Source organism: Bufo bufo, chromosome 3 (assembly GCF_905171765.1).
Source record: "Bufo bufo chromosome 3, aBufBuf1.1, whole genome shotgun sequence".
NCBI lineage: Eukaryota > Metazoa > Chordata > Amphibia > Anura > Bufonidae > Bufo > Bufo bufo.
Genome location: NC_053391.1, coordinates 528,803,294 through 529,838,664, shown reverse-complemented (window position 1 = coordinate 529,838,664; position 1,035,371 = coordinate 528,803,294). Strand labels below are relative to the sequence as shown.

Here is a 1,035,371-nt window from a genome sequence, read left to right as displayed (position 1 = left end):
TCATAAAGATGAACCAGGCATGGATCCCACAGGACCTGTCCCTCCCTTGTGCAGAGTAGTCCTTATTAACTGCCTAAAACATGTCTTGTTGTGCTACGGGCCACTTCTTTATTTTATACAAATTTTATGAAACCCACAGTTGAATGAAACTCTTCTCTGTCTAGGTGCCGGGGCCGAACCAGATGAAAGTGGCCGGTTAAACTAACGGGTGACATGAAGCCATAACCTCTGCCATGCTACCTCTGTCTTCTGTCTGGGTGCTGAGGCCTAAGTCAAATAAAGCGGTCTTCTGCTGTGCTGGGGGATATGAAGCTATCTCTGACCTCTCTCCTCTGTCTGGGTCCAAAGGCCTAAATCACTGAAAGAGGCCTTCTCCTGTGGTGTGTGATATGATGCCAGAATATGTGCTGTGGGGCCTCTCTCCTCTTCCTGGGTGCAGGGGTCAAATAAACTAAATTGTGGCCTACTCCTGTGGTGGTTGATATGATGCCTGATTCTCTGATGTGGAACCTCTCTCCTCTGTTTGGGTGAAGGGGTCAAAGTAACTAAATGGTGGCTTCTCCTGTGGTGGCTGATATGATGCCAGAATATGTGCTGTGGTGCCTCTCTCCTCTTCCTGGGTGCAGGGGTCAAAGTAACTAAATGGTGGCTTCTCCTGTGGTGGCTGATATGATGCCAGAATATGTGCTGTGGTGCCTCTCTCCTCTTCCTGGGTGCAGGGGTCAAAGTAACTCAATGGTGGCTTCTCCTGTGGTGGCTGATATGATGCCAGAATATGTGCTGTGGTGCCTCTCTCCTCTGTCTGGGTCCAAAGGCCTAAATCACTGAAAGAGGCCTTCTCCTGTGGTGTGTGATATGATGCCTAAATATGTGCTGTGGTGCCTCTCTCCTCTTCCTGGGTGCGGGGGTCAAAGTAACTCAATGGTGGCTTCTCCTGTGGTGGCTGAAATGATGCCAGAATATGTGCTGTGGGGCCTGTCTCTTCTTCCTGGGTGCAGGGGTCAAAGTAACTCAATGGTGGCTTCTCCTGTGGTGGCTGATATGATGCCAGAATATGTGCTGTGGTGCCTCTCTCCTCTGTCTGGGTCCAAAGGCCTAAATCACTGAAAGAGGCCTTCTCCTGTGGTGTGTGATATGATGCCTGAATATGTGCTGTGGTGCCTCTCTCCTCTTCCTGGGTGCGGGGGTCAAAGTAACTCAATGGTGGCTTCTCCTGTGGTGGCTGATATGATGCCAGAATATGTGCTGTGGTGCCTCTCTCCTCTTCCTGGGTGCGGGGGTCAAAGTAACTCAATGGTGGCTTCTCCTGTGGTGGCTGATATGATGCCAGAATATGTGCTGTGGGGCCTCTCTCCTCTTCCTGGGTGCAGGGGTCAAAGTAACTCAATGGTGGCTTCTCCTGTGGTGGTTAGTATGATGCCAGAATATGTGCTGTGGGGCCTCTCTCCTCTTCCTGGGTGCAGGGGTCAAAGTAACTCAATGGTGGCTTCTCCTGTGGTGGCTGATATGATGCCAGAATATGTGCTGTGGTGCCTCTCTCCTCTTCCTGGGTGCGGGGGTCAAAGTAACTCAATGGTGGCTTCTCCTGTGGTGGCTGATATGATGCCAGAATATGTGCTGTGGGGCCTCTCTCCTCTTCCTGGGTGCAGGGGTCAAAGTAACTCAATGGTGGCTTCTCCTGTGCTGATTGATATAAAGCTGATGGTTGTGCCATCTGACATGGTTGCCAGGGTCTGAATCAATGGGGGCCTACTCCTGTGGTGGGTGATCTAAATGCCTGATTCTCTGCTGTGAAACCTCTCTCCTCCGTCTGGGTGTAGGGGTCAAAGTCTTTCAAAGTCGCCTTCTCCTGTGCTGATTGATATGAAGCTGATGGTTGTGCCATCTGACATGGTTGCCGGGGTCCCATTAAATTGTGGCCTACTCCTGTGGTGGTTGATATGATGCCTGATTCTCTGATGTGGAACCTCTCTCCTCTGTTTGGGTGAAGGGGTCAAAGTAACTAAATGGTGGCTTCTCCTGTGGTGGCTGATATGATGCCAGAATATGTGCTGTGGGGCCTCTCTCCTCTTCCTGGGTGCAGGGGTCAAAGTAACTCAATGGTGGCTTCTCCTGTGGTGGCTGATATGATGCCAGAATATGTGCTGTGGTGCCTCTCTCCTCTTCCTGGGTGCGGGGGTCAAAGTAACTCAATGGTGGCTTCTCCTGTGGTGGCTGATATGATGCCAGAATATGTGCTGTGGTGCCTCTCTCCTCTTCCTGGGTGCGGGGGTCAAAGTAACTCAATGGTGGCTTCTCCTGTGGTGGCTGATATGATGCCAGAATATGTGCTGTGGTGCCTCTCTCCTCTTCCTGGGTGCAGGGGTCAAAGTAACTAAATAGTGGCTTCTCCTGTGGTGGTTGATATGATGCCTGATTCTCTGCTGTGAAACCTCTCTCCTCCATCTGGGTGTAGGGGTCAAAGTCTTTCAAAGTCGCCTTCTCCTGTGCTGATTGATATAAAGCTGATGGTTGTGCCATCTGACATGGTTGCCAGGGTCTGATTCAATGGGGGCCTACTCCTGTGGTGGGTGATCTAAATGCCTGATTCTCTGCTGTGAAACCTCTCTCCTCCGTCTGGGTGTAGGGGTCAAAGTCTTTCAAAGTCGCCTTCTCCTGTGCTGATTGATATGAAGCTGATGGTTGTGCCATCTGACATGGTTGCCGGGGTCCCATTAAATTGGGGCCTACTCCTGTGGTGGGTGATCTAAATGCCTGATTCTCTGCTTTGAAACCTCTCTCCTCCGTCCGGGTGTAGGGGTCAAAGTCTGTCAAAGTCGCCTTCTCCTGTGCTGATTGATATAAAGCTTATGCTTGTGCCATCTGACATGGTTGCCGGGGTCTGATTCAATGGTGGCCTACTCCTGTGGTGGGTGATCTAAATGCCTGATTCTTTGCTGTGTAACCTCTCTCCTCCGTCTGGGTGTAGGGGTCAAAGTAACTAAATGGTGGCCTACTCCTGTGGTGGGTGATATGATGCCTGGTTCTCTGCTGTGGGACCTCTCTCCTTTGTCTGGGTGCTGTGGTCAAAATAATAGTAAGTGACCTTCTCCATTGGTGGGTGACTTGAAGCCTGATTCTGTGCTATGGGACCTCACTCCAATTAATATTGTTTAATTTTTATTTATTTTATGTTAACTCATCATTTCCCTATCTACATTTGTTTGCAGGGGATTTAACTACATTTTGCTGCCTTTTGCAGCCCTCTAGCCCTTTCCGGGTGTGTTTTACAGCCTTTTTAGTGCCCAAAAGTTCGGGTCCCCATTGACTTCTATGGGGTTCGGGTTCGGGATGAAGTTCGGGTCGAGTTCGGATCCCGAACCCGAACATTTTTCGAAAGTTCGGCCGAACTCGTCGAACCCGAACATCCAGGTGTTCGCTCAACTCTAGTCTCAAGGTTTTGGTTGGTACGCTCAGTCTGTCCATTCGACTGAGGATGGAAAGCTGAGGAAAAGGACAAGTGTACCCCCAAACGGGAACAAAAAGCTTTCCAAAATTTAGAAATAAACTGGGTTCCCCGATCCAAAACAACATCGGAAGGGACCCCGTGAAGCTTCACGATTTCACTGATGAATACCTGAGCAAGAGTCTTAGCATTAGGTAGTGCGGGTAACGCAATGAAGTGTACCATTTTGCTAAAACTGTCCACTACTACCAAGATAACTGTTTTACCCGCAGACAAAGGTAAGTCAGTGATAAAATCCATTGACAGATGTGTCCATGGCCTATTGGGAATGACAAGTGGCAATAAAGACCCTGCAGGACGTGTATGAGAGACTTTCGCTCGCGCACAAGTAGAACAGGAAGACACAAAATCCATTACATCCTGACGCAACCTTGGCCACCAAAAACGACGAGACAATAGCTCCAAGGTTGCTTTACTACCAGGGTGCCCAGCAAGTGCCGAATTATGATGTTCCTTTAATAATTCGAGACGCAGGTTTAACGGTACAAACAATTTCTCTGAGGGGCAAGAGACCGGGGCGTCCCCCTGGGCCTCTAACACCTTCCCCTCCAGAACAGAGTGTACCGTAGAGACAGCCACTCCTCTTTGTAGAATGGGTACCGGATCACTCACATTATCCCCTCCAGGGAAACAACGAGATAGTGCATCTGCCTTGGTATTTTTTGCCCCAGGACGATAGGTAATAACAAAGTTAAACCTGGTAAAAAATAGCGACCACCTAGCTTGTCTAGGGGTCAGACGCTTAGCTGATTCGAGGTACAGAAGGTTTTTGTGGTCCGTAATCACAGTGACGGGGTGGATTGCTCCCTCTAAAAAGTGACGCCATTCTTCAAACGCTAGTTTAATAGCTAATAGTTCCCTATTGCCAATATCATAGTTCTTCTCTGCTGCAGATAGTTTTTTAGAAAAGAACGCACAAGGACGCCATTTGCCAGGAGACGGACCCTGAGACAGCACCGCCCCCACTCCCACCTCTGACGCATCAACTTCAACAATAAAAGGCTGGGAGACATCAGGTTGGATTAGTACAGGTGCCGAGGTAAACCTCTCTTTTAGAGAGGAAAAAGCAATTTTAGCGGCGTCAGACCATTTAAAAAAATAAGTCCCCTTCCTAGTCATGTCAGTAAGGGGTTTTACAATCACCGAATAATTTTTAATGAACTTTCTATAGAAATTTGGAAGCCCAAGAACCGTTGCAGTGCTTTGAGGTTCTCAGGAAGATCCCAATCTAAAATTGCCTGGACCTTCCTAGGATCCATACGGAAACCTGCAGCAGATAATAAATAACCTAGGAACTGTATTTCCTGAACGGCGAAGACACACTTTTAAATTTTAGCATATAATTTATTCGTCCGTAGGACCTGCAGTACCTGTCTGACATGCACCTCATGTGTTTTCAGATCAGACGAATAAATTAAAATATCATCTAGGTATATCACCACAAACCTGCCGATAATATGACTAAAAATGTCATTAACGAAATGTTGGAAGACAGCAGGAGCATTGGTCAGACTGAAAGGCATGACTAGATTTTCATAATGCCCTTCAGGGGTGTTAAAAGCTGTCTTCCACTCATCCCCCTCCTTGATACGAATCAGATTGTAGGCCCCCGTAAGATCAAGTTTGGAGAACCACCTAGCACCCGCAATCTGATTAAACAGGTCAGGAATGAGAGGAAGAGGGTATGGGTTTCGGATGGTTATCCGGTTTAATTCGCAAAAATCTAGGCAAGGACGCAGGCCCTCATCTTTCTTTTTAACGAAGAAAAACCCTGCAGCCACGGGTGAAGAAGAGGGTCTGATGTGTCCCTTAGCCAAGCTCTCGGAGATATAATCTTTCATGGCTTGTCTCTCCGGACCCGAAAGATTATATAACCTGGTCTTGGGTAATTTCGCACCGGGAACGGGAATCAGGTTAACCGGGCAATCATAAGGACGGTGAGGTGGTAACTTCTGGCAACCCTTTTCAGAAAAAACGTCCTCAAAGTCCGAAACAAATGTAGGTAGGGTAGCTATGGAGGCGACTAAGCAATTGCTATTTAAGCAATTTTCTCTGCAATGCTCACTCCACTCCAATATCTCCCTGGCCTGCCAATCCACCACTGGATTGTGCGCTACCAACCAGGGAAGACCCAACACCACAGGAGTGGGAAGCCCCTCCAGAACATAACATGAAAGCCACTCGTTATGGTGGTCCCCTACCCGAAGGTGTAAGTTATGGACAATGTGAGTGAGGTTTCTCTGAGACAGAGGAGCAGAATCAATAGCGAATATGGGAAAAGGGCTCTGTAGCGTACAGAGAGACAAACCCATAGTGTGGGCAAAATGGGCATCTATCAAATTTACTCCTGCTCCACTGTCTAGAAAAAAAGAAATAGTCTCCGTCTTAACACCAAAAAGAACAACCGCTGGCAACACAAATTGCGATGTTCGTATGGAGGAAACGTATACCCCCCGGCTGACATCCTCCACACAGCCTGGGGTTAGTAGTTTTCCGACGGTCTTTTGTTTTTGAGAAAGGAAGGACACACATTAATAAAATGACCCCTCTCCCCACAGAAGAAAACAAACCCCACTCTTACGGCGAGCCTCAGGAGGACGGACCTGACGAGTAGTTCCTCCTAGCTGCATAGGCTCGTCTAAGTTCGTACAGACTAACTGCTGCTTGGGAGGGGTACCAGTTGCTCCGGATTTTTCAATCTGTCCCTAAGACGTCTATCTATTCTGATAGAAAGGGACATAACCACATCAAGGGAAAAGGCTCATACAGCGCAAGCGCATCCTTAATCCTTTCGGATAACCCAGAGCAGAACTGACTCCTGAGAGCCGGGTCGTTCCACTGGGTATCCATAGCCCAACTACGGAACTCTGAGCAATACTCCTCTACTGGCCGCTCTCCCTGTAGGAGTCTCCGTAACTTTGATTCAGCCAGTGCGATTCGGTCAGGGTCATCATATATGAGACCCAAGGCCCCAAAAATTTCATCCACTGACCGGAGAGCCTGGGAATCAGTGGGTAAAGAGAACGCCCAGGATTGCGGGTCCCCCTGAAGCAGGGAAATAACAACCCCCACCCGCTGTTCTTCATTACCAGAGGAGTAAGGGCGCAGTTTAAAATATAATTTACAGGCCTCACGGAACGTCACAAATTTGTCCCTTCCCCCAGAAAATCTGTCAGGAAGAGCAACCTTGGGTTCCGCAACAACCTGGTTACCTGTAGCAACCGCTGGGCTTGCGGTCTGTAGCAATTGCTGCTGTTGCTGGAGGACCGACGCCTTCAATCCTGCCACCTCCAAAAAGACAGGCCTTGAAGTTGCTTTGACAAAGCAGCAATTGGATCCATACTGGATTCTAAGTAGGTAGAAAGAAAAATTTTTTTTTTTTTTTACCTACACAAAATAAGGGCCAGATATAATGTAATGACCGGCGTCACACAAAGGGAGGGAAATGGGAAGGCCCTGTCCAAGGGAGAGGGAAAGATGGTGACCCCTGACTCACCTTGCGGCTGGCACCTGACTGCCCTGACGTCCCTAGACGGGTTCCTCACCTGTATGCCGATCACGTGCCTAAACCCTGGCTTTCCCTAAGATGAGCCCTATGTAGTGAACGGGGCGGTGGGATCACTAGTCCGCACCACTGACACTAAGAGGAAAACACCAAGGAGAGGACAGACAATACAGACAAACATATAATCCCAGGTGGGCGACAACAGCAGACCACCAAGGCCCAACAGGGATCCGGAGGGTAACGTTCTGGAACAACAACCAGGGAACACAGCTACACAGCTCCAGTGGGTCAGTATAGAAGTCCAGGCAGGAAGCTCTATATCTGGCAACCAGAGAAGTGAGAGATGGGAATATAAGGAGGTTGGGATTGCTGGACAAGAAACAGCTGAGGTGGAGAAGCTACGGATCCCTGAGTGAGCCAAAAAGGATTGCAAGGCAAACCCAGAAAGCTACCATTAATAAACAGCACTGTCTTTAGACATAGAGCGCGCAGCCACTCGCTGCGACTTCCTGACCCCGGGTATAACGGAGTCAGGCGTGGCTCTTGACACCCTCGTGACAGCATGTCCTTCCACCACCGAGGATTGCAGGGCGCTTCAGTTTGCCTCATGTTGCTTCCTCCTCCTACTCTGCTTCCTCATCCTCTACCAGCTCCTCATCCAGTCAGCGTAACACCTTCACCACCAACTTCAGCACAGCCAGGGGTAAACAACAGCAGGCAGTTTTAAAACTTATCTGTTTGGGGGACAAACCCCACACTGCGCAGGAGCTGTGGACGGGCCTTGAACAACAGACCAATGAGTGGTTTGTGCCAGTCAGACTCAAGCCCGGCCTGGTGGTTTGCAATAATGGGCGAAATCTCGTAGCAGCTCTGGGACTAGCTGGTTTGACACACATCCCTTGCCTGGCGCATGTGCTGAATTTGGTGGTGCAGAGATTCCTTAAAAATTACCCCGACATGTCAGAGCTGCTGCATAAAGTGCGGGCCGTCTGTGAGCGCTTTCAGCGTTCTCACCCTGCTGCTGCTCGCCTGTCAGCACTGCAGCGTAACTTCGGCCTTCCCGCTCACCGCCTCATATGCGACGTGCCCACAAGGTGGAACTCCACCTTGCACATGGTGGCCAGACTGTGCGAGCAGCAGCAGGCGATAGTGGAGTTTCAGCTGCAGCATGCACGGGTGAGTCGCTCGGCGGAACAGCACCACTTCACCACCAATGACTGGGCCTCCATGCGAGACCTGTGTTCCTTGTTGCGCTGTTTCGAGTACTCCACCAACATGGCCAGTGCCGATAATGCCGTTCTCAGCGTTACTATCCCACTTCTATGCCTCCTTGAAAAAACGCTCCTGGCGATGATGGAAGAGGATATGGCACAGGAGGAGGAGGAGGAAGAGGGATCATTGCATAGGGTTTCCGGCCAGTCATTCCCACAAACCGAAGGTACACAATTGTCCAGCCAGGCCACAGTTCTGGAGGATGAGGAGGTGGAGGATGAGGAGATGGAGGAGAAGGAACCATGTTCACAGCAGGGTGGCACCCAGACCAGCTCATGGCCATCACTGGATTGTGGATGGGGGGATACAGAGGACACAGACGATACACCTCCCACAGAGGACAGCTTTTCGTTGCCTCTGGGCAGCCTGGCACACATGAGCGATTACATGCTGCAGTGTCTCCGCAACGACCGCCGAGTTGCCCATATTCTAACTTGTGCCGATTACTGGGTGGCCACGCTGCTGGATCCCCGTTACAAGGACAACGTACCGTCCTTAATTCCATCACTGGAGCGTTATCGTAAGATGCGCGAGTACCAGCGCACGCTGGTAGACGCGCTGCTGGTGGCATTCCCACCTGACAGCGGGGGCACAGTGGAAGCACAAGGCGAAGGCAGAGGACAAGGAAGAGGTCGCCAATGCAGGGTTAGCCAGCACCTCAGAAGGCAGGGTTAGCATGGCCGAAATGTGGAAAAGCTTTGTCAGCATGCCACAACAACCAGCACCACCAGCTGATATGGAACGTCTTAGCAGGAGGCAGCATTTCACCAACATGGTGGAGCAGTATGTGTGCACACGCCTACACATACTGAATGACGGGTCTGCCCCCTTCAACTTTTAAGTCTCCAATTTGGGCACATGGCCTGAGCTTGCCCTTTACGCCTTGGAGGTGCTGGCCTGCGCTGCAGCCAGTTTATTATCTGAACGTGTGTTTAGCACGGCAGGGGGCGTCATCACAGACAAGCGCAGCCGCCTGTCCACAGCCAATGTGGACAAGCTCACGTTCATTAAAATGAACCAGGCATGGATCCCTCAGGACTTGTCCATACCTTGTCCAGAATAGACATGTATACCGGCACTAACCAGCCATTGTTATACTGCAGCGCAATTGCTCATGTTTGTATTTTGGATATTTCACACTCTTTTGGAGTGTACCTTAATTTAAAAAAATTAAATTAAAACCAAAAACCTGTGTTGGCTATCTAGTCCTCCTCCACTGCCGCTTCCACCTACTCGTCTACGTCCACCGCCTCCTCAAACTCCTACTCAATATGGAACTCCACCTCATAAATCCATTAATTTTTTTTTGTACGTGTTTTATTTAATATCATTTCACAACTTTGTCATTTACATTTTCTGATTAAATTCACCAATTTTTGGGTGTATAATACCACTGCTATACCTAGTAGTTTGCTTAAAAAAATATATAATTCTCATTAACATTTTCTGGTGAAATTAACCAATTTTGGGTGTATAGTACCACTGCTATACCTAGTAGGCCGTTTAAAAAATAAAAATAAAATTGTCATTAACATTTTCTGGTGAAATTAACCAATTTTTGGGTGTATAGTACCACTACTATACCTATTAGGCCGTTTAAAAAAATAAAAATAAATTGTCATTAACATTTTCTGGTGAAATTAACAAATTTTGGGGTGTATAGTACCACTGCTATACCTAGTAGGCAGGTTAAAAACTAAAAATAAATTGTCATTAACATTTTCTGGTGAAATTAACCAATTTTCGGGTGTATAGTACCACTGCTATACCTAGTAGGCCGGTGAAAAAAAAAAGAAAAATTGTCATTCACAATTTCTGGTGAAATTAACCAATTTTTGGGTGTATAGTACCACTGCTATACCTAGTAGGCAGGTTAAAAACTAAAAATAAATTGTCATTAACATTTTCTGGTGAAATTAACCAATTTTTGGGTGTATAGTACCACTGCTATACCTAGTAGGCCAGTTAAAAATAAAAAATAAAATTGTCATTAACATTTTTGGGTGAAATTCACCAATTTTTGGGCATATAGTACCACTGCTATACCTAGTATGCCGGTTAAAAAATAAAAATAAATTGTCATTAACATTTTCTGGGGAAATTAACCAATTTTTGGGTGTATAGTACCACTGCTATACCTAGTAGGCCGGTTAACCAAAAAAATATATTTGTCAGTTACATTTTATGGTGAAATTCACAAATTTTTGGGTGTGATGTACCACTGCTATACCAAGTAGGCCGATTAACAAAAAAAAATTATTGTCAGTTACATTTTCTGGTGAAATTCAGCAATTTTTTGGTGTGAAGTACCACTGCTATACCTAGTAGACCGGTAAAAAAAAAAAAAAAACATTTGTCAGTTACATTTTAGGGTCAAATTCACAAATTTTTAGGTGTAATATACCCCTCCTCTACCTTGTTGACAGCTTAATAAATTTCAATAATTTTTCGTTTACATTTTCGGGTGACAATAAACAATTTTATGTCATAGACCCCTGCTCTACCAAGTAGACAGGTTAATTAATTTCTGTAATTTTTCTGTTACATTCTTGGGTTGACATTATACAATTTTAGACGTGAATAAACCCCTGCTCTGCAAAAGTGACAGGGAATAACATTTAATTGATGCGCGCCATCTCCTTTGATTCAATGCTTAAACTTAAACAAGTTGTACCACATTTAAGCTTCAAAACTTTGCCCACATTTCCGATATACTCTTTTGGCCAACATTTGCTCCTCAATAGCTTTTCCCACAATTCTGCTTGATTCTTTTGGCCCACATTTGGGCTTCTGTAATTTGTCCCACATTTGCGCCTCAATAACTTTTCCCCCATTTCTTCTCGATCCCCAATTTTTTAAATAAATTTATCTCCCCTAAAATTGGTCTCTTTCTCACGCTCCCTCTCCGGCCTGGAACCCTGATTCCCCGCCACCCGTAATCACCATGGTAGGCGCATAAAAGAACATCGAAAGTTGATAGAGCAGATATCAAATTGGATCATGAACATCACGAGGACGTGCGACATGGTGGGGCAGTAAGTGTGCACACGCCTACATGAACTGGCCACCAACGAGCAAACACTACTTTTTCAGCGCAAGGCCGTGATCAAGGTCCCGGGTGGACCGAAACGTTGGCCCTGAATTCACGTGACGATTGACTATTAAAGTTGGTGTTGGCAAACAATAAAATACATATATATCGGGCAAACTTTACGAGTGTGCCGTGGAATCTTTTTTCCTATATAGTGGCTTGATAGCCCCTTCACGAAGCACCTCCATTTGGATCAAATTTACTCTTGGCGGTCGTGCCATTCAATATAGATTTATTATACATGAACTGACTGACAGGGGTCAGCCCCTGCAACTTCTGGCTCTCCAAATTCGGCACATGGCCTGAGCTTGCCCTTTACCCCTTGGAGGTGCTGGCTTGCCCTGCAGCCGGTGTATTGTCTGAATGGAGGGGGTTATCACAGGTTATATTTCCCAATGTTTTGGGGTGTACCCTAATTTTAAAAATCAAATTTAAAACCAAAAACCAGTGTAGGCTACCTCCTCCACCGCCGATTCCACCGACACCGCCACATTCACCGCCTCCTCAACCTCCTACTCCATATGGACCTGGTCCTCCTAGATCAAGATTATTATTTTTTATTTTTATGTATTTTATGTTATTTAAAGTCATTTCCCTATCCACATTTGTTTGCAGAGCACTTGCCACGCTCTTAACCACATTTTGACGCCATTTGCAGGCCTCTAGCCCTTTCTATGACATTTTTACAGCCATTTTAGTGCTCAAAAGTTCGGGTACCCATTGACTTCAATGGGGTTCGGGGTCAAGTTCGGGTCCCGAACTCGAACTTTTTTCCGAAGTTCGGCCGAACCCGTCAAACCCGAACATCCAGGTGTCCGCTCAATTCTAGTTATAACGGAAAATAATAGTATTAGCTTTTTCAGATCTGAGTTTTCACGATCGTGAAAACTCAGATCCGACCGTATATTCTAACACAGAGGCGTTCCCATGGTGATGGGGACGCTTCAAGTTAGAATACACTAAGAACTGCTTACATAACTGCCCCCTGCTGCCTGGCAGCACCCGATCTCTTACAGGGGGCTGTGATCCGCACAATTAACCCCTCAGGTGCCGCACCTGAGGGGTTAATTGTGCGGATCTCAGCCCCCTGTAAGAGATTGGGGAGGGGAGGCCACACTGGACACCAATGATTTTAATAGGGGGTGGGGGGGCCGCACTAGCCACCAATGATTTTAATAGGGGGTGGGGGGGCCGCACTAGCCACCAATGATTTTTATAGGGAGGTGGGGGCCGCACTGGCCACCAATGATTTTAATACTGGGGAGGGAGGGAGCCGCACTGGCCACCAATGATTCTAATACTGAGGAGGGAGGGGGGTATGGCCTGATCTCTTACAGGGGGCTGTGATCCGCACAATTAACACCTCACACCTGAGGGATTAATTGTGTGGATCACAGCCCCCTGTAAGAGATCAGGTGCTGCCAGGCAGCAGGGGGCAGTTATGTTCACAGTTCTCAGTATATTCTAACTTGAAGCATCCCCATCACTATGGGAACGCCTCTGTGTTAGAATATACTGTCGGATCTGAGTTTTCACGATCTAACTCAAATCCGATGGTATATTCTAACATAGAGGCGTTCCCATGGTGATGGGGACGCTTATAGTTAAAATATACCATCGGATTGGAGAAAACTCAGATCCGATGGTATATTAATATTACCCGAACACCGAACCCGAACTTTTACTGAAATGTTCGGGTTCAGGTGCCGAACACCGTAAAGTTCGGTACGAACCCGAACTTTACAGTTCGGGTTCGCTCAACCCTACTGCTGTACAAAAGAAACTGAGTGAAGGAAACCTATAGCAAGCTCTTTGGATGCAGAGGAAGGATGGCAGCTGTAGAACCTTTGCTTAAATGGATGAGAGGGTAGTTTCTGAATTTTCCGTTGTTTAAAGTGTGTCTCCTGCAGAAAGACTATGGGGGAGATTTATCAAACTGGTGAAAAGTAGAACTGGCTTAGTTTCCCATAGCAACCAATCAGATTCAACCTTTAATTTTTCACAGCTCCTTTGGAAAATGAAAGGTGGAATCTGATTGTTTGCTATCGGCAACTAAGCCCGTTCTGCTTTACACCAGTTTGATAAATCTTCCCCTATGTCTATTTTAGGTTTGCGAAGTATTAAGTGCAGGATGGTTTAATTTATTGGGAGAGTTCAATCCTTAAAATTAAACATGTTGAACATCAATTCATGAGTGCTGTAAAAGAAGTAAGTCTGTCTGTAGTCAATAGCTAAACAGGCTATATAAGATTGGTGGAAAAATAGTCTAAAAGGAGGAGTGCTCTGATGGGGAGAGCAGATAAGGGAGAGAAAAGAGTATGAAAAAAAACTATGCAAACAAAAAGGTCATGTTGAAGGATAGGTCCAGGCCAGTGCCCACGCCCAACAGCCACGTACAAAGGCTTAAAGCCAAGCACCCCTAGAAAATGTACACAGTTGAACAATAAAGAAAAGACAAATATGCAATAAGGGTCAATGGGAACGTCATCTTGGTCTGGAGTTTGGCTAGCTTACATGACTTTGTCTTGAACACCTTGCGCCAGGGTTCAATACGAGGCAGAGATTGTTTTAAGTTGGTCAAAACCACTGGCATCCATGATGGAATCTTGATTGGTGACAGCCCCAGATGGGCCAAGCTTTCTCAAAATTCTAGTAGGGTATGGATGGTAATATGGTTCCCTCCATGTAGAATAGAAATGCCAAAATGTACAGCCATGTATTTGGAATCTTTTCAGCACCTTGGGCCTGAAGGAGCCGTTTCATTGTACCTCTCTTTGCCAGTGCAGATGGTGTTATGTCCTGGTAAATCACCAACTCTGCTCCCTCATATGTAATCCACGATCTCTCTCATGCAGTAGATAGAATGACAGCTGCTTCCTGTGATCACTTAGTCGGCCTCGGCACTGGTCTGAGTGCTCTGTGAATGTGGTCAATGGTGATTGAAAAGGCTGCCTTCTTGTCTACTAAGTCAGTAAACATGCCCATAGCCACCTTATTAAGGGCTTCTGCTGCCCAGGTTTCCGGCAGGCCTTTATTCTCCTGATCTTCCAGTAAAATCAGAGCCCTGTTTATCTTGGCTGTATGTTGCACTGTCTGGTTGGCCATGGCCTTGAGTGCACCACAATCTCAGAGGCTGTGGTCTCCAGGTTTTCAACATGGTGGCCCATCTGTATAAGCTCAGTCTTGATGTCCAGGAGCTCCATTAGTACTGGTTTAAGCATCTGTTCTAAAGCTTTAGTGAGGAACGATTTATTTAGATATAGGAGCATGATCGTGATCTTCCTGCTCAACCTTGGGTGAGCTGTCAGCTTCAGAGTCCTCCGAAGCTGCAACAGAGACTGCCATGCCTGACACCATCTTGAGATCACCCCAAGCGAACCCATTTTGAGATCACCCCAAGCGAACCCTTTTTTTTAAGAAACCTTTGCAGGTCTTGTTGTTCCTTGTGAGTGATGGGGGTGTCTAGTGTCTCAGACCCCTTCTATTTTCCAATATTTGACCATGGTGGGCCAAGTCACTTGCTTCTAAACTGATGTTTTATGCGCAGAAATGGTGGAGCTACAGTGAGGAACAGAAGTATTTGAACATCCTGCGATTTTGCAAGTTCTCCCACTTAGAAATCATGGAGGGGTCTTAAATTCACTTTGAAGGTGCATTCCCACTCTGAGAGACAGAATAAAAATAAATAAATCAGGAAATCACATTGTACGATTTTTAAAGAATTTATTTGAACACCTGAGAAACAGCAATAATTCTGGCTCTCCAACACCTGTTACTGTGCCTTTAAAAAGTCCACCTCTACTCCACTCATTAATCTAACTTAGTAGCACCTGTCTGAACTCTTTAAAGACACCTGTCCACCCCACAGTCAGTCAGTCAGACGCCAACTACTACCATGGGCAAGACCAAAGAGCTGTCAAAAAACACCAGAGACAAAATTGTGGACCTCCACAAGGCTGGAAAGGGCTACAGGGCAATTGCCAAGCAGCTTGGTGAAAATAGATCAACTGTTGGAGCAATTTTTAGAAAATGGAAGAGGCTTTAGATGACTGTCAGTCTCCCTCAGACTGGGGCTCCATGAAAGATCTTACCTCGTGGGGTATCACTGATGATAAGAAAGGTGAGGAATCAGCCTAGAACTACAAGGGAGGAGCTGGTCAATGACATGAAGAAAGCTGGGACCACAGTTTCAAAGGTCACAGTCGGTAGAACACTACGCCGTCATGGTTTCAAATCATGCATTGCACGGAAGGTGCATCTGCTCAAATCATCACATATCCAGGCCCGTCTGAAGTTTGCCAATGACCATCTGGATGATCCAGAGGAGGCTTGGGAAAAAGTCATGTGGTCAGATGAGACCAAAGTAGAACTTTTTGGTCTAAACTTCACTCGTCGTGTTTGGAGCAAAAAGAAGGATGAGTTGCATCCCAAGAACACCATCCCTACTGTGAAGCATTGGGGTGGTAACATCATGCTTTGGCAGTGCTTTTCTGTGAAGGGGACAAGACGACTGCACTGTATTAAGGAGAGGATGAATGGGGCGTTTTATTGTGAGATTTTGAGCAACAACCTCCTTCCCTTAGTCAGAGCATTGAAGATGGGTCGTGGCTAGGTCTTCCAATATGACAATGACCAGAAGCACACAGCCAGGATAACCATGGAGTGGCTCCGTAAGAAGCATATCAAGGTTCTGGAGTGGCCTAGCCAGTCTCCAGACCTAAATCCAATAGAACACCTTTGGAGGGAGCTGAAACTCTGTGTTGCTCAGCGACAGCCCCGAAACCTGACAGATCTAGAGGAGATCTGTGTGAAGGAGTGGGCCAAAATCCCTGTTGCAGTGTCTGCAAACCTGGTCAAGAGCTACAGGAAACGTTTGACCTCTGAAATTGTAAACAAAGGCTTATGTACCAAATATTAACACTTTTTTTTTTAGGTTTTCAAATACTTATGTTCAGCAGTGCAAGACAAATAAATTCTTTAAAAATCATACAGATTTTTTATTTTTTTATTCTGTCTCTCAGAGTGGGAATGCACCTACAATGTGAATTTCAGACCCCTCCATGATTTTTAAGTGGGAGAACTTGCTAAATCGCAGGGTGTTCAAATACTTCTGTTCCTTACTGTACTTTAGGCTAATATCCACATCACCAGCCAGGCTTTTACACCACACTCAACTGGTTTCTGAAAAGTTAGAGTAGTGAGGGCAGTGCCACTGCCCCCGGTATATTTATCATTAATTACTCTCAAAAATGGAAAAACAAGCGTAAATAATGACTGAAATCTATGGCAGCTCTGAGCTGCCGTAGATATCAGTCTGACACACAAACTTTTGGAGGAGGCATTTAATTTAGCACACATCGGTCTTCATAAATCAGGGCAATAGCGCCCTTTCTCATCCGCAATGGCACGCGCCAGGGATGTCCCCTGTCTCCTCTTCTGTACGTGCTAGTAATGGAGCACCTCCTCTCCGCGATCCTTGCCAACCCGGACATCTCAGGGGTCACGATTGGCGATGTGGAACATAAATGCGCGGCCTTTGCAGATGACCTTTTGCTATATATCACTAACCCCCATGTCGCCCTCCCGTCCCTTTTGCGAGAGATCGCACTCTTCTGTAAATGGACAAATTTTAAAATCAACATGACCAAATCAGAGGCACTGAATGTATCCTTACCTCAAACACTAGTCTCATCGCTTAAATCTACGTTTCCATTCAAGTGGCCATCGGTGGGGATTAAATATCTTGGGGTTAAAATCTCGACGGAGTTGCCCGCCCTTTTTAATTTGAACTTTGCCCCACTTCTGCAAAGTTTCCAGAAAGACCTAGATGCATGGCACCGCCGAGACTTCTCTTGGTTCGGCAGGGTCAGCATTTTGAAAATGAACCTACTGCCCAAGCTGCTTTACCTCTTGCAAACCATACCCATCCGATTACCGCTCAATTTTTGGTCACAACTCAGACGCTGTTTCACGCGTTTTGTGTGGGCCCCTGGTAAGCCGCGAATAAAATGGGAGGTTCTGACCCGGTCTAAAGAACTTGGGGGTGTTGGTTTGCCAGATTGTAAACTATATCACTTCTCCGCGGTATACGCCAGACTTTTGGACATGTTGCGTTCAGATTCCAGTAAAATGTGGGTCCATATTGCACGCGCCTCTTCCTCATGCGCGCTCACGGTCCTTCCATGGTTAGCCGGCAAGCCGGGTTTTAAAATCCCCCCACTGTCCTTCACAGCCAATCACACTTTTGCGTCAATTGCGTCCATTAATCGGCGTACACTCCTCATTGATACGTCTGGCCCTCTAACGCCGATTACTGATAACCCAGCATTTCGCCCAGGACAATCTTCGAAACCCTTCCTCACTGGTACTAAATTTAGCAGTTCAAAGGGCAGAGACAACAAACACAGTTGTGATTCTGTAGTGGAATCCAGTTCTTTATCCTGTGTTTCAGTCTTTCAAACAATCTGAGATATCTAGAGACCAAGCTGACATCTCATTGCTTTGTGCTATAAGCATTAATTCATGACATTTGTAGGCAGATGATGAGACATTGGGACATTAGGAATGTCTGGAAACACCTGGAAAATGAATGGATTGGCAGGTTAATCTTTTTTAGTAGAGAAAAACAAACAAATTTTTGGCAAGGATGGTACCACCGTGATTAGGGTGCATTCACACAACCATAATTCTGGGTCCGCATCCATTCCGCAATTATGTGCTGTCCGCATCTGTATTTTTTTTTTATTTTTTTTTAGCACAATGCCACAAAATATCCCCAATCAATCTGCACTCAGTACCCCATAATGAGAAAGTGAAAACAGAATTTTAGACATTTTTGCAAATTTATTAAAAAGGAAAAGCAAAAATTTTGCATGACACTTGAAATTTTGCTCTGGGGGCCCCCATTCTCTTGACCATTTCTACACCTTGATTGGTGTCCACCTGTGGTAAATAAAGTTGATTGGACAAGATTTGGAAAGAGACACCCCTGTCTATATGAGGTCTTACAGCTGACGATGCATTTTATCGCAAAAAAACAAGCCATGAGGAGGAAAGAACTGCCTGTAGATATCATAGATAGGATTGTGTGGAGGCACAGATCTGGAGAAGGGTACAAATAAAATCTATGCTGCACTGATAGTTATAAATGAATAGTAAGATAACTGGATAACTGAAACAGACCACCTGAATCGTATAGCAAGAGTAGGAAGATGATCAATTTAAGACTGCCGGTATTCAGGGAAACATGGGAAGGGGAAAACACCTTTAATTACCTCTGGCCCCTTTACGCAACCTTGACCCATAACAAACAACACAGACAACTGTATCATTTTATTGCTGGATGGTGATCGGCCACAGCTTCTTTATTAAAGCGGCAAACCTTAATAAACCATAATATCAGAGCAGTATGCCAAACGCTGGACTCCCAGCGGGCCAGTTAAACCGTAATCATCAGAGCGGTATGCCCACCGCTGGACTCCCAGCAGGCAAGTTAAACCGTAATCATCAGAGCAGTATGCCCACTGCTGGACTCCCAGCGGGCAAGCACGCCATCTGCTCCCACCATATCTCCGCTGTACTCAAATGCCGCCACGGAGGAGAACCGTTCTCCAAACGGGGCTCCGACCACCACCCAGCGGAACAGAGTCTATTTAAAAACCTTCTTACAAGCCGGAAAAGGAATTACTGACTAGCATACAAAACGCAAACATGTACCATCAAAAACCAATGCCAATAAGAAAACCGGTTGATGAAAACGGGGAATAGAAACCCGTGAGGAGAACATAGCCCAACCCCCATTTAAAATACTAGTCAAACCACCATGAAGGACAGTGTACAGTTCTGGTGCCCCGTAAACAAGCAGGCATACCGGAGCTGGAGAGGGTTCAGAAGAAGTCAACACAACTCCCATAAATCTACCCCAGGACTGAGCCACGAAAAGAGGAAATCTCCTGCGTCCGGATAAAGAAGGTTAGAGAGGTCGTTGATCCAGCTGTAAGCACTACACTATATAGCTGCAACATCCGATAACGGTGACAAACCACCACCCCTTGATCTATACCTTTGTATTGTATCCCTAACACATTTGTATTGTCTAACGCATTCCCAAATATAGCCCAGAAACAACCCACCTGGGAGATTATCACCAACCTCCTAAAAAATGACCGGAATAAACATACGTAAGAACCATGAGGTACAAAGCTACGGAATAGGCCAGGGAATTATCTCAGCTGGGTCTCCAGCATCGTCGTGCCCCTGGCACAACTCTATACCAACCACCTGGAATCCCGGATCCCGTTCCAAAAACTTCCACCTCTCGACAACCAAAAACGCCCACCGGGCCGTGGTCCTCTCTCCGAACCCATGGAAGATATCCAAAGGCCAACCAGCAAACCGCCGAAAGCCACGACCTGAAAGAAAAAACAATTAGCCCGAGCAGACCACATAACAGAATACCTCTATTCCATACAAATGACATTTTACTAATTTTATTCTCATCTTTTAATTATGTATTAAATTAGTTACATATTTCAATTTTATTTATTTATTTATTTATTTATTCTTTTGGTGAAATGCAAAACCACAGAGGAAAAACCACGCTGAGGAAAAGGAATTGAAGGCCCACCATAGTAAAGTCATAACCGAATACCCAACTAACCGCCGAATCGAAACCGGGCGGAAGAGGAGGTACACACCACTTAGATTCACTGGATTGTAATGTATAGACGGGCCCTAAGCCCAATAGAACCATTACCCCATACAAAACCTGGGATAAAACCCCAAATGCAGTGCGGCCTGGAATGAAGAGACAAACACCTTTAATGAAATATAAATAAGCCAAAACAGAAGGCTGAAGGAGACAAAACATAACTTACCAAAGAAAATACTCACTTATTACAGCCGCATCGCCTACCGTACAATGAAATGATGCATGAAAATTATATTCTGGAGGGTCAGAATGACGGCCTGAAGGCATAAGAGGACCAATCAGAGTTACTGATCCGCTCCAAAAATGATAAGAACGGGGATCGAAAGGCTGCAGGTTAAAGTGAAATTACATGAATTGTGCTTGCATCTTTTTAAAGCTCTACCCTGAGCGACAAATGAACGGACCCGGATGTCCGCTTCCGTCTTAACTTACGGAATACCTGAGACATGGATCCTGAAATATACACCCAACTAGAGGCAGCGGAGCACGTACAAACCTCTTTTATTTTTTTTTATTTTTTTATTTTATTCCTGCAACCACTGCGGCCAATACCACCGAGCCGAACAACCCAGCTGCGCTAGAATAAGGCCTCTTGTGCCGCACACATCGCGGGTATACCCCTTGGATTCATCCCTACTGAAACCCACCGAACTGCGACTCTTGTAACACTGGACATGAGGCAATTGAAATATAAACAAGAAAAATTTGTGAGGGGGTCCGAACTCACAGCTTCTGTATCATAGCCCAGGGGTTTAGAAAAAAGTAAATATACAAAGTTCTCTATTACTGAATGTTTCTGCCAGGATTCAAACTACACCTTGTATACTAGAAGCAAGTATGGCAACCACTACACAAGAGGGATATCTTTACATGTTCCTTTCCTTGTCTTTTTTTTTTTTTTTGGCCCACTATAATGGATAAAATACCGCAATATATGACAGTATTGAAAGCACAAATAGAACATATTAAATGATTATTATTACTGTTTATTTTTTATTAAATACACACAGCATAGTGCCATAGGAAAGAACCCGAATATACCACTACCCATACTCTACTAATTTTATTATATTATTACGGAATATGAGAAAATAACCACGGCATATTATGTCATTACTTGTATATCTATAACATACTCTATATATATATATATATATATATATATAATATATATATTTTTTTTTATATATACATATACATATATATACACATACACACACATATATATACATATATACATACACACACATACATCTTTTTTATTTTTGTATTTATTTTATCCTAATACAGGGAATGAACCAGTGGGAGATATACTCAAAGAGGGTCACTATACCAATGGCTAAAGCTGTAACTCGCCATGCTACAAAATAAAACCCTTTGATTTTTTTTTATTTTTTTTTATTATTTTATATTATTTTTTGTTTTATTGAGATAAAAGTTTCTCCTGGGACTTAAACTCACAACCTTTCACATCAGAAGCAAGGCATTTACCCACACAGCTATGAAAGCTGTGCAGTTGGTGAACTTACGTGAAAACAAGTAAACCTTTTTTTTTTATTTTTTATTTTTTATATATATATATATTTTTTTTTAAAGGCTGAAAGGGGTTTGAACTACAGAAAGACTGGACGTTTGAGCTACCAGCTTGCCTTAAGCATTTACCCAACAGCCATAAAAGCTGCCTGGAGTACAGCATAACGGCGATAGCACTAAAGTTCCAACAGGAATATACAACCCCGTCCCTTAGGCAATGAACAAAATTTATACTATATGAAATTTTAAATTATTATCATTATTTATTTTTGTTTTTATTTTTTACTGTATTGAAAGTTTCTCCAGAGATCCGAACACACATGAGAGGCAAGCATTTACCTTCCATAAAGCAGCAAGCTAAAAGAAATTTTAGAGTTATTTTTTATTTATTTATTATTATTTTTTTTTTAAGGGGTGCACGCATCCAAGAGTGCCATAATTACTATATCACTATACAAGAAATTTCCCCAGCCCCAGTGCATCGGTACTCACCAGGCGTAGCGTAATCAGGGACGGCGCCACCGAAGTAGCAGGTACAGGAACTGCAACCCAAAGGGCCACTACAGTGACCAGGCTGAATGGATGGTAGGCACCTGCCTCTTACGGTTTTGATTGCAACATCAGACCAGACTCCTCAGACGCACCCGACATACCATCAAAAGACGATGGTGAGCGCCGCCTGGAGGAACTGGGGCGCCTACTTCCACCAGAAGCGGCGACGGGCCCGGCGCTTGCGGGACCCACTTTGGCCTTGCCGTCTGGCACCTGCGAGAAGGAGGAAAAAACACAAAGCCGCCCCTGCTCCAAAATTGGGAGGGGAGGGAGAGAGATGAAAACAGGAAAAAACTGAGACCCATAGTGCCCCATGGTTAGGAGGGGAAGGATTAATAAACAAGGCACCAGTAATCCGCTGTATAGGCAATATTATATGTGTGGCACAGTAGGTGGCAGCAGAGGCTTATATGCATTTCGCATGGAAAGTGAGGAGAGAGAAGCTGCACAGTAAAAACCCATATGGATACAATAAGTGTGGTGGTGCTAGGGCCACAGTAGTGCTGGAGCCGGTCCCTGTTGCCTGGGAAAGGGGGGGGGGGGGGGGGTCACATAAAAAGAAGCATGAACACAGAACCCCATGAGTACTGCTAGTAGGAGGGAAAAAAGGGGGAAAAAGGGAAAAAAAAGGGGGGGGGCGGTAGGGGAAGCTCTGTTGTTGGGGATGAAAAAATTTCCACATGCCCACACCACCGAACATAATTGCTAACCACACAGGTGCCATGTAGGGGCTATAAGGAGAAAGAGCAGGGCCACGGTACGGCGCTGCAAGTCCCTGCGGATCATTCAATAGAGGGACGCAGGTAAGATAAGGGGTTGTAATGGAGAGGGGGGAGGGGGCTGCCGTGCGGATCGCAGGTCCCTCTCTTAGATGGTGAGGCTGCTCGCATGGTGCGGCAGCTCCTGACATGTAAATGGAGCGGAGAGCGGGGAGCAGGGAGGGAGGGGGGGGGCGGGAGTTACAGCCGGACCTGTTGCTTAAGTGCCGGGGCTGCTTGCATGGTGCGGCAGCTCCTGACATGTAAATGGAGCGGAGAGCGGGGAGCAGGGAGGGAGGGGGGGGGCGGGAGTTACCGCCGGCCCTGCTGCTTAAGTGCCGGGGCTGCTCGCATGATGCGGCAGCTCCCGGCCAGTTCTGTGAATAGGAGCGGGGGGGGGAAGGGTGCCAGGGAAAGCCGGAACGCTCATAAATGAGCCAGCAAACCCTCACCCTCCACATACAATGCAAATCCCGCGGAAGCTTGGAGTGGACAGAGCAGAGAGGGAGACATACCTCTCCAATTTCTGCTTCCACTTGCAAGAGGAAGTGCTGGAACAGGGGGAGGGGTATATGTACCTTCAGGATTCCTGCACCGCCCCCATCCTGTCCAAGGAGGTTCCACCAGAGAATTAACCCCTTAACGGCCGTCCTGATCTACCACTACTTAAACCTTACATGACGGGGCCAGCTCCCAGAATGACCTAAAGGGGGAAAGAGGGGGGGAGGACCATCAGTCCCTAAGCACCCTCCCTATACAGTCTGGCGCTTGCCAAACTTAACCTTTATTAGTAATTCAATAAGAAAAATAGGTCCCAATATTAAAGATACTACAGTTGTGGGCTCATAATACACCTATAGAGCGTAAATAGAAATACCCTTGATTGATAATGACACTGGGTTGCCAGAAACACTCAGGATGTATAAATAGAGTGCTCGGCGGCACCAAAAAATGAAACCATTGGTCCTACCGCTCCAGTAGATACGTTCCTTGTACAGCAATAGCCTCGCCGTTGGTAGATGATAAAAGTCCTCCGAAGCTAAAAAGTATAACAAGGAAGGGTAAGGAAAGCTAGCTACCTTGCCCTAGAAATGCCCTGCAAGGAACCTACACTAGCCCTAATCACCCAGTCACAGGGCCGCGCGGCCAGGTACAACAGGAACCTAACCCTGGAATTGGTGCGCCCTACAAAGCCCTCTCCTGCCTTATCCCTACATGCACCTTTCACTTTATGATGAGTGAAAAGCTCATTAGGGGAAACGCAAGGGAGCTGTGAGCTATTTGGTAACTGGGGCACATGGAAATAGATACCAGCCATGCCACCTGGATACCAAGAAAATATGTCCAAAGCCCAGATAAGGCTTCAATTGGACATAATGGCAATAGTAAAGAAGGAGGACAACTGAGAAGGACCCCCCCCCCACTCCTAAAAGAGCAATGGCGCATAGACCTGATGTTGTCTACGGCAGCGGGGAGTCCCGCCACCATTTTAAAACGCCAACCTCAAGTTGATGCTTGGCTAGTGCCCCGCCTCTTCCGCATCACACTGCGGTCGGATATTCCGCATGACTAAAGGGCGAAGCACTGGGGGCGGACGCCGGTGAGTATAATGACGTCACCACATCCGATCTCGTCAGTTCCCGCGAGATCCGAATGACTTGGTTGCCGGGGTGCCAGGGACGCTCTCCCCGGCTTCGGTCAAAAGTGAGGCCACTTGGTATGCAGTCGCACCCACTATATAATGGCATTTATGGCAAAAAAGACAATGGGGGTGAATTGAATATGTTGGCCCAATAGAGTCACATGGAGGAAGATACGGGGCAGGAATAGAAACCACCAAAAGTGCCATACCAATGAAAGGCATCCATATTGCATCAATATATGTATACCAAGCAGGGGGTGGAACAGGGTGGCACCGTGGGGGGAGGAAGGGAGAAAGAGGTTCAAATAACTGTGAAATCCATCTAAATAAAGCAGCTGAAATTGAGCTGTTCGTTAAAGGCCCATGTGCGTAATGTAAATATCCAGCGAGCTTCATGCTGGAGTAAAGTACGATCCCAGTACCTGCCGCGAAATGGGCGTCCAACTTTTTCAATTCCCATGGCCTTTAAACACCTTGGATTGCCCAGGTGACAATCGAGGACATGTCTGGACACCACCGTGTCCCTTCTGTTCTCGATGTCACCAAGGTGCTCACCCAGTTATCTACGGAGTTCCCAGTCTGGTCTACCCTATGTATTCAATACCGCACTTGCAGGTGATTTTATAAATTACTCCTTGAGTCCTGCAGCTGATAAAGTCCCTAATAGGGAACGTTCGTTGTAAGTTAGAACTGCAGAATGTTTTACCTGTTTGTACCATAATGCAGGCTATGCAGCCACTTCATTTAAAGCAGCCGATGGGTCTACGATCCAGCCATGTTCCCTGCTGAGGAACAGGGGTAAAATGGCTGTGGACAAGAAGGTCTCTCAAGCTATTGCCCCTCCTAAATGTAATCTGTTGATACTCATGTATCTCCTCCCTGATGTCTGGATCCATTAGGAGAATGGGCCAATGCTTTATAAGGATCCCTCTCGTACGGTCAGCACAGCCATCAAATGTGGCAATCATCCGGATTTTTTTGTCATCTACAGTTTTCTCTTTCGGTACCAATAGGTCTGAGCAAGCTGTCGTAGCGGCCCTATGGTAGGCATTCCTAAGTACATCGTCCCTTGGTTAAATATTTTGGTACCTCCGAGCACTCTATTTATGCATCCCCAGTGTTTCTGGCAACCCAGTTTCATTATCAATCAAGGGTCTTTTTATTTACGCTCTATAGGTGTATTATGATCCCACAATTGTAGTATCTTTAATATTGGGACCCATTTTTCTTATTGTATTACTAATAAAGGTTAAGTTTTAAATTGATCATCTTCCTACTCTTGCTGCACTGATAGTTCCCAAGTGCAAAGTGGCCTCCATAATTCTTAAATGGAAGAAGTTTGGAAAAATCAGGACTCTTTCTAGAGGTGGTCACCGCACCAAACTAAGTAATCAGGAAAAGGGACCCTTGATAAAAGAGTAACTAAGAACCCAATGGCCACTCTTGCTGAGCTCCAAAGATTCTGTGTGCAGAAGGGAGACAATTCCAAGTCAATCATAACTGCAGCACTTCACCAATCTGAGCTTTATGGCAGAGTTGTCAAAAAGAAGCCTCTCATCAAAAAAAAAAGTCCAAAAAGGACTACCAGGCTGTGCTAAACAAGTTTCTCTGGTCTGATTACACCAAAATTTTACTTTTTGGCCGCAATTATAAGCATTATGTCTGGAGGAAACCAGGCAATTCCTAATAATATCCCTACAATGAAGCTGTCACAATGTAAGGGAAGGGGAGGAACACCAGAATGACAATAGAAGGAAAATAACCAGGAACTAAGCCTCAAGGGTAGGGAAAGGGAAACAGTAACCACCTATGAAAACTCTAAACCTAGCCCTGATTCCTGTCAGTATGAATAGACCCTGAAGTGGGAATATTCATACACCGGAAACCTAGGCCCTAGTAACCTTGAATATCCCTAGGAGTAGTGACAGGGTCTGAGACTACTGGTTCCTTCCCAGATGAACGAACCAGCATCTCTCTGAGGCCTAGTAAACGACGAGCAAATGGGAACAACAAAATATAAAGAGAAGTACACTTATCTTCAATGGAAAATGGATGAGCAGGAACTCAGATAAGGACCACACACCAGCTCTTCCAACATCAGGCAGAGAATATCAACTGGATGGTATGAAGTGTGAGTCCAGATTAAATAGAGGAGCAGTAATGACCACAAGCTGCACCTGAGACAAAAGGTGTGGTCATTAACAACAACAACACTGCAACAAGTGAAAACAGAAAGACTGTCAGATAACCTCACGCGCAGCCAGTCTCTCAGATCTTCTAACCTCTGTCATGGGAGGGACCATGACAGAAGCATGGTGGTGGCAACATCATGCTGTGGAGGTGTTTTTCAGCTGCCGGGACAGTGACAATGGTCAGAGTTGAAGGAAAGATTAATGGAGCAAAGTACAGATATATTCTTATTGAAAACTTGATACAGAGTGCTCTGGACCTCAGACTGGGCCAAAGGTTTACCTTCCAAAAAGACAATGTTTAGGGATAAGTCTGTGAATTTCCTTGTGTGGCCCGTCTAAAGGGTGCAGACTGGATGGTATTGGTTGGCACGCTAGCACCGGAATAATAAAGGCTTCCATATTATTGGTATTGAATTACATTTACGGCTGATGTAGGAATAGGTAAATGTAGGAATAGATAAATAAATCTGATGTAGCATAAATCTCCCTGTACTCTCCCTCTCTAATATTCTTCTATTATTCATTTTCATCAACACTGTTCATAGCGCATGAGCACTTGCCACTAGTAATGGCCGAACATCGGCCGGGACGGTTCGCGAACCGCAAGTTTGCGTCGGGCCCCATTCACTTTAATGGCAGGCGAACCTGAAAAACCTTCAGCTCATATTTGCAGCCACCAAATACTTAGGAGAAGTGTACAAATAGTCCCACAACATGGACAGTGACATGGACAGTGACTAGAGGGGGATGACAAAAATTAAAAAAAAAAATATGTATCTTAATCAGGGGACATTTTTTGCGTCTTAAAGGGAAATTCTCTGAAATGCGCCCTGTTGGAGCCTAGAAAAATTTTATTTTATGCCACAGGAGTAGGGGCCTTAAAAATTAGGCATTTACCTAACATAAAAGTATTCTGATTATGTGGCTCGAGGTACATTATGCGGTCAATGAATACAAATTTTACTGTAGGCCACTGTACTACTGACCCCAAACATTAGGCGTGTGGCCAGAGGTATATTACACGGTCAATGGATATCAATTTTACTGCAGGCCAGTACAAATACAGGTCAAATAGATATGTTTAAAAGATCTAAAAATATAAAATTGGATTAAAAACACGGCTAACGAAATCCCCCCTCTTGAAAAAATCCTAATGATAATAGTTTAAATTCGATAACACGTGGTCGTCATTGGTGTTGAATTCCTTTGAGGCCGCAACAATTATTCATTCAGCGTACATAAAAGAACAAGTAAGTATGTGGCTGGAGGTAGATTACACAGTCATTGGATATCAATTTTCCAGCAGGCTAGTGTACTACAGGTCCCAAAAATTATGCATTCAGCGTACATAAAAGAACAAGTAAGTATGTGGCTGGAGGTAGATTAGACGGTCATTGGATATCAATTTTCCAGCAGGCCAGTGTACTACAGGCCCCAAAAATTATGCATTCAGCGTACATAAAAGAACAAGTAGCTGAGTAACGTAGAAAAACCGCAAACAAATGCTGCACTATCCAACTGCACTATATAGAAAGTATATAATTGATATATAACACCCCTGCTTCAATCAGTTTTTTCAGGGGGCAACTGGTATTTCACACCAGTAGAAATTATTTGTTCCAATAGCGTTTGTCACTCTGTAAGCTGAGGTAACGCAGCAAAACCGCAAGCAAATGCTTCTCTACCCAAATGCACTATATAGAAAGTATATAATTGGTATATAACACCCCTGCTTCAATCAGTTTTTTTGTGGGGCAACTGGTATATCACACAAGTAGAAATTATTTGTTCCAATAGCGTTTGTCCCTCTGTATAGCTGCAGTATATCGCAGCAAAACCGCACACAACTGCTGCACAATACAAATGCACTATAATATACTTTCTATGTTAAAAAGTATATTATAAGTATATTACACCCCTCAGTAAGTCACACCTATCGATAGCACACCTATACCAGTACTTAAAAGGACTTTTGTGGCCCTATTAGCTAGCGTTTGGTGTCCCTAACAGTCTGCCCCTGCTCCACACAGCAACCTCTTCCTACAATGGCAAAAGACTGAATGTAAAATGGCGGCCAGATCAGGTTTATTTATAAGGTAGGGGGTGTGTCTTTGTGCTGAAACATCTCAATTGGCTGTCCTGTACCACCTTATGGATTGGTCATGGGTCAAAGTTCTTCACAATGTAAAAGAATGTGGCCCCTGGCGGACATCGTCATATGTTTGCCTGTTCGGCGAACCGTGAACAAGCTAAGTTCGCCGCAAAATGACCGCCAGGTGAACCACAAGGCCATCTCTACTTGCCACATCTCTCCCTATGCTCAGCTCACAGGACAATGGCGGAGACCGCGTGAGATGAAGGTTTTATAGGGCTGTGACATGACAGGGGATGGCAATCTGCGGATTGGCTAGCTGCACTGCATTATGGGTTATCGTGCGTGCCCAGGCTTCTTATTTTCACTTTGTACTACGTGCAGCTGTCATTTTAGGAAAAACGTATTAGTTACCACGAAGCACAAGGAAATTCAGATTGGTTGTGAATTGACGTTTTCTTAAACTTCTGACCAAATTCCACTTTGAATGCTTATCTTTGTTCAACACTAGTCCTAATAATGCCTCACTGTATTGAGCTTGCCCTAAGCTGCTGCAGCACCATCCACGGCCAACAGCAAAAGGGAGATCAGATGTTATGCAAGCGGGTGTGGACCCACTGCGCCACTGACTGGATATACTGTGGAGGGGTGTAACTAAGCCACTACCTGGTCCTCACTAGAGCCTCTGATGGTGAGGATAGGCTTGGGCCGTAAGGGTAGTTGCCAGGGGCTACTCCAGAGCAATCACTGAGTCAGTGTCAGCTGAACAGGGGGTCAGAGTACTCGGTGCAAGCACCGAGGGGACTTGCGTGGCCAGGAGGTTCCGGGTCTGGACAGGCGGTAAACAAAAAAAGTCCATAAATGAGATCCAAGGTCAGGGGCAGGCGGCAAACAGGCAAAGTCCAGGAATTCAATAAGCAAGATATGGTACACAGAGAAGCAGTCAAGAGAGACACCTTAGCACTTGGAGATAGACAAGCTAAAACCATGAGTTGCTCAGGCATCTTCCTGTGGTAGGAAGCGTCTTTAAATGCCTGCTGCAATCCATCCATAGGCTGGTGAGACAGGGGGAGTGTATGTGCTGCTTCATAGGTGGAGAGAGACACACCTGTGCAAGTTCAAACACCAGTACAAGTCTCCAGCAGGAAGGAAACTCTGGCATGGAACACAGATACCATAGTTAAGCTATCTGCTGCCTGCGCTTGTCAGCACAGCGCTGTCACGGCCAATTTATGTTGACCGTGACGCTGTTGCATGCAGACTGGTTGCCGGGGGCAACGTGTAGTTTTCTGTTTGCACGTACACTTTCCTTTATTTGGTGCACTCCCCGTTTCGGTGGTCACGGGTTAATTTAGGTGTGTCTGCTAGGTGTGGTGGGTGTGACCTCAGGCCTCTTTATATGATGGTGTGTTGGAGCCTGTGGTCAGTCTTATTTTGTTGTCTGCCTGAGTAGGAGCTCTGCTCCCTGGCGGTATGTCTTTGTGTCTGTGTGAGTCACCCTTATTTATTATATTGATTCCTTGCCCTGGCTGTGTGTCCCCTCCGGTGTGTCTCTGTTTTCCTCCCACACCTGGTGTATGTTGTATTGGTGTGGTTGGTGTATGGAGGTTTTCTGGTGGTGTCTGGGCTCCGCTAGGGGCGTGCTTTCCCGGAGGGGTTTAAGCGAAGACAAGACTGTGGGTTTCCCAGCCTGGAGCCTCATTCCATCTTGGCTACGGCAGGTAAGTGTGGATTGCATAGTTATGTTGCTGTGTAACTTACCTGCCGTACTGTTTATCCCATGGTCTTGCTTCCTGTCTGCCACTGGGTCTCTGGAGACACCTTTTCATCCGTGGTGTAGGATGAATGGGTGGTCTCTGCCCTGTCATTAGGCCTAGGGCATTACAGGGATAGTAGGGTCCTAGGTTCGTGAGCATGAGCCCCCTTACCATCTGAGGCGGCTCATGCGCTAGGAGTCCAGGGAGAGCTTAGGGTTACTTTAGGTGGTGACCAGCTCCCTGTGCGCTGCTATTTGGCGTTGCAGCCACTGCCATTGCACGGTGGGGGGTTTTCCCCGCTCCCCGCCGTGACAGGCGCATAGCGGCAGGGAAAGAGGGAGCCCGGCGCCCATGCCCGCGGTTAGGGGCAGCAGCGCCAGTACGGACCACTGGGCTAACAGCAGAGAATGCATACTCTAACCACAGCTGCCTACAGATTACAGTCTTTAGGGGCTCTATATAGAGCATCCAGCAGCTCTCTAATCTACCTATCAGGATATGGGTGGAAGAATGGAGCTTTTAACTTGTCTGTATGTATTAATCATTGAAATACCTTGAGAAATGAAAAATAATTATTTATTTATTTTATTTAAAGGGGTTGGCCACTTCCTGTCTACTGCTGACCAATGTGCATGTAAGATGTTTACATGGTACTTACTAATATAAGTCAGAGCGGGAGAAGAAAAGGAGAGGGTTAATCACCAGACCTTCGGATCGAGGGTCCGAGAAAAACTTTGCAGGGCGCCAAAGGAGGGCAAAATGGAGGATTGCTAATAATAAATAATGAAAAGCAAAAATCAAGTGGATAGGCTGGCTGCCACTGGTCACAACCTAACCCTGATGACCACAGGGTAGGTGTCACGGCTGAGGATGGGGGAAATCCTCAGCCGTGCGATGCCAGATGCTGTTGGCCTACTCGGCCAGGAGAACAGGATAGGGAGCAGGTCACCTCCTAACAGCGTCCCTACCCTGATCCTAACTCCTACCTGCATGGGCCGACCTTAAAGGTAGGAGGACCCATGCGCAGGAACCTCGGATCCCTAACTCACCCTCCGTCCGGTCCCTGCGCTAGGAGTCAGGGTAAGGCTACCTACTCCTCCTAGGCACGGAGGAGCAGGAGTCTCACTGGCCAAGCTGTTGGGAAAAAGGGGAACCAAAACAGACTAACGGAAATGGCAGGTGAACTAAGTAGTTCAACCAACCTGCCACAGCCTTGCTGACTGGATCCCTGAGAACACACAGAATCCAGAACCATTAGCTGCACAAACCAAACGAAGGAAGGACCCAACAGAACATCAGATGGACATCTCACACAACATGACATAAAACATAAAGTGACATTTTCTTTATGACCACAGGGGTGGCTCTCACAGGCAGGTAGAAACACAGGAGGCTGCTCCAGCCAGCATGACTGAAGCAACCTACTGAGCCATGCAAAAGTGAGAGGCTTTATAGGCCAAGAAGCCACACCCCACAGTCGGACACACCCAGTGACACACAGACACACTGGGAAGGGAGTTAACCCTTCCAGCACCACAGAGGGGAAAAACACCACTTAAAAGGGAAGTGCACATAATACATACAACGTGCATAACATACACACCTAACATAAAGGTTGCTAGGTGTGCCAAAGCAGCAAGCTGGCTAGCACCGCTCAGGCTGCTTAGCTGACAATGCTGAACACAACTAGTTGCCCACGGCAACCACAAGTGAGACCACACACAGCGACCCTCACCTATGGTTGAACACACAAACTAAAACCGCAGGCAACCCCATGCGGTAAGGAGTCACGGACATAGCCATGGCCGTGACACTCCCACCCCTCAAAGCCCCCCCACCAAAAAAAAAGGAAACTGGTGAGAGACTCGCACAAGGGGATAGAAGAAGGGAACGTCCACTCTCAGGACATGGTTCCCAGGAAGTCGCTGGCAGCTGCATCCTCTCCCAGCACTCACTCAGCCAGTCCAGCGAGGCCTGCAGCCCGACACAGCGACACGGAAATGGAACCACTGAGAGTGGACGAGGGGACTCTCCACTCACGTCCCCACTCCAGTCGCTGCCAGCAGACACTCCCAACCAGCACGCAGCCGGACCACTACGGAGTGCTGCCAGCAAACGACCAGAGATGGGAACATGGAGAGGGATGAGGGATCACCAACACGGACACGGAAGGTAAGGTGGCGGGGAATAAGCCACCAACAGTGCCGTTAACGGTGATCCCCCCGGGACGCTCTCCCTCCGGAGAACGCGCATGCAGGCCACAAAGGGATGGCACTGCATGCTGCACCCTCTTGCGAAGGTATGCAAAACGCACACCAAACAAACACCACGTGCCATAAAAATATCAGGGGACGCCAAGACAGAGCACGGTGAAGGAATGGCGGGGAATGCCACTCACCGCGCCGTCAGGCGAAACCCCCAGAACGCTCTCCCTCCGAAGAGCGCGCATGTACGCCTACGTAGACGGCGGTACATGCTTCACCCTCTTTCGAGGGATTGCATACTCCCACCCCTCAAAGCCCCTCCCAACAACAAAAGGGGAAAGTTGGTGAGGCATAAGAAACAATGGGAGGGGGGAGGGGAAAGACAAACAAAAGGGGACACCAACACGGACAACGGTGAGCAAGGAATGGCGGGGAATGCCACTCACCGCGCCGTAAACGATGCAACCCCCATAACGCTCTCCCTCCGGAGAACGTGCATGCACCCCATCCGCAGATAGCGGTGCATGCTTTACCCTCTTTTGAGGGAGCGCCACGCGAGAAGCCTCTGTGGTCATACTGTCACGGCTGAGGATGGGGGAAATCCTCAGCAGTGCGATGCCAGATGCTGTTGGCCTACTCGGCCAGGAGAACAGGATAGGGAGCAGGTCACCTCCTAACAGCGTCCCTACCCTGACCCTAACTCCTACCTGCATGGGCCGACCTTAAAGGTAGGAGGACCCATGCGCAGGAACCTCGGATCCCTAACTCACCCTCCGTCCGGTCCCTGCGCTAGGAGTCAGGGTAAGGCTACCTACTCCTCCTAGGCACGGAGGAGCAGGAGTCTCACTGGCCAAGCTGTTGGGAAAAAGGGGAACCAAAACAGACTAACGGAAATGGCAGGTGAACTAAGTAGTTCAACCAACCTGCCACAGCCTTGCTGACTGGATCCCTGAGAACACACAGAATCCAGAACCATTAGCTGCACAAACCAAACGAAGGAAGGACCCAACAGAACATCAGATGGACATCTCACACAACATGACATAAAACATAAAGTGACATTTTCTTTATGACCACAGGGGTGGCTCTCACAGGCAGGTAGAAACACAGGAGGCTGCTCCAGCCAGCATGACTGAAGCAACCTACTGAGCCATGCAAAAGTGAGAGGCTTTATAGGCCAAGAAGCCACACCCCACAGTCGGACACACCCAGTGACACACAGACACACTGGGAAGGGAGTTAACCCTTCCAGCACCACAGAAGGGAAAAACACCACTTAAAAGGGAAGTGCACATAATACATACAACGTGCATAACATACACACCTAACATAAAGGTTGCTAGGTGTGACCGCATGCCAAAGCAGCAAGCTGGCTAGCACCGCTCAGGCTGCTTAGCTGACAATGCTGAACACAACTAGTTGCCCGCGGCAACCACAAGTGAGACCACACACAGCGACCCTCACCTGTGGTTGAACACACAAACTAAAACCGCAGGCAACCCCATGCGGTAAGGAGTCACGGACATAGCCATGGCCGTGACAGTAGGTGATTGGGAAGGAAAATGGTAGTGCGTCGGAACGCTAAAAAAAGACCAGGCGGAGGGCGCCAAAACCCTTGAATACGAATACGGTGGGTCCCTTTTAAGACTGAACCCACCAAGTATGTAAACTTGCCCACCAAGTATGTAAAATCAGATGTTAAAAGTGAATAGTATCATATAAAATCACCTGTAGTCATATATAAAGTCGAAAATAACATAATATAAATAAAAAAAATAATAAAAAATAAATAAATATATATATATATATATATATAAAAAAAGATGTATTATTGATGACTCACTTCACCCAGGAGGGTAATGTGGGATAAAGCTCAAGACACCCACACCACACCTCCTGCGCCTGGGTCACCCGTAGAGATGTCAGAATCGGACAGAGACACACTCAGAAGTCTTTTTCCTTTTACTTTCCTTTTATTCCAAAGCCAGGGTGATGGAGTGGACAGCTCAACGCGTTTCAGGGACTCTAAAAGGGTCCTCTTCATCAGGAGCAGATACAATCAGAGTGGTAGGCAATCATGTTTAAATAACAAGCAAAAACCGCCAAAAAACTTACAATGATGTCACTTCAGAAAGACATATAGACATATAGGGATGTAGCGTACCGTCTGCTGGAGCCTTCTGTTATCTCCAAAAACCCATATTCGTTTGCGCTCCCTGTGGAACGCACCCGGACTTCCGGTGCGTTCCAGTGTGGAACGCAACTGGACCGGAAGTAGACTCAGAGCGATCATAAAACTCAGAGGGATAGTGGTTCCTTCTGTCTATATAAATGACCGATAACGGTCACCAAGGTTGACTGGTCTAATATCTCCAAAAGAAGAACAGTCACACTGGTATCTCCAGTGTTCATATTCATTTGTCTACCCTATACTTCCGGTGCGTTCCACAGTGGAACGCACCCGGACCGGAAGTGCACTCCAAGAGATAATAAAAACTTTCTTATTACCTAGTTAACCAATAGCGGTCAGCAAGAGTGGATAGTCAAATGTATTACGGAGAGGGTTCTAGTTAGAGAGGCTCGTCAGTGGAAAATACTGGGCATAAAGTCACGTGATCGGGACCTGGTCATGTGATCGGGAGCCAGCATCCCCACTCACAGCCCTGTTAGTAATGGACTATGATGTTATAGGTTTCCTTAATAAAAATTAGAAATTGATTAATGTTCAACTGATGATCATTGGGACTCTAGGGGGCTGGCCTTAGGTAGACAAACATTAGATAATATATATATATATATATATATACATACAAAACACACACACACATATATAAATATATATATATATATATATATATATATATATATATATATATACACATGTACACATATATATAAAATACATAAAACATATAATAAGACAATTCATGGTAGTCAGTGAACAAGTGCCTAATAATAAAACGATTATAGAAATGGGTAGATGATTTCTCATAAATTCAATAGTTCATAAATTCAATAGTTCAGAGGTCTTGAATGGAGAGACCTATAGCTGAATTGGTATACAGTGGGATATAATATAAAATATGGACTTAAGTATACAAAAAAAATTAGATATATATATATATAAAAAATATATATATAAAAAATATACATAAATATATATAAAGAATACATACATATAAAACGCATATAGAAATATAAAAAGAGCTCGTAGGACATAGCTAAACTGCGGTGATTATCCGTAGGGAATGTATGCAAGAGTGGGGGTGAAAGACACTTAAGGAATGGTCATTCATCCATTCGGAATAAGGATAAAATTAATAAAATTAGAATCATAATACGCTTTAAGGGACGTATAACTACTACTTGTGTCTCCAAAGTGTTTCTTTAGTAGTTGGAGTATTCTAAACATTCATTTAAGCCGAAAGGAGATAGGGTGTTCAGTGTATATATCCGTCCATCACTTTTAGAAGGGCACAAACAATTAAAAATATTATTGCCCCCTCCTGTCCTAAACTGAGAGCACCTAATAAAACTATTCTGTCTCTCCCAACAAGAAAAGGGAGTTTTAGATGTGGAGTAAAAAGATGTAAATGTTGTGCAATGATCACCCATGGCACTAGTGAAATTGAAGTTGGAGGTTTATCAGGAATGTGGGCCATCAAACAAGAACTTACCTGTGGAATGAGAAACATAATATATCTACTCAGGTGTCCCTGTGGCCTAAAATACGTTGGTAGGACTACCCAAACCCTACGGGAGAGAATGTGTGAACATCGTTCCAATATTAAACGGAAAGTAACAACACATAGTGTTTCGCACCATTTTTCTGAAAGACATGATGGCCTTGTAACAGGCCTCACAGTAACTCCCCTAGAGACCATCATGTCATCCTACCAACAGTTATGCCGGAAGGAGATGTATTGGATATATACACTGAACACCCTATCTCCTTTCGGCTTAAACGAATGTTTAGAATACTCCAACTACTAAAGAAACACTTTGGAGACACAAGTAGTTATACGTCCCTTAAAGCGTATTATGATTCTAATTTTATTAATTTTATCCTTATTCCGAATGGATGAATGACCATTCCTTAAGTGTCTTTCACCCCCACTCTTGCATACATTCCCTACAGGTAATCACCGCAGTTTAGCTATGTCCTACGAGCTCTTTTTATATTTCTATATGCGTTTTATATGTATGTATTCTTTATATATATTTATGTATATTTTTTATATATATTTTTTTTATATATATTTTTTTATATATATATATATATATAATTTTTTTGTATACTTAAGTCCATATTTTATATTATATCCCACTGTATACCAATTCAGCTATAGGTCTCTCCATTCAAGACCTCTGAACTATTGAATTTATGAACTATTGAATTTATGAGAAATCATCTACCCATTTCTATAATCGTTTGATTATTAGGCACTTGTTCACCGACTACCATGAATTGTCTTATTATATGTTTTATGTATTTTATATATATGTGTACATGTGTATATATATGTATATACACTCACCTAAAGAATCATTAGAAACACCTGTTCTATTTCTCATTAATGCAATTATCTAGTCAACCAATCACATGGCAGTTGCTTCAATGCATTTAGGGGTGTGGTCCTGGTCAATACAATCTCCTGAACTCCAAACTGAATGTCAGAATGGGAAAGAAAGGGGATTTAAGCAATTTTGAGCGTGGCATGGTTGTTGGTGCCAGACGGGCCGGTCTGAGTATTTCACAATCTGCTCAGTTACTGGGATTTTCACGCACAACCATTTCTAGGGTTTACAAAGAATGGTGTGAAAAGGGAAAAACATCCAGTATGCGGCAGTCCTGTGGGTGAAAATGCCTTGTGGATGCTAGAGGTCAGAGGAGAATGAGCCGACTGATTCAACCTGATAGAAGAGCAACGTTGACTGAAATAACCACTCGTTACAACCGAGGTATGCAGCAAAGCATTTGTGAAGCCACAACACGCACAACCTTGAGGCGGATGGGCTACAACAGCAGAAGACCCCACCGGGTACCACTGATCTCCACTACAAATAGGAAAAAGAGGCTACAATTTGCACGAGCTCACAAAAATTGGACTGTTGAAGACTGGAAAAATGTTGCCTGGTCTGATGAGTCTCGATTTCTGTTGAGACATTCAAATGGTAGAGGCCGAATTTGGCGTAAACAGAATGAGAACATGTATCCATCCTCTGATGGCTACTTCCAGCAGGATAATGCACCATGTTACAAAGCTCGAATCATTTCAAATTGGTTTCTTGAACATGACAATGATTTCACTGTACTAAAATGGACCCCACAGTCACCAGATCTCAACCCAATAGAGCATCTTTGGGATGTGGTGGAACGGGAGCTTTGTGCCCTGGATGTGCATCCCTCAAATCTCCATCAAGATGCTATCCTATCAATATGGGCCAACATTTCTAAAGAATGCTATCAGCACCTTGTTGAATCAATGTCACGTAGAATTAAGGCAGTTCTGAAGGCAAAAGGAGGTCCAACACCGTATTAGTATGGTGTTCCTAATAATTCTTTAGGTGAGTGTATATATATATATGTGTGTGTGTGTGTGTGTGTGTTTTGTATGCATATATCTATATATATTATCTAATGTTTGTCTACCTAAGGCCAGCCCCCTAGAGTCCCAATGATCATCAGTTGAACATTAATTAATTTCAAATTTTTATTAAGGAAACCTATAACATCATAGTCCATTACTAACAGGGCCGTGAGTGGGGATGCTGGCTCCCGATCACATGACCAGGTCCCGATCACGTGACTTTATGCCTAGTATTTTCCACTGACGAGCCTCTCTAACTAGAACCCTCTCTGTAATACATTTGACTTTCCATTCCTTAAGTGTCTTTCACCCCCACTCTTGCATACATTCCCTACGGATAATCACCGCAGTTTAGCTATGTCCTACGAGCTCTTTTTATATTTCTATATGCGTTTTATATGTATGTATTCTTTATATATATTTATGTATATTTTTTATATATATATTTTTTATATATATATATATCTATCTAATTTTTTTTGTATACTTAAGTCCATATTTTATATTATATACCACTGTATACCAATTCAGCTATAGGTCTCTCCATTCAAGACCTCTGAACTATTGAATTTATGAACTATTGAATTTATGAGAAATCATCTACCCATTTCTATAATCGTTTTATTATTAGGCACTTGTTCACTGACTACCATGAATTGTCTTATTATATGTTTTATGTATTTTATATATATATGTGTACATGTGTATATATATATATATATATATATATATATATATATTTATATATGTGTGTGTGTGTGTGTTTTGTATGCATATATATATATATATATTATCTAATGTTTTTCTACCTAAGGCCAGCCCCCTAGAGTCCCAATGATCATCAGTTGAACATTAATCAATTTCTAATTTTTATTAAGGAAACCTATAACATCATAGTCCATTACTAACAGGGCTGTGAGTGGGGATGCTGGCTCCCGATCACATGACCAGGTCCCGATCACGTGACTTTATGCCCAGTATTTTCCACTTTCGAGCCTCTCTAACTAGAACCCTCTCCGTAATACATTTGACTATCCACTCTTGCTGACCGCTATTGGTTAACTAGGTAATAAGAAAGTTTTTATTATCTCTTGGAGTGCACTTCCGGTCCGGGTGCGTTCCACTGTGGAACGCACCGGAAGTATAGGGTAGACAAATGAATATGAACACTGGAGATACCAGTGTGACTGTTCTTCTTTTGGAGATATTAGACCATTCAACCTTGGTGACCGTTATCGGTCATTTATATAGACAGAAGGAACCACTATCCCTCTGAGTTTTACGATCGCTCTGAGTCTACTTCCGGTCCAGTTGCGTTCCACACTGGAACGCACCGGAAGTCCGGGTGCGTTCCATAGGCAGCGCAAACGAATATGGGTTTTTGGAGATAACAGAAGGCTCCAGCAGACGGTACGCTACATCCCTATATGTCTTTCTTTTTCACATGTGTTTGTTGTTCTGATTAGTGAGAATTTATTAACCCCAACCTGGTATGTTTTGACTGAATTATCTGTGAGTGTCACGTCCGGTGCGTTCCACAGTGGAACGCACATAGACACCGGAAGTGACATCATTGTAAGTTTTTTGGCGGTTTTTGCTTGTTATTTAAACATGATTGCCTGCCACTCTGATTGTATCTGCTCCTGATGAAGGGGACCCTTTTAGAGGCCCCCGAAACGTGTTGAGCTGTCCACTCCCCCCACCCTGGCTTTGGAATAAAAGGAAAGTAAAAGGAAAAAGACTCCTCAGTGTGTCTCTTTCCGATTCTGACATCTCTACGGGCGACCCAGGCGCAGGAGGTGTGGTGTGGGTGTCTTGAGCTTTACCCACATTACCCTCCTGGGTGAAGTGAGTCATCAATAATACATCTTTTTTATATATATTTTTTTTTTTATTTATATTATGTTATTTTCGACTTTATATATGACTACAGGTGATTTTATATGATACTATTCACTTTTAACATCTCATTTTACATACTTGGTGGGCAAGTTTACATACTTGGTGGGTTTAGTCTTAAAAGGGACCCACTTTTATTCCGTATTCGTATTCAAGGGTTTTGGCGCCCTCTGCCTGGTCTTTTTTTAGCGTTCCAACGCACTACCATTTTACTTACTAATATAGCCTGTATTGATGTTCTGTGCTATATTTCATAAGTCAAGTCTCTTTGTTGGGCAAGTCTGTTGTGCAGTCTGCACAGAGGTCCTGTCCATAAGATGGCTGCTGATGGAGGGTAATGTACCAGGCAACTCACTTCATTGCAATCCCTCAAACACTCTGCACCTGCACTAAACTCCCAACAGTGTAAATGCAGTTTATTTGAATGGTGAAGGATGAGTCATGTGTCTGGTCACATGACCCTCCATCAGCAGCCATCTTATGGACAGGACCTCTGTGTAGTAAGCGTCACATAGTCATTTTACATACATAATAGTGATGTCACGGACGGACCAAGAGATACGGACATCCCGGCGACAGCGAGTGGCAGGAGATCTGTGGCAACACGTGGTTTGATCTGACAGGTTTTCCTTGTGAATCAATAGGTGTCTGTGTTGTTTCTGGTAATGTCCACACCCCTTGCCTCCAGGTGTTGCTTATGTGGTCATTTAACCTTCCTTATTTATAGTTGCTTCTCCTACTATGCTGTGCGGTTTATAGCTTCTGTGCCTTTGGATTGTTTGTGGTTGGATCTCGGCTGAGTTCCTGGTGCTTCCATAGCCTCTTTGAAGTTAAGTCTTTCCTTTCCCATTTTGTATTTTGTTTGGGTTCTGTGTGTTGCATTTCCCTATTGTTTGTATTAGGCATGAAGTAGGCTCCTGTTCGTCCTTCCTTTTGGAAGAACAGGTAGTCTCATCCCTGCCATTAGTACCAGGGTCCTATAGGGCTAGATATGACTCTAGGTATTCCTGCATATGAACTCACCTACCTTTGGGGTCTGTTCATAGTGGTAGTCAGTCAGGATTTTGGTTAGAGTTTTCACTAGGAGGTGTCCATCTTCCTTCCCTAGTTCTCAGGCCTGATTTCCTGTTCCCCCCTTCCCTCCTATACTCGGTGAGGTGTTAACAGGTATCTAGTAGCCAGAAAGTGGACAACCCCTTTAATATTGTTGGTGTTTTTCTGTTTATTTTTAGGTGACTATCTACATAACAAATCTTTAAATATTCCAGTTTTTACAGTGACCACCAAAGTACACACAATAAGCAGATACTTCCTGTTTTCTGCAGTTCACTTATCAACTTTGCTGTGTAGACTGGGAAAGAGTCAGCAGAGGGGAGAATATTTAATGATAGCTCTCTTGTATACCTGGAGGCTTGGATAAGGCAGGATAGTAACACTATACAAAATCTACACAGATAGTATATGAATCTCACTGCCTCTTATTAAAATTTGGAGGGGAGTATAAAATATCATTTTCTAGAGGCTGTAAAAATCTGGAATTTCTCTTACAGATAACCCCACTCATTGCAGCTGTAAATAAAGCACACATAGCCTTTGTAGAGTATCTTCAATATGACCATCCCTAGGAATTTTTATAAAAAAAAAAAATTCTACTGAATTTAAAAATATAAACAATTATGTTTCTTCTACGCATTACACTTACATTTAATAGGCAAAACTAAACTTCCCTTTAAGGCCATTTGTATGGGTTTAGTTTATGATGAAAAAACTGTACAATGGGGTATTATAATAGGTCCCAAATTTACAGACTCTGGCATAAAGTCAGAATATATCTATATCTGGAAAAAGTAAGAATATGAATATGGAAGAGCAAGTACTGTAATTTTATCATATTTTCAGAGACAAATTAACAGATTGCTCATTCATTTCCAAATATAAACGGGATGAGTTATGAGCGGTGATTATCTCAGGGAAACAGCTGGATTTTTGCAGACTTTAAAAGCTGTTCTTTTTGAAAAACATAAATTATATTGCAAATGCTTCTTGAATAAAGTATCAACTGTGTAGATACTAATCTCTCACACTTTATGAAATGTAGCCATATTTTTTCTCCTGTTAAAATAATGTGCTAAAAATTGACAAAATAGGGATTAATTGGGTTTTGAGTATTGAGTAAATAAAATGACAAGTCATAAAAGAGTTCCCCTAGAAACTGGTAGCTGTTTTTATTTTTCAAATGGTTCAGTTTTTGTAACACATCCCAGATTGTTCTATGCCCTGAGATTCTTCAATCATTTTAAAGTGGACCTCCTGTCATAGGTATGTTACAAGGTATGGCTAAATAGACACAAAGTGACACGAGCGCTACCGATGTATCAATTCCTCATTCCCCAGATCTAGGAGTTAGGGACCGCTGCTGGGTAAGTAAACTAGAGTCCATTGTCCTGACTCTGTTAGAACATATATGTAGGTAAGAAATACAATAGTAATACCCACGCTGGTTTGAGATATAGAATGAGAATGTTGGTAAGAGTACTGACTATATGACATGATTTCTACGTGTTCAGAAGATGAGGGGTAAGGTAGTGTTCTTGCTACAGTCTTCTCCAGTGAAGCGATGCAATTCTTACCGGAGGATTTCTGGCTCAACTTCCTATGCGCGCGCAGCTCCGGCCGGTAGCTGACGCGCGCGTGGAGGAGTCGGCAGGTAGAAGGTTTGGAAACGTGTTCGTGTGACGTCACAACACTGCTACGGATACTTCCAGGGGACAAAGTTCATCCAACGCATTTTAGAACCACCGGGTTCCTTCGTCAGGGATGGTGTAAGTTACTTGTCCCATGGGTTAAATAGGCATCCAGTTTCCATAGCAACACCTGCATATTCCACCGGAGTTTTCGTACATGTTACTCCCTCTTTTGTTGGCAGTCATGCTCCCGTCACCAAATTTCAATCAATATATAAAATGCCCACTAATGTATGGTATGATATATAATATGGTCTGTCACTAAAAGGCAAACAGTTCAATCTCCTGGTTCAGACCTCTTGGCGCTAGGCTATTCAGTCTGAATATCCACTTACTGTCGTTGCGAGACATTTGTTTAATGAAATCTCCCCCCCCCCCTTTATATTTGCTTTAACTCTATTAATGCCTCCAAATGAACAGTCAGTAAAATTACCTGCATGATATTCTGCATAGTGTCGTGACAGTGGATGTCCGTCAAATTTTTTATGTATATTTTTAATATGTTCCCCAATTCTGGTTTTCATTATCCTTTTGGTTCTACTTATATAAATTTTCTGACAGGGGCATTTAATATAGTAAATCACTCCTTTTGTGTTGCAGGTAATGTGGTGGTCGATTTTATACACATATGGATCATCCCTTATTTCAAGGATAGTTTTTTTTTTTGTCTGTTTATTGACAAGTCTACAATTCCTACATATTTTACAGGGAAAAAAACCTTTTCTGCAACTATTCATGTTAGTGGATTTTTTAAGGGCTCGTTGTCCATCACTATATCTTGTTATTATGGGGACCTTTATGAAGTTTACTTTGTTACTACCCTCATCATTTGTTTCCTTTATGGGTTTCTCCTGTAAAAGTACATTCCGGTCAAGGTGTCTCACTTGCTTTATAATTGATTCTAGTTTGTCTATTTTATACCCCTTTTCTGTAAACTTTCTATTTAATTTATTAGTTTCTTCTTCAAAGTGCACAATACTGCTGCAATTCCTGCAAATCCTAATATACTGGCTGCGGGCAATATTGGTCAGCCAGGCACATAAATGGCAGCTGTCAAGGGGTAGAAAACTGTTACTAGTGGGTTTATGGTAAGTCTTGGTCTGTACTTGACCATTTTCAATAAAAATGGTAAGGTCCAAGAAGTGGATCTGTTGTCTACTCCACTGAGGTGTAAAGTGCAAGTAAAACTTATCCAAATATGGCGATGTCTTACTACAGAAGTATGTACAGAAACTGCCAGCATATTTAAAAGATACAAAGCATAAGTTACATTTATTAAAAGAGAAAGAATGGCAAGATGGCTATATTTTGGGTACCCTAGACATCACCTCTTTGTACACTATTATTGAAAATACAAAGGGAAGAGAAGCAACGGAATACTTTTTAAGAAAGGATGGGTGCATGCCTGAAGAACAGATAGAATTTGTAGGGGAATGCATCACTTTTATTCTTACCCATAATTATTTTAAATACGAGCATGAAACCTATTTGCAGGCGTGGGGGACCGCGATGGGGACCAGATTCGCACCGAGTTTTACTAACCTGTATATGGGTAGATGGGAGGACCTCACCATCTACCCACGTGTCCTGCTTGGTGTGAATCTGGAAATGGTTCATTGATGACATTGTTTTTATCTGGAGTGGAGGAGAACTTTTATTGAATCAATATTTAAAAGATCTCAATAATAATTTTTTTTACTTGCACTTTACACCTCAGTGGAGTAGACAACAGATCAACTTCTTGGCCCTTACGATTTTTATTGAAAATGGTCAAGTACAGACCAAGACTTACCATAAACCCACTGATAGTAACAGTTTTATACCCCTTAATAGCTGCCATTTACGTGCCTAGCTGGCCAATATTGCCGGCAGCCAGTATATTAGGATTCGCAGGAATTGCAGCAGTATTGTGCACTTTGAAGAAGAAACAAAGGAATTAAATAGAAAGTTTACAGAAAAGGGGTATAAAATAGACAAACTAGAACCAATTATAAAGCAAGTGAGAGACCTTGACCGAAATGTACTTTTACAGGAGAAACCCATAAAGGAAACAAATGACAAAAGGAGTGATTTACTCCTGTCAGAAAATTTATATAGGTAGAGCCAAAAGGATGATGAAAACCAGAATTAGGGAACATATTAAAAATATACATAAAAAATTTGACGGACATCCACTGTCACGACACTATGCAGAATATCATGCAGTTAATTTTAATGACTCTTCTTCGCAGACTGAATAGCCTAGTGCCAAGAGGTCTGAACCAGGAGATTGAACTGTTTGCCTTTTAGTGACAGACCATACACTGCGTGCAGAATTATTAGGCAAATGAGTATTTTGACCACATCATCCTCTTTATGCATGTTGTCTTACTCCAAGCTGTATAGGCTCAAAAGCCTACTACCAATTAAGCATATTAGGTGATGTGCATCTCTGTAATGAGAAGGGGTGTGGTCTAATGACATCAACACCCTATATTAGGTGTGCATAATTATTAGGCAACTTCCTTTCCTTTGGCAAAATGGGTCAAAAGAAGGACTTGACAGGCTCAGAAAAGTAAAAAATAGTGAGATATCTTGCAGAGGGATGCATCACTCTTAAAATTGCAAAGCTTCTGAAGCGTGATCATCGAACAATCAAGCGTTTCATTCAAAATAGTCAACAGGGTCGCAAGAAGCGTGTGGAAAAACCAAGGCGCAAAATAACTGCCCATGAACTGAGAAAAGTCAAGCGTGCAGCTGCCAAGATGCCACTTGCCACCAGTTTGGCCATATTTCAGAGCTGCAACATCACTGGAGTGCCCAAAAGCACAAGGTGTGCAATACTCAGAGACATGGCCAAGGTAAGAAAGGCTGAAAGACGACCACCACTGAACAAGACACACAAGCTGAAACGTCAAGACTGGGCCAAGAAATATCTCAAGACTGATTTTTCTAAGGTTTTATGGACTGATGAAATGAGAGTGAGTCTTGATGGGCCAGATGGATGGGCCCGTGGCTGGATTGGTAAAGGGCAGAGAGCTCCAGTCCGACTCAGACGCCAGCAAGGTGGAGGTGGAGTACTGGTTTGGGCTGGTATCATCAAAGATGAGCTTGTGGGGCCTTTTCGGGTTGAGGATGGAGTGAAGCTCAACTCCCAGTCCTACTGCCAGTTTCTGGAAGACACCTTCTTCAAGCAGTGGTACAGGAAGAAGTCTGCATCCTTCAAGAAAAACATGATTTTCATGCAGGACAATGCTCCATCACACGCGTCCAAGTACTCCATAGCGTGGCTGGCAAGAAAGGGTATAAAAGAAGAAAATCTAATGACATGGCCTCCTTGTTCACCTGATCTGAACCCCATTGAGAACCTGTGGTCCATCATCAAATGTGAGATTTACAAGGAGGGAAAACAGTACACCTCTCTGAACAGTGTCTGGGAGGCTGTGGTTGCTGCTGCACGCAATGTTGATGGTGAACAGATCAAAACACTGACAGAATCCATGGATGGCAGGCTTTTGAGTGTCCTTGCAAAGAAAGGTGGCTATATTGGTCACTGATTTGTTTTTGTTTTGTTTTTGAATGTCAGAAATGTATATTTGTGAATGTTGAGATGTTATATTGGTTTCACTGGTAAAAATAAATAATTGAAATGGGTATATATTTGTTTTTTGTTAAGTTACCTAATAATTATGCACAGTAATAGTCACCTGCACACACAGATATTTCCCTAAAATAGCTAAAACTAAAAACAAACTAAAAACTACTTCCAAAAATATTCAGCTTTGATATTAATGAGTTTTTTGGGTTCATTGAGAACATGGTTGTTGTTCAATAATAAAATTAATCCTCAAAAATACAACTTGCCTAATAATTCTGCACTCCCTGTATTATATACCATACCATACATTAGTGGGCAATTTATAAACTGATTGAAATTTGGTGACGGGAGCATGACTGCCAACAAAAGAGGGAGTAATATGTACGAAAACTCCAGTGGAATGTGCAGGTGTTGCTATGGAAACTGGACACCTATTTAAACCGTAGGACAAGTAACTTACACCATCCCTGACGAAGGAACCCAGTGGTTCTGAAACGCGTTGGATGAACTTTGTCCCCTAGAAGTATCCGTAGCGGTGTTGTGACGTCACACGAACACGTTTCCAAACCTTCTACCGTCAGCTACCGGCCGGATGGGCGCGCGCATAGGAAGTTGAGCGAGAAGCCCTCCGGTAAGAATTGCATCGCTTCACTGGAGAAGAATGTAGCAAGAACACTACCTTACCCCTCATATTCTGGACAGGTAGAAATCATGTTCTTATAACATTACATTTAACAACAGCATTTTTTAACCTATATAGTCAGTACTCTTACCAACATTCTCATTCTATCTCTCAAACCAGCGCGGGTATTACTATTGTATTTCTTACCTACATATATGTTACTAGGTATATTGAAGCAGGATTAAGTCACTTTGTAACATGTATCAATTAAGATCTCTGCTTGCTATCAGTGAATGACTACCCATTTCTGAATACAACAAATACACTATATGGCCAAAAGTACTGTATGTGGACACCTCACCATCACACCTATATGAGCTTGTTGGATATCCCATTCCAAAGCCATTGGAATGGATATGTAGTTGGGTCCCCTTTTGCCACTATTACAGCCTCGACTCTTCTGGAAAGACTTTATGCAATATTTTGTTGTGTGTCTTTGTGAATTTGTGCCCAATCATCCAAAAGAGCATTTTTGAGGTCGGGCAGTAATGTTGGACAAGGTTTGCTTGGAATTGGTGTTCCAATTCAGCCAAAAAAGGGTTTCATATAGTTAAGGGCCGTATGCACACTGCCCAAGTTCCTTAACACCATGTTCAGCAAACCATCTGGACAGGGCCAGACTGGGAACTTAAAGTGGCCTTGGAAAAAATACTAAAAGTGGCCCAGTTTTGTAGTCAGGTCCAAATTGATCGAAGGCAGGGCCAGCAATACCATATTGTGGCACATTATACCACCCCAACAGAACCAAATATCACTAAAATAAAATATAACTAAAAATAACCACTAAAAATTCCTTCAAAATATATTCAAGATAAAACTTGATTTAAACATTAGGTACTATTCTAACACATTTCCTGTAAGGCACAAATGGGGTTATTTTGAAACAATCCTTCAAACCTGGAAACAAGAGGGGCATCGACTATGACTATAAAAATTTTAATCAAGGCATTTTTTTTTCTCTCTGCTACAGGATATTGTAATGATTGATTTAACAGGACACAATAATACATAGATTTAACTTGATGGGCTTTAATATACCTTTTCTTTACCCTGTGTTACAGAGGTTTTTGAGTTCAGTAAAGATTAGTCTTTCACAGCCTTTAACAGCTTAACACTCCAAGACAGACATACTATCGGCATCCCTGATAGTATCCCTGTCTAGAAGATACTATGCTTTCCCTTCCCAAAAAGATGAGCTCATCATAACGATGTTCCAGTCTATCAATTTGGTTTTCCATTCTTCACCTAACTAAAGTGTGGTCCTACCTTCTCTTTTCCCTTCCTGTGGACTGCTCCAGAGTCCTTGTTTTGTTTTCTGTAATGTTCTAGTTAATTCCATGTGTCCTCTATTTAGCACTAGACCTCTCTCTTTAACCAATTTTATTGAGTTTTTGCTGTTAGCTATGTTGCTTTGCAGCATATGTTGTACATACTGTAATTTGCACTTGGTGCCATCATTCGCCATGTGACTCTGCACACATATTGTACTATTTTGAAAACTGCAATAAAACAGTTTTGGTTGCTTGGTGCCATGCACGTTCATACACCATTATAATACAAAAAAAATTGTCAGCTCCGTTTATATGCCAGTAGATGAATGGTTTAACATTAAATAGTCCTCTGTTCAAGTTTCTATTATTCTGCCTGATGAACTTTATACAATATGAAGCCAAACTGGCAAGCAAGCCAGATACATCCAGGGATATAAGCAATTATTTTTACTTGAATACTATGGATAATCATGTGGAAATCCAATTTTGGTATACATTGGTTAGATTGAAATAAAGTGTTTTTCCATTTTATGACATAGTCTGACTATCTTTAACTTTAGGCTAACACATATCCACTTCTTTTTTTATTCTCAAATGAATCCCTTGATAAAAGAAAGCGCTATTATGGAGACATAGCCATAAAAAGGCAAAACAATGTAATATGTGCAACACCACAATTAGCTTGCAGGCACTATAATCACACCATTATATTTTAGAACTGACTTTCTTCAATTTCAGACTTTTACACAAAGAAAGATAATGCAGAATATAATAACCATACAACAACTGCTCTATTAAAAAGGGTACCATCTAAAGTTTTTACATGTCTATTACCGGTATGGAATTTACTGTGGCACTGTGTGTGTTGAACTAGCATTTTCTTATATTTCAATTTACAGTAAATAGCACAATGTAGAAAAACTATGCATTTTCTGCAAGCAATTTGCAAGAAAGCTAATGATCCATATGCTGTTTCCCAGGTGCAGTCCATTATAAAGAGATTTTATAGTCAAAATACACATTGCATGTATGTATCCATAGTGAAATGCGGCATTGACTCACATTACTACATCCATCCAACATATGTCACAACAAGATCATGGAAATGGGGGGTCTTAAATATAAAAGGTTAAATGTTAAATGTGAATAGTAAGCAACAACCATGTAAAATACTCTAAACAGAGAAGATACATTTATATGTAAGGAAGATATATGAAGATACTATATTGTGGTTATTATATCTTCAGATTTAATTGTTCAACCTCATTGAACTCTACTATTCATGTCCTGATGTAGATGCCAGAAGAGTACCTAAGCTGGGTCAAAGCTTCAGTTCTCACCTGGCCTAAAACTTTACGAGCATGAAGTAAATAAAAGGCAAATTTTCTACGTAACCTTGCCTTAGCCCCATATCTAACTTCTGATCAACTCATAGGGACAGGAGTCATCATTATAACATGTACATGGGAGGGAAATTTGCTTCCAATATCAATATATTAAAGGTTTCTTTAAGCACACAAATTTTGGAAAGCCTGAACATAAGAAGACAATCCATAAAACAGTAACAGAATTGGGAAAAAGGCTAGACATTTATCTAATCACTACCCAAGAGTTATAATTAGGGGCAGTGTTCATTTAAACGGAATGTGTCATTAGTAAATAACCTATTGTTTAAATCTAGTTTTTATGTTAAACACAATTTTCTGAATTTTTTAAAAAAATTCATATGACTATCTATATTTAAATAAAAATCCTAAAATCATGCAGTTTTCCCACTGGCCAGTATGTCTAATAATATATTAAGACTTCCTGTTATTGGAAACTAACCACATGGGCCATAGACACAGTGGACTGAAGGGGACCTCATTGACTTCTATTGGAAAGCTTTCTAGGCATGCTCTATGAACTTCAAGAAGTTCAATTTGCTATGAATCACTTCATCACAAAGCATTTTCCATTGTATGGAATGGGCGAAATGATGGAGAATGGCAATCGCGCCACCTCTGTTATTTAAACCCTCAGATATCGCGTTCAACGCTGATTGTGGCATCTGTGACTCGCATTAAGCCTAAAAAAATTATACTCACCTCATCCACTTGCTCTCGGAGAGGCCGTCTGCTCTCGTCTTGATTGAAGAAAACCTGTCAAAGAACCTGAGGAGAGCATGATGATGTCACAACATGATCACACTGGGTGTGCACGGTAATGTCATCTCGGAGGAAATCACTGTGTGCGCCCAGCATGATCATGTGGTGAGGTCATCACGCTCACCGCAGAGACTTTGGCGGGTTTTCTTCAAGCAAGACGGGAGCGGACTGCCTCTGTGCGAGCAAGTAGATGAGGTGAGTTTAATTTTTTCATTTCCTGTCAGCATTTTAGGGAAAAATCGATTCCTTGCCACGAAGCACTTGGAAATTCTGCTTTGTGATTAATAAAATTTTTCCAGAAGTTTGGATCGAAGTCCACTTCGGATACTTCAATTCGCTGAACACTAATGATAATGCAAATATCAAGCCTTGTGGCCAGCGAGAAATAATAGTGGTGTCTCTTCAGAATGTGTTGCCTTTAGTTTGGGTCATAAGGCTCCTTCAAGATGCTTGTTGCTGGTTGGCGTCTTCCAAAAACCTTTTTTTTTTTTTACTGAATTTTCAGTTACGTAGACTTGCTCTTGCATCCAAAATAAGATGGCTTCAGTATGGTACTGAATTCATACATGCATCTTCAAGTTATACATACTAGTGGATACAAAAGAGAGGAGAGGTATCAGACTTCCCTTTATATTTTTCCTCTTGGACCCACTTAGGCTAAAAAACACAGGGTGTTTTAAGTAAAATCGTGGGAGTGAGCTAAACACATAAATGTATACAAAATAGAGAAGATATATCAATTTATCCTTTATAATCTTCTTGATACGGTTAATACAAGTTCTTTAGAAGCAAAAAGTGATAGGTGACAAGTTTACATCTGAGCATTTCTCACATCATTAGTGAAGCTTGTGCTTTCCTCCTCTGAAACGTTTCCTTCCATTCCCCCACCTGGCTGTACTCATAGATGTGTGATTTGGTTTTGAATAAGTTCATATTTCATTAACAATACTTTCTCAGTTTTAATCTTATTAATTACTATGTGCCATGCATATTTTACTTTCCTGGCGTGGGAGATGATAACCTGGAGTGAAAACTTTCAGCTGAAGCTATGTGACAGAAGGTCTTTTTAGTACTGCTTTCCCAAATATAATGGCTTGTTAAAGGATGATGGTACTTTGCCAGATTGAGATACAGCAATGCTTCCTTGTTTACAAGACTGGAAGCTTTTCAGAGTACAGAAAAATTGCAATTTGCAAAACCAACTGTGAATACCCGAGGATAGGTTCAGGTGCTCTATAGACCTGTACAATGAATATATTAAAATATTTAATTAAAGATAAAAAGTCATTTAAGCAGAGGAACAGAATGAAATGCTGGAAAGTAAGGTCTAGTAACTCTTGGTATAAAGTATTAGTTTCCGCAATACCGCTAATTTTACAGTTTACTGATACACTAGGAGGATTATAGTCATTGATATGAGATTTATCTTGTACTAAATTTCAATAATAACTAGACAAGCTACAATTTCTAGGGAAATTGTGTGATGTTGTTGCCTCCACCAGTAAGCTGCAACTGGAATGGGTGGAGTAACTGGGTGGAGTGGCTTGAGTAACTGTTGTGTAGTTGGAGTGGCTGGAGTAACTGTGGAAAGGTTGGACTGGGCAGAGTAACTTTATGGAGTGGGCAGGGTAACTGTGTGGAGTGTTTGGAGTGAGTAAAGATAGTAAACATTACACTAACCAATTGATTGATCAAATTTAAAAAGTGCACATGGCAAGCTTGATAGAGTGAGAAATGCATTTCAACTTTTATTTATTTATATAGCACATTTAATTGCAATGTTGTTGCCCAAAGTGCTTCACAGTTACATTAAAACATACATTCATGAAAACATTAGCAGCCGATTTGTGTAGGTGGGCTTAAAAATGAGGCAGTGATGGCAGTTTAGAAATCATGTCCTGATTTTTCAGCTCACAGTCTAGCTTTTGTCACTCCTGCTCACACACCTGGGTTCCTATGGCAACTCACTCTACAGCAAGGGCAGAGAAGAGCGGTTAAAAACAAACTGCTCCAACTTGCTCACTTCACAGGTGGTTGCCATCTTCAAACGGTTGTAGTTTAAAAATTATAAATCCTACAGTGATGAGCTTTATATAGTGAGAATCACAAGACCCAGACCAACATTGCATAGTGTGTCTCTGAAATATAAAACATGAAGGCACAGTCGCAGTTTAGAAATTGCCCTTCAAATCTGAGGTGGCTAGAGTGAAGTTTCAATCAATGTCAATAGGCAGCGTGAGTTGCAAACAAATGGTCATATTGTGAAAACTATCAGGACTATGGCTTAGCTGGCATTTTTAGTGGCAGCAGGGATAGCTGGACGTTTTGATATAAGATTTGTGTAGGTGGGCTTGAAATTGAAGGAGTGGTGGCAGTTTAGAAATCATGTCCTGATTTTTTAGCTCACACTCTAGCTTTTGTCAGCTCCCACTCTAGTTTTGAACATTCCGCCATTCATTCCTATAGGACCAATTTCGCCATTCAGCGAAAAGTTCCAAAAAGTAATAGCACACCAATCGGGAACAATCCGCACATTTTGGTATATTACTGTCTATGTAGTGCAAAAACTGTGTAATAAGCATATATATGTGAGATAACAGTAAGTGGTCTTGCCATGCAAGAACACTTAATAATAATCTTTATTTATATAGGGCCAACAAATTCTGCAGCGCTTTACAATAAGGGGTCCATGTACAAACAGTCATAAATAACATAGCAACAGACAAGTCAATAATTACAACAAGAGGAATAAGGGCTCTGCTCACAAGAGCTTACAATCTATGAAGAGATAGGGATGACACAAAAAGTAACAAGTGCATGATTTGTACAATGGTCCAGACATCTTGGGAGAATAGAGGAGCAGATATAAATCTGCATGAACCATAACCAGCTGATATATGAAGTGCTTGTGGGGACATGGGTGCGGTGGAGAGTTTGGTGGAGGATCCGTTTCACAACTGTTTGTATTATGGTTATGTTATAGAAATTATTGTGCCCTCTGAAAAAACTGATTAACATTAGGGCCAATTTACATGGGTAGATTATCAGAAGAATCATCAGGAAAGAATGCTTGTTCCCGATAATTGCCCATGGTAAAGGTATCACTGATCGCACGACAAATTACCAAAATGCAGGTTTGTCCAGCAATTCATATGACACAAAAAAATCCGTTTGTTGGTGTTACAGGAAAATATGGTCCCCTGTCCAATGATTACATAAAATCTACTTAGTAATGGGATGTAGTATATAACAATAATATTCAGTGATATTCATTCATTGAGCTATCAGTATGTCCAGGCACCATCTGGTCTTTATGTCTCTTTTTAGCATTTCAAAGACAGAAAGGGCACGTTGTAAAGCTAGTGGAAAGCAGATGGGCATCATTCTATTAGCCAGTAGATTAGAAGGTATTTGGGTGGTCACAGGGTGGAGTGCATGGAGGGGGGTGAGACACAGCATCATATAGGATATGTAAAGCTCTCTTTCCCTGCCACCCCTGGACAAACAGCACCTTAGGATCAGGTTATATTACATGTGTGCTTTCTGTGTATGAATATAAGTATAATATCCCAGTAGACTTTATATATGTACATGAATGTGAGTTGGTTAGAAGAGTAGATTCAGTAGACGGTATATTGATGGGATCTGGATATATATATATATATATATATATATATATATTGTGGAGGTTAGCTGTACAAATGGTAGGCAGTCGGCAGGATTGGATGCAACATAAGGGTTTTATTGGGGGGAAAAAACAACAAAAATTGTTCCAACAGGATGGCTTGGCTTCAGCCTATCAAAGTTCAGTCACATAAAGCACTTATCTTCAGCCTTCATGTGTCATAACAGTTAAATTTTTAAACAGGTAGAAATACAGGAGTCACCTTTGTGCAGAGTCTTGTCTTTTTCCTTCTCTGGAACACTGTGGAGAGGAATGCTCCCAAGTCCTCTCCAGACCACCACACACACACACTGGCGGTGTGTCTTTTAAATTAGCTTCCAGCTGGTTGAGGTGGTAACACACGAGATGGAGTATGGGAGTGACCTTCCCACCCAAACTCTTCAGTCACTCCTAAATCCCGGACCCAAATTCCAGCTACCACAAACTCAGCAATCTAACATCACTGGTTGCCATTTACATCCAGGATTTAAATCACTGAGAGCAGCAACCTCAGTGACACATACTTGCCATCAATAACCTCACCCCTTGGATGCTTACTATATTTATATATATATATTTATATATATATATATATATATATATATATATATATATATATATACATACAGTGGATATAAAAAGTCTACACACCCCTGTTAAAATAAACTTTTTCCACCTTTAATGTGACCTGTAAACTATACAACTCAATTGAAAAACAAACTGAAATCTTTTAGGTAGAGGGAAGAAAAATATATAAAAATAAAATAATATGGTTGCATAAGTGTGCACACCCTTAAACTAATACTTCGTTGAAGCACCTTTTGATTTTATTATAGCACTCAGTCTTTTTGGGTATGAGTCTATCAGCATGGCACATTTTGACTTGGCAAGATTTGCCCACTCTTCTTTGCAAAAACACTCCAAATCTGTCAGATTGCGAGGGCATCTCCTGTGCACAGCCCTCTTCAGATCACCCAACAGATTTTCAATCGGATTCAGGTCTGGGCTTTGGCTGGGCCATTCCAAAACTTTAATCTTCTTCTGATGAAGCCATTCCTTTGTTGATTTGGATGTATGCTTTAGGTCGTTGTCATGCTGAAAGATGAAGTTCCTCTTTATGATTAGCTTTCTAGCAGAAGCCTAAAGGTTTTGTGACAATATTGACTGGTATTTGGAACTGTTTATAATTCCCTCTAGCTTAACTAAGGCCCCAGTTCCAGCTGAAGAAAAACAGCCCCAAAGCATGATGTTGCCACCACCATGCTTCACTGTGGGTATGGTGTTCTTTTGATGATGTGCAGTGTTGTTTTTATGCCAAACATATCTTTTGGAATTATGGCCAAAAAGTTCAATCTTGGTTTCATCAGACCATAACACCCTTTCCCACATGCTTTTGGGAGACTTCAGATGTGTTTTTGAAAAATGTAGCCTGGCTTGGATCTTTTTCTTTATAAGGAAAGGCTTTCGTCTTGCCACTCTACCCCCTACCTCAGACATATGAAGAATACGGGAGATTGTTGTCACATGTACCACACAGCCAGTACTTGCCAGATATTCCTGCAGCTCCTTTAATGTTGCTGTAGGCCTCTTGGTAGCCTCCCAGACCAGTTTTCTTCTCGTCTTTTCATCAATTTTGGAGGGACGTCCAGTTCTTGGTAATATCACTGTTGTGCCATATTTTCTCCACTTGATGATGACTGTCTTCACTGTATTCCATGGTATATCTAATGCCTTGGAATTTTCTGTGGACCATGGCTTTTGCTGTGGGATGTGACTAAGAAAATTTCAGGAAAGATCAACTAGAGCAGCGGAACTTTATTTGGGGTTAATCAGAGGCACTTTAAATGATGGCAGGTGTATGCTGACTCCTATTTAACATGATTTTGAATGTGATTGCTTAATTCTGAACACAGCTACATCCCCAGTTATAAGAGGGTGTGCACACTTATGCAACCACATTATTTGAGGGTTTTTTTTTTCTTCCCTCCACCTAAAATATTTCAGTCTGTTTTTCAATTGAGTGGTACATTTTTTTTACAGCACAGAAACCTGACTTTTTAACAGGAGTGTGTGGACTTTTTATATCCACTGTATATATATATATATATACACTGAACAAAAATATAAACCATTTTGCATGAGCTGAACTCAAAGATCTGAAACATTTTCTACATACACAAAAGACCCATTATTCTCAAATATTGTCTAAATCTGTCTAAATCTGTGTTAGTGAGCACTTCTCCTTTGCCGAGATAATCCACCCCACCTCATAGGTGTGGCATATCAAGGTGCTGATTAGACAGCATAAATATTGCACAGGTGTGCCTTAGACTGCCCACAATAAAACGCCACTCTTAAATGTGGACAGTTTTGCCTTACTGGGGGGGGGGGGGTTAGGGGGTGACAGAAAACCAGTCAGTATCTGTTGTGGCCACCATTTGCCTCACGCAGTGCAACACATCTCCATCGCATAGAGTCAATCAAGTTGTTGATTGCAGAATATTAGCAGGAACTGGAACACGCTGTCATATACGCCGATTCAGTGCATCCCAAACATGCTCAATGGGTGACATGTCAGGTGAGTATTCTGGCCATGCAAGAACTGGGATGTTTTCAGCCTCCAGGAATTGTGTAGAGATCCTTGCAATATGAGGCCGTGCATTATCATGCTGCAACATAAAGTGATGGTCGTGGATGAATGGAACAACAATGGGCCTCAAGATCTCGTCACGGTATCTCTGTGCATTCAAAATGCCATCAATAAAATGCACCTGTGTTTGTTGTCCATAACATACGCCTGCCCAGACCATAACCCCACCGCCACCATGTGCCACTCGATCCACAACGTTGACGTCAGCAAACCGGTCACGACGCCACACACGCTGTCTGCCATCTGCTCTAAACAGTGAAAACGGTGACTCATCCGTGAACAGAATGCCTCTCCAATGTGCCAGACGCCATCTAATGTGAGCATTTGCCCACTCAAGTCGGTTATGACGACGAACTGCAGTCAGGTCCAGACCCCGATGAGGACGACGAACATGCAGATAAGCTTCCCTGAGACGGTTTCTGACAGTTTGTACAGAAATTATTTGGTTGTGCAAACCTATTGTTGCTGCAGCTGTCCGAGTGGATGGTCTCAGATGATCATGGAGGTGAACATGCTGGATGTGGAGGTCCTGGGCTGGTGAGGTTACACGTGGTCTTCGGTTGTGAGGCCAGTTGTATGTACTGCCAAATTCTCTGAAATGCCTTTGGAGACGGCTTATGGTAGAGGAATTAACATTCATTGCACGGGCAACAGCTCTGGTAGACTTTCCTGCAGTCAGCATGCCAATTGCACGCTCTTTCAAACCTTGCAACATCTGTGGCATTGTGCTGTAATCAAACTGCACATTTCAGAGTGGCCTTTTACTGTGGGAAGTCTAAGGCACACCTGTGCAATATTCATGCTGTCTAATCAGCACCTTGATATGCCACACCTGTGAGGAGGGATGGATTATCTCAGCAAAGGAGAAGTGCTCACTAATACAGATTTAGACAGATTTGTGAACAATATTTAAGAGTAATGGGTCTTTTGTGTATGTAGAAAATGTTTCAGATCTTTGAGTTCTGCTCATACAAAAAGGGGAGCAAAACCAAAAGTGTTGTGTTTAAATTTTTGTTCAGGGAATATTGTATATACATACATATTATTGGTCACACTTGTCTGGTATCCAGGGAGGGCATGGGAGGAAAGGAGGCCATGTTGTGTGGTGGTGTCCTCTATGCAATGTCTTTTTCAGTTGGCAGCACATCACCGGTGTAAACAGGGATTCGCTGCCGACAAACAATGAATCTATATTCCTTGACGACAATTGCCTGCTCGTCAGTGAAGGAGACCACTGAAATTACATGCAGCCATCTATGCCACAGTATAGGGAGGAGCGATCTCTAATGCCATCGCTCATTCCCATACCGAGTCATTATTTGCCAGCAGCAGAGCGTCATTAGACAGTAAGATCTACCGCCGGCAAACAATGATTTTTGTACCTGCATAAAAGATGTGATTACTCAATAAACAAGGTAATCAGTGGCACTTTTACACAGGCAGATCATTGCTAATGAATGTTCCTACAAATGCTTGGGAGAAATGATCTGGTCGTGACTAAAGAAGAGTGTGAGAACAGCCACGGTATCCCCAGCAAAGACTGCAACAGTGACTACAGGTATACAGATATAGTAAAAGACAAATAAATACAAAAATTTATTTATTGTGTTCCATATTTTCCCAGGAAAAATATTCTACATTTTTCAAACCAAAACTTGGATCTGAATATTTTTGTAATAGTATATAATTAAAAATGTAGTATAGCCAGTAAGCTATTCAACTGCTATATGTTATTTTTCATATATCTTTGTCCACCTGGCTAAAGTGGACCCACATGCTCTGTTCCATCCTTCACCCTTCCCCCCCCCCCCCCGCCCCCCCGCCAACCTTTCAGGGGGATCCCTGGATACATGTGACGTACAGGTGAAATAGAAATATTTGTAGTAGAAATTAGCTTGCATCAGAATTTGTGTAAGGAAAGGTAAAAATACATTCAAGACTCATAGATGCCGGTGATAAGAACATAGTTCTACCACTTTACAAATCGCTAGTCAGACCACACATTGAGTACTGTGTACAGTTCTGGGCTCCAGTGAACAAGGCAGACATAGCAGAGCTGGAGAGGGTCCAGAGGAGGGCAACTAAAGTAATAACTGGAATGGGGCAACTACAGTACCCTGAAAGATTATCAAAATTAGGGTTATTCACTTTAGAAAAAAGACGACTGAGGGGAGATCTAATTACTATGTATAAATATATCAGGGGTCAGTACAGAGATCTATCCCATCGTCTATTTATCCCCAGGACTGTGACTGTGACGAGGGGACATTCTCTGCGTCTGGAGGAAAGAAGGTTTGTACACAAACATAGAAAAGGATTCTTTACGGTAAGAGCAGTGAGACTATGGAATGCTCTGCCTGAGGAGGTGGTGATGGTGAGTACAATAAAGGAATTCAAGAGGGGCCTGGATGTATTTCTGGAGTGTAATAATATTACAGGCTATAGCTACTAGAGAGGGGTCGTTGATCCAGGGAGTTATTCTGATTGCCTGATTGGAGTCGGGAAGGAATTCTTTATTCCCCTAAAGTGGGGAAAATTGCCTTCTACCTCACAGGTTTTTTTTTTTTGCCTTCCTCTGGATCAACTTGCCTAATAGCAGGCCGAACTGGATGGACAAATGTCTTTTTTCGGCCTTATGTACTATGTTACTATGTTACTCAGACAAAGGTGTTTTCATTTTAATGTTGAGTTTCTGCTGAGCACTGCCCCCTTCCTGCCCAGTCTGTTTCACTTTTATTTCTTAGTCACAAAAGGGTGTAACAATAGAAAGGGGGCAGGCCCGTCACCCGACCACTTCCTTCATGTAACAAACATACAGGAAGTGATGATATACAGGAAGTGATGATACAGGAAGGTGAGAAACCACCATCATTTAAAATAACATAACCAGCTAACAAAATACATGTATACAATAATCTCCCATTACCACTGTAGTGAACTTTATCCAGCCTTGCTCAGTGATCAATGCCCAATAAAATTACTATGATCCTCATGCATGTTTATTTACAGGACAACGTCATTATCTCCAGTGGTTGATCAGGTGCACTAGAGACAACAAACGCACGTTCCTTTCATATATTGTTCTCTTAACAAATGCATCCATGCCAAGCCAATAAATCTGCGTCTTGTGTGGGGGCCCTAGACGGCGTCCATACATTCTTTAAGAAAACACCGCTCCGCAGATCACATCGGTCTCCCCTGGCCCACAGCTCAGTGCATAGCACATGGACCATTCAACGATGGAGACCTCTGCGCCCGGCAGCTGTGTCTCCACATACACAGGAAGATATCCACTCCAATGGTTTACCCTGACACTGAGAGACATGATGACAATTCACAATATATTAAAAAGACATCCTAATAAAATTTCCACAACACAGGGCTGGTTGTAGCTTACTAAGATCTCATTCAGACGAACATAAGGGCTCCCTGCCCGTATTGCGGACCTATTGACTTGACAATCCGCAAGATACGGGGAAAGATAGGATATGCCCACAGAAACACTCTGAAGCTCTTCCGTGGGCTTTTGGGTCTGTGCTTCCGAAAAAAACTCCACTGGAAATGAAATAATTGCAGAGGGTCAATTGAAACAATTCACCAAAATAAGCTAATCCCTCCTTAAAACTTAACTTTTTCTAAATATAATTGTAAAAAAGCACAAAAACAACCCTCAAAATCAAAAAACAAAACTAAAAGAAAAAATTCAAAAGATCAAGATCTCCATATCAGGACATAACATAGTAGTTGGGGCTACCACATTATAAGATGTAGGCCACTCTTACTTGCGACCTTCCAGTGATACTAGAGAAGAATGTCAGTCTTGGGTGCAGATGATGCGGCAGTCATTGGATATGATGTTGCCTCAGGAGATGGACACCAGCTCACCCTCTAATGTCCCTAATACTCTACCTGCCTACAGGCAGAGCACACGCCCCGAAAGGGGCAACCCAACCTCTCGGTGGCTAGACCCTCACTATTCCCTAACGTGTCCCTCTTGGGTGTCCTGACACGTTTCCCCCGACAAAATGGTTGGTTCCTCAGTGGACCAATACATGTGGTTAAGGATAAACATATTCTGTGCTCAATGGCAGCTACAGATGATGTCAATAAGTAGAAGCGCCACTTGTTCAAAACTACAGCCTCCTTTTAAACATTATTTGGAGGGAATACGGTGGCTCTCCTGTGTGGGCAATATGCAAGGTGCATGTGTCTAAGCTGACTCACCCAGTCAGAAAAGGCAGGCGTATAGGAACATAGGAAGACAGGCACTCTATATGAGGTCACCAGCAGATATCAACAAAGGACAAGGGATAGTGTGTATATGATAAAAACTATATTTATTTGGGCAGTAATAAAAACGTTATCAATATAGGTCACTCCTAATGTACCGGGAGAGGAGTGGGTGGTGTAAAATAGATAAATGGATAAATGAATAAAGAAAAATAATGTGAAAATGTGATGATAAACACCCTGTATTGGGCTATAACTATAAGTCCAGAATCATGGTATGTAGAACTTAAAATTTTAGACAAATATAGTCAATAGTCTGAGCTGGATTCAGTTGATTAAAATAAGTAAAAAGTTAGTACAAAGATCTAAATTGTGACAGTTTTAAAAGGATATATCAGTAGCATTCCAGATCCGATGTATGTGTATACACAGCTATGCAAAAGTTATTTTCAGCTAACCAGTGCCTGGTGGCGTCCCACCTAAAATTGGCTGTCTGGTCGCTGTTACCTTTCTCGAGGATCGCCGGTTCTTCTATGTGGGTGTCTCCGCGCAGGATCCTCTGTGTGCTGTGGATGCTTAGTGCGGTTATGGATAGACGGGGCCGACAGCGCGGTTGCAGATGGATGCGATGACCGCGAAGGCCTGCTGTTTGTGGATCGTCTGTCGATGTGAATGTTGCTGTCTTTTCCTCCGGTCAGAGGGCTGCTGACTGTGTCTGGCGTTCTTGCCACTTGCGGCAGTTTAGCACGTGCTTTTTTCGGGCGCTTTAATTCCCGGTGTTGCCAATGGATGGAGGCAGCCTGATGGTGCAGGGGAGTTTGGAAGCGCTTCCCAGGGCTTGGATAACCATACGAGTTTCGAAGGATTGCAGCCTTCTTCATCAGTGGTAGCCCGTGCAACAGCCTGCCAGGGTTTAAATGTCCTCATCAGGTTGCATCCAAAAACCGGGATGGATTGAAAAGGGCGGGGGAAAAAGGGCAAAAAAAAAAAAAAAAAGGGAAAAAAAATAATATATATGTTATTGTCTACAAGTTGTCTAAAAACAAAACAAACAAAAATGTATTGTGTATGTGTAATCACATTAGCTGCATAATGGGTATCTCTATCTCTGCAGCGGGTGGGTATTCTTGCGATATATTGTATACAGTTGACATGTCATAGCTTTGTAGAGTTGATAGAAATAAATAAATGACTACAGATGTCAATGAAAAAACTATATAAATAGAATAGATATAATTGATGGTTCATGCTTGTGTGTCTTTGAATCATGTTGTATTTTGTATGTGTAAGTGATGGTGATAATTTGTGTCAGTGATTTGGCATGTGTGCCCCAGTGATTGATGAGGAGCGGAGCAGGAATATATGTATTTCTGTTCATGGGGGTGTGCATAGTTACCTCTGGGTATTGGATGTAAAGAGGTGGGGGGTGAGATTTGACTGTATGTGTGTGTTTTCAACAGTTTATTCCACTGTTTTTAATATTCTCTTCTTCTGTTTTTAGTGGTCTCTTCTCCTGTTTTTTAATGGTTTTTAGTAGTTTTTAGTAGATCTTATTGGCTATATATCTAAATTGTCATTGTTTCTTAAAGGTGCTGTTGGGGTTATGGATTGTAGACCCCATTAGTGGCATTTATGTCTCGTGAGGGGAGTTTGGGTCTGAGGGTGAAGGGTCGGAGTCAATTATGTGATCTCAACATATGTAGTTGTTTGTTGGTTGAGGGTACGGTGTTGTGTAGATGGGGGCCCGAGGCTGAGGGGGGATCGAGGTGCTGGTAAGCAGCCGGACACTCGATCCGCCATCAGTCAGAGGCCTCCCACCTAGTCTCTATAGGAAGCCGAATAGTTCCAATTCAGCGTTTAAACCTCCTGGTGCAAGTGTGTTGAATTCAAAGATGTATTTCGATTTTACTCTGGACATTTGTTTTATATAGTTTCCTCCTCTCCAGTTTTTAGGTACTTTTTCTACAGCCGTAAATATTATCCCCTTGGGGTCCTGGTTATGGTATATTTTGAAGTGTTTTGACACTGAGTGATTCATGTAGCCTGTTTTGATGTTATTTATATGTTCAGCAATTCTTCTCTTTAGGGTCCTTTTCGTCCGTCCCACATATTGTTTCCCACATGGGCATTGTATCAAATAGATCACCCCGGTGCTGTTGCATGTTAAGAAGTCTTTAATTTTATGTAGGATGGAATTGGTTGTGGAGAGAATGGTATCTGTTTTCTTTTTAAATGTGGTTATTTTGCAATTGCTGCATTGGTTACAACTGTAGAATCCTTTGAAGTGGAGCCAGTTGTCTGTGGTTTTGGTATATTTTTGTGGTGGTTTGATTGATGGGGCAATTTTGATTCCTAGATTAGGAGCTTTGGTATAGATGATTTTTGGATGTGTTGGGATGATGGAGTTTAGTAGTTTGTCCTAAAGTATGAAGTGCCAGTGTTTCCGTATGATGTGTTCAATCCTTTTGTGTTCTGCATTGAATGGTAAAATGATTCGTGTTTCATCTTTTGTATCCTCTCTTCTTTTAGTACTGGTTGTTTCAAAGAAAGTTTTCCTGTCGAGATTCCTGATTTTGGTGAGTGAGTTCTCTATTTCTGATATCGGATAGTTCTTTTCAGTAAACTGTTTTTTCAGGTCTTCCGCTTCAAGTTCAAAGGATTCCATACCAGTGCAGTTCCTCTTTAATCGTCTGAATTGACCTGACGGGATGTTTAAGAGCCATTTGGGGAGGTGACAGCTCGAGAAAAAAATATAACTGTTTTTGGCCGTGGGTTTTTTGTAGGTGCAACAAGTAAGTTTGTTCTGTTCACTTTTGATCTGTATATCTAGGAATTCGATTTGAGACTTACTGATGTTTGATGTAAAACGTATATTAATGGGATTGAGATTAATGTCATTCAGGAATAGTGTTAGGTTTACTTCACTTCCCTTCCAGATGAAGATGATGTCGTTGAGGTAGCGGTGTCATAGCACCAGATCCGCCCCCAGTCTCGGGGTGATGTTGTGATCCTCCCAGTCCGCCATAAAGAGATTGGCGTAACTGGGGGCGAATCTGGTGCCCATGGCTGTGCCCATAGTCTGGAGGAAATATTCAGATTCAAAGCAGAAGTAATTGTGTGTCAGAATAAATTCTACAGCTTTGGTCAGGTATTCTATTTTATTCTTTTGGGTATGGACTATTTTGTTCTAGTTGTCGGCTCATGGATAGGATTCCTGTTTCATGTTCGATGACTGTGTATAATGATTGCACATCTAATGTGCCTAATGTCCACTCTGGTTCGAAATTCAAATTTTCAATAATATTTAAGATTTGTGTTGTATCTTTAATGTAAGATATCGTATGTTTGACGATGGGTTGTAAGAGTCTGTCAATATATTGTGACAGGTTGGATGTGATTGAGTCAATTCCAGATATATAATGCAACCTGATGAGGACATTTAAACCCTGGCAGGCTGTTGCACGGGCTACCACTGATGAAGAAGGCTGCAATCCTTCGAAACGCGTATGGTTATCCAAGCCCTGGGAAGCGCTTCCAAACTCCCCTGCACCATCAGGCTGCCTCCATCCATTGACAACACCGGGAATTAAAGCGCCCGAAAAAAGCGTGCGCTAAACTGCCGCACGTGGCAAGAACGCCAGACACAGTCAGCAGCCCTCTGACCGGAGGAAAAGACAGCAACATTTGCATCGACAGACCGATCCACAAACAGCAGGCCTTCGCGGTCATCGCATCCATCTGCAACCGCGCTGTCGGCCCCGTCTATCCATAACCGCACTAAGCATCCACAGCACACAGAGGATCCTGCGCGGAGACACCCACATAGAAGAACCGGCGATCCTCCAGAAAGGTAACAGCGACCAGACAGCCAATTTTAGGTGGGACGCCACCAGGCACTGGTTAGCTGAAAATAACTTTTGCATAGCTGTGTATACACATGCATCGGATCTGGAATGCTGCTGATATATCCTTTTAAACCTGTCACAATTTAGATCTTTGTACTAACTTTTTACTTATTTTAATCAACTGAATCCAGCTCAGACTATTGACTATATTTGTCTAATATTTAAAGTTCTACATACCATGATTCGGGACTTATAGCCCAATACAGGGTGTTTATCATCACAATTTCACATTATTTTTCTTTATTCATTTATCCATTTTTCTATTTTACACCACCCACTCCTCTCCCTGTACATTGGGAGTGACCTATATTGATAACGTTTTTATTACTACTCAAATAAATATAGTTTTTATCACATACACACTATCCCTTGTCCTTTGTTGATATCTGCTGGTGACCTCATATAGAGTGCCTGTCTTCCTATGTTCCTTTTATACATTATACCTCACTTCCGGTCTCCCATTTCCTGCTCAGTTGCGTTCCAGGGTGGAATGCACTATAATCAGGCTAAGATATCTCATTATGGGTCAGAGGGGGAGCCAAATCAATAATTCTTGATTCAAAAAAGCAATTCCCAGATCAAAAAGGGAAATACCTATCAACTGCCATGCCGGCAGACAGGAGAATTTACTCCTCATGATTGCGTACATTCCAAGCTGGAACGCACAAGCGATCGCACTTCCTGTTCCGCCACTCAGACATATGCATTCCATCATGGAGCACTCCTGTCCCTCCAGTAAAGGCAGTTCCCACTTCTTTGAGCTTGTGCGCTCCAGCCTGGAATGCAAACATGATCTAGCCCCTTCTCCTCCACTGCATGCTCTCCAATCAGAGAATGCTAGTCCCTCCATAAGTTGCCAAAACCTCAATGATAGAGAATTACACGCGCCCTACTCTGGAACGCATGTACAACCATTAATCTACAGATAATAAATATACTGAGATAGTAAGAGAAAGGGGGTTGGGAGGAGAGGGAAGGGGAAACCACAAAAGGACATTCAAGCCAATCGAACCACATCCGCAGCACAGAGTGCACATGTTTAATGCCTGTATATTGCGGACCGCTATTTGTGGCCCGCAGCACGGGCACAGAGCCCTTAAGTTCATCTGAATGAGCCCTTAGAAAGAGATTGTCAAGTGCTAAGTAATACCTATTGGTGCTCTGCACTGCTTACTTGGCTCTTTTTGATAACTCCAATAGACTAAAATAGAGAGTTCATGTGCGAGCACGGCAAACTCCTCACTGATTTCTATTGAGACAGCAACCATGCAGAATAAGCAAATGGTGGACCACATTCTTCCAGTTATGGCATGTCCTATAGATATGCCACAAATGTATACAATGTGTAGGCAACCAGCAGGAAAGGTACTAGAGGGCAGATATGTGCCATGTAGGTTGCTAATCTCAGTTATCTAAGTCCAGGAATTGCAGTGTGGCTGTTCTGGCAGTTCACCCCAGACTTTCCACATTACTGAAAAGGAGTCCAGGTGCAGTTCCCAGAGGTAGTTAAAAAGGGAATGGCTACCTGGGAGCAGGGGGAAGAAAGAATCTAAGGCTCCATTCACACGTCCGCAAATGGGTCCGCATCCGTTCTGCAATTTTGCGGAACGGGTGTGGACCCATTCATTTTCTATGGGGATGGAATGGATGCGGACAGCACACAGTGTGCTGTCCGCATTCGCATTTGCGGAGCGCGCCCGTGATCTTCGGGTCCGCAGCTCCGCAAAAGATAGAACATGTCCTATTCTTGTCCGCAACATACCACGGACGTGTGAATGGAGCCTAAGGCTAAATTCACACGTCCGTCTTTTGTCTTTCCAGATTTACAGTCCGTTTTTTGCGGATCCGTGTTTCCGCAAAAACCTTCAGTTTTTACAAAAGTACATCCTTTCCGTGTTTCCGCAAAAAAATAAAAAAAGGAGGAGGAATAGATGTTGCTAGGGTACCAATAGAAGAAAAGAAAAAAAGGGGTATAAAACAGAGGACATGTGCTAGTACAGGCACCATTTTATTGTGCTTTTGGTGTCGTTCAGATTTGTGTAAGAAACCTCTGCTTGGCTGGCATAGTTTTCTACCGATTTCTCAGCGATCATCATGGCAGAAGACATGGATAATGTTCTATTTCACTGGATTCTCTCTCTGCGATTCAGACGGCATTCATCTATGCTGGATGAAGAACCGGGAGGAAGAGGAGACGGCAGTGGGTCCATCCCATTGTTGCTCAGCATCTTCAAAAAGGACAATTTCACAAGTTATACAACGATCTGCGACGTGACCCTATAAAGTTCAAAAGCTATTGCCGGATGTCCATGGAAGCATTCGATCATCTACTGGTCTCTCTACATCCAGACCTTAATTTCCTGGACACCAGCATGAGGCGTAGCATATCTGCTGAACAACGGTTGATTGTCACCTTGAGGTAAGGGAATGTGCCATTTTTATATACTATATATTAAATATTATTATATGAAAATGAAAGTTAGAACCAATTTTTTTTTTTTTGTTTGTATTTTAGATTCCTTGCTACCGGGAACTCATTCGCTTCTTTACATTTTGAGTTTCTCCTTGGAATCTCTACAATCTCTGGGATTGTCTGCCATACCTGCAAAGTTATATGGCAGCGTCTCAGAGAAGCGGTGATGCCCACCCCCAAGGCGGAAGATTGGCTACGTATCGCCAAGGGATTTCACCAATCTGCATAGTTTCCTAACTGCATTGGGGCACTGGACGGTAAGCATATCCGTGTGAAGAAGCCGCCTCACTCAGGGTCCCGGTACTTCAATTATAAGCAGTATTTTTCTGTGGTGCTGATGGCCTTGGCTGACAGTAACTACAAGTTTGTAATTGTTGATATCAGGGCCTATGGGAGCACTTCAGACAGCCGCATCTTTAGTGCTTCCAGAATGGGTGAACGGCTTCGTGAAAACCAGCTTGCCCTGCCAGAGCCCAGTAGACTTCCCGGATCTGCAGGTCCACCGGCTCCATTTGTGATCGTGGCACACAAAGGATTCGCATTGTCACCCCACATGATGAGGCCCTTCCGTAGACGCAATCTGGATGACCGGAAGCACATCTTCAACTATCGATTGACTCGCGCCCGTCGGTATGTGAAGTGCGCTTTCGGAATACTGACCACTAAGTGGAGAGTATTCATGGTATCCATACAGATGAATCCGGACAATGCCACCCTGGTGATACAGGCTTGTGTAGTGCTACACAACTTCACCAGGATCCACGATGCCTCCAAAGATGCAGATTTGGGCCTAAATATGACATCTTCAGTCAGTTTAGACCTGAGCCGGCCTGGACGCCCTGGTACAGCTGGACTAGCTGTTCAGGAACTCTATGCCGACTACTTCTGCAGTCCTGAGGGGGTATTGTTGTGGCAGTTGGATGCCATCCGTGGAAGACGCTGATTTCAGCTGGAATCTAGTTTAAATTTTAATAATTTTTTTTATTTCTTAGTTTAGTTAGATCCCCAGTTGTTAGTTTAGATTAGGGACTCGCAAGAGAATGAGGACCCTTGATGTGGGCTTGCGGGCTGAGGTATTTTGTAAAATCAAAATTTTTTTATAATTTGGTGTAAATACCTTATTTTGACTTACGTCTATTATAATGTAATTAAAAATTTGTTACTATTTAAACGTATATGTACTCACAGCTAAACACGAACATGTCCAATTTTTATTAATAAAAATCGGATATGTCTACCTTCAGCTTTGTACAAGGACTACACCAGACGTAATCAGGCACGCAATCCATCAAGATTACACTTCTATGCAGAAAAGATAAGTATATGAGATCATCACTTTTCATCCAAATGCACATGACAGACACGGACCATGAGATACCAGCCTGAATTCTTGCTGAGTGCTGGAGCTCCCACGTTCCTGTGCACGAGGCCTACACTCGTATAGATCAGTGCAACCAATGAGGCTGTGCGCTCTTTCACTCAGCAGGGATCCAGGCCGGTATCTCACGGTCCGTGTTACATGGACGTGTGCATTTGGCGGACAGGCCCCCTTGACAGTGATGGCCTATCACGGTCGGCGTGGCTATCACATACGTGACACAGAGGGAGGGAACGAGGAAGGCCCTGCCCAAGTGAGAGGGAAGATGGTGACCCCTGACTCACCTGGCGGCTGGCACCTGGCTGCCCTGACGTCCCTAGACGGGTTCCTCACCCGTACGCCGATCACGTGCCTAAAGCCCTGGCTTTCCCTGAGCTGAGCCCTAGGTAGTGAACAGGGCGATGGGAACACTAGTCCGCACCACTAACTCTAAGGGAAAACACCAAGGGGAGGACAGACAACACAGACTCAACATATATTCCCAGGTGGGCGACAACAGGAGACAACAATAAGCCAAACAGGGATCCGGAGGGTAGCACACAGGAACGACAACCAGGATTAACCACTCCAGTGGGTCAGTATAGATGTCCAGGCAGGAAGCTCTATAACTGGCAACTAGAGAAGTGTGAGGGGAGAATATAAGGAGGTAGGGAGTGGCAGACAAGAAACAGCTGAGGAGGAGAAGCTACGGATCCCTGAGAGAGACAAAAAGGATAGCAAGGCAAACACAGAAAACAATCACTAAGAAACACCGTGATCTTTAGATATAGAGCGCGCAGCCACCCGCTGCGACTTCCTGACCCCGGGTATAACGGAGTCAGATGTGGCTCTTGATACCCTCGTGACAGTACCCCCCCTTTCACGAGGGGCCTCCGGACACTCAGGACCAGGTCTCTCCGGATGAGAGGCATGGAAAGTCTGAATTAACCTGTTGGCGTTTACCTCTGACGCTGGAACCCACATTCTTTCCTCGGGACCGTAACCCCTCCAATGCACCAGATACTGAAGAGAGCGGCGGACCCGACGAGAATCAACAATTCTGGCTATTTGAAACTCCAGATTACCATCCACAATAACATGAGGAGGTGGCAGCGGCGATGGTTCTAGAGGTGGAACATACTTCTTGAGTAACGATTTATGGAAGACGTTATGGATCTTAAAAGTCTGAGGTAGCTCCAGGCGAAAAGCCACAGGGTTAATGACGGCTACTATTTTATAGGGACCAATGAACCTAGGACCCAGTTTCCAAGAAGGAACCTTCAACTTAATATTCCTAGTAGACAACCACACATAGTCATTCACTCCTAGGTCCGGACCTGGCGACCGTTTCTTATCGGCCATGCATTTATATTTACCACTCATCTTTTTCAAGTTAACTTGCACCTTCTGCCATACCGATGAAAGAGATGAAGAAAACCTTTCCTCTTCGGGAACCCCAGAAGACCCCCCCTCTTTGAAAGTACAAAATTGGGGATGAAAACCGTATGCACCAAGGAATGGTGACTTGCCAGTGGACTCCTGATAATGATTATGTATGGCAAACTCAGCTAACGGTAAATATGATGACCACAACTCTTGGTTTTCAGACACAAAACACCTTAAATATGTTTCTAGGTTTTGGTTGGTACGCTCAGTCTGTCCATTCGACTGAGGATGGAAAGCTGAGGAAAAGGACAAGTGAACCCCCAAACGGGAACAAAAAGCTTTCCAAAACTTAGAAATAAACTGGGTTCCCCGATCCGAAACCACATCGGAAGGGACCCCGTGAAGCTTCACGATTTCACTGATAAACACCTGAGCGAGAGTTTTAGCATTAGGAAGTGCGGGTAGCGCAATAAAGTGTACCATTTTGCTAAACCTGCCTACTACTACCAAGATAACTGTTTTACCCGCCGACAACGGTAAGTCAGTGATGAAATCCATTGACAGATGTGTCCATGGCCTATTGGGGATGAAAAGTGGCAATAAAGACCCTGCTGGACGTGTATGAGAGACTTTCGCGCGTGCACAAGTAGAACAAGTAGACACGAAATCCATTACATCCTGACGCAACCTTGGCCACCAAAAACGACGAGATAAAAGCTCCAAGGTTGCTTTACTACCCGGGTGTCCAGCAAGTGCCGAATTATGATGTTCTTTTAATAATTCAAGACGCAGGTTTAACGGGACAAACAATTTCTCTGAGGGGCAAGAGGCCGGGGCGTCCCCCTGAGCCTCTAACACCTTTCCCTCTAGAACAGAGTGTACAGCAGAGACAACCACTCCTCTTTGTAAAATAGGTACCGGATCACAAACATTACCCCCTCCAGGGAAACTACGAGATAATGCGTCTGCCTTGGTATTTTTTGCCCCAGGACGATAGGTGATTACAAAGTTAAATCTGGTAAAGAATAGCGACCACCTAGCTTGTCTAGGGGTGAGACGCTTAGCCGATTCTAGGTACAGAAGGTTCTTGTGATCCGTAATCACCGTGACGGGGTGGATTGCTCCCTCTAAGAAGTGACGCCACTCTTCAAGCGCCAGTTTAATTGCCAACAGTTCCCTATTTCCAATATCATAATTCTTCTCCGCAGAAGATAATTTTTTGGAAAAGAAAGCGCAAGGACGCCATTTGCCAGGAGACGGACCCTGAGACAATACAGCTCCCACTCCCACCTCTGACGCATCTACCTCGACAATAAAAGGCTGGGAGACATCAGGTTGAATTAGAACAGGTGCTGAGGTAAACCTCTCCTTTAGAGAGGAAAATGCCTCTTTAGCGGCGTCAGACCATTTGGAAAAATCCGTCCCCTTCCTAGTCATGTCGGTAAGGGGTTTAACGATCACTGAATAATTTTTAATGAACTTTCTATAGAAATTAGCGAAAACCCAAAAACCGTTGTAGGGCTTTAAGGTTCTCAGGAAGATCCCAATCTAAAATTGCCTGGACTTTCCCAGGATCCATGCGGAAACCTGAAGCAGATAATAGATATCCCAGGAACTGTAATTCCTGAACAGCGAAGACACATTTTTCAATTTTCGCATATAATTTATTCGTCCGTAGGACCTGCAGTACTTGCCTGACATGCACCTCATGTGTTTTCAGATCAGCCGAATAAATTAAGATATCATCTAGGTATATGACTACAAACCTGCCGATGAAATGACTAAAAATATCATTAATGAAATGTTGGAAGACAGCAGGGGCATTGGTCAGACCGAAAGGCATAACTAGATTTTCATAATGCCCCTCAGGGGTGTTAAAAGCTGTCTTCCACTCATCCCCTTCCCTGATACGAATCAGATTGTAGGCCCCCCTAAGATCAAGTTTGGAGAACCACTTAGCACCCGCAATCTGATTAAAAAGGTCAGGAATGAGAGGAAGAGGGTATGGGTCACGGATGGTTATCTGGTTTAACTCACGGAAATCTAAGCAAGGACGCAGGCCCCCATCTTTCTTTTTAACAAAGAAAAACCCTGCAGCCACGGGTGAAGAAGAGGGTCTGATGTGTCCCTTAGCCAGACTCTCGGAGATATAATCTTTCATGGCTTGTCTCTCGGGACCCGAAAGATTATACAACCTGGACTTGGGTAATTTTGCCCCGGGAATCAGGTTAACCGGGCAATCATAAGGACGATGAGGTGGTAGTTTCTGACAACCCTTTTCAGAAAAAACGTCCTCAAAGTCCGAAATAAATGTAGGTAGGGAAGCTATGGAGGCGATTAAGCAATTGTTATTTAAGCAATTCTCTCTGCAATGCTCACTCCACTCCAATATCTCCCTGGCCTGCCAATCCACCACTGGATTGTGCGCTACCAACCAGGGAAGACCCAATACCACCGGAGAGGGAAGGCCCTCCAGAACGTAACATGAAAGACACTCATTATGGTGGTCCCCTACCCGAAGGTGTAAATTACGAACAATGTGGGTGAGGTTTCTCTGAGACAAAGGAGCAGAATCTATAGCGAATACGGGAATAGGTCTCTGCAGCGTACAGAGAGACAAACCCATAGTGCGGGCAAAATGGGCATCAATCAAGTTTACCCCTGCTCCACTGTCTAGAAAAACAGAAATAGACTCCGTCTTAACACCAAAAACAATGACCGCTGGTAACACAAATTGAGATGTTCGTATGGAGGAAACGTATACCCCCCGGCTGACATCCTCCGCACAGCCCGGGGTTAGTAGTTTTCCGACGATCTTTTGTTTTTGAGAAAGGAGGGACAGACATTAATGAAATGACCCCTCCCCCCACAGAAAAAACAAGCCCCCCCCTACGGCGAACCTCGGGAGGACGGACCTGACGAGAAGTTCCGCCTAGCTGCATAGGCTCATCTAAGTCAGTACAGGCTGACTGTTGCTTGGGAGAGGTAACCAATTGCTCCGGAATTTTCGATCTCTCCCTAAGACGTCTATCTATTCTGATAGAGAGGGAAATAACAGCATCAAGGGAAAGGGGGGTCTCATACAGCGCCAGTGCATCCTTAACCCTTTCAGATAACCCAGAGCAGAACTGACTCCTGAGAGCCGGGTCGTTCCACTGAGTATGCGTAGCCCACCTACGGAACTCTGAGCAATATTCCTCTGCTGACCGATCTCCCTGTAGGAGTCTCCGTAACTTCGACTCAGCCAGGGCGACTCGGTCAGGGTCATCATATATGAGACCCAAAGCCCCAAAAAATCCCTCCACTGACCGAAGAGCCTGAGAACCAGGGGGTAACGAGAACGCCCAGGATTGCGGATCCCCCTGAAGCAGGGAAATGACAATCCCTACCCGCTGTTCTTCATGACCTGAGGAGTAAGGGCGCAACTTAAAATATAATTTGCAGGCCTCACGGAACGTCGCAAATTTGTCCCTTCCCCCAGAAAATCTGTTGGGAAGAGCAACCTTGGGTTCAGTGACAACCTGGTTACCCATAGCAACCGCTGGGGGTGCGGTCTGCTGCATTTGCTGCTGTTGTTGGAGAACAGACGCCTTCAATCCTGCCACCTCCAAAGACAGGCTTTGAAGCTGTTCTGCCAAGGCATCAATAGGATCCATATTGGATTCTAAGTAGAGAGAGAAAAAAAAAAACAACAAACAAAAAATTATATAATTTTTTTTTTTTTCTCAAAAAGTAAGGGCCAGTTATAATATCACGGTCGGCGTGGCTATCACATACGTGACACAGAGGGAGGGAACGAGGAAGGCCCTGCCCAAGTGAGAGGGAAGATGGTGACCCCTGACTCACCTGGCGGCTGGCACCTGGCTGCCCTGACGTCCCTAGACGGGTTCCTCACCCGTACGCCGATCACGTGCCTAAAGCCCTGGCTTTCCCTGAGCTGAGCCCTAGGTAGTGAACAGGGCGATGGGAACACTAGTCCGCACCACTAACTCTAAGGGAAAACACCAAGGGGAGGACAGACAACACAGACTCAACATATATTCCCAGGTGGGCGACAACAGGAGACAACAATAAGCCAAACAGGGATCCGGAGGGTAGCACACAGGAACGACAACCAGGATTAACCACTTCAGTGGGTCAGTATAGATGTCCAGGCAGGAAGCTCTATAACTGGCAACTAGAGAAGTGGGAGGGGAGAATATAAGGAGGTAGGGAGTGGCAGACAAGAAACAGCTGAGGAGGAGAAGCTACGGATCCCTGAGAGAGACAAAAAGGATAGCAAGGCAAACACAGAAAACAATCACTAAGAAACACCGTGATCTTTAGATATAGAGCGCGCAGCCACCCGCTGCGACTTCCTGACCCCGGGTATAACGGAGTCAGAGGTGGCTCTTGATACCCTCGTGACATGGCCATTTCGCAGTGTTTGCCAATGAACACATGTGGGTTGCCATCTTGACTCACCCATCCAGCGATGCACAGGTAAGCCCTTACCTGTGCCGGGAGCCGGTCTGAAATCAAATGCGGTCTCCGGGAGCAGGCAGTTCTGAGAACAGCCGCCGGGGGCCATCATTGGGCTGTTATCAGAACTGCCTGTTCCCGGTGACCGCATTTGAATTCAGACCGGCTCCCGGCACAGGCACAGGTAAGGGCTTACCTGTGCATCGCCTGCCAGGTGAGTCAAGATGGCAGGCCGCATGTGTTCGTTGGCGAACACTGCGAACTGACCATCACTGCCCCCTGATGCTCTCCTTGACATGTGCTTGATCACACATTGAAAAAGACAATTTTTTAAAAATAATCACAATACCGGGCAGATGCTTCTGGCAAGCAGTGTGTTTGATGGGCTGGCTTCAGCACTGCCATAACCTTTTTAGGTAGGTCTGCGCAAAAGCACGCACATTACTGCTGGTAACGTTACCAAACACACTACTTGCCAGAAGCATCTGCCCGGCAGTGTGTTGCCCTTTATGTGCGCAATGAAGCTGCCAGGGTGATAAAATGGGGGGACTGTGGGGTTCAGCTCTGATCCAAAAATAAAAATGGGAGGGTACATGATAACTTAGATTAATATTTTAAAAATAATGACCTAAATAGACAATAGGTCATCATTATTAAAATGTTAAATTATGACATGTTTGAAGAGAAAAAACACATACGCAATTTAAACAAGATAACAAAGATTTATTTCAAGCAAAAAATATTATAAGTCAAATAATTCCCTAGTATATGGGCCAGGGGTGTGCATAATTGGGGTGTCCGGTCTGTTAAGACGGGAATGAGGAGTTATGACTTTTAATCTTTGGTCTCTTCTTTTTTCTAAAAAGTGCAGAACATCATGTGGCTCTGCAGGGTCCATAAATTCATCTATTACCATGAACAACGCAGAAAGGCACCGTGTTTGCCGTTCATCTGGCACACGGCGCAAGGAAGGAGCAAGCCCTTTTAAATCTACTTCTTCCTTGCCGTCAGACCGATTCCGGTTTAGATGCTCCATAACAATCATATCTACCTGACCACGGAGATCTAAACCGGAATCGGTTATGACCCTTTGGCCTCGTCTGCGAGATGAACGGCTAACAGGTGCTGCTCTTTGTTGCTGGCTGGGTTCTGGATTGGCCTGGACTGGTTCTTGAATAGCATCTACCACTTCTGTGACCTCTTCTTGATTTTCCGATCTTTCCTGCAGAGGCTGGTGAAGGAGAGATAATAAAGCCACGGAAGATTCCCCCATGGCCTCAGGATGTACACTTTCCGTTTAGGTATCATCTGTGGACATTCCTGGTCTGTCATCCAAATTGCCGGACGATGCTTGTGGATTTGAAGTGCCCGAGAGGTTGTCCACAGTTCTGTAAAATAAATGTAATATTAAAATTATTTGATTTATTAAAAGAGCACCTTCCACCAGTTTGTACTCAATAATGTCGTACCTAACACTATAGTGTCAACTTGTCAGAACTATTGGGTATAAATAAAGTCCATAAGTATAAGGCCTAGATACGACAATGTATTAGACATGTGCTGAGTCTTGATGATTTTCAGTGTATAGAAAGACTCTAATCTTTCTTTGGGGTTTTTATATTAAGCAATGTATGAGTAGTCTGATTTTTATATCATCAATTTAAATACGTGTGCTATATATATATATATATATATAAGAGTGTGGTCCTTATAGATATATTCAGTCTTAAGGTTAGAAATGAGGTACAGATTGCTCTGTCATTTTTTTTAGAATTTCTCTCAGTGTAAAACACAAGTTAATTATTTCTTTCTTTAAGGTTTTCTTGAATGGAGAAATGTGGACACAGGTGATCATAAACAAACCCTGTCTTTTCCCCAGAACAATGACTTGAGTATGGTCATGTGTATCTTGATTTAATAAGGTCTGGTCAAAAGATTAAGGGATATGTGAGGTGTTTGACCAGATACAAAAGTCATTGTCTATTCAAGATTTCCTCAAGGTTTTGTCTGAAACCTTAGTTAAAATTTATCGCTAGTAAATGAATAAGAGAATATATAGAAAATATAAATAAGTGCCTCGATTTTTGTATTGAGTACTAGTGCCATCTTGTGTTAGGGTAACATAAAGATCTAGGGTGTATTTTCCCTAGAGGGAGGTTCTATTAATTATAAAGTGAGGTCACTAGTTAATGATAAAACTTGGCCAAGCCCTTTCTAAGATAGGATAAAAAGATGGTCTGGGCTGACAGAGGGGATCTATCTCTGGAGCTCTCTCTCTAACTATCATCAAGGGACGATCATCAGGAAACCATCAAAAGGGAAAAGACCAGATCCAGCCCTGACCACCTTTTCAGTCATTGGAGGCAGCCATCTTAGAACCATTGAAACTGATTTCTGCTAGCTGACATTTTGGTATAGTATAACCTTACCTATATTTTATAGGATAATTAATTAATATAATACATATCTATATATATTCAATTAACCATACCTTGTGTAAAGTATCTGTTTTGGAATAAGATTGGGGTGTACCTGCAGCATCATCCTGAAAATTAATCCAATACAGGGAGATTGAAAATATACTGGTGAAAACACGGTATTATCTCCAAGGAATTGAATTCAGTTCTAGACCGGTATGGTTGATTATATATGTATAAATATCTGTATAGATAAAAGATAAACCAGATTTGGGTTTAATTGGACATTTGTCGGCTGAGAGAAATCAAGTATTAAATTGATTTAAAAATATAATTGAGGGGTATCATTATAAGAAGGCATAATTGTGTATATATATATTCTCAATTATTTTTGACTTTCTCACTATTTTGCATATCGTTGATTGTATTTTATTATCCCCAATTTTATTATATATATTATTTTGCACTATAAATTGTATTAATAAATTACATATATATTTTGTCTGTAACTGGGTTGTGTCTTCAATTCAACGCAGATCACGAGCTTGTTTTAGCTTGATATTTATGATAATAAATTATAATCTCCTTCATTATAGATTTTAATTTATTCACATAAATAATATAGACTGTCAATCGGAGACAGCATAAATATTCCGACAAACTAGATGTCATATTGGTAGAATTAGTTTAATACTCCTCTGTTGCGCCACTGTGCCTCTAATTCTGTTTATGCGCCCTGTATGCAAATTAATATCAGGGGAACAACGGGGAGGAGACACCAGCTTTTTTACATGGCCGTTTCTTCTATCTGGCTGTGGTGCTACCCAATCACAGCGACACCGACAGGTAGAAGGTGAGCTGTTTTTCTCAAGGTCTGAGGCGCTCTGCTGTTATTACATACAAGGCGCATAAACATAACGAGGGGCACAGCGGCGCAACGGAGGATCATTAAAAAAAATATATTAATATTACATCTACGTGACATGGGCTACAGTCTGAGGCACTGATTTTATTAAAGGTGTTCTGCAGTTTGTTTTATATCCTTAGGATAGATAATCAGCATCTGATCAGCTGTTTGAGAAGGCAGCAGTGCTGGTAGTAGCGCCGCGGCCTTCTCGCTATTTACCGCCGGTTCAATGACGTCATGACTAGTATCAATGGCCTGGGCAGGGCTAATCTGTGTTCACTTGAAGAGAGCTTAGCCGCGCCCAGGCCAGTGATACTAGTCGTGACGTCACTGGGCCAGCGGTAAACACAGAAGCCCGCGTTGCTTCTGCCAGCACCGCTGCCTTCTCAAACTGCTGATCAGATGCTGATGATCTCTCCTAAGCATAGCAAACAAACTGCAGAACACCTATAATTATAAACTGCAAAAAACTCCACTGTCCTACAAATATATAAAATATACTTACCTTCTTAAATCCATTATTGGAATAAGAAATTGAAGGTGCCGGGTATACATATCGTTTTTTTTTTAATGGCTCCATCACCACTCCGCTTTTAGTATTCAATTACCTCCGGAATTGGTCCCGGCAGGTATTCCATCTCTTTTTGATTTGCTGGACTAAAATAAAAAATAAAAAAAAAATATTAAGATTAAAAATTTTAAATCAGGCCTGCCATACTGCTGAGTGCAGGAGTGCACGGCGTCATAGCAACCAATGACGCCGTGTGCTCCTGCTGGCCCATGTAGTATAATGTCACCTAGGCACCTGCTGCACCATGTCACAATCTATGAAAACCTGGCCTGTCATGCTGCTGAGTGCAGGAGTGCACGGCATCATTGCAACCAATGACGCCGTGTGCTCCTGCTGGCCCATGTAGTATAATGTCACCTAGGCACCTGCTGCACCATGTCACAATCTATGAAAACCTGGCCTGTCATGCTGCTGAGTGCAGGAGTGCACGGCATCATTGCAACCAATGACGCCGTGTGCTCCTGCTGGCCCATGTAGTATAATGTCACCTAGGCACCTGCTGCACCATGTCACAATCTATGAAAACCTGGCCTGTCATGCTGCTGAGTGCAGGAGTGCACGGCATCATTGCAACCAATGACGCTGTGCACTTCTGCACTTCAGAGCACGTCAGGATTGGTTTTCATAGACCGTGCTCCATGGATATGTGTATGAACCCATAAAAATTACACAGATTTTAAAATAATATTATTTACTCACTTATTTTTTCTTTCTTGGACACTGAGGCAGTGTCCCATGCTGTTGCTACCAGCTATTTGGCAATTTCTTCCCATGCTCGGTCCTTCATGATCCGTTCATGGTAGACTTCGGCCCTTGTGTCCCACAAGGCAGGCCTCTCCTGTATCAGAATTATCATTTATTCTACCTCAAAAGACGTCATTTTGCAGAAGTTTCACTATCTGTGACTTCACACCACTTCTTCTCTTCAGCTCTCCCTGGTGCTGAAAGTCACATGGGGCAATTTTTTTTTTTACTTCCTGCGGATCCGCAATTGCAGATGACATTTGGTACCTTTCCGCATGTCATGCGCATTTTTGCAGACCCATTGAATACAATGGGGCCACGGACCGCAATTTGCGGCCAAAAGTAGGACATGCTCTACTTTTTTTCCAGGATCCGCATAACGGAACGGAATTGCGGATGTGGACAGCATACTGAATGCTGTCCGCATCTTTTGCGGCCCCATTGAAATGAATGGGTCCGCATCTATACCGCATCCGTTCCGCAATTTTGCGGAGCGGATGTGGATTAAAATTGCGAATGAATGGAGCCTAATGGAGAGGATTTGGGAGCATTATTCTCCACAGTGCACCAGAGAGACAGAGAACGAGACCCTGCACAAGGTGACTTTGCAAACAGCATTTCTGCCTGTTTGTAAACGGACTGTTATAAGACACATGGCGGTATGAGAACTTACTATTGCTTTGGGCTGAAGATAAGTGCTTTATGTGATTGAACTTTAAACGGCTGACGTTAAGCCATCATGTTGGGACAATTTAATTATTTTTATTTTTTTATAAAACCCTTATGCTGCATCAAATCCTGCTAGTTGCGTACCACTTGTAAGGCTAACTCCGACAAATTGTACAACATTTAAACTTCAAAACTTTTACAGCATATCATTAATGAAGAAAATGATTCTACTATAGTGTGAAAGCAGGGCCAAGTTCAGTTATAGCATATGCACTTGAATCATAGACTAATCAGTTATATATGAAATAAAGCAAATCAATTGTGTAATCTTCTATTAAGCGGTCTATTGTTAGACCTTATGTTCTATCTGGGCTCAGTTCTTATGTCAATCCACTTCTGAGCCTGTTTGACTCAAATAACTGTAGTACTATAAAGGAAATTTGCCATAATTTAGATTTTTTTTTTTTACTGTGGAGAAGTTAATTTCTGCAATTCAGACCTAGCTTGGAGATGAACAAATCGAGTAAGATGAATTGATTCATCTCAACAGCAGGTGCAGGCGCTTTCGCAGATGCTGCTGTGAAACAGAGACTTTGCCCGTGCTCTGCTAATCAGAGTAGCAGCACAGGCAGGAGATTGTCAGCGCTAAATGTCCGGCCCTGTCAATTTTGTTGCAGTTGGAGCTTCTCCACCTGTGAGGGTAGCCTCCCAAAGGTGAAGAAGCCCTGCTGATGACACAAGTAAATTCCTTAGTGCTCTCTCATCTCTAATCAATACTAATAAAAGCCCTGTGTGAGTGCTCAGGGCTGGTGTCCGTGCGTGTGTGCCGATTAGTGAAGTGCGCATGCGCGGCTCACAGACCAGTCGGCACACACTCCACACACGGCAGGGACTTCCCAAACTATCGCGCCGCCGGCCAATAAAAACATGGCGCAACACATGCAGCCCGGACAGCCCACAGCAGCACGGCCGTCCAATCACAGTCGCCGCCCGGACCGCCCACAATTGCGCCAGCCAATAGAGACACAGCGCACCACACGCCGTATGGACCGCCCACAGCATGGAGCAGTCCAATCACACCATCCCCACAACTGCGCCGCTGGCCAATAACCGCCTATTATGGTGTGTTGTGTCAGTTGGAGCAGCGTCATTTTGTGCATAGCAAGCGTCACCATTACATGCACAGAGTGACAGAAATTAAAATCAGATACACACTGAAGCTATTAGCTAGCACCACCAGTCAGTGCCAGCAGTCATTGCCAGCCATCAGTCATTGTCACCAGTCACAGTGACAGCAGTCTCAGCACCACCAGTCAGTGCCAAGCGTATTAGCCACCAGTTACAGTACCAGTGGTTTCAGCACCACCAGTTAGTGCCAGCTCTATCAGCCACCAGTCACAGTTTCAGTGGTCTCAGCACCACTAGTCAGTGCCAGCTGTATCAGCCACCAGTCACAGTTTCAGTGGTCTCAGCACCACTAGTCAGTGCCAGACGTATCAGCCAGCAGTCATTGCCAGCCAGCAGTCATTGCCATCAGTCACAGTGACAGCAGTGAGTGCCATCCGTATCAGCCACCAGTCACAGTGCCAGTCGTCTCAGCCACCAGTCAGTGACAGCTGTTTAAGCCATCAGCCGCAGTCTCAGCACCACCAGTCTGTGCCAGCAGACTGTGCCAGCCATCTCAGGCACCAGTCAATGTGCCCACAGTCTCAGCACTACAAAAAACAATCTCTAAGAGAAAGACAAAGACGAGCAAATAGATCTATTGAAGAAAAGGAAAATGAGGGTCAGAAAAATGTGAAAGCACACAGAGCTAGGAGAGCAACACTATGTCAGCAACAAGCAATAAAAAGAGGCAGGATAACAGATCTACAAACAGACACAACACATTTATCAACAGCCACACAGGAGAGGATAAATTATATAGTTAATATTAACCCCATAGGGACACAGCCTTATTTCACCTTAAGGACCAGGCCATTTTTTTGAAAATCTGACCAGTGTCACTTTAAGTGGTGATAACTTTAAAACGCTTTGACTTATCCAGGCCGTTCTAAGATAGTTTTTTCGTCACATATTGTAATTCATGACACTTGAAAAATGAAGTCCAAAAAATTTTTTTTTTTTGCATAAAAAAATACCTAATTTACCAAAAATGTGGAAAAATTAGCAAATTTCAAAGTTTCAGTTTCTCTAATTCTGTAATACATAGTAATACCCCCAAAAATTGTGATGATTTTACATTCCCCATATGTCTACTTCATGTTTAAATTATTTTGGGAATGATATTTCATTTTTTGGGGATGTTACAAGGCTTAGAGGTTTAGAAGCAAATCTTGAAATTTTTCAGAAATCCAATTTTTAGGGACCACTACAGGTCTGAAGTCACTTTGCAAGGCTTACATAATAGAAACCACCCAAAAATGACCCCATTCTATAAACTACACCCCTCAAGGTATTCAAAACTGATTTTACAAACTTTGTTAACCCTTTAGGTGTTGCACAAGAGTTATTGGCAAATGGGGATGAAATTTGAGAATTTCATTTTTTTTGCCTAATTTTCCATTTTAACCCATTTTTTCCACTAGCAAAGCAAGGGTTAACAGCCAAACAAGACTGTATCTTTATTTCCCTGACTCTGCCATTTACAGAAACACCCCATATGTGGCCGTAAACTACTGTACGGCCACACAGTAGGGCATAGAGGGAAAGGTGCGCCGTTTGGTTTTTGGAAGACAGATTTTGCTGGACTGGTTTATTTACACCATGTCCCATTTGAAGCCCCCCTGATGCACCCCTAGAGTAGAAACTCCATAAAAGTGACCCCATCTAAGAAACTACACCCCTCAAGGTATTCAAAACTGATTTTACAAACTTTGTTAACCCTTTAGGTGTTGCACAAGATTTAATGGAAAATAGAGATACAATTTCAAAATTTCACTTTTTTGGCAGATTTTCCATTTTTATATATTTTTTCCAGTTACAAAGCAAGGGTTAACAGCCAAACAAAACTCATTATTTATGGCCCTGATTCTGTAGTTTACAGAAACACCCCATATGTTGTCGTAAACTGCTGTACGGGCACACGGCAGGGCGCAGAAGGAAAGGAATGCTATACGGTTTTTGGAAGGCAGATTTTGCTGGACTGTTTTTTTTTGACACAATGTCCTATTTGAAGCCCCCCTGATGCACCCCTAGAGTAGAAACTCCAAAAAAGTGACCCCATTTTAGAAACTACGGGATAGGGTGGCAGTTTTGTTGGTACTAGTTTAGGGTACATATGATTTTTGGTTGCTCTATATTACACTTTTTGTGAGGCAAGGTAACAAAAAATAGCTTTTTTGGCACCGTTTTTTTTTTGTTATTTACTACATTCATCTGACAGGTTAGATCATGTGGTAATTTTATAGAGCAGGTTGTCACGGACACAGCGATACCGAATATGTATGCTTTTTTTTATTTATGTAAGTTTTACACAATGATTTCATTTTGAAAACCCCCCAAAACATTTTGTGTCACCATAGTCTAAGAGCCATAGTTTTTTCAGTTTTTGGGCGATTATCTTAAGTAGGGTGTAATGTTTTGCGGCATGAGATGACGGTTTGATTGGCACTATTTTGGGGTGCATATGACTTTTTGATCGCTTGCTATTACACTTTTTGTGACGTAAGATGACAAAAAATTGCTTTTTTTACACCGTTTTTATTTTAATTTTTTTACGATGGTTACCTGAGGGGTTAGGTCATGTGATATTTTTATAGAGCCTGGCGATACCCAATATGTATACTTTTTTTTAATTTATGTAAGTTTTACACAATGATTTCATTTTTGAAACAAAAAAAATCATGTTTTAGTGTTTCCATAGTCTAATAGCCATAGTTTTTTCAGTTTTGGGGCAATTATCTTGGGTAGGGTATGATTTTTGCGGGATGAGATGACGGTTTGATTGTTACAATTTTGGCATACATGCGACTTTTTTGATCACTTTTATTACCTTTTTTTGGGAAGTAAGGTGGGCAAAATTTCAATTTCATCATAGTTTTTTATTTTTTATTTTTATGGCATTCACCGTTCGGGTAAAGTAACATGACCGTTTTATAGATCAGGTCGTTACGGACGCGGCGATACCAAACATGTGTAGGGAATTTTATTTTTTTCATTTTTAATCAGTGATAAATGTGCCTGCCGCACCGCCCGCCTGCCGCACCGCCCGCAACCCTCCCCCTGCACCTCCCGCCGCCATAAAATCATTCAGGGGTGCAGGGGGGGGGTGAAACATATATATTTTTGGCAATATAAAGTTTCTGATCCCCGCGGTCAGGGACCGCGGGGATCAGAAACTGCAAAAAGCGCATCAAACCGCAGGTCTGAATTGACCCGCGGTTTGTTGCGATCGCCGACATGGGGGGGGGGTCACAGGACCCCCCCACGCATTTAGCCTAGGTGCCTGCTCAATGATTTGAGCAGGCACCTTGTTCCGATCACCGCCGGCCGGGCGGCAGTGATCGGAACAACACATGACGTACCAGTACGTCATGTGTCCTTAAGTACCAGGACATCATGACGTACCGGTACGTCATGTGTCCTTAAGAGGTTAATGAGAGTAACATTATACCCCACACATGTGGAGATTTAAATCAGATATGCAATTTTTGTCAAGCAAAACATTTTGAAGGAGAAAGACCACCTGATCAAAAATTTACACAGTGGAAAAGGAAAAGTAAATCTTCAACCAATTCGAACAAATCCGTTTATACAGTAGCTCATGATGGGTCAGCATCATTACAGCAAAAATTTTATGCTAAATATAAGGTCAATAAATAGTGCTCTAGCATTTGCATCTATGGGAGCTAACATTAGTCCGCCTTCTGGCTATGGGCCATACTGTTTTCGAATCCATGGTTCGATTTGTCACAGAGAAGGAACACTGCATCCTTAACAGGGTGAAAACAGACAGTTTGCACAATTATACATTTTAGATCCTTCTAAAGCTGCAGAGCAAATATTGCAAATTTCTGCCAACTCAGGAATAAATTCAGAGCTTATGCAAATATTAAGTGCATTTATGGCAAAATTCTATTTTTTTGCCGAGGCCTGCAAAATGTTGCACCAAGTTGAAAAAGAATATGAAGAGTTTGCCGCCAAAAATGACAGTTAAGGAAGTGTCCATGATAATAGTACAAGATCTCGGGGCGTGGCCTGAGCATGCAGCCGTGAACACGCACATTTCAGAGCTCCCGGACCCTAGGCCCTTTTATCTGCTTCTAAAAGCAACGATTTGGATGTAACTGACCTGAACAGAATGGTCAGACGTTCGGGCCGCCGTGGGTCCACATTTATGGCCTCAGAACCTCACATCGCGAGGTATTTCTCAGCCACGCCGGCTCTCGTGCCAGAACCTACCAAGATGGCGCTGACGGAGGAAGTTGCAGCATTGCCGGCCGCTCCCATGAACCAGGTGGTTGTCGGCTCAGCCCAAACACAAGCGGTCTCCCCATCACCGCTCTCACTGTCTTCAGACTGGCCTGCAGTGACTTCAGCAACCATAGGTCACACATGCTTACCAGGCAAGAAGTCTTATGCTCAAGCGGCCTTATGGTCCAAGACGGCGACAGAGGGAACGCAAGAGATGGCTGCTCCCTTCGCTCCGACCTTTCAGGATGGTCCGCAGGACTCTGCCAAGCTGACTTCACAGCAGTCGGCCCATATGCCTCTCGCCCCAGCTTACGGAGACCTACACCTGCAGCCCTCTGCGTCCGCTCCTGGGTCCATGGACTGTGATGAGACCCCCACGCTTACCCCGGTGAGTGAGATGCACTGTGACGCCGCACCTAGGCCAAATACCGGCAATTTGCCAGCCTCGACTCATCTTCCCTACCGCTCTGAGTCTCTAGCCCCACAGTCTGGTGGTCTCAATGCTCCGCTTGTGTCCCAGCTACACACACCTATGCTGCAGGCACAAAGCTGCGCACAGGCTGCAATTGGGGATGAACGGCCTTCTCAGATTCTGCCAATGGATCTCCCCTCCACTCCTGCTATTTTCCGTCCCTCAGCTGCTTCTGATTCATCAGGGGCTTCATCATCTGCCTCCTCCCAGGATAGACGAGCTAAACGTCCTAAGCTGAAGGACATATGGTCACTGCTTAGTCTGCTCTCAACTAAGTCAGATCTGGAGGTGATTATACAGAGGGTCGAGGCCAAACACGATAAGGTTATAGCTGAAGTCAAAGCTGAATTAACAGTTATTTTCACCAAAGTGACTTCGCAAATCCAAATCTCAGCTGAGCTAGATACCCGCCTTACTAGTGTGGAAACGATCATCACCTCGCAGCAGGTCTTAAACAGACACCTATTATTACAGTTGGACAACCAGGAGAACAGGGGCCGACGCAATAATATCAAAATTCATGGGATCCCTGAAAAGGTTCCAGCCACAGATTTAAGTAAAGCGGTGACCGCCATCTTCAACTCCCTCCTTGATAGATCTGAGGAATCTGAAATAGAGCTGGACAGAGTACACAGGGTCCTGGGCCCTAGACGTTCAGAAAATTCTGCTCCACGTGATGTCCTATGTAGAGTTCACTTCTTCAGGGAAAAGGAGGAACTTTTACAAAGAGCCTGGAGACAGGGACCTATATCATTCTGCGGATCACAGATCCAAATCCTTCCTGACGTGTCCAGGAGAACCTTGCTCATGAGGCGCTCTCTCAAACCCCTTCTGCAAATTATCACCAATGCTGGGGCCACTTATCGTTGGGGCCACCCATTCCACCTGATAATCCGTAAAAATTGATCTACATTTGCTCTACACTCTCCGGACCAGGCGGGTGAGCTTAGTCAGTTTCTGGACAGTCCACTCATCTCCCTACCGGACTGGATTGACGTTCCAGTTTTCACTTCTCCAGCAGCTGGACCTTCACCATGACTGAACAGTGGCCCCCAACGAGTCCGGCCTCAAGTTCCACATTCTCCAGGATAGGGGACTGTCCTCTCTAAGTAGTTCCAGATTCTATGGGTTGAGAAAAACCCTTATTATATGACCCACAATACTCAATATTGTGCCAGGAAGGGAGTAGATACGGAGGACAGAGTATAGTTTTAACATTTCCAGCCGGTTGGTTGGTTTTTATTTTTATCTTTTTATTTTTCCCCTCTCTCACTGGTAGTAGTTTAATTTCAGTTGTTTTTTTTTCACCTTTCCTCTGTGCCTCCTCTCTTAATTATCTTATTGTTGCTTAATTTCTGGGCCGGGGGAAAGGGTAGCTTTATAGATTTCTCTTCTTAACCCCTACTAGGACCGTGAGTCTTGGCTCGCTCGACTTGGGCTTGCCAAGAGTCACATAGTGGATTGCACTTTCCACAGTTTTGTTCAAATTGGTTTTAACTGAACTGGATTAGCCGGTTTTGATATCTCGCCCTTTAGCCGTATTTGTACTTGTTGATTTAAATCTTCTGTGCTGTCCACCCACCCTTGTGTCTCTTATCCTCCCCTCCCTCCCCCCTATTGTCTTTTCTTTTATTTCTTGTTTTCTACAGGCCCTGAATATGTCCGGAATTACAATCCTAGAGTTAGAGTCACTCAAATGCAATGCTACGGTTACCGTCTTTCCATTAGAGAGAATTTTAATCCCTTCTTAAATTCAGGCCGCCTTAACCAGCAATATATAGTTGATGCATATATAAAAACAGAAGCCAACAGACTCAATTATATACGTCAAAATCAGCCTAAATTGCGTGTTGAAAATGGACAACCACATTTAGTTGCAAGAGTATTTCACCTAAAACTTAAAGCTCTAATTGATGACATCAGTAAAAAACATATTTGTGGAGTCCCAAAAGCAATAGTCTAGGTCAGCGGTCCCCAACCGCCGGGCCGCGGCCCAGGACCGGGCTGTGAAGATTGTTAGCCGGGCCGCGGCGATCAGGGCCGTCTTTATTGCGGTACTAATGAAGCGCTTCCATTATGGAAGCGCTTCATTAGTACAGGAGGACCAGGAAGCGGTGAAGGATCTGTACTCACCGCTTCCTGGTCCTCGGCTTGGCTATCGGCTGTGCAGGGCTGCGCACAGCGTGAGGTCACTCTGTGACCTCACACTGTGTGCCGCGATACACAGCAGACAGCAGGAAGAAGAGGACCAGGAGCAGGAGAGGTAAGTGTTATTTATTTATTTTTTTGCGCTGACATAAGGGCTGATGGCTGACCTGGGGGCTGACATATGGCTGATGGCTGACATGGGGTGTTAATGGCTGACATCATAAGGGCTGGGGGCTGACATGGGGGGCATAAGGGCTGGGGGCTGACATAAGGGGCTGATGGCTGACATGGGGGCTTATGGCTGAGTTAAGGGCTGGGGGCTGACATGGGGTCTTATGGCTGACATGGGGGGCTTATGGCTGACCTAAGGGGCTGGGGGCTGACATGGGGGGCTTATGGCTGACATGGGGGGCTTTTAGCTGACATAAGGGGCTGGGGGCTGACATGGGGGGCTTATGGCTGACATGGGGGGCTGGGGGCTAACATATGGCTGACATGGGGGCTTATGGCTGACATGGGGGCTTATGGCTGACATGGGGGGCTTATGGCTGACATGGGGGGCTTATGGCTGACATGGGGGGCTTATGGCTGACATGGGGGCTTATAGCTGACATAAGGGCTGGTGGCTAACATATGGCTGATGGCTGACATAAGGGGCTGATGGCTGACACAAGGGCTCGGGCTGACATGTGGGGGCTTATGGCTGACATGTGGGGCTTACGGTTGACATAAGGGCTGGGGGCTGACATAAGGGGCTGATGGCTGACATGGGGAGCTGATGGCTGACAGATGGCTAAAGGTTGGGGGGTTGATCTGAGGCATTGGGGGTCTGATCTGAAGTCTGATAGCTGGTCTGACCTGAGGTCAGACTAGTGCAGCAGAGACCAGGTGCAGCAGAGACCCTAGTCAGTTTATATAGTCGTTATATAGTGTTATATATTTTAATATGCACCTTGTGTTTTGTTATGCGCGTGAGTCAGTCAGCGCCGACTAGCACCCCAACCCCGACATTACCACAGCAGTACAGAGAGCTTTAAACCGTGATCTTCAATTGACAGCTTGGTTTAAATTGAATCAACAAAAAAAGGAAGCAAAGAATATATGACTCTAAAAATTGTTGTTGGAAATTGCGTCAACGTGGTGCAGAAAAAATTATTAGTTGAATGTATTCTGTCAACTTAATATCAGATGCAGAGCGTTACTGTCTGCGTCTACTATTGCTGCATGTGGCTGGTGCAGTATCCTTTGAAGATATGAGGACAGTACATGGAAATGTCTATCCCACTTGTCAAGACGCTGCAAAAGCAAAAGGACTTATTAATGATGATGACTTGTGGGAGAACACTCTGGAAGATGCTGTCCAGTTCACATTCTGGTACTACATGGCAAAAACTGTGAAGATTTTGGATTGCCTTCCACAATGCCAAATACTGATCAACTTTGGAATATGTATGACAAGGAATTACAAAAATACAGAGCTGAAGAAATGGAGAAAATATTAAACAGAGAACAAAAAAACTGCTTCAGAAAAAATATTGTCTGCAAGCAAAAATGACAACCTTTGCAACCGTTGTTTTTTCTTGTATGGTCCAGGAGGTAGTGGTAAAACCAATCTTTACAAAACCCTACTGAGCACAGTTCGTGGAGAAGGTAACATTGCACTCCCTGTAGCCTCAACAGGTATAGCAGCCAATCTTCTTGAGGGTGGAAGAACATACCACTCTCAGTTCAAATTACCTGTTCCAATAGTTGAGAACTCAATATCAAATATGAGTCTCAATTCTGCTGATGCTGAAAGTTTGAGATCATCTACAGTACTCATTTGGGATGAGTGTACAATGGCCCCATCTATTGCTCTTACAGTGGTTGACAAACTGGTAAAAGAAATAATGGATAACCAGAAACCCTTTGGAGGAAAAGCTTAATTACTTGGTGGAGATTTTCGGCAAACACTTCTTCATGGTGACTGGACAAAATTTTTTGAAGCATGTATAAAGTATAATAAACTGTGGCAAAACTTCCAAATACTTAACTTTACAAACAATATCCGTTCAATTGATACTGAATTCAGCAATTGGTTGATGCAAGTTGGCAATGGTGAAACACCACACATTGATGGTTTGCCTGAAGACATAATTGAAATCCCTTCAAAAAATGTATGTACAGGAAATATTGTAAACAACTTTTTTGGAGAAAGAATTTTAGTTGCTGATGTCTCAAAGATAACAAAAAAATGTATTCTTTGCCCAAAGAACTCTGATGTTGATAGCATAAATGAAGAGGTGCTAAACATTTTAGAAGGAGATACTGTGACATTCCTTAGCTCAAACTCATTTGATAGCAGATTAAGAAACTCAATAGGATAGTTCTGCATATCTTCCTCAGTTGAGTCAACTCCAACAGGAATGTCGAGGCATAAACACTAAAAGAGGAATGTGCAATGGAACCCGCCTCTTTTTTAAAGCGGTTCTGCAGTTTGTTTTAACTGATGATCTATCTTCTGGATAGACCATCAGCATCTGACCGGCGGGGGTCCGACACCCGGGACCCCCGCCGATCAGCTGTTTGAGAACCAGCAGCGCTCCTCACTGTTTACCTCTGGCCCAGTGATGTCACAACCAGTATCAACTGGCCTGGGCGGGGCTAAGATCCATTGAAGTGAACGGAACTTAGCCCTGCCCAGGCCAGTTGATACTAGTCGTGACGTCACTGGACCAGTGGTAAACAGTGAGAAGGCCGCGGCGCTGCTGGAGCGCCGCTGCCTTCTCAAACAGCTGATCAGCGGGGGTCCCGGGTGTCGTACCCCCGTTGGTCAGATGCTGATGATCTATCCAGAGGATAGATCATCAGTTAAAACAAACTGTAGAACCCCTTTAAAGACTTGAAAAGAAACCTCAGTATTGCTCAAGTAATAACAGGTTCAGCTGAAAGGGACATGGTCTTTATTCCACGTTTTGATTTAGCTCCATCCTTTACTAATTTGCCATTTACTTTAAGAAGGCGACAATTTCCAGTTGCATTAGCCTTTGCCATAACAATTAATAAAGCTCAGGGGCAAACCTTAGAAAAAGTTGGCATTTACTTGCCAGAACTAGTATTCAGCCATGTTGCATTATCTAGAGTTAGAACTTTTTCAGATCTGGTTGTAAAGGTTGTAGATGGTCCTGAACAAGGCAAACGGTTGCCAAATTCAGATATTTACAAGAAATATTGTGTGTAAAGAAATTTAATTAAAAAAATTCAAGAGGTAAAACAATACATTTTCCCTGAATATCTGCTTCAGGTGTTGTATATTTCAGATTGTTACAAACTATACTTACTGTATTGTGATATATAAGTTTCCATTTTATTTTTGTTATTAATTTACTTTTTACTTTACAATAACGGGCTTAATGTCTAGTCTAGTTATAATTAGGAAGTCTAACACAGATGCCATGTGTTTGGCATACACTTTAACCCCTTCCCAACCTCCACCGTACATGTATGATAGATTTCAGATCTTTAAAGATGAAGCTCGCTCCAAAGCGGAGTGACCACCATAGCTACCAGGTGCCTACTGTTACACACAGGGGCAGGGGCGGACACAGACAGCAGAGGGCCCCTGTGCAAGAAATGTACTTGGGCCCCCCCACCCCAAACCATACATACAAATATAAATATATGCGTGCAAATAAAAAACATCTTGTTAATATGGGTCAATATGTTTACAGTATGTATACATATTTTTTTCATACTAGGCCACACCTCTAACTCTGCCCAAAGCATAACTATACACAACCAGTCCCCTTAATTGTTGACCCCATAAATTATAATGCCTGTCCTTTCCCTACAGTCTTCTATACAATACAGTCCAATGTAAATAACATCACTCCTCTCCCTCCAGTCTTCCATACCATGCGGTCCCATGTAAATAACACCAGTCCTCTCCCACCAGTCTTCTTTTTTTTTTTTATTCAATTTCTTTATTGATATACAAAACGAATACAAACAATATATTAAAACTTAATATAATTAATGCCATTTTACCCCCAACCCCCCCGTGATGCATCCACCCCCTCCCCCCACCCCCCTAAAGGGCAGAGAAGGAAGGGGAGAAGGAAGAAAGAAAGGAAAGAGAAAAAAATAAAGAAATAAAAATATAAATAGATACAGATACAAATACAGTTAAGTCAACACTTCCAGTCATCCCATATTAGTCCATTTCTCTAGTGCATCTCTCTGCTCTTAGAGAATCCGTTCGTAGTTTTTAACCTTATTAACCAAGTTTATCTAGTTATTTACCTCTGGAGTATGGCGTGCAAACCAGCTCCGACTAATCAGAACTCTGGCCAATAATAGTGTTCTACCTAACCAAATCTTTTGATATTTATACCTATTAACGATTCATTCAGTAAGAACAATTGTGGCTCCAGAGGAATCCATATTTTCAATTTATGAGTAAGAAGATTATTAATACTGTTCCAGTAAGCTCCAAGTTCTGGACAGGCCCAGATCATGTGCAGATAATCCGCACCTACAGTATCACATCGCGGACATTTGGAGGTGTCTCTTAATCTACACTTGTTTAACCAGGTGGGGGTAACATATAATCTATGATAAATATTAAACTGTATTAAAACATGATTAAAGTTGTGAGATAGTAAATCAAAATTAGTAAAAATGCTTCCCCACCCTACCGATTGTATATTTGGGTAATCCATCTCCCAGGCCCTTTGTCCCGGCGATTGTGTCTCTCCAAAACGTGATTTAAGTAATAGTTTATATACAGGGTGGGCCATTTATATGGATACACCTTAATAAAATGGGAATGGTTGGTGATATTAACTTCCTGTTTGTGGCACATTAGTATATGTGAGGGGGGAAACTTTTCAAGATGGGTGGTGACCATGGCGGCCATTTTGAAGTCGGCCATTTTGAATCCAACTTTTGTTTTTTCAATAGGAAGAGGGTCATGTGACACATCAAACTTATTGGGAATTTCACATGAAAAACAATGGTGTGCTTGGTTTTAACGTAACTTTATTCTTTCATGAGTTATTTACAAGTTTCTCTTTGTTTACAGCCATTGACATGTCGCCGAGGTTAACACGAGAGGAGCGGATAGAAATTGTGTTGTCTGGTGAACGCAGTAACCGGGTCATTGCAGCAGATTTCAATGCAAGACACCCTACGAGACCACCCATCTCCCATGCTACAGTTAGCAAACTGCTTGCTAAGTTTCGTGAAACTGGTTCAGTGTTGGATTTGCCAAAATGTGGACGCATGAACTCTGTCTCTAATGAAGAAACATCAGTGGCTGTCCTAGCTTTATTCAGCAAGAGCCCACAGCGTAGCACTCGCCGCATGTCACTGGAGAGTGGCATTAGTCGAACATCCCTTTGGCGGATATTAGCTACTCACAAATGGCACCCTTACAAACTCCAGCTACTGCAGCATCTCAACGAGGATGACCCAGATCGGCGCACTGAATTTGCAGAATGGGCATAACAAAAATTGGAACAGGACCCTCAGTTTACGCAGAAGATTTTGTTCAGTGATGAGGCAAACTTTTATGTGAATGGTGACGTTAACAAACAAAACCACAGCTATTGGTCTGACACTAACCCGCATTGGATAGATCCCTCCAAGACTGTTAGAACAAAAAAATTGATGGTATGGTGTGGTATATGGGGTACAAAGATAGTGGGGCCATTCTTCATCAATGGAAACCTCAAGGCCACTGGATATTGCGAAATTGCTACATGATGATGTGTTTCCCTCTTTATGCACTGAAGCTGGCAAGTTCCCTGAGTTTTTTCCCAGCAAGATGGTGCACCACCACATTATGGGTGTCAGGTCCGAGCATTCCTAGATGAACAGTTTCCTGGAAAGTGGATTGGTCGTCGTGGGCCAGTTGAATGGCCCCCAAGGTCTCCCGATCTGGCCCCCTTAGACTTTTATCTTTAAGGTCATCTGAAGGCAATTGTCTATGCTGTGAAGATACAAGATGTGCAGCACCTGAAACTACGGATACTGGAAGCCTGTGCTAGCATTTCTCCTGCGGTGTTGCTATCAGTGTGTGAAGAGTGGGAGAAAAGGGTTGCATTGACAATCCAACACAATGGGCAGCACATTGAACAAATTTTATAAGTGGTCAGAAACTTGTAAATAACTCATGAAAGAATAAAGTTACGTTAAAACCAAGCACACCATTGTTTTTCTTGTAAAATTCCCAATAAGTTTGATGTGTCACATGACCCTCTTCCTATTGAAAAAAAAAAAAGTTGGATTCAAAATGGCCGACTTCAAAATGGCCGCCATGGTCACCACCCATCTTGAAAAGTTTCCCCCCTCACATATACTAATGTGCCACAAACAGGAAGTTAATATCACCAACCATTCCCATTTTATTAAGGTGTATCCATATAAATGGCCCACCCTGTATATTAGAAACCTTCATTCTTTGTGATATCTTCCCTAGCCACCCATTTAGCGGAGAAGTATTATCTATTTCTAACAGTGATTTGTCATGCAAACTAAAAAGTGCTGACCAAAGCTGAAAATACCTGAACCAAGAGAGGTTCACTATATTATGTCATAGTTCCACAAACGACTTAATCTCTCTATTCTTAACAACCTGTGTGATATAAAGAATCCCATTCTTTTGCCAAAATTGAGCAATACCCTCTAAACTCTGTAAGTGAATATTGTGCCAAAGAGGCGTGAATGTAAGTGATCCCTTCACCCCAACCATCCTCTAGTAGTAGCCCAGATTTTCAGTAGTGATTTTGTAGTCTCTTTATGGCCCCGGTCTCTATTAATCAGTAGGCCGGATTCCAGAAGCGTAAATATATTATTATGCGAGGAGCTTCTCACTAACCTACTCAAAAATGTACTATTTTGCCATTCATAACACATCCATAGCTGAGCAGCAATAAAATAACCTTTGAAACAATGAAGGTTTAAACCCCCCTGTTCCAAAGGTTTATACAAGTATTCCAATTTGAGTCTCACACGTTTTCTTCCCAAAACTAAATCATTCATTATCCTTTCCATAAGTTTAAAATATTTATCCTCTATCCAGGTAGGTATATTCCTAAGAACATAGAGGATTTGAGGTAGAATCACCATCTTGACCATTGAAAGTCGATCTGCCCTGGATAAAGAAAGTCTCAGCCAAGTCCCTACTTTTGCCCTAATTTTCGTTATCAATGGGATCAAATTGAGTTGTACACAATTTTCAACCTTGGGAGATATCATCATACCCAAGTATTGAAAAGTGTCAGCAACATCTAGCTGGGTTATCAAGGACTCCCCACCAGTCTTCTTTTTGATACAGTCCCAAGTAAATAACATCTCTTCCTTACAGTCTTCTATAACATACAGTCCCATGAAAATAACTTAAACCCCCTCCTTCAGCCCCTCCAACACATAGTTGCATGTAAGTAACATTACTCCTTACCCTCCAGTCCTCTAAAATATCCAGTCCCATGTAAATAACACCAGTTATCTCCCTGCAATCTTCTATAACATACAGTCCCATGTAAATAACACCCCTCCCTTCAGCCAATATAACATACAGTCCCAGTTAAAAAGGGGTGGATGTGTAATAGGGGAGAACCACATCTACCAGCATTTTTATGGCACTCACATTTATTCCATGGCATCACAGGTCTCCACTGCTGTGCTCTGCCTTTTTCTGCACTAGTCACATGATGGTGACCTCATCACAGGTCCTACCACCACTTCCAGTGTTGAAAAGATCACATGATTATGATGTCATCGCAGGTCCTTCAGCTATGGAGTATAGGAAGAACGGGCATAAGATTTACAGTAAGTGCTAATCAGCCCCCCCAATGCCCCCACTCCCGTCCACCCCAAAGTGACCTGGTTACCTTGGCAGAGGAAGGGAGGGAAAAAATAATAAAATAAATACCTCAGCTGGCACTGGGAGGGGCCCCTATCTCTCTCTGGGCCCCTGTACAGCTGAACCAGCTGCACAGGCGATATGGCCGCCCCTGCATATGGAACACCCCAGGCTAATGTCTTGGTGGCAATTCTGATCTCGGACATTTAACCTCTCAGATGCTGTGGTCAAATGTGATCACGGCATCTGAAAAGCAGAAAACCCGTAACCGTACATTTGCCATGCATGAACACCTCCCCTGGGCTGAGATCGGGGAAGACGTTCCATTGCAATACTAAGCCAGAGTGTGTACAAGGCTTCTAGGCTTATTACTGGTATTTTCAAATTCAGGCCCGCCGGTGGCAACACTGTGTTGGAATACCGAGCTTTGTATATTGCAAAGGATAAGATTCTATCATTGTATACAAATTGTAATCTAATGATTGCCTGTTAGGGTCCACTTGGAGGCCACTAAAAACTACAGATTGTCCCACAAAAAAATTTGCCTCCACACAGCTCTGCAGATGTCATTCTAAAAAATTATGGGGGTCAGAATACGGTGATTAAAAGAAAAAAAATTCCCCAAAGTTTTGTTTTTTTCAGTATTAAAACACAAGAAACAAAATGCAAATATGATATTGCCGTAATTATACTGACCAAGAGAATGAACCAAACAGATCAGCTTCAGTGAACTCCTTAAAAACCAAACCCATAATACTGTGGCAGAATTGTATTTTTTTCCATTTATACCAACCACATTTAGAAATTATTTTCAAGCTTTCCACTACATCATATGCAATATTAGAATATTAGATGGTGCCATTAGAAAGTACAACTTGCAAAAAAACAGGCCCTCATATAAGCCGGAAAAAAAAATGTGAGCCGAAAAAAAAAAAAATGTGGTGCCGGGATAGAAGGGAGTAAAAAATGGAAACGGAAAAACAGAAAATCGCCATGTCAGGAAGGGGGTAAATATGTTAGTCAAAGGCTCAGTGTGGTCAGTTCCGGGGACTTAGCCTCCTCCTCCTCTGATCACTAAAATAAATTAACTGCATTACGTTGATCCCATGCAGCTCATATTAGTCTCACCTAGCTTCCTTTGAGCCATTTTTAGTGGTTTGACAGCATTTCTCCCAAGTAAAGTCAAGGGGCAGAATCCTAAGAGGGGTCATTCTCTGATGAAGCAAGCACTTCTAGTAACTGAGGACCCAAACCATGAATAACCACAGAAACCATATATGAACTACAAATGAGAAGTCAAGGTCATTATTTTCCCAGGTTAAAATGATCCAGCACATTAGTCTTCATAAATCCACATTAATGTATTTCATGGGCTAGACATCGAAACAAAGCAGATTGGTTGAGATGTTTGCACCAAGATTGCTGGGCTGTAGGTTAAAGTGTATGGTGCTTAAACTATCAAGAGTGAATGGTATTTTAACATAAGCCTCTAAATCCACTGTTGTCCAACTTTTTAGCATAGAGTTCTGCATCCACTGCCAATGTAACGACACATCACAATTAACTGACTGTCCAGAGTAAAGGAAATACAACTTTTTATCAAGTTCCTTTAATGCAAAGCAAACAAATAATTCATTTCATTCACAAAGACAATTACATCAATCCAATCGTGAAATAAAAGCGGCTATGAAAGTGCCAGGTGTTGTTTGGTATAGTACAATGGTGCTGAATTTGACCATCTGTACTAAATATATGCATTATTTAAGAAGATGCCAAGGCTGCCGCACACTAACTCGATTTGTATTCCATTTATTTTAATCATGAAAAAACATTGTTTTGCTCTCATGTGAAACTATAATAGATAAAATGTTATGCTTATCCCTGCGTTAACATATGTCTGCTCTACTCAGTGTATGCATTTACATTTCACTGGATCATTTCTTAAATAACTCATCTAAGAAAAAATAAAAAAAACTGTGTACTGCGGTTTTTAGAAGAATTATATATATAACTTTTAAAGGCTATGTACACCTTCAGAGACAATTTTTGTTTATGATTGCGTTTTACAAATTTTGGGCTATAAATATATTTTTTCAATTGGCCTTTATTAAAAATATTGAGCCGTTCTGTCACAAAGAGTTAACTGGTTTTCTAGCTGTGTGAGTGGTACTTTCATTTGTGCCGGTCATCTAATAAATCTCATCTCTAAATTACTAAGAGGTCATAAACACTTAATTAAGCCAAATTCTTATCAGTAAGATAAGAACTGAGCTCTAATGAGTGCTTATAATATCAGAGAGCAGATATAAGGAGCCTGTCAGCTCCCCAACTGACAGAAGAGAGAAAATCCAAAGGCTGTCACTACAGCATCTTGGCTATGTACAGAAAAATGGAATCCATATTTTTTTTAAAATAAAGACCAATTGAAAAAATGATTTTTAGCTTAAAATAAGTACAATGCAATAATTTTAAAAAGTTGCCCCTAAATGTGTACATAACCTTTAGATATTGTGTGCATAACAGTAACATTTATTTAGCCATAGTTTTTTGTTACTGTCATGTAATGTTTAAACGGAACTTGTATTTTAGATTGTATTTTATTTTCTCATCTGTGGTATGGATTCCTGCAGGCTGTTCTGGCAGAGATCCGCAAAAATCGGCCAGACACAAACCACTGCATGCAGAGGTTTGTATCTGGGCAATTCCTGAAAGTCTCTGCTGGATCAAGCAGCTGGATCTCAGTGCCACAGGTGTGAAAGTAGCCTAACTTCTCCAGAACATGCTAAAAGAGCACCAGTCAGCTTGATCAACCCTATTAAGCCAGGCTTACTGCCTGTTAGGGTTGATCCAGTGAGTGCAAATACTGTCATAAAAACATCCGATGTGTAGTTTTTTTTTAGAAAGTTATACTTTTATTTTTATGGTAATGAGATGCTTGGAGCACCCGAGGCAGGCCTAGCAACTCGGAGCACTGCTTTACCTCTGTCTTTCACCCTTTGCTATGCCCTCTACCTCTTCTAATTGACAGGGCCAGGTACCCTCAGTATTCTGATGCCTGGCCCTGAAATCTTGCAAATGTACTGGTGCACTAGTGACAGTACAATCAGTGCATATAGAGTTCAGATCTCAAAGCTGGGACAGCCAATTAAGATCTGCCACACATCCGTCAATTGTACTATTGCTGATGCATGCGTGCGATTTCAGGGATAGGTATCGGAAAAGTAATGATGCCTGGCCCTGCCATTTAATCAGTAAGAGGGAATGGTAAAGGACGAAAAGCTGAGGTGAAGTGGTGCTCCAAGGGGTTAGGCCTTTGCCTAGGTGCTTTGAGCCCCTCATTAGCATGAAAATAAATGTATCTATTTCTCAAAAACTAAACATCAGATTGCTACAAGAGAGGGGTCATTGCACATAATATGGTTTACTACAGTCGTGGCCAAAAGTTTTGAGAATGACATTAATATTGGAAATTGGAAAAGTTGCTGCTTAAGTTTTTATAATAGCAATTTGCATATACTGCAGAATGTTATGAAGAGTGATCAGATGAATTGCATAGTCCTTCTTTGCCATGAAAATTAACTTAATCCCAAAAAAAACTTTCCACTGCATTTCATTGCTGTCATTAAAGGACCTGCTGAGATCATTCCAGTAATCGTCTTGTTAACTCAGGTGAGAATGTTGACGAGCACAAGGCTGGAGATCATTATGTCAGGCTGATTGGGTTAAAATGGCAGACTTGACATGTTAAAAGGAGGGTGATGCTTGAAATCATTGTTCTTCTATTGTTAACCATGGTGACCTGCAAAGAAACGTCTGCAGCCATCATTGTGTTGCATAAAAATGGCTTCACAGGCAAGGATATTGTGGCTACTAAGAGTGCACCTCAATCAACAATTTATAGGATCATTAAAGGGATTCTGTCACCTCGTATAACACAAATTCAGATTTTAAACCAGTCATGCTCCACAGCTTACCTTGAATCGGCTGTGCTGTTTTTTATTGTAATCCGTCCAGCAGTTTTGCAGAAAAACGACTTTTATAAAACCCTGAAGTTGCCCAGAGGGGCGTTATGTTCCCCTTTGTGTGCCCAGTAACGCCCCTCTTACAGTGCCCAAAACGCCTTCCTCCAGAATCCCTAACCGCCCACAGCATCTCATCCCTCTCCTCCCCCTCCCTGACGGCCGAGCGAAGTCTCGCGCGAGCATCGGATGTCACTGGGCTCGGCGCATGCCCAGTGACGACGATGAAGCTCCTGCCCTCAGTCTCCAGCAAATCGCACTGGCGCAGCCCTCAGTGGGTACTGCTTCTGCGCGAGACTTCGCTCGGCCGTCAGGGAGGGGGAGGAGAGGGATGAGAAGCTGTGGGCGGTTAGGGATTCTGGAGGAAGGCGTTTTGGGCACTGTAAGAGGGGCGTTACTGGGCACACAAAGGGGAACATAACACCCCTCTGGGCACCTTCAGGGTTTTATAAAAGTCGTTTTTCTGCAAAACTGCTGGACGGATTACAATAAAAAACAGCACAGCCGATTCAAGGTAAGCTGTGGAGCATGACTGGTTTAAAATCTAAATTTGTGTTTTACGAGGTGACAGAATCCCTTTAAGAACTTCAAGGAAAGAGGTTCAATTCTTGTTAAGAAGGCTTCAGGGCGTCCAAGAAAGTCCAGCAAGCGCCAGGATCATCTCCTAAAGAGGATTCAGCTGCGGGATCGGAGTGCCACCAGTGCAGAGCTTGCTCAGCAATGGCAGCAGGCAGGTGTGAGCGCATCTGCACGCACAGTGATGCAAAGACTTTTGGAAGATGGCCTGGTGTCAAGAAGGCCAGCAAAGAAGCCACTTCTCTCCAAAAAAAAACATCAGGGACAGATTGATCTTCTGCAGAAAGTATGGTGAATGGACTGCTGAGGACTGGGGCAAAGTCATATTCTCCGATGAAGCCTCTTTCCGATTGTTTGGGGGATCTGGAAAAAGGCTTGTCCGGAGAAGAAAAGGTGAGTGCTACCATCAGTCCTGTGTCATGCCAACAGTAAAGCATCCTGAGACCATTCATGTGTGGGGTTGCTTCTCATCCAAGGGAGTGGGCTCACTCACAATTTTACCCCAAAACACAGCCATGAATAAAGAATGGTACCAAAACACCCTCCAACAGCAACTTCTTCCAACAATCCAACAACAGTTTGGTGAAGAACAATGCATTTTCCAGCACGATGGAGCACCGTGCCATAAGGCAAAAGTGATAACTAAGTGGCTCGGGGACCAAAACGTTGACATTTTGGGTCCATGGCCTGGAAACTTCCCAGATCTTAATCCCATTGAGAACTTGTGGTCAATCCTCAACAGGCGGGTGGACAAACAAAAACCCACTAATTCTGACAAACTCCAAGAAGTGATTATGAAAGAATGGGATGCTATCAGTCAGGAATTGGCCCAGAAGTTGATTGAGAGCATGCCCAGTTGAATTGCAGAGGTTCTGAAAAAGAAGGGCCAACACTGCAAATACTGACACTTTGCATAAATGTCATGTAATTGTCGATAAAAGCCTTTGAAACGTATAAAGTGCGTGTAATTATATTTCACTACATCACAGAAACAACTGAAACAAAGATCTAAAAGCAGTTTAGCAGCAAACTTTGTGAAAACTAATATTTGTGTCATTCTCAAAACTTTTGGCCACGACTGTAGGGTCAATCATGCTGACAAATGCTCTTTAAATATACTTTGTACTAAATTGCGACATTCTAACCATGCTACTAATATGGTCAACTGGCTGCGACTGTAACCTCTATAGGCCCTAACTACAATACAGGTGCTACAGAGAATATAATCACAGACATCAGCCGTCTGTACAAGTAATTGAAAAAAGTTTTGACAGAATATTTGATAGAGAGTAAGCCTAGAGCCTGGCATAGTATTGCTTTCCCAAAATCCACAAAAATCTGCAGAAACACCAGAAGGACCATTTTTCTCTGGGAAGAATTCTGTTTTCAGCACACTGGCAATAAATGTGGATAATATTTTGAAGGAAAAGCTACAAATTGCCATTCATACATAAGAAATGCTGCAGATTTGAAAAAAAAATATAATATTACAATCTGCCCATATTCCACTAAGGGCTGTGTTGGTGATTTTAAGTCTTTACATCTTGACAAACCATGATAGGGCAACCTTTTTGCTTTTTACTCCCTGGAAAATTACGTTTTTCTTTTTATCACCATATTCTGACCCCATAACTTTTATATAATTATGTTTACTGAGCTGTGTGAGGGATCATTTTTTATGCGATGATCTGTAGTTTGTATTACTTTTTGATCGCTTTTTTTAATAGATTTTTTAAAAATGTTTTCAATTATATTTAGGTGACAATAATATGCAATTATTAGATTTGCATGTTTTATTCTTCAATGCATATTTATATATTACAGAGTACTGAATTCGGCATATTCGAATGCAGTGCTGCCAGGCTTGCATTGGAATATACTAGTAATTGGCCTGTAAGACTTGTGCTTCCTTGGCTTCCCCGATATCAGCCAGAGGAAAATAGCTATTACTTAACATTTCCCATATGTCTACTTTATGGTGGCATATTTTTAGGACGTTAGAAGGCTATGAAATTTAGAAGCAATTTTGACATTTTTGATTTTAAATTTCCAAACCTACTTTTTTAAGGAATAATTTAGTTATGAAGTCATTTTGTGGGGCTTACATAGTAGAAATCAACAATAAATTACCTCATTTTAGAGCCTACTCCCCTCAAACTACTCCAAACTTATTTTACAAACTTTGTTAATCCTTTGTGCCATAAGAAGAAAATGGAGGTGAAAGTTCAAAATTTCTTTTTTTTTTTTTTTTTGCAGATTTTCAATTTTTATCCATTTTTTTTCGTGTGACACAGCAAAGGTTAACAGCCAAACAAAACTCAATTTTTATTACCCTGATTCTGAAGTCTACTATAGTCTTTGTAAACTGCTGGGCGCAGAAGGGAAAGAGTGCTATATGGATTTTGGAGGGCAGATTTCACTGGGATAATTTTAAGTTGCCATTTCGCATTTGAAAACCCCTTGATGTACTCCTACAGTATAAACTCCCGAAAAGTGACTCAATTACGGAATACTGCCGACTCCCGGATCCTAGAGAGCTGCCTAGTGAGAACAGATCACCGCTAGAAGACCGAAGACAGCAACGTCGGGTGAAGGGTAAGTGACCTCTGCACCTAGGCGCAGAGCACCCTTTCTTCCCACAGTACCCGCATGAGAATTACAACATCATCTTATGATATAATGTACTAATGCACATGTCTGCGGCTCTATGAAACTTAACTGACCTACAACATTTAGTGGCATCACGTACCCTCCATTGAACAGCACGGATCACAAATAGGAGTCCTAAGGCGCAATACCCATTCTCTTATTCATTTACCTCATAGCTAGAGAATATCAGTATAAAAGAATAAGACTGCCTTACATAAGGAGTAATACACATTATTCTAAGACTACTATTTCATGAATGGACGTTTTTACCCATAAGGAAATCTATAATATTATTATTATTTTTTATTTATTTTTATCCTCTTTGTTTTTCTAGCGCATCACTTTTTCAGCGCACAACCTATATCCAAATATCCATATTGTTCCAGCGCATCATTTTTCTAGCGCACATTTTATATCTATATATAATCATATAGATTTTATTCTATAACCTCTCTAATACCAGCTGGTGACCATTGAAAAAGGACAGCTAGCTCAATCCCCCAATACGATATTTTATTGAACATATTTTAATACACCTCACAGTTACTTTATATACAAATAAATTAATATATTGACCCAAATTAGAGTGTGCCTGCTTACTCCTTTTCTTTCACAATTACGGAATACGACAGTTTTATTGGTACTATTTTGTGGTACAACCCATATTATGCTTTTTGTGAGGCAAGGTAACCAAAATTTTTTTTTTCTGGTACCATTTTTATTTATTTATTTTTACAGAGTTCTCCTGACAGGATAGATCAACTGTTATTTTTATAGAGCAGTGTCACAATCCATACAAACTGAAAAGAATGGCGTGGCATTAACCAAGCAGGAAATGCTCAAACCCACATGCAGTTGTGCATATATATACAGGGGAGCAAATCCTGCACTTGTGGCCCGTTGCTAATGACGATCCCCAGAAAAAATGCATACAGTGGAGGATGCCCGCAGCAGACCACAAGTACCACAATAGACATCCTACACAAGATAGCAACTATGTGGATGTGATAATCAATATAGCAATATAACAAAATAATAGCAAAGACAGGTGCACTCTGTCTTTGCTATTATTTTGTTACAGTGTCACGATCCCCCTACTCTCGGGTCACGTCACTGGGGTGAATTATACTAGTGAGCTCATCAAGTTGCCACTGAAATTCCCACCCACCTATTTTAGATGACAGAATTATGCTAACTTACCCCCCTAGATTCTAACACCTCAATATTTTCTATCACAATAGCTGCCACCACCTATACTATAAGGCAATAGGGGCCTATACTCAGATATTCTCTCAACCAAAATTTAACACCGTAACACAAGTTATCTATATGGGACCTTAAATCCTCTGAAACACTACTGGTAACATTATTCCCTCCGAAAGAGCAAGTTCTATAAGACCACAAGGAAGGGACTTATTAATGTTTAAGTTTAATACACGATAGTGCAGTGCAATACAAAAGAAAGTGTCAGATAAAAGATAAAAACTAAATATACATACAATAACAATGCAGTGAATAGATAAAATAAAAGGGATAAAATACAGAATATTGGCTTACTGAGATGCAGCAGTTATATTCCGGCTGAGGATACGGGCACTCACTCCAAACGATGTGGATCCCCAAAATGGCTGACAATTACCTGTTCCCAAACACCCATTTTTATCCCCCCTCAGCCGAGGGGTGGGCTGTGAGGGAACCTTCCTCCTTTCGGTCCGGCCTTCTGGGACGTCTGATATTATTCAGGTTTTTGCCCCCACCTTCCCACAAGGCTGGCCGATGTGGCAATTTGAAGCACGGTGATTTCTTGCAGTATGACGGGGACTGCGAGTACAGGTATGATCCCATAATCTGAGTCGTTTCGTCCCGGTCATACAGACACCAAATCTGATTGAGTTATGATTTCCAGAAGGCCAGATCCTAAATACCGAGAAACTCCTTATGTTCAGTATGGCGTGTATAGACTCTCCCCGAATCCCATGTCAGGCTGAACATAATTATTAGGGTTCTGAGGATGTGGGTGTTATGAGGTCGGAGTTATGGCTTCTGATATTATTTCATTCATCTATTGATGGGTTAGACCACCCGCTGGACTAGCAGACAACATGTCTGGGATTGCTCCGCATTTTTAATATCTCCATTCCAGGTCTTGATTAGTGTGCCCAAATGGCTTGTAATTAGCAGGCCAGTGTTAAATAGAGCTTCCTATGAGAAGGTGGAGTGTCTCACCTAGTTTTCAGATGGGCTGGCCCCTGGAGGTACAATTTGCATTTACTTAATAGATCCACAGCCAATGCTATACAATCAGCTATTGATAATACGTTTAGAAAAATTTGAAATCAATATATCTATATATCTGTCTATTTACCTCGGATTTCGTTACAAGCAGGTTGATATGAGCACAACAATACAAACTATGTAATTTTTTTTATTTTATTAGTTTTACATAAAGCATTTTTGAAAAATAAATCATGTTTTTGTGTCTTCATTTTCTGAAAGCTACATTTCTTTAATTTTTCTGCTGATTGTCTTGTGTAGGGACTTGTTTATTGCAGGAAAAGCTGATGTTTTTATTGATTCCATTTTTAGGTACATATGATTTTTTGATTATTCAACATTACACTTTTTTGGAGCAAGGTTTCCAAAAGAAATGGCTATTTTGGCAGTTTTTATATATTTTTTTTAACTGCATTCACCTGACGGGGTAGATCATGTAGAGTACATACATATGGGTCCGCGCTAAACTTGAATTGGGAGTGTTTCACAAACAGGCAGTCTTCACAGAGATTTCGCAGTTTCACAGATGCATCCCCGGTGTATGGTCTCAATACCAACCAGCAAAGCGACTTCCTTCAAGAGGAACAGATCATAGTGCAAGTGACACGCTATATGCAAGTGGTTTTATTGTAAGTACAATAAATTATACCTTTTAAAAAAGATTTGGGTATTGCACTATGATCTGTTCCTCTTGAAGGAAGTCGCTTTGCTGGTTGGTATCGAGACCATACACCGGGGATGCATCTGTGAAGCTGCAAAATCTCTGTGAAGACTGCCTGTTTGTGAAACACTCCCCATTCAAGTTTAGCGCGGACCCATAGGTATGTACTCTTTTGTATTTTATTGGAGAAGGGACTTACTCCGACGTTTTGGGAATGCTGCTCATTTTATATTCCTGGTATCATACAGAAATTTTATTTGTGTCTTGGGGTAGATCATGTGATATTATTATAGAGCAGGTAACAATGGATGCATCAATACCCAATATGTCTAATTTTATTTTATTTCAGTTTTATACAATAAAAGGGACTCATTTTTTGTAGGAAGAGCTGAAATTTTAATGGTACCATTTTTGGGTACATATGATTTTTTGATTATTCAATATTACACTTTTTTTGTCGCAAGGCCATTTAGGCACAGTTTTTTTTTTTTGTTCTCTTTTACAGAGTAAAAGCATTTTTGAAAAGAAAAAAATCTTGTTTTTATGTTTCCATTTTCTGAAAGCCATATTTTTTTCATTTTAATGGCATTTGGCTTATGTAGGGGCTCCTTTTTTGCGGTATGTGATGATTTCATTGGTACCATATTTGGGTGCATACGACTGATCGCTTACTAGTATGCTTTTTGTGAGGCAAGGTGACAAAAACTGGCTATTTCAGCAGTTTTTATTTATTTTTAACGGTGTTCAGCTGACGGGGTAGATCATGTGACATTTTATAGAGCTGGTTTTTATGGACGCAGCAATGCCTAGTATGTCTGTTTTTAATTTTTTATTGTACATTTGGTGAAAGGGCTTTTTTTACTTTAAACTTTTATTTATTAATAAAGAACTTTTTTCATTTTTATCTCACTGTGGGACTTTTCAGCGTTTAAATGCTGTTTCAATGCAGTACAAAACATGCGGTATTGTACTGCATTGAACCATCAGTGTAGGACAGTGACAGTTGCCTAGGAGACCCAGCTTGGGGGCTTGATCTCCTAGGCTTCTGTATCTGGCAGGGTACGCTGCCTGTGTAAGGAAGGCATCAGGGCTGACATAGCAACCATTGGCCCTCTTATACCACACTGCGTGTAGATGGGGTGTCAGAGCTAACTGCTGCAGGTGAAGTGTTAATACGCCAGCATCAGCATTGTCTACGATGCTGGCTTATACAGCAGGGCTCCTGCACCCACTTGTTTAGATCACAGAGACTGCATTTCCCCCACGTACATGAGAATGCGTAAAGTGGTTAATCACTTCATGACTGCCACATACGGTTTCCAGGAAAATTAAAAGAAAAAATAAGCAGGCTCATACTGGATATTCATAGGGAAAAACTGGATTTCAATATAATATAATTTTAGTTACAACGTGATGTAGGGATGGGGTTGGTTTTAGGCCACAGAGAGTAGAACAATGCTATGTTTTATTATATTAGTATTGTGTCTGTCACGTACCAGCAGGTGTGAACCCACTGTGCCACGTGTCCTACCTCCTCTAAGGGCGTTGTCTAAGTGAACCCCTGGATCTTCACAGTACCCCTGATGGCGGGGATAGACTTTCCCGAGGGGAACACCAGGTCGCTACCTCTTGAGGAGGATAGGCACACGAGGCAGCTGGTCCAGACGGACCAGGAGGTACCTGAGAAAGGTACTAGAGGTGCAGGACCGAAAGATGAGACAGAGGTGTAGTTGGAGAGGCAAAAGGTCAGGACAGGCGGCACAGGTACAAGTCAGACAATCCGGATCAGCAACAGGAGAGTCAAGGCAAGCAGATAGGGATCTAACAGGTAGCAGAGTCCAGAAATACAGATACGAGTCAGGACACTAAAGGAAACCAGGAACCTTAGCAGGACACAAGGACCTTGACACTGAGGCATCTGGGAAGGGGGCTGAGCCACTTATATATGCGCAGGAGGACTAGGATAGGTCAGCGAGGTCACATGGCCTAACCCATAAAGCCCAGGAAGTGCGCGCCGGCCCTTAAGGAAGTGCTGCAGGAAACAAACAGTAAGCATGCTATGGCCATGGCTGAGAGAAAACTGTGGAGTGGATCCCAGAACAACAGCACCCACACAGACAGAGCCCAGGACTGAACACAGCGCCCAGGTCAGCGGCGGACAGTGTCTAAAACGTAAAATGAAAGCTAGTGAATTATATTCCAAATCCTTTTAAATAAATAAAAATGCCCAATTGGCCTCAATGATGGAAAACAGAAGTAAAGAAGCTGAAAAATAAGCCTAGCCACAAGGTTCAGCCAACACCATGATTTTGTCATTATTCGTTTTTACATGTGTTTTGTACTGAAAAGTTGGAATAGGATACATTAAAAGATTCTGTCGTTAGGTCTAGTTTCCCACTCAGGATTTCAGAGGTTATTCTCGCAGTTTCTATGTTGTGTGTAGAACCACTATTAATTTGACCTATCTAAAGACACCCACATAAGACAGGATTGATATATCAGAGAATATTAACAGTAACATCAAATAAATTATTTATACCCTAAGTGTTGGTGTGGATTAATGTACACTGACACGCAAAGAAGAATATTTAAATAACTAATGCAGCACATAAAATGTGGAATTCAAACATAACCTCACATTCAGACAATTGCATGCTATTATATCTAGCAAAACATAAATCTGCTGTTCTTTTCACTTATTTATTATTTGGAAATGTCACATTTTAATGGAGCCGAGAGTACAAATAAAGAAAATATACAGCAAATTGGATATCCCAAATACGTTTATTGCACATAGAAGAATGTCAGAGATGTAGGCAGAAATATTTCTTCTTTTATTCTATGATTGAAGATAAACTGAAGGCTGTAAATTAAGGATAACAGAAGAAAAAAGTTATATACTGTTGGCTTGTACACTCTCTTTGGATTGTACAGGTGAAATCCCATTACGCGGTTCTTCAGTTCACTCTCAGTGGCTCCTAATTAGCTTCTAAGGACACAGGCCAGCGGTAGAATAGAGCACACAGTGTCAGGGTAAAACAAAGTGAAGTAGGAACCACTTAGAGTGAACTGAGAAACCATATACAGCATTTTGGTTGTACAATTCAATTTAAAATGGTTTACTTTTATATATACAATGCATTTGGAACCATTTCACATTTTTTTAACATTTTACGTTGCGGCCTAATTAAAAAATATATAATTTCCGCATCATTCTTCACTCAATACCGCATAATAACAAAAGTAAAAACAGGGGAACATTTATTTAGACTGGCGTTTTAGGCCAGTATTAATAAGGCCCTGCGCTGGTGGTGGATCCGTATAAGTTATGTAGAGGTGACGGCCTCAACATAATTTAGGCGGATCCACCACTTCTTCAAAATGTAATACAGCTTCCTAGCTGTCTTACATTTAGACCATTTTCTACGTCTACTTTTTAGACCTGGCGTGAGCGGTGAAAAATCACAGATTGCGTTGCAAAGGACATTAGCACTGCAATCTGTGGCAGAAAAACGCCTAATATAGGTATACAGGTCCTTCTAAAAAAATTAGCATATTGTGATAAAGTTCATTATTTTCTGTAATGTACTGATAAACATTAGACTTTCATATATTTTAGATTCATTACACACAACTGAAGTAGTTCAAGCCTTTTCTTGTTTTAATATTGATGATTTTGGCATACAGCTCATGAAAACCCAAAATTCCTATCTCAAAAAATTTGCATATTTCATCCGACCAATAAAAGAAAAGTGTTTTTAATACAAAAAAAGTCAACCTTCAAATAATTAAGTTCAGTTATGCACTCAATACTTGGTCAGGAATCCTTTTGCAGAAATGACTGCTTCAATGCGGCGTGGCATGGAGGCAATCAGCCTGTGGCACTGCTGAGGTGTTATGGAGGCCCAGGATGCTTCGATAGCGGCCTTAAGCTCATCCAGAGTGTTGGGTCTTGCGTCTCTCAACTTTCTCTTCCCAATATCCCACAGATTCTCTATGGGGTTCAGGTCAGGAGAGTTGGCAGGCCAATTGAGCACAGTAATACCATGGTCAGTAAACCATTTACCAGTGGTTTTGGCACTGTGAGCAGGTGCCAGGTCGTGCTGAAAAATGAAATCTTCATCTCCATAAAGCTTTTCAGCAGATGGAAGCATGAAGTGCTCCAAAATCTCCTGATAGCTAGCTGCATTGACCCTGCCCTTGATAAAACACAGTGGACCAACACCAGCAGCTGACATGGCATCCCAGACCATCACTGACTGTGGGTACTTGACACTGGACTTCAGGCATTTTGGCATTTCCCTCTCCACAGTCTTCCTCCAGACTCTGGCACCTTGATTTCCGAATGACATGCAAAATTTGCTTTCATCCGAAAAAAGCTTCTCTGTAGCCGAGGTCAGGCGCTTCTGCCGCTGTTTCTGGTTCAAAAGTGGCTTGACCTGGGGAATGCGGCACCTGTAGCCCATTTCCTGCACACGCCTGTACATGGTGGCTCTGGATGTTTCTACTCCAGACTCAGTCCACTGCTTCCGCAGGTCCCCCAAGGTCTGGAATCGGTCCTTCTCCACAATCTTCCTCAGGGTCCGGTCACCTCTTCTCGTTGTGCAGCGTTTTCTGCCACACTTTTTCCTTCCCACAGACTTCCCACTGAGGTGCCTTAATACAGCACTCTGGGAACAGCCTATTCGTTCAGAAATTTCTTTCTGTGTCTTACCCTCTTGCTTGAGGGTGTCAATGATGGCCTTCTGGACAGCAGTCAGGTCGGCAGTCTTACCCATGATTGTGGTTTTGAGTAATGAACCAGGCTGGGAGTTTTTAAAAGCCTCAGGAATCTTTTGCAGGTGTTTAGAGTTAATTAGTTGATTCAGATGATTAGGTTAATAGCTCGTTTAGAGAACCTTTTCATGATATGCTAATTTTTTGAGATAGGAATTTTGGGTTTTCATGAGCTGTATGCCAAAATCATCAATATTAAAACAAGAAAACTACTTGAACTACTTCAGTTGTGTGTAATGAATCTAAAATATATGAAAGTCTAATGTTTATCAGTACATTACAGAAAATAATGAACTTTATCACAATATGCAAACTTTTTGAGAAGGACCTGTATTTCTATTTAATAAATTACCCCCATAATGTTCAAAATCTTTTCTAATTTATTGAAAAGGGAAAACTAACATAAGTATTCATTACGCAGTAGTTAGTTGAAGCAATTACAGCCTTCAGTCTTCTTGGTTATGATGCCACAAGGTTTGCACCCATGGATTTGAGGATTTTCTGCCATTCTTTTCTGCAGATCCTCTCAAGCTCTGTCAGGTTAGATGGAGACTGTCAGTAGACAGCCTTTTTGAGGTCTCTTCAGAGATGTTCCTTTGGTTTCAAGTCAGAGGTCTAGCTGGGCAACTTAAGGACATTCACATGGTTGACCCTAAGCTACTCCTGTGTTGTCTCGTCTTTGTGCTTAGGGTCATTGTCTTGTTGGAAGAGGAACCTTCAGCCCAGAGCACCCTGGATCAGGTTTTCATTCAATATCTCTGCACTTTGCTCTATTCGGCTTTCACTCAATCTTGACCAGTCTCCCTGTCACAGCTGCTGAAAACATCCCCAGAGCGGAATACTGACACTAACATGCTTCACTGTAGGCATGGTATTGTGTATGTGACGAGCATGGTCTGTTTTTCTCCAGACGTGATGCTTAGAATTGAGGTCAAAAAGTTCAATCTCGGTTTCATCAGACCAGAGAATCTTGTTTATCACTGTCTGAGAGCCCTTTAGGCTTTCATGTATGTGTTTTTTTTTTTAACAGAGAGGCTTCTTTCTAGCCACTCTGCCATAAAGCCCAAATTGGTGGAATGCTGCAGTGATAGTTGAACTTCTGGAAGGCTCTTCCATCTGCATACAGTATATTTGGAGCTCAACCAGATGGACCATTGGGTTCTTGGCCACTTCTCTTACTAAGGACGTTACCTTGGATCCTTAAGAAGGCCTAAAAATGCCACAGACCACAGCATCTGATGGTTTAAAAGTCTGTCATCGGCATTACCAATTTTGGAGTTTGCCTCTGGGTGTCTGCTGTGTAAAGCAGCAGAAACTCGGTGGCTATGGAGTTCACTCAGCTCCTGAGTGGAAGCTATCTTTAGGCTTGGGCTACATGACGACATATAGGGCACAACTACACTGCAACATGTGTCGCGCGACAATTTTTATATTGATAGTCTATTGTATCTTGGATGGATTTTTTGCTACTGTTGTGTCGCAGCGCGACACCATAGACTATCATTATAAAAATTGTTACGCGATATTGTGCGACACATGCCGTCGTGTAGCCCTAGCCTTAAAGGGGCTGTCCATGAAAAAGTATATATGACTCAGGATCGGTCATTAGTATCTGATCTGTGAGGGTGCGACCCCCACTGATCAGCTGTTAGAAGAGGCCTTGAGCAATGCAGCCACTTCCTAGGCCAGTGACATCACTGTACATTGGTCACATGGCTTACTTGCAGCTCAACTCCATTCAAGTCAATGGATCTGAGCTGCAATACCAAGCACTGCCACTATACGATGTACAGTGCTGTCCTTGGAAAGTTGTCGGTAGATTCCCTTTAAAGAGGTTGCGCCAAGTTTAGAGGTTATCCCCTGTCCACAGAATAAGCGATAAGTAGCTGATCACTGGGGGAAGGGTACGACCGCTGGGACCCCATTGATTCTGGGAATGGGGATGCCATATCCCCAATGTGATGAAGCAGCAGAGTGCATGCTCACCCTGCCACTTTATCAGAAAATGATCTCAGGATCAGTCAGGGTCCCAGCAGTCAGACTCCCAGTGATCAGAAAATTATACTATTCTGTGGATGTGGCACAAGCCATTTAAGCTTGATGAAATATTGTAGAAACTAAAGTATTTACCTTTTATTAAATACATTAAAAACATTTTTTTTTAGAAAACCCCCATCGATAGTCAAATTATATATAATAATAATAATGTTAAATACACCATATAGACAGTCAAAATCTCGGGCAGGTTGTCAAGAGGAGGGACAGTTTGTGTCCTTCTTACTCACGGTTTGATGACAGGGGACTTACCCCAGTTGTCCTTCTTAGTCCAGGTTTATGGGAACAACATACATATCCCTACTCTGTCCCTGGATCTCACCCTGCCTACAGGCAGAGCACCTGCCCCGAAAGGGGTGACCCCACCTCTTAGTGGCTAAACCCTTTCAAGCCCCTGCCCTAGCCCTAAAAATGGTTGTTGTTCCAAAAAACAAAGTCCCAATGCTGCGTTCCCCACAATTACGTTCCACAACGGCGTTTCTTATCTGTCAGTTGGACTACATGTGCAATATTTTATGATGATGTCCTTACCAACTTGGCAAGTAACCTTTATGATAGGCATCGTTAGGAGGAGGGGTTTAATGATCATCACATACAGATGTCTGGATATGGGGATGGGGAGAGGGGCAGGAAGTGGAGGGGAGGAGTTTGGAGGGACTTAACCCGTTTAAAGGCACCATGTTTGAACAAGATATAGACGCCATAAATCTAGTAGCCGACGCCTTATGGAGTACACTGTGACACAATTTCTAATCAGGGCCACTATCACTCCCATCCTCTGCACCAGCTCCTCAGTGTACAATGTTGCTAAAAGGTTAATAGCTTGCAAACAAGATTGGACATGAAAAAAAACTCTGGAGTGTTGCTTTAAAGAAGTTTTCTGGGAATATTAACTGTTAAGGGAAGACCCCCAGCCTGCATTGAATCCTTAAAGAGTCAGACTTATCTGCTAACTGCCGTTCTGATTCCTTCTTCCAGTCCCCAGTTTGTTTTCTTCTGCTTGGAGCACGAGTACACATCACCGCTGAAGCCAGTCATTGGCTGCAGTGGCTATGTCCATACTTCAAATTAAATAAAATAGGGATTGGGAGGGATAAAATAGGGATTGGGAGACTGAGAAATGGGCCCAGTGCATAGAATTGGAGCAGTGGGGAGCAGGCAAGTATGACTTATTCAGGAGACAATGCAGGCTAGGCCGCTGCTTAACAGTTATTATTCCTGGAATAACCTTTTAAGCTATATAAATTTGAGGGGAGAAGCATAATCATAACTCATAAACAATATCATTGAGTAATTTCATTAACACAACTTTAATTGGAAGGCTGTGCAGCTCTAACCAAATTTCACACTGAAAACAGGCTCATGTTAAGTTACCCATTTATATAACAAAACTCCATTTATTTAAAGAAAACCTCGAACACAAGGGTTTATAGCAAACGCCTCTTTTATTTGACATTGGTATTGACAGTGATTAGCTATGGAATCTACCATGGCTTCAATACATGTGAAATGCAACAGTTCCTGCTGACAGTAGGAACATTTACTTCACTATAAGACTTTTCCCATATTGTTTTCAGAGCAGGGTTTTGATAACATTTTCAGGCACAATATTACTAAAGCAAATTACCAACTGCATAGGAAATCACAAGGCCTCATTAACGCTGACCCACGTGCCCATTAAGAGTGCTCTTTCAATACTGTTGATCAGAAAGAGCATGACAAGCCATGCTGTATGAGAAGGGGGAAACGGAGGAGTGAAGTGAATGAGGTATTTGCAAGTTTAATAGCAATTTCAATAATAAACATGTAGTGTTTATAGCACATAATGCACTATGGTAATAAAAAATGAAAGACTGGAGAATGTTGGTAATATGAAAAGATCCAGATTGGAATATAAAAAAATTTATAGCTGAAATGCTCCTTAAAAGAAGGCAATGTTCTCTACAATCAAGATTATACAATATATTATCTTATTTCTCACAAATATATAATAAACTAACCTAATGTGCTTTCAGCTGCAAGCTGTAGTTTGTACTGACATCTTATCAGACAGCAATTGCTAAGTGCTTTGAAGGTTTAAAACAAGTCATTTAATACCATGTGGAATTTCTGCGCAGCATTGGACTTGTTGACCTTGTTATGTGTGCTCTTCACCCTTGACTGAGAACGCTGGCATTGACAGAGGGAGAGGGAAACATTGCCTTTGCATTTGGTTTTTTCATTTCTATCTGCTTCATTAAGAGCAACATGCTTCTATGATAGCTAATTAAAGCCTATGGTTTGTGCCAATATACCTGTAATATCTGGTTCTGCTTCTTTAAAGGGGTTGTCCTGCCATATATATTGATGACCTATAGTCAGAATAGGTCATCAGTATCTGATTGGCGGAAGTCTGACATCCAGCCCCCTCGCCATTCAGCTGTTTGAAGAGGAGGTGGTGCTCTACGTGATCGCCGCTTCCTAGGGATTACACCACGCGTCGTCTCCTGTGGAGCAGCGGAGTAGTGTAATTACAAGTACTCGCTCCATTAATTGATGACCAACGATAGGTCATCAATATATGTGGCAGGACAACCTCTTTAAGGCATACCTAACTTTTCATCAAACTTTGTATTAATCAATAGTACAGTGTGTGTACCTGAGGAATAACACTATTCCTGGGCACTATATCACTTTGATTTGGCATTTTTTGTAGCAGTTTTACCCTGTGCATTGAAAGTCTAGTTTATACTCCTTGATCAGGTGGTGGAGCCTAGATGCCATCCCTTGCACACAGATAGTAGAGAATCTACTTCCTAACCTTCCTTTCTTCCATATGGCCGTGAATAAAGCACATGGGCTGACATATATATTTCCTATGTAGATGCAGAAGTCTCTTTGAATGTGCTTCACTCAGCCCCTGCTCACTCCTCCCACTTTCCCTCTCCACAGGCTTGTATTGACATGTGTAATATAATAATTCAGCAGAGCGGATCCATCCTGGATGGGTTTAAGACATTCTTCAAAGTGAAAAGCATTTAGCAAGGGTGTATAGGGGGAGGGGGTCAAGGTAAACAGCTAAACTAGAAATTTCTCTCTGATAAGTCATATTACAAAGTTTCTTGTATTATTGATTAATGCAAAGTTAAGTAAAAAGTTAGTTTCTGCTTCTTTTTATAAAGCAATTTCCATATAGATAAAGTATACTTTGGTATAATAAGTTGATCATAAAATAAATATGTACTGCATGTGCATTATGAAAAAGGGTGAATATTTAGCAAACAAAAGAATTACAAGAAATTTCAAACTGTACATTAAATGATTGTCTAATAAGTGCAGTTTCACCTTTAACATGTTACAGTTATCAAAGTAGTCTACATAAAAAGTTTAGTAACTTTACAAATACATTGCTATTCTGTACCAGTCCTTAGTTACAGCCTTCATTACAGCCCATAGCAATATTCTTCATACATCTAAGTTCCCCTTTTTAAAGGGGTTTTCTGAGATTTTGATCCTGATAACCTCTCCTCAGGTCATCAGGGACCCCCACCAATCAGCTGTTTGAGAAGACACCAGTGCTTCTGTGAGAGCAGTGACCTTCGTGCAGCTTACCAAGCACAGCGCAGTACATTCTATAGTGACTGTGGTATCGTGCTCAGGCCCATTGAAGTGAATGGGGCTGAGCGCTATACCAAGCACAGCCGCTATACAATGTATGAAGCCATCCTTGGTAAGCTGTGAGAAGGCCGCCTCGGGTCACAGGAGAACCGATGTCTTCAGTCAGATACTGATGACCTATCCTGAGGATAGGTCATCAGTATCAAAATCTCAGAAGCCCCTTTAAACCCCTATTGCTTGTTCATCATCTATTCAAACAATGCCACACTTAGCAGCATTATAAGTGTTCTGCTAAGCTGCAACTATCAAAAAATGATCTGCTTAGACCAATAATCAACCACCAGAATTGTGAATGCAGCTCTGGAGTATAGTGCAGGTTGTAACTAGGGATCATAAGTGAAATGAAAATAAATAATAATAATTGCATAGTTACTTAGAATATAGATGTAGAATATGAATTTAAACAGTTAACTGATGGACAGAAGTGAAACTGCACCTTCAAGAAATATTTATTACAACATGTGATAAAGCAGTCATTCCAAGAACAGAAATGCTAGAATTCAATTTCCTTAATGTGGTTGCCACAGAATTACAAGTTATCACCTCTCCAGATGATAAGCGGTAAGTATCTGATTACTGCAGGTCTGACAAAAGGGGCCTTTACTGTTCATGAGAAGGGAGACCCTGTGTCCACTGTTTGAATGAAACAGAAGTTAAGAATGTGCAATGCCATTGGTCGGACCGAATCGATCAGATATTTATCACCTATCCAGAGGATAAGTGGCCATGTTATTTTTCTGGGACAACCCCTTTAAGGAGTTGCTAAACTGCTAATGTTTTTGAAGGAGCTATTTTCCCTACATAAGCAAATAAGAAATAGAAGAAATGACACTTACTAAGCCGCAGAACCTGGGACTTTGGGGCATCATTATAAATAGGACTGAATATATTGGAGATCAAGTGTGAAAAAGAAAAAACTAATTCAAAATGGTTTTTCATTTTAAGTACCAAAAATGAAAGACAAAATAACCATTGGTTATTGTTGAAAAACTAGAAGTAGACCTCTATCCAGAGCCGGTTGGAAGCAATGGTAAGAGAGCTATGTACTGCGGTGCTGAACTAGAGTAATTAACTCTTATGTTCTGTATAGACTATTATTGCATTTCTAAGCTTGGGTCCATGGAGGGAATGGTAGAAAACTCACTTGAATTGGAAGTTATGGAATGCTTGAGACTGCACACAGTCTGCATGGTTGGTATATACTATATTACTGCATTTTAAAGCTTGAGTCCATAGAGAGAATAGTAAAAATCCCACTTTTATAGACAGTTATTGAATGCTTGAGACTGCACACAAAGCTTTCCATGGTTACTTGCAGATCGGCACATGGTTTTATTTATGTGTGTTTGAGAAAAGCCGGAAGAACCAAACCACTTTGTTAGAGAGCCCGCAGCCTTGCAAGTAAAGCTTCAACCTCTGGAATTGACTCTGCCTTGACAGCAGTGCTGTGACCTGCCCCTTTGTCTCTGTGCCCTTCTGAGTTGCACACCTCTTTTCTGGCGGTAACCTTGCTTCTTGTTGCAGACGCATGAGATTCCGACTCATAACTGAGTTCCTTAGCAACTGGAGCCCTTGCAGCTGTAGAGTGGATATTTGGTCGTGAACGTGATCTCTCAAATTGAGGTTTTTGGTTTTCTGTGGAAATTAGAAGAGGAGAAAATGCTAGGTTATTAAATTGAATTACATTTTAAGCATACATTGCATTATATACCCAATTTATAGAACATGGAAAAGGTAATTTAGGGCTGAAACTGAAAGTAGGAGGAAAAGCAAAAATATGCTTTAAGTGCGCTGGCATAAAATAAAGAGCAAAGGAAAATATATACTGGTATTAAAAGGACAGTCTCTAGAAAGAAGCGATTTTGCAAAGTAGTTGTTTATAGCTGATCTGGCCCGAGAGGGGAGGATATTGATGACGGTAATACATCTTTATCAGGGTAATTTGCATTTGCACATAAAATAAGTCTGATAAAGAGAACGCATCAGAAGTAAATATATTTTATTCTCAGTTGCATTTATTACAATGAATATGCAGGCTTTCTTCCTGGTTATAAAGTCTCAGTGTCGGGAGGAAACTTTACATTTGCAATGAAATCAGCACTGCAGTTTAATGTTCCCAAGAAATCTATTTTCCTACATTGTGATCTTTTTCTAGAAAGCGACTATTAAGAGACAATGATCTTGACTTATCACAAGTGCGGAAAAAGACGGCCACACTGGCTGATGATAAAGTGACTGTCTGCGGCTGACTCCTCAAATCGTTAGTGCTCATTTTCAAGAATGATCCCTCCCATAGATATGCAGCCTCCTTAACGCTGGCATATTCAATATCCAGGCAACCTTGAGCAGGGGGATTGAAAATGGCTTCAGAAACTTGATATGACATTTAAAGTTTGTCGGTTATCGGCTGAAAGATGTCCTATCATCTCAATAGTAATGACTTTGGAGCACAGGCAGTCACTCATGACAGTGTGGTTTATGCGAGAGCAGAAAATTCCTACTGAAAACAGCTTGTACATTAAAAGGTGGTTGCTGAAGATATTTACTGCATTGTCATTTTCTGACCAGGGGCTCACAATGATGGATGAGTATTTTACACACAATCTTGACAATTACCAACAGTGCGTCCACTGTTTGGTTACAGGAAAAGAAAACCTTCAAATTATGATATAAAATGTGTGCAGTTTAAATAGAATTAGTCAAAACTGGACATGATTTCCCAGCAGAATATTACTCTTATAGAGAGGTGTCAAAATCAGATGTCTCTACCCTCAGCATATGTGAAATACATATTACTGTCTGGCACACACTACAATGAAGGATATCCATTTAGATTAGTGGATGTAGAGCGGGTCAGTTTATTTGACTGATGTTTTACTGAGGTTTTAAGGATAACGTCTGAGCAGGTAGAAGCCATCTAGTAAATACATCTTATGTAGCTGTAAAATGAAGCTCCAGCTTTATGGCAAATATTAAAGCTTTATGGATTTTCCAATCTTGAAAAAAATTTAATGTAGAGTAAAATCTTAATATCCTGGCACATTTGGGACTGGACAACAGATCCATAAGTTCTCTTTACAACCTAGTCTTGTTCACTTCCAATCAACGGAAACGAAAAAAGGGTTTCCACCATTTGTCTTTTCACTGCTATATAAAATGTAGATCATGAAAACGTATGACTACTTGGTAATACCAGATGAAAATGGAGTTTTGGCCACACGTCAGACCAGCAGAATTTACAATTTGATGACTGCTAGACTACTGGAACTTTTATGGCCATCAAAGTGACCAATCTTTACTATGGTTTACCATGTCTTCCCTGACATATCCTGTGCATACTGGCATCTGTAAAAGACCACCACTCTAGCAGATCACATTAATTATGGGTGGTCATCACAAAGAGGTTTAACTTTACATAAGAATAGGTAAACAGATTGGCAAAGTTTAGCTTTAAGCTTGGTGGCTCCACGACACAGTGAATGAGTATATCACTGTCGGTTGGGCCATGGAAACGTCATCATTGGCACATATGCAAGGGCTCCAATTAACATAAGTATATAATGTAAATATGTATAACTCTCTATTGCATACAATATAATACAATGCGGGAGGTTTATAAATATATTTAAGGCTTCATGCACACGACCACATCCAACAGCTCCACAAGATATGGAAAACTTCAATGCACATTACGCATTATTCTCAGTCCCATCCACTGAAAGGACTAGAATAGGCCACATTCTATAATTTGCAGATCAAGCAATCATGAGTATTATGGATACACAAAAAATATGGATGTGTGCATGATCCCATAGAAATGAATGGGTAGGGATGCTATCCACAAAAAATGTGGATAGTAATGGTAGCATACTTTCACACAAGTCAATAAGATGACATTTAGATTTCTGTAAGACAAGGGCCAGGGGCAGACACAGATAGCTGAGGGTCACTAAGTGATTTTGAGCTATGCTCAGCCCTGTACATTAACACTAATATATAGTAGTAAGCTGCTGATTGCTTTTAGGGAGGCAGTGGGCCCCCTTCACCTACTGGGTCCCTGTGCGAGTATGTCCGTCTCTGGTTCCCTGGTTAGAGCAACAAGACACAGTTTATCAGTCAGCCTACATTCGCACATTCAGTTTAGAGAGGAAAATGCTGGAAACTCTCCCCAATTAATATTCAATTAACCCCAGGCTAAAATATTCAAAGGGCAGAAACCAGATGCAATACCGTGCTGAAATGAAAGTTAATGTGAGCTATCACCCCACAATGAATATATCAGGTTCAGGACCTTTGGTCTTGATCATTAATACAGTGAGTCCTTTGGAGAGAGTCTCAGTTGTATTTTTCTAATAATGGCTTTTTCTACAGTATAAAGTTTATAATATGAGCACACAGCGTCATAAAGACGGAAGAAATGGGCAAGAAAATGGAAGAGTGAACTTGCCAAACGCAATCACGAAATTCATTTCAGCCACTCGTCAGAGAGGTTTGCAGCATATTGGTTTGGTAATGAGCAGTGGGCAAAGAAAGGGGTTACATTTTTCATTAAAACAGTGTAAATTTGGAAAAAGTCAAGTCTTTGAAAAATAATGCTATTACTGGAAATGCTGCATTATTGAAAGCAGTGCTCTGCATGAACAAGTAATTAATAGAAAGGTTAAATCTATTTACATTGCTAGGTGAGGAAAGGTATATAGACATTTTGCATAATTGGCTAGTGACTTTTTAAAAACGCAGTAATAAATAGTGCTTACAATGCTTCATTAACCTATAATTGAATTACAAATTTAAGATCTGTTCTTGCCTGTGTAAGGAAAAACAGCTTTCTGATAAGAATAAAGATAGTGATGTTAATTCTGTTACTCCTCGACATACGACCATGTGCACTTGAGTTCTTTATAAAAAAAAAGCTGAAATTAAAGAACATCAAAAAATGCGGTAAATTTTTTTAATGCAGCATTAATGGGACTTTGTGAGCTCCAGATGATCACATATGCTAGATTACTGGATGGTTTAGAAGGGTGGAGAGCTCCGAGGACGACAGTGGAGGGGAGTCTTCTCATTGCTTCTACCTTATCACTTATCTCTTTCTGGTTTAGTGAACATTAAGGCTGGTTTCACACGAGCGAGATTAAGGTATTGGACTGTCAGGGAGAGCACCTGTCCTGACCTCCCAGCACTGATGGGGTTGCATAGAGTTTTATTTATTTATGATGCTATGTAACCCTTACAGTTGTGGAATGCATTGGATAACACTGACATAATGCTGTCAGTCTTATACAATACATCCCAGAACTATAAGGGTTAAATAGCAGCATAAATCAAAATAATGCTATGCAACCCTGTCAGTGCTGGAAGGTCAGGACGGGAGCTGCCGCATACTCACGCTGCAATGAGTGGAACTCGCTCATCTGAAAGGAGCCTAAGAATATCATGCAGTTCTGGGCTGGATAATCCGATGTCAGACTAGATAATTTATTTTCCACTAACGTAGCAAAACTGGTTTTAGTAGAGGGGTCTGCCCTCAAAAGTGATGGTATATCTCTGGGATGTGCCATCACTGTCTGAATAAATCTTCATTACATGGTGCAGCTTGTTCACAGTATTTCATAGTCAAAAGTCAATAAACTCACTTTAATGAGATGAGCAGTTTTAATTACACCGCGCTGCCGCTACAAAGGAGACAACATGCAAGGTAAACTCTGAAGAGGACAACTTAAAAAAGGTGGGCATTGGACCTCCACCAATTTCATATCAATGACCTATCATGAAGATAGGTTATCAATATAGCAGGATTTCAGACAGCACACCAATGTAATTTTTAAAATGCTTATCTATTATTTCATTTTATTCAGCTGTTAAGGGTAGGTATCAGAATAGTGCAATGTTTCGGGCCCTTCTAGGATGAAGCCCTTTATCAAGCTGGCGAGTATAAATACAAATATATGATTGATCAGTCATAGCTTTACAGAATTCAGATACATGATCATCTACATACAATACATTACAGGTACATGAAACTCTGATCGTGTTTATCATTCAAATACAGTCAGGTCCATAAATATTGGGACATTGACACAATTCTACAATTTTTGGCTCTATACACCACCACAATGGATTTAAAATGAAACGAACAAGATGTGCTTTAACTGCAGACTGTCAGCTTTAATTTGAGGGTATTTACATCCAAATCAGGTGAACGGTGTAGGAATTACAACAGTTTGCATATGTGCCTCCCACTTGTTACAGGACCAAAAGTAATGGGACAATTGGCCTTTCAGCTGTTCCATGCCCAGGTGTGTATTATTCCCTCATTATCCCAATTACAATGAGCAGATAAAAGTCCAGAGTTCATTTCAAGTGTGCTATTTGCATTTGGAATCTGTTGATGTCAACTCTCATCGTGAGATCCAAAGAGCTGTCACTATCATTAGGCTGAAAAAACTAAACAAACCCATCAGCGAAACAGCAAAAACATTAGGCGTAGCCAAAATAACTTAAAAAGAAGGAACGCACCTGTGAGCTCAGCAACACCAAAAGACCTGGAAGACCATGGAAAACAACTGTGGTGGTTAAACGAAGAATTCTTTCCCTGGTGAAGAAAACACCCTTCATAACAGTTGGCCAGATCAAGAACACTCTCCAGGAGGTAGGTGTATGTGTGTCAAAGTCAACAATCAAGAGAAGAGTTCACCAGAGTGAATACAGAGGGTTCACCGCAAGATGTAAACCATTGGTGAGCCTCAAAAACAGGAAGGCAAGATTAGAGTTTGCCAAACGACATCTAAAAAAGCATTCACAGTTCTGGAACAACATCCTATGGACAGATGAGACCAAGATCAACTTGTACCAGAGTGATGGGAAGAGAAGAGTATGGAGAAGGAAAGGAACTGCTCATGGTCCTAAGCATACCACCTCATCAGTGAAGCATGGTGGTGGTAGTGTCATGGCGTGGGCATGTATGGCTGCCAATGGAACTGGTTCTCTTGTTTTTTTTGATGATGTGACTGATGACAAAACCAGCAGTATAAATTCTGAAGTGTTTAGGGCAATATTATCTGCTCATATTCAGCCAAATGCTTCAGAACCCATTGGACGGCGCTTCACAGTGCAGATGGACAATGACCCAAAACATACTGCAAAATAGCTTTTTAAGGGAAAGTAGTGGAATGTTATGCAATGGCCAAGTCAATTACCTGACCTGAATCCGATTGAGCATGCATTTCACTTGCTGAAGACAAAACTGAAGGGAAAATGCCCCAAGAACAAGCAGGAACTAAAGACAGTTGCAGTAGAAGCCTGGCAGAGCATCACCAGGGATAAAACCCAGCGTCTGGTGATGTCTATGCGTTCCAGACTTCAAGCTGTAATTGACTGCAAAGGATTTGCACCAAGTATTAAAAAGGGAAAGTTTGATTCATGATTATTATTCTGTCCCATTACTTTTGGCCCCATAACAAGTAGGAGGCACATATGCAAAGTCTGCAGTTAAAGCACATCTTGTTCGTTTCATTTCAAATCCATTGTGGTGGTGTATAGAGCCAAAAATGTTACAATTGTTTCAATGTCCCAATATTTATGGACCTGACTGTACATGGAATTATCACAGTACTATATATTCTTAGTGTCCTCAATTCATAGTGTTCAGACATGATTATAGTAAAATTCATGAGAGATCATTGTAAATCACATTTCCATACATCATGATTACCCATATGGTACATGTACAGTATTTATAGACAGGAGAGGCTGGAAGGAAGACAGACAACATGACCAGGTACAGTGGTTAGCAGGCCTCCCTTGGACTGGGTGGGCCTAAAAACAAATGTTTGTGATATCAAATATACTCCCCTCCCCCCATGAAAAGATAATGTGACCAAAATTAAGTAACTATAGTAGAGATGTGGTATTGTAGTTAAAAAGGTGGTATATCGGGACAGTTCCAGAGTCAGATGCATGATAATGCCAATTGGATGACATATTAGTAATGTATCACCCGTGGGTGATATAAGACATCAGCGCTGGCAGACAGAACTAAACAACTAATCCCATTCAAATTTGCTCAATCGGTTGATGTCAGCCTAAAACGAGAGATTAATCTCAAAGGTCGGCTGTGCTAGGATAAATATGTATGGTCTTGATTAAAAATCAAGCGGTGAAAGCAAGCAAAAGGTCCTCTGGAAGCGATTCGTCGATGATATTGTTTTTATATGGAAAGGAGATGTACTATCCCTTAACAGCTTTTTAACTAATCTAAATAAAAATGAATTTTATTTACACTTCACGCCATCTTTTGATAAAGAACAGATCAATTTCCTTGACCTAACTATATTAATTAAAAATGGGAAAATACATACCAAAACATACCACAAACCCACAGATACTAATGGTTTCATCCCCTTGGATAGTTGCCATTTACCCATATGGCTTAATAACATTCCCTACAGCCAGTACATACGAGCACACAGAAATTGTACCACCAACACCAACTACCAAGAAGAGGCAGAAATGCTAAATACAAAATGCATAGAAAAAGGCTACAAACCAGAATCACTCATCCTAATCACCAAAGTAGTGAAGGATCTAGATTGAAACATCTTACTGAAAGAAAAAATACCAGCTAAAAAAGAGGAAAAAAATGACCCCGAGGATCCCAGTAAAATTAAAGTCCCCATTATCACCACATATAGTGTAGGGGTTAGTACCTTTAAAAGAATTATAAACAGACACTGGGATATCTTAAAATATGATAAAACAATTGGGGATAAGATTCCCACTAATCCCACATTTATCTTTAAGAAAGCCCCAAACTTGGCTAACTTGGTGGCCCCCTATATCAAAAGAGACACATTGGGCAATAAAACATGTGCCAGAAAGGGTTTCTACCCTTGTAGATTATGCAAAAATTGCAGAACCCTAAGGCACCAAGTTAAACCCACATTCCAAATAGATACCCCACTAGGTAAATATACAATAAAAGACTATATTACCTGTAACACCAAAGGAGTCATCTATTTTATTAGGTGCCCATGCGGTAAAATGTATGTGGGACGGACCAAAAGAGAATTTAAAACCAGAATTAGGGAACACATTAATAACATACACAAAAAAAAAAATCGGAAAACCATCCGCTATCACGCCATTATACAGAATTTCATCAGGGTAAATTCCTGGGATCCAACTTTGGGGGCATCGAAAGAGTTAAGCAAGATAGGAGGGGAGGTGACTTTATCAAACTCATATCTAGAACCGAGAGTAAGTGGATCTTTAGATGCAACAGTCTGGCCCCAAATGGGTAAAATCAAGAAAAGAAACTTTTTGCATTTCAGTAAAAATTGTACTTATAGTGCTCTCTAGATATTCACACAATAAGGCTCCATTCACACGTCCGCAATGTGTTTTGCGGATACACTGAGTCACGGATCCGCAAAACACGGAAAGCGGCAATGTGCTTTCCGCATTTTGCGGACCGCACATTGCCGACATAATAGAATATGCCTGTTCTTGTCCGCAATTGCGGACAAGAATAGGACATGTTCTATTTTTTTGCGGAAGCACGGATTCGGAAGTGCGGATCCGCAAATGTGGATGCGGACAGCACATTCCGTCCCCATAGAGAATGAATGGGTCCGCACCCTTTCCGCAAAATTGCGGAAAGGATGCGGACGTGTGAATGGAGCCTTATAGACACTGAACTTTCTGCACTTCAGTATAAATCACTCCCAGGCGCTCCATGGATAACTAAATAATCGAACAATCAAATCTTTTGCTAAAAATTGCACCCACAGCGCTCACTATACTAAAATACTGGGACCTCCGTTACCTTAAGGATTGTGTATATACGTTGCCATGGGAACCGGATAAGCTATTTAACCTCGAAGGTACGATCAGTAAACTAACCCTGACGAAGGAGCCCGATAGGCTCTGAAACGCGTAGGTAGTTTTTTGTCCTACCGAGGCTCCTGTACTCTCAACGATGACGTCACCGAAAGTGGTTTCCCGGACAACTGAATCACAAGCTCCCTCGCACCGCGCGTGCTTCCGGCCGGGGCCGCGCTGCTGCTGGTAGGTGAGCAAGGAGGACGCCTTTATTTAAAAGACACAACCGCAAAAAGAATAATACAGAAAAGAATTGAGCAGTGCATTACATACCAACTAGGGGATTACATTGGATGGAGTACAAGGTACGGACCGCACTATTATTATTATTGTTTTTAACTCTTGCTTTCACCACTGGATTTCCGATCAATATAATAGACATTCATCCTTTTGCTTGCTTTCACCGCTTGATATTTAATCAAGACCATACATATTTATCCTAGCACAGCCGACCTTTGAGACTAATCTCTCGTTTTAGGCCGACATCAACCGATTGAGCAAATTTGAATGGGATTAGTTGTTTAGTTCTGTCTGCCAGCGCTGATGTCTCATATCACCCACGGGTGATACATTACTAATATATATTTACTGTAGGAGGACAACAGCTCCTTGTTAGACACCGAGCGGCGGAATCTCCCCTCACAGGTAGATTGACACATCTAAAACAATAGGAGCGCAGGGGGATCCCTCCCCCTTTTGGATGACATATTAGTGCACAGGTACTACATAGCAAGGTAAGCGGTGCTGTCAAGTAGGTGGAACTGTGAGTTTTGCATGCTGCTAGAAGCTCAGTTTTAAGGCTTCTGGGAGGTGCTGGCGCATAGACACATTTTAGGTCTAGAAAACCCCATCTGAAAATAGGTCATCAATATTATGCCAATGTGCAAACCTTTTAAACCATTTCCACCAAGCTAAAGCCTCATGGCGAGCGAGGTATGGTGGATTCTTCTATTTGCTGTATTTGCTTCATATGTACCAAATTTTGGCACCTTTTAAAACAAATTAGTAAAAATGTGCCAATTAACTGGCTACAAGAAACATTTGGAACCAGTCATTGCTGCCAAAGATAAAACCCCAGAGACAAATTATACAATGAAGCCAGCAAAGGAGAGTGCCTTGTATTAACTTTGTCTAAAGGATAAATGCAATTTGCTGAAGTGAGACAACCCTTTTAAGTTATATTAACAATGCATTCATAAAATCTTCAGACCCTTTCACTTTACTCACAATATGTTATGTTGCTGCTTTGTGGAAAAATAAAAAAATAACGTTTTCTCCCATTAATTTGCACTCAATACCTCATAATGTAAAAGTTAAAGAGAATTTTAGACATTTTTGCTAATAAAAACAAAAAACTAAAATTTTGCATGGACATAAGTATATAAGTAATCAGATCCTTTGCTATGACCTCTTGAAATTTAGCTCTGTGGGTCTCCCAGTTCTAAAGATCATCTTTGAGTCCACCTGTAGTAAATTTTGTTGATTGGACATGATTTGGAAATACACACCCCTGTCTAAATAAGGTCCACAGCTCCCAATGCATGTCAGAGCAAAAACCAAGCCATGAGGAGGAAAGAACTGTCTATAGAGCTCAGGGACAGGATTGTGTGGAGGCACAGGTCTGGAGTAGAGTACCAATAATTTTTCTGCTTTACTGAAAGTTACCAAATGCACAATGGTCTCCATAATTCTTAAATGCAAAAAGTTTAGAACAACCAGTACTTTTTGCACAGCTGGCCGACCCAACAAATTAAGTAATCAGGGGATAAAGACCATGGTAAAAAGAGGTAACCAAGAACCCAATGGTCACTCTGGATGAGCTCCAAAGATCGTATGTGCAGATGGGAGGAATATCCAGATGAACAACCATCACTGCAGCACTCCACCAATCTGAGTTTTATGGCAGTGTGGCCAGCAAAAAGCCTCTCCTCAGTAAAAGACATATGAAAGCCTGCCTGGAGTTTGCAAAAAAAAGTTCATTGTGATATGTAGCAGGACTTACAGGTTAAGTTCTTACATCTGTATGGTGGTGGTGCCAGCGGTGATAGGCATCCGTGGTCCCACAGACATCCAAGAAGCAAAAATAAACCGCAGGACTCCCAGGTCTTTAGGAAATAGATAGTTTATTCACCAAAATGTACGACGTCACAATTTTGGTGAATAAACTACCTGTTCCCTGAAGACCTGGGAGTGCTGCTGTTTATTTTTGCTTCCTGGAGTTTGCAAAAGGCACCTGAAAGACTCTCAGACTGTGAGAAACAAAATTATGTGGTCTGATGAAACCAAGATTTAACTTTTTGGCCTCAATTCTAAGCATTATATCTGGAGGAAACCAGACACTACTCATCTCCTGCCCAATAAGATCCCTACAATGAGGCATGGTGGTAGCAGCATCATGCTGTGGGGGTGTTTTGCAATGGCTGGGACAGGGAGACTGGATTGAGGGAAAGTTCAAGTGAGCAAAGTACAGAGATATTCTTAAAGAAAAACTAATTCAAAGTGATCTGTACCTCAGAGTGGGCCAAGACAACACAGGAGTGGCTTAGGGACAACTCTGTGAACGTCCTTGAAATGCCCAGCCAGAGACCTGACTTGAACCCAATCAAACATTTCTGGAGACCTGGAAATTGCTGCCTGCCAAAGGTCCCCATTTAACCTGACAGACCGTGAGTGGATCTGTAGATAAGAATGACAGAAAATCCACAAATCCAGGTGTGCAAACCTTGTAGCATCATATCCAAGACTGGAGGCTGTAACTGCTGTGAAAGATGCTTCAACTAACTACTGAGTAAAGGGTATAAATACTTTTAAAAGTTTTTCCTTTTCAAAAGATTTCAAACATTGCGTTTTTAATTTGTTCATATGGAATCTTGAGTGCAGAATGATTGGGGAAAAATTAGTTTTTTTTATTTTATTTTAGCACAAGGCTAAAAAAAACGGGTCTGAAGATTACCTGAATGCCTTGTAAATGAGAACTCTAGTCCATGTCACTCCTTTTATGTGGAACAAAAAAAAAAAAAGCATATTCATGTTGTAAAGTTTGCTACCGCTGTAATCACTAAAAGATAGGTTGGTCTCTTTAAATTTCATTCCATAATCAACAATCTGATATTACTCTGTCAAATATTTATATGATTAAAGGGGTATTCTGGTTTTTATTTTTTGCTTTGTTTCCATAATAGGAAATCATACATATATAAAGGTATTTAAAATTCTGCATACATACCTCACTTTTAACAGGCAGTTGACCCTACATGCAGAGGAATGGTATAGTCTATGTATCAGTCCTATGTAATGCAGCCATGGCCTAACTGAAACATGGCATCAGTCATGTGACGCTCTTTAAACCCTGACATTCAGTAAGACACGGTATTACATGACATACATGTGCTGGGTCAGCAGAGCAGACAGGACAGATTCATGTGATAAGTAACTAGAAATAGTGGTGGAATCAGGATTTTTATTGTGGTTATTATCTAACTACATCATTGTGCACTTGTCTGTAACAATTAGTAAAATGGCTGCCTGTTGCTAGGAGATGCTGTCTTGCTAATAAAGGTTAGTATAAAAAAACAAAACAAAAAAAAAAAGAAATCTGCTTCTACACAGACAATGGCAGAAATGATGAGATGCTGCTGCAGGTAGTAATACTGTATATACTGCACATGTTCTGCTCCTCAATACACTGATATTACACTGATATTCATATGTTAGATACCTGGTCAGTTAATTGAAAGCCAGGTCACATGATAACTGTGAGGGTCACATGACTGATGTCATATTTAGTCTTATCCAGCTCTCCCATGGATGAATTTTACAGGACTAAAATGGACTGTACCGTTTTTGTTTCTTTAGGGAGAGGCAAATGCACAGATATAATAAAGGTCTGCAAGCAAAACAGATATAAATTAGAAAATTGTTCTACATCTTATTCTCTATATAAATAATTAAAACCAGAATACCTCTTTAAATAAAAAGGGTAAGGATAAATAAACCCAAACTCTTGCTCTTAGGATTAGTATTAATCGTCATAATAGCCTTGTACTAGATGGAATGATTACTACTGACCTGAACATACTACATCAAACTCTGCATCAGCACCATCAAAAAGGTACTTCAGCCACAGCGCAGTTATTCAGAGCGTGCCTCTCACTGAGAGATTTAACAACAGTTATAAACTAAAGAACAACTTTTAGGGCAGTATTCCCCTTTAAACTAAATATTACAAATGTGACCACATTAGCATTTCAATGTTGATGAATAATTCATACTTCTGGGCTACATTAGTAACAAATTGACCAAAGCATAATGGTAATCAGAAAATAAAATACATTTCCCATTAAAAAATAAAACAAGTGCAAAAACAGACTACAATAAGTAATTGTGCTAATTCTGCATGCATCCTCTTCCTCATAAACGCACTCACAAATGACACAATTTATATGTCAAAAATATGACAATAAAGTGAAACCATTCGTATGCGGAACAGTGGATGGACGGGGTTTTCATCAATCGAAATGACTGATTTTTTCGGTGAATTATCATATCATAATCAGGCTTGAGTGACCTGTGAAGGATGCTGGAATTTCAATAATCAAATCCGAGTGCGCATTTCAAAGTCTGGACATGTACTAGCTTTTATTGTCAATTTTCCAGGTATTTGCTTGTCAGATATTTGAATGCAATCCCCTGTGTGGACATCTCTGGCATACTAATGCCAACTCCTCAGATCAATAGCTTTCCATTTTTTTTATCATGCAGGAAAAAAAGGGATGGAAGCGCTGAGACTTACACCCAAAGATTGTCAAACTTTTATGCCTCTTCTCTGAATGTCATTCCACCCAGATTTATTATTTGCAATGTGTGTTTGAAGTTGGCTCTTGCAGTAGCTGCATTTAATTTTGCTTTGTGAAGGTTTTGCTTTTGAAATTTCAGGTAGTCTTGATCTTTCTAAATTAATTTTCTAGAAAGAGCATTTTCACTATCAAAACATCACGGGGCACAGTTATAAAACGCATCATTTTGTAAACGGTGGTGCAATTTCTGAAGTGTGTATTTGGCACCGACCCTTAGAATACTCTTCAAATGGTGTAGTCTGGCTGACAGCTGGAAAAGTCACATTGCTGCCGTCTATGTAAGAAAGTACTGCACAGATTCAATAGGGGGTGCACCCCCTGCAGGCAGAGTAAAAGAATATATGTCAATGTTTCAGTGGAGCAGCACCTCAGCCCATAGCCTTCTCTCTCCTCCCTTGTTGGCACATCACTGGCTAAAGTACTACACAGACCAAGCAAGTTTATAATTTCCCCTTTAAAGAGTTTGTCCCACAAAAAATATTTTAGTTTTCAAACCAGCACCATAGTTTGGTAATTGCATGTAATTAAGAATTTAGCATAGCCACTTAGTTATTCAATAAAAAGTATCTGTGCCACCCACTGTTTATTTTCTTCCTTATTTCTTTGTCCAGCTCAATAAAATGGCCGCCTCCTGAGCTGTGATCGGGAGAGAGCTTCAGCAGAATGGACACGCCCCCTGAGCTATGATAGGGAGAGAGCTCCAGCAGAATGGACACGCCTCCTGAGCTGTGATAGGGAGAGAGCTCCAGCAGAATGGACACGCCTCCTGAGCTGTGATAGGGAGAGAGCTCCAGCAGAATGGACATGCCCCCTGAGCTGCAGGAGAAAAGACACTCCCCTTGAGCTCCCAGCTTGATATAAGTCTAGCAGAGCAATGAATGGGGAGATCTCTGGATCCATGTGAGGTACAGGGCTGGTTCTAGCTTAGTTAGAAATACATTGTCATGTACTATATGATGTCTGATTTTCTTTTTTTTACATTAATCATGGGATAAACCATTTAAATATGTTGTTTGCAATAATAAACAAACATAGATGATCAAATATAAAGTACTCAAAGACAGCCACCTACTGTATCTATAAAATACCAATACATACTGTGCTTGCTCACAAATGATTTATTCACTCTGGCTCTCTAAAATTAGACATTTTTAATATACAGCAGCAACCTATTATCTATAAATGTACACCAAGATACCAATGGTAAACAGTGATAGCTGTGCCAGCATCTAAGGAATGTGGATTTAGTACAGTTCTATGAATGCATTCCAGTTCTTTAGACAACCTAGATGCAAACAAAGTATCACTTGCTTCTGTAGAGTCTGCACAAATCCTCCACATAGCCAGCTGTGTGGCTGCTTGTGACAAATCTGGCAGCACAAAGCTAATTCCATCTACTCTACCATCCATTCACTAAGGGTTTGTGTGTGCCCGTGCTGCGGAACGCAAAAAGCGCTCTGCAATGCACGCGCACCATCCGTGTGCACGCCACTTGCGGATGCGGACCCATTGACTTAAATGGCTCTGTGATCCTCAAGAGACAATCTGCACTGTGAAAAAAGTGCTCCTATCCATGACTCCGCTTTGCATCTTGAGGATTGTTGACCCATTTAAGTCAATGGGTGTGCACACAGGCGGTGTCCATATATTGGAGACCCGCTGTTTGTGGCCCACAATATGGCCACAGAGCACACACGCTTGTGTGCATGAGCCCTAAGTGTGAGGTATCATCAAGGAAGGAAGGATGATACCAAAGGAAAGATTACATGCGCAACATCAATGAGGAGAAAGTGCCCATGGCAGAGACTGCAGGGGAAGAGATCACCCACAAGTTGCATCAATGTAGAGAAAGAGAACAGAACTGCTAGGGGAGAGATTACATGGGCAACATCAGGGTAGAGAGAGAAATACAGCAGAACCTACAACAGTGTAGTTAGTGGAGAACCCCCAGCAGAATTCGTAGGGTGAGAGACCTCACCCACAGGAGGAGATAACATAAAGGCTGTATTAGAATTAAAAAGCAGTACATAGGCTATTAAAGACCGCAGCATCAAGGATGCAGAAATCCACATGCATTTTTGGGAAGGACATTTCCACTTGAGAAAATTGTGACAGTAAGTTCTAGTTGCCAACTGAGGAGGAGGCTCTGAAAATGAATGAAGGTGTGGAGATTGAAAATGAAATGAACTGTTTTTTTTTTTTTTTTTTTAACACCGTGTAACCACAAATGTAAGTTAAAATCGTTTTTCCATGGCAAAGATGTCCATAGCTGTTTGATGATGGTCTCTGAGATGCATTAGAAAGATTTCATCCTATGTTCATTTCAATTATTTTCTTCTGCTAGTTATACTGTGCTGGATAACGCATTTAATTAGTGAAATCCATTAGCTGAAAATGTAGAGCTGCAGAATGGACTATTCAAAAACCAGACACCAGAAAAGTGCTAAACAGAGGGGTAAACCACACAAGAAGCTGGAACTGAAATATAACCGAGGGGAAGGGCTGAGCGAAACGGAACATTTAGCTTATATGAAGGGAATAAAACACCGAGTTGACTTCTTTGTGTGTAACACTTTAAAAAACCATATACTATACCCGGATATGTCGTCAAAAGTCACCAGTTCTTCACGGACACTTTACTGCACTGACGTTCTTTCATACTGATCCATTTTTTGTTAACAATGTAGTCACAACATACCCTTTTATTTGTACCGCATTTTGTTGTAATATCTTGCAAGGAAATAGAAAAAGCCGAAGGCGGTTGTCCTGTCTCGTGTTTCTCAGTCGATTACAATTGCGAGAGTCATGTCCGTGGAAGGGTTAAGCAAAATATTAAATGTACACCAAGAGACTGGAGACATCAGACTTTATGAAATGGTCGTATGAACGCCATCTGAAATCAGTACTTTAATAAAGCCCTGGCTCCTAAATATATTGTACCTTTTCTTTCTGAAACCTCTTATTTGTCTTTACAGGTAGTGGAGACTGTATAATCCACAGGGGAGCACTAAACTAACTGACCCCAGAAGAGCACAGCTGGTGAAAGTGCAAGCGCCTGCAAATACACCAGCAGGAGACCGGAGAAGGGCTAGTCATGAAGTGGTTAGAGGGAAATCGCTCAACGTTTGAAGAAAACAGTTTGACAGTCAGTCTCAAAAAACAGAATAAGCCAATTGAATGCCCTCGGAAAGCTCAACAAGAGATTGGATTAATTTGTTCTTCGGAAACTGGAGCCCTGTAGAAGAAATGTTTGATGCTTGAAAACCGCAGTTTCAGAATGTGGCCTTGTCAAAGAAACTTGCAGCCGGGATGTTCTAAATATTTCATCCAATTGATTTAACTAATATCTTCAACAGAATGTGAAGCTCGGAAAAAAAACAATTCACAGTCGTTGCGCCAAAGCAGAATCCCCAAATTCCACAGTTTTAACCGCACTATCCACCCAGCAAAATCTACTACGATACTAGTACACAGCTATCTGACATAGGCCTCATGCACACGGCTGTTGTTTTGGTCCACATCCGAGCTGCAGTTTTTGCGGCTTGGATGCAGACCCATTCACTTCAAAGGGGCCGCAAAAGATGCGGACAGCACTCTGTGTGCTGTCCGCATCCGTTGCTCCGTAAAAGAATATAACCTGTCCTATTCTTGTCCTCGTTTTGCGGACAAGACTAGGCAGTTGAATTAATGGCTGTCCGTGCCGTTCCGCAAATTGGCAGACCGCAAAACACACAACGGTCGTGTGCATGAGGCCATACATGCAGATTTTACTGTGCATTTCACCTAAAATCCACACCACAGATGGCGTCAAGCCATGGATGAAGGCTGTGCTTGAAGATGGGTACAATACTTTTACATTTCTACCAGTAGCAGGTGTATGCACTGCTTTAGGCAGTTGTATGGGACATAGTTTATATGAGAACAGTGGGTAGCCCCATGGATGGCTAGCTGCAATATCTGCATACCTACCTATCATTTTATTTTCTAGTGCAGACATATGTTACACTTTTCGAGCACAGGCACTTTTGTAGTTCCTTAGCACTCTGTGTAGAAAGCTCTTTGATTTGTCCAGTGTCACATCTTTTGTATTTTTAAGAACAGTGGGGGGAGATTTATCAAACTGGTGTAAAGTAGAACTGGCTTAGTTGCCCATAGCAACCAATCAGATTCCACCTTTCATTTTTCACAGCTCCTTTGGAAAATGAAAGGTCGAATATGATTGGTTGCTATGGGCAACTAAGCCAGTTCTAATTACACCTGTTTGATAAATCTCCCCCATTGATCTTGCTTCACCCATGTGTATATGTAATATGTCTTTGAGCATTGGAGAGGACCAATGCAAACAAAGAGAGAACATATAAAGTTCAGACAGATGTCACCCTTGGTCAGAATTCAAATCCAGGAGACAGGAACGGCAAGACAACAGTGTTAACCGCTAGGCCGTCCTTTAATCTGCCCGCGCCACAGGAGCGCAGGTCTGGAATACCCACCTGGTATACACTATAGAAATATAGGTGCAGCAGACCACAAACAAATGCGAGAGTATGGAGGTGCACAGCCTACAAAATGCTATGAACAATGCCGTGTATAATTCCATGCAGATGACATTGAGCCCGTGATATTACTTGGAATCACCATAAAATGACATTTCATTGGCATATTTTACTTACTAATTACTATCTTACTGTCATTCTGCCAAACTGATATATACATGTATAGTATTTTTCAGCTAAAGTACAGTATGCATCCAATAGTGATGAGGAGGGGGTGTGAATTCTGCTGTACGGTGACATCCAGATGATTGCAGGAACCTGCAGTACATAACCACAAGTGAAAAATCATCGAGCATGAATGTTTTGATTCTCTGTTACATATGTACGTAGGTTAACTGCGATAAACTGGCAGTGCACGTGGTGGAAATTTAGTGGCCAAACGTTTTCAATTCTGTAGTGTCAGAAGCATTGGTTAATGAAAAAGGGCATTTCTGTGCAGTAGGGCATAGCTATAAAAGCGGTTTCCTAAAAGTGAAAACTCCTAAACATGGCCATGGGAAGTATTAGGAATGTAGTTTGCAATGGAAGTCTACATTAGCGTTACCAGTAGGTGTGTGTTCCTGCACAACCTGATACTATCCAATCAATTCTGATAATGGCAGATTGTACAGGGACATGACACCCCCCCCCAACTGGTAACGCCCATTCTAGACCTTCATTGCAAACTGCTTGTAATTCATTCATAACTTCTAGCAGGAATAAAAAAGAGTACTGGCACAATATATAGTCATAAGAATATACGCTCCAGAACTGTTATTGAATGGGGAGTGCAAGTTGTTACTAAAGCACACGTCAGGAGAGGGTACAGGTCCTCTGTTGCACATAGTCCCGTCCCATAAAAAAAAAAAAAAAAACAATGCCTGGATGATACATGCTGGTCAAAGGAATATTATAAAACGCTCTGCAATCACAGCATTTTTGTAGGGGCATTTTAAGACCGGTTTGTTGTGTTTTTTTGTCTCTTGGTATTTTTTTTGCAAATTGCAACATGCTCTGGGTGTGGTGTTTTCCTGTAAACTTCTCTATAGGAAAAGAAGTCTGAAAAAATCAGGGCTGTGGAGTCGGAGTCGAGGAGTTTGAGTCGGAGTCGGCAAAAAATGAACCGACTCAGACTAGATTTAAAATTGGAATAAAAATGAAAAAAAGCAAGTTTAAATGTCCCAATTCACTAAAAGTTATAATTAATTATCGTATTTTTCGCCCTATAAGACGCACCTGCCCATAAGACGCACCTAGGTTTTTGAGGAGGAAAATAAGAAAAAAATAATTTTTGAACCAAAAGGTGTGCTATTGGTGGGTTTTGAACTAATGGTGGTCTGTGGATGGCACTGTTATGGGGGCATCTGTGGATGGCACTGTTATGGGGGCATCTGTGGATGGCACTGTTATGGGGGCATATGTGGATGGCACTGTTATGGGGGATCATTGTGAGGGCATCTGTGGATGACACATATATAGCATCTTATCTTATGTGTCATCCACAGATCCCCCCCCATAACAATGTCCCTGTGTAGTGAATGGGGGCCAGCATCTGTTTCTGTAATGGCAGCGGGGCCCGGTGCCTGCTTCATTCATAAAGTGGGCGGAGCAGGCGCGTGACGTAGTGAGCTACGCTACGAGCGCCCACCCGGCCTCCTGACTGCCAAGAAGTTAGTAGTAAGTAGTACAGCGCTAGATTTAAGATGATTGGAATACTTTAACAATACCCACAAGTTAGATATGATTACCATATACTACAGTGAGCGGAGCCCGGTGTAGTAGAATACAGTGACTGCACCGGGCCCCGCTGCCATTACAGAAACAGAGGCCGTTCCCCAGCCCCTCCTCCCTCTCAGCCTATTCACCGGATGGTCGCAGCATTCGCCCCATAATACGCACTGTTATTTTCCCCCCACTTTTGCGAAAAATACGGTACTTCTCTACTGTAAGAATAAAGGCCAATGCATGCAGTGCGTCACGTTACCGCAAAACGAACACGTTAAGTGACCATGAAGAAGCATGCTTTTCATATGCTTCACTATATGGCACGCAACGCACAGTTAAGGAGCGGCAATACTTATACTTTGTGTTGTGTTCCGCTGTTACAGGGAACGCAACGCCCATGGTTAACCTAGCCTCTCACTGATAACTGATTAAGTAAATATGTTTTTTGCAGGACTAGACACTTGTATAAGTGAAGGGAATGGATAGTCAATAGTTCAAGACTGAAGCTGTAAACCATTTGAAAAACTGCATTCAGCTAAGGCTATAAAAACTTGTAAACTCAGATTGTTAGCTTAAACTTTAAACATGACTATGGGATTATACTAGGGAAATCATGTTTTACAATAAATGCCCCTTCCCCTGCCCCTTCCTGGATCCCCCCACTGCCCTATCTTCAGCAGAAGATCAGCACACAAAGGAGAAGGCAGCGGCTTCCTAGCCAGTAGTTCTGTGGTAATGACATGTATGTTGCCTTTCTTTCCTTCACGGAATGTATAAAATACATTTGCATATTAAATACAGAGGAGTCGGAAGTACCAAAAACTGAGGAGTCGGAGTTGGAGTCGGACCATTTATCTACCTACTCCACTCCTTAAAAAAATGCAAGTAAAATGCCAACCCACAAAAAAAAAATTATGAAAAAAGAAAACCTTGAAAAAAAATTCTCACAAGCAAATAAATAATAAAAAAAAATGTGCAAAAGGAAACCAAACACGGAAGGGGCCAAAAGGCTAGATAAATTAGTCTTTGGTGCCTAAATTCATGAAACCACGGAATTCCTAGCCTGTAGTACTACTTTACAGGCTCACGTAACTCCCCTAAAGTAACTTCCACCACATGGATGACCTTGTTAGTTTTTTAATAAATACTTTCAATCAAGTGAAAAAAAGGTTTCTGGAAATTCTCTCCATGGAGCTCACACACAGCTGTATTTAGAGATGTGATAGGCCACTAAGAGTAAACGAGACATAAATTAGTCATAGCGCATTTCCATAATAGCCGAGCCCTCGCCAATATGCCCTGACTAAAACTCCCCATAAAAATTAAAAAGAGGAATATTAATGGTAATTTGATTGCTGCATGGTTCATATTATCAACAAGAGCACGGCAAGATGAAAATCCCACATCCGACAATATATTCCACTTGAGTACCTAATGATAACTATAATCGACAAATGTATTTAAAATGGCAGTGTCATGGTAAACTAATATTGGGCAATTCATTCAATCGGAAACAACCTAGGACCGCTCGCCTGCTCAGTTATTCATCATTGATTATTTGAGCCTTGCCTCTTCTTTCTTGGCAGCCCTACCTAAGAGCCCATTATTTTTCATCAAGAATGACTACATTAAAATTGGAGGGAAAAAAGTAAAATAAATGGCTTCCTAGTCACACTTTTGCCAAGTGATTCATTGCACTGAATGTTGTTCATTTACTCCGCTGAATTTATTACATAAGGAGCCCAGGGACATATAGTGTAGACAATGTCACTAAAAGCAGAAGGTTGGACCCTAGGTAGAGCAGCAAATAGACACTTCCTTGTAAATGGTTCATTTACTATTGTTCCAGGTTACAATGACAAGGAGGAACAATTATACTTAGTGATTATTCCTTAATGTAGAAAAGAAGAATGGCCATTCAAACAATTCACATAGGAAACAGGAGCTCAATAATAAGCCATGGATAAAACATTCAGGGCAGTAAATGCATTTTATCCTTCTACCTTGAGGGGCTGCTGGCTGTGATTGCAGCACTCATTATGAAGGACCTATTATTGTATTAGAAATTCATTCTGTAATTCCATCAATGCAATGAGAAACATAATGGCAATAGAGAAATACCTATATAGATGATTTTCTTATCACATACAAGGCTATCATAGTGCAAGACTAGAGAAATCACAAGGTCTTCCTAGGGTGTCCATACATCTTAGATTCACGCCAATCTGACTTGCCTATTTTAATGGACTGGCTGACCATCTAGTGCAGGGATGCTTAACCTGCGGCCCTCCAGCTGTTGTAAAACTACATCTCCCACCATGCCTTGCTGTAGGCTGATAGATGCAGGCTCTCCAGGCGTGCTGGGAGTTTTGCAACAGCTGGAGGTTCCGCATCTCTAATCTAGTGTGTATGGTGGTGTGGCATTGAAATAAGAGTTCAATGTGCCTGATCCTTTTGTTTGTACAGGAGATAAGCCACCGCCAAAGGTTTCTGGCAGCTGCTTACTCCTTCTCTCTACAGAGAATACATACATGGTTGGCCAAGCGTGCATGGTACAGCAATGGGGGTACAGCAAATGAGCCAACAGTTATCCATTCATGATACTCTCTTATAACCCGATTGATGCTACAAAATGGATACAACATCACAGCATCAAGTAAAAAAGTATATGCTTAACGTATGCTCTAACTTAACATAGTAGTCTATGGGCCAAAGATGGGATCCACTGGTATAAAAACATATACATTGAATGCACACAACTCAGGATATGTCGAGTGAAGGTAGGAGAAATCTGTATTTTTCATTGCACTCACAGAACATATTTCCAGTAAAGTAAGTTCAAACAGGTTATTTGTGAATCAACTTATAAGAAAAAACTGATCGACTCCAAAGTCACCGCCAAGTGAGTTTATATTTTACTGTGTCAAATCCTGTTCCCACTTGAGAATATTATGCTACTCCGAGCCTGGATGTTGTACATTAACATTGTTACCCAGTCCACATTTCACTGGAGGATGTTTCAATGCTAGACACACTGGAGGACCTTCTGGTGGCCAGGATTCTGCAACAGGTGGGTGTCCAATGGTAACTGCACACGTTCAGGATTTCTGTGCGGAGAATGTGCACTGAAATCCACAGGTGTTCGCAGGGAGATCTGTGCGGACAATCCATATCATTTGGTGCAGATTTACATGTGGATTTGAGGCACAATTTTCCGCATGCGGATTTTACTCCCCCCTTTGAAGTGAATAAAGAAAATCCGGTCAGGAAAAATTAAATAAATTGACATGTTGTGGATTTCAAAATCCACACGGAAAAAAAAAATCAGCATTCTGTACATCAGAATTTTAAGTTGTCATAGAATACAATGTGCATGACCTACGGTGCAGATTTTCCGCACGCAATCCTGATCGTGTGCATTTAGCCGAACTCTCCCCTGACAGATGATGTTGAGAAAAAAGGATTGGGCACATTTAATTTCTCATGCCCAATTCTCAGAGGTGTCTTACAGCTTACTCCCGTTACCCCATTAAAATACACACACACACATATACTTGGCTCAACTGAGCATGCATTCCTCTTTATTACGCCACCCATCAAAGTGCAGTGTAATTACAAGTACTCGCTCTATTCACTTGATTACACTATTCCGCCTCCTCCTCACAGCTGACTGGCGGGGTGTCGAGTGTCAAACACCTGCTGATCAGATGGCCTATCCTGAAAATAGGCCACCAATATAAAACCCCTGCATAACCCATTTAAGTACACGATACATACATAAAGAACATGTTTTTTTTTTCGGGAATTGAATCTAAATTACTTAAAGGGGTTGTCCGAGTTATGAAAAAAAAATATATCGCACTGAAAATCTGATGGGCAGCAATATATAACTAAGCTTTTTATGCAAAAAAAAAAATCTATTTCCTCATTTTCCTGGCCCTTTATTTACATGCAATAAAAACTATCTCTGCCCCTCCCCCGCACTGCTAAGGGAGTGAATACAAGTACTGCCCTCAGTGACATGTCTGCCTGCTGGGAGACTCAGCAGCATGTTGTATGTGTAGGACTACAAGTCCCAGCTATACAATGACACTGCTAAGGGAGTGAATACAAGAGCTGCCCTCAGTGACATGTCTGCCTGCTGGGAGACTCTGCAGCATGTTGTATGTGTAGGACTACAAGTCCCAGCTCTATAATGACACTGCTAAGGGAGTGAATACAAGTACTGCCCTGAGTGTCATGTCTGCCTGCTGGGAGACTCTGCAGCATGTTGCATGTGTAGGACTACAAGTCCCAGCTCTATAATGACACTGCTAAGGGAGTGAATACAAGTGCTGCCATGAATGACATGTCTGCCTGCTGGGAGACTCTGCAGCATGTTGTATGTGTAGAACTACAAGTCCCAGCTGTATAATGACACTGCTAATACACACAGGATCTTCCCCCTACCTTCTTGTGCAATGCTCTCTCTAGTCCTTCAGCTTCTGTGCCCAGAATGGTCTCCTCACTGCCTGCTGCAGCTAGCCAGTCTGTGCAGCTGAAGGGGTTAAGAATCCTAGGGGAGAGAGCAGACGGCAGTGAAGGGGGGCGTGGCCAGTACAGTGACATCTCGTTTACAGGCTTGTAAACGACCTTTATCAGAGCAGGGAGAGAAGCTGACATCACAGGTCATGTGACCCTCAGTGAAATCTGAGAAACCAGCCACTGGAGATAAAGTGAGTTAATTGGAAAGCTGTTATATTTGCCCAGTCAGGAACATAGAAAAAAATAAAAATAATAACTCGGACAACCCCTTTAACTGTTATAGAAATTCTCCTAGAATACACAAAATACAGATTTGGTAGAAACATTTTGTAAAATGCAGAACTCCTGATGTCCTGATAAATGAAATCAATGAAAAGTCAGCTTCTTTTGTTCACATTTGTATATAAAAAAAAAAACACTCAAGATTCGCCTAAGCCTCAACATCTAGAATTCACTTTGTCTCCAAATCTTTGATGCATATTTAATACTATCATTTTACTACATCGAGGCATAGAAGAACATTGGGAATCCTTACTTTCAGATCAGTTTTCTTCATAAGTAGAGAATTGATCACAAGGTCAGACCTATCTATACACTGGAGTTCAGCGGCTTTTATTATGTTCCAGTGATTATTCCTTACTTGCCTCTTGACAACCAGGTTCGGAAACACTGCAGTTTTACATTGGTTGTATATCTAGCGTCAAGGATAATCCTTGATTCATAAAACTTTTTTTTTTTTTTTTTTTGTGTGCGTGTCAAGCATCTTTTCCTTTAAGTGTACATGCTTTATATCATGAAAAGACAATTTTGCACTGACATGATAGCCACATTATTATACAGCTGACAAGAAAGTAGTAAGCACTAGAAAACCATCTATCTGCGAAAAGGAACAATATATTTAAAATGATGCATCTTACAAAAATGCTGAAGTATATGTTTTGAAGCAACAATTTAATTTTATGATCCATTTACCTTGTGGTCTGTCGATGTGTTTGATTGCCGTTTGTATTATTTTCCCGAATTTTAGTTTAAAAGGAAGCAACAAAGAATGAAAGTTGGGAAATAAAAGTCAACTCTTAAAATTTAGTGATGTTGTGTGAAAATGTTCTACAGTGGTACATTAATTGATGTACTTTATTATTGCATATTGTAAATGATTGGGAAGTAAAAGTATGAAAGTTGTGTGCGCCAGTTGCTATGGAAACAGAGAAAAACAATGAACCTATAAATCAAGGTACTGGGAGAACAATTATTCCAGAAGCTGTCACTTTAAAGGACTTGAAGAGCAAATACCCGGACATAATCACACATTAGGAAACTACTAAAGCAATAATTAAGAAAACAATATACAATGCATGACTTGATTTTTTTTATCTTCACTGGTCAACGGTGCAGATGACTGGAACAGCATCTACTCGCTTATATAGTTAGTGTCATATGGAAAAATCCTAAGGAAATAGCTTGATGAAATCAGTAGGAGAACCCAGCGGTCACACATACACAGTTTTATGATGTGCATGCACATATACAATGTGACTGTTAACAATGCACCAATGAGGTTTCCACACTACATACCCAAGGTCATTTTTTATATCTATTATTGATATTAAAAATGATACTTGCTTATATTCTCCTGAATGCACTTCACTCCTGACATCTTACCCTCTCAAAGAATTACATAGCAATGAAAGGCTGATATAATGACACAACTTACCTTTCTACCCTGGCAAAACTGTGAAGTAGAAAATATAACAATGTGATTACAATGTGCACCAAAGGTCTAGTCTGTGGGAGTGTAGGGATATGCCTCTGCAAAATAAAAGAAGCTGTACCTGTAGAAATCACTAACCTAGTTTACCCTTTCAAGCTTCCACACATAAAAAATAAAATAAAAACAAATTAAAGGGCTACTACCAACTGGCCAACGACCCTGATGAGATATCTTGGGTCGAAACAAGGTCCTCCTCCTATTATGTTTCACTACTTTTCATGCAGGGTTTGTCCTTATCTTACTTTTCAATGATAAATGCTACTGCTCTATTGTTATGGCATTGCCACCCTTTGGATCTTTTGTTACAAGGAAAAAGAAAATGATAAAAAAAATAATAATGAATAATAGAAATCTATAAACTGGTCATTACCGTCCAAAGTCTGATAATAAGGGGCTAAACAGTTCCTTTAAATAGATATGTTATGCATTCCAATAAGTGTCCACGCACAAAAAAGTCTATACCAGTGGTCCCTCAAGTTAGAATATTAATTGGTTCCAGGAGGACCATTGTATGTGGAAACCATTGTAAGTTGAGTATTCGGTTCCAAAGCCTCAAAAATGTCATCCAAGATTAGAGAAAATGAAGATTTAAGAAAAATAACCAGATAACTAACACTGATAAATCAAGTCCTTCCATATAACAGTCAGGAATAGCTGCTTACTAGCAAATAATCCAGCTATTTTACCAGAAAAGCGTCCTTGATTGGTTGGGTCTGAGATATTGTATCCTGAGGCCATTGTATCTTGAGGGATCACTGTAATCAAGTAGTAAGACTCTATTCACCCGAGCATTAGATTTTCTTCCATCATATTCAGTTACTTTTTCAAGGTAAGAATAGCATAGTCTGTGGCACCACTATTGGCATCAAAAAATATTCCAGAAACCTGATGGACCCATAAACTCAACAGGATTCATCAATATTTGTTAGGCTCAATCAATCAAGGAGAAAAAAAAAAAGTCAAAGCTGTTATAAAAAGATGTCATGATTCCAATGTGAACAGAACTATTAAAGGGGTTATCCAACCCCTATAATGCCCCCCAAATACCTGGGCCCCTCACACATCACGTGCGATGCAAGGGAGGCTCATCCCCGTTGTGGCCTGCTATTGGTTGCCAGCTCCCTCACGTATGCTTTCATCCGTGTGTTGCAGTGGCGGCCGTGCGGGCATCAGAAGCGACACAGGTGACGGGAGCGAGGCAAGTATAACCTGTGTGAGGGGCCTGGGAATTTGGTGGGGGGCATTATAAGGGTTGGATAACACCTTTAACGTATGCATTTTTTTATGTTAATTTATGTTAATACCTTCTGTGAGAACAAAATTCAGCCAAGATCATAATAAAAAATTTATGTAAACGTATGATATATAAAAGGCACTATGGTCCCATAAAAAAAAAAAACAATTAAGCATCTCACTAAACAAACACTTATGTCATCCATACAAGAAACCCAATTACATAAGTAGGAGTTGGAGTCTCTTGATTATTTCTCAGATAATGAAATGCGGTATAGGAAATTCCTACATTTAGGAAATGCATACAAGAAACAAACCTAAAAAAAATTAAATGTAAATAGGAAACAAAGTTGTCCAATGCTTAAGACAGAGCAGATGTACTGCAGCTGCAAGCTTTCGATTAAAAGAGCAGGAGACCTGCTATAGACTCATTTGGGCATAGGTAGTCACACATCAGCTGTAATTAGTTGCATCAACTGCTACTAACTGGGAGGGTCTGCAGATAAATGGAAAATGAGTGGAATGTGCAAATCATGCAAATCTATAAACTGTGTAACTTGTAATCACTTTAACTACAATCATTATGATTAAAGGGGTTATTTCAGAAGAAACAACCCATCCAGGTCGCTGCAGTCTTGGCGATCAGTTTATCCCTGTGGGTCTGGCTCCTGGTACCTCTGGCAGAATCAGCTTTATCTGGCCAGAATTTTGCCAGTAGCCACAGCCATGGAAATCCGGTATTACTGTACATGTAATCCTTGCATGGCTCAATGCCGTCAGACAGGAAGCTGTTGTCTATTCCAGCTCTTAAAAAAAGCTACATGTTCAAGGATCGGTTCCCACTACTACTCTTATTATAAGTAGCATTACAGGGTTATCATTTTATGTAAATGCCTATTGTTATATGCTCACTTATATTGCAGTTCATTACAAAGAGAAGATGGAAATTTTAAAAACCCACCCCGAAAGTCTAAAGGAAAAAAAGAATAAAATAAAACAATACAGTAAGGTACACAAGATTGTTGGTATATAAATAGTATGAATTATTTAGGAATTAAGCACCGCAAGATCTCCAATATGCATATTTATAAAGAACTGGTGCCTTAAAAATATCTCCTTTTGCCAACATGCGGGCTGAATCTTGAGGTGTCACGAGTTCTGACACCTATTAATTTTAATTGCCTGAACTTCCCTCTGTTACATCCATGACATGGTGCCACATTTTGCTCTTGCTTGCTAATGTTATTTTTGGGGAAAGGAAAGTAGAACTAGTGCCAAAAAAGCCTTCTGCAGTTTCCTGTGAAGATATCTCATCTCAGAGCTTCTATTTACTTCCATTTCTAACTTTTGATGTTTCCTTACCTGAGAGTGAAAAGGCAAAAATTAACTGATAATAGATGTCATTATGGCATACGTCCTGCTTCATCCCACCCCAATAGTTCACAAATTCTCATGTCATATGGCTCCATGAGCAATCCTTTTATTATCTAATGTTTACATTCTTAAAGCAATTATCAAAGGCAGCCATTTCATATAATGATCCAACTTCATCTGACTACTCATTATAGCCACTCGAACATAAAAGTAGCCATGGATGCTGTGATACCTTTCATCACAAGGATGAAATGTGGAAATATTTGGCATAGAGTGTAGGTAGACTCGTGTTCATAGTTTCTAATAAAAGCCCATTAATGACGTGTGGTAAGCATAGCAGGAAGACATGCCTCTTATATATAACTGATGTATAGCCACTCTGAGTCACTTCCGAATACTCACAGCATTTCTAGGTCAAATTTATGTTTCAATAAATTTCATTTAAAGAAAAATAAAAATAATGCTGGTGCCATCATGCTTCATGTATGCCCTAAATACCAGATAATACAATTGCTAATTTCATTTAGCTCCAATTGCAGAGCCGAGTCTATCAAAGCTGATTGGGGGGCCTGACCACCGTACTAGGGTTTCACCAGCAAGAATATGGTGATGTTATAATGCCCGGTAGCAGTGGTATTTTGAAGTCTGGACATTTTCCCCTGTTTCCCCTATGCAAAGTTAAAACTTCTTACCAGCAAATATTTGATTGGGCTCCCCACCTCAGCAAATTCTTCACAACCCTCTCCTCCCATGCAACCTCCACTCCTGTGGCTAACCAAGATCATGCTTTCTCTCAGACGAGGCCCGGTAGATGCTCCATCCGTTTCATACAGTTTCACTGTATAATACTGTTGAGGGGGCCCTGACAATACAATCTTTTAGTCCTCCTCCTGGGTGGGCCCCTTCTAAGTTTGGGCCCCAAAGCAGCTGCTTCACTTATAGCTACGCCCCTGCTTCTTACTATATTTCTCTTGAAAGGGTTAACTTATACTGTATAGTACTGTGTTACTGCATTTTATATGCATGTTGTGATTATATATATATATATATATATATATCCTGTTCATTTGCACTGTATTTGCAAGGCTCTGTGGAAAGGGTTAATGAATACTGAGAGACTTTTGGGACTTTGAATGATAAGCTGCTCATTTTCCACAGCTGCCATAGGGTTTAAATAAGAGCATATTTTGGAGGGAAAAAGCCAGACTTGTTTACCACCAAAACCAGACAGACTGACCTTTTGAATGTTTGGTTTAACTCTGTTGTTATGTCTGGAAACTTGTTTGTGTCTGGAAAAACGGCTGTGTCATTGCCATTGGGTATCACTGAAGCTCTAATCTAAGTCTATGAGAGATGGAAAGTGTTACAATGCATCTGTTTGTGCTGAGATTCTCCACTCCACCCCTCCCACTAGAAGGTTCCAATCTAGCTAGAGATGGTATTTAAGCAGTGCAGTCAGAGTCCCAATGCTTCACAATCAGGTCACAATCCAGTGCAGGCCCAAAGAAGACCAGGGAGCATGACTGCAGGAGAGAACACTAGACCTGCAGAGTAGGGGTGTAGCAGGAGGTTTAAGGTATGATCTGTGGGTCTAATATGGAGGTCTGATACGGGTGTCTGACATGGAGGTCTAATGATCTGATCTGAGGTCCTGATATTGGGGTATGATCTGGGGTCCTAATCTGAAAAGGGGGTCTGATCTGAGAATCTGATCTTGGGGTCTACTTTGAGGATCTGATATGAGGTCTGATGAATTTTTTTTTTTTTTTCTTCCTCTAAAACCAAGCTACGTCTTCTAAATAAAAAAAAAAAAAGGTAATTTTGTCATAATTGTACAGATCCACAGAATAAAGTTATCGTTTCACTTATGCCACACATTGAATGCCATACAAACAAAAACAAAAAACTATGCCAGAATTGCTGTTATTTCATGCTGTTATATAATACATTTAATGTATGGCTTTTGAAGTAAAAAGATAAAAAAGAAAAAAAACAAAACACTGTGCCACGAAATAAAACAATAGATCACGTCATTATTGTTAAAGATCAAATATAAAAACTAAATGAAAAAGTAAGATAAAGCATAGAAGTCTCCTATGCGTGTAGCACTAGGGAGGAATTACTTAATTTTTACTATTGTAGACCACCATTTACCGTTGTAGCTTCCCAACAGCTGTATTTTAAAAATCAGATCAATCGATCAGATCCCAGAGGCTAGATAACTATTTATCAGATTGTACCTTGCCCACTCTTCCTCCAGAGGCCTTTTCACACCTGAACCAGCAGATCACATTAGAGGAGGTGAAAGAGGTGATACGGGATCTCCCGGGGAACAAAGCGCCAGGACCCGATGGCCTCACATATCATTACTACAAAACCTACAGCGAGATTTTATGACCACATATGGTCCCGTTATTTAACGCCTTCTTAGCAGGAGAACCTATACCAGGAGTCCATACCCCAATCATTTATAACAGTAATAACTAAACCAGGAAAGGATCCTTCAGAATGTACTAGCTACCATCCAATCAGTCTACTGAATTCCGATCTTAAGATCTTCACTAAATTGCTTGCCAATTGGTTAAATTGCTGGCTCCCTCAGCTGATCCATAGGGATTAGGCTGGGTTTGTCCGATTTCGACTGGCGGAGGATAATACAAGAAGAGTAATTGACCTGATTGATCTGATTAATAAGGAGTCGATTGAAGCTCTGCTTCTTAGTCTTGATGTAGAAAAAACTTTTGACCGCCTTAAATGGTCCTTTATGTTTCATACGCTACAGAGATTTGGGTTTAAAGGACCATTTTTACAAGCACTTAGAGGTCTTTACTCGACTCCAACAGCACGGGTCAATTTTCCCCCTGCATGCTTTTCTGTGTTCCGCATTAAAAATGGAACCCGGCAGGGTTGCCCCTTATCTACGCTTTTATATGTATTAAGTATTGAGCCCCTGGCCGCTCGGATTCGGGCAGACCCAAACATCAAGGGCGTCCAAATAAAAGACAGATCCTTTACCATATCTTTATTTGCGGATGATGTCCTTTTAACACTAACGAACCCAATCACCTCGCTACCTACTGTTTATAAACCCAAATTGCACCCTGAATTTTCTCACTACTGTTTGTACGCGCTTCCTTCTCTAATGAAACACGATATCGCTCTGCGCTCACGCGATTCTACTGTTATCACTAGCGCTGCTACATCTATAATTTACATGCCACTATTGCTAACTACAATAGACTATCAGGTTATAAAATAAGTAATACAAAAATGGAAGCTTTACTCCTAAATATCCCACAAGGCTTTGCAGCATTCTTACAACTACTCCTGGCAGAACCATTCTATAAAATACTCCACTTCCACTTATCCTACTTTATACGGAGCGAACATCACCACGACTTCTCCGTAAATGGAGATCCCTACATATATCCTTATTAGGCCGAATAGCAGCAATCAAGATGTCGATCATGCCTAGACTCCTATTTCTATTTGAGACGCTCCTAATTAAAGTGCCTGCAGAGATCCTACACCAGATCCAGTCTGCCTTTCCCACATTCATGTGGGATAATAAGCAACATCGGATTGTTAAGTCAGTCTTGACCTCTAAGAAAACCTAAGGGGGCCTCTCGCTACCAGATATAGCCCTCTACTACTACGCCTCACATCTCAGACACTTAGCTTCTTGGACTACATTACATTCCTTCAATAAATGGACGGAAGCAGAACGACTATGGTTAGTCCCGATACATATGAGTGCTATGATCTGGGGTCGCCCAGCTGATATCTAGCCCCAGAATTTGCTAGGTCCCATGACCGTCACTAGAAACCTATGACTAACCTGCAAGATTAAATTCAACCTCTCCACTCTGCATTCTTCTCTATGACCGTTTCTTTTCAGCTAATGGCGCTTCAATCTATCAAATTTTTTGGGAGTGTCCTCTGGTGTAGCCCTTCTGGAGTATGGTAGCTTCTGTAATACAGGAGGTCCTGGGCTATTCAGTGACGTTAGACCCACTTATGTACCTACTAAATGTTCCCCCAAGGGGTTTGAGAAGTCATGTCTCCTGGCTGCTCCTTCATTTACTTACCGCGGCGAAATGTCTTTATAGCACTTTTCTGGAAGAGAACTGCTCATCCATCCAAGGCGGATTATTACTTCCGTATTCAGGAAATACGCTCACTGGAATATTATACAGCTCTATCGCAAGGGAATGTAGACTGGGATCTTCACCATACTGACTTGCACTTTTAGACTGAAGGAGAACTATTTGTTACTTATTCCTCTTTATACCCCCTCTTTTTTTTTTTTTTCCGCACATGATACTCGCCTGTTTTGTTTATTGTGATATAAGCAGGTGCAATGCCATTATATGCCTATGTTTTTGTACCATTTAAAGATGCCTTTGAAATATGTCACTGTAGACTGTTCTACATGTATACCAAAAATTGTTTAATAAACAAAGTTGAACAAAAAAAAAAAAAAAAAAACAGCTCAATCTGTTATCATGAAAGGGTAGAATTTAACTATCGAGTCCCTAAAATTTACTTCAGGCTTGAGGATTTACAATTAGACAAAAATCTAGAAAGGTCTCCCAGGGCAGCTGGATTTGTGATGGAATTGCGCTTATTTAACAAGTCAAGCATGTTGATCATCACAGCCAAATCTTTTCACTCCAGGGACATTGAATCAAATGGGCTGAGATTGTCAACAGCTTCTAAAGCACATAGTGTGAATCTAGACCTGTTGTTAGGTACAAATCTCATTTACGCATCGTAGGTTAATGTAATAAACCAGAGCATGCATGCATGAACTGTAATTAAATACTATCCACTGCAATCGTCTAACCCCTTCCTTTTCTCGGTCTTTCAACTGCTTCCAAAGTGTTCCTCAGTAACACGTAAAATGCCAGATGTTCTGCTGCAATCAGTGTGAAATATGATGGAAGCACATAGTGCATTGCTATCAAGTGTTTCAGATCCGTGCTGATGCATGAGCTGTAAGAAAAATAATACAACTGCAAATGGCAAGAAGGCTTAACCCCTTCACGACGCAGCAATTTACCGTATTTGTGTTTTCCCTCTCTTCCCAGATCCATAACTTTCTTTATTTTTCTGTTCACATTGCCGTTTGAGGGTTTCTTTTTGCAGGAAAAGCTGTACTTTCTAATCGCACCATTTAATACTGCATAGCGGGACAAAAATTCAAAATGGGTGGATTTGGGAAAAAAATAAAAAAACACAATTCCACCATACTTTCTTTTTTACTGCATTTTTTATGTGGTAAAACTGAGCGATGCCCTTCATTCACCGGGTCAGTACAATTGCAGCCATACCACCTTTAAGCACTTTTTATACTTTGGAAAAAACAAATTTTTTCTTTGCATCGCCATATTCTGACCACAATAACTATTTTTGTGTTCCTATATGTCTTCGGAGCTGTATGAGGACTCATTTTTTTGCGGGGCGATCTGGAGTTTTCAGTGATACCATTTCAGAGTGTGTATGACTTTCTAATAACTTTTTATTCAATTTTTGGGGGGAGGTGAAGTGATGAAAAAAACTGAATCGTCCATTTCTATTTATTTTTCTTGTTACGGAATTCATCGTATGGGATAACTACATTTACATTTAAATAGTTCGGCCATTTTGGGACGTGGCAGTTTAAATGATTATTTTCTTAAATGTTTACTTATTTTTATCATGGTGAAAGGGTGATTTAAATTTTTATATTTTTTTAAAAAGCTGCTGGGACCCCCATAGACCATGAAAACAAGAATCTCATACCACAGTATAAATGGAGTGGCAGGCTGAGCATGTGCACACTATAAAATGCCCCCCCCATATGCCAGGCCCCTCACAGTGAATATACTTACCCCGGGCCGCTCCTGGTCCCGGCACCTTATTACTGTGCGTGGATGAAAACATCCGGTGTCCCACGGTGGGGGGTTACTTACACTGGCTGCTCCCCCCGACACCTGATGTTTTCATCTGCGCATGGGGAGAAGCTGCAGTGTCGGTGTGGGGACCAGGAGCGGCGCAGGGAGCGGGGTAAGTATATTCACTGTGAGGGGCCTGGCATATAGGGGACATTTTTATAGTATTGGATAACCTCTTTAATTTCTATTTCTATCCAGAGATAACAGACTAGAGCAATGAGATATTGCAGGCAGTTCCATAGACTTTGAAAGGAGAGGTAGTACTCGACCACTGCTCCATTCACATGGGGTCCTCGTTCTCATAATCAGTGTGGATCACAGTGGTTGGACACAAACTGATCTCCAGTTATCTCCTCTTTAGTGCATAGGGGATAGCTTGTTCTTACAGGGATGCTTTATTAGCCCTTTAAAGGGGTATTCCTAACTTAGACTATGGGAGCATATCGCAAGGATATGCCCCCATTGTCTGATAGGTGTGGGTCCCACCGCTGGGACCCGCACCTATATCGAGAACGGAGTGGGGAGCGCTGTCGCAAGGATATGCCCCCATTGTCTGATAGGTGTGGGTCCCACCGCTGGGACCCGCACCTATATCGAGAACAGAGCGGGGAGCGCTGTGGCTGGAGGACCCCTGATTTCTCGGGGTCCATCCACCACCAAGCGCTAATCCCCGCCTCTCCCACAGAAGTGAATGGGAGCGTGCCGCGCATGTGCTGCCCAGGCTCCCATTAATTTCTATGGGTCAGACGGCAATAGACGGCCCTATAGAAATGAATGGAGAGTGGCTGCGCATGCGCAGTGCGCTCTCCTTCACTTTCGGGGCTCCGTTCTCTATATAGTTGCGGGTCCCAGTGGGACCTGCACCTATAAGACAATGGGGGCATATCCTAGCTAGCGATATGCCCCCATTGTCTGAGATAAGAAAACCCCTTTAAGGACATGGCGAATTTTTGTTTTTGCATTCTGTTCTTTACTCTTAAGTTTCCAAGAGCTCTAACTTTAAAAAAAATTCGCTCACTTAGCCATATGAGGGTTTTTTTTGTGGACAAGTTGTATTTTTTAATGGCGTCATTAAATTTACATAGTTTGTATTGGAAAATGAAAAGATAAAAAAATAATCTTTGTGGGATAAAATTGAAAAAAAAAAAAAAAAAATTAAAGGGAACCTGCCAAAAAAACGCTTACTAAGCTGTCAATAGTACCTTATAGTGCTGCATAGTAGTTTGCTAATGCACTTTTTCATCGTTTAGCTGCATCTAGCCTCCTTGAGAAATCGATGTTTTATTTAGCCGCTGCCCCCTGCTTCAAGTCAGGTTTGAAGTCAAGGGGGCAGCGGCCTAGGCGTCTCCAATGCTGCTATCCCCGCCTCCCGCCGTCTTTATTGGCAAGCCGGATCTCAGTGCCGGGACCGCGCTCCCAGCCCGCATGCGCAGTAAAGGGCTGCTGTAGCGCGATACCGGCTCCAGCTCGTACACTCAGCCGGCTTCAGTTTCGCTACTGCGCCCGGCATCTTCTGTAACTGCGCTAGTATGTAAGGCTGGCGGGCGCATGCGCAGTAGCGAAACTGAAGCCGGCTGAGTGCAATGGAAGAAAAGTGCTCCATAGAAGTGAATGGGACAGTATCTAATCTGCAAAAAAACGGATCCTTATTTTTGCGGACAGCATACGGCCGTCTGAATGAGCCCTAAGCCTGTACAGTATTTTGCAGGTGGCTGTTTAAAATTCAATGTATATGTAATTTGTTTTCCTACTTGACTCTTAATTATCCTAGAACTAAAAGTATGTACGCAATTAACTACAGACTTAAAGAGGACGAGCAGCATGCTATAGAGCAGGAGGAGCTGAGCAGATTGATATATAGATTTGTGGGAAAGGATTCAATAAAACCTGTAATTTTTCCATTTATATCTGCAGCCCTGTGTGTACAGGAGGGAGGAATTACCAGAGACTGACAGCTAGCTCTGTATTCACACTTAGGGCTCGTGCACACAAACTTATTTTTTGTCCGTGTCCTTTTTTTCAATAGGACAGCAAAAAAACTAAATGGCTATGTGCAATCTGTACATGTCCTATTCTTGTCCTTTTGTGGACAAGAACAGACATTGTTACAATGGATCCTCAAAAAAAGGTTGTAACACGGACGACGTACTTTGTTTTGCGGGTCCATGTTTTGCAGACCACAAAATACATACAGTTGTGTGCATGAGTCCTTACACACACAATGTTATCAATCAATAACAACACCTCCCTCCTCTACCGATAGCTACAAAGATAGAAATGTATAAATTACAGATTTTACTGCATCAGTTCCCTCTATCAAGCGGCTCAGCTCCTCCTGTTTGATAACATGGTGCTTTCAGATTGAACTTTTTGTGGTGAAAGGTCCTTTTTCAGAGTCTGACTACTGTATAAATCACAAGACCAGAACTGTTATTTTGCCATCTACACAATCTTGATCACAAGGAACATCAATTTCCATTTACAGTAAAAATGACCTAAACCTTCATTATTCAACACTATTTTTCATAACATTTTCTCAAAGCTTCAAACCAATGCTGGTCTGCTCCATTCAACTCCATACCTTGCTGCTTTCCACTCCTCACAGATACACATCTCCGACAGCACAAACTATGAATCCATTCCTCATATACAGCATAGCTCTCAGCGTCATCATCTTCCACCTCTCCTTTATGTTGCCATCTCATCTTAAGAGAACTGCTACTATCTCAACTGTCAGCATGGGAAATAAACAATGCTCCATGTATCTTATGTCTTGAATATATTACTTGGTTCTTGTTAAACATCTACTCGACATTCCTATCTATGAAAAAAAAAAATTGCTGCAAAAATCACAGGAGGTTGTGGGGAAAATTACTTTGTTGCATCTATATGTTATCATTAAAGAAAGCCAACCAAGACTTACTCCATCTTGATTATACAGTCGTGGTCTAGGTAAGTTATTATATTACATTTCAAATAAATGCACAGAAAAAGTGCAAAAACACACGCTACAGGCTAATTGAAACGTGCTGCTCACAGGCACATTTTTCAGATACTTCCTTTCATCTGAAAAATCTATTGAGGCTCCTCATTCATAACAATATTATTCCAGTCAGATTCCCAGCAGAACATTGGCTAGAACTTTACACTGCCTGCATCAACTTGCCTTTGTCCCTGTATTACATCCCGATGCCATTTCATTCCCAGGTAAGCAATGCACACTTACTCATTCGTCCACATGAAGCAAAAGAGAATGTGATCAAATGAGGTCACCTTCTTCCGTTGCTCCACGGTCCAGCTCTGATCCTCATATGCCCACTGTAGGCGCTTTTGGCGGTGGACAGGGTTCAGCATGGACATTCTGACTAGTCTGCACACATAAATACTGAGCACTGTGTGTTCTTAAAACTTACTATCATAGTCTACATTAACTTTTTTAGCAATTTGTGCTATGTAACAGTATAGTGTGATACTGGACCAGCCTTGATAGCCTTCACTCTTGATGAGCATCAGTAATTAAGGCATAGAACTTCATGACCATATTGCTGCTTCACCAGTTGCATATCAGAAACACAACAAAAGGTATTTAGTTATGTCTAGCCATCACAATTTAGGTCTTGGCAAAGTCGCTTAGGTCCATACAATTGTCCACTGTTCTTACTTCAAAAATGTCAATGTCAAGAGATGACTGTTCACTTATAGACAGGTGCATTTATCATGAGATAATCAATATTATTCACTTCACCTGTCAGTGGTTTAATGCTATGGTTCATTAGTGTATATTCCTCAGTGACCCTAAGGCTGGGTTCACACTTGAGCGTTTTACAGCGCGTTCAAACGCGCTGTAAAACGCTCAACACATGAAAACCAATGCTTCCCTATGGCCCTGGTTCTCACTTGAGCGTTTTACAGCGCTGAAAAACGCGCTGTAAAACGCCCTACGCTCAAACAAGTACTTGAGCTTCTTTGGGGCGTTTTGACGCGCGTTTGTGGCCATAGGACATTGCAGTCAATCACACAAATGCGCGTAAAACGCGCGTTTACTATTGCAAAAAACGCTCGTCAAAAACGCGCGTTAAACGCGCATATCAAAGACGCTCAGGTCTGAACCCAGCCTAAGGGATGTTTCTGGAGACCATAGATTATGCTGGGGTATGCCACTGTGAAGGATCCACATAGAGAAAGTAATTGTAGTTAAAGAGGACCTTTTACTAGAATAAAATATCTAAACTAACTATACAGACATGGAGAGCGGCACCCAGGGATCTCCCTGCACTTACTATTATACCTGGGCGCCGCTCCGTTCTCCGGTTATAGCTTCCGGTATCATCATATGTTAGGCTCCACCCAGGGGAACCTCCAGGCGTCTCATTCTCCCATGCTGTAGCGCTGACCAATCGCAGCGCTCAGCTCATAGCCTGAGAAAAAAAAAAAAAACTTTCAGGCTATGAGCTGAGCGCTGTGATTGGCCAGCGCTACAGCATGGGAGAATGAGACGCCTGGAGGTTCCCCTGGGTGGAGCCTAACATATGAAGAGCCTATACCGGGCGAACGGAGCGGCGCCCAGGTATAATAGTAAGTGCAGGGAGATCCCTGGGCGCCGCTCTCCATGTCTGTATAGTTAGCTTAGATATTTTATTCTAGTGAAATGTCCTCTTTAAGTGGTCTTTTTCAAATACATAGTAAAGTAATTGGAGGGCACTCAATTATCTGACAACATCCACGGCAGGATAACAGTGATCCTAATTTATTTATCTAAAATACATGGTTAAAAACTGCTTAAGGCTACTTTCACACTAGCGTTCGGGTGTCCACTCGTGAAACATCAGACGGATCCGCTCCGAACGCTAGTGTGAAAGTAGCCTTAGAACTGACACATACAATATACACATGTGTTAACATACAAATGTCCGCAGGACCAAATGTTGGACTCAATATGGCTGTAATACTTAGTCAAGCTTGTGACCATATATAATCACCAGGTGTAGCGTGTAGATCACGTTTGAATGTCCGCACTCAATCGCCCGTTCAGGCTTCCGCATGCAATAAAAGTCACGTATAAATAATCATACGATAATCCCCACAGGGCAGAGTACTTTACCCCTCTTCTGTTCCCATGGGATGATCCTGCAGCAGCCGCTTAGACTCACCCGGCGTCCCGAGTGGTCTGTAGGTCTCAAACGCGGCGTCCCACGTGACCTGGCTGCGTCTCACGTGATGCACACCGCTCTGTGGAAGGCTGGTGAGTACGCTCGGTCCTAAAATCCGGACCGTATGCTTGTCTCTGTATTAGACTTCATTCACTGGAGATCCGAGGGGTAGAATGCCCGTTGGTATTGGCATCTCAGAATTCCGTTACAAAGTCCTTTGCTGTCATGAACCGTACGCGTTTCGGGGATCAAGCCCCTTCCTCAACCCCTTCCTACTATTTTGCATTTTTCTAATCGGATTTGGGTGAATTCGTGGAGTGAGCACCGGGTAGGGTGAGCCGCTATACCCTTGTATATTTGGAACTTTTTCAACTACATGATATTTACAGGAATGCTGTAATCATGATCGGACTGGGGTTGCTTGGATCTACCAGAGGAAATTATTCTCGGGGCCCAACCCCTATATCATCAAGAAAATTTTACAGGTTTAGAATCAAAGTAATAAACCCTAGTGGCAAGTGATTAGCTCCAAAGGAAGCTCCATAGGGCATTTTTCTCCTAGACCTTTGTGTGCCACTATAACTTAGAGACTGAGCCTACCGGAGGAACCTTTGGTGGTCCAGTCCGACCCTGGCTGTAATTGTATCAACTGCATCTGCTGCGAGTAAACAAGATTTGACACTTTTGGCGGAGACATAATGGAGTAGGTCCTAGCAAAGTTCAAACTGGGCACCAAATTGTCAGTCATTGTATCCCCACCAATCAGTTAGACCTCTCCTGTGAATAGGGAATAACTTGTAAACTTTGCACGGCTGAAGCAGCTCCTTTGCCTGTTCTCCCTGTTTAGGCAGCATGAAGTTCTCCATAGGGTCCCTATAAAATGATGTTCTTTCTTACAACTGACTTGTGAGGAGATAACTTTGGTAAGGATTTACAAAAACTAGCCTCCTACTCCATTTTCTTGGAAATGTATTATATTTCTGAAACCTTTTAATAAAGTATCAATTTCTGGGCCTGAACTTAAACTCAACTGATCAGAGTAGAATTTACTGCAGCATGGCCCCTTCTGGGAATTTCTAAGGACCCATCTCATGGATTCACATTGATGACCTATCAAAAGTATATCTAAAGGTACTCTCCAGGGGATATCAAATGCTGCAATTATCTCCACTGCACCTTTAATGTTGTAAATGACAAACACCAGAGCAAACATAATAAAACCAGAAAATACAGCACCTACTAATAATGGCCAGACTTCAGACAAGAAATCTAAGAATTATTGCAATATTACATGGCAGGCGGTATTCTAGTTTATTCCTTCAGAATTCCCATGTACAAAAGCAATAATAAACTTACTATATGGAGAGAATTAAAATCTCTGCAAGTTTATATGTATAGTATTTTATATCAATACGCTGCATGTTTGAGTGATGCATGCACATAATAACATTTAATGCCCTAGGAACAGAAGGGGACTCGACAAATAGTTGATTTTGGTACAAGTTTTGAGACAAATGACTATGTCTGCCTCTCTATGACTCCACTGGGAACAATGTAGCGCAATTCTAAAATCAATAGAGTGCTAATGGATTGCAGAGGCTGACCTATATCACCTACTTTATCAAATGGAATGCTGTTTTCATAGTTAAAAAATGAGAAATCGCCAGGACAAAAATGTGTTTGTGAAATTCAAAGATAAAAAAACTATTATAACCCAACCTGCATTACATACGTCTACGCCTGATACTTATTTTACATCGCTTTAAAGAAAGGTATGTATGAACATAGAGCTGTGATCCCGTTCACGAATTCTCAATAAACAAACATAAAAAACTAAGTAAATGCACAGCTCGTTTTATGAAGAGTACTTTTCATTTTCTCACATTTATTTGAAAATGTGTTCCTGTCACTTCTACAAATATTTGTCATAACATGCCATTATAAATAACCAGGCTGCATAGACTGGTTCTCTATCAAAAAGTTTAATATCATTGACAGATTTAGCATTTAAAGGGGCCTTTATTAATATTTTCAAAAGAACATGTACAATATAATTTCCCATTAATAGGCTTTATTAAAGGGGTTCTCCAGGATTTTCATATAGATGGTCTATCCTCAGGCTAGGTTGTTAATATGATATTGTTCGCAGTCTGACTCCCGGCACCATCACCAATCAGCTATTTGAGGAAGCTGTAGAGATCACTGGAGCTCCACTAAGAGCTGTGGCCTCGTCATGGCTTACCAAGCACAGGGCTGTCCATTGCTTAGAAACACTAGAAAGGGTAGTGGCAATATTTAACTAAAATATAACTTTTATTCTGTTCATATCTAAAAAAAAAAATGGACAAATAAAATTAATAAAAGAACGGCCTTACTGGTATGTAGATAGACACTCGCACTCAAGGGTGATGCCCGCCCAAGAAAAAATTAGGACCATTATACCCTAATAGCCTCCTAATTATTCATCGCCCTGAGAAGGACGGCCACGTCTGGAACCTGACAAGCCCTAGACGTCCCTATTGCAGGGAAAGGGGTGGGAAAAAGATAAGTTCACCCAAAACCCTAAAATTAACACTAATGGTAATAAATAGTTTAGTTGTACCGAATAGCACTAATGATAGTATATATAGTTCAGTTGTCCTGACACATTTCCTCTTATTTAGTTGCCTCACACTCATCAGGGGACAAGGGGCCAAAGGGATAGTGAGACCCACAAGTAATCAATACAGGTCTCACTTGTACTCAAATGAGGGAGGACCTGATATCTGCCCTTCTCCTAAAGGTACAACGTGTATAGCTAAAGGTAAACCTACAGCCACTTTATTGAGGTGTGAGAGTAATTATCCAACCTCACTTAAACCGGGTGTCCCTAATGTGTGGCTATTGTTGAAGTCCTTACGGGATGCCCATACAGCATTCTGACCACTGAGAGGAGAACACGAGCGTTCAGTGGCTATTGCTTAGTAGCGCAGGCGCTGTGTTGCTCTTTCAACCCCCCCCCCCCCCTTGTGAAGTGCTCTGGCTGCCTCACGCTCCTGGTCACAAGCTGGTGACGTCACCGGGGAACCCGGAAGTGTCAGGTGAAAGTGGCATTCTTATCTATTTAAACAGGGGGTGCAGCGTCCCACACAGGGTTTTCTAGGGCAAGTATCACATGTCCTGACCCCCCCAATACAGGCATCACCCTTGCAGCCCGCTACTCAAGTGTATCACCAAATCTACATACCGGTAAGACCGTTCTTTTATTAATTTTGTTATTTGTCAGATTTTTTTGATATGAACAGAATAAAAGTTACATTTTAGTTTAATATTGCCACTACCCTAATGTTTCTTCTTGAGATTTGTAGGTAGTGCATGACTAGTACATTATCAGATACTCGTTCACCCTATCACACCTTGTTATGTAATCTTTCCATTGCATAGTGGCTGTGCTTGGTATTGCAGCTCAGCTCCATTTACTTGAATGGGACTGAGCTCCGCCTAGGCCATGTGACCGATGAACACGATGTCACATGACTTAGGAAGCGTTCTAAATGCTAAAAGATCTCTGCGGTCTCTTTTAATACAGCTGAACAACGGAGCGGAGGTGTTGGAAATCGGACCCCCACGATCTCATATTGATGACCTATCCTCAGGGCAGGCTTTAAATATTAAAATCCCGGAGAACCCTTTTAAAATACAGTGCCTTAGAAAAAAAGGAGGGATTACCTGATGTCATACTTAACATCATATACCTATACATGAATTTGTCTAAGATTTCCTAACTCATGGCAATATATAGCATCCCATACAAGAAATCCTTTGAGATTCATAACATTTTTTTCTTAATCTGCAAAATATCCAGATGAGAATACCCTTATTCAATTATCAGAGACACTGTCTGAAACAGACGTTTTGGGCCAGTGTGGTCATTTTTCTACTGTGCATCTGTGGCAGCACCTGGAACAATGTAGCTAATAACTGTGTATACTCAATGGGATATTTTGCACATTACTCAATAAAACTTTTTGAATCCCAAATGATTTATTGTGGAGTTCCAAAGAGTTTTCTTCTAATTCTATTAAATGTCAGGTCTTCTATAGACACCCACTATGGGCTAATGTGTGCAGGTGTCATCATCTTCCCTATGCCAATGCATAGTCATACAGAGACATTTTTGTATATAAGCTTCCATGTTTTTGAAAACCACAAGGAATATTTTTAGTTTTTACTGGATGCCACTCTATAGAATAGCATAGTTAACTACACTAGCCTAAAACAACAAAAGTATAATGTCTTGACACTGTTTTTGGGTCGGTCAGACTTGATCTGTGCGCTGAAAGCTTACTCCAAACATATATGCACAATGCAGGGTGACTACACGTTTACTATTGTAGTCCTTTTTTAATCTCTACCATATTCTTTAGAATTCAATGTTCATAATGACATTAAAACACTGCACAGTATCTAGATGCACAGTATGTGAATCTAGAATTTTATGGTGAAAGAAGATTTTCCAAGCTTAATGCGCCTGAATTAGGGCTCTATTTGCGCCAAAGAATACCCTGGTGATCATTCCTTAAAAAACTGGGTATGGCTTAGAAAAAAAATGTTTGGAGCAACGTATTAGGTGACGTAGTAAAGTGTCTAACATGTCCAGCAAGATGCTCCGAATCTATCACTCAATGTGAGCCACTGGCACATTTTGTCCCTGCCTTGTCAAGTTTGAAGCTCTCTAAAGGGGTTATCCGGTAATTTATATTGATGACCTATCCTCCGGGTAGGTCATCACTATCAGATGGGTGGGGATCCTGGGATCAGCTGTTAGAAGAGGCTGGCACACTGTGAGCACAGATGCCTCTTCCCAGGCCATCTAACGTCATCGTACATTGGTCACGTGGCCTAGTTGCAGCTCAGCTCCATTTTAGTGAATGGAGCTGAGCTGCGATACCAATCACAGCTGCTATACAATGTACAGACTGGTGCTTGGAAAGCTGCCAAAAGCTGGCTCCGCTCACCAGACCTCCGGCGAGTGAGGTGGATCCCTGAATCACCCCCGCCAATGTTATAACGATGACCTATAATGATGCTCATCATTATCTTTACATGGAAAACCCCTTTAAGAAATGTAAATCCCTGCCAATGTTTGTGTCTAATCAGAGTAAACACTTAGAGGGGTTTGTATGATTTTCAGGTTACTCTTTGAATAATGGAAAGGTAAAAGTTTTTAAATATATTTTCTGTATGAAGTGTTACATGACTATGGCTGATTTGTATCCCCTCGACGCATGTGATGAAGTGGAGAGATCTTGAATATCAAAAAATTGAAACAGAATAACTGTTACTTGCTGAAACCTTAAAAGGAGTGTCAGAGTCCAATAAAACGTGGGCAGGTGTGGTAAATGTTAAAAAAAACAAAAAAAAACAAAAAAAAACAAAAAAAAACCAACAAGTCATAATTAGCAATTTTCCCCACTGCATCTTCCAGTGTCCAGTCCCTCCCGCTGTTTGCTTTCCTGGGTGAATTAGTGAAATTTCGTGCACACTGTAGCCAATTACTGGCCTCAGTGGTAACATCCTACATACTGCTGAGGACACTGATTGGCTGCACAGTGACCTATGTGCATGAAACATCATCGCTGCAACCAGGATAATAATGCCAGCTGTGCAGGACCAGAGCGTGACGATGGAAGCGGCGGGGGAGACCATGCTAAGTATTGCTTCCTTTATTACAGTTACATTTTCTGCCTGAGTTTTTTTTTTTAAAGCCTGTCTTTCCAGAGATAGCTATAGTTTACAAGGCAGCATTAGTATAAATAAGATATATACAGTGCACTGTGACTTCTCTATATACAGTAATAAATAAGTGAAAGCTGCACAAGAAGTTTTACTCTGCAGATGAACCATAATCCATAAAATGTGATGTGTTTTGCTGTGGCTATTTTTGTTTCTCATATTTCTGCAGGTATATACCAGGGGATTTCAGGCAGATTCATGTAGGACTAAACTGGCATAGTAGGGGCTACGTAAGTATGAGTTACGGTTCCCAGACTGTACTAGAGTGTGTCACATCATCTTGACAAGCCGTGCGGCATCTCAGTGAAGAAAATAGAACTGCTTTAAAAAGATATATACCATATTCTTTATGTTTGATAGAAGGATAGGGATATTTATGAATATAAGCATTTCCTTTTAAAGTTGTGCAACTGTAAAACTTATCTAGTAATGCAACTTCATTAAATAAACTTCTTAAAAATGAACAAAGTGATTAAAATAACTGATGCCCTACTGTATCTGTTACATCAGCGGCACATGCCCTCCTAGAGTAGCGGTGCAGCGGCGGGCATGGTCTTCTGATGTAAACGCTCCATTCACTGTGTCTGTTGCAGTTCAAGTGCTCCAGCAGCAGACCCGGGTGTCTATTGGATATATTCTTTATTGGACCTCACTTTATTCTGCAGTATTGCAAGGATTAACTCTACTTTGGTCCTGTATGTAGCTGCTACTTATGCGTTAATTATCTCTGCTATATAGGGTGTACTGCTTGTCTTATTCACTGCCTGAGCAATAGTTTTACTAGCTTGCTAGATCCTGCAGAAATCCTTTACCCTTCTTATCTGCTGGTGTACCGACTTCTGCTTGTTTCCTGGATTCTGACCCATACCTAATTACTGTACTGACCCAGAGTTGCCTGCCCTGATCTTTGGACTTGTTTCACAAATTTGCACCACCTCTGCTTTCCCTGGCCTCGGCATGTTAAGAATACGAGTTGTGCCTGATCCCTCGGTGCCCCACACCAGTGTCTCTAACTGCTGAGGGTCAGCTGTCAACCATACTGGTTCTACTCCAGGATGTAGCGGTTCCCCTGCAATGATGTCTACATCTTGTATAGGGGAATAAAGTGTGAACACCAGAAAACTGATAGGATAATGACCTTAGGTTTACCCCAAAGTTAAACCAGTTGGTTGACACAGTGGTTCCGCACCCACTAACTGTTAAAATATCAGTATGTGATCCGGACTGTTTAGATCACAGATGACTCCCTGGACGGCATACAAATGTAACAAGCTGTAATCTGTCAGAAATATTGACATCTCTCAATAGTCACATCTTTGAAAATATTGTAATATGTCAAAAATCTCATCCAGTTTTCAACCTCTATAATAAACAAACCAGAATTGAAAAATTGAGACATCTTAAAAAGGAGGGAGTTTGAAAAAACTTATGTATAAAGTGTGGCAGAAATTAGGATAAATTAGTATGTCAAGAACGAGCAGTTTTCCAATAAAATGGCTGATTACACAGCAAGTCACTTAAATAGAAATTGTAAAAAAAAAGCCCCAAAATATAATAAAAAAAACAACAACAAAAGATCCAATATGTTTCAGGGGATGTTGCTCCAAATCAATTTTCTGTTTGGACATTATAGTCCCATTAAGTAAGAGCAACCCCACTGTGCTGTCCCTCCAACACAAGATAATCTTGCCCGACTCCCAAACAAGTGCTTGGTTGTGGAACCCATGGTACCACCATAGGACAACGCCAGGCCTCATTTTGCTCATGCTACTGTGAGCAGCCTACATAGTCTAAACATGCTACCACGGGCCTGCAATGTCTCCGGACTTGTCTCCCATTGAGCACATCTGTGACATCATTGGTCGTCAATTGCTAGAGGAGTGGCCATCAGTTGATCTTGATGATTTATGTGCCCAAGTGCATTCAATGTGGCAGAACATTCATCAATCATTAATAACCTCATTCATAGCAAGCCAAGGCATGCAAGTGTGTGTATTTTTGCTTGAGGTGGTCATACTGGATACTGAATAAATTGAGATGCTTTGAATATTTTACCATTTTTTATAATTTGCAAATCCCTAGCATGTCTATCGATCCTGTGATTTCCATAATTCCAAAAGTTTTCCTTCTTGCTGTTGCAATATCAATGTTGAAGAGTGCACAGAAGTCACACTTCTACCTCACCATTCGCTGATCGTGAGGAACACTGATGATATCTTCAGTTTCACTTTCACATACAGTGCAGTCTAAGTTGCTCTTGTTCTGTAATTTCCTTAAAAGGGCATATATATATATGTCAGAGTGAAATATTACAAGTTTTGATCATTGAGGATTTGGTGCAAGGATCTACAAACATTGCTAAAATGAAGGTGCAGAAGAACTAAGAACACCAACCCTTTGTCTCCTTTAAGGCAGAATGTCACAGAATTCCAATTTGTGTTCTAGTAGGTCATGATTTAGAATATTTTAAGGAGGACCTTTCACTACAATAAAAAATCTAAACTAAGCATACAGACATGGAGAGCGGCGCCCAGGGATCTCCCTGCACTTACTATTATCCCTGGGCGCCGCTCCATTCTCCCGGTATAGGCTCCGGTAGCTTCAGATTTTCGGCTCAACTGGGAGGAGCCTGCCGGCATCTCCTTCTCCCAGGCTGGAGTGCTGGCCAATCGCAGCGCTCAGCTCATAGCCTGAGAGAGAAAAAAAAACTCTCAGGCTATGAGCTGAGCGCTGCGATTAGCCAGCGCTACAGCCTGGGAGAAGGAGACGCCGGCAGGCTCCTTCCAGTTGAGCCGAAAATCTGAAGCTACCGGAGCCTATACCGGGAGAATGGAGCGGCGCTCAGGGATAATAGTAAGTGCAGGGAGATCCCTGGGCACTGCTCTCCATGTCTGTATGCTTAGTTTAGATTTTTTATTGTAGTGAAAGGTCCTCTTTAAAGAGGCACACCAGGAAAAATTTTAACTTTTCAACTCATCTTTGTACTGGAATTATCTTCTTCCTTTGATTCCTTCAGCTGTAGCTTGTAAACATACTCTCTTTGTGCATGTCTGGGAGATTCTCCATGTGTGTTAAAAAAAAAATCTGTCAAAAGTTTTCTACTGCCCTCTTTTAAATCCTAAGGCCCCTGTGTTATCCAATACATTCCAGAACTGTAAGGGTTACATAGCATCATAAATCAATATAATGCTATGTGACCCCGTCAGTGCTGGGAGGTCACGACGGGAGCTGCGCTGCGGACTCGCAGTATGAGAGAGGCCCCTTGCAGACGAGCGTAACAGTTCCAGCGCATGCTAATGAGTTCTCATTATTATGAGCTCACGGCTCCCCCCGTGGGTGGGGAAAGCCAGGAGCTCATAAATTTTCGGGACTCATCATTATGCACTGGAGCTGTTCAATACAAGAGTCCATTAAAAAAAAGTGACCCAGCCTTTTACTAAGGGGATCTGTCACTAGATTATGGCACCCTTAGTTGGGACACCATAAATCTAGTTACAGATTCCTTTTAAGTAATGACAGTTAAGAAAATTAATTGCAAAACTAATTTTTCAAATGTCCAGTACAACTGGAAGAAAACATCTCCAAAATTTCCTAGATTGCTTCTTAAAAGGGGTTATCCAAGATCTATAATGCCCCAGCATATGCCCGGGCCTCTCACAGAGGTTGTATTTACCTTGCTCCCCGGCACCTGTGTCGCTTCTCATACCACTCCCTGGCATCACAGGTGATGCTAGGGAGGCTCGTCTCAGTCGCGGCCTGCTATTGGCTGCAGGATGTTTTCGTCTGCGCGACGGGGACACGCAGCGGCGGCCGTGGCGGTATGAGAAGCAGTGCGGGTGCTGGGAAGCGAGGCAAGTACAATCTCTGTGGGGCCCAGGCATATTTGGGGGGGGGGGGGTTAACCTGCGAGTACAACTTTGAGAGTGAAAAGGAATCTGCTATGCTCTGTGCAGTGTTGTTTTTGCTTGGTTTCACACAGATATCTGTCTAATGGCTGTTGTAAAGAGATCGTAGGACTCAGTAAAGTGGTGCATATACAGTGGGGGAAATAATTATTTGACCCCTCACTGATTTTGTAAGTTTGTCCAATGACAAAGAAATGAAAAGTCTCAGAACAGTATCATTTCAATGGTAGGTTTATTGTAACAGTGGCAGATAGCACATCAAAAGGAAAATCGAAAAAATAACTTTAAATAAAAGATAGCAACTGATTTGCATTTCATTGAGTGAAATAAGTATTTGAACCCTCTAACAAAAAAAGACTTAATACTTGGTGGAAAAACCCTTGTTTGCAAGCACAGAGGTCAAACGTTTCTTGTAATTGATGACCAAGTTTGCGCACATTTTAGGAGGAATGTTGGTCCACTCCTCTTTGCAGATCATCTCTAAATCCCTAAGGTTTCGAGGCTGTCTCTGTGCAACTCTGAGCTTGAGCTCCCTCCATAGGTTTTCGATTGGATTAAGGTCCGGAGACTGACTAGGCCACTCCATGACCTTAATGTGCTTCTTCTTGAGCCACTCCTTTGTTGCCTTTGCTGTATGTTTTGGGTCATTGTCGTGCTGGAACACCCATCCACGACCCATTTTCAGTTTCCTGGCAGAGGGAAGGAGGTTGTCGCTCAGGATTTCACGATACATGGCTCCGTCCATTTTCCCGTTTATGCGAATAAGTTGTCCTGTGCCCTTAGCAGAAAAACACCCCCAAAGCAAAATGTTTCCACCCCCATGCTTGACGGTGGGGACGGTGTTTTGGGGGTCATAGGCAGCATTTTTCTTCCTCCAAACACAGCGAGTTGAGTTAATGCCAAAGAGCTCTATTTTGGTCTCATCAGACCACAGCACCTTCTCCCAGTCACTCTCTGAATCATTCAGGTGTTCATTGGCAAACTTCAGACGGGCCTGCACATGTGCCTTCCTGAGCAGGGGGACCTTGCGAGCCCTGCAGGATTTTAATCCATTGCGGTGTAATGTGTTTCCAATGGTTTTCTTGGTGACTGTGGTCCCTGCTAATTTGAGGTCATTAACTAACTCCTCCCGTGTAGTTCTAGGATGCTTTTTCACCTTTCTCAGAACCATTGACACCCCACGAGGTGAGATCTTGCGTGGAGCCCCAGAGCGAGGTCGATTGATGGTCATTTTGTGCTCCTTCCATTTTCGAACAATCGCACCAACAGTTGTCACCTTCTCTCCCAGCTTCTTGCTAATGGTTTTGTAGCCCATTCCAGCCTTGTGCAGGTCTACAATTTTGTCTCTGACATCCTTGGACAGCTCTTTGGTCTTTCCCATGTTGGAGAGTTTGGAGTCTGCTTGATTGATTGATTCTGTGGACAGGTGTCTTTTATACAGGTGACTAGTTAAGACAGGTGTCCCTAATGAGGGTGACTAATTGAGTAGAAGTGTCTAACCACTCTGTGGGAGCCAGAACTCTTAATGGTTGGTAGGGGTTCAAATACTTATTTCACTCAATGAAATGCAAATCAGTTGCTATCTTTTATTTAAAGTTATTTTTTCGATTTTCCTTTTGATGTGCTATCTGCCACTGTTACAATAAACCTACCATTGAAATGATACTGTTCTGAGACTTTTCATTTCTTTGTCATTGGACAAACTTACAAAATCAGTGAGGGGTCAAATAATTATTTCCCCCACTGTACATACATTGCAACAAGATGTTGGTTTGACTCTGCAGCAGCAACTGCATTGTCCAGGCGAAGGGGGAATAAGTAATTTAAGAACTCATGAAAAGAAGCAACTCGGACTGCACGGCATGTAAGAGCAAAAAATGGAAGATACCATCAGTGAACTATCATCCTACTGGTGGTCATCAGGAGGCCGGTGTCCCATGATAGTCTCTGCTTCTTGTTTCCTTTCCACCAGTTTTAATACATCTGCCCCAGTTTTCACAACAAACGTCTTTCATTGGCAGTGGCTTTCTGGAAAAGAAAAGCTGTAGAAAATCCTTGTAATAGATTGTGTTCATCCCATGGAGCAGTTTGCTATTCTTTTGCTGCTAATACTCTGAACTACCCTGGACGTGTTGATGACAAAACCAAGTTTATTTTGCAGCGCAAATGCACGTGAAATTACAAAGAGGTTCACAATGTGAGATCTTTTTCGCAACAAACTACACTGCCCTGCTGATAGTTCCACTTCAAGAGCGGTACAAGTATTCCGCATTCACACGCGCATCCTAAACATATTTTGATAATGTAACAAAGTGCAATACGTCTAAATATTTCCATTGTTCTGTTGCCTCCGAAATTGACGAGCTGGCTTGTATGTCTTCAAAATTAGCATGCCTAGTACAGAGTACATGAATACAACCCGCTCCTGCAATCATTTCTGCTGCCAATTCATACAAACAGCAGTAACATAACTATGTGCAAAAATAGAAGACAAAGTAAAAAGCTAGGAAAGAAAATCGGTTAGAGGGAGCTGATAATGCGGGTTTCGCTGTTTACAATTGCTTCTAATCTATTAAACGACTGTGAAAATTGATGCACTGTATGAAGTGCTTTTATTTACTTTAAAAGGAAAAACTGTTTTCTGTTGTGGAGCTTTCTTTTCAGTTTGAATGCGATTGCTAGGAAATTTGATATCTAGCCCCCCTTTCCCTTCACCCACAAAACCAAACAAGTTCTTCTGATTTAGTCTTTCGGGAGAAAATCTTTCTAATATATTTACATTGAGCAGTTTCCTATTAATACATAATGAAGCTTTATGGGTAACATTGGAGAATACACATGCATACGTAGGGCTTGTTAGGCGCACGCTTGCCATAAATATGCATGTATCAACTCTGATATTTGTTTTCACAGAAGAACATTAGTTCAAGGATTGTATAAGTGCACTGACTGCAGGTTGAAAAAACCCTCACGTATAAGTTATTAAAGTATACCGCCCTTTTTTGAGAACTAAGGTCAGTTTCAGATGAGTATGTTTGCTGCGTGAAACACTTGAATTTCTGTAGCAGACTGCACAGCATTATAATGATTTATAGTGCTGTGTGACTCACATCATGCAGTCAGTACAAATCACTACAGTGGGGGTCAGGCAGAAACACACAGCACTATAAATCATTATTTATTTATTTTATGCACTTATATAGCACTACTATATTCCGCAGCGCTTTACAGACATTAGCATCCAACTGTCTCCAATGGGGCTCACAATCTAAGGTCCCTATCAGTATGTCTTTGGAGTGTGGGAGGAAACCGGAGTACCCAGAGTCTTATTCTTGCCCGGGAAGGGAAAATGTGGGATGCACACGGCCATATCCGTGTTTTGCAGATCCGCGCTTTGCGGACTGCAAAAATGGATATATTCGTTGCATGAAGCCTTAAATATGCCCGTCTGAAACTGGCCTAAATGTATAGGGAACTGCTTAAATAGCAATTTCGTAAAATGCCACTGCAAGAAAATCTGCATCAAATTGTCACAGTGTAAATGCTGCAGGATTGCCACACATTTTTTCTTCTGCATTGCAAATGGCGAAATCTGCAGTGATCATCAGCAACTTTTAAATCTGCTCTGCAAGTCACGATATGTGTTGATTCGATTGTGAAATTTTCCATAGCATCTGGATGAGATTAAAAAAAAAAAATGTTTCCACTAGACTGATACTTTATTACTCTGCGGTTTTCTGCATACAGGTCTGCTTGAGAAAAATCAACAGCATGTCCACCCCATTTGGCTGTCCCCTTACTCTAATTAAAGAAAAAGCCTGGTTTAATACTGTCTGTTGAAGAGGTATTAGCTACAAACTAAAGGCTATAAAGTTAGCCTTTATTTTGAATTTTTTACATTTTGACATCCAAGACAAGTCCTGACAACCAACTGGCCATTCATAACCATGATTATCGAGAAGAATTCTCTTGTATTGAAGCGTAACTTCAGACAAATTCTTGGCCTGATTCTGGTCTATATTTCGATACCTCAGGTCAAATAATTGTTTGAAGTTGTAGCGCTCTTTTTCCCAAACTTGTCCTCCTCAAGGAACCCCAACATGTCACGTCTTCAGGATTTCCAATAGAGAAAACGTGCTAAATATGAATTCAGTGAAGCTAAATAAATCTGCTTGTGGAATTATCAAGTATCTATTGGTGTTCCTTAAAGACAAAGAGGGAAGGGATGCAAATGAGCTCTTAACAAGCTCTGCCTCTAATGCCACCAGATGTAAGGCAGCTATCCTATATGTCAATGTTCAGCTCTTAAAATAAGCCTTGAGACATGACTTAGATATTAAATAAGCCAGCTGGGCCACGGAACAGATGTGTGGATGCGGAGAGCACGCAGTGTGCGGTTTTGTGGCCCCAATGAAATGAATAGGTCTGCATCTGGTCCGCCGAAAATGTGGATCGGATGCTGACATAAACTACGGCAGTGTACATGTGCCCTTATACAGGAGACAACTGGTTTACCAACTAGTTGATTAAGACATTAGATACTGTGGCCAACATTTACTAATGTATCTGTACAAAAAACTGTGGCGCAAAATGATGCAATTTGGGAGGTGTGACGAATACCACACCTCGTGCCCGCTTGACGTCGCCTACGCCGAGCTCGCGAGACACGGTATAGTCACGGGTTACCAAAAACGAGACGTTACGCCCTCCAGAGGAGCAGCTATGGTCAGCTTGATACAGTTTACACAGACACCTCCTGTCCACGCGGGCACAGAGAGGCAACAAGCTGAGAGAGCCTTTTCACTGCCGCAGTGAAAACAGCACTGTCTCAGCCCGGGAAATCTGCCACCAGCTTCTCGTTTGATATAAGCCCGGTCCGCTAACGGGATTATATAGGGTGAGAAACCAACCCGCAGTAGCTTATAACTAGGACAAAACACGGACGTGGGGATTCGTGATCGAGATTCAAGACAGAACAAGCTTAAATTATATATTTAATCACCGTAAGGGCACACTAGATATAGCACAATGTACACAGAGAATATATACAGTAGTCTGAGGTTACAGATTACAGGTTATATGGGTACAACAGGGTTAAGCAGAGTAAAAGTCAGTTAGCGGGTAAATAGAAGTTCCTTTGGGTCATAAGGGTGGAATAGCCCTTGGCTGCAGTCATGTGGGGGCAGTGAAGTCAGCTGGTCCCTGGTCTCTCCAAACACATTGGCACGATGTGACCCCCTTCAGAAAAGACCCCGCCCTCTGGCTTGCATGGGCTTATGACCTGTAGCCGGCCGCTCCCCTCCCCGCCTATGGGTAGGGTCCACCCCTCCTTCTCTGGTGCTGGGAGCAAATGATCCATAGGGCTCATAGCCCCAGACCAGAATGTCGCAGGAAGATGGTTCCGGGCCCAATTGATCCACCTGGGTTCCGGCTACAACTAGAGTCCAAACATGGTACCGGTATTTGGTTTCTGTGTGGAGAAATAGATATCTCCTTTCCCTGGCATGTCCCCATCAAACAAACGTACATCGCGGCCACCGGGACACAAATATGTATCCGGTTTGCGCCTGCGATGGCTGGGCGATTCATAATTCCTTATGAAATGTCGGTGCCAACATGTCTGGAAGGTATCCTTGATCCTGGCAAGGGCCGATACCGAGAATTTAGCTTCCCTCCAAAATGGTTGATTGAGGTGTGACTTTCTCCACCTGGGGCCTCCTTGAAGCCTGGACCCCTGGGGCTTTCTTCCTTGCCAGCTGACAATCAGATGGCTGGGGGGTGGGAACTTATTTTGCATGTACACTGATGAACATGCCAAAAGGGGAATCAAATGAAAATCAGGGCTGGGGCTTTGAAGCAGGGCCTCCTGTGGAGTTCACGACCTCTGCTATCTGTCAGCAAATGGGGGTGTGAGGACATGGCTGACAGTAAATATTAATCCATATTCCTCACAGGAGGGATTTACTAAAACTGGTTTAGTTGCCCATAGCATCCAATCTAATTACACCATTCATTTTCCAAAGAAGCTCTTAAAAAGGAAAGGTTGAATAGGATTGGTTGCTATGGGCAACCAAGGCAGTTTTCCTTTGCACTAGTTTTGATAACTCTCCCCTACCTTTTTAAAACATGCTTTAAAAGGGGTGGGGCTTAGCAAAAGGTGGGTGTGGTTTAAAATAAAAATGGGCAGGTCTTACACATTTTGGCACTAATAAAAATTTGTCTCAAGGTAAGCCACCCAATAGTTGGTATACAGTCAGAGAAAGGTGTCTATTCCTGCACCAGATTCATCATCCAGCCTGAACACTGTGATAAATGTGGTGCAGGTCTAGACAGTCGATCTAAGCTTTTGCTTATTGTCAGGCTTAGTAAATCTGGGCCAGAATTACTATAATGAAGCAGAGACTGTGTTGTAGAACTGTTAAAAGGAGACATGCACCTCAGTGTCCCTGTACATACCTAAAGCGAGACTTGTGCCATTGACCTGTGCCACATCAATAGTTTTACTGTTGATTAATGTGTTACTGAAGTGTTAGAGAGTTGTACAGCGATAAGTATGGCATTTCTGCTGTAGCAGGTGGAAGTTGAAGGATGGATCTGAGCATTTCTGTCAACATCAGTGAGCAGGACAGAGAATTTAGAAAAAGAGCAAACAGCAGGTGGCTCTATATAGATATATTTCAGTGAATAATTCAGTGGCTATACTAAATTTTCAATTACAAGCAGTTACAAAATTATTCAAATGCAGGTGCTGGTTTGAAAAAAAGAATATTTTTTGTGAGACAACCAATTTAAGACCACCCCCGTGTACATCTATCAGTGACTGACAGCCATCTCTGTACACACACTAAGAGTTGATTCACACGACCTGGTTTAGTCTAGGAAACATTGGCCCTCTGTGTCGGCCACATCTTCTCGATCATAAATCACTATGATGCAGTCTGTTCAGGTCACGGGAACCGCAGTCGGTCCAGTAGGTGTGGCCAACACACAGTCCCTGTTTCTGGACTGAGGGAGGTCATGTAAATCAGCCCTTACAAAGAGAATGCAATCAATCGCTCATAACACCTCCCCTGTGTACAACTGAACTCAGAAAAGAGATTTAAATGTGTAAATCACAAGTTTTTCCTAGAAAAAAATATATCAATCTGCTCAGTTCCTTCTGCTCTAAAACATGTTGGACACTCAGTGAGGCCAAGTTAAACGGCTTGACCTTTTACTCCCAAAAATCATATAGCAAAATGTACTAATCCCCTAGGGGACAGAGGGGTAAAACTTAACATTTAATGCAAATGCTTCTAAAATAGTAGGCGCTAGAGGAAGGGCCTCTAATACAAACAAACATGAGACAGCCTCTATAACATGTTGCCTGCAGATTGGATTGTATTTTGTGGTGACAGGTCCAATTTATGGAACTTAAATTGTTCTCTTATAAATTTAAACCAAGGCAAACAATTATAGGGTACAGTATATTCTAATCATACACACTGCAATATTCATTCATTTTAATAAACTCTGAAGTGAATATTAGAATGTTGAGTTCACTGAACCATGAGAATTTGAACATGACATTGAAGACCACTTAATTCCAAAAAGGTAGTTCATAATTCAGGCAAGTAATTTACCTTCAACCTAATATCTCAAGGGGAAAAAATGTTAGACGCCCAAAGGAAATTATAGCAGAAGAAACAACAAAAGGATCACACAGCATTTGTATGTCTGTGCAAGCATTATGAGAACAACAGGTAGATGTCCAAATTGTACTCTATTATTTGCATAGTTCAGCTAACAATTAGTCCATTTCACGCTGCTCAACCAAGCAAATAATTTAACTGTCAAATTTTTTATCCACACATTCAAACTGCAGAAAACAAAGGGCGATTCATGTTGCAGATCTATTTCCGAGCAATTAATGTTTAGGAAAGCTTAAAAATAAATATGTACGTGGAGGAATTTACTTAAACACAGTAGCAATTACTTGGAATGGTATATGTGGCTTTAGAAGAGCTGACGCAGTGTCAGATTTATTTAAAACATACAGTCAAGTAAGTGGATTGTGGATGATCTTACGAAGATATATTCCTTCTACGTTACGAATCTTATTTGCCTCCATTATGTAAGCAGAGGATGTGCTGTGTACAGCACATGGGCACTCATTCACCCACTTACAGTCATACCTCTCAACATACGAACTCCAAAACGTCCGGTCCCCGATTCACCCAAAACAAGCATCTTTAATACAAATTTCTATAACCCTTCCCGAAGCTCAAGGCTAAACTGTTGACTGATATGGACACAAGTGTTGCAATGTAAAAAAAAAATTCATGCAAAAAAATTAAAAATTTAATTCAATTACCACTCACTGTGACACGTGAAAATGACTTTACTTTTATTCTAAGGGTCTGTACGATTACAGCGATGTCAAATATAGGGAGGGTTTTTAATTATTTTTGCACAACAATAGTACATGTCGGCCACACTCCAAGAGCCATAACTTTTTCATTTTCCCATCAATGCAGCCGTATGTAGGCATGATTTTTGTGGGATGAAATGTAGTTTTCAATTATACTTTTTCTATTCTAGAGTACATGGGATTTATTGAGAAACAACAGTAATTCCTCATTATTTTTTGTTCTCCACACAGTTTCATGATACTCATTTTGTTATCCTGCGATATATATATATTCCATTGTTGTGAATGTGCTTTCTTAGCAAATGCACGGCTTTCCTGACCTAGCAGCAACTTGTAGTAAAGGCAGAGCCATGTAGTAAATGACTGCAGCAGAAAAAGATCCGACTCTGCCCCGGTACGCACTCTGCAGAAAGAGGGATTTCAGAGATGTAGTCCGGAGTATAGTTGTGGTCAAGCAGAAAGAGCCTCAAAAGAAAATCAAAATGTAAAGTAAGTAACTAAAAAAGTATAGTTTTAAGTAGGAATACCAGTAGATAATTATTTTTACATTAAGGTCTGTGGGAAAACGCATCCTGTATCTTGTAGATATTTCTAAGAGACCAGATAAAAAAAAAAAAACTTTAGAATTTTCTATGTAATTGCTTTTAAGAAACTTTGCCTTTAGAAAAATATTACAGGGCTAATACTAACCCCAAAGGGTTCAATTATACTGAAAAGAGATGTCTCACTACTTGGAATTAGGGAAGGCAATATTTCGGAGTTCTTAAATAATACAAGCACTGAAGCTCATTTACCAAGGATGTTGAGTACACTTTGTAATTTGCACTTACAAGAAATGACCTGCATAAATGCCGCCATTCAAACAGGAGTGAATACAAAACAGAACATTTAAAGTAATGATTGGAAGCAAATAGAAACTGGAATCTTCCCAGATCTGTCACAAATCACGGTTGTTACTATTCACCTCCATCCATAAGCTTCAGCTGCAGTATACTGAGGGAAGGCCACAGGGCAATAGAACAGGAAAAATGAGTTATTAGAACAAATGAGAGAGGTGATTCCTAAAAGAAGGAATGCAAGAGCTTAAATCTACATTCACAACGCCGCTGTCACAAGCATTTTCCAGATTTTAAAGCTCTTCCTTCCTAAACTAAGGATTATAAATGCTTAAATCTCAGCAGATCTGCAGAATAGAATACAAGATGGCACCAGACGAGGTTGTTCAAACAAGAATCACTCGCTAGGATGCCTGTGAAGCTTCATAATGCCTATTAAAAGACTAAGTCAGATTTACTTACAATGGAGAAAAAAATGCTTAGCTGAAATGAAGAAAGTCTTTTTTTTTCCCATCTCTATGCCAAGCAGGATCACTGACCACTCCAGGGGTTACAGATGCTTAAGTTCTTCCAATTTAGCATGGCGAATTAAATGTTTGCACTATGCTAATTACTCTTTGAAAGCCCAAAGGTAACGTTAATATTTGAAGGCAGCGGTAATTAATGTCACATTGTCCGGCTTCACTGGTTTCTTGATTATGGATTCATGACTAAAATCCTTTCCTTGTCAATAAACCAACATGGTGGGGTTCAATGAAAACAGATATCTGATAATTACCCTCCTTAACCCTTCTCTAAGTATCGATGCAAAGCATTTTGTGACACGGTAGCGCTGAATTATAAGTGTCTCATTTATAGCCTACACCTCCCCAAATGATAATAAATTGACAGTTCACATGCCCTGGATTAATTAGGATGCTGGTGAAGCTCCGCGGCAACATGCAATCTAATACTAAATGAAGCAAGAATAAAGCTCATTCATGAGAAAATCTACATGTCTCCTAGGAGGAAAGACAAAGTTCAATATACCCTTTGAAAACTCGATGGTGTATGCTTCCGGCTAGTGATAATGAAGAAAAATGCATTAGACTGAGAATGATAAGTACAGTTAACAAAAGGGAAGCCACCATGGAGAAAAGTTATCCGCAAACACAAGAAAGGTGTCATTCTTAACCATTTCACGCCCAATGACGTACATGTATGTAATTGGGCCGGTCTTTAAACATGGCGCCCGATTGCGCGCGCCATAGCCGCCGGGTTTCTGCTATTTTAAATAGCAGACATGTATATGACAATAGCAGAGCACATGTATACATTTTCCGTTTCAGATGCCATGGTCAAAGGTGACCACGGCATTTTCACAGTCCGGAAGCGCATGTTGCGCACTTAAGCTCCTGTAACAGCGTTCCCCCGACTGAGATCGTGGAACCTGTCACTTCGCTGAAATACACCGAAGCCTCAAGCAGGCTTCAGTGCCTATTTCAGGAATATACCAATAAAGGCCACTAGGTAGCAGCATTGTATTGTAATATTACAAATTAAATGTTCAATGATGGCTTTTTAGCCATCAGTGGACACAATGGGCAATCTAATGATTGCCAGTTATTGTCAGCCAAGGTGACTTAAAAAAAAAGTTCAAATCACCCCCCTTTTCCTTAAAATAATAATACTTAACCAATAAAAAAATAAAGATCATGGGTATCAACGCATGCGGGAAAAAAATGTAAAATAGCCAATTAGCGATTTTCTGTCACTTCAACTACACAATAATTTTTTTATAAAAAGTGATCAAAAAGTCAAACACACTTGAAATTGGTATCATTGAAAAGAACAGATCATCCCGCAAAAAATGAGCCCTCACAGAGCCCCGTACACACAACTACAAAAAAGTTATAGGAGTCAGAATATGGTTACAAAATGTATTTTTTTCCCTCAAAGGCCTAAGAAAATTTTCATTATTAAAACGCAAGGAAAATTATACAAGTGTAGTATCGTTGGAACCGTATGGACTTGGAGAATGAAGATAACATGAAATGAAAAATGGCCTGGGCCTAAGGGAACCTGTACCCAAGAAACTGGATGACCTAGTGCATGAGCAGCTGAAGGCATCTGTGTTGGTCCCATGTTCATATGTGTCCGCATTGCTCATAATAATGATGTTTTAAATACATGCAAATGAGGAGAAATGCAAACGGGGCGTTGCCATTACACCTAGAGGCTCTGCTCTCTCTGCAACTGCTGTGTCCTCTCCACTTTTATTGACCGGGGCAGGCCATGAAAAAGTCGTCACACCTGGCCCTGACCTCTCCTAAAGTCAAAGTGGAGAGGGTGTAGCAGTTGCAGAGAAAGCTGGGCCTTGAGGTGTAAAGGCAACACCCCCATTGCTCCTAGAGTATCATTTGCATAAACGAAAACTTTATTTTTCTCAGCAATATGAACATAGGACTAACATACATGCCTTCAGCTGCCAAGCGCAAACAGGTCAGCCAGTTTAATAGGTAATAACCTGCTGACAGAAGCCCTTGAAGGGTGGGTTTTTGTGTAAGTTTTTTCAACAAAAGCCAGAAGTGGATCCAACAGATGGGAGAAGGAGTCCTCCTTCCTTAATATTTACTTCCAACACACTTCTTGCTTTGGCTCAAAAAACTCCTAAAAAAAAAATATGTTTGATACCATCCTTAAAGCATAGTAACAGCCTAAACTAAACGTAATATTAAAATAAAAGAGAATGTCAGCAGTCCCACGAGGATAAAATAATTAATCTGCATTATAAAAAAAAACAAAAAAAAAAAAACAACACTAGCTGATGAATGGAAGAGATTTGTCTGACAGATACTACTGGGAAAGGGGGGTTCAGAGAGCTGTTTTAATAACAGTAAGGACACATAGCTATTGAAATGACTGCTGCAATGACGATACCAAAAATACTAGTAGAATATAAATAAAGAACTGAGGATTGCACAAAGACCTGACAGTAGTTTCCACACTTAGTGTATGCATGCAAAGTCTGCATCAACCTAATATGGAGGTTGGTTGTATGTTTACTAGTGTTGATTAAGCACCAAAGTGCTCGGGTGTTCGAGTAGAATACCTCGGGAGTACAATGGAAGTCAATGGGAGAACCCGAGCATTAAACCAGGCACCCCCTGCTCTGAAGAGGGGAGGGTGTCTGGTTCATAGAAAAAGGTCAATAATTGATGGAAACACCATTGAAATGGTTCTGGAACAGGATGGGGAGCACGTCTGGATGCATCTTTAACTCCAAAGTCGCTGCTGAAAACGATGTCGTCCGAGTAGTACGCCATTTTTACAGACTGACAATAATATGCACCAAACCGAAGATTAAATCGATTTTAGAGGAAAGATTGTTAGGAAACATTCTTTCCTGTATATTTACTTGTATATAAAGTGAAAATGCTGCCAGAAAGTACAAGGAAGAGGCACTCACATGGCCTTATTCACATTGTGGTACAATTTTTCAGGTAGTGGGACTCCTACACTCATAAAGCCTATGAACAAAGTGAAAGGGATGCCAAAAATTACAAGGAAACTGGCACTCCAATACACCCTTTATTACACATAAAGGAGGGGACACACCCTTGAAAAATTATGAATAATGGCCTGCTGGTGACCCTCAAAAACATTAGAAGCAAGGGCCTGCTGGTGACCATCTAAAACATTAGGGGCGAGGGCCTGCTGCTGATCTGACCATCTAAAAAATTATGGTTGAGGGCCTTCTGCTGAGCTGACCATCGAAAAAATTATGGTTGAGGGCCTGCTGCTGAGCTGAGCATCGAAAAAATTATGGCTGAGGGCCTGCCGCTGAGCTAACCATCGAAAAAATTATGGTTGAGGGCCTGCTGCTGAGCTGACCATCAAAAAAATTATGGTTGAGGGCCTGCTACTGAGCTGACCCTCTAAAACATTAGGGGCGAGGGCAACCTAATAAGCATGTTGATATGATGGAGGAGGAGGTTGAGAAAAGAAAGATTGAACCATATACCCTTTTTTGTGGTGGAAGGGGTGGATGGGAATACAGTGTATTCAATACACCATTAAAGCCACATGTTCAGCCGCTTTGCTCTCGTGGAGTAGAGAAGTCAGGGGCAATCCAGGCCTTGTTCATTTTGATAAGAGTCAACCTGTAGGCATTTTCAGTTGACAGGCGGATGCGCTTATAAGTTATTATGCACCCAGCAGCACTAAATACCCGCTCAGACAAAACACTGGCGGCAGGGCAGACCAGCAACTCAAAGGCGTAGAGTTCGGGCCACGTGTCCAGCTTGGACACCCAATAGTTGTAAGGCACAGAGGGATCATTGAGGACTCCTTAACCATCTTCCAAAACATTTCTCTCCTTATGACACTAGGCCGCGCATCAGGGTGAGGTTGCTGGCGGGGTGTCATGAAACTGTCCCAGGCCTTGGAGAGTGTTGCCTTGCCTCTGTTGGCACTGCTGTGAGTTCCCCTCATCTCTCCTCCACGGTTGCCCAAGGAACTACGTACTCTGCTACCAGCTTTGTCAGCTGGAAATTTGTGGAGTCATTTTTCCACAAGGACCTTCTGGTATTGCACCATTTCGCTAGTCCTCTCCACCACACGAATGAGAGATAAGAAGTTCTCTTTGTGGGGGGGGGGGGGGGGGCGAGAAGAGTGAACAACCAGTAATCGGTGTTGGCCAAAATGCATATAACGGAAGGGTCACGGGAAAGGCAGCAAAACAAAGTCAGCCATGTGTGCCAGAGTCCCAACAGACAAGACTTTGCTGTCCTCATCAGGAGGATGACTCTCAATCTCCTCATCCTCTTCAGCCCATCCACGCTGAACAGAAGGAATAAACCTGCTGTGGGTACTACCCTCTGTAGCGGAGGCAACCGTCTCCTGCTCCTCCTCATCATTCAATTCACGCTGAGAAGATGAACGGAGGGTGGTCTGGCTATCACCCTGTGTACTGTCTTGCCCCATTTCCACCTCTTCGCCCCATTTCCACCTCTTCCACATGCAAACTGTCCTCCTTCATTGTGAGCAGCAAGCGTTTCAGTAGACACAGAAGTGGGATGGTTACGCTGATAATAGTGGCATTGCTGCTCACCATCTGTGTTGATTTCTCAAAGTTGTGTATGACCTCAAAGAGGTCAGGCATCCATGCCCATTCATTGCTTGTGAAGAGCGGAAGCTGACTGGAAAGGCGACGACCATGTTGCAGCTGGTATTCCACTACTGCCCTCTGCTGCTCACAAAGCATTGCCAACCTGTGTAACGTGGAGTTCAAGGATGTGCTCACATTGCACAACAGTCGGTGAACTGGCAATTGCAAGCGCTGCTGCAGCGTTGCCAGAAAGGCGGCAGCTGTAGATGACTTTCGGAAATGGGCACACACGCGGCGCACCTTCACTAGTAGGTCAGGCAAATTGGGGTAGGTTTTGAGAAACCGCTGAACCACGTGGGCTAGGCATGGGATGTGTGTGAGCTTGCCGAGTTCCAAAGCCGCCACTAAGTAACGGCCATTATCAGACACAACCATTCCTGGTTGTAGGTTGAGTGGTGAGAGACACAGCTCAGTCTGGTCCCTTATACCCTGCCACAGCTCTGCGGCGGTGTGCGGTTTGTCACCTAAACATATTAGTTTAAGCACGGCCTATTGCCGCTTCCCCACTGCAGTGCTACACTGCTTCCAGCTATTGACTGGTGCTGCAAGATGAGAATTCTGAGGTGGAAGTGGAGGAAGAGGTGGAGGAGGAGAAGGGGGTTGCAGCCACTAATGTAGGTGGTGGCGAAAATCCTGATGGAAGTAGGGTCCGCAATCCTTGGCATCGGTATCACCTGTGCCATCCCAGGGTACGACTCGCTCCCGGCCTCCACAACGCTCACCCAGTGAAAATGTAGCATCTCTGGCCACAAGCACTTGTCCATGTGTCAGTCGTTAAGTGGACCTTCCCAATAACTGCGTTGGTCAGGGCACAGGTGATGTTTCGGGACACATGCTGGTGTAAGGCGGGGACGACACACCTGGAAAAATAGTGGTGGCTGGGGACTGAGTATCGAGGGACCGCCGCTGCGGAAAGCCTCAGTGTCCACAAGCCCAAATGTCAATATTTACAGGGCCAGCAATTTGAAAAGGTGCACATTTAGTGCTATGGCCTGTGGGTGGGTGGCTGGGTATTTGCGCTTTCGTTCAAAGGCCTGGGGTATGGAAATCTGTACGCTGCGCTGGGACACAGAAGTGGATGTGCTAGCTGATGGTGCTTGCAAAGGTCCCGATGCAGCGCGGGAGGCATCCGGGCCTGTGTCTTGGACATGGGATTGGCCGGCACATAACACAGGGGAAGAGAAGGCAATGGTGTGACCCGCAGACATTGATTGTGGACCCAGGCGTTCGGTCCATCTATTAGGGTGCTTTGATGCCATGTGGCAGAACATGCTTGTGGAAGACAGGGTGGTGCTTAACCGACTGGAAGCATTAACTACTGCAATCCAACCGACCACCTGGTCGCACTGGAGTGACATCGAGAGTGGTGTCCTGTGCCGCCCTGCAAACTGGGACATGAAGCTAGGTATCGTGGATGAGTGTTTCTTTTGCTCTGGCAGCAGGCACAGTTTCACCGCGTCCAGGGCCACGGCCTCTGCGTGCACCATCCCTTACTGCTCGCCTTCTGCAAATTAAATGGTATATATACTTGCAAGTATGTCACACGTACAGTAGCGCAGGTTTTGTAAGTGTATGCATAAATAAACTGAATGTCATGGATATTTAGGATGTGCAAATGTTATATGGGAGATGTAGCGCAGGTAATGTCGCTATCACCAGTGGCTAATAAAAAATTACAGGGAATATCACGGATATTTATGATGCGCAAACGTTATACAGGAGATGTAGCGCAGATAATGTCGCTGTCACCAGCGGCTAATAAAAAATTACAGGGAATATCACTAATATTTAGGATGTGCAAAGTTATACAGTAAATGTAGCACAGGTAATGTAACTGTCCACAGTGTCTACGGAAAAAGTACACTGGATGCCACAGATATTTTTAGGATGCGCACACGTTACACAGGAGATGTAGCGCAGGTAATGTAACTGTCCGCAGCGGACACCGTCTACGGAAAAAGTACACTGGATGTCACAGATATTTTTAGGCTGCGCACACGTTACACAGGAGATGTAGCGCAGATAATCTCGCTGTTTGCATTGGCCAAACAACTGCATGCAATTTAGCGCAGGTTGCGCTAATAATATATATTGCTGACAGACACAATAATAGTCTTTAAAAGGACTTTTGGGTCTCTAACACCAATCCTGCCTAACCAAAAAATAAAATTCAATACCCTACACTATCTGTCCCTTCTAGATCACAGCTCTCCCTGACTAAGACTGGCCGAACCCTGTGTCATCGGGTGCTTTATAGCACCCGATGACGCGTTTCGGCCAGCCAATCACTGTAATGCCAGTAACAAACATGGCTACGGCATTACAGTGAGTGGCAGCACTTACCTGCGTGTTTTTTTGGCTGTGTAGCAGCCAACAAACGTGCGGGGAGGAGACTTGAGAATGGCCCTCGAGCACACGCGGTATTCGGCCGAACACCGCGATGTGTCGAGCATCGCGATGCTTACCCTTCCCAACATGTGATGCAATAGTAAATCACATAGGGTCTTTAAAGATGGCACCCGCTAGAGAGAGGTTCTGGTCCCATAGCCGACGTGTGCCTCTTGTTTCACACAGCAGACCCCTGGGGCTAATGTCTGCGACTGGCGAAAGTGACCATGGAATCTGAGATTGCAAAACCCAGAAATGCAGAGCTTTCGGCCCTGGGACGGCTCCCCCACACGGGAATCAGGGGAGCCATTCATTGTCTGTGAAAGGCCAGGGCCTGCTGAGGTTTCAATGCCTTTCACAGATATATTCCAATGTAGGCCTGCAGTTGGCAGCACTACATTGGAATATACCAATCTTTGTATATTTTAATGGATAAAATTCAGTTCCAATGATTGCATGTTATAGTCACTTAAGGTGACTTGAAAAAAGTTAAATAAAAAAGCAAAATGTTTTTCCCAAAATGAAAATAAAAAATAAAAAAATAAAAATAATGGGCATTGCCATGTCCAAAAACACCCATAATATTAAAATATTAAAAAATTTATCCCATAAAGGTGAATGATGTAATAACAAAAAGATCAAAATGGACGACTAACAGTTTTTTCATTGCTTCTCCCCAAAAATTTAATAAAAGGTGTTCAAAAAGGCATACATACCACAAAATGGTATCACTGAAAAGTACAGATCGCCCACATATAAATGAGCCCTCATACAGCTCTGTAGACGTAACTGTTATGAAGGTCAGAACATGGCAATTAAAAAAAAAAGTTTTTTTTCCCCCCAGTATTAAAACACAAGAAAAACTATTTATAGGTGGTATCATTGACTTGGAGAATGAAGAGCACAATTCCACCCCTTTTGGAATTAGACCCTATGCAATATTAAATGGTGCCATTAGAAAGTACTACATGTCTCGTAAAAAACAAACCGTCATATGACTGTGTGAACAAAAAATAAAAATATAGCTCCAAGAAGGAAGGGAGTAAAAATCGTAAAAATGGAAAATCATTTCCGGGTAGAAGGGTTAATGCCTATAACACTTTTAAAAGGAACCTTCCAGCAATTTTGACTTCCTTAAACTGTTGTCAATTCGATTAATTCTATATAAGGACTAGAAAACATATCCATGTGTGCCAAAAGTAATAAGGCATTCCTTAGAAAAACAAGTTTTAATAACTTCTGCATTATATGCAAATTATTTTGGAAGAATGTTGGCCTTTTCTTTGTTTACAAGTACCGTGACCATGACAGCAACCTCTCCTAACTCAGTTTGATGCCTTTGAGGAGGACAGTGGATGACGTAGGAGATTTGAGAGACAAAAATCAAGCCTATAAAGAAAGGGTTGATGCCAAGGTCACAGCTGAAGACAACCAATGATCACTTAAAGTCATTTGCACAAATTTTGGGAGTTTCATTTGCTTCAGTACTTCATCTACCATAGATATGTACAGAAATGAGTAGTAAACTCACAGTTAGGGTACATTCACCTGTCAGCAGAATGGGTCTACATTCGTTCTGCAAATTGCGGAACGGGTGTGGACCCATTCATTCTCTATGGGGCAGGAATGGATGCATTTCCGGAGTGCACCTCCGATCAGCCGGTCTGCGGCTCTGGTAAAAAATAGAACATGTCCTATTTGTGTCCGCAATTGTGGACAAGAATAGGCATTTCTATGGGGGTGCTGACCGGGTGTATTGCGGATTCGCAATACACTACCAACGTGTGAATAGACCCTTAATCTAGTTTTTTACAAGTCTCCATGACAGCACATCCTAAGACTTACTTCCTCTGACAGGAAAAAACACAGAGAGGTTTAAATGTTTGTGTGCAACAGGCCTAAAGGGATTTAAATAATTTAAAAAAATAGAACAAAAATAGGGTGGGAATCATGTGTTCTCATGGAGACATCCAGAAAACCAATGAGTACTCATTTTCCCAGTCGTCTCCATTACAGCACATCCTGAGAATCAGTTAGGGAGGGATAAAAGCACTTTATGTCTTAAGGTCATATCCTCATTTGAGAAAAGATCCGTTTGTAATGTCTAGTAAAAGTATGGGCCCTCTTCCACAATGCAACCCTACAAATTTGCTCTAAAGATGCTGAAGATCTTTCCGCACAAGAAGCCAAATGGCTCTCACTAAATGAGCCCTAAGGGGCTTCTTTGCCTTCCACTTTATAGGCCACAGCAATGGGAGATCCAAGCCAGCGGGAAAGAACTTTTTGTTGCCTTCTTTCCTTTGTTTGGACCACAATACTGTATAAATCAATTTTCCAATTCTTACTTGTTTTCATGCATTTTAAGACATCCCACCTTACATCCAGTGTGTGGAATTTAGCTTACTAGTCATTTTTGGAACTAGCACAGAAAGATGATATTACATTGTCCTGGGACCTATGGAAAGAGGTAACAACATTTGGTAGAATACTGGGGTCTAATTTAAATATTAACTAGTCGAAGGCCTGAAGCTCACCAAGAATATAGTCTTAATGGTAAGCCAATTAATAGATATGGACTCCAGTGGTTCAAAGGGAACGGAGGTCAAACCTGTTAACACTGTATTAATATTCCAGGGGGCTACCATGTTCTTCATCTTAGTTCTGAGACTGCCTGCTGCTCTAAGAAATCTGGATACCCAGGATTCTTCATAAAGACTGATATTATAAAGAGCACTAAGGGCTGAAATCTGAACTTAAATTATTCGTAGAAAGACCTAAATCCAACCCATCTCATAGGAACTCAAGGATCACGGGAATGTTGGGCGAAGATTGACAAAATCTATCCGCACACTAAGAAGCAAATCTCTTCCACACCTTCAGATAGGCCATGGTAGTGTTATATTTTAAACCAACCAGCAAGGTGTTAACCACTTTCTCTGACAAACCTATCTATAATAGGATGCATTCCCCAGTATCCACGCTGATAACTTAAGTAATCTGGGGTTGGGATGGTTAGATAGCAGGTTTAACTTCTAAGGAAGAAGGATCGGTTCTTCCCTGCTGAGGGTCTTCAGAAATCCAAACCAGCTTCTTCTAGGCTAATAGGGAACCACTAGAATTAGTGTGCACATCTCCAACTGGAATTTCTGAAGCACTCCAGGAATCAGTGGAATAGGAGGAAACGCATAGACTAGGCCAGATTCAATTGTTGCTGAAGGCGTCTGAACTTGCTGAACTGCTGAGGGATAGTGCCTGGAATTGAGGGAAAAGAAATGATTGACCTTGTGGTTTTCTTTCAATGTCAACAGGTAAGGCTACTTTCACACTGGCGTTTGAGCCCGCTTGTGAGATCCGTTTCAGGGCTCTCACAAGTGGCCCAAAACGGCTCAGTTCAGCCCCAATGCATTCTAAATGGATAAGGATCCGTTCAGAATGCATCAATTTGGCTGCATTTGGTCTCCGTTGCGTTTTTCAGATGGTCACTAAAATGCAGCTTGCAGCGTTTCAGTGACCGTCTGACTATGCGGAGCCAAACGGATCCGTCTTGACTTACAATGTAAGTCATTGGGGATGGATCCGTTTTTCACTGACACAATATGGTGCAATTGAAAACGGATCCGTCGTGACTTACATTAAGTCAATAGGGGACAGATCCGTTTTCAATTGCACCATATTGTGTCAGTGAAAAACGGATCCATCCCCATTGACTTACATTGCATTTGTTTTGACGTAGACTTTTTTTTTAACGAATAATGCAAACGGATCCGTTATGAACGGATACAAGCGTTTGCATTATCGGTGCGGATCCGTCTGTGCAGATACAAGACGAATCCGCAACAAAACATGGAGTGTGAAAGTAGCCTAATTCAGGTCTGCCCCATTATCTTGCTATCATCATAAATACCTCTGGGCACAAGGACCAATCCCTTGGATCCAGAGCATGTCGACTTAGAAATCTCCCTTCACATTTAGTGAACCCTTCAGGTTTACCAAGGCCAAGGATTTTACATTTGCCTCTGTCCAACAGAATATTTGCTCTGAAGTACTCTGAAGAGGGCCAAGTCTTGTTCTGCATTGGTGCTGTATGAAGTCTACTGCTGTTGAGTTGTCTGAGTGAACTAGGACATGATGTCATAACTGAGTCTGAGTTACTTTCAAGGATTCCAAGATGGCCAGTAAGCCAAACCCCCACAACGAAGGGGGATGTAAAGCATCTGACTTTATATCTGTATCAAAAACAATAACATGCTCTGCAACGAATCAGATTTTCTTAATAAGTGAATTCATTAACTTTAAGAGCAGTGGTGTTGTTTACATCTGTCAGTGTCCATGCCCAAAAGATTACATCGGGAAGACAATTAGGCAATTGAGAAGAAGGATATGTGAACACATTAATGACATTTATAAAAAGAACATCAGACCCGTAGCTAACCATGTAATTGAGAAACATGCAGGCGACTCCCGGGGCCTTCGATTTTCAGTTCTGGAAATAATTCTCACATCTCCAAGAAAAGGAGTTTGGGATAAAAAAAATCCTTCAGAAGGAATTCAAATGGATTCATAGGTTTAGATCACAATCCTCGATGGGGTTGAATGAGAGATTGACCTTCAGCTGTTTTATCCAGATGGAGGATTTAGTTTTGATTTTTTAATTATATCTTCTTTTTTCTTTTTCCTTTTCTTTGTAACCGCTTCAGTTTTCGGTAATTGTGAGTCCTGAACTAACCGGTGATGTGAGAAGCATCCAAAATATTACAGTGGCATCCATTGTGCCAAGTAGACTCATTGTTCTTTCAGGATCCATATGTATCAAGGGTGGATCCTCAGTAGGTTAGTCGGTCATTAAAGGGTGTGTAAAGGAGGAATATCTTGTCCTCCATTAAAGTAACATTAGAGATGTTGAAGGATTAGATATAGCTATCCATCTTTAGACAATAATACCTTCGCCTGTGTATATGTGATATTATTCTCTCTCTAACTTCATGCATCAGGCATGTATACATTATACGGTAAGGGCACTGGTAGGATGATACAGGAGGCATCCAGTATGTGTCTATTAAAATATCATGGAGACGATGTGAAGAAAATGGACAACATTGGTGATACCTACTTGATTTGAACTATTTAATGAACCGGATGTGTTAATGATAAGGCGTATCGATACCCAGGTCCTTCTGGGTCTTGATCAGATATCTGCACATCTATTTGTGAGATACCAGCAGTAGACTATGCGCCTGTTCCTCCTTTTCACATTTCCAAGAGCAGCGCTTCGTCCCGGAGATCCGGAGGCAGCGCATGCGCTTCATGACCCACAACGCTGCGTTCCACTTGTCCGGAAGCAGCGCTTGCGTTCCACGGAAGTGGAAGATGCCGGGTAGCGATGCATTCCACCGGCCGGAAACGTCCATCCTGGAGTGTGGAAGGTGTGTGAAGCCCGACTATTTAAACCCAGTTTGGATACCTCATGTCTCTGCAGCATCATGCGCCCTCTGAGACCTGGCCAAACAAATGAGGACCTCCACATGTGAGTATGATCTGTGGCACCACAATTTGTTGCCACAGTATATCTGTATCTGACGTAGTTAAATTTTTCTGTCCTAGGTGGTGTTGCCTTATCCTGAATGCCTGGAATCACATGTGATATATCTTGGGCTCCCCTATTGTATATCAATATACTGTAGCTAGTCTCTTTATGTAGTCTATCAAGATTTATCTTTTATGGATTAAACTTCTGGCCCCTCCATCCTTCCCATACGGACCACCTGAGGAACCCGAGTTGGGGGAAACGCGTCGGCTTAAATAATCCCATTAAGGAGCTCCCCCCACCCCTTTTCTCTACGCTATCCATAGCCACTGTTTTTCTATATTTTCATTTATTAATTTTTTTTCTTTATTATGTACTTACCTACTGACTAGGGCCATGATAGTCATTATTGTGACCTGCTAGGTCAAGTCCCCCTCCTTTTTTTTTTTTTTTTTATGATTCTAATAAAATTGCGATTTTAAGGGTCTTTTTCGACAGTTTTTTGAATTTATTTCTAGATATATGGGACCAATTGATATACTTTTGTATATCTGCATATGTTGATAAATCATATTGACTATTGAAAGGAAGGGATATAAGTTTCTTTTTGGATGTCAAATCCCCCCAACCAGGTAAGTGTTTGGAGCACAAGCTATATTTTCTTGATTTAGTGTTAACAGTAGAGGAGGATTCCTTTTCTTCCCGATCAGCTATAACATGGTGAATACACAAAGAAGGGGCCTGATGTCAGGCTACTCACTCCACCCTGGATTGCTGCAGGCTCAGATCCGGAGTGGTAGGGGCACTCATCCTTCCACTGCACCCGTCCACATGGGTTCACAGCGCTGGCTTGCTGGAATAAATCGCCATACGTCATGTTCTGCACGTCTTTTATACTAAAATGTATGCAAGGACCTGCGGCGTCGGAATTGATGTCATGACGCCTCCCAGCATCCAACGTCATCACCCGGCGGCCTGAGTGATCACTCCGGCTGCCATCTGGTGTCTCTGCATGTGACCCCTCTGGACTGCCGCTAGAGAGATCTTAGCCGGGACACAGCTCCTGCAGTGCCCAGACACAGACCATAACGGGAAGAGGGAGAGCAGCACTTCCGGATCTGATCTCGGCCTTCAAGAGAAAGGTTCACGTTGCCAGGAACCCCATAGACATCCCAGCACCTCTCTGTACTTCCCTTCCTTTTTCAGGTCAGGAAAAAACACTGGTAATGGAGGGAAGGGATTTAAACCTCTCTGTGATTTTTCCTGTGCTATCAAAGGAAGTCTGTATCAGGATGTCATGGAGACCACTGGGGAAATGTCCCTCTAAATCGTGGTGACTGTGGTTCAGAGGGTTTAAACAGCTGACAAGTTGCCTTTAAATTATTCTCATTTGAACGTCTGAGGCCCTTACACGATTTTACACTTTATATTAACCTATTTTATTTACCATACATTTTCATGCATCCATTGCCAATCAAAAAGCTACGCATTATCTGAGCATATTAAACTGAGCAAAACTAGACAACTGCAATTTTATAATTAGGGTGCAAAAGACCCTGCAATTTAGATTATAATATATGGTCAGTAATCCAAATGAAGCTATCTGTAAATAAAGAAACCATCAGCTTTGATCATATAGTGTACAGTACAAAACAAAGTGGATTTTATCTGCACATATGATCGCACTAAAAATAGCACCTTGTTTATACAATTTCTGATTAAATGGGCAACAAAATCTACTGTGCAATTGAGTTACAAGTTGGTACTGCAAACACGGGACATAGCCTGTTCGCAAATTAAGAAACTGTCGTCTTTATTTTTATGGTGTGATTTTAGAATAAATTTAACAGAGTCGAGGTGGGCAGCACAGCCGCATGATGTAGTGACGTGGACGTGCCGCGCGCCCGCTCCCTCCTTCTCCCCGCCCTCCGCCGCTGAATCTGCACACCAGGGTGGCCCTGCGCACTGGGGCTGTCCGGTAATGGTCACAGGGTTCCGGAGAGATGCCTTGACGCCGCGGTGATAGGGGGCCAAGTCGTTGGGACCTGAGCACTGGCAGCGCAGGTAGTGCTGGTGCTGCTAAGGTTCGGCAGTGCACTGCTGTGAGCTAAGCTATCACGTATGATCGGAACTTCACTGGCTGGGCGCCGATGGAGCTCATCATCTGTAACACAGAAGATATCGCCCCTGCTTCGCTACGTTCCTGGGGAATCCCACTATATACCGGAGTCATATACCTTGCTAATCCCTTACTAAAACTGCATAAAGAGCTGGTGACGATGTTGGGATATGGTATAACCCGTAATGATAGAATGCCATATATTTATGGAATGCAGTGTTCAGATATTTGATTGGGTCACTAACCCCCTAACCCATTGACTCTTCAATTCCAATTTACCCACCGTTTAAAACACTCTTGGTGTTGGGGTGTTTGTTTACCTCCTCCGCCCTGGCTGTGGAGATAATCAAATTCTACTGGCAAGCCGTTGATAATGTTCAGCACTAGCGGGTATTGAGAACTTGTGATTGTGGCTCGCTTATTCTCCTCTGAATACTCAAGTATGCTCAAGTACACTTGCTACCTTTTGGCTAGAACTTGTGCAGAGGAATCATCCGATTTTGTGTTGTCGTTCTAAATATTGTATATATATATATATATATATATATATATAATAAGTGTCGCTTGTAAAATTATTCCACCTAAATATAACAGAAACATCGGTGGGGACTGTCTCCCCAAAAGGTGGGGGCGGAAGAAGCCCCCAAGCTAGAATGGAAAAATATCTTAAATCTCCGATATCCAAGACTAGAGGTGGGCAGAAAACCTCAGTCTCAGTAGAAGGTGGGGAGGACCCAGTCCATCGGTTGGAGAACACAACAGCAAGGGTTAACGATATGAATAGAGATTGCCTAGATATGATAGATAAGAAGTTAGAAGATATATTGGGAGTGGTTAAGACCACTAATCAATAGGTGGTAGACATAGCCACTACGGTGACTTCATTACAGGTCGACATTACATTAAGGACGACATGAATAAAATTAGGTCAAAGTTTAAAGAGATTGAAATAGAGCTAGGAGGAGTTAAAATGAACTATGTGAATATGTGTAAAAAGGTAAAAGAACTGGATCAAGATCGCATGAGGCTAAGTGTGAAGTTGACTGATCTGGAGGATAGATCTCGCAGATATAATCTACGATTATTAGGTTTTTCCGAAGGGGCGGAGGGGGAGAATCTGGACGAATTCTTACAAAAATGGCTTATACAACTGTTGGGGCCCAAACATGGTTCGCCTTTGTTTTGTGTAGAGCAAGCCCATAGAATTCCATAAAAAAAGCCCCCGATCGACGCCCCCCCCCCCGCGCCCTTTTGGCCAAAATGTTAAACTCTAATGATAGGGATTGGGTTCTTAGGCGCAAGAGAGAATTGCAGAAGATCGAGTATAATGGCAGTCAGATCTAGATCTATCCAGATTTTTCAAAAGACACGCAAAATAAACGCAGAGAATATTATGAGATTAAAAAAAGGCTACAGGCTGCAAGTATCAAATACTAAGAATTGTTTATCGGGACTCTGTACGCTTTTTCGTTAAACCTGCAGATGCCCTTAAATGTTTGGATTCAGTGGGTATATAGGGAACAATTCTGTGTCCCTTTTTTTTTTTTTCAATGCGGTTCGGCGCTGGGGGGAGTTTGTGGGGGATGGATGGGTGGGGAGTAATGGAAGAGGTTGACGAGGTTGTATTCTCTTGTAAACCAGGTAGAGAGGTTGGGGGCGGAGGGTACAGGGAGGGCTCGGAGGGTATGGGGGAGGGCTTGGTTGTCATCACTGGGTAGAGGGTGACCCTCCCATAAAACGTAAATCTGAATGAGTCAAAGTTCTAACAAAAAATATACGATGGCTGGGGGATAAAACTAAGAGGATTATTGTTTTTGATTTAATATCTAGACACCTCCCTGCGATTGTGGGTTTGCTTGAAACACATGCTTCATTGGAGATTCCGCTATATCTCAAGAAAAAATTGGCAAAATATCAATTTCACTCCTGTTTATTCTCATACTCACGTGGGGTTAGTGTATATGTGCACAAAGGGGTAGACTATGAACCGCTGGACCATCAGATTGAGCGGGGAGATTTGTTTTTTTACATTGTCGGTGGAATGGTCAGATTTGTATATTGGCCTTTGTATACATTCCTCCACCATTTGCCATGACCGTTCTTAATCAACTGGCCGCGTTTATACATAACAGAGAGCGGTGCCCGTATTAGTCTCGGGGGGACTAAAATTGTGTAATGGACCCCGAAATGGATAGATTCTCTAATGTCATTAAACAAAGAAATTCAGGGGAAACATTCACTACTCTATAGGTTTTGTTAGGGAATGGCATTAATTGACACTTGGCGAGATATGTATGGGGATGGGAAGGTTTATTCATGTTATAGTAATACATACAAAGCTATGTCAAGGATTGACTTAGCACTGGCCAATAGCGATATGATAGATCTCATTACTAAAATTAAATATGAGGCACATGGAATATCAGACCATTCCCTGATTTTGATATTTATTAAGGAGAGGGATCAAAAGATCTGCACCAGACCATTTAGACTTAAGTCACATTGGATATTTATTATAAAAGATTACGATTCGATCCGGAAAGAAATATCTCAATTCTGGTCTCAAAATATAGGATCAACTCACATCCATTTTGTGTGGGACGCGATGAAAGTGTTCATTCGTGGCCTATATAACAGTAAAATCCGAGTGAAGAGATCAGAATTTTTAAAAAAAGAGAAAGGTTTGGAGGAGAAGCTTAAACATCTGGAGGCAGTCCTTATAAAAAATAATGACAACCAAATTTGGACTCAGGTTAAAATAGCTAAAGATAAATACACAAACTTCATGATGAATAAGGCACAACATAAGTTGTTTTTTCAAAGCCAGAAATATTATTGTGAGGCTGGTAAACCGGGGAAATTACTGCAATAAAATTAGACAGATTAAAAAAAGTTCAGGGCAGATAACCCATAATGCAGAGGAAATTAAGTGTGAATTTGTTAAATACTTTAATACCTTATACAGATCAGAGATAAACGGTAAAGAGAAGTCTATAGAACTTTATTTGCAGCAGACTAAGATCCCCTCCCTTTCAGAGCAGGAGTCCGTGATACTGAATTCCCCCATCCAACTGAGAGAGATGCAGGAAGTGATATCAGGGATTAAGGGGACCTCATCGCCAGGGGCAGATGGTCTCCCGTTTGATATCTACAAATGCCATGAGGATGTGTTACCGCCATGTCTATTGCAGGTATTAAATGAATCCTGATCAGCGCGGAAACTGCCTCCATCGTTAATGGAGGCAGTAGTCACTTTAATCTTGAAAAAAGGTAAAGATGGGAGCGATATTGGGTCATATCGACCCATATCGTTACTCAATACGGTTTATAATTATTTTTTTTTTAAATAGTGGCTAAGCTACTGGCAAACCGATTAAAAAGAGTAATAAAAAGCTTTGTGCATGCAGATCAGACAGGGTTCATTCCTGGATGGCAAATTCAGACTAATATACGAAGACCATTTCTAAACATACAGATTTGGGAGGGGGGGGGGGCAAAAAACAAGGTCAGTTTATATGTGGACGATGTTTTGCTGTACTTGAATGACGGGTGGAGGGCCGTGCCCCGCGTCATTCAGATAATTGATGAGTACAGTCAATTGGCAGGGTACGAGATAAACTGATCCAAATCTGTACTTCTCCCTTTGAACCGTAGTGCCTCACAAAGAGATATCAAAGTGCTGGTGCTGTCGCCGTCGGATCATTTGGATTACTTAGGTATTAAAATTGGTATGAAATTACATAACACCGGGTTAAATGTTACCCCTATGATAAATAAAATAAAAGAGAAGGTCTTTTATTTTATTTATTTAGTTAGTGACGGTCACGAAGTTTAAAAGTGTATTAAAATGGGAGGTGGATTTAGGGATGAGTAACTCACTTCAGTGGGGAGAAATATATAAAAATATTAAAAAAGCCTTGTTTTCTAGTCAACATAGGCTGATGCAGAATAAAATAGTGCATCGGTTATATTACACTCCGGCACTTCTCTCTAAAATGTATAAGAATAAGGAGAGAGAATTCTGTTGCCTGAAATGTCAGAGTCCGGATGCCGGATATATCCATCTCCTTTGGAGCTGTCCGGCTATTAATAGCTATTGTCACCTAGAAAGTCTGTGACAACCACCTAGAAAGTCCATGTGTTCTTGTGGGGGTTAAGAACAGGGAGATTCTTTACACTCTAAGACCCATTCTAGCTATTGTCAAGAGAATCCAAATCTCTATTAAGAACCATTAAAGATACTTCATCAATACCATGAGGTCTACAATCCGTCCCCTAATGTCACTTTGCACCACCTTCAGATTACAATTTCCACTCTCTTTTCAGAGCTTAATAATTGAGAAAATGCACTAGCAAAGTACACTGCTCAAAAAAATAAAGGGAACACAAAAATAACACATCCTAGATCTGAGTTAATTAAATATTCTTCTGAAATACTTTGTTCTTTACATAGTTGAATGTGCTGACAACAAAACCACACAAAAATAAAAAAATGGAAATCAAATTTTTCAACCCATGGAGGTCTGGATTTGGAGTCACACTCAAAATTAAAGTGGAAAAACACACTACAGGCTGATCCAACTTTGATGTAATGTCCTTAAAACAAGTCAAAATGAGGCTCAGTAGTGTGTGTGGCCTCCACGTGCCTGTATGACCTCCCTACAACGCCTGTGCATGCTCCTGATGAGGTAGCAGACGGTCTCCTGAGGGATCTCCTCCCAGACCTGGACTAAAACATCTGCCAACTCCTGGACAGTCTGTGGTGCAACATGACGTTGGTGGATAGAGCGAGACATGATGTCCCAGATGTGCTCAATTGGATTCAGGTCTGGGGAACGGGCGGGCCAGTCCATAGCATCAATGCCTTCGTCTTGCAGGAACTGCTGACACACTCCAGCCACATGAGGTCTAGCATTGTCTTGCATTAGGAGGAACCCAGGGCCAACCGCACCAGCATATGGTCTCACAAGGGGTCTGAGGATCTCATCTCCGTACCTAATGGCAGACAGGCTACCTCTGGCGAGCACATGGAGGGCTGTGGGGCCCTCCAAAGAAATGCCACCCCACACCATTACTGACCCAATGCCAAACCGGTCATACTGGAGGATATTGCAGGCAGCAGAACGTTCTCCACGGCGTCTCCAGACTCTGTCACGTCTGTCACATGTGCTCAGTGTGAACCTGCTTTCATCTGTGAAGAGCACAGGGCGCCAGTGGCGAATTTGCCAATCTTGGTGTTCTCTGGCAAATGCCAAACGTCCTGCACGGTGTTGGGCTGTAAGCACAACCCCACCTGTGGACGTCGGGCCCTCATATCACCCTCATGGAGTCTGTTTCTGACCGTTTGAGCAGACACATGCACATTTGTGGCCTGCTGGAGGTCATTTTGCAGGGCTCTGGCAGTGCTCCTCCTGTTCCTCCTTGCACAAAGGAGGAGGTAGCGGTCCTGCTGCTGGGTTGTTGCCCTCCTACGGCCTCCTCTACGTCTCCTGATGTACTGGCTTGTCTCCTGGTAGCGCCTCCATGCTCTGGACACTACGCTGACCGACACAGCAAACCTTCTTGACACAGCTCGCATTAATGTGCCATCCTGGATAAGCTGCACTACCTGAGCCACTTGTGTGGGTTGTAGACTCCGTCTCATGCTACCACTAGAGTGAAAGCACCACCAGCATTCAAAAGTGACCAAAACATCAGCCAGGAAGCATAGGAACTGAGAAGTAATCTGTGGTCACCACTTGCAGAACCACTCCTTTATTGGGGGTGTCTTGCTAATTGCCTATAATTTCCACCTGTTGTCTATCCTATTTGCACAACAACATGTGAAATTGATTGTCACTCAGTGTTGCTTCCTAAGTGGACAGTTTGATTTCACAGAAGTGTGATTGACTTGGAGTTACATTGTGTTGTTTAAGTGTTCCCTTTATTTTTTTTGAGCAGTGTATATAATGGCACATCAGAGATAGAATCCTCCAAATAATGAAGAGAACATCACAAGGTGGATCCATCAGTAAACTCACTGAATTCTAATGGCTTTCAGTTGACTGCAAAAGTATGGAAACATTCTACAATATACAGGCAAAATAAAAGGGATTAGAGAGGGAAGAGAGATAATAAACATACATGTTTGGTGAATTTGTATTCTACGATGGAAAGCTGAATTGTTATTAAATGCAGAGCTTCCCTCTAAAAGCTAGACATGAGCAAACATATATGGAAGCAACCACAGGAGTGCCATTATTGCAATAAAACTTGCAAAGTGGGGTTTTTGATGAGCAGGATCAAAAATAATGAAACACAAACAGAACCCTGGATCTCCAGTGTATACAGACTTGCGGCTCTGCCCATGCCGTAATTAGACTCAGGAGACGAACATTTAAAGATTAGCTGAACACAAACTCACTAAATACCATTTACAAGGATCATCAAAAAAACGTAAATAGCTATAATATGCCATAATCCCAAATATTTTCTACAAGCCAAGTATTATTTTTGAGCATAAAACAACATTAAGTTTTATATTCCGATCAAAGTAAAGTTTTACTTGATACCTTTCACAGAGCTAAATGTACTTGCAAGTTTTGCTCGACTAAAGACGTACTACTTCTTTTGAAATGAGAGTTTAAGTCATGCCAAGAGGAATGCAAATAATTTAAAGAACTGAGATACAATAAGAAATATTAATCACTAGGAAGACAAGAATCAGCGCAGAGTAACAACAGGGAATTTCAACTCTTCCCAGTAAACTGTTGAAAGCAGAGATGGACAAAGTACAGAATGATTTACTTATCATTTAAACCACTCTAGGAATCAACTACCGGTAATTTTTAGGGATCCTGCAACCTAGATGATGATGGAGCTTTAAGGAACACTAAAGGTCTCTTTACATGGGCAGAGACAATTATCAGGAACAAGCTGTTCTTTGCCTGACTGTTGAACAGAAAGGATAGCAGCATTTATGTGCGGCAATCATCTCCTCTGTATGGGGACAAATGATTGCTTCTATGAATGTTTAATCTCATACATGTTCAATGGTTGTCAGGCGTAGATCCATATTTACACAGGACTTTCTGCTGCCACATAAGATGTGTGATCACCGACAAAAAAGCATTCTGCTTCTTTATGGGTGATCCGTGGCATATTTAGACAGGGTGAGTATCAGGAAACCGTAGTTCTACAGGTTTTTTGGTGATCTCTTCCATTTTAGGCTTTCAAATTGATGAAAGGAGGCTCCTGCTGCAGCCAGTTGTCTAAAGCTGCCAATTCACTATAAACTTTGGACAGCTGAAATATCCGATTTAGTGCACTGTCTGCCAGTTATTGCTGCCCTATTGTGACAGGAAAGAAGGTGGCAGATTTCTGCCAAAGGCAGATGTGTTGTACAGTTGCTTTGCTACGCTGGATTTTTGGATGATGTAGTTAAAAAGTTCCTAAAGCCAAATGGCATATATGCATCCCATCAACTGAAGCCCAGGCCACAGATCATGGAAGAGATCGATTAGTAATTAGTTTCTTTAACTTATGACACTGTCATCCAAAATGATAACCTTCACGGACCAAACGTGATCGATAAGTTATTCACATAACGGCTGGCTGAAAGCAATAATCTATGGCCAGACAGACACAAGATGATGATGGAGACGAGGGGCAAAAGCTGATCTGAGCTTTATTTATATATTGTATCTATCAGTTTTAACCCTTAGGATACCGTGTCTGAAATCCCAGCGCCGTACAGCTACGGCGTTCTGATCGGGCGGGCGCAGGATCAGCAGCAGGGGTCCGGCAGTCACTGATAGCCGGACCCCTGGTGTATGCTCCGGCATCAGTGAAAACACAGATGCCGACACATTAACCCTTGATGTGCCGCGGTCAGCGCTGACCGTGGCGCATTAACCCCCTGGATCTCACAGGCAAGCAAGCCGTAAGTGTAACACTCTGGTAATACACTTACAGCCTATGCATCACAATACAGAAGTATTGTGATGCATTGTAAAGGGATCAGACCCCAAAAGGCGTCCTTCGTTCGTAAAATAAAGTAAAAAAATAAAATTTAAAAAAATTGGATCGTTTTAAAACTACAAAACCCCATCAATCCCAGTCTGCCTAGAGCTATCAGCTTACAGCAGGGAATGATTGGATTTGTAGTTTTAAAACTGCTGGAGAGCCGAGTTTGCCCATCCCTGACCTAACCCCTCAGGTGAACACCATAAAAAAAAAATAAAAAAAAAAAGTGTTAAAAAAATTTTTTTTGGTCACCTTACATCACTAAAAGTGCAACACGAAGCGATCAAAAAGGCGTATGCCCCCCAAAATAGTACCAAACTAATAGTCGCCTCATCCCGCAAAAAATTTGCCTCTTCCTAAGACAATCGCCCATAAAATAAAAAAAAATATGGCTCTCAGACTATGGAGACACTAAAACATGATTTATTTATTTTTTGTTTGAAAATTATTATTGTGTTAAACGTAAAATAAGTAGACATATTAGGTATTGCCGCATCCGTAACAACCTGCTCTATAAAAATACTATATAACCTAACCCCTCAGGTGAACACCATAAAAATAAAAATAAAGTGTCAAAAAACAGTGTCATTTTTTGTCACCTTACATCACAAAAAGTGTAATAGCAAGTGATCAAAAAGTCATATGCACCCCAAAATAGTATCAATCAAACTGTCATCTTATCCTGCAAAAATGATACCCTACCTAAGAAAATCGCCTAAAAAATGTAAAAACTATGGCTCTCAGACTATGGAGACACTAAAACATGATTTTCAAATGATATTATTGTGTAAAACTTAAATAAATAAAAAAAAGTAGACATATTAGGTATTACCTACTCTATAAAAATATCACATGACCTAACCCCTCAGGTGAACACCGCAAAAAAATAAAAATAGAAACGGTGTCAAAGAAGCCATTTTTTGTCACCTTACATTACCAAAAGTGTAATACCAAGAGATCAAAGAGCCATATGCACCCTAAAATAGTACCAATCAAACCGTCATCTCATACGAAAAAAAATAAATTCGCCCCTACATAAGACAGTCGCCCAAAAATGAAAAAACAAAAACAAAAACTATGGCTTTCAGAATATGGAGACACAAAAATTCTTATTATTTTTTTAAATGCTTTATTATGTAAAACTAAGACAAACAACCCAAAAAATATTTGGTATTGTCTCTTTCGTAACAACCTGCTCTATAAAAATTGCACATGATCTCACCTGTCAGATGAAAAAATAAAAACGGTGCCAAAACTGATCATTAAAAAGTGGGTTTTGGAAATTTTCGGGAAAAATTTCAAGATTTGCTTCTAAACTTCTAACGTCCCCAAAAAATAAAATGGCATTCCCAAAATGATCCAAACATAAAGTAGACATATGGGGAATCAAAAGTAATAACTATTTTTGGCGCTATTACTATCCATTATAAAAGTAGAGAAATTGAAATTTGGAAATTGTTTGGTAAATTTGGTATCTTTTATAAATAAAAATGAAATATTTTGACTCAATTTTGGCACTGTCATGAAGTACAATATGTGACGAAAAAAAATCGGAGAATGGCCTGGATAAGTAAAAGTGTTTTAAAGTTATTACCACATAAAGTGACATGTCAGATTAGCAAAAATCGGCTCGGTAGTGAAGGGGTCAAGAAAAATGTTTCTATGTTTAGCATTCATTTAATAAACCAACTGAAAAAGAGATACCATGAACAAACATCTAGGTACATTGGCTACCTTTTCTCATGGGATTTGTTCAGGTCCTGTCAAAACACTAAAGATTACTTTGGTCTGTCTCTTCATTGACTACAAAATAGTTGGCATAAAGATTGTATCTATACCAGCAAAGAATGAAAATAATGAACTAATTACCTTATGCAGGAGCAGTGAATGTATACATGTAGTAATGTGCCATATATGCAATGTGCTTCTAAATGTGGAGTACGAGATAGTGCTTACAGATCGCATGCACTTAGAAATAGCAGATCTAGAAGCCGGCTCTTCAGATGCTATAACAATCTTCAGTTTGTAGGCATTACAGGTAAAAACATCAACATCTTGAGCTTTTCCTGCACAATTCAGGTCAGATAGTTCCCTTAGTCATAGCACTAGAAACGTAGAGGCCTCAGAGGAGAGAAAACATTAAGAAAGATATAAAAACGATAACCACAGATACAAATCATAATCAACTCTTAAAGGGGATCAGCAGTCTTCAGATACTGTATGTCATAGATACAGTGATATTTTATCTCAGATATACACTGACTTCATATCTTCATCCAAGTGAAAAGATTTGTGCTATTGGAAAGGAGACACATTTACTACTGAATTCTAGACTAATTGGTGCTAAAATGTGGTGCATTTTGCCAAAATCTGGTTCATTTTATTTTAAATATATCTATGAAACCAGTCAACCCAAACAAATACACTGTTCTACCTATTAAATCGGCCCTGATATTCTTAGCAAAGGTCTATTAAATTCAATGACCCTTTTATGGTTGTGTCACATGTTCAATAGCATACTGTACATCAATGAGCAGTAGCAAAAGGATGGAGGTCCAAGATCATATGGTACACGTGATTCTTTCAGATGTATCCAAGATGTTTTGTCTAGACTTCCCCTTTAAGAACACCCCTATTACAGACACAATCAAGACCTTACCCTAAAGACTGTTATGTCAGTACAGTAAATGCTTTTTCAACTTGGGTAGTGATTTCAGAAGTGTTATCTACATCGGCCAATGAATGTTCATAAGAATTTTAGTTGACCCAACAATTGTCATGTGTAAAGGAGCAACCACTCGTTTATGTGCCTGACACAAAAGAAAATGGTATGGGGACAAATTATATTACTGACGATCATTCGTCACTATATTGTCAATTGTCCCTCATTTACGTAGAAAAATGATACCCATGTTATGGACCATTCATAGAGTGTTCTGGCCGCTGAATTTGGAGCAGATTCTGCAACAAAAACACCTCCCGTGTCTTTTCTTGGCACAGTCATGACAATAAACCATGGCCTCAGGAATGGCAGCACAACCTCCCACTGAAAACAATGTTTTTTGGTGCAGAACCAGAGCCAAATTTGGGTGAAAAAGGAAGATGGGAGATCCTCGATTGCCACTATTTTCAAATAAATATTATTGCCGCTTGGCTGTTTTTGTCAATAGAGTTGCAGTGTGCTTGACCGCTTCTAAACTTTTTGCTATGGTTTTGGAGCTAAGGGGTACAAAAAAAGATTGGTGGAGTCCTAGCAGTTGGACCTTGCTTATTGAACATGGCTCAGCTATCCAGTGGATAAGGATAGACTACCCCTTTAATTCCCGCTGATCCTGACATTTTAGCAGGCTACAGTATTTTACTGAAGGCCAGTGATATCCAGTTTCTAGACAGCATTTTAAAACTGTCCATAAAACAAAAAATGTTTAAAATTCATTATAATGTACACAGGGAGATAATTATTAAGACTGGCGTTTTGTACACCTGTCAATCTGTGGTCCGCTGGTGTCACATGCACCACAATTATTAAGACAGGGCTCGACAAATCCCGGGCGCCAGGTCGCCATGACGACCAGGAATTTGGTCCTGGCGCCTTGGGTATTTGCCATGGCATGAAAATATAATGCAAAATATGGATATGTCAGATAGGGCCAGGGAATGAATCAGTTCCATCAGTGCTTCTGAAAATCAGTTCCATTTGTTCGAAAGGGGCAGTGAGCACATGGATTTCTATTTGCCCCATTTCAGATGAATGGAACTGATTAATAACGTACTAAAATGAAAACATCTTTCTTTGTGACTTCAGAAAAAAATGAAGCGCACAGCAAAAGCTGCGTCAGAAGATGCTAAGCAACTGCGGATGACAAATTTCTTCGCAAAGACCTCTTGTTTGGAAAGTGAGGTGGAACTTGTTACTGCAGAACCAACCTGCACAAGAGAAGAACAACCGGCAGAGGAGTCCCCTTCAACAAGTCACTCTCAAAATGCTGGAAAAAGGAAGTTTAAGCAATATTGGTGCAAGGAATATTTGACCATAACACGGGTATAGCCATATGCGAGATCTGTGCTTCTTTCCCTGGGATTGCTCTCCAAGCATCTAAGTGTGTGAACGGGTTTTCAGGACCATTTAAACTGAAGACCTTCAAAAAACATGCAAAGTCTCTCCAGCATGAAAAATGTGTAAAGGCTCTTTTATCTCCAGAGGCTACGCCATTGGCTGCATGTGTTAAGAAAATGGACAAAGAGATGTTCAGCCACATGACCGTTCTATTTAATGTGGCTTATTATATTGCAAAACATAACAGGCCATATACAGATTTTGAAGGTTTGCTAGAGCTGACTGGGAAACTAGGGATTGCTGTGAGAGAGGAATATGGAAATGACAAGAGATGCAAGGAATCCATCCCACATATTGCAAATGTTAGAAGGAAAGAGCTCATCTGCGAGCTAAAGGAGTCAAAATATGTAAGTTTGATGCTAGACGGATAAACTGATAAAGGAAGCGTCGAAGAGCGAATATTGTATGTCAGGTACATCAAGAAGAAAAGGATTAATGAAGTATTTCTATCAGTCCTACCTCTTGAAATGGCTACTGCAGATGGGTACTTACAAACCATTACTAAAGACCTGGAGACACATGGCCTCTTAGATTGGCTTTCTTCAAGCAAACTGATTGGATTTGGTACAGATGGCGCTGCCAGCATGATTGGAGCTGAAAATGGACTGGTACAGAAAGTACGGCAAAATCTTCCACATGTAATTGGCATTCACTGTGTTGCACACAGATTAAATTTAAGTGTATTAGGCTCTGTGAAAGACGCAAAACAAATTGATGACCTCGACTCCGCTTTAAAGAAGCTGTACCAATTTTATCAGTATTCACCCAAGAGATTGCAACAGCTGAAGCAGGTAGCTGATAGTTTTCAGGCAAAAATCCTGAAATTTCAGTACTTGCATAACGTAAGATGGGTGTCGAGCAAAGTCAGTGCTCTCTCTGCACTCGTCAAAGACTGGAAATGTGTGACCGTCCACCTTGAAAGTGTTGCTGCAGAAAAAGACAGTGCTTCTGCAGTTGCACATGGTTCGTTAACGAAACTGACCGATTATAAATTTGTTCACATGCTCCATTTTCTGCTTGATTACTTAGAAATTATTAAGAACCTTTCTCTTTTATTTCAAAGAGAAGAGCTTTTCTTAAGCACAGTTGAGTTGCATGTGAAAAACACAATTTCATTCTTAAACGCACTCAAAGATGTGCCAAAACAGCATGAGGACAGATTTATCAGTGGAACATCACTTAAAGGACTGTATCAAAACATTCAGTTGCATGGACTCAGCCATACTGCAAATTCTTCCATCCAACATGAGAAAGACAAATTGATTCAGCATGGTGTTGCATACCTGGAAGAGCGATTTCTAACTCAGAGGAATATTGAACGTTCCACAGCAGTGTTTGATACATTTGCCTGGCCCATACAGGACTATGGGGTTGATGACATTACAGCATTGGCTCGTCATTTCCAGAAACAACTCTCACTGCCTGAAATGCATGACGAAAGTATGCATGCTATTCACAATGAGTGGTATGAATTTAAAGTCCTTGGCAAAGGGAAGAAACTGAGTGATCTTCTGGATTTGGCACTCTCCAACACAGATTTCCAGTTTTGGGAAACTTGCTGTCTATAGTGTCTGTGTTGCCTGTCTCAACCGCATGTTGTGAACGAGGGTTCAGTTTAATGAACTTTGTAAAAAATAAGTTCAGATCATCAATGCAGCAAGAAAGTTTGGGTGATTTGTTAATGATCAACATGAATGGACCATCTGTGAAGGAGTTTGATCCTGCAAAGGCTGTTGACCATTGGTACTTTACTTCAAAGAATACAAGGCATGTTCATGGCCACAAAAAGCCAAGTGAAAAAAAATTATCTACTTTATGAAAATAATCTGGTATGACAGGTACTGGTAAGTCACTTCATTATTATTATGACATAATATTTTCATTATCTTGCTCATGCCTGTGAACATACAGCTTTAGGCTCCATTCACACGTCCGCAAAATGTGTCCGCATCCGTTCCGCAATTTTGCGGAACGGGTGCGGACCCATTCATTCTCTATGGGGACGGAATGGATGTGGACAGCACACAGTGTGCTGTCCGCATCCGCATTTGCGGTGCGCGGCCCCGATCTTTAGGTCCGCAACTCCGCAAAAAGATAGAGCATGTCCTATTCTTGTCCGCAGCTTGCGGACAAGAATAGGCATTTCTATGAGGGTGACGGGCTGGTGTGTTGCGGACCCGCAATTCGCGGGTCAGCAACACACCACGGACGTGTGAATGCAGCCTTATGAGGGTAAAAAAAAAAACTGTCTCCTAACCTTTTTAGCTGGCTCCTAGATTCAAAGGAAATTTGTCGAGCCCTGTATTAAGAGGTGTACGTCTGTGTGCCAGAACCGATAACTGTGTAGATTTCAGGTATAATTTACGCCAATTTTGTGCTATAAATTATAATGAGAGTGCTGAATATGCTGCAAAGTGCCAAAAAGGCACATGTTTGGCACAAGTGGGGCATGTACCAAGATTTATGAGTTTTTAACACCAGAAAACTTGCGTAGAAAGAATATTAACTGTGCCCATGGTGTGAATAGTACCTAAACGATGGTCATTATACTGTGGCAAATCAAAGCTTAACAAAGAACCGATATTCTCCTCATTTCCTAAACACGCACAACCATATATTCCCACAGCTGTCTGTACATTAAGAATGCAACTGCAACTTTAGCCCCAAGTGCTAAAAGAAGCTACACTGTAGAAATTATAAACTAATTTAAAATAGCAATTTGTAAGCCATACTCTTCTAATGAATTGCCCTTTGTCAAGATACGCTGTGCATTTGTCAAGATATGCCGCACTATCGTTCATTACTCATTAGAAATGTGGCTTGGTGTGCCACTATTTACATCCTTATAGTAAAATAATTGGTACTTTGCGCTATGATCTTCTTGTATTCCCAAACTCACAGACAGAAATAACGGCTTGACATCACCCAAACGACAAAGCGAGTGCTTCAACCGTTATACCAATGGAAATTCTGCTATTCATTCAAAACTTGCAAATGGCTTGGGAAATAAAATAAAAACTTTCCATAATTAAAGCAGGAGCTGGACCTCCCTGGTGGAAGAGCTGTTACTTATGGGGTACATAGATATTTAAAGCTTAGATTACCTTAAACCTTTCACAATATCTTCCAGGATATGAAATAAACTGCAGCAAACAGAAAGATGTTGTCACTTGTCCTTGGTCTGCACATGACTACAAAAAAGATGATCTCTGCTAAATAAGTCCCTTTGATTAACTATTCAGAGAACAGAGATCCCAAACCACCAAGGCTGCTGAATGGCGGGGTGCTACATACACTTTCACACCCGCTCTACTTTGCCTGTACACAATGATGTGTCAATAAATGGATGTATATACTAGAATATATAAATCATGCATAAAATGGAGATCTGCCTCATTAGATAATACCTAGTTAGATCAGCGAGTCTAAACATATATAAATGGGCATTTCCAGTCGGAGGATGATATTTCACCTGAAATAAATGACTGGATAACACTTCATACAAATTATTATTTACTTCTATTACATTTCCAGTATATTGACACTGATGACCTGTCCACGGGATGATTTTTGATCCAGACCTCTATCTTATCCCCATTTCTTCTTACACCTCAAATTAGACCTTCACGTCGTCTCCTGCCTAAGTATCAGACCCCCATTCCTTCTCAGACCAAGCTCCTTCAAGCAATAAAAAAACAAAAATAAAAAAATAACTTACCTCTCCTGCTCTGGACTGCACTCACCGCTTCCTGGTCTTCTGCCTGCCTATCGCTGCACAGTGACCTGAAGTCTCACAGCGTCAGGTCATAGTGCACACCAACATGCACTAAGAAGCCTAGAAGAAGACCAGGGAGCGGTGAGTACAGCCAGCGCATACTTCCTGTATACTAATGATTGCATAATGGAAACAGTCACGGGCATAAGATGCACTGCCATTCCCCCGACCCCACATTTTCTTGGGGGAAAAAGGCACGTCCTATAGTCTGAAAAATACAGTAGATCACTGGAAGTCCAAAAACCACAGATGACTGCTCCGTACTGTTGTACGGATTACAATGGGGGCAACAGGGAATAGGGGGCTGCACAGAACGGAGTACACATCGCTGCTCCTGCCTGTGCCCCTTTCAAGCTTGGATAAATTCTGGAAAAGCACATTGGTACCCTGTACAGATGTGCTATGCCAGGATTTTAGCCGAGTGGAGCAGGCTCATGCCTGAGCCCACTCTGTTCATCTGAAAGCTCTCCACAGCAGATAGCTGCTTCTGTACTGATGTGTTATGGAGAGCTTTCAGCTGAGTGAAGAAGGCTCAAGAGCTAATCCTGCCATAGCACATCTTTACAGGGCACAGGGTACCAATGTGCTGCAATTTAGCCAAGTTTGAGGGTGGACAGACATGTGCTCCAGCCTGTGCGGCATTCACTGCAGCCCCAGTGAAATCCGCCCACCAGTACAGTAGCTGACATGTCAGCTCTGTACTAGAATAATGATTTTTACCCCACGATGGCACCCAGGACTTTGGGTCCCTTTTTGAGAAATAAAACAACATAACTGATTAATAAAGTATATTACAAAAATCATTTTGGGCTATTTAAAACATGTTTAAAGAAAGCTTTACAGAAGTTTAGTTACTCTTTAAGACGTTTTTGTAAATAGTTTTGATTGAAGATCAAACAATCTTCTGCACATGCAGATCTATGTGCCTCCACGGTTACAGACCACGGTCTGATCCTGTTTTAGGCCACACTTCAGTGATTTCCATCAGTGATTGTGACCCAAAACCAGAAGTGGAGGCTACACAGAGATAAGGGAAAGATCTGCACCTGTTCTGTGTTTTTGACTCGCAGCTGGTTTTGGCTCAAAATCAATGACCAAATCACTGAAGTGTAAACTAGGCCTTAAGAAGGGGAAAAGAAATAGGAGGCAGAGAGGATCAGTCTACAGTTGCTTTGGGTTTTGTCCACAACCAGAGAAACACATAGGTGGGAACAGGAGGTGTAGACACAAAAAGGAAGGATATTTTTAGTCATAAATAGTTGGTTAAGTTTATTTTTTTAAATTTGCATTGGAGATTCAAAAGTGGGCATATCCTTTAAAACTTTCACAAATATTTTATTTTTTTCATGTTTATCTGTTTTGTCTATCCTTCTCTGTTATATGATTGTCCATGATAAGATCTTAACTCATCTTTGATTTAGTAAATACTATTAGCCATATGGATCTAATGCCAAGAAAATATGAGATTTGTTAACAATGCCAACAGACATTCAGATTCTTTTTACCCCCTGTATAATAATTTGTTTCTATATATTCATTCAGTTGGCCTACAGCTTATTAATTCATCAGATTTTTTTAAAAGATTTCTGGCTGAGAAATAGAAGATTTTAGTTTATCCCACCCTTTACACCAGTAAGCTACATGCTTTAATAATTTTAATTAACTCCTTCTCCTTATAGTCTAGATATGCCATAGTGTGACCTTGTAGAACAACTTGAAATTTTATTCTGAATGGTTTTCTGTATATTGTAAGTTTGAGTAAGATCAGAGCAAAGCTGATTATATATCACTCTACATCTTTGTCTCAGCTGTCACTCTACATCTTTGTCTCAGCTGTCACTCCATCACACCTGATAAGAATATATAAAGGCTGTCATTTTTTTTATGTACTTCTGGTTTGGGCTTGCAAAACTGCTTCAGGAAATCTTAACATATGACTGTACCCTAATAGGATGTAATCACTACAAGTCAGTTCTTGAAATTTCTTACCTTCTATATATTCCAAGATCAACTGTGAGTGGCATTATTGCAAAGTGGAAGTGTTTAGGAACCACAAAAGTGGCAGACCAAGTAAAGTAACAGTGGTGTCTGCTGAGACGCATAGTGCATAAAAGTTGCCAATGCTCTGCTGACTCAATAGCTGCAGAGATCCTCTGGCTTTACCAACTGAAGCTTCAAGGCATGGGTTTCCATGGATGAGCAGCTACATGCAAGCCTTACATCTCCAATCACAATGCCAAGCATCGGGATATGCTTTTCAGGGGTTGTTCTAGGTCACCAACTTTGTGGCAACAGTTTGGGGTAAGGCCATTTTCTCTTCTAGTATCACTGTGCCTCTGTGAATAAAGCATTGTCCATATAGGTATGGTTGGGTGAGTTTGGTGTAGAAGAACTTGATTGGCCCACACAGAGCCCTGACCCCATCTAATCCCTTTTGGATACACTAGAGCAGAGACTGTGGGTCAGGCCTTCTCATCCAACATCGATGTCTGACCTTACAAATGCTCTTCTCGATGAATGGGAAAATATTCAAAACTTCCAACAGACATGTTCCAAAATCATGTAGAAAGCCTTCCCAGAAGAGTAGACGCTGTTTCAGCTGCAAAAGGTGTGTGAGTTGGCTATGGGGGCAAGGGGTACAACTCCTTTCTAACGTACTAATGCCCATGGGTTTAGAATGGGAAGTCATAAAGAACAAGAGCTCCTGCTGTAGGTGTATATTAAAAAAATATAAATATATATATATATATATATATATATATATATATATATATATATATATACACTGCGTGCAGAATTATTAGGCAAATGAGTATTTTGACCACATCATCCTCTTTATGCATGTTGTCTTACTCCAAGCTGTATAGGCTCGAAAGCCTACTACCAATTAAGCATATTAGGTGATGTGCATCTCTGTAATGAGAAGGGGTGTGGTCTAATGACATCGACACCCTATATTAGGTGTGCATAATTATTAGGCAACTTCCTTTCCTTTGGCAAAATGGGTCAAAAGAAGGACTTGACAGGCTCAGAAAAGTCAAAAATAGTGAGATATCTTGCAGAGGGATGCAGCACTCTTAAAATTGCAAAGCTTCTGAAGCGTGATCATCGAACAATCAAGCGTTTCATTCAAAATAGTCAACAGGGTCGCAAGAAGCGTGTGGAAAAACCAAGGCGCAAAATAACTGCCCATGAACTGAGAAAAGTCAAGCGTGCAGCTGCCAAGATGCCACTTGCCACCAGTTTGGCCATATTTCCGAGCTGCAACATCACTGGAGTGCCCAAAAGCACAAGGTGTGCAATACTCAGAGACATGGCCAAGGTAAGAAAGGCTGTAAGACGACCACCACTGAACAAGACACACAAGCTGAAACGTCAAGACTGGGCCAAGAAATATCACAAGACTGATTTTTCTAAGGTTTTATGGACTGATGAAATGAGAGTGAGTCTTGATGGGCCAGATGGATAGGCCCGTGGCTGGATTGGTAAAGGGCAGAGAGCTCCAGTCCGACTCAGACGCCAGCAAGGTGGAGGTGGAGTACTGGTTTGGGCTGGTATCATCAAAGATGAGCTTGTGGGGCCTTTTCGGGTTGAGGATGGAGTCAAGCTCAACTCCCAGTCCTACTGCCAGTTTCTGGAAGACACCTTCTTCAAGCAGTGGTACAGGAAGAAGTCTGCATCCTTCAAGAAAAACATGATTTTCATGCAGGACAATGCTCCATCACACGCGTCCAAGTACTCCACAGCGTGGCTGGCAAGAAAGGGTATAAAAGAAGAAAATCTAATGACATGGCCTCCTTGTTCACCTGATCTGAACCCCATTGAGAACCTGTGGTCCATCATCAAATGTGAGATTTACAAGGAGGGAAAACAGTACACCTCTCTGAACAGTGTCTGGGAGGCTGTGGTTGCTGCTGCACGCAATGTTGATGGTGAACAGATCAAAACACTGACAGAATCCATAGATGGCAGGCTTTTGAGTGTCCTTGCAAAGAAAGGTGGCTATATTGGTCACTGATTTGTTTTTGAATGTCAGAAATGTATATTTGTGAATGTTGAGATGTTATATTGGTTTCAATGGTAAAAATAAATAATTGAAATGGGTATATATTTGTTTTTTGTTAAGTTGCCTAATAATTATGCACAGCAATAGTCACCTGCACACACAGATATCCCCCTAAAATAGCTAAAACTAAAAACAAACTAAAAACTACTTCCAAAAATATTCAGCTTTGATATTAATGAGTTTTTTGGGTTCATTGAGAACATGGTTGTTGTTCAATAATAAAATTAATCCTCAAAAATACAACTTGCCTAATAATTCTGCACTCCCTGTATATATATATATACACACACATACACATTATTAACATGTGTAGTCTGTTCTAGATGTGACTCCTGAGGATAATTTAAAAGTGCCAAATAATGTCACTTGTTAATTATCTTCAGAGGACTGTGTTGTGAAGCCCGGAGGCAGAGCACCAGAGAAGAGGTGCACCGGAGATGACAGCTAGCAATTTCTGCAGAGACGACTCAGATTACAGCTGTATGCGAATATGCTACAAAAAGTATGTGTTCCAAAGAAATTAGTAAAAAATGAATGTATATATACATAGCTAATTAAAACCTCATATTGTAACTTTTTTTTAAATTTAAATCCGTATACATGATTATGGAGGCACCCATCTTACCGGAGCTGCTTTTAACGGTATTTAGAAATGCTTACAGAAGCCACATGGACCACTGGCACAAAGGACAGGAGATGACTGTGACATCAGTGTTTTATTTTTTATTTTTAGGCATACACTACTATCGACCAGTGAAAAGGTAATTGTACACGGAGGGAGTAGTTGTGTTCAAAACCTGTTGTGAATGGTGCATACTGTGTTAATCCCGTGTGTGATGATGAGATAACTGAAGAAAACTGATCTGATCTCTACAACAAGAAGTGTTAGCCTATTATCAGGCATAGTGGTCAGTGTAAAAAAAAAAGCAAACTTTTAGGATTTAAAAAAAAAAAATTATTTAATCAATATGTTATGTTCTGATGAAACTTTCTCTTAAAGAAAACTTAAAGGGGTTATCCAACTCTTTAAAAACTGATGACCTACCCTTCGGATCAGTGGTGGTCTGACACCCAGGACCCCCCCCCCCCCCCGATCGGCTATTTGAGAAAACTCTGGCACTCTTGTGAGTGCCATGGCTTCTAGAAGCTTACCCTGCTTTACCACTGCCTGGCGCTGGCAATCAAAGCATCCAGGGAAGGGCTGGCCACAAAAAGGAGTGGAGATAGGGTGTAACATGGTGACTCCCCCATTGCACTAAAGTCTTAATTTGAAAATTAAGAACAAGTATCATAAGTTGGGAACTAAGCCTCCGATCAATAAAAGAAAAACAGCGTTTCCACCAGGTGAACCACAGCCATGTGTCTATGCAAATTGACAGGGAGGTCACTGATGACGGCTCTCTTTATATGTCAAGCTAAATGGCATCTGTATGGCATATACTACCCTGCAGGTTATATCATTCCTGAATATCTAATGAAGGTTCACTATGGGTTTGCTTTAGGCCTCATGCACATGGCCGTTACTCGGCCGTGCCCGTATTGCGGTCCGCAAATCTGGAACCTGTGGTGCGGAGCGGAACAGAGCATGGAACCCCAACAAGCACTACAGAGTGCTTCTGTGGGATTTCCCTCCATGCCTCTGCACTGCAAAAAAATAGAACATGGTCTATTTTTGGGGAGAGCGGACAGACCCATTCAAGTTGAATGGGTCTGGATTCGTCAGCGGAATCCGCACGGATGTTGCTCGTGCATTAGGGACCGCAAATTGCAGAACGGCAGGGCAACGGCTGTGTGTATGAGGCCTTAAGAGGAGTAAAAATAAGCTGCTGCAATAGTCAAAAACACTTATCCTCCATAACCACTTGTGATAAATGCAAATACACCAGATGCTAATGCAGCCCTTTAAACAAAGCAACGGCACAATTGTCATGTAATCGGCTTTGCCTTTATTTGTTTCCAAAATAACGCAATCAGTCATCTCTATTTACTAATCAATGCACTCTGGACATGCAAAAATGAATCGCTCTAATTATCTCTTAATAATAAAGCGGTAATTGGTTTTCTGACAAGGCTGAAATGTGGTGCACGCCGATGCTGATGGGTTAGGCTGCAATGTTTACTACCAATAACTGCACAATGTTCAATGTAAAGGTTTTAATTAAAAATAGTCACCGCAGCTCCGCAGAAAAACAAAGAGCAGACTGCGGAGGGGTTGCCGGGCACAATGCGGACTTCAGTAGGAAACAAAGATGTATAAAGCCAAGTACATCTAGATATGAAGCTCAACAAATACAAACAACTTGTGCTTGTGCCGTCCATAAATAAAACTGCACCACTGGTCATGATGCATTATTCCAGGAAATGAGCTTGTGCACCAGCCATACATCAGACCGACGTTCCCAGGAGCTCCAAAAGAGCAAAAGCTAAGACCTGTTTAGCCATGTAAATCTTTCTGTCAACGCGTAAATGAGCACAATCTAACACAATCAACACATTTTATAAAATGAAGTCTTCAAATCTGAGCCTTGCAAACAAAGTGGCTCTGAAGTGTGCGGCTAAATGTGCCTCGTGCCTCACAGCCCTCGTGTCACGCCAGCTCCATGTCTCTTCTCTTCAGGACTGCGCTGCCACAAACGCCACTAGGACAAGTCCTCAAATCGCTCACAGCAGCCTGCCACCGGCCGACATGAAGCACAAATGATTGATAACAAAACCTGCCTGCTTTCACTTCTCATTTGACAGCGACAAAACAGTCCCTGCCCGCTTGGGCTGGCATTCGTCATAAATCAATAGCATTTTCATCACTCAGAAGGAGCTGCCTGCTCTCCTCAGTCCATCTGGTTCTGCTTTTCTATTCCCTGCTACGGCCATTTCTCGAAGGTGAATGATTGAATATTGAGATTTCCTGATTCATCAACCTGCAAGACATGAAACTTTGAACACCATGCCAAGTTAAGTGCCATTTAATAGAGAAGAATGTGGCACTGCAGTATAAATTGTATTTGTGAAAGCAGAAAGTTCCACATCATGTGCTAATAGGACAGAGAGGTCAAGTACGGGAAGCGCATAATAAACGCACAAATTCCTACCTAACATTAGACAATTTCCATGAATGTGCGTTCTAACACTATACTATACCAAACTACCTCCTATCGGATTTCTTCCACAGTGGATGCCCCTCTTCCTTTCTCCCAAGTTGACTCTTTACTCCTGCTTCCATAGTGCACTTCCTCTTAGGGCTCATGCACACGACCGTATGTATTTTGCAGTCTGTGAAAAGCGGATCCGTAAAAAATACGGATAATGTCCGTGTCCATTCTGTATTTTGCAGAACAGAGCAGCTGGCCCCTAATATAACAGTACTATACTTGTCCGTCATGCGTTCTATATTTTTGCAGATGGACATATGGAAACAGAATGCACGCGGAGTAACTTCCGTTTTTTAGGGACCCATTACAATGAATGATTCCGCATACAGTCTGCAAAAAAAGCGGGTAGGACACGGAAAGAAAATATGTTCGAGTCCTTAAAGGCAGTTTGATAGCAATTAAAGGGGTTTTCCAAGATTTTTCCCCCCAGAGGATAGGTTATCAGTTTATCCTTTTAATATACAGCGGTTGACATGAAGCGCTAATCTGAAGAAGTTGTGGCTATGTACTATACCATATAATACACACATCAGGAGTTTCACAACATATTGTTGAGGGTCTTTCCTTCACCATACTCTTTTTAAAGAGGTTTTCCAGTATTTGTAGTGAGTTCTCTAGTAAGGAAAGATTCAGATGACCGTGCTCAGGAAACAAAGCCCATGTGTCGGACACATATAATGGACCGACCATGGTTTTCCAGACCCGAACTGACTGCACCACAGTCATTTATCATATGGTCAGTTCTTATCAGATTTTGGGGCTATTGTACTGCGCTCCCATTATCTGAGTGAGAGAAAGTTAGGGAGTCCACACTCCTGATATCTCCATTATCTATCTGTAGACATGACAGCAGCTGGTCTCCACCCATAAGCTGAGGGAGAACTGAACATTACAGAAACAGCCTGCAGAGGGAAAAGTGCTACAATTACAGATACAAGTGAAATAATGGCCTGATATAGTGTTATTCCTCATGTACATATACATGACAACTTATTCTGAAAAAAAAATAATAATAATTAACTGTAACAAAGGTACTGTAGGCTCTAAGTGACAAGAGGTTTGCTATATCTGTAAGAGTGTATATATATATATATATATATATATATAACTGACCCCTTCAGGACCTCTGCTGTACATGTACAGCTGAAGTCCAGGGTTTAAACATGGTTTTGGAGACTTAACTCCTCAGATGATGTGGTCCACCACACTGAGATCGAGGGAGCCATTTTGTTGATGTGGCTACCTTGGGCGTTCTGCAGGCTTCAAGGCTTCCTACAGCAATGTTGCTATGGGGTCATAACAGTGCATGGGAGAAACTATCAGACAATTACAATAAAAATAAAAAAGTGGGAAAAAAGTTATTAAATATATAAAAATTATAATCACTCCCCTTTCTCTATATTAAAAATAAGCAATAAAAGGTCATAAGTAGTGCCACATCCTAAAATACTCGTACTATAATTATTCCGTATGGTGAAAAAAAAAAAAAAAAAAAAAAAGGCAAATTTACGATAGTTGGGAAGGTGTTAATGAAGATAATATAAGTTTCTCTTTGCATTGTATAGCAGTAAAGGGTACTCGTCACCAGGACTGCAACATATGTGCTTTGTATACGGTGTTGATTTCAGGTCCACTAAATCATGAGGAATAGCCACTTCCTGCCTACATTAAAGGCCACTTTCAGGTTACTGTTTACCAATGTGTATGTAAGATGACTATATGGTTCTTACTAATATAGTCTCTGTTTAAATTCTGCACTGTTTCCTATATTTCATAAGGTATGCCCTCGTTTGTCAAGTCTTTTGTGCTGTCTTGAATATAAAATGTGACCAGGCAAATCACCTCCATTTACATACACTGCTCCTGCACTAAACTCCCAACAGAACAATTACAGATGTCAGGTGCACAGTATGTGAGTGGAGGAGACATCACATGGAGGTTACACGACCCTCCATTAGCAGCCATTTTTGGACAAGACCTCTGTAAGGACAGCACAAATAAATTGGCAAACAAGGGGACATACCTTATGAAATATAGAAAATGCCACAGAATTTCAACAAAGGCTATATTAGTAAATGCCATATAGACACTTTACAAACACAGTGGTCAACAGTAACCAGAAAGTGGCCAACTCCTTTAATTCGGGAAATGATAATGATGATCTATCCCCAGGATAGGTCATAATTATCACATTAGTAGGGGTCTGTGTCCCAGCACCCCACCAGACAGCTGCTTCAGTGAGTTGTCACTGGAGCTCTGGTGAGCGCAGCGGGCTCCTGGCAGCTTACCAAGCACAGCACCGTACACAGTATGGCTGAGCCTGGTATTGCATCTTAGCCCCATTGACTTGAATGTGACTGAGATACAACTAGGCCATGTGACGTCACATGGCCTAGAAAGAGGCTGTGGGGCTCACTGAGCACCAGGCCTCTTCTAAGAGCTGATCGGTTTGGGTCCCGGAATTCGGACCCCATTCGATCTGAAATTGATGGTCTATCCTGAAGATAGGTCATCAATATATTTTCTCTTATAACCCCTTTAAGCTGATCTTTCTAAAGGGAATGGGAGTTTCTACCTTGGAAACTTACGTTTCTCCTTTTTATACAATGCAATATATAGAAAAGAAACATCAAGGACCTAATGAATGTACACTCAAAAATAACGTTCTACACAAGGAATATGCTTTGGAAAAAAAGAGTGAAAAACTGCCAATTCTAACAACAACAAAAAACAAGCTGGCTGCAAACACATAGCTGCCATGATGTATCAATGTGTGCAATCTTCATACCCAGACTGCAATAACCATCAGCACATGGTTTATGACATGGCCGTGGCATCATTCATACTCTTATAAACCAAACTGTCTTTGACTGCACGCATGGTACATCACAATGACCAGAATCTCCAATTTGTGGTGTTTAAGTGGAACAGAGATCTATCTTTGATGAAGCTACAAGTCCCAATACTAGCACTGTAGTGATAGCTCAATTTATCACCCCCGCCTCTAGAGGTTCACAAATACCATCTATTTGGAGACATTGCCGTGTGGAGCACGATGTAAGTAAGACTGTTGCCTTGGAAACTGACGTATGAGCCCAAGAACAAGCGGGAGGAATGGTGAATACCTGCCAAAGCCTAACTGGGGTCCCAACCAAAATGTAACATCAAACCAATGCTAATGGAGATTACTACCCATGAATCATGTCGAGGTGCATTGTAGAGCCTCCTTCACACGTCAGTGGTTTATCAGTGAAGGATCAGTGTTTGAGCTATTTTTTGCCCTCCATGTGTCATCTGTATTTGACTGCTAAAACAAAATTTAGTTTCCAAAGAATTTCCTGGCAGTGATCCGTGAATCACAGATGAAATATGGATACCATCCGTCTTGTGTCCATGTCTTTTCAGCAACCCATAGATTTTAATAAGCGTGAGAGATCCGTAAACTCGGACAAAAACAGCGCATGCATCCGGAAAGTAACCCCAGACAGCCGGATTGTGGAAAATCACGGATGTGTGAATACACACATTAAAATCAATTGACACGTGTTCTGTCTGTTGAGAACCCAGACGTTTGAATAAGGCCTAAGGCCTAATGAACATGAGTGTATTTTTTTATCCGCGAGTTTTCTGTATTTTTTGGCAGATATTACACTGACCCATCCATTTTGTGGGGCTGTGCACACATCTGTATTTTGTGTGTGTGTGTGTGTGTGTGGATATTTTACAAATTATAGAACGTGCCCTATTCTGGTCTGCATTGTGGACATGAACAGTCATTACTATTGATGGGAGTGAGAAAAATGCGGAGCGCACGCGGAAGGTATCGTTATTTGGCAGATTCATTGTTTTTACCCGAAAGACATGTTCGTGTGCATAAGGCTTTGTTAAAGGGGTTTTCTGGGAATGCAATACTCATGGCCTATGCCAACTTTGAAATGCCAGTGGTAGGGGTTCAGTAGGAGTGAGTAGTTCTTTTTATGCTTTGTGGCCCATGTAAAATAAAGAATAACTCCCAGAAACCCCCTTTAATCTAGTGCACACATACACAACTGGCAATGTTAATGCAAATGTTAGAATAATGTGTCCTTTGGGTTCTCTGCAGAAGCCGTATATTTACAGCAAAGGATTGGATGATGTCCAGTTATCTGGTCTTGTCACTGGCTCTAAAGCCATACATGTGAGATAATGATCAAACACATTGTGGACAGTCGTCCATGGGATCCTTCATACGATCGTACCAACTAAATGGGCTGGCCAGCGAAGCCGTTTTTTATAGAAACTGACTCCCTGGTATTTGAGCACAATGGCAAATGTTCATGCCATTAACATGCAGTTTAAGCCGATAAAGGGCTGAAGTTTTCCAGCAGGGGGGATTACATTTTCGGCAGACAAGAGTTTGCTGTTGGCAGTTGTGATCCTTCGCACTAGTTTCTTAAACGACAGTAGGAAGGAATGGTCAAAACTGGCCATTCTGGCCAACTTTAATCTCGTATGTATAGCCAACGTTAATCTCATGTATGGTAAACTTCAATCTCATGTATGGTAAACTTCAATCTCATGTGTGGTGCAAACTTTAATCTCGTGTGTGGTCAGCGTTACCTCCTGTGTGGCCAACGTTAATCCCACGTGTGTGGCCAACGTTAATCTCACGTGTGTGGTCAGTGTTACCTCCTGTGTGGCCAACGTTAATCCCACGTGTGTGGTCAGCGTTACCTCCTGTGTGGCCAACGTTAATCTCACGTGTGTGGTCAGCGTTACCTCCTGTGTGGCCAACGTTAATCCCACGTGTGTGGTCAGCGTTACCTCCTGTGTGGCCAACGTTAATCTCACGTGTGTGGCCAACGTTAGTCTCATGTGTGTGGCCAACGTTAGTCTCACGTATGTGGTTACCTTAAATATACAGTCCCTAGAAGTGTATAAACCAATACAGGACGCCACTGACATCTGGGGAGGGGGACATTGGAAAACGTAGAAGAGGGGACCTGAGCGGAGGGTATTCAGCTATAAGTTTCTGGATATTATACAGATAAATTGTTACAGAAAAAGTTACTTTATAAGTAAAATGGGACTTTAAATGCCCTTTTATAATATAGATACGTAACGTTCATTTTGCCAATGAGATTTGCTGACTATTTATGTCCCCTGCTAACACTATATTTGCTCAGGAATCAGACTTCATAAAAGCCAGTTAATTTGCTTTCATGGCGTCCTATATTTCACATTTTAGTTTACTTATAATTATTTACATAGCATAAGCTGGAAACAGTGTACACCAGCTGAATGACAGATGCTTCGCTCCAAATTTCCCTCATTTGCTAGTATATTTAATTGCCGTAAGAACATCAAGTTTTTGTCATTTATTACCGAAATGTATGGGGATGACAGCTACTTAAATACCGCTGCGGAGAGAAAACAGTCAGTACAAACCTAATAAGTGCGATTGCCCAGGGCCATGTGAGTGCAGCACCAAATTAAAATAAAGGCAAAGCTCCGGAGGACAGCACCGATACCCCCGGCACATCAATGCTGTATTTAAACTAAGATAAATACTTGTTAAAATTTACACGGGATGAGTCTCGGGGGGGACGATGTCAAATTAATATCCATGTCAACAGTGTACTTTCTGCAGATTCCACGCAGCCAACGGCTTCCTCAAGTCACCGATCACCAGTTGTCAGAGCCGGCGTCAAGCTGTGTGCGCACGCCCCCACCTAGTGGCACTGTCAGACCTGTTGGTTGCTCTTTTCCCATTTCAGAGCGGCAGACGTTTGCCTTCAGCAGCAATGCTTTGGGGGGAGTAAAGAGGGGGGCAATGCATACTGTTTGCCCAGAAGCACTGGCTTTTCGACAACAGTGCTAGCTGAGGCGAGGACAGAAGGAAGAACAAATGGCTACAATTAGCATTCGCCCTGCTCCTTGAAGCAGAATTTAGTTTCTATGGCAACCTGAGCTGTCCAGACGACACAGGGCTATGACAGACTGGTGAACCGCATTGTAAGGGTTTGTATGGAACAGCTGGCACGCACGTAAACACCTCATTCAGTGGTCGCCACGTTACATTGGGAGAAAATGGAGCGTCTTCAGTTTCTGGCCCATATGAATGCACCCAGATTGTCTGGATGCAATTAAGAAACCACTTTCACCTATTCTTCACCAAGCAACAAATAAACATTGGGATTCTGCCAAATGCGAGATTTTCTCCCAACAATGTTAATTCTCCAGCAGGTAGTGTAGCCATACTTTCCAGAGGAGGGAAAAAATAAAACAGTCAACCTAAGAAATGACAGCAAAGTGTGCGGTACGTCCTGCAGAAGAGGCCGTCTGCATGCTGCTGCAAGATAAGGCCGAGGCCATTTCATTACACTGCCAGACATGACGCATTCTTTAGTAAGGTTACATTTAAATGAAGCAAACAATTTCCAAAATGATTTTCTTTGAAAATGTTGGAAGCCAAATGATACAAAGCAGCTCTATTAGCAGGCCTTTGTTTGAGGCTGGGGTAGAAGAATAGAGGAGAGGTGTAGGGACGTCTGCGGTGATGCCTCAGTCCTCGTCAGTTCTGGAAAACACAGGCGCAGGACAGCCGGGCAAACGCTGCGTCCGAACTGTGTGGGGTCTATTCATGGGTGGTTTATATGTGGATTGTATAAGAGAAAGCTCTGTCCTTAGTAGGATTAGGGTGTATTCCTGGCCTTATACATTTAGGGGCACATTTTTCTAAAACGCTGGTCTTATTAAGGCCCTGTGCTGGCGGTGGATTCGCCAAAGTTACAAAAAAGTGCCGGCCTCTCCATAACTTCGGTGGATCCACCGTCCAGTCTAAATGGAAGCCAGCTTCCTTGCTGTCTAACATTTAAACCATTTTCTACACCTAAACCAGGCATAGAAAATTGTAAATGAGACGAGCCTGCCGGCCGATCCCCTTCCCCACTAACTTTTGTAGACCTGGCATGAGCAGGGTGAAAGTGCAGATCGCGGCACAAAGGACCTTTGCGCAGAAATCTGCGCCAGGCATACGCTTAATATATATAGTCGTAATTCTGGTTCATAGGTACTAAGGGGCCATTTATCTATTGAATACAGGTGTGTCCTTTCTTCGATTTTCTCTTGACTCAAGATATTCAGATACCCCCCACAATGCCAGACAGAATAAGGCATAAGGATTTTTTTTTTAAGCTGGTCATCTCATGTGAACTCATCTCAACAAATTCAAGAGTCAAGAGGGGTCCTGTACCTCACAATGATCCATAGAGCTCACCATTCATTGCTCCAAATACTCAGCCACATTTATTTCAGGCTGGCAGCTCAAGGGGTGAGTTATTTCTGCTCCCAATGACAGCCTGGGGGGTGTCTTTTCTGCTGTAGTTCCAGCCCTATCATAGTTTAGGGAACGTGTGCTTTCTGCAACTGCAACTCTCTTCCTGTAACTGTCACAGCTTCGAACAGTAGATTTAGCTGGTGGAAGAATGGAACCGAGCATGTGTGACCACCTCAGTAGGTGGACGTGCACAGTACTATACAGATTAAAGGTGCTGTGCCATAAACTATGTTTCACTCAAGTTTATTTTCATCAATTACTGTACATCCCATTCCTCCTTGGATTGTTTTTTTTTTTTCCATGCTTAAATCCTACTTTCTGGTTTCTCATGTGTAGTGTGCACTACCCCCTGACTGCCTCTGCTAGGACAGGGAGATGTGTCCTGACATCAGCAGGACATGTGACATTAACTTGTCCTGTGGCTGGCACTTTTGCAATGACATTTGGGTTACCAGACACTGATTTATATAGTTTTTTAAATCAGATAATTTTTATTAACAATTACCAGACACTGCTTTTAGCGGTGCATACTATTATTCAGTACATGGTAGACCATAATGTCCAATTTCCGGCATAAATGCTGGGTTTTGGCCAAAAACCGTTGCATGCAATAGTTTTCTGTCCGTCCGACAGCCGACATTTGTGCCGGATCTGATAAATAAAGATATGAATGCAGCCTTAGCGATCCATGGCTTCATTCTAGAGAAAAAGAAGTTTAGGAAGGACTGGCACAGGAAGCAGGAGGAGCAGGGGTGCACAGAGTGGTTTGGGCCTGTCTTTAAGGGCACCATAATTGCTGATTTGCATATGGATTAAAAGTCCTATTTCTCTAGAATGAAGCAATGGATAGTTAAGTGAAAGGTATCATTATATTCAGCTAAAGTAGCTGTAGTGACAGTCTCACTTTAAAGTAATTCTGGCACCAGTTTTATGATACCGCATCAAATGGAGGCAAGTGTGCTGAGCAAAACACTGGGTCAGTATTTAAACTGACCCAGTCCTTTTTGCTAAAATGTGTATTGAATAGTCCTGGCACAGGCTGAGCACTGGAGTCCGCTCATTACAGGGCACCAGCTCAGGAGTCCTCATATTTATGAGCTCCCGGGCTAGCCACACCCTCCACTGCTGATTGGCAGCTTCCTGTAGCAATCAGTGTCAGGGGGCAGGGAGAGCTGGAAGATCATGAATGTGAGGACTCTCTGGCATGCACTATGTGCTGTACAGCTACTTTGCTCAGCTTGTGCTGCAGTTGTGCAACACAGATTTTAGCCAAACGACTGTCAATTCCAATAAGTGATCTTTTCTCAGGGTGTCAGTCACTGGTAACAGATTCCCTTTAGGCCTCAAGCACACGACTGCAGTTTTGGTCTGCATCCGATCCATCTGGTGATTGGATGCGGACCCATTCATTTCAATGGGGGAGCAAAAGATTCGGACAGCACACTGTGTGCCGTCCACATCCGTATATCCGTTCCATGGCCCGACAAAAGATAGATCATGCCCTATTCTTGTCCGTTCACAGTCTATGGCTCTGACGGAAACAGCAGCTCTGTGGAGTTTCACCTCAACAAACAGCACAATGTAAAAGAACACAGGGACATCTGATCTATCACACGATGACATTTACTACTGTAATCCCTGCTAAATGCAAAGGAGCCATTTTCATTGAATACAGTAACTAGCAGAATTTACACAAATTATACAAACAGAAAAATGAAGCCAATGTGAATGTCATGAGGCAGCTGTTCTGTATATTATATGAATAAAGTGCAGGGCTTCACATTACGTGGACAGTTTGATATACTTTCCTGGCAGGAGGAATGCATCAGCTAAAAATCCACAATGTTCTTGCCAAAATTAGCTGGTATATTTTACATCAGTCTCTGGAAATCCTTGACCTGGGCGAAGGACTGAAATGGCTTCGGAGATGATGACAACTGGATTTTAGTTCAAACAGACTCCTACCTTTTCCACTCCATGCAAGCTAGATATGGGAATCACTTTTATATACAGTTGCAAGAAAAAGTATGTAAACCCTTTGGAATGATAGGGATTTCTGCACAAATTGGTCATAAAATGTGATCTGATCTTCATCTAAGTCACAACAATAGACAATCACAGTCTGCTTAAACTAATAAAACACAAAGAATTAAATGTTACCATGTTTTTATTGAACACACCATGTAAACATTCACAGTGCAGGTGGAAAAAGTATGTGAACCCTTGGATTTAATAACTGGTTGAACCTCCTTTGGCAGCAATAACTTCAACCAAACGTTTCCTGTAGTTGCAGATCAGACGTGCACAACGGTCAGGAGTAATTCTTGACCATTCCTCTTTACAGAACTGATCAGTTCAGCAATATTCTTGGGATGTCTGGTGTGAATCGCTTTCTTGAGGTCATGCCACAGCATCTCAATCAGGTGGAGGTCAGGACTCTGACTGGGCCACTCCAGAAGGCGTATTTTCTTCTGTTTAAGCCATTCTGTTGTTTATTTACTTCTATGCTTTGGGTCGTTGTCCTGTTGCAACACCCATCTTCTGTTGAGCTTCAGCTGGTGGACAGATGGCCTTAAGTTCTCCTGCAATAATGTCTTGATAAACTTGGGAATTCATTTTTCCTTCGATGATAGCAATCCGTCTAGGCCCTGACGCAGCAAAGCAGCCCCAAACCATGATGCCCCCACCATCATACTTCACAGTTGGGATGAGGTTTTGATGTTGGTGTGCTGTGCCTCTTTTTCTCCACACATGGTGTTGTGTGTTTCTTCCAAACAACTCAACTTTGTTTTCATCTGTCCACAGAATATTTTGCCAGTACTGCTATGGAACATCCAGGTGCTCTTGTGCAAACTGTAAACGTGCAGCAATGGGTTTTTTTGGACAGTAGTGGCTTCCTCTGTGGTATCCTCCCATGAAATCCATTCTTGTTTAGTGTTTTACGTATCGAAGATTTGCTAACAGGGATGTTAGCATATGCCAGAGACTTTTGTAATTCTTTAGCTGACACTCTAGGATTCTTCTTCACCTCATTGAGCAGTCTGCGCTGTGCTCTTGCCGTCATCTTTACAGGACGGCCACTCCTAGGGAGAGTAGCAGCAGTGCTGAACTATCTCTATTTATAGACAATTTGTCTTACCGTGGACTGATGAACAGAAAGGCTTTTGTAAATACTTTTATAACCCTTTCCAGCTTTATGCAAGTCAACAATTCTTAATCGCAGGTCTTCTGAGAGCTCTTTTGTGTGACGCATCAATTACATCAGGCAATGCTTCTTGTAAAAAGCAAACAAAGAACCGGTGTGTGTTTTTTATAGGGCAGGGCAGCTGTAACCAACACCTCCAATCTCATCTCATTGATTGGACTCCAGTTGGCTGACACCTCATTCCAATTAGCTCTTGGGGATGTCATTAGTCTAGGGGTTCACATACTTTTTCCACCTGCACTGTGAATGTTTACATGGTGTGTTCAATAAAAACAGTAGCATTTAATTCTTTGTGAGTTATTAGTTTAAGCAGACTGTGATTGTCTATTGTTCGGACTTAGATGAAGATCAGATCACATTTTATGACCAATTTGTGCAGAAATCCATATCATTCCAAAGGGTTCACATACTTTTTCTTGCAACTGTATGTGTCAGGAAAAAGCCTTTAAAAGTGTAATTTTAAGCCTAAATGCACGTGAAAAAATCTCAAACTATTTGCGTATGGCTGATTAACTATTTTCTATTTCATTCTGCCCACAGAATGCTTTAGAGATTTCCACACAAAAAGTTAAATCAGCCATACAGTATCCTAGTAAACAGCGGGAGTCACATCAGTAGCCATCGCCGTCTAAGCAGCTCATTTAAAGGTGACACTAATATAGTTGCACCTACAGCTGGAAAATCGTAACCATGCTTCATGTAGAGCATTTAACCCCTTTGGGACACAGCCTTATTTCACCTTAAGGACCAGGCCATTTTTTGCAAATCTGACCAGTGTCACTTTAAGTGGTGATAACTTTAAAACACTTTGACTTATGCAGGCCATTCTGAGATTGTTTTTTCGTCACATATTGTACTTCATGACACTGGTAAAATGAAGTAAAATTTTTTTTGAAGTTTTTATTTATAAAAAAAAAAACAAATTTACCAAAATTTTTTAAAAAATTGCAAATTTCCAAGTTTCAATTTCTCTACTTCTATAATACATAGTAATACCTACAAAAATAGTTATTACTTTACATTCCCCATATGTCTACTTCATGTCTGGATCAATTTGACCATGATATTTTATTTTTGGGGGATGTTACAAGGCTTAGAAGTTTAGAACCAAATCTTGAAATTTTTCAGAAATTTTCAAAAACCCACTTTTTAGGGACCAGTTCAAGTCTGAAGTCACTTTGTGAGGCTTACATAATAGAAATCACCCAAAAACTACACACCTCAAAGTATTCAAAACTGATTTTACAAACGTCATTAACCCTTTAGGTGTTCCACGAGAGTTAATGGCAAATGGTGCTAAAATTTGAGAATTAAAATTTTTGGCAAATTTTCCATTTTAATCCATTTTTTCCAGTAACAAAGCAAGGGTTAACAGCGAAACAAAATGCTATATTTATTGCCCCGATTCTGTAGTTTGCAGAAACACCCCATATGTGGCCATAAACTACTGTACGGGCACACAGTAGGGCGTAGAGGGAAAGGTGTGTCGTATGGTTTTTGGAAGATTTTGCTGGACTGTTTTTTTTGACACCATGTCCCATTTGAAGCCCCCCTGATGCACCCCTAGAGTAGAAACTCCATAAAAGTGACCCCATCTAAGAAACTACACCCCTCAAGGTATTCAAAACTGATTTTACAAACTTTGTTAACCCTTTAGGTGTTCCACAAGATTTAATGGAAAATAGAGATACAATTTCAAAATTTCACTTTTTTGGCAGATTTTCCATTTTAATAATTTTTTTCCAGTTACAAAGCAAGGGTTAACAGCCAAACAAAACTCAATATTTATGGCTCTGATTCTGTAGTTTACAGAAACACCCCATATGTGGTCGTAAACCACTGTACGGGCACACAGCAGGGTGCAGAAGGAAAGGAATGCCATACGGTTTTAGAAGGCACATTTTGCTGGACCGTTTTTTTTTAAACCATGTCCCATTTGAAGCCCCCCTGATGCACCCCTAGAAACTCCAAAAAGTGACCCCATTTTAGAAACTACGGGATAGGGTGGCAGTATTGTTGGTACTAGTTTAGGGCACATATGATTTTTGGTTGCTCTATATTACACTTTTTGTGAGGCAAGGTAACAAGAAATAGATGTTTTGGCACCGTTTTTATTTTTTGTTATTTACAACATTTATCTGACAGGTTAGATCATGTGATATTTTTATAGACCAGAGTGTCACGGATGCGGCGATACCTAATATGTATACTATTTTTTTTTTATTTATGTAAGTTTTACACAATGATTTCATTTTTGAAACAGAAAAAATCATGTTTTAGTGTCTCCATAGTCTGAGAGCCATAGTTTTTTCAGTTTTTGGGCAAATATCTTGGGTAGGGTATGATTTTTGCGGGATGAGATGACGGTTTGATTGGCACTATTTTGGGGTGCGTATGACTTTTTGATCGCTTGCTATTACACTTTTTGTGATGTAAGGTGACAAAAAATGGCTTTTTTTACACCTTTATTTTTGTTTTGTTGTTACGGTATTCACCTGAGGGGTTAGGTCATGTGATATTTTTATAGAGCAGGTTATTACGGCGCGGCGATAACTAATATGTATACTTTTTTAAAATTTATGTAAGTTTTACACAATTATTTCTATTTTTGAAACAAAAAATCATGTTTTAGTGTCTCTATATTCTGAGAGCCATAGTTTTTTCAGTTTTTGGGCGATTATCTCAGGGAGGGTCTCATTTTTGCAGGATGAGGTGACGGTTTAAATGGTACTATTTTGGCATACATACGACTTTTTTGATCACTTTTATTACCTTTTTTGGGAAGTAAGGTGGGCAAAATTTCTATTTCATCATAGCTTTTTATTTTTATGGCGTTCACCGTTCGGGTAAAGTAACATGACCGTTTTATAGATAAGGTCGTTACGGACGCGGTGATATCAAACATGTGCAGGGAATTTTATTTTTTCCATTTTTTATTAGTGATAAATGTGTTTTTTGATTTTTACTTTTTTTTTTACCCAGACCCACTTGGTTCTTGAATGATTTGAGCAGGCACCGGGTTCCGATCACCGCCCGCTGGGCAGCGGTGATCGGAACCATACATGACGTACCGGTACGTCATGTGTCCTTAAGTACCAGAACAACATGACGTACCGGTACGTCATGTGTCCTGAAGAGGTTAAAGGGGTTATCCCGTGAAAAATATTCCAGTTTTTAAACCAGCACATGAGTCTGAATCCTTTTGTAATTGTATGTGATTAAAAAATTAGCATAGCCACTGAGCTATTTAATACAATTTATCTATATAGTGCCACCTGCTGTTTGTTTTTTCTTATTTCTTTGACCTGCTCACTGAGAAGGCCGCACATACTCAGTTTCATCCTTCAACTGCCTCCTGAGCTGTGATAGGTAGAGCTGAGACACGCCCCCTTAGGTGCCACAGAAAAGACACTCCCCTTGAGCTGTCAGCTTGATATACCGTAAATCTAGCAGAGCAATGAATGGGGAGATCTCTGGATCCCTGTGAGGTACAGGTTCTAGCTTGGTTAGAAAGAGATTACCATGTACTTTAAGATCTTTTATATACATTTTTTACATTAGTCATGGGATAACCCCTTTAACTTTTAACAATGGGCCAATTTTATATTCTAAGTTATCATTTTGATAATAATAATAATAGACTCTATTCACATTTCTGTTCTGAAACTGTCAGATTTGATTGGTGCTGAATGTAGCACTATCCATCCTGTCAAGGTGGGGCAAGGCTAGTAATATAAATGGAAGCCACAAAACTGGTATGAGCAGAGACTACTGCACGCTGAACTGTGTCTTAAAGGGGCTGTCCAGTTTTAAGAGAAAACCGGACAAGTAGGCAGATTTCCTCGGCTGCAGTGGTGACATGTCGACAACATGTGATCGCTGCAGCCAATCACTCGCCTCGTCAGTGCTCCTCTGAGGTCACTGATTGGCTGCAGCACTAGGGTGGCCAGACAGTCTGGTTTTCTGGCGCAGGGCCTGAAAGGACGCAGGGAGGTACTCCTTTTCAGCAGCCCACCCTCAGACAGCAGCATTGCACTGAACGTGAGTTGCTGGCACAAACTGACTCACTAACAGGCTTCTCTCACCCCCAGTCAATCACTAGAGCCCGCAGACATGGCTCCGTGTGGCTGACTGAGGGAAAGAGAAGCACCCTGGGCTGCCCCCATCTCACCTTCTGGTCTGAAAGTTCTCGCCCCACAGTTTGGGGGCGTGGTCGGTGAAGTCCGGCTTTCTGGGGTGAAGCCAGTGGCCACCCTATGCAGCACTCATGTTGTCGAGATGATGTGACAGCTGCAGCCTGGAAAACAGAGCCCTGTCGGGCAGCGCAGGATCTGTCAGATAAGTAATTGTTACTTTTTCTTTACAGGTTGATTCCTCTTGAAACTGGACAACCCCTTTAAGGGTTCTTCTGACATATTGGGGCAGAATTGCTCTAAAATGCAGGCAGTCCAAAGTTGTGTCAGTGAACAAATGGTTCGCACCTTATAACTATCTGCACAGTCCCTCTCGTAAGCGGAACTTTACTGTCAGGGCTCATGCACAAGAATGTATTTTCTTTCCGTGTCCATTCAGGGTTTTTTTGCGGACCGTATGCGGAACCATTCATTTCAATGGGTCCGCAAAAAAAAACAGAAGGTTCTCCATGTGCATTCAGTTTCCGTATGTCCGTATTTACATTCTGCAAAAAAATAGAACATGTCCTATTATTGTCTGCATTGCAGGGCCAGCTGTTCCGTTCCACAAAATACGGAATGCACGCGGACCGCAAAATACATACGGTCGTGTGCATGAGGCCTCAATCTAACATCCCAGAATACACTGCCTTTGGGTAACAAGAATAGAGATGAGCGAATTTCATATTTTGAAATTTGTTCACACTTCGTTTGGTGGTAGAAGGTAAAGTGTTTTGTGGATTCCGTTACCACGTTCCATAACGCAATTCTATGACGGATTCGTCCCGTTATGCAGGGGAGTCCTCTCCTGCATAACGGAAATGGGACAGATCCGTTTGGCAGCCCATAGACTTCTATTATATGATGGAATGAATAACGGAATGCCTCTAAATGCCTCTAATTAGTTATGGTCCGTGGTAACGGAATTCATAACGCAATTCTGCTTTTGCCACCAAACGAAGTGTGAACGAATTTCATAAGTAGAAATTCGCTCATCTCTAAACAAGAACATTGCATTCAGAATTCAGAATTTATCTTCAGACATGAACAGAGAAGACAATATCATATAACGTGGGATCATTACCCAGTAAATAATGCTTATTCTATAGGCATACACAGTATTTTATATATTGTTATATATGGACCTGAAAGGGTCGCTACTAACAGCAATGTGTTCTACTGCTAAGTTTATACAACCTAACTGGAATGAATAGGAATGAGATTCTGACACTGCCTTTGGTTCCTCAGCCCTGAAGACACTGAATATGCAGTCTACAGGGACTGTATGAAGAAACAGAGTTCAACCCTGTAAAGCAAGGGTGAGAATGCAGTGCCCTGAAAGGGCCCGGAGGTGAAGTCATCTAAAACAGACTTATTCCAACGGAAATATTCTTGTTTTCCCTGTTTTATATTTTACTCTTCAACATTCGCATTTTGCAGATTTTTTTTTATACATATAAAATAGTCCTTGTACATAAGGACTAAAATACAATGCATATGCCAACCTTAGGCCACCAGTTTACAAACCACATAACTTGAATGCACATAGACAGTACTAATCCTAGTACAACCTGAGGCCTCAGAGTTGAAATCTCCCAGAATCCTTTCTGGTTTGTGTCTGCACAGGCCATGCTCTGATGATTTGCTCCCGGGAAGTGCACCCAAATAGATTTTCCGAAAAACTTTTTGGACATATACAAATCAGGGCGGTACTGGCTGTCACTGGAGAAACTCAGCGGGTGTATGAAAATCTATTTATATTGCTGCCCCATGGGGAATAAAATATGGACAACTACACAACTGTAGATAGCACTGTATCGGAGTTTCTACTCCTTAACAAGACTGAATAGGGCAATTGCTGAATGAGATGCCTTCGATATAAGTGCAGTGGTGTACCTTCAATGGAGGCCAACCACACGACTGTTAAGGGCTCTTTCACACTTGCGCTTTTGTTTTCCGGCATAGAGTTCCGTCGTCGGGGCTCTATGCCGGAAGAATCCTGATCAGTTTTATCCCCATGCATTCTGAATGGAGAGAAATCCGTTCAGGATGCATCAGGATGTCTTCAGTTCAGAACCGGAACGTTTTTTAGCCGGAGAAAATACCGCAGCATGCTGCGCTTTTTGCTCCGGTCAAAAATCCTGAACACTTGCCGCATCGACGGATCCGGAATAATAGCCCATTGAAATGTATTATTCCGGATCCGTCCTAACATCTTCAGTTGTTACGACGCAACGACGGATCCGGAAGTTGCGTCTGCGGCAGGAAGTAGGAAAGACTTGGCTGGCGCGAAAAGAGACTGATCCGGAAATACTGAAGCCAACATCAACGTTTTTTTTCCGGATCCGTCGTACGACGGATCCGGAAAAAAAACGTTGATGTTGGCTTCAGGATTTCCGGATCAGTCTCTTGCCAAAAGACGCATCCAAACTGAAAAAATTATGCGTTCTTACGCGTTTTTCCAGATCCGGCGTGTAATTCTGGCAAATTGAGTACACGACGGATCCGGACAACGCAAGTGTGAAAGAGCCCTAAGCCGGCTAGCGGAAGGGGGGCCAGTGCTGAACTCCTTCTCTTCCCAATGTGTAAAGACTGCATTTTCATACAGCCATCACTAGGGGGAGCTCAGTGCAAAAAGATTGTTACAGCTTACATTTCAGTCAATTGTATCAGCATAAATTTCAATGCAATCAGCTCCCCCTAGAGGTGACAGTTGGCTTTGCAATAGAGGGGAAGCAGGAGATTTATCAATGTATTTTACCACTTAGCTGATGTGAATACACTGATAAATATGGTGTTCAGAATGAGCAGCAAATTTATTAAGCACCTGGTTCCACTTAACTGACATAGAAGTTGGATAAAGTGGGTGAAGCCAATGGTGAGTTTTTTTTGCTAATTGTTTTTTTTTATTTATTAAAATTTCTTCCACTTAAAAAAAATGCCAATTCATAAGAAGACTGGGGGTTAGCACTTTCCATACTACATTCATGCATGCATAATGGGAAACTGGGTAGGGCAGGAAGGCCCATACTAAGTTGCTACTGGACCCTATGAGATCTGTGTACGTATTATGTAGTTTTCCCATGGAGGGAACACAGAACTGTATAATACACACACTGTAGACCCTAGAGAGGGCACTAAAGGCCAGTTAATTGGTTAGCACAGGTAACAGGCACTACTTAGCACACTATGTAGTACAACTTATTGCAGTATAACTACTCTGACATCTGAACGTGATGTCGATACAAGTATTATTTACATTCACATCTTGTGTATTATCTGTTTGACATGTTTGAGCTCTCCAATAAACTTAGCAATTACAAAAAAAAAATCTTACTGCTGCCTCATATTTCCATCAGAATAATAAAAACGGCAGCCCGTTTTCTGTATATTAAGCAAGAGACAGACTGCCTCAAGCTCCCTTTGTTTGCAAACGGACTAAGGCTAAGTCCACATCTGCACTTTAGCATTCCGACACTCTGTTTTGGCAGAGGAGAAGAGTACTGGCCTAGTCGGACACCTCCAGTGCCCACCGGATCCGTATTCGCTATAAAGGAATTCGCTCGAAAAATTAAAAATAAAAGCGGTGATATTTTTCTGGCAGAAATCCGGCATTCATGCAAGAAACCCGGCAGATCAAATTATAGTGAATGGGGGCCCACCAGGCCCCAGCAGTGTCCGGCTATGCTGGATATGGTAATTTCGGCAGTCTTACCCTCTGGACTACTGGAATACAGAGACACAACTGTGATCATAGCCTGAACTATCCACACACATTCACTCAGTACTCTGGGAATAGTCACCATTAAAATTTACCACTGATCCTAATAAATTTCTATGGTGCAGAATTTTAAGTGTACCTAAATTTTATTTTATTTTTAACTCAATAGTTTAAGTGATAATATGGAAATTTGTAATATATTTTATAAAAGGAAAGTGTCTGCTTCTGTACTTATTTCCCTCCCCCTGCCTACAAAATGACTGATCATATCCCTACATGGTAGTCGGTACACAACCCATTGAGGTCTAGGGAGAGGGAAGGAGGATGATCTGCAGAGGCAGAGAGAGGTCAGACATTGAGGTAGCTACTAGTGAGAGATTTATCTCACCCCAGAGCAGGTTTATCAGATGGAAAGTTATCTTGGGTAAGATAATAAATCACTCACTGACCGCTCTGGTGTCAGATCTAAGCTGGAAGCTGATGTGCCATGCATGGACTTCTGTGTGCTAATCTAATCATACAATTCAGTGAGCAGGGCAAGAAGGATTGGGGAAAAATAAGTGCAGACACAGGCACTTCTCTTTAGTAACATATATTACAAAGTTTAATTACACTTTAAAAAGTTTGATCATTTCAAAATACAAGCCTGTAACTGCTCACTGTTGAATGACATGTAGTGTGAATTTTAAAAGGTTTTCCTGGATCAGGATATTGATGACCTGCCTTCAGGCAAGGCCATGAAAATCTAAATAAGGGGTAAGCAGACACATACATATACAAAATGATCAACCTTGAATATGAATTTATGAATGTCTGATACATCTCCCTGTAGTTCTTGCCTTTAGCTTACAATGTTTAGATTTTGGGTTAACCACAGGATGGATCTACACTCACCTAAAGAATTATTAGGAACACCCGTTCTATTTCTCATTAATGCAATTATCTAGTCAACCAATCACATGGCAGTTGCTTCAATGCATTTAGGGGTGTGGTCCTGGTCAAGACAATCTCCTGAACTCTAAACTGAATGTCAGAATGGGAAAGAAAGGTGATTTAAGCAATTTTGAGCGTGGCATGGTTGTTGGTGCCAGACGGGCCGGTCTGAGTATTTCACAATCTGCTCAGTTACTGGGATTTTCACGCACAACCATTTCTAGGGTTTACAAAGAATGGTGTGAAAAGGGAAAAACATCCAGTATGCGGCAGTCCTGTGGGCAAAAATGCCTTGTGGATGCTAGAGGTCAGAGGAGAATGGGTCGACTGATTCAAGCTGATAGAAGAGCAATGTTGACTGAAATAACCACTCGTTACAACCGAGGTATGCAGCAAAGCATTTGTGAAGCCACAAAACGCACAACCTTGAGGCGGATGGGCTACAACAGCAGAAGACCCCACCGGGTACCACTCATCTCCACTACAAATAGGAAAAAGAGGCTACAATTTGCACGAGCTCACCAAAATTGGACTGTTGAAGACTGGAAAAATGTTGCCTGGTCTGATGAGTCTCGATTTCTGTTGAGTCATTGAAAAGTTAGAGTCCGAAATTGGCGTAAACAGAATGAGAAAATGTATCCATCCTCTGATGGCTACTTCCAGCAGGATAATGCACCATATCACAAAGCTCGAATCATTTCAAATTGGTTTCTTGAACATGACAATGAGTTCACTGTACTAAAATGGCCCCCACAGTCACCAGATCTCAACCCAATAGAGCATCTTTGGGATGTGGTGGAACGGGAGCTTCGTGCCCTGGATGTGCATCCCTCAAATCTCCATCAACTGCAAGATGCTATCCTATCAATATGGGCCAACATTTCTAAAGAATGCTATCAGCACCTTGTTGAATCAATGCCACATAGAATTAAGGCAGTTCTGAAGGCAAAAGGGGGTCCAACACCGTATTAGTATGGTGTTCCTAATAATTCTTTAGGTGAGTGTAGTCTTTAGCGCCATCAGCGATATTAGCACAGGTACATTCCAGTCTATCTGCAGTCACAATTTCATGGAAATGCATATACAATTCAACTTTTAAGAGGAGACATCCATGACTGCACACAGTGTAAGCAGAAACACAAGCAAGCGCAGGGGCTGCTAGCTGCTTGGGCCATCAGATACTGACTGCAGCCAATTCCCCAGACTTGCTTGATGAATGCAGAGTAGATGATCGACCCAGACAGTGTTAGGTAATTAACGTTGTATATCTTGTGTAGCCACTGCCACCGAGCATAGTTTGTATATGTACGCCTTCCATCGCTAGAATTAAGCAGTGACAGCAGAAGTAAAATATCTATTGATCTGTAAGCTGAGCATTCCTGTGTGACAGGAGGAGCCGCGCTCTCCTAAGAGATGCATGATCTAATCTTTGATTAGACTGAAAAAAATGGAACTTTTCTTTTTCATTGGGAGCCAAAACAATGACACTCTCTGCGGCAAGGTTTCAAGGCTGTGATTTCATGACAACTGCTGTTAGGTGGATAAACAGAAAGTGGGTTAACTCAGTGGAGAGTAATTGGCTGTGTCCTGTTTTCAGTCACTAAACAGAGAAGGAACAGACTTGAAGCAGTGATGGAAGCCCAGAGACTGATTAGTTAGGAAGCTATTGCTAAAGGCAGCAAAAGCAAGAGGTATCCCGAGAGTCCAGCTTCAAGCAGTTTCCACTACCCTGCGAGGCTGGAAATCCCTTAATGCACTATACCCTTCATTTATTTTTGCTACTGGACATTTGAGAGCATTTAAGAAGGATACCATTTTTTGGAGTAGTTGTACTGTGATGGATTGCTGCAAGCTGGAGATTTTGGTATTATTTGCAGACAGTAGGGGAAGACTACCATCTACAGTACAGTCAGGAACTCGGCAACTCATCTCCTGCTAATGATCTGTGCCTGCTCCTGGCTGGGCTCGCACTGCGAATTGCTAACAGACACATCACATAGGAAACACACATTTACAGGGGTTATTTATTTCCAGTGTCACTGCATTACTTAACATGTGAGCAGATTTCCAGGGTTATAATCACAAGCATTATTATTCAAGTATTACAACATTATTCACTTAACATAATTACATTCTATGGCGAAGGTAAAGGATTGTTCTCTGCCTCATTGTAAGCTTCCCAACATATCCCGTCAACACTCCTTACATTTGTCTGGTTAGGATGCTTAGACTCAAATTATCACCTTTTTTTTTGGGGGGGGGGGGGGCCTGTAAAAACGCCTAATTGAGTGTTTTTTTTTTAGCCAACTGCACTTCTTGCAAACAGTAAGTTTGCCAATAGTGTTTTCATCATGGTGTTTTTTCCCCCAAAGAGAAGGTGATGTAAAAATGCAGCATTTTTAAAAGGAAGCCAGAAAGAGCAAATGCCACCTAATTAACATAAATACTAGTAGCGCAAAAAAACTAAAACTTGTGTGGGCCGCTTTTCTATTTCTCATAGATCTTCAGCTAACATCTGCAAAAAAAACATAAAAAAGCTGCTAAAAAAAACATGAAAAAATGGCAGGAAAAGCTTAAAAGAGGAACTTTCACATTTTTCTTTTCTTCAAGATAAATACCTTTGCCTGCGTGGCGCCCACCACTGATGCTACCACCCTGCCTGTTTTTTTTTAAATCTTGCTCCTGTGCCCCCCTGTATTTTCCCCGCTCAGTATGTAAATACTGAGCATCGGTACAGGGAGGAGGAGACGCCAGGGTTTCTCAATGGGCGTCTCCTTCTCCCTGGCTGTATCGCGATCCAATCACAGCGGAGAAGGTTTCTCCCTGGCTGTGACGCACCCCGCAGGCAAAGGTATTTATCTTGAATTAAAAAAAAACATGAAAGGCCCTCTTTAAGACCCTTAGGCCTCATCCACACAACCCCATTTTTCATCTGTGTGCTATTCCCATTTTTTGCACTGACCCATTCATTTCTATGCGGCCAAGTTTTTTGTGGATTTGTTTTTCCGTTCCGCAAATTATAGAACATACTTCTATTGTGGTTCGTTTTGAGGATGAGAACAGTCCTTTCTATGGACAGGCGTGAGAAAAAAAAAAAAATGCAGTCGGAAAGTATCCTACGCTTTGTTTGAAGACCAAAATACAGAGATGATTGTGTGCATGAAGCCTTACGGTGTTTTATATTCCAGTTGTTACAATGTGTTACCCCAAATGCAGCAGAAGCTGAGCGCGCTACGGAAATGGCACGACGTTAATAGAAAGTCATACTAATAACATGAAAGACACAAAACCGCATTAAATATCTGCTACAGACATTTGTATTCAAATAGGCTGAGTAATAATGCATATAGTTATCGGCAGCAGGTAAAATAGATGTTCAGTGGGTGTAATTATGGCATCTATCATAGGACAGACCACTATAAATTACAGAAGGCTCCAATAAAGGTTATTGAGTGGAACTGCAACCATTAAAAGGGCCCATAGGGACTGAAATAAAGTGTGCTCTCCATATTCCGATGACATGCCCAGCTTCTTAATAAGCTTTCTATTCCACTACAGAATGCAGATGTCGAGTGTCAACATTTCTCCACCTCTTACAACTACTGGATGTTGGCAGTAAGGCTAATATATCCAAGGTCAATCGGCTGCATTTTACCCCCGTCAAGCTTATTTTAAGAGGTTATTTAGTGAATTTACCCAAACTGCGTATAAGACACATGCACTAAGATAACAGGGTCAGCCCTGGTGTGCGTTACAGTATATCTTTACTTAAACAGCCATACAGCTGTGAAAAAGGCTCCTCATATTGTCCAAATCAGTTTACCTTGAAAGTGGAGTGTGCATTTCAATTCCCAATAATGATATTATCCACGTGGCGGATAGAGGGATCGTCTATTATTTATAAAGCTGAAGGATAGAGCCCAAAACATCTTGAGCCAGAAATCAATTAACTCTGATCCCAAGGCAGAGCTTGTAAGGCTAAGGTTAGGCCTGTCTGCAGTCTACTGAAACTGTACCTGGCTAAAAGAAATGTCACGTCCAAGAAAAAAATAAATGTAGAAAAACGATAAATGATCCAGTAACAAAATAAAAGGGCTTCTGACGATGCAGGAAAGTCTGAACAGAGGCAGTGACTAAAAGCAGGAAGCTCTTATTTCTATTTAAAACTTCAAACCTGCCGTGCTCTCAGATGGCGGTTCGCCGTCATGGCTCAACTTATTTCTAATAAGGAATGTTTAACGAGGTTCTTTTTGGGAAACCATAGAACAGCAAATTGGCTGGTAAAGCCTGAGAGGTGTCAACTGAAAACAGGCAAAATTGTGCTCCCGATTACAGTAGCATATACTGCATATAGCGGAGGTCTCTCCAAGGAGCGCAATCTGTATGTTAACATACAGGGATCCTTGTACAGTTTCTCTTTTGATTCCACCTACTTACTGCATCATCATTATCAGAGCTATTGAAATGTAAAACACCTTTCTTTATTCACTAGTATTCAGAAATGAAAACTCCCATAACAATTTCCAAAAGCAATTAGAAAAAAAAAAAATACTCAACAAACGATGTGTTGTGATTGCAGATTACATATTTAAGAACAAGAAACCAGCCGGAAAAAATATAAAATGATTGCTGGATCTTAACCATGTGCCTTCTATATTCAGATATTTTTTTTAAATTACATACACAATGGACATTGCTCAAGTATTACCGGTACATTTAGTAGCTGTTTATAGCCTTTCATGTGATTGTGGGCTAATAGTTCTATTCTAACGTGTCGGGCGTTCCTTCTCTCCACTTTACACCAGGCAAATCTGTTTCCACTATAACTATATATAACTACTGTATATTAATGTTTGGGACCTGGATACCATCGTTCCAAATTTTCTCCACAGGCTGTTTATCGCATCAGAAATTACAGTATGTCTGGCATTCTCTATATCTTCTGTCACAGTATGGTTGGGTTAACACACATGGGATGGCAGTGGAGGCTCCATTCAGAGACTATCAGTAGTTTCATCAGATTACACGACAAAAGTAGTTATATGGTTGATGATATTGAAAAATGACAGATTCATCTTCACATACCTATAATCTTACCATGTTGATCCAGCACAAGGCAAACTACAAAGCGCATGAGACACATGCCAATTGCCCCATGGTAAGAGAAAAAAAAAATTCTTTCTAAGCTCCAAATATAGCAAATATAGTAAAGCTATGGATCAGGATCCCTTTTCCAGAAATCTAGAACCCATAACTTGTGATATATATATATTTTAAAACACATCCAGACATTTCTTAAACGTGTACAAATCAACCATCACAACATCTTGTGGCAGACAGTTCTATAGTCTCACTGCTTGTACAGTAGAGAATATCCATCTACGATGATAAAGCCTTTTTTACTCTAGACATCGAGGATGCCTTACTGTCAGGTTACACGTCTGGGTATAAAAAGATTATACAAGATTAATAAAAAGATCTCAGTATGTGCATTCATATATTTGTACACCCATTCTCTTAAAAGGGTTGTCGGGTTTCAGGAGGAAACATAGATATCAACTAAGCATTGAGGGCCATTTTGAAGTCAACAATCCCCAAACCATGTGGGGATACATTAAAGTTAAAACAGACTACAAGATTGGAACCTCTCCAGTAAGCCATGACTATACCTGACACGTTGAATCAGTTTTTGCATGCTTTGGCAACCACACTAGCAGAGACATCACCAAAGAAGCAGGACCAGACTAAGTGAAGGGTCGTACATCGAAATCATGTGCTGACCAACTAGCAGAGGTGTTCACTAACATCTTCAACCTGTCACTGCAAGAGGCTGTAGTTTCCACATTCCTCAAATCCACCACTATTGTTCCTTTGCCCAAAAAGTAAGCAGTCAAGTGTCTTAAAGACTATCGCCCAGTTGGCCTGACACCAGTTATTATGAAGTGCTTTGAGAAGCTTGTCCTCTCTCACATGAATGCTAATAACCTCACTTCTCGGGACAGCCGTAACTTTGCCGACTGGGCAAACCAGTCGACAGAGGATGCATCCTTAACTGCACTTCACATAACCCTGCCACATTTAGAGCAACCCAATATAAATGTCAGGATGTTATTCCTTGATTTTAGCTCAGTTTTTAATACTATAAGCCCCCCGAGAAACGTTTAGACAAGCTCAGTAACCTTGGATTAACCACTATGCTTTGCTTATGAATCTTAGACTTCCTCACTAAAAGACCACAGATTGTTAGAGTGGGCAACTGCACAATGTCCACAGTGAACACTGGATTTCTACGAGGCTGTGTCTTCAGTCCAGCCCTTTTCACTCATGACTGCACATCAATCCACTCATCCAACACTACAATGTTCGCTTGTGACACCACTTTTTCAGCCATAGCAACATGCACCTGCTGACCCCCCCCCCCCTTTTTGTTTTACAATGTTCGCTTGAGACACCACTATCATAGGACTGATGTCAGGAAGTAAGAGACACTGTAAGGAGGAGGTTCAACATCCGGTTGGGTTAAGTTCAGACAGTATCCTAGTTTTGAATACTACTAAACCGAAGGATATCATGCTAGACTTTAGGAGAACCAAGAAAAGGTCACCTTCCCCCCTCCAAATAAATGGTGAGGAGGTAGAGAGGGTCAGCCACATCAGATTTTTGTTATGGCTCCACATCGCAAAGGATCTGACATGGCCGATTAATACTTCCTTAGCTGATTATGAAAGTTCAGCAGTGGCTTTTCTTCTTGAGTAAGCTAAAAAAAATAGGAAAATGGGGCTAAACTCTCCTCATCTCTTAGTTAAAGGGGTTCTCCAGGTTCAGTGCTGAACCATCATATAAGCTGTTCATTATTCCTTGACTACATATGAGTGGAGCAAGGAATAACAAGCCCTCATACAGCTATGTGAACGGAAAAATTAAAAGTTATGGTTTCGGGAAGGCTGGGAGCAAAAAACAAAAAATCGCTGTGTCAGGCAGAGGTTAAATGGAATCTAGAACACAACTGGACTTCTTATTTATAAAAGTATCCTTTAGCTCACCATTCAACATATTTTGACCAAAACTAAATATTTTCCAATGAGACATCCATATCATGTTACTGAACTCAATTTCCCCGTGGTAATTGTATGTAAATTATCCGGTACGTTGCACAAAATAGCAAAGTTGTATATGGTAGATAAACTGTGGACTATTAAGGATCATGAGGAGCTAATGCAGTCGCTGAACTTGCCTTAACCTGAATCTGCATTTTTTTGGCAGAAAAACCATTTTCATTTAGTAAAATCTCATCACCAACTCAATGTCAGGAGAACGACTAAAGTATGCATTAATACATAAAAAGGTTATAAGTCAAATTATTTTTTCCATTACATTTAAAATATGCAGAACATTTTTGCTCATGACATGGTAGAATAATTAAATTAGAAGTTAGAACTGGTCAGAAATGTATATCACTGAACAGTACGTTTAGCAAATATATAATTACTTTAAAATATTGCAAAGTGAAAATCTCACATTTAATATTAACTTTCCAAAATTGTCTCTTCCATGGTGTTTATTCACAGTGAGATCATTTAATGAAGCCATTTACAGGATGATGGTGATGTCACACTTATCAACCTTACATAGCAAAGGACATTTTTATCATAAAAAAAAAAAATGCACTTCTTGAGGCACAAATGGTCTGCGCTCCTCTTTTTTTTTTAATGAATTCCTACTTAATGCATGGATTATGTTCGGAATATACTTTTTAGAGTCAATCACTGCACGGACCCTGATGAATGCTGCAACTGTTCCGAACAGTAATCTTCCAGGTAACCAAGGTTTTAAATGATGTAGGTATGCGAGGAACCACAGCAATGGACCATCCACTATTCTGACAGGAAGGAGCAAAATTGTATCTGGTCATAGTACAATCTGGGAGGGAAGTCAGTAGTTATGGGAAACAAAAACAAGACAACTAAATAAAAATATATGAGGGTACGAGACTTGATACGATCGTCGGAGGACCAGGATTTAAAGCGTTATTCCACCTAAATGCTAAATTAGTAACATGGATGCTCTAAAGCCTCACAGTTGATTTTCTCAGATCAGCTGCCAGTTACTGACAGAGCTTTACATGTCAGGAAGAGGATGAGGGATACATTTGGATTGTGAGGCTCCACCACAAAGCATTATAGTCAAGAAAGCTGGATGCATTTATGTAATAGATTCGGAAGAGAGTTTTGGTCAAACTCGGCGGTGCACGTGGCGGGAGTGATCCCAATGAAGTATAGAAGGAATCCCGGCATTTGCTCAGTTCAATCAGCCAATCTCTTTTCTTGTTCATAAATACTGTAACAACAGGGATGCATTTTGGACCGTACATTACATTTTCCTCTTTGGTAGCGCCCCCTGCTGTTTATCCTTCTACTCCACCTCCTATTGCATTCAGAGGTAGACTAACATGCTCAGTAGCTTCCCTGCTCCCACACTTCTTCTGTGCTGGCATATTGGTTTCATAGTGAAGCAGCCCAGACACCTTTAATTCATCCATACGTCACAATTTATAGGAATATATAGCTATATTGCTCTCCAGATGGCGGAGAAGGAAATAGTAGGGGCTATTGCATACCATATGTATCAATGAGGCTATATCTGAGGGGCCATTTTCTATGCAGTGGAGAAAAAGTTGACAAGAACTAATGCTTCTTGGTAGATGTAGGTACTTGATGAGCTGCTGCCAATCGAAAGAAAGTCCTCCCTACGCGTAAGAAAAAATATATATTCGTGTGATAACCCCTTTAATTGATTTCCTGCTATGACCAAAAGAAGGGTGTGTGGCAATATAGTTCACTAACTAAGGCAACTGGTCTATGTGATGTCATGTTATGCTGTGATGTCACGGAATACTGTGACATCATGTGCTCATTTGCATATTTAGCTGCCAGTCTGCTGTCTTTTAAAACGTGGACAATTTTAACTGCCCATCTATTTATGCATGTATCCATCTCATATCTGTCTATCTCAATATGGATTGTAATGTGTGTTTGGCAAGTAGCTATCTACATAGTAAAGCCATTCCTGTCCCTCCTACAATACATAAGCTTAAAACACAACTCGTCTCAGAGTTTGATGACCTGTTAGGTCAAGGAAATCTCAGCAGAATTAGTTATGGTTTTCAGCAATGGCATGCTCAGAATAGTATTTTGGGTAAAAAACTCATTTAATAAAATGGCTGCAGAAATCCTGCACTTGTCAGCCAATATGCCAATTTTTTTAAGTTAACTTATTTTACAGCATGCGTTAAACAGAAATATTTATGAAATGAGATTTATTTGCCTGCCGAGAAGTGACAACATCCAATGACATCACCTTGAGATGGGAACAAAAGCATGCCTGCGGACTGAAAACGTGACAGACACTCCTACTGGAGTATGTCACCCTACGTACTCCTGCCATCTCGACACTTAATGCTCCAGCATATTAATGAAAACATGGCTAAACCACAGTCTGCGCTCAGGTATGTAAATATTCATACGCTACCTTTTATTTCAGATGTAATAGCTACTGACATTTTTAAACTTAGATTGCATCTTGACACGTCTGACTTCCAATGTCTTCTTCAGAGAGCCCCATATACATATGTATGGAAACCTCACAGCCTTTCTAACAAAGTATGCCCTCTGCCACTATGTTTCACACCGCTCCACCGAATACCAACTCATCTAAAGATACATTTCCTTAATATAAATTGTGGAATTTTGAACGGTATCGCCATAGACAGCTTGATTCATTTATTCACTACTGGCCTCACCTAGTCTAATGTGTTAAATGAATTATTCATTTCTGCACCTACCATTCTGATCTCAGGAAAATTCCTTCCTACTTCAACAGCCAAGAGATGTTCCTATCGAGTATTCTCTTAATAGAAATGGAAACTGCGGAACAATCCTGACTACGGATTTACAGTCTACTATTTTTACTTATGCCGCTACATTTCTTGACAGCACAGAAGTGAAGGTTGGTGGGTGATACATACAAACTACTTCTGCTTGGTCGACTATATTGTAGCTTGAGCTTTGCTAATGTGTCGATAGTGGCCATGTAAATGGAGTTAACATGGCCGTCTAGTGGGTTCTCCCTTTGTATGAGAGTTTTCCCGGGACTTGAAAGACTTGATTCAGCAGCATAGATGTTCTTAGTAAATCTCTTTGTTGCTGGAATAGTAAACAGCTTTGTGCTGCAAGAACATGTGGGAATAGCAGTAAAGGTTGCAATGTGAGCAACGCTGCAGGCTGTTGTTTTGGTGGTGTTTTTTTTAAAAAATTTTATAAAACATAAAAAATATGTTTAAGTCTCTGATTCTAAAACTTGATAAACGTGCGCTGAATAAAACACTGATAAACAAAACTGCTTAAACCACCCAAATAATAAAAAAGGAATATATTGGAATTATATACAGCCATTGCTGTTGGAATTAAATCAGTTGCTCAGAATGCAATTGTTGGAGCAGAACTCTGGGATCAGTCACAGCACTATTTTTAGTGGGCAATGCAGGTAACCAAAGAAGATGAGCACAAAGAAATAAATTCAACAAACTTAAATAACTTTTCCGAGATTTCTTTTTACTGATGGCCTATCCTCAGTATCTGATGTGGGGGGTCTCGCAGCTTACCAAGCACAGCATCGTACATTGTACAGCAGCTGTGCTTGTTATTGCACTCAGTCACATTTACTTGATTGGGGCTGATCTGCTCCTAGGCCATGTGACCGATGAACGTGTCCTCACTCGACCTAGGAAAAGCTGAGAGAAGGCTGCGGTTATACTGTGAGTGCTGCTGCACTCGCGAACATCTGATTGTGTCCAGACCCCAACCAATTCAGAATCTGAAGACCTATCCAGAGGATAGGTCATCAGTAAAAAGAAAAATCTATGTAAATCTCTTTAATACAAATGCAGAAGAGCATTTGTGGGATCAGACATTGATGATGGACTAAAAGGGCCTGGCTTAAGATCTCTGTTGTAGTTCATCCCAAAAGTGTTTGATGGGGTTGAGGAAGGGGCTCTTTGTGGTCCATGCAAGTTCTTCCACACCAAACTCACCCAACTATGCCTTTATAGACCTTGTTTTGTGCAAGGTGGCACAGTCATGCTTTACCCTACTCAATGTGACGCTTTGCCGTTCTGGCCTGCATGCAGCTGTTTGGCCATGGAAACCCTTTCCAAGAAGCTGATGTTAATGCAGCTCTTTACAGCTATTAAGCCAGCACAGCATTGTCGACTTCAGCACTCGGCAACCCCGCTCTGAAACTTTACATGGCCTGCCACTTTGAGGAAGAGCTGTTCTACTTCCACTTTGCAATAATACCACTCAAAGTTCATTGTGTATTGTCTAGGAGGGAAGACATTTCACAAAATGACTTGTATCGGTGGTATCCTATTACAGCAACACATTCAAAGTCAGTGAATTCTTTAGAACGACCCATTTTCCCACAAATGTTTGAAAAAGAAGCAGACTGCATGGCTAGGTGCTTGATTTTACACACCTATAGCAATAAAACATCTGAATTTAAATGTTAAGAGGTGTGTCCCAATACTCTTGTCCCTATGTCAGAAGTTTCAGGAAAGCCAGCTATATAAAGGAATTACACATACTCTTCAGCAGCAAAATTGGAAATTGTAATTGAAGACTATTAAGAAACTGTGCAAAGATATCAATATACTGTTTGAGAGTAATGTTCTGTATATGGGGACAGCAAGGAATATAAAAATCATGTGACCTTCATAGTAAAAAAAATAAAAAAATTGCTAAATAAATAAAACATATGAAACATAATAAAAAGATCCTCTCTGAAGCCACACACCATGATAGATATCCTGCGTGACACAAACACATTATGGACAGGAATCAGGTGCTTTAATACTCTCCTATCACACAGAATGTACACTGCTCAAAAAAATAAAGGGAACACTTAAACAACACAATGTAACTCCAAGTCAATCACACTTCTGTGAAATCAAACTGTCCACTTAAGAAGAAACACTGAGTGACAATCAATTTCACATGCTGTTGTGCAAATGGGATAGACAACAGGTGGAAATTATAGGCAATTAGCAAGACACCCCCAATAAAGGAGTGGTTCTTCAGGTGGTGACCACTTCTCAGTTCCTATGCTTCCTGGCTGATGTTTTGGTCACTTTTGAATGCTGGCGATGCTTTCACTCTAGTGGTAGCATGAGACGGAGTCTACAACCCACACAAGTGGCTCAGGTAGTGCAGCTTATCCAGGTTGGCACATCAATGCGAGCTGTGGCAAAAAGGTTTGCTGTGTCTGTCAGCGTAGTGTCCAGAGCATGGAGGCGCTACCAGGAGACAGGCCAGTACATCAGGAGACGCGGAGGAGGCCGTAGGAGGGCAACAACCCAGCAGCAGGACTGCCTGCCAGCTACCTCCGCCTTTGTGCAAAGAGGAACAGGAGGAGCACTGCCAGAGCCCTGCAAAATGACCTCCAGCAGGCCACGAATGTGCATGTGTCTGCTCAAAACGGTCAGAAACAGACTCCATGAGGGTGATATGAGGACCCGACGTCCACAGGTGGGGGTTGTGCTTACAGCCCAACACCGTGCAGGACGTTTGGCATTTGCCAGAGAACACCAAGATTGGCAATTCGCCACTGGCGCCCTGTGCTCTTCACAGATGAAAGCAGGTTCACACTGAGCACATGTGACAGACGTGACAGAGTCTTGAGACGCCGTGGAGAATGTTCTGCTGCCTGCAACATCCTCCAGCATAACCGGTTTGGCATTGGGTCAGTAATGGTGTGGGGTGGCATTTCTTTGGAGGGCCGCACAGCCCTCCATGTGCTCGCCAGAGGTGTCCTGACTGCCATTAGGTACCGAGATGAGATCCTCAGACCCCTTGTGCGAACATATGCTGGTGCGGTTGGCCTGGGTTCCTCTAATGCAAGACAATGCTAGGCGTTGTAGGGAGGTCATACAGGCATGTGGAGGCCACACACACTACTGAGCCTCATTTTGACTTGTTTTTAAGGACATTACATCAAAGTTGGATCAGCCTGTAGTGTGTTTTTCCACTTTAATTTTGAGTGTGACTCCAAATCCAGACCTCCATGGGTTGAAAAATTTGATTTCCTTTTTATTATTTTTGTGTGATTTTGTTGTCAGCACATTCAACTATGTAAAGAACAAAGTATTTCAGAAGAATATTTAATTCATTCAGATCTAGGATGTGTTATTTTTGTGTTCCCTTTACTTTTTTGAGCAGTGTACATATTACCCTAAATAAAAATTAACCACAGCCACCAATGTACAGTACACAGTTGTGTTCAAAATTATTCAACCCCCACTGAAATTGAGTGTTTTGGCCAGTTTGACATTGATTTTGATATTTCAGTCATCTTGTTACAATTAAATCAAGAGGCACTTGTAAGTCAGACAAATATAACATAACATTTATAATGAAATAACACAAATGTTTTTTCTGTGCTCACATCATTATCAGTTTTATTCAACCCCCAAGTGACATTCAATCTTAGTACTTAGTACAACATCCTTTTCCAGTTATAACAGCTTTTAAATGTGAAGCATAGCTTGACACAAGTGTCTTGCACCGATCTACGGGTATCTTCGCCCATTCTTCATGGGCAAAAGCCTCCAGTTCAGTCACATTCTTAGGCTTGCGCGCTGCAACTGCTTTCTTTAAGTCCCACCAGAGGTTCTCAATCGGATTTAAGTCTGGTGACTGCGATGACTTGAAAATGTTCCAGCCTTTAATCTGCAACCATGCTCTAGTGACTTGGAGGTATGCTTGGATCATTGTCCTGTTGAAAGGTCCAACGTCTCCCAAGCCTCAGGTTTGTGACGGACTGCATCACATTTTCATCCAATATCTCCTGGTACTGAAGAGAATTCATGGTACCTTGCACACGCTGAAGCTTCCCTGTACCTGTAGAAGCAAAACAGCCCCAAAGCATGATTGACCCCCCGCCATGCTTCACAGTAGGCAAGGTGTTCTTTTCTTCAAAGGCCTTGTTCTTCCTTCTCCAAACATAGCATTGATCCATGGGCCCAAACTGTTCTAATTTTGTTTCATCAGTCCTACAGAACACTTTTGTGGTTTGTCCACATGACTTTTGGCATACTGCAGTCGACTCTTCTTATTCTTTGGAGACAGCAAGGGGGTGCGCCTGGGAGTTCTGGCATGGAGGCCTTCATTACGCAGTGTGCGCCTTATTATCTGAGCTGAAACTTCAGTACCCACATCTGACAAATCTTTTTCAGTTCCTCAGCAGTCACACGGGGACTTTTCTCCACTTTGCGCTTCAGGTAGCGCACAGCAGTCGAAGTCAGCATCTTCTTTCTGCCACGACCAGGTAGCGTTTCAACAGTGCCCTTTGCCTTGAATTTGCGAATGATGCTTCCTATGGTGTCTCTTGGTATGTTTAACATCTTTGCAATCTTCTTATAGCCATAGCCATTGCCCTTCCTGTGAATAGAAATCACCTCTTCTCTTGTCTTCCTGGACCATTCTCTTGACTTCACCATGTTTGTAAACACACCAGTAAATATCTAGAAGGAGCTGAGTATCACAGTCCTTTTAAATCTGCCTAATTGGTGCTTATTATGCTTGAATTGCTGCTCCTTGACATCCACAGGTGTTTTCAATACCTGATCGAAAACACTTGAATGAACCTCTGTTCTTAAGAGTGGTAGTCTTTAAGGGGTTGAATAATTGTGTCAATGAAGAAATCACAAAAAAAACATTTAATACTGTATTACAAAACAATTGATGTCATTTTAGTTGCATTTGGTTCTTTAAAAAGTCCTTGTAAGATTTCATTCTGAACACAATTACAAATGTACACTAAATTCCCGAAAACCCTTTACAGCATTGGGGGTTGAATAATTTTGAACACAACTGTTCTACCCTGATTCTGCCTGCCTTTGTACCTTAAACTACAGTACAATTACCTATAACTTCTGTTGACATGTCAGTTTTAGTAACTAGTTTAATTCCCCATTCCAATAAAAATTCTGGTGCATCTATTCTTGTGACTCTGTGAGGTGCCATTCCTTCTAGAAGTTATGAATGCATTGCTAGCAGTTTAAAGAGGACCTTTCATGGTTTTGCATTAATTGCGATAAATACATTTACTTGCGAAGTACCCCGCTGATGCTGCCACCTTTCCTGATTTTTTTAAATATTGGTCCTGCCCCCCCCTGTGCCCCCCCCCCCCCCCACGCACGGGAGCGATATTTTAAAAAATCAGGCAGGGTGGTAGCATCAGCCCTTCCCCCCCAAGTAAAGGTATTTATCGCAATTATCACAAAACCATGAAAGGTCCTCTTTAAAATGAAGGTCCAGATGGGGTGTTACCAGCTTGGGGGGGGGGTGTTCCTGCAGTCTGACACTGGAAGCACCGACTGTATAATGTCAGACCTATGCAGGAATAGACCACCAACTGGTAATACCCTTTGGGACTTTCAATGCAATTCATTCATAACTTCTTGCAATAAATGAATATGAATGTTTTTCACTCCCCACCTTCCCATAGTCCTAACTTTTTTATTTTTCCATTCACATAGCCTTATGAGGGCTTATTTTTTTTGTGGGACAAGTTGTACTTTCTAATGGCACCATTTACAATTGCCTATCATGTAGTAGGAAGCTAAGTTTTTTTTTTTTTTTACACTGTACAATGTGTTACTTGCGTTTTATTACTGAAAAAAAGGTTAAAACTTTTTTATAACCATATTCTGACCCCTATAACTTTTTTGTAGTTATGTGTACAGGGGCTGTGTGAGGGCTCATTTTTTGTGGGACGATCTGTTCTTTTTAGTGATACCAATTTGAAGATGTGTGCGACTTTTTGATCACTTTTTATTAAAAAATGTTGGGTAGGTTGAAGTGCCCATGATGTTTATATTTTTTATTGTTTAAGTATTATTATTTTAAGGAAAGCGTTTGTACTTTTTGGTACAGCTGGAGGGCCACAGGTTGAGCATGCCTGCACTAGAGCAATACAATGCTGCCACCTAGGGGCCTGCATTCGTATAGTCCTGAATAAGCTCCGAAGCCTAGATTAACAGGTTCCCCGATCTCAGGTGGGGAACTCTGTTACCGGAGCAGAAATGTGCGACTTCCGCTTCCAGACTGCGAAAATGCTGTGGTCACCCTTATGCTGATTGCATACATGTGCCGCGGGTCTCCATGTTTTGGGGCCGGACTTCCGCCATACATATACGGTGGAGGTCCTTAAGGGGTTAAAGGAATGGTGCAATATAGTTATAAGAGTAGATACTGAAAAATGTTATTACAAAGGATGATGCAATTAGATATTAGAAGGTTATTGGTACTTTTAAAAAGTATGTATTTTGCTCGCTCTTCATAGGAAAATTTGAGGATTCATTTTTGGGGTAAATTGAACAAAAACTTAGAAACATTGGAAAAAAAGTTAGATTCTTTTTTCTGGACATTTTCTTTAAATAAAGCTAAAAAATGTATTGATATAATGTTGGCAAGATTATAAGCTGATTAAAGGAGACATTTACAAGCACCAGTGTCTGTAACCTGTGTCTTCCGCTTTTGAAAAATACACTCTGAGATGGAGTCTTAGGGTTGTGTCACACGAGCGGATGCGTGTGTGTCATCCGCCTGCGGTGAAAGACAGCAAAGGCCCGCACTGGACAGCAGAGACACGGAGCATTAACATGATTTTTACTACAAAATCACGGGTGACAACTTTATCTCCTGTGATTTTGTAGTAAACAGATCACAGATCAATTCGTCTTTATAAAAAATAACTCTTTTCTCTGTACAGCATTGAGATTCTCTATTAGCAGGCTCTGTGTTTACACTGTGTTCCGTCAGACATACTCAGGGCTTATGTAGGATTGGGCGATAAAACCGGTATTAATGATATACCGCAGTATTAAGAAACGGCGATATCGCCATTTCTTAATTACCGCAGTATTTTAGTGACATCATAGGGGGCAGTCGCACGTCACAGTGCTGAATGCCTCTAAAACGTCTGGTGCGCTTTACAGTCGGCAAAGTGGAGAAGGAGAGAGTCCCCTCCCCACTGTGACCCGGCTGCCGCTGCACCACAATAAGAAGGTAATAGTGAGGATGGGGGGAAGAGGCTGTGGCCGCTGCGCCACCAATGAGAATTACCCTCAATTTAAATATAGACCTGCGGGTGCCGGCCATATAAGATACTCTGCCTCAATGACAGAAAGTGGCGATCCCGGGAAACAGAGGCAATTTACCCCTCAAATGCGGCACTGAGGGGCTATTGGCAGGGTTTGGCAGGATCCCTGTCATTGAGGCCGAGTGCCGGCTGTGTAATATGGCCTGACACCCACAGTCTATATTTGTATTATGAGGTTAATTACATTCATTGGTGCCCCCCATACCAGAGAATTCTAAATTATAATCATTGGTGGCGCAGTGCACCCAAGCCCCTCCAGTATTATAATCATTGGTGCAGTGGCACAGGGTCCCCTCCCCTCTTCATGGTGGTGCAGTGGCGCTTCAGATTGGAGCCCCAGCAGTGAAATCTCAGGGCTCCGATCGGTTACCTGGCAGCCAGGACGCTACTGAAGCCCTGGCTGCCATGGTAATCTCCTGCTGCCGTGTGCACAAAGCACAGGGCAGCAGGGACAGTGCGAGATCCTATGCACCCTAAAGATCTCTATTAGAGTGGATAGGACAAGGGATGGAAAGATCCCAGGTTCTAGCCCCATAAGGGGGCTAATAGTTATTAATGTTAAAAACAAAAACAAAAACACACCAAAATATAAAAATTTTAAATCACCCCCTTTCCAATTTACATAAAAAACTATATAAACAATAATAAAAACAAAATTAGGTATCTCCACGTCTGAAAAAGTCCAAACTATAAAGTATTGAAAAATATCTCCTTTCAGAGTGAACGCCGTAACAGAAAAAAAAAAGAAAAAAACATGGACTCAATTTTTTTAGTCTCCTTCTCCACTAAAAAAAAAATAGGATAGGATGTTCTATTATGGGCCGCAGTTCCATAAATTGCAGAATGCACACTTTTTTTTGGCATTTAATTTTTCTTTTGCGTGGTATCGCGTATTGCTTACTTTTTTATGGGACAGAAATTGAATAAAAATTTGGTATTGTGATAAACCTTGTCACGGAGGTATAAGTCCTATAGGTCACAAAGAAATGGCATCAAGTGGTTGTAAACCCCCAGAGCCAGGAGACGGCACTGGATAACAGTTGCTGCACACACAGGCTAAGGCTGAGAACAGTTGCTGCACTCTGGGGGCTGCTGCCACAGACAGGCCGGGGCTGAGAACAGTCGCTGCTGCACAGAGAGACCGGCGCTGGATAACAGTCACTGTGCTCTGGGGGCTGCGGTAAAATGGCTGAGTGTGTAGGGACCCATATGGGAAGCGCCAGTCTTCAGTAAATGACCCCCAAGTTTTATATGACTGAAAGGCATCTTTATGATGCCAAGGTGCCCTTCTGACAATATGCACCTATAATGAACAAACCCACTTCTCAGGGTTTTCGCTAGGATGTCCCATTTTCTATGGAAGCGGTGAAGATGGCTGATCGCTGCTATCTCCAGCACTCCCATGGAGTATGAATGCAGCATTAGGGGCACCGACGCTCAACAGATTTGGGGGGAACGGTGACCCGGTTCTTGGTGGGCAACTAAGAGATGTTACTGCATGGGGGCATCAAGGAGACATTATAATGTATGGGGGCAACAAGGAAACATGAGTACATGTTTTGAGTGTTTTTTTTTTTTTTCTAAATGGGCATTTATCGCGATATAATATCGCTATCACGATAACTTTATATATATATGTTATCGTGGGAATATTTTGATATCCGCCAAAACATAGGGCTCATGTGAAGCTTATCTCTGATCTCCTGACAGCTAATCGCATTGAAAAGAATATGGCTTAAATAAGTGTTTAAGAGCGGTTAGTGGTTCATAGATAAGGGCTGTACGTAGCCATCACATGAAAGCTAAAGTAAGATGTTGACAGCTAGGCTAAAGCTGGATTAGATGGCCCAATATTCGGGCCAATTATTGGGAAAGAAGGTCCCCACAAATGCTTGTTTATGACAATTTGATGAATAAGCAAAACGCCTGATCCTCTGTGAAATGATCGGAGGTGGGGACACCTCAAACATCGTTCCCGGGCAGCAGATTGTGCTGTCTAAACAGCACTCTGCTGCCCAGGAGCAATGATTTTCTATGGAGACAATACTCCTCATACTGTGGAGGTACTGTGGTGCTTCACCGCCTCTTAACGAGCAGCCAACTGTTGGGAAGGAACGCTTCCTTCCCGATAATCTGCATCTCACCTGATAAATCTAAATGTGCCTTTCAACCTAATCCTTTAGGACAAAAACTGCTCAAAATTTTTAATAAAGACCAATTGAAAAAAAGATTTTTAGTCCAAGATGACTAAACTGAAATCATAAAAGAATTCCCCTGAAGGTGTTCACAGCCTTTAAAAGCATGCAAATTGCACTTTAGAGAGTTTCTTTCTTCTGCAGACAAGTTTTTGCATATGTGAATAAAAAAAGGATAAAACTATCAAAAACAGCAAACACCAGTAAAAAGTAAAGTCTGTAAATTATTTCTAACAACAGACAGAACATCTTATGGTCAATAGACAAACTGTTCCCTACTATAGAAAGCATAACCATGCAACATATAAGAACAAAATTATTACTTATGATCATCTTATGACTAAGTCTTCAATCTTATCTGGTTTGGTCAATCTAAAGAGGCCTATGTCATAGGCCGATGCACAGGGAAAGTACCACTCGTTCCAGAACATGCAGCCATCATCCCTTCTGTATAGGGATGAACAGAAACTGCTCCAAAGGTGAAGCAGAGCCTGTGCCCTTGTTCAACTAATCGGAGCAGTGGCGCAGGCAGGAAACGGTCAACGTCCGGACCTGTTAATCTTGTGGCCGGTGGGTGCTTCTTCACAGCCAACCTCAGATGAAGAAGGACTGCTGATGAGGCAAATAGATTTGTCTCTCTCTAGGATACATGATTGCTACTACATTGACAGAGGGAGATGAGCTGACCCACAATGATAATTTTAAATGCAATCAGCCAAGAACAAGTGTTTGCTTGCTCGTCAAGTGATAAGCGGCACCTTTACACAGGAAAATGATCAGGAATGAGCATTTATTCAAATATTGGTCCTGATAATTGTCCTGATCCTCGGCCATGTAAACAGGCCCTAGCAGTGCTACCGTGAGCTGCTATTCAGAAGGAAAGGAGTGTCACTTTGTTTATTAAGACTAATTATTTCTTGATACCCTGCGATGGGAGACGAGATAGTTCTAACTTTGTATTACAAAATAAAATAACAGCTTTTGCATGTATATGAGATTTTGTTTTAAACTCAAAGATTACATGTGCCCAAGGGAAATAAAACGGTGTGTAAAAGATGAGATATTCAAGTGGAATTAGATGCTATCAGCATGAACACTCACAAAAAAATGGATTAATTCCTTTGAAATGTCTCATTCTTTACTGAACATGGCACAACAAACGGTTTAAGAACCCATAGATGAGATTAGGACAACACAATCAAAAAGGAAAGAAAATATACCTCCTTAAAAGACACCGACAAGTATTAAAATGGAAAAGCTGCTGCAGGACCGTGATGAAAGTCACTATAAAGTTACCTGTAGGTAAAAATCAATCTGAAGTTTCTAAGCGACTAGTGAATAGAAATCTAATTTACATTAGTCTGAGACTACACTGGAACTTGTTCCCCTTCCCGTGTCAATAACTGGGACAATATGACTGTCCTGTCAAGTAAGTACATAGCGAGATTCTAATTGTGAGCAGAGGGTCGCTTTCAAAGTAAATGTATGCTTTGTAGAACAACAGGCAGAAGCCAAAATAGGAGAAAGAAATAAGAAGGTCAGAAGTGCTGCTGTATGGATCTAAGAACTCCCCATCACCAGGGTATAAAGGCAAAAAATGGAATAAAAAGGAAACAACTATTTAGATTTGCATTTAAAACGCAAAATTTGAAAGAGAAATTGATAACTTTTTTTTTTTTTCCGCTGTGACAGTGAAGGTCATTAATCTTTACAAGTTTTATTTTCTGTCATTTCAAAGTGTGAAGTAACTAATTAAACCTCAGCACATAAAAATGGTGAGAAAACCATTATTACTGAGAAGGAGTGAGACAAGAATTACAGGATGGCTCAGGGGTTAGCACAGGGGATGTGTATGTTCTACCGCTTCTCCGATTTCCTCCCACACTACAACTGGCCCCCTATGAAACAGTCCGCAGTCTGTTTAGGGACATTGTAATCTGTGTGCAGTTCCATGGAATATGTCAGCACTATGTAAGCAACTGGAAATAAAAATACGTTTCTGGTTCTTAAAGAGAACCTGTCAAGAAGGATCAACCCTATTAATACAAGCACACTGCATCATACCGTTGACCCTGCTGATTAAAATGCTACCTGTATTGTCACAATCTGTTGCACCGTTGTAGAGGGGGAAAAAAAAGTGTTATTGTAGATGCAAATTAGGGCTTCAGTGCAATCATACGGCCAGACGTCATCATTGTCCTCAGGCCCTGTAATATCATACATGTACTGCAGATTCTACAACTGGCGCATGCACAGTAATTATCTCGAAGGCAGAGAAACCCAAAGATGATGTACTTCAAAATGCACCTATTATATAACCTATTGTGCATGCTTGTAATGACAGGGCCAGGCAAAAGAACAAATGATGATGCCTGCCCCTGTCTGTAATAGGGAGAGGCTGTGGCAAAGGTGCTGTGGTGCATCGAGAGGCTAGGGCCCAAACCTTTGTGCACTGAAGACCTAATTTGCGTATATCATAAAACTATATTTTCTGAATTGGTGCAATAGATTTTGACCATATACTGTACATGGTATTTTAAATCAGCAGGATCCACCCTACCAGGAGTAAGCCTGGTTTAATAGATTAGATCCGACTGATAGTTCTACTTTAACTGGTAATTACAGCATTTATTATATAAAATGGATTTACAGTTGCATCATACTGAATTTGGAGCACACTTACATGACATTTGTAAAATTCGGAAGGAACTGCCAAGTGAGGACCTTACCTATAGATGTCCAACCACATGAAATGGGTATTCTGGTTATTAAACATTGTGGGAGATTTATCAAACTAGTGTAGAGTAGAACTGACTTAGTTGCCCATAGCAACTCACAGCTCCTTTGGAAAATAAAAGGTGGAATCTGATTGGTTGCTATGGGCAACTAAGCCAGTTCTACTCTACACCAGTTGGATAAATCTCCCCCATTATCCCCTATCCACTTGATAGGGGACAACCAATATACTAGTGGGGGTCCCAGCAAACAAAAGAATGAGGGTCCTGTGCCTCCTATGACTGGAGTGGCAGGTCGAGCACTACCATTCCATTAATCTCTATGGGACTGGAAACAGTAAAGAGGGCATCAATGAACGACAAAGCAGTGTGTAGTGCGGGCACTAGCACACTGGATTAAACGATCGTAAAAAATATTACACGTGAAGACTTTGCCATCTACACTAGTTGTTTTTGCCCCATATGGGTTTTCATTAGGCATATCACAAGTATTAAAGTTTGAGTGGACGTCCTGTTACTCAGTGTAATCCATCAGCTTACTTTCAATTAACTGTACCAGGATTTAATAGGAGTCTTGATTTGACTATTTTCTTTTAGGATGTGAATGTTTTGACTCAATAACTCAACTATCAACTGGGTCCCAGAACCTAATGGATCACTGGCCCCCCTCTAACGCAATAAAAGCAAGTTTTCCCTGCTGTCTAAGCCTGTATACTCATGTAGGTTTCAAATAAAATGTATAAATATCAGAAATTATCACACATTGTACTATGGTTCATATATTTACAAAGGTTTTCTGAGACTTTAATAATGATGACCTATCCTCAGGATAGAAGCCGCAGCCTTCACTAGGTTGAGTAACGACATTCATCGGTCACATGGCCTAGGCACAGCTCTGCCCCATAGACGTGAATGGGGTTGAGCTGCAATACCAAAAATAGCCACTATACAATGTACAGTGCTGTGCATGGTAAGCAAGGAGAAGGTAGCGGCACTTAGAGGAGAGCCAATGCCTTCTCAAGCAGGTAATCGCAGGGCTCCTGGGTGTCGGACCACCACCCGATCAGATACTGATGACCTATCCATGAAAATAGGTCATCAGTATTAAGTGACTGGAAAACACATTTAATATATTCATAGCTTTTACCAAATGCAAATTGGAAATATTGCTATTAAACATCTAGCAAACTATTAACTTTTATTAGTAAAGAAAACATGTCAGCCCCCGTATACTGTCCTCACTGAGGCAGCACAAGGTAGTGACAGACCACTCTGTCACTCCTCTGACACAATAAGCACTTTATGTCTCATTACAGTATTTGATTTTCTGGTCCGCAAAACACGGATAACGGCTGGTGACCCCCACATTTTCCCTCTGTAGGCCTTTCACTATGTTACAAGTACCTTTTTGGCCGCAAAACGGACAAGAATAAGACCTTTTATTTATTTGCAGCCTGCAGAATGGACATACGGATTAATGGGGTTTGTGCCATAAACTACTTTTCACTCTAAGTACTCTGGCTCCCATACACCTTACAGTTTTCCTCTTCACCCCATGCTTGAATCCTACTTCCTGGTTTGTCATGTGATTTTGACCCATCATGCCACAGGGCAGTGAGACAAGTCCTGACATCAGCAAATCACGTCACACTAACCAGTTACATTTTTATCTCCACGTTTCTAAAATGCTGTGTGTAACTAGATTTATAACAGACACCTAGTGTTAAAGTCCATCATTAGTTAGAGCAAAACTCGTCCTTATGTTTATCTATCCTATTGTCTGCCTATCCATCCATCCATCACTGCTCGTAGAGGAGTGGTTATTGAAGGGGAAAGAAAGAAGCGATGTGAGCAAGTGCGTCCTGTATTACAAAACTCCACTACAGGACGTAACCTACAGCGACTGAAATCAAAACTGATTTGCTACAGGGCATAACAACAGCTAATAACATTAGATAAATGGTGATATTTGGGAAAAGTGATATAACAGCGACATCTGTTGGGCGGAGTAGATTTATATTAGTGGCACAAACCCTCTAAGGCAGGGGTATGCTTCATCAGACTTGTCCCTTCTTAGTGAACGCACATGTTGTACAATTTAGCAAGTCAGTTCTCTAAAAGTGCTCATGTTGCCAAAGACCGTGGGTCTGACACTATCCGGTGGTTAGCTGTATATTGTAAGAAAAAGGGGTTTTCAAAGTTTATATTTTATTTTTATAAAGGTGCTGGGAGGCTGGTAAAATAATAAAAACACAAACTTACTTTCCTTCTCTCTCCAATACAGAGCTGATGCTTCGTCCTTGTCCATTGGGGTGCAGCCAGTGGTGCATTGTTGTGGCTGCAGCACTACACAGGACTTCACTGCACAGGAAGAGGACGGAGTGTCGGCACTGAATCGGTGGGAGTGCAGATAGGGACGTTTAATCTACATTACCAGGCCACTGGCAAAATAAAGAAAACAAATCTAAAACCCCTTTAAGCACATCTTCAATGTGATGAGGAGCTAACTCCAGCACCACCACCAGAGATCTTTAACTTCTTCCTAATGTTGCTATAATATTAGAAAAGAAGCATATTGTTTAATTCTGGGGCGACGCTGACCTGGGTTAGAACATTACAGACATCACATAATAGAGCCCCCCTTTAACTAATAAATCCCTGATTGCATAAATTCATGAAAGGGTCAATCATTTCATTATAACTTGCCGATGATCAGCCTATAACTTGCAGAGAATCCACCTGCAAGAGGCGATAAAACAGCAGGGCACCTGTGCAAAATAGTATGTGGCTCCACGCTCTTCATCAGCTAATTGACCAGCCTGGTGGTTCTAGGCCAGGTGCCATTTTTGTTGGTGGACTGTAGTAAGTAATGTATATAATTAGAGTAGCCCCTTACATGCCATCTAGTATAAGCTATCTTATTAAGGATGGTGCCCCGTGCCTAAAGATGCCAGACTACACACTAACAGCAGCTGTTGTGCGCCGGTCCCGGGCTCCGTGTTCAGCGATGATCTGCTGCCAGTGTTTCCTTTAAGCCTGGCCACAGCATGCTTGCTAGCTCGTTTCCTGCAGCATTTCCTTAAGGGCCGGCGCGGGTCACTTTCTGTGTTTTATGGGTTGGATCATGTGACCTCGCAAACCAATCCTAGCCCTCTGCACATATATAAGTGGCTCAGCCCCCTTCCCAGATGCCTCAGTGTCAAGGTCCTTGTGTCCTGCTAAGGTTCCTGATATCCGCTGGTGTTCCTGGACTCTGCTACCTGTTTGATCCCTGCCTGCTTGCCTTGACTCTCCTGTTGCCGATCCAGATTGCCTCACCTGTACCTGTGCCACCTGCCCTTGATCTATTGCCTGTCTGACTTCGCCTCTGGCTCATCCTTCGGTCCTGCACTGTTGCTCCTTGTAACGACAGCCTGCTGACAACGCCTGTACCTATGGTACCTTTTTCAGGTACGTCCTGGACCAGCTGCCTCATGTGCCTATCCTACTCAAGAGGTAGCCACCTGGTGTTCCCCTCAGGAAAGTCTATCCCCACCATCAGGGAGTACTGTGAAGATCGAGGGGTTCACTTAGACAACGCCCTTAGAGGTGGTACGACACGTGGCACAATGGGTTCACACCCGATGGTTCGTGACACACAAGTAATATGTGACCCCTTCACCATGACAGCATGGCTAACCATGGCACTAAAATGTGCATCATTCAATAGTGTACATATACCAAAGCTCCTGTATGTATTTAAAATGGAGCATGGACCATTATGCATAATTTCAAACCATATTCTATTACACTATTGCACTATTAAAGATATTTAATAGACTTTGATCAGTGGTGATATACAGCAAAGAGGAACATGAAGACACAACTGTGAGCTCATAAATTAGAGGAATCACCTATATATATTTTTGCACTAAGGTCTGATACTCGTAATGTAGTAGAATGCAGAAGAATATAGAATACAGTAATAAAAGCTCTTACCTGCTTTGAAATATTACAGCAGTTTCAGCGATATATTCCGAAAAACTATATGGTATCCACTTCAGGAAGAGTTACAGATGCAGGCAGGTGCAGTTTGAGATGCATGAATATTTTATACAGAATAAACTAATGTGTTAAATCCTCTGCACAAAGGCAAATCAAACTTGGAATTTCAATCTAGATGTGCTACCAATCCAGAGCTGGCCTGAATTCTGCTCATTAGTCATTGTACAGACGCGGTTAGAGTTCCCAGCAAGTGCTGGTAACCCCAAACTGGTCTATTAATGCGACTAATCTCCTTCCGTAGAGCAGCATTTTATACAAGTGCATTATATGTGCAAATAACAAAGTGAATAAAAACTGAAAATGTCAAGATGAGATGCTGGAAATAAATTCAGCCCACTGACTCTTCTGAATTGTCATGAGTTGTTAACGGCATAAACAAGGCTCAATCAAGCAGAAGTCAGTAATAAAAGAAAATGCTAAAAACAGTTTACAGGCAATTCCAAACAGGCTTCAGTTTTAGCTGACATTTAATTTTTCTACGATGTTCATTTTAGTATCTTGCCTAAAAATCTGTAAAATGTCACACCAAGAAATAGCTTATCTAAGCAATCAGCTGAGGGGCATGCGCACAGGTTAGACAAAATATCGGGTGAAACCTCCACTTTTACATAATATGCCCGCTGATGTGCAGCATCAAGCTGGATCTAAAAGTTATCTTTGGCTATCTTTATACTGCTCTCACGTGAACATGGCGTGTGTGCCGGAAACAAATAAAAAACTATACTGGTGAGTAAACTTATATATTTTTTTGCATTGTGGTCAACAGGAGACATGTGTCACAGTATGTCTATACCGCAGAGATATGTAGATACGAAGTATAGACCAAAAGTAATGTGAACAGAGACAAAGATGTCCTTAAAGGGGTTCTGCAGTTTGTTTAAACTGATGATCTATCCTCTGGATAGATCATCAGCATCTGATCAGCGGGGGTCCGACACCCGGGACCCCCGCCGATCAGCTGTTTGAGAAGGCAGCCGTGCTCCAGCAGCGTCGCGGCCTTCTCACTGTTTACCGCTGGCCCAGTCACGCACGACTAGTATCAACTGGCCTGGGCGCGGCTAAGCTCTGTTCATTTGAATGGAGCGCCGCTGCCTTCTCAAACAGCTGATCGGCGGGGGTCCCGGGTGTCAGGACCCCCGCCGATCAGATGCTGATGATCTATCCAGAAGATAGATCATCAGTTTAAACAAACTGCAGAACCCCTTAAAGGTGCACCTGTCATGAGACACGTCTCCTTCAGGCAGCGATATCTCAGGCATGTCCGAAAAGGGCACACCCTAGAGACGCACAAAACACTACTTGATCGATTTTCCCTGCCACTTCCTACTTGCTGACCTCCTATTTTAGTGCACGTGTGTGCATGCAGAGGGGGGTAGTTGCTAGTGACAGGTGGAAGAAAGATTGTAGCCTGCAACTCATTTCATTTGTGTATGTCTACAGTATGAAAGCTGTCCCAACAGTGGAAGGGTGCATGGGCTCGTCTTGTATGAAGAACTCTTTTACAATTTTGCCCTCTGTCAAGCTGATCACAATGTGTCGCTGATTTCAACTGATTATCTGAGCTTAGGAACTAGTTCTTGTATACAATAGACATCCCCTTGAACTTCTTATGGGCATATATTACCCAAATTGTAGCAGTGGCCTTTCCGATCCTCCACTAACTATTCCTAAAAATCACATTGTGGGAAAGGTACTTTTGTCTACTCCAGAAAAGATGTGGTAGGCGATGCCAGGGTATTTCTGCCCATCTTCCTGCGTGTAGAAATGATAACACCCGATTACGCTCTATTGTAACCTCTTACTGAAGAGTTGAGTATGAAACTCCGACCACCACAAGCATTGCAGCAGAACAGACATTTGTACCATAAGGCCTAACTGGTAAAATCCTTGCCCACTGACTACTATTTATCACACAGTAAGTGTCATAATGGAGCATTTTTCTGATTAAGATAACATATTCTAAAAAGCACTTGTATGACACAAGCTGTGAACATAGGCTTCGACCTTTAGCTCCACAAATGGTTGTGACCTACAGCAATATAGTATGGTTACCAATTGCAAATAATTTAGTTAAAACGTTCAAGACCTGGCTCCTGTCACACCTGAAAACCTATAATAAAACAAAGTTCAGCAAACCTCAGATAGCAATTTCTTTGAAAAACATAAAAAACATCATTAAAACGTGCAAAATGGGAAATAATAACCATGCAAGAAAGCCAAAGCAGCATGCAAAGCACAGAGACAGGGGGACTGATCAGCGCAAGACTTGCAGGTACAGGTAGTGCCATTGTCTTCTGCAGTAAATCTCAAGCCAAAAATCATATATCAGGAGCATAAAGCTAGACGCAAGCATGAAACGCATCAGCAAGTTCCATTACCATGGTTACAAGGCTTTAGAATAGGCCTCTCTGATGACAGACTGAGATTGTCCTGTATATCTGGAAAAAACCATAAAGATACTTTATATACCACTGATGCATAATACTTTTCGTGCTTAAGAATTGCATACGGATCTTGTACATGTAATCGTATTTATACACTAAAGTTACCGGGGCTGGTGCACTAGCTGAAAACTTAACATAATAGACATGATCGTGATGGTACAACCTATTTAATCATATTAGCATATACCCTAGAGAGATGATGTACATATGGTTTCCAAGATGAGCCTTGTCATAATCAGCAGCTTATGTTAAGTTCAGTGCATTGGTAGGCAAAGTGGTAGTGACATCAGCCAACAGGAAATTAGCGTCTTTCCTGACATTTCTCAGGATTACGTTGGCTGCTGGCACTTTAAGCACTTCTTCCCGGTAGCACAGTATTTATGATGAATGTTTTAGGAGTACAAGCTGAAAAATATGCCTTGGAATAAAGGAAAGGTATTCTAGTCACCTTTAGGCCTCGGCGTCCGTTTCCTCCGGTCTCGAAAGCTGCTCCGGATTGCAGGGCCTCGAGCAGGCTATCCATCACGCCAGTCTCTTCGCCCTCTGCAAAAAGAGATTGAGGGAATTCCATCAGCCCACTAGGTTACTATAGTAATGTCAAAGACATACAGACAGATAAAAAAGATCACTCTGTTATGACTAAAACCAGCAATTTTAAAACTAGACAAGCCTTTAACTGACTCATATATCATCCTTTTCTTAATAAAATCAGTCTCATTTCGTCTCGCTCTTGCTATCTAGTAAAGTGGACGAAAGTTCAATTGATTTACTTCGGGCCGGAGGCGCTACAGCCAGTGACAGTAATCTCAAAAGGAATATGGCTTCTGTCTTATCTTCTTCTTAGGTGAACCCTGTGAGCTAAGGTCACTCATAAATCATACGTCCCTGGTGAAAAACTAGAACGTTATCGCTCCCTAAAAAGGAATCAGCTGTAGTTAGATCTGACTTAACAGAACCCAAAGGCGTTACACTGTAACGGCGTGTCCCTTTGTGCCCCTTTATCTTCATTAGGCGGCCCCTGATGTATTTATAAAAACGCACTTAATTATTAAAAGCGCCTACTGCAGAATCACAAGGCTGAAATAAATAGTTTATACCAAGGACGTCAAACGAGCGCCCCTGGTCCAGAGTTACCTTTTCCAATGGATGCAGTTTTATGAATAGTTTATGCATCGAACAAGGCCAGATTAATAGACCTGCACAACGTTTAATGCCTAATGTCTAGACGTGCCAATTATTTATTCATCTCTCATTAGCAGCCATTCATGGAGAGCTTCCTGCTCAAGCGCGCTATTTGTATTAGGCTAGGACTCTGTTTCGACGACTCTTCATCAACAGACGATTTGCTTGATTACAACTAAACTATGCATCCAAAATCCTAGACAAAATAATGAACGTGTCATTTGCATTTCAGTGACTGTGAAAGCTGATGACCCAACTGATATCATGGTCACTAGAGCATGGCGGCACAACATCTAGGGAGTTGTCTGCTCGGGCAGAAATATGAGAGCAGAAAAAATGTGGAATAAATAAACTGGCATATACTGGATAAAAGAAAAGTATCACAGAAAATAAAATATCACCGTGAGCGAAACAGGCATAAACTAATTATACAGATGAGACCGGTTCCTTTAATATAACATTATGAGTATAAAATACAGGACAGCGAGAATGCCTCTGGTAAGTATACAGTATGTGCTTGTGTGAATGTGTATATGTAACCCACCTCTTTGAGAGGACCACTCTCTTATTCAGATTTTCACTTCCACCATATATTATGCGCACTTGTCCACCCCTTAGGGTATGTTCACATGTGGGGCAGGTAAATCTGGTAGCCTGTTCCGGCAGAGCAGCAGACTACCACAGTTACCATATCTGGGACAGCCTGGCAACATCAGATCCCCATTCACTATAATGGGATCCAACGGGAATCCAGCATTCTGCAGGAAAAATACTGCTGCATGCACGTTTGCCCAGCATCTATGTAAAAAACCCACCGGATCCCATTATAGCGAATGAGGATCTGGCGGTGTCCAGTGGTCTGCTCTTCTGCCGAAACAGTCTACCAGATTTACCTGCTGCAGATGTGAACCTACCCTTGGCAAACCTCTTTTTAACACCCAACCCCCAGACCAGGACACAGCCAATTGTTTGAAATTATATTTTCCTTTTTGTCTCCTCACCTTGCAAGGCCAATATTTTTTGGACAGTGAAGGCACTTTTTCATTTGGCACCAAATACAAATACTGCATGGTCACCAGGTGTCTAACAGAGGTGAATACTACTTGTTAGGTGACCATGCTTGGTTACATATCATGTACCCATCATTTCTATGCCTCAGAGGGTAAAAAGTTGTGTAAATTGGCAAAACTCAAACTTAAAGACCCCTATGGCCAATACTGCACGGCTTGAGTTACACCATTGTCTTGGCCTAACAGAACAACAAAGAAATATCACAGATCTCTCAGCATTGCATTAATCCAGCTACGTGACATTCATTTAAAAGCCGGGACGTTGGCTCTGCCTTACAGAGAAATTCAATTAATAGCGTTAAGACTGAACATGCTTCCACCATGTTTTTGTAATTACAGATAACAATGTTTAATTTGTTTAACGGTGGACAGGTACAGCCTTCACAGCCGGCAGTGTGCCGCGTTCGGTGTCTAGCAAGGAAATAGTACACATTGGTTAAGGGATGGCATCCAGTGATGTACAATGCCGAGCAGAGGTGAAGGACACAGTAAGCATACAATTGCACGGAGCAGCGGTAGCGCCACTTACAGTGGGAGTAAATGGAAATCTAACGCTTTTTCTTTAAACAACATGAAACAGCTCAGGGATCCCTAGATTCATTGTAATTTGCATTTATATGAAGCCGATCATTAAATAAAAGTCCCATGGCTCAATTCAACTTTGAATTAGCGCATATATTCAGTCAGCAGAATTATACTTTAGAGGAATGCAAACATCCTTTTGCAGGGCGTAATTCTGCCAGGTTGGTTTGACAAGTCTGAAAGATGATAACAGAAGAGAAGCTGATCTGTTCTTGCTCTTAGAAATTACACAGAGAAAAAAAAATTGCCTGACAGACGACACGCACAAGCAAATGCAACGCTTCTTAGGGAACTGCATTGCGTTGATCAATTATAAGACAACGATCTACAGCGAAAAGACACGATAGAAAAGATGGCACAATCACAGGAGATTTCACTAGAAAAATAGTTTTCCTATACCGTCTAATGCTAACTTGTCATAAAGATAATGGATAGTACAATCTGAAGGGGACACTTCCACCATTTATCACAGAACAGCCTATATGGGACTATCCTATGTATTTTTTATAAAAAACTGAGTGGATAGTTTTCTGGACTTAATCACTCCACATATACTAGTCCTGTCCACAGATCTTTCCTCTATTTAGCCTTTTTGCACAGCAGATTCTCACTTAGGGTAGGTACACATTCGCATTAAACGGATCCGGCAAACTGTTCTGGTAGAGAACTTCCTGCAAGAGGTCACCGGATCTGGCCTAGCTGGATACTGCCACTGACTTATGGGAGAACGGTTGCATGCAACTGGCACTTATGGCAAGTACTCATCCGTTCAATGCAAATGTGAACCTTAACAATCTTTGTAAGGCCTTTAGTCAGACCAGAGAGGAGTGACGGGTGGTTACTCAATTAGATAACCACACCTACCCTATGCTTTCCTCTCATTATACTAATGCATGCAGAGTGGTCATTCTGCCATTTTAGTCCTCTAACTATTCTTATTAGGATTACCTTGCAGGTAACGCTAACCTGTTCATCAGTGTTGCATACTCAGATTTTTCTGTTGATTCAGGACTTTTATCTCTCCGATATTACTTCTACAGAAGGAAAATATATATTTTTTTTTATTTAGGCCCCTTGCAGAAGAGCGTGTGCGGATTAAGTCCAGATGCGTTCAGTGAAAAATGCGCGATTTCGATCAAATCATTCAGTTTTGTTTGAGTTCAGTTCAGATTTAATGCGCTTTGCACGCGCGTGATAAAATACTGAAGGTATACAAACATCATATCTTAGCAGCTCCATTCACTTCTATGGGGCCAGCGTTGGTGAAAATCGCTGAATAAAGAACATGCTGCGATTTTCATGCAACGCACAAGTGATGCGTGAAAACCAACGCACATGTACACAGCCCCATTGAAATGAATGGGTCCAGATTCCGTGCAGGCGCAATGCGTTCGCATCACGCATTGCATCCGCGTGGAATACTCGCTTGTGTGAAAGGGGCCCTAAAGGGGTTGTTTCATCTGACTGTTACTATGGTGAGATGAGACATGGTCCCGACCACCAGCTGGCAGGGAAACAGCAAAGCACGCCAACGCTCACCGTTTCAGTAGCTCCCATAGTGGCGCATAACTTTTTCTTGTGGAGGTATCCTTATAACCTACTGGTACTTCAATATACACATTGAAACCAAACATGGGTTGTATTTACCCACAGTAACAAGGCTGTGAGACCAAAGTTAAATATGGTGCATATATAAACAAACAGTCGCATGACACATGAATAATAATAAAAATGCACCTTTAATAACATACAGTACTATAATAATGCAAGGCACAACATTATCAAGTCTCTGGCACCTGGAATGCAGCTATGTACCTCTTTAACAGAATTTGAGAAGGTTGTGCGCAGCGGATTCGGCCCCAGACCATGCCATTTCTCTCATTTATAACATGTTGGGCACCGGGATATCTGGGGACGGGGACTTCTAGACACCATTACTAGAATATAAATTTATGCATGCATGGGAAGAAGAGATAGTGACCACTCTCTCAGCAGAACAGTGGAAAAAATCCCTCCCATTTACACATAAATCATCATCATGTAGATTACAAGAACTTAACTATAAGATTAACGAGGTGGTAAAGTACTCCGGTAAAACTTCACCAATTTTATCCTCTGGTCTCTGACACCTGTTGGCGGTGCTCGACAGGAGTTGGCACAATGCTTGATACAGCCAGGTCCATAAATATTGGGACATGGACACAATTCTAACATTTTTGGCTCTATACACCACCACAATGGATTTGAAATGAAACAAACAAGATGTGCTTTAACTGCAGACTGTCAGCTTTAATTTGAGGTATTTACATCCAAATAAGGTGAACGGTGTAGGAATTACAACAGTTTGAATTAGGGTGCACCGAAATTCCGGCAGCCGAAAATATCGGCCGAAAATGCACCTAATCCACTTCGGCCGATATTGTTACATATCGGCCGAAAATATGGGGTGTGGGATTTGTCACCCACCATCTGCGGGCGGGCGGTTTACTTTGTCACTGCATCTTTATTTTACCTTACAATCGTGAGGCTCAGTAACTAACAACTCTGCAGGCAGAGCGGAGGCCGGCGTAACGTCACTTACTCACGTGACGCGCCTGCTCCGCCTCCTTCATTCATAAAGTGGGCGGAGCAGGTGCGTCACGTGAGTAAGTGACGTTACGCCGCCCTCCGCTCTGCCTGCAGAGTTGTTACTGGAGGGTCACGATTGTAAGGTAAAATAAAGATGCAGTGAGTGATGCTGTGAGCAGCAGGGCCGGGGCTGTTATGAGTGGGGGATCGGTCTATGGCACTGTTATGGGAAGGAGGATCTGTGGGTGGCACTGTTATGGGGAAAGGGATCTGTGCACTGTTATGGGGAAAGGGATCTGTGCACTGTTATGCCCATAACAGTGCACATATCCCCTTTCCATAACAGTGCACAGATCCCCCTCTCCATAACAGCGCACCCACAGATCCCCCTCTCCATAAACAGCGCCACCCACAGATCCCCCTCTCCATAACAGCGCACCCACAGATCCCCTCTCCATAACAGCGCCACCCACAGATCCCCCTCTCCATAACAGCGCCACCACAGATCCCCCTCTCCATAACAGCGCCACCCACAGATCCCCCTCTCCATAAACAGCCCCCCCCCAGATCCCCCTCTCCATAGCGCCACCCACAGATCCCCTCTCCATAACAGCGCCACCACAGATCCCCTCTCCATAACAGCGCCACCCACAGATCCCCCTCTCCATAGCAGCGCCACCCACAGATGAATTTCATTCATGAAAATTAATTATTAATAAAATCATTAAAAAAAAGTATTTTAAAAGTATTTGGGCAAAAAGGCAGTTTCGGTTTCGGTTTTCGGTCAAGGGCATCCTGAATTTTCGGTTTCGGCTTCGGACCAGAATTTTCATTTCGGTGCACCCCTAGTTTGAATATGTGTCTCCCACTTGTTAAAGGACAAAAGTAATGGGACAATTGGCTTCTCTGCTGTTCCATGGCCAAGTGTGTGTTATTCCCTCATTATCCCAATTACAATGAGCAGATAAAAGGTCCAGAGTTCATTTCAAGTGTGCTATTTGCATTTGGATTCTGTTGCTGTCAACTCTCAAGATGAGATCCAAAGAGCTGTCACCATCAGTGAAGCAAGCCATCATTAGGCTGAAAAAACACAACAAACCCATCAGAGAGATAGCAAAAACATTAGGCGTGGCCAAGACAACTGTTTGGAACATTCTTAAAAAGAAGGAACGCATCGGTGAGCTCAGCAACACCAAAAGACCCGGGAGACCACGGAAAACAACTGTGGTGGATGACCGAAAGAGTTCTTTCCCTGGTGAAGAAAACACCCTTCACAACAGTTGGCCAGATCAAGAACACTCTCAGGAAGTAGGTGTATGTGTGTCAAAGTCAACAATCAAGATAAGACTTCACCAGATGTAAACCATTGGTGAGCCTCAAAAAGAGGAAGGCCAGATTAGAGTTTGCCAAACGACATCTAAGGCTACTTTCACACTTGCGTTCAGAGCGGATCCGTCTGGTGTCTGCACAGATGGATCCGCTCCTATAATGCAGACGTTTGGATCCGTTCAGAACGGATCCGTCTGCATTATAGTTTAGAAAAAATTCTAAGTGTGAAAGTTGTTCAGACGGATCCATTCAGACTTTACATTGAAAGTCAATGGGGGACGGATCCGTTTGAAAATTTTGCCATATTGTGTCAACTTCAAACGGATCCGTCACCATTGACTTACATTGTAAGTCTGGACGGATCCTGTTTGCATCCGCACGGCCAGGCGGACACCCAAACGCTGCAAGCAGCGTTCGGGTTGTCCGCCTGCTGAGCGGAGCGGAGGCTGAACGCTGCCAGACTGATGCATTCTGAGGGGATCCGCATCCACTCAGAATGCATTGGGGCAGTACGGATGCATTGGGGGGCGCTTGTGAGAGCCTTCAACACTAGTGTGAAAGTAGCCTAAAAAAGCCTTCACAGTTCTGGAACAACATCCTATGGACAGATGAGACCAAGATCAACTTCTACCAGAATGATGGGAAGAGAAGAGTATGGAGAAGGAAAAGAACTGCTCATGATCCTAAGCATACCACCTCATCAGTGAAGCATGGTGGTGGTAGTGGCATGGTGTGGGCATGTATGGCTGCAATGAACTGGTTTCTCTTGTATTTATTGATGATGTGACTGCTGACAAAAAAGCAGCAGAATGAATTCTGAAGTGTTTCGGGCAATATTATCTGCTCATATCAGCCAAATGCTTCAGAACCTCATTGGACGGCGCTTCACAGTGCAGATGGACAATGACCCAAAGCATACTGCAAAAGCAACCAGAGAGTTTTTTAAGGGAAAGAAGTGGAATATTATGCAATGGCCAAGTCAGTCACCTGACCTGAATCTGATTGAGCATGCATTTCACTTGCTGAAGACAAAACTGAAGGGAAAATGCCCCAAGAACAAGCAGGAAACTGAAGACAGTTTGCAGTAGAGGCCTGGCAGAGCATCACCAGGGATGAACCCAGCGTCTGGTGATGTCTATGCGTTGCAGAATTCAGGCTGTAATTGACTGCAAAGTATTAAAAGTGAAAGTTTGATTTATGATTATTATTCTGTCCCAGTACTTTTGGTCCCTTAAACAAGTGGGAGGCACATATGCAAACTCTTGTAATTCCTACACCGTTCACTGATTTGGATGTTAAAGTCTTGCAGTTAAAGCACATCTGTTTGTTTCATTTCAAGTCCATTGTGGTGTGTATAGAGCCAAAAATTGTAGAATTGTGTCCTGTCCAATATTTATAGACCTGACTGTATATGGTGGGACTGCCCAGGAGTGCTCCTTTGTGGCGGGAAGTTATCACCTCTGTACAACTCTCTTTACCGGTCTACCATACATCTCTCACCTACAATTGCCCTGCTTTCTGTCTTCCCGGTAGAACACAACAGGTTAAAAAAAGACACTCTTAGATTCTTTATCATGCAATGAGGCAATTAATACCCCGCAGGTGGAGGTCGACTGAGAGCCTTCAGAAATTGACCTAGGTAACTGCTCTTGATGTCTTAACCCGCATGGAGAATTGGGTGCTGAGGATAGTGGCACGGTGCCTGCCTTCATGAAAATGTGGGAACCATGGTTCCAGTTGCGCAATTCTTCTAAATTCAGAGTTTGGCTGATCAGTGGCACTACAGCATAACCCAGACCATCGCTCGAGACTTGCAGCTAGCTCTTCATCCTTCTCCTTCCTCCCTACCTACTGTTTCCGTCACGTCTCTTCCCCCCTTATTTTGTCTCTGTTCGAATCTACACTTATGATGTTCAAAATATTCTATTAGATTGAAGTACATTGTTATTGGGGAATTATCTCGCTTACATATGCCTGAATTGTTTTTGCACTATTCTTTGTACAGACTTTTCAGATTGCGTTAATGTGTATCCATACAATACCTTATAAGTTCCTTGCTCTAGGACAAATGAAGACAAACAATCGTTTGTAATGTTATAACACAGAAATAAAAAGGGTGGAAATACACTAACTTCCAAAGAAAGGCAACTGCAGTATCAGAATGGTTAAAGGGGGTTGGCCGGTTGATATTACCAGCTGCACGTGTCGGGAACAGAAAATGAATGCAGCTAGTATAAGGCATTATTTAACTATCGGCACTGATTAGTGGCCACGTTTCCAGGGCAGGACCTGCCTGAAAACATGAATTATTCATATTAAACTACTGGACACTGATGCTGACAGTTCAATAAAGCTTATTACTTACTAGACGCATGCATGCGCTGTTCCCAAAACATGTGAAGCTAGTAATATAAACTGGCAACCCCCTTGAATATATAATGGTTACTAATGTATTACAACCCTAAGTCATTTTATTAACCATTCTGACACTTTATATCTCTGTATTACGTCTGCTTTACAGTTTAATGGTATATTAATAAAGATGCATTTTATTACTATTCATGTGCTGTGAGACTGTCCATATAAGGCCGAATGTACACGGCCATGTTCCGCGGCCGAGAGCGGTCCGTGGTATGCCGGGCTGGATTCCTGTTCAGAGCAGGAGCGCATGGCGTCATTGGTTGCTTTGACGCCGTGCGCTTCATGCCGCCGCTGCACTACAGTAATACACTATACGAGTGTATTACTGTACAGCAGCGTCGGCATGAAGCGCACGGCGTCATAGCAACCAATGACGCCATGCGCTCCTGCTCTGAACAGGAATCCAGCCCGGCACACCACGGACCGCTCTCGGCCACGGAACACGGCCGTGCGCATTCGGCCTAAAGGGTAGTTCCTCGGTAAAGCCTTGCACGGACAAGTCACAATGTCACCTTTGTTTGCTGTGACATCTTTGGAAACTTGTTTTCTGTACAAATTTAATACATATGGTATATTGGTTAGTAACAACAGAGGATGTGGTATGTTTTATTATGTTCCTGTGCTACATATTTTTAGACTTAAGGAAACCAAGCATATACATTATATCAATTTCGGCCAAACTCCCTTGATTTTAGTGGGACTGGCTGGAGATCTAATGTGTATTGGTTTGGGTGACATTCATTCAGCAAATGTCTGTGAACAAAGTAAAAAGGATTGGGTACGTGTAATTTTAGAGTGCCCAATCCTTTTATCATCAGAGAAGTAAGCCCTGGTGGCTGGCAATGTCTTACTCCTCTCTCCCTATTCAAAATTTAGTCGATCGTGCATATGTAGGGGGATTCGGTAGGAATGGCTGTTACATAACCACCCCCAACTGTCCTATAGACTACAGAGGTACTACCTAGACATAACCATTATATCAGACACTAAAGGCTAAGTACCCCTAAGTACCATTTAATTATTGCATTGTACTCATTTTGAGCCCAAAAAATATTTTTTTCAATTGGTCTTTATTAAAAATGTTGAACCCCTGTCCCTGTGCGGCCTCGAGTTTCTTTAGTAGCAGGCTCTGAATTTTCACTCTGTTCCATCATGCAGCTCAGCTGACAGCTCCTTATCTCTGAGCTCCTCAACACTAATCATGGCTCAATTTTTATCTTACTGATAAGAATTTGTCTTAAATAAGAGTTTATGACCTTTCAGTAATTTAAAGATAAAGTTTATTAACTGACCAGCACAAAGTGAAAGTACCATTCACACAACTAGACAGAACGGCTCAATATACCAATTAAAAAAATGATTTTTAGACCAAAACCACTCAAATGCAATCATGAAAAAGATTGGCCCCAAAGGTAAACATAGCCTTTAAAAAGTCTATAATTATTAGCAAAAAACCTTGTTTCGACTTTGGGTGTTTTGATCAAATTTACAAAATGTATTTAATCAAACCTTACTTGACTGATATCTACATACCACCAAATGTAACAGCTTGTCAAACTGCTATCAAACTAAAGGTTTCATCCAAAGGTCTTGAGCAAAAAGGGTAAACTATACTATACACCAAATCCAGTGTCCTCTGCACATTTTTACAGCTGGTAAAAAAAATGGAGATTTACAGAGGGCAACGGATGTGCTATGCCCTTTATTCAGGGTCTGATTGGTTGAAATGTAATCATGCGGCAGATCAAAGATCTTAAGAAAACATCTAAGCTTTGCAAAAAATAATCAATTAAAAAAAATGAGTGAGCCAGAAAACGGTCTTTGATAGACTGCTAGACTTAATCTTCAGATTTCAAACCTATTGATCTCCTAAACACCAAGCTTGACTGTAAAGACAGGTAAAATGCCCTGCAAGATACATCAGTCGTAGAGACTTATTTGATGAAAGTAAACACTTCGACCAGTAGAAATGCGTGCGGTTGTCTGAATTGTTTTATTATAGATCCTACCCTGCCACGGGAGAAGGCTTGGACTGGCCCACCGGGGAGGCGGGGGATTCCTCGGTGGGCCCCCAGTCTCCTGCGCCTGTGATAAGATGTAGGATTAATTATTTCTCTTTTTCGGGAGAGATAATTATTGTAACCACCAGGTGGCAGTATCGCACAGTGATGCAGCCTCCTACTGGTGTACATTGTACAGGAGGCCCCGCAGTATCTTCTTAGACTTCTGGGGCTGCTAGCTGGAAGGAGGGGAGAAGGTGTTTGGCTCTATACACCACCACAAGGATTTGAAATGAAACAAACAAGATGTGCTTTAAACTGCAAACTGTCATCTTTAATTTAAGGGTATTTACATCCAAATCAGGTGAACGGTGTAGGAATTACAACAGTTTGCATATGTGCCTCCCACTTGTTAAGGGACCAAAAGTAATGGGACACTTGGCTTCTCAGCTGTTCCATGGCCAGGGTGTGTGCTATTCCCTCATTATCCCAATTACAATGAGCAGATAAAAGGTCCAGAGTTCATTTCAAGTGTGCTATTTGCATTGGATTCTGTTGCTGTCAACTCTCAAGATGCGATCCAAAGAGCTGTCACTATCAGTGAAGCAAGCCATCATTAGGCTGAAAAAACACAACCAATCCATCAGAGAGATAAGCAAAAACCATTCCAACTGTTTGGAACATTCTTAAAAAGAAGGAACGCATCGTGAGCTCAGCAACACCAAAAGACGCGGAAGACCACAGAAAACAACTGTGGTGGATGACCGAAGAGTTCTTTCCCTGGTGAAGAAATCACCCTTCACAACAGTTGGCCAAGATCAAGGACACTCTCCAGGAGGGTAGGTGTATGTGTGTCAAAGTCGACAATCAAAAGAAGACTTCACCAGAGTGAATACAGAGGGTTTCACCACAAGATGTAAACCATTGGTGAGCCTCAAAAACAGAAGGCCAGATTAGAGTTTGCCGAACGACATCCTAAAAAAGCCTCACAGTTCTGGGAACAACATCCTATGGACAGATGAGACCAAGATCAACTTCTACCAGTGTGATGGGAAGAGAAGAGTATGGAGAAGGAAAGGAACTGCTCATGATCCTAAGCATACCACCTCATCAGTAAAGCATGGTGGTGGTAGTGTCATGGCGTGGGCATGTATGGCTGCCAATGGAACTGGTTCTCTTGTATTTATTGATGCTGTGACGGATGACAAAAGCAGCAGGATGAATTCTGAAGTGTTTCGGGCAATATTATATGCTCATATTCAGCAAAATGCTTCAGAACTCATTGGACGGCGCTTCACAGTGCAAATGGACAATGACCCAAAGCATACTGCAAAAGCAACCAAAGAGTTTAAGGGAAAGAAGTGGAATGCTATGCAATGGCCGAGTCAATCACCTGACCTGAATCCGAGTGAGCATTAAAAAGTGGAGGCACATATGCAAACTGTTGTAATTCCTACACCGTTCACCTGATTTGGATGTAAATACCCTCAAATTAAAGCTGACAGTCTGCAGTTAAAGCACATCTTGTTTGTTCCATTTCAAATCCATTGTGGTGGCGTATAGAGCAAAAAAAATTTGAATTGTGTCGATGTCCCAATATTTATGGACCTGGCTGTATGTGTAAGGACTACTTTCAAACTTGCGGTAGCAGGGTCTGGCAGGCTATTCCAGTGGGGGAACAGCCTGCCAGATCCGTGCTTATGCTAGCCCACCGTGCTGCCGGAGGTCCGTTCTGGCCCCATTCACTATAATGTGGGCGCGCCGGAGGTCTGGCCCGTGGCACGGCAAACATGCTGATAGGTGGCCGGACAAAAACTACAGCGGACTTCCGGTGGGCACGGTGGGCTAGCGTTTGCACGGATGTGGCAGGCTGTTCCCCCGCCGAACATCCTGCCGGACCCTGCTACTGCAAGTGTGAAAGTAGCCTAAAATTCTGCCACATGTATGTTGTGCATTTTGCTGTGAGTGTCTACCATCATACTTCATCTTTAAACATTTTGTTATCACTGTAAGGGCTCATGAACACGATTGTTGGATGTTTTCCAGTCTGCAAATTGCAGATCTGCAAAACATGGATACTGGGTGTGTGCATTCCACATTATGTGGAACAGAACAGCTGGCCTCTAATAGAACAGTCCTATCCTTGTCTGTAATGCCGACAAGTTTGCGTAACTGCCATGCGGACATCCAGACATGGAATGTACATGGAGTCATTTCTATTTTTTGGCGGCCCCATTGAAGTGAATGGTTTCACATACAAGCCACAAAAAATAAAAAAAAATAAAATGGTACGGACACAGAAAAAAAAATAAGTTTGTGTGCAGGAGCCCTAAGGTGGGCCCCCAGAATCGGTTACACTGGTGGACCCTAGGTATAATAATAAAATAAAAAACTTACATTCTCAGCCACCTCCAATCAAGTGCTGTCGCTCTGACGTGTTGTTGTGGCTGCAGCGGGGACATCCCATAGACCGATGCAGCAAATCACTGGCCTCAACAGTTTATGATACAAGATCAATGAGGGCAGTATGTGGGAAGTCACCACTGCAGCCAATACAATGTCACGCAAATGGAACAGGACAGAACGGCGGCATGGGATCTATTATAAAGCAACTTAGGAAACCCCTCTAATGGATCAGAAATAATGTACTGAGAATAAGGTCAATCTAAAAATCTCAATAAAACCTCTCTTCTATTTCAATGATCACACGCACTGAAGTTTACCAAGTGTCGCAAAATTTTAAGGGTTATGCCAAGATTTAAGCATCCCCATCCAGTTCTAATTGTGGGGACCTGCACACCAAGACTCCCAGTGATCACGAGAACCAGGGGTCCTGTCTCCTCACTATATGGATGGAGTGGCAGAGGAGCATTTCTCTTTATTTGCTATGGCACTACCAGAGATGCCAAATACAGTACTCTCCCGCTTCTAACAGTCCCTACAGACGTTGAATGGAGTGGCAACATACATGATTGATTGTGAATGGAAGAGCTAATCCTTGCTTCTCTTTGGTTCTAAAACGCAGTGAAATGTGAAAAACAAAACCATACGTTATAAAACAACTGTAGTAGTATGACATTTTTCCTTTGTCAGGTATAGTCGATGTAATAGCAGCTCAGCCTAGAGTAAGCAAAGTACCTTCAAATTTCAGTCTCACACTATCATGTGTCACTGATGGTTTAACATGTGCAGCATCAACTCATTTTTAACTACTGAACAACTCCTATTTACTTCCGACACCTTCATTTTATATTTTATCCATGATATTTTCTATTGTCACAATGTGGGATCCGCAGGTATTTTAATGAGCATGAGGCCTACAGACAGACCCTAAGGCCCCTTTCACACGGGCGAGTATTCCGCGCGGGTGCGATGCGTGAGGTGAACGCATTGCACCCGCACTGAATACCGACCCATTCATTTCTATGGGGCTGTGCACATGAGCGTGATTTTCACGCATCACTGTGTGTTGCGTGGAAATCGCAGCAAGCTCTATATTGTGCATTTTACACGCAACGCAGGCCCCATAGAAGTGAATGGGGCTGCGTGAAAATCGCAAGCATCCGCAAGCAAGTGCGGATGCGGTGCGATTTTAACGCACGGTTGCTAGGAGACGATCGGGATCATTATTATTTTCCCTTATAACATGGTTATAAGGGAAATAATAGCATTCTGAATACAGAATGCATAGTAAAAATAGGGCTGGAGGGGTTAAAAAAAAAATTGAACTCACCTTAATCCACTTGTTCGTGCAGCCCGGCATCTCTTCTGTCTTCATCTGTGCTGTGAGCAATAGGACCTTTGATGACGTCACTACACAAATCACATGATCCATCACCATGGTGATGGATCATGGTGATGGACCATGTGATGAACGCAGTGACGTCATCAAAGGTCCTATTGTTCACAGATGAAGACAGAAGAGATGCGGGCTGCGCGAACAAGTGGATTAAGGCGAGTTTAATTTACACATTTTTTTACCCCTCCAGCCCTAATTTACTATGCATTCTGTATTCAGAATGCTATTATTTTCCCTTATAACCATGTTATAACCATGTATAAGGGGAAAATAATACAATCTACACTACAACTAACCCAAACCTGAACTTCTGTGAAGAAGTTCGGGTCTGGGTACCACAGTCCGGGTTTTTTATCACGCCGCGTGCAAATCACATTGCACCGGGACGCATCCAAACCTAATCCGGACACGCCCATATGAAAGAGGCCTAAAGGGCAAATGTTGGATTTCAATATGTTTAATTCCTTTGTTACCATGCTACCACTGATATTAAAGGGGTTGTCCAAGTGTTAATACTGATGACTAAGAGTTGAGCGGACACCTGGATGTTCGGGTTCGACGGGTTCGGCCGAACATCGGAAAGAAATTCGAGTTTGGGACCCGAACCCCATTGAAGTCAATGGGGACCTGAACTTTTGAGCACTAAAATGGCTGTAAAAATGTCAAGGACGGGCTAGAGGGCTGCAAATGGCTTCAAAATGTGGTTAAGAGCATGGCAAGTTCTCTGCAAACAAATGTGGATAGGGAAATGACTTTAAATAACATAAAATACGTAAAAATTATAATCTTGATCTAGGAGGACCAGGTCTATATGGGGTATGAGGTGGAGGAGGCGGTGGATGTGGCGGTGACGGTTGAAACGGCGGTGGAGGAGGAGGTAGCCTACACTAGTTTTTGAGTTTTATTTTTAAAATTAGGGTACACCCCAAAACATTGGGAATATAACCTGTGGTAACCCCCTCCAGTCATGCTGAAACACACGTTCAAACAATACACTGGCTGCAGGGCAGGCCAGCACCTCCAAGGGGTAAAGGACAAGCTCAGGCCATGTGCCCAATTTGGAGACCCAGAAGTTGCAGGGGCTGACCCCTGTCAGTCAGTTCGTGTAGGCGTGTGCACCACTTACTGCCACACATGTCGCACGTCCCCGTGATGGTAACGATCCAATTTGATATCTGCTCTATCAACTTTCGATGTTCTTTTATGCGCCTACCATGGTGATTACGGGTGGCAGGGAATCCGGGTTCCAGGCCAGAGAGGAGCGTGAGAAAAAGAGACCAAATTTAAGGGAGGATCAATTTTTTCAAATTTTAAAATTAGAGTTAAATATGGGAGAAATTATTAAAGCATAAAAGTGTGACAACTTTTCAGTTTAAAGGGCTTCTGTCACCCCACTAAAGTAATATATTTTTTTTTGGGCTAGTTAAATTGCTTATCCTGCGATATATGAAAATATAATGGTGTTACTTACTTTGATTCAGCAGTTTCTTCTAAAAACAAACTTTTATAATATGTAAATTAGGTCTCTACCAGCAAGTAGCAGCTGCAGAAAAACCGCCCCCTCGTCGTGTTGATTGACAGGGCCAGCCGGATCTCCTCGCCAGCCCTGTCGGCATTTTAAAAATCGCGGGCCTGTGTTCATTCTGTGCAGGCGCCCTGAGATGAGGAGGCTCGCCTCCTCAGAACTCCCTCAGTGCGCCTGCGCCGATGACATCACCGAAATAGAAGACGTCATCGGCGCACTGAGGGAGTTCTGAGGAGGCTCGCCTCCTCATCTCAGAGCGCCTGCGCAGAATGAACACAGGCGCGCGATTTTTAAAATGCCGACAGGGGCTGGCCGGAGGAGGAGATCCCGGCTGGCCCTGTCAATCAACGCGACGAGGGGGCGGTTTTCTGCAGCTGCTACCAGCAAGTAGCCGCCCTACTTGCTGGTAGAGACCTTATTTACATATTCTAAAAGTTCGTTTTTAGAAGAAACTGCTGAATCAAAGTAAGTAACACCATTATATTTTCATATATCGCAGGATAAGTAATTTAACTAGCCCAAAAAAAATATATTACTTTAGTGGGGTGACAGAAGCCCTTTAAGCACTGAATAATATATTGAATTTTATTCCCTGTCACCTATGCATAGCAGGTGTTTATTCACGTCTAAAATTGTATAATGTCAACCCAAGAATGTAATTTAATTTTTTTTCGGTCTACTAGGTATAGGAGTGGTACATCACAACCAAAAATTGGTGAATTTTACCAGAATATATAACTGACAATTTTTTTTGTTTAACCTGTCTACTAGGTATAGCAGTACTATACACCCAAACATTTGTTAATTTCACCATAAAATTTAACTGACAATAACACCCAAAAATTGGTGTATTTCACCCTAAAATGTAAATGACAAAGTAGTGAAATGATATAAACTAAAACACGTACAAAAAAAACCCCCAAAAAATAATGGATTTATGAGGTGGAGTTTCATATGGAGTAGGAGTTTAAAGAGGCGGTGGACGCAGCGGAGTAGGAGTGTGAAATATCCAAAATACAAACATGAGCAATTGAGCTGCAGTATAACAATGGCTGCTTAGTGCCGGTATACATGTCTATTCTGCACAAGGTACGGACAGGTCCTGTGGGATCCATGCCTGGTTCATTTTAATGAACGTGAGCTTGTCCACATTGGCTGTGGACAGGCGGCTGCGCTTGTCTGTGATGACGCCCCCTGCCGTGCTAAACACACATTCAGATAATACACTGGCTGCAGGACAGGCCAGCACCTCCAAAGCGTAAAGGGGAAGCTCAGGCCATGTGCCCAATTTGGAGACCCAGAAGTTGAAGGGGGAAGACCCGTCATTCAGTACGTGTAGGCGTGTGCACACATACTGCTCCACCATGTTGGTGAAATGCTGCCTCCTGCTAAGACGTTCCATATCAGCTGGTGGTGCTGGTTATTGTGGCGTGCTGACAAAGCTTTTCCACATTTCGGCCAAGCTAACCCTGCCTTCTGAGGTGCTGGCGGTGCCCCAGCTGCGTTGGCGACCTCTTCCTCGTCCTCTGCCTTCGCCTTGTGCTTCCACTGTGCCCCCGCTGTCAGGTGGGAATGCCACCAGAAGCGCGTCTACCAGAGTGCGCTTGTACTCGCGCATCTTACGATCACGCTCCAGTGACGGAATTAAGGACGGTACGTTGTCCTTGTAACGGGGATCCAGCAGTGTGGCCACCTAGTAATCAGCAAAAGTAAGAATGTGGGCAACTCGGCGGTCGTTGCTGAGACACTGCAGCATGTAATCGCTCATGTGTGCCAGGCTGCCAGAGGCAACGAAAAGCAGTCCTCTGTGGGAGGTGTATCGTCTGTGTCCTCTGTATAACCCCCATCCAAGCACCAGTGATGTCCATGAGCCGGTCTGGGTGCCACCCTGCTGTGAACACGGTTCCTCCTCCTCCTTCTCAACTGTGCCCTGGCTGGACAATTGTGTACCTTGGGTTTGTGGGTGCAGGAACCCACCCTCTGAGCCACTCGGGAATGACTGGCCGGAAACCCTACGAAATGATCCCTCTTCCTCCTCCTGTGCCACATCCTCTCTCATCATCGCCAGGAGCGTTTTTTCAAGGAGGCATAGAAGTGGGATAGTAACGCTGAGAACGGCGTTATCGGCACTGGCCATGTTGGTGGAGTACTCGAAACAGCGCAACAAGGAACACAGGTCTCGCATGGAGGCCCAGTCATTGGTGGTGAAGCGGTGCTGTTCCGCCGAGCGACTCACGCGTGCTGCAGCTGAAACTCCACTATCGCCTGCTGCTGCTGCTCGCACAGTCTGGCCAGCATGTGCAAGGTGGAGTTCCACCTTGTGGGCACGTCGCATATGAGGCGGTGAGAGAGAAGGCCAAAGTTACGCTGCAGCGCTGACAGGCGAGCAGCAGCAGGGTGAGAACGCAGAAAGCGCGCACAGACGGCCCGCACTTTATGCAGCAGCTCTGACATGTCGGGGTAAGTTTTAAGGAATCTCTGCACCACCAAATTCAGCACAGGCGCCAGGCAAGGGATGTGCGTCAAACCGGCTAGTCCTAGAGCTGCTACGAGATTTCGCCCATTATCGCACACCACCAGGCCGGGCTTGAGGCTGACTGGCACAAACCACTCATCGGTCTGTTGTTCAAGGCCCGTCCACAGCTCCTGCACGGTGTGGGGTTTGTCCCCCAAACAGATAAGTTTTAAAACTGCCTGCTGTCGTTTACCCCTGGCTGTGCTGAAGTTGGTGGTGAAGGTGTTATGCTGACCGGATGAGGAGCTGGTAGAGGATGAGGAAGCAGAGTAGGAGGAGGAAGCAACAGGAGGCAAACTTAAGCGCCCTGCAATCCTCGGTGGTGGAAGGACATGCGCCAAACTGCTATCCGCCTCAGGCCCAGCCGCCACTGCTTTTACCCAGTGTGCTGTTATGGAGATATAACGGCCCTGACCGTGCTTACTGGTCCACGTATCGGTAGTCAGGTGCACCTTGCCACAGATGGCATTGCGCAGTGCACACCTGATTTTGTCCCCTACTTGCTTGTGAAGGAAAGGGATGGCTCGCCTTGAAAAGTAGTGGCGGCTGGGCACGACGTACTGTGGGACAGCCACCACCAGACGGAATGACAGCATTTCAAAGGCAAGTAATTTAGAAATGCTGGCATTCAGGGCTAGGGATCACGGGTGGGTAGGGGGGTACTTCCTCTTCCTCTCCAGCGTTTGGGAGATGGAGAGCTGAACGCTTCCGTGGGACACTGTGGAGATGCTTAGTGACCCAGGTGTTGGTGTTGCTGGCAGATCCTCTGTTTGTGGGGTGCCAGGTGGCACTGTCACTCCAGAGGTGGATGAAGAGGCCGCGACTGCAGCAGAAGAGGAAGCAGGAGGAGCCAGAGACCTTTCTTGGTTTTTGAGGTGTCTACTCCACTGCAGCTCGTGCTTTGCACTTAAATGCCTGGTCATGCAGGTTGTGCTCAGGTTGAGAACGTTTATGCCTCGCTTCAGTACACAGTATTACTCATACAGCCAATGAATTCCAATACAGAAGTATTGGAATGCATTGTAAAGGATCAGACCCCCAAAAGTTGAAGTCCCAAAGTGGGACAAAAATAAAAAAGGTGAAACAAAAAGGTGAAAAAATAAAGTTTTCCCCCCCAAAAATTAAAAGTTTCAAGTTAAAATAAACAAAAATGTCATTTTCCCCAAATAAAGTAAAAAAAAATGGTAAAAAATAGGGGGAAAAAAAATAGACATTTTAGGTATCGCCGCGTGCGTATCGACCGGCTCTATAATACCATGGGAACCGAACCAGCTATTTAACCTCCACGGGCACTATGAACAAACTATCCCTGATGAAGGAGCCGGACAGGCCCTGAAACGCGTAGAAGGTTTTTTGTCCCATGGAGGCTACGGTATCTTCAGAGGTGACATCACCGAAGCGGTTTCCCGGGCAACCGAAACAACAAGCTCCCTCGCACCACGCGTGCTTCCGGCCGGGGCAGCGTTCGTGCTAGAAGGTGAGCCAGGAGGACGCTCTTATTTAAAGACACCCAAAGGAATAAAAATAAAAATAAAGAAGTGACGAGATAAGAACGGAACGCCACAGAACCAATAAAGAAAGCAAAGTAGGAGTATATCAGGTACAGATTGCATTGTTATCACTAACATTTACCATTTATGCTTGCAATCACTTCATATATATATATATATATATATATATATATATATACCTTTTTAACACAGATAGTTGGTTCATATACTGCAACATCATACAGTTCCTTGTACCACCCCCTCTTCTTTCTAAGTGTCACCTACCTTTCTATCCAACAAACTTAGAGGAAAGTAGTCGTTTAGTCTATTTTTTCCAGCGCTGATGTCTTACATCACCCACGGGTGATATACTAGTAATTTAGATTTTATCCTGAGGAGGACAACAGCTCCTTTTTAAGACACATAGCTGCGGAATCACCCTGCCCAGGCTGATTTTAAATACCTAAACAATAGGAGCGCAAGGAGGTCCATCTCTTTATTGTAGATTTTTAGATGAAAACATGACAGTTACCCTTTAAGCACAAAGATGGTGGACTGAAACATCACACATGAATAGTAACCAGATTTTTGGACATGCAGCCCAATTTCTGAAATGCTCTGACGCCTCCTCTATTTACCACTATTTCATGTTCCTATGTTTTCTGTCTATCTACTTCAGTAATATCATTTTATAGGGGTTTTATAGATTCAAAAATACTCCAAGAACTAAAATAGTTAAAATGTAGCCGCTCACAAAGTAACAGGCACATTTTCTATTTTCTGTCATAGAAAAGACAACATAACTACATTAATGGCTAATGAGATAGTAAGATAAAGGCAGGTTCCATGTCAAAATACTTTCAGATCCTGCAATTTTGATAAAGCTATTCAGTCTGATGTAGGCCTGTATGCCTTTCATTTTCCTTTTTTTGATACACTACAAGAAGAATAATTATGTGATTTGCTACCGAAATGCAGCCTCAACATAATCAACAGCCATCCTCCGCTCATTAACTACCATCAGTATGGTGTTAGCATCTGACATTTTACACTATTGCCAAGCAGAGATTTCAGTTCCATCTACATATCCTTACCCAGGTTTCATTTATTTACTCCTGCATCTTCTTTTCAACTACTGGATACAAACCCTGCAAAACTTCACTTACTGGAAACAGAAGCTTTTCTGTGGGCTTTACTATAATAGTTTTAGGCAGCTGTGATACAGTATTGCGAGTTTTTAGGGAACAAAAACACTTTAAAAAGTGACAGCGTTTTTGTATAGTGCTTTTTACTACAACAACCTTTTTAATGGCGTTTTTTTTGTATGCCTTGCATTTGTATTTAATTAGGAAACCATGTAGACCCCTGTGCAACATATTAGCACAAAAAAATGAAATAAAAAAATGCCACAAACATTGACATTTGCAGGGTAAAAAAAAAATAAAACAATGGATGTCTATGGGACAAAATTGCCAGAAAATGCAGGAAATCAGGGCAGACCCAGAGCAGGCTGCGAGCATTGAATAAGGATTTTTAATAGATATAATGGAGCCGAAGTTATTATTTTGCGTAACAACTTCATGAATTAATTATTACTGTAAAAAAACTTGATACTGAACTCTGGTTCGGTTCCTAGTGGTATCTTGGAACAGAACCAGCGTTCGGTATAAATTTTTTTTTTTACAGTAATTAATTCAAAGTTATTACATGAAGTCTCACGAGACTTCACGAAGTAATAACTTAGGCTCATCGGAGCCAATACATTATAATACTGTACTGAGCCTCGGCTTCGTACAGTACTAAAACAAAGTTTTATGCGAATCGACTTCAGATGAAGCATCCAAAGTCGATTCCCTCATCTGTAGTGAGGATGCTAAAACTAGTCATTTAACCCCTCAAATGCAGTATTGAATAGCGACTGCAGCATGTGTGAGGTTAGGCATATGGAGGGGCTTCCTTCTGCCTTCAGATCAGAGCCCATGGAGTGAAATATCAGGGCTTTGATTGGCTACCATGACAGCCTGGAGCCTATTGAAAGTTCCCAGGCCTGTCAAGGTAAACTGCCTGTAAAGTTATGCACGAGGCACAGCTTTACTGGCAGGCAATGAAAATCGCTTAGAACATATTAGTTCTCTATTAGGGTCTGTGGGACAATCAATCAGAAGATTACAATCAATCAGAATTGAGTAAAAAAAAAAAAATAATAATAAAAAAAAATATTTAAACTCTGAAGATATAAAAAATTCAAAATCACCTCCCTCTTCCAATTTTACGTATAAAAATACATATAACCGGTTTCGCCCCATCCGAAAATGGCAGAACTATTCAAATATTTTTCCTGTGTGGTGAGCACCGTCACAGGGAAAACAAAAAACAAAAACGTGATTCACAATTTTTTTTTTTTTTAAGTCACCTTGTCCCCTCCCAAAAAAATTAACAGTTATCAAAAAGTTGTATGTACCCCTAAAATGGTACCAATAAAAACTACAGTTCGTCTCATACACCTCTGTAGATGGAAAAAAGTTATGGCTGGTAACGCAAAGAAAATTTTGATTTTGTCAAATGTTTTATTTATTTTTTTAACCCCACAAATTTTTTTTCCCCATTTGAAAAAAAAACTAAAAAAACATGGTAAAATAAATGGTACCATTAAAAAATGCACCTTGTCAAACAAAAAATAAGCCCTCACATGGCTATGTGAACAGAAAATATAAAATTTAGGGGCTAATACAGTAAAACAAAAACAAGATAATGCACTTACTAAATGCTACACTATTTGGAAAAAAAAACAACTAGTAAGCCAATGGGGCCATGGCACACACTTCAGATCGGTCACTGTTATAAAATTTAGGATCCAGAGGGGAAACAAACCAGGCTGGTGTAGTGAGCTGCATTTATATTTATATAAGGAGATATATAACGCGAGTTTGACCGCGACGCGTGGTTGATTAAGTGTGGTTGCGTAAGTGTGTGACTTTAGATTCAGGGACTTTAGATTCAGGGACTTTAGATTCAGGGACTTTAGATTCAGGGACTTTAGATTCAGGGACTTTAGATTCAGGGACTTTAGATTCAGGGACTTTAGATTCAGGGACTTTAGATTCAGGGACTTTAGATTCAGGGACTTTAGATTCAGGGACTTTAGATTCAGGGACTTTAGATTCAGGGACTTTAGATTCAGGGACTTTAGATTCAGGGACTTTAGATTCAGGGACTTTAGATTCAGGGACTTTAGATTCAGGGACTTTAGATTCAGGGACTTTAGATTCAGGGACTTTAGATTCAGGGACTTTAGATTCAGGGACTTCAGTGGGGGACTGCAATTAGCCAGTTTCTTAGTACTACATTGTATTGTATTTTTTGCTTTTGCGGTGTAATCCCCATTTAGTATGTGTTGCACAATTGACAACGCAGTCCAGTGCACATCTTGCATGATGTATGCAGTCCTGGAACAGCCATTCTAGGGTTTATTTCTTTGTTCAAGATGTGAGCAAATTACCCATTTGGAATCACTAATTGAGTCTCTAAATGGGCAAGTTGCAACACTGAGAGGCATTGACAATTTGCAAAAAAGTTTGCTTCTCACCGAGCAAGCACTCTTTGGGGTAGATGAGGGGGAGGGTGACAGAGAGGAGGCTGAGGAAAGTGAGGTAGCTAGCTGGGTAACAGTTAGAAAGCGGGGTAGAGGGAAGAGTGCCAGGGAGGCTAGCCTTGATCTGACACATCCCAACAAGTTTGCACGTTTGGCAGATGAGGGGGATGTCAGTCCAGGGACGGCACTGCCGCAGCCGGACACTTCCTCTGCCAGTCAGGGGAATGTCAGCTCCGGTAAGCAGGGGACCAAGAGAGCAGGGCAGGCCAGACAGGTGCTGGTAGTGGGAGACTCAATTATTAGAGGAACAGATAGGGAAATCTGTCACAAAGACCGTGAGCGCCGAACAGTGTGCTGTCTTCCTGGCGCTAGAGTTCGACACATCGCGGATCGGGTTGATAGATTACTGGGAGGGGCTGGAGAAGATCCAGCGGTTATGGTCCATATCGGAATCAATGACAAAGTTAGGGGTAGGTGGAGAGTCCTTAAAAATGATTTCAGGGATTTTGGTCAAAAGCTTAGGGCAAGGATCTCAAAGGTAGTATTTTCCGAAATACTACCTGTACCACGGGCCACACAAGAAAGGCAGCGGGAGATTAGGGAAATTAACAAGTGGCTCAAGAACTGGTGTAGGATGGAGGGGTTTGGGTTCCTGGAGAACTGGGCCGACTTCTCTGTCGGCTACAGGCTCTATCGTAGGGACGGGCTGCACCTCAATGGGGAAGGGGCAGCTGTGTTGGGGAAGAAGATGGCTAGAAGGTTGGAGGAGTGTTTAAACTAGGGACTGGGGGGGGAGGGTAATTACACTATAGAAGGGGAAGATAGTGCAGATAGAGACCGGGGGCAATGTAGTGGGACTGGGGGAGGAATGGAAGGAGGGACTAGAACAGTTCAGAAGGATAGGGTGTAGGGTAAAAAATATACATAAACCTCTCAAATGTATGTATACTAATACCAGAAGCCTGACTAATAAAACTGGTGAACTGGAATTAGTGATGTGTGAGGAGGACTATGACATAGTGGGAATAACTGAGACATGGCTGGATGATAGCTATGACTGGGCGATTAATGCACAAGGTTACAGTCTGTTTAGAAAGGATCGTCAAAACCGGAGAGGGGGAGGGGTTTGCCTTTATGTAAAGTCCTGTCTAAAGCCCACACTCCGTGAAGATATAAGTGAGGGACATGAACATGTGGAGTCACTGTGGGTAGAGATACATGGAGCTAAAAACAACAATAAATTACTAATAGGAGTTTACTATAAACCACCTAATATACCAGAGTCCACAGAAAATCTACTACTAAACGAGATAGACAAGGCGGCAAATCATAATGAGGTGGTTATTATGGAGGACTTCAACTACCCAGATATAGACTGGGAAACTGAAACTTGTATATCTCATAAAGGAAACAGATTCTTGGCAATAACCAAAGACAATTATCTCTCCCAACTGGTTCAGGACCCGACTAGAGGGACGGCCATACTGGATTTAGTATTAACCAATAGACCTGACAGAACAACAGACGTGCAGGTTGGGGGACACCTGGGAAATAGTGACTATAAAGTAATAACCTTCCAATTATCATTCAAAAGAGCGTTTCTACAGGGAGGAACAAAAATACCAAACTTCAAAAAAGCTAAATTTAGCCAGCTAAGAGAGGCCATAGGCCTAACTAACTGGGACAAAGTCCTAAAAATAAAAATACAGACACAAAATGGGATATCTTTAAAAACATCCTAAAATCTCATTGTGAGAGGTACATACCGTATGGGAATAAAAGGTTAAGGAACAAAAAGAAACCAATGTGGATAAACAGAACTGTAAAGAAAGAAATAAATGACAAAAAAAAAGCATATAAAACACTAAAACAGGAGGGTAGCACGGAAGCACTGAAAAACTATAAAGGAAAAAAACAGAACATGTAAAAAACAAATAAAAGCGGCCAAACTAGAGACCGAGAGATTAATTGCCAAAGAGAGTAAAACTAACCCTAAAATGTTCTTCAATTATATAAATGTTAAAAAGTATAAATCTGAAGGTGTCGGCCCTATAAAGAGTAATGAGGGGGGATTCGCAGAGAGCGACGAGGAGAAAGCAAAGCTGTTAAATATTTTTTTCTCCAGTGTATTCACTGAGGAAAATAAACTGTCAGATGAAATGCTGAATGTTGAAATAAATTTGCCATTAATAGTGTCCTGTCTGACCCAGGAAGAAGTACAACAGCGACTTAAAAAGATAGAAATAGACAAATCGCCAGGACCGGATGGCATACACCCCCGTATCCTAAGGGAATTAAGTAACCCTTATTTCTGATATTTGCGGACTCTATACTGACAGGGAATGTCCCACAGGATTGGCACATGGCAAATGTGGTGCCAATATTCAAAAAGGGTCCAAAAACAGAGCCTGGAAACTATAGGCCGGTAAGTTTAACATCTGTTGTGGGTAAACTGTTTGAAGGTTTTCTGAGAGATGCTATATTAGAGCATCTCAACGGAAATAAGCAAATAACGCCATATCAGCATGGCTTCGTGAGGGATCGGTCATGTCAAACTAATTTAATCCGTTTCTATGAGGAGGTAAGTTCTAGACTTGACAGCGGCGAATCAATGGATGTCGTATATCTGGACTTCTCCAAAGCATTTGACACTGTACCACATAAAAGGTTAGTATATAAAATGAGAATGCTTGGACTGGGAGAAAACGTCTGTAAGTGGGTAAGTAACTGGCTCAATGATAGAAAACAGAGGGTGGTTATTAATGGTACACACTCAGATTGGGTCACTGTCACTAGTGGAGTACCTCAGGGGTCAGTATTGGGCCCTATTCTCTTCAATATATTTATTAATGATCTTGTAGAAGGCTTGCATAGTAAAATATCAATTTTCGCAGATGACACTAAACTGTGTAAATTAATTAACACTGAAGAGGACAGTATACAGCTACAGAGGGATCTGGATAGATTGGAGGCTTGGGCAGAGAAGTGGCAGATGAGGTTTAACACTGACAAATGTAAGGTTATGCACATGGGAAGGAATAATGCAAGTCATACTAAATGGTAAAACACTTGGTAACACTGACATGGAAAAAGATCTAGGAATTTTAATAAACAGCAAACTAAGCTGCAAAAACAGTGTCAGGCAGCTGCTGCCAAGGCCAATAAGATAATGGGTTGCATCAAAAGGGGCATAGATGCCCGTGATGAGAACATATTCCTACTACTTTACAAATCATTAGTCAGACCACACATGGAGTACTCTGTACAGTTCTGGGCTCCAGTGAACAAGGCAGACATAGCAGAGGTAGAGAGGGTCCAGAGGAGGGCAACTAAAGTAATAACTGGAATGGGGCAACTACAGTACCCTGAAAGATTATCAAAATTAGGGTTATTCACGTTCGAAAAAAAGACAACTGAGGGGAGATCTAATTACTATGTATAAATATATCAGGGGTCAGTGCAGAGATCTATCCCATCATCTATTTATCCCCAGGACTGTGACTGTGACGAGGGGACATCCTCTGCGTTTGGAGGAAAGAAGGTTTGTACACAAACATAGAAAAGGATTCTTTACGGTAAGAGCAGTGAGACTATGGAACTCTCTGCCTGAGGAGGTGGTGGTGATGGTGAGTACAATAAAGGAATTCAAGATGGGCCTGGATGTATTTCTGGAGTGTAATAATATTACAGGCTATAGCTACTAGAGAGGGGTCGTTGATCCAGGGACTTATTCTGATTGCCTGATTGGAGTCGGGAAGGAATTTTTTATTCCCCTAAAGTGAGTAAAATTGGCTTCTACCTCACAGTTTTTTTTTTGCCTTCCTCTGGATCAACTTGAAGGATGACAGGCCGAACTGGATGGACAAATGTCTTTTTTCGGCCTTATGTACTATGTTACTGTTCAGGTGTACTTTGGTGGACCTACAGCATAGTTGTAACTCACCGAGCACTCTCATACAATCATCTCATAAAATTCAGGCCAACAACTGATTACTAAAGTAGAAAAAATAGGATAAGGGAATTTTACTTAAGAGTAGAGAAAGGTAAGACGTGATTCTACTAGGAGAAACCCAACCATCAGTTTTTGAATCATGTGGTAGATTTTACAAATCGCGCATCAGACATGTAATTACACTTGATAATCTTGAGAAACTGATTCTGTCATATCCGTTGACAAGGGAGGAAAAAAAAACGTGTAAAAATGGAAATTTCCTTAAATCCTGTTCCTATATTCGGATTTTCTAAAATAAAGTTCTTTCGATAACTTCTTATATGCTCCAACTCCTCTCACATCTGCACATTTTTGAACTGCTAATCTCTAGATAGTTTGGGTATTAAATAAGAGTTCAGCAAGTACAGTATATGAGTCCGTGCTGCAATGGTATAATGCTAAGACTCTGTGACAGGGAGCTTTTCTAAAACTTTAATCTTAATGACCCCACAATAACCTTCCTTTCAGGGCAGAGATTTACTGAAAATCATGTTTTTGTCTCAAAAAAAGTATCAGCCACAGTTAGAAAAAAATATCCCAAGCTGCTTCTACGCAAATGACAAAGGTATGTTCACCATATTTAAAGACTGATTTACAATATTATCCTCCAGGTGCCTTTTACACGTGCCCCATAGATAATGTTTCCTTATTTTACATATTTAACCTGCATCACATCAATGGACCTTTCATTGGTATGAAATATCACACTGCCAATGACAGGGCATACTACTTTTCCAACAATTCTAAGAGGCATAAAAAATAAAAATAAAATAATATTATAAGCTAGTCACGGGAATGGTGAAAAATGGTAGGTTGGCCATATTCGCTATATAGGAACAGAAGCCACTGCAAGATACTTTTGGCAGAGGATCGGGCAAGGACAGAGGCCTTACTTACCGAAAACATAAGGCTCAGCAAGTGTAAATACATTATGCCCAACCCTCTGTCCTTTGAAATCTGCCATTGGTGAAGAGCCTGAAGGCCCTAATACACATTGTATGACTGTATGATTCCACCTAAACCTGTGGATTAGGCCAACATACATCAAATGTACACGGCCAGCTTCAGATGAGTAAAGGTGTCTCAATGATCATTATTATAGCGGTTTAAGTCCTCTTTCTTAATAACCAGTATGACCATGGTGGGGAAGTTTGTATGTGGCGGCAGTGGACATGCTCCCGCTCTATGGCAGTTACACACACACAGCCTAGTGATTAATTTGGACCCCTATGAATAGGTTTAATGTTCTTCATGGGAAAATCTGAAAACTTAACCAGAAACTTCTGTTTTCAACTACAGTGTTACACCGGCGGCCCGTGTCTGTTGCTGCTCCGCTACTTCTATTAGGAACATTATTCATTGAACTACCACCTTCTTTGCCTTCACCACTATGCCCCTCTTCTCCTTGATCTGTGTTTAGTTGCATGGCTCCTTCTGTTTGTTAATCACATTCTACTATAATTGCTGGACTGACCTTTCAATCCTTGCTTGAGCTTAGGTCCCTAGTTTCCAGTGACGGTGTGCTATTCTCATTGTGCACATGTACATTGTTTGACTGTTAACCGACTATGATATTACGCTGTCTACCCTGACCTTGGATTAGTTTCACGGAATCGCACAAACTATGCCTGCCTCCCGACTACGAGTATTGCCTTATCCTTTGGTGCTTCCTAGAGACAGGCGTGGTGGGTGACCCCTGCTATAGTACTGTGATATAGGGGCTTCCAACATTTGTACTATTTGAGACACCTGGGCACTTGGCTCTATTATACTGTTACTGGTTATTTTTGGCAAATGTTTTGCATCCAGAAATCAGGCTCACCCTCATTTTTATCTGTATTTAATGTGGCTTTGCTACCCTTTAACATGAAATTTCAATAAAGATGGCTGTTTTACTTTAGTATTTTGGGTCTAGTACCTTGTTCATTTTGGCGATATTCCTAGAGGTAGCGGCCTAGTGAGTAAAGGGTAAAAACCAGGGAGTCACCAGGAGAACGTTCTTAGGATTAGCCTAAAATCAAACTGGTTAGTTGGTAGAGCTGGTCCACACTCACTGCTTATTACAGACAGTTACTACCAACAGCTGAGGCACTGTAACGGTCGCGTACACACACACACAGGAGAGAAGGGAAGTGATCACTGCGCTCCACCCTTACCCCTGGCCCTGCCTACTTGCCTCGCGAGTCCTAATGACAGGGGACATCTGGACGGCAATCCCTAACTTGGAATAAGTGCAGGGATGACAGACAGACAAACAACAGGACGTGAACGGACCGAGTCAATACCAGGAAAGCTACAAAGTACAAAGGATTAAGCAAAGAATGGTCAGGAGAAGCCGCGTCACATGACCGACAGACCAACCAGTCGAGCACCGAGTGATCAGCTCGGCGCTCAAGGCAGACTTAGGAGCAGGGGGCCACCCAGCTAGTAAAGCCGCCCTGGGAATGAGGTCAAACACAGATCCTCATTCCCAAAGCTAAGCAACAGGTCTGCGGGCGATGGGGGACCGAGTGCACCTTCGGAACCCCGTGACAGGCACACCACTGTGGGAGCCCTTGTGTGCCTACATATGCAAATCTGTTCCTGGGCTGGTGGGAGGCCATAGGAATAAAATGATACACTCGTGGCTAACATTTATTGAAGACCTTTTCAAGTTGTGGTTGGGCATAAAAGAAAAATGAAGATTCTTCTATACAATTTATTAAAAAATCTACTTACAAAGTCCAAGATTAGAAATTGGCCTTCAACTGCAACAGCAACTAAGTCTCCTGAGGTGCTCTGTTAAGAAGGGTATACCAGGAAGGTCAATCCATATGCTTTAGGAGGAACACTAAAGACTTGCAAGCCAGTGACTTAATATACCACTTTCATGTAACATGGTACCTAGAAAAGTTAATGGGAGGGGCCTTCTCAGATAAAATGGGCCTAAATCTCTGTAGATACTTTAAAAAAAAATGCCATGGAGATGTAATTGGGGTAAATGAAGTTGATGGACATCAACCGTATTTAAACCATATTAACTGTAACTACGAAGCACATGTTGAGATTAGGCAGATTTTGGAAAGACACTGGGTATATTAGGTGCGGACAAAGATCTTCGGAGTGTTATGGGTGAGAGACCCAAAATCAGTCAACAATTAGCTATTACATATAACTGATTCTAATGTACTGATAAATGAACAAAATAGGGTCATTCAATACTTATACTTGACTGTGTGATTAAAGTGTCTTATGGGCATGGGAGAATCTAGATACAGTTGCAAAAAAAGTATGTGAACCCTTTGGAATGATAGGGATTTCTGCACAAATTGGTCATAAAATGTGATCGTCATCAAAGTCACAACAATAGACAATCACAGTCTGCTTAAACTAATAACACACAAAGAATTAAATGTTACCATGTTTTTATTGAACACACCATGTAAACATTCACAGTGTTGGTGGAAAAAGTATGTGAACCCTTGGATTTAATAACTGGTTGAACCTCCTTTGGCAGCAATAACTTCAACCAAATGTTTCCTGTAGTTGCAGATCAGACGTGCACAACGGTCAGGAGTAATTCTTGACCATTCCTCTTTACAGAACTGTTTCAGTTCAGCAATATTCTTGGGATGTCTGGTGTGAATCGCTTTCTTGAGTTCATGCCACAGCATCTCAATCGGGTTGAGGTCAGGACTCTGACTGGGCCACTCCAGGTGGCGTATTTTCTTCTGTTTAAGCCATTCTGTTGTTGATTTACTTCTATGCTTTGGGTCGTTGTCCTGTTGTAACACCCATCTTCTGTTGAGCTTCAGCTGGTGGACAGATGGCCTTAAGTTCTCCTGCAAAATGTCTTGATAAACTTAGGAATTCATTTTTCCTTCGATGATAGCAATCGGTCCAGGCCCTGATGCAGCAAAGCAGCCCCAAACCATGATGCCCCCACCACCATACTTCACAGTTGGGATGAGGTTTTGATGTTGGTGTGCTGTGCCTCTTTTTCTCCACACATAGTGTTGTGTGTTTCTTCCAAACAATTCAACTTTGGTTTCATCTGTCCACAGAATATTCTGCCAGTACTGCTGTGGAACATCCAGGTGCTCTTGTGCAAACTGTAAACAAGCAGCAATGTTTTTTTTGGACAGCAGTAGCTTCCTCTGTGGTATCCTCCCATGAAATCCATTCTTGTCTAGTGTTTTACGTATCGTAGATTCGCTAACAGGGATGTTAGCATATGCCAGAGAATTTTGTAAGTCTTTAGCTGACACGCTACGATTCTTCTTCCCCCTCATTAAGCAGTCTGCGCTGTGCTCTTGCAGTCATATTTACAGGACGGCCACTCCTAGGGAGAGTAGGAGCAGTGCTGAACTTTCTCTATTTATAGACAATTTGTCTTACCATGGGCTGATGAACAGCAAGGCTTTTGGAGATACTTTTATAACCCTTTCCAGCTTTATGCAAGTCAACAATTCTTAATCGTAGGTCTTCTGAGAGCTCTTTTGTGCGAGGCATCATTCACATCAGGCAATGCTTCTTGTGAAAAGCAAACCCAGAACTGGTGTGTGTTTTTTATAGGGCAGGGCAGCTGTAACCAACACCTCCAATCTCATCTCATTGATCGGACTCCAGTTGGCTGACACCTCACTCCAATTAGCTCTTGTTGATGTCATTAGTCTAAAGGTTCACATACTTTTTCCACCTGCACTGTAAATGTGTACATGGTGTGTTCAACAAAAACATAGTAACATTTAATTATTTGTGTGTTATTAGTTTAAGCAGACTGTGATTGTCCATTGTTGTGACTTAGATGAAGATCAGATCACATTTTATGACCAATTTGTGCAGAAATCTCTATCATTCCAAAGGGTTCACATACTTTTTCTTGCAACTGTATGTTACCTAAGAGTATGTACCGTGATAAGGGTCACGAAACACAGCTGATAATTATTTGGATAACCGTTTTTCTAAGACTCCTTCTCCAGGGATCCTATTTTCAGTTGGATCGTGTGTCCCTCTAGCTTTTTTTTTGTTTAGTGCATCAGCGTCACTCAAATATGATGCAACATCGATTTTCACGCAACGCACAATATAGAGCATGCTGCGATTTTCACGCAACGCACAAGTGATGCGTGAAAATCACCACTCATGTGAACAGCCCCATTGAAGTGAATGGGTCCGGATTCAGTGCGGGTGCAATGCGTTCACCTCACGCATTGCACCCACGCGGAAAACTTGCCCGTGTGAACGGGGCCTAAGGATAAGACAAATTTATCAAGTAACATGAGACATTTGACAAATGTGGCATAAGGTACTCCAACACAGACTCACGCAAAACGGACTTCAAATATTCCCCTCATGATAAATTCACCAATGTGTTTGCAACTTTGGCGCATCCTCTGGCAGTGCAGAGGATATCAAGACTGGCGCAGAAAGCATCGGTCTTGATAAATCTCCCCCATAGTTGCCAGAATGACCACACAGACCAGTAAGGCACAGTACAACAACTTTACAATCATGCAATCTTTATCCTATTCTTTCCTGCAGAGAAACACATTCCTGGACATAATTGGATCGGAATCCCCAAATCAAGCCAGTGCATTGAGCTGAACACTCAAGCGGGTCACAGAGCAGCCTCTTCAATACGTTTTCTTTTCTGTTCACACTGGATGTTGTGTCTGCAGGAACAGGATGGATAAAGCCATAAGGCTGGAATAAAAAGGCACGCACTGAAACGGAAATGCTGCTCTCTCTCCTATTAGGGTGAAGTACTACTACTACTTTGCTTGAAAATGTTTTTAAAAGGAACGTGTCACTTTGGATATGCTGCACAACCTAAAGGCAACATGTGATAGGTGAAACTGACTGCTAAACCCAGAACACGCAGAAATTGAAATGACAATTGATACTGAATCTTTTCCCGCAAAACTATGGGGGTCATTTATCAAACTAGTAGATCTCGCTTAGTTGCCTATAGCAATCAGATTCCACCTTTCATTTTCCAAAGGAGCTGTCAAAAATGAAAGGTGAAATCTGATTGGCTGCTATGGGCAACTAAGCAAGTTCTACTTTACACCAGTTTGATAAATGACCCCCTATATGTCAGACTGGTCAGCTCCTGCTCTACAACCAGATACTGGCAGACAAAGTGCATATTCACGGTTCCCTTTAAAGCCATGGACACCTTTGACATAAAAAATTTTTTTTTACTTAGTGTGAGGTTGTACTGAGTTTCTGTCTGCATTTTCAGATCTTCTAATATGCTAGTTTCAGACTTTTCTCATGTAGATGTGTTCCTCCAAGTAACGTATTCTGGATGTGAGGTCTCTGGATACAGGATGCTTCTGCCTTCACTAGCTCTCATGTATCTGTATAGCTTCAGTTCTGTCCTCATTCTCCCGTCTAACACATTCGATAAGGGAACTTTTCTCCCCGTGCTGACTGTGTATGTAATCTTTCCATCTTCCTCTATAAAGTCTGCCATGGATATCTCCTCCTGAAGACTGGGTGCTCTCCTCTTTAATACAACACCCCCTTCACCTCCATGCTGGTACACTGTTCTACTGTGAGAGTGCTGTACTCAGAAGCAGCAGTACAACCAAATGTGCAGGAAATGAACAGAACTGGGGCAATTTTTAAGAATGCTATTTTTAAAGTTACTTAAAGGGAACCTGTCACCTGGATATTGTGTATAGAGTTGAGGACATGGGTTGCTAGATGGCCACTAGCACATCCGCAATACTCAGTCCCCATAGCTCTGTGTGCTTTTATTGTGTAAAAAAAAAACGATTTGATACATATGCAAATTAACCTGAGATGAGTCCTGTACGTGAGATGAGTCAGGGACAGGACTCATCTCAGGTTAATTTGCATATGTATCAAATCGTTTTTTTTACACAATAAAAGCAAACAGAGCTATGGGGACTGAGTATTGCGGATGTGCTAGTGACCATCTAGCAACCCATGTCCTCAGCTCTATACCCCAAAATCCCGGTGACAGGTTCCCTTTAAAGAGTACCTATAGGTTCAGCTGACTTGCTGAATATTCTGCTGCAGGTATACACGAGGATTACCTTATAGCTAACCATTATATGACTTGTATTTTATATTTTTCACTAGTTTTCCCCTCTGCAGGCTCTGTCCCTAATTGTCAGTTTCAGGGCAGAGACTAGTTACTATGATGTCTCCAATGTGCAGAACAAAAATAGCATACAGCATACATACTAGGACATCGTCAGACATCATCCACAACTCCATCCTCCGTCAGGCAAAACTCCCTCCTACCTCAGACTTTAGACAAAACTCCGTCCTCCCTCGTCCAAAACTCCTTCCTCCCTCAGACATCAGCCAAAACTCTGTCCTCCCTCATTCAAAATTCCCTCCTCCCTCAGACATCAGCCAAACCTCCGTCCTCCCTCATCCAAAACTCCCTCCTCCCTAACTCAAAATATGCCCTACTACACACACTTTTCGCCTGACGGAGCTGCTAACTGCTGGAGAGGCAAATTACCTGTGATGACATCATGACCATGTGACGAGTCACGTGTGTGGGAGGGGTCAGATGTGCACAGCAGCTGGTAGAGTGTACAGAACTGTAGCCATCAAATAGAGCTGTGTACTAGAGATGTGTGTGTAACCTGCATGTAGCAGTGCTGTGTACTGTGTTACAGAGATGTATGTGGAACCTGCAGGTAGCAGTGCTGTGTACTGTGTAGCAGAGATGTGTGTGTAACCTGCATGTAGCAGTGCTGTGTACTGTGTTACAGAGATGTATGTGGAACCTGCAGGTAGCAGTGCTGTGTACTGTGTAGCAGAGATGTGTGTGTAACCTGCATGTAGCAGTGCTGTGTACTGTGTTACAGAGATGTATGTGGAACCTGCAGGTAGCAGTGCTGTGTACTGTGTAGCAGAGATGTGTGTGTAACCTGCATGTAGCAATGCTGTGTACTGTGTTACAGAGATGTATGTGTAACCTGCAGGTGCCAGTGCTGTGTAGCAGAGATGTGTGTGTAACCTGCATGTAGCAGTGCTGTGTACTGTGTTACAGAGATGTATGTGGAACCTGCAGGTAGCAGTGCTGTGTACTGTGTAGCAGAGATGTGTGTGTAACCTGCATGTAGCAATGCTGTGTACTGTGTTACAGAGATGTATGTGTAACCTGCAGGTGCCAGTGCTGTGTAGCAGAGATGTGTGTGTAACCTGCATGTGGCAGTGATGTGTACTGTGTATATAGAGCAGTGTGTGTAACCTGCATGTAGCAGAGCTGTCTACTGTGTTACAGAGATGTGTGTGTAACCTGGGAACTAAAAAAAAAACCATAATAATTCAAATTACCCCTTTCTCCAAAATGAAAATAAAAGAACTAAAAAAATACACATCATGGGTGTCGCAATGTGTAAAAACACCCATAGTATAAAAATATATTCCTCATACGGCAAACAGCAAAAAAAAGAGAGTCCAATGTCAGATTCGCTATTTTTGGTCGCTTCATATGCTACAAAAATTGAAATAAAAAGTGATCAAAAAGTCTTAAACATCCCAGAATAGTATCAGATCGCCCGCAAAAAATTAGCCCCCACCCAGCTCCGTACACATATTTACAAAAAAGTTATAGGGGTCAAAATATGGCGACAAAAAACTAAATCATATATATATATTTTTTTTAATCACTATTAAAACGCAAGAAAAACTATACATAAAAGGTATCGCCGGATTCGATCTGTCCTGTAGAATAAAAGTAACCAGTCAGTTTTATCGCACATCGAATGTCGTAAATAAAAATCCCGTAAAACTGTGGTGGAATTGCTTTTTTTTTTCCACCAGGAAGAATGGGCAGTTTTACCATCTGAGAAAATAAAGCGCCTCATCCACAACTACCACAAAAGACTTCAAGCTGTCATTGATGTTAAAGGGTGCAATACATGGTATTAAGAGCTGGGGTGTGTAAACTTCTGATCAGGGTCATTTGGGGAGTTTGTGTTGTGATTATGATTTATAAAGAGTAAACACAGTTGTTTGACATAAATGGCTTCAGCGACCACTAACCATGAACGAGAGAAAAGTGTCCGTGTTATCATTTATATTCTCTGAACAATGGTTAAGAAATCATAAATTCTGCAAGGATATGTAAACTTATCAGCAAAACTGTAATTAGCTGTGTGATATAAATCTGTGGAATATGGGAAACATAAGAGGATGTGCACCATAAATCCCATCTTTGTAAGGCCTCTTGCACATGGCCGCTGTGTGCCTGTGGTCGTATTGTGGACCACATACGGCGGTTCCGCAATACACAGGGCACCAGCCGTGTGCATCCCGCATCCGTGATGTGGACCCGTTAACTTGAACGGAACGGAAACACGGATCGGATCCCCACAGAAGCACTACAGAGTGCTTCCGTGGTGTTTCTGGCCGTGCCTACGCACAGCAAAAAAGTAGAACATGTTCACGGACCCATTCAAGTTGAATGGGTCTGGATCTGTCCCGGCCGCTGCACGCACGTTGTCCGTGCATTGGGGACTGCAAATTGCTGTCCCCAATGCACGGAATGGACCAACAACGTTCATGTGCAAGAGGCCTAACACTTGTGATCTAGTTTTGTGTGAAGCGGCATATATGCATTCATGTTGCATGTATTTATTAATTAGGGCTACCAATTCTGAGTATCTCGGAGTGACAGGAGATTTCCAGAATCTGATTTATTTTTTTGTCGCCATATTTTGACTTCTATAACTTTTTGTCATTATGTGTACGGAGCTGGGTGGGGGCAAATTTTTTGCAGGGCGATCTGAACTCGGATACCATTCTGGGGTGTTTAAAACTTTTTATTAAAATTTTTGTAGCAAATGAAGCAACCAAAAACGGTGATTTGGACTCTTTTTTTCTGTTTTGCTGTTTGCCGTATGGGGATATATTTTTATACTATGGGTGTTTTTACACATTGCGACACCCATGATGTGTATTTTTTTAGTTCTTTTATTTTCATTTTGGGAAAAGGGGGGTGATTTGAATTTTTATGTATTTTTTTTTACACTTTTTTATAGTTCCCAGGTTACACACACATCTCTAACGCAGTACACAGCTCTGCTACATGCGGTTACACACACTGCTCTATATACACAGTACAAAGCACTGCTACATGCAGGTTACACACACATCTCGGCTACACAGTACACAGCTCTACTACATGCAGGTTACACACACATCTCTGATACACAGTACACAGCTCTACTACATGCAGGTTAAACATACATCTCTGCTACACAGTACTGCTACATGCAGGTTACACATACATCTCTGTAACACAGTACATAGCACTGCTACATGCCGGTTACACATACATCTCTGTAACACAGTACACATCTCTGCTACACAGTACACAGCACTGCTACATGCAGGTTACACACACATCTTTGCTACACAGTACACAGCACTGCTACCTGCAGGTTACACATACATCTCTGTAACACAGAACACAGCACTGCTACATGCAGGTTACACACACATCTATGTAACAGTACACAGCACTGCTACATGCAGGTTACACATACATCTCTGTAACACAGTACACAGCTCTGCTACATGCAGGTTACACATACATCTCTGTAACACAGTACACAGCTCTGCTACATGCAGGTTACACATACAGCTCTGCAACACAGTACACAGCACTGCTACATGCAGGTTACACACACATCTCTGCTACACAGTACACAGCACTGCTACCTGCAGGTTACACATACATCTCTAGTACACAGCTCTATTTGATGGCTACAGTTCTGTACACTCTACCAGCTGCTGTGCACAGCTGACCCCTCCCACACACGTGACTCGTCACATGGTCATGACGTCATCACAGGTCCTTTGCCTCTCCAGCAGCTAGCAGCTCCGTCAGGCAAAGAGTGTGTGTAGTAGGGCGTATTTTGAGTTAGGGAGGAGGGAGTTTTGGATGAGGGAGGACGGAGTTTTGGCTGATGTCTGAGGGAGGACGGAGTTTTGGATGAGGTCTGATGGAGTTTTGGATGAGGGAGGAGGGAGTTTTATCTAAAGTCTGAGGTAGGAGGGAGTTTTGCCTGACAGAGGATGGAGTTGTGGATGATGTCTGACGATGTCCTAATATGTATGCCGTAATAGCAGAAGAGATCCTACTCTCCCTATCACTGCATAATGTGCCCTCAGAAGCAGCAGCAAGTCAGACACTATACAGCAGCGCTGAACATTGTAGCTGTAAATCCAGCACTGGGGTAAGAAAGAAAACTTACTAGAGCCAGTATCGGTGTTTCTTTTGCCTGTACCTCTGTCTCCCTCCAGCAGCTCACTCATTCCTCCCCTCCTCTCTCCATAGACTTAATTGGGTAGCATGTAACCCAATTCCTCAGTGAGCTGTGAATTTTAGGGGGTAAATAATAAATTAAGGAGGGGGGAGCACAAGAAGAGGCTCAAGAGTGGAGAACAAGGAATTTCTCTATATTATAATAAGATATATTCCAAAGTGTCACATTCACTATTGAGTGATGCAAAGTTTGTTGCAGGTGCAGTGCATATCTAAGACCTCATGCACACGACCGTTTTTATTTAAGGTCCGCAAAAACGGGGTCTGTAAGTCTGTGACCGTTTTTTCGTCAGTGGGTCTTCCTTGATTTTTGGAGGATCCACGGACATGAAAAAAAAGTCGTTTTGGTGTCTGCCTGGCCGTGCGGAGCCAAACGGATCCGTCCTGAATTACAATGCAAGTCAATGGAGACGGATCCGTTTGACGTTGACACAATATGGTGCAATTGCAAACGGATCCGTCCCCCATTGACTTTCAATGTAAAGTCAGGAGTCCCTTTTATACCATCGGATCTGAGTTTTCTCCAATCCGATGGTATATTTTAACGTGAAGCGTCCCCATCACCATGGGAACGCCTCTATGTTAGATTATACCATCGGATTTGAGTTAGATCGTGAAACTCAGATCCGACAGTATATTCTAACACAGAGGCGTTCCCATGGTGATGGGGACGCTTCAGGTTAGAATATACTAAAAGAACTGTGTACATGACTGCCCCCTGCTGCCTGGGAGGGGGGCCGGCCGCACTGGCCACCAATGTGTTAACTACAGGTGAGGGAAGGGAGGCCGGCCGCACTGGCCACCAATGTGTTAACTACAGGGGAGGGAGGGGGGGCCGGCCGCACTGGCCACCAATGTGTTAACTACAGGGGCAGTCATGTACACAGTTCGAAGTATATTCTAACTAGAAGCGTCCCCATCACTATGGGAACGCCTCTGTGTTAGAATATACTGTCGGATCTGAGTTTTCACGAAGTGAAAACTCAGCTCTGAAAAAGCTTTTATGCAGGCGGATCAGCGGATCCGTCTGTGTGAAAGTAGCCTACGGCCACGGACGCCAATCTTGTGTGCATCCGAAGTTTTTTCACGGACCCATTGACTTGAATGGGTCCGTGAACCGTTGTCCGTCAAAAAAATAGGGCAGGTCATATTTTTTTTTGCGGCTGCAAAACGGTGCATTTTCCGATTTTTCCACGGACCCATTGAAAGAAAAACTGAAAATGGCACAACGGCCACGGATGCACACAACGGTCGTGTGCATGAGGCCTAATTCTGCATTTAGGAGCTAAATGAACAAAAAAAATAAGTAAATAAATAAAAGAAAATCAGTGCACAAGGAGCCTTTAAATTGACAGAAAACAATGACTAACAACCAAAAGGGAGACTATTTACAATGTGATAGTGACATTTTTAACCAGTCACTGAGCTGCTATGGTAGCAGTGCAGGAGCCGCACAAAACCACTCAATAGCAAATGCAATAACCCTGCTGCGATTAAATACCATATAAATGCTATATTAAACATCTTTCTAAAGATAGGGAAAACGCTAGAAATATTAAGAGCAGCAATATACAGAAAAGCGTAGGAATGTCAAATCTCTGTAAGGGATGCAATCTGCCCGAAGCTGTCCAGAGGCAGAGGAAAGAGCACTCCTGTTACCCACAGCATATACCATTTTCATCCTAGGAAGAAGCTCGTCTTAATATATTTTGTTTCTTACGTATCGATTATTCACCAGGCTCTGAGCAGTGCTACATTTGCTTTTAGCTGTTTATATGCAGGCATTCCTACATTTACTAAACTTTGGAGGTTTCTGCAAATGACAAAAAATAAAATATTCTACAGGAATAAATACAAAGGAGCAGTAATGTAATAACTGTAGTTTGTGCTTCTTAATAGCCTAGCTTGTATATGGGCTCGCTAAGTGAATAAGAACATCTGCTGAAAATGGCCAAGGCAGTTCCACTCGATGGTCGTGTTAATGTATGCAGTCCATTTTCATTCCTTCCAGTAGAGAGATGTGAATCCAATAATGGTAACTAGGGATGAGCGAATCGACTTCGGATGAAACATCCAAAGTCAATTGGCATAAAACTTCGTTCTAATTCTGTACCGAGCAGGAGCTCCGTACAGTACTAGAATGTATTGGCTCCGATGAGCCGAAGTTATTGCTTAGCGAAATCTTGCGAGACTTCGCGTAATAACTTCATAAATTAATTTGTACTGTAAAAAACATTTCCCGAACTCTGGTTCGGTTCCAAGCAATAACTTCGGCTCATTGGAGCCAATACATTCTAATACTGTACAGAGCTCCTGCTCCGTACAGTATTAGAACAAAGTTTTGTGTGAATCGACTTCAGATGTTTCATCCGAAGTCGATTTGCTCATCACTAATGGTAATCTAGATTGAAGTTGTGGGTATAAGAGATGAAATGATGAAACCGGATCCATCCAACGGTGCCCAAAGGACTTGACTGACTTATACTAGGGTCTATTGGGGCTTGTGTTGTTTTGACAGCAAGAATAATGCATGCTGTGCTAATTATGGCTGATAACTGGGACAGAACAGAGGGATAGCTTAATACAATTACTTAACGAGCACCTGTCTGCCAGATTAAGGCTACTTTCACACTAGCGTTCGGGGCTCCGCTTGTGAGTTCCGTTTGAAGGCTCTCACAAGCGGCCCCGAACGGATCCGTACTGCCCCAATGCATTCTGAGTGGATAAGGATCCGCTCAGAATGCATCAGTCTGGCACCGTTTGGCCTCCGCTCCGCCTGGCCGTGCGGAGGCAAACGGATCCGTCCAGACTTACAATGTAAGTCAATGGGGACGGATCCGTTTGAAGTTGACACTATATTGCTCAATTTTCAAACGGATCCGTCCCCCATTGATTTTCAAAGTAAAGTCTGGACGGATCCGTCTGAACTACTTTCACACTTAGAATTTTTTCTAAACTATAATGCAGACGGATCCGTTCTGAACGGATCCCAACGTCTGCATTATAGGAGCGGATCCGTCTGTGCAGACACCAGATGGATCCGCTCTGAATGCAAGTGTGAAAGTAGCCTTACCCTATTAAACCAGACAGTCTGTTAGGGTTGATCCTGTTGGTTAAAATGATACATTTCTTGTGAAAATCAGTTGTGGCACTCCAGGAAAAAAAAAAAAATATATATATTCTTCTTCATGCAAGTGAGAGCTGTAGTGCATCAAGGGGCATGGCCTAAGTGCATCTCAACTTAACAGCGCTGGGCACATCCCCAAGTGCACGGAATACATGTATTTTTTTTTAGGAACACCATAACTAATATGCACAAGACAGATATCATTCTAATCAGCATGATGAACCCTACCAAGCAGTATGCCTAGTTTAATAGGGTTGATCCTGTGGGCAGGTGCTTTTTAATGTCTGTATTGGTTCTGAATGCCTTTTGGAAACAGTTGCCCCTAACTTAGGGTTAACATTAAGAGTTAGATTACCTGCCATTATAAATATGTCTTCAATAAGACATACAGAGCGGCGTGGCTGAGTGCTAAGGTGCATAAGAGTCCCCAACGCTCTGCCGGCATTAATATCAGCACAAAAGCGTCTGCCCGGAGCTTCATGGCTGAACATCTGCATGCAAGCCCTACATCACCAAGCACAATGCCAAGCATCGGGTGAAGCGATGTAAGGCACACTGCCCTGGACTCTGGGGAACATTCCCTGCCTGCACTGTGCCAACTGTAAAGTCTGCTGGAGAAGGGATAACGCTTAGGGTACATCTACACGATGACATGTGTCGCGTGACAATTTGTCGCAACAATGTCGAGCGGCATTTTTTGTACTAATAGTCAGTGGTGTCGCACTGCGACATGCTGGGACTGCGACAGTAACACAAGAATCCAACTTGTGTGGATTTTTATGCGACCATCATGTTGCAGTCTCAGCATGTTGAAGTGCGACACCGCAGACTACGATTACAAAAAATGTCGCTTGACATTACTGCGACAAATTGCCGCACGGCTAGTCATCGTGTAGGGGAAATCTTAATGTGTCAGGTCTATAAAGGCATGGCTGGGTGAGTTTGGTGTGGAAGAACCTGACCGGCCTGCACAGAGCCCTGACCTCAACCTTACTAAAGGCCATTGGAAAGAACTAGCAGGGAGACTGCAAGCCAAGTCATCTCGTCCAACCCCAATGTCTGACCTCATATGGATAGATGAACACAAATTCCCACCAACAAACGCCAAAATCTTGTAGAAAGCCTTCCCAGAAGAGGGGAAGCTATTTTAGCTGCAAAAGGTGAAACCAACTCCATATTATTGGTATTTTGTCTGGTATTCATGCCAGGGACCTGGAGGATCCTATTACAGTTTGCAGGAAAGTAATACTAGAATTCCAAGCGCATATGCGGAGGTGCTTCATGTGCAATGCACTAATAATGCACACATAGGCGTGGGTGGGGAAGGGAACAAAATGGCTAGGAAGCTGTCTTACATTTAATCTGGCGCTGGATGCCGGTACCTCTTCATAACTTTGGCGGATGCATAGCCAGATATAAGGGTTATTAAGTTTTAGACACCGGTCTTAATAAATGACCCCCATAGTATGTGCACAGATACTAACTGGATGCACAGGGACATGTTTCACTGAGTAAACAGAGTTATCAAATGACCACAAGGCAAATGACAGTGAGAATGCCGAGAAGGGAGGTCCGAAAACCTCTGGCGATGTCAATGGAAGAAGTATCGTCTCCACCGAGCAATCAGATGGATAGAGAAGCAGTCCAATCCCCTTTGAATATGATGGACATAGACAGCAGCCAAGGCTGCTTTCCCTCTTCTGGGGAGGCTCTCTACAAGATTTTGGAGTGTGTTTTTTGGGCATTTTTGTTCATTCATCCAGAAGCACATTTGCAGTTCCTATCTCCACTCCAAAGAGAACACCACGAACGCCTGCACAGTATAGAGGAAATCATTTCCACACTATGCATCAGTAAGCAGAAGTCCACCACGTGTGTCAGTGAACTTAGTCAACGGTTTTAACCTTTACATGATTTAAGGAACTACGTATAACAAAAGAACAGAAAAAACCCTTTAGTCTATTTTAACCATTCATTTCACTAAAGCAAATCTATATAGCTCCCATAGATAGGAAATGGATAATCCAGGGTCAGCTCTGACTAGCGGTGACGGTGGATGATATCTGGAGATAAAGAACATCAATGCACTTCTTTCCTGATGGCGATCCCTAACAATACAGCAGCATGATAGGGAGCTGAGTTATGAGAGAAGTTCACCTAGAACAAGATGAATGAAGCAATATCGGAAGGAACAGTTAAGAAAAACAATAAGCCCAAAGAAGATAAAACACGGCGGCAGTATAGGACGATGAGAATAAACTGTGCATGTGCTGCAAGCTGTAACAGACCAAGTTACAAAACTGTCAGGACAAGAGCAGGAACAGGAACAGACACCTATTTCTAATTAAAATGTCCTGGCGAGGCTCCTGATTTATAAGGATGTCTCTTAAATTACACTCCTGATACATTTGTATTTACTAATCTTATTTTATCTTCCGCACATGGCACCTTCAGAAACTAGTCAATACACGGCAAAGGAATAAAATACTATGTATTATCAACTACATCTAAAATGGTGTCCAGTATTGAAGCTTGTGTGAAACAGACACTGAGGTTCAGAAGTTACAAGGGAGTTTGCTGGAAGTCATCAACTACTGTACCGTATGTTTGGAATTAGCAGTGGAACCGTCTCTTTTTTATTTTTTTTGTTAAATATGTAGGGCAAGTGATACCGATTATTTTACAAACCGCATATACCATATTTTCCACTTTATAAGACGCACTTTTCTCCCCCAAAATTGGGGGGGAAATGGGGCAGTGCATTTTATAAAGGAAGCGAACACTATCCCAGACACTTTGCAGAACAGTATCAGGAACACAACAATCTGGAGAAAGCAATGCACACCTGTTTTCTGGAACCAGTGAAGACAGAACGTTGGTGCATTTAGTATAGTTAGGCCTCCTGCACACGACCGTATCAATTTTGTGGTCCAGAAATCTGCAAAATACGAATGCGGTCCGCGTGCAACCCACAATTTGTATAACATTTTTTTATAAAAAATGCCTATTCTTGTCTATAAAAAGGAAGAGAACAGGACAGGTTCTATTATTTGTGGCCCAGCTGTACGGATTCAGACAGCACACAGTGGTAATCACAGTTTTTTTTTCTGCTGATCCACAGAATTGAATGGGTCCGTGTGTGATCCGCAAAAAATGTGGATCAGACACGGATCAAAAATACGGTTGTGTGCATGAAGCCTTAACCTCCCACACTACTTTAAGAGAAATGGAATCGTCACTGTTGAACTGAATATTACCGAAAAGCAGAAACTACAATGAAATTCTAATGCTGGTCAGAGACAAAGATTTCCCTCGATATCTGCGGCCAATTTTTTACATTTGGCATATTTAACATATGATTTTCCATCTTTCCTATGGAGAATTTTTCAAACTATAGGACAGGGGCGTTGCTAGGTTAAAACATTCAGGGCCTGGGCCCCTGATGCTTTGTCCAAGGCCCCGAATGTCCTGCCTGCTAGATCCAGCTGTATTGCCATCCTCAGGACGGCAATACAATTGAATCTAATGCCCTGCAAGAGCTGAAGGACCTGTGATGACATCACAGTCCATGGGATCAGTTTTAAATGCAGTAGCTGAAATGTGACCAGTGCAGGAGAGGACGGCTCAGCAGTGAAGAGAATTCCTGGGAAGAAGCTGAGGTGAGGTCTGCTACATGAGGAGAGGTAAGTGAAGGGGTAGATTACTCAATGTGAGAGGCAGAGCAATGTTGGGAGTAGTAGTTATTTAACTGGGACTGTATGTTAGGGCTGAAGGGAGGGAAGTTATTTACATGGGACTGAAAGTTGAAGGGGTGATGTTATTTACATGGGAATGCATGTTGGAGGTGGCTGGGGCAGGGTGATGTTACTTACATGGGACTATATGTTGAAGGCGGCTGTGGGAGGGAGTCATTATTTACATAGGACTGAATGTTGAGGGGTATTGCTATATACATGGGACTGCATATTAGAGGTGTCTGGGTGAGGGATTGATGTTATTTACATGGGACTGAATATTGAGGGTGTGATGTTATTTACGTGGGACTGTATATTAGAGGGGGCAGGAGAGATGGTGTGATGTTATTTACATGGGATTGTATTTTTTGGGGGGGGGGGGGCTGTAGATAGAGAGGGATGTTATAAACATGGGACTGTATATTGGAGGGGGCTAGAGAGATGGTGTGATGGTATTTACATGGGACTTTATGGCGGAGCAGGGAAATAATGTAATTTACATGGGACTGTATGGTGGAGGTGCTGAGGAATTATATTTCTGAGGACAGAAAATGGAGGAATATTGGTCGACTTAGAGAGTTGGGCCATATTTATTGGGGCTTGGGCCCCAGATCTTTTGACACCCTAGCAACGCCCCTGCTATAGGACGTACCGCGCATGTTTATTTTTATGAAACACATGAACATTTGAACTGTTTACTTATTAAGACTTCTGTGGGCTTTTGACCATGATGAAATATTGAAGCATGTAACAATAAAGACTGATCTAGGACAGTAACACCATTTGTGTGGTCACATACGATGGGTCCTGGTTTTGATGCAGCCCTGGAAAACTACAATGCTAATTGCGGATTACTTTAATAATCTATAAACTGGGTTGATATTAATGGCTTGTTTCAGCATTGATTTCTGGAATGGATTGGAGGCCACTTACAGTTTTATGGCCCTGGGAACATTTCACTACAAAGAATGTAACAACAGCCATAATGACACTTGGAGTGGCTGCTTCTCTACGCACATTAATACGCCATACATGTTCCCTGTTATTTAGATGGCCTAATATGAAGCAGAAATGAGCAATTGTCAGTGTATAAAGGTCAGATCAAAGCATTCTTTTCTGACGGCTTTGGCTCTTGTCCTGTGTACATTAAGGCTTTCAAACAGATGATGAAGCAGAACTGACTGTCATCCATCAACACCGTGCTTCTTACAAAAGCTATTACCTTTATTGGCACTGCTGGTACAAAAATGGCGAGGGCAGAAAGACATATTTACTAAGCAGACCAGAAGTAACCCCAGGCCATTAACTGACATCTTACAGCTCATTAATTTGTCAGGTGCTCTACGGCCAGTAGGTAGAAGCATCTAACATACCAAGAACGTAGAAACAGCGTCTAATGTGCACGTGCGGAAAGATACTGTTTAAACAATAACATCTACATGAGAAAGGGTAAAATGCCTGGGCACACAGGACTTACTGTATACCTACTTGGTCATGAGGAAACGGCCGCTCATCATGCATTTCTGTGCATGGTAATAGAGAAATAAACTTTTGGCTTACCTTACTCCTCCACATAGTACCACTAAGGGTACTTTCACACTAGCGTTATTCTTTTCCGGCATTGAGTTCCGTCCTAGGGGCTCAATACCGGAAAAGAACTGATCAGTTTTATCCTAATGCATTCTGAATGGAGATCAATCAGTTCAGGATACATCAGGATGTCTTCAATTCAGTCTTTTTGCCTTTTCAGGAAGGAGATAATACCGCACCATGCTGCGGTTTTATCTCCGTCCAAAATTCTGGAACACTTGCCGGAATGCCGGATTCCCATTGAAATGCATTAATGCTTGATCGGGCCCCGAATGTTCAGGAAAAAACGGAACCGGCATTACGGGCTGCGCATGCTCAGACCACAAAAAATTTGATTCAAAATTAAATGCCGGATCCGTTCTTCCACATGACACCGGAGAGACGGATCTGGCATTTCAATGCATTTGTCATACGGATCAGGATCCTGATCCGTCTGACAAATGCCATCAGTTTGCATACGTTTTGACGGATCCGGCAGGCAGTTCCGGCAATGGAACTGGCTGCTGGAATTCTCTGCCGCAAGTGTGAAAGTACCCTAATACGGTATATACATAAAGAAGCAATAGACTCGAGCATCTTCCTACATATCAGTAAGGTGCCACCATCGGGCCCCTTTGCACAACAGCAATGGTCACCTCTGACCTTCTGTCTACGTTCTCCATGCAGCAAAATGAAAGACTAAATTACTTCTGCGTACAGTCCTAGAGGACTAAGAGAGCAAAAGCAGGAGGCTACAATTCCGAGAATAACTAAGGGCCCTAAGGACTAATGACAGCTGAGGGAATGAACGTCTCAATCATTGCCCAGTCTAAACAGGGCAGCAAATCAGCCGGCAAAGGACCAAGCTTTCACTCGTTTGCTGGGTGATCGGATCTTTGATGGCACTATAAAAATGCTTGATAGTAGCAGCACATCTCCAGTGTAAAATGTTATGCAAAATGAACAGGAGCAAAGTAATGATCACTTGCCTCCCGTTCAGTTGGCATCGGCCTGAATCAATCGTCCTTCCGGGCTGAAATCGGCCTCTCTACATAGAGCATAACTAAGTAGTCAATGTAAAGTGAAGATGAAGTATCACAAAGTTCTCCCCTTATTTTTCTTTTTAAATCAGAGACTGATATATAGCCACCTACTGCTAGTACACTGATCTATGGTGGGACAGATTATTATTTCTTGAATGGCAGTGAGACCTTGTTGAGACCACCACCCAAAAATTGCATTCAACAGTGCTCTTCAAATGGGTTAGTCTTCTAAAAGAAGATAGCTAGTTTGGGTTGTGTGGTGGAACTGAAAATCTGTCACAGGGCACCAGGCCTGAAGAAGATGGTGGTTTCCTCAAAGAGATGCTAGCGTAGAAAATAAGAAAAAGGGGTGCGACAAGTGTGTCAATAAAATGCAACCATGATCAAGAAGGGGAAAAGAGATGCATGAAAAGTGGTGCACAACCAATCTGTATCTCAAATATAGCAGATTTTTATTGACCGAGAATAAGCAAATTTATCAAAAGCGTTAAAAATACTTAAAGGGGTTGTCTCACTTCAGCAAAGGGCATTTATCATGTAGACAAAGTTAATACAAGGCACTTACTAATGTATTGTGATTATCCATATTGCTTCCTTTGCTGGGTTGATAATTTTTTTCCATCAGATCATACACTGCTCGTTTCCATGGTTACAGCCACCACTGCAGCACAGATGAGAGCCGACTGTGCATGCGTGCCTATGCGCACTCCCACAGTCCGAGCCACCAGAGAGGCTGGTGTTATTTCCTATAGTGTACAAGCACGGCCTCCGCACAATACATTAGTAAGTGCCTTTCTCTACATGATACCAAAGCACACAACTGCAGCATCAAAAGGATGGCGTGAATGACTGTATATCTGTGGCTACAAATGAGCACTAGATATAGCTGCACATACATCAGGTACAACAAATGAAGTGCTTGATGTGCAAAAGTGCAAATAACGAAACAATACCCAAAGTATAAGTAGATGGGAATTGCCATAATAATTATTAGGCCTCTTTGGGGATTGCTGCATGGGAATCACATTACTTTTATAATTTCCTAGTTTGTGCTTGTTTTATAGGAGTTTTCCAGAAGAATATAGATGACCTATCCCCAGTGTAGGTCATCAACATCTGATCGGTTGGGGTCTGACACCAATCACCACCACCGATCAGCTGTTTGAAGAGGACTCCGCATTATAGTGCCGGGAGTCAGACCCCCGATCAGATAGTTATAAAATATCATCAGGATAGGTCATCATTATTCTACCCCTTTAATTGTTTTGCCTTTCTGAGGTATTTACTGTACCTGTCCTGCGTATCTGTGATACGACTTGCCTCTTTTTCCCTCCTGGATCATGGTCTTCTCAAAGAGGTGGTCTTTTGGAGAGTTTTATCTGTAGTTTAAACCCCTACAGAAGTGAATACAGACATAGACTGGGCAGCTGTAAGGGCTACAATATCCGTTGCAGAGGAAAACTGAAATAAAGCAGAAACTGGTTTCTTTACCCTTTTCTCAATCTTATCTTTTATAGAAAAGAAATCATTTACAAGCTTCAGAAACTTCTGGCTGAGAAATGATAATGTAGCAAAGGCCAACAGAAAGCGGCCAAAGTGGACTTAAAAGTTAATAACATTCAATGAATAGTCCATAGTTCTATAATGAGGTACAGGGTCTTGCTCATTAAGGTCCATGTTCATGTGACAGCGGTATCTGACCACGGACAAAATGGGAAATCTGACGTGTGATTAGCATTTGTTAGGTTAGAAGATATGCTCGGAAATATTCACAGCGCAGTTAAGGAACGTTTAAAGAGGGACTAGGATCTGTGTATTACAGGAGACGTAACAATCTCTACCAAATCCATGTCTAGCTCTCTCTAATCTGTCTGCACTAATAATCTACAATCTATATATATATATATATATATATATATAAAGAAGAACGTACGTATGTATGCCCCACAATCACTCAACCTGCTACCTGGCAAGAAATCTTGTGGGGTCTCAGCTATCTAGGACGTACCGTTCCTGATATATTCCCAAAAAAATTACCTGCATTAGCCAATACAAGCCTGCAAGTCTTTCTCTTCATATCCCAACTGCCATATGGTCACATGTCCCTTATCAGCCAATAGACGCTCGCAGGCCCTTAGTCTCCACATACACACAGTTTTACTCCAGGTTTCCATAACAACCCAGCCATTTTTCTTCATGCTGTAGGTCAGCTTTAGGCTAGGGCTACACGACGACATGTGACACGCGACAATAAGTCGCACGGCACATAGGGCACAACAACACTGCTACATGTGTCGCACGACAGACAATTTTTATATTGATAGTCTATGGTGTAGCACTACGATATGTGACATGATGCGACTGCAATGTGACAGTCGCAGAAAAATCCATCTTGGATTGCGACACCATAGCCTATCATTATAAAAATTGTTGAGACAAAATATTGTGTGACACAAGTCGTCATGTAGCCCTAGCATTAACCACCTCAGCCCCCAGTGCTTAAACACCCTGAAAGACCAGGCCACTTTTTACACTTCTGACCTACACTACTTTCACCGTTTATTGCTCGGTCATGCAACTTACCACCCAAATGAATTTTACCTCCTTTTCTTCTCACTAATAGAGCTTTCATTTGGTGGTATTTCATTGCTGCTGACATTTTTACTTTTTTTGTTATTAATCGAAATTTAACGATTTTTTTGCAAAAAAATTACATTTTTCACTTTCAGTTGTAAAATTTTGCAAAAAAAAACGACATCCATATATAAATTTTGCTCTAAATTTATTGTTCTACATGTCTTTGATAAAAAAAAATGTTTGGGTAAAAAAAAAATGGTTTGGGTAAAAGTTATAGCGTTTACAAACTATGGTACAAAAATGTGAATTTCCGCTTTTTGAAGCAGCTCTGACTTTCTGAGCACCTGTCATGTTTCCTGAGGTCCTACAATGCCCAGACGGTACAAACACCCCACAAATGACCCCATTTCGGAAAGTACACACCCTAAGGTATTCGCTGATGGGCATAGTGAGTTCATAGAACTTTTTATTTTTTGTCACAAGTTAGCGGAAAATGATGATTTTTTTTTTTTTTCCTTACAAAGTCTCATATTCCACTAACTTGTGACAAAAAATAAAAAGTTCTATGAACTCACTATGCCCATCACGAAATACCTTGGGGTCTCTTCTTTCCAAAATGGGGTCACTTGTGGGGTAGTTATACTGCCCTGGCATTCTAGGGGCCCAAATGTGTGGTAAGGAGTTTGAAATCAAATTCTGTAAAAAATGACGAGTGAAATCCGAAAGGTGCTCTTTGGAATATGGGCCCCTTTGCCCACCTAGGCTGCAAAAAAGTGTCACACATCTGGTATCTCCGTATTCAGTAGAAGTTGGGGAATGTGTTTTGGGGTGTCTTTTTACATATACCCATGCTGGGTGAGATAAATATCTTGGTCAAATGCCAACTTTGTATAAAAAAATGGGAAAAGTTGTCTTTTGCCAAGATATTTCTCTCACCCAGCATGGGTATATGTAAAATGACACACCAAAACACATTCCCCAACTTCTCCTGAGTACGGCGATACCAGATGTGTGACACTTTTTTGCAGCCTAGGTGGGCAAAGGGGCCCATATTCCAAAGAGCACCTTTCGGATTTCACTGGTCATTTTTTACAGAATTTGATTTCAAACTCCTTACCACACATTTGGGCCCCTAGAATGCCAGGGCAGTATAACTACCCCACAAGTGACCCCATTTTGGAAAGAAGAGACCCCAAGGTATTCGCTGATGGGCATAGTGAGTTCATGGAAGTTTTTATTTTTTGTCACAAGTTAGTGGAATATGAGACTTTGTATGGGAAAAAAAAAAAAAAAAAAAAAATCATAATTTTCCACTAACTTGTGACAAAAAATAAAAAATTCTAGGAACTCGCCATGCCCCTCACGGAATACCTTGGGGTGTCTTCTTTCCAAAATGGGGTCACTTGTGGGGTAGTTATACTGCCCTGGCATTTTCCAGGGGCCCTAATGTGTGGTAAGTAGGTAAATGACCTGTGAAATCCTAAAGGTGCTCTTTGGAATATGGGCCCCTTTGCCCACCTAGGCTGCAAAAAGGTGTCACACATGTGGTATCGCCGTCTTCAGGAGAAGTTGGGGAATGTGTTTTGGGGTGTCATTTTACATATACCCATGCTGGGTGAGAGAAATATCTTGGCAAAAGACAACTTTTCCCATTTTTTTATACAAAGTTGGCATTTGACCAAGATATTTCTCTCACCCAGCATGGGTATATGTAAAATGACACCCCAAAACACATTCCCCAACTTCTCCCAATTACGGCGATACCAGATGTGTGACACTTTTTTGCAGCCTAGATGCGCAAAGGTGCCCAAATTCCATTTAGGAGGGCATTTTTAGACATTTGGATACCAGACTTCTTCTCACGCTTTGGGGCCCCTAGAATGCCAGGGCAGTATAAATACCCCACATGTGACCCCATTTTGGAAAGAAGACACCCCAAGGTATTCAATGAGGGGCATGGCGAGTTCATAGAAATTTCTTTTTTTTGGCACAAGTTAGCGGAAATTGATATTTTTTATTTTTTTCTCACAAAGTCTCCCGTTCCGCTTACTTGGGACAAAAATTTCAATCTTTCATGGACTCAATATGCCCCTCACGGAATACCTGGGGGTGTCTTCTTTCCGAAATGGGGTCACATGTGGGGTATTTATACTGCCCTGGCATTCTAGGGGCCCTAAAGCGTGAGAAGAAGTCTGGAATATAAATGTCTAAAAAATTTTACGCATTTGGATTCCGTGAGGGGTATGGTGAGTTCATGTGAGATTTTATTTTTTGACACAAGTTAGTGGAATATGAGACTTTGTAAGAAAAAAAAATAATAATTCCGCTAACTTGGGCCAAAAAAATGTCTGAATGGAGCCTTACAGAGGGTGATCAATGACAGGGGGGTGATCAATGACAGGGGGGTGATCAGAGAGTCTATATGGGGTGATCACCCCCCTGTCATTGATCACCCCCCTGTAAGGCTCCATTCAGATGTCCGTATCTGTTTTGCGGATCCGATCCATGTATCCGTGGATCCGTAAAAATCATACGGACATCTGAATGCAGCATGACAGGGGGGGGTGATCAATGACAGGGGGGGGTGATCAATGACAGGGGGGTGATCAGGGAGTCTGAATGGGGTGATAACCACAGTCATTGATCACGCCCCTGTAAGGCTTCATTCAGACGTCCGTATGCGTTTTGCGGATCCGATCCATCTATCAGTGGATCCGTAAAAATCATGCGGACATCTGAATGGAGCTTTACAGGGGGTTGATCAATGACAGGGGTGTAATCAATGACAGGGGGGTGATCAGGGAGTCTATATGGGGTGATAACCACAGTCATTGATCACGCCCCTGTAAGGCTTCATTCAGACGTCCGTATGCGTTTTGCGGATCCGATCCATCTATCAGTGGATCCGTAAAAATCATGCAGACATCTGAATGGAGCTTTACAGGGGGTTGATCAATGACAGGGGTGTAATCAATGACAGGGGGGTGATCAGGGAGTCTATATGGGGTGATAACCACAGTCATTGATCACGCCCCTGTAAGGCTTCATTCAGACGTCCTTATGAGTTTTGCGGATCCGATCCATCTATCAGTGGATCCGTAAAAATCATGCGGACATCTGAATGGAGCTTTACAGGGGGTTGATCAATGACAGGGGGGTGATCAGGGAGTCTATATGGGGTGATCACCACAGTCATTGATCACGCCCCTGTAAGGCTTTATTTAGACGTCCGTATGCGTTTTGCGGATCCGATCCATCTATCAGTGGATCCGTAAAAATCATGCGGACATCTGAATGGAGCTTTACAGGGGGTTGATCAATGACAGGGGTGTAATCAATGACAGGGGGGTGATCAGGGAGTCTATATGGGGTGATCACCACAGTCATTGATCACGCCCCTGTAAGGCTTCATTCAGACGTCCGTATGCGTTTTGTGGATCCGATCCATGTATCAGTGGATCCGTAAAAATCATGCGGACATCTGAATGGAGCTTTACAGGGGGTTGATCAATGACACTGGGGTAATCAATGACAGGGGGGTGATCAGGGAGTCTATATGGGGTGATCAGGGGCTAATAAGGGGTTAATAAGTGACGGGGGGGGGTGTAGTGTAGTGTAGTGGTGCTTGGTGGTACTTTACTGAGCTACCTGTGTCCTCTGGTGGTCGATCCAAACAAAGGGGACCACCAGAGGACCAGGTAGCAGGTATATTAGACGCTGTTATCAAAACAGTGTCTAATATACCTGTTAGGGGTTAAAAAAAACACATCTCCAGCCTGCCAGCGAACGATCGCCGCTGGCAGGCTGGAGATCAACTCTCTTACCTTCCGTTCCTGTGAGCGCGCGCCTGTGTGCGCGCGTTCACAGGAAGTCTCGGCTCGCGCGAGATGACGCGTATATGCGTGACTCTGCGCAGGGCTGCCACCTCCGGAACGCGAATCTGCGTTAGGCGGTCCGGAGGTGGTTAAAGAGGCAGGGCGGTGTGGAGGTCACTGTCAAGGGAGTGGGGTGCTGTGAAACACACTTTTAAAAGGGCGGGCTGCTGTGAAGGTCAAAGTTGAGGGGAGGGGCTGCTGAGGAGGTCCCATTTTAACCACCTCCGGACCGCCTAACGCAGGATCGCGTTCCGGAGGTGGCAGCCCTGCGCAGAGTCACGCATATATGCGTCATCTCGCGATGGGCGAGATTTCCTGTGAACGCGCGCACACAGGCGCGCGCGCTCACAGGAACGGAAGGTAAGAGAGTTGATCTCCAGCCTGCCAGCGGCGATCGTTCGCTGGCAGGCTGGAGATGTGTTTTTTTTAACCCCTAACAGGTATATTAGACGCTGTTTTGATAACAGCGTCTAATATACCTGCTACCTGGTCCTCTGGTGGTCCCATTTGTTTGGATCGACCACCAGAGGACACAGGTAGCTCAGTAAAGTCCCACCAAGCACCACTACACTACACTACACCCCCCCCCCGTCACTTATTAACCCCTGATCACCCCATATAGACTCCCTGATCACCCCCCTGTCATTGATCACCCCCCTGTCATTGATTACCCCCCTGTAAAGCTCCATTCAGATGTCCGCATGATTTTTACGGATCCACTGATAGATGGATCAGATCCGCAAAACGCATCCGGACGTCTGAATGAAGCCTTACAGGGGCGTGATCAATGACTGTGGTTATCACCCCATATAGACTCCCTGATCACCCCCCCTGTCATTGATTACACCCCTGTCATTGATCAACCCCCTGTAAAGCTCCATTCAGACGTCCGCATGATTTTTACGGATGCACTGATAGATGGTTCCGATCCTCAAAACGCATCCGGACGTCTGAATGAAGCCTTACAGGGGCATGATCAATGACTGTGGTGATCACCCCATATAGACTCCCTGATCACCCCCCTGTAAAGCTCCATTCAGATGTCCGCATGATTTTTACGGATGCACTGATAGATGGATCCGATCCGCAAAACGCATCCGGACGTCTGAATGAAGCCTTACAGGGGCATGATCAATGACTGTGGTGATCACCCCATATAGACTCCCTGATCACCCCCCTGTAAAGCTCCATTCAGATGTCCGCATGATTTTTACGGATGCACTGATAGATGGATCCGATCCTCAAAACGCATCCGGACGTCTGAATGAAGCCTTACAGGGGCATGATCAATGACTGTGGTGATCACCCCATATAGACTCCCTGATCACCCCCCTGTAAAGCTCCATTCAGATGTCCGCATGATTTTTACGGATGCACTGATAGATGGATCCGATCCGCAAAACGCATCCGGACGTCTGAATGAAGCCTTACAGGGGCATGATCAATGACTGTGGTGATCACCCCATATAGACTCCCTGATCACCCCCCTGTCATTGATCACCCCCCTGTAAAGCTCCATTCAGATGTCCGCATGATTTTTACGGATGCACTGATAGATGGATCCGATCCGCAAAACGCATCCGGACGTCTGAATGAAGCCTTACAGGGGCATGATCAATGACTGTGGTGATCACCCCATATAGACTCCCTGATCACCCCCCTGTCATTGATCACCCCCCTGTAAAGCTCCATTCAGATGTCCGCATGATTTTTACGGATGCACTGATAGATGGATCCGATCCGCAAAACGCATCCGGACGTCTGAATGAAGCCTTACAGGGGCATGATCAATGACTGTGGTGATCACCCCATATAGACTCCCTGATCACCCCCCTGTCATTGATTACCCCCCTGTAAAGCTCCATTCAGATGTCCGCATGATTTTGACGGATGCACTGATAGATGGATCGGATCCGCAAAACGCATCCGGACGTCTGAATGAAGCCTTACAGGGGCGTGATCAATGACTGTGGTGATCACCCCATATAGACTCCCTGATCACCCCCCTGTCATTGATCAACCCCCCTGTCATTGATCACCCCCCCTGTCATTGATCACCCCCCCTGTCATTGATCCCCCCCCCCCCCCCTCTGTAAGGCTCCATTCAGATATTTTTTTGGCCCAAGTTAGCAGAATTTTTTTTTTTTTTTCTTACAAAGTCTCATATTCCACTAACTTGTGTCAAAAAATAAAATCTCACATGAACTCACCATACCCCTCACGGAATCCAAATGCGTAAAATTTTTTAGACATTTATATTCCAGACTTCTTCTCACGCTTTAGGGCCCCTAGAATGCCAGGGCAGTATAAATACCCCACATGTGACCCCATTTCGGAAAGAAGACACCCCCAGGTATTCCGTGAGGGGCATATTGAGTCCATGAAAGATTGAATTTTTTGTCCCAAGTTAGCGGAACGGGAGACTTTGTGAGAAAAAAATTTAAAATATCAATTTCCGCTAACTTGTGCCAAAAAAAAAAAATTTCTATGAACTCGCCATGCCCCTCATTGAATACCTTGGGGTGTCTTCTTTCCAAAATGGGGTCACATGTGGGGTATTTATACTGCTCTGGCATTCTAGGGGCCCCAAAGCGTGAGAAGAAGTCTGGTATCCAAATGTCTAAAAATGCCCTCCTAAAAGGAATTTGGGCACCTTTGCGCATCTAGGCTGCAAAAAAGTGTCACACATCTGGTATCGCCGTACTCAGGAGAAGTTGGGGAATGTGTTTTGGGGTGTCATTTTACATATACCCATGCTGGGTGAGAGAAATATCTTGGTCAAATGCCAACTTTGTATAAAAAAATGGGAAAAGTTGTCTTTTGCCAAGATATTTCTCTCACCCAGCATGGGTATATGTAAAATGACACCCCAAAACACATTCCCCAACTTCTCCTGAATACGGCGATACCACACGTGTGACACTTTTTTGCAGCCTAGGTGGGCAAAGGGGCCCATATTCCAAAGAGCACCTTTAGGATTTCACAGGTCATTTACCTACTTACCACACATTAGGGCCCCTGGAAAATGCCAGGGCAGTATAACTACCCCACAAGTGACCCCATTTTGGAAAGAAGACACCCCAAGGTATTCCGTGAGGGGCATGGCGAGTTCCTAGAATTTTTTATTTTTTGTCACAAGTTAGTGGAAAATGCTTATTTTTTTTTTTTTTTTTTTTCATACAAAGTCTCATATTCCACTAACTTGTGACAAAAAATAAAAAGTTCCATGAACTCACTATGCCCATCAGCGAATACCTTGGGGTCTCTTCTTTCCAAAATGGGGTCACTTGTGGGGTAGTTATACTGCCCTGGCATTCTAGGGGCCCAAATGTGTGGTAAGGAGTTTGAAATCAAATTCTGTAAAAAATGACCTGTGAAATCCGAAAGGTGCTCTTTTGAATATGGGCCCCTTTGCCCACCTAGGCTGCAAAAAAGTGTCACACATCTGGTATCTCCGTAATCGGGAGAAGTTGGGGAATGTGTTTTGGGGTGTCATTTTACATATACCCATGCTGGGTGAGAGAAATATCTTGGCAAAAGACAACTTTTCCCATTTTTTTATACAAAGTTGGCATTTGACCAAGATATTTATCTCACCCAGCATGGGTATATGTAAAAAGACACCCCAAAACACATTCCTCAACTTCTCCTGAATACAGAGATACCAGATGTGTGACACTTTTTTGCAGCCTAGGTGGGCAAAGGGGCCCACATTCCAAAGAGCACCTTTCGGATTTCACAGGTCATTTACCTACTTACCACACATTTGGGCCCCTAGAATGCCAGGGCAGTATAACTACCCCACAAGTGACCCCATTTTGGAAAGAAGAGACCCCAAGGTATTCGCTGATGGGCATAGTGAGTTCATGGAAGTTTTTATTTTTTGTCACAAGTTTGTGGAATATGAGACTTTGTATGAAAAAAAAAATAAAAAAAAAAATCATCATTTTCCACTAACTCGTGACAAAAAATAAAAAATTCTAGGAACTCGCCATGCCCCTCACGGAATACCTTGGGGTGTCTTCTTTCCAAAATGGGGTCACTTGTGGGGTAGTTATACTGCCCTGGTATTCTAGGGGCCCAAATGTGTGGTAAGGAGTTTGAAATCAAATTCAGGAAAAAATGAGAAGTGAAATCCGAAAGGTGCTCTTTGGAATATGGGCCCCTTTGCCCACCTAGGCTGCAAAAAAGTGTCACACATCTGGTATCCCCGTACTCAGGAGAAGTTGAGGAATGTGTTTTGGGGTGTCTTTTTACATATACCCATGCTGGGTGAGATAAATATCTTGGTCAAATGACAACTTTGTATAAAAAAATGGGAAAAGTTGTCTTTTGCCAAGATATTTCTCTCACCCAGCATGGGTATATATAAAATGACACCCCAAAACACATTCCCCACCTTCTCCTGAGTACGGAGATACCAGATGTGTGACACTTTTTTGCAGCCTAGGTGGGCAAAGGGGCCCATATTCCAAAGAGCACCTTTCGGATTTCACAGGTCATTTTTTACAGAATTTGATTTCAAACTCCTTACCACACATTTGGGCCCCTAGAATGCCAGGGCAGTATAACTACCCCACAAGTGACCCCATTTTGGAAAGAAGAGACCCCAAGGTATTCGCTGATGGGCATAGTGAGTTCATAGAACTTTTTATTTTTTGTCACAAGTTAGTGGAATATGAGACTTTGTAAGAAAAAAAAATAAAAAAAAAAATCATAATTTTCCGCTAACTTGTGACAAAAAATAAAAAGTTCTATGAACTCACTATGCCCATCAGCGAATACCTTAGGGTGTGTACTTTCAGAAATGGGGTCATTTGTGGGGTGTTTGTACTGTCTGGGCATTGTAGAACCTCAGGAAACATGACAGGTGCTCAGAAAGTCAGAGCTGCTTCAAAAAGCGGAAATTCACATTTTTGTACCATAGTTTGTAAACGCTATAACTTTTACCCAAACCATTTTTTTTTTACCCAAACATTTTTTTTTTATCAAAGACATGTAGAACTATAAATTTAGAGCAAAATTTCTATATGGATGTCGTTTTTTTTGCAAAATTTTACTACTGAAAGTGAAAAATGTCATTTTTTTGCAAAAAAAATCGTTAAATTTCGATTAATAACAAAAAAAGTAAAAATGTCAGCAGCAATGAAATACCACCAAATGAAAGCTCTATTAGTGAGAAGAAAAGGAGGTAAAATTCATTTGGGTGGTAAGTTGCATGACCGAGCAATAAACGGTGAAAGTAGTGTAGGTCAGAAGTGTAAAAAGTGGCCTGGTCTTTCAGGGTGTTTAAGCACTGGGGGCTGAGGTGGTTAAAGTGGCGGGTTCAGTGTTAAGGGGTGGGGAACTTTGGAGTTCACTGTTAAAGGGGCGGGGTGCTGTAGAGTTCACTGTTATGGGGGATACTGTCGATATCGTTTAACGACACACAAAAACATTAAATTAAATAGATTAAATATACCTGTGCGAAGCCGGGTCCTTCTGCTAGTATCTATTAAGGAAAAAATACATGAGCGGTACTGTACAGGTACCTTTACACAAGACTATTATCGTGTAAATTATCGCTAAATCAAGCAAAACTGCAAGATTACCGAGCAGTGTGAAAGCAATGAGCGATAGAGCGTCAATCGGTAGATTCATTGTTGGTTCGGTCGTTTGTGTGGGCTCAAAAATCATTGCTGGACATTAAAGGATAACTGTAATTTTTTTTATTTGCTAGTTTATTAGAGCTAGGCATGTATACCTGAGTTAGTCTGTCAATGATTGTCAAAAGATCTGTAATTACCTTATAATAACAGCTTTCATTAATGTCTCCTGTCCCTTTCCACTGCTCCCTTAAAAGACAGTTGCTATGGGTCATCTGTCTACGGCTAAGACAGAGGGTCGGTCCTTCACACTGCATGCCTGCATTAGGCTTCAGAGTGAGGAGGCCTGTCTGTCAGTAATCCAATCTGATTGGCTGGCAGGGAGCTGCTGGCTATAGCAAGTAGCAGTTTTGCCCTCAGAGAACTGGCAGAGGAGCCATCTTGAGAAGGTCCTCATATTGTAAATGTTTAAACAGCCGTAACTAAGGGAAAAACTCAAGGAAAACAGTGGTACGTGAAGAAACTAAAGATTGCTTTATGCATAATGCTGCTGCAGCAGTAACATATGCAAAAAAATTTTTTTTTTAGGAAAACATAACAGTTACCCTTTAACCATTTCATACGTGTAAACCAGAATCGTTCACTGCACGCCACTTAAATGTCGCTTTGTGTAAATGCAACAGTCTTCTTCAAAAAGGAAGAAAATGCGATTGAAATTACGATATTGTGAACGATAACTGGAGCGTCTAAAGGGTCATCATTGAAATGTTCGCTCACTAAGAAATGACTCGTTTGTCGCTCAATCGTAACGCTCATCGCCCTGTGTAAAGGTAACTTATGACAATAGTGGAATGCAAGCCATAGAGGGGTTTTCCAGAGGAATGGGTTGGACCCAGGAATGAAGAGCAGCGGGGAGCAGAACAGCAGCAGGGTCCGGTGAGGTCAGCAGTGAATATTGGTTTTTAAGCCTGTCACCATGAAATGCAGTGCAATCTGTAGGCGGCATGTTCTAGAATCCGCTCACCTCCATCCTCAATGTTGGTGCACGAACACAGGGCTGGGAAACAGAAGCTTGTTCAGCACTCAAATCTGTCGTCATTTATTTAGCCTTAAAACATACAGAAAAAATGAAAATTTATTTCACTTACACCAAAAACGTGTAAGCGAAAACGGTATTAAAATTTTCTATAGGTTTATGCTTCTAAATGAAGTTAAAAATCATTGTTTTTGAAAGCAAATTGTGCTGTGTAAACAACAATCTGCCGCCGAGATACAATGAATCTGTATGAGGGTGTTCCATGTAAATGCAGCAGTCTCCTCCACTGACAGGCAGGCAATTACTGGAAATGGTGCCTTCCTGATAAATGTGCGTTAAAGGACATCTGTCAGCAGATTTGTAACTATGACATTGGATGACCTGCTAAATGTGCGCTTGGCAGCTGAAGGCATCAGTGTTGGTCCCATGTTCATATGTGTTCGCATTGCTGGAAAAAAAATGAAGTTTTAATATATGCAAATGAGCATCTAGGAGCAACGGGGGCGTTGCTGTTACTCTTAGGGGCTCAGCTCTCTCTGCACTTTGACAGAGCCAGGCAGTAAAAACATCATCACACCTGTCCCTGTCAATGACAGTGCAGAGGGTGCAGCAGTGGCAGAGAGAGCAGAGCCTCTAGGTGTAATGGCAGCTCTCCAGTTGCTCCTAGAGGCTCATTTGCAAATAATAAAACATCATCTTTCTCAGCAATGTGGGCACATAGGAACATGGGACCAACACAGTTGCCTTCAGCTGCCAAGTGCACATGTAACAGGTCAGCCAGTGTCATAGGTACAAATCTGCTGACAGATGTCCTTTAAAAGGGTACACAAAAATAATCACAGGATAGGTCATCAGATAAAAAAATCTCAGAAAGCCCATCTAATTTTTTCTCATAAAACTATATATCAATCTGCTCAGCTCCTCCTGCTCTATAGCATGTTGTCCGCAGATAGGATTGCATTTCATAGTGACAGGTTTTCTTTAAATAAACCTACCCCCTTGAAAACACCTTTAAGACACTGACCATGTATCACTATAATAGAAAAAATATAGCACTCCAAGGCGACAGATAATGAAAAAAGTGGCGTCCTTCACTCCACCATGCCTCCAAGCTCAACCCTAAGGAACCATTTTCAAGTGTGTATCTGCCCATTTACCCTCTTGATGTATCTGCTCCAATCCACCATTACTTTCCCAGATTCCTTAATGACCATTATTCTACATTATGCGACAGTATAAGGAAGAAGAATCGTTGCATCACGAGGCCCATTTGTCATTCTGGAGTGTGGGATGAGCTAAGGCTGGCAATACACATTAGGCTACTTTCACACCAGCGATTTTGCTGGATCCGCAAAAACACTTCCGTTACTGATAATACAACGGTCTGCATCCGTTATGAACGGATCCTGTTGTATTATGTCTTAAATAGCCAAGATCTGTCCCTGGATCCGTCATGAACTCTATTGAAAGTCAGGATGGATCCATCTTGCTTCCATCACTGCTTGCAGCGTTATTCTGTCCGCGATGGGGACGCAAACAAACGGAATGGAATGCATTTTGGTGCATTCCGTTTCGTTCAGTTCTGTCGCCGTTGACAATGAATGGGGACAAAATGGAAGCATTTCCCTCGCTATTACGATCCTACAGTAGGACGTATGACGGATCTCAATAGCAGAAAGGGAAAACGCAAGTGTGAAAGTAGCCTTAGATGTCTGCCAAACAAAAGTGCTTTCTCCAGACTTCTTCACACACATGCATGATCGGCTGAACAGGGAAGAAAGCAATTCCCTGAGAACAAAATGTCCTCATCTTCTCCAACATCTGCCATAGAGGAGAGTCAGGGGGCCTCCACAGACATTAGACAAAATGTTTTACTTAAATTACTGTATAATGTATTCCTAGAGTATCTATAGGGAGCACTGTTCCCGGACCTTGGTACCAGATTTCATCAAGAGCAAAAACAGCATGGAGTGTATATGTTCTACCTCTGCTTGCATGGATTTCCAACACTCCCGGCAGGTGTCTACTGATACAGCTGAATGCGCTGCCTGAAGCCTACAGTACGCCAGGAGGATGCAAGTGCCCGCCCAGAAGCAGGTGGCACGATGACGTCACCACATTGCGGCAACTGCGCCAGGATGTTGTGCAGGGACTCGGTCACAGCTCTCGCCAGGCATTTGTGGGAAGGCGAACACAAGTTTTATTTTTTTCAGCAGCACAAAGGCAGCAATTAAGTGTTGGACATTAAGAGGGCATTATTACTTATTAAGCGGGGCATTTTGGAAATTATTGCTTTTTAAGGGAGCACTTAGGGGCACTATAACATTTAAAAAAAAGGGAGCTACAGGACATGATTACTTTTTAGGGGGAACTCAAGGTATTATACTTTTTAGGGGGCATTATTACCGTCAAAGAGGTATACATAGGACATTATTTCTGTCTGGGGGTAAAGGGGACACTATTACTTTCTAAGAAACATTGTTACTTTCTAGGGGGCATGTGTACTTTGTAAGAGGCACAGGGTATTATTTTGTGGGGGCACAAAAGGAGCATTAACATCCAAATTACTCTGTGGACGACAAGATTGTACCTTTACTGTGTTGTTTACTATATAACCTTCTGGTGCACTATGCTGGGAACTGTGGTATCTAGCACTATTTATGGGGACACTATAGGGGATTTTATGGTTAGTTTTTAGATTTTAATTACTATGTGCATACTTGTGCCAAATTTATGAAAATGGCACCCTGTAATAATAAATTGGTTACGTCTATGTCAGTAAAAAGTACACCTGGGGGATGCCTGCTGTGGACTTCCAATTTTCAAAAAAGTCATACTTCATAAACGTTACATAAAAATTCTCTCCAAATTTTCTTCGGAAATCTGTAGGTAGCGCTGGAAGGCACAGTGCTCACAAAGTCACAAAAAACCCGACCTGTGACTATTTGTAGGCAGAATTCTGGTGTGCAAGGCCTGACAAATTCTTCTGTATCTCATACTAAGATTTTGGGGCATAAACAAAGTGATAACACTCTTTATTAAGAACATTATTAGGTATACTAATAGGGGCAGCAACAGGCACAGCATTGGGGGTATTAGCAGGATGGGAAGTTTGTGCACAGGAGGTTGGAGAAAGGCAGATGCTGGAAAAGTGAGACACCAAAGATATCTCTGCTGCAAACTCTGCGGACTTAACATATTTTTCGCCCTATAAGACGCCCCGGCCCATGAGACGCCCATAGTTTTTAGAGGAGGACAATAAGAATTTTTTTTTTTTATTAGACCTCAGGTCAGTCCAGCAATCAGACCCCCAATGTTAATCAGACCTCAGATCACAGCTCCAATCAGATCCCCAATGTTAATAAGACCCCAATAAGACCTCAGATCAGACCCACAATCAGACCTCAGCTCACACCCAAAAGTGAATGACCCCCAATCAGACCTCAGATATGAGCCTCAATATAAGGCCTCATGCACACGACCATTCAGTTTTTTTGCGGTCCGCAAACCGCGGATCCGCAAAAAACAGAAGCCGCACGTGTTGCCTTCCGCCAATTTGTGAAATGGAACGGGCTCCGGCAATATAAATGCCTATTCTTGACATGTTATATTATTTTACCGGGGTCGCGAAACGGGGCCACGGATGCGGTCAGCACACGGAGTGCTGTCCGCATCTTTTGCGGCCCTATTGAAGTGAATGGGGCGACTCAGATGCGGACCCAAACAACGGCCGTGTGCATGAGGCCTAAATATGACCCTATTCAGACCTCAGATCAGCCCCCCAGCCTCAAAATAGCCCCCCATGACTAATTTGATCAGCCCCAGCCTCATATTAGCCCCATTGCCTCTTGATCAGCCCCCATTGCCTCAGATGACAAAATAAAAAAAAACCACTTACCTCTCCTCTTCATCCTGCTGTCGGCTGTGCTGTGAACCTGCGAGCACAGTGTGAGGACACAGAGCGCCCTCACACTGTGCGCAGCCTTCACAGCCAACAGCCAAGGACCAGGAAGCTGGGAGTACAGAGCCTTCACCGCTTCCCGGTCCTCCGATACTAATGAGCGCTTCCATAATGGAAGAGCTCATTAGTATTCACCCCATAAGACGCAGGGGCATGTTTCCCCTAAACAATATGGTAAGTCTTGATTGGAAGAAGTCAAAATGGTGGTTCAAGCCAGATGGAAAAAGTGAAGACTAATCGGAGACAGCACCTGCATCAACTGTAAGTCACTGTACTGCATTCCCTATGTAACATATCTACCACTGTATGGCCACTGTATTGTGGCAACACTGGTCTTTGTATATGTACTCTTTAGTAATAGTATGGTAATAGTAATAATTAAGAATAGTACAGTAATATTATTCAGCTGGTATTTTTATTCTATTTTTATGCTATTTGTGGCATCACCGGGGTTGGAGGACCACTCAGGCCTCAGACACCCCTACATCCTGTGCTGAACCCCTACCTCTGTTGGAGTCATGATGGAAAGACTGATGATCTGTTTGGTGTAATGGATCGCATGGACATTCTAGAGTCAGTTTGCTTTCCATTTTGTCCCTTGATAGAGAAGAAAATAACTCAAAATAGAACAGATCCCACGAAGAGTGACTGCGCAATGTACTTCCAATAACAAAAGTCCATGAGAAGAATACATTAGTTTAATACAGGGATGAGGAATGTTACTGTGTATGTTATGTCTGGGATTCCACACAGGACAGCAGAGCTACTCTAATCAAAAGTGAGATTTCAAAGACTGATATTTTGCTTCTCCTAATGATGAGCCATTATACAGATCTCTTATCAGTGTTCCAGGAACACAGGACACAGTATCTGTACTATGGGCTCTTGCATAGAGTTAATTGAGGAGGATGTTTAGGCAGAAATAATTGCTCCCTCTCTCCTGTGTGAACCTGAGCTTTTATATGTTATTGAAAGATCCTTAAAGTGTACCTAAATCTTTCCATCTACTTTATAAAACCGTATTGTAAAAGCCATAAAAATATAATATCTAATATACTTTTATTTTAATTTTTTAGTTTTCCCAGTGAAAAATGCATCTAAAATATAATAGAAAAAATAAAGGGGTTATCCTATAACTAATGTACATGACAATCTCTTTCTAACAAAGCTGGACCAGCCCTGTACCTCACATGGATCCAGAGATCTTTTTATTGCTCTGCTTAATATGTATCAATCTGACAGCTCAGGGGGAGTGTCTTTTCTGCTGCAGCTCAGGAGGCGTGTCCATTCTGCTGCAGCTCTCTCCCTTTCACAGCTCAGGAGGCAGTTGAAGGATGAAACTGAGCATGTGCGACCTTCTCAGTGAGCAGGACAAAGAAATAAGAAAAAGAACAGTGGCGTGCGTAGGGTGACTGGCAACCGGGACGGGTCCTTTCTCTGCACCCCCCCCCCCCCAATACTTAAAGGGATTCTGTCACCAGGATTAACGATATGGAGATATTTATATGTGCCCATTAGTCTTAATACAGTGTTTCCAATCATCCCTCTGTTTATTACCTGTGTGCCTTATATTCTTATAAAAATTTATGTTATTTACATGTCAATCACCTCTGTCAGGAGCCCAAGAGGTTGTCCCACGATCTCCTGGAGCCCAGCCGCGGCCATCGATCCGGAGCCCAGCGCCAGCTTCCACTTGTCCACTGCGCATGCGCTGGCTCGGAGAAATTTTTTTTATAATTGTACCCTCACAGTAGTATTGCTCTCATTGTACAACCTTCACAGTAGTTTTGACCAGATATGTGCCTCCTCACAATAGTTATGCCCATATTTTTCCCCCTCAGAGTAGTTATGCCCACACTGTGCCCCCTCACAGTATTTATGCCCTCACTGTACAACTATCACAGTAGTTATGCCCACATTGTGCCCCCTTCACAGTAGTTATGCCCTCATTGTACCCCCCTCAAAGTTGCAATGCCCTATCTGTGCCACCTTCACAGTTGTAATGCCCTCTCTGTACCCCTTCAGAGTAGTTATGCCCTTACTGTGCCCCTTCACAGTAATAATGACAACTCTGTGCCCCTTCATAGTAATGCCCATTGTGCCCCCTTCATATTAGTAATGCCCATTGTGCCCCATTCATAGTAGTAATGCCCTCTGTGCCCCCTTCATAGTAATATTGCCTATTGTGCCCCCTTCATAATAGTAATGCCCACTGTGCCCCCTTCATAGTAGTAATGCCCACTGTGTGCCATTCATAGTAGTAATGCCCATTTTGCCCCCTCCATAGTAGTAATACCCATTGTGCCCCCTCCACAGTAGTAATGACCCATTGTGCCCCCTCCACAGTAGTAATGACCCATTGTGCCCCATTTATAGAAGTAATGCCCTCTGTGTCCCCTTCATAGTAGTAATGCCCTCTGTGCCCCCTCCATAGTAGTAATGCCCATTATGCCCCCTTCACAGTAGTAATGCCCACTGTATCCCCTCCATAGTAGTAATGCCCACTGTGCCTCCTTTATAGTAGTAATGCACTCTGTGCCCCCCTCACAGAAATAATGTCCATTATGCCCCCATAATAGTAATAATGCCCTCTGTGTCCCTTCAAATATGTAATGCCCTATGTACCCTCTCCATAGTAGTAATGCCCATTGTGCCCCTTTATAGAAGTGATGCCCTATGTGCCCCCTTTGTAGTAGTAATGCCGTGTGTCCCATTCATAGTAGTAATGCCCTCTGTGCCCCCTCCATAGCAGTAATGTCCTTTGTGCCCCCTCCATAGTAGTAATGTCCATTGTGCCTATTTTATAGTAGTAATGCCCTCTGTGCCCCCTTCACAGTAATAGCCATTGTGCCCCCTTAATGGTAATACCCTCTGTGCCCTCTTAACAGTAATAATGCCTTCTGTTCCACCTCCATAGTAGCAATGCCCTCTGTGCCCCCTTCAAAGTAATAATGCCCTCTGTGCCCCCTCCATAGTAGTAATGCCCATTGTGCCCTCTCGATAGTAGTAACATCCATTGTGCCTCCTTTATAGTAGCAATGCCCTCTGTGCCCCCTTTACAGTAATAATGTCCATTGTGCCCCCTTAATAGTAATTATGCCCTCTGTGCCACCTTAATAGTTATAATGCCCTCTGTGCCCCCTCCATAGTAGTAATGCCCATTGTGCCCCTCCATAGTAGTAATGCCCATTGTGCCCCTTTATAGAATTGATGCCCTATGTGCCCCCTTTGTAGTAGTAATGCCCTGTGTCCCCTTCATAGTAGTAATGCCCTCTGTGCCCCCTCCATAGCAGTAATGTCCTTTGTGCCCCCTCCATAGTAGTAATGTCCATTGTGCCTATTTTATAGTAGTAATGCCCTCTGTGCCCCCTTCACAGTAATAGTCATTGTGCCCCCTTAATGGTAATACCCTCTGTGCCCTCTTAACAGTAATAATGCCTTCTGTTCCACCTCCATAGTAGCAATGCCCTCTGTGCCCCCTTCAAAGTAATAATGCCCTCTGTGCCCCCTCCATAGTAGTAATGCCCATTGTGCCCTCTCGATAGTAGTAACATCCATTGTGCCTCATTTATAGTAGCAATGCCCTCTGTGCCCCCTTTACAGTAATAATGTCCATTGTGCCCCCTTAATAGTAATTATGCCCTCTGTGCCACCTTAATAGTTATAATGCCCTCTGTGCCCCCTCCATAGTAGTAATGCCCATTGTGCCCCTCCATAGTAGTAATGCCCATTGTGCCCCTTTATAGAATTGATGCCCTATGTGCCCCCTTTGTAGTAGTAATGCCCTGTGTCCCCTTCATAGTAGTAATGCCCTCTGTGCCCCCTCCATAGCAGTAATGTCCTTTGTGCCCCCTCCATAGTAGTAATGTCCATTGTGCCTATTTTATAGTAGTAATGCCCTCTGTGCCCCCTTCACAGTAATAGCCATTGTGCCCCCTTAATGGTAATAACCTCTGTGCCCTCCTAACAGTAATAATGCCTTCTGTTCCACCTCCATAGTAGCAATGCCCTCTGTGCCCCCTTCAAAGTAATAATGCCCTCTGTGCCCCCTCCATAGTAGTAATGCCCATTGTGCCCTCTCGATAGTAGTAACATCCATTGTGCCTCCTTTATAGTAGCAATGCCCTCTGTGCCCCCTTTACAGTAATAATGTCCATTGTGCCCCCTTAATAGTAATTATGCCCTCTGTGCCACCTTAATAGTTATAATGCCCTCTGTGCCCCCTCCATAGTAGTAATGCCCATTGTGCCCCTCCATAGTAGTAATGCCCATTGTGCCCCTCCATAGTAGTAATGCCTATTGTGCCTCCTTAATAGTAGTGGTGCCCTCTGTGCCCCTTTCACAGTAATAATTCCCATTTTGCCCCCTCCGTAGTAGAAATGCTCTCTGTGCCCCCTCTACAGTAGAAATGCCCTCTCTGCCCCCTCTACAGTAGTAATGCCCATTGTGCCCCTTCACAGTAGTAAATTAATAAACTTACCTCTCCTGCTCTGGAAGGTGCCCCTACAGTAGATCCTGTGCCCTCTTCCTGCACTCACAGCTCTCTGGTCTACTGCTAACCTCGTGATGCACTCTGACCTGCTGTCACACAGCGTCAGATCATAGTGCCCACCTATGTGCAATACGTCCTGACGATATAAGAATAATGGAAGTGCTAATTATCATTCACTCGCTAAGATGCACTGCCATTTGTTCTGGGGAATGTGCTTTATAAAGCAAAAAAATATGGTCATTTATTTTAGTATATTATTTGGTGTATACTAATATTTTAGCAAAATTACTTTATGGTTGCACTTGATTCTCAAAATCAATTCCTGGTAAGGCATCTCTACCACTTGAAACTTTTTTTTTTTTTTTAGTAAACCCTTCATCATGTTAAATAACATGTTTCCCATGGAGAAGCTTTTTGCATGAGTGCTTCTTTCACAATCTCCAGTCACTGCAGCCAGCATTTAAAAGCTTCTCTACTGCATTGCCCCCTACCAGTAGATGTCCATAAATGTCAACATAAAGTTGATGTACAACACAATCCTAGCATTTAAACAAGTAAAAAGCATGGTACACCATGCACATCCTAATTCTGCGAAAGTTTCTTCAGTAACAAGCACCAACATAATAATCATAATGTGGTCTTCGAGCAATATTAATTAGGAACCCTAAATCAGTAAGGCCCAAGCTAACAAATGATGAAACCCTGAAACAGCATTAGGCCACATGCACACAACACGCAAAATACAGACACCTTCCGTGTGCAATCCGCGTTTTTCTCACTCCCTGTACTATGATTGCAATACAGACAATAGGACATATTCGATAATTTGCAGAACAGACACAGATGTGGACAGTACACGGATGACATCTGTCTGCAGTTCATTTTATTTTTTGTGGCCAAACATCGTAACCCAGTTCACGTGTGAATGTGGCTTTGCTGCAATACCAGACACAGGGGGAATTTATCATGAGGGCAAAATTTGAAGTCAGTTTTGCTTGAGTCTGTGTGGGAGTACTATATGCCACATTTATCAAATGTCTCATGTTATTTCATAAATTAGTATTCTCCTTAGACTGAACACTTTTGTCTAGAGATGCTACTCCAGTTTTCCTACTCCACCCTCCTCCTGGAGTGAGAATGTAACTTTCTTTTTTTTTGTTTTAAGTCTCAATGATAAATCTGGAGTGAAACTCATTAACAAAGCTAACCACACCCATTTTTGCACCCACATTACAAAACTGGAGTTAGAGGTGTAAAAATGCATAAAGTTACAAAATTTTGCACAATCGACGAATTTGCAAAAAGTCGCAAAAGCCCTATTTTTGCAAATTTTTGACGCCAGAATTTTGGAGAGAAGGTATGATAAATCAGGGCCATATTACTTAAATGAAAGCAACAATGATGCAGGCTTACAACTCCGGGATAATTTTTGGACAGTGTAAACTAAAGGCCCCTTTACAGGGGCCACCAATCAGTAAGGATCATTCCTAGTATAACAGCGGCTGCTGAGGGCCGCTGTACCCCTGCTTATCACCACGGTCTCGAGCGCAGTGTTCAGCGGTGATCTGCTGCCAATGCTTTCCCATTCACAGCTGCAGTCCCGAGCTCTGACCTTGTAGGTACGGTTTGCTCTGAGATCTGCTCCACAGTCTCCTTTCAGCCCTGGCCACAGCATGCTTGCTGCTTGTTCCCTGCATCACTTTCTTAAGGGCCGTTGCGCGTCACTTCCTATGGGTTCAATCATGGGACCTCGCTGACCAATCCTAGCGCTCCTGCATGTATATAAGTGGCTCAGCCCCTTTCCCAGATGCCCGAGTGTCAAGGTCCTAGTGTCCTGCAAAGGCTGCCGATATCTCTGCTTGTGTTTGTGGACTCTGCTACCTGCTTGATCCCTGCCTGTTTGCCTTGACTCTCCTGTTGCCGAACCAGATTGCCTGACCTGTACCTGTGCCGCCTGGCCTGACCTATTGCTTGTTTGACTTCGCCTCTGCCTCATCTTTTGGTCCTGCATTGTTGCTCCTCGTTACGACTCAGCCTGCTAACTAAGTCTGTACGTCTGGTAACTCCTGGATCATCTAAACCAGCTGCTTTGTGTGCCAATCTTCCTCAAGACGGAGCGACCTGGTGTCCTCCTCGGGATAGTATATCCCCACCATCAGGGGTACTATGAAGAACGAGGGGCTCACTTAGACAACACCCTTAGGGGAGGTAGGACGCGTGGCACGGTGGGTTCACACCCGCTGGTTCGTGACACATAGGAACACCCGTTCCCCATAATTGCCCTGGACAGCAGATCACTGTGTACACAGCACGATCTGTTTCCCAGAATTTATGCTTTAGTTGACTGCATTAGCGATGCTTGTAACGGGAGTAATTCGGAACCCTTATTATAAATGCTTGTTGATCGAATGCAAGCATCGCTGATGCAGTCAACAAAACCACTGTTTCTGGGAAACAGATTGTGCTGTGTATACAGTGATCTGCTGTCCAGAAAGAATGATTAGCAGCAGTGATCGGTAGTCCCCATACAGAGGAGAGAATTGCTGCATGTATGGTGATGCGGCAATTATTGGGAACAAACTAAACAGTCTAAAAATGCTCTAAATTTATCTAAGTGGCTGATGCTTTATGATCAATCTGATGCACCTTTAGAATGTGTAATCGACGTTTACTGCATGAGGAGACTACACAAGGGTTAATAAACTCTTACTTGGTCTCACTTGTAGTTACTGAGAGCACATGGAAAGGTGAGCTTTTGACATCTCTTCACATAGTACGGTACTGCGTGGTTGCCATGCTGCTGTGCCTGTGGTTTGGTGGAGTCCAGTGCCAGGGCAGCTTGGGGTGCTGGGTCACGCTGCCTGCTGGTGCAGTGTCGTTCCGTCAGTAGTCACCGCATTGTGCAGCACCAAATTAGAGTAGGTACCCACTCGTAAGGACAACCTTGATGCGGTGAGTGAGCTCATGAATTTTAATCAAAATTATGCTTGAGTAAATCGACCTTCAGATCATAGATAGATCTTAAAATACTTCGATGTTAATGCTGTACAGCTGCTCAGTGGAGCCTGTAGTCGCGCGAGACTGTGTACTGAAAAACTAATTAAAATAGCAATCTGAACTGGGCTTTGGTGCCGAGGTAACAGTCAGTACCAAAGCCCAGTTTGGATTGCTATTTTAAATTGTTTTTCAATACGCAGATATGCATACAGTAGGGATAAACCGAAGTTTTCGGCAGCTTCGGGAGAAACGAACTTTAGCACCACGGAGCCAATACATTTTAAAATAAAAGTAACATAGTAACATAGTTTATAAGGCCGAAAAAAGAAATTTGTCCATCCAGTTCGGCCTGTCATCCTGCAAGTTGATCCAGAGGAAGGCAAAAAAATAAACCTGTGAGGTAGAAGCCAATTTTCCCCACTTTAGGGGAATAAAAAATTCCTTCCCGACTCCAATCAGGCAATCAGATTAACTCCCTGGATCAACGACCCCTCTCTAGTAGCTATAGCCTGTAATCATATTACGCTCCAGAAATACATCCAGGCCCCTCTTGAATTCCTTTATTGTACTCACCATCACCACCTCTTCAGGCAGAGAGTTCCATAGTCTCACTGCTCTTAGAAACATAGATTGTGTCGGCAGATAAGAACCATTTGGCCCATCCAGTCTGCCCAATATACTGAATACTATGAAAAGCCCTTGGCCCTATCTTATATGAAGGATGGCCTTATGCCTATCCCATGCATGCTTAAACTCCTTCACTGTATTTGCAGCTACCACTTCTGCAGGAAGGCTATTCCATGCATCCACTACTCTCTCAGTAAAGTAATACTTCCTTATATTACTTTTAAACCTATAGAAACAAACCGTAAAGAATCCTCTTCTATGTTTGTGTACAAACCTTCTTTCCTCCAGACGCAGAGGATGTCCCCTCGTCACAGTCACGGGGAATAAATAGATGATGGAAGAGATCTCTATACTGACCCTGATGTATTTATACATAGTAATTAGATCTCCCCTCAGTCGTCTATTTTCTAAAGTGAATAACCCTAATGTTGAAAATCTTTCAGGGTACTGTAGTTGCCCCATTCCAGTTATTATTTTAGTTGCCCTCCTCTGAACCCTCTCCAGCTCTGCTATGTCTGCCTTGTTCACAGGAGCCCAGAACTGTACACAGTACTCCATGTGTGGCCTGACTAATGATTTGTAAAGTGGCAGAACTATGTTCTCATCACGGGCATCTATGCCCCTTTTGATGCAACCCATTATCTTATTGGCCTTGGCAGCAGCTGCCTGACACTGGTTTTTGCAGCTTAGTTTGCTGTTTATTAAAATTCCTAGATCCTTTTCCATGTCAGTGTTACCAAGTGTTTCACCATTTAGTATGTACGGGTGACTTGCATTATTCCTTCCCATGTGCATAACCTTACATTTCTCAGTGTTAAACCTCATCTGCCACTTATCTGCCCAAGCCTCCAATCCATCCAGATCCCTCTGTAGTAGTATACTGTCCTCATCAGTGTAAATTACTTTACACAGTTTAGTGTCATCTGCGAAAATTGATACTTTACTATGCAAGCCTTCTACGAGATCATTAATAAATATATTGAAGAGAATAGGGCCCAATACTGACCCCTGAGGTACCCAACTAGTGACAGTGACCCAATCTGAGTGTGTACCGTTAATAACCACCCTCTGTTTTCTATCACTCAGCCAGTTACTTACCCACATACAGATGTTTTCTCCCAGTCCGAGCATTCTCATTTTATATATTAACCTTTTATGTGGTACAGTGTCAAATGCTTTGGAGAAGTCCAGATATATGACATCCATTGATTCGCAAGTAAATGAATGAATCTATGATCTGAAGGTCGATTTGCTCAAGCCTAATTATAATGAATAATGTATACAAATGCCTCATGTACAGTATATGCAGATTATGCTGCTGTATAGTAGTAATTACGCTGAGAAGCGACGTTAATTGTGCTGAGAAGCAATGATAGATCATGATCTTTCTGTTGGAAATACTGCTAGGATATGCCATCACTTCCTGATCAGAGCCTGACCAATCCTCCTAATGAAGTGGCCATAACACTATTGTGGTCCCTCCAAGGTGACCCTCCCATCTGCCTGTAGTGTAAGGAAATGCAACAAGTCCCTCTCACTTGAATGGATGGGACCGGATTTGTGCATAAAAACTGGCAAATTGGAAGGTCAAAGATTTTGAAATAAAGTGAAGGCATATATGCATTTACTTCTTGAGATGGGAATACACCTTTAAAGAGGTTGAGTGAAGTTTTCCCATATCCACAGGATAGGAGATAACCAACTGTTCGCTGGGGGTGTCCAAACCCCCACTGATTCCAAAAACAAGGGTCTCATGCCCCTGTCCTGAAGGAGTGGCAGGCTGAAGATGTGCCCTGCCACTCCAGCAGCATGGGGATATGGGACCTGTTCTCTGGATCAGTAGGGGTCCCAGTTTTTCAGATCCCCAGAGATCACTTAGTTATCCCCTCTCCTGTAGGAAGGGGGATAACTTTAAAACTTTGAAACAACTCCTTTAATGGCTGCAAAAATTCTACCTTATTACTGGATAACCGTGAGATTCTTTGGTCAATTTTCTTACGGATAGCTGGAACTACAGTAACTTTAGGGTACTTTCACACTAGCGTTTTTCTTTTCCGGTATCGAGTTCCAACCTAGGGGCTCAATACCGGGGAAAAACTGATCAGTTTTATCCTAATGCATTCTGAATGGAGAGAATTCCGTTCAGTATGCATCAGTTCAGTCTCCTTTATTTTTTCTGGCCATTTTTCTCTCCGGCCAAAAATCCTGAACACTTGCCTGAATGAATTTCCATTAAAATGTATTAATGCCGGATACGGCATTAAAATTGCCGCATTGACGGATCCCTTCTTCTGGTCTGCGCATGCGCAAACCTGTAAAAATGTGCAAAAAATAAATACTGGATCCGTTTTTCCAGATGACAATCGGAAAGACGGATCCGCATCCGGATCACAAATGCATCTGTTTGCGTCCGGATTGCCGGATCCTGCAGGCAGTTACGGCGACGGAACTGTCTCCCGGAATCCTCTGCCGCAAGTGTGAGAGTAGCCTAAGAAAACTGAAGAACACACTAACGTTACAATGGGAAGAAATCACTTTTGATGCACCTTCAATGAGTGGTTGGTCCCTAGGACTTTCCATTTCTACAGACGTTACGCACCTCTGTTCTTTTCCAGCAGACGCTTTTTCTTCTTCTGCCTTTCTTCTTTCTCTTTCTCTGCCAGTTCTTTTGCCAGCCTGACTCTCTTTTGTTTTTCTTCTGCTTCTCGCCGTCTGATATTTTCTTTTGTTGCTTGCTACACAGAAAGAAAATTAAATCCCATTAATTAACCATCTGAATGATTGGGGAACATGATAGTGTATTTAAAATCAATCTGAAAATAAATGAAGATTTAGAGCTATTGCCTTTCTTCCCGCAGTACACAGGCTTTACACTAATGGGTACACTTAAGAAGTTCCTGAGTCATTGGAAAATCTTCCACGTGCCAGATCTATTTGTCTTCGGGTGCAGGAAGAATGCACGGTGTCACAATGTGTGTTACATTTATTATAAATTAATGCCTAACAGTTACCTTAACAAAGCAGACTACTTTCCAAATGTCAGAAAATCTGTAGTGTTATTTTAAACAAATCTGTGGAAAAAGCAGGGAGGACAGCTTGCTGCTTGCTTTTTAAAATAGTGCGACACAATTATAGAAACAGATAAACCCAAAAGACAGTCAAACTTTCCAGCGCACCAGATGAGATCATAACAAATCAATAGATGAAAAAAACAAAACAAAAAAAACTTCAACCATCTGTGCATCTTGCTGAAAGATAGTCACATTTGTTTAGATCTCTTAGCAGAATACTTACATTTTAACATTTGTTCCAATTACCAAAATGTCTTTATTGTGTATTGAATGCAAGGTAAGAACATGTGCCTTATCTCTTGCCAAGAAGCGCTATTCGGTAACCTGGCTCAGGATGACTTTCTATACTTCCATTTTCTGAAAGGGTTCCGAAGGCTTATCTTTGCTTACAAAGCGACGAAATGTAACATTTCAATTAGAAGGGAAATAAGGGGTCTTTTAATTACCTAAAGTAAATAAAGCAGACTGATCAGGGCACTGAACTCTACAATCTCATGGGGAATAATTACTAGTGCAATTACTGCTATGTCTGCATGGAAACTATCTGTATTCCTGAACCTCTGTGCACCTATTACTCTTGGAGTAACACTGCTCATACAGTCGGCCAGTTAAATTCTGCATCTTTGTAATATACCTTTATATCTTTTTTTTTTATAAAGATAACAGTGTTGCTACACTACAGGCAGCACGGTGGCTCCGTGGTTAGCACTGGGGTCGAATCTGATCAAGAACATAATTTGCATGGAGTTTGTATGTTCTCCCCATGTTTGTGTGGGTTTCCTCCGGGTACTCCGGTTTCCTCCCACACTCCAAAGACATACTGATAGGGACTTTAGATTGTGAGCCCCATTGGGGACAGCGTTATGCTAATGTCTGTAAAGCTCTGCGGAATATAGTAGCGCTACATAAGTGCATAAAATAAATAAATAAATAAGTCTCTAGTATATACCATAAATGTCTAACCGGTAGCGGTCCCTCCACTGTTCAAGCTGGTGACCACTTGAAAATAGTTGCAGCAGCAGAAGTAAAGTGCAGTGAAACTTAGTCTCTCTTTCCTGACAATCTAGTTTCATTTTTAAATAAATGTTAAAAAGCTGTAGTTGACAGATCTGTTGTGCAGCTCATTTTGTACATTAGTATTGCTGTAGGTCTGACTTTCATTAGCACAATATTATTCCCAGCAGCCTTCCTTATTTAAGACATGAATCCTCAATTCAAGAATTCAGAACAGACTATTTGTATATCTAAGTGTTAAACAGAATCATGCATTTATGGGTCAATGAAGTAGAAAAGCTTGAGTACTTCAACCAGGTTGCTCTGAGTTATTCATATAAGGGTACTTTCACACTAGCGTTATTCTTTTCCGGTATTGAGTTCTGTCCTAGGGGCTCAATACCGGAAAAAAACGTTTCAGTTTTATCCTAATGCACTCTGAATAGAGAGCAATCCGTTCAGCATGCATCAGGATGTCTTCAGTTCAGTCCCTCCTACGGTATTTGGCCGGAGAAAATACTGTACTTGCCGGTATGCCGGCACTAATTTCCATTGAAATGTATCAATGCCGGATCCGGTACCAAGTGTTGCGGAAAAACGGATCCGGTTTGCATGCGCATGCTCAGACGTTTAAAAATGCGAAAAAAAAAAATACTGGATCCGTTTTTCTGGATGACACCGGAGAGACGGATCCAGTATTTCAATGCAACGGAATTGGCTGCCAGAATCCTCTAACGCAAGTGTGGAAGTACCGTAAGCCATAATAAGATCCGTAAACAGCAGATAATCTATTGATAACTGACAGATAGGCTAAGGCTACTTTCACACTTGCATTTTTGCCTGATCAGGCAGGGATCAGCAAAAACGCTTCAGTTTTTGATAATACAACCGGCTGCATCTGTTATGAACAGATCTGGTTGTATTATCTCCAAAATAGGCACTGACTGATCCGGCATTAATCAATGAGTGCCAGATCCGTTTTCAATTTTCTGTCTGGTATGGGAAGGCAACCAAATGGAACGGAATGCATTTTGGAGCATTACGTTCAGTTTCATTTTGTCCCCATTGACAATAAGTGGGGAAAAAATGGAAGTGTTTTTCTCCGGTATTGAGATCCTCTACCACATGCATGCTCAACCTGCGGCCCTCCAGCGTTTGCAAAACTACAACTCCCAGCATGCCCGAACAGCCTACAGCTATCAGCCTGCAGAAGGGCATTGTGGGAGTTGTAGTTTTACAACAGCTGGAGTGCCGCAGGTTGAGCATCCCTGCTCTACCAGATATCAATATCGGAAAAGAGAAACACATGTGAAAGAGGCCTAAAATCAAAGAAAATGAACAAAAAACAGACATTTAAAAAGCCAAACAAAAAAACTAAAACATGATAGACATGTTAGAGGAAGATGAGGTTTCACTTGCCTCTTTCTTAATGTTCAGTTTTTTTTGGCACCTCTGAATGATTTTGATTGAACTACAAAGTCATTGAAATGTAGAAGACTGAAATAGCTAGTGCTCTGACACTCCAGCGAACCAAAGTGAGAACCATTTATTACAAATGGAGAAAACTTGGAACAACGGTCACAGGAGTGGCCAACCTACAAAAATTTCACCAAAAGTGCATTGAATGCTCATCCAGGAAGCCACAAAAGAATACAGATAAACATAGAAGTAACTGCAGTCCTCACTGCAGGAGTGGCCGATGCATGAGGTGATCATAAATACCTGGTCCCTGTAGCTGGGTTTGGTCTCTATCATTCCCCGACCAGCTCTTCATCTCCCCAGTGTGCCGATATCAACATCCGGCACATGGCTGTTGCAGCAATGAGCTGCTCCCCTTGCATGATGTGATACAAGAGGAGCTATTGGCTGCAGGGGTCATGTGCTCCCTGTCAAAAGGATGTTATCAGCACACCAGGAAGTGATAGAGACCGAATCCAGAGGTGGGGACCAGGTAAGTATGATTACCGCCACAGGTCGGCCACTCTGTGAGGTCTTATAAAATGTTGGGTAACCCCTTTTAGGCCAATGAACAGTATTCCACAATAAGAAAGACATTGGGCAAAAATGGCATTCATGGGAGAGATGCAAGGTGCAAACGACAGCTAACCTGTCTCGCATTTGCCAAAGAAACATCTAGATGACCAGCAAGACCTTAGGGATGATGTTTTGTGATCTCAAAACATGTGGATAACACCACATTCCATCATAAGAACATCATACCAACAGTCAAACATGGTGGTGGTAGCTCAATGTTCTGGCGCTACTTTGTTTCTGGAGGAGGACCTGGACAATTTTTCATAATTGACGGAACCTTAAATTCTGTTCTCCATCAGAAAATCCTGAAGGACGTCTGCCTGAAGTAGTATGTGTTTGATGGGTGTAGTGGGAAGACCCATTGGGCTGAGTTGGTGTAGAGGGAGGGGAGGAACAAGAGAAAGAGGAGCACTGGGTGTGGAGATGCACTGCTGGGAGGTACAGTGGGTGGATGTAGAGAAGAGCTACTTGCATCACAACTGACATCCCACTAGGATGAGATGGAGCAGGAAGTAGAGGCTGCAAAGGAGAAATGAGAAAAGCATGGCTTGATCAAAACATGCTTCAAGGTACTCAGCTGTGGTCTGTCATATTACAAACCATTGCAGTAATATGTCGTCTTTCATAGACACGGATAAACCCTTTAAACAGTCAGCTGATGCTCAAGAACCCTCCTATGGAGCTAAATCAAAAGGATTCTGCAAAGAAAAATGGGACAAAATTCCTCCACAGTGATGTCAAAAACTTACCGCAAGTTATTGCAGTTGTTACTGCTAAGAGTCCCACAACCAGTCATTTAAATTCTGATTCAATTTTTAACGTCAATTAATTGAATAATCATTTAAAACCTTGATTTTGGGTTTATTCATGTTGTGCTCATATTATAATAAAATTAGTTGGATGATCTGAAACATTTCAAGTGGCAAATTGGCAAAATAAAATAAATTGTGTGTAGGCAAATATCTTTTCACAGCACTTGTATATGAAAATTAAAGGGGTTATCCGATATCTAAAATATCCCTTCGAATGTCTGGGCCCCTTGAATGGATTATACTTACCCCCTTGAAGCTGGTCACCATCACAGCCTGCTATTGGCTGCCCCCCCCCATGCTAGATGTTTTTTTCCAAGCGATGGGGAGATGCAGGTGTCGGGGAGAGGCAAGTATAATCCATACAAGGGGCCCGGGCATTGGGGAGGGGTATTTAGTTTTAATGAAAAAGCTTTAAAGATGTAATGTGGTGGCATAATATTTAGATCAGCGGAGGTCCGACAACCGGCACCCCTGCCCATCAGCTGTTTGAAGGGGCTGAAGTGCTTGTGCAAGCGCTTGGCGCGGTGGTCCTGCAAGTTTACCTGCATGTTGTCTCCTTTGCAGCAGCAGTACAATGGGATTAAAACCATTCCTTTCCATTCAGATTAATGGGACGACCACTGCACTTCCACTACAAGGGAGACAACACGCAGGTAAACTTACACGAACACTGCAACTCCTTCAAACAGCTGATCGTTTAGGGTGCAGGGAGTCAGCTCCCCACAGATCCCATACTATGACCTATTCTGAGGATCATCACACTGCTCGACCGCTTCAATTCAACTGTTTTTGGAGAAAAAAGGAGCGGAAAATACAACGCATTTGCTTAAACATTTGCTCGAGCAATGCTGGGATGCATTTCTGCTTTTGAGGGGGAAAAAAAAGGGTCTCCTGATCCTCCATGGTTTTTGATCATCAAAGCCTACATTTTTGGACTGTCAAATGTGGGACAGATTGCAATTTACTTACCAGTGTCCAACAGTTCTGCAGAAAAGAAAGTAGGCTAGGGGTACAATGTAACTTATGTAAAGGGGATGGCCACTATATATTACTAGCTGCACATATGTTGGGAACAGTCCACGCATGCAGCTAGTATTAACGAGTAACTAAACTTTTAATTAATCTTTTTGGTAAAATGCCCCTAATAATACTTTTTGTAATGTAATGTATTAATGCATTTTTAATAGAGATACCCCCCCCCCCCCCCCAAAGCGCACCTTTCCCTGTAGGTTTAAAATCTACTTCTCTGTACACCACTGACTTCTCAGCCGTGTACGGAGTATGGAGTCTACGGTTTATGAATGGGGCCGCAGGTACTGATGGAGAGGTCTCATTTACAGTGAAGACAGACTGTGCATGTGCTAGTTTCCCTGTCCATCCGCAGTGTAAATGAATAGAGGTTTCAGCTGATAGGCAGAAACCTCCATCAGTGCCCATTTTTGGAGCTCAGTGCCAGCACGCAGGTCAGGGGACCAGTAAGTAAATATGAATAGCAAATAGTGAATCCTACCCCTGAACAATAGGAAAGTGGTACAAATGACACTATGTTAGGGTTCTTTCACACGAGTGTTAAAGTTTTACGGTATTGAGTTCCGTCATAGGGGCTCAATACTGGAAAAAAACGCATCAGTTTTGTCCTAATGCATTCTGAATGGAAAGCAATCCGTTCAGTATGCATCAGGATGTCTTCAGTTCCGTCCCTTGTACGGTATTTGGCTGGAGAAAATACTGCAGCATGCTGCGGTTTTTTCTCCAGTCGAAATTCCAAAATGAAATGTATTAATACCGGATCCGGTACCAAGTGTTCAGGAAATTGCCGGATTAACAGATCCGCATGCGCAGACCTTTAAAAATTTGAAAAAAAGAAATACCGGATGCGTTTTTCCGGATGACACTGGAGAGACAGATCCGGTATTTCAATGCATTTGTCAGATGGATCCGCATCCGGATCTGGAAACAAATGCTATCCATTTGCATACGGATTTCCGGATTCGGCAGGCAGCTCCGGCAACGGAACTGCCTGCCGGATTCTTCTAACGCTAGTGTGAAAGTGCCCTTAGTAGGCAAAATGACTTGGACTGTTTGCAGACCAAAGCCACCTGCCTCACAATCCCACAACGGTGTTAGAAAATATAAATCACTTTCTTTTTTGGCTCCAATTATTATCCTAATATGTTAAAACAATACAATTTATAGCATCTGCATTAATCTGTCTAGAATAATAGTCAATTTAACTATGGCTGAGAAGCGATGGGTAGTATTATGTAAGGAAATTAGGCAAAAAGGGTTGATAATGCAGTCATTAAATCAGCATGTAGCTTATAGGATCAGATTTCATGCTTGTTTTGCTGTAACTTCTCTCGCAGATATCACAGGAGCATTTGGAAGACAATTTTAATTTGCATAATTAAAATAAAAATAGGCGTTAAATTCAGTTGTATAATTAAATTCTAATAGAGCAGCAAGGTGCAGTCTGTCAACATGTGTTATAACCATGTAAACCGTTTCTCTACATCCGAGCCGAGCACACAGCGATTCCAATGGGGATCAGAGCCGACTATAAACTTGTACAGAATAGCATGTATTTACCAGCCTTAGGGCTCATGCACACGACCGTATGTATTTTGGGGTCCGCTAAACACAGATCCACAAAGAATATGGCTGACATCCGTGTGCATTTTGTATTTTGCGTAATGGAACAGCTGGACCCTAATAGAACAGTCCTATCCTTGTCTGTAATGTGGACAATAATAGGACATGTTCTATTTTTTGGCGCAACGGAAAAACGGACATATGTAAACCGAATGCACACGGAGTACCTTCCGTTTTTTTTCCGGACCCATTGAAATGAATGGTTCTGCATATGCTCCACAAAAAAAACGAAACGACATGGAAAGAAAATATGTTCATGTGCATGAGCCCTTAAAGGGATTTTCCAGGGACAAAGACTTTCTGTACTGCCCGCAGCCTGCCTCTGTAAGTAGAAGATTCATACTTACCTGTTCCCCACCACGCTCATCCTCTGTGCTGGCTCCTGCACGTCTATGCGCCGGTCCCTGGGCTGTTTACATTTGGCGGTGCACGGGCATTGTCATATGCTCTACTGCAGCCAATAAGTGACCCGGTCATAAGCAGCAAATCACCTCTGAAGGCATCTGACCATGCTCTGCCGGATGTAAACAGTCCGGGGACCGGGACATGGACATGCGGGAGCCAGAGTGGAGGACCATAGCAGCGCAAAGCAGGCAAGTATGAATCTTCTATTTACGGAGGAAGACTGCAGGCATCAGAGAAAGTCCAAGAGCTGGTAATCCCTTGTACAATCCATATGTGCTCCGGATAATGCAAGTTCAAAGTGAAAGATCAGTAAAGGAGACAGATACAGAATGAAAGTTATATTAGAGCCATTTTATTAAGACTTTTTTTTGTAACAATTCTGTAAGTCCTCATTCACACGTCAGTGATTCACGGACAGCACACGTACCCATTTATTTTAATGTGTGTATTCACACATCTATGTTTTTGCACTGAAGCATGCCCTATTTTGTCCGTGTTCACGGATCTATCATGCCTATTATAGTCTATGGGTCCATGGAAAACACGGAAGCAACACGGATGCCATCCGTGTTTCATAGACCATTAGGAGGAGATGCTGTGAAAATAAATCTTCAGCTGTGCTGTGTTCATGAAACACGGATGACACACGGCAGGCAAAAAACAGACACATGGAGCAAACACTGAACCTTCACGGATGAATCACTGACAATCCTATCACGGAATTCAGTATGGACCCGGTCAACACGGACAAGTTGTTAGGCCCCTTTCACACGGGCGCCGCGGAAGAGGTCCGGATGCGTTGCGGGTGCACTGCGGTAAACCCGCGCGAGTGCGCACGCAATTTTAGTCAGTTTTGTCTGTGATTGCGTTGTTCATTTTTTTCCGCACGAGTGCAAATAGTTTTAATGCGTTCTACACACGCGTGACAAAAAACTCAATGTTAATATCCAGAACCGAACCTGGACTTCTTCACTTAAGTTCGGGTTAGGTGTCCTGTATTCTTTAATACAGAATGCTAAGTAACATGAGGGTTAAAAAAAATACTCACCTCATCCACTTGATCGCATTCATCAGAACCTGTGCTGAGGTCACCGCACTCACCACATGGTGAGCGCGATGACGTCAGCGCAGGTCTTGCAAGAAGACGACGATAACGGCTGCGCAATCAAGTTGAATTTTTTTATTATTTTTTAACCCTCAATGGTCATTTTACTTTTATTCTGTATTAAAGAATGCTATTATTGTCCATTATAACCATGTTATAATGGAAAATAATAAAGTAAATGGACTTTAATGGGGTCCCGGGGCTCATCCCTATCTATTCACATCATCTCCTTAGCAACCATGCGTGAGAATCGCATTGTATCCGCACTTGCTTGCTGATGCTATGTGACTTTCACTGAAGCCCCATTCACTTCTATGGGGCCTGCGTTGCGTGAAAAACACAGAATATAGAACATGCTGTGATTTTCACGCATAAGTGATGCGTGAAAAACAACGCTCAAGTACACAGCCCCATTGAAATGAATGGGTCAGGATTCAGTGCGGGTGCAATGTGTTCACGTCACGCATTGCACCCGCGCGGAAAACTCGCCCGTGTGAAAGGGGCCTTACTGTAAGTAAAGGTACTGCACACGGGTGGTGTCCATGTGCAGTCTGATTTTCCTGCAGACATATGGGAATGAGGGAGTGTTGAAGAAAAATTGGGCTGCTATTTTCTCTGAACAGACAGATGGCCCATGATGAAAATCAAACATGTGAATATACCTATTGTAAAGATGAGCGGATTTGTTTTAACTCCATTTAAAAAGTTTTATTTGGGTACAAATCAATTCTACCCGAATCAAATATAGTATGATCCAATTGCCTTGAAAGTTAGTATAAAACACTTTAGAGTCTCCTAGGACTTACACTCTCGCCCTCCCTCTCTCTCTCTCTCACTCCAATTCGCCCCAAATGAATCACAAAATATCTGGGGTTGTTTGAGGGGCAAATTTTTCTGAAATTCGGAACAAAACCGGTTTGGTACAAACAAGGACACCTATAAGAAACAGAGCCATTCCTGACTCCATTACAGTGGCCATTTACCATTTAGAGCAGAGGTGCACAACCTCTTCTGGTCCAGAGGCCACACTGTCCTACCGTACACTCCCAAGGGCCGCAAAAGACCTAATGGTGCATTACCATCGGAGACAATTAGGGTGTGTTCACAGGATGGATTTTTAATAAATGGGGGTTTACTTGAACACAAAACTGCATTTTCAGATTGTGTTTTTTTACATAGATCCAGGCCAAAAACCACACAGAAAACGGACAACAGGTGGACACGTGTTGAGTGTTTTTTGATGCTTCCCATTCATTTCAAATGGGAGATTCAGCACAGATCCCCTCCCAGGATGGGACATGCTGCTTCTTTTTTCCATGTGGATCCCACTGCTTCCCATTAAAATGAATGGGAGGTTGTTTTCAGGCAGAAACATGCCAAAATCAGTGCCAAAAGCTGTGTGTGAACTGGCACTTAGGACATGTTCTCCTGGTATATGGGGAATACAGAGATGGCTGCATAGTGCACCATCAGTACTTGCCCATTTCTGCTCCTATACTTTATGCTATGCCTCATCTCTCCAAATACTTATGAGCAGAAACATACAAATTATTGTGTGTGCAATACTCACATGTTTGTTGGAATGTCCGTTAGCAGTCTCTGTCAGATTCTATTGTTTTTTATGGTAAAAATAATGCTGTGTGAAACATTTTTTCCCGAAAAAATAATGGACAGCTAGGGACGGCATTATAAGTCAACAGTGCCCGACTGGAGTCAATGGTATGCGTCAAGTGATGGATCTGGCACTGAGCGGTCAGACCCATTTATAGTGGGGAAAAACTGAGACAAAGGTCACTTAAAACTAAGGTAAGTTAGAACTGTGAATATTATTATATGCTGGATATAAACAAAATGCATTTCTCTACCTAAAAGAACACAAGAGACAAAATTTAGGAGCCTCATGAGGTGGTTTTAGTTTGATCACATATAATATTCCAAACCTTTTTGTCTTCATACTTTTGAGCTTTGAATTAGACTATTCTTCTTTTCACAAGCTTTAACATTTCTAGGACTTTTTTTCTGGGCCCCGTATGGTTATATGAATGAGTTTTGTAAAGGAAAACACCATTAAAAGGCATCTTTCAAATTGTCTTCGGTCTTCCGCTCTTTATGATAGGCATGTTGAAGATTGGTTGACTGAGCCGCTTAATTCCTTCCATAAAAACATCCCTTTTCCACAGGATAGAGGAGAAGTTTCTGATTCACAGGCGGTTCGACGTCAATCAGATGTTTCCCCTGTTTGGAGCAGTGGCCAAGCATGTAGGCTACCGCTCCATTCGGCTCTATGATCGCACTCTGCGATGTCCGGCAGTCCTATAGAGTTACACTGCGCGCAGGCGTGACCACTACTCCTATTCTCATGATCAGCGGTGGCCCCATAAGTCATGCCCTATCCTGTGGATACAGGACCACCTCTTTAACGAGCGCACTATTTAATCGTCAAGGGAAGTATGAAAATTATTAGTAAAAGTTATGAGGGAAAGATTAAAATATAGTACAGTAGATTACCACCTCTCTTACTAGGAAAAAGGGTTAATAAATGTTTAGTTTACTTTTTGTTTTATTACTGTGGCCGTAGTGTTGAAGATATCGATGCAAGCTCAGTAGGGGACCCAAGCGTTAGGGAAATAATGAGTGAGCAAAATTTATTGCCAACTAAGAGCCTGCAAGAAATCGTTACTATCATGCAGTCGTTGTGTAGGATCAATAGCTGCTTTGTGCATGCCGGAAGAAGAAAAACGTAGGTACAAACCAGCTCAGTACACCATGATAGGTCCCACATAAGGACACACTGTATGGCGGTATATTAAAAGCAGTTACAGTATTACAAGTCATTCCAGACACCTATCAGTGCATTACCTCAACCATACAATGTACTGAGCACACAGCATTCGGCCTCTGACGGATGAAAGACATGGCTCTGAAGGAACTCAGCCGCAGCACTAATGAATAAAGCATCCGCACGTACGTGCTGGGCAACATCTGCTAGATTTACATGCAACCCATGGACAGCCAGGAGAATCAATAGATGTCAAAGAGGAGAAAGTGTTTTATAAAAGTAATTATAAAGCAGCTTACAACAAGTAAGATACTCACCTATGGTCAAAAAAGACGACCACAATCTCTATCAACGCCTTTAACCAGTGGAAGAACAAGCTATTCGGTTATGTAAATCATTTTGCACCTTTGTTTTTTAGTGATGTATGGGGCTTTACTCAGGTCATTTTTAATTTAGTATTTTTTGTTTTTATTTTTATACCTGGAAAAATGTAAAAATAAAATAAAAAAAAGAGTCAGATTTTCATGTTTTCTTTTGCTTTTTAAAACAGCATAGAGGGCAACAAAAAAACTTTTTTTAAATTCCATCCCCTTTCCATAATGGATATTTTTATATAGGGGATGTATGGGTTATGGTCACTGGAGTCGGGGCTAGAAGCTGCGGTATGGTGTGCGCTGGATTTTTCTCTTGTCTTTTTTTATTTTACACTTTGCATCAAATAAATATGAGGGATGCATTTATATAGCGCCACCATATGCCGCAGCGCTTTACAGACATTAGCCATTATGGGGCATTTAACATTGTGTTTTTTTTTTGTATTGCTAATTTCTACTGTAACTGGATCTGAGGTTTTACAGGGGAAATACAAGGGTGCCAAGATGCATCCACAGCAACATAATAAATCTGGATCATCAGGATCATTATTCTCTATAGGGAGTTGTGCCGTCACTAACAGCAGGCTCCCCCTTCCTTGCATAGTTACATTTAAAGCCTTTGGGTGGATGGCATGCAGTTAAAATCAATAGGATCAGACAGTATGCCAATTTGAGGTATTAAAAATTGTTTCGCCAAAAAGGAGCCTTGACACCAGCGTATAGCCATAGATTTATTCTATCCATCCACACACTATACAAACAAAAAAAGTGTAAGAACTGAAAACGGCAGCATTTCATAAAATAAAACCTAATAAGGAGAACACAAATCCAAAAAGAAAGCTATTACTGACAGATTGTTAGGAACTGCACAAAGCACCTGTTGTACTTTTATTATGTTGCTCGTTACAACTTTATACTAAAACCTCTCCTTCTCAAATAAAAACCAGTGAAGTAGAAGTGGCAGTGACATGATTGCTGATATGATAGATCTGCATAATAATAGTTTCCATGGGAATTAAATCATTTGGAAGAATGTATCATCTTTAACGAAAAATGCACATACCATTATTTGTAGTCCTAACAGCTGAATTCGGTTTTACTTGAAATTGAATGGATTATGTGAGGCCCCGACAAGGTGAACAGCTCTGGTCTGTATATGGCTACTTTCACACTAGCGTTCTTGCTGGATCCGGCAGGGTTTAGCAAAAACACTTCTGTTAGATGATAATACAACCGACTGCATCTGTTATGAACAGATCCGGTTGTATTATCTTTAACATACCCATGAAGGATCAGTCATGAACTCCATCGAAAGTCAATGGGGGACGGATCAGTTTTCCATTGTGTCAGAGAAAACAGATCAGTACCCATTGACTTGCATTGTGAGTCATGACGGATCAGTCTTGCTCCGCATTCCAGGAAGGAGAGCAAACCACAGCATGCTGCATATTGCTCTCCGGTATGAGAACAGAACGGAATACATTTTGGAGCATTCCGTTCTGTTCAGTTACGTTTTGTCCCCATTAACAAGGAATGGGGATAAAACGGAAGTGCTTTTTTCCGGTATTGAGACCCTATGATGGATCTCAATACCGGAAAATATTAACGCTAGTGCCAACAACTGTGATAAAATAACAATGCAGACTCACCTAGTTTATCTCCCATCAGGCTTTGTTTGTTAGGCAGTCATTTCTTTTATTTTAATTTTTTTTTTGGTGGGGGGGGGGGGGGGGGGTGTGTATATGACACTTTGATAATTTTTAATTTATTTTTTGTGGGAGGTGAAGCAAATCGGCCATTTTGACTTTTTTTCTATTTTGCTATATGGAAAAATATTTTTATTTTAATAGTAGGGGAGCAATTACCATGATGTGCTACTTTACATATTTTTACTTACATTTTCAGAATTTTAATATTTTTTAAAAACTTTTTTATTTTTTTACTTTTTAATAGTTTCCATAGGGAACTATAACAAGCAATCATTAGATTGCTTCTCTCATACACTCCAATGCTAATATACAATGTTCTTATGGCGCCCTGCCACAGGCATGGGATCCATAGGACCTAATGTGCGGCAGCTTCTGTTCATTCAGGAGGCCATAAGCTGCCACGCAATGCATCCGGCTCCCCTGATGCTCGCCGAGGGACGCCAGAGCACCCCTGGAAGTGCGTGTTTCTGGGTTTTAGTGCATCCAGATGCTATGGTCACGTTTGACCACAGCATCTGAAGGGTTAAAAGTCCTGGGTATCTGTTTAAAACAGAAGTCACCCAGCGGACATGGCGTCCCCTCTGCTTGTGAGTGGGCGCCATTTTTAAATGCCGGACCACTGACAAATTTACGTGGTGCGGTTGGGAAGGGGTTCTCCTGAATAATAACATCTGATCTATCCACAGAATAGGTGAGAAAATGTCAGCTGAGTGGAGGTCCCAATAATCAAGAGAACAGGGGTTCAATGTCCCCTATACAAATGGAGCAGTGGTCCATTCAATGTCCACGAGACTGACAAAGATAGATTAGCAATGCAAAGTATTTGCTAATGTGTGTCAGTCTCACAGAGATGATTTATGATTAGGAACAGGATTTAATGGTCAGAAAAACATCAAACTCATCCAGTCTCCAAAAAAAGATGGAGCGCAGCTTCTCACGGACACCAGAGATCTGCAGACAGAGCCTTATCTATGTACCGTGCTGCTACCCTGCCTTATCTAGGCAGCTGCCATTAACTCCCCAACCCCCTAATGATAAAGAGATGGCTCTGCTCAATCTGTCTCAATCTAAGGGTGAAAATAGTGCAGCTGAAACCAGAACATTTCTATTGTAAGTGCACTAGAAACCTCTCACAATGAACATGGTGTCTGAGCTATAGAGCAGATTGAGATGTAGTTTTGAGGGAAATATTCAGTCGAACCTGTATTTTATTCATTTAAATTCCTGCTCATTCTGGGCTATGAAGTCAGGGAGGCGGTCCTATCAGTGATTGACAGCTCTCTCTGTATACGGTCATAGAAGAAAGGCTGTCAGTAACTCAAAGGACCACCTCCTAGACGTCAAAGCCCAGAATAAGTAGCAAGTTAAATGAATAAATTACAAGTATAATATCTTTTCCAGTAAAACAATACATCAATCTGCTCAGCTCCTCCTGCTCTATAACATGCTGCCGGCAGATCAGACAGCATGCTCAATGTGACAGGTTCTCTTTAGGCCTCATGCACACGACCGTTGTTCGGGTGTTTGTGGCTCGCATGCTGTCCGCATCCGTTGCTCCGTTCCGTGGCCCCGCAAAAAAAATATAGCATGTCCTTTTCTTGTCTGTTTTGTGGACAAGAATAGGCATTTCTACAATGGGCCGCCCGTTCCGTTACGCAAATTGCGAAAGGCACACGGGCGGCTTCCGTTTTTTGCTGATCCGCGGACCACAATAAACGGAACGGTTGTGTGCATGAGGCCTTAAAGGCATTTTCCGAGTGTTTCATACCGATGTCCTCAGGACAGGTCATCAGTAACTGACCACTTGGGGAGAGTGCCATGGCCTCCTGGCAGCTTACCAAGCACAGTGCCATACACTGGTGATCACTGCACCTAGACCACATGACTGATGAAAGTGATGTCACTGGCCTAGGGAGAGGCCGCTGTTCTCGCCAGAGCACTGTGGCCTTTTCAAACAACTGATTGGTGGGGGTCCTGGGTCTCTTACCAGCACTGATCAGATACTGATGACCTATCCTGAAGATAAGTCATCAGTATAAAACACTTGGAAAACCCCTGTAAAACTGGAATATTTTAGAGATTTATATTGACAGTCATAATAAACATACATTCTATTTAAAAAATGTTTCTACTACAAACATCTATGCCAGGGATCTGCAACTCCATCTGTTGTGAAACTACAACTCCCAGCGTGCTCCTTTCACTTCTGTGGAAGTTCAGACAACAGCCAACAAGTGTGCATGATGGGAGATGTAGTTTCACAACACTTGGAGTGCTAGTGGTTGCTGACCCCGATCTATGCCATTTTAATACTGGCCCAACGATCGATAAAACAAAGGGTCCATTATAGGCAACGCTCCGCCATGTTACAGCCTATTCACGATACACAATACCGTTCATGCGCTACCTTTTCTTCATATTTGGAATGCTGGTGCACTACTAGCCTACAAGGCTTCTCACCCCATACAGCAGCACTTCAGACACGGCTTTGTACAGACATCATGCAGATGAACACCACTAACTTACCGCGCTCCAATGAAAGTATTATTGATAAAAATGTGTACTGCCTGAGGGCATGCTGCAAGAGATTGTCAAGATCTCAGGAAACATCCAGCTACTGATACAGTAAAGTGATTTCATGTATTCTGTCAGACTTCCAGAAGTCATGCCAACAATACATGCTAATATCTATGCAATACCGCGTAGACACATTACTGTGGAAATACGTATTCATCCCCTCCCCCATTCTATGGCAATGCTTAGCAGGTGCACCAGTCACTCGGAAAGTGCTCCCAAGCTGATAGAAGTCAAGAAGAGTTTACATGTGGCAGATCTGACAGAGAAATATCTGCGACTGAAAATCAATTCCATACATTTCAATGAGGTTGTTTTGGCAGAAAATACACAGATTTCTGCAAACTGCATGTGGAATCTTCTGCAACGAACTGCCACAATTCACCCGTACTGAATTCATTCCTGACCGTCCGTTTTCACTCACACACACACTTTCCAAGAGTCATCACCTTTTTTCCTGGAACCAGTTGTATTTTTTTAAATAGTGTAACATTTAAATTATCACATCATGTACTAAAAAAAATCTTTGTGGAGTCAAATAAAAAAACAAACAAAAAAAAAACTATGCCATTTTTTATGGTCTTTACTGTGAACATTAAATGTCCGCTGTAAACACTGTTGCCATTGTGGGTTAAAAAAAAAATTTGAACAATATTTTCAAGGCACGGCAATACCAATTAGGGTCCATTCACACGTCCGCAGAATGGGTTCGCATCCGTTACGCAAATTGCCCATTCATTCTCTATGGGGTAGGAATGGATGCTGAGAGTACACAGTGTGCTGTCCGCATCCGCATTTCCGGAGCGCGCCGCCGATCTTCCGGCCCGCGGCTCTGGGGAAAAAATAGAACATGTCCTATTCTTGTCTGCAATTGCGGACAAGAATAGGCAGTTCTATGGGGGTGCTGGCCGGGTGTATTGCGGATCCGCAATACACTACGGACGTGTGAATGGACCCTTAGGCTTATTTTTTTACAGTTTACTTTTATATATTAAAATGGGAAATGGAGGCAATTAGAATTTTTAATAATTTAATCTATGTTTCACTTTTATGCTTTGCTCCCCTAGGGGATTAGAACTGAACATGTGATCATTGGGTCTCTTATACCATATACTGCAACAGATTACAATGGCGGGCTGCTGTTACAAGCAATCGGCACCCTTGTGGGTGATGCCATGATCACTATTGACTGAGGCATGTAAGAGGTTAAACAACCTGGAGATGGTAGCTATCTCCCCAATCCGGGTCACTGTGGGTGGGTTTCAGCTGTATAAAACAGCTGGTGACTGCCACGTGTAGAGTGGGCTCAGCTCATGAGCCCACTCCATACACCTCTACCACCAATATGATACAAATGTAATCCATTCATTTGGCACTAATTTGTCTCACTTTACAGATAATATTGAGAAATACATAAATAATTCTTCTGTGTCCCTGGAGGTTAGTCATGCCCCTCATCCTCCGCACAGTCAGGTGACATACTGTACTACAAGTGATTACATGGATGACAAGTGTGCAGGAGCCAAAAACGATCATTAGGGCACGTGGCCTGCCAAACATGGTGTGAGGACGCTACACGTTTGAGCTTCCCCCATATCCTGCACTTGAGAGGACCCAGCCCGACTAACCTCTACACTACTAGGCGGAAGAACCTTGCTCTCACCTTAGACTTGTGGAACAGTGCCATCGGCACATCTCCTCCACCTCCAGCTCCGGTGAGCCATCTTCACTGTGAGCAGTGAGACAGGCTCCTTCTATCCAGGATTCATAACCGAAGTACAGAAACAACGCAGGCAATATACGAATGTCCGAGCTCGAGTGTGCGAGTTGGGGATCAAATATAAGCGATGCTATAAAAGTCTAAGTTGTGGATCCAAGAGGGTGAAGGAACCAGGTTTTCCAGACCCCAGAAGAAGCATCGGACTGGACTGAACAACAACATCCGAGATGAGGGGAGAGTTATGGTTATGTGTACAACCTAATTAAAGTGAACTTACTCTACTCACTTTTTTCTGGGTCTGAGGGAATGCCACTGCCCCTTAGAGTTTCTTTCTTTTCATTAAGCGGGTGTAGCATCCTCCTGTTGCATGTAGGGTGACCTCTAACTATTTTGCATTATAGATACAGTTAGGGGTAGAGCTCATACCTTGTTCAGTTACTAGTTAAATTGTCCCTGAGGGAAATGTTTGATCTGCCTCAATGTTTCAATTACCTAGATAGGCAGATAGCGCCTTAGCTCTCCATAGTTCTTACTACTTAGGTTAGGAATAAACAGGCTCAGACAAGTTGGGGATGATTGGGCAGGGTGGGGGTTTGCAGTCCTTTCCTAATTTTGGTGTGCATGTGTGTGTGAATGGGGCAGCGACTCTGACGGACGCTGGGTGTGGTGGCACCCCCCTCCCAGGTACCCATGACGATGTGTAAGCTGATCTCCTAGAATGTCCGGTGGCTAAATGATAAGGTAAAGAGGTCCCTAGTCTTTGATTTTATAAATAAATATAACCCAAATGTTCTTATCTTCCAGGAAACCAATCTCTGTGGTCAAAAGATATTGGCGCTTAAAAAAAAAACATGGATAGGATATGTGTACCACGCAACCTATTCTAACTATGCAAAAGGGGTGTCTACACCCTAGATTTAAGATTGCAATGACTGAGCACTCTCAAGCACTGTGCCAGCAAATGGCCAACTACTTTGCTGAAAAAATCCAGAAACTTAGGTTCATAGGACGGACGAGACACTTTCTTCTTTACTCTCAACCTTACCCTATTCCCTCACAGAATTTCAGCCCATCTCTGAGGAGAGAACGATTAAAATCATTGGAGCTCTTAGATCCTCCTCCTCGCCTCTAGACCCATGCCCGGCAGCCGTGGCGAAGTACGCCGCGGTTGCAATGGCACCATACATTCGAGACATTATAAATAGTTCCTTGTCCAGCGGTCAGGTGCCGGCTATTCTGAAGCAGGCAGTGGTAACACCCCTGCCTAAGAAACCGGCGCTACCTGTGACCGATCTGAGTAACCTTAGACCGATTTCGGGACTGCCATTCGCTGCAAAGATAGGCGAGAGGGAGGTTGTTGCACAACTACAGGGATATCTGGAGGCCAATCACATTCTTGACGACTTCCAGTCGGGATTACGACCCGAGAGGGGTACTGAGACCGATCTGGTCAATGTCCAGGACGATCTACTGATGGCATTAGACCAGAACGACTCTATGGTTCTAGTCCTTCTGGACCTATAATCCACTTTTGACACTATTGACCATCAAGTGTTACTGAACCGGTTGAAAGTGGTAGCCGGATTAGATGGAAAGGACTTGGCATGGATGGTCTCATTTCTCCAGGACAGGGTACAACGAGTGAAGCTGGGGGTATTTCACTCAGCCGATCTCCCACTGTCCTATGGAGTACCACAAGGCTCAGCACTATCCCCAGTCTTGTTCAACATCTATCTGAGACCACTGGCCGACATCATCAGGAGCCACAATCTTCAGTTTCATGTTTATGCGGATGATACACAACTGTACTTTAGGCTTGCCAAAGGAACAGTTGATCAAGTCGATCTGGCCGGATGTCTCTTGGAGATCGATCACTGGCCAATCATCTAAAGCTTAATGGCACCAAAACTGAATGTATTACATTCAGTGACCAGAAAATTACACCCTCAGCACCCCAATGGCCATTGTCTTTTGAACCTGTCCCTGAGACAGCCATCCAGGTCAGGGACTTGGGAGTGGTCTTGGACTCCAGATTAACCTTGGCTCCTCAGATAAATCAGGTGGTTAGTACCTGTCACTACCAGCTGAAACTTCTGAGGAGGATCTTAAAATACATTGAATCCCCTCTCAGGAAAGCCTTGGTCGGAGCAGCGATCAGCAGTCGGTTGGACTATTGTAATAACTTGTACATGGGACTCACTAAGAAGAACTTACATAGACTTCAACTTGAGCAGAATGCCGCAGCAAGGCTTCTAACGGGTGTTGCCCATCGAGAGCATATCACTCCCTCTCTTAATGTCTTGCACTGGCTCCCTGTCCAACAACAGGTGGTGTTCAAGATTGGATGCTTCATGCATAGGGTATTCCATGGTGTGGGGCCCCTGTACCTGCGACGTAAATTCACCAGGTACGCCCCGTTAAGGACATTGAGGTCTAGTAACTCTACGAATTTTAACGTCCCGCAAGTTAACAAGATCAGATGTGGAGGTAGATCCTTTTCGGCTCAAGGGGCCAGATTTTGGAACCACCTACCTCTGGCCCTGAAAATTATTTCCAATCTTCTCTCATTCAGACGTGCACTGAAAACCTTACTTTTCTAACAGGCGTTTGATCTTCCTATATAACACTGGTTCATATAATTTTGGGGGTTTACCTAAATTTTAGTCTATAAATTAGGGATGTCCCGATACCGATACCAGTATCGGTACCGGGACCGATACCGGGCATTTGCACGAGTACATGTACTCGTGCAAATGTCCCCGATACCACTGCCGATACCTGTGCGCCGCTTCTATGTGTCTGTGTCAGTCCGCAGGCTGCCCCTGCACCTCGCACAGCTAACAGCTTCAGAGGCAGCAGCAGGCACTGTGTAATAGGAGCCGACAGTGGAAGCTAGCTCCGCTCCGCCCCGCCCCTCCCCGCCCTCCAACCAATCAGAGACTCACAGCACAGGGAGCGTAGTGCAGGGACTCAGAGAATCGTCTGACAGTTTATTAGTTAAAAGAATCTAATGAGTCACAGACTGTGTCACCGAGTCCCTGCCAGGCTTCCTGCTCTGCGGCTCCTTGTAAGTCCGTCCGGGGGAAGGGGGGGGGCATTATTAGCATAGCATGTAGTGGAGCTGGGTGTGTACAGGGTGCATGTAGCAGAGCAGGAAGTCTGGCAGGGACTCGGTGACACAGTCTGTGACTCATTAGATTCTTTTAACTAATAAACTCTCAGACGATTCTCTGAGTCCCTGCAATAACTATACATTGTAATTACATCAGTCTGCTCCACTGCATTCACTGCAGCAGAGCTGTGTTTGCCAGGAGCGAGTCCCTCCAAAGGTGATAGTGTCTGTCTTCTATGGCCCTGGTCCCTCCCTTCCTGCTTGCAAGCTGCACATTGATCTCTAAAAGCAGGCATTAGGGCAAGAAGAAATATACATTACTGTATGATGGCCACAAGACTATTATACTGAGGAGGGGGGCTTCAAAAATTGTTTTCCTGACTCCTTACAGTAGCGTCTCCTTGTGGCCGTCCCATACAGTATAACGTCTCCTTGTGGCCGCCCCATACAGTGTAACGTCTCCTTGTGGCCGCCCCCATACAGTATAACATCTCCTTGTGGCCGCCCCATGCAGTATAACGTCTCCTTGTGGCCGCCCCCATACAGTATAACGTCTCCTTGTGGCCGCCCCCATACAGTGTAACGTCTCCTTGTGGCCGCCCCATACAGTGTAACGTCTCCTTGTGGCTGCCCCCATACAGTATAACGTCTCCTTGTGGCCGCCCCCATACAGTGTAACGTCTCCTTGTGGCCGCCCCATACAGTGTAACGTCTCCTTGTGGCTGCCCCATACAGTATAACGTCTCCTTGTGGCTGCCCCCATACAGTGTAACGTCTCCTTGTGGCCCCCATACAGTATAATGGTGGCTGCTTCCATACAGTATAACGTCTCCTTGTGGCTGCCCCCATACAGTATAACGTCTCCTTGTGGCTGCCCCATACAGTATAACGTCTCCTTGTGGCTGCCCCCCATACAGTATAACGTCTCCTTGTGGCTGCCCCCCATACAGTATAACGTCTCCTTGTGGCTGCCCCCCATACAGTATAACATCTCCTTGTGGCTGCCCCCATACAGTATAACCTCTCCTTGTGGCTGCCCCCATACAGTATAACATCTCCTTGTGGCTGCCCCATACAGTATAATGTCTCTTTGTGGCCCCCATACAGTATAATGTCTCCTTGGAATGTTATAGTTCTGTTTTTGGGCCTTTTGGTTGGTCAGTGGTCAGAAAATACATGTGTGTGTATTTTATTGTTAAAATTAGTATCGGTAATTGGTATCGGTGAGTACTTAAATAAAAGTATCGGTACTCGTACTCAGTCTTAAAAAAATGGTATCGGGACATCCCTACTATAAATTCACGGTTGGTAATGTCCCTTCTATTTTAAAGATACTTTTTCCTCACGTTTATTAATTTTGTTCTCTTCACATTCTCTATATCTCATCCGAACCCTTTGAACCTTGAGATCCCCCTACCTTCTCTCCCTTTTTCTTGATTCTCCATTTTATAAGTGCTAGGAAATTGGTCTCTGGAATAGGTGCCTTATTCTCTAAGCCTTTGCGGCCCATGGCAAAGTGTCATGCCTTCTTCTTGAATCAGCCAGCTAAGCGCATCGGGGCCCTAAGGGTAAGACTGCGTGTACACAAGACTATACATCATCATCATCATACTGGTCAGTAAGTCGTTGCTGTTTCAGTTGATCTCTGTGCATATTGATCCGTCTGGGAAGTACATACTGCTGCAGGCCACTATTAGAGGTTGTTCTATACTGGTTGCAGGAATATATGTGCCCCCCACCATTTAATAGGGAGGTTTTAGACCAGATTATGGCCCGGGTAGCACTACTCCCGGCCTTCTCCACTCCTTCTGCTGAGGGACTTCAATGCTATACTGGACAAAAAACTAGACCGGTTGGCACCTGTCACCTAGACATAATTTAGCATTACTTCATTGGGCACAGGCACATCGTATCACGGAAATCTCACTCATCCTCCCTTCATTCATTATCTCGTATAGATCTGGCATTTGCCAACCAGGCTGGACTAGCATTGGTGAAAGCTGCTGAATACTTACCTCGAGGTATCTCTGACCATGCCCCGCTCCAGATTACTCCTACCCAACCACTAGGCAAGGAAGGGCTGTCGGAATTTTGAGAAATCAACACTGGCTCCTCTAATCCGTTAATAGAATGGGACATGTGCAAGGCAGTTATGAGGGGAGTTCTGATAGCAGCAATAGAAACACATAGGGCTGAACTACTCTCCACACATACAAATCTGGAAGAGAGGCTGGCAATTGCGGAAGTGGGCTTTTTTTGCAGATCCTACAATGGAACATGAGACAGCATGGACCTCAGTTCAGAGGTTGAATACCTTGCATTTAACAGAATACACGCAGAAATGACTGTTAGCGCAGAAGCAGTCGATCTTTTCAGAGGGCGACAAAAGTGGCAAGATTTTGGCTTATCTGGCAAGAACAGAGACCCCACAGACAGTAGTAGCAGCAATCAGGAATGAGTTGGGAGAGCTGGTCACTACGCCAGAGGCTACATGTGAGCAATTTGTGAACTACTACTCAGTTCTTTACTCCTCTAAGATGTTGCAACCGTTGGGGGAACTACGTAGCTTCTTAGAAAATATTCCCTTTAACTCCCTCTTTAACTCAGTCAGAAGGACAGGTTTTAAAAGCCCCCATTACTCCAATTGAAATCCAAACTTCTATTCGTTCAATGGTGAGGGGGAAGACCCATGGTCCGGATGGCTTTCCGGTTGAGTGGTACAATTTTCAGTTGGAGGAAGTTAGTCAAAGGCTGTGCAAGCTATTTGCATATGTGTTGGTCTCTGCCTGCGTCTTTCTATGAAGCCACTATAGCTGTGATCCACAAAGGCGGGAAGCCACCGGACCAATGTAGCTCTTATCGTCCCATTTCATTGATTAACTCAGATGCTAAGCTACTAGCCAAGGTCTTGGCACTCAGTTTGTCATCAGTCATTCTATCTATCTTTGGTACCGAACAATCTGGCTTTATGCAGGGGGAAACCACTGATATAAACCTAAGGTGCCTTTTCCCTAATCTACAGGTTTCCCATGATAATGTGGGTAACAGAGCTATTGCCTCACTACTTTTATGTGGGAAGTACTAAAGAAAGTGAGTAGACTCCAAAACTTCCTCACATGGTTACACCTACTTTATCTACAACCGACAGCCCGGGTGAGAGTGAATATAGAATTGTCCAAATCTTTCTCACTGGGATGGGGTACTAGGCAAGGGTTCCCACTGTCACCCCTTCTATTTGTCCTGGTAATGGAGACATTATCTGCTCGCATTACTGGAAGTACTAGAATACAAGGTTGCGACATTGCTGGCCTTTCTGAGAAATGCAGATGACATGTTAATATTTCTGGGAGATGTGGGCCCCTCTCTGGATACTTGGGGTGGTCAACGAATATGGTTCATACTTGGGGTTAAGGGTCAATTGGGGTAAATCAGCATTGTACCTGGTGGGTGATGTCAGCGCACACTCTGTCTCCACTTGCTTGTCCCTGCAAATTGTAGATATATTTACGTACCTGGGGGTGGTTATTCATAAAGATGTCACCCAGTTCTCTACACTTAATCTGGGCTAGGTTATGGTCTATTTCTCACAAAAGCTAAAGGCCTGGGAAAATTTACCCTTGTCCCTCAAAGAATGCATAAATGTTTCCAAGATAGTCATACTCCCTAAGCTCCTCTATCTCTATAGGGCGGCCCAAGTGGTGCTGCCGAACGCTCACTTTCAAGCACTTAATCGCATACCAACCCCCCACCCCCTTCTTGTGGCGCCAATCGGTGCCCCGCATTGCCAGGGAGACTTTACAGGCCCCCCTGTGGGATGGGTGGTTTAGCTCCCCCTAACATGTACCTATATTATATAGCCACACAACTGACCTACGCATCATGGTGGATTAGAGCAGACGCAAATAATCCTGCAGTGGTATTGGAGGCAACTCTGGTAGGATCATATGAGGCATTGGCGAATCTGGTGTATAGAGCGGGTAAAAATCAGGTGAGACATTTCACTTTCATTATGGCAGGGGTGGTTAACGCATGGAATTCAATACCTCACCCAATTGTGTGAGGAGGAGACTTTTACGACCTTCTCCACTCTGCAAACTGAATATAACCTGCCACGCTCATCCCTCTTTAGGGTTTTCCAATTGAGGTATGCATGTGTAACACAATTCTCTACAGCTGGAATATGGGGAAGTGGAACAAATCGCCAGATGCACAGACCCTAGTAGAATGGTCTCCTCCTTTTATGGGATGTTACTATCCTACCAACCTTCCCCCATAACCAAGGCTTTTAACAAGTGGAAATGTGATATCCAGATCTTAGACTCGCAACATGAAAAAGATATGGATTCCTCTTGGAGGTCTACGGTGATTTGTGCAAGGGATCAACTGATCCAGGCTAGGTGGATACACAGAGTGTATTTAACCCCTGTATGCCTAGCACGCATGCATAAACTGTCGTCAGATGAATGTACCAGATGTTGTGGGGGCAGGGGGACGTTGATGCACACGATTTGGGAATGTCCGGTTATTGCAGACTTCTGGATGGAAGTTCACATCTATCTAAGTTATAGACTGGGTCTCCTGCAGTTATGTCCCAAGAAGTTAGTCTACTGGGCCTCGTTAATGAAATTATTCCTCCGAAGTACAATAGAATTCTCTATAGGTTATTACTGTTTTATGCTAGGAAGTTCATTCTTATAAATTGGAAGCCACCGAAGAGTCCTTCCATACCCCACTGGATTCAGCTCATTAATGTGGCATTACCAATGTACAAACTAAACTTTCCAGCCAGGGCTACACCGGATCGATTTGACATGATTTGGGGTCTCTGGTTGAGTGCCAACTAAATGTTGGGGTAGTTAATAATAATGACTCGGACATCTGTGGGTCGCTGCCCGTATGTGTGCTGTGTGTGAATGTTAGACAATCGCAGATAAATGGCCTTCATAACTAGAAACGGAAGGGTTATGGGCTGAAACTGGAGGTGCGTTGCTTCGAATTGATACGCAATTTATATGTAACCCTACATTTGACTGCCATTTGAATGTCAACGACTGTACCTATCTTTTATGTTGTTTTTTTATTGTCTTTAAAGTCTGAAAATAAAGCCTATACAAAAAAAAATGGATCATTAGACCGCACCCCTTAGTCAGTCTCCGGATGATTAACCCCCTGTGTTCTCTGCAGGACTTCTACTAGACTATCAGGACCATGCATAAAGTGCTGCAGACTGACAAACAGTGAGGACACTATACTACTTTTAGCACTCATTTCTAGTTTTAGGTGTTCTGTGTAATAACCGATAGGTGTCCCTAATACACTGTTTTGTGACAGTACCAATGGAATAGATACCACTGAGGTCAACAACACGACTACTCTGGGGCCTGTGGTGGGAAGGGGCCAGCACTGCATTGCCCCCCCCCCCCCCCCTTACCACCACTATGGGAGTTCACTGCATAGATTATTGCAGTTCCCATAGAGTTCAATGCCAGCTTTTTAAATTCAGTCATATGTACACATGTAACTGACCACATGTGTGTTCATGGGGTCTCCATGTTACTCTCTTAGACTTAGGGACACGACTGTTGGCCGTTTTGCCACGGATACCAGTCGTGTGCATTCCGCGGAAAGGAATGTCCTGCCCCTAATAGAACAGCCTTATCCTTGTGCGTAATGCGGATTGAATGCGGACCCAAGTATTCAACAACTCCCTTATCTCTAGAGTGCCGAAGATTGGTTCAAGAGACTCCTTTCTACAGGTATTTAGGGGTCTTAGAAATGGAAGAGGAGAAGCAGAAAGTCCATCTCCTCGCAGACACACAGCAGGCGTTGGCACAACAATAAATGTATATGATAAGTATGCATTCCATTTCGAAGCTGCAATAAAGGAGAGCTGTCCAGTGTCTTCAAACAGAAAATGTGCAAACCTTATCCCCACACGTGATTTTCACCTGGAATTTTGCTTGCAGGACACTGGACATCTCTCCTTTAGGCCCCTTTCAGATGAGCAAGTGTGAGGCACCCAGACTGACTTCCAGCACCGCCGGGGTCACATAGCATTATATTGATTTATGATGCTATGTAACCCTTGCAGTTCTGGAATGTATTGGATAACAAGGACAGCATTATGTCAGTGTCATCTAATACATTTCAGAACTTTAAGGGTTACTAGCATCATAAATCAATATAATGCTATGTGACCCCGGCGGTGCTGGAAGTTCAGGCCGGGTGCTTTGCTGTGAGTCCACAGCGAGACGCTCGCTCGTCTGAAAGGGGCCTTAGGCAAGCCTCTTTTTGGCAAGCATGTTTCTTATACAATATCTCAAAAAGGAACGCCCCTTTAAAGGGAGCCTGTTACCAGGAAATGTACTGTTAAAGCAGGCACAACATCTTGTAGATCTACTTTTCACTTTGCAATCAGTTGCTACATTCTTGGCACTGTTTTGCTGCCACTGTCGTTGGCATTTATAGAACAGAGCTCTTTATGGCTAGCTGTCATGGGGGGCACTCTGCCTGGCACTAATTTAGCTGGGAGCACTCTTATGACAGATCTGAGGAGGCATGCTTAGCTGGTATTCGCTATCTGGTACCCTTTGAATCATTGTGTCATGCACCACTGTGGATGCCATGGCCTTCCCACGCCTTAGTTGACAGGGCCAGGTTCCGGCATAGTCCTCTCATCTGTCTCTGTCAATCCAGGAGTGGGAGGGGCTGTCAGCAGAGGGAGCAACGGTCCACAGTGTGGTTGGGCCTGCCCTCAGAGCACTTAAAGGGAAACTGTGACCATGAAAATGCAAAATACAGTACAGACAGCATATTATACAACAGGAGGAGCCGAGCTGATTGATGTATAGTTTAATGTGACAAGATTCTGTATAACTTTGTATTTTATTCATTTATATTCCTGTTCATTCTGGGCTTTTAAGTCCAGGAGGCGGTCCCATCAGTGACTGACCGCTATCTCTGTATACACAGTCAGAGGGAAGGCTGTCAATCACTGATAAGACCGCCTCCTTGACTTCAAAGCCCAGAAGGAGCAGGGAAATAAATGAATAAAATTTAGGTTCTACTGACTCTTTTCCCACAAAACTACATATCAATCAGCTCAGCTTCTCCGACTCTGTAACCTGCAGCTCAGACACCAAGTTCCATGTGACAAGCTTCCTTTAACCGCTCACTTACATATGGATTAAAAGTACATTTATCCCAAAATGAAGCAATAGCTCACAAAGAGTGAAAGGAATCATTACATTCAGCTGGGCTAACCCTACAAGACATTGTGCCTGGTTTAACAAAGAAGGGCACCAAATTGAGAATAGCATTCAAAAACATCTTCACAGATCTGTCATGACACCTTCAGGCCATCTGCTGCCCCCATCACAGCTAGCCACAAAGCGCAATCTTCTTTAAGTACCAACCACAAAGTGGCAGCCCAACACTGCCCTCCATAGTAATACCAGGCACTAAGAAGAGAAGAGAGCCTTATTCCCCTGCATTAGACGGGTGCAGTTGTCTTCTGAGAGGACACAAACATGCCCAGGTTCAGGAGGCTGTGGTCCCCTAAATGTTCTTCAGCAAACAGAATATGTCATATACTGTCTATACAGCACCTTGTAATCAATTATGGAAGATCCAGGCATTTTCTATGGAGTACGGTGTATACATGCACAAATAGCGTGCACAATATAATTTAAATAAAACGTGGCCACCAACATAAAATACAGCACAAAGGTACAACAATGATACATATAGAAGAACATGTTTAAATATCTGTCATTATGTTCCATTTATAGGCAGCTCTAGTACTTAATCCCGAGTCCTCCTGTGTCTTTGTAACTTGATGGTGCATTCAGCATTGTTGCTTGTGAATTCTTTCTTCCATAATTCTACCATGCACACTGAGCTCTATGAACTCCAGCCGTGTGGCTGTATTATATTCTTCTCGGGAAATTATGTATGGCCCAAAATTATATTAAATAGCTGATTAAAGGTGAAAGTGGGACGGCTAGTATTTGTAAAGAATGGCGGAGGTCCACTTATATTATTGACGGGGCAGAAATACTTCTTTTTGACAACCCTGCTTTTTTTTATTTTTATAAAGCCAGACTATGACTCTGTACGTAAAGGGGAAAAACAGTGTGCTCACAGCTATAGACCGAGACGGTAAAATAATATGGATCGTAAATAACGCTTTCCCAAACTCCAGATGGATCCCGATATGCCCGAAAGCACAATCATATATTTCCGGTGCGCGCTTCACATCTTCCGAACGGATCTGCTAATTGTAAATTATTTTTACACTTTGTGGCCACCAAGGTAATAATACTGACTTCATGAGCCCCCCTTTATATAAAACCTTATCAGCAGAAGAAAGAGCAGGATGACTATTGATAAAGCCATATTTTGTCACCGGTAAAGCATATTATATGACTTCCCCGGTAATGGTTTTTAATGCAATTTATTCCAAAGTTGAAACATGAAACCTTGCTAAATTCCCAGACTCAGACTTCCAGTTAAGCTTTGGGCGGCTCACAATAACGTTCTAATGGATTTAGCATGGCTTCATTTACATATATATTTAGTGTGTTAAAACCAGCAGACTGCTTATGTTTCCGGTGTTATTGTCTGTACTGCGATTTTGTGACTATGGGAGATGTCTCAGCATGGCTCTGTACTGCTATACAGGGGTAATACCAGCACTTTATAGCAGCATTAAAACCGGATCTGTGCACATTACCAGACGATATTTACTTTCATTCACATATTGGAGATGTAGCAGAGTTTATATGGCACAACATACACCTTCAATAGCTGTTGCCTAAATGCTTGCTCTGTTGACCTGCATTTTTTGCTGCAGTTTTGTGGGTGTGAACTGCATTTCAGCTTTTTTTTTTTTACCTAATGCGAAAGAGATACAAAAAAACCTGAATAAACACCACAGCTGCATTTTTGAAATGGGAGAAAGACAAAAAAAAATGAACAAAACTGCAGGCAGAGAAAACGCTTGTGTGTCCTGCATTTTTTATATTTCCCAGAAGCCTTCAGCTCATACTTGGAGCTGACGTTTTTAGGGTACCGGCACACGGTGCAGAAAATTCTAATGAAACCTGCACCAAAATTGCATAAAAAGAAAGACATAAATCTGCACTATTTATTACCGTTTTGGTGTGTTATTTGTGCTGCTTTTGTTGCGGATTTTATGCTTACCGGTAAGTTTATGTGGAAAACAACTCCTGCACACGACTGTTACGTGTTTTGCGGACCGCAGTGTGCACTTCATATTTTGCAGAATGGAACGTTCAGCCCATAATAGAACTGTCCTATCCTTGCCTGTAATAGTACTTATTTTTTTGCGGTCTACAGATTGAGCACATGGCCTGAGCTTGCCCTTTACCCCTTGGAGGTGCTGGCCTGCCCTGCAGCCAGTGTATTGTCTGAACGTGTGTTTAGCACAGCTGGAAGGGGTTATAACAGGTTATATTTCCCAATGTTTTGGGGTGTACCATATTTTAAACAAAAAACAAAAAAATGTAAACAAAAAACCAGTGTTGGCTACCTCCTCCACCCCCTTTTCCACTGGCTCCTCAACCTCCTACTCCATATGGACCTTGTCCTCCAAGATCCAGATTATTATTTTTTAATTTTTACATATTTTGTTATTTGAAGTCATTTCCCTATCCACATTTGTTTGCAGAGCACTTGCCATGCTCTTAACCACATTTTGATGCCATTTGCAGCCCTCTTCATGACATTTTTACAGCCATTTTAGTGCTCAAAAGTTCGAGTCCCCATTGACTTCAATGGGGTTCAGGTTCGGGGTCAAGTTCAGGTCCAGAACTCAAACTTTTTTGTAAAGTTCAGCCGAACCAGTGAAACCCGAACATCCAGGTGTCCGCTCAACTCTAGTCTCCAGCGTACTAGCTGGGCACGGCCATCTTGGCGCTTACTGGAAGTGAAGAAAACGACGTCGCAAGTGACATCAGGCGCTGCCGTCACGTGTACAGTCACCTGGGCTAAGGAGGAGAAGGCGTCCGCTGAGCAGAGAGCCCCCGGAGGGTAGGCGGCCTCAGCCGCTTATCTACCGTGGCCCAAAAAGGTAAGATGAGGTGTGCTAGAGAACCCCTGCATGGGAGCTCACTCCCCATCGCTGTAGAGACAGGAAGACACTAGTGAATGGGGGGGGGGGGGGGGGGGGGCTTTTAAACTTGTCTCACTTGCTGTCCCTACAGAGATGGGGATGGACATCCTCCCATGTGCTGTCAGGGAGAACTTCCTGGAAATAGGTAAATAGGTTGTTTTTGCAGTGGGATTTCTGTGGTCATGGTGTTCTGCTACGTTCATACATTGTATTACAATGGCTGAAGGCCGCAGGTAGAACCCACAGCATAAACTGACATGGTGCGAACTGAATCCTCACAGCGCAAGTCAGTTTACACTGCAGGTTTTCTCCACATTTCTAAAATCTCATCTACTTTGCTTGTACTGTAAATTATGTACGTTTTTCAAACAAAAATGCCAGTGTGGATAACCCACAGCATTTACACCAACTTGCCGTACCCTAACACTGGCATTTCATAAACCAGCCTTAAGGCTCATGCACACGACCATATGTATTTTGCTGTCCGCAAAACACGGACCCACAAAAAATACGGATGACGTCTGTGCGCATTCCATATTTTGTGGAACAGAACAGCTGGTCCCTTCTGCTTTTTTGCAGACCTATTGAAATGAATGGTTCTGCATACGGTTCGCAAAAATAAAATAAAAAATGGAACGGACGTGGGAAGAAAATACGTTTGTGTTCATGAGACCTTAAACTGTTTGTCCTAGTGAAATACACCAAACGTGTTAATAGGCACACGCCTAATAAATTTGGAGCTTCTTGGACTGTTCTAAAGAGGGAACATATAGTCAATGCCTGCAATGAGTTGGCCTAGGTTTGTGCTACAATTTACATGATCTTAAAGCTTTACCAAAATGTCCTATCCCTGCCCCTTTGTCAAAAGTGGCAGGAGAGAAAAGTTGTAAATTTTTGGACAAATATCCACCAAAATGTGCCACTTTTTTTTTGCTCCAAAATACTGGCAAAAACCCAAGGACAAAGTCCCCACATTAGTGCTTTAATTGCTTACAGTTGTCAAGATCTCTGCTTGCATTCACTGGATGGTAACCATCATTGTTCACCTCCAGAAATCCTGATGACACACAAATGCACAGCAAATTATATGACGTGCAGTGACACATGTACCATATCTGAGTGTCCGTTATATGACCAGGACAGATATTTGTCATTTGGAAGTAAACTACGAAAATTCTCAATTACAGTAAGCAGAGATCTTGAGGACTTTTTACGCAATAGATGATTTAGACGCCGATCCCTGTCCGGTACAGCTTGACACACCTAAGTTATGTAGAAGTGCCGACCTCTACATAATGTAGGTTCATGATCCGGCGGCCGTTAAACAAGATTAAATCTATGCCAAAAACAGCAGTAGAAAATGATGAATGAGATGGGTCTGCCCTCTTCCCCACCCCCTTTTCCGGGAATTTGAGAAAAGAAGCGTAAGTGGTGTACATGGGGAAAAAGGCACACATTTTGCCGCAAAGCACCTTTAAATACGCCAACATAAGGTGTATATTTTTTTCATAAATGACCCCCAAAGTATATTAGCAAATTGCTGAACATTCATGAAATGATGAATAAACGCAATTTGCTTAAACTGACATATGCCTGTGTTTCCCTAATTATACAGTGGTTATTAGTGAGTAGCTTAGGCTTTAGCATGTTGGACATGACTCTATTATGTCAGTTCTTATATAAGGCCCCATCCCACTAGTGGGCTGAAATGCTACAATGCCTTTTAGGTTTTTTGCTGGTTTATGTCAGTTTTCTATTTTTGTGTATAGAAGATAATTCATTTTTACATTAGTAAGACACATGGCAGCCTTGATGCTGTTGCAGGGTTGTTTGTATTGCCTTACTGAAATGTCACTGGAAAATTAATTAAAAACTACAAAAAGCACAAAACTACATACCACAAACATGGTCCTGAAGTTATTCAGATCCGTAAAGAATTCCTCCACAGAAACCTTCTTTGCATCCAGAACGTAAAATTCCATGACACTTTGATAGAGCTTCTCCATGTTTTCATACATTCGTGACAGCTTTTTAAATTGCTCTCTTGCGCATACAGCAAAACTGTGAAATGCTGTTAAGGCAGATACTAACAGAATAAAAAACACATATGTAGAACTAACAAGCCATATAATCAGTTCAATGAACTACATACAACCAAGCTGTACAGTATTTAGCAGCTTATTGATAGACTACTATATATATATATATATATATATATATTATATATATATATATAATCCAAATAAATGTAACCCAGCACTCCTTGAGTAAAAAGTAAAAAAATATATATTTATTCAACACATGTTGATACAGGCAACGTTTCAGCTCTCTCACAGAGCCATTATCAAGCCTCAAGACTTGGTTTGATAATGGCTCTGTGAGAGAGCTGAAACGTTGCCTGTATCAACATGTGTTGAATAAATATCAATTTTTTTACTTTTTACTCAAGGAGTGCTGCGTTATATTATTTTGGATTGTGTTTGGACCCCAGGACCAAGGGGGAAACGCTGGCACTTGAATTACTTGAAGCAAGGAGTGCTACCCTGCCATTTTCTGTATATATATATATATATATACACACACCTTGAACTCTTTGTCACGTTCTTCAAGCCATTTCTGAACATTTTTTTGATTAGCACTGAAAAAGGCCAATGATGTTAGGGAATGTTATTGAATGAAGTGATGTTCTTGGTCTGCAGGTGGTACGTATCAGAGTTGGGCAAACACATCAGATGTGTATAGACTGAACATGCTGATTGTCAGTTTGGACAACCGTCTAATGAGTATGGTGGCCTCCCAACTTCAGCAGTCAGGGAGACTGAGGAGACCTTTAGATGGTCGGCTCAACTGAAAATCGTCAGGATCAGAAGATACTCATCTAATGTGTATGGACAGAATTACTTTGATAAGCATCAGGTACATTGGATTCAATTGCTCAATCATTTTGTTAATGGGGAGATAAGCTGCTCCACTCTCTCCATTCATAAAATATGCATGCTTGATCAGAAGAGACGGCCATAGGATGAATGAGCATTTGGCTGACATGTAAGAGCACAAGAATGCTATTAGAACATAGCCCCAAAACATTACACTGCCTCTGCGGGTTTGTTTCTTTCATCAGTGCATGCTGATGACATCACTTCTGTCCACATGATGTCAAAGACGGTGTGAATGATCAGATCTGGCCACCTTCTACCTTTGCTCTATCGTCCAGTTCTGATGCTAAATACCACCGTAGATACTTCTGGAGGTGGACTGGGTCCAGCATGGGAACTCAACGGGTCTGCAGCTAATCAGCAAAATATACAGCAAACTGAGAAGCATTGTGTTCTAGCACCTTTTTATGAGCTAGCATTAACTTTTTCTTCCTTGGGAATGGACTAGGTGAACTTTTTCTTGCTCCACACATGCATCAATAAGCATTAATCATCAGGGACCGCGTTGCCAACTTATCAGTTGTCCTCTGTTGGCCCACGTTTAGTGGGTACTAACCACTGCATACTGGGGAAAAAAATAAAAATCGAAGACTTGGTCATTAGGAGGTGCTCTAACCAATTTGTCTCGCCATCACAATTTGGCTCTCATCAAGGCTGCTCAGTTCCTTACACATTTTCTTTTACTTTTTCTAACACATCAACTTCAAGAACTAACTGGTCACTTGCTGCCACATAAATCTCACCCATGAAAAGGTGCCATTAACATTAATTTGGGATTGGCAATTACAAAGCTCTTAAGGGATCTGTATTTATGGGCAGGTTTTCAGGAAAAGCATTTACAGTGGTAAACACAGTCATCTGTGCCATTTGTAGGATGTAAACCAGTCAGAAGCTGTGCGTCCCACAAAACTTTGTACAACTAAATCTTTTAAAACTTATATTACCTTACATTTTAAGTTAAGAATTGCATGTCATCATGAATAGTAACAAATCACATCTCAAGATACTACTGGTCTTTGCATCTAATACAATAAAAATTAAACCAGCAGGTACATTAGCTGTCATGTTTGTAATAAGCACTGTATTATTGAGCTGTCATGCTGCGGAGCCGAACTGCAAAAAATACCATCACTCACAAGTTTTCTGTCAGGTGCTGATGAGCTAAGAATATCAAGACTGTTTCAGTATTAATAGTAAGCCATGATTTCAATGATCAGAACTGAAAGGAATCAATCTCTTCTACAAATAGCCCCGCAGCATCGGTTTCCCACACAACATGACAGCTATGGTAAGAGGCATCCTGACTGGTTCATGCTTTTCTTTATATTTTAGCCATTACAGAAAATGCTGGCCACATAGGAAAGAATACACATAAAACTGACTAGTAAGGTAATAATAAGCTGAATACTGCATACAGTGCCTTGCAAAAGTATTCGCCCTCCTTGACTTTTTTCGTATTTAGTTACATTACAGCCTTAAGTTCAATGTTTTGTTAATCAGAATTTTATGTGATGGATCAGAACACAATAGTCTAAGTTGGTGAAGTGAAATGAGAAAAATATATAAATAAAAGTATTGTTTAGAACTAGAAAACAGAAAATTGGCATGTGCGTATGTATTCATCCCCTTTGTTAGGAAGCCCTTAAAAAGCTCTGGTGCAACCAATTACCTTCAGAAGTCACATAATTAGTGAAATGATGTCCACCTGTGTGCAATCTAAGTGTCAAATATTCTGTCATTACATATACACACCTTTACTGAAAGGCCCCAGAGGCTGCAAAACCTAAGCAAGAGGAATCACTAACCAAATACTGCCATGAAGACCAAGGAACTCTCTGGACAAGTAAGGGACAATGTTGTTGAGAAGCATACAGTCAGGTCCATAAATATTGGGACATCAACACAATTCTAACATTTCTGGCTCTATACACCACCACAATGGATTTGAAATGAAACAAACAAGATGTGCTTTAACTGCAGACTGTCAGCTTTAATTTGAGGGTATTTACATCCAAATCAAGTGAACGGTGTAGGAATTACAACAGTTTGCATATGTGCCTCCCACTTGTTAAGGGACCAAAAGCAATGGGACATAATAATAATCATAAATCAAACTTTCAGTTTTTAATACTTGGTTGCAAATCCTTTGCAGTCAATTACAGCCTGAAGTCTGGAACGCATAGACATCACCAGACGCTGGGTTTCATCCCTGGTGATGCTCTGCCAGGCCTCTACTGCAACTGTCTTCAGTTCCTGCTTGTTCTTGGGGCATTTTCCCTTCAGTTTTGTCTTCAGCAAGTAAAATGCATGGTCAATCGGATTCAGGTCAGGTGATTGACTTGGCCATTGCATAACATTTCACTTCTTTACCTTAAAAAAACTCTTTGGTTGCTTTTGCAGTATGCTTTGGGTCATTGTCTATTTGCAATATGAAACGCCGTCCAATGAGTTCTAAAGCATTTGGCTGAATATGAGCAGATAATATTGCCCGAAACACTTCAGAATTCATCCTGCTGGTTTTGTCATCCGTCACAGCATCAATAAATGCAAGAGAACCAGTTCCATTGGCAGCCATACATGCCCACGCCATGACACTACCACCACCATGCTTCGCTGATAAGGTGGTATGCTTAGGATCATTAGCAGTTCCTTTCCTTCTCCATATTCTTCTCTTCCCATCACTCTGGTACAAGTTGATCTTGGTCTCATCTGTCCATAGGATGCTGTTCCAGAACTGTGAAGGCTTTTTTAGATGTCGTTTGGCAAACTCTAATCTGGCCTTCCTGTTTTTGAGGCTCACCAATAGTTTACATCTTGTGGTGAACCCTCTGTATTCACTCTGGTGAAGTCTTTTCTTGATTGTTGACTTTGACACACATACACCTACCTCCTAGAGAGTGCTCTTGATCTGGCCAACTGTTGTGAAGGGTGTTTAATTCACCAGGGAAATAATTATTTGGTCATCCACCACAGTTGTTTTCCGTGGTCTTCCGGGTCATTTGGTGTTGCTGAGCTCACCGATGCGTAACTTCTTTTTAAGAACGTTCCAAACAGTTTTTTTGGCCACGCCTAATTTTTTTTATCTCTCTCTTTGTTTTGTTTTTTTGAGCCTAATGATGGCTTACTTCACTGATAGTGACAGCTCTTTGGATCTCATCTTGAGAGTTGACAACAGATTCCAAATGCAAATAGCACACTTGAAATGAACTCTGGACCTTTTATCTGCTCATAATTGGGATAATGAGGGAATAACACACACCTGGCCATAGAACAGCTGAGAAGCCAATTGTCCCATTACTGTTGGTCCCTTAACAAGTGGGAGGCACATATGAAAACTGTTGTAATTCCTACACCGTTCACCTGATTTGGATGTAAATACCCTCAAATTAAAGCTGACGGTCTGCAGTTAAAGGACATCTAGTTAGTTTCATTTTAAATTCATTGTGGTGGTGTATAGAGCCAAAAAATTTAGAATTGTGTTGATGTCCCAATATTTATGGACCTGATTAAGTCAGGGTTAGGTTATAAAAAAATATCCAAATCTTTTATGATCCCCAGGAGCTCCATCAAATCTATAATAACCAAATGGAAAGAACATGGCACAACAGCAAACCTGCCAAGAGACAGCCGCCCACCAAAACTCACGGAGCGGGCAAGGAGGGCATTAAATCAGAGAGGCAGCACAAAGAGGGGCTGCAGAGTTCCACAGCAGAGACTGGAGCATCTGTACATAGGACGACAATAAGCCGTACACTTCATAGAGTTGGGCTTTATGGCAAAGTGGCCAGAAGAAAGCCATTATTTTCAGCAAAAAACAAAAAGGCACATTGTGAGTTTGCGAAAAAGGCATGTGGGAGACTCCCAAAATGTATGGAGGAAGGTGCTCTGGTCTGATGAGACAAAAATTGAACTTTTTGGCCATCAAAGAAAACGCTATGTCTGGCGCAAACCCAACACATCACCCAAAGAACACCATCCCCACAGTGAAACATGGTGGAGGCAGCGTCATGCTGTGGGGATGTTTTTCAGCAGCCAGGACTGGGAAACTGGTCAGAGTTGAGGGAAAGATGGATGGTGCTAAATACAGGGATATTCTTGAGCAAAACCTGTAGCACTCTGTGTGTGATTTGAGGCTAGGACGGAGGTTCACCTTCCAGCCGGACAATGACCCCAAACACACTGCTAAAGCAACACTTGAGTGGTTTAAGGGGAAACATGTAAATGTGTTGGAATGGCCTAGTCAAAGCCCAGATCTCAATCCAATAGAAAATCTGTGGTCAGACTTAAAGATTGCTGTTCACAAGCACAAACCATCCAACTTGAAGGAGCTGGAGCAGTTTTGCAAGGAGAAATGACAAAAATCCTAGTGGTAAGATGTGGCAAGCTCATAGAGACTTATCCAAAGCGACTTGGAGCTGTGATTGCCACAAAAGGTGGCTCTACAAAGTATTGACTTTAGGGGGGTGAATAGTTATGCCCATTGCATTTTTCTGTTATTTTGTTCTATTTGTTGTTTACTTCACAATAAAAAATAAAAATAAAAAAAACATCTTCAAAGTTGTGGGCATGTTCTGTAAATTAAATGATGCAAATCCTCAAACAATCCATGTTAATTCCAGGTTGTGAGGCACCAAAATCCGAAAAAAGTCAAGGGGGGTGAATACTTTTGCAAGGCACTGTATATGTAGGAAACATCTGCCAGAGAACTTAGGGAACACACCATCAAACCAGCAACTAATTTACAAAAAAGGCCTGAAGGACTAGAACAGGAAATTAATTAATATAATTTTTCACATATAAGCCTCTGCCTAGATTAAGGCTACATGCATTTTTAAATAAATTTACTTTTTTTACTGATGCATTTCTGTGAAAGGGAGGTTAAAAACTGACCAATTCAATTGTATGGGTGCTGTCAGTCAGTGAAAAACAGACAAGATAGAATGTGCCGTGTGACTAACCACAAAAACTACCATTGGTCTTAAAACGGATGTGAGATGGCTGTTAAAAAAAAATAAGAAATAAAAAATACTTTCACATCATCACAACTATGGCAGAACTTAAGGAAAATTTTGGAGACTCTCCCCTATATGTGGCACGCTGATTATCAACGTCTAATACTTTTGTTTACAGGGGTAGCTTGCTTCAATCTCCACATTGAGATTACACATATGCCCAGGCAAGCCACGTGCGGATGTGTACAGGGAGATAGACAGGACAAAGCTGCAGTACCACACAACCTATAATGCTGTTTATGTAAATAAGCAGTACCTTTTTTTCCCAACCCTAGATCCTTTATATTGGAGGATGACACTTAAGGCGCGCAAACACTTAATAGCGGTTAGCCAAAAGGACCTCTGGCCGACAACTCCCAAAATAGAGTGGGTGAAAAAAAAAAATCTCTCAAATCTTCTCTACTCTGATACAATCCATTGGGGAAGAGTTGGGAGCTCCCCACACACATTAGTTTGTTGGTCATCAGTGCTAAACCTACTTGTTCGCCCGACAATAATAGGTATGGGGCCTTTACGGTTTTGCACAGATTACATTTTAGCTTGTGCTCTATGCATGGGTCTGTCATCCCATTATCACAGGGCAGGAGTACAATGAAACCTAGCAATTATAACACAGGATCCACCAATGACAATAGGGGATGGACAAAGCTCCCCTGCTCCTCCTCTCCAAGCTCAAATCACTCTTCTTTATAGGTCAATTAGTCGTTTTATGACTTTTTTTTGGGTTCGGGCTGCTGTTGTAATGCATACCTGCTATAAAAAAAAAAGTACAATCAGGAGATTACTGCGTACTATGAAATTCCATACATACACGTGTTTGTGGCATACATAGACGTTTGAATCCAGCCTTACGAATTGAGGTAAATTGAGGAAATTCGATAATTTAGAGCCTAATGCTGGATACTTCTGCGTTGACAACCCATGTTATGAACTACAGAATAAAAGATTTACACATACTCTTCAAATGGCATAAACCATCATTAGCATTACACAACGCATGCCTTTAAAGCTACCAATGAGACTATTAATGAGTGTAATGGCAGCAATTCTGCTTGGTTATTTATGAACTGTACCACAAGGTCCCATTCTCTTTGTAATAAATATGTGCTTTTAGAACTACTAGTGCATTTTTCCGGGCCATAAAATATTAATTGGAGATTTATGAATTATTTCAGTCTTGCATGTTCATTTACAATAGTTAGCGTTCATACAGACCTGGAGGTTAAACACTTTAAGTTATGTAATACTAGAAATCTTTTCTGACCTCTCTGTTCAATAATGTCTTTTTATGAAAAGAATAGACGTCGACTAAAGGCTGAACCTTATTTTCCTTGTAAACTGCTCCATATCCTCCTCTGCTATTATCTTAACAAGTAGGTTTGACAATCTTTCATCGTTTCCTGACAAATGCGTTTTTTTATATTGCTTCTTGCTTTCAGTAGGATTTGGCACATTACATGGTCTCAGGGCAGCCAAAATTGAGCATCTGATGCTTGACTACAGAATCCCTTAAAAATACTTAAGATGTCTAGGTTGGGTTTATAGTCATCAATTCTACCTTCGAGAAGATAATCAAGAAATTGATCACCACCATCTTTACATGTTGGATAAAAGGGTTTCTTTCCTAATCACAACTATGGTAGAGATCAGACAATAGATAATGCAATGGTTCCAAGGTGGATATCAACACTTTCCCATCTTTTGTTCCCTAAGAGAAAATAAGTGTCCAATAATAGTTGAGATAAGTATTAGGGGGTACTTGGCAGAGATAACATTCAAAACCTACAAACAACAGTAGTTGACAAAGCAGAAGAACAAGGAAACAAGAAGATATACTGCTCAAAAAAAAAAGGGAACACAAAAATAACACATCCTATATCTAAATTAATTAAATATTCGTCTGAAATACTTTGTTCTTTACATAGTTGAATGTGCTGACAACAAAATCACACACAAATTAAAAATGGAAATCAAATTTTTCAACCCATGGAGGTCTGGATTTGGAGTCACACTCAAAATTAAAGTGGAAAAACACACTACAGGCTGATCCAACTTTGATGTAATGTCCTTAAAACAAGTCAAAATGAGGCTCAGTAGTGTGTGTGGCCTCCACGTGCCTGTATGACCTCCCTACAACGCCTGTGCATGCTCCTGATGAGGTGGCGGACGGTCTCCTGAGGGATCTCCTCCCAGACCTGGACTAAAGCATCTGCCAACTCCTGGACAGTATGTGGTGAAATGTGACGTTGGTGGATAGAGCGAGACATGATGTCCCAGATGTGCTCAATTGGATTCAGGTCTGGGGAACGGGCGGGCCAGTCCATAGCATCAATGCCTTCGTCTTGCAGGAACTGCTGACACACTTCAGCCACATGAGGTCAAGCATTGTCTTGCATTAGGAGAAACCCAGGGCCAACCGCACCAGCATATGGTCTCACAAGGGGTCTGAGGATCTCATCTCGGTACCTAATGGCAGTCAGGCTACCTCTGGCGAGCACATGGAGGGCTGTGCGGCCCTCCAAAGAAATGCCGCCCCACACCATTACTGACCCAATGCCAAACCGGTCATGCTGGAGGATGTTGCAGGCAGCAGAACGTTCTCCATGGCGTCTCCAGACTCTGTCACGTCTGTCACATGTGCTCAGTGTGAACCTGCTTTCATCTGTGAAGAGCACAGGGCGCCAGTGGCGAATTTGCCAATCTTGGTGTTCTCTGGCAAATGCCAAACGTCCTGCACGGTGTTGGGCTGTAAGCACAACCCCCACCTGTGGACGTCGGGCCCTCATATCACCCTCATGGAGTCTGTTTCTGACCGTTTGAGCAGACACATGCACATTTGTGGCCTGCTGGAGGTCATTTTGCAGGGCTCTGGCAGTGCTCATCCTGTTCCTCCTTGCACAAAGGCGGAGGTAGCGGTCCTGCTGCTGGGTCGTTGCCCTCCTACGGCCTCCTCCACGTCTCCTGATGTACTGGCCTGTCTCCTGGTAGCGCCTCCATGCTCAGGACACTACTCCGACAGACACAGCAAACCTTCTTGCCACAGCTCGCATTGATGTGCCATCCTGGATAAGCTGCACTACCTGAGCCACTTGTGTGGGTTGTAGACTCCGTCTCATGCTACCACTAGAGTGAAAGCACCGCCAGCATTCAAAGTGACCAAAACATCAGCCAGGAAGCATAGGAACTGAGAAGTGTCTGTTGTCACCACCTGCAGAACCACTCCTTTATTGGGGGTGTCTTGCTAATTGCCTATAATTTCCACCTGTTGTCTATCCCATTTGCACAACAGCATGTGAAATTGATTGTCACTCAGTGTTGCTTCCTAAGTGGACAGTTTGATTTCACAGAAGTGTGATTGACTTGGAGTTACATTGTGTTGTTTAAGTGTTCCCTTTATTTTTTTGAGCAGTGTATATATATATATATATATATATATATATACATATACACACACACATTAGACAATAAGCCCGTTACAATAACAGGCGCTAGAACAGTAGTGCACAAACATTAGTAGGAACGGTCTATATTAAATGTCAAGGTTCAATAGAAGAGACTAAGATCAAGCATTAGTCTAATTTTGACCCATTTCGAAGCTAGATTTCACCCGTGTCTATATAAAGCCCAGACTGAATCGCATAAAAATTGGTATGTGTAATCTTATATCCCACACTCTATTTTGTTACTCCTTCGGATGTACAGAGTAATACAGTATATTGGAGACAACTATAGGTACCGATCATGTCAATTAATTGTAAAGAATAACCTTAAGAATAAGGTAAAATACCTTTATTAAAGACCATATTTTTTTATCCATGTGCCGGACATTTTTGGTGGGTGGCACATTGACCCATTTATTTCTATAGTGCCTACATCCAATCATATGTTCTGCAGATCCGGGCAGCTGGATAGTGCTGCTCCCCAGCATACAGGTCAGGATTCAGCTGGCCAAAAATCGCTGCATGAAAGCGTTTTTGTCTGGCTGATTTCCATTATAGTCAATGGGGTTCTGTGGTGAACAGACACATCCAGCTAGGCCGCTTCCGGAAAACTCCCGGCAGGCAGTTCCTCTGCCAGAACAGTCTGCCAGACTGCGTTAGCGCATGTGTGAGACTAGCCTTACAGTAATAAATTCTCCAGCCCAAGCTCCACTTTGCATCCACACTGAAAATTATCAATTGTTGCCTAATTCTCTCTTGCATTTATTCCTAATAATCCAGCCCTCCCAACAAACAAATCATATGTCTCCTATAAAGTCATCAGTCATTTACTCTCTGGAAAAGTGCTAGATTTCACCCGTCAAATTGGGTTCCGAGTTTTAGAAACCCTGCCTTCATACAAGATTTTAATATTTGTTCCTTTAGCTGGTGGATTAAGCAAAATTTAACTACCGTACATTAGGTAAGTTTACGATTTCTTTCCAATTACTACAATATGAGCAGTATCCAGAAAAACACTATACCCTCTAAGGAGAATTATCATTTGAACCAGAGCTTGCATTTTCTTCACTCACTATTACCCTCAGACGGCTGAGATCCTTCATCATTCTTTTGTTTTAGGTGATACAGTGAAAATATCTGCTCCAACTTATGACTATACCTGGGAGAGTTGACATTTTTTCTGCGATTCCTGGGTCGCAGTTTGCGGTACACATGCAACTCGCACTGCAACCCCATTCATTTTTAAGGGATCACAGCTACAGTAAGATGCCCTGCGATCCTGGCTGACAACTGTCGCTTTGTAACCGTACTCCAACTCCCTGGCTGGTGTAACCACAACATAACCTTGCCCAATACAGCTTCAATACATATCACAGCCAGCTGGAAATCACAACTTTTCTTTAGAGGCAGTAAGGAGGGAGTCCGTAAAATGCTGATATATGAAAATACAATTCAGGATTTCAATATCTGAGCCAATGGATAAATATTTGCTCATCTGGATTGATTCCTATAGGTACTACTCCTGGTCCTGAAGTTGGGTTCCCTAACCAATAATGGTAATGTCTTGTCTCCCTTTCTACTACACTTGATACAGTACTACATGTGTACGGATACTCTGATGAACTCATTGTACTCTTTATTCCTCTATTTAAAGCGAACCTTTCACCTGCATTTCACTTAATAAACTATCAAAAGTACCTTATAGATCATCCTCATTGTGTTAGCACACAGTCTTGTCCCGCTTTTCTGCCATGTATATGCATGAAAAAATCGCCTTATAAAAGTACTCTTCTCCAGCTCCACAAGTCACGGTAGAAGTCAAGGGGTAGCCCTTCCCTCACTCCAGGCTGTAACTCCGCTGCCCTAACCCCGCCTCTATGCAGTCTAATTGACACCCGGCTCAGTAGCCGGGACCGCGCTTGTACAGGCGGCGCATGCGACTCAAGCGCGATCCTGTAACTGAATCGCGCATGCGCCATCCCCGCGCGCGCGTGAGGAAGAGAAGACAGGCAGGCATCGGGGACGGCGCATGCGCGACTCAGTTACAGGATCGCGGACTGAGCTGGGTATCAATTAGACTGCATAGAGGCGGGGTTAGGGCAGGGGAGTTACAGCCTGGAGTGAGGGAAGGGCTACCCCCTTGACTTCTACCGTGACTTGTGGAGCTGGAGAAGAGTACTTTATAAGGCGATTTTTTCATGCCTATACATGGCAGAAAAGCGGGACAAGACTGTATGATAACACAATGAGGATGATAGTTTATTAAGTGAAATGCAGGTGAAAGGTTCGCTTTAAGGACATTTTATTCCTTGTCTTTTTGTTTTTCTATAAAACAATGCCTCCTCCTGCGTCGGGTATATGCTGTAAGTGACTTGTGCTACTACACATGACAAGTCAATACTAAATAAGGTGGCGAGTATGCATAGTGTATGATGAAAGCTGTCACTGGGAATCGTGTCAGGGTAAAGAGGTGGTCCTCACAAAGAGGTGGTCTTTTGGAGACATTTCACTACAGCTTTGTTTTAAATAAATCCATAAAATCCATTTTTCAGTTTGAAATTGTCATATGTAAAAGTATACAAAATGCAGACTATCAGCACGGAACCAGAGATTGTAATTAGTGTCCTTCAACTTGTGCTATTTAGCTGGGAAATGTGATGTTAGATTGACCATTAAACAATACTTCACTTTTTGATAAAGTATCTCACACAAAGAGCATCTTCCCTATTCCGGATTTCCTGCTGGCTTTTTGTGAGCAGTCCGTCTTTTAAGAGCAAAATCATTCAGCTTCCCCTCATTTAGGATTAAATGTACAGACAGATCTGGAATTCTCCATGCTGCGCTGGATTATCTAACCTTTATATCAAACACTCTTTTTCTTATTAATTTGCTGGAAAATCTGTTTGCCTCAATGTGTGCTTCTCTAATTAGTGAGATCATGCCGTATTAACATAAGCCATATGCAGGTCTATAGCTTCTACGTTATTGTCTGTCTACACAGAAATGTGTCACACTGTAGCAGAGAACAGAAGCTTCAAGTCTTAGTGGAATACGATGGGGGCTCAATACTGAGAAACCGTCACTACTGTCAAAACAGTGTAAATGGCAAAAAGACTATAGAACTTCTGTTAGACAAAGTAGCAGCAAACACGTAGTCAACCCGGATTAAACAGCAAACTACAAGCAAATGACTTAACAAGTGGGCCAACAAGCATGCATGCCCTCCACCAACACATTCCTTTCTTTCCATTCAATTTATAGATGCACTTTACACTGTCCACCTTCATCTCCCTGCTGCTGGAACTCTCAACTGCCCCGCGCCAGTCCGGTCGTCAGAATAGCAATGCTCTGTACCTCCACACAGGCTGAGGCTTGCTTATTGCCTGCATTACCCATCTCTGCTAGTTAGGTCCTTGTTAAGGTGCACTATATTACCTTCTGATCCCCCATGGCCAACCTCTGCCTGTTTAACGTTTATAACCCTTTGCTGCTTGACCAGGTCTGTCTGACTCTCATGCTGACCGTGGGCCAACTGCATCAAACTATTGCCAGTTTTCCAGACTGTAAAAACTCTGTTTTTGCCTGATCCCTTGGTGTTCCGCACAACTGTCTCTGGATTCCCATGGATTAGCAGTCACTGAAAATAGACTATTCCAGAAATTAGCGGGTTAGTGGTTCCCCTGCAGTGGAGTCCAGATACCTGTATACAAGTGAAAGGGTGAAGATTTGGGCCACCAGGGTAAGGTCTTTAGGAGTAGCCTCAAACTGAATCTGTTCAGTGGCAGAGAGAATCCACCATCTTCCATTAGAGCATCCAACGTGAAACAAATCAAAAAATAGTATTGATCAAAAAGTATCCTACTGTTTTGTGCTTCTATGAATCTCAAAGGTTAAAGACTTAAAAAATTTTTTTTTTTTTAAAATAATTTTTTTTTGTTATTTGGGCTGTCATCTATGAAAAGAGTTAGCAACAAGATGGAGGCATATGGAAGGAGGTACAGCTGTAGAAGACACTAGAAGAACATTTGCTGTGCTATACTATTATTGTAGTGTGGCTGTTCTAATACTAAGGTGGGAATTTATTAAGGATGACATTAATATAAAGTGTGCTGCAGTAAAATGCACCAAATTTATTTAGCTGTATAGGTCTCATGCACACGACCATGTCCGCTTTGCAGTCTGTAAACTGCTGATCTGCAAAATATAGATACGGTCCGTGTGGCATTTGCATTTTTTTGCAGGCGCATTGAGTTCAATTGGTCCATGGTGAAAAATATAGTGGGAGATCACAACCAGGAGACCACTACAGCTGTAACTTAGAGTAGAGGGGATGGACAGTAAAGCAGATCAATGCAGGGAGCACTTCAAAGTGACTCTTCAACTTTTGACCACACAAAACTGCTGACAGATGCCGTATAAAGTAAATCTGTCAATGATTTCTATAGGGTCTGTTAAATACCCATGGTTAAATGCTTCAGTTGCCAACTGGTTCTGCGAATGCCAGTTATGGCGCATTCCTGAACGACGTTATGGGCACCTGACAGACGTTAGAGTGTGAAAAGTAGGCACAGAATTGAAAACAAAAATAATTGAGCAGCTTCTTAGAACTCTGCATTCCATCATCCTCTGCTTGGCCTGGGATTGTTTGAATAAAATGTCAGCTGTTACCATTCTTCTTAGTTATGTGTCGCTACAAACTCTGACACCGTCAAGGTCAGAAGGGACACACACTGTAGACATGAGTTTAAGTAGAAGAAAAGTACTAACAAAATGATTTATAATTTTTATGAAAGTATTAAACAAATAAAAATAAAATAAAGATTAAAATTAACCACAGCTTACATTTTATAAATTCTTTACTTTATGAAACTGCATAAAATTGTGAAATTAGATAAATGTTCTCTCATCTTTTGATTGATATACTTTAGACCAATATTTTGTACACAATGTACTGGTGAACAGCTTTAATAAGTTGTTGGTGAATTTCATTATGTCTCATAGCCACTCCCCATTATCTTAACAGTGTAAAAAAAATGTCAAGGAAAATCCCTTAAAAATCTAACACTGTTTGTGTCTGTCACCTACAGATGTGTCCTCCCTTACATTTCCATTCAGTCAGAGATATCCCATGATTAGTGATGCAAGATGACATGCGTTGAAAAAAAATAAAAAAAATAAATGAAAGCTCTAACTTTTCTTTTTAACCCCTAACAGTTTTGCCTGAACTCTGTTCGGGCTCTGAGAAAAGGACCTAACATTTCATCTGAGTAGAGCTCGGGCAGCAGGGCGAGGGCTGCTTTAACCCTTCATATCGCGGGCTCAGTAACAGCTAGAGATATGGGCCTGGTTGCAGCATTAGTTTCTCTACTTCAGGAGATAATGGCTGAAAGCTGGTTTCAGTTGAATTTACTCCCAACTCAATTCATAAAGGCCATATCTCCCTACCTTTGGTGCATGTTATCTATCCTTCCCTTATCAATCAACCAGACAGCATGCTCTTTTTTTTTTTAAACAATGAAAAACACCATTGTTTTTCTTGTTAAATTCCCAATATGTTTGATGTGTCACATGACACTCTTCCTATTGAAAAAACAAAAGTTGGATTCAAAATGGCTGACTTCAAAATGGCCACCATCCATCTTGAAAAGTTTCCCCCTCACATATACTAATGTGCCACAAACAGGAAGTTAATATCACCAACCATTCCCATTTTATTAAGGTGTATCCATATAAATGGCCCACCCTATATAAAAAAAAAGTGTGACATTTTTCGGAGGGTTCCTCCAATTTTAATGTGACTGTTGGGGCTTAAAGCTGGTCATCTTGTGTCACTCATCTAATAACATTTTGTTTTGGCAGAATCGTCTACAGATAATGAATTCTTACAATACACCTCAATATAATGCAAAAGTGTCCTTAAGGGTGGGTTCAAATCACGTTATTAGCTTTCCGTCAGAGGTATACGCCAAGAGGAATCCCGACGTATACCTTTAAAAGAAAGCTGTAACGTATAGCACAATAGTGGGATACGTCGCTGATACGTTCCCTCCTACCTAACCTCGGTCCTCCTGCAGTAATCTGTATCAGATGCTCAGGTTGCAGTAGGACACAGGAGATTCAAATCCTCCTCCCACTCGTGCACAGCCCTGCCAGCAGGAGAATAGCAAACGGCTCCACTACTGGCCAGTAGAGGCTAGGCTATTTGTCACGGTGGGGAGTGGGGGGAAACTCCACACCATACAATGTAGGTTGGCGGGATATGCCACTACGTCTGGAAACAGGAATAAAGGGAGGAGTTGACCTTCTAACACATCCCTAAATCCTAGCCCTGACCTAACCGTATGAGCGAACCCTAATGGTGGGAGGGCTCATACCCGGAACCTCGGGCCCTACTAACCCTAGAGATCCCTGGTAATAATGTCAGGGCTAGGAGACTATCTGTTCATCCACGACATGGATGAACCGGAGTCTCCAGCAGGCCAAGCAACAAGAAAGGAGCAGACAGTAGCATAAACCAAATTGCAGATAAGCACCCAGTGCAAACACATACTGGAACAACAGCACTTACCTGCCACAACAACTGGATGAAACAACAACTGCTGCTAACTGGTGGTTCCCTGGAACCCTGGAGCTTACTTAAGCAGGCAGGTGGTCAAAGCAGTTCCCTCTCAGAGGAATCCAGGAGCCCCCTCACCGGACGCACAACACACAGGTAAACAACTTACATACATGCTGGACGTACAACACCAAAAGATTAGACATAAAGCTACAACAAGACGTACAACACACCCTGAACATAAACCCACACCAAACATCAACACAGGTAAGGTAGAAAACATGGAGGATACATAAGGGATGACAATCTACAGTCAGGTCCATAAATATGGGAACATCGATACAATTCTAACATTTTTGGCTCTATCCACCACCACAATGGATTTGAAATAAAACAAACACGATGTGCTTTAACTGCAGACTGTCAGCTTTAATTTGAGGGTATTTATATCCAAATCAGGTGAACGGTGTAAAAATTACAACAGTTTGCATATGTGCCTCCCACTGGTTAAGGAACCAAAAGTAATGGCACAGAATAATAATAATAAATCAAACTTTCACTTTTTAATACTTGGTTGCAAATCCTTTGCAGTCAATTACAGCCTGAAGTCTGGAACGCATAGACATCACCAGACGCTGGGTTTCATCCCTGATGATGCTCTGCCAGGCCTCTACTGCAACTGTATTCAGTTCCTGCTTGTTCTTGGGGCATTTTCCTTTCAGTTTTGTCTTCAGCAAGTGAAATGCATGCTCAATCGGATTCAGATCAGGTGATTGACTTGGCAATTGCATAACATTCCACTTCTTTCCCTTAAAAAACTCATTGGTTGCTTTTGCTTTGGGTCATTGTCCATCTGCACTGTCCAATGAGTTCTGAAGCATTTGGCTGAATATGAGCAGATAATATTGCCCGCAAAAACCTCAGAATTCATCCTGCTGCTTTTGTCACATCATCAATAAATAAAAAAGAAACAGTTCCATTGGCAGCCATACATGCCCACGCCATGACACTACCACCACCATGCTGCACTGATGAGGTGGTATGCTTAGGATTATGAGCAGTTCCTTTCCTTCTCCATACTCTTCTCTTCCTATCACTCTGCTTCAAGTTGATCTTGGTCTCATCTGTCCATAGGATGTTGTTCCAGAACTGTGAAGGCTTTTTTAGATGTCGTTTGGCAAACTCTAATCTGGCCTTCCTGTTTTTAAGGCTCACCAATGGTTTACATCTTGTGGTGAACCCTCTGTATTCACTCTGGTGAAGTCTTCTCTTGATTATTGACTTTGACACACATACACCTACCTCCTGGAGAGTGTTCTTGATCTGGCCAACTGTTGTGAAGGGTGTTTTCTTCACCAGGGAAAGATTTCTTCGGTCATCCACCACAGTTGTTTTCCGTGGTCTCGAGTCTTTTGGTGTTGCTGAGATCACCGGGGTGTTCCTTTTTTTTTTAAAGAATGTTCCAAACAGTTGTTTCGGCCACTCCTAATGTTTTGCTATCTCTCTGATGGGTTTGTTTTGTTTTTTCAGCCTAATGATGGCTTGCTTCACTGATAGTGACAGGTCTTTGGATCTCATCTTGAGAGTTGACAGCAACAGATTCCAAATGCAAATAGCACACTTGAAATGAACTCTGGACCTTTTATCTGCTCATTGTAATTGGGATAATGAGTGAATAACACACATCTGGCGATGGAACAGCTGATAAGCCAATTGTTTCATTACTTTTGGTTCCTTAACAAGTGGGAGGCACATATGCAAACTGTTGTAATTCCTACACCGTTCACCTGATTTGGATGTAAATACCCTCAAATTAAAGCCGACAGTCTGCAGTTAAAGCACATCTTGTTTGTTTAATTTCAAATCCATTGTGGTGGTGTATAGAGCCAAAAAATTTACAATTGTGTTGATGTCCCAATATTTATGAGTCTGACTATGTCCAACAAGGTGGCCCTCAAACTGAACAGATGGTAAGATCCAGGATGGCAGCATAACTCCAGTTCCACAAGAAGCTGAAGTCCCACTAACCTCAGGCTCTAAGCAGAAGTACTATAAGAGCCTACACCCAGCTCCAACTTGCTCACACTTTAACCCCATACCCACCAGAATGGGAAGGGACAACAACCTTAAAGGGGAAGTGTATAAACATGCTAAAAACTACATGTTGCCACCGGCAACAAGAATGCATGGCTAAAGTGTCATGGTGTTCGTTAAATGGATCCTTTTTGTTTTAAAGGACATTGCAGGATGGAATAATCTAGTCTGCTATGCTATTCCATGTTTATTTTATAAATTTTTTGCAGTATACTGACATATACCATCCAGATGGAGGGCAAATGGATACACTTTTGTTCTTTGTCTGACTAATGATACCCTATGGAGGTTCCCTGATATACATGATGTGAACCACTCTAAGGCTACTTTCACACTAGCGTTCGGAGCGGATCCGTCTGATGTTTCATCAGACGGATCCGCTCCGATAATGCAGTCGTTCGCATCCGTTCAGAACGGATGCGTCTGCATTAAAACTTAGAAAATTTTCTAAGTGTGAAAGTTGTCTGAGCGGATCCGTTCAGACTTTACATTGAAAGTCAATGGGGAACGGATCCGCTTGAAGATTGAGCCATATTGTGTCATCTTCAAGCGGATCCGTCCCCATTGACTTACATTGTAAGTGTGGACGGATCCGCTCGCCTCCGCACGGCCAGGCGGACACCCGAACGCTGCAAGCAGCGTTCAGGTGTCCGCTCACTGAGCGGAGCGGAGGCTGAACGCTGGCAGGCGGATGCATTCTCAGTGGATCCGCCTCCACTGAGAATGCATTGGGGCCAGACGGATGCGTTCGGGGCCGCTCGTGAGCCCCTTCAAACGGTGCGCACGAGCAGACACCCGAACGCTAGTGTGAAAGTAGCCTAATAGATGCATATAACCAGTGCTCACTTGAGTTTTCATGTAGGACATACTAAATAGTGTCCTACAAAAAATATATAAATAAATAAATAACATTTTGCACAAAAGTTCTGTCAGAACTAGTAGCCTCTGCTTTTGACACAACCTTTTACTCACAGCATGCAGCCTTTTTGGTTCTAAACTGTTTAAAGCTTTCAAACCACGAAGACTGCAAAATATACAAAGGTTACTGGAACAGAAAACTTTACGTAAACCTGGAGCTTATTCAACCAGCCCTCCATAAGTTGTACAGTTGTCAAAAGGATATGGACATTTTGGTCACAAACTTGTCATGTACGTCATCAGACGGGGGAAAGGTATCCAAATCCTTCTCAAGCTGCTGGAGTTGGCGTTCCATTTGCTTCATTGTCTTTTCCAGATTTTCTGCAGACACTAAATCAAAGGAGTCAAATTGGACCTCTTAAAGGGATGTATCATCAGAAAATTACCTATTGTTTAAATCATATTTTTATGTTAAACACATTTTTAAACAATTTGTGATTTTTTTAAATTCATTTTACATGTCAAAATCTATACTTAAACAAAAAAAAAATCCTGCCATTTTTTCCATTGGTCACTGATTCTAATACACAACACTTCTTGGCTTGTACAGATCACAGATCAATAGGGGATTGTCAAATCTTATCTACTCCCTCATCACCTCTGCACAAGTCACAGAACATGGCTAGAAAACTCTCCCATAGAAGTCAATGAGGTCCCCTCAAGACCATTGTGTCTATGGCCCATGTGGGTGATGTAAGGCAATTCTCTAACTGCTCTCTAAATGGTGTTAAAGCAGCTCAGGCAGGATGGCAGCCTCCATAATCATATGAAAAGAGATTAGAAATAAAATGTGTCGCTATCTGGTTTTAACTGGCAGAAAAAAATTCTGTTGCACATTCCCTTTAAATCCTAAAATGCCTTATTGCAATGCATAAATAGCTTACAGCACTGCTTTGTTAACATTACTACAGTATTTGAACAGAATTGTCATTTGTTTAAAACGCAACACTAAAACTACCATAGGTTTCGCCCTATAAAACTGTTTTTGAGGAGGAAAATAAGAAAAAAAATTTTTTAACCAAAAGGTGTGCTTTTGGTGGGCTTTGAACTAATGGTAGCCTGTGAATGACACTATTATGGGGGATCTGTGGATGACACTGCTATGGGGGATCTGTGGATCACGCACTGTTATGGGGGATCTGTGGATGACACTTATGGTGGTCTGTGGATGACACTATTATGGGGGATCTGTGACTGACACTGTTATGGGGTCTGTGGATGCCACTGTTATGGGGGCATCTGTGGATGGCATGACACTGCAATGGGGGGGGATCTGTGGATGACAGATAAATAGCATCTTATACTATGTGTCATCCACAGATCCCCCCCCCTTCCATAACAGTGTCCCTGTGTATTGTGAATTACCCCAATACAGGGTGTGGGGATTGGCATCTACACTAGTTTTGTAATGGCAGCGGGGCCCAGTGCAGTCATTGTATTCTATTGCATCGGGCCCCGCTCACTGTACTAATCGTATCTAACTGCAGGCAATGTTTAACTATAGAATATCTTCAATCCAGCAGCCTGTACTTCCGTCCATAGCAGGTAGTAGGCAGGTACTGGCAGCGTAACTCACTAAGTCACGTGCCCGCGCCGCTTGCTTCATTCATAAAGTGGGCGGAGCAGGCGCGTGACATAGTGAGTTGCACTGCCAGTGCCTGCCCAGCCTCCTGCCTGCTACGGATGTAAGTGCAGGCTGCTGGATTGAAGATATTCTATAGTTAAACATTGCCTGCAGTTAGATACGATTAGTACAGTGTGCGGGGCCAGATACAATAGAATACAATGACTGCACCGGGCCCCGCTGCCATTACAAAACTAGATGCCGGCCCCCAGCTGCTCCTCGCTGATACACCTTCGACCGCGCTGTGCAGCATGCGGTCGGCGGTGTATCAGTGTAAACGGCAGCAGTCGCCCCATAAGACGCACTGCCATTTCCCCCCCACTTTTGGGGGGGAAAAAGTGCGTCGTATAGGGCAAAAAATACGGTATCTTGCTTTGCCAAGTTATGTGACTTCCATTGCTTCTATCGCTATTAGCCGGATCCAATGTGATATTCTTGTAGTTTCCATCATGAAAAATGTTATATGAAACTAAGAAGCAAGGCCCACACATAATTGCAATGGATGAGTTGTCTTGCATATATTCCATAAATAGTTACTATAATGGTTATCTTTTGACATCTCTAAAAGATGTTTAAAGGATATGGACACCTTTATAATAAAAAAAAAACATAATGTATCTAAAATAATTTCTCCAAATGGTTCTATTTATCTATCTTTTTTTGTTTTTGTTCTACAGCCTGCTGTGCTTCCTATGCACAGCAGGCTGCTCTCAGTGAATTTACACAGAATCCGTCATCCAACGGATTTTCTGCATCTCCTCCTGGATCCACATGGGAGCACGCACTGCCCCCCCCCCCCCACTTCAGTGTGGCAGCGTTCCGATGCCTTAAGGGTAAACAGAGAGGGATAAACCAACACTTGTTTCCCTTTTATTTATCAAGTAAGTGACCCAATATCACCCATAGCGCAACCAATAAAAGATATATGGATCTAATTCAATCACGAATCACAACTCCAACAACATGACTTTATACAAAATCACTGATGTTTATTGGTACAAATTAGGGGTGCACCGAAATTCCGGCAGCCGAAAATATCGGCCGAAAATGCACCTAATCCACTTATGGGGTGTGGGATTTGTCACCCACCATCTGCGGGCGGGCGCCGGGCGGGCGGTTTACTTTGTCACTGCATCTTTATTTTACCTTACAATCGTGAGGCTCCAGTAACTAACAACTCTGCAGGCAGAGCGGAGGCCGGCGTAACGTCACTTACTCACGTGACGCGCCTGCTCCGCCCACTTTATGAATGAAGGAGGCGGAGCAGGTGCGTCACGTGAGTAAGTGACGTTACGCCGCCCTCCGCTCTGCCTGCAGAGTTGTTACTGGAGCGTCACGATTGTAAGGTAAAAATGCAGTGAGTGATGCTGTGAGCAGCAGGGCCGGGGCTGTTATGGGTAGGGGGATCGGTCTATGGCACTTCTATGGGGAAAGGGATCTGTGCACTGTTATGGGGAAAGGGATCTGTGCACTGTTATGCCCATAACAGTGCACATATCCCCTCTCCATAACAGTGCACAGATCCCCCTCTCCATAACAGCGCCACCCACAGATCCCCCTCTCCATAACAGCGCCACCCACAGATCCCCCTCTCCATAACAGCGCCACCCACAGATCCCCCTCTCCATAACAGCGCCACCCACAGATCCCCCTCTCCATAACAGCGCCACCCACAGATCCCCCTCTCCATAACAGCGCCACCCACAGATCCCCTCTCCATAACAGCGCCACCCACAGATCCCCCTCTCCATAACAGCGCCACCCACAGATCCCCCTCTCCATAACAGCGCCACCCACAGATCCCCCTCTCCATAACAGCGCCACCCACAGATCCCCCTCTCCATAACAGCGCCACCCACAGATCCCCCTCTCCATAACAGCGCCACCCACAGATCCCCCTCTCCATAACAGCGCCACCCACAGATCCCCCTCTCCATAACAGCGCCACCCACAGATCCCCCTCTCCATAACAGCGCCACCCACAGATCCCCCTCTCCATAACAGCGCCACCCACAGATCCCCCTCTCCATAACAGCGCCACCCACAGATCCCCCTCTCCATAACAGCGCCACCCACAGATCCCCCTCTCCATAACAGCGCCACCCACAGATCCCCCTCTCCATAACAGCGCCACCCACAGATCCCCCTCTCCATAACAGCGCCACCCACAGATCCCCCTCTCCATAACAGCGCCACCCACAGATCCCCCTCTCCATAACAGCGCCACCCACAGATCCCCCTCTCCATAACAGCGCCACCCACAGATCCCCCTCTCCATAACAGCGCCACCCACAGATCCCCCTCTCCATAACAGAGCCACCCACAGATCCCCCTCTCCATAACAGCGCCACCCACAGATCCCCCTCTCCATAACAGCGCCACCCACAGATCCCCCTCTCCATAACAGCGCCACCCACAGATCCCCCTCTCCATAACAGCGCCACCCACAGATCCCCCTCTCCATAACAGCGCCACCCACAGATCCCCCTCTCCATAACAGCGCCACCCACAGATCCCCCTCTCCATAACAGCGCCACCCACAGATCCCCCTCTCCATAACAGCGCCACCCACAGATCCCCCTCTCCATAACAGAGCCACCCACAGATCCCCCTCTCCATAACAGCGCCACCCACAGATCCCCCACTCCATAACAGAGCCACCCACAGATCCCCCTCTCCATAACAGCGCCACCCACAGATCCCCCTCTCCATAACAGAGCCACCCACAGATCCCCCTCTCCATAACAGCACCACCCACAGATGAATTTCATTCATGAAAAAGAATTATTAATAAAATCATTAAAAAAAAAGTTATTTTAAAGTATTTGGGCAAAAAGGCAGTTTCGGTTTCGGTTTTCGGTCAAGGGCATCCTGAATTTTCGGTTTCGGACCAGAATTTTCATTTCGGTGCACCCCTAGTACAAATAGAGTTGCGACCAACTGGCCACACAGACATTAAGAACACTTAAAATGTCACTCAGACTGCAGACGTGTGGTAATTACAGTACATATAAGTAAAGTGCAAGTGCCTACATAAATATGCAACAAAAAGATACAGAGAGTGTTGTCCTGTCTATATTGTATTATCAAGAGGTCAAATTGTAGACCCTAGACTTTATGGACATCAACTCACACTTTGTTATCTTAAATACAGTACAATGAACAAAGAATAAAGCATACTGACCAACGTATCTACCACAACACCAGCAGTCCGTGCCCCGGAGCTCCCTCCCCCATCGGGCCGCTGCGCTGCTGTGGCAAATACACAGCAGCTGACTATACAGTGTACTGCAGGGTATAGTACAGGCATCAGACCCACTGGATCTTCAATAACCAAGTGGGTCCGAGTCCAAAAACAAAACAAAAAAAAACAAAAACACTTCTTATCTCCTATATACGCACATATAATTGGCTAAAAATATAAAAAATAAATAACACTAAACATGTTTGATATCACTGTGTCCGTAACAACCTGATCTATAAAAGGATCTTCCCAAAAATTGTATAAAAAAAGTGATCAAAAGAGTCTTATGTACCCCAAAATAGTACCGATCAAACAATATATATATATATATATATATATAAAAGGAAGGAACAACGGGCCGTCATTGATGGTCGGTATGTGTCACCTAGGTTCCTGGCCTCGGTGAGGTAAGAGCCGGTTTTTCTCAAGTGTCATTATTACAGATTGCAGTCTGACACTTCAGCTGTTTAGTATGGCTGTAAAGCTGATCCGGGACTGGGAGTAGTCAAAAGTGCTGGGTGGGTGGCTACTCCCCACGTTCCAGGCCGGGTCTTGACAGGCTTATAAAGCAGTCAGCACTATCAGGTGGTGTGGGTCTACCTCCATCTGACAGTGAAGCTGTGGAGTCCTCTGTGTTGAAGACTGCAAACAGGCGTGCAGGCCGCCTGGAAGCCTGCCAGTGAACTTTTCTGTAGCTGAGCATTCAGCCGGGTGTGAACTGACACCTAGGATTCCAGATGAACATTGTTTTCTTTTGCTGTGTATGAACAAGCACCAAGACTGTTATGTTTTGCTGAGAGTGAATAAAACACCGAAGTTTGATTTACAACCTGGTTCCTTGCCTCTATACTGCGTCCGCAGTTCGGGATATGGAAGAATTCCGCTACATTCTTAAATAACCTGAACCTCGTACCCTGAACTTGAAACACTAGACGCAACGTTTCAGCTCATAGGTTGAAAAAAAGCTCTGTGAATGAGGTGAATACATTGTGACCACAGGGGTGGATAAAGTGTTTGAGAGTGCGGACATATTTTTTTTCACATGACTATCTATAATCATTTTTCAAACTGATGTAAAAAAATAACGGGCTTAGTTGCCCATAGCAACCAATCAGATTCCACCTTTCATTTTTCACAGCTCCATTGGAAAATGAAAGGAGGAATCCGATTGGTTGCTATGGGTGACAGAGCCCTTTTCCTTTGCACTAGTTTTGATTTATCTCCCTCCCAGTGTACTTCTGTGTACATAGCATTGTGTGTCGTCACACTGTACTAATCTGTGTGGGAAAAGTGAGCGCTCACTGTGCGGACTGCACACAATACTGCGTTCAGAAGAGAGCGCATGTAGAGAGCTGACCGTAATGAGATCTATATCCTGCTTATAACGCCATGGTTCTGACTGTAGATTGCTGCACTAACGTTATATCAGCAGAAATATCTATTGTGTCCACAAATAATGGATTTCTACAGAATGGAAAGTGAGAAATAAATCTGCAGATCACAAGCAATCTGTGCTGCTATGAGCTCTGTAACAGGATGTGGGGGCGGGGCAGCAGCGCTTGTGCTGGTGCATGTGAAATCCACAGGACCGCCCACACAGGATCAGGAGACCTCCAAACAGTGAGTGAATCTGAGAGAAACAAGTGCAATTTTATTATGTGCTGCATTACGGTAAGATATGGGGTTAAAGGGGTTATCAGACTTAAATATATGTATTCTAATTGCTTTTATTGTAGTCCAGTGAAAGTTTCATAAAATCGCTTTCATCACCTATCTATCACTATTTGGCCAGTTCAGTTCTGGGTCATGTGACCCCCGACGTCAGCAAGCCTGCTCTGCTGATGACGTCTCGTTTACAGGTTTCTCCCTGCTTGAGGGAGTGGCCAGGCTCTGTAAACGAAACGTCAGAGCCTCTGGTGCCCGCCCCTCTCCAGCTCTTCTAACACTGCCTTGGCTCTGGTATGCGATCGCTCATGTGCAGTACATACCAGAGCCGAGGTGATATCTTCTCCGGCAGCAGGGTATGTTTTTCCCTCCTGCATTCACTGGGGCTAGAGGTGCCAGTTTGTAAACGTTCCCCTCTGCATCTGGGGATCGTTATTACAGCCCTGGGTCGTCGTCGTCCCCCCCCCACACACACACACTAGTACACATTCAACACCCCCTGGGAAATATAAATAAATAATTGGCCATCATTATTATCATCATCATCATCATTATTCAGCTATATAAAATCCTTATCTGCCACCAATATATGTATTTATCTAAGCAATATCAATATTGAATATATATTTGAATAATATAGATATTGCTTAGATACAGATAATGCTAATGATATTTTCACACTAGCGGCAGGACGTATCCGACAGGCTGTTCGCCCTGTCGGATCCGCCGTGCCGCTGGACGGATCCGTTATTGCAATGCATTTCTAGACCGATCCGCACCTGGATCCATCTACAAATGCTGTTAGTTGTCACACTGATCGGCGGATCCAGCAGGCACGCAGCTCCGACGACAGAGCTGCCTTGTGGATCCCGCGTTGCAAAACAACTGAAGGACGGATCCGTCCTTCCGGTCTGCGCCTGAGCAGACAATGAAAACTGTGAAAAAGACTGCCAGAAGGATCCGTCCATCCACATGGCAAGCGGCTAGACGGATCCGTCCTTCCGGTCTGCGCATGCACAAACCGGGAATACTGTGAAAAAGACTGACAGAGGGATCTGTCCATCCGCATGACAAGCGGATAGGCGGATCCGTTATTGCAATGCATTTCTAGACGGATCCGCACCTGGATCCGTCTACAAATGCTGTCAGTTGTCACACTGAGGCTACTTTCACACTTGCGTTCGAAGCGGATCCGTCTGGTCTCTGCACAGACGGATCCGCTCCTATAATGCAAACGTTGGGACCCGTCAGAACGGATCCGTTTGCATTATAGTTCAGAAAGAAAGTGTAAAAGTTAGTCAGACGGATCCGTCCAGACTGTTGAAAGTCAATGGGGGACGGATCCGTTTGAAATTACACCATATGGTGTCAACTTCAAACGGATCCGTCCCCATTGACTTACATTGTAAGTCTGGATGGATCCGTTTGGCTCCGCACGGCCAGGCGGACACCCGAACGCTGCAAGCTGCGTTTGGATGTCCGCCTGCTGAGCGGAACGGAGGCCAAGCGGAGCCATCCTGATGCATTCTGAGCGGATCCGCATCCACTCAGAATGCATTGGGGCTCTACGGATCCGTTCGGGGCCGCTTGTGAGATCCTACAAGCGGAACCCCGAACGCAAGTGTGAAAGTAGCCTGATCGGCGGATCCAGCAGGCACGCAGCTCCGACAACGGAGCTGCCTTGCGGATCCGGCATTGCAAAACAACACCATGTCCCTTTAAGCCCCCCTGATGCACCCCTAGAGTAGAAACTCCATAAAAGTGACCCCATTTTGGAAACTATGGGATAAGGTGGCAGTTTTGTTGGGGTTATTTTTAGGGTACATATGATTTTTGGTTGCTGTATATTATATTTTTGTGAGGCAAGGTTACCAAAAATAGAAATTCTGAAATTTTATCTCCATTTGCCATAAACTGTTGAACACCTAAAGGGTTAATAAAGTTTGTAAAATCAGTTTTGAATACCTTGAGGGGTGTAGTTTCTTAGATTGGGTCACTTTTATAGAGTTTCCACTCTAGGGGTGCATCAGGGGTTCTTCAAATGGGACATGGTGCCCAAAAAAAAGCCATCAAAATCTGAATTCCAGAAACCATACAGCATTCCTTTCCTTCTGCGCTTTGCCGTTTGGTCATACAGAAGTTTACGACCACATATGGGGTGTTTCTGTAAACTGCAGAATCAGGGTAATAAATATGAAGTTTTGTTTGGCTGTTAACCCTTGCTTTGTTACTGGAAAAAACAGATTAAAATGGAAAATTTGCCCAAAAATAGCTATTTCGGCACCTTTTTTATTAAATATTTTGGACCGTGTTCATCTGAGGTGTTAGGTCGTGGGTATTTTTTATAGAGCAGAATCTTACGGACGCGATGATACCTAATAAGTCTACTTTTTAAAAATGTATTTAGGTTTTACACTATATTAACCTTTTATAAACAAAAAAAAAAAAAACATTTTAGTATCTCCGAGAGTTAGTTTTTTTTTTGTTGTTTTTAGCCGATTATCTTAGGTAAGGGCAAATTTTTTGCGGGATAAGAAGACTGTTTTATTGGCACTATTTTGGGGGGGAACATGACTTTTTGATCTCTTGGTATTACACTTTTTGTGACGTAAGGTGACAAAAAATACCTTTTTTTGCACCGCTTTAATTTTATTTATTTGACCGTGTTCATCTGAGGGGTTAGGTCATGGGGTATTTTTATAGAGCAGATTCTTACGGACGCGGAGACACCTAATATGTCAACTTTTTAAATTTATTTTAGTTTTACAAAATATTTTTGAAAAAAATTTTTTTTAGTGTCTCAAGTCTGAGAACCAGAGTTTTTTTTCCCGATTGTCAGTGGCTAAATGGAATTAAAATTGGGGAAGGGGTTATAGATTTAGTACTTTGTGGAAGTGTGGTATTCCCTGAAGCAACCAATAATGCAGAGGCCCGGATGATCGGGGCACGTGTCACACTGAGTGTAGGTGTCCTTTGGTATCCCCCTCCTGTGACACACTCAACTCCTCCCATATACTGATTGTAGTCGACGATACAATCGGGCTTGAGGACCGTTGCCGCGGTACCTCGCAGAGAGACAGGGGTGATGCCGTTACCGTGAATTGTGGCCAGTACAAGGACATCCCTCTTGTCCTTATATCTGACCAGCAACAGGTTTCCACTGGTAACGGCACGGGTCTCACCCCTGGGGATAGGTACCTGGAGGGGGGTGGGTAGGGAGGCCGCGTGGATTTTTCTGCACGGTCCCACAAGCGGACGTGGATCTGGCGGCGAGGGACAGGAACAAGGGGATACTAGTATAAAAGTTATCCACATACAGCAGTGGGTGCATAAGGTCCCACACAAGTTTCCCACTAACACCCAGAGTAGGGGGACATTCTGGGGGTTGAATACGGGAATCTCGCCCTTCGTACACACGAAACTTGTAAGTGTACCCTGAGGTACTCTCACAAAGTTTGTACAGCTTCACGCCATACCTCGCCCGCTTAGAGGGAACATACTGACGGAAAAGGAGTCTCCCCTTGAAAGCAATGAGAGACTCATTAACCGCAACCTCCCTTCCAGGTACATAGGCCTCCAAAAATTTGGCCCCAAAGTGATCGATTACCGGCCTGATTTTGTACAGGCGGTCATAGGCACATAGGCAAGCTGCAGCATCCCTGGGGGGGGGGGGTCTAGGCTCACACAGCAATTTATTTTTTTTCCTTTTCCCTAAACTTTCCCTGACTATCACTTTCTAACTAATCTCTCCCTAACCTGTCCCTATGTACCGGTACATCATGTGTCCTTAAGTACCAGGACATCATGACGTACCGGTACTTCATATGTCCCTATGAGGTTAAAGCTTATCTGTAATTTCAGGTAATTTTTTTAAATAAGCTGCCATGTGTATACATGAGGAATGACAGCATCTGGACATTACATCTGCCATTTTACCAGTTTTCCTTCTGTAGGCTTCATCTCTAATTTTTCCTGAGATACTGATTGGAGACTAATTGATATGATGTCTCACATACATAGCAGGAGATTCTTCTCCCTAAAGCTTTTTCACTCAGAATCCCCATATAGGATATTATAGAAAAGTACAGCCTGCTATATATAGTTCACTGGATCTGCTGGTAGTCGGCCTGGGGTCTTACTCTATGCAACATTCTAAATTGGCCTGGGCTTTTTACCCCAGGATGGTGAGCTGCGTTTTCACCAAGGGTGCGCGTCACATGTTCTTCTCAACAGCACAGGGGAGAAGGAGGCAGTCCCTCCCCCTTGTGCCGCTGCCACCAATGGGCTGATAGAAGCGAGGAGAAGGGGAGGGGCTGTGGCCACGGCACCACCAATGAATATAGTTGATGCCTGAATACAAACGCAGGCTGCGGGTGCCGGCCATATCCCATACCCGGCACCCAGCCTCTATGACTGTGCGCTGTGATCTTCCACTATTAACCCGTCAGGTGCGGTGTATTCAGGCATCAACTATAATCATTAGTGGCGCAGTGTGCCCCCCCCCCCCCAGTATTATAACTATTATAATCATTGGGGGCAGTGGCCACAGGGTCCCCCCTCACCTCCTCATTGGTGGTTCAGTGGCAGTTCTAATCGGAGCCCCAACAGTGTAATCCTGGGGCTCCAATCAGTTACCATGGCAGCCAGGAGGCCACTGAAACCCTGGCTGCCACAGAGCAGCAGGGAGAGTGTGAATAGGACAAGGGATTAAAAGATCCCAGGTTCTAGCCCCTAAGGGGGAAAAGGTTTTTAAATAAAATGTAAAAAAAAAACAAACACCAAAATATTAAGTATAAATCACCCTTTTCCCTAATTTTACATATAAAATATATAAACAATAAAAAAAATTACATATCGCCACACCCAAAAAAGTGCGAACTATTAAAATATTAAAAAATATCTCCTATGCGGTGAGCACCGTAACAGAAAAAAAATTAAAAACATTTTTTTTGTCACCTTGACCCGACAAAAATTAGCATCGGACTGTTCTATTATGGTCCAGACGTTCCATAAAATGTGGAATGCATGCAGCTTTTTTGGGGTTTTATTTTTTTCACGTGTTATCGAGTATTGCAATACTTTTTTATGGTTTCGAAAGTCAAAATTTTGGTATAGTGACTATCCTAGGTAAGATGTCTTTTTTTATAATACCGCAATAATATGTATTTTACAATTAGAGACAAAATTTTTTAATTTGGCTTCTAAATTTTTCAGGTTAGGAGCCAATGGCTCCTTGATTTATTTATTTTTTGTTTGAAACATGGTGTTCATATCCAATAAAATCACTTACACGTAAGCAATTTTGTTGGATGGGCACACTATGTTTTACAATAAAGTTACTTCATTTTTAAATTCATTGCACAATTGGGGAAATTACTTTTTGAAACTTGGACTTTATGGGAGCTTGTAATCTGATACTTAGTGAGGCGGCAATCTGTCTCCCCTCAAGACGGATTTATCACAGAATTCAGAGAGAATCTTAGGTCCCTTGCAGATGAGCGTGTCTGGATTAGGTCCGGATGTGTTGCGAATGAGTTCAGGGAAAAATGCGCAGTTTTGCCTGCAATCGCGTTCAGTTTTTATTGCATGGGTGCAAAGCGATTTAATGCGTTTTGCACACGCGTGATAAAAAACTGAAGGTATACAAAAAACATCTCTTAGCAACCATCCTTTAAAAACTACAGCTACAGCTACATTCACTTCTATGGGGCCAGCGTTGCGTGAAAGAAAATAAATAAATAAATAATAATAAAAAATATATATAAAAATCGCAGAATATATAACATTCTGCGATTTTCACGCAACGCACAACTGATGCGTGAAGACCAACGCACATGTACACAGCCCCATTGAAATAAATGGGTCCGGATTCCGCGCATTCGTATCACGCATGGCATCCGCGCGTGTGAAAGGGGCCTTAGTTTAGTAAAACAGGAGGGTAAGAAAAGAGTTGACAAAAGGAGAAAAAAGCAGTGTCCTCATAGTGTTCCTTCCCTGTGCTAGCATCAGCCTCAGGGAAGGAACAGCGCATGCGCTAGCTCGCGCATCGCGAGATTACGGCGCTCTGGCTGTCTGACGTCGGGGAGCAAGGAGGAGATTCTGAGGATGCGGGGCGGTGCTGCGCTCCTTCACGCTGGACTCATCTCACGTACAGGACACATCTCAGGGTAATTTGCATATAGATCAAATCGTTTTTTTTTCCACAATAAAAGCACACAGAGCTATGGGGACTGGGTATTGCGGATGTCCTAGTGGCCATCTAGCAACCCATGTCCTCAGCTCTATACACAAAATCCCGGTGACAGGTTCCCTTTAAGATCTGATTGCACCAGTTAGAAAACAGATCTTAATCTGAGAACACCCAAGAAAATGCAGCACATCATAATTAACCATTGCTTCTTACATTAGGAAAACCCAATTATTGTTCAAAAGACCATTGCCTAAAATTTAGAGCTTTATAAAAGTAAAGACGGCACTAGACATGGGAGTTCAAGCAGTGATCAATGAGGCAGGGAAATTTCTAGAATTACTCTCTGTTACACAATAAGGAACAGTCCAGCACACGCAGATATTAGACAGAGCAAGCTGTGTGTCCCTTCATCGTATGATGTCTCTCTTGTACCTGTTCATTCTAATAGTATTTGCAGGCTATCATCTCTCCTCATGAGCTGCACCACAGTTTGCACCCCTGAGTATGTTTACACAGGACAGAACATGCCTTTCACAAATATATCACACATGCATAATTTGAAGAATGTCAACAGTAAAGGTTAAATACACTAATAAATATTTATTTAGTTCATGGGAAATGCCAAGAATCAAATCATGCCAGCCACGGAAAAGATTAGCTGCTTAGGGTTTAACGATACAAAGTCTCTTCAAATGTTACATTTAATGATCTCAAAAAATGAGGCTGTAAATGACAGCTAATTAACAGTTTAATTGCCACTAATCTCTCCTAAATTCAGAAATAAACTAGATTTAATTATCACTGGACAGCACAAAAAAGATTTACCTTTGAAGAACTGAAGAACAGGTCAAGAAGTAGCAACACAAATGTTTACATAGCACTTTAAAGTGTATCTATCAGTTCAATAAACTTCTGCCATATCAGAAATGTCTTCAGGTTGGGTCTGCCCTGCTCCCTGGTCACTACAAAGCGGTAAAGGAGCTGAGCTGAGCGTTATGGCCCATTGGACGATTATAACCTTTCAAGTCTATCCTTGGAAAGGCAGACTGAGGCCATAGTTAAACAACTGTAATTTGGTCCGCATTTATCAGGAAAAAACAGGAATGGATATAAAAAGTGAATATAGATGAAAAGCTGCAAATATTTCCATTATACTTTAACTCCATTTTTTTCTACTCCAGTTTTTTTGGGCTACAAAAAAAATAAATAAAAAAATCCATATGTAAGTGGCTTAAAGGGGTTTTCCAAGATTTTCATATTGATAGCTGTGAAGAGCTAAATATTACTGGACCAATGGCCTTAGAGTGGAATCCACAGATCTAAGCGATGCAAACTCTTTACAGCATGAAGCTTTAGTTATGTTGTTGTGGTTTATAAGGTGTATTCATTTTGTGGCATTTTAAGGTGCATATAAACTTTGTTAGTGGATTGGAAGGGTTTTGCGGGAGACACAGTTCACACATACACATGCCATTCTCATCGATACCCTAGAGCAGTGGTGGCGAACCTATGGCACGGGTGCCAGAGGCGGCACTCAGAGCCCTTTCTGTGGGCACCCACACGCTGGAAAAAATCTATGGTGTACCAATATGCCCTAGACTTTTCCTGCCATTCATCAGCGCCGGGCACACTATGAACAGCACAGGCAGAACATTGAATATAGGCAGGCTATTATTGCTGAATGATAAAGTACATGGAATATATACTATATTGGACTGTAGTATTCAGGTTAAATTGCCGTGTTGGCACTTTGCTATAAATATGAAGGTTTTGGGTTACAGTTTGGGCACTTGGTCTGTAACAGGTTAGCCATCACTGCCCTAGAGCCATGAGGTGAGATGTGCTCACCAGACCTTAAGGCCAGACACGAGATTGGTAATTAGAGTAAAGCAATCATTCCATTAGCCTAGTTAGTGTCTCGGGGGCCTTAATTAAGCCATCACCCTCGTTACATGGATGGTGACGGGTAGACCCAGTTCCCGCAGGGGTCTAATGTGTAATCTTAGTTGAGGGGCTTAGCCTTGGGGAAATACATGCCCCAATGTAGAGTTAGCATTGTGTAAGGTGTTCCCAGGGAGACAAGCTCAAATCCAGGGCAGCACTGGGGTACTTAGGACACTGACTGGAGGGGGGGGGGGGGGGGGTGATGGGGTTGTTGCTGGTTGGAGTTGGATGCATGTGCTTCGGTTAAGCTTTCCATAGGCTGGATAAGCATCGGCTGTGACAGTAAAATATACCAGCGGGTGATACTAAAGCTGTGGGTCAACCTAAAATGTTAGGAGATAGTGGATAGAGCGTAGTATGAGGCAGTGGAACTACAGTTCCTCGCTTGGGATATTGTGGACTGGGTCTCGGGGGGTTTTCTCCTGAGTGCCAGGTGTGCAGTTCATCCTGGCTATTTGTTGCAAATATTGAAATTAATTTAGATCCAGCTCTTCCTCCCTCCCTGGCGAGTCCGGTATATCTTTACATGTGCAGATTGGTGTCTTGTCATCTAAGGCCTGTGACGTTGCCTTCTAGCTAGTCACACCTCAGCAACCAGAGATAACACAAAGCTGCCATCATAAAAGTCAAGAATCTAGATATACTCAGGTCCTCCACTGTTACATGAGAGGATGCAGGGATGGATATAGAAAGAGAAAGGTTCATAAAGTATGAAAAACCAGGGCTGGGTGTCATTTCATGGGGGCTCACCGAAGTAGTGAAGATGTCCTGGTTTTGTGAGCATTGTGACTCTTTTCGTCATATTAAAATCCCTTTAATAACTGTTGTCTTGTGTTCTTCAAATCCAAATGCTAAACTCATAGCATATAAGGCTACCTGTTTAGATAATAGTTTGGGAGGAAACTGTAGAATTTATTTAACAAACTGGAATTATATGTAGAAAATAGGGAGTAAGTGAAGGCTTCCTTTAAAAGTGTGAGCTCTTGAAACAAGCCTTAGCGGTGGCAGTGTTGAGGTATTACTTGGGAATATTAATAATTTATCAGTTGCTTTCGTATTGACCGCCCACCCACATCCAAAGATTGTTTGTACTCCAGCGAGTGTGATCGTGACACCATTTATTTGCATTTGCTGTATAATTTGGGATTATACAGTTGCATCATTATCAAGCCTCTTCCTAGATAATGTGACACTATGTTCATCTGTCACATGGCCTATGTGAAGCTTGTACTCCAGCAAGTGTGATCGTGACACCATCTATTTGCATTTGCTGTATAATTTTGACCAGCTGTGGTACCAGAGTTAGCCCAAAGAATGTGTCTTAAACTTTTCAAATCAGAGACATACTAGAAGGTTATATCAGTGAGGGTGCTGATACTCCTACTGATAGCAACAACAAAGGGGTTGAGCCCTGTCAAGTGTATGGGCCAAGCTGTGGTACCAAGCACAGCCGCTATCCAATGAACAGCGTTGTGCTTGGTAAGCTGCAAGGAGGCCGCAGCATTTATTGGAGCCCCGTGGCCTCCTCAAAATGGTGTGTGAAGTCTGCGAAATGCAGTTCATGTGACTGCCACATTTTAAACCAACTGTGGGTTGGGTGAGCCAAGCTCACCGCACCATAGTGATCTACGATGTTGTGCGTTCCAGCCCAACTGCAGGTCTACTGTTCATACTAATTTGAGTACAGAACAATGGACCCAAGATTGGGCTGATATCACAGTATCATAGATCACTATGACGCACAAGCCATGGTTGCTCTGGGAAATGTGGACATCACACAGACCACATTTCAGGTAACGCACAAGGCCATGTGAAAGCAGCCCTAGTTGAAGTCTACTAAATCTTGCAAAATCTTGAGCCATTAAACGCAGAAATTACTCTGCAGGATGTGCAGTTTCATAGACTTTAATCACAAGGAATATTTACTTAGACTGTGAGTTAGGACCATCAAAACAGTCTACTGGCCAAGCAGGCATACATAGGCAGATTTAGTTCAATTTGTTAAGGGTTCAAAATTGCTGTCTCCAGAGTGGTTTTCATCTCTTTTATTTTTTAACCTAACTCCTAACATATTACCTACAGTAATTTTGTAGGTATCCGAACAATAAAGTTGCGCAAGTTTGTTGACATATGGATGCCTTATGTTTTTGCCCTCTATTCAATATCAGGGTAATCTAACTCCCCTCCTGGAATACACGTTCAATAGCTAACCAAACAGAATTAAACTAGAATACTAAGCCACAAATTGAAATAAACTCAGTCTATAGAACAAAAGGACAAAATAAATGCAGGTTTTCAGAGAAGATTTTACTTACTACCATTTGCTATAGTATAACAAGCTACAGAAACATACCGTAATAAAACTACATTATAGACTTTGTACTTGCTTTTACACAAACCAGTTTTGGGAAATCATGTATAGGAGTCAAGTTTATGGTGTTTGGAAAAATTGTAGATCTTGATCGTGGAATAATAGGGTCAGCCTGTGAAGCTTATAGGAAAGGCACAGGTGCTGAGTACTGTTCTTTTATCTACGCTGATCCTTAAGCATGCTTATCTAGTTAATCTTCTGATAGCAATTCCATTGGTTTCTTATTCTTGTAAGTTTATGGCACCAAGATAGTAAAAAAAACAAACATTCCTATAACATGCTATTCTCTACTAGATACGGATCTACAATATTCTATATACTTGGCCATACAGGGAAATTATTTATGTGGCTCAAGATAAACGTAGTAAACCCCTTCCATGCTAGCCTCGTGAACTCGGGTCGAGGCATATCAAATGTTTCTAAGTGGGAATATTTTTTGCTGGAATTCTATAGTAGAAAACTCAGAAGACAATTTATAGCTTGGCAGGTTAATGATAGTATCTGCAGAGGAAAAAGTCCACAGGCTTAGTAGTGAGTGCAACTGAATTATCCTCTCACATTAAGGCCTGGGCTCTTGATAGAATGGTTAAGGCATTGTACAGTCCTGCTGTGGTTTACCTGTAATTCAGGTCTGTATAAATAGAATTTTTCAATATAGCTGTTGGGGAAAAGGAAACGTGAGCCAAGTAAAAAAAAAATATGTTGGCCTACATAGAGCACTAAAGGCAGACTGTTATTAGACTGAAAGCATTCTTACTCCAAACTGGAAAAATAATAACAGAAAATAAGAAGAAATGGGACCGGAAATAAAATAATAATAAACATTATAATAGAGTAAAGCAGAAGAGACCGTGTGGGGCATTTAAGAAATCTGCCACAAAAGTTTATTGTGATTAATATGCCACAAGTGCGTCTTTTTGTAACATTTTGTGCCTTGGCCTCCTACACCAACCAATGCCACTTTCAAAGTGGGCTGGGATTAAAGCCAAATATGCAGATTAGATCACTTTTATGTCTCATTTGACATTCACAAAAGAAAAGAAAAAAAAGGAATCTCTGCATCAGGCAACCCCTGGCATATTTTCGATCATAGCCACATCAAGCTTGTGCCATTCTTTTTACCTTTTTAAAGAGTGTCACTTCATAAATCTGGTGCAGCAACACAGACCAAAGACAGACTTCAAATTGATACGAAAAACACAGAAAATGATAAATTCCCCTGTCTTCTTTGGTAAATCCTGGTTAATTGACTTTCAAAACCATTTGATCACTGTTTTACATACCTCAGTACATGGTGTAATATATGTCGTTAGGGGAAGAGCCTTCCTCCAAAATATAGAAAGGTATCTACTAGGGCAGTGATGGTGAACCTCTTAGAGACCGAGTGCCCAAACTGCAACCCAAAACCCACTTATTTATCGCAAAGTGCCAACACGGCAATTTAACCTGAACACCAATATCATATATCTTCCATGTACTTTATCATTTAGCTATAATAACCTGCCTACATTCAATGTGCTGCCTGTGCTGTTCATAGCATGTCCTGCACTATTGAAAGGCAGGCAAATTCTAAGGCATATTGGTACACCATAGACGTTCTCCAGGGTGCGGATGTCCACAGAGAGGGCTCTGAGTGCCGCCTCTGGCACCCGTGCCATAGGTTTGCCATCACTGTACTAGGGCATACATGAGATGCACTAACACTAAACAGCCATGTTTGTTTAGTTCTAGGTTGCCAACATGAAACCATCGCTATTGATCAAAATGACTATGCTGAAGGGGAGATGGCAAAAGGAGATCCCTCCATTTGACAGCATTGTGATCTGTCCCTTTTAATTTGATGGTGAATGGAGAAAAGACAAACCTAAGTAAAAATCTATGAATCAAGTTTAAGGAATCACAAGAAACTTTGCAATAATCAGAACGACATGCCTAGTTCTCAGGTTATCGGCTGTTTACCTCTCCCCTCCTTGCTAATTGCTTTTAACTTAGAAAAAAGCTTGGAATTCAATCTGGAGATGGAGCGGCTCCACAGGAGCATCATATTACACATGTCAATACAAGTCTATGGAGGGGGGAGTGAGCAGCAGCATGAGTAAGACTCAGAGACTACACAGCAACATAGACATATCTCATCACAAGTGCTAAATTCACAACCAATACAGGTCAGTACTTTTCTGTAATCTCTTTGTGATTTTGGAGCATACTTCTGAGTGAGTAAGAAAAGCTTAGGATGCAGCTTTTCCTCTACTTTCTGTGAGCCATGGAGGGAAGCTAGTCTTCTCCCACCATGTCTTAGAGAACTGTAAACTAGATATTCAGCATGTACAGCAGAAAACTGCTATAAATATAAAAAATAAGCAACATATTGGCCATAAATAGTGTAATTCCTCTAGAGCACACACTGTGCTATTGATTAATGCAGAGATTGTTAAAAAGATAGGTCATTTTATTTTTCGGAGTTCAACATTGACGGCCTATCCTCAGGATAGGTCATGAATAAGCATAGATTATGGGTAGGTCATCAATATCTGATCAGTGGGGTCCGACTCCAGACACCCCTGCCAATCAGATGTTTGAGGAGGCTGTGGCTTCTTCCTAGGCTGGTGAGGTCACATTCATTGGTCACTTAGCCTATTTGTAGATCAGTCCCATTCAAGTGAATGGACCTGGGCTTCAATACCAAACAGGGGTGTCAGACCTCCACAGATCAATTATTGAAGCTATATTGAGGATAAGTCATCACAGAAAACCTATTTAAAGATAATTTTTTTAAATGCAATGTGTGAATGAAGTATAGCTCCTTCTTTTAAACCACCTTTTCTCTATGGCTCTCAGCAGAGTATACAACTCCACTTCCCCTTATTTATTTGTAACCCCAAGCTGCCATCTTTATCGTCACAATTTTTAGCCTCGAAAAAGCAAACTCAACACATCCTTGAGAAGGTGTCGGAGAAAAACTAAACCCATTCAAATTCAAGTCTGGCTAGTGTCAATGTAAGGTGCCATTATGTATAAGACAGAGAAAGGTATTTCTACAAGGATACCAACATATGGGTTCAATTTACTATTCAAGCATTATAAGTAGTAATCACCTTAAAATATATGCTGCCATTCATAAATGGCTTATGTAAAAGACTGTTTGTACAGCACACAATGAGACTCAGTAGTTGTTATAAAATGACCTTTTCACATACAGAAAAATAATAGAAGTGACACTTGTATAATTAAATTACTTTTTGCAGTTTTATGGACCACTTTCAATTGTTAAAACAAAAATAGCAAAAAGACCATTATCTGAAAATACATACAGCGACAATTTGGAAATGTCACCAACCATTCAATTGTCAAACTCACATCATAAACAATGTTACGGTTACAATGTTTTGAAAATGCTGCTAATCATATACAGTTAAGAGTCTCAGATCCCTTTTAATGACTTTTTACAGAAAGATGATAGGTTTAAATAAACGGAATAAAAAAAAAAGAAAAAAAAATTCGGACTAAATTATAAATATGTCCGACTTGCAAATTATTACGTATGCACACCAATTTTCATTTTATTTTTATGGAGGGGGGGGGGGAGAGAGCTTTTCACATTTGTTCAAGTATGCTGCTCCCTTTATCATGTATTAACCCAAATGCCTATTTTAGGCTACTTTCACACTAGCGTTCGGGTGTCCGCTCGTGCGCTCCGTTTGAAGGGGCTCACGAGCGGCCCCGAACGCATCCGTCTGGCCCCAATGCATTCTCAGTGGAGGCGGATCCACTGAGAATGCATCCGCCTGCCAGCGCTCAGCCTCCGCTCAGTGAGCGGACACCTGAACGCTGCTTGCAGCGTTCGGGTGTCCGCCTGGCCGTGCGGAGGCGAGCGGATCCGTCCAGACTTACAATGTAAGTCAATGGGGACGGATCCGCTTTAAGATGACACCATATGGCTCAATCTTCAAGCGGATCCGTCCCCCATTGACTTACAATGTAAAGTCTGAACGGATCCGCTCAGGCTACTTTCATACTTAGAAAATTTTCTAAGTTTTAATGCAGACGGATCCGTTCTGAACAGATGCAAACGTCTGCATTATCGGAGCGGATCCGTCTGATGAAACATCAGACGGATCCGCTCCGAACGCTAGTGTGAAAGTAGCCTTAGGCTCAGTTCACACCTGAGCGTTTTACAGCGCGTTCCTATGCGCTGTAAAACGCTCAACAAGGAGAAACCAATGCTTCCCTATGGGAATGGTTCTCACCTGGGCGTTTTACAGCGCGTACGATCGCGCTGTAAAACGCCCGACGCTCACACAAGTACAGGAGCGTTTTTTTGGGCGCTTGTCGCGCGTTCCCGTACATAGACTTTCGGGAACGCGCGACACTGTGTGCACACTTGTCTCTGTATGCGCGCTTGTAAACGTCCGTACAATCGCGCATACAGAGCGCTCCTTTCAGAACGCTCAGGTGTGAACTGAGCCTTAGGGGTATTTCAGGCGCAACGCATAGTTGTGCCACAATCTGTGACTTTTCCCCACTCACACCAGGTCTAAAACCGTGGGAGTGGCATGGGCGGGGACAGACCGGCAGGCCCGTCCCATTCATTATTTTCTACGCCTGGTTTAGGTGTAGAAAATGGTCTAAATGTTAGGCCTCTTTCACACTTGCGTTGTCCGTATCCGGCGTGTACTCCACTTGCCGGAATTACACTCCGGATCCGGAAAAACGCAAGTGTACTGAAAGCATTTGAAGACGGAACCGTCTTCCAAATGCGTTCAGTGTTACTATGGCACCCAGGACGCTATTCAAGTCCTGGTTGCCATAGTAGTAGTGGGGAGCGGTATACTTACAGTCCGTGCGGCTCCCGGGGCGCTCCAGAATGACGTCAGAGCGCCCCATGCGCATGGATGACGTGATCCATGTGATCACATGATCCATGAGCTTGGGGCGCCCTGACGTCACTCTGGAGCGCCCGGGGAGCCGCACGGACGGTAAGTACACTGCTCCCCGCTCCCCACTACACTTTACCATGGCTGCCAGGACTTTAGCGTCCCGGCAGCCATGGTAACCACTCTGAAAAAGCTAAATGTCGGATGCGGCAATGCGCCGAAACGACGTTTAGCTTAAGGCCGGATCCGGATCAATGCCTTTCAATGGGCATTAATTCCGGATCCGGCCTTGCGGCAAGTGTTCCGGATTTTTGGCTGGAGCAAAAAGCGCAGCATGCTGCGGTATTTTCTCCGGCCAAAAAACGTTCCGTTCCGGAACTGAAGACATCCTGATGCATCCTGAACGGATTTCTCTCCATTCAGAATGCATTAGGATAATCCTGATCAGGATTCTTCCGGCATAGAGCCCCGACGACGGAACTCTATGCCGGAAGACAAGAACGCAAGTGTGAAAGAGCCCTAAGACAGCTAGGAAGCTTTCTTACATTTAGAACTGGCGCTGGATGCGCTGAAGTTATGGAGAGGCCTGTGCCTCTTCATAACTTCGGCGAATCTTCCGCCGGCATAGGGCTTTATTAAGACTGGCATCTAAAATGCAGGTCTTAAAAAATGACCCCCTATGTGTATTTTTTTATGTAGCTTTTAATGGCTATGGAATAAAATGTATTTAATCTAAAAAGACTGTGCATTTTTTATTTATGTTTTATTTTATTAATACCTTAACAGGATTTTAGGAATTTTGATAATTATTTTACATAATACAAATAATTAGAGAGGAGCTAATTTCCTTTAGAGGCATTCCGTTATTCAATCATAATAGAAGTCTATGGGCTGCAAAACGGATCCGTTCTGTTTCCATTATGCAGGGGAGTCCTCTTATGCATAACAGAAATGGGACGGATCAGTTTTGCAGCCTATAGACTTCTAATATGACGGAATGAATAACGGAATTCCTCTATAGGCCTGTGGTAACGGAATCCATAACGCAATTCACCTTTTACCAGTAAACAAAACTAATTTCATAACCTGAAAGTCGCTCATCTCGAATACTAATAATACACACATAGGCACCAAAGTAAACCCTACACATAGGTATCCTGGACAGCCCTAGCGTCCTTCCACAAAACTTGTTCTGCCTACCTATGAAAAATATGGGAATAGAATGTCTTCTCCTCTTGTATATGACACAATCAGCTTTCTCTGATCTACAGCATTAGACCTCTTGCCCACGACCGTATAGCTTTTTCAGTATTTTGTGGTCTGCAAAAAAAAACGGATCCACAAAAAATACGGATGACATCCGTGTGCATTCTGTTTTTTGCGGAACTGAACAGCTGGCCCCTGATAGAACAGTGCTATCCTTGTCCGTTATGCAGACAATAATAGGACATGTTCTATCTTTGAACAGAACAGAAATACGGAAAGCGAAGGCATACGGAGTACCTTCCCTTTCTTTGCGGATTCATTGAAATGAATGGTTCCATATACGATCCGCATACAGAACGCAAAAAACAGAACGTGTGCAAGAGGCCTAAGACAGGGAACACTGAAACGTAGCATCTATAAAGACCTCTGCCTGCAATGTACTATTAAAGGGAATGTCCAGGAACACAAATGGAACGGCAACCAAAATAGTAATAATATTTTCTTTGGTTTACCGTTTTCTATTAACGGGTCTGATCATGGTTTATTATTGGTTTATTTTCCACATGTGAAAGTTGTCCTTTATGAATGGGGTTAGTTGTAGGTTCTTATTGGTTGATTTTTAGCATGTGATATTTGTGATGCCAGAGAGGAGTTCCTCACGGGATTTACTATTACCTCCAGGGGTATCCTAAAGGTGACTGGTCAATTTTAAACACGCAACTAATTTAATTGCAAGCGGCTTTTAAAAAAAGGTCTTAAAAGGTATTTGCTTCAAGGATTAAAATGTGTATAAAGTATTTTTATTCTAAGATATGAAATGAACTTTTTTGTGTCATTCGTTGTAATTTATGTAAATATTTATATGACGCTAATTTGGAAGTATTATTATGGAAGCTGAGACAGCAGTATTTGAGAGGGTATCTTGGAAAGTGGTTCTGTGAACCGTAAAAAGCATTAGTGAAAGCTGACTTGGGCGTTTAATCCATGTAATGTTCTATGATGATATTTTATCTTCCAAGACCTTTTTCAAAAGCCTCTTGCAATTTAAACTAGTCACATGTTAAAATAGACCAGTCACCTTCAGGATACCCCTGGAGGTAATAGGAAATCCCGAGAGGAACCCCTCTCTGACATCACAAATATCACATGCTAAAAATCAACCAATAAGAACCTACAACTAACCCCATTCATAAAGGACAACTTTCACATGTTGAAAATAAACCAATAATAAACCGTGATCAGACCCGTTAATAGATAAACCAATAAAAATATTAATTCGGAAATTCAGGCAGTAATGTAGATCAAACACAATATTGAGTCCGTTTGAATGCATGGTTCCCAATGAATAAATACAATATAACTCGCACTGCTAAATAACCATAACAGTATCTTCCCCGTCATTCCTTTTGAAGCAAATTCAATTCTTGGCATTTAAGACCCATATGATTTATTTTTATTTTTATAAATGGCATGATGCAATGTGGTTGTTCACCTGCGGGACTTGTTTGTGAGTGTAATTAGAGCATGTGTTTTTAACCACTTGTCAAGTGGTGTGTGTGTGTGTGTATATATATATATATATATATATATATATATATATATATATATAAATAAATAAAAAATAAACCTGCTCAGCTTCTCCTGCTCTATAACATGCTGCCTGCAAATTGAATGCCTTTCACAGTGACATATCCTCTTTATGTTTTAAGTCTTCAGTAACTGACAGTGACATACCCAGAAGAATCAGTAGAGAATAGTTGCCATTCTTTTTTGCGATAGGAGGTCGTTATACAGTTTGGTAAGGGCAGTTTATGTCAAGGGGTCAGGAATATGGTTTGCAGCAAAATAGCTTAATAAGCGAGACCAGACTAGATGTTCCAAGAGTCAGGAGATGAAGGGGAGGTTAGAAACAGGCCGGTAGTTAGCAGCAAAGGTTGGGTGAAGAAAGTTTTTCAGTAGTTGGGTTATAACAGAATGTTTGAAAGAGAACGAAAAGATACCATAGGAGAGAGAGGGGTTAAATATTGTAGTTAGCAGAGTAATTACTGGGGAGAAGGACTGGATGAGGTGTGAGGGAATGGGATCACTGCTGAAGGTCGCAGGTCAAGAAGAAGAGAGAAGCATGGAGAGGAGGATCGAAGCTGGCTGGGGATTGGGAGATTATTTCCTGTCAGCTGTTACCAATCTTATCTCTGAAGTAAGTGGCTAGTCTTCAGTACAGAATTCGGTGATGGGCATGTGCACTTTTGGGATTAGAAGGGAGTAGGAAGTATCAGAGTCATTTTGGGCTATTTGAAAGAGGAGATTAGAGAGATGAAGTAGTTCTGCCTGGAAACGTGGAGAACCATGTTGTAGGTTTCAATAATAAATTTATAATGGAGGAAATCTACAGTTATTCATGCAGTATTCTGTACTAATTAATTGAACATATTATTAATACTATATGGTGAATGCCATATTAACAAATCCCCCCTGCCCTAAAAAGAAAACAATAGCGACATTGTTTGTTTTTTCTCCCCCCCCCCCCAGAAAAAAATTACATTCAATACTATATGTATCCCAAAATGAAGCCATCATTTTACAAAAACAAGCCATAATACATCTACATTCACAGGAAAATAAAAGTTATGGCTTTTCACTCTCCTGCATCTGTATTCCAATTCAACTATTTTAACATGTCTCCCATTTCCAGTTCTATGTTCATTTTTTTATATAGCTTTTAAGAAAAACATCTACTTGATCAAAGTAACACCAATTTTCATTACTTTGTCCAAAACTTGTCCAAGTAAAACTTTACTAGACTTTTACAAACTTTATGCATATACTCTAGATGATCATGTTTTAGCAAGCCAAAATGAGAACAGCTAGAGTTATTTAATGTGTTCTCGGCTATTTTAAGACTTTAAACTGTTTACAGATACAAAAAATTTTAAGCAAAATCAATGTGTAATCATTTACAAGTTTATCTGCAAAAGTTCCAAATGTATCCAACAGTGTGAGAGTTTCTACCACATATTTCCTTTCAGATATGCATGCCAGTGCTTTGAATTTATACCCAACATCGTAGTAGTTTAAGTAATGATTGCTGCTTTCCTAACTGGGGTGAAAATAAGCTTTGCATTAAGGTGGAAATGGCTTTAGGTAAATCAATGTCAATTAATAAAACTAGTATAGCAGGTAATGAACAGATGCATCTTTAAAAGGCCATAACATGGGACATATTACAATGGCACACACAGATAAAATAATGGACAAAAACTATTTCCTTTGAAACACTAACAGCAAAGCTGCAAGTCATTACCTTTTCGTAAAGCAGTAATTTTAATGAAGCAGGTCTTTAGAACTAGTGATATGGGTTGCTCATTAGCTGAAAAGAAAAAATTCCCCCTGCTGAACTGCAGGACTATAATGACTAGGATGTTATATCCAGCAGCCAAAGGTATTTTAATACTGGAAGGAAGATGGAAAAAACAGATTTGGTTAAGCAAGAGAGCACGAAAAAGATAGAAGGGGTGTGTTAAAGGGCAATTCCAAGCACATATGGACATTGTTTGGTCAATTCAGGTCCATGATCTTGTCCATAAAGTGAGTATTTTAGCAGTTTGTGATGGTGTAGTAAAGCCAATTAACCTGGTTTAAAAAGCCAACAAAAAGTGACAAACGAGCCAGAAATTTATTTAGTTATTTACTGTAATCTATTCCTCCTTGTAGAACATACAATGGGTAAAGTTTAGTGACCGGAAGGAGGGACAAACAGGAAGAAACACTAACCAAGGAGTGAAATTGTAAATATCCTCTCTGGAGACGGGTGGAATATTAGTAATTTAGCTACAAAAAAATGTAGAATGCAAACAAACAGAAATATTATCACTGAAGTTCCAGCACAACGCACAACTACGGCTGGCCGAAGTGGAAAACAAGAAAATACAATTAGGAGGTCATTTCCTCTACTCCTCCTTGTAGCACATTTAAAGTCTAATTTAGGGACCAGATAAAAAAAACTCCACCCGAGAGTGAACCTGTGAAAAGTCCTTCTGAAACAGGGTGGAATATTTCTTATCTAGGTAAAAAGTTAAGCCAAGTACCACCACTAAAGAACCAGTACATCCCATTTAAGCCCTCTGGATGGGAGCCTTGGCTTTACAGTACCAACAGACAGAAGATGCATTCATACTGCCCAAAGGAAGTTAAAGGTGTCATCCTGTCCTGGATCCCCCACATCCTTTCAAGTAAAACACCTCTATGGTTTTCATGCCACCAACAACTATATTTCAATATAAGGAATAGCAGGTGTAACCGACCAGATCCAATAGTTAGCAAGGTGCTTTTATTTGGTATGTTTTTAATATGATCAAAAAATAGTTATCTCTTTCACGTATTGCAGCTTAGGGTAAGTAGATATCACGTATCTTCCACTCACCAGGTCCATAAAACAGATCAGCAAAAACATATATAAATGGATTGCCAATGAAAGGGCATTCATTTGCATCTGTTTTCTACAGACTTCAATGTTAATTAAAATAAAAAAACATCCTTTACCGTCCATTTTCAGAAGAGACAAACATGTTTTTAGATCTTGCAAACTGAGATGAAGAAAAAATAGGCAGCACTCACCAATGGTTCATTTGCTTCTTTATTTCAAGCGGACAAGTGCTTCATGCGGCAAGGTAGCAGTTAGCCAGATTCACATACCAGTGGCGACGGCCGTTTCGCACACGAGTGATCGTGCTTCCTCAGGCCGCTACAGGTGCACGCCCATACGTGCGGACCTCTTATACCCCGGCATCAGGTTGCCATGGTAACCCACAACAACCAGGCGCCGTGCACACAAGAGATCATTGATAAACATGTTACAACAAAGAGATACAATATTACAAAAACGCATTTAAATCATTGCGGTCATTCAGACCAAACTGACCTGTTGCTCCTGTACAAATGATCCACTTTGCTTCTTTTTGCAAAAGGGTGCGGTGTCTGTCTCCTCCCTGAGCTGGGCATGGGACAGTCTCTATCCCAGCAAACTGCAGTGCTTTCACATTACCTCCATCTACCTTTCTCACGTGGTCAATTAGTCTGGTGCAACCTTTTCCCGTCTTTATAGAGTTAAAAGTGTTCCCTGATCCTCTCAAATAAACATCTGATGGTCTTTCCCACATAGAAGTGGCCACAATCACACATCAAAACATATACTACATAAGTACTTCTACAGTTTATGAAACTAGTGATCCTTTTTGTGATGGGACCTATTTTGACAATCTTTTTTTGGCAGTTATGTTCACATAGCGATCAACTGCCACATTTAGGCCTCTTTCACACGGGCGTTGCGGGAAAAGGTGCGGGTGCGTTGTGGGAACATGCACGATTTTTCAGCACGAGTGCAAATCATTGTAATGCGTATTGCACTCGCGTGAGAAAAATCGCGCATGTTTGGTACCCAAACCCGAACTTATTCACAGAAGTTCGGGCTTTGGATCGGTGTTCTGTAGATTGTATTATTTTCCCTTATAACATGGTTATAAGGGAAAATAATAGCATTCTGAATACAGAATGCTTAGTAAAATAGCGCTGGAGGGGTTAAAAAAATATATATATATATATATTTAAACTCACCTTAATCCACTTGTTTGCGCAGCCGGCATCTCTTCTGTCTTCATCTGTGCTGTGAGCAATAGGTCCTTTGAAGACGTCACTGCGTTCATCACATGGTCCATCAACATGGTGATGGATCATGTGATGAACGCAGTGACGTCATCAAAGGTCCGATTGCTCACAGCACAGATGAAGACAGAAGAGATGCCGGTTGCGCGAACAAGTGGATTAAGGCAAGTTAAATTATTTATTTCTTTTAACCCCTCCAGCCCTATTGTACTATGCATTCTGTATTCAGAATGCTATTATTTTCCCTTATAACCATGTTATAAGGGAAAATAATAATGATCGAGTCTCCATCCCGATCGTCACCTAGCAACCGTGCGTGAAAATCGCACTGCATCCGCACTTTCTTGCGGATGCTTGCGATTTTCACATAACCCCATTCATTTCTATGGGGCCTGCGTTACGTGAAAAACGCACAAAGAGGAGCATGCTGCGATTTTCACGCAACGCACAAGTGATGCGTGAAAATCACCGCTAGTGTGCACAGCCCCAAAGAAATGAATGAGTCCGGATTCAGTGCGGGTGCAATGCGTTCAACTCACGCATCGCATCCGCGCGGAATACTCGCCCGTGTGAAAGGGGCCTTATAGTTACCAGCCGGCAACCTCTCCTGCAACCAATTAGTCTTTTTTTCTCCCAAAAATCTGCTTCTCACAATCCTATCTTTTATTGTGTGACTGTGTCTATACGTGACTAACGGTTTATCATCCACTATGCCTCTCAGACTCCCATCTTTTTTCAGGATATCCCAGTGCTTAAATATTGCTGTGCGTATAGAATTAGCCACTGGGCTAAATTTAAATGAAAATACACATCTCTAGATTGGAAGATAAGTGTATTTTCAATACCAGTAATCCTTACCTACAGTACATTAAATTGTTCCTACGGTTTGTGGACAACGTTTTTATAGTTTGGTCTGGGACAGAGAACATGTGTAGGGAATTTGTACAGCACCTCAATGAAGAGAATTGTACGGCGATGAAATTCACAATGAATTTCGGGGGTCTACGTTTGGAATTTTTGGATGTGTCTGTCGCGGTTTGTGGTGGAGAGTTGGTCACGGAGGGCTATCGCAAGCCCACGGCGACCAACTCTCTGCTACACCACGACAGTTTCCATCCATATCCCGTCTTATGGGCAATTTATCAGGTTGAGGCGAATAAATAGCAAAGATGAAGGATATATAAAACAAGCACTGCATTTGAAAGAACAGTTATTGCAGAGAGGCTATCCTGAAGATTTATTGGATGAGAACATAAAAGAGGTTGAGAAATTGTCCCAAGATGAGTTATTAGCAGGAAAAAGAGGGATTGGTAGGAATGGGCAACAGGAAAATAAAAATAACAACAAAAAGAGATGTGTATTTTCATTTAAATTTAGCCCAATGGCTAATTCTATACGCACAGCAATATTTAAGCACTGGGATATCCTGAAAAAAGATGGGAGTCTGAGAGGCATAGTGGATGATAAACCGTTAGTCACGTATAGATGTAGTCACACAATAAAAGATAGGATTGTGAGAAGCAGATTTTTGGGAGAAAAAAAGACTAATTGGTTGCAGGAGAGGTTGCCGGCTGGTAACTATAAATGTGGCAGTTGATCGCTATGTGAACATAACTGCCAAAAAAGATTGTCAAAATAGGTCCCATCACAAAAAGGATCACTAGTTTCATAAACTGTAGAAGTTCTTATGTAGTATATGTTTTGATGTGTGATTGTGGCCACTTCTATGTGGGAAAGACCATCAGATGTTTATTTGAGAGGATCAGGGAACACTTTTAACTCTATAAAGACGGGAAAAAGTTGCACCAGACTAATGGACCACGTGAGAAAGGTAGATGGAGGTAATGTGAAAGCACTGCAGTTTGCTGGGATAGAGACTGTCCCATGCCCAGCTCAGGGAGGAGACAGACACCGCACCCTTTTGCAAAAAGAAGCAAAGTGGATCATTTGTACAGGAGCAACAGGTCAGCTTGGTCTGAATGACCGCAATGATTTAAATGCGTTTTTTGTAATATTGTATCTCTTTGTTGTAACATGTTTATCAATGATCTCTTGTGTGCACGGCGCCTGGTTGTTGTGGGTTACCATGGCAACCTGATGCCGGGGTATAAGAGGTCCGCACGTATGGGCGTGCACCTGTAGTGGCCTGAGGAAGCACGATCACTCGTGTGCGAAACGGCAGTCGCCACTGGTATGTGAATCTGGCTAACTGCTACCTTGCCGCATGAAGCACTTGTCCGCTTGAAATAAAGAAGCAAATGAACCATTGGTGAGTGCTGCCTATTTTTTCTTCATCTCAGTTTGCAAGATTTAATGACTTTATCTTTTGGATTGTGCACCACCTTGTTGGTTTTTGTTTGGAGGTATCAAGAGGCTTGTGCCGGCACGCACCAGTGTGAACACGCATCAGCAGTGCCACCTGTGATTCTTTTGCTGTTGGCAAACATGTTTTTCTGTTAAACAAATGTGCCAAGTAAAAATCCTTAGTCTCCGAGCTGGGGTACTAGAAGCCAAGAGTTATGCTCTGAATTTGAAAAAAATAAAAAAGTCCTTTTTTTCCTAGTTTCAGACACGCCTTTAAATCTGGTCTTTTCATGACAAGTACTTATGGTTGATGGATCCTAACTAGCAGTTTTCAAGGGTACAAAGAAACTGTATTAAGTAGTTGTGTATGAATATAAAAAGAATCTAATGGCAAGTTCTTACAAATTAAAATTCTCTTGCCCATTAAAGTATCATTTTAATAGCACTTTTGCATTTTTACTGTGCACAAAGGATCTAATAAACAAAGTACCGATTTGGACGCTCGGTCACTTGATTGGTATCTCCACATGAGTGAACCTCAACAGGCATTTTTAAATGAATGTATAAAATATATCTTCCATGTTTCAATAAAATGAAAGGAAAATAGATGGCGCTTTGCATGTTGTAACACTGTACCCCAAACAGATTTACACGAGAAGGGAGGATGAGCTATTGCTGTGTATTTTACCAATTGCCATTTTACCTTGAGAAGTCCCTGCGGCGATATGACATCCCTGATACTTCATCAATTTCTTCCTCTATGGTCAGTCAGTTTAAATTAGGGATGCAATGTCTCCATCTATAGAGAAATTTTCACCGAGAGATCTCTTTTCCGCTGCTCAGATCTTGACATGTTTCTGTCTGCACAACTATTAGGAGGTAAAATTCAATGTTTTTCTTGAGTTCACATGGTCAGAGCTGTGTGATGCCTTTTTGTGTTACTTTGGCAGCTTTCAAATCAGCATATTTTCAAGTCGTATACGGCCAGGACTTTATGTACCAGAATCTGCTGCTAATGTATTTGAAATCCACTGCATGTCCTCGTTTCGAGCGTACTTGCTTCCAAATGTGCCCCTTATACGGTAGGCTATGGGAGTGCATCAAAAATACAGGAAGGAATTAATACCAAAATCAATACGGATGAATTGCTGATTTAATACTGATGGCGGTTTGGATGGTCATGCAGAAACCATGCGTATTCTGAAGGCAGAATGTGCATGGATTTCTATACGCTCGCGTGAAAGCAGCCTTAAAGGGGTAATCCGGTTGTTAAGAGTTATCCCCAATCTGAAGGGTAGGGGCTAACTATTAGATCGGAATCTAAAGGGAATCTGTCACCACCAATCAGGATGGGAGAAAATCCACTGGAGTCAGAGGGAAAGAGTACATCTACAAAGTGGGTTAGCTTCGGTCAGGGGCAGACTGGTCATAGACCCTACAGGGAAATTTCCCAGTGAGTTGACGCCCATGGGGCCGCATGAGCACTCCTCAAGGCCATCAGCCAGGTAAGTAATGATCTTACCCTCCCCGAGTAAACGTAAGGAGCATCAAGTGCTTACGCACTGTATCTGGCCGGAGGCTGTAGGTGCCCTCCTGACTTCTGAATTCAAATGTATTGCCATCCTGAGGCAACTGGAGCAAGAGTACAGAAAGTGTTAGCACAGGGGGGCAGCTTCTGCAGAGGCATTTTGTGCTGCTGGGGCATTAGTTTGTGAAGCACTGTGGCATTTGGTCCTGCTGGGTAAATTATTTTGTCATGCACTCTAGTATTTGGTCCTGTTGGGGTATTATTTTGTGATGCACTCTAGTATTTGGTCCTGTTGGGGCAGTATTCTTTGCCACAATATGATAATGCTAGCCCTGCCTACTGTTAATGTGGCCCCAACTACAATATGGGGCCACTTTTATTTCTCAGTCTGCCCTGGTTTCCTTTACAGGTATGTGCTGACAGATAGAGGACCTGCGCCGTACATGTACTACGCTGGTGGACATGACTTAAGGATCAGCGCCGTACATGTACGGCAGGATGATCGGGCGGGTGTAGGTGCCGCGCCCGCCCGATTAGCGGCAGGGGTCCAGCAGTCACTGAAAGCGGGACCCCTGCTGCATATGCTGGCATCGGTGAAGACACCCCTCCGCATCTCCATCGGGTCCCCGCGCTGCAGTGACGGGGACCCAATGGCAGAGAAGGCAGCCCGATGACTTGCATAGGCATCAGGGCTTGCCTTCGACGAAAGCCTGTGAGATCCAGCCCCTTAGCATCTCACGGGCAGGCTGTCAGCATAAAAGCTGACAGCCATTGCATTACAATACATGATGTCTTGGGTATATATTGGGTATTGCTGCGTCTGTAACGACCGGCTCTAAGAAAATATCACATGATGCACCCCCTCAACTGAACGCTGTGAAAAGAAAAAAATGTGCCAAAACAACAATTTTTTTGTTACCTTACATCACAAAAAAAGCAAAACCAAGCGATCAAAAAGGCATATGCCCCCCAAAATAGCACCAAACAGTCACCTCATCCCGCAAAAAATGAGCCCCTACAGAAAACAATCGGGCAAAAAAAAATTAAAAAAAATATGGCTCTCAGAATATGGACAGACTAAAACATGTAGTAATTTTTTTGTTTCAAAAATGCTTTTATTGTGTTAAAATAAAAAAGTAGACATATAAGGTATTGCCATGACTTAAATCCTCAGGTGAACAATGTAAAAAAATTTAAATAAATACTGCGTCAAAAAAGCTATTTTTGTCACCTTACATCACAAAAAGCGTAATACCATGCGATCAAAAAGTAATATGCACCATAAAATACCAATCAAACAGTCATCTCATCCTGAAAAAAATAAAACTCCTACATAAGACAGTCGCCCAAAAAAAAAAAAAAAAAGATGGCTTTTAGAATATGGAGACACAAAAAAAAAGTCATATTTGGTATTGTCGCGTCTGTAGCAACCTGCTCTATAAAAATAGCACATGATCTAACTTGTCAGATGAACACTGTAAAAAACAAAAAATAAAAATGGTGCCAAAAAAGCTATTTTTTTGTTACCTTGCCTCACAAAAAGTGTAATATAGAGCAAACAAAATTCATATGTACCCTAAAATAGTACCAACAAAACCGCCACCTTATCTCGTAGTTTCCAAAATGGTGCATCAGGGGGTCTTCAAGTGTGACATGGCAACTTAAAATTGCCCCAGTGAAAATCTGCATTCCAAAAACCACATGGCGTTCCTTTTCTTCTGCGCCCTGCCGTGTGCCCGTACAGCAGCTTACGACCACATATGGGGTGTCACGAGAAAAAATTCTCAGAATGGCTTGGATAAGTAAAAGTGTTCCAAAGTTATTACCACTTAAAGTGACATGTCAAATTTAAAAAAAACGGACTGGTCCTTAACCACCTCAGCCCCCAGTGCTTAAACACCCTGAAAGACCAGGCCACTTTTTACACTTCTGACCTACACTACTTTCACCGTTTATTGCTCGGTCATGCAACTTACCACCCAAATGAATTTTACCTCCTTTTCTTCTCACTAATAGAGCTTTCATTTGGTGGTATTTCATTGCTGCTGACATTTTTACTTTTTTTGTTATTAATCGAAATTTAACGATTTTTTTGCAAAAAAATGACATGTTTCACTTTCAGTTGTAAAATTTTGCAAAAAAAACTACATCCATATATAAATTTTGCTCTAAATTTATTGTTCTACATGTCTTTGATAAAAAAAAAAAATTTTGGGTAAAAAAAAAATGCTTTGGGTAAAAGTTATAGCGTTTACAAACTATGGTACAAAAATGTGAATTTCCGCTTTTTGAAGCAGCTCTGACTTTCTGAGCACCTGTCATGTTTCCTGAGGTTCTACAATGGCCAGACAGTACAAACACCCCACAAATGACCCCATTTCGGAAAGTACACACCCTAAGGTATTCGCTGATGGGCATAGTGAGTTCATAGAACTTTTTATTTTTTGTCACAAGTTAGCGGAAAATGATGATTTTTTTTTTTTTTTCTTACAAAGTCTCATATTCCACTAACTTGTGACAAAAAATAAAAACTTCCATGAACTAACTATGCCCATCAGCGAATACCTTGGGGTCTCTTCTTTCCAAAATGGGGTCACTTGTGGGGTAGTTATACTGCCCTGGCATTCAAGGGGCCCAAATGTGTGGTAAGGAGTTTGAAATCAAATTCTGTAAAAAATGACCTGTGAAATCCGAAAGGTGCTCTTTGGAATATGGGCCCCTTTGCCCACCTAGGCGAAAAAAAAATTGTCACACATCTGGTATCTCTGTATTCAGGAGAAGTTGAGGAATGTGTTTTGGGGTGTCTTTTTACATATACCCATGATGGGTGAGATAAATATCTTGGTCAAATGCCAACTTTGTATAAAAAAAATGGGAAAAGTTGTCTTTTGCCAAGATATTTCTCTCACCCAGCATGGGTATATGTAAAATGACACCCCAAAACACATTCCCCAACTTCTCCTGAGTACGGAGATACCAGATGTGTGACACTTTTTTGCAGCCTAGGTGGGCAAAGGGGCCCATATTCCAAAGAGCACCTTTCGGATTTCACTGGTCATTTTTTACAGAATTTGATTTCAAACTCCTTACCACACATTTGGGCCCCTAGAATGCCAGGGCAGTATAACTACCCCACAAGTGACCCCATTTTGGAAAGAAGAGACCCCAAGGTATTCGCTGATGGGCATAGTGAGTTCATGGAAGTTTTTATTTTTTGTCACAAGTTAGTGGAATATGAGACTTTGTATGAAAAAAAAAAAAAAAAAAAAAATCAGCATTTTCCACTAACTTGTGACAAAAAATAAAAATTTCTAGGAACTCGCCATGCCCCTCACGGAATACCTTGGGGTGTCTTCTTTCCAAAATGGGGTCACTTGTGGGGTAGTTATACTGCCCTGGCATTTTCCAGGGGCCCTAATGTGGGGTAAGTAGGTAAATGACCTGTGAAATCCTAAAGGTGCTCTTTGGAATATGGGCCCCTTTGCCCACCTAGGCTGCAAAAAAGTGTCACACATGTGGTATCGCCGTATTCAGGAGAAGTTGGGGAATGTGTTTTGGGGTGTCATTTTACATATACCCATGCTGGGTGAGAGAAATATCTTGGCAAAAGACAACTTTTAACATTTTTTTATACAAAGTTGGCATTTGACCAAGATATTTCTCTCACCCAGCATGGGTATATGTAAAATGACACCCCAAAACACATTCCTCAACTTCTCCTGAGTACGGCGATACCAGATGTGTGACACTTTTTTGCAGCCTAGATGCGCAAAGGTGCCCAAAGTCCTTTTAGGAGGGCATTTTTAGACATTTGGATACCAGACTTCTTCTCACGCTTTGGGGCCCCTAGAATGCCAGGGCAGTATAAATACCCCACATGTGACCCCATTTTGGAAAGAAGACACCCCAAGGTATTCAATGAGGGGCATGGCGAGTTCATAGAAATTTTTTTTTTTTGGCACAAGTTAGCGGAAATTGATATTTTTTATTTTTTTCTCACAAAGTCTCCCGTTCCGCTAACTTGGGACAAAAATTTCAATCTTTCATGGACTCAATATGCCCCTCACGGAATACCTGGGGGTGTCTTCTTTCCGAAATGGGGTCACATGTGGGGTATTTATACTGCCCTGGCATTCTAGGGGCCCTAAAGCGTGAGAAGAAGTCTGGAATATAAATGTCTAAAAAAATTTACGCATTTGGATTCCGTGAGGGGTATGGTGAGTTCATGTGAGATTTTATTTTTTGACACAAGTTAGTGGAATATGAGACTTTGTAAGAAAAAAATAAATAATTCCGCTAACTTGGGCCAAAAAAATGTCTGAATGGAGCCTTACAGGGGGGTGATCAATGACAGGGGGGGTGATCAATGACAGGGGGGGTGATCAATGACAGGGGGGGTGATCAATGACAGGGGGGGTGATCAATGACAGGGGGGGTGATCAATGACAGGGGTGGTGATCAATGACAGGGGGGTGATCAGGGAGTCTATATGGGGTGATCACCACAGTCATTGATCACCCCCCCGGAAGGCTCCAGGGAGACGCCTGTATGTGTTTTGCAGATCCGATCCATCTATCAGTGGATCCGTAAAAATCATGCGGACATCTGAATGGAGCTTTACAGGGGGTTGATCAATGACAGGGGTGTAATCAATGACAGGGGGGTGATCAGGGAGTCTATATGGGGTGATAACCACAGTCATTGATCACGACCCTGTAAGGCTTCATTCAGACGTCCGTATGCGTTTTGCGGATCCGATCCATCTATCAGTGCATCCGTAAAAATCATGTGGACATCTGAATGGAGCTTTATAGGGGGGTAATCAATGACAGGGGGGTGATCAGGGAGTCTATATGGGGTGATAACCACAGTCATTGATCATGCCCCTGTAAGGTTTCATTCAGACGTCCGGATGCGTTTTGCGGATCCGATCCATCTATCAGTGCATCCGTAAAAATCATGCGGACATCTGAATGGAGCTTTACAGGGGGGTAATCAATGACAGGGGGCTGATCAGGGAGTCTATATGGGGTGATAACCACAGTCATTGATCATGCCCCTGTAAGGCTTCATTCAGACGTCCGGATGCGTTTTGCGGATCCGATCCATCTATCAGTGGATCCGTAAAAATCATGCGGACATCTGAATGGAGCTTTACAGGGGGTTGATCAATGACAGGGGTGTAATCAATGACAGGGGGGTGATCAGGGAGTCTATATGGGGTGATAACCACAGTCATTGATCATGCCCCTGTAAGGCTTCATTCAGACGTCCGGATGCGTTTTGCGGATCCGATCCATCTATCAGTGCATCCGTAAAAATCATGCGGACATCTGAATGGAGCTTTACAGGGGGGTAATCAATGACAGGGGGGTGATCAGGGAGTCTATATGGGGTGATAACCACAGTCATTGATCATGCCCCTGTAAGGCTTCATTCAGACGTCCGGATGCGTTTTGCGGATCCGATCCATCTATCAGTGCATCCGTAAAAATCATGCGGACATCTGAATGGAGCTTTACAGGGGGGTAATCAATGACAGGGGGGTGATCAGGGAGTCTATATGGGGTGATAACCACAGTCATTGATCATGCCCCTGTAAGGTTTCATTCAGACGTCCGGATGCGTTTTGCGGATCCGATCCATCTATCAGTGCATCCGTAAAAATCATGCGGACATCTGAATGGAGCTTTACAGGGGGGTAATCAATGACAGGGGGGTGATCAGGGAGTCTATATGGGGTGATAACCACAGTCATTGATCATGCCCCTGTAAGGCTTCATTCAGACGTCCGGATGCGTTTTGCGGATCCGATCCATCTATCAGTGGATCCGTAAAAATCATGCGGACATCTGAATGGAGCTTTACAGGGGGTTGATCAATGACAGGGGTGTAATCAATGACAGGGGGGTGATCAGGGAGTCTATATGGGGTGATAGCCACAGTCATTGATCATGCCCCTGTAAGGCTTCATTCAGACGTCCGGATGCGTTTTGCGGATCCGATCCATCTATCAGTGCATCCGTAAAAATCATGCGGACATCTGAATGGAGCTTTACAGGGGGGTAATCAATGACAGGGGGGTGATCAGGGAGTCTATATGGGGTGATAACCACAGTCATTGATCATGCCCCTGTAAGGCTTCATTCAGACGTCCGGATGCGTTTTGCGGATCCGATCCATCTATCAGTGGATCCGTAAAAATCATGCGGACGTCTGAATGGAGCTTTACAGGGGGGTAATCAATGACAGGGGTGTAATCAATGACAGGGGGGTGATCAGGGAGTCTATATGGGGTGATAACCACAGTCATTGATCATGCCCCTGTAAGGTTTCATTCAGACGTCCGGATGCGTTTTGCGGATCCGATCCATCTATCAGTGCATCCGTAAAAATCATGCGGACGTCTTATGGAGCTTTACAGGGGGTTGATCAATGATGACAGGGGGGTGATCAGGGAGTCTATATGGGTGCAATTGTAACAGAAAAACTGCGGCACTCTCCAGCCTTGATCCTTAATGCTTTATTTCACCAACAAATGCGACGTTTCGATCAGTGTGATCTTTCTCAAGCAATCTAACAATGTGAACTAAACAGCGGATACATATACCCTACAAAGTCGGTCACATGACCTAATCAGTTATGCAAATACATCATTAACAAAGGCTGTGAGTACCACCCCTTTCTCTGCTCATCTTGCAGCAAATTCAACATAATGTGTCTTTTTAAAGTCTCATATAATGTGTATACATCAAAAAATCATAAGTATCATTCCATCAACTTACTAGGATGCTGGGTGTGAACTGGGGAATATCGCCACTGCGGTAACTTCTATTATTTCAACCTTGTGTGAGGCCGAACTCCTTGCTTTACTCGGCGTTCCTCCATGTCAATTGCGCCTGCGCGTCTGTCTCATGACGTCAGCCTCAGGACGCTCAGCAGTCGCCCAGGAGACCAGACGCTTCCTATCCACGTCACCACTAGGTTAAGACGCGCATGCGCGCCCGACTCCAGTAGCGACAGGACCCGGTGTCAAGTCTCCCGTCGCTGTGTAACGCCCCCTCGGCCGTTGTCATGGTATCCTAACACTTTGTGTCGTCCTCTTATACAGGGTGTAAACGCCAGAGTATAATTTCCATATTCTACCCATGTCCAGGGGCAAACTTGGTCTATAGTTAATATTGAAGTGGTTGAACTTAGATGTTTACTTATATGACCTTTAATCAAAAAAATTGTGTAAGGCTACATGAACTAGGTGTCCACTACTCGCCCAAAATTCGGGATTAGAGTACCCAGTCACTAGTTTGAGTTTAGCCACATGGTAATTGATTCGGGGTCCATAACCTCATACACGTAGGGCGGCACCATTCAAATTGGATCACTGAGTGTAAATCACCTCCGTCCTAGAATATGCCAGCACCTACCCTCATCAGACAATCCTGATGGTCACAATGGTAACACGTCTCCCCCTCTCACGGGGTTAATAGATGTAGCCATGGATCATCCCAAACAATTCTAGGGGGGGCATACCCTCCAATCTGGAGGGACGTCCGTCCCATATATCCAGTCATTCCAACCTATCTAGTCAGATAATGGGCATTCCCGTCTCCGGGTATGCATCCATAATTCTGACCATTAGGTCCTATCATACAATTCAACCCCCCTCCACTGTAGATATATATATATACACCATACGGCTACTTCCCAAGGGCCACGTATCTCATTCCCCCATATATATGGAGCAAGCAGTGGAAACCATATGTTATAATCCAGTGTAACGTAAATAGATCCAAGAATTTGCCCCCTTTGTGGGGTGAATATAGAAAAAAATCCAAAATATTATATAGCCAGTGACTACCTTACAGTTGTCAATATTATGTCACCTCAGTCCGCATCCCCAGGTCACACCCGCATACCCAGTCATCTATAAAAAAGAAGACAGAAATTGTGTGAGTATGTGACACATAAAAAATACAAAATTATTATACATAATCTCAACCATTCAGATTGGGTACTAACTTCATTAGTTAAAAAAAATCCAATTAATACTTAAGTAGAGCATAGTATTAATAGACAAGTGTGGAGGCTATTAGATTCAGGGAGGTCAGTAGAGTAAGCCAATCCTAAATTCCCTGTTGAGGCCTTTGGGTTCGAGTGTTTGTAACTCGTAAATCCACCTCAACTCCATTCTTTTTAAGAGTTTCTCCCTATCCCCCCCTCTCCTTTGGGGTGGAACTCCATCTATGATGCGGAAACGTAGCTGCGAAACATTATGTTTAAAGTTGAGGAAATGTTCTGGGACGGGTAGTTCTGTCCTGGAGCTATCTGTCTCTTTTACTCCTCGTAGTAGTTTACGTATGTCGTACCGATGTTGATTTATTCTTTTTCTAAATTCTTGGGTCGTTTCTCCCACGTAGAGAAGTCCACATGGGCACTGTAGTACGTAAATCACGTACTCAGATCTACAGGTGTAGTAATTCCCAATGTGGTATGTTTTTCCTGTCCTGGGATGTGAAAAGGAACTTCCCTTTAAAATACCGTTACAGTTACAACATCCCAGGCAGGGAAAACAACCCTTTCTCTGTATAAGGGGTAGGCCACGCTGTTTGGTATCAGCATTAACCAGCTTATCTCCTACATTGCGTGGTCTTCTATAGGACATGAGAGGTGTAGTACAAAATGCCTCGATATCAGGAAAAGACTCAGTGAGAATGTGCCAATTGTTCTTGAGGACATGTGTTATTTGTTTGCTAACCGCTGTGTGTGTCGACACAAAGGGAATCCTCTTGTTCTCCTCTCCTGATTCCTTTTTCTTCAGGAGGTCCTCCCTTCTAAATTGGTTAACCCTCCGTTTGTGCCTCTGCACCATAGGCCTCGGATAGCCCCTCTCATAAAACTTATTGCACATCTCACTGAGTCTAATCTCTGATAAATCGTTATCTGTTACTATTCTTTTAACCCTGAGTAGCTGACTATATGGTAGTGACTCTTTCATATACCCAGGGTGGTCACTCTGGAATAGCAACATGTTGTTCCTGTCCGTAGGTTTTACAAACAGATCAGTATATAGTTTCCCATCTACGCAATACACTGTCGTGTCCAAGAATTGTAAACTGGTTTGGGAGTACACAGCCGTAAACTGTAATTCTGCATGGACTGAATTAATATCTCCCTGGAACTTGAGTAAGTTCTCAAGGGATCCGGTCCAGACAAAAAATATGTCATCTATATACCTCATCCAGCCTTTCACTGAAGTAAAATGGCTGGATGGGTATACAGAACATTCTTCAAATCTGTTCATATAAATGTTTGCATAAGTTGGGGCCACATTGGACCCCATCGCGGTTCCCCGCTGCTGTACATAGTAGATATCCTCAAAGAGGAAGTAGTTGCACGTCAGGACAATCTCCAAAAGGGAGAGAACAAACTTAGCAATCGCAGGCTTGGTCCCACTCCTTGAGAGGGTCCATTCAACCGAATCTAATCCTTTGATGTGGTCGATACTCGTATAGAGGCCGACCGACCGGCCTCTATACGAGTATCGACCACATCAAAGGATTAGATTCGGTTGAATGGACCCTCTCAAGGAGTGGGACCAAGCCTGCGATTGCTAAGTTTGTTCTCTCCCTTTTGGAGATTGTCCTGACGTGCAACTACTTCCTCTTTGAGGATATCTACTATGTACAGCAGCGGGGAACCGCGATGGGGTCCAATGTGGCCCCAACTTATGCAAACATTTATATGAACAGATTTGAAGAATGTTCTGTATACCCATCCAGCCATTTTACTTCAGTGAAAGGCTGGATGAGGTATATAGATGACATATTTTTTGTCTGGACCGGATCCCTTGAGAACTTACTCAAGTTCCAGGGAGATATTAATTCAGTCCATGCAGAATTACAGTTTACGGCTGTGTACTCCCAAACCAGTTTACAATTCTTGGACACGACAGTGTATTGCGTAGATGGGAAACTATATACTGATCTGTTTGTAAAACCTACGGACAGGAACAACATGTTGCTATTCCAGAGTGACCACCCTGGGTATATGAAAGAGTCACTACCATATAGTCAGCTACTCAGGGTTAAAAGAATAGTAACAGATAACGATTTATCAGAGATTAGACTCAGTGAGATGTGCAATAAGTTTTATGAGAGGGGCTATCCGAGGCCTATGGTGCAGAGGCACAAACGGAGGGTTAACCAATTTAGAAGGGAGGACCTCCTGAAGAAAAAGGAATCAGGAGAGGAGAACAAGAGGATTCCCTTTGTGTCGACACACACAGCGGTTAGCAAACAAATAACACATGTCCTCAAGAACAATTGGCACATTCTCACTGAGTCTTTTCCTGATATCGAGGCATTTTGTACTACACCTCTCATGTCCTATAGAAGACCACGCAATGTAGGAGATAAGCTGGTTAATGCTGATACCCAACAGCGTGGCCTACCCCTTATACAGAGAAAGGGTTGTTTTCCCTGCCTGGGATGTTGTAACTGTAACGGTATTTTAAAGGGAAGTTCCTTTTCACATCCCAGGACAGGAAAAACATACCACATTGGGAATTACTACACCTGTAGATCTGAGTACGTGATTTACGTACTACAGTGCCCATGTGGACTTCTCTACGTGGGAGAAACGACCCAAGAATTTAGAAAAAGAATAAATCAACATCGGTACGACATACGTAAACTACTACGAGGAGTAAAAGAGACAGATAGCTCCAGGACAGAACTACCCGTCCCAGAACATTTCCTCAACTTTAAACATAATGTTTCGCAGCTACGTTTCCGCATCATAGATGGAGTTCCACCCCAAAGGAGAGGGGGGGATAGGGAGAAACTCTTAAAAAGAATGGAGTTGAGGTGGATTTACGAGTTACAAACACTCGAACCCAAAGGCCTCAACAGGGAATTTAGGATTGGCTTACTCTACTGACCTCCCTGAATCTAATAGCCTCCACACTTGTCTATTAATACTATGCTCTACTTAAGTATTAATTGGATTTTTTTTAACTAATGAAGTTAGTACCCAATCTGAATGGTTGAGATTATGTATAATAATTTTGTATTTTTTATGTGTCACATACTCACACAATTTCTGTCTTCTTTTTTATAGATGACTGGGTATGCGGGTGTGACCTGGGGATGCGGACTGAGGTGACATAATATTGACAACTGTAAGGTAGTCACTGGCTATATAATATTTTGGATTTTTTTCTATATTCACCCCACAAAGGGGGCAAATTCTTGGATCTATTTACGTTACACTGGATTATAACATATGGTTTCCACTGCTTGCTCCATATATATGGGGGAATGAGATACGTGGCCCTTGGGAAGTAGCCGTATGGTGTATATATATATATCTACAGTGGAGGGGGGTTGAATTGTATGATAGGACCTAATGGTCAGAATTATGGATGCATACCCGGAGACGGGAATGCCCATTATCTGACTAGATAGGTTGGAATGACTGGATATATGGGACGGACGTCCCTCCAGATTGGAGGGTATGCCCCCCCTAGAATTGTTTGGGATGATCCATGGCTACATCTATTAACCCCGTGAGAGGGGGAGACGTGTTACCATTGTGACCATCAGGATTGTCTGATGAGGGTAGGTGCTGGCATATTCTAGGACGGAGGTGATTTACACTCAGTGATCCAATTTGAATGGTGCCGCCCTACGTGTATGAGGTTATGGACCCCGAATCAATTACCATGTGGCTAAACTCAAACTAGTGACTGGGTACTCGAATCCCGAATTTTGGGCGAGTAGTGGACACCTAGTTCATGTAGCCTTACACAATTTTTTTGATTAAAGGTCATATAAGTAAACATCTAAGTTCAACCACTTCAATATTAACTATAGACCAAGTTTGCCCCTGGACATGGGTAGAATATGGAAATTATACTCTGGCGTTTACACCCTGTATAAGAGGACGACACAAAGTGTTAGGATACCATGACAACGGCCGAGGGGGCGTTACACAGCGACGGGAGACTTGACACCGGGTCCTGTCGCTACTGGAGTCGGGCGCGCATGCGCGTCTTAACCTAGTGGTGACGTGGATAGGAAGCGTCTGGTCTCCTGGGCGACTGCTGAGCGTCCTGAGGCTGACGTCATGAGACAGACGCGCAGGCGCAATTGACATGGAGGAACGCCGAGTAAAGCAAGGAGTTCGGCCTCACACAAGGTTGAAATAATAGAAGTTACCGCAGTGGCGATATTCCCCAGTTCACACCCAGCATCCTAGTAAGTTGATGGAATGATACTTATGATTTTTTGATGTATACACACTATATGAGACTTTAAAAAGACACATTATGTTGAATTTGCTGCAAGATGAGCAGAGAAAGGGGTGGTACTCACAGCCTTTGTTAATGATGTATTTGCATAACTGATTAGGTCATGTGACCGACTTTGTAGGGTATATGTATCCGCTGTTTAGTTCACATTGTTAGATTGCTTGAGAAAGATCACACTGATCGAAACGTCGCATTTGTTGGTGAAATAAAGCATTAAGGATCAAGGCTGGAGAGTGCCGCAGTTTTTCTGTTACAATTGCATCTGGATCTGGGGAAGCTAAGGACTGGCTTCTGACACAGCGAGCACCACCACAGTAAGGAACATTCTATATTTTTCGTAGTGCTGCTGCACATTTTTTCTTTTTTGCCAAACGGAGTCTATATGGGGTGATCAGGGGCTAATAAGGGGTTAATAAGTGACGGGGGGGGGGGGGGGGGTGTAGTGTAGTGTAGTGGTGCTTGGTGGGACTTTACTGAGCTACCTGTGTCCTCTGGTGGTCGATCCAAACAAAGGGGACCACCAGAGGACCAGGTAGCAGGTATATTAGACGCTGTTATCAAAACAGCGTCTAATATACCTGTTAGGGGTTAAAAAAAACACATCTCCAGCCTGCCAGCGAACGATCGCCGCTGGCAGGCTGGAGATCCACTCTCTTACCTTCCGTTCCTGTGAGCGCGCGCGCCTGTGTGCGCGCGTTCACAGGAAATCTCGCGTCTCGCGAGATGACGCATATATGCGTGACTGTGCGCAGGGCTGCCACCTCCGGAACGCGATCCTGCGTTAGGCAGTCCGGAGGTGGTTAAGGTGAAATATGGCAGGGTCCTGAAAGGGTTAAACTGTGTTTAGATCACAAGTAGTCCTCATGAGAAACATACATAATATGTAGACAAGGGCTGCCTGGATCTGGCTATCAGATCCTCCCGAGACTTTCTGCCTTGGGCACGTCTGCTATGTGTGTCAGAAAGATCATTGATTGGGTTCCAAAGGATTGTGTTAACGAATACATAATTTTGTAACTAGAGGGTTTTTAGTTAAAAAAAAAGATATATATACTGCATTATTTTCTTTTACATTATATAATTATCTTCTGAACTGCTTACATTACAAACAAGTCTGATCCAATAGTAAACTAGCAGAAATTTCCCATTAGTGTCCTAATTCATTAACAGCAGCTATATACAGAGCTCAGAGTTACCATTGGGTGACCACTACTAGTCCAGTAAAGACATTCATACAATAAGTAAGGGTCCTCTCACACTGGCAGATCTCATGCCCCTAACAAGAGCCAACTGACAGTATAGCAAGTCGACTGGTGATCATTTAGCTCCATACAGAGTAATCACCGGTACTGTACATGTTTGCCCATTCGTTGGCAGATCAAGGGGCATGTTAACAAGCAGCAATGATGTAAATAAAACACAATGGCCTTAAAGGGGTTGTGTCGCTTCAGCAAATGGCATTTATCATGTAGAGAAAGTTAATACAAGACAATAATGTACTGTGATTGTCCATATTGCTTCTTTTGCTGGCTGGATTCATTTTTCCATCACATTACACACTGCTTGTTTCCATGGTTATGACCACCCTGTGAACCAGCAGTGGTAGTCATGACTGCACACTGTAGTAAAAAGTGCCAGTCTATGCAGGGCCACCACTGCTGGATTACAGGATGGTCGTAAATATGGAAACGAGCATTGTCTAATGAAATCCAGCCGGCAAAGGAAACAAAATGGACAATGACAATACATTAGTAAGTGCCTTCTATTAACTATCTCTACATGATAAATGACACTTGCTGAAGTGAGACAACCCCTTTAAAGGAAATTTATCACCAAAATTTTTATCTACCAGTTAAAACCAGATAGTAACAAATATATATATTTTTTCTAATCTATTTTATTTTCTGATCACAGATTTTTTCTAATTCTATTTCCTGAACATGATTATGAAGGTGGCCATCTTGCCTCAGTTGTTCTTAACAGCATTGACAAAGCATAAAAAAACTGCTTTACGGCAGCACCATGGGCCATAGACACAATGGTCAGGAGGGGACCTCACTGACTTCTATGGGAGAGCTTTCTAAGCAATGTGACCTGTACAGAGGTCATTGTACAAGGAAATAATAGATTTGTAGATTGTAAGCCCTCACAGGCACGGCCCTCTCTCCTTCTGTACCAGTTTGTATCTTGTCTTGTTTATGCTTAGTGCAGTTGTCTGTATTATGCATGTATACCCCTTTTCATATGTCCAGCGCTATGGAATGAATGGCGCTTTAATAATAAATAATAATAATACTGACTGTCACCTATTTTGAATGGTGGATCCTGCCGTATCTATACACAGAGGGTGATATCATTACAGGCAGGATTAGAATGACAGATAAGCAGATAACTCAAATAAAGTGCAATAAAGAAGTGGTGCCTACTATTAGTCCTAGTGGCCAGTGCGAAAACTGCAGGATTTTATGGTTTTTGTTTAAATATAGATATTGACATGGGAAATTAAAAATAATCAAAAATCCATTAAAAATATGTTAAACATAAAAACATCAACTAAAGAATAGGTCATTTTCTAAGATAAATGCGGTTTATGAAGCTAATCAGGCTTTGTAATGAACTAAAAGATGGATTCAGATGTAGCAGAATTTTATACCACAGAAAAAAACACTGCAAAATTTGCATGTGGATTTGCTGCAGATATCACCCTGTTAAGGGCTCTTTCAATGCTATTTATTCCCGTTCTTCTGCTCCATTATAAAAGCAGTAGAAGGAAAACAACAAGCGTGCCAGATCTGGCACATAACTGACAGGAAAGGAACCTAACCTTCCATTGACTATAACGGGATCCATTCGTTTTCCATTCGGGAGAAAGTTTTTTAAATAGAGAAAAAGGTCCTGCAGGCAGGCGTTTTCTCTCAAGTACTTTTGATGGACTCTGACAGAAGCGCCAAACAGAGCCTCCGAAGCAGATGCAAACGTAGTCTAAAGGGTACATTGCACAGTAATTCAGTGTCAGGGAGACAGCGGACCCACATCCATTTTTGAACGCGAGATATGACGCTTCTGCAGATATCTCATCCAAATGTCTGTTTTGCAAAAAGATAAACTATGTCTATGCAGACCAGGCGCCCACTGGAGTCAGTGACGTAAAAAAATGCTGACGTCACATGGACTGCCTCCATATTTTACCATTTGCGAATGTCAAAATGGACATAGTCCAAATTCAGACCATCCGCTTCTAACATCATGCTAAAGTATAGGATTTCTATAACCACAATACACACCTCTACTTGCTTTGTCTACAGTCTGTATATCCTCCACAAATGCCTGGACCTCAGGGAACTTCTTTTCACATAATCCAGCCAGAAAGTGAAGGAGTGTTGTTGACTGGTCTACTGATTTTGTGTCTTTTAGCTGAAAGAAAAAATAAAGACCACCATAATTATGTTCTGATAAGGGACTAAATCAATACAAACTATGAGGCATATTTCTTTAGACCGGCATTTTAGATGCTGGTCTTAATAAAGCCCTATAGCTGGCGGTGGACCCGGCAGAGATATTAAGAGGCGCCAGCCTCTTCATAACTTTGGTGGATCTTCCGCCAGTTCTAAATGTAAGGCGGCTTCCGAGTTGTCTTACCTTCTTCTACGCCTTCCCCATCCACAATTTTAGACCTGGCGTGAGCGGGGAAAAGTCACAGATTGTGGAGCAACTAAACATTGCACAGCAATCTGCGCCTGAAACACGTATAATTTAGGCGTATTTCAGATTGATAAATGACCTCCTATGGGTACAAAGGGGGAAATTATGGTCATACACTTTGTACATACAGGTGAAACTTGAAAAATTAGAATATCGTGCAAAAGTCCATTTATTTCAGTAATGCAAATTAAAAGGAATTGCATACATGCAGCTTAAAATTTGAATTTTGAGAAAAGATTCAATATTCTAGGCTCAAAGTGTCACATTCTAGTCAGCTAATTAATCCATACCCCCTGAGCAAAGGGTACCTCAAAATTAAGACTTTGGGGTTTCATAAGCTGTAAGACATAATCATCCAAATAAAGGCTTGAAATATCTCGCTTTGCATGTAATGAGTTTATCTCATATATTAGTTTCACCTTTTAAGTTGCATTACTGAAATAAATGAACTTTGTACGATATTCAATTTTTTTTTAGTTTCACCTGTATGAATATTAAACACAATAAACACAATTTTATAATAATTTTCACAGAAGGAAAAAATTACATAGCTGCCCCAAAAAGGAGCGAAACCAGCCACAAGCTTGATCCGCACAATATACACCCACACAATATAAATCACATTTTAATTTGAGCATGAAAAGGCAGAGATGTATGAGGCATATAGAGGCATATGTTTGTCTTAAACTATGCGAGTTACTCAGAAATATCATCCCAAAATTGCTGAACTTTCCAATTTAGAGGTGGAAAAGACAAAATATGCACCGTGCATTGGAACTCAAAGGGTACTTTAGAGGAGAGAAAAGATGATTTATACAGAACAGCAGTTGATTGAAAAGCGGGCAAGTTCTTTCACAAAGCTTTCATAATATATATCGAGGGGTTCTGACAGAGGTGACCATACTTTTTTTTGTTAAGTGACAACTTCCAACAGAACTCAGAGAAAAGCAATGTGCCTTGTAGCTGCAGTAACACAGATAAAAGCTTTTTCTCAACAGCCTGATAAAAATGAACAAATCTGCAAAGCGCAAAAGTTCAAATTATAATGAAGTGGATGGGTTTTATACTCTGTGAACATTCTACCTTTTATATTTTGTAAGCTTGTGATGGACCATAGCTATTGTGGGGCTGTTAATGAGGAAGATGTCAGCAATGGGCCACCAAGCATGTCATCCCACTGAGATAATATGGGTATTAAAAGATATGTGTGTTCTCACGGAAAACCTGTTCTAAAACATTTTTTTTTTTTAAACTTTATCATTGCAAATTATGACAAAAGGGAGTCCTCTGGAAAAAGAACATATCAGGCAGCTTAAAACTTTGTTTCATACATAGCTTCATTAATAGAATATAAAAAACCTTGCTGTAAACCTCCATGTCATATCTGATTAAAAAGTGTACCGCATATACCAGAATTTTATACTCATTAATTCATGTCCAGTTCAATTACAGTAGAAGTCTATCGCTTAAAAGAAAACTTCAGGGGATGGACAAGAAAAAGTTTTCCCATGGGAAAGATTCACTAATGATTATTTTAGGCTCCCCAGTGTATGTTTCCAGAGATCTCATGCTTTTGGGTGCACAATACTGAACATGCTTAAAGGATCACATATAGACCCTAATTTCAATTTTCATATATGTAGTTACTAATAACATGATATTCCAGAATCAGTTACTATTAGACTGACTTACCCCATATTTAATAAGATTCAGCCCTTAGTAACCAGTCTGCATAAAACTGCAATTTCACTATTCAGTTAAGATGGTCGTCACTGCCCTCACCCTGAGGCTAATCCCGCCTGCCCTTCCTAGATAGTAACAATAGCCCCCTAAAAGTGTCAGTAACCAGAGCCCTCCCCCCTAAAGGGTTAATCTCCTGCAGCACAAAGGGGTCCTCTTACCACATGTTGCTTTCATTTATACACTGAGCAGATGGCAGATCTCCCTTCCCTGTTGTGCGCTGCTTCCACTCTGCATTCTCCAGCTATGCTGAGTGAGGGAGCGTCTGCCAAGCACAGGGACAGTGAGAAGTGCACACAGCCCAGGCACTGTTAGCTGCTGTGGAGTACCTGGCTTTAATCATTTACTTACAGTCCCTGGCTGTCAGTAATGTGACCCTGCACGCTGCGTCCTCCGTCCTTCAACAGATAGACGGACCATGCCTAGCAACCCAATTTTAAGAACAGGTAAAAGTAGGCAATACAGGGAACAAAAATTTGGAATTAAGGGGTAATTGAATACACAGTGAAAAGTTGAGATAGGGCCACCAAGGTGATGATAATCACCACAATCCAATACTCCAAACAAAAAAAAAATACGACTTATCCTTTAATAAAACGTGGTTGGTGGTAACAAGACCTTCAACATGTTAATATTTTTCAAAGATTTGAGATGGTGTCAAACACGTGTTTCTTGGGCACACCAGATGAAGCGGATCCTGAGTGGCCAACATCCATGGAAAGCGGCATTGTAAACTTTATCACTGTACATGCTGGCCAAGTAGTTTATTTGTGAAGCAATAGATTTTGATTGACTTTAAATAGGGAGCCGTCTAGGAAAGCCTAATTTCCACTCACAAAATACAGATGGCCATAAATACAGCTTGTCATTTTCTGAAGTATAACTAGAATATGGGTTTGGCTTCATGGCGATCTTGGTTGCACAACAGCTAAGGAGCTCAAGGATTGCAGGGGGATCACAGAGTAGTGGTAACACAGAAATGAATGTTGTCACAGCGACAAAATAAATCCAGCAATTCTGAAGTTGCGGCAATGTGTGAGTAGCACTGAGACCAGATTTATTTCTATGCTGACACCGCGACACTGTTATCACTGGGCGAGACCAAGATTGGCGTGTAGCCGAACCTAAATTGTGAGGACTTTGTATTCCTTCGTTGCCTAATATACTGCAAAGGCGCTTGAAATTGGATCAACATTGTAAAGGCATGTTCAGAAAGCTTTTTAGGAATGTCCATGTTAGTTAATAACAGCTCTATATCATTGTATCTTCAAGGATGGAAACATTTGAAACTTTAATATCTCTGCATAGACATAAAGGCCTTAAGGTACTTTATGCTTTAATACTTTTTTAAAGACTTTAATCTTTCGTTACTGGACTGGTGTCAACAATATTTATATTCATACAGCAAAATGAGTGTAATAAATCAATGTAAAAAATGTAAATGCAGAATATTAAAATTTCACTAGCCTGTGGTAGTGTATTCCAGGTCCATGAATGGATATAAATAGCATGTTGAAAGATGAACACATGCAAACTATTTAAATGTGAAATGAACATAGTAAAAACTATAGCTAGAAGGAAAAAAACATTTGGTAAAAGCAAGACAAACAAACATTTACCGAAATCAAATTGTCCCTTTGCACAAAATGTAATAGGAAATCTCAGATCAACGTAGTTTTCAACAAATAAGGCCACATCATTCAATTTATTTCTTAAATCATAAAAAAAATATTGTACATTTTGTCATATATTTAAATCAACAGTAGGAAGGTTAGTAATATATTTTACTACAGAATAGTGGCAACTTCCCGCAGCCTGTTGTTTCCTTTGTACTGTCAGCAGGTTCAATGTAAATGTTTAATGCTCCCCCAGCATTAAAACAATCCATCAAGAATGATACAGTAATTGGAAGATAGGGAGGAGGAGGGATATGCAGCTGCAGATTCTATATCTGGGAGACTGCATGCTGAGAGCAGGAAGAAGCAGCTGCAGGGGAAACATTTCATTCAAAAAATGCACACAGGACGACAGGAAAGAAACATATTGCTACTTAGAAATACAGTTTGGTACTTTATCTAATATACATAAACTGCTTCAAAGGTGATATTTCTAGGAAGAATAGGTACGATAGGTAAGACAGTAAATAAATGAACTTCTACACTGTTGGCGGGTATCATTTATTCTAGGTCACTATATCAAATAAAGTATATATCCACGGCACACTCGTTTATGCTGGTCAAAAAATAGAATTTATTGTATAATCGGCACCAACTGATTGTAGTACATAACAATAGGGCCAACGTTTCGGTCCAACCTGGACCTTGATCACGGCCTATAAACAATATAAAGAAGATATATATATATATATATTACAACAATCGGGTGCTGAAAAGTATAAAAAATAAGAATTGTAGAAAATGAGTAGTCCACATTTGTTTAGAAATACAGTAATGGTCCACAAGGGTGGGATAGTCTGGCAAGGAACAAAGTAGAAAAAATAATCATAAGAAAGATAAGCAAAATAGAAGCTGAAAGAGGAGTCTAGTCGAATGTATATCATGTATCATATCAAATATTAGACCACACGAGATGCTTTAACCTGCAACAATTCTATAGTTATTATTATATTCTTTAGTGAAGCGCATACTCGTTGGTGATATAGAGGCCAATTCTTCAAACACAGAGATTAGCGCTGCATTCTGCTATTAGACGCATCACTCTGACGTCATCTACATGCGCGCGGGCCGCTTTTGCGTTCCACTGACAAGTTCAACGCATGTTTGCGTTCCAAATACAATATCCGGCGCCCAACAGTGACGTCAGACGCCGATTAACACGAGGGAAACTTACTATAACTGGCGCTTCTCAGTCAGTTCTCCCTATACCACCAACGAGTACACATCGCTTCGGACATATCAGGTAATACTCTTGATATTATGAACTAATGTCTCTTGCTTAATCTTCTTTTGGTTGCTTTGACACTTTGATCTACCTTCTACTTATTTTTACATGCTAATTTATTCTCACTGGACCCATTCGTTATATACATACTCTATTGATGATAGAATATTGGAGCTGCAATTGGAGTCAGTCTCTTTATGTGATTACACTATAACTAGAATCGCTATCATTGTTGATTAGATTTTATCTAATCCCCTATTTTCGATTGGGATTTTCTACTAAGTTTTGATATGATACATGATATACATTCGACTAGACTCCTCTTTCAGCTTCTATTTTGCTCATCTTTCTTATGATTATTTTTTCTACTTTGTTCCTTGCCAGACTCTTGTGGACCATTACTGTATTTCTATACAAATGTGGACTACTCATTTTCTACAATTCTTATTTTTTATACTTTTCAGCACCCGATTGTTGTAATATATATATATATATCTTCTTTATATTGTTTATAGGCCGTGATCAAGGTCCAGGTTGGACCGAAACGTTGGCCCTATTGTTATGTACTACAATCAGTTGGTGCCGATTATACAATAAATTCTATTTTTTGACCAGCACAAAAGAGTGTGCCGTGGATATATACTTTAATTGATATAGTGACGTGACTGTCCCTCCATTGAGCACCTCTCTCTGGGATTTATATTTCCCTCATAGAAACGGTGTGCCTTCCAAAAATTGAATTTAACTGAATATAATATGACTTCTATCTTAAAAGATTTAAAATGGTTGTGTCACGTCAGCAAGTTAATACAAGGCACTTACTAATGTATTGTGACTGTCCATATTTATTCCTTTGCTGGCTAGATTCATTTTTCCATCACATTATACACTGCTCATATCCAAGGCTTACGGCCACCACTGCAGAACAAATACAAGGTGGTCGGGACAGAAGCTGCTGGGCATGCATGCCTAAGCACGGTCCCCGCCACCAGAAAGGCCGGTGCTTTTTGCTGTAGTGTGCAACTATATCCACCACTGCTGGATTGCTGGGTGGTCATAACCCCTGGATGAGAGCAGTGTATAATGTGATGGAAAAATGAATGAAGCCAGCAAATGAGGCAATATGGACAATCACAATACATTAGGAAGTGCCTAAACAATTTTCAACAGTATTTAAAAGACAAAACCAGGAGTGTCTCCAAAACACATCTTTCCAATATATTAGGCTCTTCTCCTAGTTTTGGCTTACAAGTATTGATGCAAAATACTGACCAAATAGTGATCACATAAAATTGACCTTTGGCTAATTTCACTCAAGCGTGTTCGGTCCGGGAAACATTCTGTGTGATGGCTGCATTTTCCAGACTGAACACAGATCCTCTAATCCACAGCATTATAATGATCTATATGTACCTACAGGTACACATTAGCCCGCTACATGTAGGTGGCCCTGTGGAATGGTGCCTTCTAAAAGTAAAATTCACCTTTACAGCGAAACATGTAGATAAAGGAATTAGAGGAAATTGGCGGAGGAGCGGCTTCAGAATCTGCACAATTTTGCAAGAAAGGGATCTATTGTGACAGTGAAGCAAACTTCTATGAAAATATCTGGCAAATGTGATTTCTTAGAAACTGCATTTCACATTAGTTGAAGCAATTCAAAACCGCTGGTTCTTTATGTCATTAAAAAAGTCTGGGCTGCCCAAAGACGTCAGAAGAGACAGTGAGCAGGATTCGAGCCATGTACAAGCACAGTCCTAGAAAGTGAACCAGTATCTCACAAAAACATCTGTATTATAAGCTATACAGATTACGTATTCTTCATTCCTGATAACTGCCTGATTGTCAGAGGAGGTGAGAGCTGCATTAACTTGCAGCAATCACCTAATCTGTATGGGGATCACTTATCCCCATGAAGAGTCATTGTTTCTGGGCAGCAGATCTCAGTTTACACCGGAGATGCAGGGCACACCACTATTGATTTTTGGCACAAACTGAAAGACTATTACCTGATGGACCAGCATTTCTGCAAATGCTTATCCCCGATAATTGGCTTGATTATTGGTCCATGTGAAAGGACCTTTAGGTCCGCAAAAAACAGATCCGCAAAAAATATGGATGACGTACGCGTGCATTCCGTATTTTGGGGAACAGTACATGTTCCATTTTTTTGAGGACCAGAAATACGGACATACGGATACAGAATGCACACTGAGTAACTTGCGTTTTTTTTTTTTTTTTTTTGCGGACCCATTGAAATGAATGGTTCCGTATACGGTCCGCAAAAAATTGAACGGCCACAGAAAGAATATACGTTCGTATGCATGAGCCCTTAGGATTGGGCTACAGCCAGATTTTCGACAACACTTTCCACTGAATTTAACTATCGAGTTCCAGCTGTAATGCATAAGATTGCATACAAAATAATTCTCTGCCTTGTACATCTGTCTACCTTCCCCAATCCTTTATTTTTTTTTAATTTTGGTTTTATTTTGTGTGCTGTATATAATTTTATATGATCATGTTTTAACTCCTTCATGACATCTGTTGTACAAACATTTCTCTGAATTCATTTGAGGCCAGTTGGCACAAGAAGAGGCATCAAATAGTGTTAGGTTCACGTTCAAAAGAGATCACCTTACCATGGTGGATGGGCATAAAAGATTTTGATCACAATACGTTTGCTAAGTACCTTTCATTTATTTATATAGTGATTATAGCATTATTTCCTATATTCAGTGTTTGCAGAGTGCTGTTGCATTGAGTGTGTATTTCAGCCATGGAAACATTCGGGATGTTTTAACTTTGGTTTTTGTTTCTAAAGTAAACACTTGGCTTTAAACATGGTGCTCGCTCTTGAGCTGAATGAGCACCATAGTTGGCAGTGCTTGAGACAACTTCGATCAGAGACATTTAAACCCTCAGATGTGGTGTCAATTGTGATAAAGGCATCTAAGCAGGAGAGAGGAGGCTTCCTCAGGTGACAAAATTAGACCGCGCAAGCTTTTCGGTTCCCATGGGACATCTGAAGGCTCCCAGGCCTGCTGTAGTAAAGTTCATATTTAGAACTGAATAATAGAAAGAAATATCACAGCTCATCTTGCAAAAAAGAAATCTAAAAGGTAATGGGAGTCAGAATATTGTGATCACGTCTTCATTATTCTGCCAGTCAGCATGACACAGCGATAAATTTGGTATCTCTGTAATCATACTGACCTAAAGAATAACGGTAAACCAGTAACAACAAAAGCTGCAAAACAAAGGAAAAAATGGCATTTTCTCATTCATCACTGTTAATATTTTATTTTTCGCTTCCAAATATAAAGTTTGGAATATTAAATGGAGCCAATATAAAGTACAACGTGCAAAAACAAAAAAAAACAAGCCTTTATATGTCTATGTGAAGGAAGGAGGAAAAAAAATAAAATGAAAAATATAAATAAATGAAAGAATAAAAATTGTTTATAGCTCCAAAGTGTTTTTTTTTTTTTAAAAAACAATTTTTATTTCGGAAAGATAGGCAGTATACAAGTAAATAGATCACAGTAAATACTCATGCACGCAGGCATGTGCACATTATACATTCCGTCTTGCAGAATCATAAACATGTTAAACAGCTGTCCAATATTTAAACAGAACGTGCCTTTTCCGAATTTTTTATTTTCTCCCTCCCTTAATGAATCCCTCCCTCCCCTCCCAACTGTTTCCCAACTCACAATGCCATGACAATATCTCATATTAAGACTTCCGGGCAAAGTTCCTCTTATTCGTGTGTAATAGAAATATCACTCATTAATATTTTCTCCCTCTAGACCACCTCTAATCTACCTAATGTACCCTTCAATTTCCCTTCTAGATACCACCTAGTATGTATGAAAGGCATAACCACTTCCGATACTTCTGCTGGTGCCAATGAATGAACAATAAATCTTTTCCAAGTATGAAAAAACTGCTTTGCAGACTTCTCCTTGCTACGTTCTACATCTAGCCTGTCCAGATACATGATATACTTCATCACCCCCAATGCTTCTTGAAATGAAGGAACTGTGGGATATATCCAATGTCTGAGTATGGTCTTTACCACTGCCAAGAGGAATAAGTGTACCCCTTTAATATGAGTAGAATGGGATATTTCTCCCTTTTCATCCTGTGGTATATAATGAAAAATGCAATGCAAAGGTGACAATTGTGGTTTTATTCCCCACACTTGCTGGATATACTTGACAGATTCCTCCCACAAAGACTTCAAGTTAGGACAATGCCAAAGCCCATGCAACAAGTTAGCCTTTTGCTGTAAACATTTAGGGCACCATCTCAAATAATGCGCGGGCGCGTCTCTATAAGATAAGTCAAAGGCATACGTAGCCTTATGAAGGATCCTAAAATGCATCTCCCTCCATGTTTCACTTGTGATCGCCTGTCTCACTTTCTCCATCCCTTCCCTCAATTTAGCTCCAAAGTGTTAAAGGGGTTGTCTCATCAAGGACAATGGGGGCATGAACGGTACGCTCCCATTCACTTCTATGGGGAGTCGGCTTGGTGGTGGCTGGATCGGAGCCCTCCAGCTTGTGGTGCTCCGTTCCCGGGATAGGTGGGGAACCCAGCAGTGGGACCCACACCTATAAGACAATGGAGGCATATCCTAGCGATATGCCCCCATTGTCCATGATGAGACAACCCCTTTAAGTGTTTTATGCACCATGTGAACCTAAAATACAAACATGAAACAGTTAACCCATAGGATATCAGCACCGTACATGTACGGTGCTGGAAACTGGGACAGAAATCCCAGCACTGTCCAGCTACAGCGCTCTGGTCGGACGGGCGCAGCTCGATCAGCTGCAGGGGTCTGGCAGTCACTGATAGCCGGACCCATGCTGTATGCACTGGCATCGGTGTCGACACATTAATCCTTGCACTGCCGCAGTCAGCAACGACCGCGGCATGAGCGGTATCCTGCCGGATCTGGGGTGGCCATCGGGAAAGCAGCCCGATGCCTGGATCTCACAGGCAGGAAGCTGCAAGTGTATTACAGTAAGTAATACATTACAGCCAATGCATTACAATACAGAAGTATTGTAATGCATTGTAAAGGGGATCAGACCCCCAAAAGTTGAAGTCCCAGAGTAAAACAAAAAAAAAAGTTAAAAAAGAAGTAAAAAAAAATTTGTTTAGCAAAAAAAATTAAACGTTTCAAGAAAAAAAAGAAAAAAAAAGTGCCCTTTGCCCAAAATAAAGTAAAAAAAAAAAGAAAAAAGTTGAAAATAGGGAAAAAAAGAAAAGTAGACATATTAGGTATCGCCGCGTCTGTATCAACTGGCTCTATAATATCACATGATCCAACCCATCAGGGAACGCCGTAAAAAAATAAAAATAAAAACAGTGTCAAAGCCATTTTGTGGTCACCTTGCCTCACAAAAAGTGTAATACCAAGTGATCAAAAAGTCTTATGTACCCCAAAATAGCACCAATCAGTGATCTTATCCTGCAAAAAATGAGCCCCTACCTAAGACAATCACAGCAAAAAATAAAAAAGGGCTCTCAGAAAATGGCAACACAAAAACAAGATTATATTCTGTTCAAAAATTATTTCACTGTGTAAAACTTAACAAAAAAAAAAATGATAGACATATTAGGTATCGCCGCGTCTGTAACAACCCGCTCTATAAAAATATCACATTATATGCCCCCTCAGGAATTCTATAATAAAATAAAAAATATGCCAAAACAGACTTTTTTTTTTCACCTTGCCTCACAAAAAGTGTAATACCAAGTGATCAAAGTCTTATGTACCCCAAAATGGTACCAATCAAACCATCAGCTCATCTTGCAAAAAATGAGCCCCCACATAAAACAATCACTTAAAAAATAAAACCCAATGGCACCCATAAACCAATCCATCAAAATTTGCGCTGCAAAAGCCATATGGCGCTCCTTCCGGTCTGAGTCCTGCCATGTGCCCCTACAGCTGTTTACCACCACTTATGGGGCATTGCCGTATTCAGGAGAAAATGGGTAACAATTTATGGGGTGCATTTTCTCCTGTTACCCCTCGTGAAAATGAAAAATTTGGAGCTAAAGAGACAAAACTTTACATTTTTACAGCCAATTGTTTCCAAATTCCGTTAAACGCTTAGGGGGTCAAAGTGCTCAGTACCCTCCTTAATATATTCTTTAAGGGGTGTAGTTACCAAAATGGGGTCACTTTTTGAGGGTTTCCACTGTAGGGGTATGTCAGGGTCTCTTCAAATACAAAATGGTGCCTAAAAAACATTCTAGCGAAATCTGCCTCCAAAATCCATATGGCGCTCCTTTCTTTCTGACCACTGCCACGTGCCCATAGAGCAGTTTAACGTCACATATGGGGTATTTCTGTAAAGTGCAGAATCAGAGTAATATATATTGAGGTTTATTTTGCTGTTAACCCTTGCTGTGTTGCAAGAAAAAGTTGATTAACATAAAAAAAATCGACAAAAAAAAGTGAAATCTTGAAATTTCACCTCCATTTTCCTTTAATTCTTGAGGAACACCTCACGGGTTATCAAAGTTTGTAACATTAGTTTTGAATAATTTGAGGGGTATAGTTTCTAAAATAGAGTCATTTATGGGTGGTTTCCATTACGTAAGTCCCTCAAAATCACTTTATAACTGAATTGGTGCTTAAAAAATGGTTTTGAAAATTTTGTTGAAAGTTTTAAAAATAAAAGGCTTAGAAGTTTAGAAGCTAACATCCTAAAAAAATAAAATGACATTTACAAAATGATGCCAACATAAAGCAGACATATGGGGAACGTTGATTGATAACCATTTTATGAGGTATTACTATCTGTCTTACAAGTAGAGAAATTCTAATTTTTTCAAAATTTTTGGTAAATTTTGGATTATTTTATAAATAAAGGTGAAATATATCGACTCAAATTTACCACTGCCATGAAGTACAATGTGCCACGAGAAAACATTCTCAGAATGGCTTGGATAAGTAAAAGTGTTCCAAAGTTATTACCACATAAAGTGACATATGTCAGATTTGCAAAAATCTGCCTGGGATTTAAGGTGAAAAGTGGCCCAGTGCTGAAAGGGTTAGATAAAAAAAATGTAAGCAATGTTATTTGCAAAGAGGCCGCACAGCTCACAATGCAGTGTAATATCAATGGCATGTGATATATAAATATAACCTAGCAGTGAACTGTATTGATTCTATGCAGTAGAGAAAATATGTTGAGTCCAGCAAAGGGTGATCTGCTACATGCGCTGTCCATAGTGACAGTCAGTTGCAGCTTGCTATCAATCACTCGCAATATGCTAGTCAGCTTTTCCTGGTCATGGACTGCTATAGAAATTCTTCCTCAGCAGTTTACATATTCTTCAAATGGATTGTAAAAATCTTTATTTCATTACGCTTGTACTAGTTTCACAGCCACAGTTTATACTATACACGGCTATTCACAGCAAAGTCCTGTGGCATTTAAAAAAAGAAAGAGATTCTGAACAAATAACCAGTTTAAAGTGAAAGAGATGGATCTAGAAAGTGTATCCCTTACTTTATTTTGTTTTACAAACTACAGACGTACATGTTAATTCAATAAACACTAATATCCACAAACCATAACATTAAATGGGGTATTCCTGCTTCTAGATATTGATGCGTAGATTCACTAAATGGAAGGAGAGCTGCAGTATCTGACACGGCCACCACATAGTGGATTGGGCCTTCTGCTTCTGGCTCCATCCAAAGTTTAGTCTCCGATGCAGGCGACTGCCAAAAACAGTTGATCGGAGGGGTGACGGGTGTTGGACGCCCAATATCTGATACTTATGACCTATCCAGAGGGTGGGTCATCAATATCTAAAAACTGGAATCTCTCTTTTTGTCTGGGCATTTCAGAGCAACAAACCATCATTGGGAAAAATGGATTAGAAAAACTACAAGCATTTTTCCCATATAAGTTTTTCTAATAGCATTTTAATATCAAAAACACAACAAAAACACACAAAAAATGCCCTCTGTAAACCTACCCAAACACCACTGACAGGTGAAGTGAATAACATTGATTGTCCTGTCACAAAGGTATCCTTCAAGAAGTTACTGATTACTTGTTGCCAGATTTATCCTACCCCTTGAAGTTCATATGGTGAAAGCATAACAAATGCCAAATTGTGATGAAAGATAATTAAATGGGACCATAACCTAAACAGAAGGTAAGGTTCAGTGGGGTGTTTACAGCATTCAGTGGTTAATTCCTATAAAAAGTCAAGGTCTGGGCAGATTCCCAGAGGGTCCGTTTGTCAGGGGGCTTCCTGACATAATTAGACATGAACTTCACTAGTGTGGCATAATCACAGGTCCTTCACCTTAAGAAAGTACAGTAACTGCACTGATAATCACAGTCATCACAGGTCCTTGACTCTCTGAAATAATGGAGGGGAACTGCAAAGACAAATCTCCCTCCAACTCCAGCCTGACTACTCGTGTCCTTCCTTTCCATTGTGCAAAACAGGTGAGAAATGTAAATAGGGACAGTGTTGCGGGCAATGTGAAAGGGGTGGTAAGGGGGTCAGTTTTATGGCCAGTGGGAAAAGGGTGGTCACTAACCAGAGACAATGCTGCTGCCATGGGGACAATACTGCTACCAGTAGGAAAGTGGCCGTCTCGGAACAATACTGCTACTAATGGGGAAGGGAAGGTCAGAAGCCAATACCACTAAAAACGAAGGTTGTGATGGTCAGGGGACAAGACGTCTACCAGTGGGGTTGGGGTGGTCAGAAGACAATGACGTTCTGCTGCATGGTCGTATCAGATGCTGTTGGGGGCTGTATTTTGTGCTGCATGATGATATCGGATGCTGCTGGGTAGATATTTTTGCTGTGCTGTGGTATTTATTAGACATTGTGGGGCAGATATGTTGTGCTGCAATGTGGTATTTATATTTTGAGTTTTATCACGGTTGGTGGTGCTATAAGAGAGCGTAAAGTAAGGCCCTGACCATGTGATTAGGCATTTTTGTGTTGCACTTTTATTTCCTTTCTTGTACTTATGATTTACATAGAGCCATGACCATGTAAAGCAAAATTTGCCACAACATGCATAAGCATCACTGTTTTCATGTGATATCATACATAGCCTGGTGGCATCTGTACGCCAGGGCTGCTTTGTAATTCTAGTCTTGGCTTGAGTGGGTCAATGGGGTCCAAGTGTCAGTGATGCACGTGGTGTATGGTGTACATGCTGTTTGTCACCCAGTCCACTGACAGTATTTTAATAGGCGAGAATGAGCCAACAACTCCCTTTAAGGTGCTGACTCGGTCTCCAAATGTCCCAGATATCAATCCAATTGAGCATCTGTGGGATGTGCTGAAAAACATGTCGAATTCAAGGAAGCCCCAGCTAACAACTTGCTTGTCTTGATGGATCAGAGCAGCTTTGGTGGCATAAGAGAGACATACATAAATATCAGCCAGGTGATTTTAATGTTATGGCACATGGGTGTATGTGTTAAAGTTGCTCTACAGTTTGTTTAAACTGATGATCTATCCTCTGGATAGATCATCATCTTCTGATCGGCAGGGGTCCGGCACCCGGGACCCCCGCTGATCAGCTATTTGAGAAGGCAGCTTCGCTCCAGCAGTGCCGCGGCCTTCTCACTGTTTACTGCTGGCCCAGTGACGTCACGACTAGTATAACTGGCCTGGGCGCGGATAAGCTCTGTTCACTTGAATGGAGCTTAGCCCCGCCCAGGCCAGTTGATAAAAGTCGTGACGTCACTGGCCCTGCGGTAAACAGTGAGAAGGCCGCGGCGCTGCTGGAGCGCCACTGCCTTCTCAAATAGCTGATCGGTGGGGGTCCCGGGTGTCGGACCCCTGCCGATCAGAAGCTGATGATCTATCCAGAGGATAGATCACCAGTTTAAACAAACTGCAGGACCCCTTTAAGGCCTGCAGACACTTTTCCTGACAGTTTGTGCCAGTAAAAGGGATACGGTACTGCAATTTACCACTTTATTTCTTTATAGAGTGGAAGTGGACAATGCCACAATTCAGGGTGTATAAGACAAACCTATCATAGAATATAAGGGGGTTATCAAAATAAAATATTTTTGCCATTTGTCTGGCCAGTATCTTTTTTCTTTTTTTTTTTTTTTTTAACTGTATTGGAAAGAATACTCAATTCCTAATACAAAGTAAACTAATTAATGTTAGATTTAAACTGCAAGATGCTGTTAAAAGGGGTTACACCACATAAAAGAGTCAACATTTTTTTAGACCTGAACCTTCCTCTGGATATTTTGGAAATTGCATATAATTTGATATTTAGTAACGGCACTGAGTTATTCAATAAAATGTATCTGTATAGCGCCACCTGCTGTTTATTTTTCTTATTTCATCTGTCCATCTAAGTAACATCACTGAGGTGGACGCACATGCTCCGTCGCATACTTAGAAACATAGAAACATAGAATGTGTCGGCAGATAAGAACCATTTGGCCCATCTAGTCTGCCCAATATACTGAATACTATGGATAGCCCCCGGCCCTATCTTATATGAAGGATGGCCTTATGCCTATCCCATGCATGCTTAAACCCCTTCACTGTATTTGCAGCTACCACTTCTGCAGGAAGGCTATTCCATGCATCCACTACTCTCTCAGTAAAGTAATACTTCCTTATATTACTTTTAAACCTTTGCCCCTCTAATTTAAAACTGTGTCCTCTTGTGGTAGTTTTTCTTCTTTTAAATATGCTCTCTTCCTTTACCGAGTTGATTCCCTTTATGTATTTAAAAGTTTCTATCATATCCCCTCTGTCTCTTCTTTCTTCCAAGCTATACATATTAAGGTCCTTTAACCTTTCCTGGTAAGTTTTATCCTGCAATCCATGTACTAGTTTAGTAGCTCTTCTCTGAACTCTCTCTAGAGTATCTATATCCTTCTGGAGATATGGCCTCCAGTACTGCGCACAATACTCCAAGTGAGGTCTCACCAGTGTTCTGTACAGCGGCATAAGCACTTCACTCTTTCTACTGCTTATACCTCTCCCTATACATCCAAGCATTCTGCTGGCATTTCGTGCTGCTCTATTACATTGTCTTCCCACCTTTAAGTCTTCTGAAATAATTACTCCTAAATCCCTTTCCTCAGATACTGAGGTCAGGACTGTGTCAAATATTCTATATTCTGCCCTTGGGTTTTTACGCCCCAGGTGCATTATCTTGCACTTATCCACATTAAATTTCAGTTTCCAGAGTTCTGACCATTCTTCTAGTTTTCCTAAATCCTTTTCCATTTGGCGTTTCCCTCCAGGAACATCAACCCTGTTACATATCTTTGTGTCATCAGCAAAAAGACAAACCTTACCAGCGAGGCCTTTTGCAATATCACTTATGAAGATATTAAACAAAATCGGTCCCAGTACAGATCCCTGTGGAACCCCACTGGTAACATTACCTTGTTTTGAATGTTCTCCATTGACTACAACCCTCTGTTGTCTGTCACTCAGCCACTGCCTAATCCACTCAACAATATGGGAGTCCATGCTCAATGACTGCAGTTTATTGATAAGTCTTCTATGTGGGACAGTGTCAAAAGCCTTACTAAAATCTAGATATGCGATGTCTACTGCACCTCCACCGTCTATTATTTTATTCACCCAGTCAAAAAAATCTATAAGATTTGTTTGACATGATCTCCCTGAAGTAAACCCATGTTGTTTTTCATCTTGCAATCCATGGGATTTTAGATGTTCCACAATCCTATCCTTTAATAGGGTTTCCATTAATTTGCCTACTATTGATGTCAGACTCACTGGTCTATAGTTGCTCGATTCCTCCCTACTACCTTTCTTGTGAATGGGCACGACATTTGCCAATTTCCAATCTTCCGGGACGACTCCTGTTACTAATGATTGGTTAAATAAATCTGTTAACGGTTTTGCCAGCTCACCACTAAGCTCTCTTAATAATTTTGGGTGTATCTCATCAGGCCCCTGTGACTTATCTGTCTTCACCTTAGACAGCAAACTTAGAACATCTTCCTCTGTAAAGATACATGCATCAAACGATTTAATAGTCATTCTTTCTAGTGGAGGTCCTTCTCCTTTTTCTTTTGTAAAAACTGAACAGAAGTATTCATTAAGGCAGTCGGCTAGCCCTTTATTCTCTTCTACATACCTTCCGTCCTTTGTTTTTAATTTAGTTATTCCTTGTTTTAATTTCCTTTTTTCATTTATATATCTGAAGAATGTCTTATCCCCTTTTTTCATAGACTGAGCTAGTTTTTCTTCTGCCTGCGCTTTAGAAGTTCTTATAACTTGCTTGGCCTCTCTCTGCCTAATCTTGTAGATTTCCTTATCTTCATTGCTCTGGTTTTTTTTATAATTACAAAATGCTAGCTTTTTATTTTTAATGATTTGGGCCACTTTTGCTGAGTACCACATTGGTCTCCTCCTTTTTTTGCTTTTACTGACAAGTCTAATGCAATTTTCTGTTGCCTTCAATAATGCACCTTTTAAGTAGTCCCATTTCTCCTGGACTCCATGTAATCCGTTCCAGTCTGATAAGGACTCATTTATGACTAATTTCATTTTTGAAAAGTCTGTTTTTCTAAAATCTAAAACTTTTGTTTTTGTGTGGTGGGACTCTTTCACAGTTCTTATATTAAACCACACTGACTGGTGATCACTAGATCCCAAGGTTTCGCCTACAATGACATCATATACCGAATCCCCGTTTGTGAATACCAAATTCAAAATGGCCTCCCTCCGGGTTGGCTCCTCAACCACTTGTTGTAGAGATAACCCCAGTAGGGAATTTAGAATATCTGTACTCCTGGTAGAACTTGCTATTTTGGTTTTCCAGTTTATATCTGGAAGATTGAAATCTCCCATAATGATAACTTCTCCTTTCATTGTCATTTTAGCTATTTCTTCAACTAGTAGATCATCTAGTTCTTTAACTTGACCAGGTGGTCTATATATCACACCTACACGAGTTACTGCATGGTTAGCAAACTGCAACGTAACCCAAACTGACTCTATGTTGGCCTCACCAACTTGTATTAGGTTTGATTTAATGCTATCTTTCACATACAGGGCCACTCCTCCTCCTTTCTTGCCTTCTCTGTCTCTTCTGTATAAAGAGTACCCTGGTATGGTTATGTCCCAGTCATTTCTTTCATTAAACCATGTCTCCGTAACAGCCACATACTTCATGTGTCATTAGCTGTATCTGCTTTATCACAGCTGTGACAGTTACAGGGAAAGAGCTGCAAGGGAAAGGACATGCCCCCCGAGAAAGGACATGCCCCCCGAGAAAGGACAAGCCCCCTGAAGTGTCAGCATGAAGTCAATTAAGAAGAGCAATGAATGGGGGAGATCTCTGGATCTATGTGAGGTAGATGGCAGGTTATAGGATTGTTCTTTATAAAGAGATTGTCATTTACTATAAGATGTCTGATTTTTTTTTTATACTAATCAGGAAGACAAAATACTTAGACATACTAGATGCAGTAACAGTCCCTGACCATTATCACATTTAACCTTACATGTCACACAAGCACAGAAAATGCATGTGCATGTTAATATTGCTGCTTCCCACTTCTCCTTTACAAATCTAATGAAGCAGAAAACGTGAATTGAAGACCTTTTTCTCATTAATTTTTAGCTGGCATTCACTGCACAAAAAGCATGATGGATTTTTAATTTATGGGCAAATTGGGATTTAGACAATTAAGCCAAAAGAACGACAAAAAATGTATACAAATACGAGATGTGAGTGGAAAAATTGATGAGCTGACAATAATGTGAGCAGCCAGATAGGTTTCAAGTGGCTGCGGATTACTATGTAGTCAGGCCTCAATGAACACAGGGAAGTGGGTAATTTGTTAATAGGAATGACAGAGCTATGGGAAGATATCAATAGTCTAAGCAACTAGTGAAGAGTTAAATCCTAATTTAACTGCAATTCCCTGGTCTTGTTACTCGATCTTAACGCAGCCAAGGCAATGACTTACAGCTGCTTATTTTATTAAAGGAGATCAATGCAATCAATAGAAAATAAATTGACACATTAGATTAAATAATGCCCAGCGAGGTAATTACACCTCACACTGCCAGCTCCGAGTGCATCCAGCTTTGATCATTTTGTGTACGGTTATGTTAGAGTGGTTTTCTCATCTCAGGACATCTTGAAGTGCATCTGACAGCAGATCTGTACGATAATAAAGTAGAATCCAGCACCTCCTTTAAATACTTGAACATATCAATTATGTAGAAAATCTGCACTGCCTGAATATATCAAATACAGCTAGGCAGTTTATTGCTATCCATAATGGTAGTTTGAAGAGCTTCTGAGCGTTTGCAATAGAGAAGGCTATGGCTCCCCCTAGAGAAGGCTATGGCTCCCCCTAGAGAAGGCTATGGCTCCCCCTAGAGAAGGCTATGGCTCCCCCTAGAGAAGGCTATGGCTCCCCCTAGAGAAGGCTATGGCTCCCCCTAGAGAAGGCTATGGCTCCCCCTAGAGAAGGCTATGGCTCCCCCTAGAGAAGGCTATGGCTCCCCCTAGAGAAGGCTATGGCTCCCCCTAGAGAAGGCTATGGCTCCCCCTAGAGAAGGCTACGGCTCCCCCTAGAGAAGGCTACGGCTCCCCCTAGAGAAGGTTACGGCTCCCCCTAGAGAAGGTTACGGCTCCCCCTAGAGAAGGTGATCTAAAAAAATATTCTGCAAAGAGAAGTGTTTTGGATTTTTCATTTAAATACAAAGTCCCCTTCAGGATTAAATATGAGAAAAGAGTTAATGTATCATTATTAACCTTTTTATTGTGCCGCCCCACCCCCAGTCATTCAGTCAAACGCCATTGAAATTCACTGGCCAGAATAAATTATACTGTATATGCTGATCATGCTTATATCTTGCCAATGTTACATTTGGTTTTTATTACTGTTCACACATTGCGTTTTCTGCTGAATAGGTGTATGTTATTTATTTTATTATTATATGGAATGTATTAATATAAGCATGTTGCACTGTGTTTGGTTATGTGTTGTATGTAGTAAGTTAGGGAAACTATTGTCTGAAACTTCCATTAATTATTTTGGGCGACAGGAACCCCCACCCCAGATTTCACTTGGAAGTGTGGCTTCATTTCATGAATAAATTGCCCGGCAGGGGTAGTCTCACTTTGTTCGAAATGTGCTAACAGCTGCTTTGGTGGAGGATTAGGTTGTAAGTTATTTGCTACAAAACTGAATAAAGCGCAACGGAAATATTAAAGGAGGTGCTGGATTCAACCCGATCCTTTTCGTGCCCCGGACTATCTCATTGGAGGTGAGCTGGAGCAGATTTGTACCTATAAAACTGGCTGGCCTTTTACATGTGTACTTGACAGCTGAAGGCATCTTTGTTGGGCCCATGTCCATACAGTATGTGCCCACCTTGCTGAGATATTTTTTTATATATATATATATGCAAATGAGCCTCTAGGAGCAATGGGGGCGTTGCCGTTACACTTAAAGGCTCAGCTCTCTCTACAACTGCCACACCCTCTGCACTTTGATTGACAGGGACAGGCATGATCACGTTTACATTGTATTTCCCTGTCAATCAAACTGGAGAGGGCACAGCAGTTGTAGAGAGAGCTGAGCCTCTAGGTTTAACGGCAACGCCCCCGTTGCTCCTAGAGGCTCATTTGCATATATTAAAAAGTAATTTTTCTCAGCAATGCGGACACATATGAACATGGGACCAACACAGATGTCTTCAGCTACCAAGTGCACATGTAACAGGTCATCCAGTGTCATAGGTACAAATCTGCTGACAGATGTCCTTTAAGAATATAATCACCATATTGCAGTCTGCAGTAATTGCTGACAACTGTTTCATATGGGTATTCTGAGCTCCAGACATATATTGCTTGTATTCTTCATTCATTCTGAATTTACAAAAAAAAAATGCTGGCTGTCTGTGATTTGTGGATTTGGGATAAATCAGGTTGGCAACCTGGGGAAGAACATAAGACATTAAAGTGTGGACCATCATAATTACAGATTTGTCTGTATTGTTAGAAGCCACATGCAGGCATGAGTATAACAAAGTGAGATGCTCCACATAGGTTCAAAGTGAATTAATCACATTTCATATCCCCATCTACCTCTAAATGCAGCCTGAAAGGCACACTTAAAGCAGCAAAATTGAATAGGTTTATTTTCCTTTAAATGCTGTCACCTCTGGTGTGGCATCAATAACACTGATGTGTAGGTAATGTTTTTCCTGAAATATTGCTTTAAAGTTGCCCCAGCAGCCTCTACGAGCGGGACATTCATGTGGTTTAAAAAACTAATTATTCTGTATACTGTACAGGACAATTGGATATATACATCATCCGGGATATTATTTATGAGCAGAACGTCCAGGGGAAGTCACCGAGGTATAATGGAGGTAGAAATTCAATACAACAGAATTTGTGATGGTGGCAACTGTGATTTCCAGACTAAAGTTACAAATAAGCTCAAGCAACATATTCCTGTATTTGTAGCCTCTGTTGAAACCTCACAACAGGCAACAGATTACTTTAGAGGTTACTTTTAAAAGCTGGCAGGCAGGTGTACTTTTAATACGTCTATAATTTCTATAGAAAAATTCCCATAATGTAAAGGGCATCTGTCAGCAGATTTGTACCTATGAGACAGGATGGCCTGTTACCTGTGCACTTGGCAGCTGAAGGCATCTGTGTTGGGCACATGTTCTTATGTGCCCGCATTGCTGAGAAAAATGATGTTGTAATGTAGGCAAATGATCCTCTAGGAGCAACTGGAGAGCTGCCATTACACAGGACCAGGCAGTAAAAATGAGATCGCTCTGGGCCCTGTCAAAGTGCAAATGGCGTCACAGTTGCCGAGAAAGCTGAGCCTCTAGGAGTAACGGCAACGCCCCCATTGCTCCTAGGGGCTCATATGCAGCAATGCAGATACATATGTACATGCGTCCAACACAGATGCCTTCACCTGCCAAGTGCACATGTAACAGGTCAGCCAGGTTGATAGGAACAAATCTGCTGACAGGTGCCCTTCAATGAATGAGGTTGTTGTATTACTGTATGTGTGTAAAAATGCAAACCAACCCAGTCAGCCGGGAAATAAGTAACATAAAAAATAGGGATTGAGAAGAACAGTAAAATATGTAAATAAAGCCAGGTACACACCAGCATTATCAGTATGTTTGGGAAGAACAGTAAAATATGTAAATAAAGCCAGGTACACACCAGCATTATCAGTATGTTTGGGAAGAACAGTAAAATATGTAAATAAAGCCAGGTACACACCAGCGTTATAAGTATGTATTGTACAGCTCTGTTATAGAAAACCATATTAACTGGAACGGTTTCGGTTACAAAATCCCCCCGATTTTTATTTTTTTTTAACCAGAGAAACGGTCCCGTTTTTCGACTGGGAACCCTGGTTTTAATATGCATCAGGCACGTCATGTCCTGAAAGGAGTCATCACCACTTCTGACATGTCTAGTTTTGTGAATATTAGTGAATCTGCCATGCAACCCCAATTTTTAAGCAGATTTATAAGATATGGGTATGAATCAATCCTGGCAGATCACAACTGACCTGGGTATGAATCCATCCTTGCAGATCACATGCACCCATACATGCTGGTTGTCTTCCCTGGGTAGATGGAATCTTCCAGCAAGACGATGCGACATGTCACACGGCTAGAAATGTCCGACATTGGTTGGAAGAGCATGACTAAGACTTCCAAGTACTACCCTGGCCACCTAGTACCCCAGACTTGAAAGCAATTGAACATCTGTGGAACCACCTCCATCATGTTTGCTCTATGGATCCTCCCCCACGCACCTTCCAGCAGCTGCGGGATGCACTGCAGTCAGCATGGCTCCAGATACCTGTGACAACCTACCAGGACCTTAGGGTACTTTCAAACTTGCGACAGAGGATTGCAGCAGGCAGTTCTGTCGTCGGAACTGCCTGCTGGATCCGTCAAAACGTATGCAAACTGATGGCATTTGTCAGACGGATCAGGATCCTGATCCGTATGACAAATGCATTGAAATGCCGGAACCGTCACTCTCCGGTGTCATCCGGAAAAACAGATGTGGCATTTATTTATTTTTTCACATTCTTTGCACTCGGCATTTCAATGGGAAAAAATGCCAGATCCGGCATTCTAGCAAGCGTGCCAGAATTTTTGACGGAATTTTTTTTTTAAACCGGTATTATCTCCATCCTGAAAAGGCAAAAAGCCTGAACTGAAGACATCCTGATGCATCCTGAACAGATTGCTCTCCATTCAGAATGCATTAGGATAAAACTGATCAGTTTTTTTCCAGTATTGAGCCCCTAGAACGGAACTCAATGCCAGAAAAGAATAACGCTAGTATGAAAGTACCCTTACTGAGTCACTTCCAGACCATCTAGCCGATGTGGTTACGATGGATATTTGCTGGTGGTCATAATAATGTGACTCAACGGTGTACAACCACTGCAATGGACAGCAGGCTAGAAACTGAAGACTTTGTGTTTCATGAAGGTGGCCCCTCATGTTTTACGAGCATACAATTTTCTCCCAGTCTACATTTACAAACATGATGAAAAATAACGTAATTTACAAGGCACCTAGAAAAAAGCAGTGTTAGTAAAGCGACACTCACTTTGCAAAGAGAGCTGAGGTTGTATCCAAACGTCTGAGCATTTCGGGATCCGGCATTCATATAGTTTCCTATGAGTAACACCATCTCCAGCAGTTTGGCGAAGCTCCTGCTTTTCTTTATCTCCTCGCACGCTTCACTGACAGCCATAATATCTGGTTTGATGTTGTTTACTTGCTCTTCAAATTGAAGGCGAAATAGAATTGCGTTTAGACGCGGAATGAGCCTCTTCACGCTGCTCATCTGATTAAAGAAAGGAATATATTTTATGAAAAAGCTATATAATAATTTGCAGCTTTAAACCATTCTAGAGAGGCCAGCAAAACAGAAATCCTTTAGTGTGGGATGTAATTATGGCAGACAACTTTGTGCAGATCTCATCTCGCTTCACAGCTACAATGTCTATTCGCCATCACTCTAATTTAGCCGACACAGAATTTAGAGCTGAAACTGAAGCTCTCAGAAAAGACTAAAACTTTTAAATCAAGACTTTGGTGGATGAAGAAAGCTGCCACGCATCCGAATATTTACTGTGCCACGGGCAGAATGGTTAAAACTTCAGCGCCTCTGAAAATCCCCTACCTTGTCACCTTCCTCCTCCTCTTCCCTAACCAGAAGCAGGACATCTTAATGACATTTCACGACTTATTGATATATCACAGGGAAATGAGAAATGAATGGTGGCAGCAGGAAACACTTCATTACTTTGACTTCATGTTAAATAACAACAATGATAATAACGAATAAGCGCCGAAAAGGTCTATAAAATGCCACAAACCATATCTGGGCATATTTTCCTTTACAAAAGTAAACTATGTCTATAAGTGCACTCCTAAAAGTAGCATTAGAGGCTATACAGTCTATTGTGCAATATATTCTGAGCATCATCATCTAAATAATACAGTATTATTCCCATCTCAGTGCATCATTTCATTCTACTTCGCATCAAAGCTGCAAACGTCATTTTCTAATTTTTCGGAGAATTTTTCAACAGTTCTGGGCTAGTCTTTAGCCTGGTCCGGTTTTGTCAGACCTATCTCACATCAAATAGTGGTCCCTGCAGCCTTGCTGAATATTTACAACTGTATATATTAATATAAGTAATTATACTAGAGCCATGCCAATATATGCAGCTTTAAAAACTAGTAAGAAAAATATTAGCTGAGTACCCGCTTAGGCAGGATGCTCAAGCTCCATAAAGAGACCAATCCGGTATAAAGACTTATGGGGAACAAACGTTCCTAGGAATGCTCGGCCCTGATGTTTAGGTTTGACATTTTGTACTGTCCAATTACCGTAGATATCCTCCACATTAGTCAATGGGTAAATATGGTACAAGAAAGGATAGAATGACTGTAGAAGGGTTAGGAAAGAAAAGAAAGAACCCAAGGCAAGAAGAAGTGCTGGGGAAGAGGTGATGGGTGAATGAACTGAGATAACATCATTCTGGGCATCATAAGAGCTATAAACACTGCTGTACCTGGGCCTGATAATCGGAATAAAGCTTCATCTCTGGAAAAGAACTGAGGCTTGCTTGTTCTGGATATCTACCTAGCAGTAGAAAAGTACAATCACCTCTGGATCTGAACTGAGTTATTATAATATACTATAGCTGCTGGGTTTCTGCTGTTTCAGACAGCAGGCACACAAGGCTAATTTGTAAAGAACAGACTTCTGCTGTGCATGTATGGCATTAGTACTGAAGGGGTTAACTAGCCAGAAACTGAAAGTTGGCCATACACTTCAGGCAGCTGTCAGATGTTGGCTGAGGTGGGTCAATGCGGCAGCCAGTTATTGGTTGAGCAGTCATTTACAGTATATAAAGAGGGGCCAGGAAGTAGAGAATGGGGGGGGGGGAAATCAGAGTAGGGTGGAAGGGCAGTAAGGGGAGCATGATTTATTTACCATTTAACACCATTCTGAAGATGAGGGTTTTAAGGGAACACTTGCGTTGCTGGATTCCGGCAGGCAGTTTTCCCGGCAATCTGTATGCAAACAGATACCATTTGTAGACGGATTCGGATCCATCTCACAAATGAACTGCAATACCGGATCAGTCTCTCTGGTTGTCATCCGGAAAAACGGATCCAGTATTTATCTTTTCGACATTTTTAAAGGTCTGTACATGTGCAGACTGCAAAATCGGATCAGTTTTTCCGGAACACTTGCATTAATGCATTTCAATGTAAAATAATGCAGCATCCGGCATTCCGGCAAGTGTTCCAGAATTTGGCACGGAGAAGATGCCACAGCATGCTGCGGCATTTTCTCCGTCCAAAAACCGTCGAGTGACTGAACTGAAGATATCCTGATGCATAATGAACGGATTTCTCTCCATTCAGAATGCATTAGGAAAAAAAAAATAGGACGGAACTCAATACCGGAAAAGTTTAACGCAGGTGTGAAAGTACCCTAAGAATCAAGTACTTCACAATCACAGCCAGGATAAATATTCTCATTAAGACAACCCCTTCTCACATGGAATAATAGGATACAGATAAATGAATATCATAGAAGGGAACCTTGCGAAGGATCTGACTAAGCGAGAAAGAAAGTGTACAGATCATCTATGAGAGAAAAGCTTCAGCTCTGACAGACCATCCCACCCATGTATCACACTCTCAGCACTTCATCTATATATCTGACATGTATTATTATATAATGGCTGGCTTGCTGCAACTTTCCACAAAATAACCGCCCCTTGAGCCTGGAGAGCATTTGCCAAATTAGAGCATGCATTAGCTGTAATTAATATTCTAAACTTACGAAAAATCACACATCCACATATCTTTTCCCCCTCAGCATATTTAATAAACTGTACATGCGGCACTTAAAGGGCATCTGTCAGCAGATTTGTACCTATGGAACTGGTTGACCTGTAACATGTGCACTTGGTCCCATGTTCATATCTGCCCACGTTGCTCTGAAAAATGAAGTTTCAATATATGAAAATGAGCCCCTAAGACCAACAGGGGCATTTTGCCATTACACCTAGAGACTCAGCTCTCTCTACAACTGCCGCAACCTCTGCACTTTAATAGGGCTGAGTAGGGTGATCATGTTTACACTACCTCACCCTGTCAAAGTGGAGAGAGTACAGAGAGAGCAGAGCCTTGAGGTAGAACAGCAACATTCCTGTTGCTCCTAGAGGCTCATTCACATTTACTAACCACTTCACATCCGCCCATAGGAAATAAACATCCTATGGGTGGATGTTTATCTCTTAATGGATGTTCTGGAACGTCTATTCAGAGAGGTCAGCTGCACGCTAATCGTGAAGCTGCCGAGCGGGGGGCCCGCTGTCAGTGACAGCAGGGCAACCAGAGAGAAGGCAGGGAAAGTTTCCAGGTGTGTCTTGCACAGACCTCGATCAGCCCTGCACTGAGGCTTTACAGGGCTGTATAATGTTGTACCTCCTCTCTGGGGGGGTGTATTTTCCCTATAACTGAGGCTACCTGTCAGCCCCAGTTACAGGAGACATCAATAGTGAGAAAAAATAAAATAAAAAAAGTTAAGTTAAATGTCCCCCACAGGTCTTGTATGACCTTATGGGGGACGCAAAGTGTAAAATAAAAAAATAACATGCCTTTAAAAAAAAAAGTTTCACATGTAAAAAAAATTTAAAATTAAAATAGAAAAAATAAAATACATATTTGGTATTGCCGCATCCGTAACGACCGGCTCTATAAATATAATCACACGATCCACCCAGTCCGATAAACAGAATAAAAGAAAAACTAAAACTGCGTCAAAAAAGCTATTTTTGTCACCTTACATCACAAAAAGTGCAACTCCAAGTTATTAAAAAGGCCTCTGTCCCACAAAATGGTACCAATAAAACCATCACCTCATGGAGACATTAAAACATCATTTTCTATTCTATTCTATTATAGTGTTAAATTGAAATAAATAAAAATAGTATACATATTAGGTATCGCCACGTCTGTAACAACCAGCACTATAAAAATATCACATAACCTAACCCCTCAGGTGAACACCTTAATTTTTTTTATATAAACACAGTGCCAAAAAAGCTATTTTTTCTCACCTTACATCACAAAAATTGCAACACCAAGCGATCAAAAAGGCGTATGCCCTCCAAATTAGTAGCAATCAAACCAGCACCTCAAATGAGACCCTACCTAAGACACAAACTTTTTTTGGTTTAAAAAATGCTATTATTGTGTAAAACTTAAATAAATAAGGAAAATTATACATATTAAGTATTGCCACGTCCGCAACGATCTGCTCTATAAAAATGTCATGTGACCTAACCCCTCAAGTGAACGCTGTAAAAATAAATAAATAAATAAATGAATGAAAACTGTGCTAAAATAACCAATTTTTTGGTCACCCTGCCCCATAAAGTGTAATAATGAGAGATAAAAAAAAATCATATGTACCCAAAAATGGTACCAATAAAACTGGCACCTTATCCCCTAGTTTCCAAAATGGAGTCTCTTTTTCTTTGTTAGTTTCTACTGTAAGGGTGCATCAGGGGGGCTTCAAATGGGACATGGCAAAAACCAGTTCAGCAAAATCTGCCTTCCAAAAACCATACGACACTCCTTTTCTTCTGCGCCCTGGCGTGTGCCCTTACATCAGTTTACGACCACATGTGGGGTGTTTCTGTCAACCACAGAATCGGGGTAATAAATATTGAGTTCTGTTTGGCTGTTAACCGTCGATGTGTTAAAGAAAAAAAATTGGATTAAATTGGAAAATCTGCCAAAAAAGTGAAATTTTGAAATGTAATCTCCATTTTCCTTTAATTCTTGTGGAACACCTAAAGGGTTAACATATTGGGAACGCTAAGGGTTTTAAAAGCAGAGAAATAGAAATTTAGAAAATTGCGAATGTTTCAAAATTTTTGGTAAATTTGGGATTATTTTATAAATAAAGGTGAAATATATAGACTCAAATTTACCACCGTCATGAAGTACAATGTGTCACGAGAAAACAGTTTGAGAATAGCTTGGATAAGGCCTCATGCACACGACCGTATTTTTTCACGGTCCGCAAAACGGGGTTCCGTTGGTCTGTGACCGTTTTTTCGTCCGTGGGTCTTCCTTGATTTTTGGAGGATCCACGGACATGAAAAAAAAGTCGTTTTGGTGTCCGCCTGGCCATGCGGAGCCAAACGGATCCGTCCTGAATTACAATGCAAGTCAATGGGGACGGCCAGGAGCTCCTCCTACTGGTAAGTGACAGATCATTAAGCAATGCGCCGCGCAGACCTGTCACTTACCAGTAGGAGGAGCTCCCGGCCGGACACAGACAGCGCAGCAGCCAGCAGGTAAGTATGATGCTTCTAATATTGTAATATTGCTAAGTAACCATGGCAACCAGGCCTGCAGTAGCGTCCTGGTTGCCATGGTTACCGATCGGAGCCCCAGAGCGATTAAACTGGGACTCCGATCGGAATCTCCGCTGCCACCAATGATCGGGGGGGGGGGAGAGGGGAGGCCGCACACTGGCCACCAATGATAATACAATACAGGGAGGGGGGGGGGGGGGCGACGGAGGCCGCACACTGGCCACCAATGAAATTACAATAGAGGGGGGGGAGGGGGGCCGACGGTGGCCGCACACTGGCCACCAATGAAATTACAATGGAGGGGGGCCGACGGAGGCCGCACACTGGCCACCAATGATATTACAATAGAGGCTGGAGGGGCCGGGGGGGCGCACACTGGCCACCAATGATATTCAAACTGGGGAGGGAGGGGGGTCTGCCCCCTGCTGCCTGGCAGCCCCTGATCTCTTATAGGGGGCTATGATATGCACAATTAACCCCTCAGGTGCAGCAGAAAACGGAAAACGGCACAACGGCCACGGATGCACACAACGGTCGTGTGCATGAGGCCTAAGTAAAAGTGTTCCAAAGTTATTACCACATAAAGTGACATGTCAGATTTGCAAAATTAGGCTCTGTCAGGAAGGGGGTAAATGGCCTGGATGTGAAGTGATTAATAAATTATTTTTCTCAGCAATGCGGCATACATGAACATGGGACCAACACAGATGCCTTCATCCGCCAAGCATACAGGCAACGGGTATAAATCTGCCGACAGATGCCCTTTAATATACTTTTTGATAAAAATGCATAGGCCCGCTCCCATGAACCAGGTGTTTGTAATTAGCAGGAGACTGACTAAGGGTTAATAGCTACTTGGAATCAGTTCAGTTTCTGAGACCACATGGAATGGGGAGCTTTTTGAGAGCTGTTCACATGGGGCAGTGCTGAATTGTGGTGGTTGCTGCAGTGCCAAAGGGGGGTTAGCTGTACAGGAAGGGTGCTGTTGGGGGGGCGTCATCTATGGATGTGGTGTTGGTGCAGCAGTGGTCACTGTGTGATGCTGCACCAATATAGTACAGGGACCCATTCGAAAGTGGCTTGTGCATAGTTCAATAATTATTAACACAACGTGAATGGACAGTCCATGCTTTTTCTTTACTTTAGACTATGAATTAAATTTAACCAAACTGAACAACTGCTTGTATGTTACTTCTGATAGTCAACCAATGCCTCTGACTTTGTTTAGGGAAGGATATAAAAACAGCACCAGAACTAGAAGGTTTAATCTGCGTAGACAATGTTAGTTAACATCCAAATAAAAAGTAGATGGAAAAAGTCATATATTGTCTGTGACCTTCGGGCTCCAGGTCTGAATCCAGAGTTCCTACCATTGTGAGAAGCATACAATGGTCCATGATAGTACAATCACCCAATAAACTGCAGCAAACAAAGAAATCATTGTCTTCTAAACTGTAATATCTCAGGGACAAGTACTATCTACAATACCACACAGGCTTTTTGCAGATTTGCCGAGGACAATGCCTCATACTCTGGATGTGTTCAGTACTTCAGGAGCAAAGCAGAAAGAATGATTTTCTTCAAGACTCATTTATTGAAACTTACTTTTGTACATTTCCCAGTCATAATGACATAATTTTAGAAATACAACTGTACATAAATTCTACCCACTGTGACCTTTTAGCTGAAAACCATTTATGGGAATTAGCACAGATAATACTGTATATCTCAACACCTTTTATCTCATAGCTATAAAAAGCTGTCTAGTTCTGGAGTGGATTTACATCTCCTTCATCCTCGGCTAAACCTATTCAGCTTGATAGAGTCACAAATGCAATTTTGTCATCCAACAATTCATTTTAAATGGAAAACTGGATAAAACAGACTGAAGAAGTTTTAAAACATACTCACCACAACACCAAACTGCTCAGGCTCTGACAGGCTGCAGTATTCACCCTTCAGTTTGGCCAATGCCGTTAACTGAGTTTGTTCAGGCATATTTTTTATTAGATTCTACAAGAACAAAAGAATAGTTCACTTTAAAAAGAGTATTCTCCTCACAGACATTTATGGCATATCCATAGAATACAATCTTAAGCGTGTGATAGCTGAGGGTCCCACCTCTAAAACCTGGATCCCTCAACCCCATCTTGCCTCAGCAGATCCTACGCGCTTGCTGGGCCCAGACTACAAGTGACGGTTTGGTGATTAGGTTTATGTTGTAACAACCTTTTCTTATTCTCAGCTGTCTTCGCTCACTCCAAGGCCATCCATCTCTGATCCCATATTTGATGTCTGTCTTAAAAAATTATGTTTAACCAACGTTGAGCTATTATTTTTCAACTCTTCCTTACAACTAGCTCTCTGTTCTTTTCCTTTAAGTTCTTTGTATCTCTTTTTTACGTGCCCTTACATCACTTTTAATGAGCACGTCACTCAATGTTCTCTCCTTCCAATAAGCAAATACTGGACTAATTTTAAAATGTATAACACTTGCTTCAACAGATCCCTAAATTTCAGAACAGTAGACTTCACTATAGAGGCATGCCCATCATATGTCGGTATAAAGACAAAACAATCTCTTTTGGTATCCCTTTGTCTTCTGACATCCCACTTTCCTAACGTCACGACCCACATTATCCACCATCTTACTCAGATAACCCCAATCTATGAATTTTTTATTCAACCTAACTCTAAGATGCTCATCCTCCTCATCTGTGCTTGCTATTTGTCTTGCTCGCACAAACTGAATTCTTGGTACTCTTTGGAAGACGTGGGAGACATGGAGACTAGAGTATAACAAACGATTATTTCGATCCATCGGCTTTGTATATAACATGGTAACAAAAGCCACTCTTATTTTTCTCAGTTCTACATTCAAAAAATTACTTACCTGGGCATCATACTGCAACAGGACTTAATAGTCTCATGACCGCTACCACAAACTCAAGTAAAGTTTTTTTTCACCATCCGTCCATAATATGACTACTATGACTATTACATTAGGATGTGCAGGTAAATCATTTTTTGGGATGTACAATAGTACTGAGTAAAGATAAGAGTGGTTTTGTTACCATGCTATATACGAAGTCAATGGATCGGAATAATCTTTTGCTATACGCTAAGTACCATGCACTCCATGACTTCTGAAGTATACAGAGAAGTCACTTTGAGCAAGCAAGACGAATAGTGAGCATAGATGAGGAGGATGAGCATCAGAGTTATGGTGAATAAAAAATTCATAGATTGGGGCCATCTGGGTAAGATGGTGGATAACGTGGGTCATGACACTGGGAAAAGTGAGGTGTGATGTCAGAAGAGGACATCAAGGGGATACCAAAAGAGATGGTTTATATCTTTATATGATAGGCACGCCTCCATAGTGAAGAGTACTGTTCTGAAATACTGGGATCTGTTGAAGCAAGTTCGAAGATATGGTGTACGTTTTAAAAATAGTCCTGTATTTGCTTATTGGAAAGGGAGAACACTGAGTGACGTGCTCATTAAAAGTGAAGTAAGGGAACAGAAAAAAGATAGACTTTGGGTATGTGGAGTGCAAGAAAGGCAATTATGAAGGGGATAAATTAACAAATTGAATATTAAGGTTATATATATGTTCTGCACAGCAGGGTTAGAAAATCATTATAGTTTACTTTTGCCAGTCAGAGTATTTCAAATGTGTTCAGTGTTCTTATAAAACCATCTACTAAGTATTAAATTGTATTACACTATGTTTTCCTGTTACAAAGGCTTTGTGGGTAGTGCATTGCATTGTGGGTTAGTGCAAGGCATCCTGGGACAGAAAAGTCTCCAGGACACAGTACAGAGCTGTCCTATGCATGTCTCCTTCTCAAACTCCATTATCCTTGTAAAATCATATCTGTTAAGAGATCGAAATCTGTTTCCAGAGACATTGCATTATGCGGAGCCGTTAAGTCAGTTTGTATCTGTTAGGCCTCATGTACACGACCGTTGAGTGCATCCGCGGCCGTTGTTCCGTTTTTTTTCGCGGACCCATTGACTTTCAATGGGTCCGTGGAAAAATTGGAAAATGCACCGTTTGGCTTCCGCGTCCGTGATCCATTTTTCCTGTCCGTGGAAAAAATATGACCTGTCCTATTTTTTTCACGGACAACGGTTCACAGACCCATTCAAGTCAATGGGTCCGTGAAAAATCACGGATGCACACAAGATTGTCATCCGCGTCCGTGATCCGTTTTTCCTATCATTTTCAATGCAAACTTGACTTCGTTTTTTTTTTTTCACTTTTCATGTCCGTGGATCCTCCAAAAATCAAGGAAAGCCCGCGGAAGAAAAAACGGTCACGGAACAACAGAAATCCATTTTGCAGACCACAAAAAAAAAACGGTCGTGTGCATGAGGCCTTACTCAGAGTTATTATTGCTAGATAGACAATTTTTTTAAGGTCCGCAAAAACAGTGTCCGTAGGTCCGTGATTCGTGACCGTTTTTTAGTCCGTGGGTCTTCCTTGATTTTTGGAGGATCCACGGACATGAAAAAAAAGTAGTTTTGGTGTCCGCCTGGCCGTGCGCACCCAAACGGATCCGTCCTGACTTACAATGCAAGTCAAAGGGGACGGATCCTCCTACTGGTAAGTGACATGTCTGAGCTCCCGGCCGGTCACAGACAGCGCAGCAGGTAAGTATGATGCTTCTAATATTGCTAAGTAACCATGGCAACCAGGACTGCAGTAGTGTCCTGGTTGCCATGGTTACCGATCGGAGCCCCAGCGATTAAACTGGGACTCCGATCAGAACTCTCCGCTGCCACCAATGATCGGGGGGGGGGGGGGAGGCCGAACACTGTGCCACCAATGAAAATAATACAATAGAGTGAGGGAGGGGGGGCCGCACTGGCCACCAATGAAATTAATACAATAGAGGGAGGGAGGGGGGGCCAGGGGGCCGCACTGGCCACCAATGAAATTAATACAATAGAGGGAGGGAGGGGGGTCTGCCCCCTGCTGCCTGGCAGCCCCTGATCTCTTATAGAGGGCTATGATATGCACAATTAACCCTTTAGGTGCAGCCCAGAATGTTACTGAGACTAAGAGAAGGTTGTTACAACGTGAACCTATTGAATTGTGAAATTAAGGGTTAAAGACACTTGTGACCTTAAGAGTTAAATGAGGTGTGTAATTTCGAGTATTTTTGTGATTGCTCTCAGCCCTAGTTTATATTTAGCCTAAAACAGTTTAATATATAGATATCTTAGGGATAATGTGTTTTGTATAATTAAAATAATTGCAATATGCCACATGCACATGCACATGCTATTTAGGCTAAATGCACACGAACGTTGTTTGTTTCCGTGTCCATTCTTTTTTTCTTTTGAAGATAGGATGCGGACACATTCATTTCAACGGGTCCGCAAAAAATGCTTGTCCGCATCAGTATGTCTGCTCCGTAGCCCCGGAAAAAAAAAATAGAACATGTCCTATTCTTGTCCGTTTTAGGCAATGTTAGGCTACTTTCACACTAGCGTTCGGAGCGGATCCGTCTGATGTTTCATCAGACGGATCCGCTCCGATAATGCAGACGTTTGCATCCGTTCAGAACGGATGCGTCTGCATTAAAACTTAGAAAATTTTCTAAGTGTGAAAGTTGTCTGAGCGGATCCGTTCAGACTTTACATTGAAAGTCAATGGGGAACGGATCCGCTTGAAGATTGAGCCATATTGTGTCATCTTCAAGCGGATCCGTCCCCATTGACTTCCATTGTAAGTGTGGACGGATCCGCTCGCCTCCGCACGGCCAGGCGGACGCCCGAACGCTGCAAGCAGCGTTCAGGTGTCCTCTCACTGAGCGGAGGCTGAACGCTGGCAGGCGGATGCATTCTCAGTGGATCCGCCTCCACTGAGAATGCATTGGGGCCAGACGGATGCGTTCGGGGCCGCTCGTGAGCCCCTTCAAACGGTGCGCACGAGCGGACACCCGAACGCTAGTGTGAAAGTAGCCTTACAATGGATCATACAGATGTCATCCATTTTTTTTGGGCGGATCCGCAATTTGTGCATGTTGCCTTAAACCTGTGGTTTCCTCTTGTCAGTAAGCATGATGAAGGGGGCATGTCCTCCGAAACGGCACATCTGAGGGGAAAACTAGGAGAGGGGAAAACTTGGCTTTCTTTGTGAAGGCCATCAGAAAATATGATGCTAACTATCCTTATGGAAAGATGTTAATAAAGAATTGAAGGTATTGTTAGAACTAAAGGGACTGTGAGTAGCAATAATTTGACTCATATTATTGGTTGGATATGCCACCAAATTTTGATCAGAGGAAGTACAACTTTTGAGACGCCAAACAGCTGAAAAAACTGCGCTCAGTGATTTCCATCCCCCCTTACTGCACTGGGAATTGCAACACAAAGTCAAGCACTGTAAAGGAGCTGAAGTGCTAAGCCGTTCCAAGGATCAGGAAGTTCATCCTTCCAAGTTGTCATCACTGACTATTTTGGAAAAAAACCTTCAAAGATTCAGGTCTGGGATGAGATAGAGAAATCAGCAGCAGCATCTTTTTGTGACTCTCCAGCAGATCACTCCTCCCCCTCCCCTCTCCACAGACTTTGATGGGCAGCATATAAACTTAGTTAATAATAGACAGCTTTTAGTAGAAAACTGAGGGTGGAAGAGGAGTAAAAAGGAGCTCATAAGTTGAGAAAGAATTGTGTCTCTAATAGACAAGGTTTCTTAAGTTAGCTTGAACTATTGATTTATGCAGTTTGTTTAATCCCTTCTGAAGTACATATATGGAGGATGTCAGTTCTTTATAGACTGTGCACACTCAGGTGCTGAGCAGACACCATAGCCGATGGATGCCTGTTTTACACAGCATACACTCTGTATTAGAGTCTGTGATCGGCAACAACGATGATCACAGACTTTTAATCCCTCAGATGCCGTGGTCAATTGTGACAACAACCACAGAGCAGTCAATTACAGAAGACTTGCACTCCAGGTGACTGAACAGCTCCTCTGGTTCAGACCATGGGAGCTGTTTGGTTGCTATGGCAGGCTTTCTAAAGGCTCCGATGCCAGTCACATGAAAGTTATAATCAATCCCTGTGATAAAGACACGGTATGTAGCTTTCAAAGATATATATATATATATATATATATATATATATATATATATATATAAATACATTTTTAAAATAAAAAAAATAAACAATACAAAAGATCATTAGTATAGTCAGATCCCAAAATGCCCAAAGTATTAAAATATAACTGTATTTATCAGGGAGTTAACAGGGAGTAAAAAAACAAAACAAATGAAATAAATGGAAAATCACTGTGTCAGGAAAGGGTTTAAATACAGTGACAATTTGGGCACCTCTGCTGTACCATAAGAACTTACTTGCTCAGATGGCAAAAAGCTGGCCACTAATGAAATGTGATTTTAGTGATTTTTACTGTTCTTCATGTTCCCCTTAAAACAATGTTTATACAGACACCCCAATGTGCCTGCATTATAGTACATACTGTAGGTAAAAAAAAGGTTTGCAGAAAATATTTTTTTTTTATCAGACCTACATACAGTACAGACCAAAAGTTTGGACACACCTTCTCATTCAAAGAGTTTTCTTTATCTTCATGACTATGAAGGCATCAAAACTATGAATTAACACATGTGGAATTGTATACAGTACAGACCAAAAGTTTGGACACACCTTCTCATTCAAAGAGTTTTCTTTATTTTCATGACTATGAAAATTGTAGATTCACACTGAAGGCATCAGAACTATGAATTAACACATGTGGAATTATATACATAACAAACAAGTGTGAAACAACTGAAAATATGTCATATTCTAGGTTCTTCAAAGTAGCCTTTTGCTTTGATTACTGCTTTGCACACTCTTGGCATTCTCTTGATGAGCTTCAAGAGGTAGTCCCCTGAAATGGTTTTTACTTCACAGGTGTGCCCTGTCAGGTTTAATAAGTGGGATTTCTTGCCTTATAAATGGGGTTGGGACCATCAGTGGCATTGAGGAGAAGTCAGGTGGAAACACAGCTGATAGTCCTACTGAATAGACTGTTAGAATTTGTATTATGGCAAGAAAAAAGCAGCTAAGTAAAGAAAAACGAGTGGCCATCATTACTTTAAGAAATGAAGGTCAGTCAGTCAGCCGAAAAATTGGGAAAACTTTGAAAGTAAGGGCTATTTGACCATGAAGGAGAGTGATGGGGTGCTGCGCCAGATGACCTGGCCTCCACAGTCACCGGACCTGAACCCATTCGAGATGGTTTGGGGTGAGCTGGACCGCAGAGTGAAGGCAAAAGGGCCAACAAGTGCTAAGCATCTCTGGGAACTCCTTCAAGACTGTTGGAAGACCATTTCAGGGGACTACCTCTTGAAGCTCATCAAGAGAATGCCAAGAGTGTGCAAAGCAGTAATCAAAGCAAAAGGTGGCTACTTTGAAGAACCTAGAATAGGACATATTTTCAGTTGTTTCACACTTGTTTGTTATGTATATAATTCCACATGTGTTAATTCATAGTTTTGATGCCTTCATAGTCATGAAAATAAAGAAAACTCTTTGAATGAGAAGGTGTGTCAAAACTTTTGGTCTGTACTGTACATAAACATGTGTGAAACTGAAAATATGTCATATTCTAGGTTCTTCAAAGTAGCCACCTTTTGCTTTGATTACTGCTTTGCACACTCTTGGCATTCTCTTGATGAGCTTCAAGAGGTAGTCCCCTGAAATGGTCTTCCAACAGTCTTGAAGGAGTTCCCAGAGATGCTTAGCTCTTGTTGGCCCTTTTGCCTTCACTCTGCGGTCCAGCTCACCCCAAACCATCTCGAATGGGTTCAGGTCCGGTGACTGTGGAGGCCAGGTCATCTGGCGCAGCACCCCATCACTCTCCTTCATGGTCAAATAGCCCTTACTTTCAAAGTTTTCCCAATTTTTCGGCTGACTGACTGACCTTCATTTCTTAAAGTAATGATGGCCACTCGTTTTTCTTTACTTAGAATTTGTATTATGGCAAGAAAAAAGCAGCTAACAGTCTATTCAGTAGGACTATCAGCTGTGTATCCACCTGACTTCTCCTCAACGCAACTGATGGTCCCAACCCCATTTATAAGGCAAGAAATCCCACTTATTAAACCTGACAGGGCACACCTGTGAAGTGAAAACCATTTCAGGGGACTACCTCTTGAAGCTCATCAAGAGAATGCCAAGAGTGTGCAAAGCAGTAATCAAAGCAAAAGGTGGCTACTTTAAAGAACCTAGAATATGACATATTTTCAGTTGTTTCACACTTGTTTGTTATGTATATAATTTCACACGTGTTAAATAATAGTTTTGATGCCTTCAGTGTGAATCTACAATTTTCATAGTCATGAAAATAAAGAAAACTCTTTAAATGAGAAGGTGTGTCCAAACTTTTGGTCTGTACTGTATATTATTATTTTATTCAGGGTCAGTGAGTAAGGCTTCATTCACACAGTCAGTGTTTGGTCAGTGATTTCCATCAGTAATTGTGAGCCAAAACCAGAAGTGGATCCTACACAGACATAATGTAGAAGGGAAAGATCTGCACCTGTTCTGTGTTTTGGACCCGCACTTGGTTTTGGCTCAAAATCACTGATGGAAATCACTGACCAAACACTGACTGTGCGAATAAGGCCTTAAAGTGAGCGCAAAATCTAGTTCTAAAAAATATAATAAAAAAAAAAAAAAACTTTGCTTATATAAAATGTTTTGTTATATAAATTCACTTTACCTGCACCATGGAGTCCGTCAGCTGTGTTTCATCAATTTCCAATATACTTTTTTTAATGTCTTCATAAGGCAAACGGTATGAACCCAGAAAAATGGCTGAAAAAAAAGTTATCAAGTAAATATTGTTGGTACCAAACACAGTATCTCTCTGTTGTATACAGCGTTTGTAAGGCTCTCTTTGTATCAGGTTTAGCCCATACACTTGAGATATATGAAGAGTATACCATAAACTAATCCATGGAATTTTTTCACATGTATATGTCATACATTTCCATCAGACAGGTTGCAGCCACCACTAGGAAACGCTAAGGCCTCTTTCACACAGGCGTTATAGATTGGGGTCGGATAGGATGCAGGTGCGTGGCGGGGAAATCGTGCGAGTGAGAACACAATTTCAGTCAGTTTTGACTGCGATTGCGTTGTTCAGTTTTTTCCGCGTGAGTGCAATGCGTTTTGCACGCGTGTGATAAAAAACTGAATGTGGTATCCAGACCCGAACTTCTTCAATGAAGTTCGGGTTTGTGTTAGTTGTAGTGTAGATTTTATTATTTTCCCTTATAACATGGTTATAAAGGGAAAATAATAGCATTCTTTAATACAGAATGCTTAGTAGGTGGATAATTGAGGGTTAAAAAAATTTATAATTAACTCACCTCCTCCATAGCTGTCGGTCTCTGCTCTTTCTTCAGGACCTGTGGTGACGTCACTGAGCTCATCACTTGGTCCAATCACATGGTCCATCACCACGGTGATGGACCATGTGATGTGACATCACCACAGGTCCTTTAGCCGGCAGCTCATGAATAAAGAAGTAAGAAGAGATCGGCAACTACGCGATGAAGAGGAGGAGGTGAGTTAATTAATTTATTTTTTTAATCCCTCAATCCACATTTTACTTAGCATTCTGTATTGAGAATGCTATTATTTACCCTTATAACAATGTTATAAGGGAAAATAATAATGATCGGGTCCCCATCCCGATCATCTCCTAGCAACCATGCTTGCAGATGCTTGGGATTTTCACGCAGCCCCATTCACTTCTATGAGGCCTGTGTTGCATGAAAAACGCACAAAATAGAGCATGCTGCGATTTTCACTCAACACACAAGTGATGCGTGAAAATCACCGGTCATGTGCACAGCCCCATAGAAATAAATGGGTCCATATTCAGTGTGGGTGCAACGCGTTCATCTCACGCATTGCACCAGCACGGAAATCTCGCCCGTGTGAAAGAGGCCTAACTGCAAACAGATTTCTACAACTCCCACTGAATAATAAATCAGAATTTCTATCCACAATGCTAGTGGTGATTACAGGAACCAAAAGATTTAACTATAGAAATAAAACTGAACCTGAAAACCAAATGATCTTGTTCACTGTACAAATGCCTATTGTATTTACTAATGTTTCCACACTTAAAATGTCTAAGAAGCACAAATTTGCATAATTTCGTCACAACTAGAATTGCTACGTTTTTGTCCGGCTTGCCTGAACGCGGGGCTTAACAAGGCTTCTGCCTGATCCCCTGTGATAAATCTGGTGCAGGGCCAGGTCATTTGGTTATGTAATGCTCCTGAAGAAGGGGAATTGTTGTCCCCGATACGCGTCGAGCCACATATGTGTATTAAAAGGTGATTGATCAGAAGCACTGGATTCTTGCTGCCTTCCACCACTACGACTCTACATGCGATCCTGGCCGGGGGGTTCAAGTCACAGGTGTTTTATGCTTATCCTGATGACTACCCCCCAGTGAAGTGAGTGTTACTTGTGTGAAATTGTCCTGAGGGGCACTTCACGTTATTTTTATCATTACTAACTATACCATTTATACTATGATTATTTTTATATGGTTTTAGTCGGGCCTTTCTCTATAGCTGTGTGTGTTCAGGGTCTTCTACCCGGAGTACTTAACATCTGTACTTCACGCTATTGTTTTATGATACATTTTGTGTCATATAGTCGCCATCACTGCGAGTGGTGCTTTCTATTTTGTTTCTAATTGTGCTCTAGAACGGGGTTTGGCGCTCTCTTTCCCTCATTTCGTCCTTGGGGTCTATATTGCAAGTGATTGACCCTGTTCAACACTGTAGATATATCACCCTGCACACTTCTATACTATGCAGGGCCAGACAGCCATCTATAGGATTAATAAATCCAGGCCAATCTGCTGTGTCACATTTCCTCTGCATACTTACATAGATTTTGGGCAATTTTTGGCTCCAAAACTTTAAGCTCCTTTATTCGTTTCTTCGTAAACACTGGGTCATCAACTTCATCATCTTTTTTTACTGCACATAAAGAACACACATTGAATAGTTTACATTACTATATTCTGTATACTTGGAGAGCAAAGAAACCTGAAATAAACAGACTTAATATATTTCACTAATAAACATTAACATTTACTGAACATTCTTTTAACACTAAAATAAGATTTAGAGACTGGGTTTGAAAAGTATAACATGTCCATGGGATTTAGGCTACAGCTACGTGACGACTATGGTCAGTTCTCCATTAACTATAAGATGGCACAGTGGTGGCACACCTATGGCACGGGTGCCAGAGGCGGCACTCAGAGCCCTCTCTGTGGGCACCTGCACCCTGGAAAAAGTCGATGGTGTACCAATATGCCTTAGATTTTTCTTGCCATTCATCAGCGCAGGCGCACTATGAACAGCACAGGCAGCGCACTGAATGTAGGCAGGATATTATAGCTAAATGATAAACTACATGGAAGATATACTGTATCAGACTGTAGTATTCAGGTTATATTGCTGTGTTGGCACTTTGCGATAAATAAGTGGGTTTTGGGCACTTTGTCTGTAAAGGGTTCTTCATCACTGGTCTAGCATGTCCATTCCATTGGATTGAGGTTAGAGCTACGTGATGACTATGGTCAGTTATTATTACAAGAAAATTTCGACTGGCACTTTCTTATTCATAGTCATAGGTGCATATCCATAAAGCAAACATAATTAATAAAAAAAATAATAAATGCACACACATATAAGCAGTAAAGCTGAGAAATGGGGATCATTCTAAATTCAAGTGCTATTATACCTACTATAAATGGATCAATGGAAGCTCTTAGCGCACATTTTGATCAAACTTGTGTCGGGCCCATCTACCAGGTGTCAAGGTGGCTCCCTATCACTAATATACCGCCTCTCTTGGACTTATCCAAGTCCACATTATCAGGGCAGTGAAGGAACCAGCTGCATTTGTACTTTGCTCAGAAGCCCCAGGCAATTTTCTTGTAATATTTATCTGAGGGTAGCGCCTCTTTTGGACTGAGCACACGCCCATCTGCCTGGGGCTTCTGAGCAAAGTACAAATGTAGCTGGTTCCTTCACTGCTCTGATAATGTGGACTTGGATAAGTCCAAGAGAGGCGGTATATTAGTGATAGGGACCAGTCTGCGGAAGCCACCTTGATGCCTGGAGGATGGGCCCGACACAAGTTTGATCAAAATGTGCGCTAAGAGCTTCCATTGATCCATTTATAGTAGGTATAATATCACTTTAATTTAGAATGATCCCCATTCCTCAGCTTTACTGCTTATATGTGTGTGCAGCCATCATTTTTTTTTATTATTTATGGTCAGTTATTAGTCATCCATTTAGGCCTCATGCACACGACCGTGCCGTTTTTTGCGGTCCGCAAAAAACTGAAGTCGCCCGTGTTGCCTTCCGCAATTTGCAGAACGGAACGGGCGCCGGCAATATAAATTCCTATTCTTGTCCGCAAAGAGCGGACAAGAATAGGACATGTTATATTTTTTTGCGGGGCCGCGGAACGGAGCCACGGATGCGGACAGCACACGGAGTGCTGTCCGCATTTTTTGCGACCCCATTGAAGTGAATGGGTCTGCATCCGAGCCGCCAAAACGGCGGCTAGGATGCGGACCCAAACAACGGTCGTGTGCATGAGGCCTAACTATAGTTTAGCATGTCCTTTCCATTGGATTGAGATAAGAGCTACGCGAGTCATCCATTAACTATAGTATAGCATGTCCATTCCAGTGGATTGAGGCTAGAGATACGTGATGACTATGGTCAGTTATTAGTCAACCATTAACTATAGTATAGCATGTCCATTCCATTGGATTGAGGTTAGAGCTATGTGATGACTCCGATGAGCCGAAGTTATTACCACTTGGAACCGAACCAGAGTTCAGGAAATGTTTTTTTTTCAGTATAAATCAAATTCTGAAGTTATTATACGAAGTCTCACATTCTAATACTGTACGGAGCGTACAGTATAGTATTAGAATGTGAGACTTCGTATAATAACTTCAGAATTTGATTTATACTGTAAAAAAACATTTCCTGAACTCTGGTTCGGTTCCAAGTGGTAATAACTTCGGCTCATCGGAGCCAATACATTCTAATACTGTACAGAGCTCCATACAATATTGAAACAAAGTTTTATGCGAATCAATTTTTGATGTTTCATCCCAAGTCGATTCGCTCAAGCCTACTTAGAAGCTAACACATTACTGGTGTCTGTATAATCATATATCCTGCCTGTGAATACAGCAATGATATGTAGATCAGCTTTCTGAGCAGATGTCAGTGTGGTGAAGCTATAGTACATAGAGTATATGATATGAAGATGTTAGGACACAGCTCTACCCTCAGCCTGCTGTCTAGCCCTGTCAATCAAGGCGAGGGGGCGTGTGCAGAGCACAAGGGGTGCTACAAAGCAGTGCTCCGAATATTCAGCCCCGCCTTAGAGTGCTTGAATTGCTCATTTGCATATTAATAAAAATGCATAATGAGCCCTACCAGGCAGTATATGTCTGGTTTAATAGGATTAATCCTGGTGTCAGCGCCACTTTAAACACTGTGAACAGATCTGTAGCAATGAAAACCTTGCTCTTCAGATCAGTGGGTAGAATTACAAATTGGTTAGATGTCCTCAAGAATGAAGAAACCTGCCTTTCTAATGGCATCTATAGGTATAGTACCTTCCAAGAGCCATGGGAAAGTCATCTCAGCCAGTCATCTAGTGCCCTCCTCTGTATTAACAAACCAGCATGGTGTCTCTGGTTTGGCTGATGTTGCCAATTCATGTTTTAGGTTGCTTATGAGGGTCAAAAATTTACTGCAGATACCTAAAGATGGCACCAGAGACACAGTTTTCTTTCTTCTGGAAGAGAGCTAATTTACATACTTTTGCCAAGAAGCATCAGCTGTAAAGGGCCCTTTATATGGGCCGAGAATCCGCCAGATGACCGTTAACGTGTATTCATAGGAACGCTGGTTAGCTATTATCAAACGGTGTAAAAGGGTCACCAATTATCCGATGAACGAGCAAAATTGGGGTTAGAGGTACGTGATGACTATGGTAAGTCATTAGTCCTCCATTAACTATAGTATAGCATGTGCGGACTAGACATGAGAGATTCATTGAACATGCTTGTGGCAAAAACTGTTCCTACTTTCTTGTTTGGCAGCTCACAAGTGTCTGGTCAATAGTCAAATAGACTGAAAAGAAATACATAACTTTTTTATTCTTAGCAAACATCTTTTTCCCTTTTGAACTAGCGTTCTAATTGTGGCAATCACATAATCACATTAAAGCGGTTCACATTAAAGAGGTTATCTCACAAAAAATATTCTACTAAATATTTATATATTTTTTTTAAACCACAGCTAGGTCTGAATAGGTTTGAAATTGCATGAAATGAATAAGAACTAATCTGTATAGTGCCAGCTGCTGTTTGTTCTTTCCCTTATCTCTCCATACAGCTCAGTAACATCACTACGGTGGATGTCCATTCTTTAACTGCCACCAGCCAGATCTACCGTCCGAAAACAGGAAGAGAGAAGCAGCAGAAAGGACACACAGTCTGAGCTGTGATGGGTAGAGAGCTGCAGTAGAAAGGACACACCACCAAGCGGTGAAGGGTAGAGAGCTGCAGTAGAAAGGACACACCACCAAGCTGTGATGGGTAGAGAGCTGCAGTAGAAAGGACACACCACCAAGCTGTGATGGGTAGAGAGGTGCAGTAGAAAGGACACACCACCAAGCTGTGATGGGTAGAGAGCTGCAGTAGAAAGGACACACCACCAAGCTGTGATGGGTAGAGAGGTGCAGTAGAAAGGACACGCCACCAAGCTGTGATGGGTAGAGAGCTGCAGTAGAAAGGACACACCACCAAGCTGTGATGGGTAGAGAGGTGCAGTAGAAAGGACACGCCACCAAGCTGTGATGGGTAGAGAGCTGCAGTAGAAAGGCGCACTCCCTGAGCAATCAAAGGGAGAGAATTACAGCAGAAAGGACTGAGTTGCGATAGGAAGAGCTGAAGCAAAATGGCCACCCCCTGAGCTGTGATAGGGAGAGAGCTGCAGCAAAAATGACACAGCTGCCAGTTTGCCATATGCCTAGCAGATCAACTGGAGCAATGCATGGGGACAGCTCTGGATCCATGTGAGGTCCAGGGCAGGCTCTACTTGGTTAGAGATGGTCATGTACAGTTTTAAATGTCAGATTTTTTTTTTTTCCCAGAAGCCATGGGATAACCCCTTTAAGTGCCTCATAATGGCACCAGCCTAATAATACACACTTCTATAACATTCTTTCTACAACTAGACTCTGAAAAGGTTCAAACTGATTGCGTAGTTCTTTTCTTCTACCTTGCCAACTAGCTCTGGAGCAATCCTTTCTGATAGTCCCCTATTTAAAATACACTGCTCAAAAAAATAAAGGGAACACTTAAACAACACAATGTAACTCCAAGTCAATCACACTTCTGTGAAATCAAACTGTCCACTTAGGAAGCAACACTGAGTGACAATCAATTTCACATGCTGTTGTGCAAATGGGATAGACAACAGGTGGAAATTATAGGCAATTAGCAAGACACCCCCAATAAAGGAATGGTTCTGCAGGTGGTGACCACAGACCACTTCTCAGTTCCTATGCTTCCTGGCTGATGTTTTGGTCACTTTTGAATGCTGCCGGTGCTTTCACTCTAGTGGTAGCATGAGACGGAGTCTACAGCCCACACAAGTGGCTCAGGTAGTGCAGCTTATCCAGGATGGCACATCAATGTGAGCTGTGGCAAGAAGGTTTGCTGTGTCTGTCAGCGTAGTGTCCAGAGCATGGAGGCTCTACCAGGAGACAGGCCAGTACATCAGGAGACGTGGAGGAGGCCAACAACCCAGCAGCAGGACCGCTACCTCCGCCTTTGTGCAAGGAGGAACAGGAGGAGCACTGCAAGAGCCCTGCAAAATGACCTCCAGCAGGCCACAAATGTGCATGTGTCTGCTCAAATGGTCAGAAACAGACTCCATGAGGGTGATATGAGGGCCCCACGTCCACAGGTGGGGGTTGTGCTTACAGCCCAACACCGTGCAGGACGTCTGGCATTTGCCAGAGAACACCAAGATTGGCAAATTCGCCACTGGCGCCCTGTGCTCTTCACAGATGAAAGCAGGTTCACACTGAGCACATGTGACAGATGTGACAGAATCTGGAGACGCCGTGGAGAACGTTCTGCTGCCTGCAACATCCTCCAGCATGACCGGTTTGGCATTGGGTCAGTAATGGTGTGGGGTGGCATTTCTTTGGAGGGCCGCACAGCCCTCCATGTGCTCGCCAGAGGTAGCCTGACTGCCATTAGGTACCGAGATGAGATCCTCAGACCCCTTGTGAGACCATATGCTGGTGCGGTTGGCCCTGGGTTCCTCCGAATGCAAGACAATGCTAGACCTCATGTGGCTGGAGTGTGTCAGCAGTTCCTGCAAGACGAAGGCATTGATGCTATGGACTGGCCCACCCGTTCCCCAGACCTGAATCCAATTGAGCACATCTGGGACATCATGTCTCGCTCTATCCACCAACGTCACGTTGCAACACAGACTGTCCAGGAGTTGGCAGATGCTTTAGTCCAGGTCTGGGAGGAGATCCCTCAGGAGACCGTCTGCCACCTCATCAGGAGCATGCACAGGCGTTGTAGGGAGGTCATACAGGCACGTGGAGGCCACACACACTACTGAGCCTCATTTTGACTTGTTTTAAGGACATTACATCAAAGTTGGATCAGCCTGTAGTGTGTTTTTCCACTTTAATTTTGAGTGTGAGTCCAAATCCAGACCTCTATGGGTTGAAAAATTTGATTTCCATTTTTTTATTTTTGTGTGATTTTGTTGTCAGCACATTCAACTATGTAAAGAACAAAGTATTTCAGAAGAATATTTAATTAACTCAGATCTAGGATGTGTTATTTTTGTGTTCCCTTTATTTTTTTGAGCAGTGTATATTCACCAGTACAATAGAACATCTACTTCCAAAAATATGCACATGCAATTTATCTAAAAGGACACTATGCCCATCTTTAATAATTCAGGGTCTGCATCGTAGAATCATGCCGTTCTTTATAGGATGTGCTAAAGCTGCAAGTCAAATGAGGTAATACTACTGGAGCGATAAAGGAAAGTACACCAAAGGATTTATGTGCCCAATATCCGCACTGTGGACTAAGAGCAGGGCAGTAAAGTGTGGGAGAAGCATCTTATCCTAGTCTAAAGAAAACGCCCATAATGACATACATAACTTACACATTTCCTCATCTGAAGGCTGAGACTTTACTTCTTTGAATTGCAAGCAAGAGAAAGCAGAAACAAGTGTGCACAACAGTTATTCCCGAACCATTAGTTATCAGCACATAATGTTAGAAACTGTCATTTTACTAATTTCTCTGAAACTAGTCCAATACATTTAAGGTTTACAGTACATGAAGCAATCCTGCCTTGTAAGGCTGGGTCCAAATCACATTTTTGTCTTACATTTAACATATACAAAATAACATATTCCTTAAAACGGATGCCAGACGGTCATCATAGAGTTCTATGGTTTTAAAACAAAAATAAAAAAATATAAATGTATATGTTAATGTTTACATTTTTTGCTGAATTTTTTTTTTTTTAAATCTCCCAACGTATCCGCTAAATGTAGAGACAAAATGAGATGTGAACCCAGCCTATAAATGGAACAAAAACTGCAACAGCAAACAGATTAAAAGTATTATTATTGTTAAAGAGGACCTTTCGAGGCATTATGTGTTACAAACTGGTATGCTTACCAGATAGGCCGGCCCCTACAGATCTTTATTTTTTCTACCCCCTTGTTATGCCCCTGTGTCCCCGCTGTGTTTGGTGCCTGATAGGTTAATTTAGACCTTTGGTACAGGGAGGAGAATGGTCTCAATGGCATCTACTTCTCCCTAGCTGTAGCGCGGTCCAATCGCAGCGGAGGGCGTCACAGCCAGGGAGAAGGGGGGGGGGGGTGTTTTTTCCCTCTGGCTGTGATGCTCTCTGCTGTGATTGGACTGCGCTACAGCCAGGGAGAAGGAGACGCTCACTGAGAAAACCAAATGTCTCCTCCTACCTGTACCGATGATCTAAATCAGGGATGCTCAACCTGCGGCCCTCCAGCTGTTACAAAACTACAACTCCCACCATGCCTGGACCATTGAAATTAATGGTTCCGCATACGGTTCACAAAAAAACCCCGGTACAAACACAGAAAGAAAATATGTTTGTGTGTATGAGCCCTTAAGGGAATGTTTTATGTTGCTTTGCATTAAAGTCCAACCATATTAGATGGATACAGGTCTGACCCTCGGCCACCAGGCCATCAACCGAAAGGAGAACAGCACTCTTTTACGTTGATTCGTAAGGCACTGTATCTCTAGTAGTGGCTGTGCGAGGGGAGTGAAAACATGACATTGGTAATCCCTCCCACAGCATGCACTAGTGGCATGAAAACAACAATACTGCACAGGAATAGACAAATGGACAAGATAGAAATGATTACTTCTTAATGACTTGATAGTTGGGATAACCAAGGAACAGAGGTGGATGAAGGAATAAATTGTCTGCTCATCAGAGGAAGTGAATGGTGTATGAGGACGAGTGATTGTTCGTACAGATTCATAGTTTCTGGGCTGCACACCATTGTTTACACAGGACAATCTGCTTCTCAGGAACAATAATTTTGGTGTCCGCATTAATGAAGCTTCCACCGGAAAAACAAGCATTTGGTCCTTCAGTAGGTGATCTGCAGAACCTTTACACAGGGCAATTACTGGAAACAGGTGTTCTGAGGATAACTGCCCCACTGTCAGCCCAGGCTAAGCTATGGTGGCATGAGCTACTGAGCGTTCAGACACATCTAGGTACTTTCAAGTGTAACTGCCGTTTCCTTGTTTATACTGCAATGGTATAGTGTACCCTACAGTATATGTGCATTTGTGTTTTAAAATTGAATCATTTTCTGTCTTACATGGTAAAAACTCCCACAAATGTGTGCCACTTTACCATTGTGCAGCCCAGCCCTGTCCTAAGTGCGTTGCCATGTGCAGTCCGTCTTCTCCATCTTCAAAACAAGAGACGGATCATCTCTGGGAGGAGGAGCTCAGCCCTGGAGGCGCGTTCACAGTGTTGTAGGACACTTCATGCCTGCAAGGAGTCTGTGATGCCAACATACCCCAAGTCAAAATGCCTTATACACATCGCGCTGCTGGAGGGAATCAGAACCGCTCGTCTTCCTTCACAGCAGCGCAATGTGCAAGTGTAGATCGCGCTGCTGGAGTGAAGCAGGGCTGCGCTTGCATTCCTTCACAGCAGCGCGATCTGACCGTATACATCGCGCTGCTGGAGGGAAGCAGGGCTGCGCTTGCATTCCTTCACAGCAGAGCGATCTGACCGTGTACATCGCGCTGCTGGAGGGAAGCAGGGCTGCGCTTGTATTCCTTCACAGCAGCGCGATCTGACCGTATACATCGCGCTGCTGGAGGGAAGCAGGGCTGCGCTTGTATTCCTTCACAGCAGCGCGATCTGACCGTGTACATCGCGCTGCTGGAGGGAAGCAGGGCTGCGCTTGTATTCCTTCACAGCAGAGCGATCTGACCGTGTACATCGCGCTGCTGGAGGGAAGCAGGGCTGCGCTTGCATTCCTTCACAGCAGCGCGATCTGACCGTATACATCGCGCTGCTGGAGGGAAGCAGGGCTGCGCTTGTATTCCTTCACAGCAGAGCGATCTGACCGTATACATCGCGCTGCTGGAGGGAAGCAGGGCTGCGCTTGTATTCCTTCACAGCAGAGCGATCTGACAGTGTACATCGCGCTGCTGGAGGGAAGCAGGGCTGCGCTTGTATTCCTTCACAGCAGCGCGATCTGACCGTGTACATCGCGCTGCTGGAGGGAAGCAGGGCTGCGCTTGTATTCCTTCACAGCAGAGCGATCTGACCGTATACATTGCGCTGCTGGAGGGAAGCAGGGCTGCACTTGTATTCCTTCACAGCAGAGCGATCTGACCGTATACATCGCGCTGCTGGAGGGGGGAAGCAGGGCTGCGCTTGTATTCCTTCACAGCAGCGCGATCTGACCGTATACATCGCGCTGCTGGAGGGAAGCAGGGCTGCGCTTGTATTCCTTCACAGCAGCGCGATCTGACCGTATACATCGCGCTGCTGGAGGGAAGCAGGGCTGCGCTTGCATTCCTTCACAGCAGCGCGATCTGACAGTGTACATAGCGCTGCTGGAGGGAAGCAGGGCTGCGCTTGTATTCCTTCACAGCAGCGCGATCTGACCGTGTACATCGCGCTGCTGGAGGGAAGCAGGGCTGCGCTTGTATTCCTTCACAGCAGCGCGATCTGACCGTGTACATCGCGCTGCTGGAGGGAAGCAGGGCTGCGCTTGTATTCCTTCACAGCAGAGCGATCTGACCGTATACATTGCGCTGCTGGAGGGAAGCAGGGCTGCACTTGTATTCCTTCACAGCAGAGCGATCTGACCGTAATACATCGCGCTGCTGGAGGGGGGAAGCAGGGCTGCGCTTGTATTCCTTCACAGCAGCGCGATCTGACCGTATACATCGCGCTGCTGGAGGGAAGCAGGGCTGCGCTTGTATTCCTTCACAGCAGCGCGATCTGACCGTGTACATCGCGCTGCTGGAGGGAAGCAGGGCTGCGCTTGTATTCCTTCACAGCAGCGCGATCTGAACGGATACATCGCGCTGCTGGAGGGAAGCAGGGCTGCGCTTGTATTCCTTCACAGCAGCGCGATCTGACCGTATACCTCGCGCTGCTGGAGGGAAGCAGGGCTGCACTTGTATTCCTTCACAGCAGAGCGATCTGACCGTGTACATCACGCTGCTGGAGGGAAGCAGGGCTGCGCTTGTATTCCTTCACAGCAGCGCGATCTGACCGTATACATCGCGCTGCTGGAGGGAAGCAGGGCTGCGCTTGTATTCCTTCACAGCAGCGCAATGTGCAAGTGTAGATCGCGCTGCTGGAGGGGGGAAGCAGGGCTGCACTTGTATTCCTTCACAGCAGAGCGATCTGACCGTATACATCGCGCTGCTGGAGGGGGGAAGCAGGGCTGCGCTTGTATTCCTTCACAGCAGCGCGATCTGACCGTATACATCGCGCTGCTGGAGGGAAGCAGGGCTGCGCTTGCATTCCTTCACAGCAGCGCGATCTGACAGTGTACATAGCGCTGCTGGAGGGAAGCAGGGCTGCGCTTGTATTCCTTCACAGCAGCGCGATCTGACCGTGTACATCGCGCTGCTGGAGGGAAGCAGGGCTGCGCTTGTATTCCTTCACAGCAGCGCGATCTGACCGTGTACATCGCGCTGCTGGAGGGAAGCAGGGCTGCGCTTGTATTCCTTCACAGCAGAGCGATCTGACCGTATACATTGCGCTGCTGGAGGGAAGCAGGGCTGCACTTGTATTCCTTCACAGCAGAGCGATCTGACCGTATACATCGCGCTGCTGGAGGGGGGAAGCAGGGCTGCGCTTGTATTCCTTCACAGCAGCGCGATCTGACCGTATACATCGCGCTGCTGGAGGGAAGCAGGGCTGCGCTTGTATTCCTTCACAGCAGCGCGATCTGACCGTGTACATCGCGCTGCTGGAGGGAAGCAGGGCTGCGCTTGTATTCCTTCACAGCAGCGCGATCTGAACGTATACATCGCGCTGCTGGAGGGAAGCAGGGCTGCGCTTGTATTCCTTCACAGCAGCGCGATCTGACCGTATACCTCGCGCTGCTGGAGGGAAGCAGGGCTGCACTTGTATTCCTTCACAGCAGAGCGATCTGACCGTGTACATCACGCTGCTGGAGGGAAGCAGGGCTGCGCTTGTATTCCTTCACAGCAGCGCGATCTGACCGTATACATCGCGCTGCTGGAGGGAAGCAGGGCTGCGCTTGTATTCCTTCACAGCAGAGCGATCTGACCGTATACATTGCGCTGCTGGAGGGAAGCAGGGCTGCACTTGTATTCCTTCACAGCAGAGCGATCTGACCGTATACATCGCGCTGCTGGAGGGGGGAAGCAGGGCTGCGCTTGTATTCCTTCACAGCAGCGCGATCTGACCGTATACATCGCGCTGCTGGAGGGAAGCAGGGCTGCGCTTGTATTCCTTCACAGCAGCGCGATCTGACCGTGTACATCGCGCTGCTGGAGGGAAGCAGGGCTGCGCTTGTATTCCTTCACAGCAGCGCGATCTGAACGTATACATCGCGCTGCTGGAGGGAAGCAGGGCTGCGCTTGTATTCCTTCACAGCAGCGCGATCTGACCGTATACATCGCGCTGCTGGAGGGAAGCAGGGCTGCACCTGTATTCCTTCACAGCAGAGCGATCTGACCGTGTACATCACGCTGCTGGAGCGAAGCAGGGCTGCGCTTGTATTCCTTCACAGCAGCGCGATCTGAACGTATACATCGCGCTGCTGGAGGGAAGCAGGGCTGCGCTTGTATTCCTTCACAGCAGCGCGATCTGGCCGTATACATCGCGCTGCTGGAGGGAAGCAGGGCTGCGCTTGTATTCCTTCACAGCAGCGCGATCTGACCGTATACATCGCGCTGCTGGAGGGAAGCAGGGCTGCACTTGTATTCCTTCACAGCAGAGCGATCTGACCGTATACATCGCGCTGCTGGAGGGAAGCAGGGCTGCGCTTGTATTCCTTCACAGCAGAGCGATCTGACCGTATACATCGCGCTGCTGGAGGGAGGAAGCAGGGCTGCGCTTGTATTCCTTCACAGCAGAGCGATCTGACCGTATACATCGCGCTGCTGGAGGGAAGCAGGGCTGCGCTTGTATTCCTTCACAGCAGCGCGATCTGACCGTATACATCGCGCTGCTGGAGGGAAACAGGGCTGCTCTTGTATTCCTTCACAGCAGCGCGATCTGACCGTATACATTGCGCTGCTGGAGGGAAGCAGGGCTGCACTTGTATTCCATCACAGCAGAGCGATCTGACCGTATACATCGCGCTGCTGGAGGGGGGAAGCAGGGCTGCGCTTGTATTCCTTCACAGCAGCGCGATCTGACCGTATACATCGCGCTGCTGGAGGGAAGCAGGGCTGCGCTTGTATTCCTTCACAGCAGCGCGATCTGACCGTGTACATCGCGCTGCTGGAGGGAAGCAGGGCTGCGCTTGTATTCCTTCACAGCAGCGCGATCTGACCGTATACATCGCGCTGCTGGAGGGAAACAGGGCTGCGCTTGTATTCCTTCACAGCAGCGCGATCTGACGGTATACATCGCGCTGCTGGAGGGAAGCAGGGCTGCGCTTGTATTCCTTCACAGCAGCGCAATCTGACCGTATACATCGCGCTGCTGGAGGGAAGCAGGGCTGCGCTTGTATTCCTTCACAGCAGAGCGATCTGACGGTATACATCGCGCTGCTGGAGGGAAGCAGGGCTGCGCTTGCATTCCTTCACAGCAGCGCGATCTGACCGTATACATCGCGCTGCTGGAGGGAAGCAGGGCTGCACTTGTATTCCTTCACAGCAGAGCGATCTGACCGTATACATCGCGCTGCTGGAGGGAAACAGGGCTGCGCTTGTATTCCTTCACAGCAGCGCGATCTGACCGTATACATCGCGCTGCTGGAGGGAAGCAGGGCTGCACTTGTATTCCTTCACAGCAGCGCGATCTGACCGTATACATCGCGCTGCTGGAGGGAAGCAGGGCTGCACTTGTATTCCTTCACAGCAGCGCGATCCGACCGTATACATCGCGCTGCTGGAGGGAAGCAGGGCTGCGCTTGTGTTCCTTCACAGCAGAGCGATCTGACCGTATACATCGCGCTGCTGGAGGGAAACAGGGCTGCGCTTGTATTCCTTCACAGCAGCGCGATCTGACCGTATACATCGCGCTGCTGGAGGGAAGCAGGGCTGCGCTTGTATTCCTTCACAGCAGAGCGATCTGACCGTATACATCGCGCTGCTGGAGTGAAGCAGGGCTGCTCTTGTATTCCTTCACAGCAGAGCGATCTGACGGTATACATCGCGCTGCTGGAGGGAAGCAGGGCTGCGCTTGTATTCCTTCACAGCAGCGCAATCTGACCGTATACATCGCGCTGCTGGAGGGAAGCAGGGCTGCGCTTGTATTCCTTCACAGCAGAGCGATCTGACGGTATACATCGCGCTGCTGGAGGGAAGCAGGGCTGCGCTTGCATTCCTTCACAGCAGCGCGATCTGACCGTATACATCGCGCTGCTGGAGGGAAGCAGGGCTGCACTTGTATTCCTTCACAGCAGAGCGATCTGACCGTATACATCGCGCTGCTGGAGGGAAACAGGGCTGCGCTTGTATTCCTTCACAGCAGCGCGATCTGACCGTATACATCGCGCTGCTGGAGGGAAGCAGGGCTGCACTTGTATTCCTTCACAGCAGCGCGATCTGACCGTATACATCGCGCTGCTGGAGGGAAGCAGGGCTGCACTTGTATTCCTTCACAGCAGCGCGATCCGACCGTATACATCGCGCTGCTGGAGGGAAGCAGGGCTGCGCTTGTGTTCCTTCACAGCAGAGCGATCTGACCGTATACATCGCGCTGCTGGAGGGAAACAGGGCTGCGCTTGTATTCCTTCACAGCAGCGCGATCTGACCGTATACATCGCGCTGCTGGAGGGAAGCAGGGCTGCGCTTGTATTCCTTCACAGCAGAGCGATCTGACCGTATACATCGCGCTGCTGGAGTGAAGCAGGGCTGCTCTTGTATTCCTTCACAGCAGCGCGATCCGACCGTATACATCGCGCTGCTGGAGGGAAGCAGGGCTGCTCTTGTATTCCTTCACAGCAGAGCGATCTGACCGTGTACATCGCGCTGCTGGAGGGAGGAGCTGTGTTGGAGCTTGCTAGCAGGAACTAGGTGAGTACGGTATTTGGCTGTGTTACTAAAGTATAGGGGGCACTGGCTGCAAAAATAGGATCTAGGGGGCATCTGGCATTCTGATTGGTCCTGCTTGTGTGCTAGTGCATGTGAGGAGAGCAAGGTCTTCTGGGAAGTGAGGAAAATACAGGACGCCCTCAAGAAAGGACAAACGTCACCACAGGAAGTGCAGCAGAGGCCATTTTAGGAAGAAGCTGAAATACAGGCTCAGAGAAATATGGTTGCTAAGGGCTTAATACAGACATCAGAAAGGTAAAATTAGCTGAAAAATGCAGCTTCATAAATATCTTCCCTTCAGCATATATTAGGAATTTCATTTTTGGTAGTGAAATGGCAGTCGCACTTTAATGTATATTTTTAAGCTTGGAAAACTGATCTAATTAACACAATCACATCTATTAGAAATTGGAACAGCTTCATAGTATGGCAAAACTAATGGAGGAAATTCAAGTTCCTTATTACTTACCTGTATATGTGAGATGCTGTTAAAGATGCTCTGTCACCCGGATCAACTCTATTAAACAAGACACACTGTCCGGTAGGGCTCATCATGCTGATTAAAATGATACCTTTTTCTTTTGTCTGTATGATAAATAGCTGCAGAGATCTGTGTTTTTATTTATATGCAAATGAGAAGTTTGAGCACCAGGAGGCGGGGCTGTATCTTCTGAGCACTGCTATGTAACACCCCCTGTGCGCTGCACACTCCCCCCTCCATTTGATTGGCAGGTTAGACATCAGACTGAAGGCAGAGCTGTGTTCTAGAGCTGGGTGCGAGCAATGTCATATATTCCATACACTATGGCTTCACCACTCTGAGATCTGCTCAGAAAGCTAATCTACATATTACTGCTTTATTCACAGGCAGAATATATCATTAGAAAGACACCAGTAATATGTGTTAGCTTATAGGCATAAAAAAAAAAAAAACATGTTTTGCTGTATGGTAATGTTATAGGCTGGTGGTATAGTTGTCTAGCATGTATGTAGAAATCCTAGGTTCAAGTCCCAGGAGATACATGGTTTTTGTGTTATTTTTTCCCCTCTTATTTAGAACCATATTAACCCCTTAACGCCCAGCGCCGTACATGTATGGCGCGATGCTCGGGCGGGTGCAGAAGCTGTGCCCGCCCGATCCGCGTCAGAGGTCCGGCAATCACTGATAGCCGGACCCCTGCTGTATGCGCCAGCATCGGTGAAATCACTGATGCCGGCGCATTAACCCCTGAACGGTCAGAAATGTGCAGGGTGTCCATCGGATCCCCGCGCTGCTGTGACGGGGACCCGATGGCAGAGAAGGCCAATGCCTTCCTTAGGCATTGTGGCTGCCTTCCTGGAGAGCCTGTGAGATCCAGCCCCGTGGATCTCACAGGCAAACAGGCTGTAAGTGTATTACAGTGTGTAATACACTTACAGTCAATACATTACAAAACAGAAATATTGTAATGCATTGTAAAGGGGATCAGACCCCCAAAGGTTGAAATCCCAGAGTGGGACAAAAAAAAAAAGTGAAAAAAAAAAAAAAAGTCTAAAAATATTAAGTAAAAAAAAAAAGAAATAGTTAAGTTTAAAGTTGAAAAAAGTGTCCTTTTCCCCCAAAAATAATGTTTTTTTTTAAATAAGGAAAAAAGATAGGTAGACATATTAGGCATCGCCGCGTCCGTATCGACCAGCTCTATAAAAATATCACATAACCCCTCGGGTGAACACCGTGAAAAATAAAATAAATTAAATTAAAATGGTGTCAAAAAAGCCATTTTTAGTCACCTTACATCACAAAAAGTGTAATAGCAAGCGATAAAGTCATATGCACCCCAAAATAGTGCCAATCAAACCGTCATCTCATCCCGCAAAAATAACAACCTTCCTAAGACAATCGCCCAAATAATTAAAAATAAAAGTCTCTTACTTACATAAATAAATAAATAAATAAAAAAGTAGACATATTAAGGTATTTCCATGTCCAAAACAACCTGCTGTATGAAAATATCACATGACCTAACCTCTTAGGTGAACACCGTAAAAAAACAAAAATACAAAGTGTGTCATAAAAGGCATTTTTTTGTCACCTTACATCACAAAAAGAGCAATATCAAGCGATCAAAAAGTCATATTGCACCCTAAAATAGTACCAAACAGTCATCTCATACCGGAAAAAAAAAAATTGCCACTAAATAAGACAGTAGCCCAAAAAATAAAAAAACTCTGGCTTTCAGAATATGGAGACAATAAAAAAAATTGTTTGTTTTTTCTTTTTAAAAATGGTTTATTATGTAAAACTGAAAAAAACAACGAAAATAAGGGGTCATATTTGGTATTGTCTCCTCCGTAAGAATCTGCTCTATAAAAATACCACATGATCTAATCTGTTATATGAACACTGTACATAACAAAGAATAAAAACGGTACCAAAACAGCTATTTTTTGTTACCTTGCCTCACAAAAAGTGTAATATAGAGCAACCAAAAATCATATGTACCCTAAAATAGTACAAACAAAACTGCCACCATATCCCGTAATTTCCAAAATGGGGTCACTTTTTGGAGTTTCTACTCTAGGGGTGCATCAGGGGGGCTTCAAATGGGAGATGGTGTAAATAAAACAGTCCAGCAAAATTTGCCTTCCAAAAAGCATATGGCGTTCTTTCCTTCTGCGCAATGCTGTGTGCCCGTACAGCAGTTTACGACCACATATGGGGTGTTTCTGTAAACTACAGAATCGAAGCAATAAATATTGAGTTTTGTTTGGCTGTTAACCCTTGTTTTGTTACTGGAAAAAATGTATTAAAATGGAAAATCTGCCAAAAAAGTGAAATTCAGAAATTTTATCTCCACTTTCCATTAATTCTTGTGGAACACCTAAACGGTTAACAAAGCTTGTAAAATCAGTTTTGAATTCCTGGAGGGGTGTAGTTTCTAAAATGGGGTCACTTTTGGGTGGTTTCTATTATGTAAGACTCACAAAGCGACTTCAGACCCGAACTGATCTTTATAAAGTGGGTTTTGGAACTTTTCGGAACTTCTAAGCCTTCTAACGTCCCCCAAAAATATAATGGCATTCACAAAATGATCCAAACAAAGTAGACATATGGGGAATGTAAAATATTAACTATTTTTGGAGTTATTACTATATATTATAAAAGTAGAGAAATGATGTGAAAGTAGCCTAATCCACAATATATGATTATTAAAAAAAACTAATATTTATTAGCTTTCTAAAAATAGAAAAAATAAAAAATCACATTCTCAATATGCTAAGGACATACAGTGAGGAACAGAAGTATTTCAACACCGTGCGATTTTGCAAGTTCTCCCATGTAGAAATTATGGAGGGGTCTGAAATTCACATTGTAGGTGCATTCCCACTCAGACAGAATAAATAAATAAATAAAAAAAATCTGGAAATCACATTGTATGATTTGTAAAGAATTTATTTGTCTTGCACTGCTGAACATAGGTATTTGGACACCTGAGAAACAGCAAGAATTCTAGCTCTCAAAGACCTGTTACTGTGCCTTTAAAAAGTCCACCTCTACTCCACTTATTAATCTAACTTCGTAGTACCTGTCTGAGCTCTTTAAAGACGCCTGTCCACCCCAGTCAGTCAGACGCCAACTACTACCATGGGCAAGACCAAAGATCTGTCAAAAGACACCAGAGATAAAATTGTGGAACACCACAAGGCTAGAAAGGGCTATGGGGCAATTGCCAAGCAGCTTGGTGAAAATAGATCAACTCTTGGAGCAATTGTTAGAAAATGGAAGAGGGTAAAGAAGAGTGTCAGTCTTGCTCGGACTGGGGCCCAATGAAAGATCTCATCTCGTGGGGTATCACTGATGATAAGAAAGGTGTGGAATCAGCCCAGAACTACAAAGAAGGAGCTGGTCAATGACATGAAGAGAGCTGGGACCACAGTTTCAAAGGTCACTGTCAGTAGAACATTACGCCGTCATGGTTTCAAATCATGCATTGAGCGGAAGGTTCCCCTGCTCAAGTCATCACATGTCCAGGCCTGTCTGAAGTTTGCCAATGACCATCTAGATGATCCAGAGGAGGCATGGGAGAAAGTCATGTGGTCAGATGAGACCAAATACTTATGTTCAGCAGTGCAAGACAAATACATTCTTTACAAATCATACAATGTGATTTCCTGAAATAGTGTTAAATTCTGTCTCTCAGAGTGGAAATGCACCTACAATGTGAATTTCAGACCCTTCCATGATTTCTAAGTGGGAAAACTTAAAAAATCGCAGGGTGTTCAAATACTTCTGTTCCTCACTGTAAGTGGTCATTTACTAAGCTGAAATACGCCTAAATTAGGCGTATTTCAAATGCAGATGGTGGTGCAATTGTTAGTTTTCCACCATCTGCGACTTGGCCCCTCTCACACCAGGTCTAAGATTGTGGGCGGGAAATGGGACGGGCAGGCAGGCCTGTCTCATTCACCATTTTGTTTTAGGCGTAGCAAAAGGTCTAAATGTAGAACTCACATTTAGAACTCACCTCTTCATAACTTCGGCGGAACCACAGCCAGCTTAGACTACTTTCACACTGCCGTTTCTGGGTCCGCCTGTGAGATCCGTTTCAGGGCTCTCACAAGCGGCCCAAAACGGATCAGTTCAGCCCCAATGCATTCTGAATGGATAAGGATACGTTCAGAATGCATCAGTTTGCCTCCGTTTAGCCTCCATTCCGCTCTGGAGGCAGACACCAAAACGCTGCTTGCAGCGTTTTGATGTCCGTCTGACGAAACTGAGCCAAACGGATCCGTCCCGACTTACAATGTAAGTCGATGGAGACAGAACCGTTTTTACTGACACAATATGGTGCAATTGAAAACGGATCCGCCTCCCATTGACTTTTAATGTAAGTCAAAACGGATCCGTTTGCATTATCATGGTAATGCAAACGGATACGTTCTGAACGGATACAAGCGTTTGCATTACAGGTGCGGATCCGTCTGTGCAGATACCAGACGGATCCGCACCTAAACGCAGGTGTGAAAGTAGCCTTAGTGGTTTATTTGCCAGTCTTAATAAATGTGCCCATAGACTTTTCTTATAGAATAAATGTGAAAGAAAAAAATATCCGAAGGAAAAAAAAAACTTTGAAATCTCTCACAAGATTCAAACCTGGGAACTCCAGGAATTAAGAAAATTAAAATACGTAAGTATTACTTTAGTATAAATATATTCCCAAATACATTTTATTAGCTATAACGGTTCATTTTGTCAATGGAGCAATCATTAGGAGAAATAAAATGGCCGCCGTCCTATTGGTATACACAAAACCTGTCCTAATCACACAGCAGGACATGTTACTTCACAACACTGAGGTAAAGAGCTGCCTCATCCTCCTCTCTGCTCTGCTTGTCAGGGATTATGATCCTGAATACTGTTTCATATGATCTTCAGCTGAATCTCTGTAGCAATGGAGTTCATGAGGAGACATTAAAGGGCTTCTGTCACCCCACTAAACTTTGTTTTTTGGGGTATTTATAATCCCTATACTGCGATTTATCCATACATAATGTAATTAATCATTTTGGTTCAGTAGATACTGCAAAAAACTTACTTTTATAATATGAGTCGGCGCAGGCGCACTGAGGGGAGGACGCTCGCTCGGCCGCTCCATCCTCAATGCGCCTGTGACGTCATATATACACCCGGCGCAGGCGCACTGAGGAAGGAGCGGCCGAGCGAGCGTCCTCCCCTCAGTGCGCCTGCGCCGACTGAAGACAGGTACGGCGCCGGCGCCAGATTTTGAATGCAGACAGGGCCAGCAGAGAACGAGCGCGTCCGCTGGCCCTGTCAATCAACATGAGGAGGGGGCGTCTTTTGGATAGGAGGATGCGGCTGCTACCAGCAAGTAGCCGCCCTACTTGCTGGTAGACAGGTAATTTGCATATTATAAAAGTATGTTTTTTGCAGTATCTACTGAACCAAAATGATTAATTACATTATGTATGGATAAATCGCAATATAGGGATTATAAGATAAAAGAGTTTAGTGGGGTGACAGAAGCCCTTTAAGTACAAAGAGGAAGGACAGGATAGGTAATCATTTTTTACACCACCACCCTCCTCCTCTCTGTACTTCATGTCTCCTAATGAACTCCATTCGTAAAGAGATTCATCTGAAGATCATATTAAACTGCATTCAGGATCTTAATCCCTGACAAGTAAGAGAGGAAGATGGTGCAGCTCTTTAACTTGTCTTCCTGTGTAATTAGGACAGGTTTTGTGTGGACAAGTAGGATGACGGCCATTTTATTTTTCCTAATGATTGCTCCCCAGACAAAACGAGCCATTATAATTAATGAAATATATTTGGCAATATATTTATAATGAAGTAATATTTAAAGGGGTTATCCCCGAATAATGTAAAAAATAAAAATCAGACATCACATAGTACATGACAAGTTCTTTTTAACAAAGCTAGAGCCAGCCCTGCACCTCACATGGATCCAGAGATATCCCCATTCATTGCTCTGCTAGATTTAAATCAAGCTGGTAGCTTAACGGGAGTGTCTGTTCTGCTGCAGCTCTGGAGGCGTGTCTATTCCACTGCTGTTCTCTCTCTATCACAGCTCAGGAGGCGTGTCTATTCCACTGCTGCTCTCTCTCTATCACAGCTCAGGAGGCAGTTGAAAGATGAAACTGAGCATGTGCGGCCTTCTCAGTGAGCAGGACAAAGAAATAAATTATGTGATACGATACTGAAACATTTTATTGAAGAAGTCAGTAGCTATACAAAATTTTTAATTACATGCAATTACAAAAGTATTGAGATTCAGGTGCTGGTTTGAAAACTGTAGAATATTTTTTGTGGGACAACCCCTTCAAGTATTTTCATTTTCTTAATTCCCGAAGAAACACTTTAACCACTAAGCTATAACATTACCATATAGAGAAACATGTTTTTGTCTATGCTTATAAGCTAATACAAATTACTGGTGTCTTTCTAATCGTATATGGCGCTTGTGAATAAAGTAGTAATATGTAGATTAGCTTTCTGAGCAGATCTCAGTCTGGTGAAGCTATAGTACATAGAGTATATGATATGTGCATGCTAGGACACAGCTCTCAGCCTGATGTCCAGCCCTGTCAATCAAGGGTAGGGGGGTTGTAGAGAGCACAGGGGGTGTTACAAAGCTGTGCTCAACAAATTCAGCCCTGTCTCCTGTTGCTCAAACCTCTTATTTGCATATGAAAAAAAAAATTATATATATATATATATATATATATAAACTAAACAAAACATATCTGCACTGCTATTTAACATACAGACAAAAGAAAGGTATAGTTGTAATCAGCATGATGAGCCCTACCAGGTAGTATGTCTGGTTTAATAGGGTTGATCCTGGTGACAGAGCCACTTTAAAGTCTGCAAATGAGCTGCAAGCTACAAACTGTCAAGAATGTCAGAGATGCAAGAATAGGCCACTGCTTGTTGGTGGCAACATATGGAGAGCTGACGGTGATTGAGTAGCTCTCTCAATTCAGATCCACGGGAATTCTGAAAAAAGCTGGGTGCCGTTGCTCCAAACTCCCATAGAAGTGAATGAAGGTTAAACGCATTGCAAGTAACCTACATGCAAACAAACAAGGTTCAAAAAGGAGCCGAATGTGGAAGCACTCACAGCAAGTGTACTGATCTTTTAGCCAGTTTTTTTTTTTTTTTTATTCATTTGCTTTCCAGATGCAAAATTAAGCAGCTTTTTAAACCATCATTAAAATGCCTTTCCATTTTGCTTCTGCAGAGTGTGTGTAGGTCCTAAACCTATTTACTGCCTATATAAAGTACGCTAAAAACAGTTTAATGTTTATTATATTAAAAATCTCCACAAAATAGGCTTAATAGGGTGATTGGGGATATCTCAGACTAATGATGCTGATCCCCAAAGAAACACTCCTATCACTAGAACTCCTAGATGTAAGGAGTATACAATGTTGGTGTAATTCCTTTACCAGTATAGGGATGTATGGCTATCCACTATCAGTGTACCTGGACAAGCAACAGTGTATAGTGTATCAAATCTCCTTGCTGCTAGGAGGACACACCCAGGATGTAATGTCAGGTTACACTGTAGGATAGTTCAAGCCTAGACTGGTAATTATCTAAACAGGAATACACCATATGGCTCCAGAGGTATCCACGAGAGTCAGTCTGCATATGTAACTGCAGAAATCTATTGCTCGACGCGTTTCCCTATCCAACTGGTTGTTGGCTCATCAGGAGCAATTCACCAAGTCCACTGTTGCCGCTGAATATTACCCCCTCACACTGGGTGTACAGCAGAAGGCAGAGAACTTGGGAATATCTGACTAAGAATATGCTGCACGCCACTGATGTCGTGCGTGCAGCGGTGAGCCTCCGGCATATGTGGCCGTGACCCGCGCGTAGCGCGGACTTGTTTAAATAGAGGAGACTCCTCCCATCTGTGTGACCGACCCATAGCGAGTATCCAATAGAAAGTAAAGCATGTCACCTAACTGAGCCAGATCTTTCCGTCACAGCCGGATGACGTGCGATCCATCATATCGTCGATCCAAGGCTGGCACAAGTCTGGCTCCGCCCACCCATTACCTTCACTCATAGGGGGGAGGACGAAAAAATGACGTATGCTTCTTTTGCCCTCACTGAATTGGTCAGTACAACAATAGGGAGGGATAACGTAAGGTCTGTGACGCACGCTTGAGTTTCAAAATAGACGGGGACACCAAAGGTAAATAGATACATTATCATACAGTCCGTACTCCTTATAACATCACAGGAGAACAATACAGGTCCCCCATGATGAGTGATAAGTAAAAGATTACAAGGGATATACTTAGAGATAAGCACTAAGATTCCAAAGTGGATAGATGAACTATCCGTGGATATTCAAATAAGATGTCAATGATCTAGAGGGAAACAATATTGTAATTGAGAAACTGTGTATCAGATATAAGCAAAGAGTGAGATATGTTGCTGGAAGTTTATTCAATGAAACAAGCGAATGAAATCGCATCATTAAGGCCCCTAGGTTTAACAGTATTGAGGGTGAACATCCACTGTGCCTCTTTTCTTAGCAGAAGTGTATTGATGTCACCTCCCCTAGGTGGTGGCCTGACATGTTCTATTCCTTGAAATTTGAAACAGTCAAAATTGCCAGGATGACAGATAGCCACATGTTGTGCCACAGGGGTGTCTCCAGAATTTTTAATTTTTAGGAGATGCTCATCTACACGCCTCCTAAATTCCCGTTTTGTTTTTCCTGTGTATTGTATACCACAGACACAGGTAGCCAGGTATACCACCCCAACTGTCCTACAATTGATGAAGGACTTGATGGAATATTCATGTCCTGTGGCCGAGCTCTTAAATTTTGTGCTTTTCCAGATAGCTTTGCAAGCTATGCAGTTGCCACACTGGTATGTACCGTTGGGTCTGTTGGCCCCCAGCTAGGTCACATCCCTAGGGGTATTGAAGGCACTGTGAACCAGTTTGTCCCTGATATTACCCCCACGTCCGTATGTAATCATGGGACGACTGCCTACTAGATGACCAACATCCGGATCAGTTTTTAAAATATCCCAATACTCAGTAAGCAACGCACATATCTCACTACTTGCTGTATCAAAAGTGCCAATTATCCGTATCTGTGCGTCGTTGGATGTTCTATTCCTAGGATGCAGGAGTTGTTCTCTATTACATGCTGCTGCATGTTGGTATGCTTCCTTCAAAATAGGTTTCGGATAACCCTTTTCCGTAAACCGTTCCTTAAGGTCATCAGACGAGGCCTTAAAATCAGACCATTGAGAACAATTGCGTCTCATTCTAAGGTATTGTCCCTTAGGAATGCCCCTCTTGAGTAGGTAAGGGTGTCCACTCTCCCATCTCAAGAGGGCATTAGTGGCCGTTGGTTTTCGGAACACTTTTGTTTTGATATAACCAGAGGGGTCAATCTCAATTGCAAGATCCAAAAAGGTGATCCGTTTGTTATCATTTTCTGATGTAAAAAACAGAACCAAGGAGTTAATATTCAATCTTGATACGAAATCCAAGAAACTCTCCTTTGTGCCTTTCCATAGAATGAAAATGTCATCAATGAACCTCATCCATAATAATATGGACGAGGTCCATTGCTCCATTTCCTCGTTGAAGACAACCTCTCTCTCCCACCAGCCCAGGTAGAGGTTAGCAAAGGTAGGGGCACAAGGACTACCCATTGCCACCCCCCTGAGCTGGTAGTAGAGAGAACGTTCAAACAAGAAAATGTTGTGGTGCAGAATAAAATTCAACAGTGTGATCACAAATTCATTATGTTCAACTTCCAGGAACATATCTCACTCTTTGCTTATATCTGATACACCGTTTCTCAATTACAATATTGTTTCCCTCTAGATCATTGACATCTTTGAATATCCACGGATAGTTCATCTATCCACTTTGGAATCTTAGTGCTTATCTCTAAGTATATCCCTTGTAATCTTTTACTTGTCACTCCTTATCACTCATCATGGGGCACCTGTATTGTTCTCCTGTGATGTTATAAGGAGTACGGACTGTATGATAATGTATCTATTTACCTTTGGTGTCCCCGTCTATTTTGAAACTCAAGCGTGCGTCACAGACCTTACGTTATCCCTCCCTATTGTTGTACTGACCAATTCAGTGAGGGCAAAAGAAGCATACGTCATCTTTTCGTCCTCCCTCCTATGAGTGACGGTAATGGGTGGGCGGAGCCAGACTTGTGCAAGCCTTGGATCGACGATATGATGGATCGTGCGTCATCCGGCTGTGACGGAAAGATCTGGCTCAGTTAGGTGACGTGCTTCACTTTCTATTGGATACTCGCTATGGGTCGGTCACACAAATGGGAGGAGTCTCCTCTATTTAAACAAGTCCGCGCTACGCGCGGGTCACGGCCACATATGCCGGAGGCTCACCGCTGCACGCACGACATCAGTGGCGTGCAGCATATTCTTAGTCAGATATTCCCAGTTCTCTGCCTTCTGATGTACACCCAGTGTGAGGGGGTAATATTCAGCGGCAACAGTGGACTTGGTGAATTGCTCCTGATGAGCCAACAACCAGTTGGATAGGGAAACGCGTTGAGCAATAGATTTCTGCAGTTACATATGCAGACTGACTCTCGTGGATACCTCTGGAGCCATATGGTGTATTCCTGTTTAGATAATTACCAGTCTAGGGTTGAACTATCCTACAGTGTAACCTGACATTACATCCTGGGTGTGTCCTCCTAGCAGCAAGGAGATTTGATACACTATACACTGTTGCTTGTCCAGGTACACTGATAGTGGATATCCATACATCCCTATACTGGTAAAGGAATTACACCAACATTGTATACTCCTTACATCTAGGAGTTCTAGTGATAGGAGTGTTTCTTTGGGGATCAGCATCATCAGTCTGAGATATCCCCAATCACCCTATCAAGCCTATTTTGTGGAGATTTTTAATATAATAAAAATTAAACTGTTTTTAGCGTACTTTATATAGGCAGTAAATATATTTTGGACTAGTACGTCAACAATACCAACCTAACTTAGTTAATCAGGTCCTAAACCTACAAAATTTGTCGCAGCACTAACCCTGGTGGCTCTCTCTGCACTGCTCCTCCCCTGACTTAGTGTTAAAGTAGTATGGCCAATTACAGTGCGACAAGGAGGCCTGTTCACAATAAGCACGCAAGGCAGTTTGTGGAGGAGTTATCCAACTGTTTGTAACTGATGATCTCTGAATAGGTCATCAGCATCTGATTGGTGGGGTCTGACAAAGGCCTCTTTCACATGGGCGTACTGAAATCCATCAGTACTCTGGCTCTGGATTATTCATGGATTCCTGATGATATGCCATCAGTATTGCTTCAGGATTTACTTGCGCATTCTGTCCTGCCCGCATTTTTTATTTACTCCTATAGACTGTACTGTGCAAATTTGCAAACAAATACAGACAAAACTCAGACATGCTGCGAATTTCAAATACTGGAGGAAATTGTCTTCCCATGTGAATAGTCCTATTCCTTCACAATAGCAGTGGATTCAGGTACATAAAATCAGGGCCATATACAGATTGCAAATACGCTCGTGTTAAAGCGGCCAATGACAAACATTTGTAATCAGCTTTTCCCACAGGGACTCAAAGTGCAGGGATAGTTGTGTGGTTGGGGAAACTCCCTGGGAGGTCAACTCAACCTCAACAAAGATCAACAGGATCAATTTTATAGGAAGCCAGTTTGCCTATTTGTATATTTTTGGAGGGTGAGAGGAAACCCATACACACATAGAAACTCCATACATATGTTGTTCCTGATCAAATTTGAACTCAGGATCCCAGTGCTAACCACTGAACAACCATGCTGCCCGACATTAGGGACCCCTGCCGATCAGTTGTAGCCTTTTAGCTGCTTACCCCAGGCTAGTTATGTCATGACCATCAGTCACGCGGCCAAGGCGCAGATGAACCTCATTCCAGTGAGCGTCATGGCCTCCTCACTGGTTACCAAGCACAGTGCCATCCAGGGGCGGATTGGCCATAGACCTTACAGGGAAATTTCCCGATGAACCGATGCACAGGGGGCTGCCTAGGACCTCCTTACGGCCAGCCAATGGAAGTTTTAGGGGATGTATTTTGTGACGGACTGTGGTACTTGGCTATGTTGGGGTGGTATAATGTGCCACAATATGGTATTGCTGACCCTGCCTTCCATCAATTTGGACCCAACTACAAAACAGGCCACTTTTAATATTTTTTCCCAGTCCGCCCCTGGCGCCATCTATTGGATTACAGCTGTGCTTGCTTTTACATCGTAGCCCCATTCACTTGTGCACAAGCAATGTGAACGATGAACGTGTCACATGGCCTAAGAAGAGAGACCGCAGCCTTTTCATACAGCTGATCTCTGTGGGTGCTGGTAGTCAGACCCCCGCGGATCTGATATTCATGACCTATCCAAAGGATAGGCTTTCAATATTAAAATCCTGGAAAAACCTGTTTAAAGTACCTAAATAGGCCGTGTCCGTAACGGGTTAGTACTTTCTCTCCTTTCAGGATCCACTCCTGAATATGGCTTCTAAAAATACAGCAAGAATGGCTGTACGCTAAATCTTCTATAAAGAAAAAAAAGCAGTGGCTTCCAAAGCTAATAATTAGATGAAACCCATCAACAGCCGGGCACGAAGCCCTGGTACTACAGGCAAGAGCTATGCGCAGTGTAACACCCATTTGTTAAAAAAATAAAATAAAAATGTATCAAAAAAGGACGACAAAGCGGGCCTTTTTCGTGCTGGCAAAAAATGCGGGTTCCCTGCTGCTTTTTTAAGGGTGTTATTCAAAATCGTGTGAACTGGCTATAACGCAATGCAAACGTGAAGCTGTGGTTTCTTTCACATCTAATTATTCAAGTAACAACAGGCACAATTGGCCATTTACAGAGTGAAATCTTAAAGGGCCAAATCATTCTCTACAGCTTTATGCTCTTTTGTTAAACAGGGAAAATGTGAGGGGAGCCTACCTGCCATGTATTTAACCTTCAACAGACAAAAACTTGACTCGCTTCCCTGTCATTTGACTTTGAAGTCTGACAGGCATATTGATAATTGGTTTAGACAACAACTAGGAGGCGCATTATGTTTTTATGTGCTAAAGCGGAGATCGGAGGGCATGTCAAGCGGTAATCTGACTCGTGATCAACACAGCAACACCTTTTAGAATAGATTAGTATAGTGAAAGCTTTTATTGTAGCGGTAAACTCCTGCATTATGCAGTGTTCATCTGCAAATGTTTGCAGTGTACAAAGAGCAGATGTGAAACAATCAGGCTTCCTATTGCCTTAGATGCGATATACGTGAGGCTCTGTCACACTGAATAAACTACTTGGAAGTAGAGTTTTGCTATTCAATATCATCCAATTCAAAAGCTACCTAGAGATTCAGACACGTAGGCTTCCTGTGAGTTGCAATCCATCTTGGTAAGACTGCCTATCAGCTGTTACATTACTGCGCTTCCTTCAAAGAAATTAAATGTCATGGTTAAATGGGACACCAATATGTGAATACTAAATGTCAGTCTGAATACAGCCGCATATTTCAAAAAAGTGAATAAATACACATTATGCACAGTATGTTGGGAAAACAAAATAAGCTTAAACAGCCTTTTATGATGTAGACGCCAGAGGTTTCATACAGATGATGTCCACTTTGCATAAAACTCTTTCATGTTACGCTATGATAGAAAACTAATGGCAAGATTGAAATTGCCTTTTCAAAACCTCCATTTTCCAGGTATTAAGTCTTTGCTAATATTCTTCTGGCTAGCAGCACACCATGATGATGATTTTACTAGTTTCTATATTCCGCTAATCATAAGTAAAATGCATCAGCAATTCTCACCTGCCGACTGCCTGCACTTTATGGCTACCCACTGTTATCACGGTATCCAGATTGTGTACCATCAGCTGACTACAGGCATAGTTGTCATGTTGTAAGCCAGCCAATCTTCAAATTGAGAATTGCAAAACTTTGAAGAGCTCTGTTCCAACAAACATTTTTTCCTTTCATACAGAATTCTCTAAAAAAATTTTTTTAAAAAATCTAAAAATTGTTGGTTTAACATTTATAATGACTGCACCTTTTACATGTGCTGTGGTAGTACAGGGGATTTTATCCTTAATCCTGCTCAGTGATGGGTACATCAGGCACTGTGATGGCAATGGTTATTGCCCAGGGAACCTACAATATGGTGCATGCGGTCACACACAGACCTGCATCTAGTGCAGCTGAGGAGATAACTCAGATCCTCACAGTTCAACTCCGTCCGAGGTTGGGCACTGTCTATTCTCACAAATGTGCCTTCTGAGAAGTGTCAACCCATTTTTAGTACAGTCTTCTGCATGGCCTCCACAGCTCCCCGATCCTAAACATGGCTAGATCATGATATCAGGCCCTCCATCAGCAGCTTCTACTGAAAACCACTACGTATGAGAAACTAACACAAATGTAGTGGTTTTTAATAGGGACTAGTTCAAGGTCCATAGCATCAATGCCTTCGTCCTGCAGGAACTGCTGACACACTCCAGCCACATGAGGTCTAGCATTGTCTTGCATTAGGAGGAACCCAGGGCCAACCGCACCAGCATATGGTCTCACAAGGGGTCTGAGGATCTCATCTCAGTAACTAATGGCAGTCAGGTTACCTCTGGCGAGCACATGGAGGGCTGTGCGGCCCTCCAATGAAATGCCACCCCACACCATTACTGACCCAATGCCAAACCGGTCATGCTGAAGGATGTTGCAGGCAGCAGAACGTTCTCCACGGCGTCTCCAGACTCTGTCACGTCTGTCACATGTGCTCAGTGTGAACCTGCTTTCATCTGTAAAGAGCACAGGGCTCCAGTGGCGAATTTGCCAATCTTGGTGTTATCTGGCAAATGCCAAATGTCCTGCACGGTGTTGGGCTGTAAGCACAACCCCCACCTGTGGACGTTGGGCCCTCATATCACCCTCATGGAGTCTGTTTCTGACCGTTTGAGTAGACACATGCAAATTTGTGGCCTGCTGGAGGTCATTTTGCAGGGCTCTGGCAGTGCTCCTCCTGTTCCTCCTTGCACAAAGGCGGAGGTAGCAGTCCTGCTGCTGGGTTGTTGCCCTCCTACGGCCTCCTCCACGTCTCCTGATGTACTGGCCTGTCTCCTGGTAGCGCCTCCATGCTCTGGACACTACGCTGACAGACACAGCAAACCTTCTTGCAACAGCTCGCATTGATGTGCCATCCTGGATAAGCTGCACTACCTGAGCCACTTGTGTGGGTTGTAGACTCCGTCTCATGCTACCACTAGAGTGAAAGCACCGCCAGCATTCAAAAGTGACCAAAACATCAGCCAGGAAGCATAGGAACTGAGAATTGGTCTGTGGTCACCACCTGCAGAACCACTCCTTTATTGGGGGTGTCTTGCTAATTGCCTATAATTTCCACCTGTTGTCTATCCCATTTGCACAACAGCATGTGAAATTGATTGTCACTCAGTGTTGCTTCCTAAGTGGACAGTTTGATTTCACAGAAGTGTGATTGACTTGGAGTTACATTGTGTTGTTTAAGTGTTCCCTTTATTTTTTTGAGCAGTGTATATTATCTTAGTAAGGGTACGGCCACACGTTCAGATTTCTTGATAACATTTTGAAAGTCAAAACCAAGAGTGAAGTCAAACAACTGAAGATGTACCTGCCCTGCATACTTTCTCTCCTTTTATGATCCCCTTTCATTCTGGTTTCCAAAAACTACATTAAGCGCCATAGTCTAGGTACTTAAAAAGCCACTGACATGTTATTTCCAAGCAGAAATCAAATTCTGTAAAAAATGACCTGTGAAATCCGAAAGGTGCTCTTTGGAATATGGGCCCCTTTGCCCACCTAGGCTGCAAAAAAGTGTCACACATCTGGTATCCCCGTACTCAGGAGAAGGTGGGGAATGTGTTTTGGGGTGTCATTTTACATATACCCCTGCTGGGTGAGAGAAATATCTTGGCAAAAGACAACTTTTCCCATTTTTTTATACAAAGTTGGCATTTGACCAAGATATTTATCTCACCCAGCATGGGTATATGTAAAAAGACACCCCAAAACACATTCCTCAACTTCTCCTGAATACAGAGATACCAGATGTGTGACACTTTTTTGCAGCCTAGGTGGGCAAAGGGGCCCATATTCCAAAGAGCACCTTTCGGATTTCACAGGTCATTTTTTACAGAATTTGATTTCAAACTCCTTACCACACATTCGGGCCCCTAGAATGCCAGGGCAGTATAACTACAGCACAAGTGACCCCATTTTGGAAAGAAGAGACCCCAAGGTATTCGCTGATGGGCATAGTGAGTTCATGGAAGTTTTTATTTTTTGTCACAAGTTAGTGGAATATGAGACTTTGTATGAAAAAAAAAAAAAAAAAAAAATCATCATTTTCCACTAACTTGTGACAAAAAATAAAAAATTCTAGGAACTTGCCATGCCCCTCACGGAATACCTTGGGGTGTCTTCTTTCCAAAATGGGGTCACTTGTGGGGTAGTTATACTGCCCTGGCATTCTAGGGGCCCGAATGTGTGGTAAGGAGTTTGAAATCAAATTCTGTAAAAAATGACCTGTGAAATCCGAAAGGTGCTCTTTGGAATATGGGCCCCTTTGCCCACCTAGGCTGCAAAAAAGTGTCACACATGTGGTATTGCCGTACTCAGGAGAAGTTGAGGAATGTGTTTTGGGGTGTCTTTTTACATATACCCATGCTGGGTGAGATAAATATCTTGGTCAAATGACAACTTTGTATAAAAAAATGGGAAAAGTTGTCTTTTGCCAAGATATTTCTCTCACCCAGCATGGGTATATATAAAATGACACCCCAAAACACATTCCCCACCTTCTCCTGAGTACGGAGATACCAGATGTGTGACACTTTTTTGCAGCCTAGGTGGGCAAAGGGGCCCATATTCCAAAGAGCACCTTTCGGATTTCACAGGTCATTTTTTGCTGAATTTGATTTCAAACTCCTTACCACACATTTGGGCCCCTAGAATGCCAGGGCAGTATAACTACCCCACAAGTGACCCCATTTTGGAAAGAAGAGACCCCAAGGTATTCGCTGATGGGCATAGTGAGTTCATGGAATTATTTTTTTTTTGTCACAAGTTAGTGGAATAGGAGACTTTGTATGAAAAAAAAAAAAAAAAATAAATCATCATTTTCCACTAACTTGTGACAAAAAATAAAAAATTCTAGGAACTTGCCATGCCCCTCACGGAATACCTTGGGGTGTCTTCTTTCCAAAATGGGGTCACTTGTGGGGTAGTTATACTGCCCTGGCATTCTAGGGGCCCGAATGTGTGGTAAGGAGTTTGAAATCAAATTCTGTAAAAAATGACCTGTGAAATCCGAAAGGTGCTCTTTGGAATATGGGCCCCTTTGCCCACCTAGGCTGCAAAAAAGTGTCACACATCTGGTATTGCCGTACTCAGGAGAAGGTGGGGAATGTGTTTTGGGGTGTCATTTTACATATACCCATGCTGGGTGAGAGAAATATCTTGGCAAAAGACAACTTTTCCCATTTTTTTATACAAAGTTGGCATTTGACCAAGATATTTATCTCACCCAGCATGGGTATATGTAAAATGACACCCCAAAACACATTCCTCAACTTCTCCTGAGTACGGAGATACCAGATGTGTGACACTTTTTTGCAGCCTAGGTGGGCAAAGGGGCCCATATTCCAAAGAGCACCTTTCGGATTTCACTGGTCATTTTTTACAGAATTTGATTTCAAACTCCTTACCACACATTTGGGCCCCTAGAATGCCAGGGCAGTATAACTACCCCACAAGTGACCCCATTTTGGAAAGAAGAGACCCCAAGGTATTTCGTGATGGGCATAGTGAGTTCATAGAAGTTTTTATTTTTTGTCACAAGTTATTGGAATATGAGACTTTGTAAGAAAAAAAAAATCAAAAAAAGAAATCATCATTTTCCGCTAACTTGTGACAAAAAATAAAAAGTTCTATGAACTCACTATGCCCATCAGCGAATACCTTAGGGTGTGTACTTTCCGAAATGGGGTCATTTGTGGGGTGTTTGTACTGTCTGGCCATTGTAGAACCTCAGGAAACATGACAGGTGCTCAGAAAGTCAGAGCTGCTTCAAAAAGCGGAAATTCACATTTTTGTACCATAGTTTGTAAACGCTATAACTTTTACCCAAACCATTTTTTTTTTACCCAAACATTTTTTTTTTTATCAAAGACATGTAGAACTATAAATTTAGAGCAAAATTTCTATATGGATCTCGGTTTTTTTGCAAAATTTTACAACTGAAAGTGAAAAATGTCATTTTTTTGCAAAAAAATCGTTAAATTTCGATTAATAACAAAAAAAGTAAAAATGTCAGCAGCAATGAAATACCACCAAATGAAAGCTCTATTAGTGAGAAGAAAAGGAGGTAAAATTCATTTGGGTGGTAAGTTGCATGACCGAGCAATAAACGGTGAAAGTAGTGTAGTGCCGATTTGTAAAAAAGGGCCTGGTCTTTAGGGGGGTATAAACCTGTGGTCCTTAAGTGGTTAAAGTTTGATCAATATCATTCTACTTTTCCCACAGTAGTGCTGCTAATAAACAAGGCCTTTTGGTGGCACATAAAAGATGTGATCACCGGACAAACATCAATCCGCAGCTCATTTACACAGGCCAATTATAACGAACAATAATTATCATTCCTGATCATTGCTTTGATCCTCGGCCTGTAAAAAAGGCTCCAAACAATCTTGCCAAATCATCTTGCACACATTACAGCTGTTCCAGGACTGATGCAAGAAAAATATGAAACTGAACGGGGTAGTTAGGACTTGCAAAGATAGCAGAATAACACTGAAGGTCCCAGCATACCTTATGGTCCACACAGGCACCATTTACATAGGTCAATACACAAACCAATGATTGAGAATAAACCATGCATTCTCGATCATTGCCTGCCTGTGTGAGATGCATTTACTTGGAGCCATCGGCCCTGTAATCGGATGAATAATTATGAGTTACTATGATTCCCTTTCAGTAACTTGTGCTGCTAAAAAACAATGACGGACACAGGGATGTTCTTTTGAACAGCTCACACTCACACAGCAGCACTGTGCTGTCCGAGCGTGAGCTGCAGGGAGAAAGTCACCCTCCCTCGATCCCCTGCAGCTGGCAGAAGTTGATTTTTACCTTCATTTTTTAAATCCCTGTTGGCTGTGGAGAGGGAGGGGGCGTGGCTTAGCGGGACCTGGGGACGGGGTTATTAAGTCAGTCTTTTGAGGGTGGCCTGAATGGCCACCTTACCTGCCCCTGAACTGTGCTCCACAGCACTCCGATCCCTTAACAGTGTTATCCACAGTGCCCCCTGCTCCTTTAAAACTGAACTACAACAGTGAAGAAAAATGGCTGGGTTGTTATGGAAACCTGGTGTAAAACTGTGTGTATGTGGAGACTAAGGGCTTTGCGAGCTTCTATTGGCTGATAAGAGACATGTGACTGAGTGTATGGCAGTTGGGATATGAAGAGAAAGACCTGCAGGCTTCTATTGGCTAATGTAGGTCATGTGATGTGAGATATTTGCATTTTTTGGGAATATCTGAGGAACGGTACGTGCTAGAGAGCGGTGACCCCCACAAGATTTCTTTCCAGGTAGCAAGTGATGTGTATACAAAGCTTTGTTGAATTCGATGGTTGCGTTTTTGAGTGATCGCGGAAGATACATACATAAGTCCTTCTTTATAATCCTTTTTGTCTACAGAGCTGAGATGCTGTAGTAGCTGCCTGTGGATTTTCTGTCTTTTCCGTCATCTGGGGAGCTGACTGACTCATTATCTCTGCGCTCTGCCCTTATAAACACTTAAGTTCAATCATTATCTTACTGATAAGAATGTGGCTTAAATAAGTGTTTATGACCTCTTAGTAGTTTAGAGAAAAGGGTTATTAGATGACCAGCACAAAGTGAAAGTGAAAGTACCAGTCACACAGTTAGAAAAAGAGATAACCCTTTGTGACAGGAAGGTTCAATATTTTTAATAAAGGCCAATTGAAAATATTATTTTTAGCCAAAAATGAGTGAAATGCAATCATAAACAAAATTTGCCTCCAAAGGTGTACATAGCCTTTAAGGCATTTGCACACGTTATGTATACCTATGCTGATACAGATACATATAATGTGGCAATGTTTGAAATGGGAACCTGAAAAGCTATTTAATAACAATGTTACCAAACAAGCATCTTACCATATAGAGCTTATGCTAACTAAATAAAATGTGCAACTAACCTTTAAATGGTAACATGAAACAATACAAATGTCACTAACACAAAGGAAGAAAAGCAGCACAGAGCATGAAATATTAAGCTCACAGAGGTTGAAAAATGCACTAACCTTCTATAGCTGTGATGGTGGCAAAAAGAAGCAAGCAGCCAAGTGAAGCACAATAAACAATAAAAAAAAGAAAGTGTTAGTTATCCAGCAGAACAAAAGCATGCACAGCATTTTTACAATGTCAGCGTGTCAATTAACAGTAGAAAAATAGTTAACTAGAAATGTACGGTACCTGGCTTGTGGCAAACAAAGAGAAGAGCATAAAGTTAGCATTTACGGTGCACATGATGTACAGGTGAAACTCGAAAAATTAGAATATTGTGCAAAAGTTATTTCAGTAATGCAACGTAAAATTAGAATATTGTGAAAAGGTTCAATGTTCTAGGCTGAAAGGGCCACACTCTAGTCAGCTAATTAATCCATACCCCCTGAGCAAAGGGTACCGGAGATTGTGACTTTGGGGTTTCATAAGCTGTAAGACATAATCATCCAAATTATAACAAATAAAGGCTTTGCATGTAATGAGTCTATCTCATATATTAGTTTCACCTTTTAAGTTGCGTTACTGAAATAAATGAACTTTGCACGATATTCTAATTTCTCGAGTTTCCCCTGTATTTTCTTCAGGTATAGTTATTAAAGATGACCCGTCCTCTCCTGACTTGTCTGTTTTCGTAAATGCTTGTATCCCCCATGAAACAGCAACTCCGGAGGGTCTCTACTTATAACTCTGCACTGTGTTGTCCTTCTGTTATTGACCAATGCGGAATGTCCCTGCACAATGTCACACTGCAGCTCTAACTGGACAGTGGCGGGCTATGTATGGACATACATTCACATTACAGGGAGTGCAGAATTATTAGGCAAGTTGTATTTTTGAGGATTAATTTTATTATTGAACAACCACCATGTTCTCAATGAACCCAAAAAACTCATTAATATCAAAGCTGAATATTTTTGGAAGTAGTTTTTAGTTTTAGCTATTTTAGGGGGATATCTGTGTGTGCAGGTGACTATTACTGTGCATAATTATTAGGCAACTTAACAAAAAACAAATATATACCCATTTCAATTATTTATTTTTACCAGTGAAACCAATATAACATCTCAACATTCACAAATATACATTTCTGACATTCAAAAACAAAACAAAAACAAATCAGTGACCAATATAGCCACCTTTCTTTGCAAGGACACTCAAAAGCCTGCCATCCATGGATTCTGTCAGTGTTTTGATCTGTTTACCATCAACATTGCGTGCAGCAGCAACCACAGCCTCCCAGACACTGTTCAGAGAGGTGTACTGTTTTCCCTCCTTGTAAATCTCACATTTGATGATGGACCACAGGTTCTTAATGGGGTTCAGATCAGGTGAACAAGGAGGCCATGTCATTAGATTTTCTTCTTTTATACCATTTCTTGCCAGCCACGCTGTGGAGTACTTGGACGCGTGTGATGGAGCATTGTCCTGCATGAAAATCATGTTTTTCTTGACTCCCTTGACTCCATCCTCAACCCGAAAAGGCCCCACAAGCTCATCTTTGATGATACCAGCCCAAACCAGTACTCCACCTCCACCTTGCTGGCGTCTGAGTCGGACTGGAGCTCTCTGCCCTTTACCAATCCAGCCACGGGCCCATCCATCTGGCCCATCAAGACTCACTCTCATTTCATCAGTCCATAAAACCTTAGAAAAATCAGTCTTGAGATATTTCTTGGCCCAGTCTTGACGTTTCAGCTTGTGTGTCTTGTTCAGTGGTGGTCGTCTTTCAGCCTTTCTTACCTTGGCCATGTCTCTGAGTATTGCAAACCTTGTGCTTTTGGGCACTCCAGTGATGTTGCAGCTCTGAAATATGGCCAAACTGGTGGCAAGTGGCATCTTGGCAGCTGCACGCTTGACTTTTCTCAGTTCATGGGCAGTTATTTTGCGCCTTGGTTTTTCCACACGCTTCTTGCGACCCTGTTGACTATTTTGAAAGAAACGCTTGATTGTTTGATGATCACGCTTCAGAAGCTTTGCAATTTTAAGAGTGCTGCATCCCTCTGCAAGATATCTCACTATTTTTGACTTTTCTGAGCCTGTCAAGTCCTTCTTTTGACCCATTTTGCCAAAGGAAAGGAAGTTGCCTAATAATTATGCACACCTAATATAGGGTGTTGATGTCATTAGACCACACCCCTTCTCATTACAGAGATGCACATCACCTAATATGCTTAATTGGTAGTAGGCTTTCGAGCCTATACAGCTTGGAGTAAGACAACATGCATAAAGAGGATGATGTGGTCAAAATACTCATTTGCCTAATAATTCTGCACGCAGTGTATAGCAGTTGCCAATCTATTCATACATTTCTAGGGGGAATAACCAAGAAACACAGACTTCTAAGAGCTCGTTCACACAGTTTTTTGTTGCCGGCGGAATTATATCAAGGACGCCCACGCTGAAATTTCAGCAGCCGCCGCCTGGTTTCTGCCTCCTATACATTTCAATGTAAGGCAGCGCTGAAGATTGTGAAGCCCTGGTTTAAAAAGTCCCATCTGCACTAGGAACAGATATGATTTACATGGAAATGAAAGCGGGGCATAAACCATTCAGCTGTCGGCGAAATTTTAGCATGGATGTCAGAGGCACAAAACGAGGTGTGGTGACAGGTCCTCTTTGATCCCTTCAGGACTCAGATTTTCCTTTTTTGCGTTTTTGTTTTTCACTACCCGCCTTCCCATAGTCCTAACTTTTTTATTTTTTCAATTCACATAGCCTTATGAGGGGTTATTTTTTGCGGGACAAGTTGTACTTTCTAATGGCACCGTTTACGGTTGCATACCATTTAGTAGGAAGTGTAAAAAAAATACCAAATGGGGGTAGAATTGGGGAAAAACGCAATTCTGATAAAGGTTATTATTTTTATTTTTTTACACTGTACACTAAGCGGTAAAATTGACCTGTTATCTTCATTCTCCAGGTCAGTACGGTTTCAACGATACCACACTTGTATAATTTTTCTTACTGAAAAAAAAAAGTAACCTTTGAGGAAAAAATAATAATATTATAACAATATCCTGACCCCTATAACTTTTTTGTAGTTAGCTGTATGGCGCAGTGTGAGGGCTCATTGTTTGCGGGACGATCTGTTCTTTTCAGTGATACCGCTTCCGGACTGCAAAAATGCCATGGTCACATTTGACCACGGCATCTGAAGGGTAAAATGTATGTGATAAGCCTTATGGCTGATCGCATACATGTGCCGCAGGTCTGCTATTAAAATAGCAGAAACCCAGTGGCTATGGCGCCCACTGCACGTGCGAGCAGGCGCCATGTTTACGTACCCGACTTCCACTGTACATATACGGCAGAGGTCCTTAAGGGGTTAAGCACATTTAGCTTTGCTTCATACTACAACAGAATATGCAGTGAAACATATCAAAACATGGCTACACCTTCATGTATTCATCACAGTCCAGTGAGAAATGAGAGGTTAAACCCAGAAAATAATAGAGGAAGGGGATGGAGAAGAGTAAAAAAAAAAAGGTACAAATCTACCACAGGATCACCATCTAGATTCAATAATCAAAATCACAGATTTGGGCCTGTACAATTAAAACATAGGGGCAGACTTATTAACACCGGCATTTTAGATGCCAGTCTTAATAAAGACCCATAGCTGGCGGTGGATCCGTCAGAGTTATGAAGAGGAGCAGGGCTCTTCATAACTTCGACGGATCCTCCGCCAGTTCTAAATGTAAGACAGCTTCTGAGCTGTCTTACCATTAGGCCTTTTTCTATGCCCTTCCCAGCCCACAATTTTATACTTGGCGTGAGCAGGAAGCACTAACTGTTGCACCGCAATCTGCGCCTTAAATACGCCTAATTTAGGCGTATTTCGGATTGATAAATGACCCCCCATAACTCATCATAAATGACTCCCCATAATCATATGACATACATCAAGTCCACAAATTCCTCATCACAATAATAAGGTACAAACCAGCAACGCCGAGCTGAATCCTTGTAAATACTAGAACAATCTCACTCAATTCGTAGTTTGTCACATGTGGATATTCATATTCGTTCTGCATGACTAGTGGTGCTGGAGGGCAGGAGCTGTCAGTCTGGCTGGTTTGCCCTACCCATAAAGCACTATTCCTTATTATGGTAGAAAGAGTATAACCTCACTTATGATTTATTAAAGGCTAGGGACATCTTCAGGGCAATTTCTTTATGATTGTATTTTTACTAAATCTTTTTCAAATTTGTGTGTCAGTGTATGCAGTCAGAAGATAAGAGCCACACATGAGCCATCAGATGTCGGGATAAAAAAAACCTAAGTGACAGCTTGCAAATAGACTAATTATTAACCCCTGTATTTCAGAAAAATTTAATAAAGAACAATTGAAAAAATGATTTTTAGCCTAAAAAAAAAAGTTGCCCTGAAGGTGTCCATAGCCTTTAAAGACCCTAGTAAAGCTGATGCATAGGGATTATGGTTAGGGCATACCAGGGAGAGACTGATGACTCCGGTGTTTACAAGGATTCAGCTCTGCATTGCTAGTTTATCATTGTAGTTAGGGACTTGTGGACTGATGTGTGGTCTACTGTGATGTCCATTGGTTGGCTACTCACTATTCTTAACATGGCTGTGATTTTATATAGTTTCACTGATTAAAAAAAATATCAATTCCTATTCATAACTCATGGTTCTTTACTAATGTCCTCTCTGGTACCATGTCTGTGTCATTCTATGTCTGCTGCCGGAGGACCTCATTTTCATACATAAAACGGCAATGTTATTTGGGGTTCATGTGATCCAGATTCTAAATCGGATGGAAATGCAATGGAGTCCATGTAATCGGTAATTTACTGCATGCTTCATCAGAGGCTGTGTATCAGATGTATTATTATAGAGGCTCTGCTCTCTCTGCAACTGCCACACTGTCGTACGTCAATGTCTGGTCCTGTCAACCAAAAGGCAGGGGTGCGGCAGTTGCAGAGAGATCTGAGCCTCTAGGAGGAAAGGCAACAGCCCTATTGCTCCTAGAGACTTATTTGCAAATATTAAAACATAATTTTTCTCAGCAATGTGAGCACATATGAACATGGGGTCAGCCAGTTTCATCGGTACAGATCTGCTGACAGATGCCCTTTAAGCTTAAGCTCATTTTTTCACCACATTTAGCATGGGTTCTACAGATTTGAGCCAGCGGTTTTCAGCATTTGGACTCATGGACTTGAACAGGACCATTTCAGCCCTCAATACAGCGTACAAAACAAAAACATTGTCATCTGCTTGGTTCTGAGTTAGGGCTCTTTCACACTTGCGTTGTTGGGTTCCGGCATAGAGTTCCGTCGTCGGGGCTCTATGCCGGAAGAATCCTGATCAGGATTATCCCAATGCATTCTGAATGGAGAGAAATCCGTTCAGGATGCATCAGGATGTCTTCAGTTCCGAAACGGAACGTTTTTTGGCCGGAGAAAATACTGCAGCATGCTGCGCTTTTTGCTCCGGCCAAAAATCCTGAACACTTGCCGCAAGGCCGGATCCGGAATTAATGCCCATTGAAAGGCATTAATCCGGATCCGGCCTTAAGCTAAACGTCGTTTCGGCGCATTACCGGATCCAACGTTTAGCTTTTTCTGAATGGTTACCATGGCTTCCAGGACGCTAAAGTCCTGGTTGCCATGGTAAGGTGTAGTAGGGAGCGGGGGAGCAGTATACTTACCATCCGTGTGGCTCCAGGGGCGCTTCAGAGTGACGTCAGGGCGCCCCATGCGCATGGATGACGTGTCGCATGGATCACGTCATCCATGCGCATGGGGCGCTCTGACATCATTCTGGAGCGCCCCGGGAGCCGCACGGACGGTAAGTATACTGCTCCCCCGCTCCCCACTACTACTATGGCAGCCAGGACTTTAATAGCGTCCTGGGTGCCATAGTAACACTGAACGTATTTTGAAGACGGATCCGTCTTCAAATGCTTTCAGTTCACTTGCGTTGTTACGGATCCGGCGGGCACCTCCGGCAAATGGAGTACACAACGGATCCGGACAACGCAAGTGTGAAAGAGCCCTTACATGGTAAGTTTTACAGATCAAGCTTCTCTCCAGATCAGAACTCAGTCCGATATACGGCAAGTGATAATAGGATGCCTTATCTTCTACAGACGTCGCATGCGTTTACCACTGTATTTTAACCTCATTGAAATGCAGACTTGTGTAAATGCCTAATATGCTTGTGTGCATGAGGCCTTGGTAGGGTGCTCAAATTGAGTTATTGTGCAAAATATCTTCAGGAAATTGTCACCCAACACTCATTATTACTTTCTTCCTATGTTTAATAGTAAGAATGCAAGCAGATAAAGTTAACAGATCAACCCAAGAAGACAAAAGACATCATCATAGCCCTCCAATTTTAATTAGAGCACTATACACCGAGACAATATTCTCAAATATTCCATTAGCAGAAATACAATTACCCACAAGCTCATTTATATAACAAAAATAGAGAGCCTCACTTGTAATTATATCCAGGATTTCTTCCTTCTCTCATTGAATTAGATTGAACTAGTGCAAAGACCAGATTAAACTATTTGAAAATCATTTTTCTATATATTCTATTGCTATTTTACAGTTTCCATTCTAAGCAAATTGTTAAATCCATTGAACAAGAATTTACGGTTTGATCTTGGACTCATTAACAATTTTACAGAGGCAATTTCCTCACAATGGGCAAATTAACATTTAAGCCTATAAAATTACAATCCATGAAAACAGATTTATTTTCTAGGGTTGGTGTTTAAAATGATCTAAAAATACCATGGTCGTACAGGATCGACGTGACAAATGGCTTAAATTACCACCACGCCATATTCTGTTTGTCTAGGTCTTGTCATTACTACATCTTAATGAAGAAATATGAAGTGGGTGTCATTTATACCGTGCATCAAACGCAAGCATAAACCCTCAAAATCACTTCACTAACACATGCATTATGTACTACTTGATGTACTCAACCACAATCACTGGGGCTTAGAAGGACAGCTTTATCTATGATGCTGTGGCGCGCCCACACTGGCATTTAGAACAGCAAGACAGAAGTTGGCACTGCTAACAATGTGGAGCCGCCAGGTATGGCAGCAGGCATAGATTTCAGGTGTGATTTTATGGCAGCTTTCAGGTGTGCCTGCATTTTTTTTTTTAGAAAAGTTTGAAGAGCATAAACGAGTCGCACATTACTCTTTGCAAATTTTCTACACCAGAAAACTTGCATAAAAGGGTCGATAAATGCTGCCTGTGTTCATCCATGACTGGGACCAGTTGAAACACAAGATAAGATATGAGAAAGAGCTAGTTGGGAACCTGTTCATCTGTTTTTACATGAGAGAGAAGAGTTTAAAAAACTACCGTATGTACAATGAAAAATAACATTTACAAATCTGCAATTCTGTTCAACACTCAGCGGTGGAGAAGTCTTATGTCTAAACAAGCAAGCAATCCTAAGTCTATGAGAAGCACCGTAGGTCAGGAACTCAACTAGGGCAGTATCAGAACAGAGCCTGTAGTTCTCTCAGAACTGCCCCATGCACAAAAAAAAGGGCATGAACACTAATTATCACACCCATTCCTTTCTAGTTGGGCCAATTGAGGATCTAATTGGTCATGTTGCATTTTTGTTCCCAGCACACCCTTAGATACCAGTGTCTAGGGTGCTTAGATATCAATCAGCTGTACTAAGTCTGTTCACCCAGAAGAGTCAAGAGCAAATATATGTAAAGGTTATTGAGGGATAACTGCTGGACATCTTGTGTGCACAGAAAGCAAAGAAGTATGATAATGAGAAACAATTAAAGGGGTTGTCCTAGGACAACGGCTGTCTACATACTGATTCAGGGCAGATGGATATCATAGAGGATGTACCCTGCTCTGAAACCCCTCTGAGTGGTAGAACAATGAAATTCTCTGTATGGACAGTCCCAATTATGGTGCCTTCATTGAATTACACAAATGGCCATTCCCCTCAATACTCGCCATTTCACTAAGTGGTCAAGGCTTTCCTCAAAATCAGCTGGGAGCAGTACCTGAAGGGATCAGCTGTCTGTGGATTCCCTCTGGAAAATGCAGTGGGCCGGGAACAGGGCCCAGGGAGCTCAACCATGCAGCTACCATTATGGAGGGGGCACCATGTAACGCTACATTTTTCCTCCCCATGGCCAGCCAGCTGATCAACTGTTTACCTGCGTCAGCCAAGGGATATGCCTGTCGGGAGCTGGAGATCTCGGGAGCTGGAGAGGATGACTTAAGATGATTACGGGGCTGGCCAGACAGAGGCGGAAGAGGAGTTAGGAGCACAAAGCGCCAAAGGACCTGGGCACTTACAGCCAGAACGCCGCCTGGGCACTTGTAAGCCCTCATTTGCATACCATTAAAACCTTGTTTTTGCAGCTTTAATATTGTGTGTGAATGCAAAAAGGCAATGGGAAAGGTGGCAGACTCATTTTGAGGACTGAAAGAATCCTTTTGCAGCGTAACATTACTGTTATGTTGATATAGCTGTTAATATAGGTCATAAATGTTTAGATTAAACTTATATTATCTTTTTGTGAATACACACACAAAATATATTTCCTAAAATAAAATGTAATACTGGTGAATAAACTAAAAATAATGCCTACAAACAGAAGGAAACCTCCACTTTCTAAAGTGAATATGACCCTAGAATTCACATATCTTCAGAATGCATTTAAATGCCACCTTATCAAATAGAACTCAGAATTGTTGGAAAGGATGTGCTATACTGAAGTGCAGGATTTATTTTCTTTAATAGACTAGATATATTACGAAGTAATGCTACCGCTATGTGAATGTCTTATAATGGCAAGTCTATTCATGAGGACTACATTTTAATATTCCCATGCTCATGAAACATGCACCTATAATTAATTTTCAACGTGAATTCTAAGTTTATTAAATTCCAATTTCTCTAGATGATATGGTCTGGAAATGGCAGTGGCTGCTGATGCTACTGAATACGAGGGGAAGGAGGCAGTATCACACAATGACAGATCTAAGGTCAACATGTGTGTCATTGTGGCACTGAACTCCTTAAGTGGATGAACTAAAGATATAAAACAGCACACAGAAATTGATCATGACAGCAAAGAGGGGAAACTTTCTATTCTAGCAGCAGGAACAAGAGTGACATCTTGTGACATTTCTATAAAGCAAACAAAAATCATAATAATGGCTTTCTATTCTGCAGAACCGTAGGAAAGGGACAAATTATGGATGTGCTATTGTGCATCTGAAAAATATATCTCAGAACCCCTAAAGGCAGGAACAAGACACAAAATAATAGCTATGGCATGAGGAACCTCACTGCAGTCCAAAAGGTGTAATTTATACTCATCTGGTAAAAATGGGAAAACCGCTAAATAAAGATGTTGATTGTAAGCAGTAAGACCGAGCAGCTAAACCTTACATTTTGCCTTTATATCACATTTCCACCACACATAAACACAGCACTGTGGTTTTATACAAAATACAAGGCACTAAAAATTCAGTTTTTTACTAGATTTCCGCAGCGGTGACAGATAGGATAGGCATACTCAAATGGAATCATTCTTTAAAGTATACACTCACCTAAAGAATTATTAGGAACACCATACTAATACGGTGTTGGACCCCCTTTTGCCTTCAGAACTTCCTTAATTCTACGTGGCATTGATTCAACAAGGTGCTGATAGCATTCTTTAGAAATGTTGGCCCATATTGATAGGATAGCATCTTGATGGAGATTTGAGGGATGCACATCCAGGGCACGAAGCTCCCGTTCCACCACATCCCAAAGATGCTCTATTGGGTTGAGATCTGGTGACTGTGGGGGCCATTTTAGTACAGTGAACTCATTGTCATGTTCAAGAAACCAATTTGAAATGATTCGAGCTTTGTGACATGGTGCATTATCCTGCTGGAAGTAGCCATCAGAGGATGGATACATGTTCTCAATCTGTTTACGCCAAATTCGGACTCTACCATTTGAATGTCTCAACAGAAATCGAGACTCATCAGACCAGGCAACATTTTTCCAGTCTTCAACAGTCCAATTTTGGTGAGCTCGTGCAAATTGTAGCCTCTTTTTCCTATTTGTAGTGGAGATGAGTGGTACCCGGTGGGGTCTTCTGCTGTTGTAGCCCATCCGCCTCAAGGTTGTGCGTGTTGTGGCTTCACAAATGCTTTGCTGCATACCTCGGTTGTAACGAGTGGTTATTTCAGTCAACGTTTCTCTTCTATCAGCTTGAATCAGTCGGCCCATTCTCCTCTGACCTCTAACATCCACAAGGCATTTTTGCCCACAGGACTGCCGCATACTGGATGTTTTTCCCTTTTCACACCATTCTTTGTAAACCCTAGAAATGGTTGTGTGTGAAAATCCCAGTAACTGAGCAGATTGTGAAATACTCAGACCGGCCCGTCTGGCACCAACAACCATGCCACGCTCAAAATTGCTTAAATCACCTTTCTTTCCCATTCTGACATTCAGTTTGGAGTTCAGGAGATTGTCTTGACCAGGACCACACCCCTAAATGCATTGAAGCAACTGCCATGTGATTGGTTGACTAGATAATTGCATTAATGAGAAATAGAACAGGTGTTCCTAATAAATCTTTAGGTGAGTGTATATCCTCAATGACCAGACAAATGATCTGTTCCAAAAGGTGCAGGGAGCTTCTGTTGGCATTCCCGTCACTACTGCTGTTATAGCGCAGCAATCAAGGCTATTTTTGCTACCAAAAAAATGGAGACTTCTAAAAGAACCCTGATAGACCCCATTAAAAGTTACTAGGGTATGTCAGTAGCCATTTGGATCCTTTATACGACTGATACAGTACAATGCATTGGCCTCTGATGAACAAGGCCTTACATATGAGTGTTCCTCTTCTGAATCTCTACAATCATTTATTTTCTGTTTGCAACCCAGAGCTGCTCTTGTAATTTAACTGGAGACTAAGAGCCCTTGTAGGTGGGCTCTTCTTCCCCCGTATACCAGTCAGTCGCTCAGTTATTTAGCTCATGATGATTGTACTTGCGGGTCCCACCTTTGGACAATGGGGTTGCCCCAACCTTTGTCTCACAGTTGTTAGAAATGGAGAGGTAGACAGGTGCACAGCTCTCTAAGTTTACTTCTACAGATGTGCGAATAATTGCCGAGCATGCTTGCTCACCTATTACTGGAACTCTAAAGAAGCAAAAGGGGGAACCCCATGTGTGTACGGCCAACCCTATGTCCACAGCAACTGTGAGATAGGTGTCAAAGAACCCCTGATATAAGATTGAGCTGGTCCAAGACATGTGCACCGGAGTCTTCAATAACTGGGATTAGGTAAGAAAAGGTGACAGATATTGTACAAGGCATGCGAAGATCTATAATTCTACTCCTCCACCAGCACTCCAAAATGTCAAAATCCTTCAAGTGAAACTGAGCTCTGTAGTAAAGGCATGTGCTGCCATTTGCACGGACATACTATATTGCACAAGAAATACACCTCTCTGACCTCTCGGACAGTATCAGTGCATCAGTCGCAGATTATAATAACCTGAATGCTTTCTCAACATAGAAACATAGAATGTGTCGGCAGATAAGAACCATTCGGCCCATCTAGTCTGCCCAATATACTAAATACTATGGATAGCCCCTTGCCCTATCTTATATGAAGGATGGCCTTATGCCTATCCCATGCATGCTTAAACTCCTCCACTGTATTTGCAGCTGCCACTTCTGCAGGAAGGCTATTCCATGCATCCACTACTCTCTCAGTAAAGTAATACTTCCTTATATTACTTTTAAACCTTTGCCCCTCTAATTTAAAACTATGTCCTCTTGTAGCAGTTTTTCTTCTTTTAAATATTCTTTCCTCTTCGCGGCCATAGGTTTTCTGCTCTGGGACTATTCCATCTACTGTCTCTTGTCCTTTCACCTCTGGTTTATTAGAAAACACCAGATATGTTGGACATACTCATGCAATCCCCTGAACAACAAATGCCAGATCTGACCAAGTCTACGTATTTTCGTTAATAAAGTTATGCATTTATATTATAAATGCGGTCAAGTGCCTTTTCAGCAGCACTAATGTCCTCCCCACCACAGCCTACAGACCAGTTTCCTTTAAAAAAAAGAAAAAAAGAAGAATAATTGAAAGTCAGATTGTACAAGACTTTAGTAGTAACCCTTTTATCACAGAGGTTTTGAACTGCTCATGCATGAACATACCAATCTTTGTAATTAATGGGATATTTTCTATGTTCATCTGCAGAATGGGAAGAAAAAAAATCCACCAATCGGTTGTTTAGAAAGCAGGGACTGACAGCGGGAGCAGCAGAACAGTGTTCCTTTGTACCAACAGGACATAACTTACATCCTGGAATTAAACTTTTAATGGGGATTTCACAAGTGAAATGTAACATGGTGAGTACCTGCAGGAAGCTTTCTGAAAAGTGAACATAAAAAATTATAAGGAAAAATTGTTATCAAGGTCGAGTTTGTTTTATGTTGTGATTAATTAGTGAAACTATATAGAATAAGATAAGTGATCAGCCACAGAACACACACTAAACTAAGACTTCAGACGAGATTTTATGCCTTAAAGTGGCAAACTCCCTGTACAAACAGGAGGAAACCAGAACCAGGGCAAACCTACTGTAGCCATGTGAATTCTGGACAAATTGGAAATGATGCATGCTCTTTGCTTATAGGTATGATATGGTAGAACCGAGACGTGGTTTAAAGCTCCTGGGCCCCAACAAAGAATCAGTACAGGGCCCCCAGCTAGCTCATGCCATTCTTAAGTGACGGGGACCTTTGGATCCCTTCAGTCCCAGGGTCTAAATGCGACTTCAACCTCTGCACCCCCTCTCTGGTCATAGATTTCCCACACATCTATATTCCACTTATCTGGAATCCGAAGCAGCAGCTTTATAGAAGATTAGAACTCATCATAGCCAATCAGCTGCTTGTCCAGAGCTTTTTATCTTGCAGATAGCAAACCAATGGGACTTGCAGAATATCATACATTCAACAGAATGACTGGCGTAAGTGTTATTTTGTGTTATTCCTCGTTACCTTTTCTTTGACATGAGAAGGTATTCTCCAGATGATAGAATAAATCCTTATCTTCAAATTTGTCCTCCTTTGCATTTACCCAGAAACAATTCTCTGTCATTTCATTTGGCCGAATCTGAAAAATGAATTTACAAAATATAAGTTTTAATTTTCATTCTACTTCCCCTTCTAAATAAGACATTATCAAATAACAAATCTCACCATTAAATGAGTTTATTAAAATTCTACTATTATTTATTTGGCATCTCATCCGCGCCAGCTGCCTCCCATTCCCTGGTAATATTTAAACAATCTTCTGTAGTTCATGATTTCCTGAGCTCGAAGACTTTTGACTTTTTAAAACAACATTGCTTATGACAAATGTCTGTTGTCAAAGAAAAATTCTAATCTGCTTAAGGCAGAGCTGATAAAAGACTTTGTTAGTTAAAAGGGAAAAATGTGCATGGAATAGAAATGCACGGAGATATCTGAAGACTTGCACTCTTTCAGTGAAACCAGTCATCTGTCCCTTGCAATGCACAGAATAAAACGGGATTTTATTTTTACCGGTAATCTACAACATAATTTGAGATATATTGATAATCAAAAAAATGTTCGATATTTTACACTTTTTATGATCTAACAGAGATTGGCAGAGGGTAAACGCTCTGCTGGGAACAAGGCAACAAGCACCACATTTTCTAGGATTGTGGGGGTCCCAGTGGATGATGCCCCACCAATGACCATAAATGTCACATGTAGGATAACCCATTGAAAAGGTCCATCAACATCTGCTGACAGCCCATACAACAGGAAGTTACATAAGTATTTTCCATCTGCCAGAATTCAAGAAGTTTTGGACTTGCATGGTGCATAATACCTACATAGTACATACACAAGTTATTGGGGTGACGTGGTCAGCTATGCAGACGGAGACAGCGGATGAAGCAGTCACATGTGTATGTAACTGGACTGCTCTTTGATCAATGAAGGTCTCCACTGCTTACCTCAGGGACAGATCTTCTTGTATTGTGCAATCGGTGAATGATGGAATAAGTTGCATAATTTCATACTGTATGCGCTTTAGGTCAATTCTTTTTAATTGCTATCTATCTGGGCATACCAGCAAAATTGTTTTAGGATGCTTAGAACAGTGATGGCTAACTCCCGGCACTCCAGTCAAACTACGACTCTCAGCATGCTACATTAATTTCTATGGAGTTCTGAGAACAGTCAAGCAAGTGCATATCTTGGGAGTTGTAGTTTTACCACAGATAGAGTGCCAGAGGTTAGCCATCACAGGCTTAGAATATTGGTGATGTTCATAGCAGGATACTTAACAGTCAATCAAATAACGAAATAAAAAATTTACAAGAGAGAAAAATCTCTTTGGTTCGAATGTTTGATCACTGTTTCTGTCATTACTAGAAAAATTCAACCTGGTACAGCAATTCACGTACCACTTAAAACTACATTTGTATTTCTCGATCAATCATTAATAACTAGAAGAGACTTCAGATCTAATATATCCTCGGTGCTATCTCATTTAAGTCTGCGCTCCTAAAAGCTCTGTCTATACAGTTCATTATTTCTACAACTTGATTGTCCTGTTGCAGTAATTCACAGCCTTTTTACCCTGCCCAATATTAGGGACGATTATTGTGTTTGAATGATTGTACACGCTGGTTTAAAGCTGCCACTGATCACTGAGTAAGCAAAATGCTTGCTCATTGGGTGAGACAGTCGTTGAAGCCGACAAGTAAATTATCCTTTCTGGGCAGCAGATCGTGCTGTCTAAATAACATTCTGCTGCCCAGAAACTAGGTAGCCATCGCTCATCAGTGGAGGTGATCACTGTATGTAAGTGCAGTGCTTCACCTCCACTGAATGAGCAGCCGATTGTCTGGAAGGAACGGTTGCTTCCCGATAACTGACTGCAGGTCAGAGTGTGTAAATCAGCATTTACCCTGGTCATAAACATCTTAAACTGGCCGTACACATTAGATGTTTGTCAATCAAAACTCCCATTTTCATTGAGGACACTCAACCATTTCTTATGTATTGGGGCTTCCAGACTTTCCTCCTATAACAGATGTTGGGGGACATATAGACCAGACATGCTGGATTTCTACTGCCCAATCGGTTTGTTCTTAGGAAGATAAGCCACACTGCCAGACAACTCAGCTCTTCCTACTGAGGACACATTCATGCTCAGCTGGAGCATATATGTTTATGGGGGAGGGGGATACGGAAGTGTTAGGCTTGTCTCACATATGCGTGAAACAGATCTGGCATATCTGACGGGTTGCGGCTGGATCTCCACCAGCCCCTATTAAAGTCAAAGGGACCGGATGGAATACTGGCAGCGCACAGTTGCGCCCGGCACCGATGGATGCGGTAGGCTGTTCATGGCCAGAACAGCCTGCCACATCTGTTTCACGCATATGTGAAACAGCAATTAGATATTGGCCAAATGAGAGCTTGGCAGACAGTGATCGTAAAAGGGTTGTCCCATCTGGACATCTATGCATACCCACAGGACATAAAAATCAAATAGGTGTCACATCTCTCCTCGCTGCAGGAACAGGCTCAATAGAAAATAGTCATAGATATACCGCAATAACATCAGTTTTTTCAAAGTGAAGGTACACTTCAAGTATATGCCGACCTTACTAAAGAAGGCCATATTTGTGCACAAAGTCACGTACTTCTGTACATAGGACACATTTTAAAAGAATAACAATAAAGTGAACAGAACAATTCAATATGAAAAGATGAAGACATTTCCAGTTATGAATAATACAAAAGTCAAAATAGGTATTTCTAAATCAACTAAAAACCAGAGAATTAGTAATGCTGGATTAACATTCAAACCTCTCTTCCAACAAACAATCACATCACAATATTTCACTTCAAAGAGACATGCAGCTGTGTGATAATATTGAGGACTATGAAGTACTACAGTAATGGCAAGGCAGAGAGGTTAATCTATGCTTCCAAACAATAGGTGACTGTGTCCTTGGACTCAAAAAGGTTGTCATGTCATGAGATCATTATTCTACTTGTGCCAAGACGGCTCGAGTGCATACATAATTTCAGTTTGTAAGACATAACCAGGCTGTGGAATCCACAAGGACTTTCCTTGAGAATTTATGAATGAATATTACATTAATTCAGCATTTCTGAAAAACATCAACTGTGATAAGACTCTACTGCCATGCAGGTGTCACACTTAATAACTAGCATTGTATAACACTCAACATTATATTGTAAGTAGACAAATAAAAATAATACTTTTTGCCAATTTAGCCTCTTCATTCCCATTTCTGGTTTGAACTCTCTTTTAGGTTTTAAGCCAAAAGGGAGAGACTTAGCAGGAGGGGAATACTGCCCTGGACCAAACCCAGGCAATGGTGGAGCTCCAGGACGTCCTCCAGCCATAGGAGGTGGTGGAGGCGGTGGGGGTGGTGGTGGAGGCGGTGGGGGTGGTGGTGGAGGCGGTGGTGGTGGAGGCACAGATCCAAATGCTGGTCCAGGTGGTGGTGGAGCTTTTGGGGCTTCTGGATGTGGCAATTTTGCAGAGATACCATACTGGAAAAGAAAAGAAATTAAATTAAAATAAAAGTACAAATTTAAGCAAATATGAGCGAGACTGTGGAGCATAAATACCCCCAGACAGATATGGTACATATACAAACATTCAGCTGAAAATAGGTATTTGAAAATAATTAGAGAAATTTACTACAGTCTGCATGCATTATATTGGGGTAAACAAATCCCAAAATTTAGCACAAAACTAATTTTTTTCTTCCATTTTTCACCACTTAATATTTTTGTCAAAAAATGGGCCGGGCTTAACAGAAGGGACTAGGCCTCCATAGGCTATTAGATCTACTATAATTTAAGCCAGAAATATATGTAAAATTATTACACAAATACATGCAAATACATACAGAGGACCTGTCCCCACAAAATGCAATCTTCAGGCATCATGTTAAAGAGCAGGAGAAGAGGAGCACATTGATATATTTCTGGGAAAATATTCAGTAAAACCTGAAATTTACACATTTATATCTTTGCTTTTCTGCCTGCTGTGAATACGGTACAGGAGGGAGGGGTTATCGGTGATTGAAAACATTGTGTAGAGGTCACTGATAACACCTACCTCCTGTACCAATAGCGCTTCACAGGAAGTGGAAAAACCAAAGATATAAATGAATTAAGTACAAGTTTTATTAAATATGAAGGGCTTCACTTTGACCTTCACAGCCGCCTTCCCATTTAACCCCTTAAGGACACAACCTTAGTTCACCTTAAGGACCAGGCCATTTTTTGCAAATCTGACCAGTGTCACTTTAAGTGGTGATAACTTTAAAACACTGACTTATCCAGGCCATTCTGAGATTGTTTATTCGTCACATATTGTACTTCATGACACTGGTAAAACGAAGTAAAAAAAAAATAATTATTTATAAAAAAATAACAAATTTACAAAAAAATATAAAAAAATTGCAAATTTCAAAGTTTCAATTTCTCTACTTCTATAATACATAGTAATACCTACAAAAATAGTTATTACTTTACATTCCCCATATGTCTACTTCATGTTTGGATCAATTTGAGAATGATATTTTATTTTTGGGGGACGTTACAAGGATTAGAAGCTTAGAATCAAATCTTGAAATTTTTCGGAAATTTTCAAAAACCCACTTTTCAAGGACTAGTTCAGGTCTGAAGTCACTTTGTGAGGCTTACATAATAGAAACCACCCCTCAAGGTATTCAAAACTGATTTTACAAACGTCGTTAACCCTTTAGGTGTTCTACAAGAGTTAATGGCAAATAGTGATAAAATTTTAGAATTGAGATTTTTTGGCAAATTTTCCATTTTAATATATTTTTTCCAGTAACAAAGCAAGGGTTAACAGCCAAACAAAATGCTATATTTATTGCCTCGATTCTGTCGTTTGCAAAAACACCCCCTATATGTGGCCGTAAACTACTGTACTGGCACACAGTAGGGCGTAGAGGGAAAGGTGCGCCGTATGGTTTTTGGAAGGCAGATTTTGCTGGACTGGTTTATTTACACCATGTCCCATTTGAAGCCCCCCTGATGCACCCCTAGAGTAGAAACTCCATAAAAGTGACCCCATCTAAGAAACTACACTCCTCAAGGTATTCAAAACTGATTTAACAAACTTTGTTAACCCTTTAGGTGTTGCACAAGATTTAATGGAACGTAGAGATACAATTTCAAAATTTCACTTTTTTGGCAGATTTTCCATTTTAATATTTTTTTTCCAGTTACAAAGCAAGGGTTAACAGCCAAACAAAACTTATTATTTATGGCCCTGATTCTGTAGTTTACAGAAACACCCCATATGTGGTCGTAAACCGCTGTACGGGCACACGGCAGGGCGCAGAAGGAAAGGAATGCCATACGGTTTTTGGAAGGCAGATTTTGCTGGACTGTTTTTTTTGACACCATGTCCCATTTGAAGCCCCCCTGATGCACCCCTAGAGTAGAAACTCCAAAAAAGTGACCCCATTTTAGAAACTACGGGATAGGGTGGCATTTTTGTTGGTACTAGTTTTGGGTACATAGGATTTTTGGTTGCACTATATTACACTTTTTGTGAGGCAAGGTAACGAGAAATAGCTTTTTTGGCACAGTTTTTTTTAGTTATTTACAACATTCATCTGACAGGTTAGATCATGTAGTATTTTTATAGAGCAGGTTGTCACGGACGCGGCGTCACCTAATATGTATACAATTTTTTTATTTATGTAAGTTTTACACAATGATTTCATTTTTGAAACAAAAAAAAATCATGTTTTAGTGTCTCCATAGTCTGAGAGCCATTGTTTTTACAGTTTTTGGGAAATAATCTTAGGTAGGGTCTCATTTTTTGTGGGATGAGGTTTGATTGGCACTATATTGGGGTGCATATGACTTTTTGATTGCTTGCTATTACACTTTTTGTGACGTAAGATGACAAAAAAAATTGCTTTTTTACACAGTTTTTATTTTTTTACGGTGGCCACCTGAGGGGTTAGGTCATGGGATATTTTTATAGAGCCGGGCGATACCTAATATGTATACTTTTTTTTTACCCAGACCCACTTGGTTCTTGAAGATCCAGTGGGTCTGATGTCTGTATAATACAGTACAGTACACTATATAGTGTATTGTACTGTATTTTACTTACACTTTGTCTGAACAGATCTATGCCTTTAGCACAGATCTGTTTAGCACCATGGACAGCAGGATGCCTGAGAAGGTGTCCTGTTGCCATGGGAACCTTCCGCGTCTGCCACAACTGAGCAGACGGGGAAGGGAAAGGAGGGGGGCTGTCTGGGGGCTCCCTCCCTCTGTGACACCATCCTGTCTGGGGGCTGCAAAGGCACAGCAGCCCCCCAATGGGAGAGGGAGGGAGCTCCCTGACTGTTAACCTTTTCCATACAGCGGTCCGTACGGACCGCGGTATGGAAAAGGTTAAACGGCTGACATCACAGCACAGATGTCAGCCGTTTATACCAGAGTGTCAGCAATGTGCTGACACTCTGGTATAACCACTGGACACCAATGAATATTCAAGAGGGGGCGGGCGGGGGATCGCGATCCCGCCTGCACATCTCCCCCCCCTTCCTGCATAAAATCATTCAGGGGTGTAGGGGGGTTGAAAAATATATATTTTCGGGGGACCACGGGGATCAGGGACCGTCAGGGACTGCGGGGATCAGAAACTGCAGAAAGCGCAGCAAACCGCAGGTCTGAATTGACCTGCGGTTTGCTGCGATCGCCGACATGGGGGGGGTCACGGGAACAATGATTTGAGCAGGCACCTTGTTCCGATACCTCATGTGTCCTTAAGGACTCGGGAAACATGCCGTACCGGTACGTCATGTGTCCTTAAGGGGTTAACAGTGAGTTTTAAAGCACAACACCCCCTTGACAATGACCTCCACAGGGGCCCGCCCCCTTAACAGCGGCCTTTACAGCAATCTGCCCCTTAACACTGACCTCCATAGTGGACCATCCCCTTAACTGTGACTTCCCCAGCAGCCTGCCCCTAGGGTGGCCAGAGGTCCAGTTTTAGGCAGGACAGTCCGGCTTTCATACTACTTGTCCTCAGATCACCCCAGTTTTAGGCAGGACAGTCCGGCTTTCATACTACTTGTCCTCCGTCTGGCGCAGGGCATGGACGGACACAGGGATGTAATGTTGAACAGCTCACTCTCAGACAGCAGCACTGTGCTGTCTGAGCGTGAGCTGCAGGGAGAAAGTCACTCTGACTCCCACCCCTGCAGCTGACAGAAGTTGATTTTTAACTTCATTTTTTCAATCCCTGTCGGCTGAGGTGTGGGCATGGCCTAATCGGATGAAGGGCACGGCTTAGCGGGACCTAGAAGTTGATTTTTAACTTCATTTTTCCAATCCGTCAGCTGAGGAGGGGGCATGGCCTAACCAGATTGGGGGCGTGTACTTTTGAACAGCTCACTCTAAGGGTAGTTTTACACTAGCGTTTTTGTTTTCCGGAATTAAGTTACGTCACAGGAGCTCAATACCAGAAAAAAAATGATCAGTTTAATCCTAATGCATTCTGAATAGAAAGCAATTCGTTCAGGATGCAACAGTTCAGTCCCTTTTATGTTTAATGCTGCAGTTTTATCTCCCGCCAAAAATACTGAACACTTGCCGGAATGCCGGCATTAAAAGGGTTTCTGTCACCTGAAAAATGGGTATTAGGTTGGCTGACATTAGCGATGTGCTAATGTCAGCTGAACATAACTATATTAGTGCCATCTCACTGCCTAAAGCCTTTATTGAGAAAAACAAACTTTTATAATATGCTAATTAGCCTCTAGGAGCAGGGGGGGGCATTGCACCTGCTCCTTGAGGCTCTGTTTGCCCACCTCTTTTCACGCCCTTCTTCTCTTGATTTACAGGTCCAGGGCAGCGCTGTTCTCCACCCGCCGGCCGTGTCTGCAGATTAAATCTCGCGCAGCGAAGAAGCCAGCAGCCGCCGAGCATCTCTCCCTCACTACGCCTGCGCCGAATACTGAACGGCGCGAGATTTACACTGCAGACACGGCCAGCAGAACGGCCATTGACTAGCCAGCAACAGTGAAGTGCATGATTATGGCACGTCATACTTTCGATCTAGCGGGGACTGAGAGAGGTGATGATGGGAGCTCTATTTAAGCCCGGCTCCCTGACTGTAAATATGAAAAGGAGATCCTGGTCTTCGAGAACCCCTTTAGTCCCACAAAACAGAGTGATGATCAGGTAATAATTAAAGTTCTAAAATAAACCTTCAAGACAGCGGCTCGTGCCAACCACATTTTAATGCACAGTCTGTCTAAAGGGGTCACTAATACAGCTAAAATGAAAACGGAAGCAATTTTGTCAATACTCTTGGTAAAAAGGAACGTCCTGTGGAACATGAAGTGTGATCTATCAGCATCACGACATGGCGTAAGAAGTTCTTGAGATTTAGTTTAGTGGGAAAAATGTTAGGAGTCCAGTGGGCGGTTTTAAGCAGTGAACAACATACTTTCTTTTATGATCATACTCGGAAGGCTTAAAATTCTTGAATAGGATCGCCTACTGGACTTCTAACCATAGAAAGTGCAGGGATTTCCAGGTGCCAGCAGCTGGATAGCATTTTCACATTGACAGATTCCCTGTAAATACCCTATAATATCACATCTGGAGGAATGCATCTCCAATGTTCACAGGCTACAGACACAAACCCTATGCAGTCGGATCTTGCACTCACACAGCTTTCCATCTAATTCTTTATTTATTGCTTACATACAAACATAGGTCGACCTAAGTGACAGACGGACAGCAGAAAGACTGTAGGAAAAAAAGCACAGTGTTTCTAGTAGATAAAAATTTTGAAATATTTAGATCTGCACATGTCATGTAAACACCTACAACAGAATTTTTTTGCATTGATTTTTCAGGACAATAGGATATTTTATACAAGACGAGTTACATACAACAGTCTAATGCACATTTATAAGGTTAACAAGCAAGACAAAGGGGAAAGAATAAAGGGAGAATAACAGCAGGATGATCTTCAATAATCAGCTCTTACGCTTTGCATCACCTTGGTTCCAATAATTTTCAACCTCATAGTTATAGTGAATATAAAAAGTCTACACACCCCTGTTAAAATGTCAGGTCTCTGTTATGTAAAAAAAATGAGACAACGATAAATCATATCAGAACTTTTTCCACCTTTAATGTGACCTATAAACTGTATAAACTATACTGTATAAAGCACCTTTTGATTTTATTACAGCACAGTCTTTTTGGGTATGAGTATCAGCATGGCACATTTTGACTTGGCAAGATTTGCCCACTCTTCTTTCCAAAAACATTCCAAATCTGTCAGATTGCGAGGGCATCTCCTGTGCACAGCCCTTTTCAGATCACCCCACAGATTTTCAATCGGATTCAGGTCTGGGCTTTAATCTTCTTCTGGTGAAGCCATTTCTTTGTTGATTTGGATGTATGCTTTAGGTCCTTGTCATGCTGAAAGATTAAGTTCCTCTTCATGGTCAGCTTTCTAGCAGAAGCCTGAAGGTTTTGTGCCAATATTGACAGGTATTTGGACTGTTCTAATTCCCTCTAGCTTAACTAAGGCCCGAGTTCCAGCTGAAGAAAAACAGCCCCAAAGCATGATGCTGCCACCACCATGCTTCACTGTGGGTATGGTGTTCTTTTGGTGATGTGCAGTGTTGTTTTTGCGCCAAACATATCTTTTGGAATTATGGCCAAAAAGTTCAACCTTGGTCCCATCAGACCATAATACCTTTTCCCACATTCTTTTGGGAGACTTCAGATGTGTTTTTGCAAAATGTAGCCTGGCTTGGATATTCCTGCAGCTCCTTTAATGTTGTTGTCGGCCTCTTGGTAGCCTCCCAGACAAGTTTTCTTCTCGTCTTTTCATAAATTTTGGAGGGACGTCCAGTTCTTGGTAATGTCACTGTTGAGCCATATTTTCTCCACTTGATGATGACTGTCTTCACTGTGTTCCATGGTATATCTAATGCCTTGGAAATTCTTTTGTACCCTTCTCCTGACTGATACCTTTTAACAATGAGATCCCTCTGATGCTTTGGAAGCTCTCTGTGGACCATGGCTTTTGCTGTGGGATGCGACAAAAAATTTCAGGAAAGACCAACTAGAGCAGCTGAACTTTATTTTGGGTTAATCAGAGGCACTTAAAATGATGGCAGGTGTATGCTGACTCCTATTTAACATGATTTTGAATGTGATTGCATAATTCTGAACACAGCTACATCCCCAGTTATAAGAGGGTATGCACACTTATGCAACCACATTATTTTAGTTTCTTTTGTTTTCTTCCCTCAACCTAAAAGATTTCAGTTTGTTTTTCAATTGAGTTGTACAGTTTATAGGTCACATTAAAGGTGGAAAAAGTTCTGAAATGATTTATCTTTGTCTCATTTTTTTTACAGCACAGAAACCTGATATTTTAACAGGGGTGTGTAGACTTTTTATATCCACTGTATATAGTATGCGATGGCCCCATTCATTTGACATCCTTGTCAAGGCTCATTACGTAAAGTACTAGAAAACCATAACATAATAATAAACCAATGCATTATCGATTACTTAAACAGATTGTTTGAATTTGTGTTGCTCCTAAAAAGAACTGCATCACAGCGAATAAAATAAAGAAACTGTAGTTTTCTCTAATGTAATGTACGCTCCCAAATCATGAGATGCAGAATAGTCTTATAATTACATTCCATCAACAACTGAAGGCTGAAGACCCATTCAGCAATTAACTTCCCTGGCAGGCCACTACATGGCTCATCATAGCTTACAATAGGCATTATAATATTAATCAGGCAGGGTGAACTCCTCACACTGGAGATAAGTAACACTGGCCCACATTTACTAATGTGAGAGCACCTAAATTTGACGTAAATTGCTCCAAAATGTGAAACAATTTTCCAAATTTAGATTTAGAATAAATCTTTGTGTCGAGTCTTTAAAGGGGGAATAGCTTACCATTAGTATGGATTCATTGAGAAGAGGACACAGCCTAATGTCTAACAAGTTGTCCCAAAATTGCAACACTATTCTGTTTCAAACTAAACCAACCAACAGTTGGTATAATGTTAGAAGAAGGTGTCTAGCTCTACACCAAATGCATCATCTGAGCTACTGTGACATGCATGTCTAGACAGCTAAGTTTACTGTATTAGAACATGGGTCCATGGCCCCTTTAATATGAGAACTCGACATACATTTGCAAGAACCCTGACCGATCATCTACACTAGGCATTATTACTAAAATATTGTCATTTTTTTTTAAAGCACCATTAAAGGGCATCTGTCAGCAGATTTGTTCCTGTGAAACTGGCTGAGCTGGTGCATGTGCAGCTGAAGGCATCTGTGCTGGTCCCATGATCATGTGTCCGCACTGCGGAAAAGAATGATCTTTTAAAGGGAACATGTCATCAACTTTATGCTGCTCATACAAACGGCAGAATAAAGTAGAGACAGGTGAGTTGATTTCAGCGATCTGTCATTTATAAGTTAAAAGTAAGTGGTTGCCAAAAACTAACATCACAATCATTGCAGACTGGGCCTAGAAAAGAGTCCCGGCCACCTGAGAAGAGTCAATCATGAATTCCTGCTCTCTCTGCAAACCTGCTGATGATGAATAGTCTTCTACCGAGTTTTCTCTCTTTCTCCTTAATAGAGAACTGCCAATCATCAGCAGATGGGTGGGAGAGCAGGAGATTATAATAACCGGCACTCTTCTCAGGTAGATGTGACTCTTTTTAAGGCCTGGGCTGCAATGATTATGATGCTGGTTCTCGGCAGCCACAGACTTTTAGCTCATGAGTGACACACCGCAGAAATCAGCATTTCTGTTACTAATTTATGCTGCCCTCAGTGAGGTCTGCATAAAGTTGATGACAGTTTCCCTTTAAAATCTGAAAACAAGCCTCTAGGAGCAACGGGGTGTTTCCATTACAACTGGAAGCTGAGCTTTCTCTGCAACTGCCGCACCCTCTGGACTTGACAGGGCCAGGCAGTGAAAACATCATCACGTCTGGCTCCTAGAGGCTCATTTGCCTATATTAAAACCTCATTTTTCTCAGCAACATGGGCACATATGAACTTAGGATAGGACCAACACAAATGTCTTCAGCTGCCAAGAGCACATGGACCACGTCAGAAAGTTTGATAGGTACACATCTGCTGAAAGATGCCCTTTAATTCCAGGGTGCTGTACATATACTTAGGGTATACATACATGTACACATAGTACAATAAGCATGGATTAAAAGGATTGTCCAGCTTTCCCATATTCATGACCTATTCCCAGGATACGTCATAAACATCAGAGATGTGACTCTTCGCACCCCGCCGCTGTTTAAAGAGAGTGTGGCTCTCGTATGAGGGAAGATAGTATGTGAGGGTAAAAGCTGCTCATATGGCAGTTTAAGGGCAGCAGGGTTGTGGTATGTTGCAGGCTCTCCTACAGGTGAGTTTTCAAGTTGCTTTTGGATGTGCTTCCAGAGTATAAGAGAGGCACATGTAGACAATTATGTAAAAAACAGACAATGGGAGAACAAAGAGGGTGGTCTTGTGAGGATGTATCTGGAGAGTAGGTCAGAAATGTGTGGTCAAACTCCTTGAGTGTCATTGCTAGTATTTAAAACTGAATGTGCGGGTGATGGGAAGCCAGTGAAGGGATTGGCAGATGGTAGTGGAGAGAGAGAAACAAGTGGAGAGGTTAAATAACTGAGAATTGAGTTCAGTATGGATTGAACGGGAAGAACAATTTTAGATGGAAGGCCCCAGAACATATATGTTGCAGTAGTCTAGGCAGGAGATGATAAGGGCATGCACACAAGAATTTTTGTTGACTCAGGGTTGTAGAAGGAGCAAATATGAGAAATATTTTTGGGTTGGAGGTGGTAAGTGCTTAGATGTGAGATTTGAAGTAAAGGGCAGACTAAAATTAATCTAAATAACATGTATATCTGAGGTTGTCTCAGTCCATGCTTCAGGCTGCTCATATCTATGCACAAGGAGACAGAGTGTAAGGAGACAGTGGATACAGGGGCCTACAAAAAGCAGGATGCTATGTCTCCTTGTACACACATATGAGCAACCCGCAGCATGGACCATGGCAGGTCCTTGCTGTTATGCAGAGAAAGAATCTGCAATGTGTTCTTTAACAAAAATAGCTGCTGTAAGGATTGTAATAAGTAGCTGCTGTAAGGACTGCCTGAGGCTATCCATAGTATCTGCTTATTTCTTGATAATAGACGTGTGTACAATAAAACAATGAATATGAATATCAAATGAATAATACAAATGTACTAAAAATTCACTGCTTAAGGTTTGACTCATTCATTTTATACCCTCCTAAAGCATGTTTTCTGTCAACTCTCAGCAGGTCAGGCCGGGCATACATATATAAATATATATATATATATATATATATATATATATATATACACACACTTTTTTTTCCCAACATTAATCTGTTTTCTATTCTGGTTTGTGGGGAAACGACAATGTGCATCAAAAAGGAAAAATGAGTATAGTGCGATGATTGTTAATGTGTCTAAGAAAAGAGGGAGGGAATCCTGTGGGTTATTAAGGGTTCAGACAATGCCAACTGTGAAAAGATTTATTTCCAGTACAAGACAGGAAACCGTGTATTCAGGGGTATGATCTGATAGCCTCAGGGAGTTGCATCACCAACATGAATATACGGAGGGACAGGGATCATCCCTTTCAGGCCCCCATTAGTGATGTCAAAGGGTTTAGAAAGGATGCCAGAACTATGGCTGTGGGGAATGTGTATAAAGCTGTCATGGCAGACAGTATGGGGCCTGTAAAGCCAACATTTTTAAGGTGCCAAATGTATAGTCCCAACGTATAGTATAGTCAAACGCCTTCATCGCATCCAAAAGAGAGAAACTAATGAGACACTCGACAGTCATTTGCAGTAGTCATCGGATTAGTATGCTTGTACCATTATGTGCTCACCCACCTTAAGCAACTTCCATGTGGTCAATTTTTTTAAATAACATTTAGAAGAATAGGGGGGATTCTGTTAGCCAGTACCTTAGTATTAGCTTTAGGTCTGAACGTTAGGCGCAACTTTTATTTATTTTTCTTAAACTCGTAGGGCAAGTGATTCTGATTGTTTTTGCAATATACTCATTTGTTAACTCAAATTAAATTACCAATTAGTTGATTCACTGTTCAGCGCAGCGCAATATTGAGCAGTGAAGAGCTCCTCGCTCACTGCTGCTGTACTCACTGCTTCCTGCCTATATTGCTAAAACTGACTATATACCTGTATACCATTTATATATTCTGCCCTGACACCTATATTACTAAAACTCGCCATATACAATTTATACATTCTGCTCTGACACCTATATTGCTAAAACTGACTATATACCTGTATACCATTTATATATTCTGCCTTGACACCTATATTACTAAAACTCGCCATATATATATTCTGCGCTGTCTGTTGGTGCAGCAGCAGTGAGCAAAGCCTTCACTGTTCAGTACTGCACTGTGAAGACTGATTAGGGACAACTTCAGAGGCGGCAGTTATGAGAATGAGCAACAGCAACAAATACACAAAGTATAATGCAAAAAGAATCGGAATCACATTTAAGACTGAGATTGGCTGAAAACTTGCACACTATCTGGATACTTGCAAGGTTTTGGCAAGGTAATGATGGTCGCTTTCAACATTTCCACAGGGAATGTGCCTATTTCCATGACTAAATCACAAACAAGGACAAGGAGTCTAAAATGTTTTACGTTCTTCATTAGAAAACCTGTCTGGACCAGGTGAATTGACTAGTCGGATGATCCGGGGAAGAGCACTTTAGTTTTCTTTTCCCATGATTTATAGATTGCCATTTCTACCCTTTGATCAGTCTATAGATTCAGAGTGAGTTTAGGAAATCTTTCATTAAGGTTCAGGCGGGTTGAGGTGTCCCTTCCAGTGATGGCCAGTTCGCATTGTTCGCCCCGCGTCTTTTTTTCACAAGTCCGGCGAGGCACATGTAAGCCCTTACCTGTGCCTGTGCACGAGCCGGTCTGAAAACCAGTGCGGTCAGCGGGAACAGGCTGTTCCGAGAACAGCCACCGGGGGCCTTCATCGGGCTGTTCTCGGAACTGCCTGCTCCTGGTGACCGCATTTGTTTTCAGACCGGCTCACGGCACAGGCACAGGTAAGGGCTTACCTGTGCCTCGCCGGACTTGTGAAGAAAGATAGCAGCCCGCAAATGTTCACGGGCGAACAATGCGAACTGGCCATCACTGGTCCCTTGATCTAAGTTTAAAGGGAACCCATCATCAACTTTATGCTGACCTCACTGAGGGCAGTATAAGTTAGTGACAAAAATGCTAATTTAGGCAGTGTGTCACTCACGAGCTAAAAGTTAGGCCTCTTGCACATGAATGTGTGTCCCTCGTGGCTGTATTGCGACTCACATATGGCGGGTCCGCAATACACGGGACACCAGCCGTGTGCATTCCGCATCATGGATGCAGACCCATTTACTTGAATGGGTCCGCAAATACTGAGATACGATACGGAACGGTAGCACTTTGTGGGGTTCTTTTCTGTGCTTCCGTTCCGCAAAAAGATAGAACTTGTCCTATTTTGGGGGGAACGGACGGATCACGGACCCCATTCAGACCCGTGTTCGTGTGCAAGAGGCCTTAGTGGTTGCCGAGAAATAGCATCATAATCATTGCAGCACAGGCCTTGAAAATATTAAAATCTACCGGAGAAGAGTCATGGTTATTCCTAATATCCTAATCTCCCGCCCATCTGCTGATGATTGGCAGTTCTTTCCTAGAGAGAAAGGGAGAAAACTATATAGAAGCCTGTCAGTCATCAGCAGGTGGGCAGGAGAGCAGGAATTCATGAATAACCAGGACTCTTCTCAGGTGGCCGAGACTCTTCTCCAGGCCCAGTCTGCAATGATTGTGATGTTGGTTCTTGGCAAGCACTTATTTTTAACTTATAAATGACAGACCGCAGAAATCAACTCACCTGTGTCTACTTTATTCTGCCGTTAGTATGGGCAGCATAAAGTTGTTGACAGGTTCCCTTTAAGTTAAAAAGTGTGTGGTAATAATCTCTGAATCTGAATATCTTGGGGGTTTAGCATTTTGTCACTAATGGCTGGAATTCCCAGGTAAGTCACTCTGGCCTTGATTTGAGCTGTCCTAACACATTAGCTTTTCTACTTTGTCATAGGAAACGTAGCAAGACATTTTTAGTATTTTACTCTTCTTCTCAAACTCTAAAACCAAGAATTTCCTAAAGTTAAGTCTAGTTTCTCTAGGAGAGGATAAAATAATGGTGATAGGTTAAGCTGTTGCTGATCCTCTAAGGGACAATTTTTGCTAAAAGTATCTGATGCTGCTGGTGCTGATTTTTTAAATTTAGATGCCTGTTGAATGAGGAGACCACGAGAATAGGTCTTATTTAAGTTCCAAAGGCAAAAACTGATCTTTTGAAGCAAATTTGATAATAGTGAAGAATTAAGGTGTGTCGATATCACGGCTTAAACAGAGTCAAGGGATAATAAACTGGTATTATTGTGCCATACGTAGGTGTTATTAGGGCACAGTGGAGAGAAAATACTTAGTTACTGGGGGGGGGGGCGTGGCCTGACCACGTTAAGTGGCCAATTTTGCAGTGTGACTTCAGGAAGAAGTCATTTATGAGTAAGGAACATGTCAATAAGGGTGTACATGTTGCAACGGTTGGAGTAGAATGAATAGTCTTTGCCTTAGGTGGGAAGGCACCTGCATACACCATATAAGTCTTCCTCAAGGAGCTATGCCCTTAATTGATGAGGTCTACGACCACTGTATGTACCGTCTAACAAAGCATTATGTATAATGTTGACATTTTCACAGAGAATATGTTTCCTTTGAATTTTCCCTTGAAGCTTTCTTTTCACCGAGTTCAAAAAGAAAACCTGAGAGGAATTGGAAGCATATACAGTGCTGCCCATAATTATTCATACCCCTGGCAAATTTTGACCTAAAGTTACTTTTATTCAACCAGCAAGTAATTTTTTGACCTTTGCAAAAGCTCATCTGGACAGAGAAGACAAAGAAGACGACTTCTGGCCTTCTGTGTTATGGTCAGATGAAACAAAAATTTAATTGTTTGGTCACAATGATGTTTCCTTTATTTGGAGTAAAAAAGGAGAAGCCTTCAACCCAAAGAACATCATCCCCACTGTCAAACATGGTGGTGGGACCCTAATGCTTTGGGGGTGTTTTTCAGCCAATGGACCAGGGAACCTAAATCACAGTAAACGGCACCATGAAAAAAGAGCAATACATGAGGATTCTCAACGACAACATCAGGCAGTCTGCAGAGAAACTTGGCCTTGGGTACCAGTGGACATTTCAGCATGACAATGACCCAAAACACACAGCAAAAGTGGTGAAGAAATGGTTAGCAGACAACAACATTAACGTTTTGGAGTGGCCCAGCCAGAGACCAGACTTGAATCCAATTGAGAATCTGTGGAGGGAGCTAAAGATCAGGGTGATGGCAAGAAGACCCTCCAACCTGAAAGATTTGGAGCTCATTGCTAAAGATGAATGGGCAAAAATACCTGTGGAGACATGCAAAAAGCTGGTCTGCAATTATAGGAAGCGTTTGAATGCTGTAATAGCCAATAAAGGCTTTTCTATTGATTATTGAGAAGGGTATGAATAATTTTGGACTAGACACTTTTTGCTCAAATGTAAATAAAAGCTGATAAATGTTTTTTTTTTTTTTTTTTTTTACAATAATGCCTCTTGTACATTGTCTTATTATCTTTTGGGAGACACCTATGTCATTTCCAGTCATAAAATTACTTGCTGGTTGAATAAAAGTAACTTTAAGTCAAAATTTGCCAGGGGTATGAATAATTATGGGTAGCACTGTATATTGACAATAGTGAATATGGAATTGTAGATGTTGCAGATTAGACCTAAAGCTCCCCTGGCATCAGAGATAACAAAGATTAATTGAAAACTTACAGATTGTTTAACTGCAAAAAAAAATACCAGCTTTTTTCGTATGTGCATTTGAGAAATAATGAGGGAAATTCCTGTTGGACAACTGTGGAGGAAACACTTTCAAAAAGGGATTCTTGAATACATAAAGTGTCTGCATAAGGCTACTTTCACACTTGCGTTCAGAGCGGATCCGTCTGGTATCTGCACAGACGGATCCGCTCCTATAATGCAAACGCTTAGATCCGTTCAGAACGGATCCGTTTGCATTACCATGAACAAAAATAAAAAAATATTATTATTTTTTTTTTTTTTTTGTTCATGATAATGCAAACGGATCCCTTTTGACTTTACATTGAAAGTCAATGGGGGACGGATCCGTTTGAAAATTGAGCCATATTGTGTCAACTTCAAACGGATCCGTCCCCATTGACTTACATTGTAAGTCTGGACTGATGCGTTTGCCTCTGCACGGCCAGGCGGACACACGAACGCTGCAAGCAGCGTTCAGGTGTCCGCCTGCTGAGCGGAACGGAGGACAAACGGTGCCAGACTGATGCATTCTGAGCGGATCCACCTCCACTCAGAATGCATTAGGGCTGGACGGATCCGTTCGGGGCCGCTTGTGAGAGCCTTCAAACGGAGCTTACAAGCGGAGCCCCGAACGATAGTGTGAAAGTAGCCTAAGCTGTTTAATGCTTTCCATAGGAGGCATTTTTTGAAATGGCTGTTTAGACCCTTAAACATTAAGGGATAAAAAGTTTAAAAGCAACAGAAGCTTATAGAGGGTCTGGAGGGACCATCAGTGCGCAAGTATTATAGCCATTTATGGGAAGAATGATGGGTTGATACAGTGATGATGAAAATTGGTGGAAAACAAAACAAGATACAATAAGTACAAAGAAACATTAAAGTATAATAATAGGATGGCCAAATCATGCGAGAATACTTGAGGTAGCCATGGTGGTGGTAGTCAAGTCATTGGAGAGCTTGGTGACTTGCCAGGATTTGCAGAGAGGAGTTGAGGTCCCATTACTGAAATAATTCAGTTACTTCTCCTAAGCTACTGAATACATAAGTGGCACCATCTCTTAAGATAATGATCTTGGTGGGAAAGCAAAATTTTTAAGACACTGCTTCAGCACTTGAGTGACAGAAGAGGGCTTCCTTCTTGCTCATATGCCTGTGAGAGATCTGTAAAAAGCAGGATGTCCAGGGTCCGGAAGACTACCTGACTACCTAGAGGACAGCATTAGTTGCTATTTTAAGTGAAAAAGGTGAATGCAAGCAATGAAGAAGTTGAGATTGGAAGAGTCTCTGGGTGAGAAAGTACTGTGACCACAGCCTATAACCAGATCTCATGTAGAACACTAAGGCAGAATAGCTTTTATTAGTTTTTGTAAACAAGCAAAAGTTCTGCAGAGGCAACTGATTTGGGGAAGCTGCAGAATTTTACATTATTCATGTGGTTCCTGTCTTCAATACCAGCCAATTTGTTTTTGACAGCATCCAGGTGTTCAAGTGTGTTATGGGCATCCACCAAGATTTTTTATGCGATGGAGGATTTGTATATTTTTTGTTCAATGTGGTCTGCACATTCTCCAAATGAGGCAATGACAACAGTTAAATCTAAAGTAGCCTTGGTGATATTCTTTTAGATGGAGCTTCATTCTTTCTAAAGGGTCCTTTAGAATGGATTCCGGGTCAGCCTGATCTTTGGCCTGTATGGCTTTAAGAGAGGCTGCGGTCCCCTTTTAGTCTGAGAAAAAGAGATTCTGGCTGATTGTCTAGAAATCAAAGGTGGCAACCCATCTCAAACATTGTTTATCTGGGCTTGATGAAAGGAAGCAGCCAGGAGGCATAGCTCTGGTCTGTACGAGCTATGAAGAGGAAAGCCTCTATTCTGGCTAAGTGGACAGGCTAAAGGTTGGCTGTCAGCCCAGGTAGAGGAAGAATCTGGGCTGCTTAAAGGAGCAAAAAATTGAGGTAGGTCAGCTTTGTGAAGTGATTGCAGCATCACTGGCTTCTTCCACTGTGCCCTCTGGTAAGAGAGAGGAAAGGGATCAGCAACTTTTGCTCCGCTGGCTGTGAGGAGGGAAGACCTTCTATGGTATTAGCATCATAAAGGATCAGGCCAAGAATATAAGAATGGTAAGGTAACGGCCAAAGGGTGAGAAAGGCGCTCATAGGGTAAATAAGTCGAGGTGCAACAGCTTCTTTCAGAGAGCTGGTGGATGCGATAGACTCACCTGTTGTGGTTGCACCGAAGTTAAGTGCAACCGTATTGTAGGTGAGCAGTGAAGTATAAAAGGTGCAGGTCAGTGCTGCCAGATGCGTCAAGAAGCCCCTTGGGACGAAGGCCAAGTCGCCACTCGGGTATATATTGGAAAACGTATCTTAGCTTGTCACTGTGGGGTGATCAAGCTGGTAGACGATCATAAGGCGCATTACCACGACCCGGTACAGGATACAATAAAGTTTATTTTGAGACAACGCGTTTCGGGGTCTCGACGGCCCCTTTATCAAGTCTACATGGAACATAGATAATAGGAAAAGTACAGTAAAAAATTATAATAAATAAAAACATATATATGTACGTTTCAAAGTTGTATATGGAATTTGGTATAGACAGATGTGTACATGTATATGTACATTTAAGAGTCGTATATGGAATTTAGTATATATAGTTATATATTTGCATGGATGAATATATAGATATTGATAAAACATATAGATATCAATAAAACAGGGGAAAACACACTCCATTGGGTGGGCAGGTGCATCAATAATTATATGAATATATAAATAAATGTATATAAAAATATATAAAAGAAGGCTGTAAGAAATCTCTCTGTATACATTCATAAATAAATAGGTTAATTATAAAAAATATATAAAACATAGATGATAAAATATTCAAATACTCGGTTAGGTGAGTAGATATCTCATTGGTACTGATTCATTAGCACATGTGAAAATGCCGTATATATATAATTAGTTGACGTATATTGGTAAGACTGTCATATGTAGGCACATATTTGGCAGGAAATATTTGCGTATTAAAAAATACCTGTGTCACCCTAGTTTTTTGTGCAGCTGGGTGTGTACTGCCTGGTTTCTTCTAAAAAAGGCGCATGTCCGTACCTGTGGGGTCATGTGAAACAAAAGAAAGCGGGGGGGGGGGGGGGGGGGTTCTTTTAAGACTTTGGCTAAAATGGATCAACCAGTAAATATATATACATTATGACCCTCTGACCCTATTTTTCTTCTTTTCTCTCCTTTCCCTCCTCTCTCTCCTTGCTTTCTCCTTCTTTATCTTCCTTTCTCCTCCTCCCTCACTTTCTCTCTCTTCCCCTCTTCTTTTCCCTCCATTCCTCCCATATCTTTCTCTTCTCAATCCTATATATATATATATATTAAACTTTCTATTCTCCCTTTATATGTTCATGCCTTATATACATAAAAGAAAAGGAGATGGGTTATCAGATAAGTATACACAAATGTATCTATTTTAGGTTGGTTACCTTAGTTTTGTTCTTGTTACACTTTGAGTGAGAGCAGCGGTTCACCACTACAGTCCTATGTGTGGCACGTGTAGAAAGGGCGCGCAGGCAAAGAGGTCTGCGCGCGCTGTGAGGGAATTGATATCGGGAGGTCGGGCGTGGCTATGCAAATGAAGGGGCGTGGTTATGCAAATGCGGGAGTGTCGGCCGCTTCTTTGAGCGGCACGGCTGATGTACTTGTTAGCCAGAGCAGTTCTATAGAAGCAATTGGTCTGGGGAAGAGAAATGATGTATTGTAGGATCTTTGTCCAAAGGAGGGTGACAGTATTAATGGGACATGCTGGGTATTAAGGGTGGCAGGACCTGGTGGGAGGATATTAGTAGAGTGGGTGTGTGTATTGATATATGAAAAATTGGAGGGATGATTGATGTGACTGGAGGGAAGGACTATGAATGAGATTGGAGGGAGGTAGTGATATAAGCAATGTGCTATAATTATATGGTGAACTATGTTGATGTGCTTTGTGATAGTACTACTCAGGTGTAATGATGAGATGAATATGTATGATTCGTTGTTATTAAGACATGCGATGGAGTTACTCTGGGATTGAGTTCCGAGTTTGTAGGTTTGCAGCCGAAAGGATGGATGCGCATTTGCGTATATATAAGGAGCAGAGTTAGTGGAGGAAGAGGGGGGGGAGAATAAAAAAATAATAATGATAAAACAATGAAAATATATATATATGTAATATATGTATATATAATAAAAAATGGATAAATAAATAAATATTAAAAAAATATACGGGGGGGGGGGGGGGGGGGACCCAGAATCAGAAACATTTGCTTTCCAGGGTTTCATTGAGTCCATGTGGTTCTAATGTATATAATTTGAAGATCCAAAACATTTCTCTCCTCTGGAGAGTCTTATATCTTGCTGAGCAGTTTGCGTCAATCTGTTCAATAGGAGTAATCGTCAGCTTTGTAGGGTCTTTATTGTGGACGTTGAGAAAATGTCGGGACACGCTATGCTTCATGAAGCCCTTCACGATATTTGACCTATGTTTGTTTAAGCGTTCTCTGAGTGTTTGTATCGTGCGACCTACATATTGTAGTCCACACTCACATTCCAGGAGGTAGATTATATATGATGAGGAGCAGTTAGCAAAACTTTTGATGTGAAACTCTTCTTTTGTGAAGTTGCTCCTAAACTCTTTTCTACGATGGGTTATACTATTACAGCACTTACACAAAGTGTGATTGCATTTGTAACTGCCTACAGTATCGGAATGTACATTGATTTTTATAGGGGGCTCTTTCTGTTTCAGCTTGCTGGGGGCCAGTGCATTCTTCAAGGTCCTCGCTCTCCTGAACGTAATCCGTGGTTTTTGCGGAATATTGTGTCTGAGGTAGGGGTCGCTTTTCAGAATATGCCAATGTTTTGTTAGAATGTTCCTAAGTTTGGCATGATTTGAATTATAGGTGGTGATGAACGAAGGTCTGTACTTCTTTGATTTCTCTATTCCTTTTGCTTTTGTTTTGGTCTTGAGGCATTCATTTTGTGTGAGGTTCCTTGCACGTTCATATGCCCCATTTATAATTCCATTTGGGTATTTTTTATTTTGGAATCTAGATATTAATATTTCGCTTTGTGTTGTGAAATCAGCTGTGGTTGAGCAGTTCCGGCGTATTCGTTTGAATTGGCTGAAGGGTATGTTCTTTTTCCACTTACTATAGTGTGCGCTTCTGAAGTCTAAATAGTTGTTTCCATCCACCATTTTGAAAAATGTTTTGGTCAGGATAGTTTTATCATCAGTGTATAAAAGGAGGTCCAAATATTCGATTGAGGTTATTGAGCTGTTAACCGTGAAATTAAGGTTCCACTCGTTGGAGTTCAGGTATGACACGAAGGCCTCGGCTTCCTCATCATTTCCCTTCCAGATGATGATCAAGTCGTCGATGTAGCGTTTATAGAACACAATCTTGTTTCTCCATTTGTGTTGGTTATAGATGAATTCCTCCTCGAAGCGACCCATATACAAATTCGCGAAGCTTGGCGCGAAACGCGTCCCCATTGCGGTTCCTTTCCGCTGTTTGTAGATGTTATTTTCAAACATGAACACATTGTGTGTCAGGATAAACCTAATTGCTTCGCTTATGAAAATCTTATGTTTGGGGGACAATTGGTCATCAGTGTCCAGATAATAGTTGGATGTATTAATGCCTGCCTCGTGCGGGATGTTTGAGTAGAGGGAGGCAACGTCCAATGTCAGCCAGCAGTAAGTGGGGTCCCAGTTGGTGTCTTTGAGCAGTGAAATGAGTTGGGAGGAATCCCTTAGGTAGGAACAGAGGTTGGTGACATGTTTTTGTAAAAACAGGTCTACGTAGTGCGAGAGGTTACTGGTTAATGAATTGATACCTGAAATTATAGGTCTTCCGGGAGGGTTATTTATGTCCTTATGTACTTTGGGGAGGTGGTAGAATATTGCCATAGTGGGAAAGTCGATGGTTATAAATTCTTTCTCCTTTTTGTTCAGGGGAAGAGAGAGAAAGTGAGGGAGGAGGAGAAAGGAAGATAAAGAAGGAGAAAGCAAGGAGAGAGAGGAGGGAAAGGAGAGAAAAGAAGAAAAATAGGGTCAGAGGGTCATAATGTATATATATTTACTGGTTGATCCATTTTAGCCAAAGTCTTAAAAGAACCCCCCCCCCCTTTCTTTTGTTTCACATGACCCCACAGGTACGGACATGCGCCTTTTTTAGAAGAAACCAAGCAGTACACACCCAGCTGCACAAAAAACTAGGGTGACACAGGTATTTTTTAATACGCAAATATTTCCTGCCAAATATGTGCCTACATATGACAGTCTTACCAATATACGTCAACTAATTATATATATACGGCATTTTCACATGTGCTAATGAATCAGTACCAATGAGATATCTACTCACCTAACCGAGTATTTGAATATTTTATCATCTATGTTTTATATATTTTTTATAATTAACCTATTTATTTATGAATGTATACAGAGAGATTTCTTACAGCCTTCTTTTATATATTTTTATATACATTTATTTATATATTCATATAATTATTGATGCACCTGCCCACCCAATGGAGTGTGTTTTCCCCTGTTTTATTGATATCTATATGTTTTATCAATATCTATATATTCATCCATGCAAATATATAACTATATATACTAAATTCCATATACGACTCTTAAATGTACATATACATGTACCAATCTGTCTATACCAAATTCCATATACAACTTTGAAACGTACATATATATGTTTTTATTTATTATAATTTTTTACTGTACTTTTCCTATTATCTATGTTCCATGTAGACTTGATAAAGGGGCCGTCGAGACCCCGAAACGCGTTGTCTCAAAATAAACTTTATTGTATCCTGTACCGGGTCGTGGTAATGCGCCTTATGATCGTCTACCAGCTTGATCACCCCACAGTGACAAGCTAAGATACGTTTTCCAAGAATATAAGAATGGCAGTGAGGTCACAGAGAGAGAGAGAGAAATAGAGGGGGGGGGGGGGGGGGGTAGCCCCAATTTTTTGCAACTATGTCACAATTTCCTTTACGACTGTACTATTTTTCCAAGCTGGCTTCCTCTGCTGGCAGACTATGGTACATATGAAAAGTTATTAAAAGGGTTTTCCGAGATTTTTATCTTTATTTACTGGTAACCTAACCTATCCTATCAGTATCTGATCAGTGGGGTTCAGACACCCAGGACCCCTGCCGATCATCTGTTTGAGAAGGCAGTGGTGCTTCTGTAAATGCCGCGGCCTTCTCTCTGCTTTTTCTAGGCCAGTGATGACATGTTCATTGATCACGTGGCCTAGGAGCAGGTCAGCCCTATTCAAGCTGCAAGAAAGCAGTGTTGCTCACAAGAAAGGAAGCTCAAACAGCTGATCAGCGGAGTTCCTGGGTGTCGGACCCCCACGATCAGATACTGATGACCTATCCAGAGGATAGCGTAAATTTGTATGTAGAGCAGCACTTCTGTACCTTCTTGTCTCAATTCAGGAGATATGCACAGCCTTGGGCCCCCGATCAGCAGTAGCCCACCGATAAACGTTCAGTTAGTAGAGGACGGTGGCATTATTCTCCATAAATCCTTTATTAGTAGTTAATCCATGATATAGGTGCAAAAACGACCAATAAAAACAGCAACGTTTCGACTACAATGTAGTCTTTGTCAAGTTATCCAGAGGACAGGTCATCAGTAAAAAAATCTAATAAAAAAAAATCTTGGAAAACCCATTTTATTTTATTTCTACACCGTAAAAAAAAAAAAAATTATATATATATATATATATATATATATATATATATATATATATATATATATATATATATATATAATGGCTTGAGAAAGGCTCATGTATGAGCCGAAACGTCGCTCTGTGGCACTTGATGGGTCAATAAAGCGCATTGACTCATTGAAAAGTCCTTTGGAGTGCAGTCCAATTTTTGTCTTATACAAGTGGGTAAACACCTATTGCCATACTTGGGCCTTACACCCTCCTTTTTTACCTTTTTTCCCTCCTGGATGGTGCTGCTGGTGGTTTTTCTTTATATATATATATATATATATATATATATATATATATATATATATATATATATATATATATATATATATAAGGGATCGACCGATATTGATTTTTTTAGGGCCGATACCGATAATTTGTGAATTTTCAGGCCGATAGCCGATAATTTATACCGATATTCTGGGAATTTATATTTTTGAAAAAAAAATAAAAATTCCTACACAAATCTGCTGAAAATTAATATGTTTATTGTTAATGTGTATTTTTTTTTTTGTAAATCTTTATTTTTCATTTAGAATATTTTGGTGTTTTTTTTTTTTATAACTTTTAGCCCCCTTAGGGACTAGAACCCTTGTCCTATTCACCCTGATAGAGATCTATCAGGGTGAATAGGAGCTCACACTGTCCCTGCTGCTCTGTGCTTTGTGCACACAGCAGCATGGAGCTTATCATGGCAGCCAGGGCTTCAGTAGCGTCCTGGCTGCCATGGTAACCGATCGGAGCCCCAGGATTACACTGCCGGGGCTCCGATCGGAGGAGCAGGGGAGAGGGGTTCCTGTGGCCACTGCCACCAATGATTAATACTGGGGGGGGCGCACTGCGCCACCAATGTTTTTAATACTGGGGTGGGGGGCGCACTGTGCCACCAATGAAGAGAAATCTCTCATTCATTTATATACAGGAGGCGGGAGCTGGCTGCAGAATCACATAGCCGGCACCCGACCTCTATGAGCGGTAGCTGCGATCCGCGGCACCTGAGGGGTTAACTACCGCAGATCGCAGCCAGTGGCGGATTACAATAGGGACGTTCGGGTCGGCAGCCCCGGGCCCAGCACCGATGGGGGGCCCAACGCTGACCCGAACGCCCACATACTGCGGCGGGGCACGGGAGCGCATAGCTCCCTGTCCCGTCGCCGATCACCGCCATAGGCTTCAGGCCTAGTAGGCCTGAGGCCTATGCGGTAGTGAAATCCCGGCGCAGGCGTGCGTGATGACGTCATGGCGCGCCTGTGCCGGGATGCAGCACTGTGACGCGCCTGACTCATCCCGCCTTCCTCTGCGAGCAAGCGCCTGGCCCTGGACATAGGTGAGTATTTATATTTTCATTTTTTGTTCTTTTTTTTATTTTATTTCATGTGCCTACTTTTGGGGGGGGGGGGGGGGGGGGGGAGACACACAGGAGGACATATTAGGGAAGATAAATCGAGTACATGGGGGGGGGAATGTGGGGGCTGTATGGGGGCAAATTATTATAGGAGGGACTACTATGTGGGGGCAAATTACTATGTGGGGGCAAATTATTATGAGAGGGACTACTATGTGGGGGCAAATTACTAGTTGGGGCAGTGTGGGGGCAAATTACTATGTGGGGGCAAATTATTATGAGAGAAACTACTATGTGGGGGCAAATTACTAGATGGGGCAGTGTGGGGGCAAATTGCTATGTGGGGGCAGTGTGGGGGGCAAATTATTATGGGAGGGACTTCTATGTGGGGGCAAATCTCTATATGGGGCAGTGTGGGGGAAACTATTGTGTGGGGGTAATTGCTATGTGGGGACAGTGTGGGGTAATTTCTATGTGGGGACAGTGTGGGGAAATTGCTCTGTGGGGACAGTGTGGGGAAATTGTTCTGTGGGGACAAATTACTATATGGGGCAGTGTGGGGGCAAATTACTATGTGGGGGCAGTGTGGGGAAAACGATTGTGTGGGGGTAGTGTGGGGAAATTGCTATGTGGGGGCAAATTACTATGTGGGGGCAGTGTGGTGGAAATTACTATGTGGGGGCAGTGTGGGGCAAATTACTGTGTGGGGGCAAACTTTTATATGGGGGCAGTTTGGGGGAAATTACTGTGTGGGGGGAAATTACTATGGAGGGGGCAGTGTGGTGGAAATTACTATATGGGGGTGTTGCTATTGGGGAGGCACTGTAGGGGCAATTCTATTATTTCTGGGGACACTATACAGGGATTATTACCTGGAGCACAATATAGGGTATTATTATTACTGGGGGCACTCTAGGGGACATTATAGCTGCTGTGGACACTATGGGAACATTTGGGGTAATTTATCAAACTGGTGTAACGCAGAACTGGCTTAGTTGCCCATAGCAGCCAATCAGATTCCACCTTTCATATTTGACAGCTCTTTTGGAAATCTAGTTCTACTTTACACCTGTTTGATAAATTACCCCAATTATGTCTATTAGGGTCACTATTTTTTCAGCAGTATAGTTCCTTGGGCATTGGGGAGCACAACAGGCACAGTATTGGGGGTGGCAGGATGACACTGTGGGGACACCAGGATGAGTAGGTTGATGGAAAAATTGAGAAATCTAACATGTCTGTGTTACAAACAGTAGAGACTAGATGCGGCTGAAAGAATTTGCCATGGTGGTCTGGGTCAAATGGAGGAGAAGAGGAAAGAGAAGGTCTACATGACAGGAGATGTCACTGGATGTAAGAGGTATGTGGTGCTGTATTCTCCTCCATGTCTTTTTTATTACAATTATATGTATTTTAAATTTGGCGACCAAATTTTTCAGTTTAGGACCCAATTTGGGGTATTTTATTTTAGTCTGAAGATGTCATATGGCCTAAGAAGAGACTCTGGCGCCCATGAAGCACCGCAGCCTCTTCATACAAAAAAAATAAAAAATAAACTAAAATGGAGGGGGGGGGGGGGGGGGGGGCAAGTTGGGTAGACAGCCCCGGGCCTATCATGCACTTAATCCGCCCCTGATCGCAGCTACTTGTCATAGAGGTCGGGAGCCGGCTATGTGATTCTGCAGCAAGCTCCCGCCTCCTGTATATGAATGAATGAGAGATTTCTCTTCATTGGTGGCACAGTGGCCATAACCCCTCCCCTTCTCTTGTCCTCCTTCCTCATATTGGCGGCAGCAGCACAGGGGGGAGGGAGACACTGCTTCCTTCTCCCCTGTGCTGCTGAGGGAACACGGAGAGCACTGACAGCAGCGCGATCTGTGTTCCCCATACCTTATCGGAATATCGGCAAAATAGATGCCGATACCGATAACGGTCAAAATACTGAATATCGGCCGATAATATTGGTAAAACCGATAATCGGTCAATCCCTAATATATATATATATATATATATATATATATTTTTTTTTTTATTTTTTTTTATATACATTGAACGAAAAATAAATACAATAAATACACAACGCAGTCCCTTAAAAAAATCTCTTTCTCTTGCATATTCTTAACATAACAGAGGTAGATAATGCAAAAGGGGAGAAAGGATTAGGCTTTATATATTTTTCTTCCAAACAATAAGACTTGTCAAACAGCCAAATTACATGCCTACGTAGGAAATCAAACGGTTTTGTCATGTTTCCATCTGTTTACTTAACGAAATTGAAAAATTATCAGAAAATATTCTTCTCCACGTGGCAGGTTATCTTTCACTGCAGGTTACCAAAAGCCGAAGGTTCAACAAAATAGATTACTGGAGGAATAATTTCCTGTGCCGAGACAAAGATCAGTGATGAATGCCAAATCCACAAGCTGAAGAGTTTGTACCCTCTGTGGTTAATTACTTACAACAATTGTGACACTGAGAGCAAAACCTAAATGAAACGCATTTAATTAACATAAGATTTAGCACGAAAATAAATCAATTTAAGATCACACATGGCTAATTAATGACTCTCTCTAATACTTTTTGAACGTTAAAGTGGCACCTATGAATAAGAAAATTGATAGTAAACAATTCCAGGAGGGTGCTAAGAAAACTGAAATTCCACTCTTGTTTGAAAGGTATTAAGTGGAATTTGCTTCTTCAGTCATGTTCTTGTATTCAATAGATTCATTTAACATGGTCCATTACCTGGGATTTAAAAGCCTGTAATTCCGCTTGAAGTTCATTGATTTTTTCTTCATTTTTCTGCAATTGGGACTGGGTCTCTTGGCGAATTGTAAATTCCTCTTCGTACTGAAAAGCACAGAAATACCTATGTCATTTTCCAAAGCCATACTTACTAAGAAAGCTGCTTGTTATTTTCAGTACAGAAGGAAAAAAAGAGAAGCAGTGCGACACAACCATTGGCTTTAAAGTACACGTTGCAAAACGTCTATGTAAGAAATGGTAAAAAAATTAATAAATGTATTTAATGTAAGAAATGGTAAAAAATAAAAAAAATGTATTTAATGAATCTTAAACAACTAAAAGTAAAAGAAGAAAGAAAATCCACAGTTTGAAGTCAAGAAGCTCCAAATGACATACATATAAATACACCTTTACCTGGAAAATCCAGGTGCTGAAAAAATACTTAAAGGGCATCTGTCAGCAGATTTGTACCTATGACACTGGCTGACCTGTTAAATGTGAAGGCACCTGTGTTGGCCCCATGTTCATATGCAAATGAGCCTCTAAGGTGATGACACCTGTCCCTGCCAATCAAAGTGCAGGAGGTGTGACAGCTACAGAGAGAGCAGAACCTCTAGGAGTAATGGCAACGCCCCCATTGCTCCTAGAGGCTCATTTGCATATATTAAAACTTCATTTTTCTTAGCAATTGGAGCACATATGAACATGGACCAACACAGATGCCTTCAGCGGCCAAGTGCACATGTAACAGGTCAGCCAGTGTCATAGGTACAAATCTGCTTTAAGGATACTGAAAAACACCAGGCAATGGTCACAATAGAAAAAAATCCAAGTGACTGAACTTGCCTTGATGTAAAGGTAAGGCAACTTTCACACCAGAGTTTTCCCTTTCCGCTATTGAGATCCGCTATAGGGTCTCAATAGCGGAAGAAAACGCTTCAGTTTTGTCCCCATTCATTGTCAATGGGAACAAAACTGAACTGAAGGGAATGGAATCACCAGAATGCATTCCGTTCCGTTTCATTGCGTTCCCATGACGCACACACAAGCGCTGCAAGCAGAGTTTTTGAGTGCGTCCTGGAGCAAAATGGATCTGTCATGACTCACAATATCAGTCAATGGTGACGGATACGTTTTCTCTGACACAAAAGAAAACAGATCCGTCCCCAATTGACTTATTACAATGGTTTTAGAGACTGATCCATCATGGCTATTTTAGATAATACAACCGGATCCGTTCATAACGGATGCAGACGGTTGTATTATCATGGTGCTGGTGTGAAAGTAGCCTAAGTCAATCAGTTAAAAACAAAAATAACATGGCACAAATCTGCTTAACGCCAATATCCAACGACAGCAAAGTGGGCACGTTTCTGCATCCATACTACAGTTTCAAATCCCGACTCACTACGGGTCTCATCACCCAAACTAACAGCATCATGATACTGATCCTATAAGTTCCGGTGATCACACCTGCGGTTGGGGCAGGATCTGCACCCGGAACGAGAAGCCAAAATGTGTATGAAATTGCCCAAATACTGGAATGAATTAAGAGTGAATAATTATGGATTCAACAATCTTTTAATTGCAGTGAATGGAGACCATGTTGCAGACTGGTCATCAAATAAAGCATTGACTTCCCCTAACCCATCTATTCCCTGTAGTGTGCGATTGTGTACGTGGACTATCATAGAAGCCAGAATCAAGGCTCTGCACTTACATATGTATATGGTTCCACTATATGATAACATGGTGCGGGCTATTCATCATTTAAGGCAAAGAGCAAAACTTAAAGCTAGGTCTGTTTCCTAGTCCTATATCTGTCATACATTTATAAGCTTGCATAAATTTACTTAACTGTAAAAGTACACTATTAGTGGAAAGCATATGCTGTGGGCGACACATCTAATATGGATGTGATATGTTCCTATAAAGTTCCTAGAAAATAACTGTGTTCCCTTTTTAAATGGGAAACACAAGATAAATGTGCTTCTCTATGCCCATGACATTCTGAATCATGCAGACAGATTAAAAACAGAAGAGATTAAGTCACATATTGTAAAAATAAATCTCCAATAATGAAGAGGTTTCACTGCATTACTGTCTCATTGTTGAGAAAAGAAATATCCTGCAGAGTTTCCAAGATTCATGGGAATTGAAAGAACTGAAATGCCAAAGACTGAGAAATCCATACTGTGTATATTTCTTAGGATAAAAGTAAATTGGAAATGATAGATGACTGTTCAAGTGAACGATTCAGGGGAAGACTTTCATTTTAATGTAGGCTCGGATTGTAAATAATATCTGCACACAAGTTATTTTAAGCCCCTTCTAAATAAAAAACAATGTAGTCTTAATCAATAGTTTCTTCTTAATTTAACAATTTAAAATCTCTTCTTGAAAATGTAATTTTTAGAGTTCTTGGTAAAATTGCAGTAGGTGGGAGCAAAGCCATAAAAGTGCTTCACTAAAGGCCCCTTTACACGATTGTTGGGAAGGAAGCGTTTTATCCCGACAGTCACCTGCTCGTCAGTGGAGGAGACTGCTGCATTTACAGGGGAGGAGTGATTGCTAACGTCATTGCATCAGCAGCAGAGTTCTGTTTAGACATCACAATCTGCTGCTGCTGATCAAACCAACAATACTATCACCGTGTGAACAAGCGTTTCGCTATTTTAATCGGGTGGTCGGCGGCACCTTTACACTGGCAGATTATGTCTCAGTCAGCGTAAAGTAAACTTAAAGTATAACTGCTGTTTCATTTTTTATTCCCTAATGGTATACTACACCCTACTGTATAAATGCGTTTGTGATTTAAAATGTGTTCAGTTTTACCTACTAATAACTCCCACAAATGCATGCTACCTTCCTATTCAGCAGCTCTCATCTCACAGCAATGGCATGTGCAGTCCGTCTTCTCAGTATTATAACTAGAGACTGTAGAGCTCTGGGAGGAGGCGCTCAGTCCTGACAGCCTGGAGAAAGTGGAGGGGGGTGGGCAGCTTTAGATGGTGATATCTTCTCAATGGTAGCAGCGAGTATGTAACTGGTCTTGTTTAAAAGATGACAGTCCATGCTTTCATACAAGACCAGAATGACAGCTCTAGTCCAAGAGGAAATCACTGTTAGAAATAGAGTTGGGAATAATCGTGGGTAAAATCTGCTTTTACTTTCAGCTTTATTCACAGCATCCCGATTTCTATCATTGATATCCTCCCCTGTACTGAACAGATTTATGTCTTTCTGGTATTGCCTGAAAGCTTGTCAGCTTTCAGACAATAAAAAGCCCATATTTCTAGCTGGTACCAAAACCAGAGATATAAGCAGCTAAAGCAGATACCCCCCTACCTGTCAGTCTGGAAGAGAATGAGGGACAGATGGCTATTAAGAGGTTAAAATAAATGCTTACTCAATTAATGTAATTGCAGGGCTTGTCTCTGGTTAGCTGTATGTGAGGATACACACTGCTCTATGTACTGTGGGAAGTTATCTGCGTTCTGATTGGTCCTGCTAGTTCATGTGAGGAGAGCAAGGGCTTATGGGAAGAAAATGAAAATACTTAAAGAATAACTAACTGTCACATTCAGACCCTAAATTAAAATTTTCATATATGTAGTTACTAATAACATGATATTCCAGAATCAGTTACTATTAGACTGACTTACCCCATATTTAATAAGATTCAGCCCCTAGCAACCAGTCTGCATAAAACTGCAATTTGACTATTCAGTTAAGATGGCCGCCACTGCCCTCACCCTGAGGCTAATCCCGCCTGCCCTCACTAGACAGTAAGAATAGCCCCCCAAAAGTGTCAGTAACAGAGCCCTCCGCCTAAAGGGTTTAAAAAAAAAAAAAAGTTTCAAGTAAAAATAAACAAAAACGTCATTTTCCCCAAATAAAGTAAAAAAAAATTGGTAAAAAATAGGGGGGGGGGGAAGAATGTATACATATTAGGTATCGCCGCGTCCGTATCGACCGGCTCTATAAACATATCACATGACCTAACCCCTCAGATGAACACAGTAAAAAATAAAAACTGTGCTAAATAAACCATTTTTTGCCACCTCACATCACAAAAAGTACAACAGCAAGCGATCAAAAAGACGTTTGCCCACCAAAATAGTACCAATCTAACAGTCACCTCATCCCGCAAATTTTTTTTTTGTCACCTTACATCACAAAAAGTGTAATAACAAGCGATCAAAAAGTCACACGCACGCCAAAATAGAGCCAATAAATCCTTCATCTCATCCCGCAAAAATCATACCCTACCCAAAGTAATCGCCCAAAAACTGAAAAAATTATGGCTCTCAGACTATGGAAACACTAAAACATGATCTTTTTTTGCTTCAAAAAAGAAATCATTGTGTAAAACTTACATAAATAAAAAAAAAGTCAACATATCAGGTATCGCCGCATCTGTAACAACCTGGTCTATAAAAATACCACATGCTCTAACCTGTCAGATGAATGTTGTAAATAACAAAAAATAAAAACGGTGTCAAAACAGCTATTTCTTGTTATCTTGCCTCACAAAAAGTGTAATATAGAGCAACCAAAAAATCATATGTAACCAAAAATCATATGTACCGGTAGTTTCTAAAATGGGGCCACTTTTTTGGAGTTTCTACCTTAGGGGTGCATCAGGGGGGGCTTCAAATGGGACACTGTGTCAAAAAAAAACAGTCCAGCAAAATTTGCCTTCCAAAAACCATATGGCATTCCTTTCCTTCTGCGCCCTGCCGTGTGCCCGTACAGCTGTTTTCGACCACATATGGGGTGTTTCTGTAAACTACAGAATCAGGGCCACAAATATTGAGTTTTGTTTGGCCGTTAACCCTTGCTTTGTTACTGAGAAAAATGGATTAAAATGGAAAATTTGCCAAAAAATGTAAATTCTGAAACTTCATCTTCATTTGCCAATAACTCTTGTGGAACACCTAAAGGGTTAACGATGTTGCTATATGTGGCCAGGAAACTGATTGCTATGAGGTGGATCCAGGGGGGTCCGCCCACACTGAGTGAGTTTGAGCGGAAGGTGCATGACATGCTGATACTCGAAAAAGGGGTGTATGTGAAGAGAGGGTGTCCTCAGAAGTTCGATAAAATGTGGAGTGAATGGTTATCTCATACCCATGTGGTTATATAGGCTTGTGACGGTCAAGACCAGATGTTAGGGTTGGGGGGTTAGGGTAGGGTAAGGGGGGGAGGGAGGTTGGGAAGGTTAAGTTCTTGGTAATTTTAAGTCCAAAATATTTGTTTTAGCAAGTGTTCACGTATTGTACGGATTCATGATAAACTGAGTGGTGATATTCTTATGAGTACTGTTGTTCACTGAACCCACACGGTAGATAATGTAAAGAAAAGAAAAATGCAACGTATTGTATTATGTTTAATTATGTATTTATTGTTTAATAAAAACGATTTGATTTAAAAAAAAAAGGGTTAACGATGTTTGTAAAATCTGTTTTGAATAACTTGAGGGGTGTAGTTTCTTAGATGGGGTCACTTTTATGGAGTTTCTACTCTACTCAACAAAACTTCCAAAAACCGTATGGCATTCCTTTCCTTCTGCGCCCTGCTGTGTGCCCGTACAGCTGTTTACGACCACATATGGGGTGTTTCTGTAAACTACAGAATCAGGGTCATAAATATTGAGTTTTGTTTGGCTGTTAACCCATGCTTTGTTAGTGGGAAAAATTGATTAAAACGGAAAATTTGTCCAAAAATTGAAATTCTGAAATTTCATCTCCATTTGCCAATAACTCTTGTGGAACACCTAAAGGGTTAACGACGTTTGTAAAATCAGTTTTGAATACCTTGAGAGGTGTAGTTTATAGAATGGGGTCATTTTTGGGTGGTTTCTATTATGTAAGCCTCGCAAAGTGACTTCAGACCTGAACTGGTCCCTAAAAATTGGGTTTTTGAAAATTTCAGAAAAATTTCAAGATTTGCTTCTAAACTTCTAAGCCTTGTAACATCCCCAAAAAATAAAATATCATTCCCAAAATGATCCAAACATGAAGTAGACATATGGGGAATGTAAAGTAATAACTATTTTGGAGGTATTACTATGTATTATAGAAGTAGAGAAATTGAAACTTGGAAATTTGCAATTTTTAAAAAAAAAATTGGTAAATATGGTATTTTTTTTATAAATAAAAATGTTTTTTTTTACTTCATTTTACCAGTGTCATGAAGTACAATATGTGACGAAAAAACAATCTCCGAATGGCCTGGATAAGTCAAAGCGTTTTAAAGTTATCAGCACTTAAAGTGACACTGGTCAGATTTGCAAAAAATGGCCAAGTCCATAAGGTGAAATAGGGCTGAGTCCTAAAGGGGTTATGCACAGGTAAAAGTAGGCAGTACAGGGAACAAAAATGTGGAATTAAGGGGTAATTGAATACACAGTGAAAAGTTGAAATTACGTTAATGTGCTTTCCACATCCGTATGTCAGTTCTGCAAAATATAGAACATGCCTTATTCTGGTCCTCATAACGCAGATCTAAAACCCATATAACTCAATGGGACTGCAAAAAAATGTGAATTGCACACGGACAGTAACCTTATTTAGTTGATCCGCGACTTGCAGACCACAGCGGTGACGTCAGCGATACCGTTCCATCTCCTGCCTCAGGCAGGAAAAGAAGGAGAGGGCGCTGTACCGGAAGCCTGGAAACCTTGTTTGGAGCGGTCACGTGACCGTGAAGAGGATCCTATGAGGGCTACCTGTAATTTACTTCCCTCCACAGATAATTAAAGTTCCCCACTTATAAAAAAGAGGCCGGAGAACCCCTTTAAATATTACTTCATTATAAACATATTCCCAAATACCTTACATTAGTTATAATTAGGACTGCAGCGAACAATTATTTAAATAATCAATTAGTTGTCGATAATTTCATCAATTAATCGGGGGAAAAACACCAAAATGAAAAAAATAAATAAAATTTAGGTTTATATGATTTTACTTGAAAAATTATGTTCAAAGGCCATATTAAAACAAATTGTGGATGAAACTGTTATGGGGGATCTGTGGGTGACACTGTTATGGGGGGGAATCTGTGGATGAGACTTATGGGGGGAATCTGTGGATGAGACTTATTGGGGGGATCTGTGGATGAGACTTATTGGGGGGATCTGTGGATGAGACTGTTATGGGGGGATCTGTGGATGAGACTGTTATGGGGGGATCTGTGGATGAGACTTATGGGGGGGATCTGTGGATGAGACTTATGGGGGGGATCTGTGGATGAGACTGTTATAGGGGGGGATCTGTGGATGAGACTGTTATAGGGGGGGATCTGTGGATGAGACGTATGGGGGGATCTGTTGATGAGACTGTTATGGGGGGATCTGTTGATGAGACTGTTATGGGGGGGATCTGTGGATGAGACTGTTATGGGGGGGGTCTGTGGATGAGACTGTTATGGGGGGGGGGGGGGGGTCTGTGGATGAGACTGTTATGGGGTGGATCTGTGGATGGCACTGTTAAGGGGGATCTGTGGATGGCACTGTTATGGGGGATCTGTGGAGGGGGAACTTGGATGACACTGTTAAGGGGAGGGGGACCTGTGGATTACACTGTTATGGAGGGGATCTGTGGATGACCATGCTATGGGGAGATCTATGGATGATACTATATAGCATCTAATGCTATATGTGTCATCCACAGATTCCTCCCCCCCCCCCCTTAACAGCGCCAGCCACAGATCCCCCCTTCCCATAACAGCGCCAGCCACAGATCCCCCCTTCCCATAACAGCGCCAGCCACAGATCCCCCCTTCCCATAACAGCGCCAGCCACAGATCCCCCCTTCCCATAACAGCGCCATCCACAGATCCCCCCCCATAACAGCGCCATCCACAGATTCCCCCCATAACAGTGCCATCCACAGATTCCCCCCATAACAGTGCCATCCAGATCCCTCCCATAACAGTGCCATCCACAGATCCCCCCATAACAGTGCCATCCACAGATCCCCCCATAACAGTGCCATCCACAGATCCCCCCATAACAGTGCCATCCACAGATCCCCCCATAACAGTGCCATCCACAGATCCCCCCATAACAGTGCCATCCACAGATCCCCCCATAACAGTGCCATCCACAGATCCCCCCATAACAGTGCCATCCACAGATCCCCCCATAACAGTGCCATCCACAGATCCCCCCATAACAGTGCCATCCACAGATCCCCCCATAACAGTGCCATCCACAGAACCCCCCATAACAGTGCCATCCACAGATCCCCCCCCATAACAGTGCCATCCACAGATCCCCCTCCCATAACAGCTCCAGCAGTAACTTTTACTTTAACTTTAAATCAGGTTCAGCGCATCTTTATTACTTTACAATGAAGTTCCAGTAACAGGTAGAGCGGGTAGCGGCGTAACGTCACTCACGTGACACGCCTGCTCCGCCCACTTTAGGAATGAAGCAGGTGGAGCAGGCGCATCACGTGAGTAAGTGACGTTACACCGCCGCCCGCTCTGCCTGTTACTGGAGCTTCATTGTAAGGTAATAAAGATGCGCTGATTTAAAGTTAAAGTAAACAACCCGCTCCAACCTGCATAGAAACGAATCGGCCAATTATTTGATAACGGGATTCATCGACAACGAATCTCGTTATCGAATATTATCGATAACTTTGATTAATCATTGCAGCCCTAGTTATAATGGCTCATTTTAATTTAGGGAGCAATCATTAGGAGTAATAAAATGGCCGCCATCCTATTAATACACACAAAACCTGTCCTAATCACATAGCAGGACAAGTTACTTCACAACACTGAGCAAAAGAGCTGCCTCATCCTCCTCTCTGCTTGTCAGAGATTATGATTCTGAATACAGCTGATAAGATCTTCAGCTGTATCTCTGTAGGAATAGAGTTCATGAGGAGACATGAAGTACAGGGAGGATGGACAGACTGTGGTAAAGGAGACCGCATACTAGTGCTGCTGCTCATCAGCCACATCCCCAGCTCCTCTCTGCACTACAGAGATTCACCTGAAGATCATATTAAACTGTATTTTGGATTACACTCCCAGACAAGCAGACTCCTGTGTGATTAGGACAGGTTTTGTGTGTACTAATAGGATGACGGCCATTTTATTTCTCCTGGTGATTGCTCCCTAGACAAAACGAGCCATTATAACTAATGACGGTTATTTGAGAATATATTCATAATAAAGTAATATTTAAGTATTTTCATCTTCTTAATTCCCGGAGAACCCCTTTAAACGTGGAAGAATTCTTGCACAAGCTAATTGAAAAAGCCAGTCGGATGACTTTGAGAACAAATACAATTCCAGTTGCTCTGACTTATTACTACTGATTTACTATGACCCGGATGAATGAGAACCTTCAAAGACAACATGTCTAATCAAGTTAATCATTCAGCAGGCACCATTCTGATACAGTTGGTGTAGTACTGACCTGTACTACACTAGCTTTATCCAATTCATCTTTACTGCAATATTAAAAGTAAGGCATTAGAATGCAAACTGATCTGTTTTGGACCGCTTGTGAGAGCCCTGAACGGATCAAACAAACGAAAAGCCAAAATGCGAGGGTGAAAGTAGCCTAAACGGCATTAGCACACCACTCTTAATGTCGAAGATAGCGCTAGCAGCATTACAATAGGAACATGTTTCTCTGTAGTGCTAAGAAAAGCAGGATTTGCATGGCAATCACTCAGGTGGCAGCTTTCTAGATGTACATAATTTTCAGGTTATGAGCTATATTCTAGTTGCTACTGGAAACACAACTATTATATAAGCCAATATATTCCCAAATCTCCCTTAAATTGGGTGCATTGGAGCAGGCATGCATCACACATCCCATATTATGTGTATGTAATCGTGGAGTGCAGGGCAAGGCCCTCCCCGCTTTCTACTCTTCACCAATATCTGTAAAATCCTACATACTTTTTTAGTCATCTCCAGGTATCTTTCTTCATATTCTTCTGTCTTGGCTTTGTCAATACAAACATCTAAAAAATAAGAAATAGACAAGGCTCCAGTTAGAAATATAATACACAGGGCGGCAGCTGTCAGCGTTTCAATATTCCAGCTGAGCAATTGATGGTAACACTTACCAAGCAAGTAACTGAAATCCACATCTAATCTTTTCCTGTAAGAGAAATCAGGGTCGACACCGCTACGATGCAGCACTATCTGGGATACGCACTCTTCTATTATTTTGAAATACTGTGGCCTTAAAGGAAAGAAGAAAAGTACAGTTAAATGATAGAATATAAAGAAGAGAAAAGGGGGGCAGGGAAACAAAATATTGGTGCCGCATGAGAAAATCTCACCATCAAGCACTTTACATTAATTGAATCTAAAAGAAATAATATATTGTATAAACATTGCTTCTGAATATATGTTAATGTCATAATGTCATACAATTTATCAATAGTTACCAGACCTTGAACACTTGCATCAAAGGGGTTTTCTCCACAAATGATCCATCTAATATATAATCAGTGGGACACCCATCGATCACCAATCTGAGATGTCCCAAGCTAAACAACCTTCACTGCATGATCACAGTGATGAGAAATTTGAAATGAAGAAGCGGTCAAGCATACATCCCATCACTCTATTTACAGGCATATTTTAGTAACTGCAAGTTATCCCCTATCAACCTGTGCAGTGTGCGCTGCCACTCACTGTCTATGGCACTGACAAACTTAATTATCCTCTATCCCATGGACAGCTTAGACTATGTATATTGGGTTGACAGAAACAGCCAAGGTCTGCTCTCTGCCATCTCCATCAGTCCCATGGACTTTGAATAGAAGGGCACCACACATGCTCAACTGCGGCTCCTCTGAAACTCCTAAAGGTTACATTTTTGTTTTCCCTTCAATCTTCAGATCCAATAACAATGTACAGTATTTCTCATGGAAAGTCAGCCATGTTTGTTCTGAAATTCTCCTGGCTACTGTATCTATAAAACGGAGAAGTGGTTAACTACCACACTAATAACCTCTTAACAGTTTTGCCTGAGCTCCACTCTGGGTTTGAGAAAAGCCAAAGCTCGGGCAGCATGGTAAGGTAGGATGGGCTGCTTTAACACCTCCAATCTAGGCATTGATAGCCGGTGGAAATATGGCTCTGGTCTTGTTTGAAAGATGGCCAGAATCACAGCATTATCTCCTCAACTTTGGGAGATATAGCTGTTAGAAATCAGTAGTGATAGCAACTGAAAGTGAAAGTAGGTTTAGCCACAAAAACTGGTGTGTTATAAAAGGTCCTGTCACCAATTCCAAAAAAGTTAGATATTTATATATTCTAGTTGGCCATGTTACCCTGAGATGGCATACTTCCACTTATGAATATGCACCCTCTCGTTCTACAGTAATGATTTTTGGCACCACACATGTCAATCTGAAGTGACTGGTGACAGAGGTGTGGTCACTTCTTTTCTTTCTTTGGGGAGGTTTCTCTGTCACATAGATTCTCGATGCAACGCAATCTTAGAAGAACTGGGACCCCTCTCCTCCAAATGGGACAACTCAATGTGTACTGACATAAGTAAGGAAAGGTATATTAATATGGAAGAATAATATACATTAAAGATAGTACAAAAGCTAATGGTTCTAGTATTTTTACCACCAGCCCCTATGGAGTATGGAAGAGAGAAGCAATATGTAAAATCCTTCATCAAGGTGAAACACTTTCTAAAAACTACTGTTGAGACTGGTTACCTATTCTATAGGCACATGGACAGAAAGAGAGTGGTACAGAGGAATCAATCATTACTTTAAATTATTAAAAATGGTGCGGCTCATCCTCACAGGGGACACGGCAGGAATAAATCATCCGGAGAAGAAGTGGATAATCTGATACAGCACTGCGTTATTACATTTTTATTCCACAACACGCCATTCTCCCACCTCTTATGATCAGAAAAATCTGCATGCTGCAAACACATTGCAATTAATCCTCATAAAGATCCCTCTAAACTGCACAAATGGAAAGTGGTCTCATTGTCAGAAGTGAGGGGGTCGCAGGTGCCGAGAGCACGATACATACACTGTGCACTAAAAAGCAATGTATTACTGTAAGCCGCTCTTATTAGCGCATTATTTATCTGCTGTCGTGAAGGGAATTGCTTTATCTTTATTCCACGATTGGAGCTCTTATTCCCGCATTATCTACTCATGCATGCATTATAGCAGCTAAACTAATTATGCAAACCGTTCCATGCAAAAGCAGGAGTAATGAAAAGCAAATATGGAAAACATGTCCAATCCCACGTGTCGATTATTAGCGATAACAGAAAAACAGGCGCGAATCGCGTCATAATGACAAATATTTATAAGAGCGGGATTAAATCTATTTATTACATTGACATAACCAATGAACTTCAAATTAAGTGACTGAGGAAGAAAAATAGACCATTCGAGAGGAGTATGGCTTTACGACCGCCGATTATATTTATCTAGAAGTAATCCAAATAATTTCCCATAATAGCGGCTCTTGTGTCACATTTTATTGCAATCACGTTCTCATAACGCATGAAATATCCGCAAATAAACACGTGGTGGGTGGATGAATAAACCCTGCGAGGCGGCTTATACTAAAGTGATGGTAATTGTACAAAAGAGAAGTCCTTGTCCATGTGCATGAATAGAGGAATATGTAGTGCTCTCACCAAACCTTAATGCAGTAGCAAACTCTATTAACCCTTTCCTGACCAGAGGATTGTACGGCGTTGCGTTTTTCACTCCCTGCCTTTCCAGAGCCATAACTAACTGTACTTTCTAATGGCACCATTTAATATTGCATAGGATGTAGTAGGAAGATGAAAAAAATAAATAAAAATTGGGTGGAATTGGAAGGAAAAAAATGCAATTCTGCCACAGTTGTATTTGTTTTGTTTTTACAGCTCTCCCTATGTGGTAAAACTGAACTGTTACCTATAATCTCTGGGTCAGTATAAATACATAGTGTTTTCTGAAAAAAAATGTTTAACGTTTGAATTTAAATTTTTATTTTCTTTGCATCGCATTGAAGTGAATGGAGCTGAGCGAGATACCAAGCACAGTCGCTATACAATGTACAGTGCTGTGCTACCTTCTATTGACTATAATGGGGGCGGGGCGGAGATCTGGCGGCAGCACAGCAGCGCACGCTGAGAGGCAGCCGAAATTAGGGTACTTTCACACTTGCGGCAGAGGATTCCGGCAACGCAGTTCCTTCGCCGAAACTGCCGGCCGGACCCGGCAATCCGGATGCAGACGGACCCGGATCAGTCTGACAGATGCATTGAAATACCGGATCTGTCTCTCCGGTGTCATCCGGAAAAACGGATCCGGTATTTATTTTTTTACAGATTTAAAAGGTATGCGCGGACCGGAAGAATGGCTCCGTCAATGCGGCGCTAATACATTTCAATGGAAATTAATGCCGGTCCGGCATGTGTTTAGGATTTTTGGCCGGAGAGAAAAATACAGCATGCTGCGGTATTTTCTCCGGCCAAAAAAACTAAGAGGGACTGAACTGATGCATGCTGAACGGATTCTTCTCCATTCAGAATGCATTAGGATAAAAGTGATCAGTTTTTTTTCCGGTATTGAGCCGCTGTAACAGAACTCAATACCGGAAAAGAAAAACGCTAGTGTGAAAGTACCCTAAAAGTACGACATGCAGTACTTTTAGTCCAACTGCCTCTCGCCGTGCGCTGCCGTGCTGCCCCCTGAACTCTGCCCCCGCCCCCATTATAGTCAATGGGGACGGAGCGGCAGTCCGGGGGGCACATGTGAACTAGCGGCAGGACGGATCCGACAGGCTGTTCACCCGCCGGAACAGCCTGCCGGAGTCCCCTGCCGCTAGTGTGAAACTAGCCTAACACATGTTTGAAAGGGATACTTGCCCCGCTCTAACTGCAAAAATAGGGGTCCAGAGTCCATCTCTCCTTCATACCCGCAAAAACCACATCATTTTGCTGCAAAACAAAATCAATATGACTCCTACTAGTGCACCTACGGCAGGGCCTGAACAGGCAGTACATGACATAAAAACACAACGGGACAAGCCATTTGTCACCAACAACTCTTAGGTCCAGCATAAACCAGCATCAGTGTTAAAAAAAACTAGCTTCTAGTCTAATACCAGAAGAAATTAACATATAAAACAATGCACAATAAACATAAAACAGGGTAAAAAATGAAAGTGTCTGTCCTCACCTTGCAAAACAGTCATTGCGGATTATTAGAAGATGTTGAAGAATGGAAAGAAAATATCCTTCAGAATACGAGTTTTTGACCGAATTCCACAGAGCGCTGAAAACATCGCTGGCATCAGTTACAATGTTAAGGTAATAACACCGACAGACTCTGGGATATAATTGAGGATTTTACTAAGTTATGACGTAAAGTCATGATTTTATGAAAGACACGGAGGCGAGTATTTGCTTAACTCTTTCTTTACTGTACATTTAGCAGCAAAGATAACTGAAGAAAAAATATCAGTGTAACCATGGCAACAACTCCACCCCCATAGCCCCTATATAAGGCGCATCACCACATGAACACTTCCTCTTTCTTTGTGGACTTCAACCGACGAGAACCTTTAACTTGGACCGATCAACCAACAGCCCGAACTTTGACTGCGAACAACAACAGTGGATTGCAGCAAGGAGAACACCTGGAAGCAGCTGACAGGGGCGATCAACCTGAAGAGAAAATAAGACATCATGGTAATATGGATACTAACTAATCGAGAGTGGTAAAACCACACCCGGACTCATTCCCTGCGAAAAAAAAAAAAAAATAAATAAAGCAATCAACAAATAAATATAAATAACATTTCAAAAGATCAAGAGATCCCACAGACCAGATGGGTGGGTATAAAACAAAGGGTGGGAAATACTCGCCTCCGTGTCTTTCATAAAATCATGACTTTACGTCATAACTTAGTAAAATCCTCAATTTTATATCAAGACACGGAGGCTCATATTTGCTAGTTTAAAGCTGAGCAATGACTGAGGTAAAAACATGCGGATCAGGTCTGAAATAGAATTCCCGAAAGGTAGAGACTCGGGACCAATCCGCCAGCTTCATGACATCCTCTAAACGAGCTCCGGCCACCGACATTGAGGTAGCCGTTGCCCCCCGTACCGAATGCGCAGTAAATATGGAAGTGTCAATCCCAGAGAGGGAAAGAATCCACTTCACCCACCGGGAAAGCGTAACGCTGGTTACCGGAGCAAAAGGGCGCCGAAAAGAAATAAACCATTGAGGGGAATCTCCAGAGCGAAGAGATAGAGTGCGAGACTCGTATTCCTTTAAGCATGCAACGGGGCACAGTTGCAGAGAAGAAGGAAAAGACGGAAAAGTAACTGACTTAATACTCGTTTTCGTGCGACGAGATATGTTGAACATAACGCCATGAGGAGTAAAATAACGCGCGTCAATGTCTAAAGCTCGGACATCCGAGACGCGCTTACAAGCCACCAAACAAAGAAGGGTCACTAACTTAGCTGACAGTTGTCGCAGAGACAGTAAAGAGTTGAGAGGCCAATCCTCCAAGAAACGAAGGACTGTAGCGACATCCCAAGTGGTAGAAAAACGCGGTCTAGGAGGTCGTGACAGGCGAGACCCCCGTAACAATCTACAAACCAAAGGGTGTTGGCCGGCGGGGCAACCGTCAAACCCGGAATGTCTGGAGGAAATAGCGGAGCGGTACACGTTTAAAGTACGGTAAGCTTTACCCGCCTCAAAGAGAGAAGTGAGGAATTGAAGAATAGCGGCTACAGGGGCTTGCAGGGAATCCAAGTCCCGTGAATCGCACCAACGAACCCAGACGTCCCACGCAGACTGATAGGCTCGTCTAGTGCCTGGAGCCCAAGCTGACTCCAACAGCTGCCTGGTTGCAGCCGAAAATTGTGAGGAATCCCAGGAACCCCTGAAACTTGGCAAGCTAGAAGTTGCAAGGATCCGTCCAACAGGAGTGGATGGTGGCCACCGTAAGGGTCGATTAGTAGCTGAGGAAAAAACGGCAGAAGTCGAGGTACCTCCGTGAGAAGACTCAGTAACTGTGGAAACCACGACTGAGTCTGCCAAAAGGGAACTAACAGTACTAACTGCGCTTGTTGGTGACAAACCTGAGCGAGTACACGAGGAATGAGTGAGAATGGGGGAAAAGCATAGTGGAGAGAACCGCCCCAGTTCTGAAGGAAGGCATCCACGGCTTCCGCATGCGGATCCGGACGCCAACTGAAGTACCTGGGTAGTTGAGCGTTCAGGCGTGACGCAAACAAATCGATGCAAAACGGGCCCCAGAGAGATAAAATATCTCGGAAGACCCTCGGATCCAACCTCCAGTCGCTGGAGTCCGAAATGTAACGAGAACTCCAGTCGGCTAAGGTGTTGTGGAGGCCTGGAATGTATTCCGCCACCACCGAAATGCTGTTGGAAAGACAAAACTCCCAAAAGTCTTTGGCCAGACAAGACAAAACCCTGGACCGAGTCCCTCCTAGGCAGTTCACGTATCGGACAGCCGAGACATTGTCCATACGCAGGCGAATACACGCCCGAACTGAACCCTGAGCGAAACTGCGGATCGCAAAGGAACCCGCTAAGAGCTCGAGGGCATTGATGTGAAGACGAGACTCCCCGGGAGACCACGCTCCACCCGTGGAGACTCCCTGACAGTGTGCTCCCCACCCCATCAGACTGGCATCGGACTCGATAACCATATCTGGATGTGGGCCGAAAATAGCCCGGCCGTTCCACACTGACAGATTGTGTATCCACCAAATCAACTCGTCTCTGGTCTCCAAATCCAAGACCAGAGTATCTGAGTACGAGGCTCCCGCTCTCAGGTGAGCAATCTTTAGTCTCTGAAGAGCACGATAATGGAGGGGAGCAGGGAATATCGCCTGAATGGAAGAAGTGAGAAGACCGATCAGGCGAGCCAGGTGTCGGAGGGATAACTGAGGGAGCAATAACGCATGACGAATCTCTTTGCGGATTGACTTGACTTTGGCTAAGGGAAGACTGAGGGATAGATCCAAAGAGTTTATGGCAAAACCCAGGAACTCCACCGTGGTGGCTGGTATGAGGCACGACTTCTCCAGATTGAGAATGAAACCTAACCCCTGAAGAAGGGATTTGGCCATTTCCAAATGATCTAAAAGAATGGAAGGATTCTGGGCCATGATCAGGATGTCGTCTAAATAGATGATTAGACGCACCCCTCTCGCTCTGAGCCAAGCCACTACCGGTTTCAAGAGTTTTGTAAAACACCACGGAGCGGAGGATAGGCCAAACGGGAGGCAAGTAAACCTCCATGTCTGACCGTTCCATAAAAACTGAAGGAGATTTCGGGACGAAGGAGCTATCGGAACCGTAAGGTACGCATCCTTCAGATCCAACTTGACAAACCAGTCTCTTGGAAGAAGCATATCTCTTAGAAGATGGATGCCCTCCATTTTGAAATGTCTGTAGCGAACGAAGACATTCAAATGTTTGAGATTTATGACCGGTCGGAACTGGCCACCTTTCTTCTGTACTAAAAAGATGCTGCTCAGCACCCCCAAGTGAGGGTCGGGGGACAACTCTATAGCTCCTTTGAATAGAAGGGACGAAAGCTCTGCATGTAAAAGCGTTTGGTCTGAGACTGGACCCCATAGAATAGCGGGAAGGTTCGTTGGGGAGGATACCAGTTCGATGGTAAAACCCCGGACCGTAGAGAGAACCCACTGGTCTGAGGTGATCTTTGACCACGCATGGGAAAAGAGACGGATCCTTCCCCCAACCTGTTGGGGAATCAGAGACGACACACAAGGACGACTTACCATAAGGGCGTCTAGACCCGGAAGCGCCTCGGAACCCTCTGAAGCGCGAAGGACCTCCGCGGGATGGGAAGAAGGTAGGTTGGTGCTTGGAATCCTGCAGCGATTGGCGGTAATTGAAGGAGCCACGGCCCGTACCTCTGGGCTGGAAGTTGGTTCGGCCGGACAGTCGGCTCCTGAGATTGCCGGCCCTGGAGGAAAAACGCGTCTGGAAAACGCGGCGCATGGAGCTTTGCGCTTTATCAAGGGCCGTGAAAGCCCCCACATATTTACCTAATTCTTTTATGAATGGGTCCCCAAAGAGGAGACCTTGGGCCTCTTTCCCAGATTCTGTCAGGGATAAATTTGCCAATTTAGGCTCAATTTTCATTAATATAGCCTTTCTTCTTTCAATGGCAATTGAGGTATTTATATTGCCAGTCAAACAAATAGCCCTTTGGGCCCAACCACTGAGGGTCTCAGGGTCAACCTGTGTGCCCGCTGCTTTAGCACATTCGGCAAGATCAAAGATTTTTGCCAAAGGACCGGTCAAATCAAGCAGCTTGTCTTGGCAAGCTTTCAATGCCGAGTCCAACCCCTTGCGCGGGTTGAACCCTGTTTTAGCCAGAAACTGAACCACTTTAGGGTCCACGCTGGGGGTCTCGCATATTTTGTGCTGAATCAGAGGTCGCGGACATTCCGCCCGTAATTTACTGCGAGCCTCTTTAGACAGGGGAGTACGGATCCTTGCTTCCAGATATTGAGCCACATGAGTGGCGGGAAGCCATTCAGAGGACCTCGGATGGTGCAATTGGTCGGGATCGAACAGAGGGTCCCCCATGGGATCCAGGATAGTATCTTTGTCAGACACTATAGGGTCAATACCTGTCCCCGCTGCATAAGACGGGTCATCCTCAATAGCAGGATCAACTGCCACATCAATTAATTCATCCTCCCCAGACTGGTGGGGGTAATCATCATAAGCCTCCTCAACAGACTCTGCGTCTGAATCAGAAACCGGCTCCGGTTGAGACCGTGCGGTTTTCCAAGATCGCACCCTTTCTGCCGGGCGCGGGTTAGCTCTTTTGCGCGACTTAAACGCGCATTCATTAGGTGGGACAGAGCCCACATTCACATGTGTTCTGGAGGCAGGAGGGGGCATGTCAGTGTTTATAGGTTGAGCCCTCAGGGCCTGGGAGATAGACTGAGATAAGGTCACTGACACTGAGCTCATAGCAGCTACAACAGCTTCAGAAATAGACTGCTGGAGGTTAGCAGCCTGTAACTCCTGGGCAGAGGGTTCATTAACCCTATGGGGAGGGACTGGTGACACATGACCAGAGTGCCTCACCTGAATAGAGCTGGCCGGGGACACAGGGACGTTAGACATGCTGGAAGGACTATCTAGAGGAGTAAGTCACCCCTATAGACAGAAGATAACGGCGCTGAGGAATAACTGTAAGGAAGAACTGCACTGTGAATCCGGCGATGAGAACTGAGAGAGAAGGGAGACGCAGCGATGCAGAGCCGAGACGAGACTCCTCCCCTTCACCGGATCTCCAATGAGGTGAAGTGAGACAAAGGACGGTGGCCGAGAATCTCGCTCAGTATCGCGAGATCTCGGCGCCTGAAGAGACTGTGCCGCAAAAGCCCGCGAAAACGGAGCGGGAACAAGGACAAGGTAATGAAGAAGGAGGGGGGGGGAAAAAAGGGGGGGAAGGGGAACAGTAAAATGGCCGAGACACCCAAAGGGAACAACAGCTCAAAACGGGACGCCGGAATGGGGAAAAGAAAAACCTAACAATGCGCCGACAGCGCAAATAGGCAGAGAAAAAAGATAACAACAAAGCGATTAACCCCCCGAAGGAAGAGAAAGAAATATATATATATAAATATATATATATATAGGATATAGCGAAAATGGAGGAAGACAAGTCTTCCAGAGAGGGACTAGGATAGGAATAAAGTACAGATAAAATATAAGTACAAGTAGTGTATATATATATATGAAAACAGCCAATGAAACAGCAAATAAATCATCCACTTATCTGAGCTGAAGCAGCAAAGAAAGAGGAAGTGTTCATGTGGTGATGCGCCTTATATAGGGGCTATGGGGGTGGAGTTGTTGCCATGGTTACACTGATATTTTTTCTTCAGTTATCTTTGCTGCTAAATGTACAGTAAAGAAAGAGTTAAGCAAATATGAGCCTCCGTGTCTTGATATAAAATTACATTTATATGCAAGGAATGAAAATGTCATATACCATTACAGCAACTGCATATGACCATTCCCCAATATTAAAATGGTTTTTAATAATTTTGCCCACTGTACTAGTCGCACACGTCCATCGGTGAGTGACGAAGGTTATTCTAAAACCTTCCCAGCCGATCCCTCCAGGCTCACTGTGAATACATCATAGGCAGGCTTCCTGACACCACACACACATATACATGTAATGGAATAATGATCAAGAGAAGGTTAATAAAGGATTTTACTGAAGACTTTTTATGACACGGTTTTGAATGTGTTAGACATACAGACCCCTCAGATAGATCAAATAGTCTGAATGAGCCATATGTTTGACGGTATGTGTCTTGACCCCCCATAAAGGGTTGTCCAGTTTCCGATATTGACGATATATTCTCAGGATAGGTCATCTATATCAGATCAGCAGGGGTCCAACTCCTGGCACCCTCGTCGATCAGCTGTCTGAAGAGAATGCAGAGCTTGTACGAGCGCCGTGTTCTAGTTACCTGCTCTCCATCGACACTGCAGCAGCGAGCAGTGTAGTTACAACTCCAGCATCCCATTCACTTGAATGGGAAGGAGCATTTGTAGTTACACTGTGTCTGCTCCTTCCCATTGAATCCCAAGTGAATAGGGACAGAAGAATTGTAATTACACTGCTGTTCGCTGCAAATGACAATGGAGGGCAGGTAAACAGTGAAGAGAAGGTAGCACTCGTAAGAATGGCGGGGGTGCCAGCAGTCAGCCCTCCGCTGAACTGATATTGATGACCTATTCTGAGGATAGATCATCAATACTGGAAACCAGACAAACCGTTTAAGGGGCAGCCCATGTGTTATACGTACGATACTCAGTACCACACTGGCTATATACTAAAAGGTGTCACCGGTTCTTTAAAACTGATTGCCTATTACTAAGGCAAGGGTTACACGGCGACACTGGTCGCAGCCAGGATCGCTGAGCAGCGGTGATCCTATAGAAATGAATGGGAACGCCGCAGCAGTCGCAAGAAATCCAGCCTTGTTGCGTCGGCATCCCATTCATTTCTACGGGATCACCGCTACTCAGTGATCCTGGCTCCGAAAGGTGTCTCCCGTGTAACCCTTGCCTAAACTGGTACTGTACTTTGAACAAACTTTTCATATGCTGCAGGGACATATCAAAAGTTTAGATCGGTGGAGATCTGAGCGCTGAGACCCCCACTGATCTCTAGAATGAGGGGAGAGGAGAGCGCATATCACATCTATGGGCCCATTTTACGCAGCGAGGAGAGAGCATGCAATGTTTGCACTCTTCTCTCCCGTCGTTTTAGAGATCAGTGGGGGTCTCAGCACTTTTGATAGCCCCCTACAAACATATCAAAAGTTTGTTCAAAGTACAGTACCACTTTAAGGTGGGCCATCAATATTAGGTTGTGGCGGTCCACCTCTGAGCAACACCTTCTGTTCAGCTGTGTGAAGAAATCATGGCACTATGGTGACACAGTGCCCCCTTCATTGTTTATACCATTCTGCACCTCCCAGCTCTGTGCTTACTGAAGTGGCTATGCTATGCACTTGAATGGGATGAAACTGTAATAGCAGGCACAGTCGCTACTAAAAGTAAAGATATGTGCCTGGTAGATAATGAAGACAGACCACCACCAAACCAATATTGATAACCTATCCTAAGGACACACCGTTAGTTTTAAGAAGCCAGAAAACGCTTCTAAAGATGCTTCCATGTGAATGCTAATAGATGACAAGCTTGTGATTCTTCGTAATATTCTCTGGCTGCAAGATATTTATTACAAGCCAGTTTTCCATTGCTATATCTGATATAAGACAACATCAGCATGCAGTTTGCCTGGTTCCCGTGTCTAGGGAGTTCTCTCTGGGTTCTACAGTTCCCCCCAAACCTACACATAGGTTCATTTGGAATTTTGATTGTGACCGCCCAAAGAGACAGCGAGCAATCACATTCTCTGTACAGCAGCTGAAAAAAAAGGAATGTAAAGAGGAATGGTCAAGAATTACTCCTGACCGTTGTGCACGTCTGATCTGCAAATACAGGAAACGTTTGGTTGAAGTTATTGCTGCCAAAGGAGGTTGAACCAGTTATTAAATCCAAGGGTTCACATACTTTTTCCACCTGCACTGTGAATGTTTACATGGTGTGTTCAATAAAAACATGGTAACATTTAATTATTTGTGTGTTATTAGTTTAAGCCGACTGTGATTGTCTATTGTTGTGACTTAGATGAAGATCAGATCACATTTTATGACCAATTTGTGCAGAAATCCATATCATTCCAAAGGGTTCATATACTTTTTCTAGCAACTGTATAATAAAGTAATAAATCTCACAGGTTTATAACAAAGTGCTGGCATTATAAGACAGGATATTCCATTTCCAATCGGACATCGTCAAGGCGGTGAGAGAACTCAATCATATCTTCTTCTTTGTGCTCATCAAACACTCTCAGCTGGATGTCCAACGCGTCATTGCGGACATTCTTTAATTGCTTGAAACAAGAGGAGAGACGAAGCCTTATACATACAAGTAGAGGGACAGGTAAACCATTCATCATAGAAAGGTGGATTATCAAAGCTGTCGAAAAGTAAAACTGGCCTTGTTGCCTATAGTAACCAATAAGAACTTAGCTTTCATCTCTTAAAGGGGTTTCTCCAGTCTGCATTAGCATACTTTACATTACTGATTTATGAAGGTAGCTGTACGTTAGTAATATTTATTTTAGCTTAATTGCTTCTATTCCCTTCAAGGCTGTGGTCACATCACCATGAAGCTTTTTCCTGTATCTTGCGATGCCATGTCCATGGATGTGTCAAAGCAGAACAGTCGCAGTGATAGGGGAGCGTCTATGTAACTAGCTGAGTGGGAGGAGCTATACACTAGCTGGGCGTTGTTAGGGGAGGTGCTGGAGCTGTGGCAGAGAAATGCATCATGGGTTTGGTTGGATTCAGCAACAGGAAGTGCTACATACAGGATACAAACAGACCAGAGTGATTGATAAAAAGCACGGGGAAGACATACATGATCATATCTTTTAAAAACCATAGTAAACCTGGAAAACCCCTTCGAGATGCTCTGGAGAAATGAAAGCTGTGCTTGGTTGCTATGGACAACAAGACCTGTTTAGGTCCAAGACCTTACTTCTACAGAATTATACTGATCGCATACCGTCAGTATAATTCAGTAGATACAGGTCATGCAGGACACACAGCATTATAAGTCAGTATAATGCTGAGCACTCCTGAGAAAATAGCATTTTTCATATCAGAGAATCACACAGAGCCCGGTTTCCGCACAGGACACGCTTGTGTAAAACAGGCCTAAATCTACCCTACTTGTCTCCAAAAACATTCTCCTCCAATTTAGAAACCTCTTTCACACACAGGATGTCAAGTAGGTTTGTACAGTTTAACAAAGAGACAAATCTATAATGCTCTGCAGATGAACCTTGTAAGGTCGGTTTCTCATCACCATCTAACTTTCAGTTCTTATCATCCGTCAGAAGGACAAAAAAAGATCCATTATTTTAAGCATCAGTTATGATCAGTTTATGTCACTTCCGCCAGATATCAGTTATCTTTGACGGGTGAAAAAGCCCTGAAAAAGTACTTTTTCTCCTATCAAAAATAACTGCTCTGTGATGGAATTGACACAAACTGATGGAAAGTGATCAGAACTAATGCTTAAAATAAGGTATTCTTTTATTTATTTTTTCTGTTCTTCTGGCGGATCAGAAAAATGGAAAGCTGAAGAGTAATGTGAACTTGGCCTAAGTGGTTCAGCCATTGCTTTTAAATTACTAGGTTCAATAAGAATAACAATTCTAAAGGTTAACTAACCCAACTCTGCTCGGCTTTGAGTGTGTGGAGTACAGATCCATAGAAAGTTCTCAAAAAGCCTAGCAGAGCTGATGAAAGCCTAAGGAGTAGAGTCTTCTGAGCAGCACTGCAATTATTTTATCATCAAAGTTTCAGTCACCCTTTAATCTGCCCCAGGATTCTTATTAATGCCTGGAGGGGTCCTACTGCACGTGCAGCTTGAACCGCGGATACGGATAACCTCCGGCCACAGGTGGACCGCATCTATATTGTCAGTAGCAAGTCCGGGTGCAGCACAGCAATTAGTGGTATCCACTATGCAGTAGGCGCAGCGCATGGAACTGCGCCCCCAGAATTCTATTAGAGCAAGGATTTGTGCATTAAATCAGTGTTTCAACAGAAGACATACACACGCCAGAAGATCTACTGTGGCTGGTTTAGCATGCTGCATATTCAGTAATAAGACTGGGGTTATTTGAAGCACATCTCGTCTCTGCAAACGAGATTACATTATTCCGAAAAGAGAAGCATATGAAATAAGCTTTCCACTCGGGTGTCCGGAAATTTAAATATTAATGTAAAAACAGTGGCTACAGGGCACTTACTGGCAATATCGCCTTCAATCCGCAGCGCATAAATTCATTTCTGATGTGAAGTCTGAAGTCCAGATCATCAGGCGATGTAACAAGTGCATTGATGAGCTGCATACACGCCACCTACAGCAGACAAACCGGGAGAGAAAATTAAAATCTCTTATTTCCAGTTTTCATTATGTTTCAATGGTAAAGAGGTCATTACAGGAACAAGGCTTGGGCGCTGGGTCCGCTTAGAAATAAGATGAGACAGAGAGAGTGCCTAAATAATAGATTCATTAGAGGCTCTTAGATGCAGTACAATACATATTGTCATATAATCATGCAAAAGACGACGAGATCAATACACCTAAATAGCATCTTATCAGCAGCAGTCATAAGATATAGATTTTTCCATGTACTAACATAGTAAAATGCATATCGCTGTGTTGGCAGGCCTGGATCCCACTGAACGCAGCACATCAGGCCTTTTCAGAATTCATGGAACCAATACTGTGTAAAATTAAATCAGGCAAAACACATTATCCGCAGCCCGAATTTCCAGCAACATAATACCCTGCGATGTGCCTGAGAACCTTTAAGCAGAACTGAAGTTAAAAAATTGCCCTTTTGCACTGCAGTCATCTCTATGTATTTTTCATGTGTTTTCTTAAGGCCTTACTGTCAAAGCTTTTCAACGGAATCGCTCCTCTCACTGTAATGAATTGCACTATAAAGGAAATGCAATGGAAGAAAGCAAAATAGGAGAAAACTGGCGCTGCTGGCAACCAGACGGAAATAACTCCCACAGGTATTATAGCTCTACAGTTGTCACCTTGAAAGCCAACCGCAATCTTCAGTCTCTGCTGTTAGCTCAGAGTCATGCTTTTCAGAACACAACGGAGTGCCAGGAACTACCCAATTTATGGCGCCGCGAAGAACATGCCAGCTAAAGACAGGGACGGATTAAAGCAGACCGTATTGATTATCATATCTGCAAACAGCTTTACACAACTTACATTGAGTATAGAGAAATGCAGAAGCTCTTTGCAAGCCGTAAATATTCTTATTACAATGTGGGCAGAAAATTAATCCACTTATTAGAAGTCCGATCCTCGCACAGCTTTGTGCTCCTGCCTGCAGCCCGCCAAGAACACAGGCTCATTTAATGCTGGAAATTTTAACAACCAGTCCAGAACACACATGAATTATTACTGCTCGCCATCCTACCAGAACCTTCCCCTACATTCACCGAGACTGTCATGTCTGATGCAGTCTGAGTGTCGCACCCACGCTGTGCGACTAGTAGAGGGGTTGTCGGTTTCTGTTATAGCGAACGTCACTCTGCACTGTCGGAATAATCTCACGACCCCTCTGATTTAGAATGGGGTCTGATGGCTCGTGCTGAATTGTGTGTTTCAACAGGGGATATAGTACTGCATGCAAATACAAAAATAATCTGCAACATGGGGTCAGACACAGATGTGAACAGAGCCTTACTCTGCCTGAACATACACGTAATGTATCAATTATGGTGCATGGATCATACAGCATATGTACAAGCTAATTCTTCAAATACTGAGTTCTCTGACATTTGTGAAACAGGGGAAGTGGCTTACCTGCTCCCTAGGCTAGCATGATTTTCAGGACTACTAAGTGACTGAGAGGGATCATACAATACACTATGTTGGATGCACTTTCTATTTAAAGGGGTTATCGCCTGACTAATGTATAAAATGAAAATCAGAGATCATATAGTACATGGCAATCCCTTTCTAAAACCGCTAGAATCAGCCCAGTACCTCACATGGATCCAGAGATTTCCCCATTCATTGATCTGCTAGATTTATATCAAGCTGAGAGCTCAAGGGGAGTGTCTTTTCTGCTGCAGATCAGGAGGCGTGTCCATTCTGCTGGAGCTCTCTCCCTATCACAGCTCAGTAGGCGTGTCTATTCCACTGCTGCTCTCTCTCTATCACAGCTCAGGAGGCAGTTGAAGGATGAAACTGAGCATGTGCGGCCTTCTCAGTGAGCAGGACAAAGAAATAAGAGGGGGGAAAAAACAGCAGGTGGCGCTCTACAGATACTTTAACTCAGTGGCTATACTAAATGTTTAATTACATGCAATTACAAAAGAACTAATATCCAGGTGCTGGCTTGAAAACTGTAGAATATTTTTTGAGGGACAACCCCTTTAACCTGTATAGCATTTCATGGATGTTTAGTGGATCTTATTCCATTTACTAGTGTAACTCTATGAGGCTGGAAACGCACATGCAATTTTTGGTGCAACTTTTTAAGCCAAAACCAAAAGTGCATCTGACAGGAAGTCCATCATTTCAAATTCCTTTTGTATCCACTCATCGTTTTGGCTCAAAACAACATACCAAAAAGAGCCATAAAAACTGCATGTCCGATTGCTGTGGTGTAACTAGAGTTATCTGGTCCCCACAGCAACTTCTTAGTATCCTCCTCCTCCTCCTGTGCACCCCCCCCCCCCCCCACTCCTGCAGCTAGTCAAGATAACTCTGTCAGACCAGGTCAGGCCGCTCCACCTGTTTCCTACATGTATATACTGTATATAATGTATGTCATTGTATAATAGTGTTGAGGTGGCCCTGATGATAAAGTCTTTCACCCTCCTAGGCAGGCCCCTTCTAAGTTCAGGCCCCATAGCAGCCTCTTTCCTATAGCTACACCCCTGTGCGATTGCATCCTAAGGATATGGCCATGTGTAGCATAAATGAAGCAGATTTTCCAGTAGCAGCAAAGGGTATGACATTTAAAAAAATCAGTGGATATGGCCCATTTGCAGAGGACAAGCTGCTATAAACAGTCCTGTATTCAGTAAAAAGGAGAAAAATAAAATGCTGCTAGAAAACTACTCAAGAACCAATTACTGATTATAGTAAAACATTAACTGCAGAACCCATAAGACTTCTAGCCATGATATCTCCTGTAATCATAAATGAGAACTCTTAGCAGGATGACCCTATGCTTCCCACTGCTACCAAGCTACTGCAGTCTAAATAAAGGGGTTGTCCAGGGTATGATTAAAGGGTTAACCTCTTTCCCCCAGAAACAGTCCCCATTCAAAGAGTTAGAGCTGCATTTCCAGACACAGCTTCAGGAGGAGAGAGATGCTTTTATGGGGGACAACCTCTTTTGTTCACCAACATATATAAACCTAATTCATAAATTACTATGTTGTGCAACTCATTTTCCTTTGATAATTAAGAAGTTCTCTGCTTCGGGCAATCTGTAATCTTTAGAAGGATCACAAAGGTCTCCCCTATTACAATGTCCAGCTATCACATGTAATCTGTCTGTAAACTTGAAGGTAAGAAGTCAACTTCCATACACCATCTCCATAGGACAACTGAAACATTACACAAAAACTATTCAAACCACTGGGTTGTCCGACTAATGCAGGACAGGGAAGGTCCTTCAAAATGAGAGACGCTCTTTATAACTGCTCTGCACTCTGGCCATGAGACGAGGACCTGAACAGAGGACCCAGCTATACTAACTAAAAATTCCCTAATCTGGTACATGAAAAGGAGTTTTCCTAAACTGCACAATTGCTTTAAAACAGCAGATCCAAGTGCCAGTTCTTCTGCTCTTGTAACAATGGCATCAGCTCCGGTATTGGTTTAGAAAATAAAATTTGTAGTTGGATTGAAAATTGGCTTGACGATCATATCCAAAGAGTTGTGGTCAATGATTCCTACTCTGAATGGTCCCCGGATATAAGTGGTGTAAGCCAAGGTTCGGTGCTGGGTCCGCTATTATTTAACTTATGCATTAATGACAGAGTATGGGATTAATAGTGCTGTTTCTATTTTTGCAGATGACCCCAAACTTTGTAATACGGTCCAGCCTATGGAACATGTTAATAAGTTACAAGCTGACTTGGACAAACTTACTGTTTGGGCCTCCATTTGGCAAATGAGGTTCAATATAGATAAATGTAAAGTTATGCATTTGGGGGCTAAATCTGCATGCTGTTGTAAAACTAACTCCCAGTATGCCTACAGCTATCAGCCCACTGCTGGGCATGATGGGATTTGTAGTTTTACAACAGCTGGAGAGCCCCAGTTTGCCCATCCCTGTCCTAGGGGGAATAAAACTGGGAGAGTCACTGGTTAACCGCTTTACGTCCGCCCATAGGATATAAACGTCCTATGGGTGGACGTCTATTTCTGAACGGACGTTCCAGAACGTCCGTTCAGAAAGTGCAGCTGCACGCTAATCGTGCAGCTGCTGATCGGGTTGCCCACTGTCAGTGACAGCAGGGCAACCCTAAGACAAGGCAGGGACAGTTCCCAGGTGTCCCTGCCTTCCGGATCGCTGCATACACAGCACTCGGTGAGCGCTGTGTATGCAGAGAAGGAAGCGCTATGCGCTTCCTGTTAAGGCCCGGCGGTCATGTGACCGCCGGGACCGGAGTGTGCAGGAGCTGTGTGAGGTCTCTCTGAGACCTCGATCAGCCCTGCTCTGAGGCTGTACAGCCTCTCTAGGGGTGTATTTGTCCTGTAACTGGGGCTACTATGTCAGCCCCAGTTACAGGAGAAATAAACAGTAAGAAAAAAAAAAAAGTGAAGTAAAATGTCCCCCAGAGGTCTTGTATGACCTTATGGGGGACGAAAAGTGTAAAATAAAAAAAATAAAAATAAAAGGTTGAAAATAAAAAAATTAAAAAAAGTTTCACATGTAGAAAAAAAAAAAAAAGTCCCCAAGTAAGGAATGAAACAAAAAAAGTTAAAAATAGAAAAAATAAAAAAAGTATACATATTAGGTATTGCCGCGTCCGTAAAAACCAGCTCTATAAAAATATCACATGACCTAACCCCTCGGGTGAACACCGTAAAAAAACAAAAAAAAAAAAAAAAAAAAAAAAATGTCAAAACAAGCAATTTTTGTCACCTTGCATCACAAAAGGTGCAACACCAAGTGATCAAAAACGCGTATGTCCCACAAAATAGTACCAATAAAACCGTCACCTCATCCCGCAAAAAATGAGCCCCTACATAAGAAAATCTCTCAAAAAATAAAAAAACTATAGCTCTCAGAACATGGACACATTAAAACATAATTTTTTTGTTTCAAAAATGCTATTATTGTGTAAAACTTTAATAAATGAGAAAAAGTATACATATTAGGTATCGCCACGTCCGTAACAATCTGCTCTATAAAAATGTCACTTGACTGAACCCCTCAGGTGAACGCTGTAAAATTAAATAAATAGAAACTGTGCTAAAACAACCAATTTTTTGGTCACCTTGCCCCATAAAGTGTTATAATGAATGATCAAAAAATCATATGTACCCAAAAATAGTACTAATAAAACTGGCACCTTATCCCCTAGTTTCCAAAATGGGGTCACTTCTTAGGAGTTTCTACTGTAAGGGTGCATCAGGGGGCTTCAAATGGGACATGGCATCTAAAAACCATGTGGAGTTCCTTTTCTTCTGCGCCCTGCCGTGTGCCCATACAGCAGTTTACGACCACATGTGGGGTGTTTCTGTAAACCGCAGAATCTGGGTAATAAATATTGAGTTTTGTTTGGCTGTTAACCATCAATGTGTTAAAGAAAAAAATTGATTAAAATGGAAAATCTGCCAAAAAAGTGAAATTAAAAAATTTGATCTCCATTTTCCTTTTATTCTTGTGGAACGCCAAAAGGGTTAACAAAGTTTGTAAAATCGGTTTTGAATACCTTGAGGGGTGTAGTTTCTACAATGGGGTCATTTATGGGGGTATCCACTATGTAGGCCCCACAAAGGGACTTCAGACCTGAACTGGAACTTAAAAAGTGGGTTTTGGCAATTTTCTTAAAAATTTGAAGAATTGCTTCTAAACTTCTAAGCCTTCTAACGTCCTAAAAAAAAAAATTACATTTCCAAAATGATGCCAACATCAAGTAGACATATGGGGAATGTTAAATAATAAATATTTTATGGAGGTATCACTTTGTTTTAAAAGCAGAGAAATTGAAATTTAGAAAATTGCGAATTTTTCAAATTTTTGGGTAAATTTGGGATTTTTTCATAAATAAAGGTGAAATATTTTGACTCAAATTTATGACTATCATGAAGTACAATGTGTCACGAGAAAACAATCTCTGAATGACTTGGATAAATAAAGGCGTTCCAAAGTTATTACCACATAAAGTGAGATATGTCAGTTTTGCAAAATTTGGCCTGGTCAGGAAGGGGGCAAATGGCCCAGATGGCAGGTGGTTAAGAAGTATCTAGGTGTACGAGTAGATCATAGCCTAAATAAAAGCCAGCTGCCTCTAAGGCCAACAGAATTTTGTCTTGTATAAAAGGAGGTGTCGCGAGACAGGAATGTAATATTGCCACTATACAAAGTGTTGGTACAGCCTCACCTGGAATACGCAGTTCAGTTCTGGGCACCAGTCCATAAAAAGGATGCACTGGAGTTAGAAAGAGTACAGACAGAGCAACTAACTCATAAAGGGCCTGGACAATCTTAGTAATGAGCAAATATTAAATGAACTGAATTTGTTTAGCCTTGAAAAATGACGTCTAAGGGGGACACATGATTAACCTATACAAATATATAAACCAACCATACAAAACATATCAATAGAAGCTATTCTGTGTTAAACCCCCTTAAAAAACAAGGGACCACTCCCCACGCCAGTCAAAAGCGCCGACAAGCATACTTTACTGTAAGGGTGTGAATCTCTGGAATAGCCTGCAGAGATGGTCACTAGAGTTGAGCGGACACCTGGATGATCGGGTTCGGCAGGTTGGGCTGAACTTGAAAAAAAAGTTTGAATTTGGGACCCGAACCCCATTGAAGTCAATGGGGACCCGAACTTTTGGGCACTAAGATGGCTCTAAAATAGTCCTGGAAAGGGCTAGAGTGCTGCAAAAGGCATCAAAATGTGCTTAAGAGCATGGCAACTGTTCTGCAAACAAATGTGGATAGGGAAATGACTTAAAATAACATAAAATACAGAAAAATTAAAAATAATCTGGATCTAGGAGTAGGAGATTGAGGAGGCGGCGGATGGGTGGATGTGGCGGTGTAGGTTGAAGCGGCGGTGAAGGAGAAAAAGCCAACACTGATTTGTGTTATTTTTTTATTTTTTAATTGGGGTATCCCCCAAAATATTCGAACGTATAACAAAATAAAACAAAGAATAAGTGCACTTGAGTACAAGAATGGATGGTTGAGGCTGGTATAAATGTCTATTCTGCACAAGGTACAGAAAAGTCCTGTGGGATCCATGCCTGGTTCATTTTAATAAACGTAAGCTTGTCCACATTGGCTGCGGCCTGTGATAATGCTCTCTGCCATGCTAAACACACGTTCACACTATACACTGGCTGCAGGGCAGGTCAGCACCTCAAGGCTGACAAAGCTTTTCCACATTTTGGCCATGCTAACCCTGCTTTCTCAGGAGCTGGCGGTGCCCCAGCTGCGTTGGCGACCTCTTCCTCCTCCTCTGCCTTCGCCCTGTGCTTCCACTGTGCCCCCGCTGTCAGGTGGGAATGCCATCATCAGCTTGCGCTTGTAGTCGCGCATCTTCCAATCAGTAACAGATGTTTTCACTAAATTTAGTTCCCTGTCAGCAATGCAGAGCAGGGGTTCATTCACGGCAAAAGGGGGTTCATGTAGGCTAGAGGGATGTGCTTCAGAGCATGGCAACTGCTCTGCAAACAAATGTGGATAGGGAAATAACTTAAAAAGAAATAAAATAACTAAAAATTACAAATTATTAACCTGCAACTCAGAGAAGGATATGGAGTCAGAGGTTGAGGAGGCGGTGAATGTGGTGTTGTAGGTGGAGGCACCAATGGAGGAGGAACAGGTAGCCAACAATGTTTTTATTTTTATTTTATATTGGGGTAGGTAGCCCCCAAAATATTGGGACAAATAAAAAAAATAAAAAAGAAAACAAAGAATCATTGCACTTGACTGGAGTACAAGAATGTATGTTTGATGGTGGTATAAATGTCTATTCTGCACAAGGTACAGACAAGTCTTGTGGGATCCAAGCCTGGTTCATTTTAATAAATGTGAGCTTGTCCACGTTGGCTGTGGACAGGCGGCTGCGTCTGTCTGTAATGACGCCTCCTGCCGTGCTAAATACACGTTAAGAGAGTACACTGGCTGCAGGGCAGGCCAGCACCTCCAAGGCATACAGGGCAAGCTCTGGCCATGTGGACAAATTGGAGACCCAGAAGTTGAATGGGGCAGAACCATCAGTCAGTACGTGTAGGCGTGTGCACAGGTACTGTTCCACCATGTTGTTAAAATGCTGCCTCCTGCTAACACGCTCCATATCAGCAGTTGGGGCCGGTTGTTGCGGCGAGGTGACAAAGCTTTTCCACATGTCGGCCATGCTAACCCTGCTTTCTGAAATGCTGGCGCTGACACAGCTGCGTTGGCGACCTCTTCCTCCTCCCCTGCCTTCGCCTTGTGCTTCCACTTGTCCCCCGGCGTCAGTCGGGAATGGTCTCAGGAGTGCGTCAACCAGCGTGCGCCTGTAGTCCCGCATCTTCCGATCACGCTCCAGTGAGGGAATTAAGGACGGCACATTGTCTTTGTAACGGGGATCCAGCAGGGTGGCCACCCAGTAGTCAGCACACGTTAAAATGTGGGCAACTCTGCAGTCGTTGGGCAGAAACTGCAGCATGTAGTCGCTCATGTGTGCCAGGCTGCCCAGAAGTAAGGACAAGCTGTCCTCTGTGGGAGGTGTATCGTCTGCGTCCTCCGTATCCCCCCAGCCACGCACCAGTAATGGGCCCGAGCTGCGTTGGATACCACCCCGCTGTGAGCATGCTTCATCCCCATCCTCCTCCAGTGGTGGGCCCTGGCTGGGCAAATTTGTACCTGGCCTCTGCTGTAGCAAAAATCCGCTTTCTGAGCCACTTCTAAAAGACTGGCCTGAAAGTGTTCGAGATGACCCCTCTTCCATCATCGCCCTAAGCGTTTTCTCAAGGAGACATAGAAGTGGTAATGTAACGCTGATAACGGCGCCATCGCCACTGGCCATGTTGGTGGAGTACTCGAAAATAGCGCAACAGAGCACACAGGTCTCGCATGGAGGCCCAGTCATTGGTGGTGAAATGGTTCTGTTCCGCAGTGCGACTGACCCGTGCGTGCTGCAGCTGAAACTCCACTATGGCCTGCTGCTGCTCGCACAGTCTCTCCAGCATGTGCAAGGTGGAGTCCCACCTGGTGGGCACGTCGCATATGAGGCGGTGAGCGGAAAGGCCGAAGTTACGCTGTAGAGCAGACAGCCGAGCGGCGGTAGGATGAGAACGCTGGAAGCACGCACAGACGGTCCGCACTTTATGCAGCAGCTCTGACATGTCGGGGGAGTTGTGAATGAATTTCTGCACCACCAAATTAGTCCCAGAGCTGCAACGAGATTTCGCCCATTATCGCACACCACCAGGCCGGGCTTGAGGCCCACTGGCAGCAACCACTCGTCGGTCTGTTGTTCTATACCCTGCCACAACTCCTGCGCGGTGTGGGGCCTGTCCCCCAAACACATCAGTTTCAGAATGGCCTGCTGACGTTTACCCCTGGCTGTGCTGAAGTTGGTGGTGAAGGTCTGTCACTGACCGGATGAGGAGGTGGTAGAAGAGGAGGAGGAAGCCGAGTAGGAAGAGGAGGCAACAGGAGGCAAAGAATGATGCCCTGCAATCCTTGGCGGCGGAAGGATGTGCGCCAAACAGCTCTCCGCCTGGGGCCCAGCCGCCACTCCCTTTACCCAGTGTGCAGTTAGGGAGATATAGCTTGCCTGGCCGTGCTTTCTAGTCCACGTATCTGTGTTTAGGTGGACCTTGCCACAGATGGCGTTGCAGGGAGGGCACGGCTCTCCTGGAGAAGTAGTGGCGGCTGGGAACGACGTAGTGTGGGACAGCAAGTGACATGAGCTGTTTGAAGCTGTCTGTCTCCATCAGCCTGAATGACAGCATTTTAAAGGCCAGCAGTTTAGAACTGCTGGCATTCAGGGCCAGGGATCGAGGGTGGCTAGGTGGGAATTTATGCTTTCTCTCAAAGGTTTGTGAGATGGAGAGCTGAACGCTTCAGTTCCGTGTGACATGGTGGAGATGCTTGGTGACGGCACATCCTCTGTTTGCTGGGCGGCAGGTGCCAACGTTCCTCCAGAGGCGGAGGAAGAGGCCGAGGCAGCAGCAGAAGAGGGAGCAGGAGGGGCCTGAGCCCTTTCTTGGTTTTGAAGGTGCTTACTCCACTGCAGCCCGTGTCTCGCATGTAGATGCCTGGTCATGCAGGTTGTGCTAAGGTTCAGAACATTAATGCCTCGCTTCAGGCTCTGATGGCACAGCGTGCAAACCACTCGGGTCTTGTCGTCAGCACATTGTGTGAAGAAGTGCCATGCCAGGGAACTCCTTGAAGCTGCCTTTGGTGTGCTCGGTCCCTGGTGACGGTGGCCAGTAGCAGGCGAACTGTTTTGGCGACGGCTGCTCTGCTTTTGCACCCTGCTCCCGCTTTTGCTACGCTGTTGGCTCGGTCTAACCACTGCCCCTTCCTCTGAACTGTGAAAGTCAGTGGCACAACCTTCATTCCATGTGGGGTCTGGGACCTCATCGTCCCCTGCATAGTCTTCCATCCAGTCTTCCTCCCTGACCTCCTTTTCGGTCTGCACACTGCAGAAAGACTCAGCAGTTGGCACCTGTGTTTCGTCATCATCAGAGACGTGCTAAGGTGGTATTCCCATGTCCTCATCAGGAAACATAAGTGGTTGTGCGTCAGTGCATTCTATGTCTTCCACCCCTGGGAAAGGGCTAGGTGGATGCCCTTGGGTAACCCTGCCAGCAGAGTCTGCAAACAGCATAAGAGACTGCTGCATGACTTAAAGCTCAGACAGGTTCCCCGATATGCATGGGGGTGATGTGACAGATTGATGGGCATGGGTTTCAGGCGCCACCTGTGCGCTTTCTGCAGAAGACTGGGTGGGAGATAATGTGAATGTGCTGGATCCACTGTCGGCCACCCAATTGACTAGCGCCTGTACTTACTCAGGCCTTACCATCCTTAGAACAGCATTAGGCCCGACCAAATATCGCTGTAGGTTCAGTAGGACGTGTAGCTGTGGCAGAACGGCCACGTCCTGTCCCTGCACCAGAGGCTCCACCAACACCACGACCGCGTACATTATTAGATGTTTGCCACATAGTTAGCGTTCACAAAGCAAAGTAAAAAGTATTTATGTTAAAAATAATTCACCGCCAATATAAACCCTGATGTAGGGTATTGCACTCTATTATTTTTTTTAAAAAACTCTATATGACAGCGGTATTTGTGGCCTAAACGTGACACTCACTTATGCACGTCTTAACGCAGATGTGCAGTATATCAGAGGCTTTTTTCACCCCAGTAATCAAAAAGCCGTATTTCTGGCCTAAATGTGACAGTCACTTATGCTTGTCTAATCCCAGATGTGCAGTATATTAGAGGGTTTTTTCACCCCAGTAACTAAAAAGCACGATTTCTGGCCTAAATGTGACAGTCACTTATGCTTGTCTAATCCCAGATGTGCAGTATATCAGAGACTTTTTTCACCCCAGTATGCCAAAGCTGTATTTCTGGACTTGCAGATAGTGCACCAGCACAGGCTATCGTTGCATAAAATGGCTGCCGATCATGTATTGATATTGACTACCTGAAGAAAAAAAAGTTTGTTTTCAGCAGTAATTGGCTCAGGGCAGGCTTAAAAAAAATTGTGCACTGCACCCACAAAACACTTTCTGTAGATCGCTGAGAAAATAAACCAGTTCTTGATAAGATTGCTCTCTGATCTCTCCCTCACAGCAGCTGCAGACTCTCCCTACACTAATCCGAGCAGAGTGACGGGCGGCGCTACGTGACTCCAGCTTAAATAGAGGCTGGGTCACATGCTGCAGTTGGCCAATCTCAGCCATGCCAATAGTAGGCATGGCTGTGATGGCCTTTTGGGGCAAGTAGTACGACGCTTGTTGATTGGCTGCTGTGCAGCCTTTCAAAAAGCGCCAAGAAAGCGCCGAACACCGAACCCAAACTTTTACGTAAATGTTCGGGTTCAGGTGCCGAAAAACCTAAAGTTCGGTACGAACCCGAACTTTACAGTTCGGGTTCGCTCAACTCTAATGATCACAGCAAATACAGTAGATGGCTTCAAAAGGTTCAGATGACTTTTTAATTCAAAATAACATTGTAATAAGCCTCAATGTATAGAAATCTTGTTCTACGCACTCTTTCCGTTTGGCACAAACCCTTTTTAGAAAGGAAGATGGACATGTATCCAAGGATTTGTTCCGTGGATCAATATAGCAGGAATACAGGTTGGACTTGATGGACTTTTGTCTTTTTCCAACGTAACAACTATGTATCAACTATGTATCAACTATGTATCAACTATGTATCAACTATGTATCAACTATGTATCAACTATGTATCAACTATGTATCAACTATGTATCAACTATGTAACTTGATTACAGAAAGTGTTCTCACAAGATTTGGTAAACCTCCTGAGAACAGCACGTCTTATTTCTGGCTATGAAATCGTCTGCAGAAACTGGATAGCATCATATACTGGGAGAAGAACATGCTATCCAATTGCTGTGGACCTCTTCACAGCACAGGAGAATGAGTCCACTGAGGAGAGCAGAGATCATCCTGGTACCTTTACTGGACACTTACATATTAGGTACAAAAACAGAGCAGGGTGCAATGCAGCGGAACAAAGGGGCCGACTGAAAGAAGGGGGGGGGGAGCTGGAATCTGCCGCCAATTCCCACCAATATAAGCAGCACTGGCCAACCATCTAATGTGTATGAAACCCTCCCAACTCCTCTCTCGATGACAGATGTCAGAGGAGATGATGATCATGCATGTTGGCTTTCAGCTGCCCAATCCTTTTTTTTTCCCGAGAATAAGCTGCTGCTGGAGGAGTCTGGGCGTGACTGGCCCAAGATAAAACATGGCTGCTATTGAGATAATAGCTGCTATCTTGCTAGTTCAAGGAAACCCTCCAGCTCAGCACAAATGCTCACTAGCAATCTGTAGTTTCATCAAATAACCCCAGATAAGGCTACATGGGGAGCTAGCGCACAGCCAGGTAATGCCACTTCCTTCCACTCATCTCTAGAAAATACTGTATCTAAGGTACTAGGAAACAATATGATGAGGAAACTTGGCTCAAATATATACCTGCTTATAATGATAAAGGGAAAAATGAATCAGTTTAAATGTGTCCCCTGAAAAACAATAGGCACGCTCAATATCAGCAGCAGCATAATGGCTTCTAGCTTAATATACAAATTTGCCCTAAGCATGCTGTCTTTATTAAATGGAAAAAAAAAAGGATATTTTTCAGCCTCGAGGGTGCTTAATCACAGACAATATCTCATAATCAACTTTTAAAGTTAATTAGCAATTACAGTACTATTCCCATTGTTCTTGGTGCTTGAGAGAAATGTGTAAATGACAAAATGATTTATTAAAACCTTCTTAAAATGCGGCAAATCTTGCAAGTTACTCTGTGTAATGTGAAATGCAAGATTACTGTGTTGTATAATTATGTGTGCGGCTGCAGATGTAGTGCTGGCTGTAACACATCCATTAACACTGTGCTTATCACATTACACTAAACATGTCAGGGAAATACTCAGACTATTGATGTGCCAGATACACCAAGAATAACCCTACATGAACAATACAACAGGAAGTCACAAGAATGGAACTACAACCACAGGATAGAGGGTGACTGGACTAAGAAGGTGCAGTTTAGACATCATCTACTGAGGGCAGCATAAGATTGTGCCAGACATGCCAATTTCAGCGGTGTGCCATCTATAAGCTAAAAGTAAAAGCTCATGCACATAAGTATGTGTGCCCTGTGCCCTGTGCCCATATTGCGGACCGCAAACAGCAGTGATATACATACACCGTCCATGTGCACCATGTATCACGAATGTGGACCTATTGACTTGAAAGGGTCCGCAATCCTCAAGATACGGAGCAGAGGCATGTATCGGAAGCCTGTGGGATTTCACTCGTGCCTCTGCACCGCCAAAAAAATAAACATGTCCTATTTTTTGCGGTGCGGACCATCTCTTGCAGATCGGGGTCTGCATGCACAAACTGTGTGCAAACGGACTGAGCCCGTGTGTTGCGGGCTGCTATTTGCGGTCCATAGCACGAGCATGGGGCACACACGCTTCTGTCCATGAGCCCTACGTGGTTACTGAAAACCAGCAATCAATCATTCCAGCCTGGGCCTTGAAAAGAGTCATGGCTGCCTGAGAAGAGTCATGGCTATTCATGAGATCCTGCTCTCCCCACCAAACTGCTGATGATGGTCTTCTCATTCATTTTCTCTCCATGAGAAGACTGTGAATCATCAGCAGGTAGAGGGGAGAGCAGAATCTCATGGATAACTAAGACTCTTCTCAGACAGCCATGACTTTTCAAGGCAGAGTTGTGATGATTATGATGCTGGTTCATAGCAACCATTTTTCGCACTATAAGGGTGGGTTTACGTTTTGCCATCTATTTGACATATACAGTACAGACCAAAAGTTTGGACACACCTTCTCATTCAAAGTTTTCTTTATTTTCATGACTATGAAGGCATCAAAACTATGAATTAACACATGTGGAATTATATACGCAACAAACAAGTGTGAAACAACTGAAAATATGTCATATTCTAGGTTCTTTAAAGTAGCCACCTTTTGCTTTGATTACTGCTTTGCACACTCTTGGCATTCTCTTGATGAGCTTCAAGAGGTAGTCCCCTGAAATGGTCTTCCAACAGTCTTGAAGGAGTTCCCAGAGATGCTTAGCACTTGTTGGCCCTTTTGCCTTCACTCTGCGGTCCAGCTCACCCCAAACCATCTCGATTGGGTTCAGGTCCGGTGACTGTGGAGGCCAGGTCATCTGGCGCAGCACCCCATCACTCTCCTTCAGGGTCAAATAGCCCTTACTTTCAAAGTTTTCCCAATTTTTCGGCTGACTGACTTACCTTCATTTCTTAAAGTAATGATGGCCACTCGTTTTTCTTTACTTAGCTGCTTTTTTTCTTGCCATAATACACATTCTAACAGTCTACTCAGTAGGACTATCAACTGTGTATCCACCTGACTTCTCCTCAACGCAACTGATGGTCCCAACCCCATTTATATGGCAAGAAATCCCACTTATTAAACCTGACAGGGCACACCTGTGAAGTCAAAACCATTTCAGGGGACTACCTCTTGAAGCTCATCAAGAGAATGCCAAGAGTGTGCAAAGCAGTAATCAAAGCAAAAGGTGGCAACTTTGAAGAACCTAGTATATGACATATTTTCAGTTGTTTCACACTTGTTTTTTATGTATATAATTCCACATGTGTTAATTCATAGTTTTGATGCCTTCAGTGTGAATCTACAATTTTCATAGTCATGAAAATAAAGAAAACTCTATGAATGAGAAGGTGTGTTCAAACTTTTGGTCTGTACTATATATATATATATATATATATATATATACACACACACACACACACACACACACACACACACACACCGTGTTAGCCAGTAATAAGATTGAGATTCCTCAGTGGTTGATACTAACTAACTGAGAAAAATGCAAGCTTTCGAGGTTACTTGGGCCTCTTCATCAGGAGTCCCTGTCATCATCTTTTCAGTTATCCATTAAAAGGTATCAACCACAGAGGAATCTAAATCTTTTTTTCATCACTCTAGGAGTGGGATTTTTTTTTTTACATTGATAAAGCTCCTCAATGAGGCGAATAGATAAGGAGTAAGTAACTTATCATTACAGTAGTATTGCAGACCATTCCAGTAATAAATGTCTCCTATGTGTGAACCCCCATAAATGTAATACAAAAAGATAATTCAGATATGTAGGAGCCACAAAACAGAAATATTGTCTTAGAATATACACTCACCTAAAAAATTATTAGGAACACCATACTAATACGGTGTTGGACCCCCTTTTGTCTTCAGAACTGCCTTAATTCTACGTGGCATTGATTCAACAAGGTGCTGATAGCATTCTTTAGAAATGTTGGCCCATATTGATAGGATAGCATCTTGCAGTTGATGGAGATTTGAGGGATGCACATCCAAGGCACGAAGCTCCCGTTCCACCAAATCCCAAAGATGCTCTATTGGGTTGAGATCTGGTGACTGTGGGGGCCATTTAAGTACAGTGAACTCATTGTCATGTTCAAGAAACCAATTTGAAATGATTCGAGCTTTGTGACATGGTGCATTATCCTGCTGGAAGTAGCCATCAGTGGATGGGTACATGATGGTCATGAAGGGATGGACAAGGTCAGAAACAATGCTCAGGTAGCCCGTGGCATTTAACTGATGCCCAATTGGCACTAAGGGGCCTAAAGTGTGCCCAGAAAACAGCCCCCCACACCATTACACCACCACCAGCCTGCACAGTGGTAACAAAGCATGATGGATACATGTTCTCATTCTGTTTACGCCAAATTCGGACTCTACCATTTGAATGTCTCAACAGAAATCGAGACTCATCAGACCAGGCAACATTTTTCCAGTCCTCAACTGTCCAATTTTGATGAGCTCGTGCAAATTGTAGCCTCTTTTTCCTATTTGTAGTGGATATGAGTGGTACCCGGTGGGGTCTTCTGCTGTTGTAGCCCATCCGCCTCAAGGTTGTGCGTGTTGTGGCTTCACAAATGCTTTGCTGCATACCTCGGTTGTAACGAGTGGTTATTTCAGTCAACGTTTCTCTTCTATCAGCTTGAATCAGTCGAGCCATTCTCCTCTGACCTCTAGCATCCACAAGGCATTTTCGCCCACAGGACTGCCGCATACTGGATGTTTTTCCCTTTTCACACCATTCTTTGTAAACCCTAGAAATGGTTGTGCGTGAAAATCCCAGTAACTGAGCAGATTGTGAAATACTCAGACCGGCCCGTCTGGCACCAACAACCATGCCACGCTCAAAATTGCTTAAATCACCTTTCTTTCCCATTCTGACATTCAGTTTGGAGTTCAGGAGATTGTCTTGACCAGGACCACACCCCTAAATGCATTGAAGCAACTGCCATGTGATTGGTTAACTAGATAATTGCATTAATGAGAAATAGAACAGGTGTTCCTAATAATTCTTTAGGTGAGTGTAGATGGGAATCGTCAAATGGAAAGGTCATGTCCAGGATATGTCCAAGAACCTACAGAACCTGAAAACCTAAGAAGGCTCTTCAGTCACAGTGTACTGGTTGAGGATATAGGTTGCGCTTTCTGCAATGAAAATATGCAACACAGTACAATACTAGTGAACTGGATTTCCCCAAACCCCATTCACGACTGGTTGGATAAATCTGTACTGATTTTAGGGCATTTAGGGCATTACACTGCTAATTTGCTGTGACTCTGCCATGGATTTTGCTGCAGATTAAATACTTTGCAAAAGACAAAAATATATAAAAATCTTTAAAATTTGAAATGCTAAATGTATGCTCAGACATGGTGGACTAATTGTGGATGTTTGCGTTTTGTGCACTGAAAATATGCAGCACGGTGCAATACAGTGCAGCGGGAACTTTACACTGTGTCTGAATGTAGTCTTACAATCCTGCTGAATCTACCATTAATTGTAGCTAATTCTCCACAAAAAAAAGTTTAAAAAGCAAAACCAAAAACATCCAGAAACAGGGCCAAGCATGATGTGAAATGGGAGTGCCAAGATCTAATCTACCATTATTTCAGAAGAGAAAAAGCTATTTCTATGAGTATTACAACACTTCGCTGTAAAACTGAACAAAACCTTCACTGTGACATCTTTAACCACCTATTTTCCCCCATTTAAATTAAATATGTGGTAGGAGCAGAAGGCATGGCACAGGAGACTGATGGAGGTGTGAAAGCCTGGTGGCACTGCTTTGACCACTGGGCCATAGAGGCGGTTCCATTCTGTGATTTACTATCGGAGCACATTGTTGTGACTTATATTGTGTGGAATATTTCTACGACCTACTGCCGAGGGAGAAGGAAATGATGAATACAGTTGGGGATGCTGATGTGACTACTGGGGTAAACATTGTATTGTAGGCGGTCAATAGCTATGATAACTCTAGATGTCATGTGACTGAAATGGGGGCTTGTTAGCATTGATTCACACATAATGCTTTGTAGTGCACCTGCTTTATATTTGGAGCCCAAAAGGTTTAGATACATTTTTTTAATTTCCTGTTGAATTTGATATTAGTTATGGGGGAAAAAGCAGGAGGCACCACAACATAGCAGTGATACCATCAGCCACTGTCCTTACCGAGTCTTTAAAGGCTATGGGCACCTTAGGGACAATTTTAGTTATTGAATTGGCTCGGTCTGTAGCCCCCCTCTCTCTCTGCCCACCTGCACCCAAACCAAAGTGGACATCACTAAGAACCAAATAAAATAAATTAAAAGCAAAAAGAATAGACTATCAAGAGAGTTCACGAGAGCAGGGAGTCTACAGACCGAAACATCAAAGAATTCTTGGGAAAAAAATTCACTCTGAATGGGACTGAGCAGCCTTCAATGTATGAGAATACATGCAGAAGACGGAGAAGAGAGGAGAAAAAGGTGTTGTCATTCAAAAGGGGTCCATAGTTTTTTAAGCAAGGTCTGCATAGGCCCTGGACGAGCTCCCTTCAAACCTATTCTTATTTAATAGACATCTGAACGGAATATGGATTATCAAGCATTACTGTTCAGGTGACATAACCATGAAGTAGATGCCAGGAGTTAAACCGAGTTACTACTTCCTACACAAAGGTTATGTTTGAGGGTTAACAGCTTGACTTTACAGTGAGGGATCACAGCAAGCCATTAATAAATGGAAGGATGGCAAATTGCTTTTAATAGGGCGAGAATGAAATGCCGGGGCTATAAAGAAAATGTGATGGGGGAAAACAGATGGAAATCTATTATGAGGCTGAACGTACTGAAAACTACAGAACGGGTTAAACCTGAGCAAAGTGTTAGATGAGAAATATCAGACAGGCTGGATCCTGCCACACAAGATGGAGCCGCGAATCTCAGGCTGTAATGTTACACAAGTTTCCTTAGGGGTTTGCACATTTTTTATACAACTAAAATTGCTTAGGAACACACACAGTGAGATAACCCATGCGGACCGATAAACAAATTGCATTACTTGGAAACTAATAACAGCTTCAACAATACCACTGAGGCTTCTAGTATGGAAACCGCTGTGTGAAGCTGATGAAAATGGATCACAGGCAAAACAGTAGGCCTAGATAATTGGATTTCACTGTACTGCATATGAATTCAAATAAACATCCATGTTAGAAAAGCATTGTTATGCAGGCCGGAGAACGCGCAAGTTAAAAAGCATGTGATTTTCTGCTTTACTGCAACTGAGTGACGGGGGATTAATGAAATACGATAATATATAGCAGATGGGGGGCCGCCATACGGTTACAGGCAAGATAAATCTCAATTACAAACAAGGATGACAAAACATGTCCATCCATCCACACACGTCGCCATTACACATTTTGCATCTTCAGTCACAAAAAATAACAATAAATTCATAATAATAAAGACAGAAAATACATGTTTTTGTGAGAATCAAAAGGTTGAGACATCCCGCCAGAGTAAGTTTATGTCTATGGACTGCCATAACCAGGCACGGCCACTAAACAGGGTATGAAGGTATGAAGCTGTGTGGTCCCGGTGAAGCAGCAAATGAAATCAAGTCAGAACCCATCGATCTGATGTGGAGGACCTATGCTAAAAGCAGATTTATTTCTGCACTTTAACTATGTATGAATCCGAAATCTTGCGATGAAAAATAAATAAATAAATAATAATATTTTATTATTTTTTCAGTTTTAAAACACAGGAAAAACCACGGAAATGTATTATCGCCATAGTGGGCTCACAAGCTGTAATGCAGCTGACATTCAGCGTGATGCGGTCAGGATCGAAGATAACCCCTCGAATGCTCCGAGTGCGTATATCCCATGTGACTACTGCAGCACTGCAGTACTGGCCTGAGATACAACATACCACACTTTCCAGATTTTTATTTAAAATTCAGAAAACCATCTATCATTTTCTTTTCATTTCATACTTGCTACTGTCTGTTGGTCGATCACATAAAATCCCAATAAATTACATTTAAGTTTGTGGGTGTAACGTGAAAAAATTTGGAAAAGCTCAAAGGGTATGAATACTTTTTTAAGGCCCTGTATATACTAGGTATATATACATGTATGTCGGGGTATATAAACACCCAAAGCTGATCTTCTGTATGACAGGCCACTAGACACAGGTCATTGTGTGCCCGCTCAGTCTCTTCAGCCTCCCTGTGATTTAGCCTGGTGAAAGCTATCAAGGTCTATTGGCATGCAACAGGAGTCCTCCCATGTTATAGCCTGCCATGGCAACTGTGCTAGCAACCAAAAAAAAATTGAGGTCAACACTGCTGACTTGCTACATGAATGAAAAAAATCTACATAAAATATGATTTAACGCCAAACAAATTTACATATTAAAATTAGCTTCTCATCACTAAAGGCAGAACGCTGCTCATAGAAAGAGAAACAAAATAGTGTCTAATGCAAATTACTGAAACGAGTGACAATGACACAGTGTGGACCCCAGCATGTAAACAGCTAATACAATCCCTGCAGAGATCCCTAGAGAGGAACATAGTAACTGGTACCATATGTGTGTGTCAGCTTCTCAGATAATATAGCCATCGAGAGGGAGACTCATCAAGCTATACCTAATCTACTGAGATCGGGGGGCAGATTCAGGGGACCCCCCCTGCATAACATCAAAAGACTCTAGTAACGTCAGCGGGTGAACCTGAGAAGGTTGCATAGCAAAAGACAAAACAGCAGCACAGAGGGGTAAAACAGTGGATAGTTGGTGCAGGCTACTTAAAGGGGTTATGCCATGATTGATGTAAAAAACGAAAGACATGATTATACCTTTCTAACAAAGCGAGAACCAGCCTTGTATCTCGCAGGGATCCAGAGATCTCCCCATTTATTGCTCCAATCGTTCTGCTAGATTTATTTCAGACTAGCAGCTCAAGGGGAGTGTCCTTTCTGCTCTAGCTCTTTCCCTGTAACTGACACAGCTTCTAACAGAAGATATGGCTGGTGACAGAAGAAGGTTTAAACCGAGTGTGTGTGAGCATCTCAGCGAAGTGGATGGAGAAATAAGGAAAAGAACAAACAGCAGGTGGCGCTGTACAGATACATTTTATTGAATAGCTCTCTGGCTATACTATATTTTTAAAGGGAACCAGTCATCAACTTTATGCAGACCTCACTGAGGGCAGCATAAATTAGTGACAGAAATGCGGATTTCAGCGGTTTGTCACTTATAAGCTAAAAGTAAGTGGTCATTGCAGACTGGGCCTTGACAAGAGTCACATCTACCTGAGAAGAGTCCTGGTTATTCCTAATCTCCCGCCCATCTGCTGATGATTGACAGTTCTCTCCTAGAGAGAAAGGGAGAAAACTATATAGAAGCCTGTCAGTCATCAGCAGGTGGGCAGGAGAGCAGGAGAACAGGAATAACCAGGACTCTTCTCAGGTGGCCGGGACTCTTTTCCAGGCCCAGTCTGCAATGATTGTGATGTTGGTTCTCGGCAACCACTTACTTTTAACTTATAAATGACAGACCGCTGAAATCAACTCACCTGTCTCTCCTTTAGGCTAAGTTCACACGAACGTGTGTGATCTGTGGCCGTATTGCGGCCCGTAAATTGCGGGCCGCAATACACGGCCACAGTTCTGTGTGAATTCCGCATCACGGATGCGGACCCATTCACTTCAATGGGTCCGCTAATCCGGAATCGCGGAACGGCCGCACGGGACGGGACCCCTCGGAAGCACTACGGAGTGCCTCCTGGGGTTACGTCCCGTTCTTCCGTTCCGCAAAAAGATAGAACAAGTCCTATCTTTTCGCGGAACTGCCGGATCGCGGACCCATTAAAGTGAATGGGTCCGCAATCCGATGCGGCTGACCTACGGCCGGCGAACAAGCAGTGCGGCCCGCTATTTGTGGGCCGCTTCACAGGCACGGGTCACACACGTTCGTGTGAACCCGGCCTTATTCTGCCGTTAGTATGGGCAGCATAAAGATGATGACAGGTTCCCTTTAAATACATACAGTAACAAAAGTATTCAGATCCAGGTGCTGCCTTGAAAAATGTAGAGTATTATTTGTGACACAATTATTTTAAAGGCCTGATCCAAAGACCCAAAATGAAAAAGCAAAGAAAAGGAGGCGATAGATTCAGCACTAAATGCTCAGTTTACTCGCCTCTCTAAATCCCTGTCCCTGTAAGAGCTGAAACGCTGCAGTGGGTGAATAAATAGACCACTTACATGGGGTGCTGCTTCCATCATAACGACCCTAACAAGGCCCAAGTCTGCCAAAATCTGCCATTATATATGACACAATTACTCATACCCGTTGACTTTTGTTTCATGCCACCCTAATCCTTCTTGTATTAAATCCTTCTTGTTAGGGCTCATGCACACAAACATTTTCTTTCTGTGTCTGATCAGTTTCTTTTACGGAAGTTACTCTGTGCGCATTCCGTTTCCGTATGTCCACACTGCAAAATAAATAAACAAATAGAACATGTCCTAGTATGGTCCGCATAACGGACAAGGATAGGACAGTTCTGTTCCGCAAAATACGGAATGTACATGGACCTAATCCGTATTTTTTTGCAGATCCGTGTTTTGCGGACTGCAAAATACATAAGGTCATGTGCATGAGCCCTTAAAGGGGTACTCCTATATGGCATATAGACATTATATATATTTCAAGCTACTGTAAATAGTGTTAACGAAGCTGAATTGAAGTTTGTTATTTGTATCATGATACTCGCCGCATTCTTCCACTGTGCACGGGTAAACCGCCACTGTAATGCACATATCATGGAAAGGACTCCATAGGTCCTCTCTGTGCATTAGAGTGCCAGTGGAAGCGGGGAAAATATCAAGATGAAAATGACAAATTCTGATTCAGACTCTCAAACAAGATGAATGCGGTACGTGTTGGTGTGAGGCAAATGAAATGACTGCACAAAGGCTTAGTTAGTGCAGTAATAACAGTAGACACAAAAACGACAATGCCGACTCCATCCAGGCTACGCCACAAAGTGGTTTTCATGCTCCTATTCTTCTTCGCCATAATAGTATCCTAATAAGTATTGAAGGCTGGACTTTAACGGCCAAAAGTGTAACTCAATATGGTGCACTGTGGTATTTCGTGCCGCACTAAGGTTTTGCTGATCACTGTTGGCCCTGCCTATTTGAGATGACCTGTCTTCTGTCAATTTGGATTTACCTACAACATAGGGCCACTTTAAAGTCCCAGTCCACCCCTGCTTTATACTCAAAAACAATAAATGGTTGTCTATTCACTAAAATAAAATGTATTGAAGATTTGTTTGGGCGCAATTTCATTATCCAACACATAAGGGCTCATGCACACTAAACGTATTTTCTTTCCATGTCATTTTTTTTTATTTTTTTTTTGCGGATCGTATGCGGAACCATTCAATTCAAAGGGTCCGGGAAAAAAAAAAAAAGTTACTCCGTGTGCATTACGTTTCCGTATGTCCGTATTTCCGTTCGGCAAAAAAACTGAACATGTCCTATTATTGTCCGCATTACGGACAAAAATAGTACTGTTCAATGAAGGGCCAGCTGTTCCGTTCCGCAAAATACGGAATGCACACGGACGTCAACCGTATTTTTTGGGGATGCCTTTTTTGCGGACCGTGTGCATGAGGCCTTAATTTTGACTCAAGGATCTGCTCTGTCCCCTAGTCACGAGACATGGTCAATAGCGCACCTTTATTGATACACGGGTTGCTCTTCTGCTAGCCCCGCTCCCCCTTGATGCAATGTGATTTGTTATGCAGTGCCTGAAAGGGCAGGCCTAGCATATAATCAGGCTGTGAGATGGGAAAATGAGGAAGCAGATCATAATGGAATGCAACAATCGCTCCAACAGCTATGTCACTAATCCCATTCAACCTGAGCTTACATCAAGGGCAGATTGGCCATAGAACTTATAGGGAAACTTCCCGATGGCCGATGCCCATCTCTGCCACTGGTAGGATAGATAATAAGCTCTCAGTGGTAGTTAACTGTGTGAGAATCAGATACTCTTATACCCTGCCAGTGACATGCCCACCTGAATTCAACTGTGTCCCGCATCGCACCGCCTAAGCACCCCGCTCTATATCCTAATCAGACAACTGGAAGAGGAGGAGAGAAAATGGCCTCTATTGATGGCCAACTCAGAGGGACAGCTTTGGGACAAAATATTGTGCGGCACTGTGGTATTTTGCACTATGGTATTGTTGACCCCCAACTTTTGTTTCCCTGCCTCCTATCAATTGAGACCCTCCTACAATATGGGTCCACTTTTAGGCATTTTTTTCCAGGGCCACTTTAGGTTCCCAATCCACCCCTGGCTCAGATGGAATGAGATTTGTCACGTAGCAGTCGCAGAGGGTGTGGCTAGCATGCCATCATGATCTGCTTAGCTGACCGAGTTGAATGACTGTATATATGAGATATATAGATACACAGTATCTCACAAAAGTGAGTACACCCCTCACATTTTTGAAAATATATTAGATCTTTTCATGGGACAACACTGAAGATATGACACTTTGATACAATGTACAGTAGTCAGTCTACAGCCTGTGTAACAGTGTAAATTAGTTGCGCCCTCAAAATAACTCACACAGCCATTAATGTCTAAACTGCTGGTAACAAAAGTGAGTACACTCCTAAGTGAAAATGGCCAAATTGTGCCCAAAGTGTCAATATATTGTGTGGCTGTCATTTTTACTAGCACTGCCTAAGTGCACTTGGGCATGGAGTTCACTAGAACTTCACAGGTTGCCACTGGAATCCACTGCCACTCCACCATGATTATATCACGGAGCAGGTGGATGTTAGAGACCTTGTGCTCCTCCACCTTCCATTTGAGGATGCCCCACAGATGCTCAATGAGGCTTAGGTCCGGAGACATGCATGGCCAGGTATACTGTACATACGAAAATAGACTGCTGCACTCCAGATGCATGCAAAAATGAAAAGCGATTTATTCACTCATGTTCACAGTAGCAACATTTCAGTCCTATCACAGGAGCTTTCTAAAGATTGACTGGACAAACGATGCTGCTGTGAACATGGGTGAATAAATCACTTTTCCATTTTTGCATATATCTGGAGTGCTGCGGTCTGTTTTTGCTTATGGTTATTTGAATCCTTGGTCGGAATTAAGTACGATGGTACTCATAGCCTGTGAGAGCGCTGCTTCATTTTTGCTATATATATATATATATATATATATATATATATATATATATATATGATACTATGTGTGAATCCAAAACCAAAAGTCTCTAAAAGAACATTCAATGAAATTATCAGCAAAACCCTGATTTGTAACATGCTATTTTAGACAAAAAAAAAAAAATCTAAAACAGGGTAATACAAACCTGCAGCTGGACAATATTGTGCTTAAGACCTCCAACAATTGGGCTAAACCTGGCAATTCCCCTTTCTTCTGCCGCTGTGGTTATTGCATCCAAGACTTTTTCAAGACTAAAAGGAGACAGGATACATCATAGTGAGAGATAAAAATGTCATTGTAACAAACAACCAACACAAAAATTCAAAATCAATTTATAACACAAAAAAAAAAGTATAAACTTAGCAGATTGCTGCAAGGACACAGCAAAGTTTATGATGACAGCGTTGTTTGTTATCTTCTTGTTTCAGTATTCTTCATAAATTCACCAAATCTAATTAAATCACTTCAAGCAGATGGCTAGGAACAAAGAACATAAGAACTCCCAATTCACTACTGAACAGGAGTGAGGGGAAATATTTATTGCATGTTAACAGTGTACTCCTGTCCTGTAAGAGATACACTACCAAATGAGACATAATTAATTCACTTTTCAAAGGTAAAAGCTTACCATGTGATTGTGGAATATCTCCCAGATGAGGTAAAGCAATTACAGTCTAATTTTTATTGATGAGAACACATTAACTGGTAACTATTAAGAAAAAAATAAAGAACTCTTAAAAACGATAATCTTTGTTACAGGAAATATCTCGAACGCAAACCAACGCGGTGTCTCATCAGTAAGCATCCTAATACAATGTGCTACAAGGCGCCGGTGAATTAATATTTAGATGTGACAAAATGCATCCCCAGCCCAGCTCTCCGTAAGGAGACGTGTCATTAAACCTAATTGACCAAGAAACAATATACTTACATGTTCTCCTCTCCAACAATGCATATAGCAGACAATAACTTCACTACATCCGTCATCATATTCGCTTGTTTAGGATCCATGGCTTTGGCCAATAATGAAAGACTCCTTTCTTCTCCCATAATTCTTTCCAATCCATACTGAAATAAAATAAGATTATATACTGCAATTTTAGTAAAAAGGAATTTTTGGGGGTATTTCCATGTTATCGAGGCTTATAATTGGTTTATTATATCAGGATAGGTGTGGGCAGAGGTCACAACGCCTGTACAGGTAATTTAACAAAAAGTATTTCTACACATCTACACGTATCAGCGCAGTCTGAGCAGCAGGAGCTGTACAGGTCTCAATGGCTTTACCCCCCCCCCCCCCACCCCACACACACACTACAGCGCCAAAAGGATAATACAATTTAGTATATGTACCCCAAAGTGTGGTCACTAAAAATGAAATTCAACCCACAAAAAACAAGCTCATATTTAAACACAATTTTTTTTAAAAAAAAAAGAGTTATGTCCAGGAATAAAATTGCACTTGGCTGAAAATACTCCTCAAAAATGCTTAGGAGTATTTCACTTTTCCAGAAAAATGTAGTGTGACCTCTGGGTGTGGGACTAACCTCTAGCCCTGCTAATTGAAATTCCCTTCCACACACTATACACATCAGCAGTCCTGGTAACACACTGTACAGAGAATTGCAACACAGCCTTCTCATTTTGAGGGTAGTGGAGATAGAGGTCTCAACAATAAAATGTCTATACATTAGCTAGTCATAACTTATCCCAGTGATATGCCCGGTAAATAATGCCCACGAGGCATAAAATATAGCATAAAAGTACACTGCAGATTTTGCTGCAAATAAGTGGCAAAAACTACTGCAAAAACCAACGCCGCATTAATTACATGTGGTTTCGGCTGCTCCTCTTTGTAAAAGGTGAAATCTGGGGTGGAGATCCGAGGCATAAACTGACATGCTATAGATTTCAAAATAGCTCTACGTGTCAATTTAAATTGCAGATTTTTGATGAAGGTTGTCCCCTTTTGGTGGTACTGTACAATGTTGCAGGTTTTCCACACAAATATCTCTGATGGCAAATCTGCAGCATTAGCACCCATACTTAAAGCATACTTGAATTTTCAAAAAGAAAAAAAAGTTTGCATAATGGCTGTGCTTTTTTGTACAATTGTAACGGTCAAGGAAAAGGTCTGTTTTGAGATCCCCTAAAGACTTTTTCAGTCATATTATTCCCTGTTTCAGCTGCACAGCTAGATACATTTCACTCAGAAGCAAGGGTGTTTCTCTTCTGTGAAATCTGCCAGCACTGTAACATCCTTTCCCTTACCTCCCGCTATGTTTGTTTGCATCTCCGGAGATCATAGAATTGATAAGGAGGGGGAAATCACACTTACAGATATACAAGGAGGCTCCTGTGATTTTCAGAAGTTGTGTAGAAGCAGTTCTTTCATCAGTCTCAGGATCTCAGCTAGCTGTGACACATCCCTATTTCCTATAAGCGGTCTTCTGACTCTCTCTAACTAGGGACGGATCATGCCTGATAACGGAACTGCAAATAAGGTGGAAGTCAGACCCCTAGTGGCCATGACTCTACAGCTTTTTGGACTTTACAGGCATATTTTATAAATGACGTGATCTCCTGGTATGTGTTATGTTGCAGATTTTCTGCACAAGACTCATTGCTGCAAATCTCACATAAACACATGTTTGTTTGCAGAACACTTCTTATATAATGTGTAATATGGGCACCTCGAATGCTCAACAAAATACTGGAGGAGATCCACGGTAAATTCCTGCAGAAATGACTGCGACAGTTTCCTTAATTTGAACGGGGTTTGTAGAAATCTGTGCGCTGTCACCAAAGTATCCCCATTCAGACAAAGTAAACTGATCTTCAGCTACAGGAATTTCTGTGAAAACCTGCAATGTGTGACACTACTGCCTCAAATTCAGTCTCAAATTGTGCCAAAAAATGGAAAGTGTGCCCATTTATTTGGGGTTTTAGAAACTTTTTAAGCCTCACAAGAATGATATAAAAGTATCCAGAAAAAAGTGAAAGGCTAGGGAGAGACGCAACATGTTATGCCCTAAATGTTGGCATCAAAATATGGGTTGAAAGTGTTCCAGTCACAAAGTGGAGTAAGAAAGCGAAATATGTAAAATACAACCGAGAACATTCACCCAATTTATCACATAGTGTGAGCCACTGTGATAACCATGGTGCAGTTAATGCCGCCTGCTCTAGTTTTATTCAGGGCACTATTAATACAGCCGCCCTACTGTATGGAATATAAGCCATCACTCATGCCATTATATGACTATTACAGTACAGAAGTTACCTTGTTGTTCATTAATGCCTTCAGGCACTGGATGACTTTGTGTTGAATCCGTTTCTCTATTTTTTCATGTCTGAAATAAATTTGAAAGAGGAGTACACAATTAAAAGCAATATTGAATGGATAGGGGAGGCGTTATGAGGCAGAAAATAATTGCCCTAATAAATATTTGTCAAGGATTATAAAACTTTTATGACCTAGAACAAAAGCACACTTAAAGCAAGTGCGAATGTTTGTTCTCATGCAGAATACAAAAGTCATCACTAGAGATGAGCGAATTTCATATTCTGAAATTCGTTCATGCTTCGTTTGGTGGTAAAAGCAGAATTGCGTTATGTATTCCATTACTACGGACCAATGGACCATAAGGCAATTCTATGACGGAATAAAGGCATTCCGTTATTCATTCCATCATAATAGAAGTCTATGGGCTGCAAAACGGATCCGTACAGTTTCTGTTATGCAGGGGAGGAATCGGGACGGATACGTTTTGCAGCCCATAGACTTCTATTATGACGGAATGAATGCGTATGTTTTTTTCTTTTTCCTAACATTTTTTCCATAGGACTATGGCAGAAATGCATGTAACAAAACAAATAATAAAATCTCAAACAAAAATACATGTGAATAACACCATTACAAAAATGTTTAAACATGATAATACGGTAGATAAAGCCTTAAGCATAAACTCACTTTTAAAAATCGTTTGATGTCAGAGACATATCAAAGGCTTTGATTGGTGGGGTCTGAATGCTGAGAACCCCTCCAATCACAAGAACGGGGGAGAGAGCACAGAGACATAAAGGCTTTCATTGGTGGGGTCTGAATGCTGAGAACCCCTCCAATCACAAGAACGGGGGAGAGAGTACAGAGACATAAAGGCTTTGATTGGTGGGGTCTGAATGCTAAGAACCCCTCCAATCACAAGTACGGGGGAGAGAGCACAGAGACATAAAGGCTTTGATTGGTGGGGTCTGAATGCTAAGAACCCCTCCAATCACAAGAACGGGGGAGAGAGTACAGAGGCATAAAGGCTTTGATTAGTGGGGTCTGAATGCTGAGAACCCCTCCAATCACAAGAACGGGGGAGAGAGTACAGAGACATAAAGGCTTTGATTGGTGGGGTCTGAATGCTAAGAACCCCTCCAATCACAAGTACGGGGGAGAGAGCACAGAGACATAAAGGCTTTGATTGGTGGGGTCTGAATGCTAAGAACCCCTCCAATCACAAGAACGGGGGAGAGAGTACAGAGGCATAAAGGCTTTGATTAGTGGGGTCTGAATGCTGAGAACCCCTCCAATCACAAGAACGGGGGAGAGAGTACAGAGACATATCAAAGGCTTTGATCGAAGAGGTCTGAGTGCCAAGAACCCAGTTACTAGAACGGATAGAGACATATCAAAGGCTTTGTTCAATGGGTTCTTAGTGCAGAGAACCCCACTGATCACTAGAATGGGTAGAAGTAGTAAGGAGAGGGAGTGATGGGTGGCCACGCCGCTTTTCTGCCCTGACCTCCTGTCACTTTTCCAGCCTGTCCTATTCAGGCTGCGACTCAATTAAGTTTGAAAAATATCTTGACTTTCTGCCACCTTCACAGACCGGAGCGGACACGTACCTATCTATCCATCTATCTACGCCCTTATTTTTGCCTGCGGCGTCCATTTTGTGAAATGTCGCATTAACAGCATGTCACATGTGTAGACTATTTAATAAAATAATAGCTATTTTATCTATTAGCTATCTACCTATCAAAAATATAAAATATAGATAGAAATATAAAAATGTATAAAAACAATAAATCTATATAAATCTACATTTTTATATAATATCGTAGTGTGATTTAATTGTAATATTTGATCGCCGCATCTAATGCAGATACGTAGCAGTTATAAATATTGACAATAGCTAATTGCGGCACCCAACTTTCCCAGGTGTCGACTCATAGCTGCATCTATCACAGAAATTCAATATGAACAGCTGTTCACAGACATCTTAGGACATGTTCTAATATATTTATATAACTATCTGTATATCTATCTACCTATCAACATATCTATCCATATATCTATCTTTCTATCTATCAATTATCTATCTATTCTATTTATGTATCTATCAATTATCTAGCAATTTATTTTTCCATATATCTATATTTCTAGCAATTTATCCATCAATTATCTTTCTCTCTACCGATCTATCTATATAGCGCCCTATCTATATATGTTTATATCCATCTTTCTATCCATCTACCAATTATATACGTTTCCATCTTTCTATCTGCCTATTAATTTATCTAAAGATGGGGCAGCATTCCTCCAATCAATGATTCGGGTGCCAACGTTTAACCCTCGATTCCGGGTACATAAATATAGAAGAAATTCCACGACACCATCTGTAATCAATAAAAAAAAAAGTGACTTTATTCACACATGTCACAGCAGCAACGTTTCGGTCTTCTCACGGAACCTTTCTCAAGCCAAGTGAAACAACAAAGTGCAAGTGCATATATTTATATTGCATGTGATTAATCAATTAGTGATACAATTATAATTAATATACATCAAATTATCTCCTCATATGTGTAAATATGCTGTATATCTTATCACGCTGCATCTCTTCTCAGTGTTGGAACTTCTGATGACATCATATGTTCTTCCTCCTATTCCGCTTTCAAGAAGTTTCAGAAATAGGCCCGGGTGCCACACTGATTCAATGGCCTTCTTAAAGTCCACAAAGCAGGCATAGATCTTTCCATGCTTTGTATTGTGGACATGGCTATTGATGAGGCTCTGTAGGGTGTAGATGTGGTCCGTGGTGTGGTGGTTTGGCATGAAGCCTGGTTGGCTTCTGCTGAGGATGTTGTGCTGGGTGAGGAAGCTGAGGATCCTCTTATTCAAGATACTGCTTAGAAGTTTCCCCATGTTGCTGCTGACTCATATCCCTCTATAGTTGGCTGGGTCGTACCGGTCTCCGCTCTTATGTATGGTGGTGATGATGCCCTGGTTCCAGCTCTGGGGGAAGTAGCCGGCACTCAGCACAACATTGTAGAGTTTTACTAATGCGGCCTGAATACCTGGCGGGCTATATTTGATAATTTCTGGAAGGATACCATCTGGGCCACTGGCTTTTTTACTCTTTATCACTGATCTGTTATCTCCTGCAGTGTGATCGGTGTGTCTAGAGGGTTTTGGAAATCTTAGATTTTTTTCCTCCATATCCTTCAGCTTTTTCGTGATTTCTTTTTGTTCTGAGCTTTGGTCCTCCCTCGAGATGGCTTTGTAAAGATCCTTGAAGTACCTGAGCCAGATGTTGCCGTTTTGGATGTGGAGGTTGGTGATATTGCTGGTTTTGTCCATGTGCTTCCATAGTTCCCAGAAGGAGTTGTCCTGGAGAGCATCTTGGAGTTGGAGGAGCTTGGTTGAGATGCTGCCTTGCTTTTTCTTTCTGAGGATGGTTTTGTATTGCCTTTGTATGTTGTTGTAGGCTTCCCCAAGACTGGAGTTGTTCGGATCTTGGCGTTTCCTATTTGAGGCCATTCTTAGCGCCTTCCTTATATGTTTACACTCCTGGTCGAACCAACTGTTGGGTTGTTGCTTTTTTGGCCTTTTGTTGCATCTTTTGAGTTCAGACATTTCCGCTATGGTGTAAAGTATATAATTAAAGTCCCTTACCGAGAGATTTACTCCTTCTGGGTTCAGCTCATACACTGTACTATGGAAGTTATGGAGCATCTCCTGGATCTCTGGATATCTTTCTATCAATCTATATATTGAGTTATCTATATATGTTTCTATACAAACATTATCAGGCACTACATACAAATAAATTTTTACATACAAAGTAAAATATACAACGTTAACCAAAACTTTCTGTAACAAAGATACGCAAAACAAATAAAAATTTAAGGCGTTTTTCTTTTGACAATAAATACACTATCTTGGTTAGTTAAAATTGCATAAACCGTTAGGACATACCAGTGATAGCAGGTACTTAAAAACGTCACTAAAATGACTCCACACGCTTATATGTGTTAAAAAGGTCTTGTTATCTGTCATGAAGTGTCTTTTTTACTGAATACTTGCATTCCTCATGAAATAACAAGGTCGTTTCTTTTTTACTTAGAACTGTATATTGCTCCTCTGTTATTTCTTCCTAGAAATTAAGATATAAAAGAATAACTGACACGTGGATATTTATGTCAGCTGTTTGTCCCCACAATTTATAAATAACTAGACATTATGCCCGTCACAGTAATGGGCGCTAGAATTGGCCGGCACGCAGAGCAATCATCACACTGCGCTCCGGCCGATCAACGCCGCCCCACACGCCGTCCATGGAACACGGTGCGATTATTGCTCTGCGCACCGGCCAGTTCTAGCGTCAGTTCTAGTATTCAGTAAAAAAAAGGCCATTCATGAGAGATGACAATTAGCATTTGCAGTCATTTTAGCAACGTTTTTAAGTACCTGCTATCAATAGTATATCCTAGCGGTTTATGCAATTTTAACTAACCAAGATAGTGTATTTTTTTGTCAAAAGAAATACACCATAAATGTTTATTTGTTTTATGTATCTTTGTTACAAAAAGTTTGATTAACGGTGTAAACTTTACTTTGGGTGAATATAAAAATGCATGTGTATGTAAACTGTTAGAAACATATATAGGTAGTAGGCCTGCACAATATACTGCCAAAGCAATCGCAATAAATCGCCATAACGCAATCGCCAATTGGCCGACCCAAAAATGCTGCAATTGTATTACCATATTTTTCGCTTTATAAGACGTACTTTTTTTCCCCCAAAAGTGGGGAGAAAATGGCAGTGCGTCTTATAAACCGATGGTTGACTTTTTACGTGGCTGACACGGATGTATCGCCGGCCGCCATGTTGCACAGCACGGCCGGTGATACATCAGTTACAGTGCGGGGAGGGAGGAGGGGCTGGAGGCAAGTCGTTATTTTAATGAACAAATGTTCTTCTATTTATTCTGTTTATCTGTTCTGTGCAGTGCTAGTAAGAAAATGGCAAGTTTTGTATTTTGTATTTTGTACTTTTGCAGTAATGCAAATATGTTATTTAATTTAGTAAAAAAATGTTTTATTTTGAAAAACACTGTGCATTTCAGTTCTGGAGTTAAGCATAACTACATTTCAGCATTATCAGTAATTTCTGTGTGCTTTTACCTTGAAAATCCAAGCAAATATACCTCTAGCACAATTCCCTTAAAATATTGCATCGCATATCGTTATCGCAATTTTTAGGGCCCTAATCGTAAGTGCACAAAATTCCCATATCGTGCAGCCCTAATAGGTAGGTAGATATATAGATAGATAGATAGATAGATAGATAGATAGATAGATAGATAGATAGATAGATAGATAGAAAGTGGAAAGATAGACAGTTAGATAGAAACATACAGTGGGGCAAAAAAGTATTTAGTCAGCCACCAATTGTGTAAGTTCTCCCACTTAAAAAGATGAGAAAGGCATGTAATTTTCATCATAGGTATACCTCAATTATGAGAGACATAATGAGAAAAAAAATCCTGAAAATCACATTGTCTTATTTTTAAAGAATTTATTTGCAAATTATGGTGGAAAATAAGTATTTGGTCAATAACAAAAGTTCATCTCAATACTTTGTTATATACCCTTTGTTGGCAATTACAGAGGTCAAACGTTTTCTGTAAAGCCTCTTTCAGACGGGCGTTACGTATTGGGGACGGATAGGATGCGGGTGAGTGGTGGGGAAAATTGTGCGAGTGAGCACACAATTTTAGTCAGTTTTGCGTGGTTCCGTTTTTTCCACGAGAGTACAATGTGTTTTGCACGTGCGTAAGAAAAAACTTAATGTGGTACCCAGACCCGAACTCTTCAATGAAGTTGGGGTTTGGGTTAGTTGTAGTGTAGATTTTATTATTTTCCCTTATAACATGGTTATAGGGGAAAATAATAGCATTCTTTAATACAGAATGCTTAGTAGAAGGTCAATTGAGGGTTAACAAAAAATACAAAAATTAATTCACCTCCTCCATAGCTGACGGTCTCTGCTCTTTCTTCAGGACCTGTGGTGACGTCACTGAGCTCATCACATGGTCCAATCACATGGTCCATCACCACTGTGATGGACCATGTGATTAGATGTCACCACAGGTCCTTTAGCCGGCAGCTCATGATTAAAGAAGTAAGAAAAGATCGGCAACTACGCGATCAAGAGGAGGAGGCAAGTTTTTTATTTTTTACATTTTTAATCCCTCAATCCACATTTTACTTAGCATTCTGTATTGAGAATGCTATTATTTTCCCTTATAACAATGTTATAAGGGAAAATAATAATGATCGGGTCCCCATCCCAATAGTCATCTAGCAACCATGCGTGAAAATCGCACCGCATCCGCAACTGCTTGTGGATGCTTATGATTTTCCTGCAGCCCCATTCACTTCAATGGGGCCTTCGTTGCGTGAAAAACACACGGAGCACACTGCGATTTTTACGCAACGCACAAGTGATGCGTGAAAATCACCGCTCATGTGCACAGCCCCATAGAAGCGAATGGGTCCGGATTCAGTGCGGGTGCAATGCGTTCATCTCACGCATTGCACCCGCGCGGAAATCTCGCCCGTGTGAAAGAGGCCTAAATTTTCACAAGGTTTTCACATACTGTTAACGGTACTTTGGCCCATTGCTCCATGCAGATCTCCTCTAGAGCAGTGATGTTTTGGGGCTGTCGCTGGGCAACAAGGACTTTCAACTCCCTCCAAAGGTTTTATATGGGGTTGAGATCTGGAGGCTGGCTAGGCTACTCCAGGACCTTGAAATGCTTCTTACGAAGCCAACTCTTCGTTGCCCGGGCGGTGTGTTTGGAATCATTGTCATGCTGAAAGACCCAGCCACGTTTCATCTTCAATGCCCTTGCTGATGGAAGGAGGTTTTCACTCAAAATCACACGATACATGGCCCCATTCATTCTTTCCTTTACACGGATCAGTCGTCCTGGTCCCTTTGCAGAAAAAACAGCCCCAAAGCATGATGTTTCGACGCCCATGCTTCACAGTAGGTATGGTGTTCTTTAGATGAAACTCAGCATTCTTTCTCCTCCAAACACGACGAGTTGAGTTTTTACCAAAAAGTTCTACTTTGGTTTCATCTGACCAAATGACATTCTCCCAATCCTCTTCTGGATCATCCAAATGCTCTCTAGCAAACTTCAGAAGGGCCCAGACTTGTACTGGCTTAAGCAGGGGGACACGTCTGGCACTGCAGGATTTGAGTCCCGGGCGGCATAGTGTGTTACTGATGGTAGCCTTTGTTACTTTAGTCCCAGCTCTCTGCAAGTCATTCACTAGATGCCACCGTGTGGTTCTGGGATTTTTGCTCACCGTTCTTGTGATCATTTTGAACCCGTGGGATGAGATCTTGCGTGGAGCCCCAGATCGAAGGAGATTATCAGTGGTCTTGTATGTCTTCCATTTTCTAATAATTGCTCCCACAGTTGATTTCTTTTCACCAAACTGCTTGCCTATTGCAGATTCAGTCTTCCCAGCCTGGTGCAGGTCTACAATTTAGTTTTTGGTGTCCTTTGAAAGCTCTTTGGTCTTGGCCATAGTGGAGTTTGAAGTGTGACTGTTTGAGGTTGTGGACAGGTGTCTTTTATACTGACAGGTGCCATTAATACATAACGAGTGGAGGACAGAGGACCCTCTTAAAGAAGAAGTTACAGGTCTGTGAGAGACAGAAATCTTGCTTATTTGTAGGTGACCAAATACTTATTTTACCGAGGAATTTACCAATTAATTCATTAGAATTCCTACAATGTGATTTCCTGTATTCTTTCCCCTCATTCTCTCTCATAGTTGAGGTATACCAATGATGAAAATTACAGGCCTCATCTTTTTAAGTTGGAGAACTTGCACAATTGGTGGCTAACTAAATACTTTTTTGCCCCACTGTATATAGATAGATTGATAGAAAGTCAGATAAATTGTTAGATAGCTGGATAGATAAATTGTTAGATAGCTGGTTAGATAGAAAGATAGTGGAAAAATAGACAGATAGAAAGATAAAAAGATGTGTCATAGAGAGAAAGATAGATAGGTAAATAGATGGATACATTGATAGATAGCTGGATAGATATAAAGATAGTGAGAAGATAGACAGTTAGATAGAAACATGTATATAGACAGGTCCCTAGATAGATAGATAGATAGATAGATAGATAGATAGATAGATACATTTTATTAGGTTAATGGGATTTAATAGCTTCGGGAAAGCAGAGTACTTCAAAGAAACCTGCTAGATAATAGATAAATAGATAGCTTGATAGATAGACAGATAGATACATAGATAAATTGTTAGATAGATGGATAGATACATAGCTAAATAGATAGATATATAATAATAGATCGATAGCTAGATAGAGAGATAAATTACTAGATAGATGGATACATAGAAAGAAAGATAGTGGAAAGATAGACCGTGGATAGAACAAATAGATATATAATAGATAGAAAGATATATAATAGATAGAAAGATAGATATATAGAAAGATATAAAGACAGATAAAATAGATAGAAAGATAGATAAAATAGAAAGATAGATAGAAACATATATAGATGGGTTGCTATATAGGTAGATCAGTAGATAGAAAGATAGAAAATATAAAGATAGAGAAATTGATAGATAATTGATACATGATAGATAGAAAGATAAATATATAGAAAGATGCATTGCTAGATAATTGATAGATACATAAATAGAATAGATAGATAATTGATAGATAGAAAGATAGATATATGGATAGATATGTTGATAGGTAGATAGATATACAGATAGTTATATAAATATATTAGAACATGTCCTAAGATGTCTGTGAACAGCTGTTCATATAGATATGTTGAATTTCTGTGATAGATGCAGCTATGAGTCGACACCTGGGAAAGTTGGGTGCCGCAATTAGCTATTGTCAATATTTATAACTGCTACGTATCTGCGTTAGATGCGGCGATCAAATATTACAATTAAATCACACTACAATATTATATAAAAATATAGATTTAGATTTTGTATATTTATATAGATTTATAGTTTTTATATATATTTATATCTATATTTAATATTTTTGATAGGTAGATAGATAATAGATAAAAAAGATCTTATTTTATTAAATAGTCTACACATGTGACATGCTGCTACTGCGACATTTCACAAAATGGACGCCGCAGGCAAAAATAAGGGCGTAGATAGATGGATAGATAGGTACGTGTCCGCTCCGGTCTGTGAAGGTGGCAGAAAGTCAAGATATTTTTCAAACTTAATTGAGTCGCAGCCTGAATAGGACTGGCTGGAAAAGTGACAGGAGGTCAGGGCAGAAAAGCGGCGTGGCCACCCATCACTCCCTCTCCTTACTACCGGTAGAGAGCACACAGAAATACCAACGGCTCGCATAGAACGATCTGCAGGAGAATGAAGCGAGACGAACCTATAGACAACCGGGTCCATCTCCTGCATCTAGCCATCGGCAGGGTATTAGCACAAAAAAAAAACTTCATATTTTGCTATAACATATCAAAAGCTTTTTCAAAGTGTGGTGAGATGTTAAATTCTACCAAAGCACCTCACTGAGATGAGCAGCTCATTACCTATTCTTCTATCGAACAAGTCCCTGCTGTAAGACAACCCACACAGGATTCTACCAACCGAGAGGTCTAAGGAATACAGCTGAGAATTAGGGGATTATTCAAGTATTTTGCAATTTTCAGCCAAATTCAATGAAATTGGCCACTGAGGGACTTATTTAATAAGGCTGAGAAGAAGAAAATTATAATAAAGACGAATTGACTTGATTACATTTTCAGAAGAGAGAATTTAAAACAATCGGTGATGCTCCTAAATGGTCCAGAGCACAGAATTGGCATATACATAAGTCTAGACAGGGGCGCTTCAAATCCATTATCCAGAAATACAGAAGAAGAAAAACTGTTTTCCTTCACATAAAATGTTGTACTCTTCCGTATAGCAGGTTTCCTACAGCTCAGGGAGGAGCAGCCTAAAGAGTTGAATACATTCGGGGCCTCTGAGAAAGTTAGAGATTTGATTTCTAAAGAAATAGTAGCACTAGAACATCAGGCCAGACCGGGAGGCCAAGTGCTAGGTGGAGGAGCGCCGTGCAGAGCAGAAAGGTTAGAGAAGTGCAGCCGACCATATGGGACAAATCAGAGATCTGCATCTTACTAATGAAGGAAGAAATCTGCCTTATTTATCAAAACTGTAAGGTCTCTTTCACACGGGCATTGCGGGAACACACGCGATTTTTCCGCGCGAGTGCAAAACATTGTAATGCGTTTTGCACTTGCATGAGAAAAATCGCGCATGTTTGGTACCCAAACCCGAACTTCTTCACAGAAGTTCGGGCTTGGGATCGATGTTCTGTAGATTGTATTATTTTCCCTTATAACATGGTTATAAGGGAAAATAATAGCATTCTGAATACAGAATGCATAGTAAAATAGCGCTGGAGGGGTTAAAAAATAATAATAATTTAACTCACCTTAATCCACTTGATCGCGGAGCCGGCATCTCCTTCTGTCTTCATCTTAGCTATGTGAAAGAACAGGACCTGTGGTGACGTCACTCCGGTCATCACATGATCTTTTACCATGGTGATGGATCATGTGATGGACCAGGTGATGACCGGAGTGACGTCACCAAAGGTCCTGTTCTTTCACACAGCTAAGATGAAGACAGAAGGAGATGCCGGGCATTGCGATCAAGTGGATTAATGTGAGTTAAATTATTTTTTACTTTTTTTTAACCCCTCCAGCGCTGTTTTACTATGCATTCTGTATTCAGAATGCTATTATTTTCCCTTATAACCATGTTATAAGGGAAAATAATAATGATCGGGTCTCCATCCCGATCGTCTCCTAGCAACCATGCGTGAAAATCGCACCACATCCGCACTTGCTTGCGGATGCTTGCGATTTTCACGCAGCCCCATTCACTTCTATGAGGCCTGCGTTGCGTGAAAAACGCTGAATATAGAGCATGCTGCGATTTTCACGCAACGCACAAGTGATGCGTGAAAATCACCGCTCATGTGAACAGCCCCATAGAAATGAATGGGTCGGTATTCAGTGCGGGTGCAATGCGTTCACCTCACGCATTGCACCCGCGCGGAAAACTCGCCCGTGTGAAAGGGGCCTAAGATCAAGAAATCAACCAAGCACTCTCCAAAAAGTGAAAATAAAGTTTTAGTTATTTATTTTTTTTCAAACAGAGGTTTCATTTGATCCAAAAGAATTGGATATAATATGAATACTGGCGGCTAGTTGGTTGTGGGCGTTTCGGTCAGTCTCAACCTTAATCTAAAATACCAGTGGGGGGGGAAATGAAACAGAAGTTTCTTAATCATGACCACGTTGTGTTATCACATGCTCTGGTTTAAAAATCCTCTTGTCATGAGGCGCGCCGCCGGCCAGGTGTAGAATAATAATCTCTATGCTATCTAGACATTTTAGGCCCCTTTCACACAAGCAAGTTTTCCGGGCGGGTGCAATGCGTGACGTGAAGGCATAGCACCCGCACTGAATCCGGACCCATTCATTTCAATGTGTCTGTGTACAAGTGCGATGTTTTTCATGTATCAGTTCTGCGTTGTGTGAAAAACGCAGCATGTTCTATATTCTGCGTTTTTCACGCAGCACTGACCCCATAGAAGTGAATGGGGCTTCAGTGAAAAACACATTGCATACAGAAGTGCGGATGCGATGCGATTTTCACCGATGGGTGCTAAGAGATGTTTGTAAACATTCTGTTTTTTATAACATGCATGAAAAACGCATCAAAACACATTGCACCCACGCTGAAAAAACTGAACACAATCGCAGAAAAATCTGACTGAACTTGCTTGCAAAATGGTGCGAGTTTCACTGAACGCGTCCGGAGCCAATCCGTCACGCTCGTGTGAAAGGGGCCTTAGGGTCGGTCATCAGGGTGACCTGACAAGCCTGGGTGTCATGGGTATAGAAAGGATATTTAAATCCGCAGGAGGAGGAGACAAACAGGCGATTGCTGAATAGAATCCTTTTGTATTTTTACACTGAACACGAGAAATCCGAAGGGTACGAATAATCGATATGATTTCTGAGCACTGACTCGATCCCGTTATGGCTTTTGTTGTGTTAGAATTGAGTAGCATTTTGCATGCATTTTAAGAAAGCCATTGGAGAAGCACTAGATTGGAGCGGATTATTATTCGGCACCTGGCCGGCGGCGTGCCTCATGGCGAGAGAGGATTTGTAAACCAGAGTATGTGATAACACAACGTGGTCATGATTAAGACGTGCAGTCGAAACGCGTAGACCTTGCCTGTCTGATCAGCCTATGAATTTTATAATGAAGAAATAAAGAAATTGGATTTTATCCTGAGCCTGCTGCTGGATTTAGTTTTCTACTGTTTTGATTGATTCCTGGTCTGGGATCCGTGCACGGCGAGGAGGACGGTGGGCATATAAGCTCCTGAAGATACGTGACACTCACATGTCGCGTGGAAACGCGTAGAGCTGCTGCTATCTATTGGAGCACGGCTCTCTAGGCAGGGTGCACTGGATGCAATACTTACCCTGAAGCCATAGAGTGTGTATGTGATGCATGAATGGAGCCAAAATATAATGGCTTTAGGTGTGTGATTTGAGCCAAAATATACTGGTTTTGAGTGATTGTGTATAGCCTTAACCTACTGGCTTCAGGTGCAGGGCTGTTACGTATACATTGGCCGCAGTTATACACAGAGACTGGTCTGATCACTGCACTACATGTTAGCACAGTGTCCCTTGAGACTTTATCTATGTAGATACAGTGTGACCTACTGTGTTTTATACGCGACCTATGATCAAGGTGGTACAGCCGTTCCTATATAGATACACACGGAATACAATCACCGGCTAGGTACAGCCGCACCTGTATATATACACATGCAATACAATCACCGGCTAGTAGCACACCAGCGTCCATTTACACAGAGTCCGTGCTCCCAATTTGGACTTGCATATTAGCAACTACTAGCTAGCAAGCCAGTTATTTTAGTCCAGTCTCTCAATTGCACATAGGATTTATTTTTGCCCGTCCTCTGTGCATTTTGACACTGGTGCCTGATGGTCACAGATTGTGACATATAGGCTTTTTGCCCCCTTTTAAACGGACTATAATAAAGATTTGTTTCGTTCATTTTTAGACGTTCATCAGGCTGTGAATTTATTAGGACGGTGGGTGAGCTGAAATCCCTTTTTTCTAACATAAGTTTCTGGTACATAGAAATGAGGGGAAAAAATGTATCAAATATTAAAAGTATAAAAAAATTGGAGCAAATCAATAAAGTAAAAAACTGTGGAGGCAATGAAAGGGTTTATGGAGCCCTAATGAATGGGAGGGGCATGAGAGCAGAACACACATGTGTAGGGTGGGAAGCCGGAGGATGTTAAAGGAACTGAAGGTTGAGCTGGGAATATGGCGCCATTGATGGGTTGGTACCAGGTACTGTTTAAAACACGGCACACCATGCCACCATGCAGTACACCTTCATAGCACATAGGTAAGCATTCCCCCCACCCGGTACCAACCCATCAATGGTGCTATATTCCCAGCACAACGTGCAGTTCCTTCGACTCCCTCCAGCGTCCCACCCTACACATCTGTGTTCTGCGCTCATGCTCCCCAACCCCATTTTTCCCTTTTATAGGGACTGGCTGTAAATGTATTATTTATCATTTGTTATCTCCATAACCCTTTTATTTATTGTCTGCACAGATTTTAACTCTTACTTTTATTGATTTTCTCCATCTATTTAATACTTATTATTTGAACCATTTAGTTTTCCCCTCCTTTTTCTTCATTCTTCTATGTACCAGAAACTTATGATGTTTTATTTAAACCTCATGCACACGATCGTGCCATTTTTTGAGGTCCGCAAACCGCGGATCCGTAAAAAACGGAAGCCGCCCATGTTGCCTTTTGCAATTTGCGGAACGGGCGCCGGCAACAAAAAATGCCTATTCTTGTACGCAAAGCGCGGACAAGTATAGGACGTGTTTTTTGCTGAGCCGTGCAATTGAAGAAAAGGGTCCCATATAAGTGAATGGGACAGTATCTAATCCGCAAAAAAAAATGGATCTGCATTTGTGCGGACAGCATACGGCCATCTGAATGATCCCTAAGGTTGAGACTGATGAAACGTCCACAACCAACTAGCTTCCAATATTCATATTATATCCAATACTTTTGGATGAAATGAAACATCTAATATTTAAATAAAGCTTTATTTTCACTTTTTCCATCATATATTGGAGAGTGCTGGATTATTTTTTGACTATACAATTTTGTCTTTATAATCTCAGCCTGATAGAACGTTGGAAGCAAAAATAATCACGTTTTATTCAGATATATCAAATGGATAAAAAAAAAAATAATCAGGCAAACAGGATACCTCAATGTAGAGAGGAATTTAGGATAATTCCCATCTACATATGGGAGGCCCTGACAAGTAGCCTAAAGTTTGCTAGCACAGAGTGTGCTCACTGGGATATCCGCAAACTGAGGCGATCAATCACACCCACTGGGGACAGGGACTCACAGGCTACTTCCTATGGTGTATCCATACCCTGTACTTGTGTACGACAATAGGTGGAAGGAAACATTAGTCTGATTGTTCTAGTCAGTATAAAGCAATGGAGCGATACCACTGAATACTGGATCCTGCCCGGCCTAGTCAGCTATGTCTAAATAGCACATACGCTCAACGTGTTTCCCACGTTTCATCAGGAGCGGTAAAAGTTATAAATGAATGCCAGGTGAAACATTATTGCCGCACTGTTGCGTGCAGGCATCGGCTCTGTGATGGCCGTACGCGGCTGAAGACACGCCGAGCTGATATAATAAATGCCCCTCCCCCAGAGGTGTGCACCAATACGAGGAGCCAATCAAAGGTGGAGGCTCATCCATTAGCACGCCTACCACTCCAGTCTCACATGAATAAGGCATTACAGGTCCAGACGGGTGCACAAGCGCGCCGGAGGTAAAGGGACAGGTCAAATATGCGGTCTGAATAAGACCATAAGGACAATACTAGGGAGGATCTAAATAACCCAATGGGCATACAAAGTTACCCTAAAAGCAGAACAATAGCAGCCCACATCACATCAGACTAGGCTAACAGACACCAATGTGATGGATGATGCCAGAATTGTTATCACAGAATACAATAAAGTGACATAGACCGTTCTAGAGGGGTCGTGTCTAATACAGTCTGGTGATGTAGATAAGCCTGACCATCAGAAACATAGCAGGTAATACATAAGGTAACAGATTTCCTACTATTAGCTAAATGAAACATGCAAAGCAGATAGTCTCATAGAGTCCCTTAGGGTGAGCAGTACACAGCTTAAAAATCCATTGAGTTTCCTTGCGGAGTAGTGACACGTCAATGTACACTCCGCAAATGGATTTTTTTTAATGTGCTCTATCCCCTGGACTCTGAGCACACCTGGATTCCCGTCATGATGGTCGCACACATGACGAGCCACAGATGTCTCACGGTTGTTTCTGATATCAGATACATGTTCTCCAATCCGCCTTCTAAGCTCACGTCTGGTCTTGCCTACATATTGGAACCCACATTGGCAGGTAAGTAAATACACGACTCGTATTGATCTGCATCTGATGACAGATCGAATGGCATATCTTTTCTTAGTCATCTGACTGGTGAAGAATGCACCTTTCATTAAGTTACCACATATAACACAGGAGCCACATGGAGAAGTGCCCATGCAGTTGATGTAGGATGTATGTACAGGCTGTGGACCAAACGGTCGCATAGATTAGAGCTACGTAGATACGTGAGAGGGACGTTCTGATATCAACTCTCCAATATCTGGATCAGACTGCAAGATGGGCCAATGCCGCTGTAGGATGTCACGTACCTGCCTGTGTGCTTTGTCGTATGTGGCTATAATCATAGGGGCATTATTATTGTGTACCCTAGTTTTAGGGACAAGGAGTTTTTCACAGCCAGTGCTCATAGAATGGTGAAATGCTTGTTTTAGCGTGTGTTGTGGATATCCCCGATTAGTAAACCGGGTCCTCAGATCATTCGCGGCAGCCTTGAAATCACACAGTTCTGAGCAATTCCTCCTAGCCCTCAGATTCTGTCCCTTAGTGCTCTTTCACACCTGCGTTCTTTTCTTCCGGCATAGAGTTCCGTCGTCGGGGCTCTATGCCGGAAGAATCCTGATCAGGATTATCCTAATGCATTCTGAATGGAGAGAAATACGTTCAGGATGCATCAGGATGTCTTCAGTTCCGGAACGGAACGTTTTTTGGCCGGAGAAAATATCGCAGCATGCTGCGCTTTTTGCTCCGGCCAAAAATCCGGAACACTTGCCGCAATGCCGGATCCGGAATTAATGGCCATTGAAAGGCATTGATCCGGATCCGGCCTTAAGCTAAACGTCGTTTCGGCGCATTGCCGGAGCCGACTTTTAGCTTTTTCTGAATGGTTACCATGGCTGCCGGGACGCTAAAGTCCTGGCAGCCATGGTAAAGTGTAGCGGGGAGCAGCATACTTAACGTCTGTGCGGCTCTCGGGGCGCCTCAGAGTGACGTCAGGGCGCCCCAAGCGCATGGATCACGTGATCGCATGGACACGTCATCCATGCGCATGGGGCGCTCTGACGTCATTCTGGAGCGCCCCGGGAGCCGCACGGACTGTAAGTATACCGCTCCCCCGCTCCTACTATGGCAACCAGGACTTTAATAGCGTCCTGGCTGCCATAGTAACACTGAAAGCATTTTGAAGACGGTTCCGTCTTCAAATGCTTTCAGTACACTTGCGTTTTTCCGGATCCGGAGTGTAATTCCGGCAAGTGGAGTACATGCCGGATCCGGACAACGCAAGTGTGAAAGAGCCCTTAGGGATGCCTCTCTTGAGGGCTAGTCGATGATCACTGTCCCAGCACAACAGGCTGTTAGTAGACGTCTGCTTTTTGAACAGATTCGTCATGATCATTCTATCTGTCCCTACTGAGATTGGAAAATCCAGAAACATATTTTCACGTTCATTAATGTCTGACGTGAAAAACAGACCTAGCTGGTTGACATTGAGTTCGGCCACAAAGTGGAAAACCTCTCCTTAGTCCCTTTCAATAGCAGGAATACATCATCGACCTATCTGATTCACATTAATATCGATGATGTGTAGTGATACATTCTTTCACTGAAGACTACCTCCCTTTACTACCAGCTCAGATAGAGTCTTCGGAAGTCGGGGCACATAGACTGTCCATCGCAACTCCCCTGAGCTGGTGGAAAATTTGGTGATCAAACAAGAAAACATGCAGTGTTAAAACAAATTCCATCAACTCCATCACAAAGGCATTATGCCGATTGCAGTGTTCACTTCTCTGTTGAAGGAAGGCCTTGTTAGCTAGGCATTAAGTGTCGTGAGGTATGGAGCTGTATAGGGCCTCTACATCTAAACTGGGCAGCCATGTATCATCATCGCACTAAGGTATAAAAGTTCCGTAGGCGGCGCTCACCTGGTCAGTCTTGCAGTGAAAGCACGGACGGTGCTTGGAAGGGGCACCAGTTGCAAACTGTATGAAAATAAGACGGGATGTCCAGCTTACCAAAAAAGACGTTCTTTATTCCAAAATAACACAGGATAAAAAACAGTCCAACACGGCAAGCAGGTCTACATGTTTCGGATGCTCTAATACTGATCCTTATTCATGACACAATGGTTGCTGAATGGCTACATACTTAAATAGCTGAACTTCCTAGCACTCGCAGATGGTTTGGATTAGCAGGAGTGGACACACAAATTGGGTTCCGCCTACTATCCAAATGCCATGAGAGTATAAGGGCAAAGATACATATAGAAATAAGTTGGATATGTCAAAAAACACACAAACTGTTTTAAAAGTATATCTGAGCAAAGATCAGTAATGCAGGATTAAATCATGTTTGCGATTTAACCCTGCTGGGACTCGGGAATCCATACAAAAAATCCAGTAGGACTCCCTGTTAAGGAGCTTACGCTTATAGTCACCACCTCTGGCAGGAGGATTAACCCTTTCTAGGGCCAGAACCTGAAAACCTGCGGTATCTCCCTGATGGGAGACCGCAAAATGTAGAATGGCCGCTGAAACATTTCTCTCTCTGGTATGTGGAATGTCTGAAAGGTGTTTACAGATTCTGACTTTTAAGCTATTGGTTGTGCATCCAATATATTGCAAACTACATATAGTGCAGGTAATGCAATACACCACATGGTTCATGTTGCAATTTACATATTGTTTGTTATTAAAGGAGTTGTGAGTTGCTGTAGAAACAACTACTGAACCTGTTTTAATGTAATTGCAGCACGTACAAATGCGGTGGCCGCATTTAAATGTGCCTTTGTGTCTCAGCCAAGCACTTTTTTCTTTTTTACTGGTGTCACTATCAGTGAAAAGACTTGGGCTAATTTTTTGCGCAATAGTCGGTGCGCGACGTGCAATGCATCTGACACCTGCTGAGCTGATGTTAGACCACTGTTCGTCACAATTTATAACAGATAGATGTTTAGTGACTATGGCGCAAATTTGTGAAAATTCCAAACTATAGTTGGTGACAAAACAGGGAACATTTTTTGCGGTTGCACTATAGGTGATGACTATAAGCGTAAGCTGCTTAACAGGGAGTCCTACTGGATTTTTTGTATGGGTTCCCGAGTCCCAGCAGGGTTAAATCGCAAACATGATTTAATCCTGCATTACTGATCTTTGCTCAGATATACTTTTAAAACAGTTTGTGTGTTTTTTTACATATCCAACTTATTTCTATATGTATCTTTGCTGCTATACTCACATGGCATTTGGATAGTAGGCAGAACCCACTCCTGCTAATCCAAACCATCTGCGAGTGCTAGGAAGTTCAGCTATTTAAGTATGTAGCCATTCAGCATCCATTGTGTCATGAATAAGGATCAGTATTAGAGCATCCGAAACATGTAGACCTGCTTGCCGTGTTGGACTGTTTTTTATCCTGTGTTATTTTGGAATAAAGAACAACATCTTTTTTGGAAGCTGGACATCCCGTCTTATTTTCATACATCATCATCGCACTGGATGCCATCCAATCACTGCAGAACAACCATTGTATCCCTGGCGTACTAAGGCAGCCCCAACATGAATGGTCGTAATATTACATCAATATACGTGCTGATGTTTACTGCCCAAGCGGGAAACAATGGGTCTACCCTTCATCGGTGTGCCTGGCTTGTGTAGTTTAGGTAAACTATAGAAAGCAGCAAGCACCGGAAACTTAGATAGTAGATACTCAAGTTCCGTTCTGCTAATGAGCTTATCCTTAGAGGCCCAATTCAGGATTACAGGCAGTTGGGCCCTAAACACAGGGGGTTGGATCAGTAGAGAGACGTCTGTATGTAACAGCGTCTTCCAGTATCCTAAGACACATGCCCCAGTACTGGTCCTGGTCTATTAATACAATGTTGCCCCCCTTGTCAAAGGGTTTAATAACTATACTGGCATCACCCTCCAGATCTCTCAAAGATTTTCTTTCCTCAGGGCTTAAATTATCTGAACCATAGTACTTACAATTCAATTTATACTGATCTTGGGTAATCACTGATAAGAAGGCGGATTGGAGAACATGTATCTGATATCAGAAACAACCGTGAGACATCTGTGGCTCGTCATGTGTGCGACCATCATGACGGAAATCCAGGTGTGCTCAGAGTCCAGGGGATAGAGCACATTAAAAAATCCATTTGCGGAGTGTACATTGATGTGTCACTACTCCGCAAGGAAACTCAATGGATTTTTAAGCTGTGTACTGCTCACCCTAAGGGACTCTATGAGACTATCTGCTTTGCATGTTTCATTTAGCTAATAGTAGGAAATCTGTTACCTTATGTATTACCTGCTATGTTTCTGATGGTCAGGCTTATCTACATCACCAGACTGTATTAGACACGACCCCTCTAGAACGGTCTATGTCACTTTATTGTATTCTGTGATAACAATTCTGGTATCATCCATCACATTGGTGTCTGTTAGCCTAGTCTGATGTGATGTGGGCTGCTATTGTTCTGCTTTTAGGGCAACTTTGTATGCCCATTGGGTTATTTAGATCCTCCCTAGTATTGTCCTTATGGTCTTATTCAGACCGCATATTTGACCTGTCCCTTTACCTCCAGCGCGCTTGTGCACCCGTCTGGACCTGTAATGCCTTATTCATGTGAGGCTTTGATTGGCTCCTCGTATTGGTGCACACCTCTGGGGGCGTGTCTTCAGCCGCGTACGGCGTGTCTTCAGCCGCGTACGTCCATCACAGATCACAGAGCCAATGCCTGCACGCAACAGTGCGGCAATAATGTTTCAACTGGCATTCATTTCTAACTTTTACCGCTCCTGATGAAACGTGGGAAACACGTTGAGCGTATGTGCTATTTAGACATAGCTGACTAGGCCGGGCAGGATCCAGTATTCAGTGGTATCGCTCCATTGCTTTATACTGACTAGAACAATCAGACTAATGTTTCCTTCCACCTATTGTCGTACACAAGTACAGGGTATGGATACACCATAGGAAGTAGCCTGTGAGTCCCTGTCCCCAGTGGGTGTGATTGATCGCCTCAGTTTGCGGATATCCCAGTGAGCACACTCTGTGCTAGCAAACTTTAGGCTACTTGTCAGGGCCTCCCATATGTAGATGGGAATTATCCTAAATTCCTCTACATTGAGGTCCCCTGTTTGCCTGGTTTTTAATCCATTTGATATATCTGCACCCTCTTTTAATAAGGAATTTGAAGAAAACTTTATTATTTTTGGTTCCGACGGTCTATCAGGCTGAGATTATATTAATAACTACAGAACATACATTATTATATCCCTCTTTGTTGTGATTTATACAATTTGGTCTCCCACAAGCACATCCCCCTCAAGCACCCTGAGTGCCTCCAATCTGCTTACTTGATTCCATTATTTAACAAAACAGTCTTAAAGAAAACTGCCTTTGCTGTCCATAGTGACCAAACAGAACTTGTACCAAGGAGGAAGGGGGGGGTGTCAGGGCCAATCTGTGCACCTTCGCTCCTCCTGCTTCCTCTGTCAGACTAACCCTCTGATACAAGAATGCCCAGATAACATACAGATTCATAGCCCATTAATATTTAACATACAGGATCCCTTTAACTGATTGACAGTTTAGTCACTTGCCTTCAAATGAGACTTGACTACATACACTAATCAACACCATTAATGTTAGAGTTATTTAAAATCTATAAAAAATCTATGAAATCTATAAAAATAAATAAATCTGTTCTTAGGTCACATTTACAAATTGTTGTTTTGTTGATGTTTTTTTCCTGCACTTTATTAAAGGGACTTTGTTAATCCAGTATATGAAAAATTGTGACCATTACTAAAAAAACAACAACACTATTATATAAAAAAAAAGTAAGCGGTGTTGCCAACAATATACTTCTTCTCTGATTGGCTACAGCAGTCACATGGTTTAAGCACTTTAGCCAATCAGCGATAACTTGCAGCAAACTTCAATAGTGCTATCTGAAACTGCTGAGGCCAGGCTTCCTAGCCTGTCTCTTATCTCCCTGCATGGGCTTTTCTAACAAAGTGCTATTTTATACGTATACCGTATTTAGTGGAGCAGATTTATGAAGTCTCTCTAACAGAAAAACTATTTGTTGACCAATGCAAACAATCGCAACACAACTTTCCTTTCACTACACTACAGAAAGCAGTGTATTGCGTAGTGGACTCTGCAAGCATGGGTGTAGAGTGGGTTACGTTGCACCAAGGGAAGGGTATTAAAGGCTATGAAGCAACATGCAGAAGGTAGTCCATGTCTCTTATTAATATCCTGCAAATGCTTCCAAAATTAGTAATTTAATGTTCATGAAAAATGAAAGAAATGACAGATAAGAGTCCATCTTATTTTTTGCACAATGGGCATACAGGGGTCAGTGTGGTGACATAGCATATCCAGGGGACAGAGTGGTAGCATTGCTAGTTATACATGATTAAAAATGACAAGTGGAAAAATTCATTACCGTTTTCCATCCACCATCCTTTCTAAGATGTCTAAAAGTAAACCAAGTCCATCATGACCAAAGCTTTCAACCCAACTGAAAGAAATAGAAATGTAAAACACAACATAAATATACATCGATCATCTACAATTAAACAATGGTCAGAGAACCAAATACTTTGCAAGGGGCCAATGACTCCACTATACTAATAATACTTTACAAGCTTCTAACATTTAAGGCTACTTTCACACTTGCGTTTGGTGCGGATCCGTCATGGATCTGCACAGACGGATGCGTTCAAATACAACCGTCTGCATCCGTTCAGAACGCATCCGTTTGTATTATCTTTAACATAGCCAAGACGGATCCTTCTTGAACACCATTGAAAGTCAATGGAGGACGGATCCGTTTTCTATTGTGCCAGATTGTGTCATAGAAAACGGATCCGTCCCCATTGACTTACATTGTGTGTCAGAACGGATCCGTTTGGCTCCGTGTCGTCAGACGGACACCTCCAAAGCGGAATGGAGACGGAACGGAGGCAAACTGATGCATTCTGAGCGGATCCTTATCCATTCAAAATGCATTAGGGCAAAACTGATCCGTTTTGGACCGCTTGTGAGAGCCCTGAACGGATCTCAGAAACGGAAAGCCAAAACGAGAGTGTGAAAGTAGCCTAACATAAATTTTGTGCACAGAAAAATGATAAAACAATCAAAAACATACAAAAGACAAATAAGATATTGACACTTGTATGATCATTCCTGCAGCACAACTCCCTAATATATAGCCAAAGCATTCTCACAAGAGTGTAACAAGACAGGTCTCCTCAACTAAAACACAATTGTTTTAGTTCAAAAACTATATAGTAAGTTGAGTAAGGTTAGTTTTACACCGGCGTTATGACTTCCGACAGGCTGTTCCATGTGGTTTTTGCCGAACCCTGCCTTATTTGCCGGGTAGCGCCTGGATCTCTGCCACACCCCATTATAGTCAATGGGGCCGTGGGGATTGTGTTAACATCCGGGTATGCCGGAACTCAGAATGGTAGTGTGAAAGAAGCCTAAGGTCAATGATGCATTGTTACCAGAAACCATTCTTGATTCGGTTTATTAAAAAAAATAACTTTATAAAACACCCACCACTCAACCAATAAAACTGTAATATAGTCATAGAAGTGCTTCTTTTGATGCTTCTGGCACTTGATATTAAAGGGATTTTACGGGATTCTAATATGCGAGTGCAGCCTTCCCTTCATTGTTTACCTGCTCACCACCGACATCCCAGCAGTGAGCAGTGTAACTACAAGCCGTCCCATTCACTTCTATGGGACAGCTTCTTCCGGTTCAAGTGTACAGGTAGGAGCTGTCCCATTGAAGTGAATGGGACGGCTTGTAATAACACCTGCATTGTTGATGGCAAGCAAGAAAAACAACGAAGGGACTTCTCTTCAACCAACTGATCAGCAGGGGGCCAGGTGTCGGACCCCCGCTGATCTGATATTGATGACCTATCCTGCAGATAGATCATTAATATTAAGATCCCAGAAAAAACCCTTTTAATCTCTTAAAGACGCAAGCTAGTTCGGTATTTAAGGCTGGACATTTTTTTTTCCCCTTTGCTTCTTAATCTCCGCATTTCAAAAGCCATAACATTATTATTATTATTATGGATCGACAGAGCCAGAGGAAGTCTTGTTTTATGCAAGGCAAGTTGTATTTGCCCCGCATATGGCATCATTTTAGGGTACATCAGGGGAATTGTAGTAATAAATAGGTTTCCAACAAGTATAAGACCACCGACTCTGGAGGCAGAAGGCTCCTTATTGCCATACAAACAATATGAAGCACATTCCAAATAATTTCACCAAAGTGAGGACTCTTGAAAAAAGCCTCCTCTCTAACATGTCTATACTGTATGTTTCAAATAATCTATATTATTCTAATGCTGTGGAAATCCAAGAAGTCTAGAAATGTACTACTGCTGTTTTCTACTGGTGTCTATAAAATGTTCTTCCTGCAAATGATGTCCTATCTGACTTCTGCAGCAGTCAGCAGTCCGCGGCTCTGCAGCTGTCATGGTTGTGTAGTTTTACTACAGGTTGCAGACTACTGCCCTGTTAGATTTCCCATCCTTGCTGTTTCCTTACTATTCTTTTCACTTATTTGGGCATGGAAATATTTTTATATACCTGTCAATACTGGAGGTCATTTATCAAGACAGACATTTCCTATTCCAGACTTGATGTCCCCCTGTGCTCACGGTAATGTATTTCCACACCATGTTCCCGCCACTAACCTTTTTCAGAAAGTGGCGAGTGCGGCTCAGAAGTGGCATTTGCACAAATATTTTTGTGCAAATGCATTTTATAAAGAAGGAAATCTGTGATTTTTGACTTTTTTGCACCAGCTTTCTGGGGCAGAGTCTTGATACTGTAAATAACCTCCTTTATGTGCTCTACATAGACTATCACAACCATAAATAAGAGCATGTACACAACGTAATAAAATGATTCATTCCTATGTCACACTAGTTAGTAATGGACATTCTTGGTAAGCTGCTGTCCATGGTGCTAGTGTCAGTTATGCAGGGCATGCCATGTGAGAGGTCCCCAGTAAAAGCATGGACGCTGTTCATATCCAGAACACACAGGACTCCACCGTAAGGTATCTTACTCAGTTATATAGCACTGACATTCTGCAGCGGTTTACAGACCTCATTATCACCTGCTGTCTCCAAGGCAGCTCACCGTCTAAGTTCCCTAGCAGTATATCTTTAAAGTGTGGGAGGAAACCCACGTAAACACGGGGAGAACATACAAACTCCATGCAGATATTGCCCTTGGTCAGACTCAAAACTAGGACCCCGCGATTAGTTGTGACAATTCCGAGCCAGGAGCAGTACGCACATTACAGAAATATATGCTGATGGTGAAGTGAACAAAAAGATGGGGTTTCCTTTGTCCTGGATCTTCCAGTCCCCAGAATCACTACTGCTGGGACTGACTGCATACCAACAGCCTGGGGCTTAGCAGTATTAGTCCCGTTAAAGGGGTTATCAGCGTTAAATAAATGTATGCTAATAAGTCTTATAGTATTATATTAAACTATTTTGTAAATCACTTACATTAGCTATTTTGCTCTGTTTAGCCAGTTCACATTTGGGTCATGTGACCCCCGACGTCATTAACCCTGCTCAGGCGCTGACATCTGGTTTACAAGCTTCTCCCTGCTTGAGGGAGTGGCCTGGCTCTGTAAACGAAACGTCAGAGCCTCTGGTGCCCTCCCCCCTCCAGCTCTCCTCACACTGCCTCGGCTCTGCTCTGCTGATGACGTTTCGTTTACAGCCGTCTCCCTGCTTGAGGGAGTGGCCTGGCTCTGTAAACGAGACGTCAGAGCCTCTGGTGCCCGCCCCTCTCTCCCTCTCCTCACACAGCCTCGGTGATGGTAAGTGATCGCTTATGCACGATACTTACCAGAGCCGAGGTGATAGATTTTCTCAGGGTATGTGTCTGGCTCCTTCCCTCACATGGGCCAGTTTACACGTTTCCCCCAAACCCCCCCTCCCGCCGCCGCGTCTGGGGATAGTTATTACAGCCCAGAGGCAGCGATAGCTTAGCTTAGAGGCAGCGATAGCTTAGCTTAGAGGCAGCGATAGCTTAGCTTAGAGGCAGCGATAGCTTAGCTTAGAGGCAGCGATAGCTTAGCTTAGAGGCAGCGATAGCTTAGCTTAGAGGCAGCGATAGCTTAGCTTAGAGGCAGCGATAGCTTAGCTTAGAGGCAGCGATAGCTTAGCTTAGAGGCAGCGATAGCTTAGCTTAGAGGCAGCGATAGCTTAGCTTAGAGGCAGCGATAGCTTAGCTTAGAGGCAGCGATAGCTTAGCTTAGAGGCAGCGATAGCTTAGCTTAGAGGCAGCGATAGCTTAGCTTAGAGGCAGCGATAGCTTAGCTTAGAGGCAGCGATAGCTTAGCTTAGAGGCAGCGATAGCTTAGAGGCAGCGATAGCTTAGATGCAGCGATAGCTTAGATGCAGCGATAGCTTAGCTTAGAGGCAGCGATAGCTTAGCTTAGAGGCAGCGATAGCTTAGCTTAGAGGCAGCGATAGCTTAGCTTAGAGGCAGCGATAGCTTAGCTTAGAGGCAGCGATAGCTTAGCTTAGAGGCAGCGATAGCTTAGAGGCAGCGATAGCTTAGATGCAGCGATAGCTTAGATGCAGCGATAGCTTAGCTTAGAGGCAGCGATAGCTTAGCTTAGAGGCAGCGATAGCTTAGATGCAGCGATAGCTTAGATGCAGCGATAGCTTAGATGCAGCGATAGCTTAGCTTAGAGGCAGCGATAGCTTAGCTTAGAGGCAGCAATAGCTTAGATGCAGCGATAGCTTAGATGCAGCGATAGCTTAGATGCAGCGATAGCTGAGATGCAGCGATAGCTGAGATGCAGCGATAGCTTATATGCAGCGATAGCTTAGCTTAGAGGCAGCAATAGCTTAGATGCAGCGATATGTCCATCTTATAGATAGAGCCGTAGCTGTATCCGCAATGTGACAGGAAGATCTTCTGCCTGTGTGAGCTAGGAGATGATCATGTGACTGTTTTTTTTTTAATGCAAACTTAGGCTGCATTCACACGTCCGTGGTGTGTTGCGGACCGGCAAATTGCAAGCTGCGGACAAGAATAGGACATGCTCTATCTTTTTGCGGAGCTGCGGACCCAAAATCAGGGCCGCGCTCTGCAATTGCGGCTGCAGACAGCACACTGTGTGCTGTTCACAACCATTCTGTTCCCATAGAGAATGAATGGGTCCGCACCCATTCTGCAAAATTGTGGAAAGGATGCAGACCCATTTTGCGGATGTGTGAATGGAGCCTTAGGTTGTGCAGAGCAGGGGTGGGGAAGGTCAGATTGTTCACTCCCAGAAATATTCATGAGGCAGAGCTCAGGCTTTGTTGTTATACGGCCCCTCAGCAGCTACTTCAGCATGTAAACAAAGCAATAACAGAACCATGAAAAGGTGTAAGTATGGGTTTCTCTCTTAAGAAATTAAGCTTAACCAATGTATATGCATATCCTGATGAGTTTTATGAGGTTTTAATTTTTTTTCCCATAACTCTGATAACCCCTTTAAGGGTCCATTCACAAATCTGCAGTTTTTTTGCTGATTCGCAATACACCCGGCCGACACCCCCATAGAACTGTCTATTCTTGTCCGCAATTGCGGACAAGAATAGAACATGTTCTATTTTTATTCAGGAGCCGCGTACCGGAAGATCGGGGCCACGTTCCAGAAATGCGGACAGCACACTGCGTGCTGTCCGAATCTCTATCGGCCCCATAGAGAATGAATGGGTCCGGATTCTTTCCGCAACGTTGTGGAACGGATCCGGACCCATTCTACGCATATGTGAATGGACCCTTAGTATGCTACTAGTGGATACACTACATGAATACATACAGTATGAGCATATAAGTTTACTCTCTAACATGACTGAAGGATTTAAACAATGATTAATGGGGAGTAAAGGCATGCCTCCCTATGAAAGCTCTGGGGCGTGCCCTTGCTCAGCAGGAGGATCATTTCTGCTGCAGCTCTCTCACAGTAGAGAAGGCTGGTGGCACTAGAAGGATGGAACTGAGCATGTGCGTCCACCTCAGCGATGTTACTGAGGTGGACAGAGAAATAAGGTGCAGGTGGGACTAAACTAATTGTATTGAATGGTTCAAATGCTATACCAAAATTTTTAATTACATTCAATTACAAATTTATTCTAATCCATCGTGGGACAACCCCTTTAACCACTTAAGGACCACAGGTTTATACCCCCCTAGTGACCAGGCCCTTTTTTTTTACAAATCGGCACTTCACAACTTTAACGGTTTATTGCTCGGTCATGCAACTTGGCACCCAAATGAATTTTACCTCCTTTTCTTCTCACAAATACAGCTTTCTCTTGGTGGTATTTGATTGCTGCTGAGATTTTCCGTTTTTCTGATATCAAAATAGACCGAAATTTTCTCCAAAACAAGTGTATTTTTAACTTTTTGTGGTAAAATTGTTCAAATATAATTACATTTCTATACAAGTTTGTGTCAGAATTTATTGTGCTACATGTCTTTGATAAAAAAAAAATCCAATAAGTGTATATTTATTGGTTTGCGCAAAAGTTATAGCGTTTACAAACTATGGTACAAAATGTGAATTTCCGCATTTTGAAGCAGCTCTGACTTTCTGAGCACCTGTCATGTTTCTTGAGGTGCTAGAATGCCAGGATAGTATAAATACCCCCCAAATTACACCCCAAAGTATTCGCGGAGGGGCATGGTAAGTTCATGTATGATTTAATTTTTTTTCACAAGTTAGCGGAAAATGACACTTTGAGGAAAAAAAATAATAATAATCTCCCAGGAACTCACTATGCCCCTCAGTGAATACCTTGGGGTGTCTACTTTCCGAAATGGGGTCATTTGTGGGGTGTGTTTACTGTTCTGGCATTTTGGGCGGGGCTAAATTGTGAGCAACCCTGTAAAGCCTAAAAGGTACTTGTTGGACTTTCGGCCCCTTTATGCACCTAGGCTGCAAAAAAGTGTCACACATGTGGTATCGCCGTACTCAGAAGAAGTAGGGTAATGTGTTTTGGGGTGTATTTTTACATATACCCATGCTGGGTGAGAGAAATATCTCTGTAAATTGACAACTTTGTATAAAAAAAATTAAAAACTTGTCATTTACAGAGATATTTCTCACACACAGTATGGGTATATGTAAAAATACACCCCAAAACACATTGCCCTACTTCTTTTGAGTACGGCGATACCACATGTGACACTTTTTTGCAGCCTAGGTGCGCAAAGGGGCCCAAATTCAAATGAGTACCTTTAGGATTTCACAGGGCATTTTTACGCATTTGGATTCCGTGAGGGGTATGGTGAGTTCATGTAAGATTATTTTTTGTTACAAATTAGTGGAATGAGACTTTGTAAGAAAAAAAAAAAATTATTTCCGCTAACTTGTGGCAAAAAAATCTTCTATGAACTCGCCATGCCCCTCAAAAGTGATCTTTATAGCGCCGCAGCAATTTTACTGTGTTTTTGCAGTGATCAGAAAAAATATATATTCTGTCACTGCGGTGGGGCGGACTGAACGCAAGTGTGCGCCCAAGATCAGGCCTGATCGGGCTAACACTGCGTTTTTTGTAGAGCCTAAGGTGACCCTAATGTACTAATATAGATCTGATTGCGATCAGTCTTGATCACTTACAGATACTATATAGTACTAGTGCTGATTAGCGACAGCGATGACGCTAATCAGTGACTGCGGTGCGGTGGACTGGGAGCTAACTACCTAACAAGTAGTTAACTACCTGGCGGTGATAAGGGACCCTTATGCCCCATTCACACGTCCGCAATTCTGTTCCGCATTTTGCAGAACGGAAATGCGGACCCATTCATTTCTATGGGGACAGACTTTGTCCCGCTCGGATCTGGAATTGCGGATCTGCACTTCCGTTCCGCAAAAATATAGAACATGTCCTATTCTTGTCCGCAATTGCGGACAAGAAAAGGCATTTTCTATATAGTTCTGGCAATGTGCGGATCCGCAAAATGCGGAAAGCACATTGCCGGTGTCCGTGTTTTGCGGATCCGTGGATCCGCAAAACACATACGGACGACTGAATGGAGCCTTACAGGGGGGTGATCAGGGAGTCTATATGGGGTGATCAGGGGTTAATAAGTGACGGGGGGGGGGGGGGTAGTGTAGTGTAGTGTGGTGCTACTTACAGAGCTGCCTGTGTCCTCTGGTGGTCGATCCAAGCAAAAGGGACCACCAGAGGACCAGGTAGCAGGTATATTAGACGCTGTTAACAAAAAAACGTCTGATATACCTTTCTGATGCAATTTTTTTTAACATCTACAGCCTGCCAGCGAATGATCAGCGCTGGCAGGCTGTAGTATAACTTCCGAGCAGTGCACTGCTGTGAAATCTCGGGTCTCACGCGAAATCTCGGGTCTCAATAGGCGTTATTGAGACCTGAGAGCGCCGCCGTCCTGACGCCTTTCGGCGTTAGTGTGACGGCAAGAGGTTAAATACAAAATTCAATGTAAACAATTATGCTACAAAATGTACATGTAAAAAAATATATTAGTAGAAGATAAGCAGTGAAAACCACATACATATTAGGCTACTTTCACACCAGCGTTTTTGCTGGATCTGTCATGGATCTGCAAAAACGCTTCAGTTACAATAATACAACCGCATGCATCCGTCCTGAACAGATCCGGTTGTATTATGTCTTATATAGCCAAGACGGATCTGTCATGAACACCACTGAAAGTCAATGGGGACGGATCCGTTTTCTATTGTGTCAGAGAAGACGGATCCGTCCCCATTGATTTACATTGTGAGTCAGGACGGATCCGTCTTGCTACGCACCACATCGCAGACAGAAAAACGTTGCTTGCAGCGTCATTCTGTCCCCAATGGGAACGCAACCAAACAGAACAGAAAGCATTCTGGTGCGTTTCGTTCAGTTCAGTTTTGTCCCCATTGACAATGAATGGGGACAAAATGGAAGCATTTCCCCCGCTATTGAGATCCTATGACGGATCTCAATAGCGGAAAGGGAAAGCGCAAGTGTGAAAGTAACCTTAGGTGTCAATTTACTCATTATGACCACTGAAATGAAGAGAGCTGTTCGCACAAATAGGAAAAGAAATAGTGGATTTGCTTATTGTTTGTATTCCATCATTCTCCTGCAACTCAGCCTTCAAAAAAACTGGCTCAAAACAATATGTAGTTCTGATATATAAAACTTATAGCTGATGGGAGGCAAGGAAGCTAAAGGTTAAATAGACATAAGAATACGCTATGAAAGGGACACAAATGATCAAAATACAAGACGACTCATTAGCTCTGCTCATTCAGGAAGGGGCAACAGTATGGGGCTTTCCTCAGAAAGTGCAATCGTGAATAGACAGAGAGTTGACATCTACAAAAGGATATTAGGCCCTGCCAAAAGACAGTAGGTTGTCCTTCAGTGCAGCAGTGAAAGGCAAAATACTGTGAAATACATTTTGTCCTGCAGCATCACACAGTAGAGGTAACAAAATCCCATGGTCAAGTCCCCAACTAGGACAAAAAAGTTAAAAGCACTTCTTATCTTAAAAATTGCTTTATTAGGACATAATTGTCATCTCTGCATCCATAACCACCAGTACCATGAAATTAAAATATTAACATTATCCTGAATGGCGTACACCATGGAAAAAAAATTATTGTTTTCTTTATCCCTTCTCCTACCTGGTCTGAAGAAAAATATTAAAATCAGTAACTTGTATGTGTCCCTGGCCAACTGCAAAACTAGTAATGTAGTATAAAGATACACTACTCACAAAATTTTTGGGGATATTTGGCTTTTGGGTGAAATTTAAGGAAAAGGTAAACAGTGACATTATATCATGAAAGTAGGGCATTAAAGTAGAAGCAGCCATGGTGATTTCCTCTTCTCAAACAGTTTATTGACACAAAAGCCAACAACAGTGGTGGGGATACCCCCTCAAAAACTTCTCATGTGGCCTTAAGCATCAATTCCAGCTTGACAACTAGTGTCTCATGCTGTTCACACATCCACCTATTGTCTGCTGAGGCAAGGCTTCCCACTCTTCTAAAAGGGTGGCCCTCAAGTCATTGAGGTTCTGGGGTACAGAGTTAGGATCCTCTACACGGCGACCCAGCTGATCCCATAGATTTTCAATGGGATTCAGGTCTGGAGATAGTGCAGGCCACTCCATTTGAGATACCACAGTCTCCAGCAGCCATTCCCTAATGATGTGACCTAGATGAGCTGACACATTGGCGTCCATGAAGATGAAGGCCTGTGTTGTTCATGCAGAGGCACAATGACTGGATTAATGATGTTATTCAAGTAGCATGGGCTTGATACTGTACCGTTCACAAAGTGTGGCACAGTTCTGTATTCACTAGACCAGGGCTTGACAAATTTCCTTGGAATCTAGGAGCCAGCTAAAAAAGTTAGGAGCCGTTTATTTTTTACCTTATAAAGCCTTATTTTCAGCGACAAAAATAACACCTCTTAAATTAACATATAAAGAAGTCTAGAACCAAACAACATGGGCATTGTTTATTATCAGTGTACTGTGACGTCACTGTGTGTATAATCCCTGCGCTGTGACGTCACTGTGTGTATAATCCCTGCGCTGTGACGTCACTGTGTGTATAATCCCTGCGCTGTGACGTCACTGTGTGTATAATCCCTGCGCTGTGACGTCACTGTGTGTATAATCCCTGCGCTGTGACGTCACTGTGTGTATAATCCCTGCGCTGTGACGTCACTGTGTGTATAATACCTGCGCTGTGACGTCACTGTGTGTATAATCCCTGCGCTGTGACGTCACTGTGTGTATAATCCCTGCGCTGTGACGTCACTGTGTGTATAATCCCTGCGCTGTGACGTCACTGTGTGTATAATCCCTGCGCTGTGAAGTCACTGTGTGTATAATCCCTGCGCTGTGACGTCACTGTGTGTATAATCCCTGCGCTGTGACGTCACTGTGTGTATAATCCCTGCGCTGTGACGTCACTGTGTGTATACTCCCTGCGCTGTGACGTCACTGTGTGTATAATCCCTGCGCTGTGACGTCACTGTGTGTATAATCCCTGCGCTGTGACGTCACTGTGTGTATAATCCCTGCGCTGTGACGTCACTGTGTGTATAATCCCTGCGCTGTGACGTCACTGTGTGTATAATCCCTGCGCTGTGACATCACTGTATGTATAATCCCTGCGCTGTGACGTCACTGTGTATATAATCCCTGCGCTGTGACGTCACTGTGTATAATCCCTGTGCTGCAGATGAGAGAACTGAGATCCCTTCCCCAGGATGTTTGGTCCGGGCTCATTCATCTCATAGAACTGCAGCTATGAAATCCACAGCGTATTGCAGCAAATACCAGCAAAATGGATAAGATTTTACCAAAAATCCTCACACTTCATAAAATCCACACGGAAATGAACATACTGTGCACATTTCAAATCCGCACCGTGGTAATATATGATTTCACAACGTGTAACTGATCGTGGCTGAATTCCACAGAAAATCCACACGCTACATGTAGAGTCTGATATAAATCCACAACAGGTAATCCTCTGTGGAAAATCTTTCCATTGGAATTACCCTAGGAATACTGAGGGGCCTTCCAGCTCTCTCATGGATGGTCACCAAGCTTTCCTAGTCTCCTAGTCCTGAGGAGAACATATCTCAGTACGGGAACATATAGAGAAGTTATCAGATGATGATTTATCCATTCAGGAGTCTTATGGCAGCTCCTAGGAGAACTGTGTGGTATACAGCCTGTCACCCAGCTTTCCTGAGGAGAACATATCTCAGTATAGGAACATAGAGAAGTCATCAGATGATTTGGCCATTCAGGAGTCTTATGGCAGCTCCTAGGAGACCTGTGTGGTATACAGCCTGTCACCCAGCTTTCCTGAGGAGAATATATCTCAGTATGGGAACATATAGAAAAGTCATCAGATGATTTGGCCATTCAGTAGTCTTAGTTCTCATAGGAGCTGCAACCCGGCTTTCCAAGACTCCTGAATGGGTAAATCAAATGATAATGTATCTAAATGTTCCTATACTGAGATATATTCTCTTCAGGAGACCAGGAAAGCTGGGTGACAGACAGCCTGTATATCACACAGCTCTCCTAGGAGCTGGCACCCGGCTTTCTGCGTGGTATACAGGCTGCCACCCAGCTTTCCTAGAAAGGGAAAGAACTAAGAAATGGCCGAATGGTAACTGCAGGGATGGAGCACGGTGCAGGAATGGCCACCAGTTGTGGCTAGCAGGAGCTCCGGCATAATGACGGCAGCAGGTATGCAGCTCCCCGCTGGGTTCATGGCCGTGCTCGAGGCCAACTTGGCTGTAGCAGGCAGACATTACAAACTTTGAGCCTACCGGATAAGTGCAGAGCGCATCATTTACCGCCGCAGAGCCGGCCGTGCAGGGACCTGGCAGCAATTGGTGCCGTGGGATGTTGCGCTGCCCGATCATGTCCCCTGCTGTATACAGCAGGAGGATGATGGGCTGATTGTCTTTCCTCCACTTGTCAGCGAGTGCAGCGCAGCTACCTGTGCTCCCGCTCTGCCTCCCCTGCACCAACTCCTCTTTCCCCGCCGAGCCTCTTTCACCGGGACACGGGCAAAGGCTTCGCCATTTTTAACTGCCCTGGAGATGACGCACGGCGACATGAGCACGCTGCGACCGATAGACGGCGAGAGAGAGTGGCCAAACCACGATGGAGCCGAAAGCTGAGGGGTCCGGGCAGGGTGGCAGTCCAAGCCTGGGCGCAAATGATTTAAAAAAAAAAGGTTTCATTTTGCTTGCGGTCCTAACCCTCCAGTGGCTGCGCCCGGCTGCTGGTGTGCTGGGCCTATTTTCAAGCAGGGGCAAATACCCAGGCGCCAGGACAAAAATTCCTAGTCGCCATGGCGACCTGGGATTTGTCGAGCCCTGCACTAGACATACCTGCCTAAGCTGTAACACCACCACCACCAAAGGCTCATCTGGTGACAACAGTAGCTGATGCATGGCACTCGCCTTGATGTCTCCAACATCCTTGGTGGCCATCATTTCTGTACAGCGTGAATCGATTTTCATTAGTAAACAGCACTGAGGCCCACTGGTCCCTCATTTAGTGTAGATGCTCCCTGGCCCAGGCAAGACGATGACGCCTGTGCTTGGTGGTGTGGTCAGGTACCCTTGCAGGTCGTCAGGCATGCAGACCACGCTGATGTAAACAGTTTTGTATGGTATGACTTGACACTTGGGTGCCTCTCACCTCCCTTAAGTGTGCCTGGAATTGTGAGGCATTCAACATACGGTTCTGCAGGGCATTGTTTACAATGAAGGACCGTACTATTAAAATATAAAAATATTTTTCCAATACTGCGAATGGCGTAACGGAAAAAAAAAGGGTCAAAATAGCCAATTTGCCATTTTTTCATCGCTTCTCTTACCAAAATGTATTTTTTTATAAAATATGATCAAAAAGTCACACACACTCCAAAATGATAATAAAAATAAAAACTACCGCAAATGACCCCAAACACAGCTCAGTACATATAAATATAAAAAAAGTTATTTGGGGGGGTGTCAGAATATGATGATGAAAAAAAAAAAAAAAAAAGTTTACATTTATTTTAAACTATGTAGACATGAAAAACCTATACATATGGAATATCGTTGTAATCGTACTGACACAGAGAATGAAGGGCATAGGTCAGTTTTGCCACAAATGGAACGCCGTGGGAACAAAACCCGTAAAATGGTGGAGGATTCAAGTTTTTTTTTTCCAATTCAACCCTATTTTGAATTTTTTTTTCGTGCTTCCCACTACATTAAGGCCTCTTTCACATGAAATGCGTTCAGGGTGCATTCAGTGAAACTTGCACCATTTTGCAAGCAAGTTTAGTCAGTTCTGTCTGCGATTGCGTTCACTTTTTTTCTGCATGGGTGCAATGAGTTTTAATGCGTTTTTCACACGAGTGATAAAAAACTGAATGTTTACAAACAACATCTCTTATCAACCATCAGTGAAAAACGCATCGCATCCGCACTTCTGTATGCAATGTGTTTTTCACTGAAGCCCCATTCACTTCTATGGGGCCAGGGCTGCGTGAAAAACGCAGAATATAGAACATGCTGCGTGAAGAAAAAAAAACGCTTATGTACACAGACCTATAGAAATGAATGGGTCAGGATTCAGTGCGGGTGCTATGTGTTCACCTCACGCATTGCACCCGCGCAGAAAACTCGCTTGTGTGAAAGGGGCCTAAATGGTAGAATTAGAAAGTACAACTTGTCCTGCAAAAAATAAACTCTCATACAGCTATGTGAATGGAAAAATAAAAGTTACGGCTTAAGGAATATAGGGAAGAAAAATAAAAACAAAAAACTCTGGTATCCTAAGGGTTAAATGCCAATTCTAGTTGAACCAGAAAATGTATTGGGAGATTCATGGATACAACACCTGTAGTGAATTTTGCCGTCAAGCTCCTTAGAGAGCAGCAAGTTGTGCAATAAGTACTGAAACATAGAACAGTTGGACATGTGCATTTTAAAAGTTTAGAGAAAGACATATTAAGTTCACCTGTGAAGGTATATCCCTAACTTTTTGTGAGTTGGAGAATATATATATATATATATATATATATATATATATATATATACACACACACACCTAAAGAATTATTAGGAACACCTGTTCTATTTCTCATTAATGCAATTATCTAGTCAACCAATCACATGGCAGTTGCTTCAATGCATTTTGGGGTGTGGTCCTGGTCAAGACAATCTCCTGAACTCCAAACTGAATGTCAGAATGGGAAAGAAAGGTGATTTAAAGAGGACCTTTCACCTGTATAAACGATGTTAACTGAGTATGCTGCCATATAGAGCGGCGCCCGGGGATCTCACTGCACTTACTATTATCCCCGGGCGCCGCTCCGTTCTCCCGTTATAGGCTCCGGTACCTTTGCTTCTTAAGTTATAGTAGGCGGGTCTTCTCTTGTCCTGTGGGCGTCTCCTTCTCCTAGGCTGCAGCGCTGGCCAATCGCAGCGCACAGCTCACAGCCTGGGAGGTTTTTTTCTCCCAGGCTGTGAGCTGGGCGCTGCGATTGGCCAGCGCTGCAGCCTAGGAGAAGGAGACGCCCACAGGACAAGAGAAGACCCGCCTACTATAACTTAAGAAGCAAAGGTACCGGAGCCTATAACGGGAGAACGGAGCGGCGCCCAGGGATAATAGTAAGTGCAGTGAGATCCCCGGGCGCCGCTCTATATGGCAGCATACTCAGTTAACATCGTTTATACAGGTGAAAGGTCCTCTTTAAGCAATTTTGAGCGTGGCATGGTTGTTGGTGCCAGACGGGCCGGTCTGAGTATTTCACAATCTGCTCAGTTACTGGGATTTTCACGCACAACCATTTCTAGGGTTTACAAAGAACGGTGTGAAAAGGGAAAAACATCCAGTATGCGGCAGTCCTGTGGGCAAAAATGCCTTGTGGATGCTAGAGGTCAGAGGAGAATGGGCCGACTGATTCAAGCTGATAGAAGAGCAACGTTGACTGAAATAACCACTCGTTACAACCGAGGTATGCAGCAAAGCATTTGTGAAGCCACAACACGCACAACCTTGAGGCGGATGGGCTACAACAGCAGAAGACCCCACCGGGTACCACTCATCTCCACTACAAATAGGAAAAAGAGGCTACAATTTGCACGAGCTCACCAAAATTGGACTGTTGAAGACTGGAAAAATGTTGCCTGGTCTGATGAGTCTCGATTTCTGTTGAGACATTCAAATGGTAGAGTCCGAATTTGGCGTAAACAGAATGAGAACATGTATCCATCCTCTAATGGCTACTTCCAGCAGGATAATGCACCATGTCACAAAGCTCGAATCATTTCAAATTGGTTTCTTGGACATGACAATGAGTTCACTGTACTAAAATGGCCCCCACAGTCACCAGATCTCAACCCAATAGAGCATCTTTGGGATGTGGTGGAACGGGAGCTTCGTGCCCTGGATGTGCATCCCTCAAATCTCCATCAACTGCAAGATGCTATCCTATCAATATGGGCCAACATTTCTAAAGAATGCTATCAGCACCTTGTTGAATCAATGCCACGTAGAATTAAGGCAGTTCTGAAGGCAAAAGGGGGTCCAACACCGTATTAGTATGGTGTTCCTAATAATTCTTTAGGTGAGTGTATGTATGTATATATATATATATATATATATATATATATATTATATATATATACACACACACACACACACACACACACACACACACACACACACATATACATACATACATACATACATACATACACCGTATTTTTCGCCCCATAAAAGTGGGGAGGAAATGTCCATGCGTCTTATGGGGCGAATACTAATGAGCCGCTTCCATTATGGAAGCGCTCATTAGTACCAGAGGACCAGGAAGCGGTGAAAGCTTTGTACTCACCGCTTCCTGGTCCTCAGTTGTGCAGGGCTGCGCACAGCGTGAGGCTCTCTGTGAGGTAGGTGGGTTCTTTTATTTTATATTTATGAGGCTGACAGACACTTCTGGGGGCTGCTATGAGAGGCTACTAGGCGCTCACAATCATATATCAATAAGTCAAATGATGCAGTAACTGAAAATGAAGATGTGAATTTCTGTATAAACGTTATTAGTAAAGGAGGTTTAATATCTATTTGAAATTAAAAAAACACAACTGATTCTGCAAAAAACACACCCTCATACATCCAAGTCAATTGGAAAATAATTTTATTTATTTTTTAAATCTAGGCCGCATTTGTAAGGGTTAATAAGTTATACGAGAGGCAGTATTTCTTTCAAGCATTAATAATAATAATTATGGAGTGTCAACCTTCCAGTGTGAAGCCTCAGATAATCTCACAAAAGATTCGAAAATGTTTCATAGAACAAAATGTTCTCCAATTTACAAGCCTGTGTATTAAACCCTGAGCATTGTCATGAGGAACAATAATGGTGTCGGCATGAATAACCTTCTATGTGACAATACAGGACTAGAGCACTAAAAGCGTGTCAGCCGTTACGGAAAGGGCAGGTATTAGACCTTGTGACTGCAGATATGTTCTCCTGGCATAGCGCTGGCAACTGCAATGTTTCGTGGACACATCACATATCTATACTGATAATTCAACAAGCAAAGAGTTTGCTTTAAAAAAAAAAAAAAACATCCTTAATAGAAGTCACGAACATTAGAAATACAAGTAGGTGGAAAATAAAAAAATAAAAAAAGTGAAATTTATTGTATTTCAGTAGGGAGATGAGGAGACTCGCATAGGATGTTTTTCATATGCACTATTTGCTTAGATATGCTTGGATATATTCTAGTCCTTGCCACCTCTGTACACTGGCTTCACCTTCACAATGTGCCACCTCTGTACACTGGCTTCACCTTCACAATGTGCCACCTCTGTACACTAGCTTCACCTTCACAATGTGCCACCTCTGTACACTGGCTTCACCTTCACAATGTGCCACCTCTGTACACTGGCTTCACCTTCACAATGTGCCACCTCTGTACACTGGCTTCACCTTCACAATGTGCCACCTCTGTACACTGGCTTCACCTTCACAATGTGCCACCTCTGTACACTGGCTTCACCTTCACAATGTGCCACCTCTGTACACTGGCTTCACCTTCACAATGTGCCACCTCTGTACACTGGCTTCACCTTCACAATGTGCCACCTCTGTACACTGGCTTCACCTTCACAATGTGCCACCTCTGTACACTGGCTTCACCTTCACAATGTGCCACCTCTGTACACTGGCTTCACCTTCACAATGTGCCACCTCTGTACACTGGCTTCACCTTCACAATGTGCCACCTCTGTACACTGGCTTCACCTTCACAATGTGCCACCTCTGTACACTGGCTTCACCTTCACAATGTGCCACCTCTGTACACTGGCTTCACCTTCACAATGTGCCACCTCTGTACACTCGCTTCACCTTCACAATGTGCCACCTCTGTACACTCGCTTCACCTTCACAATGTGCCACCTCTGTACACTGGCTTCACCTTCACAATGTGCCACCTCTGTACACTGGCTTCACCTTCACAATGTGCCACCTCTGTACACTGGCTTCACCTTCACAATGTGCCACCTCTGTACACTGGCTTCACCTTCACAATGTGCCACCTCTGTACACTGGCTTCACCTTCACAATGTGCCACCTCTGTACACTGGCTTCACCTTCACAATGTGCCACCTCTGTACACTGGATTCACCTTCACAATGTGCCACCTCTGTACACTGGATTCACCTTCACAATGTGCCACCTCTGTACTCTGGCTTCACCTTCACAATGTACCATTGCTGTACAGATAAGGCTACTTTCACACTCACGTTTTGTGCGGATCCGTTCAGAACGGATCCGTTTGTATCATCTGCAACATAGCCAAGACGGATCCGTCTTGAACACCAAGGAAAGTCAATGGAGGACGGATCCGTTTTCTATTGTGCAAGATTGTGTTGGTGAAAATGGATCCGTCCCCATTGACTTACATCGTGTGTCAGAACGTTTGACTCAGTTTCATCAGACGTACATAAAAACGCTGCAAGCAGCCTCCAGAGCGGAATGGAGACTGAACTGACGCAAACTGATGCATTCTGACCGGATCCTTTTCCATTTAGAGTGCATTAGAATGCAAACTGATCTGTTTTGGACCGCTTGTGAGAGCCCTGAACGGATCTCACAAGCGGAAAGCCAGAACACGAGTGTGAAAGTAGCCTTAAAGACACTAGCTCTTCTGCAACCGGTAAAAAGAGAGAGACTGTTTCTAACCAATTCTTTTCTTTTGGATTTAGAAAGCAGTTAAAAGCGTTATCCCATGATTAACGCAACATCATATAGTACATGACAATCTCTTTCTAACAAAGCTAGAACCAGCCCTGGACCTCACATGGATCCAGAGATCTCCACATCCATTGCTCTGCTAGAATATATTCAGGCTGGCAGCTCAAGGGGTTGTGTCCTTTCTGCTGGAGCTCTCTCTCTGTAACTACACTGCTCAAAAAAATAAAGGGAACACTTAACCAACACAATGTAACTCCAAGTCAATCACACTTCTGTGAAATCAAACTGTCCACTTAGGAAGCAACACTGAGTGACAATCAATTTCACATGCTGTTGTGCAAATGGGATAGACAACAGGTGGAAATTATAGGCAATTAGCAAGACACCCTCAATACAAGGAGTGGTTCTGCAGGTGGTAACCACAGACCACTTCTCAGTTCCTATGCTTCCTGGCTGATGTTTTGGTCACTTTTGAATGCTGGCGGTGCTTTCACTCTAGTGGTAGCATGAGACGGAGTCTACAACCCACACAAGTGGCTCAGGTAGTGCAGCTTATCCAGGATGGCACATCAATGCGAGCTGTGGCAAGAAGGTTTGCTGTGTGTCAGCGTAGTGTCCAGAGCATGGAGGCGCTACCAGGAGACAGGCCAGTACATCAGGAGACGTGGAGGAGGCCGTAGGAGGGCAACAACCCAGCAGTAGGACCGCTACCTCCGCCTTTGTGTAAGGAGGAACAGGAGGAGCACTGCCAGAGCCCTGCAAAATGACCTCCAGCAGGCCACAAATGTGCATGTGTCTGCTCAAACGGTCAGAAACAGACTCCATGAGGGTGATATGAGGGCCCGACGTCCACAGGTGGGGGTTGTGCTTACAGCCCAACACCGTGCAGGACGTTTGGCATTTGCCAGAGAACACCAAGATTGGCAAATTCGCCACTGGCGCCCTGTGCTCTTTACAGATGAAAGCAGGTTCACACTGAGCATGTGACAGACGTGACAGTCTGGAGACGCCGTGGAGAATGTTCTGCTGCCTGCAACATCCTCCAGCATGACCGGTTTGGCATTGGGTCAGTAATGGTGTGGGGTGGCATTTCTTTGGAGGGCCGCACAGCCCTCCATGTGCTCGCCAGAGGTAGCCTGACTGCCATTAGGTACCGAGATGAGATCCTCAGACCCCTTGTGAGACCATATGCTGGTGCGGTTGGCCCTGGGTTCCTCCTAATGCAAGACAATGCTAGACCTCATGTGGCTGGAGTGTGTCAGCAGTTCCTGCAAGACAAAGGCATTGATGCTATGGACTGGCCCGCAGGTTCCCCAGACCTGAATCAAATTGAGCACATCTGGGACATCATGTCTCGCTCTATCCACCAACGTCACGTTGCACCACAGACTGTCCAGGAGTTGGCAGATGCTTTAGTCCAGGTCTGGGAGGAGATCCCTCAGGAGACCGTCCGCCACCTCATCAGGAGCATGCACAGGCATTGTAGGGAGGTCATACAGGCACATGGAGGCCATACACTACTGAGCCTCATTTTGACTTGTTTTAAGGACATTACATCAAAGTTCGATCAGCCTGTAGTGTGTTTTTCCACTTTAATTTTGAGTGTGACTCCAAATCCAGACCTCCATGGGTTGAAAAATTTGATTTCCATTTTTTTATTTTTGTGTGATTTTGTTGTCAGCACATTCAACTAAGTAAAGAACAAAGTATTTCAGAAGAATATTTAATTAATTCAGATCTAGGATGTGTTATTTTTGTGTTCCTGGTGTCTGCACAGACGGATCCTCTCCTATAATGCAGACGTTTGGATCCGTTCAGAACGGATCCGTCTGCATTATAGTTTAAAAAAATTTCTAAAGTGTGAAAGTTAGACAGACGGATCCGTCCAGACTTTACATTGAAAGTCAATGGGGGACGGATCCGTTTGAAAATTGAGCCATATTGTGTCATCTTCAAACGGATCCGTCCCCATCGACTTACATTGTAAGTCTGGACGGATCCGTTTGCCTCCGCACGGCCAGGCGGACACCCGAACACTGCAAGCAGCGTTCGGGTGTCCGCTTGCTGAGCGGAGGCTGAACGCTGCCAGACTGATGCATTCTGAGCGGATCCGCATTCACTCAGAATGCATTGGGGCAGTACAGATGCGTTCGGGGCCGCTTGTGAGCCCCTTCAAACGAAGCTCACAAGCCGAGGCCCGAACGCTAGTGTGAAAGTAGCCTTAAAAAAATTAAAAAAATAAAAAAGTGTGAAACTGCCCTTAACTATTTCATAACCGAAGTCAGAAATGTACATGATGAGCAGCAAGCTGTTAAATCGAAATTGAGATCTCATTGGCGTTATCAGTGCGGTATCCATACATCTCTGCTCCTGCCGGGATTGGAACTGAACTTGTAATAGTTTGATCGCTTGTAGACTACACTGTAATAGTCTTGTATTGTACTGCACTGGGAGTGTACTGCTATCCTGCTACACCATGCCCCTAACAGGTCGTAATGGGTACAAGATGGCAGGACTGGGGGGGGCCTTCAATGGGCTCTCAACCACCAGGACTGATGGAGATGTTCCAGGTGTTACTGACCATCCCACCCACTAAAAATAGGGGGTTAGGTGTATAACTGTCACGGTCACTCCCAGGCAAGGTATTAGAAGGTCGGAGAGGCTGTCTGCATGTGATGTCATCTGACAGCCTCTTTTAATTTCACTTTGTTGTTGCTGGTAATGACCACACCTCTAGTCAGGTGCAGCATAGTGGTCATTACTATTTAAGTCTGGCTACTCCCTTCACTCCTTACGGTGTATAGCTTCATTTGCAAGTGGAAGAGCTGGTGTGTGTCGTCTCCTCTGGTGTTCCTGCTCTTCTACTTCAGGAAGTTAAAGGGCTTCTGTCACCCCACTAAACTCATATATATTTTTTTGTGTACTTATAATCCCTATCCTGCGATAGATCTATACATTATGTTATTAATAATTTTCGTTCAGTAGATTTGGCAAAAAACATACTTTTATGATATGCTAATTACCTGTCTACCAGCAAGTAGGGCATCTACTTGCTGGTAGCAGCCGCAGAAAACCGCCCCCTCCTCTTGTTTATTGACAGGGCCAGCCGCGATCTCCTCCTCCGGCTGGCCCTGTCAGCATTTCAAAAATTGTGCGCCTGTATTGATTCGGCGCAGGCGCTCTGAGATAAGGAGGCTCGCCTCCTCAGCACTCCCTTAGTGAGCCTGCGCCGATGACATCTTCTCTTTCGGTGACGTCATCGGCGCAGGCGCACTGAGGGAGTGCTGAGGAGGCGAGCCTCGTTATCTCAGAGCGCCTGCGCCGAATCAACACAGGCGCACGATTTTTGAAATGCCGACAGGGCCGGCCGCAGGAGGAGATCGCGGCTGGCCCTGTCAATCAACAGAAGGAGGGGGTGGTTTTCTGCGGCTGCTACCAGCAAATAGACGCCCTACTTGCTGGTAGACAGGTAATTAGCATATCATAAAAGTAAGTTTTTTGCCAAATCTACTGAACGAAAATTATTAATAACAATGTATAGCAATATCGCAGGATAGGGATTATAAGTACACAAAAAATAATAATAATAATGAGTTTAATGGGGTGACAGAAGCCCTTTAAGTGTCTCATTCCTTTGTATTGTGTTGTTTCCCCTGCCTTCTGGTATCTGGTCTGAGTCAAGAACCCCTTTTCCTTCTGCTTAAGGAACGGGTCATCTTTGGGCCCTATCACTATCTCAGGGCATTACAGGGTGAGTCAGGCTTTAGGTTCCAGTGAATGAACAGCCCTACCACTGAGGTCCGTTCATTCGGTTAGCAGTCAGGGCTAGGGTTAGGAATCATTAGGTGGTGACCTTTTCCTCTCCCTAGCTCCCCCCCACTCTTGTGTTTGGCGTGGTGTTCCCTCCCACACCTCGTCATGACAATAATGGATGTACTGATGATATACCAGACCACCACTGTATCGCTTGCAGTGCTGGTAAACATGGCGGCGCCGGGGCACAGGAGTCCCCCTTCACAGCATTCTCAGAGCATTGCACTGAATGGTGCACCAGCTTGCCTAAACTGACCAATCAGCAGTCTCCTTACTAATAACGACGCTGCTTACTGTAAGGAGCTTTGTTATTGGATGTTTCCGGCTCCTGCAGTACTTTGGTGCAACGGGTAACAATCATAGCGCACAGGGAAAGTCATATATGTATTTAGAGGCATCAGACCTTCTTAGAGAGTAAAATTACCTGTACAAGCGACTGACGTTTGTACTGGCCTTATTGCGACCCCTGGATGGTAGCCAAACTCCTAGTCAAACCACAATGGTTCCTGGTCTGTTGCTGCCACCAGCTGGTTTGCCACGTCTGCTCCTGGTGAAGTCAGTTCAACTACTCCTAAGTGTGTTTCAGCTCTGCTTCATCACTGCTCTGCATTAGGGCTCATGCACACGACCGCATGTACCGTATGCGGACCGCAAAATACATACGACAGTGTGCATTCCGTATTTTGCGGAACGGAACAGCTGGCCCCTAATAGAATAGTCCTATCCTTGTCCGTAATGCAGACAATAATAGGACATCTTCTATTTTTTTGCAGAACGAAAATACGGACATACGGAAACGTAATGCACACGGAGTAACTTCCGTTTTTTGCAGACCAATTGGAATGAATGGTTCCGCATACGGTCCACAAAAAAACTGAACGGACAGATAAAGAAAATACATTTGAGTGCATGAGCCCTTATACAGCACTACTCCTGTCTTGTTTAGTTTGGTGCAATTCTTGATACGAGCCTGCCTTACCATTTGCCACTCCAAGTCAAGCCAGTTGTGTTGCCTGTATGACTGCACTCCTCCATGTGTTACTGTAGATAGGTTATTCTGATTACATATAAAAGGCTGCATGATTATTACACACAGACTCTGTAAGTTACGCTATCCTGAGTTGCTACTGTAAAGAGATTTCAACTACAGACCTGCCTACCTAAGCATGCTTGTTTCCTCTAGACTCTGCGCCAAGTTGGCTATCTTATGTTGCCATTGCAAGGTTTGCAAAAAGATTTAGGACAAATAGATCGATAGTTAAGCGGTTTAACATTAAAATATGGTGATTAATTGAGGGGGAGAGGGGGTCAACAGCCGATTTTGCAGGGGAAAGCTGTGACCGGCTATTCAGGACAGCTTGAGGCTGTTGTGGTTAATAAGGGAGCATCCTGTAGCAGCCAGTGACAGGTTGAGCAGCCATCTCCCGTGTGTTGAGCTAGGAGACTAGCGGGGAGCAAAGAGTTAAAGGGGTTCTGCACTTTGTTTAAACTGATGATCTATCCTCTGGATAGATCATCAGCATCTGATCAGAGGGGGTCCGACACCCAGGACCCCCACCAATCAACTGCGGTAAACAGTGAGAAGACCGCGGTGCTGCTGGAGCGCCACTGCCTTCTCAAACAGCTGATCGGCGGGGGTCCCAGGTGTCGGACCCCCGCCGATCAGATGCTGATGATCTATCCAGATGATAGATTATCAGTTTAAACAAACTGCAAAACCTCTTTAAGTAATGCTTCTTTTATTTTAACCCAATCTACTCCATATATAAAATGTGATCTCATTCACGGGCATAGCGTAGCACAGACGTAACGCAGTTTTCGTATAAAAAAAAGAAAGTGAAAAAATTTTAAGGGAGCCTGTCATGAACTTTATGCTGACCTCACTGAGGGCAGCATAAATTAGTAACAGAAATGCTGATTCCAGCGGCGTGTCACTCATGATCTAAAAGTCAGTGGCTGCTGAGAACCAGCATCATAATCATTGCAGCCCAGGCCTTAAAAAGAGTCCCATCTACCTGAGAAGAGTCCTGGTTATTCCTAATCTTCTGCCTATCTGCTGATGATTGACAGTTCTCTCCTAGAGAGAGGGAGAAAACTATATAGAAGCCTGTCAGTCATCAGCAGGTGGGCAGGAATTCATGGATAACCAGGACTCTTCTCAGGTGGCCGGGACTCTTTTCCAGGCCCAGTCTGCAATGATTGTGATGTTGGTTCTCAGCAACCACTTACTTTTAACTTTTAAATGACAGACCGCTGAAATCCACTCACCTGTCTCTACTTTATACTGCTGTTCGTATGGGCAGCGTAAAGATGATGACAGGTTCCCTTTAAGTCGAATATTTAGTTTCTGGTTTCACAGTGTACATTCCCAGAATAAAGATTGCACTTTAGCTGAAGTCATTTATCCAGCGATGATAAATGTCACTAGATAGATTCATTAAAAGAAAAAATCAACTCGCATACAGATGTTTGAGATGTAAATGACAAGTCAAGATTATACTGGAGAACACACAAACACTTTGGGAAATCACATCTTTGCGGATTGCCATTCTGTTTTCGTACTTTAATAATCAACAAGCTGTATGCCTTCAAGCATCTCATAATCAAATTCAAGCATGTATGTCAGTGTGAATTTCAAGGTGCAGCAAAGAGGCCTTTACCTCAATTCAATTTGTTTGAAAAGGCTAGGTACCTACACCGAGCTTAAATTAATTTGTTTTTTTTTTCCTTCCTCCAGCAGCTTGAGCCATTATCCCAAAGGGTGCTCAATATATGCACAGAATCTCAAATTTATGCTTCCGACTTCTTGACAATGTTAGCAGACAAACTGCTGTTATTTAAATCTGAAGAGCTATCAATTCCACCTTAAGAGGATGAGTTATGAAACAATATCAAGAAGCTAGAGCCTAAATAAAGGCGCAGAACGGCAAAGACCAACACACCAGACCAGCTTCATCCTAAGACACTAAACAGTCTTCCTCGGAAGAAAATTGGGGGCGATTTACCCAGCAAAATGTACAAGAATTCTGGCCGATTTTGCACCAAAAAAAAAGTTTTTATTTATGTTTTTTTTTTTTTTTTTTTTTTTTACTTCAGTGCCACTTTATTTTTTACTTTTCTGACAATGGAATGTGGTCTATCAGATAGGGAGGTGCGACTTCAGTTGCAAAAAAACATGCACCGTAATTTTTGCACAAAAATTCTGGAGTAAAGTCAACCTTCTCAAACAGATGATTGACAGGGGTGCCAGCTGTCGGACCCCCGACGATCTGATATTGATGATCTATCCTGAAAATAGGTCACCAATAAATAAAACTTGGACAACCCCTTTAAGACTGTCTAGTTTAATCTTACGCTGTCTCAAAAGTAGGATAAAAAAAATCAGCAGCAGACAGGCAGTTATGTTATACATCACCTGCAGACAGGCAGCCATGTTATAAATCAGCTGGAAACAGGCAGCCATATTGTACATTACATGCAGACAGGCATCCCCTATCCCCTTAAAGGCTATGGACACCCCTGGCGAAATGTTTTTTTTTTTTTTAATTGCATTTTATTCATTTCAAATGTTCAGACATTTTTGAGAAACAAAGGTAAGAAACAAAACAAAAAAATCTGTCTATTTACAGACTGTTCCGAGTTCTGTGAAGCCTTATTTCTAACCTCATAAACACTCATTATAATTAAACGCTTATAAAATTGATAAGAATATCTCCTAAGGGTACTCTCACACTTGCGTTTTTCTTTTCCGGGATAGGGCTCCGTCATAGGGGCTCAATACCGGAAAAGAACTGATCAGTTTTATCCTAATGCATTTTGAATGGAGAGCAATCCGTTCAGGATGTATCAGGATGTCTTCAGTTCAGTCTTTTTGCCATTTCAGGAAGGAGAAAATACTGCAGCATGCCATTAAAGGTGGCAATATGGGACAATCACAATACATTAGTAAGTGCCTTGTATCAACTTTCTCTATATAATAAATGCCATTTACTGAAGTGGAGCAAATCCTTTAACCCCTTCAAGACCCTCCCATTTTTCACCTTAAGGACCAGACCGTTTTTGGGAAATTTGACATGTCACTTTATGTGGTAATAACTTTGGAACACTTATACTTATCCAAGCCATTTTAAGACTGTTTTCTCACACATTGTACTTCATGATAGTGGTAAACTTTAGTCAATATTTTACATTTTTATTTAAAAAACAAATACCAAATTTACAAAAAAAAGGGGGAAAATTAGCAACTTTCCAAATTTCAATTTCTCTGCTTTTAAAACAGATAGTGATACCTCATATAATAGTTATTACCTAATATTTCCCATATGTCTACTTTATGTTTGGATTATTTTGTAAACGCCATTTTATTTTTTGGGGACATTAGAAGCAAATCTTAAAATTTTTCAGAAATTTTCAAAAACCAACCTTTTTAAGGACCAGTTCAGGTCTGAAGTCACTTTGTAAGGCTTACATAATAGAAACCTATGAAAAATGACCCCATTTTAGAAACTACACCCCTCAACGTTTTCAAAACAGATTTTACAAACTTTGTTAACCCTTTAGGTGTTCCACAAGAATAAAAGGAAAATGTAGAGGAAATTTTAGAATCTCACTTTTTGGCAGATTTTCCATTTTAATCAACCGAACAAAATACAATAACAGTAAACTGCTGTATAGGCACACGGCAGGGAGCAGAAGGAAAAGCGCACCATGTTGTTTTTGGAGAGCAGCTTTCACTGGGATAATTTAATCGACCCTAGAGTAGAAACTCCATAAAAGTGACCCCAATTTGGAAACTATGGGATAAGGTGGCAGTTTTGCTGGTACTATTTTAGGGTACATACTTTTGGTTGCTCTATATTACACTTTTTGTGTGAGGCAAGGTAACAAAAAATTGCTGTTTTGGCACTTTTTTTATTTTATTTTTTATTTACAACGTTCATCTGACAGGTTAAATCATGTGCTATTTTTATAGAGCAGGTTGTTATGGAGGCGACAATTTACATAATAAAGCATTTTTGAAAAAAAAAATTTTTTTAGTGTCTCCATATTCTGAAAGCCATAGTTTATTTTTTATTTTTGGGGCAACTGATTTGTACTATTTTAGGGAGCATATGACTTTTTGATCACTTGAAATTACACTTTTTGTGATGTAAGGTGACCAAAAAAATAGCTTTTTTAACACAGGTTTTATTTATATTTTTTTACGTTGTCCACCTGAGGGTTAGTTCATGTGATATTTTTTATAGAGCAGGTTGTTACGGACGCGGCAATAGCTAATATATATACTTTATTTATTTAAGTTTTACACAATAAATGCATTTTTGAAACAAAAAAAAATAATCATATTTTAGTGTCTCCATATTCTGAGAGCCACTTTTTTTTTTGGGTGGGGGGGGGGGGGCGCGATTGTCTTAGGATCTAATTTTTTGCAGGATGAGATGACCGATTGGTACTATTTTTGTGGTGCGTATGACTTTTTGATTGCTTGGTATTACACTTTTTGTTATGTAAGGTGACAAAAAAATGGCTTTTTACGTTGTTCACCTGAGTGGTTAGTTCATGTGGTATTTTTATAGAGCAGATCATTACAGACGTGGCAATACCTAACATGTACACTTTTTTTATTTATTTAAATTTAACACAGAAATATTTTTGAATATTTTTGAAACAAAAAACATATAAAATCATGTTTTAATGTCTCAATAGTCTGAAAGCCATATAAAAAAAATTGCTTTTTTGAAACTTTTTTTATTTTTTTTACGGTGATACCTAATATGTCTTCGGTAGGGGCTAATTTTTTGCGGGATGAGGTGACTGTTAGATTGGTACTATTTTGGGGGGCATACGTCTTTTTGATCGCTTGGTGTTGCCCTTTTAGGCCTATTGCACACGACCGTATGGCTTTTTCAGTGTTTTGCGATCCGTTTTAAACGGATCCGTTGTTCCGTTTTTTGTTTCCGTTGTGTTTCCGTTTCCGTTCCGTTTTTCCGTTCCGTTTTTCCGTATGGCAAATACAGTATACAGTTATTTCATAGAAAAAATTGGGCTGGGCATAACATTTTCAATAGATGGATCCGCAAAAAACGGAACGGATACGGAAGACATACGGATGCACTTTCGTATGCATTCCGTTTTTTTGCGGACCCATAGACTTTAATGGAGCCACGGAACGTGATTTGCGGCCAAATATAGGACATGTTCTATGTTAAAACGGAACGGAAAAACGGAAAAACGGAATGCATACGGAGTACATTCCGTTTTTTTTGCGGACCCATTGAAATCAATGGCTCCGTATACGGACCGTATACGGACCGCAAAAAACGGCCAGTAAACGGGAAAAAAAAAACGGCCGTGTGAAAGAGGCCTTAGTGATGTAAGGTGACTTTTTTTAGCACAGTTTTTATTTTATTTTTTGGACGGTGTTCATCTGAGGTGTTAGGTCATGTGATATTTTTATAGAGTCAGTCGTTACGGACGTGGCGATACCAAATCTGTCTTTTTCAATTTTTTTTACAATTTTATGTTTTCTTTTGGGACAGGCGTTGTTTTTTTTTTTTACTTGAAACTTTTTTTTGATTATTATTATGGAAAACACTTTTTTTAATTTTATTTTTACTTTTTATGTTTGTCCCACTCTGGGACTTCAATGTCTGGCGGTCTGATCCCCTCTGCAATGCATTACAATACATTGTGTATTGTAATGCATTGCATGTCAGCTTGTATGCTGACAGCCTGCCTGTGAGACCCAGCCTAAGAGCTGAATCTCACAGGCTTCCGTAGAAGGTTGCCTTCTCTGCCATAGGGTCCAAATCACTGCAGCGCAGGGACCCGATGAGGAAACAGAGGGCACACGTACCCTCCGCAAACCCCATGCATGCTGCAGTCAGCTTTGACCGCGGCATACAAGCGGTTAATACGCCGGCATCAGTGTTTTCACCGATGCCGGCGTATGCAGCAGGGGTCCAGCTGTCAGTGACTGCCGGGTCTGTGCTGCTGATTGGGCGGAAACAGCACCTGCACCCGCCTTATCAGCCCTCCGTACACGTACGGCGCTGGTCCTTAACCCCTTAAGGACCGGGCTAATTTTCACCTTAAGGACCAGGCCATTTTTTTGCAAATCTGACCAGTGTCACTTTATGTGGTGATAACTTTAAAACGCTTTTACTTATCCAGGCCATTCTGAGATAGTTTTTTCGTCACATATTGTACTTCATGACACTTGTAAAATGGAGTCAAAAAAATTCATTTTTATTTATAAAAAAATATTACATTTACAACATTTTTTTAAAAATTTGCAAAATTCCAAGTTTCAATTTCTTTACTTCTATAATACATAGCAATACCTACAAAAATAGTTATTACTTTACATTCCCCATATGTCTACTTCATGTTTGGATCATTTTGGGAATGACATTTTATTTTTTGGGGACGTTACAAGGCTTAGAAGTTTAGAAGCAAATCTTGAATTTTTTCTTAAATTTTCAAAAACCCACTTTTTAAGGACCAGTTCAAGTCTGAAGTCACTTCGTGAGGCTTACATAATAGAAACCCCCCCAAAAATGACCACATTCCAGAAACTACACCCCTCAAGGTATTCAAAACTGATTTTACAAACTTTGTTAACCCTTTAGGTGTTCCACAAGATTTAATGGAAAATAGAGATCTAATTTCCAAAATTCAGTCTTTTGGCAGATTTTCCATGAAAAATTTTTTTTTTCCAGTTACAAAGCAAGGGTTAACAGCCAAAGAAAACTCAATATTTATGGCCCTGATTCTGTAGTTTACAGAAACACCCCATATGTGGTCGTAAACTGCTGTACGGGCACACGGCAGGGCACAGAAGGAAAGAAATGCCATACGGTTTTTGGCAGTTTTGTTGGTACTATTTTAGGGTACATATGATTTTTGGTTGCTCTATATTACACTTTTTGTGAGGCAAGGTAACAAGAAATAGCTGTTTTGGCACCGTTTTTATTTTTTGTTATTTAAAAAATTCATCTGACAGGTTAGATCATGTGGTATTTTTATAGAGCAGGTTGTCATCGACGCGACAATACCAAATATCAGGGCTGTGGAGTTGGAGTCGGAGTCAATTTTGGGTACCTGGAGTCGGCAAAAAATACTACTACTAGATTTAAATTGGAATAAAAATTAAAAAAAAGCAAGTTTAAATGTCCCAATTCACAAAAAGTTATAATTAATTACCGTATTTTTCACCCTATAAGACGCACCTAGGTTTTTGAGGAGGAAAATAAGAAGAATATTTTTTTTTAACCAAAAGGTGTGCTTTTGGTGGGTTTTTAACTAATGGTGGTCCGTGGATGGCACTGTTATGGGGGCATCTGTGGATGGCACTGTTATGGGGGCATCTGTGGATGGCACTGTTATGGGGGCATCTGTGGATGGCACTGTTATGGGGGCATCTGTGGATGGCACTGTTATGGGGGCATCTGTGGATGGCACTGTTATGGGGGCATCTGTGGATGGCACTGTTATGGGGGCATCTGTGGATGGCACTGTTTTGTGGGCATCTGTGGATGGCACTGTTATGGGGGCATCTGTGGATGGCACTGTTATGGGGGCATCTGTGGATGGCACTGTTATGGGGGATCATTGTGGGGGAATCTGTGGATGGCACATATATAGCATTTTATGTGTCATCCACAGATCCCCCCATAACAGTGCCCCTGTGTAGTGAATGGGGGCCGGCATCTGTTTCTGTAATGGCAGCGGGGCCCGGTGCCTGCTTCATTCATAAAGTGGGCGGAGCAGGCGCGTGACGTAGTGAGCTACGCTACGAGCGCCCACCCGGCCTCCTGACTGCCAAGAAGTTAGTAGTAAGTAGTACAGCGCTAGATTTAAGATGATTGGAATACTTTAACAATACCTACAAGTTAGATATGATTACCATATACTACAGTGAGCGGGGCCCGGTGTAGTAGAATACAGTGACTGCACCGGGCCCCGCTGCCATTACAGAAACAGATGCCGGCCCCTAGCCCCTCCTCCCTCTCAGCCTATTCACCGGACGGTCGCAGCATTCGCCCCATTAGAAGCACTGCTGTTTTTCCCCCACTTTTGTGAAAAATACAGTACTTCTCTACTGTAAGAATAAAGGCCAATGCATGCAGTGCATCACGTTACCGCAAAACGAACACGTTAAGTGACCATGAAGAAGAAGCATGCTTTTCATATGCTTCACTATATGGCACGCAACGCACAGTTAAGGAGCGGCAATACTTATACTTTGTGTTGTGTTCCGCTGTTACAGGGAACGCAACGCCCATGGTTAACCTAGCCTCTCACTGATAATTGATTAAGTAAATATGTTTTTTGCAGGACTAGACACTTGTATAAGTGAAGGGAATGGATAGTCAATAGCTCAAGACTGAAGCTGTAAACCATTTGAAAAACTGCTGTCATTCAGCTAAGGCTATAAAACCTTGTAAACTCAGATTGTTAGCTTAAAGAGGACCTTTCACCGATCCTGACATTGTGAACTAAGTATACAGACATGGAGAGCGGTTCCCGGGGATCTCACTGCACTTACTATTATCCCTGGGCGCCGCGCCGTTCTCCCGCTATGCCCTCCGGTATCTTCGGGCACTAAGTTATGGTAGGCGGAGATTTCGGTCACTAAGTTATGGTAGGCGGAGTCTGCCTTTGTTCTGCTGTAGCGCTGGCCAATTGCAGCGCAGAGCTCACAGCCTGGGAGGTTCTTTTCTCCCAGGCTGTGAGCTCTGCGCTGCGATTGGCCAGCGCTATAGCAGAGCAGACTCCGCCTACCATAACTTAGTGACCGAAGATACCGGAGGGCATAGCGGGAGAACGGAGCGGCGCCCAGGGATAATAGTAAAAGCAGTGAGATCCCCGGGCGCCGCTCTCCATGTTTGTATACTTAGTTCACAATGTCAGGATCGGTGAAAGGTCCTCTTTAAACTTTAAACATGACTATGGGATTCTACCATGCTTTAAAATAAATCCCCCTTCCTGGATCCCCCCACTGCCCTATCTTCAGCAGAAGATCTGCACACAAAGGAGAAGGCATCAGCTTCCTAGCCAGTAGTTCTGTGGTAATGACATGCATGTTGCCTTTCTTTCCTTCAAGGAATGTATAAAATACATTCGCATATTAAATACAGAGGAGTCGGAATTACCAAAAACTGAGGAGTCAGAAGTACCAAAAACTGAGGAGTCAGAAGTACCAAAAACTGAGGAGTCAGAAGTACCAAAAACTGAGGAGTCAGAAGTACCAAAAACTGAGGAGTCTGAGTCGGACCATTTATCTACCGACTCCACAGCCCTGCCAAATATGACTACTTTTTTTGGTTGTCTGTTTCAGTTTTACATAACAAAGCATTTTTATTTTTATTTATGATTCTCCACATTCTTAAAGCCATAGTTTATTTATTTTTTGAGCGACTGTCTTGTGTAGGGTCTTATTTTTAGTGATGTAAGGTGACAAAAAATGGTTTAATTAGCACAGTTTTTATTTTTTACGGTGTTCATCTCCCACTCTTCACACACTGATGGCAACACCGCAGGAGAAATGCTAGCACATGCTTCCAGTATCCATAGTTTCAGGTGCTGCACATCTCGTATCTTCACAGCATAGACGATTGCCTTCAGATGATAAGAGATGTGCAGCACCTGAAACTACGGATACTGGAAGCCTGTGCTAGCATTTCTCCTGCGGTGTGTCTATCAGTGTGTGAAGAGTGGGAGAAGAGGGTTGCATTGACAATCCAACACAATGGGCAGCACATTGAACACATTTTATAAGTGGTCAGAAACTTGTAAATAACTCATGAAAGAATAAAGTTATGTTAAAACCAAGCAGACCATTGTTTTTCTTGTGAAATTCCCAATAAGTTTGATGTGTCACATGACCCTCTTCCTATTGAAAAAACAAAAGTTGGATTCAAAATGTCCGACTTCAAAATGGCCACCATGGTCACCACCCATCTTGAAAAGTTTCCCCCCTCACATATACTAATGTGCTACAAACAGGAAGTTAATATCACCAACAATTCCCATTTTATTAAGGTGTATCCATATAAATGGCCCACCCTGTATATTACAAAATTGGTTAATATCACTGCCTCTACACATTACACAAATAAAAATAGAACGACAGTTACACTTTAAGGATGCAGCCCCATTTTTCAAATGACGTGTCTCTTTATATAGTAATTTTAGAAAGCTTTTACTTATCCAAGCAATTATCATGTTTACTAGTGACACATTTTCAAGAAAATTTCCAAATCCTGTTTTTTTAGGGACCAATTCAGTTCTGATGTGGTTTTGAGAAGACTATATATTAGAAACTCCATAAATCACCCTATTTAAAAAAAAAAAAAAAGTATTCAAAAAGGCATTTAGGAAGTATGTTAACCCTTTAGGTGTTTCACAGGAATTAATGCAAAATGGAGGTGAAAAAGTAGCCCGCCTCCAATATCAACATAGCAACCAATCAGAGCTCAGATTTCAGTTCCTACAGAGCTTTGAAAAAAAATGACAGCTTAGCTCTGATGCAGTTTGATTTGGAGATGGGTCAATTTTTCATGGCCCAACCTGTAGAACTACCTTATATTTTGGATTGTAAGACACACTATTTCCCAACAAAAAAGTGAGGGAAAAGTTGCAGAGCAACTTATAGTCCGATTATATTCCATTATGGAAGCAGTAATCAGCATGTGTAAGGCACCTCCTCCAAATCCTCGTTGCGTCTTAGTCTGATGAGTCTTATAGTCTGAAAAATACAGTAATACTTCAAATGTATTGACCTGATTCTGCACTTAGAAATAATTCTTACGTGGCCCTCGAGTGGTACTTGATTCAAACACCAGTTTCAGAACTAAAAGAGAGGATTGTGAATTTTGGGGCACCCATTTTTTTTTTAGGAAGTTTATTAGACACGATTTCAGTTTTGCAAAGACCTTCATGTGCTAAACTAATTTTACCCTCCCCAGAGCCCCATTTTGGAAACTACATATCTCGAAATATGAGGGAGCATTTTGACCCCACAAGTGTTCAACAGAATTTATTAAAATTAGGGTATGAAATGGAAAAAATATATATATATTTGCTGTTAATATGTAGATTTTCATTTTGACAAGGGTTAATAGGAGAAAAAGTACCCCAAAAAAAGTTACTTTCGAGAATGACTATAGCCCACCAATGTTTTTAATACTGGGGAGGGAGGGAGCAGGGCGCACTGCGCCACAAATGATAATTAACGTTTAATATACAACTACAGCCGGTGGCAGAAACACATTGACACCTGTGTGGCACCTGAGGGGTTAATTGCAGTGGATTGAAGCACCCTGTCAGAGGCAGGGTGCCGGAAATGTGTTTCTGCCACCGGCTGTAGTTGTATATTAAACGCTAGTTTTCATTGGTTGCGCAGCGGCCACAGCCCCTCCCCCTCCCCTCTGCGCTCTCATTGGATGTAGCGGCAGCACAGGGGGAAGGGAGAGACTGCTTCCTTCTCCCCGTGCTGCTGAGAGCAGCACAATCCATATTTCAGCAGCACAGCCTAGTATTGATAAAAAGACAAATTCCGGTATCATATCGATACCGGGACAAAAGTATCAATTGGTTATCGAAAGTTCGATACCCAAAACAATCCTAGCCCATATGTGGTCGTAACCTGCTGTTTGGGTAAACAGAAGGGAAAAGAGTGCCATTAGGCTTTTGAAACCCAGATTTTACTGCAATAGCTTTGGGTGTCATGTTGAACCTGCATCACCCCTAAGGTGAAAACCTAATAAATGACCCCATTTTTAAAGGACACCCCCAAGGAATTCAGCTAGGGAAGTAGGGAAAGTTTTATCCCCCACAGGTGTTTCAAAGAATGTATTAAAATTGGACCATGAAAATAAAAAAAATTATACTTTTTCCAACAGTACATTGCTTTAGCCATAATTTTTTTATTTTTTGCAAGGATTCAAAAGAAAAGTAAAGCACCAAACAATTTGTTAGCCAATTTCTCATTTCACCATGCGATATATATTTGAGACTAACGTTATTCAGCGGGTTGATAAGATTATGGCGATAACAAATTTATATAGTTTGTCACGTTTTACTAATTGTGCATCATAAAATCCCTTAATTAAAAATATAAATTCCACCCCCCCCCCCCAATCGCTTTTTACACAAGAGCCTTAACTTTATTTTTCTGTCAACATAGCTGTGTAAGGCCTTGTTTTTTCATGTGGGGTTACCATTCTGGTGAACATATGACTTTGTTCACTTTTTGTACCACTTTTTTGGGGGGAGCAATTCAGACATTGTTTTTGAAAGTTGCTTTTTTCTATTTGTTTTTTATGCCGTTCATCGCACAGGATTACATCACATGGTCCCTTTATAAATCTGGTAATTACAGATAAGGCCATTCCAATTAAGTGTGTTTTATTTTCATTTTTCAACCAATTATAAATGAGTGGATAAGGGGAAAAAGCAATATATTTTTTTTTGCTTGAAATTTGTATTTATTTATTTTTACTTTTTCACTTTTTTATTCTTATTTTTTTAAAGTCCCAATAGCTGGTACAATACACTGCAATAGTCATCTATTACAGTACAGCACCTTGTCAGTTTTACAATGACACATGGCCACATGTGGGCTTTGGTACCAGGCTACTTCCACACTTGCGGCAGCAGAGTCCAGCAGGTTGTTCTGGCGGGGAACTGCCAGATCCGTGCTAGCATTAGCCCACTGTGCCGCCAGAAGTCCGTCCCGGCCCCACTCACTCTAATAGGGATGGGCCGGAGGTCCCAAGCAGAGTGGCAGCCGGACAAAAACGGCACTGCGCTGTAGTTTTTGTCTGGCCACCTCTCGGCATGTTTGCCGTGCCGTTTGTCATGTTTGAATGAATGGGGCCGGAGCAGACTTCCAGTGGCACGATGGGCTAACATTAGCACAGATCCGGCAGGCTGTTTCCCCGCCGGAATAGCCTGCCGTACCGTGCTGCCGCAAGTGTGAAAGTAGCTTAAGGCCTCTGACTGCCATAGAAACCATCAGGACCCTGCATTAATCAAACAGTAAGGCTGGGTTCACACCTGAGCGTTTTACAGCGCGTTCCTACGCGCTGTAAAACGCTCAACAGGCAAAAACCAATGTTTCCCTATGGGCATGGTCCTCACCTGAACGTTTCACAGTGCGTACGAACGCGCTGTAAAACGCCCTACGCCCCAAGAAGTACAGGAGCTTCTTTGGGGCGTATTGTCGCGCGTATTGTGGCAGTTTTTTTATTGGATTAATCACACAAACGTGCGTTTCCAAAATACAAAAACGCACCAAAATATGCCTTAAAAACGCCTGTAAAAAACACTTATCGAATACGCTCAGGTGTGAACGCAGCCTAAATGTCAAGTAGCAGAAGAGGAGGTTGTTATTCTCATGTAATCTGGCTATTGCGCTGTGCCAGTCATGAAGACCATCTAGCTGTGTCTATTATAAGACTCAGAGAACCATCTCAGGAAGAACAGCGGATGTACAAAAGGTGACCGTTTCCATCCCTTTCTTTTTTACATCAGAATCAAAGGGGAATGCATGAGATGGGACCAAAACAGATGTGACTGGATACAATCAAGGAATCACATTTTCATGTGTGTTCTCAGTGACTCAATGAAATGATGAAAGAATACAATGAACTAAGGCAGGTAAAGCCCAAATGTGCTGGTATTACAGCCATAAAACTAACTTCAAGAAGCTAATTCACTTCCACTGCTCCTTAACCAATATTCCTATATGGACAACAATCAGAGTGGTGCTTAGCAAATTAACAAAGTATCATGAGCTGGAGCTAGTTAGACCATGCTTGTATTCTCTTGGAATAAAGAAGACTAATGAAATGCTAAGTGCCCTGCTATTGTACTTTATATGGATGAAAAATAAATCCCATATTTATAGTCTGAATATAACCAATAGCTTGGTAGCTTGCAAAAAAAAAAGTATATATATATATATATATATATATATATATATATATATATATATATATATATAAAGGACGTGCGGATGTAGTAGAGTTAACACTCATGCTTTATTAGACGTTATCTAAACTAAATGCGTTAAGCAAACACCTTTAATTGCTTTTGTCTCAAGATAACCTGATGAGTTAAGAAATTTGAGTTAAGAGCTTGAGTGCTAACCCTTCTACATCTGTATACATGTATGCATTTATGTACGTACGTATGTATGTATATTTTGCGATCACTCAAAAACGCAACCATCGATGTCAACGAAACTTGGTATACACATCCCTTGCTACCTGGAAAGAAATCTTGTGGGGGTTACAGCTCTCTAGCATGTACCGTTCCTCAGATATTCCCCAAAAATGCAAATATGGCACATCCCATGACCTACATTAGCCAACAGAAGACTGCAAGCCTTTCTCTTCATATCCCAACTGCCATACACATGGTCACATGTTCCTCATCAGCCAATAGAAGCTTGCAGGCCCTTAGTCTCCACATACACACAGTTTTACACCAGATTTCCATAACAACCCAACCATTTTTCTTCACTGCTGCAGGTCAGGTTTAAAGGGGCAGGGCACTTAAAGAGGACCTTTCACCAGAATAAAACATCTAAACTAACTATACAGACATGTAGAGCGGCGCCCAGGGATCCCCCTGCACTTACTGTTATACCTCGGCGCCGCTCCGTTCTCCCGGTATAGCCTCCGGTATCTTCATAGTTAGGCTCCACCCAGGGGAACCTGCCGGCGTCTCATTCTCCCATGCTGTAGCACTGGCCAATCGTAGTGCTCAGCTCATAACCCGAGAGAAAAAAAAAAACTTTCAGGCTATGAGCTGAGCGCTGCGATTGGCCAGCGCTGCAGCATGGGAGAATGAGACGCCGGCAGGTTCCCCTGGGTGGAGCCTAACTATGAAGATACCGGAGGCTATAAACGGGAGAACGGAGCGGCGCCCGGGGATAACAGTAAGTGCAGGGGGATCCCTGGGCGCCGCTCTACATGTCTGTATAGTTAGTTTAGATGTTTTATTCTGGTGAAAGGTCCTCTTTAAGGGAGCGGAGTGCTGTGGAAGTGACAGTTCTGGCCACCCTCAAAAGACGGACTTAAAAACTCCACCCCCAGGACCTGCTAATCCACGCCCCCTAATCCGGTAAGCCCACGCCCCCTCCAACTCCGCAGCCGACAGATTGAAAAAATGAAGGTAAAAATCTACTTCTGCCAGCTTCAGGCGTGGGAGGGTGACTTTCTCCCTGCAGCTCAGCCTCAGACAGCACAGTACTGCTGTTTGAGCATGAGCTGTTCAAAAGGACATCCCTGAGTGAGATATTCCCAAAAAATGCATTAGCCAATAGAAGCCTGGTCACATGACCCTTATCAGCCAATAGAACCTCGCAGGCTCTTAGTCTACACATACACACAGTTTTACTCCAGGTTTCCATAACAACCAAGCCATTTTTCTTCACTGCTGTAGGTCAGCTTTAAAAAGGGCAGAGAGCTGTGGATGACACTGTTATAGTGGATACTGTCGATATTTTTTAATGACATACACAAACATTAAATGAAATGGATAAAAATATACCCGTGCGAAGCCGGGTCCTTCTGCTAGTTATCTATAAAACCTTGCCAATGTAACACCCTGCTGCCCAGCTGATTTAAAAGGAACTGGCCACATTATAAAATTCTGTACATTCTGCATTCAGCATGTTATACATCAGGAGGAGCTAAGCAGAATGCCTTTATGAAAACATAACAGTTATATACACTGCTCAAAAATATAGGAATATTTAAAGTCGCTGTACTTTCACAGAATTTCAATTTCATTAGAGAATGGTGTAACCATCACATTTCTAAATCACCATTTAAAAAATCTGCTGGCATCCACCTGGAAAAAAAAAAACGGTATAATCATGGCCACTAGGGGGTCTCACTTCCAAGTCACTAGTAAGAGAGACACAGAAGATGGCTGAGAGGAATTATGGGCAAGTATTTGCTAGCGGAGATCCTGAGCCTGATAAAAGAACTGCTCCTACACAGCTTTTGAAGATTGTAGGAACCTCCTGCGTGTCTGAGTTCACACTCCTTAACTGTTTTGTGAGCTCCAGAGCTGAAAACAAACATTGTGGGAAGTAGGGCTAAAACGATTCATCGATGCATTTGAGGCAAAAAAAATCCTTGATGCAGGGATTAGTTTAAATCACATGACCATGGAGCATGAGTGAAGAGAACGATCTCACCCAACGCGGCACCACGCTGCACTGGCCAGGGCCTTGCGTGCACACATCATCACCCAGGGGTACATGGATGGCAATGGCATGGAGGGGCTGATGGCACTGGGGGAGTGGGCGACCGGACATGGATGGCATAGAAGGGCTGATGGCGCTGGGTGGGGGACATGGCGGCGTGGAGGGGCTGATCTGATAGCACTGGGGGACATGGTGGATGGCATGAAGGCACTGGGGGAGTGGGGGACATGGCATAGAGGGGCTGATCTGATGGCACTGGGAGACATGGCAATTAGGCTGGGCATGGCAGAAGAACAGCCTGCAGGAGTATTAGGTACATAGAAACATAGAAACATAGAATGTGTCGGCAGATAAGAACCATTTGGCCCATCTAGTCTGCCCAGGTACAGTATTAGGTATAGCCGGTTACAACCAGCTATACAGGGAGTGCAGAATTATTAGGCAAGTTGTATTTTTGAGGATTAATTTTATTATTGAACAACCACCATGTTCTCAATGAACCCAAAAAACTCATTAATATCAAAGCTGAATATTTTTGGAAGTAGTTTTTAGTTTGTTTTTAGTTTTAGCTATTTTAGGGGGATATCTGTGTGTGCAGGTGACTATTACTGTGCATAATTATTAGGCAACTTAACAAAAAACAAATATATACCCATATAACAAATATAACATCTCAACATTCACAAATATACATTTCTGACATTCAAAAACAAAAACAAATCAGTGACCAATATAGCCACCTTTCTTTGCAAGGACACTCAAAAGCCTGCCATCCATGGATTCTGTCAGTGTTTTGATCTGTTCACCATCAACATTGCGTACAGCAGCAACCACAGCCTCCCAGACACTGTTCAGAGAGGTGTACTGTTTTCCCTCCTTGTAAATCTCACATTTGATGATGGACCACAGGTTCTCAATGGGGTTCAGATCAGGTGAACAAGGAGGCCATGTCATTCGATTTTCTTCTTTTATACCCTTTCTTGCCAGCCACGCTGTGGAGTACTTGGACGCGTGTGATGGAGCATTGTCCTGCATGAAAATCATGTTTTTCTTGAAGGATGCAGACTTCTTCCTGTACCACTGCTTGAAGAAGGTGTCTTCCAGAAACTGGCAGTAGGACTGGGAGTTGAGCTTGACTCCATCCTCAACCCGAAAAGGCCCCACAAGCTCATCTTTGATGATACCAGCCCAAACCAGTACTCCACCTCCACCTTGCTGGCATCTGAGTCGGACTGGAGCTCTCTGCCCTTTACCAATCCAGCCACGGGCCCATCCATCTGGCCCATCAAGACTCACTCTCATTTCATCAGTCCATAAAACCTTAGAAAAATCAGTCTTGAGATATTGCTTGGCCCAGTCTTGACGTTTCAGCTTGTGTGTCTTGTTCAGTGGTGGTCGTCTTTCAGCCTTTCTTACCTTGGCCATGTCTCTGAGTATTGCACACCTTGTGCTTTTGGGCACTCCAGTGATGTTGCAGCTCTGAAATATGGCCAAACTGGTGGCAAGTGGCATCTTGGCAGCTGCACGCTTGACTTTTCTCAGTTCATGGGCAGTTATTTTGCGCCTTGGTTTTTCCACACGCTTCTTGCGACCCTGTTGACTATTTTGAATGAAACGCTTGATTGTTCGATGATCACGCTTCAAAAGCTTTGCAATTTTAAGAGTGCTGCATCCCTCTGCAAGATATCTCACTATTTTTGACTTTTCTGAGCCTGTCAAGTCCTTCTTTTGACCCATTTTGCCAAAGGAAAGGAAGTTGCCTAATAATTATGCACACCTGATATAGGGTGTTGATGTCATTAGACCACACCCCTTCTCATTACAGAGATGCACATCACCTAATATGCTTAATTGGTAGTAGGCTTTCGAGCCTATACAGCTTGGAGTAAGACAACATGCATAAAGAGGATGATGTGGTCAAAATACTAATTTGCCTAATAATTCTGCACGCAGTGTATGCTCTCATTGACTATAATATGGTCCAAGGCCATCTGGCCATGTTCCGGCATACATGCTGGGTATCCTCTAAAGCGTTGTTGTTTTTTTCGGACAAAACCCAGCTTGAATGCTGTAACAAGGCCGGACCCCATTACAGTCAATCGCTGCAGCAGACGGCAGTATCCAGATATACCGGATATGGTACATTCTGGCTGTTCTTCTGACAGAATGTATATTGCAGCTGTGAAAGAAGCCTTGTGTGTGCAATTATTTGCTATACCACTGTAAGAAATAAAAATAGTTTTTATAAAGCAATACGTTATTTTAAGAAGATTTTTCTTAGAGTACTCGATTAATCGTAAAAAAAAAAAAAAAAAAAAAAAAAATCGGTAGAATACTAGATTACTAAAATAATTGTTTGCTGCAGCCCTAGTGGGATGTAAGGGAAAAGATCTCAAAGCAGCGCAGTGCTAGCAGATGTCACAGGGACATGTTCCCTGCTTCTGATTGAAATACATAGCTGAAAAAAGGGAATAATATGGCTGAAAGAGACATTAAGTGAGCTGAAAACAAAAACCAGCTTGTTCACAATTATCATTGTACAAAGAAGCACCGCCAATATGCAAACTTTTTTTGAAAACTCAGGTATGCTTTAGGCATCAGAGTGTAACCCCAAGTCACTAAGGCACAACCAGGCGGCAGTGGCAACAAAGCCACCTTGTAGAGGAGAACTACTTGGCACTACAAGCAGCAGTGGCCTCAAATTAACTAATTAAGACCCCATTGTTTATTCGATCTCCATTGTTACCCAGGAATTATTTAAAATGGCCGCAAGCAACTTTTCCTCTAATGTGAGCAGAACTGATTGCCTCTACTTGCAGAGGTGCCTAGAGGTGTGAGGTGGCCTCAATACACCACGCTCCAGCACTTGCCTGTACTACACATTAGTGCACAATCCTGTCAGGCTGCTCAACCATGATGGCATATCGCAAGCAGGATGGCATCATTACCATCTACTGTAGGACAGTGTAGTGAGACCCCATCCCCTCTCCCCCCCCCCCCTTAGTCGGTTTTGAAAGTGGTCCTGCAACAAGTCCTGCTCTCATTCTAAGACATGTTGTTTGTGACCATTCCCTGAGAACCCCTTTAATGGTTGCTTGGCCTCACACGCTTCAGTATCCGGCACAGGCACGGTACAGGAAAGAGGCACTCAGTACAGATGGGAACAATAGGGCTGTCACGGTCATCACAAGCCTACATCTAGTAGTATAATGAGGATTACGTTGGAGATAATATCTTCTCCTCACAGCGACAGTAAACTAGCTATGGATTATTTATCAAGGATGTTTTGTCATTATCCTGCTAAGGAAAATCAATATTTTTCAAGTACATTTCAATGGTATAGTACAGCAAAAAAATAAAATTTTAACTCCTTTCTATGAATATTGATTTTAAAAAAATTACCCCTTTCTGATGGAAGTGTCCTTTAAATTAGAGAATATAAATTTTAACAGAAGTCAGTGTGGTTAGCAAAGTTCCATTCACTGGCACCAGGCAAGGGATAGACGTGCTGAGGCCTTGCCGCCACTGTCCACTTTTCTTAATACAATTATAGTTCTGCTTGATGGATTATACAGGTCAAGCAATTTTAGGTGCATTAAATGAGGCTACACCTGTATCTTCACTCATGGACTCTAATTAGGGTCAGAGATGTCATAGCCCAAATGACTGCACTGCCAGGAGAGCTGAATGGAATGTTATCTTTGGGACAATTTATCCACTTACAGCAGAGAAGTCATGATCAAATTTAGGACTGCAGTACATTATTTCACCGTCTTTAATCCCTGTAGACTGAGGCTTTAGAGCCTATAATCATCATGGCAAGAATAGGTGCAAATAAAAGCTTGATGCAGCCTATAATTGTATTAAGTGCAGGTGATAAATGACTCAGACAGACTAGCGGAAATTGGTTTTTGATATTATATTAAAGCTGACCTTCAGGTTTAAGGCATCAAATTTGTTATGTTGTCACATGGACGATGCTGCATTTTTTATTTTTTTTTGCAAAGGATACATTTTCTTTATTTTCCAAAAGATGCTTACCTACAAAGAAGGAAGCAGCCTGCAAACCAATTCTAAAGTCATAAGACACAGACTTCCAATGTTACCGATGTGTTTCCAAGAAGAAAACCTATTCGATGACCAAACAAATACCAATATAATGTGTTCTGCACCTTCTCCCACACCGTGACACATGAGAAATAGGATCATTTTCTCTGAAATATGGCATCTCATGCCTGCTGCACCTGAGGCCCACCATGACCACTAGTCGGCCAGCAATACAATTTCTCAGATCGACATGGTTTATAATCTTTCTTCTGTGAAACTCAACCTCAACCAAGCTTTTTAAAATAATAATAAAAATGTAATATTGCATACAAAAATAACAGGAATCGATGTAAGCACCAAATAAATAGTAATTTAGAATTTCCACTGTACGTACCATGGACCGAAGACTAGATACTTTGGCCCTGATTTATCTAGATCGGTGTGTGCTACTTCAATCTTAGACAGGGGCAGCGCTGCCGGAGGAGGCATTCAATTTATGATGAGACACATGCTCCACCGGTAGTCTGTCTGCAAGAACAGCCACCACTGCTGGATTGGGGGTTTAGGACCCCCACCGATCTGATAATAATGACTAACCCTAAGGCTACTTTCACACTCGCGGCAGAGTGATCCGGCAAGGAGTTCAGTCGCCTGAACTGCCTGCCGGACCAGGCAATCTGCATGCAAACGCATTGCAAGAACAGATCAGTCTCTCGGTATGTCATCCGGAGAAACTGATCCACATTTTTACCGGATCCGGCATTGCTGCATTTATTTTTTTATTTATTTTTAAACTCGTTTTATTAAAGGAAAACAGCACAAGTATGGTACATACAAGACATTGTGATTACCAACGCAGGGGTCAATGGTGACATGCAAGATTAGCATAGTTACATAAATACTAATGCATGCTGGAAGTCTGGAATAGAAGAACACATAATAATAACTGGGGTTACAGGTGGCTTGCAAGTATGTGAGGGACACCGTGTCAGTTACAGCACTGTAAGCGAGGCGATCCCGACGTTGGTAAGGTGGGAAATCAAGGAGGATCATCAGTTCCCGAGTACATATGTGTTATGTGCAGAGTCAGCGGCGATGAGCACCAATCCCCCCAGACCTTATGGAACTTTTGTGGACAACCTCTGTGCTTGAAGACAAAATTCTCCATAGAGACTGTATGGTTTACTAGGGAGATCCACTGCCCTCTTGTGGGATGTCTATCCCCCATCCAGCGCATGGCTATGGCCTTTCTGGCAAAGAACAGCGTCTCCCCAAGGAAGACCCTGTGATAATGCGACCAGGACTCCTCGTCCAGAACCCCCAGTATACAAAACTTGGGACATAAAGGTAAAGTCACAGGGACCATGGTAGAGAAGACCTCCAACACTGAGGTCCAGAACTGGCGAATAGGCTCGCAGTCCCACATCATGTGCCAGAAGTTAGCGCCATCTGCATCGCACCTGTGGCACCTAGTGTGGGCAAGTCTTCCCATCTTGTGTAGCCTGGTGGGGGTGAGGTAGCTGCGGTGTAAGATGAACAACTGCACCATTTCATTATTTATAGAGGGTGACACTTTAGTCGGGACTATCAAAGCCTCCTTCCAATCTTCAAGAGTCAAAGAGGGTATTGACAGCCTCCCCTTATCCTCAACCGTCAGTGGGATCGCTGTCATGCGACATATAAGCAAGTGCGTTTATAGCACTGAAACAATGCCTCTTGCCCCTGAGATCTCAGAACCCCAATGATGGGGTAGTTAGATATGCTCCTTTCCGTACCCTGGAACTGCGCCTGTAGTGCATGCCTCAGCTGGAGATATCTAAAAAATAGAGTGCGAGGTACCTTAAATTTTTCCTGAATCTGTGAGAATGAGCGCAACTGATCACTCTCATATACGTCTCCCAGTGTTAGGACACCATGGCGTCTCCACTCAGATACCCCCTCCAACTGTGCCAGATGAGGGAACATGAAATTGTCCCATATAGGGACTGCATCAGGCAAGTCTTTGTATACATTTAGCTTAGAAGCCTGCCAGGCCTCTGCGCAGTGGGCCGGAGCCCTCCAGGACAGGCCACAGCGTGGATACACGCAAGTGGTCATGTAGGTAGAACTCAGCATTGGGCAGTGACTTATTCGTGATCCAATACCTCAGGAACCTTAATTAACTCGTTATAAAGCAGAGAAAGAAGTCTGGGAGAGACGCTCCTCCCTGCAGCTTTGATCTCTGTAGGACCGATAGTGAGAGCTTCCTTCTGGCCTTGCCCCAAACGAAAGAGGCGATTAAAGCGTGAACGCGCTTGAAGAATCCCTGGGGTACCGGTGTGCAAGCGTGGAACAGTAGGTATAGGCCCTTAGGTAATAACACAATTTTTACGAGATTCAGTCTCCCCATGGTGGACAATGGAAAGGCTCCCCAGGTCCTCATATTTTCTTGGAATACATATTCTAGAAGTTCAATGTTCAGGGTGTAAGATAGATGCGGCTCTTTCGTAATTATTGCCCCTAGGTACTTAAATCGATCAACTACAGGCAGGCTGTAGCGATGAGAGGGCCAGTCGTGTGGCCAGAGGGGCATAATGGCAGACTTGGCCCAGTTTATGTACAGACCAGAGTACAAACCGAAACGTTCTATGATCGCAAATGCTCTGGGAAGAGCCACCTCCGGATCAGACATAAACAAGATCAAATCATCCGTGTACAATCCTATTCTGTCCTCTCTACCACCCACACTGACACCTACATATACCTGATCTTGTCTAAATCTAAGGGCCAGATGTTCTATTGCTATCGCAAATAATAAAGGCGACAGTGGGCATCCCTGTCTCGTGCCTCTGTGTAGGGGGAACTTGTCAGAGTGACTACCGTTGAGATGAATGTTAGCAGTGGGGCTCTTGTACAATGTTTCAATCCATTTGATAAATTTGAGGACAAAGCTCCTAAGCGCGGCCATCAGGAAGGGCCATTCTAGTGAGTCAAAGGCCTTGGCAGTGTCTAAAGAGGACAGGGCCATCTTGCCTTCTCGGATGCGCCTATCTGCGCAACAACCTGGGCTCTTCTAATGTTGTCGGAAGTGGATCTGCCAGGCATAAAGCCAGATTGATCAGTGTGAATCACTGAAGTGATCACCTTGTTCAATCTATTAGCCAGAATCCTGGTCAGGATTTTATAGTCCAAGTTCAAAAGGGAAATTGGGCGATAAAATCCACAGTCCAGCGGGTCCTTGTCGGGTTTCAGAATCACTACTATTGTGGGGTCGTACATAGAGCCCGACAAGGATCCGCGGGAGTGCGCGGCTCTATACACGTTCAAGAGCTGTGGACCCAGGTTATCTACATATCTAGAGTAAACCTCAACCGGGATGCCATCAGGGCCGGGCGCTTTCCCTGACGGGAGATCCGTGATAGCTTGCGTTATCTCCTCCAATGTAACATCCTCCTCCATGAGACCTCTATCCAGGTCACCTAGCCGAGGATGAGACAACTCCCGGTGGTATGCCTCCAATTCATGCCCAGAGTATGCCACAGCAGAGCCATATAAGTCCCTGTAGAAGTTGCGGAAGCTCTTCAGTATGTCCTCCACCGACTCCGCCACGTGCCCATCAGCATCCTTTATGCGGAGTACTGGGGGAGCCATAGTGTTGCTGCGTGCAATGTGTGCGAGCAGCTTCCCAGTCTGGTTTCCTGTTTCAAACGATTGTTGCTTAAGGAAGAAAAGTTTCCGTTTGCTCCTTTCCTCCAGATGCAACATATACATTCTCCCTCTGGAGAGCCACTCAATTCTACGTTCCTCGGTGGGGGATTCCGTGAATGCCTTTTCGGCCTCCCTACAGCTGGCATGCAAATCATTCTCTTTACGCTGCGAATCCCTCTTGACATAGGAAATGGACGACTTGAGGCACCCCCTGAGATATGCCTTCATGGTTTCCCATCTGTTGAGTCGCCCTGAACCTCCAGGAACATCTTTAGCTGATCCGGGATTCTATTGTTCAAGCCGAAAAGAGACAGCCAGAAAGGATGTATACGCATTTTGCAGCCCTTTCCGGCTGGATCAGTCATGGCTAGCACTGCTAGAACCGGTGCATGATCAGAGGGTCCCTGAGGTCCATAACGTATCTCAACCAGGTCAGTATATACCAGGGCATTACCAAATACGTAATCTATTCTAGACAAGGCCCCTCTGGCTGGGGTAAAGCAGGAGTATTCCCTTGTGTACGGGTTCCTAGCTCTTCACATGTCTATCCAACCCATTTCCTGAGAGATTCTAGCGAGAATCGTGCTATCCATGCTAAGCCCACCTCCGTCACCCCTAGTACTAAATCGGTCTAGGTTCTCACTCATAACGTGGTTAAAGTCCCCCATGCAGAGCAGACGAGCAGTAGGGTATTGAGCCACAAAGCCAATAGCCGCCTGCAGGAGGGAGAGAGAGGCAGGGGGAGGGTTATATATGTTGACAATCACATAAGGATAAAATAGGAAAGAAAAACAGAGAGAGGACAGCGCCTCATGTGTGGTACTGCTGACAATATTGATGTACAGTACAGAACAAAAGTTGGACACACATTCTCATTCAAAGAGTTTTCATTATTTTCATGACTATGAAGGCATCAAAACTATGAATTAACACATGTGGAATTATATACATAACAAACAAGTGTGAAACAACTGAAAATATGTCATATTCTAGGTTCTTCAAAGTAGCCACCTTTTGCCTTGATTACTGCTTTGCACACTCTTGATGAGCTTCAAGAGGTAGTCCCCTGAAATGGTCTTCCAACAGTCTTGAAGGAGTTCCCAGAGATGCTTAGCACTTGTTGGCCCTTTTGCCTTCACTCTGCGGTCCAGCTCACCCCAAACCATCTCGATTGGGTTCAGGTCCGGTGACTGTGGAGGCCAGTTCATCTGGCGCAGCACTCCATCACTCTCCTTCATAGTCATGGTCAAATAGCCCTTACTTTCAAAGTTTTCCCAATTTTTCGGCTGACTGACTGACCTTCATTTCTTAAAGTAATGATGGCCACTCGTTTTTCTTTACTTAGCTGCTTTTTTCTTGCCATAATACAAATTCTAACAGTCTATTCAGTAGGACTATGAGCTGTGTATCCACCTGACTTCTCCTCAACGCAACTGATGGTCCCAACCCCATTTATAAGGCAAGAAATCCCACTTATTAAACCTGACTGCGCACACCTGTGAAGTGAAAACCATTTCAGGGGACTACCTCCTGAAGCTCATCAAGAGAATGCCAAGAGTGTGCAAAGCAGTAATCAAAGCAAAAGGTGGCTCCTTTGAAGAACCTAGAATATGACATTTTCAGTTGTTTCACACTTGTTTGTTATGTATATAATTCCACATGTGTTAATTCATAGTTTTGATGCCTTCAGTGTGAATCTACAATTTTCATAGTCATGAAAATAAAGAAAACTCTTTGAATGAGAAGGTGTGTCCAAACTTTTGGTCTGTACTGTATATGTGTATAAAATTCGCTTACCAGAGGTTGTTGTGAAATAGTCAAAACAGCTGTATGGGCTCTTGCTCGTGTATATCCCGACCAGCAGACGGGTGCTTGGCTGCAGCCTGGGTTCCTGCCTGCGCCCAAATATGTACGGGAGCTGGAGTAGAAATAAAACTTGTGCCGGATAAAAAACGGATGAACCTCTTCTGCGGGCGCTGCCAAGGATACCATATAGATGAAGCGTGTAGTTAAAATGGCTTTATTACGTCTACGCGTTTCAGGGGTGAATTACCCCCTTCATCAGGACAATAAAAACAAGTATAAAACAAACTGAATATATATATATATATATATATATATATATATATATATACACACACACACACATATATATATATATATATACACACACATATATATATATATATGTATTGTTTTTGGCGCCAAAAAACGACTGTGGCGGGGGGGAGGGGGAGGAGAAGAATTTTAGATGAGGTGTGTGCACAGTAGGGGCATTTCTATTGCTTAGCTCAGGACTCTACAAATCCCAGGCGCCAGGTCGCCATGGCGACCAGGAATTTAGTCCTGGCGTTTGGGTATTTGTCAGCCCGTTTTCAAAGGTGCCCGGGCGATGGGTGCGGAGCTGCTGTTCTGTCCGGAGGCAGCACCGTTTGAAACAGCTCCTCAGTCTGAGTCAGTGAGTCACAGCACACAGAGAGTGAGACGCTGGCAGCAGGGAGGGGAGGGACTCGGGAGGAGTGTAATCTGATCCTAGAGTGGAAGCTGCTTCTGCCAGCCCCTCCCCTCCCCGCACCACCAACCAATCAGAGCTGAGGAAAGGCAAGCACTAGCAGCTCTGGGTCACTGACACAAGTACAGGAGGGAGTCTAGAAAGAATCGAATGAGTCTCAGGTTAAAAGAATCTAAAGATCCGACTTAGTTAGAGACTCATTCGATTCTTTGAGTTAAAAGAACCGCGAGTCAGACTCTAGAACAGTTTACACTGAGGCTGTCAGCTAAAGCTTTTGTTGCAGCAGTGATAAGATTAAGGGACAGGAGCAGAGAGATAAAAGTGACAGGACACAGATTAGATTACAGTTTGAATTAACCCTTTAGGATCAAATTGGCTTCTCAAGGAGATATATATGTTAAAGGCATCCCTTCTTCTGTCTCATTCAGTAGCTATATAACTAAGGGTACTTTCACAGGCTGTTTACCCTGTCGGATCCGTCCTTCCGCTGTTTCGCCGGACCACCGCTCCGTCCTCATTGAATATAATAAGGGCAGAGATCTGTCGCAGCACGGCAGTGCATGGTGAAAGGCCGCCGGACTAAAAGTACTGCATGTCCAACTTTTTAGTCCGGCGGCTTCTCACCGCGAACTGCGCCCCCGTCCCCATTATAGTCAATAGGGTCCGGGGACGGAGCGGCGGTATATGTAACATGGTATACAGCATTATTGGGGGGCTCTATGGAAAAGTGGGGGAGGGGAGCACTATGGGGGCTATATTAGTTTTATTTCTCTCTATATTCATTTTTCATAGATTAGAAGATTAGATAGGGTTCCCAAGCGCCCAAAGTATGGGGGTGGGGGGGGGGGGGGCGGCGGCGTCACGGTGCAGTGTAGGCCTTCCCTATAGTATGCTGGAGTGCTCGTCAAGTGAGGGGGGCGTGGTCACGATTCCAGCCTCTCTGGAATCTCGATTCCAGCCTCCCTGGGAGAGCGCTATTGGTGAAGAGTCTTGTAGGGATTGACGTCATTGCCCTGCCTCCCATTAATGTCCGGAGGTTGCGATGTGTCTGCTGTGCTGCCCTGCGCCGCCTTTGTCTGACCTATACTCGCAGCACAGCTGGGCGCTATGTGCAGTGGCGTGGTACAATTATTAACTTATCGCTAGTGCATGAGGGGTTAGTATGATATATGTAATAGAATGTTAGTTGTGTGATCATTATTCCTTCATATGGATAGGTTTGATCGGGGCTAATAGGGTTATATAGTAATAGCTGAACTTGAGCTGGATGTATATAGATGATGAATAATAAATAAATAATAATTAAAAATATAACGGTATTTGATTTTCTTGATATATTATATAAGTAAATCAGGTGATTCCCTGGTTTTTACTTTAAGGACACATTATAGATATTTTTATTAATATTAGTGTTTATGTGTACGTGTATGCCTTCCACTTCTATAATCCTATATAGTACACCTATATTGTGGATTAATATAAATTTAAATTCTTTGATTATGGGTTTTGATTAGTTTGCATATATAGATTAATTTGGTTAGTATTCAGATTTAATTAGTTTGCATATATAGATTTGGTTAGTATTTTGATCAATTTGCATATATGTTAGCTTTATAAATAAAATAAAAAAATTATATATATATATATATATATATATATATATTAATTATATATTATAAATATCATAGAATATATAAAATATATAAAAACATAAGAAAATATATAAAGTATATAAAATATATAAAATAATAAACAATAAGATGATACTAAAATATAAATATTATTATATTATAATATTAAAAAATAATAAAAGGTGTGATTGAAAAAAATAAAAATAAAAAGGAAAGGAGCAAGTTGTGCATAATGTCTGGCTCTAGTGTCATGCCTTTATCTTGGTTCTATATGCAAATAGACTGGGAGGATTTTATATTATAGTTTCATTTAATTCATTTAGCCCAAACGGGGCTAATGTGTCCAATTGATAAATCCAAAAAACCTCTCTCTTTTGGAGATTATCAAACCTATTAAAGGGGTTTTCTGGTATTTGTTAGATGGATGTAACTCGGATTGGGTGTTTTTCTTTCTCTAGGGTGGACGTACAGTGTCTGGATAGACCATGTTATATTTTTAATTATTATTTATTATTCATCATCTATATACAGTACAGACCAAAAGTTTGGACACACCTTCTCATTCAAAGAGTTTTCTTTATTTTCATGACTATGAAAATTGTAGATTCACACTGAAGGCATCAAAACTATGAATTAACACATGTGGAATTGTATACATAACAAACAAGTGTGAAACAACAGAAAATATGTCATATTCTAGGTTCTTCAAAGTAGCCACCTTTTGCTTTGATTACTGCTTTGCACACTCTTGGCATTCTCTTGATGAGCTTCAAGAGGTAGTCCCCTGAAATGGTTTTGACTTCACAGGTGTGCCCTGTCAGGTTTAATAAGTGGGATTTCTTGCCTTATAAATGGGGTTGGGACCATCAGTTGCGTTGAGGAGAAGTCAGGTGGATACACAGCTGATAGTCCTACTGAATAGACTGTTAGAATTTGTATTATGGCAAGAAAAAAGCAGCTAAGTAAAGAAAAACGAGTGGCCATTACTTAAGAAATGAAGGTCAGTCAGTCAGCCGAAAAATTGGGAAAACTTTGAAAGTAAGGGCTATTTGACCATGAAGGAGAGTGATGGGGTGCTGCGCCAGATGACCTGGCCTCCACAGTCACCGGACCTGAACCCAATCGAGATGGTTTGGGGTGAGCTGGACCGCAGAGTGAAGGCAAAAAGGGCCAACAAGTGCTAAGCATCTCTGGGAACTCCTTCAAGACTGTTGGAAGACCATTTCAGGGGACTACCTCTTGAAGCTCATCAAGAGAATGCCAAGAGTGTGCAAAGCAGTAATCAAAGCAAAAGTTGGCTACTTTGAAGAACCTAGAATATGACATATTTTCAGTTGTTTCACACTTGTTTGTTATGTATATAATTCCACATGTGTTAATTCATAGTTTTGATGCCTTCATAGTCATGAAAATAAAAGAAAACTATTTGAATGAGAAGGTGCGTCCAAACTTTTGGTCTGTACTGTACATCCAGCTCAAGTTCAGCTATTACTATATAACCCCGTTAGCCATGATCAAACCTATCCATATGAAGAAATAATGATCATAAAACTAACATTCTATTACATATATCATACTAACCTCTCATGCACTAGCGATAAGTTAATAATTGTACTACGCCACTGCACATAGCGCCCAGCTGTGCTGTGAGTATAGGTCAGGGCAGCACAGCAGACACATCGCAACCTCCGGACATTAATGGGAGGTGGGGCGATGACGTCAAGCCCTACAAGACTCTTCACCAATAGCGCTCTCCCAGGAGAGAGGCTGGAATCGTGGCCACGCCCCCCCTCACTTGACGAGCACTCCAGCATACTATAGGGAAGGCCGGCACTGCACCGTGACGCCCCCCCCCCCCCCCCCCCCCCCAATACTTCGGGCGCTTGGGAACCCTATCTAATCTATGAAAAATTAATATAGAGAGAAATAAAACTAATATAGCACGTGTTGTGAGCCAGATCGAGGACTTGTTTATTAGCAGCTAAGCAATAGAAATGCCCCTACTGTGTACACACCTCATCTAAAATTATTTCCCCCCCCTACCAGGGCGTCCTGATTTCCTTGAGGCCCAGTCCTCGGCTTCTCTAGGATCGCTGAAGAAGACAGTTTTGTCGCCGTCCACCACCCTGAGCCGCCCCGGATACGCCATAGAATACTGGAGGTTTAAGTCGCAAAGGCGGCGTTTGACCGCGACGAATGTGGCTCTTCTCTTCTGAAGGTCAGCGGAGAAGTCCGGGAACAGGGAAACACGTGCGTTGTCATGTCCGATATCTTGCTTGTTCCTGGCTGAGGATGAGATCCCCGTCTCTCCAGTTTAGCAGTCGTGCCAGCAGGGGTCTAGGAGGAGCCCCAGGTGGAGGAAACTTGGCTGGGACACGGTGTGCCCTCTCCACAGCATATGCAGGAGAAAAAGGTGCTTCTGGAAACTGTTCCTTGAACCAGGATTCTAGGAAGGCGGCGGGATAACGGCCCTCAGCTTTTCCGGAAGGCCCAGGATCCTGACATTGTTGCGGCGGGACCTGTTTTCTAGGTCATCACATTTTTGCTGCCACTGACCCACAGAGCACTCCAGCTCCTGCACTTTCTCCACCATAGGTCTGGTCAGATCTTCCAGAGCAGACACGCGATCCTCTGTATGCTTGAGCCGGTCTCTCAGCTGCTGCACATCGTGACGGAGAAGGCTCACATCCACTCTCACCTCCTCTAACTTCCCTGTGAGTGAGGACTGGCACGAGGAGATCGCTACCAGCAGCTGTTCATATGCAGCCTTTAAGGTCAATTCAGGCTCAGCGTTGTCTCCCGCCTCCACCTGCTGAGCGGCTTTACCGCGGGTGAGAGCCGCGCGCTTTGGAGTGGCGGCCGCGGCGTCATTTTGGGCCTCTGAGCGGATGAATTCTTTAAGCCGCTCGTGCCTTGTTGGGACCCATGGTCGGCGTGCGGGGTCTTCTCTTGCGCCTGCACAGCGTCCACTCTGTTCCAGGAGTCGGCAGCTTGTCAGGATGGAACAGGATTGATGAGGGATAGCAGAGCTGTGCTCAAACGCGTGCTTACATGCCGGCTGCTGGCCACACCCCGGCATTGCTGCACTTTTAATGCCGGATCCGGAACTGATACATTTCAATGTTAATTAATGCCGGCATTCCAGTAACTGATCCGGAATTTTGGACAGAGATAATACCGCAGCATGCTGCGATATTTCCTCCGTCCAAAACGCAGTTCAGTGACTGAACTGATGACATCCTGAACGGATTGCTCACCATTCAGAATGCATGGGGATAAAACTGATCAGTTATTTTCTAGTATTGAGCCCCTAAGACGTTACTCTATGCCAGAAAAGAAAACCACTAGTGTGAAAGTACCCTAAGAACAGTTCATCAACACTGAAGAAGTCCTGGAAACTCCCTTAGGCTACTTTCACACTCGCGTTTTGTGCGGATCCATCATGGACGGATCCGTTCAGATAATACGACCGTCTGCATCCATTCAGAATGGATACGTTTGTATTATCTTTAACATAGCCAAGACGTTTTCTATTGTGCCAGATTGTGTTAATGAAAAGGGATCCATTGACTTACATTGTGTGTCAGGACGGATCAGTTTGGCTCAGTTTCATCAGACGGACATGGCGGAATGGAGACAAAACTGATGCAAACTGATGCATTCTGAGCAGATACTTTTCCATTCAGAATGCAAACTGATCCGTTTTGGACCGCCTGTGAGAGCCCTAAACGGTGTATGAAAGTAGACTTAGCGTTAGCAGGGTCCGGCAGGCTGTTCAGACAGGGGAAAAGCCTGCCGGATCCCCACTAACGGTAGCCCATGTGTGCCGCCGGAATCCGCTCTGGCCCCATTAACTATAAAGGGGACCGGCGAGAGAAGCGGCTGCAGCACAGCAGACATGCCAAGAAGCGGCTGGACAAAAACTGCAGCATGTTTCAGTTTTTACTCGGTCGCCTCTCAGCATCTTTGCCGTGCTGCGGCCAGACCTCCATCCCGTCCCCATTACAGTAAATGGGGCCGAAGTGGACTACCGGCAGCACACATGGGCTAGCGTTAGTATGGACCCTGCTAATGTGAAAGTAGCTCTAAAGGGGTCCTCCGGGAATTATTAAAATACTTAAATATTACTTTATTACAAATATATTTCCAAATACAGTTTGCACCGCAAAAAATAGAACACGTTCTGCAAGCTAGGTTTCTTTTCCAGCATTGTAAATTATCAGGAACATTTCTAAGTTTTGCCACTAGACCAGCCTTTGCATAAGCTACAAATGAATCGTCTTGTGACCACAATTCTACGTAGATCACCCGACTACTCAGACTTTCTATAGTTAAACCAAGTGATCTATAAATGATGGCTGCATCTGCACAAAGACTGATTTAAACTCTCTTATGTACGGTCTTGCAAAAAATGGAAATGAATCTCAGAGGACAGAAGGAAAACTCGCCCTCCAAAGGAAGGCTTTTTTTTATTTATTAACAAGATACACAGCCATAGTATATGATGGCACAGCGAGCTACTAATCCAATAAAAAAAGAAAAATCACCCTTTAGTCAAAGCTTGGAACATTCAAGGATTAGTGCAAAGGTACAAGTCAACTATCAAAAGGCAAGGAAGGAAATCCCACAGTAAGTGCATTTAGGCTGTGTTCACACTAGTATTTAGCTTTCCGTTTTTTTCTCATCCGTCAGACGCACAGAAAAATAAAGAAAAAAAAAGAATGTTATTTTGAGCATCAGTTATGATTAGTTTGTGTCACTTCCATAAGAGATCAGTTATTTTTGACGGAAGAAAAAGTACTGCAGTACTATTACAGAAGTGACACTAACTGATGCTCAAAATAACATCCTTTTTTATTATTATTATTATTTCTGACAGATCAGAAGAATAGGAAGGTTAACGGTGATGTGAACTCGCCCTTACAGGGCTCCAGATGGCGACCAAAATGGTCGCCAATGCGACTTAGAATTGCTAAATGGCGACAAGACTTTGCAGTGTTTTCGCCATTTGCGCCTAGACTCTCCGCTGCTCTGCCTCTCAAACACGAGGAACTGACATGGCAGTTGGTTCTTCTCAACAACACAGGGAAGAAGGAGGCAGTCCCTCCCCCCGTGCTGCTGCCACCAATGGGCTGATAGAAGTGAGGAGGAGGGGCTATGGCCACTGCACCACCAATGAATATAGTTTATGCCTGAATACAGACGCAGGCTGCGATGCGGGTGCCGGCCATATCCCATACCCGGCACCCAGCCTCTATCCTGCGCTATTAACCCCTCAGGTGCAGCACCCCCACCAAGTAATATAAAGAAGAATCATTGGTTTCCCCCCCATTGCCCCCAGTATTATAACTATTATAATCATTGGTGGCAGTGGCCACAGGGTCCCCTCCCCCCTCCTCATTGGTGGCAGGTCCGATCGGAGCCCCAGCAGTGTAAGCCTGGGGCTCCAATCGGTTACCATGGCAGCCAGGACGCTACTGAAGCCCTGGCTACCATGGTCGCCTCCCTGCTGCTGTGTGCACTACGCACAGAGCAGCAGGGAGAGTGTAAAGTCCTATTCACCCTGATAGAGATCTATCAGGGTGAATATGACAAGGGATGAAAAGATCCCAGGTTCTAGCCCCTAGGGGGGAAATAGTTAGTTATTAAGTAAAAAAAAATAATAATATTAAGTTTAAATCACACTCTTGCGCAATTGTTTAACTTTTTTTGTTCTTTTTTAATTATACTGTAATTATATGTATTTTAAATTTGGCTCCTAAATTTTTCAGGTTAGGAGCCAATGGCTCATTGATATTTTTTTTTTTAGTCTGGAGCCCTGCCTTAAGCATGTCTGGGATAAAGATATAAGAAAGACATCATATAAGGGCAGACTAGATGGGCCGTGTACTCTACCAGCTTTCTCCTAGGTTTCTGCACTAAAAGGGAATAATAGCATTTAGCACAGTTATGTACCCGCTATCCATCTATACAATTAGCAAAGGAAGACAACTCTATAGAAATCTACCAATAAAAACCTATGCACATTTCCAAGCAAACGTGCTTCAAATTTCATTGTCATTTCAAATGTAACCTACAACACCGCACTGTATAGAAAGAGGAGCATAGGATTATGCATGGACTTTTGCCTTCACGCCTAAAACACATACTGAACTCAAGAGGATAAAACCGATCACAAAAGCTCTTGTTGGAAGTGGATGTTGTGTAAAGGAGGTGAATGGCAGACGTGCGAGTCTCTGCGCCTTTAAAACACACAAACAAGCACTTGGAGAGGGGGTGAGAAATTTCGGATGTTGCATAAATGTACAATATGCAACCCAGCTGTCCGACTCCCAAATTCCATTTCACATCACATAAGCAACCATATGCCCCTAAGAGCCCAGAAGATCAAATCTGTTGTATGCAATTTTCTGCAACAGCTGTTTTGCAAATTTAAATAAAAATATCTGATCAATCAAATTATGAATGCCAGAGCAACAGTCTACTTTATCATGATCAGACCCAAAGCTTCCGTCTCCATAAAAATCCACAGACAGATTCATGGAGAATACACCCATAAAACAACGAGAACCCAACTGGTTTACATCAATATATTACCAGATTCACTCCTCGCTAAGCATGATGATGGCATATTCAACTACCGTGCTAGAGGTGAGCAGACATGGCATCTAATATATAAAGCTGAGTGTATGTATGTACAGTGGATATAAAAAGTCTACACACCCCTGTTAAAATGTCAGGTCTCTGTGCTGTAAAAAAAAAAAAGACAGACAAAGATAAATCATTTCAGAACTTTTTCCACCTTTATTGCGACCTATAAACTGTACCACTCAATAGAAAAACAAACTGAAATCTTTTAGGGGGAGGGAAGAAAAAATATAAAAATAAAATAATGTGGTTGCATAAGTGTACCCTCTTATAACTGGGGATGTAGCTGTGTTCAGAATTAAGCAATCACATTCAAAATCATGTTGGACTGTTAGACGAGGAACTGTGGGGCAGGGTCAGTGTTAAAGGGGGGTGCTGTAGAGGTCACTGTTATAGTGGATTATATATATATATATATATATATATATATATATACATATATATACATATATATACATATACACACACACACACACACACACACAGTCCTGATCAAAAGTTTAAGAGAACTTGAAAAATGGCAAAAAATCAAATCAAATTTAGCATGGCTGGATCTTAAACGGTTCCAAGTAGAGCTTCAACATGCAACAAAAAGAAACGGGAGTGAGGCAAAACATTTTTCGAGCATTCAATTTAATGAAAACAACGAATAAACTGAAACAGGCTGTTTATCAGCTGATCAAAAGTTTAGGACCACACCTCCAAAAAAAAAAACTAATCCCCCCCCCCCCTTTCCCAAAACAGAAATCCAACGTCCAAACATGAACTCAGTAATAAGTAGCTCCGCCGTTATTGTTTATCACTTCAAAAATTTGTTTCGGCATGCTTGAAGCAAGCATTTCCATGAGGTGAGTGGGAACATTTCTCCGAGTGGTGAAGACGACCGCACGAAGGCCATCTACTGTCTGGAACTGTTGTCCATTTTTGTAAACTTCCCTTGCCATCCATCCCCAAAGGTTCTCAATTGGCTTTAGATCAGGGGAACACGCAGGATGGGCCAAAAGAGTGATGTTATTCTCCTGGAGAAGTCCCTTGTCCTGCGGGCATTGTGTACTGTAGAGTTGTCCTGTTGAAAAACCCAGTCGTTACCTCAGTCATGAGGAATGCTCTCTGCAACATCTGGACATAGCCAGCGGCCATTTGACGCCCCTGCACTTCCTGAAGCTCCATTGTTCCACTGAAGGAAAAAGCACCCCAGACAATTATGGCACCCCCTCCACTGTGGCGCGTAGAAAACATCTCAGGTGGGATTTGCTTGTCAGCAACGTTAGAAGGACCATCGAGGTTAAATTTTTTCTCATCAGAGAATAAAACTTTCTTCCACCTTTGAATGTCCCATGTTTGGTGCTCTCTTGCAAAGTCCAAACAAGCAGTTCTGTGGCGTTCAAGGAGACGAGGTCTTTGAAGACGTTTTTTGTTTTTGAAGCCCTTCAGTCTCAGATGCCATCTGATGGTTATGGGGCTGCAGTCAGCACCAGTAAGGGCCTTAATTTGGGTCAAGGATCGTCCAGTGTCTTGACGGACAGACAATTGGATCCTCCGGCTCAGTGCTGATGAAATTTTTTTGGGTCTTCCACTTGACTTTTTTGTTCCATAACCCTCAGGATCATTTAAGAAATTTCAAATGACTGTCTTACTGCGTCCCACCTCAGCAGCGATGGCGCACTGTGAGAGACCCTGCTTATGCAGTTCAACAACCCGACCACGTTCAAAAAGGGAGAGTTTTTTTGCCTTTGCCATCACAACGTGTGACTACCTGACAGAAAATGACAATGAATCCACATCTTTGCACAGATTTGGCCTTTTAAAAGGCATGTGGTCCTAAAATTTGGATCAGCTGAAAAACAGCCTGTTTCAGTTTAATCGTTATTTTCAATTAATTGAATGCTCAAAAAATGTTTTGTCTCACTCTCATTTCTTCTTGTTGCATGTTGAAGCTCTACTTGGAACCTTGTTAAGATCCAACAATGTAAAATATGATTTTTTTGCCATTTTTCAATTTTGATCAGGACTAATAAATAAATACTATATATATATATATATATACACACACACACACACACACACACACACACACAATGCAACAGCACTCTGCAAACCAAATAAAGTATAATAATGTCATAGCAATGGAAAATATTCTGGTGCTAATGCTACGCTTATTTTGTAAATTTGACATTCTTGCCATTTAGTGTTAGGTTCCCGTCTTACAGAGATCGCCTTGACGTGTGGCAGACGGGCCCAAATAATTTTTAAAAAAATGTATTTGTCAAGAATCTCAAATTTACAAAATAAGCATAGCATTAGCACCAGAATATTTTCTATTACTATGACATCATTATACTTTATTTGCTTTGCAGAGTGCTGCTGCATTGTGGTTTTTTTCTGTGTTGTTAGCCATGGCAGCGCGCACCTGCACATTGAGATGTGCTGACTGACCCCCTTTTTCCTTTACGCTTAATATTTATTTATTTTTTTTGTCCAGAGCACTGTATCAACGAGTGAGTAGTCTGCTCAGTTTGTGCCATCCGCAACATTAAAGGAGTTGTCCCATGAAAAATATTCTACAGTTTTCAAACCAGCACCTGGATCTGAATTTTTTGTAATTGAATGTAATTAAAAATTTTGTATAGCTACTAAGTTATCCAATAAAATGCATCTGTATAGCGCCACCTGCTCATTGATCTTTTTCTTATTTCTCTGACATGCTCACTGAGAAGGTCGCACATGCTCAGTTTCATCCTTCAACTGCCTCCTACCTCCTGGGGGCACTCAATATCAAGATTATAGGGACCACTATAAAAATTGAATATTAAAACCCTTTAATATTAATCAACCCTTAATATTATCAGCATACACTTTAAAATATATAAATAAATAATTACATAAATAATACAATCAAAACCACAAGCGCAAACACCTTATATTCTTATCTCAGGTATTGTATTAAATGATCATGCCCATAAATATAAACATAAATATTCTGTTTATAATCCTGCATTATTCCCACTGAGGAAGGGGCATGTTGTAGCCCCAAAACGTGTTTGACCGAGGACAGTGAAGAGCCTATACTCCACTTGTGTGGCTCCAATATAGGGGCATCTTGTGGGAATCCGGAGATTGAGGATTTCGGAACATTGACTGTTTTTTATTGCAGCGAAGCGGCAAGACTCTAGGACCCAGAAGAGACGCTCTGTTTCCTGCCTCCGTCACGTGGGACGCCACGAGGAGATGGCTGGATCACGTGGGACACCGCGTAGGTCCTGGCAGGCCAAAGAGGAGGAATTACTCCTGAACTGACACAAGACCAAGCGCGAACAACCACGTTGCATGCAGCTAGATGACTATATATATATATATATATATATATATATATATTGATGTGGTGAGCGCATGGTCCAATTGAGAAGGATAAGAGTGGAGTAATACACAGTACATTATAGAATATCCACATAGATCTGGATGAACACAGCACCTATTAACGAATTGACTGTCTACCACCATTTATGGGCATGATCATTTAATACAATAGGAATATAGGTGTTTGTGCTTGCTGTTTTGATTGTATTATTTATGTATTTTTAAGTGTATGCTGATTAATATTAAAAGGTTCTAATATTCAATTTTTATAGTGGTCTGTATAGTCTTGATATTAAGTGCCCCCCTAACTTTTATATATTTAGGTTTGTTGTTTACAGGCTTTGGGTGAGCCAGTGGGGTGTGCACCACTCAATCTCTGAGTTGGTAGGTGAGCCGCTTACATTTAAATTTTTATAGATCAGTGCTAATTTTAGCTGGGGTCCAGATGTAACAGCCATTAAAGACATAACTCCCAGCCTTTCAATTTCTTTTATGCCAGGTGCCACGGTCAATAGCTGCCGTGGCTCCATAGAGAGAAGAGGCTCCCTATCACCATCCCCCCCAACAAACGCAATTGCAGAATTGCTGAGTGTCAATGCAATGTGATGGCAGCGGGGTACCTAACAAAAGTTTTAGTATTGTTGTATTTATACCTATCCATAAATAAAAAGAACAAGACACACTGTGTACGCTGTAAAAAAGAGTGGCGGAATAGCTCCCTTGTTTTCCCACTACCACCTCAACCCCTCAAAAAGCTGATGAAAGTTAATTGATAACTGATATGCACCTCACTGCCTAGAGGAAACATTTAAAATAAAACAAAGAATATCTTTATTCAATAGCCTCAGTTAAGGATCCAATCACGTCAGTATATTCTTTTCCAGATTTCCGTTCCATTTTTTGTAGATCCGTGTTTCCGCAAAAACCTCCTGCTTCATCAATTGTACATCTGCATCAGTTCTTCCGCAATTGCGGATGACATTGATGCATTCCATATGTCATCTGCATTTTTGCGGACCCATTGCCTACAATAGGACAACGGACCGCAATAGTAGGACAAGCTCTAGTTTTTTTTTTTTTTTTTTTGCGGATCATTGAAATGAATGAGTCCGCAATCCCATTCCGCAAATTTGCTGAACGGATGCGGATCACAAAATACTGACGTGTGAATGGACCCTAATGGCTCGTTCACACGAACGTACTTTGCGTTCCGTATACGGGCCATTTTCTGCGTTCCGCATACGGTTTGTATACGGAACCATTCATTTCAATGTGTGTGCTGTCCGCATCCGTTGCTCCGGTCCGTGGCCCGGCAAAAATTATGAGTCCTATTCTTGCGGACAATAGGCATTTCTATAATGGGCCTCCTGTTCCGTTCCGAAAATTGCGGAAGGCACACGGGCGCATCCGTTTTTTGCGGATCCGCAAAAGCTACATTTCTCAAATATAGACAAAAGGAAAACTGGTTCAGTTGCCCATAGCAACCAATCAGATTCCATATTTCATTCTCCAAAAGGAGCTGTGAAAAATGGAAGGTGGAATCTGATTGATTACTATGGGCAACTAAACCAGTTCTACTTTGCATCAATTTTGATAAATCTCCCCCCCTATAGTGTGGAGTTAGGGCTTATGCAAACAAAAAGGCCCCAAACAGCCGACCCGCAATATACAGGTACCAGCCGCAATGCGCAATATACGGTGTGGAGGCACGGAGTGGAAGAACAAAGAAGCACTACAGATTGCTTCCGTGGCATTTCGGTCCATGACTCTGCAGAGAAAAAAAAATCCCTATTTTTTGTATGTTTTAAAAAAAAACTGACAGCACAACAACATGGTAGCAATACTTATATAGAGGTCAAATTTTGGCGACAGAATCCCTTTAAAATACATAAAATTAGGCCCCTTTCACACGGGCGAGAATTCCGCACGGGTGCAATGCGTGAGGTGAACGCATTGCACCCGCACTGAATCCGGACCCATTCACTTCAATAGGGCTGTGCAGATGAGCGGTGATTTTCAAGCATCACTTGTGCGTTGTGTGAAAATCGCAGCATGTTATATATTCTGCGTTTTATAGGCAACGCAGGCCCCATAGAAATTAATGGGGCTGCGTGAAAATCGCAAGCATCCGCAATCAAGTACGGATGTAATGCGATTTTCACGCATGGTTGCTAGGAGATGTTAGTAAATTGATAAATAAAAGTCAATTCACTGTATTATTTTCCCTTATAACATGGTTATAAAGAAAAAATATTAGCATTCTTAATACAGAATGCTTAATAAAATGTTGCTTGAAGGGTTAAAAAATAAAAACAATTAACTCAGCACATCCACTTGATCGCGCAACCGGCGTAGTCTTCTTTCTTCTTCTTTGAGGACCTGCAAAAGGACCTTTGATAACGTGGTGAGCGACGTCAGATCCTGCTGAATGAAGAAATCGGCGCCGCTATCTGCGACTTATCCCTGCTCACTACAGGTCTAAAAAAGTGGGCTTGGCATGGGCGGGGAAAGGGATGGGCCAGCAGGCCCATGTCATACATCATTCTTCACGCCTGTTTTAGGCGTAGAAAACGTCTAAATGTAAGACAGCAAAAAAGCCATCTTACATTTAGAACTGGCGCTGGATGCACCGAAGTTATGGAGTGGCCTGTGCCTCTTTTTAACCCTCGGCAGCTATGGGGCTTTATTAATAAGAACGTCTAAAACACAATTCTTAATAAATGTGACCCTATATTGTCTTCAATACACTTCACAACATTCTTCCAGCTATAAAACCAATCAATACATTATCTGCACTGTTCTTACAATCAGCTTTATGAAGGGACTGCTTGCATTACAAATGCACTGAAAGTGCGCAGCCACATGGCGTCCCACCAGTGTCATCACTGCCTTACGTTAGAGCGAATCTCCAAGGACTCTCTCTAGTACAGAGACGCATCTTATCAAGAAGCTGTGGCAGGAGGTCACCTCCCTTCCGCTGCAGGTAATGAGGCATGCTATTTCCTATATGCTGAATACAATTTAAATGAACTGGTGCAAGATATATGACGACTATGACAGCTACTCACATCCCATTGTTAACGTTATGCTTTTAATAATTAAAAGGGTTTTCCAACTAGTAAATATTATATTTATTGTACAGATCATGAATAATTAACAGTACCTGGAATTTAAACCAATTGTTTTAAATGAAAAAAAAAAAAAAAAGAAGATCTGCATATTTTTCTACTGTTATCCCGTTTACCTGTTCCCAAAAAATATATATTTTTTTTTAAATGGAACCAGTGTATGAAATAAAAAAAATATTTAACAAAATCTACATCTACTGGGGTGCCTCTGAAAATACCTAGATACTGCCTTGAATAGCAACACCACAAACAATGTTCTACCAGGAACCTGGCTGTTATAAGAGGGCTAAGCCCCTGTTCTTCACTGCAGGGTTGACCCATGCAATGCTCAGGCTAGGTTGCTGCCAAAAGAGCGTCAGCCTAGCCTAAGACCCCTTAGTGACCTCTAAAAAAAAAGGGGGGGGGGCTATTTTCTGTAGCAGTATTGTCAGAGAGCTAAAAGTACTGAATAGGAAGGCAAAGTCAGTTTACAACACTGCTGCAAAAGGAAGAGTATATCAGCAAGGTATTCATCATTACAATAGAAGGTAGAACGACTGACAGCTCTACTGTTTTCATGGCAGGTTGACATAGACATGCAAACAGAGGAGCAGTCCACCAATTAGTACAATATAAGCAGCCCTGACCAGCCTTACTACTAGGATAGCATAGGGGGGGTGCAGTGCTCTGTGTGGCCACACCTAGCTCCTCCCTGGTCTGACTAAAGGTCTGAAAGAGTGTGTTAAAGGGAGTCTATCACCTCCATATAGCCATATACAGTGATTACATAGTTCTATAGCACACCTATACATCAATGTAATAGTACCTTTGTCTTTTTCTTTACACCTGCAGAAGCTGGAAAAACAAAGCTTAATTCATATGCAGATGAGAACTCGCAGAAGAGCCTAGGCCCCAGCCTCTGCCCGCCCTCCTATTCCCTTGCGTCATCCTTTGGTCCGACCGAGATCCCCCGCCTGTGCACTGCTTCGCTGGGCCATGCGCACTGTGATGCCCATTGTGGGCACGGCATCACTTTAACTACTGTGCATGCACCAGCGAACGGCACAAAACCAGCAGCAAGGGGGCTCTTTCGTTCTGTGCAGTATGGATTTTTAAATCCCTACCATGTCAATTCTCTGTGCAGTTCTTATGTGTGGATTTGACCCTTTTTCATGCAAGAGTGAGATCTGCTGCAAAACCACATCAAATCCGCAAAAAAAACAGCAAGCAGTTAATGGAAACCAGAACAGTTTGTAAACCTGCACCTGTGTGCGGGTTCCCTGCCCGAGCCTCTCTGCTGTGCTAAAAATGCAGACAGAGAGGAAGTTAAAGACTGTGGACTCTGGATTCGGCAACTAGTATATACTGAGTTAGGCCTATTTAACACGGCCGTGTATCCCCCGTGGCTGTTTTGCGGCGGGTTCACAATACACGGGACACCGGTCGTGTGCATTGTGCATCACGGATGCAGACCCATTCACTTGAATAAGTCAGCAAATCCGAAGATGCGAAACAGAACCCTACGGAAGCACTACGGAGTACATTTGTGGGGTTCCGTTGCATGCTTCCGTTCCGCAAAAAGATAAAACTTGTCCTATCTTTTTGCGGGACGGACGGATCGCGGACCCCATTAAATCTGCTACTAAATGAGATAGACTAGAGGGCACATCAAAATGAGGTCGTTATTATGGGGGACTTCAACTACCCAGATATAGACTGGGAAACTGAAACCTGTACATCACATGAAGGAAACAGGTTCTTGGCAATAACTAAAGACAATTACCTTTCCCAACTGGTTCAGGACCCGATTAGAGGGACGGCTATACTGGACTTCGTAATATAGACCTGACAGAAAAAAGGATGTGCACGTTGGGGGACACCTGGGAAATAGTGACCATAAAGTAATAACCTTTCAAATGTCATTAAAAAGAGTGTTTCTTCAGTAAGGAACAAAAATACAAAACTTCAAAAAAGCTAAACTAAAAGAGGACATAGGCCTAACTAACTGGTACAAAGTCCTCAAAAATAAAAATACAGCCACAAAATGGGATAGTTTTAAAAGCATCCTAAAATCTAATTGTGAGAGGTACATACCTTATGGGAATAAAAGATTAAGGAACAAGAAAAAAACAATGTGGATAAATAGAAATGTAAAGAAAGCAATGAATGACAAAAAGAAAGCATTTAAATCACTAAAACAGGAGGGTGGTGAGGAAGCACTGAAAAACTATAAGGAAAAAATTAAAGTATGTAAAAAACAAATAAAAGCAGCCAAACTAGAGACCGGGAGATTAATTGCCAGAGAGAGCAAAACTAACCCTAAAATGTTCTTCAATTATATAAATGGTAAAAAGTATAAATCTGAAGGTGTCAGCCCTTTACAGAGTAATGAGGGGGGAGTTGCAGAGAGCGATGAGGAGAAAGCAAAGCTATTAAATATTTTTTCTACCCACTGTATTCACTAAGAAAAAAAACTGACAGATGAAAAGCGGAATATAAAAGTACATTTCCCATTAAAAGTGCCCTGTCTGACCCAGGAAGAAGTACAGCGGAGTCTTAAAAAGATTAAAATAGACAAATCGCCAGGACCAGATGGCATACACCCCCGTATCCTAAGAGAATTAAGTAAGGTCATAGCCAGACCCTTATGTCAGATATTTAAGGACTCTATACTGAAAGGGAGTGTTCCACAGGATTGGCACATAGCCAATGTGGTGCTAAAATTCTAAAAGGGTCCAAAAACAGAGCCCGGAAACTATAGGCTGGTGAGTTTAACATCTGTCGTGGGTAAACTGTTTGAAGGTTTTCTAAGAGATGCTATCTTGGAGCACCTCAAGGAAAATAAGCAAATAACGCCATATCAGCATATCGGTCATGTCAAACTAATTTAATCAGTTTTTATGAGGAGGTAAGATCTAGATTTGACAGCGGCGAATAATGGATGTCGTATATCTGGACTTCTCCAAAACATTTGAAACTGCACCGCATGAAAGGTTAGTATATAAAATGAGAATTCCTGGACTGGGAGAAAATGTCTGTATGTGGGTAAGTAACTGGCTCAGTAATAGAAAACAAAGGGTGGTTATTAATATTACACACTCAGGTTGGGTCACTGTCACGAGTGGAGTACCTCAGGGGTCAGTATTGGGCCCTATCCTCAAATATATTTAATAATGATCTTGTAGAAGGCTTGCACAGTAAAATATAATTTTTTGCAAATGAAACTAAACTGTGTAAAGCAGGGCTGGCCAACCTGCGGCCCTCCACCTGTTGCAAGAATGCCCAGACAGCCTACAACTATCAGCCTACAGCGGGGCATGGTGGGAATTGTAGTTTTACAACAGCTGCAGAGCCGCAGGTTGGCCAGCCCTGGTGTAAAGGAATTGACACGGAAGAGGACAGGATACTGCTACAGATGGATCTGGATAGATTGGAGGCTTGGGTACAGAAGTGGAAGATGAGGTTTAACACTGAAAGGTTATGCACATGGGAAGGAATAATGCAAGTCACCCGTACATACTAAATGGTAAAACACTGGGTGACATTGACATGGAAAAGGACCTAGGAATTTTGGTGAACAGCAAACAAAGCTGTAGAAACCAGTGTCAGGCAGCTGCTGCCAAGGCCAATAAAATAATAGGTTGAATCAAAAGGGGCATAGATGCCAGAGATGAGAACATAGTCATACCGGTTTACAAATCCCTAGTCAGACCACACAGAGTACTGTGTACAGTTCTGGGCTCCTGTGAACAAGGCAGACAAATGACAGAATGGGGGGGACTACAGTACCCTGAAAGATTATCAAAATTGGGGTTATTCACTTTAGAAAAAAGACGACTGAGGGGAGATGTAATTACTATGTATAAATATATCAGGGGTCAGTACAGAGATCTATCCCATCATCTATTTATCCCCAGGACTGTGACGAGGGGATATCCTCTGCGTCTGAAAGAAAGAAGGTTTGTACACAAACATAGAAGAGGATTCTTTACGGTAAGAGCAGTGAGACTATGGAACTCTCTGCCTGAGGAGGTGGTGATGGTGAGTACAATAAAAGAATTCAAGAGGGGCCTGGATGTATTTCTGGAGTGTAATATTATAAGCTATAGCTACTAGAGAGGGATCGTTGATCCAGGGAGTTATTCTGAATGCCTGATTGGAGTCGGGAAAGATTTTTTTCCCCTAAAGTGAGGAAAATCGGCTTCTACCTCTCAGGTTGTTTTTTTTTTCCTTCCTCTGGATCAACTTGCAGGATAACAGGCAGAACTGGATGGACAGATGTCTTTTTTGGCCTTATAAACTATGTTACTAAGTGAATGGGGTCGCGTTCCGCATGTGGCATCTCCACGGTCGGTGCCTGTCCATGTGATTATACAATCACTCGAAGTGCTCCACAGAACAATTTGAGACTAGACATTTTGACAGCTTTTCATTGAAAATAGGGTAGTTTGACAATTTCAGGAGGCTGCATGGTCGTTGAGTCCAGGGGCTCATACACGGTGTGCGACCCGTGCTGTGAACCACAAATAGCAGTCCGGAATGCACGGGCAACGGCCATGTGCCCGAAGTTTGCGGACCCATTCACATGAATGGGTCAGCAAACCGCAAGATTCAGTCAAAACCGCAAAAAAAAACAGAACATATTTTTTTGCGGTGCAGAAGCATGGACCTTGCCTCTGTACCGCTCCATATTTTGCGGACCCACTCAAGTGTTTGTGGGCCGCAAGAGCTACTAAGCAAATGTGCTAGCACTGTTTCCTCATCCTCTACTTTACAATTTATTAGGTTACCAAATATCGTATTTGGATGGATAAAGGTATTAACATACTAGGGAAGCAAATTTAAATCAGTATATACTTAAACTGTGGGACAAAAAAAGCACCCAGAGGGACCCCATGTGAAGATTGGAAAAACATATAAAGCTCTGTGTAGATGTTACATCCATGAGCACTGAACCACCAGTATATGTAACATACATACATGAAACCATGAAAAGGGCGTTCCAGTTTGTTGCGCCTACAGCGGGAGTAATGTACATGATACAAAAGAACCACGAAATGCAAACAAAGCAGCAGATATACAAGCTACAGAGAATCTATGTAAACTGACAAAAGCCTAAAAGTGATTGGAGAAAAAGTGTACAGCAATTCCCACCCAGCATTAATAAATGTACGGCTCTAGGCACAATGTTAATCAGAGTACTTGATAATTTGACTTGCTTCCACAGAGGAATTTCAGTGGTCTCATTCAGCTGAAAACAACATATTAAATGTCAAGCAATCTCATATGCAAGGTGCAATTAGAATAATGCGTTTCAGCACATCTACGAAAGCAAACTGCTTCCGATTGAGAAGGAAAGATGCGATATAATAAAGCGGTTCTATAATACTATTATATATAGCAATAAGGTTAGGTTCACACGTGACTGATTAGCTGCGGATTTACGGTTGTGAATTCTGGTGCAGAACATCTGCAGCTTTGTACAGTACTTGCAAAGTGAACGAGGGACACATATCACCCTATTTACGCCACTATTATGGCGTAAATAAAAGTCGCAAATTAATAATTTGTTACTTTTTAAGCCTCTCTCAACTTTTCTGACGTGGTGAGAAAAGGGGCTGAACTTTACTTGGCACGCTAGATTCAGAGTTGCCAACCAGATTGCTTCTTTTTTCTGGACAAATTATGCCAAAATCACGGACAAATTGGAAAAACACAATGAATAGTAAAGATTATAAGTAATGCTTTTCTAAAAATCAATATACTAATCATAACCCATTACCAGCATTGACTGTGAGCTGTAAAATAATAATTACTACCAAAATAACCTAGTCAAGGACCACCAGCCTCAAAAAAAAAATCATGGACGTGTCATTTTTTTTTTTTTTAACGGACACGAAAAAAAAAAAAAAAAAAAAAAAAGTTGTCCATTTTTACAGACTGTCCAGAAATTTCTGGACAGTTGGCAACCCAGATTTACTATACCTTACGCCAGAAAATGGTGTAAGTTAGAGCTGAAGAATACTCTAGACTTCAGTTTCTGGGGCACGGACGGCCCGAGGTGTGCCTAATGTATTAAGAGGCAGCCGTTTCTTCATAGACTAGGTGCATCTCACTCCCGCTGTATGTGAACACCAGTCTTAATAAATGCCCCTCATTAAGTTTTTAGCAATTCTCATTCAGATGTGGCAGAATTATTATTTTTTTTTATCTGCAGCAGGTATCAAATCTGCAACATGTCATTTTACACCCCCATATTCATCACAGATTTCACACTTTCCAATGCAAAGAATGAAATAGACATCTAACAAGCAGCATTTCAGCAACAAAATCAGCGACAAAAAAAAAAAACTGCACCATTTAGGCTACGTCCTGATCTGTAAATAGAACAGAAAACTCGTTTCCCTCCTCCGGTGTGAATTCCGGCAGACAATGCTGGGAATTGGCCACACACAAACAGCAGCAGATTTTCTGCAGCAAAATACGTCTGACATGGACATACCTTTATTCAGATAAACTCTGTCCAACAAACAGTAACAAGTCTATAGACTAATCAGTAATAAACCGTGAAAAAAATATCTTGTGGGGTAAAGCACAAGTAGGTAAACCGTGCACAATAACCAGCAACATAAAGTTACTGGCATGCCTTTATGTCTTCTAGATAGTTTGCCCATCAGATCAAGGTCTATTTCAATCCTCTCTTTGCCCACCAAGCATGCTTTTATCGGGTCTTATTTACAAAGCCAGTGTTTGGTCAGTGATTTCCATTGGTCATTATGAGCCAAAACCAGAAGTGGCGTCTACACAGAGATAAGTTATAATGAAATGATCTGCACCTACTTTGGGTTTTGGCTTCCAATCACTGAACAAACACTGACTGTGTGAATAATGCCTTACATGGTGAGTATTTCTATAGTTAAAGACAAAAAAAAGGCACCCACACCACAGGGAGGTTCCTGCTGCTTTTCCCTACAAACTGGCAATTAGAGAGAGTCTACGGGGAAGGGGATTTAAGTCATGCAATGGCTAGATGTAATGGTATTCCAACTTCTTCTGAAAACTCCCCTGAAACGACAAGTACACTTTCAAGAAATAGGTTATAAAGGGATAGGTTGTCTTTGAGTCATTTTATTTTTGCTGTTATATGTGCCTTATAATATGCTTAAACAGATGACATTTTAGACAGTTGTGCTAGGGTTAAACGACCCGATAGATTAAGAAACAAATTGCACATTAACCGTGGAGCTAACAGAACATAATCTGGTCTCCTTTTCATCGTTTCAGCTGCAGAATCACTGGTTCCCGGACTTCCATTCAGTCATCCAAGATGGCCGCACTTCTTGTCAGACTACCTAAACATTTGGCAGTTCAAGCTATTTCCTGCTTGTCCAGCCCCCTCCTCAGATTGGTCATCATTGCTCATGTGAGCAGTGCTGGCCAATCCTAGGGCTGCAGCAAGTGTCTTGGACTATAAAATGCACAGTATACATCAGGTAGTCTGAGAAGTGGTGCAGGCATCTTGGATGACAGAACAGAAGCCTAGGAATTGGTGGATCGGCGCCGAAAAAGATGAAAAGGAGGGCACCAGGTAAGTGCTATGCTCGTTCCCCAATTAACGTGTTTTTTCTTTTTTTTTCTTTTTTATCTTCAAGATACTACCGAGGTGAAGATGTTCTTTAAAATAAACCACATTCTGAATATTTTATGGCCTGTAACTATCTGATCAATCTTGAAATAATAGCCACAAGTATTTTTCTAATTTTGCATTTTAATGTAAACCTTGTACAATATGACTCAAACATTATATGGGTCACAGGCAGGTGGAAGGGTAACTGCCTGGACATGAAATCACTGTAAATCAATCGACAGTACCTGACAGGATTGCTGGTCAGAGAGACACGAAGCGAGTCTAAGTAGGAGACAAGCCTTTCATCTGTAGAGCCCGATTTGAGTTCATGAATGAATTCCTGTGGTGAGATCTGTCTGCTGCTCTTGAGGCTTCCCTGCAACAAGATAAAAACCATACTGAGCAATCATCCCTACAATATATAGCATGCAAACATCAAAAAGTGAACAACTTTTTTTTCACAACCTTTCCAGAAAATATATTTAAGCCGAAGTCCATGATCTGATCAAACAACTCATTTAAAAGTAAAATGTTCTAGTAGAGAATGCCTACAAGGTGTTCTCCTTCAAGAACTCCGTCAGCTGGTCTTCTGCTAGATTGTATTTTAACTGCATACAGAGCATCAAGGAATCACACCAAGGCAGGCAATGAAGCAATAAATGTAAGGAAAGTAAAACAAAATCTAGTTTAAAAGGATTTTCGGAGATATAAAAAATAGGCACAGAGCAGGGAGCAGTAAACAAAAAAAAAAAAGCTTACTCACCTTTCAAAATGTCCCGCAGCTCCAGTCCCAGCCATAGTCATGTGCTTTTCATCATTCACGTGACTGCTGAAGACAATCACTGCCCTCAGTGGTGACATGTGCATGAACAACAGTATGTGACCGTTGTGGCCAGTGATTGGCAGCAGCAGTCGTGAAAACAATGGACATGACATTACCGCTGCCGAACGAGTAGGCAACAGACTGGCACCAAATTGGTGGTGCTGGAACGGCACAAAAACCAATTTGAGATTAAGCGATTAGACTAACATCTGCGGTTTCCATTCATGTGTTCCATAGCAAGAATAGAAAAACAGAAAAAAAGTGCCAGATCTGGCATATGACGGACATCGAGGGCACCCAACAGGCTATTCTGATGTGGCGGGTTTCTGTTATGCATTCTGGCATTCTTCTGTACACAGTGATTTTGCGTGCACGACTTTTGTTTCCGCTTCAGGAGGCTGAAGAACGGAGAGGCTGAACGCTGATGTGAACACAGTCTAACATGTTCTGCAGCGCCCTGAAAGCTGTACTTAAAGTGCTTATTTTAATATCAGACAGGAAAAAATGTTCAAAAAGGACTATAAAGCCATTGTGTCATGGATTTTCAATTTAACAGCCTCATCAGGTCCAAGAAATCCCGTTAAGGTATCCAGTTTGATTGGTGAAATCTGCAGACAGATACGCTTTAAATGCAAAAAATTGCAGTCACAAGTCGTTAACAAAGTAGTGTAAAAATTAGGCCATATACAGGTGAAACTCGAAAAATTAGAATGTCGTGCAAAAGTTCATATATTTCAGTAATGCAACTTAAAAGGAATTGCATTAATGCAGCTTAAAATTAGAATATTGTGAAAAGGTTCAATGTTCTAGGCTCAAAGTGTCGCACTCTAGTCATCTAATTAATCCATATCCCCTGAGCAAAGGGTACCGGAGATTGTGACTTTGGGGTTTTTATAAGCTGTAAGACATAATCATCCAAATTATAACAAATAAAGACTTGAAATATCTCACTTTGCATGTAATAAATCTATCTCATATATTAGTTTCACCTTTTAAGTTGCATTACTGAAATAAATGAACTTTGCACGATATTCTAATTTTTCCAGTTTCACCTGTACAGCATATACCCACTAATCTATCAGAACCCTTTCCAATTTCTTTTATTTCAACATCTGCTAAACTGTCTTCTCAGCTCACTTGTAACCCAATGACTACTACAATAGTTGGAAATGATCTATGAACGTTGATCGTATTACACATGGGAAGAAAACGTTATCTAAACCACACTAAAAATAGAAACTTTCCATAGTGACAAGTAATAAAAAAGCTTATTAAATAAGCACTCCCATCTGCCAACCATTACTTACTAGTTCATTGAAGGATAAACAGCGACTTCACTGAAAATATGCTGGACAAACACATAACTTCTTATTTCATATGACTGCACACGTCTATCGGTGTTCTTTAAAAATCAGTCAAGGCGCATGAAATTGCTCTGTCACCTAAAGTTTCCGCTATGCCAAAAACACAGCGGTATGAACAGAAAGGTACAGATGGCTATAAAAGGGGTGATTGGATACACCATCTTCTGTTTAACTCAGCGCAGAAGATGTACAGGACTCTAGTCATCAAGCACGACTAGAAACAGAAAAAGAGACAACTTAAGGCCTTCATCACAAACTCCCTAAAAAAAACAAAGGCGCCCTCAAAAACGGAATCCGATTTGTTATGGGAAACTAAGCCAGTTTTCCTTTACACCAGTTTTGATAAATCTCCCCTATTGATTATAGGTAGATTCCGTTGGGTTGTAAACCTGGTGGTCTTCATTTCACTGCTGGGCTAATTAGCCTTTTTTTTTTTTTTTCTGTTTCGTTTTTTTATGGAATTGGTGATGGAATCCTTAAAGGGGTTGCCCGGGATTTTTTTATTTTTATTGATGACCTAACCACAGGATAGGTCATCAATATCAGATCGGCGGGGGTCCGACACCCGGCACCCCTGCCAATCAGATGTTTGAGAAGACGGCGCAATCAGTGTGCACATGACGTCTCTCCGTCTCTATTCCTGTCCACTGCTGCTGACCTATAGAGCTACAGCAGTGAGCAGGAAGAGAGACCGCACGTGCGCACTGTGTCTCCTCAAACAACTTATCGGCGGGGGTGCTGGGTGTCAGACCCCTACTGATCTGATATTGATGACCTATCCAGAGTATAGGTCATCAATAGAAAAAGCCCGGACAACCTGTGTAACTATTCTCACTGGGGTTGTCTCCTATTCCCCAGAGTCCTGTACATCTTCTGCGCAGAAGATGGTGCATCCAATCTCCCCTTTTACAGCTGTGTTTTTGGCATAACGGAAACTTTAGGTGGCAGAGCAATTTTATGCTCCTTGACTGATATTAAAGAACACCCATAGACGTGTGCAGTCATATGAAATAAGAAGTTATGTATTTGTCCACCATATTTTCAGTGAAGTCGCTGCTTATCCTTCAACGAACCAGTAAGTAATGGTTGGCAGATTGCGAAAATAAGTGCTTATTTAATAAGCTTTTTTATTACTTGTCACTATGGAAAGTTTCTATTGTTAGCGCGATTTTGATTAATGTTTCCTTCCCACGTGTAATATGATCAACGTTTGTAGATCATTTCCAACTATTGTAGTATTCATTGGGTTACGAGTGAGCTGAGAAGACAGTTTAGCAGATGTCTAAATTACAGATATTGAGGATGGATCTGATAGATTAGTGGGTATGCTCTATATAGGCCTCATTTTTACACTGCTTTATGTTAACTACTTGTGATTGCAATTTTGGCATTTAATAAAGAGGATCTGTCTGCAGATTTCACAACGCAAACTGGATACCTCAAGTGGATTTCTTGGAACTGATGAAGCTGTTGTACTTTCACTGAAAATCCTTGACACAATGGCTTTATAATCCTTTTGAACATTGATGTTTATATGTCCAGCTCAGAGTGGTTCAGAACATGTTAAATGCCCACTGTGTAAATCGCTAAGGATTGGTTCACATCTGCACCAGAAGTTCTGTTAAGAACTTTGTCACAGATTCCATCGAGAAAAAGTCATACAAAATATCACTGCATATAGCTGTATTTTGTACAGAAGAATGTCGGAATGCATAATAGAAACCAGCTAGATCCAACTATAGTCAATGACATCGTTCGCTGGGTGCCCTCGATGTCCGTCATATGCCAGATCTGGCACCATTTATTTTCCTTTACCTACCATGGAACACAGAAATGGAAAACTCACCACAGATGTTAGACTAATCTTTTTACCTCAAAATGTATTTTTATCTCGAATTTTGTTTTTTCTTCTTAGAAAGTTGAGCAAGTCAAGTGATCAAGTGTAATATAAAGCAGCCATCAGACACAAAACCTTCATTGTCCAGACATTTTGGCCTTTTCAGACAACAGGCTTGTCCATTTTGAGGTCTCTGATCCTAGTTACCTGCTATAATCATGTGGACTGAGTCCATAGCTTCAGAATATACCGCATTTATCGGCGTATAACACACACTTTTTTCCCCTGAAAATAGGGGGCAAATGATGTATGCGTGTTATACGCCGATATAATGTTACAGGGGTGTGGAATTCCTATCGCCCGACGCCCGGGACATGCAGTTCCGGGCGCCCGGCAGGTAGTTTGTGCAGGCAGCTTAGCCCTGCGGGCAGGTAGCAAGGCTAGGGTTGCGCCGGGTTTTCCTCTAATACACAGCCCGGTGCAGCAAGTCCGGGCTGCTTACCGCAGTGTTATCAGCGCTCCTGTGCAGGCCGGAAGTCGGGCGCCACGGGCCGGAAGTCAGCTCCCAGCGGAGGCACAAGTTAGTCAGCGGCTGTAGTGGGAGCTCCTGACATGGTGGCAGCCTGTGCCGTGATAGATAGCCCAGCAAGTAGTGTGTGTGGTGACTGCTCTGGGTCAGCTATGCTCTGCTGTCAGGCTGCCGCTCTGCTTCTTCTCCCTGGCATTGAAGTGTCAATAGGAGTGCTGCCAGGTTCCAACTTCCAGCCACTCACCCTCCATGAATAGGGGGTGGACGGGGACTTCCCCATACTAACGTCTCCCTCTTGCCCCCATACAGTATAACGTCACCTTGGGGCTGCCCTAGTGCCCCATACAGTATAACGTCACCAAGCGGCTGCCCCCGCACAGTATAATGTCACCCTGTGGCCCCTGCCCCCATACAGTATAACGTCACCCTGTGGCCCCCGCCCCCATACAATATAACGTCTCCCTGTGGCCCCCACCCCCATACAGTATAACATCTCCCTGTGGCCCCCGCCCCCATACAATATAACGTTTCCCTGTGGCCCCCGCCCCCATACAGCATTTAAATTTTTTTCCTGAAATTTCCCTCTTAAAATGAAGGTGCGTGTTATACGCCGATAAATACGGTACATGTATGCAGATACCAGGGTGTTTCATACTTTACAGACATTAAAAGGAGTTTCCTGAGCTTTTTAATAATGGACACAGATCACGGGGGAGTATAAAACTGAGATCCATGTGAAAAATGAAAGGTGGAAATGGTTCGGTTTTCCTTTACACCAGTTTTGATAAATCTCCCCCAAGGTGTTCATCAAGTAGTGTTGGGTTCAGTCATGATGGATCTGGTACTGCCATCATTTTCACTGTCTGCTTCTATGAAGGACCAGAATGGAACTAATAAGGAAGGTGTGACCAGAGCCTTAGAAGGATATTCTGTTGTTGGGGCCTCCAGCAAGTGAACTGTGGGGGGAAACATCAGCAATCCTTGTACAGTGCTTACTGAAATAAATGGACTGGCCAAATGACACACATGTGGTAGGTTCACTACAGTGAGAGCTATTCCTTGTAACAGCTCCGCTCTGGCTAAATGTGATGCTACCTGATTGGTCATAGGCAGGAAAGTAACATACAGAACGGTAATGCGCTCGCCTACATCTGTTGTGCAGAGAGAGAAAGATAGATAGAGATATATATATATATATATATATATATATATATATATATATATATATATATATATATATATATATAGCGAGTAAGTTTAGTCCAGTAAGGCTGGGTTCACACCTGAGCGTTTTACAGCGCGTTCCGACGCGATGTAAAATGCTCAACAGGCAAGAACCAATGATCCCCCATGGGCATGGTTCTTCCCTGAGCGTTTTACAGCGCGTACGAACGCGCTGTAAAACGCCCTAAGCCCCAAGAAGTACAGGAGCTTCTTTGGGGCGTATGGTCGCGCGTTCCCGTACATAGACTTCCAGGAACGTGCGACAATGGGCGTTTGCTTGTTGCCGGAGCCACGGCTGTAAACGCCCGATAAAATCGTGCATACAGAGCGCTCCTTTGGTACACTCAGGTGGCAAAAATGTCCAGAAAAGCTGCACTCCCTTTTGAGGATATGGATTTGCTTCGACAAAAGAGCAGTGGTTTATTTTAAAAAGAACTGGGAGGCCTCTGCGGCCTTTGAACCTGCTATTGCCACTACTTCTGTTGCTAGGTCCCTATAAGTGTGGATGGGGGAGTTAGAAGACCTCTTTCAAAAGGCGGTTCTGATGAGGTGGAGGCGGTCTCTCCAGGGGTGCTGTCATAGGCTCAAAGAAAACCGATTACCAGTAAGTGTAATCCATTATTTCCGTTCACATAGCCGTCTGAAGGCTTGTTTTTTGCAGGACAAGTTGTACTTTCTAATGGCACCATTTAGTAAGGCATACCATGTAGTGCCTTGCTGGAAAACATTGTATTATTTGATTCTGCTCGGGCTGTATTTTGTGCTGTATGGTATGCTGCTATCCATGGTATTTCTGGCCCTGCCAACTTCTACTGTCCCTACCTACTTGTGTTGGCCATGCCCATTTGTTCTGCACGCCTACAACATGGGGCCACTTTTAGTTTTTGGTTTTTTTCCAGGGCCTATTCAAGCTTCCAGCCCACCCCTGTCTATATGACACATATTAATACAGTGTTTTTTTAAATAAAGTGCCATTTTCTATATTTCATAAGGTATGCCCTCTGGTTTGCCAAGTCTTTTGTGCTGTCCACACAGAGGTCCTGTCCATAAAAGGGCTGCATGTGACCAGGCAAACCACCTCCATGTGATGTCTCCTCCATTCAAACACACTACACCTGCCATCTGTACTTGTAGTGTTGGGAGTTTAGTGCAGGTGCAGAGTGTTTGAATAAAGGAGACTGATGTTTCTGGTCACATGACCCTCCAACAGCGGCCATCTTCTGGACAGGACCTCTATGTGGACAGCACAGAAGGTTTGCCCAAAAAGGGGACATGGCTTAAGAAATATAGCCAAAGACACAGAATATCAACAAAGTACGTATCAGTAAGTGTCATATAGTCATCTAACCTACACACTGGTCACAAGTAGCCAGAAAGTGGCCAACCCCTTTAAATAAACTGATCTGTATTACACAACTACATGTACTAATGTGCTCTTTGAAATGGGCAGTTATTTGATTAAAGTACTGTATGTTTATTCGCTATTTTAATCTAGTTATAGCTCCCCGACTGATGTACTGTTGTCTTCTCTACAAAACATATAATACGACACATCTATAGTAAGTAGGTCACACTCCAACAGGTGCAGACAAGAACGCTGATGAATTATTACAAACACATACTGTTTCTACAAAGCGGCTGATGAGCGAGTGTGATTTCAGCATGTATCACTGGACACTTGAGAGACTGATCGTTCCCTTACCTCTCCAAATACTGATACGTTTCATACCACATCCAAGAAAGTCAGATAAGATGAAGAAATTGGACACCGATATAGTCACTCTCAATTTCCGCTCATATAATGAATCCAAATTGGTTGTCATAACATAATGTTCTTTTTTATTTCCGACAGACTGTGTTCAATTAGCTTCTAAAACATTGTCGCAAATTTTATATCTTCCTCAAAGATTAAAATAGAATGCAATATGCCAGAATGCATAATGGAGGCCCCAGGCAGCCCCACAATCAGATTATCCTACAAAACCACATTAAATTAATTGTTGGATGTATGCAGAGCTGGAAAGTGGATCCGACGAGTGGTCCCGTATTTCTACGTTACCAGCCATGTAACATGATACAATTCATGTGAAATTGCCCAGTAATTCAATCTTTCTGTTATCTTTTACTCTAGCAAAGGAAATTAACAAAAAATAGAATTTTAAATGGGTAGAACGTGGTATCTACTCGTAGGATCTGCCATAAAGAAAAAAATTCAATCTGCATTCATTACTTTATACATCAAGCCTTCCTACACTACATCAAATAAAAAATAAATTATGCCTGTTACTTACAGTAAGTTGCCAAGGTGGTTGTGAAGAAAACATTGCACACCAAAAAGCCACTTAAAGGTGATGGCCTATGAAAAAAAAAACTTGGAGGAAGAAATGTGAGTAGATATTTAGCCCCTTTGTGATCGCCGTTTTACACAGAAGACACCAGGATGTAATGTCTGATCGGCAATAGCACCATTCACAGACATTTAACCCCCTCAGATGTAGTGGTCAATTGCAACCATGCCATTTGAGATGTCTATCCCTGTGCTACTGGGGCTTCAACGGCTTTCCTGTGACAAGATTGGGGGAGCCATTCTGTTGCTATGGCAGCCTCTGGCCTTCTGAATGCTGCCACAGCTATGTTTCTATGAAGCCCTGTCGGTTGTAGAATCCATAAGAAGATAACACTGCAGCCTAGGGGAGAATGGCTAATTCATTGCAGTTAGTGTTGAGCAAAGCAAGCTTCGGAACTTCATCCGAAGTCGCTTCGCTCAAAACATTGGAATAATACTGTACAGAGATTTGTCTCCATACAGTATTAGAATGTATGGGCTCCGATGAGCTGAAGTAAGTTATTCACGAAATCGCACTTGACTTTGTTGAATAACTTTGGTAGATCACGTCTGTCTAGCCCTGTCAAAGTGCAGAGGTCGCGGCAGTCACCGTATTTTTCGCCTTATAAGACGCACTGGCCCATAAGACGCAACTAGGTTTTAGAGGAGGACAATAAGAATAAAAAACATTTTTTCATTAGACCTCAGATCAGCAATCAGACCCCCAATATAATCAGACCTCAGATCAGACCCCAATGTGAATGATCCCCAATCAGACCTCAGATCAGAGCCCAATATAAAGAAGACCCCCAATCAGACCTGATGAGACCCCCATGCCTCATATCAGCCCCCAGCAATATGTAACGTAATTAGCCCCCAGCCATATGTAATCAACCCCCAGCCTCAGATTAAAAAAAACAAACACATTTACCTCTCCTGCTCGTGGACGCAGCAGCTCCTCATCGCCCGCTATGTTGTGAACTGGTGCGCACAGTGTGAGGTCACAGAGCGCCCTCACACTGTGCGCAGCCAACAGTGAAGGACCAGGAAGTGGTTAGTACAGAGCCTTTACCGCTTCCCGGTCCTCAGGTACTAATGAGCGCTATACTACTAATACTAATGAGTATTCACCCCATAAGATGCATGGACATTTTCCCCCATTTTTTGGGGGGGGAGGGGGGTGGCTGAGTGTGTCTTATGGGACGAAAAATACGTTATATAAAAAAAGGAGCCTCTAAGTGTAACGGCAACACCTCTGTTGCTCCTAGAAGCTCATTTGCATATGCCAAAACATTTTTCTCAGCAATGCGGGCACATATGAACATAGGACACAACACAGATGCCTTCAGCTGCCAAGCGCACATGCCACAGGTCAGCCACTTTCATAGGTACAGATCTGCTGACAGTTGCCCTTGAAGTGGTAACTATGGGTCGTATTAGACGCTGGTCTTAATAGCCCCTATAACTTAATAAACCCTATAATCTTGCTGGCTTAAATTTAGACCATCTTCTAAATCTACAACAGGAGTAGAAAATGATGAATGAGTCGGGCTTGCCGAAGCGTCCCCTTCCCGCAGCCCTTTTTTTTTTTTTTAAAGACCTGGCGTGAGCAAGGGAAAGTTGTACATTGCAGCACAATTAACCTTTGCATTGCAATCTGCACCAGGAATACGCCTAATGTAGGTATATTTCTGAATAATAAATGACCCCCTATATGTTCTTCTATTTTATGACATACTTTTGATGCTAATGGCATCACTATGGTCGTCTGTATTTGTGTCTTTGTGGTTCTTTGTCTACACAGAAAACAATTTAGCCAACACAGAGCATTTAACTGTGAGAAATGCCATATGCCCACATACTGTCAAACTGATGAGTTTCTAAATGTTTCGATTTACTTTATTCATTGAAAACACTGATCTTGGTAACTTCGCAAAAAGAAAAAAAGTAAAACATTTTTGCATGAGAAATTTAGAAACGTGGAAGAGTTGCTGGGAAGTAAATTATGTTTGGAGACACTGAACATATTCAGGGAACCAGCAATTTATCAAGTGTATTCTTGCGACCTTTATAAATCAAAAAAGTAAAGTTAGAGAGATATATTATTCATCATGCAATACCCAAAATAAATTACTTCTTAAGACATTTAGCTCTGGTGTACAGCGTTTATTACAGATCATGATAGAATGGCAGTCCTGACAGAAAGCAGCACATATTTTACAGGGAATGGCACATACTTGGTGGCCTTCGAACACCTTTCAACTCTTCTAAACTAGATAAAATCATGGCCAGTCACTCATAGATAGCCGGTGTGGGTGGCACAGTAGTGAGGGTACAGATTAGGTTCAAACATCAAGTAAGGAACACATTTAGTTATTTGGAGAAGCGATTGGAATATATTTAAAAGCACTAGAGAATCCTGAGCCTACATACACAGAGGCCCCGATGTATCAGAGCTCAGCGGTGTACACCTTGCCAGCAGTCTATGCTCCTGAACGGAGATCTTCAATAGTCCTCTATGCCAGAAAACTGGCACCCCAGGCCCTGCCTCTTTTTCAGGAAAGTGACAAGGCCGGCAGAGAAACACCACATGCATAAAAATTTCTGCGCAAGTGGCGTAGAAAAAGTGGCAATCGTGCAGTTTGTGGGTTTGTGATGATAAATTTGGCCCAGTGTGTTTGTGAAGGTTCTCATGGTACATCAGTAATATTAAGTCAATTGGACATGCATTTTTTCTTGAAGACGTTTCGCTAGTCATCCGGCTTGTGTGAGAATTTTCCCGCATTAAATACTGATGACTTGTGCTTCAGTAATGGAGGTAAGGTGTTAATTGCATTTGCATGACTGAAGCTATTAGGTGTGGTTAAACTGCCTCAGGAGAGGTATTAGAGCTGCATTGTAAGTGGGAGAAAATAAGTATTGACAAAATAAAATAAAAAGTCAAGCTCGCGAGTGAAGGTATGAATTTAGGTAGACAGAAGAACCCGGCTGCGATATCTGAAAAACTAAGAATTTGTAGCATCCCTGTCTGCTTTAAACCTGGTGATACATCAAGGCTGCGACAGGTTCACTCAAAGGACCCCAAGTCAGGGGTGTACAACCATTTTTGATCGGAGGGCCACATTGTCACATTGCTCTATTTGAAGGAGCCAAAATGGAACTGATTGGGGATGAATAATTGATACTACAATCATTCCTCCCTCGTTTATTTCTTTTGATTGTTGGTAGCACATCCCTGATTACACAGAGAGAAATGCTGACGATTATTGAACATCTTTCATTAGGATGAAAGATGCAAATCATCTAACAAGTGAGTGCACACTTATCGGTGACATGACTCTACGGGTCAGTTATTAGAACTGAGTGCTCCTATAAACACTTGTTCCCAGTAACTGGTCCGTTAACCATGCAGTGTAATTTCCTTCCATCCTGCCTCCTATTCATAAATGAGGGCTTTCCTTCAGTGCAGAGGAGAGCACTTACTGGTTATTACCACCTCCTGCCTCCCAGTTATAAGTACCCTCATTTGTTAACTCTTTAACAACCAGTCCTGTGCCAAGGGCACATGCAACAGGTCTGCCAGTTTCATAGGTAAAAATCTGCTAACAATAGGCCTTAAAGGGCTAACCTGTTGCATGTGCACTTGGCATCATGCCTGCCTGGCCATGTGAAACAAAGTGCAGAGGGCGAGGCCGTTGCAGAGAGAGCTGAGCCGTTAGGAGTAACGGCAAGGACACACTGAGGGGCTGTGCCCCTGGTTTATAATTTTTTTAAGATTCTCTAGATACTGGTACAGTGTCAAGTAACTGGCGCAAGGCAAATATGGTGCCCACATTCAAAAAGGACTCTAGGTCCTCCACAAGTAATTATAGACCTATAGGCTTGAAAAGTAATAGTTTGTAATTGGATTGAAAACTGGTTGAAGGAACGTGTCCAGAGAGTTGTGGTCAATGATTCCTATTCAGAATGGTCCCAGGTTATAAGTGGTGTACCCCAAGGTTCAGTGCTGAGTCTATTATTATTTAATTAATTAATTATATCTAGGATGGGATTAATAGCAGATGACACTAAGCTGTGTAGTACTTTGCAGTATATGGAAGATGTCCATAAAATACAAGCTGACTAACACAAATTTGGCAAAAGAGGTTCAATGTGGATAAATGTAAAGTTATGCATCCTGGTAGTAATAATTAGACATGATCAAAGCGAGCTTCGGATGCTACATCCGAAGCTGCTTCGCTAAAAAATTTGTTATAATACTATAATGGTTCAAAAGAGTTGGTAAAGATGTTATTTAGGTTAATTTAGAGAAACCAAGCTTGAAGCTGAGCTGGAGGGTGAGACATCTATTGTCTGCCACTTACAATGTGACTCTAACACCTCTTCTGGGGCAGTTTAACCACACCTATTAGCTTTAGTTATGCAAATGCAATGAACACCTTATTGCTGGGGTCCTGGGTTTGAATCTGACCAAGGACAACATCTGCATGGAGTTTGGTATGTTTTCCCCATGTTTGCATGGGTTTCCTCCGGGTACTTCAGTTTTCTCCCAAAGAAATACTGATAGGGACTTTAGATTGTGAGCCCCATTGGGGAAAGCGTTATGCTAATGTCTGTAAAGCGTTGTGGAAAATGTCAGAGCTATATAAGTGAGCATAATAAATAAGACTGAAGTACGAGTCACCAGTATGTAATGCGGGAGAATTTGCATACAGCCCATTCTAATTGAGAAGTTGAGGGAAAAACAACACAAGTCCAAAAACAACTATAAGCCGTAGTAATTTTTGTGGTCCTCAAAACATGGATACCGGCCATATGTGTTCCGTATTTTGCAGAACGGAACGTCTGGCCCTCTTATCCCTGTACGTAATACGGACAAGGACGTTATATATATTTTTTTTGCATGTCATTTGTCATGTGATATGAGAAAGATGTTGCAATGACATGTCACTATTGTCACTGTGCCACGCGCTCAGAGACACAGCTTCTTGTCGATTCGAATTTGGGCAACCATTTCTATGGTGGTTCGTGTTGCCACTTTTCCGTGAGACCTGGCCTCAGTTACTTTTGGGTGTGAATTAGTGCCAATGTGTTTGTATCTCTACTCAGTTCAGCATTGCATGAGTTAATTAATGTTCCTTAGTCTGGTTTGTGCATATGTTTGACTTATAAGTCTGTTATATATTTCCTGATTTGCAATCTTCCTATAGATTTCCGGAGTTTTATATCCTGTCCATGGCTGTGCAACATTTATTCTGTTGGTTCTTTGCACGTTTTGTCCATGTCAGATTCTGTAATGTTTTTGATCTGTTTGTCTGTCCACTCGGCCTGTTCCTGATCTGTTAGTTTGCCCGTTTGTGGTCCGAATTCTGTCCTAGTTCCTGTGGTAATGTTCCCAAGTCTGCTCCATGAATTTTGCCTGTGTATGTCCGAATTCTGTCCAAGTTCTGTTTGACACGCTCTTGTGTCCATTTCTTGTGTGGTCTGAATTGGCATTTGGCACTATAGTATATTATAAATGTAAATTATAAATTAATAAAGCAACTATATTAAATGATAATAACCAAGCAGGCCATGATAGTGCTGCTGGATATGGCACTGTATATTCTAATAAAGCTCTGGGCGTAATTGTTAGCATTAGGTTTATATTATAAAACATGCTCATTTAACAGCAGATTTGTGTAGGATTTTATTTTTTTATAAAATGAAAATACACAGAATATCGGTATAAGTTATCGGCTATCGGTCTGAAAGTTCAAATGTTATTGGTATCTGCTCTAAAAAAAAAATAAAAAATCTATATCGGTCGATCCCTAGTTTTGACTATGATCTTGCTTGTGTCTCCAGTGCCTTGCACTGATGATTCTGACCTGTTCTTAGGGGTGGGCGATATAGGAGATATGCACGATATGAATTTGTGCAACGATATAGATTTTGTCTATATCGCCGGACCGCGATATGACCACGGAGCGGTAGTGAATTGAAGAAGCTTCTCACTCACCGGCCAGGGCCTGGTGTGCACATTGAGGGCTGACGCTGTGTGTGACGTCAGGTCCCGCCCAATGCATGCTGGGAAGAAGACACGACACCTGTGGACTCCATCAGCCAGCTGCTGCCGAGCACCCTGCAGGAAAGGTAAGTATGATAACAGCAATTCTTCTTGGGGGGGGGAGAATCTATTTGCAAAGGATGGCCATGGGGCTGATCTGATGGCACTGGGGGACATGTCTGATGATAGCAAATGCCATGGGGCTGATGGCACTGGCTCTGGGGGACATGTATGATGATGGAAATTGGCAAATGCCATAGGGTTGATGGCACTGGTTCTGAGGGAGATGTATGATGATGATGGCGCAAATGCCATGGGGCTGATGACACTGGCTCTGGGGGACATGTATGATGATGGCAAATGCCATGGGGCTGATGACACTGGCTCTGAGAGACATGTATGATGATGGCAAATGCCATGGGGCTGATGACACTGGCTCTGGGGGACATGTATGAAATTTGTGTTTTACTAACACTTAGTCTTCATCTTTACATTGTTTGGAAAAAGATCTGTTACACAATACACACAAAAAATTTCTTGGAAAAAAAAAAACAGAATTAGTACTTACCAGTAATTCAGTTTCCATGAGATCATCACGACGGCATACAAGGAGAATGACCCCTGACCTCTGTAGGGGCAGCAACAGAGAAAAGATTAAAATTCCCCCCACCAACACCAGTGTTTCCAAAAATTATACAGGGTAAAAAAGGTGGTGAGTAAGAAAAAGATTAGTGAAGGAAGATATTATCTCATACCTTCCGGGGGCCTCCCAAGAGCACAGAACAAAAAAATGGGAGGGAATAATGTGCCGTTGTGATGATTTCATGGAAACAGAATTACCGGTAAGTACTAATTCCGGTTTTTCCAAAGCATCAACACGACGGCATACAAAGAGATATACAAAATATATATCAAGGGAGGGGGGGCAACCGCCTGAAGGACCTTACGTCCAAAAGACAGATCAGAAGCTCTGGAAAGGTTGCGTCTGTAATGTTTTACAAAAGTATTGACGCTGGCCCATGTGGCAGCTTTACAAATGTCATCAAGGGAAGAGACAGCCTTCTCAGCTTGAGAGGATGACATGGCTCTGGTTCAATGGGCCTCGGGTTAACAGGACATGGGAGATTCTGAATCTCATAGCATAGAGAGATAGTGTTTTGGATCCATCTGGCCAGAGAGGATCTGGAAGTTTTCTGGCCTTTGTTTTTCCCTGCGAACTGGACTAAGATTGTCAGACTTCCTAAAATCCTTGGTAGCCTCAATGTAATTTAACACGGAGCGTCTGACATCTAAGAAGTGGAAGATTAACTCTTTGTTATTTGAGGGGTTTTGACAGAAAGAAGGTAGGATGATCTCTTGGCTGCGATGGAAGTTGGATACAACTTTGGGGAGGAAACCTGGATCTAATCTGAAAATTATCCTGTCGTCTAAGATACGTAGATAGGGTTCTCTGAGGGAAAGCGCTTGCATTTCCCCTAGTCTACGGGCGGATGTTATCGCAATCAGGAAGGCTGTTTTTAGTGATAAATGTTTAATCGAGCAGTCAGCTATAGGCTCAAAGGGGAGTAACGTCAGTCCTGAAAGTACGATGTTTAGATCCTAGGAAGGAACTTGTGGCTTAATAGTTGGACGAAGTCTAGAGGCTGCTCTCATAAACCTTTTAATCCAGCGGTGGCCCGCGATATCATGATTAAAAAAAAATGAAAAACAGCAAAGAGCAGATACTTGGACTTTGAGAGTGGAAGGTCTCAATCCTAAATCAAGCCCCTGCTGTAAAAAGTCCAGAATGTTCTGAATGTTGGGTCTTTTTAAATTTGGAGCAACGTCCCCCGACCAGGAACAGAACCTCTTCCATATTTTTAAATAGATTGCTGAGGTCACCTTCTTCCTAGAGTCTTTCAGTGTATTTATTACCTTGTCCGACAATGCCTGTCTTTTCAGGAGCTGGGCCTCAGGATCCAGACAAACAGTTTCAGAAACTGTGGATTGGGGTATAGGACTGGACCTTGATGTAGAAGTTCCTTCCTGATAGGATGGAGAGCTTTATGAGAGAAGAAAACCAGCCTCTTTTTGGCCAGAACAGGGCTATTAAGATTAATGTTGTTCTGTCCTGATGTAATTTCTGAATTATCTTCGGGATCAATGGTAGTGGAGAGAAGGCGTAACAGGGTCTCCAATGCCATCTTGCGGCGAATGCATCTAAGGCCCATGGGTTGTCCCTGGGGTTTAGGGAGCAAAATACTCCCACCTTCGAGTTTTCCCTTGAGGCGAAGAGATCCACTTCGGGATTTCCCCATTTGTCCACCACCATCGGGAACACGTCCTCGTTCAGGGACCATTCTGTCTGGTCTAGCCTGTGGCGACTGAGGAAGTCTGCTTCTTGGTTTAATACACCCTTGAGGTGAACCGCTGAGATGGAGCTCACTTTTCGCTCTGCCCAGGTGAAGCTCTTGGATGATGGTGACTGAAGAGCCGCTGACCATGTCCCACTTTGGTGTGAGATAAGCGATGGATGTCGTGTTGTCTGAGAGGATCTTCACATGGTGACCCTGAAGAATCCTCTCCGTCACTTTTAGGGTCTGCCAGACCGCCATCAGTTGCCTGTAATTTGATGACTGCGACCTGATTGATTAGGGCCAGGTCCCCTAAAACAGATTGTCACCTACCTTCACACCCCAGCCTGAAAGACTTGCGTCTGTAATGACTTGAATGTAGGGAATCTTCTGCCACTGTGTCCCCTTGGACAGATTTGAGGAAAGCTTCCACCAATCTAGGGACTTCTTTACTGGCGGTAGGATAGATACCTTGCGGTCTAGCGAAGATTGTCGTTTGGATCCTCAGGATCTGGGACAGTTTTGTAAGGGTCTGAAATGATTCTGACTCCAGGGTACTGCTGGAATGCATGAGGTTAATAGACCCAACAGGCTCATTGCTTCTCTTATTGAGCATGTTTTCTTCCCCTGGAATGTTCTGATTTTCTATTGCAGGGCTGAGATCTTGTCCTGGGGAAGAAAGGTAGCCTGGGCCTTGGAGTCTAGGATCATTCCCAGAAAGCGTATCCTTGTGGAAGGTGAAAGGATAGACTTGTTCCTGTTTACCATCTATCCCAGCCTGTCTAGTGTTGATAGAAGGGTGTCTAAGTCTAATCCCATCGTGGACGAGGATTGTCGCTGATTAGAAGGAAATCGTCTAGGTACGGAACTAGCGTCAGGTCCGCTTTTCTTAAGAACGCCACCATTTCCACTACTAACTTCGGGGCCGAGGAAATTCCAAACGGGAATGCTCTGAACTGATAGTGATGGAATCGGCCTCTGTCGTCTCTGATGGCAAACAGGAGGAATTTTTGGGAGTTGGTATGGATTGGGATGTGATAGTAGGCATCTCGTAGATCTATCGTACACATCAGGACATTTGGGGTTAACAAGGGTACTGTCGACAGAGTCCATCCTGAACTTTCGAAACAAGATGAATTTGTTTAAAGGTTAAGGGTTTCAAATTTATTATCACACGGAACAAACCCTCCTTTTTCTTTATCAGAAAAAGGTTTGAGTAGAATCCCTTCCCCTGATGTAGGAGGGGAACTTGAGTATGATCTCTCTTGTCCAAGCCTATGATCTCTCCTGTCCAAGCATTCCGGGAGATTAATTCCCAGGATGTCAGGAAGTTTGAGAGCCTTCCCCCCACCGCGGCGTCATTGTTTATCGTTTGGTTTATAGTGGGAGGTAGGGAAACCTCTTCCTTTACCCCCCCCCCCCCCCCCGGTCTTCCCTTTCCCCCTGTATGATCTGTCTTGATTTGAGGAGGAACGAAAGGGATAACGGCGTTTATAGGGACTGTCTTCAGGAAAAGCCTTCTTTTTATGAGAGGCCTTTTCTAAGATCTTATCAAATACAGGGCCGAACACCTACTCTCCCGAGAATGGAATGGAGCAGAGCTTCATCTTAGAGGTTTTATCCCCTGACCAACATTTCATCCAGAGTGCCCTTCTGGCAGCGTTGGAGAGGGCACCATCCCTAGCTGAGAATCGGACCGACTCAGCCGAGGAGTCAGCCAGAAACTGCTGATTTGAGGAGGGGTAGGGAATTTAGGATCTCCTCCTTAGGGGTTTTATTTCTAATGTGGTCCTCCAATTCATTAAGCCAGAGGAACATAGATCTGGCCACGGAGGTTGCCGCGATATTAGACTTGAAGTTAAACATTGCAGCCTCCTATGATTTCCTCAAGAGGCTATCGGCTTTCCTGTCCATGGAATCCCATAACTGGGAAGCATCTTCAAAGGGAAGGGATGTTTATTTATTCACCTTAGCCACCTAGACATCGATCTTCGAGATCCCATGAAAAATTTTGGACTCCTCAGGATCAAATACTGCCCATATAATCCCCCAGCAAGAGGAGAGGGGGATCAAAAAGACTCCCTGACCATCATAACATAAGAACTTTTTTCCCCTAAGGGGAACTCACGGAAGGAGGCAATGGCTGGTCCGACTCCATTGGCGTCTCCGTTCCGGACATCACGAGGCCGAGTACTGCTGCTGGGTACGCGGGCTCAGTTAGTCACTCTGGTGCTCGGCTGCTGCTGGTGCACAGCTCGGAACACTGTGTTTGTCTTTTAGCCGGGAGTACGCCGCACACCTTCCGTCCGACGGAAGTGGCTCCATGAAGATGCGCCCGAAACGCCGGGCGCGCATACCTGACTTAACCTGCTAGAGGTAAGGCTGGAGACGTCGCCCCGGGAGCAGGCTCCAGGTAGGACCAGAGTGAGTCCTCCCGATCCATCCCCTGCCCAGCGTTAGTACCAGGACCGCGGGAAAGCAGAGGAACACCATGATCCTGGATGTTGTACGCTGAAAAGAAAAAAAAAGGTAACCACACCGCATGGTAGAAGCTTCATCTCCCTGCATACAGGGAGACCTTTCTCTGCCCTGTCCTCTGTAGGGACAGGAAAAACTAGTGTTGGTGGTGGGAGGGGGGAATTTAATCCTTTTCTGTTCAAGCCCCTACAGAGGTCAGGGGTCAATCTCCTTGTATGCAGTCGTGATGATGCTATGGAAAGTTTTGTAATTTGTATTTTTTGTATACATACAAAAGAAAATAATATATCGCAATATATATCGCATATGCTTCAAATTATATCGCAAAATAGATTTTAGGCCATATCGCCCACCCCTACCTGTTCTGTTAGCTGGCAACTACAGTGGGACTATTTCAAGAGCGAGCGGCTTGGTTGCTCCCCTGCAGCAAATAACAGATACCTGCATAGGGTTAAAAGGGTGGATACCAAGGGACTGCCAGCATAACACATTCAGGTCTAGCCCAACGTCAAACCTGTTAGTTGGCACAGTGGTTCCACAACCATCGTCTGTAACAAAAGATAACCAAAGTAAGCCCAAAATGCAGATTTTTAATTGATCACAATCAATTGAAGGAAAAAGTATTTGAACCGTTAGTCACTAAATCAATCAGCTAACCAAACTGAATTGACAATTAGGTTCAATATTCAAAACCACATCCAGGCATGACTACTGCCAGATCTGTTGAATCCAAGTATATGGAAGAAAGTATATGGAAAAAATATATAGCCTGACTAAAGCTTCCCATATACATTAGCTAATTGATGGTGTGATTCACAAAGATCACATGGGGTCTACCAATTACAGATGTCATGTGGAGGAAGGATTACCTTTATTGTGCTGGAAATAAGCTGCTGCCATTCCTCTGCTGACCTGAGCAGAGAGTGCATGCTAGTGAGGTGGTCAGGGGAGCGAGTCAAATTAATATTTCTCTAATTACAATGTAATGTCCGCTCAGCGGTGCACAACTAACAAATGGCTTCCCACTATAATCACTCCCACAAATCTCTGCAAGCCAACAGCATCCTCGGAACCGTTACTCCTTTATCCTATGTGGACAGCTTAGGCTGGGTTCACATCACTGTTTAAAGAGGACCTTTCATGGGTCCAGACATTATGAAATAAGTAGGGAGTTGTGTAGGGGATAGTGCAGGCATGCAAGACCACTTATTAGCTTATATGTCCGGCGCTGCGTTCCCCCTTTTTACTTTTCCCGCCTGGTATGGAAGTGAATATCATCGGTACAGGGAGGATGAGACACCAAGGTTTCTCAATGGGCGTCCCCTTCCTGTAGCCCGGTCCAATCACAGCGGAGCGCATCACAGCCAGGGAGAAAAAAAAGCTTGCCTTGTCCCTGGCTGTGACGCCCTCATTTACATACCAGGCAGGAAAAGTAAAAAAAAAAAATAGGGGGGGGGGGGGGGGCACAGCGGGAGAACGGAGCGCCGGATAGATAGAAGCTAGTAAGTGGTCTTGCATGCCTGCACTATACCCTACACAACCCCCTACTTATTTCATAATGTCTGGACCCATGAAAGGTCCTCTTTAATTCTCCGGTTCTGTCAGAAGGATAGAAAAAATAAAGATAAAAACTGATTCTGTATTTTAAACATTAATCATGCTCAGTTTTGCACATTTTGCATACGTTTTAGCCATCTCTGTCTCAGAAAAAACATTTTGTGTAGGACCTTTTTCCCCCATCTAAAATAACAGATCTCAGACAAATTGCTAAAACGGACGCAAAATGTGCTTAAAGAGGGCCTTTCACCTTTCCTGACATCACTGTTATAATAGCCCCCTGCCCCCCCCCCCCCCAACTGGCTACCACCACTCTGTCCCCTTACTGAAGGCTAATAACAATTCACTCAACTTCTAGCAGGAATAATAAAGGAATGGCACAACATAGAGTCATAAGAATAGATGCTCCAGAACTGTTATTACACGGGGAATGTATGTAGCTATTAAAAATAGGCATGTCAGGAGTGGTGAAAGGTCCTCTTTAAGTGAGAATAGATGCTTAAAATACCGGATCAGTTTTTTGTTTTTTTCTGTTCTTCTGACGGATCATAAAAACGGAAAATGAAATGGTGATGTGAACCTGGCTTACGTGTCAGTCTAATTACAACTGCTTTCCTAAAAGAAGGTGGTAGTTAGAAGCCTCTGTGAGGGCTCCCATATGTCCACGTTCCCAGGTCCTTTATGCAGGTTCCTTACGCAGCTCTGAGTGCGCCAGTCTGAATGGCATTGTTTAGGAGGCTTTTGTGTAGTAAACGCACAGCATATAAAAAGCTACATAGAATCAAGAGGTTTTCTGATGAATCATCAAATCCGGGCTTGCCAATAAACTGGCAGAGCCATTCAATCTTCAATTATGTGCAGCCAAGAAGAAAGAAAATAAAGAGATTAGTGATACAATGAATCCCAACCAATTAGCTCTTATTTTCATTTGTCAAAATCTTAGCCCCTCATTATCTAGTTCACAGAAGAATTCTTTAATAACTAGTTACGTCCGTTAACGTGGCAGTCTCCCATAGCAAAAAAGTAAATAATTGTTTTCTATAATTGCTTACCAAATTAAAACACAAATCAGTGTTGCCAGACATGTCTACTGTAATGCATATAAAAGAATAATAAAAGAGCTCTATAAATTTGAATCTTATAAAATCTGATCACCGAAATGCAGCTCCAGCAGAGAATGACTGTACCTTCTCCGAACGTATCCCAGCTGTCCCGGTGTTGGCATATAGGGAATACCGCTGTCACCATTACTGGGGTGGTCCAAAAAAACACATTTATCATCTTAGCCACAAGATAGGGTCACTGAGTGACCAACCAATGGAACTGTAGACTACAGCGATCAGCTATGTTCGTCAGTCACAGTGGGGACTTGGGGGCGTGGGCCCCAGAAGACGGATACCCATCGATTATACATTTATCACCTATCTTGTGGATAAGTGATAAATGTCCATGGGCCAACCCTTTTCAGCCCAGCCCAAACCAAACTTTCTTTCCCTGTTGGTTTGAGATTTTTAGGTCTCCTGGATATGCTCTCTTTTTCCCTGAACCCAGACAACCCCTTTAATGTGACCATTCAATGTTTCAGTACTTTTTGCACAGTTCTCTAACAAGGAGCTTAACGACAAAATTCACAACAGATGTTTGATCCATGAATCACCCAATAAATTTCCTGGTTCAATTAGAACTAATATTTATAAACAGTCCTCCTCATCATGCTGTTCACATTTTGACATCATGAGACCAAGACAACATCTAACAATGGATCAACAGTACCTCGACATTGCAAGGCTAAAAGCAGGATGTTCTCAAGCGTAAGTGGCCACTGAGCTTACACAGAGTGTCATTATCGGGTTGCAACAGAGATACAGAGAGCCTGGAACAGTCACAAAAAGGCATAGAAGTGGACGTCTTTTGGCCACATTCCACACTGATGACCGCTTCATTGTGAACAATGCCCTGCACAATCGGATAATGAATGCCACACAATTCCAGGCACATTAAAGGGAGGTGAGAGGCACCCAAGTGTCACGTCAGGCCATTCAAAACTGTTTACATCAGCATGATCTGCGTATTAGACGACCTGCAGGGGTACCTTACCACAGGCGTCCATCGTCTTGCATGGACTAGGTAGCATCTACACTGGACGAGGGACCAGTGGGCCTCAGTGCTGTTCACTGATGAAAGTTGATTCATGCTGAGCAGAAATGATGGTCTCCAACGATGTTGGAGACGTCAAGGAGAGCGCTATGCATCAGTCACTGTTTGCCTTTGGTGGTGGTGGGGGTGTTACAGTGTCGGGTGTGGCTAGTCAATACCGAATTGCCCTACACTTTGTGAATGGTACAGTGACAAGCCCATGCTACTTGAATAACCTAATTAATCCAGTCATTGTGCCTCTGCAGGAACACGGGCCTAATATCATATTCATAGACAATGTGCCAGCTCATTGAGGTTGCATCATTATGGAACGGCTGCTGGAGATTGGGTACCTGAAATGGAGTGGCCTGCACTTTCTCCAGCCCTGAATCCCATTGAAAACCTAATGGATCAGCTGAGTCGCCATGTAGAGGATTATAAAGAAAAACGTTCTTTTAATAGTTTTTTTTGTTATTAGATTACTCGATTAAGCGTAAAAAAATAATCGATAAAATACTCAATTTCTAAAATAATCGTTTACTGCAGCCCTAGCTGTACCTGTATGCTCTTCTGCCCCGTCACATTATTCTGGCTCTCTTCACTGGTCTGCTCCCCATCTGGAAATTTCCAAATGGACTGAGCCATGTGTGCCATTGCAACCAATGACTGGCCTCAGCGGAATGTCACTGCTGGGTCACACGTCATCTCTGAGAGCTGTCACTGGAGAAGACTTATTTCTCCTGTGTCTGAACTGGACCGTACAATAAATACTCTGTCTTCGCTGACAGCTTACGTAATAATTATAAAAGCACTAATATTTGCATTTTCTTTGTTTCACGTCTGTATTACGAGGCCTTCAAGTTCCTTAAGCTCTGTTCCTTACTTATATACTACCATATCCAGCCTGCAGAAATTATTTGTTCCAGCCAGCTGTGGAAAAGCAGCAAGTTCCTTGTTAAAACGTCCTGTAGTCTACAAAATGATAAAGTTCTATAAGATGCCCAACATTAGAACTTCAAAAGCTATTGCCTGAATAGATCATACATCCTACATAAAAGATAACGCTCTCCCGAGCACTTTATTATCAAGTTTGTGAATAGAAGCGTCCTCTAACATACACAATTTAACAGCGCAGATGCTTCAATACCATTTAACAAAGCTGTATTCTGAGGATTTTCTTGGCAAAATTTGATGGCTCCAGGTGATCGCAGCAGATCTTGCGTGTCATTTTAATTTACACTGCTTGAGCAGATGTCATAACATAAGGGAAGAGAAGGATATTAGACTGACTGTGTAAAACATTTCCATCTTAAGCAAGAACATGCTTGCTACAAAACGGGAGCTAACTTTTATATTTATGGCCGTTTTCACTTAAAGAAGCCATGCATTCTATATGCTTGTACAGGACAATGGATGCGAACACCATGCCCTTGTGCTCAGGTCTAGAAAAGGGCCACATACCCGGACCAACCATTAGTAATGCTATTAACAGTACTAAAATTGCAGAAACACTCCTCTCTCCTTCATACGAGCCTTCCACCTGACCAGAATGCACAAGAGTAGAACCATGAAGAACCTTCATCCATACAGCGTCAAGAGGTGAGGTGCAGAGACAGTGGCACATATTTAGCACATTTATTCTACCATCAAATCTGCCAAGGTCTCTAACCAGAGCCTTAAAGGGACCATGAACAATATAAATTGCAGTCCATGGGATCTATGATTGGTGGGGTTCAACTTCCTTCGATTACAAAATGATGAGTCCCTGAGCCACGCGTCTGAATGGAGCGATAATGTCACTGTGTGACCACCATTATATTCACTATCTTTGGGACTGACTGAGGTAATTGCGTAAATCACTGGCAGTTCCAAAGACAGGAGACAGGGCAGTGGTCAAGCACGTGCACTACCGCTCCATGTTGTTTGTGGACCAACAAGGGCTATGAGGTCAGGATTGTGGGGTCAGAGTCATCAGAAATTTACAAACTGAAAACTCCAGCTACAAAACAAGAATATTGCATAATGAATTTATTACATTCATAGCCTAAGGCCAATTTACTTCCATAGGAACTTAGGAAAGTTTAGTAATTTAAATCATATTAATACGTTATGTTCTATCAATCTACGGCCACTATTTACCGGAAACAGTTTTTAAAAGAAAAGGTTTGTAAAATAGCTGTGATTCATTGTAGAATCGTAACAGTGAATGAGCAGGCCTTTTTTGGGCTTCAGTAATGTCTTCCTCAGCCATATTTTTACCTGTCTTACATGCACAGCTAGAAGCATTTCTCTCACAAGCAGGGGGCGTGTCATTCTGTGCAATCTGCAAGTGCTGTATACAGTGACCTCACTTCCCACTATGTTTGTTTTCTTCTAGGGAGCTCATAAAGCTGCTAAAGAGGTAGAGAACAGAATTTAAGACACACAGGAGCTTCTCTGCTCTTCAGAAGCAATACTTCTAACAGGCTTAAAATCTCTGGTAGCTCTGTCATGGCTCCATTTACTGTGAACAGTCTTCTGTGACTCTATTACTAGAAATAGATCTAGCATAACAGGCAGTGGATACAAGTTAGGTGGAAGTAAAACCCCTAGTGACCATGACTGTCCAGCTTTTTTCAAGTGGATGTAGGCATATTTTTTAATTACACTCCTGTCTATTAAATTGTGTTAAAGTTAGGTGACTCTTCAACTTGGAGCTTAAGTGCAGAAAAATAAAAGGAGCTGCAGTCTGAAGTTCAGATTACTGACTCCACAGACCTGGAGACATTTAAAAACTAGTATTATACATAACTAACAACAATAACACATTTTCCTAATGGCACTTTGATAAGGCAGAACAAAACATTACCAATTTGAAGTGTGTGTGACATTTGGATCACTTTTTATAAAACAAATATTGGGTAGTTGTAGTGACAAAAAATGGCAAATTGGCTGTTTTTATTTTTTTTCCCTTTACGCCATTTGCCATATTACATTAATTTTGTTATATTTTAATTGTATGGGCGATGCCCGTGATTTTTTTTTTATTAAGTATTTTTATTTTAGCCGCTTCACTACCGAGCCACTTTTCAGATTAAATCCCAGGCCGATTTTTGCAAATCTGACATGTGTCACTTTATGTGGCAATAACTTTAAAACACTTTCACTTATCCAGGCGATTCTGAGATTGTTTTCTCGTCACAAATTGTACTTCATGACAGTGGTAAAATAAAGTCAAAATATTAAATTTTTAAATTATAAAAAATATAAAAATGTACCAAAAATTTTGAAAAATTAGCAAATTTCAATTTCTCCACTTTTATAATAGATAGTAATAACTCCAAAAATAGTTACTACTTTACATTCCCCATATGTTTACTTCATGTTTGTATCATTTTGTGAATGCCATTTTATTTTTTGGGGACGTTAGAAGGCTTAGAAGTTTAGAAGCAAATCTTAAAATTTTTCAGAAAATTTCCAAAACCCACTTTTCAAGGATCAGTTCAGGTCTGAAGTCACTTTGTGAAGCTTACATAATAGAAACCACCCAAAAATGTCCCATTTTGCAAACTACACCCCTTAAGGTATTCAAAACAGATTTTACAAACTTTGTTAACCCTTTAGGTGTTTCACAAGATTTAATGGAAAATGGAGATGAAATTTCAGAATTTCACCTTTTTGGCAGATTTTCCATTTTAAGCAATTTTTTTTTCCACTAACGAAGCAAGGGTTAACAGCCAAACAAAACTCAATATTTAATGCCCTGATTCTTTAGTTTACAGAAACACCCCATATGTGGTCGTAACCTGCTGTACAGGCATAAGGCATTGCGCAGAAGGAAAGGAACACCATATGGTTTTTGGAAAGCAGATTTTAATGGGATAATTTTAAGCTGCCATGTCACATTTGAAGACCCCCTGATGCACCCCTAGAGTAGAAACTCCCAAAAAGTGACCCCATTTTGGAAACTACGGGATAAGGTGGTAGTTTTGTTGGTACTATTTTAGGGTACATATGATTTTTGGTATATTACACTTTTTGTGAGGCAAGGTAACAAAAAATTGTTGTTTTTATTTTTTGTTATTTGTAGTGTTCATCTGACAGGTTAGATCATGTCTAGAGATGAGCAAACTTCTGTTTTAAAGAGGACCTTTCACCGATTCTTACCCTATGAACTAAGTATACATACATGTGGAGCGGCGCCCGGGGATCTCACTGCACTTACTATTATCCTTGGGCGCCGCTCCGTTCTCCTGCTATGTCCTCCGGTATCTCCGTTCCCTAAGTTATGGTAGGTGGAGTCTGCCCTAGCGCTGGCCAATCGCATTGCAGAGCTCACAGCCTGGGAGAAAATAACCTCCCAGGCTGTGAGCTCTGCGCTGCGATTGGCCAGCGCTAGGGCAGACTCCGCCTACCATAACTTAGGGACTGGTATCTCCGCCTACTATAACCTAGTGAGCGGAGATACCGGAGGGCATAGCAGGAGAACGGAGCAGCGCCCGGGGATAATAGTAAGTGCAGTGAGATCCCCGGGTGCCGCTCCACATGTCTGTATAGTTAGTTCATAGGGTAAGAATCGGTGAAAGGTCCTCTTTAAGTTCGGCGTCTAAAGTTCGGCTTCCGGTTAGCGGAGGATCCAGATATGGATACCGAATTCCGTTGTGGTCCGTGGTAGCGGAATCAATAATGGCCATTATTGATTCTGCTACCACGGACCACAACGGAATTCGGAATCCATATCGGGATCCTCCGCTAACCGGAAGCCGAACTTTAGACGCCGAACTTAAAACAGAAGTTCGCTCATCTCTAATCATGTGCTATTTTTATAGAGCAGGTTGTTACGGATGCGACAATACCAATTATGACTACTTATTTTGGTTGTTTGTTTAGTTTTACATAATAAAGCATTTTAGAAAAAAAAATTATATTTTATAGTGTCTCCACATACTGAGAGCCATAGTTTTTTCAGTTTTTGGGAGATTGTCTTCGGTAGGGTATCATGTGTGTAGGGTATTTTTTTTGGAACCGTTTTTATGTTTTTACGGTGTTCACCTGAGGGGTTAGGTCAAGTGATATTTTTATAGAGCAGGTCGTTAAAGACGTGGCAATACCTAATATAACATAGTATAGAAGGCCGAAAAAAGACTTTTGTCCATCCAGTTCAGCCTGTTATCCTGCAAGTTGATCCGGAGGAAGGCAACAAAAAAGGGGGAATAAATTCCTTCCTGACACCATTCAGACAATCAGATAACTCCCTGGATCAACGACCCATCTCTAGTACCTATAGAATGTAATATTATTACACTCCAGAAATACATCCAGGCCCCTCTTGAACTCTTTTAGTGAACTCACCATCACCACCTCCTCAGACAGAGAGTTCCATAGTCTCACTGCTCTTACCGTAAAGAATCCTCTTCTATGTTTGAGTACAAACCTTCTTTCCACCAGGCGCAAAGGATGTCCCATCGTCACAATCACAGTGCTGGGGACAAAATCGATGATGGGATAGATCTCTGTACTGAGCCCTGATATATTTATACATAGTAATTAGATCTCCCCTCAGTCGTCTTTTTATAAAGTGAATAACCCCAATTTTAATAATCTTTCAGGGTGCTGTAGTTCCCTCATTCCAGTTTTTACTTTAGTTGCCCTCCTCTGAACCCTCTACAGCTCTGCTATGTCTGCCTTGTTCACAGGAGACCAGAACTGTACACAGTACTCCATGTGTGGTCTGACCAGAGATTTGTAAAGTGGTAGGACTATGTTCTCATCACGGGCATCTATTCCCCTTTTGATGCAACCCATTACCTTATTGGCCTTGGCAGCAGCTGCCTGACACTAGTTTTTACAGCTTAGTTTTGCTGTTCACTAAAATTCCTAGGTCCTTTTCCACGTCAATGTTACCCAGTGTTTTACCAATTAGTATGTACAGGTGACTTGCATTATTCCTTCCCATGTGCATAACCTTACATTTGTCAGTGTTAAACCTCAACTGCCACTTCTCTGCGCAAGCATCCAATCCATCCAGATCCATTTGTACCAGTATACTGTACTCTTCCATGTCAATTACTTTACACAGTTTAGTGTCATCTGCAATTTTTTTTATATATTTTACTGTGCAGACATTCTACAAGATCATTAATAAAAATATTGAAGAGGATAGGGCCCAGTACTTACCCCTGAGGTACTCCACTAGTGACAGTGACCCAATCTGAGTATGTACCGTTAATAACCACCCTCTGTTTTCTATCATTGAGCCAGTTACTTACCCACATACAGACATTTTCTCCCATTCCAAGCATTCTCATTTTATATACAAACTTTTTATGTGGTACAGTGTCAAATGCTTTGGAGAAGTCCAGATATACGACATCCATTGATTCGCCGCTGTCAAGTCTAGAACTTACCTTCTCATAGAAAATGATTAAATTAGTTTGACATGACCAATCCCTCGTGAAGCTATGCTGATATGGTGTTATTTGCTTATTTTCATTGAGGCACTCCAAGATACAATCTCTTAGAAAACCTTCAAAAGTTTACCCACGACGAATGTTAAACTTGCCAGCCTATAGTTTCCGGGATCTATTTTTGGACCCTTTTTGAATATTGGCACCCCATTTGCTATGCGCCAATCCTGTGGAACACTCCCTGTCAGCATAGAGACCTTAAATATCAGAAATAAGGGTCTGGCTATGACAATATTTAATTCTCTAAGGATACGAGGGTGTATGTAGGGGTGGGCGATATGGCCTAAAATCTATATTGCGATATAATTTTAAGCATGTGCGATATGCGATATATATATCGCGATATATTGTTTTCTATATTGGGGGAGGGTGTTTAACCCCTTAAGGGCTTACGCCCTATTTCCCGAATCCTTAAGGACTCCGGGCATACCGGTACGTCCTAAGTTTAAATCGAGATTGCGGAGCTGCGGGGGTTAATCCGAACAGGATGCTGGCTGAAATCATTCAGCCGGCATCCTGTCACAACGCCAGGGGGGGAGGTCATGTGACACCCCCCCCCCCTGTATCGGCGATCGCCGCAAACCGCAGGTCAATTCAGACCTGCGGTTTGCTGCGCTTTCTGCAGTTTCTGATCCCCGCTGTCCCTGACCGCGGGGATCAGAAACTTTAGTGTGCCTAAAATATTGATTTTGCACCCCTGCATGATTTTTTGCCGGCGGGTGGTGCGGGAGGCGGCGGTGCGGCAGGCGAGATCGCGATCCCCCGCCCGCCTCCTCTTAAACGGATGACATCTGTGCAGATGTCAGCCGTTTAACCCTTTCCATACCGCGGTCCGTACGGACCGCTGTATGGAAAAAGTTAATAGTAAGAGGGTGCTCCCTCCCTCTCCCATCGGGGGGCTACTGTGCCTTTGCAGCCCCTCCCCCCGATGGAGAGGGAGAGAGCCCACAGACAGTCCCCCTCCTTACCCTTCCCCGTCTGCGAAGTTGTGGCCACAACTGAGCAGACGGGGAAGGTTCCCATGGCAACAGGACGCCTTCTTAGGCATCCTGCTGTCCATGGTGTTGAACAGATCTGTGCTAAAGGCCTAGATCTGTTCAGACAAAGTGTAAGTAAAATACAGTACAAAACACTATATAGTGTACTGTACTGTATTATGCAGACATCAGACCCACTGGAACTTCAAGTATCGCCGCGTCCGTAGCGACCTGATCTATAAAACGGTCATGTTACTTTCCCCGCACTGTGAACGCCATAAAAATAAAAAATAAAAAACTATGAAGAAATTGAAATTTTGCCCACCTTACTTCCCAAAAAAGGTAATAAAAGTGATCAAAAAAGTCGCATGTACGCCAAAATAGTACCAATCAAACAGTCATCTCATCCCACAAAAATCATACCCTACCCAAGATAATCTCTCAAAAACTGAAAAAACTATGGCTCTTAGACTATGGAAACACTAAAACATGATTTTTTTTGTTTCAAGAATGAAATCATTGTGTAAAACTTAAATAAATAAAAAAAAGTATACATATTAGGTATTGCCGCGTCCGTATCGACCGGCTCTATAAAAATATCACATGACCTAACCCCTCAGGTGACCATCGTAAAAAAAATAAAAAACGGTGTAAAAAAAGCCATTTTTTGTCATCTTACGTCACAAAAAGTGTAATAGCAAGCGATCAAAAAGCCAAATGCACCCCAAAATAGTGCCAATCAAACCATAATCTCATCCCGCAAAAAATGAGACCCTACTTAAGATAAATCGCCAAAAACTAAATAACTATGGCTCTTAGACTATGGAGACACTAAAAAAATTTTTTTTTGTTTTAAAAATGAAATCTGTGTAAAACTTACATAAATAAAAAATACTGTATACATATTAGGTATCGCCGCGTCCGTGACAACCTGCTCTATAAAATTACCACATGATCTAACCTGTCAGATGAATGCTGTAAATAACAAAAATAAAAAGTGCCAAAAAAGCTATTTTTTGTTACCTTGCCTCACAAAAAGTGTAATATAGAGCAACCAAAAATCATATGTACCCTAAACTAGTACCAACAAAACTGCCACCCTATCCCGTAGTTTATAAAATGGGGTCACTTTTTTGGAGTTTCTACTCTAGGGGTGCATCAGGGGGGCTTCAAATGGGACATGGTGTCAAAAAAAAAAAAAAAAAACACAGTCCAGCAAAACCTGCCTTCCAAAAACCATATGGCATTCCTTTCCTTCTGTGCCCTGCCATGTGCCCGTACAGCGGTTTACGACCACATATGGGGTGTTTCTGTATACTACAGAATCAGAGCCATAAATATTAAGTTTGGTTTGGCTGTTAACCCTTGCTAACTGGAAAAAAAAAATATTAAAATGGAAAATCTGCCAAAAAAGTGAAATTTAGAAATTGTATCTCTATTTTCCATTATTTCTTGTGGAACACCTAAAGGGTTAACAAAGTTTGTAAAATCAGTTTTGAATACCTTGAGGGGTGTAGTTTATAAAATGGGGTCATTTTTGGGTGGTTTCTATTATGTAAGCCTTGCAAAGTGACTTCAGACCTGAACAGGTCCCTAAAAATTGGGTTTTTGAAAATTTTAGAAACATTTCAAGATTTGCTTCTAAACTTCTAAGCCTTGTAACATCCCCAAAAAATAAAATATCATTCCCAAAATGATCCAAACATGAAGTATACATATGGGGAATGTAAAGTAATACATATTTTTTGAGGTATTACTATGTATTATAGAAGTAGAGAAATTGAAACTTGTAAATTTGCAATTTTTTACAAATTTTTGGTAAATTTGGTATTTTTTTTATAAATAATTTATTTTTTATTTTTTTACTTCATTTTACCAGTGTCATGAAGTACAGTATGTGACGAAAAAAGAATCTCAGAAAGGCCTGGATAAGTCAAAGCGTTTTAAAGTTATCACCACTTAAAGTGACACTGGTCAGATTTTCAAAAAATGGCCTGGTCCTTAAGGTGAAATAAGGCTGTGTCCTTAAGGAGTTAAATGGGGAATTTACTTTTACATTCTGCATTTCATCTGACAGTTTATTTTTTTTTTCAATGAATACAGTGGAGAAAATAATATTTAATAGCTTTGATTTCTCCTTATCGCTCTCTACAACTCCCCCCTCATCACTCTGTAAAGGGCCGACACCTTCAGATTTATAAATTTTACCATTTATATAATTGAAGAACATTTTAGGGTTAGTTTTGCTCTCTTTGGCAATTAATCTCTCGGTCTCTAGTTTGGCCGCTTTTTTTTTTTTTTTTTACATATTCTATTTTTTTTTCCCTTTTTTCCACCACCCTCCTGTTTTAGTGATTTAAATGCTTTCTTATTGTCATTTATTGATTTCTTTACAGCTGTATTTATCCACATTGGTTTCTTCTTGTTCCTTAACCTTTTATTCCCATAAGGTATGTACCTCTCACAATTAGATTTTAGGATGCTTTTAAAGAAAATCATATTTTGTGGCAGTATTTTTATTTTTGAGGACTTTTTCCTAGTTAGTTAGGCCTATGGCCCCTCTTAGTTGCATAAATTTAGCTTTTTTGAAGTTTGATATTTTTGTTCCTCCCTGAAGAAACACTCTTTTGAATGATAAAAGGTTGTTACTTTATGGTCACCATTTCCAAGGTTTCCCCCAACCTGCCCATTTGCTGTTCTGTCAGGTCTACTTGTTAATACTAAGTCTAGTATGGCCGTCCCTCAAGTCAGGTCCTGAACCAGTTAGGAAAGGTAATGGTCTTTGGTTATTGCCAAGAACCTGTTTCCTTTATGAGATGTACAGGTTTCAGTTTCCCAGTCTATATCTGGGTAGTTGAAGTCCCCTATAATAACGACCTTATTACTTGTTTAGTAGTAGATTTTCTGTGGACTCTGGTATATTAGGTGGTTTATAATAAACTCCTATTAGTAATTTATTATTGTTTTTGCCTCCATGTATTTCTACCCACAGTGATTCCACATGTTCATGTACCTCACTTATATCTTCACGGAGTGTGGGCTTTAGACAGGACTTTACATAAAGGCAGACCCCTCCCCCTCTCCGGTTTTGGCGATCCTTTCTAAACAGACTGTAACCCTGTATATTAACTGCCCAGTCATAACTATCACCCAGCCATGTCTCACTTATTCCCACTATGTCGTAGTCCTCTTCACACATCACTAATTCCAGTTCCCCAGTTTTATTAGTGAGGCTTCTGGCATTAGTATACATACATTTAACAGGTTTATGTATATTTTTTACCCTACACATTTCCTTCTAAAATGTTCTAGTCCCTCCTTCCATTCCTTCCCAGTCTCATTACCTTGCCCCCAGTCTCTATCTGCACTATATTCCCATCCTATAACGTAATTACCCTCCCCCAGTCGCTAGTTTAAACACTCCTCCAACCTTCTAGCCATCTTCTCCCCCAACACAGCTGCCCCTTCCCCATTGAGGTGCAGCCCATCTCTACGATAGAGCCTGTAGCTGAGAGAGAAGTACCGGCAGTATTTCGGAAAACACTATCTTTGAGGTCCTTGCCCTAAGCTTTTGACCTAAATACCTAAAATAATTTTTAGGGACGCTCCACCTACCTCTAAACTTTGTCATTGATTCCGATATGGACCATGACTGCTGGAACTTCTCCAGCCCCTCCAAGTAATCTATCAACCCGATCCACGATGTGTTGAACTCGAGCACCAGAAAGACAACACACCGTTCGACGATCCCGGTCTTTGTGACAGATCGCCCTATCTGTACCCCTAATAATTGAGTCTCCCACTACCAGCACCTGTCTGGTCTGCCCTGCTCTCCTGGTCCCCCGCTTACTGGAGCCGACATTCCCCTGACTGGCAGAGGAAGTGTCCAGCTGCAGCAGTGCTCTCTCTGAACTGACATCCCCCTCTTCTGCCAACCTTACAAACTTGTTGGGATGTGTCAGATCAGTCCTCCCTGTCACTCTTCCCTCTACCCCGCTTTTTAACTGTTATCCAGCTAGCTACCTCACTTTCCTCAGCCTCCTTGCTACCAAACTCCCCCACATCTACCCCAAAGAGTGATTGCTCAGTGAGCAGCAAACTTTTTTCCAAATGGTCAACGCCTCTCAGTGTTGAAACTCGCGCGTTTAGATACTCGAAGTGCGATTCTAAACTGGCAATTTGCTCACATTTTGAACAAAGATATGCACCCTCAAACGGCTGTTCCAGGACTGCATACATTAGACAAGATGTGCACTGGACTAAGCTGTCAATAATGGAACACATATTAAATGGGGATTATGCAATAAAAGAGAAAAATACAATATAATTCAGTGATAAGAAACTGATTTACTGCAGTCCCCCACTAAAGTTCCTGAATCTGAAGTCACTTAATCTAAAGTCACACACTTGATACAAACACACACTTAAAAATCAAACACATAAATGCTCACAAACTCGCGTTATTTGCCTGCTTCTATAAATGGAGCTCTCAAAACAGCCTGTTTTTTTTCCTCTGGATTCAAAGGACTGAGCTGCCCTCAAGGCTGGCTATTTAACTTCTCATAATTAGACAGCCACACCCTAATTACTCACCTTTGCAAGATCCTGGACAAGGAACAGAAAAAAAAAATGTAATCACAGTATACTCTGAGCTGCTTTGCAACAAACCTGGCAGCAAAAGCAATGCACACAATTAATTTAGTGCTTGAGGCTTCAGTCTATTAGAGCAGTATAACAGGTTCCTCGATCTCAGCCGGGGAACGCTGTTACCGGAGCGGAAGTGACGGACTGCGCACATGCCATGGTACATGTACGGTGAAGGTCCTTAAGGGGTTAATGAGGCAGAACAAAACATTACTGGACACCCTAGTAACCACACCAGTTAAAAGGGTTTTCCAAGATGTGACTACTGATGACCTATTCGGTAGATAGGTTATCAATATCTCATCGGTGGGGGTCCAACATCCAGGAACTCTGCCAATCAGCTGTTTTTGTGTGCTGCTGCCTTCTCTGTGCGTACCAGGGAGTGGGACAGTGCTATACATTGTATCGTGGCTGTGCCTGGTATCACAGCTGTGCCTAGGCCACATAATTGATGAACTTGTCGTCACTTGGCCTAGGGAAAGCAGAGAGAAGGCTGTGGCGCTGCTGCGAGTACCAGTGCCTTTTCCAACAGCTGATCAGCAGGGGTCTCAGGTGTCAGAACCCCCACTGATCAGATACGGATGACCTAGCCTGAGCGTAGGTCATCCATATTTAAATCTTGGAAAACATCTCTAAGGCTACTTTCACACTAGGGTTTTTACTGGGTCCGGCAGGATTCAGCAAAAACACTTCCATTATTGATAATACAACCATCTGCATCTGTTATGAAAGGAGCCGGTTGTATTATCTTTAACATAGCCAAGACTGATTCGTCATGAACTCCATTAACTTTCAATAGAGGACAGTTCCATTTTCCATTGTGGCAGAGAAAACGGATCCGTCCCCATTGACTTGCATTGGGGGTCATGTCGTATTAGTCTTGCTCCGCATCCCAGGACGGAAAGCAAACTACAACATGTTGCAGTTTACTCTCCAGTATGGGAACGCAACTAAATGAAACGGAATGTATTTTGGATCATTCAGTTCTGTTTAGTTCAGTTTTGTCCCCATTGACAATGAATGGGGAGAAAACAAAAGCGTTTTTTTCCGGTATTGAGCCCCTATGACGGATCTCAATACCGGAAAAGTAAAACGCTAGTGTGAAAGTAGCCTAAATGTGCAGCCAGTGCTATATAAGATAACTTAAAGAAAGTGCTTCAATCGTTGCCCCAATCTTAACAGTTATTAATATTTCATTATTTCTGCCATTCATTTTTAATCATTAGCTCCAGCGCCGCTCATTTATTCATGCAAATGTTAACTAGTTCCATATCACACCAGCAGTTAGTAAATTATACACTGGGGTGTGCCATCTCATTTTTAATGCCAAGCACCTATGCACCCTTTCACACCAGTCACACGCTTTGTATGGGGTGCAGAACGTCAGAACAGATCATTTCACATTCAAATGTATTGAAGACTTTATGCTCGTCAGACTTTCTTAATTGAACCAACATCTGCAGTATATTTAGATTCTCAAAGATTGGTTTAAAATCCCTCAAGTGGTTTCATGCCGCAACTTACATAAAAAAAGAAAGTAATTTATTTGGAGAACAAACTGCTGAGCTCTTTTCCCCAAGGAAGAAACAAGTTGGATGGCTGTACCAGCTGCACTATGTGCATTGACACTGCGAGGAAGCCATTGTGCTGCCAGCTATATCAATAGAGATGCTGAACAAGATGTGTGTGAGCATAAATGGGATCTGAAGGAAGAATAAGCCCAGCACATTAGAGAAAGATTTAATAATCTCTAGCCACGCACATTTTGCATTAATTCACAGTACTAGAATACAATAAGGAATACAGAATAATGCCACTGAGCAAAATATGTAATATGCCGCATCGCAGCCATTGTAATGCCTTTATTTCCAGTGACAGTGCTCTTCCATGTTCTGCTCTGCACTTGTGAAGTAGCCGAGTTACTTATCTAGTACAATAGTACTGAAATATAACAGTATCCGCTGTTTCATTTATGAGAAGGGGTAAGGTTTTGTGGCTTTGTCATCACCGAGGTTCATACTCGAATAGAAAAAAAAAAGCCCAGCAACAAACGAAGGAAGAAAAAAAAAAAAGAAACAGCAAAGCAAACTAAGGGCCCATATACACTGTTGTTTTTTTAGCTTTTTTTGCGTCAGATTCAACGATGAAAAATAGCTCTAAACAGACTTCCTTCTCTGGAAAAAAAAAAGAAGCAGCACGCCTTACTTTTGGTGCGGAATCCGCATTGAATTTCCCACTGAAAAAAAGGGAAGAAAAAAAAACATTCCATACGTGTCCGCACAGTTTTCAGAGTTGATCCACACCAAAAAAAGTGAGCAAAAAATGCTGTTTTTACAAACTGTGTAAAAGAAAGTTTAAAAAAAATATGCCTTTACAAACACGCTTTTAAAATCAGGGCAGATTTCCCACCGATTTTTTTCAGGCGGATTTTCAATATGCTTCGTGAGAACAAACCCTAAATAGTTATCAGTTTACACATTTTCTCCAATTCCCCAACAAAATCGAAGAACCTAGCAGCCAAGAATCTACAAAAATATTCCTCCTAAAAACGTTACTGCACCTAAAAGCCTCAAAGGGTTCTCTGGGATTTTTAGGTCGATGGCCTTTCTTCATGAGGCCATCAATAACAGATCAGCAGGGGGTCCAACACCGCGCCAAATAGCTGTTCAGGAGTAGCTCCAGCACCAGAACTACGCAGCTTCGTACAAGCTGATCCCATTGCTTTCAATAAGAGAAGCTGCAGTAACCAGCTGTCCGCGTCCAATGCTACACCCGAACTGCTGATCAGCGGGGATGCAGGGTTTCAGATCTTCACCAATTGAAAGTATAGAAATCCGGAACATAAAGAAATGCTCCTGTGTCCAGATATTTGCTATGGCGCACCCTGCTATTAGTGGTCACACATGCTCAGTCAGACTATTTGGGTCCTCTTGTACACTGACAATATAGAGTAATTCCTCATATTGTGCAGGCCAGGCAATAAGAATCACAGCACTAGGAGCAGCTTCCTCTCATCCACACTTAACTCATTAGGTGGACATTCTGAGGAGGACACTATAACAAGCATGTAACAACAATCTCTAAACATGGTTTCAAAATAATTCCCAAGAAATGTAATCTTTGGACACCTTAAAGAAATCCTGAGTTGCAGAAATTGCAGGTTGTGTAAAGGCTGTTTCACACGATTGAGTCCATTGCAGGAATCACTTGCAAGAGCGCATGGCATGGCATTATAGAGCTTTATAATGTTATGTGCCTCTGCTTGACTTTATTTCTACAGGATCATATGGACAGCTTTACATCACAATGATCCTGCAGTAGTAAGGTCAAGCAGGGTCACATAGCATTATAAATCATGACAATGCCGTGCTCTCCTGCGAGTCCAGAAAGGAGCATCACACTCACACACGGAGCGCGATTACCATAATGGACTCAAACAGTGTCAAAACATCACTTAAAGGCTATGTATACCTCTCGAGGCAATTTTTGTTTATGATTGCATTTTACTCATTTTTGGCTAAGAATCATATTTTCAAATGGCCTTTATTAAAAATATTGAGCTGTTCTGTCACAAAGGGTTAACCGTTTTTCTAACTGTGTGACTGGTACTTTCACCCTAATTGCCCTTATCTCTAAACTACTAAGAGGTCTTAAACACTTATTTAAGCCACATTCTTATCAGTAAGATAAGGATTGAGCTTTGAGGAGTGTTTATAATGTCAGAGAGCAGACATAAGAAGTCTGTCTGCTCCTCAGATGACGGAAAAGACTAAAATATCCACAGGCAGCTACTAGAGCATCTCAGCTCTCTACAGAAAAGGGGGCCCCATATATTTTTTTTATTATTAAGACCAATTGAAAAAAAATTTTTTAGCTCTAAATAAGTACAATGCAATGATAAAAAAAAAAAAAAGACCCCCAAAGGTGTACATAGACTTTAAGATGGCAACACTCCTTTAGTAGTGAACAAATGCTTCTTTGTCCAACAGCTGTTCCTCCCAACAACCCATAAACATGCGTGCCATGTCGGTTTAACTCGCGTGTGTCTGCTGGATGAAAGCCCTTTCATTCAACAGCGGAGGATCTAGGCGCAAATGGCAACAAGACTACAAAGTCTTGTCTCCATTTTACAATTCTAGGGCGCACTGGCGACCATTTTGGTCGCCATCTGGAGCCCTGCCCTACCTAAGACAATCTCCCAAAATATTTTTAAAAAACTATGGCTCTCAGAGTATGGAGACACTAAAACATGTTTTTTTTTTTTTTTTTTGTTTTGTTTCAAAAATGATATTATTGTGTAAAACTTAAATAAAAAAATAAATAAAAAAGAATACATATTAGGTATCGTCATGTCCGTAACGACGGGCTCTATAAAATTATCACATGACCTAACCCCTCAGATGAACACCGTCAAAAAATAAAATAAAAACTGTGCTAAAAAAATAATAATTGTCCCCTTACACCACTAAAAGTGCAACACCAAGCGATCAAAAAGGCATATGCCCTCCAAAATAGTACCAATCTAACCGTCATCTAATCCCGCAAAAAATGAGCCCCTAAGACAATCGCCCAAAAAATAAAAAAAAATATGGCTCTCAGACTATGGATACACTATAAAACATGTTTTTTTTTTTGTTTAAAAAATATCAGTGTCTAAAACTTACATAAAAAAAAAGTAGACATATTAGAAATCGCCACGTCCTGCTCTATAAAAATATCACATGAGCTAATCTCAAGTGAACACTGTAAAAAAAAATTATAAAAACGGTGTCAAAAAAGCCATTTTTTTGTCACTTTACATCACAAAAAGTGTAATAGCAAGCCAACAAAAAGTCATATGCACCCAAAAATAGTACCAAACAGTCATCTCATACCGAAAAAAAATGAGCCCCTAAACAAGACAGTCGCCCAAAAATGAAAAAAAACTGTGGAGGAGATTTAATTTTTTTTTCAAAAATGCTTTATTATGTAAAACTGAAAAAAACAACCAAAAAAGTTGTCATATTTGCAGTCGCATCCGTAACAACCTGCTCTATAAAAATACCACATGATATAACCTGTCAGATGAACATTGTATATAACAAAAAATAAAAACTGTACCAAAACAGCAATTTTTGGTTACCTTGCCTAACAAAAAGTGTAATATAGAGCAACCAAAAATAATTTGTACCCTAAAATAGAACCAACAAAACTGCCACCTTATCCCGTAGTTTCCAAAATGGGGTCACTTTCTTGGAGTTTCTACTCTAGGGGTGTCTTCAAATGTGACATGGCAGCTTAAATTTATCCCAGTGAAATCTGCTTTTCGAAAAACCATATGGCATTCCTTTCCTTCTGCGCAATGCCTTATGCCCGTACAGCAGTTTACGACCACATATGGGGTGTTTCTGTAAATTACAGAATTAGGACCATAAATATTGAGTTTTGTTTGGCTGTTAACCCTTGCTTTGTAACTGGAAAAAATTGATTAAAATGGAAAATCTGCCAAAAAAGTGAAATTCTGAAATTTCATCTCCATTTTCCATTAATTCTTGTGGAACACCTAAAGAGTTAAAGTTTAAAATCAGTTTGAATACCTTGAGGGGCATAGTTTGTAAAATGGGGTCATTTTTTCATGGTTTCTATTATGTAAGCCTCACAAAGTGACTTTAGACCTGAACTGGTCCTTAAAAAGTGGGTTTTGAAAAAGATTTGCTTCTAAACCTCTAAGCCTTGTAACGTCCCCAAAAAATAAAATGGCATTCACAAAATTATCCAAACATGAAGTAGACATATAGGGAATGTAAAGTAATAATTTTTGGAGCAAATTTAAATTTGCTAATTTTTCAAAATTGTTGGTAAATTTGGTATTTTTTCAATAAATAAAAATGATTTTTACCAGTGTCATGAAGTACAATATGTGATGAGAAAACAGTCTCAGAATGGCCTGGATAAGTAAAAGCGTTTTAAAGTTATCACCACACAAAGTGACATCAAATTAGCAAAAAATGGCCTGGTCCTGAAGGGGTTAAGAGGATGCAGTTTGTGGCTACACAAGCATTTTTGCAGAGGATTTCCCAGTGAGTATTGCAAAGGTTGAAATCTGTGATGGAAATCTGCAGCATAAATTGGCATGCTGTGGGTTTAGAAGAGATTTTTTTAAATGATGCACTCCTGGTACTGTACTGCAAATGGACAGTGGCAAATGTGCAGTGTCCAGTAATGTGTGGACATACTCTAAGGCCCCTTTCACACGGGCGAGAATTCCGCGCGGGTGCAATGGGTGAGGTGAATGCATTGCAGTCGCACTGAATCCGGACCTATTCACTGCAATGGGACTGTGCAGATGAGCGGTGACTTTCACGCATCACTTGTTCTTTGCGTGAAAATCGCAGCATGTTATATATTCAGCGTTTTTCACGCAACGCAGGCCCCATAGAAATAAATGGGGCTGCGTGAAAATTGCAAGCATCCGCAAGCAAGTGTGGATGCAGGGCGATTTTCACGCATGGTTGCTAGGAGATAATAGGGATGAGCAAACCCGGACCCCATTAAAGTAAATTCACTGTATTATTTTCCCTTATAACATGGTTATAAGGGAAAATAATAGCATTCTTAATACAGAATGCTTACTAAAATGTGGATTGAGGGGTTAAAAAATAAAAATTTAATAACTCACCTCATTCAATTGATCGCGCAGCTGGCATAGTCTTCTTGCCTCTTCTTTCAGGGCCTGCAAAAGGACCTTTATGAAATCTTCATTCAGCAGGGCCTGCGCTGATGTCACCGTGCTCACCACGTGGTGAGCGCGATTACGTCATCAAAAGGTCTTTTTGCAGGTCCTGAAAGAAGAAGAAAGAAGACAATGCCAGCTGCGTGATCAAGTGGATAAGGTGAGTTAATTATATATATTTTTTTAACCCCTCAATCGACATTTAAGTAAGCATTCTGTATTAAGAATGCTATTATTTTCCCTTATAACCATGTTATAAGGGAAAATAATAAAATCTACAGAACACCTAACCCAAACCTAAACTTCAGTGAAGAGGTTCGGGTCTGGGTACCACATTCAGTTTATTAATACGCGCGTGCAAAACACATTGCACCCGCGCAATAAAAACTGACCACCACAATTGAAATTGAGTGCGCACTCACGCGTGTTTCCCGCAATGCGCACACGACACATCCGGAGAAAATCCGGGACGCCCGTGTGAAAGAGGCCTAAAAGTGACGCTGCTTCACTTGGCATAATCAAAAGAGTGATTAAAGGGGTTGTCATAGTTATGAAAAATATATATATATAGCACTGTAAATCTGATGAGCAGCAATATATAACTAAACTAAGCAAGTTTTAGGCAAAAAAAACTTCTATTTCCTCATTTCCCTGGTTCTCTTATGGCCCTTTGTTTACCTGCAATAACAACATTCTTTGCCCCTCCGCCTGCTCTGCAAAGCAAGTGAATACAAGTACTGCACGGAGTGAAATGCCTGCCTGCTGGGATGCTCAGCAGCATGTTATATGTGTAGGACTACAAGTCCCAGATGTACAATGACACTGCCGATACACACAGGATCTTCTCCCTACCTACAATTCTCTGCAGAACTCCTCTGTCAGCTCCTGTGCCCAGCATTTGTCTCCTCACTGACTGCAGCTACTCCGTAAAGTCTTCAGCCCTGAGTCTGTGCTCCTGAAGGGGTTAATCTTTCCTGAAGTATCAAGTAGGAGGGAGACACAGGGCAGACAGCAGCAGCTCAGCCAGAGCCATCTGCTCTCTCAGGCTTGTGCAGAAAACAACATCAGAGCAGGTAGAGAAGCTGACATCACAGGTCATGTGACCTCAGTGAAATCTGAGAAAGCAGCAACTGTAGATGCAGTAAGTGCATGGTAAAGCCTTTTCACTTGATAAGTTAGAAACACACAAAGAAAAAAAAAGATAACTCTGACAACCCCATTAAGTAGAAGTAAAGCGGCAAAAGAATCAGTATCTGAAATACAGCGGTGACCACCTGTGATTAATGCCATCTATAGGGGCGGGGGCTGCTAGAATAGCTTTCATGCAGCATGACAATATTTGGAGCTTCTTTATTGGCAATGAATTCAGAATTCCTGCTCCACATTTTCATTGCTGTAATGATCTAATTAAAGTTATATTTCAGCAACGTGTCCCATATGAACCTCTACAGAACCACACTTCACCGCTTCTTCTCATTACAGCTGCAAATCTTTAAAGCAGGCGAAGTTAGACTTTTATATTTGCCAGCATTTCCTATTAAACTTCCAGGGTGTACTTACAACGTTTGAAGCGGTGCTAATATACTGCATGACCATCTCTTTCTTGGTTGCAAAGTCTTTCTCACGCAGCGGTGCTTTTCGATCTTCATTTAAATTCATATCTTCCTGAAGCATAAAAAAAAAAAAAAAAAAAGGAGGTTGGGAATGGGATAACATGTACAGAAAAGTGTAGACAGCATATCTGTCCCCTGCACCCCACGGAGGAGGTAAGGAGGTATCAGGGCACGTTCAGATCTTTTGAAGGAATGTATCCCATACATTTAAATTGAGTTGTTTCTGAGGTAGGTGCATGGATTTCTAGAAGCACCATTCAGATGAATGAAACCCTTAGAAATGCCGAACATGCAAGGGCAGACAGGCCATGGACCCGGACCCTACAGGGAAATTTCCTGGTGGCACGATGCCAAGGGGGCAATTCAAGCCCTTCTCACAGCTGCCAGCAGGGTATATAATGATATCACCCTCTCAGCATTATTTAATGCTGGGAGCAGATACTTCTGCACCTGGCCGGTGATACAACTGAATATTGTGGTAAATCATTCTGCACTGTGGTATTGCTGGCCCCTGCCTACCAGTGCCGCCCTGTCAATTTAGTCCCACCTACAACATGGGGCCATGGGCCACTCCCAGGCCCATTTAAGTTCACAGTCCATCCCTGCGAACATGGCGACCAATCCTGAACCCTTTTCCTCTGCTTTGATAACTCTGGATGTCTGAAAGGGAGATGAAGTAGCTCTATGTAATATGTCATGAACACCGTATGTGAAAGCTGTTGCCCTCCTGTGGTTTGCTGAACGTGGAGCCAGAAAAACAAGACAACTGTAATAACCTCCATATACTGGATGTAGGTGACTCAATACCTTTCGGCTGCCTATTAGTTTCCTGGTACAGACCCTACCTACCTATTTTTGGTTGTTTTCACAGATGGACACCAATAAAATCAATGGGATGGGTTTTAATGGCCGTTTAGAAAGGATTGCACCCATCTAAGGGCTGTTAAAAATGGGTACATTGTGTAAATAAATGGGCCTTTCAGGGTTTTAAAAAAAACAAAAAAAAACAAACACCTCACCTCATCAACTTGTACAAGATTCCTCACTCGCTCCTCACTTGAGGCAGAAGGACCAGTGTTCCCAGCGCAGTGGAGTCACATGATCACGCTGAGAGCAAAAGGTCCTGCTGCCTGCAGTGAGGAGCGTGTTTTCTGGCACGTGCAAGCGCTTGAGGGGAGTACTTTTTGTCTGCACTAAATGGGGCATTAATTAATACTGGGGCCACAAATGAGGCAATTTATAATACTGGGGCCAAAAAAGAAGGCAATTTATAATACTGGGGCCAAAAAAGGAGGCAATTTATAATACTGGGGCCAAAAAAGGAGGCAAGTTATAATACTGGGGGACAAATAGGGCCATTATCTATACTGGGGGGCACAAAGGGAGCATTATCTATACTGGGGGCACAATAGGAGGCTATGATATATATATAGGTCACTGAAGCGGTTGGAATAAAATAAAAAAAATTGGGAAAAAAACCTATAAAATTAATCCATTTTTAATGGCCATTAAAAACAGACGGCCAGAAAATGGATATAAACAATGATGCAAAATGGCAATGAAAAACTGTTGTGTGTCTGTTTTTAATGAGCACTGTGAGTGTAACCTAAGATATGGTCTCCATCTCCCCCATAAATTTTCAAATCCATAAGGTAAATGAGTAATTTAAAATGCTGAATTTACCACTACTGTATGTCTGGTCTATTGGGGCCAATAAATAGTATGTGAAGGCAGCATTACAGGCTATTACTACTGTTAAGGGGTTATCTCGGATCGGCGTGGCGCTCAGTGAGGCTTAGGCTTCTTCCAAGGCCAGCAACGTTATTGTAGCCCTGTAGCTGAGCGGCAACACCACGCACAGCTGAAATACAATGTATGGCGCTGTGCTTGGTAAGCTGTGACGAGACCATAGAGCTGACCGGAGCAGATCGGTGGGGGTGCTGGACCCCTACCGATCTGATATTGATGACTTATCCAGTTCCCGGATAACCCCTTTAAGATCATTTTAACAAAAAACACATGTCCTCCAGCAACAGTGTAGCACACATGCATGACCTCTGCAGGCAATCACTTACCTCGACGGTGCTGCTAGCATGTACCGCATATGACTGCTTAGGACAGTGACCGGCTGCAGCAGTCGTGTGGCTGTATGAGACATGGAGAGGTGGGGGCCAATATATAAGTAGTGGCACTGCAGCAGTACGAGACTTAACAGGTGAGTAGGGGTCTGAGGTTTGTTTGTTTTTTTGATTTTTTTAAATCCCAGGCAAACCCTTTAAGGCTACTTTCACACCAGCATTTTTTTGCGGATCTGTCATAGATCTGCAAAAACGCTTCCGTTACAAAAATACAACCGCATGCATCCGTCATGAACAGATCCGGTTGTATTTTGTCTTCTATAGCCATGACACCATTAAAAGTCAATGGAGGACGGATCCGTTTTCTATTGTGCCAGATTGTGTCCGAGAAAACTGATCCGTCCCCATTGACTTACATTGTGTGTCAGGACGTTTGGCTCAGTTTTGGCAGACGGACACCAAAACGCTGCAAGCAGCCTCCAGGGCGGAATGGAGACGGAACGGAGGCAAACTGATGCATTCTGAGCGGATCTTTTTCCATTCAGAATTCATTAGGGCAAAACTGATCCGTTTTGGACCGCTTGTGAGAGCCCTGAACGGATCTCAGAAACAAAGACAAAACGCTATTGTGAATGTAGCCTAATATGAAGGTGGCTCCAAATTGGCACTGAACTTCAAACATGTGTAACCTGTTGGCTTCTCCAGCAGGAAAATAAACATTACTGCGCCCGCAGCACATCCAATAATTAGGACACATAAACGAGGAGAATTATACGGCTAAACAGCATGGTGTTCAGCGGGCTTTCACTAGAAATAGCCATTCTGGTAACAGACTGCTTCCAAAATGTCACCTGTAGAGGAAAGGGGTTAAATTGCATTTAACTTTAATATGCATCCACAAGCAATAAACTGAAAAGGAAAAAATCTGAAATTCAGGACAAGCAAGTGGATTTTGGGAAAAGGTCACCATTTACGTGCACATTTTGTGTTCCGGTTCTTTATCCGCCAACATTGAAGTCACGGAAGGTTTTTCAATATCAAAACAAGAGCTGCTCATTTACTAAGGTGGCTGAAATCAATACTTAATCCAAATGTATATCGCACCCCGAGAGAAATGATTACACCGACAATTTGTATAGACATGGTGGACAGATCGCAGTTTTCTATTTCACTTGAAAACACAACATTTTCTTTTTTTTTTCTGTTTGAGAAGTAAACCTGAATTTTTATACAGTGTACATTATCCAAGGCTGCAGAACGGGGGCATTCACACAGCGTTTCAGGGTATTGGAGGGGTACGTCTGGGGTATTAGCTGCGATGAATAATCCTGTGTAGCCTTACAGTACCTTGTAAGTAGAATTGTGGTAAGCCATAGAAACAACGGTACCAGTAGAAGAGCAGCACCAGACTCAAAGACCATGTACTATACATAAAGGGTTTCTCAACCCCCCAATGACAAGACATTCGATTGTAAATATTCAGACATCAGACCTAGATTCTGACCCGGCTATTGCATTTTCAGTATGTGAAGGCGGCCATATTGGCAGATAACGTTTAGACTGCATTGGAATTGCCCAACTTCCTAAAGCGCTGAGTGGACAGGGACCAATACTGCATCCAACTGAGATGGCGATGTGCCATTAAACCAAATCTTTACCTATCCATAGGATGTCTGACAGCTGGCATTTATTGTCTACCGGACTGACTTACAGCACTTGGCTGTTTCGATTAGCATAGCTCTACAGACACATGGCAAATGCTCACCTACTGCTCCGTTTAAACGTTGCCTCACTGCAACTGGGGTCCCAGACATATCTACGCAGTGCACCATTAGTACTTGCCCATCCATGGTGCTGAGGGGGGCTCCATTCCTCATCTCTCTGACATGGAAACTAGGCGTGATAAGCCACACAAACACAAGCATTTCTGGATCTGCATAGCTTCGGTCCACATGGAATGGCATCATGGGCCAGGTGTTGTGCACCCCCGCTCTAGGACAAAAGTCTACCTTCTTTTAACCAAGAATTCAATTATAGAGCAATTATTTCTCCACAATAAGGGTTCATGCACATGACCGAAGCCGTTTTTGTGGTCCCCAAATTGCGGATCAGCAAGAGACGGAACGTTTTGCAGAGCGGAACGTTCGGGACACAGAACAGTCCTATCCTTGTCAGTAATGCGGACATGCTCTATCTTTTTGCGGATGCAATGGAACAGATGTATGGATGCAGACAGCACACGGTGTGCTGTCTGCATCTTTGGCGAACCCACTGAAGTGAATGGGTCCACATCCGACCTGCAAAAAATGCAGATCGAATGTGGACAAAAAATATGGTCATGACTCATGTGCATGAGGCCTTAAGAAAGGCCTATATATGACCTTACAGTGAGCACACGTAGGCAGAGGTTAATTCATGATGCACCTTCCACCACAGCAGCAAATGCATTCTCATGGTGTCATTTTTCAATGCATGGTCTGCAGGCTGTATATAAATAATTCACATTAAGTGGTATATGAAATCAAATAGCAAGGTTTGCAAATAAAGCAGCGCTGTAATAAAGTACTTCAAGTGCCCAGACCAGACAAGTTAGCAGGTTACATTCCTCACTGTCATCGTTCAGCCATAAGCCTATTTTGTTCCCTATAAATTACAGTATGTTTAAGATGCTTGTCAATATGAATAATATTATTTGGCTTTAGTTTATTTAAACAGAAAAGGCTTCTATTTATATGCTAATTTATACGCTTAAATATCCCGCAGAGGTGCCACATCATGAGATCTCTGGACAAGAAGAAAACAAGACCTTCTCCACAACTAACCGCAGCACCTACAGGGTTAAACTACCCAAATAAAAGAACAGATTTTCTTAACCCTTTTATTTTTTTCCTTTCTACCTTCCAAAAGCCACAATTTTTTTACATTTTACGTTCATATAGTCATATGAGGCTTACTTTTTTGCAGGACAAGTTGAATTTATTCATTTGAGGGTATATAATGTGTGTGTAATTATATAAATATATATATATATATATATATATATATATCATCTAGAGTACATAGAGGAAGGAGTGGAGGAGGGTATATAATTTATATGAAGGGAGGAGTGAAGGAAGCTATATAATGTATATGGAGGGAGGAGTGTATATAATGTATATAGAGGAAGGCGTGGAAGAAGGTATATAGAGGGAGGAGTGGAGGAGGGTATATAATGTATATGGAGGGAGGAGTGGAGGAAGGTATATAATGTATATAGAGGGAGGAGGGTATATAATGTATATAGAGGGAGGAGTGGAGGAGGGTATATAATGTATATAGAGGGAAGAGTGGAGGAGGCTATATAATGTATATAGAGGGAGGAGTGGAGGAGGCTATATAATGTATATGGAGGAGTGTATATAATGTATATGGAGGGAGGAGTGTATATAATGTATATAGAGGAAGGCGTGGAAGAAGGTATATAGAGGGAGGAGTGGAGGAGGGTATATAATGTATATGGAGGGAGGAGTGGAGGAAGGTATATAATGTATATAGAGGGAGGAGGGTATATAATGTATATAGAGGGAGGAGTGGAGGAGGGTATATAATGTATATAGAGGGAAGAGTGGAGGAGGCTATATAATGTATATAGAGGGAGGAGTGGAGGAGGCTATATAATGTATATGGAGGAGTGTATATAATGTATATAGAGGGAGGAGTGGAGGAAGGTATATAACGTATATAGAGGGAGGAGTTGAGGAGGGTATATAACGTATATAGAGGGAGGAGTGGAGGAGGGTATATAACGTATATAGAGGGAGGAGTGGAGGAGGGTATATAACGTATATAGAGGGAGGAGTGGTGGAGGGTATATAACGTATATAGAGGGAGGAGTGGAGGAGGGTATATAACGTATATAGAGGGAGGAGTGGATCTCATCCCGCAAAAATCATACCCTACCCAAGGTAATCGCCCAAAAACTGAAAAGATTATGGCTCTCAGACTATGGAAACACTAAAACAGGATTTTATTTGCTTCAAAATTGAAATCAATGTGTAAAACTTACATAAATAAAAAAAATAGTATACATATTAGGTAAGTTGTACACAATAATATCATTTTTGAAACAAAAAAAAAATCATTCTTTTAGTGTCTACATAGTCTGAGAGCCATAATTTTTTCAGTTTTTGGGCGATTACCTTGGGTAGGGTATGATTTTTGCGGGATGAGATCCACTCCTCCCTCTATATACGTTATATACCCTCCTCCACTCCTCCCTCTATATACCTTCATAGAGAGCCATAGTTTTTTCAGTTTTTGGGCAATTATCTTAGGTAGGGTCTCACTTTTTGCCGGATGAGATGACGGTTTGATTGGCACTAGTTTGGGGTGCATATGACTTTTTGATCGCTTGCTATTACACTTTTTGTGATGTAAGGCGACAGAAAATGGTTTATTTTGCACAGTTTTTATTTTTTACGATATTCATCTGAGAGGATAGGTCATGTGATATTTTTATAGAGCAGGTCGATACGAACGCGGCGATACCAAATATGTATACTTTTTTTTTTATTTATGTAAGTTTTACACAAGAACAGCTTTTTCAAACAAAAAAAAAATGATGTTTTAGTGTCTCCATATTCTGAGCCATAGTTTTTTTTTTCTTTTGGGGCGATTGTCTCAGATAGGGGCTCATCTTTTGCGGTATGAGGTGACGGTTAGATTAATACTATTTTGGTGGGCAAACGCCTTTTTGATCGCTTGCTGTTGTACTTTTTGTGATGTAAGGTGACAAAAAAATGGTTTATTTAGCACAGTTTATTTATTTTTTTACGGTGTTCATCTGAGGGGTTAGGTCATGTGATATTTTTATAGAACCGGTCGATACAGACACGGCGATACCTAATATGTATACTTTTTTTACCAATTTTTTTTTACTTTATTTGGGGAAAAGTACGTTTTTGTTTATTTTTACTTGAAACTTAATTTTTTTGGGGGAAAACTTTATTTTTCCAACTTTTTTTTTTCACTTTATTTTTTGGCCCACTTCGGGACTTGAACTTTTGGGGGTATATTCCTTTACAATGCATTCCAATACTTCTGTATTGGAATGCATTGGCTGTATTAGTAATACAGTGTGTATTACTCATACAGCTTCCGGGGCCTGTGAGATCCAGGGGGCTGGATCTCACAGGCTCTTCACCGGAAGGCAGCGCAGATGCCTCAGGAAGGCATCGCAACGGGGGCATTTCAAGGTGCTGGGGTGGCCTAGCCAGCCTCCAGATCTCAACCCCATATAAAACCTTTGGAGGGAGTTGAAAGTCCTTGTTGCCCAGCGCCAGCCCCACAACATCACTGCTCTAGAGGAGATCTGCATGGAGGAATGGGCCGAAATACCAGCAACAATGTGTGAAAACCTTGTGAAGACTTACAGAAAACGTTAGACCTGTCATTGCCAACAAAGGGTGTTTAACAAAGTATTGAGATAAACTTTTGTTATTGACCAAATACTTATTTTCCACCATAATTTGCAAATAAATTCTTTAAAAATTAGACTGTGATTTTCTGGATTTTTTTTTTTCTTATTATGTCTCTCATAGTTGAGGTATACCTATGATGAAAATTACAGGCCTTTCTCATCTTTTTAAGTGGGAAAACTTGCACAATTGGTGGCTAACTAAATACTTTTTTGCCCCACTTTAATATAAATATATATATATATATATATATATATATATATATATATATATACATATATACATATATATACATACATACATACATACATATACATACATACATATACATATATATATACATACATATACACACACACACACACACACACACACACACAGTACAGACCAAAAGTTTGGACACACCTTCTCATTCAAAGAGTTTTCTTTATTTTCATGACTATGAAGGCATCAAAACTAGGAATTAACACATGTGGAATTATATACATAACAAACAAGTGTGAAACAACTGAAAATATGTCATATTCTAGGTTCTTCAAAGTAGCCACCTTTTGCTTTGATTACTACTTTGCACACTCTTGGCATTCTCTTGATGAGCTTCAAGAGGTAGTCCCCTGAAATGGTCTTCCAACAGTCTAGAAGGAGTTCCCAGAGATGCTTAGCACTTGTTGGCCCTTTTGCCTTCACTCTGCGGTCCAGATCACCCCAAACCATCTTGATTGGGTTCAGGTTCGGTGACTGTGGAGGCCAGGTCATCTGGCGCAGCACCCCATCACTTTCCTACATGGTCAAATAGCCCTTACTTTCAAAGTTTTCCCAATTTTTCGGCTGACTGACTGACCTTCATTTCTTAAAGTAATGATGGCCACTCGTTTTTCTTTACTTAGAATTTGTATTATGGCAAGAAAAAAGCAGCTAACAGTCTATTCAGTAGGACTATCAGCTGTGTATCCACCTTACTTCTCCTCAACGCAACTGATGGTCCCAACCCCATTTATAAGGCAAGAAATCCCACTTATTAAACCTTACAGGGCACACCTGTGAAGTGAAAACCATTTCAGGGGACTACCTCTTGAAGCTCATCAAGAGAATGCCAAGAGTGTGCAAAGCAGTAATCAAAGCAAAAGGTGGCTACTTTGAAGAACCTAGAATATGACACCTTTTCAGTTGTTTCACACTTGTTTGTTATGTATATAATTCCACATGTGTTAATTCATAGTTTTGATGCCTTCATAGTCATGAAAATAAAGAAAACTCTTTGAATGAGAAGGTGTGTCCAAACTTTTGGTCTGTACTGTGTGTGTGTGTGTATATGTATATATATATATATATATATATATATATATATATATATATATATATATATATATATATAGTGTGCTAGAATGAAAAAAATCTGTTACAATATTTTTAAAAAAAATAGACATCGCTGGGCTGGAAAAAAAACAAAAACTAAATCAATTTATTTGATTAATCATGCAGCCCTAATTTGTGTTATCTTGTATTGGAATCGGGGGGGGGGGGGACACAAAACCCCCAAGGTTTTTGGTGTTTTGATGTTACAGCGTTCACTGCGTGCTAAGAATGTAATGATGTCCTTATTTTGCGCGTCATTATGATTACGGCGATAACAAATTTGCATAGTTTTTTATTATATTTAACTTCTTTTATGAAACACAACTTGGGCCTAAATTACGCCTGGGAGTTAACAAATTAATTACGGCGATATATACCCCAAACAGCATAAAACCACAGTTGACAAAACAAAATTATCCGTAATACATATTCAACAAAACATGAATAAATATGTATGCACCCACATATATAAAAGGGAGGTATAGTAGATTACAAGGTCACAAATTACCAATACCAAACCCACTGCTATCCACCCCAAAAGCAGTGATACATAAGGCAGTATAGTGAACAAGTAAGTGATAAACCAAAATAACAATAAAGGTAAATATGGAATATAAAATGTTACCCATAACCCCAACCCTGTTTTGCAGTTGCTTCTTCAGGGGCATTAATCTTATGCCTGCTACACGTACAATATAAAACTTTCATACATGTGATGCAGTTTGATCAACTTAATACCTTAACCCTTTCAGGACCAAGCCATTTTTCCCTTTTCTGCCCACGCCATTTTTAGCAAATCTGACATGTGTCCCTTTGTGTGGTAATAACTTTAAAACCCTTTTTATTTATCCAGGCCATTCTGAGACTGTTTTCTCGTCACATATTGTACTTCATGACCGTGGTAAAACGGAGTCAAAAAATTTCATTTTTATTAATAAAAAATGACTACATTTACCAAAAAAATAAAAAAAATTTAATTAGCAAATTTCCAAATTTCTATTTCTCTACTTTTATAATAAATAGTAATAACTCCAAAAATAGTTACTACTTTACATTTCCCATATGTCTACTTCATGTTTGGATAATTTTGTGAATGCCATTTTATTTTTTGGGGATGTAAGAAGGCTTAGAAGTTTTGAAGCAAATCTTGAAATTTTTCAGAAAATTTCCAAAACTCACTTTTTAAAAAGGACCAGTTCAGGTCTGAAGTCACTTTGTGAGGCTTACATAATAGAAACAACCCATAAATGGCCCCATTTTAGAAACTACACCCACAAGGTATTCAAAACTGATTTTACAAGCTTTGTTAACCCTTTAGGTGTTCCACAAGAATTAATGGCAAATGGAGATGAAATTTCTGAATTTACCACTTTTTTGGCAGATTTTCCATTTTAATCCATTTTTTCCACTAACAAAGCAAGGGTTAACAGCCAAACAAAAACTCAATATTTATTACTCTGATTCTGTAGTTTACAGAAACATCCCAGATGTGGTCATAAACTGCTGTACGGGCACACAGCAGGGCGCAAAAGGAAAGGAAAGCCATATGGTTTTTGGAAAGCAGATTTCACTGGGATAAATTTAAGCTGCCATGTCACCCCTAGAGTAGAAACTCCCAAAAAATTACCACATCTTGGAAACTACAGGATTAGGTGGCTGTTTGGTTGGTACTATTTTAGGGTACATATGATTTTTGGTTGCTCTATATTATACTTTTTGTGAGGAAAGATAACAAAAAAAAAATAAAAAAATGCTGTTTTGGCAGCTATATACACTGCTCAAAAAAATAAAGGGAACACAAAAATAACACATCCTAGATCTGAGTTAATTAAATATTCTTCTGAAATACTTTGTTCTTTACATAGTTGAATGTGCTGACAACAAAATCACACAAAAATTTAAAATGGAAATCAAATTCGGCCCTCCAAAGAAATGCCACTCCACACCATTACTGACCCAATGCCAAACCGGTCATGCTGGAGGATGTTGCAGGCAGCAGAACGTTCTCCACGGCGTCTGAAGACTCTGTCACGTCTGTCACATGTGCTCAGTGTGAACCTGCTTTCATCTGTGAAGAGCACAGGGCGCCAGTGGCAAATTTGCCAATCTTGGTGTTCTCTGGCAAATGCCAAACGTCCTACACGTGTTGGGCTGTAAGCACAACCCCCACCTGTGGACGTTGGGCCCTCATATCACCCTCATGGAGTCTGTTTCTGACCGTTTGAGCAGACACATGCACTTTTGTGGCCTGCTGGAGGTCATTTTGCAGGGCTCTGGCAGTGCTCCTCCTGTTCCTCCTTGCACAAAGGCGGAGGTAGCGGTCCTGCTGCTGGGTTGTTGCCCTCCTACGGCCTCCTCCACGTCTCCTGATGTACTGGCCTGTCTCCTGGTAGCGCCTCCATGCTCTGGACACTACGCTGACAGACACAGCAAACCTTCGTGCCACAGCTCGCATTGATGTGCCATCCTGGATAAGCTGCACTACCTGAGCCACTTGTGTCGGTTGTAGACTCCGTCTCATGCTACCACTAGAGTGAAAGCACCACCAGCATTCAAAAGTGACCAAAACATCAGCCAGGAAGCATAGGAACTGAGAAGTGTCTGTGGTCACCACCTGCAGAACCACTCCTTTATTGGGGGTGTCTTGCTAATTGCCTATAATTTCCACCTGTTGTCTATCCCATTTGCACAACAGCATGTGAAATTGATTGTCACTCAGTGTTGCTTCCTAAGTGGACAGTTTGATTTCACAGAAGTGTGATTGACTTGGAGTTACATTGTGTTGTTTAAGTGTTCCCTTTATTTTTTTGAGCAGTGTACAATGTTCATCTGACAGGTCAGATCATGTGGTATTTTTATAGAGTAGGTTGTTTAACGAAGCCGCAATATCTAATATGTATTATTATTTTTTTTAATCATGCTTCAGTGTCTACCTATTCTGAGAGCCCTAATTGTCTTAGGTAGGGTCTCATTTTTGCAGGATGAGATGACTGTTAGATTAGTACTATTTTGGGGGGCATATGCCTTTTTAAATCGCTTGGTGTTGCACTTTTAGTGATGTAAGGTGCCAAAAAAAAATAGTTTTTATTTTTTTATTTATTAAAGTGTTCATGTGATGTTTTTATAGAGCCAATCGATACCGACGTGGCGATACCCAATATGTCTACTTTTCCTTTTTTCCCTTATTTTTACAAAAAAAAACATTTAACTTTATTTTGGGAAAACGACACTATTTTTTACTTAACTTTTTTTTTTTCACTTCATTTTTTTGTCCCACTCAGGGACTTCAACTTTTGGGGGTCTGATCCCCTTTACAATGCATGACAATACTTCTGTATTGTCATGCATTGGCTGTAAATGTATTACTCAATGTAATTCACTTACAGCCTGCTTTCTGTGAGATCCAGGGGGCTGGATCTCACAGGCTGTCCTGGAAGGCAGCCACGATGCCTAAGGAAGGCATCGGGCTGCTTTCCCTGCCATCGGGTCCCAGTCACAGCAGCGCAGGGACTCTATGGTCAGCACTGACGCAGCCGTGCAAGGGTTAAATGCGTCGGCATCAGTGATTTCACCGATACCAGCGCATGCAGCAGGGGTCCGGCTATCAGTGACTGCCGGACCCCTGCCGCGGATCGGGCGGGCACAGCTCATGTACGGAGCTGGGTGTGAAGGGGTTAAGTAAGGACAGAAATCCATAATATGGAGACATTGAAGTGCTACACCGACAATGGAGTCGCAGAATCGGGAGCTAAGCCATGGACCCCTATGAGAACTGGAACGCAGGATCAGCCTCAGACAGCATGGAGCATGTATCAGGGCATGCACTGTGCGGTACTCTGATACCATTAAGTAAAAAATATGAGCACATATACACTATACTGATAAAATAATGATAAAAAATTAAAACAATTGCTAAATGGCATTAACATATTCAATACTATTACCGCTATTCAATTAAATAAATGTAAAAGCAAGATAGAAACATATACAGGGAGTGCAGAATTATTAGGCAAATTAGTATTTTGACCACATCATCCTCTTTATGCATGTTGTCTTACTCCAAGCTGTATAGGCTCGAAAGCCTACTACCAATTAAGCATATTAGGTGATGTGCATCTCTGTAATGAGAAGGGGTGTGGTCTAATGACATCAACACCCTATATTAGGTGTGCATAATTATTAGGCAAAATTTCCTTTGGCAAAATGGGCCAAAAGAAGGACTTGACAGGCTCAGAAAAGTCAAAAATAGTGAGATATCTTGCAGAGGGATGCAGCACTCTTAAAATTGCAAAGCTTCTGAAGCGTGATCATCGAACAATCAAGCGTTTCATTCAAAATAGTCAACAGGGTCGCAAGAAGCGTGTGGAAAAACCAAGGCGCAAAATAACTGCCCATGAACTGAGAAAAGTCAAGCGTGCAGCTGCCAAGATGCCACTTGCCACCAGTTTGGCCATATTTCAGAGCTGCAACATCACTGGAGTGCCCAAAAGCACAAGGTGTGCAATACTCAGAGACATGGCCAAGGTAAGAAAGGCTGAAAGACGACCACCACTGAACAAGACACACAAGCTCAAACGTCAAGACTGGGCCAAGAAATATCTCAAGACTGATTTTTCTAAGGTTTTATGGACTGATGAAATGAGAGTGAGTCTTGATGGGCCAGATGGATGGGCCCGTGGCTGGATTGGTAAAGGGCAGAGAGCTCCAGTCCGACTCAGACGCCAGCAAGGTGGAGGTGGAGTACTGGTTTGGGCTGGTATCATCAAAGATGAGCTTGTGGGGCCTTTTCGGGTTGAGGATGGAGTCAAGCTCAACTCCCAGTCCTACTGCCAGTTTCTGGAAGACACCTTCTTCAAGCAGTGGTACAGGAAGAAGTCTGCATCCTTCAAGAAAAACATGATTTTCATGCAGGACAATGCTCCATCACACGCGTCCAAGTACTCCACAGCGTGGCTGGCAAGAAAGGGTATAAAAGAAGAAAATCGAATGACATGGCCTCCTTGTTCACCTGATCTGAACCCCATTGAGAACCTGTGGTCCATCATCAAATGTGAGATTTACAAGGAGGGAAAACAGTACACCTCTCTGAACAGTGTCTGGGAGGCTGTGGTTGCTGCTGCACGCAATGTTGATGGTGAACAGATCAAAACACTGACAGAATCCATGGATGTCAGGCTTTTGAGTGTCCTTGCAAAGAAAGGTGGCTATATTGGTCACTGATTTGTTTTTGTTTTGTTTTTGAATGTCAGAAATGTATATTTGTGAATGTTGAGATGTTATATTGGTTTCACTGGCAAAAATAAATAATTGAAATGGGTATATATTTGTTTTTTGTTAAGTTGCCTAATAATTATGCACAGTAATAGTCACCTGCACACACAGATATCCCCCTAAAATAGCTAAAACTAAAAACAAACTAAAAACTACTTCCAAAAATATTCAGCTTTGATATTAATGAGTTATTTGGGTTCATTGAGAACATGGTTGTTGTTAAATAATAAAATTAATCCTCAAAAATACAACTTGCCTAATAATTCTGCACTCCCTGTATAGCACAGACAAAAAGTGTCACACAAAGTGCAAGTGAAAGTGATATTACAGATTTGGGGGCAGATGGCAATGGGGACTCCCATAACTCTCTGTCCACATTTGTGTTCAAATTTTATTTTTATTTTTTTGGGGGGGACGGGACGGGAGAACAAGGTGAACAAAAAATTGTTAATTGTTTTTTAGTTTCTTTCCTTCCCCCAATTTTGGCATTCACTTTGCAGGAAAAATATTTTGATATTTTCGGACACTGCAATGCCTGATTATTATCACACTGTTTATTTTCAAACTTTTTTTTTTCTACTTTTTACGCTGTCATTTTAGCCCCCTTAGGGGACTTGAACATGCAATCTTCTAATCGCTTGTCCCACAGACTGCAATAGAACCGCCTCTCTCTGTCTAAAACCGCAGATGCTGCAGTCTCTATTGACAGCAGCATCTGAGGGGTTAAATGAATGGGATCCGTGTCATCGCCAATCATGGTAACTGCCGCAGGTGCCTCCTATATCATACAGCTGGCACCCACCAAGTATGGAGCGAGCTCAGAGTGTGAGCTTACTCCATACATTACCTTAATGGCAATCACGTACATGATAATTTGTTAACGGATTAAGGCTCCATTCACACGTCCGCAATTCTTTTCCGCATTTTGGTGCTGTTACCAATAAAGTAACCGGCTTGTTCACCAGAACTGAGGAGTGCTGTGGATTTTCTATTTTATTTGTATACCTATGGGACCCCCAGCCAGGATCCCCATCCGCGGGCACCGACTTATCTATTTTTCTCCTGGCAACTGTCCCTAGATTGGGACCTGGAGTGCTGCTTAACCCATTTTTTTCTCAGTATGGAACTTGAACATGGAATCCTCTGATCGCTCATGTAATATACAATAATACTTCACTATTACAATGTATTACGTCTGTCAGTGTGTGCTGTGGGGTGGTGATGGGATGAGAAGACAAATCTCCGTACAGCATTCAAATGAAGTTTTGAACTAATCGACTTCCGATCTAGGATCTACGTTCAACACTAGTCAACAATTTAAATCGCTGCACAGCTCCTTTAAGTGAACACAGGCATCAACACACAAGTCTTCACCTATGGTTAAGTGTTATCTATGCTGGTTGGGCTGCTATAATCCGGACTGCTCGTAGCACGGTAAAAACAATATAAGTGTGCATTTTATTCTTAATAGAACAGCCCATATTTGTGGTCTGTGATCCATCTTTAAGCATTTTGCCAGATCTCGGAAGGTCTGTTTTCCAGTGGGACCTTTCCTTTAGGCCTCCTGCACACGAACGTTGTGTGCACCCGTGGCCGTTGTGCCGTTTTCCGTTTTTTTTTCGCGGACCCATTGACTTTCAATGGGTCCGTGGAAAAAACGGAAAATGCACCGTTTTGCAGCCGCATCCGTGATCCGTGTTTCATGGCCGTGAAAAAAATATGACCTGTCCTATTTTTTTCACGGCCAACGGTTCACGGACCCATTCAAGTCAATGGGTCCGTGAAAGAACACGGATGCACACAAGATTGGCATCCGTGTCCGTGGCCGTAGGTTACTATTTATACAGACGGATCCGAAGATCCGTCTGCATAAAGCTTTTTCAAAGCTGAGTTTTCACTTCGTGAAAACTCAGAACCGACAGTATATTCTAACACAGAAGCGTTCCCATGGTGATGGGGACGCTTCTAGTTAGAATACACTACAAACTGTGTACAAGACTGCCCCCTGCTGCCTGGCAGCACCCGATCTCTTACAGGGGGCCGTGATCAGCACAATTAACCCCTTCAGGTGCGGCACCTGAAAGGGTTAATTGTACTATCATATCCCCCTGTAAGAGATCAGGGCTGCCAGGCAGCAGGGGGCAGACCCCCCCCCCCCCCCCTCCCCAGTTTGAATATCATTGATGGCCAGTGCGGCCCCCCCCCCTCTATTGTAATTATTCGTTGGTGGCACAGTGTGCGCCCCCCCCTCCCTCCCTCTATTGTAATAATTCGTTGGTGGCACAGTGTGCGCCCCCCATCGGCCCCCCCCTCCCTCTATAGCATTAACAACATTGGTGGCCAGTGTGCGGCCTCCCATCTCCCCCCCCCATCATCATTGGTGGCAGCGGAGTTCCGATCGGAGTCCCAGTTTAATCGCTGGGGCTCCGATCGGTAACCATGGCAACCAGGACGCTACTACAGTCCTGGTTGCCATGGTTACATAGCAATAGTACAGTAGTAGAAGATTCATACTTACCGGCTGCTGCGATGTTCGTGTCCGGCCGGGAGCTCCACCTACTGGTAAGTGACAGCCTCAGGTCTGTGCGGCGCATTGCTAAATGAACTGTCACTTACCAGTAGGAGGAGCTCCCGGCCGGACACGAACATCGCAGATCCCAGGTAAGTATGAATCTTTGCTAGTGACCCGCTGCCACCAATGATCGGGGGGGGGGGGGATGGGAGGCCGCACACTGGCCACCAATGTTGTTAATGCTATAGAGGGAGGGGGGGGGGCCGATGGGGGGCGCACACTGTGCCACCAACGATTTATTACAATAGAGGGGGGGGGGGGGGGGGGGGGCGCACACTGTGCCACCAACGATTTATTACAATAGATATTCAAACTGGGGAGGGGGGGGGGGGGGTCTGCCCCCTGCTGCCTGGCAGCCCTGATCTCTTACAGGGGGATATGATAGTACAATTAACCCCTTCAGGTGCGGCACTTGAGGGGTTAATTGTGCTGATCACGGCCCCCTGTAAGAGATCGGATGCTGCTAGGCAGCAGGGGGCAGTCATGTACACAGTTTGTAGTATATTCTAACTAGAAGCGTCCCCATCACCATGGGAACGCCTCTGTGTTAGAATATACTGTCGGAAATGAGGTTTCACGATCTAACTCATATCCGACAGTATATTCTAACATAGGGGCGTTCCCATGGTGATGGGGACGCTTCAAGTTAAAATATACCATCGGATTGGAGAAAACTCCGATCCGATGGTATAAAAGGGACTTCTGACTTTACATTGAAAGTCAATGGGGGACGGATCCGTTTGAAATGGCACCATATTGTGTCAACGTCAAACGGATCCGTCCCCATTGACTTGCATTGTAATTCAGGACGGATCCGTTTGGCTCCGCACGGCCAGGCGGACACCAAAACGACTTTTTTTTCATGTCCGTGGATCCTCCAAAAATCAAGGAAGACCCACGGACGAAAAAACGGTCACGGATCACGGAAAAACGGGACCCGTTTTTGCGGACCGCAAAAAAATACGTTCGTGTGCAGGAGGCCTTATCCAAACTATTTAAGCAAAATAATATAAAAGAGAAAACTTGGGACAAAAGAAGTGTAAAAAGTGATAAAAGTAGTTTGCGCTTAGACTATGACGTAGACCTGTGTGAATGTGATGTACTGGAGCCAAAGGCCACTTATCAGAGCCTAAAGGTACAGCAGGAACCTAATGGTTGATAAATGTATTATTTATTTATTTATTTATTTTTAATCTAATAATTGAATTGATTTCTGTGTATTGGGCCTCAATAAGTATAATTACTAAAAAGAAAATTTACCTTTTTATACAGGGTGTTTGTGTGGGTTGAGGAAAATGTATTGCTCACATCTGTCTCGGAAACCACGAGTTAAATGAATGCTGCAGACGTATGAGCAGTCACGTAAGCAATATAAAATAATACTAGATGATAGAACGTAATTGCTTAATCCATACAGCCTTCCTATATAATGTAACATCACTGGACGCACATCAATTCATAATATAATAATCAGGACTCATTTGCCAAATGCCCTTTAAATTGTCCATGGCTAAGATTTACTATTGATTCCCCATTTATAATTAATTTTAAAAAAATCAAATCAGTCTATCATTCCCATAATAAAAGGGGGCATTCGCCTAATTGTAGCTTTAGGGGGAAATCAAAGTTACGGATTATTGTGCTCACAGTGTTTTAATCAGATATGAAACCATAAAGCTTGCCAAGCTTAGTCATAATTAGGGTTTTTTAAAACCTATTACACAAGTTAACTGAACACAATTTACAAATGCAAGGAAAAAAAATATTGACACCATTTATCTTTTAATAGGCCAGGACCAAACAGCCATTTTTGCAGCAGACTGCCCATGGCTACGGCAGATAGTAGTCGTTGGTTCTCCCAGGCCACCTCCTGTTTGATGGAAGGGGGTGCCCTCGGTGTTACGGGCGAGTAGACAGGGAGCAGAGCGTCAAATACATCACAGTGTCTCACAGAACAACTTCTTAAGTAATTCCTAGCCGATAGAAGCAGACTCAAAAGAAAGCACTAGCTGTCACAACGGTAGGAAAGGGCAGTGAGAGTCTCGAGAAACCCTAACAAAGGGTTAAGTTCCAAAGTCTACACACCCTCTTTCAGCTGCTCGACGCTCTTTTCTGCATACCATCTCAGGGCTCACTCCAGGGAGTCCTCCTTGAGTCTCAAATAAGCTTATTTTTACTGACTGGACTGGATTTTGCTCACGTCTGCCTTGCTTCAACACACTCCTGCCTCTGAATGCAATAATTAGCTAAAGGAGAGGCCAAGTTCCCTCTCCCTTCTAGAAGACCACATCTCCGAGAGCAGAGTTAAAGCACCCCTACGATTCAAGACAAAAAAACATAAAATCTCATTAACTGGTGAACAAACAGAACACTTACCTGGTGCCTGCCTTGTCATCTTTTAGCTGCAAATGAGTTAATTTCCGGGCACATCTTGTGCCATCCAAGATGGCAGCACCGCTTTTCTGACTGCCTGAGGTATAATAGCCCAAGGCATTACCTGCTGGCCAAACAGTAGGGAGTTTCCTGGGCTACCAATGCACTGTGTAAATCAGGTAGTCTAAAAAGCAGTGCGGCCATCTTGGATCTGCAACTAAAAAGATTAAAAGGAGGGCTGTAAGTGTAGGGGGGGTCACTTTAACTCTCACTTTAGCTTTCAGCCTGAGTAAAAGACATAAAACAATGCAAAGTATTATACCAGCAAACCTTCATGAAAGAGTCCTGTTTCAAGCCCTAGTACTGGCCTAGTGGGACCCTGCACAATCGCTACTTCTTCACTGCTTTGAGCTACGCGACTGCTAATTGTGTGAACACCACTTGTACAGTTTAGAACAGCAACAATGCAAAGAATTGCATGGGCATAAGTCTGAAAAGAGATCTCGGTCGCTTCCCATCCCAGTGGATCAAACACAGTGATGACTGGTATAATAAGAGTGCATGTTCTGCACAGTCGAGTTTGAGAATCATTACAGATCACGTCTTCCTCAGTTTTGGTATTTCTGTAGTGATTAGTGTGGTTATATCACCATCTAGTGGTGTTAAGTTGTATTACACTTTGTTTTTCCTGTTACTAAGACTGCTGTATTGTAAGTGGTGCAAATCATTGTGGGAGTAAAAAGCATCCTGGGTAAGAGAAGCCTCCAGTCACCAGGACACATCAGCAGAGCTGTCCTATGCATGTCTCCTTCTCAAACTCCACCATATTTGGTGAGAGATCTAACTTTATTTCAGGAATATGATGTTATGCAGAGCTGTTCAGCTGGTTGTAATTGTTACTCAGGGAAGTTGTAACTATTGCTAGCTAGACATGTAATCCTATGTATAAGCAGTCATTTTACCATGTGCTTCAGTGTTAAAGTAATGTTATAGTACATGCTATCCTATGCTTTATACTTATACATGTTCTTTATATCCCGTTTTGCCAATCGAACAATCCTGTTTTGCCAATAAACAAGTTAGACTACAAAGAACAATCCTCTTATTTGGAAGACAGAAATGGTTTATGCTGAATGCCAGACTGCACACCGTGTGAACGTGTATGAAGACAGAACAGTGCATTTCCTTCTTTAATAAATGCTGTTTTTGAATGAGACCAGCAGGGAACTAAGATTTTTTTTTATTTTTAACAAAAATAAGAATTTTGAATGTTCACTACTCCAAGTACAATTATATATTTATCTGTAATAAAATTTGTAAAATATAGTGATACAAGGTGTAAGCTACACGCAAAAGTCCATTTAGGCTTAAATAACCTATAATAAAGATAGCAAACTACGTTTTTTTCTTAAGAAAACCACCCGAGTCCTCACAAAACCCGATTCATTTTAATTATACGATTTTAAAATTACATTAAGAGATATTACATTTTGGCTAGTCAACTATCTCCAGCTGTTAAAATAAAGGAATGCAATCATTATAGAGCAAATCAGAAAGATACAATAGGCGTCGTCCTACATTCATTCTTTGTATTAAAATATACAAGATCAGTCAGCTTCCAGATAAACCAGATAAATGCAATGGTAAAAAAAAAAAAAAAAACGTACATACGGCCTACCTTAACAGATATTTCATTTATAATATTTTTTTTTCCCTTAATAAAAACTAATTACAACTATACACGTTCAAAAAACCATACGTGCTAGAATGGGATTTTTAGCTCCTGCTGTGTTTTTAAACTGTATTACACGGGGCACTTAAATAACTAAAATTGCTCCTTTGCATTGACTCGGCATCTGCGTTCTCTATTCGAGGACAAGAGGAGCTTGTGAAAATGACATTTTGGAATATAAAAATATTTTTTTTTAAATGCAACAGATGAACTACTGACCAAGTCATAATAAGTAGGAACAGAATGTATTTTATGTTAAATGCTACAAAATTATTTCTGAAGTGTACAAAGTATTTGCATGTAAGGCTAGCCATACAGATAGGATAGCTGCCTGACAAACAAGCTGTCAATAGCCATCTCTCCAGACCTTCCATACACATATGAGCAGGTATGTGTCCTGAACGTGGAGCAATCTTCTGCCAGATACATCTGGCAGTAGTTTATCTATCCACAAGCAAAAGAATAGAGCAGATTAAACAAGAGTTGTTGCGATACCAAAATTTTGATTTGATTTCGATACCATAAAAAAGTATTGCAATACTCGATACCACGCAAAAAAAATAAAACACCAAAAAAGCAGCGTGCATTCCGCATTTTATGGAACGTCCGGCCCATACCACCACTCAAAAAAAAAAAAAAAAAAACTTTTCGTCTGCTACTGGGCAAAAAACATTTGTCCTATACTAAATCGAGTGTGCAGATTACAAATCCGAAGTCAGAATTATTGTAACACATCACATAATTTTGCTATGCATAAGTATGCCTAAATGAATTAAGCACTTGGAAAGCATTGAATAATTTTGAACAGAACGAGTTTTACTCCAACAATTACCTGATCTGCATCAAAGTTTGAGTAGTAAAAAGTGTATGAAAATGTAATGGAATAACAAAATGTCATAAAGTCTTGTTTCAGTTTAAAAGTCTTACTTGAGCAAGGCCCAGTACTGTTAAAAGTGCTTCAGTCATCTGCTTTTGCGCTTGTGAATGGTCATATTTTCCAGTTGCAAAAACCACCAGTAGTCCCCCATCATGTTGGGATTCCAGCGGCCTTGATACCCGTTCTCCATTGTAGAAATATCTACATATCTCCATGTTCGTCACTTACTTGTCCCAAATTGGGTGGGAAAAAGTAAAGATGGGAATGTAAGAAAAGCAGTTTCAATGACATTCGGCAGCCAAGTTGTTCATATGCTGTAAGCATGTTGTCTACTAATTCAGCATAGTTTGCAGCTCGTCTGTTCCCAAGGAAGTTCTGCACTACTAGCACAAATGCATCGCAAGCTGTAAGACGCACTCGCTTTGTCAGATTCTTGCACTGATCATCAAGTGGTGCATTTGCCACATATGTAGCAGAAATTATCTGGATCGTTAACACATTTGCGTTTATCCATCTTAAAGGGATTCTGTCACCAGGTTTCACCCCTGTCAGCTAAACATATGCTGATGTTCAGGGCCTCATCAGGATTCCTAATGTGGGCTTCTAAATGTGATCCGTAGCCTTATTTTGCTAAAAAAACAGGTTTTACTAACCTGTCACTCAAAGAAATAAGGTGCCCAAGGGGATGTCAAGGGATGCAAGGTGCCCGCCGCACCCACCGCCGTTCATGCCCAGCACCGCCTTTCCAGACTTCTGCACCGCGTCCTAATCCTCTGTGCCACCTCTCGCTCTCCCTCCACCCTGGACGGCGGCGTAACGTCACTTACTCACGTGACGCTCCTGCTCCGCCTCCTTCATTCATAAAGTGGGCGGAGCAGGTGCGTCACGTGAGTGAGTGACGTTACGCCGCCGACCGCTCTGCCTGTTACCTGAGCTTCATTGTAAGGTAATAAAGATGTGCTGAGTAAAAGTTACTGCCAGAATAGTCTGCTGTGAGCAGCGGGGCCGGGGCTGTTATGGGGAGGGGGATCTGTGTATGGCACTGCTATGGGGAAGGGGATCTGTGTATGGCACTGCTATGGGGAAGGGGATCTGTGCACTGTTATGGGGAGAGGGATCTGTGCACTGTTATGGGGAGAGGGATCTGTGCACTGTTATGGGGAGAGGGATCTGTGCACTGTTATGGGGAGAGGGATCTGTGCACTGTTATGGGGAGAGGGATCTGTGCACTGTTATGGGGAGAGGGATCTGTGCACTGTTATGGGGAGAGGGATCTGTGCACTGTTATGGGGAGGGGGATCTGTGCACTGTTATGGGGAGGGGGATCTGTGCACTGTTATGGGGAGAGGGATCTGTGCACTGTTATGGTGAGAGGGATCTGTGCACTGTTATGGGGAGAGGGATCTGTGCACTGTTATGGGGAGGGGGATCTGTGCACTGTTATGGGAGGGGGAATCTGTGCACTGCTATGGGGAGGGGGATCTGTGGATGACACATATAGCATAAGATGCTATATAGTGTCATCTATAGATCCCCCCCATATCCGTGCCATCCACAGATCCCCTCCATAACAGTGCCATCCACAGATCCCCTCCATAACAGTGCCATCCACAGATCCCCCCCATAACAGTGCCATCCACAGATCCCCCATAATAGTGTCATCCACAGATCCCCCCATAATAGTGTCATCCACAGATCCCCCCTATAACAGCAGCATCCACAGATCCCCCATAATAGTGTCATCCACAGATCCCCCATACCAGTGCCATCCACAATTTGTTTTAATATGGCCTTTGAACATAATTTTTCAAGTAAAATCATATTATAAACCTCTTTGTTTTGTAATTTTGGTGTTTTTCCCAGATTAATCAATTGAATTATCGACAACTAATCGATTATTCAAATAATCGTTAGCTGCAGCCCTAGATGTATGTTATATGTTGTCTGTCTTAGGCTGGGTTCAGACCTGAGCGTATTTGATATGCGCGTTTAACGCGCGTTTTTGTCGCGCGTTTTTATGCGCGTTTTTTGCAATAGTAAACGCGCGTTTGACGCGCGTTTGTGTGATTGACTGCAGTGTCCTATGGCCACAAACGCGCGTCAAAACGCCCCAAAGAAGCTCAAGAACTTGTTTGAGCGTAGGGCGTTTTTCAGCGCGTTCAAACGCGCTGTAAAACGCTCAAGTGAGAACCAGGGCCATAGGGAAGCATTGGTTTTCATGTGTTGAGCGTTTTACAGCGTGTTTGAACGCGCTGTAAAACGCTCAAGTGTGAACCCAGCCTTATACTAATGGAACAAAGTCCTCAATCCCAGGGTTAAAATCTAGACGTGTCAGGCAAATTCCGAGTTCATATTTGGAATAAGCGAGCTAATTTTAGTATAAATCACATTTTTTTCTCTCAGTAGCAAAATCATTGTTGCACGGTGATATTCGAACAGTCCGATGCTATTTTTTGGGGGGACAAGGTGACAAAAATAAAAAGAGAATCACGCTTTTTTTTGGCGGGGGGGGGGGGGGTTCTGTTCCGGCACTCGCCGTGATTTTTTTTTTTGTATTTTAATAGTTCGCACTTTTTTGTACGTGGCGACATGTAATATGTTTATTTATTGGTTATATATTTTATGTGTAAAATTGGGAAAGGGGGCGATTAAAACTTAATATTCTGGTGTTTTCTTTTAACTTTATATTTAATAACTATTAGCCCACTTAGGGGCTAGGACCTGGGATCTTTTCATCCCTTGTCCTATTCACCCTAATAGAACTCTATTACTGTGAATAGGACTTCACACTCTTCCTGCTGCCCTGTGTATAGTACACACAGCAGCAGGGAGATTACCATGGCAGCCAGGGCTTCAGTAGCATCCTGGCTGCCATGGTAACCGGATCAGAGCCCCAGGATTACACTGCTGGGGTTCCGATCAGAAGCTGCCACTGCACCACCAATGAATGAAGAGGAGGGGAGGGGACCCTGTAGCCAATGCCACCAATGATTATAATCCTGGGGGAAGTTGGGGGGGCGCACTGCGCCACCAATGTTTTTAGTACTGGGGGAAGGGGGAGGGCGCACTGTGCCACCATTGAAGATAAGTAACCTTTTAATACAAATACAGGAGGCGGGTGCCGGAGGCAGAATCACATAGTCGGCACTAGGGTTGGGCGATATACCGCGGTATTAAAAAAAAAAAAACGGCGATATCGCCGTTTCCTAATTACTGCAGTATTTTGTGATGTCATCAAATCGGTCATGTGCACTGACTACTTCTAAATCTGCCTCCGCCCGCCCCTGCACCTTACTTCCACTCGCTCCTGGCTCCTTCTTGCTCCGCCTCCCTTAGTCAAGTCTCCAGACTCCACCCACCATCTGACATCAACGTCCGTCACCCACCCGTGCCAGTTCTATGTGGCGAACTCTGTGTGAGTACTGGGTGTCTCTGTAAAGCCTTTTCCTGCGGCTGCCTCGCTCGTGTGCTCTGATGACGAAATTACAAACTTACTACTTCCCGCAACCTCCCGCTCTCCCTCCTCCTTGCTCCCATATTCAAATCTCCGCCCACCGACATCTGATGTCAGAATCGGAGCATACAAGCGAATCAGCCGCGGGAAAAGTATATCGTAAAGTATTATTGTATGTATGGTGGCCTGTGGCCACAAGACTTTATTATAACATTTCCTTGTGGCCCCCGCCCCCTACAGTGTAGCGTCTCCTTGTGGCCCCCCCATACAGTATAACCTCTCCTTGTGGCCCCCATAGAGTATAATGTCTCCTTGTGCCCCCCCCCCCCCCTATACAGTATAATGTCTCCTTGTGGCCCCCATACAGTATAACGTCTCCTTGTGGCCCCCATACAGTAGAACGTCTCCTTGCAGGCAGTGAGGGACAGAATAAACAAACACAAATCAACTATTAGAACCAAAAATCTGTTATTACCCAACCCAAGCCATTTTGAAAAATGTAGACATTCTATTGCCCAGCTGAAATTTCAGGTTCTAGAACAGGTGACTAGACCACTGAGGGGGGGTGACATTAAGAAAATGTTGTTACGGAGGTTTTGGATCCACACGTTGGACACATTACACCCTAGAGGCCTCAATAGGGAATATGAGGTCATGCATTTGTAAAGAAATAATTCTGTTACATGTTCACAATCTATGTATCATTTATTTTTCAGACATTGAATATCTGAACATGCATAAGAAAATTGTCTACAATATGTAAGATAGAATATGTATCCAAGTGTTCATTGCTTTTTGGTTTATTCACTTGATATTGATTGCACCTGTCTTTATGTGGTCACTCCCTTTATGGGAAAGACCTGCTGTTCCTGTGGGTGGCGACTATAGTATATATAGCTTGATAAAATTACTTTTGGATGTACATGTTGATGAAGGCACATTCGCCGAAACGGTTCCTGGTCATAGGACTATTTCTGTTTATGGAATAAAAAGATACTTTATTCGCATCAAGACACGACTGCTGGGATTCCTTCCTTATATAACGTCTCCTTGTGGCCCCCCATACAGTGTAACGTCTCCTTGTGGCCCCCATACAGTATAACGTCGCCTTGTGTTTTTTTTCTTTTAAACGGGTATTTATCGTGATATTTATAGTTATCGCGATAAATTTTTTTATATCGTTATCGTCTGAATATTTTTGATATCGTCCAACCCTAATTGGCACCAGACCTCTATGACAGGGCGCTGAGAACCGCGGCAGTTAACCCCTCTGGTGCGGCTAGTGATTCTGCCAGCAGAGCCCCAGGTGGACTGCCCTTAGGGCTCATGCACATGAACGCATTATCGTTCTGCGGACCGTATGCAGAACCATTCATTTCAATGGGTCCGCAAAATAAAAATGGAAGTTACTCCGTGTGCATTCCGTTACCGTATGTCCGTATTTCCGTTCCGCAAAGAATTTGAACAGATCCTATTATTGTCTACATTATGGATAAGGATAGTACTGTTCTATTAGGGGACAGCTGTTCCTTACCGCAAAATACGGAATGCACATGGACTTTATCCATATTTTTTGCGGATCCGTGTTTTTTTTTTCGGACCGCAAAATACATACGGTCGTGTGCATGAGGACTTAAGTCTCATTCAAAGAAGCTTTTATGTGCAGCTTTTTTCTGAGGACGCCGCTACAACAAGAAACATCATGTGGATCTTAAAAACCACACAGTATTTTTTAATATATATAATTTATGGGATATTCCCCATTAAGGTATGGAACCTATATCGTGACAGAATCCACAGTGCTATTCTCTCCAACAAACTGACAAAACAGCATGACATACTGTTCAAAACTATGCACTGCTTTCTCAGAGCTCCAAACCCCTCTGTAGCCATGGAGAGACAGGACAGAGGTCTTACCATTTGTGGCTGACATTTTAGTGAGCTTGTTACATACTAGACGGTGGCTCCCGCTGAAGTCAGTGCTAGCAGTAAATACATATGCAGCAACCTACCCTGGATAACATGATTTTCTAGATGCCAAGGCGACCTAGTGACGGGGACAGTCTACCACAATATCTAAGCAGAGAGGAAATATTCTCTCAATACGTCACCTACATGATAAAAATCCATGACAGAATTCTTGGAAAGGCAACTTCAATGTTTCAGCTGGATGTGATATACCTATACAGGTCCAAGTCATGGCTGACCAATGCTACTGCCTTGGCTTTTTCACCACAGACCTAACTATTAAAAGTAGTAGCAGTACTCCAAGTACACACACAGGAGAAACCTAGTGGATTTTTGTATGGATATGTAGGTAAAAAATCCGCTGTTATCCACGTATAAACAGATTTCACCCACTGCAATGCGTAGTGTGAAATAAGCGGGAAATCCGCACAAAAATTTTAATTTAAAAACATGAAGACTTTGCCAAGGATTCCCTGTGGAACACGTGATAAAACCAAAATAGATTTTTGTGCACATAAGTGTATAGTAGTAGAGTTGGGTGAACATACCCAAATCCTGTCTTTTGCAACAGTGTGACTAATGTTTTTAGACGTGGATTGTATTCCGCACTAAAACATTAACATTTTTCAAAGCCAACTCCAGAATATGGAGACTACAAAAATGACACACATGCTTTATTTTCTTAGTGGCAACTTTTTCAGTTGTTGGTGCATGGTGCAGCATGTTGTAGGGACAGAATTTTCTCCATATCCTTTTCTATCAGGGAAAAAAAAAAAAAAAAAGTCTGAAAAAGAAAAAAAAAAACACTTGCATGAAGAGTTTGAAAAGAACGCCGCCACAGAAAAAACATAATTTTCTCTATTTGAAACTGAATCTTTCAAAAACATCTTGTGTTTTCACCATCAATGATTTTCAGCCAAAACCAGGCGCGGCTCTAAACACCGAACAGGTGCAGATCTTTGCCTTATACCTTATGTCTGTGGAGGCTCCAGTCCTGGTTTTGGCTCACAATCACTGATGGGAAAACACTGAAGTGTGAATGAGGCTTAATCCCGATGTCTCCCTCTCAGTGTGTGGCACTATTATAATGCCTAGGCAGCGCGCCCGCTGTCTCGGTGTTATGTTTGACACTGATCTTTCCTTCACCCCCTATATTTAATTTCTTGCCCTCTCATGCCACCTGCACACAATACATCTATAAAATCTGCCCCTTTTATACTGTGAAAACAAGAAAATCTCATTGTTGCCCTGATCCATTCCAGTCTTGATTACTGTAACTCATTATTAATTGGTCTCACCCTTACTAAACTCTACCCTCTCCACTCTATCCTTAAAGGGAACCTTTAACCTGAGATGAGTCCTGTCCCTGACATGAGTCCTGTACGTGAGATGAGTCAGGGACAGGACTCATCTCAGGTTAATTTGCATATGGATCAAATAGGTTTTTTTACACAATAAAAGCACACAGAGCTATGGGGACTGGATATTGTGGATGTGCTAGCGGCCATCTAGCAGCCCATGTCCTCAGCTCTATACACAAAATCCCGGTGACAGGTTCCCTTTAAAGGCCTACAAAAAGAGAAACAGAGCCACTAAAGCTGAATTGTAAAGTGTCCCCAGAGAAAGGTGCTGCTGAAATGTGGGTTTGGGGTGTGTGGTTCTCCTGAGGTGAACACCTAATATGGGTAAGGTTTTGTATGGTACTTGTCCTCACTTACTTTAACTGCAGGGCATAATAGTATTTTTAGGAGTGCGGGTAGATCTTTTCTACTGACCACTATTGTTCAGCAGTATGCGTAACGGTCTGGTTGGTTCATTTGGAAGTCTTCTTTATTCCATTATTGGATACCGACCATGACTTTTGTAATCCAGCTATTTTTTCGAACAAACTGTTCTATGGTTACTTTGTGTACAGTTATTGTTATTTCTAAATCCCATAAACCATATACTGTATGTTACTATCCCTCAGGAAAACCGCACATTTTCTGTTGTAGTGATTCAACGTTTTTATGTTTTATATTAATTGTGTCTCAATAAAGTATTACATTAGTGACCCTTTTTGGGTTTTTTTTGCTGAATGAGTCAGCTTTTTATTGGGGTATGCACTATATCCCTGTAGCCATCCCTAATTATTTCTATCCTTAAAGTGTTCTCCAAGAACTTAACTTTTCTGATTTGTAGGGGTCCGACTCTCGGCACCCCAAACGATCAGCTGTTTGAGAAGGCACCACAGCTTGCAGTAGCGCCACAGCCTTCTCACAGCTCACCAAGCCCAGTCCATTTGATGGTCGCTGTGCTTGGTATTGACACCCATCCTCATTCACTTAAATAGGGCCGAGCTGTGCCTAGGCCATGTGACCAATGAATGTGATGTCGCATGTCCTACGGAAAGCTGTGAGAAGCCCACAGTGCTACTGCAGCAACCAGGCTCATCTATCGGTCTTATCTAACTGCTACTCTGATGCCTCCACCCTGGGCCAGCTAAATTATTTACGACTAAAATCCACCATAATCTGAACCTCTCACTCCCGTCTCCAAGACTTCTCCTGAGCTGCACCAGTTCTCTGGAATGCCCACCCCAAGCAATTAGGTCAATTCACAGTCTTAGACTCTTCCTAAAAAAAACACATCTTTTAAGGGTGGCCCATCACATCCTCTAATCTAACATTTCTCCATTCACCCCCCTCTTTCAACATCATTCTTCTGAACTTGATCTATCAGGATCCACCACATTCCATACACCAAAAGGCACTATAGATATCGGCTGGTGAGGTTTCATGCAGCTTCATATCTACTCCCCTATTGTGTTAAGATGGCCGGACCATTGTACAAAACAAGCACTAGATTCCAAGCCCTTGCGAGCAGGGCTCTCGTTTCTCATTTAAATTGTTGACTTGTTTGTTGCTATGTATTGTATGATTTTCTTTGTACATGAACCCTCCGATTATAAAGTGCTGCGGAATAAGTTGTTATTAATTTAAAAAAAAACACTAAGATTTGTGTATGCTTTGCGTGGACAGTGTTGGCCATGTTCTGTTCTAGACAATACTGTACGTTATGACGTCATGCTGCTTATGACCAGCATACTAGCCCAGGATCATCATAACTTTCAGCAAAGTATCAAGTACAGTGACGTCTCGACTTTCTATTTCACCTCTGATCATATGGAATCTGCTACTCGGAGATCAGGCCGGTTCTCAGTGACAACTACAAGCCTATCGCATTCTTCATGCCTTCAAAACTGGCACAGAGAACACTGAAAGCTATCCCCGAATCCATTAACGAGAGCAAGGACTGGCAGCACGTTGTAATGTAGATTCATGCTTGCAGGCCTTCAGACACCCTTCCCTGGAGGGAGCAGATTATTTCCATGAAGTTTATCACAATTCTCGGTTCTGTTCTGCTAGTTAGTTGGTATATACACATCGTCTTAAAATAAAGATTTAGTGTTTTAATAAAAGAGTAGTTAAACCCACGTTATACAACACAGCATAACTAAATAAAGCAAGAAACTGTCTTTCATAAATGTTAGCACCGAATATTAAAGTGCTTTATGTACCAGCACAGCGTCTGGAAGACGAGAGTAATCCTATACCATGCATGACTTTTTTCTTTTTTTACTAATCAAAACTATATACTGAAACACATTCTCTTTTTCTAATCTGTTTTTATTTTATGACTACAGATTTAAGTTTATTTTCTGTACATAACGGGAACAGTCACTTTCCCCGAGCTGTGAACCATTTGCTTTACAATAGTCACGCGGGAAAACAACATCAACAAAAAAAAGTTTATAGGATATATCGAGCATAAATCTGGATTTAAACGCCACGGTCACTTCCTGTGTATATGGGCTCTCACACACAGCCATATTTTTCTGCGGATCGGATGCAAACCCATTAATGGGGCTACAAAAGATGGTGATAGACCGTTAGCTAGAACATGCCCTATTCTTGTCCATTTTTCCAGACAAGGATAGGACATTTCTATTGAAGTGAAAAAAAAATGGCAGCATGTGTATGGCAGTTATCGGGGTTTTGCAGATCAGCGATTTTCAGACCACAAAACACTTATGGCCATGTGCATGAGCCCTAATACATACATAAAAAAAAAGAAGTTTAAAGGGTTTCTGTCATGGGAAAAATCGTTATGTAGCTGTGCCCTCCCGTTTAGTATTCGGCGCAGGGAGTGAAGGACGCTCGGCTGCTGCCAGGAAGGCCTGCCGGAGAGGCCTGCGACGTAATCGGCGCAGTGAGGAAGCTGACAGAAGCCGAGCGTCCTTCACTCACTGCGCCGAATACTAAACGGGACGGGATTATGAGGACGATGCGGAGAAGGACGTCAATCAAGTGGACGTGGGCGTGCCAAAAGGCAGGTAGACTGAGCCTCTAGGTCAGGGCTGGCCAAGCTGCGGCTCTCCAGCTGTTGTAAAACTACAATTCCCACCATGCCCTGCTGTAGGCTGATAGCTGTAGGCAGTCTAGGCATGCTGGGAGTTGCAGTTTTTCAACAGCTGGAGAGCCGCAGGTTGGCCATTCCTGCTCTAGGTGCTGAAGCAACACCCTCATAGCAACCTAGAGGCTTCTTTAGCAGATTATAAAAGTCTGTTTTTTAATAGAACGGCGGCAGGCAGGGAGTTATAAAGCACACTTATGTACTGCACATCGCCAATGTCAGTCAGCTACATAACGAGTTTTCTCATGACAGAAACCCTTTAAGTATAGGGGTATGAAGACTTCTGACACACACACAGATACAGTGCCTCCCTTAAAATAACCATTAAAGTAACGCAAAGCAAAAACCCAGTACAGTCTATAAAAATAATTCACTCACCATCATTTTTTCAAACAGCGCCAAGATTTCCTTATCTGACAGCTGCTTCTGAGGAAAGTCTTCATATTCCGACGATGTGGACCAGTCGCTGCCAGTGTTGGAGCTCTTCATATAATGCAAATTAGGCCGGTCTTTTCTGCTTCCAGGAATTCTAATGCTGGCAAATCTATCCAACTGCAAATAAATGAAGATTTGATTAATTGCTGCAAACAGAGGGAAAATATCTCAAAGTAGGAGTTCAGAAAGTAAATCCTGTGGCGTGACTGCCAGGCGTCGCTTTAAAACAAGACTTCCACTTATAGGTTTAGAGGGGGAAGGAAATCTCATTTTGAGGTTATTAAAATAAATCCAATTTTATGGATTCAGTGCAAAGTTAGAGAGCAGCGATTCTTTCCAATGTGAATCTAGCCGAGATATGCATGCCAGAGAGGGAAAGATTTTATCGCATGTTTTAGATCAATAATAAAATGAAGGGAAAAAAATACATCACTATAGATGGATATCTTATTGATAAGGCCTCATGCAGACAGAAGCATTACAACTCCATATTGATGCACCTGGACGTGCATAGGACCCTTACTGTACCTCCATATATCTTAATACCTATTTGGAGGCATTGAGAGGTTTCTTCTGTTAGATTCTATATGAATGCATGAGCCATCAGAGGTTGTATGCACCAAGCTTTCCTCCCTTAGTAGCACTGCTCCCGGGAATGTACTCCTGTACAGTCGTGCATAGGGCCCTTACTGTACCTCCATATACCTTCCTACCTTTTTAGAAACAGAGGTTTCTTCTGTTGGATTCTGTATGAGCCATCAGAGGCCGTATGCACCAAGCTTTCTTCCCTTAGTAGTAGGGTTGTCCCGATACCACTTTTTTAGGACCGAGTACAAGTACCGATACTTTTTTTCAAGTAGTCACCGATACCGAATACCGATACTTTTTTTAAATGTCATGTGACCGTTTTGGGGGATCTGTGGATCTGTGGATGACGCACTGTCATGTGGGGGATCTGTGGATGGCACTGTTATGGGGGACCTGTGGATGGCACTGTTATGGGGGATCTGTGGATGGCACTGTTATGGGGGATCTGTGGATGGCACTGTTATGGGGGATCTGTGGATGGCGCTGTTATGGGGGATCTGTGGATGGCGCTGTTATGGGGGATCTGTGGATGGCACTGTTATGGGGGATCTGTGGATGGCACTGTTATGGGGGATCTGTGGATGGCACTGTTATGGGGGATCTGTGGATGGCACTGTTATGGGGGATCTGTGGATGGCACTGTTATGGGGGATCTGTGGATGGCACTGTTATGGGGGATCTGTGGATGGCACTGTTATGGGGGATCTGTGGATGGCACTGTTATGGGGGATCTGTGGATGGCACTGTTATGGGGATCTGTGGATGGCGCTGTTATGGGGGATCTGTGGATGGCACTGTTATGGGGATCTGTGGATGGCACTGTTATGGGGGATCTGTGGATGGCACTGTTATGGGGGATCTGTGGATGGCACTGTTATGGGGGATCTGTGGATGGCACTGTTATGGGGGATCTGTGGATGGCACTGTTATGGGGGATCTGTGGATGGCACTGTTATGGGGATCTGTGGATGGTGCTGTTATGGGGGATCTGTGGATGGCACTGTTATGGGGATCTGTGGATGGCACTGTTATGGGGATCTGTGGATGGCACTGTTATGGGGGATCTGTGGATGGCACTGTTATGGGGGATCTGTGGATGGCACTGTTATGGGGATCTGTGGATGGTACTGCTATGGGGTGGGATATCTGTGGATGGCATTGTTATGGGGTGGGGGGATCTGAGGATGGCATTGTTATTTGGTGGGGGATCTGTGGATGGTGCTGTTATAGGGGATCTGTGGATGGAACTGTTATGGGGAGGATCTGTGGATGACACTGCTATATGTCATCCACAGATCCCCCTCATAACAGTGTCCCCCAATACACCGGGCCCCGCCGCTCACCGAAGTATTTATAAACGTGAATCCTTATCCTGTTATTAAGTTGAACTAACGCTGCCCTCTCCCATGTTCCCCTGTATCCCCCTGTATCCCCACAGCACTTACTTAAGCTTCCATAGCAGGCAGAGCGGACGGCACCAGTAACGTCACTCACTGACGTCGCGCGTCTGCTCCGCCTGCTTCATTCATAAAGTGGGCGGAGCAGGCGCTCTACGTCAGTGAGTGACGTTACTGCTGCCGTCTGCTCTGCCTGCTATTGAAGCTTACAGGGGGATACAGGGGAACATGGGAACATGGGAGAGGGCAGCGTTAGTTCAACTTAATAACAGGATAAGGATTCACGTTTATAAATACTTTGGTGAGCGGCGGGGCCCGGTGTAAGAGTACAGTGACTGCACCGGGCCCCGCCCCTAGTTACAGACTCCAGCCCCTCCTCTCTCCCGATGCTGCATCTTTGCGGGGCCGCAAAAATATTCATTGCGGGCCGCATGACACCCATGCAGTAAGTAATACCCAGTCACATACCAGCAATAATTATCGTTGCCGGCTCTCTCCACCCCTTCTCAGCTGCCGTTCACTGCCCCCTCTATGCACCGCTCACCAGCCCGCTTGATGTAAAAAAAAAAAAAAGTATTCTATTTATGTATCGGGGCGGGGTATCGGCGGCTGAGTACCGCCGAGAAAACTCGGAATCGGTCCCGATACCGATACTAGTATCGGTATCGGGACAACCCTACTTAGTAGCACTGCTTCTGCGAGTGTACTCACTCCTGTACAGTAGTGCATAGGGCCCTTACTGTACCTCCATATACCTTCCTACCTATTTGGATGCATAGTGAGGTTTCATCTGTTGGATTCTACATGAATATACAGTCCTGATCAAAAGTTTAAGACCACTTGAAAAATGGCAAAAAATCAAATTTAGCATGGCTGGATCTTAACAAGGTTCCAAGTAGAGCTTCAACATGCAACAAGAAGAAATGGGAGTGAGACAAAACATTTTTTGAGCATTCAATTTAACCACCTCAGCCCCCAGTGCTTAAACACCCTGAAAGACCAGGCCACTTTTTACACTTCTGACCTACACTACTTTCACCGTTTATTGCTCGGTCATGCAACTTACCACCCAAATGAATTTTACCTCCTTTTCTTCTCACTAATAGAGCTTTCATTTGGTGGTATTTCATTGCTGCTGACATTTTTACTTTTTTTGTTATTAATCGAAATTTAACGATTTTTTTGCAAAAAAATGACATTTTTCACTTTCAGTAGTAAAATTTTGCAAAAAAAAACGACATCCATATAGAAATTTTGCTCTAAATTTATAGTTCTACATGTCTTTGATAAAAAAAAAATGTTTGGGTAAAAAAAAAATGGTTTGGGTAAAAGTTATAGCGTTTACAAACTATGGTACAAAAATGTGAATTTCCGCTTTTTGAAGCAGCTCTGACTTTCTGAGCACCTGTCATGTTTCCTGAGGTTCTACAATGCCCAGACAGTACAAACACCCCACAAATGACCCCATTTCTGAAAGTACACACCCTAAGGTATTCGCTGATGGGCATAGTGAGTTCATAGAACTTTTTATTTTTTGTCACAAGTTAGCGGAAAATTATGATTTTTTTTTTTTTTTTTTTTCTTACAAAGTCTCATATTCCACTAACTTGTGACAAAAAATAAAAAGTTCTATGAACTCACTATGCCCATCAGCGAATACCTTGGGGTCTCTTCTTTCCAAAATGGGGTCACTTGTGGGGTAGTTATACTGCCCTGGCATTCTAGGGGCCCAAATGTGTGGTAAGGAGTTTGAAATCAAATTCTGTAAAAAATGACCTGTGAAATCCGAAAGGTGCTCTTTGGAATATGGGCCCCTTTGCCCACCTAGGCTGCAAAAAAGTGTCACACATCTGGTATCTCCGTACTCAGGAGAAGGTGGGGAATGTGTTTTGGGGTGTCATTTTATATATACCCATGCTGGGTGAGAGAAATATCTTGGCAAAAGACAACTTTTCCCATTTTTTTATACAAAGTTGTCATTTGACCAAGATATTTATCTCACCCAGCATGGGTATATGTAAAAAGACACCCCAAAACACATTCCTCAACTTCTCCTGAGTACGGGGATACCAGATGTGTGACACTTTTTTGCAGCCTAGGTGGGCAAAGGGGCCCATATTCCAAAGAGCACCTTTCGGATTTCACTCCTCATTTTTTCCTGAATTTGATTTCAAACTCCTTACCACACATTTGGGCCCCTAGAATACCAGGGCAGTATAACTACCCCACAAGTGACCCCATTTTGGAAAGAAGACACCCCAAGGTATTCCGTGAGGGGCATGGCGAGTTCCTAGAATTTTTTATTTTTTGTCACAAGTTAGTGGAAAATGATGATTTTTTTTTTGATTTTTTTTTTCATACAAAGTCTCATATTCCACAAACTTGTGACAAAAAATAAAAACTTCCATGAACTCACTATGCCCATCAGCGAATACCTTGGGGTCTCTTCTTTCCAAAATGGGGTCACTTGTGGGGTAGTTATACTGCCCTGGCATTCTAGGGGCCCAAATGTGTGGTAAGTAGGTAAATGACCTGTGAAATCCGAAAGGTGCTCTTTGGAATGTGGGCCCCTTTGCCCACCTAGGCTGCAAAAAAGTGTCACACATCTGGTATCTCTGTATTCAGGAGAAGTTGAGGAATGTGTTTTGGGGTGTCTTTTTACATATACCCATGCTGGGTGAGATAAATATCTTGGTCAAATGCCAACTTTGTATAAAAAAATGGGAAAAGTTGTCTTTTGCCAAGATATTTCTCTCACCCAGCATGGGTATATGTAAAATGACACCCCAAAACACATTCCCCAACTTCTCCCGATTACGGAGATACCAGATGTGTGACACTTTTTTGCAGCCTAGGTGGGCAAAGGGGCCCATATTCAAAAGAGCACCTTTTGGATTTCACAGGTCATTTTTTACAGAATTTGATTTCAAACTCCTTACCACACATTTGGGCCCCTAGAATGCCAGGGCAGTATAACTACCCCACAAGTGACCCCATTTTGGAAAGAAGAGACCCCAAGGTATTCGCTGATGGGCATAGTGAGTTCATGGAACTTTTTATTTTTTGTCACAAGTTAGTGGAATATGAGACTTTGTATGAAAAAAAAAAATAAAAAAAAAAATAAGCATTTTCCACTAACTTGTGACAAAAAATAAAAAATTCTAGGAACTCGCCATGCCCCTCACGGAATACCTTGGGGTGTCTTCTTTCCAAAATGGGGTCACTTGTGGGGTAGTTATACTGCCCTGGCATTTTCCAGGGGCCCTAATGTGTGGTAAGTAGGTAAATGACCTGTGAAATCCTAAAGGTGCTCTTTGGAATATGGGCCCCTTTGCCCACCTAGGCTGCAAAAAAGTGTCACACATGTGGTATCGCCGTATTCAGGAGAAGTTGGGGAATGTGTTTTGGGGTGTCATTTTACATATACCCATGCTGGGTGAGAGAAATATCTTGGCAAAAGACAACTTTTCCCATTTTTTTATACAAAGTTGGCATTTGACCAAGATATTTCTCTCACCCAGCATGGGTATATGTAAAATGACACCCCAAAACACATTCCCCAACTTCTCCTGAGTACGGCGATACCAGATGTGTGACACTTTTTTGCAGCCTAGATGCGCAAAGGTGCCCAAATTCCTTTTAGGAGGGCATTTTTAGACATTTGGATACCAGACTTCTTCTCACGCTTTGGGGCCCCTAGAATGCCAGAGCAGTATAAATACCCCACATGTGACCCCATTTTGGAAAGAAGACACCCCAAGGTATTCAATGAGGGGCATGGCGAGTTCATAGAAATTTTTTTTTTTTGGCACAAGTTAGCGGAAATTGATATTTTTAATTTTTTTCTCACAAAGTCTCCCGTTCCGCTAACTTGGGACAAAAAATTCAATCTTTCATGGACTCAATATGCCCCTCACGGAATACCTGGGGGTGTCTTCTTTCCGAAATGGGGTCACATGTGGGGTATTTATACTGCCCTGGCATTCTAGGGGCCCTAAAGCGTGAGAAGAAGTCTGGAATATAAATGTCTAAAAAATTTTACGCATTTGGATTCCGTGAGGGGTATGGTGAGTTCATGTGAGATTTTATTTTTTGACACAAGTTAGTGGAATATGAGACTTTGTAAGAAAAAAATAAAAAAATTCTGCTAACTTGGGCCAAAAAAATATCTGAATGGAGCCTTACAGAGGGGGGGGGGGGGGGGGATCAATGACAGGGGGGTGATCAATGACAGGGGGGTTGATCAATGACAGGGGGGTTGATCAATGACAGGGGGGTTGATCATTGACAGGGGGGTGATCAGGGAGTCTATATGGGGTGATCACCACAGTCATTGATCACGCCCCTGTAAGGCTTCATTCAGACGTCCGGATGCGTTTTGCGGATCCGATCCATCTATCAGTGCATCCGTAAAAATCATGCGGACATCTGAATGGAGCTTTACAGGGGGGTAATCAATGACAGGGGGGTGATCAGGGAGTCTATATGGGGTGATCACCACAGTCATTGATCATGCCCCTGTAAGGCTTCATTCAGACGTCCGGATGCGTTTTGCGGATCGGATCCATCTATCAGTGCATCCGTAAAAATCATGCGGACATCTGAATGGAGCTTTACAGGGGGGTGATCAATGACAGGGGGGTGATCAGGGAGTCTATATGGGGTGATCACCACAGTCATTGATCATGCCCCTGTAAGGCTTCATTCAGACGTCCGGATGCGTTTTGCGGATCGGATCCATCTATCAGTGCATCCGTAAAAATCATGCGGACATCTGAATGGAGCTTTACAGGGGGGTGATCAGGGAGTCTATATGGGGTGATCACCACAGTCATTGATCATGCCCCTGTAAGGCTTCATTCAGACGTCCGGATGCGTTTTGAGGATCGGATCCATCTATCAGTGCATCCGTAAAAATCATGAGGACATCTGAATGGAGCTTTACAGGGGGGTGATCAGGGAGTCTATATGGGGTGATCACCACAGTCATTGATCATGCCCCTGTAAGGCTTCATTCAGACGTCCGGATGCGTTTTGAGGATCGGATCCATTTATCAGTGCATCCGTAAAAATCATGCGGACGTCTGAATGGAGCTTTACAGGGGGTTGATCAATGACAGGGGTGTAATCAATGACAGGGGGGGTGATCAGGGAGTCTATATGGGGTGATAACCACAGTCATTGATCACGCCCCTGTAAGGCTTCATTCAGACGTCCGGATGCGTTTTGCGGATCTGATCCATCTATCAGTGGATCCGTAAAAATCATGCGGACATCTGAATGGAGCTTTACAGGGGGGTAATCAATGACAGGGGGGTGATCAATGACAGGGGGGTGATCAGGGAGTCTATATGGGGTGATCAGGGGCTAATAAGGGGTTAATAAGTGACGGGGGGGGGGTGTAGTGTAGTGTAGTGGTGCTTGGTGGGACTTTACTGAGCTACCTGTGTCCTCTGGTGGTCGATCCAAACAAATGGGACCACCAGAGGACCAGGTAGCAGGTATATTAGACGCTGTTATCAAAACAGCGTCTAATATACCTGTTAGGGGTTAAAAAAAACACATCTCCAGCCTGCCAGCGAACGATCGCCGCTGGCAGGCTGGAGATCAACTCTCTTACCTTCCGTTCCTGTGAGCGCGCGCGCCTGTGTGCGCGCGTTCACAGGAAATCTCGCCCATCGCGAGATGACGCATATATGCGTGACTCTGCGCAGGGCTGCCACCTCCGGAACGCGATCCTGCGTTAGGCGGTCCGGAGGTGGTTAATGAAAACAACGAATAAACTGAAACAGGCTGTTGTTCAAATGATCAAAAGTTTAGGACCACACCTCCAAAAAAAAAACTAAACCCCCCCCCAAAACAGAAATCTTCCAAACATGAACTCAGTAATGAGTAGCTCCGCCGTTATTGTTTATCACTTAGAAAATTCGTTTCGGCATGCTTGATGCAAGCGTTTCATGAGGTGAGTGGGAACATTTCTCCAAGTGGTGCAGACGGCCGAACGAAGGCCATCTACTGTCTGGAACTGTTGTCCATTTTTGTAAACTTCCCTTGCCATCCATCCCCAAAGGTACTCAATTGGATTTAGATCAGGGGAACACGCAGGATGGGCCAAAAGAGTGATGTTATTCTCCTGGAAGAAGTCCCTTGTCCTGCGGGCATTGTGTACTGTAGAGTTGTCCTGTTGAAAAACCCAGTCGTTACCACACAGACGAGGGCCCTCAGTCATGAGGAATGCTCTCTGCAACATCTGGACATAGCCAGCGGCCGTTTGACGCCCCTGCACTTCCTGAAGCTCCATTGTTCCACTGAAGGAAAAAGCACCCCAGACCATTATGGCGCCCCCTGCACTGTGTCGCGTAGAAAACATCTCAGGTGGGATCTGCTTGTCATGCCAGTAACGTTGGAAACCATCAGGACCATCAAGGCTAAATTTTTTCTCATCAGAGAATAAAACTTTCTTCCACCTTTGAATGCCCCATGTTTGGTGCTCTCTTGCAAAGTCCAAACGAGCAGTTCTGTGGCGTTCAAGGAGACGAGGTCTTTGAAAACGTTTTTTGTTTTTGAAGCCCTTCAGTCTCAGATGCCGTCTGATGGTTATGGGGCTGCAGTCATCACCAGTAAGGTCCTTAATTTGGGTCGAGGATCGTCCAGTGTCTTGACGGACAGCCAATTGGATCATCCGGCTCAGTGCTGATGAAATTTTTCCATTTGACTTTTATGTTCCATAACCCTCAGGATCATTTAAGAATTTAAGAAATTCCAAATGACTGTCTTACTGCGTCCCACCTCAGCAGCCATGGCGCGCTGTGAGAGACCCTGCTTATGCAGTTCAACAACCCGACCACGTTCAAAAAGGGAGTTTTTTTACCTTTGCCATCACAACGTGTGACTACCTGACAGAAAATGACAATGAATCCACATCTTTGCACAGATTTGGCCTTTTAAAGGCATGTGGTCCTAAACTTTTGATCAGCTGAAAAACAGCCTGTTTCAGTTTATTCGTTGTTTTCATTAAATTGAATGCTCAAAAAAAGGTTTCGTCTCACTCTCATTTCTTCTTGTTGCACGTTGAAGCTCTACTTGGAACCTTGTTAAGATCCAGCCATGCTAAATATGATTTTTTGCCATTTTTCAAGTGGTCTTAAACTTTTGATCAGGACTGTATGAGCCATCAGAGGCCGTATGCACCAAGCTTTCCTCCCTTAGTAGGACTGCTCCTGTGAGAGTCCTGCTGTACAGTCAGGAATGAGGCATTGGAGAGGAAAGTTCTGCATTAGGGTACTTTCACACTAGCGTTTTTCTTTTCCGGCGCTGAGTACCGTCCTAGGGGCTCAAATCCGGAAAAGAACTGATCAGTTTTATCCTAATGCATTCTGAATGGAGAGTAATCCGTTCAGGATGCATCAGGATGTCTTCACTTCAGTCTTTTTGACTGATCAGGCTTTTCAGAAAAACGTAGCATGCTGTATTTTTACCTCCGGCCAAAAATCCTGAACACTTTGACTGAACGCCGGATCCGGTCTTTTTCCCATTGACTTGCATTAACGCCGGATCCGGCGCTGTGTGTTCAGTCAAACCGGATCCGGCTTTTGCATGTTAAAACCGAAAAATGTTAAAAAAAAAGTTAAAGTCCATAAATGGCGGATCCGTTTTTTCCAATGCATTTTTTCATTGTGAACAAAATCCTGATCAGGATTCAAATGTAATCCGTTTTCACACGTTTTTCTGGATCCGGCGGGCAGTTCCGGTGTCGGAATTGAACGCCGGATTAAAACAACGCTAGTGTGAAAGTAGCCTTAGTTATCAAACTGCGACTTAGCAGAAAAAAAATAATAATAATGTCATCACATTAGATTAGATTATAAATGACAGACTACTACAGAGGGATCTGGATAGATTGGAGGCTTGGGCAGATAAGTGGCAGATGAGGTTTAACACTGACAAATGTAAAGTTATGTACATGGAAATGAATAATGCAAGTCACCCGTACATACTAAATGGAAAAACACTTGGTAAGGCCTCATGCACAAGACCGTTGTTGTGGTCAGTTCCGCAAAATGGGGTTCCGTTGTTCCGTTTCCGTGTGTTTTCCTTTATTTTTGGAGGACGACCAGACATAAAAGGAAAGTAATAAAAAAGTCTAAGACAGGTTTGCCATGCAAATGATAGGGAAAAAAATGGAAGCGGACGCGCGGAAGTGGATGACAATCTTGAGTGCCTGCGCGTTTTTTAGCGGTCCCATTGACTTGAATGGGTCCGCGAACAGTTTTCCGCGAAATAATAGGACAGGTTATATTTTTTTGACGGACTGGAACCACGGACGCGGATGGCAAACGGTACATTAGCCGAGTTTTCAACGGACCCATTGAAAATCAATGGGTCCGCTGAAAATCACGAAAAACGGCGCAACAGACACGGAATAAAACATTGGTCGTGTGCATGAGTCCTAACACTGACATAAAAAAGGATCTAGGAATTTTAATAAACCGCAAACTAAGCTGCAAAAACCAGTGTCAGGCAGCTGCTGCCAAGGCCAATAAGATAATGGGTTGCATCAAAAGGGGCATAGATGCCCATGATAAGAACATAGTCCTACCACTTTACAAATCGCTAGTCAGACCACACATGGAGTATGGTGTACAGTTCTGGGCTCCTATAAACAAGGCAGACATAGCAGAGCTGGAGAGGGTTCAGAGGAGGGCAACTAAAGTAATAACTGGAATGGGGCAACTACAGTACCCTGAAAGATTATCAAAATTAGGGTTATTCACTTTAGAAAAAAGACGACTGAGGGGAGATCTAATTACTATGTATAAATATATCAGGGGTCAGTACAGAGATCTCTCCCATCATTTATTTATCCCCAGGACTGTGACTGACGAGGGGACATCCTCTGCGTCTGGAGGAAAGAAGGTTTGTACACAAACATAGAAGAGGATTCTTTACGGTAAGAGCAGTGAGACTATGGAACTCTCTGCCTGAGGAGGTGGTGATGGTGAGTACAATAAAGGAATTCAAGAGGGGCCTGGATGTGTTTCTGGAGCGTAATAATATTACAGGATATAGCTACTAGAGAGGGGTCGTTGATCCAGGGAGTTATTCTGATTGGAGTCGGGAAGGAATTTTTTATTCCCCTAAAGTGGGGGAAATTGGCTTCTCCCTTATAGGGTTTTTTTGCCTTCCTCTGGATCAACTTGCAGGATAACAGGCCGAACTGGATGGACAAATGTCTTTTTTCGGCCTTATTTACTATGTTACTATGTTAGACTAAAACTAGCCCATTCACTTTAGATAACCGACGGTCATCGGAAAGCCATTGGTCCTGTACCTCCATAAACATGCATACTCAGCTTGGCAGAGCATGCATGTGATCTCAACGGGGAGACTAGAATAAGCTGCAGCTAGAAACCTCTGTCTAGACAAAATATATTGAAAGGTTTGAGTGGATCTATAAACCAGAGTACATAATGCAGTGTTATACAATACAATCCAGACCTCTAAGGGTTACATATCATATTTAATAAATCAATATAATGCTATGCGATCCGGTCAGTGCCAGGGAGGCCGGAGACACACGTTGAGAGTTCAATGTGTTGAACTTGCTCGTGTGAAACCAGCCTAAGAACTCGTGATGACAAGTGATGCAGTTTAGGATACACACCAAGGGTGGCTACGGTGCACATTTATGTGCAAAAAATCTGTTAATTTATTGCAATTTTGGAGGTTTTTTAGCAGGTTTTTGGTGAGGATTTTCCACAGATTTTACCCTTCCATTGAAAAGGATAAAATCCATACAAATAAATGAAACATCTGACATGCTGCAGATTTCAAAATCTGCATGGCAGGTCAATTTCCGCACAGAATGAAAAAGCAAAGTGTACATGAGATTAAACTAATCTTACACTTTGCTGTTACAGTATTACACTAAGGTTTTTACGCACAAAAAATTTGCATGGAAAAAAATGCGCGTAATCTGCATAGTGTGCATGTAGCCTAAGGGTACTTTCACACTAGCGTTAAAGTTTTCCGGTATTGAGTTCAGTCATAGGGGCTCAATACCAAAAAAAAAAAAAAAAAAGCTTCAGTTTTAGGCCTCATGCACACGACCGTTTTTCGAGTCCGCATCCGAGCCGCAGTTTTTGCGGCTCGGGAGTGGACCCATTCACTTCAATGAGGCCTCAAAAGATGCGGACAGCATTCCGTGTGCTGTCCACATCCGTTGCTCTGTTCCATGGCCCCCCCAAAAAAATATAACCTGTCCTATTCTTGTCCGTTTTGTGGACAATAGGCATTTCTACAATGTACCGCCCATTCCGCAGATTGCGGATCTGCGGTTTGCAGACTGCAAAAAATGGAACGGTCGTGTGCATGAGGCCTAATCCTAATGCATTCTGAATGGAAAGCATACTTATGGTATTTGGCGGATCCGCCATTAATTTCAATTGAAATGTATTAATGCCGGATCCGGTACCATGTGTTCTGCAAAAAACGGATGCGCAGACCTTTAAAAGTGTGAAAATAAATAAATACCGAATCCATTTTTTCGGAATGACACCAGAGAGACAGATCCGGTATTTCAATGCATTTGTCAGACGGATCCACATTCGGATCCGGAAACAAATGCTATCCGTTTGCACACGGATCTCCAGGTCCGGCAGGCAGTTCCGGCAACAGAACTGCCTGCCGGATTCCTCCAACACTAGTGCGAAAGTACCCTAAGGCTTACAAGTCAGGTCCATAAATATTGGGACCGACACAATTCTAACAGTTTTGGCTCTATACACCACCACAATGGATTTGAAATGAAACGAACAAGATGTGCTTTACCTGCAGACTGTCAGCTTTTATTTGAGGGTATTTACATCCAATTCAGGTGAACGGTGTAGGAATTACAACAGTTTACATATGTGCCTCCCACTTGTTAAGGGACCAAAAGTAATGGGACAGAATAATCATCATAAATCAAACTTTCACTTTTTAATACTTGGTTGCAAATCCTTTGCAGTCAATTACAGCCTGAAGTCTGGAACGCTTAGACATCACCAGACGCTGGGTTTCATCCCTGGTGATGCTCTGCCAGGCCTCTACTGCAACTGTCTTCAGTTCCTTCTTGTTCTTGGGGCATTTTCCCTTCAGTTTTGTCTTCAGCAAGTGAAATGCATGCTCAATCGGATTCAGGTCATGTGATTGACTTGGCCTTTGCATAACATTCCACTTCTTTCCCTTAAACTCTTTGGTTGCTTTTGCAGTATGCTTTGGGTCATAAAGCGCCGTCCAATGAGTTCTGAAGCATTTGGCTGAATATGAGCAGATAATATTGCCCAAAACACTTCAGAATTCATCCTGCTGCTTTTGTCAGCAGTCACATCATCAATAAATACAAGAGAACCAGTTCCATTGGCAGCCATACATGCCCACGCCATGACACTACCACCACCATGCTTCACTGATGAGCTGGTATGCTTAGGATCATGAGCAGTTCCTTTCCTTCTCCATACTCCTTTCTTCCCATCACTCTGGTACAATCTTGGTCTCATCTGTCCATAGGATATTGTTCCAGAACTGTGAAGGCTTTTTTTAGATGTCGTTTGGCAAACTCTAATCTGGCCTTCCTGTTTTTAAGGCTCGCCAATGGTTTACATCTTGTGGTGAACCCACCAGAGTGAATACAGAGAAGTCTTCTCCTGATTGTTGACTTTGACACACATACACCTACCTCCTGGAGAGTGTTCATGATCTGGCCAACTGTTGTGAAGGGTGTTTTCATCACCAGGGAAAGAATTCTTCAGTCATCCACCGCAGTTGTTTTCCGTGGTCTTCCGGGTCTTTTGGTGTTGCTGAGCTCACCGATGTGTTCCTTATTTTTAAGAATGTTCCAAACAGTTGTTTTGGCCACGCCTAATGTTTTTGCTATCTCTCTGATGGGTTTGTTGTGTTTTTTCAGCCTAATGATGGCTTGCTTCACTGATAGTGACAGCTCTTTGGATCTCATCTTGAGAGTTGACAGCAGCAGATTACAAATGCAAATAGCACACTTGAAATGAACTCTGGACCTTTTATCTGCTCATTGTAATTGGGATAGTGAGGGAATAACACACACCTGGCCATGGAACAGCTGAGAAGCCAATTGTCCCATTACTTTTTGTCCCTTAACAAGAGGGAGGCACAAATGCAAATTGTTGTAATTCCTACACCGTTCACCTGATTTGGATGTAAATACCCTCAAATTAAAGCTGACAGTCTGCAGTTAAAGCACATCTTGTTCGCTTCATTTCAAATCCATTGTGGTGGTGTATAGAGCCAAAAATGTTAGAATTGTGTCGATGTCCCAATATTTATGGACCTGACTGTATATTACACCTGCAGATTATCCTGGTCAGGGTTTCTGAACTCCGGTCCTCGGGACCCACCTACTGGTCAGGATTTGAGAATATCCCACAGAATGAATACCTGTGGTAAGTACACTAATTATATCACCTGCTCAATACTAAGAAAATCCTAAAAACATGACTGGTCGGTGGGTCCCGAGGACCGGAGTTCAGAAACCCTGATCTAGGCGATTGTCGGGAGGGAAGAGTTCCTTCACGGCAATCGCCTACTCAACCGCTATTAGATGCAGCCATCTCCTCCTCAGTATGGGGAGGAGGGATTCGCTAATGCCATCATTCGTCCCCACACTGAATCATTATTTGCTGCCAGCAGATTTCTGATTACACAGCACGGTCTGCCACCGGCAAACAATGATTTTAAAATCTGCTGAAAAATTCCAATTGCCCGATGAACGAGACAGCACGCGCACACTTGCGCGCCGTCTCCTCATACAGCTAGGTGGGGCTGCCGGGTGTCAGACCCCGGCCGATCCGGAGGATAGGTCATCAATAGTAAAAGCCTGGAGAACCCCTTTAAAAGCTGCTTTCACACATCAGTGTTTGGTCAGTGATGTTCTTCATGCAGGCCAAAACCACACAACAGATGCCGATCTTTCCATTACACCTCATCTCTGTGTAGTCTCCATTCCTGGTTTTGGCTAAAAATCGCAGATGCAAATCAGTGGTCAAACACGGACTGTGTGAAAGCATCTAACTAATTAAAGGCCTCAGTTCAAAAAAACTAAATCAGCAATACATCAAGAAATAATAAAATGAGGTGAAATGTAATATATATTTTTTTTATTTCAGTTTCTGGAAAATTTTAACAGCATGTTCTAGGAAGCCATAACCTCTCTGGGACATGAAGTGCCCCTGGTTCAGCTTACATGCAATGGCAGGACTGTGAGATTTGTCAAGCGTGAAAAAACATGGCACTTTCACACCAGAATCGCGCTGTATTTTTCCCTCGGAGATCTTTTCCACTGGTCATCAGAACAAACTTGGCTTTCAGATCCTGCACCTACACCTATTAAATTATAATGGTCTTTCAAGTATGACAATTCTTCAAACACTTTTTGCTGATTAGATTTAGGTTCAGTTTTCCCAGACAGATATTGATTTTTGAAGCAGCAATTTAGATAACTGCTGTAGATTCTTACGTTCAAACCTAAACCAATTACCAGCACCTAAACAACAGAAAATAGACTAAATGAAAGACAATTACTAACTTAATATAAAGTTAAAGGGAAATAATCTATTCCGAGTATGAGATATACTATAGACTATTGAAAAAAATAGTAAAGATACTCTATGGAGAATATTATTGGGCGCCTACACATTGCACCTATTGGAGCCTTTATGACCCCCCATTCTAAATCTATAGGCATTTTATGGAGTCAGACCCTCTTTTGCAGCTAAGGCTACTTTCATACTTGCGTTTTGGGCGGATCCGTCATGGATCTGCAAAAACTGATCCGTTACAATAATACAACCACATGCATCCGTCATGAATGGATCTGTTTGTATTATCTGTAACATAGCCAAGACGGATCCGTCATGAACTCCATTGGACGGTCAATGGGAGACTGATCCGTTTTCTATTGCGCCAGATTGTGTCCAAGAAAACTGATCCGTCCCCATTGACTTACATTGCGTGTCAGGACGGATCCGTTTGGCTCAGTTTCATCAAGCGGACAGCAAAACGCGGCAAGCAGCATTATGGTGTCCGCCTCCAGAGCGGAATGGAGACAGAACAGAGGCAAACTGATGCATTCTGAGCGGATCCTTTTCCATTCAGAATGTATTAGCGCAAAACCGATCCGCTTTGGACCGCTTGTGAGAGCCCTGAACGGATCTCAGAAACGGAAAGCCAGAACGCGAGTGTGAAAGTAGCCTAAAACAGCTTCCACTCTTCTGGGAAGGCTTTCTACAAGATTGTGCAACGTGTCTGTGGAATCTATGTCCATTCATAGAGAAGAGCATTTGTGAGGTCAGACACAGATATTGGATTAGAAGGTCTGGTTGATAATCTTAATTCCAGTGCATCCCTAAGGTGTTTGATGCAGTTGAAGTCAAGACTCTGTCCGGGCCAGTCAAGTTCTTCCACACCAGATTCACCCTACCATGCCATTATGGACCTTGCTTTGTGCACTGGGGCACACTCATGCTTGAATAGAGAAGGGCCTTCCCAAAACTCTTCCCAAAAAAGTTGGAGGCATACAAATTGTATAAAATGACTTGGCATGCTGAAGGTTTGAGATTCCATTTCACAGCCAATTCCTAAAAAAAAAAAAATATCCCATAGCATTACCAACCCTCCACAAACTTTACAGTTGGTACAATCCAATGAGGTTGGTAACATCCTCCTGGCATTCACTAAGTCCAGACAGACTGCCAGATAGACAAGAGACAGAACACTGCTACAGAGTCCAGTGGCAGGGTGCTTTACACCACTCCGAGTACAAAACAGTTGTCCTGTGGACAGATTCTCCCACCTGAGTTGTGGATCTCTGCAGCTCCTCCAGAGTGACCATGGGACTCTTGGCTGCGATCACTAATGTTCTCTAATAAACCTCAGCTGTAGCTATACTGAGAATACATTACACAACAGGTGGACTCTATTTACTAAATAGGTGTCTTAATCTGGAGGCAGTTGGTCATACTGGATTTTATTTAGGGGTGTCAGAGTACAGGGGGCTGAATACAGATGCATGCCTCACTTTTCAGAAAACCATGTATCATTTTCTTTTCACTTCATACTTGCTACTTTGTGTTGGTCTATCAAATGAAAATACATTTAAATGTGTGGTATAATGTAAAAAAAAATAAAAAAAAAATAAAAAAATGTAGAAAAGTTCAAGGAGTATGAATACATTCTCAAGGAATAGTATACTTTTGCAGGAAAAGATTCAGTAAAATGTTTAATTCATACATTAAAGCTCTGTTTCTGGTTTTATTTTTCACAGTGACTGACAGCTATCTCTGTATACACACTTATACAGAGAATGCTATTGATCACTTGTAACACCTTCCCCATGTACAAAGAAGTCAGAAATAGCAGAGCGTTAAATGTATAAATTACAGGTTTTACCGAATCTTTTCCCACAAAACTATATAAATCAATCTGCTCAGCTCCTCCTGCTCTATAATATGCTGCATTTCATGGTGACAGGTTCCCTTTAATGAACTACATATTAGAAATATTGTATTAAGGGTTGTCTTCTCTACAAAGCCATAGCAGATTACATTTCTCTTGCAAAGTCAAAGATTTCACGTTCTGTCAAGGGCAGGGAACTTTTGCATATATATTTACCCATGAAGATCTTGCTGCCTTTTTATAGACCGCTTGTATTTTAGGTTTAGTAGTCCTTTAAATGAACAAAGAGTCACTTGTCAACAATGACAACTGTTGCAAATCTTCATGAGAAACACATTTTCAGAATTTGCTGCATAGCCAATAAATCTACTGTGTGGGAAAATCAACTGGGATGAGTCATATATATTGGAAGCAGTTTTACGATTGCCAGCCTCCAAGGCCTCCACTACAATTACAATTTTATGCTTTCAAGTCAAATTTCCTATTCACCTAGTGTTTCCAATACAGAAGTCACAAACACACTCTGTTTTGGCGTTTTATGACCCATGATACTTCTGTCTAGAATATAAACATTTTTGCTTTCTGACAATGCAGGTAGTGAATATGCAAACGGCTTGGTAAGTCTAGAAACAGTCCAGGTTAAATATACAGTACATGCAGAGACAATACAATTCCTTCTGTCTCTCGCGCTTCCATTTCACTACTCACTTCTAAGCTAAAGGGGCTATTCTGGAAGATGCGAACCTTCAGCCTCCCAATGGTATTTCACGTTATATATATGGAGGTGCATTGATATCCACTGCATGTGAACTGGATTGTGGAAGTTATTCCCAATGCCTTTGGCTATGTCCTGCCCCCTCTGGAGTTCCACAGCCAAAAATGGAAGAGATCAATGGGAGACTCATCTCCGTGAATCCTGACGGATTTCTATAAGGCTGGTTTCACACGGACGTTGCGGGAAAAGATGCGGGTACGTTGCGATATTTCTGCGCAAGTGCAAATCACTGAGATGAGTCTCCCGTTGATCTCTTCCATTTTTGGCTGTTGAACTCCAGAGGGAGCAGGACATAGCCAAAGGCATTGGGAATAGCATCTATTCATGAGGATATGCACCTTCATGTATATATAACGTGAAATCAGGGGCGTAGCGTGGGGAGGGGCAGGGGGTCCGTTGCCCCGGGCGCCAAATTGTAGCGGGCGCCAGGCAGAAGGCAGTAAAATGAGGGTGATGGAAGCCTATGGCTCCCATCACCTCCGTTCCACCTGGCCTGAAGCTTTAAGAAGCAGCAGAGCGGCGCAGGAGTCCAGGAGATCGCGATTATATCACTGAGACCTCCAGCGCCGGGTCTCGCGGGATGACACACAACGGCCGCGGATACACACAACGGTCGTGTGCATGAGGCCTAACTATATTATATAATGGCCCCTCTGTATATTATACATAGTGACCCCTCTGTAATATTAGGATATATAATGGCCCCCTCTGTATTATTATTATATATATAATGGCCCCTCTGTATAATTATTATATACACTCACCTAAAGAATTATTAGGAACACCCGTTCTATTTCTCATTAATGCAATTATCTAGTCAACCAATCACATGGCAGTTGCTTCAATGCATTTAGGGGTGTGGTCCTGGTCAAGACAATCTCCTGAACTCCAAACTAAATGTCAGAATGGGAAAGAAAGGTGATTTAAGCAATTTTGAGCGTGGCATGGTTGTTGGTGCCAGACGGGCCGGTCTGAGTATTTCACAATCTGCTCAGTTACTGGGATTTTCATGCACAACCATTTCTAGGGTTTAGTATGCGGCAGTCCTGTGGGCAAAAATGCCTTGTGGATGCCAGAGGTCAGAGGAGAATGGGCCGACTGATTCAAGCTGATAGAAGAGCAACGTTGACTGAAATAACCACTCGTTACAACCGAGGTATGCAGCAAAGCATTTGTGAAGCCACAACACGCACAACCTTAAGGCGGATGGGCTACAACAGCAGAAGACCCCACCGGGTACCACTCATCTCCACTTCAAATAGGAAAAAGAGGCTACAATTTGCACGAGCTCACCAAAACTGGACTGTTGAAGACTGGAAAAATGTTGCCTGGTCTGATGAGTCTCGATTTCTGTTGAGACATTCAAATGGTAGAGTCCGAATTTGGCGTAAACAGAATGAGAACATGTATCCATCCGCTGATGACCACTTCCAGCAGGATAATGCACCATGTCACAAAGCTCGAATCATTTCAAATTGGTTTCTTGAACATGACAATGAGTTCACTGTACTAAAATGGCCCCCACAGTCACCAGATCTCAACCCAATAGAGCATCTTCGGGATGTGGTGGAACAGGAGCTTCGTGCCCTGGATGTGCATCCCTCAAATCTCCATCAACTGCAAGATGCTATCCTATCAATATGGGCCAACATTTCTAAAGAATGCTATCAGCACCTTGTTGAATCAATGCCACGTAGAATTAAGGCAGTTCTGAAGGCAAAAGGGGGTCCAACACCGTATTAGTATGGAGTTCCTAATAATTCTTTAGGCGAGTGTATAATGACCCCTCTGTAATATTAGGATATATAATGGACCCTCTGTATAATTACTATATATAATGACCCCCCTGTATTATTATAATATATAATGGCCCCCTCTGTATTATTAGGATATATAATGGCCCATTATACAAACCGGATTCCAAAAAAGTTGGGACACTAAACAAATTGTGAATAAAAACTGAATGCAATGATGTGGAGATGGCAAATGTCAATATTTTATTTGTAATAGAACGTAGATGACAGATCAAACGTTTAATCCGAGTAAATGATTAATTTTAAAGGAAAAATATGTTGATTCAAAATTTCACGGTGTCAACAAATCCCCAAAAAGTTGGGACAAGTAGCAATAAGAGGCTGGAAAAAGTCAATTTGAGCATAATGAAGAGCTGGAAGATAAATTAACACTAATTAGGTCAATTGCCAACATGATTGGGTATAAAAAGAGCTTCTCAGAGTGGCAGTGTCTCTCAGAAGCCAAGATGGGTAGAGGATCACCAATTCCCACAATGTTGCGCAGAAAGATAGTGGAGCAATATCAGAAAGGTGTTACCCAGCGAAAAATTGCAAAGACTTTGCATCTATCATCATCAACTGTGCATAACATCATCCGAAGATTCAGAGAATCTGGAACAATCTCTGTGCGTAAGGGTCAAGGCCGTAAAACCATACTGGATGCCCGTGATCTCCGGGCCCTTAAACGACACTGCACCACAAACAGGAATGCTACTGTAAAGGAAATCACAGAATGGGCTCAGGAATACTTCCAGAAACCATTGCCAGTGAACACAATCCACCGTGCCATCCGCCGTTGCCAGCTGAAACTCTACAGTGCAAAGAAGAAGCCATTTCTAAGCAAGATCCACAAGCTCAGGCGTTTTCACTGGGCCAGGGATCATTTAAAATGGAGTGTGGCAAAATGGAAGACTGTTCTGTGGTCAGACGAGTCACGATTCGAAGTTCTTTTTGGAAATCTGGGACGCCATGTCATCCGGACCAAAGAGGACAAGGACAACCCAAGTTGTTATCAACGCTCAGTTCAGAAGCCTGCATCTCTGATGGTATGGGGTTGCATGAGTGCGTGTGGCATGGGCAGCTTGCATGTCTGGAAAGGCACCATCAATGCAGAAAAATATATTCAGGTTCTAGAACATATGCTCCCATCCAGACGTCATCTCTTTCAGGGAAGACCCTGCATTTTTCAACAAGATAATGCCAGACCACATTCTGCATCAATCACAACATCATGGCTGCGTAGGAGAAGGATCCGGGTACTGAAATGGCCAGTCTGCAGTCCAGATCTTTCACCTATAGAGAACATTTGGCGCATCATAAAGAGGAAGGTGCAACAAAGAAGGCCCAAGACGATTGAACAGTTAGAGGCCTGTATTAGACAAGAATGGGAGAGCATTCCTATTTCTAAACTTGAGAAACTGGTCTCCTCGGTCCCCAGACGTCTGTTGAGTGTTGTAAGAAGAAGGGGAGATGCCACACAGTGGTGAAAATGGCCTTGTCCCAACTTTTTGGGGATTTGTTGACACCATGAAATTCTGATTAAACATATTTTTCCATTAAAATGGTACATTTTCTCAGTTTAAACTTTTGTTCCGTGATTTATGTTCTATTCTGAATAAAATATTAGAAGTTGGCACCTCCACATCATTGCATTCAGTTTTTATTCACGATTTGTATAGTGTCCCAACTTTTTTGGAATCCGGTTTGTATTTCCTAATATTACAGAGGGGGCCATTATATATAATAACAACTAATAATAATAAAAACTCTGCATAGATGAGACGCGGCTGAAAGAAGGTATCATGGAGGTCTTATCTCCGAATGAAGACGCTGAGGAAAGTCACTGGATGGATGAGGTATGTGGTGCTTTATTCTCCTGTATATTTTGTAGTGATGTATGTAATGTCCAAACACATTTGCTTCACGGTAGGGTTGGGGGGTGGATTGAGAATTTTCCCCACCCTGCAGCATCCTAGCCCCAGACTTCAGGTCTCACTGTGCGTGTTCTGAATTCTGGGGCCTTATACCCATCTACTAAATCGTCTGTACTTAGAGAGTTACCACCATGTTGTTATCTGTGGTGTTATATAGGACTGCTACATTATCTGTAAAAGGGGCGTGTCCACAGGTTAGGAGGGGGGGTGCAATACATGGCTCGCCACGGGTGCTGGCAACCCACGCTACGCCACTGCGTGAAATACCATTGGCAGGCTGAAGGTTCGCATCTCCCAGAATAGCCCTTTTAGCTTAGAAGGGAATACTGAAAAATAATATATATTTAACTCACCTTAATCCACTTGTTCGTGCAGCCCGGCTTCTATTCTGCCTTCATCTCTGAGGAAAAGGACCTGTGGTGACGTCACTGCGCTCCACCATGGTGATGGATCATGTGATTGACCATGTGATGCGCGAGTCACCACAGGTCCTTTTCCTCACAGATGAAGGCAGAAGAGAAGCCGGGCTGCGCGAACAAGTGGATTGAGGTGAGTAAATTATTTTATTTTTTATTTTTTTAACCCCTCCAGCCCTATTGTACTATGCATTCTGTTTTAGGAATGCTATTTTCCCTTATAACCATGTTATAAGGGAAAATAATAATGATCGGGTCTCCTAGCAACCGTGCGTGAAAAATCGCACCGCATCCGCACTTGCTTGAGGATGCTTGCGATTTTCACGCAGCCACATTCACTTCTATGGGGCCTGCGTTGCGTGAAATACGCACAAAATAGAGCATGCTGCGATTTTCACGCAACACACAAGTGAAGCGTGAAAATCAGCGTTCATGTGCACAGCCCCATTAAAGTGAATGGGTCCAGATTCAGTGCGGGTGCAATGCGTTCACCTCAAGCATTGCACCCGTGCGGAAATCTCACCCGTGTGAAAGAGGCCTAAGGGTGTCTTCATACGACAGATTTTGCTGTAGAAATTTTCTGCAACTTAAAATCTGTTACATTCATCCAAATGGGGCTTCCAGAAATCTATGTGCTTCCCGGCAAAAAAAAAAACTCATTCAGACTAAATGGACCTGATTTTCAGTTGAAGAGAACTTCTGCAACACAATCTGCCGCATGCAAAAGCAGCCCAAGGGCTCCTTTACACTAGCAGATGCCGTGCGTGGAATCCGCTGCGTGAAAGAGCCAAGCGCCGCTCCGGACAGCAGAGACATGGAGCATTAACATGACTGATAATGCTCCGTGCCTCTCTGTGATCTTTTTAATACAAAATCACAGTGAGAAAGTGGTCACTGTGATCTTTTTACTACAAAATCACGGAGAGGCACGGAGCATTATCAATCATGTTAATGCTCCGGGTCTCTGCTGTCCGAAACGGCGCTTGGCTCTCTTTCACTCAGCGGATTACCCGCACGGCATTCGCTCGTGTGAAAGAGCCCTAAGACTGTTTGAGAAAACATGCAGAAAATTCTTTAGACTGACAAACATTTGGGCCAAGATTATCTCACAAATACTTCAAATAGATGAGGCGAGTATTTTTTTTATTTTACTCTTGAAAGACCCTTGTAGCCGTGTTTAATGGCCACTAGACGGGAGCTCTACTGTCTACGCAGCAGTTAAAAACAGGGCCACTGATTTCAATGGGGCCCCATCTGGCCGTGAAAACAGCCAACACTAGGACATGTCTTCTTTTTGACAGCCGCTATTCACTGGTCGTTAAAAAACAAAAACAGCCATGCAAATACCCAACAGACTTTCATTGGCCCTGAAAACGGGTGCAACCCACATACTGCACATCCCTGCATGTCATCAGATAGACTGCAGTCAGTGCTGCAATTCATATATTGCTTAATTTAATACGGTTAATGATGCACCTTAATTTCTCACATAATTTCTGTGCCCACAAAGTCACAAAACCCCATTTTGGAACTTTTTGAAGCCAGAATTGTGGAGTCATTTCTGGAAATATGACATCAAGGGATCATTCATTTCCCATATTCTAATCTGTGCATGTCATCTAGTTCTACACATTTGCCAGTAAACCAAAGTTAAAAGAAGAACGAAGGAATTGTAGTCTCTGCTGGGCAAAGGGAGCAGATGAATGTCTAAAGCTTAAAAAGCCTTCCAAAAGTAGCATCTGGTCTTTTAAAACCCGACCTGAAGCAAAGCATGTAGATCTCATCGTTTGTGCTCATGAACTTATTGGAACAGGCATATCTAAAGCCTTTTCTCAAATGATGATTTTTTTTTAAAAGCAAAATGCAGGAGGAAGCAAACAAAGGGGGAATCAATGTAATCCTAAAATGTATCAGCCGCACCACGGATTCTCACAGCTGATGATTATATGTGCTGCAGGCGTGAACATACACATAAGACAATTAAAAGTTTTACTTTGCTTTATTTTACATACCTGTCAACTTAATATTGCCAAGTGCAGTATACTATAGCTGCCATGTATTCAACATGGATTAACCGCTCTGGAGCATTCGTTCCTATGACTTTATGTGCTGCCATCCCTATACTATTTCTCCTGAGCTTTAGAAATGGACGTTAGTAGTTGACACCGTCCAATCAGTGGCCAGAGTGCACAGGAACACCCTACCCCCCCCCCCCCCCACACTCCCAGCTGTTAACATCCAATGGGAAATTCATTAAATGGGTTGTATCATGAAAAATATTCTACAGTTTTCAATCAAGCACCAGGATCTGAATTCTTTTGTAATTGCATGTAATTAAAAGTTTAGCATAGCCACCGAGTTATTCAATAAAATGTATCTGTATAGCGCCACCTGCACATTGATATTTTTCTTATTTCTTTGCCCTGCTCACTGAGAAGGTCGCACATGCTCAGTTTCATCCTTCAACTGCCTCCTGAGCTGTGATAGGGAGCGAGCTCCAGAACAAAGACACGCCCCCTGAGCTGCCAGCATGATCTAAAACTAGCAGAGCAATGAATGTGGAGATCTCTGGATCCATGTGAGGTGAGGTACAGGTTCTTGCTTGGTTAGAAAGAGCATGCTATGCAATATAGGACATCTGATTTTAAGGTTTTACATTAGTAATGGGATAACCTCTTTAATAAATTTCTAGTATGAGTAAGGGTCCATTCAGACGGCCGTATGAACGTGTCCGCACCCGTTCTGCAATTTTGTGGAATTGGTGCTGATCCATTCATTTTAATAAGGCCACAAAAGATGCAGTCAGCACACAGTGTGCTGTCTGCATCCGTGGCTCTGGCAGGCAAGTAAAGGAATTTTCTATAATGGTTGCGGCCATGTGCGGTCCGCAATCCATTTTTTGCGGATCTGCAGAACACTAAGGCCGTCTGAATGAGGTCTTAGGGTGGGTTCACACTTGCATTAAACAGATCCAACATGCTACATCAGCAGAGAACAATCTGCGGGACTTCACAAGATCCGGCCTAGCTAAATACTGCCGTTCACTGCTAGACCCCATTGATTATAATGGGACCCGGCACTTTCTGGCATAAGTATGGGTTTTTTGACCGACAAAAACATTGCATGCATTAGTCAAGGTGGTGCGGTGGTGAATGGCAGTATCTGGCTATGCCAGGTCTGTGAACTCCGGCAGCCTTTCATTATATGAAACGGTGCTCCAGAATTTTTATTACAGGGGAAACTGCAAATAGTTAATAAAACAGACAAGTCAGGAGAGATGGCAGGTCCATTTTAAAGGGAATCTGTTACCACGATTTTGGTCTATAATCTGTAGTAACATCAGTAGTCCAGAATGTCATTTTTTTTCTACTGCCCTCCCATTCATCGTGCGGTCAGAACTCATAATTGCGCAGAAAAACAGTCCAGTGCTAACAAAATAGAGAGGACTCCTGTGCTGGCTATGGGGAAATGGAGAGGCAGTGAGGGAACAAGAAGTAGTAATCTAGGCCCTCATCTGCAGTACTAGTCATGTGTTACTGTAGATAATAGTCCAAGATCACGGTGACAGATTCTCAAACACATTAGTTGGGCAGTATTCTTCCACCGGCCCTCAGTATGGCGAATAACAGGCTATTAAGAGGGTTTTCCAGGAATTAAGAAAATGTAAATACTTAAATGTCAGTTTATGGTAAATATATTATCAAATACCTTTCATTAGTTAGAATGGCTAGTTTTGTCTAGGGTGCAATCATTAGGGGAAATAAAAAGGCCGCCATACTATTAGTATATTCAAAACTTGTCCTAATCATACAGGAAGAGAAGTTACTTCACAACACTGAGCTAAAGATATGCCTCATCCTCTTCTTGGCTTGTCAGGGATTATGATCTTGTACACAGGTGAATTTCTGGGGAATGGAGTTCATGAGGAGACATGAGAGGAGGATGGGGTGGGGCTAATAAGCAGCAGCTCTTGTATGTAGGCTCCATTACCACAGCAATATATATCACCACAGTCTGTCCTGTCCATCCTCTCTGTACTTCATGTCTCCTCATGAACTAAATCCCCCAAAGATGAAGCTAAAGATCGTATGAAACAGTATTCAGGATCAGAGAAGTGAGGAGGATGAGGCAGCTCTTTAGCTCCCTGTTGTGAATGGACTCATCCTGTTGTGTGATTCGGACAGGCTTTGTGTGTACTAATAGGACGGTGACCATTTTATTTCCCCTGATGATTGCCCCACAGACAAATAAAGCCATTATAAATCGTGAAAGGTATTTGGAAATTTATTTATAATAAAGTAATATTTAAGTATTTTCATGTTTTTAATTCTCGGAGAACCCCTTTAAGTATGTACATACATAGCAAAAGTGTTAATTTCTTGGTAATCTTTTCTACTTGGATGTGGGGATTAGGGGTGGAGTACTGATGGAAGACTCTTACTGCAACTGGTTACATGCCAGACAAAAAAAATTGTGATGGGGTTGGGAATAGCTGAGTGTAGTGACATGCTATTTACCATCTACAGTCGACTCAGCACAGGACATAACAGTGCTCCTCACTTGAACTGCTGGGGGGTGGGGGGAGGGGAGGCGGGCGCAGTCGCAGCAGTGGTGGCGAGGCGGGCGCAGTCGCACCAGTGGTGGCGAGGCGGGCGCAGTCGCACCAGTGGTGGCGAGGCGGGCGCAGTCGCACCAGTGGTGGCGAGGCGGGCGCAGTCGCACCAGTGGTGGCGAGGCGGGCGCAGTCGCACCAGTGGTGGCGAGGCGGGCGCAGTCGCACCAGTGGTGGCGAGGCGGCCGCAGTCGCACCAGTGGTGGCGAGGCGGCCGCAGTCGCACCAGTGGTGGCGAGGCGGCCGCAGTCGCACCAGTGGTGGCGAGGCGGCCGCAGTCGCACCAGTGGTGGCGAGGCGGCCGCAGTCGCACCAGTGGTGGCGAGGCGGCCGCAGTCACACCAGTGGTGGCGAGGCGGCCGCAGTCGCACCAGTGGTGGCGAGGCGGGCGCAGTCGCAGCAGTGGTGGCGAGGCGGGCGCAGTCGCAGCAGTGGTGGCGAGGCGGCCGCAGTCGCAGCAGTGGTGGCGAGGCGGCCGCAGTCGCAGCAGTGGTGGCGAGGCGGCCGCAGTCGCAGCAGTGGTGGCGAGGCGGCCGCAGTCGCAGCAGTGGTGGCGAGGCGGCCGCAGTCGCAGCAGTGGTGGCGAGGCGGCCGCAGTCGCAGCAGTGGTGGCGAGGCGGCCGCAGTCGCAGCAGTGGTGGCGAGGCGGCCGCAGTCGCAGCAGTGGTGGCGAGGCGGCCGCAGTCGCAGCAGTGGTGGCGAGGCGGTCGCAGCAGTGGTGGCGAGGCGGCCGCAAGTGGAGTGAGTGGAGGAGTCTGACACAAAGATTTAAAATTTTAACGCTGAGCCTTAGCCTGAAAGAAAAAATGTTGATCAGATCCTCGCCAACAATCGGTTTGTAGGCCTGGTTTGCGAACTTGTAGCACATCAAGGCACCTTAACACTTAATAACCATAAGTAATTTGGGATGTTACGGTCCCTTTACAAGAATGGAGTCTGATAAAAGGAGAAAAGAAAAGAAAAAAAAAACTGTAGCAGAATCTTCAGGAAGAGCTTGGTAAAATCAGCAAACAATCCACACATCTGCAATCCCGTCAGTCGCGGAGATTTCTATTAAAGTGCCACTTTGAGGTGATAAGGCATGTTCTCACTGTTGTGCTGCCGTTTCATCTTGGGTGCACTGGATTTGTAAATTAGTAACACTTCTCTTCAAGGATAGTTAAATGAGCACCCTATTGAGCATTATCTCTTAGTGAGTAATCACACTGATAATTGGCAGTGACACTAATCTGAAATTAATTAAACCGAAATGCAGGAACTGGAATTTTGCGCTACACAGGACAGTAAGATGTAACTTTATGCTTTCCACATGGTGTGCTAATTGACATTATTGTCTTATGTTTATTTTGGATGGTACAAAAAGGGAAGATAAAGCAGATGGAAATTATATTTTAATAACATTGCATTATCGGTGTCCAAAATATTTGCTTCCAACAATTAAAATGCTTCCTTGGTAGGACGACTGAAGAGTTGAAACTTCATTTTAAATTTAGTGCCAGCCACGTTCATTTCACATATCCATCAGATTTAATTACATTAATAGAGAATAAAACACAAGCCCGCAGATGATTTCCAAAGCACATATTTCACGACAAACCAAGCAGCAGTTCAAAAGCCTGATTTCTTTTTTTAATCATTATGTGTAGCTGGATGTTTCAGAGCAATTTCAGCTGAAATACAAAGCGCCAGAGAACCTGGCAGTTTCCAATCAATGTGCCATGTTAATCACTACAAATGAATATACCTTGCTCATGAAAGTAGCTGCTGGGATTCTAATTAGTTTTCTCCCAAAGAAGGTATTTACTAAAAATACTATACTGACTAATCACACAAACACGGACCAGGCCCTTCTGGTAAAAGCAAGGCATTGCCATCACTCACTCCATCCAGGCAGCGGGTAATTCAACTTCAAATGTATTAGAAGATGCTGGATATTTTTTCATTTAGGTCTAAAAGGAAAAAAAATAATAATAATAAAAAATACTAGTCTACAGCTTTATTCAGCAAAAAGAGGTTTTCCTTTTCAATGATTTCCTATGTTTTTGTCAATGCCTTAGAAAAAGAGCAGTGATACCTTTCGAACCCTCTGCTACTTCCATGCAGATGCCTCGCCTAGTCGCTGGTCTCCGTTCGCCTGACTCTTGCGATATTATTGATGCGATGTGCGACAATCATTGGACACAGCCAAAGCCTCTGTGGGATTGACATGTCACCACTACAACCAGTGGCTGGCTGCAGTGGTCAGACGTCCTCATGTCGTCACCCAGTAAAGAGAGACCAGTGGGAGACCAGAGAAGCTTCAGCAGCAAGTTTCGGCAATGTAAACCCGTGTCTTACAGGAAAATGTGGCTTATTTTCTAGGGGAGTCCGACAGCACAAAGACCAACCCACCAATCTCCATGTGCATTTCAGGATGTTCAGATGGGGAGCTTGATCTTCAATGGCCATACAGAAAAGCAGCCTCTTCAAGCCCTACAATGCAGACGCCTGTATGGCTCGCCATCGAAGGACCAGAAGCAGCTATGACTGTGCGTGGTATTTGTAGGCAGCTGTAGTATATTTCTTCTCTGACATACTGTACAATATGAGCAATGACAACACTGCCGTATACTGTATCTCGGAGCTATATAAAATAAAGACATCATCCCATTCTGGATAGGTCATCAACATCAGATCAGCGCTCATGGGAGCACTGCGTCCTCTTCAGTGTTTCCATGCTGTATACAGTAGAGGTTAGCGTAATGATAGCTCTCCGAGCGGTTGTAATTACACTGCACCACTACAGTGTACACAGCATGCAGCCGACTGGTGAGAGTGCCAAGAGTGGGAGCCCACAGATCTGAAATTGACGCTCTAACCTGAGGATAGGTCAGCAATTTTATGAAACCGGAAAATCCCTTTAACACCTGCCAGAGTCTCCATCACCACTAGGTAAGTGGTTACAAGCTCCTTGCAACAATAACAGTTGAGGAAGCCATAGATAGCAGTGACACATGTGAATCCTTTCCCTATTTGGCTCTTAAAGTGAGTCTGTCAGCTATTTTTCTTATATTAAACTGTCCTCATTGCACTGTAGGTGATATAAACAGTTCACAAATGTACCTTTGCGAAACAGCGCACGCGCAGTTCGTTTATTGGTGCAGCTGCCCACAGTGGGCATCCTATTGCACCTAGGCACTTGCAAGCTCATTAAAGGGGTTGTCCGGGTTCAGAGCTAAACCCGGACATACCCATAATTTCACCCAGGCAGCTCCCCCCCGATGGTAGCATCGGAGCAGTTCATGTTCCAATGCTCTCCCTTGCCCTGCGCTGAATCGCCCAGGGCAAGGGCTCTTTTATTTACAAGAACACACTGTGGGGCAGAGGCTTCCGCCCAGCAGTGTGTTCGGTGATGTCACCCGTTCTGATGGGTGGGCTTTAGTGCCTCCCTAGCCATTTTACAGGCTAGGGCAGCGATAAAGCCCGCTCATCAGTGCCGGAGACGTCCCCGGGCTCACTGCTGGGCGGAAGCCTCCGCCTGGTAGCCCTATGGAGAGCCAGGTATGTCACCGGAACTCCACAAAATGCCTTTGCCCTGTGCGTTTTAGCATAGGGCAAAGGAGAGCATTGCAGCATGAACTGCTCCGATGCTCAAGTCAGGTGGGCTGCCTGGGTGAAAATGGAAATAAGTCCGGGTTCAGAGCCAAGTTTGTTTTCTGAGCATCAGTCACAGACAAGGGAAGGAAAGATACCATTTGTGAATGTTTATATCAGTGGTCCCCAACCTTTTTTACACCAGGGACTGTTTTCATGTAGGACCATTTTCCCACAGATCGCTTTTGCTTGCGGCGTCTCCGTTCTCCTCTCCCTGCTTGGATCGCGGACCGATTCTCCTGGCTTGCCCGCTCGGTGTCTCCACTCCCTCCTCCTGCCTCAGTGTGGACCGGGACCGCTTCTCCTCGTTTCCTCCGCTCCCTCCTCCTGCCTCTCCGTTTGGATCGCAGCTGACTGCATCTGGGATCGCTGAAATTCGACCGCTCGGCGGCTCCGTTCTTCCCCTCTGTCTTCTTGTTGGACCGGGACAGTTTGCTGGCTGCCTGTCTCCTCTGGCTTCTTGCTTCCCCCCTGTGGCTACTGGTATCTGCCGGGGCATTGGGGTGCTGCTTACTTTCTTCTGGACGGCTCCTGCTGCCGCGTCCTGTGCGCTCCATGGTGACATCGGAGCCTGGGCGATTGTCTCTCCTGGTAACCCTTCTGTAGCCCGATTGGCCCTCCGGTTCCCTGGAATCTGCTGGTCTGCCTGTCTGTGCTGTCAGCATTTCCCAGCTGGGCTGGCCGACGATCCGAAATTGAAGATTGGTGAGATTGCTCCTTTTCTTTGATGACTAACTAATTAAGTAACTATCCAACTAACTAACTGGCTACCAATGTACTCCTGGCCTATATTCTATATGGGATACCGTACGTAAAGAATTGAGATACTGTGTGGGGAAAAGAAAGGGGGTAAAAAAGGCAAATATTAAGGAAAAATAAAAAGGAATAGCTCCCAAAGCTAGCAGGCGTTCTGCGGACCTCTCTGATCAGAAATTGGCCACTAAACCCTTTGAAGGAGCAAAAATAGATCAATATCTGAGGTCCCCAAGGGTTAATACGAGAGGCAGGCAAAAGGATTCTAGCACCAAACGTACTAACAACCCTTAAGTGATGGAACTTAAAGCACAAAAAGCTTCTGGGTATCCCCAAGGGGAGGAGGGAATAGAGGGAGAAGATGCGATAAATACCAATCCCTCCCCGCTAAAAGAAATATTACTGGCTGTTAAACAGAATGGGGACCTAATTCAGGTCATCACAACCCAGCTAGGGGTAATTCAAGCCGACGTGGGATTAATTAGGGATGATCTGTCCAAAATCCGAGAAAAAGTTGATAAAGTGGAGAGCTCGATGGCGATTATACAGAATGAATCTAAAAAAGTAAATATAGAGATGTCCTCCTTGAAGACAGATCTTAATATTCTTAAAAGAAAGGTGGTGGATCTGGAAGATAGATCACGAAGATATAATGTAAGAATCCTGGGGATCCCAGAGGGCGCGGAAGATAAGAACCCTACTCAATTCATACAGACGATGATTCTTGAAAATTTTGGGAGGGAATACTTCTCGCCCTTGTTTCTAGTAGAAAGAGCCCATCGGGTCCCAGGCGGTAAAGTAATTCCTGGAGGACAACCACGGACACTCATCGCTAAAATGCTGGTTCAAGGGACAGAGATATAGTACTAAGAAGGGCGAGGGAATGTCCCCCCCGTTTTATATGATGGAAATAGACTGGCCTTTTTTCCAGACTTTTCAAAAGATGTCCAAGAAAAGAGACGCTCGTTCATTACTGTTATTATTTTTAAGGATACAACGCTTTTTTTATATGCCGGATGAGGCCGCTGAGTGGCTTGAACGAAATGATATGACCTAATTGTTTAAGGCTTTGTTGGGAATAACAGTTGGCAGATGATGCTCTATACTTTTCCCTTTCTCTGTTTAATTAGCGGGGAGGTGTCGAGCGGAGGGGTGTGGGGGAGGGATGGTCATAGGTGAAAGATCTTCTGCAATATGCGGTGGATTAATTGGATTAGGGGGGTGGTTGTGGGTCGGGATGCGTCTAGTGCGGGGAGATGATGTTTAAGTTTTTTTTCTTTTACTTCTTAATTGTTGTTCATAATGTCCATCAGAATTCTTACCTGGAATGTGAGGGGTTTGGGGGATAGAAGAAAGAGACAAGCGGTTTTTGATCTGATGCGTATACACCTCCCAGCAATTGTATGTTTGATAGAAACGCATCTTATCGGGGAGACCTCCAGGGTGGCCACCAGGGGATGGGCTGCGCACACGTACCACTCTACCTTCTCTAGTCATTCCAGGTGAGTGAGTGTTTTTATTCATAGATCGACTGACTTTATGTGCGAGGCAGCCTCTGTTGACCATCAGGGGAGATTTGTCTTCCTATATTGTAAGCTGGCGGGGAAGATGTGTATTCTAGCCTTTGTTTATATTCCACCCCCATTCGTCTTTCTTAGTACTTAATTCTCTGCTAAAATTCATGGATAAATGGCCAGAATGTCCTACACTGATTATTGGAGACATTAACTGTGTTATCAACCCTGCGGTAGACAGGGTCTCTATGGGCGTCAAGGGAGACGCCTCTGTCCAGGGGTCCCCCTTGTTTTTCCCACTATTACCTCGGCTCAAAAGAAGGTACTTGAGGCTGACTTCTCAATTCAGGAGCTTAAAGGGGCAATCAAACTATGCTCGGGCAACTGCACCCCCGGTTCAGACGGACTCCCATATGAATTTTATTGTAAATATAAGGAGGTTATTTTCCCCAGATTGTTGGGGGTCTTTGCTGAATCGGTGGAGGAGGTGAACCTGCCGGGTTCAATGATGGAAGCTCTAATAATACTAATCCCAAAAAAAGGTAAGGACCCCACAGATTTGGGATCCTATAGACCGATCTCATTGCTGAACGCAGATGTAAAGCTCCTGGCAAGGATTTTGACCACAAGACTCTCTGGGGTCATCTCCTCCATTGTCCATCCGGACCAGAACGGTTTCAGTCCAAATAAGGCTACTCATCATAATCTTCATCGGCTCTTTGCTAACATACAGGCTCCTGTGGGGTCTGCTTGCTCCATCCTGTCATTAGATGCCTCGAAGGCCTTTGACAGGGTTGAGTGGCGATTCCTGTGGAGGGTTCTGCTGGCCAGGATGGGCTTCGGGGAGAGATTCATAAATATGATTAAATTACTGTATAGATCCCCCACGGCTAAGTTCAGTCTCAATGGGAGCCTCACTACCAGTTTTGATTTAAACAGAGGTACTCACCAGGGCTGCCCATGGTCACCACTCCTATTTGATATTTATATTGAGCCTCTGGCTATTAGGCAGGACGATCAAATTAAAGGATTTGGAATACTAGGCGCGGAAGATCGTATTTCTTTATACGCGGACGATGTCCTTTTTTTTTTATACATAATACAGAAATAACTGTTCCAAGAATTATCCGTATGGTTAAACTATTTGTTGAGGTATCAGGCCTAGATATAAACTGGTCAAAGAAAATTCTGATGCCAATAGAGCCGGTGTCACAAAAGAAGTCCTCGATAACTGAGCTAGATGTTGTCGACACTTTTCAATACTTGGGTATGATGATATCTCCCAAGGTTGAAAACTCAGTACAACTCAATCTGATCCCATTAATAACTAAAACTAGGGCAAAAATAGGGACTTGGTTGAGACTCCCTCTATCTAGAGCTGACCGAGTTTCACTGGTCAAGATGGTGATTCTACCCCAATTTCTTTATGTTCTTAGGAATATACCTATTTGGATAGAGGATAAATATTTTAAAACGTATGGAAAGAATAATGAATGATCTAGTCTGGGGAAGAAAATGGGTGAGACTCAAATTGGAATATCTATATAAACCTTTGGAGCATGGGAGTCTTAATCTCCCATGCTTCAAGGGCTACTTTATTGCTGCGCAGTTATGAATGGCAAAATAAAAAAAATTTAAGCAGCTTAGTAAGAAGCTCCTCACATAACATATTTACGCTCCTGGAATCCGGGCTATTGATTAATAGAGACCAGGGCTATAAAAGAGACTACGAAATCACTATTGAAAATCTGGGCTACCACTAGAGCTTGGTTGGGGGTAAAGGAATCACTTACATTCACGCCTGTCTGGCATAAAATTCACTTACAGACCTAAGAGGATATAGCAATGGATCAATTTTGGCAAAAGAATGGGATTCTTTATATCACACAGGTTGTCAAGAATAGAGAGATTAAGTAGTTTGTGGAATTATCACATAAGGTAGAGAACCTTTCTTGGATTAGGTATTTTCAGCTTCGGTCTGCACTTTTTAGTTTGGATGATAAATCACTGTTCGAAATAGATAATTCTTCTCCGTTAAAAGGAGAGGTTTGGGAAGATATCACTAAGAATTAAGATTTCAAATATATATATATATATATATATATATATATATATATATATATATATATATATATAAACTATTACTTAAGTCACGATTTGGTGAGACACAATCACCGGGACAAAGGGCCTGGGAGATGGATTGCCCAAATATACAATCGGTAGGGTGGGGAAGCATTTTTACTAACCCAGATTTACTCTCTCACAAGTTTAATCATGTTCTAATACAGTTCAATATTTATCATAGACTATATGTCACCCCTATCTGGTTAAACAAGTGTGGATTAAGAAATACCTCTAAGTGCCCTCGATGTGATATTACAGGTGCGGATTATTTGCACATGATCTGGGCATGCCCAGAACTTGGAGAATACTGGAATGGTATTAACAATCTTCTTACTAACAAAATTAAAATTACGGATACCTCTTGAGCCACAATTGTTTTTACTGAACGATCTCTCGTCATTGAGCAGCCATAAATACCAAAAGATTCTATTGGGCAGAAAACTATTATTGGCCAGACTTCTGATTAGTCGGAGCTGGTTTGCATGCCATACTCCAGAGGTAAACAATTCGATAAATCTGGTTAATAAGGTTAAAAACTATGAACGGATTCTTTATAAGCAAAGAGATGTATTAGAGAAGTGGATTAAGATATGAGACGACTGGAAGTTCTGATTTGATTATACTTGGAATTATATATTTTTTTCTCTCTCTCCATCTCCTCTGTCTTCCCTTCTCTCTTTTCTTTCTCGGAGGGGGGTTTGGGGAGGGGGGGGCAGACGCTTCACAAGGCGGGGGGTGGGGGGAAACGGGGCTAGGGGGAAAATGGTATTTATTACATTAAGCTTGAACTTTCTTTGTGTATTGGCTTTGTATACCAATAAAGATGTGAAAATAAAAGCAAAAATTAAAAAAAAAAAATGATGTTGCCTGAGCACAACTTCTTCTGCATAATTGAACACACCGATTTAGTATTAATGCTCCTTTTATGCCCCCAGTAGTGCACTCTTTACATAACAGTCCAATTGTGGCCTCTCTTAATATTGTGCCCCTTAAATATAGTATCTCCCAGTACTGGTCTCTTTAAACATAGTGCCCCCAAAGTAGTGGCCCCTTTAAACAGTGCCCTCCTCCTCAATAGAGGCCTCTTTAAACATAGTTCCCCCCAAAAAAGTGGTCCCCTTAAATATAGCTGCTCCCTCCAATAGTACCTCTTTACATATAGTGCCTCCAAGTATATAATGCGCTAATCCCTCCCCTGTAGTGCTCACAAACCTAAAAAACATAACAAACAAAACAAACAAAAAGAACAAAATACCCTCCCTCCAGCTGTGTGCAATGCAGGCTTCTTCTGCGCTGACTGCCTGCGATTACGATACAGGCGGTCGTGAACATCATTGTGACCTCCTGCCCCGGGTCTCTGGTGACGTGATGACATTGTCACGCCACCTATGACCCAGTGCAGGTGGTCCCTATGGTATGACAAGATGATCCTGCCCCTTAGCATTGCTTATGAGGCTAAACAACAGGGGACATGAACATATAGTCCATTCAACAGCACACCCCGCAGACCAATACCAGATGATGGCTGGTGGTTGGGGACTGCTGGTTTATATCACCTACAGTGCAACAAGGGCAGTTTAATATGTGAAAAGCAGCTGACAGACTACCTTCGCATTTGTAGAGTAGACCGTTTTCTTCCAACAGCTATCCCTACCAAGCCCCCCCCCCCCCAATACACAGTTATCAGAGTGCATGGTGCATGTATAATGCTACTTTCACACTCGCGTTTTGGGCGGATCCGTCATGGATCTCCAAAAACTGATCCGTTACAATAATACAACCGCATGCATCCGTCATTAACGGATCCGTTTGTATTATCTGTAACATAGCCAAGATGGATCCGTCATGAACTCCATTGAAAGACAATGGGAGACTGATCCATTTTCTATTGTGCCAAATTGTGTCAGTGAAAACGGATCCGTCCCTATTGACTTCTATTGTGTGCCAGGATGGATCCGTTTGGCTCCGCTTCGACAGGCAGACAGTAAAACGCTGCAGGCAGTGTTTTGGTGTCCACCTCCAGAGCGGAATGGAGACGAAACGGAGGCAAACTGATGCATTCTGAGCGGATTCTTATCCATTCAGATTGCATTAGGGCAAAAATGATCTGTTTTGGACCGCTTGTGAGAGCCCATGACGGATCTCACAAACGGAAAGCCAAAACGCGAGTGTGAAAGTAGCCTAAGAGGTGAATAAATTACTCCCAGACACCTCTGACAGTGGAAATGGGCAGGTTGAAATCAAACAGCCCAATCCTTCGTCCTACCAGAATCTGCACTTGGGGGGAGAGCCAGGACACCCTGACACACTGCTGGCTGATCGCACCCAAATCAGGAGGTTTGTCTGACATTAATGTGTGCTCGCCTTAAGGGCTCATGTATGTATGTATTTTGCAGTCCACAGAACACACATCCAAAACAAAAAAAAAAAAAAAGACGATGACATCCGTATTGCATCCATTTTTTTGCAGATCCATTTTAACAATGCCCCTTCTTGTCTGCAAAACGGACAAGAATAGGATATGTTCTATTTTTTTTTTTTTTTTTGCGGAACAGACATGCACACAGTCATTTCAGTTTTGTTTTTGCTGACCCATTGAAGTGAATGGTTCTGCATACGGTCTGCAACAAAAAAACAAAACAGAATAGACATGGAAAGAAAATATGTTTGTGTGCATGAGGCCTAAGAGAAACACTCCTTCAAAGGGGTTCTCTGGGCTTTTAATACTGATGATCTATCCTCAGGATAGCAAAGAAACGCAGATTGTCGGCAGCATCTCCAGAAACATAATTTATTCAAAGTGGGTCCATATGACACATGTGCAAAATTCACCAATAAAGTGCTGCAACGTTTCGGCCAGCACGGCTACTTTCTTCACTATTCGGATGACCAAGGTGGATCTGAGGTCGTGATGGGCTGAAGCATTCTGCTGTATGTCTTCACGGTAGTGACTGCTGCTCTGAACACTTATCACTATCTTCAGGATAGGTCATTAATATCAGCGGGGGGCCGACACCCCAGTTATTAGGTCTAAGCATTATTGTATGGAAGGCTTTATAATATACAGATGCAGCAGAGTTGAATGGGTGTTTCAGTAAAGTAGCGTAATTTTTGAAAAGCTGCATTAAGGCTGCAAGCTGTGACCCAACCAGAACCCATACCTATACATATAACCACAGTTTCAATTTACCTTGCAATCCATTTGTCTAGCTCCTGTGTGAGCCTGTAATACACAGAGTATCATGGCGCCTGATCTTCCCTCAGAAAACTACAATCCCCACAATCCCTAGCTTTCCTGCTGTGAGTGTTACTGTTTACTGATTGGCTGCCTGATACACAGCCCAGTCACGCCCCCTCTTCTCAGTAATCAGCAGCACACTAGCACGTCAGCAGGTGGGCAGAGAGCAGGAATTCATCTATATCAAGGACTCTTCTCAGGTGGCCGGGACTCTTTTCCAGGCCCAGTCTGCAATGATTGTGATGTTGGCTCTCAGCAACCACTTACTTTTAAACAATAAATGACAGATTGCTGAAATCCACTCACCTGTCTCTACTTTATACTGCTGTTAATATGGGCAGCGTAAAGAGGATGACAGGTTCCCTTTAACGAGATGTGAAAGCTCATCAAGTGTGCGTGTTAACTCTGCTACATCCGTATTGGATTTATTAGGTTTATATTTATTGTGCAGTATATTGGCCAGTACATGCTGTTGGAATGATGCCATTCTACGTGTTGTGTACACATTCTGGTGTTTTTATATTTGTTAGTTAATAAACTGATTTATAGATTTTTATTTTTATACATTATATTGGGGTGTGCATGTTTTGCAATCTTTACTCTTTTCTCATATTGCTGTGAGTTTCTAGAACCGCTCAAGTAAAGAAATGAAATTAAAGGTTGAGGGAAGGGGGGGTACAATCCAATAACAGGCCGAAAACAATGGCCTAAATTTACAAAACAAAAGGGTGCTATTGAGAGCAATTTGGCACATCAAGGATTTCTACACTGCCACTGCCACCCCCCCCCCCCCCCCCCAAATCATGCTCGAAGAGGAGGTGGTGCTTAAATGCAAGTGGGCGTGGCTTCACCTGGCCCCAGGGGAGGGGCTAATATGTACAATTTTGCACCAAAACTGCACAATTCTAGCATAAAAATCTGTCTCAAATTAAATCAAACAATAGTTGGTATAGCGTTAAGCCCTGAACAGATTCATCATCCAGCCTGAACACTGATAAATCTGGTGAAGGTCTAGACAGCTGATCTATGCTTAGGCTATCTTTAGGATAAATAAATCTTGGCCACTGCTTTTGGCTTTCGTTTGAAGTTAATATAACAAGTTATTACATAGGTTTTCAGACCACAATACCGAGGACTTTAGGTTTACAGTTCTGATGGAAATCTTCAAAAGGGAACCTGTCTCGTTGAACATAGTGTCTGTGCTGCAGGAAGCAAGTTATAGATCAGGAGACGTGAACAGATTGATATAGAGTTTTATGGGAGAGATACAGAAAAACTTGTATTTTATCCATTTAAAGGGGTCCTCCAGGAATTTAGAAAATAAAATTACTAAAAATACTTAAATATTACTTTATTATAAATATCTTTCCAAATACCTTTTATTAGTTATAATGGTTTGTTTTGTCTAGGGAACAATCATAGGGAGATATAAAATGGCCGCCTTCCCATTAGTACACAAAAAACCTGTCCTAATCACTCAGCAGGACAAGTTACTTCACAACACTGAGGCAAAGAACGGCCTCATCCTCCTCTCTGCTCATCAGGGATTATGATCCTGAATACAGTTTAATAAGATCTTCAGCTGAATCTCTGTGGGAATGGAGTTCATGAAGAGACATGAAGTACAAAGAGGATGGACAAACTGTGGTAATGGAGACTGCATACAAGTGCTGCTGTTCATTAACCCTGTCCTCACCCTCCTCTCTGTACTTCACGTGTCCTCATGAACTCCATTCCTACAGAGATTCAGCTAAAGATGATATGAAACAGTAGTCAGGATCATTGTTGCGAAGTAACTCATCCTGCTGTGCGATTAGGACAGGTTTTGTTTTTACTAATAGGACAGCAGCCATTTTATTTCTCCTGGTGATTGCTCCGCAGACAAAACAAGCCATTATAACTAATTAAATGTATTTGGGAATATATTTATAATAAAGTAATATTTAAAGTATTTTCATTTTCTTAATTCCCAAAGAACCTATTTAAATTCCTGCTCATTCTGGGCTTTGTAGTCAAGGAGGTGGTCCTATCAGTGATGGACAGTCTTACCTCTTTGGCTGTGTATACACTGCTGTCAATCACTGATTGACAGCAGTGTATACACAGCCAAATAGGTAAGACTGTCCATCACTGATAGGACCACCTCCTTGACTACAAAGCCCAGAATGAGCAGGAATTTTAATGAATAAATCCAGGCATATGTATTTATTTCCTTATGCACATTCAGCCAATAGCACCCTCCTGCCACCCCTGCAATACACATGCACACTCAGCGAGCATGCATGTTTTCTTAATAGGAGGAGGGGAGGAAAGCGCTGCTAGATAGGTCCGACGAAGACTTAACTCTAGAGAACAAAAGGATTGAGCATGTTGACTTCTGACATGCCTAAACCTTCTCCCTCCTGCGATCTGCCCCCCATTACCCCCCCCCCCACACACACACACACACACATTACATGGCCAGCCAGATCAGTGGATTCAACCAACATTAACTTAGTGTATGGTCAACTTCAGAATTGCGGATTGCACATGGAAGGTATCCGTATTTTGTGAATCCGTGGTTTACACACCACAAAACGGATACAGTCATGTGCATGTAGCCTTATTCTATTAATTCCCCATCCCAAGCACTGCCTCTAATGGTATCCTAGTTATAAGCCTGTGCCTTACCTGGAACTACGACAACATATTATAGTTTGTTTGTTTATATATATATATATATATATATATATATATATATATATATATATACACACTAGAGCGATTTACTTTGTATTCTGGAGAAATATATTATTGACAATCTCCTACAAAAGCTTTTACAATGTATCATCGCTTTTATAGTTTGCAAAAACAATGGCATCCTCAGAGCAGAAGTGCCTTGTTATATTTCACAGAATAACCTTCACCAAAGCTACAGTTTGATTATACGCTTCACCAACAGGTCCACTAGAAATGTAGATTGTGGTCCCTTAATAACCCACGACAAGCCAGAGCAGCGGCCAGGCAATGTGTTGTCTCAATTTGCCTGGAAAGAAGTAAAAAGTCTCTCTGCATTTGTTAGAACAATGCATTCTCCCCACATTTCTATTTTCTCTCTACCCCTTGAGGGTTGGCTGTGTTCTACTCAGAGCGGCTGCTCTCGCTCCTTGAAAAAGGAACGGACTGCAGAGCCATCTAATGGCAGAGATGGAAATATCCATGATGTAAAATCAGCAGGAGAACAAGCCTTTCAGCTCTGCTGTGTACAATGAACTCACAGAGACGGAGACACAATATTCAGTCTTTCATAGTTTTGTTTTCTGGGGGAGGGGTTTTTTGTTTTTTTAACAACCTACATAAGCTGTTCATAGTATTTAATGCATACTGGAAAAAAAAAAAACTTATGTAAAACAAAAAAATATTAAGGAATCACAGACAATAATATTGGGAACATGTACAAAAGAAACAGGCCGATGTCAAATTTGGAAAAAGAAAATGTAGCATCATCTCTACCATGTGTCATCTCCCCAAAAATAAGGAATGTGTCACGTATGGAAACAACTCCTTGCTGTATTACACCGCCTCTGATTAAAATGTACCTATTGTTTCAGGTGAATAAGCCATGGCGTGTATACATGAGGAATAACACTATATCTGCCCATTATATGACTTGTATCTTGCATTTTTTCACCAGCTTTCTCTCTGCAGGCTCCATCTCTGTCAATGTTGTACACAGAGAAGAGGAGATCCTGCTTCCCTATGTGTCTCTTACCATCAGAAGCAGCAGCATGAAGGACGTTACACAGCAGTACTGAGCAGTGCAGCTGTGAATCTAGCACTGGGGCGAGAGAGAAAACTTACTAAAGCCTTCAGCAGCATCTGGGTGTCTGCCTCTCTATATCACTCCGAGTGCTTGCAGCATCTTGGTTTTCTCTTGACGAAGCTGAGCCAAACACAATCTGCCACAATAGAAAACGGATCCGCCTCCCGTTGACTTTCAATGGAGTTCATGACGGATGCATGCGGTTGTATTATTGTAACTAGGGTTGTCCCGATACCGATACTAGTATCGGTATCGGGACCGATTCCGAGCTTTCTCGGCGGTACTCAGCCGCCGATACCCCGCCCCGATACATAAATAGAATACTATGGGCGTAACTATGGGCGGGGCCCCGCCGCTCACCGAAGTATTTATAAACGTGAATCCTTATCCTGTTGTTAAGTTGAACTAACGCTGCCCTCTCCCATGTTCCCATGTCCCCCCTGTATCCCCACAGCACTTACTTAAGCTTCCATAGCAGGCAGAGCAGACGGCAGCAGTAACGTCACTCACTGACGTAGAGCGCCTGCTCCGCCCCCTTTATGAGTGAAGCAGGCGGAGCAGGCGCGCGACGTCAGTGAGTGACGTTACTGGTGCCGTCCGCTCTGCCTGCTATGGAAGCTTAAGTAAGTGCTGTGGAGATACAGGGGGATACAGGGGAACATGAGAGAGGGCAGCGTTAGTTCAACTTAACAACAGGATAAGGATTCACGTTTATAAATACTTCGGTGAGCGGCGGGGCCCGGTGTATTGGGGGACACTGTTATGAGGGGGATCTGTGGATGACATATAGCAGTGTCAGCCACAGATCCTCCCCATAACAGTTCCATCCACAGATCCCCTATAACAGCACCATCCACAGATCCCCCACCAAATAACAATGCCATCCTCAGATCCCCCCACCCCATAACAATGCCATCCACAGATATCCCACCCCATAGCAGTACCATCCACAGATCCCCCATAACAGTGCCATCCACAGATCCCCCATAACAGTGCCATCCACAGATCCCCCATAACAGTGCCATCCACAGATCCCCCATAACAGTGCCATCCACAGATCCCCCATAACAGTGCCATCCACAGATCCCCATAACAGTGCCATCCACAGATCCCCATAACAGTGCCATCCACAGATCCCCCATAACAGCACCATCCACAGATCCCCATAACAGCGCCATCCACAGATCCCCCATAACAGTGCCATCCACAGATCCCCCATAACAGTGCCATCCACAGATCCCCCATAACAGTGCCATCCACAGATCCCCCATAACAGTGCCATCCACAGATCCCCCATAACAGTGCCATCCACAGATCCCCCATAACAGTGCCATCCACAGATCCCCCATAACAGTGCCATCCACAGATCCCCCATAACAGTGCCATCCACAGATCCCCCATAACAGTGCCATCCACAGATCCCCATAACAGTGCCATCCACAGATCCCCCATAACAGTGCCATCCACAGATCCCCCACATGACAGTGCGTCATCCACAGATCCACAGATCCCCCAAAACGGTCACATGACATTTAAAAAAAGTATCGGTATTCGGTATCGGTGACTACTTGAAAAAAAGTATCGGTACTTGTACTCGGTCCTAAAAAAGTGGTATCGGGACAACCCTAATTGTAACGGATCAGTTTTTTACAGATCCATGACGGAAACGCCCAAAACGTGAGTGTGAAAGTAACCTTACCCACTCAACTAGCATGATGTTAAAAAGTACGCCCCCAACCAGCATAGGAAAATAAAGAAACCGTACAGAGTACACTCATTTTTGGCTGCTTTTTAGTAAAAATAAGTTCATATTCAATTTGTGAATCCAGGTCCTAGACCTTTAAGAAATGTTCAGCAGTTTTTAAACCAGCACTTGGATCTAAATACTTTTCTAAATTGCATATAATCAAAAAGTTAGCATACCAACTAAGTTATTTAATAAATTGCATCTGTATAGCGCCAACCTGCTGTTTACGTCTTTTCATATTTCTCTGTCCACCTTGCTGAGGTGGACGCACATACTCAGCTCCATCCTGTGAGAGAGAGAGAGCTGCACAGTCTGATAAGGCCTTATTCACACGTCCGTTGTTTCTTTCCTGATCTGTTCCGTTTTTTGCTGAACAGATCTGGACCAGATCTGGACCCATTCATTTTCAATGGGTCCTGAAAAAAAACGGACAGCTCAATGTCTGATTTTTTTTCAGGACCCATTGAAAATGAATGGGTCCAGATCTGGTCCAGATCTGTTCAGCAAAAAATGGAACAGATCAGGAAAGAAACAACGGACGTGTGAATGGACCCTAAAGGACACTCCCTGGAGCTGCCAGCCTGAAATAAATCTAGCAGAGCAACTGGAGCACTCAATGTGGAGATCTCTGGATCCATATGCGATACAGAGCTGGTTCTCGCTTTGTTAGCACAAGATTGTCATGTACTGCAGTATGCCTGATGTCTGCTTCTATTTTTTACATTAATCATGGGATAACCCCCTTAATAATGTTGATCCAGAAGTAGAATAAGTTACCGTACATAGTGTATGATACTATACAGCGCCTAACATTACTGCTGCTATCATTTCAGCAACAAATCAAAAGTAAATCAGTTCTGATTTCATTAAATTAGTTAGAAGTATTTATTTTTTTTATTTTTTTTTATTGTGGATGTAGATAGGTACAGACAGAAAATAAAAATAAAAAATTTCCAAATTCACAAATAGTACTAACCAGTCTCTCAGTATATACGCATTTCTATTATATATTCCTAAGAGATCCCTGAAACACGATTTAATCGATCCACACAGCACAAGGGAGAACCCTCGTTATCCGGGTGAGAAGCTGGGACTGTGCACCCCCTCCACTGCCTGCGGTGCAGCTTCCAACAGGCAGGCCTGCTTTCCAGAACTGACAGGAGCTGCTGCTTTCCTCCCTACGAGGGAATAGAAAAGCTTGGCTGCTCATCTGTGAGCGTCGGATTGGTCTCTGCACACGTATGATCCACAGGGATGCAGTGAGAGCATATGGAGATCCCACAACCAGCTCGAGAAACCGGTGATTGGAGAAAATCAATAGGTGCACACTAAGCATAGTAGAGGCAGGTCTGGGAGAGGATCCGAGGAGCAGCGAGGGACAGGGCTCGGATTTGCATCGGTGTACAGCTTACAGAAAAGCAATCATCATAAATAATGGGCGCTGGTTTAAAGGTTTTGCGCTTTTTAACATTCACCGGGGAGAAAGATCTTTTCCAGCATAATCATTTTCTAAGAGCTTCCAGTAGCGCACAGTAAAATAGAAATTGTGTACACCAGTATAACACTGCCTCCCCATCATCTCTGAGCCGCTCCTATTACATATCAGTCACAAAAAAGCAGGATATCATTACAGCCGGTCCCCAACTCCCAGCACAATAACAGCTTGTCTACAGAGGATCGTATCAGTATTTACTGTCAGCACTGGCTGCTTTATTCATGACGGTATTTATCCTCTCATTGCATTACCGCATGGCACACTTTACAACTTCAATGCCACATCACAGGCAAAAGAAGTCTTGTGCCCGGACCGCTGAACTTAATGCCCTCCACATTAACCGCCTTCTTCAGGGCTCTGCGGAAACAGAGTGAATACCGTGACCCCTGCCACTCTGCAGATTATCCTTACATAATGTACTAAGAACCATTACTGGACTACATCCTTCAAAACAAGTGCTTACAAGTTTAACCCCTTCCTTACACTAAAAAACTTTGGAAGCTCTTCCAGAAGGAAGAAAACCGTCTGCACCCTATAGGTAGCTACCCTCTAAGTCCATGTCCAGCCCATTAACCTCCCAGGAACACAACCTAGTTTGGCAGTTAAAGGGGTTGTCCACAGGATAGGGGATAAGTGTCAGATCAGTGGGGGTCCCCACATTTACTAAAAAGGGTGACAATGTTTTCCCCTTTGAATGGAGCAGCAGACACATATGTCAGAGGTAGCCAAGTACAAGTGCTCTGCCGTCTCCAGCAACCCCATAGAGCTAAATGGAGCAGAAGCGTTTTTTTTTTTTCCATCTCTATATTTTAATAAATTTGTTCTTCCGTTGATATAGCCGTCTGAGGGCTTGTTTTATGCAGGGCAAGATCTATGTTTAATGCCACCATTTTGGGGCACCTCTACTTTATTGTATAACTGTTGTGGGATGACAATGAAAAAAAACAATACAATCCCATCATTGCTTTATGGTTTCATTTTCATGGCGTTAACTGCACAATAAAAATATCATGCTGACTTTATTCCATGGGACTGTACAATTATGGAGAAACCAAATGTATGTGGTTTTTGGTATGTCCTTCTACTTTTAACACGTTAGTGGCCACCAATACCCTTTTTACTGCAGTCATCAATTGCCCTTAGAGGGCTAGGCTTCTGCTCTAACGGCCCAGATCAGCAGAAGTGCCAACCCCAGGCTGTTTTAACCCCTTAGATACCATAGTACAGGGTTTGACAAATTTCCTTGGAATCTAGGAGCCAGCTAAAAAAAAGTTAGGAGCAGTTTGTTTTATTACCTTATAAAGCCTTATTTTCAGCGACAAAATTAAAAACTCTTAAATTAACATATAAAGTAGTCTAAAACCAAACATGGGCATTAACAACATATACAGCGGCAGTGTACAGTACCGCACACACACACAGCGGCAGTGTACAGTACCCCACACACACACACACACAGCGGCAGTGTACAGTACCCCACACACACACAGCGGCAGTGTACAGTACCCCACACACACACACAGCGGCAGTGTACAGTACCACACACACACACAGCGGCAGTGTACAGTACCACACACACACACACACAGCGGCAGTGTACAGTACCACACACACACACACACAGCGGCAGTGTACAGTACCACACACACACACACACAGCGGCAGTGTACAGTACCACACACACACACACACAGCGGCAGTGTACAGTACCACACACACACACACACACACAGCGGCAGTGTACAGTACCACACACACACACACACACAGCGGCAGTGTACAGTACCACACACACACACACACACACAGCGGCAGTGTACAGTACCACACACACACACACACACACAGCGGCAGTGTACAGTACCACACACACACACACACACACAGCGGCAGTGTACAGTACCACACACACACACACACACAGCGGCAGTGTACAGTACCACACACACACACACACAGCGGCAGTGTACAGTACCACACACACACACACACAGCGGCAGTGTACAGTACCACACACACACACACAGCGGCAGTGTACAGTACCACACACACACACACAGCGGCAGTGTACAGTACCACACACACACACAGCGGCAGTGTACAGTACCACACACACACACACAGCGGCAGTGTACAGTACCACACACACACACACACAGCGGCAGTGTACAGTACCACACACACACACACACAGCGGCAGTGTACAGTACCACACACACACACAGCGGCAGTGTACAGTACCACACACACACACACACACAGCGGCAGTGTACAGTACCCCACACACAGCGGCAGTGTACAGTACCCCACACACACACACAGCGGCAGTGTACAGTACCACACACACACACAGCGGCAGTGTACAGTACCACACACACACACAGCGGCAGTGTACAGTACCACACACACACACACACAGCGGCAGTGTACAGTACCACACACACAGCGGCAGTGTACAGTACCACACACACACACAGCGGCAGTGTACAGTACCACACACACACACACACAGCGGCAGTGTACAGTACCACACACACACACACACACACACAGCGGCAGTGTACAGTACCACACACACACACACAGCGGCAGTGTACAGTACCACACACACACAGCGGCAGTGTACAGTACCACACACACACAGCGGCAGTGTACAGTACCACACACACACACACAGCGGCAGTGTACAGTACCACACACACACACACACAGCGGCAGTGTACAGTACCACACACACACACAGCGGCAGTGTACAGTACCACACACACACACAGCGGCAGTGTACAGTACCACACACACACAGCGGCAGTGTACAGTACCACACACACACACACAGCGGCAGTGTACAGTACCACACACACACACAGCGGCAGTGTACAGTACCACACACACACACAGCGGCAGTGTACAGTACCACACACACACACAGCGGCAGTGTACAGTACCACACACACACACACAGCGGCAGTGTACAGTACCACACACACACACACAGCGGCAGTGTACAGTACCACACACACACACAGCGGCAGTGTACAGTACCACACACACACACAGCGGCAGTGTACAGTACCACACACACACACACAGCGGCAGTGTACAGTACCACACACACACACACACAGCGGCAGTGTACAGTACCACACACACACACACAGCGGCAGTGTACAGTACCACACACACACACAGCGGCAGTGTACAGTACCACACACACACACAGCGGCAGTGTACAGTACCACACACACACAGCGGCAGTGTACAGTACCACACACACAGCGGCAGTGTACAGTACCACACACACACACACACACAGCGGCAGTGTACAGTACCACACACACACACACACACAGCGGCAGTGTACAGTACCCCACACACACACACACACACAGTGGCAGTGTACAGAATCACACACACACACACACACAGTGGCAGTGTACAGAATCACACACACACACACAGTGGCAGTGTACAGAATCACACACACATATACAGTGGCAGTGTACAGAATCACACACACATATACAGTGGCAGTGTACAGAGTAGAGTTGTTGATACCAAATTTTTGATTCGATTTCGATACCATAAAAAAGTATTGCGATACTCGATACCATTCGATATTATGCAAAAAAATAAACAAAAAAATTTTTTTTACACTTTTTATTTAATAACTACGGTATTTCCACCCTTAGGGGCAAGAACCTGGGATATTTTCATCCCTTGTCCTATTCACCCTGATAGATCTCTATTAGAGTGAATACTGTCCCTGCTGCTCTGGGCTTTGTGCACACAGCAGCAGGTAGCCGACTATGGCAGCCAGGGCTTCAGTAGAGTCCTGACTGCCATGATAACCGATCAGAGCCCCAGGATTACACAGCTGGGGCTCCGATCAGAAGCTGCCACTGCCACCAATGAAGAGGAGCGGAGGGGACCCTGTGGCCACTGCCACCAATGATTTTAATACTCCGGGGAACAGTTGCGGACCTGTTTGGTGTGGCCCACCTTCTCCCCTTTGCCACCCCACTGCCTCTTGCAGCCTGTTGCCGTGCTGCGGATCCCTCCCCCTCTGTACTGCTGTCCTCACTCTGCTTGCCACCTTCCCAGGTTGGGTCAGCGATTTCATTGTCCACCACCTCCTTTTCCACTTCCTCACTCTGTTGTTAGGTCAATAAGTCAGGAGGATGACCAACCTCAGTTTTTGACAACTGTGTCTCATCCTCATCATCAACCTCTTGAGACACTAATTGACGTTCCCCACAGCCATCTTTTTCTGACTGTGGATGCTCAAGAGTTTGGGAATCAGGGCACAAGGTCTCCTCATGTCCCTCTTCTAGCGGGCTTGGCGAGAGGCCCAAATTAAGGAATGGCACTGAAAAGACCTCCTCGGAATATCTGAGTGTGGGATCACTTGTTTGCAAAGACTCTCCATGGTGGGAGGAAGGAGGATCAGGGTGAGGCTTCTGTTGACCAGACTCTTGGCTACTGAGACTGGACTTTGTGGAAGACAGGGTGGTGGCTTAACCGACTGGAAGCATTATCTGCTGCAATCTAACCGACCACATGCTCGCACTGGTCTGACCGAGAGTGGTGTCCTGCGCCGCCCTGCAAACTGAGACATGAATCTAGGTATCGTGGAGGAGCGTGTTACTTGTGCTCTGCCAGCAGGCACAGTTTCACCGCGCCCAGGGCCACGGCCTCTGCGTGCACGGCCACTTCCCCGTCCCTTACTGCTCGCCTTCATCATATTAAAAGGTATATATGCTTGCAAGTATGTCACACGTACAGTAGCGCAGTTTTTTTTAAAGTGTATGCGCAAATACATTTCAGTCAATGTCACAGATATTTGGGATGCAGAAACGTTATACAGGAGAGGTACCACAGGTAATAGCGCTGCTATCAACAGCGGCTAAGAAAAAATAGCAGTCAATGTCACAGATATTTGGGATGCGGAAATGTTATACAGGAGATGTAGCGCAGGTAATGTTGCTGTCTGCAGCGTCTACGAATAAAGTACACTGGATGTCACAGATATTTTTAGGATGCGCAAACGTTACACAGGAGATGTAGCGCAGATAATGTCGCTGTCTGCAGCGGCCAAACAATTACAAGCTATTTAGCGCAGGTTGTGCTAAAAATATATATTGCTGTCAGATACAACAATAGTCCTTAAAAGGACTTTTGGGTCTCTAACACCAACCCTGCCTAACAAAAATATAAAAATCAATTCCCTACACTTCCTGTCCCTTCTACAGCACAGCTCTCCCTGACTAACACTGAGCAGAACCACGTGTCATCGTGTGCTTTATAGCACCCGATGATGCGTTCCAGCCAGCCAATCACTGTAATGACCAACAAGGCTACGGCATGACAGTGAGTGGCAGTACTTACCTGCACATTTATTGGCTGCGTAGCAGCCAAACGTGCGGGAAGGAGACTAGCATCGCGCTCGAGCAAACGCGGCATTCGGCCGAACACCGCAATGCTCGAGCCAACTGGTGCTCGGCCGAGCATGCTCGTTCAACACTACTATACATATTTGGTACTGCTGTAATCATCTTGACCCAAAGAATAAAGTTATAATGTTATTTATGCAGAAAATTAACATCGCAAACTTTGTAACATAAAAAGTGCTATTGCTGTTTTTAACCCATTCCCCTTAAATCGAGATTTAAAAAATAAAATTAAAATTAAAAAAAAACTTCATATGAACATTGACAGAAAAATAAAAAATAAAAACTTATAGCTCTTGGAATGCAAGAATAAAAAAAATTGCTTGGTCACTAAGGCCCAAGGCTGGCAGACATGACAAAGACCATACATGTACGGTAAAAACACTAATGCCGACGTATTAAAGCTGACCGTGGCATGCAGAGGGTTTGCGGAGGGTACTCGTGCCCTCTACATCTCCATCCGGTCCCCGGGCCGCAGTGGCGGGGACCCGATGGCAGAAAAGGCAAGCCCGATGCCTTCCCGATGGCAGAAAAGGCATCGGGGCTTGCCTTCTACGGAAGCCTGTGAGATCCAGCCCTTAGCATAAAAGCTGACAGCCAATGCATTACAATACAGGTGGTATTGTAATCCATTGCAGAGGGGATCAGACCCCAGAAGTTAAAGTCCCCCAAAAAAATAAATAAAATAAATAAATAAGTGTTTTTCATAATTAAATATAAAAAAGTCCCTTTTCCAAAATAAAACACAACATTGTAAAAAAAAAAAAAAAAAAAACACAACAGACAGATTGGATATTGCCTCATCCGTAAAGACAGTCTCTATAAAAACATAACATGAAGATTCACCCCCTCACCTGAACGCCATAGAAAAAAAATAAAAAATCCGGAATTAGTCTTACCGGTAATTCAGTTTCCATGAGATCACAACAGCACACAAGCAGATTGACCCCTGACCTCTGTAGGGGCAGTAACAGATAAAGGTTTAAATCCCCCCCTTCCACCACCAACACCAGTTTTTCCAAAATCACAAAGAGAAAAAGGTGGTGGTTAACACATAGTGAGACAAAGGATAATATAACCTAGAAGGTATTACATCATACACACCAGAAAGTGCTCCCGGAAAAAACAAAACAAAAAAAACAAAACTGGGAGGGAATAATGTGCAGTCGTGATTTCATGGAAACTGAATTACCGGTAAGACTAATTCTGGATTTCCATATCACCACGATGGCACACAAGGCGATATACAAAATTATATATCAAGGGAAGAAGGGGGGGTGACTGCCTGAAGGACTTTACTTCCAAATTACAAACCTGAAGTTTTGGAAAAATCTAGTCTATAGCGGTTCATGAATGTATGTACACTAGACCATGTGGCAGCCTAGCAAATGTCTTCTAAGGATGCTCCTGCTTTCTCAGCATGAGAAGAGGACATGGCCCTGGTTGAATGAGCTTTCAAGTTGTCAGGACAGGAGAGGTCCTGAAACTCATAGCAAAGGGAAATAGTGTTCCTAATCCACCTGGCTAAGATTTCAAACACTTGTTTCTCCCTGAGAATTGAACTAGAAGGCTATCAGACTTTCTGAAACCTTTGGTAGCCTCAATATAATTCAAAACTGTATGTCCGACGTCCAGGGTATGAAAAACTGATTCTTTGACGTTTGAAAAAAAGATTGTAAAATTATCTCCTGGTCACGATGAAAACTTGACACTACCTTTGGGAACCCCAGATCTAATCCAAGTACAATTATATCCTCCATAACTCGCAGGCAAGGTTCTCTAATGGAAATGGCCGGTATCTCACCCAGTCTTCGAGCTGGCGTAATCGCAATTAGTAGTGCTCTTTTAAAAGATATTAGTTTGATAGGTCCCGGGAGGGGACAAAAGATTTTAGAGTCGGCCAAAGCCTGAAAGCTGCTCTCATGAATCTTTTTTATCCATCTGTGGTTTGCAACATTAGAGTCGAAGAAACAGCCGAGAGCCCACACCTGGACTTTGATGGTGGAGGGTCTAAGCCCCAGCTCCAAGATTATCTGTTTGGTCCTTTCAGATTCGGGGATGGGTTCCCCAACCAGGAACAGAATTTCTTCCATATCTTCAGGTAGATGGCGGAAGTTACTTTTTTCCTGCAAGCTCTAAGCATGGTTATCACTCTATCTGAAAGACCTTGGTACTTCAGTGTCTGGATCCCAGGATCCAAGCTGTTAGTCTCAGGAATTCTGGATTGGGATGTAAAATCGGTCCCTGATGAAAAAGGTTCTTCCTGGACAGAAGAGGCCAAGGATCCGAGATGGAGAGTTTCTTTAGGGAGGAAACCCAGCTTCTGTTCGGCCACAATGGGGTTATTAGAATTATTGTTGTATTGTCTTGATGGATGTTTTGAATCACTTTGGAATGAGTGGAAGCGGTGGAAAGGCGTAACTGAGACCCTAGTCCCATGCTAGGGCAAGACATTTAGTGCCCAGGGATTGTCCCGGAGGGGTTTAGGGAGCAGAATATTGCCACCTTCGTATTCTCCCTTGAAGCAAACAGGTCCACTTCTGGAACACCCCATTTGTCTACTATCATTTGGAAGACTTCTGTATTTAGAGACCATTCTGTCTGGTCTAACTTCCTCCGACTGAGATAGTCCGCTTCTAGATTCAGCGACCCCTTGAGATGGATCACCGAAATGGATCTTACATTTTGTTCTGCCCAGTTGAAAATCTTGGTGGATAAGGACAGGAGATTTTTCGACTTTGTTCCTTCCAGATGGGAGAGGTAGGCAATGGTCGTCGTGTTGTCTGCAAAAATTTTTAGGTGGGAACCCCGAAGATTTTCTTCTGCTATCTTTAGGGATTCCCATACTGCCTTCAGTTCTCTGAAATTTGACGACTGAGAGCTGATCGACTGGGGCCAGGAGCCCTGATAGTAATAATCTTCCACTTTCACTCCCCATCCTGACTGACTTGCGTCCATCATGATTTGTACATAGGGAGTTCTCTTCCATACTACTCCCCTGGAGAGGTTGCTTGAGACTGTCCACCAACATAGTGATGTTTCTACCATGTGAGGAATGGACACTCTAATCTAGAGTAATCTGTTGCCTGTTCCAGACTCTAAGAATCCAAGTCTGTAGCGTTTGAAAATGCAGTTTACTACAAGGTACTGAGGGTATGCATGATGTGAGTAGGCCCAGTAGACTCATTGCTTCCCTTATGGAGATCTTTTTCTTTTGAAACATTCTGACTTTCTCCCGCAGTGATTTGATTTTGTCTTGGGGAAGAAAAGTAGATTGAATATGAGAGACTAGAATCACCCCCAGGAAACATATTTTTGTTGACGGTTGTAGGTTTGATTTGTTTATGTTCACTATCCACCCTAGTTTTCCCAGTGTTGACAGGAATGTGTCTAAATCTGCCAATAGGTGGTCTGCAGTATAGCCAATTAGGAGAAATGAATCGAAGTATGGGACTAAGATTAGTCCTCTTTCCCTCAAATATGCCACCATTTCGACTACGAGTTTGGTGAAAATCCTGGGAGCGGAGGAAATTCCAAATGGAAGGGCCATGAATTGATAATGATGTATTAACCCTCTGTGATCTCTGATGGCGAACCGCAGGAATTTTTGGGAGTTGACATGAATTGGAAGGAACATGGTAATAGGTGTCCTTCAAGTCCACCGTGCCCATTAAGGTGTCTTTTTCTATCAAGGGTATTATGGACCCTAGGGACTCCATCCTGAATTTTGGTAAGATATGAATTTGTTCAGGGATTTTAGATTTATTATGGTGTGAAATGAGCTCTCTTTTTTACTAGGAATAGATTGGAGTAGAATCCTCTTCCTTGCTCTGGAAGCGGGACTTTACCACTGTCAGAGATCTGAGACGGGACACAATGAACTTGTTTATCGCTGGGTTGGTTCTGGGGGTTAAAGGAGAAAACCCTTTCCTCTGCCCCCTTTGGGGTAGCTCCAGCATCCCGATTTTCCCTTTCCTCTATACAATCTATCCTGGCCCGAGGAAGAACGAAAGGAATATTTTTTCCTATATGGTACGTATTCGGGAAAACCTTTTTTGTTGTCTAAGGCTTTCTCCAAGATCCTATCTAGCACGGGCCCAAAAACATATTCCCCCGAAAAACAAATGGAGCACAGCTTCATCTTTGAAGTCTTGTCTCCTGACCAAGACTTCATCCAAAGGGCGCTGCGAGCAGCGTTGGAGAGGCCTGGTTCTCTAGCTGAGAATCTTACCGACTCAGCAGAGGCATCTGCCAGGAAAGCCGTGGCCGATTTCAGCAAGGGGATACAGTTTAGAATCTCCTCTCTTGGACTCTTATCCCTAATATGGTTTTCAAATTTGTTTAGTCGGGCGCGCAAGCCCGGCTTAACTTACCGGGGGCAAGGCGGGAAACGGCGCCCTGGGAGCAGGCTCCAGATCAACCGGAGCGAGCCCTCCCGATCTCCTTCCTGCTCAGCATTAGTACGGGACTGCAGGAGAACAGGGGGACACCACGATCCAATATGGTGTTACGGTCAGATTTCCTATCTTCATCTCCTTGCGTACAGGGAGACCTCTCTCCGCCCTGTCCTCTCTATGAACAGGAAACACTGGTGTTGGTGGTGGGAGTGGGGGATTTAAACCTCTGTTCCTGCCCCTACAGAGGTCAGGGGTCAATCTCCTTGTATGCAGTCATAGGGATGATATGGAAACTGTGCTAAAACAACCATTTTTTGTCACCTTACATCAGAAAAAGTGCAACACCAATCGATGAAAAAGGTGCAAGCCCCCAAAATATTACCAGTCACCTCAGACCGCTAAAAATGACACCCTACCGAAGACAATCGCCCAAAAAATATGGCTCTCACACTATGGAACCAGAAAAGTTATGTGAAAACCGCAGCACTCCCAGTCATGAATCCAATCTTGTGTTTATTAACACCAAAAAAGATAGCAACGTTTCGACACCAAGGTCTGTTTCAAGTTACAGATATCTGTAGCTTGAAAAAGACCTTGGTGTCGAAACGTTGCTATCTTTTTCAGTGTTAATAAAACACAAGATTGGACTGGGAGTGCTGCGGTTTTTACATATCTTTTCTGGTTACCAAGGGGGCCCTCAGGTCGGGGCCTGACACTGCGAGCACCGCCTCCATATCTGGACTAAAACAGATTAACAAGTGGTGCTGTCCTGTCTTCATGTTGACTAGCTCAGACTATGGAAACACTAAAACATGATTTTTTTCTTGCTTAAAAAATGCTGTTGTTATTGTGTAAAACTTAAATAAATAAATAAATAAATATAAAGCGCACATTAGGTATTGCCACATCCGCAACAACCTGCTGTATAAATATATCACATGACCTAACCCCTCAGGTAAACACCGTAAAAAATAAATAAAATAATAATAATAATAATAATAATATCTAAAAAGCCATTTTTTGTCACCTTACATCACAAAAAGTGTAATACCAAGCGATCAAAAAGTCATATACACCTTAAAATAGTCATCTCATACCAAAAAAAAAAATGAGCCCCTACATAAGACAGTTGCCTAAAAAAATAATAAAAAAAAATAAAACTATGGCTCTCTGAATATGGAGACACTAAAAAAAAAATAATAAATCATTATTGAGGAATTTTTTTTTATGTAAAACTGAAACAACTAAAAAAAAGTAGACATTTGGTATTGTCACATCCGTAACAAACTGCTCTATAAAAATACCACATGATCTAACCTTTCAGATGAACATTGTAAATAACCAAAAATAAAAACTGCCAAAACAGCAATTTTTTGTTACCTTGCCTCACAAAGAGTGCAATATAGAGCAACCAAAAATCATATGTACCCTAAAACGGTACCAACAAAACTGCCACCTTATCCCATAGTTACCAAAATGGGGTAATTTTTATGGAGTTTCTACTCTAGGGGAGCGTCAGGGGGTCTTCAAATGTGACATGGCAACTTAAAATTATCCCAGTGGAATCTGCCTTCCAAAAACCAAATGGTAATCCTTTCCTTCTGCGCTCTGCGGTGTGCCCATACAGTTGTTTACGACCACATATGGGGTGTTTCTGTAAACTACAGAATCAGGGTAATATTAAGTTTTATTTGGCTGTTAACGGACAAAAAATGGACTAAAATAGAAAATCTGCCAAAAAAGTGAAATTCTGAAATGTCATCTACATTTTCCTTAAATTTTTAATTCTTGTGGAACACCTAAAGGGTTAACAAAGTTTGTAAAATGTGTTTTGAATACCTTGAGAGGTGTATTTTTTTTTTTTTTAAATGGGGCCACTTGTGGGTGACTTCAGACCTGAACTGGTCCTTAAAAATTTGGTTTTGGAAATTTTCTTAAAAATTTTAAGATTTGCTTCTAAACGTCTAAGCCTTCTAACGACCCGAAAAATTAAAATGTCATTTACAAAATGATCCAAACATGAAGTAGACATGGGAAATGTAATGTAATAACTATTTTAGGAGGTATCACTATCTGTTTTAAAAGCAGAGAAATTGAAATTTAGAAAATTGCAAATTTTTCAAATGATTATTTCTTTTTATAAAAAAATAATGAAATATTGCAACTCAAATTTACCACTGTCATGAAGTACAATATGCGACAAGAAAATGTTATCAACCACATAAAGTGACATGTCAGATTTGCAAAAAATGGCCTAGTCCTTAACCCCTTAAGGACTCGGCCCTATTTCACCTTACAGACTTGGCCATTTTTTGCAAATCTGACCAGTGTCACTTTAAGTGCTGATAACTTTAAAACGCTTTGACTTATCCAGGCCATTCTGGGATTGTTTTTTCGTCATATATTGTACTTCATGACACTGGTAAAATGAAGTAAAAAAAATTATTTTTTATTTATAAACGAATACCTAATTTACCAAAAATTTGTAAAAAATTGCAAATTTCCAAGTTTCAATTTCTCTACTTCTATAATACATAGCAATACCTCCAAAAATAGTTATTACTTTACATTCCCCATATGTCTACTTCATGTTTAACTTTCTCTCCTTTGGCCCGTTTCACATTTGCGTTGTGGCATTCTGGTTTTGAGACCTGAAGAGGATCTCAAAACCAGAATTAAATGGATCCATGCCATTTAATACATCTGAAAGCATCTGTTTCGGCTGGATCCAGTTGTATTAAATCAAACTAACTTTAAAAAAAAATAAAAAAAATAAAAAAGTTTGTTTCGTTTCGAAGACCGGAAACAAAACTGCAGCTTGGAAGGAAAAGAATACATTCTGATTGGTTCCGGCCCGGCTTTGAGATCTCAAAACCGGAATCCAACAGAGCAAGTGTGAAACAGACCGCTTATGATACACTCCCAGTTTTGGCTTGAAAATCTGCACCAAAGACAGAAATTTTTCTCCAGAAATACACAAGGATATCAACTTTAGAGGTGGAAGACTGCAAACATCTTTCAGTGAAAGTCTTTTTAGAGGCAAGGGTCTGCTTTCAGATAACAGGGAAAAATGGAAATAGTTTGAAGGGGGAGGGGAAATTCCAATCTTTCGTTTCTGAGCGATTACTGATCTCAAAGATCAACGATCATTGATCTTGTTTGATGACGCACCATGAAAATCCTCGTCCTCCTCGTTGGCAACATTGATCATCCTGACAAAAGCTGCCATCTCTCAAACCCCTAGTTGGTGGTTTGAAAAGATCTTTTGTGTAAAAAGCACTTTATATTAAACCTTCTGTGCCTGAAGAAGTCCCTATTTTCTTATAAATATTGTTTTGTGGATTCAGGCTATTCTGAGACTGCAGAGGGTGAAACAGATGAATAATTTAGTCTCATTTCTTAGTACAGAACCACCCTTCACCAGCATTATATTGCTTAGCTCTGCAGGGGACACCATCATTCCTCTACACTAAAGCTGAATTTACATGGGCCGATTGGGTGACTGATTGTTGGGAACTAAACTTTCCTTCCCGACAGTCGGCTGCTCGTTCAGTAAATTTACATGCAGCACTCTCCTTTACTATAGGAGGACGGGGGATCGCCATAGTCATCGCTTGTCCTCATACAGAATCATAGTTTCAGATCGCTGTTTAGACCAGACCACACGATCTGCTGCCCAGAAACTATGATGCCTGCATGAAGGACAGGATTGGCGGCACATTTATATAGCCAGATTGTCGACAACGACTGTTCGCAGGAAGAGCTGTTTCCGATAATCTGCTGGATTCTCGGGGCGTGTAAATGCCCCTTTAAAGGGGTTATCTGACACCAACAAATGCTCCCCCATATGCCCGGCCCCTCACACTGGTTCCACTTACCTGGCTCCTCGCTTTGCTCCTGGTCCCCGCCCTGTGGGGAGAAGCAGCAGCGGTGGTGCGGAGACCAGAAGCAACGTGGGGAGCGGGGAGCGAGGTAAGTAGAATCAGTGGCCGGGCATATGGGGGAGCATTTGTTAGTGTCGGATAACCCTTTTAAAAAGGTACATTCACATTAGCGTTCAAAGTCCAGCTGGCGGTACCAGCAGAGGAACAGTCTGCTGGAGTTTACAGTATCCAGTGCAGCCAGATGATGCCGGCAACCGCCGAATCCCCATTGACTAGAATAGGATCCGGAAGCGTTCCAGACACTTTCTGGCACAAATGCTGGGTTCCCAAAGGACAAATACCATTTTTTGTCTGGCGAACAAAAGCATTTATGCTGGAAGAGGCCACGGGAAGAGGCTGCCAGATCTCCTAATGCTAGTATGGACCTAGCTAACACATTTGTTCAATTAACTAGAGACAAGTAGCATTTTGCTGGTATCACTGACTGCCATTAGCAGAACAGAAGTACATAATACATACAACAGGAGTCCCAACATCCTCCAAAAGGTGAGATGAAGAATAACCCTTGGAAGGCACCAAATTACCTAAGCAATCCTGTTGTTCAATATTTCAAACATGCAAAATCATTATGTCATTAGTCTAATCTCAAAGAGCACAAGCAGGCCATTACAGGAAGAAAATGCTGCATTATTTGGTTCTGCCTGGAAATCAATTCCCTTTCTACCTCTTTTTGTGATGCAGACACACATTTAAATAAGGAAGACATTGCAGAATAAAAGCCGGATTCCTTGGTATGATTTAAATGACCTTCACCATTGTATCGGACAATCAGAGACTCGGCATCAATTACCCCAAACTGTGTAAATGTTACCGCAAACTTTCATTCCACTACCACAGGACAATCAACTATGTTGAGAAAAACTTCTTTATTTATCAAGGTTTTCCACACAAAATCAGAGTGTGGCGAGTGGGCTTACTGTACAACAACCAAAAAGCTCATTTCAAATTAGAAAATACATTTATGATAGGAGGATATCGTGAGAGTTAGTATAAAGAGATTGCCATTCTTAAGCTGGCCATAGATTTTAGGAAGCTATTTTTTTTTATATTTTTTTTTTATTAATCAGACTTCAGCCTCCCAACCCAAAACTTTTTAAAGGGGTTGTCCGGGTTCAGAGCTGAACCCAGACATATCCCCATTTTCAACCAGGCACCCATTTTTACCCCTGACAAGAGCATCGGAGCAGTACATGCTCCGATGCTCTCCTTTGCCCTGAGCTGAATCGCGCAGGGGAAAGGCATTTTGTCGAGTTCCGGCGACGTACTGGGCTCTTCTTAGGGCTGCCAGGCGGAGGCTTCCTCCCAGCAGTGAGCCAGGTGACATCACCGGCACTGTTGGGCGGGCTTTAGCGCTGCCCTAGCCTGTAAAACGGCTATGGCAGCGCTAAAGCCCACCAATCAGAGCCGGTGACGTCACCAAACGCACTGCTGGGCGGAAGCCTCCGCCCGGCAGTGTGTTATAGTAAATAAAAGAGCCCTTGCCCTGCGCGATCCTGTGCAGGGCAAGGGAGAGCATCGGAGCACAAAAATATTTCCCAGATGCACATAATACATAAAGGAGTTATCCGAGGCTGAAAATGTCCCCACATATGACCGGACCCCTCACACCGATTCTATGCACGTGGTTGCCCACACCGCTCCTGGTCCCTGATTCTCCCAGTGTGCGGATGAAGACATCCGTGTCGGGGGGGGAGCCAATGGTAAGTGGTGATGGGAGGGGGGGGGGGGGGGGGGGATGAGCCTCCCTAGCATCGCTGCCCCCCGCCTTCCCGACACCGTATGTTTTCATCCACGCACGGGGAAAAGCAGCAACAGCCGTGCAGGGACCAGGATCAGCGCAGGGAGCAGAGAGCCAGATAAGTACAATCAGTGTGAGGGGCCCGGGACCTTTCCAGCCTCGGATAACCCCTTTAAGGACTCATGCACACAAACGTATTTTCTTTCTGTGTCCGTTCCATTATTTTTTTTTAGGACCGTATGCGGAATAATTCATTTATATGGGTTCGCAAAAAAATGAAAGGTACTCCGTGTGCATTCCGTTTCCGTATGTCCGTTTTTCCATTCCGCAAAAAAATAGAACATGTCCTAATATTGTCCGCATTACGGACAAGGATAGGACTGTTCTATTAGGGACCAGCTGTTCTGTAAAATAATACACACGGATGTCATCCGTATTTTTTGCGGACCGCAAAACACATACAGTCATGTGCATGAGCCCTAACAGTCTGCTATATATAACTGTCCAATGATTATTATTTTGTAGAAGTTTTTTTTTTTTGGTGAGAGAATTTTTGGTGAGAGAACCACCATCATAAAAAGGGATTTGTTTTGTTTGGTTTTTACAGTTTTATAAGCAGTGGTGGCAAATCTGTTCCTTAGCAGGAGAGTCAGCAGGCCCAAGGCGAAACAACACATCATGGTTCTCTACAACCTGCCAGTTCTTACGCTTCTAGGACCAAAAAAAAGCAGAGTGCTGGCTCAGCTATTTCCGTCACCCCATAGAAATTAATGGGAGCAGTGGCCGTGCAATGACGGTGCGCTCCCATTCACTTCTACGGGGAGAGCCCTTGGTGGTGGTCGGATCCGGGGAAACACAAGGTCCTCCAGCCACCACTTTCCCAGCTCCGTTCTACATATAGGTGCAGGACCCACCAGACTAGCAATATGCCCAGATTGTTTCAGATGGCAAAAATCCTTTGAGGCCAAGTTCACACGACAAAATCAGTGTCAGGACAAAAAAAAAAAAAAAAAAAAAAGAAGAAGATTACCAGCAGAAAACCGGTTGTTTTTGGTGGCAGATTTCAAATTTGATTCGAGATCTGATCAGATTTATGGCTCATTCACACAAACGTGTGCTGCCCGTTGCTGTATTGCGGACCGCATTTGCAGATCCACAATACACGGGCATCATTCCGTGTGCATTCTGCATCACAGATGTGAACCCATTCACTTCAATGGGTCCGCAAATCTACAGAGTGCTTTCTGGGGTTCCGTTCCTCCACACCACAAAAAGATAGAGCATAATCTATCTTTTTGCGGAACGGACGGATTGCAGACCTATTCAAGTGAATGGGTCCGCGATCCCCATGCGGCTGGGCCACGGTCGGTGCCCATGCATTGCGGACCGTGTGAACAAGCCCTAAGGGAAGTGTTTTAGAAGAGTATTTGGAATATTATTTGGTTGAGCATTTGGAAGAGGATTTAGGCCAGACACAGATTGAGTTTCTTCCTCAGTGGTTAAAAATATAATGAGCATTATATTTTTAACCACTGAGGAAGAAATCCAAGCGGTTTCGAAAACGCGTCTGGTGACTGAAAGCACAGCACTTCATACAGAGTGCGATTCTTTGCAGCAAAAATTCCATAATTAAAGATCCGAGCCGCAGTTATAGCATACGTTATAAGAGAGTGCCGGCACTACCACATGTGCAAGAAAACCAACAGGTGCTCCACAAAAGACCCAAGCTCAACAGAGCCACGTACATACCACCTAACACTGCGGGCAGCGACGGATCTGGTAAGCAGCTAATAACATACTTTACAAACCCCTATCAACTATACAATTGGTTGAACGAGTCGGCCGGTGGTGGCGCAACACTGCATAACTAATCCGCACCTTGTATGGAGTAGTCAGTCACATAAGGACGTACTGCTCGAATACTTTGTACAACGATATCGCCGACACAAACAGAAACAATCTAAGTGAATGAGTACCGCGGCATACTATATTTAATATCAGTTTAAAGTAGGGATCGACCGATATAGATTTTTTAGGGCCGATACCGATAATTTGTGAACTTTCAGGCCGATAGCCGATAATTTATACCGATATTCTGGGAATTTTCATTTAAAATAAAAAATTTCCTACACAAATCTGCTGAAAATTAATGTTTATTGTTAACGTGTATTTATTTTTATTTTTTGTAAATCTTTCTTTTTCATTTTTACTTAATATATATATTTTTTTTACTAACTTTTAGCCCCCTTAGGGACTAGAACCCTTGTCCTATTCACCCTGATAGAGATCTAACAGGGTGAATAGGATCTCACACTGTCCCTGCTGCTCTGTGCTTTGTGCACACAGCAGCAGGGAGCTGACTATAAAAGCCAGGGCTTCAATAGCGTCCTGGCTGCCATGGTAACCGATCGGAGCCCCAGGCTTACACTGCTGGGGCTCCGATCGGAGGAGCAGGAGAGAGGGGATCCTGTGGCCACTGCCACCAATGATTAATACTGGGGGGGGCGCACTGCGCCACCGTTTTTAATACTGGGATGGGGTGGGGGGGCGCACTGCGCCACCAATGATTGATACTGGGGGGGCTTGGGCGGGCGCACTGCGCCACCAATGAAGATAACTCTCTCATTAATTCATATACAGGAGGCGGGAGCTGGCTGCAGAATCACATAGCCGGCTCCCGACCTCTATGAGCGGTAGCTAAGGGGTTAACTACCGCAGATCGCAGCTACCGCTCATAGAGGTCGGGAGCCGGCTATGTGATTCTGCAGCCAGCTCCCGCCACCTGTTCAATTTGAATGAATGAGTGCGTTAACATCATTGGTGGAGCGGTGGCCAAAGCCGTTCCCCTCGGCGGCAGCAGTATCACAGGGGGGAGGGAAACACTGCTTCCTTCTCCCCTGTGCTGCTGAGGGAACACAGAGAGCGCTGACAGCAGCGCGATCTGTGTGCCCAATAAGTTATCGGTATATCGGCAAAATAGATACCGATAACGTTCAAAATCCTGAATATAGGCCGATAATATCGGTAAAACCGATAATCAGTCGAACCCTAGTTTAAAGGGTACTTTCACACTAGTGTTATTCTTTTTTGGCACTGAGTTCCGTCCTAGGGGCTCAATACCGGAAAAGAACTGATCAGTTTTATCTTAATGCATTCTGGGCATTTTTTCCCATTAACACGTATTAATGCCGGATCCGACCCCGAGTGTTCCGGAAAAACTGATCCGGCATTGAGGTCTGTGCATGCTCAGACAGCAAAAAAAAAAAAAAAAAAAGTGAAAAAAAATAAAATGCCGGATCCGTTTTTCCAGATGACACCGGAGAGACGGATCCGGTATTTCAAAGCATTTGTCATACGGATCAGGATCATGATCAGTCTGACAAATGCCATCAGTTTGCATACATTTTGACGAATCCGGCAGGCAGTTCCGGCGACGGAACTGCCTGACGGAATCCTCTGCCGCAAGTGTGAAAGTACCCTAAGTAGTGGTAATTTGAAACCATCCAAGAACACTATAATAAGAAGGCATATATTATTAAGACACTATATCAACTTCCTTTAAGCTGCTGTGGAACATTTTGATTCTCAGTGCGAGAGCTCCGCACGATATACTTATAGAGGGACCGTGACTAGTGTTGAGCGAACTTCTGTTTTAACTTCGGCGTCTAAAGTTCGGCTTCCAGTTAGCGGAGAATCCCGATATGGATTCCGAATTCCGTTGTGGTCCGTGGTAGCGGAATCAATAATGGCCGATTATTGATTCTGCTACCACGGACCACAACGGAAGTCGGAATCCATATTGGGATTCTCCGCTAACCGGAAGCCGAACTTTAGACGCCGAACTTAAAACAGAAGTTCGCTCAACACTAACCGTGACTGCATAATTTTGCACATTTTTATTTTCTATTTTACTGTTTATATTTGATGTATTTTTTATTAGTATTAGGCTTCTTTCACACTAGCGTTCAGAGCGGATCCGACTGGAGTCTGCCCAGACGGATCCGCTCATATAATGCAGACTTTGGATCCGTTCAGAACGGATCCACGTTCAGGTGTCCGCTTGCTGAGCGGAGGCTGAACGCTGCCAGACTGATGCATTCTGAGCGGATCCGCGTCCACTCAGAATGCATTAGGGCAGTACGGATGCGTTCGGGGCCGCTTGCGAGTCCCTTAAAACGGAGCCCCGAACGCTAGTGTGAAAGTAGCCTTATATGTATTGTGGGGATTTGCTCTGGTAGACAGGCTTGCGGACGCAGTACAGAGGCAATGACAACATCTTTAACTTAAACAGTTCAGGGTTTTATTCACACATAAGTAAAGTGACAACAGAAAGGCAGTGTCAAGGAAAAACTGTCACCTCGAGTCTGGTGTTTGTTCAAACCAGGCAGCAACACATAAGTCCTTGGGTGAAACAGAAGTCCACGTGCTTTTTCACCAAACAATATAGCAGGCCCAAACTCTTAGGCCTATTGCACACGACCGTATGGATTTTTCAGTGTTTTGCGATCCGTTTTTCACGGATCCGTTGTTCCGTTTTTTGTTTCCGTTGTGTTTCCGTTTCTGTTCCGTTTTTCCGTATGGCATATACAGTATACAGTAATTACATAGATAAAATTGGGCTGGGCATAACATTTTCAATAGATGGTTCAGCAAAAAACGGAACGGAAACTGAAGACATACGGATGCATTTCCGTATGTGTTCCGTTTTTTTTGCGGACCCATTGACTTGAATGGAGCCACGGACTGTGATTTGCGGGCAATAATAGGACATGTTCTATGTTAAAACGGAACGGAAAAACGGAAATACGGAAACGGAATGCATACGGAGTACATTCCGTTTTTTTTGCGGAACCATTTAAATGAATGGTTCCGTATACGGAACGCAAAAAACGGCCAGTAAACGGGGGAAAAAAACGTCCGTGTGCAATAGGCCTTAGGCTCCAACACCCAGACTGACAAAGCTCCAGTATCAGATGGAGGATCACCCGCCCAGCTGAGACTGCTGGCTGGGTTTTTATCCCAAACCAAAACAGGGCCTGGAACGAGGGGAACAGCCACCCACCCTGCACTTTGGCTGCTCCCAGTAAGAGCTGGCCGGGATCGGCTTTACAGCCACACTAAATAACTAATAGTGGCAGTCCGCACTATCTGCCGCTGACACTTAAAATTATCGGCTCTTACCTCACCGAGGCCAGGAACCTCGGTGACACATATCTTCCGTCAATGACATCCCCTTGCGCTTTCCTACAGTATATATTAAATAAGGTATTATATATGTATTTTTAGGTAAACAATAAATGTGGATATATTTTCAATGAAAACCGGCCATTACTAATTACATTGAGAGGCTAGGTGGTATAGCAGGCCGTTATATTTCACTGAGCTCCCTTTTCGGTCATTGTTTTTTCAGCTTTCCCACTGACTACAGAATACAAAACCCACTAACAATCCAATTCTAAGTATCATGCTACTTCAGAAGCAGGTCTCAATTTAGCGGTGGGGGGGGGGAAACAAAAAACATGTGCACAAGGTGGCATTTTTCAATCGAAGTCAATAGAAAGCCATTTGCATGGATTTTGTGGCTGAAAACGGCTGTTTTCTGCAGCAGATTTCATTCATTTGAACATGTACTAACGCATCTCATTGCACCTGCACTCAAAAGCAATGGTTTAGAGAACATGCAGAATTTTACAGGACATGCCAACATGCACAAGTTAGTCTCAGAAAACATGAAAGTCTTACCACATCATCAGTCAAGTTTCTTAGTTTGTTTATTTGCTGCATGAAAAAAAGAAAAAAATACACATGTAAATACATTACACATGGCTTTAAACCCGCTCCATACAACATTATACCAAACAACTGCAGAACAGAACAGGCCCAGAACATACAGGACTGCTGCGCCCTACCCTGGTCCTGACATCGCCATCAATACAATTTGCACATTCAACACAGTTGGCGTCACTTAAGCCAGTCTGAAACTGCCTACACACAAAAGGTTTTTGTGAGTGGTTTTGTGTTTTTATTGGCTTTTTTTTTTTTTACAAAAACACCAGATCTAGATGTTAGCTGACAGCATATGTGAAATATGAAACAGAACACATGCTCCTGGCATTTTTCTTAATTAGGTGGTGCTTTTTGTCCGTTTGCTTTTCAAAAACACAGCATGCTGTAGCTCTTACTGTTTTTCGGGGGGTTTTTCACATGACCTTCTCTACGTGGGTAAAAACACCATGAAGAAACCATGAAGACAAACCAACTGTTTGCAAAAGAAACTACTGAAAAAATGCCACAAAAAAAATGTGGCAAAAAAAGCATAGGATTAATCTGGCGGTTTTTCTAGTGGTAATAAAATGGCCAAACTCATGTGTGTAGGGACCCTCGGGGAGATATTTTCATAGACCCTGATGCCGGTACAAGCCTGTCAGTGTATCTGGAAGAGAGGCAGATACCAGTCACAGAAGAAAAATACTGAGTTCTGCCACGACCAAGATGAGGAGAGCACTACATCTACACCACTTTTGGAATATTTTTCCAGCTTCCTACTACATCGTATGTAATATTAAAGGGAGTCTGTCACCTCCATACAGTGATTACATTGTCCTATAGCACACACACATGAATGTAATGGTACCTTTGTCTTTTTCTTTACACTTTGATTGAACTTTGATTGATATGCAAATGAGCGATCGCAAGTGCCCAGGGGCGGCGTTCACTGTGTAAGTGCCCAGGGGCGGCGTTCACTGTGTAAGTGCCCAGGGGCGGCGTTCACTGTGTAAGTGCCCAGGGGCGGCGTTCACTGTGTAAGTGCCCAGGGGCGGCGTTCACTGTGTAAGTGCCCAGGGGCGGCGTTCACTGTGTAAGTGCCCAGGGGCGGCGTTCACTGTGTAAGTGCCCAGGGGCGGCGTTCACTGTGTAAGTGCCCAGGGGCGGCGTTCACTGTGTAAGTGCCCAGGGGCGGCGTTCACTGTGTAAGTGCCCAGGGGCGGCGTTCACTGTGTAAGTGCCCAGGGGCGGCGTTCACTGTGTAAGTGCCCAGGGGCGGCGTTCACTGTGTAAGTGCCCAGGGGCGGCGTTCACTGTGTAAGTGCCCAGGGGCGGCGTTCACTGTGTAAGTGCCCAGGGGCGGCGTTCACTGTGTAAGTGCCCAGGGGCGGCGTTCACTGTGTAAGTGCCCAGGGGCGGCGTTCACTGTGTAAGTGCCCAGGGGCGGCGTTCACTGTGTAAGTGCCCAGGGGCGGCGTTCACTGTGTAAGTGCCCAGGGGCGGCGTTCACTGTGTAAGTGCCCAGGGGCGGCGTTCACTGTGTAAGTGCCCAGGGGCGGCGTTCACTGTGTAAGTGCCCAGGGGCGGCGTTCACTGTGTAAGTGCCCAGGGGCGGCGTTCACTGTGTAAGTGCCCAGGGGCGGCGTTCACTGTGTAAGTGCCCAGGGGCGGCGTTCACTGTGTAAGTGCCCAGGGGCGGCGTTCACTGTGTAAGTGCCCAGGGGCGGCGTTCACTGTGTAAGTGCCCAGGGGCGGCGTTCAGTGTGTTGGAGCCCAGGCTGCCATGCCTTTTTTCATTGTTTCCCTGCCCCAGGGGTCTTGAAGTGTTTTTTTCCACCTGAACATTTGTGACGTATTTACACATCCCACTTCTGAGACAGGTACAGATGTCAAAAACGGGATTTCAATGCACTCTGCCAAGAATGAAGAGGCAGCTCTCTCCATTTACTGCTATGGGACTTCTGATATAGCTGAGTGAGCGTGCTCTGCTATTTTTAAAAAAGTCTCATAGCAGTGAATGGAGACAACTGAACACGTGCGGCCTTCTCGCTCTTCTAGGCTGCACATGAGAAGCCCACATTGCTAACATAGGAGTGGGAGCCACATCCATCGAATATTTAAGGCATATCCTGTGGATATACTATAAATGTTCAGCTGGAACAACCCATTTGTTCATGTCAAAATAATACATCCTTACAGGTTCTAAAACTTACTAATACATTTCAATTATCCAAGGTGCCCCAATCTGAAGATATTCACTCTGGTCCCAGGTCGTGGCACCTGCACGTCCTACTTGTGCCCAACAAAGAGCACCATTTCCTATGTCGGTATGTGTCCAGAGCAGAGCCAGCCCCTTCACACACAGCTATAGTCACATGACTACACCTAAAACACTGTTAGGCCTCTTTCACACGGCGTTGCGGGAAAATGTGCGGGTGCATTGTGGGAACACCCACGATTTTTCCGCGTGAGTGCAAAACATTGTAATGCGTTTTGCACTCGCGTGAGAAAAATCGTGCATGTTTGGTACCCAAACCCGAACTTCTTCACAGAAGTTCGGGCTTGGGATCGGTGCTCTGTAGATTGTATTATTTTCCCTTATAACATGGTTATAAGGGAAAATAATAGCATTCTGAATACAGAATGCATAGTAAAATAGCGCTGGAGGGGTTAAAAAAAATAATAATATTTTAACTCACCTTAGTCCACTTGATCGGGTAGCCCGCCATCTCCTTCTGTCTCCTTTGTTGAATAGGACCTGTGGTGAGCATTAAATACAGGAACAGGACCTTTGATGACGTCACTCCGGTCATCACATGATCCATCACCATGGTAAAAGATCATGTGACGTACCATGTGATGACCGGAGTGACGTCAAAGGTCCTGTTCTTGTATTTAATGCTCACCACAGGTCCTATTTAACAAAAGAGACAGAAGGAGATGCCGGGTTACGCGATCAAGTGGACTAAGGTGAGTTAAATTATTATTATTTTAACCCCTCCAGAGCTGTTTTACTATGCATTCTGTATTCAGAATGCTATTGTTTTCCCTTATAACCATGTTATAAGGGAAAATAATAATGATCGGGTCTCCATCCCGATCGTCTCCTAGCAACAGTGCGTGAAAATCTCACCGCATCCGCACTTGCTTGCGGATGCTTGCGATTTTCACGCAACCCCATTCACTTCTATGGGGCCTGCGTTGCGTGAAAAACGCAGAATATAGAACATGCTGCAATTTTCACGCAACGCATAAGGGATGCGTGAAAATCACCGCTCATGTGAACAGCCCCATAGAAATGAATGGGTCGGTATTCAGTGCGGGTGCAATGCGTTCACCTCACGCATCGCATCCGCGCGGAATACTCGCCCGTGTGAAAGGGGCCTTAGGGCTCATGCACACAAACACCTGCGGCCTGTGCCCGTATTGCAGCCCACAAACAGGTTTATGGCGTTTGGTGCTTGTATGCGATAAAGAATCCATAGCCTTTCTAATTGTGACTTAACCCTTTAACTGCTGGAGAGTAATGTGTGTATGTGTTGGGGTACTTATCTGCCCAGAAACTCTGTAGGTGGTGGAAGCCTTGTACTCAAACTGCAGTCTGAGTAGAAGGAAACATAAAACGAGTGGTAGCAGAATAACCTCTCGCAGTCATATGCATCGAACGTCATTTCATAAATTCCCATTCACTAACACTGCGTTTGAGCACCCATCCTAAAGAGAACACTGAATAATTGAGCCACAAAAAGAAAAACAGGACAACCACTACAAAACCAAAGAAAGAAAGTGCTGTGTTTGTAAAGCCATGGGTGCAGCAGAACATTTATTATTCTGTCCGTATTTTGTAGGTAAGGCAGTGGTGGAGGGGGGAGCACGTGGGAATTAATCCCCTCATTGAAGCTTTAATACAATAAAATGAACAGGCGGCAGCACATACAGTTCTCAAGCAGTGTCTTAAGTTGACCAAGTAAACAGAGAGTAGATTACCCACTGCTTATCTATTTCACACAGCCCTGCATAGACATTTGTTACTAAACGCTATAAGAAACCTTATTAAAGATAATTACATCTAAGTGAGACGCCGCAATTGCCACACAGCAGTATTCCATAGGCATAAACAAGTTATAAGAGGTGTTAATTTGTAATAAACATAAAAAAGCAATTTTAAATTCAATTTATTTAGCAATGAATAAAGATAATTCAATCTCAGGATACAATTTTTTACCTCCATACAAGATATATTGCAACCTTGCAGGCTTCAAATTGCTTTACATGGTACAGCATCCTTCCTAATTTAGGTTTCCAGTCTGGACATGGCCTTATCGCTACATTATAGAGGGGGAAATATGTTATCCATGCTTTTTACATCATATATCATGTCAAACAGCTTTAAGGGAACCAAGACATACACGCTCTATACTGCATTTCACTCGGAGACATCAGCAAGCACGTGAGTGACGGTACAACAACATGCTGGCGTTCCAGTTTCCATGTCTCAGCTTTTCCTAACCATTACATCAGTGTCAGGTATAAATGCACCCTCATCCCGGATTAGTGCCCTGACCCAATGGTGGGTCAACTGAAATCACAGCATCAAAAGTGTAACCCAAGCCTCAGGGCTCATGCACACGAGCATCCTGCCCTCTGTATAACTGTCCTATTCTTGTCCATAAAACATGTCCACATTTTTTTTGAAGGGCCTCGGAAAAGACATATGGATGCAGACAGCACACCGCATGCTGTCCGCATCTTTTGTGGCCCCGTTGATATGAATACATCCACAAAAGATGCAGATCGGATGCAGAACAGAAATACGGTCATGTGAATAGACCCTTAGGCATGTTTTCTAACTGCAAGGTGTAACTGTAATTCTTATTAGACTGAAGCATCTCAGGTGATGTGTATTTGTGTAATGAGGGAGAGTGCGGCCTAAGGAGACCTAGACCCTTTAATAAGGCGGGCAGAATTATTAGGCAGCTTGTTTTCCTTTGGCAAAATGGGCCAAAAAAAAGACAGTTAACTGAAAAGTTAAAAAAGGTTAAAAGTCTTTCAGAGGGATGAAGCACCCTTGAAATTTTTATAATATTGGGGAATGATCACAGAACCATCAAACACTTGGTTGCAAATAGTCAACAGGGTCCCAAGAAATGTGTTGAGAAGGCCAAAGATTTACGAAGAATCAACCGTAAAAGTGACCAAAAACCCATTATCCTCCAGTGACCAGTGCGGTCACACACTGATGAGCAAAGGGTTAGCAATGTTTTGAACTTTTGACTTTCAGGCTCCATATCTCACCATCCACTACAACCTCGAACGCGAGCCTACCAGCATTTTATAGACAGACAACCATCTTGGCTATCTCTTACATAAATTGGACTTGCAACTGTTTAGCATATGATTACTTATTCAGATTCTTGTCATGTAACTGCATTGTTAGGCTTTGCTCCTGGTGATGGAACAATCTTTTTCTTCTTGTATACTACAAATCACAACCTGTTCTCACATTCCCTAATAGCTCAGTGTGTTATTAGGTTGATTCCCAAGCGAAAGGTCACTGGTTCTAATCCAGGAGCAGCCATGAAGAAGATTTCCCAAGAAAAGAGAAACAGCATCATCCAGCTCATCGATAGCGGTATCTCGGCCAAGAAAATGATGATTACACTTACCGGTAATCGGATTTTCCAGACCCCACGACAGCACCATAGAGAGAGAGGGATCCACCCCCAGGGACAGGAAACCTACAGAAATAAAAGGGTGGAGCCTCTCTTCCCATTCAGTGGATTACAGAGCAAGAGAGGGACTCCTACACCATTAATTATTCCGAGCTAAACAGCATATACAATCGCATACATTTTTTTTTTTTTTTTTTTGCTACTCCATGTGAATACAGAAACCATCACCAAGGGAGGGAATTAGGAAGGGTGCTGTCGTGGGGTCTGGAAAATCCGATTACCGGTAAGTGTAATCATCATTTTTCCCCTCCCCCACGACAGCACCATAGAGAGAATTACAGAGGAAAAAGAACCCTTCCTAGGGAGGGACCACCGCTTGCAAAACCTTTCTCCCGAAGGAAAGATCAGAGGAGGAGTGTAAATCCAAACGATAGTGACGGAAAAAAGTAGAAGGTGAAGACCACGTGGCTGCCTTACAAATCTGCTCAATAGAGGCCCCCGACCTTTCTGCCCAAGAAGTGGAAACTGAACGGGTAGAGTGAGCCTTCACCGAGACTGGAGGAGACAGGCCCTCCTCCAAGTAGGACTGTAAAATGCCCAGTCTAAGCCACCTAGACAGGGTACTTTTGGTAGCCTTCTTCCCTTTATTCGATCCTGAGAAGAGAACGAATAAAGCAGAAGACTTTCTCCATTCTTCCGTAATTTTTAGATACTGTAACAAGCATCTCCGTACATCTAGTGCATGAAAAGCCACTTCCCCAGCATTTTTTGGATGATCACAAAAGGATGGAAGAATGATCTCTTGGGACCTATGGAATTTAGATGACACTTTGGGTAAAAAGGCCGGATCAGGTAGGATAATAACTCTATCATCGAGAATCGTAGTGAAAGGGGGATTGATGGAAATGGCCTGTAACTCACTTATCCTTCTAGCAGTAGTGAGGGCCACTAACAAAACCAGCTTGAAAGTGAGAAATTTAATGCATACCGAATCAATGGGTTCAAAGGGTGCTTTGGTTAAAGAATTAAGTACTATGTTAAGATCCCACGGGGGCACCCTAGGGGATAAGACTGGTGTCATCCTATCAACTGCCTTAAAGAATCTAGAAATCCAAGGATCTAAGGCAAAGCTCTGTTCGAACAGAACTGACAGGGCAGAGACCTGTACTTTAAGAGTACTTTTAGCAAGACCTAGGGAAAGGCCTTTCTGTAAAAACTCCAGAACCTGGGAAATCGGAACACACGCTGGTAAATGCCTTGGGTTAAGGTTACCAAATTCAATAAATTTTTTCCAAGTCCTGGCGTAAATGGAAACAGTTACAGGTTTTCTGCTCTTAAGTAAGGTCGTGATGAGCTCCTGCGAGAAACCTTTTTTAATTAATAATCTCCGCTCAAATTCCATGCAGTCAGATGGAGACCACTGACTGCTGGATGAACGACTGGACCCTGGGACAGCAGATTCGGCAGGTCTGGCAGAATCCAGGGGTCTGAAACCGACATGGTCCGGAGCAGAGTGAACCATGCCCTTTTGGGCCAAAAGGGGGCGATGAGAATGACCCTTGCCCTGTCCTTCCTGATCTTTTTCAGGACTGCTGGGATCAGTTGGAAGGGGGGAAAGGCATATGCTAGGGGAAAGTCCCACTTCAGGAGAAATGCATCCACCCCATAGGGGGATTCTCTTGGATTTAGAGAGCAAAAGATTTCCACTTTCTTGTTCAGGCTTGTACTGAAGAGATCTATGGTCGGCAGGCCCCATGACTTGATGATCCTGGAAAATATTGAGGAGTTGAGGGACCATTCTCCCTGTTTTAAGGGGTGTCTGCTGAGAAAATCCGCGTGAACATTCTCCTTCCCCTTTATATGAAGAGCTGATACATGGCTGACCTGTTTCTCCAACATCGTTAATAATCTTCCAGCTTCCCACCGTAGGGATACCGACCTTGTCCCCCCTTGGTGGTTTACATAAGCCACTGTCGCCTGATTGTCTGAGAGAATCCTCACGTGGCCTGTGCCTAGGAGGGCCAGAGAAGCTTTCACTGCTAATTTGACTGCCACCAACTCTTTCCGGTTGGAAGAGAATGATTTTTGAGCTGGGGACCATAGACCCTGAAAATTGTATCCCTGCACGTGAGCCCCCCACCCCCAGGGGCTTGCGTCCGTGGTCAGGACAATAGGATCCGGGTAGGACCATGGAATTCCCCGGACCAGATTGTCCCTGACCAGCCACCAAGATAAACTTCTCTTGGTCGTGTCTGAGATCTTTATCCTGACATCTAATGTTCCCTTTTGTTTTTTGAAGGTTGTCAAAATCTCTGATTGTAACTGACGGGAGTGAAGTTGGGCCCATTCTACCGCCGGGATACAGGAATTCAGAGAACCTAGGACCGACATGGCCTTTCGGAGAGTCAGGGAGGTGGAAGAGAGGGATTTGATTTGTTTCCAAATTTTTGTAATCTTTTCTTCTGGGAGATATGTTCTTTGAGTCTCTGAGTTCAAAACTAGGCCAAGGAAACTCTGTACCTTTACCGGTTTCAGTCTGGATTTTTTGTAATTCACTATCCAGCCTAAATCCTGAAAGGTCTGAACCACAGTCTGAACACTCTTCTTGCAGTCCAGCCGAGAATTCGCAATAATTAGAAAATCGTCTAGATATGGGACTATCAAAATATTTTTGGTTCTTATAAATGACACCATCTCTGCCACTACCTTTGTAAATATCCTTGGGGACATGGACAGGCCAAAGGGTAGTGCCTGAAATTGATATTGCCGAATCTGACCCTCTATCGGAATCGCCACTCTCAGGAATTTCTGGAATCTCTGGTGCATTGGAATATGGAAGTAGGCGTCCTTTAAATCCAACACTGCCATGAAACAATGAGGAAAAAGAAGCTGAATCGTATTCCTCATTGTCTCCATCTTGAATTTTTTGACAACCAGAAATTTGTTCAAATCCCTGAGATTGATGATAGTTCTGAGTGTACCATCTGGTTTTGGAACTAGAAACAGGTGGGAGAAAAAACCTTTGGATTGTTCTTGTTGAGGAACGGGAATCAAAACATTTTTCTTGATAAGGCCCAAAACTTCTTTTATTATAGGAAAAGACCCTCTTAGGGCTCTTTCACACCTGCGTTATTGTCTTCCGGCATAGAGTTCCGTCGTCGGGGCTCTATGCCGGAAGAATCCTGATCAGGATTATCCTAATGCATTCTGAATGGAGAGTAATCCGTTCAGGATGCATCAGGATGTCTTCAGTTCCGGTACGGAACGTTTGTTGGCCGGAGAAAATACCGCAGCATGCTGCGCTTTTTGCTCCGGCCAAAAATCCGGAACACTTGCCGCAAGGCCGGATCCGGAATTAATGCCCATTGGAAGGCATTGATCCGGATCCGGCCTTAAGCTAAACGTCGTTTCGGCGCATTGCCGGAGCCGACATTTAGCTTTTTCAGAGTGGTTACCATGGCTGCCGGGACGCTAAAGTCCTGACAGCCATGGTAAGTGTAGCGGGGAGCGGGGGAGCAGTATACTTACCGTCCGTGCGGCTCCCCGGGCGCTCCAGAGTGACGTCAGGGCGCCCCAAGCGCATGGATCACGTGATCACATGGATCACGTCATCCATGCGCATGGGGCGCTCTGACGTCATTCTGGAGCGCCCCGGGAGCCGCACGGACTGTAAGTATACCGCTCCCCCGCTCCCCGCTCCTACTATGGCAACCAGGACTTTAATAGCGTCCTGGGTGCCATAGTAACACTGAAAGCATTTGGAAGACTGTTCCGTCTTCAAATGCTTTCAGTACACTTGCGTTTTTCCGGATCCGGCAGGCACCTCCGGCAACGGAAGTGCATGCCGGATCCCAACAACGCAAGTGTGAAAGAGGCCTTACACAAATACTTTTTGTAATAACAAATCTTTGCGGAGGCAAAGAATGGAACTCCGGTTTTAGACCTGAATGAATGATATCCATGACCCAAGGTCCTGCAATCTTTTCCCAGGATGTCTGGAAGAACTTTAGTCTTCCTCCCACCTCTGACCTGGCGTCATTGCTGGGGTTGTTTTTTATTAGAAGAGGAAGAGTTTCCGAATAGGAAACCTTTCCCCCCAAAATTTCTGGATCTAAATCTCTGATCCTTTTCCCTGCCTGATCTTCTGCCCGTATTACCTCTAAAGGAACGAAAGGACTGCCTATTTCTAGAACCAAAGACCGCAGCAGGATTAGGGACCGGAAACCTTTTCTTCCTATCCGCCGCCTTTTCTAGAAGGTCGTCCAACTCTGGACCAAACAAAAATTCTCCCTGGCAGGGGATATTACATAATCTTTGTTTGGATGCTATATCACCCCCACTCCAACTCTTTAACCAAAGGGCCCTGCGTGCCGAATTAGTGAGGGAGGCTGACTGTGCACTGAGTTTAATAGAATCAACTGATGCATCCGTCAAGAAATCTGCTGCTTTTTGTAATGTTGGCAAAGAGGATAGAATCTGATCCCTAGGGGCTCTATCTTTTAATTGTACCTCCAGCTGCTGTAACCAGAGAGCTAAGGTCCTGGCCGTGACTGTAGCCGCTACGGCTGGACAGAAGGCTAGGGTAGAGGCCTCCCATGCACCCCTAAGGAAGGTTTCAGCTTTTTTGTCTAAGGGCTCCTTAAGCATACCAGTATCTTCAAAAGGAAGAGAAGACTTTTTTGATACTTTGGAAATGGCAACATCAATTTTTGGGGCTTTCCCCCAAGAGGAGGAGGCTACTTCTTCGAACGGATATTTTCGTTTAAACGCCCTAGAGGCAAATACTTTTTTGCCTGGTTTTCTCCATTCTCTTTGAATTAAAGACATAATGCTGGAATGTACAGGAAAACAACGGCCCTTCCTTTCCTGTAACCCCTGAAATAAAGAGTCTGCTACAGATTTATCTTCTTTAACGTCCTCAATGTTCATGGTGGACCTAATGACTTTTAATAGCTTATCCGTGTCTTCAGAGGGGAAAAAGATGTTAGACATGGACTCGTCCTCCGATGAAGAACCAGACGAGGACGACCTGGTGATGTCACTGTTTTCTGACGAAAGTTCCTGGGATAAGCCCGCTTTTGCACCTTTATCTTTAACGGATGTTCTTGCCTTTCTGTCTGACTTTAGGGTATTTTTGACTTCCGTCTTCATGAGTGACCTAATGTTATCTAATAAGGATGGCGACTCATCCGAAATGGTCTTGTCAATGCATCTTTGACACAATTTCTTCCCGTAAGAAGAAGATAGGGCTGTTCCGCATAGCGCACACTCTTTGTTTTTTCTTTTAACCAGCACTTTCTTCATCTTAGGCTGGAAAAAGGAGAGCACAAAGCGTAATAAATAAAGGGCAAAACGGAAAAAGAGCCACTTACCCCCTGAAGATCAATAAACTACCGGGATGGGATTCACATCACCCTCCGCAGATTCCTGTCTTCTTTCTTCCTCCATTAGATAGAATGGAGAAGTTAGGGAGTCTATACGCTTATGCAAGAAAAGAGAAATAATTAACTTTCCGCCACTATCTTGGAGCACATGTAAGAAATGCTTACAAGGTAGGCCTCATACATGTAATTCAGCACAGACCGTCCTGTACAGACTCAGAGGACCGGTCTGGCCTGCACCTTTTTATAATAATGAAAAAAGGAAACCCAGCGTCCACGCTAGGAACACGTCACATCCGGTACCCGGAAACCGGAAGTCCGCTGCGATCTGCGTTCCACGCCTCTGATGGAGCAGCTGCCGAAAACCGGAAGTGCGTCATCCCACTCCGCGTGCACCGGAAGTGACGCTGTCCGGCTTCTCCGTCAGAAATCCAAGTGGCAGAGCCCTGACTCCAAGGATGACCACTTACTTCCGCCCGTTGGCGCTTCATGGGGCAGAGCTCTCCCTGAGAGGTAACCCACATGCCTGCCGCAAGATACGGAGGGCCCCTGGAGCACCTCTGCATCCTAGGGTCCTTTCAGCCTGCCCAGCAGCGCGATGGACCCCGGCAGCAACCGCCAGCCCTCTAGGAACTTCCTAGGCAACCAGACCGACGGTAAGACCTGAAAAGGAAAACACTGTAGGTCTCCCACTCCAGGGACAGGAAACCACTGAATGGGAAGAGAGGCTCCACCCTTTTATTTCTGTAGGTTTCCTGTCCCTGGGGGTGGATCCCTCTCTCTCTATGGTGCTGTCGTGGGGGAGGGGAAAAATGGCCAGACTGCATCATGTGAGTGCTATGACGGTTGAAAGAATATGAAATCCATTCCAAAGCCAAGAGGTGGACGTCCAGGCAAAATATCGCAGTCAACAAGTCGGCTCATCACAAGGTCTATCAGTTCTGGCAAATAAGAGAAATGATATTCATAAATGATCACCCGCATGAATCATAAGAAAGGAGTAGTGAATAGTGATCTGGATTAATTAAGACTTAACTTTTACTTTTGATACATTCTAAAATAAGATATCCCTTAAAATATACTAGAGGTTGAGTACACAATACAATTTTCCACAGTCCCACACTCGGGGGGGCTCTTTGGAAACAAAGATAGCTGTGTCTACACTTATACAATCCGTGTCGGACACTAGAAGGTAGCAAGAGCAACTGCTTGGTGGTGAATATCGTCTCCGGCAAGCGAATCATATTTTGGCCCATTTTACATATTCCCCTGATGAGAGGATTGTTTCTGCCTCAGAAACGTGCATGTTGGGATCTTTTCAGGGAAAAATAGGGAATGCAATTCCAGGGTTAGGTTCCGGACAGGGGCCCAATTAGTGGGATACCCCGTGGTTAGACTAACAGGACTATTGTAGGGCCCTGAGGGTCGTCTAGGGATAAATAGGAACACCTTCCTGCGATTTCCCCCCCACATCGTGAAGACTCTCTTCTGTCAAACCGGGCCACCCTAACAAGGAACAACGGATTGGAGGTGTCTGGAGTACCCACCATCTGTAGGGTAGGACACTGGTTTTCACGGTGCCGCCGTGCACCTTATGATATAGGTGCAGCTGTGAATGTTTGCTGCACGGTGTCTTTTTTTGCACCTAATCGTTGTATGTTTTCTGTATGTCGCTGTGCATTATGTATACACTGCTATATGCTGTTTTCTGCATTATTGCTTGAATTGTGCACATAGGGTGCCAGTATACATTGATTGCGCTACCTTGTTTTTGTGCACCCAAGGTGCTAGTGCATAAACTGGGTGTGGTAAGCCAACTAGGTACAGAAAATACCTCTATTAACAACAGCAAAACTACACAAAAATACATAACTCCTATCAAACTGAACAGAACCCCCACATTCAACTTATGCCCAGATGGCTTGGATCTGAGCGCTCAATATATCCGCGAACAGCGCTCAGATGCCACAAACACAGTCAAATCGCCATGGGGTTTAAGTTTAGCATGGGCTGATGAGAGGCCCATAATCCTGGGGCAAGAGGCTGGCAAACAGGCCCCTCCAAAACCCAGTGGCGAGGTTAGTTTCGCCACACATATTCTCCCAAGAAAGCCAAAACTTCACTGTTACTTTGTTTTATCTTCAGATTTGAGGTTTAATAACTTTTTGGATTGGCCAACTGCACTGTAGTTGTTCAATAATAAAATGAATCCTCAAAAACTGCTCACTACTATGAGAACTGGTGTTGGTCCTGCGTGTGCCTGCACCATGCATGATGGCAGTAGGTACTCTCCAGCCTTCCCGTTAACTCTCATTAGTACCTAGGGAGAACCCGCTTTCATCACTGAACACTACTGTATGCTACTACTACTGCCATTGCTGGTCCTGCTGCAGAACCCCAAAAAGACCAACCACTAGCAGTTTATCACCCCCTAACTGCATTAAGTTTTCCATTTGTTTTTAGGTAATGTATATACTGCTATTTAGTTCAACAACTTCACAGCCTTTATATGATGCCAAAGTCTATGACACCAAACTCAAAGCACTGAAGCCGCCTGCTGCCAAAAACACAGACCAACATCTGTTTATAGAGGGACAGCACAAACATGGCATAAAGAAGAGCAAAAGCAGCTATGTAAACAATCTTGGTCATTCTCGGCTTTAATAATTAAGCTTATTGCACAATATTCATTTTATCCTTTGGAGAAGTTTGTCATTAAGAGGAATATTTCTGCTTCGGATTATTCATTGAATGTGCTTAAAACTAGGCTCGTTTTCTAATTAAAAAAGCAGCAAAGCCCGAAGATGCTTGTTGCCCCCAGCCATGTTATCACGCCAAAAGATTACGAGAATTCCCTCAAGCCCAATTTTACGCCTTGGTTGAACACAAGTTCTAGAGTGATTATTAAGCGGGTAAATATATGTGCTTAGGTCACACTGCCGCTCATTTAACACAAAGAAGAGAATGAAGATAATAACTCATTTTCCATTACTAAATAATTGATAATGTTCCATTACACTATGTAGCGTGAAGAAGTAAAATGATCTAGTGGGTCTTCAATATACCCCTCCATCATCATAATAATAATAATAATAATAATAATAAAAATAAAAATAAAAAAAAACACACACTGGATTACACTTACCGGTAATTCCCTTTTCACAAGTCTTCAACGACTCTTAGGCCTCTTGCACACGAACGTTGTGAGCCCGTGGCCGTTTGGCGGCCCGCATACGGCAGGTCCGCAATACACGGGCATCAGCCCATGTGCACTACGCATCACGGATGCGGGCCCATTCACTTGAATGGGTCCGCAATCCCGGAGATGCGGAATGGAAGCACGAATCGGAACCCCACGGAAGCACTACAGAGTGCTTCTATGGTGTTTCTGTCCGTGCCTCTGCACCGCAAAAAAAATTGTTGAACTTTTTGTATTTTTTTTGCGGTGAGGACGGATCACGACCCATTCAAGTTGAATGGGTCTCTCCATCCCGGCCGCCGCACGGACGGTGCCTGTGCCTGTGCATTGGGGACTGCAAATTGCGGTCCCCAATGCACGGAACGGATGCGCAACATTCATGTGCAAGAGGCTTTATGCTGAGGGATGATCCGCCTCCCAGCAGGAAGGGACAAAAAGAATCGGTGTCTTACTAGAATCCGGACAAACAGAATCTGCAGCACCAACATTCCCAACACACATCATGAGGACTCAAGAAAAGGGAATTGCAGGCAAGTGTAAACCAGTTTTTCAGTGTCGTCCACCACAATGACACTTACGCTGAGATCTACCTAATTAACACATTCAGGGTGGACCACCGCATGCAGGACTTTCCTAACAAAATATACACTGTAAATCTTGCATCTATCCTATAATGTGTAAAGAGGACCTTTCATGGGTCCAGACTCAGGGTATGTAGGGCATACAGCAGGGATCTAATAGCGGTACAGGGAGGAGGAGACTGCCCTGTTTCTCAACGGCGGTCTCCTTCTCCCTGGCTGTGCCGCTTCTCCGCTGCAATTGGACAGCTCAGGGCAGTATGAGGGCCAACCAAGTCGCAGCCCTGCAAATCTGTTCTATGGAAGCATCGACAAGAGGCGGACACTAAACTGGAAAAATGGCCTTCAAATCAATTGGGGAACCTTTATCTGTTACTTTGTAGGCTTCACAAATAACCAGACTAGTCCATCAAGTTAGCAAACATTTGGAAGCTCTGAACCCTTTCCTCAGACCCTGGAATTGAACAAAGAGATAGTAATTCCCCAACGGTCTTGAAGCTTATAGATACTTCAACGCTCAACATCCAGCTTTTTAAATGTCTTTTCATTTTTTGATCTAGGATTTTCAGAAAAGGTATAAAGATCTCCTCTTGACTAAGAAAATCCCAAACCACTTTGGGTAAAAGCGAATGGTCATACTTCAGTACTAACAGGTCATCGGAAACCTTTAGAAATAGTTCACCGATTCTCAGAGCCTGAATTTCGCCTACTATTTGCACCACAAACAATATCTCTTCCAAATTTGAGAATAGATTTTGTTAGTGATCTCCTTCCTAGTGGCCGTCATAGTATATAGTAGGATTGTTGTGATACCAAAATTTTGATTCGATTTCGATACCACGCGAAAAAAATGAAACACCAAATTTTTTAAAAAATGGGGAATCGCGCAGTTTTTAGTTTTTTCTGTTCCGGCGTTCACTGCATAGGTGATTTTTTTTTAATATTTTAATAGTTTGGACTTTTCGAACATGGCAATATGTGATATGTTTATTTATTGTTTATATATAAAATTGGTAAAGGAGTGTTTTACACTTAATATTTGGTGTTTTTTTTTAACTTTTTAATAAATAACTATTTCCCCCCTTAGGGGCTAGAACCTGGGGTCTTTTCATCCCTTGTCCTATTCACCCTAATAGAGCACTATTAGGGTGAATAGGACTTACACTCTCCCTGCTGCCCTGTGTATTTTTTTAATAGCGTTTATTTAACACTTTTGCATTTAGTACAACAATCCCAAAGGGAAAAACAATTCCTCATGACACAATCACTCGCATAAGCAAGTCCATCATTAACATATTTCCTGACAGTAAAAGACATAAATGTGACTTTAATACAAAGCATCGCTAAGTTGCGTCTAGAACTCACTCAATCCACATTCACACTCTCATACACACACTTGGGTGATACAGTCTCCACCGCCGATAACCCTCAAGTCGTACCTTCAGCCTGCACCCATAGGCCCCAGATTTTGTCAAATCGATCAGGCACTCCCCTTGCTTCATATGTCAATTTGTACATCTGAAGGTCTTTATTTATAAAGGTGCTGCTGCCCTGTGTATAGTGCACACAACAGCAGGGAGCTCACCATGGCAGCCAGGGCTTCTATAGGGCCCTGGCAGCCATGGTAACCGATCAGAGCCCCACTGCACCACCAATAAATGAAGAGGAGGGGAGGGGACCCTGTGGCCACTGCCACCAATGATTTTAATACTGGGGGTTTGAGGGGCAGGCGCACTGCGCCACCAATAATAATTAACCTTTAATACAGGAGGTGGGTGCCGGAAGTAGATCAGCGGCAGTTAACTCCTCAGGTGCTGCACCTGAGGGGTTAACTGCCACTGCTGCTGATCGCAGCTCCCTGTCAGAGGCAGGGTGCCGGCTAAGTCATTCTGCTGCCGGCACCTGCCTCCTATATTAAAGGTTAACTATCACTGGTGGCGCAGTGCGCCCGCCCATCTCTCTTATTGGCAGCAGCGGCACAGGGGGGAGGGCACTGCTGAGGGAACATAAGCATGCTGACAGCAGCGCGCTCCATGTTCTCTGATACTAGGCTTCGATAAATGTCAAATTCCGGTATCATATCGATTGGGTATCGATATTTCGATGCCCGCAACAACCCTAGTATATAGCATAAATCACTTTGTCCAAAAGGCCCCTAGCTTTAAGAATCAGCCTTTCAGAAACTAGGCTGTTAACTGAAGTCTGTCCACCAAAGGAAGAAGGATTGGATCCTGAGACAGAAGGTTTCTGTTGGAAGTCAGAATCCTGGGACACTAAGGAGAAAGCAGCTTCAGAAAAGGGAACCAGACAGGTGCAATCAAAATAACTACAGTAGAACCTTCTCTTATCTTCTCCAGAAACCTGGGTATGAGAGACCAGAGGGGTAAATGCATAGCCCAGCTGAAAATTTAAAGCATGAGCCAAAGCATACACCGGCTGCACGAATTCAGAGGGAAGAATTTCGGAAGTTTTGAATTTTTGTCCGATGTGAATGGACCTACTTGAAGAACCCATCTCTCGGCTAGATGACAAAAAAAAAAAAAAAAACATTCCCGTGGTAAGAGTCTCCCTATGCTCAGAAAGTTTGCCTTTATGTTCAACTTTCCTTCAAATAAATCACCTTGAGCAATCTCAGATGTCCCTCTGCCGAGCTAGATGTTTGCCCTGAAATTTCCTGAAGAAAACAACTTCTTATGTCTCCTTAAGGATTTAGATAAAACAACTGTTGTGTTGTCTGCTCTTATCTGAACATCTTTGTCTTTAAGATTTGCAGACAAAATCTCTCATGCCTCCCAAACTGCAGAGAGCTCTCAGTTTCAATGACATTCTTGAATGAATGGGAGACCATTCTCCTGAACAGAGAGCTGAGAAGTGACTTGCTTCTGCAGTGGCTACCTGCAGATCTTTGAGCACCCAAGGAATGCCCTTTTCTAGATTCTTTGGAGGCTCCACCATAACAAGGACAGTTTTACTACTGGGGAAATAAACGATTCTTCAAAGATTCTCACCTCTGGTCCCATCAAGACATGATAGCTCTCTAAAGAATCCTGGAGTGGAATTGGGCAAGACTTTATAGTTTCCAGGAAAAAAAAAAAACATAGCCTGATGAATTTGTCAGGAAGACGAAAGTTTACCCGCCAATGAACATACAAGGAGTCGCAAAATACTGTCTTTCTTGCAATTTATTATCCATCCTAGACGATAAAACAATTGACATGTTTGACAAATACCATTCAAAAGAAAAAAGTTAAACTGGAAGTTTGTCCAAGTAGGGAACAATTACTAGGTTAGTCTTCTCAGGGTACCTACCACCTCCAACTTAATTTTCATAAACACCTGGGGCAGAGGTGACCTGAACAGAAGGGCTTGAAACTGATGCAATATTACCTTCATATATATTGCCAGTCTCCGGAATCTTTGATCCTTATAGCAGATCTACACATAATACCCATCTTGCAGGACTAATGAGACCATATAGTTTCCCTTCTGTAATAGGGTTATTGCGTATTTGATCTTGTCCATCTTGAACCTTTCATCTTTTATAAGCTTGTTCAGGCACTTCAGTCAGGCCCCTTGCAGACGAGCGTTCCTCTCGCAGCGAGTCCGCATCGCAACACCCAGCCTGACGGGATTCACATAGCATCTTAAATCAATATAATGCTATGTAACCCTTACAGTTCTGGAATGTATTGGATAACACTGGCAGCATTATGCCAGTGTTATTCAATACATTCCAGAACTGTAAGGCCCCTTTCACATGAGCGAGAATTCCGCATTGCACCCGCACTGAATCCGGACCCATTCACTTCAATGGGGCTGTTCAGATGAGCAGTGATTTTCACGCATCACTTGTGCGTTGCGTGAAAAATCAAAGCATTTTCTATATTCTGCTTTTTTTTTTCACGCAACGCAGGCCCCATAGGAATGAATGGGTCTGCTTGGAAATTGCAAGCATCCGCAAGCAAGTGCGGATAGGGTGCGATTTTCACGCATGGTTGCTAGGAGATAATGTAAGTAAATAGATAAAAGTCAATTTACTGTATTATTTTCCCTTATAACATGGTTATAAGGGAAAATAATAGCATTCTGAATACAGAATGCTTCCTAAAATGTGGCTTGAGGGGTTAAAAAATAAAAAAATAAAAATTAAATCATCCGCTTGTTTGCGCAGCCAGAATGTCTTCTTTCTCCTTTCAGGACCTGCCAAAGGACCTTTGATGAAGTAAATCGATAGAAATCTTCTATCTTCATTCAGCAGGACCTGCGCCGACGTCACCTCGCACATTACGTCATCAAAGGTCCTTTGGCAGGTCCTGAAAGAAAAAGGAAGAAGATGCCGGCTGCGCGAACAGGATAAGGTGAGTTAATTTTTTTTATTAACCCCTAAAGCCACATTTTTGTTAACCCCTAAAGCAACATTTTACTTAGCATTCTGTATTAAGAATACTATTATTTTCCCTTATAACCATGTTATGAGGGAAAATAATAAAATATACAGAACACCGATCCCAAACCCAAACTTCAGTGAAGAAGTCAGAGTCTGGGTACAAGTCCGTTTTTTATCACACGCGTGCAAAACGCATTGCACCCGCGCGATAAAAACTGAACATCGGAACGCAATCGCAGTCAAAACTGACTGCAATTGCGTACCTACTCGCACGATTTTCCCTGATCACAGACGCAAAGCATCCGGGCACGATCATCTGCAAGGAGCCCAAGGGTTACATAGCATCATAAATCAATATAATGCTATGTGAGCCCTGGCAGCGCTGGGAGGTCAGGCCAGGAGCTGTGTTGCGGACTCGCTGCTAGAGGAACGCTCGTCTTGCAAAGGGCCTTAATATTCTGTTGGGTTTTCTGACAAGATATTTGTACGGTTGTAGGGTTTGTCACGATAACAAAATTTTGATTTGATTTCTATACGACATTTCTGCAGGGAACCATTGCTAGTCTCCCATGCAGAAATAAAATATAGACAGTTTTACATTTATCCAACATCATACACTACACAGGGCCCACCGGACGCTGCCATACACAGCTCTCCCACATGCCCATTACACAGATAGTTTACTATATACACATTGCACACACAGCTCTGCTACATGTCTATTACACAGATAGAACTACTTTGTGCTCATTACACACAGAAAACGGTACAATAGACTGGTTACACTGACATAGCCCTGCTTTATACACACCTTCCACACATAAAGTACCTCTGCATTCTCCACCAGCACAGTCCTACACGGAGCCTGTGTTTCCCTAACTCCTCCCACACACTGCTGATCACATGACTGAAATCACCACAGGTCCTGTAACCACAATGTAGTGTTTAGTCCAGGCTCTGGAGCTGCTCCTGGTGAGAGAGATGTTTGTGAGGGGTGAGGCTTCAGGTGTGCTCGACCTGGCAGCTTCTGATACAGCGCTCCTGACTAGAAAAAGACCATGCGTAATAATATGCATGAAACTTTTTCCAGGGAGTAAAATGCCTGAACAGGAGTCTATGACACTAGTACAGGTGTTATTGCGACCTCTGCATGGTGATATGTAATAGGTTTATTTTTTTATTGTTTAGATATTTTATATGTAAAATTGGTAAAGGGGACGATTTAAAGAGGACCTTTCATCAGCATCAAGTATGTAAACTGAATATACATACATGGAGAGCGGCGCCCAGGGATCCCCCTGCACTTACTATTATCCCCGGGCGCCGCTCCGTTCTCCGGCTACAGGCTCCGGTAAAGTCATAGTTAGGCTCCACCCATTTGAGCCTGCCGGCGTCTCTTTCTCCTATGTTGTAGCGCTGGCCAATCGCAGCGCTCAGCTCTTAGCCATGCTATGAGCTGAGCGCTGCGATTGGCCAGCGCTACAACATAGGAGAAAGAGACGCCGGCAGGCTCAAATGGGTGGAGCCTAACTATGACTTTACCGGAGCCTGTAACCGGAGAACGGAGCGGCGCCCGGGGATAATAGTAAGTGCAGGGGGATCCCTGGGCGCCGCTCTCCATGTATGTATATTCAGTTTACATACTTGGTGCTGATGAAAGGTCCTCTTTAAACTTTTAATATTTTTATTTTATTTTTTTTACTTTATTTAATAACCATTAGCCCCTTAGGGGCTAGAACCCTTTGTCCTATTTACCCTAAGGGCTCATGCACACGGCCGTTGCCCGGCCATGGCCGTATTGAATGGGTCCGCAATCCGGAGCTACGGTGCGGAACGGAGGCACGGAACAACTAAGGAGTGCTTCCGTGGCGTTTGTGCCTCCACAACGCAAAAAAATAGAACATGTTCTATTTTTTTGCGGTGCGGACGGATCACAGACCCATTCAAGTTGATCGCCGCACCCTGTCATTGAGGACGGGTATGTGATACAGCTGGCACCCGCAGCCTACATTTGAATTAATGGCTTCATTATTTTCATTGGTGGCACAGTGGCCACAGCCCCTCCTCAGTCCAATCTCTTCATTGGTGGCCAGCGGCAGCCGAATCACAGTGGGGAGGGAGGGACTACCTCCTTCTCCACTATGCTGCTGAGGAGAACATGGCGGAGAGCGGCGAGGGCCATGTTCTCTAACTGATACTAGGCTGCGCAGTAGCACAGCCAGGTATCAGAAAATTGCAAACCCCAGTATCGTATCGATCCGGGTCTAAAAGTATCGATTAGGTATTGATAATTGGATACCCGATGCAACCCTACAAGAAACAACATAGAATAGTGGTTTGCAACCTTTTCACGCCAAGTAATCCCTAGTAACAATAAGGCAGAACCAAGCACCCCCAAGAAAGCGAATGGTGATGTTAAAAAAGAAGACTATTCTCATGCCGCTGTCATAGGCTCTGTTCTAAGACTCTGTCAGCAGTGCGAATCTTCTTGTCAAGATGAGACACCACACTAGGACCAATTATGGATGATTACTTTTTAAATTACATTTCCTGCTACCAAACATACAGAACACAGCACTACACACCTTTCATCCAGTGATGTCTCCTCTGATATACAGTAGATGTTCTCCTTCTTCATCTTCTCCATACAGACCAGACAGCCATGATGACTTCTTTCAGCCACATTTAGTGGCAGGACTCCCCTGCATAACGGAAACGGGACGAATCCGTTTTGCAGCCCATAGACTTTTTTTTATGACAGAATGAATAACGGAATGCCTCTAAAGGCATTCCACCATAGAATTACATTATGGTCCGTGGTAACGGAATCCATAACACAATTCACCTTTTACCACCAAACGAAGTGTGAGCGAATTTCACAAGCGGAAACTCGCTCATCTCTAGTGAGAACATTTTTTACATCGTCCAACACTAACCACAGGTTGCAATAACTCCTTTACAATGCATCATGTGTACTGTATCTAAACGCATCTTAGTCCGAAGCGCCGAATCACCGCAGCATGTATCGTTTATTCAGTCCCTTCCACCAGGACCATTAAAGGGGTTGTCTCACTTCAGCAAAGGGCATTCATCCTGTAGACAAAGTTAATACAAGGCACTGACTAATGTATTGTGATTGTCCATATTGTTTCCTTTCCTGACTGGGTTCATTTTTCGATCACATTATACACTGCTCGTTACCATGGTTACGACCACCCTGCAATCCATCAGTGGTGGTCATGCTTGCACGCTGTAGGAAAAAGATCCAACCTATGTGAGCTCCCGTGGCCTAGGCCACTAGAGTGGCCAGCACATATTCCTATAGTGTGCAAGCACGACCACCACTGATGGATTGTAGGGTGGTCATAACCATGGAAACGAGCCGTGTATAATGTGATGGAAAAATGAACCCAGTCAGGAAAGGAAACAATATGGACAATCACAATACATTAGGAAGTGCCTCATATTAACGTTCTCTACATAATAAATGCCACTTGCTGAAAAGTGACACAACCCCTTTAATCCTGTGTAGGTAGCGGAAACTGATACAGAGCCTGGCACCCTCAGCATCAGTTTGTATACAATGACAATCCCTCAGGCAGCTGGTCCCAGCCAATCCCAGCTCTTCTCTCATGTACAACTCACCGGAGGGCTGCTCTAACAGGCCTGCTGATTGGTTACTGGAAAGACACATGCTGATTGCAGGCTGAGAGCAGCCAGGAGATGTAGTGTTCAGACTAATGTGGCTTCCTGTACTTGCCTGTTACTCAGGGCGGGCTGGTGGGCGACACTTTGGGTTTGCACTATACAGTAAGCTCATTTTACTGTACCAACCTGGAGCCCTTAAAGGGGTTATTGTGGAAGAGATAATGATGGAACGTACAAAAAAACTGTTTTTCCCCATTCCCACCGCAAAAAAAAAAAAAGTAATAAAAGTTATTACGTTATATATGTACCACAAAATGGCTACTTTCACACTGGAGTTTCGGCTTTCCGTTTCTGAGATCCGTTCAGGGCTCTCACAAGCGGTCCAAAACGGATCAGTTTTGCCCTAATGCATCCTGAATGGAAAAGGATCCGCTCAGAATGCATCAGTTTGCCTCCGATCAGTCACCATAACGATTGGAGGCGGACACCAAAACGCTGCCTGGCACTAATACATTCCTATGGAAAAAAATGCCGACATTCAGGCAAGTCTTCCGTTTTTTCCGCCGGAGATAAAACAGTAGCATGCTGCGGTTTTCTCTTTTGCCTGAACGGATGACTCTCCATTCGGAATGCATGGGGATATGCCTGATCAGTTATTTTCCGGTATAGAGCCCTTGTGACGGAACTCAGCGCAGGAAAAGAATAACGCTAATGTGAAAGTACCCTAACAGGAAAAACTCAGCAGCGGCGTTCCACTTTACTGATCGGAGCCACAGGTGTGTGTCACAATGGGGTACAGGTGTAACTAGGACAGGTTTGGCCCGTCCTATCCAGGCCAGGAAATGGTTAATAGTCACATGACGTGCGACCACCTACAAAAGACACAAATAATCTGAAAGATTGTGGTCACATGTGCAGATGTCCCACTGACAGCCGTGCCAGGCCACGTGATCAGTGCCACCCTGGTACTCACAAATTTGGAGATCTTCCTGTCTCCGTCCTCTCCCGTCTGATAATCCGGATAGCCGGCCCCCGGCACCCCTCGCTGTTTGCGGTTCATTTTAGCTCGTGACAGATCCATAGGCAGAACAGAGCAGATGTCTGTCACCTGGCCGCTGTGACAGAGGATTAGGAGGAGGAATCCGATTAGCGCGGCGGAGGTTGGGAGGAGTGATCCACTTATGCGCTGCTGCCAGGGAGAGGTCACCCAGCCAGTGCCCAGCTGAGCTCCCGGACACACAGGGCTCACCCGCACACACTCAAGGTTCCCGCCACTTCAGCCACGCCCGCAATCCCAGGGAAAACCTATAGGAAACCTGGATTCTCCAAAAGACAAATCCAGTAGCCAATGAAGAGGGCGCATGGGCTGTGACGTCACGTAGCGCCGTGATCACCCAGCAGACATCATGGTAACTGGCAGAGCTGGTAGGGAGGCTCCCTTGTGGGGTCAGCTGGGCAGGAGCTCCAGGGTGCCAGTCTACAACGGCGGGGAGCTGTGCTCGATATACTGGTGAAAGCCTGGGCGCACACGGGGCTGTTCATGACGTGACTGGACTATTTTTTGAGAAGATTGTATGAAATGCACTTGGTCAGAAGAGTAGAGTGGGTTTTTTTTCAGTGGATAAGCACTTTTGCTATTTTTCGGGTATTTTGCCCCACGCCCAGCAGTTTACAGTTACGGGGAGCTTGATTTGTAACCAGAATTATGTCCCCTGGGACCTTTGTGAGAAATAAGTTTGGACACTGTGGCGCCAAACCCTGGGTGCCCCCCCCGAAGTCAGTGTGTGCACGCAGCCCTATATGACAGACTTGCACGTGAGGCCCTGCCTACAAAACTGTAGTGCCCATTCCCAAACACTTGTACGATCGTTTGTGCCCGATCACTGCCCTGTGAACAGTGTCGGACTGGGGTACCTAGGGCCCACCAGTAAAATTTATTTTGGGGCCCCACCATACTTTCAAATATAATAAATAATCTAACAAGTTTTTTATATGAACATAGGCTGGTGGAGGTGCTGTACATTGATTAAATTGATTGCAGAACACGGTCACTGGCTGTGTGCACTCAGGGCGTGTCCTTTCTTTCGCAGTACAGACCTGGAGCCACGTGGAAGTCCTTTTTTTTATGTCTGTTTCCAGGCGGAAATGAGAATTGAAATCCTCTTCTGTCAGGGACTGGAGTAGATTTCAGTCTCGGAGCACAGACTGCCAGAGGGTGCACCTAATTTATGTGGCTGCAGCAGCTCCCTGGGAAGTCAATCCCAACCCACACTAGGGTCAATTTCGTAGGAAGCCATTTTGCCTATTTGTATGTTTGTGGAGTGTAGGAGAAAAGCCACGCAAACACGGGGAGAACATACAAACTCCATGCGGATGTCGTCCTTGGTTGGATTTGAACCAAGGCCACCATGCTGCACCTTGTCATAAGTTACCGTATTTTTCGCCCCATAAGACGCACTTTTTTCCCCCCAAAAGTGGGGGGGAAATGCCCCTGCATCTTATGGGGCGAATGCTGCCATTTTACATTGCAGTCTGCGATGTATCAGCTGGACGGGGGAGGGAGGAGGGGCCTGTGCGGTCACTGTACTCCGGCCCCACCGCTCACTCACTGCTTTATTGCGTAAACATTTTGTAATAATAATTTTAATTGATGTTCCGATCCCCAGCCCCATCTGTACTACTTACTAAATGTCCTGTAGCAGGCAGAGCAGGGCAGGCGGCCGTAACTCACTGACGTCACGTGTCTGCGCCGCCTACTTCATTCATAAAGGCGGCGCAGGCACGTGACGTCAGTGAGTTCCGGCCGCCTGCCCTGCTCTGCCTGCTACAGGACATTTAGTAAGTAGTACAGATGGGGCTGGGGATCGGAACATCAATTAAAATTATTATTACAAAATGTTTACGCAATAAAGCAGTCAGTGAGCGGTGGGGCCGGAGTACAGTGACCGCACCGGCCCCGCCGCATTTGCATGACACCGGCCTCTCCCACAGGTTTAGCTCCCGTATATTAGGGCATCTGTGGATGCCACTATTATGTGGTGGGGGATATGTGGATGGCACTGTTATGGGAAGGGGGGGCGAGATCTGTGGTTGGCACTGTTATGGGGGGTGATCTGTGGATGCCACTATTATGGGGTGGGGATATGTGGATGCCACTATTATGGGGTGGGGGATATGTGGATGGCACTGTTATGGGGTGGGGAATCTGTGGGTGACACATATATAGCAGTGCCATCCACAGATCACACACCCCCCTCATAACAGTGCCATCCACAGATCACAGCCCCCCCCATAACAGTGCCATCCACAGATCACCCCCCCATAACAGTGCCATCCACAGATCACCCCCCCATAACAGTGCCATCCACAGATCCCCCCCCCATAACAGTGCCATCCACAGATCCCCCATAGTAGTGTCATGCAGAGACCACCTTTAGTTCAAAAGCACACCTTTTGGTTAAAAAAAATTTTTTTTCTTATTTTCCTCCTAAAAAAAACCTAGGTGCGTCTTATGGGCCGGTGCGGAAAAATGAAGCAATATGGCCCCAAGTATATTTTGTGAGTTGGATGCGGACCCATTTATTTCAATGGGGCCGCAAAAGATGCGGACAGCACACCATATGCAAGAAATCTGCACCAAAATCATACAAAAATGTGTTTTTTTTGTGCAGTTTTTATTTGATTTTTGGATTTTTCATTAAAAATAGTGAAATTCGCGCAAGAAAAATCCAACCACTGACATGCTGCAGATTTCAAAATCCAAACAACAATTTCCGCGCCTAAGAAAAAAAGCAAAGCGCACATCAGATCGGTGTAATCTTATCCACTGTGCTGGTACTGTGTGTACTTTTTTAATGAGGGAAAAAACGTATATAATCAACATCGTGTGCAGCCCTCCTTAGGGGACCTGCACATGTTGCAGATTACTCTTCGTTAAAACCACAGCATAAGGCACACAAACGTATTTTCTTTACGCTTCCGTTCCATCTTTTTGGCGGACCGTATACAAAACCATTCATTTCAATGGGTCCGCAAAAAAAAAAACGGAAATTACCGTATTTTTCGCCCCATAAGACGCACTTTTTCTTCCCCCAAAATGGGGGAGAAATGCCCCTGCGTCTTATGGGGCGAATGCTTGCCGTTTTACATCGCAAGCTGCGATGTAGGAGCGAGCGGGGACTCGGGGAGGGACTGGGAGGAGGATCTGGGGGCTGGCAATAGCGGCGGGGCGGTGCAGTCAGTGTACTATAGCCCCGCTGCTCCGGTATACTAATATAAGATGTCATATTCATTTATTGGTTATTAAACATGTCCCCTCAGTCCTATTACTACCTTACATCCTAATCGCATCTGTAGAATTCAGGCGGGCGGCAGCATAACTCTTGTCATGTGCCTGAATGAAGCAGGCAAGTGACGTCAGTGAGAGACGCGCCTGCCGCCCGGCTGAATTCTACAGAAGCGATTAGGATGTAAGGTAGTAATAGGACTGAGGGGGCATGTTTAATAACCAATAAATGAATATAACATCTTATATTGTGAGGCGGGGGCGATCTGTGGATGGCACAGTTATGGGCTGGGGGGGTCTGTGGATGTCACTGTTATGGGCTGGGGGTCTGTGGATGGCACATATATAACAGTGCCACCCACAGATCCCCCCAGCCCATAACAGTGCCATCCACAGATCCCCCCCTGTAACAGTGCCAGCCACAGATCCCCCTGTAACAGTGTCCGTCATCCACAGATCCCCCCCCATAACAGTGTCCGTCATCCACAGATCCCCCCATAACAGTGTCCGTCATCCACAGATCCCCCCATAAGTGTCCGTCATCCACAGATCCCCCCCATAACAGTGTCCGTCATCCACAGATCCCCCCATAACAGTGTCTGTCATCCACAGATCCCCCCCATAACAGTGTCCGTCATCCACAGATCCCCCCATAACAGTGTCCGTCATCCACAGATCCCCCCCATAACAGTGTCCGTCATCCACAGATCCCCCCATAACAGTGTCAGTCATCCACAGATCCCCAGTAATAGTGCCATCCACAGATCCCCCCATTAGTTCCAAACACACAGCACACCTTTTGGTTAAAAATATTTTTTTTTTATTTTTCTCCCCAAAAACCTAGGTGCGTCTTATAGGGCGAAAAATACGGTAGTCCGTGTGCATTCTGTTTACTTTCCGCAAAAAAATTAGTACTGTTTTATTAGGGGCTAGCTGTTCCGTTACGTAAAATACGGAATGCACATGGACGTCATCCGTATTTTTTGCAGACTTCAAAATACATACGGTCGTGTGCATGAGGCCTAATATAGTACCAGCAAATCATGTACACTTTGCTGATTTTTTTTAGTGTGGAAATTGACCTGCTGTGTGGATTTCCAAACCATAGCGGCTAGCCTATTAATTATATTTGCGGATTTCACCCTTTTCCAAAGGAAAGTGAGGTCTGTGGCAAAAGCGCATATGTTGCAGAAATGCATTCGGCTCTTATGTGAGATCGTACTGCCTTAGGGTAACTGCACACTGTGAGGATTAAGCCTCATTCACACACCAGTGTTTTAGCACGGTCCGTGGATCCGTATTTTCAGCACAGATGCATTTCCTATCTTGATCCCTCACAGTCCATTATAGTCTATGGGTCCGTGAAAACCACGGGGATGCCATCCGTGTTTAACGTATCATTAAGAAGAGATGCGTTGAAAATTATTTTTCAGCTGTTCAGTGTCAGTGAAACACGGACAGCAAAAAACGGACACATGGACCCAACCCGGATACTTCACGCATGCATCACTGACCATCTGCTCACGGATTTGAGCACAGACACTCGTTTTTTCTACGTTGATTTTTGTGCAGAAAAAACAGCAGCATAATAGAGTACTAGCAAAGTGAATGAGATTTGACAAATTTAGCTTTTTTCTTCCTTGCAGAAAGTGACTTGTGTGGAGTATAAAATCTGCAGCATGTCAGTTATTTGTGTGACTGCACCTTCTATAGTGTGGTTTTCCCCATAGGCTTCAATGGGGTTGTTAATACACTGCTCAAAAAAATAAAGGGAACACTTAAACAACACAATGTAACTCCAAGTCAATCACACTTCTGTGAAATCAAACTGTCCACTTAGGAAGCAACACTGAGTGACAATCAATTTCACATGCTGTTGTGCAAATGGGATAGACAACAGGTGGAAATTATAGGCAATTAGCAAGACACCCCCAATAAAGGAGTGGTTCTGCAGGTGGTGACCCCAGACCACTTCTCAGTTCCTATGCTTCCTGGCTGATGTTTTGGTCACTTTTGAATGCTGGCGGTGCTTTCACTCTAGTGGTAGCATGAGACGGAGTCTACAACCCACACAAGTGGCTCAGGTAGTGCAGCTTATCCAGGATGGCACATCAATGCGAGCTGTGGCAAGAAGGTTTGCTGTGTCTGTCAGCGTAGTGTCCAGAGCATGGAGGCGCTACCAGGAGACAGGCCAGTACATCAGGAGACGTGGAGGAGGCCGTAGGAGGGCAACAACCCAGCAGCAGGACCGCTACCTCCGTCTTTGTGTAAGGAGGAGCACTGCCAGAGCCCTGCAAAATGACCTCCAGCAGGCCACAAATGTGCATGTGTCTGCTCAAACGGTCAGAAACAGACTCCATGAGGGTCCGACGTCCACAGGTGGGGGTTGTGCTTACAGCCCAACACCGTGCAGGACGTTTGGCATTTGCCAGAGAACACCAAGATTGGCAAATTCGCCACTGGCGCCCTGTGCTCTTCACAGATGAAAGCAGGTTCACACTGAGCACATGTAACAGACGTGACAGAGTCTGGAGACGCCGTGGAGAACGTTCTGCTGCCTGCAACATCCTCCAGCATGACCGGTTTGGCATTCGGTCAGTAATGGTGTGGGGTGGCATTTCTTTGGAGGGCCGCACAGCCCTCCATGTGCTCGCCAGAGGTAGCCTGACTGCCATTAGGTACCGAGATGAGATCCTCAGACCCCTTGTGAGACCATATGCTGGTGCGGTTGGCCCTGAGTTCCTCCTAATGCAAGACAATGCTAGACCTCATGTGGCTGAAGTGTGTCAGCAGTTCCTGCAAGACGAAGGCATTGATGCTATGGACTGGCCCGCCCGTTCCCCAGACCTGAATCCAATTGAGCACATCTGGGACATCATGTCTCGCTCTATCCACCAATGTCACGTTGCACCACAGACTGTCCAAGAGTTGGCAGATGCTTTAGTCCAGGTCTGGGAGGAGATCCCTCAGGAGACCGTCCGCCACCTCATCAGGAGCATGCACAGGCGTTGTAGGGAGGTCATACAGGCACGTGGAGGCCACACCCACTACTGAGCCTTATTTTGACTTGTTTTAAGGACATTACATCAAAGTTGGATCAGCCTGTAGTGTGTTTTTCCACTTTAATTTTGAGTGTGACTCCAAATCCAGACCTCCATGGGTTGAAAAATTTGATTTCCATTTTTTAATTTTTGTGTGATTTTGTTGTCAGCACATTCAACTATGTAAAGAACAAAGTATTTCAGAAGAATATTTAATTAACTCAGATCTAGTATGTTATTTTTGTGTGCCCTATTTTTTTGAGCAGTGTATAAACAGAACAACCACACCAAAACCGCATTAAATAGTGCAGATTTATGGGCAGTTTTGGTGTGAATCTTCTGCATTCAAATCTGCACCGTGTGCAACAACAATGGACATGCTGAAGATTTCTGAATTTTCTCTGCAGATCAATTTCTGCACCTAAGGGTACTTTCACACTAGCTTTTTCTTTTCCGGCATAGAGTTCTGTCACAGGGGCTCTATACCACAAAAGAACTGATCAGGTATATCCCCATGCATTCTGAAAGGAGAGTAAGGGTACATGCACACGTTCAGGATTCATGTGCAGAGCATCCGCTACTGAAATCCGCAGGTGTTCGCAGGCAAATCTGTGCGGTCAATCCGCATCAATTGGTGCGGATTTTACTAAGTGAATGAAGAAAATCCGGTCAGGAAAAATAAAATAAATTGACGTGCTGTGGATTTTAAAATCCGCACCGCAGGTCAAAATCCGTGCGGAAAAAATCTGCATTGTGTGCACTGAGAATTTCAAATTCTCATAGAATAAAATGTACATGACCTACAGTGCGGATTTTCCGCACGCAATCCTGATCGTAGCATCAGGATGTCTTCAGTTCAGTCGTTTTGACTGATCAGGCAAAAGAGAAAACCGCAGCATGCTACAGTTTTATCTCCAGCGAAAAAATCTGAAGACTTGCCTGAATGCCGGATCCGGCATTTTTCCCCATAGGAATGTATTAGCGCCGGATCCGGCATTCAAAATACTGGAATGCCGGATCCGGCCTGCGCATGCCATGACAACCGGAGAGACGGATCCGTTCTTGCAATGCATTTGTGAGACGGATCCGCATCCGGATCCGTCTCACAAATGCTTTCAGTCACACCCAGATCGGCGGATCCGGCGGGCAGTTCCGACAACGGAACTGCCCGCCGGATCACACTGCCGCAAGTGTGAAAGTAGCCTAAGAAAAATAAAGCAAAATGTACATGGGATTTGTCTAATCTCATACACTTTGCTGGTACAGTATTAGTGCTCATGCGTACTTGCTCAGTGCCTATGCAAGGGCACTAGCCATGTGCACTCCACATTGACTTGAATGGGTCCACAATCCACAACATACGGCCAAAGATAGAACATTTTGCGGTGTGGAGGCACAGATCAGAAGCCTTCGGGCGTATCTGGCGGATGTAGACCCATTCCAGTCAATAGGTCCGCATCCATGATTCAGAGAACAGAAGGCCAGTGCCCATAAATTGCGGACCGGCCGTTTACGGTAGGCAATATGGAAACTGAGCAAGTACGCTTTTGGGCACGAGCCCTTATGCTGCGGTTTTTCCACATGAAATCCACATGGAAAAAATGTGCGTAATCCGCAACATGTGCAGGAACCCTTAGGGTAAATGCACACATTACAGATTACTGGCATATATCCGTTGCATATTTTGATGCTAAAAAAACATCGCATAAGGCCTTGTTCGCATTTCCATGTCCATTTGATGTCAGTGGAAAATTCATCAGTGTTTCATCAATGAAGATATGTGTTTGGTCCGCTTATCTATTTTTTGCCCACTGTTTGTCATCCATATTCTACGGATCCTGCTTAGCAGAAAATTAATTTCCAGAGCATCTCCTACCAATAATCTGTGACAAACCACTGACAGAAAATGGATGACATCCATGTTGTGTCAGTGGTTTTTAAAGGAGCCTTAGACTTCAATGGGCATGTTTGGTCCGCATCATGGACCAACTTGCTGTATGGCGTCTTTCAGACAAATGTGGTCAGTGCGGACCTACGGATGAGGAAATCAACCTCCGTGAGCTTTCCGCATCCACACAGTAGCATGCAAAAGTTTGGGCACCCCTGGTCAAAATTTCTGTTACTGTGAACAGTTAAAGGGCTTCTGTCACCCCACTAAACTCATTTTTTTTTTGGGGTACTTATAATCCCTATCCTGCGATATATCTATACATTATATTATTAATCATTTTCGTTCAGTAGATATGTCAAAAAACGTACTTTTGCTAATTACCTGTCTACCAAAAAACCGCCCCCTCCTCCTGTTGATTGACAGGGCCAGCCGCGATCTCCTCCTCCGACTGGCCTGTCAGCATTTCAAAAATCGCGCGCCTGTGTTGATTCGGCGCAGGCGCTCTGAGATAAGGAGGCTCGCCTCCTCAGCACTCCCTCAGTGCGCCTGCGCCGATGACGTCACCGAAAGAGAAGACGTCATCGGCGCACTGAGGAGGCGAGCCTCCTTCTCTCAGAGCGCCTGCGCCGAATCAACACAGGCGCGCGATTTTTGAAATGCTGACAGGGCTGGCTGGAGGAGGAGATCGCGGCTGGCCCTGTCAATCAACAGGAGGAGGGGCGTTTTTTTTGCGGCTGCTACCAGCAAGTAGACGCCCTACTTGCTGGTAGACAGGTAATTAGCATATTATAAAAGTATGTTTTTTGACATATCTACTGAACGAAAATGATGAATAACATAATGTATAGATATATTGCAGGATAGGGATTATAAGTACACAAAAAAAATATGAGTTTAGTGGGGTGACAGAAGCCCTTTAAGCAAGATGAAGATGAAATGATCTCCAAAAGACAACGTTAAAGATGACACATTCCCTTTGTATTTTAACCACCTCAGGACCGCCGTACGCAGGATTGCGTCTTTGCGGCGGTCCTGTTGTTCTGGGTGGACGCGCCGGTGCGTCCTCTCGCGAGACACGAGATTTCCTGTGAACGCGCGCACACAGGCGCGCGCGTTCACAGGATCGGAAGGTAAGCGAGTGGATCTCCAGCCTGCCAGCGGCGATCGTTCGCTGGCAGGCTGGAGATGTGATTTTTTTAACCCCTAACAGGTATATTAGACGCTGTTTTGATAACAGCGTCTAATATACCTGCTACCTGGTCCTCTGGTGGTCCCCTTTGTTTGGATCGACCACCAGAGGACACAGGCAGCTCAGTAATATGTTGCACCAAGCACCACTACACTACACCCCCCCCCCGTCACTTATTAACCCCTTATTAGCCCTTGATCACCCCTGATCACCCCATATAGACTCCCTGATCACCCCCCTGTCATTGATTACCCCCCTGTCATTGATCACCCCCCTGTAAAGCTCCATTCAGATGTCCGCATGATTTTTACGGATCCACTGATAGACTGATCGGATCCGTAAAAATCATACGGACGTCTGAATGCAGCCTTACAGGGGAGTGATAAATGACGGAGGTGATCACCCCATATAGACTCCCTGATCACCCCCCTGTCATTGATCACCCCCCTGTAAAGCTCCATTCAGATGTCCGCATGATTTTTACGGATCCACTGATAGACTGATCGGATCCGTAAAAATCATACGGACGTCTGAATGCAGCCTTACAGGGGAGTGATCAATGACTGTGGTGATCACCCCATATAGACTCCCTGATCACCCCCCTGTCATTGATTACCCCTCTGTCATTGATCACCCCCCTGTAAAGCTCCATTCAGATGTCCGCATGATTTTTACGGATCCACTGATAGACTGATCGGATCCGTAAAAATCATACGGACGTCTGAATGCAGCCTTACAGGGGAGTGATCAATGACTGTGGTGATCACCCCATATAGACTCCCTGATCACCCCCCTGTCATTGATTACCCCTCTGTCATTGATCACCCCCCTGTAAAGCTCCATTCAGATGTCGGCATGATTTTTACGGATCCACTGATAGACTGATCGGATCCGTAAAAATCATACGGACGTCTGAATGCAGCCTTACAGGGGAGTGATCAATGACTGTGGTGATCACCCCATATAGACTCCCTGATCACCCCCCTGTCATTGATTACCCCTCTGTCATTGATCACCCCCCTGTAAAGCTCCATTCAGATGTCCGCATGATTTTTACGGATCCACTGATAGACTGATCGGATCCGTAAAAATCATACGGACGTCTGAATGCAGCCTTACAGGGGAGTGATCAATGACTGTGGTGATCACCCCATATAGACTCCCTGATCACCCCCCTGTCATTGATTACCCCTCTGTCATTGATCACCCCCCTGTAAAGCTCCATTCAGATGTCCGCATGATTTTTACGGATCCACTGATAGGATCCGTAAAAATCATACGGACGTCTGAATGCAGCCTTACAGGGGAGTGATCAATGACTGTGGTGATCACCCCATATAGACTCCCTGATCACCCCCCTGTCATTGATTACCCCTCTGTCATTGATCACCCCCCTGTAAAGCTCCATTCAGATGTCCGCATGATTTTTACGGATCCACTGATAGACTGATCGGATCCGTAAAAATCATACGGACGTCTGAATGCAGCCTTACAGGGGGGTGATCAATGACAGTTGGGTGATCACCCCATATAGACTCCCTGATCACCCCCCTGTCATTGATCACCCCCCTGTCATTGATCCCCCCCCCCCCCTCTGTAAGGCTGCATTCAGTCTTTTTTTTGGCCCAAGTTAGCGGAATTTTTTTTTTTTTCTTACAAAGTCACATATTCCACTAACTTGTGACAAAAAATAAAATCTCACCATACCCCTCACGGAATCCAAATGCGTAAAATTTTTTAGACATTTATATTCCAGACTTCTTCTCACGCTTTAGGGCCCCTAGAATGCCAGGGCAGTATAAATACCCCACATGTGACCCCATTTCGGAAAGAAGACACCCCCAGGTATTCCGTGAGGGGCATATTGAGTCCATGAAAGATTGAAATTTTTGTCCCAAGTTAGCGGAACGGGAGACTTTGTGAGAAAAAAATAAAAAATATCAATTTCCGCTAACTTGTGCCAAAAAAAAAAAATTTCTATGAACTCGCCATGCCCCTCATTGAATACCTTGGGGTGTCTTCTTTCCAAAATGGGGTCACATGTGGGGTATTTATACTGCCCTGGCATTCTAGGGGCCCCAAAGCGTGAGAAGAAGTCTGGTATCCAAATGTCTAAAAATGCCCTCCTAAAAGGAATTTGGGCCCCTTTGCGCATCTAGGCTGCAAAAAAGTGTCACACATCTGGTATCGCCGTACTCAGGAGAAGTTGGGGAATGTGTTTTGGGGTGTCATTTTACATATACCCATGCTGGGTGAGATAAATATCTTGGTCAAATGCTAACTTTGTATAAAAAAATGGAAAAAGTTGTCTTTTGCCAAGATATTTCTCTCACCCAGCATGGGTATATGTAAAAAGACACCCCAAAACACATTCCCCTGTCTCCTGAATACGGCGATACCAGATGTGTGACACTTTTTTGCAGCCTAGGTGGGCAAAGGGGCCCACATTCCAAAGAGCACCTTTCGGATTTCACTGGTCATTTACCTACTTACCACACATTAGGGCCCATGGAAAATGCCAGGGCAGTATAACTACCCCACAAGTGACCCCATTTTGGAAAGAAGACACCCCAAGGTATTCCGTGAGGGGCATGGCGAGTTCCTAGAATTTTTTATTTTTTGTCACAAGTTAGTGGAAAATGATGTTTTTTTTTTTTTTTTCATACAAAGTCTCATATTCCACTAACTTGTGACAAAAAATAAAAACTTCCATGAACTCACTATGCCCATCAGCGAATACCCTGGGGTCTCTTCTTTCCAAAATGGGGTCACTTGTGGGGTAGTTATACTGCCCTGGCATTCTAGGGGCCCAAATGTGTGGTAAGGAGTTTGAAATCAAATTCTGTAAAAAATGACGAGTGAAATCCGAAAGGTGCTCTTTGGAATATGGGCCCCTTTGCCCACCTAGGCTGCAAAAAAGTGTCACACATCTGGTATCTCCGTACTCAGGAGAAGGTGGAGAATGTGTTTTGGGGTGTCATTTTACATATACCCATGCTGGGTGAGAGAAATATCTTGGCAAAAGACAACTTTTCCCATTTTTTTATACAAAGTTGGCATTTGACCAAGATATTTATCTCACCCAGCATGGGTATATGTAAAAAGACACCCCAAAACACATTCCCCAACTTCTACTGAATACGGAGATACCAGATGTGTGACACTTTTTTGCAGCCTAGGTGGGCAAAGGGGCCCGCATTCCAAAGAGCACCTTTCGGATTTCACTCGTCATTTTTTACAGAATTTGATTTCAAACTCCTTACCACACATTTGGGCCCCTAGAATGCCAGGGCAGTATAACTACCCCACAAGTGACCCCATTTTGGAAAGAAGAGACCCCAAGGTATTTCGTGATGGGCATAGTGAGTTCATGGAAGTTTTTATTTTTTGTCACAAGTTAGTGGAATATGAGACTTTGTAAGAAAAAAAAAAAAAAAAAAATCATCATTTTCCGCTAACTTGTGACAAAAAATAAAAAGTTCTATGAACTCACTATGCCCATCAGCGAATACCTTAGGGTGTGTATTTTCCGAAATGGGGTCATTTGTGGGGTGTTTGTACTGTCTGGCCATTGTAGAACCTCAGGAAACATGACAGGTGCTCAGAAAGTCAGAGCTGCTTCAAAAAGCGGAAATTCACATTTTTGTACCATAGTTTGTAAACGCTATAACTTTTACCCAAACCATTTTTTTTTTACCCAAACATTTTTTTTTAATCAAAGACATGTAGAACAATAAATTTAGAGCAAAATTTATATATGGATGTCGTTTTTTTTTGCAAAATTTTACAACTGAAAGTGAAAAATGTCATTTTTTTGCAAAAAAATCGTTAAATTTCGATTAATAACAAAAAAAGTAAAAATGTCAGCAGCAATGAAATACCACCAAATGAAAGCTCTATTAGTGAGAAGAAAAGGAGGTAAAATTCATTTGGGTGGTAAGTTGCATGACCGAGCAATAAACGGTGAAAGTAGTGTAGGTCAGAAGTGTAAAAAGTGGCCTGGTCTTTCAGGGTGTTTAAGCACTGGGGGCTGAGGTGGTTAAGCAAAACAATTTTTTTTTTTTTATCTTTTACATTTTCCAAATAACAAAAAAGTTAAAGGACCCAAACCAAAACTTTGGGTTCCCTGCATGGTTAGTACCTAGTAGCACTCCCTTTGGCAAGTATCACAGCTTATAAAGCCAGCCAAGAGTCTTTCAATTCTTGTTTGAGGGATTTTCATCCATTCTTCCTTGTAAAAGTCTTCCAGTTCTGTGAGATTCCTGCGCCTTCTTGCATGCACTGCTCTTTTGAGGTCTATCCACAGATTTTCAATGGTATTCAGATCAGGCTACTGTGAGGGCCATGGCAAAACGTTCAGCTTGTGCCTTTTGAGTTAGTTTATTGTGGATTTTGAGGTGTGTTTAGGATCATTATCCACTTGTATAAGCCATCCTCTTTTCAACTTCAGCTTTTTTACAGTTGGTGTTATGTTTGCCTGTCAGAATTTGCTGGAATTTCATTTCTACCCGTGAAGTGTTTCCCATGCCATTGGCTGCAACACAACCACCCCCATTGATCCACCCCATGCAGGCGCCTTGAAGCTCTCCTAAAATTACCGAAGTAGCTGGTCACACATGTACACAGCTGCTCCACTCATTTCTATGTGAATTCCAGAGATAGCCGAGTACAGCTCATTTTAGAGGAGCATCAAGGGGCCTGCAGGGATCGTGATTGGTGGGGGTCCTAACTTTAGGATCCCCTCCGATCTGATAGTTAAACCCCTATCCTGTGAATAGGGGATAACTTGTACCTACCGGAATACCTCTTTAATGGTTGGAGTGGTGTTCTTTTCATGAAGTTCTGTGCCCTATTTTCTCCAAACATTCCTATACTCATTGTGGTCAAAGAGTTCTATTTAAACCTCATCGGTCCACAGGACTTGTTTTCAAATTGCATGACTATTGCTTGAATGTTCTTTTGCAAACTTATGACACTGAATTTTGTGGTGAGGACACAAGAGAGGGTTTCTTCTGATGACTGCTCTATGAAGGCCATATTGTGCAGGTGTTACTGAACAGTAGAACAATTTTCCACAACTCCAGAGTCTGCTAAATCTTCCTAAAGGTTTTTTGCAGTTCTGAAATTTGTCTTGGTCTTCCAGACCTTGTCTTGACCCCCACTGTTCCTGTTAACTGCCGTTTCTTAATTACATTTCAAACTGAAGAAATGGCAATCTGAAAGCTTGCTATCTTCTTATAGTCTTCTCGTGTTTTGGGGGCCTCAACCATTTTCATTTCAGAGTGTTATACAGCTGCTTAGAAGAACCCATGGCTGCTGTTTTGGGGACAAAATTAAAGGAGCCTGGGTATTTATAAATCTTAGAAATTTGTATCACCTGACCTTGTCTAATGATGATTGTGAACAATCCTTAACCCTAACAGGCTATTTAACCCTTTCATGACCAAGGGTCATTGATGCCCCAGTGTCCAGGTCAAAATTTACAAATCTGACATGCGTCACTTTATGTGGTAATAGCTTTGGAACACTTTTATTTATCCAAGCCATTCTGAGATTGTTTTCTCTTGACACGTTGTACTTCATTATGGTCATAAATTTGAGTCAATATATTTCACCTTTATTTATGAAAAAATCCCAAATTTACCCAAAATTTTGAAAAATTCGGAATTTTCTAAATTTCTATTTCTCTGCTGCTAAAACAGAAAGTCATACCTAATAAAATATTTATTACTTAAGATTCCCCATATGTATACTTCATGTTGGCATCATTTTGGAAATGTCATTTTATTTTTTTAGGACGTTAGAAGTTTAGAAGCAATGCTTAAAATTTTTAAGAAAATTTCCAAAACCCACTTTTTAAGGACCAGTTCAGGTCTAAAGTCACTTTGTGGGGCTTACAAAGTGGATACCCCCATAAATGACCCCATTGTAGAAACTACACCCCTCAAGTTACTCCAAACTGATTTTATAAACTTTGTTAACCCTTTAGGTGTTCCACAAGAATTAAAGGAAAATGGAGATGAAATTTCTAAATTTCACTTTTTTGGCAGATTTTCCATTTTATTACATTTTTGTTCTTCAACACATTGAGAGTTAACAGCCAAACAAAACTCAATATTTATTACCCTGATTCTGTGGTTTACAGAAACACCCCACATGTGGTCGTACACTGATGTAAGGGCGCATGGCAGGGAGCAGAAGGAAAGGAACGCCATATGGTTTTTGGAAGGCAGATTTTGCTGGACTGGTTTTAGATGCCATGTCCCATTTAAAGCCCCCCTGATGCACCCTTACAGTAGAAACTCCCAAAAAGTGACCCTATTTTGGAAACTAGGAGCCAGTTTTATTGGTACTATTTTGGGGTACATATGATTTTTAATTGCTCTATATTACGTTTTTTGTGAGGCAAGGTAACCAAAAAATGTCTGTTTTGGCACTTTTTCTTGCAAGATTCATCGGTAGATAATGTGCTATTTTTATAGACAAGGTTGTTACAGACGCAATGATATCAAATATGTCAACTTTTTTTTGTTTGTTTCAGTTTTGCATAATAAAGCATTTTTGAAAAATAAATTATGTTTTTGTGTCTCCATTTTCTGAACGCCATATGTTTTTTATTTTTCTGGTGATTCTTGTGCAGGGACTCGTTTTTTGCAGAAAGAGTTGAGGTTTTTATTAGTACCATTTTCGGGTACATAGGATTTTTTGGTCATTTATTATTACACTTTATGGGGCAAGGTGACCAAAAAATTGGCTGTTTTGGAACAGTTTTTATTTATTTATTTTTACAGCGTTCATCTGAGGGGTTAGGTCATGTGAGAGTTTTATAGAGCAGATCGTTACGGACGTGGCAATACCTAATATGTATACTTTTTTTTATTTACTTAAGTTTTAGACAATAATAGCATTTCTGAAACCCAAAAAAATTATGTTTTAGTGTCTCCATAGTCTGAGAGCCATAGCTTTTTTATTTTTTGGGCAATTGTCTTAAATAGGGTAAAAAAAATTGCGGGATGAGGTGACGGTTTGATTGGTACTATTTTGGGTGGTCATAAGCCTTTTTGATCACTTGGTGTTGCACTTTTTGTGATGTAGGGTGACAAAAATGGATTTTTTGCCACTGTTTTTAGATATTTTTTTACGGTCTTCACCTGAGGGGTTAGGTCATGTGATATTTTTATCGAGCATGTTGTTACGGATGCGGCGATACCTAATATGTACACTTTTTTTTATTTATGTCACTTTAACACAATAATAGCATATTTGAAATGAAAAAATTATGTTTTAGTGTCTCAATGTTCTAAGAACTGTATTTTTTTTATTTTTTTTGCGATTTTCTTATGTAGGGGCTCATTTTTTGCTGGATGAGGTGACAGTTTTATTGGTACCATTTTGTTTGATATACACCTTTTTGATCGCTTGGTGTTGCACTTTTTGTGATGTAAGCTGACAAAAAAGGCTTTTTTTACACTGTTTTTATTTTATTTTTTATGGTGTTTATCGGACGGGGTCTATCATGTAATATATTTATAGAGACGGTCGTTACAGACACGGTGATACCTAATATGTGTATTTTTTTTTTTTTTTATAGGAAAAGGCAATTTATTTTTTTAATTTACATTTTTATTTATTTTTTTATTTTTACTTTTATTATTTTCACATTTTTTTTATCAAGTCCCTCTTGGATCTTGAAGATCCAGTGGGGCTGATGGCTGTACTATAGTTTGCAATGCTATTGCATTGCAAAGTATAATACTATCAGATTTCCTGTAGGTGGCAGCACCCGATGGTTGCCATGGCAACCGGACGCTTTGCAAAGGTGTCCGGTTGCCATGGCAACCATCGGGTGCTGACATCGCAGCGCGGCAGCCCCGATGTTTGAGAGAGGGAGCCCCCTCCCTCTATTAACCCCATGGATGCCGCTACCGCAGCATCTAAGGGGTTACAGCAGAGTGTTAGCATACAGCTGGGGGCAGGGGGCAGCGCTGGAAAGGGGGGAGGTACGGCCAGCATAAAGGTGGCAGGATGAATGTATGTGGAGGGGGCGGACCGCATCAGGGGCAGGATACATGAATATGGATGGGGGCGGTGGGGAACTGCATCAGGGGACAGAGGGGTTGGAGGCGCACAGGGGGTCCCACAGATCGGGGGGCACGGAGGACACACTACCTGATTTCAGGCTCTGATCTGCAGAGCACTGCCGCGATCCGATTGGTTAGTCTCCACAGACTAACCAATCAGATCGAATGCCGGCAAGGAACCACTCTGATTGGCCCCTTGCCTGCATTACTGCACTGTATGCTGTCTGTGACAGCAGCAGTCCAGGGGCAGAAGCTTTAATCCAAGCATTTTTCAGCGCTTGGATTAAAGAGCTGCCTGACATCTATACACGTGCTATCTGCTATCTGTGTAATTAGCACGTATATAAACGGAATGCAGTCGGGAAGGGGTTAAGGTCTGAGACCTCTGTCAAAGTTATCTGGATGCTAAAATCTCCTTCAGATCCCATATTTTTGCAAGGTACCATTTTCCTTTTTTTTCACTCTGAAATTGTACAAAACCTAAATAATACACTGATATTGCTTAAAATGTTTTTCATCTTTAAAGGGTAACTGTCATGTTTTCATCAAAAAATCAATTTTAGCATATGTTACTGGTGCAGCAGCATTATGCATAAAGCAATCTTTAGTTTCTTCACATACCACTGTGTTCCTTGAATTTTTCCCTTAGTTACGGCTGTTTAAACATTTGCAATATACCAGTACCCAAGCCCCCTGCTACCTTGGAAGAGATACCTAGCTCCAATGAAGGTGCATACCTGAACCAGATGACGAATCAAGTTCTGAATTTGAAGATGATACAAGACCAAAATTGTTTTCTGAGGAGGAGATGAATGATTTGGTAAGGGTACTTTCACACTGGCGGCAGGACGGATCCAACAGGCTGTTCACCCTGTCGGATCCGTCTTGCTGCTATTTCGCCATGCCGCTGGACAGCCGCTCCGTCCCCATTGCACGGCAGTTAGCGGTAAGAGGCTGCCGGACTAAAAAGTCAGACATGCAGTACTTTTAGTCCAGCGGCCTTTCGCCGTGCTGCGCCGGAGCTCCGCCCTTTCCCCATTATAGTTAATTGGGACGGAGCGGCGGCATGGCAAAATAGCGGCAGGACGGATCCGACAGGGTGAACAGCCTGTCGGATCCATCCTGCCGCTAGTGTGAAAGTAGCCTAAGAGACTTGAATCTTCCCAAAGATGCCGCTGAGTTACTCGGATCAAGGCTGAAAAGCAGGAATTTATTGTAGCCAGGAGTGTCATCTTCATGGTTCAGACATCGTGAAAAGGAGTTCGTTCCTTACTTCGCCCAGGAAGACAAGTTGGTTTATTGCATCGATGTCGAAGGTCTGATGGGTCAATTTAACATCCTATATGATTCAGGGCAAAGAAGTCTCAAAGCAGTTTTACTCCACGACAGTGGTTTTTACGCTTCCATACCTGTAGGTCATTCCGTACACTTGAAGGAAACCTACGAGAACTTGGAATTGGTTTTTCGTAAACTTAAATATGAAAACCATGGTTGGCAAGTGTATGGGGACTTGAAGGTCTTGTGCATGCGGCTCAGGCAACAAGCTGGGTATACCAAATACCCTTGTTTTCTGTGTCTATGGGACAGTCGAGACCAACAAAATCACCGGACCAAGAAGAGTTGGCAGCCGAGAATGCTAACAGTCAGTGAAAAAAATGGTACCTTCCCATAAAGTTCTTCTACCACCTCTCCACATAAAATTGTGATTGACGAAGCAATTTGTAAAATCACTTCGAAGAGATGGAGAATGCTTCAAATACTTGGTCACCAAGTTTCCAGGCCTGTCGGAGGCAAAATTGAAGGAAGGTGTGTTCGTCGGACCAGACATTAGAAGGCTTATAGTTGATCAAGATTTTGTCAATACCAGGATCCTCAAAAAGAAGGGTGGATTGCATTTAAAGAAGTCGTACAAAAATTTTTAGGCAATAACAGAGATCCTTACTACAAAAAGATCATCGGACGAATGCTGAAAGCATTTCAAGCTTTAGGTTGCCTGATGAGTTTGAAAGTGCATTTCTTTGACTACTTTCCTGTGAGTTGAGGAACAGGTGAACGATTCCACCAAGACATTAAAGAGATGGAAAGGAGTTACAAGGGAAAATGGAGCATTACAATGATGGCAGACTACTGTTGGATGCTTCAGAGAGACATTCCAGATGCTACTCACAAGCATAAATTCACCAATAGGAGCCTCACAGGGAAGAAGAATCGAGTTTAGTGTGTGTAGGTGAGCTCATTTCAGTTAAAAAAAAGGATTTTCTTAAAAAAATTGTAATAAAACTTTAATTTTCTAAGTCTATTTATTTTGAGGCATTGCCTTATTTAACATAGTACCTTACCACCTTACCTAAATTGTCAGGAAATGTGATGTCCTATGACAAAAGGAAGGTCATTTTCGGATTCAGCGCACCAAAAAAACATAAAGATTACGTGGAATAACTAAAACAGCTCTTGAATATTTTTTTTTTATAATAGGACATGTTCTATCTTTGAACGGAATGGAAATACGGAAACGGAATGCATACGGAGTACATTAAGTTTTTTTTGCGGACCCATTGAAATTAATGGTTCCATATAGGGAACGCAAAAAACGGAACGGAAACGTGTGCAGGAGGCCTTAGAGAGGGTGCCACCATTGCTCTTGTTACATCCAAGTACCACTCGTTTCTGTGGCTAGCTTCTCCCTCACTGCATTACCACAGCCTGACCCTGTCCATCAAAGCAGCCAGGGAGGCGCTGGCCACAGAAATGATTGGAACTTGGATGTAACTAGAGCAACGGTGATGCCCTCATAGCACCAAAGGCCTAACTTGCCTATTGAGGAAAAACCATCATAACTCGGAAATGGAGCCTCAGATCAACAATAGAAAAACAATGTTTTGTTGAGGTGAACCATAGCCATGTGTCTATAAGCAAGCAGTTTGATAGGGACATCGCTGGTGAACCCTTAAGTAAGCCAAGAGCTGGCATAATAAAGAGAAGTGTCTAGCATGTCTAGTAAGGCTACTTACACACTCACGTTTGGTATGGATCTGCACAGACGGATCCTTTTGAGGTAATACAAGTGTCTGCATCCGTTCAGAACGGATCCGTTATTATTATCTTTAACATAGCCAAGACGAATCCGTCTTGAACACCATTGAAAGTCAATGGAGGACGTACCCATTTTCTATTGTGTCATAGAAAACGGATCCGTCCCCATTGACTTACATTGTGTGTCAGAATAGATCCGTTTGGCTCAGTCTCGTCAGACTGACACCAAAACGCTGCAAGTAGCGTTTTGGTGTCAGGCTCCAAAGCGGAATGTAGACGGAACTGAGGCATTCTGAGTGTATCCTTTTCCTTTCATAATGCATTAGGGCAAAACTGATCCGTTTTGGACCACTTATAAGCCCTGAACGGATCTCACAAACGGAAAGCCAAAATGCCAGTGTGAAAGTAGCATAAGATGCACCAAACTTGTCACACAGTGAGATAGATATACTAAGAGTGGCATTACAAACAACAGTCTTGGGCTACTTTCACATTAGCGTTTTCAATTCCGCTATTGAGATCCGTCATAGGATCTCAATAGCGGAAGAAAATGCTTCAGTTTTGTCCCCATTCAATGCATTCCGTTCCTTTTGGTTGCGTCCCTATCGCGGACAGAAAAACGCTGCAAGCAGCATTTTTCTATCCACTATGTGTTGCGGAGCGAGACGGATCCATCCTGAAACACAATGTAAGTCAATGGGGACGGATCCGTTTCCTCTGACACAATAAAAAACGGATCCGTCCCCCATTGACTTTCAATGGTGTTCAAGACGACATAATGCATAAGACATAGAAGACATAATGCAACCGGATCCGTTCATAACGGATGCAGACGGTTGTATTATTGTAACGGAAGCGCTTTTGCGGATCCGCAAAAAACGCTAATGTGAAAGTAGCATTAGTTTAAAGTCCATAGGGGCAGAATGTGCCAAAATTATTAAGAGGCACAAATTTGGTGCATCTCCAGGCACCCTGTGCACCAATAATTAAAATCTACATCAGCTATGTGCTGGTGGCTCTCGCTGAGCCCCGCTCACTTCTCTCACTACTTTTGAAAAATGGTTAGACGAGTGAAAAGTGACAAATAGGGCGTGTTGCGACAAAAGTTGCAACTTTTTGACTCCACAATAGTTCTGTAAAACATTGATAATTGTCAGTGTGAGCCATTGCAGTGCTTCTAGTGGAAAATATCTTCATGCATACGGCTTCCGATGGAGGGTGCCGCAAACTCAGTGTATCTTTGTTATTTTTAAAGGGGTTTTTTAGGCAAAGAATGTTGATGACCTATTCTCAGAACATGTCATCAGTTTCCGATTGGTGGGGGTCCGACTCCCAGCATCCTCGCTGATCAGCTGAACATGTGGCCTCCTAGGCCAGGAGCGTCACACTCATCGGTTACATGTCCTAGGTGCAGCTCAGTCGCTGTGCTCGGTATGTTGTGAGGAAAAACCTCTGGGGGTTAATAAATGGCCAGGTAAGGCCTTTATTGACTGGCTCAGCGGCCAGCTTTATTGATTCTGAGTACGCCATTAGACTGGGTATTCCAATTTTTTCTCTTCCTACACCCATCCATGTCATGGCTATTGACGCCACTCCCCTGGTAGGTGGTATGGTGAGGTCATGTACCTCAGAGATTTCTTTAACCATGGGTGTTTGCCACTCTGAGAAATGTTCTCTCTTAGTCCTGAAGAACTTACCGGTCGAGGTGGTACTAGGGTTGCCTTGGCTCCGATTACACAACCCCACTATAGATTGATCCAGGGGGGAGTTGGTGAAATGGGGGCCTAAGTGTGACTCGTGCTTGTCTGTGGTACAAGCTGGGGTCTCAGTAGAATCTAATATATTATCCACGGTCATTAGGGAATATTCTGATGTGTTCTCATCACCTACCCCGGAGGTTCTACCACCCCATAGACCTTATGATTGCGCCATAGAATTAGTAGAAGGCGCCAGGTTTCCTAAGGGACGTATTTATAATCTTTCTAAGCCCGAACGCAAGGCCATGGAGGATTATATTAAGGAAAGCCTCGGTAAGGGGCACATTAGACCTTCTGTTTCTCCTATTTGAGCGGGTTTTTTCTTCGTTAAGAAGAAGGATGGTGGTCTTAGGCCTTGTATCAATTACCGGAAATTAAATAAGATCACTATCCAGAATAGATACTCTCTCCCATTGATTCCGGATTTATTTACCAGGTTCTGGGGGCAACCTGGTTTTCTAAGATTGACCTGAAAGGGGCATATAATCTAATCCGAATCAAGGTGGGAGACGAATAGAAGACGGCGTTCAATACTCCGGCAGGACACTTTGAATATCAGGTTACACCTTTTGGACTCAGCAATGCCCCAGATGTGTTCCAAAACTTTATGAACGACATTCTTAGGGAGTTTTTAAGTAAATTTGTCATTGTCTATTTTGACGACATTCTGATATTTTCTCCTAATTTCAAATCTCATGTGTCTCATGTTAGACAAGTATTAGAGGTGTTGAGGGAGAATCAGTTGTCCGCTAAACAAGAGAAATGTGTCTTTGGTGTACAGGAGTTACTGTTTCTAGGGGATGTCCTGACCCCTCACGCCTTCAAGATGGATCCCGGGAAGGTACTAGCAATTAAGGAATGGGTAAGGCATTCATCCTCAAAGGCCTTACAACGGTTCTTAAGTTTTGCAAATTACTACCGTAAATTTATTACAAATTTTTCAGTAATTGCTAAACCATTGACCGACCTAACTAAGAAAGGGGCGGATTTAGAGAACTGGTCTACTGAGGCCGTTACTTCATTTGAAACACTAAAAAAGGCATTCAGTAAGCGCTCCCATTCTGATCCAGCCAGATCAGGAGAGACCTTTTATTGTGGAGGTGGATGTGTCTGAGGACGGCGCAGGAGCAGTCCTTTCACAAGGTCCTGCTAGTCTGACTAACCTGAGACCATGTGCGTTCTTTTCCAGAAAGTTTTCTTCCACCGAGAGAAACTACGACATAGGGAATCGGGAGTTGCTGGCCATTAAGTGGGCATTTGAGGAGTGGAGGCATTTTCTGGAGGGGGCAAGGCATTGTGTAACTGTTGTCACTGACCATAAGAACCTTATGTTTCTAGAATCTGCTAAGAGGTTGAATCCCCGTCAGGCTAGATGGGCACAGTTTTTTACTGGTTTTGATCTCTCCATTACTTTCAGGCCTAGAAGTAAAAACGTGAAGGCTGACGCATTATCTCGGAGCTTCCATGCTTTTCAGCCTACAGAGGCACCGCCTGAATCCATCCTACCAGCAAATATCTTCATAGCAGCCTTAACCCAGGATATCTCGGCTCTCATTAAGGCTGAACAACATCTGCCACCGGCAACCACCCCAACAGATAAGTTGTTTTTTCCCATACAATTTTGTCTCCAACTGTTGGGTGAGTGTCATGATTCTGCCTTTTGTGGACATCCAGGTTTTGAGGGCACTAGGGAGCTGGTTTCTAGATCTTATTGGTGGCCCACTCTAACTAGGGATGTCAAGTCCTACATGTCAGCCTGTGAGGTTTGTGCTAGGTCTAAGACACCTAGGACTCGCCCTGCTGGTAACCTACGACCCCTACCCATTCCCAGTAGACCCTGGTCCCATATCTCGATGGACTTTATTACTGACCTGCCGCCGGCGGAGGGTAAGACTGTGGTTTGGGTACTGGTCGATAGGTTTAGCAAGATGGTTAATTTCATTCCCCTGTCTAAACTCCCAAAAGCCAAGACCCTGGCGTCTATTTTTGTGAAAGAAATTGTACGGTTACATGGTATCCCGGAAAATATTGTATCTAACAGGGGTGTGCAGTTTGTGTCCAAATTTTGGAGGGCTTTCTGTCAAAGATGTCAGATTTCGTTGTCTTTTTCCTCCGCCTACCACCCTGAGAGTAATGGGCAGACTGAACGCCTTAATTAGTCTGTGGAACAATTCATGAGGTCGTATGTTGATGATGACTAGCAATTATGGGTTAAATACCATCCGTTGGCTGAATTTGCTTTGAATAACCGTGTTAATTCTTCTGTTGGGGTCTCCCCCTTCTTTTGTAACCATGGTTTTCATCCCCGTTTTTATTCTGGGTCATCCATCTCCTCCTCTAACCCTGAGGCAGATAAACTCTCCTCCGAACTGTGCACAGTTTGGGCCCGGGTTCAATCGAACCTAGAAAAGGCTCAAAGTTCTCAGAAACTCAAGGCCGATAGGAGACGTTCAAAGGGGGTAAACTTTCAGGTTGGGGATAAGGTGTGGTTGTCCTCCAAGAATTTCTCTCTCAAGGTAGCTTCTAGAAAATCTGCTCCTCGTTTTATTGGACCGTATAAGATCACGGAGGTGATTAATCTGGTATCGTTTAGGTTGGAGCTGCCCGAGTCGTTCCAAATTCATAATGTGTTTCAAAAATCTCTACTTAAAAAATATTTTGAACCTGTTGTACCATCGAAAGCCTCGCCTCCGCCGGTTCTTGTTAATGATGCTGTCGAGTATGTGGTGTCTAAGATAGTGGATGTCAGGAGAGTGCGTAATTCCTTACAGTACCTGATTCACTGGAAGGGGTGTGGACCCGAAGAGAGATCTTGGGTACCTGCTAGGGAGGTTCATGCTCCTAGACTGGTTAAAAAATTTCACATGATCTGAGCCTGCCAGTATTTTTACTGGCAGCCTGCTGGCCACAGGTTGCCTGTTAATTAGGTATCTGGCGTTTGTTTGGTTTCCTGCATACTTACCTGATCCTGTGTTCCCTGACGATCCTCTGCCTGCTCTTCCTGTACTGCGCTACTCTCCTGGTATTCTAACCCCAGCTTCCATCTGACGATTCTTTGCGGACTCCTGTTGTACTTCGTTTCTCTCCTGGTATTTGACCTCGGCTTCTCCTGACTATTCTCTGCTTATTCCTTGGTACTGCGTAGCTCTCTAGGTATTGACCCGGTCCATTCACGATCCGTTATTTGTCTTGTCCGTCTTCCCAGCACGTATCCTAAGTTAGGGACTGCCGTCCAGTTGTCCCCTGTCATCAGGACTTGCGAGGCAAGTAGGCAGGGCCAGGGGTGAGGGTGGAGTGCAGTGGTTAGTATCCTAGCCCCTGTGTGTTGTGTATGTGACTGTCACAGAAACATGGTGGTTTTACTACAATGGGAGACAACTGTTCAGGATGCCAGGTAGGGGTAAGGTCACAACCGGAATTTTTAGTCGAGACGATAGTTTGTGCATTTTCCAGTGTTCATGCAGATTATATATGAGAACGAGCTGTATTGATTGTGCATATATTTTGGGGCTTTGTTCCTTTTTATTCTTAGAGTTTCATCTGTCAATCTTTGCGGCACTTTATTGCGGCTTGCCAAGTAATATATTTCAGAGAAAAGCATCCGCATGCAGCTTCTAAATTAGTCCTATCATCGGGTTCTTCGAAGTTCACAACTCAGCAAGACATTCCCCTCCTCCATGAGACATCCACTATCAAACTCCTAGTGACAAGAACTAACACGGATCGATCTTCAGATTACTTTCAAGTGAGTGAACTTTATAATTGAGCTAAGAGCTAGCAGCCTGTAAACACAGGCACTGAAGACTCGGCCTTTGAATATACAGTAATAAAGAGGCTGTTATTACACTTCAGTAATGTCCTTGCCCAGGATTATCACAAATGGCATCTCCAGTATTTTTCTTTGTTATAGAAACCCTGCTTCTTGGCTGACAGAAGTGAAGCCGTGTCCTAGTTTGACTAAAGTCTGACAGAAACACTGAGAGAACATGGAGTGCACATTCCTTCCCTATAACATAAGCAACCAAAACAGGAGAATTACAGTAATGCAAAGTGCATGCACACAGCCAGAAAAATGTGCAAAGCTCTCTGGTTAATGTAGAGAGAGGTTTAAACTAACGTCATCTCCTCACTGTATTGTTAGGAAGGTGGGAACTGATGATATACCTATCTTCATCTGCTTGTATATCTTTAGGTATATAATTAAAGGCATTATCCCATAATTAATGTAAAAAAAAATGAAAATAATACATAATCTAGTACATGACAACCTCTTTCTAACAAAACTAGATCCAGCCCTGTACCTCACATGGATCCAGAGATCTCCCCATTCATTGCTCCATTTGTTCTTCTAGATTTACTGCAAGCTGTCAGCTTAGGAGGCATGTCCTTTCTCAGAATGCGTGTCCTTTCTGGTGCCAGATGAGGGGTGGAACTGAGCATGTGCTTCCGTCTCAGTGAACAGGACAGAGAAATTAGAAAAAGAGCAAACAGCAGGTGGCGCTATTCAGATAGAGTTCATTGAATAACTCAGCAGCTATAATACATTTTTAATTACATGCAATTTCAAAAGTGTTCAGATCCAGGTGCTGGTTTGAAAATTTTAATATTTTTCATGGGGCAACTGCTTTAACCACCTCAGCCCCCAGTGCTTAAACACCCTGAAAGACCAGGCCACTTTTTACACTTCTGACCTACACTACTTTCACCGTTTATTGCTCGGTCATGCAACTTACCACCCAAATGAATTTTACCTCCTTTTCTTCTCACTAATAGAGCTTTCATTTGGTGGTATTTCATTGCTGCTGACATTTTTACTTTTTTTGTTATTAATCGAAATTTAACGATTTTTTTGCAAAAAAATGACATTTTTCACTTTCAGTTGTAAAATTTTGCAAAAAAAACGACATCCATATATAAATTTTGCTCTAAATTTATTGTTCTACATGTCTTTGATAAAAAAAAATGTTTGGGTAAAAAAAAAAATGGTTTGGGTAAAAGTTATAGCGTTTACAAACTATGGTACAAAAATGTGAATTTCCGCTTTTTGCAGCAGCTCTGACTTTCTGAGCACCTGTCATGTTTCCTGAGGTTCTACAATGCCCAGACAGTACAAACACCCCACAAATGACCCCATTTCGGAAAGTAGACACCCTAAGGTATTCGCTGATGGGCATAGTGAGTTCATAGAACTTTTTATTTTTTGTCACAAGTTAGCGGAAAATGATGATTTTTTTTTTTTTCTTACAAAGTCTCATATTCCACTAACTTGTGAGAAAAAATAAAAAGTTCTATGAACTCACTATGCCCATCACGAAATACCTTGGGGTCTCTTCTTTCCAAAATGGGGTCACTTGTGGGGTAGTTATACTGCCCTGGCATTCTAGGGGCCCAAATGTGTGGTAAGGAGTTTGAAATCAAATTCTGTAAAAACTGACCAGTGAAATCCGAAAGGTGCTCTTTGTAATATGGGCCCCTTTGCCCACCTAGGCTGCAAAAAAGTGTCACACATCTGGTATCTCCGTACTCAGGAGAAGTTGGGGAATGTGTTTTGGGGTGTCATTTTACATATACCCATGCTGGGTGAGAGAAATATCTTGGCAAAAGACAACTTTTCCCATTTTTTTTATACAAAGTTGGCATTTGACCAAGATATTTATCTCACCCAGCATGGGTATATGTAAAAAGACACCCCAAAACACATTCCTCAACTTCTCCTGAATACAGAGATACCAGATGTGTGACACTTTTTTGCAGCCTAGGTGGGCAAAGGGGCCCATATTCCAAAGAGCACCTTTCGGATTTCACTCGTCATTTTTTACAGAATTTGATTTCAAACTCCTTACCACACATTTGGGCCCCTAGAATGCCAGGGCAGTATAACTACCCCACAAGTGACCCCATTTTGGAAAGAAGACACCCCAAGGTATTCCGTGAGGGGCATGGCGAGTTCCTAGAATTTTTTATTTTTTGTCACAAGTTAGTGGAAAATGATGATTTTTTTTTTTTTTTTTTTCATACAAAGTCTCATATTCCACTAACTTGTGACAAAAAATAAAAACTTCCATGAACTCACTATGCACATCAGCGAATACCTTGGGGTCTCTTCTTTCCAAAATGGGGTCACTTGTGGGGTAGTTATACTGCCCTGGCATTCTAGGGGCCCAAATGTGTGGTAAGGAGTTTGAAATCAAATTCTGTAAAAAATGACCAGTGAAATCCCAAAGGTGCTCTTTGGAATATGGGCCCCTTTGCCCACCTAGGCTGCAAAAAAGTGTCACACATGTGGTATCTCCGTATTCAGGAGAAGTTGAGGAATGTGTTTTGGGGTGTCTTTTTACATATACCCATGCTGGGTGAGATAAATATCTTGGTCAAATGCCAACTTTGTATAAAAAAAATGGGAAAAGTTGTCTTTTGCCAAGATATTTCTCTCACCCAGCATGGGTATATGTAAAATGACACCCCAAAACACATTCCCCAACTTCTCCTGAGTACGGAGATACCAGATGTGTGACACTTTTTTGCAGCCTAGGTGGGCAAAGGGGCCCATATTACAAAGAGCACCTTTCGGATTTCACTGGTCAGTTTTTACAGAATTTGATTTCAAACTCCTTACCACACATTTGGGCCCCTAGAATGCCAGGGCAGTATAACTACCCCACAAGTGACCCCATTTTGGAAAGAAGAGACCCCAAGGTATTCGCTGATGGGCATAGTGAGTTCATGGAAGTTTTTATTTTTGTCACAAGTTAGTGGAATATGAGACTTTGTATGAAAAAAAAAAAAAAAAAATCATCATTTTCCACTAACTTGTGACAAAAAATATAAAATTCTAGGAACTTGCCATGCCCCTCACGGAATACCTTGGGGTGTCTTCTTTCCAAAATGGGGTCAATTGTGGGGTAGTTATACTGCCCTGGCATTTTCCAGGGGCCCTAATGTGTGGTAAGTAGGTAAATGACCTGTGAAATCCGAAAGGTGCTCTTTGGAATGTGGGCCCCTTTGCCCACCTAGGCTGCAAAAAAGTGTCACACATGTGGTATCGCCGTATTCAGGAGAAGTTGGGGAATGTGTTTTGTGGTGTCATTTTACATATACCCATGCTGGGTGAGAGAAATATCTTGGCAAAAGACAACTTTTCCTATTTTTTTATACAAAGTTGGCATTTGACCAAGATATTTATCTCACCCAGCATGGGTATATGTAAAATGACACCCCAAAACATATTCCCCAACTTCTCCTGAATACGGAGATACCACATGTGTGACACTTTTTTGCAGCCTAGGTGGGCAAAGGTGCCCAAATTCCTTTTAGGAGGGCATTTTTAGACATTTGGATACCAGACTTCTTCTCACGCTTTGGGGCCCCTAAAATGCCAGGGCAGTATAAATACCCCACATGTGACCCCATTTTGGAAAGAAGACACCCCAAGGTATTCAATGAGGGGCATGGCGAGTTCATAGAAAAAAAAGATTTTTGGCACAAGTTAGCGGAAATTGATTTTTTTGATTTTGTTCTCACAAAGTCTCCCTTTCCGCTAACTTGGGACAAAAATTTCAATCTTTAATGGACTCAATATGCCCCTCAGCGAATACCTTGTGGTGTCTTCTTTCCAAAATGGTGTTATTTGTGGGGTGTTTGTACTGCCCTGGCATTTGAGGGTCTCCGCAATCATTACATGTATGCCCAGCATTAGGAGTTTCTGCTATTCTCCTTATATTGAGCATACAGGTAATGAGATTTTTTTTTTCCGTTCAGCCTCTGGGCTGAAAGAAAAAAATGAACGGCACAGATTTCTTCATTCGCATCAATCAATGTGGATGAAAAAATCTCTGCCAAAAAAAGAAAAAGGAGGGGAAAGTCGTCTGCCAGGACATAGGAGCTCCGCCCAACATCCATACCCACTTAGCTCGTATGCCCTGGCAAACCCGATTTCTCCATTCACATCAATCGATGTGGATGAATAAATCATTGCCAGGATTTTTTTTTTTATATATACAAAGTGTTTGCCAAAGTATATGAACACCGCCACCTCCTCAGCTCATATGCCTCGGCAAACGTGTCTTTTACTGCAGAGGAGAAATCTCGTCTTGCAGCGCCGCATACACCGACTTGCGTGTAATCTGACAGCAGTGCAATGCTTCTGTCCGAATGCACATCAGTGCTGCAGCTAGTCGATCGGTTGGTCCACCTGAAAGGTAAAAAAAACAAAACAAAAAAGAAAAAACCAGGCCGCAACGCAATAACTTTATTAACTTTAGAACAGAACATATTAACTTTTTTTTAACTTTTTTACTTACCGGTAATTTTTTTTTTGTTTAGTTTTTTTTACCTTTATAGAACAAACCTCTCCTTCCCCATGGGACAATGTGCAAAGCGCAAATCGCCCAAAGATGTGGCAAAGTACGTTATGCACTTTATCCCAGGTGAAAGGAGAGGTTTGCAGCAGCTGTGAGTAAAAGGGCCCTAATAGCCCTGTGTGCCTGTCCTGTGAGATGCAATCCCTATGCTAGGTGTACCTGTGTGTGGTACTTCCGGAAACACTCACCAAAGCATAGGGCAGGGTGGTCAGGACAGTCAGGACAGAAATAGCGGGTGTCACGCCTTATTCCACTCCTGCTACAGACACGACATCTTTTTCCGGGTGACGGTTGGGTTGAGGTATCAGGAACGACACTGGGGAAATGTCGCTCGTGTAGACGGCTAACTACACTGGTGGATGGGGCCACGGAACCTCCTGGGTAAAGGAGGTTCTCGATGATCTCTTCCTGGAATTTGAGGAAGGATCGTGTTCTCCCAGCCTTACTGTAGAGAACAAAACTATTGTACAGCGCCAATTGAATTAAATATACAGACACCTTCTTATACCAGCGTCTGGTTCTGCGGGAAACTAAATACGGAGACAACATCTGGTCATTGAAGTCCACCCCTCCCATGAGCGCATTATAGTCGTGGACACAGAGGGGCTTTTCAATGACACGGGTTGCTCGCTCAATTTGGATTGTCGTGTCTGCGTGAATGGAGGAGAGCATGTAAACATCACGCTTGTCTCTCCATTTCACCGCGAGCAGTTCTTCGTTACACAAGGCAGCCCTCTCCCCCCTTGCAAGACGGGTGGTTACAAGCCGTTGGGGGAAGCCCACGCGACTAGTTCGCGCGGTGCCACAGGCGCAAATCCGTTCTAGAAACAAATGCCTAAAGAGGGCCACACTTGTGTAAAAATTGTCCACATAAAGATGGTACCCCTTGCCGAATAAGGGTGACACCAAGTCCCAGACTGTCTTCCCACTGCTCCCCAGGTAGTCAGGGCAACCGACCGGCTCCAGGGTCTGATCTTTTCCCTCATAGATCCGAAATTTGTGGGTATAGCCTGTGGCCCTTTCACAGAGCTTATACAATTTGACCCCATACCGGGCACGCTTGCTTGGGATGTATTGTTTGAAGCCAAGGCGCCCGGTAAAATGTATTAGGGACTCGTCTACGCAGATGTTTTGCTCGGGGGTATACAAATCTGCAAATTTCTGGTTGAAATGGTCTATGAGGGGCCGAATTTTGTGGAGCCGGTCAAAAGCTGGGTGGCCTCTGGGACGGGAGGTGGTGTTGTCGCTAAAATGCAGCAAACGGAGGATGGCCTCAAATCGTGCCCTGGACATAGCAGCAGAGAACATGGGCATGTGATGAATCGGGTGCGTGGACCAATATGACCGCAATTCATGCTTTTTAGTTAGACCCATGTTGAGGAGAAGGGCCAAAAAAATTTTAAGTTCGGAAACTTGGACTGGTTTCCACCGGAAAGGCTGGGCATAAAAGCTTCCCGGGTTGGCGGATATAAATTGTGTGGCATACCGGTTTGTCTCTGCCACGACTAAGTCCAAGAGCTCCGCAGTCAAGAACAGCTCAAAAAATCCCAGGGCCGAACCGATTTGAGCCGTCTCAACCCGAACTCCAGACTGGGCGGTGAAAGGGGGAACTACAGGTGCGGCTGAAGTTGGTGACTGCCAATCAGGGTTTGCCAGCACCTCAGGGATTCTAGGGGCTCTACGGGCCTGTCTGTGCGGTGGCTGCGACGGGGTAACTACTGCACGTGCCACCGTACCAGCTTCAACTGCCCTTCTGGTGCTCGCCACGTCACCATGTTGTACAGCAGTGCTGGTACTAGGTCCAGGGAGGGCTGCGCTGCTGGTGTATGCCTCACCACGTGATCCGGCAGCGACAGCCCCACTCTGCTGCTCTTGAAGCGGATCCTGCGTAACCTGTGGTCTAGCGACACGGGGCCGGGTACGCCTGGTGCTGCCAGGGACCTCAACCTCCTCGTCCGAACTTTGGGTCAGAGAGCCACTGCTTTCCACAGGTTCATATTCTGACTCGCTAGATTCGTCAGATGAGGGTTCCCACTCCTCATCCGACTGGGTCAGAATCCTGTAGGCCTCTTCAGAAGAATACCCCCTGTTTGACATTTTGGACTACTAAATTTAGGGGTATTCCCTGAGACTACCCAAGAAAAAAAGCAAGCCTGTCTTACAAAGGGGAGGCTAGCGAAGTACCGGAGGCCGCTGCGGTTGATAAAAAATATCAAAACTGATTTTTTTATCGCCGCAGTGCGTGTAAAATGAATGTGCAGTGATCAAAAAAATATATATTTTTTGTCACTGCGGTGGGGCGGGCGTGGGTGAACGCACGTGTGGGCGACCGATCAGGCCTGATCGGGCAAACACTGCGTTTTGGGTGGAGGGCGAGCTAAGGTGACACTAATACTATTATAGATCTGACCGTGATCAGTTTTGATCACTAACAGATACTATAAAAGTACAAATGCTGATTAGCGATACGCTAATCAGCGAATAAAAGTGACTGCGGTGCGGTGGGGTGGGCGCTAACTGACGCTAACTACCTAACCAAGGGGCCTAAACTATCCCTAAAACCTAACAGTCAATACCAGTGGAAAAAAAAAAGTGACAGTTTACACTGATCACTTTTTTTCCTTTCACTAGTGATTGACAGGGGCGATCAAAGGGTTAATTGGGGTGCAGGGGGGTGATCTGGGGCTAAGGTGTAGTGTTGGTGTACTCACAGTTCAGTCTGCTCCTGTGCTGGATCCAACCGACGAAAAGGACCAGCACAGGAGCAGACAAGCCATATAACAGATCATATTTACTAATATGATCTGTTATATGACTTGTGATTGGATTTTTTGAAAATCGCCAGCCTGCTAGCCAATGATCGTTGCTGGCAGGCTGGTGACGAACTTTGTCTTTTAATTTTGCCGGCCCGCGATGCGCATGCGCGGGCCGGCTTTGAGCGAAATCTCACGTCTCGCGAGATGACGCGTATATGCGTGATTGTGCGCAGCGCTGCCACCTCCGGAACGCGAATCTGCGTACATCGGTCCGGAGGTGGTTAAATTTGCTCCAGAAGGAAGGAAATTGTCCCTATAGATAGCTATCCTGGAAGGTCATTTTTTAGGTGACGACATACACTAAAAATAATTGTTTGGCAGCACATCTCTACATGTAAACAGGGAATTTGCTGCCAACAAATGACTACTGTAAAGATGACTGAACATATTAACGACTGCTCTTCCCCATACGATTATTTCCATATATAAATGACAGCAATTACTCCCTGGGAAAAGTTAATCAGATTATCTATCACCAGAAGAAGGAAATCTGTCTAAGGCTACTTTTTTTTTTTTTATATAATCTTTATTAAGATTTTACATAAAATAATTGATATATTCGTACATGTATGTAGCAAGACATTTTTGCATCAGAAATAGAAAGGCTCAGATATGGGATTTAATCACCCTACTGAGCCAAATAGTACAGTGCACATAAAGTAATGAAATTAACAGTGTATTTCCCCCCCCCCCCCCCCCCGCAACACATAGATGCTTCTTCTCCCACACTAGGTATTTATTTCGTACAGTTTCTTTCTTCCTTTTTAATCAACCTGAGGTCTCCCCAAATTCCCTGCCACTTTCTGCTTTAGGTACCACTCGGAGGATGTAAAGGGCTCCATAAGAGCTTTCAGTTCTGTATCAGAGTATACTACTTCTATAAAGCTTTTCCATCTTGTTAAAAAGAGTTTAATAAATCTCCCTTTATTTAGTTCTGCCTCAACTATTTCCATGTTAAAGTATCTTTTAACGTGTTGGTACACTTCAGTTGCTGTCGGTACTCGAGGTCTGAGCCATACTTTGAACAGGCAACGCTTGGCTGCCAGCATAATGATGTGAATTAATGGGGGAAAATATTTGTCATCTTAGGGGTCGTGGAAAAGAAAGACCACACCCCATGGGACAAATCCGAGCCCTTGATACTGGTTATGGGAAGAGTATTGAAACCCGTATATAGCCTTATGTAACATTCTGAAGTGTGTTTCTCTCCAGATTTCGTTAAAGACCATTTTGCATATCCTGTTCCAACCTCGCGGTAGAGCAGTCGGAATGTCAATGTGAGGGAAATCTTTCTTCCAATGCAAAAATACCTTCTCCGCTACACTTTTCTGTTTGATGTCTCTGATATCCACGTATAGCTCTGATAGGGATTTTTATCTCTGACCCGAACCCAACACACGATCCAGATGATTAGGAACAAAGACCACTCTCGGATCATGTACCCTACCTCCTATGAACTTCCTAATTTGGAGGTAAGCCAACCAATGCTGAGTCTGACCCAGGTGGCAGGGGCGTAACTTGAAGTGACTGGGCCCCACAGTAAATATTTGTAAGAGCCCCTCCAGCGCGCTTCGCACCTCCCTCCTCCTGTGTAAACCCCACTCCTTTGGCACAGTGTAGCGGTATACTGTATATTGTGTGGCACAGTGGATGCTATATGTGTATAACATAAACATATTTCATATGAAAACTTACAGTTACTTGACCCTTGGGGATCTCGGACACCACTTCAACACTTGGCCGGGGGCTCGGCGGAGCTGATGTCGTGCTTTATCCTAATGAGAAAGATTTCATAATAAGGATTTGGAGAAGGGGCAGAGGGATAGCAGAGCAGGAAGAGGCTGGTGCTGCTACTAGGGGGTCATACCATGGGGGAGTAATAAAGCCCACTATAATGCCCCCCCCCCCCAGTAGTAATAATTCTCCTTATAATGTGACAGTGCAAAAATACCCCCTTGTAATGCCCCCAGTTGAGCTAATGTCCCCATTGTGTCCCCATAATGTCCCAGTATAAAATACCCCTATATAGTGCCCCCAGTAAATTCCCCCATCGTGCTCCTCTCCCCCCTTCCTGCTAGTGCCTCCCATAATGTACCAGTATAAAATGCCCCATATATAGTGCCCCAGTAGATGTCCCTCAGTGTCCGGCCTCTGATAGGCTGCCGGCCTAGTGTCCCCCATAATGCCCCCCAATAATGTGCCAGTAAGTGTCCCCATAGATGCCCCCCATCATGTGCCAGTATCAAGTGCCTCTCTCCTCCCCCCCACATGTCCCAGTATCATAGTGCCATCTCCCCCCCAATGTGCCAGTATCAAATGCCTCTCTCCTTCCCACCCCCCATGTGCCAGTATCATAGTGCCAAACCCCCCCATGTGCCAGTATCAAGTGCCTCCCTCTTCTCCCCCATGTCCCAGTATCATAGTGCCATCTCCCCCCCAAAAGAAGTGGCAGTATCAAGTGCCTCTCCCCCCCATGTGCCAGTATCATAGTGCCAAACCCACCCATGTGCCAGTATCAAGTGCCAAACCCCCCCCCCCACATGCCAGTATCAAGTGCCTCTCTCCTCCCCCCATGTCCCAGTATCATAGTGCCATCTCCCCCCCCCCCCAATGTGCCAGTATCAAGTGCCTCTCTCCTTCCCACCCCCCATGTGCCAGTATCATAGTGCCAAACCCCCCCATGTGCCAGTGTCAAGTGCCTCTCTCTTCCCCCCCCCATGTCCCAGTATCATAGTGCCATCTCCCCCCAAAAAAGTGCCAGTATCAAGTGCCTCTCTCCCCCCCATGTGCCAGTATCATAGTGCCAAACCACCCATGTGCCAGTATTAAGTGCCAACCCCTCCCACATGCCAGTATCAAGTGCCTCTCTCCCTCCCCCCCATGTGCCAGTATAAGGTGCCAACCCCTCTCCCCCTCCATGTGCCAGTATCAGGTGCCTCTCTCCCCCCCCATGTGCCAGTATCAGGTGCCAACCCCCCTCCCCCCCAGGTGCCAGTATCAGGTGCCAACCCCCCCTCCCCCCAGGTGTCAGTATCAAGTGCCTCTCCCCCCCATGTCCCAGTATCATAGTGCCATCTCCCCCCCCACAAAAAAAGTGCCAGTATCAAGTGCCTCTCTCCCTTCCCCCCCCATGTGCCAGTATCAGGTGCCTCTCTCCCCCCCATGTGCCAGTATCAGGTGCCAACCCTCCCCCTCCCCCCAGGTGCCAGTATCAGGTGCCAACCCCCCCTCCCCCCCCAGGTCCCAGTATCAGGTGCCAACCCCCCTCCCCCCCCAGGTGCCAGTATCAGGTGCCTCTCCCCCCCCATGTGCCAGTATCAGGTGCCAACCCCCCCCTCCCAGGTGCCAGTATCAGGTGCCAATCCCCCTCCCCATGTGCCAGTATCAAGTGCCTCCCGCTCCCCCCATGGCAGTAACAGTCGGGTATTAAAAAAATAAATAAACACTTCTACTTACCTCCATGTCAGCAATGCGATGCAGCCTCTTCCTGTGTCCCGCCCTGTATGTCCATATATGGAGTCAGTGCTTGTATTTCAGAAAAGTTTCTGCTGGGATTCGAACCCACGACCTTCTGTATCAGAGGCAAAGCACTTAACCACAAGACCATAAGAGCTGCCTTGCTGCTGACTGAAAAAATATGAGACTTCTACAGCTGGCTAAGTGTACATCTATACACATAACAGCTGCTCATATATAGAGATATAGCTGAGCTGAGTGTGCTGGGACAGCTGTCATATAGAGATATAGCAGTGCTGGGTGTGTTGGGGCAGCTGTCATGTGTATAGATGTACACTTAGCCAGCTATAACAGTAGAAGTCTCATATTTTTTCAATCAGTTGCAATGCAGCCTTTATGGCTGTGAGGTTAAATGCTTTGCCTCTGATACATTGGAGGTTGTGGGTTTCGAATCCCAGACACATCAGGAGACTTTAGGAGACAGTAAGATTAGATCACATTAGCGAGGGGGCCTGGTCAGCTGCTGCTGTGAAGGGGCCCTGAACATTAAGACAAGAATCAATATTTTAACTAACTTGAAAATAAACTGTCACATACGCTGCCGGGGCGCCGGGCCCCCTTGGCAGCCCGGGCCCCGAAGCAGCTGCTTCCCCGGTAGTTACGCCACTGCCAGGTGGAATGTCTCCTGAAGCTCCTCAAAACAGTAAAAGCAATTGCATTGTTTGTTCCACAAGTGTCCTACCATTTACACACTGCCTGCCATGCGGCTACTGTATACCTTACCAGAAGACTCTGTTTTATTAGGGGGGTATCGCTGAGAGTTTGGTATGTAACAACGCCCCTAGTGACCAAGGCCGTACCAGGTGGGCCTCTAATGATGTATTGGTGAAAAACCTGGTATTGAAGATCCAGTCAATACAGTGTCTTGTTAGACTGGCTAGGTTATAGAGCCGTAAATGTGGAAACGAAAGTCCCCCTTTGTGTTTTGGTAGCTGCAATTTGGACAATGCTATCCTGGAGCGTCTCCCAGCTTATAAAAAGGATTGGAATGCTGTTTCTAATGTGGCCAAGTCAGAATATTTGAGAAGGAGGGGATGTTTTGCATAGGGTATAAGAGTTTTGGGATACTTATCATTTTCAGGAGATGACTCCTCCCTCCTAGCGATAAGGGAAGATTCATCCACCTTTCTATGTCTGCAAGTATCTTTTTAAACAGTGGGGGATAGTTCAAGTGATACAACGACTCAGGACGCCTTCCAATATATATACCTAGATACTTGATAGATTTGTTAGCTATCTGGATGGGGACATTAAGCTGTGATAGATTTTTACCCTTGGGGCTGTTGTTAAGGTACAGAAGCTCAGATTTGCCAGGATTAACCCTAAACCCAGATACTTTGCCGAAGTCCCCCAGAAGCTGAAACACCCAATCTAGATCCCTGTGTGGATGTTCTAGGAACAATAATAAATCGTCCGCAAAAAGGCCATGTTTAATACACAAGTCCCCTATTTTGACTCCTGTGATATCCGTTCTTAGTAGTAATTGACGGGATAGAGGTTCTATTGTGATATTAAATAGTAGGGGAGAAAGCGGGCATCCTTGTCTGGTGTCCTTGTATAGGTTGAAAGGGGCAGACAAGTATCCAGGTGTGTGTACTCTGGCCAGGTGTTAGTGTAAAGAACTGTGAGATACTGCCGAAACGGGCCCGTGACCCCCATATGATCTAATACTGATCCCATCCATCTCCAATCCACATTATCAAATGCTTTTTCGGCATCAGTGGTCACTATGGTGGAGATGGATGGGGTGAAGGGTGCATTTCTATTTCATCCCACACTGCTAGAACCTTGCGAATGTTGGTTACTGCAGCTCTACCTTGCACAAATCCCACTTGTTCATGGGAAATTAGTTTGGGTAAGAGGAGCACAAGTCTTTCAGCCCAAATTTTTTAGATTATTTTGAGATCTACATTAATTAATGAGATTGGTCGATAAGAAGAGGCTAGGTCAGGATTTTTGCCAGGCTTCGGCAACACCTTGATATACGCTGTGTTGGTGTGAGACGATATGGTCTCGCCCTTCATGTACCCATTATATACTAGGGAGAGTGTTGGAGATATATCTGACGCTAGGATACGGAAAAATTCTCCTGTAAACCCATCGGGTTTCCCAGTGCTAGATTTTTAATTGTGGTAAGTATTTCTTTTGCCGTAATTGGGGCATTAAGTGCTGTTCTGTCTTGATCAGAAATTCTCGGGATCTTAGATTGCTGTAGCCAATCCTGAACTCCCGTCGTGGAACAACCCGACTCCTCATACAATTTTGCATAGAAATCTCTTAGAATAGTATTGATCTCTTTCGGGTAAGAGACCAGACGCCCCGTATCTTCTTTAAGGGCCATAATATTAGTCTGAGACCTCTGTCTTTTAGCTAGCCTCGCCAGGAGGCTACGCGCTTTCTTCCCATATCTAAACAGGTGTGCCTCCCATTTATTTATTTTTTTAAAGTATTGTTTATTGTTGTTATGCCACAATCATTTATCATATATAAACAATAATCAAAAAATTACATCGAATACAATTGCATACTTTTCCTTCGTTAATAGCAACAATTGAAATAAGGCAAACATTTTTTTTTCCTTTTTTCAATCCCCCCCCCTCCCGCCCAATTTGCCAACAGGCATCTCTTAGCTTCCAGCACCACTTTATGCTCTATCATGGCCAAATTATTTTCATCTCTCCCCCCCCCTATCAACAGACTCCTCAACCCTGTCTGCCTGAAGCATCACTAGCGTCTGTGTTAGTGCCGATTTTCTATCACTAATTCGTTTCAGGAGTTCAGATACCTGGTGCCAAAAGTCTCCCAATTTGGGGCATTGCCAAAGACCATGAAACAGGTCAGTCTTTGGGGTGTTACATTTGGGACATGCTGTGATTCTGTCAGGCCTAGCTGTCGAAGTTGGTAGATCAAATCCATAGATTGCATGTTGAAGAATCTTAAACTGGGTTTCCCTCATTTTTTCATTTAAAACTGCCCTATATATACCCTGAAGGCCGGAACAGGCTACTGGCCCGATTTCTGATACTCCCAGTTGATCCCCCCATTTTTTAAATAAACTAGCAGATATTTGGTCCTCCCAAGCGCTCCTGAGTGAGTTGTATAACCAAGAGATGGAGATTTTATTATTCCTCTTTATAAGGACATCGAATTTATTTTGTTGCCATGCTCTAGATAAATCCTTTACTAGACTCTTACCATAGCTCCTCACCTGCATATAAGGGAACAAGTTCGATCCCTGGAGGTTCCATCTCTCCTCCAGTTTGCTCAATGTCATCCATCGAGCTTCCCGCTCATGAAACAAATCTCCCATCCTCTTAACTCCCTTAATCTTCCATGATTTAAAGTGTTTATCACCATTTCCAGGGGAGAAATTGGGATTGCCTTGTAAAGGAAGGTGTTTAGAGAACAGGTAGGCAAGACCATACAATTTCCTGATGTTTTTCCAGGCAATAATTGTGTCGCGCAAGATTAACGATCTCCTTGCAATACAAGGGAGTTTCGATATCCCGGTGTGCAAGAGGGCCATCAGGTCCCATGGAGCTGCAAGCTGCCTTTCTATATCCAGATTGGAATAATAAGACTTCGCATTAGCCCAGTCTATTATGTGCCTACTGAAGCATGCTAGGTAACCCCTTAAATCTGGGAAATTAAGTCCGCCCTGCCCCTTATGTAACTTTAGTTTCTTTAAAGAGATTCTAGCTCTACCCCCCCCCCCTTCCCAAAGAAAACGGATACATTTTTTTTCTAATTCCATCACATCAGCATGACATAAAAGCAACGGAATGGTTTGGAGAGGGTACAACAACTTCGCCGCCCCCATCATTTTGATCAGATGGCAACGCCCCATCAGAGAAAGGGGCAAATTTTGCCACCTTTCTAAATCACCTTTTATCTTTGTTAACAGTGGAAGGTAATTTAGTTGGTATATAGAGTGTGGAGATCTTCCAATTCTGATCCCTAGATATGTGATTTGCGACGAAGCCTTGGTAATGCCTAGTCCCAGGGATCTAATATAAGATCCGTCATCACCCTGTGTTAGTGGTAACAATTCGTATTTGGATATATTGATCGTATACCCGGAATATTTTCCGAATTCCTTCAGCAGGTCCATCAGTTTTCCCAAATGCTCTTTCGGTTTGGAAAAGAATAAAATTACATCATCCGCAAATAATGCAGCCTTCACCTGAATTTCCCCAACTCTAATCCCCTCGAAAGCGTTAGAGTTACCCAATTCCCTAGCTAGTGGTTCTAATGCTAAATTAAACAGAAGGGGTGATAAGGGGCAGCCCTGTCTCGTCCCCTTCTGGAGATTGAAGGGTGTAGATAAAAAACCCTGGGTGTACACTCTTGCCTTCGGGTTTTGGTACATCTGGGATAGGTATGTCCTGAAGGCCCCAGAGAACCCCATCTTGTCCAGTACCGCTCCCAGCCATATGCCCGGCGTCCAAGGTGAGCATGACTGGAAGTTCCCCCCTCGTAGGCAAATTATGTATCCTGTCCAAAACTGTTAACACTGTCCTAATATTAGTCACTGCAGACCTACCCTGGACAAATCCCACTTGTTCCTTCCCTATCAGTTGGGGCATTATATTGGCTAGACGATCCGCTACGATCTTAGCTAGAAGCTTGGCATCGACATTTATCAGGGATATAGGCCTATAAGACCCGGGAAACATGGGATTCTTCCCCGGCTTGGACAATAATTTGATATAGGACATGTTTTCGCTATCTAGTGCCATTTGTCCTTGAAATACTCCATCGAACAGTTCAACAATAACTGGTGAAATCTGAGTTATTAATACCTTATAATATTCCCCGGTAAATCCGTCTGGCCCCGGTGCCTTAGAGTTACCTAAATGTTTAATAGCCCCCTGCAATTCCTGTAAGGAGATTTCTGAGTTTAAGTTCTGAAGTTGTTAGTCCGTGAGTCTAGGTAGTTTGACCTTATTGAGAAGAGATCCCGACATATCACATTGCGTCTCGTCTTTATATAAAGCTTCGTAGTACATTCCCACCGTAGAGTTAATTTTTGCCGGGTCATGGGTTATAACACCCCTAGGATCCCTCAAGCTTGTTATATGTTGGGAGGATCTCATCCCTTTCGCTAAATTAGCCAGTAGCTTCCCCGACTTGTTTCCGTATTTAAATAATTTGGTTTCCATTTCAGTAAGCCGCAAAGCCTCTCTGTCTTTCAAACAACTCTCAAATAGTTGACGCTCTTCAGCCCATCTCTTTTTGTTAATCAGACGGGTTCTCAGTATAGGCCAGATAAGCCTCTCTAACTTTTAGACTTGCTTGATTGAAAGAGAGCTGGGCCTTCCTCCTGATACCATTCACATAACCCATTATTTTCCCACGCATTACAGCCTTAGATGCGTTCCGTGCCTCCCATTTTGATTGAGCCATTTTTTCCCAATTCAACAGCCAGTCATCATATGCCCATTTGGCCTGTTGCCAGTTTTCCTGCAGAAGAGGGGTCGGATTGCCCTGAAAGGCAGTATATGCTGTCTTTAGGGTATCACTTAACTGAGAAAGTTTTGTCTTGGCTATGCGCTTCTTACTATACACGAATGCCATGATTCTACCCCTAAGCACCATCTTACCAGCATCCCACAGCAGTTGGGAATTTGCTGAACTCTCATTGTCTTGTTAATATTCCAGCCACCAGCCACAGAGCATGTCACAGAAATTTTCATCTTTCAATAAAAAGGAGGGAAACCTCCACAAGAAATCTGAGCCTCTCGGCATCCTATCCTGAAACAGAATCGACACTGGGGCATGGTCAGAAATCACTAGATCTATGATTTTAGGGTCTGTGAAGCAGCCTATGCTCCTTCTGTTGACAAGCAATACGTGACCATGACCTATGCGCGGGTGAGAAAAACGTAAATTCTCGACCCTCCGGATTAACCACCTCAGCTCCCCTACCTTAAACACCCTTAATGACCAGACCACTTTTTACAATTCTGCACTACACTACTTTCACGGTTTATTGCTCGGTCATGCAACTTACCACCCAAATGAATTTTACCTCCTTTTCTTCTCACTAATAGAGCTTTCATTTGGTGGTATTTCATTGCTGCTGACATTTTTACTTTTTTTGTTATTAATCGAAATTTACCGATTTTTTTTTTGAAAAAAAATTACATTTTTCACTTTCAGTTGTAAAAATTTTCAAATAAAACTACATTTCTATTTACATTTTTCTCAAAATTTATTGTTCTACGTGTCTCTGATAAAAAAAAATGTTTTGGTAAAAAAAAATGGTTTGGGTAAAAGTTATAGCGTTTACAAACTATGGTACAAAAATGTAGATTTCCGCTTTTTGAAGCAGCTCTGACTTTCTGAGCACCTGTCATGTTTCCTGAGGTTCTACAATGCACAGACAGTAGAAAAACCCCACAAATGACCCCATTTCGGAAAGTAGACACCCTAAGGTATTCGCTGATGGGCATAGTGAGTTCATAGAACTTTTTATTTTTTGTCACAAGTTAGCGGAAAATGATGATTTTTTTTTATTTTATTTTTTTCCTTACAAAAACTCATATTCCACTAACTTGTGACAAAAAATAAAAACTTCCATGAAGTCACTATGCCCATCACGAAATACCTTGGGGTGTCTTCTTTCCAAAATGGGGTCACTTGTGGGGTAGTTATAATGCCCTGGCATTTTAGGGGCCCTAATGCGTGAGAAGTAGTTTGAAATCAAGATGTGTAAAAAATGCCCTGTGAAATCCTAAAGGTGCTCTTTGGAATGTGGGCCCCTTTGCCCACCTAAGCTGCAAAAAATTGTCACACGTGGTATCGCCGTACTCAGGAGAAGTTGGGCAATGTGTTTTGGGGTGTCATTTTACATATACCCATGCTGGGTGAGATAAATATCTCTGTCAAATGACAACTTTGTATAAAAAATGGGAAAAGTTGTCTTTTGCCAAGATATTTCTCTCACCCAGCAGGGGTATATGTAAAAAGACACCCCAAAACACCTTGCCCAACTTCTCCTGAGTACGGCGATACCACATGTGTGACACTTTTTTGCCGCCTAGGTGGGCAAAGGGGCCCACATTCCAAAGAGCACCTTTAGGATTTCACAGGGCATTTTTTACACATTTTGATTTCAAACTACTTCTCATGCATTAGGTCCCCTAAAATGCCAGGGCAGTATAAATACCCCACAAGTGACCCCATTTTGAAAAGAAGACACCCCAAGGTATTCCGTGAGGGGCATGGCGAGTTCCTAGAATTTTTTTTTTTTTGTCACAAGTTAGCGGAAAATTATGATTTTTTTTCTATTTTATTTTTTCTTAAAAAGTCTCATATTCCACTAACTTGTGACAAAAAATAAAAACTTCCATGAACTCACTATGCCCATCACGAAATACCTTGGGGTGTCTTCTTTCCAAAATGAGGTCACTTGTGGGGTAGTTATACTGCCCTGGCATTTTAGGGGACCTAATGCATGAGAAGTAGTTTGAAATCAAAATGTGTAAAAAATGCCCTGTGAAATCCTAAAGGTGCTTTTTGAAATATGGGCTCCTTTGCCCACCTAGGCTGCAAAAAAGTGTCACACATGTGGTATCGCCGTACTCAGGAGAAGTTGGGCAATGTGTTTTGGGGTGTCTTTTTACATATACCCATGCTGGGTGAGAGAAATATCTCGGCAAAAGACAACTTTTCCCATTTTTTATACAAAGTTGTCATTTGACAGAGATATTTATCTCACCCAGCATGGGCATGTGTAAAAAGTAGTTTGGGCATGTGAGGGGCATGTGTGAGAAGTAGTTTGAAATCAAAATGTGTAAAAAATGCCCTGTGAAATCCTAAAGGTGCTCTTTTTTTTTTCTCACAAAGTCTCCCTTTCCGCTAACTTGTGACAAAAAATAAAATTTTACATGAACTCGCCATGCCCCTCACAAAATACCTTGAGGTGTCTTCTTTCCAAAATAGGGTCACATGTGGGGTATTTATACTGCCCTGGCATTTTAGGGGCCCTAAAGCGTGAGAAGAAGTCTGGAATATAAATGTCTAAAAAATTTTACGCATTTGGATTCCGTGAGGGGTATGGTGAGTTCATGAAAGATTGAAATTTTTGTCCCAAGTTAGCGGAACGGGAGACTTTGTGAGAAAAAAATAAAAAATATCAATTTCCGCTAACTTGTGCCAAAAAAATGTCTGAATGGAGCCTTACAGGGGGGTGATCAATGACAGGGGGGTGATCAGGTAGTCTATATGGGGTGATCACCACCCTGTCATTGATCACCCCCCTGTAAGGCTCCATTCAGAGGTCCGTATGTGTTTTGCGGATCCACGAAACACATACGGACGTCTGAATGGAGCCTTACAGGGGGGTGATCAATGACAGGGGGGTGATCAGGGAGTCTATATGGGGTGATCACTCCCCTGTCATTGATCACCCCCCTGTAAGGCTCCATTGAGACGTCCGTATGTGTTTTGCGGATCCACGGATCCATGGATCGGATCCGCAAAACACATACGGACGTCTGAATGGAGCCTTACAGGGGGGTGATCAATGACAGGGGGGTGATCAGGGAGTCTATATGGGGTGATCACCACCCTGTCATTGATCACCCCCCTGTAAGGCTCCATTCAGAGGTCCGTATATGTTTTGCGGATCCATGGATCGGATCTGCAAAACACATACGGACGTCTGAATAGAGCCTTACAGGGGGGTGATCAATGACAGGGGTGTGATCAATGACAGGGGGGTGATCAGGGAGTCTATATGGGGTGATCACCCCCCTGTCATTGATCACCCCCCTGTAAGGCTCCATTCAGACGTCCGTATGTGTTTTGCGGATCCGATCCATGGATCCGTGGATCAATAAAACACATACGGACGTCTGAATGGAGCCTGACAGGGGGGTGATCAATGACAGGGGGGTGATCAGGGAGTCTATATGGGGTGATCAGGGGTTAATAAGGGGTTAATAAGTGACGGGGGGGTGTAGTGTAATTTGGTGCTACTTATTACAGAGCTGCCTGTGTCCTCTGGTGGTCGATCCAAGCAAATGGGACCACCAGAGGACCAGGTAGCAGGCATATTAGACGCTGTTATCAAAACAGCGTCTAATATACCTGTTAGGGGTTAAAAAAATCGCATCTACAGCCTGCCAGCGAACGATCGCCGCTGGCAGGCTGTAGATCCACTCGCTTACCTGCAGTTCCTGTGTGCGCGCGTTCACAGGAAATCTCGCGTCTCGCGAGATGACGTTTATATGCGTCTAGGAGGAATGAATCGACCGCCGCCAGGACGCATCCCTGCGTTAGGCAGTCGGGAAGCAGTTAAATAACCTCCATGTGTCTATTAAATCGGCATCTTTCAATAAAAGCGATAGCCTATGGTCTCCAGTTCTTTTCTTATCTGGCGTCCTCATATCTCTTCTATCTTCCATTTGATTTAATACCGCATTCATATCTCCCCCTACTATTTTCAGTTCTAGAGGATCCTGTATCAGACGCTGGCAAAGGGCCGTCAAAAATGCTGTATCAAAATCATTGGGGCCATATTAACGCTACTTTCACACTAGCGTTTTAGTTTTCTGGTATTAAGATCCATCATAGGGGCTCAATACCAGAAAAAAATGCTTTATTTTTGTCCCCATTCATTGTCAATGGGGACAAAACTGAACAGAACGGAATGCTCCAAAATGCATTCTGTTCTGTTTAGTTTCGTTCTCATACGCTAGTGTCAAAGTAGCCTTATGAGCAGAGATGAATTACCTTTGTAACAAATTAATTCATCACAAAGTGAATTAAATCGGGTCTAGCCTGGCCTGCCGTTAAAGTTTAGGGAGCATGTATACTGGTGTACATCACTATGCAGTGCAGCAACATGCATAGCTAGTACTTTCTGGTAGGGAAACAGTTACTACTGTGCGTCTGAATGACAAGCAGGTCACATATATGAATGTATACTTCATCTTACAGGCCACCAACATTCCTAGCTAAACCAAAAGAAAAGCATACAGCGGCCTTCAGTAAAGCAAAAAATAAAAATGCTCTGCGCCCCTGCATTAGTCGTGTCCCAATGACTCTTTAGTGGAGCATAATAAGGATATGGAGGCAGCAGCAATAAAGAAGTGGAGAAAAATAAATAAATTGAATCCATGTTGTGGCAGGGAAAACACATGCGTTTAAATACCTTCTGTTAGCTGTAGAATAACTGTGCATCACTATTAGGCCTCATGCACACGACCGTATTTTTTTGCGGTCCGCAAAACGGGGTTCCGTTTTACCGTGATCCGTGACCGTTTTTTCGTCCGTGGGTCTTCCTTGATTTTTGGAGGATCCACGGACATGAAAAAAAAAGTCGTTTTGGTGTCCGCCTGGCCGTGCGGAGCCAAACGGATCCGTCCTGAATTACAATGCAAGTCAATGGGGACGGATCCGTTTGACGTTGACACAATATGGTGCCATTTCAAACGGATCCGTCCCCATTGACTTTCAATGTAAAGTCTGGAGTCCCTTTTATACCATCAGATCGGAGTTTTCTCCAATCCGATGGTATATTTTAACTTGAAGCGTCCCCATCACCATGGGAACGCCTCTATGTTAGAATATACTGTCGGATATGAGTTAGATCGTGAAACCTCATTTCCGACAGTATATTCTAACACAGAGGCGTTCCCATGGTGATGGGGACGCTTCTAGTTAGAATATACTACAAACTGTGTACATGACTGCCCCCTGCTGCCTAGCAGCATCCGATCTCTTACAGGGGGCCGTGATCAGCACAATTAACCCCTCAGGTGCCGCACCTGAAGGGGTTAATTGTACTATCATATCCCCCTGTAAGAGATCAGGGCTGCCAGGCAGCAGGGGGCAGACCCCCCCCCCCCCTCCTCCCTCTATTGTAATAATTCGTTGGTGGCACAGTGTGCCCCCCCCTTCCTCCCTCTATTGTAATAATTCGTTGGTGGCACAGTGTGCCCCCCCCTTCCTCCCTCTATTGTAATAATTCGTTGGTGGCACAGTGTGCGCCCCCCCCCTTCCTCCCTCTATTGTAATAATTCGTTGGTGGCACAGTGTGCGCCCCCCCCCCTTCCTCCCTCTATTGTAATAAATCGTTGGTGGCACAGTGTGCCCCCCCCCTTCCTCCCTCTATTGTAATAATTTGTTGGTGGCACAGTGTGCGCCCCCCCCCTTCCTCCCTCTATTGTAATAAATCGTTGGTGGCACAGTGTGCGCCCCCCATTGGCCCCCCCTCCCTCTATAGCATTAACAACATTGGTGGCCAGTGTGCGGCCTCCCATCTCCCCCCCCCCCCCGATCATTGGTGGCAGCGGGTTACTAGCAATAGTACAATAGTAAAAGATTCATACTTACCTGGGAGCTGCGATGTTCGTGTCCGGGCGGGAGCTCCTCCTACTAGTAAGTGACAGTTCATTTAGCAATGCGCCGCACAGACCTATCACTTACCAGTAGGTGGAGCTCCCGGCCGGACACGAACATCGCAGCAGCAGCCAGCAGCAGGTAAGTATGAATCTTCTACTATTGTACTATTGCTAAGTAACCATGGCAACCAGGACTGTAGTAGCGTCCCGTTTGCCATGGTTACCGATCGGAGCCCCAGCGATTAAACTGGGACTCCGATCGGAACTCCGCTGCCACCAATCATGGGGGGGGGGGGAGATGGGAGGCCGCACACTGGCCACCAATGTTGTTAATGCTATAGAGGGGGGGGGGGGGCCGATGGGGGGCGCACACTGTGCCACCAACTAATTATTACAATAGAGGGAGGGAGGGGGGGGCGCACACTGTGCCACCAACGAATTATTACAATAGAGGGGGGGGGGGGCGCACACTGTGCCACCAACGAATTATTACAATAGAGGGAGGGGGGGGGGCCGCACTGGCCACCAATGATATTCAAACTGGGGAGGGGGGGAGGGTCTGCCCCCTGCTGCCTGGCAGCCCTGATCTCTTACAGGGGGCCGTGATCAGCACAATTAACCCTTTCAGGTGCCGCACCTGAAGGGGTTAATTGTGCTGATCACGGCCCCCTGTAAGAGATCGGATGCTGCCAGGCAGCAGGGGGCAGTCTTGTACACAGTTTGTAGTGTATTCTAACTAGAAGCGTCCCCATCACCATGGGAACGCTTCTGTGTTAGAATATACTGTCGGTTCTGAGTTTTCACGAAGTGAAAACTCAGCTTTGAAAAAGCTTTTATGCAGACGGATCTTCGGATCCGTCTGTATAAAAACTAACCTACGGCCACGGATCACGGACACGGATGCCAATCTTGTGTGCATCCGTGTTCTTTCACGGACCCATTGACTTGAATGGGTCCGTGAACCGTTGGCCGTGAAAAAAATAGGACAGGTCATATTTTTTTCACGGCCAGGAAACACGGCTCACGGATGCGGCTGCCAAACGGTGCATTTTCCGTTTTTTCCACGGACCCATTGAAAGTCAATGGGTCCGCGAAAAAAAACGGAAAAACGGCACAACGGCCACGGATGCACACAACGGTCGTGTGCATGAGGCCTTAGGCTTAGTTCACACTTCACTTATTTGGTCAGTTATTCTCAGCAGTTAATGTCAGCACAAAGCAGGTGCGGATCAAATCCACAGAACAGGTGCAGATAAATTCTTGATACCTAATCCAAGAGTAGGCTTGGCTCCTGAATTTGCTTCACAATAACTGATGGAAATAACTTACCAAATAACAGAAGTGTGAACCTTACAAGTCAATGTTAGCGTCAGCTCTAATTTATTTGTCTGAACTTAACCGTGCAGTGGCCCAAAATTCTATTATTGGTCCCATGACAGTGGAGAGGGTGTCAGTAGTCAGGCTGTGTTCACATCACTATTTATTTTTCCGTTCTTCTGATCTGTCTGAAGAACAGCCCCCAAAAAATTGGATCCTGTAGTTTGAGCCTTCACACTGTCAGTATTTGGTCAGCATTTAATCAGTATTGGTAAGGCAAAAACAGGAGTGGTCCAAAATAGAGATAAAAAGTGATGGAAATATTTGTATGAGTTTTGGACCCACTCTTGCTGTTGGCTTTGAAATCCTGATGCAAGATACTAACTGTGTGATAGAGGCCTCATGTTTAATTTGCATGAGTTTGGCCATTTGTGTTTGAAATCGGTTTTATTCAGATGGACAAGAAGTCCTGCATGCAGGACCTTAACCCCCTTCGGACCGCCTAACGCAGGATTGCGGTCCGGAGGCGGCAGCCCTGCTCTCAGCGACGCATATGCGCGTCATCTCGCGTGAGCCGAGATTTCCTGTGAACGCGCGCACACAGGCGCGCGCGTTCACAGGATCTGAAGGTAAGAGAGTGGATCTCCAGCCTGCCAGCGGCGATCGTTCGCTGGCAGGCTGGAGATGCAATTTTTTTAACCCCTAACAGGTATATTAGACGGTGTTTTGATAACAGCGTCTAATATACCTGCTACCTGGTCCTCTGGTGGTCCCTTTTGTTTGGATCGACCACCAGAGGACACAGGTAGCTCAGTAAAGTAGCACCAAACACCACTACACTACACTACACCCCCCCCCTGTCACTTATTAACCCCTTATGAACCACTGATCACCCCTGATCACCCCATATAGACTGCCTGATCACCCCCCTGTCATTGATCAGCCCCCTGTCATTGATCACCGCCCTGTCATTGATCACCCCCCTGTAAGGCTCCATTCGGACGTCCGTATGATTTTTACGGATCCACTGATACATGGATCGTATCCGCAAAACACATACGGACATCTGAATGGAGCCTTACAGGGGGGTGATCACCTCATATACACTCCCTGATCACCCCCTGTCATTGATCACCCCCCTGTCATTGATCACCCCCCTGTAAGGCTCCATTCGGACGTCCGTATGATTTTTACGGATCCACTGATACATGGATCGGATCCGCAAAACACATACGGACATCTGAATGGAGCCTTACAGGGGGGTGATCACCTCATATACACTCCCTGATCACCCCCTGTCATTGATCATCCCCCTGTCATTGATCACCCCCCTGTAAGGCTCCATGCGGACGTCCGTATGATTTTTACGGATCCACTGATACATGGATCGGATCCGCAAAACACATACGGACATCTGAATGGAGCCTTACAGTGGGGGTGATCAATGACGGGGGTGATAACCTCATATACACTCCCTGATCACCCCCTGTCATTGATCACCCCCCTGTCATTGATCACCCCCCTGTAAGGCTCCATTCGGACGTCCGTATGATTTTTACGGATCCACTGATACATGGATCGGATCCGCAAAACACATACGGACATCTGAATGGAGCCTTACAGGGGGGTGATCACCTCATATACACTCCCTGATCATCCCCTGTCATTGATCACCCCCCTGTCATTGATCACCCCCCTGTAAGGCTCCATTCGGACGTCCGTATGATTTTTACAGATCCACTGATACATGGATCGGATCCGCAAAACACATACGGACATCTGAATGGAGCCTTACAGGGGGGTGATCAATGACGGGGGTGATCACCATAATATACACTCCCTGATCAGCCCCTGTCATTGATCACCCCCCTGTCATTGATCACCCCCCTGTAAGGCTCCATTCGGACGTCCGTATGACTTTTACGGATCCACTGATACATGGATCGGATCCGCAAAACACATACGGACATCTGAATGGAGCCTTAAAGGGGGGTGATCAATTCATATACACTTCCTGATCACCCCCTGTCATTGATCACCCTCCTGTAAGGCTCCATTCGGACGTCCGTATGATTTTTACGGATCCACTGATACATGGATCGGATCCGCAAAACACATACGGACATCTGAATGGAGCCTTACAGGGGGGTGATCAATGACAGGGGGGTGATCACCTCATATACACTCCCTGATCACCCCCTGTCATTGATCACCCCCCTGTAAGGCTCCATTCAGACGTCCGTATGATTTTTACGGATCCACGGATACATGGATCGGACCTGCAAAACACATACGGACGTCTGAATGGAGTCTTACAGGGGGGTGATCAATGACAGGGGGGTGATCACCCCATATAGACTCCCTGATCACCCCCCTGTCATTGATCACCCCCCTGTCATTGATCACCCCCCTGTAAGGCTGCATTCAGATGTCCGTATGTTTTTTACGGATCCACGGATACATGGATCGGATCCGCAAAACACATACGGACGTCTGAATGGAGTCTTACAGGGGGGTGATCAATGACAGGGGGGTGATCACCCCATATAGACTCCCTGATCACCCCCCTGTCATTGATCACCCCCCTGTCATTGATCACCCCCCTGTATGGCTCCATTTAGACATTTTTTTGGCCCAAGTTAGCGGAAATTATTTATTTTTTTCTTACAAAGTCTCATATTCCACTAACTTGTGTCAAAAAATAAAATCTCACATGAACTCACCATACCCCTCACGGAATCCAAATGCGTAAAAATTTTTTGACATTTATATTCCAGACTTCTTCTCACGCTTTAGGGCCCCTAGAATGCCAGGGCAGTATAAATGCCCCACATGTGACCCCATTTCGGAAAGAAGACACCCCAAGGTATTCGCTGAGGGGAATATTGAGTCCATGAAAGATTGAAATTTTTGTCCCAAGTGAGCGGAAAGGGAGACTTTGTGAGAAAAAAAAAAAAAAACAATTTCGGCTAACTTGTGCCAAAAAAATAATAATTCTATGAACTCGCCATGCCCCTCATTGAATACCTTGGGGTGTCTTCTTTCCAAAATGGGGTCACATGTGGGGTATTTATACTGCCCTGGCATTTTAGGGGCCCTAAAGCGTGAGAAGAAGTCTGGGATCCAAATGTCTAAAAATGCCCTCATAAAAGGAATGTGGGCCCCTTTGCGCATCTAGGCTGCAAAAAAGTGTCACACATCTGGTATCGCTGTACTCAGGAGAAGTTGGGCAATGTGTTTTTGTGTGTCATTTTACATATACCCATGCTGGGTGAGATAAATATCGGGGATACCAGATGTGTGACACTTTTTTGCAGCCTAGGTGGGCAAAGGGGCCCACATTCCAAAGAGCACCTTTCGGATTTAAAACTACTTACCACACATTAGGGCCCCTAGAATCCCAGGGCAGTATAACTACCCCACAAGTGACCCCATTTTGGAAAGAAGACACCCCAAGGTATTCCCTGATGGGCATAGTGAGTTCCTGGAAGTTTTTATTTTTTGTCACAAGTTAGTGGAATATGAGACTTTGTAAGAAAAAAAAAAAAATCATCATTTTCCGCTAACTTGTGACAAAAAATAAAAAATTCTAGTAACTCGCCATGCCCCTCACGGAATACCTTGGGGTGTCTTCTTTCCAAAATTCCAAAATTTTTGTCTGGATCCCAGACTTCTTCTCACGCTTTAGGGCCCCTAAAATGCCAGGGCAGTATAAATACAAAGTTGGCATTTGACCGAGATATTTATCTCACCCAGAATGGGTATATGTAAAATGACACCCCAAAACACATTGCCCAACTTCTCCTGAGTACGGGGATACCAGATGTGTGACACTTTTTTGCAGCCTAGGTGGGCAAAGGGGCCCACATTCCAAAGAGCACCTTTCAGATTTCACCGGCCATTTTTTACAGATTTTGATTTCAAACTACTTACCACACATTAGGGCCCCTAGAATCCCAGGGCAGTATAACTACCCCACAAGTGACCCCATTTTGGAAAGAAGACACCCCAAGGTATTCCCTGATGGGCATAGTGAGTTCCTGGAAGTTTTTATTTTTTGTCACAAGTTAGTGGAATATGAGACTTTGTAAGAAAAAAAATAAAAATCATCATTTTCCGCTAACTTGTGACAAAAAATAAAAAATTCTAGGAACTCGCCATGCCCCTCACGGAATACCTTGGGGTGTCTTCTTTCCAAAATGGGGTCACATGTGGGGTAGTTATACTGCCCTGGCATTCTAGGGGCCCAAATGTGTGGTAAGTAGTTTGAAATCAAAATCTGTAAAAAAATGGCCGGTGAAATCCGAAAGGTGCTCTTTGGAATGTGGGCCCCTTTGCCCACCTAGGCTGCAAAAAAGTGTCACACATGTGGTATCTCCGTATTCAGGAGAAGTTTGGCAATGTGTTTTGGGGTGTCATTTTACATATACCCATGCTGGGTGAGATAAATATCTTGGTCAAATGCCAACTTTGTATAAAAAATGGGAAAAGTTGTCTTTTGCCAAGATATTTCTCTCACCCAGCATGGGTATATGTAAAATGACACCCCAAAACACATTGCCCAACTTCTCCTGAGTACGGAGATACCAGATGTGTGATACTTTTTTGCAGCCTAGGTGGGCAAAGGGGCCCACATTCCAAAGAGCACCTTTCGGATTTCACCGGCCATTTTTTACAGATTTTGATTTCAAACTACTTACCACACATTAGGGCCCCTAGAATCCCAGGACAGTATAACTACCCCACAAGTGACACCATTTTGGAAAGAAGACACCCCAAGGTATTCGCTGATGGGCATAGTGAGTTCATGGAAGTTTTTATTTTTTGTCACAAGTTAGTGGAATATGAGACTTTGTAAGAAAAAAATAAAAATAGAAAAATCATAATTTTCCGCTAACTTGTGACAAAAAATAAAAAGTTCTATGAACTCACTATGCCCATCAGCGAATACCTTAGGGTGTCTACTTTCCGAAATGGGGTCATTTGTGGGGTGTTTGTACTGTCTGGCCATTGTAGAAACTCAGGAAACATGACAGGTGCTCAGAAAGTCAGAGCTGCTTCAAAAAGCGGAAATTCACATTTTTGGACCATAGTTTGTAAACGCTATAACTTTTACCCAAACCATTTTTTTTTTTACCCAAACATTTTTTTTCTTATCAAAGACATGTAGAACAATAAATTTAGAGAAAAATGTATATATGGATATCGTTTTTTTTGCAAAATTTTACAACTGAAAGTGAAAAATGTCATTTTTTTGCAAAAAAAACGTTACATTTCGATTAATAACAAAAAAAGTAAAAATGTCAGCAGCAATGAAATACCACCAAATGAAAGCTCTAGGAGGTAAAATTTATTTGGGTGGTAAGTTGCATGACCGAGCAATAAACGGTGAAAGTAGGGTAGGTCAGAAGTGTAAAAAGTGGCCTGGTCATTAAGGGTGTTTAAGCTAAGGGGGCTGAGGTGGTTAATGGCCTCTATCACACAGTTTTGCATCTGAATTTGCATTGGTCAGTTTTTTGCATCTGAATTTAATCAGTATTGGTAATCCAAAAACAGGAGTGGGTCCAAAACAGAGATAACATAAATATTTGTATGTCTTCTGTGTTTTGGATCCACTCCTGCTTTTGGTTTCCAAATTATGATCAAATCCTGATGCAAAATGCTGACTGTGTGATAGAGGACTTATGGATGCTCAAACGACATTGGATCAGAAGAACTAAAACGGTGATGTCAACAGGGACACTAGTGGCCCTGTAACAGACTTGTGAGGGTGGCAACAGCATGAGGAGCCACAATAGAGGCCCCAGAACAAAGTGTGGGGGAGAGGGGCAGCAGCACGTTGGCAGAAGTAACTGTCCATTTGTCACAGTGTTCTAGTGTGGCAGCACAGTCAGAACATTACTGCCAAAATGACTTAAGCTTCATGCACACGACCGTGCCGTTTTTTGCGGTCCGCAATTTGCGGAACGGAACGGGTGGACCATTGTAGAAATGCCTATTCTTGTCCGCAAAATGTACAAGAATAGGACATGCTATATTTTTTTTGCGGGGCCACGGAACGGAGCAACGGATGCGGACAGCACACATCTTTTGCGGCACCATTGGAGTGAATGCAGCTCGGATGCGGACCACAAAAACGGTCGTGTGCATGAGGCCTATGTCTGTTGTATCGGGCTTTGGTGTCAGGAAAAGCTGGATGATCCAGGCCTGATTCATATAAAGGTTAATCTCTCAACGTTTTGTGTTGAAAGATGAGTTCTCTTTGGGGTAATTATGCCATCCACCACACTACTGGCTGGGCAGGAAAGCTTGCCCAGGTCAAACTCGGGCAGTTGCAGCCACAATAAAAGTTTGGCTACTTAGTAGTCCAGGAGATCTTGGATCTGGGGTGACAGGGTAATATTTGAGTTTTTCATCCCTTTCAGAAGGTGTAAAAAAGGACCCTATTTTGGACCAGTAGCTAGGATTTAACATTGTGGTGAGCCGGTAGTCATCCATCTGCCGAATGGTGATTATGCGACTGTCACTACGCAAGCAACTCAGCATGCATCTAGCCATTTGCGCAAGGGACTCGGAGGGACTCCCTGCCTCCATCTCCACTACATACTGCCACAGTCTGTCAGGGTCATCTGTGTCATCTTCCCTGTCGCCCTCTAGCTCCTCCTGCTTTTCTCCTTTCTCGTTTGGGCAGATAAACCACCTAGTTCTGTATAGAATTCCTTGGCATTTCTGTCCTTCTCCACCTCCTCCTCCTGTGCCAGTTAAGCCTCTACAGGGCTTTGGTGACCGTGAGATGTAGGCACCACGTCCTCTGTCCCCTTGCAAGTCAGATTTATCATCATCCCCTCCAGGATATGAAGGAGTGGAATTACATCATTCATCCCATAGTCCTGGCAAGTGACAAATAACGTGGCCTGAGCAAACGGCAGGTGTCACACATGCCTCTGTCTAACATCAAAGTTACACCGGGGAGGAGTCCTGCCCGTCTGCATCATCAATAAATCTATCACGGGTTGCTGCTGCCCCTACAGTCGGTCCAACATGTGGAGCGTGGAATTCCAACGTGTGGAAATGTTACATATGAGGTGATGTAGGTGAACATCATTCTGCCTTTGCAGCTCAAGGATGGCGTGTTTTGCATGGTAAGAGTGGCTGAAGTGCATGCACAGTTTGCTTGACATTTTCAAGACGTTTTGCAGTTGGGTGGAAGTCTTCAGGAACCAGATGACAACCAGATTGAACATGTGCACCATGAAGGGCACATGGGTCAGCCCTCACTGACACAGCGCAGACAGAGTGTTTTTCCTATTATCATAATTAAAGCTCCACACGTCGGCACTGGCATGAACTTACCAGACGTTAACAGACTCAAGGACTGGCACACCCTCTGCTCAACATACTTATACAGGGCTGGTACAGCTTTTTTTTTAGAGAAGTAATGATTGCTTGAGACTCTCCACCTTGGGTGGGCACATGCCATTAGCTCTATCAAATGTTCAGAGTCTAAAATATAGAAAGGGAGGGACTGTAGTACCAGCAACTTGGCCAGGTGCATGTTCAGCTTCTGCACTGTTGTATGAGTGCACGCCGTTGGATGAGCCATCGCCTCGGTGATCAATTGCTGGTGAAACACGTAACGAGGAGGAGGAGCATCGGGAGCAATAGATTTCCCTCACCTACTGTGTCCTTCCTCCATACCTTGTAGATTATAAGCCCTCACGGGCAGGGTCCTCTCTCCTTCTGTACCAGTCTGTAACTGGTCTTGTTCATGCTTAGTGCAATTGTCTTTATTATGTATGTATACCCCTTATCACATGTACAGCGCAATGGAACGAATGGCGCTTTAATAATGAATAATAATGAAGGGAAGGAACAACAGCTTCTTTCTGCTGAGGTTGAGTAGCCCTGCCTGTTGGAGAAGGCGTGCAGTCCGCTGGGAGATGCAGGGGTTGCTGCATCAGGCTGTACCACTTTATTAGTGACACTTTTTTCACTGACCACTTTATGGTGATGCTCCATGTATTGACGCAGGGCCGTGGTGCCAACATTAACACCCTGACCACGCTTTACTTTCTGACCACATATCCTGCATACCACCACGCTAAAGTTGGTCATAGTGTACAATAACTGAATCAGTAATGTAACAAATTAATTATTAATGGTGCAGCAGATGATCTAGGTAAACGTGCCTAAATATTAGACCGCCTGATGACAATGAGTCTGATGTACAGTAAGTCTATGTATAATTAAACAGATTCATTATTAAAGGCACAGCAGATGAACTAGGTACACGCACCTACAGGTGAAACTCGAAAAATTAGAATATTGTGCAAAAGTACATTTATTTCAATAATGCAAATTAAAAGGAATTGCATTAATGCAGCTTAAAATTAGAATTTTGTGAAAAGGTTCAATATTCTAGGCTCAAAGTGTCGCACTCTAGTCAGCTAATTAATCCATACCCCCTGAGCAAAGGGTACCTCAAAATTGAGACTTTGGGGTTTCATAAACTGTAAGCCATAATCATCCAAATTATAACAAATAAAGGCTTGAAATATCTCACTTTGCATGTAATGAGTCTATCGCATATGTTACTTTCACCTTTTAAGTTGAATTACTGAAATAAATTAACTTTGCACGATATTCAAATTTTTCGAGTTTCACCTGTATATATTAGAGAGGCTGTTGACAATGAGTCTGATTCACACCAAGGGGCTGTTGAGGGAAGTGTTATATTTAAATATATATGTATATATTGGGTGCGCACCACTCCAGTGCCCGCATGATCAGCATAGAAGTCACTTCCTGCGATGACATACTAGTATGTCATATTTTAGGAAGTGGTTAAGCAAAAATGTTTTGTTTTCATCTTTTACATTTTCAAAATAATAAAAAATGGAAAGTGAGACCGTTCTGGGAGATTCTTTGGCTGTTTTGGATGCACCTCTCTATTGAGGTCTATCCACAGATTTTCAATGATTTTCAGATCAGTGGGCTGCGAGGGCCATGGTAAAACCGTCAGCTTGCGCCTTTTGATTTAGTCTGTTGTGGATTTTGAGGTGTGATTAGGATCATTATCCATTTGTAGAAGCCATATTTTTTTTAACTTCAGCTTTTTTACAGTTGGTGTTATATTTGCTTCCAGAATTAGCTGGGATCTCATTGAATCCATTCTTCCCTCTACCTGCGAAATGTTACTCATGCCATTGGCTGCAACACAACTTCGAAGCATGATTGATCCACCCCTGGTTGGAGAGGCTTCATTTTCATAAAGTTCTGTGCCCTTTTTTCTCCAAACATATCTTTGCTCGTTGTGACCAAAGAGTTCTATTTAAACCTCATCGGTCCACAGGAATTGTTTCTAAAATGCATTGTGCTTGTTTAGATGTTCTTTTGCTAACTTCTGACTTTGAATTTTGAGGTCAGGATTCAACAGAGGTTTTATTTTGATGAACAGTAGAACAATGTACTGCAACTCCAGAGTCTGGTAAATCTTCCCAAAGGTCTTTTGCAGTCAAGAATTCTGATTTGCCTTTCTAGCAATCCTACGAGCAGCTGTCTCTGAAAATTTTCTTGGTCTTCCAGACCTTCTGTTGACCTCCACTGTTCCTGTTAACTGCCATTTTTAATTACATTTTGAACTGTATAAATGACCTGAAAACAATTTTCTATCTTTTATAGCCTACTGCTTTGTGGGCATCAACCATTTTTCATTTGTTAGGCATCTGCTTAGAAAAATCCATTGCTGCTGTTTTTGGGACAAGGTTACAAGAGTCTAGGTATTTATGAAGCTTTGAAATTTGCATCACCTGGCCTTTCCTAACAATGATTGTGGACAAGTCTTAACCCTAACAGTCTATTTAAGGTCTGAGACTTCAGTCAAAGTAATCTGAGGACTCAAATATTCTTGGGCTCCCATACTTTTGCAAGGTACGACCTTGCATTCTTCACTCTAAAATTATACAAAACCAAAACAATACACTGATATTGCTTAAAAAGTTGAAAAGTGTGTTTCATCTTAAACTTTATGCCTTTTCAAGATCAACTTGTTTTACTGTTCACAGTAACAGTAATTTTGACCAGGGTTGTCTAAACTTTTGCATGCCACTGTATATAGTCATTTCTGTACCTTTCTATTTTAGCTGTCTTTTGAAAGCTAACTGAAAAAAACAATATTTTGATTCTACTTTTTTCTTTTCCTGACGTAATGTTATTTTTTGCTGGGATGGGCTGATAAGTGTCTTACAAGCATTTCCTTTTCTGACAGGCAGTCTCTGATATCTCTCAGATGCAATAGGAGCTGCATACCTTTATAGGTTTGAGTTGTTAGATTTGCATTCTCTTTTTTGACAGTTCATGTGTGATTTGTAATACAGATTACTTTACTTTCCTCCTGCCTTGTTTTTACTTAATCTGTAAGAACAAGGAACAAGGGTATAAAGGCACCCTCAATCATTGTGCAAACTTAGCTGTTCATGGTTGTTTTTCTTTTAGAAATTATTTATCTGTATTGTTCTATATGGCACTCAAGTAGTTAAAGCGTGACCAAAACTTTAAGATGATTTTTCAGAATAAGCTGCCATGGGTGTATACCGTGATAGCATTATATCTTACCATTATATGATTTGTATCTGCCAAAAGTGTACACATAGAGACAGGATATTCTGCTCCCTAACTCTCTCGCACCCAGTATCACTCAGAAGCATATAGGACATTATAAAGAAGAACTGAGCAGTACTGATGTGAGTAAAGCATTAGGGGTGGGATATAACACTATTAGTTGCTGAATTATGTTTGTCTCATGCTACATATTTCTTTCTGCACTTCCTGCCTCCCCCTCCCCTCCACACTCCATAGACTTGCATTGGATGATGTAATCTGATCCTTCAGCGAGCAAGCAGCCCATCTTGGTCTCGCAAGACAATTTCTCACATTTCAGGGAGAAAGTTTATAAAAGGTGAGGAGGAAGAAAGAGCTGATAATTCTAGAACAATCCATTTTTCTCTGATAAAATATGTTACACAGTTTTTTATATTTGCCTGTTCTATTGATTTATGGAAAGTTGTATGAAAGTACCCGTTTAAAGGGTTTGTCTAATAAAGGCTTGCTTGCCAAACAAAAAAGTGCTGCCATGCTCCCTGCCATTGGCTATGTAGGGAACTATTGTACAGCTCCATTCACATAACTGTATGGGGAAAAACAAGAAAGGGGCTGCGGCGCAAAATTAGCACTGAACGTCCTTCATTCTCAGAAATCTGGGTGTCCCAGAGGTTGGATCCCTATCCCATCAATATATCATCACTTTATCAGATGGGAATAACCCTTTAACTCATTCCTCACCACAGTTCATGTCTGCCTATATAGTTGTATTGGCTGCCTTATATGCATGTCCTAGACACTTACAGGACTTGGCCTCAGTCTCTGCTTCATTCTGTTGTGCGGTCTTAAATTTCGGTTAACAATAGTGAGTCTGCAGGAAAGTCTAAGCACATTTATGTTAAGTCCACACATATTTTCTGCACCAGATTAGAAGTAAAACCGCTGTTGCAAAACATTTAAAAGGCTGGTTTTTGAGGCAGCATTGCCAGCCGGATAGCAACGGGTTCTCTTCTCCTTATAACCTATGATCCCTAAGTGAGAGCAGAGTTTCTGAACAGTTAGTGCTATAGCTAGGTATAGAAACTAAAAGGCACTTTTCTTCAAGACACTGTATATATTTTTTACTGTTTGCTCTTTATTGTGATCGTTGCTCATTTACCCCTAGAGCATTTTTACTACAAACGATTGGCAAACTGCTGAATAGGCTAGGTTCACATCTTTGTTTTTGTAACTGAAACAATCATCAAAAAGTTGAACAACAATGTGTGAGCAAATACTCAGTATTACCAACAAACGAAAACACACATATATAATAATAATAATAGATTTTTATTAAATGACATCATGAAAGACAACATATAAATAATAATAAATAGCAGTAATGCGCGTTTCGCTCGGCTTCTTCAAGGGCCGCACCTTGAAGAAGCCGAGCGAAACGCTCGTCAGGGTGCTCTCGCCAGAGGTCCAAGGTATGTCCCCCATTTTATATTTTCTCAGGGTTGCTGCATGTAAGGGGCTGTGTTAGGCCCATATAGACAGCGTATATCATTTCCGATGGTTGCCGCAACTTGTGTAATGTGTTTACCTGCAAGCAATTACCCACATTATTGTAATATATGTTCCCCCTGTGGCTGGTTGAGGAGGTTTGTCCCCCTGCATTAATACTGTTGCCAAGCCATAAGGAGTGGTATTTGAAGGGGGTTCAGTTATCCTATGTACCCAGTGGCATGCCCGGGGGGGGGGGGCGCGGTGCGCCCCGGGGGGGGGGGGGGTGGTGCGCCCCGGGTGCCGGCTCTGACGGGGGTGCCAGCAGGCCCAGAGGCAATGAACGCTTCCATCAATACAGATGGAAGCGCTCATTGCTGAAGCGCTGACACCCGTGACCCAGTCCCACATACTGCGGCAGGGCAGGGAGCGGAGCGCATAGTTCCCTGCCCCACCGCCGATCACCGCAATAGGCTTTAGGCCTACTAGGCGGTAGTGAAATCCGGGCGCAGGCGTGCGTGATGACATCATCGCGCGCCCCTGTGCTGGGACTCAGCAGCACAGTGCCGGGACTCTGCAAGCAAGTGCAGGTAAGTATTCAGCTTTTAGGGTTTCTTTCTTTCTTTTTTCTTTTATGTGGCAACTTTGGGGGACATGAGGGGGCCGGGGTGGACAGAGGACGTGTGGGGGCAAACTTTTATTTTATATTATAATGTGGCAACTTTGGGGGACATGAGGGGGCCGGGGTGCACACAGGACAGAGGATGTGTGGGGGCAAACTTTTATTTTATAATGTGGCAACTTTGGGGGACATGAGGGGGGTGCACACAGGAGGACGTGGGGGAAATATGGTGGGATACTGTGTGACACAGTGGGGGGGCAATTTATTATGGGAGGGATGGCAATGTGGGGGACACTGCAGTGTGGGGGGAACTACTGTGTGGGGGACACTACTGTGTGGGGGGCAGCATGGGGGACACTACTGTGTGAGGGGCAGCGTGGGGGATACTACTGTGTGGGGGCAGCGTGGGGGACTCTACTGTGTGGGGGGACTACTGTGTGGGGGAAATTACTGTGTGGGGGACACTACTGTGTGGGGGCAGCGTGGGGGACACTACTGTGTGGGGGGCATTGTGGGGAACACTACTGTGTGGGGGCGGCGTGGGGGGACACTACTGTGTGGGGGAAATTACTGTGTGGGGGACACTACTGTGTAGGGGGCAGCATGGGGGGACACTACTGTGTGGGGGGACTACTGTGTGGGGGAAATTACTGTGTGGGGGACACTACTGTGTGGGGGAAACTACTGTGTGGGGGGCAGCGTGGGGGACACTACTGTGTAGGGGACACTTCTGTGTGGGGGGCAGCGTGGGGGACACTACTGTGTGGGAGACACTACTGTGTGGGAGACACTACTGTGTGGGGGGCAGCGTGGGGGACACTACTGTGTGGGAGACACTACTGTGTGGGGGGCAGCGTGGGGGACACTACTGTGTGGGAGACACTACTGTGTGGGAGACACTACTGTGTGGGGGACACTACTGTGTGGAGGGCAGAATGAGGGACACTACTGTGTGGAGGGCAGCATGGGGGACACTACTGTGTGGTGGGCAGCGTGGGGGACACTACTGTGTGGGGGGCAGCATGGGGGACACTACTGTGTGGGGGCAGCGTGGGGGGACACTACTGTGTGGGGGGACTACTGTGTGGGGGGCAGTATGGGGGAAATTACTGTGTGGTGGACACTACTGTGTGGGGGGCAGTATGGGGGAAATTACTGTGTGGGGGGGCAGCATGGGGGCTTTGCTATTAAGGAGGCACTGTAGGGGCCATTCTATTATTTCTGGGGACACTATACAGGGATTATTACCTGGAGCACAATATAAGGTGTTATTATTACTGGGGACACTCTAGGGGACATTATAACTGCTGTGGACACTATAGGGACATTGGGGTCATTTATCAAACTGGTGTAAAGTAGAACTGGCTTAGTTGCCCATAGCAACCAATCAGATTCCACCTTTCATATTTGACAGCTCTTTTGGAAATCCAGTTCTACTTTACACCAGTTTGATAAAGGACTCCAATTATGTCTATTAGGGTCACTATTTTTTCAGCAGTATAGTACCTGGGGCATTGGGGGGCACAACAGGCACAGTATGGGTGACAGCAGGATGACACTGTGGGGACACCAGGATGGGGAGGTTGATGGAAAAATTTAGAAATCTAACGTGTCTGTGTTACAAACTCTGTAGAGACGAGATGTGGCTGAAAGAATTTGTCATGGCGGTCTAACGGAGAAGAAGAGGAAAGAGAAGGTCTACATGACAGGAGATATCCCTGGATGTAAGAGGTATGTGGTCAAGTATTGAAGGGGAGAGTGCCAGAGAAATGACCCGCCCCGGGTGCCAAACACCCTGGGCACGCCACTGTATGTACCTTTGGTGAGCTGCTGATTTGCAGCGCTACTGCATTACTGCTATTTATTACATTTATTATTATTTATATGTTGTCTTTCATGATGTCATTTAATAGAAATCTATTATTATTATATATGTGTGTTTTTTGTTTGTTGGTCACATATTTGTTTTGCAACTCTGATCAACATTCACTATAATGGGATTCGCTGGGTTTCCAGCATGAACGTCTGCTCTCTGCTGGTGTAATGCCACGGCATATAGCGGTATTTGTCTGTTACAATGCCAACATTTATGTTGAAAAAATATCTAATTCCATTATAATGAATGGGGATCCGGGGGTGTCTGGCTATGCCGCATACTATAACTCCACTACTGGACTTACCCAACTGAGATGTGAACCTATCCATAGACAAGGAGGTGTGGTGGCGATCAGTAATAATCCTTCAATCTGGCACATCTCTCTGATTCACAGAAAATAGTTTGATAGCTGTACGCTATTACATGTGATGATAATGACTCAAATTCAAACAATTATATGAAAATTAAAATGATATTTAGTCCTTCTTATAGGCCCCAAAACAAATCTTCTATTTGCAAAAGTTTTGTCATTGTTTTCCTCCCTAGTATATATGTTTTTTACAGTTTCAGGCGGTGTTATAAGATTTATTACTTTTTGATAAGCGTATTTCTTCCATACATTTTTGCCGCAGAAGGCAGCCTGTGAAAAGGTTGGAGATAAGCTATGCTGTGTGTTAGAAGACTTCAGTAATGAAGCAGAGGAAAGGACCTGATATTGTCTGAAGCATCTGATCCCACTGTGAAAACTGGCATTGACGCAACGGCAGTTTTCTTCAATCACTCTCATCAGAAAATATTGAATCCAGCCCTAGGAGCTTGTGCAGTAACACAGTAAAAACCAGCAGTATATTGTATTGTACTAATCCTAAAAAAAATCTATTCACTGTCATGCTGCTTATAGTCGTTGTGTCTCCTATGATGTATTACTTAAATGAGAATATTTGTCTAATATTTAGTATTCTGTTCCCGATTGAATAAAGTTGTGTAGACACATCATTGATGAGCAGCAGAAGAAATATTCTCTGTTGTAGCTCTTCATAAAGCTGTAAACGCTGTGAACAGTATGCTCTGGTATTACAGCAAGGGTTTACTTTCACAGGAGATAATAATCCACTCCAAAAATGAAGCAGAATCAATATATTGCTTTTGTTTTTCTATACAAGAAAGTTTTCTACATTTACAGATATTTGGATTTCTTTTTAATGCAGATAAACTAAGTCCTGTTTTCCCAAGATGTTACCAATAGAGTGACCGAGTATTGACAAGTATGTGACTAGACTGTGGCCTGGACTAATAGGTCTGGCTCCCAGACAGTAATGGTTCACATTTGTTGTCCGTTGACTCTTTCTATTGAGTGACTCACTTTGTGTGCCGCATTAGAAGTAGCATATTAACTTAAGAAGAAAGCCATTTCTCATAAACCTTTCTTTTCTACTGGCTAATACACGCTCTCCTTCCTAAAGTATGTGCACATTAGAAGCCATCTATGTGGCCATGAAAGTTTCCCTAATCTATAGTGTACCGCATCAGGTGCCACTACAAGGAGATTGCCACCCATATATATTGTATATATAACTTTTATTCATTCCATTTTCTTTACGCCATTTCATTTAATTACATACTTTCTCTCTTTCGCTGATAATGGGGCATTGTGCTTGTGTCTTACTTGCTACCTGAAATTGTCTCTGCATGCTTTACCATTTTGTTTAACCCCTTAAAGAGGTTTCACAGAGATATTAAATCTTAAGGTAAGGCACCTAGCCTGCATCGCCTCCAGAAAGATTCATACATTACCTGCTTCCTGCCACTCCAGTCCTGCATGGTGGCTCCTGTTCTTCCATCTTCTGGTCCATGGCTTGTTTTCTTCTGGCCGGGGCTTGGCATGGCCATGTGCGCTCCTGCAACCAATGACTGGCTTCTGCAGTGACCTGTCCACTACTGACACATGACCACTGAAGCCAGTTATTGGCTGCATCAGTGCACATGGCCATATTCAAGCTCCGGCTGGGAGAAGGAAAGGTCAGGCCTCGGAACCTTCATGCTCCTAGTTGCAAATGCCAAGTACTCAGCACCCGTTGATTGCTCCCCACAGGAGCTCCCTCCCTCTGTCTAACCACTCCAACACTGCGGCCGCTATTGACCGCAGAATATGAGGTATTAAACAGCTGGAATTGCACCAAATAGCTTCTCATCTTTATTTTTTTCCATGGTCTCTGTAGATAGTATTCCTTTTTGGGATTGCTTTAATATCAGTTCAGTAGCTTTGCTCCATCCAAAACTGTGCAATCAGCAACAGGGGATGCAGCATCAGATGGGGCTAACCTCACCCAAAGCTGTGTTGTGTCATTGCTGGGGCAAATGCATTTCCTTCTGCTAACTGCACACTTTGATGGAAAATACTGATGTTAATTTAAAGGGTTATTCCCAACTTAAACATTTATAGCATATCAAGGTATGCCATAAATGTCTGATAAATGCAGGTCCCAGTTATGGGTCATGCACCTTTGAGGATATTAGGGATCTTCCAGCTTGTCTGGTAAGTCAGCTGCCAGCCCCTGCATCTAGGCAATGAGGGGACAGGAGGCTGTGCATGTGGTCCGATGTTTTCATAAGTCCAATGAACGTGAATGCAGACATCCAGTCATATGCATAGCCACCTCTCCAATCGTTCTCCACATGGATGTTGTTACTGGTAGCCACCTTACCAAGTGATACAGTGGTCTTCAGAGGATTTCCTTTTTGCACAAAGGTGCGGGTCACAGAGGTGGGGTCCACATTTATCACACATTTATAGCAAATCCACAGGATATGTCAGATATGTCCAAATTGGAATATATTGTTTTAAAGGGCATCTGTCAGTAGAGTCGTACCTATGAAACTGGCGGTTTCATGTTTGCTTGGCAGCGGAAGGCTCTGTGTTGGTACCATGTTCATATGTGCCCACATTGATGAGAAAAATTCAATATATGCAAATGAGGCTCTAGGAACAACAGGGGTGTTGCCGTTACACCTAGAAGCTCTGCTCTCTCTACAACTGCCGTGCCCTCTGCACTTTGATTGACGGACCTGGTAGTGTAAATGTGATCACACCAAGCCCTTCAGCTGCCAAGCGCATATGTAACAGGTCAGCCAGTTCCATAGTTACAAATCTGCTGACAGATGCCCTTTAAGACTTATGGCAATGCCAGTTTAGACAGTCTGTTAGACCTCTTTCACATGAGGGAGTTTTCTGTCTGGATGCAATGGATGTTATGAACGGATAGCCTCTGGACTGAATCCTGACCCATTCATTTCAATGGATATGCGCACATGACCATTCTTTATCACTGATCATCGTAGCATTTTCTATATTATGTGTTTTTCTCGCAGCCATGGCTCCATAGAAATGAAAGGGCCCTGTGTGAAAAATGGAAGGCCTCCGGATGCAATGCGTTTTTTTACTGATAGTTGCTAGGAGAGGTTGAGTGATTTTCTTCACAGACGCAAATAACGCATCAAGAATTGATCGCATCCGCATGGAAAAACTGAAACAGTGAACGCAATCGAAGACTGAACTGATGGAACTTGTGTGCAAGACCATCAGTTTTTCCCTGAACAGATCCTGACTCATTCCATATCACTTGTTTTAAAGAGGCCCAAGAGTTAGGCCTCATACATACAGTTGTGTTCAAATAGCAGTCAGACATCACTAACCTGATCAATCACTGTTTTTGGTAGAAATTATATTTCTACATGGCAAATAATTTACTAGCAGGTGTAGTAGAGTAATAAAAACCCAACAGACCAAACAGTCATGACATGCATGCTGCTGATTCTGTCTAATTGAATCACTAATTGAAAGGGGCATGTTCAAAATAATAGCAATGTAGAGTTCAATTAGTAAGTTCATTCATTCTTTGAAAAACAGGTGGCAATTATTGCCTTTATTTAAGGAAGGAAGGCAGCAAATGTACATGCTGGTTACAGTGCATTTCTCTCTGAAATTCTGAGGAAAATGGGTCGTTCTAGACATTGTTCAGAAGAACAGCGTACCTTGATTAAAAAGTTGATTGGAGAGGGGAAAACATATAAAGAAGTGCAGAAAATGATAGGCTGCTCAGCTAAAAATGATCGCAAATGCTTTAAAATGGCAACCAAAACCTGAAAGACGTGGAAGAAAGCGAAAAACTACCATTCGAATGGATAGAAGAATAACCAAAATGGCAAGGACTCAGCCAACAATCAGCTCCAAGAAGATCAAAGAAAGTCTAAAGTTACCTGTGAGTACTGTTACAATAAGAAGACACCTATGTGAAGCCAAGCTATCTGCAAGAAGCCCCCGCAAAGTCCCACTGTTGAAAAAAAGACATGTGCTGAAGAGGTTACAATTTGCCAAAGAGCACATTGACTGGCCTAAAGAGACATTTTGTGGACTGATGAAAGTAAGATTGTTCTTTTTTGGGTCTAGTGGCCGGAGACAGTTTGCCAGATGACCCTTAGTACACTGTGAAGACAGTGAAGCATCATGATATGGGGATGTTTCTCATACTAAGGTGTTGGGCCTATTTATCGCATACCAGGGATCATGGATCAGTTTGAATACATCAGAATACTTGAAGAGGTCATGCTGCCTTATGCTGAAGAGGAAATGCACTTAAAATGGGTGTTCCAACAAGACGACCCCAAACACACCAGTAAACGTGCAACATCTTGGTTCCAGACCAACAAGATTGACGTTATGGAGTGGCCAGCAGATTCCCCGGGTCTTAATCCAATATAAAACTTGTGGGGTGACATCAAAAATGCAGTTTCTGAGGCAAAACCAAGAAATTGAGAAGAACTGTGGAATGTAGTCCAATCATACTGGGCTGGAATACCTGTTCACAGGTGCCAGAAGTTGGTGGACTCCATGCAACAGAGATGTACAGCAGCTCTCAGAAACAGTGGTTATACAACTAAATATTAGTTAAGTGATTCAAAGGAAAGCAAAATCTTCAAACATTTTTCAGTTTATATAGTGAATGTTTGAGTTTGTAAAGAAGAATACAAACACTGCTATTTTTTTTAACAGTCTAATATTCACTTTTCTTCAATTTTGTTTAGAGGAACAACACAAATTTGATATATTTGTCTTCATGTTTTGATTTGGAATAGAATGTGTAGTGTTCCCAATGCATTTGTGTGTATGGAAATAAAAGCTATTAGAAGGATTTTGAGCTTTATTCACTTTTTTAAGCACACTGCTATTATTTTGAACACAACTGTACCTCTGTATTCTGGTCAGTAGTTTGCATTAGCATTTGTAAGCTCATAGCTGGAGTGGTAAGTTCCACTTGCAGGTACTGATACAAAATGCTGCTGTTTGAAATGGGCCTTACTGATGAGTGGATGTACTTGTTCCTTTGAATAGTGCCCCATAAATGCTCTATTGGATTAAAGCAGTTGTCCCTTACAGAAACAGCAGAAGCAATGTAGCTTATTTTGTTTTTTTTTGCTACAACAACAAATCTATCTGATCTTGGGTTGATTGTACTAAACTCACATCATCCTCATCATGTGAGCGTAGTATAATAGATCTGCCATCAGATAGGAGCTGACTGTATCATACATTTCTATGATGCAGTCCGTTCAGGTCAGGGGAGCAGCAGCCGACACACAAAGACCATGTTTCCTAAACCGAACACAGTTGTGTGAATCAGTATGACGAGATGAACGAGCAAGTGGATTGTGTTTTTCAATTACCCACAAGTCACAAAGGATGCTGAAACTGGTCCCTGTTCACATCTATCCATCTTTGGACAAGTCGGATTATGTTGGCTGATACTGCTTGTGATGCTGTGGATAGTGATTGTGATGTTTTCCTTGAGATCATCCAGGATATGTGGATTGTTAGCGGACACTTTCTGTATTAAATTTCCCCATGGATAAAAATGGCATGTGGACAAGTCTGGGGAACGTTGTGGCCATAACCCCTTGCTCACAGTTCGCTCCTCCATAAACAGCTCAAGAACCTGCGCCAGTGACTTCCATGAGGTGCGGCATGTTGCCCCATCTTCTTGGAAAAAGCAGAACATTTTATCTTCTGCTGCATCACTGATGAAGAGCTGCAAGCAGTATCAGCCAACATAATCCGATGTGCCTAAAGAGGCAGCATAGATGTGAATGGGGACCACTTTCAGAATCTTTTTTGACTTGTTCATACTATTACTGGAGGCGGGCTACTTTTTTGTGGGCCACCCTGTAGTTCTTATCTATACAGATGCATTGTTACAAACCCTCTGCACACATGTCTGCAGCTAATGTATCTAGTTTGCAGAGAGAATGGATACAGTGTAGCAATCCCTCAGTTGAGACAGGTCTGTAGGTGTTCTTCAGCCTCTGAATGTAAGTAAAAGTAATTCCATTTGCAAACAGCAATGAGAGATTTTGAAAATGGATATTGAAGAAAATGTGTCATTAGAAATTTACCTATTTTTTAAATTCATCTTAAATTTTAAACATTTTTTTTATTTTCCATGTTACTATCTATAATTTTTTTTAATCCTAATATTACAGACTTCCTGTTCTGTACAGATCACTTCTCAGCAGTATCTCATTTTCACCACCGGCAGGATTACAATGAAAGATAAAACCTCTATATAGATAACAAAGGATGCACCATTCACAATAGGTGACGGCACATCTCTACTCCCTCCCAGTATAGAGACCTCTGCATGGGTCACAGAGTTGAGCCTGTATTACACAGGCCTATTGAGCAACCGCTAGCTAGTGGAGGAGACCACTGCTATTACATGCAGCGATCTCCTCTGCAGCATTGGGAGAAGCAATTGCTATGCCATCGCTCGTCCCCATGCTGTCTAGATGTTCGCTGGCGGCAGATGATTATAATTAGACAGCGTGACCTGCCGCCAGCAAACAATGATTTGTAAGCTTTTGCTTGTTCATTGGGCAATCGGCGGCAGTATTACACTACCAGATGATCGCTAACGAGCGTGTGATACAGCCTTAAGGCTTATATTAGATGATTAGAATATTACATTAGGCGATTTGTTTTACAGTAAGCTATTATTAACTGAGCGGAATAAATGCTCAGGAAGTCAAACTGAAGTTTCTATAGCAACTTCAGACACCTAGAATTAGAGCGCAATGATTTTTAATACGTAACATGTATTTAAAGGATTTGAAAGTACAGGTGAAACTCGAAAAATTAGAATATTGTGAAAAGGTTCAATATTCTAGGTGTTAGGAGTTATACATGTTAACATGTTTACTGCCACCTGTAGGCTATATAGATATGACAGTTTATAACCATTGTTATATTGTTTGTGTCTGAATAAAGTTTGTTGAATTACCTCAGATCGCCTCAGGAAACACTAGGCTTAAAGTGTCCCACTCTAGTCAGCTAATTAATCCATAACACCTGCAAAGGGTACCTGAGCCTTTACATTGTCTCTCAGTCTGGTTCAGTAGGAATCACTATCATTTGAAAGACTGCTGACCTGACAGTTGTGCAGAAAACCATCATTGACACTCTCCATAAGGAGGGAAAGCCTCAAAAGTTAATTGCAAAAAAAGTTGGATGTTCCCAAAGTGCTGTATCAAAGCACTTAATAGAAAGTTATGTGGAAGGGACAAGTGTGGAAGAAAAAGGTGCCCAAGCAGCAGGGATGACCGCAGCCTGGAGAGGATTGTCAGGAAAAGGCCATTCAAAAGTGTTGGGGACTGAGGCTGGAGTCACAGCCGGTTCAGACCTGAGCGTTTTACAGCGCGTGGGATCAAATTTTTAACAGGTTTCCTACTCAACGGCGAATATGCTGTGTTACGACACGTTTATATATACATACACCATATATATGCAACACACATACACATAAATACACCATATACATGGTACACAACTTTTAAAAAGCCTAAGGAGCCAAAATATAATTTTTTTAAAGCTCTTGCCCACATCTCTAACTCCACCCAATGTCTATCTGTACATGTCCCGACCCTGCCTAGTCTCCATTGTGCCCCACACACAGTAGTTATGCAAATAACACAAAAACTTTTCTTTCACTCATGATTAGTGGTTGGCTGAAGCCATTTACTGTCAAATAATTGTGTTTACTCTTTTTAAATCATAATCACAACACAAACTACCCAAATGACCCTGATCAAAAGTTTACATATCCAGTTCTTAATATCGTGTATTGCCCCCTTTAACTTCAATGACAGCTTGAAGTTGTGGATGAGGCTCTTTATCTTCTTAGATGGTAAAGCTGCCCATTCTTTCTGGCAAAAAGCCTCCAGTCCGTCAAAATTCTTGGGCTGTCTTGCATGAACTGCACGTTTGAGGTCTCCCCAGAGTGGTTCAATGATATTGAGGTCTTGAGACTGAGATGGCCACTCCAGAACCTTCACTTTATTTTGCTGTAGCGAATGACAGGTCGACTTGGCCTTGTGTTTTGGATCATTGTCATGTTGGAATGTCCAAGTACATCCCATGCGCAGCTTCCGGAATGATAAGTGCAAATTCTCCTCCAGTATTTGTTGATACATTACTGTATTCATATTGCCATCAATTCTGTCTAAATTTCCTGTGCCTTTGTAGCTCACACATCCCAAAACATCAGAAATCCACCACCATGTTTCACAGTAGGAATGGTGTACCTTTCATCATAGGCCTCATTGACTCCTCTCCAAATGTAGCGTTTATGATTGTGTCCAAACAGTTCAATTTTAGTCTCATCGCTCCAAATGACTTTGTGCCAGAAGGTTTGAGGCTTGTCTCTGTGCTGTTTGGCATATTGTAAGCGGGATACTTTGTGGCATTTGCGTAGTAATGGCTTTCTTCTGGCAACTCGACCATGTAGCCCATCTTTCTTCAAGTGCCTCCTTATTGTGCATCTTGAAAGAGCCACACCACATTCTTTCAGAGTCCTGTATTTCACCTGAAGTTATTTGTGGGTTTTTCCTTGCATCCTGAATCATTTTTATGGCAGTTGTGGATGAAAGTTTAGTTGGTCTACCTGACCGTGGTTTGGTTTCAATAGAACCCCTACTTTTCCACTTCTTAATTAGAGTTTGAACACTGCTGATTGGCATTCTCAAGTCCTTTGATATTTTCTTATATCCCTTTCCTGTTTTATAGAGTTCAACTACCTTTTTCCGCAGATCCTTTAAAAATCATTTTGCTTTCCCCATGACTTAGAATCCAAACAACATCAGTGCAGCACTGGATAGAAGATGGAAGGGTCTGTCAGGAGTCAAGAAAGTCATTGACCTTTTATACACACCCACTAATTACAAGCAAACAGATCACAGGTGAAGATGGTTTCCTTTAATAGCCATTGTAACCCTTTTGTGTCAAGTTGTGTGCATGTTATCAGGCCAAATCACAGGGTCATTTGGGTAGTTTGTGTTGTGATTATGACTAGGTTTGAGCAAACCCGAACTGTAAAGTTCGGGTTCGTACCTAACTTTAGGATTTTTGGACCCCGGACCCGAACATTTCAGTAAAGGTTCGGGTTCGGTGTTCAGCGATTTTCTTGGCGCTTTTTGAAATCAACAAGCGGTTAACTGTCTGACCTTAGAAGCCATCACAGCCATGCCTACTAATGGCATGGCTGTGATTGGCCAGAGCAGCATGTGACCCATATAAGCTGGAGTCAAGTAGCGCTGCACGTCACTCTGCTGTTACAAGTGTAGGGAGAGAATGCTGCTGGACTTGTGATTTCAGGGAGAAAATAGGAGAGAATTTAACTCGGCGATCTACATAGAAAAAGTTGTGTCGGTGCAGGGCATAATCGTTTTACCCTGCCCTAAGCCCATTGACCAAAAAAAACAAACGCGGCGGCGGCGGTGGCCATTTTATGCAAGCTCAGTGCACCAGCACTGCATCTGAGCTTTTAGAACATTGCAAATCACCATTTTTTTTGGCCAATCTACAACATCTGGATTGGTCAGTGTGCAATTTAAGCTAGAAATACACCCATCATTTTCTGGGGTTTGAAAAACACACTTTACAAAAAAAAAAAGAAACAGTATTTTCCTGATCTGCAAGTGTTAAATTCAAGTTTAATATATACAGCTTTCATATTCTGTTACCAAAAAAACACTTTTTTGGCAATCTACAACATCTGGATTAGTCAGTGTGCAATTGAAACTAGAAATACACCCATCGTTTTCTGGGGTTTTAAAAACACACTTTTTTGACAAAAAACACTATTATCAGGCCTTGCAGCATCAGCACGTGTGAAATTACAGGCTTATATACTGCTGTCAAATTCAGTTGTTAAACAAACACTCGATTGGGCACAAAAAAATTTAGTTGGCAGCCTTTGATGCAGATGTCATTGTGAGATACACCCTTAATACATTTGGGTTAGATTCAGAGATTTGAAATACCGCCATTTGGTGCACCAATATTGAATTCAGGCCTACACTGGTTCAGGCCCTGTGAGATACACCCCCTACATACAGGGATTTGATTCAGGCATTTAAAATACAGCCATTTTGTGCAAATAAATATTAAATTAAAGCCTACACTGGTTCAGGCCCTGTGAGATACACCCTCTACATACAGGGATTTGATTCAGGCATTTGAAATACAGCCATTCGAAATACAGCCATTTTGGGCAAAGAAATATTTAATTTAGGCCTACACTGGTTCAGGCCCTGTGAGATACACACTCTACATACAGGGGTTTGATTCAGGCATTTGAAATACAGCCATTTTGTGCAAAGAAATATTTAATTTAGGCCTACACTGGTTCAGGCCCTGTGAGATAAACCCTCTACATACAGGGGTTTGATTCAGGCATTTGAAATACAGCCATTTGAAATACAGCCATTTTGGGCAAAGAAATTTTTAAATTAGGCCTACACTGGTTCAGGCCTTGTGAGATATACCCCCTACATACAGGGATTTGATTCAAGCATTTAAAATACTGCCATTTTGTGCAAAGAAATATTTAATTTAGGCCTACACTGGTTCAGGCCCTGTGAGATACACCCTCTACATACAGGCATTTGAAATACAGCCATTTGAAATACAGCCATTTTGTGCAAATAAATATTTAATTCAGGCCTACACTGGTTCAGGCCGTGTGAGATACACCCTCTACATACGGGGGTTTGATTCAGGCCTTTGAAATACAGCCATTTGAAATACAGCCATTTTGTGCAAATAAATATTTAATTTAGGCCTACACTGGTTCAGGCCGTGTGAGATACACCCTCTACATACGGGGGTTTGATTCAGGCCTTTGAAATACAGCCATTTGAAATACAGCCATTTTGTGCAAATAAATATTTAATTTAGGCCTACACTGGTTCAGGCCCTGTGAGATACACCCTCTACATGCAGGGGTTTGATTCAGGTATTTAAAATACAGCAATTTGAAATACAGCCATTTTGTGCAAATAAATATTTAATTTCGGCCTACACTGGTTCAGGCCCTGTGAGATAGACCCTTTACATACAGGGGTTTGATTCAGGCATTTGAAATACAGCCATTTGAAATACAGCCATTTTGGGCAAAGAAATATTTAATTTAGGCCTACACTGGTTCAGGCCCTGTGAGATACTCCCTCTACATACAGGGGTTTGATTCAGGCATTTGAAATACAGCCATTTGAAATACAGCTATTTTGGGCAAAGAAATATTTAATTTAGGCCTACACTGGTTTAGGCCCTGTGAGATACACAATCTACATACAGGGGTTTGATTCAGGCATTTGAAATACCGCCATTTTGTGCTAAGAAATATTTAATTTAGGCCTACACTGGTTCAGGCCCTGTGAGATACACCCTCTACATACAGGGGTTTGATTCAGGCATTTGAAATACAGCAATTTGGTGCACCAATATTGAATTCAGGTCTGCACTGGTTCAGGCCGTGTGAGATACACCCTCTACATACAGGGGTTTGATTCAGGCATTTTGAAATACAGCCATTTGAAATACAGCCATTTTGTGCAAAGAAATATTTTATTTAGGCCTACACTGGTTCAGGCCGTGTGAGATACACCCTCTACATACAGGGGTTTGATTCAGGCATTTGAAATACCGCCATTTGGTGCACCAATATTGAATTCAGAACTACAGTGGTTCAGGCCGTGTGAGATACACCCTCTACATACAGGGGTATTATTCAGGCATTTGAAATACCGCCATTTGGTGCACCAATATTGAATTCAGGCCTACAGTGGTTCAGGCCGTGTGAGATACACCCTCTACATACAGGGGTTTGATTCAGGCATTTTGAAATACAGCCATTTGAAATACAGCCATTTTGGGCAAAGAAATATTTTATTTAGGCCTACACTGGTTCAGGCCGTGTGAGATACACCCTCTACATACAGGGGTTTGATTCAGGCATTTGAAATACCGCCATTTGGTGCACCAATATTGAATTCAGGCCTACAGTGGTTCAGGCCGTGTGAGATACACCCTCTACATACAGGGGTTTGATTCAGGCATTTGAAATACAGCCATTTGGTGCAAATAAATATTTAATTTAGGCCTACACTGGTTCAGGCCCTGTGAGATACACCCTCTACATACAGGGGTTTGATTCAGGCATTTGAAATACCGCCATTTGGTGCACCAATATTGAATTCAGAACTACAGTGGTTCAGGCCGTGTGAGATACACCCTCTACATACAGGGGTTTGATTCAGGCATTTGAAATACCGCCATTTGGTGCACCAATATTGAATTCAGGCCTACACTGGTTCAGGCCGTTTGAGATACACCCTCTACATACAGGGGTTTGATTCAGGCATTTTGAAATACAGCCATTTGAAATACAGCCATTTTGTACAAAGAAATATTTTATTTAGGCCTACACTGGTTCAGGCCGTGTGAGATACACCCTCTACATAAAGGGGTTTGATTCAGGCATTTGAAATAACGCCATTTGGTGCACCAATATTGAATTCAGGCATACACTGGTTCAGGCCGTGTGAGATACACCCTCTACATACAGGGGTTTGATTCAGGCATTTTGAAATACAGCCATTTTGGGCAAAGAAATATTTTATTTAGGCCTACACTGGTTCAGGCCGTGTGAGATACACCCTCTACATACAGGGGTTTGATTCAGGCATTTGAAATACCGCCATTTAGTGCACCAATATAGAATTCAGGCCTACAGTGGTTCAGGCCGTGTGAGATACACCCTCTACATACAGGGGTTTTATTCAGGCATTTGAAATACAGCCATTTTGTGCAAAAAAATATTTAATTTAGGCCTACACTGGTTCAGGCCCTGTGAGATACACCCTCTACATACAGGGGGTTTGATTCAGGCATTTGAAATACAGCCATTTTGTGCAAATAAATTATTAATTTAGGCCTACACTGGTTCAGGCCCTGTGAGATACACCCTCTACATACAGGGGTTTGATTCAGGCATTTGAAATACAGCCATTTTGTGCAAAAAAAAATATTTAATTTAGGCCTACACTGGTTCAGGCCCTGTGAGATACACCCTCTACATACAGGGGTTTGATTCAGGCATTTGAAATACAGCCATTTGAAATACAGCCATTTTGGGCAAGGAAATTTTTATTTTAGGCCTACACTGGTTCAGGCCCTGTGAGATATACCACCTACATACAGGGATTTGATTCAAGCATTTAAAATACTGCCATTTTGTGCAAAGAAATATTTAATTTAGGCCTACACTGGTTCAGGCCCTGTGAGATACACCCTCTACATACAGGGATTTGATTCAGGCATTTGAAATACAGCCATTTGAAATACAGCCATTTTGGGAAAATAAATATTTAATTTAGGCCTACACTGGTTCAGGCCCTGTGAGATACACCCTCTACATACAGGGGTTTGAATCAGGCATTTGAAATACAGCCATTTTGTGCAAATAAATATTTAATTCAGGCCTACACTGGTTCAGGCCGTGTGAGATACACCCTCTACATACGGGGGTTTGATTCAGGCATTTGAAATACAGCCATTTGAAATACAGCCATTTGAAATACAGCCATTTTGTGCAAATAAATATTTAATTTAGGCCTACACTGGTTCAGGCCCTGTGAGATACACCCTCTACATACAGGGGTTTGATTCAGGCATTTTGAAATACAGCCATTTGAAATACAGCCATTTTGTGCAAAGAAATATTTTATTTAGGCCTACACTGGTTCAGGCCGTGTGAGATACACCCTCTACATACAGGGGTTTGATTCAGGCATTTGAAATACCGCCATTTGGTGCACCAATATTGAATTCAGGCCTACACTGGTTCAGGCCGTGTGAGATACACCCTCTACATACAGGGGTTTGATTCAGGCATTTTGAAATACAGCCATTTGAAATACAGCCATTTTGGGCAAAGAAATATTTTATTTAGGCCTACACTGGTTCAGGCCGTGTGAGATACACCCTCTACATACAGGGGTTTGATTCAGGCATTTGAAATACCGCCATTTAGTGCACCAATATTGAATTCAGGCCTACAGTGGTTCAGGCCGTGTGAGATACACCCTCTACATACAGGGGTTTGATTCAGGCATTTGAAATACAGCCATTTTGTGCAAAGAAATATTTAATTTAGGCCTACACTGGTTCAGGCCCTGTGAGATTCACCCTCTACATACAGGGGGTTTGATTCAGGCATTTGAAATACAGCCATTTTGTGCAAATAAATTATTAATTTAGGCCTACACTGGTTCAGGCCCTGTGAGAAACACCCTCTACATACAGGGGTTTGATTCAGGCATTTGAAATACAGCCATTTTGGGCAAAGAATTTTTTTTTTTAGGCCTACACTGGTTCAGGCCCTGTGAGATACACCCTCTACATACAGGGGTTTGAATCAGGCATTTGAAATACAGCCATTTTGTGCAAATAAATATTTAATTCAGGCCTACACTGGTTTAGGCCGTGTGAGATACACCCTCTACATACGGGGGTTTGATTCAGGCATTTGAAATACAGCCATTTGAAATACAGCCATTTTGTGCAAAGAAATATTTAATTTAGGCCTACACTGGTTCAGGCGCTGTGAGATACACCCTCTACATGCAGGGGTTTGATTCAGGCATTTGAAATACAGCCATTTGAAATACAGCCATTTTGGGCAAAGAAATTTTTAATTTAGGCCTACTCTGGTTCAGGCCCTGTGAGATATACCCCCTACATACAGGGATTTGATTCAAGCATTTAAAATACAGCCATTTTGAGCAAAGAAATATTTAATTTAGGCCTACACTGGTTCAGGCCCTGGGAGATACACCCTCTATATACAGGGATTTGATTCAGGCATTTGAAATACAGCCATTTGAAATACAGCCATTTTGGGCAAAGAAATATTTAATTTAGGCCTACACTGGTTCAGGCCCTGTGAGATACACCCTCTACATACAGGGGTTTGATTCAGGCATTTGAAATACAGCCATTTGAAATACAGCCATTTTGTGCAAATAAATATTTAATTCAGGCTTACACTGGTTCAGGCCGTGTGAGATACAACCTCTACATACAGGGGTTTGATTCAGGCATTTCAAATACAGCCATTTGAAATACAGCCATTTTGTGCAAAGAAATATTTAATTTAGGCCTACACTGGTTCAGGCCCTGTGAGATACACCCTCTACATGCAGGGGTTTGATTCAGGCATTTAAAATACAGCAATTTGAAATACAGCCATTTTGTGCAAAGAAATATTTAATTTAGGCCTACACTGGTTCAGGCCCTGTGAGATACACCCTCTACATGCAGGGGTTTGATTTAGTCATTTGAAATACAGCCATTTGAAATAAAGCCATTTTGTGCAAAGAAATATTTAATTTAGGCCTACATTGGATCAGGCCGTGTGAAATACACCCTCTACATACAGGGGTTTGATTCAGGCATTTGAAATACCGCCATTTGGTGCACCAATATTGAATTCAGGTCTGCACTGGTTCAGGCTGTGTGAGATACACCCTCTACATACAGGGGTTTAATTCAGTCATTTGAAATACAGCCATTTGAAATAAAGCCATTTTGTGCAAAGAAATATTTAATTTAGGCCTACACTGGTTCAGGCGCTGTGAGATACACCCTCTACATACAGGGGTTTGATTCAGGCATTTGAAATACAGCCATTTGAAATACAGCTATTTTGGGCAAAGAAATATTTAATTTAGGCCTACACTGGTTTAGGCCCTGTGAGATACACAATCTACATACAGGGGTTTGATTCAGGCATTTGAAATACCGCCATTTTGTGCAAAGAAATATTTAATTTAGGCCTACACTGGTTCAGACCCTGAGAGATACACCCTCTACTTACAGGGGTTTGATTCAGGCATTTGAAATACAGCAATTTGAAATACAGCCATTTTGTGCAAAGAAATATTTAATTTAGGCCTACACTGGTTCAGGCCCTGTGAGATACACCCTCTACATACAGGGATTTGATTCAGGCATTTGAAATACAGCCATTTGAAATACAGCCATTTTGGGCAAATAAATATTTAATTTAGGCCTACACTGGTTCAGGCCCTGTGAGATACACCCTCTACATACAGGGGTTTGAATCAGGCATTTGAAATACAGCCATTTTGTGCAAATAAATATTTAATTCAGGCCTACACTGGTTTAGGCCGTGTGAGATACACCCTCTACATACGGGGGTTTGATTCAGGCATTTGAAATACAGCCATTTGAAATACAGCCATTTTGTGCAAAGAAATATTTAATTTAGGCCTACACTAGTTCAGGCGCTGTGAGATACACCCTCTACATGCAGGGGTTTGATTCAGGCATTTGAAATACAGCCATTTGAAATACAGCCATTTTTGGCAAAGAAATTTTTAATTTAGGCCTACACTGGTTCAGGCCCTGTGAGATATACCCCCTACATACAGGGATTTGATTCAAGCATTTAAAATACAGCCATTTTGAGCAAAGAAATATTTAATTTAGGCCTACACTGGTTCAGGCCCTGGGAGATACACCCTCTATATACAGGGATTTGATTCAGGCATTTGAAATACAGCCATTTGAAATACAGCCATTTTGGGCAAAGAAATATTTAATTTAGGCCTACACTGGTTCAGGCCCTGTGAGATACACTCTCTACATACAGGGGTTTGATTCAGGCATTTGAAATACAGCCATTTGAAATACAGCCATTTTGTGCAAATAAATACTTAATTCAGGCCTACACTGGTTCAGGCCGTGTGAGATACACCCTCTACATACGGGGGTTTGATTCAGGCATTTGAAATACAGCCATTTGAAATACAGCCATTTTGTGCAAATAAATATTTAATTTAGGCCTACACTGGTTCAGGCCCTGTGAGATACACCCTCTACATGCAGGGGTTTGATTCAGGCATTTAAAATACAGCAATTTGAAATACAGCCATTTTGTGCAAAGAAATATTTAATTTAGGCCTACACTGGTTCAGGCCCTGTGAGATACACCCTCTACATGCAGGGGTTTGATTCAGTCATTTGAAATACAGCCATTTGAAATAAAGCCATTTTGTGCAAAGAAATATTTAATTTAGGCCTACATTGGATCAGGCCGTGTGAAATACACCCTCTACATACAGGGGTTTGATTCAGGCATTTGAAATACCGCCATTTGGTGCACCAATATTGAATTCAGGTCTGCACTGGTTCAGGCTGTGTGAGATACACCCTCTACATACAGGGGTTTAGTTCAGTCATTTGAAATACGGCCATTTGAAATAAAGCCATTTTGTGCAAAGAAATATTTAATTTAGGCCTACACTGGTTCAGGCCCTGTGAGATACACCCTCTACATACAGGGGTTTGATTCAGGCATTTGAAATACAGCCATTTGAAATACAGCTATTTTGGGCAAAGAAATATTTAATTTAGGCCTACACTGGTTTAGGCCCTGTGAGATACACAATCTACATACAGGGGTTTGATTCAGGCATTAGAAATACCGCCATTTTGTGCAAAGAAATATTTAATTTAGGCCTACACTGGTTCAGACCCTGTGAGATACACCCTCTACTTACAGGGGTTTGATTCAGGCATTTGAAATACAGCAATTTGAAATAAAGCCATTTTGTGCAAAGAAATATTTAATTTAGGCCTACACTGGATCAGGCCGTGTGAGATACACCCTCTACATACAGCGGTTTGATTCAGGAATTTGAAATACCGCCATTTGGTGCACCAATATTGAATTCACTGGTTCAGGCCGTCTGAGATACACCCTCTACATACAGGGGTTTGATTCAGGCATTTGAAATACAACCTTATGAAATACAGCCATTTTGTGCAAAGAAATATTTTATTTAGGCCTACACTGGTTCAGGCCCTGTGAGATACACCCTCTCCATGCAGCGGTTTAATTCAGAAATTTGAAATACAACCATTTTGTGCAAAGAAATATAAAATTTAGGCCTACACTGGTTCAGGCCCTTTGAGATACACCCTCTACATACAGGAGTTTGATTCAGGCATTTGAAATACAGCCATTTTGTGCAAAGAAATATTTAATTTAGGCCTACACTGGTTCAGGCCGTGTGAGATACACCCTCTACATACAGGGGTTTGATTCAGGCATTTGAAATACCGCCATTTGGTGCACCAATATTGAATTCAGTCCTACACTGGTTCAAGCCTTGTGAGATACACCCTCTACATACAGGGGTTTGATTCAGGCATTTAAATTACCGCCATTTGGTGCACCAATATTGAATTCAGGCCTACACTGGTTCAGGCCATTTGAGATACACCCTCTACATACAGGGGTTTGATTCAGGCATTTTGAAATACAGCCATTTGAAATACAGCCATCTTGGGCAAAGAAATATTTTAATTAGGCCTACACTGGTTCAGGCCGTGTGAGATACACCCTCTACATACAGGGGTTTGATTCAGGCATTTGAAATACAGCCATTTGAAATACAGCCATTTTGTGCAAAGAAATATTTAAGTTAGGCCTAGACTGGTTCAGGCCGTGTGAGATACACCTTCTACATACAGGGGTTTGATTCAGGCATTTGAAATACCGCCATTTGGTGCACCAATATTGAATTCAGGCCTACATTGGTTCAGGCCGTGTGAGATACACCCTCTATATACAGGGGTTTGATTCAGGCATTTGAAATACCGCCATTTGGTGCACCAATATTGAATTCAGGCCTACAGTGGTTCAGGCCGTGTGAGATACACCCTCTACATACAGGGGTTTGATTCAGGCATTTTGAAATACAGCCATTTGAAATACAGCCATCTTGGGCAAAGAAATATTTTAATTAGGCCTACACTGGTTAAGGCCGTGTGAGATACACCTTCTACATACAGGGGTTTGATTCAGGCATTTGAAATACCGCCATTTGGTGCACCAATATTGAATTCAGGCCTACATTGGTTCAGGCCGTGTGAGATACACCCTCTATATACAGGGGTTTGATTCAGGCATTTGAAATACCGCCATTTGGTGCACCAATATTGAATTCAGGCCTACAGTGGTTCAGGCCGTGTGAGATACACCCTCTACATACAGGGGTTTGATTCAGGCATTTTGAAATACAGCCATTTGAAATACAGCCATCTTGGGCAAAGAAATATTTTATTAGGCCTACACTGGTTAAGGCCGTGTGAGATACACCCTCTACATACAGGGGTTTGATTCAGGCATTTGAAATACCGCCATTTGGTGCACCAATATTGAATTCAGGCCTACAGTGGTTCAGGCCGTGTGAGATACACCCTCTACATACAGGGGTTTTATTCAGGCATTTAAAATACAGCCATTTGGTGCACCAATATTGAATTCAGAACTACAGTGGTTCAGGCCGTGTGAGATACACCCTCTACATACAGGGGTTTGATTCAGGCATTTGAAATACCGCCATTTGGTGCACCAATATTGAATTCAGGGCTACACTGGTTCAGGCCGTTTGAGATACACCCTCTACATACAGGGGTTTGATTCAGGCATTTTGAAATACAGCCATTTGAAATACAGCCATCTTGGGCAAAGAAATATTTTAATTAGGCCTACACTGGTTCAGGCCGTGTGAGATACACCCTCTACATACAGGGGTTTGATTCAGGCATTTGAAATACAGCCATTTGAAATACAGCCATTTTGTGCAAAGAAATATTTAAGTTAGGCCTAGACTGGTTCAGGCCGTGTGAGATACACCTTCTACATACAGGGGTTTGATTCAGGCATTTGAAATACCGCCATTTGGTGCACCAATATTGAATTCAGGCCTACATTGGTTCAGGCCGTGTGAGATACACCCTCTATATACAGGGGTTTGATTCAGGCATTTGAAATACCGCCATTTGGTGCACCAATATTGAATTCAGGCCTACAGTGGTTCAGGCCGTGTGAGATACACCCTCTACATACAGGCTTTTGATTCAGGCATTTTGAAATACAGCCATTTGAAATACAGCCATCTTGGGCAAAGAAATATTTTAATTAGGCCTACACTGGTTAAGGCCGTGTGAGATACACCTTCTACATACAGGGGTTTGATTCAGGCATTTGAAATACCGCCATTTGGTGCACCAATATTAAATTCAGGCCTACATTGGTTCAGGCCGTGTGAGATACACCCTCTATATACAGGGGTTTGATTCAGGCATTTGAAATACCGCCATTTGGTGCACCAATATTGAATTCAGGCCTACAGTGGTTCAGGCCGTGTGAGATACACCCTCTACATACAGGGGTTTGATTCAGGCATTTTGAAATACAGCCATTTGAAATACAGCCATCTTGGGCAAAGAAATATTTTAATTAGGCCTACACTGGTTAAGGCCGTGTGAGATACACCCTCTACATACAGGGGTTTGATTCAGGCATTTGAAATACCGCCATTTGGTGTACCAATATTGAATTCAGGCCTACAGTGGTTCAGGCCGTGTGAGATACACCCTCTACATACAGGGGTTTTATTCAGGCATTTGAAATACAGCCATTTGGTGCACCAATATTGAATTCAGAACTACAGTGGTTCAGGCCGTGTGAGATACACCCTCTACATACAGGGGTTTGATTCAGGCATTTGAAATACCGCCATTTGGTGCACCAATATTGAATTCAGGCCTACACTGGTTCAGGCCGTTTGAGATACACCCTCTACATACAGGGGTTTGATTCAGGCATTTTGAAATACAGCCATTTGAAATACAGCCATTTTGTGCAAAGAAATATTTAATTTAGGCCTACACTGGTTCAGGCCCTGTGAGATACACCCTCTACATACAGGGGCTTGATTCAGCCATTTGAAATACCGCCATTTGGTGCACCAATATTGAATTCAGGCTTACACTGGTTCAGGCCATGTGAGATACACCCTCTACATACAGGGGTTTGATTCAGGCATTTTGAAATACAGCCATTTTGTGCAAAGAAATATTTTATTTAGGCCTACACTGGTTCAGTTCCTGTGAGATACACCCTCTACATACAGGGGTTTGATTCAGGCATTTGAAATACCGCCGATTCGTGCACCAATATTGAATTCAGGCCTACACTGGTTCAGGCCGTGTGAGATACACCCTCTACATACAGGGGTTTGATTCAGGCATTTTGAAATACAGCCATTTGAAATACAGCCATTTTGGGCAAAGAAATATTTTATTTAGGCCTACACTGGTTCAGGCCGTGTGAGATACACCCTCTACATACAGGGGTTTGATTCAGGCATTTGAAATACCGCCATTTGGTGCACCAATATTGAATTCAGAACTACAGTGGTTCAGGCCGTGTGAGATACACCCTCTACATACAGGGGTTTGATTCAGGCATATGAAATACCGCCATTTGGTGCACCAATATTGAATTCAGGCCTACACTGGTTCAGGCCGTTTGAGATACACCCTCTACATACAGGGGTTTGATTCAGGCATTTTGAAATACAGCCATTTGAAATACAGCCATTTTGTGCAAAGAAATATTTTATTTAGGCCTACATTGGTTCAGGCCGTGGGAGATACACCCTCTACATACAGGGGTTTGATTCAGGCATTTGAAAAAAACACCATTTGGTGCACCAATATTGAATTCAGGCCTACAGTGGTTCAGGCCGTGTGAGATACACCCTTTACATACAGGGGTTTGATTCAGGCATTTTGAAATACAGCCATTTGAAATACAGCCATTTTGGGCAAAGAAATATTTTATTTAGGCCTACACTGGTTCAGGCCGTCTGAGATACACCCTCTACATACAGGGGTTTGATTCAGGCATTTGAAATACCGCCATTTGGTGCACTAATATTGAATTCAGGCCTACACTGGTTCAGGCCGTGTGAGATACACCCTCTACATACAGGGGTTTGATTCAGGCATTTGAAATACAGGCATTTGAAATACAGCCATTTTGTGCAAATAAATATTTAATTTAGGCCTACACTGGTTCAGGCCCTGTGAGATACACCCTCTACATACAGGGGTTTGATTCAGGCATTTGAAATACCGCCATTTGGTGCACCAAAATTGAATTCAGAACTACAGTGGTTCAGGCCGTGTGAGATACACCCTCTACATACAGGGGTTTTATTCAGGCATTTGAAATACCGCCATTTTGTGCAAAGAAATATTTAATTTAGGCCTACACTGGTTCAGGCCCTGTGAGATACAACCTCTACATACAGGGGGTTTGATTCACGCATTTGAAATACAGCCATTTTGTGCAAATAAATTATTAATTTAGGCCTACACTGGTTCAGGCCCTGTGAGATACACCCTCTACATACAGAGGTTTGATTCAGGCATTTGAAATACAGCCATTTTGTGCAAAAAAAATATTTAATTTAGGCCTACACTGGTTCAGGCCCTGTGAGATACACCCTCTACATACAGGGGTTTGATTCAGGCATTTGAAATACAGCCATTTGAAATACAGCCATTTTGGGCAAAGAAATTTTTATTTTAGGCCTACACTGGTTCAGGCCCTGTGAGATACACCCTCTACATACAGGGATTTGATTCAGGCATTTGAAATACAGCCATTTGAAATACAGCCATTTTGGGCAAATAAATATTTAATTTAGGCCTACACTGGTTCAGGCCCTGTGAGATACACCCTCTACATACAGGAGTTTGAATCAGGCATTTGAAATACAGCCACTTTGTGCAAATAAATATTTAATTCAGGCCTACACTGGTTCAGGCCGTGTGAGATACACCCTCTACATACGGGTGTTTGATTCAGGCATTTGAAATACAGCCATTTTAAATACAGCCATTTTGTGCAAAGAAATATTTAATTTAGGCCTACACTGGTTCAGGCCCTGTAAGATACACCCTCTACATACAGGGGTTTGATTTAGGCATTTGAAATACAACCATTTTGTACAAAGAAATATTAAATTCAGGCCTACACTGGTTCAGGCCCTGTGAGATACTCCCTCTACATACAGGGGTTTGATTCAGGCATTTGAAATACAGCCATTTTGGGCAAAGAAATTTTTAATTTAGGCCTACACTGGTTCAGGCCCTGTGAGATACACCCGCTACATACAGGGATTTGATTCAGGTATTTGAAATACAGCCATTTGTAATACAGCTATTTTGGGCAAAGAAATATTTAATTTAGGCCTACACTGGTTTTGGCCCTGTGAGATACACCCTCTACATACAGGGGTTTGATTCAGGCATTTGAAATACTGCTATTTTGTGCAAAGAAATATTTAATTTAGGCCTACACTGGTTCAGACCCTGTGAGATACACCCTCTACATACAGGGGTTTGATTCAGGCATTTGAAATACAGCAATTTGAAATACAGCCATTTTGTGCAAAGAAATATTTCATTTTGGCCTACACTGGATCAGGCCGTGTGAGATACACCCTCTACATACAGGGGTTTGATTCAGGAATTTGAAATACCGCCATTTGGTGCACCAATATTGAATTCAGGTCTGCAATAGTTCATTCCGTGTGAGATACACCCTCTACATACAGGGGTTTGATTCAGGCATTTGAAATACAGCCTTATGAAATACAGCCATTTTGTGCAAAGAAATATTTTATTTAGGCCTACACTGGTTCAGGCCCTGTGAGATACACCCTCTCCATACAGCGGTTTTATTCAGAAATTTGAAATACAACCATTTTGTGCAAAGAAATATAAAATTTAGGCCTACACTGGTTCAGGCCCTGTGAGATACACCCTCTACATACAGGGGTTTGATTCAGGCATTTGAAATACAGCCATTTGGTGCACCAAAATTGAATTCAGAACTACAGTGGTTCAGGCCGTGTGAGATACACCCTCTACATACAGGGGTTTTATTCAGGCATTTGAAATACCGCCATTTTGTGCAAAGAAATATTTAATTTAGGCCTACACTGGTTCAGGCCCTGTGAGATACAACCTCTACATACAGGGGGTTTGATTCAGGCATTTGAAATACAGCCATTTTGTGCAAATAAATTATTAATTTAGGCCTACACTGGTTCAGGCCCTGTGAGATACACCCTCTACATACAGAGGTTTGATTCAGGCATTTGAAATACAGCCATTTTGTGCAAAAAAAATATTTAATTTAGGCCTACACTGGTTCAGGCCCTGTGAGATACACCCTCTACATACAGGGGTTTGATTCAGGCATTTGAAATACAGCCATTTGAAATACAGCCATTTTGGGCAAAGAAATTTTTATTTTAGGCCTACACTGGTTCAGGCCCTGTGAGATACACCCTCTACATACAGGGATTTGATTCAGGCATTTGAAATACAGCCATTTGAAATACAGCCATTTTGGGCAAATAAATATTTAATTTAGGCCTACACTGGTTCAGGCCCTGTGAGATACACCCTCTACATACAGGAGTTTGAATCAGGCATTTGAAATACAGCCACTTTGTGCAAATAAATATTTAATTCAGGCCTACACTGGTTCAGGCCGTGTGAGATACACCCTCTACATACGGGTGTTTGATTCAGGCATTTGAAATACAGCCATTTTAAATACAGCCATTTTGTGCAAAGAAATATTTAATTTAGGCCTACACTGGTTCAGGCCCTGTAAGATACACCCTCTACATACAGGGGTTTGATTTAGGCATTTGAAATACAACCATTTTGTACAAAGAAATATTAAATTCAGGCCTACACTGGTTCAGGCCCTGTGAGATACTCCCTCTACATACAGGGGTTTGATTCAGGCATTTGAAATACAGCCATTTTGGGCAAAGAAATTTTTAATTTAGGCCTACACTGGTTCAGGCCCTGTGAGATACACCCGCTACATACAGGGATTTGATTCAGGTATTTGAAATACAGCCATTTGTAATACAGCTATTTTGGGCAAAGAAATATTTAATTTAGGCCTACACTGGTTTTGGCCCTGTGAGATACACCCTCTACATACAGGGGTTTGATTCAGGCATTTGAAATACTGCTATTTTGTGCAAAGAAATATTTAATTTAGGCCTACACTGGTTCAGACCCTGTGAGATACACCCTCTACATACAGGGGTTTGATTCAGGCATTTGAAATACAGCAATTTGAAATACAGCCATTTTGTGCAAAGAAATATTTCATTTTGGCCTACACTGGATCAGGCCGTGTGAGATAAACCCTCTACATACAGGGGTTTGATTCAGGAATTTGAAATACCGCCATTTGGTGCACCAATATTGAATTCAGGTCTGCAATAGTTCATTCCGTGTGAGATACACCCTCTACATACAGGGGTTTGATTCAGGCATTTGAAATACAGCCTTATGAAATACAGCCATTTTGTGCAAAGAAATATTTTATTTAGGCCTACACTGGTTCAGGCCCTGTGAGATACACCCTCTCCATACAGCGGTTTTATTCAGAAATTTGAAATACAACCATTTTGTGCAAAGAAATATAAAATTTAGGCCTACACTGGTTCAGGCCCTGTGAGATACACCCTCTACATACAGGGGTTTGATTCAGGCATTTGAAATACAGCCATTTTGTGCAAAGAAATATTTTATTTAGGCCTACACTGGTTCAGGCCGTGTGAGATACACCCTCTACATACATGGGTTTGATTCAGACATTTAAAATACCGCCATTTGGTGCACCAATATTGAATTCAGGCCTACAATGGTTCAGGCCATTTGAGATACACCCTCTACATACAGGGGTTTGATTCAGGCATTTTGAAATACAGCCATTTGAAATACAGCCATCTTGGGCAAAGAAATATTTTAATTAGGCCTACACTGGTTCAGGCCGTGTGAGATACACCCTCTACATACAGGGGTTTGATTCAGGCATTTGAAATACCGCCATTTGGTGCACCAATATTGAATTCAGGCCTACAGTGGTTCAGGCCGTCTGAGATACACCCTCTACATACAGGGGTTTGATTCAGGCATTTGAAATACAGCCATTTGAAATACAGCCATTTTGTGCAAAGAAATATTTAATTTAGGCCTACACTGGTTCAGGCCGTGTGAGATACACCCTCTACATACAGGGGTTTGATTCAGGCATTTGAAATACCGCCATTTGGTGCACCAATATTGAATTCAGGCCTACACTGGTTCAGGCCGTGTGAGATACACCCTCTACATACAGGGGTTTGATTCAGGCATTTGAAATACCGCCATTTGGTGCACCAATATTGAATTCAGGCCTACAGTGGTTCAGGCCGTGTGAGATGCACCCTCTACATACAAGGGTTTGATTCAGGCATTTTGAAATACAGCCATTTGAAATACAGCCATCTTGGGCAAAGAAATATTTTAATTAGGCCTACACTGGTTCAGGCCGTGTGAGATACACCCTCTACATACAGCGGTTTGATTCAGGCATTTGAAATACTGCCATTTGGTGCACCAATATTGAATTCAGGCCTACAGTGGTTCAGGCCGTGTGAGATACACCCTCTACATACAGGGGTTTGATTCAGGCATTTGAAATACAGCCATTTGAAATACAGCCATTTTGTGCAAAGAAATATTTAATTTAGGCCTACACTGGTTCAGGCCCTGTGAGATACACCCTCTACATACAGGGGTTTGATTCAGGCATTTGAAATACCGCAATTTGGTGCACCAATATTGAATTCAGGCCTACAGTCGTTCAGGCCGTGTGAGATACACCCTCTACATACAGGGGTTTGATTCAGGCATTTGAAATACAGCCATTTGAAATACAGCCATTTTGTGCAAAGAAATATTTAATTTAGGCCTACTCTGGTTCAGGCCCTGTGAGATACACCCTCTACATACAGGGGTTTGATTCAGCCATTTGAAATACCTCCATTTGGTGCACCAATATTGAATTCAGGCCTACATTGGTTCAGGCCGTGTGAGATACACCCTCTACATACAGGGGTTTGATTCAGGCATTTTGAAATACAGCCATTTGAAATACAGCCATTTTGTGCAAAGAAATATTTTATTTAGGCCTTCACTGGTTCAGGCCGTGTGAGATACACCCTCTACATACAGGGGTTTGATTCAGGCATTTGAAATACCGCCATTTGGTGCACCAATATTGAATTCAGGCCTACAGTGGTTCAGTCCGTTTGAGATACACCCTCTACATACAGGGGTATGATTCAGGCATTTTAAAATACAGCCATTTGAAATACAGCCATTTTGGACAAAGAAATATTTTAATTAGGCCTACACTGGTTCAGGCCGTGTGAGATACACCCTCTACATACAGGGGTTTGATTCAGGCATTTGAAATGCCGCCATTTGGTGCACCAATATTGAATTCAGGCCTACAGTGGTTCAGGCCCTGTGAGATACACCCTCTACATACAGGGGTTTGATTCAGGCATTTTGAAATATAGCCATTTGAAATACAGCCATTTTGTGCAAAGAAATATTTTATTTAGGCCTACACTGGTTCAGGCTGTGTGAGATACACCCTCTACATACAGGGGTTTGATTCAGGCATTTGAAATACCGCCATTTAGTGCACCAATATTGATTTCAGGCCGTGTGATATACACCCTCTACATACAGGGGTTTGATTCAGGCATTTGAAATACAGCCATTTGAAATACAGCCATTTTGTGCAAAGAAATATTTAATTTAGGCCTACACTGGTTCAGGCCCTGTGAGATACACCCTCTACATACAGGGGTTTGATTCAGGCATTTGAAATACAGCCATTTTGTGCAAAGAAATATTTAATTTAGGCCTACACTGGTTCAGGCCCTCTGAGATACACCCTCTACATACAGGGGGTTTGATTCAGGCATTTGAAATACAGCCATTTTGTGCAAATAAATTATTTATTTAGGCCTACACTGGTTCAGGCCCTGTGAGATACACCCTCTACATACAGGGGTTTGATTCAGGCATTTGAAATACAGCCATTTGAAATACAGACATTTTGGGCAAAGAAATATTTAATTTAGGCCTACACTGGTTCAGGCCCTGTGAGATACACCCTCTACATACAGGGGTTTGATTCAGGCATTTGAAATACAGCCATTTTGTGCAAAGAAATATTTAATTTAGGCCTACACTGTTTCAGGCCCTGTGAGATACACCCTCTACATACAGGGGATTTGATTCAGGCATTTGAAATACAGCCATTTTGTGCAAATAAATTATTTATTTAGGCCTACACTGGTTCAGGCCCTGTGAGATACACCCTCTACATACAGGGGTTTGATTCAGGCATTTGAAATACAGCCATTTGAAATACAGCCATTTTGTGCAAAGAAATATTTAATTTAGGCCTACACTGGTTCAGGCCCTGTGAGATACACCCTCTACATACAGGGGTTTGATTTAGGCATTTGAAATACAGCCATTTTGTGCAAAGAAATATTTAATTTAGGCCTACACTGTTTCAGGCCCTGTGAGATACACCCTCTACATACAGGGGATTTGATTCAGGCATTTGAAATACAGCCATTTTGTGCAAATAAATTATTAATTTAGGCCTACACTGGTTCAGGCCCTGTGAGATACACCCTCTACATACAGGGGTTTGATTCAGGCATTCGAAATAAAGAAAGTTCAGCAGCTCTCACCTGCCCCACCTTCACTTGTGAGCACGGAGAACTTGTGTCAGGCCTGGGTAACGTATTGCAATATGGTTCAAGAAAATCCAGCTCCGGCGGAAAAGGAAAATTTATTTTGCTTGCGGTAAAATCACATCCAGTCAGTTACAAAGTCGTTGTCTAAGCGTTTCGGGCTACTGAAGACAATTCGCGCTCTTACTCATGACACAATACAACATTAAAAAGTGGCAATGTTTATAGAGGGACTGCACCTGTTTTCACTGATTGTAGTCACATGACTGCAGACAACCTCCAAAGCATGCCACACCTATGAACAAGACTTCTCATGAGAAAAAAAAAAAGAGACAAAAAGAAAAAAAGCACACAATGAACAAAAAAGCCTATACAAAAAGTTCGCTGGCTGTGGGAGACAAAATTAAAGGAGATAGTTTTTTAAAGTTTTTTTAGCTTTTTTGAGGGACGGCTGTGAAGTGCAGGAACAATAACATGATGGATTTATTGTTGCAAGATTAGGTCTAGACGTCTGATTGCCGCGTGTTCAATGCGAAAATCCAAAAGGATTCTCTATTTAATAATTTTCTTTTGTAATCCCCTCCTCTTTTTGTCAAAAAAACCCTTTCTATACCCTGTACCACTAGACTTGATGTGTGACCACCATGGCAGACCGCAAAATGCAGACTGCCATGGTGGTTCACATCGGAAATATGCCTACGTATTCTGGTTTTTATGACATTAGTGGTGCAACCTACATATTGCAGTTTGCATTTTCTGCATGTGAATAAATAAACTGCAAAGGTTGCGTTGCAATTAAGGTATGTTTTCATTTGAAAAATCCTGCCAGTTGAAGCTGAAACAAAGGTATTAGAAATCGACACGTGGGTGCAACATATGCACCTATAATGTCTGCATCTATAGCTTCCTTTGGTCGTGAGCCAGACAGGCTGTGATTTTTTTTGTCCTGATACAGGCTAGGACTGGCATAGTTAGCTATAATGGGTGCTCTTCTGGCTGCACATTTAACCCCATCTGCAACTATGTCCGTCCATTCTCTATCATATGCCAGGACAGGAAAATGCCTTTTTACAATGTGACAGATCTGTGTGAATTCCGTGCTGTATTGTGTAATAAACAGATTTCTTTTGTTGTTTCCATTACTTTTGAAGTTTTTATTTTTAGTTTTGTTTCTGTTGGCAACCACAGCACTGAGTTCACTATCCCTAGACACACTCTCCTGCTCTGGATGAACCAGAGACCCTCTTTCAATCTAGGACACCTGCCGTATTACATCCTCAACCTGACTTCTGGCATAAGCTCTCTTGTGTAATCTGTGGGCGATATTTTCAGCTTCAATCATGAAGCTGTCATCATCCGTGCAGTTCCTCCTTGCACGTATTATCTCGCCCCTAGGTATATTTGCTATGACATGTTTTGGATGGCAGGATGTGGCGTGCAGGGTCGTATTTCCTGCTAAAGGCTTTCTATAGGTACACGTGTGGATTTTTCCGGTGGAGGGGTCCCCCTTCAGGCGCAAATCCAGAAAATAAATATCCTGCATGTCATGGTGGACACTAAATGAAATGGTGTCCACACAGGAGTTGATATAGCAACCAAAAGCTGGTATGGCCGTCACATCACCCGTCCAAACCAGGATCAGGTCATCGATGTAACGGCCATACCACCTGATGCATCGCCAAAAAGGATGGGTGTCGATGAGTAGGAAGCTCCTCTCCCACCATGCCATAAAAATATTAGCTATGGAGGGAGAGAACTTAGCCCCCATCAAAACCCCTGATACTTGCAGAAAACACTTATTGTTAAACATGATGAAATTGCGCCTGAGGAGGAAATCCACCACCAGAAGTACATATTCCTGCAACCCTGCGGTAATGTTACCATAGGTTCTAAGGAACCAGGCTAATGATTTAATAGCCAGTTCATGCGGGATATTGGTGTATAAAGACACAACGTCCGCTGTCATCCATGTATGTTCTCAATTATTTGTAAAACGGACGTTGTGTCTTTAAGAAAACCTGGTATGAGCGGTATTAGCGGTTGAAGTATAGAATCGACCCACTGGGAGACTTGTTCTGAAAATGAACCAATACCTGCTACAATAGGCCTGAGGGGAGGTGGAAATTTTTTTTTGTGTGTCTTGAGGAGAGCATGAAAAACCGGGATGACGGGAGATAGAACATAAATGTATTCAGATTCTCTATTAGTCAAAAAACCTGATTTAACTCCCAAATACAAAATATTTTTCAGTTCCCTCTGAAAAGAGGGGAGGGGGTTGTCGCTAAGGGTGATATACACGGTGGTGTCACTTAGCATAGATTCAATTTGGGTCTTGTATAGACCACTATCTAATACGACAACTCCACCCCCCTTGTCAGATTGTTTGATAACAATGTCATCCCTCAGTTTCATATCCTGCAAGGCCTTCATTTAATTTTTGGTTATATTTTTAGTACCAGCCGTATTCACATTATTTTGATCATGTAACAGGACTAGATCTCACTCTACCAACTCCTGGTATCGATCCAGTGCTGGGGATCTGGATTGAATGGGATAAAAATCCAGATTTTTAGTGTGAAAATACAAGGACCTATTGTTCAAATCCATATCACCCAGGACTGTGTTAGATTCCTGTAACTCACATGCATGCATCATTTCAAGAAAGCTCATATTGCCTGTATTGTGAGAGCTAATGTTATCATAAACAAAGGAATCGCTCATGGGTGCCACAGAGTGATCCGCGATCCCCATCTCCGCAGCACAACCATTGTGGTCGCCCACCTGGAAATGTCGCCGCTCATACCAGGTTTTCTTAAAGTCACAGCGTCCGTTTTACAAATAATTGAGAACATTGAATGGTCATCAAATTATACATGGATGACAGCGGACGTTGTGTCTTTATACACCAATATCCCGCATGAACTGGCTATTAAATCATTAGCCTGGTTCCTTAGAACCTATGGTAACATTACCGCAGGGTTGCAGGAATATGTACTTCTGGTGGTGGATTTCCTCCTCAGGCGCAATTTCTTCATGTTTAACAATAAGTTTTTTCTGCAAGTAACAGGGGTGTCGATGGGAGCTAAGTTCTCTCCCTCCATAGCTAATATTTTTATGGCATGGTGGGAGAGGAGCTTCCTCCTCATCGACAACCATTCTTTTTGGCGATGCATCAGGTGGTATGGCCGTTACATCGATGACCTGATCCTGGTTTGGACGGGTGATGTGACGGCCATACCAGCTTTTGGTTGCTATATCAACTCCTGTGTGGACACCATTTCATTTAGTGTCCACCATGACATGCAGGATATTTCTTTTCTGGATTTGCGCCTGAGGGGAGACCCCTCCACCGGAAAAATCCACACGTGTACCTATAGAAAGCCTTTAGCAGGAAATACGACCCTGCACGCCACATCCTGCCATCCAAAACATGTCATAGCAAATATACCGAGGGGCGAGATAATACGTGCAAGGAGGAACAGCATGGATGATGACAGCTTCATGATTAAAGCTGAAAATATCGGCCACAGATTACACAAGAGAGTTTATGCCAGAAGTCAGGTTGAGGATGTAATACGGCAGGTGTCCTAGATTGAAAGAGGGTCTCTGGTTCATCCAGAGCAGGAGAGTGTGTCTAGGGATAGTGAACTCAGTGCTGTGGTTGCCAACAGAAACAAAACTAAAAACAAAAACTTCAAAAGTAATGGAAACAACAAAAGAAATCTGTTTATTACACAATACAGCACAGAGTTCACACAGATCTGCCACATTGTAAAAAGGCATTTTCCTGTCCTGGCATATGATAGAGAATGGACGGACATAGTTGCAGATGGGGTTAAATGTGCAGCCAGAAGAGCACCCATTATAGCTAACTATGCCAGTCCTAGCCTGTATCAGGACAAGAAAAAAATCGCAGCCAGAATGCATCAGTTTGGCTCCGTTCCGCCTCCATTCCGCTCTGGAGGCAGACACCAAAACGCAGCTTGCAGCGTTTTGGTGTCCGCCTGGCCGTGCGGAGCCAAACGGATCCGTCCTGACTTACAATGCAAGTCAATGGGGACGGATCCTTTTGACGTTGACACAATATGGTGCAATTGCAAACGGATCCGTCCCCCATTCACTTTCAATGTAAAGTCAGGAGTCCCTATTAATATACCATCGGATCGGAGTTTTCTCCAATCCGATGGTATATTTTAACTTGAAGCGTCCCCATCACCATGGGAACGCCTCTATGTTAGAATATACCATTGGATTTGAGTTAGATCGTGAAAACTCAGATCCGACAGTATATTCTAACACAGAGGTGTTCCCATAGTGATGGGGACGCTTCAAGTTAGAATATACTGAGAACTGTGTACATAACTGCCCCCTGCTGCCTGGCAGTACCTGATCTCTTACAGGGAGCTGTGATCCGACCCCTCAGGTGCCGCACCTGAGTGGTTAATTGTGCGTATCATAGCCCCCTGTAAGAGATCAGGTGCTGCCAGGCAGCAGGGTCCAGACCCCCCTCCCTCCCCAGTTTTAAATTCATTGGTGGCCAGTGCGGCCCCCCTCCCTCCCCAGTATTAAATACATTGGTGGCCAGTGCGGTCCCCCTCCCTCCCCAGTATTAAATTCATTGGTGGCCAGTGCGGCCCCCCCTCCCTCCCTCCCCAGTATTAAATTCATTGGTGGCCAGTGCGGCCCCCCCTCCCTCCATCCCCAGTATTAAATTCATTGGTGGCCAGTGCGGCCTCCCCTCTCCCCCCCTAATTAAAATCACCCCCCCATCATTGGTGGCAGTGAAGAGTTCCGATCGGAGTTCCAGTTTCATCTTAATCGCTGGGGCTCCGATAGGTTACCATGGCAGCCAAGACGCTACTGCAGTCCTGGCTGCTATGGTTACTTAGCAATTTTAGAAGCATTATACTTATCTGCGCTGTCTGTGGCCGGCCGGGTGCTCCTCTTACTGGTAAGTGACAGGTCTGTGCTATAAGCAATGCGCCGCACAGACCTTTCACTTACCAGTAAGAGGAGCGACCGGCCGGCCACAGACAGCGCAGGTAAGTATAATGCTTCTAAAATTGCTAAGTAACCATGGCAGCCAGGACTGGCTGCCATGGTAACCGATCGGAGCCCCAGCAATTAAACTGGGACTCCGATCGGAACTCTCCGCTGCCACCAATGACGGGGGGGGGGGGGGATTTTAATTAGGGGGGGGAGGGGAGGCCGCACTGGCCACCAATGAATTTAATACTGGGGATGGAGGGAGGACGGGCCGCACTGGCCACCAATGAATTTAATACTGGGGAGGGAGGGCCGCACTGGTCACCAATGAATTTAAAACTGGGGAGGGAGGGGGGTCTGGCCCCCTGCTGCCTGGCAGCACCTGATATTTTACAGGGGGCTATGATATGCACAATTAACCCCTCAGGTGCGGCACCTGAGGGGTTATTTGTGCAGATCACAGCCCCCTGTAAGAGATCGGGTGCTGCCAGGCAGCAGGGGGCAGTCATGTACACAGTTCTTAGTATATTCTAACTTGAAGCGTCCCAATCACCATGGGAACGCCTCTGTGTTAGAATATACACTCACCTAAAGAATTATTAGGAACACCATACTAATACGGTGGACCCCCTTTTGCCTTCAGAACTGCCTTAATTCTACATGGCATTGTTTCAACAAGGTGCTGATAGCATTCTTTAGAAATGTTGGCCCATATTGATAGGATAGTGTTAAAGATGTGTGAATTTTATTCTATATTCAGTATCTCTAGGACTGTAATGAGTTAAACTTTTTTTTTTCCAAGTGCCTCCCTCCCACCCCTTTCTTTGTCTCAAGACTGGAGAAGAGGGGGGGGGGCAAAATGCTGTGCTGTGGGCAGTGTCTGATTTCGCATCTTTCTGCAGGTGTCCCATAGAGTATGGTGGAATGCGTAAACCAATCACATGACTTGATGATATATGTTGTTCACTGCCTATAGAGAAGCACCTCTTTGAAGTGTCACATATACTGTAACGTATGCAGTAGTATTGTTAGACTGTCCACCATTACAAAATGGAGATCCTTAGATGTTTACATTAGCTTAACATTCCAAAGTGGTACCTACTGCAGATGTTAAGAGTGTTATCTCTGTTTCTCTTATCTCTTCTTAACTTTGACCAATGAAACAATGGTTTGTGTCTCAGTGAGGACTGCCCTCTTCTGAAGATATATATACGCTTACCTCATGTAATAAAAGTTAGAGATTGCTTTAACCAACTTCTGTGTCAGTGTTCAGTCTCTCAGCCATGAGTGGATATTAACCCCCGAGGGGGGGGGGGTACATTGATTCGGAATACCAGAGTGTATCTTAAATGCCCTGATTTAGGGCTGCTTTAACAAATGGCCCCAAGGTGAAGGGAGCATCAACAGCCGACACACAAGAGGCCCCAGGACTTGACGAACGGCAGAGAGGAGATGGCCGGCTTTAATAGAATGGTAAGAATACTCTTCTGCCATTTAGTTCGTCACTTCATGTTGGCTTAGTCTGCTGTGAGGTGGTACCCATGTAAGTATAGTAGTCGGCTGTAATGCTGAAAGCCTGGGGTCCATAGAACCATAGTCTGAAATTATAGATCACTCTGGTGTGTATATGTTTTGTGTGTGTCTGTAATTTATGTGAGGAGCGAGTTGAGCACAGACGGTAAAACCACAGACAAAGGGAGGGGACAGTAACCTCCTGGTTTGGAAGGGGGCGCTGTAGCGCCGAGGTGTGGGACAAAGAAACTCCGGCTGACCTGACTAGGGAGACGCGTAGAGCCGTATGACTCTTGATCTAAGGGAAGACTGCGGAGACTACCTGACCTGACCCCAGGAAGACGGTAGAACCTCATGACTCTTGATCTAAGGGAAGACTGCGGAGATATTCTCTACCTGACCTGACCCCAGGAAGACACGACGGAGCCCGCCTGACCCTCTAGGGGGAAGACGTGCGGGGAGTCCCAGCTGAATAGTCAGACGTGATAGTCAGATTTGAGCAAACCAGTGGGGAGGGTGAATCCTTTGTCTGCGGAGGAAAGGGTTAAAGGTGCTGAGCACGCCTCTGTTTTGTGTGTGTGTCAGTTTGAAATACTGTTGTTTTAAGATGGGTCAGTCCCACTCACATGGAGAAGGAAAATATACTGCTCCTCAGATTGTAGCCAGAGAAGAAGGAAGTCAACATGTGAAGAATGATAAGAAGTTAAGGGAGATTATAGGATGTGATATGGAGAATTGAAAGTTAAAATGAGACAAAGAATGTTAGAGAAAGTGTGGCCTCGGACAGAAGGTCGCCCGGCTGGCAACAGGGATGAAAATCTGTAAGAAACTGTGAAGTTAGAGCTTACAGACTGAGGGCATCAGAACTCCGGTGATGTTGAAGGGGGAGTTTTAACGAGTGAGAAAACAGAGCAGTGTCAGGATGATAATTGATGGCATTAGCAAAAACGAAAGTGCCCCAGTGTCTGCAATCAGAAAGGCGCTTGTGTTAAATGTTCAGAAATGAACTGGTTAAATAGGGAAGATCCTAAAGGAAGGTCAGTTAATGGAACTGGGAAATAGAGAAATTCATTTCCCCCCCACCTTCACACAGAAACATTCCTGAGATAATTGGAGCAGGGAAAGGGGGGGAGGGAATCTTGGGGGCAGGGAATCATGCAGAGTAAGTGATGTGTAATATATTATACAAAACAGAATTGTTCAATAATCTTCTTTCTTCTTTCTTCTTTCCCAAGCAGTGTACTGTGGGAATCCAGCTTTTAACAAAATGACTGTATGATTATAACATGTATATTGTCTTAGGTACCTTTCACACGAGCGAGTTTTCCGCGCGGGTGCAATGCGTGACGTGAACGCATGGCACCCGCACTGAATCCTGACCCATTCATTTCAATGGGTCTGTGTACATGAGCGTTGTTTTTCACGCATCAGTTCTGCGTTGCGTGAAAATCGCAGCATGTTCTATATTCAGCGTTTTTCACGCAGCCCTGGCCCCATAGAAATGAATGGGGCTGCGTGAAAAACGCATTGCATCCGCAAGCAAGTGCGGGTGCGATGCGTTTTTCACTGATGGTTGCTAAGAGATGTTGTTTGTAAACATTCAGTTTTTTATCACGCGCGTGAAAAACGCATCAAAACGCATTGCACCCGCGCGGAAAAAACTGAACAACTAAACGCAACCGCAGACAAAACTGACTGAACTTGCTTGCAAAATAGTGCGAGTTTCACTGAACGCACTCTGAACGCATCCGGCCCCAATCTGCAACGCCCGTGTGAAACCAGCCTTACAGCGACAGACCATCAGCAATTCTGGGTGTGGTGTGGCTATCTGTTTCCAGGAAAGCTGTGTTTGTCTGTGCTGCAAGTTTTTGGGATGAAAACAGTGTGGCTAGGTTGGAAGACATAAATGATTCAGTGGAATGTGAATGGGTGTGGCTTTGTGACTGATGGATGTTTTTAGCAGAGCTGTGAATGCAATTCATATTTTATGTGTAAGGGCGTGGTTATGAGCTGTTAATGAAAATGAGCACATGAAAATGTATATGAATGCGTATGAAGTACGGTATTTGTTTTTTAAATAATATGCGCATTGAGGATTTCATTTTCTTTTTCTTGGAAGTTTTTGGTTTTTATTGGTGCCAACAGCATTGATCAAGCTGTACATTTTTTTATATCGAAGTCAATGAAAAGTTTTTTATGGGCCCTTTGTGTGTTCATGTCTGTATTGTCAGATCTGTTTGTTTCAATGTTTGAAGTTACGTGTTACATGTTAAGTGTTGTGCTAAACATCAGAGCTCTGTTCTTATAGATAGCTGGCACATTACTGACGGACAAAAGGAGGACCACAGCGTCCGACTGAAGGGGTGGACTTAGATGACTCAGAGCGGAGGGAGGAGGATAGGGGTGGACGTTACAGACAACGACAGCCCTTGTGCCCATCCCCTAGTTATAAGACACTCCCATGGAAGATGAGAAGTCCTGTTTTGTTTTCCAGTCTACTAATTCCACGATAGGAAAAGTTGGATACTTCTGTAAGCCAAAATGTAAAGTAACATCAAGCGGCATTGGGTGGTTCAGTGGTGCCAACCATAGGTAGTGTTCCTTTGGCATTGCTTCAGCCCTGATGTCAAACACCTCATTGAAGTGAGGAAAAAGTAAGTCTGCCACCCTATGATGGGCCTGCAGAGTCTGTGGGAGTCTACACTTACCTCATGTAATAAAAGTTAGAGATTGCTTTGACCAACTTCTGTGTCAGTGTTCAGTCTCTCAGCCATGAGTGGATATTAACCCCCTGGGGGGGGGGGGGGGGGGGGGGTACATTGATTCGGAATACCAGAGTGTATCTTAAATGCCCTGATTTAGGGCTGCTTTAACAATAGCATCTTGCAGTTGATGGAGATTTGAGGGATGCACATCCAGGGCACGAAGCTCCTGTTCCACCACATCTCAAAGATGCTCTATTGGGTTGAGATCGGGTGACTGTGGGGGCCATTTTAGTACAGTGAACTCATTGTCATGTTCAAGAAACCAATTTGAAATGATTCGAGCTGTGTGACATGGTGCATTATCCTGCTGGAAGTAGCCATCAGAGGATGGATACATGTTCTCATTCTGTTTACGCCAAATTCGGACTCTACCATTTGAATGTCTCAACAGAAATCAAGACTCATCAGACCAGGCAACATTTTTCCAGTCTTCAACAGTCCAATTTTGGTGAGCTCGTGCAAATTGTAGCCTCTTTTTCCTATTTGTAGTGGAGATGAGTGGTACCCGGTGGGGTCTTCTGCTTTTGTAGCCCATCCGCCTCAAGGTTGTGCGTGTTGTGGCTTCACAAATGCTTTGCTGCATACCTTGGTTGTAACGAGTGGTTATTTCAGTCAATGTTGCTCTTCTATCAGCTTGAATCAGTCGGCCTATTCTCCTCTGATCTCTAGCATCCACAAGGCATTTTTGCTCACAGGACTGCCGCATACTGGATGTTTTTCCCTTTTCACACCATTCTTTGTAAACCCTAGAAATGGTTGTGCGTGAAAATCCCAGTAACTGAGCAGATTGTGAAATACTCAGACCGGCCGGTCTGGCACCAACAACCATGCCACGCTCAAAATTGCTTAAATCACCTTTCTTCCCCATTCTGACATTCAGTTTGGAGTTCAGGAGATTGTCTTGACCAGGACCACACCCCTAAATGCATTGAAGCAACTGCCATGTCATTGGTTGACTAGATAATTGCATTAGTTAGAAATAGAACAGGTGTTCCTAATAATTCTTTCGGTGAGTGTACTGTTGGATCTGAGTTTTCACGATGTGAAAACTCAGATGTAAAAAAGCTGTTATGCAGACGGATCCGTTCTGAACGTATGCAAGCGTTTGAATTATAGGTGCGGATCCGTCTGTGCAGATACCAGACAGATCCGCACCGAACGCAAGTGTGAAAGTAGCCTTAATTGCAACACAACCGTTGCAGTTTATTTAATCACATGCAGAAAATGCAAACTGCAATATGTAGGTTGCACCACTAATGCAATAAAAACCAGAATACGTAGGCATATTACCGATGTGCCCCACCATGGCAGCCGCAATATATCTGCAGCTAGTCTGCATTTTGCGGTCTGCCATGGCGGTGACACATCGGATCTAGTGGTACAGGGTATAGAAAGGGTTTTTTTTACCAAAAAGAGGAGGGAATTACAAAAGAAAATTATTAAATAGAGAATCCTTTTGGATTTTCGCATTGAACACGCGGCAACCTGATGGTCTGAACAGATGTCTAGACCTAATCTTGCAACAATAAATCCATCATGTTATTGTTCCTGCACTTCACAGCCATCTCTCAAAAAAGCTAAAAAACTTTAAAAAACTCTCTCCTTTAATTTTGTTTCCCACAGCCAGTACATATATTGTGCACTTTTTGTATAGGCTTTCTTGTTCATTGTGTGTTTTTTTCTTTTCGTCTCTTTTTTTTTTTTCTCATGAGAAGTCTTGTTCATAGGTGTGGCATGCTTTGGAGGTTGTCTGCAGTCATGTGACTACAATCAGTGAAAACAGGTGCAGTCCCTATATAAACATTGCCACTTTTTAATGTTGTATTGTGTCATGAGTAAGGGCGCGAATTGTCTTCAGTAGCCCAAAACGCATAGACAACAACTTTGTAACTGTCTGGATGTGATTTTACCTCAAGCAAAATAAATTTTCCTTTACCGAAGTGGAGCTGGATTTTCTTGAACCATATTGCAAGGCATTTGAAATACAGCCATTTGAAATACAGCCATTTTGTGCAAAGAAATATTTAATTTAGGCCTACACTGGTTCAGGCCCTGTGAGATACACCCTCTACATACAGGGGTTTGATTCAGGCATTTGAAATACAGCCATTTGAAATACAGCCATTTTGTGCAAAGAAATATTTAATTTAGGCCTACACTGGTTCAGGCCCTGTGAGATACACCCTCTACATACAGGGGTTTGATTCAGGGATTTGAAATACAGCCATTTGAAATACAGCCATTTTGTGCAAAGAAATATTTAATTTAGGCCGACACTGGTTCAGGCCCTGTGAGATACACCCTCTGCATACAGGGGTTGGATTCAGGCATTTGAAATACAGCCATTTTGTGAATAGAAATCTTTAATTCAGGCCTACACTGATTCAGGCCGTGTGAGATACACCCTCTACATACAGGGGTTTGATTCAGGCATTTGAAACACAGTCATTTTGGGCTAAAAAATCTTTAATTTAAGCCTAGTCTGGTTCAGGCCGTGTGAGATACACCCTTTACATACTGTCATTCTATTCTACTATTAATTAAACACCCATTTAGGGCAAGATCCTAAATTTGAGAAATATGAGGAGAGCGTCAAATAAGGGACGTGGCCCAGGTCGTGGTGCTGCTGGTGGAGCTCCTGTTGCAGGGAGAGGACGTGGTCGATCTGTGCCAGCTACACGCACAAGTGAATCCCCTTCCTCAGGTGCGAGTAGGCGACAGAACCTGCAGCGGTATTTGGTCGGGCCTAATGCGGCTCTACGAATGGTGAGGCCTGAACAAGTACAGGCGATAGTAGAATGGGTTGCTGACAGTGGATCCAGTTTCTTCACATTGTCTCCCACCCAGTCTCCTGCTGAAAGACCACAGTTGGCACCTGCAGCCGATGTCCATCAGTCTTTCACCTCACCCCCTTGCAAATCAGTCAAGCAGTCTGAGCCCCAAGTCATGCAGCAGTCTTTTCTGCTTTTTGATGACTCTGTTAGCAGGGTTTCCCAGGGCCATCCATCTAGCCCTGCCCCAGAAGTGGAAGAGATTGAGTGCACCGATGCCCAACCACTTATTCTTCAAGATGAGTACATGGGAGGACCATCGCAGCACTTTCGAAAGTGTGCAGACTGACAAGGAAGGCAGGGGTGAAGACTGGGTGAAAGATGATATGGAGGACGATGAGGTCCTCGACCCCACATGGAATCAAGGTCATGCAAGTGACCTATATAGTTCGGAGGAAGAGGCGGTGGTTGCACAAAGCCACCAGCACAGCAGAAGAGGGAGCAGGGTGCAAAAGCGGAGCTGCCGTCCTCTAGACAGTACGCCTGCTACTGCCCACCGCAGCAAGGGACCGAGCACACCAAAGCCAGCTCCAATGAGTTCCCTTGCGTGGCAGTTCTTCAGACAATGTGCTGACGACAAGACATGAGTGGTTTGCACACTGTGCAATCAGAGCCTGAAGCGAGGCATAAACGTTCTCAACCTGAGCACAACCTGCATGACCAGGCATTTAAGTGCAAAGCACGAGCTGCAGTTGGGTAGACACCTCAAAAACCAAGAATGGTCTCTGGCTCCTCCTGCTTCCTCTTCTGCTGCAGTCTCGGCCTCTTCATCCACCTCTGGAGTGACAGTGCCACCTGCCACCCTGCAAACAGAGGATCTGCCAGCAACACCAACACCTGGGTCACCAAGCATCTCCACAATGTCCCACGGAAGCGTTCAGCTCTCCATCTCCCAAACGCTGGAGAGGAAGAGGAAGTACCCCCCTACCCACTCGCAATCCTTAGCCCTGAATGCCAGCATTTCTAAATTACTGGCTTTTGAAATGCTGTCATTCCGTCTGGTGGAGACGGATAGTTTTAAAGGCCTTATGGCGGTGGCTGTCCCACAGTACGTCGTACCCAGCCGCCACTACTTTTCAAGGCGAGCTATCCCTTCCCTGCACAACCAAGTAGGGGACAAAATCAGGTGTGCACTGCACAATGCCATCTGTGGCAAGGTGCACCTGACTACGTATACGTGGACCAGTAAGCACGGTCAGGGCCATTATATCTCCATAACAGCACACTGGATAAATGCAGTGGCGGCTGGGCCTGAGGCGGATAGCAGTTTGGCGCATGTCCTTCCACCACCGAGGATTGCAGGGCGCTTCAGTTTGCCTCCTGTTGCTTCCTCCTCCTACTCTGCTTCCTCATCCTCTACCAGCTCCTCATCCGGTCAGCGTAACACCTTCCTTACCAACTTCAGCACAGCCAGGGGTAAATGACAGCAGGCAGTTTTAAAACTTATCTGTTTGGGGGACAAACTCCACACCGCGCAAGAGCTGCGGACGGGCCTTGAACAACAGACCGATGAGTGGTTTGTGCCAGTCAGCCTCAAGCCCGGCCTGGTTGTGTGCGATAATGGGCGAAATCTCGTAGCAGCTCTGGGACTAGCCGGTTTGACACACATCCCTTGCCTGGCGCATGTGCTGAGTTTGGTGGGGCAGAGATTCCTTAAAAATGACCCCGATATGTCAGAGCTGCTGCATAAAGTGCGGGCCGTCTGTGCGCGCTTTCGACGTTCTCACCCTGCTGCTGCTCGCCTGTCAGCGCTGCAGCGTAACTTCGGCTTTCCCGCTCACCACCTCATATGCGACGTGCCCACAAGGTGGAACTCCACCTTGCACATGCTGGCCAGACTGTGCGAGCAGCAGCAGGCGATAGTGGAGTTTCAGCTGCAGCACGCACGGGTGAGTCGCTCGGCGAAACAGCACCACTTCACCCCTAATGACTGGGCCTCCATGCGAGACCTGTGTTCCTTGTTGCGCTGTTTCGAGTACTCCACCAACATTGCCCGTGCCGATAACGCCGTTCTCAGCATTACTATCCCACGCTCCTGGCAATGATGGAAGAGGATGTGGCACAGGAGTAGGAGGAGGAAGAGGGATCATTTCGTAGGGTTTCTGTCCAGTCATTCCCAAGTGGCTCCGAGGGTGGGTTCCTACACCCACAAACCCAAGGTACACAATTGTCCAGCCAGGGCACAGTTCTGGAGGATGAGGCGTGTGAGGATGAGGAGGAGGAGATGTTGGAGGAGGAACCATTTTCACAGCAGGGTGGCACCCAGACCAGCTCATGGCCATCACTGGTGCGTGGATGGGGGGATACAGAGGACACAGACGATACACCTCCCACAGAGGACAGCTTTTCGTTGCCTCTGGGCAGCCTGGCACACATGAGCGATTACATGCTGCAGTGTCTCCTCAATGACCGCCGAGTTGCCCACATTCTAACTTGTGCTGATTACTGGGTGGCCACGCTGCTGGATCCCCGTTACAAGGACAACGTACCGTCCTTAATTCCGTCACTGGAGCGTGATCGTAAGATGCGTGAGTACAAGCGCACGCTGGTAGACGCGCTGCTGGTGGCATTCCCACCTGACAGTGGGGGCACAGTGGAAGCACAAGGCGAAGGCAGAGGACGAGGAAGAGGTCGCCAACGCAGCTGGGGCACCACCAGCACCTCAGAAGGCAGGGTTAGCATGACCGAAATGTGGAAAAGCTTTGTCAGCACGCCACAACAACCAGCACCACCAGCTGATATGGAACGTCTAAGCAGGAGGCAGCATTTCACCAACATGGTGGAGCAGTATGTGTGCACACGCCTACACGTACTGAATGACGGGTCTGCCCCCTTCAACTTCTGGGTCTCCAAATTGGGCACATGGCCTGAGCTTGCCCTTTACGCCTTTGAGGTGCTGGCCTGCCCTGCAGCCAGTGTATTATCTGAACGTGTGTTTAGCACGGCAGGGGGCGTCATCACAGACAAGCGCAGCCGCCTGTCCACAGCCAATGTGGACAAGCTCACGTTCATTAAAATGAACCAGGCATGGATCCCTCAGGTCTGTACCTTGTCCAGAATAGACATGTATATCGGCACTAACCAGCCATTGTTATAATGCAGCGCAATTGCTCATGTTTGTATTTTGGATATTTCACACTCTTTTGGAGTGTACCCTAATTTTAAAAAATGTAATTAAAACCAAAAACCTGTGTTGGCTACCTCGTCCTCCTCCACCGCCGCTTCCACCTACTCCGCTACGTCCACCACCTCCTCAAACTCCTACTCCATATGGAACTCCACCTCATAAATCTAATTTTTTTATTTTATTTGAACGTGTTTTATTTTATATCATTTCACTACTTTGTCATTAACATTTACGGGTGAAATTCACCAATTTTTGGGTGTATAGTACCACTGCTATACCTAGTAGGCCCGTTAAAAAAAAAAAAATTGTCATTAACATTTTTGGATGAAATTCATCAATTTTTGGGTGTATTGTACCACTGCTATACCTAGTAGGCCTGTTAAAAAAAAAAAAATTGTCATTAACATTTTCGGGTGAAATTCACCAATTTGTGGGTGTATAGTACCACTGCTATACCTAGTAGACAGTTTAAACAAAAAAAATTGTCATTTACATTTTCGGGTGAAATTAACCAATTTTTGGGTTTATAGTACCACTGCTATACCTAGTAGGCCGGTTAAAAAAAAAAATTGTCATTTAAATTTTAGGGTGAAATTCACCAATTTTGGTGTGTATAGTACCACTGGTATACCTAGTAGACCGGTAAAATAAAATAAAAAATTGTCAGTTACATTTTCTGGTGAAATTAAAAAATTTTTGGGTGTATAGTACCACTGCTATACCTAGTAGACAGGTTAAACAAACAAAAAAAAATATGTCAGTTATATATTCTGGTGAAATTCAACAATTTTTAGGTGTGATGTACCACTCTTATACTTAGTAGACCGAAAAATAAAAATAAATTGTCAGTTACATTTTCTGGTGAAATTCACCAATTTTTGGGTGTGATGTACCACTGCTATACCTAGTAGACAGGTTTTTAAAAAATAAATTGTCACTTACATTTTTTGGTGAAATTCACAAATTTTGGGGTGTAATATACCCCTCCTCTACCTAGTTGACAGCTTAATAAATTTCAATAATTTTTCTGTTATTTTCTTGGGTTGACATTATACAATTTTAGATGTGAATAAACACCTGCTATGCATAGGTGGCAGGGAATAACGTTTTCGCACTTTTACGCTTTAATAATTTCTCCCATATTTCAACTCTATAATTTTAAATTAGAAAAAATGAATCCTCCCTTGGATGTGGTCTCTCCTTCTCAAGCTCCCTCTCCGGCCTGGAACCCGGATTCCCCGCCACCCATGATCACCATGGTAGGCGCATAAAAGAACATCGAAAGTTGATAGAGCAGATAGCAAATTGGATCGTGAACATCACAGGGACGTGCGACATGGTGGGGAAGTAAGAGTGCAAACACCTCTACACAAACTGACTGACAGGGGTCCGCCCCTTGCAACTTCTGGGTCTCCAATTTGGGCACATGGCCTGAGCTTGCCCTTTACCCCTTGGAGGTGCTGGCCTGCCCTGCAGCCAGTGTATTGTCTGAACGTGTGTTTAGCATGACTGGAGGGGGTTATCACAGGTTATATTTCCCAATGTTTTGGGGTGTACCCTAATTTTAAAAAATACAAATACATTTAAAACCAAAAAGAAGTGTAGGCTACCTCCTCCTCCTCCACCGCCACTTCCAACTACACCGCCACATCCACCGCCTCCTCAACCTCCTACTCCATATCGACCTGGTCCGCCTAGAGCAAGATTATTATTTTTTATTTTTACGTATTTTATGTTATTTTATGTTATTTTAAGTCATTTCCTTATTCACATTTGTTTGCAAAGCACTTGCCATGCTCTTAACCACATTTTGACGACATTTGCAGCCCTCTAGCCCTTTCCATATCATTTTTACAGCCATTTTAGTGCTCAAAAGTTCGGGTCCCCATTGACTTCAATGGGGTTCGGGTTCGGGTTCGGGGTCAAGTTCAGGTCAAGTTCGGGTCCCGAACTCGAACTATTTTCTGAAGTTCGGCCGAACCCGGCGAACCCGAACATCCAGGTGTCTGCTAAACTCTAATTATGACTTAAAAAGAGTAAACACAGTTGTTTGGGAATAAATGGCTTCAGTCAACCACTAACCATGAGTGAAAGAAAAGTTTTTGTGTTATTATTCATATTCTCTGAACAATAGTTAAGAAATCATAAATTCTGCAGGGGTATGTCAACTTATGAGCACAACTGTATCTAAACAGACTATATAGACACTACACTCACATAATCACATATACAATATACACCCATATAAGTTACACCATACAGTATATAAATTACACATAGGCTACACTTACAGTAGATTTACCTACACCATATATATTTTATACACATTTGTATTTGCATACACATTATATTCATTGTTATCAAACATACAGAATACAGCGCTACATAGATCTCACATCCAGTCACTTCTCCTCTGATGCAGACATTCTCTTCTTGTCTCTGCAGTTTGACAAAAAGACTTAGGTTCCTAGTTTTCCATCATCCTCCTACCTTCTGAACAACTCATCCAGCCACCTCCAATACTGTGCACACCATGCTCCCCAATACTATACTGCAGAAACAGATAAACCGCCTGATAACACTAGTACCACACAGACAGTGCCCTTCAATAATTATTGCCACAAACTGCCTTAAAATAACTGCACCCAGCAAATAGTGCCCCTGACACTAATAGTGTAAACATTATGCCCCCCAATTACTACTGGGGGACTATGGGGAACTTGATTACTATTATGGACACTATGGGAGCATTATTACTTCTGGGGCACAGTGGGACATTATTGTTGGGGCACTGTAGGGGCAATTTTACTACTAAGTGCACTCTGGCAGAGAATTATTTCTATCAGTGGGACTTTGGGGACCACTGTTACTGAGGGGTGGACTGGCCATTTAAAATGAGCACCAGTACAAAGAATGTCCCTTATAATGTGCGCCAGGGCAAAAAATGCCCCCTAAAAATGTGCATTGGTACAAAAATGCTCCTGTTCTGTGTGCCAATGCAAAAAAAAATCCTCTCTTAATGCCCCCAGTTGAGCTAATGTCCCCTTAGTGCCCTCATAATGTGGCAGTATAAAATGCCCCTATAAAGTGCCCCAAGTAGTTGCCCCCATAGTGCTCCTCCCTCTTCCCCAAAGTACCCCCATAATGTGCCTATATAATATGCCCTCATAGTACCCCATAATTTGCCAGTATGAGATGCCCCTATAGTGTCCCCCATGAAGTGCCACTATAAATGACCCCAGTAGGTGCCCCCACAGTGTTCCCCATGATGTGCCAGTATAAATGCCCCCATAATGTGCCACTATAGATGCCCTCATAGTGTCCCCCATGATGTGCCAGTGTAAATCCCTCCAGAAGATGCCCCATAGTCCCCCATGATGTGCCAGTACAAATGCCCCCAGTAGATGCCCCCATAGTGACCCCCATGATGTGCCAGTGTAAATACTTACCTCCATGCTGGCAGCAATGCGATGCAGGCCTCTTCCGGCCTGTGTCCAGCGCAGTACGAAGCCCGTCTCAGGCGGGCGCGATGCCACCTAATGCCTGCAGCCTATCAGAGGGACAGGGAAGGGAGATGCCTCTCTCTTGCCCTGCTGCAGCATTCATCTTTACTGCTGTCCTGAGGACGGCGATACAGATGAATATAGAGATGAGCGCTTCCACAATGGAAGCGCTCATCTCCAGCTGCCCTGCCACCGCTGCCAGAGCACCGGATCGGGACTCAGCTGGTAACACCGTTCTCCGATCCAGCTGTAATTTTAACAACTGGATCTAGAGACCCGGCGGGAACTGGCTGAATCCCATGCCTGGGTATAGAGTTGGTATACAGATAGACAAAGGGGGAGATTTATCATCTCTCTTGCGTCTGAAAAGTGGCGTTTAAAAGTCGCAAACTATGTGTTTCACATCTCTAGGTTTTATGCTGCCCTTGCCACTACCGCTAAAGGGGGCATGGCCAGTCGGCCTGACAAATTTATCTTCATTTACTCCAGTTTTCTTACACAAATGAAGCCAGAAATGTACAGCAGCTCTGAGCTGTCGCAGATTTATGTTTAGGCGCATGGACTGCTGGAGAATGCGCCTAATTTATGACGAGGTATGCGCCTCAAATACTGATACAAAACACTGACCAAATACTAACTGTGTGAAAGCGGCCATTACTGTTCAACATTAATCATTGTATCAAAAATGAAAAGTGGATTATATTTCTGTCATTAATCACACAACAGTGATCCTATTAGATCCCATAATCACTAGCACATACCATTACCTATTGATCCATGGCGTACGACTGCCGGGAACCCCATTCATCTCCCTAATGAAAATGCTGTAGCACTTGTTATTGAGGACCTGTCACCATGAAATGCAGTATAATCTGCAGGCAGCTTGTTATAGAGCAGGAAGAGCTGAGCAGATTGATGTATAGTTTTGTGGGAAAAGAGTCAGTAAGATGTGCAGTTCATTCATTTAAAGTGATCAGGTAGTTAGCTATATCATAGCATATGAGAGGTTTTAATTGGTGCTGAGTGCTTAGACCTCCACCGATTGCTAGAATGAGGACAAAGAGCATGCTCTCTCCTCACTGCAGGAGATGGACTCAGTAGAAAGCATATGAGCTTTCCTCCAGTCTGTCTCCTGCAGTGAGGAGATACAGCGGTGTCTACAGGCACGCTTTAAATCCTCCACCTTTTATGTTTGGGACTCATTGATTTTCAGGTAGCTCTGCATGACAGCTAACAACTAAGCAGTGAGAGTTAGCGGTCAATCAGTAAGTAGGACCGCCCAGAGTTTTATATAAGGCTACTTTCACATTAGCTTCCGTTACTGATAATACAACCGGATGAACGGATCCGGTTGTATTATGTCTTGAGTATATAGTCATGACTGACCCGTCATGAACTTCATTGAAAGTCAATGGGGGACCGATCCGTTTTCTATTGTGTCAGTGAAAACGGATCCGTACCCATTAACTTACATTGTGTGTCAGGACAGATCCGTCTTGCTCCGCACCACGTCACGGACAGAAAAACGCTGCTTGCGTTATTCTGTCCGCGATGGGGACGCAACCAAACGGAACTGAATGCATTTTGGTGCATTCAGTTTCGTTCCGTTCAGTTTTGTCCCCATTGACAATGAATGGGGATAAAACTGAAGCATTTTCTTCCGCTATTGAGAACCCATGACGAATCTCAATAGCGGAATTGAAAATGCTAGTGTGAAAGTAGCCTAAATAAAGTACAAATTTTACTGTATCTTTTCCATAAAACTATACATCAATCTGCTCAGCTCCTCCTGTTCTATGACATGCTGCCTGCAGATTACCTTGACCAGCGTATTGTCGAGTCGTTTTACCTCACACTCTCCCCTCCTTCTCCAATAAAGACACAACTCCTCCAGTGGATTTTATTGGCCACAGCAGCCATTTATTTATTAATAATAATAATTTAAGCATAAATAACATATAACATAACCAATCCAAGGCCTTCCCACCTGAAGGCCCCCCGCCCAAGAAAAACTTCCAGACCACAGAGAAACATGCCCAGCACGGAGAGGGTCCTTGGAGCCCCGTAAAACCTGACGGGTAACAGCACGTGCCCTCAATAAATTACCTCCAGCCGATAAACGCCAGCTCGGAGGCAGAACTGGTAACCATGGGCAACAACCGTGGGGCAGATACCCGCCATATCACACCCCAACATCCAATACCTGGGGAGTCCAGAGCCCCTTTGGCTCCCTCCCCACCACGCCAGAGCCACCATAACCACCAACTCCAAGGACCCACCCCCGCCACGACCCAAGGGGGTGACGCCTCACCTCCTTGCGTCCCGCCACACCCGCAGAGCCACCTCAATTCCATCCTGTATAACTGAACACCACAGGTCGATACCCACCGCATTTAAATGAACCCCATCCGCCCTCCAGAACGCCCCCTCTCCCGCCTCCAGCTCCCTATGCCAGGCCGCAACACTGCCATTCCTCACCACAAACCGGCCCACCACCCTATTAACCTTTATCCGGACTTTGTTCAACCTTTCTACCGACCTAGCGTCTCTCCAATGCTTACGCGGCACCATATCCGACCAGACCGTAACCATACCAGGACACTGAGCCCACAAACGCAGCAAATCGAACTTTATGTCCCTCGTAAGCTCACGAAAAGGGCGTCCCCCCAAATCGTTACCCCCTACATGTAACACCAAAACCCCCAGATACGAGTCTAACCTGGTAAAATTGTAAGATTCTGGAAGAACCCGGCTCCACAACATACCTCTAATCCCCAATTAACGAACCACCGCCACCTCTCTAGAAAAGCCCAACTGCCTACCATCCGGCCTGACCGCTGCTTGCAACGCTCCCCAAAACACGTACGAGTGCCCCATAATCCACACCAGGCACGCCACACCACCTGTAAGAAGCACAAAATAAAATACGTCAACCGGGCAGCAAAGAACAGTTCCCCACCCGTTCCCCCAGCCCAACAACACTAACTCCTCCCCCCCGTTATAACAACGCCGGCCTAACATAGGACAGGAACCGCAGTGACTCCCATCGCCCAATGCGACGAATGGCCTCCTCACTCAATCCTCTCCTAGCCGCCTCGGTGGCAGCACCGATCCGGAATAAATGCCCCCTAAACAACGCTGGGTCCCTGCCCAGCCCTTTTAAACATGCTCGAAATACCGCTATAAACTGGAATCTAGAAAGGAAGGACCCGTCACCATGCACCAACAACGGTCCGCTCCCCCCAACCTCCTGCCCCCAAAAATTCCTAAGACACTGAACTGGGCACGCATCCGACCCCGCCACCTGATATAAAACCACCCGACAACCCCGGCCCAACTGATCAGTTTTCGACCGCCGAATAACAAACTCCACCCTGTCCTGAAATAAAACCACGTCCTCACCCTGCAGTCCCCCTGCTCTGCACTTACTCAGGCTAACCAATTCTCCAATGCGCAATGCACCAAAGAAAGCCAACGAAAAAGCCAACTTAAAGAGGACCTTTCATCAGCATAAAGTATGTAAACTGAATATACATACATGGAGAGCGGCACCCAGGGATCCCCCTGCACTTACTATTATCCCCGGGCGCCGCTCCGTTCTCCGGTTACAGGCTCCGGTAAAGTCATAGTTAGGCTCCACCCATTTGAGCCTGCCGCGGTCTCCTTCTCCTATGCTGTAGCGCTGGCCAATCGCAGCGCTCAGCTCTTAGCCATGCTATGAGCTGAGCGCTGCGATTGGCCAGCGCTACAATATAGGAGAAAGAGACGCCGGCAGGCTCAAATGGGTGGAGCCTAACTATGACTTTACCGGAGCCTGTAACCGGAGAACGGAGCGGCGCCCGGGGATAATAGTAAGTGCAGGGGGATCCCTGGGTGCCGCTCTCCATGTATGTATATTCAGTTTACATACTTGATGCTGATGAAAGGTCCTCTTTAAACAGCTTAACTTCACTAACCGATACACAGACCTTTTCCAACTGCTCCAACATATCCCCTAACAACTCGAAGGAAACCAGCCTGCGCTGATCCCCACCCGGTGCCCGTCTCCTCTAACCCTTGAAAGCCTGCAATACCCAGAATGATTTAGTCACATCCACTATATCCCGACCCTTACAACCAAAAGCCACCCCTGCCATAAACTTACTCATTCTGGACACTGACCATCCCTCCTCTCTGCAGTGCCCCACAAAAAGCAACATCATAGCCCCTTCCTCCAACTCGCACCCCTGGAAACGCTCCCTCCATTCCTCCCATAATCCCCAAGCCCTGTTGTACGCTGCCCAACTCCCCCCCCCTTCCCGACAGGGATCCCCTCACCAAATCGCCAGCCGACCAAATGGCAGATTCCACAGTTCCTGCGGGAAACTCGTTCCTTGCACGTCCGCTTCTGGTGCCAGCACCCGAAAACGCTCCTACTGAAAATGAGACAAAGCATCCGCAATTGAGTTACTCACCCCTGGTACATGAGACGCTACAATCCAAGCATTCAACGACAAGCAACTCAAAACCAAATGTTGAAGCAAACAGACAAACGGCGGTGACGAGGCCGAAACACGGTTAATGGCCTCCACAACCCCCAAATTATCACAGTGGAATCGCACCTTCCTGTTCCTGAAATGTTCCCCCAAATGGACACTGCTACCTCAATGGGAAAGAGTTCCAGCAACACCAGATTTTTCACCCAGCCCTCCTCCTGCCATTGCATAGGCCCCTCCCCTACACACCAACGACCTTGTAAGTACCCCCCAAACCCGTGCCCCCCAGCCGTATCCGTAAAAAGGTCAAGATCCGCTGCCAACACCCCATCCGCCATCCACAATGACCGGCCGTTATACCGTTTCAAAAAGGAAGCCCACACCCACAAGTCCCCCCGGAGTTCCCGGGTAAGCCGTACAAAGTGATGAGGGGCCTGAACTCCCGCTGTCGCCTGCGCCAACCTTCTACAAAAAATCTGCCCCATGGGCATTATCCGACAGGCAAAGTTAAGTTTTCCCAGCAAGGACTGCAGTTCCCGCAGACGCAGCTTTTTCCGCCCAGAGGCCGCCGCGAGCATCCCTCGCAGGTCCCCAACCTTGTCGTCCGGCAACCGACACTCCATAGTCACCGTATCAATGACTATCCCCAGAAAACTTCAAACGAATGCAGCATCACCGAGCACCCCTTCGACCCCGGCGGCCCAATAAACAAAAAATCATCCAAATAATGGATAATAGAACCCCAACCCGACCATTCCCTCGTCACCCATTCCAAAAATGTACTAAACTTCTCAAAATAGGAGCACGAAACCGAACAACCCATGGGCAAACAGCGATCCACGAAAAAAAAAACATCCCAAAAAAAACCCAACAAGTGCTGACAATCTGGATGAACCAGTAGAAGACAGAACGCCGCCTCAATATCTACTTTTGCCAGCAAAGCCCCTTGCCCATAAAACCGAACGTATACACCACCGAACACAACTCCGGCGCGATACCGTCATTAACCGAAGCTCCCTTTGGAAATGATAGGTGATGTATAAGGCAAAACTTATTAGGTACCCTCTTCGGTACAACCCCCAACGGCGATACCCGAAAATCCGAAGGGGCCACCTCTTTTTTTAATTTTTCTGTCACCACCCCTGGAAGCTCCCTAACCTCAAGTTCTTAGACTCTTGCAAAATTTCCCCCTCCACGAACGGGATACGAAAACCTTCTTCAAAACCCGACAACAAAAAACCCGCCGCTGCCACATTCGGATACCTATTTAGGAAGGGCACTATCTCGGTTACCCGGATGGGCGCCTGCCCCTTTTCCAGGTGAATCGCCCCAACCCTTCCCTTTCCGACCCCTGAAGCACCGCTGTGCTCCATGACTCCCTCCACATGAGGAACACTCATGCTTGAACTTGCACTTGTCCCCATACTTACAGTCATGTGAAAAAATTAGGACACCCTTTGAAAGCATGTGGTTTTTTGTAACATTTTTAATAAATGGTTATTTCATCTCCGTTTCAACAATACAGAGAGATTAAAGTAATCCAACTAAACAAAGAAAACTGAAGAAAAGTCTTTTCAAGATCTTCTGTAAATGTCATTCTACAAAAATGCCTATTCTAACTGAGGAAAAAGATAGGACACCCTCACATGTATTCCCTCTTAAATTGGCTCAGATCTCACACAGGTATATCACACCAGGTGCACATAATTAGTAGATCGTTACTCTGCATGTTGAATGAGGCTTGCCCTATTTAAACCTCAGACATTTAGTTTGGTGTGCTCCTGACTGTTGAAGTGAGAGTGAGCACCATGGTGAGAGCAAAAGAGCTGTCAGAGGACTTCAGAAAAAAGATTGTAGCAGCCTATGAGTCTGGGAAGGGATTTAAAAAGATCTCAAAAGATTTTGAAATCAGCCATTCCACTGTCCGGAAGATAGTCTACAAGTGGAGGGCTTTCAAAACAACTGCCAACATGCCCAGGACTGGTCGCCCCAGCAAGTTCACCCCAAGAGCAGACCGCAATATGCTAAAAGAGGTATCCAAAAACCCTAAAGTGTCATCTCGAGAACTACAGCAGGCTCTGGCTACTGTTGATGTAGAAGTACATGCCTCTACAATCAGAAAGAGACTGTACAAGTTTAACTTGCATGGGAGGTGTGCAAGGAGGAAACCTTTGCTTTCCAAGAGAAACATCGAGGCCAGACTGACATTTGCCAGCGATAAAGTTGACAAAGACCAGGACTTCTGGAATAATGTTCTTTGGACAGATGAGTCCAAAATTGAATTATTTGGACACAACAGCAGAGGACATGTTTGGCGTAAACCAAACACAGCATTCCAAGAAAAGAACCTCATACCAACTGTGAAGCATGGAGGTGGAAGTGTCATGGTTTGGGGCTGCTTTGCTGCAGCAGGACCTGGTCAGCTCACCATCATAGAATCCACGATGAATTCTACTGTGTATCAGAAGGTGCTTGAAGAACATGTAAGACCATCAGTTAGAAAATTAAAGCTGAAGCGGAACTGGACCATGCAACATGACAATGACCCAAAACATACTAGTAAATCAACCAAAGATTGGCTGAAAAAGAAGAAATGGAGAGTCCTGGAATGGCCAAGTCAAAGTCCAGATTTGAATCCCATTGAGATGCTGTGGGGTGACTTGAAAAGGGCTGTACGTGCAAGAAACCCCTCAAACATCTCACAGCTGAAAAAGTTCTGCATTGAGGAGTGGGGTAAAATTTCCTCAGACCGATGTCGAAGACTGGTAGATGGCTACAAGAACCGTCTCACTGCAGTTATTTCAGCCAAAGGAGGTAACACTCGCTATTAGGGGCAAGGGTGTCCTATCTTTTTCCTCAGTTAGAATAGGCATTTTTGTAGAATGACATTTACAGAAGATCTTGAAAAGACTTTTCTTCAGTTTTCTTTGTTTAGTCGGATTACTTTAATCTCTCTGTATTGTTGAAACGGAGATGAAATAACCATTTATTAAAAATGTTACAAAAAACCACATGCTTTCAAAGGGTGTCCTAATTTTTTCACAAGACTGTACATCCCCCTTCATTGAACAGGAAGCATAAACCCTTTTGCGAGGCCGCCGAGCGCTCCGCTTGTCCAGAACCCCCGGCTCCCCCTGGAAAGGACTGCCCCCCCCCTGACCGGAGCCGTCACCCTCATCCACAATCCGATGTCCAGATGGTTGACCGAGCCGCTTTTCTTTGTCTAAATTGCTCATCGTACCGCAACCATCCCATCCCCCCATATGTGCGATAAGCCTCGCCTATTGCATCCAGGTAACAGAAAAGCGCGGAACAATTTTCCGGCGCCTTTTCCCCAATGACACTGGCCAGGATCACGAACACCTGCATCCAGTTTGAAAAAGTCCGCGGATTCAAACGGCACCGCCGCTTGTCCTCGTCCTCCTTCCTCTTTTCCTCCCTCCTATCTCTATCCAAATTAAAACGTTCTAGCGGGAGCAACGAGAATATGTCCACATAATCCCCTTTCCATATTTTTTCCTTCAAGTCCGACTTAAGGTGGGCCCCCAGCGGCCCTTCAAAACAAACGTACACCTCCCCTCTCGCCCCATCGTCCAACCGTGGCTCCACCCCGTCCTTTTCCGTACTCGCTTCCTTATCTCTACCCCGGCCTTGTCCGCCGGACCTGCCACGGGAACCCCCAACGACCCACCAGTCCCTGCACCCGCGATCCCGCAGTCCCCCGGCCCAACAGACCCAGCCGTCTGCCCCTGACCCCCGGACCCTGCCTCTTGTACACCCCAGGCCGCCACCGGTGACCCTGTCACTGGCCCCACATTTACCAACCCCTTCACTAAATCCCTCAACCCCCCTAACAATGCCTCTAACCCCCCCGTAACAGACCCCTGCGGGCTCCCCCGACCCCAGGACTCCCCCCAATACAAGCCACCGCTAATACTGATTCCCCTTGAATCTCACCTGGCTGCGTGGACGCTGTGATTCCACCAGCCGGAACGTGATGTCGTGGATCTTGACCGGCGCTGATCTCCCCTCTGGACAATCTCCAATCTTCAGCACTACCAGTGCTCACTCTTGCTGCTTGAGATCCCAGAGCCTGCAGTTCCGCAGCTCGCCCACTAGAGGCCGCCATTTCCCCTGCTGAAGCTGACACTGGAGCCTGCAATACTGCAGCTCGACCACTGGAGGCCGCCATTTCCACAGAAGACGTCGATGCTGGGCCAGCTCCGCGCTGCCCGATCAGAGAATCCTGCTCCCGGCCGCCATCTTGACCACGCTGTCCCCCAGATGGATCCCGGACTTCACTCCCACGGCATGCCAGGTGAGCCCGCCCTGGCCTACCTGCCGATCCTGGTCCCGCTCCCACGTCGCCTGATTTTGGGGTGGCGATGTCAGGTCTCTCCTGCCCAGGGCCCTGCCGTAAGACCGGATTCCTCCCGGCACGCGACCGCCCGGCTCTACTGCTCTTACCTGCGGCGCGTGCCGGAGGGTCCCTGGTCTCCTCCCGACTGCGGTGCGCCGGAGGCCTGGTCCTCCGCGGCCGGCGAATAGGGAGGGCTGTGGAGGCCGAATCCCCTGACCCCGGAAGCAAGTCTCGGACCGTCGCCTGGAGCCGTTCGGGTCCTCTGCTCTCAGCCGCTGCCCGGAGCTGCGACAGCAAAGCTTCCACAGAAGACATCCTGGGAAAAAGGTCAGTCACTACAAGAGATAACGCAGCAGCAGGACGGGGGCTGCTGCAAGACTGCTGTCCCACACCAGTTGACCCTGATCCCGCCTCTCGCTGCCCTTTTTAAACCTTACACTCCTCCCCTAACGTCCCCCCATCCTTGCAATACCCCTTAACCCCGAGCCTCCCAACTCCCTCCCTCCAAACGCCTGTCATGCCAGGCCTACCCCCAGTCTTGCAGCTATAAGTCCAGCCTGTGCTTGAATTTTCATGGTGATATTCTCGTCACGTAATTTTCACCAATATAACTAACAGCACTGCCACACAGAAGATTGCCAACACATTCGAAACATACCTGTGTGTACTTTATTCCATGTCCAGTGCTTTTATTCTACTAGAAAACAGCTCCCAAGTGCACAGCTTGGCAGTGTTTGCTGTCCCAAGTGCCCAAAGCTTGGATAAGGGGTTATCCAAGACTATTAAATTCCCCCCATATGCCAGTCCCACACTATACTTACCTGGCTCCCCTCTCCTGGTCCCCGCACCGCTGCTGCTGCTGCTTCTCCCCGCGCACAGATGAAAACATCCAGTGTTGGGGGGCAGCAGCCAATGGCAGGCGGGGATGCTAGAGAGCAGTGTTGGACTGGGGTGCCTAGAGCCCACCAGTAAAATTTGTTTTGGGGGCCCACCGTACAGATACATTCAAATATTACCTGCTCACACAGCAGCAAGATGCTACCAGATGATTGAATGTGGGGGTCCCTGCAGCAACTTTGAGAAGGTAAGTCCTAGGGATAAGAGGACGCTGGCCAGCTTTCCTCTATACCTGGAAGTCATCTCAGCTCTGATCATGTCTATAATAATAAACTGGGGAGTTTCTTTAATTCTATCAAGTTTTTTATATGAACATAGGCTGGTTGAGGTGCTGTACACTGAATATATGTATGTAGTGCAGTAAGTCTACTGTGTTATGTGCCACTAGTGCAGGGGTTGGGAGACTAGTAGCCCACCTTGCTCAGGGGCCCACCGGAGGATTCACCTGTACCCCTGTGGGCCAGTCCGAGCCAGCTAGGGAGGCTCATCTCCGTCCCCACTATTGGCTGCTCCCCCCCCCCCGACACCGGATGTTTTAATCCGCACACTGGGAGAAGCAGTAGTGGCGGTGCGGGGACCGGGGAGCGAGGTAAGTATATTTATTGAGAGGGGCCCGGACATATGGGTGGAATTTAATAGTCCTGGATAACCCCTTTAAGAATGGCGGAAGGGCTGCTTTAGCTGCTCATATATTGGGATTGGTAGCAGCTAGAGTTATGGGTCTTGCTTGAAAGCTGATACCTGTCTTCATATGTCTGTCAGAGAAAAATTAAAAGGGGTTCTGCAGTTTTTTTAAACTGATGATCTATCCTCTGGATAGATCATCAGCATCTGATCGGCGGGGATCCGACACTCGGGACCCCTGCCGATCAGCTGTTTGAGAAGGCAGAGGTGCTGGCAGTAGCGCTGCGGCCTTCTCGCTGTTTACCGCAGGCCCAGTGATGTCACAACTAATATGACTGGCCTGGGCACGGCTAAGCTCCGTTCAAGTGAACAGAGCTTAGCCCCGCCCAGTCGTGGCGTCACTGGTCGTGGCGTCACTGGGCCTGCGGTAAACAGTGAGAAGGCCGAAGCGCTACTGCCAGCACCTCTGCATTCTCAAACAGCTGATCGGCAGGGGTCCCGGGTGTCAGACCCCCGCGATCAGTTTAAAAAAACTGCAGAACCTCTTTAACCACCTCCGGACCGCCTAACGCAGATTCGCGTTCCGGAGGTGGCAGCCCTGCGCAGAGTCACGCATATACGCGTCATCTCGCGTGAGCCGGGATTTCCTGTGAACGCGCGCACACAGGCGCGCGCGCTCACAGGAACGGAAGGTAAGAGAGTGGATCTCCAGCCTGCCAGCGGCGATCGTTCGCTGGCAGGCTGGAGATGTGTTTTTTTTAACCCCTAACAGGTATATTAGACGCTGTTTTGATAACAGTGTCTAATATACCTGCTACCTGGTCCTCTGGTGGTCCCTTTTGTTTGGATCGACCACCAGAGGACACAGGCAGCTCAGTAATATGTTGCACCAAGCACCACTACACTACACCCCCCCCTGTCACTTATTAACCCCTTATTCACCCTTGATCACCCTTGATCACCCCTGATCACCCCATATAGACTCCCTGATCACCCCCCTGTCATTGATTACCCCCCTGTCATTGATCACCCCCCTGTAAAGCTCCATTCAGATGTCCGCATGATTTTTACGGATCCACTGATAGATGGATCGGATCCGCAAAACGCATACGGACGTCTGGAAGGAGCTTTACAGGGGCGTGATCAATGACTGTGGTGATCACCCCATATAGACTCCCTGATCACCCCCCTGTCATTGATTACCCCCCTGTCATTGATCACACCCCTGTAAAGCTCCGTTCAGACGTCCGCATGATTTTTACGGATCCACTGATAGATGGATCGGATCCGCAAAACTCATACGGACGTCTGAATGGAGCCTTACAGGGGCGTGATCAATGACTGTGGTGATCACCGCATATAGACTCCCTGATCACCCCCCTGTCATTGATTACCCCCCTGTAAGATCCATTCAGATGTCCGCATGATTTTTACGGATCCACTGATAGATGGATCGGATCCGCAAAACGCATACGGACGTCTGAATGGAGCCTTACAGGAGTGTGATCAATGACTGTGGTGATCACCCCATATAGACTCCCTGATCACCCCCCTGTCATTGATTACCCCCCTGTAAGATCCATTCAGATGTCCGCATGATTTTTACGGATCCACTGATAGATGGATCGGATCCGCAAAACGCATACGGACGTCTGAATGGAGCCTTACAGGGGTGTGATCAATGACTGTGGTGATCACCCCATATAGACTCCCTGATCACCCCCCTGTCATTGATTACCCCCCTGTCATTGATCACCCCCCTGTAAAGCTCCATTCAGATGTCCGCATGATTTTTACGGATCCACTGATAGATGGATCGGATCCGCAAAACGCATACGGACGTCTGAATGGAGCCTTACAGGGGTGTGATCAATGACTGTGGTGATCACCCCATATAGACTCCCTGATCACCCCCCTGTCATTGATTACCCCCCTGTCATTGATCACCCCCCTGTAAAGCTCCATTCAGATGTCCGCATGATTTTTACGGATCCACTGATAGATGGATCGGATCCGCAAAACGCATACGGACGCCTGAATGGAGCCTTACAGGGGCGTGATCAATGACTGTGGTAATCACCCCATATAGACTCCCTGATCACCCCCCTGTCATTGATTACCCCCCTGTCATTGATCACCCCCCTGTAAAGCTCCATTCAGATGTCCGCATGATTTTTACGGATCCGCTGATAGATGGATCGGATCCGCAAAACGCATACGGACGTCTGAATGGAGCCTTACAGGGGCGTGATCAATGACTGTGGTGATCACCCCATATAGACTCCCTGATCACCCCCCTGTCATTGATTACCCTCCCTGTCATTGATCACCCCCCCTGTCATTGATCACCCCCCCTGTCAGGCTGCATTCAGATGTCCGTATGATTTTTACGTATCCACGGATACATGGATCGGATCCGCAAAACACATACGGACATCTGAATGGAGCCTTATAGGGGGGTGATCAATGACAGGGGGGTGATCACCCCATATAGACTCCCTGATCACCCCCCTGTCATTGGTCACCCCCCTGTCATTGATCACCCCCCTGTCATTGATCACCCCTCTGTAAGGCTCCATTCAGACATTTTTGTTGGCCCAAGTTAGCGAAATTATTTTTTTTTTCTTACAAAGTCTCATATTCCACTAACTTGTGTCAAAAAATTAAATCTCACATGAACTAACCATACCCCTCACGGAATCCAAATGCGTAAAATTTTTTAGACATTTATATTCCAGACTTCTTCTCACGCTTTAGGGCCCCTAGAATGCCAGGGCAGTATAAATACCCCACATGTGACCCCATTTCGGAAAGAAGACACCCCCAGGTATTCCGTGAGGGGCATATTGAGTCCATGAAAGATTGAAATTTTTGTCCCAAGTTAGCGGAAAGGGAGACTTTGTGAGAAAAAAATAAATAAAATCAATTTCCGCTAACTTGCGCCAAAAAAATAAAAATTCTATGAACTCGCCATGCCCCTCATTGAATACCTTGGGGTGTCTTCTTTCCAAAATGGGGTCACATGTGGGGTAATTATACTGCCCTGGCATTCTAGGTGCCCTAAAGCGTGAGAAGAAGTCTGGGATCCAAATGTCTAAAAATGCCCTCATAAAAGGAATGTGGGCCCCTTTGCGCATCTAGGCTGCAAAAAAGTGTCACACATGTGGTATCTCCATATTCAGGAGAAGTTGGGGAATGTGTTTTGGGGTGTCATTTTACATATACCCATGCTGGGTGAGAGAAATATCTTGGCAAAAGACAACTTTTCCCATTTTTTTTATACAAAGTTGGCATTTGACCAAGATATTTATCTCACCCAGCATGGGTATATGTAAAATGACACCCCAAAACACATTCCCCAACTTCTCCTGAATACGGCGATACCACATGTGTGGCACTTTTTTGCAGCCTAGGTGGGCAAAGGGGCCCACATTCCAAAGAGCACCTTTCGGATTTCACAGGTCATTTACCTACTTACAACACATTAGGGCCCCTGGAAAATGCCAGGGCAGTATAACTACCCCACAAGTGACCCCATTTTGGAAAGAAGACACCCCAAGGTACTCCGTGAGGGGCATGGCGAGTTCCTAGAATTTTTTATTTTTTGTCACAAGTTAGTGGAAAATGATGATTTATTTTTTTTCTTACAAAGTCTCATATTCCACTAACTTGTGACAAAAAATAAAAACTTCCATGAACTCACTATGCCCATCAGCGAATACCTTGGGGTGTCTTCTTTCCAAAATGGGGTCACTTGTGGGGTAGTTATACTGCCCTGGCATTCTAGGGGCCCAAATGTGTGGTAAGGAGTTTGAAATCAAATTCTGTAAAAAATGACCAGTTAAATCCGAAAGGTGCTCTTTGGAATATGGGCCCCTTTGCCCACCTAGGCTGCAAAAAAGTGTCACACATGTGGTATCTCCGTATTCAGGAGAAGTTGGGGAATGTGTTTTGGGGTGTCATTTTACATATACCCATGCTGGGTGAGATAAATATCTTGGTCAAATGCCAACTTTGTATAAAAAAATGGGAAAAGTTGTCTTTTGCCAAGATATTTCTCTCACCCAGCATGGGTATATGTAAAATGACACCCCAAAACACATTCCCCAACTTCTCCTGAATACGGAGATACCACATGTGTGGCACTTTTTTGCAGCCTAGGTGGGCAAAGGGGCCCACATTCCAAAGAGCACCTTTCGGATTTCACTGGTCATTTTTTACAGAATTTGATTTCAAACTCCTTACCACACATTTGGGCCCCTAGAATGCCAGGGCAGTATAACTACCCCACAAGTGACCCCATTTTGGAAAGAAGACACCCCAAGGTATTCCATGAGGGGCATGGCGAGTTCCTAGAATTTTTTATTTTTTGTCACAAGTTAGTGGAAAATGATGATTTTTTTTTTTTCTTACAAAGTCTCATATTCCACTAACTTGTGACAAAAAATAAAAACTTCCATGAACTCACTATGCCCATCAGCGAATACCTTGGGGTGTCTTCTTTCCAAAATGGGGTCACTTGTGGGGTAGTTATACTGCCCTGGCATTCTAGGGGCCCAAATGTGTGGTAAGGAGTTTGAAATCAAATTCTGTAAAAAATGACCAGTTAAATCCGAAAGGTGCTCTTTGGAATATGGGCCCCTTTGCCCACCTAGGCTGCAAAAAAGTGTCACACATGTGGTATCTCCGTATTCAGGAGAAGTTGGGGAATGTGTTTTGGGGTGTCATTTTACATATACCCATGCTGGGTGAGAGAAATATCTTGGCAAAAGACAACTTTTCCCATTTTTTTATACAAAGTTGGCATTTGACCAAGATATTTATCTCACCCAGCATGGGTATATGTAAAATGACACCCCAAAACACATTCCCCAACTTCTCCTGAATACGGAGATACCACATGTGTGACACTTTTTTGCAGCCTAGGTGGGCAAAGGGGCCCATATTCCAAAGAGCACCTTTCGGATTTCACTGGTCATTTTTTACAGAATTTGATTTCAAACTCCTTACCACACATTTGGGCCCCTAGAATGCCAGGGCAGTATAACTACCCCACAAGTGACCCCATTTTGGAAAGAAGACACCCCAAGGTATTCGCTGATGGGCATAGTGAGTTCATGGAAGTTTTTATTTTTTGTCACAAGTTAGTGGAATATGAGACTTTGTAAGAAAAAAAAAAAAGAAAAAAAATCATCATTTTCCGCTAACTTGTGACAAAAAATAAAAAGTTCTATGAACTCACTATGCCCATCAGCGAATACCTTAGGGTGTCTACTTTCAGAAATGTGGTCATTTGTGGGGTGTTTGTACTGTCTGGGCATTGTAGAACCTCAGGAAACATGACAGGTGCTCAGAAAGTCAGAGCTGCTTCAAAAAGCGGAAATTCACATTTTTGTACCATAGTTTGTAAACGCTATAACTTTTACCCAAACCATTTTTTTTTTACCCAAACATTTTTTTTTTATCAAAGACATGTAGAACAATAAATTTAGAGCAAAATTTATATATGGATGTCGTTTTTTTTGCAAAATTTTACAACTGAAAGTGAAAAATGTCATTTTTTTGCAAAAAAAATCGTTAAATTTCGATTAATAACAAAAAAAGTAAAAATGTCAGCAGCAATGAAATACCACCAAATGAAAGCTCTATTAGTGAGAAGAAAAGGAGGTAAAATTCATTTGGGTGGTAAGTTGCATGACCGAGCAATAAGCGGTGAAAGTAGTGTAGGTCAGAAGTGTAAAAAGTGGCCTGGTCTTTCAGGGTGTTTAAGCACTGGGGGCTGAGGTGGTTAACTTTTAAAATTACGCAAATAAAACTATTTGAGCACCAGGAGGCGGGCTTATGTAGTTCGAGCACCGTTCCAGCAGTGCCCCTGGTCTTTTATAATGATGCCTCTCTGCTATTCATCACGCCCCCTGCCTTTATATTGACAGCACTAGTCTACACTTGCAGAACATCTTCGGGTTCATCTTGACGAGCGAAGATATTGTGCGCACGCATCGTTCTAGACACGAGTGCAGTCTAGGCCTGTGAATCTAAAGACAGAGGATCGTCTTTTTAACGGTGAATTTTAAAAAAAATTGTCGCATCTCAACTTTTTCGCCGTCCTCCCCACTTTTCTAAAAGGGGTTGTGGCAAGGGCGGGGAAAGGGGCGTGACCAGCAGCCACAACAAATTTATCTTCGTTTAAGCAAGTTTGCTAGCATATATGAAGCCAGACATCTACAGCAGCTCTGAGCTGTCATAGGTAGCACTGGTTCGTGTACCTTGTCATAAATTAGGTGTATCCCCTGGCAGTGTAGGGGATATCAAGACTGGCACAGAAAGAAATCTCCTCCAATATCTTGCTAATCCCCTGTTACTCCTGCCTCCAGTGATGACATATCGGCATGACATATAACGGTATAGCCAGTCATTTGCTGTGCTGCTGACATGTCTACGGAAAGCACTGCTTTGACCAGTGATTGACTGCCGTGGTCACATTTCATGTTAACAAGTCATCACTAGAGTTGGGTGCACAAAGACCAATGGGGAATGCGGGAAGCATTGCCATGGGAGCTGTAAGGGTTTGCTGATTTATTACTTCTTTTGTTCTAAGCATAATAAGCTCTTTTTAAAACAAAAAATAAAATTAAAGGGGTTGGACAGCATGGATGTCCATGGGGTGGGAGTAACCTGCTCAGTACAACTCTCTATGCGCCAGGACAGAGAGCCGATCTGACCATACATTACACAGTGGACCAATTATTTGAATGTCAGGTATGTAAGACCAGAGGCAGCTTCTCCCAGTGATAGCAGATGCCCACCTGGGGTTAGAGAAACCGAACCCACAGTGATCATCTGAAAAATGATTTATCTGTTTGCCAACACTCGTATCAATGAAATGGGCACGTAACGTTTTATAAAATATCATATTTTAGAAATCTATTGTACTTGATACAAAATGCACTGAAATAACCACTTTAATAAAAAAATTACTGATATTACTCCTGCTTTTCAGTGAAAATAGTCACTCCCTTATCTTCGACAATGCTTTGTTACCATGACATCCACAATGAGCTTTGTTTGTAACACAGAATACTTCAGATGAAATTATTCTGCACATTATAATTTGCCAACACGTAGAACTCTGTTCTTGCTGATATGTTCGTATAAGGTAATTTTATTACAGAAATAACAAAGCAAAAACTAATCTTCAGAAACGTCAGCTGTGAATTCAAAATCATTGCAATACACAGGGCAAGTGACCTGGTCTAATCTCTTATGGCTTTGCAAGAACCCACAGCAAGCAAGCTTCCAAGCTACTGTTAATTAGGAGGAGATTGTGCCTGGCATTGTATTAATAAATGAGCTTGTGCTAGTTGATCAAATTGGTTTAAACGTCTTGTATTTTGGGCAAGATTTCTCAACAGTCTTTTACAATATGTTCACAAAGAAATTCTTCAGGGGAGTGTAATTAGCCTTACACTGTTTAATGTCATGCTTAATGATTACTGGGGATGTTTTGATTAGAGACTTAATCTGCCTATGCATGCAGATGATTGTGCTGTTTAAACCAAGAACAGGGATCTTTAAAGAAATGTGATCCATGTTAATGAACAGTTGTACAAAGAACAATTGGGTCAGTAGATGGGGCTCCAATAAAACACAGAATCAATTAAGAAGAAAAGACAATGCAACACTTCAATGCTTAATGACCCCCTGCTGTGTATAGATATATGGTTGGGCAGCGCAGGTGCTCACAGGCAATGTGTCACCTAGAAGGTTATTTTTGTTTCAAGTTAAAAACAGATAGCAAAATGTTTTTTTATAATGTTTTTTTTTATGATTGTATTTTTTATTGTTCTATTTCCTGAACATGACTATACAGCATCCACCATGGGCCATATATAGTCTAGAGAGGACCGTACTATGGGAGATTTTTCTAGGCATGCCCTGTGATTTGTGCAGAGGTCAGGGGGGAGTAGATAAGCTTTGTCCATCACCTATTATGAATGGTGGATACTGTGTTATCTATATACACTCATGAATATCGAAATTGTAACATGGTAGTCACATGATGTTGATATGCAAATGATAAAAACATTGAAACACAATATTTAAAACATCTTAATTCAGTACAGAGTGTGAGCACCATGTGCAGAAATACACCCACTTACACACCTTGGCATGCTATCAATGAGGTTATTCATGGTTGTCTGAGGGATGTTCTGCCACACTGAAAGCACTTGGACAGGCAAACCATCAAGATGGCAGCTCACTGTGCAATTTACAACCAATGACCCCCCAGATGCAATTGATGGGAGACAAGTCCAGAGAGGTTGTAGGCCATGGTGGCATATTTAGGCCAAACAAACTGCTCATGTTAGCACAAGCAACATGCTTTCTGGCATTTGTCCTGTTAAAAAACATCTCCTGGGATACTTTGGAGAAATGGCCATGCCACTAGTTCCGTGACCAAATAAATATAATGCCAAGCTGTTAGTGTACCTGCAATGAAAGCTAGAAGGGTCCAGCTACCATGCATAATGCAACCCCCACACCATAATCCTGGGTGTAGGAATGGTGTGATGTTCCCTTGTCAAGGCATGGCCCATGTGGTCTCCAGACCAATCTCCAGCTAAGCTATTAATGCGTCCAAAACAAAACTGGGACTCATGACTGAAGAGGATAAATCTCCATTCCTCCCTCCATTGTCTTCTTGCTGTGCACATGATAGCCTTTAAGAGCTGTGGCGTGAGGTCGATGAAACGCCTGTAGCTGGACATCTGGCCCATAGCCCAGTGTTGTGCAAACATCTTCTATTGGTTTGTATAGACACTAATCAGCTGCTAATCAGAAGATCTGTTTGTGCAAAGGTTTGTCTCTGTGCACTTTTTGCTGTCATTCCAGTTTGTTGTTGGTCTCCCAAATACCGGGACACACAATGATGAACAGTGCTGACATCTTGCACTAGACACATAGCGATCTCCAGGAGTGATAAACCAAGACCTCTCAGTTTAAGGATCTGTTGTGGGTAAACTGTTTGAAGGTTTTCTGAGAGATGCTATGTTAGAGCATCTTAACAAAAATAAGCTAATAACGCCATATCAGCATGGCTTTGTGAGGGATCGGTCATGTCAAACTAATTTAATCAGTTTCTATGAGGAGGTAAGTTCTAGACTTGACAGCGGCGAATCAATGGATGTCGTGTATCTGGACTTCTCGAAAGCATTTGACACTGTACCACATAAAAGGTTAGTATATAAAATGAGAATGCTCGGACTGGGAGAAAACGTCTGTAAGTGGGTAAGTTACTGGCTCAATGATAGAAAACAGAGGGTGGTTATTAATGGTACACACTCAGATTGGGTCACTGTCACTAGTGGAGTACCTCAGGGGTCAGTATTGGGCCCTATTCTCTTCAATATATTTATTAATGATCTCGTAGAAGGCTTGCATAGTAAAGTATCAATTTTCGCAGATGACACTAAACTGTGTAAAGTAATTAACACTGAAGAGGACAGTATACTACTACAGAGGGATCTGGATAGATTGCAGGCTTGGGCAGATAAGTGGCAGATGAGGTTTAACACTGACAAATGTAAAGTTATGCACATGGGAAGGAATAATGCAAGTCACCCGTACATACTAAATGGTAAAACACTCGGTAACACTGACATGGAAAAGGATCTAGGAATTTTAATAAACAGCAAACTAAGCTGCAAAAAACAGTGTCAGGCAGCTGCTGCCAAGGCCAATAAGATAATGGGTTGCATCAAAAGGGGCATAAATGCCCGTGATGAGAACATATTCCTACTACTTTACAAATCATTAGTCAGACCACACATGGAGTACTGTGTACAGTTCTGGGCTCCAGTGAACAAGGCAGACATAGCAGAGCTGGAGAGGGTCCAGAGGAGGGCAACTAAAGTAATAACTGGAATGGGACAACTACAGTACCCTGAAAGATTATCAAAATTAGGGTTATTCACGTTAGAAAAAAGACGACTGAGGGGAGATCTAATTACTATGTATAAATATATCAGGGGTCAGTACAGAGATCTATCCCATCATCTATTTATCCCCAGGACTGTGACTGTGACGAGGTGACATCCTCTGCGTCTGGAGGAAAGAAGGTTTGTACACAAACATAGAAAAGGATTCTTTACGGTAAGAGCAGTGAGACTATGGAACTCTCTGCCTGAGGAGGTGGTGATGGTGAGTACAATAAAGGAATTCAAGAGGGGCCTGGATGTATTTCTGGAGTGTAATAATATTACAGGATATAGCTACTAGAGAGGGGTCGTTGATCCAGGGAGTTATTCTGATTGCCTGATTGGAGTCAGGAAGGAATTTTTTATTCCCCTAAAGTGAGGTAAATTGGCTTCTACCTTACAGTTTTTTTTTTGCCTTCCTCTGGATCAACTTGCAGGATAACAGGCCGAACTGGATGGACAAATGTCTTTTTTCGGCCTTATGTACTATGTTACTATGTACTATGTTACTATGTCCCTCTCAGTTTGTGAAAAGTGGCGACAACTGGCATAACAATAAACAGGAGGTATCACACGATCATCCCATGTGACTTGATCAGATGTGTGAGGTTTCATGTAGCTAAACAACTTGGCTTTCCATCTGGCATTGATGCCCCTCCCACATGCCACAGCTTGAAAATCTGATCATCTGCAGATCTTTGCAACACCTGCTCCTTCCTTGGTTTGCATAACCTTATGCTTGTCCTTTCCATTGCAATTTTAATGTTGAGGAGTTTTATCTGTCATTCGTACTCCTGCCTCTAATAATAATGATGAAAAGTGATAAGTACAGACCAAAAACTGGCGCCTATTATAACGCTTATTGGCAAGTGCAAAAACAACAAAGGATTTTAGGATTTAAAAAAAAATATTGATTGTGAAATGGAAAACTAAAAATAACATCACAAAAAATTCTTAAAAAATATGGTTAACATAAAAACATGATTCACACAATATGTCATTTTCTGATTACCTACAATTTCTTTCTGCCAATAAAAATCAAATATTGTTATACATCCACTTTTTTCTCATCTATGTTTTTATTTTCTGATTGTAAATTATTTTTTATTTTTTTCTGTACGTAATTATGGGGGAAGCCATATTGCCTGAGCTATTGTTAAAGGGGTTATCTGTGAACGAATGAAGTTAAGAAAAGTAGGAGGGAAGGTATAATGAGGCACAACCAGAGAAAAGTTGCGGGTGGGGGGGGGTGGTTGGGGATATAAATTGCTGAAAGCATGCACTGTATCCATACAAATGTATATTTGTCTCGAGATATGTGCTATACATGTATGTCACCGGGAATGTACCGTATATACTCGAGTATAAGCCGACCCGAGTATAAGCCGAGCCCCTAATTTTACCCCAAAAAAAAGGGAAAAATTATTGACTCGAGTATAAGACTAGGGTGGGAAATGCAGCTATAATGCAGAGTGTATGTGTATATAATGCACACACTCTACATTATATACACACATCTGCAAGAGGGTGACTCCCTGTATTTAATGCAGAGAGTGTGCATTATATACACACACACTCTGCATTAAATACAGGGAGCCATCCACAGATCTCCCCCCTAAACAGTGCCATCCACAGATCCCCCCTCCCCTAAACAGTGCAATGATGGCACTGTTTAGGGGAGGGGGGATCTGTGGATGGCACTGTAGGGGGATCTGTGGATGGCACTGCCATCCACAGATCCCCCTACAGTGCCATCCACAGATCCCCCTACAGTGCCATCCACAGATCCCCCTACAGTGCCATCCACAGATCCCCCTACAGTGCCATCCACAGATCCCCCTACAGTGCCATCCACAGATCCCCCTACAGTGCCATCCACAGATCCCCCTACAGTCCCATCCACAGATCCCCCTACAGTGCCATCCACAGATCCCCCTACAGTGCCATCCACAGATCCCCCTCCCCGGCGCTCACAGCAGTATATTTAAACTAATTAATAACCTTTAACTGTGGTTATCTTACTTTGTCTTTGCTCCGGTAATACAGGCAGTGCGGGGAGCGGCGCTCACTCACTGACGTCACGCGCCTTCTCCCACTAGGCAGCGCAGGCGCGTGACGTCAGTGAGTGAGCGCCGCCCCCCGCACTGCCTGTATTACCGGAGCTAAGACCTAGACTCGAGTATAAGACGAGGAGGCTTTTTGAGCACAAAAATATGTGCCAAAAAACTCGTCTTATACTCGAGTATATACGGTATGTTGATTTGTACTTTTATAAGCGCATTTATACCAAAATGATGTCAAAGATTTTATTGGAATGACATGCTTTGATGAAACACTAATAAAATGTTATTACAAAAAAAAAAGGGGTTATCTGGTAATTTATGTTGAGGACCTATCCTCTGGATAAGTCATCAATATCATGTCAGCTCTTAGAAGGGGTGGCTTTTCTTAGGCCATATGACGTGACAGTACATCAGTCACATAGCCTAGTTGCAGTTCAGCCCCATTGAAGTAAATGTATGTGCAATAACAAGCACAGCCGATGTACAATGTACAGCACTGTGCTTGGAAAGCTGCCGTGAGCCGGCTGTGCTCACCAGAGATCTGATGAGCATGGCGGCTCCCTAAAACAGCTTATTGGAAGGGGTGCCTGGCCTAATGAGCTTATCTGAGCAAAAATGTTGTGACATTTTACATTTTTATACCATTCATTCCAGTTTTGAAAAGGGGTGGGAAAGTGAGCATGCTCAGCCATGTAAATTAGTTTCACTCCATGTCACGGCGCGGTATGGGTAGATAACTCCACACTGACCACAAGAGGGAAGGGAAAAGGTACTAGGCCTGGAAACTAGGGAAAGAAGAAAAGGTCACCACCTAGTGAATCCCTAAACCGAGCCCTGACTACTATAAGTATGAACAGACCTTGATGGTAGGAATGTTCATACGCTGGAACCTAGGGCCCTATCTGACCCTAAAGGACCCTGGAAATAGTGTCAGGACCAGAGATGACCTGTTCCTTCCCAGCTTGAACAGGAGACTTCCTCAGGCCTAAAACCAAAAGGTAGGGGAAAACCACGAACAAGAAATAGGGAAAAGACACTTAACTCCAAAGTATGCAGATGAGCAGGAACTTAGAGGAGAACTAGTCTCCAGCTCTTCACAACCAGAAAGGAGCTATCAACCGCAAAGCATGATGGGTGAGGCCAGATTCAATAAGGGAGTTGGAATGGCCACTTAAGCTACATCTGAGACCAGAGGTGTGGTCATACCCAGCAGCAACACAGAAGCAAGTGAAACCAGAGAGGCTGTCAGATCACATCACGTGCAGCCAATCTCTTAGATCTTCTGACCCCTGTCACAAGAGAGACAGTGACACTCCAAATTCAGCAACTAGATTTTTTTGAATGTCACAAAAAATTGTTGCATTCATATTCTAGTAAAAGGGTGGTGTAGAAAGTGGAGAAACATCCAAAGACAGAAGTGTTAGGGTGTCTTTACATATGGCAGGTTTTCTTGCAGAAAATTATGCAACTGAAAATCTGTTCCATTCATTTGAATAGGGTTGTTCTGGCAGCAAGCAGGTGGATTCTTCAGAACTTTATTCAGATGAATGGAACTGATTTTCAGTCGCAGAATTTTCTTCAATAACCCCATCTGTGTCTGAAGACACCGTTAGGCTTAAAGGTGCACCACATTTATCAAATGTTGTTTGACAGTTAATACATTTGGTCCAAATGAGGGCAGTGCAGAATCCTGCAAAACTAACTTTACAAATTCCCCTGATGATAAATTCCCCTATTCACTTCTATGGGAATTGTTTCTATACATGATCTGTGGCCTCTCAAGAGGTCAGGAGGAAGTAGATAAGCTGGGATATTATCTGTTGTGAACAGTGGATCCTGTATTATCTATGCTGAGGTTTAATCTTTGTATTTGCATTCCTGCATGTGATAATGAGATGACTGCTGAAAAATTATCTTTACAGAACAAGAAGTCTCAACATGTTATTAGGCATACTAGGCAGTGCACAAATTGCAGCATTTAAGATTTTTTTACATTTTTGATAGTAATGTAGAAATTGTAAAAACAAATCACCAAAAATTCCATAAAACATGTTTAACATAAAAACTTGGTTTCAACAATAGGTTATTGTGACCTTTTTCAGTAAACCCTGTACAATTGCATGTATATGACGTGTGTTTAAGGTGGCTGCCTAGACTAACAGGGACCCTGGAGAAAAGACAGAAGTGGCTTTCTCAGATACACATTGCTCAGTAATGAGAGCAGACCTCTGTAATTGGGGTTACTGTGCAGCCACAGCTATATTGGAAACGTATCGTGTAAAAAAAAATATATATATAATATAATATATGTGTGTATCCCTTTATTGATGAGGTTCACCACTGTTTTTTTACTTAAAACACAGCAAAAAACACAAAATAAATTGTAAAATACTCCCAAAAAAGACCTCCCCTCACCAATCATTATCAGAACTCTATCCCTGCCCCAGTTAACCTAATATAGACATGTAACATATCAAATGTATTGGTATACTGTGACAAATGCAAAATTTAAAACTAGGGTAACACTGTAAAAATGTGCTTGATGTCAAGAGTTTACCCAGCCAAAATACTGTGCATGCCTTTGCTAGTAGGGTTGCTTTGCCTTGTTTTGTTAACCTATCACTGAGGCTGTAGGCTGAACCAATCAGGTTCCTGACTAATTATCCAACCTCAGAGCTAGGCAGGGCTACTCGGTCATTGCCAGTTGCCTATGATTGTGTAAAGTGCCCAAGCTATGTTCTACCTATATTTACTGACCTTAGCTTGTTTACCAGATTAACCCCTTGTCTGTTGATTTGGCTTCCACTGATTCTCCTGATATACTGAGTAAACTATATGTCCCCCTATATCAAAATGACTGTTAGGGAAAGGAGATATATTTTATACTAAATCAATGCAAACACAGCCAGAAGCTGTTCCAGGTTTAGGACCAATGCAGTCCAAGCAGACAACCGCAGTGTATATAGAACAAAAGTAATTAAACGGACAGTAGTAAAATGTAACTTTTAATATTATACATTTAAAATAGAAAGGCCCACAATCCTATTCATAGACACGTCCACTAGATGGGCCAGTACTACCAGCAGTCCCTACCATGGAGATGTGTTAATACCTAAGAAGGGTAAACCGACATACAAAAATGGCATACACTTCTTACCAGATAACCTGTGCAGGTAGGTGCTTGCTTGGATATCACACCCATTCAGGTTGTTCCCATTCCCATAGATGAACAGTGGGAATTCTGCTGTATTCCACCAACCGGGACCACACTGATGTCTCGCCGTCTGGTCCGTGTGTGTGTGTGTATAATGTAGAAGAAAAAACTAAGGGTAGAGTCCTACCACTAGTAATAAAGGGTGCAATGAAACCTACATATAAGTGCTCAAGTAAATAGATATATGTGTCCCTACGCGTTTCATCTATTATATAGCCCCAGAATCATCAAGGGACACGGGGCTAGTGCTACCTACAAAACAAAAAACAAAGAAAATATATATATTTATGCTTATTAACCTATATGTGCATTTAAAATTAAGGGTAATTGGATAGCCCATTATCACCATTCGGGGCATCCAATACACCACTCACTTACATCTATATGGACTGGTTAGTCCCTGATGTGGCCGTCCTGGAAGATGTATGGTCGCACCTCCGGATCTATTAACCCTTGTAAGATGGGGGTACTGTTGCATAAGTTCGCGCCATTAGCGATGTATAGCGTCCCCTATTGCATGTGGCGTCTTAGCAACCATACGCCACGGCGCACGTCCTTTTAAACTGAAGTTACCGCCTCCCGAAGTGTGCTGACGTCATCACGCACCGCCCATGCGTCACCGCGTCATTGTACACATGGGGAGCGTCATGTGGGTATGCTAATCACTCCCAAGGGGTGGGGATAAGGGCTGGCAGGTCCTGAAAGATATCCCCAGTATCCAGGTCCTTGAAGGTCAGTAAAACACTGGTAGCATACAAGTGACATAAATGGGCGTGACATCGCTATTGCCATAGTATATTGCACCAACCTATAGCAAATGCCCAGTTAGAGGGGACTAGATACTTGATCCTTGATAAGATCCTGTCCAAATGGACATAAATATCCATGGATATTTTGGCCTTATTCTCGCTGCGGTCATATACAAGAGCACAGGATTAGATCACGGAAAAGGCAGGGGGTCTATATAAAGCAGCCAAAATTCAATTGTTCATTCAGGCCATCGGGACTAGACGTATCAAGTTCGAAAATTCACCAACATTCTTGTTGCAGGATACGTCTATCCCAATCACCCCCATGTAATGGTTTGCAAACTCATTCTATCCCCGTGAATTTGAGCACCATCATGCGTCCATTGTGGACAGTGGCGTCGCCAGGGGGGGGGCCAGAGGGGGCCACGGCCCCCCCCTACATCATGCTGTGCCCCCCTATGTGCCCCCCCAACTAAAATGCCCCCCCCCTAGGTGAGCCACCGCCGCCGGGCACAGGGAGATGAGCGCTTCCATTGCGCTCATCTCCATTGTAACCTGCCTGTGCCAGCGGAGCTGCAGGGGAGGGAGAGGCGTGTCCCTTCCCCTTCCTCTGATAGGCTGCAGGCACTAGGCCGGCAGCCTATCAGAGGCCGGCGCAGGCGGAGCGATGACGTCATCGCGCCGCCTGAGCCTTACAGCGCGGGACACAGGAAGAGTCTGCATCGCATCACTGACACTGAGGTAAGTATAAGTGTTTTTTTTTTGTTTTTTTTACAATAGTGTTACTGGCACATTGGGGGGGGGGTTATTACAATGGGGGGGACTTAATACTGGCACATGATGGGGGGGACTTAAAACTGGCACATGATGATGGCGGGGACTTAATACTGGCACATGATGATGGGGGGACTTAATACTGGCACATGATGATGGGGGGACTTAATACTGGCACATGATGATGGGGGGGACTTAATACTGGCACATGATGATGGGGGGACTTAATACTGGCACATGATGATGGGGGGACTTAATACTGGCACATGATGGGGGGGACTTAATACTGGCACATGATGGGGGGGACTTAATACTGGCACATGATGGGGGGGCTTAATACTGGCACATGATGGGGGGGCTTAATACTGGCACGATGGGGGGCTTAATACTGGCACATGATGGGGGGGCTTCATACTGGAACATGGGGGGGCTTAATACTGGCACATGATGGGGGGGCTTAATACTGGCACGTAATGGGGGGGCTTAATACTGGCACGTAATGGGGGGCTTATTACTAGCACGTAATGGGGGGGCTTATTACTGGCACGTGATGGGGGGGCTTAATACTGGCACATGATGGGGGGGCTTCATACTGGAACATGGGGGGCTTAATACTGGCACATAATGGGGGGGCTTAATACTGGCACGTAATGGGGGGCTTAATACTGGCACGTAATTGGGGGGATTATTACTAGCACGTAATGGGGGGGCTTATTACTGGCACGTGATGGGGGGCTTATTACTGGCACGTGATGGGGGGCTTATTACTGGCACGTGATGGGGGGCTTATTACTGGCACGTGATGGGGGGCTTATTACTGGCACGTGATGGGGGGCTTATTACTGGCACGTGATGGGGGCTTATTACTGGCACGTGATGGGGGGCTTTTTACTGGCACGTGATGGGGGGCTTATTACTGGCACGTGATGGGGGCTTATTACTGGCACGTGATGGGGGGCTTATTACTGGCACGTGATGGGGGGCTTATTACTGGCACGTGATGGGGGGCTTATTACTGGCACGTGATGGGGGCTCTTGTTACTGGCACGTGATGGGGGCTTATTACTGGTACATTGGGTGGCTCTTGTTACTGGCAGTGGCACGTTATTGAGGGCACTTATTACTGGCACATAATTGGTGGGCACTATAGGGGCATCTACTGAGGCCACAAAGAAGGGGTGTTTTATATGGGGGGCTCTGTACAGTAGCATTTTATACTGGGACACATTATGGTGGGTACTATGGAGAAGGGGAGACAGGAGTACTATGGAGTCATCTACGGGGGGCACTAAGAAGGGGTATTTTATACTTGCAAATTATGGGGGACACTGAGGGCATCTACTGGGGCACGATATATGGGGCATTTTATACTGGTATATTATGGGGGGCACTAGCAGGGAGGGGGAGAGGAGCACTATGGAGGCATTTACTGGGGCACTGTATAGGGGTATTTTATACTGGCACATTATGGGGGACATTAGCTCAACTGGGGGCATAAGGGGGTATGTTTTGCACAGTATAAGGAGAATTATTTCTACTGGGGGGCATTATGGTGGGTTTTATTACTCCCCCATGGTATGACCCCCTAGTAGCAGCACCAGCCTCTCCCTGCTCTGCTATCCTTCTGCCCCTTCTCCAAATCCTTATTATGAAATATTTCTCATTAGGATAAAACACAAGATCAGCTCCGCCGAGCCCCCGGCCAAAGTGTTGAAGTGGCGTCCGAGATCCCCAAGGGCCAAGCCAAGTAACTGTAAGTGTTCATGTGAAATATGTTTATTTTATATATGTACACTGTCATGGGGTGGATCTGTGGATGACACATATAGCATAAGATGCTATATACGGTATGTGGCATCCACAGATCCCCCCCATAGCAGTGTCATCCACAGATCCCCCTCTCTATAAAAGTGTCATCCACAGACAGCTGGACTTTTCTTCCCTGTTGCGGTTTTAGGTATTGGGTAAAGTATTGCAGCATTTCTAAGTGTACTTGTGTAAATGTATCGTTGTTATAGCTGCCCCCCCTACTTTTGTCCTGGCCCCCAGTGTGCCCCCCCAAAATTTGAAAGCTAGAGACGCCACTGATTGTGGACAGCATTAACATGTCTGGCCACCGGGGTCTCTCTGTTATTCCGAACATCCCCAAGATGTTCACCCACCCGGCGGCGTAGTTCTCTTCCTTTCTTGCCTACGTACTGTAAGCCGCAAAGGCAGGTGATCAGGTAGACCACCCATAGTGCAGCATGTAATAAAGTCATGTATATCATATGACTTCTGAGTACTGGTACTGGTAAAGCTTCTGCCAGGTTTAATAGAGTCGCAGAAGCTACAGTCTCCACATCTAAAACAGCCCCTAATAGGATTTTCCAACCAACTTAGGGGCCTCTCTGGTGGGACATAGTGACTGTGTACCATTTGGTCTCTCAGGTTTTTCCCCCTCCTGTAGGTAATCACAGGTTGGGGGCCAAGCACCTCCTTGAGATCGGGATCCATTAGTAATGTCTCCTAGTGATGGCTGATAATTCTCCTGACTTCATTAGCCGCAGCGTCATAGGTCCCTATTATTCTGATACTGTCAGGTTTATTACGTTCAGGGTACCTTGTTGGGTGTAACAATGTCGTTCAGGTTTGTGAAAGAGCCCACTGATAGGCGGAGCGTAAGGTTCTATCGGGATAACCTCGAGCCAGAAAACTATTCCTCAAATCCTTGGCCTGATGCTTAAACTCGGCTAGGTCAGTACAATTACGTTTCAACCTCAAATATTGTCCAATGGGTATCCCACGCTTCAGTGGGGTTGGATGGCTACTCTCCCACCTGAGTAATGAATTTGTCGCTGTGGGTTTTCGGTAGATGGTGGTATCGAGTCCCCCTCGATTATCTTTTGAAATTAAGATATCAAGGAAAGGTAATTTTTCCTCCACAACCACCGAGGTAAAGTAAAGATTAATTTGATTGACATTGAGCTTCTCTACCAGATCCTCAAACTCACTCGCTCGCAAAAATGTCATCTATGAAGCGGGACCAAAGGACAACATTTTCCAGTTCTACTGGGGAAGTCTCACCAAAAACTACAGTCACCTCCCACCAGCCCAGGAGCAAATTTGCACATGACAGCGCACACAAACTGCCCATCGCTGGGCCACTGAGCTGGTGGAAGTGTTTGTTGTCAAAGAGAAAGAAGTTTCTGGTGAGAATGTATCTCAAGATTTCCACCACGAATGTATTATGGGGCATAAATTGCTGACCTCTGGCCCTCAAGAGCACAGGATTAGATCACGGAAAAGGCAGGGGGTCTATATAAAGCAGTCAAAATTTAATTGTTCATTCAGGCCATTGGGACCAGTCGTATCAAATTCGAAAATCCACCAACATTCTCGTTGCAGGATACGTTTATCCCAATCACCCCCACGTAATGGTTTGCGAACTCGTTCTATCCACGTGAATTTGAGCACCATCAAGCGTCCATTGTGGACAGCATTAACATGCGAGGGCTGTTAAACAGGAAAACCGTCATAAACAGGAATATTTATTGTCTGCTCTTATAAAAAGTACACCTGACTCATTAGACAAACACATGAATGTTTGGACTATTTGACAGATGCAGGTGTCATTCCATCTCTAGTTTATTCAAGACTTAAAAATCAGTTTGGAGATGTGTGTACCTCAGTCTAGAGAGTATTATTAGTGCAAGTCATTCCGAGAGTGTTCGGAAAAGAGTTGAAAATGAATCACATGTTCGCCGGTTAATAACCTCAACCAATGAAGACAAGCAGACTGATGTGAAAGCTCTTTTTCAAGAGAATTACTGCTAAAAGAATCACTGAAAAACTTGAAATCAGTGTTGGGAGTGTAGAAAAAATAGTTAAAGATCATCTTAAATTTTGGGAGGAAAGAAATTCGATTTGAAGGAGGAGGTTATTGACACTGTGCAAGAATGGGTCAACATGCAGTCAAAAGACTTCTACTCTTCTTGGATTAAGAAGCTTCCTGAGCGCAGGTACAATTGTACTGCAGTGGTAGAAGACTGCATAGAAAAATAGTGAGTTATTTCACTGTATTCTATAAATAAAGTGTTGCTCATAAATTCCTACTTATATTTAAATGCCCCTTGTTTTTTAGTTGCACTTTGTTTCAAAATGTTAAACATATTACTTTTCCTTAGGGTTTTTGTTATTGTGTTTTTTTTTTTGTTTTTTTACATGTTCTGGCTATAAAAAATACAAAAAGTGCTAAGATAAAAGACTTTGTACTAAAGAAACACAAAATGTGCCTGGTCAGAAAGGAGGGAAAATGGCCTAGTTCTGAATTGGTTAAAAGTTGCCACTAGAGGTAACATGGAGCCTTATTGTTTATTCCAATGCGTAACTTTACACCATTAGTGCCAAAGCTCCCTCTACTGATTACGACAGGAAGCCAGAATGCCATCTTTTAAGTCTATTCCTATTTAGGGCATATGGAGCTGTGTACCAGGAAAAACCAAGCTATGACTGCTATAAAATATTGAGAAATTAAGATTCCTGATAATTATCCTTATAAATATGCTGCCGATCAGTGACTGCTGATTTGCATTTTGCATCAGAATGAAAGGTACACACGATTATAGCAATGTACTACTGATAATCAGCAGAACTGAACGGAGGTAAAAACGGCTGCGGTAGCGTTGTCTTGTGTGATATGCAGATGCAAGTGATACATTTATTGTCAACAGTCGTTAGTCTTGCCAGAACATTGGTCAATGTAATAAGTACCTTAGATTTACTTGCTTATCAAATGTTTTTAGTTAGAAAAATGTTGGTTAAAAAAAAAGCCAGGTTATACCTGGAGTCATAGTAGCCCTGAAATGCCATATCTAGATTATGGTGCATTAAAGGCTATGTACACCTTCAGGGGAAATTTTTTCATTGCATTTTACTCATTATGGGCTAGTAAAAATCATTTTTTCAATTGGTCTTTATTAAAAATATTTGAGCCATTCTGTCACAAAAAATTAACACCTACATTTAGGTGCACCTGTGAGGCCTGGGCCATATCAACCAGTCTTGAGTGGGACTCACAGACTCCTCCCTCCTCCCATTGCTAGCATGGTTACATGCTGGAGGTAACTGGTGAGTTGTTTGTGAGTCGGCCTCATGCTCCTGTAATTTGCCCACTGGCTCCTGGTATTGCCCACATGGCCCAGGTAGGTGAGTGTTAGGTCCCGAGCTACTTGAGAAACCTTGGCGCGGTGCTCGGGCTCAGACATGTCCTACACCGTAGGACATGTTGGCTAATCTCTCAATTTTAAAATCAGTTTGAGGGTTTAGTAAGACCGCAGAGTGCACCTGTCTTTGCTATTATTTAGTTATATTGTCCTGTGTGAATGGTACTTTCACTTTGTGCCGGTCATCATATAAACCTTATCTGTAAATTACTAAAAGGTCATAAACACTTATTATCAATAAGATTATCATTATTATCAGTAAGATAGGAATTGAGCTATAATGAGTGTTTAGGGGCTCAGAGATAAGGAGCTGTCAGCTGAGCTGACTGACGGAACAGAGTGAAAATTCAGATCCTGATACTAGAGAAACTCCAGGATGCACAGAGACAGGGGTTCAACATTTTTAATAAAAGCAATTGAAAAAAATGATTTTTAGCTGAAAATGAGTACAAATGCAATACGTAAAAAAATGCCCCCTAAGGTGTGCATAACCTTTAAGACGAAGGCTACTAACCCAAAAAAAAAAACAATGCCACAGAACCAACATGCATTGTATGCATTTTATTTTGCCCCCTTCTTTAAAGTAATATCTGTCTGCAACAAAAAAATGACTCAAAAACACTGTTAACAATGTCACAAAAACTTGGGATCATTTTTTAAAAAGTGTATGAAACCAACCAAACAGAATTACTAAGATGAGCCTCAGTCAAGCTTTGAGACAATCCCAGGGAAAAGCATCTACATAAATTCTTCAGGTGCACAAAATGTAAATAGCAGTTTTTTTCTACAAACAAGCAGAGGAAACATCTGTATGCATGAGTGTCCCCATGTATTTGCTATTCATTGCACCAAGACTTTAGTGTGCTTGTCACAGGACCCATATCCAGTACGCTTACTGCTTTTTATTCAGCCCGAACAAATCCTTTCTTCTATAACATTGCAATTTCATTTTGTCCTGCAGTCAGCCTCACACTAGATTTATTGTATTAATCTTCTTTGCTAGTTTAATTTCATATATCTTTCAGATGTGCTTGTTTTTTACCCCCCTTTTTTTTTAGCACAGTTCTCATCCATTGTTAAATGAATTCTGTAAAGTTAGCTAAATGTACAGCCTTATAGTAATAGATAGAAGGTAACACCATAGGGAATAAACCAAACTAACAGACTCCAGTCATTGAGACGTGTGTGGAGAGACTTCTGTGGAGTAGGTTTGTTGAAATCTTGAAGTATCTTGACCTCAATTTGGCGAAATGAGTTCAAAAGCTAAGTAATTTGGCCTTTTAGAATTCCCATGCCATCCAGGTTTTTTATAGTAAGAGTATGTTGGGAACTCTTTGTGCATCTGGTTCTGTATTCCAGTACTTTAGAGAAAATATCATGGAGCACTTGACTGTTACCAGAGAGTTGAATGGGAGCATCAGCCTATATATATATATATATATATATATATATATATATATATATACAAATGGAAAAAATGGCACCAATAGACAGACAATATTGAGTGCTACAGTCAGGTCCATAAATACTGGGACATTGACACAATTGTAACATTTCTGGCTCTATACACCACCACAATGGATTTGAAATAAAACTTTCAGCTTTAATTTGAGGGTATTGACATCCAAATCAGGTGAACAGTGTAGGAATTACAACAGTTTGCATATGTGCCTCCCACTTGTTAAGGGACCAAAAGTAATAAGACAATTGGCTTCTTAGTTGTTCCATGGCCAGGTGTGTGTTATTCCCTCATTATCCCAATTACAATGAGCAGATAAAAGGTTGAGCGTTCATTTCAAGTGTGCTATTTGCATTTGGAATCTGTTGCTGTCAACTCCCAAGATGAGATCCAAAGAGCTGTCACTATCAGTGAAGCAAGCCATCATTCGGCTGAAAAAAACACAACAAACCCATCAGAGAGATAGCAAAAACATTAGGCATGGCCAAAACAACTGTTTGGAACATTCTTAAAAAGAAGGAACGCACCGGTGAGCTCAGCAACACCAAAAGACCTGGAAGACCACGGAAAACAACTGTGGTGGATGACCGAAGAATTCTTTCCCTGGTGAAAGAAAACACCCTTCACAACAGTTGGCCAGATCATGAACACTCTCCAGGAGGTAGGTGTATGTGTGTCAAAGTCAACAATCAAGAGAAGACTTCACCAGAGTGAATACAGAGGGTTCACCACAAGATGTAAACCATTGGTGAGCCTCAAAAACAGGAAGGCCAGATTAGAGTTTGCCGAACGACATCTAAAAAAGCCTTCACAGTTCTGGAACAACATCCTATGGACAGATGAGACCAAGATCAACTGGTACCAGAGTGATGGGAAGAGAAGAGTATGGAGAAGGAAAGGAACTGCTCGTGATCCTAAGCATATCACCTAAGCATGGTGGTGGTAGTGTCATGGCGTGGGCATGTATGGCTGCCAATGGAACTGGTTCTTTTGTATTTATTGATGATGTGACTGCTGACAAAAGCAACAGGATGAATTCTGAAGTGTTTTGGGCAATATTATCTGCTCATATTCAGCCAAATGCTTCAGAACTCATTGGATGGCGCTTCACACTGCAGATGGACAATGACCCAAAGCATACTACAAAAGCAACCAAAGAGTTTTTTAAGGGAAAGAAGTGAAATGTTATGCAATGGCCAAGTCAATCACCTGACCTGAATCCGATTGAGCATGCATTTCACTTGCTGAAGACAAAACTGAAGGGAAAATGCCCCAAGAACAAGCAGGAACTAAAGACAGTTGCAGTAGAGGCCTGGAAGAGCATCACCAGGGATGAAACCCAGCGTCTGGTGATGTCTATGCGTTCCAGACTTCAGGCTGTAATTGACTGCAAAAGATTTGCAACCAAGTATTAAAAAGTGAAAGTTTGATTTATGATTATTATTCTGTCCCATTACTTTTGGTTCCTTAACAAATGGGTGGCACATATGCAAACTGTTGTAATTACTACACCGTTCACCTGATTTGGATGTAAATACCCTCAAATTAAAGCTGACAGTCTGCAGTTAAAGCACATCTTGTTTGTTTAATTTCCAATCCATTGTGGTGGTGTATAGAGCCATAAATGTTAGAATTTTGTTGATGTCCCAATATTTATGGACCTGACTGTATGTCCAGGGGTATAGCTCCTTACCCAATAAAATAATCCAAAGAACGGACAGCACATCCAGTAGAAAAAAACTGTGGTTTATTCACCCATGTGGTACAGTGAGGCAACGTACAAGCAAAAAGAGAAAGGCTCTGTGTTTGAGCCAAAACGTTTCCTCACTGTACCACATGGGTGAATAAACCACAGTTTTTTTCTACTGGATGTGCTGTCCGTTCTTTGGATTTTATATATATATATATATATATATATATATATATATATATATATTAGTCAGTTTACGCATACCCGGACATTATATTCTGAACAGCCACATGTGATCATTAGTAATTCTATTGGCCGAAGTTGAAACTTGCAAAATGGACAATGCACACAAAACACTCCCATGTGTCTGCAAATAGAGAAACCCTCTAGACCAAGGAGATCATACCTACATAGGGAATTACATTCCATATTGACCAGTGCAAATGTAGGAAGAAAAGGCCGGCACTCACCTGTCGATGCTGTATCGTGCTTGTTATTGCCACCTTATCTTAGTTATGTGACACATTTAGGCACGATGAGCCTTCCTCAGACATACAATACCAAGGGAAGCAACATGGCACTGTTTTTGGTTTAATGTGTAGAGGCTGCAGTCCTTGTCAGAGCACAGTGGTCCCTCCAATCAGTGGAGGTGCTGGGAGTCAGACCCCCAGGATCAAATATTGATGACTTTTCAAAAAGTAGGATCCAATTGATATGGCAATCACATCACATTGGCCAAATGAATCTGTCTGTACTTGGAGAAAACAAGTCTCCCAGCATGTGACCAGCCGCTGCCTTATACGACCGCTTTCGCTCCTAGCGGCCGCCTCCCCCCCCATACCCACGATCTTCCTCAGATGGCGGTCACATGGTACAGCCATGTGACCGCTTTGCATGACATCACCAGGGCTTGCAGGAACGCCCACGATCCAACCCTGACGGCGGTCATGTGATCGGAACACATGACAATACAAGGTCCTGCACCACTTCAAACTTTCTTTTAACTTCCCCTGTACCCTAATCAATAAGTAGAAATCGCAACACTAGGAATGATCTGCCCTTGAACAGGGACACCAAGTCTATATATCAAAATAAAGTTTGATAGGTAGTAAAGTATTTTAACCCCTTTATTCACACAGCTCTGAGAGCCTGTTCAGTACCGCCTACTGACCCGCCCCTACCCCGCCCCCTGTGTGTTTTTGGCGGTTTTTTACTGTATTTAAATGTATGCAATTTTACCAGTATGTATGCAAGCCAATTGTACCTGAAGAAGGGGTTAAACCCCGAAACGCGTTGTACCACTTGCTCAAATAAATATCAACCAATATCACTCCAACTATTGGGTGGTTTTTGCGCCACGGGACACCTTTTCTTTTATTTGAACCACTGGCTTTCTGCGGGATTCCAGGCATCCCTGAACAGAAGTATCCATCCCGGGCTGCACACCATCCGTTGTGAGGAGTTCATGACACTTTGATATACGTCCACATTAGAGTTGTGCCTAAACTAGCACAACTCCATCAGGTGAGCCTCCCCAGTGGAGATACCTTTTTATCTATTTTCTCTACGTTATTACCCTATGGTGCGCCATTCTTTTTTGTTCTATAGTGGAACGACGCCTGTTTCTGACACTGTACTTGGAGAAAAGCATCTGGGTGACAAATTCCATAAACAGCACTGTAGTATCCAAAACAGTTTCTGCTAAGTTAACTGTGTCCCTGGGTATAGACCAGTGTTAGGCTACTTTCAAAAATACATAAATCCATCAGGCTGTTTGAGCAGAGAATGGCTGCCAGAGTTCTCTGGATCCAGCATAGCTGAATAGTGCTGCCTGCCTGCCAGACCCATGTTGACTAGAATGGAATCTGGCCTCTCCCTGGCATAACTGCTGGGATTTGGCTGGACAAAAGTCATTGCGTGCAGCAATTTTTGATTGGCTGAATCCTGGCATTTATGGTGGAGGACGGCCGGATCCCCACCGATTCCCATTATAATCTATGTAGTCTGGCAATCAAACGGCACTATCTGGCTATGCCGGATCCAGAGAACTCTGGCAGGCTTCTCTATGCTGAAAAATCTTGCCGGATTGCTGTGCTGCATCTGTGAAAATAGCCTATGTTTCTTTAGAAACCTGACTAATGAGAGTACCAAACATCGGCCCCCATCTATCTGATATTGAGAACTAGGGATGAGCGAATTGACTTCTGATGAAACTGGGGTTCGGGAAATGTTTTTTTACAGTACAAATTAATTTATGAAGTTATTGCGCGAAGTCTCGCGAGACTTCACGAAGCAATAACTTCAGCTCATCAGAGCCAATACATTCTAATACTGTACGGAGCTCCTGCTCCGTACAGTATTAGAACGAAGTTTTATGCGAATCGACTTCGGATGTTTCAAGTTCGGGAAATGTTTTTTTACAGTACAAATTAATTTATGAAGTTATTGAGCGAAGTCTCACGAGACTTCACGAAGCAATAACTTTAGCTCATCGGAGCCAATACAATCTAATACTGTACGGAGCTCCTTATCTGTACAGTATTAGAACAAAGTTTTATGCAAATAGACTTCGGATGTTTATTCCGAAGTCGATTTGCTCATCCCTATTGAGAACCTATTCTTAGTATAGACCATCTTTGGGAAAAACTCATAAATGAAAATGTATGCAATGAACTGTTCACCAAAATCTCTATATTGTCAGATGCTTGGAGTCTGGCAACTTTTACCAGAAAAAAAAGTACAGAAATTTAGAAAATTTTAAGCAGTTTGGGTAAAAAATAAGCAAAAATCTAATTTTAGAATGAAATGCAAGGCAGCACTGAATAAGAGAAATCCATATGAAAATAAAACTTTAATGTTTACAGAGTGCATCATAATGAATGTCTGATAACAGTACATTCTGTTCTCTTTATAATTATTTGACAAACTTGAATATAGCAGTTTGTAATTACGAGTTCCATTATGCAGAAGTGTTTGATCACCCCAAGTGTGATTATGAGCATCTTGTTCAAGTATGTTCTTTTACTAATTTGCTTCATTCTCTCTTTGCAGATAATTTTGAAACCACTTATCTCATGGTAGATCAAAGCCTTTAAATCTAGAGTGCAAAGGTCTGTTCTGCCTTATCATTTTGTTCATCATAGCGGAAGTTATCAATGTGATAGAAATATTTGAAGTGCTTTATCCTCTTCAAGTGCCCTTGTCTGCTTTATCTCCTTCTGATTTCCTGGTTATTTCAGTACTGCCTACTTACCTTCTTTATTGTGAGCTTTAAAATGATTGTATCCATTCCTATACAGACAGAAATAATAATGAGATTAATAAAAATAAAAAACTAGGTTTTTATATTCTGTAAAAAAGTGTTCTGAACAATGCTATAAAAACACATTAGTACCTCTGTGCATAAATGACCCACAGCACCTTTCTGAAAGACAGATCAATGAAAGGCATTTTAAAGATGAAAGACATGTCATGGCCGTCCTAACCCATTTACTCTTTACAGCATTACAGTTCAGTAATGGTCAATTTGAATGCAAAGTAGAGAGAATATTATTATCACAACTGGAAAAATAAATCTTGGGATAGTGGATGGCAAAACTATGTATAATACATGTCCTTCAGCTTTGTTTAAAGGGACACTTCTGTCAGAAAGGGCTATTTTTTAAAACTCAGTGGGGGAGATATACCAAGACTGGCAGATCCTTCCGCCAGTCTTGGTCTCCCTGCCTTGGCATGAGATGCGCCTGTTTTTTTAAGAGGCATAAGCCACATCTCTGCCCTGCTGTGCGCCAGAAGCTGCCACTTTCTGGTAAAAGATATAGTAAATGCGACAGCGGTGTGAAGCATGCTGTTCGCTATAATGTGCGACTTTTTTTTACTCCACAATTATAGGCCTATAGGCTGTTTTTGTTTTTTATTTCGTCATTACTATACCATTGAAAATGAAATGCGACATATTGGATCTAATTTATCATATTAGGTCCTGTTTTCTGGAGTGAAAAAGTCACAAACTGCGTTTTTTTTTTTTTTTTTTTACAAATGGTGTTTCTGCGCTGCCTTCTCCACTTTCCCGAATAGGAGGCATGGTGAGGGAGAAGCATAGCCAGTGGTCCTGCCCAGGGGAGCACCTAGAAATTTTGTCATGGGGGGGTCCCAAGCAAAATTTTTGGCCCTGCCCATTATTATAAGCCCCTCCTATACATAAAAATGTGGCACGCTAAGCGCGCCACTCAAGCATTTTGACCCCGCCTATTGTTATAAGCCCATCCTACATATAATAGGCCACTCCCAACAAACATTGTACAGCTGAAATTATATTGTTGAGGATGAAGGTAAGAGTCTCACCCTCATCCTACATGGACACACTGTACTCAATACTCTGGGCTCCGACATAAAGCTACTGTACTCAAACTCTTCTTCTTCCCTCCCTGTTACTGGAATCACCACCAAGTTCTGTTTCACAGACTTTCCCCCACGTAGCTCCGTGGTAGGAGCTATTGCAGTTTCACTTCCTCCCTCCTAGTCCTGAAGGAGCCAAAAGAGGAGTGAAGGAGGAGCTGCACAATATTTAAGGTGTGTAGGTCCGGGTGGAGGAGCCCGGTGTTCTGTTATAAAACCTTACCTCGTCAGATTCCCTTATGCCACACTGCGCATGCGCAGATTGAAACCAGCCAGCAATGAATCTGAAGCGCGCTGTGTAGTGAGGGTAATGAGATTTTACAATCCGCGCATGTGCAGTGTGAGGGGAAGGAGATTTAACAAGACAAAAGACCATTAGATCTCCTTACCCCTGAGAGCACACACGCGGTTCGGTGCACGCGCGGTGTCCGTGCGCATGTCCATGAATGATGGCTCACTGTAATTTTACCTTACCCATGCCCTGGTACTGCGCTTGCACGGAGGCGCCGTGCCATGGTACTGCGCTTGCGCAGAGCCGCACACCCCCGGAAGTCACGTGGGGTAAGGGAATCTGACGAGGTAAGGTTTTCTGACAGAACACCATCTCTACACATCATACAGAGACAAGGGCCTGCCCTGGCTGCACTGCCTGCTTCACATTATACAATATACAAAGAGGGAAGGGATGCAAATGAGCTCTTAACAAGCTCTGCTTTTAATGCCACCAGATGTAAGGAAGCTATCCTATAAGTCAATGTTCAGCTTTTAAAGTAAGCCTTGAGACATGATTTGGATATTAAATAAGCCAGCACCTCATCTGCAGACAGCTGTTTCGGGGTGATTGCCCCTCATCAGTGCAGAGCAGAGAGTACTGGCTTAACTGGGTGAGAGGCCTGTGTCCGGGTATGGCCTATAAGTCACCTCACACTGATTAAGGTGCTCTCTCCCTAAGGCCTCATGCACACGACCGTATGGCTTTTTCAGTGTTTTGCGGTCCGTTTTTCACGGATCCGTTGTTCCGTTTTTTGTTTCCGTTGTGTTTCCGTTTCTGTTCCGTTTTTCCGTTCCGTTTTTCCGTATGGCATATACAGTATACAGTAATTACATAGATGAAATTGGGCTGGGCATAACATTTTCAATAGATGGTTCAGCAAAAAACGGAACGGAAACGGAAGACATACGGATGCATTTCCGTATGTGCTCCGTTTTTTTTGCGGACCCATTGACTTGAATGGAGCCAAGCACCGTGATTTGCGGACAAGAATAGGACATGTTCTATCTTTTCACGGTACGGAAATACTGAAATACTGAAACGGAATGCACACGGAGACACTTCAGTATTTTTTGCTGAACCATTGAAATGAATGGTTCAGTATATGTTCCGCATACTGAACTACAAAAACGGCCAGTATACTGAACGCAAAATACTGTCGTGTGCATGAGCCCTAAGGACAATATACAAAAGCATGCTACAGCCAGGAATCTCCTCCCTCCCCGGATCCTGCTCAAGGCCTGTGGTTGCCCCCACCATCCGCCACCTGCTAGTGGCCTGCTGCCCCCCCTTGGCTGTCCTCACCATGCCGAAGCCCCCTGCCCCTTTTGCAGCCACCACCATGCTTGTAGCTGCCCAACTCTGAATCCTCCTTCTGCAAATGGCAGGGGGATGAGCCAGAGTATCTCCTCTCCTATACAGCACCACATACCTCTTACATCCAGTGATGTCACCTTTTATGTAGACGTTCTCTTTCCTCATCTTCTCCATTCAGACCAGACCACCATGATGATTTTTCAGCCATCTCCCGTCTCTGCAAAGATTGACAAACAGACATTAGTTTCCATTACGCCCCATGACAGCACCTGTGAGAGATCTTCCCCCATCCAGACAGGAAACAGAAACTTCCCAGATCTTTAAAAGGATCCTTCTTTCTCCATTCCTCAGTTTCTTCCTGTTTCCTGTCCATAAGACAGGGGAGTGGATCTTTCCCGGATCTAATTTGGAGGCTGCATGGTCTCTAGGGTTTTTATAATACCTAGTAGAGATTACCTGATGGTGTAAGACTCCACTATGATCCTCTGTGAAGTCCGGTTAGTCTCCTTATTCTTGCCATGGGGGGAGTCCTGGTGGCTGCCTCATATTCCTTCAGGTCTGCGGCCGGGCTGTGTTCCGGTGGGGGATGGAAATCTTCCTCCCCTTGCACGTCGGGTGGCGTGTGTGCCGTTAGGCCCTATTTCTGGGCAAGCGCACTGGATGTGATGCGTGAATTCCACTCTGGTACAGGAAGGGGTAGGAGCCGTAAACGGTAGGTAGTGCGTGCCCTTTAAAAGGAGATGCTGGCCAGCTGATATGGAAAGGAGCAGCAGCAGAGTGGCAGTTTGCTGTATAGTGACCAGACCCCTTCCAAAAGAACCCCTTTCAGCTGGAAATTATGCAGGAAGAAGGGGATGGAGCACAGCGCACGGAGCAGCAGTAGCAGCATTCAGAATCTGGCATGGTACTCCTGGGGGGTAAGAGGGGATGCACCCCACCATCTCCTGGTAAGAGATTGTTTTTTATAATATACAGTTTACTGTGGGCTATGTGTTAATACAGGTTAAGGAGCCCCCAAGAAAATCCACCAATAAGACAAAGGGCAGAGAGTGTGTGATTTGCAAAAAGAAGTTAAGCCCATCCTACCCCAAAGTCTGTGGCCAAGCATGTTTGGACAGCGTGGTAGCGGAAGAATCCCTGTCTCTCTTCCAGAACTTACAGAATCTGGTCAAAGTGGAGGTTCGCTCCTTTGTAGAACAGCTTAAGAAATCTCTACCTAGCTGCACTAAGCAAAGAAAAATTCAGAGATGGTAGAGTCGGACTCAGAGGAAGAAGGGTTAATAGAGGATTCTGATTCTTTCTCTGAAGATCTTGCTGGGAAGACATTGTTTAAAGTAGAAGATACAGACCTTTTATTAAGGGCGGTAAGGTCTACTATGGAAGTAAAAGAAGAAAAAGAATCCAGATCAAGACAGGATTCAATGTTTGATAGCCTGAGACTGAGGAAGGCGAAAGTGTTCCCTATAAAGGACTGTGTTAAAGAATTGATAAAAAGAGAATGGAGCAAACCTGATTTTAAAAAAATCAGTGAAAAGAAAATACCCATTTAATGATCAGGAAGTGTCGGCTTGGCAAGATGTACCTCGGGTTGATGCCCCTGTAGCAAAGGATAATAAAAAATCAGCCCTACCGTTTGAGAATTTAGGTTCCCTAAAGGACCCAATGTATAAAAGAGCTGACACCTACGTATCTTAGGAAAAATTAGGAAATGTCCACTTCCTCTTTTAAACCTAATATTGCCACTACATCAGTAGCTATGTCAGAAGCCATGTCAGTGCTAGGAATAATGACATCTTTTATTCCAGTGGTGAAATGGGCTCAGTTCAGGTCCCGGGTTCTTCAGTCTAACATTCAATCATGCTGGAATGGAGATCAGTCATCCCTAGGCTACAAAATTCAGATTCCCGAGTCAGTGAGGAATTCCCTGTATTGGTGGAGGAGTCCAGTAAATCTGAGGTCAGCGGTGGAATGGATAAAAGACGATCCCATAATAATAACAATGGATGCCAGCCCCAAGGGGTAGGGAGCACACTCAAATTAGGGGTTTTCCCAAGGCCATTGGTCACTTTCCCAAAGTCAACAGTCTCAGAATTACAGGGAGCTAAGGGCAATATTTTGTGCTCTGAGAGAATACCTTTCCTTTTTAATAATAAGGCACTTGAAGATATGTTTCGACAGTGTGACAGCAGTAGCCTATGTCGACAGACAGGGGGTTACAAAGCCTCCTCAGTTATTAAATCGGACTTTTATGATCTTCCGCTGATTGGAAGGAAAGGTTCTTTCTTTTTCAACAGTCCATTTGAAAGGTTTAGAAAATATTCAGGCATACACCCTAAGCAGGCTCAGGATCAAACAGGGGGATTGGTGCCTTTGTGAAGAAGTCTTCAACCAAATAGGGCATCTATGGGAGGTCCCCTTAATAGACCTGTCTGCTTCCAGAGAGAACAAGAAATGCAAAAGGTTTTTTCCCCTCAACCCAGCGGATTAATCCCAGGGGTTAGATGCTTTGTCGCAACTATGGGGGAAGGATCTATGTTATGCATTCTCCCCTCTGGGCCTTTTACCCAGAGTGACTCAAAAGATCAGGAGGGAGGAAGCAATGGTAATTTTGATAGCCCTCTATTGGCCGAAAAGAGTATGCTTTAGGTGGTTGGGAAAACTGTCCCTTTCAGACCCTTGGGTGCTGCCAGAGAGGGAGGATTTGTTATATCAGGGCCCCCTAATTCATCCAAAGGTAGTGAAACGACACTTAAAGGCCTGGATATCGAAAGGGAATTCCTTAGATCTAGAGGCTTGTCAGAGCAGGTGATCAATACGCTTCAAGCTAGCAGAAAAATAATTACTTCAGATATATACGTGAGAATCTGGAAAGCATTTATCCATTTTTCCAGATCAGATTTGGATTTATCCTAACCTCCGGATTTTCCATTGATCCTACATTTTCTGCAGGAAGGGCTAAATAAGAGATTAAGGCCTAATACCCTAAAAGTTCAGGTTTCAGTACTTAGTGCCTTGTTTGACGTTAGATTGGCGATTCACCCCTGGATTAAAAGGTTGAATCCAACCCTTATGCCCAAATCGCGTCCTTGGGATCTCAATTTGATTATTTCTACTCTAACCCAAAGTCCATTTGAACCCATAGATTCCATTTCTATTAAGACGTTGTCATACAAAACAGCCTTCTTGGTGGCCATCACTTCGTCTAGAAGGGTGGAGGAGATTTCCGCTTTATCTGCTTCACCTCCTTATACCTCTATCTTGGATGACAGAATTATGTTTAAACCAGATTCTGCCTTCCTTCTGAAGGTAGTCTCAGATTTCCATAGATCCCAAGAAATCATTTTACCTTCCTTCTGTCAGAACCTCAAAAATGAAGGTGAAGAAAGGTTCCACACGGTTCATGTAAGGAGATGTGTGTGTCATTATTTAGAATATAAAGATTGGAGGAATGCTTCACAGTTGTTCATTCAATTTCAGGGTCCAAATAGAGGTCTGAAAGTGACAATTTGTTCTATTGCTAGGTGGATTTTTAGATCAATAGGTTTAGTGTATTCTTCTGTGGATCTCCAGGTTCCTACGGGATTTTCAGCACACTTCACAAGAGTCTTAGTGACCTCTGGGGCAGAGAGAGGCTGCACCTCTATTGACCAAATTTGTTGAGCTGCTACCTGTAGCTCTCCAAATACTTTTCATAAGCATTACAGACTGGACCTTTTGACTAGTCAGGACTTAGCTTTCTGGAGAAAAGTTCTGCAGGCTGTGGTCCCCCCCTGAGTCATCTAGTTTAGGCTCTCACAGGTGCTGTCATGGGGCATAATGGAAATACATAGATTACACTTACCGGTAATCCGTTTTCCATGAGCCCATGACAGCACCTACAGTCGTGGCCAAAAGTTTTGAGAATTACATAAATATTGGAAATCGGAAAAGTTGCTTAAGTTTTTATAATAGCAATTTGCATATACTCCAGAATGTTATGAAGAGTGATCAGATGAATTGCATAGTCCTTCTTTGCCATGAAAATTAACTTAATCCCCAAAAAAACTTTCCACTGCATTTTATTGCTGTCATTAAAGGACCTGCTGAGATCACTTCAGTAATCGTCTTGTTAACTCAGGTGAGAATGTTGACGAGCACAAGGCTGGAGATCATTATGTCAGGCTGATTGGGTTAAAATGGCAGACTTGACATGTTAAAAGGAGGGTGATGCTTGAAATCATTGTTCTTCCATTGTTAACCATGGTGACCTGCAAAGAAACGCGTGCAGCCATCATTGCGTTGCATAAAAATTGCCTGTGGTGATTGGCGGTGCGGCCCTGAGTGATAAAAACAAGCAAATAAAAACAAACAAACAAAAAGCACTAATACTTACTTCTATGTGGCTGTCAGCGATGCAATGCAGGCCTCTTCTGGCCTGTGTCCCGCGCTGTATGCTGCCCCGCCGCAGCACAGGCATCTGTGATACAGATGAATATGGAGATAAGCGCTTCTACAATGTAAGCGCTCATCTCCTATCCCCCCCCCCCCCGCCGCCCCCACTTCGATCCAGGGCCGCGCGCAATTGGCGGTACGGCCCTGAGTGATAAAAAAAAATATATGAATGATTCTAGGGGGGTCCAGACCCGTTGGACCTCCCCTGTCGGTGCGCCCCTGGTCCCGCCACATTTATCTTGTTTTACTCCAGTTATCCTCATAGATTTCAGTTGAGGTGCACGGACTGCCGACTGTGCCTAATTTATGACTAGGCGTATGCCGCCAGTCTATGATGAATCAGGGCCATTGTCTTTCTTTAGCAGTCAGCACAGAGAGATAAACCTCTTGTACAGGAAAGATGTTATTTGTTAGTAAAATAGTAGATCAGTAGAATTGGGATAATATGACAATTCTCTTGTTCTCTTGACTAGACTAGATAAACATGCCCGCAGAAGAGCATTGCACACATCAGTGTAATGCATGATGCTCTAATTGTTACTCATCCCCTTTTCCTCTCTATAACATTTTCATGTTCTAAATACCAGTAAGCTGATTGACATCAAGTCAGCCCCCCACCCCTGCGGTCACCGGGAGCAGGCAGTTCCGAGAACAGCCGCCGGGGGCCTTCATCGGGCTGTTCTCGGAACTGCCTGCACCCGGAGACCGCATTTCATTTTAGACCCCCTCGCGCACAGGCACAGGTAAGTACTTAGCTGTGCATAGCCGGACATGTGAGTTAAGATGGCCATCACTGGTCAGGTGTATAATGGGCCATAGGTAAATGTAGAGTGGCCAGCACAGGAACATACTGCAGATATTTCTGCTGCTGTATTGCTTACACTGCTCCGTGTATCGATGCAGAGAATAAAGAAAGTGGATCTTCTCTTACTAGGATAACAAGGATGGGATCTTATAGATCCTGTCATTACATTAGGCTGGAATCTCGGCACCACAATTATGTTTGTAAATATAGTGGACACTATGCTGATGAAACATTATGCGCTATACCTACCCTCAGTTATGCTATGCGTTATAATAATATATGAACTACAACTCAATTTATGAATTATTTAAACAACAATATATGAGCTATTACTCAATTTATCAATTGTTCATATAATAATAATTTTTGGTCAGTTTTTAGATATAAATAGTATTTTATGTTTTAATTGCAATGTTAGATGTATTATTCCTAATGTAGTCTTTGCACATATATTGTCCTCTTGCAGCAATACATCAATACATTGCAAGAATAATATTTGGGGCCATATATGTAATATATAACATTTTTATTTAATATTTTTTGATGATATAAGCACAACATTTTATTGAATTTATTTTATTGAATAAATAATCATTATTCTCATATACAACCCAGAAGGAGGAGTGCCTGTCATATATTTGCACAATTTTATTTTCTACACACTGGTTGTGGGTGATTCAGTGGATAAGCGTACCCTTCAACTTCCATAAATTCAAATTGAGAGCCTCCCTATTGAATATATATATATATATATATATACCTCAGTGTGTCTTGTGTTGGTTTTGCAAACTAAATACTGCCACAATGTGGTTTTATGACCATGACACACTAAGGCCCCTTTCACACGGGCGAGTATTCCGCGCGGATGCCATGCGTGAGTTGAACGCATTGCACCCGCACTGAATACCGACCCATTTATATACTGTTCACATGAGCGGTGATTTTCACGCATCACTTGTGCGTTGCGTGAAAATCTCAGCATGCTCTATATTCAGCGTTTTTCACGCAACGCAGGCCCCATAGAAGTGAATGGGGTGACGTCACTCCGGTCATCACATGATCCATCACATGATCTTTTACCATGGTGATGGATCATGTGATGACCGGAGTGACATCACCACAGGTCCTTGACCTGTAATGAATGCTCACCACAGGTCCTGTTCAGTAAAGGAGACAGAAGGAGATGCCAGGCATCGCGATCAAGTGGACTAAGGTGAGTTAAATTATTTTTTTTAAAAATGTAACCCCTCCAGCGCTATTTTACTATGCATTCTGTATTCAGAATGCTATTATTTTCCCTTATAGCCATGTTATAAGGGGAAATAATACAATCTACAGAACACCTAACCCAAGCCCGAACTTCTGTGAAGAAGTTCGGGTCTGGGTACCAAACATGCGCGATTTTTCTCACGCGAGTGCAAAACACATTACAATGTTTTGCACTCGCGCGGAAAAATCGCGGGTGTTCCCGTAACGCACCCGCACATTTTCCTGCAACGCCCGTGTGAAAGAGGCCTAAGGCATTTTTTTGTAGAGCTGCCTCATCCTCCTCTCTGCATTGTGGGAATGGACATGATGAGGAGACATGAAGTACAGAGAGGAGCGTGGGGGTAATGAGCAGCAGCACTTGTATGCAATCTCCATTACCACAGCTCCATATCACCACAGTCTGTCCTGTCCGTCCTCTCTGTACTTCATGTCTCCTCTGAACTAAATTCCCCAGAGATTCAGCTAAAGTTCTTATTATCTGTATTCAGGATCATAATCTCTGACAAGCAGAGCAGAAGGGAGAATGACAGAGCTCTTTACCTCAGTGCTGTGAAGTAACTTGTTCTCCTGTGTGATTAGGACAGGTTCTGTGTGTACTGGCAGGACAGTGGCCATTTTGTTTCCCCTGATGATTGCTCCCCTGACAAAACAAGCCATAATAAATAAAGAAAGGTATTTGGAAATATATTTATAATAAAGTAATATTTAAGTATTTTCATTTTCTTAATTCCCGGAGAACCCCTTTAATGATCTGGCTCATACAAAGCTCAGCCGGATAAATGAGAGAGCCTCTGCACAGTTTTCACTCTCCCTGAATGACACCCATTTGTGTGATCAGTACAGGAAGGAGGGTGAAGGAACTTGACGAGGAACGCAACCATCTCCATGCTGAAAGGTCCTAAGGTACAGTGAACGGAGATGAAAACGCCAATCATTAGACGCTAAAGGATCTTTGATGATGTCATGAGTGGGAGGGGCCCACAACCAGGAAGTGTGGTGGAAGTGTAGAGAAATGTGATCTTTTAACCCCTTCACGACTGCAATCTGTATATATACGTGATAGTTGCACATGCCCCGTGCAGCTACCACGTATATAAACGTTCTGGCAGCTCTTTAATCCAAGCGCTGCAAAGCGCTTGGATTAAAGCTTCTGCCCCTGCCCTGCTGCTGTCACGGACAGCATACAGTGCAGTAATGCCGGCAAGGGACCAATCAGAGTGGCCCCTTGCCGGCAATCGATCCGATTGGTTAGTCTGTGCAGACTAACCAATCGGATCAAGACAGTGTTAAAATGCCGGTTTCAGGCTTTGATCTGCGCTCTGCAGATCAGAGCCTGAAATCAGGTAATGTGTCCTGAAGCCCCCGATCTGTGCCCCCTTCTTGAAGCCCCCGATCTGTGCCCCCTTCTTGAAGACCCCGATCTGTGCCCCCTTCTTGAAGACCCCGATCTGTGCCCCCTTCTTGTCCTTGTCCTTCTTCTTATCCTGCCCCCGATGCGGTCCGCCCCCTTCTGCCCCGATCTGTAATTTGTAAAATGCTGCCCCCCCCCTTTCCAGCGCTGCCCCCGATCGGTCCCCCTTCTGTGTGTGATGGCGGTGGCTCCATTCCTGAGCCGCCGCCATCAGCAGCGTGTGTCAGCTCTATGCTGACACTGCTGTAACCCCATAGATGCCGCAGTAGCGGCATCCATGGGGTTAATAGAGGGAGGGGGCTCCCTCTCTCAACCATCAGGGCTGCTGCGATCGCAGCGCCCGATGGTTCCCATGGCAACCGGACGCTTTGCAAAGGCGTCCGGTTGCCATGGCATAGGCGTCCGGTGCTGCCACCTACAGGGCATCTGATTGTATTATACTTTGCAATGCAAGAGCATTGAAAAGTATAGTACAACCATCAGCCCCACTGGATCTTCAAGATCCAAGAGGGAACTGATAAAAAAAAAGTGAAAATAATAAAAGTAAAAATAAATAAATTAAAATGTAAAAAATAAATAGCCTTTTCCTATAAAAAAACAAGACAAAAAAAAACCCAAAAACCACACATATTAGGTGTCAACGCTTCCGTAACGACCATCTCTATAAATATATCACATCATCAACCCTGTCCAATATACACCATAAAAAATAAAATGTAAAAACAGTCTAAAAAAATAAGCCATTTTTGTCACCTTACATCACAAAAAGTGCAACACCAAGCGATCAAAAGACGTATATACCCCAAAATAGTACCAATCAAACCGTTACCTCATCCCACAAAAAATGAGCTCATATTTAAGACAATCGTCCAAAAAATAAAAAAGCTATGGCTCTCAGACTATGGAGACACTAAAACATCATTTTTTTGGTTTCAGAAATGCTATTATTGTGTAAAACTTAAATAAATAAGAAAAAGTATACATATTGGGTATTGCCACGTCCGTAACGATCACATAACGAACTGTCACATGACCTAACCCCTCAGATGAACGCTGTAAAAAAACAAAAAACAAAAACTGTTCCAAAATAGCCAATTTTTTGGCCACCTTGCCCCATAAAGTGTAATAATGAATGATCAAAAAATCATATGTACCCAAAAATGGTACCAATAAAAACCTCAACTCTTTCTGCAAAAAACGAGCCCCTGCACAAGACGATCGGTAGAAAAATAAAAAACATATGACGTTCAGAAAACCAATCCAGCAAAATCTGCCTTCCAAAAACCATACGGTGTTCCTTTCCTTCTGCGCCCTGCCGTGCGCCCTTACATCAGTTTCCCACCACATGTGGGGTGTTTCTGTAAACCGCAGAATCAGAGTAATAAATATTGAGTTTTGTTTGGCTGTTAATCCTTAATGTGTTAAAGAAAAAAATGTAATAAAATAGAAAATCTGCTAAAAAAGTGAAATTTAGAAATTTCATCTCCATTTTCCTTTAATTCTTGTGGAACACCTAAAGGGTTAACAACGTTTGTAAAAATTGGTTTTAAGTAACTTGAGGGGTGTAGTTTCTACAATGGGGTCATTTTTGGGGGGTTTCCACTATGTAAGCCCCACAAAGTGACTTCAGACCTGAACTAGTCCTTAAAAAGTGGGTTTTGGAAATTTTCTTAAAAATTTTAAGAATTGCTTCTAAACTTCTAAGCCTTGTAACGTCCTAAAAAAATAAAATAACATTTCCAAAATGATGCTAACATAAAGTAGACATATGGGTAATGTTATGTAGTAAATATTTTATGAGGTATCACTTTCTGTTTTAGAAGCAGAGAAATAGAAATTTAGAAAATTGCAAATATTTTGAATTTTTTGGTAAATTTGGGATTTTTTCATAAATAAAGGTGATATATATTGACTCAAATTTATGACTGTCATGAAGTACAATGTGTCACGAGAAAACAATCTCAGAATGGCTTGGATAAGTAAAAGTGTTCCAAGGCTATTACCACATAAATTGACGCATGTCAGATTTGTAAATTTTGACCTGGACAAAATTCTTTCTGAGGCTCCTGCTCTTTCTGAGGCTTGCTCTACTAAGTGGCTTCTTATTAAGTGGAGTTAAAAAATAAGGAGTTCTAGAGCTGTGTGTGGTTTTGTGGGAGTGATTGCAGGTGGCTGAGTGTGGATTGCAGCAGAGATCATTGAAAGTTAAGTGTTTGTATTTTTGTACTTGCATTTAAAATCGTTTTTTTTTTTTTTTTTCTCTGCTTAATTAAGGCGAGTGCCTGGGGCAACCAGGTGCTATAAATTGAGCCACTTATACTCTTCAGAGCCTGCTCTTTCTGAGGCTTGCTCTACTAAGTGGCTTCTTATTAAGTGGAGTTAAAAAATAAGGAGTTCTAGAGCTGTGTGTGGTTTTGTGGGAGTGATTGCAGGTGGCTGAGTGTGGATTGCAGCAGAGATCATTGAATGTTAAGTGTTTGTATTTTTGTACTTGCATTTAAAATCGTTTTTTTTTTTTTTTTTTTTTTTTTTCTCTGCTTAATTAAGGCGAGTGCCTGGGGCAACCAGGTGCTATAAATTGAGCCACTTATACTCTTCAGAGCCTGCTCTTTCTGAGGCTTGCTCTACTAAGTGGCTTCTTATTAAGTGGAGTTAAAAAATAAGGAGTTCTAGAGCTGTGTGTGGTTTTGTGGGAGTGATTGCAGGTGGCTGAGTGTGGATTGCAGCAGAGATCATTGAAAGTTAAGTGTTTGTATTTTTGTACTTGCATTTAAAATCGTTTTTTTTTTTTTTTTCTCTGCTTAATTAAGGCGAGTGCCTG

The 1,035,371-nt window shown here is 42.9% G+C and overlaps 1 protein-coding gene and 1 long non-coding RNA gene across 2 annotated transcripts; both read right to left on the bottom strand.

Moving 5' to 3' along the window:
- Positions 1 to 116,811: 116,811 nt before the first annotated feature.
- On the bottom strand, positions 116,812 to 871,537 carry DIAPH3 (diaphanous related formin 3). Its single transcript, XM_040425381.1, is given in 29 exon segments — positions 116,812 to 118,341; positions 262,825 to 262,884; positions 263,339 to 263,377; positions 263,380 to 263,433; positions 339,485 to 339,620; positions 372,259 to 372,423; positions 391,522 to 391,646; positions 439,519 to 439,648; positions 463,242 to 463,481; positions 470,467 to 470,568; positions 478,307 to 478,401; positions 480,501 to 480,593; positions 528,487 to 528,601; positions 531,760 to 532,056; positions 558,475 to 558,579; positions 568,408 to 568,472; positions 568,578 to 568,696; positions 572,679 to 572,795; positions 580,901 to 581,019; positions 582,952 to 583,062; positions 608,463 to 608,568; positions 609,249 to 609,385; positions 611,601 to 611,670; positions 633,719 to 633,793; positions 706,018 to 706,148; positions 748,768 to 748,872; positions 780,791 to 780,964; positions 847,405 to 847,440; positions 871,267 to 871,537. Coding segments are annotated over 29 exon segments (3,486 nt in total). The 5' UTR covers positions 871,375 to 871,537; the 3' UTR covers positions 116,812 to 118,084.
- LOC120995894 lies at positions 266,589 to 283,743 on the bottom strand. Its single transcript, XR_005777691.1, has 4 exons — positions 283,615 to 283,743; positions 277,364 to 277,372; positions 275,674 to 275,680; positions 266,589 to 266,599 (listed from the first exon to the last, which is right to left on the bottom strand). It is a non-coding gene; the product is annotated as an uncharacterized LOC120995894 (long non-coding RNA).
- Positions 871,538 to 1,035,371: the final 163,834 nt, after the last annotated feature.